Here is a 1,153,433-nt window from a genome sequence, read left to right as displayed (position 1 = left end):
TGATAGGAAACCAGGGAAAATGTAAAAAGAGTAAGAAGATATCCAAGAAATGTCTTCTAAGTGTTTGCTCAAACAGCAGAATTTTTTTTAAGTAAAGGGTGGCATAACAATTCTTAGTGTGTAAGGAAAGGTTTTTTGTTGTTGTTGTTGTTTTTTATTTTAGCAGACTGAATTTCTCACAGTGCATACTGGGACAGCACAGTCCTTTCTGTGCACATTAAACATCATTTGTATCTTGCCATGAGGTGACACAAGGTTTGTTATATTGCAGTGTAAAATAAAATAAAATTGGAAAGTAGAAGGTACTGGGAGAGGAGGCTAATGTTTAACTACTTATTACGAAAGCATGTGCTGAAGGATTGGATCAGCTAAATAAGCTAACTATAACTTCAGTTCTCTAACAGACAAAAAAATCTTCATTCTTATCATAGAATAAACTTAAAACTAGCATTATAGGATCTATGATTAATATTGTAACAAAGAACAAGACAAGGTGAATTAATGTATCATAATTAATGCACAAAGCTGCACTAAGTCTGTCTGAAGGGATCCAATTTGGTGATAGTTAGATTGCAAGTGGTATTGGTCCATCTTCTTGCCTGAGAATGGCAGCATTCATTCATCCAAAGTGCTCCTACTTATTTCAGCTTCTTAGTCAGCAATACCCCACCTTCAAACTCAGCCTTTCTGAGATGAAGCATAACAATTAAAATTTTTGAGCAGAAAAAAGTGCAAAAAAAAAAAAGCTTTCAGCTGCATTTCCTCTGATGGCTACAGGGCAAGAAGATGCCAGTCCAGCAATACCCCTGTAGGTGCCTCAGCCTTTGAATTGCCTTAACAAGGGTTACTCTATAAAACAGAAATTCTTCAAAGTACCATCTGAGGGACTAAATATCTTCTGAAAACAGCTTTTGTTGTTCACATGGAAGGTAGCCTGTGAAGAAAAGTCCTGCCTTAAAGCCGCAGGAGCTGACAGTGATTCCTCTCAATGAGCCCTTTTCATGCCCTTTTATCCAACCAATGCCACCTCCAGTCCTGACTCCTGCATCTGTTCTTGTACTTGGTTAAACCAATTGTTCTCCCTTGCTGTGAGCCACTGTTTGCCCTTTGGGAACTTCCCTGCTGTAAAGAACATCATATTGGCTGGAAACACTATTTGTTTTAGTTTTTGTTTGTTTGTTTGTTTGTTTGTTTGTTTGTTTGTTTCTGCAAAGCCATAACATATTCTTCAAAGTGCTTGGCCAGTTATAAGCCTAGAAATTCACCTACCTGAAATTCTCTGGAATAGCACTTAAACAAAAAGATCCTCTCACTTCTCCCAATAACCAAATAAGCTGATGTTTTCTTCTTCCAAATTCTTCACTGGGAAAGAAATTTCTATTCATTGTATATAATTTCTAAAGAAATAAACAGAAATAGCTATACATGTATTGTACAGTGGTTACATGAGAGAATCCGATCTGACATGTTGCATATGTGACGCCAGTTAATATTATTTGAAAAGATTCAAAATTCATGTGCATTCAACATTTACATGCTCCTAGCCAGAACTGGCATGCAGAGTTAAGCTTGTAAGATCAAAAAAAAAGATCTTTGTATTAGTCATCTGATATTAGTGGGGTTTAAATTGCAGCTGTGGTGTTCATGGGGTTATCATTAGGTCTGTGTGACTTAATTGTATTTTATTTTCTGTTTAAAATTCACTAATCAGAGTGAAATCAGAAATGTGATTTTTCTCACCCACAGAACAATTACTTTCAGTACAAAGCCCGTGAAGAGGTCTGCTTTTCTTTAAAGAATAAGTGAAATTTAACAGAATTTTATTCATCAACAGAATATTTCAAATGTCCTTCTCAGCTTCCATCCAAGTCTACAGAAGCCTACAGGTTTGTATGTTTTCTTGAAAGTTTCTATGTGTCCAAATTTTCACTTTGTATATGCCCAGACTGTGTCCAAGCCAGCCAACTACTTGCCTTGTTCCTGCCTTTGCCTGCCAGTTACAGTTTGGAAATCTCCAGGGTGCCTCTTTGGGTTCATCCTAAAGTGCAGCTGCAGTTGCCACAATCTGGTATTCAAGAAAGTGGGGGGAAAAATAATGTTGCAGCACTATTCTGATGGCAGAGCACTTCACACCATGCTTAAATCCAGCTCTGGGACCTGCTACATGAGGTTCAAACTTGTATCGCTCAGCCGAAAGAGTCCCCACAATACACATGGAACATATAAGAGTTTCCAAAATTTGTTGGAAATGGAAACTGTAGAAAGCTTTATAAAATGGAAAACTAAAGCTTGTCTGCAGTATAAAAATGAAAAAGACCACTGGCTGTAAGTGGTGATTTCTTCTGGGATGATGTGGCGTAATGACTACATGGACAGCAGGGTTCTTTTAGGATCAGTAACTGCTACTACTTTATTGATGACATAACTTCAACTTATTGAAGACAGGCTCCCTTCTTATACAATTCGCTCTACAGCAGTACTTTTCCACTAACTATTCATTGGTTAACAACTTTGCCCAGCAACAACAAACACCCAGAAACTTCCATGTCTTATGAGCTGGAGAACAAACAACCCAAGACAGTAAGGCATCTCCTGAATCACCCTTCTTTTTTCCCCTCTAAACTCTTTACATTCCTTATGGACTCATCATTAAGAGTCTGATGTTATTACTAACCATGGGGCTTGTTGACCCCCATGGCCACACTCCCACAGGATGAGAAGGGTTTTTCCTCTCTGATCTCAGAGATACAGAACATGTATTTTTTTCATTAAATGAACGAAATGTCACAAATGTTTCATTTTATCAAGAAAAATATATTTCAATTACTTTCATAACATTTTATATGAAGCTTTTATTATTATTCTCATTATTATTAGTCATTCGTATGGCTGCCAAACCAAGGAATCAATGGGTATGTAACTCTGGGTTGTGGCAACATCAGCAACAACCACAACAACAACCACAACCACAACATTTTTAAAACACACACAAACACAAATGCAAGCAAGAACCATCTATATCATTATAGGCTGCTGTGATGGTGTGGTCTCCCACCCCTCACCCCACCTTCAGCCTGGCCATTGCCTTGCTCAAACAGTGGCTGTTTCACCCGAGGCCTTGCTCAGGTAGATGGTGACCACAATACCAGCTTAAGTTGGGTGCTGAAGGAACTGACAGACAGACATCTTGCTCAGCAGCTGAGGGCCAGTGGAGCGTGCACCAAAAAAAAAAACACAGTATGACTATTAGTCCATCATCTTACCCCATAAATAGTGAGAAGGCCAAGAGCTGCAGGAGCTCCCCTGCATGGCCTCTGACTGCACAACAGGATCTCCCCTTGAGTTGGGACACCTCTGAAGACCTGCTGCAGAGGTCCCATACTCCTTGAGAGAGATTCCTTACTGTAACAGGTCCTCAGTAAGTGATTATAGCTTGCTAAAATTTGAAAACTTCACTAAGATTATATCTTAGATTGATTGTGCACATATAATCCTTAGGTATAAACCACTGAACAAGCCTGTGACTAGGAGTAGATTCAGCCACACCGAAGCTCCTCACCTCTTCCATTCAAGGTGTTCAGAAAGCAAGGGGTCCACTCTGAACCTTGGGACTCAACGCAAGGGTCTCCCTGACATGTCTGACTTATCCCATCCTCTGTGCAGCAAATAATCAAGTGTACCTTGCCATCGCGAATCTTGTTAAGTTGCTGTCTTATTTGCAATTAAGCTTTGTTAGATCACTACATTATATCAATAAACATATTGCTGCTTCTCTTCTACAAGTGAAGTGTATAATGTAATGTACAACAGCTGCTGATATCAGCAGGGTGCAGTATAGTGGCTAAATTTCACTGTGCCCTTTCAGAAAAGCAAAACTGCATACCAAGGAACAGCTGTCAATTAATACTTTACGTATGTGTATGGAATACAGGACAGAACTGTAACAATTGCCATAGTTCATACAGGGACAAAGCACTGTACTTTTCTAAACAGATGGAGGTAATTGCTGAGTTTTGGGCATCTATAAGAGATACAAAGATGGGAAAAAAGAAAAAAAAAAAAAAATGTACATATGGCAGCTTTATGCTTAAGCATAATATTTCTAAATCAAAATTTTTTCAGCCCCTAGAAGATGAAGACAGGAGACAGAGCAAGACTGGCAAGAGGAAATATTCAATATACACAAGGTTAGTCTAATTCTGGCATCAACACCAGAAGCACTTTCCTCAGTTGGTGTGGTAGGCCATCACTGAGCATCAAACAGCTCATGTTTCTCCCTCTCCTCCTCTGAATGCTTCTTGCACCCTGACACAAACCAGAGATAAGACACATTACTGGGCTGGTGGGGAAATAGTGCTCTGAGACCACGAAACAGCAGGTGACCTGTTACAGAGGGCAGTACATTAATGCTAACTTTGAGTTGAATAAGGGCATGTTTTAATAAGGGCATTTTTTGACCAAACAAAATTCTTCTGGATGAAAGGAAACACAGAAGGGAGGTATTGAAGAATCCCTAAAATGCTTCCTGACATTTCCTTGGCCTTGACTTTCCTTCACAGTACAAAAGTATTTTCACAGATCAGTCAAGCAATTGTTTAATAGATGAAGAATTTCAATGCTGGGTTTCAGGTTTTTAGAAATAGAAAATAAATGTATTCAATAGGTTTCTTGTCCATAGTAAGCAGCAATAACTAAAGAGCAACTTTTAGTCCCAGGTCTGTCATCAGACTGCCTTTATGATTTCTTTCTGGCTGCTCTTTGAAAACCTTGTATAGCAAAATGCTCTAAGAAAGGTCATGGCTTTTTTGGAGAAAGATAGTTAAGTATTTGCTTTGACAGGAAACAGTCTGAAACAAAACACATCAGCAGTACTAAATAGTCTTCCAAGACATGATGGCCTCTTCCAATAAATTCTTCAGTATTACACAGACGTTTCCAAACTCCCTTTTCACCTTTTAACCCTTTCTTACCACACCAAATCTCATGCCTTCCTTTTGTACTTCAGCACCCACTATTTCTACTTTATTTCCATACACTAAAGCCTTCTAAATTGCTTGCTTTCAAACCTTTCAGAACATATTTCAGATTATTTGAACAGAGATCAGTTGTTTCTCTGTTGAAATGATAGCAGAAAATACAAACTCACATCTTTCAGAAAATACATAAAACTATTTCTATTTTTTTCAGAGAAACAACTAGTTTTCAAATTTTCTTAAATCACAAGTTTGAAAGGGAAATGTTTCAATTTTTCTTTGGCCTTGCTATATGTTATAATAGAAAATGCAAATTAAACAAGGTCTTATACTAGATCAAAACGTACAAGTCTTCCTCTTTTAAAATTGTCTAAAATGAAGGATCAATAGCACTTTAGAGTGTCATCCCATCTCTATCCCTTGTCCTCAAAGCCACATTGAAAACTTGTCTTTAGTAAAAGTTTTCCTCTGCTTTTTATAACCCTCTCTTCCTTTTTGCAGATTAGAAATTGCCTTGAAATGGCAAATGGATTATTAATGATCCCTCAGGCATGTAAAAAATATTTCACCTAGTTCTGCTGGGTGCTCATGACCATTAACAGTTTCTCCACAATAAGTACACTTTAAGATATTAAATCCTAATATTACAGGATACATTTTCTGCAAAGTACTACTTTATAACACTTACTATTTTAAGATAAAATTGTTCTATTAATAAAGTACACCTTAGGATGTATGAAGAGATCCAGCACCCAACTCACCGAAGAGTTGGTTTGCAGAGAGGATCTTCACACAGCAGCTCACACAAACTCCATCTCTGAGTTTGCTGCCAACCAGTATCAAAGGGAAGCCACCTTCTTGCAGTATTTTTATGTTTCCCTCAGTCTTCAGCTCCCCACCACCAACTTTCTTTTTACCAGAGCTACTGGCTTATGCTTTATAGTGTGTTCCTAAAACTGTGAGTCAGAGTTCTGTGTCTTCCCATTACCAAGTTCCCAGAGTCTCACTTTAAGGTGACCAGGCAATTAAGTTGCCATCTGTGAAGAAACACTGAAAAAAAAATATTTATATATTTATATTTCCCCTGCATTAGGGGAAAAAATATTTTAAGTTACAGAGAGGAATCCACAAAAACTTAACACCTTTTTACCTTCATGATCTGTGAAACCTTGATCTACCTGAAATCTTCATTTCCAGGCTAGACCAAAATTAAATCCATGTTTGACTCTAGAGTCTTGTGGAATATTTTATTTTTGAGAAGAAACAGATGTTATAGTCAGCTGTTTCTCTGAAGTAGGCCTCGCAGAATAGATATAGTTTTTCACCAGTAGGAGAGAGTGAGAGAGATCTTGTACACCCACACATAGACACACACACACAACCTACTTCTTATATCTTCTAGATTTTATTTTCTCCTAAGCATCTGCTATCAGTTACTGTAATAACAATTTTCTCATACAAGGTGCCCCTCTCCTACTTCCAAGTTTTCACAGTGTTAAATCACTAATAAACATGGATACTTTCAGGAGGTTACAGATTCGTGTACATCTTTGCAGTGGAATACAGTGGATCTGATATTTTCAGTATCCTTTTTAGTGTGGAGGTAGCAATGTAGATCCCTACAGCCATCGTTCTGCCCTGGACCAGGTCACCTATGAAGGAGATGGGTATTGCCTTTACAAAACTCCCTAAGCCCATTTCAGGTGTTGTCATTGGTATAACAACTTTGAGAGATGGATCAGAGACTGTATATTTGCTGCCAAGTTCAACTGGCATTGGAGGAAAAGCACGCTGAATGGGATGGTTACTTCCATAACTAACTTTCATAAGTAGTGTCACCTAAAGCTGGCTCACCCAAGGCACCAAGCAATGGAGGTGCCTCAGCCATCTGCCTTCCCATACAGAGCACGGCAGCTTCTCTTGCTCACGCAGCACCGAGCTCTTGCTGTCAGCCACCTTCCTCCAGCCAGCAGCTGGCCGTGTTTGCATACCACCTCTCCTGCATTAGCCAAACAGTAGGAGGATTTCTCGATGTCAAATCGCTTTTCAATCAAGCATTGCACATAAGTGCTTCATGGGATGTATTTATGCAACATCCTTTCCTGAGCTTTGCACACTCCATTAGTCAGCTACTCAGATGCCTGAAGAGGAAGATAAACTTGTTTTTCTTTCTGGAAGGTTACAAAATAATACTGCCACCACAGCAAATAGTTTATGAAGAAGTATGCTACTAAATATCTGAATTACCAAAACTACTGTATTTTGGCTCAGAATTTTACATTCCGCTTTGGAAGAGAACATTTGCTTCCTTCTTAGAAAAGCAAAGAGTCTCAGAGACCAAACATTACAATGGACAAAAGATTCTGAAAGTGGTGCTAAATCTTAGCTTTCTAATTACCAGCTGTCACACAGTTCTAATCTACCCCAAGGATATGCTCAAAGCTGTCAAATTCCCATTTAAGAGTCATAAGAGATAAGGTTCCCAGAATTTCCAAATAGGGCTTAAAATAAAATAAATTGTACAGATTACAAAATCTTGATTTTTTTTTTCACCTCTTTCATATCATTTTATCTAACTTTATGCTTTCTGAGAAAATTTCAGCCTTAGCATTTTACTTGATAAATCACAATAAAAGAGATTTGTCTCTTGAGATACTTTCCTGAAATATGGTATCAAGTAATGCTGAACAACATGTCCTACTGTTTGCATGTGGTATGGACACAGCAGGAGGGAGAAAATGTTTACTTTCCCAGTTACATTATAATCAGTCACATGGATAATTTGAGACAAATATTTGTATTGATTTTGAAGATATGGCCAAAACATATGCCTTTTGAAAACAGGATTATTTTGTCAATTATCCCCATCACACATACAAAGCACTGTTTCAGATACTGAAGGAGAAAACATGGTTTTCACCTCTTCTGTTTTTCAAAATTAGATCATTTCATGCATAGTAGAATACTGGCATTATGGTGACAAATTTTTTAGAAGTTGTGTATAGATTAAAATGTAGGAGAGAATATAAATATATGAGGAGAATATTATTATCTGTTAAGATTAACTGGTAAATTAACATTGTTATGAGACTTTATTCCCCAGAACATACTTCATGAAAATATCCATCTTTTCTTTTTTCACCTTCCTAAATTAACACTCTTTTATTATCTAGCAGATTTAGAATGCCTTGGCATATTCACCAAAGTACATCATCAGCTATTCCTTTCCTGAGTATAGTTGCCATTTTAGATTCCATTTCAAAATTTTTATTTCTTTGTCTTAAAGAAAAGATGCTTCTTGATAATAATTTCCTTTCCCATCAGACAGTGTTGTTCAGCCTAAAATTCCTGGACGTTATTCCCAGAGCAACATCCATAAAATGCTTTGCTGTTCTGATAGGGGACTTGAAACGAAGATGGACACCAACTTCCCTGGTGGTAATTGTTAATACCTGTTATGTGTCCTATAAACTAGAATTTGTCTTATGCTCCTGCCTACTTTAGTGTTGGCTTAATGCCTGAAATGGTGTTTGAAAACATGAAGGTTTTCATCCTTCTAACTTTCTGATTCAACTACATAGATAATTCTTTTGGACTATGACTGAGCCATGGGCTTTAATTTCATGTAATGGCAAAAGTTCTTTTATTCATGAGGTTTCAATTTCAATTTCAACTTCCAACTTCAAAAGCCATATCTTTATTCTTGTACTATGGTGACAGATTATCTTTATTGCCTCTTGATGCTCATTTTCATCTTTGTGTCATGGGAGTCATTCAGCTCACTTCCTTAGTAACCTTAACTTAGCTAAGGAAATCAAAGCTGAAAAATTCACATAGTGCAAAGTTGTATCCTGTACATTTATTTGTTTGACGGCGTTATGATGACATTGCGCTAAGCTCTGATTTTTTGGGCAGGATTATTCAGCTACAGCTTTTTTGTATTTATACACAGGCAGATTCTAATCTACTCAGGAAAATCTTCTCACCAGCTTGCCTGGTCCATATTCTTCTGCTGGTGGATGTTACCATACAAATGGCAGCCAGGTCATTTTCCTGAGTGGTAGCAATAATGTAAAGGCTATAGTGAAAGAAAAAATTCCTTGTTCTGTCGGAAATTCTGAAGCTTTCCATTTGGTTCTGAATTAAGACAAGCAGTCAAACTTTCAGGATTTTTCAAGAAACAAAACAAGCCAGAATACTTTGCTTCATCCACCTGAAACATCTTTGAGTTTATCACTCTGGTGATTAATTGATGCACTCAATACTTTATTGCAGATACTATATATCTGCAAGATACTGTTAAATATGAAGCACTTTGATGCTAAACAGGCAAAAAGAATTTCTTTATTTGACATGTTAGGTAAATTATCACAAGCTTAATGAGTTCTGCTGAATCCACATTTTCTGAAGAAAATATATCAGTGGAAAAAAAAAAACAGATCTACAGTGGTTGTGTTAAGAACTGATGATAAATTAAAAAATAATAGTAATCCCAGCATAATTCCCTGACTCTGTTCTCTGCATGGGCTACATTGCTTTACTGGCACAAAGAGAAACTCTGGCTCAAATTACTGTGAGGTTTTAGCATTTTATTTCACTGGATAATGCTCTGTAAATTTTCCTCTCAAGATATTGACATGCAAAGGTATTGCTCAATCATTACATTTGGAGTGACTCAAAACCAGGCTGTCATTTCTCTGTTGTCTCCTGGTTTTACCATTTCATATGTTTCAAAAAGCTTTCTGCTCATGCTGTTCTACCTTCAGAATGGAGCTCTGTCTTTTAGACGGCATCAAAAGTATCTGGAGATGGAACAGAATTCTAGCAATTCAGAAATATCACATCTCTGAGAAGGTGGGACAGGGAAAATATTCTTGAGACTTCTATCAGTCTGCGTAAGGAACAACCAGACCGTACCAAAGAGCAATACTAAATCAACCTTCAAACAAGCACTTTGAAATCAGTAGTCCAGTAAACAGTAGTCCAGAATAATTTTTTCTTTCTTGACAATGCCCCACTTGTATCATTTGCAAAATTATATGTGTATATATATGCATAAACTTATACAAAAAGAGTATAGAAAGGAAAGATTAATTGTATCTTCTTCCCTCCATCATCCCCGCTTCCTTCCTTCCTTGCTTCCTTCTTTCCTTCCTTCCTTCCTTCCTTCCTTCCTTCCTTCCTTCCTTCCTTCCTTCCTTCCTTCCTTCCTTCCTTCTACCCAGTCTTCATCATTCAGTGAGATAAATTAGCTTTGCTGCACTTTCTTCTCTTCTTTCTATTGTTTCCACAGTTCATATCCCTCAAAAATGTGTTACTACACATCTCCTTCCTATTACACAGCCACAGTTGTTTAGAAAGACAAGAACATATCTAGCTAAAAGCTAATGTGTAGATGTTTTCTAAAAACATCTACATTTTTTCTAAAAGTTAATATGTAGATTATAAGTTAATATGTAGATTCTAGCTGATTACAACAGCTGCAAGCAGAGCAATGGCATTTCAATATTTTAATATGGAGTCTATCAAGCATGTTCTAACAAGTGATTTTGTCATTTCAGTAATGGTCTGTTTATTGATCATAACTTGGCAGAACTAGGAAGGTCTGAATTTTTAGAGAAAGTTCTCTTTTCTAAAAGATGGCTGCTTTTAAAGAACATTCTCTTTGAACTTGGAAAGCAGTTTGGGATGTTGGGCAACACTTCAGGGGCTGCTTCTTTATCCGTAGTAAAATAACACCACTTCATTGACATTTTAGTTTTTCAAGTCTGAGATCCTTTTTTAAAATATAATGATCATTGTCTTCTCTTGAATTAATTAACAGAGTTTGTCTTAAAAATAAAAGGTTATATTACTGTGGGGAGGAGATGTTTAAAGGCACCAATGAGATAAGACACCCAAGGCCCAAGAAGTATCATTGCATGCATACTTTTGAAAACACCTTCCTTGCCTCTTGGGACATAGGTTCCACTCTCTTGAGTGTCTTAATTGAACAGTTCAGAGTGCTGCTCTGACTTGGAAAAAAAAATATATGTGTTTTTATATATATATAAACTAATATATATATATTAGTTTAGCCTCTTTGCTTTCACTAAGTAAAATATGGAATTTAAATGCAACAGGCTATTTGAATAAAACTCCCAATTAATGTCTATATTTCCTATTAGAAAATGATTATTACTTAGTATAGGAAACAGAACTAATATTGATGTTTTGTGTGACATTATTTCTCCCCCAGGACACTTAAGAGTCATAGCTTTTCCCTGAAATACCTTAAATATTGCATACTTGTCTTAGCTCTGTGATAGTGAGCAACACAGATCACAAGTTTTTCTCTTAGTATACTGGAAATAATACAAAATCTGACTGTTCTCACAGCATGTGAAACTTGCTCTTTTGGTCCCATCTGGTATCAGAACAGAAAAACATGGAAATGAAAATGTTTTATGCAACTCTAAAGATTCCTCTTCTGCCCAGTTTTTGAATGTATGACAGCATGAATGGTAGCTTAAGTTAACTAATTTGGCATATGTTAAACTGAAAATACAAGATATCATCTCTCAGCATTAACCGCCTCAATCTAGAGCAGTAACTGCCTGAAAACTTAGCAGTTCCCCTACACATACAGCAGCAGAAAATCTCTCTCATTTTTTGTATTGTAGTAATGATGCATAATCTTATTTTAATATTTTATTTATCCATGTAGTTACAAAACTGCATGATGATATTTCATTCCTTTTCAATTTAATATATGCTGAATGTACTAGGAATGAGGGACTAAACAGTTTTCCACATACACATGTATGTGCACATACATGCGAAGGGAAGTTATTTCTCATGCACACATACATCACAAAGCTTAACAAAGGAAAATGCCAGGTTCTGCACCTAGGATGGATTAATGCCAGACACAGGTACAGACTAGACTGGGAAAGAAGTGGCTGGAGAGCATCTCATCAGGGACCTGGGGGTGCTGGTTGACAGCAGGCTGAACATGAGCCAGCAGCGTGCCCTGGCAGCCAAGAGGGCAAACTGCAGTTTGGGGTTTATTAAATACAGCACAGACAGACAGTCAAAAGACATAATTCTCCCACTGTATTTAGCGTTGGTGTGGCCTCAGCTTGAATATGGTATAATGTAGCCTTGGACAACAAGAAACAAGCTACTGAGCTGTAGCTGAAGGAACACTTTGCGACCACCTTGGTTTTTAGGGGGTGATGTCAAACCTAGGCAATAGATTTCATATTTAAACAAAGACACTTTCAACCTGTAGAAAATATTTAGCATTATGGAAAGTGAAGGACATTTGACACACAGGGATTTTACTAGGTGTTTTCCCAGCTAGAAGAAGAAGAGGAGGAAGAGAAAAAGAGGAGGAGAAGGAAGAAGAGGAGGAGAAAACCACTATAATTCCTTATGGTAGAATTCTGATACACAAATATCCATGGACTCAGTTAAATCCCCAGGATTAGAGATATTTGAGTAAGTTTTCTAGTTTTGTGTTTGTTTGTGTTTTGTTTTTTTTTTACACGTTTTTCAAACTGCATCAAAAAATCCACAGAATTAAAATTAATTAAATAGGGCTTGTCTAGTGGCAACTGTAAAATATTTAAATCTTAGCTAAACTTAGAATGGAAAGAGAGGAGAGAGTGAAATAGCCCTCCACTCTCTCATTAATCTAGTACTTCTACACAGCACAAGTCTGAGATCTCAGAGATGATGTTTGGTCTGCAGGCGTCAGTAACTCAGTGGTAATTCTCTTTTGCTGTGTTTTCTGAAGCACAGACAAAAGCACTGGATCAGAACGTTGTTCACTGTTTTCCATATCAAGGATTTTTAAATGGAAAGAAGCAAGGAACATACAAAGTGATTCCCTAACATGAAATGGGAAGTTGCCCCCACCATCAGGTCAAATGACAACACCAAATTTTTAGAACCCCTGTAAGCAAGAGAGGTGAGGCCGGCTGCCAGAAGTATGGCTGATTGTCAGGCTGCCTGCACAAATCTCCCCACGCTGCCTTCCTGCAGGAGCTGTGCGACAGCAGAGTCTGTCCCTGCTGTCCTGTCCCCTGCCCAGCACAGCCAGGGCTGGGCTAGGCAGCCCTCACCCCCATTCTTCACCTCTCGCTGCCTCCTGGAGATAGGTGGCTACACAACAGTGAAGGCAAAACATTTCTCCAGTATTGCAGAGAAAGTAAGGTATTTTACAAGGCTTAAATACAGGTTTCCATAGTCACCGTGCATGTCCCTGTGAGAATGATTGTTTTTGCCAACCGGTCACTCCAGTCTGGGAACTGCTGAACAAACAATGGGAATGTAATCAACTGGAAGCAGGTCCAGTGAGCAACACCATAATATTATTCTATTTTTATATATTTTCCCAGCTATGAAAAAATAAAAAATAAAAAATCTTGGCCAGCTTTTCAATAACCTGCTTTTCAACAAAGTGTTGTAAGACACCTAATTTTATGAGAAAACCTCCAACCTTCTGCTGCATCAGGACTAATTGACTGTTAATATTTTATGGAAAGAAATCTTTAGAACACATTTTATATCACTTTTCAAGCCTTTTCATACCCATACCACAGAAAAATTGTTAGGAACTTGTTCTTTCCTCCAACTGTGGTACAGAAAATGCTCTAATTTCTCAAAAACATAATCACACACACACACAAACAAAGACAATTAGAATGCTCTTTTTTTTTTACAAATACAGAACGTTGCTTTTTCATTGCAATGCAGAGCACTGTACATAATGTACAGAGCAATAACTCTGCTGTAATACAGATATACATATGCAACACAATTCTAAAAAATGAAACAAACAAACAAAAAAGTTATTTGGAATAAAAATGATTCATTAGGGCCCAGTTCTTTCATAGTACATTTACTGCTAACTTGATAAATATATCTGACCATTAATTTTTACCCCAAATATTCCATTTTTGTTAAAAAAAGGAAAGTTATTTAAATTAGTTAAAGGTTAGAACACTATCTAGAAATGTTTATGCGTGATAAAGAGACACATTCCAAAAATAAAATACAAATGAAAATAAAAAATAAAAATAAGTAAAAATAGAGATAGAGATAGAGATAGAGATAGAGATAGAGATAGAGATAGAGATAGAGATAGAGATAGAGATAGAGATAGAGATAAATTAAAATTAAAATTAATTAAAATTAAAATTATAAAAGGAAAGGAAAAGAAAAAGGGAAAGGAAAACAAGAGAAAAAAAAAAAAGGAGAGAGATGGAGAAACAGAGTAGAACATAAAGAATCATAATGTCAGTTTTGTGAACCTCATTCATTTCCTCTTGCAAATCAAATATCCTGAGGTCAGCTATGCTCTTATCATACATAAAATAAAATAAAATAAAATAAAATAAAATAAAATAAAATAAAATAAAATAAAATAAAATAAAATAAAAAGTTCTAGACTTATCCAGAAAGGATTATCTTCAATATTTTCATTTACAAATATAATTGCATGACAGCAGTTAGTTTTCAAGCACCAAACTCCACAGCCTGAACCTCATGCCTGTGCTCCACAGGGCAGCACCACCAGAGGGCTGTAGACACCAGGGACTGTTCGGGACTGGTCTGGTGCTGCGAGGTGAATGTAGGAGAACTGCATTTGTTCACCTGGTACCAAAAATATTAGATGTATGTCACTGTATTAATAATAAAAGATGTTGAAGTTATCCAGAAGGATGAATTTCCACAGCATTTCCACAAGAACTGCACTGCCAGCTACAAAAGTAAATATCACAATTTGCACCTGTGTGCATAAAAGATTTTTAGTTGGTTACTCCAGTACAACTAAACTAGTCATTTTTTCTGAGAAAATTTGCTATGCAGTGAAGGTACCCTCATTAGTCATGATTTTGTATAAAGAACAAAGTTACTAGGAAGATATCTGGTAAACAAATCTGCTTCTAGTGAAGAAAATGACAGCATTCCTCCAAAGTTCAGGAAAGCAAAAATTGGGGTAGTAATATATCACTAATGGGAAAAGAAGAAACTATGGGCTGGATTTTAGGCTCAGTTTTGCCATAAACTTACCTTCAGGAAGCCATTAACTTGTGTTGCTGTGCCTTTGTTTTTTCATCTTCATAGGAACACAAATAAATTTACTGAATTCATAGGACTGCATCAAAGAAAACATATTGTCATCAGAAAAATAGAAACTTTTCCAATCAAGTACCATTAAACCATCCAGCTTATTTAATCTTCATCTCCTCTTTATCAATCCAGTTAATGTGTTTGCTAATTCAGTAGTTTCTAACAACTCTTCAAATATTTATTTCGGTCTGCTTACAAGTTGCCCAGGAAAACAAGTACAGAACTATTTTTAAGTATGTCCCCTTTACTGAAAATGGAATGTGATTATTTATTCCCATATAATGAATGCGGCACAGTTACTCATCATTTTTTTAACAAGTGAAGAATGTACAATTTTCTAGTCTCTTGTTGAAAATACACTCTGGAAATGTATATTACATTATCCACAATCATAAGTATACAAACATCTTGGAAAATCACACATAGAAAATGTTACACAGAGGTGATTCAACACATGCAAAAATATGCTAACAATTTTCCTTAAGTCTCGGTATTTTAAATACTGCAATGCTTTACCATATACAGACATAACAAAATCACTTTGGTATGTAGGCAGATCATGCTTAAATTGAATTTCCACAGAACAGACAAAAGTTACAAATATATTAGTTGAGGATAATATTGATTATAGTTCTGGCAGTGTTCTGCAGAAACCTACACTCTTCACTGTAAAAGAGTATGATAAATCAAGTTGTCAAACTACATACTTCAGAAGCAATCAATGTTGGGGCAAAACTTTGGTTTTGGCATAACTTGGTGTTATAGCCAAATGTCATTTAATATTATATTATATAGCGTAAAGAGGAAACTCAGAGCTTTCTTTATCCAGAGTAAAGTGGTACAATATTAAGCATCTCTCCTCTCCTCAAAAGTGTGCATTAGTACCCGATCAACTACAGAAAACACGATGCCAAAACCTCAGGTCCTCTTCATTTGAGTTTAGTTTCAGGAGGTTCTTGCTTGTCAATAAATAACTTGCTTTAGTTCAAACTACTAGGATTTCTTAAGTATTCCAAAAATATCTGTCTAGGTGAGTCTAGCTCAAACTGCAGTGGTAATCTGCGTCAGTCCTAGATCATTGGATTCTTCTCTCTCTTGAGGACAGTAAGACGACATTTCCACGACTAGTCATACAGGTTTGTTTGTCCCATCTGTTTCCCGCATATAAGCTGGGTCTTGCACAGTGTTTCTGACTCTGCTCGTGCTCTGCCTGTCCATCCTCATCTTAAGGGGGAAGCAGAAGTCCTTGAAACATCTCTTGAAATTTTCATCCAAAAAAGCATACAGGATTGGATTGAGGCTGCTGTTGGTGTAACCCAAAGCGATACAGAAATAATAGCTGGATATAGCAGCAGTACTGTGGGACACATCCCCTAATGCTTCAACCAGCACAAAAATATGAATAGGAGTCCAACAGATAATAAAAACTGCCACAACTACGAGAACCAACCTGGTAATGCGGCGCAGGTTTCGATCTTTCTCTCGAGACCCTGAGAGAAGCCGTACACTTTTAAGGCGCAGGATCATCAGAGTATAGCAAACAATTATAATAAGGACTGGAATAACAAATGCAAAGACAAAGACACAGATTTTCATGAAGATGTCCCACCACACGTAATCTCTGTCTGGAAATTGCAAGGAGCATTCAGTGCTCGTGGTATCTAGAAATGAAATAAGCAAGAAGAAAATTGCTTTATTATTAGATATTCTAAACAATATAATTATCATAGCATAAGCTAGGAAAAGTGCTTATCATGTAATGTGATACTAATAAATAGAGTTAGCATTAAATCACTCCAAGGAAAGCTTTCATTTACCACTGAAACTGGTTTTACGCAGCTGTCTCTAGAAATTACTTGGAGAGATATGGGCTTTTAAAATGCATAACATTGTATAAAATTTGCTTCCCACAGGAGGAGCTAAAAATGCAGAGGCACAAAATAAAAATTTATAAATTGAGTTGAGCAATTGTTTCCATTTGAATCTCACTGAGATTTAAAGCCAGAAAGAGTACCAGGTTTAATGGAGTAGAAAACTCATAATTATTACCAAACTATATATGCTTTTGTCTGTGGGAGGAGCAGATTTTTGGTATCATGAATGGTGGGAGCTGAATGAGATTTTGATCATAGGAAGGTTTTGCCAATATATGACAATTGTGTAATAATCTTTTCCCATGTGTCTCCTTCAATGTAAATGGAGTACATATACATGTAAGTGCTTGCAATCCCCCCCCCCCCAAAAAAAGTAAAAAAAATAAAATCCTGGCAACAGTTTCTTCAGCTTCTTTTCAGTTACATAGAAGCAAATAAAATATGTACGTGTACAGAGTCAAATGGAGGCTGCTCTTTTTGCAGATAGCATCACTGACTGCAGTATCCGAGCCATTAATACCATCCCACTCCCTTTCTCCTTTCCCATGGCAGAATTCAAAACCACAGGCTCTCTCACATTATTGTAAACCCCAGAAATATTCCATCTGATAGGAGGCTGCTAAGGCATGAAATATGAGGTTTCATTTACCGACCTCATTGCAGCCTTCTAACATACAAACCACATGGAGAAACAAGAAATAAGATAAATGGCAAAGCAGGACAAGGGATAAATTTACAACTACTATCAGCAGTTAAACTGCACTGAAGACAAGTCAAGGTAACCCAGGGATTTTTCACTCTGAATTGTAGCTTAGAGTTTATCCTCTCAAGCACTGCATTATTCTAGTGTTTGGTGGTATGTTTTATCTATTTATTTTCATTTTCCCTACTGAATTCTTCATTCCTCTACAAATTATTATGTATTGGCTTTTATTGAATCAGAGCTAAAGGTGGAAAGCTTCAATACACTGTTGTACAGTCAGGGGAAAAAAATCCATCACACCATATTTGCTTGTTATTAAAATGCTTCACAAATCAAGCTGATATTGCAGCTGATATTATTTTGAAAAACATTCCCAGAGGCTGGGGTGGGGAAAGTTATCCTAGAATAACAGAATCATTAAGGTTGGAAAAGAGCTCCAAGATCACCTGGTCCAACCATCCCCCTGTCCACCACTGTCACCCACTAACCCCTGTCCCTAAGCACCACGTCCAACCTTTCCTTAAACATCCCCACGTACAGTGATGCCACCACCTCCCTGGGCAACCCGTTCCAATGCCTGACCATTCTTTCTGAGAAGAAATGTCTCCTAATTTCCAACTTAAACCTCCCCTGGTGCAACGTGAGGCCATTCCCTCTAGCCCTATCACTAGTTACTTGTGAAAAGAGTCCAATCCCCAGATTTTAGTATCATATAGGCATTTCCATGGTTAGATATCAGAAAACTGTTACTGGGTGATATTGAACACTTCTACATTCAAATAAAAGGTTGAAATTGAAACTAAATGTTTTGAGTTTTTATTTTAAAGGATATAATTACTAATGGATATTTCTGAAAGCTGAAAAGTGAAAAAAGTCTCCATCTTTCAAGCCTGATGGAAAATGTAAGATGACAGCAAAAGCATTATCTCATAAGGTTGCAACTTTTGCTCAACATTTCTAAACCCTTTGTGATTATATTTTAATAAAGCAGTTTACTTTTACTTAATTTGATTATAGAAACGTCAATAATTATCTTCAAGAAAACTTTCACATTGATTATTTACTTTTATTTGTAGTAGATCACGGCCTAGCAATAGCAGCAATAATACACAAGTACGATGTCTAGACTAGTAAAGCCAGATGTGCAGTTTGATCATAAAGCTGTGATTAGGGATGACTGTTCTAGACCACATCCAGCTACCTACTAATAACCCCTCCCTCTTCAGGTCTATTGATATAATTTAATGTATTTATCAAAATCATTAGATTAGAAAAAGCTCCTGCTGTTTAAAATGTTTGTGCCAGCCAAATCATCTTGAGAAAGCCACAGGAACACATATATACATTTTTGCAGCCATTCCTGAGAGGACAGGAGCTACTGAACTGATGGAGTCATACTGGAAGCCCAAAACCTTCAGTTGCAGCTGGAAGAGCAAGACCAGCCACAGCCCCATCATCATCCCTCAGTAAAGAATTCAGAGTCCAGGCAGCACTTCCAGTGACAGAAAAGGAAAAATCAGAAATGACTTAGAAATTTTCCAACAGATAATTAGAATTGCTAATTCACCAAAATTATTTCCCTAATCCATCCTTATCAAAATCATCTGAAAGAAAAACAGGAAAAAAAATAAAAAATGTTTTACTTTCAGAGTATTCAAATAGATCATTCTGTTATACCTTTTCAGAGCAAATTCACTTTTGTTTTAATTTTACCTTGAAAGATACTTCTAAGATGTAGTTTATTAAGTTAAAAATATTAAAGTAATTGTATATGATAAATACAAACAAATGTCATAATATTAAGATAATATAGTGTTAATTCAGTGTTTGTATTAAATGGAATGTATATAAATATACAATATAGTCATAAATATTCTCAGAAGATAAAAAAGATAGTATCAGCATAGCTAACTCTTTTTTTTTTTCTTTCTGATGCATAAAAAAAGACAAAAGTGGATTTAGCTTACAAAAAGATGGGTACTTTATATGTGTATCCCAACATATACTACTGAAAATCAGTATTGCTAATTTTCAATAATGTAAAATAAAATAATAAGATAAAAATAAAATCTTTATTAAAGAAATTGAGTGGTTATGGCTGGAGGGAACCTCTGGAGGCCATCTGGTCCAACCCCCTGCTCAGGCAGGGCCACCCAAAGCAGGCTGCCCAGGACCATGTCCAGGTGGCTTTTGGATATCTCCAAGGAAACTCCACAGCCTCTCTGGTCAACCTGTGACAGTGCTCTGTCATCCACACATAAAACAGGGAGCCTCCTGTATGTCAGTTTGTGTCCATTGCCTCTTGTCCTGGCACTGGGCACCACTGGCTCCATCTTTGCATTCTTCTTTCAGATCTATGACCATTAAATATGGTCACACTTGCTATGCTTTCCATAAATTGGTAAATAACGATGGTATTTCAAAATCCCAAATTATCAAATACAAATTTATGGCTGTTTTAGATCTCACAGCAATGTACTTTATATGTAAAATCTTATCCTAAATTCATTAATATTGAATATTATCATAAGAATATATAAATTATATATGAAATTAAAAACATGAGCACAATGAAAGAGTTAGAATATGGAATCCTTTTCTTTTTCACAGTTAACATCAAGGATCAACAAATATCGTTGTCAAAGGTACAAAATATCATACTAATTTTTAGGAACATTGAGAGAGAATAACATCCAATTTGTACTTTACGCTTGTTGCCTGAAAATGTGCAGAACTAAATTTAGTGTCACAAAATGAGAATTTACGATGTTCATACTGTCATACTGACTTTTTCCACTCTGGAAGCCATCTATTCTAAATAGATCGATATATTTAGAGGAAAATGCTGCACTTCAAAAGGTATTTTAGTGTAAATATATATTAAAATGTTTGATAAAATACCACTTAAGATTCATTTTAATCCTGATGTGGGAAGTCTATTTCTGTTAGGTAGTGTTGTGGTTTAACCCGGCCGGCAGGTAAATACCACACAGCCGTTTGCTCACCCTCCCCCCTCCCTCTCTCGGATGGGGGAGAGAAATGGGAAAGTGAAGCCTGTGAGCTTAGATAAAGGCAGTTTATTAAGACAGGAAAATAGTAAGAACAACAACAATAATAACAATAATGATGATAATAGTACTACTAATAATAATGTGTACAAAACAAGTGACGCACAATGCAATTGCTCACCACCCCACTGACTGATGCCCAGCCTATCCCCGAGCAGACAGCCCCCCACCCCAGCTAGCCACCCCTATATATTGTTTATCATGTCAGATGGTATGGAATACCCCTTTGGCCAGTTTGGGTCAGCTGTCCTGGCTCTGTCCCCTCCCAGCTCTTGCTGCACCCCAGCCTGCCCGTTGGCAGGACAGAGCAAGAAGCTGAAAAGTCCGTGGCTTAGTGTAAGCACTGCTCTGCAACAATTAACACATCAGCATGTTATCAGCACTCTTCTCATCCTAAGCCAACTAGCACCCTACCAGCTACTAGGAGGAAAATTAACTCTGTCCTAACTGAAACCAGGGCAGGTAACTTAGTAATACCTCACCTACAGGCATCCGTATTCCTCTCTATTCAATTGGAGCCTTCATAATATTTCTGGGAATACTAATAGTACCTCTGATTTCTTTATTTTTTAATTATTCTTCAGCAATAAAGGCTCCGTTAAGGCCAGAGAGGGAAAATTTACACAGACGTAAGATTTATTCTGTAGGGAAAATGCATCTGGAAGGACACCCCTGGGAGCAATCCTGCACTGTGAGAATGAAAGGGACTAACTGTGTGTAGGCTTGGAACTTTAAATACAATCACTTTCCTTTTGATATTCAGTTGTTGTTTAAATCTGAACCCAACAGAGGCCCCAGGGCATATAAACAGCTACTATTGTCATCAACATAATATAGAGTTTCAGTACTGAGCTCCAGCTGCCAGGCAAAGGGAAGATCTTTGTGTTTTTTCCCCTTCACCATTTATCAGTGCAATTCATGAACACACCAGACAAGATAATTGGCAGTAAATGCTCAAGAGACACCTTAGATCAGACAAGCAGGGATGAATGGTAGGGGCTGACAAGCATTTGCTAATAATTCCTAATCTTATTTGGCCCAGCTGAGGTGTGTATTACTAGTCACTGCTTCAGGAGGAAGGAAAAAAAAAAAAAAAACTCTGCCTGCCATGCAACATGAAAAAGACATTTAATCATTTCTGGCCACAGAGCAGCCCTTTGAACTCAGTGTGATGCTTACAGTGAATGACAAGAACATTCTACTAGTTAAGAACACTCCTAACAAAACACCTGGTTGAGCCAATGTCTCATAGCCTTCAAGATTTCATCTGTAGTTAGACAATCATTCTTCCCACCTGGAGATGCTTGGAAGTGACTTTTTCCTCAGCCACACATTATTTCATAGAGCCTGTCCAAACTTTACTGGGGAGAAGAGTTACAGCACTGCAGACCAGGACACTTAATCTCCCAAAAGGCTGATGAAGAGTTCTCAGAGCATCTCTCCTCTCACCTACCCAGCATAAGACCAGGAGTAAAACCAGTATCTATACATCTTCAGTAAAATCAATCAGCCTTTGAGCAGCTGAACACCGTTGTTTTGTTTGCATTGATCTATGCCAAGAGTTTAACACACACCATTTATTTTCTCTGCCAGATAAAACTGTGTCCTTATGTAAAGTTTACTAGTTCTCTTGGGAGGAGTGAAACCTTTCTACTAGAAAAGGTTGCTAATTCAGGAACTTATTTATCATTCTTCAGAAGATCATTTACATCGCAAACAACACTACCACCAAATAAATATGTATGCCCTGTGTTTCATAGGTCATCTGTGTCAGGATGGCCTCAACATCAGGACATCATTAGAGGTTTCAAGCCCTTTGAATATACAGAAGTGCTCCTGTACTACTGTCATGCTTGTGGGTATGAAGTATATATTTCCCTTTTCCCTGACAAGGAGGATTTCAAAATAAGATTAACTCCCAAGCAGGCCAGCTTTGGTAATGAGTCACCAGTTATAGGGGCGAAATCTGCAGTCCATAAATCCATAATCCGTATGGATTATAAATTTCAAGTAGAGTCTACAAGTTCTCTGCACACAGATTCATTGACCTCATGTTCTTGTAGTTGCCTCCGTTATGCTCTGTATTCCCAATTTCTCTGCTGAAGCTTATTCCTAGCTTTTCCAAGTCTCCATATACACCCCCTTTCCTTTTCTTTTTAAACAAGAACTTCTGACATTGTCATTTTCACAGGATTTAGCTTACTTTTCTCTCTCCAGCTACTGATATTTTTTTTATTTTTTTTCCATACCTTCAAGTTCTGTGAAATGGCTCTTAATAATAAGTTCCCAAGTCTTAATACTAATGATGGTTTTAATATTAACACTAATGAGAAACAATCTACTTTCTGCTCTTGCAACTTCATCAGAACTACTCTCACAACACTTACAAAAAGCACCTTCAGCCCACATTTCAAGTTGGCAAGGGCATCTGAGCTTAAATTATTTATACGTCATACAGTAATGTTCCACAATATATTTCAAAATGTCTAAATGAAATTTAGACATACTTTTGGAACCAAGGAATGTGGGTGATCTTCTGTGTGTAAAGGGTACACAAATTACTGAAGTAGGAACAAAGCAGGTTTAGACGATATTTCAAGCTACATTTTATGTCATTTGAGAAACAAGAAGACTCAGTTCTTTCAGAATGCTCACACTCACCTTCCCTGACTTTGGTACCTCCGAGAACTATTGCAGATATACCAACAGATGAGGACAACAGCCAGATACAGATATTGATTATCTTCGCCTTGAGTGGAGTACGGAAGTCCAGAGCTTTCACAGGGTGACACACAGCGATGTATCGATCAACACTCATCATGGTCAGTGTGAATATGCTGGTAAACATGTTATAGTAGTCGATCGAAATAACTATTTTACACAGCACATCCCCAAATGGCCAAGAGTTCATCAGGTACTCTGTGCTTTGGAAAGGCATAGTTGTGGTAACTAGGGCATCTGCCATAGCCAAATTGAAAATGTAGATGTTGGTTGCTGTCTTCATCTTTGTATACCTGAAGGACAAAAAATAATAATAAATGTGATTGTATCAGCACATTCAAAAATGTAATATCTTCTCAGTCATCTTTTGCCATAGTCATTTTTCTCTATCATTTTTTAGCGTGACAGAAGTGCACACATTTAGGACCCTTGGAATTACAGTAAATACTTTTCACTCCATCCTTCAGCACCTGCATTAATCAGTTACAACTATTCACCACAGGTGAAAACAGACATATGAATAAATGTAATCTAATTATCCAAATGCTGGTTTCAATTCTATCTGCTCAGATCCATCTATAAGCAATTGCCCTTCTTCACTTCTATATTTCCAATCTCTCTTTTATCATTTGCTTCTCCTAGTCCCCTCTTTCATGACTGCCAACATAAAAGATGATGACTGAACAGCAGGATTACAGTAGAGGAAAAAAAATCAGCAATGTTTTCTCTGCATCCTTTAATTTCACCAATACAAAACACTTGTTTTGTCATTGTGGTAGGAACCTTAACCCACACAGAGGAATAGGATCCCAGACAGCACCCTGCTTTGTTCTGCACGACGACAGTCTAATGCTGGGGGCCCTGGCTGTGTTACAGGGTGTGGAGGACTGCTGCCAGCTCTGCTACAGACACAGAGCAGGAAGGACAGCCTCTCTCATTTCCATTATTACCATACAGATATGCTTAACTCTCCTTTCTGAGATTCCATGCCCCTAAAACAAGTAGTTACTTCTGTTCATTGCTGTTAATTTATTATGAGATTCAATGACAGAGTTTCTCAAAACTCAAAACTGTTTCACACATATATTTTGAATGGGTCCCCAAACTAAAAGGTGCACACGCAACACACACAGAAACACATTGAGCTAGATTGTGCCAAGTATCATTAACGAATTTGCAGTGGAATATAAGATTCTATCAGTTCAGCTAATGAACATATTGGGCAATGTGTCTATTTATCTTTTAAACTTTGACATGTGAAAACAAAATTAATTTGGGAAAAAAAAAAAGTCTTGAGCAGAGTTCAAAAGTGCTGACAAATATGCCTAGCAAGTAAATTAAATATTAATTAAAATATAGACAGGAATGTCATTTAATGACCTACATGAAGCATGAAAAACAGCTTCAGTTTTTATACTTCACTCTAATTAGAACTCAGTGAGAAAATGAATCCAAATACCGGTTCAAAGTAAGGAAATGAGAACTGCAAGGGGTGCAATGAGAACTGAAGGTAAAAACCCTTCTCATTTAGATGCCAACAAGCTGTACCTGCTGTCTGAAATGACTGTAAAGAATCCTGGTACTTGCTTCCCAAGGGAGGGTTGCCTGCTGCCCAACGAACAGTTCTAATTCAGGTTTACATATTGAGCAAAACTATAGGCAATGAAGCACGAAGAATAGCTGCCAAATGAAGCATCTTTACAGCAATGGTGTGATCCCTATGGTCTAGTCTCCCTCTGCCCTGGTTTGAGCTTCTCCAAGATAAAAGAATAAAGGTGTGGAAGAACCCACCAGTCAAAGCTGGGCTTCCCTACACTTTCCAGAGTAGCATCCTCAATAGGGCCTCCAGCAGAGGAGGCAGTCTATCCTGTAGGTCACATTACAGCCCCTAAGAGACTGTGGAAACAAATACAAGGTGCATTATCAGACTGGGAATTTTCCTCCTGGGAGGGGGAGGTAGGAAAAAAAAATAAAAAAAAGCAACTCTGAATGATGCATCTCAATTGTAAGACTGAAGTAAAACTCACTAAGCACTCAACATTTCTGTGCAAATATATATATATATATACATATATATGTATATTTGGAAAGGTTACCTTGAAGCACTACAAAAATCAGTGAAAGAAGGGGAGAAGTTCTTTCTGTGAGGAACTTAAAGACCTTAAAACATTTAGTTTATCAAAAGAACACCAAGAGGTGACTTGATTACAGTGTCTGAAGTCCTCCACAGAGAGAAAATAACAGGTACTGAAGAGCTCTTTCAGACTGGAAAGAAAAGCATAACAAGGAGACACACATAAGAGTCACAGCCAGACAAACTCAGCTTAGAAACAATGATAGATTTTTCCTAACAACTAAGGTGATTATTACTGGGAACAAATTACACAGGAAAGGAGTAATTTTTCCATCTTTTATGTCTCCAGATCAATGTCTGATGCTTTGCAAGTAGCTGTGCTTCAGTCAAACACAAGCTACTAGACTCAATACAGGATTATTTAAATGAAATGCAATGGCCTGTGATAAGCAGAGGTGAAATTACTAATAACTCTTCTGAATCACTGCTTCTGTAAATCTTTAAAAAAATCCCCATGGATTTGGATAGGGAAAGTTTGCCTTCACATACAGAAGAATTTGTCTGATCTTTTTCCTTTAAAGAAAATCAGAATATTTTCATAAAAAATAACTAAGAGGATTTTATTAGCCTTAAAAAAATCAAATATCTGAAAGCCTTTCTATCTCACATTTCTTGTTCCTTGCAGCCTGAATTCAACTTTTGTTGTGCATGTGACACCATGACACAATTTAATTACATGTCAATGTATACTATATTTTGTCAATGTGTGCTATATTTTCCCATTACCTCTTTCCCCCACCACCAGCCTTCCAGTAGCAGTAGCAAACCCTCTGTAAAACAGAACTTATTTTTTACATAATTTCAAAACTCAAAGTTTTTAATCTGCAACATGAAACATGTTCTCTGTATACACAGTGTGTATTAATGATATTATAAATGTAAAGTGAGCTATATTGATATTTTGGACTACACAACATATGCATGAATAAGTAAAATAATTTTCCTCAGTCCAACAAGAAAGATGTCTTGTCATGTACAGGTTATAAGAAATACGTAGTCATCCAAGCACCGGCATTTAGACAACCTTCAGTGTAAGCAAATCAAAGTTGTATGTGGGACTGAAAATATGTTTAAAAATATACATATATTTTTAAGTGCCATTCTACCTATAAAGCTCTGAAAAAGGCTTCGGATCATTTTCCTTATGTAAGCACATACCAATGCTGTCTTTGATAGCTTTACCTGCTGTGTGCCTCATGCCTCCCCACAACTCACCAGCCAGGCAGTCTCATGACTAGCTGGCCTTGCCCAAATCCCCCTGAGTTCACAGACCACAGGCAGGTGCCTCTTTGCACTGTTCACTCTCAGCCAGAACAGGCACCTACACGTATATTGTACATTCTTCCCCTTTGTTCATGCTCGGTAGAGCATGAGACTTTTAATCTTAGGGTTGTGGGTGTGAGCCCCACGCTGGGCACCCAAGTGATGCACGACACAATTGCTCACCAACCTCTGCTCAGGGATAGTCTGGGCATCAGTCAGCTGGCAGTGAGCAATTGCATTGTACACCACTTGTTTTATACACATTATTAGTAGTAGATTAGTAGTAGTACTATCATCATTATTATTATTTGTTTTCTTTCTTTTATACCCCAATAAATTCTCTTTATCTCAACCACAAGCTTTCACTTTTTTTCTGATTCTCTCCCCCATCCCACTGATGGTGGAGCGGGGGACGTGAGCAATGGGCTATGTGGTGCTTAGCTGCCAGATGGGTTAAACCACAACACTCTTTTTCTGCCAGACTGGGAACAAGAAGGAAGGAGGCTAATAAATACTGCTCCAATAAATACTTTATTACATTTAGGCAATTAATTCACCCAGACACTGCAGAGCAAGGATGGGTACCTAACTAAAGGATAAGTGGTTCACTGGTCAACCTCAGCAATGCTAAGTCTAAACACTTTTTACTGTTGTAACCTTACATCTCATTGACATCATATTTTATTTTATTTTATTTTATTTTATTTTATTTTATTTTATTTTATTTTATTTTTACATTTATGCAATGTAAAGAACTTGTAAAGAACTCCAGATAAATGAGGTGTTGGCCTTTACAGCTGTCAGGCAATATGGATTAAATCATAGAATAATTCATAAGTTTATAAATTCAGAACAGCTTGTGAGAATCCGGACTCAGTCATCCAAACTCCTTTTGAATTTTTGGAATTAAACATCTAAAAATTATTAAATGCTTAGATGCTTCTGAAGATATGTACTTGCAGGCTTAATCAAAGTTCAGTTAAAGTAATGGAGTGAGAGCTGTTGCTGTCTGACACTTTGAAGTGGACCCTGATAGAGTCTTGACTCTAACACAAGATGAGCAATTTGATCACTTTTCTACAACTCATTTCTATTGCACTAAAATATGGGAGGCAACATTTTGGAAGGTTTGAGTATCTCTCCCTACACTTTTCATTCGCACAAATCAGCACTTGAAGAAGGCAAAAATAGTAATGGAGTAAGGGAATCCTGCCTTCCTTTACAAAACTAAAACTATTGATCAAATAGTTGAATGTTATTTAAGGAAAAGTACTGCTATCTGCTTAAATTAGTCTAGCAGAGCACAATGGATTAATACTAATGTTACATAGGAATGGAAAGTCTCACTGCTAAATCTGCTGCTAGCATCTTTCTTCAAGGAGCAGAAAATCCTACAATGACTTAAATTAGTTGACGGATTTTGCAACTGCATGTCTCAAGCCTCTGTAGGCTTTAAATACCTGGAAGATTTATGAAAATCCTGCAGAAAAACAATCAAGATAAACAGAAAACTATAATTTGGATGTGGTTTTTTTGGATTAATATATGGTAATGTTTTTTTAAGAAGCAAAATTAAAATAATGTGTTATATATCACAAGTAAAATTCTCAAAGCAATCACATCTTAACCTAAGTACACTTTCCAAAAGTGGAAAGTTCTCTGAGACTGACTTTGGACTGACCTTCATAAAATTTCTGCCATCACTCACTCAAATCATCGTTACTGTACTTTTCCTTATGGAGCAGAATTTTCTTTGCACATATTCTTAAGACACTAAATAGGATAAAAATCACACCTCTAACCCAAGCTTATCAATGAAATTAGGGTGATTGAAGAAGGAAGCATGCTAGTAAGAAGTTGGTGTGCTTTCAGAAATAAATAAATAAATAAAATTCATTAGTAAACCTGCTAGCAGAGCCCCTTAAAGGTGTTATCTCAAGAAGAGAGGAGTGTGGTTCTACAGTACAGCATAACACTAGTAAAGCTAATAAAATCTGAGAAGGTAGCTCTGGTCAAAAATTTGTCGTACCTGAAATAGGCTAAAATGTTCCCTGCAGTGTGAAATGAGGGGTGGGGAGGGGAGCAAGTCTAACAAATATACTACAACAATATTCTGCAGTAGCAGAGTGAAAGTACAAAAGCATGAAATACAAGGTATAACAAACATATTTTTGGCAGATACCTGAGCCAGCAAATGTAAATGAAAGCTAAAGCACATCTAAAAGCAAATTGCAAAAACACCTATCGCCAGGATGCAGGCTCTGTTCCACTAGGCTCCTCTGAATGATGTATATGGAGATCAAGCAGCTGAAAAGCTTATTCATGAAAGCTCTAAATCTCAAGGCTATATTCAGGGCACACTCAATATCATTCTCGGTCAGAACAAGGAAAAAATAATAATAAAAAAATAAAAGAGGAGTATGCATTCCAAACATACCAGTTCAAAAGGATGGCTCAGCTATCTTTTGTATCTTCAAGCTCAATGTAAATGTTTATGATAATATGAAGCTAAGGTTGAGGTCAAAAGAAGAATGCAAAAAAATAAAAAAAAAAAAAAACTGTTGTTTCTATGTTCACATTGGGTTATATGTTATTATTACATTTTAAATGACAGACAGAATTAAGCAGTGGACAGGACCTTAGAAAACCATTGAGTCTGCCACTTTAAGCAAAAGCAAACACTGTTACTGCACACAGTTAAATTTTGTTTGTCTGCAACACCAAATTATTTAGGAGCCTATGAAAATTGTATATGTTGCCTTTAAAACAGTATCCTAAAGTGGAATTCGATTTACTCATAAACACCTGCAGGTACCTATTTTTAAGTGGCTTAAATAATACATGATCTTGGCTTTTATGCTTCCCTCAGGGAGCTCAATCTACCAGAATGTCAGAAGATATCACCAAAGTCCTGACAATTTACCACTACAATTACTCTTAGGAACTAACCATAGCCTGAGCCAGAATGAGATCTTAGATGTAGAAATATTCCTTCCTGAGCTTCTGAATTGTGGAAGAGAAGGTTCAAGTTTACATATAACCTAGTCAAAAGGAATAAATAAATAAATAAATAAATAATAAAATTAAATGAAGACTCCTTAACTAGGATGAACTATCTTTCTTCCTTCTGTGATAAGGATTCTTAATATTTTTGTGTGAGTTCAAAAGCATCTTTTTTGAAGAAATATGCTTTATGTTAGAAACACCAATACTCTGAAATTTGTTCTTCTATGGTTTTGCTAGGAGAGCTCAGAGAGACCTTGAGGGCACTGTGATTTACCATGTCTTATATTGAAATAAAGGGAATGCAGAATTTTACAAAATTGGTACTTTATCCAAAACCCATACGTCTCATATTATCATTAGGGAGCCTAGACAACTAATGTAGACTATGTACTTGATTTTTTTGACATCTAACGGAAGAATCCAGTCCTTGTCAAGCAACTGACACTGTTGAGAAACTTGATGCTGCTGCAGATGCTTTCTGTTAATCTGTCGCATTACAGAGAGATCCCAGGGTGTTACACGGCCCATCCTAACCCTTCTCACTTGCCACATGCACATTAGCCCTGTGAGCTAAGTCTCTGTCTCCAATAACATTCACTTTTCTCATACCTCGTACCTCTTGAAAGCCTATTTGCTTCTTAAAGGACATCATGAGCCCCCTTAACAGAACAAAATGCTTCCTATCTTCTTGTGGGAGTGGGAAGAGAATTTTCTATGCAGTGGAATAGTGATTGACTGGCAGAAAGAACAGATCTCATTGCTCAGGGGTACAGAGATAGTAGCTCCCTCAGAAGGTTTTTCAGGGTGTTGCCTTCCTGCTACATAGGTAGCATATATATGCAGAACTTGGCAGAAGCAGCCAAATGCTATTGAACGTTTGTTCTCATCTAGTTGTTTCTCCAGGAGAGAAATAAGGAAAGAATTCAGAAAATTCTCACAGAGATGTCCTGTGGACTGGGTATCACTCTTATTCTGAGAACAAGACACCTGGCCTCCATCTTGCCATAGGGATGAATAATAACTGCCACTGCTGGGAGTGTTTTATAGGACAACTGCACACTTCGGTTGTGTGGGGACCTGAAACTCAGGTCAGCACTCCTGTAATGGAATTGAATAGGAGACAAGGGACGTCCCTCTGTAACAAGTACAGGATTATGTTGTAAGGTAATGAATGGATACACTAACAGTGAGCCAGCTCAGGGAAAAGTCATAAGTCCCTCTTAGGAGACAGCCCAGAGGTTCTCCATGGACTCTACCCATTCATCTGTTTTCCTCACTTGCCTCAGAGAAGCCCCCAGCACAGACCAACTGAGCACTCACTTTTCCAAAAGAGATGAGGTAAGCAAAATGCAGGAAACATTAAGACATAGTCAACTGTAAAGCACAACTGATAGCTTCCATGTTAAAAATGTTTTTCTTCTCCAATGCACTTTAACAAACCAGTCATTTTGAAAGCCATGTCAAAGAGTAAGCTGCAAAGCTGTTCATTGGCTAGCAGAATGGTAAAATAAAATTTCTGACTGTGAATAGTAATCGAACACATTGAATAGCTTGTCTGAACTAATCCTACCATGCAAATTCCCATCACCACTCAAGGATGACTATGTTCCACTGCGGGTAGACTATGAGCAACACAGCAGGCAGTGAATTTGGCTAAATAGTCAGTCAGGAGATATAATGTTTTCTGTCTTCCATATGCTAAGTAGCTAGGTTTGGCAACCCTAGGTGTTCACTCACAGTGCACTGCAGAACAGCACCAACTTTGTAATAGAGAAGAGCAGCCAGCCAGAGCACTGTGCATTGCATAGGTGCAGTGGTCTCAGGAACAGAGAAAACAGAAAGGTTCTGCATGCGTTCTTGCCATGGATTAATGAACTCATGTGATGAAGAAAACCATGTTAGGCTCTAACATTCATGCAGAAAGGAAAGAGCTTTTATTTTAAACAATGTTTTGAAACTGAAAATAGCAAACTGCCTAGAACTAATTTTCACTTCTCTAGGGATTAAAAGCTGAATCTAATGAGATCTTAACCCTCTGGCTTCAGGATAAGTAAATATTTCAAAGATAATACACAGTCTAGCAGGCAAACTTCCCAATAGGATCATAAAAATGATGTGCACCTTTATATATTCTTTGTTTATATATTTTTTATATTTTGTGGAATGCCAGCATGGGTCAGACACACCTCTTTCCATGTCCTCATTCCATCTGTACTCACCCCTTCCCCAAAGCTAATTCAGTTTGTGCACTCATGCCTACTTGTACACAGAATAACATTCATATTGGCATTTCCTCATGCCTCTCAAACTCCTCCGAAGAGAAAACCAATAAACAAAGCACAAAGACTGACTTGAGGAGTACACACAGGGCCCACACTTTGAGTTATTTGATTATTACAGGTGGGAGAACCAAGAGACATGAAGCAGGGTTCCTAGAAGTAGATTTTATAATGATTTTGTGGTTACTTTTCCTTTGGAAAGTAACTGAAATTGAAATTCTCCTTGGGAACTCACCTTTTTCAAAGCATTTCAGGTAAGGGACCAATAAATCACAGTTTGAAGAGAGGGTGAAAGTAGGTAGCCAGTAAGATTATCCCCCATTACCCTTAGCACATCCTGGGCCAAAGTCACCATGTTAAGCATTTCCTGACTCAACACCCTTACAGCAAATTCAAAATCTTCCATTGTGAAAAACTACATGAAGGGTCCCCACTCTTCCCTCTCTCTATCCCCCTCATTGCTTCCCTGCTGCACTTTCTCCCCATGTGCTGGCCAGGAGTGTGGTCCTCCCCATCCATCTCCCAGCTGAGGACTGATGATCTGTCTCAAGGTTTCTGCATTGCCAGTGGTATGCCTGGAAAGTTCTTGTAAGTTTTCACTTTCTGCCAGTTCAAAAGGGCTCCCCATAATTTGTCTTGCTTCCAGCCATTAATTCCAGTTATGCCTTTCACTGAAATAGATGACTACCTGGCTGCTAGCCCAGCGGAAGTGTCTGGATGGATACCAAATTACTTTCCAGAAGCCAAACAGATTACTCACTATAAGCTATTGCCTCTCTCAAATACTCTCTCCAATAAATATTCCTTCTAACTCTTCCCTGTGCTCTCTCCAGTTTTTCAGTATCAGATCTTCTTATCATAGTATGTTATCAGAAAATCATCTTGAGTTTCTTATCTGCTTATAAATCCCACGTCTTACTTACTGTCTAGCAGGATATTAAATATATTAAAAAACATTTAAATTTTGTTTAAATGAGATGTGCTTGACAAACTACCAATATTTTTGTATATATGTATAAACCTGTTCTCCTTCCTGCTCTACCTTGTTCTTTGTGCCATCTGTAAAAGCTGTCAGTAGTGACCAGTTGTCAAAGTCTTGTTGGTAAATAGTGCCATGTCAGGCCAAGTTCAGCAGAACCCACCAAAAGTACCTCCACTCAGCAAGGTGAGGTCAGATGTTCCTTCAGGTCCTGTGATGAACTACTAACGATCCATTTGATGCCTCTGTGCTGATAATAGTGATAAAGGTGTTATGCAAGGCCTTTACATTTAGTAGCCAATCCCATGATTTCATAAAAGAATAAAATGGCTGACTGCAAGTAATAGACAACAGGCAATTCAGATAGGTTGACCCTCCCCAGTTTCATTTTTCATTTCAAAACAATAAAATTTCAAAATATAATTTAATAAATTTAGAACAATTATTTAAAGCAAATTAACATGTAATCTTTGATGTTATCAAAATCTAATATAGATCTAAACCAGTATATTAAATCAATTTTATTTTTGCATATATGTCTACTGTAATATTTTCATTATGGTTTGGAATGAATGGTGGATAAATTTAAAAACAATCTGGAAGGGAGTTGATTTTAGATGATATTTCTTAACAGACTCTTCCTGTTACATAAGATGCCACTCAGTTTGATGAATAGCAGAACAGAAATGTATTACTAGTTATCTTTTTTCTTAAACATTAGACTGAGCAGAATACAAGCTTTCTCTTTTCCCTTAGGAATGAATATACATATCTGTGACACAGCCTCTCGTTAAAACTGTTTTTGAATGTAGAAAATTATTCAGTTCACTGGAAGCCTGAAAGATAATTTTAAAAGAAATACAGGACTGCTTATTTAAGAATTTGATGTCAGCAGCTGTTCTCAGTAGATGACTTCAGTAATAATGGAGGTAAGGCACATGCAAAAAGTCAGCCTGGAGTGGGTAAGAGGCAGTCACATGGCTCCCACAGAGTTTTTACCTGAATATGTTTATGGTTTTTGTAAGAGCCAAACCATTATTAAACTTGTAACTCAGCTTTCATTCAGAGAACTTTTCTTCCCTTCCAGCTGTCACCAAAAAATGCACCATTTTGTTTAAAGTTAGCACTAACATTTGGAGAAATAAAGTCAGGAGAGGAGGAGCAGGGGGGTGGGAAAGAAAGGAAAAGGGTTATATTGCTTGCAAGGACAAGTAATTTAATTTATCAACTTCAGCCAACGATTTTACTCTGAGGGTTTGAGATAAACTCTGATCATGTTAAGACACACACAGGTGTGTAACTTTACACAGGTGAGGTAAGATAATTTCACGTGGTTTCTACAAAAACGTTTTGTGCCTCCTCTTCTCCTCCATAGGGGAACTGTTCTTCCCACATTGCATTTGCAATTCCCACCAGTGCAGCAAGCAACATGATTCCCTGTTTTTCTCTTACTGCCTCCCCACAAAAAACAGCAGCTGCAGGCAAGTGTTACATGCCATGTGCCCCGCTGGCTGTTGACTGACAGCAGACTTCTCGGGGCTTGTACAAGGACCACGCATCTGATCTTAACACAGGGAGAGCTCCTGCAAACCTTAGAGAGTGCCAAGAGTGTAGGTTGCACTGCATACATAAAGCAGAGCTACTTTCTGTGTATTAAAAATAACCTTTCTCAATGTGCCTGAGGAAACTGGGGTGCTTACATTAGCCCTGGTCTTGCCTAGGATATTTAGTGATTGAGTTTTGGCTTTTAATCTAACAGTTACTGTGTGCATTTAAAAAGACTAAATTCCCATACTTCCATTTTATATGAGGAAACTGAGCCACAGAGCCACAAAGTGACCTTCTCAGGTAAGAACAATGTGTTGTACCCCAAAAGTAAAACCAAGGGAAGAACACAGGTTTCCTAAAACTTGGTTTAACAGGCCATACTGCTCCCACAGTACCATTCCCACCCTGCCTTCAACACAGCTCTCTATGGGAGATGGAAAGATTCGTTGCCAACATGAGGAAATTAGATACCTGAACAGTGATGAAAAACATCCTTATTACCTTATTTCAACTCTAATGTTTTTCTATCACAGGGATTTCTCAACACATTAAAGAGATATATTTCTCTCTCTATTTTCTCCAATGCATTTTCTCTCTCTATGTCTTTAAAGTATATGAAAGAACGTATGGCTGCCTCTGTCTCGACCTATCCCTTTCCATTTATATATGGAATATATATGTCTTCCTTTTCTTGCCTTTTCAACACTTCTGTTTTCTTCCTGCTTCCACTTTTGCATTCACTGAAGCAGAACGCACACCTGTTTTTCTCAGGAGGGATGCAGCATCTCCGTGCATGTTGTCTCCTCCTCCACCCACTCCCTCATCACTGTAGGTATTTGGACATCAGCTCTCCATCCTGGGAAAGAGCTAAGGTCTGGAACATAGTCCAGCCCTCCAGTAAAGGAGTTGTTACAATCACGTTGGAAATATATATTTGGAGTAATTCTTTCCTCCTTTAATAAACTGTGTAATGATGTGGTTTGTTTCCTAACCAAAACAAAGATCCCACGGATTTATCAGATGCAGTTACTTAACTTTCAGGACATGTACACATCTTTGAAGTGTCAGTCTCTGGTCACTTCTGTGGGTTTCCCCCTCAGCAGGAACATCCCCGCCACACCCAAAAGAGATTTCAGACACCCACCACTCTGCACATAGGGTGCTTGGTTGGTGACTTGCCGGTCTCCATGAGCTCCTTCAGCAGCACATGTGAGGACGCAGCAAAGGACATACCCTTGTGTTGGTCTTAAAGCAAGGAACAGCCCAAGGCCTGCATACTCCACAGCTTTTGGCTGAATTTGAGCCTCCTTTGGAAGGGTCTCAAGACCATTTGGAGACTCCTGAATCTACAGCAGCGTTGATACTTCAATGGTTTCATTGAAATTTTCAGAACGTAAGGGGTCTTGTTTATGTCACCCAAGAGGTGACTCAGTGGACGACTGCTGTGGTTTAACCTAGCAAGCAGGTAAGCACCACAGAGCCATTTGCTCACACACACACAAACACCAGTGGGATAGGAGACAGAATCAGGAAAAAAAAATAAAAATAAGAAATTGAAATCTTGAGGTTGAGATAAAGGCAGTTTATTAGAACAGAAAAGAAAGGAAAATAATATTAATAATGATAATAGTACTACTATTAATACTGTGTACAACACAAGTGATGCACAATGCAATTGATCACCACCCACTGACCGATACCTATCCCATTCCTGAGCAACTGATCCCCTACCCAAGTCTGCCACCCTTTATTAATTGTTCAGCATGACATCATATGGTAAGGAATATCGCTTTAGCAAGTCTGGGCCAGCTGTCCTGGCTGTGTCCCCTGCCAGCTCCTGCTGCACCCGCAGCTTGTTCACTGACAGAACAGAGCAAAGAGCTGAAAAGTCCTTGGCTTAGTATAAGCACTGCTCTGCAACAGTTAAAACATCAGTGTGCTATTAACATTGTTCTCATCCTAAATCCAAAACACAGCATCATACCAGCTACTATGAGGAAAATTAACTCTATCCTAACTGAAACCAGGACAACAACAATATCAGCTGTTGTTTAAACGAGAAAAGGGAGGAGGAGCCAGGCCTGCATTGCCTGCTGGTCCAGCCAGAGTTAGGAAGAGGAAAGCAGATCCAGGATTTGGAGACATGAGAAATGGCTAAGAGGGGATGCACAGAAACCCTCTGTTCAACTGGTCGATAAAGAATCATTTTCCCACCCTCCTTGAGATTCATGTCAGCTGAGAGAAAGTCAATGTGGGATGGCAAGGGGATATGTTCCCCCTATGCCTTGCTACCATCTTTCACAAACGTCTCACAGACCTTGGCTTTCCACACAAAAGCAAATTACTGCAGTGTGCGTTTTTCAATGGGTTGTGAAAACCTATCTTGAGGTGCAGTCATGCTGAGAGAGGATTTGAGGCAAAGAGAAAGGGAGATGAGAGGTCAGGACAAAAATGAAAAATACAACTCTTGCATTAATATTTGGAATATTTAAATGACCCAAATATAACGTAAATAAATTTGTAATGTAATTGTGGGAACTGGTAGAAGAAGGAGACAAGTCTAACTAGACTCTCACGAAAAATAATCTTAGGAGAGAAAAAAAAAGAAATATATATGAACTAGTGTAATACATACATGTTAACTTTCAGAGCCCTGGCTACATTTGAATTTTTTTCCACTTCTCAGGCCAGTTAATCAACACTATCACTGTTAAGTGAGTGATGATTTAGAAAAACTGCCTTTGCCACTATGCATGTCAAGTACGGAGTCTCTCTTCTTGCAAGTTCAAAAAGAAATTAAATCTCTACTCTGAAAGAAGGGTAAAAAAGCAGGAAGGGGTATCAAAATTATAGCACCACAAAGATGGAGCAAACCAGTTACTCCACATTGACCACAGGCATCTTTATCTATTAGATCAACTTTTAAAAGGAATTTTACTTCCATTTTTCAAGGGTATTCATCTGGTTATAACTCACCTTTCACATAGTATATCATCATTAACTTCACTGCTTCCAGTTAACTTCCCTCTGTATCAAGTCTGAGAGAGTTATTTCACCATTCTGCAATTGCTTGACCCTTATCATGCACTCTTTACGAACAAGATCCCTTGCAATCCTTCAATATTTCTTACTGTGCTCAAGCTGATTTTATATAAGGAATGAATACTCCACAGTATTTTTTTTTCCAGCATTCAAATAGAATGTGAAGCAGGATTCTGAGAAGTTGTATGATTTCAGTTCCCTTGGTTGCTCGTTATCACTCTGCTGAGCTGCACTATCTGAGCATCTTTATAAATTGCAAATGGACAGCACAAAAAGACAGAAAAATCATTCTGTCAGCTAAAATACATGCCAATACACAAGTATTGGTGCATTTCACTAAGTGGTTTAATGTGAAAAACTACTTGATACAGATACGCAGCTTTGTCCTGCTTCTGGAAAAACAATAGGAAAGGCCTCTGCATCTGCTTTGCTTTCTTCAAGATGACAACAACTGGAGTTAAACACCACTAAGCAGAGAAACAACACCTCTTGCATTTCCTTTAAGCGTTTCCTTTTTTTCCCCTCTTGTTAAACGAGCCACTAGGTGACAAGGCAGCAACGTATCAGTGTCCACACGACTAGACACATAAGCCTTCCCTAGGGGACTCCTCACAGGAGAAAAAAAAAATAAACTACCTTGCAGAAGTTTTCTTCTCCACTTTCCCTCGGACAAGGGCAGCCTCTCATCCCTAGAGGGCACCCGGTGAACACAGCTCCCAGGCACCAAGCACCTTTCCTGCAGGATTCATCACTTTTAACCAGCTGCTCCTTTCTGCCTGAATCTGCGTTTCCAGACAAACCTCAGTGACTGAAAAGGTTTGGGGTCATTCCAGCTACTTTTTCTTTTCCACCTTCTCGTATATGCACATCACCTCATATAGGCACCCCACCAACTGATAAATTTCAGGACAGCCATTTGCATCCCTTTCAAACAGCTACACCCAAGCCTCTTACCTTATGATGACAAACATGACCAGAGAGTTTCCCACCAAGCCGACCACGAAGACCACTGAGTAGACAGCGGTGATGATGATGGGGATAGCAGGGGAGATGCTGGTGTGGTTGTGCTGGCTGTCCCCAAAGGCCCCGGTGGCGTTGTTGTCGTAGTCTGCCCAGCCCAGGGGCCAGCTGCTGCTGGTGCTGGGGGGGCGACAGGGCCCCGGCGAGCAGGTGGAGTCCGGCTCCTCACGGAAAATCTGTACGGGGGCATCCATAGGGGCCACGGCCCCCACGGGCAGGAGAGAGACCAGCAGGAGAGCGCAGGCTGCAGGAGGCAAGTGTGCTGAAAAGAGAGGGAATGAGGCAAAAGTGCTGTCACGGCCACTGGATGTTCAGCCCTCCAAAATTTGTACCTGTTAAAAGGGAGTTCTTCTGTGGCAGGAACTGTGATTTGCCAAGCAGATATTTAAGCAAACCACATTCGGATTCAAAAAAATAAAAAAATGCAAGTTTTACAGCTCAGTGTGTAATGGGTAAGTGCTGCTCCTCCAGGTGCCCAAGGAAAGTTTTCCTCCACTTTCAGAGATTACACAGAGAAACAAATCAGATGGGAAGCAGCTCAGATCCACCCCCACACTTTAACCCTGTCTCTCCCATCCTCCATATTTAAATCAAAGAGCATCCTAATGACAGGGGCTCTTTATTCCCTGAGCTCTACTATAAGCAAGGAGAGAGAAACCCACCACATCTCTGCACATCTGCTTTGACTGCCAGCCCTGAGCTATTTTTTTCCAGATCCCCTATCTGCTTCCAGAGAAGGGACAAAATAATGACATGAATTACCTCTTTCAGTCCAGAGGAAGGAACAGAGTCCTCAGACAGATGTTCGTCACAGGAAAAAAAGCACCACCATAGCTCCTGGAAGTACCACAGGTCTTCTCGGACTTTTGAACCTGGGGCACCTGCACCTCTGGAGATGCGTGCTGGCAGCCGAGCCAATTCCCGGGCAGGAGCAGTGGCGTGCTAGCAGCAGTTGCTGCTGTTCCAGCTCCCACCACTTCGCCTTTTCCCTCCCAGGCTCTCTCTGCCTCCCTCTCCCCCTGCCAGGGCTCCGGCAGCACTCTGCTCTGATGCACGCGTTCTCCTCCGTCTCTGTCCCTGCAGCTCAGGAGCTCACATGACTTCTGCCTAAATGCTCAGAGGCAGTCAAATTAAAAGATAAGCAAGAAATAAGTTCTGCAAGGAATGAATACTTGGTTTTATTCACTTTTCCAAATCACCTTTTCTCATTGCCCCTGCGCTCCCAGGCCTCAAGCAATGATTTCCTCTGCCTTATTGAATTCTGCATGCTTTTACAGGCTAGTAGATGCTGAATAAAAGGACTTTTTTCAGTTTACATCTTTTGTCTGGTCCATCAGCCTTTTGCTGCCTCAGCTTCAAAACTGTATGTCCCAAATGCCTCTTGCAGGGTGGCTGTGCTCCTACTCCCTTATACCTGTAACTCATGCAGAAGCTGGGTATCAAAGCAGAGAGGCAGAAACAGCTGAGAACACCCTGATCACTGTCCTTACTTTATTCAAGCTGTTCCACACGGTGTGAGAAGCTAAGCATACTAGGCATAGAGAAGCAGCACATGCAGAAATCAAATCCCTCGGAATCAATCCCATAAATACTCCATCAAGTGCTAACACCAATTAGTGTTCAGTATATCCCTTAATTTGCACACAGGCCTTAAAATCACCACCAGGACTCCCTCTAAATGGCAAATTGGAGAGATGAGGCAAGAACCTTAGTAGTGGCCTCTCCCTTGGAAGAAGTGGAAAACGTCCAGACTGGATGCGCCTCAAAGCTCCCAGCAGGAGAGCAGGTGTCCGCTGGCAACTACAGACTGTCATGGCTCTTTAGACATGTGGTGAAGCTCAGACATCCAGAAAAGGGGTCGTGAGTTTCCTTCATCCTTCTAGAAACTTTATTTCAGGTTCCTTTTGTCCGTGATAACGCTGAGGTTTCTATTTTTAAAACATTTGTTTCATTCTAAACCTATAATCAAGATGAGAAAAGGTGTCAGCTGTTGAATTAAAAGTTATGAAGGAGATTTAAAAGGTATAGAATCCCCTTTTTCAGAGGCAGAGGCTCAAGCAAACATGGTGATGGCTCTGACAGTGGTTACTGCTTCCTCCAGAGCTTCAGCATCTGCTCATTACCTGTCTGAAAAGCTGTCTGAAAGTTTCACCTTTAATGGAGATGTCAAAAAGTGTAAGACAGCAAACACACAGCAGAAACACCCCCGAGCCAACTATATTTTAAAGGAGAAACACAGGCTTAAGACAATAATCATCATGTCTTGGAAGATAAACTGAGATCCTAACTTAAAATGCTCTCGCCCTCCACCCCTCATTTTTTCCCTCTGTAATCCATGGGCCCATGCAAATACACAAAAAGGAATTACTACCACTGCTTCTGCTCATACGTAGATTTGTTTGGCATTTTTTAACTTGTGAACATCTTCACTGGACTTCTCCGCATTCTGGAATTAAAAAATACAGGAAAGCCAAAAGGTAGCAATATTTTAGCATTCATTGATAATCTGTTTCTTATAAACAATTGTTTTATTTGGATTGTACCTTAAATGTGAGCATATGCAGCTGCAAAATAATCAATAAAATGGATTATAAGGGTTAGGCTGGTGATACAGAGGAAGAAGCAACAGTTTGTCATTCTTCATTTGCTACAGTTGGATAAGAAACATCTATATGAGGAAGAAAAGTTCGTTATTGCTCTGAATAAATCTCAAGCACAGATGGTGTGAAGAAATCAGTAAGATTAATTAACAAGAGACTCAAAGATTTTTTCAAACATCAGTGGTTGGGCAGCGAGCTCCTCTTTCTCTAGGTAAATTCTGTGCTGAAATTCTTCAGTCATCTTAGAGTTAGCACAAAAAAAGATGTGCTAACAGCTGTGGTCACTGACCCTTAATGGAGTAAGTGTACCTTACAGCTGCATGGGACACATGCCCTGAAGTCACAGGGGAAGAGAAAGGAGTTTGCAGATCTAGCCTGTCTACACACCAACACTTCTGCCTGAAGCCCCCCTGATGGAGGTAAAAGACAAAAGGCATTGTGCTTTCAAGGAAAGCAATGAATTTATTTTTTTTTTAATTAAAAAAAAAAAAGACATAAGAGCACAGTCCCAATCATTTAGCTGTAACCTGCCTCTTGCATCAAAGTTGTAAATCTGTGGATTACACACCCTCATTTTTTTTCACTACAATACTGTAGATTCAGTGTTCACCTCACTGGACTTTAGGAGGCACAAGAGAAATCATCTGAACTTGTTTTGCATTAAATGCTAAAACCTTGCATTAAATGCAAAACTTTTGCATTAAAAATGCAAAACCATGTACAAAATTCTATATTTAAGAATCATGATTTAAAATGTGAATCACAGCCCTCTATGGTACAGAAATGCCACATCCAGCTGTCTGATAGCTAGGCAGTACAATACACATGTATTTACGCAACTACGTGTCCAGGCTTTCTCCATTCACAGGTAAACTACACGATATTGCTACATTTAAGCGTAAGGAAACCCATAAACTGGGAATCTTGTAACTGCGAAGTGTTTTCCTTTGCAATCCTTGTGAAATTCTTTGAATGAATAAGGAACATGGGGGAAGGGAGCTATGTGATATTTCACAGTAGCAGTGGGGGAGGGATACATGCGATATTTAACAATAGCAGGTGGGAAGGCTTCCACATTCCACATCTTTTTTTTTTTTTTTTAATTGCCAAAATCTAAACTAAAGAGCTGCCACCATCAGCACTGTGCTTCAAAATCGCAATAATGCACCGGGACATTAATTCAGCCCTGACTCAGAGGTAAGTACGAAGTGTACTGAATCACCAGCACGACTCGCGGTGCTGCAGCAGCTCACAGGTTGTAGATGCTGTGTGAAAGCTGCTGAGCTTCCAACATTGCTTCCCTGAAGACTGTGCCACTTTCTAGGTTTAAGTTAAATTTTTGGAATAGGGCAGACCTTGAAGTCCAGCCATGAGCCAGACACTTTGGTACAGGATCATGTGTAGAGGTCTCTTTTTATTCTAGAAATTGTGAGGGAGGCAAGATGAGTTAAGTGCAGCTGGCTGTCAAAATGCTTTTTTTAGTCCATAATTGTTTTTACTACCTGATTGACCAAAGAATACAATAATGGTGAGCCCAAATAAAGGGAGGAGATGCTGGAAGAGCTTTTTCTGTGCTTTCAGTTGCCAGGGAAACAAAGTTCTCCTGTGTCTGTGTATCCAGAAATGCGGGCTGGCTGTGTGAACATGGCTTCAGGAAATGTGGCATATCATCCTCTTCAAAAACCAGCAAGGCAGAGAAAGGGGGAAAAGAGAGGAAGGAAAGTGTGTGTAATACTCCTTCCTAAACAGCTTTTGTACGTACATTTTAGTCATAGCAGACAGTGAATATTCAACATACCATTTGTGATTTGTTTTACACTTGAAAGATGGCAGAAGTTAGCGCTCGTTTTAAAATAAATTATTAGTATTTTCACCTTCAGAAATCAAAGCCATGAAGCTCTGAGCACAGGAAGAACCTCTGTGGCCTGTTCCCAGACACCTCCATCTTCCATGGGAAAGTCCTTGGGGACAGGGTAAGACCCTCAGATTGAAACCGCTGGAAGGCACTGGGCAGATGTTGGCATATTTCAGACCCCAAGCCTTAAGACACAAAGGGTGGTGTACAGGCAGGAGTTCACTGGCAGCGAGGAGGTGACTAGCTGGGATTAAGGACTTCTGCAAGGCATAATGATAGAAGCCACTTGCTCCTCTCTACTGTCACCCCCGCAGCAGATGCATCATTGTCAAAGCAGGTGGCCACTTTGCCATCTTCCCTGCACTTTGCTTAATCGGGTTCCCCAGCTGGAAATTTTCCTTCTGCCCAGTTTCCTGGAGCAGGCTGCAGCTGTGGCTCCTGGAGGAGATGCAAGCATGCAGAGAACAGCTGAGCCATGAGCTAGAGAACCACTCCTAGTGCCTCTCTTTTTCAGAGAAAACTGTAGTATTCCTCGAGCATCTGTCATCCTGTTCTTACCTAAAATAAAATAAAATAAAATAAAATAAAATAAAATAAAATAAAATAAAATAAAATAAAATAAAATAAAATAAAATAAAATAAAATAAAATAAAATAAAATAATAATCTGATCCTTAAAGTCTCTCTAATTATTCTTTTCTAATGATTATTTGCAACTGCACCTCCTGCAGAGCACTATGTTGATCGTCTTCCATAGTAAGTTGGCTTCCCAGCACGTGGGAGTGCAGGGCTGCTGGCAGCTGGCATGTCTCTCCAGGAAGGGAATGGGGCTCAGCTAACACAGCTCGAACTTCAGCTCTGAGGCACCAGAAGCTGTTGTTGCCGTGGATAAGTTTTACAGGAATAAATAAGAATCAGTTTAAGATTAGGCTGGTGTTTGGGGGGATGATCCCAGTGGATTGTGTGGGATAAGTACCAGCCAAAGGGCTCAGGATCCCGGAGAGACTTCTCTTTACCTTTTGACAAGAAAAGAAAGGATCCTTTTATCCTTTTTTTTTTTTTTTCCAGAGGTAAGAGCTATGTGTCAATTACATGCCAATGATATCCAAATCTTAATCCACTTTTCTTCAGACCTAGAATTGTTTGTTCACTTTTTCAAATGCCTAGCAGAAGTCAGACTTGGAATGAAAACAAATGATGCATCTGAAGAAAAGCAAATTTTACATGGACAGTCCCTAAACATTCCCTCTTCCAGCTCCCTTGCCTGCTGCTTTTGGCACCTTCATTCACACACAATCAATTGCTTAAACAGTGATATAAAAGAGGTGAATTAAGCTCTCTGAATAACAGGTTGTGCCTGCACCGGCTGACTAAGCCAGTGTCTGACGACTCCAGGATGGAGCAGGGAAGGCAGCACTCCCTAAGTCATCCCCCCTTCCCCTTTCCCTAGTTATCGAATCTGTTCATCACTCCCTTGATAACACAGAGATCCCGCTTGAGCCATAGGAGAGAATAGTATAGGAACAGTGATGCTGAGAACAAAGGGTATCAAGAAAAATCAGGCACGGAAGGCAAAGCTTAACTTAGCACAGGAGCTGGAATAAAGAGAAAGAGGGATTGCTTAAATATACATGTACATGTACAGCGATGAGCTGTACAGGTAACCAGCTGCTGGTACCCGCACGGAGAGCTATTTTCTGAAGCAACAGCAGAGGGTGTCGGTGCCCTGACGTGGGGCCACCGAGCAAACCCGATGGCAGCCCCGCTGCCCACACGGACCTGGACCCGGACCTGGTCCTGGACCCAGACCTGGACCCGCTTCTGCTATGGGCAGCCAGGGGCCAGAGTCCCTTCATGGTGCTGCCCCTCTCCCAGCATCATCAGTACTGGTCTTTGGTTTGTCCCTCGACAATATATTATTATTATTATACTATTATGACCCAGTGGCATCAAGCAGCAGAAAATCACATACTTTCATCTGCAGCCATTAGCATGAAATGACCGCATTTCTTAGGACATAAAGATTAAAAGCTCATGCAGAGTAAGTCACCAAAAAATAAAAAATAAAATGCACAAACGGGCATTGTTTGGTGCTGTTACTAAATCATAAATTACTAAGTGTAGAAATGAATCTGAAAACTCGTGCCAATGTTTTGCAGCATATGGAAGTGTGATGTGTGAGACATTTGCTTAAACAAATGATGAGAGAAGGAAATGTGTCTGTGATCAATTGCTTACAGCCCAGTTGGTTGCCAGGCTGGAAAACTCACGGTTCACTTTGAAGGGTACTAAATGTGTCCCATAAAGTATGAAAGCCCAATTGTGTTTTCATTAATCAGTGTGCGTAGTGCCACTAAATCCAGTAACACTGGTCATGGACTGAAAGGTACCACGATAAAAAGCTCATTTGTAAAAGACATAGACAAGGGGGGTAGGGGGTGGAGAAGAGAAATTTCTCAGTAGAGGTATAACACAGAAAACTGCAACACCACAGGCTGCAGGGGGACAGCCTGCTCCACCAGGGGACTCTCCACAGGCCACAGGGGAACTGCTGCTGCCTGCCTGGAACACCTCCTGCCCTCCTGCTGCACTCACCTGGGGGGCTGCAGGGCTGCTTCTCACTCCTCTCTCCCACAAGCTGTGTGCAGCAGTTTTTTTCCCTTTCTTAAATCTGTCCTCCCAGAGGTGCCTACAACATCACTTATTGGCTCGTCTCTGGCCAGCGGCAGGTCCCTTTGGTACTGGCTGGAACTGACCCCTATCTGACATGGGGCAACTTCTGGATTCTTTTCACAGAAGCCACACCTGCAGCCCCCTGCTACCAAAAAAACCCAGCCACATAAACACAAAACACCAGTCAGGCACTTTACATAGCCAGTTGTTTTTGCTGGAGCAATCTGTTTTTTATCCACATAGGCTATTAAAGAAGGTATGAAAACACAGAAATGTGCTTATTTCATATGACATAAAATAGTCATCCATTAACTTAGAAAACATTAGACATGAATACAGCCTGTAATGATCCTCACAACATGTAACCTTTTGGCTCATTTGCATCCTATGACTGAAATTCTTCTAAGAAATATTCACCTTAGAGAGAATGAGCCCAGCAACCTGCTTGTTATGAGAAGGACAATGTAAGGATATGCACTGTTCCTCAGAAAAATCTGCATCATAACTATAACCATAACTATAACCAGTGTTGCTCCTAAAATTTACCTACAATTAACTAGAACGTAAAAACTTTTTTTACAGGTGTGTCACCAATGGGTCTAAGTAACTACAAAATAAGCCAACAAATTCCCCATGCCTGTCCTGCATCAGGTGGCAAAGACCATACCTTGTGTCCTTGTTTTTCCTTCAGTCAGAACTGAGTTCAACATCTGTTAATAGCCTATTGGAGACTTCTGAGCTTCTTGAACACAAATTTTGAGGGAACTGTCTATCTCAATGACACTATTAGTGTCGAAGATGGAAGACAGAAACATATAGACATGTACACATACAGGGACAGCAGCTAGGGCTGGTAAAAGAGGTCATGGCTAGCATTACAGAAGCAACATCTTTAGGCTTTAGCATTTCCTCTTGGTGCTAGTCCATTGTGGATAAATAAATATTCAGAAAATGGCAGGTAGTTCTCTAATATAGTAAAACTCTTATAGCTAGTACAGCTAAAACTCTTGCTAGACATGCAGAAAGCTGAACTTACCTCTGTCTACCAAGCAAATATATTGACTTTCTTGCTCTCCCACCTGTTGTCCACATGCTCTAGCTATCCACTAGGGTATCAGTCCATCTAGGTGAGCCTGACCTTATTGTGTATTTATTCTTACTCTGTACATTTCTGTTCCCTCCTTACATCAGAATGCAAAAGATTTTTTCCTCCTTAGGAACCAAAATTCCAAAATGACATTAAAATTATGATTCATTTAAATCATTAAGATTTGAAGTGTTGACTATAGTTTTTGAATGATATTTGCCTTGAATTTTTCTAGGTGCCTATGGCATGTTGAATAGTTTAAAAACACATGATGTTTATAGAATACTTAACCTACCTCTTAAACTCATAAAGAATTAAAAAAACTCACAAAAACTAATCCAATTGCATTTATTCTGTTAGCAGTCAATGGTAAACTCAGACACAATCTTGGGCCCTCTAATAAAATAGGTTTATTATTTATGATGTTAAAATTGCTGTGTAAGAAGCTAAAAGCCAGAAAGACAACCTGCCTAACAATAACCAATGTCCTGCAGTACTAACATAGTCAGGTGAATGTAGTATAGAATCATAGAAAAATTAAGGTTGAAAAAGACCTTCAGGATCATCTGGTCCAACCATCCCCCTACCACCAGTGTCACCCACTAAACCATGTCCCTAAGCACCACGTCCAACCTTTCCTTGAACACCCCCAGGGACAGTGACTCCACCACCTCCCTGGACAACCCGTCCCAATGCCTGACTGCTCTTCCTGAGAATAAATGTCTCCTAATTTCCGACTTTAATCTTCCCTGGCGCAACTTGAGGCCATTCCCTCTAGTCCCAACACCTCATGATGGCACCCTTTCATTTCCTGGGACATTTATTCTTGGCAGGAGGTGTAGGTCCCACATCCTGAGGCCCAACCGCTCCACAATGTTTCCATTTCCCCTCACTTTTACCCTCAGCTCCTTCATGATGAAGGGCAGGGGCTGCCACCCTCCGCTTCCCTCCCACTTTGCCACCTTCTTCTCCTCATACCCCCCCTACTTTAGAAACAAAGAGTCCTTCTGTTACAAATAAGGACCTGAAGCATGGGGTGACCAAGTGACTTCCCAAAAATCTTCTGTAAAGGCTTGCAGCATTACAAAATCTGCATCCTTCCAATGCTGCATGGCAGTGACCCACACAATATTGTTTCAGAAATCCCTTCTTACACATAACATCTCAAAACAGCATTTTAGAGCCTGTCTTAGATGATTACAGGGATGAATCCTGCTTCCAAGGAAACAAGGGTCTGAGTTTCACAGACAGGTCTGCTGAATACCAAGAATCAGAATGAGGTGTTCTCCTTTCTGCTCTTCAGAAAAATGAAGGCTCCCTCTTATCATTAACTTTTCCTCTGTTATTTGAAATAATAATTGGCCTAAAAACTACAGGACCAGCTTTTGGGAACAGAACAGGATGAAAGAAGAGTGAAGAGCCTTTTTTCTATAGGAGAGGTGACACTCTAAATTTTGTATATGGTCTGGACAAAACCAAGAATGAACCATTTGAAAGTAGAAAAACTCAGGCATAGGCTTCTGTCCTTGTACCTTTGTTTCTGCAGAGGAAAAAAAAAAAAAAAAAACACATTACGAGCCTAAGTCTGCAGCTGAGACTTACATTCCTAACTTCCCGTAAGTGTCTTGGGGGAAAAAAGGTGATAAACAGTTCTTATAATTAGATTTGCTGTTTTTTCACACGTCTATTGCTTCAAAAATAGCCCGGGATCTTCAGAGTTCATGGTCATTGCTTGTGCTTAGCCCAGCCGCACTAGCCAGATTGATTTGGCATACTTGGAAGTGCTTTACACGCGCATGCTGGGTTGCAGGTGAAGGTTTTCTTTTGCAGATGTTGCCATGGAAGCTTCTTAGTAACCCTTCTCTGATAAGCCTTTACTGTGCAATTACCAGCTGGCAGTTTGGCTCAAAAAGCCTACAGTCCCTCAGCACTGTGATTAATCTGAAGGCTTGTGGCATGTTCCAGCTGACCCCCTGCGTGCCCATGGTTGCCTTAGCTTATTAGTCCTCCTTTCCAACTGCTGGTCTTCCTGGGTCCTGCTGTCCCTGTAATTCCTACATTGTAGCTGCTAGTTTACACCACAGGTTAGCATGTTACACCAAGCACCTGTATCTAAAGGAAGTAATCATAAGGGAACACAATAACCACTTAATGATGAGCTATGATAAACCAGATGTTTCTGTGCATCTAAGGTAACATGGTCATAATCAGGTGAAATAGTAATCTTATCTGTATAACATGGGCTTTCTACAGAGACTGTTTCTTCAGAAATTTATTTCAACTAATTGGATGCCAGTATTATTTAGCATTATTCTTTTGCAGATTTTCTCACTTAAAAGCATAGGTATGAACTTAAACCTTTTTCAGATTAATAATTCTTCCTGTACAGAAGGTGTTTCTAGGAAAGGATCCAGGTTCAACACTTTGAACCTATGTACCATATACACAGAGCGTTGATGATTTTCCCTCTGTGATTGTCCTAGGTTGCTTAACAGCAATGCACTAAATGAGTTACAGAGGTACACTCTAAAAATAACTAAAACAATTGTCGTTGTAATTATTTGTCCATGAAGGCAAAAGAGATTGAAATCCTCATACTCCTTTTTTTTTTTTTTTTCCCCCTCTGGGCTTTGTTTTCTGCACAACTGAACAAGATTAAATGAATTCTGCCAGCAAAGTTGTCTGAACTAGTCCTGAGTGGAGGAAGAAGGGAAATGCCATTGGTTATAGGAACTTTCTTCATTTTGTTCACTCTGATTAATTCTGACACAAACAGAGTGTTAGGAACCTGCTTAAGTACCACAATACTGCTGTGAGGCAGATAAACTAAAAAGACTCGCCATCTATAAGACAGAGAAAACACATAAAGGTTACAGTGTGTTTCCAGACATACAGGAGGAGTTAGTAAAAGGGCCAGAAGCAGGTTGTAAAGTCCCTTCTTTTTTGCTCTGCTTCTTCTTTTCTTACCTGCGTGCGTGCCTCATTTTTCTGCAGGCTTTCCTGTCATTCCTCTTCCTAAAGCTTTTAACCCATGTTAATATCACTGGCTTACTATTTATTAGACCTGCAAATGCTCTGTGACTCAGAGTCCATCTCTAACAAAAGATTTCCACTAGAGGTTGACAGGACTTGGTCTGAGATAATGAATTAGCTCTGTAAGGAAGGTTTTACAAGACAGGCCTTTACATAGTGCATTTTTTTTTTCTGATTCCAGATCAAGAAGGATGGAAAATAAAGCATGCCTAACACTAAATATATAAATAAATATTTCCCTGTGGAAATATTTATCCTTTGTATTTCGCACTACCTGCATACTCAGGAAATTTGTCACTTTCATAGTCTGAATACATCTCTTTTCCATGCAGGAGAATGAAAGGGATTATGTGAACAATGTATTAAACCACAGACTAATGGAAATTTTTCTAGTATAAAAACCATGACTTATCAGTTCTGCAACTTCATGACAGAAAGATTTATTGACAAGTGTGCATGAGAATAACTTCAGAAACTCAGCAGCAGCAATGCTAACAACTACCAGTGTTTCAACCACCTGTCTTAAAAAATTTCCACAAGTAAAAATATATACTTAGTATATGTATATAGTTGATCATTATGACAGGTGTTGCTACTTCCCATTGAAAAACATAAACAACAATTAATTATGACTATTAAAAAAAGGACATGCCATTTGCTTTTCTAGTTTTCATTCTACTTCCCAGAAGAGAAATGAATTGCACATAATGTTATCAAACCCACCTTTTGGTAAGCCTTTACACCTCTTCAAGGTTTGAAAAGGATTTCTCAGGAAGTATGAATTGATACACAAGAAATAGCAAATCCTCAATGTGTTTTAGCCTTGTGATCTTTTCAGTACAACCAAAGAATAAAACCAGAAAATAAGAAAGGATGACACATTTAATTGCTCCAAATGGTTCCTAATTTATGGTTTAAATTAGTTGGCAGAATTAAGCCATTTCACTGAATCACCAAGTTCAGCAAAATAAGCAGAAATCCACACCCCACCAGGCTTGCCCTACTGCAACCAGCAAATATGCATAAGCAACAGTCACTGAAGAAAAATTACCAAACTCCCCCTGTGAAAAGCAGGGCATTAGTAAGTCTCATGTCCCTTCCACAGCCCCAGTGAAGGGCTTTTTCCAGGTTGTTTAAAATTACCTTTTATAAGGTCACTGCTGCAGTAGGTAGAGACTCCCAAACATTGTCCTCTCTGAGATATTATTTTTCAGTTTTCTGACCAGCTTTTAATACTAGCTCTATTTTTTTTATTTCATGCTAACTTTCTATCTTCAGTTTAAAGATTTTGAGATAAATTAGCAGAGAAAAAAAGTATTTAACTACTTTGGAGAACAAGGTTAGGCGGTTTGTTTTTACCTTGTGTTTGTTGTTGTTGTTGTTTTGTTTTGTTTTTGTGTTTTTTTTTCTGAAGCACTCTGACACTGACACCAGAAGAAAGACTTCATATATTTTCCGAAGGAGTCACCTTGAGCTGGAAGAATGCAGGTCATGTGGAAATTTCCCCAAATGGTACTATGTTGAAAGCTTTTGAATATCTCAAGTAGTGCCTTGAAAAGACTTGTCAGATCTGGGAAGGTGAAATCTCCATAGAGTTTGCTAGCCTTGAGCAGCAGAACTCAGCACATCAGGTCCTGCCTGTGTGCCAAGGCAGCCAGGAAGAGAAGAACTGGGGGGAAGGAAGGGAAAGAGGGCTATCAGGCTGGGGAGATGGGATTTGGAGATACAGAGGCTGACATAAGCAGCCGACTATTTGCCTGCAGCCTTTACTTAGAATAAGAAGTAATAACTGTAGAAACTACATTGAAAATCTGTTTTTTTTTATGGTAATCTCTCAAGAGAGATTACTGTCGAGGAAAATAGTCTGTGATTTTTAGCTTGTGAAGAGAAACACTAAAGATTATAGTTATGATCATTTAAATACTTTTTCCTACCTATTCAACATCAACATTTCTTTCTTAGTATTTCCTTATTTTCAGTGGCAACTCAGCATACAAATAATTGCATAATATAGAATAAATCCAGTTTAAGATGCAAAGGTTTGCATAATATCTTCCCAATATTTTTCAAAATTCGGACATAAAGCAGGACCATTCAGATTTAGTCCGTCTAGCCTGGAGCAATTTAAGGCTCCCCAAATCAGACTAGAAGCAAGGGGCAAAGATCCAGGGCTCAGGTCATTCTGTAGGGAATAAATAAATAAATAAATAAATACATAAATTAGAATTTAATGTGAAGACTTATGTGAAGTAAAATGGACAGAGGAACTGGAAGTGGACTGGAGGCAACTAGGACAGCTTCAATGAGTCCAGTCACAACTGAGAGCTGTTTCAGAAGAACAAGGAATGGATACAGCCACAGAACGGCCTCAGTCAGGGTTGGAAACAGTCTTAAAAGGAATTTATGTGAGTTGGAGAGGTAGAGGTAGAAAAGACCACAAGGATGGAGTAACTATCAGACACAGTTTTTCCTGAGTGACATTGAAAAGATCTAGAGATTTACACTCCTGCACAAGCTATTTCTGTGATCCGGGCCCTCATACACATCCAGTCTGACTAATATAACCTCCTCCTCTCTGGTCTGGCAAATTTCCTTTAACCAAACATTTACTCTTTTTCTCCTCTATTAAACCATTTTACAGTCTACTTTTCTTCTGCAAGCGTTGTCCAGCAGGATGACTCCCAAGCAAAAACATTCAATAGTTATGTTCATGCTTTCTTCCATGTTGCTTTTTCAGTTCAGAATTCCATGGATTATTTTATTTTCCACCTCATTGCAAGGCAGATGAGTAAATTAATCTATTTCTAATGTTATTATAGTTACAGGTTTATAAAAAGGATACTTTGAAGTAAATCTCTCTAGAAAAATTGAAATTGGACTTGAAACAAATGATCTTCTGAAGTTCTATGCTTCTTAGTGATTTCGCTGCTCTGAAGCCTGCAGGCACTCAATAGTGTTCCCAATAGTAACCTGGTTATCCAATGGTGTCATTTTGTTACCCCATTTGTTAACCCCATTGATTACTTGCTTTTCTGTAGTCTTGTACAGAGAAATTGTTACTGCAGTGGGAGTAAATTTTTCCAGGCAGGACCATCAGTTTGAAAAACCTTTGTTCCTTGTCAATGCCTTGGCAAACTGCTGGTTTAGCTCCATCACCATGAAATTAACTTCTTTTTGACATTGACAGAATAAAGATTATTTAAAAAAAAAAAAAAAAAAAAAAAAAAAAAAAGCAGAAAATCTGTTCTTGGTTGAAGGCTTTTTTTCCCTGCCTCTGACATTCCCCTCCACTTTCCTCCCCTTTAGTCCCCATAGTCTTTGGTCTGCTGAGGTATTTGGAGAAGAAAACAGTCACCGTTTCACAAACTAGTTACATAGTTCCGGTAGCCAACAGGACTAATAAAACTGAGGTAATAAAAGCAAAAGTAAAGGTAGAGAGAAAATTCCTACTATTTTCCAGGCAACAGAAAAACACCCATTGGCTACTTCACCATCATGACAGTGCCTGTAATTTCCAGTATTTGGGGGTTTTAGAAAACACAGAAAATGTTTGATACATGAAAGATGGATTTTTTTTAATTGTATTTTTTCAATTCTTGCTTAACTGCACATCCTGTTGTGTTTTTTGTTTGTTTGTTTGTTTGTTTTTTATTTTAGTCAGTTTTTAACCTAACTTTTATGTGGAAAACCTTTTGTGTAAGTTTTCACAAGAGTTTGGTGAATTGCTTCTTTGTTGTTAACAGAAGAATCTGAATATGGAATGGCAGTAACTCTGACATTGTGTGCTTATAATTAAAACTACAAAAATTAGCCATCATGTATAAGTGTCTATGGAAAAGAACATTAATTTAGTGTGAAAGCGTATTCATTTTTAATTTTGAAACCTATTGTGTTTATGGACTTGCTTTAATAGAGTGTTTAATATTTGAAAGCGGGAGCAAGGATGGATATTCTGTTGTATTTTTTAATACCAGAAAAGTTGCAGATATAACAAATATTTATTTTGTAATAATGCACACATAATCTTCATGTTTAATCCAGAATGTGAAGCGATAAAACAACTTAATAGTCTATCTGGTTTATATATGTTCTACAGAGATGACACGTTCCCAGCCTAGAGAAAAATGCAGAGCAACATGTTGATATCGAAGTTAATCAACATGTTATTCCCAGTGGACCACTCTATCACAGACTTAGAAGCAGTAATGGATTGGCAAAAATGCACTGTTCCAGGTAGATAAACGATGCTCAAACCGACATTTAGAAAACACAAATTTATTAAACACTTCATCATATAGTGCATTTTTAAGTGCACTTTGGAAGGAATTAGGCATACATCACTTCTGTCTGATCCTACTTTCCAGATATAAATAATAAAAGAGGACACTGTGCCCCAGATATCTAATCAAAACAAGCCAGGTCAGTGGTCATCACAGAGACCTTTCAAAACCCATAAATATTTGAAAAATAAAATAAACTGTCCGAGTAGCACTGAAACAGTTCCTGTCCTATTTAAAACCTTCTTCTTCAACCTCTCCATCATATGGGGTTCCTAATGTGTGCTCTTTTCTCTATCCAACCATCCAATTTTACCAAACTCATTCACATCTATTAAATATTTCTGATTATTCTTTTGACAAGCTGGTTTAAAATTGACTGATAGGTTTAAAGCCATTAGGAGAGAAAGAGAGAGAGATAGAAGTAGAAATTGGATTTGGTTTTATTCATTTTTACCTGGAAACAATCAGTTCACTCTAAAACCTGAATTATAAATATTCTATATGTAGGAAAGTGACAGTACAGCATGGCCAATCATGGAATATCTTCACAGTTAATCAATTGCATACAGTTGGAGGTTAAAAGAAGACAGAGAGGTTAAAATGCATAGAAATTTCTCCCATTTCAAGAGGAATGTAACGTAGAAAAATGGGTCCCTACAGTGGAATTCACTGGAGATTTGGATTGTAGCAATAGCAGGAAAAAAAAGTAGTATCATCCAGCAATGACTGGGTAATCTATTTTGTTGATAGGTACAACCTAATGATAGTCTGCAACATTCATGTTGATTCACTGCTTCCATCTGCCAGAAGGAGGAAGATGATAAAAGCTGAAGAATGTTTGAACACGAGAGAGAAAACAGGAGAATTGCTGAGGGAAAATAAATAAATAATGAATGAATGAATGAATAAAAACCCTGAATATGAACTAACCTAGAAAGAGAAAGAGAAAGAGAAAGAGAAAGAGAAAGAGAAAGAGAAAGAGAAAGAGAAAGAGAAAGAGAAAGAGAAAGAGAAAGAGAAAGAGAAAGAGAAAGAGAAAGAGAAAGAGAAGGGGAAAGGGAAAGGGAAAGGGAAAGGGAAAGGGAAAGGGAAAGGGAAAGGGAAAGGGAAAGGGAAAGGGAAAGGGAAAGGGAAAGGGAAAGGGAAAGGGAAAGGGAAAGGGAAAGGGAAAGGGAAAGGGAAAAGGAAAAGGAAAAGGAAAAGGAAAAGGAAAAGGAAAAGGAAAAGGAAAAGGAAAAGGAAAAGGAAAAGGAAAAGGAAAAGGAAAAACTATATGTACAAGGGGTTTTATCCCATGTAGGACTAGTTTAATTACAGAATCTGCTTGTTCAAGATAGATTGATTATTCAAGGTTTATGAAGTTAAAATGTTATTTGTAATCAATGAAGATCAATAGGAGCAAGAACTTGTTTGAAAAATCTGCTTTCAGAATAAAGGAAGAAAACCATAAGGTTGTTCATAAAAATTAGAATATATATTAGAAAGTAATTTTATTGTACTCAGGCCTCATCTGTGGTTAGTGAAGAAAGAAAGGTATTACAGTCACACCAAAATGAGACAAGGGCATTGAAGGGCAGCCAATGTCCATTCAGTGAAGAAATAGAAGTGCTGTCTCATTGTGAAAAGGTCAAAATTAAAGAGAAAAAGAACACTAAAAATATGGAGAAGACCAGGGTTTTAGAAACAGATGTTTTTGTTTCTGTTTTTGTATTTCCTGGAAGAAGTTTAATTAAAAGAAGAACAATAATGAGAAAGTTTTTGCTCTCTGCAGTTAGGAATAAGCAATGATCAGCTACATAGCTGAAAGATTTGGAATAGACAAGAAAGCAACAAACAACTTGGAACTTAGGACTTAGTTTTCTCTGAACTTACCTTTCTAAGAAAAAGCCATATCTTACTTATATTTTCAGAAAACCATATTATGCTGATTGCTTTCAGTTCAATTATTGTTATACTTGCTTCATTGTTTAAGGTCCAAGTAATCAACATTGTGGTTTTTGTTGTTTGTTTGTTTGGTTTTAAATACATTAATATTTATGGGTTTTCTGTCCAACATAATTAGTTTTGCATCCTTTGTAATGTTTCTACAATTGACAGTATTGGTGGTACTTTGAGTAAGCTTACAATCTATTTATTTTAGTTACGTTTACTTGCATTATTTTTATTAAATTTCTGAGACGTTTAAAGAAGATACTTTACAAGAAATAATGCATGATATTTATATCTACACTTTGTCTGGAAAACTCAGTTTCAAAATTAGTAGGAAACAGGAAACAAGGATTTGAAACTAAGAAATAAAACAGTAGATTACTGTTTTTGTTTGTTTTGTTGTTGTTTTGTTTGTTTGTTTTTGTCCAGCACAGCTAAAATTGTAATTTATAACACTACATAGATTAGTTAGAGATTTTTTTTCTAGTTATGGAAATTAATGTAGACTGAAGATTGGACTGAAGATTTTTTTTATATAAACACATTTCTAAAACTGGCAGAAGTCTCGGGACATCCTTAAATCACAAGGGAAAGGATGTAATCCTCAGAAATGATGGCAGACTTGCACTGAAATTATAATTTATAAAGGGTAATGTATGCGAAAGAAAACAGATAAAATAAATCCTATGAAATATTTTGCAAAGCAAATTGTAGTGACAGACTCTAGTCCTTAGTTGTGAAGAAAAGCAAATTTGTTCAAAAAGGAAATTGCTAAAATTAATTTAGGACACTTCTGATCCTTGAATCAGGCTTGTGTGGTTCGGATGCAAACAATTTTCTTCTCAAGTAGCTGATCAAAGAGCCTGGAAAGGGCTCATGGCTATACTAGATGTGGTCACCAGGGGCTTCTGAAGAACCAGAGACCCCAGACAACCCCCTTGGCTGAGAGCAGCACAGGTCTGAGCCCAGCCCCTTCCCCATGCACAGTCCAGGAGCACAGCTGTCAGCCTTGAGGCAAGGCTGGGATTCCCATGGGCCTGACACAGGGAAGCAGTGCTGCCCGATCAAGACTTACAGTGACCTTATGTCTAGGTGCCCTCATGTTAGGCATCTGTTATATTGTGGTCCTAATTTCTGTATTGGAAGCTAACAGGAAGATGAAGAATACTTGTCTTTACCCACAAACTACTTTTCCTGTTCTTAGTGGCAAGAGACACATTAAAGCCAGCTGTGTAAGTGACAGGAGCTTTCCTTCTGCCTAACCCGGCTATTTGCTATATTATTTCCACCCAGTATGAATTAATCACATTGTTTTGGTTTGGTTTGGTTTTCTTAATCAAGGTCTCTAACATTTTAGATCTATCATCTGACATTTATGTGCCAGGAACTCCCAAAGTTACTCTGTGCTGACCTTTCTTCCAAATTGTAAATTTTCAATTAAAAGAGAAGTGTGATGAGAAGCATTTAACATCCATAACTACCTCCTGCCATTACAGGCAGCAAGGAAATTTGTTATCTCCTCTTAGCATATGCTACTTCTGTACAGCACAGAGTCACCAAGTCACCAGGCCACCCTCTCTCCCCAGCAGAGAGAAATTAAATAATTCCCAAATTTCAGTTCTGAATGAGATATAAATACCAAGGCCTGTCCTATAAATCAGGAGTGCCACAGGAGACTCGTGGCAGGCAGTGACTCATGGTCATACATGTTTTCAGTACCCACAGAAAAGACAACCACTGCAATGGAAAGTGCTTGAATGGTCCAATTCACAGGAGAATCGTGAGCATATTCCATATCCATAGTAGCTTCAGTGCTCATTAGCAGAAAGTTTAGCATGACCCAGAATTAATATTCTTTATTCTGAGCTTTCCATGCTTACAGGGCAATAGACTACAACTGATGCAAATTGCTTAAACACCGTAAAGACCTTGCAGCCCACCTCAGGGTCTGGGAGGCCCTCTCAGTGCACTGAGCATTTGCTGTTAAAATGCTCAGTTAGTGCTCTAAATTTCCTCCAGTCAGTGGGAGAGATGCTGGGTTTAGACACAAATGAGGTTAGCTGACGTGGTGCTGAAGATGGCTACTAAATCATGAAGTTTCAGATTATATTTCTTAAATTTACAGCAATAAATCATGAACAGGTTGCCTAAAGAACCTGTGGAGGTTCTTCTCCATCCCTGGAGGTGCTCAAGGACAGGCTGGGTGGGGTTTTGGGCAACCTGGTCTGGTGGGAGGTGTCCCTGCCCACGGCAGGAAGGTTGGAACTGGGCCTTTCCAACCCAAGTCTTTCTGTGATTCTATATGAAATCATGCAGTTCACTTCAAAGCTGTGTTTTGGAGAAGAGTTCAGTCCCAGCATAAAATCAGTTTGAAGAACAACCCAAAGCATATGCAGGGCTATAAACAGAATAAATGTCATTAACTTTTCTAAAACAAAGTACTGTTGCTGAACCCAAAAGAATAGCAAATTGTTCTCCAAAGAATGCTTGACCGAACCATATTTCTGTAGCTAAGAGGTCAATAAAATGCTTCATAAATTTAGGGATATCTATTAGGTCTTGATGGATAAATTAGTCTATAGCCACTGTAACCAGGCAAGTGCTTTATTTCTTGCTTCCTTTAAAAAGTTAATAATCACATTTAACAATCACATAGTTCAGATGATTTGTGCCATTTGATTAGACAAGTACTTCATGCCTGCAGACTCCTAGTGTTATTCTTCTCTCTAATATTAAAGTTATTTTTAAATATGGAAGAAAAATTCTTGAGAACTGAAGATTTTTCTCCCTGAGAAATCCACATCCATTCAGTACACGTTAGATTCTGGTGTTACATACAAAAAGTTCAGAACATATTCACTGATCTATGGAGACTATGGTCCTACAGTGTACAAAAAAATCATTGATGTTTCACAGACAGTTATTTTTTCCCCCTCTCCAGCTGGAATATATTCTGACTGGAGAGAATGAAGGAAGGTCCCTGACCTGCTAAAGTTGACTGTGATCACTGAGAAAATTTTCATGCCCATGGAATTTAACATTCTTGTTTCTGTTTATTTTCCCTGAAAATTCATCTTGAGAAAAGAATTTACTTTGAAATTGCTGCAGTATTTTACTTCTCTGGTGTATCAGTACATATCTACAGTTGAATGTAAGAAATGAATTTTTGAATTAAAATTATTTTTGTCACCAGGAGATAAATGATGTTGAATATGTCCACAGAGTTGTCTTCTTTCACTGTATGCAGAATACTCTAGTTCATAAGGTACTGAGAAAATGTCACTATTGATTGTCATGATAACTGTGTCTCAATAGACTGCATGAATTTAGAAATAAAAAGTCACTTTTTTAACCATCTGCAGCTTGGAGAGTCAGCACAAACTGGAAGACTAGGAGGATTTTATATTCTTTTTATTATTATTTTTTCCTTATGACCAAGAATAAGCATTTTGTAGACCAAATCTTACCCTTGGTAATATTTCAGTAATTCCAGTGTCTTTACCATCTGCTTTTGTGACAGCTGTAACACTGTCATACCTTGTGCAGTGAGATTCAACAGCTCATCACCTCCTTCAGCAGAGGGTATGTATCATACCAGCTAATATTTCTTTACTGTGGCACTAACTGGTCCTTTGCTTGAATAAGAAGAGTCACACTCTGAAACATGATCAGAAGGTTATTCCACCTGAACAAGGTTTACCCTAGGAGTCCCTGGGTTTTAGGAACATGATCAAAAGGTTATTTCATCCAATCAAGGCTTACCCTGGGTTTTCTAACATGGTGAAATTCTAAAGAATGTAAAACTAATTATAAACACTTAACCTGTTTTCATACAACTGTTATTATCTAGGGTGAGAGGGTAAGGTAGCTTTTAACATTATTTAATAAAATGTTTTAATTATCAGACGTTGTATGATGAATGAGAATGTCAGGAGTTTCACTAAATCCGATTTCCTGGTTTCACTAAATCCGATTGTATCCAAAATTGTCAACCATCACCTGCCACTTCTGCCAGTCTCAGCCAATGAAAAATGAATGACTATAAGGAAGTCAGGCTGCTATTTTTTCAAGCAGATACAAGAGCTTCAGAGAAATGCTCTTCTGTGAGTCTATAAACAATTTATCTTTAGTATAGCACAGCTGTGCTTTTTAACCGTGTAAACAAAATATCTGTAGCACCAGCAAACTGCACACTGCTCTGTGACATCCAGCTGGTTGTCCACCAGGACTTGGAATGGCAATGTTTTATACCTACACTGAAAAAATGTTGATGGATAGACTTATACACACAACAACTTTTAAACCTTGCCCCTTTACTGTGTCTGTAATGCCAGCAGGAGCACTTGTTCCCCTGTTGAAGGTGGGCCAAAGACTTCGTGCTCTGGACTGCATTTCTCCTCATCATGGCCAGCAAGGCACCCACCAGCAACACATGGGACTGTGTGCTGCCTTAGCCCCGTGCTACTGCAGGGGATGGAAGATTTACTTCTGAATGCTGCCAAGCATGAGTTACACAAATGACCAATGCTGCAAAGCTGTCCACGTTTAAAATAAATAAATAAATAAAATAAAATCAAGACAGTGAGCATGAGATCTTTAAGATATTTTTTTCTGATTCTTTTAAACTTTACCACCAGTAGCAGCTATAATCTTTGTTCTTACATTAAAATACAGATTTTTTTTCAACCACAACTTCTTGGCATAAGACCGGAAAGACGTCAGTGTTGTCCAATAAGACAACATGTATTAATGTCAATGCTCTTATCACTACAAAAATGTTTCCAGAACTGATTAACCAGTTTTCTTCACATTTGGATTATTTTTGAGATGTCACTGGGACTCAAAACACAAGTCCAAACGAAAGACTGACTTCTCCTTAAAATATAATTAAAAATCCAGTTTGTATCTTTAAAATACAATTTCAATTAAAACAAATGCTTCAATAAATATTTGTCACAGAACCTGTCTCAGCACTTATTCAGTCCAAACAATAAAAAGCTGAGTAGTCAAACAAGAGCAGTGTTGTGCATCTTATAATGTGCATACATATTTGCAATGAACACAAAAAAATGTTTCATCTCAGCAGCCCTCGGTTCTGATCCAAGTTTTAATTTATTTTTTTTTCAATAGTATCTTTAATCTTGATTCTGGTATCAAAGTGTTCTTTTAAACTTATCGGCAAGCAGACAATATTGTCAGAACATATTTATTAATGGACAAAAATTTGATAAAGTATTTTTGACTTGAGTGAATCTCACAAGTTCTTATGGAATACATAAGATACGTATGCACATACATATCAAACAAACACGCACACATATATACATGGATAATGTATATATTATTGTTGTGTATATATTATTGTATAATGTATATATTATCCATGTATATATGTGTGCATGTTTGCATGTGATTATATGCAAACATACATATACACATAAATATGCTTGTATAAAACTATAAAAGTTTATTTAAAATTTTAAAGCTTTTTTTGTGCTTCTTTTATTTCCCATAAAATTTTTGGATTATTGAGAAACAATGTTTAACTTGAATTATCATGGTTGTAATTTACTTGTTTAAGAGCAGCATTTTCAGTGTGGAGAGCTCCCCAGGCGGGCATGGAAGAGACAGAAAAGGCAGAGGGAAAGATATTTGGTTCTGACTTGGTTTCATTTGCAGAGCTCTCCTTCCTGTGCATGTGCATTACCATGGAGATTTTAAAGGAGATGAAATGTTTCATTACCTTCAGGATTTCTGCTTCACACAGGGTACATATTCATGAGAGAGATGTGGTGAGAAGATAACTATAGCTTTACTTGCCATGATTAGCACGAACTGGAACCAAAGAGTGTCAGACCGCTGTTTTTGAGGCAATGAGGTCCTGCAGGAGCTCAGGTTCCACTTTTATCTGTCCCGACTTGTTTGTGACTTTGAAAAAGTCCAGCTGGATATCTTGTTTGTTAAGGCAGTAATATTCCTCAGCCTTACGATGACAAGTTGGAGGTGAGCTAAAGAACATCTCAATTGTGATAGACTAAAAAGTTGTAAAAGAAAATAAAGTCTTAATTCAATTCTGGGTCAGATCAGAAATTCTTTAATTTGGAACCAGGCTGAAATTAGATTTATTTTCTAAATTTTAATCTGTTGTTCTCTCCTACATCCACCTGATTTTTAAATGGTATTTATATCCCATGTGTCTCTGTGGTGGGTTGACCTCATCTGGCTTCTAGATCCCCACCTAGCTGCTCTCTCAACCCTGCAACCTCCCCCCACACACACACTCCCGGCCACCCCCTCTCAGTAGGACAAGGGGAAAAAATAAGATGGAACAGCTCAAAAGTCAAGATAAGGACAGGGTTATCACTCACCATTTACTATTGCAGACAAAACAGACTCACCCTGGGGAAAATTAATTTAATCTATTGACAATTAAAATAGTGTAGAATGGAGAGAAACAAAGACAAAACTAAAAACACCTTCCCCTCACCCTCACTCTCTTCTTCCTAAGCTCAGCTTCACTCCACCATTTCCAGTTTTCCTACCTCCTCCCCCCAAGCTATGCAGGGGGATGGGAGTGGGAGCAGCCATCAGTCTGTAGCACTTCACCTCCGTCCTCCTCACACTCTTCCCTTGCTTGTGATCCCTACCACAGGACACAGATCTTCATGAACTGCTTCAGTGTGGGGTCCTCCATGGGCTGCAGCTTGGATATCTGCTCCACCAGGGGCCTCTCCACAGGCCGCAGGAAAACTTCTGCTCTGGCACCTGGAACAACTCCTGCCCTCCTCCATACCTGAGAATGCATAAGAAACAAGATTCATAAAACAACATGGAGTGCTTGGAAAAAAACATGCTGAAGAACTATCGTTATACTTTACAGGAAAGAAAGAAGCATTTTGTGAATCTTTTTGCAATCGTATTTGCTCCAATATCTTTGGCATTTGCTAAAGGCAATATTTACCATTTTGCTTCATCACACCACATCATTCACTTTTAGTACCACCTGAATGACATGACACTTTTCAAAACCCACGGTGAAGGCAGTAAATCAGTCTAGTGGCTAGAACAAATTATTCATTATTCAAGCACCAGTGTTATTGACAGTATATCAAAAAGGTCAAACGAGCAGATTAGAGATATGAGGTATGAATTAAACATATCAGATGATCTTTATGGTAGTGAATACATTTCACACTGGCAAAAGAAGTGCGTACATTTTCTGTTAACGGATTTGTGTGCATCCTTTGCACTTTCTGTTTGAGGAAGTGCAAAATAAGTTTGGAGAGAAGCAGATGACAAGCAATGAGATAATAATGTGAAATTTTTCACATAATTTTAAAGGGAAATGTTGGCTGAGATAGTTGTAATGGCAAGAACAGGTGTAATTTTTAAACCTCATAAATGAACAAAACATTTCTGACTGAAGAGATGAGTCAAAATTTTGTGTACATAGATACCACGTATACCAATAGACAATTTTCCTTTTTTAATCTTTAAAGTATTCTATAAAGTTCTTGCAGCAATGAAATTCACTATGTAGGCTGTATGCAATCATTACTAATCTAGAAACCATAATTTTAAAACAGAACATTTTAAACAAAGTCCACAGACCAGAGAACCCAGACACAGGAATATATAATCAAGACATGGAGAGTAATGCAAATTTCTAATCATTATGTTAAGCAGCTCAGGTTAATCTGAAAAAAAAAAAAGAAAAAAAATCCAGAGTCCAGAGGACGGGAAAATTCAAGTTGGAAGGTCCTGTGGGGGTCCAGCTGCCTGCCTGAACTAAGCTGAGCCATGAGGACCATCCAGGTTGCTCAGGGAAAAACCCTTTTCAGTCAGAGAAAAACTCCTGTGCTTATTGTCTCATGTCCTCTTGCCCTGCCCTGTTGGGAAATGCCTGGCTCCAGCCCCCAAGCATCTCAAAGGTCTTATGCTGAACTTGCTTGATCAATGTCTTTTTTTACTTGGGGGACACAAAACTCAAATCTAAACATGGTCTAATGAGTGTTGAACAACGGGAGAGCATCATTTCCTTCAGCCTGTGTGTTGTACTGCTGTTGACACCACGCAGGATGCCATTTGCCTTCTTTCCACCCAGGCACACTGGGCTCACGTGCGACTTCAGGTCTGCTGCAGCCCTGGGGACCTGTTCAGCAGAGCTGCTCCCCTGCCAGTACATCCCTAGCCTGCATCACTCTCAGCCTTTCTGCCTGCCCAGGGACATGACTTCACAGCTGTCCTTACTGAATTTCATAGGTTTACTGTTGGCTCGCTCTAGCCTGTCCAGCTCAAACTGGACATCAGCCCTACTTTTGAGCATATTGACTGATATCCCCAGTTCTGTGTCCTCTGCACATGTTATGGTGAACCACCTCTGGTTATGGTGAACTGTCTGTTCCTCCACATCACTGATAAAGAAGTAAAATGAGACAGGCTGCAGGATAACCCCTGTGGTACTCTGCTTCTCACCAGCCTCCAGGTAGAGTACAACCCATTAACCAGCACCCCCTGAACACAACTACCCAACTGGCTTGTAGGGCTTGGCCGTGGCAGGGAAACACTTGTTAGACAAATAATGAATAACCTCTGCTGAAAGTGCTGGGCGTTTCATTATCCCAATCTGACAGACAGTAAGGTTTTTCCTAACTCGGGTTTCTTGCCAGATTAACTGTGCTTTGCAGATGTCACAGAAAGAGAAGAATCAAATTAAACAGTCTTGTTTTTACACATGAGACTATTTATGTTGTACCAGGCCATATTAGTGCTCATAGCTCCAAAACAATAAAATACACATTTGGACAAAAAAAGAGAGAATAGTGACCAATAAACCATGGGACACTGTGCAGGGAATAAACAATCATAAAATGCCACTGAGATATATCTCACAATAGAAAGACATATTAGTCTGAACCTTATGGGATAGTTGGGCTATTTCTACTGCTGGTCTTTTAGGCTTTAAATGACCAAATTTTCACAGGAAATTAAAGGAAATAGAAAAAGAAAATAACTATGGCTGCATCTGCAGCTGTACACGAAGTATGAGAGCTGAATCAACAATGGTGCTACAAGAATAGCAGTTACCTTTGGCCAGAAGAAATTCATCCCAGGGGACATAAGATCACCAGTTAAAGAGATCAGTGACAGCTTCAGGCAATTAATGTTGAAACACCTGGATGCCTCTTTATTTCACAGCAGAGCAGTAGCTGACTTTCTGCTCACAATACCTTTTGAAAGTACTATATAGGGATGAAGTGCGTGTTCCATGTGATTGTGTATACACATCTTTTTTATACATTCTAAAAATGTGTATAAACTTTATAAACATAACTGTGTTATAAGCTCAGTGACTTCCTTGGAAGACAGTGGCATATCCCATCCCTCAGATTTATTCTTGCTATATAACTTGTAGGTCCAAACCCCTCAAATGACCTGCTCTGTTGCTGTCATCATGATAAAACTCTACAGCGCCTAATTTGCATTGATTTATTTTTGTACTCTTCCACTCAGGGTTTCCCTTTTTAATATAATATCTGCATTTAATCTAAACAACTGCTTCTTTATTTGTTAAATCAATCAAGCAGCAGTCCATCTGCCTAGCAGAGTTCCTGATGCAGGATAGTTCTCTGGAATATTCTCCTGTTCTGATTTTAGAAGCTTGATCAATGCAACTTCCAGCACACACACTATTATTTTGCATCCAGATTGCGTTTTTTCTCTCAGTAAGTGACATCTTACCATTCTTATTTACACTCACATATAAGAGGGAAAACAACGTGTTTGGATCTTGGAGCTGCTTCACGGCTTTCATTTGAGCTTTTCTCCCACAGAGCCTACTCTCCACCTCGAGACATCCCAAGGACCAAATTAATGAGCACAACATCTTGGGCCCTGTTCCTGTTCCCTGGAAGTGCTACTTCCCTGGAGCCACAGTACCAGATTACTGCTCTTTGCCCAGACACTCCAGGTTGCTAAGGCCCATGGGGAAAACCTCTGTAAAGTTTAGAAGAAAATCTCTCTGAAGAAGGCATTTTATATCTCTGATCACACATCTGTGCTGCTATCACAAACATCTGAGACTCACTGAAAGCTAAAAACATGCTATAGCCCAAATCAAAATAATCATAAAACTCTATTACAGACAACGCATTGCATAAGCAGTCAAACCACAGATGGCATTTGCATTTTCACCTTCAGAAAAAAAAATAAAATCTAATTTTATTTCAAATAAAGCTAACACAACGCTTAAGAACAAACTTAGCTAAACATGTAATAATGAAGATTATTTGTATTTGCAAATTAATCCTTTCTTCATTGCCATTTTCTAAAAGTATTATTTTGGACAGTCAAGCATACCACATTTCCATATCTGATAAGTGGTGAAAGCCTCTAAATCTTTTGAGAGTATTTTCTTGTATCTGCAGACCAGCAGAGCCCTGTCTGTTTTTCTCTGTATGTTTTCTAACAACCATCACTGGCTTACAAAGGGTTAAGAATATCATAATTTCTAGCTAGTCTTCTGCCCACTGTCACCCTGAGGTTTTTTGACGTTTTATTTTTCAAGGTTTGTACCTTGTCTGGAACTTTCCAACCCCCTTCCCACCCTCATTTGCATTTTTTCAATTTGAATGTGATTTTACAGTGTTTTGTCACCAACTCTAATCTGCCTAGGTAGCACTGAGCTACTCTTTTGATCTGAATGCCTTTTACATTCTGTTATTCCTGTGGATGTGTTGCAAACATACCGTTGTTAGAAGGATATTTTCCAAAGACCTGCATGCTCCACCTCTGAGCTAAGTTACTCGATATACGTTACATAACACTGTATATATCTATATATAAATACATAGATATAGATTCAAAAGGTTTTTAAAATGGGAAGCTTGACTGCCTTTTTCCAGCACATTCAGTAAGGTAGCAGTCTCCGAGGTCCAGGACTGTCATTCTGGCACCTTCCATAAGTCTCAAATGTAATGTATCCTCTAACAAATCTAATACATCAATTCAGAAATAAAAGGGATATTAAAGCAATCAAATGGGCTTGGAGCCTACTAAATTGCCTTTTAAACTAAGAGTATAATTTTATCTGTGTCACCTCAGTTTGCAATCACATACACTGATACTCAGGCTTTGTATGAGCAAATTTTGCTTCATCTTTCTGCCTTCACCTCAGAAACTAGATAAAATCAATGCCATGTTTCAGAGTTTGCGGCTGGCTTGATGCTGTTAGTTGACAACAGAAAACAAGATTTCCCGCGTGCCACAGAGGGACCCATAGTAGGGCTGACACGCTGCAGGTGACCACATCACTAAGCCAGGTTCCTGAACATCCTGTGGACATCCTGAGCCAAGCCCAGATTTGCACAGCATCAGCCTGCAGTGTCTTCAGGAGGAGCAGCTCTCAACCAGCTCTGCCTCCAACATCCTGATCACAGGGTATCAGAAGGATTTTTGGGGCTGTGACTGTTCAGATAGGCTTCAGGAAGATGAGGAAAGATTAAGTTAATTCCCTGCTGGGCAGGTATCTCCATTACTGTTAGTTATTAGCTCTGTCAATGTACATTAAATGTTCTCATTCTGTTAGTCCGTTACTTAAAATTCATTATGAATATTTTATAAAGTGTTGTTTGTGGCAAGTTCATTGTTTATTCATCGCACACATATGGCTTTGAGAAGTTACATAACCAAAATGCACATATATACACAGAGAAATATATACATGCACATATTTATCTGGAGGGGATGTTTATCTAGCTGTTCAGCCCAGGCTTCTCAGGCCACAGGGAGAGACAAATTTAAGTACAAGCAAAGCCGCCCTGAGTCACCCAGAAGAGGTTCTTGCCAGTGAAACATTCCAGAATCATTCAGCCACATGCTGCTTAAAGCCAGCATTTCTGGGGAAGCTCACAGGTGACCAGACTCCCAGCCAGAAGTGAAAGAGGAAGACAACAAGAGAGGCTTTTATCTGAACAGGCAAAAACTATGTGCTGTCTTAAATACCCCGTGAAAGGTCCTGATACCCCAAAACTGGAATAGAGCTGTAGAAGTAAGTCCCAAGACCAAGTTTCCCTTGGACATAAAATAGTTTCCTCTGAAGCACTATTTTAACCCAGTACTTCGGTGCACAAAGCTGAAGTGATAATATTAGAGGTACTACCTTTCAAATATTAAATACATTAGTCTGTAAATTCCCAAGAGGCAGATGCCTGCAAAAATGAGTTTTCTCTGTTTCTTAGGGTTCAGCATAAGGTTTCACAATCACCCACACACAGATTTAATTCACCAGTCACTCTGTTCCTTTTACCTTCATTATCACTGATTACAGCGTTCAATTTTAGAACCAAGTCTGTCAGTTCTGCAGAGCTATTTCTACTTGATTCTGACCAGAGGAGTGCTGAAAGGGAGGAGATAAGGTAATAAATATTGTTATTCTCACTTAAAAGTGCATGCACAACAATCAAGTAAATTTACATTAATGTCACTGAGAACTGTTAATTTCCTAGGCCATTTCTAGAGCTGGTGTAAATTGAAGTTGCTCATTTGAAAGCAACTGAAACTACAGGGTAGGTTGCTCCTTTGAAATGGCAGTGATTTATTCCAGCTGAGAATCTGATATAAACTAGAATCTGAAAAAATAAATAAATAAATCAGTTACCGCTAAAAAAGTTAGCTTATATATAACCTGCTCAATAAAATGCATTTGCCTTAAGACAACCACATTTCCAAGTGCTTGTTTACAGAAGTACCTGCATGGAGCTAAGAAACATTCATTTCTGACGAATGATGATACACAGAGCTGGCTGCAGCCTTCTGCTTGTACTGTGAATTTCCTCCTCCGCAGTCACTTAGCATAGGAGCAGGTGTCCCCCCCTCCCTTGTCCAGCTCCAGGTCATTCTGCACCACCAGAATTTTATCTCAGGTGCACTGTGGCAATGCTGAAGAAGCCAGCTAAAAGCAAGCGGGATCACACTCACTGTTTACCACACCACAGGGCCTGATTTTTAGACAGGCTGGGCACTAGTTGCCCCAAGTAAACATAGCAGCCTCTTGTGTAACCAGATGTCAGTGTCTCTGAGCTTGTCCCCTTTTATTTTCAATAAAGTGCCCTGTTTTAAATTGTGGGGGAGCACAAAATGCTGCCCACATTTCCTGTTACAGATGCTCTGGTCCTCCCATAGTCACGTTTTTCAGGCTCCTGCTTATGAAGAGACAGGCTGAGCAGGGAGGTTGGACTAGATAGGCTCAGAGGTCCTTCCCAATATGAACAATTCGGTGACATAACTCAGTGAGGACACGTCACCACACAAACACAGCCCATGTACACTTACTCCTTGATCAGTAGACAGATCTGCTGCTGCTGGCCTACCCCCAGGGTCTCATAAGGAAAATTTCCAATCCTGACCCAGCATTAATTGTGCTTTTCTGGGCAATTGTTGGTCTAGCATTTAATCAGTTATTTCCTCAATCACCTTGCCATGATTTTGTCTACTCATCATCTCCAGCAGCCTTATGTATCTGCTGTTAGTTTGGAAAAATTACATTAAAGGTCAACAGCTTCCTTTAGGGCTGTATCAATTCTTTATAGCTAACCAGTGAGTTTTGGAGGTGTTGCTATCAGGCTTTTGGGTTTTGAGGGAATGCTGAAAAGACTCCTTCACTCAGATCAGCTTCTCAAGTATCAATCATCATCTGGAAGTTCAAGATTTTTATTTTTTTTCCACATTTCAACATAAATCTCTTCCTTACCATTTTGACCAAACGTATACAAATGTGTGCAATACAAAACTGCACGCAATGGAAAGCATCACTGAGACAGATTGTGCTAACTACAAATTAAGTCACGGTCCAGTCAGCTGTATAGTGCTAGTGACATATCCCTCTGTTTTCAGGTCAATAACAAAAAACACAAAGACTCCATTATGCGACACAACAGGAAAAAAAAAAAAAATCTGAAAAGAAACAGCATCTCTAAAGGTCACTTATTGCACCCATCAAAAGAACAGAGCCCAGTGGTTTGCCATCCTATTGTACTATCTCACAGAGAGCAAGAGACTACTAGGAAAAAAAAATAAGATTAAATTAAATTAATTTTTTTGAAAAAGCAATAATGGAAGAAATTGTGTGATAGGACATCACAAAGAGGGACAGTCACATTTTCCAAAACTGACTTTTCTTTTTCTAAAGAAAAAAGGGGTCAAATAAAGTGAATCAATACTTTAGGCCAGAAGTAATTTCTGATTTTTGGAGAACATTTCTGGAATAAGAGACTAATTTCTAATGAATAAACTTGATATTTTAGGGAACAAATATAAATATAGATTTATTTTATCTTATATTCATATAGTTACCATTTTGGGGAGGGGAAAAAATTAGAGGAAATGGTCAGCTTTCTGTCTTGACATGCTACAGCACTGCCATGGTTGAACTGGAAAATGCTACTTTTTCCTAGAAATATTGTAACTCTGTGTGCAATAAAACCCAGCAGGCTAGCGAGCAATAAACAAAAGTATTTGTTATTAGCTTGTGTTCTTCCTTTTATTGAGTCTCATGTTTCTTTGCCAAGAAGAATATTATTTGTTTTCTTCCTTTACCTCCCAAAGGTTTTCAAATCTCTATGAATATTTCTTTATTCCTCAATTACACTTTTATGTTTATATAAAAAAGCATAATTATATATCTACACAGACATGCACACACGGATTGAGACATTTTTTATATAAGATACATAATATATTAATAATTTATAACTAATGCATATTAAATACCCAACACTTTTTCTTCTTTCACTTCCAGTGCTATGAATAAGGAAAATCATAGTGATTTACCATTTAAAGCTTTTTTAAGAGGTCTCCAATTTAGAAACACTGTGCAAGTGCCAGCAGTTTTGTATAACAAATGACAAACCCTCCCAAGATTTGTAACTAACAAAGATTTCCTAGCCAGGGAAAGACTGAGTTTCTTAGAAATACATGCCCGAGCCTTGTGTTGGGTCAGCTCTTCATGATAATTTGGAAACCATTTGCCAATTTCAATCAACTTTGTCCTTGGAAGGCACATAAAGGCACATCTCCGTATAGAGTCCTGTAAAATGGGGGGGGGATTGATCCCAAATGAGAATAATTACTGAAGGAAGGGAAGAGCCACTCGGTACAGACAGTCCAGTGAACTCAGCTCACCGAGCACTTTTTCTGTTCAACAGTTACCTGTTATCTGCTCTTCTCTTTACCTGTTTATTTTTCTGCTGGTTCTCCTCACTTCTCTTTACAAACAAGGGTTTATACAGGAATTTTAAAGTTTCAGCCTCCAGATAAATGTGCTTTTTTCTCAGCACATAACTTGCATACATTTTTAATTTTACAAAATGCATATATTTGAAAAAATAGCAGTGGGCTTTTTCATTGGATTTAGCTGACTTTATTAGCTGTGGGAAGCAGCAGAGTAGCTGCCTCTGGCAACACAGAAAGGAGCAGATGTTGCACCAAGGTAGGGAGGTTATTTTCCTTTTTATATTCGACATCTGCTTTAATCTTCTTTGACCTGTTCAATGATTAAGCTCCAGAGAGACTGTTTGCACTTAAATGTTCCCGAATACTCCTCTCCCTGGGAAGGATTCTGCACCTATTAGGAAGGATTTGATGATCTACCTATTCAGTAGTAACATCCTGCAGATAATTCTGCCACTTCTTTATTTTAAAAATAGCATGTTCCTCCTCTGTCACCTGATCACTGCTGTGTGTGGAACGAGCAGCCCACTGCACTGAGCATTACCATGTTATTCCATTTTTTAGATCCTTTGCTTATAAATTTAAGTCAGTAAGAAAAGCAGTCATAAATACACAGCATAAAGTGTAAGACTGGAGTATGTGCCTGTTACTATTACACAGTAAGTTTTTCATCTTGAAAATATCAACATGTGAACAGTAATGGAAGACAGGTGGCCCTTAGTGACCCCTTTTAGTTGCATCGCTAAGTTTCATCTACAATGTCGTTCAAATGCAAATGCTGGGGTTGTAAGTGTTTGTAATGAGATGCTGGGTATCTAACTTGCATTAGACACCTGAGTTTCAAATGACAAGGAAGAGTGTTGAAACAATTTAGCTTGAAAATTTAGCATCTGAACCCCAAGAGCATCATCACATGAGGGATTTTGTTCACCTTTGAAAATGTAGTAGCCAGCCTTAGAGCTATCGCATGGTCAGAGTGATCATAAGGAAATTAGATCAGAGTAACTGGATTGCTATTAATTATCATACTCTCGCTAAATGTAAAATACCTTTTTTCCAGTAAACAAGAGCTCTGAGTGAAAATACTTGGTTATGGAAAGCTGCTCCCTCTAATCAGCCCTTGCCATTACACTGTTGGAGAGGTATGAACACAGACATATATATATCAATGACCTTTCTAGAGGACTGCAAACAGAACTGCAAAAAGAAAATACAGAAGTGGTTACTCTAACACAATTTTATCCTAAAAATTAAGGTCTCAGAGAAAGGTATTTAGATGTATGATAAAGATATATTCACGCAGAAGAATTTGAGGAATAATTATTGATATATTTCCAGCAGGAAGAAACTAAAAAATCTGAATACAGACTTCAGCAGCCAGTCAAAATGAGTTATTTCCACTTACATGTAATCATTCACTACTTTTCAACCTAGGGAACTGGGACTGTCTTCACAAGAGAGTTTAGTAGTTGGACTGCCTCTCTCTAACGGATTTCTATTCTCCTGAGGAAAATACATTTTTATAAAGAGAGAAGTAAAACTTTGATAAATATTGTTCTCTCTCCAGATTATTTTTTTTATGCTTCCTCACTTATACATTTAAAGAAAATGTTGTAAATATAAACAAATATTTTCTAAATACTTGGTGTTCCAGTACTGAAACAGACTTCATGAGGAGGACTGTACCAGTGTGTCATACAGAAGACAGGCAAGATTACTGTTAATCTCAGCTACAGAGTTCAGAACTACAATTATAAACCTTTGAAAATACCACTGGGTAAAAGTTTTCTGGAGCACTTTCAGTTTTAGTAGTTTCTAAGAGCAGTTTTAGAACCTCTACCAAAGTTTCTTCCCACCGTGTCACAACCCTTAAAAATAACTTGCTTGTGGCTTTAGATCACACTGACATCTCCCAACTCGTCAATTATCTTTACCACGCATAAGGGAAAATTAATTTGAACGCTGTCACTGACAAAATCCCCAAGACCACAACCACTGTCCATACAGACAGCAAGCGTGGAAGCCCGCAAAACCTTCACAACCCACTGTGGCCAAGGGGATTCACACAACTACCCCACTGACACAAGACCCATCCCTCCACCTCTGCTACGCCCACCTGTGAATCTGGTAGGCAGAATCTCCTCCAGCCCAAGAGACAAACAGGGGCAGCAACCTCCCTCTCAGATGAACAGTTTGAAACAAATGTGCAAAATAGGCAATAATTTTTAAAAAAAAAAAAAAAACAACTCAGTGAGATTTTTATTTTCTTTGATTGCTTCCAAAAGGACAAGGTAGAGTTTGGCTGTAGAAAAGAAGCAGAAAAGCACGAACAATTTTTTACTGTGAAGGTAAGCTGAAGGCAAAATAAATTGTCATATACCATAAGCTGGCCATGTCCTCACCAGCACAAAAGCCTACAGCCTTCACCTTGTCACAGAGATGTGTAACAGTCATCTGCCAGCTTTTGCTTCTTACAGCCTCGTAGAATAAGGCTTTATTTGCTCACATAGAATGCAAATTTAAAATTGAATTCAAACATTAAGAAAAATAGAGTCCACAGAGATGGGGAAGAAAGAGCATACCTCCAGAAGAGGGTTAGAAACTAAGTGTGCATGCTACAGTTTTAATTGCACAGTAATTATTTCCTTTTCTGTAACAAACATGTCTGGACTAACAAACATCTGAGATTCCAATTATACTAAAAATACATTATTGATTTACATACGTTAAGAGGTGCTCCCTCTTTGCTCATGATCTGGATTTTGAGCATGGCAGGACCAAAATCTAAGGTGTGCCACTCCTATAGTATACAGCTTTCACAGCCCTGTGCCACAGAGCCAAGTTCCCAGCAGCAAGCTCTTGGGGTCAGGCTAGTGATGATGACCTCTTTGACTTGGAAACATAAAGCATGATCTCTACCAGATTTAGGTTACAGGCAGAAGCAGGATTTGAAATGCCTAGCTCAGATTTTTATTTTCTGAGGGTATAAATGTCCACCTTTTCTGAACACAGTATCTTATTTCCAATTTTTAAGTCCCTAAACAACACATGAAAAAATCTCCACTGTCAATATATTCAGAACTCAATATTCATGTCTTGCTTTAAAATTTCATCTCATTCCCAAGACATCCTGCATAGGAAGGTATTCTATTACTGATTGCTACAGATTTGCAGTTCCTGTCCAGGTACAATTCCTTCCCATGACCGCAGCTGCTTCAGCAAAATACAGGTCCTGGGATGTAATAAAATCCTTTGTTATGCTGTACTGTGTCATTTTTCCTTCATCCACATAACTCTCATATAATCTTAACATTAAGGTCAGGTTATTTTTTCACCAAGCTAATGGGAAACTAACTCCTTTATTCACATCATTATCATTACTAAAATTTACAGAGGCATGATTTGTACAGAAGAAAGTTTTCAGTACAAAGGCAACCTATGTGTACAAAGAGAACCCAGAAACTTTAACAGAAAGAGAAGAGAAGCCTTGAACAAGTCTAACTTTTCATCAAGATACAATATTCTTACATACAATTATCTCCATGTCTTTCAAATAGAAAGGACTTTTTTTTTTTTTTTTTTTAAATAACACTCTAAATAGAGTAAGACATTAAATTCTTGGTAAATCACATCCCTCTAGCCTGAGCCTTTAATCAGAGTCCTATCACACCTACAAGCCAAAATTATTGCGTATATCATATCTATCTTCTAACTGCTGTCAGCAGCATCAGTGTAAATCCTTCAAAATCTCAGTAATTGATAAGCTGATAAATTTTCCAAGACACAAACGAAAACTGATGCAGTGCATGAAATCTCTTGCTATACAATTATGTATAGCACAGAGGACATGTCTTAATGTTAACATCTTTAGCCATGCCTAATTTTAGCATCCAAAAACCAAATCTAGATAAAAATCAGGTAACTTCAGGATTTTCAGAGTTTGTTACATAGATTTCTTTGAAACTCAAATGCCTTAAGCACAGGGAAAAAACTGTTTAAACCTTTAGGATTAATTATATTAATTGTGTTAATGGTACAGATCTCAAGGAGGTCTTTGAAGATTAAAAAATAAAATCAACTGCAGGTATTTGCATAGACTACTAAAAAAAAGTATAGTTGTGTTATTCTTCTTGTCCTTGGGGCCAAGTTCACCTGGGGCAGTGGTCCACAGGCACAGCAGCCATCCGTACAGCACTGCAGTCACAAATAAACTGGGGAGCACAATGCAACTTTCAAGGGCCAGGCAGGGCACATTTCACATAAATAAATCAGGGATATGCACTTCTACTTTGAAGATGTCATTATGTGAGTGAGATGAATAAAATGAGTAATGTCTCATAACTTCAGAGATAATTTACATTTTTATTTTTTTGAGAGACCACCATCAATTTTGAAATGTTTGTTATTTGGATAAGTGAGCTTCCAGTCTGGGCAAAGGAACGTGCACTGCAGAAACCTGGGAAGGACCCAAGAAATGTGGCTGGTTTATTTTACAGTTCATTCTAAGTAGATATTTTTATAATTCATCATTCTAAAAGAATACAGAAAGCTATTATTTATATTGATACCAATAAAAATGTGTAATTCTGGTTAGGATTTAAAGTGTTTATTAAACTTTCCACTGAAGCTTGTTATTTCAAAGGGAAGTTGTGCATGACAACCATATAGACAGTAAAATTCCATTTTCCAGAGTGATGAGATTTTCCAGCCACAGGACTTTTATAGAAGAAGCTACCTGTCTTTGTATATTTAGAATTGTCTCAAGACTACGAGTTCTGTAGCTGGGATAACTGTGGATTTTGACTAAAAGAACCTTGTTTAGATTTTTCTGCCAATCCTTTCCCAGACTACTAGGTATCTATCACCATAACTCACGGAGAATGAGAAGTACAAGCTTGGGACAGGCAGCGCAAAGAGGGAGATGAAATACAGAAGTCTCCTGCTGCGAGTCTGCCTTGCCTGGTAACTAGAGACACTGTTCAAAGCAGGGTTTGTTGGACCCAGTTGTACACTATGCCCATTTACATTGGTTTCCCTCGTTAAGATGAGTTAACTTTCTGGAAGTCTCAAGAAAATTACTTGGATGTTCCATATCTAATTTAATATACCGCCTCCACATGAAGCCAGCAGCATGGGTATACTGAGACATTGCCAGACTTCCCTTATCCATGCCTGTTGTATTGACACCACAATGTTGTCCTGCAGCTGTAAGTATTTTGTAGGTACCCACTCTGTAGGCACAACCCTGAGGAGGAATTTTGGTGCACATCCTAATTAAATTGGCCAAGAAAACAGCAGAGAAACAGAAAGCCATCTTTAATTTCAGATCTTGCTCTAAAAATCAAGCCAAGTCGTGCTGATAAATTAATTTCACTGAATGCAAGATGTTTTAAAAATTAGCCCCAGTGGGTTTACACACACTTTACTCTGGTTTGAGTGGGGACTCTACTCCCCAGGTAATGTGACCCTGTAATGCCTGTAAGAGGGAAGACAATATGTGAGATGCAGCAGGTAAATATTTTGCTATTTATTTAAATCCAAGCAGATTTTTTTCGAGTAGGCTCCATATCACACAGAGGGTAGAGACTTCTTCTATTATAAAGCCATGTGCCAAAGAAGCTCATCTTACCCTGGTGCCATACTGACCTGATGCTCCTCTGCTCAGCTGCAGACAGGTCTTCTTGGTGCCAAGCTCAGCTCTCAAGCTTTAGCTTGGAGCTTTCAGAGCTGCTGAAGTCAACCACATCCACTCACCACAGGTGTCACGGACATACTCCAGAGTCCTTTTTCCAGTCTACAGGAGCTCCTTCTGTGGGACTCAGAGGGCACCCAGCTGTGGCCATGTACCTGGCTATAAAAACAGGCAGCTCAGTTAAGGTAGCTCTTTTGGTTAAGGTAACAAAATAGATCAACCTGGCAGCATGCTACCAACAGATTTATTTTCTCTGCTACACAAAACAAGGATCTCAAAACACAAAGTATCAGTAAACCAAACAACAAATTAATTGCCATACAGGAACATTTAGAAATAACAAAAGTACCAGGAATGCAGTATGATATTTTTTACTATACTCATAATTCACACAGTTGGTATTTAGGGGAACAGAAAAACTCTCCTTTCTTCTTTCTTTCAATACGTTCCTGGAAGGGGATGAAATATTATTCTGCTTTCCAAAATAAAGGAATTTGGTCAAGTACATTTAATACATGAAATGGTCTGATGACTTCTTCAGATTTTTTGTCCAATATTTCAAATACAAGCAATTCACCTGGAAGAGCCATAAGGCCTGATTTTATCCTAGATTAAATCACCTTCCTTGGCTTTGTCTGGGCAATTTGGTGTAAAAACACAACTTAGCCACTATGAATCAGGCATACATAGTACTTATTTAAAAACTATATTAATATTTGGTGTTGTTTAGGGTTGGTTTGTTTTTACTTAACACTGCCCACGGTTTCCCAAGAATTCTGAAAGATTTTCCCCATGAAATGAGTGCTGCAGTTATCACTGGAGGAACAATACGAGCAAATGCACAGATTTCTTGGGGAAACTAAAAGTGATTGATTTCAGGCAACTTGAATCATTAAGATCTTCCAGTATAGCCAGCACTATAGCTTGTGATTATAGTGATTTTCTATGTATATAATGCTCACCCTGGTGGAGAAGAGAGATGGAAACCAAAACCCACACCAGTATTCAGTACCCTCAACCAGGGATATCACATGAGGATGAAATTTTGTCTGTCTACTCGTCATATAAAGTCCTGAAAAATGTGAAGTACAAGCAGTCCATTTGGTATCACTATCACATATTGGCAATTACCCAAATGTCAGAGTGATTTGAAAAAGAAATAACAGAAGAAGCAGCCAACCATGAGGAGTTTTTTCCTCAGTGACAAAAGACAATGAAAACAACAATAGCCCTAATAACTAGGAAATACAAAGTAGTTCAGATAAGAATATCTTATTTTCCAGATCCAAACATTCAATATCAAAGATGCCAAAACTTAAATGATCTACATCATTTCCAGGTAGGCCTCCTGGGGACCATATTCATGTGTTTAAGTAACTTAATTCTCCTCTGGATGTCTGCTTTACCTGGTGAAAAAAAATGAAGAAATTTTATTGAGAGCAGCAAGTGTGCTACATAAGGAGTTTGACTGGCTGAAACTATACTGATGATATATTTTTGCACAGATGGTATTTCCACCACAAGGTCTGCTGTGGAAGGTCTGCATAAGAAAGGTTTGTTTGTAAGCAAAATAAGACAAAAATGCTTTATAGACAGTCTCGTTTATCTTCCAGTCAGAGAGCTAAATTCCTCTGAAACAATATATTTAAGTCCAGACAAAATGAATAACCAACTCCACAAGTGGGGTTGTAAGTTTCTACAGGTGTTTGTAGGAAAAAAAAAAAAAAAAAAAAAAACGAAAGAAAACAACCTGAAGGACAGAGCAGTGATATTTTTCTTACCACAATTTCATCTCACTTGTTTTAAGTTAAAAATAAATTATTTCATTCTGTGAATTTCCCTGTACGTACAATGATACTGATCACAGATCACAATCGTATCTGGATCAGTGCTGCTTCATATGAGTGATTAAAAGACTGTTTCTAAAATCTAAAGAATAAGAAGACCTGATTAAAAAAAAAGTAAAAATCAATTTAGTTTAAGAAATACTTAAAAAAAAAAAAAAGTGTTTTACAATCTGTAGCACTAATATTTTTGTTTCTAAAAGCAGGAAACTCAGGCATAGTGGTACACTTAGCGCACGTACAGCCAATGCTTTAGCTGCAGAAAACAGGAAAACACATTAGCAAAGCAAACAACTAAAAGTACTATTTACATAACTATTCCCTCCACATTCTAAAGGCAACGAATAGCAATTAGATATCATTTCTGCTAGTGTATGAAACCTGATATGGAATTTATGATTTTAAGACTCAGCTGCTGAAGTGCTATAAATCCAGATCCTTCTGAAAACAAGGAGACCAGTAACATAGTGAATACATGAAAGTGAAAAGGAAAAGCAGGGTATGCAGGAAAAACAGACAGGAAAAAAAAATCTGATGACATCTAATCACATTATCTTATCATAAATTAATTCCTGGCAAAATGTAATTGCTTAATTCCTTGTATTTCAATCTTTTCTATTTCTTTATATATATATATATATATATATATATATATATATATATAAATTATTATATATATATATAATTTCTTTATATATATATATAAATTTCTTTAAATTAAAATAGAATTATCCTGTGCTGTGAGGTGCAGCATAAACTCCTATTAAACTCCTATTACTGTCTGGAGTGTATCTTTAAAAACTTGCTTATCTAAACAGCAAAGTTGTCCAAGGATACCGTTTCAATGATATTTGGTCTATAAAGTGTTGTGTGCGTGCCATAAGAGACAAGGCAGTAAGTCTTACATGTAAATGTAAATCTTACATGGGCTACATGATTAGTAAATCTTACATGGGCTTGCAGTATTTCAGTATTGCAATCCTTTGCATTTAAAACTTCCAAATTTGTAACAGCATTCAATGCTGGCTTTACAAAAATCTCATTCTTTAGATAGTTTTATGTCTTTTTTTTTTTCTTTTTTTCAAAGAAAGAAAAATAATAAATCAATATAAATATATGTACTTCGTAGTCTTAACCAACAGGTCTTTGCACCCATGGTATTGAAGAGAGCTCGGCAACATGTGTAGGCTGTGTCACTTTGCAACAGTGGGGAGGAACCAGGCAGTGTGGGGGTGTTTTCTCCTGCTGCAGAGCCGCAGCTGTCTTCCAAAGCTGATGCATTACCAGGATCGGTCCCTCCGAGACTGTGAGTGCTCAGTGTTGTCATGGAGCCAGCATTAAAGCTACTCTAAACATGATGTATCTAAAGCCTGGAGAAACCTTTGACTCCACACTGCAGGGAAAGATGAAAGCTCAGTATGCTTTAGGAAAATATTATAGAAAGGAGATTTTATTTAGATCCTAACTAAAGGAAGACATGAGTAGAACATCCACATTGCTGTGCAAGAGGAGGCTGTACTGGGTCTAGCTGGGATGTTAACTTTCCCTGCAGCAGCCCATACAGTGCTGTGCTCTGCACTTGCAGCTAGAACAGCAGTGGTATCACACCAGCGTTGTGCCTGCTGCTGAGCAGTGCCAGCACAATATCGGGACTTTCTCTAACCCTCTTAGGGGGTAAGCAAGTAAGAAGTGAGGAAGGAACATCACCAGGGCAGCTGACCTAAACCAACAAAATGGATATTCCGTACCATGTGATGTCACACTCAGCAAAAAAAGGTGGAAACAGGAAGAAGAGGGGAGGGGTGGGCTCTTGCTGTGAACACGTTGGTCCTCCTCCTGAACACCGGCTATGTGTGTTGAGGCCCTGCTTCAAGGACGTGGTCAAGCATTGCTCATTTGTGGGAAGTAAAGAGTAATTTCTTTCCTCTGCACTTCCACATAGCCTTTATTTGTTTTGATTTTTTTTTTCCCCTCCCTTTTCCCCCTTCCCTTTTTTTCCTTTAGTTAAATTGTTTAGTTAATAGTAATCTTTCCTTAATAATAATAATAATAGCTATTATTATTATTCCCTTTAATTAAATTATCCTTATCTCAACCCGTGAGTTGTTCTTTGCTTTACTTCTTCCCCTCCTCATCTAAGGAGGGGGATTGAGAGAGCAGTTGTGGGGTTTGGATGCCCAGCATGGTAAAACCACCACAGAGGCCCACAGAAGATATTCAGGAGGGAAAACAAAACTGACCAGGAGTCACTTACCTATATTACACAGTGCAGAAGATACCACCCTAGGCAATGCAGGAGTTGTCCACGTGTTCTCAGGTAGTCCCAGACAGGGGTAGGGCTCTAGCTGGATCCTGTTTATCTCCTTCTGACTTGAGGATTTGTGCAGGTGTTGAGAGGATCATAACAATGTTGTCTCCATCACTATAGCAAGCTGAAAACAAATTATCCATACTCTGCCCCCTCTTCTGCCCAAACAGCCCAAGGAGATGGCTTCAGACACAGCTGCTGTACCTACCCCGGGCCGTTTAGATCTTCTGTATCTGACCACAATCACCAGGTTAAACTTTAGATGCCTTTAGGGAGAAGTTTAATTGTAACTATTCTACTATACACAGAGACAAACCCTTGGATGATGTTTTCTGACCAAACTGAAAAAAAAAAATACTCAAAAGATTTTGACCAGGTTAGCTTCCTCTAAAAATTAAAATATTTTTATTACATTTAATTTAATACATGTAATAATTTAAAATTAAAACCTTTTAATTACATTTAAAGAACTAGTCATGTCAGAATTGACTATGTAATGGTGAAATTTTAAGAGTGATTAGTTTGATGGGTTAGAAAACTTATTTGAATGGAGGGGGTGATTGTGAAGGCTGTATGATTTTTTTTCAAGATGTTGATATAAGAGGCTAGATAGCTGCCTTTACAGCCAAAATATGGACTTTGGTAAGCCAAAATCTGGACTTTCATAGAAGCTTTCAAAGTCCCTTCGTGATTCTCAGACAAAATATCATTTCTCTTTTGCTCCAGATTCATTTTAGAGGAATGAAGGTTTCTTGAGGGGACAAAGGGTCTCAGAGGAACAAAGAAGAGATTTATTCATCAATTGTCCAAGCAAGACTCAAGGCATTTTAAAAACATATATATACACCTCTCCTTATCTTCTGCTTTCTGGCTCTTATAAAAGGAGTCTGCCACTGTTCAGAGAATATGGACTATGTTCCTCTGCTAGCATGATCACAGTGCATTTCATGGGAGCTCTATTGACTACTAGACTGTGAAGAATTTTGCATTTTAAGTCACAAGATCGAAGAGTTACTCATCAGGAGATCTGAATGCAATGGCTTTTCAGCCTTTCTCTTGCATCTTTGTTTTTTAGCACCAATAAAACAGTTAGAAAAAAAAAAAGGACTATAACAATGCTGATGATGACCAAGATCGAAGAGCTTCAGGCAGTACACAACACAATATCCATTAGGATAAGATGCAACTGTCACAGGGTAAGGCAGAAATACTTCTGGCAATGAATGAACAAATCTATAAAGTCTCACCTACTCACCTACTTGAAGATGAACTCAAGCTTTCCTCACATATAAAATACAGTAAGGTGAGAGGATGGGAGAGCTCCCACAGCATGCTAAGGACAGAGTTTTTTTTTTTGTTTTTTTCTTTTTGGGGGGGGGGGGAGGGAGAAAGGGGAGGTTAATATAATGCCAGAGTCATGCAGAAGTAGGGGGGGTTGGAAATGGGTAAAGTTTCCAAGCACAGGTCCAGAGACAGCTACTCAACACTCACACAGAAGTGGATGCTTTCTATTTCCATTCCCACTTCTCATCAGTGAACTCCTAAAGTTGCTTGGCCCAGCCATCTCCGACGCAGTGAATGCCTACCTAGAAAAGGGAAGAAAGCAAAAGAAAACAAGACAGTGAGAAACCAAAAGAAAACAAGAAACCAAAAGAAAGGAAGCAAGCAAAAGCAAGAAAGTAAAGAAAGCAAGAAAGCAAAAGACAAAGACAACAGAAAAAAAAAAAAAGTGAGAATACAACAGAAAACAGAGAGAAGACAAAAGAAAGCAAGAGGACAAAAGAAAACAGAAATAAAGAAAATGAAAGAAAAAATAAAACAAGAAAACGGGAAAAAAAAGAAATAAAACAAAAGCAAGAAAACAAAAGGAAAAACTAAAAAACAAACAAGACGGTAAACAAAGGTAAACAAAACAAAAGACAAAGAAAAGACAAAAGAAAACAAAAGCAAGCAAAAGAAAGCAAGCAAGAGAAAAAGAAAGAAAACAAAAGAAAGCAAGAAAAGAAAAAACACCTTAGGTATGAATTGAAAGTGCATTAAGCAATCAGCACCCAGCCCCTCTGCCCATGCTGCCACTCTTGTTTGACACACTAATGGCTCCTCTGTTGGATTTCACTGAAAAAATCAACTTTTCAAAGGGTTGTTGAAGAAAAGCTATTGCAGGCCACTGCCATTGGGCCTGCATTGGCGGGGGGGGGGGGAGGAGAGGGGATAGCCTTCATAAATAGTTTGGATATTTTTGTAGTCTTTTCAGAGGACAACTTCTTGAAGTCTTCCAGACCAGAAATAACCCTCAGGCTATAAGAATATCACTGCTCTTTTGCCAACTGTTTTGGCAGAAATCCATGGACCATATATCCTAAGATCCTAAATCTGTGCAAAGCTCAGCAAAATATGTGCCAGGGAAAAACACCCTGAGACTAGAAATAGGAAGATTCTCCCAGCAAGCTTTTAATGCTCCTTGTTAGGTCCACAGATTTGTTTCAGGGTGATCCTTATAAGGAAAAAAAAAGAAGAAAAGGGAAAAATTTCCCACTGAAATGAAGAAACTCGTCTCTTTTTCTACACTCATTTGGTTTCTAGTTTCACATTTAAAGGCAATTAAATTGTTTCTTCTAAATATTATAGGGTTTGCTTTATTTATCTAGTCAAATTAATGTTTGAACAACCTTCTGAAGAAAACATAAACTGATAAACTGGCAACTCATGATGTTCTGAGCAATCATTTTTGTTTTCATAGCATTAAAAACTGTGAAGGTTTCACACAACCGAGCTGTCACTGCTAGAGCTGGAGTCCAATCATTTCGGTATCAATAATACATTCATTTTTCAGAAGCAAGACTACCCTTAAAGTTTCAGGGGTATGAAACACCTATATTCTGGTGTTTGGCTCCCACCACCTGGACCCTGCACACTCTTAAGCTTTCCTCAGCCATGACACACTTGTTAGACACAACCCGTCAAGGAAAATGTGCAGACACAATGTTGAATGGTTCACAACATTAAAGGTTAGACTAGATGATCTTAGAATTTTTTTCTAACCTGAACAATTCTGTGATTCTACAATTTAGGAATCCGAGAAGATATATTATATATAAACATATCATATATTGTGAGAAAAATATTCTGACTTAGTATATAGTGCTCAGTGGAGAATTCAACACCACAGAAGGGGACCAGAGAAAAACAGTTTGTAGGGTAAGAGCTGTAAATGAAGCAGTTCATACAAATCTAAATAAAATGTGTTATTCCACCTAAAATGGAAAAATTCTGGGGAAAAGTGTAGAAGAGGAAGATACAGAGGGTGCAATCAACTTTTCCACACTGCCCTCTTCAATGTCATCAAAGTCTGATTGTCAGCCTGACTACATCTCAGGCTGGAAAGGCTAGAGAAAGTTTAAAAAAAATCCTAATGGACACACAGTATTGAGTGGAAACTACAAGGGAGTTGCTTTGGGGCAGCAGGCTAGCTTTAAACAGGCTTGGAAGCCTGAGCAAGGCAAACTCCTGTCATTTGCAGAGTCAGGATTTCAGTCTCACCTGCATGTTCTTTACAAGCCATTAAAAAATATCACTGTGATTTTTCTTCCCCACAAGAATAATCCACCTCACTCCCAGCATTAGGTTGGTCCTTAAAAGTTGCAGTAACATCAGCTCTGTACCCTTAGTTTTAACCGTGACATTAGAGCAGAGAGCGTTAATGCATGTGAACATTAGATGGTACATTAGAGAGAACAGCATTTAAAAGAATAAGGCTGTGCCAGTGTTACTCCAAGGATTTTACTGAAGCCTCCATCTCACTGCAAACTCAGGGGAAAAATAATCTGCAAAGCTGCACACAGATCTCCTATTTGAAATGGCTGCTCAGAAGGAAGCACTGGCCAAAGAAAAGCACAGCCAACAGCATTAAGTCTTTATAAATCCATCCCATTTGAGATGGCACTATTTATTGGTTATTTAAAAGCACAGTACGTTCACGAAGCATGTAGCATGGTTCTTTGAAACAAATATTCGGATACTAAATATCATAATTTTTAACTATTCAGGTGTGACAGAAATGCATTGCACATCTCTTTTCTTAGACATGGCTTTCACAAAGTTTTGTGAACCTATAAAACGCTCAAAAAATTCAGAGTTATATTTCTCTATAGCCTTGCTGCTCTGGCACTGCAACCATTTAAATAGTTGTAGTCTTTTTCTGCACCAAGCCTTAAAGTTCCTAAGAGAATCTTGCACTCTTCCACCAGTGCCTGCATGATTCAGAGACCTGAATTCAGCTGTCCACACTCAGAAAACTATTTAGAAAGTGCAAGTAATAATCAAGAGGAAGAAAAAGATGGAAGGAAGTACTGTGAGCAGTCACTTGATCCCCAGTCACCCTCTTCTGTTAAATATTTTCACAGGAGGAGGAAAAATTGTTTATCAGCTGCAAGAGGAAATCACTGATCACAGCAAGATGCAGGTTCGGTCTGCCCTTTCTCTTCAGCCTGCTGGCATTTTCTCCCCCTTGACAGAGAATTCAGAAGCCATTTACTCATGGATAATAAATTAATAAAGATTCCTTTGTCCTTATCGGCTTTTCTGAATGATTGCAGAACCTGTAAACTCAGTAGTAACATAAAACTGCAGGAGTTGCAGATTTACCAAGGTATTTTATGGAATTTATTCCGAAACAAAAACCTATCAGCAGTTCCAGGATTTGTGTGAAAATAACTCAGCAAAAGTACCTGAGGAACTGCACATTCGTTGTACAAAATGAACACGGGGCATCTGGAACAAGCACAACTAACAGACCTACACAAATAATTCTGTATAGCAGCTTCCAATATAATTCAGTTCATGCGCAGAAATGAAGACACCAAGGGGAAGCCATAACAAAAAACCCAAGTAGGGAGGCCCAAGCAGAAAGCCTCAGAATGACACGCGAGATGGAAACCACAAAGCATACACAGAAGGTAGAAAATAATCTCTGATATTGCTAAATTTTTACATAAAAGACAAATTATTCCTGCTTTTGTCACACCCCAGAGGTAGTTTCTGCTCAACAAATACTTGATTTGAAAGACATGTGGTGTGAAACAAGAACGGGTCACTGAGAAACAGGTTTGTGGTGGCCTTTGTGGCTCTTCTCTGGCACCTGCATGCATGGAGTCTGCACCCGAAGCAGAGCTCAGTGTCTAGTTCTCTGTTCTTACAGTACCTCGTGCAGGAGGCAGGATCTGTTTTTCACTTGGACTGGGCTTTCTTGTACTCTGACAGAGCTCCATACTGCTGTTCTGCAATGGCAACGCTGAATGTGGGTGTCTGGTTCTCAGAGGCCTGTAGGAAGTGACTCAATAAGCACTGATGAAACAGGAGCTCTACATCCCAAAGAGAGGCTGCAAAATATTTTAGATTTTATTTTTAAATATTTATTTTTCTGAAATGAGCAGAGCTGGAAAAGACCATCTAAGTAACAAGGAATGGTGACTGAAGTTTCACAACTCAGAAATTTAAGCTTAAAAAAAAAAAAAAAAAAAAAAAAAAAGGATTCTCAAGGAAAAAAGATAATCCAGTGTAGTAAAACTTTCATACAGCATCACCTTATTTATGGGATCTCCTGTCTGAAACATGAAACACATCGAGAAAGTGACCAAGTATACTTCATTCTATCACTTGTATTAATGTCCCTGTCTTTCTGAATGTCGTGGGGTTATCCTTTCAGACACACAAGATGCTTCTCACATTTAAATGCAGCACCATACCAGTCCATGTCAGGCCAGGCTCCAATCCCAGCATGTGCGCTATATTCCTTTAATTTTTGGTGTTTCCTTGGGTGGCTTTGATTTAACCTCCGAAGGGTTGCAGAAGGCAATCATAAGGTAGGGACAGGCTGCTTCAGCCCTTCCAGCTCCTAACAGGAGCAGGTAAGCAGATGCAGACTGTGGCATGATGGCTGCTGCAAGGATGGGGCCATCCTCCTCACACAGGGGGTTGATTGGGGTTGTGTCTGAAGACAGTAATGAAACAGATTTGGCCTTATTAATAGACTTCTGAGCACTAAAGTTTTCTGAAATTCATCTCTCTGCTTCAGGTTCTGGCAGGGAAGATACCAGCTTGCTTGAAACAGTAAAATATTTACAGCAGCATGTACCTTCAAAAAAAAATTTGGACAAATAATGCTGTTTGTTTCTTACTTTCAAGGCACGTTTAAGGTATTTTTTGTCAGTCAGGGAATACAACAAGCGTCTACTACTCTGAGAGATCAAGAGTATATTTTATTTCTACAAAGAATCTGTTATTCCCTCTTTTCTTCCTGATTTAAATACACATGCTCAAAGATATAACCTATAACCTATATATATATTTATTACTTGCAGACCTTTAGAGATTTTTTCTTATGTGTGTTACCCTTCCCATTTGGCCAACCTATGTGGCATACCACACAGATCAATGCAAAAAATTCTTCCCTCATTTCTTTTATTATATTTAATATATATATTGAGAGAGAGAGAAAATGAATTTTCCTATTTTCCTCTTGATTTTGTATCCAGATCATCTCCACTTGAAAAGACTATCCTTCTAAAGCTTGTAAGTGTAGACATAAACTCATGGAGCCATCCCTAAGCCTCATCTCACTCAGCCTTTTCTTAGTCAGATCACGTGGGCGACTTGGAGATCTTCTCCAGCAAAACTGATCAAAATTAATCAGCACACAGAGCTATGCCAGGTTGGATATTTTTACACATATACCATTATTAATATTGCAAGAAGCTTACCAGAAGCTCATATCAGTTACTGGAAGCAGCAAAGATAACATGGCAGTGGAGGTCCTACTTTACTGTTTCACGTATAGAAAGTTTTCTCCAATTCTTATTTGTGATATGGTCCAGACCTATACCTCTCTGGATAACTATATGAAACTGATTACTGCTTAAAATATTCAGATAGCCTTTTCTATCCTTGAAAGTAAAACTTTGTTTTCTAAAGAAGTGATCAGTGTGAGTGGAAGGTTTCCCTGCGAACAGACGGAGCTTGCCCTCCTGTGTGTCTAGCTGCTCTCTGTCACATTTGAAGGATCTCAGCACCTTTGATATGAATCAATTTACTTTAATATAAGCCACTCAGTGGTAGGGCTGCAGGCACACTAGGTCAGGAAAGGAAAAGGCCTTATAAAACCAAACAAGTAACAAGATCAACTTTGAAGTGTAGAAATGAGATGCACCCCACCATGCTAATCCAGACTCCAACACCAGGGCTAAAGCTTTGATGCCCACAGAGGAAAAAGGTTAAGTGCACAGTCAAATAACAGCTCAACTGGAGATGGTAATTTGCAGCTGGAAGAGTGAGGCCATAGGGGCAGATGCCCTCTCGCCATCTGTTAGCTATCCCACCTGAGCCCAAAGCTCTGTGTCCAGCCACGACACTAAAAAAAAAAAAAAAAAGCTAATGAAAGCAAGATTTTCTGGATATGACAACAACTACAGGCTCAGTAATGGGTTTTTAACAGTGTAGGTAAGTAACAGGGTAGGATGCACGCTTACACCAACTATGCAGAACAGGCATCACCAATGACAAAGTCACACAGCAGCAAGACACTAGGAAAATTTGTTAAATTTACAGATTTTGTCAACTCTTTTGTCATTGTGGGCGAGACTGCAATAACCAGAGTGAAATTCTTTAGTTTATCCTTACATATCTCATCCAACTCATACTAATGAACCTGCTGGCATGAGTAAGAAACAGATTTGTGATGAAAGCTTGTAAGACACCATGGAGACGCAGGCAAGATACCTAAGGGAGTTGTTGAAGCTTAGGAAGCAGCGGAGATTACACAATTTTTGGACTAAAACACCAGGAGGTGACATCAATCAAGATTTTGAAATACAAAATTGGCCTATTCAAATCCATCCCAAAGGACAAAACGATTTCACCTTATACTAGAAGACAAAAATAGCACTCACCTGGTATAAAGGCAATACTGGTATAGAATATCCAGCATGTGGTCTTAGTGGAAAAACACTGAAAATGTTTACACCATGGCCTCTATTCTGTGCCAGCAGTAACTATCAAGAGGGTACATACTTAGGAAAATCTTGCAGGAAGACCAAAACAATTCTATGGAGTTAAATTCAGCAATATCCACGTCCTTTGGAAAACAGACCCCTTTGCTGTGATTTCTCACTGCCAGAGTTTTGTCATCATTTTTGACAGAGTGGAATTTCCATTAATTCTTCATTCTGTATGCTTGAACTAAACAAAATTCAAAATACAAAATATATATATATATATATGTGTATGTTATGTATATTTTGGTAGCTGGATGGGGAAAAGAATGGTATTTGTCAGAGAGCAACTCTAGTTCCAACAGCAGAATTGATAAAGGCTGCCTCCCCTCAAACCTCAAATAACTACATGTTCAAAATCTCTTAAATCTAGTCTGCCATCCCATGCACTAACCCTATTTAGTCTCTGTATTGCAGAGTCAATTTTAATGACTCAAATTAAAAAATAATAACAAAAATAATTAAAAAGGAGAAGTGGGATTTTCCATTACTTCTAAATTGCCCTGTAGAGAGGGCAAGTCCATTTTTCATCAAGTTTTATTAATTTAAATAAATAAAGGCTAAGAGCAGCTGCCTCTGAAGGGAAAGGATAACTGCTTTTGAACAGCTGTATCTTAAAACGTTCTTTTCATGTGGAACATCCCTGGCTAACTCCTAGAAATACCAGAGTGTAAGCAGGGATTTCTTCCCTGTGGCCATCCTCACCAAATCCTCATACAGGCTGTAGCTCCCAATGGGCATCACCCCGCTGCCTCAGGACCAGGCAGTCCATCAGCCAGCTGTTACCCATAGAGCACAAACATGAAGGGTCAGGGGCACATAGGCATGAGGAGACATATTTAAGACCTTGACCGCCCCTAACCCATTCCCAGCAGGGCATATTATTATTGAGTACAGCCCTGAGTACTGCAGATCATGACAAGGCATAGGCCCTTTGGGTAATAAGATGTGCAATGAGCCTGATAAATAAGCCAAGAGCTCATTAACTTCATTATGGAATCTGACCTCACAGGCACAGACTGACCACTCATAAGCATATTTCTGCAAGTTTTTGCTGTAAATGAATCTGATGAATTTGCAGGCAACTTCGGTAACGCCCTGAGTGAGCAGTAACCTCAGCAGCTCATCTGATGATCTTATACATTTGGCTTGTTAGACCTCCTCAAAGAATGGCTCAAGTTGGAGGAGACTTCAAAATCAAGCAGTTCCAACCCCACTGCCATGGGCAGGGATGCCACCCATTAGATCAGGTTGCCCAGGGCCCCATCCAACTTGGTCTTGAACACCTCCAGGGATGGGGCATCCACAGCTTCTCTGGCAGCCTGTGCCAGTGCCTCACCACCCTCTGAGTGAAGAATTTTCTCCTAACCTCTAATCTAAACTCTTCTAGTTTAAAACCATTCCCCCTCATCCTGTCTTTATCTGACTGATAATGAAAAAAAAAAAAGGTGCTCTCCATCTTCTTTATCAGCTTTATATGGTTGTAACAGAAATCTCATTGAAGTCAAAGCAAAATGAGAGTTACAGGCGTTGTCTTCTGTCATTTCATTGCTCTGCCTGTCTTTGAACAAAGGAGCAGGTTTCTTACACTTTACGTTTCTATTCTCACTTTAAAGTTTATCTGGAGATGAGACTAGTTTGGGGTTAGCTGATAGCTTTTGGGAATTCTTCCCTTAGGCAAGTCCCCAGGGGGTTAAACACAAGGTCAGGAGTTGCCAAAACATCACCCAGAGCCCTTCACCACGTCACACTCGTGTATCCACCACAGACTCACATCAGCATTTGTCAGGCAAAGCTTCTCTGCCGAGCAGAAGGTTGCAGGGGAGAAGGTTGGGTAGTTAAGTCATTCTCCTTGGAAATATAACAATAACATTTTAAAAATATATTTTGGAAATTACTTTTTTTTCCCTCCTATTTTTAGGAAAGGTTACGCAATTTGTGTTGTGGAGGTTATAGGTGATAATAAAAACCTCTTCTGCGAAATACATCATGCTGTTTGTCTAACAGCCTGGAACAAACTGAACAGAGATCTAAAGGGGAAGGAATTAATCTTGTGCTCATTCATCAGTAAAGAAAAATTATTATAATTAATTGTTATAACACAGCTATTTAACAAGGTACGCTGTTATCTTTTCATGTCCCATAGTGCAACTGAAAATTTCCTATCAGAAATCATTTTGATTGAAGGAACTGAAAGAGGCAATAGAAACCACTTGATTTAATGTCAGGAAGTTACTCTGATGGGAATGTATATTAGAATGAGCCACATTTATTTTGAGAAGTCACATTTACTGCTCATTCACCTTGGAATAAATATTTCCAAAAGTGATACAACTCATGCCAGCAATTATTCTGCTGATAACAGCTGAAACATAGGTGTGATCAGCAAAATAGGGCTTAGCTGTCTGCTCTGTGACCTTTGGACTCCGGTAATTGTTCCAAAGCATCAATTTTACCACAGTATATAGGCAAATGATGATGATAATTTTAGGATGCTAGTTTTTATTCTATGTATTTTTAAGGGTGAAATGAGGAAAGACCTCTCCTGGACAACATAGTACTTTTATGAAGCCCCTGTGAACATCATCTACCAGTTTTCTACAATTCAAGGTGACATAAATGCCAGATTGATGATAATTTAGTTAAGAACTGCATTATAGAATCATAGAATGGTTTGTGTTGGAAGGAACCTTAATGATCATCTAGTTCCAGCCCCCCGCCATGGGCTTGGACACCTCCCACCAGACCAGGCTGCCCAAAGCCCCATCCAGCCTGGCCTTGAGCACCTCCAGGGATGTGACATCCACAGCTTCTCTGGGCAACCTGTTCCAGTGCCTCACCAGAGAAAGTGAAGAATTGCTTTCTCATATCTAATCAAAATATACTCTTTTTTAGTTTAATATCAACCCTCCTTTGTCCCTGACAAAGAGTCCCTCCTCAGCTTTCCTGTAGTCCCTCTTTGGGTACTGGAAGGCTGCCATAAGGTCTCCGTGGAGCCTTCTCTTCTCCAGGCTTAACAACCCCAACTCCCTCAGCCGGTCTTCATAGGAGAGGTGCTCCAGCCCTCTGATCATCTTTGTGGCTCTCCTCTGGACTCACTTTAATAGGTCGATGCCCTTGTTGTGCTGGGGGCCTCAGAGCTGAACACAACAATCCAGGTGGGACCTCATTAGAGCAGAGCAGAGAGGGAGAATCACCTCCCTCAGCCTGCTGGCCACGCTGCTTTTGATGTGGCCCAGGATATGGTTGGCTTTCTGGGCCGCAAGCTTATATTTCTGACTCTTGTTAAGCTTCTTATCAAGCAAAGCCTTAGGTTCTTCTCATCTTCTCATTCTTCTCATGCCCTCAATCTATTCCCCACTCAACCTGCATTTATGCTTGGGATTGCCTCAGACCAGATGCAGGACCTTGCACTTGGCCTTGTTGAACCTCATGAGGTTTGCACAGGCCCACCTCTCAAGCCTGTCCAGGTCCCTCTGGATGGTATCCCTTCCCTCCAGCACATCAACCCCACCACACAACCTGGTGTCATCAGCAAACTTGCTGAGGGTGCACTCAACGTCTACTGCCTATGTCACCGACAACAACAAAGATATTAAACAGTGACTGTCCCAATAGCGGCCCCTGAGGAATATCACTCGTTACTGGTCTCCACCTGGACATTGTGCCATTGACTGCATTTCTTTGAGTGTGACCATCCAGCCAATTCCTTACCCACCAAGTGGCCCATCCATCAAATCCATGTCTTTCCAATTTAGAGACGAGGATATCATAGCGGATAGTGACAAATGCTTTGCACAAGTCCAAGTAAATGATGTCAGTTGCTCCTCCCCTATTCATCAGTGCTATAACTCCACCATAGAAAGTTGACAGATTTAAAAAAGGAAAGGCCTGAATGCTATTGCTATGTGAGTAGGAAACAGTGAGTTATGGAAGACACCATGTGTCTGGCTGCTTTCACACCTCTCTAACAGTACAGAACATACACAGCAGAAGCATCCAGCCATACCCTCAGTGATCTCCCAATTTCTTTGAGACCAGAGGACAGGTAGCAGATCTCTGGGGCAGCAGAACAGGAGGAACCAACAAGATATTCCTCCTGTGGAAAGTACAAGAGTTTTAAACTATCAAAGACTTTTAATATGTAATTGCTTTGTTCTTCAATGTGTACGTGATGCTTTTTTTTCTTCCTCCAGCATTTTCAAATGCTCACAGCAACTTATTCTGTAGGTATAACTCAATTGTTCCTCTCTCTTGGTTTTCCAAGCTTGAAATGGATCCTGCTGATCTGAACTATCATTTAAAAGAAACGCCATTGCATATTTTTCCTTTAAAAAGGGTTTGGTTTAGGCTTGTCATGTCACAGCCTGGTCCATAGTTTATCTTTACTGAAAAACAGGCCTGAATAGGTGTCATCAATCTCTTTGGTAACAAAAACTGATATGAAGAAGTCTCACATGACAGAAAGCATTTATCTCATGGTGGTACCATTTTCCAGCAGGCTTATTGCATACCAGTTACTGCAGAAGCACATTTGGTTATTTTTTGTTCACCTCTGGCTTCATGCTCTTCAATTTTTCCCTTCATTTTTCCTTGTGTTGTTCAGGGACTAGAGTGCTACAGTGCTGTAATCTCAAACTCAGGCTTACATTTCCCAAAAGGGCTCTTCTTTAACAACATAGTTGAGAATCAGTATGTTGGCTTTACTGTGACCCCTCCTGTAAAGTTGTTAAGTTTAACTGCATTTTTAAAATTAACATCTAATAGCTAGAGTGGAGTTTATGAGCTGCAGTAAGTACTTCAAAAGCCCCTGTATCTGCAGCTAGAATACTTTCTAGTTCATGATTTTTACAGCAATAAAATCAAATGCACATAGTTTATGATGAGATCTTTTCCCTTGTAGTGATTTCTTTTGTATCATCAAAAGCAGAAAGATTACTCTTTAATACCTAAGATAAATCTCAGCTGTTGTACAGTAAAGCAGGACACAATAACTCCAGAGTTCCCAATTGCTATTCACTTTCAAGCCATCCCTCACCCACTCATCTCCACGCTTGGAACACCTATGGTGCAGTTTAAACCAATTTTAAACTCTGCTGGCAATTTTTTAAGAAATCTTTCTAAGGCTGTCTGAGACGTTTTCAAAAGAAAAACCGTTTACAAGCAAGCTTTCTAGACAGGCAGCCAACATAACAGCCAAACATCAAGCAGAATTGTCTCTTAAAAAGGGGAGAAACAAGGAATAATGAGATATGCTGGCTAGCTATCAGAGATCTGCAGAGCTCTCCAGTCATTTAATTTTGATTAACTAGCCCGGCAGCAGAATAGCAAAATTGCTTTGTATTTCTAATTCCTCTCAGAATGCTAACAGAAAAAATAATAAAAGCCTACTGAAATATTAGCTAATGGCAAGTTTCCTCACAAGATGTCCATGTATATGTAAGAGATGGTCACAAGTATAACTCCCTGTGGCTATGGCACTGCTGAACCCTGGACATTTCATTTAGTGTCTGAAAAGATTTCTTCTGTTCAGTTTCAAAATAAAGATTGAGAAAGCCATTGAGCTGGGCTTCCTTTAACTCAGATTTTTTTTTTTTTTAGAATTACCTTTTAAATTATATTTATCTATAAAAATATTATCTTTCCAACGTAATATTTTATGAAAGTTGATCATAATCCAGAACATGCAGAGCTATTATTGGATTATTCAGATATGATATTGTTGCAATATTCATTATTCTCATTTCATTTGTAAAGCGATTAAAGGCACATATTTCATGTAAAATGGCACCTTGTCTTTTCTAAATTACGGCTTCTCTCTCTGCATTGCCACGCAACATTTCCAGGATGAAAATGATCCTCTCTCTGAAGCCGTTTTGCAGAAGCACTCACCTTGGAATTGGCAGGTTTATGTTCACATCCTCTTTGCAGTGGGTGGTACAGTTCCAGAAGAAGAGACATAGAGACTAATCGTGGAGTATTCACGAGTTTTGAAGCTGGCTCATTTCCCTAGGATGCAGATCTGATCTCAGTTCCTTGCTCAAAATCAAGTAGAGTGGAAAAAGATTTTCCTCCAGCCTAAGAAGCACCTTATCCACAGTTTTCAGGGATCTGATAGACACACACAAACAACCTTGTGATCCCAGAAAGTATGTGCTAGAATCACATTTTATAAGGGGAAGAGAAGATTTCCTCTTGCACCAGATAGGGCTCCACAAGCAAGGTCGCCCTGCTTTAACCATCATGTCAGCTTTCACTCAGCTGAGGTCTGCCCGACAGGCGTAGTACAAATGCAATAGCAGTGTCCGAAAGTTGGCATCAGCCCCAGCTATTAAAATTACATCCATCAGGCTCCTCTTCGACTTCAACAGTGTTCACTAACAAGGTGTGTGTGAAGACAAATATATATATATATATGCATTGGTGCTGTAAAACAAAGTCCCAAACCTTTTCTCAGTTCCATAATGACTCCCTAAATAATTTAGACAGATAACAAAATAATATAGCAAGTAGGGTCCAGTCCTGGCAAATTAACATTCTGAGCTTGTTAGAGAGGAGCTGTCATATAAATTGTGTTACTGATGCCTTTTGACTGCTCCTCCATTTGCAGGGAAGATCCCCTGATGAGGAAAGGAGTCTCTCCCATGTACTGTGTTGGGACATGCTAGAAGTGAAGTAGGGCCTGTGGGTGATACCATGGCAATAGTATTTACTACCTAAACTGGATGGTGCATTGCTTGAAATCTGCTGTTCCAAAACTTATCCTAGAAATACATGAAGTTAAGTAGCATTTGTTATCAAGAAAGGTTTTATAGCTCTCAAGCAGAACATCCAGCTGCAGAACAGCAGCCTACTCACCTCCTGCAAGGAAGGCCCTCATGAAGAGAGCATTAGCCAGGGCTGTGAGAAATAGTCTTATATATCTGATCTAAAAGAAGTCTTTTAATCAGAAGACTTATGTCCCAAGTGATCTCTGGATTATTGGCTTCATCTTCTTCCTAAAGGGGAGGGTTCAGCCCTGAGAATAAAAAAAAAATATTCAATTTTTCAAAAGTAGAGAAACTTTTCATGTAGCAAGAAAAACAGTGAGGTGGAATGGTGCATACTGGTGTGCATGGTGGGGAATAGTTGTAACAGTAAACAGAACATAGCAAGTATTTTAAATTATGGACACTGGAAACAATCTATGGTGTGTAATCAAATTTAATATTTATGTAAATAGATTAAGATGATCCCAGTTGTGATTATAAACAGATACCTAGCTTATGAGATTCAGGAGAACAAGATAGTCTTAAAATTGGCCTGAAACTCTACTTAATACAAAATTAATTGTTTACTTCTAAACAAATTATCTTCTAAATCATTAAAGACTATTTTAAAGCCTTTAAATAGTTTTTAGAGTGTAATTACTGCTGATTTCCAAGGAAAGTCACATTTCCAATACCTGAGCTGTTACAAAAGTATGTCATCCCAATTCATAAAACACCCAAGCTTTTTTGAAAACAACCTGTTTATCATAGCTCAAGTGTGTGCAATTAAGCGGATTGTGCTATTTGACTTATCTTGTTCCAGAGCTGTCGCAATGTGAAGGGAAAATAGTAATGTTTCTATACAATGCATAGGCATTGCTGCTTCTTCTGGTAACAAAATAATGTTTATTTTGACAGAAGCTGCTGGGAAACTCGTGAATACGCTAATCTCACTGCCTACCCATTTGTCTGCTAAAGGGCTCAGTAAGTCTGACAGCCCCCAGAACATTGAGATGTTCTTAAAGCTCAGCAAAACCATTCTCCCTCTGTTTATCCTGCTGTATATCTATTTCTCCTCCCCCTGAAGAAGAGACTGGAGGGGTGTGTGTGCATTTTAGGCAAAGGCTTCTTTGGGGATGGGATGTTAAGCAGGCAGCCAGCAAGCTACCCTAAGACAGACTGGTCCCTGCTTCTCTCCACGTAGGTCCTGGGGAACATGGCAGTAACCAAAGCAAGGTCCCCAACTCATGCCAACACCCTGACAGCCTGCTGGGGCACAGACGCATGTGGAGCAGCACAAACACATGAGCAAAGCACAGCCAGACCCTGCAGTGCCAAGGTGCACCCCCCTCCGAGGGATAGATTGCAAAGTACAAAGGACTACGGTACATCTCCGGCCACAGAGCCTCAGGCCACCAGGGTGAGAGCCTTCGTTCCTTTTTAAGACATGATGCCGAGGATGCAAAATATCTTCAAGGGCTACATGAGGCTGTGGCACGTGTGTATGCATCTCCCAAGAATGAAGGGTGGACCGCAGCCTTCATAAAATTTCTAAGTTGCCTGCTGATAATTGTCCAGTCCCATTATTCTCAATTTCTCCACCAGCACTACCCTATCCAATCTCCCCTCCTCTGTGAGCTAGCGCTGCCTCATGAATAAACCACTACAATAAGCCCTTAATATCCTAAAACATCCTAAGCTTCTTGCCTAAATGAGCTGCTCCGGTTTCAGCCATAACAGCTGCGGTTTGCACTACTCAGCCCTTCAGGGTGGTTCAGCTCAGCAAAAGCTGCTCTGAAAATACGGCAAAAGATGTCTTCCTCACAAAGGATGTGAGTAAATGAGCAGAGGGAGAGCTGGCTGCCCTGCCTTGGCGAAGAGTCACACGCTCCCAGCACCTCTCTAATAATTTATACAAATCTTAAGCCAGCAGTAACTGGAACTGAAACATTTTGCCTTCCACGTTACACCTCACCCCGCACATTTTTACAGATAGCTGATTTAAAACATCCACTCATTAGTCTGTGGTTGTGATATATGACTACTGAGCGCACAAAGATTCAAGGCTCTGCTGCACAGTGCCAATGATTTCAGTTCCTTTACGGTACCCAGAGGAGAGCTGCTAATCCACAGCCAAACACTGCAAGGTCTGATTTTCTGATGACCTCCCCTTTTTACTGCCAGGAGACAGCAACAGCACAAACTGTGCAGAACTGGGGCTGGGGAAGGGATCTCACATCGTTCATTTTGCTGCCACACCATACACGAGAGGTGTCAAGAACAAGAGGCTCTGTAACTCTACTCATAACATTTTGGTGTAGCATTGCACTATTTGAGGCATCCACATTGACGTTATGTAGCCTGAAATTATTGCATAATGAATTTTGGGGGGTTTTGAACTCCACTGGACACTCATATGGCCTGGAAGGTTTCACCCAGAAGAAGAAACACATAAAAATGCAAGGAAAGAGGCATAACACAGAGGCGGTGTTGTTCCCAGGAGTTACATCACAGAAGTACTAATTACAATAACTTGATGTTGCCCAGACAGTGGCATTCTGTCAAGTTAATGAATATTAGCATAGTGACAAATCATTTTGTTTCTAATTAGGCACTACAGTATTCTCCTTTTCAGTTAAATGATTTTAAAGTATTTCACCATGTTTGGTTGCTCTTGTAGTTTTTTCTTCATTTGAAGCATACGAATACTTTGAGAGAACTTTCCCAAATTTTCAGCTATTTAAAAGCACACAGTTAATTTTTGTTAACCAGTCCTTCTGTTCACAATCATGCCTAAAGTACACAAATTACATCACTTTTTATACATTTATACATCATCTATAGCACCAGATTGTGCAAAATACTCTTGTAAGAGTCAAGGAGGTACTCAGGCTTGAATGCATCGTTTCTGTACTTCCAGAGAGCAAAAGCATGCTGATGAATGAGCAACCTCACAGCTGTAGAAACAAATGGTATTTTTCCCCCCAGTTGCCTCCACTAGCATCCTCACAGATGACTTGGGCACCCTTTCTTCTGAATTACTGAAACACTCTGCCTGTAGAGCCATATGCATATTGATGTTGTGCTGTTACCAGATGGTTACACTACAGAAATTCTAATTACAGGATTGGACTCTGCCTAGATGATGGTAGTCTGTCAAATTAATAACTATTATAACTCAGTCAGTGCTGGCACCACAAAGCCCTGACGTTTTCTTATTTAAATGTTTTTGATTCAGAGCACAAGGAAGCTAATGACTTCCTCACAGAAACAAAAAGGAATATTACATCAGAAAAAGACTTATGGACAAATTCATAATACATTCAAGGGCTAATAAAAATCATGCTGCTTCTTTTAGGCATCGTTCAAGCGTTTTCTCTTCCATGTTGTGCCTGCTTCAAGGAGAAGTAACCAAAATAAAATAATTCAAGACAGATGACTCTATGCCTCTCAGGACACAGATCCAAATCCTTAATTACAATCAGTTTGATCAAGATCCATAAGGTGCTGAGTGCTCCCTGTAGCAGGAGTGGAGGACTACTGGAAGACACCCAGCACTTTGCAGGACTAAACTCTGCTGGATGGTTTCCACTTCAAGCAGTGACTGGAGTAGAGTCATGAAATCCTGGTGGCAGGATTCAGGGCCTCCCACCAACCTGACCTACACCACGTCCCTTAGTGCCACATCTACACATCTCTTAAGTATCTCCAGGAATGGGGAGTCCACCACTTCCCTGGACAGCCTATTCCAATTCCTAACCACCTTTTCCATGAAGAAATTCTTCCTAATGTCCAATCTAATGTCTATCCACCATGGAGGCAACTCAAGACCTTAAGCTCTGCTGACAGTGAATGATCACAGACCCCTGCTGTCCTTATGAGAAATAAAACTAATACTGTTTAAATCCTAACCTACATGAAGTTCTTCACTTTTGTCTTTATTTTTTAAAGCAAACTTACACAGTTTGTATGAATCCTACCCCCACCCCCAGGAGCAGGGAGAAGATTAGTGTTTTTTTTGTTTTTTTTTTAATTTCACCTGATTTTTCCACTGTAGCTGATGAGTGCTTTTCATTAAAGTTATGAATTAATTACCTTGAAGGAAATAGTTGTATCATCACCTGTGTTTAATATTCGCAATTAAGGAAAAGGAAGAAAAAATATCTAATAATGCACACAGGACGGAAGGACTGGTCTTGTATTTAATGACTGTTAGCTCCTAGCTCATTAATTTTTAAGTCCAAATAAACCCCCCTCAGTTTCTGATATGACGATGATGGATCCATGTACCAGAACTCTAAGGACATTTGAACCCGAGTAAAGAGAAGCAGCACCAAGCCTGCAGGCTTGTGACTGCCCCATGCTGACAGCCTGAACTGATGGGGCCTGCTCCTCTGAGACCTGAAACTGGTGCAAGCTTCTAAACTTTCTGCTCCGCTTTGCGCCTGTTACTTGGAGAAACACTTAGGACAATTATCCCTCTGCTGCTACTGATGAATCATTTGGGTGCGTAATTTCTTATCATGAACATACAACAGAAGAATACAGTATATCCAGAAGCTTCAGTATCAAAGTCCATGCAATTCTACTGGTCCACTGTTTTATAAATAAATGAGTGCTTAGAACTACTGTAAATATTACAAATATTTACATTTACATATTGTTGACAGCCAGAAGAGACAAATTAAGGTGGGATTTCACACATTAACAGTAACCAGGTGACCTGACACAACCGAAGAGATTCTTCCCAATATAACAATACTGTATCTTTGCAGAGAATGCCTGCTTATCTGGCATATGTCTAATGTGCTTTATTGCTGCAGCAGCCAGAGCATTTATTTAGAGCCTCACTGAGCTGCAGTACCACAGCCAGAGAAGTCACTGCACCATTCAGCCCTGGTTGCAGAACTGTGCTCCCAGACTTTGGCTTTTATTTAGGCCACTGATGCACCTACCCCAGAAATGCTCCTGGACATCACAGTGATGGAGAAAATAGTGCAAAGGTGCACTAGATTACTAAATGCCTTTGGTTTTTCCTAAAACAAGATCATCACCGTTCTTTTGTGGTTTTTGTTGTTGGCTGGTTGGTTTGGTTTGTTCTTTTTTGTTAATCACCTATGAAAGGTAGGTGGAAGATGCCAGTCATCATGCTTTTTAATTCCTGTAATACAAAATTAGACTTCTCTCTACATATTTAAGTTGCAGCATTGTCTTATTCTTGAGGATTCCTTTTTTTTATATAAAAAAATAAGCAGTTCAAAAAGGTGTATGCAATATGTGTTTTCCTTCAGTGGCTATGACCTTTAAAAATATTCAAGCTGGTGTTTGATTTAACATTTCAACAGCAAATATATTTTAATGCACAGAGGACTATTCTCAAAGTTCACAAAACTGTTTGCATAGATGAAAGGAACAGCTAAAAGATTGTACTAGGAAATTATATATACATGTATATGCATGTAGATTGCTTCCAGGTATAGAGTAACCTGAAAACAGCAAGGTTGCTCATATACAGCCTGACACTGCACACTTCTGATCACCTTCAGCTCCAAACCAACATTTATAAGCAGCTCTGTTCAAAGTTCACATACATAACCAGGAAAAGTTTCACTATTTCAGCAGAAGTAGATCATATCCTTCCCACTTGTTAGGCATTTTCCTGCAACCATCTTGCAAAGCAGAAACAGATTTTAGAGGAAGGACAGACCTCTCACAAGGAGAGTGTGTGGAGACCCAAGAACACACACAGGAGAGATTACACCATCACCATCTCTGGCTCCTGACCAGGGATCAAACCACAGTTCATTTGTTTAGAGACTGTACATTGCCAAAATGAAAGTGGGAAATGGCACAAGTTGAACAGAGATGGTGCCTGGTGATCTATGTACCCACCGCTGAACATCACGATATTAGTCTTATTTTCAGTGCTCATGGATCTTTCATAAAACAATCGGTGCCCTACTTTCTTTGTAATTTGTTAACCCCTCTAAAGATCATTTAAGTTATCTAAATTAGTTTCACACGTGGACCCAGTTACTTGTCCTTATGCAATCTAAATTGCGTGTTCTGGCTTTTCTCAAGTGTCTGGGCTCACATTTTTCAAAGTTTCAGGATTTTTAAAAATCCTGAAATCAGTAATTCCAGTAGCTACTGAAGTTTGTTTAGACATTACATGCCCCCAAAGGAGGGGGTGGGGGTGTGAGAAGGTCACTCATTTCAGCAGAAGCATCTGCTGCTCTTGTGCACATGCCTTATGGATATTTTAGCTTTTTTCACTGTTGCTTAGCAAGCATCTCCCATGTGCTGAACTCTGGCTTGACTCAGTCAGCCAAACCTCAGCACCTGGTGCCACCCAAGATGCCCAGGGGAGTCCCACGCCCCAGCACTGGCTGACTTGTATGACTGGTACTCTCTATGGCATCTCAAATTGCTCTAAATACCCCTGTTCAGATAAATAACTTACATCTGTTGTGCTAGAGACCGTCCCCCTCACCTCCCTAGTGCATTTGTAACCATATGCCTCAGCCTTGCCTTGTCTCCTCAGCACCTGAGCCTCAGCTTCTACTCTTACACCAGGGCATTTGGCAAGGCTCTCAGCCAAATGTGGCCATGGAGACAACATGGTGAAAAGGGGCAGCTCTTGGAGGCTAAATCTTCTCTCCCCTGGGGCTGAAGACACAAAGTCCATGCCTATCCCTATGAGCTCAGCATCCCTCACCCCTAATGGGAAGCAATGACAGCACCAAGCTCTTGCTGGCAGTGACAAGTCCAGCCACTGGGGAAGTAGAGGGTGGGGAGGTGTGCCAGTCCAGGCATTTCTCCTCCCTTCCTGTGGGAGGCTCTGAATTTACACACTTGTTTTCTCTAAAATGGCATATTCCTCCTAGCCAGAGCTAGGCAGAATGGGCTTCCTTCTTTGCAGGCAGCAGCATTTTCAAGCCCATAATGTTCAGCAGGCATATAAATAGTCGTTGAATATGGACTATGATTTAGAGGATTTTTCTTGCCTTTTTTTTTTTTGTTGGTGTTAGTTTTTAAAGGGGGGGTTGTATTTAAATTCCCAGAACATTATTATCTTTTTAGAAATGCACCCAGTTCAAAGTGTTTTTTTCTGTTTCATTTTGTGTCTGTCCCATATTCCTCAGCACACACACCCCAGCCACAACCCCCTACCAATCTGAGGGGCTCTTGCTGGTACAAGCACTCATTTACTGTGCTGGTGGGCAAAACTCACAGCTGAAGCCATCAACTTAATCTTTAGAAATAAAATCTGTGCTTGCAAGATGTTCATAAAGTGCAAAATCTTCTTAATGTGGAATTTGTTGGGTTTGTTTGTTGGACTCTTCCAAGCCTGTGGACACTCATTCCCATCACCCCACATCTCCCAGTCAGTTCAAGCTCAGGCAGAGCCCGGGAGCTGCTTGCTAATCTACATGCGATATGCCAACACTGCCCACATCTGTACCTCGAATGTCAGAAGGCTGCTCCTGCCTCTTTGGTGCTGCCAGAGCTGGGATCAGTTCAGAAAGCCTCCTGCAGACCCAGAGCTGATGATCTCCTTCTGGTCTGTCAGTGGCAGAATCCAAATGGAGGCTCCTTCAATTAGGAAAAAAAAATAAAAAATAAAAGAGTTATGAAGAGAACAGTCTCTGCTAAATAGTCTGTTTGGGGATTTGTTTTTCCCTTTGCCTAGAATAATGCATATATATTATTGAAAGAGCATGAGACCCCTCCTGTTCACCTCTACTTCTGAGAGAAAAAGTTTGTCTTTTTCTCTTGGTCTAGTGTCATAACACTGCCTTAATCTCTCCAGCTGGGCAACTGCTGTTTTTTACGGATGATGTTTATCTTTCTCTGCTGTTGCATTATTTAAACATTCTGTCACAGACAGTGGCACTCAGGCTAAATATTTTAAAAATCAGTGAAACAAAAGCCTTTCAAAACATTACTCATTGGGGGGACATTTTATCAGGACTGTACCGGGTATCAGTTTTATAGCGGTCAACCTTGCTAATACTCCGTTTGTGCTCAACCTTACTAATACTCCATTTGTGCTTACAGACATTTGCAGATAAGAGTGAGCTTCAGGAAAAATGCTAATAAAATATTGGCAGTTACAGTGCAAACTATTCACTGAAGCAGATTTCTAATCTGCTTTGAAAATATTGTCTGGAAAATTCAGAAGCAACAACACAGCATGCAAGGGAAACGAGACAGAATCCAACTCATCCTTGGACTGATGCTCCTTGATCCTGCTCTTTAAGACAGCAGACAGCTCAAGACCAGTTTTCACTAAAGGATCCAAAAAAGCTTTCCTTTACTTCTGTATATGAAACACTGTCTTTACTATTTGGGATTTCAACCACTGGTATCTCCCAAGACCTGAAAACCAAAGAACATATGTGCTTTTAAATGCATTCGTGGTTCTTCATAAGAACTGAGTCTATGATCCACTCAGCTGTGTTTTTACTCATTCCAGGAAGAAGATTTCACAGCTAGAAAGGAAAACACCTTTGAGTCTTTGCTTTCATCTTCACAAAAGGGCAGCAAGAGCAAGTGTGCAATTTCTTTCCAACTAAATGCTAACAGATCAAAGAGCAAAAATTGCTAGCTTGAATGCCTGTAGTGTTTTTACACTCCAGGAAATCATTTTGTCTCCCAGCCATATTCTGGGCTGTGTGAAGGCTCCATGTTGCTGTCTGTCCATACAGCATTGCTAACAGAAAGATGGCTCCAGGAGGGAAGCTAAAGGTCCGTGCTTACAAATTGCTGACAATTCTGGAGAAAAACAAACCCAACCCCCCCCCCCCCCCCCCCCCCCCATTGGCAATGTCTTCATGCAAGAGGTGGCTAGTCTGCAGGACTCAGTCACAGGACACCATAAATGTGAAGAGTTGAGCTCAAAAAGGGTGCTGGAAAATTTGTGCAAAACAAATTAAGCCTCAAGATTGCTAGAGAAAGATTTTGGTGCAAACAAACAACCCCCCCCTCAGGTTCCAGAAGCCCCTGAACTTTACTGGATGCCAGTAAAACACTTCAGGGGATTACAAAGTCTATCCTGCCCTCCCACTGCATCTGCTATGCTGGGGCTGCCCACTCTCCTGTGCCAAACAAACTTCTGGCCTCAGCAAGTACAGACCTGCTCCCTGTGCCATGTACAACCTCCCTGTGCTCCCTGGTACTGCACTGGGAAGGCTACCCCGATATAGAAATAGTGTTATGGGAATAAAACGATACACTAAGGAAGCCATAAAACCACACTTTAGTTATTATGCCATACCTTCTCCAAGCAGGTGAGCCTTACAACGGATCAAACGTCACTGACAAAAGGCTTCGTTTCCCAGAGAATACAAAATGACATCTCTTGCAACGTATTTTTCCAAGGTCTACTTCTGCCAGGAGCCCTTAGTTAAATAACACCCCAAATCATTCATAGCACACTCATCTTCCCACACCTACTTCTCCAAAGAAGAGGCTCAAAATATCCACAGAGCTATTCAGTGCTTTAGTAATAAGTTACAAATATTTATTGATTTAGCTTTCCAAGAGGCTCAAGTGTTCAGCCTGTTATCTAGCTTGAAGGTATATATCCCCTTCTTAAGCCTTGCCAGAGAAGTAGAGGATTTCTGCCAAGCTAGTTTATTGTCCTTCTCTTTCCCCCATGGCTATCAATACCACAGAGTCCTGTATGTCAGCCTTCTGCTCAGGAATCGATTTTAGCCTCTAGTCTGCCACAAACATGGTGAGGTTGGCTGGTGCCTTTCTGATGGAGATGCTTTTCCTCTGGGTTAACGCTAAGGAAGAAGTGCCCTGTTCACCCTAATCCAACTAAATTTATATAACCAATATTATTCCTGCAAACTGCATACTTACTATTTAAGTGCTAGAAGCAAGCATTATATAGGGAAGTACAATCCAGCGATGCCACCAGATCATTTCCCATACTATTCACTTACAAGTTTCTGCTGAATTCCTCCCGTGTTTGGTGCCAGAAGACCCAGTAAGAAGGGACCATGAGAGCAAGCTTCACAAACAACTGCTCTACACGGCAAAAGCCAGACCTGAAGAGATCTCAATGGCACTTTTTCTTTCCCTGTGTAAAAACAGGTCCAAGAAGAACAGATGGAACAGAAACAGGAAAACCTCCTTTGAAATGATTACAAACTCCCCAATATGATTTCAACATGCTTACAGTCCAATGCACCCCAGCAAACACTACACAGTGCGTACATATAATGCTATTACCAGTCAGATGGTTTACAACCCCTCAAGTTTTGCCCATATACATTTAACATAATGCTCATTGTCTGTGCCATAGGATTAGGGTTTTTAAATGATTCCAAAGAGCCCATAACTAAATCAATCCAAGAAATTGCTATCGTTTTAGGTTTCATTCATCATACACGTGATTTTGGTGCTGTTATCCACAAAAAGACCCTGAAGATGCTTTGCTTGCTATTTAAGTAAAAGAACTGTGATCCGATTGTTACTGTATTTATTTCACCTTGCAGAGGTTTAACAACCACTGATGATGGATTATTGAACAGAGAAAGATAAAATCTCTTTAAATCTCCGTATTTTTTTAAATGTCAGTTTTATTAATATGCCTTTTCATCTTTTAAACAATTGGCAGCTGCTCGATCACAAACACACCTTTCATCATTTAAAAAGCCCACAAGTGCTTTTGTGCTACCTCTTTCCTACCACAGAGATGAAGAGCAGCCCAGCAGGCATTTGTTAAACCTCTCCTTTGAAGTACGGTTGTTCTGATGTCAGGGACGTTTCTTCTAGCCTGACCTTATGAAAGAGATGATTCACATTTCACTCTCTCTATTGCACATAATTTAGAGTCCATGTAAAGCAAGGAAATAAGAAATTATGCTTTTGTAAACTTTGAAAAACACAGGGTTGGATTGTTGTCCCGCCTGTGACACCAGCTCCCCGCAGCTGCTCCTTGATCACAGCCCTCTGGGATGCTGGAGCTGAGTCTCCGAGCAGAGAAAAGCCAATGACTGCAGCTGCTCAGAGGGGATCTTACTTTATCAAAGCAGAGGCACTGAACCAGAGCCACAGGAAGGCATGGGCAGCACAAAGCCAACTCGTACACTGGCCCCGGGAATTTACTTTGCTTTAAATGAGAGAAAACTCCCATGCACATTGTGTGTCTGAGGGCAGATGGGCACACACAGTGGTGCCAGGTGAACCTCCTGGAGAAGCCCCACCACCTCTTGTTCCCCTTTGGTGAGCTGTTGCTCAAGCAGGTAGGGATGTGCTTGGCAAACACTGTCACCACACCATCCGTGCCAGTTCACAGTCAGCAAGGCTTTATCTGAGAGTTCCTGTCAGGCTCACCCATGGCCATGGCTCAAGGTGTAAAGCAACAACACACAACCAGATACTGTTTTGTGCTTACACCACATCCAGAGCTTCTCCTAGGCATTTCTGCCACAACACCACAAATTGGTTACAGATTCTTAAAGTATTTTGCCTCTACTCTTAATATTATTTTTATTTTTTATTTTTATTTTTTGCTATGCCCTCATTATTACAGCCTTTATTACAATGTCTCCTTTAACTAGTTTTATATCAACAAAATAGTTCTGTTCAATCTACTTCAGCCTCCGTGTTTTTTGCTCAAGTGTACGTATGAAGAACACGTGCCTTTTTTTACATAACAGTCCATAGCTGGTGAGTGCAAAATATATTCTCTCAAGTGTTAGGAGTGGAAAAAATTATATTGAGGGAACATTAGAGAGCTATGCTTTGGGGAACTGTAGCTTGAAGGTGTGTTTGAAGACAGAAATTAAAATATAGCAAAGGAGTTGTAACCTGCGTTATTGCTTTACATAAGATTTAAATCACATTGGCAAAGTATTGCACAAAGAGTGTAGAAAAATATTTTGCACAATAATGTTTATGCAGATAACACAGTCCTTTCCATGCAGTTGAAGCTCATGGCAGTGTTCATATGCTAACCTACTTCATTCTAAATTCAGACTGCAAATCATTTTTCAAAGTTTGTATGGAGTATCTTTAATTTTTCCATTAAACATTTTTTTTGTTTTCTTTTCTATTTAAAAGGTAGAAAAAGAGGGGAACAGGAAAAATAGATGGAGAAATAACTTGTTTGGCTAAACCAATGCTTCAAAATTTCAGGTGGCTTATTCATCATTCTTAATTTAATCAAGATGGGGATAAAGGAACAAAGCCCTATATTTTATTCTTTCATCCCACTAAACAAAATGCTTGTGAGCTGACCAAGTAAGAGCATGTGACAGCACCCTTTTCTGTCTGTATTTGAAGATGAGTACCAAAGCAGGAGTGATTCAAATCTCTACCACCTAGTATTTCCAGAGCATCTTTGAGATCTAAATGCTTTAGGCTGTTACTAGTTTTTACTTTAACTAATTCCATAGGAAAACCAGGCTTAAAAGTAAAAAAAGTTTCATGAAAGAAAATTATGAAGCCTATTGCATTGGAAGGGATTGATCAGCTCTTTTCTTCTTATTTCAGCCAACCTTCACAGAAAAAGAGCCATAAGCTTTAGGATAACTATAACAACAAATGGTCTAAAAATATGAATACGCATTTCAAAAGCGCTGGAAACCCAACAAATAACAAATCTCTTGAAATAAATATTGCCCTGTAATACAGATCATAGGGGAAAAAAACACTTCAGTGAAGAGCTATAGGGAGCTTGTATTTATTTTTTTTAATAAAAACCTAGGTTTAAAAAAATAATAATAACGAAAAACAGTCCCTCAGTAACTAGCAGACTTACAGTTCATTATACATGGGGGGGAGATGCAAATGAAGCCATCACTAAAGATACATGCATAGGATTCAGTTCTCCTTTTGACCCGGGCTCTTGCATGCAATTACCTGCCTTGTTTCAGATAGCTGTTTCTCAGCTGGTGAAAACCACCTGCTGTTTCCATAGTTGTTAATCTTTCTGTGGGCTAACAGGAGCTCTGCTCCAACAGCTCTTGCAGAAAATCTGAGAATTTAAGATGCTGTAAGACACCCATCTTCTTGGGCAGCCAGAGCCTATTGCCTTTCCAAAGCCTAGTGCAGATATACCCCCAGAAGGATGGGATAAGCCAGGCATGGCAAAGCCTGTAGAACACTGACAAAATCTTATCAACTCGGGTGATAAAATGATACAAATTCTTGAACCAAAAATGCAACTGAGAAGCTGAGATCATATAACCTGCAGAGTCAGTGTAAGGGCCCAAGGTCTCCCCCTTGATAGAGAAGCAGCATTTGGCAGCTCTGCCCTCTTCCATCTTCCCCGTTGGGTTTGCCAAGATTCCCAGCAAGACTCAGGAGTTAAGCACTCCGGTCCTTCTGTTCACGTCTGAATCACAGTCAGCCGTAGATAGCACAGGGGAGAAGTTGCTGTTTCTCAGCCTGAAAGGTGAAAATATCTTGCAGAATTGCAATAACTTATATGAAAGATTTCTACTTACGGGTTATCATCAACTTGTAACCAGAAGGGCTGCAAAGCTGATGATTCTTCCCAAATGGGCCCAGCTGACAGCTATTCACAGGGAAAAGTATGCATCAACTAAAAGTTATCAGAATAGGAATTTTTCCCTCCTGATATTGAGATCCCCTACCAAATCCACATTTGTCACTGTCCATAAGTTCTGGCAATTCTGTTTATGCTATAGTGTATGTACCTAAAAGAGGTTGTGTAACAAATTACTGTCTTGAATGTAATCACATTTCTTTTGTCTGCTTCCCAGAACAAGAAAACAATATTGCATATACACAAGATATAATTATAAGTCAAAATGCTCAGCATTTAAACCACCAAGGCTCTGCAGCTAGTACAGCACATATGGGATGATGGGCCCTATTTCAGGCAAACAAGCAAGATGCTGTTAGAGTGCAGAGCGAAAAGGGCAACAGCCCCCATTGGGGTTGGGAGAAACTACTGTAATATAAATAATTTGCAAAAGGAGATCTCATTTAACATCCAAACTCAGAAGAGAAATAAAGATAGGCCATTGTGTTTACGGCTGACATTTCAGATACTGTTTAGGTCAAGAGAAGTTTCCTGATCCTCTCCATTTATGGCTGCTCCCCAAGAGTCAAATGCTTCACCCCATCCCCTCCAGTTCTTCTCCTAATTATAAAGCTGTTTTAGTCCAGTCAAGATATATAAGTGATGGATTGTGACTTACGTAATTACAGCAGCTCATCAAGCTCAAATTTAACATCAGTTAATTACATAACTCCTACTAACAATAACACAGAAAGTAGCAAAACATAGTTCTGAAGAGAAAGTTAAGTCAAATTAAAGAATAAAAAAAGCACTGATGGAATCACAGCCTGCACATAGGCATTTCTATGTACAAACTTCATCTCAAATCCAATAACTTCTGTAGCAATCCACTCAATACCACTTCTATCCAAGTGAATGAAATTTTACAGCAGAAACAATAAAGAACCACATTAAAAATCAAGACAATATTATATTAGCTCTTCTGTGTGCACAGGAGATATCTCCTATCCAGGTGTTAAGTGGATTAACTTCTATTGCCCTGTAAGACAAAATCAGGTTTGCCTGGCTGGATTTAATTTCTGTTCTACTTATTACACTTCAGAGTTCCCATTAACTCCAAAGCATTTAAGCTATTTAGGAACTTGGGTCAAAACAGAAAAATCAGCAAGCCTCAAAACAGCGGTTAGACTAATCACGTTGTGAATGCTACTGTTCAAATACCTCATCTGCCTAATTTCAGTTTGAAACTAGTTCTCTCTCCCTAGAAGGAAGCTGGGAGCACCAGCCTGGACTTCCTTAAGACACTTCTCCATCTGCTTTGCTGCAACAGCTTCATTTCATATAGCTGATTCACTGAGATAGGTACAAATCTCTGCCTTCTGTGCCCAAAGCAGGTGCTCAGACTCCTCTGTCCCAGGATTTCATGCTCTGTATAAAGTAAAGAGTAATGCATCAGTACACGTCCACTTTCCAGCATCAGCTCCACTGTCCCCTTGGAGCTGGACATGGGCTAGAGGCTTCCAAAGATGGTGACTACAGTTTCAGACTGGGAACACCAGGTCATTCTCTTGGGGAGTCTCATGTTAGCATCATTAGTTCAACAGTTACTAATTATCTGCTTTTAAGGTAAACCTACTGGAGAATTGGTATGATACTCAGGGTAATTACCAATACCATAATACTTAAGCAATTTTGTTAAGATAAAATCACCAACAACTTGTGATCCGAACATGTTTTTCTAAAAAGACAATTTTATGCTACATTAACAATCAGCCCATTAAACTTTGGAAATATTTCAGTGCAGTTCAGCTCAGGAAAAGGACTGCAAAACCTCTTAATCAGATTTTGCTATGCAACCACATGTATGCAATAAAAATCCTGCATTTCAGGACAACACATTAACATACTGTTAAGTCTTGTGAACACAAGCAGGAGTTAACCTCTTCTTAGCTCCATAGCTAGGAGCTAAGAAGCTCTTCATCTGCTCTGCTAGCAAAATTAGCAACACACAAAAAAATCTTTTTTTTTTGTGTTACATTCAATAACCTTGCAAAGCCTGACAAGTTTTTATAGGATTATACTAGTCACTTTCATTAAGAGCACAGGTGGTTCTCATTGCAGTAGCAAGTCAAGAACTGAGTTACAGAAGCCTGGGTTTTGTCCTATCAGCCCACGTAGACTGAACAGAATGGACAACTGAATTGGGGGAGGATGGACAGACAGGACCTAAAATACTGTTGCACAGCACTAATATTTACATGAAAAGGGTCAGCACTGACATCAAGGACCGATAATAAGTAAGGTAGCACCCAAATTATCTCAAATTTAAGGCTTATTTAATGCTACATATCTTCATTTTCCCTTTATTTCTTCAATTTCATATACATCAAATAAATTAAGAGACCACTGTGAAGACAATGATGAAACAAGCATAGCTGTGTGATGTTAACAGAATATAGTAGCAGTTACATCAGAAAAACAGAAACTATTCAAAGGAAAACAGCTTCCCGGGGAAAAAGCAACTCAGAGACAACGGAATTGACTTTTCTCTTCAAGAAGAAAACATTAGCATAGAAATGGAGTAATGCATTTCTAAATTATTCCTATGTCACTTAGGTAAGAAGGAAGTGAAGACTGACATATTTGGCCACATAATTCTTCGGATGCAAGAGAAAAACAAATTCAGGTAACAAAATCAGGGAAGAGTATCGTCATACTGCAGGGTGGTTCATTCTGTGTGGAAAAACAAGTCCAAACAGCAGACACAGTCACAAGATAGTTGTGAAGTATCGCATTTACAAGAGCTGTTTTGCTCCTCTACAGAACAATAACAACAAAAATAAATAAATAAAAGCCACATGTATAAACATCTTAATTAAAGCTTTTTTTTTTAATTTAGATACAATACCAGTCTTCCCCAGAAAGCCACAAATCTGACCCAATGACAACAAATAGCATATCAGTTCAGTAATTAAATCTCTAGTTATCCACCAGCTCATTAGTTATGTGCGTGTTACTCAAGCACAAGATTTTTGTTTGTGTGAGAAGGTATTAATGCCATTACAGATAACACCCGTACAGCCTATGTTTTACAAATGAGTTCCCTCTAGCACAGATTGAAGTTCACATCAGAACTTCCTAGCACCTCTAATACATCTGGTCTGCGGTGCACTTAATTGTGTGGGGTTTTGTTTGCTTTGCATTCTGACTCAAGGAAGAAAACAGACTTTGTGGTAAAATTAAGTCCCATTAGAGACAGAGGTTACCAGTGTTTCTCCCTAAATGGCTGTGGTTTCTCCCTAAATGACCTAGGGAGGTGCCTGGAGGAAGTTACTGCCACAGGAGTGTAAGTAGCTGTAAGAAAATATTTGCAAGGGTAAATGACAATATCCTTACCATAGCTTCAGTGAACCTGGAAGAAAGGTTTAGGGCCAGAGGAGTGGGTTTCTGGTCCAATCTTCCAGAAGGAAGAATAAGAGCAAGAAACAGCTGATACTAGGAGAAAGACATTTAATGCTGCAGCCTCTGAGAGCTGGCGACCAGAACCAAGTCAGGCATTTGCTGATCTTTCCTGAACCTTTCCTCCAGTCACAAAACTCTGTTTCCACAGATTCAAAGTTTCAAGCCTTTCATGGAAACTGGTTAAGCACCCAGAAAAATACAGGGGGAAAACTGTTTTTTCTTTTCCCTGTTGTAACATCTTCGTGGGCACAAACGGGCAGTAGTCTGACTCCTGCAGCTCAGGAGAGCTTGCTGCAAGGATCTGCCCTTGGAAACCAGATCATGGAATCAGCCTTTAAAAGGGATGAAATCAAGAGTAATTCTTATGGTGTGAGCAACCTAGAGGTACAGCACAGCAGCACCAGTCCCTCACGGGGCCCCTGTGCATGTTGGCCTAATGCTCTGGTGAGCCTGGGGTTACCAGGCTGTGCCACACACTGCTCCTGGCACCTCTTCCAAAAGCTGGGCCCTTCCCATCAAAGCCTTGCTGTTCTGTATAAAACAGGGTCTCACGATGCTGCAGCCCAGAAGGGGGCTGCGCAGCCGGTTAACTGGGGAACCTGCTCTCTCCACATGGCATAACAACTATTTTCGTAACAAATTACATCAGAACACAAATTGGTTTTGGCCTCTTTGGCTTTTTATAAACCCTGTGCTGCTATTTAATCACCACTGTTGCATTTCCGAGCACTGGTTTAATTGTCTTGCTAGACAAGAACTCCTGATAATACTGTAACCTTTATTTTTCCCTCCTTCACTGCAAAGTTGTGCTGAAAAAAGCACCATCTGCCTCCTACTCTGATCACTCCCTTACTACTTACCAGACGCTCATTTCCATTTTCCACCTCAAAGATGTTGGGAAAATGGCATGTGTTTTTGAAAAAAAGTAATGTTTACAGCAAGCAAATTCCCAGACATTTAGAGAGGCTCTATGGTGACCAATCTGTAAAAGCCTAAAGTTTTCTGTGGCAGGTACTGCATCCAAAATATTGTAGCAAGAAGGTACTTCAAGTGAAGAGATGAGTTGCTACAGTCTGACAGCAGAGTTTCCAAAGGCTCAGAATGGTCAGCAAAAACATTTAGTGTTTGACATTTGGTCACCAGTGAGGAACCCCTTTAAAAGTAAACCAGAAGTTGTTATACGTAGTATTTTATGTATACAAGGAATCAGTTTAATTAAAGATGAATACCAGGAATTCAGCCAGCACACTGGGGCCCAGGAAGGATATTTTTACTAACACATCCCAACCAGCCCATGCTGCCCCACATACAGGTAGATGATGCCCTCTCTGACCTGACACATGCTTCAGCCTACAGGTAGAAAGCCAGGACACTATTATCAAGTCCTGAGCAAGTCTCAGAAGTATCACTTCATGATGTATGGCTCTATTTCACTCCTGCCCCAGGCGCTTCAGATTGGAAATAGCTTGCCTGCCACTCCATAAAATGAGAAGTTTTATCTGCAATTTCTAACAGCTTCTTATAATAGGAAAAATATAATCGAGATAAAAACAGCTCTAAAGGAAGAACAAACAACAATCACCCCTGGAAAAGCTGCATGGAGCTCCTTAGCCATAACTACAGCAGGAGGAAACATCACCTCTCCTGGCTTGCCTGCTGTTTATGCCTCAGGATGGGGAGCAGGTTTTCCTGCGGTCATACTGGAAGAAAGAAAAATGAAGCTGTACATCCAAGTACAGATAGAAGCAAATTGACAGCAATGAGGTATATTCAGAACAGGCTATGCAACCCCCTCTGCTTCTTCGCCAGCCTCCCAGAAAGCCCAAAGGTTAAGTGAAAATAGCAAGCAATTCTTCACCATCTTGGGGTCTGCATTTGTATCAAGACACAGCATAGAAGTATGATAAGGTTCATTTAGGAGAACAGCAAAACTACTACTACACAGATGCTATAGTAGTGCCTCAGCATATATTCTCAAGGGATTTGGTTTGTTGTGTTTTTCCAAAGGTAAGCAAGATGCAATTTTGCCCATAGAAAGAAAAAAGCCATTGATATAAATTCTTTTTGCTTCTGTGAGACAGATCTAGAAGCTTCCCCATGTTTGGTAAAAGCCCCACTGCTGACCAGAGGCGAGCCAATAAGCAATGTTGTTTTGTGCCTCTGTGAGAGCAGATTTAAGACAGGGAGAAAAAAAAAAACGCTGTGCCACACAGCAGCTGGGAAAGTCAGAGGAGTGAGGAACGGCCTTGCAGGTGCCAAGGTCAGTGCAGAAGGAGGGAGAGAGGTGCTCCAGGCGCCGGAGCAGAAGTCCCCTGCGGCCTGTGGTGAGGACCATGGTGAAGCAGGATGTCCCCCTGCAGCCCATGGAGTACCACGGTGGAGCAGGGTTCCACGCTGCAGCCCGTGGAGGAGACCACGGTGGAGCAGGTGGCCCTGCACCGATGGAGGCTGCCACCTGTGGAAGACCCCTGCCGGAGCAGATTCCGGGCCGGACCTGTAGCCCGTGGAGAGGAGCCCACGCAGGAGCTGGGGGTCTGGCAGGAGCTGCTGCCTGTGGGGGAGCCAGGTTGGAGCAGTTTTCTCCTGAGGGATGGACCCTGTGGTATGGAGCCATATCTGAAGCAGTTCTTCAAGACCTGCTGCCTGTAGGAAGCCTACACCAGATCAGTTCACCAAGGACTGCATCCCGTGGGTGGGACCCCACAGCACAGGGGACAAGAGTGACCGAGAAGGAGCGGCAGAGAAGAAGCGCTGTAGACTGACCATAACCCCTATTCCCCCGCAACGCTCAGGGGGAGGAGGTGGAAGAGGATGGATGAGGGGGAAGGTGCTTTTGGTTTCTTTCCTTTGTTTCTCACTTCTCTAGCTTGTTAGTAATAGTAAGATTTATTGCTTATCTCCTTACCCTGAGTCTGTTTTGCCTGTCACGATAATTACTGCACAATCACCCTGTCCTTATCTCAACCCTTGAGCCCTTTTCCATTGTATTTTCTCCCCTTTCCTCTTTGTGGAGATGGAGTGAGAGAGTGGTTGTGGTAGAGCTTGGCCACCCACCTGACTAAAACCACCACAAACGCATACTTCAGAATCATTTTCTGACATCTATTTCTCAAGCCATCTTGAAGCAGGAAGCAAAGAGAAATATATTTTAAAAAATCATTTCAAGTATCCTGTTTATTGTTTCTGATGATTTAGAACTACTCCATAGTACAAGCTGGCTTTTTTTTTTAACTCAGGTCATAATTTGTTATATCTGCATACAACACTTAAATAGAAGAGTTAAAATTTAAATTACACTCTCTTGACACTGCAGCCTCACAGCCAGCAAGAGACGTGTTCCCATTGCTGTAGAAAAAGCATCTCCATCTTTTCAAAACGTACATTTAGAAACCCAACCAGCTTTACTAGGTTCTATCAAGTAAACTGCCAATTTAAAACACTTTTTGTTTTCTTGTTAGGTTAACAGAGGTTTTAAACAGAAAAAGTGCCTCATCCAAGGTGATGATTGAGCAGTCCTCACTCCTTAGAAATAAAGGGAGAGAGAATACTGATGGCAACTGGTGAAGCACTGAAGATAGACCCAGTAAAGAGGACCATAGGTAGAAGTTCTACTTAATAATCTCAAACACTCAATGAAGGTGGTGGAGTGGTTTTTGTTTTGTTTTGTTTTTGCATAAAGCATTGGGCAGCTGGAAACTGAAGATGCATCTAGAAATGGAGTTCATATGCAATTTTAAGGAGACAGTTAACTAAGCATCTGCAGTTTAAATAAAAATAGCTGAGGAAAAAATGGTCTTTAATTACATGACCAAAAAGGCATCAAATAAAGGAGAAAGTAACAGTCCTGCAACACTTCAGAACATGGAAGAAAGGGGCAGAAAGAAAAGATAGAATGGCTAATAGAAATAAGAGACCCCAACAAAGAGGATTATGTAAGCAAAAGGCAAGCCAGAGAAGACCAGAGGTTTGTCCCAGTACAAGAGACGCAGCTATACATGACTAAGGACTTTCTCATGCAATGAACCAGGTGATAGAAAATTCAGATTGTGTTGAGACCAGGAACACAGGACGGAAAACAGAGGATGAAAAGGATTCTCAATGGTTTGATGGAATAATCTACTATTTATCCTCCACACTGAGTTGCACCAAAAGTCTCATCCAAAATGGCAGCTACCGTCCCTGATTAGGAAACAATAAAAAGGAAGATTCCAGCAAACTTCAGAGTTCCTTCCATCTCCAGAAATGGTACGTACATAGACATAACAGGACTAACAAGTTGTAACAAAGACGTTAAACCACTTGGTCCCTACAAGGTGAACAAAGCCTTGCCCCAGCTCAGCTTTGACCCAAGCTACTTGGTATCTACTTGGACTAATAAATTTAAGGTAGGGAAAAGGAAGCTTCCATAGAAACAGAATTTAAGGATCTTCTAATGCATTATTTAGTGGGAGTGCATCCCATTCCAGGTTTCTTAGAAGAAAGCTAGTACAATACATATTAAATCAAGGATGATAACATTCAGCAAATTTAATGCCCATAAGTGTGAAAAGGGGGAATTGATCTTGACATAAACAGGCTTTTAACATGATCCTGAATCTTTCTTTTAGAAACAATCTTACAGAATTTGAGCTGGAATGTGTAAGGAAAAATAAGTAAGATCCAAGACAGAGGATCCAAAAATAGTTCTGTCTTACCAGTAAGAGATAATTTTTTCTAAAACATTTCAATTTTTCTAGGTCTCATCCATCATCTGCTTGACACAGTATCATGATGTAATTAAATTGGGAAATACCGCCAATTCTAAAAAGAATTAGGATATAATACAGAAAAAAATGGATGGCGCTATGAACTGAAATACTAACAGAGAAGTGACATTCCACAATACTACAAGATGTACAATTTTATGCACTTCATAATAACAATCTTCTCTATAAAAGGAATTCACCTATTTAAGACATTTAAGATGTTTTTCAGTATCTTAATTATTAACCAATGATGATTATGCAAAGCTTTGTGATCACACATCCTACTGCTCCTCAAACTTCCTTATATAGCCTTACTCGAAACAACTACAATTTTTTTTTTTGTAGATTTAAAATATTGAAGAAAACTTTAGAAATGTATATTACCAAATGCATTAATCTGTTCTGTAATTCTCCATCAAGTGTTAAAACTACAGTTTAAAAAAAAGTGGTCTCATACCTATGCATCTGGATAGGACAGAAGCAGCTCAATTCAACTGCACTTGGCCGGGGAAGCCAAATACAAAGTGATTCTTTCGGATTAATATTCCTTATGATCTCTTAACCAAAAAAAAAAAAGTTGCAACACCGAAAAGGCTTAAAAGAAAAAAAAAAACATTCCTAAGAACTATTTTTCTACATGGTATTTATGTCAACATTTTTTCACCTTTTTGATGACTAATGTATCTTGCTCTGCATTTGTACGCATCTACAATCCAACTATTAGCTGTGATCCCCACAGTGGCAAGCTCATTATCTGAAGCTGTATTTTAGCCAACTGAACATGATAGAATAGGCTTGTTTTGCACCACTTTCTTTTCATTTAAATTATCTAAAGAACAATGACCTTCAAGTCTGCAACTTGATTACATTCTCCTACCACAAAAGGATCTGATACCATGGTAGTTCTGGAATTTCTGAATCAATAGGTTATAACTGTCGTTGCCACAATCAGCTACCTGTTTTTTTGCCCATTTTATGGCTGAGCCAGATGCATGTGGCCTTATTAAAGTAGCTTATGACTGCATTCAAAAAGATATTTAATTTTTAAGCTTTGTTTCAACAAAGAATCCAGACAAGGCATACTAACTGAAGAGCCTTGAAAAAAAATCATATCATGAATATGCACAGAAAGACATCGAGATGACTCATGAAAATGTAATTGTTCTTTGCTGCAGATTTAGTTTTCTTACAGACACAAATTGTGCACTTCTGGGAAAATCAGTGATACTATCAGACTGAAAAAGAAAAAATATGTTCCTACTGCCAACATTTATATAAAGAGCTTTTAAAAAAGTTGTTTCCTCCAATAAAAATTAGGTTCTTAAGGCACAGAAATTTTCTTGGGTAAAATCAAAGAACAGAAAGAAGACACAGCATAACAGTTAGACATTATTCCTTTTCTGTTATTATGCTCCTTACTGTAGAGTAACCTAGCTTTAAAGTAGCAGTAAGGCCCAGGGGCAGGTCATGAAAAATATTCTTACATATGTTAACTGCTTTTAGCACGTTTTTCATGTTCAGTTGCTCCTTCAGCAGAAATTAAAGCTTTTGGATAGAGATGAGTCAAGAGAACAACTTCAGACCCTTTGTAATTTACTGGGCTAAAACTTGCATGGAAAATTCACTGAAAAAGAGTATTTTCCCAGCAGGTCCAAGTAGTACAAACTGAAAAACTTCATTTGTTCATGCACAAAGATATTTTTACCATTCTGATAAGCTATTAAAGAGGTTCAGTGCAGCAGGGTCCATCTAGGGCCCAGGCAGTCCACCTCCTGCTCAGCCCTTGTTTGGTTCAGTGTGGGAAAGCAGCGCACACCGGCCACGACCAAGACCTGGTTTCCTCTTCATCCAACTGCAGGCTTGTAGGAACTGTAAAAATGTACTAAGCATATCATTAAAGCATTTTCTTAGCTTACTTCCAGAAGGCAGTACTGTTCTTCCTCATGCTTCCTTTCTATCTCTTCTGCTTTGATTTATGACAGGTTTAAATTCCTTTTATGATTGCTGTGTACTGCAAATTCACTCATTTATTTCCACTTAAGATTTCAGACGCAGAGACCAAAAGTTTAGAGAAAATCATTTAAGCAAATGTATCACGAAAAGCAAAAGAAACCTCAAATGAAGAAAATTTAAAGCCTGCTTATAAAGATTTCAGAGGTGCAGTTACTTTCATTATAGGAAAATTAAACTCCTGGAATCAAAGTAAGAGTGCAAACAAATTTAGGAAAAAAGAGTATTCATAAACAGATGTATTACCCTAATTTAGAGGAAGGTAATTTTAACTCTTTGCTTTAAGAGCAAGGTAGTCACCTGGTCTGTGACAGATGACTTCCAGTAATCTCTAAACCTTCGAGTCACCAGAGCAATAGAAGGAAGCTGCTGGCACACATTTCTCTTCCCAAAACCAAGCTCTACCCATGCTGTCATCACAGGGCCCTGAAGTGTTCAATCTGCCACCATGGCATCTGCCCATATTCCACATGCCAGATTTCGGGAGAATGTGACTGAGCAAGTTAAGCAAGCAAACAGGTGAAGAGCAAAAACAGTGCTCAGTATTAAGAGCTACAGCTGATCAGAACTTTTCAGACTAAAAACTGACAGAGCAGAAAGTTTAATGAATTAATTGAGATTCAGTGAATGTTTTTGGTCAAGTTCCCCAATTTCCACATTTAAAAGCTACAGGACAGCTCCACCACAACCATTCTCTCACTCCCACTCCTCAAATGGAAAGGGGGAGAAAATACGATGGCTCAAAGGGAAAGGGGGAGAACGTACGATGGAAGGGGCTCAAGGGTTGAGATTAGGACAGGGAGGTAACTCAGCAATTATCATCACAGGCAAAATGACTTACCACAGGGAGATTAATGTCGTTTATTGCCTATCATTAGCAGACTAGAGCAGTGAGGAAACTAAAAGCAAAGTAGAGCCCTCCGGGGTGGGCTCTTCTCCACGGGCTGCAGCTCCGGCCCAGGGCCTGCTCCTGTGGGGGCTCTCCATGGGCCGCAGCCCCCTCCAGGCCACATCCACCTGCTCCACCGGGGGCTCCTCCATGGGGGTTGCTGCAGCGTGGAGATCTGCTCCATGTGGGACCCATGGGCTGCAGGGGGACAGCCTGCTCCACCAGGGGCCTCTCTACAGTCTGCAGGGGAACTTCTGCTGCCTGCCTGGAGCACCTCCTGCTGCACTGACCTGGGGGGCTGCAGCAGAGCTGCTTCTCACTCCTCTCTCTCCCAGCTGTTGTTGCACAGCAGTCTTCCCCCCCCATCCTTAAACCTGCTCTCCCCAAGGCCCAACCAGCATCTCTCCCTGGCTCAGCTCTGGCTAGCAGCAGGCAACTTTTGGAGCCAGCTCTGATCTGACATGGGGCAGCTGCTGGGCTCTGCTCAAAGGTCACTTCTCCAGGCCTCTACTACCAAACCCTTGCTGTGTATACTCAGTACAACAATAGACAAGCATAATATTTAGATGTTTGTGGACAACCCCACTGAAACCCAAGTTTCCTACCAAACAGTTCTTTTGTACTCTTTAGACAAGAAAACACCAAAGACTTCTGGTTTTGCAGACCTGGATATACCTCCCCCTTAGTGCTCCATCACCCTGGGCCCAACATTACGGCTGTAAGCATAGGACCAACCTTTTACAGCATCTTCAAAGTTAGTCTTCAGCCATACTTACACCAACAAGCAGGGTGACCCAAGAGTCTGATTTGTAAAGCAGTACCAATTGCCTTAAGCCAGTCTTCACTCCGCATGCATTTCAAACAAATTCTTACCTGGTGCAGTGGACTGAACTCTTGCCAAGTAACCAAGGTACGTGATGTGCATCCTGCAGCTGAATCAAAGAATTTGTGTACCAACAGTAATGTGTGGTGCAAATCCAAGCGTGAAATCAGGGAGGACTGATTTACTTCAAGACCATGCAACTGACCCAAGACACAAATGGCTGTGTCTGTATGCATGCATCCTTACGCTGCCAACAGCTTCCCAGGTCACCAGCATCTCTCATCACTGTGGGAACATTCACCATCAAGGTAAGATCCACCTAGAGAACCCTCACTCTTACTTAAATCAATTCATATCCATTCAAGCCTTGTTATCCTATTCTTATGATAACCACAGTATCAATGCCTACTTCATATATGCATAAGTAAGCAATCATGAATTTACATAATCCAATTTTAATCCATGAAATCACAAATTGTCATCCATAAACCCACTCTCTCTCCTTTACGACAGTGGTCAAACTTTAGTTGCGTACAATGAAAACCCAAAAAGCCAAGTTTCCCCAGTTTGTTTTTTGCTTGACAAAATATCCTAAGCTTTCTCGGAGACTTGCACCACACATGAAATTAGTCACATTCTCTCATCACTTTCCCTTCTAAAAAGTGAAGCACAAGAATATGCTTGGTGTTGCAAGCACCTGTAGCCATGCTCACATGTGTGCAAAGCTTTTCATATGCCAAATCCTATATAATCCTTAATCCATTGATGCTTACAGGTGATATCAGGTGCTATAAAATACAGAAAAACGTGATAGCCAAGTAACTTAAGTTAATGTAATAAGAATACAATGGATTTTAGAATGACACCAAAACCATGGCATTTACAAGTATCTTTAATAATCAACAGAAACACTCTATTAAATTCTGAGTTCACGTATTACTGCACTTGTTATTAAAATGAAAAATCATTTGATCTTTGATCTGCAATTTTAACACTGCTATTATTCAACTCCACTAATAACCTTAAGTATCACTTCTCATTAGAGGAGTCTTCTCCCTGCCCTCCCACCTTGCCCCCTTCTTGTGTACCAGTTTTAAAATAGACTCGAAAGAGAGAAGTCTCCCACCCAAAACTGCCCCCATACATTTCTTTTATTTACAGTATTAACATTGTTTTGAGAGTTGGTATGTATTCCAGTACTGATAGTCAACAGTTCTCAGGCACTGCCTACAGAACACCAAGTCAAAGCTTTATTAATTTCTCTGGAGACACACAAGTGGATTTATCTTTGTTTTTCCTGTTAAGTGACAAGACTGATAACCCACTAAGAAAACAGAACATTTTTTCTAGGTTGTGACATGGAATGAAAATCCTTTAGTAGCATTCTTTATTATTAGAATAAATACATAAAACAATGCAATATATTAGCCACATTTTTTTCAGGTACATTCAGAATATAACAGGAAGAGATAATAGGCATATTTGTCAGAACTAGCTGAACAAATGTTTACTAAGCCAAAAAACACTGGAGGAAAGTTGGAAAGCTTATGCACTAGCAGCAGGCAAAGACAATGAGATTTGTTTCCTTGGACAATTAATTTAACAATTAAAAGACAAACATATTTTAGTTAGAAGCAGGAAGTCAATGCACTGATGGAAGTGTTTAGCTCCGTGCAGTGGCCGTTTGAGGTTGTTCTGACTGCAATTGCTTTCCAAGGTATTCCCTGAAATACAAAAGAAAAATAGACTGAGAAACATTCTGGAGAACGGGGAGGTGGATGGTGGTGGGAATTAGAGAAAGAGGGAAAAGATTTTTACATTTAGAGCTGTTCCTTCAAATACAGTCTACTATCATTTGACAGTCACTGGTGCTACTATGATAGTACCCAAGCTTTAGGTATCCAACATCCAATCTTATGAAAATAAGGTATGAATTGAACATCAGCAAAACTCTCTGGAAAAACAAAGAGCCCTCCTGTAACATTCATAAGGCCTGCTAACTGGTACAGAACACCCATGAAGTCCACAGATTTTTCTTGCTGAATATACTTTTTAAATAATTTGCCACAGTCTCTAATGTGCATCTCCTTCATGTGTTCACACAGATGTTTTACAAGTAATACTTTGTCAGTTTAACCCATAAATTGTCATTTTAACCCATACGCTAGCAAAGTCTTCCTATAGCTAAAGAGGCACTTAGGATATTTAATTTCACATTGGAAGAAATAAAAGGTATTAAAAGTCAACACTGCTGTATATGAACAGGTCCTTTGACTTTTTTTCCCACTTGTTCTGAAGTCTATCTAGGCAGCTATTCTGTATCTGTCCTCTCAACAATCAAATAAACACCAAAGTTTCTTAGCATTTGCCTTAGCAACAATATCAAAATTCTAAGGAAAACCGCACAATTCTGAGTCTTCTCATCTTTTGCTGTCTCCAATAAAAGCTGCTCAACACTTCACAGAAGCACAAGGAAGTTAGAAGAGATCTTTAACAGTAGGTGGGTTGAAATTCATTTTCTATAATAAGCATTAGTAATTGCACTGCTATACCAGTTGAAAGAGAGGTCTCAAAATCTGTGGAATCTAGGCGTTTTTCCATTTGCCAATCACACACTTTGAACCACAGTTTTCCTCACTACACAGCTGTTTCAACCTATACAAGTTAAGCATTAGAAGCAAAGGAATGATGTTCAGAATTGAGTTTAGAAAATAATTAACTCAGGAGTATGCACTTCTGCTTTAAAAAAATCCTTCTCCAAAAGAAAAAAAAATCAGTTCTTATTGCCCATTCCAAAAAATTGCTTTTCAATTTAGTGTCTTGATCTGCAATTCCCTATGCATAACAATTTCTATTGCAGAATAAAGTTTAGCAACACATCTGTATCACCCAACAGCATTTCTGTTTTAAAGCTAAAAACAGCCAGAAAAGCAAAATTCCTATAAAATACAATACCAGCTTCACACTCTACAAGCAATAATAGTAACATTTGCATGCTGAGCCACACTTTGTGTTTTAGCACCTTACTTCACAGCATTATCAGGTGTTCCTGCAGGATTGCTGTATTTTAAGGCTAGCACTCAATAGAAATACTTTTGATCGCAATAAATAGGTTATCAACCTCAAAGCAGAGGCTCTTGATGGCAAAGAAGGAAACAAACTGCTCTCTTATGGTTTGGCAGGACCCAAAATTATACCACCAAAATACATTTGACAGCCATCCAAAACCACAGCCAGCAAGTATGGAATGGCTTCCAAAATCATCAAATCTCCTTCTGCTTTCTTTCATTCATGCCTACATGCATGTACTAGTTTTATTTCTTCTCACATCCAAGCCTTGAAAGCAACTAATACTTGCATGTAGATCTGCTCGCAGCACCACAAGCCTGCCAAGTTATTTATTCTTAAAGCACACGTGAACCACTTTGAACATGAATTTCCGAAGTAATTATTTAGAAGTAGGTATTTAGAAGTAGGAAGATCAATCGAGCTAACAATACTTAGCAGTACAAATTGCAAGGCTTACACCAGTTCAGAAGCATACTCAAGACATAGTAAAATCCAGCCACAGTGCACTGTACTCAGCAAAAATGGCTTTTGAGAAGGCAGAGCGGGAGAATGTTTTATGAGCACTGACATAATCAACCTCCACCTGCTGTTGTTAGAAGTACCAGTTAATCTTCAGTTTATCGTTTCCAAATTATGTTTTATTGCTTAACCTAGGACCTTTCATCACCTCCCACACATCTTCCACTAAAACTCAAGCTTCAGCAGCCCCCTGTTCTCCCTCCGTTAAAATAGATACTGAAATACATGAAGATTTAAGTGTGTGCATGTATATTTTTTCCACACATGGGTATTTCATCACATCATAAGATTAAGCATCACTGTAAGCTTCAGTCTTCACACAAGCTGGGCACAAGCGTCCATCATTATGCTCTTACAGATCAAATGTTTAAAATTTGACTTATCCTGCACTTATCCGCAGTTAAATTTTAAAATACAAAATGCCATTTTAGAGCTACTGTTCACACCTCAGAATTAAAGTTACCTTTAAGAACGCAAGCATTCGAACACTGCACTGGAAGATTGCATAGAGATGAAAGATGAATAGACCTTGTCAGCAAGGTAACTTCACAAAATATTTAAAGAAGCATCTGACACAGATTAGGGGTGCACACTACAGTGGAAAGTTACAAGGAATTAAAGTGATTTTTGAAATAAGAGATATACCCATGAATTGGACCACTTCTCCCTATCTTAAACATACTGTTATTCCTTCCTTTCCTTCACAGCTGCAGGAAAAGGACAACTTTTTTTTTTTTTTTAAAGCTTCACAGTCTTTTGCAAGCACATCAAGTTTCTAAGATGGTTACGCTCAGAAGTAAGAAGTATTTGAGAGATGAACATGGCAACTACTGGTAGAGGTTTGTGCATGCCTGATCAGCTCATTCTGTATACTACCTACATCGTGCTAACATCTGACATAACCAGCTTTTGGGACCCACATACCCATAGTCTTTCATTGCTCGAGTCTTACAAGTTATTTTATGTTTCCCTTCTAATCAGGTCAAGCAGATCTTTCTTAAAGAACACACATTGAGTGATTTGCTGAAGATACACAAAATTGAAAGAACAAAGCTGTGGAAAAAAGAGTAAAAACGCTGCCAAAATACAAATTCAGTCAATAGTTCTTCCCACTGGAGGGCTGCCTTTTGTCTCAAGTAAGCGTTGCATTGTAGTATAAAACACTACACACCAGTCGGAATAGTAAACATTTTCACAATACACACATGATTTTTCTTTTGAATCATTTAAGGAGATAAAGGCAAATTAAATTCTGCATCCTGGTAATCCAGTAGTACTGAACATGTTTACATATCATGCTTTATTCCTTAATTGTTGTCCAGAAAGTGAAGGAAAGTTCCTGCGCACTTAATGGTGCTTCAAGTACCTGGAAAGTTCTGCCCTTTTCCACACGAAGCAGACTTACCAGTAAGCACATCACTTCAGTACACTCCCCACGCTGGGGCTGCCAACTATCTACAGAGTTCGCTTCTCATGTATTGAGGGTACCTTGCAGCTGTTCCTCTGAACTAACTCTGAATCAGCTCAAGAAACCACCCAACAGAACAAGCAGGCAATTCATCCTCCAGCCAGCATTAATAACCAAGATGTAAAATTAATTGAGCAAAAAGGCCCAAGCACCTCAGAGATTTAAATTTGCAAGTTTAGCATTTTGGAACAAGTTCTACTCTTTTTCAGTTTTCATCACACTGGAGCAGAAAGACCTTTATAAAGCATACAAAGCCAATCTAGACAACCTTGCAGTTACAGATAACTGCATTCAAATATGAAACAATCAATTCAACTTACAAAAGCACAAAATATTACCTCTGCACCGTAGAAGCGTGTCCAAACATGCAAGTTAAGTATATCACTTTGTAGTGACTCAAAAGTCCTCAATAACTCAACTAAAGCTCAGACCAACAAAACTTGAAACTCCACATTTACCCCTCTTTGCAGTGAGGTGTAAGTCATATTCCACATTAATTCTTTAATTCACACTAGAGAACCAAGTCCTTATACATTAGCAATTTCCCCTTTTTCAGACCTCATCTTTAAACACAGGTTTTCTAAGGTATCCTAAATGCTTTTTCCAACATCAAAAGGAAAACAGGAGTATACAAGAATTTCTTGAATCTCAAACACTTGTTCTAATTTGTTTCTTAATTCAGTTATGCTCATTTAATTGGTTCTGTTTGCATACAAGAGACACGAGCACACTGGAGCCGAGATATTCTTAAACGTTACAGCAATTGCAACAAATGCTGAAAGGTCATTTGGGAAAAGGCATAAGGAACCGAGCCAACACGTAAGCTAGCAAATCCACCAAGTATGGGGTAAGGAGATAACCACAAACAGGCACAAGACTCTGAGAATTTTATACTAATTCTCAGATTCAGCAAAATCATTGTCAACAACAAATAATTTATGATAGGAAATTTTTAAGACACAGACAAGACTTCCAGAGGTCACGTGCCAAAAGGAACAAGCTTTACAGTTTAAGTAGTATTCCTTCTAGGGTTATATTCCTATTTCCAGTCCAGGTTAGTCTTTAAAGGAACACTAATCAGAAACAAAACCACCAGAAAATTACTTCTTTGGTGCCATCTTTCCCTATTATTCAGCATAGCACATGAAATTATTTCTTTGAAAAATAAAAAGCAAACTGAGCAGGATGGTCGATATTTGCAAAATATTTTCAGAGTTTCTACTGATGTGGAACAAATATCTAAGTGTGTTTTATAAATGGTGCAAATCTCATGAGAGGAGATATAATCATAAACTGCAAGATCCTGGAGAGCACATGCACAATACAAACCACAGTCTCTAACTATACTGAATGAACCTTTACAAAGACACATTTACATCCAAATGAAAAGATGGAGCACTCATGCTAAATATAAAGTATGCTTATAATTAATTGGATTTTTGCTTAATTTGTCTCACTCTACCTGGCAACCATGCTCTTCAAAAATTATTAACCTTTTTTAATCAGAGAATCTTCTCAATAATAGTTATCTACCTGAAAAGTTTGAGAAGAAATACCATTGACAATGAAGGCCAAAAAAGATAAATATGTTTTGGATTTAAGTCTACTGTGTTAAGCATTATATGTCTCAGTGCTTGGAGAAACAACAAGGGGCAAACTTCATGGCTGCCAGTTAACTATCATCACATGCTGCACTTGCTACCAGGAGCAAGTAAGGTACAGAAGCTTTCTCAGGGGTTGCATTGGCTTTGGAGAACGAAATTTATGCCTAAGAGAAGAATAACGACATGCTGCATGTTCAGCGCAGGCTCCAGAACAACAGCTTCTAAATATACCATACTGCAAATTCTAGGCAGTTTCAGACTTTTTTTTTTATTACTGTCTCTCTGCACACCTAGTCATTTTAAAAGATGAGAAGCAAGTAATTTTGTCTGGGATGTGCACTCTGAAAATAGCACATGAATCTGTTGCATATTCAAAGCTTACCTGAATGTGTTGCTTCCTTCAGTACGCCATTTGTTAATTTTATTTCCAATACCATACTTGATTGTGCAGAGTATGAGAACAGAGGATGCTGAACAATGGGAGTTCGGATGTGTCACTGATGCACATTGATGCCTATTCATTGAATCACATTTTATTTGAAAAGCCTTTTCATTTGAAAGAGGTTTCTAGCTCAGAGCCCACGCAGGTAAAAGGTCCCTGGGTAGACCAGGCATCACACCTGAGCCCAGAGATGCAATCCCTCACTAGCAGCAGCTCACTACTAAGGCAGGAGTAGAAAGGTGCAGCACAGTTCAGTGCTTTATTCAACAGGAGTGATCACTGAAGATGCTACCAGTTCAGCCATTACCTTGACTCAGCCAGAGGAAAAACAAGCTTGCAGCCAGATTCACCATGATTTTAGCACTTGTATGAAAACTGAAGAAAATTTCACCTCTAGGGGTTAAGCTACCATACTTTACTTCAAACTTGCATGAACAAAGAGCACAAGTGGCACATCTCAGCTAACTGACAATAGGCCAGTTCCTCCCTTGTCATAACAAGTACACCCAGGCAACCTCCACTTGTCAGCCCTCCACCCTCCTTTTTACAACAGTAGAGCACTCAGCACACAATCTGTAAAGTTGGAAAAACAAATCATCTAGGTTGGAAGAAACTTTCAGGATCATCAAGTGTTATGCTGTGAGGGACATGGTTCATATGTAGATATGGATATGTAAGGCCTGTCACTTTAGAATTTGATACTTTTTTTTATTCTGCATCATAAAAACATCACTCCAGCAATAGGTTTCACAAACCAGTTCCTATTACTAAAATGGTTAAGTTGGGCATTGCCTCTGAACACCATCAAGAACAAAGATGCTCCTCACACACAGAGAAGGCATAAATGGAACAGGACAGCAGAAAAACCCACACTGTTATTCCCATTCCAAACTCCCTCATCTGCCAATAACAGGCTTTTATCATCAGCAGTGCCAGGACTACGCACACAGTTAAGTGAAATTAAAGCACAGAACAAGTAATCATTTAAAAATATTTAGCAATGCTAAAGAAACCTTCACTACCTGCTTCCTCAAATGCATGACCATTTAACATGCAAATGTAACCAGAATATTTCACCTGAATTTACCTCATCAGAAAAACTGACAGCAGTTGCTACCTTTGCCAAGGAAGTTTTGCCATTAAACAGAATGCCTGACAGGCTGATTTCTTCCCCATTTATCCCTGACTTAAAATCCCCTACGGAAAAGCCAGCTGAGCAGCCTGTAATGAACTATTCAAATTACTTAGAAGTTAATTGTCTCCAAGTTGAGGTATTAGCAGCCTAATGATACAGCTGTGTTCTAAGCAAGATGCCACTTCAGCTGCTTCATGACACTCCCACACTCAGGTCCAAGAAGTTTGAGGCTTGGTGCAAGCCTCAATTTTCTTGTCCTTCTCCATTAGGCTCCAGATCTAGGAAGAAGCCCACTGCTGCCGTCATGCATACATCACAAACAGTAAGGCAGGGCTGTATTGAAGAAATTAAATTCAAGGAAAAACAATTGCCTCAAGTGAAATAACTGGAACTCCAAAACATATGGAAGCAAGGTGAAAAACACTAAATAAGTGTTTTTCCCCACCTCTGAAGAGCAAGGTAAGCAAAACTTTGACACTGCTAGTTAATCCATATTACGCCAAAACGAATCTAAACAAGCAGGCACTCCAATTGCACTATGCAGCATTTAAACACTCCAGAACTGAGTTCTCTCCCCTCCCCAAACAAGCTATAAAACTGAAGAGATCCCAATTCATATCAAAAGCCAAACCTATACCAAGACAAATTTATCTTCCTACATCCAAACAATGCGTCATTTCTCTAGCACAAACTAATATAATTGCCAAAGTGTTCTCCTTATAATGGATGAGCCAAGGACAAATCACTCCCAGAGACTCTTTCCAACAAGCATTAAAAAATTCCCTTGAGAGGTGACAATACAAATCTGAAAATGGTGCTAACAAATTTCCTATTGACACCTCTGGAGATCTGAAATGAGATTTAACTGCAATCCCTCATTCTCAAGTCTAAAGGTTCACAAGCTGGGAAAGAAAAATCAAGGGAGGGAAGTATTCACACCATAAAAGAGCCAAGACTAATCCAGAATAGCAGATTTTATATATTCAAAATTAGTACACGAGTTGAAATTGAGAAAAGCCAGGCTAGGCATCCAGAAAAACTTCCATTGTCAATGAGATACATGCTGGAGAAAGACCAAAGATTAATATTTTTATTACCAGATTTTCAAGGCATCAGAACACACAGCAATTAAGACCCTGTAGAAGACAAATTCAGTAACCAGCCCTTCCATGTTGTGATCTCTATATAGCAGTGGAGAATTTATGATACTAGGAATGTTTCAAATATGTCAAAGCAGCATGAAGTTAGAAAAAAAATACTGCTAAAAACAGCTACGCATGGTAGAGTGCAATACATTGCACTGCCCCCAGATTAGGTTGCACAACACAACACCTCATCCCCATCTCCACACGCTCAGAAATTGAATGTTATTTACCAAAGTCATGCTTACAGGCAGAGAATATTCACCCTGGATTTGTTGTAGCACATGATTTAAATGTTTAAGTGCTTCTCTGTTACAGGAGGCTGCCCATAGTATGGAAGGAAGAAGCAGGACAACATTAATTTTATGATATGCATGAGTTAGAAAACCAAATACTTCAAAAAATGGAGGAAACTAGCACTGTTTTATAGAAGATATTTTGCAGGCAAAGGGGTCAGGAGGCTTCTGTCATCCTTGATAGTCTGTCTTCTACAGAAAGTAGGTCACAATGAACCTTACAGAATATTCTTGGGAAAATTCTGTCCCCTTACCACTTTGACACTGTGTTATCATCACTAATCAGCATTTACAAAAAAACACAAGAACATCCAATAGAATTTATAGGTAATTCCAACAACCAGTCTTTTAGAATTAAAATGGTTAAGTTCAATATTAAAATGGATGTTTCTGTCTTCACATCTGTGTTCTAATGTATGCTGCACTTCACATCTGTTTTCTAATTCTTCCACACAGAACAGGACCTTTATAGGTGAGGCATTTGAGAGGCGGTGTGACCCACCAGCAAGTTCTGTGGCAGAACACTCCAAGACTTGAAGATTTGTGGAGCTTTATTAGGAAACTAGTTGACAAACAATGAAATGAAAAGCCTCACTTCAAATGCTATTCTAGGCAAATGATTAAAGAGAAACTGCTGAGTGGTTTTCAACTTCAACTAACCAGCCAGCCCAAAAGCCTTTGTATGCCGTGGACTCAAGAAAAACTCCACTTACGTCCCTTAAAATGGAAACAGAAAAATACCAGTGTAAAGAGGCAGAAGAGATCAGAGCAAAGAACAACAGTGCAAGAGAACAGTCAAGCATGCACTTTGCAAAACAACTGTTTCTTAAATATTTGAAATACCAATTTTTATAACCGCATCAGCCAAGACTAGAAAATGATAAGAATGTCCATAGGTATCCTGACGAACTTACAAGACTTTATAGTTTTGCAAGCCTGAATTGCAGCTCATATTAAGCATTAAGCAGTTCAACTAAGCCCAGAATTTCACTAAACCAAATTACTTATTACTTCGGTCCCATAAGGTCAAGCTACAACATTCAATGGCAGTAAAAACATGCTGAGAATGTAGCTAAGATCCTACACATCAGCATCACAGACAAGGATTGAGTCTTACTCCTGACTCTATACAGGACCACCCAAATATCAAACCAGATGTCATGGACTGTTGTCTAAATGCTTCCTGAACTTCAACAGGCTTGGTGCCTTGACCACTTCCCTGGGGAGCCTGTTCCAGTGCCCAACCACCCTTCTTGGTGAAGAACCTTTTCCTAACTATCTACATCACTCTAACATTTAACACATGTAGTTTCATCATATTAAAGTGTTATTCCCACTCACCACCCTTAAAGACATTGGTTTTGATTTCTCTTTATAGCCCAGCATCTCTGTTAGCAGTATATTAAACAAGCCTCATACCAGTTGTGAACCATCAGCTTCTGCACAGCCAGCAGTGCATTGTAACGAACTTGTTGGTCCTCGTGATGCATGTGGTTCATTACTAGCTGTTTACCACCAAGTTGTTCAATCACTCTGAAAGACAGAAGAGCAAGTTTTTTCACATTACTTCAGCTTCTGGGTAGCAATGCTATCCAACATTTTCATGTTCAGGGCATTAAAACTTGAAGTAACATACTATTATTTTATTACAAGTATTTACTTCCTAACATACACATCTTATTTGACATGTTACCAATGCAGATCTCTCATACTACCTACTGAAAATATTTTTTGGAGAATCCACAACATCAGGAGTTTGCTACCCACTACCATAAATTTTGGAATAAAGCAATCAAGCAGGGAGCCCTTTTCACAGGAAGGGTGAAAACTTTACGCAGCTTGCTAAAGAACTCAATATTGCCTTGAGAAGGTTGACAGGGTACAGCTCTATCAAGTATTATTTAGGGGAAGGTAGCATCCTCTAATTGATGACATCCAGGTGACCCCCTTTGTTTAATAATAAATCTCTAATCCAGTCCAGCGCTGCTTACTGTGCTAGGTATATCAATACTTAAAGATCAAGCCTAATCTTCATGGCAGTTATCAACAAACTGGTACTGCTCACCGGGCTTTTTGCCAATCAAGCAATACTATATCAACCCACAGTTATTCTTGTACAAGATACAGAACTGGCTGCTAACAGTTACAACTGCCAAGAAAAAAAAAATAGTTTAAGCTGCATCTCTTACCACAGATTTCATACTAGTCAGCCAGACCTTAATGTTTATGCCAAATCCCATACAAAAAGTTGATGAAGCCTTGTGTCATGTCATGAATAAATTGCTTCATAAATAAGCTGGATGGCAACATACTTAATCCTATAAAAGGTTGCATCCAGATGATATTACACGCAGCATTCTAGTCTTTCATAATAGTTTGGAGAAAATTTGCAAGGAATGTGTGAACTGATTACTCACTAAGCTGTACAGTGTTGTTTTGTTTTTTAAAAAAATGGTTCTCCTACTTATCACTGAGTAGTTAAATATGATTCCCTGTTAAGAGGCTATCAACAGCATTACTCAACTCAATGCTACCCTGATATTCTAATCTTGCATTAGCTGCCTGTTTTTATTTTTTTTGCAAATTAACACATTACTACTGCATAACACACCATGTTTTTGTAAACTGCAAACAAGTATAAAGACAAAGCGGAGATGAAAAAAATCTTATTTCATAACTCAGACAAAAGCCATCCTGGAAACCCCAGGGAATATTATTTCCCAAAAGCATTAAAACACAAGGATGTTTCATACAAAAGGCACGGATTGAGAAAAGTGCAGTTGCTTTAAGCCAAAAAATCCTCACCAAGAATTCTCTAAGTTATTAGTAACAAGATGAATTCATCAAACCTTTACTCCTGACTTTGGGTTTCTCACATTTCTATCAAGTTAAATCTAAAACCACTGTACACAAATACAAGACTACAAAATAAAATTAAGACCCTTTTCCTCATTACAAGACTGACTTGAACACTGAATATCCAGAAAGTTAAAGGAGGTAAAAGGGGCACAAAACTCAAAGCCTTCCTTTTGCAAGGAGCATGCAAGAATCAAATGGAAAGGTCAAATTTGACCTACAATCAAATTGAAGTATTTTAGATGACAGGACAACCCGTGACTTTATGGCTGAGAACATGAAGAGCCCAAGAATGGTGTCACTGCCCTTACACAACACTTCCTAATTGTACAAATCACTTCCCAGCTACATGTTTTAGTCTGAAAGGTAAGCAACTAATGAGGAAAGTTCATAGTAAAGCTTATTGCTTCAATTGCTTCAAGTTCCAAAGCTGCTTAACACTTTTTTTTTTTTACCTGCTCAAAAACTTTAAGTTCTTTTCCCTCCCCTCAATTTCTAGCCATTTTAAAGTAAAATACAGCTCAGTTGGCCAGTTACAATCTTTGTACATCTTCTGCAGACTCTTCCCAATAACAGTGCAGTACAACAAGACAGGGGCAATTCAAACAAGTTTTCTGGATGCTGAAGAGAGATTTTAATATAACATATTAAAGGGAGAAGGGGAAAAAAGATAATGAGAACAGATTAGACTATTAAAACAAAATATATTAATTTGAAACATACAGTATATATCTAAAAGCAGACTAAAGTGAAAAATGGAAAGCAACCAACCTGTCTCTGAACCACGAGCTAAGGAAAGGAAAAGCTTGAGGTGACAATCTTAGACATGAAAAGAAATTTCGGAGTTGAGGTGATTGTAAACAAGCCATATGCGAACTGTAGAGGAGACTGATGTTTGATCTGCGCTTATTTTAATGACAAACACCAGTTACATACTTTATTTTTGCTGTTATTTTCTCAGCAAATGCAGATTACTGATTCATCAGAAGCCCCCAATGCTTAGTGGTCTTAAGAGTCTGCACTATGATGAACAATTTTAAAGGCAAGATAAAATTATGTAAGCTGACATCATTAGAGAACAGTCATACAAAAAATGTAGTATTTGACTTAAAAGATATTTTCTTTTGTCAGACAAAGAGGAAGGTCGGTGACCTTTTAACTCCTGAGTCTCTGCTGCACATAGCTGGTAAACTCAAGAAGTTTCAGGATTTAATCAACCACTTCAACATTCAAAGGCTTAAAGAGTATCCATTTAGAAGACAGGGATAAACACTTACAAGAAACATTTACCTAAAATATTTGAATTCTCTCTTCTAAACCATTGAAGAGCATCCATTCTTCCAGTGAGTCACACAATGAAAGTGTGAAATGTCAACCAGGCACGGGAGCAGTAAATAGCTATATACCGAATACCACTGTGCTAAGGAATGGACTTTTCAATGAGAACTGACACACGGTCCTTTGGCATTTTAAGCTTTTAGCCCTAGAATTGTTTAACTGGAACTCATTGGATTCCGATGAAATTCCTTAAAAGAAACAGGCATTTTAGTTTGCCCTTCAGAACACAAACCTAAATAATCCAGGTCTGCATGTAGAAAACAACTGAAGTATTAGAACATGATAAAAGAACATGGGGTTAGAAGGGTAGTACGGACACTTATCATTTCCAATGTTCACTCCTTTTGAAGGAGGATACAGTTCTGAACAGGTTTACCAGCCTGGGAGGAAGGTAGTATAGCAGCTGAGCAGAGCTGAGGTCCCACCACAAGTACATTTTCCCAACGAGAAGCAGAGAAATACAGGTCATGTTCATCCACTCATTTGACTTCATAGCTTCAGTCCAGCAACTGTACAGCTGTACTAGACCAAGCATTACACTACATTTCAGTATGCATACAAGCTGCTTAAGGATTATGCAGCTATCTAATAAAATTATTTCAGACAAAGAACAGCTTGAAACAGGAATATTCAGTACTAATCCTTCAGCTTTGCCTCCTCGCAGGCAGCAGTATGTTTCCACCTTAGAAGATATACTGCCTCCACTCCAACACCACTTGTCATAAATCTCTTCTGGAAGACACAGGAGCTAATCAGCAAATACACAGCACTTCTCAGTGTAAGTGGAATACTGAACACCTGATTTTTCGTAGTTGACACAGTTAACTTGTTCCAATAATCTAAAAATACCTTCAGTTCAAATTGCTTATACAAAGTCTGCAAGTACTTGAGCAAGTCTTTCTAGCATATGGCATCAAGTTGCAGTCTGGTGTTCATGATCCTGCTAATGTCAAGATAGCAGTCTACATAAGAAACGTTCATGCCATTTCCAACAAGCCCAGAAAACCACACCATCCTCCCTGTTAAACCCTATGCAGAAACCAAAACCTGAAAGCTTCATTGCTAGAGAAATTAAGTCACACATCACCTTGGTGACTGATGAGCATGATTTCTGCAAAACTGAAAGGCCCCTTTCTGTTTCAGCAGTCTCTCTTCATTAGAGATGCAATTATTCAGCAAGTAATTTCTTAGCTCAGAGTTAAGCAAAGCAAATATAGTGTCTGTATATTTTGACTAGAATTCAGGTTTACAATAAATTAACATTTTCAATTAAAATCTTTACTTACATAGCCACAAGGCGACACAGTAAAAATAACGTGAAAACTGAGTCTGTGCTAACGCCACTGAAGTTACAATGCCAATTGTTTGTGACAAAAATCTTCCTGATGGTGTAAGTCACAAAATAGACTTAATCCTTGCGGAAATAACCCATCAATATTCTAAGTCCAATATCTATAGTCCAATAGTTACTAAGGGCAAAAGCAACATGGTAATTAAATAGCTATTCTAATTTCTTCCCATGCACATCTGCTGCTTTAAAGCAATCTTGAATAAGCTTTTCAGACTAGACATAGGAAAACACAAACTAGGTCTTTGACTTCATATATTCTATCATCCCTTAACGGTGGAGGAAACTTATCTGTAGCACCTTCCCAATGAATTACCTTAGTCATCATCTGCAATCCCTATGTAGCATATTTTAGTATAAATTAGAAAAAACAGGTAAAGTATACAGTAGCCAAGTGTTAAGCATATTGGCCTTTTTCTTACCGTTTCCCACGGGGGTAGTGTCGTACATATTCTCCCACATCATGAGCAGCTACAGCCAGTACTTGTGGATCATCAGAAACCTCCAGAAGTTTTGTCAGGATTCTAGGAAAGAAACAAGTCCCAGTTTTTGGTTTTATTTTTTGTGGCTTTTGTTGTTTTGTTTTGTTTTGTTTTTCCCTCCCCTCAAACTGATAAACTGAAATAATAAAGCTGGCAAACAAAAACAACACTACAAGTCACGCAAACTGTAAAGCAGAACTTTTTTCAAATATGTCATTGCATTTAAAACAATGGAGACCTGGCTTTCATTAACAGATAAAAAGTATTTACTAAATTCCAAACAAGTCCAGCATCACTCGCTTAAGAAGTCAGTCATAGTCAAAGGCAGAAAGAACAGTGAGTTCAACAGTAAGTTGAAGTATATTAGAGTTAGAAAAAGAGTAAGATGGTAGATAAAGGAAAATAAAGCGACGGGGCTTGAAGCGAAAAGAGAATTGTTTGTCAAATGCCTTACAACATAAGAGAAATTCTTAGATACAAGAATCTCTCCACATTTTTGTTTTTGCTGTTGTGTTGTGTTTTTTTTTGTTGTTTTTGGTTTTTTTTGAAGGAACTATTGTAGATCACTGTCTTTGTGTTAGTACAAGCATGATACATCTAGCTAAACTGTCCCAAAATCTGGAGAGAAGAACAGAGCAAAGTATTTCCTGTAGTAACTGCAATACTAAATCTCAACATTATATTCATGTTGCAGTTGGCAGCAGCTATTTTATTTTTTGTCTGCAATACTAAATATTTAAGAACATGCCCTCAAAGTGACTTATCAGACTGGGCTTGGTGAAGTCTCAGTGCAGACTGAAATGCACCTAAATTTCAGAATCAGTACATTCACTGTCTTCCAATATCATGCATATTTCACTTGACCTCCTGCCTGCTGTTAGGTCTTGCACTCATTAGTGAACACCAAACAGAAAGATCGCCACATACTATCAGTTAATGACAACAAAATTAGACAACTAACAGCTCCCACAGAAGTTTAAAACCCAGACACCTTTTGAGTACATGCTTCCAGAAGTCAGCAAATAAGTCCTTGACCCCCCATAAGAACAATAAACTTCAGCTTCACTTCATCTAATAAACTTACACCAAACTCTGTCCCAAGGAAAAATAAACTGGATATATCTCAGTAACTTTGATTTTCCATGAAATAGTACCACTACTTTCAACCCCCAACTACTCAAGAGAAAAGTTCATTGCTCATATCAATGACAAGACAACACAAAGATTAACATAATTAAAAGTGTTTTTAACACGTCTATTAGTATAGCTGTTTTTCAAGTGCAGGCATTAGAAGATTCAACTGTACACATCTGCAGCTAAGTTAAGCTAGAGATATTCCCTCTATCACCAATAGATTTTGACCAGTAGAAGCAAATAAACAATTCAGCTTTTGAAAAAGAAAATAAAAAATAAAGAAGTACTAAGTAAGGACCATCCATTCTAACACCAGAAAGATGCTCTGACTTGCATCTCATTCTACACGTTCGCACAAATAAAGCATTAAATACGGGCTCAGTTCAATATTTAAAATATTGAAGAATGATACGATTCAATACTTGAAAACCTACTTGAGTAGTTCATAGTTCTTCTCATTTAATCTCACAGCGTTCTCCCGCCAAAACTTCTCAGACTTGTGCACAGGACTCCACTCCAGCCTTCCCGATTTGAGCTCGGAACTGTACTCATCGAAGGAGCTGCAGAACAGAAGACCTGAATGAAATACTGGCTGTTTTCCACAAATGGAGTCTGAACCATACACCAAAGCCTGTGCCTAGCAAGACAGCTGGAGAACAATTTGTTATGACACATTTAACACAGTTGGAAGACCGCTATCAACAGCACATGAGAACTGCTCCCTGTCTCAGAGTTCAGGTGAAAAATACAAAAAGGCATGAAAAGAGAAAAATGTCTTCAAAACAATCCCTCCATCCAGTCCAAAACAGGAATCCTGAAGAAAAAACACATAACACTACGCTTTTGGGAATTTGTCGGCTGTTTTGCTTGGTTTCTGTTTTAACTTCCCTAATCAAGGATCCTGGTCCTTATCTTTCATAGAATCAAACTTTTGATAGCAACTACAACACAGTTTTATTTACACACAAGAGCAAGAATTAGGTAAGCACTAGCAAAAACTTGAGTTAACCTGGACAGCAAGATGTATGCTAATTAGTTTTTAGCTTAGATTAGAACTCCTATAAACCCCTTCTGAAGTTGTTTTCACATAATTATCAGTTAAGAAGATTATATAACCAGAAGTGAAAATTCATTTTCTATTCAGCCAGCATATACTCATTTTGAATAGGAAACTTTTATAGATGGAGAATGTACGGAGATTCTTGTTATCAGCTACCATTTAAGTATCAGAATTCCATATATTATACAGATTTAAAGAAAAAAGGTTTTTACCAACATTCATGTAATTACACTTTTTGAGAAGTTCATACTTAAACCATACCTAAGGTCTTGTACGCTCTCACCAAGCTTGTCCAGTAGAAACTTGATATCTTCACTTATGTCTTCGTCATCGTATTTCTGCTGATCCAAATTCTCTAGCTGCTTTAAGACTTTACACTGAATCATGGCAAGAGCATACTCTTGGCGAGTTTCTCTCTCGGTCGATTTCTCCAGCAAATTCTAGAAAAACAAGAGGTTGTTTTTTGTTTTTAAGGACAGACTGTTTTGACCGACTAGTACCATTGAGAAATTCTTATTGGAACAATTTATTTTAATAAGTGACCATTAGGCAGAATTGAGCAATTCCTGAAATAACGTCTCCAAAGAAGTACAACTTTACCAAACAATAGCTGCTTTACACCTACATTTAGCGGTGTCACCCAGGGCAGGCATTGCTACACAGTGTGTCACTGTAGCAGACCAAGAAGAATTTTAAACAAAAAAAAATTGGGCTCTAGCTTGCAAGAGCAAAGTAATGCAACCATGCAAGATGAAAAGCACAAAGAACACTGCATTCAAGTTTGGGTTACTCAGACTCGTTTCCTCCTAGATGGTATGCTACCTTAAATATAAGAAAGTATTAATTCACCTGTTTTTTTTTCGTTTTCCATTATAAATATGGCTGACTAGAAAGACTATTCAAAGAAAAAGGGCACACTTAAATACCCCAAATCCCAGAACCTCTGCCATGAACAATTGATTTTATCTGGAATTACCGTTTTAGCTTTGGGTGCAACATCGGTACAGAGCATGAAAGTTTTTTGTTTTTTTTTTTTTTTTAAAAAAAAAGTCTTCTTTCTATCTAAAAAGATAGCATCTGGATTAGATCAGCTTCTTTTGAAACTGGGAACATTCTGACTAGGTATTTTTATTCAAAGAGATGCTTACTGGTAAGACTGGAATTAGAAGCACAGAATGTAATAGCCAAGTTCCAGTGTCATTTATTCATTACATTTCTACTCAATCAGCTTCAAATTACGTTGTTCAGAGCTAGCCACCTACATTTTCCACGAGATAAATTCCACGTAAAAGATGCTGTCCTTAGCAAACAGAATGTGTGTCCATATAAATAAGCCTTAACACCTACCAGAAATAAGCTATGCAATCACACAGAAGGAATTAGACTGCATCACTCGTTATATCACAGAACCCCTATACTTAAGTTATTAGTAAGGTAGAACGCTGCAAAGAACCACTAAAATTTGCCTATTGAAAGTAAGTCATATTACTGCTTTTAAAGTTAATTGTATGTGGCCATTAATGTGTGGAAAAAGATGCATTTCTATTTCAGCAAGAGAAGGTAATTTGCACAAAGTAATGCAAAATTACCTACTTAGAGTTGTAAGTGCTAACAAAAGAACAAATCATGGATCTTGAACTTAAATTTTGTCTTTTAAGGAGCAGGTATATGAAGTTTCCAAAGAGATATATAGACAGCTGCTCCAAATACTATTACATAACTCACACCAAAGAGCAGTATTCAAGCTTTTTATAGTGAAAGGATGTATTAGGAAAATACAAACATATGACTAAGTAGAATGGATCACTGAGCTATTCACTGATAAGTTTCACAGTAGAAAATGAGTCACAGCTACGAGAGGGGCATAAAATGCAATGAAATCAAAGAAATATAGAAAACAAGGAAAAATTTTTAATAGGTAAACAGAGAAACTAAATGATATAATGTAGACAGTTGCTTTACAGATAAAAATATAATTACATACTTCATATAACTAACTTACCAAAGAGATAAACCAGAACAAATTAGAAGTCAGACAGTAAAGAAAATGTACTCAAGTTGTTAAGCCTCATGCCAAGCCTTTGGCAGGACAGCAGGCATGATTTGGAGAATTCTCAAGCCTTCTTCTTTATACAGATCACACCCACGACCCCCAAAACTAATACTGCAACCTCTCACACAGAAAAAGCTCTATTTTGCCTCCACTACCTGTTTTAACTTTGCTTCAGAATTCACAGCTCAGAGGTCTAATTCCTAACCTATATTTCCTGGCTGCCAGTTTAAAACCTCATTCTCATGCTACCGCTTATCTTCAGTGTTGGGAAAAAGAAAACAGCCAATTTTCCCTGAAGCCTGTAACAGAACCATCTTATTCTTTCTCAGCCTTTATTTATTAAAAAGGCTTCTCCTGATTTTTGTCTTGTCTTGCAAAACACACCAACCCTAAGAACTAGAAGTTTTTTCTCCTGTTTATAACTTCAAGAATTGGAAGAAGTTGAAAATGAACTGCTGAGCTTTTTTTTTTTTGGTAGTTGTCTTGCTGTAGCTCCCTGCCTAATCCTAGCGTCAAGGCCCTAAAGCACACTAGAACATCTAAAGAGATGAATACAGTAAGAATAGTCCAACTGGATACCTCACATCACTGACCTCCTTAGATTATAAGAACACGATTTTTATCTGCCTTATCCAGTTTTTCAAAGCGACAGATGCTTTTGGTTAGAGAGACCATTTAAGTCACAGATCGAGCATCTTCACACAGGTGGTTACAGCTGATCAGCAAGTCAGTAAGCAACAGCTACCCTCTCCTCATCCAAATTTGTCTTCAACAAATCCTTATCCATCTTGACAGAGTAACCAAGACAAGATTTTTGGACTAGGAGATAAAATTCAAGTCAGTCAAAGAGATACCTGATTAAAATATATAAAAGAATTTTAATTAATTTTAATTGCTTCATAAGGCAGAAATGTATCAGATATTAATAAACTCCAGTCTTTTTGACTAGGATCAGCAGAAAAAAGTATCTTGAACTCAAGTAGCCTGCACTAAGAAAATTTTTATCAACCTCATTTTAAGAGACTGAACAACAGACATTACTACCCGCAGCAGCATGTCTATTACTCGTGGCAAAACTCAGCTCACACAAAAAGGGACAATTAAGCTTTCATTCCAGGATACCTAACGCCTAACAGAAACAGCTGTGCATCAGCAGCATCTAACATCTGCTCACCTGAGAGAAGATTGCAGTCCAAAGACACTTACCCGAAATGCTGCAAGGATGATTCTAGTCACTTTCTCTTTGACTGACTCCTGAAGAATATCCGACAGCACTGGAACAATATTATACCGGCGGAGATATTCACACATTTGAGGGCTAAACGCCAACAGCCACACGCAGAAAATCATCTGATACTGGAGCTGGAAGCCACATTTGTTGCTCAAGACTCCCATGATACTGAAAAATTAACAGAAATGTAATTTGATTTTAAATTAACTGCATACATTGTATTGTTCTGCACAGAAACATGAAAATAAATGTCTGACAGGAACTTATTGGAAAGAGCTGCTGAGATGAGTATGCAACCCACTTCACAGCATCCTGCACCAGTATTTATCATTGCATGAGCAGCTTGTTCAGAAAGTCATCTTTAAAAAATATGCTTATTTCCTCCTCAGCCATACAGCCATAAAGAAGCTTTTCCAATTTGAACTACGGTGGTAGTGTATCCACCTTCAAGTTTACTGAGATTCTTTTTCCAGTGCGAAGTTTAGAGCATTATATGTCATTCCAGGAGAAACGGAGCTGCTTTTTCAGTTGAGAAAGAAGACTAAGAAGGCAGAACAAAATCTACAAGGATTGAATTTGTTCCTGTAATTGTATTTCTCCATCTAACATCTGAATTGAGCTGAAGTAATCACCAGTTAACATGTGAGTTTTCAGAAAAAAAGGTTATAGGTGTAACAGGACAAATATGCAGAGTATAACAGAGAAGAAATGGTATCACAAGACCTCTGAGGAAAAGAATTATACAGAAGCTTTGTTCAGCTCAACTTTTGAAAATTTAAAAAGCAATTTACAAGTGCATTCCAAATAAATGCTAACCCAATTAAAAATTACTCTCAAAACTTCTCAAAAGTGAAACAAGGTTGAAATGTAGACTTACTGTAACACTTCAATAGTTTATTGTATCAGCTTCCTTAGTGAAAAATTTTGTTTCAGTAGCATCATCTTGACACATCTTTTGACCTTTCATTTTAAAATTAGAATAGTTCAGTTGAAAGGGACCTACAAAAATCATCTAGTTCATCTGCCTGACCTCTTCAGACATAACCAAAAGTTAAAGCATATAATTAAGGGCAGTAACCAAATGCCTCTTGAACACTGACAGGCACAGGGCATCAACCTCCTCACCAGGAAGCCTGTTCCAGTGTTTGACCACCCTCATGATAAAGCCATTTTTTCCTAACATCCAGTCTGACCCTCCCCTGGTGCAGCTCTGTGTCATTCCCAATCATCCTGTCTTCAGTTCCCAGGGAGCAGAGGCCAGCACCTCCCTCTGCCTCCCCTGCTCAGGAAGCTGCAGGGAGCAGTGGGGTAACCTCTAGTCCTCCTTTTCTCTGGACCCGACAATCCAAGTATCCCCAGCCTCTCCACACAGGACATGCCCTTTACCATCCCTTTTACCAGCTTTGTTGCCCATCTCTGGATGCTTCAAGTACCTGAACATCCCTTTATATTCTGGAGCCCAGAACTGCACATAGTATTCAAGGTGAGGCCACAGCAACACTAAACATAGAGGGAGAACCGCTTTTTTGACCAGATTGCCATTCTGTACTTAATGCATACCAAAATGATATTTGTCTTCTTGGCTGCCAAAGCATGCTGCTGGCTCACGTTGAGCCTGCTGTTGACCAGCACCCCAGGTCCCCCTCCAAAGGGCCGCTCCCCAGCCACAATTCCCATCCTGCAGCTGTGTCAGGCATCACAGGTGCAGAACCCAGCTTTTAACCCTTGCCAAATTTCATACCACCAATGACTGCCCAAAATAATTTTACTGAACACTTTGACTTTTCTCCAGCTCAGAGTACAGTGCCATTTTTTCTTAAAATGAAAACTGTATAGTCACTGTCCCCAACAGACACACATGATAGAGAAGTTATTTACAATTTTTTAAAGATGAGTGATACCATCCTAGCCTCATGCAAAACTAATTGAGAAGTAAATTTGAACTAAGGTCTATTTGAAGCCATATATAAAATAAAAAAGACACAGAATCTTAGCTCTAGAAGGTATTTCTTAGTTTCTCCTTTCACTAATATACTGGAATTATTTAATTTCAAACTGAAAGACAATGATAATAATTAGCAGAAAATTATTTCTTCAGTTTTTGTTGTAAGAAGTAAAAAAAAAAAAAATCAAAGCATCTTCAGCTGAAGGCAGACAGCAGGTCTATTGCCCTTCAGATATTTATGTATACTCCATGAAGAGTAAAGCAGCATTAAGGCCTCACATTGGTACCCACATCTGCAGTTTTATTTGTCTGGCTGTATGAATTTTTTAAAACAAACATGTTTTGTACTCCAACAGAGAAGCTGTCTTTTGCAAGAGAATTCTATTCCGAAAGAAGTCATTAGGGAAAATGTTATTGTAAGGTCAAGTATATCCAAATAAAGTTTAAAAAAAAGCTCACCAGTTTACCCCATCTGCTTCTACCCACGCAAAGCGATATTCGTTGACCCTTAGCATCAGCTGCAGGCATCCAGCAACGCACTGCACGTACTGGGAGCTCTGGGTGGAAAGAAGAACACATCACTTCTTACAAGAAGAGTTAGGTGGCAAAGGCTAAAGCTCAGTTTTCCATGCTAGGCTCTACTGGCACACTTCAGTACACGTTTCTTCAGCAACACTTGTGAGTTAAAAAAAGGCTCACCCATATAATGCTTTCCAAACCTCTATTTAAATTTAAAAAAAAGGACAAGAAAAGGAAAGGCGGGAAGCAAAGTACAAACAGAAGTATTTTGAATAGGAAAGAAGTGTTATGCAAGCAATGCCATTTTACCATGCCAGCAGTAGATTATGGATAGCTCATTTGAACGTGCCTTCTTTTAGCACATATGAAGGCTACCTTCTGTTTGATTATAGTGCCAGAGCCATTTGATCAACTGAATCAATTACTACTCTGTAGAGCATAGCAGAAAAATAAATCAGCCAACTTTTACAGAGCCTGGTTAAGTCTGCTGGAGGCCTTTGTAGTCAAAGGAACTGAGCTCGGTTTCTTCCCATTTCCATTCTCGACTCAGAGCAGCAGCGATGCCATTACAGCTTTATGTTTTCCTATGCATGTGCCACAGAGGACCACACTCACCATAACAAGATGTGTATTTACACAAAAAAGATAACATTAGGAAGATGAGTACACAAAACCGTCCTCAAACTTTAGCCCTGCATTTTAATTTTTTCTGTATTCATTGAAGTCTTAGCACATAACACTGTGCCAAGAAAAGAAAAATGAGTAAAATTTTCACATCAGAAAAATGCTGTGAGATGCATCGCTGAATTCCATTTTCATCCAGATTCCTTTACGAACTGTCACAGACTTAATCATTAAACAGCTTTCTAACTCTAAATGTACGTATTTTTCATGTAGTAACAAGATCAGCTGAAATTCAAAAATGCTTTTTTGGTCATTGAAAAGAAAGATCTCAAGGTATTACAGAAGTGGCATTTTATTCTCCCTTCGTGCTCAGATTCTGGTATTATCTGCACTAACACTCAGACACCCTGCAGATAAAATATTTTTTCCTATAAGCCTTTTTCTTTATTAAGTGTCTTGAAAGCCTCATGGTAGATCAGTCATATAACTCAAGGTCAAACCTTTCAAACATTTACTGGAGGAAATAAATTAGGCCAGCCCATATGAAAATAAGATAAAAGAAACAGAATAATATCTGGTGAGGGTCACAGAATGAATTCATCCTTATTTTTAAGACCTTTTTGTAACAAGTGAGTCCAAACACCTAGATCCAAATCAAACAACATTTATTTAACTGGGTAGCTATTTGCTCTCATACTTTCATGCAAATTAAATAGTATAAACACAAACACTTCTGCCACAAACAATGCATTAACTTATCTGCATCACCAACCTTTGTACTACTGAACTTCTTAAGGCATTCTCTTACAACCCTATTACAATTGAAATTTCCGAAGTCCCAGACATCATTTCCAATCTAAAATGTTACAATTGCATCACCAATTTACTCTGATATAAGTTAGTTAGGACCTGGTTGGAAACCCAACCCAATCAAGATCTGAAATCAGAAACAAAATCAACACCAAACTTGCCCAACTTAATTATCCTGGAACGTATTTGTACCATCAGTTCTGCTGCTTTGGGACCCTGCAGTGGTACATCCATGCAGTGCTACAGCACAATGAACACACATTTCTAACCAAACAGCTCTGTAACAAGTGGTATGGCATACAATAGAACTATTTACTGTCATATGGCCATATGACAGAGCTTAACACAACCTAACAGTATGGGACATTGAACTACACACAAACTACTGAAATACTTCAGCTACCACTCTCAGGTTGTAATTTCCCCCCTACCTATGGCCATACATAGCAGTCTTTCATCTTTACTATTTTAAATCCTGGTCAGGTGGTAATTTAAGAGGCTTTTCTCTACAGGAAGCTAATGCTTTAAAGCTATGACTGCTTTTAGAAAGGAAACAAATTCCAGGCTCATATTTAAGTCTTCTGAAAGACTACAAACACTTTCAGGTTACAAGAGGAACAAAACCCACACAATCCCGCTCCACATTCAAACGGCAAAATAAACTGCCTCGCTGCGCCACAACAAAGATGAAAATCAAGTGTTATCATCACTTGCATTTGCTATACTGCCTAAATTCATCTTGGAGCCTAATACCCATTATAGCCACAAGAAATTTAATGTAAATGAATACTGATGAGAAAAGAACAATCCGCTTTCCCCTGAATTCAGGCTATTCAAATATGAACAGTTTATAGCTTCAAAAACATTCTTGCAATTTCATGCTACAGAAGTTTCCAGGGCAATGTTTGCTTTAACAGCTGATGTGCTGTAAGTTCTGCACATTACAAGACCCAGAAACTTCATACCTTGTCTCACATTAGTCAAACAGTTTGGTGCCAAACAGTATCGTTCAAATATTAGATGAATTTGCCCACCAATCCTTCAAGTTTTATCAATAAGGATACCAGATACATCTACAGTTTTCACAACCCAATCCAACTTTGGAAATACATACTTCCACTGCCAGCATTTTCTGTGAAACCGGTGATTTTAAAAATACTTTTGTTTCTTGGCGCCATCACCTGGCACTCTGTTGTACAGTTCCATCTGAAGCATTTTCTTTATTATGGATATCAGAACACCTCTGCACCTTAATCCAAGGAGTGGTTATCACCTGCCTTATACAGCAGATTGACAAGCTCGAAAGAAACACTCACATCACTTGTGGAGACTGCTCCTGATTCCACAGAACCACGTAACTTCTAGGAAAAAAAAAAAGCGTAAAATCAGAGCTGTCCTTCACACATACAGAAAGGCTGTTCCCAATACCGCTTCAATTTTCCCATCACTCTAGTCATATGATGTTAAGAATTTATTAGATATTTTTTCTGGTTAATATATTATGATAATATATTGTATTTCTTTCAAACACACCATCATGTCTAGAGGAATATGCTTATCATGGCATGCCACAATTTCATTTTTTTTTTCCTTTTTAGCTTAAGCATAAATTTAAGACTTTTATCCACCATTATCTTTGGATTCAAAAGCTCTTCTCTTGAATCTTTCTGTAAGAAATTCTAAGATTCTTTCAGAGAAAAACAGAATTCTTAATAAAACTACAATTAGGAAACCTATGCAAAAATACACTGTTACTAAACATACTGAATTACGCTTCTCTGTAATCTACTTCTGTTTTGGCACCACCTTAGAGAATGATGAATCACTAGGTTTTCATAAGGACTGAGGTGAAGAAACAGGTAAACCTCAAAACAGGAGGCAAAGGAGGAAGATTCATATCTGAAGAACATGCCAGCAGGAAGCAGGAGGTAATGCCATACAAGTTCTGTCCAAATAAATCAGGATTTATTTAGTTTCAAGGGGCAACTACAAAAAGACTTATAGTATAGTAAACTGGAAAAAAGTTTCCACATTCAATTCCTGTTGCCATGGGATTTTTCCTTCCTAGAAACAAGCTAGGAGAAGCAAAACAATGAAGTGAGACAGAAAACCCTCATGGTTCCTCACTGCCCAGTATACAATGTACAGTAACCAACAGAAAAATCAAGTCTTATTTTTTAATTTTAATTCAATCTTTTAAATGTAGAGTCCTTGTAAAGCTTAAACAGAAGTAGCTTTTTACCTGTGAACTTAGCTGAGTTTTAATCCAGTTGAAATAGTAATTCAAGTCACTGCCCTCCATAAGTTCTCTACCCCAAGCAGCCAGTTTGGCAATAATTCTTGCAGCCTGAAAGAGAATGGAATTAACAGATTTTCACATCCAACAGAAGAATTTAAGAATGAAGTTGAGACATAAAAATGGTGCCAGACTAAGAGTTTTCATTAAGTCTACAGCATAAGACTACACACAACAAATCAGAGGAGTGCATTTCTATGCCAGCCTTCTCAAATTATTTTTAAAGTAACTATATGCTACAGCCTGCAGCATATAAGCAGAAATACTTGAGCTAACTTATACATAAAGAAACAGTCTAAAAAAATTACTGAAGCAGATGTTAGTTCACCTGCATACAGCTCCACGATGAAGTGGGAAGACTATTGCAGGCATCTTGCCACTGTACTGCAATGGACTTAATTTTCTTCATAGCAGCCCACATGGTGCCCTGTTTTAGGCTGGTGACCAAAACAGCTGATAACACACCAGTGTTTTAGATATTGCCAAATGGTGCTTGCACAACACCAAGGCTGCCTCTGTTTCTCACTTGGCATTCCCAGCAAGTAGGTTGGGCAGAGGGGCAAGAGGCACAGCAAGGACAGCTGACCTGAACTCAGTTATGTTCTGAGTTTAGCGTTCAAGGCCAGGCTGGATGGGGCTTTCAGCAACCTGGGCTAGTGGAAAGTGTCCCTGCCTGTGACAGGGGGTTGGAACTGGGTGATCTTTTAGGTCCCTTCCAACCCAAACCATTCTATGATTCTATATAACATCACACTCAGTAAGAAAGCTGGTAGGGAAGTTTCCAAAGCAGCTCAGTGACTGGCTGAACATCAGTCTGCTGGTGGTGAGGGACTGCTTTTCCATCATTTGTTGTTCTGTTTTTTGGGGATTTTTTGCCCCATTTCTGTTTGTTGCCACCTCACCACCACCACCCCCAAGCCTCCTTCACTTACTAAACTGCCTACTCTCAAATCATGAGTTTTCTCACTTTCACCATTCCAATGCTCTCCCATCCCACTGTGGGGGACCGGACAAGCAACGAGGCAGGGCCTTTTTTCCAGCCATCCAGGGCAAACCCACTACAACAGCAGCTGCTGTTTCCTCCCTAGTATGCTTACAAACCATTTTAAGAAGACTTCAAGCAGCATTATAATAATTTGACAGAGTAATGTTCAGCAAGATTTGTCACAGGATTAGAACTTAAATTCTAATGTTCATATAGGATGAGGAGCATAGACTGGTAGCTGTTACAGAATTTACTTCTCTAGTTACGCCTTACTGTGCCTAATTCTAAAATCCTTTCTTTTCTGAATCCTTAAAATCTACTCTAGTCTCCCCGAAAATCCAAACATCAGCAAACAATACAGCTTTTCCTTCTAAAGAGTGGTTAAGTCCAGCTTATATTAAGAATGACTCCAACTAGAAAACTTTGAAGTCCAGGAAGTAGATTATGTTTCAAACTCCAAAAGGAAAATAAAGCCAGCATTTGTCTTCATCTTCAGAGATGGATTCATTTGAAGCTTACCATATGCACAGTGAAAAGATCTTGTCGATTCAACATCGGCAGGAAGTAGGACCATGCAGTGTTTTTACCACGTTTTGCATAATCAAAGAAGATACAAACACGCTGATGATTTTCCTGTAAAAAATAAGGAGAGGGCAGATCATAGACTTGTAAGAGCATTCAACAAGAGACAGGTACTTTTGCTCATCATTATATGTTAATACACTTTATCAGAGCGTATCCAGGATTGTAATAGTGCCTGGAAATTTTTCAGTTCGACAGTTACTTGCAGATACAGTCCTTTTCAGCACACTAATATTGAAGTTGGAGATTTGAGGAAAGTGGAATTAAGCTTTGAAACCCTAATTGTATCTCAGTGTTCCAACACCTGTTACAGTAAAAATTGATATATCCTTCTGATCAACCACAATGAGAGACTAGTTAGGTGATGCCATTTGTAATTATGCTTGAATAAAATCCAGGAAGTCTTTCACATACTGTCACTTCCACACTACTCCCCTTTGTTGAGCCTGGCTGTGTATTCTATGAACAAAACCACAAGCACAACCTAGCCCTGCCTCTCAGCTCCCCTCAATGGGAAGCAAGCTCTTCCAAAGCTGCAGCTAGTTCACCTTGGGCAGCCTGAGCACCAAGAGGACAGAACCACCACAAGTCTGTTCCGCAGAGCTGCTACACTGAACCCCAGGATATCACAAGTGCCTGAACTCGGGCACTATGCACAGCTGCTTCTAGCATTTAATGTAATAACCACTGCGCAAAGCAGCTTTAACCTTAAAGCAGAGCAGAAAAGAAGCCACACAAACCTGAAAAAGAAAGAGCAGCTCAAAGAGCCTGAAATATATTCTTAGAGAAAATAAAGTACATGAAGTCGTGTTTTTCCTCAGTACTTCCACACATTATCTAGCCTGGTGGATAGTAAGCTTTTATAATAAAAAGATGTCTCCCCTTTGAAGTCAAACTACTTCAAACAAATACACAATTTCTATCAAGGAAGACAAAACTGTTCAAGACACTGTAATTAGGAAACTTGCGCAATAACAGTATCTCAGCCTCCACTATTGCACGAATTTTTCAAACTCCACTAACCGAAGAGCTTTCCAGCACTCATACAGCACACGATTAACAGTATGTGGATGAAAAAAATCAGCTGGGCAAGTCCACTTATTGGAGTACCTTCCATTAAACACGAAATCTGAACATATCCAAGATGCAAATACTGGCATTTTACCAAGTATCAGAGTTGCAGCCAACCCTTTCTTTACAGTTTCAAAGTTATTGCACCAACTGGGCTGCAAATTTCTGCCCTGCCTGCTTCCTGGGGAGGATCAGATGTCGCTAATTATCTGATCCTCATAACTCTTCCAGAGATTCACCATTCAAGCATTTAATACTCTGAGACATATCAAAAAGCTCAAAAACTCAATTTCTGTTGTTCAAACTATGGAATGAAAAAAAAAAACTTAAGATCTCAGGAACACCGTGTCTTCACAGAGAGCCTCAGCTCTGTGATAACTAGTTTAAGGAAAAATGACAGCTTGATCAAATAAAGTCACTGTTAGCATCTATACTTGTGCTACACAAAGTCTAGCTAAAAAGAGCAAAAATAAGGTCAATGAATACAGTTTGCAGCATAGCTGCAAAGGAGACGGGTCTGGAAGCAGGAAAGCTGAAATAACTTCAACATGCTGTCAATTAGTGTTTGCTGTTAAGGTGAGGCACAATGACAGGAGAAAGGACTGGAGAACAGCTGATGGCCCTGAAATACGTAGTGCTGCACCTTTCTAGGCAGCTGACTAGATCAATAAAGAGGAAATCCTAAACATCCAGATCAACAGTTGATCATTTATCCTTTTTCAGAAATGCCAGATGTTAAATGAAGCTCACTTGGGTGGTACTGCTCCCTCCACTAACTACTCTGCAGGTTCTTAAAGATTTCACAATTAACAGACTGTAAAGTGCAATGGGGTCACTAATTCAGAGAAATTGTTCCAAGCATTTAGCACACGATTAGAGAAATGAATGCTTTCTTGGGGATCCAGTACGCAAACATTCTCCATCTTCATAAACAGAATGGTGATGTTCTCAGAAGGCAATTCCCACATCAGCCTCTGAAAGAAATCTTCCTTAGAACGAAAACCAAACCCCTAAGTAGAACTGCTGGAACGATCCTAGACAGCCAGCTGGGCTTCTAGCACACTCAAAGCACAGTTGATATGATTTTTACAACCTCACAAAAAAGTATTGAAAGAAAATAGACACAGATTGTCATTATCACAGAGAAAAGCTGGATGTTATTAATTATTATAGCTTCTAGAAGTTTCAGCTGTCAAAGACAGCTTTCAATTATTGTTCCTTCATCTCATGAACATACAGCAGGCATCCTTGTTCAAAACAATTTCACTGGGAGAATCAGTGGCACCATGAACAACTTGTTGCTTAAAATCTTGGATATACTGAATTAAGTCCACTAAGGCAAAAAAAGGAGACATCATTTCCACTATTGTGGATTCTTCCATGCTTGCCAGTTGCAGAGCCCTGCACTAAATTCAGCCACAGAATTAGTGGCCAATAAATATCCTGCTCTCCAACAAGAACCTTGCACCTTGGAAGCATGCAACAGAAGGTCCATAAGGTATCATTGTCAGCATTTTTACTATCTGAACAAGATCAAAACAAAGTAGAAGCCCTGTTTCAGCTTTGTCTAGCAGAAGCATGAAGGGCTAGGCAGCTCTGGTGGGATGTTATGCAGATACCTGCACACAAGACCTCTTTGCCAGCAGCAAGATATGTCTGAATAATGAAGTGTCACAGAGCATTACGAAAGCCAGCACAGCCTTTCAGAAACTGAAGCAGAATTTCTGAAGTGAAAATGACATTCCAATTCAAGCAAAAGCAAATATACATAGAGAAACTTGCACTGACACCTCTTTTCTGCTCTATCGCCATAAAGCCCGAACAACTTTAAATCATTTAACTTTAAGAAGTTCACACTGCTGTAACATGGTAAGGTCCTGAATTCAGAAACATCAGTGTATGACCATAAAGTCGAGAAAGCATCTGCATCTAGTTGAACGTGACAGAATCAAGTAAATGGTTATTTCCAGCTACTTTCTGTAACCAGCTAGAACTAACACAGCTGTTTGAGTGGGCCAGAGCGAGCCTTTACCTATGGGGTAAAGCACAGCACAAGAGAGGGTATCACCTATTGCATGCTGTAGCTACAGAGGATGTACTAATGTCAAGGCCCATAAGCACAAGACCCACTAACATTCACTAGACTTGAACTTGACCAAGTAAACATACCAACATTCCTTTAAAGACTTAAAAATAAGAGAGGTTATTGACCTACTTGCAGCATATCATCAACCATAGTCAGAATGTACTGAACCGTCTGCTCCTTCGAGATGTGAGTCATCAAGTTTATAAATGTTTTAGCACACTAGAAAATAAAAGACATTAAAATTAATATTAACAATTGTGTTCATTCCTTTTGATAATACAAAACAGAACCTCATTAATTCACAGTTAAGTCTTACACATTAAGCATCCCAACATTTTATTCAATTGCAATAAGAGATGAATACATTTGGCATTATACAAAAAAGAAAAGTTTTCTGTCATTGATTATTACCCTTTACAGGTTGTTTTATGGCTTTCAAACGAGATAAATACTCCCCAGCAAAACTCAGCAAGCTGCTTTCTTGAAAGACTGATTAGGAAAATCTCCATCCTATATTTAGCAAAAAGTAATTTTTTATACAAGCTTTATACTTCTTCCACAACATCTTAACTGTATCATCAATATTAAAATAAAGTTGGTATGAAAATTTCCTTCCATTCTCCCTCCCTGAAAAGGTATCATTAAAAAGAAAGGAAAATTACTTGGTTGCCTTCAGTTTGCAACAGCTCTTGTTTCTCTTCTGGATTTCTTTTCTGTTCAAATCTTTGAATAAATTCACAGTCTTCACCTGAAATCATCTGCCCTCTGAAAAGCAAAGTGTGAAACCATTAGCAACACACAAACAATAAATTATTAAAAACCTTACTTTCTTCAACCTGGTATCTCAGCACAATCATTTTCACCAATCCTATATCCCACAGCAGAACATAAAGAGCTCCTTTCTGCAGATAGTCTCACGTGAAGAATTTAAAACTAGTAACAGAACAATCGCTCTGAATCCTTCCCTGTGCAGTGCTTCTGTTCAACAGCATTCTCTAAATCATTCTTAAGCTTACAGAGGCTGAACACGATGGTCAGTAATTGAAAGAACTGAAATACACACAACTAGCACTTTATGCCATAATTACTCATAATAGTCTAATCCAACCTGAAATAAGTGGTGAAAAATAAAATTATTTTAAGTTTGCCATAAGCATTGAAGAGAATTTTCAGAAGTACGTAGAGCTTGATTCCTAATATATTTTTAGCTTTCATAAATTAACATTTCAGCTTTTCCTGATAATTTAAAACCTGATATGCCCACAAGCTCATCCATATACATCGCAAGAGGACTTGAGACAGTAAACTGCTGCAGGACAATTACAAGCTAACAGATCTCCATTTGGTCTTTTCCTTAACTAAAACAAATAGCAATATTCAAGGGGTTACTGCCACCAGAAAGCTGTTGACTCAACTGAGGAGCTGGCAGAATATCCTTGGGGTTTGTTTTTGTTACAGTGCAAAACTTACCATCACACCAAACAATGAACAAGTCAAAATAGCCTAAGTCAGGTAGTCTTAGGATAAGAAAACTACTTTTAAATCAGGTAGTCCTGAAAATCCAAGACCAATAGGTGATCAGCTTTACTAGTTAATATCAGGAATGCTGCAGGAAAGAAGAAAATTGTGCACATCATCAAAATCAAATCACAGAGGATGAAAATATTAGACATTGCCCTGTTTAAGTGTTTCCAAGATTCATCTCCTCTTACATTTCCACTGAGTCAACTGCCTCCTCCACTTTTCAAAGCTATGTAGCATGATTCTTTTAACCCATCTTTTCCATGTTCTGGGTCAGTTTCTGGATGTTCTGTGAATAAAGGTTCCATTAAAATCCTTGTAAACCCAAATAAAAGTGCAAGTTTTCTGTAATTGTCTCACCCGAACTCATGAACTACAGAAACATAAGATGTACAACATGTTCTCATTTCTATTCTTCCTTAAACAGTTATATCTCAGGATAGCCTCATTAGAGGCATCTTTTTTCACACTTACTTTCCAAGCAAAAACATAAGCAATCCGTACATTGTGTGCCATTCTTGAATTCTAGCTGTTTGTTTTTAAGAAATATCTTCATATGTGCTGAGAAAAGGCAATTAAGACTAACTACACAGAAGATTCATGCAACCCATGGTAGTCTTTGACAGTAGTTTCTACTAAAATTGAATTACAGAGAAAAAATAATTAGCCAACTGTGACCATGCTGTGCATGCTACCGCATGCCTTTTAAATTGAGTAGTCTTCTTTCTCACCTATTAAAAACAAGGTTTGAGTAGTTGATGAAAAAAGAGGACAATTCATTTGCTAACAATATTGGCCATAATGATGCATGACTAGCAGCCACTCTTTTTTCAGTCAATGCTGACCAAGTCAGGAACACCTGGATGCCAGCAATAAACAAGTGTTTATAAGAATACTGCCACTTCGGAAGCACTTCAAAGATGACTTAAGGTGAACCCTTAATTTTCAGCTTTAATGGTAGAAAAAAGCCTCAACCCGAGAAGTACAATGCTTGTTTACAGGCAGGCTATTAGAAAACATTTGCTGATTTTCAAGGAAAAGTGGGATTTCCCAACCCCTTTATGCAAACAAGGTAACCAAAGCTTTCCTCCATCCCTATTCCTAACAACCATCCAATTTCATTGCTTTTATTTTCCAGGACATGTCTACACAGTCTTTTGTCAATATGTAACATTCTGACTGAACTTCAGCTGTCTGGATATAATCAGGTTCGGACCAAGGGTTCTGTAACCCTGTTATCAAAGCTCTGTGTTTGAAACAAAGTCCTGCCTTTAAGGGCACTAGCTGCAGGACTGTAAACTGATTTTTAAAAGCATGAATGTGAGATCACCATTTTTTTAAACCTCTTGGTCTCTCACAATGATTCAGAAACTTGTGATTTATTTTTGTTATACATTTTCTCCAACTGCTGTTCCTCCTTTTCTTTGTCTGAATGACTTAATTAAAATTATGGACTTCCCTCCCCTTAAAAAAAAAAAAAACACTAAGTACCATTTGCTACTAGTGTGAAGCTCACATTTAGGGCTACCTACCACGATGTCAAGGCATGATTTCTTTTAAGCAATTACCTATAGTACTTTACAAAAAAAAAGTTAAAACCTACAAGTTAGGAAACTTCTCGAAGACAAGATTTGCTTTTGAAGTCTGAGGTAACACTTGAACTGCTTTAGAAAGTTCCCACCCCCAGGAAACTAAAACAGGTATTTTAAAATCAGGATTTGCAACCATTTCTGAATTACTTGAAGACACATGGGAAGCCAAATACAAGTCAGCCACCAGACACCTCACCTGATTAAACAGGGAGTACTGTCAAATGCTGTATACCTAGAAAACCTGCAGTGCAGTAAGATGTAATCTCTGAAACAAGTTCACTTCTCCAAAAAATCACTTACTACCTTTAGAAAACAAAAAGGAAGTTTCCTTCCTTTGGGATAAGGTACCCTACAAAGGCATTCTGACACCTTGAGGCAAATGCTGACAGCAACCCCACAGAACAAAACAGCAGCATATCATATTTTCCACTGACAGCAAGCACCAACATCTCTAAATTACTAGGAGTTTCAAGATCCAAAGGCAGGAAAGTCTGTACAGAATTAATGGCCTCAACGACATTTAGTTTCCAAAAGATAACAAGATCCCCTACAGTTTTAAGGTTTGCTAGTTTTTTTTTTTTTCCCCAGAAACATCTGTTCTGTGTTGAATTCTAGCTGTAAGTTTCACTATCAAAGAAACAAGGTTTCCACAGCCTAATTTTGGAATGGTGAACACTGGAAAATGCAGGTGGCATGTCCAGTTGTCGCACCTAAATATTTCATTTTTTTATGCCAATAACATACATAGAAAATATCAAAGTCATCAGTTGAGTTAGTTTGACATTTAGTTTACAGTTACAACTGTCAGAGATGAAATAAACAATATGCCAGTTAATCTTTAGCTTGAGTTAACTCTACAGAAGTCAGGCTGCTGCAGCCTGACCACCTGCTCGTAAGCTATTTTATTTTTCCACTGAGGAACAGGGAGAGCAGAAAGGAACTTCAGAAGTCCTTCCTCTGTGACCCAGACCCCCTACAGTGCTGTGAATGGTGCAGTCTTTAAATCGTCTTTATACAACCGTCACAGCCAGATTAAAAAAAAAAATAAATCAGGATTTCTTGGGAAGTTTTCTTTTTTTTAAGCTCTAAGTACAGAAACGTTACCTAATCCTTAAGGAACACAAATTATGTCATGCCTGAGTTGGTGTGTTAATTTAAGAAAGCCAGACAAAATTCCTTCCTCTAATGTAAAGATGTCTGAAGACTTCAGTAAGTCTCCATCAGTGGTGAAGGCTTTACGTGGAAGTTCACCTCACAAACTGCACAGACTGCCAGAACAGTAGCACAGAACAGAACAAATAAGTGTCCTTCAAAATCAACAGTACACCAGCTTCCTTTCTACTTCACAGGACAGAACAAACCACTCTGACCTGCCCCAAACAGGTCACCAGAAGCCAGCAGTTTCCAGTCAGTAGTACAGCATGCCTCATTCTAGAAATGCCAGTCACTATAGCTGCACTAGCTGACTTTTCAACAAATCCCTTAAAGCACTAGCCTCAAAGACATTATCATGACCAAATTTGGCTGTTGTAGAAAGGACACATTCAAAAAACAGAAATAATCTTTTCCTCTTTAGAAATCCCAGAAGTTCTGCTTATATTTTCCAGTAAGTAACGATAAGCAAGCTCATCAGCCAAGGAGGCACAGTTCACAATGTTCTGCGATCCCTCTGGCACCACTCGAGTTCATCCTTGGAGCCACCTTAGTCAGACAGCCTGTTATCAGTAAATACAAAACACAGGGATTATGTTTATTTCAGAGCAATAATAAACAGGACACGCTGTCATTGACATATAGAGGGCACCCAGAACTGAGCAGTCACACAGTATGGTGACAATCATTAGTCAGATGCACTACAATAGCCTCCAAAACCTGACTAATCCAAAGAGAGGAAATAACTGACACATTCTTCTTTCACAGACTGCGTATCAGAACAAAGTCAGATCCGAGGACCTGAATAAGAACCATCAAGTCTGCATACTGGTCAGAAGTTATATGGGAAGTTGGTGACGAAAACAAAGCTGCCCAATCCTCATCGATTACCACAGAGAGAGAACCCCAAGAATGAAGGTGAGTTATAAATGGTAGACCACGTGAAACACATTCAAGTAATACTACATTATATATTCAAAATATAGTCCTCTGCCGAACACAACCATCCCCTACAACATCAACATCTCACCCTTACCAGCCCAGTAGCCTGAACCACTAGAGACTCAGAGAAGACTTCTGCATACTCAACAGACCAGCAGTGAACAGCTATACTTCCACCATCCAGTTACTGCCAACTAGAACAGCACTGAAACAGCCACGCAGGCTTCCCCAGAACACATTTCCTATCAGGTGGATAAAAATGCATACAGTAACAGCAAAAGCCACGCAGAGACATGTCAACAAATGCTTGGTAGCTGCCACGCTCAAGTTACCACACCAACCTTGCTCTTTTGCACTGCCACTGTAATGCCATCACGCTACTAACTGAACCAGGAATCACCTGAAAAATAACCCAGAAAAAGGATGTTTCTTCAACAGATCAGTTCTTTAATCCAGTTTACCATGAAGAGGGGGAAAAATAATTACAACCAAACAAATGAAATAGGCAGGACTGAGCTGCATAGCACAGTGCTCTGTAGTAGGTTGTCATTTATGAGCTTCTGCTGTGAACGCATTTCCCAGCTTCCCTGTGTACAGTTTTGCAATCTTTATTTTACTGTCTAGCAAATATTTACATATACATCACAGCCATCTGGAAAAACAATCACCTTTTAAGAAGTGGTGCAATGATAAATACAAAGCATTATCAGCATGGTTTGTACCTCTATAATCATCAAGATATCTACCACTTCAGTTACAGAGCAACTAACAGTGAAGTAATTTACTGCCACAGGGGGACATTCAAGAGACAATACCAGTTCACACTTTGCTGATATTCTTCATAGGTACTGGTCAGGAGTGCAGGGAAGTGTTCCACATTTTACTTCAGAAAAGTAGCAAAGGTCTGTTATTTTCCTTTTTCCCTACCTCATACACAAATTTATTTTCCTCAGCTTGTCCCTGTATCCTCTTTAGACGATATTTCTCCCACCAATTTCCGTGCTATTACTTTCTGCTTTACCTAACAATGTAGCTCTCCCCAGACCAAAGTATCGGTTACATTAATAAAATAAATAAAAAGTATTTACCTGCTTCAGCTGCTGTCCAGGACAATTTGTCCTTTATTTAAGGCACGGTTTGTTTTCCCAGACCAGTTTTGCTAGCACAATTTGTGTTTACACAAAAGACACTTCACCAGTAGAAAAACCCTACCTACACCTAAAACAACTATTACTGTAAATCAGATTTATTTCAGTACCTGTCTGATAAAGCTAAAATTGAGAAAGGTTTTTCACTTGTAAGGAGAAAAGCAGACTCTTTAACCATGCATTGACACAAAGTTACATTTGTTATTACTGTCTTCAGTTCACATAAGTAGAGTTCCTTCTTGTAATAAGAAAAAATTCCCCAACTACTTGCATTTAATATAAACTTTTTCCAACCCTTCACATGACACCAAGACAGATTGTTCCACATTGTAACAATACTCCAGTGCAACCCAGAACTCCAAGAAGTCTAAAGAGAAAATGAAAAAAAAATTTGTGGCGATATTTTACTTACTGGAGATAAGACTGCCAATTTACTTTGTTTGCCCGAACTTCAGCAGCTTTGGCAGCAATGATATTCGTTGGGACAGCAGCATCTACAGCACCTCGGATATCCATCTTCACTGATTATTTAAAATGCACCTGGAAATACAAGAATACAAGTCAGATTTGAAACCTTTTGTTAAAGTCCTAAAGAGCAGAATATTTGCCAATAATTTAGGAAAAAAAGACTTCTTTTCAGTAGTCCCATTTGCAAAAACTATTTTAGCACTTTCTGAGAAATTAAAGTTTTATAAAGCATCTAAAGTGTGAGTTCCCTACAGTAGACAAGGGCATGCTATACTTGCACACTAAACTCTAAGCAATCATAAGTTTCCTAAAATAGGAGATATAAACCTGTATTAAATAACTTTCCATCTTATCAGTTCTCAATTAATCAAGTTAAATTATTTCAATAGACGCTACACTTCTAGAATGTTCAAGAAGCCCTACAGACAGTAGAAACTGTTTTCCTTCCAAATCAGGACTGATGTTAAGACTTCAAATCCCGTGCACACAAGCAGCTGCCTCCTAACCATACTTCAGGACTGATTCAGTTACTTGTCTATTAATGTAGAGGATAAATAAAAAAAGCCTACAAACACATGAACTACAGTTTCAGAAAGAAATAAATCCACCAGTTACACAAATTAAGAGCCATGCTACACAGACCAGGAGAGTGACCTTCACCACTTCTGCTTTCTCCTTCCCTTATGATTTAATCCCCAGCTGACTGATGCCCCAACAAGGCTCTGCTGGCAGGGCCGGCCGCAGCAGCGGTTCCCGACGCCCTGAACCGGCTGCAGCCTCCTGGCCCGGCCTGCTTCTGGCCCCTCCTGCCTTCCCTTTACAACAGGGACCCGGAGCAAACCGGCACCCGCTGCCCCACCCCCAGCACACACAGCTCCCCCGCGTTACTGACCAAAAACACGACTTTAACCAAAACAGAAATAATAAACGAAGAAAAAAAAAGAAACAAAAACACCGAAAACGACCTCCCCTTGAGCCCCCGCCGCCGGCAGACACACACCCCGCGCCCTGAGGCCCCCCCTCAGCTCCCTCACCCGTCGGGAGGGCGGCCGGGGGCCGAGGCCCGTGAAGGCGGTGGGAGGCCGGGGAGGCCCCGTCCCGTCCCGTCCCGCCCCGCTCCCCGCCGGCCGCAGCTCCCCCGCGCCGCTGCCGCCGCTGCCGCCGCCGCCGCTCGACTGGCGCCGCCGTCACGTGACACCGCCCTCACGTGAGCCGCGACGGCGGCCGCCGAGGCCCAAGCCGCGCAGAAGGCGGGGCGCCACGGGGAGGGCTGGGGGTGGGGCAGGAGGGCTGAGGTGTTCCCCGTTGGGGGTGCCCGGGTGAGGGAGCCATGAGTGTAACTGAGAGTCATTAGGGTTGGAAAAACCCTCCAAAATCACCTGGTGCAGCCACCCCCTCCCACCAGTGCCACCCACAAACCATGTCCCCAAGCACCACGTCCAGCCCCTCCCTGAACACCCCCAGGGACGGTGCCACCACCTCCCTGGGCAACCTGTCCCAGTGCCTGACTGCTCCTGCTGAGCAGAAATGTCTCCTCATTGCCACCCTGAACCTCCCCTGGGACAGCTTGAGGCCATGCCCTCTAGTCCTATCACTAGTTACCTGTGAGAAGAGGCTGACCCCCAGCTCCCCACCCCTTCCTTTCAGGGGATGTGCAATGCCCCCTTGGGCTTGCAGTGATCAGTAGGAGTCATCTCCTTGACCCAACATCCATCCCACTCACCGAATATGTAGTCACTGCAGCCGTTTTTTTTCCTTTTTTTTATTTTAATACGTATCATTTTCTCACTTTCTAACCCTGACACTGCAATAGGGCAAGGTTAGAGAGGGCAGAGAGACAGAATTAGGCCTTACTTCAACCAGTTCCTGTTTTATGAGTATTTGTCACTTCTGCCTCGTGGCATTCTGCATTTCCTTCTTCTCCGCTGCCTTTTTATGCTGTGTTTAATTCTGCTCTTCTTTCTGGTTCCGGCATCAGGCACCCAGAATGAACATACTCACCTTTTCCACAGTCATTTCAAATCCCATTACCAGTGATGATAAATATGGCTCAGCTCGTTTTATAAACAAAAAAGCCAAAGCACAAAGGATTTACAAGACAATCTGAACAAGCCTTGAGGCTTTTAAAACGGGACTTGCAGAATGAAGGCATCGAACACCTATACGGTGACCCTACACACTACCATTCAGCCCTCAGCTAACCTGGAGGCACTTCAGGCTTTCCTTCCATGAAAATTCCTCAGTCATCCAAAATAATATTTATGTTCAAACCCCAGATTTCCCAGCACCTCCTGAGCACACTTCTGGCTTAACCCATATACTGTAAACAAGTACTCTGGTTGAACTGAAGTACAAGTATACATAAGACTGATTCTTAGTTCTAGTCCCTAATAACAATATTGCTTTGTAATATACAGTGTTCATGTAAAAAAAAAAAAAAAAATCAATTTGGTGCTCAATTTGATATCTTATTTGGACAGTACATTAGGTCGTCATTGGTCCTTTTCAGAGCAGACAATTTTTCTATTAATTGCACCATCTACAAGAATCTAGCACCATCCAATCAGTCTGGCTAAAAGAAGAGAATTTGCTATTTGCAGTCAAAGTTTTGATACTACAGCAACAGGGTCATTTTCCTACAGAAAAGCACTTTGAAAGGATATGATTTGTCATGTTGATTTTGTCATAAATGGCAGATTCTAGCTTTATAGCTTTTCTCTAACCTTGGAGAAAGGTGTAATGGCTGAATGTATCTACTGAATTATCAGAAAGAGAAATGCAATTGTACATTACAAATGTATTACAAATGAATTGTAATAGTAATTAATCACATTAATTTTGTAACAGGTGTTCCAGGGGGCATTTACAGAAATAACAAACAGTAAACAAGACATTTATACCAGGCAAGTTGAACACAATACACCCTATTAGAGAATGCAAACAATATATGGCTCTTCAATATACCGGTATAATAGTATACTTACGTAACATATTTTTCTACACCACGTAAAGGAATAAAAGCAAAACGTTAACAAAAAACCACCGCAGTTCTGTAAGGGACAGTTATGTCCCACATCTCTGCTGGAGTTCTTTGTGAGTGTGGAGAAGGTTGGTGCAGTAGACTCCACCTGGCTGATACAATCCACTTGGATTTCCAAGAGGTGATCTATGAGGTGCATATGCACATGCTTTAAAAACAATCAACCAAGCAACAGCAACAAAAACAAAAACAAAACAAACAAACAAACAAAAAAAAAACCTGTTGTGTTAAAATTAAAGGTCTGTGCATAGATTAATAACTCTTGAATGATAATGTATACAAATTATATGAATGATATGTATACAAATATGTTCAGCTCTGGGGCCCCCAGCACAGGGACATGGACCTATTAGAACAATACCAGAGGAGGGCCACTAGGATGATCAGAGGGCTGGAGCACCTCTCCTATGAAGACAGGCTGAGGAAGTTGGGATTGTTCAGCCTGGAGAAGGGAAGGCTCCAGGGAGACCTTATGGCAGCCTTTCAGTACCTGAAGAGGACCTATAGGAAAGGTGGGGAGGGACTCTTTGTCAGTAACTATAGTGATAGGACAAGGACTAATGGCTTTAAAATAAGAGAGTGGAGATTTATATTAGACATCAGGAAGAAATTCTTTACTATGAAAGCAGTGAGGCACTGGCACGGGCTGCCCAGAGAAGCTGTGGATGCCCATCCCTGAAGGTGCTCAAGGCCAGGCTGGATGGGGCTTTGGGCAACCTGGCCTGGTGGGAGGTGTCCCTGCACATGGAGGGGGTAAAGACCCTAGGGGATCTTTAATGTTCCTTCTAACCCAAACCATTCTGTGGTTCTATACAGCAGACAGTAGAAATAAATGAACAATCCCACTATATGTCATGCAGATGAGTCATCCTCAGAGGAAGACTACACACAGCTGGATCATGAGAGTATTTTCCTGTTCCCCTTTTATTTCTTGTAATAAGGACTATGTATCATTGTCTCTCATATACTCTGCAAATTACAGCAGTGTTTTGCACACTTGCCATTTAACCTTTAGGTATTTACTAAATCAACTGGCTGTCTCTTGCATGTCTACACAACTTTTTAGCACATATAGAAGTAGCTTAGGAGGCTTATCCAACTGAAACATAAGAGTGAATACATTTCTTTAATCCATAAAATATTCTTGACAAATAATATGAAAAAATGACAAAAATTGTAAAGAAGGACATTTTCAAAGTGGTACCTGTACACTAGAAAAGGACAGAGAATAGCCTCACCTTTAAAGAGTTTCATTCCTAAAACAAGCACCTCATTTTACCTTAGGATGATTCATCCAGGGCTTCAGACTATGTCTTCTGGTGCTCACGCTTCCATTTTTCCAAGGCTTAAAACTCATCCTTGCAGGGCAAAGTGGAAAGGAACAGCAGATACACTGCTTGACAAGGAAGGGATGAGAGCCATAAGCATGGGCTTCTTTCAGCATGATAGGATAAATAGAACCAATTATTTTAACGTTTTAAATAATATCTAGAAAATATGCTTTATATATTCATTTATTTATTTATTTATAATTTTAAATGTGTTATAGGGATAAATTTCAGCTACAGATTAGTCAAAGACCAAGTCACTTTGTACTTTCAAATGGATTTCCACAATTCTGGTTTGTCCCTATTTACATCTCATGGTTTTCCCACTCAATCCATCTCTCCCAGCAGATTTTGTGTTTGCCTCACATTAAGATGCCATTGTCACAGGCATCAGGGAGGATCTTGGGGATAGGGGATTTTAATTTGTTGGTTATTTTCTTTTCTCTCTCTCTTTTTTTTTTTTTTTAAATTGTTATTATCTCACTTTCTTATTATTTTATTTTCTCTTCTGTCTAAAAGAGGAGGGTTGTCACAGAAGAATCTTCCCTTTCACATGCACAGAAACTATTTTTCAGTGTGAGGTGCTTCACTGAGCCTTCTTCCTGAGTAATTACAGAAAGATTGGCTCACGCATTTGTTTGTTTTACTGCTTCAGCTGTCTTGGTCTTCTCCTCTTACTTTATCTCACTTTAGTGTCTGTGTCATTATGGGAGATCATTATTCTGTGAACACTTTTTAAACAAGAGTAAACCCTACTTCCTGAAATCAATGCAGAATGCTCTGGCTTCAATGTCACAGCACTTGGATCATTTCTATTTTTAATTAATCAGATCCTGACCTAAGGGGTCCAGTAAAGCTAATACACCACAATTTAGCAAATTTCTTACCAGGCAGCCTTCTGTTTGTTCCACTACGTCTTTGAAATTATTTTTTGCATTCTCATTTAGGGTGCCACACATATCTTATCCTCAGTAAGAACTACATTTTCCAAAGAAAAATAAACTACAATTGTGTTGTAATGAATACATCTTCAATCTCCCCCCTCCCCCTAGTAGAATGGAATAATGCTAAATTGCCCAAAAATTGAAAGTGAGGTACTGGGCAGAAACAGGGACAGAAAGGCCAGAGCAAAACTAACTATTTTCAGTTCTGAGAAATAAATGCAGCTGTAGTTAAAATAGACGGCTACGTTATTTTAGAGAGTGGGGAGATGTGTCTCTCAGTCTCATGAACATGCAATTCTGTGTTGAAAGCTTGAGGATCTCAGACTCTTCAGCCCCTCTTTACAGACTACAGCATCTCTCCTCAGTCTCCACTGCAGTCTCATCTGCTTCATGCTGGTGGCACTTGTCTGCACAAGAGGTTGGCTCCTGAAAGTGTAGAAGGAGCACACTTCTCTGGGAATTTGCTGCAGCACCAGATGAAATGAAGCCCACCACTGGGGTAAAAGGATAATAATTTAATAAAAATAAAATAAAAAAAATAGATCTTCTAACTTCATCCCCTCTCACAAAAAAAAAGGCTAGGTCAGATCAGTAGCTTGTTGGAGGAAGAAGGAAATGCTGAGCTGCCCAGTGCTGTTGATGATAAGTCCGGCCAGAGGACAGAAATGAAGGTGGTTACCTAAACCTCAGCAGTAACTCTGCCAAAGTCGGGCTTATTACCAGGGCTTATACAACAGCTTTCTTACCGTGCAGTGATTTCTGGTGCAATTCAGCTTGTTAAGCCAAATGTTGGGAACAGTGTTCTCTCGTTGTTCTGTATTTTTCTCCTCAGCACTTACTGGATTTTTCTGAAGAAAGGCAGAAGCGTGAATGAGCCACTTGTCACAAGAGGCACTATAAGGGCAGGTGGCGTTATACCCACCTTATAGATCTAGTGCTGAATTGTCAAAACTTTTGACTCTTGGCAGAAAAAAAAAAAAAAAAAAAGAAGAAAAATAAAGTTTCTTTAGACATTTTTCAACTTGAAAAGGATGTAAGCTTTCAAAATAGATGGAATATCCCATCCTACACTTTCAAAATAGAAACTCTTTGGGTTCATCATTTATAGTAAATTATCATTTCGAATAGTTTCAGCTAATTTTAATAACAACACTAATATAAAATATAAAATTATTGACACTGGACGTATTTTCAAATGGTGAACAAACTAAAAAGACTGATGATTTTCAGTGCACACTAACATGTATGATTTTTACTTTCTTCTCTCTCCAGGAAAATATATTTTTTTTAAGGATCCTGAATATTTTGCCACAGAAGAAACACTATAACTTGCTCAACTCTCATTAAAGCAGATTTGTAAGCAGTGTTGCAATTAATATTTGAATGATAAGTTCACCATAGCTCAATATTCCTCTTACTTTTTCTATGTTTCTCCCATCTGTATTTCAAATACTGAGCGAATGTTGACAAACAGGAGTCAGTCCTCTACAAGGCTAAGAGAAATATACTATTAATAATCTACCTGGAGTCTGAGCCTTTATATTTAGTTTGTCTCTATCCGCAGACGTGGCTGCTGCTAATGTGGTGTTTTCCTCCGGGCTGGAAGGATTACCACTAGGCCATCTGTTCGGTCGCTTAGAAAAAAACGTGATTGACAAGTGCCACTGACCTAAGGCAGACATCTCCATTTGGTGCTGTCTGCAGAGTATAACTATGCAGTGGGTTGCAACTTGCTTTCTTACAGAAAGTGCTTCATGGTTGGTACTGCCTATTTCTCTTACATATATTCCACCACTATATACCCTTCTTCCTCCTTTTCAACTAGCTAAAACCTACAAAGCAGTAAATCTAATCTTTAAGCTGGCATGATGCTCAGGGGATGAGGCACCACAGACATCTGAGGGCAGATAATCCTGTTTGTCTCCAGAACGGTGGAGACCACAGGAGGATCTGGCAAGCTGCAAGAGTCCCTGACATTTGCCCATCGGCATAAGGACGAGCGACCTCTATGTTGTTGTCATTCAGCCCAATGTCTGGGATTTGGTTTTGTTTCATTGTTAAATAAAACCGGTGCTTTTACAAGAAAGGTCACTGCAAGATTGGATTCAGGAAGAGCCTTTTATTTCCCGATGTGGAGGCAATTTTTGCTGTACTTCAGGACTCACAGCTACCGTGCAGACAACTCTCAAGAAAAGGACACCCTGCAAAGTGAAAATGAAGAGGATATTAAAACAGTACAGCAGCTTCTCAAGGTAAGGCCTTTCTCAAGGTTACATCCAGGGGAGGGCAACAAAGGTGGTAAAAGGGCCGGGAGGCAAGTCCTATGAGGAGAGCCTGAGGACACTTGGGTTAATTTGGAGAGAAGGAGGCTGAGAGGAGACCTCACTGCTCCCTGAAGCTCCCTGAGGAGGGGAAGCAGAGGGAGGTGCCATCCTCTGCTGCCTGGGAACTGATGATAAGACACATAGGAATGGCACAAAGTTATGCCAGGGAAGGGTCAGACTGGGCATGAGGAAAAATGGCTTTATCGTTGTCGTGGTTCCGCTTGAGTGGGCAGCCAAGCTCCACCACAGCCGCTCTCTCACTCCTCCTCCTCAAAGAGGAACAGGGAGAAAATACGATGAAAAGGGCTCAAAGGTTGAGATAAGGACAAGAAGATCATGCAGTAATTATTGTAACGGGCAAAACAGACTCAGCATAGGGAGACAGTAAGATTTATTGCTTATTACTAACAAGCTAGAGAAGTGAGAAACAAAGGAAAGAAACCAAAAGCACCTTCCCCCCCAGCCACCCTCTTCCACCTCCTCCCCCCGAGCGGCGCAGGGGAACGGGGGAATGGGGTTTATGGTCAGTCTACAGCGCTTCTTCTCTGCCACTCCTTCTCGGTCACTCTTGTCCCCTGTGCTGTGGGGTCCCACCCACGGGATACAGTCGTTGATGAACTGATCCAGCGTGGGCTTCCCACAGGCAGCAGCTCTTTCAGAACTGCTCCAGATATGGGTCCATACCACGGGGTCCATCCCTCAGGAGAAAACTGCTCCAACCTGGGTCCCCCACGGGCAGCAGCTCCTGCCAGGTCACCTGCTCCTGCGTGGTCTCCTCTCCACGGGCTACAGGTCCGGCCCGGAATCTGCTCCGGCAGGGGTCTTCCACAGGCGGCAGCCTCCATCGGTGCAGGGCCACCTGCTCCACCGTGGTCTCCTCCACGGGCTGCAGCGTGGAACCCTGCTCCACCGTGGTACTCCATGGGCTGCAGGGGGACATCCTGCTTCACCATGGGCCTCACCACAGGCCGCAGGGGACTTCTGCTCCGGCGCCTGGAGCACCTATCCCCTTCCTTCTGCACTGACCTTGGCACCCACAAGGCTGTTTCTCACTCCCTTGACTCTCCCGGCTGCTGTGTGGCACAGCGTTTTTTTCCCTGTATTAAATATGCTGTCACAGAGGCGCAAAACAACATTGCTTATTGGCTCGACTCTGGTCAGCAGTGGGGCCCTTCCCAAACGTGGGGCAGCTTCTAGATGCTTCTCACAGAAACCACCCCTATGGCCCCCTGCTACCAAAACCTTGCCACATAAACCCACTACAGCAGCCCATGTATGGGGCCTTTCTGGGCTGTTTGTGCTAGAAAAAGCTATTGATTCTGCACAGCTCCTGTCTTTGATGTAAGTTAATTTGTTTACAAAGCATGTGAGTATGTATGCTTCTGTTTCCCTGAACACAAGAGAGAAAAATGAGGTCTCCTCCCTCGCAGTTTTCGTGCGATCCTTCCAGGGGCAAGGAGATGCTGAAAGGAAGCAGGGAGAAGGAGAGGGGGGAACACTTACTGATCTCACCTGGGGAAAGCTTCATCAGTAAGACAGCAAACTATGACCACTCATAACCTGGTGCAACACTGTCAGCCCCCCGGATGATAGCTTAAAACTCAAGGCAGACAGTGCTTTTCCATACTGTGCATCATTTTGTATGTGTGATAAAGCCTTGCAAGCCAAGTTTGTCCAGATGGGCATTGCTCCTTTGAAGAAATCATTAAGACATGGCAATTTGTGGGAATCTAGGCTAGAATGTGCTCTCACATGGAGCGTTGGTGCAGGGCAGAAAGCTGAAAAAAATCATTCTCCGTGCTTGTAACTAAAGGGAGGGAGGAAGCTTTGGAAAAGATTGTATAATCAGAAGTTGCTACTTCATGGAACTCGAATATAAGGCACTTAAAACACTGTGAGAACAAGGAGTGTTGTGGTCTTGCACCCAATACTCTAGTGTTGATATATAAAATACTTCCCTGACATATCTGAGTTCTCCTTTCAGCTGACTTTTGAGGGAGGATTTTGGAACAAAAGTTCTATCTCATGTTATATGCCTGTAATTTCCAGGCTAGCTTATGGCAGGTTTATAAACACTTGTGTTTTTTTGTTTTTTGGTTTTTTTTTTGCATTCCCTTTAGAGAGTTCTGCAAATGTTTGATAAATCCAGATGACTGGTGCAGGTTTTAGGGAATATGTAATTTGGCATGTGGAAGGTGCTGGTCACTACCTCTGTTCATAGAGGGGATGGCAGATTTCCTAAATGCAGCTAGCTAAAATGATGTCTGACAGGCTGTTCTGGGCTGTGTGAAAGGGTCGCTCATCTCCTCGGGTTCCTGTAAATCGCTGGAGTTCCAGATCAGGGTAAAATTTTCAAAGTTGACGAAAGTACCTTAATGCTGCTGACTTCTTAATTTTAAAAGCGATTTAGGTAGGAGCTTACACTGTTGAAAACTATAACTGCCTTTGCAATGCTTTTCTAGTTGGTCTTCCTTGAAAGAATATAAAGCTATTTACCAAGGAAAAATTAAAAAGGCTAACTTTGTCTATTTCTGCTTGCAACCTCATTGAAATGTTATCTATGAGGAGTAAAATTTGGAAGTGACTTACTGAACTGAGAAGATTGTCAGGGATAGTAATGGGTAAATGTTTTGACCTTCATTGTATAAATGATTACATTCAAAACAAGTGCTTTTTTCCTCCATGCTTTGTCTTAGGAAAGAAACAATGAAGCCTGAGTCATTTTTCCTTCTCCAGAATCCATGTCAGGAAGGGGAATTTCCTCAAGCAGCTCCATCACAACAGATGAGGGTTTTCCATTAAATATTATTGCCCAGGCTGCAACCAGACCTCATTGCTTGTGCCCTTATTGACTAGGGTGGCCCTCAAAGATTAATTGAAACCTGAAAAGATTTACCCCACTTCTTCCCCTCCTTCGCAACAGCGGGCTCTGTCTGGGCAGCAGGAGGGAGCTGTGATCTATGAAACCACGGCAGTTTTATTTCCAAGGTTATGTCGTTTGTTGTCTCCAGTGGCTGGGGGTCACACTTTCCATCAGGATGTCTCCAAAGTGCCCCGACGGCCCCACAAGGACGGTGCTTTGTGCCTGAGAGCGCAGTTACCAAGCATGCCCCAGGCAAGCTGGTGCTCTATAGAGACAGCCACCGCAGGAGCTTGCAGCGACACAAGGACTGAGCTGCAAGGAAGGGAGCATGCCTTGTAAGCAAGCTCCTTTCACTGGAGTAATGAGCAGTGCTGCTGCTCCTCTGACAGCAGCAGTCCCACCAGCATGGTGGGACAGAAGGAAATTCAGTCTAAGCACTTTAGAGTCCCTGTCAGAGTGTTTTGTGATCAAAGAAGGAACAGATTGCTGAAAGAGGGAGCAAACTGGTTTCCAGACCCACGCCTGCAGACTCTGGTCTCAGATTAGGACACTTAATCTCCTTTCAATTCTCTTGGTGCCAGCACCTGAAGAAGCGGAGGCTGGTGCACTCGTTCCTTCTGCAAAAGGCAGAGCCCCCCGAGGTTTCCCCAAGAAGGGCAGGAAAAAGCAGCCGATGAGGTTGTGAATCAGAAACTTTATTTGAGGTGGGTTTGAGAGACGTGGGGTGGGGTGGGTGGGGTGGCGCGGAGGCGTGCTGAGCTCTCTTCGTCCACAGCTGCGGGGCCCGTTGGTGTGCTTGTAGGATCATGGCTGGGTAGGGATGGGATCCTTGTGTGCTTCCTGCTCCTTTGATGGCTGTGCTTGTAGAACGTTGCCCCAGCCTTCAGGTCAGTGGCAGAGGAAGGTCTGTCAGTAGCAGACATTGGTGTGCTCTGGGCTCTGTGATGGGGTGAGAAAGGAAAATGATCAAAAAGAGCAGCCCCAGCCTGTTGCCAGGGTCAGCCCCTGTGTCCCTGGGAGAGGCTCTGTGGAGCCTGACAGCAAGGCAGTCCATCCCGGGTCTCCCTCATGGGCAAGACTCAGCCGTGTTGGGCCAGGCCTTCCCGCAGGCAGTAAGACCGTGGTGGGGAAAGGGCTGGGGTGATCTTATCTGTCCTGGAGAGCGGGGCGAGTTCTCCATCGGAGTGCTGGAACAGAGAGGCCAGGAGTGTGCCATGGCTTCATTCCCTCACTGTCAGTGTGTCCAGCTGCAATAGAGGAGGTGACAAACAGAGAAGCCACCCCTGGCAGCACTGGAAGCCATCCCTTGCTCCCTGTGCGAGGCTCTCCCAGCCTCACAACAGTGCCGTCCATCCCACATCTCTGTGACAGCCAGGAGATGTCAATCATAGCCCAACCACATTGGGTTGGGGGGCACTTATCTGTCCTGTAGAGCGTTGGCAGCTCTCCCTTCCAGCTCAGTTCTTGAGGGCAGAGAGGCCAGGATTGTGCCGTGGTTTGCTCCCATCGCTGTGTGTGTCTGGCTTTAATAAGAGAAGGAACAACGGAGCAGCATCCCGCTGTGACCACGGGCAGCCCCTGCCTCTGTGCACGAGGGTCTCTAGTGACTCACCGAGGCTGTCTGTGTCCTGTCGTCCTGATGCAGCGGTTTACTCCTGTCCTGGCCTGATTCTGTCACCTTCCTGCTTTCTGTGGACCGTGGTGGGGGTGGGTTGGGGTGATCTTACCTGTCCTTGAGAGCGCTGGCAGCTCTTCCTTCCAGCTGAGTGGTCGAGGGCAGTGAGGCCAGGTTGTGCCGTGGTCTGGTCCCATCGCTGTGTGTGTTTCCAGCTGTAAGAGAGAAAGCCAAAGGGCGACAGCCTTCCCCTGTGGTCAGGAGCAGCCCCTGCCTCCCAGCCTAAGGCTCTCCCAGCCTCACAACAGTGCCATCCATCCAGTTTCTCCCTGTGGGCCAAGAATTATCCACGTTTTACCAACTCCACAGGCGCTGAAACCATGGTGGGGAATAGGCTGGGGGTAGCTTATCTGTCCTGTAGAGCGTTGACACATTTTCCAGCTGAGGTCTGAAGGGGAGAGAGGCCAGGAGTGTGCTGTGGTCTGGTCCCAAGCGGTGTGTGTCTGGCTTTAATAAGATACGGAACAACAGAGCAGCATCCCCCGGTGACCAGGGCAGCAACTGCCTCTGTGCCCGAGGGTTTTGAGCATCTCACCACGTCCGTCTGTCTCCTGTCGTCCTGATGGAGCTGTCACTGGTGTCCTGGCCTGAGCATGTCACCGTCCTGCTTGCTGTGGACTGTGGTGGGGTGTGGGTTGGGGTGATCTTACCTGTCCTGTAGGGCGTGGAGAATTGTCTGGCACAGTGCTGGAAAGGAGCGGCCAGGAGCGTGCCATGGTTTAGTTGGGTCAGTGTCCTGCAGGGCGCTGAGAGCCATTTTTAGGTGAGGGCCTGAAGAGAGAGGCGAGAGGAGCTGAGTTCTTCTGGTGGAGTTTTGTGTCCAGAGCTGAGGCTGAAGCAGGGGCAGGCAGCTGAGGGCAGCCTGCAGGGCTGCCATGGCAGGGCTGCGAGGCCGTTGGGGCCAGCGCTCTGGGTTCTGGGGCCGTCCCCAGCCCTTTGTGACATGGCGCACTCCCTGCCTGATGTGACATGGGCGCTGCACCGGGGGGTGGCAGCAGGTGATCTGAAGCCCAGGAGTTTCAGTGCGTGGGGCATTTCTGGATGCGCCTCCTACAAGAGTCGGGAGCGTGACTGTGCAAAAGGAGCGCCGTCCCCTGGGCTTTTGTTTTGAATCAGTTTGTTTCTGGCAGTCGGGTTTGTAAGCAGGAGGTGGCCAAGCTGACTAGGAAGAAGCTGGCCTCAAGTGAGCTGTGACGGCCAGCCATGGCAAGGCTGGTACATGTGAGAAATGTGCAGGAAAGCTATGAGAGGCACTTAATCTCCCAGGTAGAAAGCGTGGTTCTCTTTGATTTCCAGCAGTGGGGCAGCCCCCACAGCAGCACCACCTTGGGTCCAGCCCTCAGGTGTTATCCAAAGGCCTGGCTTTTGGGTCTGAGGTGTTTGTAGCAGCCTACGCTCTTCCCGGACAGTGACAACACTTTTATTTGGCTTTAAAAAAGGGGCAGCTTCTGCGTATGGGGAGGGTTTGGCATGTGCCTTTTTCCTGTAAAAAAATCAAAGGGAATTCTCTGGTTTAGAAAGAAGGAAGTTGACTCTCTTGATTGAAGAGTGACAAATAATAGCATACAGAGGAAAAACAAGATGAGAATATATCACAATGAGCAACTGAGAAACATATATTCAAATCCAATTTTACTACTTGTATACACATTTTCATGTGAACTTCTGAGTTCTTGTTCCAGTTCTTGTGTGTTCCAGAAGTTGGTGTGCTGTTCGTCACAGAACTGAGCGATGTTAAGGCGTAAGCTGCCTCTAACAGGCTGTTGGCTGGTCTCAGCTCCAGTTCAGAGAGTGGAGCACATACTCAAGTATTTTGCTGAGCTGCAGTATTTATGATTTAGACGTGCAACAGCTATTCTGATATTTCCAGTAAGAAGGGTCCAAGAATATCTGGTCAGCCTGAATAACCCCGAGCAATTACCAGCTGCTGCATTTGTTTGTGGAATCGCATCATACCATTCATTAAGCATTTTCTAATGTCGTGCATGAGATTTGCTGTGTTTTAGGTTTTGTCCTCACAATTTGGGCTGTATTTTGTCCTCTGGCTCCCCTGGAAACATTGTCAGCTGATGGGCACCCAAGCAGGAACTGCCTGAGAAGACAAATTCCCTTTGTCATAACACTGTACAGTGCAATTTCTTGGTAAAAGAGAACACCATTTGTCCTACCGGCTCCCTGGCAGTAGCAGTTTACTTCTCCACCTTGAAGTATCTGATTTTGTCCTCTTACACCTATTTTATACCAGTGTAGTTTATTAGAGCCTTAGCAGACTTGTGATTTAGGCACAAACACAGCAGTGTGGTTAAACTCACCTTGATTTTAATCAGAACGAAGCCTGTACTTAAAGCTAATTTTGTACTTAGATATGCAACTGAAGATTACTTCTTCATTGATTTATGCAAGGGGGAAATTGAGCCCACAAATATGTATGGAATAAGGCAGGTATCTGTTTTTTGAGATTCTATTTCTAGTTTCCTCCTCTTTTTCCCATTTTTCTGTACTAAAATACTATCTTTTTTGGATTTCCAAAGACTTGATGATGGTGTTTTCTGTAGCTAAACTGGTGTCTCCAGACTTATGCCAACAAATTTAATCCATGTGCTTTCCCTCTTTCCTTAGCAGTCTCACTAGACCTACAGTAGCTGTTAAAGCAGTTCTGCTGCTAAAACTTCTGTTTAGCTTTGCCTTTTTTTCGATATCTCTTTTGGAAAGATTGATGTCTGCAGATACTTTTAAGCTTTAAATCTTTGAGTTTCTTCAGGACTCATAATTAGAGATGACGGGGCGGTTACCTCTGTCACAGAGCCTCTGCAGGATGCCCCAGGTGTGTGCAGCCACCTCTGCTCTGTAGATGGTGTAAGAAGGGGAGCCCAAAGCCTTTCATGGCTCGCTGGTGTAGGAGTATTTTACCTGCTTTATTTCTTTGCCACAGCTCCAGTGTTTTCCAAGGTGACCAGGAGATCTGCTTAGGCATGCTGACGGGTGTCAATGTAAATGGTACTTTCAGCCCACTACTGCTAGGATAGCTGTCCCAGCGTCCCCTTGCTGCTAGCAGAAGAGGCCCTCTTGCTGGCAGTTGCAGTAGAGCAGCCAACACTTGAACAAAGCCCAGGAATCACAGAATCACAGAATTTCTAGGTTGGAAGAGACCTCTAGATCATCGAGTCCAACCTTTGACCTAACACTAACAAGTCCTCCACTAAACCATATCCCTAAGCTCTACATCTAAACGTCTTTTAAAGACCTCCAGGGATGGTGACTCCACCACTTCCCTGGGCAGCCCGTTCCAATGCCTAACACCCCTTTCGGTAAAGAAGTTCTTCCTAACATCCAACCTAAAACTCCCCTGGCACAACTTTAGCCCATTCCCCCTTCTCCTGTTACCAGGCACGTGGGAGAACAGACCAACCCCCACCTCACTACAGCCTCCTTTAAGGTATCTGTAGAGAGCAATAAGGTCACCCCTGAGCCTCCTCTTCTTCAGGCTGAACAAGCCCAGCCCCCTCAGCCACTCCTCATAAGACTTGTTCTCCAGATCCCTCACCAGCTTTGTCGCCCTTCTCAGGACAAGTTTTTCAGGTCCTTTCCAGGGCTGGTGCTTTGCTGTGGATTTCGCTTTGTGGCTTCTCCATGCTGTTAATAAAACCTTACTGCAGGAGGTGGGGAGTCCTTCGCTGAGCCAGGTCAGCCTGCAGTCCCTCACAATCAATACCTGTGTAGAAAATAAAGATAACCTTGCCCAGCAGTCACTGGATTATGGTAATCAGGACACTTCATTCACCTCTTCTCTTGAAGCATACAAAAAACACGCTGCATTTTCTGTTGAGCAGTGATAGTGGGTGGCAAATATTAACCCAGAAGGTGTAACTCCATAACAGGCCCTCTGGCACAGCACACAGTCAGTCACACTGAGCACCCTTGTAATTCTAACCCAAGTCTCAGTGCTTTGTACCATGCCCTTGAGCTATATGATCATATCTCTGCAAAGAGCTCCTAAAATATGAGCAGAATACACATCGACAGCCTAACGCCCTGTGCCAGTGGCACACACTTCACCGGGTCCAGAGTGAGCAGAGGCAGCTCGGTCTGTTCCCTGCCCAAGGTCAGTGTATCGCTTTTTGGCTCGGCTCTGGTCAGCAGTGGGGCCCTTACCAAACCTGGGGCAGCTTCTAGATCCTTCTCACAGAAACCACCCCTATGGCCCCCTGCTACCAAAACCTTGCCACGTAAACCCACTACAATCGTGAGGGTGGTCAAACATGGGGCAGGCTTCCTGGAGAGGTGGTTGATGCCCCATGCCTGTCAGTGTCCAAGAGGCATTTGGTTACTGCCCTCAGTGATACTCTTCAACTTTTGGTTAGGCCTGCAGTGGTTGGGCAGTTCGGCTTGATGATCTTCGTAGGTCCCTTCCTGCTGAACTCTTCTAATTCTAAGACAAAATCCAGGGTTACCACATGCCCCGAAGGAGGGGGGAAATACTCTATCTGGAAAGAAGGCAAACTAAAGTGTTAATGTGATATATAACAGCTGTAGACTATTTGTCACCAAGACCTCAGTATTCAGGTAGCTTTCCTCTCTTCTCGAGCCTCATTCTCCACCCACTGTTCCTCTGTGTGTTGCAACCAGAAGGACAAAGGAGCTGGTGTTCCACCTTCCCTTTAGGAGTCTGCTTTCAAACAACAAAGTAAACATCCATCTAGCTCATAAACATGATTCCTACTTTGTGGAGCTGAACTGTGGTAAAAGGGTGAGGGAAAACATGTTTCTTCATGGTGTTTAGATGCTGAAGAGATCTACATTTTCACTGATGCTTCCTCAGATGATTTTTATTGGTAGTGAACAAAAGAAGATATCCCAAATAAGTCAAACACAGTCTAATGCTAAAACCTATTAGGGTTTAGCAGAAAATCTTTTAGGGTGTTACAGAAAATCTTCTCTAGCAAATCTGTAGAGCTGAAACATTTTCCTTAATTAAAACCAACTGTCATCTATCCTCTAGATTTCATCAAAAGCCCGAAAGCTGTGTGAGGGCTGAACCAAAATAATTTGTGGTGAGCAGCATGCTCCTGTGCAGCTCAGTGGAGCAAGAGAGACAGGCGTAAGACGCTATCTTATTAAAACTTTGATGCAAAAATAGTACAGCCTTGTGTTTGCTAGGGAAGAAGATGTAATAGCAAACTCAGACACTCTTGGAATAACAAAGCTGGGGGGAGGGGGGTCAGACTAACAGCACCAGAGTGGAGAGAAACTAGTCGAAGAAACTAATCTCTTTGGTAAAAGGCAAGACGGGGGAAGAAGCCATTCCCTATTCCTCAACAGTCCTAGAGCCATTCAAGTTAAAACAAGAAATGGCTTAAAACAAATGGTTAAAACAAGAAATGGCTTCTCCATCCCATCTTCTTCCCCAGTGCATGTCTGTTTCCCGGTGGCCATTTCATCTGAATTACACACAGGAATACACTCATCAGAAATCCTAAATGACTTTCAGAGGTTTTGCTGAGAGGAAATATTCAGCCTGCTTTGCCACTCTTAGGACCTTGTTCTTAATAATCAACAAAGTACTTCTCTTTCAAAATTTCATGTCATTCTGCCTAGTTATCTGTCCATTTAGCCTGGCGCCTTCTTGGCCTTCTTGAAAGCAATAGGAGTTCTGTCACAGGCTCAATGGCTTCTGAATTTAACCCTCCTTAGTCACAGCTCCTGGAACCCATACACTGAGTTCTCCTCAGCTTGAGTAGCAGGTTGTACACCACGTCTCTTGCCTGAAACTGTGTTTTGTTGATGTGTCTCTGATAACATGGCGGACAGGACTGAGTTAGGGACATAACAGAGCGTGACCTATTATTTCACTGCTCTGTAAAGGAGTTTTTCTCCAGAGAGACCTAAATGATGCTGCAAGGTTCAGGGTCTCTCACTGTACACAGTTATTTAAACAGCACTGCCAGCTTCCTGGCTTCCACTGGCTGTCTGTCCCATTTACTTTGATTTGTGCTTATATTTCTAAATGCTGCAGCTCCACTGGTGTGGCTCTGACCTCTGGTAGCTTGGACGCCCCAGGAGGTGCTCTGTAACCACTTCATGAGCTCAACTGTGGTGAAATTCCTATCATGTGGAAGCTCTTGAATAAGGCTGCATGCTCTGGGGGAACATGGCTCCACAACTTCATAAATCATATCAGCAAATGGTTCAATATACAACATGAGTAATGTTACTAGCAGATAACAACTGTCCAAAAGGGCTGTGTTAGAAATTACAAAACTTAACTATCTAGAAATATGTGCAGCCCTAAGGCTGAGGAAATATAACTGGCAAGCCTTATTTCATCTCGGAAAGCAATTGTTTTATTTTTTACTGATAGGGGGCCAAGGAATAGAGGGTTGACATGATTTCCCAGGTCTCAGGAAATAAGCTTGAAGTTTGTGAAGTTCAAGACCAGTTTGTCACTTACAGTCCCAGAACAGACAAGATCATATTAGAACTTTTTTTCTTGGTGACACTGAAGCCTTCAGAAAGTTCAGATTCTTTCTGGTATAGTGTTTCTATATGTGACATTGATCACTATGGACAAACGATATCACTAGACCCATACATTTGCTTGACTGACAGGGACTTTGATCAGACTGATTGCACAGTCCTCATTAATTCTGGTGTTCCCATCAGCCTTAGAGGAGGTTTTGAATTTGATGCTTCTGAATCTGAGCAGGGGCTGCTTCGGAGAGCAACTTGCATACTAATCCAACATGCCAAGTAGTAAAAATCATTGAAATATTAAACAAATTGTTTTTTGTTTTGTTTTGTTTTAATATTTTAACAGAACACTTGAATTAGATTTTTTTATTCTTGAACACGCTTTCAAAAAGAAACTGAAGAGAAATGTTTTTGGAAAATGGTAGGCAGAGTTTAAAGGCCCTTTAAATTATCTTCATGACATTTAAATCAACCCAGTGAGTTGTTTATTTCTCAACTCCATTTGCATTGCTGAAAACGCCTTTCCCTCTGACATGTTTACAGCTTGTTTTATAAAAGTGTTAAAAAGCAAAAGTGAATAAACTTTTTTTACCAGTCTCAATGCAACTATGCAGAAACTGATTTAACCCAAAGCTAACAGGGACACATTCTCGTGTACTCACAGTGTACTTTTTGCCAGTAACAACTCCCAAGAAACATTACACTGAGGAGGAAGATAGTGAGAGGGTGCAAATAGGTCACTTAATATTTTCCTACTGACATTTGTCTAAAGTCCTGTTACACAGAGCTCAGTGTCATCACTTCCTCAGAAGAGAATAAGCCTATTTGCAAAGATGCCACATTTTAGTTCATGCCCAGATTACATCTGAGTAGGACCCATTTCACTCATGTCATGTAAATATGACTTTTTAAGCATACTGGCCACAGATTCAATTGGTTTTACTGAATAATACACCTACGGACAATATGTGACTGGAGGAGTGCAGATAGGATGACAGTGTCAGGTCCCTGAGGGCACTAATAAGCCTTAATGGCCCTGACCAGCCTCACCTCGGGCTTCCACCCACATGCATAGGACCAGCAGTGCTATTTAAGCTCAACCCTGAGGGCTTATTTCTTGCTTGAGCTGTGTAGGAGGAGTGTTGGCCTCCAGCCAAGCTCCAACCATGTTCCATGTGGTAATGAAGCCACCTGGTTGAGAACATAAGCCCTGGGCTGACTTCCTGGCTTGCCCTTGGCTATCCCTGGTCCATATGTCCTTGCCTGGTGATGGTGGGACCTGATCTTAACCCTGATGTGGAGAATAACTTCTGTCCTGCCATGATATTGAGATATTGCCTTATGGTCGGTACTCGTGGTTGGGCCTGGCCACCGTCTCCATGCCTCTCCTGAGGTACTGTGGAAGGTGAGGCACTTGTCCTGCTGGCTGTGGGATCCCTGTGGCTCCTAGCTGAACTTTCCTAGGGAGCAGCCCTGCTGTTCTTGCTGCTCCCTGACAAGCAACATCCTTTCCAGCTTCTGCTAAAATTGTCTTACCTGTAAGTGCTTTCTTTGCGCTGTTCCCAAGGTGTGGAGCAGAGAAGTGAAGAAAAGCAGAGTGTGAAATGAGGTGTGTAGCAGAGAGAAAATTTTAAGCTTCCTTAAATGTCAACCTGTAGGCTGAGACCATCAACCTCAGGCTGAGCACCCAGATGTGACCTCAGTTACACCATCACTGCCTTTCTGCTTCCCAAGTCCCACCTGCCTGAGTTGTGTGCAATTCCAGGCAGAACCTGAAATGGCCACAAGCACACTGGAGGAGCAACCATAGGGAAGTACAGCATCCTTTTTCCTTCGCGTCACTGATCTCAGCTCTGCAGAAATCCTTTGGGTTTGTGGATGTCAAACGTTATTCCATGAACTTCACAACATGGAAATCGCTCGTGCCCATGCATAGTTCATCTAGATTAGTCAGCAATTGCTGTGAATCATGATTTGTTTGATGAAATATGGATCCATTCACAAACAATTCCAGAAAGGTCAGAAGTCATAAAAGACATTATTTGTGAAGGACAGCATGCCAGTTGTGGGATTACACTGTTCTGCAAAGCACTCTAGTGTCTTCAGGTGATAATTGCTGTTCGTTATTAATTACTGTTAGCAGTCCTGCTGAAGTCAGATATTTTTGTTATCTTTCATAAAAATAGGAAGATTTCTGATATTAGTAAGTATACTCACCCTCTTCAGTCAATGTAATCTCTCCCAAGTAGATCTCCATGGCAGTAGTGTTTATTTGGTGAATTCAATTTTTCACACTTAGTCACAGTAGCATTTGTATGTCTTAAAGCTTGTGATTGTGTCACAGGATGTTAGAAGCAAGCCAAACTAATGTATACCAAGAACATATTCTTGCTGTTCTTTTGAACAGGTGTTGTGCCTAGTTAAATAGGCGGAAACATAGTTTAATAGTCACATTTTATTTAATTCTTCTGTTTGAGATGGGCAGGGGATGCTAACTGTAGGCTGTGGATTGAATCACTTGGCAGCTAGCACTCTTCATCTTTGCCAAAACATTTTTTCTTACATAGCAGCCCTTACATTTGAGATATGTTTGATGCTCTGTTTTATTAATGAGCAACATTGCTTCAACCAAAGCCAGACTTCTGGGAGAGAAATAGGAGTATTACAGGGTATTGACATCAACAAATTATGAGTGTCTAGTCTTACTGAAAACTTCTCTGAGGACACAGTATATTTGTAGGTAGGAAAAAGGGTGCCTATTTTGCTGAATAGTTAGAGATTAGAATAAGACAGAGAAGTAAAACAAAACCAATATCATTGGTTTTAAAGTTAAACAAAAAAGATTCTCCAGATAGTACAAACCAGAGAACCTTATTTCTCTGTAGTTTTCTGTGCTGTTTAATTTTATTTTCCTGACACGTATCCTATATAAGAAGAATTTATTTTGTTCCTGATGTGTTTTTACTAGTTAAGAAAGTGCTACTCCTGCACGCTTTTAGAGTATCAATCTTTCTGAGAGCTGCAGTGTCCCACTAAATATTGGGGTTCATCTCTTAAGCAGATCTATTAGCAGGATTAAGGCCCATCAGACCCCATCCTACACAGGGTCAGGTGGAAACTGGTAGTGGTTTCTTGTTTGCGTGAGAATTCCTCCAAAGGAAAACCTGTTGCATTAATTGCCACCTGCAGAGCTCAGGAAGCACTCTGGCAGTATTTCAGGGTTACTCATACCCCAGCCTATAGCACATATTAGGGTCAGGTCATTTATGTTGTGAGAAAGACTGTAGTAGTCATTTAGGGGTGAGAGTCCTGCCTCTCAAGATAGTAATCTGAAGAGGGATGTCTTCTAGCTTAACTATAGTATATGTAACTGTGGTAAAGACATTTTGTTTTTGAAGGATTTCCTTTAATCAGAGACAATTTCCTTTACTCTGCAGGTGAGGTGAAGCTCCTACAGTTTTCTGTATTGTGTGAGGGAAGTAAAACAAATAGCTTGAAATTAAAAGGTACAGGACTGAAATCCTGCTGCATGTAGGTGCATTGCTGTCCACTAGAGCCCAAGTTCCAAGTTAGGGACCAGCTACCTGTGTAATGTGTGAACAAAACTGAATACACAGTAAGAGGATTCAAAAAGCCACTCTTCTGGAGAGGTGGCCATCAGCAGAAACACCAAATGACATGGAGATATGCCTGTCTTTTCATTTGTGAATCACGGACTCAGACACTCTCCTGAAATTAGGCCTCAAACAGGGCAAAGTAGTGCTTTCTCATTTGATAGCCCAGCACTTACTGCTGTCACACAAATTATGGGAAGTCCAGGTTTAAAATCTTCCTCTGAAGTGACTTGAAACCCGTGGAGGTTTTTACTCATGTGGGCAGTTGAGCTCCACCTCAGCCACTCTCACTCCTCCTACTCAAAGGGACGGGGAAGAAAATACAATGCAAAAGGCTCAAGGATTGAGATAGGGACAGGGAGATCGCTCAACAATTATCATCACAGGCAAAACAGACTAAGGGTAGGGAGATAGTAAGATTTATTGCCTATTACTAACAAGCTGTAGAAGTGAGAAACAAAGGAAAGAAAACAAAAATGCCTTCCTCCCACACACCCTCTTCCACCTCCTCCCCTTGAGCAGCGCAGGGGAACGGGCAATGGGAGCTGCGATCAGTCCCTGATGCTTCATCTCTGCCACTCCTTCACGGTCCCTCTCTGCCCCTGCTCCCCATGGGGTCCCTCCCACGGGATGCTGTCCTTCCCCAACTGAGCCTGCAGGGGCTGCCCACAGGCAGCAGCTCTTCAAGCACTGCTCCCACACAGCTCCGTACCACAGGGTTTGTCTGTCATGAGCAAACTGCTCCAAAACAGGTCCTCCACAGGCTGCAGCTCTGGCCCGGGGCCTGCTCCTGCGGGGGCTCTCCATGGGCCGCAGCCTCCTCCAGGCCACCTCCACCTGCTCCACCGGGGGCTCCTCCACCCACGGGGGGGGCTGCAGCGTGGAGATCTGCTCCATGTGGGACCCATGGGCTGCAGGGGGACAGCCTGCTCCACCAGGGGCCTCTCCACAGCCCACAGGGGAACTGCTGCTGCCTGCCTGGAGCACCTCCTGTCTTCCTTGGGGCCTGCAGGGCTGGTTCTCACTCCTTGCTCTCACAGCTACTGCTATGCAGCAGTTTTTTCCCTTTCTTAAATCTGCTCTCACAGAGGTGCAAACAGCATCGCTGATGACTGGGTTATGGCCAGCAGCAGAGCTCTTGTCTAACATGGGGCAGCTTCTGTATTTGTCTCGCAGAAGCCACCTCTATGACCCACCCAGCTACCAAAACTTTGCCATGTAAACTCACTACAAAACCACACACTCTGGAAGAGTAACCTAACTGCTTACTGCAGTGTATCTGTGAGAAGGATAGCAGGTGTCCCTTCCTTTCTTATTGTTGAAGTTATTCTTTGCTGAATCATAATTAAATATTCCTTGTAGGATAGAGTGGGTGGTGATGCTTTACTGTGTTTAAGGCATTTACCAAGCAAAGATCTGAGATTCACTGAGAAATACTTCCATTTTCCTTTTCATTTTTATCAGGGATTCAGTGAGGCCCAGAATGAAATCCATAGGGGATTCCCTTGCAGCCAGATTGGAAAATTGTCCCCCTTGCCCTCCACCTGTTAGCCAAGTCCAGGCACTTCTGGAAGCAGAGGCTGGTGTAGAAAGCCTCCAGCAGCTAGACCACTAGTCTGGGAGATCAGCCCATAAAAATTCACAATGAAAGAAGGATCTGGACCTGTATCACCAATAAATACATTAACAGCATGGAGGCCTGTGACAGTGACTAAGGAGATATCAGTGATGCATATACAGTGATGCATATACAGTGCCAAATCAGTACCATCTCTTCCTTTGAAATATGCAATACAAATGCTTGTTCTTGTGTTTGGGAGTTCCCTCTGCCCCCATGGGGCAGCTCCCTGTTCGATGTGTTTGGGTTTTTTGGATAGCATGTTTGGATACCCAGCTCCGTCCATGTAGGAGAAGGGAGAAGGCCCTGCTGCCAAACTCAGGCCTGTGAGTCCTGCTGGGTGCTTCAAAGGGTATGCCCTGAAATACCAGCATATGAGACTCATTTCACCACCTGCTTGCTATCCCTGTGCGACCATGCAGATCTCTTTACTGTTTGGTTTGGGGTTTCCTTCTCCCTATATCTCCTCTGAATGCCCTTGGCATACCAATATGCTCCAGGCAGCTCAAACCATTACATGTAACTCCCTTGAAAAATAATAATATGCTTTAATTTTTAGCATCATATGTGAATGTAAGAACCGATGAATGTGGCTTATGGATAAATTATTCTATTAGGCAGAAAACATTGTTTTTTAACTACTGGGAGAGTGGTTGAGCAGTGGCACAGGTTGCCCAGGGAGGTGCTGGAGCCTCCATCCCAGAGGTATTCAGACCCTGCTTGGTACTGTCCTGGGAAGCCTGCTCTGGGTGACAGGGGCTGGACTAGACGATCTCCAGAGGCCCCTTCCAACTTCAACTATTCTGTGAAACAAAGAGCTCATCACAAGGTCCTTTTTAAACTGTTCCATAATTGCTAAGTCTAAATGGCATAATAATAGCTTTTTACTTTATAAAAGATTTTTCTTTTGCATCCATAAACAGCGTTCTGGGAATAGATATTTGTATTGTTCCGTGTTGTCTGTGAGCCAATAATAGCTGTGCAGACAAAAATCAGAGGGCATTCTTTTGTAAAAGTTGTCAAAATAATAATGTACTACACAGTAATGGAAGGAAAACTTGCATATTAATGATGTGTGAATTTTCTAGGCCTCTGAGATAATTTGTACTAATTAGCAATCGTGTTTTTCCAATTTAGTGATTTACATATTTTACCTTTGAAATAACTCTAAAACTTCTTTTTAGCTGTTCATCTTTGAAACGGAAAATGCAGAAGCATGGGCTGATTAGGATATTACTGTCAGAGAAAGTAATGACTACAAAAAACAAGGAAAATTGTTTTTTTGTAGCAGTTCCAGAATTTTTTTCAGCAAAGCAATCCCAGATCAGCCTGAATTACAAAGTTTGTTTTTATTAATGTAAGATGACCTTCTTTAAGTGGAACAAAATGTCAGGATGGCTAATAAATTACCTGCTCAACCTAAATCTAAATGAACTAATTCAAGGTATGGCTATGGGTAACTTAGGACTTATAAATATGCTAATTTAGGATTTCCTTCCATGAGCAAGATTTGATGGTTTAGATAAAGGATCCTGAGATGAAGCAGCAACCCTTTTTTATCTTTTAAAGAAGATACCATGCGGGTATCTTCTTTAAAAGGCAGTTATCTTTGGTGTCTGTGAGATGGGAGGGATTACCGTTTATTCCATGATACATCTCTCACACCCAGACTGATGAAAGAAAATGATTTCCAATTAAAAATAAATAAATAAATAAATAAAATAAAATGAAGTAGCTTTGTGCATCACTGATCCCAGAATGATAAGATGTAATACAGTTAAGGTTGCTCGGATTTATGCTGTCTAGAGGACATCATGTGATGGAGATCATATGAGCACCATGTGTTCCTATCACACCTGGTTTTATTTCCACTACACCTTATGCCCATGGTGCCAATGGTGCAGAATAAGAAAGAGGAATTGTTGAGGGTTGCTTTGTTTTGTTTTTCAGTTCAAATTTGTGAGAGATTTCTGAGTGGCAGAGGAGTCCCTAAGTGCCAGAACAAACTGTGCCTGGGTTACAGGCATCAGCCAGTCCACTTTAATTAGCAAATCCTTCCAGTGACCAGGAGAATCACCTGGGGTGCAGTATTGTCAAAGGCACTTCTGGGTATGAGCTTGAAAGCATCTTCTGACCCTTGCTGCTATGATCAACTACCCCTGAGCCCTTCCTGGCACAGGTTTACTTCACTTGCTTGTTAAAAACTCACTAACACAGATGCCACAGTCTAGGCAGCCTGCTCCCGTGCTTCACACTGCTACCATTAAAAACCCATTTTTCACCTAAATATGCCTGCCTGCAATTTAAATCCATTATTCATTGTAGTACATGTAGCGAGCATGGAGAGGAATTTATTACTTCCCCTTCCCTGCCTGCATACAACGCACACTGCCTGGCATGTGTTTCTCATGAGTGAAGCAAAAAAAAACAGAAAATTCATGAATCACAAACGTTTTTTCACAGCAGTTTCTTTACACAAAAAAATAAAAAATAAAAATATCAGAGACTCCAGGGGAAGAAAAATGTTTCTTTCAATCCATTTAAAGCTTACCCAGTCCTACATTTAGCTGACGCTTTCCCCACAATAGCAGGAGAGCTTTTTAACTCACATTTAGTTACATGTCTTTATAAATCATCTTTACCCAGTTAAAAGAAAGATGCAAAAAGAGACGATAAAATCCTGCCACAGAGACCCTGCTCTCAAAGCCCAGCTCCAGGTTGCTAGGTGAGAGCTGGGTGCGTCCTGCTCAGAGCAGGACAAAGTCCCCCGGGTATGCAGGGGGGAGACCTTCACACTTCTCCTAGAGTCCACACAGGGAACAAAAACTCTGTGGTGATGCACAATATAAGGGACTGTCTGTTTCATCATAAGCATAAAAACAACTCTGAGGCAGGCAGAGTGTTATTTTTCTACCAGCCACGACCAAAAGATGTGCTGAATGGTAATGCTTGTGAAGTGGAAGGGATCTGTGAGCATGTGAAGTGGTGAAGCCTGGCTCCCAGGGCATCTGCACCTGCCTACTGACCGATTACAATGTCTGAGAAGCCAGTGCCTCTCCCACAGCCCACCTTCGCGCTGGGCACTGTTTCTAATGAGACTTTGGGGAACTTGGAGTTCTCTGACTTGGAGACCTGCAGGATTCAGTACATGAGAAGATGGTTCTTACTGGTTCTTACAGCTTAAGCGTTTCCATTGGGGTTTATCAGGATAATGAACAAAAACAAGGAATCAGACTTTGAGATAAAATAACGAAGGGTCTGGAGGGCAAGACACACGAGGAGTGGCTGAGGTCCCTTGGTTTGTTCAGCCCAGAGGCTGAGGGGAGGCCTCATGGCGGCCTGCAGCTCCCTCACGAGGGGAGCGGAGGGGCAGGCGCTGAGCTCTGCTCTCTGGGGACAGAGACAGGACCCGAGGGAATGGCATGAAGCTGGGACAGGGGAGGGTCAGGCTGGGGGTTAGGGAAAGTTCTGCACCCAGAGGGTGGTCGGGCACTGGGACAGGCTCCCAGGGAAGCAGTCATGGCACTGAGCCTGTTGGAGCTCAAGAAGTGTTTGGACAACGCTCTCAGATGCATGATCTGAGTTTTGGGTGGTGCTGTGTGGAGCCAGGAGTTGGCTTTGATGATTTTTCTAGGTCCCTTCCAACTCAGGTTATTCTATGATTCTATGATTCTAACGTATTTGTTCTTGAATCTTGTTCTGAATAACAATCAGCATTTATTTTAAGTGGTAGAGGGATTATAATATTTTAAAATATTGTTTTGGTTTTGATTTTTTTTTTTTTTTTTTTGCATAACAATACTTGATTTTGATAAAAACATGATCTTTGAATTTTATTGCCAAACTTACTGGTTTAAACACCAGCATTCTCCTGTGGTGGATGTCTCTGGGGAAAGGAACCTCGTTTTAGGGCCTCCTTACCAATCCTGGAGCTGGGAATCCCAAATAAGCTTTGGCACCCGCGCTCTTTGTAGCTTTTGGTACTTGGAACTTGTATTCAGAGTCACACAAGTGCTCAGAAGTTGCTAAACAAGAGTTTTAAGGGGTGTTTCTCAGTTTACCACATCTTCTGGATGGTTTGCCATGAAATTGCAGGCTAGCTCTCTGTCAAAGACTGATGCATTCAGTTACAGCCTTAAATGCCAAGGACATTTCTTCAAAATGGAATTTCTTAATGTTCACTGAAATACTTTATTCCAAAAGATAGCTGCTGTTCTTATGACAGACCCCATATGACAGACCTTCCTCACTGCACTCTCTATTGTGTGGACACAGGCCCTGTGCAGATGAATGAATGTGCTTCATTTAAGTACAAGAAAAGCATCTGCTTGAATGATTTACCTGATCAAGAGTCGCATGCTTAGACTACAAAATTGCTTCAGACTCATAAAAATCTGTGCTCTCTCGAGTATCTTACTGTGTTGTAAGCAGACACACGTTACACAGAAAGAAAAGCCAACCTGCAGCCATTCCAAATCACCAGGAGAAATAAATTAAAGGTGTTACAGATCAGAGAAAAAGTACAGGCTGTTGCAGACAGAACACTTTCAGGTCCGCTTTGTCATCTCTGTGTTTGGGCAGGTGGTAGGTTTGAAATGAACGGCAGAAAGGAGGTTGGGAGGGACGTTTTGTCCCAGGAGGAGGACATGGTCTCTAGAAACAGTGGGGTAACAGAGAAACTGCCACAAGTCTGGTCTGCTAATGAGTTGGTTTGAGCGACAACGCATAAAGGGGGGATGTAAAAATGGGTTTGTACCAGTTTCTACCCATCTGGACTTCTGTACTCCCTCTTTAAGACACTTCTGGAATCTGCAGCAAAGTACATTGGGTTTTCAATGACAGAGAAACGTGGCAAACACCCCTGGTGTGGCCAGGGAAGAAGGACCAGCCTGCAGTGTGGGTTTCTCTCAGCATCAGGTGGAAGAAATGTGGTTTCACAGGATGAAGAAAAAATCAAATACTTTCCCCAAAAGCTCAGAGCAGGTCCTTTGCATCTACAGCCTGTAACTCACTACCTATGGTATCAAAGGAGACCTGGGAACTGTTACCATTTGTAAGTCTGCTCCTAAGCCTAAAGCAAGCATGACATTTAGCCAGCAATTTGTGCTGTCTGCAGTCACGGTCTGTGTAATCCAGGCATGCACACCTACTGCGAGATCGCACAGGGCATCTCTGAAAAAGATTAGTAAGAGATTCTGCAGGGAAGCCCCCAGCCTTTCTTCTTGCTTCCATAGGAGTATAAACACGACAGGGATAATCTGACCTCTCCAAATTAGTACTCGTTAACTACCATTGATAATCTAGTACACTGGGGAAAATATCTCCTGGAGCATTCCCATTTCCCAGCTGCTCACAGCTGCTCCTCACCATCATTCTTATCAGGTCTGCTCCTCTTCCTCACATCATTGTGGGATTACAGTGTCATTACATTACACTGTACTTACAAAAGGAATTACAGTGTGTTTCAGTCATGGTGTCTTTTCGTGCTCTCAGTCACATCCTGTAAGTGGATTGTATTTTCTCCCATCAGCCTTTTAACGTGGCTGCATAATTCCTCCAGATTTTCTAAGGTCCAAAGTCTGATCAAAAGTCAGTGGCACAAGTCCCGATGGCTTCCTCGGGAATCTTGTCAAGCTGCAACATTACTGTGCAGCCACTTTGTGCAGTCAGGTTCCCAAACTCACGTTAAACTATCCCCAAAAGTCAAGCTGTTCAGGGACATTGGTTCCAAATCTCTCCATTGATCTTCCTTAATGAGTCAGCTCTGGAAGAAGACAAACTACTTCTGTAGCTTGATAGACCTTGAAGTTGCAGTCATGTCAGTTTGGGGTTTTTCTTTAATTTAACTATAGTTATTTACCAGGTCCTGTGTAGCAAGGGGTCTGCATAACAATTAGATTAACAATTCGTAGTGATTCTGTATTGCACAGAATATCAGGGGTATTTCTGCACGTCATGGTTGATATGCATCTCTTGAGTGATGTCGATACTGTGAAGATCGTTTTTGCTTTGCTAGTCATGAAAAGAGGAAACTATTTTTGTCTCCAGATCTAGTTCAGTTGATTTCCACTGTAGGCAGAGAGGGGCACCCCTAATAGGAACAGAGCTTTGGCACATAGTGTTAGCAGTCCTCAATTGATGAGGTTCTCCATTCAAACTGTGGGTGCACAGTGACACCTTCTGGAGGCCTGTAATGAGAGGTACTTGAGCAGCTTCCCTCATTTCTAAACACAAATTTTACATGTAGAAGCGAATCCTTTTCTGATCAACATTTTGGACATTTTGGCACGAGTTCTGTAATTGTCATCGGGACATATAGTAGCAGAACATTGTCCTGATGGGAGAATTTTCTTCAAAAATCAACCCAAAAGTGTAGGGTTTTTTAATGATCACAAATAATTCAAATGTTTACGCAAGAAACAAACAAAAAAAAATAGAGGATAGAATTAGTGATGTATGTTAACTGTGTGATAAAAAAAAAAAAAAAAAGGTATTACTTTCTTAACTATTTATTGACACAGATAAGGAAAGGGGGTCAGACAAAATATAGAGGGACAGCAATTTGCGAACAGGAAATGAAATGACTGGCGTAGATTCTTGCTTCAATCTTGCTTCAGCAAAGATTTCATTTTAATGTGTGTTATATTGCAGTTTCTAATTAGACACTCTTTGCCCAGGCTGCTGACTTCCTGGGTAGTCTGCCTGCCAATCTGCCAGGATCTCTGAGTCACGGAGGATTTTAAGCCCGTGAGTTGTGCCACAAACCTCGGTCCAAGGGCTCACAAACCCCACAGTGCCTGTGTGCATCAGCTGGATGGGGGCCAGAATGGGAAGCAGAGCATCGCTGAGCTGACTGTGATGCTCCAATGCCCGGCATTCGGTCCCATTACTGGAAAACAACTCTTTATTTCTAATATTTTATTCCAGCTCAAAGATTACTTCTCCTTAAGCTTCCTGTTGCTTAGAAGCAACAAGGATGTGATATGTAGGAGTTGAAGAGGAACAGGGCTGTGTTTGGAGACAGCAGAGGCTGATTTCCAGCCTTTCCGAGACAACACAGTAGGTGCTAACTGATATGGATACTTGGAGACCCACTGAACCCAAATAGGTTTGTGATTCACACCAACTGTGGGCTGACTCTTTGGTTTCCAAAGAGAGTTCCCCTGATGTATCTGGAGAAATCTGTTTCACCACTATCTAAAATGACACAGTCACTACAGCTTCAGAAGTAAACTGCATAGAGAGCCACGTCTTCCCACAGTGGTCTGCACTTTTGGCAAAAGAGTAGCACTATATAAAAGTAAGTAATCATTGTGTAGCAGAAAGAAATAAAGGCTGACAGTTCTGGCAGGACATCCATCTAGGCTCAGCCAACCCTGGGAAAATACATTGCCCTAGAAAAGTACCTTATGGAGCTGTAATCATTAGCAAAGTGCTAAGCAGAGCCATCAATAGCAGGCAGTTCTGGATGCACCGAGACCTAAGCCAAGTCCAACCATTACAATGGCTTTTCAAGCATGAGTTAATGCAATTGCCTAACCTAATGCAATCCCAGGTTTTAGCACAAGACCTCGAGGAAAATTAATCCTCCAGCAAAGCCTAAGAGAAACCCTATGATTTACATATCTCCTACTGAACGTTACACTCTGACAGTGTAAATGAAATAGCCTTGGGAGAAACTTCACCCCAGTGTGAGTTTCACACGTGGACTTACACGATATCAGTTCTGCTGGAGAATTAATGCATTGCTGTTAATGTTTATAACATATCAAGTACTAACATGCAGTGCCTGCACATAAGATGGTTCCTTTAAGGACTGCTCCGTGCAGCTCTATAGTTTGTTATACGTTTGAAGACCCTGGTTTATTTTTGCCTCTAGTCAGCCTTGAACCTAAGTCTTCTGTTTCAAGTTATCTACTAACAGATCCATTAAGAAAAGCTGCTTACACCTGTCAGTGACTAATGTTGAAAGAATGCAAATATTAAAAAGATAAAGAAAGAATATCACTCGGAATACATTCACTACAAAATATGTTTACTTCAAATGATCTTTTTAAATTACATATATATATATTTACATTTTTGTTTTTATTAAGGAACAAAATAAAGCAAATATTAGAACATCGCTGGTATTTAAAATAAATAAATAAATAAATATTAAGTGGAGAGTTCAACTAAAGTCCCTGGAAAGTCATTTTACTTCTGAAAATATCTCCTCTCCCCAAAAAGCCTATCGGTTCTCAAAGTGATTTGCAGCAAGAGCACTTTCGTGTTGATGAAAACACAAAAATGGCTCCTCTCTTGCTGTTTGAATCGCTCTCTAATTCACTACGAATCGGCTCTATTCAACAGTTCAGAAACTCCCTATTTCACAATCTAAGTGAGCAGGAAGCAGAAAAATAGATTAGCACTCATAAAGCCACCAGGCTACCTGCTCCTTCATGTAAAAATGTGCAAACCCTCTCCTTGGGCAAGAAGCAGAAGCTGAAGTGCGAGGCCCAGCAATCTGTCCTAACACCTTAAAGCAAAGCAAGACCAAAAATAAAAATAAAAAAGCTTTTAACATTATGTCACCCATTGAGGTGTGATTGCCAGAATGCTGAAAGATAACAATGTTATTAAAAAATAGATGTGTTCTATTTTGCCTTTATTGTAACCCATTTTTAACATTTTCAATGGAAACAAATTTCTTTAAAAAGTTACTGTTTAGGTTTGTTGTAACTGAGGTTTCTTCATTCCCACAAATACTCAGAAATGTCTAATATATATATATAACTTAATGCCTTACATAGTAGCTAATATCAATATGGAAATCAAATTGTGATTTGCTATTTACCTTGCATATTACAAAAAGAGGTGCCACGATGTGGGATTAGGAGGTACTTTCATTAAACCCACAGTTCGTGTGTCAACCAAGAATTGTCCATAGGATATTTTTTGTAACAAAAGCAAGGCCCAGCTGGGGCCAGTGCTCCCAGCTGGGTTGAGAGGGTGTCCGTGTTTCCCTTCCTCTCTGTCCTGGTGAAGGTGAATGAACCTGGACAAAGTGGGGCAGCAGTGGGGACTCGGAGTACAGCCTCAGATGCGCATGCAGGGCAAGCAACTCCGATGGCTGAGGGAATTTTCTTCCCCTATGCACATGAGAAATGCATGCTCAGGTTTGCTGTTTTTTTTACACAGAGCCATGTGCTGTCACTACGCACTATTCCTGTTGAAGTAACATCTTTAATATGGTGTTAGGTGACCATGACCCTCCTAAGAGATATGTGGAGGATGGGGCAAGACCATGCCTCCCAAAGGGTCGCGCTGTGCCAGCACTTGCTGAAACACTCCTGATAGTGCTTTGAAAGCCACCTGAGACCAGAGCCTAGAGCGGTGACCGCCCTTTGCAGCCGAATGGCTCAGAGCTGGGTTCAGACACCAGTGGTGTAGCAGGTGATTTGCTCTGGATCCCAGGACACAGGAGGAACCACCATGGCATGCCTGCTGGGTCTCTCTTCCCTATTCCCCGCCAAGGAGCGAGGCAGGATCTTGCAATCCCAACCAGCAGGCCTGGCTCAGCTGGGGACGGTGCCATCGCCGTGGGAAGGAAGGGCTGGCTTCACACCGGGCAGGCGATGCCAGGAGAAGGGCTGTGGGCCAGGAACAGGGAAGATATTCTGGGACGGGCTGAAACGGAGCCCAGCGTCGGGAAAGGAAGAAACCGCTGCCAGGGAACAGGGCAAAGCCTGAGCCTGAGACGGCTCCGCCGGGCTGGGGGGAGCGCGGCCTGCAGGACCCTGGAGAGCGGCCGGGCCCGGCTGCGGCTGGCGGGGACCTCCTGGTCTTGTTTATTTATTTTGTTTATTTTACTTTATTATTTATTTTACTTTATTATTTAATTTTATTTCCCTTCCCTTTTCCCTTTCCCTTTCCTTTTCCCTTTCCCTTCCCTTTTCCCTTTCCCTTTCTTTTCCCTTTCCTTTCCCTTCCCTTTCCCCTTTCCCCTTCTTTTCCCTTCTTTTCCCTTTCTTTCCCTTTCTCTTCTCTTCTCTTCTCTTCTCTTCTCTTCTCTTCTCTTCTCTTCTCTTCTCTTCTCTTCTCTTCTCTTCTCTTCTCTTCTCTTCTCTTCTCTTCTCTTCTCTTCTCTTCTCTCTTCTGTTCTTTCACCTTCCCTTCCCTTCCCTTCCCTTCCCTTCCCTTCCCTTCCCTTCCCTTCCCTTCCCTTCCCTTTTCCCTCTCCCTTCCTTTTACCTTTACCTTTCCTTTCCCTTTCCTTTCCCTTCCTTTTCCCTTTCCCTTTCCCTTTCCCTTTCCCTTTCTATTTCCTTTCTTTTCCCTTTCTCTTTCCCTTTCCCTTCCCTTTCCTTTCCCTTTTCCCTTTCCTTTCCCTTTCCCTTCCTTTCCCTTTCCCTTTTCCCTTTCCCTTTCCTTCCCCTTCCCTTTCCCTTCCCTTTATTTTCATTTCATCCTCCCGGGGCTCCCCGTTCTCCCTCGACCCCTCAGACCCGCACCACACCAGAGGGGCTCCCTTAGACACCACGCTGCACATGACACCCACCTACCCCCCAAAACCCCCCAAATCCCACACTATCCCCTCTCCCCCCCTCCCCACATCCCCTCACCCCTCCCCACCCCTTCCCCCTTCCCCCTGAGCATGGGGGCGGGGAGGGGAGGATGGGGGGGGGCGTGTGGCGGGCGGGGAGCCGCAGCCCTGCGGTGCCTTAAAACACGGCGGCGGCGCCGGGGCCGCTTTTTGGAAACGGCGGCGGTGGGGAGGGGAGGGGAGAGGTGGGTGGGGGAAGCTCCGAGCCCCGGGGCCGGCCCCATGGTGGCTCCCCCCGCGCCCCCTCCCCGCGCTGGGCGCCGCTGAAGCCCCAGCGGGACCCGCCCCGGCCGCATGCGCGGGGCCGCGGAGCCGCCGCCGCCGGCAGCGGGCGCGGAGCCCGGAGCCGCCGCCGCTGCCACCGCCAGCACCGGAGGGGAAGCGGCCAAGGCCGCCCCGCGGGGCCCCGCCGGCAGCGACCCCGTGAGTAGCGAGCGGGGCGCGGAGCCCCCCCACACCCCCCCACACCCCGACCCCTCCCCGGCCGCCCCCCGCCATGAGGCGCTGCCCCCGGCCCCGCGCAGCGACCCCTGGCGGCTGGGGGCGGCACTGCACGGCCGGGGGGAGGAGGAGGAGGAGGAGGAGGAGGGGGAGGAAGGGGAGGAAGGAGAGAGGGGAGGGGGGGTTGGTGTGGGTGCTGCTGGTACCCTCCCTGGGGGTGTTAGGCTGGATGGGGTGCTCAGGGATGGGGTTCAGGGGAGGGAAAGGGGTAGGGGGTGGTTGGATGTGGTGGTGCTGGGGGGGTTTTCCAGCCCTAAGGGGGCTGTGGAAATACATATGTGGAAATATCCCTGTGTCTGGCAGCAGGGCTGGTTGGCAGCCTGGTGGTTATCTCGCTGTAACCACCCCGCTGTTGCCTTTTGGGTACACGGGGTACAGCCCTGGTTGTGTCCCGGCTAGCCGGGAGCACGCTGAGACCAACTGGGTGGTGGTGGCACCGTGGTGACAGACCGCTTCCAGGACCATAGGGTGGTTACTTCGGATCTCCGGGAATTTCTGCTCTGCACACATGGGTCAGAGCCCATTTGGATACCTTCCCTTTGGGGCTCCAGCAGGCTGACATGAAGGGACCATCCTCACCATTACCGCCAGCCTATCCTCATGAAAAAGCAGCTCATGTTTTTCGTCTTGGGGTGAGGTGCTGAACCTGGACAGCTCAGGGCACTGAGGCTCCTCTCTGCCTCTCCTGGCTCCCAGGTGGCAGCTGATGAACCATCAGCCAGGCCGGTGCCAGTACCCAGCCACTTCTGCAAAGTGACCCCGTCTTTTTACCACTGAGCTGTCCCAAGGAGGCAGCAGGCGTGGGGAATATCGCAGAGACCTCCTAGCATTCAGAGCAACAGGATATTAGCTAGAGGTTCCCTTAACTCTCAGCGAGCAGGCATGTTTCGGATGCTTTCATAGCCAGCTGATGCCAAGAAGTCCACGGGTTGTTGTGGCTGAAGGGTGCTGAGCTGGTCCTGACCTTACCTCAGCCTTAAATGGGGTTGGTAACACCTCCCAGGCTCCATCATCCATGGGGCTGGCGGTGGGCAGGGGCACGGTGAAGGCACCTGCCCGCCCGGCGCGGCCAGATTCCAGCGTAGTACAACCCGAAGTGAATCGCGACAACCAGGATCAATAGGGACCGGCTTGTGAATCACTATTTAATGCACTCCGGCGTGAGTCATCCTGACTGAAAGCAGCTTTCAGCCCAGGACAATGTCAGTCAGCTCCTACCAGGTTGGGAATGAGTCAGATCTCAGCCCGAGTACAACGCGGCGTGAGTCACCGGCTGCTCCATGTGACTCCAGAACCCAGCGCGAGCTGCCGGAGCCGCTGCGTGCTCTGAGTCACTTCGTAGTACAGGGAAATGGGCTTTCTGGAGACCATTCATAATGAAGCACGATGCAACCAAGTGCTCGGTTGGAGACGCTCTGCTCGCTCCCATCAATCTGCTCTGCGCGCCGGCTCCACTGCGCGCATAGTAAGGAGGTTTGTAAGATGCTAGGGCTGAATGAACTCCGTGTGTGCGTGCTTGGTTTACAGCGAGCTGCATAAAAATAACCAGAAGCACAGGCTCCCTCTGACTTTAAAGGCAGCCCAGGCAGGGCTGAAGCGGCGCTACAACTGCTGGCACTGGAGCTACCCCCTGGTCCTCTGAGGCTGTCTCCGGCAGCCACAAAAGACGAGGCAAGGGATGCCGAGAGTTGGTGCCCTACAGAGGATATGGGCTTGGTGCTGACTTAACTTAATTCCTGTTTACAATGACTTGGGTTGTGAAGGGACAGAGTTGTGTACGTACTTGCTTGCATGCTGCTCGACAGTCTCAGCACCCACGTAAACGGCTAGACCGGAGCAACAGGTTGCTTTTGTTGCTTTTTCTGGCTAAAAGGTTTAAAATTCTCTCATGTCCTTTGCATATCACAGGAGAAAAAGTGACAGAGTGACCCTGCTGGCTGCATTTTGGAGTAACTTTTTCAGTGAAGTCTTAACATGTTGAAGTCCAAATCAAAGACATACTTTGCTCTGCAATAGCACCAGCAGGGAAACAGAAACAGGGCAACACTCTTAAACACACCCCCTCCACCCCGTAACTGTTTCTCAGCAAGAAAGCCAGACTTTACTCAGAAAGAGGTTCTAGTGCAGGTGGTGTTTTGCAGGGAGCAGGCTGATCTTGCAGCCAAACGAGCAGCACCAAATACTGAAGGAGGAGCAGAGCACATGTAAGCCCTCGGTAGAAAAAGATGTAAGCTACAAGTGGCACGATCTAGGCGCCGTTACCTGTTACTGTGTGGGAGTGATACATTTTCAGCTATTCCTTTTGAAATGTAAAGCAAGGCGTTTATCTGGAGAGATGAACCGAGCTCCTCGGAGCTGCTGCTCCTCTGGAAAAAAAATAAATGAAATAGAACAGGTAAAGGCCCTTGGTTCCTGGGCACCTTATCTAAAAGCAGCCCAGAGCTGGTGTTTACACTCAGGGAAGGGTATTGCCTTCTCTTGTCTCTCATCCATGCACTGAAGCCTGTGACAGACTTGGGTGCAACCCATCTGAAGCTGCATTACGTGGCGTGGCTCCCAGTATCCATTCTATGAACACCCGTCTTGCCTTCTTAAACACTTAAATCCTCCCATTTCTATTACAAGAGATCAAATCTCCAGCGATATCAGATCTCCACAGAGCTCTTACTATTAAGTGGGCAGTCCGATAACTATGCATAAAGTGTGTGCATACGTGTGGGTGAGTTCATTGACACAAATGACAGCTCTTTATTTAAAATAGCACGCTGCTCAGTGCAGAAAGCACGTGTCAGATTTGTCAATGAAGAGGAAGAGGCAATGAGTGTCAGCCTTCCTGTTCATATTTCAGTTGACAACATTGCCAGTGAAAGCATGTTGTGGCCCCAGCTATTTCTGAATTAATAAAATGCAGCTTCAGACTTACCTGCAAGCCTCGTCTGACATCAGTGGACAACGACACTCTCTTTCTTCTAACTCTGGCTGTCATTACTGGCCTGAAGAAAGAGCAGCAACTGCAATATTTACGTAGCCTCACCTAAAACTCCACTGAAACCCGTGAGTGTTCTTCGTGGTTTCGGTGGAGTTTGGATGAAGCCCAAAGTGTCTACTGAAAAAAGGCTGGACTACAGCCATCCAAACCGGGCACTCCCACTGGCTGCCAGCTATTTTCATAGCACGGGGCTTCACACGCTGTGTACTCACTGCAAAGTCTTCAGGCTGTGGCCGTGCAAATCAGGCCCTGGCACAAGCTAGGGCTTGCACACCTGCTTACCTGTAGTGTGTGTAGGGAGGGAAAGTGTTTTATGTTTAACAGAATCTTTGCTCTTCGCTGAGCTAAGAAAACTTTATTGTGCTTTAGCATAAAGCGAGGATAAAAGTGTAAACATTGTCTACCATCTTTTTGGGGGGAGTGGTATTGTGATTTTTTTTTTTAATCTGACCTTTGCAATTTATATTTTAAATATTCCTCCTTTGGGAAGGCTGTTTTCTGGGTAGACCACCTTTCTACCCAGAGGTGAGCAAATGCTAGAAATGTTACAAGTTGAATACCATTAGTATGGTGAGGTGCTTTTAACCAGGGCAGTAATTTTTCATTCCTGACCTTCACGCTTTGCTGTGTTCATAATGTTACATACAGAAATGCCTCCTAACCCGAATATCAGATAGGCATCCCATGGAGTGGAAAACGTATGACAGTCGTACTTACTTCCAGTACTTCAGTGTTGTTCTTAAGGCATACAGGATTGCTTCTCCACAGTTTTCAAAAGTAGTTTTTCAAATACTTGCTGAAGTCCTTGCGAGACTTTGCTGTTGTATTTTTGTTTTCTGAATTACTCATTAGCATTCAGTAATAATGTGTGTGCTTTTTTTTCATTTTATGAATCATAGATGCTGTCTAGCTAGATAAGGAGCAAGATTATGGGCCATTATTTTTCTCTATTTTTAGCTCACTGCTTTTTAGGGATATTTTTCTAATGGATTAAGTTTGCTGTTATTAAATAGAGAAGGATTTTGCTCTCCCTGGGAGATCTAGAAACTCCATATCTAGTCATATCTGTGTGCATGTTACATTACGCTGACTTACAGCAGTGAACTGACCAGAGACAAGCTGATCTTCTCAACAACTACCGCCCTTCTCAATTAAACACTTGACTAATTGGCACTTCACCATGAGGGGAATCAGACAGTTGTGTGGATTTCTCCAGGCAGATCTTGCTGTCTGCCTTAATCTGGTCCTTCAGGGCTGCAAGACTGGTCAAACCCCATGTAGGTTGCAAGTAGTCAGGGGAAACTTGTCCCTCACGTGGAAGCAGTCAGAAGAAACTTCCTGCAGATGCAGAAACGATTACCTATGAAACTGTCCTATGTGACAGGCAGTTAGGACATGCTGTGTGTGTAGCCTAAGGAAATCACTAAGGGTGGATCATAGATGTGCCAGAGCGGTCCCAAGGAGCACAGGGCAGTTGGATGCAAGAACTGTGCATGGCTGAGGGAGTCTTACCTGATCTAGCCTACAATGCTACAAGGACCTCAGAAGAGTGTTACCAGCAGGCCAAGGGAGGTGATCCTCCCCCTCTACTCAGCCCTGGTGAGGCCACACCTGGAATATTGTGTCCAGGTCTGGGCTCCCCAGTACAAGAGAGACATGGAGCTACTGGAGTGAGTTCAGAGGAGGGCTACAAAGATGAAGAGAGGCCTGGAGCACCCGTCATACAAGGACAGGCTGAGAGAGCTGGGCCTGTTTAGCCTGGGAAAGAGGAGACTGAGGGGAGACCTCATCAATGTGTATAAATATCTGAGGGGAGGGTGTTGAAAGGATGGAACCCATCTCTTTTCAGTTGTGCCCAGCAACAGGATGAGAGGCAATGGGCACAAACTGAAGCACAGGAGGTTTGGGCTGAATATGAGGGGGCACTTCTTTACCGTGAGGGTGACAGAGCACTGGGACAGGTTGCCCAGAGAGGTTGTGGAGTCTCCTTCTGTGGAGATATTCAAAACCAGGCTGGATACCATCCTGCACAACGTGCTCCAGGTGATCCTGCTCGGCACGGGGGCTGGACTAGATGCTCTTCAGAGGTCCCTTCCAACCCAAAGGCCTATTCTGTGACCTTTGCAACAGAAACTCCTCTTGTCGCCTGGACAAGACCCAGCAGAATAGCACCTTTTATTCCTTCACTATCCCTATGAGCCAGTCTGTTTGTTTTTTTCTATGAAGTTATGGCCTTCACCAAGCAGATATAGATGTCTTTGACAGCACCATAGGCAAACTAATAGAATTAGACGGAGATGCATTTTGTGTTATATCCAGCAGTTGGCTGAAACTGTATCCAGACTGGAGATAAATAATGCTGGAGACAGTAGAGGTTAAAGTCCTTTGGTTAAAGGTATCTCATCTAATTCCATAAAAAATTCTGAAAGTATTTTTCTTTTCCTTTGAAAGATTCCTTTCAAAACACGTACGAGATAGCAGCCCACCTCCAGTTTTTGAGTCTTTCTCCCCTGCCTTTTATTCTCAAACCCATTTTTAACAAGGCACATTTCTGCTCCAGGTGGTGGGGGACAGAGAAGGCAGATGCCGATTCTCAAGTGCGAACAGCACCCAGCACAGAGGATTCTCACACAGTTTGCTCTTGTTCATAACACCTTCCCCGAGGCCTGAATATCTAAGATAAAGGACGCCCACAGCACAGGAAGTTTGGAGCAGTGAAATTTCCATTTTGGTACAAGGACATTACCTATAGGAAGAAAAACAATTCCTGATTGTCTTATTTCTCCCTTCCAAACCAGACTTTAGAGCGTGGATCTCTCATGTGGTACAACACCTTAGTAAGGGCATTTAAGGTAATGGGGAATTAAAAAAGAACACGAAACCAGGCAGTAGCTGAGGTTTTTGAAACCCAGGCATATTCTGGAATACATCTCTTACAAACTAGGTTGATGAATTTCTCCATAAACTCTCCTCCTGGACTTTTCTTTTCCTACCTTGAAGAAGTGATACAGTCTTGCCTGAAACTTAAAAAGGCAAAGCACTAGAGCTCCGTGTGACTATCCAAGTGACTTTCGAAATCAACAGGCCAGTAACTTGGACTTGAACCTGTGAGATACTGACCTTCATGAAGATTACAAAATTTCTCTGAGGATAAACCTATCCACTGCTCCTTTCCCATTTCAGTGCCATAGTGGCAGAACAACAGTCTGCTGTCTGATTTGAGTGACCTGAAGGCACCAGATGCAGGAGGATGTCCGTATACCTTGCTTTCCTCAGGAATGCACCCTCTTGTTCCACGGCCAAGTAACAGCTCTGGGGAACCCCTCACCTTTGAGCACACTTATATTTATACATACTTCATCAGTCTGGGCTTCTCAAGCTCCAAAGTCTTCTAGCTGATTGCTGCACCTAATGTTTTCCCTGGCCAGCTCTGTACATGTGTTTCTCTTCAAAATCATGCTACTGGTTCAAGAAAACAGAGATCATTATTCCAGCTTAAAACAAAATAAGAAAGCAAAGCATTATAACCAGGTTGTGAGGACGAATTTAAACCATCTCTTATGCTACCTATGAAAAGCAGCAGCTGGCAGGGGAGCAGTGCACAGGTACCTCTCACCCTGCTTCCTCACTCCACCACCTGTGAGTCTGCAAAGTGTAATCACAGCTGGGAATGGGAAGGAAAAAGATTTAGCTAAACATAAGCATCAACATATGTCATTCCCTTTAACAACTTTAAAAGTAAGCTATTAGCTCAAAATGCCAATGATGATTGAAATGTTGTCATTAATCACCTACAGTGTTGGTCTGGAACATAAAGTCCTCTTGCAGCATGAGCCGTCGCACTTTCGTTTTGATTTCAGATAGTTCAGGCCCTTCAGCTGAATACTATGAGATAAACTCGAGGAGATAACAAGTCACTGATACTAGCTACTATAGCAGTAGGATCCACAGGTCAGTAATTCTTCCAATTAATAATGTTTACTGCAAGTCTCTTCACTGATGCAATGAACACAGACTAGATTTTTTTTTTTTAAGTGGTTTTACACCTACCACAAGACCCAGTCAGTCCATCTGATATCCCAAAATTAGCAACCATAACATTTAATGAACAGAGAACTGTTTACTGGGAGGTCTAAAAAACCCTCTCCTTTTTGCCATTAGCATTTAAAATCTGCTGAAGACAAAAGTAATGGCCATCATTCCCATAGATAGGCAAGGTAGTCAAGCAGTTGTTTAAATTGCTGCTTTACATTACAATTAATGTTAGCAACAAATGGTTTTGTAAATTCCTGCCAATACTAGTCACTGGAGTTATTGGGAAAGCCACTGCCCATTCAAGCATACAGCACAATTCAAAACAGTAATTCTGGTGACTGACTGGGAGGGCTCATTACATAGCTGTGGTAGCTGTAGGAAAAAAGAAGGAAAGAGTGATGGTGAAATTCTGGATCCAGTAGAGTCAGCAGAAGAAGTACTACGGACATGAGTCTTTTCTGTTTGGGTCCTATCAGTAGCACACTGCATGACCTCAGAAAAGTTGTAACATCTCTATAACTTTTTTCCACTACACCTTCCAAGATCGTTATACTTTTATGTATACAAATCCACACCCAGGTGGTTTCAATGCTTTTTAAAGTACTTTTCTTTGAGTGCCTAGATGAATTGCATAATCTCAGCCTTTGTGCCTTTGCCTCTGTTCCTGCTACGGAGTGGTTCAGTGGGAAATAGGGAGCTCTTGGTAAACTTCTTATATCACCACACATAGCTGTAAAATTGTAGCATTTTTGTTACTTTTTTTTTTTTTTTTATAATCATCTTTTAAAAAAATAAAAAGGCAAAGAAATTCAGAAAACAAGTACATATCCTGACTAGACGCATGGCACTGACATAGCTGGGAGCACAGTCTGTTTCTTACAGCATGTTCAGGTTCATGTTTGGCAGTACACGGTCTCAGCACGATCACAACTGGAATATACATTTGCAACAAACTGTGGTGCAAACATGATTATTTTTTTTTTTAATCTTTTTTATCTTTACTATGTGGCCAAAGGGTGTTGGGTTCCAGTGGGTGATTATAGGTAACAATATGTTTGACGATATTTTGGCTTAGAACCAAAGCTACATTAAAAAAAAAAAAAAAAAAAAAAAAAAAAAACAGGACAGTGGTGCTGGATGGGTCACTTACTCATTGCCTGTCCTGTGATCTGGGCCAGCCTGATGTATTTTTTTTCTCACAGGTCTTAACTCTATTTGCCAAAGGAGTTTCTTCAACTTTGTAATAAAAAAAAGTTGTCTACCTTGCTACTCTATAAAATCTAGCCTAGATTTTATTTACTCCAGGCTAACCCATTATTTACCTCTGAAAGGAATAGGGAGCAATAACAACCTTTTCTTGATCAGAAGATTAACATGCTTCTTGGTTTGCTTTTCTAGATTAACAACCCTAACTTCTACAATTTCTCCATGTAAGTTGTGCTTTCTAAACATCTTGTGTACCCTACTTGCTCTGTCTTTCTTGGCATGTGATGCTCACAAGGAGTAAGTTTACACAGAGGAGTAAATTACTTCCTGTATCTGAACACTATTCCTGCTAATACACCTCAGAAAGTCACATCCTGTTTAGTTTGTGATCCACCCCAAACCTCTATCATATGTGCAGTATGGCTGTCAGCAAGCCTGTATTTCCTGTGGTAGAAAATCATTGAAAAACTCTGTAACAAAAGCTTGGGCTGTCTTTAAGCCAACAGTCCTCTCATATATGTTACGCCAACCCAGCTCTGCTATCACAAAAACATGCTTTATCTGCTACAAGTATCTTTCAAAACAAGTCTTCACCACATAAGTGACCAAAAACTACTTGCCTATTCAATGAGAAAGTTGGTCTACGTCTGCCAAATAAAAACGAAAACGCGTAACTTGATCTGAAAAAAACGTGTTGAATTTGTTTTGCTCAATCCTTCCCTTTCTGTAAGTTGTGTGAGAAGTCATGCAGTGCTGAACATTCATAAAAATGTGTAGTGCCAGAAAACTTCCAAGTTAGGGGAATGATTCGGAAGTAAACCAAAGAACACAACACGACTGGGCAGTTTTTGCTGAACAGCTACTTCATCAAAGATATCAAAGGACAATTCTGAAGAAGAACCTGAGATGGCAACAGTGGATCCAGAAAGAGTTTTGTTTAATTAAGTCGTAGTGGGATGAAGTGGGGAGGAAGAGTGTATTCCTCCTATTTCCACCATCTTTTACCTTTCTGCTTGGAAAAAAGCAAACGGGAGCCAGCTTGTCCTCTCAGACCACTGTCAGTTCAATTGTAAAATGGATTAGAGATGAACTTATGAACTATCCACATAAAACATCTCAAGAAAAAGAGTGGCTGGATTAGGCTATATAGACAGCATATATTTAATTCCAAATTATGCTTTTCTAATAATAATTGTTTAATGTCCAAGAAAGCCTGAAATGCTGTTAGATATAGTATCATCCCAACAATGCTTTATACTTCTTTACTTTCTAACTAAAATACAAAAATGCATTATTTTTTAAAAAGGATAGCTATCTGGAAATGAATTAATACCTATTATTTCAATATTATAAAACTCTGAAGGAAAGAAATCTGAATTTATAGATGTCCTCTGCATTTCACATTTATGTTTCCACATTTTGAAATGAAAAAGTGTCTCGTGTTTTTTGGAAGCTATGTCCTTTTTCTGATTTTCTGTTTCTGGTCATTTAGGAATTGCTTGTGAGAACAGGCCTGCGGAGTTTACCAAATTGGTTATCATTTCTATCTGCATCGTACTTATGTTTTATTTCTTCTGCAAAACTGGAGCATCTTCTACTCAGCATGTCATACGTTTTTCCCTTGGGAGAGTGGGTGGTTCTCATAAAAACAAAATAAAAACTATTAAGCTCGGTAATAGAAAAACAAATTCAGCAGAAAAAAAAAAAAAAAAAAAAAAACAGCAGAATTCAGTGCTGCACTCTGCTAAAATAAATCCACTTACTTCTGGCACTTACTGAAGCCTGTGACAATGTCCCTGCATCCTCCCCCCAAGTTACAACATTACTTCCTAAACTTTACTGAACATTTTAGAGAGGAAGGCAACTTTTAACTATCTGGTGTTCAGCTCATCAGATTGTGTTGCAAGTGTGATATTAAATTATCAACACACAACTAACATCTGTAGCAACTGATTTTAGTTCCCCTACAATCATCACAGCCTCACAAGGTTCAGCAACCTGAAAAAACCTACCTGCAAAGGGAGTGCTTGCTACAGAAGGGTGGCTAGCTACGTATCCGAGAATCAACCTTGCAAGTCAAAAACCTCAGGAAATCCCTTGCAACCACTAGGCTTTTATGCCAGTGCCCTGAGAGCTGTGGCTCTCCAAGAACAGACACACCTCACTTCACCAGCCTCCTCCTTGGCTCCCCATTCTCATTTGTATTCCCATTTGTGTGCAGAACTCCTTGGCCCCTTGCCTTCCATCACAGCACTTCAATGAAATGCGTGAATTTTCCACAGGACTCAACACCTAGGAGATTTGATAGCGAATAAAATAAAAAATAAAATAGCTTAGGGATATGGTTTAGTGGGGACTGTTAGTGTTAGGTTAGAGGTTGGACTCGATGATCTTGAGGTCTCTTCCAACCTAGAAAAATTCTGTGAAATTCTGTAAAAGGAAGCATTTTAGCTTCTTGGTTCTTTTGAAACTGTGGCTTTCAGTAGTTCTTGGTAAGGCTTTTGTAACAAAAGCAAAATAAAAAAATAAAATAAAATAAAATAAAAATAAAAAAAATAAAAAAACACGTGTCTTACTTTTCCCCTTCTCTTTTTGTCTTGCAGCCCATGGGATCGGAGCGGATGGAGATGCGCAAGCGGCAGATGTCCACGACCCAGGAGACCCCGGGCGCTGCACAGGCTCAGCACAGCACGGGCAATCGAGGGTCCAACGCCTGCTGCTTTTGTTGGTGCTGCTGCTGCAGCTGCTCATGGTACTACACGCTCTTATTCAAGCCTCTGGGGAACAGAGTAGGAGAAGGGAGGTAACAGGCAGCGTGTAGGACAGCATAAGCTAAACAAAACACCTGGGAAATTCTGCAGGGCTGGGACCGTGAGAGAGATGACTGTGCGCTAGTACTAGACACAGCCTTCTGCTGTAGTGCTTTTTTATTTGCCATTTAAATAATGTGTGTGTATATATATTTATATATATAAAATCTCTGTACAGTATCTTTAGAAGAGATCAGAGTAGGAAAGCATTTTAAAAAAAATGATATTTTAGTCCTTGCCTTAGCCTTCCTCTAGGCTTTGCAGGTGCACACCTACACACATGGAAGTGACCCCCTTTTAATGAAGCTCAGCTAACACATTTGACTGAAGTTTTAAGAAAACACCACAACAATGTAGCAGTAAGAGTATTTTTTACTATGGGTATTAAGGGCTCTGTAAAGTACTCTTACATGCCTCCTTTTAGAAATCCTTATCATCCTCAGTCTGCATATTTCTGCTGAAGAGCATCCAACTCTGATTCGATTTCTACCTATATAGCTATTCACCCCTAGACAAAATTGCTATTCTATTTATCAGGATTTCATACCTAAATAGATACCTTCCTCTAAAGCATTTCTACACAACTCCAGTTATGCAAAAAGGAGCTATATGGCTAATATGCCTTTAACACACAGAAATTATATTCTCAGTGCCATTTTATACAGTACCAAAAGCAGCACTTATTATTGAAATCAGATCTATTTTTATTTAAAAAAAATTAAAAAGGAGAAAAAAAAATCATGTATTATGTAAATAGTTATGGTGATGTCCAAAAGCCTGGTTATATCACAGCTCTCCACTTTAAAATGCTCACTCTGCTAATGCTATGGTACCAAACGGCTTGCATCTCAGCCCGTGGCTCCAAAAAGCACTCCCTTTCTGTTGTCCAACTTAGGACACAAGGTCAGAGCTTGCAACACCTGAACAGCTGAAGGAATAGGACAAGCTTAACCAATCCCTATGTAACTACATGTGTGAGGATATATCTTGCTTTTTTAATGTTTTTTGGAAACAGAATGAAAAATTTAACACACACACTTTTTTTTTTTTTTTTTTTAATTTCCTGGTATCTGTTTTTTTCTGCTGCTTGTTCTTAGCCTTCTCCTTGAACTGGCAGTTCTTACCTGGTGTATCACATTCTAAACGAATACTTCACAGCTTATACTAGTTATAAGAATCATCTGACCACGTTTTTGAATAATACCAGTGATCCTCAGTCACCGCCAGTTTTTAAACCATCTTTCACTTGTTTCTCAACACCTTATGCCTTGAAGTTTTACTCTGCCATTACACCTGTTGCCACCACTGTGTACTTCTCAGCCTTGAGCTTCACCCGGGCTCTCAGTAAAAACTGAAAGCAATACCAGAATATGTAATAGTTTTGGATTTAGGATTGGGACTTAGGAGCAGCACAGACTGTATTAAAGGGAGTTAGGAGTAGGTGTAAGAATTCATTAGTCAGGAAACTAATAACCAAGTGTCCGTTCCAGCAGATCTGTTGTCATTAATTAGCAGCGTCAACCCATGGCACCTACAATTCATATGAATTTAACCCTTGGGATTAGAGACTTTAAACACTGCATGCATTATTAAATAAGGATGAGGCAGAACACAATTCCAAAGAACTCCCACTGCAAGATGTTGAACAGAAAAATTAATCAAGGAAGCACAGCAAGAGAGGAAAAGGAATCACTTGATTCCTTAAAGTAATGATTTGTTCACTTTCTCTCTCATATCAGCTCCTCCAGATCCAGCTGATTCCATTCCAAATTCAAGTAAAGCTTGCTGTACTCAGTTCTGTTTCTGTTTGGGCCCATTATTAATTAATGGCTGAGACCAGAATTTGCACTGAAATAAAGACAAGTCTTAAACATCCATAGGAGTTCAGCCAAAACACTGACAGCAAGCTGAGTGCTTCTTATAAATCCACCACATAAGCACTTCAGAGCAAGTAAACCTGGCACTGAGGTGAAGGGAGGAAGTCATAAAACAACCTGCCTGGCCAGACAGGGAATCTATTCACCATTACTTCCCCCCTACACACACACACGAGCAGTTAGAAGTAAATGCTTTAGAGAAGAACACGAGCAGTAAGGGCAGAGCAGGCTCATCATTCCTCTGCTATTGGTACTCAGCTTATCAGAAGTTATACAGACCCAACCCTGCCTGAATGCAAACAGTGAATATCTTGTAGGGTCAAAAAGCTTCTGTTTTTTGCAAGATGTCAAGTACTCTGGCTCTGATTCTACAAAGCTTTTCAGCAGGTGCATTGAGGTAAACTAAGGTAGCGTTTAGAGAGAGGTAATTACTGTGCCTGGTCAGGATTGGAGTTTGTTACCTCGCAGAGTGGTACCTATGTTAAAGCCTCGCTATACAAATACCGGTGTCATCTGAACAACTGTCCAGTGCCATCTCAAGTGGCTCAGGTTGGAGCTGCATGTTACACATACAAACATCTTTCCATAAAAGAAAAAAAAAATCTGTCAAATCAGAGTACATAAAAATTGCATTCCATCTTTTAAATTGTTGCTAAACTGCTTTTTTAATGTCTTACCTGATATTCTTGAGAATGCTCATTATCTGTGCATCCCACTATTCAAACAATTCAGAGAAAGCAATTTACTCAGAGTGTGTTAAATTACCCAAATTTCATGATGCTTAAAATTCCTATTTGCATTTCAGAATCATCTGGGAAGCCAATACAAGCTCCAAAACAGAGCAGCTTGTTTTAGCTTTAAAATAATTTGTGATTTCTTTTAGAACAATTGTTTTCTAGTAGCAAGAAATGCAAAACAAACCGTAATTAAGCTATTTTTATTTCCTATTCATAAAGCCTTTCCTCAAAATAGCTCAAGTGCTTTGAGCAGAAAAATTATGAATAGGAACAAAAATAACAGTCTGCATGAGTCATGCAGCTGAGTTGCAGAACATCCAATATTCAGCATACTCCTAATAGTAGACTTAGAAAGAAGAAATGGTGAAACAAGTCTCTCAGCCAGATTCTCACAGCCTGTGCTCGCACTACAGTTAAAACTCAAGCCCGCAGTTCATCACTCTTCCAAAACCTGAGAAGATGCAGCACTGCATGTTTAGTCTCTTTGCTATGTTTACCTGTACGTTTCTGGGAAGTCAGCCAGCCTGCAGGGGTACTTTGTGAGAGAAGCCGTGTTCTCTTAAAGAAACTTAATTTCATCTTTCTACCCTTCTGCGCATTATCCTATGAAGACTGAAATCCTTTCCATTGGATCTGATGGCTCCTTCAGATTAAGAACTCTGACAAGCACATAAATTCTTGTGTACGTGTGTGAGGAATGCATAATATACCACTTTTCATATTAAAAAGGCCAACACTACTGGTACTTAGTAAAAGTCTGAATCCCATAGTCCCAAAGAGAACAGAGCACTAACATTCTTTAACTACTTGTTTTCTTTTCTGAAAAAGCGAAATCAAATAGTTCGTTGGTTTGAATGTATGGTTCAGATCACAGAATCACAGAATTTCTAGGTTGGAAGAGACCTCAAGATCATCGAGTCCAACCTCTGACCTAACGCTAACAGTCCCCACTAAACCATATCCCTAAGCTCTACAAGATGTTGCAGAAGAATGTGTTTGCAGTAGGCAACATGCTTGCTCTTGTACTTCACAACAGGAAAGTTTTCCTACCTCTTCAATGCACACCTTGGCAAAGAGAAGTAACACCTCTCTCCCCTATTGTCAAGCCTCCAGCCACTCTTCTCAAACTTTAAAATGTTACAATTCTCCATCCTCCATAATTATGGAGATTATGGACTACCACTGGAGAGAGCAAGAGAAGGAGCAAGCAGTAAATAGTAAGGCTGCAAATAAGACAGAGCCATGAGCTTAAAAGGAAGAATGGAAATAAGAATCAGCTGGTTTAACAAAAAGCCCTGCTAGAGATAAATGAGAGTCTCAGGGATTAAGACATCAAAACTGTTACAACATTTACTTTAAAGTAAAATACAAATGAAGGAACTGAGTTTGGTATTTTCCTAGAATTTGTAACAACTGTACTGCTTTATTTCAGCTGAAGGATTTGTTTCATATAAGGTACGGCTGTAATTCACTGGGACCTTTGCTTCTTGACAAACTCTAAGCAGTTTTACAGATTATATGAACGTATGTGTGCGCACCTGTATTTCTCATTAAACTATGGTAATCTGGAGTACAGTCCCCATGTGCTAAAGGAAACATGCATATGCTGAAATTCAGTATCAAAAGAATCATCTGCAACTCTAAAAGGATTTTTTTTTTTAACAACTCACTACTTACTTATATTGACCTTTGAGAAAAGCAGCTGGAGTTGACACCTACCCTTCCAAGGGTCATTAAAAATTCTCAGTGGTCACTAGTGACTGCAGCACGTTTTTTTTTTCTTTTAATGCTACAAACAAGCTAATACTCATTTCCAGTCAAACATAGTCAAAACGATATTTAGCAGTGAGCTGCTGTTTTTCTACAGGCCTCAAATTCAGATGTATATACTAGCATTTACTTAATGCTGCAGTTCATAACCACACAACGTGGCTGTGTCTCCATGTGATCTCTGAAGGATGCTTGCTCTTTCAACAAGGCATACAGAAGGATCTACCTTGCTTAGAGCTTCAGCTCCAGCTCCTGAATTCAGGCTTTCTTGAGTGATGCGGTGTCACCACTCTAAACCAGAATCTTGGCACTCATCATGCCCCTATGGATATAAAAAATAGCCAGGGTGCAAAACAAACAAACAAGCTTGAAGTTTAGCTTGCATAAAACCACTGCATCAAGTGTAACTCATGTGAGAACACTGCATCAAGCACACAATCAACACAGCATAATGAACCTCAATGGAGTACAGAGAGATTTTGTAGCTATTAAAGGCTCCTTGTGTGTACATACACTTTCTATACAGTGATATATATGATATTGAACAGTTCTGCTCTAAGTTTGCAGGTTTACACAACAGCAGAGCTAGCATCAGAGTATAACTATGAGTACTGTGGCTACAGTTAGCTTCTGTTCCTTTAGATGATTTTTTTTATTATTATTTTTTTTAATATTAGAGGAGAAGCATCTGCTGTATGTTCAGTCTTTCCCTTTATGAAACTGACAAATTAATTGCTACCTTGCAGTCTTACTGTTAGAAATCAAGAGGAGGAGAGAACAAGGAGAACATCCCATGAACTCCAAGCAGAGGGTATTCCAAACTGCGAGGAAAGGTATGGTCTTTCTGAAGTGTTCTGTCAAACTAAGAACGAAACAAACCCAAACCACGCTAAATCAAGTGAATCCCCTGACATGTGCAACTAACTACGATTATCCATTTGTCATTTGAGCTGAATTTGCAAGTCATCCGTCTCTTGCCCCCTAAAGAACCAGAGGTCTGATCTATAATTTTTTACCTTATTTATATGCAGTGTATAAACATATCCCAACTTTCACAGTACAACAATAAAAAAACGTAGTAATTACAGACTCCTCTTTTTTTTTTTTTTTCCCCTGAAATATTTTTAAATACATCATTTTCCCAACCAGCAAATACATACCAAAGCTAACTACTAGCTCTCAGCCTTAAAAAAGGAAGAAATACAAAGGGGAGCTCAGATCCTCTTGAGAATCAGGTAATTGTCTCTTACGAGTTAGGCAAAGAGACAGGAGCCCCTCTGAAGTTGTAACAGACCGTGTCTTTTATGGTATTTGGATTGTTACTTCTTTTTAAATATTTTTATTGATTTTTTTTTTTAACAATGATTCCACAGGAACTATTAGGAATTTAAAAACAAAACAAAAAAAAAGCTTAATTGTTGCTGAGGCACTTTTTTACTGCAATTACTTAGAGCAGTAAAGTACACTTTCTGCAAAGTACAGGCGATCACCTGCATCTGAGCTTTTGATAGAGAAAAGCATCTTACATTTACTGGAGTTTACACCTGGGTAGCTGCAGTGCAGAATTCAGAGGCACGTGAGCCTTGCATTTTTTTCCATCATGACGGCAGATGCCTCCTGCCAGATGAAAAGTGTTGAAGTAACAATCACTCATTTCTCTCTTCTTGCCCTCCTCTCCTCCTTCCTCCAGCCCTGCTCCTACTCTTGAAGAAGTAAATGCCTGGGCTCAATCATTTGACAAGCTGATGTTTACGCCAGCCGGCCGAAATGCTTTCCGTGAATTTCTACGAACAGAATTCAGTGAAGAAAACATGCTTTTCTGGATGGCTTGTGAGGAACTGAAACAGGAGTCCAACAAAAGTGTCATTGAAGAAAAAGCAAGGCTAATTTATGAAGATTACATTTCTATCCTTTCTCCAAAAGAGGTATATTGCTTTCCCTAATACATTCTTTGATGCCATTTTGCACAGTTAATTCTAACGTGTTTAAAGCCACAAAAATACCCAGGGATAACTCTTCTTTCCCTGTGCTCCCACATTTCACTGCTAACAAGGAGAGATCTAGTGCTAAAAGGCAAACCTTGAGGTGAGAGTCAGCACTACTTTCAGTACTACTTTCTTTTTGGCTAGAAGAAAACACTTCCTATGCTACCTTGACGTGCTGATGTGAAGAATTTAGTTTGAGGCATAACTAACATACAGGTGAAGATTTTATCCTTAAGTTTTATTTGTTGGACAAATCAGTGTGGATTTTTTTGGTGTGTGTCTGTGTGTGTGGAGATTGGGTCTCCAAAAGCAAAGTAACCACAAAGAGAGTGTTGCTTGCACAGCACAAACTGGTCTTGTGCAATATGTGCAACTTGCATGATTGCAAAGCACAAAGAGCAGCTGACAAAGTACAGTACAGAACAAAGCCTCCAGCTTCTTGAAATTTCAAACCTACTTGTCTCCTTGCTGCTAACAAGCATGTCAAATTTCAAAGACATCTTAGTTCACGGTTTGAATATAATCCTAGAAGTATGCTGGAATTTTAAACCCTTCTATTTTCCTAAAAAATTCATACACTCCATTACTTGTGGTGCAAACTGTACGTATAAAAATAATGTTTAAATCTAGACAGTGCTTTCCAGTAATGTTAGCATCTTTCTATCTTCTAGTATTCGCAGGAAAAAGAAATACAGCATAAAAGTGATGCTTGGAATCATTATGTAACCATACTTTCAGTCCACATCAATTCATTCTGCTTTTTAACATAGGAATTTGATTAAGCAACAGCTTCCCAGGTTACAGCTTCCGTCTGCGTCATCCTGCTTACTCCACATTCAGTCTCTTTCCAAAAGCGCTACTTCCCGAGGAAACAAACTGTCACAAAACATTACAGAGCCTCTCTACTACAGAGCAGGATGCTGGGCTGGGAATAGCCTACCAGTCTCTCAGGTTTTAGTAACAACGGGATTGCAGGCAGTGATATTCAAAGTAAGGTTGCTCCAGTGAGAAAGTTTCTCTAACCACATACTCAGCAGGTTACTACTGCCAAATTTCAGCAGTCATTTTTCCTGTAAGTATATTTAACAGTCCTTAGACTCTGAAGCTATTAAAAATACTTGCTTTTTCATGCCAATAGAACAACACCACATACACACACACACAAAAAAAAAAAAAAATCAGCTACTGTACACCACTATTATTTACATGACTTTTTATTTTAATATGCAGGTCAGTCTGGACTCCAGAGTAAGGGAAGTTATTAACCGAAATATGCTGGAACCCTCACAACACACCTTCGATGACGCACAGCTTCAAATTTATACCTTAATGCACAGAGACTCCTACCCACGGTTTATGAACTCGGCTATTTATAAGGACTTGCTTCGGTCCTTATCTGAAAAATCCATCGAAGCATAGGATTTTTTTTCTTAAATGTATTTATTTTAAAACAAATGGGACTCTGGGCTATACCAATCAACAGGGAATTTAGTATTGATCGGATATTTACCTGAAAATAACTCAGGCAAGTTTTACTACAGACTGAATGTTTGAAACCCACACAGGGCTCTGACACAATCAGCTAACTGCAGTTTCTGATCAAATCAAGTATTACTTTGGAAAAGAGAGTGAAGAGAAGATGTTAACGTTCAAAAAAAAAAAAAAAAAAAGAACCCAGTATTTTTACAATGCAGCATGCAACTCACACACAGATCTCTTATAATGTGTATCTGAAGTACAAATGCCAACTGAGCATGAAAACTAATTTTTAAGTGGAGTGCCAGAATTTTCTTGAAAGCCAAATCAGTTGCCCCCATCCTCACTGTGACCAAAGTAAAAACAGTTGTAGTGGCAAAATCTGGGTTACACTAAACTGCATTTCACAACCTCTGTGAATTGTGCCTGGCACAGGTACACACCACTTCCCTTGGTATATTTAAGGTGCATACAATGTGATAATGGAAATCAGTATGGCAATCTCAAGTTTATGGAAGCTAATGGTTGAAATAATGATGCCTATAAAACCTTTTGCTGAAAAAAAAATGTTATTTTATTACTAGAGTCTGCTGAAAGCATTTTTAAGTTCATATTGTTCATGTTTATAAAGTTAAATTATTTAATTAAGAGGAAGAAGAGTCTGGGCATTTAAATTCTCAAATAAAGCACAATTCTCACATTTATCTTCCTTCTGTAGGGATGTAAAAAGCATTTCACTATTTGTTCCTGAAAGGATGGTGGTATCAATCATCTTGGTTTTGTACATATTAAATTGTCCTGTTAGCTGACAGAGCTTCTATGGTTTATATAACAGATATTTGTACATTACATTGAGAAAAGAAGGAAGCTGGCACTATCCTGTTCCACAGCACTATTTCAGACTGTCCAAAAGAAAAGCAACATCTCCGTCCACTAATAAACTCCATTCATTACAGTATCCCCAAAGCATTGCACTTGATTTCCAGTCCTATCTCAAAATCAGTAATCACAGGAAGCAGTAGGAAGAAAGCAAGCTGAATCTGCACAATCCATTTGAAGACCTGTTATTCTCGTAAATTCTTCATTTTAAATTACGTGATCCACTACAATTCCACTGTATTAAACTCTGGAGCTTACAGTGGACTTCCATTAAACTGTAGTTTTAGCCGCACATTTATTTAAATGAAACAAATTGGGCAAATTCTAGAATTTGGGCAATTTGGTTCTAGAACCAAAGAAGGCAGAATTTAGGAGATCCATTTGTTTCCTTAATACACCAGCCAGGAGACATGATCACCCCTTAGTGCATTTGCAGTGTCAAACAAATAGTAAGGAGCTTTCTCATTGCATAGCATCACAGGAGGAGATCTGATACAAGGTAAGTTAACAACAGCTGTGAACTGGTTTCTATCATCTTCCAAAAACCAAGACAGTATTCAACACACCATTTAGAAATATAGAGAAAAATAATACACCCTGAGAGCAACAAAAAAGGTTGAATTCCTTCTGTATACTACTACTGAAGACATGAATCATATCACAGACTCATAGAACGGTTGGAAGGGACCTGAAAGGTCACCTTGCTCACACCCTCCTGCCATGGGCAGGGATGCCACCCACTAGACCAGGTTGGACAGGGCCTTGTTATGGTCCAGTTAGGGATTGCCACTGCTTAATGTATGGACATTGGTCATCTCAGCTGACTTTGTAGTAGACATACCCCAAAGCACTAACAGTACACCCTCGGTTTATGGAAAATATTACATGGCAGGCAGCAAATTCAACAAAAGATCAAACGAGACCTGTTGGTAAGGCAGCATTCACGGGAGCCTGCAGTCAAACTGAGGATGCCATAGCTGCTCTTTTAATCAGGTCGGGTGAGACTGCTCTAAACTGACAAAGTAAGTTTAACTAGGTCAAATTCTGCTTGCTGGAAAGATCAGACACACACATCAGAAAAAGTTCAAAGTGTATCATTTCATGAGATGGATGATACAGTTTCTTTTAACTTATCTCTCTTCCCTGCAAAGATACCTCATTAAGAGCTGGAAGACAGACTGAACGCTCATGCTTTACAGCAGACAATATATTCTATTATCCTGCAAGAAAGAGATACGCTGAAATTAAAGGGGAGACAAAGCTATATTGGCTTGGGCAGTTCTATGGCTAACATCAGACCATTAAAAGTAGTGATTTCTAAACTTCCTTTCCATGTGCCATAACACCTAAGCAATGCTTTTGCATTACAACATCTGATGTTTAAAATGCCCATCTTTCCTTAAAAATCTTCAACATTTATCTTTTGTTTTAGATTCAAGCTTTCAGTCTACACCAGTGGCAGAATGCTTGTCCCCAGGTATCCTGAGAAGATCTCTTAAAAACACAACCCCTCCACTAAACCACATTATTCCGAGGGTGTTATGTTGGATTTAATTGAAGGAGGAAAAAAAGGCAAAACAAAAACCCACCCGCGTAAGACAGGTTTTTTAACTGCATTTCATTACTTTGTACTTGCTAATTACACACAAACTTTTCTCAGGGCAAATGTGAATTACATTGAAATGTTACAGTGGAGATGCTGTTCTAGGGCTTGGAGGAGAAAACAGTGATATTGACACAAGATATTATTTATAATTCATAAAGTACCACAAAGTCGATTTATCCTAGCTTGAAAATAAGCATGGCTGGCTTGCCTTGGCATTTACCTAACCGCAGGATATCATTAAGCTGTAACAACTTTCCAGTCCACTGCTATTTTCTTCAATGTCTGCTCTTTACAAACCAGTAGCTCCCACTGAACACACATACTGTTAAAGACTGCTCTTTCCATGAGCCTGCTAAGTAGTATTAAAATTGTATGGGCTCCTTGGCTCCTTCAGCCAGCATATTGTGCTTTGCACTGACCTTTACATTCCAAAGTAATTAGCACAATACAAATGGGAAAAAAAAAGAAAAAAAACAGCCCAAAACATTCTACTATATAGATTAAAACTGATCACAAACATTATGCATTCTTCCTGATTAAAAAGAATAGCTGAAACAGGAAGTGATGAGTGATCATCTATCTCAGTGTCATCTTTAAACAAGTTTGCTCTAAACAGAGCACACACAAGTATTCTGCCTTAAATGGTATCAGTATCATATTAATGACAATAATAAAAGTTTTTCTATACTAATCCCACATTTTCTATACTTATCCCAAATCTTTACAAATGGTTTAAAAAAAAAAAAAAAAAAAAAAAGTAAGTCAAGAGCAGTGATGATCTACCACAACAGAAGACACATCAAAAAGATGGTCAGGACAAAATAATTTTAGACCCCAACATTCTCCTGTGCGTGTTAACAGAATTATGTGTGAGGAGATGCCTTCCAGCTCAGGATCCAGAAGCCAGAAGCGTTTTCTGAGCAGCAGGAACCTAAAGCCTTTCAAACAAGAACACGAAGACGGCACTTCTTAAATACCTTTTCTCACTCCACCTTTAAGAGGAATAAGCCTAGGAGAAGTGAAGCACCTGTTGAACAGATGTGCATCCAAAGCTCACTGCTGAGTATGTTCCTTTTTGGACTCCGGTAAACAAAATGAAGCATGAAGAGATTTTAGGCACCTATGGTTTCTTTTGGATCTACTTCTTGGACATCACCCTTCTCCTGCAAGAAAGAAACTGTCCTCTTTACTGCAAAGACCAAGAGTGAGGGGTGAAGCTGCTACCACGGCTGTAAGGTAACATCAGGTGAAACAAACATTTTATTTGAACTCCTGCTGGATACACCTACAACAAAGAAAACAATATTGCAGTTCTAGCTCTTTTAATAAAGTCCAGATGTAATTTGGTAAGTACAGACAGGCAATTACCGTATTTTCCTTAAATAGGAGTTTTCTTGCCTGTCACCGATGTGCATAAAGATTAAAGGACAAGCAGCATGAGGAAGATCATGCAAACCAATTTCTGCCTGTCCTTTATATATTTTTTAACATATATGTATACATGTATATAATATATACATATATAACATATGTATTTTGCTTTGAACAGAAACAGAAATTTAGGTCTTGTCATCCAATTTGCAATCCTTTTTATCATAATTTTTGGACTTGTTTCTTTACAAATGCACCCAAACACAGCACTGTCCAAAGTACTCATATCAAACAGCTGTGATTAGTTTGCTGCTCTCTTAAACAATATTTCTTTTTTTTTTTTTAAATAATCAATTATGCATCTAAATAACTTCCGAAGAAGCATTCTTGCCAAAGTTTCTACACATAGGCTGAAAATAAACCCATTCTACTAATAGAAAAATAAATGTTTTCCGGATGAAGGCAGTGTTATCAAATAAGTTCAATTAAACATTTTTATACAAAATTATGGAAGAAACTTTGAAATGCTGAACAATGTTCTGCCTAAGAAGTGTTTAAAAAGATCCATAACTAAACTTCATTTTAAACATTTTTCCTTTCAACAGAAAAGCCACTTTTTCTTCCTTGAATGAACTGACTGGAAAAGCTTGCTCTATGAAGTATTTACCAAACACTTATAGTCCCGCAAAGCTCGGGTGTTGTCACACTATTTCAATCTCGTGTTAAGACAGCCTCCATCACGCAAAAACCACCCGCCAAAAATTCATTTGTTTCCTTTACAGTCAATGAATTTATTCTCCAGGGACTGCATGTACTCTCCCCACCCTTCCCCACAAGTCCTATATACACTGTCAGGATGGACCTCCTCAGCCCCAGGCTTTGATAAATTAGATAACGTAGACCTAGGTACAGCATGAGATCTCCATCTCTTCTAAAGACGTTGACGTGTTCTTGTGGAGAGTGCATCTGAAAGTACTTCTAACCTCGTGCACTGTTAAAAAGCAGGCTGTAGCAAAACAGTATTTCTATCATCCCACATATGGAAAAGGTCGTCGTTTTAAACATTTATTCTTGCCTGCAGGTCTATGATTTACATCAGATATTCAACATCTCAAAATTCAGTTCATGAACAAAATTAATGCCATTCATATGACATGAATTTAATATTAATTTCCCAGCCATTTTGTCTTGTCATGAATTGGTCAGCTTGGTGTCAGCAGGACAGGCCACAACAAAATGGTTTTGCTTATATACAATGTGTAAAGCAAAGTTGGTTTTCGAGCACAATAAGGAAAAGTGAACAATCAAATCAGATTTAACTGACTATTTTAAGATATTCCTAGAAATAATACCTACTGATAACATCTAAAATACATGCTTTGGGCAATAAAATAAATTGCATTGATCAAAGCTGGTTGCATAAACAAGCTTAACCAATCATCACAAAAGAGGTTACTGCATCCATTAATAAAGCTCCAAAACCCATGACCACAAATTTAGTCCAAGTTAAGAACTGGTATGTACACACCAGAGATTTAGTTAGCAAGCAGTTTCAGCATAATTAAATTCAGTCAGGTACCTTGACTCTTTGCAAAATTAGTGAATACAGCAGCAAAAAGTAAATTCCAGTCTTACAACCGAACAAATGTGGAGAGGTAAAATATGTATCGGAAGAAGGTGTATGCTTCAGAACGTAATATATATAATACACACACACACACAGTAAGTACATCATTCACATAGGGAAAAAAAAAAAACACAAACTGATTACCAAAATTTTTAATTGATAGAATTTTAATGTGAACTTACTTATAAAAATGAAAAAATATTTTAACATTCACCATTACAGTTGAGCAACCTGGCCCTACCGACTATTAGCTATAGGAAGGCATTTAAGGAAATGTTGGTTGTGTCAAACCAAAGGCTAAATTCAGGCATGTATGCTGCTTTGAAAAAAAAAAAAAAAAAAAAGAAAAAGAAATAAAAAGAAAAACAACTCATTTGCAGGAAGCTAGATGCTTAGCCTAGTTTTAAAGCTAATTACAAAATCCACTTTCATACTGGTCCAGATGTCTTGACAATTTCTTCTTCTAACAGAACTGTCAAAAGAAAAGAAACTTTATAAGGTCTTCACACAGCTTATTTCTAAATCCTTGCAAGAAGAAACAGTAATATGACTGTTACATATCCACAGTTAGGATATGGAAATTACTCGTTAAAGCATTTGCTTATATAATACAAACATTCCTTCACTCAAGCATTTTATAGAGACTTCCATAGCTGCCACCTTACAAAGGGTTTTAAGGACAAATGCACTTTTTCTACGTGATGCCTCAAACAACTTCTAAGCTTCATAAATTATTTAGATATCTCAGAGCACAGATTTGAACTGTATTCAGTAACAAGATGCATAAAAGATTTTTTTAAGCCATAATCTTAATGTATGCTATGCAACGTGGTTCTGCAGAGCTGCAGCCTTCTTAATATAGACTTACAAAATGAAGATGTCTTGCTTCGTATTGCAAGCCTTCACATCTTAAGTACTAAATTTTAAAGGCTTTCATTCCAATAACATATTTCTCCACTTTATTGGACTACTATTGCTCCTGAGAAGGTTTTTGATTTTGTTGTTGTTATTGTTTGTTTGTTTTATAATCCCGATTTCCCAGTCTTAAAAAAGAAAATTAAAGCAAATTATCACTGTCCTACACTTAATCTGACACAGGAATATGGCAGCAGTTATCTCTCTTTTTTTTTTTTAATCCTCGTTCTTTTTAAGTAGAAAATACAAGGAAAAAGCAACACAAGGTGTAAAAAGGCCTATTCCACCCATCAAACCCACCCATCAACAGAGATTAAGAACAGTAGGAATATCTTTGGGTGAAGAATGGGAAAACACAGTGACTAACTTGCCACTTTTCTGTATGGCAATGCATAGTACCTAAATGTCACAAGGTCTAAGTCAATATCCTGATTTTTTAGCCACCCCCAGCTAACCACTTGTGTATTCTCAACACCTTCAGTCAGTTTTCCAACCTAACACTATTTCACAATATCAACATATAATATCATTAATGAATTAAGAAACTACCACAAGTCAATAGAAACTCAGCTGTCATTTACTGTAAAACAGAAAATTAAGCACAGCCTGGCTGTCTACTATCAGATATGCAGAACAGTCTAATAGTCTTACCTTCCATCTGTTTCCACATTCATTACAGACAACAAATGTTGTCATAGGTTCATCAGCACTGCGTGTTTGAACCTTTAGCGAAGGCAAGAGCCAGAGCGGAAAAGGAAAATTAGTATGTTCAACTTTTGTTAGCACGTGTTCAATGCAAAGGTTTAAAATCAAAGTGTAACATTAAGTAAATACATTTGGATTAAGAACATGAGTTAACTTTTTGTACCCATTGAAGACTTTTTGTTTGGACTGCAAAGTGATCATAAACTTACGTTTTAACAGATTTAGAAGCACTAAAATACCTATTTCAACATCAAAACTGTTCATATACTTCTAGGACAAAAAACTGCAGTAAAGCAGTTCAACTTTACATATATTTACAGATACAAAGGCTTAAAAGTCTCCCAATAAAAACACAGCTTTGTTTAAAGCAACTAACATAAAATACTAAATTATAAACATAGCTGATCCTGTAATCAAAATTACACACCCTGCAGCACTGCTAAGCAGATTAAAGCACTTCTTGTGCATATATTAAAATAGAAAAAGGTTGTAGGAACAACTGTAAATCAGTGCCTAAAATTAGTCAAATGGCAGGTTATATACATGTATTCACTTCCTCTCTTAGAAAAAAATGCTTATACATTACAACCAGTAAATTAGTTCTCATCCACATAAAACCAGGTTATTAAATGTAATCAGAAGAATTAGCGAAAAACCAGGATTGCAAAGAAACTGGCATTTCAGGCTACATAAATACTCAGCTTAGTTTTAAATACAATCTTTAGTAAATTAATACAAAAAACATTCTTCGTGTAAAAGCATCTAAGTAGATCCAACTGTCTCCATGTATTTTGTAATTTGTTAGTATTTTGTTAAATGTTCATTTTGTAATTAAAACTTTTCTCTGACAATGTTTAGATGTACAGGACTTCAGCTTTGAAGAAGGAAAATGAACAGTCTCAATAGCCACGTACCTGGGTATACGTACAGTTCTTCTTTTTACACTTGCCACATGTAAACAGATCAGTTTGGGTACCTCCTGTTTTAGCCATCTGGTGCTCTCTGATAGCTTCTTTGGTCAGATTTTTGCGCATTTCTTTCAGCTCATCACTTGCCATTTCCTGTTATAGACAAATTGCAGACAGTTTACTAGGGAGTTTTTGTTTTAAAGAAATCATCATTAGCATGCAAACCATACAATTCTAAATGCACATACCATTTCTTATCTAGAATCCATGAATAACTGCTCTATCAAAGGGCAAAGAAATTCTACAAAGTATTGCTTTTACAAAACTTAAGTTGGAATGTTTCAAAGAACACAAGCTACAAAAGGTGTAATATTTTTTTAATGCAGTTGAAGTTCAAACACCCAGAAACATTTATATGCAAACACATTTCTGAAGTTCAGAAGTATAACAGATACATGGTAGGAGAGGATTTAAAAGGTCTCTTGAGGTAAAGAAAAAGGCCCTCTCCCTAGGTTAGATCTTTGCATAACTATCTCATTGACCTACAGATGATAGTGACTGCAGGAAGAATTGACACCATCTTGACTATTTCCATATTTGTATTGAGAAATACAACTCTGCCATAATTTATTGCAAGTTAGCATAAGTCCAAAATCTTAGTATTTCTCATTTAACCTTGGAAGTATGCTTCCCGAGCTAAAAATCATCAAGTATGCACTTCAAAGCTGTTTGCTAAATAGCACATTCCCTTATTATTGTATACCCTACAAACCCTCTGTAAGATGTATAGTGGACGCATCCCCTGTCATAACAACAAACCTTGTGTCAAGCCTGGATGCCAGGCAGTAACTCACAGAAAAAAAAAGTCCAAAAATCTGCTACAAAATCAATGCTATCAGGAACACAGGAGGAAAACAGAAAGGAACAGAAGTGTTGTTCCTCACAAAAAGAAAAAGATCATTTTTCAAACAGGCACAGGATCTGGTTTTAGATAAAATGTTTTTCCATCTGAAAAAAGAAAAAAAAGTCGTATGCTAAATTTAATACTTTTCTGTTAGCTTGAGAGCCTGGATTGCCAGAGACCACGTTTCCTTTTCAGAGTGACTTCTACAAAATATGATTCCAAATAAAGGCTCAGACCGGATTTCTTCTTGTGCTGAAGCGCTGTCATGGTAGGACAATGTAAACAGTAATGCCTATTACTAATAATTATCTGTCACCTAATAAGAATTGAACTAATACTTGAAGAAATTTGGAACTTTTTTACTCAGGCTTTTCTTCTTCATTCAAGGCATTGTATCTAAAGCATGTAAATATAAATAGATATTAATTTACATCAGTAGCTTATTCCTATTTCAGTCAATAAAGAAACTGCAAGTTTAATGGTGATGGTTGATGTATGTCAGAGCAAAGCTCAACAACGCTCTTCTACTGCCACACAAATTTTTTGATACTTTTCCCAAGTTCCTGGCAAAACAGATATTAAACCAGTGCCTACACTCAATGGGGGTAGCTTTACTCAAATGGAGATGTCTCATAAGACTGCACAAATAAGCCACCTTCTTTAATTAATTGCTTAACAACTTCTTCTAGTACGTTTTCCTTGACTTTAAGCATTTTGTTGGGTAAGATAATGTAAAAGCAAACTTTGCTTTGAATAAAACTTCACATGTACAGCTAGTTTCAAAATATTAACCGAAGAGCTCATATTTACTGTTTGCTTTTTTTGTTTGTTTGTAAATCTTGTATTAAATGTGCTTTGACTTCAGAAATCATCTTTTTGATAGAACAGGTTATTTTAGCCATTACATTTGAAATCTTAGTCCAAGACATCAGTTAAAACAAAGAATGGGCACTACATAACATGAAACGTATTTTTGTGCATATTTACATACACGTGCATGTAGAATAGAAAAACTCAAAATATGCATTTAAGTTACTGCTCTTTACAGGTTCCTTTATCAGCCTTCGTTTGCCCTGGCCTTGATATAAAGCTTTATAAAAAGCTATTCCTTTAGATCAAAACTAGTCATGATTTTCATTACTTGATTATAAATTTAATTTCTTGTCAGTCTCCATGACACTCCTTTATACCTACCTGATTGTGGCCAGTGTAAAGAGGGTGGGAAGTAACAGAATCCAATACATACAAGCAGAAGTACAAAACAGAAATCAGATATTAACCATGCTTTTATTTTCCTTTCCTATAACATCTAATTTTTTACTTCAGACTTCCTAGATTTGTTTTGATTTATAAATATAAAGACAGCGAGCATCTGAACAAGAATTTCTATTAAAGTGCTCAAAATGTTCTTTCAATAGCATAAATTTAATTTGATTCAAAGGGCAATTCTCCTAGCTTCTTTACCCCATCATTTATGTCGTCTTGCTATTTATTGTGAAGAGTTTCCTTCAAAATCATTTCAAGTTATCTGTCAAACTTGAGGTAAGCTTTGACTCAACACTGAAAATGCCAAAAGGAGAGGGACTGATTTTTACCACAGTGTCACCCCATGCATAGGGGTATAACAGCAGAGGTTAGTATTTGCAAAATAAATGGCAAGACAGACTACCACAGATGGTAGTATTACATATCCAGAAGCATGAATTGGTTAACAGCTTGAAATCACTAGCCAGATATATTTATTTATATCTTCCTGAACTTAAACTATCACTGATACGTCACGTGGCCTTTCAAAAACTGCCCAATATTCTGTGCTTGACAGAACTTGCAAACAACAGCTTACCTGTCCCATGACTCACAGAGAAAATCAGATGTTTAGAAACCATTAACACAGTTAACACTTCCGTTTGCTCTGCACCAATAAAGCCCTGTATAATTCAAACTGTGAAAGCCACAAACAAGCCATAGCCTCTCAAAGTACAAATACCTTATATTAATTTCTTCTGTGGCCAGGACATAAGTCCAATAGGGAAACAGTTCAAGACATATGGTTTACTTACCTCTGCTGTCATTTTGGCAAGCTTGTCAGGAGGTATGTTCCCACATAACACATTTTTCCTTAGGTTTGGATTCTTTGCATCCTTGAGATTTGCTATTCTACTTCGTACCCTATTTTTGTATTTCATATCAGTGTTTTTAAACTCCTGAAAAATTGGTGCTTTGGATTTAAGGAACAAAACATTAGCAAGTAAAACAGAGCACTAAAGAATATTCTTTTTTGGGGGCAACCTTTTAAAGCCAAGTCCTTCCCCCACCTTCAAACAACAGTTCCTTTCCTGTTCAACGAAGCAGACAGTAGTTCATGTCCTGCCAAAGCATAATAGTAATTTAGTTTGTGAAATGTGAATTTTATGGTAATAGAATTTTAATCAAAATTCTCAAAAATCAGCCATAAATTTAAGTCCATCCTGAGGATGAATTAACTTCTGTATAAAAAGTAAGAATAAATATCGTACACATAAGAAAAAACTACAGGTTTTAAGGTATGTGGTTTAGGCTGTGGTATTTTTGTAAACACTGAATTTCTGAACTGATATGTTGAACACAGTTTGCTTGGTTTTGTCCTAAGTTAAATAAAATATTCACTACACAGATCAAATAAACTAATTTTTAAGATTATCAATGTTCTCTTATCCTAAAGCACAACAAAGGATATCTTCTTCAATCTGAGAACCCAGCTCTTCCTCATCAGCACCAATAGCAATGTAATCATCTGAACAAAACAGAAAATAAAATATTAATTATTAGCTCTCTATGACCTCAGCAGTATTTTATATCACTGAGTGCCCATTCAGAACATCAAAATAGAACAAATTATGAAACAAACACAATGTATTTTCTTTTTGATACAGAAAGTTTCATTTACTAAAAACTTATTATTTTGAAACTTTACTTTGAAGAAAAATAAGTGAAATGAAGAACAAAAAAATATTTTAAAAAGTTTAATAGCCTTATATCTTTCACACAAAAATTTCTGTCTAGTTGCAAACACAAGTAGTAATAAAAAACACTTTGCTATACAGAAAAAAAAGTCTTCTATTAGGCTCAGAATCTACCCATTTACAACATGCATCTGTGCATAAAATAGGTTTTTATAAAAAGAAAATATTCTTTATCAAGTTTTATCAATTCTTTCAGTCCATACAACAAAAGCCACGCAATGTTTTGCAAGCAATATAACAATATTATAATTTGAAAAAATGCAGAGCTGCAAAGGGTCGAAAAACATGCAAATTAGAAGAAATAAACCATAGCAATCTTGGTAACATTAGGAAAAGAATTCTTGGAAACCTAGATAAAATTCCAACTACATATAATTATGAAAACTAAGATGCTATATGCAACTTTCTGGTTACAAATGTTTTTAAAGTCTATGAACTATGGATACAGAGGACCATAAATTCAAAGTCTTTAGTCAGCTTTGATTAGTGTCTGTGTTGTAATTTACGTGAACTAAAAGTAAAGAACAAAAGAATGAAAAGAGTAAAAAAGATTACTTCAGAAGTCTGCTTACACTGTGTCAGCTTCACCTAAGCTAACAACAGAGAAAGAGGAGGTGGTTCATAAGTTCTGGTAGAAGAGAAGGACCCACAAGAAATAATTCAGGTCATTCTGAGTAGTCCAACTTTTTATTTGCCAGTTTAAAGACACAGAAGTGTACATGATGGGGAAAAAAAAACACACCACACACACACACACAAAAACAACAGTAACAGTCAAGCAATTTACAGATGCCCATAAGGCATGAAAACTGAACAATGCAAGAACCTTACTGTGATTGTATCAATGAAACTCCAAGGTTAAATCAAAACAAAAAGGCAGCCTTCAGAAATTGGAATCTGAAGGCTCACAGGACTGGAGTAAGAAAAGCAGTCGTGAATAAAGTGCCATTCAGTCACAGATAAGACAAAAAATAGCAGCTTCCATTAAAAGATTCAAATGAGGCATTACAGAGGAAATAACTTCCTGAAAAGAAGGTCCACTCTAGGCAAGATATCAGTTGAACAGAAGCTACAAAACGTCCCATATCATCAGCAACATAAAAGTATTTCAAAACATATCCATACTGCCAAGGCTACCCAGTTTCTTGCAGCTTGGGTGAACTGGCCTACGGGTATGCATATTGGACATAAAGAATACAATAAACAAGGGCAGGGGAAGAACAGAGTGGGAAGGACTGAAAAAGAAAATAGTTAAACTTGAAAATATAGTCTACAAAGCTCACCTCCCGTTCTGAGAGCTGCAGAGAGCATTTCTCTACATTTCATTCGTACAGAATCTGAAGTGCTTGGAGCTCGAGGAAAAGAACGGATGAAAGAATTTGAGGAAGCACTACCCTCCTCCTTCCTGCTGCTGGAATTGCTACTTGAACTGCTAGAAAAAGGCAAGAAGAAAACTAGTATTACATATTTTTTCCCTTCTTCAGATGACTTTGTTTGGGGCAAAACACAGATCTTTTGCTATACCCATTGATGATATTGAAAAAAATAAAAGAGAATACAGGTCACTTTCTAAAAGCTATTTATGGCTCTGGAGGCAATAAAATTTTAAGATGTCTTTAGAATGTTAGCCAGGGTATTTCACACAAGAAAGACAGCAGGTATTTCATTCCATGATGTGGTAAGTTTCAATTCTCAGTTCTCTACATTAACACGAAACCATTTTTTCCTCATGGAACTTTGCTTTATAAAACAGTGAAGAAATACCATTCTAATGTTCAGTTTGCAGTGAGTGCATTGCATTCACTCTACTTAGCATACTGAAGTGGTACTACAGTTTAAGGCTGCTTTTGCAAACTGTAAAACTGTTTTCAATTCACTTTGGGACAAATGATTAGAAGTTAAATTTCAATTTGAAAATGGCACTTGTAAACAGATTCACTACAAACAGAAACACACAGGAAAACTAGACTTGTTGATACTATTTTGCAAATGCTCATTAGCTCCTCAAGCGTCATTTACATGGGCTCATCTTTCTGACAACATATATTTTGTCTTTACAAAAAAAGGTGTAGAACAAGACTGTTTATTAAACACATAAGCTAACAGACAAAAGTAGTATTCTAAGCCTCTAGCATATGTAATTACCGCAAGGTCGTAACTGAAAGTTGTTTTACAGTTCTCAAAGCTCAGTGCTAGGACTGAGAAAAGAAGGTAGCTGACATTTAAAACAGAATAAATAAATAAACAATAAGTAGTCTGGCCATATCTTGGCCTGTGTCTTTTTTTTTTTAATATGCCAGCAGCTCTCTCTAATACGACAAATTTGAGCCACAGTTTAAATATATATACACACTGGTTGATTTTGCAGGTTAAAGCCTATTTATACTGAGTGAGATTATTTGTCTTCAAGAACTAAGTACCTTTCTTCTCTTGCTTCAGGGCTGTTTTGTGAGGAAGATGCAGACTCCTTTTTCTTTTCCTCAGAATCTTTATCAGTTGAAGGTCCATCTGGGAATACAAAACATGAGAAACTTTTACTCAATAACTGATTTAAAACAGTGGCAGAGTATCTTTGATTGTTTCTTCTGAACCAGTTAAAATGCTAACAGCTCCCACTCTGATTTGACCTTCTCTTGCTGAAACAGCTTTCTACCCTCAACACTCTCACCAACCCAGCAAATAAAATATATGTTAACACTTAGATGCTTCAGGTCAAGACCAATATCTGCTTAAAATGACAGTGAAGACATGATGAAAAGGTAAACTTCTACTATTTATTTTTGCCAGTTCTACTGCATGAGATACACAATAACTACTTAAATAGAGACTTCATTAAGTCTCTGAAGTTCATCTCCCATTTTTTAAATACCAGTTCCCACTAAACGCATTTAATTCTTTTCAATTATATTCACAGTTTCACATTCTGTTCAATTATATTTAAAACACTGAATGAAAGGAACTGTAGGGTAAAAGCTACCTATGGTTGCCAAAAAAATACAAAATACAAAAATACAAAAAGTTTTTGAAGGAGTTTTACAGATGTGCACACAGTATTTTCTGTGATAGCTCTTGGAATATTGTTTAAAAAGATTTAAAGTTGCCTTTCCCCCACACAGGATGTATTTAATGATGATAACATCACAGAAAATAAGAATGGTCTTTTATTAAAAAGGGCAATCACAAATCTGCAGCCTCATGAACACCTTTTTATTGTAAAGGGCAATTCAGAGTGGCTAAATCAAGCTCCAGCTTTGACTTACTTTCAGAAAGGTTGACTCTCTCCACTAGGTAGAGAGAAAGATTCATGTCACCCACCTAAAGTTAGATTTTGTTAATTCCCCTCTGAGCCCTCATAAATCTGGCATTATACATCTGACTCTATAGACTGTTAATATTTTGATTACAAATATATTTAAAAAGAACTAAAACCAGATCAAAATAGGGAAATCTGATAAGGCTTAGTCATTCCTGTCAAGATACCCCAAACCAGGTATCTACACCTTTGCTTAAGCATCTAAAAGTATCCTAATTTCCAAAAGAACCCCATCTCCATATGTCTCATGGGAACTCAGTGGTATAGATCACAGATTCAGGTCTCTTATTCGAGCACTTAAAGCACACATCTAGTATTCTGTCTCCAGCTGCCTCAAAAAATAGATGCCTACAAAACAGTATGGGAACCAGGCAAATACACAAAATACTTCTCCAGAATATTCCATCAGACTTCAAGAACTTAAAACTTTAAAGATTTCCTCACTAAAATTCACTAAGCAAATGAGGCTATAAGCTGAACAGATCACAGACGTTTTCTGCTATGACACCCAAGGTGCACAGAGAAAGGAAACAAAACCCATTTTAACATGCATATTGACATGACTACTCTCTATGGCAACAAACAATACCTAATTTTAAAAATATTCTATATAAGCATGCTGTCTCATTTACCCTCATCTTAAGTACATGATCATTTTTGTCAGGAGGTTTTAAGACAAATTGACAGATCAGCAGGTACCCTGTGCTACGCATTTCCCCCAAGCCTCGGGACACAAAGTATTAGAACAAGTCCAAAGGAGGACCACAAAGATGAGGCTGGAGCACCTCTCCTACAAGGACAGGCTGAGAGAGCTTGGGCTGTTCAGCCTGGAGAAGAGCAGGCTTCAGGAAGACCTTACAGCAGCCTTGCAGTACCTAAAGGGGGCCTAAAGGAAAGCTAGGGAAGGACTCTGTGTCAGGGAGCGTAGGGATAGGGCAAGGGGGAATGGCTTTAAACTGAAAAAAGTGGAGACTTAGATCAGATGTTAGGAAGAAATTCTTCACTCAGAGGGTGGTGAGGCCCTGGCACAGGCTGCCCAGAGAAGCTGTGGATGCCCCATCCCTGGAGGTGCTCAAGGCCAGGCTGGATGCGGTTTTAGGTCAATCTGGTCTGGTGGGAGGTGTGCCTGCCCATGGCAGGGGGGTTGGAACCAGGTGATCCTTAAGGACCCTTCCAACCCAAACTATGCTATGGTTCTATGATTGGTGAACATTAACCCTGATTGCTTCTTTCATTTACGAAGGGCAGAGTATATGTGAGGCACAGGGTTAAAGTAAGAGGTAAAAACATGGCTCTTTCTACACCTGCAGACCAGTCTAACCAAGTATGTCTCAAACCGACATCAAACGCCACCAGCCAAGACATCTGTCTGATCGCCAACAAATATGCATTCAAAACTACACTATCTTTAATCACTTAGAGAAGAGTTTACATAGATTTCACAGATATCTTTTATTAGAAATCTTTTCTTCGTTTCTGTTTAGTCCAGCTTCAGTAATCTGAAAATGAAGTTAACAATATTCTCTGCTTAGTAGAAATACTCTAAGCCATTCACTTTTATCTATTGGGAAGTACCAAGGACAGGGGATTCAGTGTCAAGCAGTATTTATTCTTAAACTCACACATGAGCAAGGACACTTTATTTTATTAAATACTGTACTGACAAAAGAATAGCATGCAATTAACAGCTTGCTAGACAGCATTTCAACTATCCTTTGGGGAGAGGACAAAAAAAGTTAACCTTGAGAGACTGAAGTCTCTTCTAATTAACTTATTTTACATTCAGTGGTCAGACTCAAGAGCAAAGGGAGAATGACAGCTAATGGAAACTACAGACAACCACAGAAATTCTAACAAAGAAAGAGGGAAAAACAGCCTTTCTGTGTAAGACATTTAAAAATTCAAATGAGAACATGATTCACGTCAGGAAATCTATAGAAGCAGAAAAATATTTAGAGAATTTAAATTATAATTCTAGGTCACTTTAAAGAAGCAAGATCATTTTTTAAACCATTCATTTTTAATTTTTAATTTTTTTTCAGAAACAAACTGAAATTGTCATCACTTTTAAGAACGAAAAGCATGATTTCAGTTTTAGCTACTGCAGCTTCAGAAGGCCATAAAAAAAGTCTTTTTTTTTTCCTTGTTTAAATAACATGAAGTAATTTATAGTAACGCCTAGTTAACAGGAGGTTAGAGAGAATGGGACTCCGATCTGTAAGAAGTGAAGGAAGAAGGACCTAGGGAATAACAGGTCTGTCAGTCTGACCTTGATACCAGGGAAGGTCGTGGAGCAGACCACCTTGTATGTCCTTACACAGTACATATGGGACAACTGTGCCCAGTGATCAGATGCAGCCAGCATGAGTTTATGAAAGGCTGGTCCCACTTGACTAACCTGATCTCCTATGACAAAATGACCTTCTTAGTAGATGAGGGCAAGGCTGTGGATGTTATTTATCTGAATTTCAGTAAAGTATTTGACAGCATCCCACAGTATTCTGTGAGAAACTGGCTGCTCACGGCTTGGACAGGTGTACAGACTGCTGGCTGAAGAACTGCCTGGATGGCCAGGCTCAAAGAGTCACAGTGAATAGAGTTCAACCCAGATGGTGGCTGGTCACCAGTGGCACCCCCCAGGGCTGGCTTTGTTCAACATTTTTATCGATAATCTGGATGAGTGCACCCTCTGCAAGTCTGCAGACAACAGCAAGTTTGGCAGAATTGCTTGAGGGTAGGAAGGCTGTTGAGAGGGACTGGCCACATCCAATCACACTAGATTCAAAAAGGCTGATTGCCAGGTCCTGCACCTGGGTCATAACAACCCCATGTGGTGGCACAGGCCTGGGGAAGAGTGGCTGGAAAGCTGCGTGGCAGAACGGGACCTGGGGATGCCGGTCAACAGCCAGCAGTGGTGGCCATAAAGGCCAGTGGCATCCTGGTTTGCATCAGAAATAGTATGGGCAGCAGGACGAGGGAAGTGATTGTCCCCTTGTACACGGCACCAGTGAGATTGCACCTTGAATACTGTGCTCAGTTCTGGGCCCCTCACTAAAGGAAGGATATGGGGTTGCCCAAGCATGCACAACGAAGTTGGTGAGGGGACTAGAAACAATAGTTATGAGGAGCTGCTGAGGGAACTGGAGAAGAAGAGGCTGAGGGGAGACCTCATCACTCTCTACAACTACTTGGAAGAAGGCTGCAGCGAGGCAAGTGTTGGACATGAGGAAATGGCCTCAAGTTACGCCAGGGAGGTTTAGATTGGGTATTAGGGAGAATTTCATGGAGAGGGCGGTCAAGTTTTGGAACAGGCTGCCCAGGGAAGCGGTGGAGTCCCCACTCCTGGAGGTGTGTGAGACACATGTAGACATGGCACTGCAGAACGTTGTTTAGCAATGGGACTTGATGACCTTGAAGGTCTTTTCCAACCTAAACGATTCTATAGCTCATACCTGATATGTAAATTAAGAGATGTTCTAAAACTATTTTTGCACTTGATATCCTATAAAGACACATACTATTCTTACCTTTAGTAAACACTATTCTTGAACATTCTTAGATTGTCATTTAGGAACTTGTTTTGTCAATAACAATTTTTCAAATACAATCAGTACGTTTTTAGATGCTCTCGAACAACTTTACCTAATGACAGCAGTAACATACCTGTAAGATAGTCCTAGACTGTACCAGCTTGTTCCAGCAGAATCAAAACCAGATTTGAAATAATAGAAGATAGTATGCACAAATTCCATTGAGCAATACACTTCTGTGTAGTCTGGCTGGCATTATCTTAAAAACATTAAGCACTTATTAAGTATGACTGAGCAATTTTGTTTTAAGATATATATATAGAGAGAGAGAAACAGGTATTTCAAAATGTTCTTGGACCCATTTTTAGGTTTTTGGTGTGTTTTGTTTTGGTGTTTGTTTTTTTTTTTTTCCTGGAAATATATGATCAGACTTGTGGTTACTGACAAGAGTATTGTCCAATCATTCTGCAATTTGAGTCCAGATCACAAGCTTACTGAAGTTAAGTTTACTTAGTTAAAGGTCTGGACTTTATTTTTTTACTGTATACTCTTAGAGTTCAGTGAATAATTATTTGTGATAGAGGATGTTAAATTCCTTAGAGATTTTTTTAATGAGGATAACTTCATAAAAACCCTCATAACCTAAGTGGATACAACATAGGCATCTGTATAACATACTCTACATACTCAACTACTTGGCAAAACAATAACTGCTTGCAAATTCTACAGTATGACTTAACAGCATTTCATTCTGAGAACTGAATTTGCTTCTTCGTCTAAATTGTGACCAACTAGTCTGTGTGGTTTAACGTTTTTATAACAACATCTGAAAGCAATCTTTCACTGTAGCTCACGCAGTGACTCACTTCAGATAATGCCTGTGAGCCCTCTGCTGGGCAGCTTCTGACCCTGCTGAAAAAACATTTGTAACCTGCCATGGTTTCAGGCGAGCCATAAATATCTCTTAACACTCTGGTGATTCACAACCTTATTTTGATTTCTTCTCTGTTCCCCATGCATCCTTAAAACACAAGTTCCAAAAGCATTCAAACTTAGGTAGTACATGCACCCTGAACAGTCAAAGATTCTTTCCTAAATTCAAAATGTCATTTATAAAAATAACTCACAAAGACTTCAGATCTCTGAGTACAATGCTTGGTACGATTAACAGCTGTCCGCTTCTGTTGCCATCTTTGATCCATACCATTTTACATGCACTATAAACAGCACAATCGAAAATGATTTCTCAAGCAGCTCAACATATGGTATTTCGTATTCTTCTGAGAAAGTCAAAACTAATGATAAAACAGAATAAGAGCACTTTGTAAGATTCCCACCCATGCTTCATGCAGCCCAGATACCCTGTCTTCCAGAGTTATGACACTAAGTTCTAATGAACACTGAGCAGTGAAATAAGAGGTGAAACATTTAACCTACTGTGCTTTCTTATATGGTCTACACAGGAGAATTTAACTACATCAGTTTTTAATATAAGCAGTGTTGTATTTTCAAAATTTGTTTGATTTTATATAACAAATGCACAATCACAACTGTAGTGAACCTAGCACCGTAGTGTACATAGAGCTATATCTTCCCCCTGTAACAAAAGTTAGAGAATAAACAAAGGTCACGTACCCTCTGCCCCAAGAACATATTCAGTTCTGACTGTTGTCAAATATTTGCTATTTACATTCCAGTTCCTCATATTTGACATCACCTGATGAAAGCAGTCTTACAGTAGATTTCACAATTGTCTTAATCTGAACGTAGCAACCATCAAAAGCAGCAATCCCACCTTTCCCCAGCTGCATGTTACTGCCCCGATCCCTGTGCAGGAATCAGTAACTGTAAAAGGGCCGGATCAAGAATCTGATACAGTTGAGATGTAATCCAGAAGAACAAGATGTTTAGTTTACAACTGGTCAGTTCCCAACTCTGACCTTCTGGATAGCCACTTGAGCACTAGTCTTAGCACAGGAAGGAGCAAGAAGGCACCTCTGCAAAAGGGAGGTCAAGACCACCTCTTTCAGCAGCAGCCTACACTCAGATTGACCTACCGTCATCATCAGAGTCCTATTCCAGACTTCTATAGCAAGACCACCCTCAGAGCTGCAGGAATAATAATTCCTGTGTTTCACAACGTTTAAACAGTTACATATCAGTCAGCTATAGTAACAATATATTAAAACAAGTTTGACTGACTGAAATTATGTTTAAAATAATGAAACAGAAACCTTTTTCTACTGTCTTAACACATAAACTGCGATTCCTTTGCTCGAAGGACAGTGACACCCAGAATGCTTAGCTAGTGCAAAATGCAGTCTCTGGGAGAATTCCCGAAAGTTAAGAATTCTGTGGAAAACATTTCTTCTGCTTTGTTGCCTAAAATAAGTTGCACTAAAAAAAAAAAAAAAAAAAAGAGTAACAGAGGCTTTCTTTTCTTTTTTGAATCATTTATTACATATTCCTTACTTACATGAATAACTTGAGAGCTAGGTCCCTCAGTCCAGCTGCTGCTTTTAAGTATTTAGAGGAGGTCAAGTTAATATGCAAGTCTATTGCTGCTTTTACATATCTTGCCATTTTTATGCATCAGACAGTTGGACTTCAATCAAGATATAAGTGGAAATTTAATCAGAAGTACATGATTTCTAATTTTTACCGGTGACTTCTGATCAGATCCTTTATAAAGTGTGCATTTAATTTATACTAAAAGTCAGCATGATTTTAAAAGCATTTAGGTAATACTCAATATGCTGGTAAAATTTAATTACTACTACTAGCCTAATGAGTGTTATCTAACATTTTAAAGGTAGGTTAAAAAAATATCTGTGGTATAGAAGTTGTGGCTTCTTATTAGGGTATGTAAGTTGTAGAAGATTAGTTAACACTATGTAAACTGTCACCATTTGTCCATATGTACATGCATATACTGACAAAGGGATATAAAGTCATTTTTACAACATTTACGAAAGGAATAATAAAGTATTTGATAAAATACTTTGTAATTGCTAAAATGAGGCTGACAAATGAGACTAACAGAGTTGACAAAATGAGGCTGACTGAGGCTACCCCTAAAATGGCAGCCAGGTATTTAGCATATCTAGACAGAACGTTGAATATTTAAATCAGGAGAAAATAAAACCTGTTTCCTATTTCAAAATTTTAAGCTTCCTAAAGCTTAAAATGGGATCCAAAGAAATTGAATTGAGTTCAACCCAGTGTTATTAGCAAAAATAGCTCAAAGATACTGCTTCAGATTAGAGTCTTTTCGAACACATTAGAATTAAGTGCTACAAGGCATCCTTGAATAACCACCTATTAACAAAAAGGTTTTAATAACTGTATTCATTGCTGTAATGGAAATTAAACAAAAAGTATTAATTCATTAATCAGTAAGTTATTTAAAACTATTAAGGTTTTAGAGAAATATGTACCATCGGTAAGTTATAACAGAATTTTAAAGGTGTTTTTTAAACTGTTTTTTCTCTTCACATGTCACTTTATATCCAAACTTCAAAGTCTCTACACTTTCATATGAGTTTTGCACAAACTCTTCTGAGTATCTGTTATATTTGACAAAGGAAATAGTCAAGAAAAGGTTCGTTAGTTTTTAGTACTGCAGCACAGTCACTCTAGCTCAACAGCAAGCAATGAGACTTCAGAAATGAGTCATGTTGCAGAAGTCGGTTTCCTACTGTTTGTCAGCCCTAATCAAAGTATATTAACTTTGTTTCTGAATACATTTTCACAGTAATGCACCGGTGATAGTCAAAGAGTACCCACTACCTTCACACAAATAGTTTCAATACTTAAGTAGAAGCACAAGTATATCTGAAGCAAGGAAGTGGAAGGATTTGCATCAAATCTGCATATAGCTGAAACAGTAAAACAACAAGTAAAAAAATAAACAAAAGTTTGTGTCACCTTACCTAACAATTTCTTCCAAGACTTGATCAGAGATTTTGCTAAAGATGTAACTTCTTCATCTGTGCTTTGCTTGCGTATTGCATTCACTGACATTCCGATTCTGGTAGACTGCAACAGAAATAAAAACATACACTATGAAATGTGACATGAAGATAATTAAACAAATATAAATTTCTAGGAAGTTGTATTTGGACAACCGTTTTTTTTTTTTAATAAACTTTTTTAAGAATATTAGGATGAAATGCTGCAAACCTTTGCAGAACTTTCTTTAAGAACATCTACATTTTACAATGAAGCACAACAGTAACATTTGTATACATCACAGAAGTTTGGGGGTGAAGAGGAGTCATCAGAAGATTCCTGTTCCCGACTCATTAAAAAACAAAACAAACAACAACAACAACAAAAAAAACTCTACAGAACTACTTACCTAAACTAAGTATGGCATTCAAACCATCTAAGAAAGTAAAAACCTTATATAAATTTTAATATTATAAAAATATTTTAGCAAAGGTTCTAAACTCGAAATCTTATTTTTGTTTGAAGCAATGACTGTATTTATATTTTGGCATGAGCAGACGGTTGCTAACTGCTTCAGTAACTTCATATTCTTAGAATTCCCACTTCCTGGCTATGAAAGAAGCTATAGTATTACTTGGGAGTGGCCATGTTTTAGGTTCCTAGCAATTTTAGCAATATTGAGATTCCTTAAAATCTTAAGCACAGAGGTTTCTGCTTTTAGGTAGAAACAGTAAGAACTGCCCACACTTCTGAAAATGCCACGCTGGTGACAGGCTTTAAAACTTCGGCACTACTGCCACCTACAGGGTGAAGATGAGATTTATTTACAATCCATTCCTTCTAACAATTAGAATTTTTTCCTTTTAAGAGCTATGATCTGTGTCATTGTGAACATTACTTTTAGATTAACAGCAACAGAAGTTTCACTTCAGAGTATTTTCAGCTAACATGTTAATATAACAGAGTATTTCCACACTTTTAGTTTTGAGAAAGGAATAAAGTATTTAACAAGACAAATAAGCATTTTGCTACGATTTTGTATTTTGATTGATGAGTAAATTTTTAGATTGTTCTTAAGATGCTCAGCTTTGCTGCATTTACTATTCGGCAGACTCGTTAAATATAATTTATTCTATGTACTTTTGAAATGGTTTGTCATAGACGTCTTATCCTTTAAAGGAAAACTTAAATCTTTGTGTTACACTAAAAATGGAAATGATTTGTTCCTGTAAACTACTCCTTACAGCCCACACAAAACACTTCTTTGTGCTCCACGGATGTGCTAAGTGATTGGAAATGTACTGAAATATTCAGCAGCTAAGGAAGCATATCAAAATCTCAGGTCTGAACATGAGTGCTAAGCATATTTTAGACTAAAGAAAACAGATGGCTACTCACTTGTATAAAAGATTTTTTCAGGATGGACTCTGCACACTCAGACTAACAGAAAACACCAACTAGATGCAGCAGCTCTTCCTCTTGCTTTCACTTTTCCCCTTCTGTGGTTGAGCACTGAGGACAAGCCAAGGACTTTACTTACGGGCTGGCACTTTGCATTTTTTCCTCTACTTTTGACTGCATGCTCTTTTCATGATATGCTTTAGCCATCAGCAATTGCATCACACAAAGGCCTGACCAGAGCAGTACTGACCAACTGCCTTGACATGTTAAATATATACTCTGGTCATTATGTTCAGACAATAAAAATAACATACATTTGGAAATCCATAAAGTACTTGTCATATCTGAATGAGAAAAAAATGTACCTACAAAAAAAAAAAAAAACACAAACAAGAAAACCTGATAACTGAGTATAACTATGGCCTACTTTTATCAGAAATGGGAAGGGACACCAACCTACGTTTTTACTTAATGTAGAAAAACTCAAGTAAAACTCAAATTTAATTTTTTTTTCCTCTGATCACATGAGCAGAACTTATGCTGGTAACTGTCTAAATTCTCAGCTTTCTTAAAGTAGTATGTAAACTCACTTCATTTATTTTCAACACATGATGTGGCCTCACTTAAAAAGACAGGAAGGTATGATCTTCCTACCTATTTGCCTGAAAACTGACACAGGTAGTCACAAGAGGTCATTGTTATATTCTCCAAATGACCATGCTTCAACTACAAATCGGCTGTCAGCATTTGAAATTCCTCAGTTTTCCAAGGAACTGTTACTGTGAGAGCTATTTTAAGTGGAAGATTGGTACTTCTGTCCAGTCCAATTTAACCTGTGAAACTGAATCATCTCTGTGCCAGTTTATAAACATGCAGGTCTCTGTATGGATCATTCTTCTTCACTCCAAATTCCAAAGCACTCCTCTTTTGCTTTTCTTTAAGAGGCTCAGACTTACATAAACATCTGTTTTCACCTCCAAAGCATTCAAGCTGTAGGCCAAACAGCCTACACAAGTCACCACAAGTAACCTATATGTGAACCCGAAACAAAGCATAGAGTGGCAGCCAAATTGAAAGGAAGCAAGGCAACCACTGAAGCAAGCACAGGTGGTACCAACTTTAAATTGTATGAAAGTAATAGGACAGAGAATTTGTGAGCACTTGGATGAAAAGAAAGCCAAATTCAGTCCTAGAGAATAACTACCAACAACATCCCAGGTCTCCACAACTTGCCAGTGGACTGGCGAGTCACTAACAAGGACCATACATCATGGCTTACTTCTGCACAGGGGTGTGTGCATGTGTGCGCAGGATTTCCAGTAAAACCTGTTGGTTAAAATAAAGACCGTCTCTCTTTAGCTGCAGCACTACCCACAATTAGCATCAGAGAAACAACGTCTTTAATATTGTGCAGCTGCTAAACAGATTTGTAATTCTAATCCCCACATAAATCACGTGCTACAAAGGCTACAGGCTCCTTGCATAGCTCAGCTCAACAGCTGTTAAGGAGGCACATTGCCTTGCTCACACATAACTTGTTAGATATGACAGATTAGAGGATGTAATCACTTCATTTTCCTGTGGCAGAAGTCAGGTAAGAAAGGCCAATGACACAAGCACAAACCCAAATTACTGCCACGTACCTTCCTATTCTTTGCACTTGTAAATTGTCAGAGGATCTCCCCGGTTCAGACTGAACTGCCGGTCATGTCACAAGAGGAATTGTCACTCCTTTTATTACAAAGGAATAATGAAACTATCACATCAGTCTGCGGTGAATTTCTCAAAGTAGCCCATTTTGAAAACTGCTCAAAAATGGACGTCGAAGTATGATTTTCATACTTTACTGTGCTTCATCAGTCCAAACATAGCAATAGATATCTCAGTCTACTTAGAGGAATTTAGAGCTCCCACTTTCTCACCATCATTCTCCTTAACATCAGCACACTAATGACCCACTATTTCAACTGGTGCTCCAAGTCCTCCACTGTTTAAGCAATTCTGGGAGACCAACAAAGAAACATAGAACGGATGTTACATATTGATAAAACTCTCAACAAAAAAAACATAAATTTGAGTTTAAATGAAATCTTACAGAGCCAAAAAGCGTCTGGGATACAGCAATGGATACTTCAGAAAAACTTCTTAACAAAGCTACAGTCAGTCTACTAAGCAAGACTAAAATAGCTCATCCCTTTAGACTTACTACTAGACTTACAGAGAAATCTTCTTTAAAAACTCATATGGTGCCCCTCAATGCAGATTAAAAACAACCTGTCATTAGAAATATTATTCCACTTTAAAAACAGGTACCTGTGATGTGGACGGAAATAAATAAGCTTCTTTCATATAGAATAAAAAACAAGACAGGATTAGTATGCAATCCATAGAAATTAAATCAGGGTCACACAAGTGCCCCAGAAGAGAGACACTTGAGTTTATACTCATCAAGATTTAAGAGTCCCCTCTGTTGACAACACTAGTAAGAAAAGTTTTCATTGCAACTAAAAAAGAATGAGTTATCTGAAGGGATGCAAGACACAGACTCCTGATGGCTCTTGAACAGGAGACATTTATTGCTCTTTTTCACTACTACATATACTATCCCCGTAGCCCCACGTGCTGTCCAGGCACCCAAATCTGTCATACAATTGATGTTTGTATGATGCAAAATAAAAAAAAAAAAGTATCAAATTAAGTTCTAAAGTGACCGGACTTAGTATATCCCTACATATAATTGGTTAGAGACCCTCAGACAGGCACCTCAAGCCAGCCAGCAATTGGCCACTGCCCCAGAGCTGTTAAAGCTCATCTTCAACACTGTAGCCAATTTACTTTATCTCAACTTTGCTCAAGCTTTTGTTTCTACCACTTGTTTCCTCATTATCTCTAATTCAGGGACGTGTGAAACAGCATGGAGCCACCTGCTAATTCCTTTACCAGTTATCTACTTGTACATTCATCAGATCTTTCAGGTTAAAGGGTAAATAAAGATAGTTCTGCTGTTCTGCGTCAAACTACTCCTGGTCTCATTCATCATACCAAGCACATGAGATTTGCAAAGCAGTATTTACACATACATAAAGAATGTATGGAGCACTAACACAGGGATTTTTCATTCCAAAGGGGAAATATAAATATATATTACACAAATAGTTGTAAAAAGATTTACACAAAGAAACTCAAAAAAATAGGGTTGGAGAAGGTGTTTTGTTTCTTTGTTTTAGGAACAAGGTTGGACATAGGGAAAAAAGTTGCAGAGTTGTATCAGCCATGCTCATTCATGCATGAGGGTGATACTTTCAAATTCCTATTTTTTGTGGCAAACGGTTTTACTGATAATGTAACCAAAATAAATACATTTTACAAATATATAGGAAAGACTGATGCTGCTACAGATACTTTTATCGTTGTAGCCAATTCTTTATCTGTGGCCATGGTCACTTAGCAAAATGATACTTTTTAGTCTTTTGGAATTTAAGTGACTACCACAGCAAAAATCAGGTCTTCCACTTAGCCCTATTTACAAATTTTCATAGAGATTGGTAATACCCAGTTAATTTGAAACAGAAGTTAAACACTGCAGAACTACATGACAAACTTTGAAATTTGACATGTAAATGAAGTTCATGGACTTATTTTTTTTTAAAAGTTTACAAAAGTAATATACTATGTTATAGATGTAGAGATAAGCAAAATTAGAGTGTACACATGCAAGTGTGAGACGGCACCACACCTGCATAGAGGAGCAAAACCGGTACTGTAATTACCTTTGTAACTACACTACTCAGAGTTAGATGGATAAAAAAGGAAATGATCAAATACAACCTACCTGAAGGTATGAACTACTGTTCTCTTCACTTAAAATCCACCTACAGAACAAGCTAGGTAAAAGGAGGAGCTCTAATCAGGTGCATTCTCCCTTACAGAGAGGGAAACGCATCACATTTCTGGTAATAAGAATCTACAAATGTAAGTAAGGCAAATCTGTAAGCAGTACTTTTCCTTTGTCTGTAACTACATTCATTATTTTTAACTCAAAAGATGACCTTTAAGAGTGGAAGCAAAGACTTAAGTGCCCTGAATCAGGGTGAAATCAGACTAGTTATCCAAAACAACGGATTCTTCAAGTGCTTTCTCCACAGGAATCTATTTTAATTAGTGCAACCTTCCAAACTTGCTGGCTTCACCTTCATTATTACGGGGTTAATTTTTGCAGCATAACAATAAAAAGTCATACCTGTAATAATTCAAGAGTCATGGGAATATTCTTAAGCTCCTTTAATAAATCAAGAGCTCCAGCCTGCAAAAAGGAAAAAGAAACAGTCAATTTAGTAGCAATGGGGTGTTTTAAAAATAGTATCAACAACATACTCTTATGTGCCTTAAAGGTCCCAGACTGGATTCAAACCATCAGTTCCCAATTTATCCATGGAACAATTCTAGGCCAAGGAATGTTCTGCTTCACAAACTAAAAATTAACTCAGATTTCAAAGTATTCACCGAAAGACTAGGGAAGTTTCATCCCATATAATTCAAATGCCAGTCAGTGCATTCTGTAAATTGCCACTTAACCAACACACATCCTCAACAACAGGCATCTATAGGCACATTTTGCTTAATAGTATCAGAAACAAACCAGACAACAATTGGTAATCTACAACAAGCTCACCTGCTGTTTTAGACAAGAATTTGAGTTGGGAAGCTCTGTACAGCCCATCAATAATGCAGCTCATTATAACTCACTTTCTTAACTGTATTTGTAGTGGTGTGGTAAAGCCATAAAATTATGCTGGTTTAAAAATGATAATCAGATTACGCTATTTGACTAGACACAGGTTTACTGTCCCCCATAGAAATGACAACTGTGCATGCATGTCTGCTAACAAATGCCCCAATTAAAAAGAAAAAAAGTTGAGCAAGACTTGCTTTCAAGTCTTATTTCCAACTACTGACTTTAAATATTAATTCAATGAAATATACATACTAGACTGCATAGGTCTAGTTAGTGCAGACAGATAAGAGTATTTAGCCTACACCAGACAGGCCAAGCATCAACATTTTCCAGACTGGAAGCCAGAGCCCATCCTAATGCACTAGAAACAACTGAGCTAATGCATTTTTTTATTATACAGCTGCCACACAGTTTTCTTTATTCCTCTTCCACTACTAAGATAAGGAAAGGTATAAATTAACACTATGAAAGCACTAGTTTCCTAGATAGATGAGTTCATTTCAGAGATGATACTCTTAGCTGATCTGCTAAATATTGATGACAATCTATATACACAGCTGCTCTAACAATTTGTTCATTTGTGATGCTGGCCTCACTTAAAAGTTTTCATAAATGCAAGCAATAGGCTTCCAAATTTCCTCACTCAAGCAAATCTCTGCACCATCCACTCCTTGCTACACATGCATTGGCAGAGCACAACAAACTCCCAAAGGTTAAGAAATGCTTGCTGTTATTCAAGTGCATATGGTTCTATACCTGTGACCTAAGAACAGCAAGAAGGCAAAAGACTTCTCATATTAGAGGCCACTCTGCCCAGACTAACCCCATTACCTTATTGCCTTTTTTTAATAATCATAAAAAAAAAATCACAGAGGTTTAGAAACCAACTCCACAAAATTTTCATCTTTCCATTCTTTGGAAATCAATCCCTTTCCTTACCTCTCTCTCAGCTCATCCTATTTTATTTACTTCTATATGCATTTTACATATTCACAAAGTATGTATTACAACATGCATTTGCATCTTTTCATTTGCATGGGTCTTTGTTTTTAAGTTCTTCCCAATCAACTTCTGACACCTGTTGCAAAGGAACTCACGTAATCTGCTGCTGCACCTGCACGGTCTTCCAACTTAACCGCTAAAGATAGCGCATAAAACAACCACCAACAGGCTGAGTAAAACAAAAGTGGCATTTTAAAACCCACATCCACACAGGCACACGTTTGGATGCTTTCAAATGTCTACTACAACCTTTGTTTGTTTGTTTTTAAATGTGTGACAGCAAAGAACCATCTAAAACTAAAAAATTCAGTATTTCCCACCTCACAGAAACCCAATTCACTCATAAAACCAAAGCTTTAACATTTTGCTGTCCCAGGAAAAGAGTCTAATTTTTGAATAAAAGTTAAATAAAACTCCCCCAGTGGACTTTTAGCAGCAGTGGTGCAAGGCCAGTAAATTTCATGCTGTTTTCAGGTGCTGAACTGAGTTAGTATACTAATCCATATCTTTCTCTAAACAGTCATAAGCATGTTTGTGTGTTTGTTTTTTCCCTGTGCAAACACAGATTGAAGTGAAACAAGCCAATTACCTTTACAGCTACCAAAAATAAATAAATAAATAAAATTCAGTAAAATTTTCTTAGCCAAACAAGCTACAAAAAAACAAAACGTCATTTTCAAAAATATAATCAGGTAACACTTACCTCCAAACCAATTAACTTATTAGCAAACTGTACACAGTTTGCGATTGCAAAATAAACTCAGGACAATGTAGTCTGGCACTGCAGTCAGCTTAACAATGATACTGTAATACAAAGTAGGGATTATAGCACTCTTTTTAACTCATCTCGCAGGCAAAAATGTCAAATGGAATATATTTCTAATTGTTTTTCCAACTGTAGGTATCAAAACAACTCCATTGTTCCCAGCCTAAATATTTTCCAAAACTAACAGCTCAATATATAGGTTAACAGGCCATGCAACAAATCACAAAACGATGCACTCTGTCCAGTACCTACATTTCATGCTGTTTTCTGTACTAAATTGCCAAAACCTCTAATGCACTGGTGCTTTCTAAGCCTTAACTCTTCTCTAGTCAATTGCATCAGGTGTACTAAGAACTAGATGCATTAAATTTAAACCAAGTCCAAACTGTAACAGCAACTAAACAGACTTTCACAACCACTTTCCTTATCATAAAGTCGGACATCCTCTTCAACCCAAAGCAAAGTGGATGCTGTAATTCCAATTTTTCTAGTGTAAGACTGTCCTGCTTTAAACACTGTTACAGACATTATTACAAATCCTTTTTTGCAAGACATTTCTGTAATTCTATAGAAAGTGAAAGGTAATGCTCCAGCCCCATTCCTATTGGCTTCCAGTTTACCCGACCTTTAATCTATAGCCTTAATAGACCACTCCTTTCAGCTTCCCTCAGCTGACGAGATCACAGCAGCAGAATGATGTTCTGTATGTATATTTTAAAGTTATGCTTCAGGCTATAGAAAATGGAGTACGTTTCTGAAGACAACAGGCCTATATACATGTAGTTATAGATCTGTTCTACTTATGGAAGCAAACATTTAATAACATGGACAACTTTATTCCTAAACTTACTCAACTGTTGCCGTTTGTTGTTTTTTTAATCCATGGGTGCAACCTTATCTTTCATAATCGTTCATTAAAGTAACTCAGTGAGAGAAGAGTGTACTTACATACAACAAAAGCTATAGGAAGGCCCAACACACATTTTAATGAAACCACATTAATTCTAGAGGAGTGGTGACATCTATTCCCAATATGCAATCAATACTTGAAGTAACAGCAAAAATATGCATCTCATAGGGTGTTAAATACAATGTTGCTCGTTTATTTCGTCCTCCAAGAACTGTATTTATCGCTTCAGTAAATAGTTGTGAAATCTGCACAGCTGCAATTAAAGCTTTAGTCAAGGCAAGTCACCAGGAACCTGACTCAGGAAGGGTGTCTGCACTGGCTGCCTTTTCATCTCATCAAAAGAAATGCCAAACAGGGCTCTGTCACAAACCACACGGACACCTCTTGTATGCGAGATTGAGTGTCTCTTGCCAACTTCAGGGCGAAAAGGTATCAAAGCTTCTCTTATTGATGGGTTTCATCAAATCATTCTCAAAGACACACACCAAATACAGAGAAACATAAATGTTTTAGATTTTAAAACACGTGCTTGGCAGCATAATGAAACTCTAAAATTTTCCTGTTCATGTTGAGTAAAAATGGGGAAAGAAACACATGAAGTCGTCAGGAACACGATCATCTAGTGTGTGCTTATGTAAGAGCACATTTCTCAACCCAGCTCCATCTTTGTGAGACAACAAAGTACCTCTGTATAGAAATTATCTCAGTCGCTTTGCTAAAGTTAGCATTTTAACTGCAGAGAAGGACTAAGTCCAACCAACACCTTACAACTGACAGAGAGCAGCATGAAAAGCACAGACAAAGAGCTGCTGAGCTAAATACCGATGCACTCCCTCTCCTAACATCCAGCTCAGGGCTGCCAGCACAGCACACACGCATGCTTTGGATAGCTGATACCCTCTCGGTGCTGGGCTTCGCAGCATCCAACCCAGGCTGCCCCCATGGAGATGCTGTGCTGCTCCTACAGCTGTGAGCTGCCTGCACTGGGTTACCTGCGCTGCTGCACCTGCCTGCATGACCCCAGCTGCTGCTAAGGATTACAGCCCAGACCCTAAAGCCTCCCGCATCACCACAAAATGCCTGGCGGTCACTTAGCACCTACGGTATTGCCGCACTGATGCTCCCCAGCACCAGCAGTTGTTCCCAGATTATCGGGGAGGTTTTTTTTTTCTTTCTTTCTCTTGTCAGAAGTCTTCCAAACAACACCACACAGACTGTACTTCACCATTCCTCCTCCTGCGATATTCAAACATTTCGCAGCCTGTATGTCTTTATCACAAAACCACAGAATGGTTTGGGTTAGAAGGGACCTTAACGCTCCCTTAGCTTCCACCCCCTGCCATGGGCAGGGACACCTCCCACCACACCAGGTTGCCCAAAGCCCCATCCAGCCTGGCCTTCCACATGGGGCATCCACAGCTTCTCTGGGCAGCCTGTGCCAGGGCTTTACCACCCTCTGCGTGAAGGATTTCCTCCTAATAACTAATCTAAGTCTCCTCTCTTTTAGTTTAAAGCTGTTCCCCCTTGTCCTATCACTGCACTCCCTGACAGAGCCCCTCCCCAGCTTTCCTGTAGGCTCCCTGTAGGTACTTGAGGCACCTGAGATAGGTCACAAAATGAAACACTGCTCCAACTTCAGAGCTGAGAAAGTGAGACACAAATCCTTTTGTGCTTGCAAGTAGGAGGGAAAAAAAAGAAAAGAAAGAGCTGTGAATTAGTACATCCCAGAAAAGCCTGTAGACTAGTTTTGTAAGGGTATGAATTGAGATGTGAACACCTTCAGTACGGGAAGGGCGAGGACCACAACTCCAGCATCCACTAGAGGTTTGGGACACGCAGTGGGACACACACAAACCTCGCCGGTTTAATGCAGCTGGTGCTCCCATAGAGGGGTAAGCATTACTAAAGGCGTTATTGGTAATTTATATCATCTTAGAGAGGAAAAAGTCGTTGATGTGGCTGCTGTATGGTACTGTGAAGTTGCACATAGATAAGTTTTGAGTTAGAAACCTTGAATTGTGAAGGTTGGAACAGCCCTCCAAGACCACCTGGTGCAGCCACCCCCTCCCACCAGTGCCACCCACAAACCCTGTCCCCAAGCACCACGTCCAGCCCTTCCCTGAACACCCCCAGGGACGGTGCCTCCACCACCTCCCTGTGCAACCCGTCCCGGTGCCTGGCTGCTCCTGCTGAGGCGAAATGTCTGCCACTGCCCCCCTGAGCCTCCCCCGGCGCGAAGGGGCCGAGGCGAGGCCGGTGCCGGCGCCTCACCGCGTTCTTCTTCTGCACCATCTTGTCCATCTTCTTGGCGATGCGGATGATCTCGTCCTCCGTGGTCATGGCGTGCCCCCGCCAGGGACGCCCGCTGCCGGGGCTCGGGGTCGGGGCTCGGGGCACGGGAGCGGTCCCGGAGCCGGAGCCGGAGCGAGGCCGCGGCGCTGCCTCCCGGCCCGCCCCAGCAGCACCAGCGATGGGCGCGGCGCCGCCAGGCAGCGCTCGGCGAGCGCCGGCCGCGGGAGCCAGGCAGCGCTAAGGAGCGCCGAGAGACTGTGTGTGTGTGGAAAAATGGGGTGGGGGGGGACATTTCTCCCCCCCAAACAACAGGCAGAGCGCAATGAAACGCGCTCCCGGGATGTGCCGCCCCGACGCCGGGCGCTGCTCGGGGTGGCGTGCCCTAAGCCTTCAGCTCAGCGCCTGCTGAGGGGTTGGTGCAGGCACGAGGTGCCCCAGCCGCGTCAGACATCTTAGGGCTGCGCCGCCGCCCTCAGCTGCAAACGTCTTTGAAAAGACGGAAAAGCCCTCCTTCCCCGTCACCGAAAAGGCCTTTGAAACAGTCCGTATTTTATATAAGATAGAGGATTTCTGATTTTGGAACAGATTCAGGCTCAAGAATCAGTACGGCTGAGAGGCAGATGAGGAAGAAACTTTTGTGTTAGCCACATACCACACTGTAGCAGTATCTCAGTTCCCTCACAATGTTTCAGCCAGCCTGAACTTTGTATATAGACAAGTAAGATACACAAAGTTTGACATAAATGTGTAATATGTACTGCCAATTTCTGTTCATTAATGTCTTTTTTTTTTTTTTTTTTTTAAAGTTAGGAAAGAAAAAAAAAAAAGGCAAACGACATCATTGAATCACAGAATTGTCTAGGCTAGAAGAGACCTCCAAGATCACCAAATCCAACATCTGACCTAACACTAACAAGTCCTCCACTAAACATTATCACTAAGTTCAACATCTAAATGTCTTTTAAAGACCTCCAGGGATGGTGACTCCACCACTCCTCCCTGAGCAGCCCATTCCAATGCCTCACAACCCTCTCAGTAAAGAAGTTTTTCCTAACATCTAACCTAAAACTCCCCTGGCATAACTTTAGCCCATTCCCCCTCGTCCTGTCACCAGGCACGTGGGAGAACAGGCCAACCCCCACCTCTCTACAGCCTCCTTTAAGGTATCTGTAGAGAGCGATAAGGTCGCCCCTGAGCCTCCTCTTCTCCAGGCTGAACAAGCCCAGCTCCCTCAGCCGCTCCTCGTAGGACTTGTTCTCCAGGCCCCTCACCAGCTTCGTCGCCCTTCTTTGGACCCGCTCAAGCACCTCAATGTCCTTCTTGTAGCGAGGGGCCCAAAACTGAACACAGTACTCGAGGTGCGGCCTCACCAGAGCCAAGTACAGGGGGACGATCACCTCCCTAGCCCTGCTGGTCACAGTGTTTCTGATACAAGCCAGGATGCCGTTGGCCTTCTTGGCTACCTGAGCACACTGCTGGCTCATATTCAGCCGACTATCAACCAATACTCCCAGGTCCTTCTCTGCCAGGCAGCTTTCCAACCACTCATCTCCCAGCCTGTAGCTCTGCTTGGGGTTATTGCGCCCCAGGTGCAGGACCCGGCACTTGGCCTTGTTGAACTTCATGCAGTTGACCTCAGCCCATCGGTGCAGCCTATCCAGATCCTCCTGCAGAGCCTTCCTACCCTCGAGCAGATCAACACACGCACTTAACTTGGTGTCATCTGCAAATTTACTGAGGGTGCACTCAATCCCCTCATCCGGATCATCAATAAAGATATTAAAGAGGACTAGCCCCAATACTGAGCCCTGGGGGATGCCACTAGTGACCATTTAACTACTTTCACTGTAAAATCAAAGTGTTTACCTCAAGAAAGCAATCAGAGTATCCACACATTACGTAAAGATTACTCGCAGATTATCCCCTACTACGATTCAGGAGGGTGCTTATGTGTGCTTCTGGAAACTGTTGTTAGTAAACTGTCAAATGCTGTGGGTGCATTTGTGGGTGAGGGCTGGAAAACACCAGCATTTTGGAGAAGAGGTAAGATAGGCATTTTCCTTGAGCTGCCACTCAGGAAAGCAGTTGGAGCAAAGACTACTGACACTGCAATTACACGTCATGTACTTTGCAGCAAGACTGACTTAAATTCTGAAACCACATAAAGACAGGAGGTTTTAAAGCACTTCTGCATGATGCTGAATGCACAGTGGTTGCAGCATCTGTCAGTTGAAGGGTCTAGACATACACAGACATTTGGAGCAATAAAAATAATTTGGGAGCTAGACAGGATCTTCCCAGCTGGTAGATCAAGGGTATGAATTGGACAAACATACAGAAACCTTGTAGCTTTTTCCTTTATTATATGCTCAAGGGAAAAAACAAAGTAACCAATAATCCTTTAGAAGATTACCTTTCCTTTCATGGACAGATTTTGGAGAAGAAAAAAAAAATGTAGCAATGCTCTCAACATTTAAGGGTTTGTGACAGTTCAGGTGTAGTTCATTTTGTCTAGATGCACTAGCCTAGTACAAGTAATAACTAACTCAGGTTAAATTAGATGCTAACTTCAAATGAAAGGTGTTACTGTTTTTCTCACTACCGTATCAAGGATAAAAACAGTACATGGCGTGTTAGCAGCTGAGAGCTGTCACTACGCTGTATGGTAAACAAGCTTGTATGTGTTCTACAGTACGTGCAAAATAGGTCAGAGACAACACTATCAGAAAACCAAAAATCTCAAATCTGTCAGTATGCTTAGTTCAAATGTATTTAAGTTCTGAAATGAAGTCTTCCCATATTAGTCTATCTAAAAACAAACAAACAAACAAACAAAAACTTTCAATACCTTATTCTTTGGAAATGCAAGGAAAGTTCTAAAATGCAGATTAAACCTTATTAACATTCAAAATGTATCAGGTAGGGAAATCATAAATGTAAATCAAATGTGATGTAGCACTTACAAGGGGCTGCAGCAGGACTGTAAGGAGAAAGCAAATCATACATTTAACATCTAAAGTAATGAAAGGAACATCAGAGAAATATTTCAGTAGGGAAATCAAAGACTAACCAGATGGTAATGGATATCCTTTTCTGCAAGCATCTGCATTAAAAAAAAAAAAAATGCAGCTCACATAATTGATTATCATTCTGATTCTGTAGCACATAGTACAAATAAACTGAACCACTGCTAACAAGATTCTGTATATTAGCTGCTCTGTCAGCCTTACTGACAGTGATTCTTTATTGAGAAGAAAAACACGGCACTCTCCACGGTTGTTCTTTTAGATGACCCTTTAACAAGAAGCTTTGTACAGCATCAATTTATTCTATAATGTAACATTTTAACTCCAAAGAATAGGAGAGGGGAAAAAAAAAAAAAAAAAAAAAAAAAAAAAAAAAAAAAAAGATCAAAAGTTAAAACTATGCAACCTTTCTATTCAGAGCTTCTTTCTCCTAAATAACACATTGGAAAGAAGAAATAGCATACCACTTGTTGCAATGCATTTACCTGTTATAGCATGTTTTCACAGTTCTTTTGTGACATTCTCTAGAAAGTACCGTACGTATGCTGCTGCAAAGAGACAGTCCCTAATTCAGTAGTGCTTCTCATTTGCTGGACTGCAGGACCTTCCACAATGTGAAGATTTAAGAGACAGAAATGGTTCTCCAAAGAGAGGGTGCACCTGTGAAATGTTGCAGACTTTTGCTAACTAGTCTCTTTTGCTATGATACAACATAGCCAGAAATTAAGGGGGAGGATCACAACAGTAGCACACAAAAAATTTGTAGCTAAGGATCTCTAAACTCCTCCTGATGCACTTAAAGCCTTCCATTTTCAGGACTAATATTTCATATGAGAAAAACTCCTCTAATTTTTGTTAGCACATCTACAGAAAATGTAAAATTCACAGCATTCCAAAAAGTTTTATGTAACCACAAAACATACTCATTGTGCCCCTCCTCTTTATTTGAACACTTCATAAACAGTGATTTCAATCTATCAAAACAGAATTGCAATCGGTCTGCATCAGCCAACTGACCCTGTTCTTCACAGAGGAAAAAAAAAAAGATTAGTACAAGATTCAATTCATAACAGGAGCTGTAGCAAGTGGGAGTTGTGATTTCTCTTATCTGTGAGATTTTCCTCCAAACTTTCTGAAACAGTAACGTGCATCTTCAGTAGTTATTTCTATTGTTCTTCAACAAATAGGGTTTTTTAATTCCTTGGACTAGCCAAAGGTTATAATGGTGTGACCTGAAGTTAGACCAAACGCCCCTACTAGTTCCAAAACATAGTTTATATACTTTTTGATGACAGGACCCCCCCCTGTTTCCCCACTGAGTGGGTAATCCAGGTTCACAATCTCAATACCTCATTCCTTTTAAAAACTCTGATGTGTCCCCAAGGGAAAACCACCTTTCCTACACAGAGAAACTAAGCCTCTCACGTTGATGCCTGAGGTAAAGCTGACTACACCTCTGCAAACTGGCTAGGAGTTTTAAGTTTTACAAGTTTTGCAGATTAAAAAGGAGGTTGCTCTTTTCCAAGAAATGGAACTAAGAGAAAATCGTTATCTACTGTTATCTACTGATTTACTTTGTGGATGCCAATTAAATTATGCAAGTACTTCATTTAAATCAGCTTTAATAAGTTATATCAAAGGCATGTTTCACTCAAGGAGAACTAATAAAACTTGCTATCCTAAAGGCAACTGATGGTAACGTGAGAGTGGCAAGCAAAAAAAAAAAAAAAAAATTAGCCTTCAGAGAATCCCATTTATCCCATTTACAGGTTAAAGAGTTGTCATGCTGAGAATTTTGTCACTTTCTTCATTTACCACACCAATGGTCTCATACCGTATTGGATAAAGTTTAATTCAATACTACACTGTAATTTTTTACTATGCTAATTCTAGGCAACTTTTCTCCTCACAACTGTATCGCTACTGAAAAGTATGCCACGGCTGAAAGCAAATGGGCACTGAAAACTAGTCAAAATTTTTCATAAACTGACAAATTACTGTGTATTATTGTGTTTTTATTGTTATCAGCTGTATTTATATCCATAAGTTGGCACTGACTATTCACATATCTGCATCTAATACACATTTCCATACATTAACTTCAATGTACCCCATGTGAATGTGTTGGCGTCAGTCAATGCTGTGCTAGGTCCGTCTAGGCTGGAGTCACCTTTCCCTGCAGCAGCCCACACAGTGCTGCGCTCTGCACTCGTAGCTGGAACAGCACTGATATCACTCCAGTGTTGTGTCTATTGCTGTGTAGTGCTGGCACAGCATCAGGACTCCCTCCAAGCCCCCAGGAGCCAGCAAGGCTGGGAGTGGGCAAGTGATGGGGAGGGGAGCTGCCCTAAACCAACCAAAGGGATATTCCATAACACCTGATGTCACACTCAGCAAGGAAAAGGGGGGCTCTCGTGGAGGAGGGGGCTGTCCTCCTGACCAACCACTATGCGTTTTGAGGCCCTGCTTCCCATAGACGGGAAGTAGAGAACATTTTTTTTTTCCTTTCTCTCTGTGCTTCCTTGAGCTCTTGGTGTTGTATTTTCTCCCCCTTCCTCTTTGAGGAGAGGGGAGAGTGAGAGAGCGGTTGTGGTGGAGCACAGCTGCCCAGCTGAGGAAAACCACCACAGTCCTTTTTGGCACCCAATGTGGGCCTCGAAGGTTGAGATAACAGTAGAATATTGATTAAAGTATCTACAACTAATATAATGCTAGTCACAATGTTGGGTTTTCTGTTAATATTTTTGTGTGACTGCTGTATGTAGTCCGTTCTCTGTTCTCTTTTTTCCTCTACATCCGATCGGAGAACATGTTGAAATCTGTGTTTGGTTTCTTTATCATGCTGTGCTGTACCATGCCAGCCTTCAGTTTCGTCTGGTACTCAGGCCTTGCATTGTTATCATTCTAGGCTCCTGGAGATTATCTTTTTGGAAATATTAAGAATTACACTGCCTTCTTTTTCTCCCCTAGCAGTCAATCCGTGAATATCAGGGGTGGTGCCTTCTTCTTTTCTCCTTGGGGGCTAATTGCAGCAGCCTTTGAGTATTTTGGCTACCCTTGGTCGGATGTTATCCTATTTCTAGTTCTAGTGTTTGTCTTCCTCCCTGAGGTCAAACAATTAATTAAGAATATCATCTAAGGACCCGCCCCGAGACAAAGTAGTTGTGGGTGGCAAGGTGTGGGGGGGGATTTGGGCAGGTACCTGTCACAGTGTTCTCCTCTGATGGTTCTTAACTTCACCCCGGAACAAGTGCAAAATCCAAGAAAACTGGTAGAGTGTTTGAAAGACGTATGCCCTGACCCTGGCAATACCAGAGAACTCCACCAGCTTGCTGCACTCTGCTGGGGTCTGGCTTACGCCTATCAAATGTCAATTAACACTGCCCAGCACCCTCAAGGGGACAGGGAAGTTCCTGAATTCGATGACGAGATAACACACACTGTGAACACCCCAAAGGACCAACCAGCTATGGTATCAGTCGCCCCTACAGTCAACACAAAAACAATGGAAATGAAGTAAGCTTGTTTAGTAAGGGAAGAAGCTCCTCCTAAGGACGAGGGAGAAGATGAAAACCACCACATATACAGACAAGCAGACGTTTCGTTTCTTTAAGCTGCTTGAGGGAGGTCTACTTTTACCACATGAAGACCCCATTCCTTCTCATGTTTCTTCAGCTAAACACTTCACAGTATTTCTTCCCAGATAACCTCCACGTTTTCTCGTGGGAGTGCCTCACACTGCATATACCACTGTTCTGCCTCAGATTTCACAGTCAGCCTAAGGAGCACGTAACCCCTGACCAGAAAACTGATTCTTTAACAAGTATATAGAGTGGTACGTAGGCTAAACCTAACATAACTTTGAAGGGTTCCCTGACACTGCAGAAGCCCCAGGGAATGGTTTAACAGCACACAGAGAGAAGACTTTGGCTCCTCACTGTCCTACAATAAGGGCACTGGAAAATATTTTAATTTCCTCTACCTTTCAAAATTACTGCAGATTCCAAGGAAGCAAGCTGAAATAAAATTAATAACCTAGAATATGAAAAAAAAATAATTCATGCTTAGCATTCTTCTCAAAAGCAAATCATAACGTGTTTTGTTTGTTTGTTTTCAGTAACTGAATCATCCTTTTGTATTACAGAATCATGCATCCATTACTCTGCAATACATTTGCAAGAGGTCTCCAAGTGCCTGTTTCACAGCACACAAAAGCTCGACTTCTTTCAGGTATGTACGGAAAAACTCGTTAGTACTTTCCCAAACACTGATTGATATTTATTTCACAATGATAAAAACTGAAAGATTTTACATCTTCCCTACTACAGAAGTAATTTTCAAAGTCGTGTCCTTATCATAAACTAAATTACATGTTAAATGTTTATATTAAATATAAATGGCTTATACCTCATAACACAAAGAGCAAGTGTTCAGTATTTCTTTATAAAATTTAACATATGCAGGCCTTGTACATATGGCTTCATTAACATATACAGTTTGTTATTAGTCGTATCCATTAACAGAAACAGTGCCCCTACTTCAAGGATTCATCCTAATAATTTTAATGAAGTTCAGTATACCCCATTAGAGAGAACATGTTCTAATTAACAATTCTAATACCAGTGACAGTGTACAGTACTTTTTGCCAATCTACTGTGATGTAATTGTACACAATAGGAAGAGACCAAATCATACAGCCCTCACCACAGTACATTTACTTCAGGAATGGCTGGAAGATTTGGCTCACAATACATGATTCCATGTGTTTAGTTAAAAATGGGGAACATTTTCTAACAAGAAGTCAGAATTCTGACGTCACGAAACTGCAGTCAAACTTAATTTTGAATGTGAAATTAAAATGTATTGGGAAGCTCAATACCCACTGAAATAAACTGATCTGCAAGCAGGACATTTTCACATCAATGCTTAAACAGGTATTTTTAAGGCATCATCCCATTTCAATGAAGTTTAGCAATGCAAAAATAAAATTAATTCTTGGAGATTTTCAAGTTGTAGTTTCCGAGAACAGGATCTTCATATTTAGAGCACTGACAGCCTGACTTCTCCATTTTAATAGACTGTTGTGAAAATAAACACACTGGGACAAGCTATCATTCAGCCTAAAAACACATGCCAGCAAGGACATCATGCAACAACCCCAGCATCAAATCACATCAGGTAGTGACTAAGTTCAGCTAAGAGATCACACACAGCTTTCCAAGGAGCTGGGAAGTTAAAAAAGACAAGAGCTCAGCATACACACACTGCTATGGGAAGAAATGGGGCAGGCTTCAAATACATCCACGAAGTTTTCTCTGGTTTCTGGGCTCTTTAGAAAACCCCATCTACAACATACACATCTGCCCTGCAAAAAAAAGCATGAGGAAGGACTCTTCTCAGAATAGGAATTCAGAATTAAGTCACGACATTTGCTTACATTTACTTTGGTAACACAGCTCTTTGTGGATAAAGTAAGTAGCAAAACAGTATGAAAAAAAAACAAAACACATTGTTATGCTAGCTGAGTATTTAAACAAAGTTATCATATAAAGCGTTTCTAAAAGAACATTTCAAAGCATCATGGAGACAATAGCTGAAGCTGATCTAAGTTTAAAATGCAGAATTGCTAGAAGCTGACTTTGAGCTGTGAAGCCTGTGCATAAAACTGAGAAAAGAGTTAAGCTAACACAGAATAAAGCTAAGACCAATCTCATTTTAACATCTTAGGAATATTTCTTTTTAAACTAATCACAACATAAGAAAAAAATGTGAAATGTGCAGACGAAATAAGAAGATGAACAACAGCACCTGGACATTGTTATCAATTCACAAACAGGACAAGAAAATAATAAAGAGATCAGAAGGTTATGCAGAAGTTTGGAAACAAGACAGTATTTGGGGAGTAACTTAGACAACAGGGGAGTAGGAATCAATCTGAAAACTAAGGGAAATAACATACTGCTTGACTAAGAAGTTTGCAATTCAGCGGGACTGCAAAATTAGCTAATGCAATTTGGGAATGACTCCAAGCTAGGAAATACAGTTTTATGAACACAACTTTGGCACAACTACAAGAATATTATGGTTTCTTCAGTGAAAGAAATTAACTGAAAGACAAATTGGCAAATACATAGAACAGTGACTGAGACCGAAAAAAATAATTAAACTTCAAAGTTAATAGACTCCTCAGCCAAGCAGACAGAATTTCTAGAAGTGTCCCAATACTGTTCAGAAAAAAAAAAAAATAATCCTTTTCAATTGAGATATTTAATAATCCAGAGAAACAGGATTAGAAAAGAAAAATAGCTTCCTCAAAATGAAGTGCACTACTTATGAAGAAAAGTAATGAAAACTGAGAACTCAGACCAGGTGAACAAGCCAGATTTCTGGCAGCAGCTATGTCAGAGGAATATACATACATAATTCCTGATTTATACATTTGTACTGGCAGGTTCCTGTGATGTAAATCCAAAAATATTGCAAGAGGACTGCCTGATTAAGCAGGGTGAGTAGAAAGTACCTTATCTACAGGTATGAATCACAATGCTGACAACACAGATGCATCCAAAACAGGAATATTCTTTGCTTGCAAACATATTTCAGTATAGAAGATTGTTAAGCAGCTAATTATGTAGTAAAAAGCATAGTATATTTTTTTAATATCTCTAGTGTGGTGATGGCCTCTAAATGCTACAGAAGAACAGCTACTTCCAGAAAGCGAATTACAGCTCTTAACTACAAAAAGCATGCATCGATTTCTGTAATCCAGTGTGTTCTAGAATTTTATGCTTCTAAAATAAAAGACATTCTATATCTTGAACATTTTTTTTGCCTGCAGTAGGTCTCCATATTCTTAGGCTACATTGATCCAGGGAAACATACAATCATATATTTGAAAATAACATTCTGTTTTCTTTTCCAGAAAAATCTCAAGTTTTGAAATGAAATAAAAGAAAGTATTAGACAATAATTTAAAGTTATCCCAATTCCACTGGTAGTTTCACAAAAGAGAATCTAAACTGGTCAATGTCTATGTTACAAATGAGACTTCAACAATACACAAAACTAAAAACTACATGGCTGCACTGTTTTCAGTTAGTTAGTCCAAGGCAGCCAGAAAAATCAAAACTGTATGCTGGAATTGCTCATGTAAAATACATCATGAACATTTCTACATAAATGAAAGCTACAATGATTAAAGCATAAGATGAATGTTCAAGATCAAAACAGGATTTTTTTAAATGAAACTCGTATTAACCTTATGCACTTCTTCAGAATTCTGTTCCAAGTCAGTATTTGACATAATTTTATAGTAATCTAAAACAACTGGCAACAAGACAGCAACGAATGATGGTGTAACCAGTACTGAGTCCCTTCATAATGATATAACTATCAGTATATACTTGTATGAAAACAGTTAAAAATGGTGGTGTTTCAAATACAGGATATACCTCTACTGACTAAGTCTTTCTAGGAGAACCACCCTTCTATCTGGCATAAGAATTAACATTTAACATTTCAAGGTTTGTCCTCAGTAACATTTATTCTACCACTATATGCCCACCGTTACATACTTTTATACAACATTTGTTGTGTACTTTATGCATCCATTACATAAACAAAATGTTTTAATTTATTTTCAAAGAGTATTAAGAACAAACATGTCTCAAACATACTAAACTGGTCACATTTATGTTGTTCACATAAATTTAGTCTTTAATTACTTGTACAAATGGTTCAAAATTTTGCAATCAAAAGTCAGGCATGTCTTAAAATAGTATGCTCAGTTTACATTCTATCATTGTTACCTAGCTGCCTCATTCTTACAATTTCATCAGTGGATGATCAATACTAAAAAGATTATCATTTCTCGCACGTGTGTATTATTTAATCCTTGTCCTAAGTATAAATTTGCAACACAGTAGTAACACTGTAGGTACAGGAATAATGCTTCCTATCAGGCATGTGAAAAGATTAACGCTCTACCACAGTTGATGCTGGTGTATTTTATGTAGAAGGCTTCTCACGTATCATTTCAGTCTACGGGAGGTAGATGTTTGTCTATGAACTGTTTTACATCCATCATCTCCTGTTCAAAGAGAAAGGTATGCATTAGTTGAAGTTCACTGCTAATATATATTCAGCTACACGAAATAAGGTTTCAAAAATTCAGTTATTGTGAGCAGCTGGGCTAGAAATACTGAATATTCAATTAGTTACTTGATATGTTTTTACCACTTTGCACACAGCAAATCAAAGCAGGTAACTTCAAGGCACTGGATACAGCTTTGCTCGGAAGAGGTTAAAGCCAAAGGAAAAGGACAAAGGCCACCTTTTTTCTCTGTGAAGTTGAACAAACAATCTACATATTAATCATCAAGTAATGCGAACAGCACCAGGCTGAAGATGGACTGGCTTTGAATGTAGCTAAGGCAGTAGGTTCATGCATACGTTAAACCTTTGCAAGTTAACAGTGGTGCAAAAACCCAGCAGCATCTCTTCCTAGCCAAACAATTTTACTTTCATGATACTTCCTATCTTAAGGAAGGAAAAGTAACACTGTGAAACAGACCAGGAAACCAATCCACATAAGAAATAATTTAATTTTTATTATTATTTTTTCCTGAACCAGAGAAGCTTCTTCATAAGAACACACAATAGGAGAGTAAATGACAGTAGCACTTTATGGAAGTTTAGAACATGCATTAAGTTATGACCCCACAAAAAATTATGAAAAAAACATATCACAAAGTACTAACTGTCATAAGAAAGAACACATACATTTGCATGACAACTCAATGCTATTACTATCTAAATGTAATAAAACTGCATTAACCTCCCAGAGAGATGCAGCAATCCAAATTTACAAAGTTACTGCTGCTGAAAAATGGAAGACCTGTTCGTTGCTGCCTATTCTGTTTTTTGCTCCTACCATTGTGCGGGTTCAGATGCTTCAACTCACTAAGGCAGCAAAACTTAAGCCAGCAGCTTTTACCATTTTAGCAAATTCAGATGGTTCAAAGAAGTTTCTGATCAGCTCCAGAGCTGGTGCAGGAAGAGAGGGCCACAAGGTCAAGAGCAGAGGAAACTAGCCCACCCCTTTCTGGCAGCAGCAAGCCATTACATCAGCTCAACTGCTTGCTGGGCCAGAACCATAAGCACAGATTTTGAGGCTGCCTCTTTCAAAATTGCAACACCCCCCTCCAAATTCCTCTGATGTCTCCAAAACCATCCACAGAACGTGCACTTCTCCCCAGAATGCCAAGCTGCACTGATGCTGTGAGAATTCAATCCGCATTCCATTGTGGTGATTACTTTAATAAGCAAGCAATAAAAATTAGGAAAAAAAGTATTTTATAGACCAACCAGCCTAGACCCAAAAATAAAGTCTTCCAATGAAATCCCCACTAGTCATATAAACTTTCCCCTTGGATGTTTTTTTCAGCCAGGCATTAACTTATTCAGTAAAATAAGTCAACAGCACCATGCACTTTTAATTAAAAATAAAAATAAAACAAACAAAAAATTGTTTGGAGGGAAAAATAAAGTGCACAACTAAAACATTGTACATTAAGAAAATTACCTCAATACATGAGCTATGCATCATGCCAGAGTAAGTCCTGAAGGTTACATTGGCTGGATTTATCATACTCTTTAGCTTCTCAACAGTAAGAGAACCAAACATTAAAGGAACAAGTGGGTCACAGTCACCATGGCACTGAAGAACGGGAATCTCCTTGTTGACACCACTGATAGTGCCCTGTCCAGGATGAGATTTAAAGGGGGGGAAGAGAAGAAGAAGACAATAAATGAAGTACAACTAACATATTTGAGATAAAATTACCCCAGGGCACTACTTCCTGTGGTGTGACAAAGCAAGATGAATTCTCAAGGAAGAACATAATGAAAAGCACGCAAGTTCCCCATGAAATACATTCTATGCCTGACCACCCACCCATTAAATTTAAACAACAACAACAAAAAATCAAACAAAAAAAAAAAACAGGAAAAACACACCTGCAAGTAAGATTTTGGCACTCATTTCAGAAAATTTCTTTAAAAATGTGATTTCTGGACTAGTAAAACAAACTGATTCTTTTTTTAAATACCCAGTCTTTAATAAGACTTGCAGATGGAACTAGTGGCAAATAGAAAATTCATCTTCAAGGAAAATCTTGCCATATCCTGTACGTTTCCTCCGAATGCTATTTTAAGCAGAGGTAGCTACTGAGTTCTTCCTCATTTTCCCAATGCCTAACTCTAAACCTGTAGTGCCCTATTTCACAAACTTCGGAGCTATCTAAGTGCAGGCAATACTCAGTAATGACAGCCACTAATTCCTGCACAAGATACAATCTTCAGATACACTAATTTCACAACTGCAGAACACCTTAAGAAAGAAACATAAATACCTGAGCAAAGGAAGTTCGTAGAGGAAGCCAACAGCTGAGGGCTACGACACCGGCTAATTTTTGTTGTGTTGTAAGAGCTGTGTATAATGATAAAGCACCTCCCTAAGACAAAAAGATTAGTATTACTATGGTGAAGGTAACGTTCCTTTTCATGTTTCTTTCAAGATCTTCAGTTTCTCCTTTAAAGAACTTTTTCCATTCCAATTCCTCAGAACCAATAGTAAGAGCAATATCAAGTATTCTTATACACAAATATACTGATATACAATACACTTATTGTATTTTCCCCCCACTTCCAAGTCCATGTGATCAATTCACAAGTAAAACGGCAAATTTACCAGAACTAACAGATGAAACTTAGACTTCAAAGCTAGACATGAATAAAAAGCACTACCACTCACGACAATATCACCATTATTTTGATATTTTAATTCACTCTCACATAGACAGTTGGCATATAGACCTGATTGGTCTACAGGACATTGGCCTATTATGATATTTTACAAACCACAATGGTCGAAAGACCATGAAATACCTACCAAATTAAAGTTAAATTAAAAATACTATCAAGATGTTCAAGAAAAGAGATTTTCAGGCAACACTACAAAAGACTTTAAATAGCCTATTCATTTTAGGAGCTTTTTCCCACATGTTCATTTTTCAGTGAACAGTAATTATTTGCTTAACATGAACAAATTCATTTTTTCAGGCAAAGAGAAACCGACACTTTAAAGTATCAGAAACACCTAACATCAGCTTTTCAGTTTGAGTTTGGATTTCCCACATTAGGGTAGGGAAATCCTAACTAGGTTATTTCCCTAGAAAGAGACACAGTTCTTTCCAACCATACCTTACCTGAGAAAAGCCTCCCAGAATAATTCGATTAGAAGGAATCCCATTTTTTACTTCTTGATCTATCAGTGCTTTAACTGCAACATAAATAAAGGCCTGTAGTGAAAATGCATTCCACTCTGTAGGAAGTCTACAAGAGAGGCTACAAGACAGTCTACAAGTTGACATCTCCCTGATGACAACAGAAAGCTAACGAAAGGAAACTTTCATCTGCTTTGCAGTAAGAAGTATCAAAAAATCTAGGGCATGATAAAAAAAAATAAAATCCAGTGCAGCTATACAATTTCCAAAGAGGAAAACGTGCAACGAAGTCTTGCAAGTTTCCCTGCTAGGGAGATAGTATCCTCTTCTAACTACCCAACAGCACAAATGGAAGACTGTTCTAACTTGCTATGCTATTCAGAGGGTCTTAAAAATAACAAAAAAAAAACCAGCACACTAGCTCCCACGTACATTTTATCATCAAGAATATGAAGTGTATGAAGTGTTTATACTGATGAACTACCTACTCACTCATGAAGTTAAAAAAAAAAATGCAGTTACCTAAACTCAAATCAACAGTAATGCAACACATTGTACTACCTTCCCCAATGATTTTGACTTTGTGAATCAGTAGACTGTTTCAGACTAATGATCAGTTTCAGAATACAAAGAAGTACTTTTAAGACCTAAAAAGCATTGTTAAACATACCATTCTCTGCTGCCTGCTTGATCCCAGCTTCATCTTCTTGTGAATCTGGAGAAAGTCCAATGATATCAAACCTTACAAAAACATCAACAAGAGCATTACTCATTAGAGTATCCATTCCACTTCCTTAAAACACAAATAGTAAAATTGAGATGTTTTCCAAACTAAAATGCTTGTTAGTTGACTTATTTCCTGAGAATCATCCACAGTTCGCAAGAAATCATGGACAACCTGTGGATGTAGATAAAATGCTAGATCTAGTCAAAGTTGTTCAGAGTTTCGCTACCTTCTGTAAATTACTGCAGGTTCAGCAGCTCCATTTTGGTTTTGTTCCAAATATATCAGCAGTCATTTCAATTTAATAGAATCACTGAATCATCACAGAATGGCTTGGGTTGGAAGGGACCTCAAAGACCATCTAGCTCCAACCCCTCTGCCATGGACAGGGATGCCACCCACTAGATCATGTTGGTCAGGGCCTCATCTAACCTGGCCTTGAACACCTTCCAGAGATGGGGCATCCACAACCTCTCCGGTCAATGTGTGTCAGTGTCTCACCGCCCTCTGAGTGAAAAATTTCCTCCAATCACCTCCCTTGACCTGCTGGCCACTCCTCTGTTGATGCAGATTTAACAGGTCTGTGTACAACTTCACAGTTTTATGTACAAAATTAAAATACTGATTGGAGATATATACAAAAAACAAACACAAGTTATTTGAGAAAAAAACACACAAAAAAAAGTCAAACAAGGACTGGTTTAAGACTATTTAAATCTATCAAAGTTTTTCCGCTTTCTATTGAGAGTGGATGATCTAGATTTTCTAGATGTTCTACTGCCACACCAAATATTGCTCACTTAGTAGCAACAGCATTTTCATTCCAAATCTCCACTACTGTTGACTACACACAATACAGACTACAAATTATACTTCTAAAATAAAATGGTTTTCAGCTGTTTGCTTAAGACATGCGAGTTAGTCCTGAGGAGTAACCACTACCACACAGGGAATTAAGTGTCCTCATGAAAGCCTTTTTAACGAAGGGAACTGAACCAAAAAAAATTGATACTTACATCCAATTAAAACTAGTCATTTAGGTTGTTTAGGATTTTTAATTAAGAACTATGAGTTTAAACCTTGAGAGTTGTCCGCAGTTTAACAAGAACTTACCACGATGGCATAGCCATGTTCATGTTTAAAGAAACTGGCATAACTGGCCTAAAAGTAAGAACAGACAAAAGTGACATCAGGTATACACTGGAAGTTGATAATACAAATGCAGTTACGTCATTAAATTACATCTCTCTAATTCTGTCTTACTTTTAAACCATAATTAACATTAGCTACCCTGTAGCATCTCTTCAAGAGATCTCCCTTGAAATTAGTGACTCCAAGCGTTTATTACTCAGGGCTGACTTATCACCCTCAATGGAGAGGAAGCAAAACACTGATGGGCTCCTTTATATATGTATACATACACACGTAAAATCCACGCATATATATGCCTTTTAGTTATTTCTAAGTATTTTTTGCAGTTCCACAGACATTCTCAGTGGATGAAGGTACCTTACACAGCAGCAAACCTACAGAAGCAGCGAAATGCAGCACAAAAGGCCAAGTCTGGCCATATTTGCTTCTCTCAACAGTAGAAGCTACTTAAGCAACGCCTGCCTCTGCTGCAAGGCTCCTTCCCACCCTCGTGCTGCTGCATGGCATCATCTCAGACAACTTCATGCCAGGGATCAATACCGGCTGCACTTTTAATCTACTGAAAGGGAGGAAAGTAAATTCTGTGGGGAAGACTAGAAGATGACAAAGGGCAAGGGAAGAGAACAGCAGAGACTGCTGAGCCCTTTTGGAACAGCTCACTAAAGCCTGGTCATGCAGTAAAATATATAAATAATTTACAGCCCAGTAATCAACTGATACACACTGAAATATCATTTACCTATCCTCCCTATCACTCCTGCTCCGCATCTCCTAAGACTGTTAGAGCAGAAGACGATGTAAATTTTGTGTTAAAATAAATTCAGAAGACAGATAGATCTTAATGCTTTGTTTACTGACTCCTGACCCTGCTCAGAAGTATTTCACTTCTCAAACTGCATTATTTGCTGAAAATATGAATACGAATATCCTGTTAATCTTTGAAAAGTGCTGTACATCATATGCAAATTGCATCTTCTATCCACACACTTGAGTTTAAGATTTGCATTTGCATAATGTGAAGCATTTCTAAAGGTCAATAAAATATAGAAAATTACTCCTTGTTCAGAATGGCTTTTAACAAATGACCGTGGGGGAGGGGTCATTTCACTCAATCCAGTGAAAGCATAAAGTCAAAAACATTTCTACTTTATACATAAAACTGTCCAATTATTTTTTCAGCCTCAATTAGTAACAAAAGGAAAATATGAATAAAAATGCAATTTTGTCCTGAAGTAAATAACCTGGCAGTTCCTAAAATTAACAGCATCAGAATTATTTTAAATGTTTTTAGTTAAAAAAGAAAAGTAGAGACATACAAATCCCATTTGACTTCATCATCTGTGCAAGCATCTTAAGATGTAACTCTACAGAAAAGGCAAAACAATAAAAGTCACAAACTTACGCATGTGGGCAAATGTATTTTACATGGGGGCTTTTGATACCTGCAAGTGCTTCTGACCACCCATGCCTGTTAACAACAAAACAAAAAAAAAGCATGTTAAATGTCATTTATGTTTTAGCTTAGCTCTTACTTCTATGTTGCTGCAACAGCACAGAGCAAGTACGAGATATGCTGAATTAGGTCAGTATTTTTAGAAAAAAATTACACATAGTACAGTGTGCTAGATATCTTACAATACTAAAAAGGTTTATTCTGTCTCTGAGTATTTGTTGCATATATACAACCAGGGACACTATCTAATTTGAGTACCAGAGCTGTGGCACTGCTGCAGAAATGCCACTCTGGCACTGTGCAGAGCCTGCTCCTCACCTGGCAAAATTTAACAACTTTGGCACTAAAACATATGAGCACAGGTATGTATTGCTTCTGGACTCAGTGCTGAACCACAGGCCACTGTGCTGCTGCTGTAGAGCTAAGGCAGCTTTTTTCACAGGCAGCTTTGCCATTTCTGAATCACATCTCTTGGTGTGGCAGAATAGCAGATTGACACCTAACCTAGCTCCTTACGGAGTCACCTAACCGAGTCAAACACATTAACTTTGGCTTAGCTGGAACGCTCTCAGATTCAGGCAGCCCTGAACAACGCTCCACATCCCAGGTAAGTTTTCAGATCTCAAGCATGTGCTGCTTGAGTGCACAGAGCCTGGGATTTGCATAGGACATGAGCTGTCAAGCTTCCTACAAACCAGGAAACTGGAACTTGTAATTTAAATACAGAGCTCTGCAAGACGAATGCCAGGGCTCATCTAGACTTGAACTATACTGGACCCAAACCTGAATCCACGCAGCTTTCCCAAATGTTTAGTAGTACCTGTATTTCCTTATTTCCTGATTTTTCTCACTTTATAGTATTCCTAACTCATACAGTAAACTAGGTAACAGAAAGTTGATTCTAAGCAGCACAGATCTGTAACAAATTCATCAGTGACATAGCTGAACTAACCTGTCCAACAGCAGACAAGCCATAACATCTTTTAATTTTAGTATCAGCCTAAGAAGTCAACGTATGCTACATGAAGGTAACGAGGTTTCAAACACACGGAGAGCATGGGCATTTGAAGCTCTGGCTGTGTTTGTCAACCTTCTCCCTACCAATACTTTTACATATACTAGTAACAAATAGTGGGCAATGATCTTACTTGCATAGTATGTTCAATAAACCACAAAATAACCAAATAAGAACCTAAAGGAGATATATGACTGAGAAGAACTAGTTAGATAAGAATTTGGGAACTTTCTTCCTTTAGCCAAGTATGAAGATTATTTGAAAAATTTGAAAAACTGCACTGTATACACATTTATACTCTTTAGAACAATCTTCTATGTTGCACATTTTCTTCAGATTATGATGAGTATGTACAAATCCTTGTGCCTCTTATGTAGAAATGAAAGAACACAACCTCTAACATGTCAGACATCTCAGAGCAAGAAAAATAAAGTTGGTAAAATGAATTCAACAATTTAAAAATTCACGTGAAAAAATACAGGTCAGTTTAAACTGTGGGAATTTTAAAAATCTTTAATGTGTCTTTTCAAACAATTATTATTTTTTTTTTTTTATGTCCTATGACTTTTCTGGGGAAAAAATGGCAGTGTGTTCAAGGCAGCTTTAGCTAATCTAACCTGCAACGGTCTAGAGGAACAACACAGCAAGTCACCCTATTTCCACAGAGGTGTTACAACTTCAGGAGTACCTTCTGGTACACTCAGAGCATTTGCAAGCTGGAGGCTGTGTGGCAGCTTTGTAACTAAAACAGAAACGTCACATTTGCATGAGGAAAACTATTTATGTTAAGGGGCAAACTTTTATGATTTTTCTCCCCTTGCCAAAATCATCAACGTAATTCGCAAGGACTCTAAGCCAGAAGACCCAGAAGATTCTGCAACCCCTTGCCGAACATTTGGAGCCAAGATGCAGGAAGTAACTGCAGCCTCAGCTGCGTCCTACCAGCAAAGAGGAAGAGGGATAATTCAAACCCGGTGACGAATTACCAGTCAGCACAATAAATGAGAGCAAACATCTCCGCTTGTAAAATATTGCCAAATGCACGGACTTAACTCTTTTCAAGTTACTAAGTGTCCAAGTTACATAAGTTTCAGTTCTGACAGTTCACTGGACTTTTTTTCTTTTTTCTTTTAAAAAAGCTTATTTTTTAAATTTAAACACTGTCAGTTTCAACCTAGAGGTGACATTGAAGTTCTGGGTAACAAACATGGAGTTCTTCAAAAAAATACTATGTAGTTTTGTCCATAAAGGAGCATAATAGACACAGTATTCACAGTAACTATTTCTGGTTCCTAGGTGCTTATTCCTTTAAAATCTTATAGAAAAAAAAAAAAAAAACAAAAAAAAGTTTCAATAGCATGTTAATTCAATGGCTTTAACACTAGAGAAGAATGAATGCATGCTTGTATCCTGCCACACACAAGCCTCAAGCAGGAACATTACACCGCTGCTAGACTCCTCCCAAGGATTCCCTGCTCTTCTTATTTCCATTCCAGCATGGAATTTCCAGGGGCAAAGGAAACAAGGTGTTTTATTTCACAGCCTGCTTGTTGTTCAGGGTGGAGGGTTTTATTGGTGGTGGTGGTGCTTTTTGTTTTTTTCTTCTAAGAGTGTTAAGACCATATATCAGATAGAGAAACCTGTAGGCAGGAGGTTACTACCTAGGAGTTTGCTCTGAGGTGTTAAAATTCAGGCTTTCTTGATTTTAGTGTCACATACTGAAGAACCCGTGAACTAACTGCACCTACTAGCAAACCGGCAGTCCACAAGTCTAGAAAAAAAAAAAGAAAGGAAAAAAAAAAGTCTAAATTTAGACAAACACAGGAATGACCAGGAACTACTCTCCGGAAAGAGAAACGTCAGAAACACACGGGGCTTCTTTTTCCACCAAATTTGAATCCCAAAGCGTCCCGTTCAGACCAAACTACGCGTTTGAAAGGCGGTAGAGGAAGCTTTTGAGGTTCTTTCTGGCCCTTTACAACAAATGGTTGCCAGCGTCGTTGCAGCATACGTGAAGTTACGGGTAAAACACCACCAAAAAAAAAAAAAAAAAGTTTAAATCCCTTCAAGTTGCACCCAAACCCTTATCACTACCCGCGCTACCAGACCGGCATACGCACCCGGTATCCCCCAATCCGTGAAGAAAAATCACCTGGAAAAGAGAAACAGAGCGGCGTTAGAGCCCTAATGACGAGCGCCCCCCCCTCCCATCCCCTCCCCACCCAGCCCCATCCGCCATGAGGGAGCCGCCACAGCCGCGGCCAGGGCCGCACGGTCTACCCAGCCACCCGACCCCGCCGACCTTCCCCGGGGCCGGGAACAAAGCGGGGAAGGACGGGGGGAGAGCCGGAGAGGGAGAAGGAGACGGAGAGGGAGAAGGAGCCGCCTGCCTGCCCAACCCGCCCCGCTGCCCCCGCCCGCACTCACGGCGGCCGTCGCCTTCCTGGCGGCCGGGACGATGGCGGGCAGCGGCGCCGACATGTTGTTGCCGCACATGCACGGCGCTGCCGGGCGGCCAGCGGGGCGCCGGCCAGCAGCGGCGAGGCGGGGCGCGGGGCGGGCACGGCCCGCCCACAGCCCGCCGTGAGGCGCGGTCGTTGGGGGCGCTGAGGGGAAGGGGCGGCCGCCCACCCCCCCCACAGCTTCCCCTCAGCTCCCCTCAGCTCCCCTCAGCTCCCCCTCAGCTTCCCCTCAGCCGTCCTCAGCCCCCCTCAGCTCCCCTCAGTCGCCCTCAGCTCCCCCTCAGTCGCCCTCAGCTCCCCTCAGTCCCCCTCAGCCCCCCTCAGTCCCCCTCAGTTTATGGTTCGTTTCTTCTCAAAATGGCTTTCCTGATGTTGTACAGAGCTCGGGGGTAAAGGGAAGTCCCCATACTCATCATGCAGTCGATATAAAATAGTCACGGGAAAGAGCGAAAACGCCAATATGGCAAAGGGCATCATTAGACGGAACTCATTTGTCCCCGTCAGATCAGGTGCCTCCATCGCCAAATTAAATCTGGCTTACGGCCAAAGCGTGAGTGGCTCTTACTCACCCTGACACGCATCAGGCTGCTCAGGCGCTGCCTGCCGAGCTGCTGCACCGTCCCAGTCCATTTTTAACACTTAGACCAGCTCTGGATAAGTACGGCGAACACATTTCTGCCCGAACGAAACACTCGGTTCTTTGTCCTCTACTCCATGCATCTTTGTCAGATGCTTCCTCCCAGAAAGTCAATCCGCTCATTGTGTTCTGCAGGCTGCGATCTGGCTAACACGGACGCTATTTTGGCAACTCAAGCAGCAGCTGAACGCTCGCTGTATTATGTGAAAGCACATCCTTCCCACTGGCACACCCCATACCAGGCAGGGGTGGTTTTCTGCAGAGAGCAAATTTTGCTCAACAGTGTTAATATTTTTGTCAGCGTGGCTGCATAAAATATATGCAAGAAGACTTTGCACCAACTAAGTAACTTTAAATACATGACCTCTTTTGCCATGACTGTTATATTGCTTTGACATATAGTACTGGTGCCAAGAGGTCCCATTATTGCCAAAATTGGATTATTTTAACAGGAGGGTTTTTAGTGTTTTATCTCTGCACTTTAGTGTGTGTTCTTGCCTCATGCCTTGTGACCAGTGCTGTTTAATATCTTTATCAGTGACATAGACAGTGGGACCAAGTGCACCCTCAGCAAGTTTGCGGATGACACCAAGCTGAGTGGTGCAGCCAATACAACAGAAGGAAGGGAAGACATCCAAAGGGACCTGGACAAGCTAGAAAAGTGGGACCATGTGTAATGAGAAGTCAGAAAGTCACCAGTGATAGGACCCGCAGGAATGGTGTCAAGCTGAGGCAGGGGAGGCTGAGGCTAGACATCAGGAAGAGGTTCTTCACCGAGAGGGTGGTTGCACACTGGAACAGGCTCCCCAGGGAAGTGCTCACTGCACCAAGCCCATCAGAGTTTAAGAAGGGTTTGGACTGTGCGCTTAGTCACATGGTCTGAATTTTTGGGTTGACCTGTGTGGTGCCAGGAGTTGGACTCGATGATCCTTGTGGGTCCCTTCCAACTCAGGATATGATTCTATGGTTCTGTGAAAGTGCAAGGAGCTGCACCTGGGTCAAGACGAGCACAGACTGGGAGAATAACTCACTGAGAGCAGCCCAGCAGAGAAGGACTTGGGGGTTCTGGTGGATGAAAAGCTCAACATGAGCCAGCACTGTGAGCTCACTGTGCAGAAGGGCAACTGCATCCTGGGCTGCATTGACAGAGGAGTGGCAGCAGATCAAGGGAGCTGATTGTGCCCCTCTGCTCTGCCCTTGTGAGGCCCCAACTGGAGTGCTGCATCCAGGCCTGGGGCCCCCAGCACAAGAAGGATATGGGGCTGTTAGAGCAGGTCCAGAGGAGGGCCAGAAAGATGATCAGAGGGCTGGAGCACCTCTCCTGTGACGAAAGGCTGAGAGAGCTCGGGGTGTTCAGCCTGGAGAAGAGAAGGCTCCAGGTTGACCTCATTGCAGCTTTTCAATACTTAAAGGGAGCTTATAAAAAAGATGGAGAATGACTTTTTATACAGGCAGATAGTGATAGGACAAGGGGGAAAGGTTTTAAATTAAAAGAGGGGAGATTTAGATTAGAGGTTAGGAGGAAATTTTTCACTCGGAGGGTGGTGAGGCACTGGCACAGGTTGTGCAGAGAAACTGTGGATGCCCCATCCCTGGAGATGTTGACCTGATCTAGTGGGTGGCATCCCTGCTCGTGGCAGAGGGGTGGAACTAGGTGGCCTTTAAGGTCCCTTCTGACCTGAGCTGTTCTATGATTCTATGGTTCTGTGATGTACCCAGTTCAAATGTGTTACAAAAATGTAGTTCATGAATAAAAGATTCCTAAAAGATTAGGAGCTTCACGCTGTGTCAGCTGCTTATCAAGCAGGATAAACCTGATGCTTTCTGTAGAAGAGGTGAAAAAATAGTCTTCCCTTTCCACCCCAGCATTGACTACACTGTCACATATTTAGTATATGGAAATGTCACGAGGCGGCCTGCTGGTGCACCTCCTGCTTCGAAGGTCAGCAGTCAGCTCATAACTGGAGCAAGATTTCAGTCGGAGCGATCTCACAGCGTGGTCAGGGCTGCTACAGGCACACAAGCTCTGTGCAGACCGGCCATACAGGAGATGCAGAAAGCAGGATGGCCAACGGGGAACCCTAAGGGCAGCCGGTGGGGGGACTTAGCTCCTAAAATCCCAAAGGAATCGGTGACAACATCTGGGTTGTGAATCTTTACAGCCTCGTGAGTTGGGTATCTCTTTACAGGGGTCTGCATATGAATGTTTTCTAGGTAGCCTGAGGCAGTGCAAGCTTTATGAGGCAAAACACAAGGTATTATAGTTAAAAAAAAAAAAAAAAAAAAAAAGTATTTTCGCTGCCCTAGTGGCTGAAATGCACTGAGATGGTTCCCCATAGCACTCTGTACAGCTGTTTTGCACAAGGAACTTCAGATTTCACCCTGCTGACCCCCTCACACTGTATAACAACCCCTCCTACCCCCCCCGGCCGCCATGTCGGGGCCGCGCTGCCCCGCGCGCGCTCCCGCCTTGGAGGGGGGGGGGGGGGAGGGAAGCGCGACAGTGCTGCGCGGCGCGCTTTGCGGCTGCTGCCGTAAAGCAGCCCCCCCCCCCCCCCCCTTCAGGCAGCGGCGCTGCCGCCCTCGGGCCGGGATGAGCGGCCCCGGCGGGAGCAGGGCCCTGGAGCTGCTGCGGTCGCTGCCCAAGGTCAGCCTGGCCAACCTGAGGCCCAGCCCCGGCTCCAAAAAGAAGGTGAGTGCCTGCGGAGGGCCGGGGAGGAGTGTGGGGGGTGTCGGCGTTGTGCCTTGTCCCGTGTCCTCTGAGCTGTCCCCGTGGGAAGCTGGGCGGTGGGTGGCTGCGTGGTGCAGCTGGTACAACGGAAGGAAGGGATGACATCCACGGGGCCTGGACAGGCTGGAGAAGTGAGCCCGTGTGAGCCTAATGAGTTTCAACAAGTCCAAGCACAAGGTGCTGCACCTGCCTTGGGGCAATCCCAGACATGAGCACAGACTGGAAGAAGAACTCACTGAGAGCAGCCCTGCAGAGAAAGACTTGGGGGTTCTGGTGGATGAAAAGCTCGACACGAGCCAGCAGTGTGTGCCTGCTGCCCAGAAGGGCAACTGCATCCTGGGCTGCACCAACAGAGGAGTGGCCAGCAGGGAGAGGGAGGTGATTGTGCCCCTCTGCTCTGCCCTTGTGAGGCGCCACCTGGAGTGCTGCATCCAGGCCTGGGGCCCCCAGCACAGGAAGGACGCGGGGCTGTTAGAGTGGATCCAGAGGAGGGCCACAAAGATGCTCAGAGGGCTGGAGCACCTCTCCTATGACAAAAGGCTGAGAGAGCTGGGATTTTTCAACCTGGAGAAGAGGACACTCCAGAGTGGCTTCACTGTGACCTTTCAGTACTTGAAGGGGAACAACTCTGTTCAACCTCATAATGACACGACAAAGAAGAATTGTTTTAAACTAAAAGAGGGGAGATTTAGATTAGATATAAGGAGGAAGCTCTTTACTCAGAGGGTGGTGAGCCCCTGGCACAGATTGCTGAGAGAAGTTGTGCATGCCCCATCCCTGGAGGTGCTCAAGGCCAGGCTGGATGGGGCTTTGGGCAGCCTGGTCTGGTGGGAGGTGTCCCCACCCATGGCATGGGGATTGGAACTAGGGGATCTTTGAGGTCCCTTCCTTCCTTTCCTGTTAGGAAAACATGTTCGTTTTTTTTTTTTTTTTAAAAAGAAAAGGGTCCTAACTTGAGAGTAGAGATTTTTTGTATGCTCATTGGGTCTTTTGTAAGTAACTTGCAACTTCAAATAGGAAATGAATTGCAATTTTTTCCCCATGTTAGCACAAACTTCAGTTAGAGCTTGGACAGGTGACCTCAGCTCTCTTTCTCACAGAACCTGACAGTTTTAATCTGTGATTATTCTGCCCACGTGAGTGGGATTAAGAGCATTTTACTTCACAAACAAGTTGCCGAAACAACCCAGATGTTTGGGTTGACTTCACTGACAGCCTGGGCAATATACCAGTTGCACTCTGGTTTTGACCCCAAATCACCCGTGTGTTTGTGTTAAACGAAGTCGCTGTGTACACGGCGCTGTGGGCAGGTTGTGCCCTCCCTCTGCCTCCGAGTGCAGGGAGCCAGATCCTGGAACTAAACCTGACAAAAACTAATTAGGGCAAAAGTTAATTTTCATCCATTTTAATTCCCTGGTGCAACGCAGAGGCACGCGGCGCGAGGGATCCTGCAAGTAAAGCAGCAGAATGTGGGTGAGGGACGAGACAGCTTCCTTTGGTGGCAGGAGTAGTCTGGTCAAGCGTAAAGCTTCGCTTGACCTTTACGCTGCTCAGCATTAATACAGGGAAGCTGTGCATCTTAGATCAGGTGTTCCAAGCATATCCATGCATTTTTTTTTTGATGCACGTCCACATTGGCCTTCTTATTAACATGGCTGTGCAGTAGGTGATCGGTAACTTTGGAAAACTTGCAGGCACAATAGAAAGCATAAAACATCAAACTTTGTGTCGGTGATGTCAGGCAAATAATCAGGTACCGTGATGCACTGAGCAGTTTTCAGACCTTAATCTCACCAAACGTGCTGTGCTGCAGTGTTACTGCACAGCAAGAATGGCAGGGTATGGGGTGCCCGCAGTTTGGCTGAGTGTTGGACACAAAAGAACAGAATGTGAAGAAACTGGCTGTAGTCTGTCTTTTCAGTAATTACTTCTTTAAATTATTATTGATCCAGCAGGGACTCAATCAAGGTTAGCTTGTAATCACAAATGCTATTTAAAATGTGTTTCTTTATCAATTCAATTTGAGGAACACAATGGAAAATAGCAAGCGTGTGTATTCTGTTGTGGAGATACGAGACTTAGTGATATGGCACTGCTCCTTCCACGTGTGTTCGCAGTCCAGTGAACGGTAGCTTAAATGGGAAAACTTCGCAAGGCCAAACGAATGCTTCAGAGTGGTGCACAGGTATGGTCGTGCCTGTTGGAGCTGAGCAGAGATCCCTTACTGCGTTCAGCAAAGCAGTGAGGAATCTGGAGCTTGTGGCTTATCCCCAACAAAGCGTGAGGAAATTAAAGTGATCCTCAGTACATGAACTACAGCCGTCTGACTGACACAGGAGGCTTCTGATAGCCAGGTCAGTGTGTGCTGGCACCGCTTCATTTAATATCTGGTGCTCCCAGGTGCTCGTTCCCACCATTGTTTACCGCCTGTCTTGTAATGCCACGGATACTGGCATACCTGTGTTGTACTGAGTGGTGCAACTGATCTAAATTTGGGAGGGGAACGGAAGTGTTTTTACCTTTATCTTTGATCCTGTTCACCATTTAGCTATGCAAGTGCTTTTCCTACCACAAACAGGAGGTGAGTGCAAGAGGATTGCTGAAATGCTGTACTTAGAGCTGCAATTCTAATTTAAAGCGCTCAGTAAACTAATTGCTTAGTTTCACGGTCTTAATTTAAGCAGTAATAAAGTTCTGAAATATAATCCTCTCTTCTGATTTGTAGCCAGTGGTTGCAGACTTGCTAACAAGTCTGAGTCCATGAAAAGAGCTATATGTATGTGTAGCATGTGTAGTCTGTTCCTTTGATGTGTTTTTGTTTTTAGTGCTCAGAAATTTCTGAGCACTGAGCAACTTCCTTATGAAATAGCAGGAAATATCAAAGGTTAATTCAGAGGAATAATCAAACGTGGAGAGTGCAGGATATTAAGAGGTAGGATTAAGTACTGGTATTTCTTTTGTGCAACACCTGCCTAGAGCTGTGTGCAAAAATGACATGGACTGCTCTTCTGAGTATTTTTCCCTTTAGAAAAGAGTTATTTCTTTTTTTTTTCTTTTCTCCAAGAATCAACATTTTAAGTTGGTTATACCTCTGAAATCTTCTGTTTTATAAATACTTACCTACAAAGTCATTGACTAACTGTGCTGTTGTTTGTTTTCAAGGAGAAAAGACGTGGCCGCGGAAGATACGGAGGTAGAAAGTGTGGCAGGGGTCACAAAGGAGAAAGACAAAGAGGAAATCGTCCCCGATTAGGCTTTGAGGGTGGCCAAACTCCATTTTATTTGGCCATACCAAAGTATGGGTTTAATGAGGGACATAGGTAAGTTTCTTCACATATAAGCAGGCTGATTAATTTCTGAGTGTCTTAAGTGTTCTCCTGAAGCCAGAATCTCTCTAATATGCCAAAGCAGGGCTAACTGAAGGTGAGGTATTCCTCTGTGATCGTTAGCTTGCCTGTCAGCGCAATCTCTCATTTCTTGTGAGATTTTAAAATTTATTTTAATTATTTTTTGTTGTTTTATTTGCATAATTCCTCATATGTTGCATGTGCCCATGCTCCTATAGCTGAGCACATTCCTTTGTCTGTCTTTGTTATTTCATTTTGCTTTATTCACTTGAAGCCCTGATCTGCTGCCAGCCAAACAAACCTGCTTCTCTTCATTACTGTACATTTTAGCCATGCGAAGCTGCTCTCTTTGTCTGGGCTCCATCAGTTCCACCTAGTATCTTAACAAACTGTTTAATACCAAATCTGTTGTAAGAGTCCATTAAGTCATCTTCTGCCGTTGTTCTCAGGCATTCTGCCTTGGCTGTCACTTCTGTCCCCTTTTCACATTGTGCTTGCTTGTGCCATTGTCCATCTTCCAGCTTTTTAAAATGATTGTCCTAACATGTATTTTCTCTAGTGTTTTCCCTTTCTGTGTTTTTTATTACTATTATTATTTTTTTTTAATTGTCTATTTATGTTTAAATCTGTTTTTTGTTTCCTAAGATAGCTTTCATGTTGCCTTGGTCACTAACCATCTTGTTGCCTTTACATATGTTCTCAAACTTCTATATCCATACAATGCTGCTACAGGTCCTAGTAACAAAAACGTGCCACATCTAGCAGACAGTTCAAGAATGAAAGTACTGATGTGTACTTACTCGTCAGTTGTTGAACTTGCAGTTTGATTGCATGTTTCATTTGCTGATATAACTTCAGCAAATGCCTGCACATTTTTATAGTTTCGATTTATACATGAAGTGTAACTTACAGACCTGTCCTCATTATTGAAGGTTTTCTTTGCAAGTCTTGTTAGTTTTTGAAGTTTTTTAAACTATATTTCCAATTACTGCCATTTCTCCCTCTTAATATATTACAATAGTAAGCAAGAAGCACTTTTGATACAGAGGATGATCTGCAGAATGCAGATGCTGATTTTATATTAACAGCAATCCCAAGTTTATTCATAAACAACACAAATCCAAGCCTCTGCAATGAAAAAAAAATAACAATGTTTTGCTGCTTTTTAACCACAGCTGGCACACATGGAAACAACAAATAAAATATTCATAATTTTTCAATGTTTTCAAAACTCCAGTGTGAGACTACTATAAAAGTTTTTCTGGTGAACACTGTAAGTGCAATTGAGAGACTGTTGAAGTGGGATAGGAACATGCTGAACAGTGTCTCTACCTGTTTATCTTCACATTGTTCTTTTTTTTCCTGTCTGCAGTGGTGTTTCTCTGCTTTTTGAACTCTTGCTCTGTTAGGAACTGTCTGATGGGTAATTCTGCTGCTTGGTTGTTTTCTGTTTTGTTTTGCTTAGCAGACCATTAACAGAGAGAAGCTTTTCATCTTTTCTACTAACACAGATTTCCAGTAGTGGTGGTGAAATAGATAATTTGAGAAAGTTCTGAGCAGCAGCATAACTGGTATGCAGGAGGTGTAGAACCAGGAAGGACTACCCAGAGGATTGGTTTGTGCAATAAAGTTAGAACTTCATAAAATGCAGCAGCAGATTCTGCTGAAGGTGATAGCTACTGACAAAATATTCCATTCTCCTTTGGGGATATAGATTAATGTAGACATTCTTAATATTTCTCTCTCTGGAGGATGTTGAGGAAGATTCCATTTATTACCTGTTAGATGTTAGGTGCAGTGGAAATGAACTAAAAAAAACTTGTTGGATAGAGGCAAGCTGTGCAGGAGCATGTACTGGGCTTGGCTGCTACTCTGACTAAATTTCTATGGAAAGGCAGAGGTACTTCTTGTTTTCATAGTGGGTGTTTTTTGCTTTTGTTTTTATTCATTTGTTGTCTTTTGGTTGGTTGGACTTTTTTTTGGGTCAGATTTTTCAAATGCATTACTGAGGCTACCAAGATGGATTCACTTTGAAGCTGATAGTTATTTAGAATCTTGTTGACTTACCAAGAAATGCTGATGCTTCAACTTCTTCATGTCTTGCTGCTTCCTTAAAAAAGTCAGCAGGTAGAGAGGTATTCTGGAGTAAATTGAGCTCAACAAAAGGATTAATGTCATATTAGGGGTGGGAACTGAACATGTAGTGTAGTCTTGAGCTCTAACTGGGGCTTGTAAGTTCAGTATAATGCAAATATGATTTGGGCTTATGGATGACTGTTTCAAGCATTTTCTCAGTTGTTTTAGGACTGGGTAGAAAATGGATTATGTGCTGTATATCACTGACCAGTTCTATTAGAGTTTCATAAATATCTTTGTTCCTTTTTTTTCTCTCCCCAGCTTCAGACGTCAGTATCAACCACTCAGTCTTCAGAAGCTGCAGTACCTGATTGATCTGGGTAGAGTTGACCCCACACAACCAATTGACTTGACACAGCTTACTAATGCCAGAGGTGTAACAGTCCAACCTCTCAAACGAGATTATGGCGTCCAGCTCGTGGAGGAGGTATGCATACAAAACAGATCTATTGTTTTAGGCAGTGTAAAGCCTTGAGTTCTCAATTTTTCCACACCATGCTAACCAAATGTCTTTCTCCTTCCTCTGTTTTTGGAAGCATCTTTGTTTTTCTAAATTAGTTTTCTGTGAATTTTTTACGATATTAAATCCACTAGAGGGCACTGTGTGTTAGCAAAATAATAGGATGGTGTTTCAAGACCAGAGAGACTGTACAAAAATAATAGTTAAGGGACATGTAATGAGAGGTCTAAAAAGTATCTTAGAACAGAAGACTAGAATGTACTAAAAGAAGTGTCTGAAAATTTTGGACAGGCAAGCTTTTTTACTTGAACCCAAGTGACTGAGTGAGAACAATACGGTTACTGTTGGTGCAGCAAACAGACAAATCATAATATTTCACAGGACTTAATGTTTCTTGTAACTTTGCAGAGAGGAATGAATGTGTGCCTTAAAATAGTCATTTTAATATTACTCTAATGTTTTTTGAAACTTACAGGGTGCTGATATTTTTTCAGCAAAAGTAAATATTGAAGTACAAAGGGCATCTGAATTAGCAATTGCAACCATAGAAAAAAATGGAGGTGTTATTACAACATCGTTCTACGATCCAAGGAGCTTGGGTAAGGATTTCTAGTTTCTTCTGTCTGTGAGAAAATGAAATCATCCAAATCTCTCCAAACAGTTCTTACTGGATGATCCTCCCATTTCTATCTTCTGAGACATCCAGCAACATATATAAATGTTATATATATATATAGATAGATAGATATATAACACTATGTCTTTGTTTAACTGTTTTTTAAACTATTCACCTGTTTAGCCCTCCTAGTGTTTATAGTTATTTACCAATCAGCCAGTTAAAGAAATCTAAGTAGCTCTGTAGGTAGAGGAACTAATAAAGGATTGTTTCTTTGAATTTTTGTATTTCAACTTTTCCACACATTTAATAACCCTAGGAAAATTCAAGGGGAAAAAATGGACTTAAATAACAATTGGTTGTTGATATTTTTTTTATTTAAAATACTTTTCCACTTAAAGTGAGGAAGTAACTAAGCTAGAGAAGGTCAGAATCGTTCCAGTCAAAATGGCTATTGTTTTGAGAACACTTTCACTGAAGAATGTGGCTTTGCTTTGCTTGAGGCTGCATCCTGCCTAATATTCATTCATGCACTTTTTATTGGCCATAATGGAGATCTCATGTGTGAATGAAGCTGAGCACAAGAGGAACAGATATTTTCCAGTGTGCAAAATGTTACCCTGGATTGATACAAGTTTGTTTGTTTTCTGATCCAGAAAATGATCTAAATATTGAATTTAAAAGGGTCTCAAAGTAACTTGCTAACTGTAGCAAAATTTGAGGAGAGGATACTCTCACAAAAGTCTAAAAAGAATCACAGAATAGTTTGGGTTGGAAGGGACCTTAAAGGCATCTGGTTCCAACCCCCTGCCATGGGCAGGGACACCTCCCACCACACCAGGCTGCCCAAAGCCCCATCCAGCCTGACCTTGAACACCTCCAGGGATGGGGCATCTCTGGACAACCTGTGCCAGTGCCTCACTGCCTTCTGAGTGAAGAATTTATTTCCTATATCCAGCCTAAATAGGTGTACATACTGTTGATTATTTATTTAAAATACTTACAGAAACATGAAATTGTTTCCGTGTTTTGTTGACTTTGTAAACAAATTTTTGTAAATTGTTGACTGTGTAAATAGCCACTTCTAACCTGGAAGTCTGTCTTTGGAATAAAATGCCATCTTCTGGCTTAGTTATTGTATCTTTTGTTTCAAAAGTAGGCATTCTAAATGTATAAATGAGTTTGTTATTTAGCACAAAATACTCAAAAAGTGTAATGTCTCTAAATATTGATTGTAAAGCGTCATATCTAATTTTGTCTCTTCTCTGCACACAGAAATCTTAATTAAGCCAGTAGTGTTTTTTCTGCGTGGCCAGCCTATCCCAAAGCGGATGCTTCCACCTGAAGATCTAGTTCGTTACTACACGGATGCCAATAATCGGGGGTATCTGGCAGATCCGTCCAAGGTTGAAGAAGCCCGGATTGAACTTGCCAAGAAATATGGTTATTCCCTACCAGACATAACTAAGGATGAGCTCTTCAAAATGTTAAGCACGCGCAAGGATCCCAGGCAGATATTTTTTGGTCTTGCTCCAGGATGGATCGTAAACATGGCAGACAAGAAAATTCTGAAACCAACCGATGAGAGGCTGCTAAAATACTATAGCTCATGAATTCAGGACTAGAGACAACTGCAGGTGTACAGGAAACATCTGGGTATGAAATAATGGATACAAAGTGGTGTTTGTTTTTTTTAAGACTCCTGTTACACCAGACAAAACAAAAATTATTGTTTATGTAATCTACTGGTGTGGCTCTCAATTTTTTTATTGTCACAATACTGTCCATAAAAAAATCTTAATGTTTGGCAACTGTGTAGAGTCTGACATAAATAAAGTGTGTTTGGACACTTTCTCTTGCTATGATTTGCCATTTACTTTTTCAGAAAAAAATATTCCAGTGCTTCATCTGTTTCAGGGGATGATTCCAAAGAGTAGCTGGACTTCATAATTAGTTTGTATTCTTCTCCCTTCAAAATAAAATCCAAAACAGGGTTGTAAAAAACAGTATTAAGTTTTAAAAGTGGTGCATAAAATTTTCTACAATATTAATTGAAATAGCATCTTGAATACCTCTGAGAAGTAAACCATTATTTTTTGGTTGGGGAAAATTAGGAACAATTGAAAATATCAAAGTACGGAAGAATTTATTAACCTCTTCAAGTCCACAGACAGCAATGTTTTGCTATTGATGGCAGTGGCAAAATGCAGAAGTGGTTGAGAGATCTTTATTTACTTATTGTCTTTTACTCATCCCTTCATGTGGAATTGAGGAAGTCATGGTGTGCAGTTTAAAAAAGGATAGCTGTCCTAAATCAATAGGTACCTTTATTCAAACAGCACTTAAAACTTATCCAGGCACAAATGTATTGTCACTAATAAAAATGCATAGCAGAAGCCAGTGTCAATGAATGTCTGTGCATCTGATGACATTAGATCGTAATGGACAAAACACCCAGTAAGTGTTCAGTTTTCAGATTGGTCATAGACTGTCAGTGGCAATGAATTTAGGTGATGTAAAAAATTATCAACAAATTACTTTTATGGGACATAGTATCAATTTATTGATAGTGTCAATTATCAATCTGGGTAAATAAATTTTCCAACAAGTGTTTGTTTCATCAAACTGTCCATAGTACTATATTATTCCTATCGTAGGTTTCATTTATGTGAAATAAACCAAGCAGTAAATTGAAAGATGAGTCTAAGTTCATGCATAAGAACTTGATCTGACTCCTCACAGGTTAATGAGATGCTTCATAATGTCTTGAACCTTTAATGGAAGCTGAATTTGGCTTTAAAATGGGGATAATTTGGATACCAGGATGCAGGAAATGGCCCGGAAGACCAGAACACAAGAATAAGTCTTGCTTTCCAATTTTTTATGTGCCTTTGGAAATGCTGCTTATAGTTTCCTGTAGCTGCCAAACCGTCCCATCTCCTCGGGAAAGCCGTCCAAGTGCCAGAATCTGCTTCTCCTGTGTAACACCTGCAAACCAGTTGTGTGCCCCAAGAAAAAAATCATCTACATTTTCTTTCAGAGAATAACATGAGGCAGATTAATTTTTTTCTTGGTGTTTGTCAAGCCAACCCAGGTTGTTGCATCAGTCAACAAATGGCATGTACAATTAGTATGAGCATCTGTAACCCAAAGCAAAGTAAAATATTTTCCCATTGCTGATAAACTAGGATGGAATCCAGAGATTAACAATGAAATATAACTAACTTTTTGAGAATTTACTCTTCAGCTTCTGTTGTTAATGTGTGCAAGATGCTATTAATAACGGGACCTGGCTTGTGGTTTTAGGTATAGGTGAAGCATAGCAAAACAACACCGATACAAAATTGGATTGTGAATAGGAGGATTTTGGTTTTAGTGGCATTAACATCAGTATTTTTAAGGTGCACAATGCTTTTTTGGCACATTAAGACTAATACCCTGTGCCAAAACACGTATAGGTAGTGTTAACTTGAATGTGAAGTAAATAACTTTCTCACTTTAGATGTATCCTGTTCTGCATCCTGATGATTGTTGGTTTGGAAACTTAAATGACAAGCAATACTCTTTTTTTTTTTGGCCTTTATTTTTTTTTTCTTCTGTTATTACAATACTACTGCCTCCATTTGGAAGGAGTTGGGGGGGGGGGGAGGGGGGAAGAGTATTTATTGCCTTCCCTTATTTGTGCCATAATGTTTCTGTTTTTATGAATCAATTCACAATTGTGTTATGTAGAGGTGGTGGTACTCAACAGGAAAGCTACTTAACTGGAAGCAAAGAAGGAAGTTAGTCATATAAGTGAAGACCAGAAGACAAAAGTGTTTATGTATCATTGTGTATTTTTGGGAGGAGAAGAGGGGGGAAGGCAACTGTGTTTCCACTCCTGCTCTTTGTATTAAAATTCACAAATTGCTGAGAGCAATTTTTTTTTTTTTCTAAATCAACTTCTTTGATACACACACGCTGGTTACTGTAGGTTTCTAAATGGTTTTCAGGTGAAAGGGTAACTTGGATAAAATGATAACAGTGAAAGAAAGAATGAAAACAGGAAACAGATGTCTGGTGACGTCGAGTGATTGGATAGCACTTATTCAGTGAACGACGTCTTAGTCACAAGGCAGCTGTATCCTGGCTCTGATACTATAATGCTCCAAGTACCTTGGAGCCAAAACAGCCACGTTCCACAAAATCCGGTCATTCTACTTTATAAAGGTGATCTTTTATCATCGTATAATTGGAGAGGGCAAAAAGGGCTGTATGTTGCTTTATTTAAAATATGCAATGCTTGTCTTTTTTTTTTTCCCTTTCTGTTTACAGTAGCTAGCATTTTATAACACTTGTTCTGATTTTATTTACTAGTGAAAAAAGTGACAAGGCTATAGAGGATTTCCTGTTCATTTTATCTCGTCAGGAACACAAGTCTCCCAGCAACCAAACACAGAATTATCAAAAGCACGGGTAAGTTATTGACAAGGTTTTTAATAAATGCACAATAAACAACCTCCCAATGGTCTGTCGCTTACACGATGGTCAGGCTCTTTGATGCACTGGCATCTAAGGCCTATCTCTTTACCCAGGAATTTGTACCATGTTCTCATGTTCATAAGATAAACGATTGCTTTGGATATCCTGTTCTGATATTATTATTTTTTTTTCCTTATGCAAGAATGTGTTAAACAGCAAGAAGCATTTTCCATAACTGGAAAAACATCATCAAATACCTGAGGAAAAAAAAAACACATATCTGTGCTGTAAAATACTGAAAGTCACGTTAATTTTAGCAATAGCATCATACTCTTAAATTGTTCCTTGATAAAACTGACCATATATGTGAGACTGAAATCAAAAGAAAGGCCTCTGAGCAAGTACATGGCTACATAATTAGAAACCGTCTATTTGTTATGAGATGGACCCTACTAAGAGTAGCTAGTCAGTATTGTACTTGCAGGTGGTTGACTGCAGACTTGAAGGCCAAAAACATGTATTTTCCCTTCCATTTATATGTACAACAAAATACTTCAAAGAGCTACTGACTTTTTATTCACTATAGTGCATACTATAGTATTTGTGTTGAACAACCAACAGATGACCAAACCATTTGCTGATTTCCAAAAAGTAACAAATAAATAAGTTGGTGGCCCTGATCTGGATCTTCGCTGGCAGAGCGCCAACATTGTTTTGACATACAAGTGTAATTGATGTCAGTGCTCCAGGAAGTCATATAAAAGTGATCAATTATGAAGATAGCTTCCCATTGCTATTTTATTGTTTTCTATTTCATTTCTATTTCATTTCTATTTCAATTTTTAAATGCTGATTCAAAGCTAATTTTGTACTGTTGAGCACTCACAAGTTCTGTAAAAATGTGTCTCTGTATTAATTTGAGATAATTGCACAAGTTTTGTATTATTTTAAATAATAATGTTATTCTTATGTATCTCTAAAATAAGAGAGATGCAGTGTCTGTCTGAAATGGACAGTTTAGTATTCCAGATGCAGATTTCTTTCTTAAGTTTTCCCAATCAGAGATCAGATGGGAATAGTTTTATGGAACTCCCAATCTGTATTTCAGTCTATTGTGTTGTGGCTTAAAATGTGACAAGTTGTACTTGGAAGTCCTGGTGTGCCAGAATTCTTACCCAGCAGAGGAAGGTTATGAACATTAAGCTCCTTCATCTCCTAGCCCAAGTGGCCACCTTGGTCTTTTGTTGTAGAAATGTCTGGCATTGTCTAAAGATCTGCCAGTTTTTCGGTGGAAGCGAACTGTCCTCTGATCTATTCTGTCTCCTTCGGCTACGCTCCCTCTGTTGCATCTGCGCCTTTCAGCCGCCTCTTCCCACTTCTCCTCTTGTAGTTGTGGGAACTACAGGGCTCAATCATTCTCACAGTGTCATCCTGTCTGGCCCACTCCAAGTTTGAAAATCTGGTTGTTTTATGTGCCTCTGGAGCAGGAAAAGTGTTGATCATTCCTGCATCTGTTTATACGAGGGGGTTTTTCGTGGCTTGAGTTTCCTGGACTGGTGTTGCTTTTGTTGTTAAAAATGTCAACAGCGAAGTTGTTTACTTGTTAACCTTGTAGATTCAAAGACACATGCTAGCCAGTGTGTGGGGCCCTTTCAGCAATGGATTTGGAGCTTATTGAGAGTCAAAGAGCACTCGTAGAAGGGTATCTGTACACTTAACTCAAAATTACACACACTAGGTGTAAGTCTTAATGGGGAAGCACTTCTGCAATTCAACACATCACTGCCCAAATCAGTCCCTCTTTGTGCTTTTGGAAACCCAGCCTCTGTAAGGTTCATACTAGTCTCCTGTTAGGATTGCTCTGTCTGGTATCTAATCTATAAACGTGGGGAGATTTGCCAGAAAGCCTGCCATTTCTTGGTGCAAATATTTTTATTGTTCTTCCCTGGGCAGGGTAATGACAGCTAGAACAGTCTATGAAAAATAAGTTGATAAATTAATTTACAATAAAGCCATTATGTGAGGATTTTTGGATTTTTTCTTTTTCAATGCTAGTATATTTTGTCTTGCTCCCAATGCTGGAATACTTAAAATTAAGAAAATAAATTCAGTCTTAATATCTAAAAAAGGAAGATGCTTTCGTTACTTGCTTGACTGTAGCGGTGGTTCAGAGCTTCAAATGGTAGCATCTAAGTCTACTTTATAGTTAATATTATGAGATACTTTTTAAATTTCAAAATTAATGTAAGTCTAATTTTATATTGCTCACAAGCAGATGATTGTTCAATTTTGTAGTCAGTAGAAATCTGACTTGAAATCTTGCTACAATCAATGGAGCCTGGAGAATCAGTGCGTTTAGCCTGAAGCAGGCACATGAGCTGCTAAATTGCTCTCTAGGCTCCACTGTCTGCAGCGGTAGATCTAACATACTGCACACTTGTATACAGCCAAACCTGAGGTATTTGGAGCTGAATCCCACTCTCTGCGTCTTCAGTGACCCATGATGCTTGAAGTGTGAGCTTGGAAGGTCTCCTTAAGGATCCCATGTCTAGCTCAGCATTGGGAACTTCTGAAGCCTGATGACGTATTTGTCTTTGAAAATAAACATGCTGATTTAAAAAACAAGTCAGAGGACATCGTAATGCCACAAGAGGTGAAGTGCTGGAAGTCATATGATGTGTGTTATTTTTCAGTTATGGGAGACAGCAGCTTTTCTGAGTTACAGAAACCATTGACAATCCCTTCCTAGAAGTCTCTGACTCTTTCAGGGCTCCCCGTTCCCAGATCTGCAGTGGTATTGCCATTCAAAAGTTGCTTATCTTCTTGGCCCCCCTGTGTAATAGGTTGCTGATGTTTGTGCTAACTCTAATGGATGTGTTTCCTCTGTAAGCAAAGCACGGAAATTAAAGCCACCTGAACATGTGAATCAGAAAAAATGGGAGAGGAGGATGGTGCCCTTCCAAGGAGTCTGCTTCAGCAAGTGGTATTTGTAGCTGTCAGAGCTGACAGCCATTTAGACACAGGTCTCAGAACATACAGACCAGTGTGTCTCTTAGGGACCCCCTATAACTGCTGTGATGGGTTGTGATGTCAGTATAAAACACACATTTGGTACAGACTTTGACTTGCCATTTCTTCCATTTCCAATGATTTCTGGGTCCCCGGCACCCCAAAGACAGGCTTGTTTTTCAGTGCATAGGCAATCATTTATCCCTTCTTTTTCCTTTTTTTTTTTTTTCCTTTCCCCAATGTAAACAGCACTAATCACCACAGCAAGCAGTCTGGGTATGGGCCATGTAGTAGACTTGAGACTGCTCCAGTCAAAATATTGTTCTACTTGTTTTATGTTGGGCTTGGCTGGCATGACTTTTCTGCTGCCCTGACTTCTAGTACTGGTGAAATGCCTGTTTTTATTGTGATTTTGTTGCTTTTTTTTTTTTTTTTTTTTTTTTTTTTTTTTTTTTTTTTTTTTTTTGTCATTGTAGGAAGGCTCCAGCAATCACACGTTCATCATTAAGGACAGGTATGTACTAGGGAATGATCATGAAATGAATCATCATAGTGTGGATTTGAACATGTTGCAAAATTCTACCCATGCCAGTTTTTCTGCAATCATTTGTGTGCATCTGAGGGAATCGAAGCACTGGGATGCTCTAATTTTGTCTTTATTAATAGTAGAAAAGCTTCTCTGTCCATTAAGAGAACCTAGGAAGAAAATGGAAGGCAATGATCTGTTAAGTAATTTTTGTTGCACCATGTGAAAAGTGCATGTTTTCCCACTTCAAACTATTGCTCTCAATGAGGTTGAATGCCTTTGCTTGCAGCATATTAGGAAGCCATGCACAGAACCTGCAATGGTCCCAGATCACTATGGGCATTGACATGCAGCTATGGTACTCTGGTTGGCCCTAGTAGAAGAAAAGATCATTTTCACAGGCTTGGGAACACGAGAAACAAGGTATGAAATTCTCCATCTGAAGAGATTCCAAAATCAGAAAATATCCTACTATTCTGCAAGCCCTACTCAAACTCTGCTGCCTGCTTAATTGCCCTTTATTTTTGCTGACTATACTGCTACGGACTGTGAGTGTTCAAGAAATCATTTAAAGAATACATTTGAGGTTTTCTTTATTGTTCTTACAGTTTTCAGCCCCGCAGGAATCTTGTTTCCAAGCATTGTTCCTGTATCCAACAAGGCTAGAAACAAATTTAAGAAGTGGGAGCCAGCATTTTTATGTGATGGCATTATTCCAGGAACTGGTGCTTTAGGATAAACAGTAAATATTGTAGGGCTTGCAAAACAGTTACTGATTCATTGCTTATACCCTGCTGATTTTATTAATTGCCTGGGAGCATAACTCCACTGCTGTATACACAGTTGACCACTGGTCACATCCCCTCAGCATGGAAGTAACATTCAATGCTCACCTTTTGTTTCCAGCATCCAAACCTGAGGGCAACACATATGACCATATGACCTGGTGCATAACCATCCCACACAAACGGCTCCCCTTCCCCAAATTACAAGAATGCTAGGATGATTTGTAGTGCCGAGTTGCATCTGCTCACTGGGACAGGGAGAAGGTCCCGTGTCCTTCTGGACAGACAAGGCTGACACCTAGTGACGGGATGGATTTATTCCTAAGGGGATTCACCGAGACCTGGTTCAGTGACTGTTCAGTCATTTCTAAATCCGGAAGGTTTAAACTTCAAAGTGGGTAGTTCATTTGTTTCATCATCACTTTTGGACTTGGTTTTCAGTGTTTCTAGTGTACTCTTCTAAAGGTCACGTTAAGGTGGCTTGAAAGCTTGTTTAAGTATTGGAGCCATGAAGGTTTTGTGTGTGTTCTGAGAGCGGTACCCTGCGGCTGCCCAAAGCAACTGGGAGATGGCTGATAGCAATCAGTGGTAAGTTCAGAATATGGTCCTCATGTTTTTTTTCCTCAGTGAAATCATGGCTGATCTTGGGGTTTGGATTCTCTTTGTTCTTCCTGTTATAACGAATCCAAAATCAAACATAATGGGATATTCTCTGGGTTGCAAAATTTCCTGTCCGCTGATGTCTGCTGACCAAGGATAGCATCTTACAAGGACACCACCACCTGAAAATCACAACCTGTCTCATCATCACTGCAGGTTCTGCTGGAAATAATGTGAGATCTGTGCCTTAGCAAACTGCATGTTGAAGACAAAAAGTAAAAGCTGCTAAAAGGCACTTCCAGAATGCTTCTGCTCTTTTTTTTTTTTTTCTTACCTAGATTAAAATTTTGGAAGCATAGAATACTTCTAAGAATTGTGTGTGACCTTTATGAAAAGAAGTAGCCATATGAATCTAGAGAAACAGTCCCCCCCCCAGTGTGAACCAAAGTAGTCTCTTCTGTGTAAGAAAAAGAATTAACTGCAAAAGGAGAATGCAGAGGTTCTCAGTGGTTCCCCAAGTTAATGGGTTTCACATAAAACCATAAACTGTAGCCCCGAAGAAGCCTTCTTGGATCAGTCCTCAGAATGGGAGGAATTTTTATTTTTTAAATGTCTTTTGAATGTTTCTTCAAATGTTGGAAATAAACATTTTGGTTGATTCAGCATGACTCTTTGCTTGTAGCACTGTATTTGGCTATACAGGGAGTCAGAGCTCAATGTTTTTCTGTGGCTGAAAGGAAACTTTGATTCTTCCTGAATGAAATAACTAGGAACTTGCACAAGCCCTGTGTTGTTGAACGGAAAAAGCAGGCTTCTTTTCCTTCAGATAATCTCTTGTATCTGACTCAGAACTTTACAGGCAGCTCAGATTCTGTATCTGTGGTGTGTTTCTAATTAGCCTGTGAAAAATATAAAGGTTCCGTATGTTAAAATCCACTCAGTTTTCATCCACTAACTGTTTCTGATAGGATGTATCTCTGGAGAGAGTGCTAACAAATTCCCAAGGCAGAAGGCTCTGCCAAAGGCAGCAGAATCCAGTCCCCAGGCAACACGAACCTCCAAGCAATCCAAATGGCACTCGCATTTTTTTTTTTCAGAGGGGAAAGAACGGTGTTATACGTGTTTGTTTGGGCAGGCTTGCTGTTTATACTCCTAGTGTCAGGGCACTGTTTGTACAACTTGGTGGGCGTCCTAAAACTTTCACCCAGCAATATGTGCCTGAGCAAAAATTTGGTGTGCTTTTCCACTGATGTTTGCAACTGGCCTTGGTTTCTCTCCAGAAGGAGCTCAAAAACAAAGCAGGCTGAAAAATAATTCATCTGCACCACCAGCGTGCATAGTTATTTTAAAAATTCATGAAAATTAACAACATAACTTCATTCACACTGAAGACCTCATGAGCTGTGATGAACTGTGACTCACAGAATAGGTAAAATGTTACTTCAACCCATTATAAGTAATGAAAAGAGTACTAATTCTTAATGTGAAAGCTAAATATTGGTAACTTTGAATGTTGTCTTTGAGTTTAGAGGAAATGCAGTATTTAGTGAATGCCCCCACCCACTTTTTTGGGAGGTGAGTCTGTTAGTTGATCAGAATAACCCAGTTGTTTTCCTTATTTCAAACTACTAGCACAGGATTCCTGCCCCTGTTCAGAGCAGTGTCATGGAGAAGAGTGAAGTTCTTTGGTATCAAAGTAACATTTTGTGACTACATGGAGCAAAGGAAGACATCTACCACAGCTGCATCTCCACAGGCAGGTGCAGGTCACCGCACCCTTGCAGTACTCTGTTCAGAGCAGTTGCCCTAGTGAAGAGCTACATCCATACATCTGCTCTGAAATACCACGCAGCATGCAGCTACAGCAGCGTGGGTACAGGTGAGGGTGCACAGAGAGCCCCACAACCCAGGCATGTGCTACGATATCCTCCTCATGCTGTTGTAACCTGGATGGGGATCAGCTCGGGTGCCTCCCCAGCTCACTGGGTTAAACCCATTTGCCTCTTGCTGGGCTGGGAGCCAAAAGGATGGCCTTCCCAGGATGGGTTAAAGCAACAGCAGACAGATCTCATGCATGTTTGGCATGGAAATCCCCATCCTATTGTCCTGCCTGAACATCAACAAGCTCAGCAGTGGAGGCACTGTTCCCTTTCTGGAGGAAAGCTGTATGGTTAAAACTGGGGCAGATTCTGAGAAGGGATAGCTTCTAAAGAGAGTTGGCTTTCTCTTCTAATATTTTCCAATCAGCTACTGAGATAATGTTGCCCTGTGGGGACAGAGACAGTGACTTGTCTGTTCACTATTTGCCTACCTGTCTAAAGTCTGATGCTCCTGCAAAGAGAGGACATTTTGGTCATGCATTATCCTGAGGTCACGCTCACATTTCTCCTCCAACAAAGCTCACCTGCAAGGATCTCAGTATTAGCTGCTACCCTGCAATGGTCAAGACTTACATTTCCTTTTGTCAAATAATGGCAAACCCACCCAAACAATCACAGGCCTACATCTGCCTGCTAATATGGTGAACTAACATCATACCAAAGAGTTCCATGAATGTCTTTTAGTGCAGTTGAGCAATATGTTCAAATTATTATCAACAGAAACACACTTACTAACAGACAGAGAGGTCAAGAATATAAAGGTCTCATATGGATGAAAAAAGTCGTTATGACACGGAAAGATTTTTAGAGGCTTTTTATTTTTCTTCATCCATTTCCACCTCTTCAATGCCATCCTTCCTAGAAAGCTAAAGCCTCTGGCCACATGAGAGGTATGTCTGTGGGTCCCACGGGGCACAAGCCATCTGGCTCACAACACAGTTCAGTTCTGACTAGTCCCTGCATGCTGTTTTTTTTTTTTTTTTTTTTTTGGATTATTTAGATTACACAACTTCTTTGTTCTTTTTAATTTGTTTGTTTGTTTTCTACATCCAATATGAAAACAAATCTACATCAGGGTCCATTATTTCCTATGAAAATATCATTGTTACATATTGACTGATGATCAAAATTTTGTTTTGGTAAAAGCCCAGTGCACATAAACCAATGATTTTGTCAAGGTTTGGCCTGGAGAACATAAAGGCACCACCCCTATATACAAACATTACGGAGTTTCAAGTAAAACTTTGACCTGGATAGCCTACAGTAGTCCTGGAAGACAGGTGGAGGTCCATTGGTCACAATGTTTGGGAGGCACAGATAAAGCAAGAGCTGGCGATGTCTGCAGAGCCATTTGTTTGATGGGCAGCAATGCTCTCAGCTGCAGATCCACCCACAAAAGAAAGGAAATACACTTCAGTAGCTAATACCAGATGCCCCATACCTGGAGGTGTTCAAGGCCAGGCTGGATGGGGCCTTGGCCAATCTCTTGAGCAATTCTGGTTTTGCCTGACAGAGGAGTGGAGGTGTCAAAGAGAGGGAGCTCCACCAAGCCCCATGAAGACGAGCAGCCAGACAGGAGCAGAGGCCAGCGTGCCCCCACTGATACTGAGGCTGAAATGTGAATTCTTCTCATCAGACACCAGCAAATGTAGCCCCAGGCTTAACCTAGAGAAGCTGGTCTGCAGCAGGGCTGCTGCCCAGAAGCCAAGTGTCTCCCATCCCCAGTGCTGTTTGAAAGATGCACACAAACATACTGAATGGAAGGGGGATGATACAATCAAATCCACCAAAAAATCCCATCAAAAGTAAATTTTTTTTTTTCCAAAATCTTTCAGTTTCAATCTTAATATTGCTTGTAACAGTAGCAAAAACAGTACTTGTGGTTGCAGTATGACTTATACAAACTTGGCAGCCCTTTAAGGGGCTAAAAAAAATGATAGTTGGAAACTTGTTTTCACATAATCGAGTCCACACCTTTCAAAGCAGTTCATAGTGTATTTAATTACAAACTCAGTTCAGCACACTGAATTATTACATGCTGCTTTGTTCCGGTTTTGTACCTGCCTCCACTGATGGTCTGACTGCATTTTTTCTCATTGCCACTTCGGCAAGAGAGATCTTGTTGATTAATATCGGAAACATCTGTAGAGCACAAACTTAACAGAGAATGAGAAAGATTGGTAGCTGCTATTAGCCCAGGGGAAGATTTTGATAACAAGATAATGCCCTAATTTTCTGAGAAGAACATTCACTTTTTACTAGCGTGCTGTGTTTGACTCGGTGGTGACTTTTACTGGTTACCCAGGCGAACATAAATAATGCTTTGTGTAAGCGCATTTTGCAGATGCAGACTGTTTCCAGATCACCTAAACACATCTCTCTCACTTTGCTACTAATTTTCCCTGGGAGAGGAACCAGCTCCTTTCCTGCCCTGGCTGGGGCAGGGAGCATGCACCTGCCTTCCTTGCCCAGCTGGCTGCGAGGAGGTGAAGCAGCTCTGCAGGGGCCAGAGTGTTTCAAGGAAGGGGCTGGCCGCAATGTTGGTGACTTCCCAGCATGTCCCTTGGGGATGTAGCCACTGAAATGTGCTTGTTCCTAAAACACCAGCATGACAGAGGTGGGGGTCTGGGGAGCAGAGGCAAGGGGTGAGGAGGAAGCAGGGGGTGGGCAGCAGCCTCCAGCTTCCGTGGGGTTTGTGCCACCAGGGAATGAGGCGATCACTCTGAAATCCTGCCCCAAAGCCTGTCCCAGGCTTCTGCAGGGCTGTGCAAATATAGCGTCAGCAATCCCTGTTTACAGGAAGATCCATGAAGTTATGCAGCAGGAGATATACCCGTGAACTCCACTGTTTCACAAGAAATGAGAACTAAGGTTGAACTATGTATGGTTGGTTTGGGTGTTTTTTTGGTTCGTTTGTTTGTTTTTCCCCATAATTTAACATGGAAAAAAATAAATTGGAAAAAACAAGTGCCAGGACCGCTGGGGGGAGGTGTTATCCCGGTGATCCTGGGCCGGCTGCACCTCCTGCAGCTCCCGGCTGCAAGTGCTTAGTGCACTTTGGGGTAAGGCACTGAGAGGAAAATTTGCTTGCTTTAGGTTTTCCCAAGCTTTAATACTTCAAAATGTGCTCTGCACCAAAGCAGAGAGTGCTGCTTAAAAAGTCAGAAATGCCCTGAAGTGTCTTTTTGTAATTAATTGATCATAAAAGCTTTTAACACTTTCAGTCATGCATGGAGATTAATGAGGCAACAACTTCAGGGGACAGCAAGGAGAGTTTTAAAAGATAATGGTTAGTAAATGGGGAAGCTGCTGCTCTATTACCTTTGCATTTCCTGGTGTTAAAAACTGCGATCTTTGAGGATATCTGTGAGTCAAAAGGGGAAAGATGAATACTCCTTTTACAATGAAATAACTGAGCTGTGGTAAACTTCTTCAGTTTGTCAGGAAAAGAAGCAGGAACAAGGCAGTATGCAAAGGTACCTTGTAAAGATATGTTTTCTTTCTTCTGCAACATTTAAATGGCAATGAAAAGTGTTTATTAAACATGGTAAGTTTGGATCAGATCTCGAGGTGTCTAGAAGTATGTTATGCTGCATTTCATGATACACAGTCCCAGTGAATTTCTTCTGCAATTACTGTTTTGTGGGAATAAATTTATTCCCCTAGAGCTCTGCTTACAAATTGGAGAACTAAAGGTATGCTGTGGTTTAGTCTTCCAGGTGGGAAAGCAGTGTAGCCTTGAGGAATCAGATGCAACACAAATGAACAGCATTTATTTTCGTGTGCATTTCTACAACTGAAGTACCATGCGAAACAAGTTCTGTGATGTGTGTTCAGTGTCTAATATGGCAAGAGGCACTGTAAGTACCCCACTGGTAGGGGAAATGTGTCTATTCTCCGTTTCACCTTACAGTCAAATAATGCATCCTGTGGCCCCATGCACAAAGTGACCAATTCTGAGGTCTCCAGTATCACAAACAGTCAGAGCAGCATATTTCTGGAATACAGCTGTGTCACCTTCTGGTTGTCAGTAGTCAGTGTTAAGCTAGGACAGAAAGCTATGTATTTTGCCTTTACCATCATTAAAGTATCATCTATTTCATTTTCACATGGTGTTCAGCAAAGATCTGAATGGATAGTGAAATTATATCTCGAGATTTCCCCAAACTGAGGATATTTTTTATCATAGTACTGCAATATAAGTGTGTTGGAGGACTGTTGTGTTCTTAGCTCTGCTGAGGACAAGATTTTGTCTTCTGGGTTTTGGCAACCTGATATTTCCACAAGCTCTGTTGCTTTCCCAAAGTCCACTATGGTCAGATATCTTGTCAGAGGGGAACTACAATGCCAACTCCATGCTTTCCATTTTCTTCCTTAAGGCACACTAAGGGCTGCAGCTCTTCCAGTTAGATCCATGCAGAAATGAGACAACATGGGCTGCTAAGATCTGACAACAGTCACAGTTGTCTTCCCCATGCTCTCCCACAGGATGAGGCACCTGTGATGTTTCAGAGCCCTCTCACTAAAGAGAAGTTCCACACATGGCAAAACCAGATTAAGTTTGCTAATTTTAAAAATGTTCCAAAGCAGGAGCCATCTTATTTGGTTTTGGTATTTTTTTTTTTTTAATTTTATTTAATATATATAGAAATAGTTATTCACAAAGTCAATTGCTTTATTTTCTCCAATAACATATCCAGGGAGTGATGAGCCCAGTTCCAACACAAGACCTCTTTTCTACACATTCACTGCATAAAAGCTTTGTCCTTAAGTTTATCTTGGAACTTCAGTGGAAGGTTTGTGACTGAATTTTGCTAGTACAAGCAGGGAATCAGCATCTATGGGATTCATCTTCTGCATGGCATAAATAACAGACTCCTTATTTTTTTTTTTTGTCATGTTTAAAGGCTAACATCACTGCAAAGTTTGTTGATTGCTTGTGCCCTACCAATTGCAATGAGCTTTAGGACACAAAAAAACATCCTGGAGCATTCTGGAATAAGGTGAACCAAGTTGCCCAGGAAATTCCTTTACCGTGTATGAATCTTAAGTGTGAATCTCAAATGCATAACCAAGGTTGGATGATTCTATTTCTTACAGATTATAGCTCTAATTTACATGACATACACATGAACAATAGTACCTAGAAACTGATGCTGTTCAGCATGTTCAGAGCAGATTCTGCCCTGCTTAAATCCAGCCTTAAAAGCTTAAAGTCAAAGTGCAAGGAGAGACTTGTAGAGATTTTTTCAATTTCTGTTTATCTTAAATGACTGTGAAAGAAGAGAAAGAGCTCTTGACATGTGGAAATACATAAGCCCTATCTTCAGCACAGTGGAAATGGGTAGCCATTAGAAATATAAGGTACTATGCTCTTACATGGTGAGTGATACAGGAGATTTTTGTGTTTGAGTACAATGAATGCAATTTATTGTTTTGGAAGAGATTCTTCTAGTTTCTATCAAAGAAATCATCATCTCTTTAAAAAGATCAATCAGAATAAAATCTGAACAGAGTAATAAAGGAATTCCCAAGCTTTTCCATGACCAAATGAATTTTATATAGTTTTTTTTTAGGTAGCACTATGAATCACCAAGTGAGATGTGGCCCAAATTAAAAGAGGAGTTCCCAGGTATCAGGAAGCCTGGTCCTTGAACTTAACTGAGATCTTACTGTTTAATTGCTCTGTTTAAGAAAATAAGATTATGTTTATTTTAAAGGTAACCTCAGCACTTCCACGGATTTTGCAATACTGCACAACGGATGGGGGCTTAGAACAAAAGCACAAGAGCAGATTCAGTCATTCTGAATTCAACCCTGCATCTACGCAGAGACTCTTGTAACATAAAGAAAATCCCTGCTGAGACAATCTTCTACTTATTTATTTCAGGATCATATGAGCAAGCAGAGAATGTCCTAAGCTTTGTTCCTAGCACCCAGGTTGACAAGCTGTCCAGAGTCAGAATAACCCTGGCCTCATACTTCTTGCTACCGTCTCCTGCTGAGTGTAAAATATGGCTGTCTTGCAGTTTGAATAAGGCTTTTAATATGCCATGGGATGTCACGGTCCACAGAAATGGAATACAGTGTTCTGCTTGCTGTGAAATAGAAAAAAAGCTAACCAAACTGGTTCCTTCCTCCTGAGTACATAGTGACTGATTTGAAGTTCAGTCACTGAGACTAAAAGTATCAGCCTTGATCACAAAAAGAAAAAAGCACTTGACAGATGGATTTAGTCTTCCCTCAGCATGAACATCTATTTGCTGCTAAAAGTTTGGTTAGTATATTGAAGCCGAATAATGGGATCTCTTCTCTTAATCCATCATTAACAGACTATGGCATGAGGCGGATATTATTTCTTTGAATTGAGCTCTCTGGGGGGAATGTTCAGTGCTCTGGTAGAAATCATGCTATTTGGAAGGGTGTACATGGCTGGGGGAAAAGTTTATTTGAGAATATAAAGAGAAATAACTCTTAACAGCAGGGCTTTTTTCCACTGCATGGCTACATTTACTGGAGCTGAAGTGCTGACTCCCTGTCCTCACACACACAAATACAAACACAGATTGCTCTGATGAGACCAGTCAGTGCTTTGTGTGATGCTGCAAATAAATACTAGTGAATATAGAAGTGGTACAGGAGCAGCAAACACAGAGTGTGACATCAACATCTCCAGTGTCGCTGGGCATTCCTACAGATTTCTCACCACCTTTCCTCACCCTCTTCCTGATGCAGTGCTGCAGAGCAAGACGGGATGTGAGACAGGTAAGTGCCTTGTTCTGTCCAGCCCCAGTGAAAGGGCTGACCAGGGTCACGGCCATTAGTTGATGACGAGATTTCAGAAGCAAAATCAACACACATTGCCTTGTGTAAAATCCTGTTCAGTGGACACAAAACTGGCTTGGAGAATCCATAGTGAAGCTGGAGACCATGTGTGCGAGTGTTGAAGCATGCTGTGGAGCTGGCGAGACAGCTTAAAGGTATTTTCTGGAAATCCTTGCTCTCTATCGCTGCCTGTACCAAGAAAGTCCTTGCCATGGCCCTGATTTTGAGGATGATAGTGCTTTTCACTATTTTCTGACTTCGAAGCCAACACAGAGCTGTGTTCTCTTTCAAGCCCTACAGTGTGCTGTTTTACCATGTTGGACTCAACTAAGGCGACTGTCCAATTTTAATAGATGTATTTTCCACAGGAAATTAATGTATTGTTTCCCCAAAGCTATTTCAGTCAGTAAACTTCACTGCAGCCTGACCAAGTCGCACGTTACTTCAGCCAGCCAGATGAATTGGGTGCCGTCGTTTGGTCCTCTGACTAGTTTTGGCCAAGAGAGTTGTGACAGCCTCAGGCTGCCAGCCACCAGGTGATAGCTCGCAGCACAGTCTGGTAGCCAAACATCCCTGTGTGTTGTTTTTGTTTGTTTGTTTCTCAAGGAAAACTGTGCATAGAGATTAATTGTTAATTAATAATAATTAATTAATTGTTGTGTTGCTTCTTTGACTATCTATAGTATATACAATTGTATAATATGTAGATAGGACATATATAGTAGTATGTATATCATAGTGCCAGGGTATGGGATGCGGAGTATATGATCTGCATTTGATTGTAGATATCTATATTTTATATAGTCTTTTCAGTAGATTTTCAATTATTATTTCTTTCTCTTCTCCAGGAGGTACTGCAAAAATGAGAGTGAAGGCTCAGCTTCACCTCTCTGGAGATAAAACCTTGCAAGCAGCCACGATCCCTTCCCTGAGCCTCTCTCTGTCACGATGACAAGCAGCTCACTGCTGTCAGGCCCGTGTAGGATATCCACACAGCGACACGGAGAATGTTTATTGTGGAGGGAGAACTTTTGCCCTGTGAAGTCACCTCCTACCAGTCACCAGTAGGTTTCTGATATTCTATCACAGGAAATTCCTGGTGGACCACAAAAGCAGTCCCCTGAGTGCAGCTGCTGGGGGGGAGAAGCGGTGTGCTGCGCCGTGGGGCTGAGCCGCGGCGGCCAGGGTGCAACCGAGCACCTGTGCCCTGCAAAACGCAGACTGTGTGCTCTTCAAACAATGTTCCAGTGAGCTATACAGGGGGGCAAAGGTCACGCGAACCATTATTGTGCTGCATTTTATGCAAACAAAAAAAAATGTATTAGAGGATGTGCTTTGTATTGTAACAAGGTACTGTAAGATTATATTTAGGCTTCGTGGCTTTGAAGCCCTTGGTAACACAACTGTATAATCACAGCTCTTGATGTTAATGAGGAAGTTATATCATAAGGTACTCCAACTTACTGGGAACAGTGTAGGAAGAATTAATAACCTTTAGGAGAGCCTATAAATCCAGATACTGAAGCCTCGAATGTTGGTTGTATGAGATAGGTACATATGAGATGGATATACATGTACATATACATCTCATATACATCTCTGCAAAGCAGAAAGAATCACAGAATCACAGAATGGCTCAGGTTGGAAGGGACCTCAAAGGCCATCTAGTTCCAACCCCACTGCCATGGGCAGGGATGCCACCCACTAGATCAGGTTGCCCAGGGCCTCATCCAACCTGGCCTTGAACACCTCCAGGGATGGGGCATCCACAGCTTCTCTGGGCAACCTGTGCCAGTGCCACCCTCGTAGTAAAGAATTTCCTCCTTTATTCTAAATGTACCCTCTTTAAGTTTAAAACCATTCCCCCTTGTCCTGTCATCTCCCTGATTAAAAAGAAGGAAGATACCATCTGGCAATTGCTGTTCTCACCTTGCTTGTCAGGCACTTGTTCTCCTTATATACCTCAGGGTGTGGAGTCCTCACGGGCACATCACTTTCCTCTGCTCTTCTGCTGGGGTTTCAATATGGGATCACAGTAGCTACCTCAGCAAGCGAGCAAGACTGCATGAACCTTTATCTGAGTGAGTTACTGCATGATGGGGAAGCAGTCAAAGGGTGAACACCATGTGGCTGGACACTACAAGATTGCAGTTTCCTTGACTAAAAAGCAGACTCCTCCTTTCTTTTAAAGATAGGGATGCTCTGGAAAGAAAATGCTAACTGGCACCTGCTAAAAGCAGACTGCATGCTTCCAGAGAGCTGCTGTTAACTTTTTACCAATGTCTGATTTCTGTCTCTAAATCAGCAGTACCATGACAGAATTTGAACTAAACAAGAATTGACCCAAATATAAGCTGTTCCACTCATACTCATACAACCCTTCTACAACAAGAAGTTAAACTGTTTCTTCTCTTCTCTTCTCTTCTCTTCTCTTCTCTTCTCTTCTCTTCTCTTCTCTTCTCTTCTCTTCTCTTCTCTTCTCTTCTCTTCTCTTCTCTTCTCTTCTCTTCTCTTCTCTTCTCTTCTCTTCTCTTCTCTTCTCTTCTCTTCTCTTCTCTTCTCTTCTCTTCTCTTCTCTTCTCTTCTCTTCTCTTCTCTTCTCTTCTCTTCTCTTCTCTTCTCTTCTCTTCTCTTCTCTCTCTTCTCAATTTCATTTAAATGTTCACTTCTCACAGCATTTTCCAACTCTCCCAATCCCCAGGATGTCTAAATCTTGCCAAAAGGGCTTGTTTTGGGTCCCCATAGGATTCTGATGCTGTGCACATTTGCTGTTCCTGCAGTGCTCTCTATTCAGTGACGCTTGCATCACCACGCTGTCACTACCAGCCTCGTCAGGGCACACTGTGTGTGTAGGCATGAGGAGCAGGGAGTCAACATTGGAGGCATCAGCTCCTTGCAGAGGGGTACAATCATGTTCAAAGAGGCTGTGTGTTTTGGGGATTCGGTGGGTTTGGGGTTTTTTATTGAGTTAATGAGCATGACTATCTTCTCCTCTTTTGAAGGAACTATTCAGAAGGTGAACACCAGCATTGTGCCAGCCTGCAGTGGCTGCACCAGGTTGTTGCAACCCCAGAGCACGTAGTCTCCAGACCTACAAGCAAGGGATTATAAAGCTGTTTCCAGAGGGTGCCCATGTGACTGAGAAGCATATGCACAGTTTTTAAAAAGTGACTTACTGAGAGATGATGGACTCGGCAGAACCTGCAGAGAAATCAGATGGGCATTTTTGAAAACTGTGCCCCTTATTTTAAAAGAAAGGAAAACGTGAGGCAATCGCAGCTGATTCAGCATCCGGCAGTCTCAGCCAAGTCATATTTTACCTCTTCCCTTCCCTCCCCGCACAAAACTTCCAGGAAAACCTGCAAAGAAAAGGCATATGTGGGTAGGAGGAGACCTGCTTTTAATTTCTGTACCTCCTATTCAACACAATGCCACACAATGCACAGGATGCGAATATCCCAAGGCACCTTATACAATACAAGTAACAAAAGCACACACACATGCGCAAGAAAGGGGGGAGAAGCAAGCATGACAGAGCTACAAAGCAAAGTACAGGTAGAGCTGTCTTTAAAGTGCTTACATGGAGGAGCTACACGAAAAACTCATCTCTAGAAAGGAGAAGTTGGGGACTGGAGAAATATTCCAGTGATTGCAAAAATTGGATTTCCATTTCAAAACATGATTTATCAGTTTTTCTCTGTTGTTTTGAATATAGTGGCCAGATCTTTAAGTCCTCTTCCAACCCAAACCATTCTATGATTCTGTGAGACTGTGATCTTCATTACCAACAGAGGAGGACTCTAGTGCAACATGTCCTCAGTGCAATGTCCACTGATGCTCCTATGGTATTGTCTATAGAGCAACCTGAAGCCAGCACCGAGTCACATAAAGGCTGCAACGATAGCCTGCAGAAATTGCTGTGGTTAGAAGTATATAACAGGTATAACTGTTTTGGCTATCAAGGGGTGAGTGTATGTAGGAGGTGCTGACTCCCACAGAAACACCACCTCACCTGACTAAAAGAGATCCTTCAGGGGACAGGACTGCAACCACCATCCTGGTAAAGTGCTGCAAAGTGTTTAGAGCAACGCCCAGCATTAAGGCTGCTGTCAGCACTAAATGCATCAGAGCCTGATCAAAGAAATCTAGGGTTTCTTGCAGCCTCTTGCTGAGGCACTGCTCTGCATTTCCATGAGAATGACAGTGCTGTGGGTGAAGCACCTGGAGCCTCCTCGCCTGGCCAGCTCTCAGGTCAGGCACAATTCACTCAAATTTTGTGAGCTCACAAAATCCATGAAGGAGACATGATTTCTGAGCAAGCCACTCTTCAACATTTGTCTGGAGTTGCCATGAGAGTTTTACAGCAAGAATGTATGCTGTTATCAGATAGGAATAAGAGAAAAAAAAAAAAAACACTTAAAAATAGTGGGACAAAATCTTCACAATCTTTACATACATATCATAAAAAATATATTTTATTTTATTATTATTATTTGTTTAATAGAGGGCTTTCAAAGGAAAGCCTAGCTGAATTATAATGACAAAAGTGTTGGCTGGTGCATCAAAATCAAATATGAACATACAGAGACAGAGAGGAGAAACTGGAGGAAATATAAGCAGGCTATAGCCATGAATCACATTCTCCCTATGGAATGGGGTCACTTGTGTAACATTACCTCTGTGTCTGAGAAAAAATGAAACCGGTATTTATTTATTACATTTGAATATTGGTGGACAGATGCTATCAGTATAGTAGTAGTAATTATGGTGGAGCATTTTGAGTATCTGAGCTGCATAATTCTGAATCTACCAATACAAACCTCTCCCTTAATCAGAGAATGGCTTAGAAGGGACCTCAAAGACCATCTAGTTCCAACCCCACTGCCATGGGCAGGGATGCCACCCACTAGATCAGGTTGCCCAGGGTTCCATCCAACCTGGCCTTGAACACCTCCAGGGATGGGGCATCCACAGCCTCTCTGGGCAGCCTGTGCCAGGGCCTCACCACCCTCTGAGTGAAAATTTTTTCCTTATATCTAACCTAAATCTCCTGTGTTTGTTTAAAACCATTCCCCCTTGTCATATCATTATCTGACTGAGCAAAAAGTCACTCTCCATCTTCTTTATAAGCCCCCTCTAAGTATTGAAAAGCTGCAGTGATATCTCCCTGGAGCCTTCTCTTCTTTAGGCTTAACATCCCCAGCTCTCTCAGCCTTTGTAGGAGAGGTGCTCCAGCCCCTTGATCATTAATGGATGATCAAATACAATAATACCAGATCAAATACATGCTCAGTGTAATGGTACTAGGAAATTCACTAGAAAGAAAGAAGAAAAGCAACAACAACAACAACAAAAAGATCTTTTTATTTTTCTTGCTTTTATTATTTATTTATTTTATTTTATTTTATTTTATTTTATTTTATTTTATTTTATTTTATTTTATTTTATTTTATTTTATTTTATTTTATTATTTTATATTTTATACATTGTGAAGTGTGACGAGACAGAGGCTTTGTATAATGACTTTTGAAATTGTTACCAGTGGAATCAGATGTCCTAGACCTGTCAACAGTGATGGCACCTCCAGGTTTGGTGCACAGAGATGCTTAGAACTGCAGGAAAAGTTTGTGTGAAGGACACAGGTTTGTTATATATATTGTATACAACCCTTTCTTGCATTTCTGATAGGATTGCACTCTGGCTTTTGATTTTATTTTTCTGAAAATAAAAAATTGAACAAATGTGATACTGATGTACAAAGGAAGGGTTATCTTAGCTGCATGCAGTAGTATCTTTTACAGCAAGAATGTATTTAGGATTTTCTAAAGGTACATATAAAAATTATTTTGCATTAGCTGAGTAAACATTATTTAAACAATTGCCTTATCTTTTGTGTGCTTTATTGGGAGGTTGGATAGATAAATAAACAGTTCTTCCTTCAGCAGGACCAGCCCCACTCTGCAGAAAGCTCCTCACCTTCCCTCGCGACCTGCTCCCCCTGCTCCCCCAGCTCTGCAGATCTGGCTGCCTCCGGCCTCAGCTGCCACTTCGTCATCCCGGCCGGCTCAGGAAAAGGAGTCATTTGTTGCCTGAACATTGGGCTGAGTTGGTAAAAGTGACCGAAAATGAATCCGTAGGTTAGTTCCAGTAAGTGATTTCATTTTTCTTGTGTTTTAAATGTGCTCTTACCTGGCTAAAAGCCAATGGTTTGCTTAGAAACACACTGGACACCAGCGATGCTTGCTGTGAAAGTCAGCTCATGCCATGCACCACATCCTTTTAGCACGTGCTGATGCCTAAAAGTGTGCACTCAGAAACAAATCTTTTTATAGTAAAATAGCTTCCAAATTTTATCCCATAGACACTCTGCACCTAGTTTTCTTGCAGAAAGCAGAGCTCTTATCAGTGTGTGAAATGTGCTGATACATTCCCAGTGACCCAGAATCCAAACTCCTGCACAGACATGTGGTAAGATCCCCAGGAAATTTTTGCAGGGTCTTGGATCTTGGATATGGATTAGACAGGTTGAACAAAAATTATCTTTGCTTTCTGCTAAACTTTCTGGCAATTTTAAAAGATTCTTGTTCTGCACTGATGAAACCAAGACCTTTGGTGAATGGGGTGTTTTTTATTTTGTTTAAATTTTATTTTTATTTATTTCTACACTCTGTGTGTGTGTGTTTGTAAAACCAGAGAGACTTAGGCACTGTGAAGTAGTCCTGACTCCTAAGACCAGGAATTTAAGGACTAATCAAAGTCTGACTTGATCATCAGAGTACTCATTGCTCTGTAGGGAAGCTCTCACTCACTCATGGGCTACAACACTGGTAACCTACTTTAAATAAAAATTTACATTTTGGAGAAATTAGTTATCTTATTTTCCTTCGATCTGCTTTTGAATGCAAGATAGCCTTAGTCAGCACAGATTGCAAGCTACATTTGATCTCCTGTCCTGTAATTCCAAATTTCCTTCATCAGAGTTTGGGGGTAAAAAGGAAACTATAAATTGCTGACTGAAATATCTAAAACCCAGGTATTGAAAAGCTGGCACATATTTAATCAATCTTGAGAAGAGAAAGGGTTTTTTTATTAGGCTGTAGAGAAAGGAGAAAGCTTTGAGTGAGAAAAGGTATGGAGAGAAGTTTGCTGAGATCTTTGTAGTGTAATAAACCATAACTCAATCATGGCTGACGACTTCACACTGCGAAACAGGTCTGACACCCTGTGTGCCTCCGGCATGCACAGAGCTCTGACACTCTCCCAGGTTAGATACAGACCCATAACCCAGATGAACAACAGTCATCAACATGAACCAAATTCGACAACCTCAGCCTGGTTTTTCACAGAGGGAAAGTGGTAAAAAATTCAAACCCTAATTTTGTAGTTTGCTCCAGAATCACGAACATCCCACTTTTTTATTTCTCTTTTATTTTTTAATAAACAGAACCTAAATTCAAAACTTAAGCTCATAGCCACTTCTTTTTTCCCCTCCTCTTCTTGTTTGCATTTGCTTCCATCAGGGTCTTGCACTATAATAACAACAGTGGTATTTGTTTTTAGCTATCTAGTAATGTCTTCAAAGTAGAAGTACAACTTCGGGAGCTTGTGACCCATGTTTGGTTTTGACTAATGTTTGTATTTCCAACTAATGGCCTCAATAAAAACAAATAAATACATAAATAAAATCTATTTCTACCCTGCCACTGCAGCACAAACACACTAGACGAGATGTTCTTCTAAAAGTGCTGGTAAAGGATTTTGTGTGTTTACAATTAAGAACAATAAACACAACAAACTTCAGTGCTTATGCTGATTGCTACTGGGAGGAATGAACAACTGACCAACTGTGTTGCTCACTGCCAAGTCTTTCAGGAGCTCATTTGCTTTGACAGCTATGCTGTGAATTTGAGTGCCCTTCCTCGGTCTTGATTAATTATTGTTGGAAAGGTGGGACACCAAAGTATGTCCCTTATCTGCAGGTGGAGATCATGGTTATGCTATTTTTAATGCAGGTTTTGGCCAGGAAGCTTCATAGCCAATGGACACTCTCATAATTGTATCATTAGAAAAAAATCATAGTGTCTATCCCAGAGTGTCTGGACAAGACTTGGACATTATTGTCTAGGTTATAAAGTGACTCAGTGCCGTAGGAATGCCAGCAATGAAAAGAGGAATTCTTTACATCCCACCCAGGGGAGTAAGAGGGAATCTCTGGCACATCCCTGCATGAAGTCCAAACAGCCAGACAGCTTCCAGCTGCTGGGCATGGCTCTACTTAAAAGAGAACTACAAAGTAGGGGGGGACATGGGTGTGGTTTGTTTTGACTGTGTTGTAGGGCAGAAAGATCTAGTTTTCCTCCAAATATTTTCTTTTTTTTTTTTTTTTTACACCCCCTTCCCCTCCCCCCCCACCTTCTGTTTGCATTTCTTCTGTTTGTTTGTTTGTTTTTTAACATCAGGACTTTGGACTTTGCCTGTCCCTGGAAGACTCTGTGGCTAAACAGAAATAACAATATGGGAGTGAAAGCTGAGAAATGGAGTGGGAAGGGTTTCTGCAAATGGGGCAGCCCCAGCATTCTCCAAAAGGACTTAGCAGCCTCTGCCATCGCTAACACCGTACTGACTGCTGAGCACTGAATTATTTGGCCATGAACCTGTGCAGACACCCAACCACATACTCTTCTTGTGGGCTCTTTGTGGAGGTGCCACCGGGTGTCTCTGATCCCTGGGGCCCAGGCTGCCTCCATAAGAAGGGTGAGTAGACGTGGGTGGTCTGCAGAGAAGCTGCCACCATCTCCAGGGAGAAAGGTAATGTCAAAAAGGGACCTCTGCTGTTGTTTTGCTTCCTGCAGCTATGGGTTAGTGAGTGCCATCAGAGGAGTGGTTGCAGGCTTCTGCAGTTCAGTGAGCTGCCTCTGCTCCTGGGAGGGATTTAAAAGGTTAGCTGGATAGAAGTGTGTGTGCCAGAGCAGCAGGAACAAGCAGTCCTCCTGTAAGTGCCTGACAACCTCACGTGAAGAACAAATTCCTCGGCACACCTAGCAGCTGATGCTGGTGCACTGCAGCCTGGGGTAGGCACCAGGGTGTGTAGCACCAAACAGGGTGCAGAGCATCAGTGTTGAAGTAGTGATGTGGATTCAGGGCTTACGTGGGTTTTGGAGCCTGGTTTGGTACACGCACCAATGAAGACGTCTTTCAACAGCCCCGTGTTTCTCTTTTAGGGGCATCACTACTACTTTATCTCCTGAATTTTAGAGTAAGAGCTCCGGATATGGGTGAGGCTTTTGCTCTTTGAAGTATTGCATGGCAAGATGGAAGAAGGTAAGAGCAGTAGGTAGAAGGTGAAGAACTTCTTAGGCCTTCATTTCAGGCTCCTGATTTCCCACGTATCCATATTGTAAAGTCCCTTTCCAGCTGATTTTCAGTTTCTCTGTAATGAAAGCAGAAGCATTGTGAATATTGGCTTTCCACACCAGAAGAGATTAGATAAAAAGATGATGCAAGCTCACTTTAAAGTAAGAAAGAAAAAAAAAAAAAAAAGACCAATCAATCCCTGTAACCTTAGGAATGATTATTAGATGTAATCTTTTCTTGTTTGTTTGTTTCTGTGTCATTAACTGCAGGTCACAATGTACTCTTAAGGATAAATCTTTCCACAAAACCCTGAAAAGCAGCTTGCAGCAGGCGTGGTGGGTTTAGGAATCCAAGAGTAAGTAGTAGCTGAGCTGGCTCAGCAATTTCCTAAGTTAGCATTGATTAATCCTTCTTTCTAATGTTACCTGTATGAAACAAATAGACCTTTGCCATTTCATTTGATGGCCATCTATGTGCTGCTGGTTTAATAGCTAATTTAAGCTGTCCTACATAAGTACTGCCTTTATTTTCTGTTAGTTGTCTGTGATTTTGCTGTTTTGTGTACCTCCAGGTATTATGTGTCACTACTGAATTATTTTCTAAACAATGCTCTGGGGAAGCTTAGATATAACCTGAAAGGTGAGACCTACCATTGAATTCCCAAACTTTCAAAATCTTTGTATTTAACCTCTGCTTGAGCTTTCTAGGTATTTTGACTATGAGGTTTTCCACATCTTAGCCCAGCTCTTACCAAAGCTAATTGTTACTGCCACTGACCTGGAGTGAGTTGAGTGAGGATCCTGACAGCTCTACATCCACCTTATCCTGATTTTCTTTCTTTCTGATTTAGTGTCTGATGTAATGTGCAGCGCTGAATACCAATGGTGTCTCATTAATGGATTTTTTTCCTTCCTGTACTTTGTTTTGTATTTAGATCTAATAAATGTGGATGGCTGCTGCTAATGGATGAATTGGCAGTCCACAGTCTTTGTTGACAGATTCAGCCAGCAACATATCTGTATTTTTTTAAGATGTTAATCAGTTGTGTGCTCACTAATGACTTTTGTGACTACAAAAGTTAGGGCTAGAGTGATGAGGTAAGTGACATACTTCCTAGGACACGCTTCCTAGTGTCATGCTGGTTTTCAGTGCTCACACTTATCATTAGGGGTACAAGATGTCTTCACAAATTTAATAAAAATTGATTATTTGCAACGTCCATGAAGAAGTTTTTGCATGGATGGGTGTCTGCCCTGTGTGGTGGGGTAAGAATCATGTCTTAAATGAGAATGACCTTCATTTATCAAAATCCCAAATATGTCCCTCTGCTATATCCCTTGGAATTTGATTCAGTGGTTATTTAGTTTGCAGCTGAATTACCTCATCCCATGCTGGCAAGGTCGGGCCACCTGGGGACTCCACCTGGGTCATGGGCGCTCCAGGAAGCGTGGGTGGTTGAGCGCGGTGGGTGGCACGCTGCCCACTGAGTCACTGCAGCAAGGCCTTCACCAGGCCATGGGGCATGAAGAGAGTCATCTTTCAGAAGAGACACAACACTGGCCGATGGAAAATCCAGGGTGTTTTCTCATCAGAGAGAAAGCAGTGTTCTACCTAAGGAATATGTATGAGTTTTGCTGTTAGCATCTCTCTTGTACTGCTGAAATAGATGTTAGTGTGCTGTTCAGTAGCTTTCCTATTCAGGCATAGAGGCAGAAAGTGTGATGTGATTCACCGGAGAAACAAATGTGTAGCACTCCTGCAGGTGCAGTTACTAGCAAAACATTCAAGGGTTTAGCATTATTTCACTAAGCATTGTTTAAGTTCTGAGGATATACAGGGTAAAAATATTTTGTTTTACTCTCCAAGGAAAAATGTTTGAGTTCACGTTTAACTAATATACTAATAAAACCCAGCCCAAAGTCCTCTCTTTTAATCAAGACAATACCCCAGTGCAATACCCCCAGATTTGAAAATGTGGCTCCTAACTGGGCTGCTGAGGATAATTACCATAAATTGCTTGCCCAGCTCCTTTTCATGCGCTCAAATGTGTTCCGTAGTGAGCCTGTGCAGAAAATGTGAATGTATACAGCATATCTCAAAGTGATCATCACAGCTTACTCTCCAGTTAGCTTTTGCAAATGCTATAATCTTTGGTGGCATCTTTACTTGCTTCTCTCACAATGACTTTGATTTCTTGACAAGTCCTGCCAAGGGGAGAAGGATATCTCTGGTCCGGCCCCAGCCCCATGGGGCTGCAGCTGCATCACTCTATGCTCTGGTCCCAGTGGTCTGGCTGGTGTAAAGCATGCTGGCCAGCAGGACAAAGTGAGCGGGTGTCCAGCAGCAGCCAGAGGAGCAGCAGAGCAGCTGAGGCAGCCCCTGTGGCCTCCTGAACCCTTCCCCTCTCCAAGCTCTTCAGCCTCCTGAGCTCAGCTCCCTCTCTCGTTGGAGTGTGCACATCCAAAAAGTGGTATGGTGGAGAACAAAGTTTAAAATAAAGATGAAAGTTTAGATTTGTGAAATAAAAAGACACTTGACGCTTGGCAAAGGAGGTTGTGTTGTTTATTTAAGTCCTTGAAGGGCTGTCCATTCTGTTGTGCAAATAAAATGAGCCAAAAGGTGTAAGATACCTAAAATGGCAGCAACTGTGTAATCATCTGTTTGAGACAGACTTTTTCTTCTTTTATTTGCACGCTGTTTACCTGGGACTGATGACTCCAGTAGAAGTCCATCAATACAAAGTGAAATAGCCTGATGTTTCAGTGCAGCTGACAGGCATGAGCACGCCTTCTGAGCGTGTGTATCGTGGATAACACACTTTTAACCCTACCTCCACAGAAGGGCTTTGCGTTTTTCTTATTACTTGTCTCTATCCAGTTCAAGTTCACAGTGATAAATCTAGCTTATAAGGCACTTACAAAGATGGGTGTGGTGTGCTGATAGCATTCATGATTAAGTGCTTTCCTGTGTCAAATATAGCCTGTAATATACTACAAACAGGCAGTCGATTTTTATACAAACTGATCTGGCTGCTATCAGACTCTGACATTTTATACTAATACTTAAAATAAATCTAGAAACAGGAAAGAAAGTACAGAATTATTGTTTTAAGCAAACTGTGAGGGCTTATCTTCAAAGTGGCAGAGTTTCTATTGTATTTAAAGAAACTGGTCCGTATACTGGTGTAAAGGTTAGAAGTACGCATGAAGCTGGAGTTAACTTTCAGCCTCAGTTTTCACTTTTGATATAGATCCTCTAAGATGCTTTTTGTTCTAACTCAAAGACTTTAAAATATGTTTGCCTTATTGTATTTTTTCCAATCTTGCCAACTTTGAATCGAAACCTACTCCTATTGAAATCTCTTGGAGTTTTTGCCATGCATTGCAAAAGGGCTGGGATGCAGCAGCATGCACTAAAATGTGTGTGACTTGTTCAACACCACAGGCTACTTACAGACGAGCTGAGGACATATGAGCTAACTTTAGCCGTCTTTTCATTGTGCGTCTTATTACATGTAATGTCCTCATGTCTTTCGAGTTACCTGTTTTAAAGGCTAAGAAATTGCTTAGAGTTTGGTCCCCTTGCAAATCAAGACTGTTTTTGATCTGAATGTGCTCACCTTAGTGGACTTCAGAGAGAAGGCACTTGAATATAAGGAAAAAGTGTAAGGGCTAAGGAGGAACCAAACCCCAAATAAAGCTGAAGCCAAAACTTATGAAGTAGGAAACATTTTAACAGAGGACACATTTCTCATTTGAGATTTTGACCAGATTCTTTTACTGCCTGCTAAGGCCATTTCCATGACCCTACCTGAGTCTCAGAATGTCAACCATCCACATGGTTTATGCCCATGCTCACACTGGCCATGGGCTTTCTTCAGCTGTGGTTTGCTAAGGGGAAAACCCAATCACACCTGCACTGTGATCTGACCTGAGCTTCCTTTCCCACCGTCTGGACAGATCGAATGTGATATGATGGTCCCCAGAAGATATTTTAAGGGAGTTTGAGCTCTTAATAGGCAGTAGTTCAGACTGAATATGGTCCAGGACTGTGGAGTTTCCCATCGTGAGCCTATATTTGAGGCTGCTGTTGATTTTATAGTGTAAATGCTTGTCTTATCTTTTCTCCCACAAGTGAAAATGACTAACTGTGGCACGTCAATGTCAAATTCTGAACCTAGGGAAATGCGAGACTAACAAAAAATGACATTTCTATAATGGAGAAACAAAAATGAGGAACTTCTTATAAATGTGAAAATTCATGGACTTTAAACAACTGAGTGACAAACTTTATAAGATAAAATCCTAAACAGTCTAATTAATTTAATAGTCATGGTCTTTTTTGTTAGTAATTAGAGCATATATTCCACCAGTTTAAATCAACCAACATGAACAATGTTGTCACTCCAACCTATTATTTTCTGAAGTCATCTGAATAGCTAAAATATAGCTTTTTATTTGTCTATAAATATAGCTTTTTATTTATTATAGAATCATTTTAAGCTGAAAGAAATAGATGAGAATATTTCTAGTCTGAGTCCTTCTTTTTCTTTCTCTCTCTCTCTCTCTTTTTTTTTTTTTCTTTCCCTTCCCTCTTGCAGACTGGTGTTCTTTCAGGTTAGAACTATGAATCTGTGTGTAATTGGTACATTTGACTTGTGCAACACTGCTTTCATCAAAGGTACACATGACTTTCTAAGAAAAGAGAATGTTTTAAAAAATCAAAATTATTGCAAAAATCACACTCCTGGTCTTGGAAAGTGGATGTTTGGTGAATCCTTGCAACAGACTAGTTTTAACACACTGTGATGACAAGGGGTGAGGGAAAAATGAAGGAAAAAATACCTGACTGACAGCACTCCACCCAGATAAGGCCACTGCTTACAGAAACTTGGGAATGGCTCAGTGCAACGGCTGTGCCAGGAACACACGCTCTGCTGCATCCAAGAGTGATTTTCAATCATTCAGCTCCGAAGAGGTCAGCAGTAGCAACAGCCTGCAGGCCTGTCCTCTCACCACAGGAAAGACTCATGCCACTCCTGAATCTGATTTAGGTCCTTTTCCTTACAATCTCTACCTTATTTATAGAATAACAGAATAATTTACATTGGAAAGGACCTCTGGAGGTCATCTTGTCTGACTCTCTGCTCAAAGCAGGGCTAACTTAAAAGTCAGATGAGGTTGTTCATAGCCTTGTCTACTCAAGTTTTGAAATTCTCTGAAGATGGAGATTCCAAAACTTTCTGGATGTGTTTAACCACTCTTACCTGTTCTGTTTTATTTATTTATTTGTTTATGGTTGATTGATTGGTTTGGTTTGGTTTTCTGTTTTTATTTCTTTCTTTATATTTCCTTCTTATACTTGTTGAGAATTTCCCTGACAGCACCTCGTGACCATTTGACATTTCTCCTTTGGCTGCACACCTCTGAGAGAAGTCTGGCTCCACCTTGTCTGTAGCACCCTTTCAAGTAGTTGAAGATTACCATCAGGTCCCCCTCCCAGCCCCCAGCCTTTTCTTCCAAACCCTTTTCTAGCCAAACCCAGTTTCCCCATCCCATCCTTGACTGCCCTGCACCACAGTCCTGGTGGCCCTCCATTGGTCTAAGCCTAGATTGCCAATGCCTTTTACAGGGGAACTCAAAACTGGACATGACACAGTATACCAAATGTGGCCTCAAAAATGCCAGTTGGAGGGGAGTAACCACTGTCCTCCAACTGCTGGCTGCTCTCTTGATAATGCAGCCTGGCATGTGGTTAGCTTTCATTGCCTCAAGGGCGCACTGCTGATTCGTGTTCAACTTCATCACCCCAGGTACTGCCCTGCAGAGCTGCTCCCTCCCCAGCCCTTCTCCAGCTTGCACTCTTTCAGGGGCTTCTTCTCTATCATGTGAAGGACATTGCATTTGTTCTGCTGAAGTTTATGAAGTTTCTGTCACCCAGAAAGGATGTACAGTGTTACGCAACATCAGCAAATCCATCATCCTTTTCTCCAGAGCAAAGGTCTTGGCATCTGTATTTGAGTTTTAACTTTCTGACTCTTTACAGAAGCCCATAGATGAGAAACTAGCCTACATCCCATAAAACTGGTTCTCAAACAGACCTGCATCACAGCATCTCTGTGCTTTATAATCAACCTGTACACAAGTGTGTAGTGTCAGACAGGATTTATCTGATGCTCAACAGATGAGGCTGGGCATACTGTGTTGTGTCATATCAAAAAGGAGCAGAATATTGTGAGTGGTTGTCTCATTGGGCAAAACGAGGAAAATAACACGGAATATGAAGGACACAACCCTAATCAAATCATTTTCATTCCTCTGAAGAAAACATTTAATAGTTAGGTGAACTAGACAGAAGAGTTGACGTATAAGACATTGTCATCATAATGGACAAATTAGTTCTTCCTGTAGGGTGTGAGAATCTCTCTTTCTTGGGTTATTGGAGAACAAGAGAAATTTCTGGACATACACACACAGGAATTTAGGAAACATTAATTGTCTAGATTTTTTTTTTTTTTTTTAACACAGGTGGCAGAAAATAATCACATGGGTCTGAATTTCTTACTGAATGCCATGTCTCTTTTTCTGTTGATAGTATTCAGGAGAATGCTAATGTAGTCTTTTGGGAAGGTAGGATTTTGAGTGAAACCAGGGCTTTTACACTTCCCCTAGTGGAATTTCTTCTAGGCTTCTCCCTGGAGAACAGATAGCGGTTGGCCACAGACTGAGAATCAAACAGCTGAATACACAGACCATGGTCTCTGAAAAACTTAGCTTGTCTCCTAAATTCTTAGGCAAATTTTGTATAGTTTGTGGAAAACTCTTAACTTTTTGATTGAAATTCTGATATGTCCCTTGCTGTCTATTTAAATGTGACATGCATCTTATGCAGTACTTTCTAAAAGTGTGTGGAAGTGTTTGAAATTTTTTTAAAGGCTTCTTAAAATGCTAGGTCATCAGTTGTTGTGTCAGGAATATGTGGTTACTGTACTAATTAGAAAAGGCCTGGTATACTTATTAAAATCTATGGGAGTTCTGCTTTTGAATTCAGCTGGGACAGATTCAGTATCCAAATCATAACTAAACTCCTTCAAGGCCAAATAACAGAGGTGAGTGGAGATGAAACTGTTCCCATCATCACAGTTATATCTGATTGTGTGCCCATCCTGCAGAATGGGAATACCTCAGAGCAGGAGATGTACATGGGAAGCATGCCAAGTCCTGAAGCCCTTTGTTCATTTCACCACAAGGAGGAAATAAGGAAAACCCTCAGTGTCTGACTCATGGCAGACCATCAGTGGCATCAAGTTTGGAGTGAAGCAAAAATTATAGTTGCCTAAGGCAGCAAAGAGAAATTGCAGTCAAAGGCATTGCTGAGGCTGGCTTCAAGGATCAGACTCTGAGGTGACAGACTGACCTAATTTCTGGGATTTGACAAAAACAACACATCTGCATTAAAAACAAAATATGTGAGGGAAAAAAAAGGTAGCTTAAAGTGTTTGAAAGGCTTTTGCCAGACGTTCTCAGCACTGCAGTTCTCACTGTTCTGGATCACTTCTTTATTGTTTATCTTAAGTAAAGCCCTTTGTAATTAAGTTAATACTGATTTAATCATGACAATCATAGCTGGTAGATATCCAAGCCAATGATAAATAAAATTAAGCAGTGGACAGATTGCATCTATAAGAGATTGAAGAATAAAAGAATACTGCAGGGGCAGGTCATAGTGCAGTTTTTCTACTGTAACTACTGTTAAAAACAAACCCAAACAAGGCAGAAAGCTAGAGCTGCTTCTTCTGCAAGTATTTAACCATGCTTTGTGTAATAATGTTGGACTAGTTTGTTAACACAATCCCATGTAGTGGTGAGGATTTGACAGCCACTTCATTACATTGCAACTTGGCTTAAGGATGGTGGGAGACTCACTCATTGTGTTTTAGGTAATTTGTGTTCATTAGCAAGCACAAAGCCATCAAAGCCATGTTTGCCTTCTCCTGCTAAGCGAGGCTACAGCTCTCTCACCTGGACTCAGCATCATCCAGATAGGCAGCAAGGCTGTCCCATCTGACGCCTCATCTAGAGAGAATGAGTTGGGATCATGAGGCATTAGGCACAGCTCCACTATTTCTTAATTTCCTTTAATTACCTGGCGGGTTGTCTGCCCAACAGTAGCAGCAGATTGGAGGGGTCTTGGAGGCAGGTGGCGGAGCCACTACCTGCAGTGCCAGTACAATACTTCATCAGGCTTAGGTCCCCATCCTCAGACCAGTGCTTGCTCAGATAAGCTAGCCAGCGCTAGCAGAGGAAAACCCTTTAGCATGATTCATGTGTTACCTGAAACAATGTCACAGCCCCATTTCAGATTAGAAAATGTAATTACCCTGATCAGTTGTTTACTAAGAAATTGTTTGAAGCTTTCCAAAGACATTGTTTGCAGTCAGGGCAGTATCACTTCCATTGTGTGTTTTGTGTACTGGCCTGGATAGATAATGATGTGAGCTCCTAGAAAACGACCCTCCCTCAAAAGCACTGAAGTTTAAAAAGAGTTTACAACCCAGCTGTAGAATCTTGTACAAGACACAAAATGTATCAGCCTTTAAATCCATGACTATTAAGCTCATTATGTTTTAATTTGAAAATTGGACACTCAATGTTTCAACGATTTATGACCTTACCCTGTACTCACTGAAGTCAGTGGGAGTTTTGTCCTTGGCTTCATTTGGAACAGGATTAAGTTCTTGTGATGTAATGTTTGATCTCCAAGCAATGAACTCAAGAAATAACTAGATCTGAGTAGTTATCAAGATCACTTAGAGCTAATCAGATAAAAACACTGCAATTTTGAGGGAAAGAGGGAGGGTGCCAGAAATTCAGGGCCACTGACTGCCATGGGAAGACATGGTGGAGAGCATTTCTGTGTTGACTAAATTTAAATCACAGTCACAGCTGTTCTAAGCCAGCCCAGGCTGGAAAAAACCTTGGCTGACTTACAGAATGGAGCAGCTCTGAAGGACTGCCATTTCATTTCAAACCGAACTTAAATGTTACATTGCACTGGGCTCGATATCTCATATCTCTCACCGGTACTAACCTGGGAGCAAAATCTGGTCTGAAACAATTGAGTACTGGGGATTGATACCTTTGAACACAGACATGTTCATACTTTTTTTTTTTTTTTTTTTTTTTTTTTTTTTTCCCTTCTTCACACTAATGTTAGGCTACTGGAAGTGGAGAAAGGGTGAAATTGGCCATAGTTCTCCCATACTGATTTTCCAAAATGGGGATATTTTCTACAAGGGAGGAGCTTTCTAAATTAACACAGTGACACAGTAACACAATACTAACACTGTAACTGTAACACTAATTAATTACTGTATTAACACAGTAACACAGTGAGTTAACACACTGACAAAAACAGAAGACATAGATGAAGAAAACATCCTTAACCTTAATTGTGCTTTGATACAGCTGATATCACAGCTGATGTGACCACATTCTGCACTGACTTCCAGTGTTTTACAGATGTACCTTTTGAACTTAAATTTATCCTTATATGTGTGTGTCCTTATACACATCCCAACTCCCTTTACACTCTAAAGGTTCTTGAAAATGGCAAATCTAGCACATGTAAAAAAATGTGATAATTAATTCACTGGTTTCAGCTTTTTTGGAAGAGCTTCAGGCATGCATAAAATGCACAGATTTCAAGTGGATGCCTTTGCTATGAGGGAAATGCTGAGTGTAGTGCATGCTGCTCGGGAAGCCAGCAGAGCTATTAGCTCAAACTGCCAGCAAACTGATGGCTGTCCCGTGACAAAACTGGATTGTAGCATTTCTTCTGGTTATAGTGCTGGTGGCTGATTGCATGCTCTGCGCTGGTGTGGTGCTGATGGCACACAGCTGGAGCAGAGGTTCACATTTGCAAAGTCTGGGGTGCAAAACTGAAAATAACTAGCATGTAAGACAAACCCAGGGAAACTTGCTGCACAATGTTTAACTAATGCTTTTCAGTGCCAGGGAAGGGGCATTTATAGCTATCCTCTTTCACCTTTCTTTGCCTGGAAAAGCAGCAGTGGTTTTATTTTTCTCTGAAACCCATCAGTTTCCCTGTACCTGTGCAGAGGTGAGAGAGCTGCTGGAGCCATGGAAACATCCCCATACAATCCCCAAGGACTAGTTTCAAGGATCTCCTCCCCCTTCACTCCACCTTTCTCCTCCTCCAACCTGCCTCCAAGGGCTCCCTTGCTGAAAGCTGTGCCAGAAGGAAAGTGCAAATCTGTATTTTAATTTACCATAAAGCCCGGAAGGGCTATTGATACACCCTCTTCCTACCTGTCAGAGATCTGAGAAATGCCTCGTGTTGGAAGTATTGGGAATAAAACATTTGCTGCAATTCATCACGTTGGTTTTACAAATCCAGAGCTTGGTCTCACCTTCTCCAAAGCAGCGGCATGGAGATGTCTCTGCTGGCACTCCTGAACCACGGTGCTGCTCCATTGCTGATCCCATCACCAGCCTTCTACCCCATTTCAGTAATCAGATTACAGCGTATACACGTAGATTCAGTCATCAGCAAGGAAGTAGTGATTGCCTCCCTTGCTCATGACGGCATCACATAAATCCACTTCCTACACAGAGAATAATGAACCGGAATCTTTCCTCGCGTGGAAGGCCATATCCTCCCTCCAGTCACATGCACAGAGCCTGGACACCCAAATGCATGTTGATCGCAGGGCCTTCCACAGCGTCTCTGTCTGAAGTAGCCATCCAGGTGGAATCATTTGTGAAATCCAGATTTCTTTTCTCACATGTGAAGTAGCTTTCCAGTATCCCAAAAAGGAGATTTTTGTGGAATGGGATAGAATAAAATTCTTGCAGAATTAAACCCATTGGTTTGAGCTATTTCCCCCACTCACAGGATAATGCAGACACAGCTAATAGATGCCCATACAGGTACGAATGTAGCAAGAATATCCAAGTGTTTGCAGCACTGGAAGACACTGAAAATGTGAAGGGGTCTGAAAAACTGGTATTTAATGCACTGATCTTTAGAGCCTTCACAATGAGGCATTGTTAGATATAGGATCTGCTAAACAATGAGTCCTTGATAGGACATAATACCTATTCAGAAGCTCAGCTTTGCACACTTGCTCTTAAAACATCCTTAGCTCAACTTAAATTTACCTTTGTTGCACACAATGCACATGTGACAGACGGTTGCATTCATTCATCTACTTTATTTAGATCACTGACCAGCTTACCTACTGTCTGCTGTAAAGCTGAGGTTGTTATGGGTTCTTGAAGCGGTGCTATTGATAGCTGGTAGCTTTCGAAACTGTCACTGTCAGATGCTTCCCTGAAATAATGTTGAGGTGAGATTAAAGCTTTGAGCTCTGTGAGCACAACCTGGTTTTGTCTAGTTGCTTTTTGTGCATACCTTATATGCCCTGTTTGGACAGTTTCTCCCTGTGAATAAGAAGTGCAGCTTACAGCACATGCTGTACTTGATCTACCAGTGATTAAAGATCCGAAAGTACTGTTTGTTGTTAGCAATCGGTTAGGCACCTCCTATTACTGTGGGCTGATAGCCAAGCTTGCAGGTCTGGAAGAGGTAAGAAAAAGCAGGACACAATATCCCAACTGTACGTAGTGTACTCTGCCACCTGAACAGATTTTCCTCAGTGAGCACTCTCGTGTACAATTGGCATTCCTGTATGACTATGGCACATGAAGGTGACAAAAAATGGCAAAGGTTTTCACCAGAAATGGTCTGTTCGGCCTTGGATTCTGATCTTGGAAATGTCTCACAAACAAAGTAGCTGCTTTAACAAACATGCCTGTTGTTTCAAAGTGTGTAAGTTCCCCCTGCAACACCTGAACAAAACTGACCATTTGAAAATCGGGTGACCTTTTAACATTTCATACACTGAAAATAGAAATTTCAAGGCACCAAAATCTGTAGAGGTTTGTTTGTCCATTTTCCCAGCTGATTTTAGATTTGCTATTTTTTTTTTTTTTCAAAATCTAAAGAAAATTTTCCAAAACAAAAAATGTCAGTGGTGATTTTAATATAAAATATGTGTTTAAATTGTAGGTGTTTACAGCAATTTCTGGGGACTCATTCAGTTGGAAAAATACTTCCTACCTGGCTGAGGTGTTGGGGTGCTGCAGTTCCAAAGAGTAAAACCCATCGTGTGGCCAGGCGGTACCTTGTAGCAGTAATGGGTCTAATCAAAGGCAAATGCTACTGAGCTCATCTGACACAAACCTTCCCAGAGGCTGAGTGGATCATGATTCACACTTCTGTCTGCTGCAGTAAAGTTGCAATGCTAATGGTAGGGGAGAAGAAGAAAGGAAGGGCTACTGAGCGAACAAGTTCATGCTTGTCCTTTGGACAAGCCTGTTCTTGCTACCCTAACAAGGTGGTTTGCATGGTGCTTAAAGCAGGAACAGGAGGCTGACCTTTCAAGGAGGGGAACTTGTGCAGTAGGAGTAATTAATTGCATGTGTGATGGGCCAAGTGACCATCAGAATGATCTACAAAGCCCTTCAGCGTGACCGTGGTTTGATCAAGCGTAAGGGTGAGGAGGAAGTAGTGTATTTGCACATGTCCCTTGTCTAACTGTTAATGCAATAGATGTAAATTAAAAGTAGAGGTTGTGGAAACTCCAGGAAGCAAATCTGTTGCCTTTTAGCCATCAGGAAATGAAAATGAGAAACTTAGCTCAAAATTGGAAGAGCTGAGATTTCATTTGGCTCTTGGGATCCCTATCATTGCTCACATTCACTGCTAATTTGGGTGCTATGGGCTGATCTAGAGACAGACTGTCCCAGGTTTTACAGTTATTTCTCAGTCCTTTGATAACTCCCACTTATCCCTCCCCTTCTACAGTGCTTTAAAATGTCATTGGGTATTTACATTTTCAATAGTGAAAAATATAGGTCTGCCTTTTAAATGGCCATCCCTTTCTGTTACCAGGCAGCCTGATTGCCTGTGATTGAAGACAATTTTGCATGTAAATTAGGTGCTTGGAAAGGTGGCAGACATAGGGTCTGTGGATTGGCATGCACAGCCAGCAAGGTGGAGACCAGAGTGGGGACACTGTGACTCATCTGCTTTGCCTGGGAAGCTTAAAGTCCCACTGGAAGGGACTTGTTTCTCTATGGTGTCTGGCCACACCCCTTTTCAAGCCAAGGAAAATATTCCTGGAAATTAGGCCATCCTTCCTGTCAAATATGTATCTTAAACATCTTTCTTATAGATCCATAGAACAAGTACAATTGCACCTAGCTAGCATGAGACCAAGCACTAATGTATGTTTATTTTTAGAGAATTAGTTAGCTGAATGGGAATTTGCCTTCTGATTGTGTTGTTTGCACAGTGTTTTCAGACCTGGTTTCCTAAAGGTTAAGGGAGATCCTTGCCAAGGCTTTGAGCATAAATCTCAGCCACCTCTGCAGGGTTTCACCAGCTCTATGGCACCTTCTAACAGGGATGCAAATCTCGGCACCCACCTTTGCCTTCCCCTCTCCTGGTACAAACGGATATAGAGGGACCCAGAACTTACTACGACCAGGTTTTGCAGTGCTTTCACCCCATGCTGGCTATCAAAGGCAACTGGGATAAGTCTGCCTGAATTATCAGAGCACTAGTCCATGTAAACAGCAGCTTGTCTGATACCTCCTTTGCAAAAGTATCACTTGGTAGCAGAATGGAGTATCACTACAGAAATATATATCTTAGGCTTTATGGCTCATGTTTTTCAGTGCTATATGTGAGTAGAAGCAGTGGAAATTAAAATTTAAGTGTTCTAAATCATTTCTGCACCAAAATTGCAAAAGCCTTGGTGAGCTTTTCGGTTAAAATTATCTGGTGTTGATGTCTGTTATTTGTCAGGGCTAGTTAACATTCTCATACACTGAAGTAAACTGTATTGGCTGGTTCATGGTTATAGCATCCCCAACAATTCTACCTGAGCACCTCACAGCCTCCTGTTACTTCTTCCATGTATCTCTTAGAAAACAAAGGAAGTGTTCAGTATTTCTCTTGTAGTCCGTGGTCTGATTCAGGTCTCTTCATGAGAAATCACAACACACTGTGAAAACTATTTCTGTATTGGAGAATGGATCTAACAGCAAGACTGGCACCATGAGGATAAGGGCCAGAAAAGGCGGAGGTGACTGACTTATTGTTAGTGCTGTGAGTCACTGTTGAAAGTCAAGGCCAGCATTTTGTCTGGGGAAAGTGTTTTCTTTCAGGACAGGGGGTAAAGAGGAGCTGACTTTATTGCTGCATCTTGCAACAGCTGCATAGCTAGGAGTAGGGTTAGAGGCAGCCAGGTGAAATACCCCATTGCTGGTTCTGTGAGTGCTAGAAATCTCTGTGGTGCAATTCAAACTGAGCTGGAGTGAGAAGGAGGGCCCAGGGTACTACAACAAGCCTAGAGGTAGGTTGTTGTTGTCTGTTAGTTTGTTTATGGATTCTATAAAAGCTGTGACCTTTCTAATGTTAAGTTCAGACAGCAACTTTTGGAAATGTATTTGGGTCACTAGACAGAACTGCTGACTCCAGCCTTAGCGGTATACATGTGCCAGATAATTTCATAATGGTATATAACCACTTGGTTATAGTCATAAAACGGAAACTGGATTCTTCTTTATCTTTAGTCATTGCTTTGAGACCATAAGAGCCCTCATTCTGGCTCTGCAGCCACCTCAGTTTTTGGCTTCTGTTGTCCTGTTTATTGTCCATCTCCAAAGCTCAGCCTTACGTTGGCTTGTGAAATGATTGATGGACTCCCTGTTAACAAACTTGAAGCCCTTTGTTACTGTCTCCAGCCTTTGCTAGGCTTTGCAAGCTTCCTTCTGCTCCAGCTAGTTCCAACCCTACTTTAATAGCCCATTGAGCCCATCCCTGCCAGTGCTGGTTGTTTCAACATCAGTCTGCATCTTATTCATTTCCAGCATCTTATTCACTTCCAGTTGGTGCCTGCCCTCATCATAGACCTCTAGTTATTGTAGAATTTAGTGATAAAGCAATCTTTTCAGTTCATGCTGTGCCTGACCAGAACACAAGCCCAAATCTAACTGTAGGGTGAGGTACAGCACAGCAAACTCAGAGAAAGTAATTTACCCATTTTAGCTTAGTCTTTATCCCACTACTGCAGCTTTGCACATCCAGTAATAAAATCAGCTCTGTCCTGGACACAAACTCTAACCCCAAGATGAGACTGTAGTCCAATCCATTTTATTTGTTAGCAGACCTATGTGCTTTAAGGTATGCTTTTTGCATCAATGTTTATGCTGCAAGCTACACAGGGTCACTCAGCTACAGTTAAGCCTTAGCCTTGAGTATCACAAAGGTGAAGACAGCTCACTGCTGGATCCTACTGTCCCTGCAGGGCTGGGATGAAAGTCCAGTCTGACAGGTGAGAATATTTTAAGGCAAGTTTTAAAATGTTTTGGGGTCATCCTAGGGCTGGGTCAAGTTTCTCATAACTAAGGATGGAAGCTGTATGTTTGTGCAAGGTCCTGCTAGAGTCACAGCTCCTGTGGGCATAGACAGAAAGATTTCCTGTTGTGGATACAAGTCCTTGGGATATGGATAAATTATGGTAAGGTTAAAGAGTATGTAAAAGAAGAATGAAGAACTGAAATTATTACTGGATGCTGGATTGCTGGTCTTGCTGGGAGAACCGATGTGAACATCGTGTTGAGGAGTCTGTGATAACCAAGAGTTACGTGATTGTTGGGTTGGGTTTGGGCTTAGGTTTAGGATAACTCCAAGACAGGTAGCTTTGTAGTTGGACAGATAAAGCTCTCAGAGATAAAGCGAAGATGAGGCCCATTAACATACTTAAAGAACAAATAAGTGCTATTTTTATTTCTGCTGTAGAAAGGATTTCTGGGCTGCAGTGAGGTTACTCTGGGGATTAGGGTAAGGATTTTGGACAAGTAGAGGTAGGTGTATTTCTGAATCATACAAAACATTGCAAGGATGTAGGCTTTTTCTAGTCATGATAAAAGCCTTTTGATTAGTTTTGGGGCAGGTACAAGTCACTGGGATAAGGTTCAAGGTTAGTGTATGCCTAAACACAGCTTTATTCTCCCTCCATTTGCCTGTGGATAGCCGAACATGCGCTTCCTGTTTGTGACTTTTCTAAAAATGAACGGGAACAGTTCAGGTCTGAAGGGTCTCTGGGTTTTGAGCAAGCTGGGGTCTCTGAACAATGTGGTCCTGCTCCCATCCATCTGAAATTCAGAAACATTAAATGTTGGGTGGGAAAATATCTAGAATTTAGTGCCTTGCTTAAATGCTTGTTTCTGATTTTTCAGGAGGAGGAGTTGAAACAGAACAGTAGTTGTCTTTCCTGGTGCTTGTTTAAGCTGTGCTTATTTTGTTAGAAAACAGCCTAATTGCCCAGGGTGAAGAGTTAAAGTTTATTTTTATGCCGCTCTGTTTTTAGCTGCAGGTTGACATAACTGGCTAGTAGTGGAAGCCTCTTTGTATGAAACATCCCTTATCGTATATGTCCCTCGAGCATATTATGTGCCAAATTATCATTCCTAATAGGCTGGTTGACTTTCTGGACAGAGGAAACATCTTGATAAGTTTGCTAAATATGTTATGTCAGAGAAAGTGTATCACGGATCTTTTATCATCCGCATAGGGACTTGCTCAGTTCAGCTCTGAAGTGCCAAATTCCCTAAGCTCACCTGTTGAGCAGCATGTTATTCACAGCATCTGATTATCCAACTGTGTACACTTGGCTGCCATTTTTTTTAGAGACACTTACGCAGTGGCGTTGTGCAATGACGTCAATTCTTTTCCTGCCTGACCTAGAAGACTACGGTGACTCAATGTTGGCTAGGCACCCTTAAAGATTAAATCGAGGACACTAGCTTAATTACTTTAACAGTCCCTTTAAAGGATTTCCCAAGAATGAGAATCATGACAAATGGTAGCTTAGGGGATTTTAGTAATTCCTGAAACTGAAGCTAATGATGCAACCCAAGATACGTTCTGCATTCCTGTTGATGCACTGCAGATTTCTTAAAAGAATAATCAGCATTGGGAAGACTTTTATGCTGCAAAACCTAAATTCATTTGGAGCTTAATTCTGATGCACTTATTTTGAGACTAGTCCTGCTACTTAGCTGGAATACCTTACCCAAGTAAGACTTGCAGTGTTTGGCCACAGTGAAGTATTTGCAAAATAAATCCAAGTCTTTCTTATATCTAGCCACAGTAACTTGTGTTAAATTAAAAATAAATAAGAGCTATTTTCATATATTTTATCACTGTTGGTCAAAGCTTTAATCTAAAACTATCTATCTTCAGATTTCATTTTCATCTGCAGAGCTTTGTCACAGAATTTGGAGGAGCTATATTTGCAGTTTTTACTGTAGTGAGTACCTCTTTTTGTCCCTTTGCTAATTAGCATAACAGACCCTGATCTCTGCTACTCCTTCAGAAATATGAAGTAAAACAAGTGATTTTCACTTTATTGCTCAAGCAGTACTGTAGTCTTTATATATATATATATATATATATATGTCTAACTTGGCATTTATTACATGTGAACAGAAATACTATTTTTTTCTGTATTTTTTTTTCACAATAAGCTACTCTGTATCACCATTAGAACATCAAAAACATTGAGTCACGTCTTTGCTTCAGTTACACTAGTGTATTTCCAAAGTAACTCTAGCACAGTTAGTGATTTCACCCAACACTTATACTGGAGCAAATAAGACAGATTATTAGCAACCTAGTTATCATTATGATTGGAAGAGAGAGTCCATCACAATCTTGATCCTTGCAAAGTCTGCCTGGGTTCTCATAATTTACAGTCAGTCCAGCTTACAACCTCAGATCTGCAGGAGGAAGAGAATTTACTCTAACAGAGCTAGAGAGAAAGGAAGATGAGTAAGTCTGACAAAATATTTTGGACTTCTGTGCAATGCTTAAAACTTGCTCAGCACCTCAGAAGAGCTATCTTCTTCCTCCATGTAGATCTCCTAACCACAGATTAATTTTCCTTCCTGTAAACTGTAGAGCTGTTGGGGAAAAAAAGCTAAAGTATTTTCCCTAAAAGTAATTTGCTTAAGGTAAACTAGGACTGATAATATTTAATGGTGATTAAAACATAGTAATGCTTGTAAGAATACTGAAGGCAGTCATGGACTGCAGTCTTCAGATGCAGCAAATTCAAGGTAAGGTGCAGTGAAAAGATGCTTGCATTTGAGCTAACAAGATTCTGATCCACAAGGGAAAACAAAAGATCTTTGAATGTCTTAAAATTCTCTGGTTAGTTTTGTAGTTGTTTGACTTTTTATTTAATGGTAGGCATTATCTGTGTTCTTTAAAGTGTAGCTTCCTAAAACACATAGCAACAAACAGAAAGTGGGCCAGAGTAACTACTGGATGGAAATGCCTGGCAGTCAGCTAAGTGGAATGTCCTTAAAAAGGCAAAGGAAAACCAGTAGTTTGGTATCATCAGTTAAATGTGCTTTTTTTGTGTTTCCTCCCTGTCTTGTTAAATTTACTAATTTGAAAGGATGCAATATTGAGTTTATGATAACCAATCAAATACTGAAATGATTTACAATGGTTATAAAATGTAGACATGCATGTTTTATCTTGGTATCAATCTACCTCACAAAACTCTCTGAAGACAAAATGCCTTTCGCAATGTGTTAGCTTAAAAAGTAGCCCCCGAACGTGTCAAGAGAACAGCCTCTCCTCCCTGGGCCGGGGTCTTGTGGCTTGACCAGGATTTTAAGGGTATCCTCAAAAAAACAGGAGTACTATGAAATACCCAACCTATTTACTGTTGATAAGAGCAGCAAGAAATGCAAAGAGAATTGTTTGCTCAGGGGGAGAGGCAGAGCTAGATGATCTGAAGAGTTTTATAGCCAGCTGTGTGTACGGTGCATCCTGAATTCCACAGTAGCCCCATTTAGCAAGGCTGGAGATTGCTTCTTTCCCAGTGCTGAAAGCTTTCTCCTGCTGCCTGCAGATTCTTTCATCTAGACCAACCACATTCAGCCTTCTCAGTAACATTTTTAGAAAGTATACTATTGAAGCAAAGGGGTGATCCTGTTAATCCCATTATATCCATGCATCTTTGACTTTTTATTGCTTTTTAGTTAAAGTGAATGACTTATTTTGAAGGAAATTAATATGTTGTGTTATAAAATAATTGCTAAGCCTGGGTTTAACCAAACTTATGTTCAAAGCATTAGGGGGAAGAAATTTTCAAGGATGCTGTCCTGAGATTCAAAGGAGTTGCTTTGGACTTCTCTGGGAACAGATGTAGAGGAAAAGAGCACTTTTGAATAGTTTAGTATCTCAGGAGCACACTAAAGTATAAAAACTAGCTTTGAGGAAATTGCTATGTCCTGAAATGCAGTAATTATTTCTAAGTAACATGAAAGAGTCACAAAGAGATGGCAGAGCCTCCGAAGTCATGAAATGTGCATACGGCATATTGGGTGGAAGATAGCTTCTGTCTGAAAAGATCTTTGCCTTTCTTTCTGACTTGTCATACACATGAGGTATTAACAAAGAGTAATCAAAATGAACTTAAATGAGGAATAAACTGATATATGACTCGTCATGAAATATTCCTGTCTTCACAGCTATTGTGCTCTTTATCTAATTTCCATAGCTATCTGATCAGGGCTGTTTATTTCACTGTTGAATTATTGCTGAAGTCTGAGAGGGCTCTGTTTTAAACAATGGAGCCAGTCGGCAGTGTTAGCAATTCATTTCCATAATATCTAGCCCTGTGAGGGTCTGCAAAGTCTGGATTTGTCCTTGAAGCTCTCTCTCATACCAGATAGCTTCTGTAGATATGGCCAGGATAGTGCTGGTTTCAAGGACAGCAAGACACATACTGTAGTGGGTTTCTTTGTGATGAGTACCTTTGATATTGTTTTGGGGTATGTATTTGCTACTGATGATGGATGACTGTTAAATTTGAACTACAAGATTGCTTGGGTCTGAATAAATGAAAGAATGCTGCCTTCCAGTTGTCAGATTGCTTCATGCGACTTTCTAGGCATTTTATTATGTAATTATCTTCTGGTTTAAACTGCAGGGAGCTGATGATGGGGAGTTCTTGTTTTAAGCATCTTTTTTACCAAATTAGGTTACCTGACACTGTCTCCAAAGCCTGAATTTACTGTATAATACTAAAGCAGTATTGCCATGGTGGGTGTAGAAGGGAGGGACAGATGGAGCTCCCTCTTCTTGACAGCTGACTGAGCAGACAATGCAAGATGCAAGGATATATATATATTTTTTTCTCTTTGCAGTGTTGCATGCCATGATGCTCATGCTATATGTATATATAACTATATATCTGTAAATTTGGCAGTTCTCGACAATCTTTCTAATAATAAATAGTTGGTGCCCCATACTTACTGCTCTGAAAAAATACAGGTGCTACTGGTGTGTGACCTGATGTTTTAACACGCTGTGAGTGAGGTGCCTGGCAGATGGCACCAGGGCTATTCCAGTTTGCATTCAGTGCTAGTCAGTCAAGTGGGGAGGTATTTTTTTTTTTGATGGACATTCTCCAGCTTTCTAATGTTCTGAGATTTTACAAGCTGTTTTGGCAGAGTATCAGACCCTTACAAAGGATGGATGTGAAAGGGTACAAGGAACTGCTACTTTTATGCCTTATCTTGTCAAAGGAAAACCCACTGACATTTTTATGAGAATATGGATGGGCCAAGACAGTTGATGAGCAGTGAAGCACAAGTGTCAGTTACAACCAAGTTTTCTGGAAACACATTACGGGAAAGCTGTTGACCTGATATTGCACTCCCAGTCTGAGGAGCAGGCTCTCAAGCTGCTGCTCCCAGTGAAGGGATGTGTGACACCAACAGAGAGGTTGGCTTTTGGGAGCCCCCGGAGGGATGTGAGCCCTGCTGGGATGCTCAACTCCCTGCCTGTGCTGCCTGGCAAGATCCACTGAGACCTCATCCATTTGTCATTTTATCTCTGCTCATCTGACACCAGAGCTGGGCTGGGAGGTACAGTTTCTCAGCTATTCTTAGGGATTTTGACACCTGCTGCTACTTTGCGCATTGTTCTGGTGGGCAACTTCAGCCTCTTCCCTGGACACGGCCTGACCCAGTGAAAATAGAAGGGAATTTCCATGAATGTCAATGAGGCTGCACTCTCATTAAGCAGGAGCTGGTTTTGACACTAATTCTTTCTTGAGGAAATTGTTGGTGATAATCAGTGCTGATCTGTAATAATCACCTTTGTGCTCTGCCTGTGCTGCACCCACACCTCTCATGTGTGTCCTCTGGGCTTGGGCAGAAATAAGGCTTTAAATGTTATTGCTAAAGGAGGTTTAACTGGATTTACTTTGCACATAGAGAGTACTATTTGGGTTTATTATGGCTTGATTTGAAAATCTGATTCCTCAAAGAAGCCAAAGTTCCTGAAGTTTTCCATCAAGGAGATTTCAAAGGTGCTTGAAATAAAACAATTTTCAGTTGTGTGGATTCAGGGTTATTCCTATACTCTGTAAGCTCAGGGAGATGGCTACAATACCTATAAAATGACATCTTGGGGAATTATCAAGTATATCACTTGTTTTTCATCCTGAACATTATACAGTACAAATAGGAAATAAAGTATTATTATTGGCAAAGAGAGACGACAAACCTTGTTTTTTTGCTTGTACACAAATTGTTTCCATGTTTCATTAGCTTCTGGAGGTATTCTGCTTCTTTCCTCTCCTTGGGGACCAAAAAAGGAACTGGAACACAGAGTGTAACCCCTTCCATGCCATTCTTCCACTGACTGGACAAAGCCTTTCAGAAATTAAAAAAAAAACTATCATGACTGATCTGACTGTTACTTTGCTTTATATGCATGCAGGATTTAGAAAAACATGAGGCAGGATGGAGATAATTGTAAATGAATAATTACAAAGAATAGACAGGAATAGATGGATAATTACATAGCTTCTCTTAGGGACAATATTACTTGTCATTAAATTTGATGGACTGATTTTCTTTAGGATAAACAGGCAAATGTGCCTTCCTAAACACTTAAAGTTACTTCCTAAGAAACATATGTTTTGTTTAGACAAAATTAACCCTTTCTGAGAGGAATAAAATATTGGTAGAAGTAAAATTCTTGACTAACTTACAGCAACTTTTGTGTGGATTGAAGAAAGCCAATCACATAACTTTTTAATCTCCCTTTTCAAGAAATAGGACAAAAAAAAAAAAAAAAAAAAAGAAAAAAAAGATTGATTTACTACTTTGATTTCATAGGAGCATGATGATTTCCTCATAAGTCTGTAACATTACTTGTTTTGTGATACTTTCTGAGATAGGCTGACCTGAAGGTATTCAGTCTGAGCAACCACAAATATTAGAGGAGTATGAATCCAGATGTAGGCCAATATTTTAGATTTGGTTCCTTTTGGACTGGAACCAAATCTGAATACTTCCCTGAACTCTAGAGAAATTTACTTTCATGACTGGATGAGAATCCAAATATTGCACTTCAAGCAGCAAAGGGTGAAACACAACAGAAAAGGTGTATAAAACCTCCAATATGCTTACACCAATGATTCAGTCAATTTTGTGTCCTCTGTCTCTGAAACTGTCAAAAATCCAGTACTCCAGCTACCAGAATAGCTGCCCCCAGGGGCAGCTTTGCTCTGATTGCTGAGCATGAGTCTGGGCTCCTCACGGTACAGAGGCTGGGGTCTCTTATGGAGTGGTGCTGGATGGGTACTGGTGGCAACATGGGAGATTGCAGGAGAGTAGGACACCCCACATGTGAGGTGGAGTGGCAAGACCCACATAAATCAGAGCCACCATGCATTAGAACGATTTCAGTGTCATTTGAATAGTGATGCCTTAAAGCATGAAAGCTTACACATTTTGTCAGTGCTAGAATTATTATGGTGGATATCCCCATCCACACAAATATCCAGTCATTGTAAATCCTACTAATTGGAAAAGACAGCATCCCAGAACTGTCATTTACAATAACAACCACAGCGGTTAAAAAAAAAAAAAAAAAAAAAAAAAAGCCAATTTAAAAATGAAACCAGATAAAAATATACCTTAGGACAAATCTGTTGTTGTGTTGCTGTTGGGTGATGGATTTTCCACCAACATGCCCTTGGCAATACTGACTGGTGAATAACGTACACATCCCAAATGCCTGGCAACACCAGTGCATGAGTATGTGTATGTGCGTGCACCGCCCCACACCACTGCAGCCTGTGCATGGAGATAATTTTTTCCCCCTCCAGGGTCGCAAAGAGCAACTGTACAAAAGACTTTTTTAATAGAATATGTTCTTATCTTTCATAAAACATGGACCCACCCGACACTTGGACTGGTCTGTGGGCCCCACCCTTGCCCTTTTGTTTGGAGCCTGGGATTGTAGGATGAACGGGGTTTGTAAGTTGCTGTTTATGTTCTTCAAACCTCATCTATTTCATTTTACAAGAATACACCAAACTGCTGTGGGCTTATTCGTGCTGTGGTAAGGGAGTATTAGTTGGCAGTGGGGAGAGGGGTCCAGAAAGGGGAAGGAGAATGATATCCGTCTACCATGATCCGCTGGTGATTCCAGATGTGGGGCTGGTGACAGCATGATGATGGTGTTTTAAAAATGAAAGGGCTGGTGTCTGAGTTTATTGTTCTAAAAATCAGGAGCAATTTCACTGAAATTGCTTCTCAGAAGTGCAAAATGGCTTCTCAGAAGTGCAAAAATAATGTGTCTGAAAACAGAATCATGCCTTTGAACTCCTAGGTTTTCAAAAGGAGTTGCAATGCATTATGATCAGATGGTTTGTGACACTTCAGCAGGCACCTGGGGCATGTAGAAAGGACAACCTTGGCCTGCTTCTGATTCCCAGTTTAATCTGTTCCCTTCACCAGACTGATGTTTGGTTCACAGTGGTGTTACAGAGGTGTTTCTGGTGCCCCAGACCCTGTGCTGAAGCTCTAACACAGAGCTTGGAAGTTGTGCGTTATTGATCGTGTTCTGGTATTTGCCACAAAACACTTTTCCCACAGGACAATGGGCTACTAAATCAATACAGTCAGACTTGGTGCCAGACACACGGAGGCTGATGGCAGGGGCTCGGTGGAGCCAGTCGTCACAGAGGAAGACTCGGGAGGAACCTTGTCTCCAGAGATATAACCCTCTCTGTCACAGAGGACAAACGACCCAGCTGAAGGAGAATGGCTTTATCATCTGGTGCAGACAACAGGCCAAGGTAATGAAGTAAATAATGGCATTTCTGGGCACCCTGCCTCATTTGGGTAGCTGGAAGCGATGGGGAATAAGGAAGGGAATGCTGTTGCCCTGCCTGGAGGACAGGGCCAAGTGTTGTGCCCGACATTTCTGCAGGAGGGTGCAAAAGTTACACCAGTTCCCTACACATGCAGAGGGATCCTGTGTGGGCCAGATCACACGGGAAAGCAAGGTTTTGAGTCGGCACTGGTGTTCACTTTGGGCTGGTTTTGTCTGCTGCTTTGTTAGCCTTCTTGTCTGCTGTGTTTACAGTCCAAATTGCATTTCACACAACATCACAGCAGGGTGTGTTGACAGGGCTGACAGCTTGGCACGAAATGTCTCCTTACCTCCTGCCACCCAGCCACGACACTGACAGCCATGTCAACTTTCCTGAGGCTGCAGGGGACCTGGGGTGGGGGGAGATGGCTCTTAGTAAGGTCCAACACCCAGAAGCTCCTGGTCTGAGTGCAGATCCAGGAGGCAAGTGGTGATTGATGGTGGGACCTGGAATTGCCATCTCTGCACTCTGTGTGGTGCATGACCAGAAAGCCTTGGGACATTCCTCCTGGAGCCAGCATTTTTGGAGGTGCCTTTGGCACAAAGAAGCTGAGTGTGTTGTACCAAAACTTCAGACCTTGGAAACACAGAATGGTCAGTTACAGCATACATGTGTTTGAGCTGGAGCCCAGGACTCAAGAGAGCACTGGTGTCCCTGGCCCTAAACTGATTTGTAGAAATGGCTGTAGTGTCCCATTGGGTTTGATGAAAGGTTTTTGAATTCAAATGATCATACATGAAGCATTTTACGCTCCACAAAATCTTCAGTTCTAGTGCTGTCACTATTGTTGCTAAAACAATATAAAGTCACTTTATATTGTTTTGCCAGACACTGGACAGCATAGGTGGTATCATCCAATATATTACACAGTCTTGAAAAATCCTAAATCCTAAATTTGCTCAATTTCTTATTTTGCAAAAATAATCAGATTAGTTTAGACAACGGAAAGATAAAGTGAATTGAAAAAAAAAATATCACTAACACTTGCAGCATTCTTTGTCCTACCACAAAAAGATTTGTAGAGTAAAATGAAAGTATTTAGCAGTAAGGAATAAAATTGTAAACTAAGTATTGCTGTGTCAGTCCTGTGGTTTACCTGTTTCAGAGGCCATCTTTTGAAAATTTGTTCCAGCCGAAGCCACACTTGATTTCAGTCTGGCAGGATAGCCATGGTAACAGTGTGCTTCCAGGTATTCATCAGGGTGGGGTGAAGAGTTGGACACACTCCAAAATTCTGCTCCGTGCTTTATTAACACCCTGAAACCCGACTTGCAAGTACTTACAAAATAGGGGAAAATAAGGATTGGAGCTGGAAGAGAGAGAGAGAGAGAGAGGAAAATAGCTGCAGTAGTTAAATGTTTAACACATTGTTACCTTAATAAAATTACAAGTAAGGTTTCTATATCTTGTGTGAACCCACCTTGTATGCAATAATATGACTTCAAGTTTGCTTGTAGAGCATAGAATTTGGGAGGCTTTTGATGGGAGTAAAATGGTGGTGGAACAAACAACTCAGAATAAAGAGACTGCCACACACGCTTCTCAGTTTGCTTATTTTCTTTTTCTTTCATGTTACTGTTCAGAAATCTTCTACATGTTATTGCTGTATTGGAGATACAGTCCCTGCACCTGTATATCTCTACACTCAATGGGACCAGTCAAAATGTACACTGTGCAGAGATACCATGATTTAATTTATTTAATTTCGTAAGGGAAAATACCTGTATATGTTTCCTTATTCACCTTTTCTTTAGTGTAAGAAATGGCGGTGAGAAACAAGAAGCATGCAAAAACAAAACAAAAAAAAACAAACAAACATCCATTTAGAAAAGCAGAATTGAAGTATCAAAAGCAAAACTCTGCTTATTTAACATCACTGGGGCCAGTGGAACTGTTCCTAAACAGTGTTGGGGAAGCAGTGTAAAACAAACAAGCAATCAAACAAGCAACCAAACTATATATTGTCCATTTAGCAGAACATATGTACCTAAGAACTATGATAGTTGCTGGTACCTTGATTGACACACTAGGGATCACACTGGGTATTTCAAGTATGATGTACAGAGCTTGAGATAAAGATCAAAGGCTTATGTACTAGATACTGCAACAAGTGCATATCCCTAGAGCTGCACACAACATACCTACAATGCCTGTTTCACGCAAAGTGCTCAGATAGGTTGTTTCCCAGTGCGAGGGTCTGGGCTCCTTGGACTATCTGGCAAGACACATACATTCTGCTTTGGACTGCTGAGCAAGAGAGAGGGCAATGTGGATGCATAAGTTGTGTGTGTGTGTTTTTATTATTATTATTTGTTTATTTTTATTTATTTATTTTAATTAGGTGTGGGGCATGTTTGGGCTGGTCTGCTGTTAGTAAGATATAAATGCACTTTCCAGGCTAGAATCTGTCCAAGTGTTCTGAAGAGTAATTTCATTTTTAATGGCTTTACCACAACAATTGTCTTTTATTTATTTATTTTAATAGGTAGATTTGCATGTGTCAGAGCACTCAGAAATGAGGGTGGGAGAAAGATGCCAAATTTGCTTGTGGTCAACACAGATATGTCTTATGGAAAGGTTTGCTTCTGATATTTCCTTTCTTAAATTTATTTTCATGTTTCCATAAAACCATATGAATTACAGGTAGAATATATTTTTAAATATAGAAAAAAAATATAAAAGGAGGAGCATTTTATGGGTATAATTCCTGTTTTATCTTCTCATTTTAAAGACACTGCAATGCTTGTCTTACAGGGCTGACCTTTTTAGCCTTATCAGCCTTGCTCTGCTACAAGACCAGGCACCACAGACTACATCTTTTACTGGTCACATACTGAGTTCTGGTTTCTGTTTTGTCACTAAGAAATTTGTTTACAAACCACAGTGTTTCAGAAACTGCTTCATAAGTGGCTCAGCTGTCTGGGCAGTGATGACCGTCACAGGACATGGTGAGAGAAGGCCAGTCCATTCCACCAGGATCACGACAAAGGGACCTAAACCAGGAGAAAGGTGGTGGTAAGATCTGGGGGGAGCAGAACTAGGTAAATACCAATGCTTCCCAGGCAACACTTTTTGGCAAGCTGCTCACGGTTATGGGTACGTGATTGAAAGTGAATGAGTTAACACATTTATAGGAGTCACCATCCCTTGGCAGGAAGTTATTATCCTTCAACCGAGGAACAGTGGCTGTGTGTGTTCTGTTTTATTGTGGCATTCAGGACAATAGGTTAGTTTAAATCATCTTAAAGCATGCTATTTTGATGACTAGCTTCTGTAGGAGCAAGCCCTGCTTTTGCATCTTTTAAAAATTATTATTTCTATTATTATTATTATTATTATTATTATTATTATTATTATTATTATTATTATTATTATTATTATCAAGGGAATGCAAACCATTATAAAGTTTTACAAGGCCTCTTTTGAGAGGAGATGTCCCACTGATTCTCATAAGGACTTTGACTGGTTGGCCTTGTTTGAAGAACTAAACCCCAGTTTAGAGGCTTTCAAATTCAAGACAATTCGAATTAACCTCAAAGATCTAGTAAGACAGAAGCTCTTTTTAATGGGACATTTCATTATTATGTACTTCTAAAGTAGTTGAAGAGATTTCATAGAAAAAATAGAAAAATGTAAATGAGTAAGTTTTTGAATAGAATGAAGAAAACTTCCCTGAGAATGGTAAAGTTTTCTATTGAGAAGAATATGAAAATGAGGATTTTAAATAAAAAAAATAGAAAATTACCATTAGCAGAAGCAATCAGTGTAACTGTTTGTAGTGTGAATGACCAATTTATTTTTTTTCATATTATCTTTGTAGTTGTGAAATTTGTGAAATTATTATTTTTTCTTTCTCTCTCTCTCCTTTTTTTTTTTTTTTTAATGCCTGTGTCAAATCATATCCTAATTCCTTTGCTCATCCATTGAGCTATACAATAATGTAGACTTGCTCTTTGGATTTTCAGTTTTGGATCTCCTAATCCCGAACTGAATGGAATTCAAATAAGCATATATCCTGGGAAGCCTAACTATATAATAAAAACAGTCTTTTCCACACTACCCTGCTGAATCAATCAACTGCAGATATGAAGGCAAGAGAAGCAAGGTCCTTATGGTGCAAAAAAAGACCATGAGACCTCCAAATGAATCAAATCCATTCATCCAGCTGCTTAGTGTACTTCTGTTTGTGTTGTCCAGAGAGAGGGAAATTATAAACCTCACACAGACTGCAGCTGCTGAAGGTTAAGAATCTGTTCCCTGTTACTTTTAATGTGACTTACAGAATTAAAGTTTTATGTGAAAATGAATAAAAGGTGCTTTGCTGGGTAGAAATGACATCTTTTTTACACATATAGATTTCATTCATGTAGTGGGATCTCTGCTCCCAATTTCCTGAAGTAGAATAAGATAACATATTGAAAAAGCCAGCAGATAACATTTGCAAGACAGAGCTGTACAAAACACCAATACCAGTTCTAACATACGGTGCATGTGTGTGTGTAATTTCATAATTCGATCTTCCCTTAAGATGAAGAGCTTGATAGTTGAGAAAAGAAGCTTCACATGGGGGACCCACTGGCATGACAGGTCAGATATGAGCTTATTAGTCTTTAATGGGTGACAGGATGGGTCCTATAGCTCAGCAATAACTGAGCGATACTGTTCTACTTTTCCATAAATCAAATGCAAGTTGTGTTACATCAGTCTTAGTTACAGCTATGCCCGGTACTTCTGCATTGCTGCCTTCTCCCTGCTTGTGGTGTGGCATTGAGCTTTGACTAAAAGGGATGTGCTGAGCTTTGCAAAGAGCCCTTCTCCCATCCTGCCTCTAATCTCTCCCTTCCTTGCTGAGACCATGGAGGGCGAGGGTGGCAGTAGTTCTCTCCAGCTTGCAGCTGGAGGAGCAGCATGTTTCCAGTATCAGTCCCATACAAGTATTGTTATTTTTCCTGTCATGTTTGTTGGGGTACAGCTTTTCATTTATTTTTCTTGCAGAAAGACAGGAAAGCTGATCTGGAAAAAATACCGCTCGCTTGTCATCAGTAATTACTTGGCCGTTGTGCCAGGCATTGGCTTGCTGACAGTTTCAAGGCGGAGAGTGGGTGAGACCCAGCTGCAGCCAACAAGAAGAAAGAGGGAGAGAGATCTTAATCTAGCTTGGGCTTCACTTGCCCTCCCTTCTTTTCCCCTCCATCCTTCCCCTCCTTAGGGAGTCACAGCTACTGCTTCACACAATTAGTCCTCCCCATTCTTTGCAGGACTGCCTTTCTCTGGCCTGTGCAGATTTCTGTCTTCTTTCTTCCACTCGTTAAATGTAACATCTACAGAAACAACCTACCCTTAGGAGGGAAATGCCTTAGGAGGGAATAGAAGCCTTGCCCACATCCAGGAAAAAAGATAAGTAGTTTAGTCTACAGAGAGCATGAGAGCAACAAGAGGCACCACGATTCTGCAGATAGTTTCCAACAGCTATTTTTAAATTCATTCAGTTTGTGAAATGTAATCTATAATTTACTTGATAGCTTAAAAAATTAGCTTATTCAAGTCATCGCCTAGAAGGGATGAATAACATCCTATGACAGCTCAGTGTGTCAAACTAGAGTATGATACTGATGGATCCAGAAACTGTGAGTGCCAGAAATTACTGAGGTGGGAGGAAATATGATGTATGGAGAGGCAACACAAAGGGCTCTTCTCTCTCTGACACTGTTGAAGTAAATCCACAATTAAGGTGCGTGAAATGATTTCAGTATTTCAGGAGAAGAGGCTCAGTGCTCGTACAGCACAGGCCTGCAGGCTGGCCTTGTGCTGCTGGCTTAGGTAACCTCTGGCTTTCAACACAGCCAGGCTGTGAGATTTTCAATTCCCAATGCAAAGTGGGGAATTATACCCCTTGATGCAGGTGTATACCTGATGGACTTTCTGAGTCATATGGTCACCCACACTTGGAGTTAAGCCAGGATCCTAGCATGTTCAGCTGCAGCGCTGCTAGATTGCCACTTTCTTTGATGTGGCTTTTGAGTTGTTTCACTGTGGTGTTGAATGTTGCTTTCAAAAAGTGAAAACGTCAGGTGCTGGGGTAATCCTGCAAGTGGTAAAAACTAGTGTCATAGCCATGGTTTCAGAAATCCGGCACGAAAGTAAAACCAGCACAGTCAGTGTGTGTAAGCAGTTCACACTGCAGGGAACACAGTTTGTAAGGGTGTAAATTTGTACTCTTTCCCTTCTCCTCCAGATCATCCAGCAGACCTATTGCAGAAAGCTGGCCCTACAAGAAGCAGCACTGATGTACTGCTGAATAGCAGTTTCTGTCCTCTTCCTTCTCTTCACTCAAATCTTTCACGCTTGCAGATTTCTGCACAACAGAAATCTTCTCCCGCTACCCCAAGGTGATGACAAAATCCCTACTGGCTATAAGAGAGCATACTCTTGGAGAAGAAGCTGTCAAAAAGAGTTTGCCAAGAGTCTGATTTTAACACAATTTTGCATCCCCACTTTTACAGTCATTTGAATGACATCTTGCTGACTGGACTCCTTTTGCAATTTAGGAGGTTATATGGAAACACAACCCTCTGAAATCTGTTCCTATCTTGACAGCTTCCCCTTCATCACCTGAAAGTCATGGCTTATGGATGGGAGGTTTGTTGTTGTTTCTAATTTTTAACATAATAATTTCTGTTTTGAGGAAAAAAGTCTAAATAATTCAGGGGGATTTACAATTTGAACTGAGAACACCTGGCAACATCAGTTCAACAGAGTTTTTTATGTGACAGAAATGAGAGCATGTTTCTTTATGGTATGTGCTGAAAGCCCAGCTCAAACTGAGAACTCTGGGTGAGGATCCCTTTTTTCCCTGGCTGCAACACCACTGCAACACCAAGTGCAACACCAGCACTTGCCGTCATGGATTTAGATGGGATTGATTAGCTTAAAGAACAAGAGTGTGACAGGATGATATTCTCCACCCTGTGCAAGCTGTGTCTGGGTTCAGGGAAGAGGAGATCTGGGGAGCCAACATGATTAAACTGTGAATTAAGTCTGTGTAGACATAATAAGAAAAGCTAAAAGCTAGGTACTTCACTATTGATTGGCATCACTTTGATTTAAGAATCACATATTAATCAGAGATAAAACACACTGCACTGTTGTTGTTGTCTTGTTTTTGTTTCTCTTTTAAATATACTTATATATTAAACTGATTAAAATACTTCTTGTGGGTGGACAGATCTTCACATGCTCTGCACACTGTTATGTTTCAGCCATGTAAGGAAAAACACAAGACTGCATGAAGCTTAACATGGGTAAAACCTTTTAGGCTTGCAGGAAGGGAGTTATAAATTTGCAACTGGTTCTTAACAGCAAGAGGGACACGGTAAATCTCTGTCAGCTTTTAAACAAGTGATAGAGCTGATAATGCAGATGTGTTAATATCAAACTGCTATCAGTACCATGTCACTACCTATCTGTCTCAGAATTTATAACCTGTTAACAACAGGGAAGTGATGTGGTCTAATGACCTGAGGACAGGACTATGAGCCAAGAGGAAGTGGGGAAAGGAAGCTGCATAGAAGAACAACTTCTCTGAACAGGATGTCTGGTCCTGCTGCAGCCCAATTTTGCTATATTTTCCTTTGGAGTTCAGTACATCTTGGAGGGTCATTCTCCTGACTCATTAAACATGTTTACAAACTAGCAAATTACATTGCTGACCGTGGTATTAATTGGTGAAAATTGCTCTTTTTCTGGTCATTTAATTATGGTTGACTGGCATATTATTAAGTTTGTCTCTGTCTCTCAAGGTTTGCCTCCCTTGGCAGAACAATCAGGTATCAAAATTACTTTCATTGCAACTCTTCAAAGCCTTATTTTAGCAAGACAGCTTTCCAATGTGAATGTAGAAACCTTCTGCTTCACCTCTGGTTATCTTGAGAGATTTACTGGGATCCCTAAAAGTGAAAACTCAGATGTTTTCCTTTTGTCTATCAGTTTCCTGAAAGTTTCTGAGAAGTACTGCTTCTGGGGATAGAAAACTTAGCTGTATCTGAATTAGAAAAACCCTGTGTTTCTTCACAGGTTCAAGAAAGCAGAAAGTGAAAGCCACTTTCTCCATATAACTTAGAACAAACTGTGTAGCTAGAGCAAGCTCCAGGTATAGACAAGGCTGGCAACTGCTAAGGCCTAAGGAAGATTGACCATACTGCAATGCCTTCTTTGTTTGTACGGGACCTACAGAAGACAAGACTTAGAAGCAGCTGCTGCTCCTCCACCCAAGAGAGAGTTTCATGTCCACAGGGCAGTTGAAGCAAGGAGGGCTTCTTGCCAAAATATCCAGGGCTCCTCTTGACCATTCCAGATGTGCCCTTTCCATTTTCCTGTTTCTTATAAAAGGAATGGTCGTGGATTTGTCTTGTATTTTAGAGCGGGAAAATTCAATGCTTCTGAGAAGTATTGAGTCAGCTCTGTATACTTATGCCTAATGTGAGAGATACTACTTTGTAGTTCAGTTTGCTAACAGCATTTACAAACATGCTACGTGAGTCACAGAGAACATGCAGAAGATGATCCCAGCCTCACTAATGTTTGTATCACTAATAAATGATGAACTTGATGGGCAAATGAACAACAGGCTGAACACTAAACTGGAGAAATTCAACAAGTTTCTGTTAAGGATGATGATATTACACTATATCCACTCACAGAAGCAAGGGTCTTGGCCCACCGGCTTTAATTAAGTTTTTCCTGGTGTACAGCAGTATAAATGGCAGAAAAAAAAACAGCCTTTGGAGAAAGACAGTCAACCAGTAGGAATGCAGGTGTGATATATAGGATTAGGTATGTAGGATTAGGATGTGGTGTATAGAAATAGGATTAGGTATGGCTGTCCAAGTGTTTTTTAGTGAGTTTCTCTGCTCAGTGTACTCAGAATTTCAGTGAAGCAATGTTGTAAAAAGTTCCTTCATCTGGAGCTTGTGTCAGGTTAGGGTGAAACTGGACAGCTAGATTGTGGAAGGTCATTTCTATCTGCTAGAAAGAGCAGCATGGAAGAAGGTGCGGATATGTTTGAGAGATAAGAATGAGAAAGGAGTATTATGTGAAGGACGACTGATGTAACAATGAAAACATTTGCAGTGATGTTGTTAACAGATGTAGGAAAATGTGAATAATTTTTTTTCTTGTTCTTTAATTTAAATTCCTGTTGTTTTCTTTACAGTGCCAATAATTCCTTAGTCTTCCTTGTCCTTGTACTACATGAGATTCTCACAGAAGAGATGCTTTGTGCTGCATCTCACTTTTATACTGCGATATGTAAGTTTTTTATACTCTGGAATGTGTTTCTGGCAACTTGCCATGCATGGCGGAAGGAGGAAGAGAAGCCCTTTTTGGAGGGCTGAGAGTTGGGACAAGGACTGGGGCTGGTAACCATGAGCATGGAACATTCTTTGCTACAATTTTTTGACAGTTTGTAAACAAAATGATCTTCCTAATTAAAGCAACCAGTAAACCGTTTAACTTGCATAACTAGAACTGACTCAGTACATTAGCCCAGGTCTCACTGACCCTGGCAGAATGACAGGACCCGTATTTTGTGTGGATGAAATGTTCAATAATTTCTCCAGAGCATTATGTGCAAATGGGCTTTTCTTTAACAGCAGGCATGCATGTCTTCTCCTTCCACCTTCCTGTTTATTTTATCAGTCAGCAGATCTTAGGTGGACAATGTGAGAAATCATTACTTTCTCTTCATCTTTTTGTTCCTGTAAGTCAAATAGAGTATAGCATGTTTATACAAAAAATTAATCAAGGATTCTAAACTTGCCATATTCTATGTTTAATTTAAGGGTCTAGGTGGAAACTCTTTCTGGTGTATACACTAAGCAGCTGGGGCTTCTTTCACTGTTACTTCAAACATTTGGTGATACTCATAATTTGGTGTTACTCCCTTTCGGAAATTCTGGGTGTATATATGCCTACATCCTAAGTGGCAAGTTTGAGAGACATCTCATCCTAGTAGTCTGAATTAAATATCTGTAACTTTATATATCTGAGAGAATGCTTTTACTTACTGCACTAACAAGTGAAGATAAAAGATGGAAGGAAAGGAGAGAGACATCAGTTAAGACAATTGATGGACTACTTGTAATAGGAAGCAATTCATGATATTTTGGTATGTATCCATTGTATTTTTATCTGTTGTCTTTGTAATATGAATTATTAGGTTCTCTCTGTTTCACAGAAGTGAATGCTAGGTACTCCAGGTACACATGTGATAAACCTCAAGTCTGTAAGACTGGTCTCACTGATATCAACAGAATTCCTTGTGATGAAAAAATGAATGCATTCTATCATAGAAGGAAAAGAGGGCGGATGGATGTCAAACTATTTCCATAGGCCTAAGACTTGTAGTTTAAATTGAGAGGAATGCTATAGGTCTAAAACTCATGGTTTAAACTGAGAGGCAGGGGGATTCCACAGTGACTGAAGAATCTCCTATTCTCCTGGGAGAAGAGCTCACTGAGAGCAGCCCTGCTTATAAAAAAGATGGAGAACAACATTTCACACAGGAAAATAAAGATAGGACAGGGAGGAATGTTTTTAAGCTAAAGAAGGGAAGATTTAAATTAGATATAAGGAAGAAATTGTTCCCTCAGAGTGGGAATGAAGCACTGGCACAGGCTGCCCAGAGAGGCTGTGGATGCCCCATCCCTGGAGATGTTCAAGGCCAGGCTGGATGGGGCCTTGAGCTACCTGATCTGGTGGGAGGTGTCCCTGCCCATGGCAGGGGGGTTGAAACCAGGTGATCTTTAAGGTCTCTTACAATCCAAGCCATTCTATGATTCTCTGATTCTAGGATTCCAAGATTCTAGGGATTTATTCAGTCCTTGTGATATAACATGAGATATGTCCTACAGGGTCAGAGCATGTTCTGGCTCTGCAGTCTGCCTCCAAAAGTGTACCAGGCAATGCTGTTTGGAGAAAGGCCAGCATGGCTGACCACATTCAGTGGCGCTTTTCCCATACACTTCCTAACAACCAAAGATGTTGTATGAAGGATATACAGGGACACATCTCTGCCTGTTCTTTTCAGAAGCTGTTTATGGAGCTGTTTCCCATGAATTTGTCCAACACATTTTTGAACCACTGCCTGCATCTGCAGCCTCCAATGGAAGCAAATTCTCAAAGTTTACAACCTGCTACAGAAAGAAACACTTTGTTTCTTTTAAAAGAAAAACATTTTGTTTCTTTTAAACACATCTTACAGTTTCAGTAAGTTTCCTCTCATTCTGCTACTGCCAAACTGATGTTTAACAATTCTACCTTCATCACATGCACCTTATCCACCGTCTTCATGATTATCTCAGTAATATCCTCTTCAGCCTTGCCTTCTCCAGTCTGAAGAGAAACAATCTTGTTTTCAATCTGTCCTCGTAAGACAATTCTGTGTCTGATATAGTCTATTTGCGCTACAGTAGAAGCTATTAGGCCTTGTCTGCAGATGGATTTCCTAGCAGTATAGTTGGTGAATATTAATACTTCTTACGGCAATGAAGACATTACTTCAGTGTCTGTGACTTAAACCTGTAGTCCCTCTTCCTTTGAAGTATCTAAAGGTAAGAGACAATTGTGTGGGACAACTGATTTCTACTAGGGTTCACAACACCTACTTGCTCCTAAAGAGGAATTGTTCTTGTAGTTGTTCTCTGAGTTTGCCAAACAGCAGAGAATCAGTCAGTGCAAAGATAGGGCTTTTCTGTGCTTCAAGCATGGTTTCACTATAAAATGAATAAATAAATAAATTGCCTTTAAAATAGATACTTCATAAGGAGAAGGAGAAAAAATTTCATATCAGACCCATAGACGGTATCTTTGAGCCCAGCTCTTGCCCTAGTTTCTCCATTTTGCAGCAGCTGAAGGCCCTCAATATATTTGTCAGGTAAAACTGTGTTTAATCTTATGCTATAAGGCAATCATTGCATAGCTTAAACTCTCAGCTAGGCTAAACAGCAGATCAGTCGGAGAATAATTTACTGATGTAGGCTAACAATGTCTTGTGTTTCAACCATACATTAAAATTCGATTAGCCTCCTCAGGTCTTGACTTAAGAAACAGAGACTTCTCTGTCCTCTCCCTCTCTCTTCAAATGCAGGCCCCACAAAGGTACTGTTTTCTGCAAACAAGACAAAACAAGGAAACGGGCTATCATCCCTGCCTTTCAATGCAGCATGTCCTCTTGACAGGTAAATCTTGCGAACTTGTTCACCAGGGATGTGATGTTATTGTTTCACATTCCTCTTGTAACAGCGTGTGATCACAAGTGAATCTGAGATACTTTGGAGCAGTACAATAAAGACCCTGTTTGTTTGCTGTTGTACTGTCAGAAGGAATATTTTAGCACCTGATAGCACTGCATAGATTAGGTTTGAGAGGATGTCCATCCCTAACTAAAACAATAGTAATCTGCATCTTTTCTATTGATGCCTTCTCCCTGCACTCTGTACCTGATTCACTTCTAATCAAGAAGGCATTGTATTGGTGCTGCATGTATAACCAGGAAGGTGAGTGGACTGTGGATTAGCTTTGCTTTCATCTCCTAAACTTTTTAGAGGACTAGAAACCTAAATTAGAGTAAGGATGCATTCTAAAGGCTTTGAAGTACTTGTTAGTAAACAGAAGTTTGACATATCCGTCCTTCACTAGAAAATGTTATGCATTTCATTAGTGTACCTCCTGAACTATTACTCTGTACTGATGTATATCTTTTACTATTACTTTGTATTAACTAGGTATTTCTTGAGATGTGATGACAAGTAATTTATTTCAAAGAATTAAAAATTATCAACATGCATGTAGAGACAAATGGATTATCTGAAATGTCACCTGGATTTTTTTTTTTCCTTTTTTCTTTCTTTTCATTTCTCTCTCTCCTTATGTACTGATTTTTTTGCTCCTATGGCTTACTTCTTAAAAAAGTAAAACAACACATACATATGTCCATAACAGTTGCTGTTTTGCATCAGAACAAGGTCTGCTTAAGTATCCCATTTCTGGCAGAGGCCCAGAGCAGATGCCCAGGAGGAACTTTAAGAACAGGACAAGCGTATATCTTATTTTCCTGAATGCTCTCCCAGTCTCCAGCCATTACTTGGAGATTTCCTGACCCAGACAGGGCTTCTATATAAGTAGAAAACTTTCATGAATTTCTCTTCCTCTGGTTTTCTCCGTGAACTTGTGTGTCTTCCTTCCAGAGAAGCTTTACAATTACTGCATATTTGAAAAGCTTATTGGATCAAATATATATATATTTTCCCCAGTTAAATAAATGGCTTAATAATATAAGATTTTAAAATCTTTTTCTGTGCAAATCTTGTCTCTCTCATAGCCTTACTGCTGTGATGAGGGCATTGCCACTACAAATTAGGACTATACTGGAAAGTCTTTCCTAATGGTATTTGAAGCTGTTCATGGGATCTGTTTAATAGCAACAAGAACATTCATGCTGCCCAGTTTTAGGCATCCAATTAAGGTTTCTTACTTGCCAGTTAATCTCCTTAGGTTTGCTTTATATTCAGGGAAGAAGGTCTAGTACAGATTTATGTAAACCGTATATGTAATGCAGAGCTCTGAATTGTCCTCTGGAGCAGCCAGTCTACCCTTGCAAACAGAATTTAGGGAGACCAGATGAAGGATCTTAGATTGCTTGGTGTGAATATTTCCACATATGAAAGAAGACATGATGGCTTGATTAAAAATGAACTATATATTCCAACCATAAATGGAGAGACAATATAGATATGCAAAAAAAAAAAATAAAAATCTTAAAGGGTCTAAACTGGAGTACACTAAGATTAAAAATATTGTGCTTATAAAACGTATAATGAAATTTCTTTAGACCTCGAGATTAAAAAGTTGTCTTAATAACTATTATAATTAGAACTATTAACTAAAATAATTTCAATTACAATTTACAATTGAATAAAATAGATTAATTCTGTGTTGTTAAAAATGTGTCCTTTAGGGGCAGTCATATACCAGCATTCTGTCTGAGCAGAAATTGTAAGAATTGTGCTAGCAAGGCTTTTTGAGAAAACAGCTGTATGGAATAGATGTCATATGAATCTTGTTCAAAGCAGCAGGGAGATTTCTAATTGCTATTTAGATTCTCTTGTTAATGAATCTCTGATTAACTAATGAAATTAAACATCTACACAGTGGAGACCAGCCTTTATTCTTAATTTATAGAGGTCATAATTTCAAAATTTAGAAAATGAAATTATGGCAGTTATACCATCTTTCAGAATGTGCTCTTCAGAGGCAATACTCCTGTAAAAAGGAGTAGTGTTTTTATAGGTATTTTAGCCAGAATTTGAAAATTTAGAAACTGAAAAAGTAACCAAAGCCATGGCTGCATTAATAAAAATGGTGTTCCATTTGCAATTCATCTTTTGAGAGTTTTGGTGACACTTCTTCCTTAGTTGCTTGTCCTCTTTCTCTAAATGGGATAATGCTTAGCATTCAGGGAGGCTGAAGGATAATACTTGACAGGACTGACCAGCTGATCTGGGATTCATATTATAACCCCAGTTTTCAAGAGACGGGAATTGGTGGTGGTGATGAATAAATGGTGACATTAGTGAAATGATATGTTCAAGCATACTTGCATTCAAAGTAATGTGTTGCTCTCAGTTTAGACAATGGAACATTATTCTTTAAAATTCTTAATTTATATATATATAAAAACTTATAACATTTCTGATAGTCACATCCATTTTGCTTTAGAGAAAACTTTATAATGACCCCTGTTACTATCACTGTAAAACGGAAAATGGCCTCAGGAGGTTAAATATATAGCTTTCTATAAGGACAGTGAATTTGATTGAGAGCTTTCTGATTTTTTATTTTTTTTTTGTTTTAAAACTGAAATGCAGGACTTGACAATTCTAATATTAGTCAAGTCCTTATTTTTATTTATATTGTATTGTATTACTAAAAAACATATGAAACTAATTGATGAAGTATCTGAACAGAAAGATATAAAACTTCTCATGAGCTCAAAATATTTCACATGTTAAAAATATGGTGTTGACAACATTCTTATGAAACTCTTTATTATCCATAAATCTGAACTTTCCAATACAAGTGTATATCATTTGCAATATAAAATTTCTAAGCAGCTGTTAATAAAAGTTACTGGCACATATGATTTTTACTGAGCACAGTGTAATTCATTACACAGTGTAATTACACAGTGTAATTCATTAAAAAGTGTAAGTCATTTTTATGATATATGATAAATTAAATAATGCAGATAGTGTGATGATTAAATGAGCAGCAAATCCCAGCTGCCTGAAACATACCGGAACTCTGATTCCTTGTGACAGAAGGCAAATTTATGATAAGAGAAATTAGGAAGGGATATTCTCTTGGGTATATTGTTTTATAACTGGATATTTCAAGGTTTCTTAAATTCTCTGAACAAACCATAGCACCTGTCTTAACACATTGGGTTATGTAGACTATTAATCTAATTCAGCTTGTCTCTACTGCAAATTAAGGAATATGCTATACGGTGCGTTATCCAACTTACTTTTTTTTTTTTTAATTATTTTGCATATTAGGAAAATGTGGATGAGCTAATTTTATATTAATTTCATTCAGTAATGAAATCTTACATCAGACATAGCATTCACTGAATACATAACTTGCACTGAAATACAACCTCCACATCTATTAGCTATTGGTGTAGTATTTTGAAATGGTATTGTCAGTCACATTTTTGGTGAGGTGAACTTCCCTCATGTGGCAAAACCTCACATATATGAGCTTTGTGACACTGTAAAATAAGTTTCTTTGGAGTACAGAAATAAAATCATTGTCGATCTTGAGAGTCATCTGAAATAACAGTTTTAGGAGGACAGGTATTTATTGTCTTCTTGACTTTGTCAAACATAGTGAAATGTTTTTATCATCTTTCTGTTGATTTTTACGTTTATTTATTTTGTATTTATTTTTTTAAAGCAAAGTTTCTAACATGCTCCTTAGCTTTGTCATATAAAGAACAGTGCAGCCAGACTCTCCTATTGTGCTGCTCTTAACATACTTGAAGCAGTTTCATGCAGAAAACCTAAGTCAGGACAAAAGTCTGGTGTTTTGGCCAACTGAGGCATTGACATGAATGTTCAAGTGAATCAAGTTGGAGAACTCGTAGCACTACTTTCCCTTTCTGACTCTGCTTCAGGTTACATCTTCCTCTGTCTTAAAAGGAACATATATATATATATGTACCATACCTACTTCAGTGCAAAATCAGCCAGTTTTCTTTAAAACTTATTTGCCTACAGCTTATGCTAAGCCACTTGACTTTGTATTGAAATATCTGAGACATCCACATAAATCTTGTTTCACTGATCTTATAGCAATACTGGGGCACAAAGACACATCCTGAAAACCATAACATCTTATATCAACATTACCTTTTATTAAATGTGAATGTGTCATTGCCATGATAACAGCAGAGCTGGTGGCTGATGTTTGAAATGCAGCCTTCAGGTATCAAGTCATTGTATCCATCTAAGTACATCTGCTCCTGTAATAAAATTTGTCTAAAGAAAGTCATTTAGTTTAGTCATCCTGCAACTGGTTGCAGTTTCTGGACTGAGCATCATCTGTTGTTCTAACAGCTGAGTTTACACTAAAGATATCCAGAAAAATGAAGATGAAGAAATCTGGGAGTGCTGTTATGAGAGATTTCCTCACCACCTTTAACACCACCTTGCAACACATCACAGGTCCTGTGAGCTGGGAATGGCTGCAGAATGTCACAACCCCATCACTGCTGCAACCCTTGCCATCCCTTACAGCTGTCTAAATGTAGCTTATCTGTTCTTAATGACATGAAAGCACTACATTATTTTTTTTTTAATGGCATAAACTGTTCTATTAAAAATATTATTTTTAATGTGCTTTTTTAAAAGGAAATATTTTTCTTCATCTATTTTAGTTGAACTTCTATATAGTGTTTTTATTCAATGCTTTTAAATGAATAATAATGTGTTAGTAGAAGAAACCTTTATGCTTAATGGCAGGGGGTAAGAAAAGGAGAGGGTGGAAATCAATCTTTCCTGAAAGCATAATACAGCAATAAAGGATACCCACTCTTGAACATTGTTGGCTGCTTTATGATTTTTTTCTCAGTTCAAACAAAGCTGTATTCAAAACAAGGATAAACATATCAATGCTAATTTTATATAAGACTCTTCCTTCTATAGTAATTCCACATATTCTATTCATATAGTAAAGAGCAGGATTTCTTTGATCTCTTCCTGCCATCTATGTTTTGCCATTTAGGCTACTACTTAATGTCTTTTGTTCTGGTATATATTTGCTAAAAGTGATGGATCATTCTGTTTATAATCAACAAAACTGTCTATATTTCTGCCAGATGTCAACTACTGTTCTTTCCTGTTAAAGTTCTCAGGAATATATAATGGTAAATAACTCAGTACCAAACAACAAAAATAGGGGATGATGCTTTGGGTTCCCATGTGAAAATCTCAGTATGAATGGGAAGTTTTTAAGCTTCACTCATAATTATGTACAGAGAAATTAACAAAGCATAGGTCACTTCCATGGGGCAGGATATCTCCCTGGATAGTCACATTGGTATGATTAGGTAGATTTTTATTTATTTATTTATTTATACTTAGGATCATTAGATGTGGTCCACTTGTCATGTTACATGACATGCAACATGACTGTTATTTCTGGTTGGAACAAGGGATGATACTTCCATTACTGGCTCACTTACTTTGCTTGTCTCCTTGCATAGAGATCCCAGGAGGGCATGACTGACTGTTTCTTTTCTGACAACAGATTTCATCTGCAGCACTCATCAGTTTTCTACTATGTTCAATGCATATGCCAAGTCTTTAGGAGACTTCGTGAGACTATGTTACTAAAATATTTATCTTATCAAGCATAGCAAAGACAGTAAATCAACCTTCTTTTTCTTGAGGTGAAGCTAGGGGATGAGTAAGAAAATACATCTGTGGTTTCATCAACATTTTCTGGATATCAGGAAGAGGTTCTTCACTGAGAGGGTTGTCACATACTGGAACAGGCTCCCCAGGGACGTAGTCACTGCACCAAGCCTGATACAGTTTAAGAAGCATTTAGACTGTGCTCTTAGTCATATAGTCTGAATTTTTGGGTAGACTTGTGTGGTGACAGGAGTTGGACTTGATGTTCCTTGTGGGTCCCTTCCAACTTGGGATATTCAATGATTCTATGATTCTATGATCAAGAGGACCAGAGGAAGAAAATCCAAATAAATATCTTCTGCTTATTTACTCTAACATTTGCCAGTACTTAACATAATATCATTTAGTTCTTTTCATGATTTTATAAAACAAAATGGTAAAAATAATTGCCATGTTACTTGTCCATCCAAATCACAAAAATGATAGCCTGTTTCAGACGGACTGTTTATCGTACTCATTGATGGGCATGGCACCATCAAACATGGTCCATGTTCAATATTTGACTAAAATTAAATTTGCTCAGACATTAATCTCCCATGGAATATTGTGGTCTGTTTTTTTCTAAATGTTTGGGACACTCTCTGGTCTTCATCAGCTTGACTTCTAATTCAGTCTTTAATGTGTTATGTTGATGAGCCCTAAATAGCCTACCTCCCTGAAAGCTGCAGGTTGGTTCAGTGTGGGACCTTGTGCTGTAAGGAAGGGAACAGTTGCCATTGCCTTTTCTGTAAGGGCCTGTCAGTTCAATGCATCTTTTTCTTAACTTTCATCGTTTGCAGTAGTCAAATATGGTGTTTTTGGTATGTTTTTGAACATGATCATTTTGAACATTAATCATTTTTGAAGATGTGTCAAAAGTTCAGGGTGCAGACAAAAGGAGTACTCCATGGGGTGTAGAAGATGCTGGGAGAGTTCTGCAGGTGACTGCAGGTGTGCACTTTCTTCCTGTGTTTTCAGAAAGCATCAAATAGTACAATCATCTTTCTAGGAATTTAGAGTGTTTTTCCTTGGGCACCTCACACTGCACAGTACAACCTTGGTTTGCCTTGGAGCAGGGATGGTGGGTAAAATAGTTGACATAGGAATAATACATAAAAGCTTCATTTTCACTTCCTCATGGAAAGTTTGTGAATGATGTCATTTTTTTACTAGAGTTAGTTTCCACTATGTAGACACCCTTGCACTTTTCTCAACAATTGAATTTCACTTAAAAACAGAAAGCCATCTGACGACAAAAGCATTTAAGAAGAGCTTAAAGAGCCCATTTTCTTAGAAGTAGCCAGCAGGCACAGGAGAGGTGTTACTGATCTAATAGTGGATGGAGAAATGCCTAGGGGAATTTTGTGGCTTCAGATCATTATCTGATAAGTCTCTTGAAAGCTCCTTAAAATTCCAAATGAAATGCTAGTGGCAAACAGCATATCCACTAAATCTTTCACCATACAGTTTTACAGCCCTCATTCAGCCAACTCCAGTCTTCAAGCAGAAGGAAAGGGGATTTAATCTTCTACAGTAAACTAGAGGAGAGTAGAAGCCACTCTGGGAATAGAAGATCATTTAGCATTTCATACTGGTTGGAAAGGTTCTGACTTATGGGCTGTGGTAGTTTAACCTTGGTAGATTTACACCTCCTACAGAAGTTAGTACCTGTAGAAGGGTAGAAGAGAAGATCTGTACATGCACCTCAGTCTTTCTCTTTCATGGTGTAATATAGTGGAGCACATCATCCTTCATCAACTGCTTCAGATTAGATGGTATAAATTGGAATTGCCGAAGGGTAGAAACATGCTCTGGGGATAGTAATCTCTGGCAGACAGCTGGGAGAAGCAAACTGCAGTCATATCTTAAATTTCTGTCGCTCTATCCATTAAGCACCACTGAGAAATATTTTAACAGAGGGAACAACAATGCTTAATCCAGCTATGCCCATTATTTAAAATAACATTTTTTTTAACTCAAATTTCTTCTGGTTCCATAAGTGAAGTAAGGCATATTGTTCAAACCATTTTCTGTAACAGCACACAAGAAGGATAAGGTAAAAAGTTATATCTAGTTTGAAAACATTTCATAAAAATGAAATCCAATATCTATGATTCAAAATCAGTTTTTGTTTGACTTTGGGGAAGACCACAGATGAGATTGAGAATATCAGGGAAGAGCCCATAATATTTAGTCACTGGATTAAAGATTTTATGTAATGAAACATATTCCACAGATTTCCATTTACATAAACTTATTTATTAAAATATTTTTAAGTGTCCTCCACATAGCTAGCACTGTATCGTTCCTTTTTCATGAGAAAGTCACCTCATTTGTTCTCTATCTTGTTGACTTGGACTTCATTTCATGATATCATTTAATTGTGTATACTTGACTATATATAGTATATTATGGTGCATATACTAGAGTATTGGTTGCTGGATGTAATCTTACAAAAAAATTAATTTCAGCTGTCGCCATGGAAAGGAAAGAGAATGTGTTTATGGTCCATAAGACTGAGAAGAACTGCTTCTGCTGGGCAAATAGAGTAGATCTGTACAGAATATATTTCTGCCTCTATTCTAGGACTCTGTTACCTGTACACAGAGAAAAGTACCTGTATACAACTAGTAAAGCAACCAGATTTAACTTAAGGTAAGCAAAATTAGGCTAAACTTGATGTCTTTGAACACATAACTTACAATAAAACAATGTAAACAATACAATAAATACAAGGATGTCATTCTTTTCATTATATATCAGCATTAACTTTATATAACTGCTACATAGAAAGACTTGAATGTATCACAAATGGTAGCTGGCAGAGCTTTTTAAAAGCCTTGTTGCCTCTGACTTGCAGGATTTGTGGGTACACTTTCAGGTCATTTATTTTGGTTTACTCTTAAACTGTACTTTGATGTTCAAGTTCAAGTAAGTGTAAAAATTTGGTGTGAGCTTTAGCTGGTCCTACTCAATTTTGCATCAGTTCCGTTTTAATAAAAATCTCTAGATCATGACAGAAATTCTCCTAGTTTTGCTCAAAACCTGATGGAAAATTGGGCCAAATTTTGTCAGGCTCCACTAACTCTCCCATTATGGAAGCACTACACAATGGTGTTGCACAAGTTTGTTGTTAATGGCAGATACAAAGAATTACTTTCAAGCAAGTACCATGCTACAAACGAAATCCTTCTCTCTGTTAATTCTATGCAAACATGGATAAGGTAATGCAATTTTAAAATATGTAGAATTCACCTCTATATATTCCCTTCCTTGGTATGTTTAACAAACTAAAAAGTAGTTGGTCAGTTAAAGCTACCTCCCAGTCTGGTTCATTTGTCCCAGAGGTACTTATTCAACCCAGGAAAGGTCTCACTGACCTTGGCAGCTCATATAGGTAATATATTTTTTGCTAAACTGAACTTCTTTTCACCTTTCTCCAGCAGAAATAAGCTTTGACTCTTAATAGGGATGAAATTATACAGTGCCTGAGATGCATTTTCAGTCACTGAATTTTTGCATGTTCCTATAGAATTGGTCAAAACCTTTTCTGATGAAACACAGTTTTGTTTCTAACTGAACAGAGAAAGCATTCAAAGGCAAAGTTTTTCAGCCTGAGAAGGGACTTAGAAGGGAATTTGCTTTCTGTGTTTTGACCAGACATGCTGACAAACATTCATGCACATTAAAAAATACCCAGGCCATTTCCCCTATAGGAATGTTCAAGTTTTGCCAGTTTTAGTTTTATTATAAGTTCAGTTTTTGCACAGATCCAAAACATTATTTATGGTGATAACAGGGTATTCATGGGTCTTGCTGGATGGGCACTTTACATTTCTTTTTCAGATATCATTTTTCCAGTTTTGGGTATCACCTTCATAACCTAATGACATAATCTCAAGTAAAATCTCTCCATCCAAACCCTTTGAGCTTGGATGTTTCTGAGCTGGGTTCACCTTCTGAAAGTCAGGTTCTATTTCAACAAAAACAATTATTGGTGGTCTGCTGTGTTCAGAATGCATAAGTCAGGATTTCCCACTTTCCAGGTCAAGAAGTGGTTTGAATTAGTGAGACTTCAGATATAACAAATTGATGGGTTTCTTTATTAAGGCTTCTGAACTGTTCAGATTCACATTTTTGTTCTACTCAGCAACTCTGAATAATGAAATTTTTTGAAAAACAATAATGTTTTGGATTTGTGAACTTGGGCTTTAAAAAAGCATCAAATATTTTATGCTGGCTACGCTCTTGAAATAAAAAGTCATTTAAATTCCCTCAAATCTCTTTCTGATAACTGAAAATGCAGTATTGAAAATTGTTTTCCTTATTCACTTCTTGGATCTTTTTGCTGTTCCCATTTAATATTTCAGTGATAGAAATGAACTACAAAAGGAGTCTTGCTGTACCATTTTAAAAAAATATTTATATTGCTGAGTGACTCTACAAACATAATGAAAGAGATGCACTGTCCTAAGCAATGCAGTGTCAAGAAATGTGTGAAAAGGCAAATAAATAATCCTCTTTTATGTGGTCAGTCATAGTTTTGGTACATCTCCTGTCTAGTCATTGTTGCATGACCACACATAGCCATCACAGCAGGTATGATACTTCCTTTAACCTCCAACAGTGCATTCCAGCTTCACACTTCCCATCTCTGTATTACTTCTCTCAATGATATCTTCTATCTTTCATTTTGCTTTAATTTTTATAAATCTCTTTATTTTCAAACTAAATTTATTTTTTAACACAAATACGCCTCCAAATATCTATTTTTTTCCTCAAATTTAGAATTATCTATGAAATCTCAGTGAAAATAGCAATAAGCAGTTGGCAAACAAGCAAATAAACAAACAAATAAAGAAACCAAAGAAAGCCTGCCAAAACCAAGCATATGTAGCAAAAGCTTCCTAACCTATATGAGTTTGACTTGTGTTCTCTGTTTTGTGCAATTGTAACCTCCTCAGAAAAACTTATTTCTCTTCCCTTGCGTTGTACTCCTTTGCCTACTGGATTGACAGTGAACAAATAATACAGCAGCATACAGTAAAACTTCTGGATTTAATGGAAGAAGTGAAGTGCCTAAAGCATGCAGATCCTTAAGAAGACTGGGACATGTTTTCTTATTGAAAAGTTTAAATATTTTCTTTCAATAAATCTCTTACTCATGGAACCTCTTACTTGTGGCTTCCAAAAGACAACCCAGAAAACAGGAGACTAATGATTGTCCTATGGCTGAAATAAGTAAAAAATAAATTTAAAAAATAGGTTGTATTTAGGTTCTTTGCTTTTCTCTTTGTTGCCATTGCTTTTCTAAAAAAAAAAAAAAAAAAAGTTGCAATGATCAGCGTACAACTCTCATTTTTGCTATTGATTAGTTAAATGTCTTGGTTGTGATTTTATAAATTAAAGGTGTGCAGTTGAGCAACCTCACCAGTTAATCAAGAATGAGTTCCTCTGCACCTACTTGGGCCCAGATCCCAAAGCATATGCACAAATTTACTACTGTGAATAATTGTATTTTTAGACAGTTTTTTGGAGCTGGTACTATTTTCAACATCCTGTTTTCATTAAAGTCAGTGGGCACTAGATTACACCTTTTATGTTTTAGATGGCCTAGTACAATAGTAAATTGTTTGCCTTCCATTTAACAATATAAGTATAAAATAGCAGTAGCAAAATTAAAGTCTCTCTATGCCTGAAAGTCATAGCACTGTTGGGATGTGGCCATGTATTTTTACATTGACTGACTTAAAGGTACATGATTAAATGCTACTGGGGAACATTTGGATGGAACATTTTTATTTTATTTTTTTTAATAGAGTTTTAAAAAATCATAGGAATATAAAAAATTCTACAAAAACAATGGTGGGAACAGGACAGACACTAGCCCAATCTAGGCTAGTTAGTATTCCCTGAACAAAACAGTAAGAATGAATGTGATATTAGACAAAGTCTTTGCACTCTCTGATTTGTCATTATGATCACTGGCTATTGACTGGATCTGAACTCTTTCATGGCTGTCCTATCAGATATCAGCTATTCTAAGATGTTGTTTTTCAGCATCACTTATTGTCTAGAGATAACATCTCAAAACTATCAAAAGGCATGTTGCCAGGCTTCCCCCACACCAACACGGCTGAAGAGCAGAGCAGAACTTCAACTGCAGGAGGCAAAACAGTGAACTACTGTAGCAGGTGGCTCTCCTGCTGTTCCTCTCTCTCATTTTCAAAGAAAAAATGTAAAATATCTTTATCTTATGATGAGATGGAAGAGGAAGGAAATGTAAATCCACCCACTTCATCAGATGGGAAAACCACTTGCCATTGGGTTTAACTGAACTCTTTAACTTACTTTGAAAACCTTTAGTGTTGTAAAACAGAGCAACAATCCTGGACTTTTCTACTGCATGTGGCTCTTTTGCAAACCAAACTTAGTAAGAGCTTTCCCTTTCTCCTTAACTTGCTCTCTGACCTTTTCTCCATTGGGAAACGTTGAGAAGCAGGTAATGTTTGGAAATAGAGCAGTACAAACTAAACCACTTGGACTCAGCTCTGCCATAACGGATCAAAACCAGTACTAAAGCCATTTCCTTTAGCATGCCTGGGGTCAAATTGAATTGCTATAAACAAACTGGTCTGCATCCCAGAAATGTTTATGTGAAAAAGTACTTTCCCTGTTGCCTTCCTCTCCTTCCCTCTTCCCCTTACAAAGCTGCTAGAAGCAAAAGGCAAACACAGCAAACAAGGTTTTTTGTTTATTTATTTATTGTTTTATTTATTTCCCCCCAGTAAGCTTAAAGAGACAGGAGCTGCAATTTTGCACTTGCAGCTGTTTATCTTTGGAAAATAGTGCAGTTGTTACACAGCTTAAGTACAAGAGGCTCCGCTGCTGCCTTTGCTGTTGGGTCCTCTCTCAGGCTTGATAGTACTTCCTTCCTGACCTCTCATGACTTCCTGCCTCTGGCCTTATCGCGGCAAAAAACTTGACACTGTACTGGCTGTGCCACTTGGAATGCATTTAAATTCCGTAAATGGAAATACCCTTACCTTTACATTTGCAAACAACTAGCATCTGTAGATCACTCAGTTATTTCCTACAGATATTTGTTTTTCTTTTAGATATACTATATGGAATAAAGAAAATAAAAGTAAAAAAAAAAAAAAAAAGAAAAGGGATAAAAAAGGAAAACTGTCTTCTAGGTTTTCTGCATTTTCTGCATTCTGAGAATCCATCTCCTGGGATGCTGAAATCAACATTGCAATAACTTTAACAGCTCTGTGTCAATTTAGATAAGTTGAGAAATACGCCTCTGCTCTAAACACAAAAAAGGAGAATACTGCTATGGCTCTGTAGGTGCAAGAAATGAGGGTGGTGCATCAGAGTGCAATGCAATTGCAGCCCAGGTGCTGAAGTTTTCCGCATACAACACTGCTTTTCTCTGATTCTTTCATAGCTTCTAAGAAGTGCAATATAGGCTTTTAGACCACATAATGCTGGAAGGATGTCAGAATGATTCTATTGACTTACGTCGGCCAGATCAAACTTGAATAATTCTTTTGAAGCAAAACGCTGGATTTAATGAAGAAAAGAGTGCAGTGCACCTCATACTCTGCCCAAGTAGCTACAAAGCTGTGTGAAACAATTCAGCAATAGCCAAGTGTCAAAATAATATGCTGTTCAAATACTCTTAAAGAGAAAAATATTTTTTTGCAAAACATTTTTTAATGACCACTAATACAAATTCTGACATCTGCATACCTTAAAAAGCAATAATCTTTCAGCTTAATCACAGTGATAAAGACTTCAGAACATCACCAAGTCATGCACTCCAATGGGCAATGGGCAAGTTAGGGAAGCATTCTAGTTACATTGAGTTCCATTAATTTCTAGTCATTTATTTTAATTAATTTATTTATTTTTAGGCACTTTGTCTAAGGCCTTCCTTCCAACCTCAACTTACTCTGGTATTTTTAAAATGATGTCCATATCTTTAATATTTTTTTCTGAAGTGTAATCACAAAACTGGACACGTTATTTGAGTAGTGCTTTCCTTAGTGCTTACCATATACAGAGCTGATATTTTTATTTTATTCTTGCACTTCTTACAATTTTATGTATTCTTATATCACATAACATTTTGGTCTTAGTAATTTTGAATGTTTAAGTTTGGTGATGCTAATTTTAATAAAAGCTGTATGCCTGCATACATATGTTTGCATGTATGTTGTAAATGTGATTATATCTCTCCCTGCCTTTGTTTTCCATATCACCTTTTGATAGTATATCTCTAGGGAAGAGCTGTATTTTCCCAGTTTTGTAAAGATGCTTTGAGACTGGTGAATGCTATTGAAATACAAATATTTTATGATATTAATAAACAATAAGTGGATTTATTGCACAGCCTAAGCATGGGTGCCATCTACCAATATATATGATAAATCAGATTGAACAGGAACCTCAACCTCCCCATTTGGTTTACAAAAGAACAAATTCCTGAGTGGGAGTTCCCCAACCAGTCTTTCCTTAGCAGAAAAAAAGATAATACCAGAGTCATAACCTCATCCAGTTTAGGCATAGCCTCCTTCCTGATTAGTCACTTGGAATATTGTAATCAGTGACATCATGGTAATGATGAGAGAAGAGCATCTGTATTGAAATACCTGGATGAACGAGTAAATCTAGAGATTGGATTCTCCAAAATCAAACTCTTCTCTGGAACATGTTTATTCTTTTCAACCAATTTTGCAGATAAACAACTGAGATCTTTTAAAAAAGTAGTGTGCCTCACATATCAAAGAAAAATGGTATTGAGTGGTTTAAAATATTCCATACTCTCTTAAGTAAGCCTATCTCTAAAATGTCAAAGCATGAAGTTTTCCAGGAACTCTTGCATCAGCTTGAGGGATAAGGTTAGGAAGAACAGGCATCATTTAAATTGAATCCCATTTATTTCCACAGTTGGTAAGCATAATTTCTAAGTGATTCTTAATACCACACATGTGTGCTGACCTAAGTTTCTGGATTTTGATTTCAATAATATATGTATATATATAATATATATAAATTAATGTAGTATTTAATCCAAAGAGGAAAAAAATGAGGGAGAGAGTATGATGATCTCTTGACTTACTAGCAATGGAAAGAGAAAATGTATGTACTGTCTGCTCAGGCTAAGTATTCATAGAATCATAGAATAGCTTGTGTTAGAAGGGACCTTAAAGACCATCTAACTCCAACCCCCCTGCCACAGATGCCACCCACTAGATCAGGTTGGCCAAGGCCCCATCCAGCCTGGCCTTGAACACGTCCAGGGATCTACATCTTCTCTTGGCAATCTGTTCCAGTACCTCACTACCCTTACAATTGAACATATCTGTTCCATCACTGTGTTCTGCTCTAGTTTACCATTGAGACTTTTAGCTGTGTAGCTGTATTGTGACCTTTGGATTCCAAGGCTGGATACAGAGTGAGCAGTGAGACTGTGTGTGGGGGGCTCACAGTTCGTGCTAGATGAATGGTTAGAAAGGGATGAAAATGAGGAATTTAAATATGCCCATATGATGGCCAAGGAAGATGACCTTCATCTGTACAAATACATTTTTCTTCATGAAAATATTTCAACATAACTTTAAATTAGAATTTTACAGCCTTTATATTTTATATGCAATCCCCTGAAAAAAAAAAAAAAAAAAAAAAAAAAAGTAATATGCAGCTTTCAGTGAAGAGTGCAAATGAATCTTTTTGATACAGGCAATTTTTTTATTTAACCAAAAAGGCACCATATTTTTCAGAGTTTATGCCCACAAAGGAACCACACAATTAGATTCTACCTTCTTATTCTACCATCCATCTGGCTATATAGTCCCTATCATTAAAGGAATTACTGTGTAGTCATTCCTGGATTTTATTTGCATTATGTTCTTGTGAAGCAGGAAAATAATCTCCACTTCAGAGAAAGTGGACAACAGCTCATTGACTTTCTGTTGCAGGTTAATACAATGAAGTGTCATTTTTGAGAAGGAATTATTATGAAAGATTGTGAACACATTATGAACCATGATCTCTGTTGGTAACTTCTGAAATTTAGTTACTTTACACAGATTTGTATATGGGAGTGCTTCCAAAAAACCCTGTTCCTCTTACAGGTAGAGAAGACTTCTGAAATTAGATAGATCTATCCTGTGATGTATGGTAGTATAACATGTGCTAAAGGAAGAGCCTTTGTTGTAAGACCTTTCTTCCAAATCAAGAATAACAGTTATAATAAAATGACCAGTTTTGTACAAAAGTCTGCATATTAACTCATTAGACACAGTAGGATCCTATAAAAAGGCATTTATTGATTGTTTTTGCAAAAGCTAGATAAGGCAAAAGGATTTTGATTTGCATTAAAAAGAACACTTCAAGTGACAGTAGTTATTTAGGGTAGTTTATGTCATAGGGAATAGAACTGGAATTAACATGGATTTGTATCATGTCCTACTGTACTTCCCTCCAAATACTTAGTAGTAGTCTTATTCTGTGCCAGAATTCCTTGAGTTTATTAATATTCCCTACACATTGTGTTTGTTTCTGTTTTTTAAAGCTATTGCCAGATTATAGCCTGTCTGTGCCTGATAGTGGTTGTGTTTGTATATGAGCACAGGGTCATCTGATAACAAATTGTAGCACTGTGCGATAAGCAGTGTTTAAAATGGGTACAAGCCAGAAACCTATGGCTCCCAGTATACTTTTAGAAGGTCCCATCAACAAAAGAAAGAGTTCAAGGTATTTCGGAAAAGGTCATTGATTACAACCAACTTCATGATCATTCTGGATGTGTTCCTTCCTGCAGAGACATAATTACGTTTGTTTTACAGTAGAACTTATTTTCAGCTTTGGGCAAGGACAATTGCTTTCAAACATGATTTTGACTCACATGTACCAATTTAAGAAAGCTGTTAATTCTGAGTCAGTGGAATAACAGTAGTGTCTGTGCAACCTTGCTTGGGCCTCTCAGGGAAGATTAAACGTAAAGCATAGCGTAGTGATAGGTTGAAAAGCAGTTACCTTGCAGAATGCTGATCTTGTTTTCTAGCAGGAACTATTTTACTTAGAATATCTTCCAACACAGGAACTTTCCACTGTCTTTTAGTGAAGAGGTTCATGCATCTCTGTCATTTCTTTCCTTTACAATCAGCTGAACAGCAGTATTTTCTGTGAAAATTGCTATGGTTGTAATCCAAGTCAACCTGTGATCTCTTTGGGATGCTACCAGATAGTCTCTTTCCCATTCTTTCTTTTGAACAATGTTACCCTTACTGGTGATACATGTTTTGAACCTAACTCACAAAGGCATATGTCATCACGTTTCCTACGTAACACAAGTTTGTACAAAAGACAAATGTTTTTCTTAAGCATAGCTTTTATCTAAAATGCACATTTGTCTGTAAAGCTGTGGTTTTAACAACAGGTAGTGGTTGCCTCAGGCTTGTAATATTTAGGGTTAGATTCCTGGTCGTGGTTAATCTATTGGTACTGCATGGTATCATGACTGTTTTAGATAGGAGTGGAAGTGGTTTCCAATGTGAACTAGAGCTCTATAAGTAAATATTTCAGATGATTTCAGAGACTCTAGGCTTGTTGTAAGCTTTCAGTACATTTGGTATCTTCATTTACCCTGTTTCATTTACTGCATAGCTTACCATGACTGAGGCAAAGAATGTTGTCTCAAAACTCCATCTGTTCAAATTAATCTTCATTAACTGAAGATCTAAGCATTTTTTTTTTTAATCTTGTGTATTAGAAGACCATATGTTTATTAGCACATTTAATATTTTACTGCTTGAAAAAAGGTGTTAACCAATGTTTATTGTAGTCATACTATGAAGAGTTAGTTTATCTAGAAAGAGAATAAGTTATTAGAGTTTCTTGTTTTCTTTTAAAATGTCTACTGTCTCCCCAAGTACAATTTCTTCATCTTCTTTTCGGATAAATTTTACATCAACTATAGGGAAGACAAACAAACAAACAAAACCCATTGTCGTGGGTTTTGAACTGAAACCAGGACACCCATCAAACCTTTGATTTTATTGTCATTCAGAATTCTCTGCAGCATGTATGAAGCCTGGGAACAGTATTTAATAAGATGCTGTTTATTTAAAAAACAAAACAAAAAACTCGCAGCCATATTATATATATACTAATATATACTAATATAACTTCTCATAAGACATTGGAATGGCAGGACCACAATGATTCTTGCCCAACACTGGGCAGTATTTCATTGTTTGGACTCAGGACCTGCCCTCAGTACAGTATCATAAAAGCTCTGATGTTCATTTCAGTGCTCCACCAGAGTGATGACCAAAGGAATTGCCCAGATCAGATGAAATACAGGGAGATATGTTATTTCAATAACTCATCTACAAAGATGGGGAAAAATATGAGTGGATGCAATGCCTACACCTACGTCTGCACGGGTGACCAATCCTGGGTCTTGGTCTGAAGGAAATACTCTGTTCTTACAAAGCAACAGCAAATTTCATCCTTCCAAAAGAGACACAAGATTCTCCACTTGTAAGGTGTAATTATAAGGTGCAATTACAAGGTGTAATTTAGCGCCTTCATTAGGGTCAAGAGGAAGATTCACACTACCTTCAGGATAATACTACACAATCTAGTTTGAAAGCATTAAACCACTATTATTGCATGTTCATTATTTTGACATTTGACTTGTGCATTTACTTATATGTTCCAGTGGTAAATTACTCCAAATCAGGATCAGTTGCTACAGTCTGCTTTACAACTCACTTTTTTCCTTCATTTCTTTCAAAATAACATACCATCCTTCCAACATAAACACTGAGAGGAAATAGATCAGTGAGTACGTAATCACAAAACTATCTAAGGCAGCAGGCTTCTGAAATGTGTTAAAACTTCAATCACAACATACTTCTGCTCCTGGCAGTGTCTGATGAATATCCTTGTCATTTATGTTCTCTTCTGGCCACTTTCCTTCAAATACTCGAAATATAATTAGCTTTTTTAAAACATAGTTTCCTATAAAACAGCTGCAGTAAGTACACAATCGTCCAAAAATAAGGTAATACATAACAGGTTGTACAAAAGCATTTCTGCTACGCTGTGCTTTCATTAACTGAGAGCCAAGTGTGAAATACCATAAACTTTTTATGGTATTTTTAATCATTTTTTTATTATTATTATTGTAGGGAAAATCTCAGGAATTTCTGTGGCTGTTTTTTCCTCCATTGAAATGTTTATGACAAAAGAAGAGGGCACTGGTTGCCAAATTTTTAAGTTCTTACCTTTACTCAATTATTTTTTATAACAAATTTGAATTAGAAACTTTCTGTAGGATCAATTCTGTGTTTGTAGTACATTTGGATGAATACATTTGCAACAAAGAGGTTAAATGTCAGCCTCAATCTCAAAGTTCGAGCACCATCAGACCAGGTGATGCCTGGAGATGCCTGGGCCGTTGTGGCCACTCACACCCATTGGCAGCTGGGCTGTGGTTCCTGCAGCCATTGAGAGTCTTCTCTTTCTCATGGCTCTCTGAAAAATCTGTGTTGGGCACAAAAGAGGTGTGACAATGATAATGGAGAAAGAAGATTGAACCCAATGTCAAGCAACAGCAGGATGCTAGGGAGATGAGAGTCCCAACTCTAAACTGGGAGGTGGGAGGCAACAGCAGCAGCATTCAGCACCTGCATACTGACAGGAAAAAATCACTTGTGCTCCCCAAGTTTATTATTATTTTTTTTTTCTTGAATTGGACTGACTTCACCCAGGAACTGTGGGCACAGTTAAGTAAGTGGTGTCAGTGGTGCAGCAGGCAGCTGTGGAGAAGCATGCAGTGGAAGGCCTGTGCAGAGGCTTCCAGAAAGAAGTGCTCCACAAGGGTAAGTCAGACCTGGCCTCTTGGCCTGCCAAGGGCAGGCAAGATTTTGAGGGAAGAGAGGTTCTTTTTTTTTTTTTTTTTTTTTTTTTTTTTTTTTTTCCTATTCCCTTTTCCATTGTGTCTGGGGAGAGGAGAAAAATCACCTTTTGTGTAGCCAGACACAGATTTTCTTTTCAAGAGTGCCATTAAATTCTCCCTCACCAGCACACGCAGCCGGTCTCCATGGGTTTTTGGTAACAAGAAAGAAACAAGGCCAAATCTGTTAAAGCCAGCTCCTCAACTGTTGAAAATTGGTGTTAGGTGGCTTCTCTGTTGTTTCAGGAAAATAACTATGGCTGTACAAACATTCTTGTATAAACAATGTGCCATAACCTTTTGATAAAGAAAGATATCATTGGATATGCTCTATTAAGAGAAATCTCTTGACTACATTGATCTTGGTGGTATGTATGAATTAGTGTCAGATTGACCTCTCAGTGATGCAGATAAAACACCAATACTTTTGGCTACTTCATGTATGTTCTACTTCTGCTGTCAGGAAAGTTGAAGAACTGATTTTATAACAAAGATAGTTTCATAGCCAAGATTTTCTCATGGATTATAAAGCTAGAAAGTATGATAATCTAGTTTGAGCACCTAGAAAACACACTTTAAGGTTTTGCCAATTTTATTTCTTTTATAACCACATTGTACTTCTAGAGAACAGTACTTATGAAAAAATATGGATGTGAAATTCATGTCCTAATGGGAAATAAAAAGAAAGTAACAGGATGGTGAAATTGCACAAAACAAAACAAACAAAAAAAAAGGTTTAAGAAGGTGCAAGCTATGCAAAACCATTTGATTTTTTCTTTGACTCTTCTCTGTCATATTCTTTCCTGTGCAGACTCCTTTTTCCTCCGTCCCTGTGTGAAACTCCTGTTAACTTTTCAATTGACTGATAGAAACATTGAGCCAAGAAAAACCTTGTAATTTCTTTATTTGAAAAGCTAGAATTGCAGTCATTGGAATAGCTTTCACTTTCTCAAGATATATGTATGTACACTTTAATTGCTTTTAATATACTATTTGATAAGGTTTAATATAACCTTGATAAAGTTTCAAAATACCGTTTGCCATAGTTTCCCAACTGCTTTGAGATACATATATATATATATACTCTTCTAATATATATCAAAGGGAATACTGTAAGGCTACATGCTAACATGCTCCTTGAATTTCTTCTTGGAAAGGCTTTTATCTCTGTCATTTGTAGCACGTACGCTTTGTAAATAAACTGGAGTTTTCACTTCCCTGCTTTGTTATTGAAAGCTATGATTTGGAACTGGAGCCATTCTGTCCCTCTGTAAAAAGACACTTGTTTATGTGTTGTCTAGAATATTGGGGCCTGTTTGCCAGAGGATGTACAGTAGATGTGTCATCTCAGCACAGAATATTTTGTCTGCCGTTGCCCTGTTTTAAACAGTTGGGTTGAGAAATATTTTTTTCCCACAGTAGTTTTCTGCTAGCAAAAAAGATAACATGACTTTATGCTGCTACTCCAATCCACTGGAATGAGATTTTGGGTTTCATTTCTGGATTTTCTCCATAAAAGTGATAGCCTTATTTGGCATTGTGTCTTTCAAAAATAAAGTTATTATCTGAGCGAAATTTCTGCTTGTAAAATGCAGTAAATCCAAAATCTGAAACTCATAGTATATTGAAAATGCATAACATTATAGTAGTTACTGAAACTAGATAATAGCTTGGAAGTACTTTGTTTTGGTGGAAACATAGGTTGCTTATCAGGTGACTTATAGAAATATGGCATTTTAGTCCTGCAGTAATGTGATCACTATCTCTTTCCTATGTGAGGCTGTTTATGCTTTTGGGTCTGTTAATGAAAAGCTGCAATAAAAGACCTTTCCTCTGAAACTACAATGCTAAAATAACAAAATAAGTGAGAGACAGTTATTTGTGGTGTAATCAACTGTGTTTAATTTGCCCACTTCCCTACGCCTGACACAGATAGCATAATGAAGGTGAAAATGAAGGTTAGGAATCCTCCTCCCCTTCATTCAGGACTCACTGGGGCCTCAGGCGGAGCCTTTAGAGGACCAGCTTCAGCAACCCAGGACACAAATTTTCAGAAGAAGGGCTCTTTTTGAAAATGGCATATAACCAGTATGGTGATTTCAGTGATGCAATATATAGAAGGATTCAAAGTTAACAAATGTCCTTCAGATATATTTTATTTACTACAAGTATTCTTCAGAAGAATTTCCAGAACAACTGCAAAAGTATTTCACAGTACAAGTCAAAATGGTTCTGAGCCTTCATATCTTTAAAAGTAATGAGCAAAGCAGCAACATCATACACAAGAGTCCCAGGTGAAAACAAGCAGATTAATTAAAAAGTATCTTGCTGTGAAGTGATTATGGCCTACTAAAGTGGTGTAAAGTTTTTGGAATAAAGATTCTTTATTTTGCATGTCTACTAGTTCTTTCACTTAGCCCTTCACCAGATCTTCTAAGTGTTGCTACTTAATGACTAGAGATACTTACTTAATACAATCGGTATGTGATTTCACATTTTGTTCACATTTTTTCTACCTTAATGAAAGGTGATTTTCACGTTAAGATATTTGTTTTCCTCCAGGAAGAGGAAAGGAAAAATCCTTATGACACCTTTTCTTTCTCTTTATAATTATATATAAAACCATCAGATTTTGATGACAATTACAAATAACTATCTTTTACTGAAATTGCTCAGGTTCAGTTGACGTGTCATCTAAAAACCACTGCTTTCATTTTGACGTAATTTTGAAACTGGGTCTTATGCCATGAATCAGTGTTAAATCAAGAGGAGGCATATTTAAAGTGACAGGTATAATTTCCAAACTCAGCTTCATTGTTCTAAATTAAATAATTGTCTGAGGACGTAAACTATCATTCTTTACTGCGATCTTCCTTGATAAACTCTCCCAAGATGTAAAGCCAACACCTAAGAAAAAATCCTTTTCTTAGAGCCTTAGAATGTATTTCAAATTGAATAAGTACTGAAAAACACACTTTTAATAAAGGAAGGGTAATTCCAACATTTTCTTGGAGAGACTGTGCCAGCAGCACTCTAAAACCAGAAACTGAGGAGGTTTTTCTGTAGTTGAGAGGCAAACACCATGAGAGAAGTGATGGCTTGCCTTTCATGGGATTTCTTGTGGGCACCATTTAGTTCCTTATAAAGCTTTGGAGATTTTATTTTATTTTATTTTATTTTATTTTATTTTATTTTATTTTATTTTATTTTATTTTATTTTATTTTATTTTATTTTATTTTATTTTATTTTATTTTATTATTTTAATTTGTGAGAAGTGATTTATAAGCACAAAATTTTACTCTAAAGTCCCTAAAATCTTAATCTTTTCATTATTACTACTTGAAAAAAAAAAAAAAAAGTGTGAACTGAGCTCTCTTTTTGAATAATTGTTGTCCCTGTATTTATAAATCAGTTTCCTGTTGCCTGTTGTTGTTGTTTTAAACACTAATTGTCGTGACAACTCCAATGATGGTTGCTGTTGTGGTTAGGCAGGTCAGTGGCAGTCCTTCATCAGTAGAGCTAGGAAGGATTTTCTTTGCTGTAGAGCAGATTTGCTCTCTTAAAGTATGCTCATAATTTTGATGAGGTTTATTTAAAGGTTATCAGTACAAGCTGGTCTTTTATATTGAAATTTGACCTGAGAAAGCTTAGCAGGAAAAAGACACCCTCCTTTCACCACCCCACCCCCACTCCCTACTCCCCCACCAAAGTAAGAACTTTGTCTTTATAGGAGTGTTTTTTTTTTTTTTTTTTTTTTTAATGGAAGTAGGTCTAATTGTATTCAAAGAACTGTGGTGTATTACAAAGCTTCCTCATTTTCACTGGACAGGGCAATTTTTCCTGTCCTTCAGCAGGTAAATTTGCATAGAGCTAGGTTAAAAGATTCTTTATTTTTAATTGCCCGACTTTAGTAAACCTCGTGAACAGGTAAATACTATAAAATAAACACCTCATTCCAGTTAATTACTAAAAGGCAAGCTTGCAATATCAACCCCCAAAAAATTCCGTGTGAAATTGGCAGGTCCCTACTTTGCTTTCTTCATTATGTTTGGGACTGGTCTGAAAAGAGGGTGTTAATCGCTGAAGACTAGAAGACAATATCCAGTGTTGCTGAGAGCTAAGAGACTTGTCTTCAAATCCTGAAGGTGTAGGAGAAGGGCAGGATCATCATTAGTTAAATGTTATGTGCAACAGAAAGTAGACAATTAATTTCTTGTGGTGCGTGAACTTCACATAAAGGGGCAGTATACTTACTATATATGATTGAATATATATCATATATATATATATATATATATATATATACTATATTTCTACTATACTTATATTGCCAGCCTACAGCAACCAGTATATATAGTGAAACTATTGTATTTGCATATATGATATCCTTCAAATGATGGCAGAATTCTAGCCAAATCTCTTATTTTCAAACCCATCTAAACAAAAAGGTACAAAATCTGTCGCTTGTTTTCAGTGCCTAAAGGACTTGATAACTTATGTGTTATAACTTTTTAGCATAGATTCTTGATGGCACTTGTTGCTTACTACGCTTCAGCTTAATTAGGTGTTGTGAAAAATGCTGTTACATATTTTGACTCATATCAATTTGTATGGGTTTAAATCCCCATTTTTCTGTTGCTTATCAAATAAGAAACCTTCCACAGGTCTTGTATAACTCCACGTAAAAGTGAGAAAAAAAAATTCTTAACAGTCGAGTTGTATGGTAAGGAACTATTTTTGGCAATCACTTATTCTGATGTACTTACATTAAAGTTTGGGAATAAAGCAAGAATCACTCTTCATAAGAGAATATATCTTCATCAAATACTGTCCCATTTACTCCTGTGATTATATCTGTATCAGTGTAAAACTTTAGGGTAGGCAGCCTGTGCTATTCAGGTTAGACTTCTTGAAATGGGAAAAATTTACAGTGATGAAAAATGTACAAAAACAAAATAACAAAAACAACAACAACAACAACAACAACAAAAACCTACTGTTTTTTATTTCCCCTGTCAAAACCAAAAAACATAGTTCTGCTCTCCTGATGGCTGAAAGCTGTAGCATGAAATATATATGCATATACACATATATCTATTAGGCCTTTATCATTCCTGTGAACAGGAGCTGATTGTTTCATTGAGAGCCCAGAGTGCTCACAGAAACTTGTGATCACCAGACATAACCTGCCAAAATTGGCTTTTTACTAAAGCAAGGTCAGAAGACTCTAAAAAGTAAATAAATAATTTTTCTTAAGCCTGACTTAACAGTACAACTTGTGTGTATTTGTTCAACTGTTTTTTTTTTTTCTTTTTTTTTTTTTTTTCTTCTATTAGAGTAATGCTTGTGGTTTTGCATAATATAAACTCTGAGTCCTAAGACTTTTGCTGAAATTTGAACTCTTCAGTGGCTGGAACCTGGCTGAAAATGGAAGGCAGATTATGAAATAACTCAGTTCTGAAAGTAAGAACACTGAAAGCTTCAAAGTGAAACTCCAGTGTATTTCCCATCATCAGTGTTTTCTGAGACTCTAGATTCTGACACCAGAGCACCAGCCAGCCAGAGCCAGTCTCTGTAGAGCAATTCAATTACACAATTGTGCGGGTTTTTGAATGTATGTTGCTCTTTTTTTTTTTTTTTTTTTTTTGCTTGTTTTGTTTAGTTTTTAATACTGTAAAGGGTTTTGCATGACGTCAGGTTAATTACAAAAAAGAAACTATTGTGTCACAAATGCAAAGAACGCAGTAATCTCTTTATTTTCCAGTAAACAGGCAACTAGCATGGTATAGACTTTTTCATGCCTGTGGCCTCAAGGTGGAAAACCTTACAAGAACTTCTTCAAAAGAGTTGTGGTTAAGATACTTTTCCAAATTGGCAGTTTATGAAAATTTGCTTCATTTTGTTTTCTAACCTGCTATTCTTTTTGCATTTGGCTCAGTACTGAAGGTATACTAAGTCTTTAGAAAGTCTTTCAGAAGTTCTCCTTAATTTGAGAAGCATTTTCTTGATCAAGCAAGCAGAATCAATATATTAGATGCTTCTAAGATCCTGGAATGTAGCTTTAAGAAATTACAACAGTTACAAATCGTGAGCCAAATCCCTGCCTTACACAAAGTGTACCAGTGATAAATGAAGGTCTTACTGACCTAATAAAATGCTACAGATTGATATTCCTTTTGTTGAGCAGCCTGTAATTTCATTAATTTTATTGACAGTAATTATAACAAGTTAAATTTATGGTAGCCATAAAGAAAAGTTAGTCAACCACATGAAAATGTCAGCATGCTCACTTTGGTATGAGCAGGCTGAAGGTTTTGGGGTGTGTGTGTGGTGGCTGCTGGTCTGTTGTCTTCTTCCTGCATTCAGCTTTGATGGCAATTTATAAGGGCTAGGAAATTGTGCTTTTGGTGTGCCCATTGCAGTTCTCTCTGTGAAACTGAAAGGAGGTTCTTGTAGCCTTGTGATTTCAGGCCCATGTTTTCATTTTTTTTCTTAATAGTATTAAGGGATTAGCTGATAGAATTATGTGAAACATCAAGATATCTGTCCGGCTGGATGTCAACGCTGAGAATATAAGAACTGAGCATTGAGGGAGGATTTTCAGTTCTTCTTTCTGGGTGTATTAAAGTATGAATGTAATGAAATCATGCCTTTTATTTAGCCAGGCAAATTGCTGGTTCACTGAGTTGTTGGAGACTTGCCTGTGCTGGGACTACAGGACTGGACCTGCTTACATTAAACATGTGCCAAAATTTCAGTATATAGCTGTGGAAATTAACACAGGTTACTACTATTAGAAGATTGTATAAACATTAGAGGGCTAATGATACTATGAGTATCCTTGCCTGACAGAGCAGCACCTCCTGTAAGGAGCACCTGTGAAGATGTGCCTACTACAGGAGCACGTGCTGACTTCTCCAAAACAAGCATCTTGCTGAAGTAAACTTATGTCCCGGCTTAGTGTAAGCTGGGAGGGAGGGGTGTGTGCATGCACATATATATGTAAGACTGGTACCTAAACTGAAATTAAGAAATCAGAGTTCTGGGCTCTTGACTAGAAATTAAGTAAATATAACTATTACAATAATAATAATAATAATAATAATAATAATAATAATAATAATAATAATAATAATAATAATAATAATAATAATAATAATAAAGATAATGGTCAATGAAGTCAGGGAAATATTTTTGGTGAGATTTTAAAATGAAATGTCTGTAAGAAAAATACTTATAAGAATAAAACTTTCACAATGCCATATCTTAAAGACAAAAAAAAAAAATAGAAGGGAATGATTACTAGTTGTGCTAATGCTTAGTCATATGATAAAGAGACATGGAAATAATAATAAGAGAGTACAAATAGGATTCCAAATTTAAAACTTAGTAATCACAATCCATTTGTTCAATTTCCATACTTTTACCTCAAATACAAAACAAATCCAGGTCAGTCATTTTTTCTGTCACTGAAGCTTCCATATTGTAGCACTTTTTGCTGTAGTAATGTAAATATTGAAGAGCTACCAAAAAATCTCAAAACTTGCAGCTGAATTTTTGTGTGTGAGTTTATTTGCAAGCCAGAGTGTCTTTCCTGGGAAGATTTCTGGAATTTGATACAACCTAGCATACTAACATACAAATATAAAAAAAAAAATTGTGTTTCAGAAATGCTTTTTAAGATCCTACAGTTATGCCATAAAGATAGATATGCCATGAATGAATATCCAAGGGGGAAATCACCCCCAAAGCACAACTTCATGATGATGGTATAAGTTGTTTTAAATCCCATAGTCCTACCTTCCAGGCTGGTAGTGATTGTGAAACCTTAGCTGAAATTGCCATTCCCTGTGTCCTTTTTCCAAATGGAGACTGTGCCCGGAAATCCCTGGCCAGCAGCACCAGAGCAGGTACATTTCTTACTTTTCTGACTGATGACAAAGTGAACCCAGCAGTGGTTGAGATTGGTTTTACTCTATTTTATGCTCTTAGCATGCGGGACTGTGATCTGGAAGACAATTTGGGCAAAATAACAGAGGTTGTATTTGGGTCTTTCTGAAAATAACTTTTAATTTCTATTTTAACCTGATGAGCGAAAAAAAAATGTGTTGATGACTCATGACAGATTTGTACCCAAGCTTAATTTCTCCGGACAGGCATATGTGAATGGTTTGGTTTAGATACACTAGCTTTGCAACTTACTCCCTGAAGTAGTAGAGGGCTGCAGCAGGGGAACCAGTTGTATAAGCAAGTGCCAATTTAATAGTTGCTGTTTACTAAGCTTGGTATTATCAAGTCTTAACAGGACTTTACTAAAGCAAACTTCTCCCTGGTGGCCTGTCCTCATTGCTTCTGCAGTTTAAGAAAATTAAATGAGAGTAATAGTGCTAATTGTTATTAAGTAACTGGTTATCTTTAATCAGGACATTTTGTGCTACAACATAGTGCATTTGGGAAATATCAAGACATAAAGAGGACAGAAAAATGGCTTTGTGTGTGCATTTTAAAATTTCCTGAGTCTAGGGATGGCCCTATTTATTCAAACTCCTAATAAAACGCTAATTATTAGCTACACTACAAAAAAATTAAATGATGGGTATCTCACCAATAAGGTCCATTCCACACAAGGCCCTCCTTTGAACTGTAAGTAACATTTCAAGATGAAAACCTGCTTGCTGTAACTTGTTTCATAAGGTGTAACAAAACATTATCCATACCCAAAATGCTAAATACGACATGTGTGGTCTCCATGTTGCATTTGTTTCTGTAAACAGCATTTTTAAACATCAACAGCTGTAAGATGTGACCTGTTCAGACATTTTACGAAATGTGGTAGTTCACATGCATCTGCTATCTACAAGTGGTTTTTGTTGTTGTTGTTGTTGCTTAAGGAGTTATTCCCAGTGCAACTGAAAACAAGCTTAAAGAATGGCATGCAGTTTATATCTGGTAAATTAACTAATGCATATAATTCTTAATGTGAGTGCTGTGAAAACAAACAAAAAAAACAAAAACAGCAACAACAACAACAAAACTGCAACAAAGTAGTTGCCTCTGGAATCTTGTATATTCAATCTGCAAGAAGAGTAAATTGTCACTGCCACTTTATAGGTGCTGTTCAAAGCAATAGAAAACTTGGAGTAGTGCCTCTGAAAAGACTTGTGTTAATCCTGCATTACTTTATTTCCTTACATTGTAATGCTGTAATGTCTATCAGCAAGCATGTGAGTCAGCCTGTCCTTTGCTTGATTTTATTGTACAGATAAGGTATTTGAAAACTGGTTGCTCCTCAGTAGGAAGCAAGAACATGTAGCATGGCTTCCATATCTAGAAAGGGTATAAAAATATATAATGCATGTAAATTGAAATTATCTGTTAAAAAATTAGTATTTGTTTTAATTTACACCGAGCAAGGATATGGTCTGTACAGACGGTTGTCTTCAATGATAAGAAGAATAATGAAAAGCAGAAAATATGCAATCTCTGATTATTTTTGCTTTTAAACATGCAAATCACTTTAATGTTTTTTTTTTTTTTCTTTTTTTTTTCTTACCTAAACCATCAGCCAGATTTACATTCTTGCTGTTCCACTTCATTTAAGAACTGTTTATTCCCATTGTTTCACTTAACTTACGTTTTTGTGCTATTCTTTTGACTTTTATTAGATAAGACAACTTTATCCTCTAAAATTGTTATCTTTCCCAAATGATATAAGGGTGAATTCCTCTTGATATACAATTTTACCAGTTTAGTTTGTTTTCTTAAGTAGTATATCAGCAGGATCACATCTTTCATTGTACTGTGGATTCCTTTCTCTAGGTGCAGACTTCTTGGGAAACGTAGTCTCCCCACAAGCCCTTATTCAGAATTCACCTATTCCCAGAGCAGCAGCATGCTCTATTCCAGGAACCTGTCACAAGAAGCCAAAAATGACCATGTGCTGTGCAGAACTGTAAGTTTTTTCCTTTCTGATATCATAGTTCAAACATTTTTTTTCTTCTCATTTTCTCCCCCTCATCTCCTCTCTTGTGTCAGGTAAAAAGCAGGGGAAAGAAAGGCTGTGCCATGGGGATCCGGGCTGGCTTTTGCCTCTATTCAGTCACCTAAAACCTTTGCCTCTTCTTAATTATCTTTGAACTTGTGTAAGGTTCCTAATACTTTGTTTTTATTTTTGAGCAATAAGAGATTGAGTTTTGAAGAAAGATTTTCAAAAACACTTTCATTTTCAACATGGACTTAATTTTGTATTAAGAGCAAAAATTACTCCACGGACCACATCTTTGAATGGGCAGGGAATCTGGAATTTTATTTTCCTGCTGGAATTCTCTTCTGGAATTTCCTTCTGGATCATACCACAGTGATCACACAGGAATTAATCACACTTTGCACTTTCTCAAGCCCCTACCCAGATGCCCATACCTCCCATTTTAACATCTTAATACTGTCAAACTGAAATAATTTGGATGGAAAATTTCCTCTAAGAGTTTCTGGCACATAGCACCTTTGGTGTCATTTTCTAATGTAAACAGAATATAATTAATCCTCTAAAGATGAGATTTGGAAAAGTACATTCCTTACCCATGTTTTAGTGTTTTGGTGTTTAATTAATACTAAATTGCAATAATCTGGCAGCTATCTTATTTGGCACATGGACTTGAAATTTCAGATGCTTAGAGGCAAGCAGGGAATTACTGTGGAGCTGTGGAGTACAGGAGATGTACCTCCTATAATTTTACTGAAATAAATAAATAAATAAACAACAACAACAAAATAATTTTATATGCTTGGATTTTTCACTACATTTCAAGCTAATAAAAAGCCTCTGACACTACCAAGCATGCCACAGAACACAGTAGCAGAGGTTAAGGAAGGCCTTTTCTACAACTAGTCTTGAGCTGTGAAAGTTGGACAGAGGCAGTTCCTATATTTTTCTCCTCCTCTTTCTGGCACCCTGAAGAAAGGAAGATAACTTAAAATGCAAATAGTTGGAAAAAAGGAGAAGAGATCAGTTGAGGGAGACCATAAGGTTGGGAGAAGGACAAATGAGAGGTATAAGATGTGGAAAGACTAAGGAATGTAGAAAGGGAACGTAGTAGGAATTGTACACTGAGTGAAAAGGAGCAGAAACGTCTACAGTTGCTATAGTGTACCACTTTCCACAGCTTGCATATAAATCTGTTGCTGACAATGTTTTGCATTCTGACCACATATGGAAGGTAATTATTTTTCCATTCATCCCAATCTTCTTGCTCCCATCATGATGGTCCACAAGAGGGCTTAATAGCCTGGGCTTTCTGCTGGTATTGTTGAACCTACTAGTGGGCAGATGTGGAAGAAGAAATAGTACTCCAGTGGTACTACTAGTACCACTGGTACTAATGGTAGCAGTACTCCTAGTATTAATAGTAGTAGTGAAAAATATGGGGCAGAGGTCACTGCAGAAGTGTGTGGTATGGGTAGAAAGACTGCAGGAATGGGCAAGCAGAGAGGAGTTCTGAGGAGAGGAGGAAACTCGGGGAAACCTTGGGAACACGGAAAAGAAAATACAGTTGTGACACGGATGTCCAGCTACAAACAGTTTGAGAAATATTCAAAAAGTTCATTTGATAAACTGTAGCTTGGTTGTAATCACAAAACATTGAAACTTTGGTTCCCTAACTTTGCTATAATCCTATTCTGTCATGTGCTCTGTGGGGAGTTTTGTTCCTGGTGAAGTGTCATGATTTTTAGTATTTGCAGATCTGAATATTGATTTCTGCTTTGTGGCATGTCACTTAACAACAGTCTTGAAGCCACCAACCACAGCAAATTATTGATCACAAAATTCCTTGCCATTACTTTGGTCTAAAATTATCACTTGAGCATCACACCTGAACCCTGGAACTTGTATGGGTGAAAGGGCAGAGGCGAAAGAATTCCAACTACTTATTGTTCTAATCCTTCTTGAGCTCATTATAAACATTTATTTTTACACCTGTTCTCTTGCTTGACTATGGATCCTTTTCATTAAAGAACCATCCTTCTTTCACCATTCAACTCCTCATCTGTTGAAAAACTATTTTGTTGTGGACTTTTTTTTTGGTTTCTTTCTGCATGTTTTGGCACTCTTCTCTTTAAAACAAAACAAAACAAAACAAAACAACAAAACAAACAAACAAACAAACAAAAACAACAGTCAAAAATGATGAAACAGAACCTGGCTCTCATATTCTTTTAAACTCTACACAAATATAATCTATGTCATTTTTGGGGCTGTGCAAAGTGTTGCAATAAAATGGTTTTCTGGAGTTCCTCCAGTAGAGATCCAAAATCTGCCCCAAACTATAAAGGATTTCACCCTTTTACAAACCTGGGTTGCCTTAGCACTTAGCTTGGACTACACTGTGGTTTTTTGTGTGTGTGTTTTTTTTTTTTTTTTTTTTTTTTTGCCAAACTATGAAAATCTTCATTTTATGCAACTGAAATAGAGTGGGGAAGGAAAAAGATAATATTTTCTGACCTCCCTCTGATAGTTCAGTTGCCTTGAACTTCTATTCCAAATCAAGGTTGATAATATAAAAACCTTAATACTAAAACCTTAATATTTAGCAATGTGGATCCTGCTGAAAAGTAGTATATGAGTAGATCAACATGAAACTGCAGCCCAAAGTGCTTTATGCAGGAGGCTGAAGAAAAACGTGCAATTAAAAAAGGGAAATGCATAAAGTCTTAGTTAAGGATTTTGCCAGACCCTTATTTTGCCAGACCCTTTTTGATCTCAGACTAGATAGATTCTTGATTCTATAAAGCCCCTGTTTTACTTGAAGTTCTGTAAAGCTAGTTCCCTTCAGCAAATTATTTTTAACTATTTGACTCATAAATAATTTACTGAAACGCAAGGTATTCTGTATTTGTTCAGAATTAATAAATTGCTCTACTTGGTGGGAAAGACTAGATGGTAGACCTGTAAGACAGACCAGGACTCACCACAGTTAGAAAAAAAACATTGCCACTGTTGTTTAAATAGGATTCTTCCTGGATAGAAAAATAGGTGCACATGGTAAGATACTGTATTCCAGCTTCTCATTAAATTTGACTGCATTTTAACCTATTTGGTGACAAAGGTTGCAGTGCCCCTTGCAGTTTGATTTCTGTCTCCTACCACTAGTAGTAGTCGGTGTGCAACACTCATGTTTACCACTGGGTTGCAGCCACATGTTTTTGAGACCAACACTTACATAGATACTTCTCATCTTCCTTCACAGAGTTTCTGTTACACCTGCTTAAAGAGGTAGAACATATCAGGAAGAAAAATGGAGAAGAGAACCGACAAGATCATGTTAGGACCAGAGAGCCTGCATGGCTGCACTGTGGGCGGCCACCGATCTAGTCTCTGCCTTCACAATGCAGATCGAAGTGTGATAAAGTGTGTAGGTCACGGTCATGAGTAGCTGAGTGCTGGCTGTTACATGAAAGTTGATGTTCTCTACTAGCAGCTACTGTTTGTTTTTCGCTGTTGACACAGAGCTGAGATGTTGTGTCTTGTTACTAGCTCTACACAGAAAGTGCTACTTCCTTACTTGGTGCGTGCAAATATTTACTGGATCTTTGGACAACCAGGTGGATCAGTCCAAAGGAGACACTCAGAGAAGTACATTCAGTAGGGTAACTCCAAGGTCATGTCTAAGCTGCTACCAGTTTTTCTGTGTTGTCACTACATGGAAATAATAAGCATGACAAGGAAAATGTTAACCCTTGTTGTCTACTACAACTTTTAGAGGAACTGAGAAGCTTGTAATTCAGTTTCTTGGCCTTAATTGTTCAAAAGCAAACATTTTTTTTTTTCTTCTTCTTTGTATTAATTGAGCAATCATCTCCAAAAATGAGACCTTCAGGACCTGTCAAGTTGATGTGTTGTGATTAGAATTACTCATCACTTTGTTTTTACATATGTCACTCTTTAAGTATTTTGTTTATATTGATAGATCCAGTGTGAACATAACTTGTTGTAAATTTATTTTAAATTATACCTATTTTGTAATAAGCCACTTTTTGACACCCATATTAGTTTGGCTGAGAAGTGTGAAATAGTTTAATTGCTATTATATTATTCCAGAGTATATCAAAATTGTTTTAATTATGCAGAGCTTTGAATAATTTGTTATCTCATATTCCTTTGAAGCCTTTCCTCCACAAGTAGTGTGACTTAAAAAATATGAAAGTTGTTATACTAAAGTATTCTGGATTACAATGCAGTTTGAAAATGCAATTCCTTGAGAGGATTCAAAATTTGAAAATTCAAGAAAGCAAGTTTTAAAAGCATTTAAAAACTATTTTAAGCACTAATTTTAAAAACTATGTCACAATTTATTTGTGAAATCTTTCTCTTAACGCAAATTGTTATCTAACACAGCCATAACTGTTTGAATCTGGGGACTTTGACTTCTTCATGGTGTATGGATTATCAGTCTCACAGACGAGATCTTACTCCACATAGCCCCTCTGTAGAATCAGGTTAAGTGCAGTGTCTGAAATAGCAGACCACTTTTGCATATGCAGTTTAGGAAATTAAGTTAGGAACAGGCTTGCTGCTGTAGTAATTTTACTGCTTTAATACATAATACATAATAAATTAAATTTGTATTACTTAATGATAGGCTTCTGTGAAATATTTTAATAAAACAAATACAGGAAGGTAACTCGCCTGTTGAAACACTTGTTATTTTATGATAAAGTTAAGCTATGAATTACTACATACTGTTTTAGAGGTTATTTAGTGTAAGAACTGGAATAGATTTATTTAATGCTGATATAAGAAATTATTCCTTGTCTTACAATAATTTCCAGAGATTTTAATAAATATCTGATACTTTTGAAAATGAAAACATTGTCATTCTCACTAAGTAGCTGTACCTCCTGTTGCTCCATTTGCTGTCATTTCAACAGAACACTTAAGATCTATAAATCCAACATGATGACATGATGAGCATTTATGTTTATGTGTAAATGTATGTTTGGAAGGCATATGAACATTTCTTTTGGAGAAGCTGCCTGGACTGTAAAATGTGGCTTCTCAGTAACAGAGGCACCAGATGCTGTCTGCATTATATCGTACTTGTGTGATTTTTTTTTTTTTTCTTTCACGTAGATTTTGTACTTGCACTGGGACTAACATGATTTTTTTTCAGAAAATCAGAGCAAATGGTGGGTGGGAACACACTGATGCCACATCCTTGAACTCCTTTGTGTGCTAAGAACAATGTCTCTTTTAAACAGAACATATATCTTAAATAAACCTGCAAGAATTAAAAGGGGTAAAAAATAAAAAAATCAGAGAACTGGCCTGCTGAAATGAATCTTTTATTCTGTGTAATGGTGGTAGCAAATGGCTGCTATTTAAAAAGTGCGAGGAACATAATCGGCATTTTGGGGTAGCAAAGTATGACTTTTTGAATAATCCTGTCCCCAGCTCATTTATGGCTTGTGACTTTAAATAGTTCCCTGAGAGCCCAGGGTGAACACCACTAGCTGAGTGAAGTGGAAAAAAAAAAAAAAAAAAAGGAAAAAAAAAAAAAAGAGGGGCCTCGTAAAGAAGAAGCCATCAAGTCTGGAGGCCTCGCCAGATTTCCTCTGCGCGGCGAGGCGCGGTCCGGACTGCGCGCGAAGCTGCCGTGGGGCTGGCCACCCTCCCTGTGGAGTCCAGCACCCGGCTGGCCATGGGCCAGGCCGCCAGACGCCAGGCCCTGGGCTCCCAGCGCTGGGAGAGGCCGCTCGGGCTGCTCATACAATGGCATTATCTCAGGCCAGCCACTGCTGCAGAAACTCTCAATGCTTCCTGTCCTTGCAGCGGCAGCACAAAGTGTCCGCTTTTCCAACCGCTCGCTGACACCCTCGCCAGCTCCTGGTCGCCAGACTAGGTGTATAAATGTCTAAAGCTACTTCTTTCCTGGGATTTACAGGCACTGCATGCAGTAATGCATTGTATTTTTAGTCGCTTCTGTCATGATCGACAAGATTGTGAGTCACGCAGGGAAAGGGAATACGCTTCTATTTCAGCTCCTATAAAACCAGCAGAGTTATATAATAGAAATGATATAAATTCTTAAATAATGATTTTCTTTTTGTCCTTAAAGAATGCATATTCTTTTTAATTTTTTAATGGTCTAGCAGGTCTTCGCAGTAAATGTCAATTTAATTTCTGCATATAGGAGCAGGATATTTAAAATCAATTCCATTCTTTGGCTTGATTTTAATTATGGTAAGGATTTGAGAAGTTATATTTAATGTGAACTATTTTAGATATATAAGAAAGGGAGCAGAACTACTAGAAAATAAATTGTATCTTACATAACATCTTAAAAAAATAAAATAAAATAAAATAAAATAAAAAAGGACATAAAAAGACCAATATAGTCTGCCATGCATATTTCTGGTTCTGTTGTGTGTCTTGCTCTTGAGGTACATTATGTGCCCCTTGGTGATGAAGAGTAGAACAGTCTTGATTTCTACAAGATGTTAATGAACTATTAACAACTAACTTAGATTTAATAAACATTGCCATTAATTTATTTTAGAAAAAGTAATAACTGTTTACTCTAGGTGTATTTTAAAGACAGTTTATTTAACTAATCTGTGACACACACATATAGTGGTGTGATGGGCTAGATTCTCAGCTTCATTTGACTTAGACATGTGTCTGACAGGTTATCTTCCTGGTGGAGAGAGCAGATTCTGCCAATAGTATCTGAAAAGCTTAACCATTTTTTTTTTTTTTTCTGTGTAGTTCACCAAATCTCAGTGGAGGAAGAAGGAAACATTTTTCATGCTTACTACTGCTTGGTCTCATACATAAGTATTTATATATTCCCTAACAAAAGTATTTATGCTTATTTTTAGTGAAGTGTAGGGAAAGGGGACAATTCAGGTCTTATTAAGTGCAATTTTTTTGTTAAGACAGTAGCTGTAGTTTTGGCAGAGTCAATAATGTCAACACTGGAATTTGTGTAATAGTGATATGTTAAAAAGATATAGGCCACAAGTCTAAAAATGTTTGACTTATTCAGAAAATCATCTATTATAATCATCATTCAGTTAAACCAGTGCAATCATCACAGCATGACATGGTTTTGTCTACACCACCTGAATCAGAGTGCATTATTTGGAGGAAGACAGTTTTCTGTTAACACAAGGATGTTTACCAGATGACATCAAACATCTGATCTACCAAAGAAAATGAAAGATTTTTTTTTGTGAGTGTTTCTGCTTAATGTTTACAAGATTTTAAAAATGTTTTATCTACTTTTCTTTGCATTTTTAATCTTAAAATGAATAAATAATTGACAGACTTGTATCTTGCAGGAGTTTTTATAAAAGTCCAGGTGAGAAGGTCTCCTGATAGTCAGGAAAATATTATTTGCCATATATGTATAATTTGATTACTGTCTAAATCTATAGCTCCCTTTGCAAAAAGGAAGTGTGCAGTGCTTTTTCTATGACTTGTGTGCATGACTAGCCCTCCCAATGAAGATGCCTGTAAATAAATAAACAGGATATAGATGATGAAATCAGCTACCTAGATGTACAGTAAAACCAGTGTGCAATATGGAGACCTACAAAACTGAGGTCCTATTTCTTCTAAATAGGCCATGAAGATCCTACAGTGTTTCATCAGAGCAACCTGTGTGACCACATTACGTATGAATGTATGGCAATACAATCCTTATTCATCTCTTTTATGAACACTTTTTATTACCAGTTTTTCTAGTGGTCCTGTAGTAATTTATCAGATATGAACATTTTTTCCTAAATTTTAAAAAGGTGATTTACCTTTAATTTTCTACAGTCCTGTTGGCTGAATGGTTTAGAATGAATGAAGTACAGAAAAGTTGTTTCTTAGTTTTAGTTAGTTAGTTCTTAGTTTAGCTGTTTCTTAGTTTTTTCTTAGTCAATTTCCTTATATAGAAATAAAGAACCTATTTTAATAACAGTTGTCTTCATGTGTGTTACTGGTTTACTTAAAACTAATTCCTGTGGTTGCATCTGTGCACGTAACCTTTCTGTGTACAAATCTGACTGTGCTTTTAGAATCACGTGCATGCTAATAAGATAAGATCATTCAGCTTGGTCTAAGGCAATTTTATTAATAAAATGAAAAATAAATCCCTTTCTCACAGAAACTTTATTAGAAAGTTATTTCATACATTATTACTGGTGGAAGTGTAGTTTCTGCACTGCTACTTCTCCATCAGACTACTTAGTCCCCTGTTCTGAAGTGCCAATTTACATGTTAATTTTTTTTAATGTTTCATTACAGAATGGAAAAAGTGTGATGGGAAAATATACCTACCTGTATATTGGATATATAGAAATATTTTCAGCAGAGAATGTGTTGAAACAAACATTCCTTGTTGCTTCTGTTCATTTTCTGTGAAGTGTCTAAATTAAAATTTCAAAGTTGACTGAAAAATCATTCATAAAGCCATATCTGTGGCTACTTTCTGCTCACCAGATAATACAAACATTTAGATGATTCTTTCCTTAGTCTTAAAATTTTGATGATCCTCAGACTACAATCACTCTGAAGTGTAAAAGTTCATGAATATCACAGTTCTTATTTTTTGTTTCTGTCTGATTGTACTTTATGCATGTAAGTGATGATAATTAGTTTAATAACTATATGTCTATCTGTCTGAAGAGGTAATCTGAGGAACGGGTGGGTATTTAATATGTTTATAGATTTATAGATTTCCTGTCATGGTAGGGACCTCACAAGTGTATCTGTTGGCCAGCTGCATGCTGAAGTGTCTGTAATGCTCACATGTGCAAGACTGGTGATAGCCCTTTGCTAAACATGTTAACTGCCAAGGCTGCTTGGATGAGTAAGAAACCATGGTTAACACTTTCTAACTTCAATGTCTAAATGAAAGACAGAGCTTGTTTCATGGGAAGCCACAAGTGTTCACTTGCATAGAATTTATGACATCGGTAAAGCAGTTTGGTGTTTTTTTTTTTTTTTTTTTTTTTTTTTTTTTTTTTTTAATTCTAAAGACTTCTAATGCTTCTTTTCTTACAGTAAAACTTAAAGAGAGCTTTTCCACTGATCTGTAAAATACCTCCCTCACAGATTTCTGTCAACATAGTTAGCAGTGATATGTATATATAAGCCCATTAATGTTCTGTAGATTTTTCTTTTCTTATTACTTGATCACAGAAGTTCTACAATAATAAGAGTATATGTGACTGACATCCTCATTAGAATATGTGTAAAAACATATTTTGAGAAATATTTATGTAGCATAAAACAGAAGTGACTCTTTCCACCTAAATAATTAATCTACATTGATTTGATCACAAAAACATGAGTTGATTTAACTAAGAGGGACAAGTTTTCTTTTGTTCCTTCTGTAGAGTTCATCATGATACATGAGCTGTATTTGTGACTTCCTCCCATTCTGCTGCCTACACATGCATTCAGCTCTCTCTGAAGATGCTGTGTTTGTTCATTAAAATGCATTTAAGCTTATTTTCACGTCACCAGTTTGGGAACTGGTAACACAGGATTTAGCCATTGCTTACTTGGAGGCTTAGTCAGACTTAGCAGCTGATATTAAAGTGTGTGTTATCAGGCTGCACTGATACCTGGCTTAGGCTGTGTTAAACTGCTGTCTGTCAACACAAGCTAGGGTTACATTTTGGACTGCAGCACAGATACATGTTATGACTGCCTTTATCCCTGTATGATGTTTAGATACAATATTTCCTAAATGCCACTGCATTTTTAGCTTTCACTATAAATATTTAGCTAGAATTAAAGGGGAATTAACTCCACATAAATGACAGTTCCATATGATATGCTAGTGTTGATCTGAGGCCTTTGGGCAGTGTACACAAACTCAGTTTTGCACTTAATAAAGAATGGAAGGGGAGAAAGTGATTAGGACACATCCATGAAGGCTTTGAAGCTCTGGACTAGAAAAGCAGAGTTTCAGATGGAAAAGGTAAAGAATTAGCTGATATTTCAAAGACTGAATATGAAAAGGTGCCTGGGAGAGTGGGTTTAATGGAAACTTTGGAGGAATACAGATAAGTACAGGAGTCTTCTCATTCTGCTTCACTTTTTCAACACTTCCTGACTTTTCCTTCCAGCCTTCCAGTTCTGAATAGGGCTCCTGTGAAGGAAGTCAAGGAGTCAATTCCTAATGTGAGGAAGGAGGAAGCTTGGTGACACCAGAGGCAGAAGTATCCAAGAGGTAGAAACATGGTCTACAGCCATCTCTAAAGCCTGTTGTATCTCAACCTTATAGCAGTGGACTGCAAAAGAAAAGAGTAGATGTTTGAGTCTGGAACCTGCCTCTTTTGGAAGCAGGCAAAGTATGCATCCCTGCTGTGTAGGCAGCATAAAGTTGCCCCTGGTTCAGTTAGTGCTTTTTTTGTGCCTGTTTTTGCAAGAACCGTGTCTTACCCTTTGATAAATGGAAGTCTCTGCATTCAGAGGCAAAGTTTTCTTTTACTACAAGTCAATGTTCGGTGTGGTTCCCCACTACTCTTCTAACATTTGTGAATTATATCTTATTTTTGTATATCACACTTCAAAAAGTGGTCAGGTTCATTATCCTGTCCTAACATTGACCTTGATACAACTGCATACAGCATTGTGCTGTATGTTCTCACAAAAACTTCCATAGACGTGTTGAAATCATTGCATATCAGGACCATAACTTCTGGTTTTAAAAGAGAAATTTGGATTATGCTGCTTATGTTAGAGATCCTCCTTTGGAATAGCATATTCTTCCAAGAGAGGAATAATAATCTCTACTGAATTTGTGTGATTGTTTTAGATGGCTCCTGCTGCTTAAACAGTGTATCATTGAGTTATTATTATAAACACTGCTATAATTTAAGATAAGAAAGAATGAGGGAACAAAAGGAAGAGGAAATGACTGACTTTCTAAAAAGACTACTATAAAACAATTCTGCGAGAGGATGGAATACTTGAAGCTACTTTAAAATCCCAACCCTAAATTTATCACTTAGTGAAAATTTAAAGTCAGTGATGTCATATTATATGTGAATTGGACCAGTAGCTTTGGATGGAAAAGAAATCTATTTGGGACTACAGAGTACGAGAATTAATACAGAGAATTAATTAAGACAGAGGTGAAGGTCATTTAGGCCAGATTGCAAATCTGTGTTTTAGTTGGATATTGGAACATAGAATTTGGTTTGGATTAATTCAGAGGTAAATCTAGATAATGCAATTACACTGGATGTGCTCTTATATCTCTCATCTTCCAGATACTTTCACAACTTGAAATGGAGAGCAGATGAGAGAGGAAAGCGAATTCAGAGCTGGGGGTTCTAGGTATATCTTGTTTGTTGCTTTTTTTTTTTTTTTTTTTAATTTTATACATGAAACAGAACAGCTTAAGTATTTTATTTTATTTCTATGGAAAAATACATAAAAAGAGGAATATAGGTTATATTAGGGAGATACTTTCTTCTTCTAGACATTTCTACTTTCCACCTTTGTAAAACTTGTAATTCTCGTGCACTTTTAACTGTATTTTTACTAGTTATTACTAGATAGTATTTTTGAATCAGTACTGTTAATTGTTGAACTTCTGAAGTAGTTTTAATGGAAATAAACTACAAATGTTCAGATTAAAATTGAATTTATTAGGTACCTCGTAAGTTTGAAAAACACAGAGTCTTATAAACAGGCTCAACTGCAACTTTACATTAGTAACACCATTTTTATGTTTTACAAATAGGTATGTTTTTAGGTTTGTTGTGCAGGTAGAACTCTAACCCAAAAAGCTGTAACTGGATAACACCAATTATGTGGTGTCATAGGCTTCATATTTAAAAACGAAGACCATACACAGAAGTTCAAAATAATGACCACTAGACAGATAAATCTGGTAGAATCAAATGCATTAATCTTTTTTAAAAATCTAGATGGAAGAACAGCATTTATATAGCAGTAAACAATGACTTATTTCATGCATATCATAGACACAAAATTTGGAGGGAGAGTAACATTTTAATTAAGCTATTTCTATTAATAGGAAGTTTATCTCTTCTTAAATTTCAGCCTTAAATAAGCATGTAGTAACAGGAAGTAATGAAAAATCTAACTAGTCTTGTTGAACAGCTTGTAGAATTGAGGTGATGATGCAGCTGAGACAGATAAGAGAATTCACCACAAGAATGAGACAGAGATGGACAAATGCCAAGATAAAGAAACCCACAACATTATATAGCACAATTTTTTTTTTATTATTTTTATTTTTTAGATTTGGACTTATTCACCTTGGGATACTCCCAATTATTTTTAGGGACCTTACTCATTTCCTAGATGACAAATTAGAGACATTACATTGTAAAGTCCTTGTGATTAGTGAAAGAAAGTTATGGAAAACCCCTTTGTTGTTCTACTTTCTTTAATGTCCTAGAATGTAACTATGATGTCTTCAGACTGTTAGTCTGTAGCCAAGAATGGTCCAGCACTTGAAATCAAAGTAAATAAATTCATCTATCTGAGAAGTCATATTTTTTAAAGAATTGAAGACCTTGAATTAAAATATAACTTGGAGAAGGTCTTGTAGCTACTGTTTGCTGTTCTTAGTAAGTAAGTTGATTATGTTTCTACTTCCATCTTTAAACCAAAAATTGTAATATTTGATTACATGCAACAAACAAACAAACAAACAAAATCACTAAAAATATGCAACTGTAACAGCTCCTTCATCTTTTGCATTGTTATTTGCAGCTATGTTAAAAGCTGAAATTTCACTTTGTAATGAGATTACATTGTCCATACCTCACTTTCTTACTGGTGCTAAATTGATTTTAACAATGGAGTTGAAATCTCTTTGTTCATTAATATTTGGAAACATTATCATTTCCATAAAAATATGAGTAAGCATCCAAAACTGAAGTATCTTGTTTTATTGAATAGATACTCGATTTGATACAATGATTTTGCAAGGAGAGTAATCTAATTAAGGAATTTCTATTGAAAACATTGAAAACAATTTTCCATGAAAACATCAGTACATCCTAAAAACAAAACCTCTATCTGAATATAAAGATCACAGCTGAGGCTTTTTATACTGAAACTCAAATATCTACAACCTTGAATGATCTGGCATATTTTCAGTAGCATTCCTGCAGCTCATGCAAGTCTGCTTTTTAGATGGATTTTTCTAAGAATCTTAAAGCAGCCTTCAGAGAATATATACGACTTAGGACAGATGATGTTACTTCATGTGTTTTGTGTTAAGCATTTTACAGAAACTTCAAAGTGTTGGTACTGTGGAGTTGGCAGTCTTACTCACTTTAGATGTGACAAAAAAAAAAAAAAAAAAGCATCAGACAAAAGATGTTACTGGGAAGGAATGATGGAGGATATGGTTATAAGCTACAGTAACACAGGAAGGCTTGATCTTGGCACTGAAGTAATCAAAATGCAAATCAAAACAGATATCTGCATGAAGATAAACTTATTTTGAAATTAAAAGCATCTCATGATTTAGATGAAGTCACAGTGGGTGTTCATGGATTTTTTTTTTAATAAAAATCCTCATTTTGACTTAGTTGATTATTCTCTTGTCTGCAAAATGACTTTTTTTTTTTTAAATGTCAAAATGCTTGAAAAATGGAAACTACATATGTTCTTTATGAAATAACAGTCTATTAAGGGTGAGGAGGAGCAGAAATATGTAATACAAGCAGGGGAAAAGTGCTACTTTCTAGATGTTTCCAGTAACCTGCTGTAATTTATCACGTGGTGCAGATTTTACAGAACCTTTATGCACCAGAGCCAACTGTCATTATGTTCATTCATAGGGTTACATTCAATTCCTGGTGGATTTCTTGCAAGGCCTCTTCTCCAAGGGTGGCTTTGATTCTTCCCTGTGAGTGGATAGGTGAAAAAGAAGTTTGCCCAGTCAAAGTGTTTTTCTGTTCCACATTTCTGTAAAGGTATTGCATATTGTTAGAATGATGCAAGCATTTAAAGGGAATGTTTATTTATTTACTTTTTAAAATAATTTTTCTTGGTTTTGTGAAAAATCACTTTTACAGAATGTACATTTTAGACTACACTTGTGGTCTGTTAAAGGTTAAGAAAAATGCAGTTCCTAAAAGTATTATTATTCCCTTTTATGGATGAGCACCAGGCTTTAAGACATCAGTGTAAATAGAGTTTCCTGTTCCAGGGAAGTTTGGCTACTGCAGAAGCCCAAAGGTCCTTTGGGAAAAGCTTGATAGGAACTATGAGTTGAATGTGACCTGAGGCTCCAGGAACTAAAGAGCCAGAACTGAGGGAAACACATTTCACAGCCCTTTTGTGCAATCTTAAGTCCCATAAGCACTTCTGGGAAAGTAAACCCTTCATTATACACACTATTTATTGCTAAAGGAGAAATCTTGCTAATGGTTTTCAGAAATCGTTCTGTTATCTGTAGATCTGTAACTTCTTTCCTTGAAGCTTGCTGTAACTTAAAAAAAAATAAATAAAAAAAATGCAGGCTTGCAGAAATGCTGAGCAGGAATAGGAATGCTAAACACTTCTCCATGACTGGTAGTCATCTTGCAGAACACAATACAAAGGGCAGTTTTGCATTCAGCATTGTTAGGAATTTTCTGAACAAAGTATATTTGAATCACTACATGAGTTCTCTGCTGTTAGCAACATTATCAGAATGGTGTGTTTATTTATTCAGAAATGAGTGCTGATTCTTTTCTCCTGCTTTGCTCACCCTCTCCTGTTCAAAGTTGGGCAAAATTTGTGCAGGTTAAGAAGGAAGGAGGAAAACAAGCTGTGTGGCTAAGGTGACTTAACTTGATATAGAATAGCCACCACAGAGTTCTGTTAATGAGGTTACTTGTATGACTATTACTTGACTTCATCTTTTTCTTCATCAGACCAAGTTTCAATTGGACCTCTGTCACAGATTTTCCAATGTGACATGAAGTATAACCCCTCACTCTATTCTATACCGTTAAAAAAGGAGCAGTAGTATGTAGTTATGTGTTCTTGTTTTTACTGTATAGTGTTTTTTTTGGCAAAGAAATATATTATCACACTGTGCCCTGTCTCAGATGTGATCCGTAGGCACTGCTGTAATGCAAATATTTGAAATGTGGCAGTAACTTTGAATATTTGAAGAACAACACTTATGTCACTTAAAGAGTGACATTTAAGTGACAAATGTCACTTAAAGAGTGACATTTTATTTTTCATGTTTTCATATGATTTCCTGTTAGGAATATCAAAAATAACAGATTAAAAAAAATAATGAATTAACATTATGAAAAATCTCAAAGGAAGTATGTTTTCAAGAAAAACAAAGTGGAGGATAAGAATTACATTGAGTGTAGGGACTGGAATGAAATAATGCATTCCCCATTTTCTTCCTAACTTGCTTTATGTTGCAGGCAGTTGTCCTTTGGAAGTCTGGAGCATAGCTTTCATAATAAGAAATTAATTCTGTTAAATAACCTCAATTTGATAAAGATGAAATTAGACAAGTATCCCTTTTTATGGCCTAAACTTTAAAAAGCAATTTTAACTCTCATTCTGCAAAAACTAAATTTCAGGTATGCTAGGCGGTTTATCTATAAAGGTTATTCATGTGAAGCAAAACATTGGGTGTGTGCTTTCTAAAGACCTCTGTAAATCAACAAAGCTATACATAGCACAGTCTGATGCAGATACCAGCTGATATTTCTGCAAAGACTCTCCAAATAAGAGAGGAAATTCCAAACTTCCTTATTATTCCAACATGCTGAGCTTGCTAGTCAATAAAAGTTTTCCAAGTTTTATTTAGCATATTGGTGGCATTTGGCTGGTTACACTGGCAGGACTCCACACTTGTTAGCTGTGAGCTTTTCAATAGTGTTACACTTCTGAAACACTCTGTTTTTATTCTATGCAGTATAGCAATCAAGTTATTTCCATCTAAGCATCCGATGTACGTCTGCTTTTGACTAACCAGTATTAAAAACTGTATTACTATGAGTAGTTTCGTAGGGAGTGTGCCACTTCTGTCTATGGAATTTGGAGAACTGTGCTTTGAGGATCTTGTTAAATATTGCATGTAAAAAGGGGAATTGAGCCTAAATATTATACAGTTTCAGATTTCTCTTGTTAAGTCTTGGTACTATTCATGTTGTCAGAAGACAGTCAGCTTCTGAAAAATATCACCTAAAATAAGAATGATAAATAGTGAAAACAAATAAGGTTGATAGGAAAGAGAGGCAATATTGAGTGTTATGTAATTGTTATGTAATAAAAATATGATGTAATTAAACTACTAAAAATGTGATAAAGAGTAAACAAACATACTTTATAGCGGAAAATCTGTGATGTTGGAGTAGCAATAAATAAAAAGAAAGCAAAATCAAAATATCCACATTAGTGACCATAATAGACAAAGGTTTCCATGTGTTTCAATAGTGATTAGATAAGTTAGTAACAAATTTACTTGCTATTTTAAAAGTTATCCTGTCTCTTCCACCCAAACATAATGATATTCATGTATCTTTTCGGTAGCTTTAGCCAAGCGTTGTAAAGTGCCCAATGTATATGATTATTATAGACAAATTAACTTTGTTAAATTAGGTAACAGGCAAAAAAAGATAAAGGATCTTGAATAAAATTTGTGTTGACTCAAAAATAAGCAGAATAAGGTGCAAAATAAGCTCATCTCTAAAAGCTGAGACAGTTTTTCAAACAACCTGAAGAGTAAGTGAAATTAAAAAGAAAAATATATCCCAAATGTGTATAAAATACGCACACACAGAGGAATTAGAGAGAAAACAAGTGTAAAGGTAACATGAAAAAAGTGTAACATAAAATCCTATCTATTCCTTTATAAAAATTGTTGCAAGAATAATAAGATGGTGTGGTCTATAGGAAAAAAAAATCGTATCAGGAAGTTAGCAGTACGATTCTGAGTACGAGATTTTTGCTGCTATTAGTTACTGCAATATAAAAGTGTGTGCTTTTTAAGTTGAAGACTAACAACTAATCAAATATAAATGCAAGAAGAAAATGCAGACAAACAAGAAATGGAATCTTGAATGGCTAATAAATATGTTGAGCTGCAGAGACAGAGGAATCTTTAGCGTGATGCAAATTCAAAAGGAAATGTCAATTAAGAAACTATATTAAAGCTACATAATGCAAAGTTATGGAACCAAGAAGACAATATAAATTACAAGGTGAATAAATGTAGAAGACAAATCTTTAGGTCGTGAAGGTAGACTGCTAAAACAGTTTTCTGAAATGAATGTGCAAATCCTCAGTCATGCAATTGGTGATGATTCATGTCATACAGGCATCGGCGAAATAAAAAATACATCTGGAAAAAGATGTTGTTACACTGCTAGACACTTCATTTTATTACATGGGCATTTCTGGTTACTAGGATGTGTTTGAATAGCCAGGATATGCTAATCAGTGTTATAAATATTACCAAGTGATTTAATGGCACAAATACAATGTGACTCCTAGAAGTTAGGGCTTAGAGGAAGGTCTTACTAAAGGTAAAACCAGTAACTTTAACAAAAATTTTCCAAAAAATGTCTTACAAAAGCAAGTTCAATACATATTCCAGAGTGGAAACTAAGGAAAAAAAATCTCTGTAGATAACTATAAAATATATTTTTAAATGCTATAAGAAGGGATATGTATAGCTAATACATATATATATATATATTTCCTACCTAGCTTTGCAACAAGAAATACATCTACAAACACAAGATCTTTGATGTGTTTGGTGGATGCTTTCTTTGTCATTCTGCATTTCCACGCCAAACTCTAAAGACAATCTGAGAAAATGCAGAAGATCAGTATATACTCATGCTTATATACCTTTTGTCAGAAAGTCAAACACAGAACAAGTCTGGTACTCTTGATGTTAATGAACTTAAATTATACCACCACAGACAACTGGCAGCCTTCACAGAGCAACGAGAATATAATTTCTTTCCAAAGTACACATATATGCTGCCTGAGGATAAACATGCGAAAAACAGGGGTACTTAGAATGACTGTAAATATTAGAAAGCTAACAAGCAGCTGTGGTTACATATAACAAAGAGAGACAAAGAGATAAAAACAAAGAATTCCCCAAAGGCTAGATAACAGTGTAGCTAGAGATGTTGCAGAATTCTACCATGCTATAACCTGCAGTTCAAAATCCGATAAAAAAATGGTACATACCGGCTAGAGCGGGGAAGAGCAAATTTCTGGCATTTTTCTGAGACTAGGCATATGTTTATTTTACATGGAGAGCTCACTGCAGACAGGTATGAAGCAATAGTGTGTTAGCAAGACAGATTTTAGAAACACTTCCAGAGAAAGTGCAGTTTGATAGAAAACTTAGTGTGCTGATGTGTGGGTCTATTGCTTACTGTATTAATACAACAGTTGTTGAAACTGATGAAAGAAAAAGAACAGAGATATGAGAATGTCTTTGTCTTCTATGAGCAGCAAGCTGAAATGTTACAAAAATTACAAGCCTTGTTATGATTTAATTGTTTTCAGATTCATAATTTGTCCTAAGGAAAAAAGTTACATCCGTTGAATAGAAAATAATTTTCAAAAGCATAAGCTGGAATGGACATATATTTAAATAAAATCATAAATACCTCTTCAAATTTCTATCACAGAGAAAAAACAGAATTGTGGAAAAACACTGGATGGTCCACAGAGACCTGATGAGGATGGTATAGGAAAGCACCAACCCACGAGTGACACAGAGACAGACTTATCAAGGGAAAAGCTCTCTCTTACCTGGAAATACAAAGCTTGTCCTAATTTCAGTATTTAGCTCCTGTCTGCTCTCTGGGGTGTAATTTTCAGCTCTGTGCTGGGGGAGGTCTGATGCCCTTTGGCAGCTATATAACTATCAGCCAACCAGGTATAACTTTTTTCAACTTTTTTTTTTTTTTTTATCAGTACATGTGGCACCATAATGTGACTTTAAGGTAATGTTAACACCTTTGTGCACTAAGTAAAGTAAGGTACATTTTAAAATCATTTTATTTTACTTTATTTTATTTTACTTTCTTTAGTACATTAAAGTGTTAACATCACCTTAAAGTCACATTAATGAACTTGAGATGCTAGCATTAGGATATTTGGGAAGATGTGTAATGGTATTGATAGAATTTTCCTTTCAAAATTCCAGAGACAGTTTAATTCTTCAGTCATGAAAACATCCTGGAATTGTTGTGGTGGTAAAAATTAAAGGCTCTGTAAATTAGCTGTTAGGTTCTTTTTGTACTTTTATCATGCAGATCTACATATGACAGTTCATTTTCATTTCCTTTTATTTTATTCCTTCTGTGATTTAAAAGCAAAACATTCCTTTTTGATTTTATAAGGCAGATGAGCAGTTAGTACTTTAGTGGTATGTTTTGCTGTTATTGCTATAGGTGCTCCAAAATAAACAGCTAATTTCTGAAGTTGGAAGTCTTTCAGGATCCTTTGTATGCATTGCAATCCTGGATGAAAGCACACTTTGCTAAATCTGCTTATCTTTTACACAGATTGTCTGGTTGGAATTGCTCTACAACATTATTGCCAGGTATTTCCCCAAAAAGATTATACATATGTTGTTCATAAAATCTTTGGATTAAAACTCAGTAATCTTTGTCCTAGAGAGCCTTGGAACAACCTTTATTTATTTATTTATTTATTTATTTATTTATTTATTTATTTATTTATTTATTTTTAATCAGAAAATCACGCCAAACAATGCAGCTTGTTGTCAGGAAAGCAGCATTTGAATGCAAGGGTCCAATTTAAAGGCTGGTTTTCATAATAGTATATGTGTCAGAGTGTAACATTTGCTATACTGGGCTGCAAGACTTCTGTGCAGTCTTGACTTTACATTGTCAGGTTTCATGATGCTTCCCCAAATGTGTATATGCATTACTATGCAATTTCTAATATCTAAGAGGATTTTTCAAGAAAATTCTCTTTTATTGATACCCACAGGAAAGTAAATGGTGTGAATTTTTGGTGTTTAATTTTACCACTTTTTTTTTTTTTATACCCGTTACTAATGTTGTACATTGTCCTTGGTCACAGGACACAACTTCTCCAAGGAAGTGTTTTTTTGTCCAGCATGATAGACTACAGAATAAAACTATCTTTACCCTATTCCAGGCCAGCATAGTACTCCAAATCTTACAACTTGAGAGAAATTAGTCATGCCCTTTAAGAGCTATCACTGTCTATTAATCTTTTACATTTCCTCATCTGGAAGGCTAAGCTCTCTTATCTCCTTCAAAGATGTGGTACGTGTTTTCTTATTCCCAAAATAAGTTCCAGAAATGTACTCTTTCATTGTGAATTAAATGTCTACTTGTTTCAGTAATAACTACTTTATGTTTTACTTATTCTTACCAGTTCAGCTCATCACTGATTTGGTTTCAAACACCTGTGAAGGGCGTTAGGCTGAAATTGATTTGTTATCATAAAGTCATAAGATCCTGTTTGGGATTTGGTATTAGTCTCTCTAACAAGTGGAAAAAGCGGTGGTTGATACTGTGAATGTACATGCCTACATATACCACAGAGTTATCAAAACTGAATATTACCAGATTTTTTTTTAAGTGAACTGTATTCACTAGTTCTTCAGAGCATTCTTGGAAGTGTTTGAGGGGAGAAAAAACACACGATTGTTTTAGAAAACTAAAAATTCTTAGAAGAAATTCCTCTACAGTAGATAAGTAAAATTAATACCCTTTTTAAATAGTTGTTTTTCATCAGTTTAGATCTATACATACAATATTCTTCCATCTTCCATCGTATTTATTCCTATGCATGTATCATCTGAAAAAAATGTAACTTTTTGCTAATTTACCATTACATCTTCACAGGTCACATCAACTATTTTTTTTCTTTGACTCTTCTAATACTGGAAGGCATTAGCAGACAGCCTTTCCTTTCACCATCTTCTTCATTGGACATCAGAAGTATTCTTACCTGCTGGAGTTCAGACAACGTCAAAGTGAAACAACAACAACCAGAAACTGCGGCGGTCTCTGAATCCTTTCACTGTGTGAACAAGGAGTGTTTTGAGACTCAGCATTTTTTGTGGAGTGAATTGTACCAGGACTTAACAAATTAGAAAAAAAAAATATATATATGTTTAGGTACCTTAGTAAGTGGAGAGCTGTCGGAGAAGTAACTTCTAGGAACACAGAAACACATTGCTCTGTCTACGAACAGGTAGCAATTAAATAAACCTTTTGATAAGTACATCAAAGCAATCAAGTCTTTAGCTGCTAATACTTAGATGGACAAATATAGCTTTAGATTCCTGCTTTAAACGGTTGGTTGATAAATCTGGGCATATTCTTCAGTTCTGTGAACTTCTCCTTGATTCAGTTTCTGCAATGTGTTTTACTTTGTTATAGGAATTTCTGTTACATTTAAAGTCTGTGGAGGTTCATCTCTGTAAGAGAAATTCACTGTTTAAGTAGAGAACTGATATTTATACCCTAAAATTCTAAAAAAAAAAAAATAAAAAAAAATCTGTGAAGAATAGTTTTAGTGCTATAATGCCATTCAATGATTTTGGAGGGGGGTTGGTGGTCTGTAAATCAATATCGTTACATCTTTCATTACTTGGCTGGGAAATTTGTTTAAATGTTTTAAAATGTGTGTCTAAAATGGTAGTTATACATTACTAGAGGTAACTTCAAAGATGTCTTTAAGAAATAAATATAGGTTTAAATTTTCTTTATCTTTGTCACAAAGTTTATTTGTTGATTCTGGAGGAATTAAATTGATAACTGCAGTGCTCAGGTAGCACCCTGTGACATTTTAACCTGGGTTCAAAGCTTCTCTTGTAGCTCAGCTCCTTCAGAGAACCTTTGATGTTCTTACATTCATTCACCCCTCATTTGCTATTGTCCTAAGTATTTACTCTCTGGAGTTTATTTAGGAAAGGTATTCTAAGATGTAGCAGAATATCTTAAAACAGAACCACGGTAGGATAGAGTTGCTTACAAAGATGTTACTCACCTGTGATCTGTCATGTACTAACACATAAATTGCAAGGTCAGTACTGCACACATATGATTCTGGATTTATTTATTCCTGTTTTCTTCTTTCTCAAACTGCTCTTCAGACAGGTGTTTTCATTAGCTGATCAAATATCTGGCCAAATCCCTGTCATCCTACTCACATGGATAATCTTACTAGATTCTCCAGGGTAAATAATGTGAATTAAAACAAACAAACAAACAAACAAAATCCCAAACCAACAGGATTTGATTTATTGTTGGTTGACGGGTTTGTGTCCCCATGTACTGAAGTCAGAACCATTTAAGATGAAAGTAGAGTAGGGATATAAAGTAGAGATATAAATTAGGTGTATAAAAAAAGAAAATAAGTTTTTTTTTTCATTTTAAACCTTGGGAACAAATTAATTTCTTTAATAATATATTTCAATTTACAGAAAAAAAAAATATAATAAAAACTGAATTATACAATCCAGTGATGTTTTTATATTGAGGAAGGGGCAATTAATGACTACAATATTAGTTTTAATATCCTGGATTGCTAGTTTTGACTTTATATAACATGGACTAGAAGAAAGTGAAAATAAAATATAACCCTTATTTTTTAATGTCTTTTAAAAGTGAGAAAGTGCTTCTTTTGAAAATATCTTTGGCATTTCCTTTTCATGACAGTTTTCAAACTGGAGTCTTAATTTTAAAGTTTAAGCTCCAAGTTGAGTTAGAAAACATCTTTGAAAGTTGCTTAAAAATTAGCCTTTTAGCATTTGGTATCTGATAATTTGATATCTGAAATAAGCAGAACACCTGCCTTCTGTTCATAGCAAGGCAGACCAGTGGCACTAATGTACTTTATGCATGAGGTTGAAAATTATACTGTGAAGAATTAGCATAATATGAGTGCACAACACGAAATCAGAACTGCACAGTTAAAACTTTTCCTCCAGGGGACGCTGCTGAGAGATTTTTTTTGTTTGCATACTTCCTGTGTATAAAATTTGCCTATTCAGTTTTATTTTAGAAAGTCTTTTTATCATTTGATGAAAAACAAAACAAAACAACAAACAAACAAACAAACAAAAATCTTTAAGACTGGTTCAGTGAATTCACTATTTTAGGGATTTATGGGGGGGGACCATTAGATAGTAATATATTGAGTACTGATTAAAACTCAGGAAATGATTTGTGTTCTCTGCAGTTTTAGAACAGCAATTTCTAAATGAACAAAGCAATACTGTGAAATTGAAATGATAAATCAAGAATTTAAGTATGGAATGAAGAAAAATCAGCAAATTTGCTTTTAAATTCAAATAAAAATGTTTACATAATTTTTCATTAAAAGCTTAGAAAAATAAGGCTGGAAGGAACTTCAGAGGCTGCCTGAGCAGGGGGTTGGGCAGGTTGCCTCCAGCCCCTTCCAGCCTCAGCCATTCTGTGATCCTGTGAGCTGATTCAAGAAATGCTGTAGGTGTGACATTCTTATAGAAGCTTGTCAGCCTGTTTTTCAGACTTATATTTTCTTTATTTATGAAAAGCAGAGGTTTTTGAATTTTCCATAGGCAACGTATTTCAACACATCTCTGTCTTTGCCTTCTTTAGACTATTTTTCTTATTTTTAGAGTTTAATTTTCCTTAATGCAAGTTAACTATATCATGATTGTCCCATTTTCTGTGAATATTAACCTATACTGCATCAACTATCTAGGAACATGAAGACTGTTATGCTTTTTCCTCTTCTTGAAGGAGAAAGGAAAGGTCACTTCACACGTTCCCGAGAACATACATATGGAACATACATACATTGATAAACAATATCTGATTATCATTGTACAAAAAAAAATGAAAAAAAATATTGTGGACATTATTCTCTGTGAAGGTTTTACTGCAATAACTGAAAGGATATCTGTGATTTACTGCAAACAACATATATCTCTAATGATTGCACATATTTATAAAGGACCTTACCCAGAAGAACACAAAATTTATATGCAAATTAGATATATTAGGGAATACTTATCAGAAAGACGTAGCTGTTGCTTGGATGGACTACAACTGCAGTCTAATAATTCACAATTGGCACTACCCAGTGTTTAAAAATGTAAAATGAAAGAATAAAACTTTTTTTTTTTTTTTTTTAAATGTGGGATTCTTCCTTTTTCTCTTTAATTTACTTTCTCTAATCCCTAAATTAAGAGCTTAAAATTGGGCAGTATGAAAACATTGTACAAAACAAACTGTAGCAAGTCAAAAGAAATTACCCAAACTGGAATTTGATCTATAATAAGTCAGCTATTTCTGTACCCTTAATTTAACAAAAAGGTAAAAAATGGTTTCTCATCAAATGGCCTAGATTTTTCTGTATTATCTAAGTGTGAGTGTTTAGATGTATAAAGACATTGTTTTCTGTGTTTATGATTTTCCCCCTAATAATTTTGTTAATTATTTTGGTATGTAATATGATTTGTAAAATGAATAATTATATCTGTTTCCTTTACTAATTTATTAGCAGAATAATTATAAAACATTATAGTTAATTATACATGAAAATAATGAAAAAATAATGAAAAATCAGGTAAATACTGATTCAAATCAGTAGTGTTGATTATGTATATGTCATATATACATAATATACATATATAAAATAAGTGTGGAAGAAAACACATTAATTGTACTGATTTATATACAAATATAGCAAATTTTGTTTTATCTGTATGATCTACCAATTTGCAATTTTCTAAGATCAATATGAAAAAAGGTTACTTAAACTTAGAAGATAGGAGAGTTAAGGTGCACTTCCATAACTAGCTCATAGAACACACAGTAAAAACTAAGGTTTGAATTTGGCTTAGGTTCCTCATTTCTCATTATCTTTTGAACCAATGATTTACCCTTTTCCCAACTGACTGTAATCAGTCTGTTATTGCTAATCTCTGATGAGTCATCCTTCCAAAGGCAGGTAGTTCTTGTCACAATCTGCTAAAGAGTCCTAAGGATGCTCCGATTGTCATGGTGTAAAGCAGGATGATGGGCTATGGGGAAGCTGAGATCGGTGTCTCGAAGTTCACTGTGAAACCACACTGAGATCTGGAAAGGGAAAAGGGAGAGGCACACGATCCACATCCTTTTACTGTTCATTTGCAGCTTTGGCCAGGTTAGTTAAAACAGCAAAACAGCTGTTTGTCCTGACTTCTCAACGGTCCAGAATGCTGTCGATAATATTAGCATATCTTTGTAATGTGTTTGTTGGATGAAAAGTACTATACAAATGTCCTTTTGTAGCATGAAGCTCAGTCTAGAAGAAGTGTAACACAGAAGTATGAACTCTTTTTTTTTTCTTTCTTTTCAGAAAGTCCTTGATTACAGGGTATAAACAGTAAGTAGGTAGAGGTATGGTAAACATGGCTTGTAGTTGACCATCAGTTGACTGCTGTAGGCTGCAGTCACATAAGAATTCTCTAGGCGTTTTATATCCTCTTACTGTTTTCCTTTAGTTTGTGATACATTGGCTGTTCCAAATAATGTCCAGTTTTTCATGTGAAAAGGGGTAAAGCTGCATCTATTTCTGTGGCCTTGGTGTGCTGTCAGCCCTTTAGAGTCTTCTCAAATGGTAGTTCTCAGCTTCTTCCTTGCTGCACTCTTCTGTTCAGACATGAAGTTATTCCATTCAGCTTGGGCCAGAGCTTCTTTTAGGTTTAGTCAAAAAGATGGTTAAACACTTCAGATTGGGAGCTTTGTTTTATGATAATTTGTTGCTGTGGAACTTACATAATTGATTTACTTGACTTACTTAATTGACTTACATAATTGATTTGGAATTGTTTATTATCTGGAAGATTCTTTTAATACTATTAACATGGCATCCAACTCTTCTTCTAAGATTTAAGATGGTTAGCCATTTTAAAATTATTTTCAATAGTAATAAGTGGATAATATCTCTATATATAATACATATTATATATATGTATTGTGGATATTGTACATATATATATAAAAATAAAGAAATCTTTCCCTAAGGAATGTATCATGCAATGAAATAACTAGAAGAGATTTACTGATTCAGGCTGGAAATTTAAAACATGTCCTTGAATGCTTTGTGATATTCCCACCCATGTGTTCAAATTACTTCTGATGTTTTGTATTGTATTTAATTTGTTTTATCATTTAAATTCTTTCTGTAAAATATACTTAACTAAGTTATTTACTGAAGATATATAATTGAATTTTACAGATCTGAAAAAGTAATTTATTCACAATATTTGCTGTCCAGTTCTGTCACAGAGGTATGTCTTTCTACTCACCTCTTATTTGAGTACTGTAGGATAGATTTTGACCTTCACAATGACCTTAAATATGATTAGCTGATAGAGGAAATCACTTTAAATATACGTGAACCTGTAAGTTCTTTGTGATGTAAAATGATATTCCTTGTAAATGATATATAAAGATGTGCCTTGTAAAGGCAGACAATAATCAGCAACCAGTGTCCTTAATGTTATAAAAAATATAAAATTAAATCCTAATTTAATACAACTTAGGGAACTACATAATTGAATATTGCATGCTATTTCAAGTTTTCGTAAGTAGTGCCATTGCAGCTGTCCTATCAATCACTGCTCTAACACTATCAGTTTCTAACTATAGTTATTATAAGAATTAGTGTTGTATGCTTCTGCTCATCAATCTGTGCAAGAAAACACATCACAAGCTGACAAAGAATTTCTACTTCTGCTTGTGACAGCATCTCAATGAGTATTACAGTATAACGGTTTTAAAATAAGCATTTTTAAAAATTTCTCTTTTGTTGAAATTCTTTGCAAAAGAAAAAAAAAAAAAAGCTTCACTTAGTGGTGGTGGTGGTGGTTTTTAGTTGAAAAAGAAAATGATATTGCATGTTTGCTGATGACTTACAGATAACTACGAGCAGCAGTGTTTGCTTTTAGTTTAAGGAAATTTCAAAATGTGAAATTTGAAATTTCAGGCTGAACCAATGATATAAATTCTGTGGTTTATAACCAGACACAGAAAGTCAATAAGTATAAATACTAAATATTCTGTAACATAACGGTTTAGTGGAAAAAACACTAAGGAGTACTTCACCATTTTGTGTGCTCAACAAAAAGACCTCTCTTGAGACACAAACATATGCATCTATCAGAGGAATACTCCTCATTCCGTACTCATGCCTGTATGTAATTTAGTAACTAAATAACTTTATTTTTATCTTCTTGTTTTAATTTCAAATGAATTTGGTGCTCTAGTAAAGTGAAATTCTGATAGGCTAGTGCCAGCCAGTGCTATCTTCAGGTTCAGCATCTACTCAGGGAAAGTTGATTGACTAACAAGTCCCTAATAATAAGGACCTCTGCCAAAGACAGGTCATATATTTGGTTTTAGTCAGGTCATCACATATTTGTTGTCTGTATTTCAGAATGCTTTTGTAGCTACAACAACCCCCCCCCCTAAGAATTAGTTTCAAATCATTTTACAATTTTGAATGGCTGTCTTATGTACAACCGTTATTTACCTTTATCAAGTTTTTTTTACCGAATCTCAGCATCACAGAAAGGTTGAGGCTGGAGGGGACCTCTAGAGGCCATCTGGTCCAACCCACACTGCTACACTAGAGCAGGTTGCCCAGGACCTTGTTGCTTGGATTTTGTTATTAAATTAATCTGTCAAGTGGCAAACATGAAGAGATTTTAAAAACACACCCACCCAACAAAAACCGATTACATTGATATGTATGTTATTGTTATTATTCTTTTTTTTTTTTAATTGAAAAAAAATATAATGCAGCTAGATTTTAACTTATCATCAGTTCAGGTCTGTGCTGTGGCATCAAGTAACTTCTGGCTAGGGCTATCTAAGAAAATCAAAATGCTGAGGAAATTATATTAACCAGTAATTAAAATATATTAATTATATTAACATTAATAATTAATATTAAGTAGTTAATTATATTAATGAGTAATAAAATATGTTAATCGGTAATTAAGAAACAGACGAGAAGAACAGAGGAGACACTAAAAGCAGAAGTAGCAACTTAACAATATTTCATGATATTGAAGGAAAAAAAGGACAGCTCTCAGGAGGTATACAAGGTGGGTAATATTTAGTGCCAGGAACATGTGCATGCTGATGTAACCACCTCCACTAGCAAGCCTTTCCTGTTTAGATGGGCAGCAGTGTAGCTTTACTGCTGAACAGATCCTGAGTTTCAAATGAAACACATGGACACATTTGCAGTTTCATGGGGTTGTGACAGCTGCCAAGAAGCACTGAGGCTCTGCCATGTGCCCAGCACTCCTTGTGCACACTCAGTCTGGCCCTGAAAATCACTGAACATCCTCCCTGAGTAGCACAGTTCTAGTGCTAGCTGAGCCCAGGCTTTTTTTCTACTCTCAGTTGCAATAGAAGATAGATCACTAATGTTTTTCAGTTTGATCTTAAAGAATACATGAGAATACATTAGAGGGATGCTTCTTCCCCTTGAGGAAATACAAGGTGGGAAGTGTATTTTTTGAAATATTTTTTATTTTTCTATCAAAAAAAGTTTATTTACTCAAAAATACTGTAATACTTTCCTTTTGAAATCATATCTTAAAGTATTCAGTGGAAATATATTACAAATACTACCTAACTAACAGTATGGAGAAGGCTACCTAGGACAACATAAATTGTTTCTCAGTAACATGCTGTGGTTATGAGAATGGTTTCCCTCAGAAATATTCCATCTGAAAGACAGCTATAGCATCTTCTTCACTACCCTTTGTGCTGCAAACACTATGAAGCAAGCAGCTACGTAGTCCTCTTCTTTCCTGTTGGCAGTCTGTGCAGCTCCCTTAGTTGGCAGCTGCTCCTCACAGCAGCTACCAAGCTTTTCGATGGGTTGCATGGAGGCCTCAGCAGGTAGCAGGTTGGTCGTGCTACAAACCTTGGCTTTTGGGGAAAATGGACTTCCTCTGGTGAGTGGATGGGTGGTTGTCAATGGAAACGTCTCTGTGTTTTGGGCTGTTTAAGCTTGGGTTTAGTTTTTTAATTGACTCATGTTACTTGAGCACCCACGTGCCCTATCATATAAAGTGTCACAAACAACTGTCAGCAGTTGGTGTCTTTATGTTGTGACAGGGGACAGGGCTTGCTCTAGTTAGCCTTGCCAGTCTTCGCCAACTAGGAGAGAAGACTGGGAGACTACCACTGGGAACAGAGGGCTATGGAAAATTAGGTATTACAATCACATAACATAATTCTGGAATGCTTCCATTCGAACTCTGTCCCTAGTAAATCACCAGTGTAGTTATTGTTTTTTAGGCATTTTTCAGTTTACTCTGTGCTGAGTGATATGCTAAATTTATATTTTGTAGGATGCTATTATGAACTGAAAGACACAAATACACTTTGCTGTTATAAAGACTATATGCATACACACGTAATGTCAGAAATTGAAGCTCCATGTCATCCATTTAGTTTCATTAATTTAAACCTTTGCAGGCTTTAATAGTTGAAAGACGTCAGGATGGTACAGCTAGGTACTACATACACTGTCTCCTAAAAAGACTTGACTGAATTCTTAGAAGTGTAAAATTTTATTAAATTTATCATTGAAGTAAGGCTTCTAAATTGAATATTCTCACAACATTTACATCTAGAGTCTGGTTAAACAGGCATCCTATCTTAATGAAACTGGTAAACTGTGATAGCTGGGCAAAAGTTGTCTTAGATCTTGCAACTTGTTTGCACTAGAAGTGAGGATTTCTAATTCTTGATGTAGCTACAGACTAGGTTTATTGAAAGTCCTTTTTTTTTTTTTTAAAGTTTTCAGTTCTCTGTGATAACTGCTCTCTCATCCTTTCAGTAAATATCCTTCAAAGGGAGCTCTGAAGATAAAATGGTGATGTTAAGGGGACAAAAGAAGAGGAAAGGGGACTTTCGGTTCCCAGGTTTTAATTAAACAGAAATACACCAAGCAAATAAAATAGCTGTGAATGATGAACTGCGCCTAGATAATTCTAAACACATCTCAAGGCCAAGTTAATACTGATTGGATTAAAAAAAAAAAAAAAAAAGAGAGAAAAAAAAAAAAAAACAGCCTCCATGTGTTGCTCATCTTTGGTTTGTGGTTTTTGCAGTGCAGTTGCTAGCTGTGTTCCCTTCTCTCTCACTGCCCAGTGCAGGTCAGAGGTGTAACGCACCCTGGGCAGGGTAACTTGTCTGTGCCCTGTAAAACAAGCAGATGACTGCTACTGGCACTGCTTCATGCTTGGTAAATAGTAATCCTTAAAAACCTGATCAGATAGACTGATTTGTATTTCTGATAGTCTGCAGCTTTCTGCGATGCTTCAAAGAAACTGCTAGTGGAATGTTAACCAATAGGCTAAAAATAAAATTCACTTTCTCTATTAATATCCATCAAAAAACATCACAAATCTGAATACTCACAACTACCAATAACCCATACCTTCTGTTTGCCAGATTTGTTTTCTTTTCATAGTTTAATGATCTACCTAAACGTCAGATGTCAGGAACTGAGGAACTGTAGTGTGCTTAATTAGTGAATATAATTTTAAAGAAAAAAAAATGAAAATCTGGAGCATTTTCACTGGGCAAATTTTAAGACTACAATCTTAAACAAATTGATATCTTGATTTGCAAAAACAACATCAAATTTTATACTCAGATGCCTTGGTTATAAAAAATGCCCTTTTTGATCATAAAAAAGATATTTTTAACATTACCAATACTTCCAATTTCAGCAAAGGAAAGAAAAGCGAGGGTTTTTTTTTGTTTGTTTGCTTGATTGTTTGGTTCTTTTGAAAAATAAATGTATTACGTTGTCAGTCTAATTTATATAGTTTTATTCAGCTGTAGTGTTAAGGTTTAAAGACGTTCTTAAATTCTTTCTGATCTCGTTCATTACTGCTGATTGATCAGAACTGCAGAAGGCAAGCTGTTGAGATTTTAAGTGTCATTGTCATGGAATACTTCTAGTAGTAGCATTTATGTATTTCTGCTAAACTGCCAGCAGAAGGATTATTTATATATGCTGAAATCCTAGATCACCTCTGCTGTGATGAGAGGTAGCTGGCATGACAGCATGTTACCTGCCCAGCTCTAGCCCCATCAACTTTCTCGTTTGTATAATGCAGCAATTTTCTTTTGGTTAAAGGCAGAGAACTTTTCACGTGTGAAACACTGTGAAATATTGCTATGAAAGAATGCAAAATATAAACATACATGTACACTATAAAGCTAACATCTACCTTCCTAACACATAGCAACGTATCCCACCTTCTAGAGCATATTTTATTACTTTCTTTCTTTCTGGCCATTGTAAGCAGATGGGAGCTGGGTGATGGCAAAGAGGAAATTCATTTCACTCCAATGTAGTTGGGATCAGCTTTTTGATTGTACGGTTACATGAATTGTCCTCTGCTAAGCCGCGACTTGAGCATCTAGCTTGTCACAATAAATCTTGTGCTGCTACAAGCCTGTGTTAACTCCACTGACATAAAACCAGCATAAATACAAATAGGCTAGCTCTAACTGTTTAACTTGTTTAGCTTAGTTCAGATGCTTGATCTTTTGGAGCAGCTCCAGCATTGTATCAAGCGCTCTTTTTTTTTTTTTTTTTTTTTTTTTTTTAAATCTTATCGCTGGCGTGTACTGAAGCATAAAAACTAACAGGATTTCTGTTCTTGGAAATTCAGGCACGGGGTATCTGCCCGGCCCCAGGTGTTGCACCGCTTTTTGGCCCTGCACAGCTCAGCCTCCAACCCAAGGGCTCCAGATCCGAGACGGTGCCGGCCCCTCCCGGTGCAGTCCAGCGGCTGCTCCCTAACCTCACGGGGAGAAAACCAAAGATCGTGATGATCTTCGTGATCACCTTAATCCTTAAATAAAATGAGTTGATATGCGGGTGAGCAGCCTGCATCTCGATCGCTGCCAGTGGGGGGAAGGCGGAGAGGGGAGAGGTTTTTTTTCGTTTTGGGGGTTTTGATTTCTTCGCATATATGGGGCGTCATCCCTGGCCAGGGGCTCTTGAGATCCAAGCACTTTCCTAACTCAACGTCCTTAAAAGTCTTAATTCGGGGCGATTTCTTGCCCCGTGCAGTGCCGTCGGAGAGGCGGCTTACATTTAATGGATCTGAACCGCTTAAAAGAGGCGAAGCGTGCTGCCTTTAAACACGAGTTAAAAAAAAAAAAAAAAAAAAAAAAAAAAAAAAAAGGCTCTTGTCTTGAGAAACTGCTCGGTTTGCAGGAAACCCTCCGGATGTTTGCTGCTTTTCATGTGGCATTTGTGGTCGGCTCTGATAACGCTGGGAGCACCACTTCCAACCCCGCGCTCTGAAATAGAAACACATCGCTCGCCGGAGGATCCCCGCGCCGCGTCCCGGCGGGTTTAAAAGGTCAATAAATCAGAAGGATGAACTCCCGGCGGCATTGTTGGGTTGGGAAAGTTAACGAATGACCCCGGGATTCGTGCGACCGTGAAGGTTTCGGGAGCGCCGGGAGCAGCGCTTTGCGAAACGCCCCGGGGAAGTGAGGTGTAAGGAGCCGAGCTCGGCTCCCGGTCAGTGCTCTCTGCTTGAAGTTACAGCTCAAAAGTACCTAAAGAGTCAAAACGGAAAGCGAGAAAAGAGGTGAGATAATCTATTTATGACACCGAAAGGGTCACAGACTGCCAGCATTTTCCGTACAAACCAGGGAGCTTTTACTTTCTCGGCTTCGATTCAAAACACACCTTTCCTTCTTTGATCCTCGATCAATGAGCTGTAGAAACAGTTTGCACAAATCTCCCGAACAAAGTCAGCGGCAGTTTGCTTAGTTTATTACCTCATGTTCATTATATAGCAAAAAAACATTTTCTCTTCTGCTGGAAGTGACAGCCCCCAAATTACTGCGAAGTGTGTTTGCAGGCATGCCCTCTGCTTAATCAGCGCCAGGTCTCGCAGGATTTGTTCCCTTGGCTTGCGAAAATATTTCTGCAAAATACAATAAAAAGAACGGTTTAACAGTTTAACAAGATCAACTCTTAAAAAAAAAAAAAAAGAAAAGAAAAAAAAAAGAAAAAGAAAAAAAAAAGGAAAAATAAATTAAAAAAAAAAAAAAACAAACGCTAATACCTTGTTCTAGGCGTTAAACTCCTATGTGGTCAGTTTTGCCCAAGTCAGGACCAGGCAGTGAGCTGGGAACTTATCTGGAAGGCACTGGGAACGCACCGACTTCGTTAGGGTTGTTGCCTTTTTTGTTGTAGGGCATTGTTGCCTTTTCGCTTTTTGTTTTCCTTGGACCTTGTCTCGCTTTCTCCACTCAGCTGCGTCTGCTGCTCTGTGCATTCTCCTCGTGCGTGATTTTGCTTCAGATAAGCTCCATTTTCTGATTAATTTAGATTTTTCCCCAGGTCGCAGCCTTGCATCGACATCGAGCTTCCCTCGGACTATTGGCCTGGGCTGAGGGCACCTGAGTCCTCAGCACGTCGGACCGGGAATGGCACGGAAAGAAAGCCTCTGGCACTCCAGCCTTGAGCCTACGGTGGGGTCTCAGTGGTGCTGAGCTGACTGCGGCTGGAAAGGTGCTGAGCTCCTGCCCGGTGCCACCAGTCCCGGGCTTTTTTTCACAAGCCGTATTAAAGGGTTGACGCTTCTGTACGGATTGCTACACTGTGGTGTACAACTATGCCCTCGGTGTACACAGGCATGATGCATACAAACGGTGTTTGCAACCCCGCCACCTTTGTACGGCACCTGATGTAAAGAAAAAGGAAGAAAAAAAAAAAAAAAAAGGACACAAACGAGGTGCTTAAATTGCCGGACTCACGCGTGTGCTTGAGTGGGAAGAAACTGAAAAGTTTCTTTTTGCTGGCTTTTAGGCAGGTGCTCCTCTTTTGGCAATGATTTAGTCTATCTGCATATAAATAACTGCAGGCTATCCTAAATCTGGAAACACATCGCTTGTTTATAGTCTCTAACAAACAGGGGGGAGAGGAGAGCATGGGGTGCAAAGTGTCTCGCGAATGACTCTCCCTAATGTCAGTCCTGCTCCCCTGCACCTCTGCTTTTTTAATTTACGGAATATCTGCTGGGCTGGCAAGTGTAAAGCAACAGGTTTCTAGGAGGAAAAGCAATGTTAGAGTTCGTTAACAGTGATGCTGGCTTCATTCATTTCATTTCAGCGAGAATCCCGACAATATTGGTTTATTTGATCGAAGCGGTTGCCCAAACAAAGGTGTCCTTAACCAAATAAACCTCTTTGATCTTCAGTTTAAAGCCCGGCGGTTTCTCAAGTAAGCATCGATGCATTTAATGGCGCCACATAACAATGCAAATATTAATCAGAGCGCCCGTGAAAATGCCGTATTTTACATTAGATTGTATGCCAAAAAAAAAAAAAAAAAGATCATAAATGGCAGCCGGATAGAATTTGCGTTTATTCTAATGTGACCGGCGTACTGCAAGTGTCTGCTTGTGTTTAGAGCTGGTTTCTCGGGCAAAGCAGGGGAATCGTGGACATTCTGCACGCACACGATATGAAGCCAAGTGCAACTAAAAGTGCGTGCTGCAAAGTGCTCCTTAGGAGCAACCAAGGCGACTTCAGCACTAAAGGCACGCTTTGGGGGAATACTGAAGAACCCCATTACACAGTATGAAAAAGGGGGTAGGCGATATCTAGCGGGTTTGCTGTGGGTTCAGTAGGGTGCCGTGCCCCGAGGGGTTCACGCTGCGAGGCGAGGAGTGCTCAGGCGGTAGGGGAAGGTGTAGGGTGTAGGGTGTAGGGTGTAGGGTGTAGGGTGTAGGGTGTAGGACTGGCTTCCTCTGACCGCGCTGCTTCCCAAGCGTGCCTCTCAAAGGAGCGCTCCGGGGGTTACGGGACATGCGGCTGTGCTTGGGAAGGATCTGTCCCTTCCACCTCCATCGTGCCTGCTCCGGCCAGCGCCCTGCCTTTCCGACCGGCCACTAAGGGGCAGGGAGGGCACTCAGCGGGGCACCCCCGTGCCGTCGAAGGGCCGCCTCCTGCTGCCCCAACGGGGGAGCGGGGCCGAGGCGTGTCTGGGTGTTCTCCCAAACACCACCCCCAATCCTCCCCCCCCCTCCCAGGTGCCGGGCCGAGCCGGGCCGTGCCGGGCGAGCCCCGGGGCCGCCCCACGCCGCAGCGGGAGCCGCCGGCAGCGCCCCGCAGCGCGCCCGCCCCCGCGGCCCCATTGGCCGCGCCGCTGCTCAAATAGGGCCGGGCGCGGGGAGCCGGCAGCAGCGAGCGGGGCCCGGCGGCCAGCCTGTCCCCGGCCCGCACGGAGCTCTCGGCATCGGCCCCCGGGGGGGCGGCGACGGCGACAACGACGACGACGAGCGGGGCCCGGGCGCAGCCCCCGAAATGAGCAGCCCCGATGCGGGCTACGCCAGCAGCGAGGACCAGGCGCAGGGGCGGTGCTCGCTGCCCATCATGATGCCGGCCGTGGGCCCCTGCCCGTGGGCAGAGGCGCTGAGCCCGCTGGGCGAGGCGAAGGCGAAGAGCGAGGCGGCGCCGTCGGGGCCGTCGGGCGGGCGGAGCAAGAGCGAGGCGCGGATCCGGCGGCCCATGAACGCCTTCATGGTGTGGGCCAAGGACGAGCGCAAGCGGCTGGCGCAGCAGAACCCGGACCTGCACAACGCCGAGCTCAGCAAGATGCTGGGTGAGCGCCGGCGGGGCTGCGGGTGGGCGTGTGGGGGGGAGATGGGGGGGCGGGGGGTTTGCGGGGTCTGCGGGGGGTTTGCGGGGTCTGCGGGGCAGGGGGTTGAGGGGGTCGGGGGGCTGAGGGGCGTCGGGGCGGCCGGTGTGACGGTGCGTGTGGGCGCAGGTAAATCGTGGAAGGCGCTGTCGCTGGCGGAGAAGCGGCCGTTCGTGGAGGAGGCGGAGCGGCTGCGGGTGCAGCACATGCAGGACCACCCCAACTACAAGTACCGGCCGCGGCGACGGAAGCAGGTGAAGCGCCTGAAGCGGGTGGAGAGCGGCTTCCTGCAGCACGGCCTGGCGGAGGCGGCGGCGGCTGCGGCGGCGGCCGGGCCGGGCAGCGAGGGCGGCGGCGGCGGCAGGATGTGCGCCGAGAGCCTGGGGCTGCCCTACGGCGAGCAGGGCTACGCGGCGGGGCCGGGCGGCGGCCACTACCGGGACTGCCCGCCGCTGGGCGCCGCCTTCGACGGCTACGGGCTGCCGACGCCGGACCCGTCGCCGCTGGACGCGGCGGACAGCGAGGCGCCCTTCTTCGCGGCGGGGCTGCCGGAGGAGGGCGGCCCGGGGCCCTACGGCAGCTACGGCCCGCAGGCGGCCGGCGAGTACCCGGCGGCGGCGGCCGGGGAGAGCCCGTCGGGGGCCGCGCTGCGGCGGCACCTGGCCGCCGGCGAGCCGCTGGGGCCGGCCGGCTCGTTGCAGGGGCTGCTGGGCTGCCCGGCGCCGCTGCACGCCTACTACGGGCAGATGTGCCAGCCGCCGGGCCCGGGGCGCGGCCCCCCGCCCGTGCTGCCCCCGGTGCTGCCGCCGGTGCTGCCGCTGCCGTCGGGGGGGCAGCCGTCGCCCCCGCCCGAGGCGGCGCCGTGCCGGGAGGCGCTGGAGCACTTGCCGCAGGACGAGCTGCTGGGCGAGGTGGACCGCGCCGAGTTCGAGCAGTACCTGCGCTTCGCCTGCAAGGCCGAGCTGGGGCTGCCCCTGGCCGGCCACGACGCCGCCGAGGGGCTCTCGGCCGGGCCCATCTCCGCCGCCGTGTCGGACGCCAGCAGCGCCGTCTACTACTGCGGCTACCCCGACGGCTGAGGAGGGACTGCCACGGAGCCGCCCGGCCCCGCTCCTATTTATGTAATTTATTGGAGGCTTCTCGGGACACTTTCGCAGGCTCCGGCTGGGCGGAAAGGTGCGGTTGCCGTGCAGATTAAAAGCATGTGTTTCAAACTGGTCCTGGACTGATGTGCCAGCATGTTTACACTTCTTATTTTTTTTACATCCATGCCCGAAATTATGCTCATTCTTGCAACATCAGCACCGTTACTTGTCTTCTCAGAACACAGTTTTACCAGCTGCTTTTAACTATAAATTATTTTTTTCTTTTTTTTTTTCTTTTTTTTTTGTACTTCAAGGAAATAAATTAATGTACAGCCTCTTCTGTCATTCTTGTTGGTCTTACGGGCCTCTAGGGAGGCTAAACTACTTAAATCATTCATGCCCTAAAGTGTGGTGAGGGGAATACAGGTGCCCTGTGACACGTCTTTTTACCATAACAGTGACTCTGGAAGAGTAAAACGGTCACCAGGACCCCGGGAGTTTGTTCCTGTCCCAGAGCTGGATGGCCAGAGCTATGCTGATTTCTGTCCCTTGGAGTTAGGACACATGTGACTGTACCTAGCTGTGGTCTTTGTAAGCGTTCTTTTTTTTTAGCCCTCTCTTTTGTCTCTTTTGTAAGTGTCAGCTAGAATTTGCAATTGTCATTAATGCATCGAGAATAACCTCTGCCCTGAAAGTGTAATCTCTGTAACAGAAGGAGCTAGGTAAGTTTGAGATACTGCTTTTAAAGTACTTTGTCAGATTTGGATACCTGTAGACATGAAGGTGATTTTGCCTTACATTTTCTATTTAAACCAAATTATTTGCAACGAATCACAAATGGTATTTGTACTGTATTTGCAAGTTCTTTTATTTTCTGCCACCTACCACAAGAAAGTTTAGGCCATTCTGCCTCTTGGGGTTCAGGCTTCCACCAGTAAGGAGAAAAAAAAAAACGTTGCCCAAATGCTCATCTCAATTGCTCTCAGTCAACTGCTGGTATAAATTACCCATTAAAACAAGAGCTTTTTTTTTATTTTTACTGATTCACTTGTACTGCCCTGTGACATTTCCGCCCATGCAACAACGTGTACTACATCTCCTTGTCATTGTAACACTGTCTACTTATGCATAAAGCATACGTGACTCTTCTGTCTGGAAGGTGCTGGCCGGGGTCAACGCACGATAACTGTTGTAAAGAGTTTCAGATATTTTAATTGTCAACCAACATTGGAAGAGATATCAATAATATTAGTAATATAAATATTTTTAGATAAAAGTACTTTATCTTGCACTAGATTCTTAGACTACTGAATCGTGGATGAAGAAAATCAGCAAAAATTTCAGTTGTGTAATCTGTGTTCAGTTTTGTTAAAGTTATGATAACTGTGGTCTATGACAATGGTTATTTGCTGAACACCTGTTACATATGCAACGCAAGCTGAATTATTTTCAGACAAATAATCCAGTAGAAGCATTCTTGAGCAGATAGTCTTTTATATATTTCAGAAAGTGTAATTTTATTTAATTCAGAGGAAATTTTGGTTATGTCCACTGACTTCAATGGAGTTGGGATTGCACTGAGTCATGTAAACTCTTTCAACTGCATGTGTGCAGGGTGTTGAAATGTTCACTTGGAATTGTGGTTGCCCCAGATTATTGTGGCATCATTTTTTTCTGAATTTTTACAATGAGAAAAATGTGAAGGGTGTGGTGTCAGATATTAGGAGGTTTAAGTACAAGATGGGAAGTAAGACACATTAGTGTTTTACATTCTTATTTTAATTTGTCTGGAAAAAAACACTGAATATGTTACAGCGAGTACAAGTTTAACAGCAGTGACAACACTTGTAGCTCCTAGATGACCAGCCCTAGTGGGTCATCTGACCATCATGGTTCTCACACTCCCCCATTATGGACTGCTAAAACTAGGAGGTGCTCTTGTTCAAGTCATTGCATAAATGTATTTTTTTCTAAAAGAGCAAAAAAGTAGTGAAGACATGCCTTAGATGCTTACATTCAGAGTAGACATTTAGATACATTGAAATCATATTATTTTTGTAGGCATTGCTTTTGTTTTCTTATATTAATTTGTTGCAGATGTCCCAAGATTTTTTTTTTCTATAATACAATAACATTATAGTATTATTAACAGTACCTAACTGAATTACGTGATAAAATTTTAAAAGAATCCTCCTGTGAAAGAAAGTTAAAGAAGAAAAGCTTAGTTTAGGAAATCCAAAAATAAAGTGAAAGAATGTCCAGAATTAAGGTTACCACTAAATAATTTCTAGAGAGTAATGTTATGACACAAGCATTTATTGGATATGGATGTGCATATTTTCTATAGAACCCCAACGCAGGTAGTCCATATCTTACATAGAACAGACATACAAATATTGAAACCAAAAGGCTCTGTAGTTCTAGCAGTTACAGCACTTTTTCTTTCCCAAGCCAAGTTCCTCTTGCCTTCAGTTGCAGTTATGAGAGCTCAACACTTCTGCAAATGGTCCCAAACTGACTGCTTGGTGTAAAGAGATGGATTGGTGCAAGGTTCTGAGTCTCAAACTCTCTTACTGCATAGAACCATAGCAAATACAGAATGCAGGTCTCCAAAGTACCATTAAATTGCCCTGACCTTGAGGTGACCATTTCCCTGCTTCCTTTGACCTCTGCTGTTGCTCGTCCCTTCTTCATTTGCTGTCTGCCTTCTAATACCGATTTTTTCCTAGAGCATTTTTCATCGTCTGTATGATAGCAGCAGCTGAGGAATGCCTTACCAAACAGTATGTATTCCAGCCTGAAGTTTGAGCCTGTATTTTGACCTGACACAAGGTGAGGACTGAGAAACAGACATTGATAGTGTTTTTTTGAGATAAAAATTCAGGACAGCAAAATGGTTCCAGGGCTGTGCAATAACTGGTTTGATTTCCATGTCTGGAAGGACAGCAGTTATTTTTCCTGTCTCTTCTGCATCTTTCCTTTTGCAGTAGCTTCCTTCTACAATACTTTTTTTGCCAAGCTTATATTCCTTTTGTGTCTTACATTAGCATTCCTCCTTTTCTGTAACATTCCTACCTGGTGTGCATAACCTTTTCTTCAAATAGCCTTTTTCTGTATTATCCTCAAACAATCAAGCTTCTTCCCTCTGTCTGGATTCTGCCCATATACCATATGCTGTTCCTTTTCATAAGTGTTTTTTGTTTTTCACCTCTTATTCTTTCCTGCAGGTAGTTCTCTCTCTCTCTACCCACATCCCTACTCCCTCTGATTCTGTTCCTGCCCCAGCCATGCCCTCTTTCCTACCTCATTATGTCCCTTCATCTTTTCTCTTCTTTCTCTCCTCCCTGTGCCCGTGAGGTGGCTTCATCTTTACCAGCTTCTTTCCTTCTTCATGTTTCATGCTCCAGTGCTCCTCATCAGACTTTTTTTTTTTTTTTAATAGTTTCTATTTTGGAGTTTCACAAAGGAGAATACTAGTCACACCTCTGTGTGGTGCCTATACCAGGCTAGATATTAAAATTGTACTGCAAAATGTTTCTAGGATTGATTTAATATGTTTGAAGGAACATATTTCGTTTTCAGAAGCATATGACCAATTTTACTGGAAACTTCTGCCCTCCTCTAGAGCCATCTCTTTGGGATGAAAAATTCCTGGTTGTTCAAATATTCTGCTAAAACTATTAAAAACTGATTTGATATTCTTGAAATGAAAAGTCTGAGATGACTCTAGTTGTGGGCATCAGTATTTGTCATGTTCATCATCAGTAGTGTTTTATTTTGTTTTATTTTATTCCCTAGATCTGTTTTACTGAGGCCACATTGCTTTGATTAATTTCCATGTTAATGTAGTGAAACTGATGTTCCCTTTGCAGACGTTCTTAATTGATTTACCTATTCAATCAATCTTAATTGATTTACCTATTGAAAATCTTATCCATTCTGAAATGAATACAGATATTCAGACAAGGAAAAGCTATTAAGTGTTTTAACAACCAATACATTTATGGCTTTATGTGGAATGAGAACTACATTAATCTAAATTAATACAGAAATTTTAAAGTTAGGGTTACATACATTAAAGTTAGGGGTACAAAGTAGAGAAGCCTAGGCTAGTTAGTGGAACAAAAGCAGTTTAACTTTGTCAGCATAGTCCTAAATAATGGCAAATTTCTACTTCTTGTCAGGTAAATTATAAATAAACACCTACTCTTACCCTGGTTATTTAAAAATGTATTTAAAAGGCTACACAATTGTGTAGAGACAGGGGATTTCTCACTGGGTGTCTTACTGTCCATGGAAGACCTTCTCACTAAAAAACAGGTAGTACATTGTAAAGTACCCTCATTAGTTCTTTTTATCTTTTTTTTTTTTTTTTCTTTTTGAGATTAAATATAAGTTATCTGCCCTAGACGTAGTTAAAACGTTAAAATACCTACTGTATGTGTCACTTCCATTTGAAAGTGCCACACATCTTTGAATATTAATCACACAAGTTTCAAACTTTTGGAAAAAAAAAAAGCCAACAACAAAAACCTGAAACAGTGAAAGGTAATGGTACATACATCACATAACACAGATGAAACTGAGAGATCAATCATGATCTCATGAGTTCTTTAGTAAAATGAATCTCAAATGAAGAACACCAGGAAAAACACAGAACATTTTAATGCATGTGTAGAAATGCCCTTTGAAATATTCATAAATTTAAAACAGATTGTTCTGAAACTTGTTGCAGTCTCCTTGAATTTCACAGTGAAATCAATTTTAATTTTTGGTTTCCGTCTGTTTTCAGACTAGATCAGAACGGTTGTTACAGGAATGTATTTTACTAATAGTGACAATAAGAAGCAAAGTAAAAATGCTTGAGGTGTTGAGGTTCTATTGTTAGGCGTATCCCCTTTCATTATTAAATCTTATATTTATGTATCATACCTGCACTGTGGTGCAAAATAATTTCACGTCCTTGACATTGAGAAATACTGAAGTAAAGTTTTAGAAACAAAGATCCTCATTAAAATCAAATTTTACTGTGTAATTGTTTAAGGTAGGATTTCAGCATCTTCTGCATTTTAAATAAGCAACAATTCAGAGAAAATCAATCTCCATCCTTCTCCTTATCAGAGAGAAAACTTGTTTCACAGAGTATTCCATAGAGTTATCAGGGGAATACGGTCATTGTTCACATTGAGGGTGGCAGCTCGTTTTACCCATAGAGAATATATTTAGGTACCAGCAATCTTGGGTTTCTTCCAAGGTATTGTGGAGTTGCTCTACAGTGTCTGATTTACTTTAAGGCTTCTTGTTATTGCAGTTTAGGAACAGAATTTATCCTGCACGCATCCTGTTCAAAACAAAATTTTGTCTCCTGTTGAACAAAGATAAAGAATATTAGAATGTTTTTGTGGCTAAAGGTTGTGTCCACATTAACTGGAAAGGTAAACTCATATTTGTGAATTCATGGAGGTGAACTGATTGATACAATACAAACTCTGCTTTCAAATACACAGAATGGCATTTATGGGATGAGTCTCAGGTACAGTCAGGCTAATATAATCTTGATTTAGTTTCATGCTTTGAATATTTTAATGAAAAGTTTCACTTCTGTCAGTTACTATGGTGAGTACATTGCCTATACATTGCCTTTATTACATGCAAGGGCTTTCAAGATACCCATGTATGGTCATTTTGCTGTGTAAAATCAATGCTGGAATCAATGTTTCTGTGAGCAAAAGAAAGCAGATCTGACATCAGATAAATGCAATGTATATATATTTATATATTTTATACTTTTGAATAGAGTATGATGTCTGAAAGCATAATATTACTGATATTGATGTAAGAACCTTTATTCACAAAGTCCTGGACTTGCTTTAAAAAGAATGGACTTGATTCACCATTGATTTGGAATACTGCAGCTGTTCTGCATCACAGAATCATTTAGGCTGGAAAAGACCTCTAAGATCATCAAAACCTTGTCTTGGTGAATGGAGTACAATGAAGAAACTAATCTGGTTAAACCTGTAGTGAGCTATTTAATGCATAGAAAATAAGCTAGAATTTGTCAAGATATAAGTGCTATCACTTCTACACTCAGAATTTCATGTTATTTCCCTGCATATATTCCTGGAAAGCTGAATGAGAAACTCATATGAAAAGCTGAGGCAAAAAAGAGAAGCTGTTCAGCTACTCCAAAGTAGGTCAGAGCAGTGTTTTGGGGGAAGAAGGTGCTGTTTTATATGTACTCCTGTATAGTCTGGAAATCCCCACAAGAGATATGAAAAAACAGAAGGTGGCTGTTATTTTGTTGCTGTAAATTGAAGTGCCCGAAAAAGAACTACTCTATAGTAATCTACTCCATTTCTTAGTGCCCCACAAGGACTCTCAGAGACAGGTGTGTTTCATCCAGATGCAAAGAGCTTGATTTGCACTTACAACACATAAAAACACTCCTTGCTAACTTGCTAGCAAGTGTAACATCAGCTATACCCTACCTCACCTATACCCTCATACTCATTAGTGCAGGGGACAACTGCCTCAATCCAGTGGGTTAGTTGTACTGAGTGGTTTGGTGTACTTATGTAAGGAAGCTTATGTAGTCATTTACAGTCTGTTCTGGTAGGAAGATGCAGAGAAAAAAGCTTTGTCTTTCAAAACCTTTCACATTTCATCCTTATAAATTTAAGTTGATTTCTGGGATAGACGATTCTGCAAACAAGCTGTCTCTCATTGAGATACTTTCTTTAGAAATTTGAGAGCCTTGGTAAGTAAGATGGGAAGCAAAGGATCTGAACAAAAATTTGCTTCAAGTACATCAAGCGCAGAGCATCACTACTAAACTACTTCCAAGGCAGAGAAGAAAACACTGTTTGAAAATCCTGTGTCAGGGATTTTAAACTAGAGTGACAAACCTGAGGCTGTAGTTCCACAAACATTTTTCATGGTGACAAAGCCAATAACACTAATCCAGGTTAAAATATTTATTTTTGTTTTTAATCCAGTTTTGCTAGGAGAATAGTGTTCATAGAACTGTAGCTGGAGTTCTTTTCTGTTGTCTGTGTCCAAGGAAAGCCTTATCAGGGGACATGACCACTCGATAGGTCAGAAAGGATAAATAGTACCTGATAACTAATTTGCTGTGGCATAATCTGCATTTCTATAATTTATGAAAATGTTGCAGTGTACACAATCTATACTTAGAAGCAGACAGCAGACCAATTGCTTGTGTTTGTAAATACTTTCCTAGTTTTAGCAGAATTTGAATGATTTGATGTGACACAATTAGTGTTATTCCTTTTGACAGACACCTAAAACTCTGTAGGGGTGAATTGGACATGAATGTTCTTGCATTCCTAACTACATCAGTGCTGCTGCCAGTTAGGATAAGCTGTTTGGATTCACAGAATCACAGCATCACAGAATGGCTGAGGCTGGAAGGGACCTCTGGAGGCCATCTGGACCAGCTCTCTGCTCAGGCAGGGCCACTCAAAACAGGTTGACCAGGCCCAGGTGCAGGCAGCTTTCAAAGATCTCAAGGGAGGAGACTCCATAACCTCTCTGGACAACCTGTGCCAGTGCTCCATCACCAGCACAGTAAGGAAATGTATCCTGATGTTCAGAGGGGGCCTCCTGTGTGCCAGTTTGTGCCCGTTGCCTCTTGCCCTGGCACCGGGTACCACTGACCCTCCTTTTCTCCAGGCTGAACAGTCCTAGCTCTCCCAACTTCTCCTCATAGGATATGTGCTTGATGTGCCTAGGCTAATTTGGAATGAATTCCTATTACTACCCAAATGTATATCCTGCTAATAATTGGCTCCATATGGGCTTACTACTGTAGCAAAGCTGCCTGTTGCAGTAACACAGCATGGCATGTTCAGGCTAGTACTGCTGCCTGACAGCCTTGACATAAATGTGCTATTTCCTCTATTTGTATAACAATCCTTGGCTACCACGCACATCCTTGGATGTGAGTTTTCACTTCACAGTTCCCAAATGGCCTTCATACAATTTGCTGTGTGTGCATAGCCTGAGTATTGCAGAAATAACTACACCGATCCTAAAGCTCAGCAGGGAAGTATATTAGCAGGGCAGTTAGACCTTCAGCTGCCTTTTCTATTCCAGAAGCAATTTGTTTATTGTGCTTTAGTTTGGATTTACATAATACCATAGCTTTTTACTTTATGCAACACTATAATACTACTGCAGAAAATTTATTTGACATAGTAAACATTGTCTGCTTTTAGTCTCCTTTAGTTATGATCTGCTGCTAGCAAGTGTGACTGGCAGTGCATATAAAATGAGAATTTTTCCCTGAAATGAAATCTTAGAAATTCCGTGCTTGCCTTCTGCTGTGTAACCCATGCCGTTCCCAACCTCTGCTTATGTGCAGCCTGGCAACTAAGCTGCTTCCTCTTCCTTGGGAAAGACTGTTGCCTCCACTGCTCTGCTTCCTGCGTTGCTCATTTAACTATCCAATACCTTCAGAAAATGTTGCCAGTTGTTGTTGCTAGCAACAAACAATCTGCTTTATATTTTGAATTTCAGCTATAATATTAGTGCTCATCTCTGTAATGGGTACTGCCATTTTTGGGGTTAGAGTTTGAAACATGATGCTGATGATCTGTAACCACAATTGACACATTTTCATAAAGTTATTAGAAAAGCTTTTTGAATTTGAATGTTTTTGTGTTTTACTGGGGTTAAATCAGTTAGAAATCTGAAAGGAAAGCCAACAGGCTTTTCAGTGTGATCTCCTATTGCACACAAAACTGTGTTCCTGTTTTCTGGAGAGAGGCTTAACAGACTGACTTTACAGGCAAGCATGTACTGTGGTATGTACTAATCTTTTCAGATGCATTTTCAGACTGTAAGCCTAATCAAGAACCTTACAATATTCATTTTTTATTCATGGTTTAGAGAATCTTTACCTCAAATGAGGTACAAAATATGGTAATAATTGAACATCTCAGAAAGGGAACAGAACTTTAAACATTTTGTAACTGCATGCCAGAAAGTTTACCTTTAACTTTGTCTTTGAATTTACATCAGCAATAAGGCCATGGAATATCTCTGAGTTTTAGAAAAGCTTGCTGTCATTCTTGTGAGCTATGCTCTCATCTACAGCCTGTGAAATATATTCTCAAGGTTTTCAATGTATTCTTCATAAATGGATTTCATAACACAAATACTTTCCAAATAATACTATGGTTGCCTAAGCCTAACATCATTTGAGATGTCTCAGGGTATTCAAGACAGTAGCACAGGACAAGCAGATGTGGCATAGGATTTGCTGAAGACCTCTGCAGCCTTGTGGAGCAGCAACAGTGTCTTGGCTGGAATACACACTTGCTCATACCATATAAATAGCTCCTTTTGGAGCTGAATTTGTCATAGACCTGAAGTGTTCTTGACCTAAAACCTGGGAGTGAATCACAGTGTCTGAGCTAGATAAAAGGCCACATCTCCTGCAACCTCTTCAGCTGTCTTAAGTGTTATGTGAAATTTCTGCAGTTTGTAGATAGTTTGGAAATATTCCAAGCTTCCCTTTGTGCCAAGTGATGAACAATAACTTTGTTGCGATGTCTCATATAAACAAACCACGTTAACTTGACTCTTCATATTTCCAAAATTAGAACTACAGCAATATCCAGGAATTACAGATATTTTCCAATATTTGTAACCTTCAGGAGTTCTCATGATTCACTCTAAAGCAAGAGAAACTAACTGTTTTCCAAAGTTTACCTCCATTATCCTTGATAACAGGAAGGCAAACAGTGTCAACCTTAACTATGACTGTCACGGCTTGGAAAGCTCATTTGTCAAACAAGTTTTCCCTCCTCTTCCAGCAAGATTGAGAAGACCATTCTCTGAAAACACTGTGCTGTATTTATAGGTATTTTTTTTTATTTTATTTTTTTATTTTGTATTTTTTTTATAAATAAAAAATGCTGAGGAACTAATACAACTAATACAAAAACAAACAAACAAACAAACAAAAAAAACCACAACAGCAGTCAAGAGCTAAGGGGAAAAATAATTCAAGTAATTGACTTTTGCTTGATTACGCCATTGAATTAACAGTTTTATACTGATAGGTATAGTAAGATTTTCAGAAATGTTAGTTATGTAATCTCAAATTTTTTAAAATTCACGATGTTGACACTGGTGGAATATCTAGACATCAGAGGTAACTTGGTGAAAGTAATCGTGACATTTTCCAATTTTACAAATTTTACAAGTTCACAATCTTAGGGCAGATTCCCTCAGATGGAAAAGGATGAACATAGTATTTTTCTTAAGGAAAGCCTGACATGGAGAGTTGCAAATAATTTGGCTTAACTTTGATAACCAAAAATATATTGAAAACAATAATTAACACTACATTGCAACTAGTGAGATGATAATGAAATTAAAAGAAAACAGAGTTTTTTAGGAATTAATTTTGTCAAACCAAACTGTTTTACTGTGCTAGCAGAGTAAATAGTTGAGTGGTTTAGGCAGAAATGGTAAATATAGCTTGATGGTAGCATAACTTTTGATATTGTTGTTTTATGTTACTTTCTCTTATATTAAGGACATACGGTCCAGATTTTAAATTACAGTTAGGAATAGCTATCAGTGCCTTCACCTATAAATATGAAAGCTGATTTTATATGGAATACTTTTATGTTCCAATTTCTTTATTTTGTACTTTTAGTACTGAGTTGGATGAATACAGACTAAATTTTTTTTTCTTTTATCAATGTGGGAAGGGCTGCAAAAAACATTACAAAGGATAAAATGAGAAGTTAAACTGGTCCTTGTAATTTCGAAGAATAGCCTGAAAGCAACAAGATGGATTTCAGAAGCACAAACACAGTTTTATAAAGGAACAAATTTTTTCTGTTAAAAAATGAGGATGGGAAGAATCTCAAAGCAACACTGGTGTGTGAACAAAATCCCTTATCTAAAAGAATGCTATGGGTTATAAATGTTTTAGAACAGTTTGAGCAGCTGCTGTGACTGGGGAGTTACACCTCAGTAGAGATATAATAACTGACTGTATTTACAAGCCTAGTTCCCTTCAGTGTAAAATAAAGTTCAATACCTTATTTGCTTTCTTTTCTCTTCACATTCTTAATGATGTGGACCTAAAAAAATGCTGTGAAAAAAACAAAGGTCATATTGACATGCATGAAGAACATATGTGACACCCAAGGTTTAACGATTTTGCCATACACAATAGATAGGAGACCTCAGGTGAGTACTGACTCTATTTTTGTACACCACACTTGAATAAAGAGAAAGATAAAGTAAAAGTGGGGGACAGAGGTTTGAAAACATGATTTATGAGTATGAGATTGAAGGAATTAAACTTGTTTCTTTAGAAAGAGGAAACTGAGTCATGGTACTAGTTTCAAAATGTAAAACATTGCAGAAAAGATGATCAGCTGTTCTGCATGACCACAAGGCAAAATGATTTATCTTAGTTTATTTCCCCACAATATAAATAAAATAGGACTAGAAAGTATTTTAGTAGTGTTTTTCAATGCAAATAGAATTGTGCTAGCATGTGAGCAATTGCCTTCATAATATGAAATACTGTGTGAGCAAATAGTATTTCAGAGATTGTAATAACATGCATGTTGATATTTTCCTTCATCAATGAAACAGTATGAAGCTCTTGAAATGTGCTAACAGGGCACGACAGGTAGATCTGCTCCATTTCTGTTACTCTTGTTTCATGTGTTGGATCCCAGCCGTGAGGGAAAAGTTATCAAGAGACTGAGCAGGAAAATAATGGAGCTAGGTATGACATGAACACTCATGGGTACCTCCTGTCCTTCAGCTCATCACAGACCCCCACACCTGTACATCGAATGACTCCACCAGTTTCCCTTTCATGTCCTCCTCTAGATTACTCCCAGCCCCCGCAGCCACCTTACACATTTCATCCATTGGTAACTTTCTGTAACCTCACACACCTTCCCCATCCCAAGAACACCTGTACAGGAGCAAGCACCTACCCTTGGTAGTGGTAGAGAAGGTACTGTGCAATTTGTGAGATGATGTATAATTTGATGGAAATTAGTTTGTTAAATTACTCCCATAGTATTTCATGGGAATAGCCACGTGCTGTTTAATCACCATCATCTCTTCCTGCAACGTGCTCACCATATGACTTCATTTTATAATACTACTTCACTATTATCAATATTTTTGTACTAATATTTTCATTCATTTGAAGACTTACACATTCAGGGCCATACCTTGTCCTTAGCACATACCTAAACTCACCCATCTCTAATGTATGGATGGAAAGCTCATTTACTGCCCAGTTGCAAAGACCAGGCTCTGAATTTAGATTTGACCTTGTACAGCAAGTGAGAAATTGTCCAAACAAAATCAGCTTGGATTTTATATGTCACTCCTATGACACGACTAATGGTTTTAAGATCAGCATCTTCACTGTGATAGAGGACAAGATAACAGCCCCACACTAGGTACAACATCTACAGTATATATACACACTCAGTGTAATAAATACAGTATATGCAACAGTCCCTCCCTCAGAAAGACTGCAATAACAGATGATGGAAATAAGCCTGTAGATGAAAGTCAGAGGTTTATGTGAATGGAGAATAATACTCAATTCATACTTAGTTAAGAGAAGTTATGATATTTGGAATCATTTAGGGAGCAAAGTTAAATATCACAAGACTGTAGTTTTCTGTGTGCATTACAGCGATAAGGAGTATGTATGTATATGTATAAAAATAAAGAAAAGGATATTTCATATTTTTTCCCTTACTGCCTGCCTGGGAAATATGTTGGATGATTGTTTTACATGATTTAGTCCCTATTAAAAGAATTACTTGGTACCTCTGTTAGCTTTCAGTCCCTTATAGAGGAGTCCCTCAGTAGTAAAATGCAAGATGTTGAATAGAAGATGATATGTTCTCATGATTATAGGACCACTGCAGTAACAGTTATTTATAAAAGTAAATATGTTTTCCACTGCTAAAAGTGCCTGCCCCTTCGTGGATGTTTTTCTTTACTATGGCACCCCAAGTATCTGTGAATTTTTCAGTAGTCATGCATAGTGAATAAATTGAGAAATGGACATAATGTGCTATATTGCATTCATTTTTTTTTTTTTTTTTTTATGTCAGAGCCAGAGACACTGACCTTACCTGGTAAACTGTACTGTGAACCATAGTTATTGCTGCAGGTGAATGTGTGGTCAGCAATCGGTGGAAATTGAATGTCTGATATTTTGTGACGTGAGAAATGGAGCATTGAAAAGTTGGACTTGGACAGTGCAAATGCTTCCCAGTTCCTGAAGGTGATGGTATTGTCACCAACACAGCTAATCCTAAAAGCACACACACACCTGATAACCTGCACACACCTCAGGTGAGGAAAGAGGATCTTACTTAATTGGTGAGAATATACAAGAAAACATTATTGGCTTGCCTCAAGGTTTAATGGTTGTTTTCACAACTAAAAGCTCTGTATTTGTTGATTTTAACCATTCACATCATCAGGTTATCATGTTATGTTCCTAGTTGCCAACTTTACTTAAATACATTGCAATAGGGAGCAAATCTCTAAATCAAACAGGGTAGTTGATTCATAGTAGAAAAAACAGTAATATAATCAAGTATCTGACAGTCACAAGGAAATACGTAAGTCTGGAGACAGTGCAAATCAGGAGTACATTTCCTTAAGAGGAACTCAAACATTTAAGATTCAATTAGTTTAGTTCTTTTCATCGTAGATACACTGGCAGAAAAAACTATGATACACAAAATTTTACGGAACACATTGGAAACATTTGGAAACATTACTTCATAATACCTGAGTCCTTTCATTTAGAAACAAAACAAAACAAAACTATTTTCTGATTTATTTCTTGATAATTATTATTTTTAAATAGCATTCAGGTATTTTCAGAAAACTGCTTTTTTGAAAAACAAAACAAAGCAAAACATAATCCACAAATAGCAGGCTTCTTGATACTTTCTACTGAAAAGATTAATTGAAAACTAACCTTCTAGTTAAAGCAAATCAGAAAATAAAGTTCCAATTAATTTTAAAATACTGTGAAAATGTGTTTTATTATTTTTTCTAAAAAAATAATGTTTGAATTCTTGAAATAAAGGTGTTAGATTCATACAATTAGGCTAATAACTATTAATTAGTTTTGAAAACTTTGGTAGTCTATGTGTAACTGTTCTCACAGACACATTAAAACTTATCTTTAAAGAGCTCTAAAATGCTTATGGTAGAGTAACTCTGAATCTAACAAAATTAGTTTTGTGTTATTTGAAATACAGTAAATGCAGATGCTTGTCTTGTATACCTTCATTTATTTTTTTAAATGTACAGCCAACTTTCAGTAATGTTTTTTGTTTGGATAGTGGCCACCTATGGTGTCTGTTTGTCCTGATGTGTACACCCATGTGTAGGCAGCTTCAGCCTGTAAGCCAAACAGAAATTTCATTTAACCAAACCTAAGTCTGCTGATCCTATCTCAGCAGGTGAAAATTAAGAAACTTTTGGTGCCGATGATAGGTTAGGGGCTCACAGATTATTTTAGGGGGACTATTCTAATTAACAAAGGATATGCCAATCCAACATAAGAGTGTAATTGCTGACAAATTATATTTAACATATTTCAAGATAACGTATAACATAAAAATAGGACTACACTAATGCATTGAATAGCAAATCTAGAATCACTGTAGAACCTTTTTATTAGTAGTACTTTTACTTTAAAGAAGAGATGAAGAAGTTTGTGCAAAATATGAATGGGACACTGGGAGGAGAGACAGCAAAAATTCCTGTTATTTCAGCATTCGTGGCTCAAGTATCATGGTTCATAACGTATCAAGTTCATAAAGTTTATCTTCCATCTCTGCCAGATGTCCTCTTCAGAAACATCCCAAGCTAAAAGCAGAAGTTATCTTAGTATGGAAAAGCTATTGATGAAAATAATACATTTTCACAAGGCTGCAGAATTTTTCACATAAACAAAACATCTCATTTAGAGTTATTATCAGAAGTCTAAAATGAAAAGTTAAACGTAGCCTTCTAAGGATAAAAGATATTCCTGTGAGAAACTGCTTACAGGTGGGATAGAGTAGAAAAATGCAGTAGTGAAAACATTTTTTGTTGTTGTTTCATTCCTGATATCTTATCTTCATATATGCAGATTTTGGCAGATTTGGAGACTGTGGTGTATAAACCATGAGAAAACTGAAGCCAGGCTAGCTGTGTTTATCTAATATGTCTGAGAATACAGAGATATTGCCAGGAATGGAAAGCCAGGAATTTTCTCAAAATGTACATACTATCTCATTTTTCTGTGGTTTGCAGTGTTATTATTTTAGTAGAATATTTTATATATTGTAGGTATTAAATGGAAGCACTGTAATGAAGATTAACAGTTATTTTTTTTTTGCAGAAATTATTTTTATTGACACATATACTTCCACCCCATTTGCAGACATAGACATAAACACAGACAAATATATTTGCTTTCTGTGTTTTGCAAGTCCCTTCCCCAAATAGGCAGATTGGTGTCTCTTCAGAAAGATAACGGTAGAAGCCAGTATAACTGTGTTCATAACTGGGAACATTTTCAATAAATTAACTCCTCTGGGTTGTATCTTTAGCAGTATTTCTTCCTTTAGGTTTGAGCCTGCTGCTTAAGTCTATAAAACACTACATTCAAGAGGAATTTTTCTGTGAATGCTTGCAAACTGATGCCTTCAGCCAAATTTGGCACCCAAATTAAAAGGTTCAGCATAATGGAAGGCTGATGTGAAAAAGGAGAATGTGTGTTGTTGCAGCATATTTGAGTGTTCCATACCATTGTGCTGTGTGTGAGGAAACCTCATGCATCTTATTGAACTGGTGCCAAGAGCAGTGCAGTAGGCTTTGGATGTGTTCACTTGCAAGTGTTAGAGCTGTTAGAGCTCTAACTTCAGTTCAAGTTGTGAACAAGACAAGGTTTCCTCTGCATAATTTGGGTCAGAGCTACACCACATTGTGTTGCACAGTAGAAATCCCATTCCTAATTAATGTATAAATGAACTAGCTCAGGGATTTAGACACAATACAGGCACAGGAGCTGGATGTGGACTGGTGTAACCCATTTCTGCTACTGTTCTAGACTCCAGATAGCTCCCACAGACTTAGGTTGCCTATCTCCACACTATCTTGCCTGCAGAAGGACAAACTACACTTTGTTTTCAGAATCACACTGCCTTATCAGGCTACAAGAAGCAGGGTACTAAGTACCGGCTATCTCCTGGAGATGGCTGGTATGCTGTGCAGGGGAGGAGTCCCAGACCTTGTGTTTAGGTTTGCCTTGGTGACAGCACTGCTATGTGCTGCACATCCATGGGGCCAGGTGACAATGCATGGAACTAATAGCGAACATGTTGCTAGTGATTAAAAAGAGTGATGCTTAATAGGAGAATAATCTGATTATTTATTATACATAACTTAATAGAATGAGGGGGGATTGGTAAAATCATGTTAAAGAGATGTTGAAAACATGTAAGTACAAGTAGGTACTTGTAGGGTTGCACGGGAAGGAGGGGAAGCCTGACAAGCCTGGATTCTTCATTTCCTCATGCAACTTCTTGGGATAAGACCTGTAGGAAACAGGGCAAATTTGCTACCTGTCTCTGTTCTCCCAGAAAGCTGTTCTGTTATAGGAGTGTTTCTATAATGTTAATAAAACAAGGTTCAGTGGGAAAATACTCCATTTCCCCACAATTTAGTGTAAAATACCAGAAAGAGTTTAGGTTTCAGGCTTCTGCTTGGCCACCTGTCTTGGTTTCCTAGCCTTTTGGCCTCTGTCTGCCCTGTAGATGACAGATTAGCTGCGAACATCCTCTATAAAAGGAAATTGTGTTCTATAAAATTCACACCAGGGTTTCCAATTTGGTATCAGAGTCAGGACATCCTAAAATAAAATTTGTTTCAAAAATAGGTCAGGGGGGTGTCAGGGTTAAAAGCAAACAATCTACTGATGTCAGTTTATTCTGTGAGAAAACACGCATGGAAAAGGGGTTTAGTGTCTTGTTCAGGTGCAGTAGTTTTTTTTGCTGATGGGGAGTAAAGCAAAGGCAAACAATAATAGCATGTTCCTTGAATCAAGTGTGATAAAGAAGAGTTCCTATATAGCAAAACAGGAAGTTTAAAAAAAGGCCAAACAATTGATCTTTAAGAACAGGAACGATATTTTAATTTTAACCTTTTTGTTTTGATTTTAATTTAGAATTTACAAAGTGATACAGATCAATGTCAGTAAACAGTGTTTTAGTGCATTCAAACCACACATGGTGATGATACATTAAGAGATACTAAAATATTTTAGAGCTTAAATTTTCATTCTGCAAATGAAATGCTGAGAGCTTTAGCTACCTGAATCAGGATGTTTATTTACTTACACGACTTATTATCTTCCCAGCATTTTTTTTTCTATGAATTGTACAGCAAAACCTTAATCTGAGCTTTCCCAATAATTTTGCTCTAAACTTTCCTTTGTTTAAATGGATACATTGGAAGTATTATTTTCCAGATCCTGTCTATGGTTGAGTATGGTTTGTTTTGCAAGCCTAAGCAAAAACAATCAACTCTCTAACATTGTTAGTAATTTTTATTCAAAAATTGAACTCTACCTTGACAGAGACCTTGTCTAGGCATTTGCATCTTGAATTCATTCATTTTTAAAAATATTGTTACTGTTTTTGTATTTTAATAAAATAGTCCAACTTTATGTAATTTATAATTGGATACAATAAAATCTGTTCTGATACTTTTTTTTTTTTTGTCTGAGTACATCAACTTTCTGTTTAAGTTACTTCAATATTCAGAATAAACTGATGCTCTTAGATGCTTACTATTAAATATCAGAAAAAAAAAAAAAAAGTTTAACTAGTTGGTAAGCACTCTCATTATTAACATTTGTCCCATCTGTTCTGGCTTCACCTTCCAGCCATTGGATATTGCCATATCTTTGCTGATAGACTGAAAAAATGTTGTACTGCCAGTCTTCTCTCTCTGGGTACTTAAAGAATGTGATCAAATCATTGCTTCAGCTTTTCTTTGTTAAGCTAAAAAGATTGAATCTCTGGAGTCCTGCATCATCAAATGTCTGAATCATTCCTGTACTTGTCTTTGATGTCATTGTAGTTTGTCAGTGTTCTTAACATATTAACTTGAAATCTGATTATGCCTTCTAAGAGAAGATGCAGCACCACCAAACAGAATGATAATGGAAGTTCTCTGCTTGTATTTTCTGCTGTTGTTGCATATTTCTCCTTTTAAAAATCACAGAATCACATAAGGCTAACTGGGCACAGAATTCTCTAAAACCTATGTTCAGTTGATTGTCCTTTTCAGTGGTTCTGATTACCAGAGTAGAAGTCATTGTCTTTGTTCCCATGCATGATTTTACATTTCCTTATCTTCAAATACATTGCAACTGCTTGTGTCCATGTTACCATGTGATCTAGATAGCTCTGTATCAGTGAACTCTACCCTTTCTGTTATTTGCCTTTTCCCTAGCCTTTGCATCTTCTGTAATGACTTTGTTTTCGTCCAGAAGTGTTAAGCTGGAGGAGATAAGAATTGATCCTATAGAATCCCATTAAAAACACATGATTTCTTGTCAGCTTATGTCTAGATGGCCATGTTAGTCCCATGCTGAGCAGCATCCTGCTTATAAGCACGTGCCATGGCTTTTGGACTGGAATTGCATAGCCAACCTGACCTTTGGCTAGCTGGCAGAAAGTATGGGTGGCACGGGCTGGAAAGTACATTCAGTTGTGGAAATTAATGTGTTCTTTTTATATTACATTGACACTCTTTGCTATTATCATCCAGACTTGCAATGCCATCAAAAAATTGATCAGGTTAGTTGCCATGATCTAATATAAACACACATACGTTAGCATATCATTTCTGTTCTGAACATTTTTATTGACTGAGTCCTGCTATAGACATTGTTCTATTTTATCCAGCACTTTTATGAGGTTGGCAGGCTCTGTAGTATTGAAGTTATTATATTTATACTTTTTAATAGTGATGAAAACTGGATTTGTTTTTGTGTCCTGATTCTTCCACAGCGTTCTCTGACCTCCTGAAAATTGTTAGGTGTTCTGCAGAGTTCCTCTGCCACTTGTTCTTCAGGCTCATGGGTCCAGCCCATTGATCAAAAAATATCTAACTTTAGTAAGCTCTTTTTAAAAGCCTTAATTACCACTGAAATAAAATAGAATTTCATCAATCTTATGGCTTGACTGCATCTGATTATCCATATAAAAACAGTTTAATGAACTATTCATTTAATATTTCTGCTGTGCCCATATTATAACCAAGGATTTATAGCACTACCATTAGATTTCTATTATTCTTAGTTTACTGAAAAATCATTCTCAGTCTTTTCTTATCAGCGTTCAACAGTTCTTTTATTCCTGATTTTTATGACTGTCATTAGTTCTATCTTTTCTTTTTTCTTTTCTTTTCTTTTCTTTCCTTTTCTTTCCTTTTCTTTTTTCTTTTCTTTTCTTTTCTTTTCTTTTCTTTTCTTTTCTTTTCTTTTCTTTTCTTTTCTTTTCTTTTCTTTTCTTTTCTTTTCTTTTCTTTTCTTTTCTTTTCTTTTCTTTTCTTTTCTTTTCTTTTCTTTTCTTTTCCTTTTTCTTTTCCTTTCTTTTCCTTTCCTTTTCCTTTCCTTTCCTTTCCTTTCCTTTCCTTTCCTTTCCTTTCCTTTCCTTTCCTTTCCTTTCCTTTCCTTCCTTTCCTTTCCTTTCCTTTCCTTTCCTTTCCTTTCCTTTCCTTTCCTTTCCTTTCCTTTCCTTTCCTTTCCTTTCCTTTCCTTTCCTTTCCTTTCCTTTCCTTTCCTTTCCTTTCCTTTCCTTTCCTTTCCTTTCCTTTCCTTTCCTTTCCTTTCCTTCCTTTCCTTTCCTTTCCTTTCCTTTCCTTTCCTTTCCTTTCCTTTCCTTTCCTTTCCTTTCCTTTCCTTTCCTTTCCTTTCCTTTCCTTTCCTTTCCTTTCCTTTCCTTTCCTTTCCTTTCCTTTCCTTTCCTTTCCTTTCCTTTCCTTTCCTTTCCTTTCCTTTCCTTTCTTTCTTTTCTTTTCTTTTCTTTTCTTTTCTTTTCTTTCTTTTCTTTTCTTTTTCTTTTCTTTTCTTTTCTTTTCTTTTCTTTTCTTTTCTTTTCTTTTCTTTTCTTTTCTTTTCTTTTTTTCTTTTCTCTCTATCAGATTGTGGCTTCTTGAGCAACTGTCTCATTTCCTAATAATTGTGCTTTTTGTTTAAATATTTTCTTCCAACTAGTTTCACCAAACTGTATTTAGCTCTCTGACCCTTTAAAGTAGCTGATACATAGATGCACCTCTAAATGCATGTGTGTGTATATGTATAGTTAAGTATATGTATATGTGCAGAGGACTGTTTTGTGTTTCCTTTGGCAACATAAAATATGTCTCCAACAAGCTTCATCTGTACCTTCTGTTTGATCTTTAATTTCCAAACATAAATGTCATAACACTGAACCCTATTTATGTTACCGCTAAGGGCAATGTAATGAGTATAATCTAAAAAACTTTTGGTTTTGAGGTCTAGAAATAACAAAGCCCATATATGTTGTCCATATTGTATATCTCAGCTCTCATTATTGGTAATGCTTGCTAGACACACTTAAGATTTCTGAACACTCCCACAAGATTTTGTAACCCATCTTTTCTGAACTGCAGGACCAATTTTACAACCTCCCTCTTGATGATGAGTACAATTTAGAGGAGAGTGGATAACACTGAAGGAGACCTGTAGCCTCTTCATTTGCATCCTTGATTTGCTCAAGGCTTAGGCAATAACCTCAGTCAAGAACGGTGCTGGGAGTCTCGAAGGAAGCTGAGTAATAAGAAAACTACTTGAGCTTAGAAAGAACTAGGTGAACTGTAGTGAAGATCATGTTCCTGTTTCTTTGAATCAGTAGATAGCACCCTATAGTTTGACACAGCTGTACACTGCTGAAAGGCTTTTTCATCTTGATGAGATACATATTCAGTCATATGCAGTATCTCCCCTCTGTTACAGAAGAATCGTTCATCTGCCTGGGAAAGCAGAGGAACAGCTCTCCCTCTGGGCAGATCTGAGTGAAAAGCCCTCCACACTTAGCCTGGCATCCAATCTGAATCTGCTTGAGGGCATGGGGATTTGGCAATTGCTCAGCCAATTTAGGATCACAGAATGCATGATATTCTGACTTAGCCATCCACCTGAGCTAACTAAGGAAGAGAAATTGGGAAATATCTCTACTTGCCTTATTAGGTTAGTTATTAGTTCAGAACAGCAAAAAACAAACAAATAAAAAAACAAGGATCATAGTGTTTTATTTTCAAGCAATGTAAGTCCTTTCTAAGAGCATAAATGAAGAGATGTTGTAGGAAATGTTTATTAACAGAAGAATATTGGGAAAGTAGAAAATGTCATCCTCTGCAACAAATGCCTGACCTCTTTGGAACATTTTAATCAGATGGCTGCATTTTCACCTTTACTTATTTAGTTAATACACTTAGCACTTAGACAACAACAAGGGAACCTTGATTTTTTTTTTTTTTTTCATTGTGTAGATCATAGATATTTGTTGCATCTGTTTCCTGTTAAGGAAGCTTAGTGCTGCCTTTTGTCCAGCAGGTGGAAGACTTGCTGCAGTTCAGCAGTCTGTACGTAAATGTTTTAAAAAGAATACATTTTTTTTTAGGCCATGTTATTAAATACAGATTTTAACTGATATGTTGTTTGCAATGACTCTGTTAGTCAAGGAAATATAGTGGTAGAGTAAAAGAGAAAACTATCCCTGCACTAGAAAATTTTAAACCTTAACAACTGCATCTGAGAGATGCCACTAAGGTAAATCCCAGCACTAGAAATAGCTGCACTAGGCCTGCTGGGTTTTGTTCTATATTCACATTATCATCATAGTTTTAAAAAGTATTTCCCCTTGAGTTCAAGGAACATACAAAGCACTGCATTTAGGAGATTTAGAGAGAATTAAAGTTCATTGGGAAAGTAATATTAGTATTTGCACTTTTCATCAGGGAAAATATCTGTGAAAACATTAGAGAGATCTCAGTCCCAAGCAAGCAGAGAAGGCTGTAGGACTTACTGTGACTTATATGCAACAGAGCTGACAAGATACTGCTTCTGAGCCTGTGACCTGCATTACACAGACTGTTGTGATATGTAGATATGTAGATCATGTAGAATGCATCTAGAGATATATGATACAGGTAGAAAGAGAAGTTGCTAGTTCTCTTTTATAAATAATTGATCTGTGTGAAAAAATTTGTTTGCATGAAGGAGCTAAGAATTACTTTAAATCATGTGTAATACATATTGCACACATAAAAGTGAACGAATATGTAGAGAGGTGAAAGATCTGAAGTGATTCTTTTTCTAGGCACCCGTTAAACATTTTTGTGTGATTGGTATAAGTTACAGTAAAAGATTGCAAAGGGTTAAAACTGTGTGCTAGACAGATAGCTGTTTTGCCAAATTAAACCTTAGCAGTTACACAAATAGGTTAGTCTTCATCATTTCTAACCAGTGAAAAAATGAAATTCATTAAGTTTCTCTACTGAATGAAAGAAATACATTTCAGTGTTATCGTCTTGTGTCTTTGAAGAGCCTGAATAAGTCATTGAATGTAATCCTGGGACAATTACACAGTCTTCTTTTCAGCCCTCATGCTGCCACTGTAAGACTTTTTTTTTTTTTTTTTTTTTTGTCCTTCTGTCTGCTATTGACAAACACAGCTGATTTTTAAATCCCACAATTCTAAATACTTCCTCAGGTCATGTTTCTGTCTGTTGAAAAGCAAATGTGTATCTCTGCCTTTCATGTACCATTGGAGTGGTCGAGCACTGGGCTTGGACATCTCATGGAAGTCTTTGGTGTTGGGCAGAGTACTGCAATGAGAATGAAGAAATAATTAAGTTGATGGACTTACTAATGTATGTATATTTTGGAGTACTAAAATATAAGAATACGGTAAAACTTGTGAACTTCATCTAGTTGCAGAGCTCAATGCCTTTCTTTGCTTCATTGACTTGGTGACTTGGCCTAGAGATAATACTGCCAGCAAGATTTTCATTTATTAGTTAGGGTATGGTTATTTGGGAGATGAGTGCTGATTTCAAGTGGACAAACAAATACTACAGAATGGGATTTAGGGTAACAATGACATGGTAAGTGTCTTGGAAGGCTGTTTTTTAGAAAGCAGGAGATAAAAATTATATATTTCCATTAGACTGATGAGCTTGGCTAAAATTGTAGGACTGTCTGGCAAAAGGTAGGGTGTGAAATTTTGTGGTAACTCAAGAAAATATACTTGTTTGCCAAGCCTGAATGTTTTTGTCAGATGAATGTCTGCAGACATTACTCTTGAGAAAATTCAGAAGTAAGATTAATGAGTTTCCCAACTGAATGTCCTGGCTACAAGCTAGATGTTTTTTCAACTTATGCAAGTTATCCATAAGTCCAATCTAAATTTTCAGTGACTGTGTGCCTAAAACTGTTGTGTCTGTTCTGTTCTGTGAATGCTATTCTTTGCTCAAAAAGACCCCAAACCAAAATCAAAGCAAACAAACAAAAAACAACAAAAAGATTTTGGTCCTTTATTTTTTGCTGTCCAAAGGTAGTGAAAATGGTGAAAATTTATGTATAATCAAGTAGAATATCTTAAGCAATGCTCCTAGCATTTTATTTATCAGCAAAAAGAGAGAAGAGGAGCAGTTTGTTTTTGTAGAACAGAAAACATGGGGTTAATTATTTCAATGGGTTGCTGCTGTTAGTTTTGTCACTGGACACATACATTCTTGCAGCTACAAGTTTCTTATGTCATGTTACTGATCTCACTACTTAGAAAGGGTAAGAGTCCTATTACTTAGAGGATAGCAACAGCATACTATAAGGGTGATGCTAATATTAATTTTGAAATCTTTGTAAATCCACACTTAACATTGTAGTGACAAAGAAGAGACATTCTAAAGCCATATATAACATGTCAAGTTTTATGGGACTTGAAATAATAAATTTAAATATTTTTGGTTTAGGTGTAATCTTTTAGAAGCAGATTTCTCCCACAGCTCTGGAAGTCTGGGCCGTCTGGGCCCATCTTAATTTTTCTCTTCTTTTTACTTCATTGTGATATAGCAGAACCTTCAGAGCATAATTAACACATCTATTTTTGGTGGCGTACTTTTACAGGATTGTAGAAACAGTCTGTCTTATATAGCTGCCTACACCGCAGAGTGAGCCAGAAAACTTTTTAAGTAAACAAAACACAACTGTACAATTTAAGAGAATATCTGTGAAGATGAAATACCACTGTAATCAAATAACCTTCCTTTCCTTGTTGGTCTGCCTTCATCTTACTCATTTTTGAAATGTCCTTCATGACTGAGATTTGAGATATGTTATCTGACACGCGACCACGTAGCTGTGATTATGTACCTCACTGTCGACTTTTAGTGGAGCTGCAGACCTAGGAGAACCTGGAGGAGGGTGGTGAGGGACAGTGAGCCCTGATACTGCCCTCAAGGCCATAACGTTGAATGGCCTTGCAATACTTTATTCCTATTTTTTATGGTTTCATTCAGTAGCAGTTCTTAGGGTGGAGCTTGTTCAAAACACATGGGAAGAATTAGATTTAGATATGATCTTCAAAACTCTCTGGAAATTTTGGAATAAGGAAGAACACAGAACAATTCACTGTCTTTTGGTAATATACTGAAAAAGCACAGGTTTCTTCTGGAAGAAAATAGATGCTTTATGAGACTTGCACCCTAATTGCAAGAGATAATTTGCAAGGTGTTAAAAGTGTCACTGACTTTCTTATCTTGTGTCATTTTATAATTCATGTCAGCAAGCAGGTGCTGCTGCATATGGTATGTACCAGAATGCAGTATATCAACAGGATGACTTGCTGTATCAGTTGCTAAATGGGAAGTGTTTGGGGGCTGAAGCCTGATAAGGTTGTTGAGAAACTCCATGGAGTTTTTTAACTGTGAAACTGGTGTAACTATGCTTGAAAATCTTGTCTTTTTTTGAAATTATAGATTACAAAAACTGTGAATGTGTTTCTAATATCAGATTATTCTAATATAAGGCATCAGACATAAACGCTTTAATAATACCTTTTGTAAGACATACATTCAGAAGATTGTAAAAATATCTGAAGGAATATTTTCTTGTTAAAGAACCTTGGTTAATTGAAATATAAATATTCACTAAAATAATGCAATAACAGTCTGGCAAAAAGTGCTTTTGTCAAGTGCTTGTCCATATATGGATTCACACTGGGCCTAATTCCTTTTTACAGATTTTGAGCCCAATTTGTTGTGCCCTCACAGTACTCAGAGCTTGCACACACTCTGCTCTCTCTCCTGTACGTTCATTAAGTACATTCAACAAGCTATTTGGATAAACCTACTGATGACCAAATTACTATGCCAAGAGACAATTCCTGTATAGACAAAAATATAGAGGAACTGTCCTCAGTGGGAGAGGACTTGGCTCAGCAAATGTTATGCACCTCTCCTCACATGCATTAGCTGAGCGCCCTGAAGGGACAGATCTATCAAAGACCTTTAAGACCATCAAGGGACTTCTGCATTGCTATGTCTGGTGTAAGAGGTAGAAGTTAGTTGTGACATTAACCTTGCCTTGATGATGAGGGAGATGAAAAGCTGTCTTTCACCTCTGGGTGGCACTGCTGAAAAATGATTCTGTGTGCTTTAAGGATCTTTGCTGAGGCTGTCCATCACGCACAACAGTTAATCCGTTAAGTAAGGGAAGAGAAGCCATCTCGTGAAGGGCTCTGCTGTGGTCCTGAACTACAGGAACACAGCTCCAGGGTTTTATCACTTTGTGTCCATTTTCCATATCCTAGAATATCAGCTTACTGTTTTTCAGAATACCTATTATTGGTACTCTGATTGTTTTTCTGAACACTTAATAAAGATTTTCACATAGTTTTTACATGAAACATTTATACCAAGTTATGCCTACCCAATGAAAAACTGTAGAGGGAAAGTCAGAATAGGAAATTTCATTGGATCTATATCTGGACCTATCCCAGATATATACTGGATCAAACATTATTCTCTTCCACTTGCAAGAAGATTGTAGTTTTGCCATCTTCAAGATTCTTTAATACTGTAGATTAGTGGTAGGACCCGAGGGAACAGCATGGAGCTGGGACAGGGGAGGGTCAGGCTGGGTGTTAGGAAAAGGTTAAGAGAGTGGTCAGGCCCTGGAACAGGCTCCCAGAGCAGTGGTGATGGCACTGAGCCTGCCGGAGTTAAAGAAGTGCTTGGACAATGCTCTCAGAAGGGAGGCAGGAGTTGGACTCAGTAATCCTTGTGGGTTCCTTCCAACTTGGGATATTCTGTGATTCTATAAAATTATCATCCTAAAATCACGATATTAAAAATAGGGTTTTCTGTGTTTCTTTTTATTTGTTACAAGTTTTCAAGGCATTTTGAAGTTAGTCTCTTCAGAACCGTCTGAGTGACCATGATAACTGGGGATATACTTAATGGAAGATAGGGCTCACACAGTAACAGATTTTATGGAAGTTACGCCAGGGGAGCTTTAGGTTAGATGTTAGGAAGAATTTCTTTACTGAAAGGGTTGTGAGGCACTGGAACGGGCTGCCCAGGGAGGTGGTGGAGTCACCATCCCTGGAAGTCTTCAAAAGACGTTTAGATGTAGAGCTTAGGGATATGGTTTAGTGGGGACTGTTAGTGTTAGGTTAGAGGTTGGACTCGATGATCTTGAGGTCTCTTCCAACCTAGAAATTCTGTGATTCTGTGATACCCTAGGCTAGGAAACTCCTGAGAAAATTGAGACGACTGGTGGTGTTGCCTAGACACAGGTTGTATATACACCATTTCCCATTGCCTCTTGCCTTCTCTAAGTCCAGCTCAACAGAAGGTCCTTTCTGTTTAAACAGAAGAAAAACTGGGGCAGGTGCAGAATTATGGTGTTACGTAGATTCTGCAGTCATTTACTTAGGTTGGGTAGAGGCTACTTTATTCTTCTATTTGAAATAATGTCGTACAGACTCCTTAATCCCATGCAGATGTAGGATGTAGGAGTAAATGTGGAGAGGATCAGATATACACTGCTGGAAAGAGGAATCCCTGCTCTATTTGAAAATAAAATCTTATAAGCAGAGCCTGCTAGCTATCATCCTACTTATTTACTTTATTTACTTATTTACTTTATTTACTTAATGTTGGAACTTATTTTTAAATTTTTCATTTAGCTTTAATTTCATTTTGCATTAATTTACTCTCTGCTTCTCTGAATTTTGTCTTCTGGTGCTGGGAAGAAGACCTGCAAAGAGTATTGAAGAGAAGAAAAAATTCCTCATGAATTGGCCAGGATATAATTCTTTGGCACTTTGCTTTTCAAAGCTAGTTTCTATTTCAGACTAGTAGTTTGTTCATCTACATACTAAAATATGAATATATTATGTGTTGTATTTTAGGCATTGTGTTATGCCCTGATTCACCAGAGCATCATTCCATTTTAATGTAACTGCAGTAATTTAAATGAAACAATATTCTAAACTGCAGTGCTTCTCAGTAAGGTTCCCAGTAATACCTTATTGCATTTGTCATGTACTTCAAAATGAGTAATATAACACAGGTTTTTTGTTATATAATTTGATAATTTGGATAGATTCTTTGGCCTGGACTCTTGATTTGGAACTGCTTCTAAACTCTCCTAAATCTGGTCTTGGATCTCCACAGCTTCTGAACCTTAAGCAAGTTCCATTTTCTTGAAACAGCAAAACCTCTTACCTTGTATCCAATTTAAGCAAACAAATTGGTGCAACTGTGGTCAGGGAATACAATGTTTCTCTCAGTCACTGTATCCTCAAATACTTTTCCTCTCTGGTTCATTAATCTCTGCCTTTTTTGTTACATTTAATACAGCTAACACAGCAATTTCTTGTGAAAATACTATAACGGTTCATTAACTAATGTTTGCAAAATATTTTGCATGCTGTCTTTGCTAGTGTAATTGATCTATCTTGGTAATAAGTAATTCTAGATTCTAAGAGGTGCCAAACTTACCATACATGTAAGCTGTTATGTGAGCATTGGAGATGTAATAATAAGAATAAGATCTTAAATACACTGTTTTTAAAAGCTTACATCAAGCGTTTCTCTACAGTATTGAACCCTAGTACAAAAGGCAATGCATCAGGGGAAGTTTACAGTACAGAAGATAGATGCTACCAAATATCAGTGGCTATCAGTGGCTTACATCTTACATACCACTCAGAGATTAATGACTGAAACTAGTTAAGGGAGTGGTCAGCCTGTTGCTTAAGTGTTCTATACAGTGTTTGCTGTTGCTATAGGTACTATAGAAAATGATACTAAACTAACATCAACATTTGCTTTCAGCCAGGGCAATAGCGTCTGGAGCACACCAGAGCTGGAATACATGGGAGCTGAAAGAAGAAGTGTCCATCACCTAAATATTCTTTCACATATTATAGCACTTCAAAGACCTTGGGTCAGGTAATACCTCTTTCACTTTTTTCCTAATGATTTTTTCTATAGACTAATAATATATCAGGATGAAATTATCTTCTGATTACACCACACATTACAACATATTGTATTTTTTTTTAAGGGTTTGAGCCTAAAATGTTTGTTTATAATATGTAACATCTAACAAATATTATATTTGTTTATGTATTCAATTACTTATTCACTTGAAACCTTCTCCATCAGCCTGAGGGAAGATGTGTACCGATATTTCATAATTTTGCTAGGAGTTAGTTAATCACATTTCCTCCTATGTGTGGAGTTAATCATAGTCCCTTGAAATTTTCTTTGATTTCAGTGAGAGCTCCTTTAAGTAAAATACTATTTTTATTTAGAAGCTTATTATTTAGACTCTACATTTGAAAAACAAAAAAAAAAAGGTGTTTGTGATTATGAATAACCATTCAAAATTGATCATAGTATGAGATGTCGCTTTTAAAAGTTATAGTGTATGCTTGGCTGTAGCACATTCTGCTAGTATAATATTGAGGAAAATATGTAAATGAGACAGAACAGCTTAATATCTTCCCTTGTAACTGTCAATTGCAGTCATACCTACTCTTTATTTGTGTTTTCTAAATCAAGATAAAATACTTTGCCGTTGTGAAAACTATTTTTACCAATTTCATTGATTGTACAGCTCAGGTGATATTAAACGGATTTAATTTACAGAAATTTTGTTTTTAAACTTTTTTGTTTTTAAACTTTTGAAAAATGTTACAAACCATATTAGGATTCAGACAAACCAAAACCACTTACTGGTTTATGTGACCTGTCTTGTAAAATTTGTCTTATGTTTTACTTAGTTAATGAATAACAAAATTTTTTGCCATGTACTGCTGTTGCCTACTGGCTGAGTGTATGATGTACATTACCAACATTACTAAACAGTAGTAGATATCTCTTTCAGCACTTTTATATATTTGTAGTACTGTAAGTTCAGGTTCATGGATTTTTTCCAGTGTGGAAATATTTATGAAGAGTATTCTGGCAAAATCCATGAGAAAGATTAGTGTGTTTTGGAGGGGAGAAATACGTCTTCAAAATATTGAGAAAAAATATTAGCATTAGAGAAAAACAGATCCCAACAGAAAGAGATTTTGGCTGGAAGATTTACCATGAAATGCTCTGTCTGTGTGGGTCCTAAACAATAATTCTGGGAGATTGTGTCTTTAGCTACACAGATCCTCTAGGAATAAGTGGGACAAAATACACAAGCTGTAGATCTGTGTGATTAGTGGAGGAAAAACAATGAAACCCTTGAGGTGCCACATATTTGCTTTACAAATTTATCAATTCAGACACTCTGGTTAGCCTGCTATATTAGTTGGCCTTAACAACCTAAATCCAGTGGTTTGCTGAAGGTGTTCTGTACTGGGCAACAGTAGTTATATAATTTTCTATTAGGACTTATATTGTACTATTCTTACTTTCCAACTTTGCACAGATTTCACACATGACATAAACCATCTTTGCCTACACAGGAAAGCAGCAACCTTGCAGTGTAAACATCAACATACAACTGCAACTGTAGGTATTTGTATACAGCAAAGCCTATATATTACCAATCAAATCAGGGTCTTACTGTGCTAAGCCCTCTATGAACAATTTATTGAACATATTTCTGTCTCAGCATCTACAGTCTTAATGTAGAGTGGCAAAATGCAATGAAGGAATCAAACGTATTTATCTGCCATATCCTCTGGATCCTACTTTTCAGTTTAAGTGACATGGTATAGAAAAACTTCAGTAGAAATATACAGAACCATAAGGATTATGGTTGCAAAGATCTCTAGGAGATCATGTAATCAGGAAACTCTTCAGGTAGCTTCTCTATTTTTGTTTTACAGTGCCTGAAGTCAGTTCACCTTAAATTCATAAAGTACCTACTTATGGCTAATAGATATAGTAGTTTCTCAAGATGAAAGACATATCTGATTGGAGGAGTTGTTTTTTGTTTAAGTAAACGAATTTTGTTAATTTTAATATGTTTAATATTGTTTATATGTTGAATTAAGTTCTAGTATACCGTCCTACAAAGTACCAGCCTGGGAAAACTACACCTTTCCTTACACTGAATTGTGTTCAGACCATTCTTATAAGGAGATACTTCTGTTTTGTTGTTTCCAATGTCAGAGAACAAACGTGAAAGAGCATGTTTGGGTGACATGATTACTGAACTCTTTTTTGGAGCCAGTAAATTAAAATGGAAAGCAATACACGAATGATTTCAACTTTTAATATTGATTTTAAGCCTCAGAAACCCAACTTGAGATTTGTCTGAGAGTCAGGCTCAAACTGTTCTTTTTACAAATTTGAAATTATTTCTGCCAAGTAGGACAAAATCCGTCAGGAAAAGCTGAGAATTGCTCCAGAATAAGCAGTATTTTACAAGTTATTTTACTGAGATGTAGGATAGTATGCAGCTGCCTTTTTGCAGAAGTAAACTCAACACTACATTATTTTGAATTTTGCTCAAACTGCTTTGCAGACATAGATTTCTCTGACTTGGGTCTGAAAGCTGAGAGCATAAAAACAGCAAGTTTGCATTTACTTTTAAGGAAAAAATGGGAAAACTACAAACAATTCTGGACATGCTGAATTCTCATTCCTTGATATCTAATTTGGGACTGCAGAGTCAATGGCTAGGTGGATTTAACTTCTTCCAATATGCTTAAGAGGAATGCACATTCTACTTTCATTGATTGTGTCCAGGGATGATGGCTAATACTCAGTACTAAGGGGAATGACATAACTACATTCACATTAATAGTGCTGAAGTTAACTTAATTATCCTAATGGCAGCAAAACACACATTCCCAACTTCTGTTACCTCATTTCCTATGATGTAAACAATTGTATTTGCACACCAAAAAGTGAGATATTTGTCTCATTATAATGCTTTTTTTGAAAGTTTAAATGAGCTTATCCTTGTTGAAGGGAATGTTCTATGCATTTACTCTTTGGGCCATGGCAATACATGCTTTCTGTTTGTGTGTACTCTACTGCCTTGGTATCACTTTTATCAGCAGAACATGCAAAATAAATAGTATCCTAAGAAACTGCAAACTAAACATAAGAACACAATTGGTGCTGTATAGCTTGTGATTTCATTTTGCATTCTGAAATATGATAAAGATCACCTGGGAATGACTTGAGCAGTCATAGTTGTACAATATTCAGTGACAAAGAAATTGCCATCTAGGAGATTTTATCTAAATGAAGAAATAGTACATAAAAGTATTTGCTGTTTAAGGAACTAAGTGTGCTGAGTCAATAGACACATGACAAAATATAGATAGTATAAGAACTGTTAGGTTGGGCTCTGTTTTCTTGTTTTCATCATGGAAATGTTCAAAAGAGTAAATAGTTGTAGAATTTCATTCTCTTTCTTTCTAACGTGCCCATTTTATATGGACAGTTTAAAGAAAGATCTCAAACCAAAACATGCAAAACTTGAGGGGACATGGAAGAGAACCTTCCAATGGCTTAAAAGCATTTGGTAAAATATTAATTATTTCTCAAGAAACTGGAGGTATGCACTTCAGCTTTACTGTAGAAACTTAATTTAAAGTATATAAATATTTAAAAAATTTTATACTCATAATTCCCTTCTCTGTGTCTGTCATGTTCTACTGAGTTGCTCTGGCCATACTTCTCCAGATTTCATGGAAGTGATTAAATGGCATATTTCAGAAACTGTTTTCCGGTACATTAAATGTGTCCATTTTTCACTGTATGGAGAGTAGTAGCTGGTCTGTACAACATTTCAATCCATCTTCAGATGCATTGATCTGGTTTAGTAGAGGGAAAGAGAGGAACAAAAGAAATGTAGAAAAGTCTACATAATCAAGAATAAAGCTAAAAATTAACTGCTGTTTCTCATAACTAGGCCAATATAGTTTTGGGGCAGTAGAAAGGGGAAAGGAAAAAGTTTTTTTTTTTTTTTTTTGTTTTTTTTTTTACACAGAATCTGAAATTGTGGAAATCTTTGCCATAAACTGTCACAGTTGTTTGAAAGTAAAAACAAACTAAGAGAGGAATAGAAAAAGCTAATAAAGAATATATTCATCAGCAGCTGTTGAATTTTATTCTCTGAAAGCCACCTCAGACTCAGGATACCACCCACCTGTGGAATTGGGCAAGTGTTGTGGGCCAGAGAAAGGATCTGTAGAAACTGTGTTTATGTCCTTCCTCCATAAGACTGCTGCTGACCATGGTCATGATTCTGGCTAAACTAAATTTCAGCCTGAGAGTTCTGAAGTTCATATATTTTTCTTCACAATAATGAAGACCCTTCTTTTATCAACCTGGTATGGGAGGATAGTAATGAATAAAATGGGCACTGTAGTTGTGAAGATCCAACTCCTTCAAGGTATTTTATCATGCTGACTCAAAGTAGTCTCTCTTTCCTCCACCCTCCAGTTTTGTTGCTGACAGATGGTCCAACAGGAATGTTTTATTCTATCCACATACCCTAAGTCTCTGCTGCTGAAGGATTCGTGAAGACTATATGTCAAAGTAGAGCTGTCTACCACAAGTTGTCAGGGTGAGCTCTTTGAAACATAACACAGCAGCAGCAGCCTTTCAGAGTAACATTTGATGAAAGCAACATCTTCTGCATAATTTGTGTTCTATACCGACCTCCTCGGCCCCTTCACCAAAGCATACCATGCTGTGCTTCATGGCATCATTGCTCATTGCGACACATTTTTTTAGCAGATTAGCCTTGTCTTTTTAAATGCCACAAAGATGTCACGAATATCTGCTCTGCTTCAACAATAATATCAGAAGCATAAAAATTAATAGGAAGCAATCTAACTGAAAAAATAAAAAACAAAAACACAACATAAGAAAATATTTTCCTCCTACAGTTTTTTCTACCTACCACCTGCAGATGAAAACAGCAAGTCTGTGATTCAGATTTTTTTCTAGTGATTTACATTTGCCAAGCAGTAAAAATGTTGCACTTTTCCTAGCTGTTTGAATATGCAGGCCCACTCATCTTAAAAATAGTTCAGCTTTGAGTTTGTCTTTTTGTTCCTGTGACAGGAAGGATGCTTTGGCTTCATTCTAAATGAGTATCTACTGTGTGACTTTTGTTAGTCTCTTTAGTCAGTGAATATCCTATTGTTAGCGATCTAGGTCCGCAGATTCATAGAGTACGTTTTGCCAAATGCAGAACAAAACTCGTGTTTTATTCTAGTAGAAAAGCCATGGTAATACATTATATTTGCACTAAATTCTAAAATACATTTTGAACTCAGGTCTCTGCAGGAGGGTGCTGAGAGATTTAGTCAAACAATATACTTAGCTGCTCAAATCAGGCACCTAAACTTTTTTTTTCTTTTTTAAGAAAAAATATCAAAATTTGGATAAAAAAAAAAAAAAGTAGGAAAAAAAAAAAAAGTAGAAGCAAGAATAGAGCTAAAAATATAATCTGAAAAAGCTTTAGAAATGGAATGTATTTTCTCATTCTGATCATCTTAAGCTGTAATTACTTCCCAATTAATTGTTTTGTCAGTCTCTCAGAATCCCCTATGCAGGGGATACCCTAGTGCATTGTAAATGTTTAGACAAAAGCATTTTATAACTTTTGCATTGATTAAGATATTGAACTTCTGGAATACCACTGGATGTACTACTTTAGTAATGAGAGAATAGACTGGTGTCAGCTAAGTATCAATTAAGTATCAGCCACAGCTGAGATAGACTAGATTAGACAACTCACACTAAGTGGAAGTAGCTGAAGGTGTTCAACATTTCATATGATCTGCCTGCCTAAACTTTAGGCTTTGATCTTATTAATCACTTTTTAAAAGGATCACTTTAAAGGGAGGCATTTGCCTCCCTTTAATTTTGACTATAAAAATCCTGTATCAGGCCAGGTTACAAACTACCAAATATATAACTGTTTTATTTTACTGGATAATATAACAGTAGTTGAACTATCCAGATGGTAAGAGGTATCAACGCTGGGCATAGTTCTACCTGTTTTGGTCATTTAAGTCTATACAGTTACTACCATGTTGGTCCAGAAGGCTGAATAGGACTCTATTGATAAAAACACAGGTTTTCTGGAAAAATCCCAGAACATTAGATTTACTTTAATACAGCCTTCTCTTCATGAATGAGAAATGCAAAGTATATTTCCAGCTTCAGTTCTAAGGTTTTACTTGAAGTAATTGTTATCTATTAATAGGAAAATTTTAGACAAACCAAAATGCATTTTGTGGTTTAGATTGTGACATTGAAACTGTTGGCCTCTCTACTACAGCAAAATAAATAAAAAATAAATAAAATAAAATAAAATAAAATAAAATAAAATAAAATAAAATAAAATAAAATAAAATAAAATAAAATAAAATAAAATAAAATAAAATAAGAATAAAAAAGACTGTGACCATTTCACTATAAGGGAGGGTGCTCACTAAGCCGGATGACTTACCCATGTTTAGATAAAACATTCATCAGATTTTGGATGATGCATATTCTTTGCTTTCCACTTAGTCTTTCCAAAACCAACAGAAGCAGGATTTGAATGTTCACTAGCCTTTTGCATGAGCTGCTCAGGAATCAGCTTGTAAAGGATAGGACTCTAGTTATTTTAGTGAAAACCGAGCGCCAAATCGTTGTGAAAATTGCTTGCACACTGTTTAGTAATGGCATCAAAATATCAACAAAGGTAGAGAAAAAATAGTTGATGAATTTATTCAGATTCAGACAGTTTTTGTGGTCATGGGCTTGCTGCTGTTCTCAAACTGAGCACTGTAGTCCTTAAATTCTAACAGTGCTTTTACAAACTCATATCTGATGACCATCATATCCTTGTCTTTTTTCTACAGGGTTAAAGATTTTGAGAGCCTGTGTTAAATATCTAATGCTCCTGGTTGATAATTTCATGTTAAAACCCCTGGGAAGTAAAGCAAAACAAATTCTGCTGTCCATTGCACCTTAGATTGGTTGTTGTGTGATTATGGATTATGAAGAATTTTTAGAAAGATTAGTTGGACTTCTGAAAACAGGCTAGCAATTAAAGAAGTTTCTTTCTCTTTAAAAATCCTTGCATTCAAATCCTCTGTCCTGTGTCAGCCTGTGGAAATGGGTTGTCAACAGGTAACTACAACAGCAATGGAGAGGAATAATCTCTCCTCATCTCATTCCTAAAGCAGTTCTCACTCTGACTGTTTCTGTAATACATCTGCAGCAGAAAAGGACAAATGAATGTGTTATTCCCCTTCTAAACTGTTACCCAGATGCCAGTGAACAAGAGAATGCCTTCAAGCAGAGTTCTCTGCCGTGTTGTTGTGATTGTTTCATTTTATTTTTTTTTCCTTTCCAGGTACTTTTTGCAATAAAATTGTACCAGTTGTCTTGCCAAGAGCCTTTATCTTCTGTAGCCTAAGGGGGTAAAAATCTTAGGAGCAAAGTTTACTCTGCTGTAGTAGATATTTTATATGTGAAATATATCTTTCTAAATCTAAAGGTACAAGGAAAAACGTACAAGAAAAATAGCAATTCCCACCACAAGAAAGGCATGGACGTCCTGGAGTGACTCCACCAAGGGGTCACTAAGATGATTAAAGGATTGGAGCATCTGACATACAAAGAGAGGCAGAGAGAGCTGGGATTGTTTAGCCCTGAGAAAACTCAGGAGGGATGTTGTCAATGTGTATAAATAGCTGATGGGGGGGAGTGAAGAAGATGGAGCCAAACCCTCCTGAGTTGTATCAGTGAAATGACAAGAGGCAACGGGCACTACTTGGAATGCAGGAAATTCCACTGGAACATAAGAGAGAACTTTTTTTTTTTTTTTTTTTTTTTTTTTAACCATGGGGCTGATCAAATGCTGGCACAGGTTGCCCAGTGACTGTGGAGTTCTATCCCTGCAGATCTGGAGATATAGAAAAGCTTTTTGGACATTGTCCTGTGCACTTGTAACAAATAAATGAATATTTGCTGGACAGAAAAATTAGGCTAGATATTAAAGCACTAACTGACACTCACTCTATTGTAAAAAAGGACAATATTACTTATTTTCTAAGTATAATTTAATGAAGGACTATAACTACCTTTAAAATGCAAGAATTTACATGGGCATCACTGAAGTAGAGAAGGAGGTCTGCACTGGGACCTTGGATGCTAAGGAACTGGAGTATATCCAGAAGCTTGTGAAGTTTGTGTTTGTACTATGATGTTTGCTTGTTTATATGAACAAGCCATCATCTAACCTTTAACTGTCAGTTTAATTTGAGCACATGCAAAAGATATATTTTCTTCCTTTTTGCCTGACCCTTAAAACAATTTGCTTATTAATGTAAAACAAGTAAGTAATTGCTAGTATGAGAAATATATGAAATATGTGAAACAAATAAATAGTTGCTACCAATTACCTCTAAAATTGCATTGCTGTTTTAAGTTTGTAGCACACAAGTACTAATTATCTTAAAACTCACATTCTTTTACTGATCTAGTCAGAGTAAAAGCTGCATGAAAAATGTTAAAGTTGGCAAGTGAAAACACTGGGAAGTGATTTATCTTAGCAGGGAGGGAGCTAATCTTTTTCCAGGTTTTGTCCGGAAATTGATGTGTTCGTTTCATAGATAAGGCTCTGCCACCAAAGGCAGACTGAAATGAGGTGCTGCAAAAGGCTTATGGGTGGGGGCAGTATTAGTCAGTACTAGCACAGGAGCAACTTTGTCATCAGTTATAAATATCTTACTAGATCATGTTAAGTGATAAGAATAATTTTATATGACATTTCAAAAGTACCAATTTACAGCTGTTCTATCAGTCTAATATTAAAAATAAAGAGCTAATATAGAATCCTAAATTACTGTGAAATAAGACATCAGATTTGTGTGTTCTGAGGTGTGTTTTTGCCAGAGGTTGGAGCTGAGATAGAAAATATGCCTGAATATCACATAACCTAGAACATTTTGCTATAAATTTATCCCAGATATACTACAAACTTTATGCTTTAACAAGACAGTCTCCTTCTTAGATATTAACAGAGAGCTCTAAGAAGTACTATGCCAGACCGGTATAATTTAGGTTACTAAAATCTTTCCTTTTGTATATGGAAACAGCAGAAACCAAACAGGCTTCCTTTTCCTTATATGTGGATTTTGCATTTGCATTTCTTTTTGATAAAGTGCATTTTCTTTAGCTTTTCCTCCCTAGAATGGATGTGGTTGGAACACTCCCTCAGCATGCAGAATTCTCAGGCCTATGTGGTCTTTTCTGTCTCAACGAGGCAGTTTGCTCTGATCTAACCCTTTTGTGAATAGTTATGTTATAGGAGTTTTTACTTTACTAATGAGACAAAAGGTCAGAAAATAAGATGCTACTACTTTATAATAAACTTCAGTCCAAGGATTCAGTCCAGTTCAGGATTCTGGTCTGAGTAGAAGTTGTTTTTATTGCTCATGTTCTCATTTATTTCAGTGTGGGAGATAATATAGTCTGAGTAGAATACAACAGTAGCACCTCTAAACAGAGAATGAACTAACTCTTTAATGGTTTAGAATTAGCATTTAATTTTTTTTAAAATCCTTTATGATCAAAATGTAAGTGCTGAATATACCATGCAATTAGTAACATTAGTAAAATTTGACTTACAGAGGGCACGGCTATGATTGCTTTAAAGCAAATGTAGCAGCTAAATTTGGTTCTTAGGCGGGTATGTATTTGTTACACATTGGCTTCATGTGACCTTAAAACCAATTTTCTTTAAATATCAACAGATTCCTTCTTAAATTTAAATGTTGTCTAATTACTGACATTGCTGTGAAGAGAAAAGGATTGAAGCAATGCTTTGACGTGTACTTTGCATAAAATAGACATTACTGTTTGCCAGCATAAAGATATTAATCTGTCTTTCAACAATGGGCAGTAAGCTTTTCATAAAAATGCTTTTAATACTGAGTGACATTTGTTGTCTTTCTTCTGAGCATGTCTGTAACTCTCTGAACTATAAATATGCATTTTTAAAATCGTGTTTGAGTTATTTATGCATCAGTACTATAGAATTGTTTATAGACATTAATTGAATGACATGGTTATAATATCAGAAAAATCTACTTCATCTTCTGCTGGAACAATTTGCTACAAGTCCCCGGGCATTAGGATAGCAATGACAATCTCTGTCAGCTGGCATGTGGCAGTCTCCCAATTACTCAATTTCTGTATTATAGTTTCAAAAGTTAGAGAAAACATCAATTACTCTTTAAGATGTGATCATTGTCCTGACCTGTTAAATGTGGCCTTTTCCCACCCAGCTAACATTTCTGAGATTTCATTTTTTCCCCCTCATTTTCAGTAAAGCCAGAGTCACAAAGGAAGGAAAAAACAAAGTTGGGAACAGACCAAGAGGAAAAAGGCTATGATCAGAAATATTTCATTTAAATAATTTGCTACGGGTTTCTATTGCTTGTGGCTTTCTTTTTTAAACTATTTAAACATATGTTAAGTTGTTAAAAGAAAAGTGTTTTTAAACCAGAGAACTGATATTTTGTTTAGAAAATAGTCAGATTTTTTTATTTTTATTTTTATTTTTTTAATTTCAATTCTGAAATGCACCATGACTAAAGCAAAATTTATTTTCAACCTTATTTTTCTCTTATCTACATCTGCTGCTACCAGGCATAGTGTTGAAACAAGGAATATTTATGAGGCAGTAATTACCATGAAACACCTTGATTTTGCCTAAACTAATTGCACAAGTGGGGTGCTGCAGTTTCTGAATCCAAGGATCTGTGTTTCTTCTGGTGTCAGTGGGTGAGCTGTGGATAAGGGCCAAACGCCCACCCAGCCGTTCACTCACTCCCCTCCTTGGCAGGACAGGCAGAGAAAATAGGATGAGAAAAACTTGTGGGTTGAGGTAAAAACAGCTAACTTGCATACCAATTACTGTTTTAGGCAAAACAGACTTGACTTGGGGAAAACTAATTTAATTTATTGCCAGCTAAAATAGATTTCAGCAGTGAGAAACATAGACAAACACTGAAAAAACAGCATCCCTCCCCCATCTCCCAGGCTGAGCTTCACCCCTTCTCTACATACTCTATCCACCCCGAGCAGCACAGGCAGGGATGGGGGCTACAGTTAGTCCATAATGGTTGCTCTCTGCCTCAATTTCCATCTCATGTTTTCCTTCTGCTCCAGTATGAGTCTGTCCACAGGTTGTAGTACTACAGAAAACATTTCTGCTCCAGCACAGGGTCTTCAGGGGCTGCAGTTCAGACGTCTGGTCTGACATGGCATCCTCTGTGGGCTGAAGCGCAATCTCTGCTCTGGCACCTGGAGCACCTCCTCTACCTGACCTTGGTGGTCACACTGCTGTTTCTCGCTCTTCTGCCTGCCTAGCATCTGCCTGCCTAGCACCAATACCACACCCACAGCTGATGGGCTCAGCTGTGCCCTGCAGACAGCTGAAAGCAGCTGTGTCCAGCACAGGGCAGCCGGTGGGCTCTGCTCACAGAGGCCACCTCAGTAGAACCCCACTCCCAAACCCTTGACACCAATACCCAACACGTGAGCTTATCTGTCTGCAGCACTGAAGACAGTGCTTACGGGAGGGACCATACCTTCATCATATGCCGTAAAAGATAACATAGTCTAAGACTTCCAAATGAAGTAACAAATCTTTGAACTTGACAGCATGTAAAAGTCCCTCAATTCTCCAATACATTTATTTATTTAGCTTCTCTGAATGAATACATATAAACAATTTGTTGCATTTAAAATGATAGATTTTAATATTAATTATTAAATATGCTTTAATTTGTTTTCAGAAGACCAGTTATGAGTCATCATTACCCCTTACACATTCGCATTCTCCAACTTTAAGATTTACACTGTTCTCATTTAAAGGGCTCACTAAAACATTTATATCATGGTATATCTTACATATTTGTGTAGTGTATGTAATGTGATTGGGAGCCCATGGAATTCAGAATGAAACTGAATTATTAAAGACAGAAGATAAATTGAAATGAAACAGTTCAACAAAGCTCTGATTTTTGTAAAATTAAGAAAATTCACAACTGCACTAGGAAGGGGTCAAGAACGGTGGTGAAATATCAGGCAGAATGTTAGGAATTAAGAGCCAAAGGGCACTGATAAAGGAGAAGAAATAAAATAAATTGGATTACCCATTTAAAAAGACTAGGAATGATTTAAAATTAAACAGTGACTGTATTTGGAAAAGAGAGGAGAAAAAAATCTTTTTTTTTTCCTCTTCTTCCTCCTCCTCTTCCTCCTCTTCTTCTCTTCTTCTTCCCCCTTCCCCCTCCCTTTTTTCTCCCAAAGACATATCCAAAATTTCTGATTAGATCTTTAAAGTTTATAAATATTGATCTAAAAACAAGCTGATTTTGCAAATCCTACATTTTCAGAAAGTATACACTAAGGAAGAGGAAAAAACTTGGAGTCTGGCTAGCATACAAATAGACCATTGCTATGGGTATTTCTGACTACTGTGTGCAACATCCAGTTCTATATGTGTGTAGGCATTTATGCTAAACATATTTGTACTTGTTCTTCTGATTAAAAAAGGACTTATGTATGTATTTAATTAATTGTCAAATTGTGAGTATACTTATGGGCATCTTCATTTCCTTGATATATGGTTTCATGATATTGCAATATGATCTAAGTTTAGATATTGCTATGCTATGCTGCATATATGAATATTTCTCAGTGAATATACTAACCTTTCTCAAGGTGCATCAGTCTAAGGAATCACTTTCAGATTCCAGGATCTGGGTTACTCATACATGTATACTTCTTTTTGTACTTTTTTATGCCAGGAGTAGTGCATCCCTATGTGTGTGTGTGTGTGTGTGTGTGTGTGGAGGGGCACTGGGTATGGCTCTCGTTTAACCTGTCAGGTTGCCAAGTTGGTAGAAATGGTTCTTATATCTGAAAAAACATGGATTTTGAAACAGCTCCTTTTGTATAATAAAAATACATTGCTATTAATTAGTAGCCTCTTATCCTATCTTCTTGCCTGTGAAGCTATTCTAATTTACATCCTGATAAGGATTTTTTTTTTAAAGTTGCAAATAAGTTTGTCATTATTTATTGAGTATAAATAAATCCAGTTATGTTAGAAATTACATGTCAATATATTTTTTTCTTTGAGAAAAGCCTGTGAAATTTGTAATTTAAAAAATATCAATGGCAATAAAAAGAAAGAAATACATTTATATGGAAAGAAAATTTGTTTTTAACTCAGAAATGAGATCACATAAAAATCACTTTTCCTCCTCATTTCTTTTCTTTCTGAAAAAGAGATATCTGTTAAGTGTTAGTATCTGGAAAACATTCTGATGAAAGCGTATTATATTTTCTTTTTCTCTGAAGTTCAAAAAGGCAAAAGAGTATCTCAGTTCACTTTGAGGTTACCTTACAAAAACTTTACGATGATTACAGTAAGCTGTGATATCATGATAAATAAATGTACAATGTAGCATAACAGATACTGTGTTTTTAAAGGAGGAAGTCTAATTCCCAAAAGCAAAAATAAACCTAAAATAGCATTAAACCAATAAGACATTCTAATTGCTTAGAGACAGTTTGCGTGACCAGATTATAGTATGTCACTTCTTTTTAGATCAGGTTCTTCTAAGTAAACAGACATCCTTCAGCATCTGAATATTTCCCTGTGGCAGTCTGCTAAGAAAAACACAAGAAGAGATCTATCCAACATCAGTCTTTCCGCTAGCTGTTCCCAGTGATTTATTTGAAGTCCCAAGAATCGCTTATCTGTTGAGATAGAGAAGCAGAGCCCTAGTGCCTACCCATTTGCTCTGTGCAGCAGGTCTATTGTTCTGTCACCATTCCTGAGTGATTGCTGAGGTTGACCTTGGCTGGTGCCCTGATCAGAGGTGATTTTGCAAATACTGGTTTATTTCAGCAGTATTCAAGTAAGTTTTGTAAATTGCTTTTTTCTTAAGAGATTCAAACTGAAAATTGCTAGGACTATGATTCCAACTAGCTCTGGAAGAGGGACTATATTTACTCATTAGTTTTTCATTCTCCAAGGCCTTGTGCTGTCTTCTGTGTCTCTAAAGGCACAGATGGCTGTATCTGCAAAAAGAGGGAGTCCTCTACTGCTCTGCCTTATTTTCCTTCTTAAAAAATCCAAAGACAGTAGTCAAGGATATGTCAGACAGTTTGATCCTTGCAATGGAAGCCCACGTCTGCACTGAATCGCACTGGTTTCTTTTGTAATAATGGTGGAGCACACAAATGATAAAATTGGGTTCAGGTCCTGGGTTAACAGATGCTTAACCAGGATATGCTGTTTAGTCAGTCCTCTACAGAGGAAAAGTAAGGAAGTACTATCTCACACAGATGCTGTGAGGGAAAACTCCACCAGTGATTGCCAGCTGCTAGAAAACAAAATGGTGAGAGCTGTATAAATACCAAGCAGAGTGGAACCGGAGTGAGCAGACACACAGCTGCAAAAACATGATGCTTAGAAGGGGTTTAAAGAAATTAGTACAAGTCAGAAGTGTAACTACATAAATAAGCCTTTAGTGTATTATGGAAACATGGCCAATATTGATTTTAGGGCATACCTCATTTGTCAGTGTAATACAAGCCTCTATGTCATCAGCGTCACAAGGTTCCAGGGTGTTCATCTGAATATATCTCTCTGATTTAGCATCCACTTAGACAATGTTGGATCTATATGAGAACACTGCTTTTCTTTATCATGGTCTGAAATTCTGCAATTTTTCTTAGTTGTCAAGAATGAGTTAAAGGACGGTGACAAATATTAACTCATATAAATTACATTTTTTGTTATAAAATCAACTGGAAATAAGCATTGTTCAATATTCAGCATAATAAAGATAAGAACATAAAATAGCATGGCATAATGCAGCTGTATCCTGAAGGCGAATGAGGCATCTGTCTAGACCTCCTCTCCAGATGCAGCTACATTCCCCAGGCGCTTTACAGCAAGCATGAGCTAGATGCTTGGTGCAGGCATTGCTGACACAGCATAAGAATCTGACAAGTAAAGGAGAAGGAGTAAAAATACATTTAGGTAAATTTCCTGCTTCTGCCTGTGTTGTATTAGAAAATATGTAAAATTAATGTAGGTGATTATCCCAGTATGAGAGACCTAGACACACTAGAAAGAGTTTAATGGATGGCTACCAAGATGATGAAGGGCAAGAGCAACTCTCCTGTGAGGAGAGGCTGAGAGAGCTAAGACGGCTCAACCTGGAGAAGGGGAGACGGAAAGGGGATCTCAGCGATGTTTATGAGTACCTGAAGAGAAGGTGTAAAGCCACAGCCAGTCTATTTTCAGTGGTGTCCAGTGCCAGAACAAGAGGCAAAAGGGCAAAGCTTCCTCCTGAACACCAGGAAGAACTTCTCTGTGCAGGTGACAGGTTGCCCGGAGAAGCTGTGAAGTCTCTTCCTTGGAGCCACCTGGACATGGTCTTGGGCAGCCTGCTCTGGGTGGCCCTGCTTGAGCAGGGGCTTGAACCTGATGGCCTCCAGAGGTCTCCTCCAGCCTCTGTCATTCTGTGATGCTGTGATTCTGTGGTTGACTGTAGAGCTGAAGTGAGATGAACGGACTGTGAAAAAGCAGATAGAATATACATGTAGATGTTCAAAATCTAAAATAAGTGAAAACAAATTTAAACACTCCAATATTATGGAAAACAACAACCTTTCAATTGGTTCAAACATAATTGCAGATTCTTTTTTTTTAATTCTCAGCTTATGAATTCTCTGGGATTTTGACTCCCTGACAAAATTTATAAAGGAAAAAATGCAAATATGTTTGATGGGGAAGAAAAGGAGTTTTCTGTTTGTCTCAAGTAAGAATAATAGTAGTAAGAGTAGAGAAAGCTTGAAAATGCATCAACTTTCTGTCTTAATGGAGCAGCAGAAACAGAAACTGTATTGATAGTCAGTGGTCATGTATTTACTTCATGGATTTTCTATTTACAAACATTTTTTATTTTTTTATTTTTAATCATAACTTGTTTTAAGATCAACACCAGCTTATTTTTATTTAATAATAAACACATCGTCTTACTATTGAAATTTTAATTAAAATGAATTGAACAATATTAAAAATGTACAAAAATTTTTATTGACAACAAGGTTCATTTAAGTAGTGGAAAAGACTGACAGATAGAAACTTAATAGTGATAATACCTCATAAAGTTCAATTATTTTTGAAAGAGGTGGACATTTCTCTTCTATTTCTTTCTTGAGCATATATCCCAAAACCTTTATCCCTCTAATGTCACCTGATAAGGTCACTTGATAAGGTTAATAGCTGTCACTGTTCAAGAAATAATGTGCACAAATACTAACTGGATGCCTTCATAAATAAAATGTTCTTTTTCACACCTCTAATTCGTTCAAAATTAAATATACATATAAACCCAGTCCTTTGGTTAAATAGTGTCTCTGTATGCGAGTGAGATTGGAAGATTGTATTTCCAAATCAAAATAAAGCAAAAGGAAATATACAGGTAGGGGAATATACAATAAAGGCATTGGAAAAATATCAAAGTGAGAGACAGTCAACACTGGAGACAGTCAACTGGAGACAGTCGACTTGTTTCCTCTGGGAATCCCCAGCTTTGAGTTAGATATCTTGGCTCCTGAATCATGAAGAGATGCAGGGTCTTTGGATTGGGGGTCATGTTTGGTATTGTTTCCATGGCTGACAAAGAAATGGATATCTAAACCCAGCCTCAGAGCTACATCTTGCTACAGAGTGTTTGTAGCTATGAAGTCACTTGTGGAATTAAATGTTGCATGCAGGTCAATCTTTTTTTAGATAAAACCTAGACAGGAGGAAGACCACAGTGCTGGCTCACTGTCTTGAAAACTGAGATGCATGGACTTAAATCCCTACTCTAAAACAGGCAGTGAAACAGCCCTCCAGAGTTTTAAGAGCTCTAAATACTAGCCAGAGGAATGGAGGAGAGCAACAGCTTTCTGCCTGGGCTGTCAGAAGGGATGGTCAGGTTTCTTCAGGCAAGATGAACAAAACAGTGACAAGCTGTGCATTGCATCAAGGCTAAGACATTAAGTGGCTTAGTGTTGTCAAAGCTATAATGGTTGTACACGTGCTCAGCAGCAAAACTGTACTGTTAGAAAATTAGGAGGCTCAGGAGACCAGGCACCTACAGAAGCAGGCATCAGATCACAGATTGATAGGAAATACAATGAAATTAAATGAGTATAAAAAAATAAATATGTGGCAACCCTATGTTTTTTAAACAAGTTAAGGTGTCAGTAAAACTTTCAGGTCCACGTAGGAGTTTTCTAACCAGTACGGGGGAAAGTCAATCTTTAATACACCAGCAGCATGAATCAGACTAGCAGTTAGTTGTATCATTACTGTTTTTTACAATTTCTTGTGTGTTAAGATCAGTACAGGTGATTGCATTTATTAATTTGATGAAAGAATTGCAAGGGTTGTGAAGGCAAGTATTCAATGGAAAAAAAAAGACATTTAAAAATGTTGTAGGATAAGAAACCCAGGGGCAGGGAGAAATATTCTATTTAATATTTTCCCAGTTTATAGAATTTGACACACTGTAAGAATTCACGTATCAGTAATTATGTAGATGTAAAACAAAACAAAACAAAATGTAGTCCAGGGTGGCTCTGGACTGATGGAATCTGGATCTGATGCTTAAACTCAGAAAATATGAAAATATGTCTGACTCTTCACTTTCAGTTAGTATATTTTACAGAACAAAGGCAAAAAGGTGGTAAATACATCTGCTGCAATAAAATAACAAAAAATAAGCAGAGAATGTTTATGCATTTAACTTTGAGACAAGCTCTACACTTCGGAATTAAATTTCTACCCACTTGAAGATGATGGGAGAATTTAAACTTCTGTCAAGGCAGAAATTTCCCATAGGAGGCTATTTTCTGAACACAAACAGCCATTCATATTTAGGTTAAGTTTAGTGAGGCTTGGTGGTCAAAAACCAGAACAGCTCAAACAGGCTTTTTCAGACCTCAAATGGCAATCCATCTAACCAGTCAGAGCTCTCTCAAAATCAAGGCACTGGTTTTATTTTGTTTTCCTTTTTTTTTCCTTCCCAGAGGCATACTTTTTTTTTTTTTTTTTTTTTTCCCCTCATTCTGCATCCCCAGCTGTTGGTTATCAAATCTCTGTTGGAGAATTTAATGAATAAAAGTCTGTGGGGATTAACTTGATAAGAAGTTCATGTATATCAAGAACTAAAATGCTGTTGTAATGCAATAGCTCAAAATCTTATCAGTAGTAGCATATTAATAATGGCACATTTTTTGGAAGGCTTTACTGGAAAGGATGTAAACAGGCTGGACACACTGGAGGGAACTTAACCCAGACCCCTGCTTTCAATGTGATAATTTCCTTTTTAGCTTGATAGCAGTTTCCTAATTCCATACCTTACTGAGCAGTATGATAAAAAAAAAAAAAAAAAAAAAAAAAAAAAGTAGAGGTGTAAGAGGTTGAAGGGACTTGGAAATATAAAGCATATTATCGGCTTTTTCTTGGGGCACAAGGTCAATACTAATAGTTTAACTAGTGTAGCAACTGCCCTTTTTAAAGGAGTGACTCATACTGGAATGATAAAAATACTCAAGTGCTAAGTGTTGTTCCATATGGCTCAGACTTAAACAAAGGATGTCATTCAAGGGCCATAGGACTGCCAGTCAGGGACGGCCACACCACACACTGTTCTGACCCTGCTCTGACTCAGGATAATGCTGCAAAAAAGGCTGCTTATGTTTCTCAACCTGGGATGTTGGTTATCTGCTAAGGAAAAAGAATATATCAGCAAACATGATAATGTAATTGCTAACATTTTTTTCTTTCTTGCACATCAGTTTCATAGATGTGATTTGGATCTTGAGAAACACTGAGGACTCAAGAATGAAATTGAAAGTGTTGGGTTATATTTAGGTACTTGAGTATTTAATCAGTTTGGTCACTAACACAAAGTCCATAGACAACGGGAAGTAATAAACCAATATCATAAGGAGTAAAGATAGAATCATTTTTAAAAGTTGTTTGGATGTTGTACTTTCCTGGGCTGATCAAAAGAATTTTGGAATTTCAAAATTTCTCTTGACTTTGAAATCTTTCTTTTGACCTTTGGTTCATCCCAGGGATTGTAAAGTGTTTGCAATAGGTGCTTGACTTTTTGCTGTATAGAACAGCTTTTGCTGTATAGTACAGCTTTGTGGGCAAACTGAAGGCACTGGACTTTCAATTGTGATACCCATACTGCTGTCTTTCTAGAAGACACACTTTGAAATAGAAATGAAAATTGCTACTGATCCCTGTGGTCATTAGAGTAGATCCTTTGAGTGTATCTGTCACTGTGTTCACAAAGAACTAAGAAAAAAAATCCAAATATGAACTTTTGCTTTTCCTCTTCTTTTTGATGAAAGACATGAGCTGAAGTTAAGGACTGCCTCACATGATATGGCCATAATTTCAGCTATGAATCAGGAAACATCTGTAAGTGTGGTTTCTTCTCATGAGAAATACAAAGCATCAATATATTTTATTTCACATTATTTATTTTCCATATCTGAATGTACAGTAAAATGCCTTTTGATTAATAAACGAGCCTTTAATGCAACATGGTGCCATAAGTATTCAAATTTTCTATGTTTCATTTTCATTTGTTTCCATCATTATTTTTTCTGTTCCTGCAGTTTTGGTATGATCACCGAGTTTGATTGCAAAATTTACCTTGTAGAAACAGTGAATTTCTCTCATGAATACCTGAAGAACTTCTCGTTTCTGTGCAGTAACTCAAGGAAGCATGCAACCAAGCTTAGGAGGTATACACATACATTCAAAATGTTTGAAGATGGCAATATTACTTTCCTTTTCTGACTGTGGAGACTCCTCTGAAATCCAAATGCAGCAAATCCCCATGGACCTGGCTACAGTGCACTGAAGTACTGCCAGCCCTTCAGTTGTTTGTTACCTCTGCTTAACCAGGTATATCTCATCTTGCAGGCTTTCTTGAAGAATTGCATATATCATCCACGCTCATTCAATGCAGTCAACTGCAGTTAGCTTGCACTGCTAATATAAAAGCAGTAGTCAGCCATCTGTACACCATTTTCTGGTATGGGGAAGGTACTACAGAGCTTAGGAAAGCGGAATTTCGACAGCAAAACTTATTTCAAATCCATCTGTAGTGGGTTTACATAGCAAGGTTTTGGTAGCAGGGGGCCATAGGTATGGCTTCTGTGAGAAGAATCCAGAAGCTGCCCCATGGTAGGTAAGGGACCCTCTGCTGGCCAGAGCTGAGCCAGTAATGATGTTTGTATTTAAGAAAGGGAAAAACAAACAAACAAACAACAACAACAAAACCTGCTGTGGAACAGCAGCTGGGGCAGAGAGGGGTGAGAAGCAGCTCTGCTGCAGCCCCCCCAGATCAGTGCAGCAGGAGGGCAGGAGGTGCTCCAGGCACACAGCAGCAGTGCCCCTGGTGAAGCAGGCTGTCCCCCTGCAGCCCATGGGTCCCACATGGAGCAGATCTCCACGCTGCAGCCCGTGGAGGAGCCCCCAGTGGAGCAGGTGGATGTGGCCTGGAGGAGGCTGCGGCCCACGGAGAGCCCCCGCAGGAGCGGCCCCGGGCCAGAGCTGCAGCCTGTGGAGAGGAGCCCACGCAGGAGCAGGGGGTCTGGGGGGAGCTGCCGCCCACCCATGGGGGACCCGTGCTGGAGCAGTTTGCTCCTGGGGGATGGACCCTGTGGTACGGAGCCGTGTGGGAGCAGTGCTTGAAGAGCTGCTGCCTGTGGGCAGCTCCCACAAGCTCAGTGGGAAGGACAGCATCCCGTGGGAGGGACCCCACGTGGAGCAGGGGCAGAGAGTGACTGTGAAGGAGTGGTGGAGAGGAAGTGTTAGGGACTGACTGCAGCCCCTGCTCCCCATTCTCCTGTGCTGCTCGGGGAGGAGGCAGAAGACGGTGGATGGGGGGAAGGTTTGTTTTCTTTGTTTCTCACTTCTCTAGCTTGTTAGTAATAGGTAATAAATTCCTCTAATCTCCCCATGCTGAGTCTGCTTTACCCTTCACGATAATTGTTGAGCGATTCCCCTGTCCTTATCTTAACCCTTAAGCCCTTTGCATCATGTTTTCTCCCCATTTCCCTTTGAGAAGGGGGAGTGAGAGAGTGGTTGTTGTGGAGCTCAGCTGCCCACCCGATTGAAACCACCACACCCTCTTAGTTTAATTATCAGGTTTGTAGAATCAATTAATCATGGAATGGCTCGGGTTGGAAGGGCCCTTTAAGATCATGTAACTAGATCAGGTAGGCAAAGGCTTCATCCAGCCTGGCCTTGAACACCTCCAGGGATGGGGCATCCACAACTTCTCTTGGCAACCTGTGCCAGTGCCTCACTACCCTTACAGTGAAGATGTATGTCCTAATGTCTACTCTAAAATCTATCCTCTTTTAGTTTAAGATAATTTCCCCTTGTCCTATCATTATCTACCTGAGTAGAGTCCTTCTCCATCTTTTTTATAAAACCCCTTTAATTATTGAAAGGTCACACCAAGGTCTCCCTAGAGCCTTCTCTTCTTCAGGCTGAACACCTGCAGTTTTCTCATCATGCAGTTTTTCTTCATAGGAGAGGTGCTCCAGCACTCTGATCATCTTGTAGCACTGCTCTGGACTTGCTCTAACAGATCCACATCTTTCTCATGCTGCAAGCCCCAAACCTGGATGCAGTGCTCCAGGTGGAGCCTCACAAGGGCAGAGTAGGGGAGGACAATCACCTCCTTTGACCTGCTGGTCACACTTCTGATGCAGCCCAGGGCACAGTTGTCCTTCTGGGCTGCAAGCACACACTGCTTGCTCATGTTGAGCCTTTGGTCCACCAGAACCCCCAAGTCCTTCTCTGCACGGCTGCTTTCAATGATTTCCCCTCCCAGTCTGTACTCATGTCTGGGTGCAGCACCTTGCACTTGGACTTGTTGAACCTCATGTGGTTGGGGAGAAAATACTGGAAGAAAATAGAAGAAAAAGTTAATATTTCCTGACTTAGAAAAATTGGTACAAATCAATCACTTCTTTGCTTATACAAATCAGACACAAGCAAAGTGTCTTTCTCTATTGACAAACCGGTACAGCTGACTTAGACTAAAAATCTACTCTTTAGATAGCTGAAATCCTACCCCTTGTATTTTTATATAAATTCTATATTAGAATTTATAGGAATTATTTAAAACCAAATTGCATGTAAATATGCAAGAAAAATATTGAAATCTTGAAAAATTTCATAATGAAAGAGATAAAATATAACTATTTTTTTTTTCTTTTCTTTTTTTTTTTTTTCTTTTTTCTGTGTATGGCTAAACAATTATAATGCCTTAATGATAAGGAATTAATAAATAAATAAGCCAGTATATATGTCTAATGTCTAGAAGTCTAATGATTCTTAAAAAATAAAAGCAAAATTGCAGTCCTTCCCATTAAAACAAAGTATTGAACAATCAATAACGCTTACTCTTAACTCGTAGGAAACAATAAAAAAGGACCAAGAAAGACACTGAGTACAGGTTAAAAGTCATGTTTAGTATCTGAACTGGGAACTGAAGATGTTCTGGAGATAAACAGGCATATAATTCAAAAGTGAAAATGACAGCAACCCAGAAAATTGCAATCCTATTTGCAACTGCAATTTCAATCACTGTAATGTTTTCTCATGTGGCCTGATTTTGCATTGGTACATTTTCAGGACTAATATTATATTCCCCAATTTTTATTTACAAAATACAGAAAGAACATCTATTCTGCAAATATTAATGTCTAATTCTTATCCTGTCATTTTAGTAGTTTCATGAATGTTAGTGACCTGAACATATGAAAAGTGCTTTTGTGTAGATACTTTCCATTACAGGACTGTGATAATCTTTTGTGCTGTTAGCTCTGAGTCTAAGTCTAATAGGAATTGAAAGCAATTCCTATTAATGTTATTTTTACTATGAAGTTGATTATTTCTTCTGTATTTTCAGAGTATGAGTTTTTTTTTTTTGTTGTTCATAATACAAGAAGAAATGCAGTGAAGCTTTTAAGTTACATATGTCTGTACAAAAGGCTTTGTGAGCCTTTTGAAATCTTACAGAATTAAGGGGCACTCATACCATTAAAGGGTGATACTTGTTTATCTTCTTCACCAGGCTGCAGAAGTATTATGCAGTGGGACCCAAATTCCAATGGTGCACAGAAACAACGGATTAGTTTGTTATTAAAAGTGGCTTTACATGCACCGGAAAGCTAATGAGACTAGCAGTGGTATCTTAAATCATGCCCTTAAAATAAAAAGAAAAATGTGAAAAATTTGGTTAAAAAGTTATAAGACATCAGAACACTCAAACACTTAGAATTCATGAATATCCAGATGTTCCTTCTGCTGATAAATATGTTTGGTAATCGGTGTAAGCTATTGGGGAAGATGTATATGAGTATAAACAGAATATTGGTGGGAATATAAGCAGGACATTAGCTGAGAAACATTAAGGACCTAAAAAATTATATTAATATAATATTTAAGAAAATGTTGATAGCAAAATATCTACAAGATCATCTTTTAATATTTTTACCTGCATATCTTACAAAAGTGGAACAAAATCAGCATTTAAAAACTTCTATGGGTATTGGACTCTCTGCTAAACAAAACAGTTAAAAAGTCATTGTGGTATGCAATGGGAGCGTGTACTGAGCAGTGTTTTTGTTACTGTTATACACAGCTAGTTTTGAGAGCCTGCTATAATCTTGATTAAGTAAAGAAGCTCTAAATCAGATTATACATCTGGTAGTAATTAGACAAAACAGCATCCGGAGACGTAGTACTTCCACTGGAAAAAAAAATCAACAACAACAAAAAAATCAACAAAAACCCAACCCAACATTCAGTGGTATAATAAAATTACAGTCATACATTATTCCCTTGTATCTTCATGAACTATATTCACGCACATTTATTTTCATTACAGCATCCTTTCGCCAATATGCTGATCTGAGGAATGCACCATAGATGACAAACTATGTCAGACCATGCAATCGGACCATGCAATGTTTTATTGTGTGTTGTGAAAAAAAAAAAAAAGTAGAATTATTTTCAGTACGATATCTGAATAGAGAAGATATGGGAGAATCTTTAGCACAAAGAGGATCATCTTGACCAGGTGGTTGAACAAAAGCAACAATTAATGTCAGGAGATAGTTAATAGTCTCAGAAAGTGATTGGTAGAAGCACCACCTCATTTTACATTTTTATCACTACGAAATATTCTTTGAAGAATATCAACAGACAGATTAAAATATCGATTAGATGACCTATGTTCCCCATCTCCATTTTTATTTAATGTGGTTCTGTGAGTCTTTTGATAGACTTAAATAAAAATTATATAAATTAAACATTTAAAAGGAAAAATAACGTTTAAAAATAATATAAGAGGACTTGCTGAATGAGATGGTAGACAGTCTGTTCTGAACAATGGCTACCTAAGGTGAACCTAGTCTGATGATTAACATTAGCCAAGATTAAGCAAATGGATTATGATGTTTTCTTCTAGCTGAGTGCACTTGGAATAAGACTGAGGATGTTCATTTCATATGGCATAGGCAATCACATGTACAATATATGAATCTCTGAAAACAAGCTATTTTTTTTATTTACAGAAGTTGTGACAGTGGGTGAGTATAATGAAATTATATGCAATACTTAACAGCTAAAAGACGTTAGATATATTCTTATAGCTCAGAATAAACTGTTCCACTTAGTGTCATTATAAAATCAAGCAGCTTTATGCAAAAACTTTGAACAACTGATTTTGGTTTATGAGAATGCAGGCAATGAGATTAATTTCTGAATTCTGTTCTAGTTTCTTGCAGAGTCAAAATTTTAATATTGTAATTGTCGTGCTATCTTAGACATTCTGGGTGATGTAAGATCATCTGATTATAGCTTAATTTTAGAAGAAAATTGTTAGAATGTGACAACCTGTAGAATGAAATTGCAACTTCTACAACATGTTGATTATTAATTTGTTGACATATTTAATTTTTGTATGCATGATGATAAAATGAAACTGTAAGGTATCTGAAAGATGAATAAGTAATTTCCACCTTTAAAATTAATACTAGGAAGTATTCGTGCATGGTGTGCTATGCATCCATCAGTTCCCTGTCAAAACTATATATCATTCATTTTCTGTTTTGCTAAAGAAGACTTCTTTTCCTTAGATACTTTTGTAAATTCAAATTACTTCGTGTTTATAATGAAAACTGACATTTTGCTTTCTGTATTTTGTCTTTGTTTGTTTTGGATTCTGTTGCTGGTAGTGTCAATATGCAGTCTAATAATTATCTCTATGTAAACTGTATTGTATTTCTCTTCCAAATATTGGTTACATAACTGAATGTTTTACATGAGTACAAATGTCCAGCACAACTTCTAAGAGTCTAATTCAAAAGCAGTTATTATCAGTAGCCTTATCAGCCAGCCTTAGTCTGGTTGAAAGGGCATGCAGATCACTGAGGAACTTTTCTTCTGTTACAAATACCTTCTTTTGTGTGGATCATTTTCTCTGAAATGTAGAAAAATTCTTGTTCCAGCTAGCAACATAAATGCCCTGAATAGATTTCCTCTAGGAACATCACTGTGTACAGAATAAGACATGAGACGTAAAAATGTCTGGTCTAGATTGTGCCCCTAGAGTCTTAACTCTAAAACCTCTTAACTCTAAAACTGTTTAGAACTGTAATGAAAATTGAGGCAGCTAATGAACAGAGGTGTCAAAAATGAACAATTGTATCTCTCAGTGATTTCAGCAGAAGTGGAGCTCCACCCCATGATAGAAAGCAAGCCTCTTCATCATGAACTAGCTTGTATAACTTGCTGCAGCCAAGCTTGTACATTTCTTCCTGCATATTCCTTATGGTTATTGTTATTAATTTAGACCTAAATGTATTATTATTAGACCTAATTCTATCTTTGTATACATCATTCTCATACAGATCTCTTTGTTTTTTTTTTTTTTTGTTTTGTTTTTTGTTTTTTGTTTTTTTTTTTTTTTTAATTTTAATTTTAACACTTAAAATGAGTAAAATTTGCACCATAGATAGTATATTACAATTTTACTTTCTTCCTGTGCCGTGATCATTGTTCAAAATAAATAAATAACTATGTATATATATATATACATAAATTGTTAATTGTATAGTGACAGGAACATTTAAGAAGTTATTAACTCTCAGTGAAGGCAAAACACCCAAGCTGAAAACAGTGCTTTTAAGGAAAAGCTTTAAGAACACACTTATAGAGAATCTTGACAAATTTGACTTTATTTGAATCTTGACTATCTTGAAAAATGGTAACATTTTCTTATCAGTTTCAGAACTGAAGTATTAAAGTAGTAGAATATGTCAAAATATTGTTTTCCATAGCTTCAGTAAGAAAAACACACAGTAGTCAGGAGAGGTTGTTCCATTAGTGAGTATGGCAACTGCATCAAGGTGACATTGACAAAGAATTTAATTTACATTATTTTGATGACAAACATATTCCCTGAGACTACTAGTCAGCTTTTTAGTAAAACTGTGCTAGAAGCTCATCTTCCAGGCTGATAAGTTGACTATAAGTTTCTACCCTGTGCTCTAGCCAAAGCAAAGCAATCATTAAGATAAAGCAAATTTATTCAATAAATGATTGTCATTAAAGTATGTATGTAGATTGGATTAAAATGAAAAGGCTATTATGAGAGTACTCCATTTTCAAGCAGGAAGACATTTGATATAGTTGTAAGAAACAATATGTTATTTGAAAGAACAGTATGTAAACGTTTTAACCATAGCAAACTACTACTTTTACTGAAGAATACCTGAAATGTAGTGTCTTTATAGAGGATTTAAAGACTTTTCTCTTAATAAAAAATCATATTTGATCAGTAGGTTTTCACTCAGTATAAATGAAAATATTGAAGTGGTTGATTTATTTATCATGAAAGATAAAACACGCAATAAAATAGCAAGTGATCTGGTACAGATGATATGGTACGTGATTTGTACATCTTTAAGATGTACCATAACATTAACATTTTTTGGGCCTTATTCTGGTGTAATTTACAACATAGTAAATCAGGAGCCTTTTCCCTGAATCCAATGTATTTGTCCTGGTGTAAAACTAATAGATGAGATCATAGTAAATTACATTGTCTTTCAGTTTTGTTATTTTGGACTGAGTATGGCTTATGCCTAGGCATGAATTGCTTCTTCTTCACAAAGATTTTGCTAATATATTAAATATGAAATGCGGTCATTAGCTTCATCCTCAAGGAAAAAAAAAACTAATTATCATTCTGGACTAGGTACCTTCTTCCAAGGAAAGTTCTCTTGTACCAAAATGATAAGAGATTTGAAATTACCTTGGAGAGTGTTGGGAATACTTGCAAGCAGAGCTATGCTAACTTAATCTGACAGTACTGGAGTCTTTGTGGAATTTAGAGATAACAGCTTGGATCCATTTAAATCCAATGATTTTTGGCACAACTTGTTGCTGTTCATTTCTTATAATTCTCTTTCTGCACCTTTCAAAATTAAGACTGTCTTATTGCTAGTCATGTGAAAACTTACATCCGTGTCCTCTTTTTTTCCCCCCAGATTGCTGTCAAAATGAGTGAAACTCCTTCAACTAGTTACTCAGTGAATCAGCCAAACTCCTCTGAGAGTGAACAGAGTTTATCTACACGCCATTTCAATGTTACTGAACCTGTAGTGGCCAAACGGATCTGTTTCTATAAAAGTGGAGATCCTCAGTTTAATGGAATCAAAATGGTCATTAATAACCGGTCTTACAAAACATTTGATGCCTTGCTGGATAGCTTATCCAAAAGGGTCCCATTACCTTTTGGAGTAAGGAATATCAGTACACCAAAAGGGAGACACTGCATCACCAATCTTGAAGACCTCGAAGATGGAAAATCTTATATTTGCTCCCATCAGAGGAAAATGAAGCCTATCAACCTAGAACGGGCTAGCAAAAAGCCATTGCCTTGGCAGATCAGTAGGCCCGTCAGCGCTCGCCGTCGTGCTGTGCAATTAGCAAGGGAGAATGAAATTGGATTTGGACACAGAGAAAGAAAAATAACAACTCCTAAAAAGATGCTTGTTTTCAAAAATGGAGATGTAAGACTCAGACGCACCATAATTCTGGGAAAGAAAAATACACAAACCTTTGAGGCCTTTCTGGACTATATGAGTGAATTAATGCAATATCCAGTCGTGAAACTATATACCACTGATGGCAGAAAGGTGAGAATAAGAGAAGTGATGAATTTTGCTTCTAGGTTATTTTTCACTAAAATAAAATAAAATAATAAAAAAAGTGACTTTTTTCAATTGTAAACTAGAGACACTGGCCTGGTATAGTATCTAATGTGCTGAATTTCAGCTGTTGCCTTTCTATGGTTGTTCCCCTTTAGGAAGGCTACTAGCTTGAAGGAAATAAATATACATGAATCTAGCAATAACAGAGAAACAAGTGGGGATATTGTATTTCAAGTCTTCATGAAAAGTCACTTTTCTTTTTCTTACTTAGGTCTCTTTCATGCATTCTTTCAGTTATATATTTTTTCCCTATTTAAACAGAAATTTACCTTAGTCTTAAAGCTGTTTTCTGTGATTTTTAAAGCTGTAAAATATTATAGGTAGTATCTAATAGCCATAACTACTTTATTATTACACATACGTTTTGCCATTAATGCCTTAGAACTAGGAGACCTTATATTTTACAGTATCTAAACTGCAGACCAAATTTGGTACCTCTAAACCCGGATGTTGCAGCAATAATAATCCTGAATTTCATTTTACACACTGTTCTATATAAGTTTATCGCATTTAGTGCTTTTCCTGCATGTTGTTTAACTGGAAAGAAGGACTTGTGATCATACCTCTCTCAGACATCAGGTATCTGGAAAGGGAATTCCATGCAGAGTGCTTGTTCAAGGGAAATCTTGTGTTTTCCCTCCGTTTGGTCAAGATCTGTATTAGGTTGGGAAACTCTCCCTATCTCCTATGTCAGTGAAATGCAATTTTCAAGCCTTATCTTGCAATATATTTTGGAACATAAATTCAAATCTGTTAGTCAAGGCCCTGAACAACTTGATCCAAAGTTAGACCTGTTTTGTATACTAGATGACCTCCAGACATCTTTTCCAATACATATTTTGTGATTCTGTTCAGTTCCACCATGGCAGTACATGTGAAATGTTTGTGATGTATTCTGAATTTTCCTTTTCTTCCTCTGAATAGATGTTCATATATATACCTACCTTCAAATTCATAGTCTTATTCCATGGTTATGATTGATCACTCTTCATTGATGAAATAAAACAACATATGCAAGCAATGACATTATAAGAAAATTTTGATCTGTATCCAAGTGTTGTTTCTTGAAGTCAGAACAGAGATAAGAATTGCCTTATAGGAACTGAAAAATTAATTCTATTCTGTGATACATATTTAATAGACAGCTGCAAAATGATGTAGAGACTAAGAAGTGAAGATATTACAGCACAAAATGGATAAATCTCTTACTTTTTTTTTTTTTTTTTTTTTTTTTTTCAGGTTCCTAATCTTCAGGCCCTGATATTGTGCTCTGGAGCTGTAGTCGCAGCAGGGAGAGAGCCTTTTAAACCAAGCAATTATGATTCCCTTGGGTATTCACGACCAGCTAAATTGCTTGGAATTGCAAATCGTGTGTACCCAAAAGCAAATGCCAAGTCAGAAAGTGAAAACAGTAAGTTCTTTGAATTAATTTTTATTCTATTATTTGGTTTATCTCTCTCAGTATAAGACATAAACCATGACAATCTTACTGGGATCAAGGATATTCTAAAAGGACAGCTGAAAATTTATCTGTAGGCATAAGAAAGATGAAAGTGTTAATTTTCATTTTAAAACATGTTTCTTCTCATGCAGCTAGCATGCATATTTTGTCTCAAACTGACTTATTTAGAACATGGATACGAATCTATATGTATATTTTGTTGTAATGCACTTGATTGTCATTGTCATTAATTTTTTGGCATCACATTTATTAACAGTGGAGGTAAAATAAATCCTACAGGTTACTTCAGAGTTCTTAACTGGCTGAATTTATTGAGGAAAACTTTTGTGCTGTTTTTAGGACCTAGCAAATGGGGATTTGACTTGTCATTATCATGACTTTTTTTCCCATGTTCCATGCTCCACATAAGCATGAAAACCATTACAGCACTCATCCACTTACAAACTCAACATGTTTTTGTGAAGCTGCATCCTATAGGAAATTCCAAATCCTTATGACTGTAATATAAGCTTTTTGGTTAAGTTTTGGAAAGGATACACAAATACATACTTTCACTACTCAAGGAGTTGTGTCACTGACAAGAGTCAGTGTGTGTGAGTTGGCCAGTGGATGGTCAAGAATTGTTTTTGTCCTGAGACTTTCCGTGGTAATCCTCACTATGTCATGGAGCACATTGCTACATGAGGCACTACTATTTACTTAAAGGTGTTTTTTCCACATCCCTCATAGTTCATTATGTCTCTACTAAACTACTCATTTTAGTTTTTCTCATACTTCATGTTCTTTGACATTCCACAGCTTCAGAGCTGTTGGTCTGGTCTCCATTAAAGGAGTTAGTCTAAAATATTTCATGGGAAAGCATATGCATGGGAAACTCAGAGCATTCCCGCTGAAATTATAGACACCTATCTATAATATCAATGTGTCAATCATGAAAGTCTTTTTATAAAAACTTTTGTCACTTTCTTGAGCAAAACATGCTTAAATTCAAGTAATGTGAGATAAGTTAGTATTAGTTATGTTAAAATAGCTTCCTGCAAGCAAAACCTTTCAATTAAATTAAAACTTCTATATATTTAGGTATCAGTAACAGTTGTAGATGTCTTTGTGTGGGTGTACATGCACCATTTCACTCACAGATATGCTTGGAAGACAGCAAAGTTTTATTTTTACCTTATTTTCTTTTATCTCTCACCTCTTCAGTGACAACCATAAGAAAGAGATAAGTCATTTTTTAAAGAGACAAATTATTAAAGGTTAATCAAATGACTGAATGTCTAAAAGTATTCTCCTTGACTTTACTGTGTTTTGCACCACTTACATCTAGAGTACTGTAGCATAAAATGTACATGTATCTCAGAATGTTATGATTTAAATTCAGATTTTATAAGCAGTTCAAGCGCTTCAATGTTTACTTATCTATAGGGGACTGAAAATGTAGCCTTTAGTCACGTGTGTCAATGACACTACTCAAAGCAATGACACATGCTGCAGATTGTTGAATTAATCCCAGAGATATATATTTAGACCACGACTGACACATTTTAGCACTAACTGTAAGGACTAATAGGAGGTGATATGTTAGCAATTGTCAGGGCATGGAAAAGATGTAAATTTAGTAGCCTGAAGGCCCAACAGATGCAGGTCTGTGAACTTCTTAAAAAAAGTTCAAAGTAGCCTCAACTCCCAAATGAGTATAAAAGGAAAGAATTTAGAAAATGTAGTCTGTTTTTTTTAGTCTGTGGAGCTTCAGATAGGACTATTGCTCAGGCATTAGAAAGGGCCTGTTGAAAAAATATATGATGTGGAAAAGTAGTTAAACCTTTGATGTTCTATTAAAAATTGGTTGTATTTCTCTCTTGAACAACTTCTGAAAATTAATAGCAAAATTAGATATGATTTTTTTTCTATTTCTTTTTCTTTTATTTTTCTTTCTAATACTCTAGAAAAAAAAAAAAAACAAACACAACTTCATTAGGTTCTTTTGTACTAATTTATCTCCTTTCTTTCTTTCTTTTTTTTTTTTTCTTTTGCTGCCTGTCTGCTGTCTTACCATCTGGATCCTTATCCATGATATCTGTCTGCTCTACTTTCCAACTATTGAATGAATTTGGATTCTTTCAATGTAATTATTGGTAGCGAGAGTTGAAGTGATCTCTAGCTCTAGATCTCAGATATTCTCAGTTTCTTCTGGTAAAGAGTCCAGCAACGATAACAACTCAAATGATAACAACTCAGAGTCTTCCTATGTTACAGCCAATCATAATGGTATAGGAGAAAATCAGTCAGTTAATGGGGAAGAATTATCTGTGGCACAGTTTGAAGATGACATTGAGAAATCTGTTCACCTTAATCAAGATGGCAGTATGACAGTGGAAATGAAAGTTCGATTCAAGATTAAAGAGGAAGAAACCATTAAATGGACAACAACTGTAAGTCGCGCTGGCCTTTCAGGTGACAAAAATGTTACCATTTGCAATTCTGCAATGGCTGCAGAAGACTGCTTATCTAATGTAAATATGTCAGAACGTACAGAACCAATGGACACTCCATTTTTGGACAGCTACAATAAAGGAGATGGAGACTCATCAAAACAATTCAATGAAGAAGTCTCAGGCAAAGAATCAGAATCTGATTTAAAAATGGATGGTTATAATATCCATCAGAAGAGCAAGTCTGAAGATCTAGATATAAGCAATGTACCTGAGGATAATATCAGACCTCGCTTTTATAGGCCTCCCACCCCTGGGCCAAGACGTGTTAGACAAAAGAAAGCAGTAGTTGAAAGTGTCACCTTGGTATCTGAGAAAGAGGTTCAGGAAAAGACAATAGGACAGTTTTCCTATAGTGAGGAAATACAGAATGGAGAAAACAAATCTGAGTATTGCATGGTAGCACATTCAAGCAGAAAAAAATCAAGTGTCAGTAATCCAAAGTTTAGTGAGATGAGTGACAATGACATATTAAGGCTTTCTTCAGAGAATATAAAAGAAGAAATGCTTTTTAAAGTAAGCCACAAAAGTCATGATTTAACCACAAATAGGAAGACATTAGATGTGCCTGATGACAATGAATTGGTACAGAACATACTGGAGAAATCAGTTGTGGAGCAAGGTGTGTATAATAGCTTAGTATCAACCTGCAAAGCTAACATCAGTGGTTTCATACCATCATCAAAAAATTACCAGGCAGCTAGGCCAGTTTCAGCAGATCATATCCACGAATTATGTGATATTAAACAAATAAAAAGGTCACTGAGTTCTTACATTGGATATTCAGAATTATCTCGGTCAAAAAATGAAGAAAGAAAATGCAAAGCTTCCAGTTTATTAACTTCTCAAAATTCAGTGCATTCAGTCTGTCCTGAACACAATGAGATGGAGAAAATGATAGCTTCATGTAGTAAAGCACCTGAGAAAATAAATCCAACAACTGCATTCTCTCCTGTTAGTGAAAGTGAGAATCAGATCAGTGTCAGGGCCGAATCTTTGACAGCATCTCATCTGATTGATGAAAGCCAATCTGCATCTTCCCTTACTAAAAAGAAGAAGAGAAAATTATTGTCTAACTTTCTAGAGAAAGGTATATATGAAAATCAAAAAGATAAAGAAATTTCAGGGATAATTAAAAGTGAAGACATGCTTGTCACAAGCAAAACTACACAAGTTTCCACAACCCAGGATAATTGTTCTGAAATGCTTCAGAAAAAAGAAATGGAATTACTTGTAAAAAGCAATGATAGGTCTGACAATTCAGACAAAAGCATATGTCCTGAAGATGATTATGATCCCCATAATTCAGTGGAACAAAATGGATTATCACCTAATGAAAAAACAAGAACTAAGAAACGGTTGGCTGAGGTAAAATCAAAGTCAGGCAAAAAAAATAGTTCCCTTTTGTCTGTAAAGAGTGAAGATGATCTAATGACAGCTGATTCAAAAAATGAAACTGAAAACAGTCAGGATACACAGAGTACTGTGAAAGAAGGCAAGCATCTCACAACTAATTCTATTGAACAGACACCTAACTTGGCAATGATTTCAAAGACATTGTCAGAAGTGCCAAAGGTTCATAAAGTAGAAAAAGGAAGGGAGGATAACATTTTGGAAAATTTGTCATTAAAGAAAGAGAAAAAGCAAAAGAAGATGAAGAAAAATTTAAGTAAAGGTGCAAATAAATTAAATATGTCAGAGAGCTCCATTACAGTAGAGGCTCTGAAACAAGAGAATTTTCAAGAGGAGATTGTTGAGCATTCACTTGAAAACTATGTCCAAACTTGGCTGAAAAACCTGTCACCAAATGCTGTCTTACCCCCTATAAAGAAAAAAGAGGTGAATGTGGATAATAGCGATGTCTGTCATGTTTCTAAAGAAAACACTGATGCTTTTATAGATAAAGAAGCTAAATTTATTACAAATACAATGCACGTGACTGGAAAAAAACACCTGTTTGAACATAATCAAAACAAAAAAACATTAAAGCCTCTTTTTGAATTGGGAACTTTAGAAGAATCATCCAAATATTCACATCAAAACCAAACTGACTCTTTGATTTGTGGTAATACAACAATGGTAGAAGAATCCAAGTATTTACTACAGTCAGAATTTCATCATGACAGTCAACTGCACGTGTTTCATGAAACACATGGCAATGATAAAAAGGCGTCAGAGCCTGATATTCAAGACACAGATCTGTGCCATAGAAAAAAATCTGAAGTTGCTGTTCAAGTTGATTGTTCGATTGTCAGTGAGAAAATGGGAACTGATATTCAGAATAATTGTATGTCTAGTATGCTGCTTCGCGAGTTACAATCAACTTTGCTTGGTCTCCAGAAAGAGCACGCTGGATGTATAGGAAAAACATACAGTCTTTCAGATATTTCTCCTCCAGCTTTTGGTTCTTCCTCCAATCTCCTCCTAGCTTGGCTACTAGTACTGAGTCTGAGAGAGAGCTTGATTGGTACAACCAAAGATGATATGCAAAATGCTACCTGTAACTGTTCTGAAGTAATTACACAGTTACAGGTTCTGAAACATGCAACAGTTATGCAAAAAGTTGATGAACTGAAGGCTGCTTTCTCACATTTTCAAGAAACAACAGAACATAACTTATTACATGCTGTGAAGGAATTCAAAAAACAGGATTCCACACACTGCCATGAGAATATACCCATACTTGAAAATCATAATGTTATACATTTGCATGAAGAAGAAAAATCAGTTGAACCTTGTATTGAAAAGAACAGTTTAACTTCTGAAGAAGCTCTAACATTATCAGGTGAATTTGAAAGCTATTCAGATATACAGGAAGAGCTTTGTAGAGCAACAGAGATTTCAGATTTGAGTGCTTCGAAAACACAACTAGATGGTCAATATGCTGATACTAACTCTGTTAAATGTAATCTTTCATCAGCTATAGAGCCATCTGAAACAAATGAAGAAATGGCTTATAATCTAAATGAAAAGCCTCATGACATAAACATTAATGAAGAGTCAGATACTTCAGTAGAGCCTAATTCAACAGTTCACAGTGTAACTTCTAATGATAAAAATTGCATTTTAGATCAGGATACTTCTGAGATAGAAGGTGAAAAATATATTGTAGATGTTATTACTCATCAAAGGGAAGATGAAAAAGTTGATCCAAAGTCAACAGGTAATGACAAAAGAACAAACAATCAACTTAAACTAGTTGCTGACACCTCTGCAGAATATAATTATGAGGATTGTTCTGTACAGGAAGGGAAGGATGACACAGAAACTTGTGAGGAAACCTCTGAGAGGTTATCTACAGTCTCTCCATTATCTTTTTGTTATGAATCTAAGCAAATTACAGAATGTGATATGAGTGAAGGAGAACAGAAATTGCAAGTAGACGAATTGGAGAACAAAACATGTTCAGACACTTCTGAATTAAAAAAATGCTTAAAAAGTCCTGCTACTTCAGACTGGTCAGATTACAGACCAGATACTGAGGAGAGTGATTGTAACTTCAGAGCATCCAGTGATTTGACCAATGAAAGTGGAGAAGAAGCAATACTTGAAAAACATTATAATACTGGCTATGTAAAAAGAACTATTGAACGACTCTATGGTAAGACAGAAGCTTCATTTAAGCCTGACTTTCAGAAAGGATTTCCTTACATGTCCAAAACATTACAGAAAGATGCTGAAGAATTCAGCTCTGCAGTGGTGAAAAAGAACATTCAATTTTTTCAAGAACCTAGGCCTTGTTTTGCAGAGAAATTTTCACATTCTTCATTGTCATCACAAGAATTTCCAGAAATCATTAGCAAAGATGAAACTACACGGAGAAAAGAACGTATTTCTTCACCAACTACTCCTAATGGAGAAGAGACAAATTATATTAATGACAACTCAGGGGAACCTCCAAAGCAACATTGTCAACCTAGTGTACATGCTAATGAAGAGGAAGGAATATTGATTGATAAAGGCAAATGGCTTCTCAAAGAAAACCATTTGATAAGAAGATCACCACCTGAGCGGACTGGAATGTATGGCAATTTGGATACAACATCAACAGACACGGTGCTTGATACTAACAGTGATGATGCTCCATACTCACACTTTGGCAATCTGAATCAGTATCCAGTCCTCAATGAAGTATCTTCTTCAGAGCTTGAAGAGATGGCTAAGCCCTCTAAAAATTTTTGCAACTACTTCAACATGCCTCACAGTAGTGATTCAGACCCTCTACGGGATGACTTAAGTAGGGAAAGCAAACTTTGCCTCAATGGAAAAATCACCTCCCGTCCTGTAGGGAACAAAGAAAAGATCAAACCTTCAGTCATGGTAGGTTCTACTTCCACACATCTTTCCACAGAAGCTGATACCAATTTTCCAGCCTTTACATCTGTAGAATTTAGATTGCCTGATAACAAGGTGCATCCATTGGAACAGCCTTTAAATGATGAACCCATACGATCTCAGCCAACTGATGTTAGCAATGCTAACAGAAATGCTCTTCAGGAAGATTCTCTGGATAAGCTCCATGCTATATGTGGCCAACATTGTCCAATACTGACGGTGATGGTTACACCAATTAATGAGGAGCAGAGAGGATATGCTTACCAAAAGGCATCTGATATTGAGAACCAGATGGGTCTATGTTTGTTAGCCAGTAAGAGTGAACATTTACAATGGTTAGGCAAAGATTTAGTAAAAGATGAAAATAATTACGTGACCCTGAAGAGGAACTTCATCAATAAGATTGCCAATAATATTTTTACCAGGTATTATGCTAATAACACTATAGATTTTATTAGTAACATTGGGATACTTACATCTTCAACTCTGAAAGACAAGAGCAATTTAAGGAGGTTACATGGTATAAAGAATATGAATTTAAAGCCTATGGAAGTCAGCATTTGTAAAGACAACGTATCCAAGCACATGCCCAGTGATTATATGGTGGACACAAAGAGTAAGCCACCCAACACAAAGCCAGAAATATGCCAAATATTAAGAATGAGCCCAATTCACATTGTTGGAGAAAAATTGTCTCCCTTGTTGACAGATCAAGCAGAAACCTGTCATTCTGAAATATTTCTAAAATGTGACACTTTTATAAATAACATTGAACATACTGCCTCTGAAAATATGAAAAATGCAAAGGCCTTTTCTAAAGAAGAAGAAGAAGGAGGAGGAAGAGGAGGAGAAGGAGAAGAAGGAAAAGAAGGAGAAGAAGAAAGAGAAGAAGGAGGAGGAGAAGGAGGAGGAGAAGTTTGCTTTTGTGCCATGGACAATGGATACAGCAAAGATAAGAAAGACATGTAATAGAGGTCTTGGAAGTTCCATAACATCAGATTAGTGACAACTTCAATAAAAATATTATCAAAATAAACTGCTGAATGCCACATCCAATAAAACTTCCAATGTGAATACAACCCAGATAAATGTAAAACATAACGGTGTATCTTTATGGAAATATACATAATAGCTTAGTTTATTTATTTATTTATTTTTTGTCAGAAACAACATAGGAAAAACCAAACAAATAAACATACAAACTGTTCTAATGGTGGTTTCTTAGCTAAAAGAAAAAAATATTTTCTCTTAAATGTTATCTGTTCAGACATATTTAGTAATATACAAACCATGTCTTCTGTAGAGAAAAAACTACTACTAATTAAACAAACAAACAAACAAACAAAAAATCAAATTTTAAATATCTGCCTAAATTCTAAGATAAGATACTTATATTCCATGACTTTCAAGAAAGAGTTTGAGAACTACCATTCCATGTAAATGCTTTGTCCGGGACAAAATCAAAAGATATCTTTAATTTGAAATGAAAAGTAGGAAATATTATTCAATTGCTGTAATACATTGAGAAATAGAAAATGGTAGTCATGTTAATTTTACATAGATTAATCAAACAACTATTTCAGTTTTTAAAGCCAACTTCAGAATAGTTATGTGGGTAAAGATGACTTTTGGTCTCCATATAGGAACATCAAGACCACAAATGAAATTTGCCTCTTTTATCCGAGGATAGAGGAAAGGGAGCTTATTTATTATTTAGGCTTACACAGGTGCTGAGAAGGGAGATTGTGCATCCAGACTTCTTGACTGACTTTGCCATATTCCCTTCAGAGGCTGCACCACTGACACTTAAAACTGTTCTACATACACTACAAGTGTTAATTGTGTTCTTTTTTTTTAACCTTTGTACTCCTTTTTTTTTTTTTTTCTTTTTTTTTTTTTCTGTAAATATGATGTAATATGAGAATCCTAGGCATATTTTATATGTTTCAGAGTCTTTCAATCTAATATTAGAATTATTTTGGATGCCTGTTTACACAATTTTTTATTATCCTTTATACTTAGTATTCAGTTATATATGGTTTACAATTTTCAGAAAATGATTTTAAATATAAAATTGGAAAATACTTAATGTATATTGTGATTAGGAAGAGTATTTAATTTTGTTTGTTTGCTTAGATTTTAACCCCTAGTTCTGCACAATAACTTACTTCAGTATCAACCAAGTCAGAGCTATACCAGAAGTGAAGTGCTTTTTTTTCAGGTAGAGAATGAGAATTTGTCCATTCTGTACTCTTGGAGGCTGCATCTAGACTAACTGGCATGTACATGGTACCACATGCTGGACCGTGGTCATTTAGTTATCCAGACTGGGGACTTAATTAAAGCCTGATACAAATCCCTTTTGGTCCATGGGCCTTGATTGTCTCCCTCTGGAGAACAAGGCACATATAAGAGAAATAGAAGCAGGACCTGGAACAAAAGGGATTTGAAGTATGCGTAGGAAACCTAGAAGCTCTCAAATTCCTTTTAAGGAGTCTAGTGTTAGCCATGTTTCCTTGTAAATAACTGATAAGTTTCTGTTATTTGAAGCAGTGTTATATTCTATGTAATAAACCAACATTAAAACCCTAAAGCAATGTTGTGATATTTACTAATAAATTGCATGCCAAATAGCCGTGTGTTTATCTGACTACACTGGACTTATTTATGATTTTCTTATTCCCATCTTCACATTTTTGGGCATCTTTTTTGGCATGTTTTGGAACTACTCCAAATGAAGAGTCTCAAGGATATTTTTTCATCCTTTTACCTATGGTAAAATAAAATAGAAATAAAACCTATGGTTTGAAAATGAAGCTTAAAATAAGTAGAATCCAATTAAATGCCATATTAGCAGTCTGCATACAAAGTTTCTATGCCATAAAAAATGTCAAAAGGTTAAACTGACAGTTATATGCATTACTTGCAGTCTTTCTGTTGGATTCTGTTGCATCCTGTGGTGCATTCACAACACCTTAATTTATTCAGACTTTCAAGAACCTTTAATCAGATGTTTATTGTAGTGTTACTGAGCAAACTGAGCACTTGAAAGGTGAGAGGTGTGGTATGGACTTAGATTACAATTAACACAGACAACAGCAAGCACTGAAATTTTTGTTGTATTCACTGAAGGACTCCTGATTTCAGAATGTTAACAGGAAGAGAAAGAATAAAATAATAAGCTCAGAGCAGGACAAAAGGTTGACAGTAAGATGTTCAATGCTGTCACAAAGTTTATTTATTCATTTATGGTTCAGGGAGGATACAGAATATTAAGTGGCTGAGATACACAGAGAAAATAAAATTGCTTTTATTAGGTTGGAAAAGACTGAAGACAGACCCTCAAAAACTGTTGACTAGAGGAACCTGCTGATTGACAGAGGGAAAAACACCATGAGGAGTAATATAAACTTCTTATATATAGCTTAATTCTGTAAATTAGCTGCAAAATGCATAGAGTCTTTCTGAATGAGCCAGGGTAAAATATACTTGGAAATGACAAGCATATCAAATAATATGTAAAGAACAGAACAGAAGAAAATTCAGTAGGCATTTAAAGGCTTTATATAAATTATGCTATTCTTCTGGAAGGAATTATATTTCTGTCTTGCTGTTGTTAAAAAAAGAAATAGCCAACGTAACATGTAGACTATAGGCCTATGAAGAGAATTTCAGTTTATCTAGTTTGTCTCTCTACTAGAAAAACAAACAAGCAAACAAACAAAAACCCACACAGAATCATGTAATAATTTATTATAAAATCATATAAATAATGTACAACATTTAAGGACTAAGTCTCGTGTTAAAACTTATTAGTTATAGTCATTGTCATTTCCATTGAAGGGGTGTTCTAGAGCTTGGGTCCTTTTGCTGATATCTATCTTAACTGTTTTCCAATTTCTATCCAAAATCTAGTCGTAGTTAGTCTACATTCATGTGTACCAAAACCATCGGTATCATTAAATTAGATATGTATTTTCCTCCTCCTGATACCTTTTGACAAAATCAGATATTCTCTCACCTCTTTTTACACATAAGGCATTGTCTTCATTTCCTTTAATCATAATGGTTGTCTTTTCCAGGACCTATTCTAGCTTCAATTAATTTGTTTTTGAATATGGTTGCCAGACCTCATTGCAGCTTGTGAAAGATTCTCTTTCTGAACTCTTGGACTCTGACAGTAAAATTTCTCTAATTAGAAATCTTTCTCTTGGTGCATCTTACAGTCACATTGTTGCATCATATTAGTGACTATGACGTCTCTCACTCTCTTTTAAATGATAAAATCACTGTTTGTAGCATTATGTTTTGGTAGTATTTTAGAAATGCATTTCCTTTCATTTTATGCTGTTTTGTATTGCTTTTTAATACTATGGATTTTCTGATCCTCTTATGCTTAATAAATAACTCTTAGTAACTATGTTACAGAACCTATGTTATGAAGTATATTGACAAATTATGAAATCCCAATCAATCCCAACACAGATTCACGAACAATTTACTACTATCCCTATAAATTAATAGCTCTTATATCAACACAAACTTATAATTTTCCATGTAGGTAGTTATTTTGTTACTCTGCAGTCTAGTACTAATCTAATTCTCAATTTAAACTACTAATTTCTCATATAATGCTGAGGATGTACATCTATTGTAATTTCCTTGTCTAAAAAGATGAATTATTATGTCCGACACAATGTCATTGTCTCTAAATTGGAGAGATATGGATTTGATGGATGGATCACTCGGAGGATAAGGAGCTGACTGGATGGTGGCACTCAAAGAGTTTTGGGTTTTCAAATTCAACACATGGTGCACATAGCCTTTTCTTTGCTTATTCTCTTTCAATGGTTGAACAATATTTTTACAAATTTGTTTTATTTTCATTTTTTACATCTCACTTTTGAGTTCATTTAACTTCATTAACCTGTTCTCTTACTTTTGGAAATGTGCTGTTTTTAAATCAAAAGCTTCATTTAAGATATTCTTTTGGTCCTACCTTAATTTAAAATGAATCAGTTTATGATTGCTTATTCAGGGGTATTTTGTACATCTCTTTCTAAAGGGCCATCTGCCCATCAAATCTAATTAAAAATTGTATTTTCCTCTAGTGATCATTTCAGGAAGAAATGTACAGATTCTGACATTTAGAAATAACTTCTTTCTACCATCTAGTAGGATTTATTCTCCTAAATTCACAAGTTAGACGGTCTCATTATGTTTTTGACTTGCATTGTCTATTTTTCAAATATCTTGTTCCAAAGTAAATGTAATCCAAATAGATTCTGTTTCATTTTGCACTTTCCATGTGTACACTTTCCTGAAGGCTGCATACCTAACTTATCTTTTGCGATCCATGCTCCAGGTATGACTGCTTTTTCATAATTTTACTGTTACCTCTGAATATGCAGATCTCTGTTTTGTGCTAGCAATAACTGCATATCTAGATTACTGACCTCATCAGTATTACAGCTTTTGTTCATTTTACTGTTCAACATCCTGTATTCATTAGTTTTTCTACATTTATCAGATAGATATTCTGTTTTATGTGCATTGAAACAGCCTGTGGAGAATGGATAAGTTGCAATATATTTACTCCTTATTTCTTAGTCTGAATACTTTTTACCACCTGTGTCTGCCATTATGGTACATCCATATTATCTCTGGCAACAGGCACATGAGTACATTCCATGATATCAAACCCTTCCTCATGTCATGTATCTGTGAGTAACCAGTTGATTTTATTACCTTGTTTATCATTGACTTCTATTTTACAATTTCAAAGAACTCCAGTTCCCTTTAGTTGACCATATTCTTCAGCATTTTAGAGGTATTTATTCATTCAAACAGCAATTTTAGCAGTAATATTTTTTTTTCAATATTAATAACAGCTGGTGAATATACCTTTTTCATAAAGAAACTCAAATTTTGTAAATTTGCTTTAGCAATCAATGTATTCTTCTGTTTTTATTTCTTTGCTTGTTTGTTGGTTAGGGTTATTTTTTCTTCCTTCCTTCCTTCCTTCCTTCCTTCCTTCCTTCCTTCCTTCCTTCCTTCCTTCCTTCCTTCCTTCCTTCCTTCCTTCCTTCCTTCCTTCCTTCCTTCCTTCCTTCCTTTTTGGACCTGGAAATAATTTTTTTTTCTGTTTGGACTCCAATCCATGAACCATCTTTTCTTCATGTTTAGTAAGACTGACTTCCCAACTTTTTCTCCCAGACAGTATGTAATGGATCAATGAATGCTTGTTTTTCTCCATTATCTTGTTTGCTGATTTCACAGGTCATTTTCCTTACCCATTGTTCAAGCTGTATTTTCAGCAGGTTTATGCAAACCTACGCAATTCTTCTTACTTTAGGTACACCTGCATAGAGTGACTTAGATGTTGTACAGTTATCCAAGTTTGTCATTTATAATTTCAATTAACATAGAGGATTATATGGTCACCTGTCATCAGCCATGCTTCACAGAAAGCTGGGTAAAGAACTGCCTTTGTAATAGAAACAATGAGCAAAATTCAGCAGTGGACAAAGCAGATTGCAGCAACTTTTAAGAAATGTCACACAGCTCTGTTGTTGGAAAATGTGATTCTGTCAATTGCTTCTTTTCCTCAGGTTTAGCAGTTAGTACTTCCTATTTTTTATGTTTAATGTGTTAAAGCTATGACAATTCTCGTGAAGATGAAGTTTAACTTAATGATAGGAATAACTGTTTGGCAGTTTATTATTTAACAATGACAATACAATTATTTAGGAAGAGTAAGGATAATAGCTGCATATTCATAGTATTTTTCAGAAAAGTGCTCTCTCAGTTTGTGCAACTGATATTAGTGCATATGTCTATATCAGCAACAGCTCAGATATGTGAAAAGGTTTGTAGCAGTTGTAAACTTCTGGAGTAAGAAAAGGATTGATAATGTGCCATTATTGAGCCTTGTTTCCTGCGTTTTATTAAAAACAGTATTAATAATTCAAACATAGCTGCTAAGTTATGTGGAGGACATAGATTCTCAACTCATTTACTTCCCAGAGAGAAATACATTGACATACACCAAACCTAGGACAGCCTGATCTATTTCTTAACCACCTTTTCTTTAGACATGGCTAAACATGAGCAAGTAAAAATACTAACCCTGTACTTCTAAAAATACTAATCCTTATCTTTTGCCAGAATGCCACGGAAAGCTACACACAAATTCCTAAAATTAGCGGTTTCATTGGTCCTCAAATAATACTCTGCTACACCTTGATTCTATGCATGTATCATGATCAATGACCATTAAATCCTTTAAGAAAATTCACATTGCTAGCACTGAAAATGCTAAGTGATACTCAAAAAAAAAGTGGTTTCACTGAATCTTTCAATAGAACTGTAGGATTTTGTATTGCCTGGATTTTAAGACACATAGATCTGTGTTTGACATGTCAATCAAGAAAAACAAAATTCATCATATCATGCCCTTACTATCTTATTTTCCAATGTTTTAGCCAGAACAGATTCAAAGATCAAAGGTTTTGTGATGGAAGTAAAAGTAAGAAACATCAGTAAATGTGTAGAGACATTAGATGATAGGGGGCTTCTGTAGTCAGTGAAGCTCTTTGATACTGCTGCTGTATTTTAAATGAAGTTCTCTTTTGAGAAACTGCTACATTAATCAGTGATGCAAAACAATTTTAGCAAGCTTGGGGGGTGCTTAAATGTTTATCATTTGAGATGGGCACCAGCTATATTTGGTGTGAAGGTGTTTTCTTAGCATTCCTTCGTAATATCCATTAAAATGAAACAGGCCACAGTTATCAGCCATCCCTCAACGATACCATTTCCCTTAATTCCCTGCCATTGATATTCAGCTTCCACTGAGCCAAAGCCTAAATACATATACTTGGTCTTGATAAAAATGAATTTTAACCATAAAAAGACTATTGATATGTTAGGGTATAATGACAACACTGCAATGCATGTACATGGTAATTCCTTCATGGATTTTGACTGAGCTGTTATATCTGTGAAGCCAAGCATAGCTTTGCAGACATACAGATCCATTCTTAAAGGTACATTCTGTGCTATGCCTTTCAGCAGAGCTAATTAGCTTTAAGAGACCCTAACATTCAGAGTGATGAGTTTGTGATTCCAGAGGTATCTTGTTGAGAGCCGGGATGTCATTACACAACACTGCATAGGGCAGATGCATCTTAAACAAACAGAAAGACCTATTTCATATATTTTAGTACAACATTTCAAATACTGTGTTGGAAAATTAATCTGCAGTCATGCAATTTAAGTTTGTCATATGACATATGCATACTCCAAAAGATGTGAATGTAACCTAATATTTCTTGGTTTTCACATGCATAACTTACCAAAGTCAATATTTGCTGTATTTTTGTGAAATATGTATTTTTGTATTCATTGACATGATATTGTTTAGAATTCTGACTGCTGAAATACATTTTGCTTAGGAATCTTGAGTTTGAGTAATTCAGAAAGTCTTTTTATCTTTTGATAGCTAGGAAATGGAAGGTGTCAGTCCTCACCAGTGATGTGCCATCTGCAGAAACAAGTTCAAAGGTTTATATTACATTGTACGGGGATCGCAGCAGTTCAGGGCCTATTTTTCTTGATGGAGAGGAGGGAAAATTATTTCAGAGAGGCAATGAAGACATCTTCACAGTAAGTAATATATATTCATTGTGTTGCCTCCTTGTGTCTCACCAGATTACATGAAATTTCAAAATCTATATGATTGAAAGACAGGCAGTTTTTGTATAGCACACAAATCTTAAAACAAGAATAAGGACATAAATGGGCACATAAATTTAGTATCTTTTCTCCCTCAGCCATCCAAAAGCCAGCTTGATGCAATGTATTTCTTATGTGTTTAAGGATAACCTTATATAGTGCCCAAGATAATACCAGGTAGAGGACAACAGGTACTTACTTGTATAGTGTTTAATTTTGAAATGGAGCAACAATATTAAAAATGAAGCGACAAGTGGAGAATTAGGGAATGGAATAAATTTTTAACTTTGTTAAATCCCTGTTGCCTTATTATTGCCATTTTCTATCTGTGCCGTTCTCTATCTGTGCTATCAAAAAACAGATAAAAGATTGAAATGAGTAGATAAAATAGGTAACCAGGGTAAAAATACCCTTTTCATGAGAGAGATTTTTAGCTGTGTTTCATGCCCCCATTATTATCATTAATTTTGCTTCCAATGACTCTTAACTGCAAAATATGGAGACAGCCTCTGGTTTGGAAACTAGGATTCCCCGTGTAGGTGAGAAACCGTAATACCAAATGCAATTAAGGAGTTCATATTCTAAAATGTATAGAAAGAGTCAAGCCTCTCTGTTTGTGTTTTGTGCTAGATCTAAGTTAATTCAGGTCTGTCTTTGCTCTACCTCTTTACTGTTTATAACACTGCGTTCAGGAAAGTTCACAATACAGGGAATTCAGTTCACACCATCTCTAACCTGTAAATGAAAACATGAAAATGAATTCTATAGAAAGCAACAGAAGGACAGTGATTCCAGGCTACATCATAAGAAAATAATGATAGTGAAAGGAGGTGAAGTGCTCACTGTATGTTTCCAGTGCCTTGAAGATAAACTTTCTATTTCTATACTTAAGTTCATAACTAGTTGTTTAAATAACCTTTACACAAAGTGATTCCCTCAGCACCCTTTTATCTGTACTGGACATGTTCATCCAGCCCACACAAAAGCTAGTCTTTCAAATACAGCTTTTTAAGTTGATTTAATTGAAATGATTTGTAAAAAGAAACATCAAATCTGACCACAATTGCTTCCAAAATCATAAGGCATATCCTCCTGGACGTGCAGGGAAAAACTCAGAGGTATGTGGGAGGTGCTTGAAAGACAGAAATAATTTTATAGCAGGTCAGTAGCATAGATACTAAACTGAGACAGGTCAAGAGGCTTTTTTTTCTTTTTTTCTCTACAGTCTGTATTCATCTCTCACTGAGATCAATATTCAGTGAGGAAAAAAATAGCTAAAAGAGCATCTTGAATCATTTAGACAGGGTTGGCAGGCCACATGGTTTGCCATAGGGGCTGTCTTTAAAAGAAAGAGCCAAGCTTCTAATGATAGTCCAGAGCAAAGTATTTTGGAATCACCTATTTAAATATCAGAATATTTTATTCATATAAACTAAATTAACTTCTGTTACATGTTTTTCTTGTAAGAAATGTTCTGTGTTTCATCAGTTGTGTTCCTTTTACAGGTTCATACTGGAAACATAGGAAATCTCTACAAAATACGCATAGGACATACAAATTCAGGAAATTCCCCTGCATGGCACTGTGAAGAGGTAAAAGTAATTAGAAGGAATTTTGTCTTTCCAAAACAAAGACACTATGACAATGGAGTCAAAATATGAGTCAGAAAAAATCCTCATGTTCACCTCATGTTGATGCTCACCTCTTCAAATACCTGTAGCTTAGTTTATGAGATTATTCATCATGGAGTCTTTTTTGTGAAGAATGAGAGGCAACTTGGGATGCCATCTATCTTCACTTCTTGTTTGAAGTTTAGTGAGAACTGTGCATTTCTTTAAAAATGCATTGCTAGGCAGTAAGAAAAGCTGCTGAAGTGGGCTGCTGTAGTCTTGAGTCTTCTGCAGCCTTTGTATGATACAAAGGGTGTCTAGAGTTTGTTGAAACTCAAGTCATTATACACAGTCTAGCCAAATTGTCCTCAAATCTGTGACTGACTGCTTATGCAGAGCATCAGAGCTAAATTGGAAATGTTTCCAATTCTGTGTCTTTGAGGAAAAAAAAAAAAAAAAGACAATAACAGATTCTTATCTCTCCTCACTTAATAAAAGATCTCAGTGAAGGTAAAGCAAACATAAAGTGAATCAAATCAGCTAGTTATGTTTCTAGCTTTGGTTGTAACACCTAGTGGATAGGTTTTTGGGCTGGGAATGAACATATCTGTCTTTTATCCTTAGTGCTAGTGAGGTACTATGTGTACCAATGATAGACAATACATGCCTGAAACACTTCCCTCTTTGTGCCTGAGTTTCTTGTTCTTTAGTTAGCAAAAGGCAGTTTATAAAGGGCTTTAGAAGCTTTTGCTGAACGCACCATTATAAGCATGCTTTAGGGTAAATTTTGATCTATCTATTGAAAAGTGCCCACTCATGTTAAATATTCACAGAATCACACTGATAAATGTTTGAACTCTTTGGTTGTTTGATGCTTTAACTAGTTGTTTTCATTTGGGGCTGAGACTCAATAAGAAGACAGAGTATGGTCTGGGTATTATATAGAGATATATATAATTGTACAACACACCCATTTAAAATGACTGATTTAAGAGAAAATGCTCTATAAATGCAAAGCTTTTATAACAGTTAGGCATGGTGTTCCTCCCCACTATTCCATGGTTTCAATGACTGTCTCTGTGCTGAGATGTTTTCAGGACTGCAAATGTCCACAAAGCTACTGCTTCTCTAACTCCATGTTCCTGTTCGAGATCTCTCAGCAGATGTTGACAGGCTGAGGTGTGCCAGGTTTTTCAGACAAAATGAATTTCTTTCTTTAAAGTTCAGTATCAAAGCAGTAAAAGTGATGAAAATGTTTCCAATAATTATGAATGTATTCAATTAAGATTAAAGGATAAATCTCCTAATCAAGGAGATTAGATTCTGCAAAACAAAGAGCAGGAGTGAAATTACAGGTAGAAATATCTTTGTTTCTCTCTACTAGTCCAAAATCTAGTGTAGCTGCTAGTATAAATTAGCATAATCAGGGACTATTCTAATATCTAGTAGACTTTGAGATGCTTACTATGGAATACTTCAAAGTATATAAAAACTGGAGCTATTTCCCTTCTTCAGCGGGTGCGCATATGGTCCTTTCACTGCTATATACTAGAATTTGGGTATGGAAGAAAATTGTATGGGGCAGACTGGTGTTGGGTCTAGCACTTTCAAAGTTTATTTACATTACAAGCAGTGCTGAAGAAGCAAAACCTGTTTCCTTAATATGGAGCATGTTATAATATGGAACATTTTGTTGTAATAAAATAAATTAAAGGAATAGATTCACAAGTATTACCAAGCTTCCCAGCGAGAAGTTACTTATTTGGTAAGCCAGGCTACCTGGTGACAGTCTATGTGGATATACCAGCTGCAACAACAAGGCTATATTTTGTAGGACTACACATGAGCTGATAAACCCTGTTTCTCATCTATGCTTTAGTTACTCTACCCTGAGCTCCTGAATCTGATTGATGGAAAAGTCAGGTTGGGGGCAGTTGTATCCAAGGAACAAACGTGGCTCAAGCACATGGTTTTCTGATCACACCACAGAGCTCTACCTGCACGGATTTCAACAGCATCCTACAGATGTAAAGTTCTGTTCTGTTTGGACAGATATTAGTAACTTAAATTGCAATTCTTGGTGCTGCATTAGGTGCAGTTGCTGAACCTTTTCTCGGGGGAGCAGTTTTCTTTCCCTGCACGTCGATGGCTGGCCTGGGACCAGGCTAATGGGGAAATATCCATGGAGCTTCCTGTTTTCCATCAGGGTCAGCCTGTTCTTCCAGGTAAGCATAATGCCACATTGGCTAAGTCAAGTCAGAACCAGATGTTGATAGAGATGAGTTCATTGTTTTTCATGCTTTGAGTTTCACAGGTTCTTCAATGATATCCTCCTGATTTGATTTTTCAGCATCTGTGTTTGCTATAAAATAGACAATATTAAAGACAACTCGCAGATATTGGTTTATGTTTTTGTTTATAAAAAAGCCAGGAAAAAAAAAGCAACGCAAAACTACAATGAACACATCACATGAGCCAAATCAAAAACTCTACTTTCAATTACTGAAGTACTCTACATAGCTCTACTATGGGTATTGTAGCTGCTGCTTTAGTTTCTTGTAAGTGTCTGAGACAGGTTTGCGAATACTTCTAATTTCTGGGTTTGGAACAAAACCTAGCAAAAAAGGTTATAAGTGTTAAAAGCTGTATCACTGATATACTACCACTACTACTATAATTATATTGTAATTCTAAATGTCATTGATGCCAAACAATACCAAATTTTTTAGATGTTGCTGCTGTTTCACTGCTTTAAGTCTCCGCTCTACCACACTAATCCCTTTTGATTGTTGTTCCTATGTAGTCTCTCTCCTCCAGTGATGGGAAGGAAGTCAAAGAAGTCTGTACTTGCTCTTTCTTTTTCTCCATCTGTCATTGCTCTTTCCTAGCCTAAGAAAAGTGCAAAGGCAGAGCAAGGTCAGTGTACCCTATGAGAGATGTGGGTGAGGGAACAGGAGTGCTTGGGAAGATTCCCACCCTTCAGGGTGTGAAGTTAGAAAGGGAAAAATCATAATACCACCAGTATTACTTGTGCTGAAGCTTTCATTTGAGAAAGATCATCCTGGGACATGTTCCAGGCCTTCCTCTCCTCCCTTACCAAAAGAACAGATCAACTGTAGAGAACAAGACTAATTAATGTGAGAAGCTTCCATTCAGAATTCTCAAAAAGCTATAAACACCTCTTTTCAGGATGTTTAATACTATATCAGTGCTTGTTGGTTATTACGGCACCTTTGGTTGACCATCAAAAATTGAAAGGGTAACAGACATTATTGTTGGGTTTCAGGCTACAGGAAGAGGATATAAATGAAATTGAGGGTTGGAAGTTGAGAAAATAGCACATGAATATGGGAAAACTTACCATAGGACAGTAACTCTAGTAGGAAAGAGCTGGGTGGCTTGGAGCTGTATTTACGCCTATGATGGTTTAGCACTGAGGTTAAGAAACTGGAGAGAAAAGCATAAAAAAGTCTTGTGCCTCATTAATATGTCTTTAAGAGAAAAAGAATAGCAGGAAATATTTCCTCCAATGATCTAGTTAGCAGCTGTAAATGGGTCATTAAATACTGTAAAGAGGGCTTGGCCAGCCCTAACCACAATGATTTGTGATCCTGAGTGATTTTTATCTTCATACCCTTGAGGGCACGAAAAGACTCATATGCATTCAGCCTGCATAGGTTAGATCTCTCCGGGAGACTTTGCTATTACTAGCATAGGGGAACATACAAGCACTCCAATAAAAACAAAATAAATTAAAACCCAACATTTTAAAATAAATGTTAATTAATAAGCATTAATGGGTTGTTAAATTGAATATACTCAGCTTCCCTACATGCAGTATCTGTTCTTTCCCAGTGTTCCCTTACATAATATTCTGGGACCTTGACCTTTCCCACCTTCCAACTTTCAGGTTTTTCTTTCTGAGAAGGCTGTTCTTTTGTTTCTGAAATAAAGATATAATGAAAGACTTTTATTATCAAGTAGTCTTGATGCTTTATAAAGCACAACAGCATACATCCTCTCAATCTGCATTTTGTAGTTAACAATTTCTCTCACATAGGAAAAGAAGAAAAGAACTGTGTATTTCTGCTAACCTCAGTATAAGAGGGGTCATGCTGAAGGCTTTGGAGAAGGGAGTTTCATCTCTAAGTTAGTAATTGAAAGACTGTGTCTTTTTGCCATTATTATATTTCTGCATGAGACAGACAAAGAGAACATAGCTTTTAACTTCAGAGAAGATAGTTTGATAACAGAACAAGTGGAGAGGTCTGGATTCAGTCTGAAAGAGGGATGATGAGAGGCACTTTAAAACCAATTTCTGAATAAAAAGAGGCTGAAACACTTTCTGATTTAACAGACTTTTGCATTCAAGGAAAAAAAATATGTCTGAATTAAGCTTTTCAGAAATATTACATAGTGACTCCATGGCTCTAATTCTGAGGGACAGAGCACCATTCGTTTGACTTTTTATCCTCAGCCATTTTACTCTTGTTCTCTTCTGCTCATGTCTTGTGGCACAATTTTTGATGATATGATAATGAACTACTTGCTGGGGATACATCAGAGTTACACAGTATTTGGTGACTGGGCACCTCTGCTTTTCTTGTTGCAGAAACTGGAAAGTGGACAGTCAATGAAGGAGAGAGTTGTAGCACTAAAGAGGATTGTTGGTCTGGAGAATTGCCTGCCTAAATGCATAAAATGGGGAACCTATTCAAGTGGGTGCTGTAAAGAAAAAAGAATTGGGAAAGGAAATAGATCAGGTGGTGTCATGGTGAATGACATGGATTAAAGACAATATTAATTGACAGTTGTTAAATGAAAACTATTTTGAGTATTAAGGCAGGTTTACATTGGAAAACAAAACAAAATATAACAGTAACTGCTGTTAAAGACCATCTAAAGTCCCTGTGACTTAAATGTGGCTGTTTTTTGTCCAAATGCTAATAGGTGATCTGCAAAAAGTTGTGCGTTCTCCCCTTGTTCTGTCTCTGCTAATTCACAGGCATAGCGGAAAGAACTAAATTTTGCAAATAATCCTGACATTTTCTAATTTCAAAATGCTGTGTTTACAAATGTAATTTTTTACACTTATAGACAAAAATAAGTGTAAAGAATACAATTCATTCTCTTAGTTTTTTGTTCTGCACAGTATTCTGTGGAATATCTGAAGGAAAGCCGAGTCACTATGTTTTAGGAAAAAAAAAACCTATAAGAGTTATAAATACTTATAAATCCATGATGATCCCTATTCTTATGAGAGGTAAAGCTGTCAACAAATTGTGAAAATTTAGAGGTGTCAAAAATTGTGAAAATTGCTTGATTTTTATTTATTTATTTAGTTTTTCTAAGTCTCTGGCCTAGGGTTATCTGTAGTACAATACTCCAATGGAGAGTAGAGGTGAAGCATAGTAGTGAGCATTTCTGAATGAGCTAGTTCTCATGATAGAAGCAAGCTAACACTATATCATAGAGCTCTGTGTGCACATTAAAATAAACTGTGACTTTCACAAGTTTCTGCTGAGGATTAGTTTACTTTTATCTTAATTCTAAATTTTCTAGGGTTCTAACATCTGCATTCTAAAAACCACATTTTTCTACTGATGCATATGTTTAATATACCATAGTCTTTAATTCAGTTTCATGGGATTTTGACTCAAGTGTTATTTTGTATTTTTGTATGTGACAGAGGAATTTGTTACTAATGTATTTCATGAAGCAGTAGAATATTGAAACAATGCAGATTTCTGAATTCTGAGGTCCTAGAAAAATAAAATTACTGTGATGGATTTTTGCTTGTTTGGTTAACTAGTGCATTCGAAATGCTGATAGACTCCATTGCTTGCTATAGTTTTGGTCTCACTACTTACATTGAGCCTAATCTTGGACTTCTGTTATTTACTTTTCAGCTTAATGATGTTTTTCAGATGCTGCTGTGGGACAAAGGCATTCTGCTGTGTATTTAAAGTTCAGTTCTCTTTGCATTCCCATTCCACATTATCTTACTTAATACTGAATAGGAGTTTTAAGATTTTATACCTTAACTGATCTTGACACAAATGTATTTGGACTGTACAGGCATATTTACAACTAGATGTTATTCTAACTATAATAGTGTTTATGATATGAAGGATTGTCATATTTTATTGTCAGTGACTGTCTATGAAGTACATGTGACAACAGGAGAACTGTGGAATGCTGGAACAGAAGCTGATGTCTATATTTCTATCTATGGAGAAAAAGGTGACACAGGATCAAGACAGCTGCTCAGATCCCAGAAACCCAAGAAATTTTTGAAAGGACAAGTGAGTGAAAGAGTATGATAAGTTTGGCTGGCTTTTCTCTCTCAGGTGGGTGGTTATGCAAATCCAATTAGGAGATATGGCTACCACATCCCAGTGTTTCTTCAAAATTCCACAATTAAGCCAAAATTACTCTCTAAAGGTATATCAGTGCTTTTGGAAGATTATTAGAATTTTCATTTATAAAATAGGTAAACTGTGTACTTTAATACTTAATATTTAATTACTTTAATTTGATCTAATAAGTGGAGAGAAAATGAAACTTTATGTTTTATATCTGCATATCTGAAGTTGAAAACTTCTGCAACTTGTATTTGTTTAGCCAATTGAGCTAAATGATCAGCTTTATGTTTTCTGACCCCATTCATTTTAACGGAACTATTCCCATTAGCAAAATCACCAGGCTTATTTCTCTTGATTCAGAACACCTGTCTTTGATTTGTTCTGACGTTATCATTAACTGATATTTCAAAGGGTGCCTTTAACAGGAGAGATTTAAATAGGTCTTTGGGATTTGATGGCTGAAAACTGGTTTGAATTTCAGATTTTACTGAAATTTTGTTGCTTGATTACAGACTGATATCTTTTCTGTTGAAGCTGTTCACCTTGGACATTTATACAAGATTGTTATAGGACACAATGGTCTTGGATCAGGTCAGAAATCTCTTTATTTAGATACTGAATGCTACTTGTGAAGTTATTCACCTTTTCCCTGTAATACAATATGTATTTTTAAAATTAGATATATGAAATTTTTTCAGAAGTGAGACAAATACTTCTTATGAAACTGTTTAAATGACACAGTTACCTTATTTAAAATATTTTGTTTTCTCTTTCAGTATGCTTTCAGGCTTAAGAGTCCTGTCTGTAACTCCTCTGTCATTTTAAACAAATCTTCACTGAAAAATTGAATAGAGGTGTTATTAGTTACTCTGAAGATGCAGTTGGAGATTTTGGTTACAGTATCTTGTCATTAGACTTAATAATAAATCAATCTGCTTGCAATCAAAATATTTGTTTTATAAAGTCTTGAACATAAATATTGTAAAACTCAGCAAAGTATTTTAAGCCAAATAGCAGAACTGTGGAGGCAATGTAAAATTAGTTGTAGAATAGTTTTCTGCCCAGTTTTCTCTTCTATGCTCAATCATGTTCCACTCTTCTATTTGCTTTTATAGCTAGAACATCTCAACTTTTTCTCTATTGGTAAGGGAAAGAATATCACATATATTTTGTGGTCTTCCTCTGTAAGTGGCCATAGCTGGATGCCTTTAATGAAAGGCAGTGCTTAGATACCTTTGAGGATAAAGCAATAAAGACATTTCTCTCTCCAGTTCTCTTTCCTGCCCTACTTCTAGATGTGGAGTTGCTGAAAGTTTTGTTTGCTTGCTTTGTCTCTTATTGTGTCTGTCAATGGATGAAGAGTGCAATAAATGAATAAAGGTTTCCCTTTGAACAAAGAGACTAGAAGAGAATAGTTATCTCTAGAAGTTCTCAGTTCTCTTTCATGAGATTACCTAGGACTAGAAAGGAAAACAGCTTTGAGAAAAACCATTGTGTGAAGATCTGGCTTTTCTCCTGCACTCCCAATGCTACCTACTGTGGATTTATCAGTGAAAGTCTGCCCTTAATTTTCAGCTCTTTACTTTAAAGATTCATTCTACCAGTGTTTTTATTATGGGCTCACTTGGACTATATGCTCTTTGTAACTCAGGCAGACTGAGACTGCACTGTGCCAAACTCAGAACAGACATGGTGAGACTGTTTTTGTTTCTGTACCTGCACTGAAGAAGTGGGAGAAAACTTTTCTAGTTCAGTTGCTGTGATCACCACTTATGTTTGTGAACCTGTCTAAAAACCTACAGTGGAGTTATGGACAAGACTGTAGAAAATGTAAGGCTAGAAAGAACAAGCTTATATTTGCCTTTTACCTTCAGTGGACCCTCTCATCTCAGTGTATAGATTTCTAGAGGTTGTGTAAACCCGAGGTGTTATTGAGATGCTTTTTCTGGTGTGGGTGGGATGGGGTGTGTTCTTGTTTATTTAGTTGGTTGGTTTTATTTTTCCTAGTCACACAGATTTCACTACACATTAAAATCATAATGTTAGCATAGGCAATGTTCTCAAACTCTTCCATTCCTAGATGCTTTCAAGAGAGGATCCAATGCAATCTGATGTTTTAGTATGTCATAAAGCAGTTATCGGTAGTGAACTCCTGCAGTGCTGTGCTTGATTCACAGTGATAAACACAGATCAACAACATCTTTTTTCCTCTCATATTTGCATTAGTCAATGTGACCCCATAGAATGGGAAGTGGCAACTTTGCCACAGGCAAATGGTGAAACTATCAATTTCCTGGATATTTGAAGTATTCCAAAGGATTAAAACTATCTTTTGCAGTGTTTCACCACTAAGCAAATACTGCAGCATCTGACACATGAACTCTCAAGGAACTGATTTTTTTGCTAATAACATTAGTAATGTTGCATGTATTCTATCACGAATATTCTTTTATATTTTAATACTAACTCTAAAATTAAAAATTTAAACAGCAGATAAAGTGCTATTATCATGATAAACTGCCATCTAATCTTGTTGATATTTTGATTGGCAAAATCAAAAAGTTTTATACTGTGACTAAATGAAAAGAATTGTGCAGTCAGAGCCACAACAGTCAAGTAGGGAGCCAACACCTCTTGCCTTCCTATCAGCAAGCTCTACAGTACATAGATCATGTAGTTTCCTCTCCATCAGGGCATCCATATCTCTAACAACCTGCCAGTGAAGCTGCAGATCTTGCAGTTCCAGCAGAAGAGAGAAAGACACAAGAAATAATACTTCATTTGCCTCTCATTAACTTTTTTTTTTTTTTTTAATCAAAGGAAACGGATGGTATCTGGACAAAATTGTAATCAAGGATCCTATAACAGATCTGGATTATACTTTTCTTTGTCACAGGTCAGTGGTGTTTGGTTTTTAATAAATTTCTGATTACCATTGGCTTTCTTCTGAAAATTGTCAAAGTTTTTTCCTGTCAAAGCAAACATATTTACCCAAAAGTGAACTGAAATGATCTAATTCTTTTTATAGCTCTCCGAGTTGTATCTGCCCCAAACCTCTGGTGTGTTTGAGCCAGAGAAAAAGCAATAAAAATTTCTGCCATGTAACTTTCCATTCTTGCACCTAGTTATAAGAGGTACTTTTTTAGCACATTCCTCCATATCCAATGCTTTGGACCTGATGTCTTCAGACTCATTCTTCCATGTCTTCTTTTTTCAGAAGAGTATGTTGCTATTTCTCTGGCAGACTGATCCTACTTTAGTGAAACCAGCACGGAGACTAACTTGAGGCTTGAAGATCATGTGAAATGGCTATCATAGGTGCAGCTATCTGACCACATCTTTCTTATTTGCTTTACAGCTTGTCACAGCATTGTATCATAACCTGAAGCAATTTACCTTCCCTGATTTTTCCCCTGCAGATGCTACTGCTCTGAGTCTTCTGTTCTATGGCTCATTTCTAATTTTATCTACACCTGATTAATTCTCAACACCTTATGGAAAAATTATAACAGATAAGGATCAGTGCAAACACTAGGAATGAAAAAGTCCAGTCACGTATGAATCTAGCTACAGTTTGCCAGTGGCACCTCAATTCTATTTCCTCCTCTCACTTCTCTGAGTGAATAAATAATTGTCTGAGACAGCTGAGAGTGAGCGATGTGCACACTGAAGCTGATTTATGTTTGAGTAAGGGCTTTCTGCCTATCAGATACAGCACCTCATCTTTGCCTGACCTAATTTTGATTCTGTATTCTGAATGAGATGAACTGCTATGAAGAGATCTATAATGCTAGTTTCATACATAATTTAGGGAGAGTTCAAATCCATTTCAGGCAGAAAAATATAGGGTATGTGCTAGTTATTCTTAGAGCATGATGCCATTCTTGATGATCTTGCTCCTACTATGTGTGAATCTTTCAGACTCAGATGAAGTTAGACTTGTCTTATATACAATGTGAAGCAAGTACAATAGCATTGTAAAAGCATAGTTCAGATGTGGTGAAAGCAGTGCTTCTGTTGGATTTGTATCCTTATAAAGGGATCAGTGGGACATGCCGCAATTTGCATCCTGTTGTAACCTTCTTGCAGACAGGAAGAGCAAACATTATGGCCACTGCACCTTTCATTATTGATCTGGGATGAATACAACTTATATTATTTGTAATAGTTGGTTTAGGTCCTTTTATCTCAGTTGAGGAAAGTGTTTATTATATGTTTCATAAAGAAAGAAAGAAACCCCCCTTGGACAACTCCAAAACCAGCCAAACAAATCAAAACAAACAAAAAAAAACAACACACTTTTGCCAAAGTCAAGGTCTTTTCACTAAAGCTGGATTTTGATATTGCTGTATGTTAACCTTGAGACTTTAATAAAAAAAAAAAAAATGTCAGTATACAGATGTCATGTATACTGTACTGTTGGAATTGCCAGTCAAGGTTATATTACTGAAATGGTGTCTGGTTTTCAGATGGCTGGACAATGGGCAGGATGATGGCAACATTGCTAGAGAACTGACTTTGACAGATGCCAGCACATTTCCAGGAAGTAGGTGAAAATTGGTGGGGAAGAGAACCCAGATTCACACAGACTGTGCTGAATGGAATAAGGATGCTTTGAAAATTAATCACATGCTTTTTATTTATACAGGACAAGAGCTGGAACTCAAGAGAGAAGAAACTGTAAGGACTTAGCTTCTTAGTTTTATTTAAACCGTTCAAATTATGTGTTGAATTAAATCATGTCAGTTATTCTCAAGCATGTCAAATTCCTGTATATCATCTTCACATAACTGTCTTCTACTTGTTTACAAAACCAGTGGGCTGCCGAAAAGTGGAAATTCCAGAGAGGCAATACACTTCAGTTTTACAACAAGCTCACCGGTGGTTTCATATGCATCAGTCCAGATAGCAAAGTAGATGCTCTTGGTGACAAGAAGAACAAATATGGTAAAGTATATCTCATGTATGCATAAATGATGCAAGAATAAACTTCACAGTTCACTGTGATCTCATGTAGTGATTCCTGTAATGAATAGGAATAAATAATTGTAATAAATGTTTTTCCTTAGAGTTTTTACTTGTGTTAATGACTGTAAAACTCATGAATTATATGCTTGGTTTACATATAAAGCATGAAAAAAATCTCATATGGTATCTTGTCACTGTCCCTTACAAAATAGAAACTTCTTGTCCTCTGTAGCTTGAATCATCCCATGAAAATGCCATGGCAAAGACAGCCATAAGCCAATAGTCTTAGATCCATCCAAGCTAACAAGTTCAACTTCCTAGGTATAGTTTATTCACAGGGAGTGTATGTATATGTGTATCCTTTTGTTTCATCCTTGTCATTGATTTTAATAGCATTCTTCCAGTTCCTCCTCTTTATCAGCTTCCATCTTACTATGTTACTAACACTTATTATAGCTAGTATCATATTAGGCACACTTTTTTTTAATTTATTTTTTAAATTTTCACGACAGTGGAGTTGCTCAGCCTTTCTCACACATTTCTGGTGACCTTACATGCATCTTTTTGGAAGTGGTAGAACAGAATTTTGCAGGACACACCAAAGGCTGTGTGGACAGCAGGGAAATACTTCTTAGCATAGCCTATAAACACACCTCGGAAAAGCTGCACCAGAAAACTCAGATGTATAGCATAAGAGATCAGTAATATTATAAACATTTCAAGTGGGTGTTAGTTACTCTGTTTTAGTAAAGCTATTTTTATTAGTTATCATTTTTGATCCTTTAGTTCAGAGTATTTGGTGATTCAGACACAGAATAACTCAAATCTCCTATCTCCAATGACTACTGGAAGTCAGAAAAATTAATAGTATGATCTGCAGCCTCCCAAAGGACTTAGTAATACTTAGAAATTAAACAAGTAATAAAAAAAGAGTTTGATTTTTCTGAACAATATTATGAAGTTGCCATAATATAAGAGGAACAGACATAGTCACCTGGGAATAACTATTCCTATTTTTATAGTTCTGAGTACAAAAAGAACACTAGTACAAAATGAATGAAAGCACCTACCATGCAAGTCTTCTGCTACCAGAACAACACTTTTCTCCTACAATTTATTTCAGATTTATTTGTTACTTAAATGTACGGTAATCTACAGAGTGGCTAGGATAGTCATGTACAACAGAAGTCCGTAAGTGTTGTCTTGGGAGCTGTTGTCTAAATTTTCATTAAATTTTCAACTGCTTCTTTGTGCATGCTTTAGAGTCCTCCAGCATAAGCTATATACTTACCTTTTCTAACAGAAAACTTCATGTTTCAGGTAGAACTGTTTACTTGTCTTCAGCAGATCTAAAGCAATATAATTTAAAGCCCTTCACTATGCTGATGGCAAATTGTATTAGGTGATGATTTAATTCAAGGTTTTTTAATTTCTCAAGAATCTTTATCTCTATCTGAAAGCAGAGGGACCCATTGTGTTAGCTATGTGTCGTCCCTGTCTTGCTCCAAGGGCTGGAATACATGTTTGTGTCTTATAACTTCTGACATCTTCCCAATGGGCACAATGATCTCTGGCTATATAGTTCTCATAATCCTGATGACACCCTGAAAATACTATGTTGTGGACACCCCAGGAGTCCACCAGAGACAGATGCAGCTTGCAAACAGGGCAACACAATATATTGGTAGATCAATGTACTGGTAGATATTTAAAACAATAGTCTGTTGCTGCTGGGAACAATAAAAATGGCACTAACTTTCATCAATATTTTGTAGCTATAAGAGGCAATTGTTTAGAATATTGGCCAGATTTAAATTTTTAGAAGCCACGAACTGTGTGTGCTGCAAGATTTGCATTAAAAATTCTAGTATGAATATATAGAAAATGAATTCTGCTTTCCTAGATGAGAGCTTCATGTTTCTTGCACGATCTGCTGTTTACAGTTTGCTATAGTCCAGTTCATTATACTGTAGTCTTCAATTCTTTTTTACATTTTTTTTTTTTAAGCATATATATTGATCAAGAGAAATTTGTTCCCTATCATTAGCTCTTAGCAGTTTTTCCTCAAGGCAAAGTAGATAATTGTCTCGAGCTACCCTTTCCAAAAGGAATGAGGAGGGGAATTCACTGATCAGAGAGGTCAAGCTGTTGAGATAATATAATTTAAAATGATAGATTACTGATGTAATTAAATAGAAGTATGAATTAATATACTTTCATACTCCTATCATTTTTTTCATTTAACTCTTAGGTCTTTTTGATGTAATTGTCAAAAGGGGAAATATATGCATATTCAGCAGTCATCAGATACCACATCTTGCTCTTGCTCTTGTTAATGGCTATGCAACTGGAAAGGTAGGAAATGCTGTTACTGATTTCTGCTTTGTAATACTATTTTATTGTCTGTTTAAAAATAATGTTGTTTTTAATCTGTCTAACACATAACCATGCTTCCAGACAGATAATGAGCTAAGAAGTGCAGAACTGAACCCAGGAAATTACAAATGGATAGACAAATTTAAATGTAGAGCTTTGTTTTCTCAGTTTTCTTTTTATTCTTGGATGGACTTTTTTCATGGCATAAATGACTTGGTACAGAAATGTCTGACTGTTCCAAAGTGCAATTGATATCTGCTTGTCCCATGCTGCCAGGGTATGTGGAATACCCTAATATCTCCCTTTATATATAAGTATCAGTTCTGATGTTGATTTAAAATGTCATTTTACCTTTTTTGTCTTCTTCTAAATAACCTGCCTGTTATAAACAAATTGAAATATTCCAGGTTTGTTTGTTCTGTCTTCATGTTCTTACTGTTGCCTTTCTTTCTCAGCCCTTGCAGTATGCAAGCAGGCACTTTGAGCTGTAGAATTTAGTTCTTTCTGATTAAACTCTTCTACTGATGAGGGAAGAAGCTGTTTCTCTTTTTCTAGTTCTTCCCTTTATTTATTTAGGGAATAATCACATAGTCAAAGCTGGTCCCATTCCTTCCTTCCATGATGTGCATTAGCATGAGAGGGAATAGAGAACTCTCGGTAGAGTTAGATTTCTCAGTGGGAATGACATCAGGCTGCCAGACAAACTGCCAGACAAACTGCCAGACCTCCTTGCAGGACTTTTTAGTGTCCCTATTCATTACTGTAATTCTGATAGAGGGAGCCCCTTGCAGTCTGTCACATTTGCAGTGTGTCTTACTACAAAGAGAGTATTAATTAGACACAAATTCAAGCTTTCTCTTTTCTGCTTTGCTACTGACATGTTTTATGAGCTTGAGCAGCCTATTGAAAATCTAGATTTCCATTTTCTTGTTTTTAGTTGTGCAAGATGTTCCTCTTCTCAGAGAACGGGAGAAATGTTATTTTAAACCTCTTCTGAGGTCCTTGAAATGATGATAGGAAAATAGAAAGCAAAATGTCAATACAAAATTGACCTTACAATATGCTTTTAATTACACTTTGATGGTATGCTGGCTCACAACCACTTCTAAAATACATCATTTTTTTTCCTTTACTTTTGACAGTAGATTGCGTCTGATAGACAAGTTTTTCTGAGTAGGAAGCTTTAGAAGATAGTGAACACTTTCTCTAGAAAGTTTGATTATTTGTAGTCTTAAAAATACCAATTCATAGAATGGTTTGAGTTGGATAGAATCTTTAAAGATCCCCTAGTTCCAATCCCCCTGCCATGGGCAGGGGCACCTCCTACCACATCAGGTTGCCCAAAGCCCCATTCAGCCTGGCCTTGAACGCTTTCAGGGGTGGAACATCCACAGCTTCTCTGGGCAACATGTGCCAGTGCCTCACCACCCTCTGTGTGAAGAATTTCTCCCTAGAGTATAGTCTAAATCTACCCGCTTTCATCTTAAAGCTATTACCACTTGTCCTATCACTATACTCTCTGATGGGAAGTCTCTTCCCATCTTTTCCATAGGACTCCTTTAAAAATTCTAAGGCCTTAACGAGGTCTCCCTGGAACCTTCACTTCTCTATGTTGAACAGCCCCAGTTCTCTCAACCTGTCATCATAAGAGAGTGGCTTCAGCCCTCTGATCATCCCTTTTGCCCTCCTCTGGACTCTCTGCAACAGGTCTGTGTCCTTGTGTTGGGGGACCCAGAGCTGAACGCAGTAGTCCAGGCAGGGTCTCACAAGGGCAGAGCAGAGGGGAACAATCATGTCCCTCACCTCAACAGGGCTACTTTCAATTCATTTGTTCTGACTTTTGAAAAAATTTGAGATTATGTAAGCAAGTGATAAGATAAGTGGACCAAGTGATAAGATGAGGGGAAACGTCCTCAAGTTGCACCAGGGGGAAAGGAGGGTAGTTTGAGTATTAGAAAGAATTTCTTTACTGAAAGAGTTGTGCAGCATTGGAATAGTCTGCCCAGGGAAGTGGTTGAGTCAATATTCCTGAAGGTCTTCAAGAAATATGTAGATACAGGACTTAGTAACATGGTTTAGTGGTGGACTTGTCAGTGCTAGGTTAAAGGTTGGACAAGATGATCTTAGAGCTCTTTTCCAACCTGAATGATTCTATGATTCTAAGCCAGAAGTCTTTGAAATTATTGGGCAGATTATTAGAATTTTTACATTTAGTAAAATCCTAGTTTTATTTAAAAATAAGAATGATGTTAGAATTGATAAAATATTTAAATACATATTCTGTATATTATATCTTTCATCCAGACTGGGATCACATTCTACAAATCTGAAAAGATAAGCATGGATACGTGTGTTGCTTCTCTCTTTCATATAAATCTTATTTCTTTAACTGTTTTCTGTGAGATCAATATAGACTGATGAGGACAAATGCTATTTGGAACCATCCTGCAAATGAGGGTAGCAGATAGTTAAACTAGTTCATTTCCTGTCAGCGTTACATTCCATCCATCTTTGCCAAGTCTGTTGGCTGTGATTCTGACTCTCTCTCCAGTTGAGGTATCCAGGTATCTTTCATGTTAGTCTCAGATTTGTGTCATTTTAAGGTGAACTGTTTCCATGATTTGAAATGCAACAGAGTCCACAATTTTAGGATTTCAGTATTAGGACTGTGAATCTGGAAAATAGGAAGATATTTTAAGACTAGACTAGTAGTATTGTGGAAACTCGAAATATACAGCAACTATATCATGATCCTCTCTGTTTTGGGTTTTACCATGTTTAATAGTTCATATAAATCATTATTCCTACTTTTTTATGTTAGAGCAAAGACAAGACTTGCTGTGAGCTCCGTGTTCACCTTCAACCAAATGGTTCTGCCATTCTTGAGTCAGCCAGGAACCCAGGTCACACGGTTACATTCAATCTTCAAGGCAAAGTAGCTGATGAAACAACAGGATATGCTGGACTGTCCAGAGAATTTGTTGTGCATGTCAAGGTAAGGTGGGGGAGAGAAATTAAGAAGACTTTTCTACAATTTACTGTTACAAAAGTAGATCACGTCTAATCAGATTTGAGGATTGCAGGCTGAAAGAGCCCACCAGGTGGAGCTAAGCTACAGTTTACCAGGCGTCACTTGAAGTTTTCCTTTACTGCTCTCGTGGGGCAAGCGATGATGATACTATAGCTGGTATATGTAAATAGTGTGGGCTGCATCAGAGAAAGAAACGATGTCACTCCAAAATGCTTAGAAAACCTTCTAAAAGTAGGAAGGTAGGTACATACAGGAGGGCTTGCATGGGAAATTACTTAGTTTGAAAAGAGAACAAGTTCCTTAGCTTGCCACACTAATTGTGCTCTGAACGTTCTGCTGTGCTTCTGAACAACAAAAAGCAGGGAAGCTGCAGAGCAGTGAAAGGTTTCCACTGTTCAAGTTGGTGTCTGCACAGAATGCAGCAAGTATACAAAGGCTGGATGTATGTTTGAATTACTTTGGACATTCACTTATGTTTTATACATGGGAATACATGAAAAAGTGCTTAAAATAACCTCTGTGAACAGTATCAATATCAAAGATAAACGTGGAGAAAAGCTGTGCTATTGACAAAGGGCTTCTTATCTCTCATCTGAAGGGTGTGTTTCATCATGGTGCTATCATTCTGCTCAACACAAGTCTCTGCCAGGCTCTGTCCCTCAGACCTGATGGGAGCTGCAGTGGAACAGGTCAGCAGCAGCAGGAATCCTACTGGAAAGTGCATAAAATCGGCTCTGGAGTCTGCATGTTTGAGAGTGTGAAAAACCCAAAAATGTACCTGAAGATCAAAGATGGCCAGTGTAATGGAACAGTAAGCAGTTCTTTGTATTTCCCTCTGCAGATAATCTGATTAGATTGTTAATGATAAGAGAAAATATTTTATAATTGCTTGGATAAAAACGTGGTGGAAGCATTGTTTGGATTTAAGATTTTTCATATTTTTCCCTTCATTTTCCAAGGAAAGACAGAAAAATATAGCAATAAAAGCTATCAGGTCCCTTTTGCACTTAGTTGTGAAAATATGATTATATTTTAAAATATTGAGAATGTGTATGTAGTTAAAATTTATTTGTTGCTTGATAGCTGATGACTCTGTCAAGATTCTGTTATATTAATTTCATTATTTTAAACTAATTATACTGGTGGGAGTTTATTTTAGAAGATGTTGGAGTGATTTTGGCATCCTAACTTTAACTGAATGATTCTATTTTGTTTGAAATTAAGAACCTGTTTTTGTTTGTTTGTTTTTTAATTATTATTTTACCAACCAGCCATGCAGATTTTTTTCTTGAAATGCCTCACCATTTATAAGTAGCCTGTATATGGATGAATAGAACTGGGTGTGGAGGATGGCTAGAATATTCTAATTCTGTGACCAATAGTATTTTCCATGTAATAGCTAATTACATAGCTAATGTATATTTACACTTGAGAGGGGAGAAAACAAAACCAGAGAGAGGAACATTATTATTTGCTCATTAGACTTGGTATTTATTGTGTCAGTTTTTGTGTCAGTAAACTGTGTCAGTTTGCTGATAAGAGCTGATATAACTGTTTTGAATGTGACAGAATATAAACATGTTGAGGGGTTTAAACTGGTATTTAATCTAAATAAATTGATGATTTAAAAAACAAACAAAAAAAACCCTAATGAGTAATTAAGATTTAAACAGCTTCATGAACTTTTTGCAATGTGGTTCTGTTAAAATTAGTGAAAATTCTCAAAATTACTCATAATTTTTATTTGGAAGTTTAACCCAAGTGAGTATGAAATAGAGCTGTGTACTTACTCAGGTCTGAGATCCATGAGAATTTTGCCATTGAATCAAATATACTCCAATTAGAGATCAGAATATTTGATCCACATTTTGGATATAAGCTTTCTGAGTATTGTACATTTTTAGCAGTGTCCTCACCAATGGATGAAGAGGAGTTTTTCATGTACAGCCTACAGGTTTCTCTCTAGCAGTTTGAAGTTTTATTTTGAAGTTAAAATTGTAATATATGAGAGAGAATGTTCTCTCTGAGACACATTAAACTGGAATTTTAAAGTCTGTTTCTGGTTATTGTCCAGTAAGGTTTTCATATTCTGAAGATTAGTTGAATCATAGTGCCTTAGCCCCTGTTACAGTGATAGCTGTGTTTGTGTGCACAGTACTTTTAAATCCACAAACATACCCACTTATCATTGTTAAGGTCCTGATCCTTGGAGAAATCTGAGGTTTTGATTGACTAAGGCTTTGAAATTAATGTAAATGCAATAAAATGCAGAAAAAAAATGTTAAGAGTGAGTGGTAGTAGTAGTTTGTGAAAAGAAGAAAAATATATTTGATAAATATTGTTTTGTCATGTAGGATTAGCAAATCTGCACTACGTATAAATTCATACACATATCTTCTTTTTTCTGAAATGGATATTTTCAGACTCCCTAACCCTCTAAAAGCTGATTAAGTGGGAAATTCCTTTGAATATATCCTAGACTTTGCCTAAATCCTAACATGATTTAGAGTGCTTTCTTATGTGATCTTTCACTTACTTGAATTAATTGCTTGGTCTTTTTGTTCACAAAGGACTAAACAGAGCCAAGATGCAGGGTGTGTGTGTGTGTAATAGTGCAGCACATGGTGAAGTACCTAAACTTAATCTGAATTGTCATTAGAAGATATTAATATTCAAGTCTTAAGAAACATCCAGTTTACCTATATATATCAATGTAATTATTGAATTCATGTTTCTGTTTTTCAATTTCTTAGGGCACGGGTGATGAATACTGTCATTTTAAAATTGAGAAAAATTTGGAAGCTGGATCTGTAAGTCTAGAATCAGTGCAAAATAAAGGGATATATGTTGGTCTCCTACCAGATGGTCAGACTAAACCAGTCATTAACATTGGAGAGAACAACATTTTTTTCTACCCACAGGTCATCAAATGTATGTGGTTTCTTGATATTCTAGCTTTACTTAGTGGCTACTGTTTCTGACTGACAAAATCCAAAGCAAAAGCATAAAAGCTTATTTAGACTATTTTCCTTGTTGTGTTTTAGTAATTTTAAAGATGAAAAGTCTGTTTTACACATTTTCTCCTATGTAGCTAGTTAATTTTGCTTCATTTCTTTCATTTTATAGCAGTAAGTGATGCAGAAGAAATCTTTTCATTTATTTATTTTTTTTTTTACTGAACAAATAGTCTTTTGAGCATGAGAATAGAAACAAGTGACAAGATAAAAATTGGTTTGACTTCCTGGGTCTATTCCCCATTCTGGCCAAAGTTTATGGAAGTCTGGGAAATACTATCTTGCTGTCAGTTATATAACTCTTTCCCTTCTATATAGGGAAACAGAAGACTTACAAAATGCATTATGTAGACTTACAAAGTGCCCTTGTGCCCTAAACAGGTAGGGTACACTTGGCAGTGTTCAGTATAGTTTCTTCTTTAATGGTGCTAATACATGTACTATCCCCAACTAGTATATTGATTATGTGATTCTTTTATCTCATAGTCAGATCTGAGAGCTATTTGCAGGCAAAAGGCTTGCTTACTGGACTGACCTCTTCTACTTGACTAGCTAGGGCTCAGAAAAGAACCCTATCACACTCTGGATCACTTTCTGTCTCATCTCCTTCAGGAGAAAAATGTGTTTAATTCGGTGAACAATTCATAGCCAGCTGGCTGGGATTATAACTGTAAAAAATGGTGGAAATGCTATCTTTGTTTATTTATTTTATATATTTATCTGGTGGACAAAGCCACATAGATCAAGAAATTAAACATCTAATGAAACTGTTAAACTGGTTATCAATTCAAAATTCAGAATTCTTTCAGATTTTTGCCAGACACAAGCAGAATGGGTTTATCTTGAACGCTTTGATCAGCAAAAAGAAAGTAACATACAACCTGTCTTATTTCTAATTCTGTTTTATGTATATTGTCACCAAGATATAAAGAAGCATTATCAAAGTCACTGTAATGGCATCCTTACCATTCAGTCCCTACTTGCTGCAAGGTGACAAGAATATTTCAGTCACTGTGTCCTTGTAGACAAAAGGAAAGGGTTTTTCTTTGTCGCCTTTTTGGAAGAGCAGGTTTTCAATGGAAATTCTCAGCAAAGCAGGGCTTACTGATGCTATTAAAATAAAGCTAACTGTTACTTTGTTACAGGCATGAATTCTTCCAAATCCTTGTTACTCAGTAAAAGGAAGGCAGCAGGAGCTAATATTTTCTGTTAGAGCAACCAAGATTTGTCTGTTTGCTATTTCATATCATCAGAAATGGCCTCTAGCAGTTTTTATTTCAGCATTCCTACTCTTAAGAAAGGAAATATTGGGGGAATGGAGAAGCTGATCTTGTGGAAAACTACATTTGAGCAGGTCATTTCATTCATATATCTATGTTAAATTGCTACTTAGATTTTCAAAGCAGTAAATGGATTGGTACATCATATTTCTTCTACTTTTTGCAGCATGCTGCTAACAACAAAAGCCTATTACTAGTAGCTCTGCACAACACAGAGAAAAGACTTTGGTGTCTATTGTGTTGAACAATTGAGAGATCTATTATTACTGTTTGTCACTGAAAATGCGGGAAGCTTCTGAGCAGAAAAAATGATGATTTGTAGCTAGTGACAGAATTTACATTTGATTGTTTCAGTTGGCCGGGAAAAGCCTATGGGAACATCTGCTGCACCCAATCAAGAAAAGAAAGACTTCAGAGAATCTGAACGCCAACCAGTAAAAGCCCAGAAGCAAATATCTCAAACCCCCTCAACTTTTCCACCCTCAAGTAAGCAATAGTTAACAAACTAGTTCTGATACAACACTTTAGTATGTTGTCCTGTGTGTGTTTGCAGTCACTTACTGCATTTTTTCTAGACTGTTGACTTATGCATACATACAATATGAACACACTACCAATTACTGTTTTTCTAAAGGGCATTGGAATGTGGTTCATTGGTTAGGTAACAATAAGCATGTAATTGTTGAATATTTCCGCATTACTGTTTTTCAAATTCATAATTATCTATCATAAGGACTATTTCTGTGGAAATTAAGAGGCTGATATCATAAAGAGCCCAATCCAAACCTCACTGAAAGCAATAGAATATTTCTCTCATTTACATTGTCTGCTTTATAATTCACTGGGGGAAAGAGTAAGGTTTTGCTAGCTTCATGCTAGCTTTATATATAAGTTAAGGAAGTTAAGAATACTTAAATAATGTTCAGACTGCTATTTCAAATTGTATCTGGTGAGATTGTCAATGTGAACCAGACACCAAGTATGGAATAATTATTCATAGGATATAATACTGGGAAGTATTTTAAATAAATTGAGTTGAAACAAAACATTCTGCTCGTATTCAAAGTATAGGTATGGATTTTTATCACTTACTGTTAATTATTTCTGACAATGTTGTTTCTATTCTTAGCTTAAAACAACTAATTTCAGCTTCCAATCTATCAGACCTCATGCGGTATAATTGTGTAACAAAGCCTTCCCAAAATGTTGTGGGTTGTCAGCATGTAATTTGATATGCTGGATTTAAAACGCATGGCAACAAATTCACAAACCATAAAACCTGTTATCAAAGAAATAGGATGTTAGGGTCAGATACAAAGAAGAAATATCTACCATAAAATTGGTTAGGTAAAGTCTATAGCACTTTGTTAGAAGTATTTCTGACACTCATACATGTGGACTCTGCTCATGCAAAATGAATAGAAATATCAGTCACCCTGCCTTTCAAAGAAAATGCTCAGATTTTGTAAGATATTTTCACTAAGAATGCTTTAAAGGTTAGCTGACTTCTGATGTTTGGGGTGCGCCTTCAGTTTTTAAATTGATATTCATTAAATACTCATTTGATTTTTTTTTTTTATAGAAATGACACCCAGAAAAGGGTGAGGTTTGTAGTTAGTATGCAATCCAGTGGTAGACAATATTCAAACTCAGGATAGATTAGCTGTTATGCTGACCAGGCCATCTTTATGACAACAGCATTTGCTATCTAACAGCTATTTCTTGGTTGCTGTTCTCACAAATAATCACTGGTTTAGGATTAATTAAAGAGAAAACTGTGCCACAGCAGTGTGGGCTTCTACTGTTGCAATGTCAGTTCTCTGTTCCTCAAGACACTTCTACCCTACAAAAATGCTGGGACATACCATCATCCGCTTAATAGCTCACAGAACAGAGGATTAGAGTGACAGTCAGAAACATGTCAGCTAAAATGAAGTGGGACCACATTACAGACACCAGACTAATCTAATGTACTGCCCAAGTCAGAAGAGAAAGAATATATATATGATTAGAAGATCACAGAAAGGCTAGGAATGTAGGAGATGAAGTGGATGACATGAAAAACTGAACTCAAATATTTTTAGATCTTCTGCTATCATGCTCAAAATCAAGCCAAAATCAACAGCCCTACTGACAATATAGACTTGTATCATGTTCTGTATAAACCAGTGAGCAAGTAAGGAACTTACAAGATTTCCCAAATGGCTTGGTATTGGGGATTTCCCCTTTGCTTTTTCCTTTTGTTTCTGAAGTCATGCTTAAATTTCAATAGTGAAACATGAGGGTGCACATGCTAGTCAAAGTAAGGAGAGAGATGCCATTAGCTTCTACGAGGTAAACACAGCCTGTGACATTGAGAACAACTTTGTGGTTTGGCATTAACAAATAGTATCTCTGAGGAGTGATTTCTATACCCTGCATGCTCCTTTCCCATACGTCTGGAATACTTTAGTTACTATTAATTTTAACACATTTTATTTACAAAGATAAATAAGACACAAAGTCTGATCATCATTTCCATTAGGTTTACATTGGAAATGATGATACACAAGAGTGTAATAAAATACATCAATACATAAGCCTCTGCTCTAGAAACTCATTTTTCTGATGCTTTATTTCAAAAGCATCTCTCAATCATATGGTATTTTGGGACCAAATCACTCTCATTTTGTTTGAGATTTGGGATAAGTAAATTAAACAACAAAGCAATTTCTATGAAACTGTGGGAAGGATTGTGACTTCTCCAACATTCTCATGAAGGGCTATCAGAATGAATTTTTGTTGCAGTGGAATTATATCACAGTGCCATGAAGTGTATAAAATCCCATAACTAATCCAGAGTAACCATCAAATCCTCTTTTCAGATTGGAATATTTTTAGCCTCTAGCAAATCAATGTGACTGATTTCCATTTGTGTGAGTGCCAGTAAATTACAAGGCAAAAAAACATCCCAAGTTTGTGGATTGTTCATGCATTATAATTGTTTTCAGGAAGTCGTAGTTTGTGCTTGCAGTAGGATAGCAGTAGCCCAAGTATAGAACATTTGTGTTTAGTATATAAAGCAGCCTGGGATTCCTTATACTTCTTGACTGCCTGTGTATTTCACGAGACTTTTCATGTTTTCTGGGGAATACCTGTGGGTCACAACTTACACCTGAAGAGTAGGATGTGGTGTCAGGTAGTTGGAAGGAAATTTAGCTTTTGAGTTACAGGTTAGGAACTAGGAAACTCAAGTTACGGAAAGTAGTGTTACTTGAAGAATGCTAAATAGTCAATTTCTCAAAAATATTTACTGTACCAAAGCAACTAGTTTGCTTCTGTTGTTTCTTCAGTTACTGAAATCCAGGTGCCATGAAGATGTACAATCTGTTGTTCATAAAAGTTTTGTAAGAAGCAAGTCCCAAGGATTCAAATTGGCTTTCCGTTTTGTCTTCACACTTTTGTTTTATTGCAAACAACAAAGTACAGTCCAGTGAATTTACAGATCTCTGCTGTAGGCATTGCTTTATTTTGTTTAGTATTTGCAGTGAGTTTTGCTGGGATGGGCTCTATTTTCTGTGTTTCAGACTGATGTTATCAGTGTTGATAACACACCAATGCTTTATATATTTCTGAGCAATGCTTGCACAGCACTGAAGCCTCCACTGTTTCTCACTCTTCCCCACCAAGCAGGCTAAGCATAAGAGGCTGGGAGAGGACACATCCAGGACAGCTGACCTGAACTGACCAAAGGGATAGTTCATAACAAATAAAGTTCAAATATGCTCAGCTATAAAACTTGGGAGGATTTTTTTTTTCCAAAATAGCTGTTCCTTGGGGACTGACTGAGTATAGGTGCACTGGTGGTGAGTGACTGCTTTTGTGTCACTTATCTTTTGTGTTAGATTTTTTTCCTTCACTTATTAAACTGTCTTTATCTCAGGAAAAACAAACAAACAAACAAAAAACAGCTAGAGCCAGTACAGCATTTTAATCAAGCAAATAAAAAAAAAAGCGAAATATATAGTGAAGCAGCAACATGCATAGCGATGCACTGGGAATTCTTCAACAAATCAGAATCAGTGGCTTTTTATGAATCCCACAGTATCCTAAGTGAATTTATATGTTTAGAGTCTCTGGCCTCAAAAGCTTGGTTCATAGAAAGCCACTTAACAGATGAGGAATGAATTGTAGGATACAGAAGAAAATTAATCTGCTGTGCAGATTATAGTTAACATATTAACTGTATGTATTACTATATATTATTATCATCTATTATAGTTAGCAAAGAGTGCAGCCATATGAAAAGGCCAAATGAAGAACTGTTTAGGAATCCTTTCAGGACACAGTATATATGCAAGTGTTGGTTCATCTTTTCAAACTCAGGGATTAAGTCTACCTGTTGTGTCAGAACAGATTATAAGTATTGGAGGGCAAGAACTCCCTGTTTTGCAGAAGACTTCCTGGAGTGTGTAGAGGTGATTTTATGGTGGTGCCATTACTGAAAATTATTGTTCCAGGTATCTGATGTTTGCAAACTCCACTGTGACTAAAATACTCAAAATTAATTTCCTTCACCCCACGAGAGTCTACTTTTTCATATTTCAGTGGTGTCATTTGACATCCCTGCAAATAAAATCTTTTTTTTTTAATCTCAAGGGTATACGAAAGATCACCAGGTGCTATTCTCAAATTAAATATATGTTTCCTGAAATTATATTTGCTCAGTCATTAAATCTATGAGTTTTGCTCATAAAGTGGTACTGCACTGCTGTTTCATTTATGCACTGTATACTTAAGTGTCCAGGCAAAGATAATACTGTAAAGTACTCAAAAAAAGCGCAGTATAAGTTAATACTTAACTTGAAGAAAGTTAATTTCCTAAACCTTTTTTTTTTTAGTCTGAAATTAAAATTGTCCCTACTTTTGGACATGTTTCTGTTAATAATGTCCCAACACAAGACATTGGAAGAACATTTGCACATAATTCTACTCATTTCTAAATGTAAGAAACCAGAAATGTCAATCTAATGGCCATAATTCTATACTACAATATCTTTACTTTTAACCAGAATACATATAAAGAATAGGATGAGGGAGATGTTCTTTTCCAGTTGAATCTTGTACCTTACCCAATCAGTACATTTTGGTGTAGTCAAGAAACATAAATCAACCTTTTCAGACTATCTCACTTGCAATGAAAAAATACAATCCCCTCTCTGTTATGGTCTCCTTATGAGCTGAAGTTACAACAGTGACTGGCAGTTTCATGTTGATTTTCATCTCCCACTAATGTTTTGTATTTCACAGAGGAAATGAGAAATCCCCAAGGTGGTGAGTGTCCTCCTCCTTCAGCTGATGAATGGAAAGTGTCAGTGCTGACAGGAAATGCAGGAACTCAAGTAAATGTCACTCTCTGGATATATGGAGACAGAGGAGTATTTGGACCAATAACTCTTGGCAAGGACAACAGAAAGCAGCTGTTTCTTCCCAGGCAGGAGGATGAATTTCAGGTAGCTAATGAAGGCTAAGAACATTATTTTATTGTGTACCTTTCCAAAGCCTATTCTGTCATATGAAAAGAAGTGTTTTTCAGTTATGTTTACTGCATAAAATAAATCTCTATCTAATCTCTGTGAATTCTGCATTGAATCAGCTTGGTGCATATAGTCAGCACTGAAAGAAATATTATTTCTTTTAACTCCCTCTACCAGATACAGTAATCAGAATAGGACAATGGCAAGAGTAAATTGATTTCTCTAAGGCCATTGATTTGAAAGTAGCTTCAGAAACTATCCACTCTTAAACAAATCATATGTGATGTAAGGCTTATGTATCATTTAGTTATCTTTAGTAATGAAATGTTCTTGTGTACAGTTTTCAAAGCATACTATAAAATGGATATCGTGGAGCTAGTTCAGTTAAGGAAGATAACTGAGCCATTTTTCAGCCACTGTATTATAAATAGCTGGAATACTAGAAGATTTACCAATCAAATTACTGAGAGACCAATAAACGACCTGTTATCATGTTATTAAAAAAACCTTTTGCTATTGTTTAAGAATAATCCCACCTCTACTTTAATAGGAAGATTATTTCTAGATATGCTGAGAAGAAATTAACACAGGGGCTAAAATTTCTGTTTTGTTTAAATCTTTCTTTCTGAGAGGCATGTGACACATCACTGTCTTCAGTTAACAGTGAAGTGTCTGTTTCACTTAAAAGTATAAGTAAAGACATTATACTTTTCATATTTTGTGTAAATTTTTTTCTGCACTCATCTAATGTAATCTTGGCACAAATCAAAACTTTACTGTCAATATTAATAATAATCTCTATGAATAAGACATAGACGGGAAGCTAACTGACTGTAATGTTCATTTTTTAAGCATGTGAGCTATATATTATGATCCATGGGGAATCCTGTTCTCTTAATTAGTGAATTATTCACGAGAAGCATTGGGTAATAGCATGTTTACAATGTTAATCCATACATTTTTAAGAGATGAACCAGTTTCTCTTCTCTGAAATAGACATTGCACATTATAGCTGTGTGCTCCAGATAATGATCTTGTGAGACAGCAGAATCTTCTTAACAGCACCTGGGGCTCCTACTGGAATTTTTTGCATTACACTGACACTGTTTTGTTCAGGCATGAAACAGCAAATGGCACCAAAGTGCTTTTCAATCTTTAGTCTCCAGAAAAAAAAAAAAAAAGAAAGAGTAAATGTTGTCTCCCTCCCCCTCCTCCCTCTTTTCCTTTGAACTTTATCCTGTACTTGTTAAGCATAAGTCTGGAAATGCAGATAGGAATGCAATACTTCTAAAGAATTACATTTTTACTATTTGCATTCTTGAGTTGTATATATTTTCACTGATACTTTCTAGATCAAAAGATAGTAAATCTTATTATGTAAGTAATCAGCTCAATTGTAGCTCTGGCCAGCAGTTCTTGGAACTTGACAGCTACCAAGAGCCTGTGGTAGCTGGACAATTTGGAGTCAGTTTCTTTAACCTTTTACTTTACCAGCAGTACGCACAACTATGAAAAAATCAAGTAGAACTATTTTAAGAAGTGAAAACCCTTCATATGAGGCCTTCCCTCTCTCACTTTACCCATATGAGTAGTCACTGCCTGTTTGATCCTTTTTAAGACTGTGCATGTGCAAAAGTCAAGAAGGATATAAGGTTTTTTTCTCCTGGGAAATCTCTGCTTGTTTTAGGCAGAAGTCACTTTGCAATTTGACCAAGCCCAATGCATTTATGTTTTTTATTGATATTTGAAACGAATATATAACTGTTAACCAAATAGTCTAAAGAAGGATTCATTAGAATAAGCAGAACACATGACAGTAACGTATATTCAGTGAACAACAGCTCCGTGAAGGAGATGGTATCTCGCATTACTTGAGAAGGGGGCTAGTTTGTTTGTGAAATGTGGGAAATGACAACAGTAGTAGGGTTTTTCAGTCAAGCTGTACAAATGCCTTCACTTTATTACTTGTCTAATGCAAAAGTCTCCCAGTTACCCAGTTAGTAAGTCTACACATATAGAGAAATATTAAGGAACATGAGCAAGGATATGAGAATCCGACTCCACAGAACAAAGCAATTTTCCTAAACCATTGGAACAGTGTAAATAGCTTCTTTGCATATAAACAATGGAATGGAATAGGCTGTTACCAAGCTTTTATTAATAGAATTATTATTTGAAGATAATATGATAATGCTTTTACTTTTTCTTTTCTAGATGTTCATTACAAATGAACAAAAAACTTGTGTTCAATTTAAGTAATGGTTAGATTTCAAATAAACCCCAGATAAGTGCAGTAGAACAAGTCTTCATGTAGTAGATCTCATAAGTAAGAGCACTACAATGGACTTTAAAAGTGCAAAGAAAGTGCACATGACTGCAAATCATAGAGACTCAGAAAGCAAAAATAGTGACTTTCCAAGTTTTGCAGATGTTCTGTTAGCTTTTGAGAACGTGTTCTTCAAGGGCACCAAAAGCTTTTTATCCCTTACTTTCACATACTAGGTTTTATGATCATGTTGCTGTGCTATATTATGAAAACTTTGTGGCCCGTAGTTTAATGATTTACTTTCACATTTATTCTCTCACGAATGGCTCTTACCAACTTTTTTAAATCAAATTTGAAGAGTTTAATTATCTGCCAAATCATTTTCCCTGCAAATATCTTGGTTTCATTAGGCTAAAATCTGGTCAAACTAGAGCTCATACAGAAATCTGCTTAGACAAATTGCAAGCTCTCTCTTTTCTGGACTATGTCATCCAAAATCTGCTGGTGAAATGTGTGCTGTTCCATTCATTTTTATGTATCTTTTTTCACATGTGAGGTAACATTTTTTTTTTTTTTTTTTGGGGGGGGGGGGAAGGGGGGAGGAGGGTGGAATATGGGCCAAATTGAAGGCATGGCAAAATGTGAAAATACAGGGCAAATGTTTTTTGTGCATAATGAGGGATGGATTTTTGAGTCATTTCACATGTGAGGATAGAAAATACAGGATTTTTTTTCCCCCGAGATTCACAGCTATAACAGTTTTAGGCACAGAACACCTAGGCACGTGCTTGCCATTGGGATGCTTCTTTTTAATGTGTGTAGGAGACTGAAATATCTCTTAATCATTAATTTGATACAGTGCTGTTTTGCAAGGTATGGTTTTCCTTAATTACCGTGCAGACTCTACTGCACAAACTTAAATTATGTTATACATAATTTTTGTATTTGTATTACATGTTGGATTATTCTGGTTTTATTTCAGGTTAAAATAAAAAACATTGGGAGTATCTACAAGATAAGAATTGAACTTGATGAATTACCAAATGAGCAGTCAGAGCGGAATTTACAAAGCGTAAGATTTTTATGATAAATTCTTTTTTGCTTTATCAATTTTATTAGGAACTAAAATTCTATGTTTCATGAATCTTTAGCTCCATGAATCAAAAAATATTGATTGTGATACATGCTTATTGCTTTGTCATAGGCTGTTAGGATGACAAAACTATTAATACAGTCAGTTGACTGAACTGAATTTCTGAAATTTTTTTTGAAATTATTCCTAACTTCTGGAGCTTGTAGATGTAAATTTTAGTGTATTGATGGCTTCTATGAAGTTTTGCTTTGTAAAAGCTCACCCGTATTCCTTAGTGTTTCCTAGGGAGATTCTAACTATAAATTCAAGCTATGAAAAATTGAAAATTACGGAGAAGCAATTATTCCCTGACAACTACATGCAAAGAGTGAATAAAGTTTGCTGAATAGTAGGCTGGTTCCAACTGGCCATAACTCATAATTATGACAATTTTCGGGGGGAGGGGGGGAGGAAGGAAGCTGATCTTTTTAACTTAGAATTATTTATTCTTTTCTACTTCTGTTTTAACTCTATTTTTTCTCATAATATTCAGGCATATTTGCCAGATTAAATTCATTCTAAATTCTGCCTAACACTAATATCCATGCATGATTTCTTTCATAATTACAGACAAGTATTTGTCTCCTGTTTCTTATTTTGAATCTGTAAGACATACTCTCAGTCCAATTTAAGTCCAATTTAGACAACCAGAATTACAGAGTAATAACAGAGTTTGACACCTACTGAAAACCCTTAACTCTAACTGTACCAAAACTGAATGTAAATATAAATATTTCTGTTGCTCAAATGGCTGCAGGAATCCTGCTTTCCATCCCGGTGGTTACAGAATATTATTTTAACATCTTGGTCCAAATTTCAAAGGGTAACCCTGGGATTTCAAGTATTTCTTTTCACAGGAAGAAGCAAATTATGTTGAAAGCTGTGTGTTCTGACAAAGCAGTTAATATTTGCTATTGTTACGAATCAGCAGGGGGAGCTCTGCCAATAAATATTACAGATTAAGAATCACTGCTGCAAAAGTATTTCATGTTAGAATAAATACATGTTTTGGTGCTAAAAGAATTGTTTGTTTTACTTAAAATAATATTTTAGTGGAAAAGTGAGATAAAGGTATATATTGTCCCAATTTCCTAAGTATTAGACTCTGAATGTAAATACATATTTTCATAATTTTGTTCACAAATCTTATGCATGCTATGTCCACATTCAAACAGAACTTCAGAGTGACAATTTTCTGCTACCGATTTCCTTTTGCTTGTGAAGGCTTGTGGAAAAACTGCAGTACGCACTATTATAATTCAAGACCAAAAAAACCTGCTGCTATAAAAGAAAAACAGACTGCTTCAGTTATAGGAAACATGATACAGCTATCATGATGTACCATGGCTAATAACTTGAGAATTTAAATTCTTCAGAGGAATAGATAGAGGATGCTGGTACTCAGACCTTCTTTTGTTCTGCTGTAAAAAGAGCCAAACAAATTGATTTAATATTTCAATATATCCTCTCCTTGCCAAAGTATCCTCAAATTCAAAAATTCAGAAAGATATAGATGATGAGTTTCATCCTGTTTCCATTTAAATTTAAAGATGTATCAATCTTTCCACATCTTCCAAAAGCTCAGTCTCACCTATCGTCACTTACTAGAATGTTTTCAGGCTTCACTACTCCAAACAGTGTTAGACAGAGGTGGTGCATTGACAGAAATCAGAACTGATGACATTTCTTAAGGAGAGGAGGAAAAAAAAAAAAAAAAAGAATTTCAATTATAGATTTTGTTTTTTTTTGTTTGTTCCAAGAATAAGATAATTTTAAAGTCTAGGGCATTTTTAAAGAATTAAGGCTGGTAGTTTCAGCTGAGATACCACAGGTGTAAATAAAGATACTCTCTAGTTATAAGTAAAGTAGCAGCTAAAATGAAAATGTTTTCATACTGCAATTTTGTGTCATATTTACTGATCATGTTATTTTTTGTCTGAGATAGAAGAGTTAAAGAAAACTGTTTTGTTGTTGAGAAGCAAAGCACTGAAGAGAGTGAACTGAGTCGTAGTTAAACTGCTTCTTCCTTAGGTGACACTGCAACATCTGATGAGTAAGAAAACTCTGCATTTTCCAGCAAACGCATGGTTGTCAAAAAATAGTGATGACAGAGATTTCATCTTTGAACTTCCAGTAGTGGAAGCTGGAAAACCTATCTATCCAAGTATGTATTGCACAGTTACATATATATTGGGTACTTGGTTTTCAGTATTAATGTCATCTGAATTTTATTCCATCTGCTGTGTATTCATATGTATGGTCTTAGCAATCTTAAAAACAGATAGTTAGACTGAGTTTGAAAGAATATACTCCAGCAAATTAATTGCAAATCGTATTTTGCAATCATACTTAACATATTTTTCTTTTGGTTATGTTTGGAAGTTGTTTTATACCATGTTTATGTCTACACTGGTGACCTGGAGCAAGCTGATACAGATTCTGCTGTTTATCTGTGTATCTATGGAAAAAGAGGAGATTCTGGTCTAAGACTTCTGCATAAATCTGGTATACCAGTGAAATTTTGTAGAGGAAAGGTAAGTCTAAAGAAGAATTTGCTTAGCCATGTAAATATAATTAAGTAATTTTCATTGATCTTAACAAGTTCCTAATAAAAAGGATCACAGAGATTTAGCACCTCAGATGTTCAGCAGAGGTTTAGCAACTAAGGAAAATCAGATTTTATGAACCCATGAATGAATGAATGAGTAACAACACAGGCAGGTTATAGGGAAGAAAAATTATATTAAAAACCCCCTGGAAGCTAATGAGAAGAGCTTTCTGTGAATACAAAATATTTTCTGTCAAGGTATAATGAGTTACGGCTGGCTACAAATGAGTGCAGAGAAATCATTCCATGATTTCAGATCTTAGTAAACTGCTGGCTATGTACTTCTTTTAACACATATTAGTATAGTATTGAGATTAATGTAAGGTAGTTTTGAAGTTATTTCATCATTCAATTACATCTGATCTCCTCCATAAGTAAAATATATATATCATCCTGATTTTCTTCAGTATGGTATGGTTGAATGTCAGGAACTACTGGGCTTAATTTTAGTTCTGCCACTGGCCTTCTTATGACCTAAGAAAAATGCTCGTTACTTCATTTGTGAGCTATTGAGGATTAACGCTTGTATATCTAACAAATGGCATGAAGCTCTTAGAGGAACAAAAACAAAATAAAAGGCAGTGTATAAAATACTAGTAATAACCTATTGGAAAACTCCAGAGGTATATGTACTATTTTAGCATATGTATTTTACATCATTACTACTGCATTAGGTATGAAGTTCTATTCAAATTGAAATTCAGAATTTAAATAGAGTTGTCTAGGGGATTATTCTAGCTGATCTGATGGCAAATTCAACATATTTTTTTATCAGTGGAATAAGGAGGGTGGTTCAAGGTGCAGTTTGTTATAGAAATGGGTGAATAAGACAGTGGATTGTAGGGGAGGCAGAGAAGGGCCTGGGATATATCATTTTGTGACAAAGATGGTTGAATGGTTACTTGAACATCATGATTATTGTGGTTTAAATTGTCAGGCAGCTCAGCACCATGCAGCCATTTATTTACTCCCCATGATGAAGAGGGAGAAAATCAGGACACAAAACCCCCAAAAACTCTTGAGATTAAGACATTTTAACAGAACAGAGAAGGAAAGGAAAATAAGTATTATGATAGAGGAATATACAAAACAAGTGACGTGCAATGCAGTTGCTTACCACCTTCTGACTGATGCCCAGCCAGATGCCATGCAGCTGCCACCCTCCTGGCCAACTACCCTAGCCTTTATTGCTGGGACACCCAGTATGGGACATCCCTCTGGTAGCCTGGGCCAACTGCCCTGGCTGTATCCCCTTCTGGTGCACCCCCAGCCTCCTTGATGGAAGGGCAGCACAGGAAGCTGAAAAGACTTTGGCTCTGTGTGAGCACTGCTCTGCAACAACTAAAACATTGGTCTGTTATCAACACTATTTTCATCAAAATATAAAACACAGCATCGTACCAGCTACTAGGAAGAAAAATAACTCTATCTCAGTAGAAAGCAAGATAATATCTACCCTTTATTCCATACCATCTACATCATGCTCAGGTCGCACATTTTGCAGTACATCTCAATTAATCACCACCTTTCTTGACTTTTGATATATACACACAGATATAATTCCCTTAGTCTATGGGCAATTCCTCTAACATGTCTGAGTTTTTTTTAATCCAAGACTTTGGGCCCCATATGTCATAACGGTCTTGTTATCTCAGAAGAGATAGTGTGTGCTGTTGGCATGCTTGTTGTTGTTGTTGGATTGCCAGAAAGGATAGTTTATGATCATATATCATGTATACACAAGGGAGAAGTAAAGTTGCACAGGCAATCTTAATTCTGCCATTCGCTAAGGATTGAGAATTTTACAGACATGAATTTTCCAGCATAGTTCTTTCCTTCATTATCTTTTTACCGAGAAGTGTGATCTGGACAGTTACATGGAGTGAGACAAAGCTATATGCTTTTTACTGTGACGAAAAGTTACCAACATGAACCTTTCACCTGATCAACTTCATGCTGCTATTAAAACAGCCTTTGCCAACAGTAAGCAGATGTCTAAACGATTAACAATGACAAAGTGACATGTCAGACTTCAGTTTCTTCAGGCAAAATAGAACGTAAATAGAGGAGGTGAGTCGACAAACAGCGAAGAATGAGAAAGTCCATATTTTAAATAAGCATTAACAAAGGAAATAATTGCCTTATGTGGTTCATACCTAGAGAAGAATTATGGTAAACAGTGAGGTACTGGAAGAATAGTGAAGGGCAGTAGGCAACATTTTGTATGGTGTGTGGAAAAAAAAGTATTTGGGATTATTATTGCATTCTGATTTTAGTTGTGTTTTCTCACTTAGTCTGATGCATAATCAAAAGACATTTAACTTTTTGGATACAACCCCTTTGATACAGTCCAGCTATCAGTAAAATCAATAGGAATCTTGAGCCACTGTTAAGGGTTACATCAGGCTTTTAAAATACTGTTGCTTCCAGACTTTATTAACGCTTTACAAATCATGGAATGCCATCTCCTCTGTGTCCTAGGTCAATGCTTTTGAAGTGCAAGCTGTATCTCTTGGAAAACTGCAGAAGGTGCTGTTGCGCTGTGAGGCTAACTCGAAGTCCCAGTATTGGTACTGTGATAAAGTCATTGTCAGAGAAGCTGAGAACAACTCGGAATATGTTTTCAATTGCGGAAGGTAGCTTTTACAAGAATTATCTTAATTATAAGAGATTTCTGAGGATATCTATGGTTTCAATACCAGTATGATACCAACAAATGTACTAAATGAGTATTTTCCAGAAAAGACAGATTTGGATTATTGTGCAGTTGTATAAAAACCACAAAATGTGTTGCTCCAGAATAAGTTGCTTGAGTTCATAGGCTATGGTTGGTATCAGAGATTAAATTCTTAAATGTTATGGTTATATGTTCATGTGACTAGATTATACGGTGTAGCCTTATTATACAAGGATCAGTGCTATAAGCATGCCTTACCTATTTAGGAAGAAAAGATAAAGCGCACAAAAAGGGTCTAAGTTTTCAGTTTTGTAGTCTATCTCATGGGTATGTGCATTATTTGAGGGAAATGGAGGGAGCAAACAGTGTGACCATGTGAGAAGGCACTAGAACAAATAATATTTAAATTGGATTTAATAAATGTTATTTAATAAATGCAGGATGCCTAGTTATCCTGTCTGGATTTTTATGAATTTGTTATGTAACTTGAACACCTTATTGCAATTTTAGATGTCACATCCTCAAAAGAGGAATAAAGATACTCTTTTACTTTTTTTAAATCTCTCTCAAACAGATCTTTCTTCAGTCAGGAGAGAGAGAAGCTTTTTCATTTATAGCTTTTCTACAAGGAAACACTGCCACTGAAAAAAGGGTTAAAGTATGTCAGTGTTGGGGCTCAGGGCTAGCCTCCATCTGGACCCAAATGTAAAGCTGAAGCACTCTGCTCTGTTCCAGGAGGAAAGCATTTTTGTTCTTCAGAAGTCTAATATATTAATCTTCAGCCTCACAGTGTTATTATACATTGATACTTTATGACGCACAGTATTAACAAAATGCTGTATTTTTCCTCACTTAGCCAAAGAAATATCACCATCTTATCTGACTTATAAATAAATAAATAAATAATCTGGTAACTAGTTTCTGAACATCCAACAGCCCTCACTGGATTTTAGTTTTACACTATTTCTTTGTTACCTCAGTTACTTTTTAATATTTGAGATTGCAGTTTATACTTGTGATAGCAGATATGATACAGGTAAGTTGTTGTCTAGTAAGACCAAATTTACTTCTTAGGGACTAGTTCTAACATAAATTGGTCTGTTAATGTTTTCAAGACAAAAATAAAGAACCTAAAAGATTTGCAGAATTCTGCCAAATTTGTTATTTTAGTTACATGTTCCTATGTATTGTCCTTGATCTACCACCTCTTGGCACCTAAAGACAGTTGTGATACAGTAATAGAGTGAAATAAATTTGTGGCTTATATGGCAATTTTAATCAGAAAAGTTTAGAAAGGAGAGAATTAATAAGAACGTAACAAAAAAGCAACTGAAAATCAATAGACAATGGTATTCTCTTTGAATTTCTTTTGGATTTTATTTGTCAGGAAAGCGTTTAGAAAATAGTGATAATTCTACTTGTCTTTGTTCTAAAGATTCTGTTTATTTTTTCCTGGAAATAAAATTGGTGGAATATTTGCCAGGGATTGCATTGACCTTTTCCCTGAGGGTGTCACAACCATTATTTTTTATTTATTGAATCTGTTCCTGCTGTGGCAGATGTCTTTTCAGTCCTTTGCCAGCTTCATGCTGCTCTTTGGTGTGAACTTGTCAGGTAGGGTTGGTGGGAAGGGGCAGGGTGGGCACCCAGGAACAGAACTCTGGCATTGTCTGGGGATGAGGCTTCAGAAACTGCACACTTGAGACTTGCAAAGACTTTTTGCACCTTTAATACATGTACACCACCTGATAAGCAACAGAACTGCACAGAACCTGATGACTGGATATGGAGGGTAAAGGAAAGGAGGCCTCTGCAGGTGGGATGGGCAAGCATGTGTGCCACTGCTGAATGGTGTTGTGTCATTGTTAGGGACATGAAGAACAATACACTTGCAGACTATCTTCTAGATAGTCTGCTCAGACTCTCATGGGCCTGAAACTCTGACTGTGGAGAGAACAATGCTGCTGCTCTTCTGCATGCCAGGGACAGATCCTTTTCCTCTGGGCTTCTCTATACATCCTGTCTAGTTTATGATGGATTGCAGACAGGCTTCATAGGAGACTCTGAAGGAATTAGATCGTTCCTGGAGAATCCATGGGAGTGGACCTAACAAAGAAAAATCAGCAGCCCAGAAGCTTAATGAACGCATTTTTATTCCATAGAAGAGTGGTGTGTGTGTGCGCATGCATGTGTGTGTTGTTTGGTTGGTTTTACCAAGTAGGAGGAAACAAAAAAAGTTGGTAATATATGTTCTAAATAAGAGGATTCAAAATAGTCATTAGCCTAGTGTATCAAGACTAGAAGCCTAGCCAATGTATGCCTCCATTTATATTTCTTCAGACTCTTCAGGCTATTTATCCTCAACTGGTGGGGAGAAAAAGTGCAGAATTTGTTTCCATCTTTGTTTTTATCACTGAACTTTGAATCTTTGAATTTACAATATAGCACAATAGATACATAAAAGATGTAATTAGCATTCAGACCATAGTACTGGTACTGTACATAGTACCCTCCCCTCCATGTTCTTTTTAGCTATACAAATAAATATGTTAGTGCCACATGAGTCCCTTAGGGAGGTATATTTTTATGTTTACCCAGAGGTATATTTTTATATTTTCACAGCTCTTACATTTGCACAACTATAATTTATTTGTTGTGTCAAATCCTAAATTTCTACTTTAACATCTATCAAATCAACTACTAAAGTTTTTAGAGGTTGTATACCCTTGCTGTCCCCTTGTATTTGGTATGAAAATAAAATGTGGATAATCCACTTATATTGCTATATGGTGGAGAAAAAAACTGATTCCTATTGACTTTTTTTTTTTTTCTCTTGTATTTAGGTGGCTTCCATTTATGTCCCAAGGTGTAATTCATTCAGAAATTAATCTGTATCCTCAAGGTAAGTCTTAGTATTACTCTATGGAAGTGTTATCAATAAGTTGTAATTTCTTCCTCTGAAGAAATTTAGGCTGAACTTAGACGTTGAATATCAGGGTTAACCATTTTGTGGCTTCCCGTGTTATATTTTTAAGAGTACAGTTCGTATTTATATTGCATGATGAATATAGGTGTTAGTGAGGAAGTAAGGGACAGAAAGTTTTCTTGTATTGGCATGAAGGCTTGAATCCAAAATGCCTTTCATCTATTCTTTCAAATCTTTTCTTTAACATTGAAAGATAGATCCTTTTTTTAACTGCATTTTTGTTTTATTTTGGCAGAAATTCAAGTAAATCAGCATCTGAAAACGCAACAAGAAACAAATGGTAAATATTCTTGTCTTCTGTCTTTAGTTCTGAAATAGAAATAGTCTTTGCTAATTGCTTTACACACTCATTGTCATTTATATTTATTTTAAAACATGAATTACAGCATACTATTTTAATATTTTAGTAAACTCTGAACTTCACTCTCTAATTTAAATAATAAATCACTTTATGCTTTCTTACTACATATTTTTTCTTTCCAATGATGTTATTTTTTTCTGTTTACTTGAAAATTCACATTTTTTTCCTATTATTTTCTTGTTATCTATCTTAATTTCTGCTTTTTTAGTTAACATTTTACACCATGATTCTTTCTCCCAGATTACTTACAGGTTTGTACTCACCATTAGCTTTACATTTTCTGTTTCACCTGTGATTTCATATTTGTTCATGTTGACTTTTCCATCCTTGCAACCAGAGCAGATTAAATTACATATCTTAATAACACATAACCTTTTCTCTGCTGTGAGAAGTGCTGTAGGTTGAACAACAATTTATAAGATGTCAGGAGAAATTTTGAAAATGTTTATTCATATTTTATTATATCCATGGAGACACAAATAATTTGTTTTAAATGGCGTCTCAAAGGAAAGCCATTAATTATAAATTTTGTATTTAGTTATTTTTACAAATTATATTTGAATCCCATTCTCTTCTTAAAATCTTTATCTTGAATGAAAACTATATTTGTCCTTGCTCCTTTGTATGTCTTTTTCAGAAGGTTTGTATTTTCAATCTGTTCATCAGTTTTTGTGCCTTACCTGTTCTGCTTGCCTCGATTCCATGAGGCCTGCACCGATAGACCTTTCTGTACATAATTCAAATCAGTCTGCAGAGTCCTTCCTGAATTTACAGATCTCTGCTTTTGTGTCATTGAAGCTATACTTGTCTGGATGTATGTTAAAACCTGCAACAGACGCAATTTGTGCTATCAACCTAACAAAAAAAAAAAAAGGAAACAAGAGGGAGTAGACTAAGGGTATATTTTTGCAATTTTGATCACAGCACTCTGAGTTGGTGAGAGAAATATCTTTGTGCTGTCTAGAAGGGCCCGGTCAGCTTTGTTATTGGCAAAACTTATCCACTGTCAAACAGGTCTGTTTTATAAAAACATAAGATGTTGTCAATGTCCTCAGTCATGGTTGGGTAGCCAAAAGCATATGCACCAAATAGCTTCATGTCTGGGGCACTTCCTGAAATAAGGAACAGTGGGAAAAAGACTTGAAGCTTGGTATCCCATACCTATAGGGAATGTTGTGATTACTGAAGGAGTGGCTGACCTGAGATTTTGACCTGAGATTTTGTTCACATTTTTTTCCCATGAGTTTTTATAAATAACAAAGTTTCATTGTCTTTTTTTTTTTTTTTTTTTTCCCAAAACAGAATTATTTTCTCGGCAGTATAACTTTCTAGTGTATTATACTATTTCTAATCTATATAAAAAATATAATCTAGGAAATCATCCATGGCAAGGTACCATTTTCTGATATCCCTGGGCATATACTTGGTGTCATGTTGAAACCTTCCTGCATGTATCCTAAATGAAAGTCATCTCATTACACATTTTTTCATATTATTTTCTCCTCAATGTGTAATCCTCATCAGTAATTAAGAAGCAATTGGTCTTCTACCTCATCAGAACAAAACCTAGCTTTTCATGCCAAAGAGAATGAGAATTACATGTTTGCAATATTTACCATTTCCAGTTTTTATTTGGAACCATGAAGGAATGCCATGAGAATTTCTGGCATCAGGGAGATAAGAAAATTTAGTATCCTTCTCCTATACTTAACATTTTCCTTCAAACACAAAGCCCTGTTTCCAGAAAAATTAAAAGCCTCAAAGTCAATGTAGAGGAGTGCAAGCTAAATTTTTTTTTCTTATCATATTTTTGGGGGGATGTTTGGTTCCTTTTTTAACCTTGAGTGTTGTATTGCATTCAGACTGTTTTACTGATACTACACTTACCCTTTGGAGGCAGCACTGTAGCTAGCTACAATATATGGTCTCAAGAGTACTAACTGTTGTTTTGAAACTATTTTGCTTAACAAAAGAGAGACTTGGAGAGAGCATAATAGAACAGAAAGGGCTATCAAAAACACTTGAGGTATGATAAATCAGACAGTGAACAAGTCCAAAATAAAATAAGTTCATTTTGCCTCTTTTAAAATTAATGATTACGTCTGAATTAATTTTGAATTTTTCACTGTATTGGAGGAGTAGTGGTCATATTTTATCCTTTGTCTATACCATTCTTCATAAGCATGAACTTGTCCTCATTTTCCAGCCACATAGTCTGAAGTGACATATTTTAAAGAAATTAATAGTATACTGCTGGAAAACAGTAGAGGCTGACTTTTTTGGTAAATGAGCTCTTGGAAGGGGCAAGGAGCCTTCTTCCTTATGATCTTTGCTTCTGCCCTCAGTGTATAGAAGCTGTTCACCTTTCTAATTGATGTTAAACCTGATGTCAGGTGCTATAGTTCTTTTATCAAGAAAGTGGGTATATAGAGAAAGCTGTATGGTTTTAAATTGTCTAAGGCACAGAAGGGAAGAGGTTGTTACAAGCTGGAGACTGACAAGTTTCAGTGGAAAATAGGGTGATTCACTTCCTTATGTGTGTCCAAAAATCTTCTGTCACTTTTCAGAATGAGGGTTCAACCAGACCTCAAGAATTTGGAAAACAAGACATGAAACTTCCTTGCTCCAGTTCAGTCTTCATGGGACAAATTGCTAACGGATAATGGGGTTGGCCCAAGATGTATACTTCTGTCAGACAACAGATTTAATTCATGCAGGCACTACCAGACATCCTTCTATTAATAAAACTGCAGTGTACACTGTGGCATTTATTTATAAGATGACTGTGGGCTGGTATTTCATTTGTTGTTTGCCTTGCACAGAATGAATTAAAGTCACTAAGTGGAAGTTGTTTCACACAAGCAAAAGCTGAAATCAAAAGAGAGGTGGAGAGCATCCAATCCCAGCTTTTCAGATGTAGAAATGCATTTTCCAATTATGTATAGTTGTTTTTCTTCAATTAGATTTATATTAAGCTACTTTTAAATACTTACATAACTTGTGTGCATTTTCTGGAGACAGAAGACATTTCAGTATCAGGGAAGCTTTAATATAAAAAGATTTTCTAAAAAGTCCTCTTCTAGTTTTAGATTTTTCTCCAAAATAATGTCTTTCATGCCAATCTCAATGTCATGCCTCCATCCAAGCAAACAGAGTTCTTGCTGATGTATATAAAATGAAAATTTGTATGCAGTTGGGATGCTTTGATACTTTTTCTTGTTGCATTTCTTGTTTATACTTTTTGTCATAAACCAAATTCTGGAGGATGAGCTTTCTCTGTGACAGGGGTATTTCTAGAAATCTTGCCAGGCACAGTATTCATATTTCCAGCATTAAAGATTGATGAGGATTGCAATGTACTAAAGTTACACACCTTATCTAAGAGGAGTTTGAATGATGTAGTATTTAGCCAGTCTTCTATTGCTACTCCTAGCATCGTTACTTTTTAAGTGCACATTGGTTACAGTTCCTGGGTTAAAATATGCTTTTATTTATATCATCAAAGTAACTTGCTACATATCAGTAATGGTTATAAAAGCATTTTTATTTTATTTTTACTTTGCAGAAGGAGACTGGAAGATTACTGTAGTCACTGGGGATTTTGAAACAGCTGGCACAACAGCAACAGTATCCCTTTACGCTTATGGAGAAAAGAAAGCTTCTGGTCCTATTATTTTGGGATCTGGGAAACACCAGCTGTTTAATCCTAACAGTGAAGATGCATTTAAGGTACAGTATGGTTTTTACATAAACACTGGAGAATTCAAAACATATGCAAAATAGCTTTTCTCAAAACTGGATAATAATGATAACAAAAAGGATTCAAAGCAATATGTGTATAAAAGAATCATTTAACATTTCTGAGGGAGTGGTGGACTTTTATGATAGTAAGATTTGAATCAGCAAATGTATTCAGAACTGCATCAAGCAGACATGCCTCTCTCAGAATCTGCTTCATACTTGCATTTGCTTGATGTGCTGGTCTTAACTAGGCATTGTTTATTTGCAGACTGAAAGAAATTTCTTTGCTTGTTCATTGTGTTGAAATAATAAGCTATGGCTAGTATTACATACCCATTCTTGGAAGCATCTACTGTAAATTCTTCCATGGGCTTCTTCAAGGTTTCACTGACAGACACACTCCTGCAAACCTTTTCTTGGATCAGGTAAGGAAAGGGAGCAAGGATAGAGACTGGAGTCAAATTGTACCTGGTTCGTTAACGCAGGTCATTTAGACTAGCAATGTCCTACTTCTCCAATGAAAAGAGAAGGGATTGTAACCCTGAAAGATGTGTCAGAAGCTTGACATTTCCCAGGGAGTTTCCAACTTCCTACAGGTTCCCCTAGTTCCTCAGGACTCTACCTGTTGCAATTGTTAACACTGTAATATATAATTTAGGTTGAAATAATTTATGCATAATAAACAGATGGAGAATCAGCAACAGATGTGACAGAAAGTTTCTCTGATCTTTTGTTTTGTTTGGTTTTTCAGTTTGAAGTGTAAATATGTAAGTTCTTGCAGAAGCAAGTCAATGGTGGCCTTCCCCTTATTTTTATTTAAGTTGCTAATGACTTGGCTAAAGTTTCCAAATAATGCTGGGTTGAAATTATCTCATATCAAAACAGGAAAGTGTAATCAGTGTTCATCTGCCCCTCTGAGAAATATTTCTGTAAATATCCTTTTGGCAGCAATTCCACTTTCTGAGGTGGGAGGCTTTTCTTTTGAAATCTGTCTTTCCAGATATAATTTCTTGTAAGTATTTAGTTTGATGAAGCACATGCCTAATGCACTTGAGAAACTATCTTTTTTTCTTTTTTTTTTAACATATATAATGTGATATGGGGGGGAGGCAGAGTGGGGCAACCAAACACACAAGATATCTAATGCCAGAGAGAGGCACGCAGCTACTTTAACTCTGCTTCTGCTGTGTCTACAGTGCAGAGAGTTATTTCTCAGCATAGGAATTTCTGGCTGAGAGGAAAAAAAAAACCAACAAAAACACAAGACAACACTGCTTATGGAGAAGCAAGTGTCTGCCTTCTTTTTGCTATTACCCTCACAGTACAAACTGAAGCAGACATCTTTTCCATTACTGGTGAGGAGAAGACTATACATTTTAGCCTCAGCTTTACATCAGAATAAAAAGCCTCAGAGTCAAAAAAAAAAAAAAAAAAAAAAAAAGTCTCAGAGATCCTTGGTCTATCCTCATACCTGTGTGGTTGTTTGATAAGTGCTAGCTAATCCTCAGCTAAGGGAATGAAAAATGAAGCCATCTCTTCCCCAGGTATTTCTCTGCTGTTGTCAGTGAGAAACTCCACCAGGAACTTCACCTGCACAAATAAAACCATTGGTTTCAACACCTGTGGCTGAAAATTTATTCAATGGCCTTTACCACCCTGAGCCTTGCTTTTGCACACAAAGCTTTTAGGAATCACCTCCACAAGTATTTTCTCAAGAGCTACCTCTTGAGCAAGGTACCTCTGAACAGCAAAGCTCTGATGTACCCTCAAGGCTGGAGCTGCTTTGTAAATTTAGCCTATCTTGTCAGTTGCCTCCTTCAGTATTTCCAGCTGGAGTAGGTTGTCCTCAGATGGGCTCAGCAGATTTGTCTCAATGTAGATGGCAATGCTATTGTAGCTCATCCTGCTGGTTGAGAAGTTGGAGCAAGTTGGCTGGTGTGGTGGAACAAGGAGAGCAACTGCTTGAGGAGGACAAGAGTGGCTTTTGGCAATTTGTCAGCCACTGTGAGGGAACACGAACATAACATTAATAAATTAGATGTTACCATGATAGGTCACCCAGGCTTTTCTAAGGCACATGGAGGCCAGTAGCTATGTTTCATAGCTTTCAAGGTGCTCCAAGCAAGCTACTGGCTTCCATGCTCCTGTACCTCAGTTAGGAGGCACAGAATTATTTCTCAGCTCCTGATTTCACACAAGCCTACTCAAGGGAAGCCTACTTGTCCATGCCTGGTCTAGAGCAGAAAATGCAACTTCTTTTAAAAGAAGTCCATTGATTTTCAGGCAAGCCCCTGGCCTCTACCAGCCCCTCTGTGGTAGGCAGGCTGCTGACTAAACTTACTCATTCATTCCAACTGCTCTTCCTTCCTTGGCTTCTCCAGAGGCCATGTCCAGTTTTGGAGGAAATCCTGCAATGCCCAAACCTCCAACTGAAACTTTGAATGCTCCCGGACCACCAGGAGCATCCCTGAGACTCTGGCTCATGAAGAGGTGGGTGGGAGGCAGCAACCTGCTCCTGTAGGTACTAACCCATCAGCACTGAGAGCAGGGAGCTGCTGGGTTCCATGCTAAGCAAATTCCCATTCCTCTACTAACTGGTCCTAGTTCTTCTGTGCTTTCTGGTTGCCCCAAAACCTGTGTGCCTCCCTGAGGAGGCTACAGTGAAAGAAACTGAAACTAGTTTTCTACAGGCATGCCAGAAATTAGGGGCAGAACATGAGGGACAGAAAAGCAGACAGGACAGGAAGACACCAGATGCAGAACTCAGTCTGACTGTAAACAGCGTTTGGCTACACTGTGGCTTTAGCTTGGGGTCCTAACTAGGCCTAATGCAGCCCTTGAAGTGGGCTCCTGTGGGGCAGCAAGGAGCTCTTACGGCTCCAGGTCACCACCTTCACAATGAGTGCCAGAAGGTGCATTGGCTGGCTTTGGAGGCCCACATCTCCTCCACTAGAGGGCCAGGTGCAGGAGAATGTGACCACAAAAAGCCGAGGAGCATGTCTCCTTCTGTTCCTCCAGGCTCTAGCTTGCCTCCTGTGGAGCTGCCTTGCAAACAGAGGTGACCATGGCCAGGCTACTGCCCCAGACCTGAGGTCTGGGTAGGAGCTGGGGTGGCAAGCCAACCTTGTACTTGATGGGTACAACCAAGTACTTGATGGGTACAGGTGAATGCTAGGGGCAGGCAGCCCAATTACCCGTCCATCCCCTGTGCTCCTCAGTGCCTCTTCTGGGCACACTGCCTCTCAGGAGAAGTCTGAGTAATGGTGGCCCCTTTCTGGGCTTGCTTACCTGGATGGGCTGGGGCTTATGCTGCAGAGAGCTGCCAGGGGCTGGCCCAAGTGTACCCTTCTGCATCCAGAGCCTGATGTCCCTGGCACCTCTGCAGCAGTCAAAATGCATTGCTGAGCAAAGGGCCAGGGCAGCCCATGCCTCCTCATGGGGCTTTCTCTTGCTGAAAATGGGAACAAAATGAAAATCCCCAAGTGAAAATCATCTGGCAAGTGCTCTTGGATCTTTCCTGGTGTGCGGTGCAGTGCTGAACAGTGTGGCAGGACATGCAGGGAGACAGCATGTAGAGGCACAGTTCAAACTCAGTGTTTTCTGAGCTGAGAGCAAGTACGCAAGGACAGCCTGTCCCCACCCTGTATTGCCCTGCTGATGCTCCAAGGGCTGGCAGCAGCAGAGGCTGTGTGTCCTCAGAGAAGCATTCAGCTGCCATGGCTCATAGGCTTTGCTTTCTCTTGCAGGGAACACCCTTACTTGCAGCGCCAAAAGTGCATGGACACTCACTGGACAAGTGAGCACAGCCACTTCCCACACAGGCGCTGTCCCTCTGCCACTGAGTGCAAGGGAGAGATGTTTTTTGGGATTGAGGGAGGCTGAGGGCTCAGGTTTCTCCTGTGCAGTGATGAGGACTGACCTGCTCTGCAGGAAGTGCAGCAGCAGCTCCAGTTCAGCAGAAGTGCCTGCTTGCAAGAACAGGAAAGAAAGCCATTCCTGTTTTTCTTCAGGCACTCAGCTGACAGAGCTGAAACAGGAAAGACACCCACAAAATGGCAGCAGGTTGACTCCTTCACCAGCAGTTTAATGGAAAGAAGGCAGGTCACCCTGGCCCCACTTTGATCCTCCTGTTGGCCTGTGCACTGGAAAGGCCCAGAGAAGGAGCTCTGTAAGACTCAAGCTGCTTTTTCTCTCTCGTGCTGGCCAGGGGACACCTAAAAACAGTCCCCAAAGCCCAGGCTACAGCCCAGAAACCATGCAGAGAGCAGCACTCCCTGGAGAGTTCCTGCCTGTAATGTGCTCAGGCTGCTTCCCTGCACCTCTCCCTGATGGGAAGAGGGGAAAAAGAGGCTTTCTGTTCTTGCTCCCCAGAGAAACAAGCTCATGGGTTTTCTACCCGCAGCAGTGGGAACTGCAATAATTCAATGTAATATAATAGGAAAAAAAGGACGATTGCTGTCCACAAAAACAGTCAATATACTGTGTCATTTCAAAATCTCTTTGGTCACAGGTGTAATTGCAAAGAAACAACAGACAAATGTCCCACAAAAAAAGAGAAGAGACAAAACTGTACTGGAATAATCTTAATAAAAACAATATTAGTAGTTGCATACAAAGTACAGCTAACTGCATAGTAACTGGGTTTCCTAAAAGTAAATCATAAATATTCAGTAATGTAAAAAATCATGGAAAAAGAAAGTTATTAAACCTTGAGTAAATCAAAGTGTACTCTTCTGTATACTCCTGAGATTTTGTTGCTCATCTAGAACCTGATTTTGATGTTGCTTGCATTACTGTATAAAGGCAGTATAACATCATTAAATTTGGTTACCTCTGATTACCGCTTCTGTAAATTAGCTTAAAAACTGTTTCACCTCCAGTATAATGGAGGTAGAATGTAACAGTGCCCTTAGAGACTTCGATCTGACTGCAGCATATGAAATTCACCGAAGATAATTTAGAGTTGTGTAACAGGAAGAATTATTATTTTCAGCTGGAGTCTTTGGTTCTAGGTTTTCACAAGACAGTTGTGTGTAAACTGTCCTATATTTGCTCTCATGGCTTTGATATTTTCCTACCAGATGGGAAAGTCAGGGAAGAACAATATGGGAAGGGGAAAGAAAAGGAATTTAAATTTGATGGATTTCCCCTTCTGCTCTATAATTGTTCCAGTGTGTTCAAAGGATCTACTTCTAGCCTATGGCTTTCTGATTCTGTTACTATTCAGGCATAATTTTTAGGGAATAATTTTTCTGTGGAGAGTCATTCCCCCTCCAACAGAGGGACATCAATCTACTGTAAGTTACAGCTTCTATCAGAATTCTGATATGTTTCCAGCATTTTCCTCTGGTGTCATAACAGTCTCTGAGTATTTCTCAGTATTTTGAAAATACTGATTTTGGCAGTACGTTGAGTTGCTCAAGACACTGAAACTTTAATTATATTGTAAATTATATTCTCCAGAGCTGTGTATTCTGCATCGTCATTCTTTGAAGCGTGGTGAATTATCTTTTATGAGCGTACACATTGCTTGATAAAGAAATGCTTTTCACATGTTTTATTTTAACGTTTGGTTATGCCAAATATTCCCTTCTGTGTCCCAAAGAGAAGTGAGCAGAAGCCTGTAAGCCTATTATCTTCCCTAAAAGCCAGCTACAATGTCTCAATTTTTATTACTTCTATACAGAATAATTCTCTACAAGTTCTGCTCTTCTAGTAATAATGAAGTCAGTAAAAGCACTGGCTGGTTCAGTAATTCTATTTTCAAAATACTGTATCCTAGCCTTACTAAGACTGACAGGAATTAGCTCCTCCTTAGCAAGGATTCTCCCATGCCTTGCCTTGTGACATTTGCTTCATTGTCAGTTTTGGAATCTCTTTAGGGCAATATTGGTCCTACTGTCCTCAACACATTGTCAATTTTATCTCCAATTCAAATTTATCTTATATATTAAGCTATTAAGAGAGCTGTTTTTTTTTTTTTTTTTTTTTTTTTTTTTGTTGTTGTTGTTGTTGTTTGTTTGTTTGTTTTTTCTAAGAAATATTAAAAATCTTCAATATAGTGAAGATATTTTACAGTCAGTAGCTGTCTTTGTAAGGAGGATGGTTGTTCCATGTTTGCAAGTGTGGAACATGCATGATATTTCAGGAGAACTGGATATTGGAATCTATCACAGGTGTGAATTGTGCTCCATTAGTTTGTTTCTATAGCTCGTGAAGCTGGCCTCATAACCAGTTACACTATTTAAGGTTTCTTCATTTGTATGGAGCACCCTTTAAACACAGACATAATTTATATAGTCTAATACAGCAAAATGTCAAAGAATAATTAAGTAGATGAAAAGCAAGGCTCCTACTAATATTTGGAGAGACATTTGATCATTAAGTTTAACAAATACAGTATTCCTGTGATGAAGTTGCTAGAAGTGTTAAAACCAGTTTTTTTCCTCCTAGTTATATGTACATTGTTTGTGAAGAATTGTGTTCATCCGGTGCACCTTATGCTGTATTGCACCACATGATGGCTTTATACTTAAAGATTATTTGTTGTTTTTCATTTTGGTTTCCTTCACTTTACATAAAAGTATTAGTTGTTTTAAGTAATCTGTGCATTAATAATTAACATTACTTCCTTTAGAATCAGCCTTACAGACTATAAGAATCTGTCATGTTTCAGTTCATGTCTTTCATTTCTGTACCTTGGATTCATATTCATTGTTTCATCAGTCAAAACTGAGATGTCTAAAGTAAAATGCGAAGCAGTGCAGAGAAAACCAAATGTTATAAAATAGGTTGTAACAAATCCATTTTCATGCTTTTCCTCCCATTGTTAAAATAAAAGAGCTTGTAATGAGCTCAGTGAGAATTCTTCCTGAGTGGGAAGATTGTAAAAGTGACTGTGAGCACTAATGTAGCTATCCGCTCTCTTAACCATGGGACTGCCGATGCCTAAAAGCTAGACATAGCTTGTGTCCTGCTATTTTCCAGCTGTCCCTGTTAGCCATAATGGCCACTTAGGTCCAGAGACTGTTGAATAAAACTTAGAGCAACCCAGGCTTTAGTCAGATATGCTTAAGGCAGCATAAAACAGACATATTGCTAGCTTTAACTCCACTTGAAACTGTCCATCTCTCTACTAAATCTGTATGATAACAACATGAACCTCATTCCTTACTGAGATAAAAGGGAGAAGTATGTAAAACTATCTCCAGCAGCTACAGGCTGTGCATAAAGCAAAATTTATCTGGTTCCAAGAAAGCAACATAGAAGGATTGTAAGGAGCTCACAGACAACCTTGGAGAAAAACACGATTCAACTCATCTTCAAGAAATGAGGGTGACTGAACATGGTATTGCTTCTTCAGTAATTTTGCAGTGTGGGGTCCTATAGTATGAGCATATATATTTATTTTTAGGTAGTTTCTTGAGAAGACTTTATGTACTGTTACTCAGTTTCAGGTTCAATCATTCAGCCATAAATCTATAATTCCCCACCACTACCTTATGTCAATGCAGCTCCAAGGTGAAAACATGTTGAAAAAACCCTGTTGGTATCTCATGTGAGTCCTCTCTCTCAGTTTTATGCTGTCAGTTTACCCAGTCAGCTTCAGGCAGTTGTATCTGAGATTTTGTGACTTTAGTGTCCTTTGCTAAGGGTCTCCCTGTTAAGATCTCCCCTATTTTCCTGTGTCAAGGGCTCAAATCCAAACATCCATACTCCTGTCTTGCCTTCCCTTCAGCCATTTTCTAGTTTACTTGTAACCATATGCCTCCCATCATCTCAGTATCTGAGCACTTTTCAGAAGTGAGAAGTATGACTAATGGTTATGGCATATTCTCTCATTCTTAACAATCTTTTTTTTTTTTTTTTTTTTTTTTTTTTAATGGGCTTGGTATGACTTTATAAAGATAATATACTCTTTTAAAAGTACAGGGCTTGTGCTAAATATAGTGAGATCAATGCACCTTGCACTGAAACAGATGATAATGTTTTTGATGGTTCTACTTAACATGGCCAGCTCTTTGACACTCTGTCTTCTGTGAAAATGATTTACACTGTGCACTGTAGGGATTTCTTAGTACCACGGAGGTTGAATCTGGTTCTCAGCTCAGATATAATGATGTCAATAAGGTGAGTTCATTGCACTGAGGTCTGCAGAACTGCAGAATAGTTGAGGTTAGAAAGTCCTACCTCCCTGCTCGAAGCAGAGCCAGCTAGACCAGGTTTCTCAGGACATTGTCTGCTCAGATTTTTAATATCTCCCATCTCCCAGGCCGGAGATATCTCTACAACCTCTCTGAACCTCTCTGTTCAATCTGTTCCAATATTTGACCACTCTCATCCTTTTTTTTTTTTTTTTTTTTTTTTTTTTTCCGTATGTTTAATTGGATTTATATTTCAATATAAATATGTCTACTAGTGCCAATTGCCTCTCATGTTGCCACGGAGTACCACAGAAAAAAGCTTGACTCTGACTTCTTTACCTCCTCCCTTCAGGTATTTATGCACAAAGATAACATACAAGAAGAACAGAAGAACATACAAGAGAAGTTCTTCTCTTCTCCAGGCTGACGAGTCACAGCTCTCAGCCTTTTCTGAAGCAGAGGTGCTTCAGTCCCTTTGTCATCTTCATGGTTTTTCACTGGACTCTTTCAGTATGTCCATGCCTCTTGTACTGGGGGGTCCAGAACTGGATGCAGCACTCCAGATTGGTCTCATCAAGGCTGAGTAGAGGAAAAGGATCTCTTCCCTTGACCTGCTAGCTGTGCTCTTCCTTTTTCAGTACATAAGGTTATTGGCCTTCCTTACATCAGGATAAAAAAATATCCTTTACTCCCTAAGAAGGCAACGCAGAAAGCCTGATGTGCTCCCAGTAGCCTACGCTGTTGAGAGAAGGCACTATTGGATGTCATATTTTTTTTTCAGGGCTGATGACTTCATGCCTGAGTGATAAATATTGCTGTAAATCCACCAGGAGATGACAGACATATTTTGCAGAGGTCAGTTCATAGTCTGCCAGGTTATTACAGAATCAATGGTCAAAAGGAAAGTAAATCAGAGATCCAGTCTTACTGCAAGGTTTTGGATAGAGGTGACTGGTCTGTATGTACCTTCTCTTAAATGAATCTCTATGAATCTTCAGACTGTTCAAAGCACTGTTATATGCTCACCAGCATAATCTTTCTTATGATCCATCAATTCTTCATTCATAAGGTGCTCTCATCCAATCACAGCATCATCCTGTTAGCATCATGTGTGTGCATGTGGAGAAGGTTAAGTAGAGTTCAATTTATCTTACATGGCCAAACCTTTGTTGAGCTTTCTTACAGGCAATGCTAGGCTGTATTTCAGTTCACATCCTCTGATAGGTAGTGTTTTAATTCCCCACCTATTGTCAAAAGTTTCACATCCAGTAAAATACTCCTGGTCTAACTTCAAAAACTGCCAACCACTCAAAAATATCTCATTTATGGAAGTAGCTACATTCTCCTAATACAGAAGTTTCATGTTTATTTTTAAGGCCCTGATACTGTAAATACTTGGAGCTGGCATAACTATCCACAATGAGAATGAAAAGAGTTCCTCCAAGTCTTTAATGTTATTCTTAATGCATTTTCCCATGTTGTACTTCAGGGTGGAAAAACCAAGCTGTCGGTACTGCTAGTTGAGCAAGTAATGGTAATGTGACATTTTCTTTCTCTAATTAACCTGGAAATGGATAATTGGCATACATTTTAGTGAATACTAGCACATTATTAACCTATATTGGAAGGTCAAGAGAGTGAATATGATATGGAACTAGCTGCATGATGAAAAGAGGTTGAGTGGACTGTAAAAAAAAAATAAATAAGTGTTTAATTCTCACTGTGCAATGAGCAGTGCTTATTTACCCAGTTTATTTTTATAACCAAAGCAAGTATGAAGTGGAAAAAAATAATGCTGATCTTTGTGTGGCTTGTAAACCCACTTCTTACATGTCTATATCCACCTTTTTCATTAGATTGTTAAGATGTGAACATCTGTGGCATATTCTAATTCTTGAGGTAATGCATAATTGTACCAAGTTCATTGACTACAATTCTTGAATAGGCTGAGTTCAGACATCTGGAAAATGCAAGCTCTGTGGGTGGACCATGGGTGCTTTGCTGGTACATCCGTTATGATATTTTTGGCAACATGTGCCAGCTGCATGTTCACAAAGTAAAAATGTCTTTTACATCCAAGGATTTCTCCGTTATATACAGATGCTGAAAAAATTAAACTAATGAAGTCAATGATTTCTCATCCTTTTGGGAATCTGCTGCACGTGACGTCTCTGAAATTCTGTTAATGAGATTGCTTTACATGAAATTGAATAACTGTCTGTCAAATACAGCCTCTAGCAGTTGTTTTAGACATTGGGATTTTGGTGGAGCCAGTCCTGAAGTGTTGACTTATACAAATGATTTGCATGCTAGCCTGTGCTTATTTCAAAGAGATTGCAGAATAGTGTCTACACAACTGGAATATTTTGCTCCTTCCACTATATAGAGAGAAATAAAGTCATTACATGTATTTTTTCCATCCATTTACTGAAGTATCTTTCCACTGAACAGTCTCTTGTTAAGCTCTTACTTTACTTTTCACTTAGTTAAACATCTCAAGTACATGAAAATAGGTCATACTGACTTCATTCAAAGTATCTGTATGCTAGGGACTGAAAAGAGTATTTGCATAGCTCATTTATAAGCAGAATTAAAATCTAGTCCTTGCATTCTCCTTAGGATTAACTTCTTCCTAATAAATATAGATTTTATCTTAGGGAAAATTGTAAAATATGAGCTTTGCTAGGCTTCAATTTCAAAACGTAAGGCCAAGTTTTCTAAGGCACAGTTTAATGAAAATGTTCTCATTGCCTTTGTGGAGAAGAGAGTTTAGTCCTATGTTTTTACAAAAGAATAAGTAGCAGTAATGAGCAAAGCATACAGTTGTATCAATCAGCAGGCAAAAAATTCTAGTACAAAAAGAAAAATAGTACAAAGAGATTAGAATTACTGGGATTATTGTACTCACAAAGGTATTATGGTTATTAAGTGCTGGCAATCTCTTTCACATAAGCATAAGGGTTTGCATGAGGCCAAAATGTCCATTCTCTTCAGAGCGCATCACAAAAATTGTCACCACTCAGTTGACACACCAGAAGGGGTTTCACAGTCAATCAACAAATGAGCTGTAAGTGGTGACTCAGATAGTATGTAAAACTATGCTGGGAAGGGTCTGAGGTTAGCGTTTGTGAGAAGACTTTCTAATAGGCAACCCCTATAAAGGTCAGCATATATGATGTTTGTGATATCTAGGTTCTTTTGCCTAAATGGGATACCTGTGTTTACAAGCTGTTGTTAACTCTGTGGTACTTTGGGTCTTTTTATGATCTATGCATGGCTGACCTAAGCTAAATCTGAAAGGCAGCTTCATACCCCAAAACTTTACAAGTTTAAATTTCCATCCACGTCCAAACTCTACTGTATCAAGTTGGAGATTTTATAGGAAGATAGAAAGTTTGGAAACTAATTTTTAATATGCTGAATAAACTAAACTTTGAACTGTCACAATGCTTTGACCATGTTCTTTGTCTGAGGATTGAATATCTGATGATTTTGTCAATTCTATTTTTGTATAGACCAGAAAAGATTAAAATCAAGCTGCCACTTTTGCTGCCACACCTCTGTTCAGTGGCCACCAGCATTAGTGTGCCTGGAGAAGCAGTACTATCAGTCTGAGGGACTATTGTGCTAACTCAGATATACTGTTTCTAGGACTCTAGCAAGTTTGCTCAAGCCATTGTAGACTTATCCTAAAATACATCATGTCTCTGTTTCCTTGTCTTTTATGAAGTTCTGAGTGCCTACAGCATCTGTTTACAGTGGTGGAATACATTTATTATGTTGACTGTGTTTTTCAGCAGATATACAACATATTCACTTGAGCAACTTGTTCTTATTCTTCCCTTATTCTGTGCACAACTTCTGCTAGCATCAGCAGAAGTTGCATTCCCATATAAAAGAGAGACTAGGTAACTGTAAATGACATCACATTATCCATGAGAGAAAATACGGGCTTTATGTAGTTAGCTGGGAGATTTACAACTGATGATTTTTGACTGAGTTATGGGAAAATAGCAACCAACACAGAATGAGCAGAAGTTTTGGAAAAAATACAGAATTTTGGACTTGTGTTTTCTGAGAATCAAAACACTTGTGAATAGAGCTTTGCAGTGTCCCTGTGAGAGAGGTGTAAGTGTTACCCTTGTTGTAAATTTAAGAAAGTGAAGCAAAGAGAGCAAGTGAATAATGTAATGTTTCTCAGGAAGCCTAAAGCAGATCCAGGAATAAAATATAGTTGTCTGAATTCTAAATTGGTGCTTTAGTTCTGGGACTCTTCTGCATGAGTCTCTACATGGACATTTACTGCATTTCTGTTAGAAAGGCTATATAAAATTCAGTTACTTTTGCAGCCGTGAAACTATAGTAGAGAAAAGCTAGAATAAGTTTTTTTGTTTTTGTTTTTTTTTCAAGTATGTTGTTTACTAGGGCAACAGAGTCAACTTTGCTGTACAACCTTTTGCAGAATATTCTGTGTGTGAAAGTAAATTTATAAATGTCCTCTTGTGTTCAAGACATGCAGATGTTCAAGATGAAGACTGGCTGGGAGAGTTGGGTTTGTTTAGCCTGGAGAAGAGAAGGTTTCAGGGAAACCTTACAGTAGCCTTCCAGTACCTAAAGGGGTGCAGGAAAGCAGGAGAGGGACTTTTGTCAGGAATTGCAGTGATAGGACATGCGGGAATGGTTTTAAACTAAAAGAGGAGAGATTTAGATTAGATATTAGGAAAAAAGTCTCCACTATGTGGGTGGTGAGGCACTGGCACAGGTTGCCCAGAGAAGCTGTGGATGCCCCACCCCTGGAAGTGTTCAAGGCCAGGTTGGATGGGGCTTTGGGCAACCTGGTCTGGTGGGAGATGTTGGAGGTGTTGGTTGTTAGGTGATCTTTAAGGTCCCTTCCAACCCAAACCATTCTATGATTCTGTGATTTAGTCAATAATGGAAATGAAGGAACAACCTCAAGATGCAGTGCTTACAGTTGGCAAAATAAGATCATTAGCTCAACCATGTTATATGAGTATTTTCCTCTGCATTTCACTGCAAGAGCAAAATCTGGCATTCATTTGACAGAATTCCAGTTGGCAAAATGTAATGTGTTAAGTAAGTCAATGCCACTGAGAGACCAATGTGATATCTGTTCTGACAGAAAGATAAATTGTTCCTACCCCAAAACTACAACAGACGCTGCACCTAAGACTGTAATGGTATTAAGTTTTTCAGAACATCATATGCAACTGATTTGATCTCTGCTGTTGACATCCTTGCCTTAATTTCCACACAAGAATAAACATGATATTTTTTGGCCCAAGAATGCCCTTAAACAATTAGTCAGGAACATTAATATTATTAAACAAATTTTTAGATTGTCAGTGTTCTGTATTTTTAATTATTTTTAAGAGACCTCTCAGTCCCAGAAGTATTCCATTATCTATAATGGCTTTATGGTCCTGCAAAATTTACCATTCTAAAAATCTCATAATTTGAAAATTTAGTAGTAGTCAAAAGCACACATACATTTGGCTTGACACTTTGGACAAATTCACAATTAGCACATGGTCATAACTTCCTTAGTGTTGCTATATTGTGTCCTCTTTTAGAGGCTGAATGTTAAGGAGGGATAGGAAGCAAAGGAAAGACACAAATACAGAAATTTAGAGATGCTAAACAGGATGTTAGGGAATCTAATCAAACTGCAAATACGAGTGTCTCCTCGAGAAACGTAACCGTCTGGACAGTGCTTTTTGTTCTTTATGGATTTTTCTGGAAACTCCACTTCATCAAGTCTGGTGGGTTACTTATCCAGTGTTCCTTATGCAGTAACAGGAAGTCCTTTGATTTCAAATTTATTTTATTTATTTCTTTTTTTTTTTACTTGTTCAGTTAACATATTTATGCTTCTTTTGGGGAGCTTTTCTTTCCAATTGTACCAGTGGTCTGCTAAAAATCATCAACAATGTTAAAACTCTTTGCAAATTCACCTGGAAATTTATCTCCCATCTTAGATTTCCTTCTGGGGAAAACAAAACAAGCAAACAAACAAACAAAACAAACAAACAAACAAAAAAGCATATAACATGATATGCTAAATCCATTATATATATGGGGGATTTTTTTATCAATAACCTCTCAGTTTATTCAAATGACTTATTCAATAATTCAGAAGACAAAAGAGGCTTTTCAACAAAGTTTCCTGATCCTGACTCAGTGTACTGGTAATGAAAACTGTATGCAAAGATGCCTCTGACACTCTTCCTTCAAGAAGGGCAAATTTAATCATGGGCATGAGGTTGCAAGGTTCCAGTGTTTCTTCGTTTGTTTGTGTGTTTTTACCAAATTGCCCTTTAAAACTTCTGCACTACTAATAGCAGCCAGTGCCTCAATCTCGAGGGAATACCACCTTTGTTTTTGGTCAGTGTTAAACTCCATTTTGTTGGAAGTTAAGGGGGAGGGTTCTAATATACCGTTATATTTGTTTGCAAGGCAACTTTAGCAGTCACTTGCACATTACAAAGGTCTCTGCTTTGTGGCTGTGTGAGAGGGTTATTATGGCAACTTAGCCTACATCTTGGCTACAGCTGTGATTAGTTCCAGAGAGCTTTTATCTGCTGTTGTAATCTTGCTGTGAGTATTAGCAGCATATTTTTAATGTGCATGATTTTATTACAATAGTTACATGTTCAGTTAGCACCTCTTACTTTAACATACTGTTTTAATATAGGAAAACCTGCTACTTGGCCATAAGTATGACTCTATTCAGACTTCATACCATTAGCATGTGTCATGATATCATCTTCTGAGCCCACATTGCACCAGGCTTGTCACAGGGATGCAAGGAAATGGTGATCAACTAAGGCTGCAAGATTATCTTTAGGTCCTCATGACTGAGAAATGTCAGAGTTACACTAGCCTGTGAAATTGCCTAGGAATATGTTTCAACAAAAGAGTAAAAGGCGTATGTATTTTGCCTGTGTTCCCCAGCTCCACAGAGCTGTACCATGATAAACATTAGTGTGCAGAATTTCCCTGCAAAAAACATTGAAGGGAAAACTCTTGTTCTGGGTCAGACATGAGTATTACCTTCCATAACAGTCCCAATGGAGACCCAAATCCTAGTTCATCAATTTTAGTCATTTTGACAGCTGGGGTTCCTGTTTGTTAACTGCTTGTCTGTTTTTTTTTTTTTTTTTTTTTTTTTTCTATTTTATTTATTTATTTTTTATTGCTAAATAGTAGCAAATTGGTATAATGGTAAAAGAAACAACTATTTTTACCCCCTCTGTGATTTCTTTCCCTGTACCATCAGCTTTCAAACACATCACTGAAAATGAAAGTGGTTAACCCTGCTTTTGTGCTTAGGTTCCTGCCATCAGCATTGTTCAAAAAAGTTCTGCAGTCCACAAAGTGGCTCTTATTTCAGGGCTGCAGTATTCAATGGGACATAGTCGTGTTTTATTGTTCAAATTTGCTGCAGTGTGGCATCAGCATTTATATAAACGGTTAACCCTGACACCAATGCACATAAAAATAGAAGACAGAGAAAAGTGGGCCACATCAGTCTGATAAGTGGTAGGAATAGTTAATGGAGCTCTGCTGATGGTAACTCTATGGACTGCAAAATATATTAGTGCGTGCAGCAATGACTGAAGGTACTTCTGTTCGTTAAAGTATTTGTCTAGAAATAGAGGTTTACATTACCACACTACAAACTGGATGCTGTCAAGAGATCTAAAAAGCAACTGAATTGTTTGAGCCCTTTAGTCACTTTAAATAATACAGTACTTGAGTCAATTAAATTACTCTTGCAAACTACTTCATATGCTTTTACTTGATTGCTCTGGGATTCATATTAAAGCTTCATTTTCTGAAGAACAGAACTCTGGGTTATATGTTAGCTGCACACTTAGCTTGCATGCCTAGTGCAAGAAGGATTGTTAAAAGATAACATTTTAGATTATTTTTTATTTTTGTTTATTTATTTATTTATTTTTGTAATTACAGATTAATCTCGGGGATCTTGGGCAGCTATATAAAATCCGCATTGGCCATGATAACACTGGAAATGATCCCAGTTGGTACCTGGAGGAAGTCAGACTTGAAAGACTAGTCCCTCTTTCTCAAGAAGTGATTTGTCTACCCATAGAGTGCTGGCTTGCAGAAGACAAGGGTGAAGGTGATACATGGAGAGAAGTGGCAATAAGAAACCCCACAAAGGAACTTTTGCCATGTATGTGCTCAGTATTTTAAATCATATGCTCACTAGCCTTATCCTTTGAGTATATGACAACTTCCCTTTCTTCCCTTCCTTCCCTTTCTTTCCCTTCCTTTCTTTCTTTCTTTCTTTCTTTCTTTCTTTCTTTCTTTCTTTCTTTCTTTCTTTCTTTCTTTCTTTCTTTCTTTCTCTCTCTCTCTCTCTCTCTCTCTCTCTCTCTCTCTCTCTCTCTCTCTCTCTCTCTCTCTCTCTCTCTCTCTCTCTCTCTCTCTCTCTCCAGGGCAGACTGCCCGAAAGTCAGAGTAATCATGAAATGATCATTTCCGTTACAAGACACTTTCTAGTTCCAAACAAGTGGGAATTGGTCATTTTACCCCACTCCCTTCCTCCCTACAATCAGAATAATAGCTGTGGCCAGGGTATCTTACCCCTCTAAAATTCATAGAATCTCAGATTACCCCTAAATCACTGGCAAATTCTTCTCTTTAGAACAACTAGCCTATACATGTAAGGCAGGAAATCAACGCATATCAAGGTATGCAATGTCACCTGACATCAAGTTCCTTATAGCAAGTTTAATGTCATACTTTCTTTTGCTGCATAAGATATCCTTCACCAGAAATCTGTGATCTGAACCATCACAAGCATGTTTTCCAAATGAGACTCAAGTCACAGCCATTAACATAGAAATTGTTAGCTACAGGGTGGCACTTTTGCGGCCTCAAAGTTTATCCGCAGCTTTGATGCACTCTGTTCTCTTCAAGTGAAGCAGAAAATAGCCCATCATATCAAGTTATTATTTAAACAGTCCTGAGCTTATATACAGGAAGAGAGAGCCAGTATAATCGTGTAGCACATTTTTTTTTTTTATAGAATTCTCTTGACATTAACAGAATTACAATGATACAGCTGTTAGACAATACTGTCCAACATTGATAGGTCTTGTAGATGTAGCTGCTATTATTCCGGCAAACTGTATTCAAAATAAAGTAGTGACTATTGCACGGAATCAGTGGTTCAAGATAAAAATGGTTCATCATGCACTTAGTGAGATCAAATCATTTCAGAAGAAAATATCAAGTGGGAAAAATCTTAAGAGAATGTAATTCTCTAGAAAAGCTATAAAGACTGGTGATATGTGAATGTTTTATGTGGGTTTCAAGGCCAAAGAGGACTACTGATCTCCTCTGTTAAAGAAGCCAGAAGATACTGAGAAACATATCAGCTCACCTCTGCTCTCTCTATTTTTTATTTTTTTTTCAATTGTTCTACAGAGTATTTAGTGAATTTAATATAAGATTTCAAAACCTGGGATTGATCAGGATGAACCAGACCCCATAGTGCATATACCACAGTGTAAGAAGCACAGCTGCTTCTTACAGTTAAATAAATGTCATATTCTGTTACAGTAGAAAAATACTGGAGAAGACAGTTAAGTTATATAAACAATTCAACATGAAGAACTTAAATTTGAATTATGTGTTCTGAAATACCCATTGATAAAAAAGTACTAATATTCTGGTAGGTGCATTGCAGTTTGGTGGTTGTAGGTGATGAAGCAAGGTGACATGCACTGAAAAATCAGGTCAGTGCTGACAAAGGCTAGGAATATTTTTAAAACAGCAAGTTTATTCATACTTTTAAATCATACTATTACTGAATATTTCATTGCTTTTGCATGAGCATTATCTTTATTAAAATACATGTCTCAAGATTTTAAGTAAAGATGCATTAGAAAGGATTTGAAAATTTCCTGAAATTGTAAGTTTTACAAATTACTTATTGATTTTAGGCACATTTAAATTGAATATCAATATAAACTCAGCAAGGCCTCTCAAGGATTTCCTATTTAGCTTCTCAAGAACAAGCAAATGAAACACTATCCATCTGCATTTCCCATTTAAAAGCTAATTGCTTACAAGTACTGGATAAACCACATCAAGTCATTTTCTCCAGCAGAATAAATGATGTACTACTTATTACTTAATGATAATATGATATGATTTAGTAATTTGTCTCCTATACTTTCAGTTCAATCTGGTATCTTCTAGTGGTAATATACTTACTTAACTGTGACAATGATGTGATGAAAACTTTAACAAAATGAACAAATACAAATTAGGCTCAGAAGACACACTTTTAAAATTGCTGTTCTTTAACACTCTATTACCCAGCTTCTTCTGTGGAAGAAAGGGTAGTTTTTCTCTTATCCCTTTTTTCTTTTTTTGCTTTCTCCAACTAAACTCTACTACATACCCAACAAGGACCCAAAACTGTGGAGTCGATTTTTTGATTCCTTGTCTTTATTTTTTTTTCTTTCTAAATTTATTTTCTTTATTCCCTAAGCTATTTAGATTCTGACAGCTTTTCATTAACTTCCTCTCTGAAATTCTTTCTTTTCCATCCAAATTTCTCACATTGGTAACCTTCCTTATTTTTTCTGACTGTCCATGTCACTTTTTCTAGCAGTTCCAGATATTATTTTTGGTTTACTATATTAAATGTATTTTTTATTTGTTGCTGTTGTTCATTTAGTTTATATTATGTTATACATAATCAACAACAAATTGTTAAACTGTTTTCCAAGTGATGGGTGTTGGAAATTGTTGATCACATCCTGAAATAGGTAAATTACTTAAGTGTTACCCAATGAAAATAAGCTAAAATCTTTATTTTGAATGCTTTTGACTTAGCTTTATAGCATCATGACAACACAGAAGCCAGACTGACCAGATCTGGCAGGCCAAGAGAGCTGAGACCAACACAGCTTCATGTTCAACCAGCAGAGAGGCTGGACGTGTATTCCCACTAGGTACACATGCACAGAACACCTGTACACACCACACATATACATTCATATGTGATCAGCCACACAGACAACACATTCATGCAGAGCACTTGTACTAACAGACCACACCAGCAGCCTCATCCTGCTCCCCACTCTGGCTGACCAAGTTTGCTACTGAGAATGTATATATACATGTGTATGTCTATATACATGTATATAGTCTCTCTCTCTATATATATATGCATAAGTACAGCATGGGTGCTTCCAGCAGCTGGGCTCATGTACAGACTGTCCAGCAGATGCCCCTGGATCCCAGTCTCCATTTGCTGGTACATGGCCATATGAGCCCTTGAAGAGTTAGAAAGGAAGATAACAGGAAGGTGAGACAGACAGTGCTGATCAGGTACAGAATGCAGCCCGACAGCCATACTAATTAGCAAACAGTTGTCACCAGCCCTCTTGATTCCCTGATCCCTCTGTTTTCGCATACTTCTTCTTCCCCAAATCACCTAAATCCATCCTTTTCCCTGCTGTTGTCTCCTCCCTTAAACATTGCATAATAAGTCCTGTGCTACCCTGAAATGCTCTTCCTTTGCATTCCACATTGTGCCCCACATCCAGCAGTCTGAAAGATGCTCTGGCATGCTCTGCACTTGTCATGATGGGTTTCTCTGGGGCTGAGGCTTTCCTGGGACAGCCTTGGGAGAGCATTGGACTATTTGTCTCGGTCCTTATTTTGGATTCTGACCCACCCTGGTGCCCCTGTGCTTATGAAGATGGGCTGATAGCTTCTGTGATAGGTCTAGGAGAAGCTAGAACAGGGTGTTATATGGACTTTGCCCACCACTATCTGTGTTCCTTTGTGGGTGTGAAGACAACCTGTATCACCCAGCCTAACATGGAGAACTGATTGACTTTGGGTAGCTGAAATTTTGATCTAAGGTGATGTAAGATATGAGAAGTAAGATATGAGAAGTTTCAAATATTCTTACTCTTGTTTATTTGACTATAAACCTCAAGTAAGAATGTTCACATAACTGAAGGAATACCTGTACTCTTTTGAGACAGAAGATAAATCTTGAGGCTGTGGCCTGAAAAATTCAAGCTCAAAATATTTAGACTTTTCCACTTGGGGAAATGTGCACACAAATACAGAAACAGGTTAGAATGTGCTGACTGAGTGAAAAAATGCAAAAGATGACTGAAGCAAATAGTAATGACTCAAGCATTATCTCTACAAAATTTGTATCCTTGTTTAATCACTCAAGAGGCACCGACTACTTATATAAACAGTCTGGATTCATTTTCCTATTGTAAAATTGCTTAGTAAGTTTTTTGTTGTTGTTGTTGTTTGTTTATTTGTTTGTCTTGAAATGTTCTGAAGATTATTAACTTCTCTGTGTTACTCAGGATGAAATTGCTGGGGCTATGAAATCTGAACAATAGTTCAGAAATTTTCTTCGGTTATGTTACATTACATGCATCACAGTTTTTTGTTTTGTTTTGTTTTGTTTTGTTTTGTTTGTTTGTTTGTTTTATTTCCTTTTGAAGTAGCTGATCTTGTCCAGTAAAGGCAAAATGACTGACTACGAAGATCTATTCGTTGCTTTACTTGGGTATTTTGAGAATTTAAGTCTGTAATGCTGCTATGTTTTGGTTGCTGTTGTTTGAGACTTTGGCAGCGCAGTGTTACAGCTGACAGTTCACTGGAGACGTTTCCCCAACCGTGTCAGTGCACTCTAGAGATGTGCTGTAACTGTTTTGCTACAAGCCAGGGCTGTGACGAGGAGAGTGAATGAAGGGAGTCCAGAGACTCAGATTCCAAAGACTAAACATCTTTCCCCCTTGTCCTCCCTCCTCCACAAATAAATAGCAATAGGAAAACATCATTGGAAACTTTTATCAACCCCAAAACTTTATAACTGTTTATTAGTAAACCGTATGTTTCATTTTTTCTTTCTTCTCCGCTGCCCTGAGCAGCTTCTGAAAAGCTTTTGCCTGGTACTTATAGCTACCATTAGCAGATAACCTTCATGCCAGATCCTTTCCCTACATATATCTTATGCTTATATACCGTAGTACTGTGGCTGAACATGGAAAGGACATGTTCACATACAAGGATTTAGCTTGAATTTCCAGTGCTAGACTCCTAGGATAAAAAAATACAGATATTAAATCGTTCAAAAATTTCCCATATGTTTTTTAGAATATTGCTCTAAATATCAGGAGTCAACAGAAATGGTTATTAGAAAGCCCGAGAACTGTAATTCTAACAGAAATGTCTTCACCTGATAGTGTTTTTGTATTTATGACTCCTCACATAACATATATTTCAATTCTGGGGAAGATAGTACATCTCAACCTCTATCAGCCATTAAGAATTTGTTCTCTTTTAGCCTTAATGTTGCCCCAATCTGTATTTTACCCTTCTGTCACAGCAGTACCAAACACCGGTTCTGCAAACCAGGTGGTAAGTAGTCAATGATAAAATCCCACGACAGAGATTCCATCTTTCTGTTTAATGAATCAAGCCAAAATGACCATTTCATTAAAACAGACATCATATAGAAATAAGAACCTGGAGCAGCACCATGTTACACAGTACTAATATTTTGTATCACCATTCTTAAGTGAGGGCTGAATAGAAAAGGTGTGATAATTTTGACATTGTACATCATTTATCATCTCTCTAGATTTTGTATTCTTTGGCCCATTTGTCTATTTATACTGGCAGACTGATGGAGTGGATTGGTACAGTGAACCTGTAGGTGCTAAAAAAAAAAAAAAGAACTAAGAATCCAACATTTCTGTCATGCACATTTAAGGGGAAGTTACTCTGGGCTTGTTCTAGACTATTCCTGTAATCTGATGGCCAATTTCTGTCAAGATCATCCTAATCATTTTATCGCTTTCCTGGAATGCATCTTTTTTTTTTTTTTTTTTTTTTTTTTTTTTTTCCCCTCTAAAACCACTCTATGCTACAAACAAGAAAGAAATAAGGAGGTCCAATCAAAGAGTTCAGTTTCTCGATTCAAACTAGTGTGCTCTTGTAGGCACACCAGTGTCATTAGGCTCAGCTGTAATGCAGAGGAAGCTTATCTGTTGTACTGTGAGTAATGTGATACTTTTATTTATCTGGAATTCATTTGCTCTTCACTATAATTCTAAAATAATGACTGTGCTTTTCTTGTAGTAGAATTATTTTGGAAGGAGCTAACAATGAGACTGTAATGTTTACGAAGTCAGCAGAAAAAGACATATTTCTGCAGCAAAAACTTTTTTTTTTTTGTTATTCTCACTGATAAATTCATTAATCTTTTAAAGATTATTATCTTCTCCTCTCAAAACATAACAAAATATTAACTTAGTGTTTAATGCAATGCACCCTGTACTGCTTCCTCACTGTTTATATTTCCAAAGGAAAATATCATAGGTGACTAAATTCTGCACATTACTCCCTCAGAAGGAAATAAGAGTCGTACACTTTGCTTGCAAATTGGGGCTAAACTGTTGCTATTGGCAAGTGATCAGGAATATGACTAACCTTCTACTCTGTAGACCCTGATTCAGGTTCTCAGAATAAGGAGTGTGAAAAAGTGGTTCTTTAACTTGCATTCTGTTGCCCTTATATGCGTTTAGGTTACATTTTCTTAATAACCAGAGGAACAAAACTTTCTTTCTCCCCTTTATCCAGGTAGATCATGTTCTCATGTTATCAGTAGAAGCCAGAAGCTGGACTTAGGACTTTACAAAACACCAGAATTCTCATGATAACATTTTAAGAGGTAGTATTAGTGCAGTTTTACTGACTGAATGAGATTTGATGCTTGTACATCTGACTGGTCAGTGACTTCTATATTCTTTTTGGCATTAGGTACCAGTGCCATTTTTAAGCATAGTAATTATACTGCTTTAGTGTCTGTCTTTCATGGAGCCTTTTAGAAGCTCATCACATCTGCCTGAAAACATTTCACTTCCCTTGTTTCAACTTTTTCAACCATGCACCCATATCCAAGAGTTTTCTGCTTGATTATAGAACTTATCTTAAGTTACTCTTTTAGGAGTTTGTAGATCTCGATCTAAAAGGTCATTTCTAAAAGGTCATTTTCTTTTCTAGTGAATGCTAGCTGAGATTTTTTTTTTCATCTATTCTGTTTTAATTAATCTTAACTAAAAATTAATCTTATATCTTTTATCGAAGTTATTGAATTTTTCAAGACATTGGTTCTATTACTTCAATGTGTCCAACATTAGACAGAACTGCCTAGATGTGAGTCTGACAGTTCCCTTAGACCACTGAAGTAGTATTCCCTATCTTCTGTTCAGTAGTTGACTTTATTTTTCAACTTTTTCTATACCATTTTTTGCTCATTTTTTTCTATCATTTTTTCTATCCCTAATTATTTTGACTACTTCTTGGTTTTGTCACACCAGTTTTCAGTTGATGTAGTTTCACTAAATCAGTAGTGTATAGTAAAATGAAATTTCTACTACAGTAGAGAAGATCAGGCTATAGAGTTCTAATAATCAAATTTTTGTGATTGCTTTCTCTTACTGCAACATCTGCTTTTCAGATGGGCAGCAGTGAGGGCCTTGGAATCTATCAGTTTCTCAAAGGAAATGAAACCAGAGATACAAAGGCTGAATATATTTTTAGGGTCTTTTAATTTTATTCAATGCACACAACAAGCAATGAACAAAAACCCACAAACTGGCAAATTTCACATATGGTGAGTTTTGCTATCTCAGCAGTATTTTCAGCTGGTAGTTTTTCTCCAGACTTGGTTGTACCTGTCTTCCATGCTCATCAAACTACTGGTGTACCTTGCCTTATCTGTTACAGAGTGGCATGCTTTTCTTTGTTCTTATATTTAAGCAATTTCTAGCTTCACAGCCATTAACACTAGCATCTTTTGTAGCTGTTCTACTGTACTGGGTCTGGCTGGGATGTTAAGTTTCCCTGCAGCAGCCCATACAGTGCTGTGCTCTGCACTTGTAGCCAGAACAGCAGTGGTATCACACCAGTGTTGTGTCTGCTGCTGAGCAGTGCTGGCACAGCATCAGGACTTTCTCTAACCCTCCTAGGGGGTGGGCAAAAAAGTGAGAAAGGAACATCACCAGGGCAGCTGACCTAAACCAACCAAAGGGATATTCCATACCATATGATGTCACTCTCAGCAATAAAAGGTGGAAACAGGAAGAAGAGAGGAGGGGTGGGCTCTCGTTGAGAAAACATCTGTCCTCCCGAACTCTGGCTAGATGTGTTGAGGCCCTGCTTCAAGGACGTGGTCAAGCATTGCTCATTTGTGGGAAGTAGAGAGTAATTCCTTTCTTCTGCACTTCCAAACAGCCTTTACTTCCTTTTTTTTTTTTTTTTCCCCCCTCCCTTTTCACATTTCCCTTTTTTCTCCTTTAGTTAAATTGTATAATAAATAACAATAATAATTCCTTAATAATTATTTTTTCCCTTTAATTAAATTATCCTTATCTCAACCCATGAGTTGTACTTTCCTTTGCTTCTTCCCCTCCTCTTCTAAGGAAGGGGGAGTGAGAGAGCAGTTGTGGTGTTCAGCTGCTTAGCATGGTAAAACCAGCACATCTACAATCTAGAGGAACTACTTGACTGTTTAAAAAAAAATGCATCAAGTCAAGCTACTGGACTTGATAGAAACCTAGGTTTTCTATCCTAGGTTTTCTATCCTAGAAACCTAGGTTTCTATTTCTACAGAAAATGTTTAACCTACACAACCTGTTTAGTGAATGTTTATATACTGTCCAGGCATTTTTCCATAGTGGCATGTGGCACAAACAGGACATTTGGGAGAATATTATAATATATTCCTTGATTTTTTATTATTTTTATTTTATTTTATGATATTTTATTTTATTTTAATTTCTTTTGTTTCTTATGAAATACATTGTAACATACAGGCAAGATAAGGTAAATTAACATTTACTATCCTAATATAGCAGCCTAATTCACAGAGTATTGTTAATTTATACGAACATTTGAAGCATAAACTGGTCCTTTTTTTAAGGAGGTTCCTTTCTAAATAATACAGACTGTGTAGCCTAAATAAACGCCAGACCTAACATTCTCCAGATGGTGAGAGATATATAGACACAAGGAGATATGGAAAATATTTTCCAGTTCTTTACATTTCAACATGTACATGTTTTCTACTTCAGACTGAATTATTTAGGCACATGGCAATAGAAAGCTGTACTTGATTAGATCATTATCATCTCTCTGGTTACCAGAGAGAAGCACAGTGCTACAAAAGCAACTGTCATTTATTTATCTGTTAATATCTTTGTTTTCTGATATAATTCTCTCTTATTCTGTTCTGGTATGTCCTGTACTTCAACTATTCAGTTTGGTCGTCCTCCAGAAATTAAAGAACTTATTTGTATTCTTTTCTTCTAATCATTTACTGTTAAAGGGTCTCAAAAAAAAAAAAAAAAAAAAAAAAAAAAAAAAAAGACTATGCTTTTAAATAGTAAGTAGTGCTTATAGTTACGGAAGTTTTGCAGTTTTGATCACAGAAATTACTTGTAGGTGTAAGTAATACAGATACCAATCTTTGTATATAAACAGTTATAGCATAATCAGTCTATGCCCTTTCCTTGCCTCCCACAGATATTCTGCTTTTTCAAAACTGAGAATGTAAGCAAGAATGTAAAAGCATGGAGGAGACTTTATGTTGATCTGTCCCAGCTTTTACTAATTTGTAGTGCCTTCCACATGTAGTCCAGCCCTGTTATTCAAATGGGTTGTAACAGATTAATATAATTTTTATGTTTTGTTTTGGAATTGCGACTTTCCCCTTCTCCTTGAAAGATTTTTGCCCTTCATGATCAATATGGCTCTTTGCTTTCTTAAATGTTTTCTTTCATAGCATGTTTTGACTCATTATCCTCTGTCCAGTGCATGTATTCCTCTGCTGCTAATCTACACACAGTATGAGCACAGTAAGAGTTGTGATATAGGAAGAATTATGAGGTGAGTTGGCCTCACCTCAAGCACTGTGTGAAGTTTTGGCACTACCATATAAATATAAAACTATTAGAGAGTGTCCAAAGGAAGACATTAAAGATGGTGTAGGGTTTAGAGGGCAAGACATATGAGAAGCAGTTGGTTTGTTCAGCCCAGAGCAGAGCAGGCTGAGGGGAGGCCTCATGGCAGCCTGCAGCTCAAGGGGAGTGGAGGGGCAAGCGCTGAGCCTGGGGACAGGGACAGGACCCAAGGGAATAGCATGGAGCTGGGACAGGGAAGGGTCGGGAAAGGTGTTAGGAAAAGGTTCTGCACCCAGAGGGTGATTGGGCACTGGGACAGGCTCCCCAGGAAAGTTGTCAAGGCACTGAGCCTGCCAGAGTTCAAGAAGCATTCAGGCAATGCTCTCAGACGCATGGTCTGATTTTGAGGTGGTCCTGTGTGGAGACAGGACTCAATGATTCTTGTAGGTCCATTCCAACTTATGGTATTCTATGATTCTGTGAGTCCATGATTTTCTGATAATAAATGACATATAGCTTAATTATGCTAATTAACAGATCTATTTCTCTTTGTTACATGCCAGCCATACTTACCATTTTTTGAACATGATTAATTCTGTTACAAACCTTACAACTAGTTTTTGTAAGGCTATGCCAAATTTTTTTGGTGTGTGTGTATTACTGAGATCAGTCATGTCACAGGCTAAATGGCGATATTCTAATGCATGGATGTGAGAGCTGCAATGAAGGTTTGGCAATAGAGAAAATAATAAAAATTATCAGGACCAGCCAGTTCTATTTTGAGTCATAGTTGTAATAGTGGTATAGAGTTGGAAACAGTGCCCTTTCCAGTTCAGGATAATTTATAAAAGTATTCTAATTTGGTTGAGCATACAGTCTATTCATCAACTCTCCTTTCATTTTGAGTACATACATGTATGTGGGTATTTTCTGCCCTTAATTATGTGTAGTATTATTTTACTGTCTTTTTAATTTCTCTGCTGGCAATCAGAAGTATTCTTCAGTGATTGTAGATGATGTGATATTTGAGTTTTATAAAATGCCTTGGGAAAAGGAATGAATAAATGAAAATTTATAGAAATGTTAGATTCTACTAATTATTTGGTAGCTTAAAATTAATAAGATTTTAATAAATATTTGTAGGATATTGTCCAGTATCAAGTATTTTATTATGAATTTCTGTTTTCATATTAGTTCCATGTTAAAAGTAGTGTTATTCCAAATAGCAATTAAAATTATCGATTATTGAAACAGTAATCTTCTCTGTGATCTACTAGATTGCAGCAGAAATGGCCAGCTGTGATTAGAACAGAAACAGTATATGGAAAAATTGCCATTAAGATGTAAGCAGGAGGTTTTTATTGTTTTGTTTTGTTGTTTTTTTTTTTTTTGAAAGTCATAATGAGAAAACCTGCGATGAAATATAATAGTATGTAATTACTACAAATATTTATTTTAAAAGAAGTTTGCATATCTGGATAATTATGATGTCATTACTGTGGTATAAAATATATTAATACAGTAACTGAATTATATTACAGAATTCTTTGAAGGTGTGCACACTAGAACAAAAGACATTAAAAAGTTGTAAATATATTTCAATTGAGAGCTACTTTTAAAAGTGTTAACATACTCTAGTGATAAATGTTGAAACCTTCAAAAGTAGTTGGGTATCCACCTTTAACAGATGAGGTTTGTCTTCTTGCCCAACATCCTGTGTGAGGTGAAAATCTAAAAATCTGAGGATTCATGATTACTATTCTCATTTTAAGGTCATATGAAGGTTAGCTGCCAGAAATTTCAGTTTTGCACAAATCTGGAGGTAGAAAATGCCTTGGAACCAGTGAAATATAACTATTGTTTGAAACAATGACTAGGCACAGTTAGATAGTCTCCAGATAACTTACAATGATTTTGTAAATTACATTGTGAAATCATGAATACTCAACACAGAGTGAGAGATGAAAATGGAGCACTGGGGAACGTTTACTGGATGGGCTGCTTTGCTGAGCAGATGGACTGCTATACTCAGCATAAATATTATTTTTTTCAGGTTTGTGTATTTTCATATTTTTGTGCACATAATTGCAAGGTTTGAACCTAGATTTGACAAATGTATTGATAGCTGTTGCTACTTCCAAACTTGAAAATCAAGGTAGTTTTCTGGCCAAATTTTGTTGGGAAAGATTTTGAATAATGTACAAACTATAAGGTTAATTTCAAGCTTTTTCTTCTTCTAGTACTGGTGTATGAGATCCATGTATACACAGGGGCTAAACTTGGTGCTGAAGCAGATTTTAATGTTTATATCAATCTTATTGGGACAAGAGGAGATGCTGGCAAAAGGAAGCTTCACAGATCTAAGAACAATAATGTAAAGTTTCAACATGGACAGGTGAAGTAAAAGCAATGCTGCTTCTGATCAATAAGAGTAAATCATGACTTGTAAAACATTTCTTCAACAAACGTAAATATCTTCTTATTTACAATTTTTATTCGAACAGTTTGCTGCTTTCTCACATATTTTCTTTATGCAAAATTACATACATAATTTTATCAGATGAAAAATTTTTACATGCTGATTTTGCATCAGTCATTTACTGACAGCACTAGATAGTAGAATTTGCATAGTGTTGATTATTTATATGAGACATATAGATAAAATAGTAACAATAGCATTTGTGTTCTCTTGAATAGGCCACCGTGAATTTTAGAATCAAGTTCTAAATCCTTATTCCAAAGTTTTCTAGTCTTGGCACTAGAAAATGTATTGTAGAAAAGACCAAAAAATTCTTTGCAACTAATCATTGTGTCATGCCAAAAGAATCAAATGCTATCTCTGTGAAGTAATTTAAAGGTGTTATTCACCTCAGAAAGCTTTAAAAGATCCTCACTGTCTGGCCAGGACCAATATAAGACACCCATGTTCATTTTGCAAAAGGAAAAAAAAAAGTAGCTATTCTATCCTGTTACAGTTAAAATGATAGCTAAAGTTAAGACCTTAATTATTTTCCTTGTATGTTTCCACAGATGGACATTTTTTTCGTAAAGGCTGTCTCACTGGGAGACTTGGAGAAAGTTCTGATTAGCCATGATGGAGCTGCTCCAGGTAGGATTTAAATTCCTAGAGACCAATCTGTTTTCAAGTCCTTTTAAACATCATGAACACTATTTACATTGCATCCTTCATTCAAAATGGGACAGAAGGTCTTACAGTGATAAAAAGTCTTCCTGCAGAGTAGTCACTGTGATGGGATGGTGAAAAACAGTGGTAATGGTCAGCAAAGAGGACACGATTTTAATACCAGATAATCCTCTCTGTTTCAAGTTTATTTATAACAGAGCACTATTTATTTGCATATAGAAAATTGGTGAGAATGCTGTTCACACAGGTAAAATAGTCTTTCATTAGACAAAGAGTGAAGATCAAATGGAATGGAAATAAAAGATATTCAACAGCTGCTTTACTACCAAGGAAATTTTGAATAGCTCTAGCATTTTGTCCTTGCTTCTTTGGGCAATGGGAGAAGATGTGGTTGTTAATTTAATCTGTGCAAGTCAACGTGGACCTAATCCAGTACATGGCATTGCATTTAGTTTGTAGAGTTTTCAGAAAAAAGAAGAGAGAATTTTGCAATGAGATGAATTTTTGATTGAGTTGTGCATCTCTGGAACAAAGTAGCTGAAGAGAAAGATGGAATTTAAAAGCATTGAAGATGTAAATATTGCAAATACGTTTGCAGGTTAGTGGCTGTGAAGAGTCTAAGCGAAGAGAAGGGTTTATGAAGCAGTTCAAGGCCACACTGATGCTAGATTAGAAATGCACCTCTGTTATGAAATGGCCTCAGGCAATGAGGCCAAACTAACCTTCCCAAACTAACCTGAAATAAGCCTGGCCTGAGGTGACTGAGAAGTGGATAAAGGAAGGGCTGAGAGCTAGGAAAAGATATTAATTCAGGAGAGAGGCCATCTATAGACCCAGTTATTTCATGTTGAGAAGGGAGAATAAGGGTTCCTTTAGAGGTGGTGCTGTCCTTTATTTGAATCATATCCCTTGCCTGAGTGATAGGGAAGGAGATCTTTAGTCTTGATTTGAGAAGTGCCCTGGAAGGAGCATGGAATAAATGCTTTTTTTGGGGGGGTAGGAGAGAGAGAGAGCATTGTAAGGCTTAGGGTCAAGGTCATAGTCATCTTTTGCAGGTTTCTTTGTAGATGCATGGGTGGAAAATGCTCTTCAATGCTCCAAAGTGCCTTTGGAGCCCAGTTTAGGCTTGAACAGTGTCAGAGTATTTAGGGTGTACCACAATGCAGTGTCCTTTTTGTAAACTCTGTTGGAAAGGTCACAGACTGCAGGGCATAGATCTTCTCCCACAGCCATCATGACTGAGCAAAGAAAGGAAATTTTGTCTTAGACATCAGGGTTTTGCTGTTGGCCAGGTGTATGTCACTAGATGATGTCTTATCTGCTGAAAGATCCTTGTCCTCTATACAAACCTTCCAAATGTTGCTGTACCCTTTCTTTTTGATCAGTTTCGAAGTATTCTGCCTGCTTGCTAGTGAGTCTTGGCCAGGCCAGTAGACTACCTCCAAGGAGGTAGCATCTGAGCTCTGTATGAAGTAAGGGAGGATGGAAGGAAGCTTGCAAAGTGTCCTAATGTGCAATGGACCTGAGTCTTGAAGGGGAATTGACATTCTGATCCATAGATTGCTTGGACAAGCCCTCCTGTTAGGACAGAGATTGCTGACTTCTAGGGTGTTCCAGACTTGGATTGCAGCCAGGAGGGCAGAGCATGAGGATAAATAGGACAGTTGTCTGCTTCTGACCAAAATCTCTCTCATGCTGTTTTGCTACAATGTGCTGACAAGTAACAGTATGACTCAGGCAATACCTTGTGAGACATGACAAGTTGTGGGTGGTGCAGATACAGTGAAAACAGCGTATTTGAGAAGGGCTTTGCATACCACTCACTAGGATGGGCATTGGGAGTGATTTAAGTGATGTAAATATCATAGCATTGTAGAATCACTGAGAAGACCTCTAAGATCATCTAGTCCAGCCTTTGACCTAAACTCCACCACTAAACCACGCTACTAAGTCCTAAATCTACAGGTTTCTTGAGGACCTTCAGGGATGGTGACTCAACCACATCCCTGGGCAGCCTATTCCAATGCTGCAACACCCTCCCAGTAAAGAAATTTCTCCTAATATCCAACCTGAACCTCCCTTGGTGCAGCTTGAGGCCATTTCCTTTTTTATTATCATTTGGAGCTTGGGAGAAAAGAACCATATGATAGTGGTTGCCACTGTTGGCGAAAGTATGAATTTGGTAGCCTGACAGAGATGAGGCTGACACAGGTACGTGCTCTCAGGTCCAATAGGCACACCAGAAATACATTTGTACAACATTTATATGTATGCACATGGCTGGCCAAACAGGTCAACAGACAAAACTCAGCACTCATGCAAACATAATCAGGACCAATGGCTTCATCCTTTTGCCCTGTCCAGCTGAACAGAATGGCAGTCTGTCAATGGGAAATATATACATAATGGATATATATAATGTGTAATGTAATGTATACATATAATATATGGCATGGTTCTGTCGGGCTGAATACCTCCAGTAGCTGGCCTTAGACACTCAGTCTGCCCAGCTCTGGGTAGTCATCCTTCTCAGCTGCAGGCATCCACATGTGCCAGACCCCAAGGCCCACTCCAGGTTCAGATACAGATCCTCAGCTATAACCTGATGGCCACTGTCACATCAAGGAAATTGACCAAGTCAGCTAAAAGAAACCCAGCCAACACTAGAGGATTCTACACACATTCTGTGGATTCAAAAGTCAATGCAACAAAACATGGAAAGGAAAAGAAAGACTGAGAGAATAACTAGATTAATAATTGTCTTGTGCAGTTTTTCAGTGTTCACTAAATATGCTTTTTATCAGTGAAAATTATAAACACTTTGCTTGCCAGCCCTACTTTTTTCTCCCTGTGTGTGACAAAGATAAAGCTCTGTTAAAAAAACAAACAAGCAAGCCAACAAAAACAAGACTGGAACAATGCCCTGTCTTTTAATTTATGGGAATTTCTATTTCTTTGGTGAAATCAAGTTCTTAAACATTTCTTCCTAGCAATGCAGTAAACCAGTAGCAGTCATACCTCAGTTGATCTCATGCTGGTGAACGGATTTGTTACTTGAATCAGAATATATATATATATATATATATATATTTCCCTATCCATATCACTAATGTTTATATTTTTATGGAATCCAAAAGTTTGTTAAAACTTTTGTAGCTTTACTTTAAAGTGGATTCTCTGACCTATCACAAAGTTTCAGGTAGAGGGTGATTAAGCTCAGTGGTAAAACTATAAAGTGCTTAGGTGCTTTGTGATTTAAATACTATATAAATTTAAATTTCTGCTGTTGCAAGACCAAAAGAAATTTTTTCATGCTATTTCCTTGGGCAAGAAAGCAAAAAGAGACTTCAATAAAGACTATGATATCTCATATTAATAAATAAGTCGCTATAAATAATGTTCTTCCCTCTTTTTATAGAGGACAGATAAACAAAAGCATGCCCTTGAAACATAGACTTTAAAAGCAGAAATTTGAAAAGCTTTTGAGGAGGCTCATCACATGCCCAGAAGAACACCTGTTGTTTGTTTTCAACAAATTTGTTTCTATCAGAATTGTTAATATAAAGTTCATGTAGACTGATGTAGTATTTTGACTTTGCAGTTTATGCAAATTTACCTATACTGTAAAAGGTAAAGCATTTATTTTTCAGAAGCTAAGTAAGAACATATGCAAATAGAAACAGTAGATATCAATGGTCTGTTAACTAATACTGTTATATGCAATAACAGCTTCACTCACAGATCAAAAATTCCATCTTTCACACAGATCTTGTTTAACTGCGTAAGCAGATTTGTCCTAACATCCTTGTGCCTGATCACAAGGAATCAAAAGATGTAGGCTGTGATGGTGATGGTGTTGGCAGTTCACAGATACATGCATATACTTGTCTCCAAGAAAAAAAAAAAAATCCCCCTTCTTAACTTCTTAAGATTAAAAAAGAAAAGCAGAGAAGAATTAACATTGTACCTCTTCCAAGAGACAAGGAATGTTAAGCTTTTGTTGTATTATTTTATCTCATCTATTTAGTTGAGCTCTGTCCTAATGGGACCTGTTTTTGTGGTGAAAAAATATCATCATATGATATATATATATATATATTTTATTTTGACAGAAGTATTATTTTAGATTATAAACTTTTTCATTTCAACACAGGCAATGGATGGCTCCTGGATAAGATTGTGATCAAATACAAGGAAGGAAAGGAAGTTCAGGAGGTTGTATTTCCTTGTAACAGGTATGTCATTCATGGAGAAGCAGAATTAGTTTGTTACATTCTTGGAAACCTGGGAAAAATTTTGTAGAAAAGGTATGTGCACAAGGCCTAGATACGTGAGCAATGCCCAAGAGTTTCTCAAAGGACAAGGGTTGCAGAATTTTGCTTCTGAAGCCAACGTTTGCTGTAACAGTAGCAAAAGGAGCCTAATGTGAAGAAGCCCAAAACTGGAGGAAGGGTGCATTGATATTTCCTTTATCTTGATTATACAGAGACCACATGAAAATAAATAAGCTTTCAGTTCTCTATCTTCTAAACAGTATTATGTGTAAGAATGTAGACATACTGATTTTGGTCAATACCTCTTTCTCAGTCACTGAAAACATTATATACATACCAGAAATCTTTGCAAAGCCCTTAGCTTTCCTACTAGATAAGGGCTAAAATATATCCTTTCATTTAGTAAACCTCTATTTCTCTGTCTTAGTAGGTCTAGAATGTTGCTTCTATGGACAAAATTGGCAAATGCCTGACTCTCTCAGTTTTAACAATTACTAAACAGCATGTTCTTCCAAATATTTTATTACTGGAGGCAACTGCAACCTGAAATTTTAGCTGTCAGTAGGTTGAATCACATGACTACAACATAAAAATAAAACAACAAAAAGTTAAATATACCAATAGGCAAAAGCAGGGATTTGTGTGTGTTACCTCTGTGTATTTAATACAATAGAAATCATATGAAGAAGTATAATTTAGATTCAGCTACTTATAATCTGTTTTATGTGGTTTACAGAAACCGGGAGATTAGGCTACGTGGCTGAAATGGTTTCCATGTTATTTTGAGAACTGTGCCTTAAAGTTGTGAAAATCTGTAGAAGTTCAAACAGCTCTTCTTCTTTAGGAATCTTTCCTGTTTACAAATTAAAACATAAAACAAGTTTTCAGTTTGCAAGATTCATAGCTTATTAGCTGAGAAACATATACTCCTCTTGAGTGTTATTCTGATGATCATGTTCTTGTTTTAGTTTTTCTTTTTGGTGTGCATTGAAGTCTAGACTTCATGCATTACAGATTTATCACATAGTTTTGTTATATGCAAGAAATGGATCCCTAAGTTTAAACAAAGGCTACATCAACATGAAGCCAATAGAATAGAAGCTGCTAATAAGCACTTTTCAAAAAAAAAAAAAAAAAAGTGAGATTGTTAATAGCTGTAAAATGTTATTGTATCAATAAGGGGGGTTGACTGCAGGAGTACAGGTGTGTTTTTATAGAGAAATAAAGGAAATCTACAGGAAAGATCCTTAAATTCATCCACATAACAGAAAAGTAAAAAAAAAACAAACATTTAATTATTGCATATCTGTATAATTTCTATAAAACTCCAGATCTGTAGGTTTTATCTATCCTTTTAAGTATGATGAATCTAACTGACCACTGCAGATTATATAAACCCCTCAAAATATACAACTGAATATCTGATCCCGTAAATGCTTAGTACTTCATATAGTATATTTAATTTGAAGTACTATAGCACTTCATAGAACTGACATGAAAATTCCCATTGTTTGCTGGGAGGAGAGTGAGCCAAATGTTCCCAATATGAATAATGCCAGCTCTGATGAAGGCATACAAGGACATTGGGTCTAGAAGGTAGTTTAAAGACCTAATTTGATAATTAAAAAAATAAAAAGAGAGAGAAAGCAATTGTCAGATTACTTGTTGATTATTATTAATACTGATAATTGTTATTAATCTTATTATTTTATTTATGCAATGAAAGATGGTTAGATGAATATCAAGATGATGGGAAAACTCAGAGAGAGCTAACTGCTAAAAGTAAGTATTTTGTTACAGACTTCTTTTTTTGTGAAAACAATACAGTGTTATTTACTGCCTAATTATTACTGAAGATCATTTCTGAATATGACCATAACTTAAGAAAAAAAAAGTGATAAAGAAGCTTGCTCACATCATTTTTTTTTCTGCTAATATTTTAGAAGATGGCAATTCAAAGAAGTCATTCCTTAAAGGTAAGAATTGTTTTCTACACAGTTGTCTTTGCTGTTTAAATTTAACCTCCAAACCAGTAGTAAGTGGCAAATATGTGAGCAAGTGACCTCATCATATAAGTAAACTATCAACTGTGAGAGAAAATGAATACAAATTGGCTAACGATGATCTACAGAAGTGATAAACTCTTTACAAGTATTTGAGAATCCGTTCATAAACCATTTCTGGTTTTCTTTCTACTATTCTGTCCTGAAATCTGCCAGGAATTCGTCTGAGAAAAGATTCAAGTGTTGCTTTGTTTATCTCAATGTCACTGTCATTTAATACATGGGGACAGATACCCTGGCAAACATGAGCATATTGAAAGATGTGTTGTGAAGTGGCAGCGAAAGCATTTTCAGTTCAAAGTCCACCAGGGCATTCCCAAAGTAACCAGAAACAATGCAAGATTAAGCTCCAAATGTGTTAGTGAAACTGGAAGTAGTATACTCATTTTGTTGATTAAATCTGCTTGGATCAGTTAAAAAAATTTAATAAAAAAAATACCCACCCAGTTGTCTATTTATATGCCTACAAAGACAGTCTGTCATCATAGACTAGCACCATAATACGTTAGGACCTCCCAAGTGTTCAGAATGGGAGATACCATCTCTGTGTTTCTCCGTAACCAGAAAAGAGAAACAGACTGCTACAAATTTCTTTATGAATATTTTACTGTAAATGCATATTCTGTGTAACTGTATCTGAGAACAGTATGGGAGAAAGTAGAGTAAATAAAGTAATGTTTACATATAGCTCTGAAAACAGTGACTTGCCTTCTGTAGCGTGAGTGCTGATCTCGATATAATTGCAGTTTCAGTGAAAATATAATCATTTGCATTCAATCAAGCAGTTTAGCCAACAGTTTTATTGTTCCATGGCAAGATAACTTGTACAAGAGGAGACTGATTAACTCAGGTAAATAAAGACTTTCCTACAGAGAGATTTGATTTTCACGAGTAACTTGGAATTGTACTCTACATTCTGCTCAGCACACATTTCTGAAATGCAGACATAATATCTATTTCACCTTATGTTCAGAAAATAGGCTGCATTTTAGTACTAATCTAAGTTGTTATGGGTTTTTTTTTGTTTGTTTGTTTGTTTTTCAGTACAGCTTCATTTTTTATTATGTTACTATAGGCAGATGCAAAGGCTGCTGAGAGTTTGTGCATGTCAAAAACATTAAAGCACAATACATTGATTATGAGGTGAAAGGAGCATCTTGTGCTTTATCAGTTTGTGAAACATCGCACTGTCAAGATGTTCAGGAGGACCCAGGGGATGTGTCATCATTAGGATGAGATGAGAGGTTCTGAATTATGAAGATATAAAGAAGAAGAGCGTTTTTTAGGAAGTCCTCTGCCAATTATCTATGCAACACCTTAGCTTGAGCTTCTCTTTAGTCATATTTTTCTTTATCCAAGAGTTCATTCCAGTGAGGAAATGAAATAGATGAGAGACTGCTTTTTATACTTTTCATAAAAGAGATGATGAGCAGGGCTGATTTCAGGATTGTTCATTTTTAAATTGTGTTGTCTTAATGGTAATATTAGAGGTATTACAAGTGAAAAAGTATGATTTAGTATGATTTAGTACAATAAGCACAGGAGGTTTGAAAAGTTGTCTTATATTCAGTTCTGTGTCAATCTGTTGTGATATAGTACTAGTATTAGTAACACTAGTACTGATAAAATTCCAGAGGTGAAGAGTCTTGGAATAGAAAGTAATTGCTTTAAATTCTCTGAGCATCTGCAGCACTGGAAACTTTACATGTTAGAGAAGATAGCAGTGATAAGCAGGTCCACTCACAGCGGATGTGCAGACTTTCCATATAACATACATTTCCTGAATGCAGCAGTTTTGATGTTAGGGAGACAATATTTTATGCATTCATGTGGTCATATACTATGTGAGCTGCACTCTGCAAGTGGGCTTCAGGAAAAGCCTTAGAAATTTGGTGTTTGGTGATTTCAAGAATAAAGTGTGCTCAAGTCAGGTCTAAACCAAAGGTTTCAAAACAAAACATGTAGTAAGTCACTCTGAGGGTCAGAAATCTCATTCTCTTTGGAGAACACTAACAAGCTAATAACCACCAAGCCAAATCAGAGAGTTTGAAAGTTGTCATCATTAAGCGAGTTACTTGAGTACTCCCAGTTCTTTTTCAGATAGGCCTCTGTTATGCTAGCTTTGATGAAGCATAAATTCCAGATCCCTGTGAATGCTGTTGGTGGCTATGGATTCTGCCTAGATGCAGAAGGCCCATATCAATTTTTTCAGCAACATTTGTACACCTGTAGATTATGGAGAAGTTTTGGCAAATCAAGCACAGGAACAGATCTATCCATCTGTTGATTTCTCCATGTATGTTTGATGCAAGAGAAACAAAGACAAAGGAGATTGTATTGGTAGAGAATATGGATAGCTGCTCTCAAGTCACTAATGATGAAGTCATTCTGAGGGAGAATGGAACTTTACATCAGTCTCTAAAAGTCTCCTACATTGCTACTTCCTTGTTCTGTTTTCTCTTTTCATTTTCTGCTTTAAAATAGGGGGACTGTAATTGGAGTACCTAGTAAAAGATTTTCTCTCAAAGCAAAACCATGAACATGTTCCAATGTTGTCCAATCTGCAGTCAGTTAAAATGAGTTGGGTTCCTATAGTGTGGTTTGTAGGGTGCTCTGTGGCATTGTGGGCTTTTGTGGGTAGCACATAAAATACAGTTCAACTTCAATGAACGCTGTTCACTTAATAGATATTTCTAGGTTGGATCTTGTGTTGGGAAAGGTTTTTGATATTAAGACATTTAGAAAATTCATAAGAAAAGAGAAAATATGAAGTAAATTCTCCTTTGATTTCCTTTGTTTTCAAATCATTCACTATCTGGCAAGCTTTTGCTATTGACGTAAGGATAATCACAGAATTACTGAATTTCAAATAGCATGGTCCTGCTTCACCAGAATAAAAAAAAAAAAGGAATAATATGTCCTAAAAACAGTGACGCCAATCCTCTAACAACACATAACTTGTTAGTATTTTGAAAGAAGAAAAAAAAATCCTTCCTTTTTCAGTTTTCTTAATTATATAACAAAATGTTGACTTTATGTTTTACCATGCCAAATTTGCTATGCACAGAAGTTACTGAAGGTTTGATTTTCACAATTTTGTTGCAAGCATTTTTCAGACTGCAAACTAGTGGTTAAAAGAATTTCTGGAAAGATATTGTTATGATTGATCTCATTTAATTCCTTAAAGTCAACAAATGCTTATAATATATTTCTGGATATATCCCTGTAATGTGAAATAAGTTCTTTGCTTATATTGTTTAAGCAAAGAGAAAATATGGAGTTTTCTTTCTGTTTCTGAATCCTGTTTCTTCTCCAGCATTCATTTTAGCAGTATTATACTGATGTCTCAAAGAAAATGGCTATACTATTGCACATTAGCTAAAAGTAAAATAACACAGTAAAGCACCAGTCACTCCAAACAGAAGCTAATGTAGTTCAGTAGTATCAGGAAAAAAGGATTTTTTTTTATGTGACCATGCATATGAAGTACAGAAGGTGACCTACCTACTCAGGACCAGCTATCTGATTTTCAGAAGTTACTGAAGAGTTTGGAATTTTCTGAAATTCCAAATATAGGAAAATGATATAGAAGTCACTGAACCCAGTACGTATTAGTAATCAGTCTCCTGTCTGGTGACTGCTATCCTTATGAAGTAACTATCTAAGATAATATAATATTAGACAAAACATTTTTTTCTTCTTCGGGCATGAGCAGGTTAAATGAATTTGCTGAACGGAAAGAAAATACTGTGAGTCTGGGTTAGCTCTGTTACCAAGCAGTAGAAGCATTCAAAGCAAATGTAGGAGAACAAGCAGTCACAGATGCTAAGAGGCTTTAAATCTGTTAACCACTGATTTATTTCCTGGAAAACTCCCAGCTGGTGTCTTAGCCTTTCTTCTGAAATGATAATTAAAAACGCAATCCTAGACATTAATTAAAATAAATCACCTTGCCCGAAATACCTTCTTTAAACATGCTGCCTCTTGGAGTAGAAGATAGGCAGATATGTGTCCTTGCTTTCTCTTAACTTGGTGCTTGCTCTCTCCTGAAGCAGGAAAGAAAGCAGAAAAAAGAAAGCTCACCTGGGAAACACTGTAATGCAAAATTATCTAAATTTCCTTTCTGCTCTGTCCAGGGTCAGTCCTCAAAATGGGGCATGGTTGGAATGAATATGAAGTTCAGGGCTATGTCAGGAGTCTTTGTGAAAATTTGAATCTGCTCATAAACCCTCAGAGTGCTCAGGAACAGCAGAAGCTCAAACGATGCTTGACTTCACCAAGTGTGACACCCTGAAGGGTACCACATGCCAACCTGGCACAAGGAGATAAAATTCAAAGCTGGCACAAATATCAAACAACAAACATTCCTCATTAGGCAAAGTCTGAATCTTCCATTATACTACATCTGACTCATGAAATGACCTCAAAAAAAATAGTTCAGATGGAAGGATCCTTTCAGCTCCTGTGTTACTCAGCAGACTGACTGTGAGATGTGTATTCGCCTGCTGTTTTGTAGCTGAGCCCAGAAGAGTCAGGGAACAGTCAGATGTAATGAGAAAAAGCTTCTATAACAAGGGGGAAAATAGATTTAGCTAAAGAAGACAAAGCAAAAAATCAGGGGAAAAATCATAAGTCAAGAAAACCAGAAAAGGTTTTCATTCAATCTCCACCTCCAAACAGGTAGAGGAAAACAAAAGGTGTGAAAAAAACAGTAGTATAAGAAAAAGAATCACATCTAATTTATTTCAGAACTAAACTATTCTACAGGTTATTTTGTCAGCACATTGCATTGTGGGCTTACACAAAATCATGAAATAGTTCTCTTTTATGTTAATCTTATTAGCAAATTATCCTATTATCACAGTATCGGTCACGGTCTAAACATAGGTTTTTAATTTTCTTCCACTGTTAAGTTCCCTTTGCCATGCAGGATCAAGTGTTGTTTCTACAAATAATTCTTTTGAATTCAGGGCAAGATTTATAATCAACCACTTAAGCAACTTTCTAATCTGTATTATCCATCTAAGACACAGCGTATTTTCACACACCTGGAATGGTTTTCTGCAGTTTCTGAGTTGCATTCTGGACTTTCAAATATTGCTATGAATACATGTCATCTACCAAAAAGAATGTCTGAAATCCATGAGCTGAGTTCAGTGAAAATACTTTGCAGTTCCCTAGATTTTGGATTCAGTCCTAATGAATGATCTGACACATGAGCAGACTGAATGTGACAAATTAGGTTAGAAAAATCGGAGAAATGAGGTTTAGTTTTCATTATTTAACTAGGTGTGTATTAGCCAGCAGTTTTTGCAAATGGATCATATACAAGTTTTCCAAAATATTGTTTTCTTTTTCATCACAGAATCACAGAATCACAGAATTTCTAGGTTGGAAGAGACCTCAAGATCATCGAGTCCAACCTCTGACCTAACACTAACAGTCCCCACTAAACCATATCCCTAAGCTCCACATCTAAACATCTTTTAAAGACTTCCAGGGATGGTGACTCCACCACTTGCCTGGGCAGCCTGTTCCGATGTCTAACAACCCTTTCAGTAAAGAAGTTCTTCCTAAGATCCAACCTAAAACTCCCCTGGCGCAACTTAAGCCCATTCCCCCTCGTTCTGTCACCAGGCATGTGGGAGAACAGACCAACCATGTAACATAGAAACACCTTAAGTACCAAAATTTAATAAATGAATTACTGCAATTAAAACAAGTAATTTGTTATAAGGAATGCAAAAGCATAGCCAAATATTTTCTTTCTTTCTTTCTTTGTATTAATTACCGCTTGCACACATATTTGGATTGTTGTATTTTGTTTGTAAAATCTTATTTACATTATAATTATCTTCAAGAGAGTGAATGTCTATCTGTCTATTTTTGTAAAACAGGATGTAAGCTTCTAGTTATCTTTAAATTCTTTGTTGTAATAATAACAATGGCATTCATTAGTCTCTTGACTAATTTTCAGTCTCTTGATACTGAAAATGTGCTGTTTTTATTTTGTTTAGCTCAACAGTGGAGAGTGCAGGTTAACACAGATGGAGATTCCCCAGAACCACTGGACTGTAAAAGGACCCTTGTGATTTATGGCTCAAAGGGCAAAAGTGATAAGATCCTGCTTTCTCCACAAAGATCAGGACATGTGTGTTTTCTACCCAGAGCAATGGATGAATTCATTGTAAGTCATAAATATACAGTACTACACAGAGCTCCTCGTGACATTCCTCTCCAGCCAAAATATATATGAAATTCTAGTTTTGTTGTTAAAATGACATGTTTATTGCCAAAGACAGAATGATGTAACTTTAGATCTTAGGTCATCTTCTACTTGTGGTTCTGTTCTACTACAGCCAGCTGTAGTGTTCTCTTTGAATTTTCAGTATGTATCAGGGAAACAAATGGTCCGTTTCATGTAATTTATTGCATTCATCAGCTTGTCTTTTTTTTTTTTTTTTCCTGAGTTGCAGTTTTTACAAAAGCAATATAAAATTATTTGAGAATGCAGAAAATGAAGGATTGGACAGTATTCCTCTGGGACATGAGTGGCTTTTTCTTTCCTTCATTTCAGTCTTTCTAAGGCATTCTCCACTCTCCCCAAAAATGGTTCTGTCCCTGAGGCCAACAGGCAGCAGATTTTTCTGGATGATCATAAATCACAGGAGACTGCATTTCAAAGTTCAATGGAGGCAGTTTCACCGAAGTAACAGCATATACACGACCAGTATTAAAATCAACCCTAATACAGACCTGACACCTCATACACATCCTGCTTCTTTGAGAGTATTCGTCTGAGGTGTCTTTTTAATGGTCAAATTCTGTCCTGGCTTGCTAGGTTACATCATTGCAAACTATGTTCATTGGCCTGAAGTGCAGCTTCTAGATAGAGGAGAGAAATAGCTTGCAATTCAAGGCAGTTAAACCTCAGAAACGCTTTTCAATGGCTGCAATAAGCACTCTGAAAACAATGACAAAACTACATTTAGAAAATGTTGTCAAATATTCATCATAATGACCTGATCCAGGCTGATTTTTCAAAGTTTAAATAACAAGCTAAATCAATTTAGGAACTTTGCAGGGAGTAAATTAAAAGATAAATGGCACTTGTTAAAGACAAGAAAGCTGCTGCTTATCAGAAAACAGAGAGGAAACTCTGAGCAACAAAAGGCACTTCCTAATCCACTAGCATAAACTGAAGAGGTCAATAAAGGCCGAGTCTATCATTGCATAAAGCAGGCCTCTGCTACATGCAACATGTTGGTAATTTCCCAAATGGCATGTACTCTGTTGATTGCTAGATTTCACAGACTGAGTACCATGTTGGAAGAAGCTAGTATTGTCATGTATGTTTCCTGGTTGTCCCCACTACTCTACTATCCTAGGTTCCCTACTATCCTATGTACCATAATACTATATGCATCATACTGAGGTTCCACCCTAACAGCTTTCTAAATGCCTCTTCATACTTTGGATTGGCTTTGGGTTCATGTCTGTATCTTTCTGACAGCTATCTGTGCCCCTGGTTTTGTTGCTTTCTTTGAAAATGTTTTTCAAAAAAAACCTCAAAACTATTTGAGTGTTGTTTACTGGGCATGAAATTTTGTCTCTTTGCTTCATTTCTTACAGTGTTTCCAGTTTTTGTAGCACTCTAAGGAAGTCAAACTAGTAGGCCCTTAGGATCCTCAGATTCAGATATCATCATAAATATCCTCTTATCTTCTCTAGGTGGTTCAGCTAATAAATCCAGTTTCTTTTTACTCTCTCTTTCTTTGTTCTTACTAAGGCTTTCAGAAGCTTTGCTCATGTTCTCCCACTGTAACAGCAAGCTGGAGGCATGAGCATGATGTCACCAGGAGGACAAGCTGTGAATTCAACTTCCCAACAAGCAGTAGTAAATGAACTTTTAAACCTCCCCAAGATCCTGGTCTTAGACAAATGTCAGTGCATTAAAAAGTACAGCAGGTTATGTGCTATAAGCAACTCATGCTTATTTTGAAACAGTAGGCTTATTTTTGATCTCAGAGATACATTTATTGCACACCGAGGACAGGAATGCATGTAAATTCCTGATTTTCCAGGTGTTCTCACAGAAATGTATGCACAGATGTACATCGTATTCAAAATGATTATTTGATCCAAAATATTTCAAACCAACTCCTGTGAAAGAGCAGGTGTAGTTTAATTGCACATAGCAAGAGCAAAAAATAGTTTGTTAGAAAAAATAGCAGCATGCTAGCATGTTGGTGGTTTTCAATGGTCTCACATAGCTGTAGTAGAGTGGGTGATCTGCTTAAATAAGAATAAATTTAATTATAATACATTATTTATAATAAATAAAATGAGAAATAAGTAAGTTTGTCTATGTTATTGAACCATCTGGGAGTTCTAGCACTGAAGATAGCAAGGCAAGAAACCATGCCAGCTCCAATGAACAAACACATTGGAAAATAACTGGGAAAATGTAAGTAAACTGACAGTACAATAGTAGATTTTTTTTTCTCTTATATTTCAGTGATGATAAAAATCAATTCTTGATCTCTAACAGAATGAGCAAATTTGTAAAGTATATATATAACTTTCCCCTAGTCCTCAGCAGGTTTCTTGGTTGCTTACAGAGTAAGCTTGTCAGAGCATGCTTTTGGAGAGTCCTATTGTACTGCACACTTTCTGTTATATAGATAATTATAAAATGCAAAGTTACATTGACTGACGGATCTTGGGATAAGGATCTTTAAAACTATTCTTCAAAGCACTAGCACAGGTAGTATGAAATGAGTGACAGTATTGTAACCACAAAGCTCTGGCAGGTACAACTGTTCATAAATACACAACAAATATGGAATGTATTTTCAGGTAAAGACTATAAGGATGACAGAAAATTTTAGATTATGTAATGCTAATATGCTAGGTATTTTCCAAAGTGTGGGATGATGCTCCAGACAACAAGCAGTAGGATTTCTGGAGTTTCTGATAGCTGTTCTAGTGAATTTTAGGATGCTTTGACCACACCCTTTACAATTAGAATCATTTATGCACAGATATGTATTATATCTATTATAGAGACATAATGAAGAATTTAATTTAAGTGTGCACCTAAACAGTGAATTTTACAAAGATTTAATTACATTAGGCTTGATGCCCTTGGACAAGTCCTGTGTGATTCAAAAAGGAAAAGGTTTAAAATATTATGAAATTCTCTAATCATTTTCATCAGTTACTTTCTCTGAGAGCATCAAAACCCCAGTGGCTTTGCCAAGGCATCCTCTTAATTATAAGAACTATGCTCCTTCAGTCATGTAATGGAAAAACACTGTTATTTAGTATATGACAAATCACGTCCAATTCAGCTCAGATTTCAAGTACTGAATATTACATAAAACCATTCAGAAGAAATAAATGTGGATAAATTAATCAGGAAATTTTATTCATAAATAAAAATGTGGTAAATAGTTTCCTCTTGCAAACAGTCTGTAAATTTAAAAAGAGGATGTTCACTGAATATGTACTTTGTGATGGATTATTTTTCTGCATTGAAGGTCATTTTGCATCAATTAATAGGCATTGATGGAAGGCAAAGCCAATTATGGGATCAAAGATAGGATATCATATTCCAAAGGGAAACTGACTATATTAAATTGCTCAGAAAATGCTTATGAGCATGATGTAATGACAATGTTCTGTTACATTGATGGAACTGAGCAGAAAGTATAATAATGGCCAGAACTGTGGAAAAAATCCCAAACAAATAAACATGAAAAGGGGAGAATGTAATATATATTACATTCACTTGAAAATATTTGGTGTTTAATTCAACAGATCATGGACAGTATGATTGCTAGTTCTTTATGGCTCAAAGGCATGAAATTCATCGAAATTGTGGTTCTAGAAAAAGAAGGGAAAACAGTGACTCTTAAATAGTCTTTCCTGTATTCTTAAATTATTTTTCTATATCTGACCTGTCCATTTTCTACAATGACTATTGAACATGTATTTATGAGAATTTAGAAGTCCATAGAATTGCAAATTTGGGTAGCAGAAGACAAAGTAAAATGTGAGGTATAGCTTGCCCTGTTAAATAAAAATAACCAAATTCTCTGATGTTGCAGTTCAAACCACAGAGCTTTATGGAATGAATGGTACATTGCATTTAAAGCAGCTCTGTGATACAGTCATGAGGTCTATCTACAAGAAAGAAAATCTGCAGGCAATCATTTTCAAAATCAGTAGTCTGGTTCTGAAAGAACAGGAGCAATGTTTTTATTGTGTGTGAGGGGACCATAGTTTAGATGTGTGAAGGAGCTGTGCACTCTTCTCTTGATGAACCTGGATATTTCCCATTAAGTTTAATAAGAGATGAATGCACGTTTTTGAAGAGAAATTAGACCACTTACTGTGCCATAGCTAATGATATCATTTGCAGCATACACAGCTTGAATGAAAAACTCTTGACAAGAAATTCTGCCCATGTAGTTCCCTTTTTATGGAGCAATGGTGGAGACCAAGTTAGGACATGAGGATACGGTAAATTCAAGAGGCATAATCCTCCTCACATGTGCATCACAGTCTGGGATGGCCTTAATTCTGTATACTTGAAAGCAACCATTCAGGCAAGCAGGCTAGGCTCAGAGACAAATCTGGTGTCCTCGTTGATGTAAAGATTCAGTTGTGTGTCTATTTTACATGCTGTGGAGTTACAGTTCAGGAACTGAGAGATTCCCTGTAGCCATGGGGTTGCAGGACTATCACAGAAACAGGTCCATGCTTCTGATTTTACATAGATGGTGGGTAGGAACTCTTCTCTGGTCCTTACAGAGCAATGCCTTGAATTCTGATTTTTTTTTTTTTTTTTTTTTTGAATGACATCGCAACCTCTTTTGATACTTACTCAAGAAATTTAGACTGGAAGGCATCTTTTAAGTCATCAGGTGTGATTTCTTGCCTCATTTCATAAGCTCTACTTCATAAACAGTTCAAGCTTCTGTAAAATGATTTTGGCAGGTTGCTATTTTTTTTTTAATTAATCGTTCCTTTTCATACACTGTGGTTTTACCATTTTTTATCTGCGTAACGTTTATTAATCAGGGTACCCAACTCTCTCCCAAAATGACAAAGACATGCTTTCTATACTGTTTTTCCCTAATAAGAATAAGTTTACTAATATTTCCCTGCATGTATGTCTCCATTAAGCAAAGGCACAAGAACTAGCTTTAAGCAAGGTAGATCAGCACTGAATGGCTGTCAAGAGCAGAGCTAATAGCAGAATAAATTAAATTGTTAGGAGCTCTGTGCTCTGTCTTAAGAGCCATTCTGCTGGTTGTTCTAGAGCATGGTTCTGTAAGACTAACTTCAGAATCTTACTGTGATGCTACTTGGTGCATAAAGAATTTATTTCCTGGCAATAGTCACCAAAGCTTTTGTTGTAGCTGGTCTGGGAAAATAAAATGCAATAGGTGGGAAGAACAAGGCCACTGGTAAAGTTTTCTGTTTTTATCCTCAAAAGTAATTGTTACACTTTTTAGAATAGTTCTGTTTTATGTTTTACTTGAAATTCCCTTCCCACCAGATCTTTCTTGTAGTTGGGGGCTCAGAATACTTATTGTGCAGATGCTAATTCCATACAGATCATTAGAGCTTGATGCAGTTTGATCATCCCAATTCCCACAGCCCTAGGTTGGATGGTTTAACCACATCTCACAGAATGCCACAGTCAGCAACCAGATACTGAGTTTCTCATGGGTAGTATGGGAACAGGGCTATGCTGTTCTACAGTTATTTCTGTAACATTCGTGATTCACATTTCTGCAGAAATATCCCTCCTCTTTCCCTCAGAAGTGGTTGTAAAGTAATTTCATGTTTTAATTCTAATCATTTTGCAAATGAGAATTTAGTTAAAAATTTTCCTGCTCGTAGTAATTATCATTAATTTTAATACCTAACGTGACTGCTGATATCAGAGCCTTTAATTGTAAGTTAACGTGCTCCGGTAAGGTCGTAGCTTTACATATTACCTTTTGTCTTATGCGCAGATATTACTAATTTTAATCTTGGCTCACCCTAATGTTAAAGGGTCCTACCCACATTGCTAGTAAGATAAAATAGAAGAAAAAATAAAAGAATAAAAAAGAATAAATAAATAAAAGAATAAATAAAAAAGAAATAAAGAAGGCAACCTCACCTATGGCAAAGAGAAGGATGGATTGCCCTATCATACTCACCCTAGCCATAGAGCATCTCCATTGGTTGATGTTAAATTAAGGGATTCTACACAGCTGGGGAAATCTCTGTGAGGAAAGTGCTCCTGACAGTACGCTTTTCCTTATGATATTTTTTGCAGGTTGAGACTGGAGATGTGGGAGATGTATACAAGATTCGGGTCAGCTGTGATGATGTGCCAGGCTTTGAGGGCTGGCATTTGAAGTCTTTCTACTTAGAAGAGCTACATGCAAAGCAAAAACTAAACTTTGACTGTAACTGCTGGCTCTCTATTAGCAAAGAAGACAAGGAGCTTGTGAAAGAATTCCCTGCAGTCAGTGAGGACCAGAAAACTTTACCAGGTGAGAACAGTGAAGAGATATGAACAGTCATAGAATCATAGAATCATAGAATCATAGAATCATAGAATGGCTTGGGTTGGCAGGAACCTCATAGATCATCTAGTTCCAATCCCCCTGCCGTAGGCAGGGATGCCACTCAATAGATCAAGGTTGCTATGGGCCTCATAGAACCTGTCCTTGAATACCTCCAGGGATGGGACATCCCCAGCTTCTCCGGGCAACCTGTTCCAGTGCCTCTCAGTGAAGAGCCGTGCAAACTAACCTCTCAAAAAGAAATCAACAACACATATAAAATAGTGCACTTGGTCTGCATTTGATATCTTCAGTGGCTGTGTGGTAACTGTCTTCATACAAGCACTGTAAAAATGCTGACCATTTAAGAAATTTTAATTTTCCAGTTAAGTGACAAATTGGGTTTCACAGTTGCTAAATCTTCTGCATGATTTTGTGTGCAAAAATGAAAAATATAATTATATTTTTTAAAGATACAGCACATGTTCAAAGCTATGGAAATGATTTGTGGTAGATTTACTGTTGAATTACTCAGCTTATAATAGCTTTAGTTACCAACAGGAGGAATTCTCATTGTAAAAAAAAAAAAAAAAAAAAGAAAAACAAGTTTTGTATTTGTTTTTCCCTAAGGCCTTTTTTTTTTTTTTTTTTTTTTTTTGACATACTGAGAGTTTTAGAATATATTCAGAAATGTTCTTGGAATGTGGAGGCACTGCATTTGTTCAGAAAATTGGGTAGTTACACATGAGATAAAAGTAATTGGAGATATGACTGCTTTTCTAAACTAAAGTTCCAGTAGTTCTAGTCCCTGACCATCTCAAACCTGTTCACAACTTTAAAATAAATTATAGCATTAAGTTAGTTAAATGTTAGCTCAGCAGGACAGTATGTTAAATACTACATTTGAAAAATTTTGGCCATTCATTTTGTCTAAATATCAATACATCTGCAATTTGCAATTTAATGATCCTTCTCAACAGAAAATCCAAATCTGACATTGTAGATTGAGGGAAGAAAGTGTGTGAGCAACACAAAGAAGTTTTACAGTTGCTGTCATGTGCCCTACAATAATAAATGCATTTGGTAAATTTTTATACATATATGTCATGCATCCAGCCTCTGCTAGTCTATTTTACATGAACTTTACATAGTAGTTTATTTGTTGGCCTGTGATGGTTATTAATTACTGCAAAGATCATTCACAGAATCACAGAATCATCTAGGTTGGAAGAGATCTCCAATATCACCTAGTCCAACCTCTGACCTCATGCTAACTAGTCCTCCACTAAGCTCTACATCTAAATGTTTTCTAAAGACATCCGGGGATGGTGACTCAACCGCTTCCCTGGGCAGCTCATTCCAATGCCTAACAACCCTTTCAGTAAAGAATTTTTTCCTAATATCCAACCTAAACCTCCCCTGGCGCAACTTTAGCCCATTCCCCCTCATCCTGTTGCCAGGCATGTGGGAGAACAGACCAATCCCCACCTCACTACAGACTCCTTTAATGTACCTATAAAGAGCAATAAGGTTGCCCTTGAGCTTCCTTTTCTCCAGGCTGAACAATCCCAGCTCCCTCAGCCACTCCTCGTAAGACTTGTTCTCCAGACCCCTCACCAGCTTCGTCGCCCTTCTCTGGACTCTTTTGAGCACCTTGATGTTCTTCTTGTAGTGAGGGGCCCAAAACTGAACACAGTACTCGAGGTGTGGCCTCACCAGAGCGGCGTACAGGGGGATGATCACTTCCCTAGCCCTGCTGGCCACACTGCTTCTTATGCAAGCCAGGATGCTGTTGGCCTTCTTGGCCACCTGAGCACACTGCTGGCTCATATTCAGCCAACTATCAACCAATACTCCCAGGTCCTTCTCCGCCAGGCAGCTTTCCAACCACTCATCTCCCAGCCTGTAGCTCTGCTTGGGGTTGTTGTGCCCCAGGTGCAGGACCTGGCACTTGGCTGGGTTGAACTTCTTACAGTTTCTAACAGTCCCTGAGCAAATTCAGATGAATTCTTATTTTCAGGACCTTATACTGTAAAATACAAATGGACAGAATTTGTCTGGATGCTGGTAATTCATAGAATCATAGAATATCCTGAGTTGGAAGGGACCCTTAAGGATCATCAAGTCCAACTCTTGACAGCGCACAGGTCTACCCAAGTTCAGACCATGTGACTAAGCGCACAGTCCAATCTCTTCTTAAATTCAGTCAGGCTCGGTGCAGTGACCACTTCCCTGGGGAGCCTGTTCCAGTGTGCAACCACTCTCTCTGTGAAGAACCCCTTCCTGATGTCCAGCCTAAACTTCCCCTGCCTCAGCTTAACTCCATTCCCGCGGGTCCTGTCGCTGGTGTTAATGGAGAAAAGGTCTCCTGCCTCTCAACACCCCCTTACGAATTCCAAGCTGCAGAAGTCTAAGTTGTCTGAGTACAATTTCACTTGAATTTCTAAGGAAGCTAATGGAAAGAATTTATTGAGCCTAGCTTCAAGACATCACATTCACAAAGAGTAAACTGACTATTTCAGATTCTTTTGTAGTTGCAGAAATAAAAAAAAAAACACATTAATATTACTAAATAACCTACATTGTTGTTTTCCTTTAAGTACATCTTTTATATCACTTTTTAATATTTTATTTTATTTTATTTTATTTTATTTTATTTTATTTTATTTTATTTTATTTTATTTTAATGCAGTCCATAAATATGTTGTCTTTGTACATACTGGTGACTTCTGGGGAGCAGAAACCTTTGCAAATGTTTATATCACTCTTTATGGGACAAGAGGTGACACTGGTGTAAGGAAACTCCATACATCGCTAACACCAGGAAGAAAATTTCAACGGAATAAGGTAATGGCACAAAAATGCCATCTTACATGCCTGATCAGACTACATCTTGTTATAGAAGAGCAAGAGTATGGAAACATTATTTGTCTTCCAGATATTCAGAGCAGTATTCAATACCACTGTCATTTCCTGCCTGTACCAGTACATCCCCACACAATAATCAGGGCTCTGTATGAGCACATACAAAACAGTTTGCTGGGGGAACCTCTGTGATCACACCTCTTTTTTCGTCTATTCTAAATTTAGGTCATCAAAGAATTAAAAATTTTTTATAGAAAATTAGTTACAGAAATTGCTGTGAGACTTTTGCATTTGGTGCTGTTTCTGTAAACTAGTATAAGCACTAACTCAATAACTTTATATGGGAGACAAGAATTCCACGTACAGAAAAGAATGCTTCTAGATGACCAATAACAATACAATTCTTCTAATATGTAGTCAGCTTTCATAAGTTTACTGAGCATTTAAGTTTGAAAAAGCATTTAATCTTATTTTTTGCTCACTATCAAGATACACATTATCAAGGAGAGTACTACATTTCTGTGAAATAATTTCATTGAATAATTACCACAGTGCTGGATTTGGTACATACTGGGGGAATTTCTAAAATTGATTTTCCATACATCTCAGGTCTATATATACATGTATTTACAGAAGATAGCACTTTTCAATAATTATTTTACCTCCATGAACAGATTTATTTCCTAAAATGGACTAATTAAAAAAGTTCAGGATTTTGGCTTACAATCTGTCTGTCAATAGTCCTGACTATTGTTATAAAGAAAATGGGTATTTTTGTCATACAGAAGTATTTTTAATGTTAGCAACTGAAAAGCTACTTCTCCAATATTTTGTTTTTAAAAGTAGCACAGATAACACATAGGACTTTGGTGAGACCTGCATTTTTTAGAGATCAGTTTGCCAATAACTTCTTTTAATTGCCCTTTTAGCAGGTTTAGTAAGTTCCTACTACTGAGATAATGTTTTATTGGGATGACGGTGTTAATTATAATCAAAGAATCATAGAATATAGAATATAATCAAAGAATCATAGAATATCCCAGGTTGGAAGGGACCCATAAGGATCATTCTGTCCAACTCCTGGCTTCACACAGGTCTACCCAAAAATTCAGACCATATGACTAAGAGCATAGTCCAAATTCTTAAACTCCATCAGGCTTGGTGGTGTGACTATGTCCTTGGGGAGCCTGCTCCAGTGAGCAACCAGTGATACCTCGTCCTGATATTCAGCCTGAACCTCTCTTGTCACAGCTTGACTCCATTCCCTAGGGTTCTATCACTGGTCACTAAAGAGAATAGATTGGCGCCTACCCTTCTACTCCCCCTTGCAAGGAAGTTGTAGACTGCCATGAGGTCTCCCCTCAGCCTCCTCTTCTCCAGGCTGAAAAGGCCAAGTGACCTCAGCAGCTCCTTGTATGTCTTTCACTCTTGGCCTTTCACCATCTTTGTAGCCCTTCTCTGGACACTCTCCAATAGTTTCACATCCTTGAAATCATAGATATTGTTGTTTACACTCTAGTTGTTCATAACCTTGTTGACCTATATAAGCTACCATCAAGCCCATCTGGCCCTAGGCTGGACTTGGCTTTCTTATAAAACAAGAAAGAATTTAGTGGGGCATGTAATTTCCATTTTTTTTTTTTTTTGTTTTGTTTAACAAAACAAAGCAAAACTTCTCTTTTTCCTTACTGTGTCTTTTTCATTCTGCTCCTGTCCCTGGTATTTTGCTCAAATTTCTTCACATTGTCCCCATTCATCTTAATCTCCTTTCTCTTGCTTACTAGTTCAGTTTTCTGTTTCTGCACTAATTTCTATTTTGTAAGAAAAATAAAAACTTAGGCTTTTCTAACTATTGGAGAGGAATTGAGAAAGCTGTCTGGTAGTGAACATTTCCTATATTTCTAACTTTTCTTTAGGACTTTAATTTAAGTAAAATCTGAATGATCTATAAAATATAAATTTGCCTGGTACATTTTAGAAACTTGAAGTGCCCTAAATGAAATTTGATTAGAACCAAAATCTTGTCATAAGTGTTTGCCTGTCAGAAGGCATTATGTCAGAAGGTATATATATTTTATTGTGATATGCAGTGATTGAAGAAATACAAATTATCCAAGGATCAGAAGAAGTTACGTCATTAAACAGGATTTGATGTTAGACGTAATTAGTGTGTGTTTTCTTAGATTCAGAAGGGAGATGTTATGTTAAATGTTACTAAAAATATGTGTATGTATATATCCTCAGCAAAATCCAGGCTAAGCTTTCCCTTGACTTCAATCATATTTGGGTGCAAACATTTTTAATTTTTTTTATTAAGTATTTCCCTTCTTTTGCAGGTGGATTCATTTTTGGTGGAAGCTGTTTCTCTCGGTCATTTGCAAAAAGTGGTTATAGGCCATGATGGAGAAGGATATGGGGCTGGCATGTACCTCAAGATGGTAACAGTCAGGGAATCACAAGACTCAGACAAAGAATGGGTTTTCCCATGGTGGAACTGGCTTGATACTCATCTGGGATCCTGTGAGACTGTTTGTGAGATAGTTACAGTTGGTAAGCTCTTCTGCAAAACTGTCTTCCTCTCTACATATTTTTGAATTTGGCTATAGATCTTTCAGATCTCTATATTTTCTTTCTTTTATTGCAAATGTGATTTTTCAGTTTTATTTTTTTATTATAGAAAGACTGCATCTAGTAATGTCAAAGTGAATAAAATTCTGTATATTGTGTATGAAACTCTCACCTTCTGAATTAGATTTAGCACATTGCAATGAAAGATTTAAAGCAGGTAAGAGTTTTAGATGAATGCCTTATGGGGATAAATAGCTTAAGTTTTATGCATTAATTTTCAGGTCACTTAGGATCTAATTTGAAATCCAGAGAAGAATTACTTTAGTTAAATGAGCTTAGTACCCATGGTATTATTCCACTGTGCAAAGAAACAGCGCCATTTTTCTATGCTCAGTTTACGCTCATTTCAAGTTTACTACACCAAAAGATGTGCAAATCTAAATCTGGATGTATCTGGCAAAAGAACAATTACAGCAGACTTGTAGCAAAGATTCCTTCCTTCAATCCTGTGAAAACAATTTCATGTAAATGAACTGTTAAAGTTCATCCAGAACAAAGAATATGGCTTCAAATCATAAGCTGCCCTTGATAGATATGTAGGCATTCAGTTGTATAATTTTTTCTGAATTGTAGAAAGCAGATTTTTATAAGCTGTTTCCTTCCATTAAATCATTTTCATTTCCCATAGAATGATTAAAATGGAATGAAAATTAAGGATAGCAGCAATTAATAGAGAAAAAGAGAGGAAGATGGTAATATTGAACTCTTAAGATCTGCAAATATTTTTATGTGTTTACAATAGGTTTACCTGTTAGTCTTACACTATTATAACACATTATATTGCTAAGTATTATACAGTTGCAAGTGAAGTTCATTGTTATTATTCATTTTGCGTTAGGTGTCTACAGGCTACAGATGGCTGGTGCTTCTAAATGATAAATTGGTTTTGGTAACATTGATTGCTTTTTTTAAGAACAATTAATTAGACCTCTAAAAGGTGACTGACTGTTCTCTTAGTAATTACTTCCAAACATGACAAGGAGAGTAACATGGCATCAGGAAAATACCTGTGAAACTAAAGTTTAAACACAGCAAGAACATTAAGCTGTTAAATTCTTGGCAAAAACAAAAACAAAACCACCACCAACACCAAAAAAACCCACAATATAATAAAGGTATTGATGTGTTATTCTTAGTGAGCTGTTGCCATAGATACAACGTAACCTGCAAATAGAGCTTGCTTTGTGTACTGTAAAGGCTATGGGCCTGTTATTTTATGCCATTCTGTCATATTGTCGTCTTTCCTCTTTCTCTTTGATCATTTTTAAAGGTAGAAGATTGATTTCTTGTCCTAAACTGCCTGAAATCAACATGCAGTCATCAGGTCTCTGGATAATGGACATCACTGGATCTGACTTGAGCAATGAAGTGGATCCATTACACCTTTCTTTCATCTTCTACGGCAACCTGAATCACAAAAAGTTGCCACTTCAAGTTACAGGAAAAGCAATTCAAATCAAAGTACTTCAACCTTTATCTATTGAAAGAAAAGCTTAAGGATCATGTACCTGATGACCCTCTTAATTCTGAGTTAAACCGTTTCTTTAAACTAAACTACCAAATTGATTTTTAAGTCCTCTGTGTAGTTTGGCACAGGTCATCATTTTTGTTTGTAGGCAGTAAGGCTGTCACTGGGGCAGTGCTTTTTGAATGAGTAAAAACGAACCTTTTCCCAAGGTTTCATACTGAGAATGTTTAATTGAGCAAAGGGGTTCCTACGTGCATATCACAGTACATACCAGCCTGCAGGTGCTGATTTTCAGTTCTTGTTGATATTACAAAAGTAATTTGTAAACATACAATGTTTTGTGCCATGAGATACTATCGAGGTTTTAGGGCAATGATGAAGAAGGAAAAATCATGTATGAGATGAGACTTAACAGAAAGTTCATTCTTGTCTTTCATGTAATTTATTCATCCTTGTCACCATGTTTTTGCAGGCTAACTTCTTTTTCTTGCATTGTTAGCCTCTTTTATTTTTGCCTGTCATTATCATTTTATTTTTCCTCTTGATCAGCTCCTTTTTCCCCACAAGTTTTCCTCTTTACTTAGTTCTTCTCATCTTCTATCATTTGTCTTCACTTCCTCCTATTACTCTTCAACGTAAATATTAACAACCTTTTGACTGACTGAATGAATTTGACTGCATTGAAATATGGCCTGCTTCTTTCCCAATTCTTTTACTTCCTTCTTGTAACTATAATTTCTTCCTCGGTGCCAATGCTGTGTTACTGTTATGCTATTCTGATTTTACTCTCCATGAATGTAGAGTACATCTCTCCAATACAATAGAATTTGGAACTGACCTGAAGGTAAACACTACAGAAATCTACTCTAGTTTAGGAAATCCCTGAACCACAATGTGCTGAAAACTAGGAAAATTTTCAAGGGAAGTGTGACAATTACCTGTCCTGTTCTTGTACTGCTTGTTCCATCTTTCCATTGGCCTTTGTGGGTTCTTAGGAAATAGTTGGTCCCTGTGAGAAAACTGGAAGATTTAACCTCAGTTGGTTTGTTAGCCTTGTTTTAACCTCGATCTACAGAAACAACTATATGGTCAGACTGATGGAATGGGAGGAAGCAGACAGACAAGGCAGTGGGAGCTTCTCAAGCCAGCTTTGTATCACAGAAATATGTTCATGAAGCCATATCCTGAAAGATGTTTCTCCATGATCGACTGCTGAAACAGCAGAAGCAGGTAGCAAGGGAAAAGCAGGAAAGTAAGGGTGAAGAGATCCCTGTTCCAAAGAGTGAGTGAGAATGTTACTTTTGATCATGGGGTTCATCAGAAAGCAGCCTTGGAGTTGTGAATATAGAAACTGTTCCTGGTTCTTCCTACTAGTCTGGTAAATAGGACTTAATGATTACACCAAAGAAATAACCAGCTGTTTTTTCATGTTCTTCCTTTCTTTAGTGAAAGAGGAAGTAAGCACACTAGATTAGGCTATAAACATGTTCTGAAATGAGGAGTACCTAGTTCTGCTAAAGAACCTCTTCTAAATATAAAGAAATGGTATGAAACTGGAAGTACCCTATCAGAGGAAAGGTCAGGTCCCATGTAGTGCTGCTAGCTGGGCAGTATTTCAGTGCTACTATCTGGGCAGTATTTGCAATGAAAGAGCAAGGGAAAGAATAGTTAGAAAGGGGAAAAATGGTAACAGTTATAAATCTGCTCCAATTCTTCAGCTATTGTAGTTTGATCAGCTGTTGCATACAGCTGTCAACTATATTTGATCTGGCACAATTAGAATGAAATCCATTCATCTTCTCTTTTTCTCACTTAGGATGAACTGGCAGATATTGGCTCACTGTACAAAGTTCAGGTAACTGGCCCACATAGTGAGCTAAAACAGCCATGGCACTTAGATTTACTGCATATGAAGCACACAGGCACAAAGGAGGAGATGTATTTAGCTTTTGACTGCTTGTTCAACCCTAATGAAGACAAATGTGTGGAACTGCCAGCTCTCTATGCAGATCAGGAGCCTTTGCCTGGTAAGCTAAGTCTGTTTTTGTTACTGGGGTCAGGATCTATGTCACTGGAATACCAGTATATCTCCTGGGCCTGAAATACTACTGTATGAGACTTTCCACAAGAATTTGATATTAAGGAATATGATGCTTTGCACTTGCATTTATCAAAAAAGAAAGCTGAGCAAAGAGGAATCACTTGTATCAGGATTATGACAGATGTTATAACTGCTGACACCAGACACAGAATATGGTTTCTTTCATGTGAGACAGTTCCAGTTTTAGCTCTTGATTATTTATTATCTCTTCAAATTAATGCTGTGTCAGCTGAAGATGTGTACAAAATATTAACTTGTGTGTAATATTACCTGAATCTTCCTATTCACAAAGAAATGTGACCTAGAAATGTAGTCAATGTTTTAAGAATGAAAGAATTGCAAAGACACCCTACAAAACAGAATTAAAAACAAACAAACAAACAAACAAACCAAAAAAGCTTTGTTACAATCAGCCAACAAAGGATAGCCAAGAACTTCAACTGCAGTAGCATTTTATTGATGTTGATGAGAAATTTATAGTACAGCTAGTATTATTCCAGCAAAAATATATTGAGTTGCAGTTTTCTCTGATGTTATTAATACATGTGAATTGTGTATATGATGATGACAGAGATATGATAAAGTGATTACCCCCAGCCCCCCAGGAATATGGAGAACAACCAATTGCATACTGATGGCTTGATCACTCGCTATTTAAGAACAGGATTCCCATTTATGCAGCTCATTAGAATAAAGAGGATTGATGCGGATAGTAAAGATCATGTATTGAAGCGTTTAGTGACAGTTAAGAGGTTTATTGCCAGAGGCTATAGTACAAAGAGTGTTCTGCTTAAACAGAATAGAAAATAATAGAAAAAGATGGAAGCTACCCAGAAAAAGGAACAAAATATTCCATATGAACTTTAGCATGCTGTTCTCTAGGGAGATTTTCCTAAATATTTTATCCCATTTAAAGTTGAAACTCGAACAAATAAAATAATGAAGACCTTATAAATCTCTGATTGTATGTGGGTTTGCATAATTTTAAACACTTAGTAGCCTTGTACTCATTTACTGAAAAAAAATCTTATGTTTTTGGTCCATCAGGTTCAAAATAGCATTGGATGTTCCATGTAATATATTCAGAATTTAAAATGCTAAATACATAATAACTCTGGTGCTTGTTAAAATCTCCATTACCCCAATTTATTTATGAAAAAAAAAAAAAAGGAAAATTATAAGTATTGGTAATTATTTTCAGAATTTGGAATTGCTAAATGTTTAACTAGATATTAAAACTCCAAAAGTTCAAACCAAAATAAAAATTCTAGAATTCATCTCTCAAAGTCTTTGTTATGCTAGGAACCACATGGAGATAATGTAAGAGAGCAGTAATGTTATTAGTAGAGCAATTCAGTCGAGGTGAAATGAAAGGCTGAGATATTTTCCTTGGAAAAATACTAAGAAGGAGATGTGTACATAGTTTCTGACACAAATTATCACATAGTTGGGTAGTGTTTTACTAACCTAGGAAGTTTCACACAGACCATTTAGTGGAGTCCAGACTAAGGGAAATACCGTAGGAGGAATTCTCTTCTAGATTTCACTGGCTTTGAGTATGTGAGCAGTCCTTTTGAACTCACATGTATGTCCACAGATGCAGTAATGACATTTGGGATACTTAAAGATGCACCTTATTATGAATGATCTACAATTGAAAGTATTAATATCAATCAAGTTTTTTTTTTTTTTTGCCTTTTTTTTTTTTTCTCTGTGGCCCCGACACTTATTCAGTCTAAACATTCTAAATGTCAGCTTTTTCCTTGTATTCTAGCTAATATACTGGAGACAAATCAGTTTGCACTCATTATTTCTTCTAAAGAGACCCATTTATGGAGATGTCTTCAATAAATGTCTCGGTAATATAAATTTGAATAAAGACAAAAGAACAATTTTGAAAGATAAAGATCGATAAAGATCATTGCTATTCCCAGACAAATCAAACAACAAGTAGATAACTCTATAGGGAGCAATGTAAATGCAAAAAACATCCAAGTAAAGAGTATCCTTTATCAGTTATTTCAGCTGCCTGGTTGTAATGAAGGCCATGTTATTATAAATACTTCTCTTCTAAACTAAGTGATTCCATGAGATTTAGCAAGGCAAAAATAGATATCTGTGCTCATCTGTGATCTTCAGGAAATTCACAGCTACTTCTTTAAGGTGTTTTTAGTCCGCTTTTAGTTTCTCACTGTTCCAGTCTGCCAGTGATAGGCAATAAATTATATTAATCCCCCCTATGCTGGGTCTGTTTTGCCAGTGATGATAATTGGTAAGTGATCTCCCTGTCCTTATCTCAACCCTTGAGCCTTTTCCATTGTATTTTCTCCTCCTTTTTTATTTGAGAAGGGGCAGAGAGAGAGTGGTTGTGGTGTTCAGCTGCCCAGCAAGGTGAAACCACCACATCATCTGATTTGGTGAGACTTGAGGATGATTTCATTCCCAGTAAGTTACAGCTGTCAATTGTCATTGAATATATTTTTAATAATTAAAAAACAAACAAACAAACAAAAAAAAACCATGCACACATATTCAAAATTGCTTCTCTGAAATTGCTTTATCCTAGTATTTTATAAACATGTTTTTTAGTCTATCTGTATCATGGTCCAAATTATTTATCATGCATCTTTGCAGACTTCAAAATAAAATACAATGATTACTATTTTTTTTTCCCCCTTATAAATTCTGTGATAATTCTGCAGAGGACATTAATGTGCATATTAACACTCATACTGACACAAAGTCAATGCACACTTAAATTGTGAAGTGCTTTTGAAAATGACGTTTTCAGTTACAATTAAAATTTTAGAACTTCTAGCTCTTAGCTTCTATATTTCTTGATGCTTTCGAGATAAATTTCTTGATGATTTTTAGAATGCCGTTGTTGTTAAATGCAGTTGAAATCATGTATCAGAAGTTATATAGCAGTATATATCCCAACATAGAAGTTATCTAAAGTTAGAAGAACTTGCAATATGTAGTTGTTAAAATAACCACTGCAGATGAGTGTTACCTTATATTTACTAATGTATTTTTAACACCAGTTATGAATTTGACTCTTCTGGCTCACATTAGGGTTCTGTGATGCAAATTAAGATTTTTTTTCCACAACATGAACACAAATTCCAACATCCCCCCTCCATCCACCAAGTCTGTTAACACAGGACCATGAGTTAAAGTGCTTAACATCTGTAGCAATAAACATCTGTATTAACAAACATATTCATCTTTAATAAAAACAAAACAAAACACAAAGCTTTACATTTTTACAATATACAGACAAAATATAACTTTTTCACTGCTTTGTTAATCATAATAGGTCACTGCTATATAGTAGTGTACCATGGATGTATTGAGGCATGGAGAAGTATTAACTTACTTATTTACTTAACTGTACTAGATACCGTTCAGTCCAGCAGCTCATGTTTATCAAATAGGTCCATTTTCATTAGAGGCAATGATAAATTCCATGTTAACTTCCAAAATGAAAGTAGTTCAGAGATGCTTCAGCTAATGTATTCTTTTGACTTATTAGACTTATTAGCCATGGCTTGTTAGCTCAAACATAGCACCAACCTAGCAAGAATGAATCTGGCTTGGGTATTGAGCTGGTGAAGTGAGTCATAGTATTCTGCTTAATTTGACTAATTCGTATTCCTGCTAACTCAGGCCTCTCTTACCACACACTTAAGTAGGGTAGATGAATCCTGTACTTTTGCCTAGATTCATAATATCAAATATTGAATGGGTACAAGATGATTTGCTCCACAGTCTTCAGCCTTTCTTAGTGTTTTTCCCCCATTGTAAAAAATATTTGTACCGCTTGATTTCATTGCAAACCTAAAATCATAATAGTGTAAAAGGTTTAACTGTACCTCTGAGATTCGGACAGGATATGGTTGTGCCATTTAAACTGTTTACCCTGAAAAGTTATTGAGATTTATATAGGCAAATGTTACTGAATATTGCTCTAAATGATATTTGAATAAGTTTTGATTCATAGTAAGTTAAATAAAAAAATGGCAAAATCAAGGTAACACCTTATCATAGATCATCAATCATAGATTGATGATCCTGTTTTTAATTCATGTTTTCTTTTTCTCTTTTCAATGAACACTGATCATTTTCACTTTTCAAATGTTGTTACAAATATTGACTTACATCTGAAACAGTCCTCTTTTATAAAGAGGATTGGACAGAGACAAAGAATGGCAAGGCTGAACAGAACATCATATTTTAGTAGATTTTTGTTGGTAGAGGGATGTTGTCTATTTGATAGTGAGAATAGTCCCAAATCACCCTGAAAACTTTAGCCTTTTCCCTAGAAACTCATTTATATTATGCCTTCCTTTATAGGAGTTCCTTTGTATATTTTGTTTTGTTTTGCTTATATAACAAGAGTCCTCTTATCCAAAATCTTTGAAAATTAAAGAAGTATTTGCTGTGACTACAGTGAGCTTTGAATTAGGCATTAACAGTTTCATATGGAACTTCTGACTCAGAAAAAATACTAGGTATGTTTCTAATTTTTGGTATGTATCTCACTTGAATACAGATATTATGAACTAGTTGTGTGATTAAAGTTGAGACCATGGTTAAGTATTAATGATCATGGACCAAAACAGTAAAAGTGTTTGTAGACATTGTGATTTCTAATTCACGCTAATGAGTGGTCAGATCTGTGGTACAAACTCTTTCCAATATAATTCACACAAGCAGCCTTTTGACTTCAATGGATCTGCTCACATGAGCAAGTTATACATATAGTATACCTACAACAGATGAGTGATATAGAGGTTTACCTTCGTATCCTAGCTCCTCTAAAAGCAAAAATGCCATTGGCTAAGCTCCAAAGAATCTCTTGGACAGCTCATATGCTTTCAAATATCTAGATCTCCAGCAAGGGCAAGTCTGTGTAGCTAAGTTCACTTTATTGCAACTATATTGTCTTTCATCTGACAGTGCATATTTACCTGCCTTGAAGAAAGGGATGAGATATATTATAGTTCCAACCTAGGAAAACTTTTGTTCTATTTCTTATCATCAAACATGAGTGATGTCATCAATTACAAGCACTCTCCCAGGTCATGGTTTAAATGTGAAAAAAAAAATCCAGGAAAAAAATCCCTTAAATTAATAATGACACAGTGAAATAAATTTACTTTTCAGAAAACAGTTTTTTTCAGTCACCATCCCCGCATAGCAAAACATGAAGAGAAACAAAGACATTTCAGTATATCACAATGAGCACACCTTCATTAGCAGACTGATACAGTCCCTATTATTTAATGAATCCTTTTAGATATTCATTTTTCAATCAGTATGCAAAACCACACAGTATGCAAAACCACTCTCATTCCAGTGATGTGACCTTTTTATTTTAGACACATAAAGAAATAGCTATATAAGATGTCACAATATTTGAATTCAGGCCTTTTGATTATAACACTCAATATGAATAGCACCAACTTGTGAAAAGAGCTGCAAGAAAAGCTTAAAAATAAATATCCTCAGAACACTTTTTTTTCCTCCCTGTTTTCCTCTCACCTACGCATGAAAATAAATGACAGCCTTAGCTCTGGGTTCTTAACAATCATTCTCAAACCTACCAGAAATTTCTCATAATTATATCTCTTTAGAGGATGTAGTTTGGCTAAATGGAGCCATTTCTGTCTTGGAATAAATTTGATTCAAGAGGCAAACTATACTGAAAATATCAGAAGTTTCCAGGATCTATACTGAGTTATTTGTGTATCCTGTGATGTATTTTAGACTGAAATATGTATTTCAGATTTGAATAATGTGTATTTCAATGCTTTCTGGCTTGTATTGTCAATTGTGCTACTGAAAGTGCTTCTCAGTTGCTCCTTGGTTCTGTGTCTGTGTAAAGCACCATTTCTCTTTGTACACACACATTTCCTGGAAAAGCAAACCAGGACCAAGGTGCAGGCAAGCAGCAGAGTGAGGCTGGAAGAGTTCCTGCAGAATGCAACTGTCACACAGTCTAGACATTGCTGAAATTTGCTTTACTGTGCCAGTGATGAAGACTGTGGGAGTTGTGGCTGAATAGTTTGGAGTAGTCAAAAATAGTTCAGTACACATAAAATGTTGGATTTTAAGGGTGCTCAGTCCTTCAACATATCAATCCTAGAGCTTATGGCAAAAACTGTTCGTGAGATAATAAATTCATTCTTGAATATATTCATGGTATGTGTGTATTGCTTATTACCCACATCCCAAATGTGACTTTTACAGTGGATAAAAATGTTCTTCTGAAATGCATTGGAAAAATGAGTGTTACAAGCCAGTGTGGCTGCAAAGTGATAGCTTTTTTCCTTAGGTCAGAGTAACAATGCTTGAAGTTGGAAGCAGAACATCCAGACTAAGTTTAGACTCCTAACTTTTAATGCCCATCTCTAAAATACAAGGGAACCCATCATATGTGTTTTCTAAAGCACCTGCCTTTCTCTGCTGACTGCATAGGGAGCTCATATTCCTAACATAACCTCCAAAGTTTTTTTTTCCCTGAGCTCCTTCTTGTTAAGATGATGCAAGTAACCATGAATATTGAGATTGTGACCTGCTTCTGTTTAAGTGTTTCCTTATTCCTTGCCTCCATTATAAATTTGGTGGCTAAAGTCATTTTAAAAATGAATATAAGAATTTTCCATGAAGTTTCTTTGGAAATAATGTAATCTGATCTCTTCTGGATCATCTCCCTGTGTATTGTGTCAGAAAGAGGCAAGGAAGAAGAAGCTCCACAGCACGGCCGTACATGTCTCTTCTAATCATTACTGTCACCACAGCTGAGAAAACCAGGAATGCTTTCCCTTAAACTCAAATTTCATGTTTCACATTCAAATTTCACAGCTGATCTATATATGAGCGTTATTATATGTACATGGGAGGTTCATTAGGGACTGATAGAAAATGTGAATAGGATTTTCTATTTATGTGTTAAAGAAGTTGAAGGTATTTTTAATTCCTTATTCCTGTTTCACATTAACTTGTTTTAATGTCAAGTTTATTCTAATAGTGTTATGGTCTGACTAGTGAGAAAGCTTGGTAGTCCTGATGCATTAATTCAGTGAAGATAATTACACGAGTTTAAAGCTTAAGACAATCAGATCCCGGCTTTCTTCTAAATCACTTTGTAAGTGCTAAGCTCTGTTTTCAAGAAGAAAATATGGTAGGAGATTCTGATATATTTGCAATGAGTTCTACCAGGGATTGGTAGATAAAGCAGGTGTTGGGCAGGAAGCACGATTTTCTCATACTGACTTTGTTTTTGTACATATATATTTTTTTTCTGAAGTTGTGGAATATTCAATCCATTTGCACACGGGAGACTTGAAGAAAGCAGATGCCACTGGTGAGGCTTATCTCTGTATTCAAGGAGAGAAGAGTGACTCAGGGAAACGATGGCTTAACTCAAGAAACAGCCTGATCACTTTTGCTAGAGGGCAGGTAAAACAATGAGGAAAAATGTAACTGAATCTGTGAGTGTCTTTTTGTTAAAATGTATGTTTACATACAAGTTTTCATGTATAGAGTATCAAAAATACTCTACTAACTTTTGCATTCCATTTATATATGATTTTCTCTTTTAACTCAGAGTTGATTGTCTTCATAGGTAACATTTTAAGCATTACAGAATGGTAAAGCAATTAAATTGATAAAGTGTTTTGTTTTGTTTTTAATTAAATATACTCTAAATATACTTTAATATATTTTAAATATACTCTAAAAGTTCTTTAATATTCTGAACTTTTAAGGCCAGAGAGGTATCTGTACTTTGCTTTAATATGGCTGACAGAGTATTGCCTTTATTAACTTTCCTGAACAGTAATGTCCTTGTTCCAAGCAGCATTTTATTTTTTCGTGTTTCCAATTTTTCCACACTCTTGCTTTTAAACATTGTAAATATATTCTTGCATTTTTGAGTCTTAAAGGGCTTTTCCTAGAAGAGCAATTCCTAGAGTAGTTATTGACTTAAGAATAAAGAAACTAAAACAAATTTCAGGTCAAACAGAAATATCTATTTCAGATCAAAAGAGAATATCTAGCTGACACTTTATTCATAGAATCATAGAATATCCTGAGTTGGAAGGGACCCTTAAGGATCATCAAGTCCAACTCTTGACACCGCACAGGTCTACCCAAAAGTTCAGACCATGTGACTAAGCGCACAGTCCAATCTCTTCTTAAATTCAGACAGGCTCGGTGCAGTGACCACTTCCCTGGGGAGCCTGTTCCAGTGTGCAACCACCCTCTCTGTGAAGAACTTCCTCCTGATGTCAAGCCTAAATTTCCCCTGCCTCAGCTTAACCCCGTTCCCGCGGGTCCTGTGGCTGGTGTTAATGGAGAAAAGGTCTCCTGCCTCTCGACACCCCCTTACGAGGAAGTTGTAGACTGCGATGAGGTCTCCCCTCAGCCTCCTCTTCTCCAGGCTGAACAGGCCCAGTGCCCTCAGCCGTTCCTCGTACGTCTTTCCCTCCAGGCCTTTCACCATCTTCGTAGCCCTCCTCTGGACACTCTCCAACAGTTTCATGTCCTTTTTATACTGTGGTGCCCAGAACTGCACACAGTACTCGAGGTGAGGCCGCACCAGCGCAGAGTAGAGCGGGACAATCACCTCCCTTGACCTACTAGCGATGCCGTGCTTGATGCACCCCAGGACACGGTTGGCCCTCCTGGCTGCCAGGGCACACTGCTGGCTCATATTCAACTTGCTGTCTACCACGACCCCCAGATCCCTCTCTTCTAGGCTGCTCTCCAGCGTCTCATCACCCAGTCTGTATGTGCAGCCAGGGTTTCCCCATCCCAGGTACAGGACCCGGCACTTGCTCTTATTGAACTTCATGTGGTTGGTGATCGCCCAGCTCTCCAACCTATCCAGATCCCTCTGCAAGGCCTTTCCACCCTCATGCGAGTCCACAATTCGTCCAAGTTTGGTGTCATCAGCAAACTTGCTCAAAATACCTTCTATTCCTACATCCAGATCGTTTATAAAAATATTGAAAAGTACCGGCCCTAAAATGGAGCCTTGAGGGACCCCACTGGTGACCGCCCGCCAGCCTGATGCAGCCCCATTCACCATAACCCTTTGGGCCCTGCCTGTTAGCCAATTGCTCACCCATCGTATGATGTTTTTATTTAGCTGTATGGTGGACATTTTGTCCAGTAGGATCCTATGGGAAACCGTGTCAAAAGCCTTGCTGAAGTCCAAAAAAATCACATCAGCTGGTTTCCCTTGGTCCACCATATGGGTGATCTTATCATAAAAGGAAATCAGGTTAGTTAGGCAGGACCTACCCTTCACAAATCCATGCTGGCTGGGACCAATGACTGCTTTGTCCCCCAGGTGCGCCTCAATAAGTTCGAGAACCATCTTCTCCATGATTTTACCAGGCACTGACGTGAGACTGACAGGCCTGTAATTGCTAGGGTCTTCTTTCTGACCCTTCTTGAAAATCAGCACAACATTTGCCAGCTTCCAGTCTACTGGGACCTCTCCAGATTCCCAGGATCGTTGAAAAATAATTGAGAGAGGTTCCGCGATGACGTCCGCCAGCTCTTTCAGCACCCGGGGATGAATCCCATCCGGACCCATGGACTTGTAGGGATCCAGGTGGAGTAGCAAATCCCGCACACGTTCAGGGTCGGTTGGGAGTTTGTCATCCCCACCGTCCCGGTCCTCCAGCTCAGGGCACCCTGGGTCCCGAAGCCCATCATCGGCATTGAAGACAGAGGCAAAGAAGGCGTTAAGCGTCTCTGCTTTGCCTATGTCATTGTCTGTGAGGAGACCTTCCCTATCAAGGAGCAGTCTGGTCTATGTTCAGGTTTGGAAGAATTTGGAACTTTAAAGGGCTTTTCTATATCCTAGGCTATGGCACCTTAGTCACCTTCTTCTATAGAAATGATCTTATTAACAGCTATTTGGAATTTCGTCTTTTAACAGATTTCTTCATTCCAACAATAAACTTGTTCCCAGATGGCTAATTCTCTGTTCTTAGCATTTTTTTTTATTATTTTTTTTTTTTACTTGACTCTTGTGATCAACATGGTCCTCACAATAGCATGAATTTTTGTAAGTCGTACTTCACAGCAACTCTGGAATCAACAACACGTTTTTATTGTTTGCCTTCTCAACCCAAAGCAGATCTCCAATTTTTGTCTTCAAATTACATTTTCAACCCAATAAAGACAATTTCTCTGTCTACACCAGGATAGCTCATGAAGTCATAAGAGATAAAAGAGACTTACTTGTGGAGGTTTTGCACTTGTTTTCCCAAGAGATTAAACAAATCTATTCATGAATATCATGTTTACAAACCTGGTTTCTAAGGCCCAGTTCAAAAAAGCCAACAAATGCATGCTTTAAGCTATCTGTGTCCCCAGTGCCGGTGTGAGCTGATTTATGTTAACTTTCCCATTAATAGTCAAGAAAGATGACTGAGCAAAGAAGAAAACAAACATGTAAGGTCAAGAAGGTGATTATACTAAGATTTGCAGTAGGGAAGAAGGGAAGATACCATGAAGCATGTTTATCATGCAGTTCTAGTGTATGATAAAAATCTATCATATAAATGGCTTCAGTGAAAAATCCTTATTCCAATAGCACACTGGTTAAAATCTTCCCAAAATACTATTCGTTTCCCATTTACCTAATTCCCGCTAAATTATCTGTGATTTTTAGTGAAAGTCAATTGCTTCACATTTTCAGAATTATTGAACACCTGTAACTTTCATTAAGAGTTAGCTTCTGGATCAAAGTAACTTTCAACACAAGTAGAAATTGAGCTGGTTTGGTTATTTTAGTCTATGAAAGTACTAGACATGAGCACTTTACTGCTAGAATGTTTATTTAATGTTTTAAAAATTACTTCTTGGTAAGTACAGCAACATTTTGAAATTGATAATTCACAATATTCACTGGTACAGAAAATACCAGTTATCACATGTACTGTTTAATTATGAACTCAAAGAGAGTAGAATAGCATGAATGAGATAAATTTACTTCCATTAAAACACAGAGCAATGCACAAAGCTAAAATGATAAATATTCAAAAGCAGATACATACTAAGTTTAACTAAAATATATTTTAAATTATTTTCACATTGCAGGTGGATGTTTTCAAAATCAGAGCAGTATACCTTGGCAAGTTGAACAAAGTTCTTGTTGGATTTAAGAGTCCAAAAAAAGGTCAGCAATTTTTTTCGGTAAACTTGTAGTAAAATTAATTTAGATGATCAAATTTAAGGAATCCTGGAACTTCAGAAATATCTTAAATTTAAGATTAAAAATCATAAATGTTCATTTTTTTTTAATTTTAGAAAAAATGAAATTACTCTCAATTTCTTGCTGTTCATTATTTCTGTTGGACCATACATGTCAAGTTTCTAACTTGGTTTCACTAAAATAGGCAAAACATTCCTATCAAATACAATGACACTGTAAAATGGTAAAATTATATGTGAAGCTTTTCTCCATAGAAGTTACTATGTATTTTTGATTACTGTCAACTAAGCCTTTATTTTTCACAAAGCAATATGACTTCATGCTTTTGCAATTTTGACATTTTTTCTTCCTTTCCATTTTTGGATGATGGATATTTTCATTTTTAAGGGAGATTTTTTTTTTGTTAGTTAGTTAGTTTGTTTGTTTCCAGTACTTCATTACTGCTTTTAAGTAAAGAAAAGAAAATCAGTCCATCAGATTAGGAACTGGAACATGGAAGGAAGGCTGTTCTAGCCTCATATTTTTTTCTTCTAATCTCATTAGAAACATATTCTTTCTTATGGGATTCTTAATAAGTGAGGTTGAGTGGCAGATAAAAAGGCTGCATTTTCTGCAGCATTTTTTTTCTTGTCCTCCTTCCAGCTCAACAGCAACTCTTAGTGTTAAGGAAATTGCTTACCTCTTAAATAGCAACAGCAAGGAGCATCATGAATTGATATTTTCTTCAATACTTTGGCTACAGTTTTGGCACAACAGTCTTTAGAGGAAAAATAAGAGGTTCTGCAGATATACCAGTTGTGGAGTTAATGTCAATAATGCAGATAAGTCTTTTCCAGTGCAAGACTTGGAGTATAACCAATTTTACCAAGACTCAGAGTTCTGAGCCTTCAAACACGTTGTTTCCAGAGAATCTACAAAATAGCCTCCATCAAGAGAAATCCTTCAGCTAAGTTTGAAGCTTATTAGATAGCATATATCTTTGCCAGAAAGGAAGTTGTGTTTAGTGGAAAATTTACAGACCAGGAGGCCAACTGCATCCTGGGCTACATCACCAGAGGAGTGACCAGCAGGTCAAGGGAGGTGGTTGTCTCCCTCTGCTCTGCCCTTGTGAGGCCCCACCTGGAGTGCTGCATCCAGGTCTGGGGCCTGCAGCACAAGAAGGAAGTGGACCTGTTAGAGCGCTACAAAGTGCTGGAACACCTCTCCTATAAGCTAAGAGCTGGGGATGTTCAGCCTGGAGAAGAGAATGCCCCTGTAGTAGCCTTCCAGTACCCAAAGGGGGGCTACAAGAAAGCAAAAGAGGGACTCTGTCACGGAGTGTAGTGATAGGAGAAAGAGAATGGTTTTGAATTTAAAAAGTTCAGCCTGAAGAAGAAAAGGCTCCAGGTTGACCTCATTGCAGCTTTTCAATATTTAAAGAGGGCTTATAAAAAAGATGGAGATCAACTTTTTGCTCAGTCAGACAATGACAGGACAAGGGGGAATGGTTTTAAACTAAAAGAGGAGAGATTTAGATTAGAGATTAGGAGGAAATTCTTCACTCAAAGGTTGGTGAGGACTGGAACAGGTTGCCCAGAAAAGTTGTGGATGTCCCATTCCTGGAAGCGTTTGAGACCAGGTTGGATGGATCTTGGAAACCTGATCTAGTGGCATCTCTGCCACGGCAGGGAGGTTGGAACTAGGTGATCTTTAAGGTCCCTTCCAACCCAATCCATTCAATGTATTTATATGGTAGAAATCCTGATATACTGTTTTCTTTTAGGATATTTATAATATCATTTCATTTGTGGGACCTCTATGCCTTCCCATCCTTTTGGGCACTAATAGATCTAATTTGTCCAGTTGTTTATTTTCACAAGGTCTGAAAAAAAAAATTAAGAATTCTTCACTGTATCGAATATACTAGAGAGTAGGAGAACAGACAGATACGTACACACACAGTCAATATATTTTCAGAAGTCTTGTTTCCTTAAAAAGTCAGACAAAAGAAAACATTTTATTGATTTTCTAAAGATAGAAAATTATGACTGCATGCACAGAACATTTTGTTGCTTAAAAGGTATAAATTAATAATGTTCTGTTTATTTTCAATCAGATGAGTGGTTCTTGGAAAAAATTGTTATAAACGAAGTCAGCTACCCTTTTTCTTCTCACGTCTTTGCTCACAATGACTGGATCAATAAATGCTCTAAGAAAGATTTTGTAGAAGTGGTAATTCCGCTCAAAGGTAATGCCAACAGAAATGTCTTCAATTTATGTGAATCACTATTGCATGGTAAAGCAGAATAAAGTCAGCACAATGCTATTTCACAGTGTAGCCAGACTGAACAATGGTATACCGATGTGTGAGTGGCTGGGGCCAGGCCCAAGGCAAATCATGTCTTCTGAAAAAAAAAAAAAAAAAAAAGAAGAAGAAGGAAGAAATCATGCCTGGGATGGAAAAGGTGGGAACGGCAATGCTGCAGAGCTTGTTCTTGCTGCTGCCAGAGGAGGTAGTAATGAGTAGTCTATCCTTTCAATGGTTGGCATCACCCTTGGTGATTAGCAGCAAGTGCTGGCAGCATGTATTCTGTCCTTGGAACAAAGCAAAGAAGATAGGCCTGGCACTTGCACAAATGCCACATGTGGATTTGTGAGGCTGCTAGCCTGGTTTTGCACACCTTCACAGGGTTACAATAAGTAATAGGGCTTTTTGTGACTTGCTTGTGCTGGATCCAGCCCTACGAGGCAAAGAAATTTTATGTTATGGCTCATACTATCTTATAACTTAGGCATGGATTCTGAATATATGTTTGTTCCCAATGCAGAAATGTCTGTGACATCTCTTCCTACAAAACAATTTGATACTAAAAGTAGAGGACGATGGCAAATGTGGGTGCACTGTACACAAGTACCAGAAGATGTGCCTGATATTCAAGTTGTTGTATTTGGAAGAAAAGGGAAATCTCCTGCACAGAAAGTTCAGAACCTGAATGACAATCCGTTTTTGGTTAGCTTCTTTTTTTTATTTTACACAAATCTTACCAATGCTTGCCAGTAAAGTAACACTTGTAAGCTCTATATGTGAAGTTGTGTGGAATTAATTTTTGTTTGACAGAGTTAATGTTTACACCCCCGTATCTTAAATAAACAGCACTTGAAGTTCTTGCATAGGGGGTGATACATATGACTTACTAAAGCTCTCTTTTTGGGTCAATTGCAACATTGGCATGAAAAACCTTACTAAATTTGAACTAAGGCTAGTAGTCTTTAACAGTAAGTCAATAACTAAAGAACTTATCTAGTACTTACTTAGTACTTCCTTTGCTTTTTATTTCACAAACCTCATCTAATCTGTTTTCACTACTCAGAAGCTATGTATCTTTACCATGAGCTTGGGCCTGGTCAAATACCAATTCTGTAATTTATGCATTAAATTAATGGCACATTGATTGAATGGACAGGTGATTGAAACTGGGCCACCCCTTTTCATAAACATTTTTATTCTTAAACATGAAAATTCAGCCATTACTCATCTTCTGGAAATAGGCAATAAACATCATTCTCCCCCCACCCCCCTTTTTTTTTTCTAACAGTTGACTGTTGGAGATATTGGAGATATAACAAAAGTTTCCTTTGTGTTATCCAGTCCATGTTTGCGAAGAGGAATTAAACTTCACAAGGTATTCCAAATGCACTACATATAAACATAAAATACTCTGCTTACTACTAGTATAAGTAGCTGTTGTTGAAGACAGATTGGTAGCTTCGGCTTTGCACCACATTGGCAGGGCCACACATCTTGTGGCTGTTACCTTATGTCTACAGATGATTGTCTGCAGCTTCCAGATCTCTCTGAGGGCAGACCTACCTTACTTCTGCCTACTGACACACATATAGCTATACCGATTCACTGATGTGCAGATCCATACTGCATGGTTCACCAGGACGTGAAGGGCAGCATTTTCTGCTGATGTTAGAAGATGCTAATCCCTGCATGGAAATACTGACAACCTCCTCACACAGAGCAGCCTAATTGTGGAAAGCAATTAAACTGATGCTTTTTTTATTTATTCAGTACAACACATTCATCAGTGGACCTTGAACGTCTGACTGAGATTTAATATGTACTTAAGGTCTCTCATGTAAAGGGATGGTGAAATGATTTAATGTTGTCAATATTATGATTCAAGCAGATTTTAAATGTATACCTTTCCTCAGGTGTGTAGGAAGATTGAATAGAAGGGTGTTGGTCCTGATTACACTTGGGCTTTGGGGAAAAAAAAAAAGCTTGGGTGTTAATGCAAAGAGAAGTTGTGTTAATGAACTATTCCTGGAGGCAGGTGTCTAAAAAGTATTGTGTACATAGCACTGAATAATTCTCAAGACAGTAAAATTATGGTTTTCTGAACTGGGCCACACAGTTCCTTAACCCTACTGCAGATTTAAACAAAGGGTGATTCCCTAGATCAATAAACAGTCCAGAAACTGTTCTGATGGGAAACTCTAGAGACAGCTGCATTCCAGGGTAGAAGCTGAATGAGCTTATGATATTCGAGGGGACATTAGGTCTAAGTTTATGAGCTCCACTGAGGGTAGAGGAGGAGTTTATCTTGTTCATATTCTCTCCCAACATATGTTTGTCAGCTAATTTTGTAGTCAGCTAATTCTCATTTAAAAAATACCTTTCCAGGCCATTTGATAAAACATTCCAAAGACTGACACTACCCTCACAACATCCATTACATGATTAAGTAATGTAAGATTTTAGTGCTCAGAATAGGTGGTTCAGAAAATGGCAGAAAATTCATAAAAGTCATAGTTTGCTATCTGCTTTCTTTACAAAGACAACCCTCTGCAAATGGCTAAGTGATTTTTGTTCATACTTTTAAATACTTCAGTAGTTATTTAATAAATGGTTTATTAGTAGCTATACATTTTTACTATCTGCAAGTCAATGGCTTGCTATAGACCTGTGTAGTCTCTTCTACTGGTGCACTTACAACTCACAACATTAGCCACAGTGAGATATACTGCTTGTGCCAGTAATGTGCTTTTAACATCTATTACTCATTTATCAGTCTGTTTATAAATTATTTATATATGGAATCTTAATCTAAAATATAAGAGTGTTGGTTTGGTTTTAATAGAACTCTTATAGTGCAGTAAAAAAAAAAAAAAAAAGATAAGCTTTATAGAAATCGAAAGTCTATTGGAGTCAGTCAGTATGTGTAATTTCACTATGAATCAGTGGTCAAGCCAAGTTCCAGTTGAAAAGAGCAAAGAATTGTCTTCCTTATTTTCTCATTAAATGAAAGAAGTAATAGGCAAAATTTCAGAAATCTCACAAAACCACAGAGTACAGATGCAACTGCAAAAGATAATATAGAGATAAAATCTCTACATTCCTTTTGCTAATCTCTTGTCTATTCTGATTTTTACAATAGCATCAGAATACCAGAAATTTTCCAGCTGATCTATGTTTCACTGTATGCTTTTTAGGAAATGATCCAAGCTTAGCTAGAATGTGTATATTTCCTGTAACTTTTGAAGACTTAGATACTAGAGAAAACAAAAAAATTGCTTAAAAGCCGTCTCTCCCTTTCCAAAACAAAACAAAAATTACTTTTACTTTCATAAAGTAAAATGTAGATAATATATGATTTGAGATAAAGATGCAATCTTATGACTAATGACTAACAAGAATTTGTCAGGTACATTTTACTGCATAAATTTACACTTTTTTTTTTTCTTTTTTGAGGGGGACAGTTTCTGTTATGTTTATGTAGTTATAATTATATTATATAGTTGACCCTTTGTCTACTTTTACTACCAAAGGACTTTGTGGTACTCGATATTTAATTAGGGATGTTTATACTGATAGAAGTTAGGGAGGATATCCGTGTGTGAAAAGAATATAGACATTTAGTAAGGATATTCAATTACTGAAGGTGCAAAAATGGATACACAACACACTGCAATTTCAGTGGAATTTAATACTGTCTAAAAAATCCCACTCTGTTTACTCAAACTACTAACAGTTTGGTTCTGGAAATCATCATAGGAAATTGTTTACATTCATCTGGAAGCTTTTTGCCTGATCTTATGAAGCACTGAGCACATGGCATAAGCAGAAATGGAAAATATTCAGTAATTATATTTCTAGGAACAAGTCTGCCATTTTTTTTAAACTTTAAACTCTAAAATTCCTAATAAATTATATAATTCAATGGTATAATTATGTATGCATTTCACAGCCTACACTTGAAGTCTATGTAAGGAAACACATATTCAAAAGTCAGGATTTCCAAACAGTGGTATGTGTATCCTGTATGATGAGCCACAAGCTTCTGTTGCTGCTGCAGGTGCCAGCAGAGGTAGTAAGTCACCATAGTAATTTTGGAAATTCCTGCCTAAAGGTTTCAATTACAAGTGACATTAAGTTTTCCCTTTCCCTTTCCCTTTCCCTTTCCCTTTCCCTTTCCCTTCCCCTTCCCCTTCCCCTTCCCCTTCCCCTTCCCCTTCCCCTTCCCCTTCCCCTTCCCCTTCCCCTTCCCCTTCCCCTTCCCCTTCCCCTTCCCCTTTCCCTTCCCCTTCCCCTTCCCTTTCCCTTTCCCTTTCCCTTTCCCTTTCCCTTTCCCTTTCCCTTTCCCTTTCCCTTTCCCTTTCCCTTTCCCTTTCCCTTTCCCTTTCCCTTTCCCTTTCCCTTTCCCTTTCCCTTTCCCTTTCCCTTTCCCTTTCCCTTTCATTCTCCTCTCTTTCCTTTTACTTTTCCTCTTGTCCTGTATATAATAATTTTATACAAAAAGATTCTGATTTCTTAAGTCATTTCTGCAGACTTGCAGTTATTAGCTATGTATCACATTCAGTCCTGAATGTTTTAGCACCAGAAATATGTCTGCATATGCTTGATACTTTATTATTCTGTATTTTATGAATGGCTCTAGAATAAAACTCATGACCTAGGTTGCCCTCCTGTGAGCCTGATCTCTGCATTAACTGCATCAGGAGCTAGGAAAGCAGGATCCCAAAGCCATGCTTCTTCAGTTGGTTTGGAGGTTCTAAGTTCACAGATTTTGAACCTAATTTACCAGTCTCCACTGGAGTATTTAAAGTTAGGAGGGATTAATCTGGACATGAGCTCTCACTTAATATTGTAATTCATTCTTGAAATGAGACCTAATTTCTTCCAACTTTGAAAATCCTAGCTGTGACACAGCAAGTCACATCTAAACAAATAAAAAACAGCAAAACAATTATTTTATTTATATGGGCAAATTTGAAATTCTGAAATTGCAAGTATGTATGTATCAATTTAATCTGTATTCTTCACTTGGTTCCTTGCAAACAGGCCCTATGTCTGTGTCAATACTCCATGAGGAATACAGCTATTAACAACAGGCTTCAGAATCAGGGGCTTGCAGCACCCACTGTAGCTCTCCTTAGGCTGATAGCTTTTATAAACTGTCTGTGTAAAAATAGGAGGAAATGTCGGTTTCTACAGGGATGGAAACAAGAAACAAAATATTTCAGAGAAGGACATTTGTTTCTGCTTCTGCCTGCAGCTTCGGCTAAAAGACCTGGACACTAAACAAGACTTGGGTTTTTTCACTGAAGCCCAGTGTCTGTTTGGAGAAGATGGATCTGAGACTGTGACAGAGCTAGCAGCAGTCAGACCAGACAAAGCACCACTCAGAGGTATGTTGGTGAACAAGAAATAAATACACAAGCAAGTACACACACAAACTTCCACAAAGTTGTGAACTACCTAATGGAATGAGCACGAGTAGGACTATGAAGCATTTTATAATAAAAAAAACTCACTGAAAATTATTTTTAAACGTTCAGTCAAAGTACTTGGGTCTTTAATAATATGTATGGTTCACATATTTTTTCTGGTTTAAACTAGCTGATAAATTGTGTTCACTAGGCTAAGTACCAGTTTGAAAGTCTGAAAAATACATAAAGCCCAGTTAGTATATTTTTGCTGCAATCTTCAGAAACAGATACTTATACTATGTGAGGGAGGAAATCGCAGATTTAAAAAAGGCATATGCAAATTCATAATGTCATGATTCACAGAAGGAAAAAAAGCAACATTATTTTTGAGGTTTTATTCAAACCCCATTTCTACTGCAGTAAGTCACTGTTCCATTTAATCACTGTATTTAAAATATAACATCTCATTTTGTTCTGATTACATTATAGAAAATATTTAGCAAAGATCATTCATTATACTCAATGAACAGAAGTCTTCTCAGTTAAAATATTTGAAACTTTTTACATTTGCTATCTAACTAGATCTTAATAGTCTGTTATAATATTTAATTCTTCACATAGTTCACCAAACCCATATAGAAAAAATCGTGTCTTGCTATCTCAAGCAGTATTTATTACATAACTCATCAGCAAAAAGTCATGGCAAGCTGTTCTTTGTGGTGAATAATAATAATAATAATAGTAATAATAATAATAATGATAATACATAACCAAATAAATAGCTGAGCCATTTCTCCTGAACAAATTAATTGATGCTGGCCATAATTATCAAATTGCCAGGCAAAAACAGAATGCAGCTGATCCAGAAAAAAAGAGTGGATTTAATCTGTGTTGTATCTGTGTTTATCCTTTGGTACAACACTATTACATTGGTATATCCTTACTCAATTTTGAATTCCCACAAGAATTTAAAGCTCATTAAAAAGCCTGACATAATCAGTGAGATCCTTTTAGCTGATTTCGGTGACCACTGGATAAGATTCCGCAACTAAGATGATGTTTTTCTCATTTGTAACAGTAAACATGGATTGTTGTGTTGATTTACAAAGGACACTTCATCTTTAATGCTGTACTGTGTTGTTGTGAGGTAATTAGCAAGCTATATGAAACTCACACAAAACATTAATGTCAATTATGAAAACTTCTTTCCTTGGTCTTGAAATCAATCTTTCACCTAGAATATATTGATTTATAATGATTGTTAATTACATGGCTAAGTTTGCTGATTTGGTAACATCTTATGTCATTGATTTGGTAATGTGTCGCTGATTTCTCGTGACAGAAATTCTTTACTCAGTCAGTGTTCATACGGGAACATTGCCTGCATCAGGGACTGATGCAGACATATTTATCACAATATTTGGAGAGCAGGGAGATTCCTGCAAAAGAAGACTAAACCACTCACATTTTGAAAGAGGACAGGTTAGTACTGAGTTATGTTCCTTACCTGTTTACTGTGTTTCATTTATTGCTTTCTTCCAAAATCATATTTCTTTTCAATTATAAAATACAAGCACTGATTTTACACTGTAGTAACCTGTGGAAAAGATGTGTTGCTTACTAAGAATGGACATTTTACTTGAATTTGAATTGTAGTTTAAGAAAAGTTCAAGTTGCAATAAATTAAAAAGCCACAAACCATTAGTAATTTTTCTTAGAAACTGGAATTAAACCCATTGATGTATAAAATTCTGTGCCTTTATTTCCAGTTGTTTGTGAATTTTACTTACCTATGAATATTAACGTGATATGATGTGACTTCTTCCGGTGACAGCTTCTTTAAAATCTGCTTTGTAAAAATATGTTCTGATACAGGTTAAAAAGAGTTTTCAAATGTGTTAACTATTATATTCTAATTAACCTATTTATAAGTAGAATCATAAACAGGTAAAACTGCTTGTAAACATACTGTAACTGCTCAACATACTGTAACTAGTAGAGAATTTCTGGTCAACCTGTGCCAGTTACAATATTAATGACTATATCTATACAATGTGTTCACACATACCCTGGAATCAGTCTGGGTATGACTAGATAAGATTTTAATAAGACCTTTCAATTGATCTCTGTGCAATGAAACAGGATCCCCCATACTTGTTTCATACTTTTCTTAAGATTTCTTGTGATTGAGATACCATAGATTTCCTAGGCAATCTGTTCCACTGCTTTGCTAGCTTTGCCCTTAGACAATTTTTTCTTTATTTGCATTACAATGTCAAAATATTTTCTCAAGAATAAAAGCATGGTAGGTTTGCCATATTGATTCAGCACAAATCTCCAGTCCAGACTCATGTTTCTGCTGGCAGCCGATTGCTGGCTTCCAGGTAAGACTATATAAAAAAGAGAAACATAGTATATACTCACCAGGCTGCTCTTCCAGCCTGTAGTTTTTGTCAGTTAAATATTTTCTTGATCCAGCCACAACATCCTTGTGTTCAATAGTCACTGATAATTTGTTTCATAAATTAATGTAATTTCCTTTTAAACATGTGATGAGCATCCACAATTTCCTGTGGTAGTATGGACCACACTTTAACTACAGCCCATGTAACTTTCCACATACCAGTTCCATCTGATTTCCATTCTTTTGCTGGATGACAGTGTGAATAATTTTTTCCCTGTCACCCAATCTTTGCCATTCTTGTTTTTATAGAACTCTATTCTGTGCTCACTTGTTATGTCTCTGGGTTGTTTATTGTTTCTTGAGCAGAAGAACACATCTTTATCACCCTAGTTAACACTGCAAGTCATGTAATCATAAAATGGTTTTGGTTGGAAGGGACCTTAAAATTCCTTCCTCCTAGTTCCACCTCCCACAAGACCATGTTGCTCAAAGGCCCATCCAACCTGGCCTTGAACACTTCCAGGGATGGGGCATCCACAGCTTCTCTTGGCAACCTGTGCCAGTGTCTTACTACCCTCTGAGTAAAAAAATTATTCCTAAAAATCTAATCTAAATGTTTCTTAGTTTAATAACATTCTCTTTCTCCTATCACTACACTCCGTGACAGAGTCCCTTTTGCTTTCTTGTAGGCCCCCTTTAGGCACTGGAAGGCCACTACAAGGTCTCCACAGGGCCTTCTCTTCTCCAGGCTGAACATCCCCAGCTCTCTCAGCCTGTCTTCATAGGAGAGGTGCTCCAGCCCTCTGATTATCCTTGTTGCCCTCTGGACCTGCTCCAACAGCCCCATGTCCTTCTTGTGCTGGGGGCCCCAGAGCTGAACACAGCGCTACAGGTGGGGTCTCACAAGAGCAGAGTAGAGGGACACAATCACCTCTCTTGCCCTGCTGGCCATGCTTCTTTTGATGTAGCCCAGGAAATGATTGTCTTTCTGGGATGCAAGCACCCACTAACGTCTCATGTTGAGCTATGATTCTATGATTCTATGATTCTCATCAACCTACACCCCTAAGTCCTTCTCCTCAGAGCTGCTTTTTTAATATCTTTTTTTTTTTTTTTACTTAAGTAATGTATTTGCAACCTCTTTAAAATTTTGTAGACTCCTCCTCTGCTTCTGTTTTTCCTTCGTTGTAATAGATCTCTTAGCTCAGCTCTAGGTATTATATTCAAAAAACTGTTGCTGTGAATGGTCTGAGTGATATGGTGGACTGTGCACTTTAATGCGGGACACCTATATAGTAGTTTACCTGACTTTTTGAATGTGTCATTTCACATTCCTAATGACCCGCATTGCCCATTTTAATATGAAGATAACTAATACTTTAGAGAAGAGTGAAAAGAGGTAAAGGTATATATAATGAAGCTTACCCCTCCTTTAATTTACTACTGAGGAAAATGACATAAGCCATGTCATTAAGCAAATATGCTTAATTTACCCTTTTCTTAGAAATAATATAGTGCTATATTCCTTCCTAAAAAAAAATAAAAAAAAAAATAAAAAAAATCAGTGTCCTATTACCTACTGAAATTCATAGAATCATAGAATATCCCAAGTTGGAACGAACCTACAAAGATCATCAAGTCCAACTCCTGGCTCCACACACTCTACCCAAAAATTCAGACCATATGACTAAGAGCATAGTCCAAATGTTTCTTAAACTCCAACAGGCTTGGTGCCATGACTATGTCCCTGGGAAGCCTGTTCCAGTGTGTGACAACCCTCTCAGTGAAGAACCTCTTCCTGATGTCTAGCCTAAACCTCCCCTGTTGCAGCTTGACACCATTCCCATGGGTCCTATCACTGCTCACTAAAGAGAACCTGACCCTCCACTCCCCCTCATGAGGAAGCTGTAAACTGCAATGAAGTCTCCCCTCAACCTCCTCTTTTCCCCCTCTCCCCTCAGCCACTCCTCTTACGTTTTCCCCTCTAGTCCCTTCATCATGTACCCCTTCTCTGGACACTCTCCGATAGTTTAACACCATTTTTATACTGTGGTGCCCAGAACAGCACACAGTACTTGAGGTGAGGCTGCACCAGCGCAGAGTAGAGCGGAACAATCACTTCCCTCGACCAACTAGCAATGCTGTGCTTCATGCACCCCAGGATACGATTGGCCCTCCTGGCAGCTGGGGCACACTGCTGGCTCATATTCAACTTGCTGTCAACCACAACCCCCAGATCCCTCTCTGCGGGGCTGCTCTCCAGTGTCTCATTGCCCAGTCTGTACATATAGCCAGGGTTGCCCCGTCCCAGGTGCAGGACCCGGCACTTGCTCTTGTTAAACTTCATGCAGATGGTGATCACCCAGCTCTCTGATCTGTCCAGATCTCTCTGCAAGGCCTTTCCACTCGACAGAGACAACAGCTTCTCTCGGTTTAGTATCATCAGCAAATTTGCTCAAAACACCTTCTAGCCCTACATCCAAATTATTTATAAAAACACTGAAGAGAACTGGTCCTAAAATGGAGCTTTGGGGGACCCCACTGGTGACAAGACACCAGCCTGATGCGGACCCATTTGCCACAACCATTTGAGCCCTACCTGTCAGCTAGTTGTCTGCCCCTCATCATTCATCACACTCATGTGATGTTTTTGTTTAGCTGTATGCTGGACGTTTTATTATGAAAGGGAAGATGATTTGTCCATAGTTTTTCTATCAAAAGTAATTGGCTATATTTGTCTTTCCTCTTCTGCTTTTTCTTATAGTTTCTTGCAATCTTTTTTTTTTTTTATTTTTCCCTCCAGATTTCATTGTTTGCAGAATCCTGTTGCTTTAGTCCAAACTGTGTTATAGGTTCGGACAAGTCCAAACTGTGTTATAGGTAAAGGTTTGTGGTGTTGATTACCTGGATGATATTATTATAAATAATTAATTAATATATATATATATATATATAATAATATATTATATTATATTATTAATATATTATATTAATATATTTATTATTTATATTAATGTAATTATTATGTTTATTATTATAATTATTATATTTATATTAATATAATTATTAATATATTATAATAATATAATAATATATAATATATAATTAATATTAATTAATAATTAATAATTAATAAAGGACAAAAAAGTACATAGTCTGTGGCATAACCTGGAACAGAGATTTAAAAAGAAATAATTTATATTTAAATTATGAACATTAATAGAGAGTCAGTGACACAGCAGTTAATGTTAAAGAAATCAGAGACACTATATTGAGCAGTAGAAAAAAATGTTGGTTATAGAATCATAGAATGGCTTGGGTTGGAAGGGACCTCAAAGATCATCTAGTTCCAACCCCCAAACAGATCTTTCCAAGTAGATCCTTTGATCTGTTTGGGTGATCTGTTTGTTTGTTTGTTTGTTTGTTCGTTTTTTCTTTCTGTGAACAATGAAAGTTTTCTTCCGCTTAGATATTTTGTGTATTCACATTCTTTGTAATGCAATAGTTTATTGGGAAAGGGGTGAGGAGTGAGATGACAAAGTGTTCTGATGATACTGATATTTAAGGCAGCGAGAATGAAAGTTGGTGGCAGAAACTACAGAAGGACTTCACTACATTGATTGCCTAGGTAATAAAATGGCAGATGAAATTCATTGTAGCTGAGTGTAAAAGAGTGGATGTGAAGGGAACACACCTGTAAATTTGCATGCAAAATGATGGTCTATGAAAAAGCTGCTTTTCTCCTGTGAGGAAGGTGATCATGACATTATGATAACTCCAAAATGGTGTCAGCTTCATGTTCAGTTGATGTGAAACCAAACTAAAACAGAACAAACCAAATCATAGAATCATAGAATATCCCCACTTTGAAGGGATCCACAAGGATACTTTAGTCCAACTCCTGGCTCCACACCAGACCACAAAAAAATCAAACCGTATGTCTGAGAACATTGTACAGACACTTCTTGAACTCCATCAAGCTTGGTGCTGTGACCACTTACCTGGACAACCAGTTCCAGTGCTTGACCACCCTCTTGGTGAAGAACCTTTTCCTAACATCCAACCTGATCCTCCCCTATCACAGCTCCATGCTGTTCCCTCAGGTCCAGTCACTGTCACCAGAGAGCAGAGATGTCCTTCCTCTCCCCTTGTGAGATGAGATCTTTACTCAGTCTCCTCTTCACCAGGCTGAATAAACCAAGTTACCTCACCCACTCCTCATACGTCTTGCCCTCTGGACCCTTCACCATCTTCATAACCCTCCTTTGGACACTCTCTAAATAGTTTTGTCCTTCTTATCTGGTGGTGCCTAAAACTGCACACACTACTTGAGGTGATGCCACACCAGTGCAAAGCAGAGTGGGACAATCACTCCCCTTTGACCAGCTAGCAATGCCATGCTTGATGCACCCCAGGGTGCAGTTGGCCCTTTAGGCTGCCAGAGCACACTGTTCAACTTGCCATTGATCAAAATCCCCAGATCCATTTTCATGGGGCTGTTCTCCAGCCTCTCATCTCAGAATCCCAGAATCACAGAATGGCCAGGGTTGGAAGAAACCTCTGAAGATCATTTAGTACAATCCCCCTGCTGAGGACAATGGTATGCATGTGGTTTTTGATTATCTCCAGAGAAGGAGACTCCACGACCTCTCTGGACAACCCGTTTCAGTGCTCTGTCACCCTCACAGTAAAGTGCCCTCTTATATTCAACCAGAACCTCCTGTACTTCATTTTGTGCCCATTGCCTCTTCTCCTCTTGCTGGACACAGCTGAAAAGAGACTGTCTCCATCCTCTTGACAGGCTCCCCTCAGATATTTATACACAATGATGAGGTCTGCCCTCAGTCTTCTCTTTTCCAGGCTAAAGAAGCCCAGTTCTCTCAGCCTGTCCTTGTATGACAGGTGCTCCAGTCCTCTAATAATCCTTTTAGCCATCCTCTGAACTTGCTCCAGTAGTTCTATGACCCTCTTGTGCTGGGGAGTCCAGAACTGGACACAGTACTCCAGGTGTGGCCCCACCAGGGCTGAGTAGAGGAGGAGGATCACCTCCCTTGACCTGGTGGCAACACTCTTCTCAACACTCTTCTGAATGCACCCCAGGATACTGTTGGCCTTCTTGGCCACAAGGGCACGCTGCTGGCTCATGGTCAGCCTGCTGTCAACCAGGACTCCCAGGTCCCTCTCTTCAGCACTGCTCTCCAGCAGGTCAGCCCCCAGCCTGTTCTGGTGCCTGTGGTTATTCGTCCCTACGTGCAAGACCATGAACTTGCCCTTATTCAACCTCATGAAGTTCCTCTCAGCCTGAACCTCCACCCTGTCACAGTCCCTCTGAATAGCAGCACAGCCCTCTGGGACACCAGCCACTCCATCTCCTAGTCCTTTCGTATATCCAGGATTGCCCTATCCCAGGTGCAGAAATTCAGCACTTGCTCTTGTTATATTTAATGCAGTTGGTGAATGTCCAGCCCTCTAATTTGCCAGGATCTCTCTGCAGGGCCTCTCCACCCTAAGGGAATCAACTGTTCCTCCTAATTTAATATCTTCTGCAAACTTACTTAATATGCATTCAAGTCCTGTATCCAGCTCATTTATAAAAATGTTGAAAAAACTGGCCCTAAAATGGAGCTGTGGGGAACCCCACTGGTGACTGGCTGCCAGTCTGATGTAACCCTTTGAGCCCGACCCAAAGATTCCATTTGGTCAGGAATTACTAGAAAAAATGACATGCCCACCCCCTCCAATGTAGAATATACTGTCATGCCCCCAGGTAAGTTCTCTTGTGAGGATGCATAATAAATTCTGTGCCTTACTGATTCACTTGCTTAAGATGTATAAAAAAGAAAGTCAAGTGATGTGAAGTATCTTTCATACAAGGAATGACTAAACAAACAAGAACTGTTTGGCCTAGAAATGGGATGTTATAAGGAAAGGATAGGGAGATAAGAAAAATAAAATGGCATATAGAAAATGAGTAATTCTACTTTCTTATGAAATATGATAACTCAATAGCATTAAATGAAACCTGCAGGTGGCAGATTCAAAGCAAAAGGAGGTGGCTTTTTACACAGTGCATAATTAATCTATTTTACTTTCTGCCACAAGACATTGCGGATGGTAAAATGCATGTTGGTGCAAAGAGCAATTGCACATTGTCATGGAAGACAACCAGTAAGTGAAAAGGCACTCTGGCTTGGGAAATCCCTGAACCACAAATTGCTAAAGCTTGAGAATGCTGATATTTAAGAATTATCTCTATAAATTTACCCTCTTTCTAAACTCTTTCCCAGGAATCTATTATTGGCAGCTATTGGTGACAGGACTAGATGGATCTGTGGTCTGATATACTATTACCAGTCTTATATTCTTTTTTATTACAATTACATTAATGAAAAAGTTGGAACAAGGTTTTAGTGACAGTATCATGAATAGAAGGTGAAAGAAAGATGTAAAGGGCAAGCTGTCTTGAGGGACAGTATCACTGGAAAATATGAAGTGGACAGGAAAAGAAGACAAAGTTAAGAAAAACTGAGTTATGAAAAAAAGAACTCTCCTGGTCTCTCTTGACTGTTAAAGGACTATAATATAAGGAAAAACTAAGAGGACAAAAAAATATAGCAACATATAAGAAAATAAATTAGGGCAGAAAAGACAGCTTGTTTCTATTCATTCAAGAAATCGTGTATAACTTTTTTACCAATTGAATGGGTTAAATAAATGTGGATTGTAATTTTGCCTAGCTAACACTTTATCTAAAGCAAGCCAATTTAAATAAGATCCTTTTGGCTTTTATTAATTACACTTGCAGTAGTGTGTTTAATACAGTTCCTAATGCCTTTATACTGAGCAGGGAAAAAAAAAAAAAAAAAAAGTAATGGCATCAACCAAAAGTACATTCTTGCTAAGGCTGAAGGAGTGGGCAATTTAATGTATTATTATGAGAATTCATTGATAACAATGGGTGATTATGACCACTGTTGTCTAATGACTGTTAATTATTATTGCAAAGAATGAGACTAATGATAGGTCCCTTTTTTAGAGAGAGTTAGCTGTGAAGGAACATGAATATTAGCGATACAGTCCATTTCCTCTAAGTCAAGGGTCATGTAGACTGACAAGAAAATTATATTTAGCTTGGAATTACAAAGAATAAAATTAAAAAGCAATGAGTGCTCCCAAAAAGTTATTTACAAGAAGTTCCTCACTGCTATGTCTTAGTTTGGGCTGCATATGCATTACATGAAGGTCTGTAACTTCCCACGGTAACTGTTGGGGAGGTCATGGATATAACAAGGTAAGAATTCTGGAAGTCCTAAGGCTGTGATAGGAATAATAAATCTGATATTTTCTTTCTCTGAGCATGTTACAGAGAATAGTCACACACTGCTAGGAGAATGGGCCAGATGACATAATAATTTTTAAAAATCATCTCTTCTTTTGTTGCTTTCTGGTCATCATGCTTTTTCCTGTCTGATGGCAAATTGGCTGGCAACAAATAAAAATTACAACGTCTGCTTCTACTATCCATCTGCGTTTTTTTAATGTCACCCACACACATGCCCATGTATCTACTCCCACCCACTCACATTCTCTCTTGCATGGAACACATTCATTCTCTCACTCACATAATTTATTCATCCCAACATGCACTAGTGCAGTTGCCATTTAGCTTTTGTTTGCTGGTAGCTGTAGCAATATTTAAACAGATGTCTATTTACATCCAAAGAACACATCAATTCTTGCTTGTATGCGTGCACAGCCTTACTTATAGTTTCTAATGTCAGTATCATCCTTTGTTTGCATAGTCATCAACAGTGTCAGTATTTCTGTTTAGAGTTGAATAATGCTGCATTTCCCATTTGAAAAATGGGATAACTTAGAATATAAAATACTTTGACATGTTTAAAAATCAAATGCCTTTTTAAAACCAAGTTCAATTTACAAGGCCTGTCCTGATATTTCAGACACTCCCTTTGATTCAGTTATGAGGGAGCGGCTGAATTTTCATGAGACTTCTGCAAGTAAATTAATGATCTGAGGTTTCTTTCCAGTGAAACTAGTGGGATATTTTTCATAACAGAGACTGAAATACAGTGATCATGAATAAGGAAAAATGCATACATTCAAGGGTCCACATATTTTCTGAATAAGGTCTCTACATATAAATGTCAAAATAGCAGAATATCATTCTTTTCTGTTGGAAAAGAAAAGATAATTCAGTATTGAAAGGAGTCCATCTTTCCAAACATAGTCTTAAAAGTATATGTTTCTTTCACTTTCATGCTATTTATTTTGCCTTTACCTTATCAGGTCAGTATTTCTGAGATGAGAGCAGTAGACCTTGGGCAGTTAAGCCAAGTGCTTGTTGAGCACAATAACGTGGGTTATGGAGCTGGATGGTACCTGGATCGGATTGTCATCCATGAATCAGGCAAGACTGATGGCCAATATGCATTTCTTTGCCAGCAATGGTTAGACAGTGGAGTTGGCGATGCACAGATGGAGAGAAAGTTGAGACTTCTTGGAAAAGTCAGGAATGGAATGCTGACAGGAAAGATTCATGGTAAGGCCCTAAATCATCAAAATTCCTTCAGGTTTTTGTTTTAATTGTAATTCATATTATTTTTTAGGTTATTTTTAAAACTAAAACCAAAATACAGAAATAATATAACTTAAATGTTAGTTGTACCTCTCAAAATGTCTCTCCAAACAATTTCCAGACATGGCATATAGAATTATAGTGTTGAGAGAAGAAAGACTGGAGCAAAAAGAAGAGATTAAGTGATGGGGGCAATGGAGAAAGTATGTTTTTAGTTGAGGCTTGAAAAAAGCTGAAGCAGAAAGAGGTAGGTTGTTCCATATGGCAGTCAATGCAGAGCAGAAGGCTCCTGCAACAGTGATGAAATTAAAAGAAGAGATACAAAAACTCTTTTAGCAAATGAGACTTTCCCGTATGTTCACATATTTGAAAAAAAAAAAGAAAAAAGCATTTGCTTTTATTTGCAGTTTTCTTTTTTACTTACATCAGTGGCATGAGTTCCTGCAAACAGTTGATCTGAACCTAATATCCCATTTAAACTGTTTGGTTAAAGGACCAAAATTCAGAAACAACGTAGACATTGAAAACTTGATAAGTCTTTTTGTACTTTGTCATAGGACTGGATTTCTTAGCTGTTTCACGTCTTTTTTTTAAAGAGGTATAAAATGGTGCTTTGGGTCCATTTATGAAATTTGTCTCAGAACTGGTAGACCAAACTATGTAAAGTGTTAATTTACATTCTGAATCAACAGTTTTGTATATTGATCTTTATTGATTTCTATATTCATGGATATTCCATTTTATGCTTAAAGTTTTATATTATGCATAGTTGCAGACACAACAGTAGTAAGTACACATATATTTAGCTACCTGTACTTTGTCCAGTATCAGATATTTTATATCACCTCTGGAAATACAAAAATAATGTTACTGAGACAACAGAAGAACAGAGTAGCATGGGAATACAAACATAAGATGAACAGCTTGAGTAGTGATAATTTCAAAATAAGAAATAGCTATACTCCAACACTGCAAGTATTCCAGGTCTCTAAAAAGGTAGATTCCTTAGGTACCCTACTACAGAGCACAGCAGGCTTCTCCTGAAAGTTATTTTAGTTTTTTGGTCATGGTCTATTGTGTCTCCCTTCACAGACTATATAAAAGGTGTGAGAAATCTTGCATTCTTATCTAGTGTTGAAATGTAACATTATAAAAAAATCCACCATCACAAACATATAGTCATCAAAAATTTGAGTGTAGACCCACTAGTATGTTCTAGTCTATGATTGTTAAAACTCAGTTGTGAATCTATTCTACATCAGTTCTCATCTGTGTATATAATACCTTTCAGAAGAATATTACAGGTAAGCAGAAAGCCTATAAGGAATTTAGAAATAAGACTGATCAGCAAAGATCACTATACCTCAGAGGTCAGAAAGTATATGGATGCAACAGGACTTACTAAATGTCAGACTGAGTCAGATTTTATAAAGAAATTAAAATAAATAGTAAAGGTTCTTCAACCATTTACTTACAAAAAGAAAATGGAAAGATAAGTGACTATGCAGGAGCAGTAAGGTGGACACTAAAGGTGATGTAGGTAGAGTCTCTAAACAAATTGAATACTTCTCCCTGTTTTCATTAAGGACCCACAATGTGGGCAAGGAAAGCAAAATCAAAGTTACTAGTGGGAATGAAGTTATTGGAAATCACCAAATCTGAAATGCAAATATAGTTCAAGTTTCATGTAGTCAGTGGCAACCAAAGCAGTCTTTATCCCAGAATATTGAAGGAACAGAGAAGTGAGGTGGCAGATCCAGTAGCAAGGTTGTCAAAAAAAATTATGAAGGTGAGAGGTACAACTTTTAAATAGCAAAAGTAATACTTCCATCTAAAATATAGAAAAAGTAGTTAAGATACCACAGGTAAACAAGAAATGAAAGAAATGAGTTCACAAATGATAAATTGTAAAACAAAGTTGATACTTTTTAGAAATATTTTCCAGAAGGAGAAATGCAATGGCATTTACTCTGTCTAAATTTCAGTACTGAATTTTATTTGCTTTATGGGAAATTATTATGTAATTGGAAATTAGAAAGGGGAGAGTAGTAGTAAAAGCAAAATGAAAAAGAGTTAAAGAAGGGAGAGTAAAAGTGTTAACGAAATCTGTTGGAGCTACAGAGCCAGGGTTATTGACAAGAGGATGAAAAGGCTGGAAGATAACTGGAGGAAAGCAATATAAATGAACAGAGCAAAGCTAAAACACAATTAAACCTGAATCCAACTATATATTTAAGCTCTTAATTTTGGTACAAGTTCCTAATTTGCATAGAATTTATTGGGAAATTTGGAACTAGGTAGTAGATAAGAGTCTACTCTTATGGGATCTGTATGTCTTTTAATGATTTCTACTACAAGAGTTCTTCAGCAGTATGTGAGTAGGAGAAATACCTGGATTTGTTATATGATCACAGAATAATTTTGAGAAAGCAGTGTGATTTGCTGTGAATTAAGTATTTGTAACCCTACAATGTATTAGGCATTATCAGTAAAAATAGAGAAGAACTAATGACACTGTGCAAAGAAATAATTATATTTCACCTGAAATGCTGTGTACAATTCTGACCATCTGTGTCCAGAGAAACTTGTTCAAAATTAAATGGATGTAAAGAAGATGCAATGACAGAGGATATGGCAAGACCTTGTTGTGAAAGGATATAAAACAAAAACAAAATACTTGATCTATACAGGCTAGCAAGTTAAAGATTGAAGGTGGACACAGTTGAGGTCTATCAAAGTAATTGGTGCTTACATATGAAGAAGGAAAAAAGTTATTTAGGCTAATGAACAAAGTTGTCACAAAAATAAATGGATTTCATCAGACACTTAATGCCATTCTGTCAATATTAAAAGATTTCTGAGAAAAATAGAATGATTTTTAGCATAGTTCTCTTTTATACTAAACTAAAGAAAGTGAAAGAGATTATACAATATAGTTAATATGTAACAGCAGATTAAGGTGCTGTAGGATCCAATAGAGGCAGACCTTCCATTCATTGTTCCTAGGCAGCTATATAATAATAGCTTAATAGGCTTAATATTTTAATATTCCAGGGCTAAAAAAATCTGGATTATGTCAGAGTTGGTATTCTAAATTTTCATTTTAGTTCTTTTTTCTTTTTTTTTTCATGTATATCATTGATTGTATTTGTATTTAATGTTCACAGACCTGAATGTTGGAGCTATTTATGATTAGCTGTAAAGTAATAAATTTTGAAGTTATTTTAGATGATTTCAAGGATTATGAGAGCTTTTCTTTTTTGTTTTTTTACTTTCATAGCATTTATGAATTCATGGCATAGATCCTTACCTCCTGTAAATTAACAAAGCTTTATTTAAATTAATTTATACCAGGATATAAAGATTTGCCTATTGTGGTTAGAAAACAGGACTTTACAGGACTATGAAAATTACCATTTCCATTACTCAAAGTAAAATAGATTTCCAGATTCCAAAATAGCTATTAGAAAATATTAAATTCATACTTTGGCTCACTTTGCATAAACAAAGCTCAGCTGGTTGTGATCCATTTTACACAAGTCCAGGTGATCAAAGTCTTTCTGTAGAAGTCATTATTATTTTTAATGAAAAACAGGATTTTTATATTTAATTTTATATTTATTTATATTTTATTTATATTATGTTATATATTTATGTTTATATATGAGAACATGATTTACATATTTCAAGGTCTGAACCAGTTTATCTCTTCTTGTTACAGAGTATATGTAGCAAATATGAACAACCTAATTTAAGTAGCTCCTCAAAAAGTTGAAATGCAGACAATAACCTCCAGGATCAAAGTCAAACCTGGTAACCAGTACTATCTAGAGAAAACTATGCTGATTTTAGGTGGTGATTGGTGAGAAAGAGATTAAAATAATCAGAGAATACAATTAAAAGGGGAAAAAGGTCAATAAATTGGCAAGGCTCTTTGTAAATCTCTGGTATGGAACTGGCAGTCTTATCTGCACAGTCCTACTAGCCTGGTCCCTCTTTAAAGGGTCATCTGTCATTACAGAAATGCTGGCATCTAAATCTGTTTATCTGTGTGTACTAAACCAATAACAAGTGTATCTATTATATTCTAAGGTTTTAGTTCAGTGCAAAGGTGGAAATGGTTTGCTAATCACTCACTAACTCAGCCCATTACAAATAGCTGTATTATTTTGGATATTCAGTCAATTAATTAATTTTTTGCTACTATTTTGCTTCAACAGGGACGTGGGATGTCTTTGTCACAACTAGTGATATTTCTTCTAGTTCCTTGAATCCTAAAATGTCTCTAACTGTGTGTGGTGAAAAAGGTGCCTGTACTTCAGTCATATTTGCAAAAGGATCACTTAAAAAAAAACATGTTTATGAGACTTCAATTGAACTAAATAAGAAATTCAATACTATATTCAAAGTTCGCCTAGAAATTGAAGAAGCTGGAGAAGGAGACACTTGGCATTGCCGTGAGGTAAAAAACAAAAACAAACAAACAAAACAAAAACAAACAAACAAACAAAAAAAACTAAAGTATACTATATATACTTAGTATATATATATATGTACTACATATATTTATTGTAAGATTGTCTTATTTCTGCATTCCATGGTCAGTACTTCTGGTCTCCTTTTGAAATTACATATTTTTTGAATTACAGAAATAAGTGCATCTGGTAATTCAACACTGATAGACTGATAAATTCAGAGAATGCTCAAATTTGTTAAAATAGCTTTGGATTGCAAAAATCTTGTAAATTTAAGTGAATTTCTGGAAGGCGTATGCACAGATGTGCCATTACATATAGCACACCCCGTTGTCTCTTTTTGGAACTGGAGCCACTGACATGCAGTGCAGAATTTATATAACCCCAAGTTGACTGTTACATGTTGTGGACCCAGTGATCTGAGGCAAACAATTAAGCAAGACACCAGAAAAGCCTTTTGATGAAAATATCTGCCATTTAAGTTGGCATGTGAAAAAAAGAAGTGAATAGCAAAAATGACAATCTTTCTTCTGATGTCCAAGACGCTGAAGTTAAAATCTGACATCACACTGGAATTGCTGTGGCACTTTACAAAATGTATCTTTATCCTCTTATGCTGGGAAAATAAAAAGGGGTTTAAGGGAAAGAATAATCTTCTTTCAAACTGCAGCCACACTTTTGCCCACAAATACTTTCATTTTGTTCTCATTACAAATTGGAGAAAAAAAATATTTTTATTTTCTGTTACATGGTACTAAATAGACAACTGAACCTGTTGACACTTAACTGTTAGGCAGGTTGCTAATTTCATCTTCATCACCTAACAAATTTATTGATAAAATTAAGACTGCTTCTTGGAGACAGTGTATCACATAAAAAAGTTGAGAACAGAAACTTGGCTGTTGCAGTGGTATCTATTAATCTGCTTTTCTTCATTAGCTCGTAACAACAACTCAAAGCTGAGTTAGAAAATAATCAGCATACTTCATATAGGAAAAGAAAAGGTACACATTTGTATCAGGTAGAACTCTTTCTCAGAAAGAGAAAGAAAATATAACTACCGGGGTTTTAGGAAGATGTTTGCTCTGTTATTCCATGGATTCTGTAGCAGGACTGGTTGAATTCTTGTATGAAATAACTAGGTTGATATAAGAGTTGTGGATAATAACTATTATCAAAGCCAGGTTATCGTCTGTTTACACTGCTTATTAAATTTACACTGCAGGATGGTCAGTTCTATGCAATTTTATTTTGGTTTTACAAGACTTTCTTCACAGAGGCTGAGATTTCCACCATCTATCACAAGCAGGTGCTTCAGATGGTTGAATTCCATATATAGTTTCAGAATTCAAATTAGAACTGTAACTGCAAAATAATTGCCTTGAAATTTTTGAGAAAAAAGAAATAATTGTAAAGTATCTAGGACAAAAAAACAAAAAACAAAAAAACAAAAAACTTTATTTCTGAAGAATGCAGAAGCTAACTTCTTTATTCTTGATGCTCAGTTCTTGAAGAAATAAAGCACAGTCAATAAAATGTAATTGTCAAGAAACTGTTCAGGAATGCAGATGTTAGTATGAAAGGGAAATGGTATTAACCCTATATTTAGCCTTTCATTTAAAAAATATTTTCAATGTGTCTGCCATAATGAAAAATAATAGGTGTCTTTGGAAGATGAAAAAAAATGCTACAATCTCCCACCAGCAATTGCTAAACAAAGATCATTGAATTTTCTGAGTTAAAGGTTTGGTCATTTTTAAGTGACAGTGAGTTAAGTCATGAAGAAATGAATGAGTAATGAGTAAATTTTCTGTGCTCAGAAAATATAGTTGATATATATATATATATATATAGTTGAAATATATTTTCAACTGTTTTCTCTAGTCTATCTTAAAACAGTTTAGAAAACAGAACTTTTGTCTCCTATTGTACCTGGTAGGGTCATAGTACAAGAAACGTCATTATCAAAATCTCTTTCCTTAAAATAAGACTAAGCTGCATAGATTAGTCAGCATCACCCTTTGACTACTTTATATACAATGTTTAATAGACATTCAAAGTAGTAATATAATCTGTATATTCATATGATACATATGTGCAGATATATCTGTGATATACGTGTCATAAACATGCTCAAATTCAATTATTTTTTTTTTCTCCCAGAAATGCTAATTTTTCTTCCTCCAAATACTCAGAATGAGAAGACATTCTGCCCTAAAAATGTTATGGTTTATTGACATTTCTCACAAGTTGAAATAGGCATATCAACACTTCTTTTTCTCCCATATGCTGAATGAATAGATTAAATAAAGGAACCTTTTTGAACCATTCCAAATCATTTTTTTCCCTGTAGTGCAACAGTCTCTACAGTAATACTGCTGACATTTTAATTATTTTTAATTGGGAAAATCTCTATTTCTTGTCTTTTAAAAATCTGTTTAAAAAAAGAAACATTTTAGACGAATTTATTTCCTCTTCTCTTTTGGTATTGCACTATGTGTACTCTGTCAGTGTCTTTCAGCAGTATGTCTTGTTTGGTCTACAGCAAATGACACATGCTAAAAGTATTTCTTTTTGTTCTTTGGTAAGGTAAAGCTTCAACACAGAGAAACTAAAAATGTTCTGGAATTTCCATTTTGTTGCAACTTTGCAGATGACGAAGGAGTAAGAGTGGCTGAGCGTCCAGTTCTCACAGATGCTTCTCCTTTTCCAGCAGGTTTGTCACAAATCAGAAACACTGGAAAAGATGTGGCCAGTTATGATGGCTCAGATTTTCAGAGCATTCCAGAGGATTTGTCAGAAAAGTATTCATTTTTTATAGAAGTTTCTCAGTTCCTGTAGTTAGTTGTGCATTTTGCATTCCAAGCCTGATTGAGATCAGTTTGGGACACATAAAAGAGCAAGCATGCAGCACTAAAAATATTTAAAATGTTTTGAACGGTATTCAGAGTTCTGCTGTTTCTTGGTAACGTTATCTGGTTCTCTCTCCAAGGAAGTACAGGAGATCCAGAAGAAATAACTCTCGTAATGTCAGATAAGAAGGAAGTCCATCACTCCACAAACATTTGTTTGTATTGACTTTATATTGTTTATACCTTGAGGCATTCTTCTTGTAATTAAATCTATCATGAAACTCCTTCTTGTGAGTTTTTCCTTGATCACCTCAAGACCAGATAGTTTTCATTTGTTCTGTGTTTGTTCACAGATTTGATAACCACAGTTAGTAAGAATGCATAAGCTCTTGTCCTAAATGGATAGTCTACTATTTTTTTTTTCTTTTTTCGTTTTCCTTTTTTTTTTTTTTTTCTGAAAGAGCACAAATGTTTAAACCTTCACAAATGCTGCTACTCTTTCTAAAGTTTCAAACATGAGGACAGATAGTGTTTTCTTACTTCATCTCCGTATTTTTTTATCTTTTTCAATCAAATGTTTTGGTGATGTTCTTTCTTATTTTGGGGGCCAGATCACAAGTGTCCTATACATTTCTCTGGGACTACAACCGGGAAGTTAACATGGTCAGCCAATAAATGCACAGCTGAACATCTGTGAGATACATCAGAGAATATGCATTTCTTGAAATTGTCTGCTGCAGCCAATAACTGTCCTCAGTTGGTAGAGCAGTCAGCCATGGTCTGGACCATTATCATGCAAATGCGAAAGCTGTCATCCATCTGATGGAGTTCAGTTTCATTTGAACTTAGTGGGGCTTGGAGAAGTGATGTTTTTTGAGTAATTTAATGTTATCCTTAGCCTAGGTACATTCCTGAGTGTTATTTATTTCAGTGTATGCAAGTATGCAGTAGAGTATTATTTACATTTTTTTATAATAATTTGCGATCTCTTTGTTTTACTTTTCATTTTCTCTTCTTCCATTATTTCAGGCCCAGTCACAAACTATTTGGTTCATTATTTGTTATTATAGTGGTTCATAATTTTTTATTACAATGCTTCTGTGTTTTTCTAGGTGTTGTAATATTATTTGACCATTTGATCTCTTTGGGCAGGATCAAAAACTAAGAACATGATAGTATTTTTTTAGTTTATTAAAATAACATAGTTATAAATAGTTTATTTAATAAGTAGATAGTTTATTGAATAGATAGTTTATTCAATAACATATTTTAAAAATCTGATTAAGCTTTGTTAAACTTTTAATCTCTTTTTCCCAATAGTGAAAAGCTATGTTCTCTACATCACCACGGGAGCATCTTCTGGCTCAGGAACAGATGCAGATGTGTATGTCACACTGCAAGGCATTTTGGGAGATACTGGCAGACGAAAATTAGTCAGAAAAGGAGATGATAATTTCACTAAAGGAAAGGTATACTTATCATTTATGTATGATATTTTGCACTTTTATAGCCCAGTCCAATTCACAATGGGAGTCCATGTGGGATAGAGTCTACAAAGTCCAATTTGTAATGCTTTGAGATAGTAAGTGTATTTGTGTGTGAATATCTATATATGTATTTTAAGAGGAAAATACTGATGTTTATGCAACTGATGCTAACAATACTGAAAAGTAGTATTGTGACTATATCAAGTACTTTTAGGTTCAATGTTGCAAATATCGAAGGCCTTCAGTTACACGCTAGTGGCTTTCTTGCCTATTTGCTTGACAATAAAGTGATAGAGACTTTAATACCTGTTTTCTTCCCTTTCTAGTCTCCGGGCTGAGGCTCCTTTCCATGGCTTCTGCCTGCTTGCTGCCACTCATTTTGGCTCTTGCTCCCTCTGCAGACAGGCAGCCGCTGCCCTCCACAGATTTCAGAAGTCCGCTAACAGAGTAATTTCCTCACAGAGCAGGAGAGAGTCTCTCAGCTCACAGATGTAGACCAAAGACCAGCATATCTGATACAGATGCATTTGACTGTAGCATTGTCAGTATAAGCATAAATTAGAGAGAGTTTAACTAGTAAAAGTTCTGTAGAAATGTGGGCAGATTTACAGCAGAAAGCATGTCTTTGATGCAAAACCCTGGATAAAGAGGGCGAAATTTTCAGCAAAAAAGTTCATTACAGTTTTTAAATGTGGGGTTAACAAAATGTTTGCATTTTCTGCAGACCTTTATTTTAAAACAAATTTGAAGGTTAAAGCAACTGTAATAATAATAATAATAATAATAATAATAATAATAATAATAATAATAATAATAATAATAATAATGAAATAAACATCAGTTACAGAAAAATTCAAATGGAATAGTTAAAATTTAGGAAGGAAACACTAATATCTCATAACCAGAAATGCAGAACGTATTTTACTATAAAGAGTGCTGTCTATTTTCCTTACAGCTTGTGCACCATTCTACCTTTGTGAGCTCTCAGTGAATACTGTGATTGTGGTAGTCTTTTGAATTAGAAGTATCATATTATATCAAACTATTTCCTTCTGCAGGTGTCAGCTGCCAAATGAATGACAGTTTCTCTAAGGATGCAAGTTTGCAAATCAGCTTAGATTGATAACCAAAGCAGAGGCATGATATGTAAGGTTAGCAGTGGCTCAGTTCCTAGCTATTCTCAGTTTCATGAATTCAATGAGAGTTGAAAGAGGTCATTACCTTGCATAGACCCATTTGAAATGATTATTCATAAGAAAAGTGACAGAGTTAAAATCTTTATTTTTAAGGGACTAAATGTTTGTGGATGAGGGTTCTCAATTTTGAAAAGGCAGAAGTTTGAAAAGAAAAAGTTTGTCTTCCCTAATTTTGAAATTCATATTAAAGTTTATCGATAAACTATGTTTGAGTCATTGGATGTTAGAGCTACTGTACTTTTGCTGTCATAGAGTAGTGAGTTTAATGTAAGTTTTTAAAGATTTTTCCTTAAATGTTCACTATCAGTGTGCACTGAAGTTTTTAATCAAAAGAGACCAGGGATGCACGTGCAGAAATGTTGCCTAGTAGAAAAGAAATTATCTATGAAGATAATCTGAAGGATGTTTTTATGGTGTCTGCTTATACTCCTGTATGGCACAGAATTTTACTTTTTTTACAGAGTAAGAGGCAGAGCTGGCATGTACCCATCTCTTGTTTCCATATTTGGCATTTATAGGAGCAGTATGTGAATGCGACATAGTATTATGCTTATAAGTAGATATTAGCATAGGAATATTTTAGGGCCAAAAAAGAAATTACTTGTAGATAATTAATAGAGAAAACTTATAATTCTAAATCTCAATTTACTCCTTGTTCAGTAAAAATGAACGTATTTGGTTAATTGACAAAGACTAAATTGTTTCTGCAAGCAAGACTCCTGCCTTTGCAGCATTTTCTTCATGGTGGGTTTTGGAAATTTCCCAATGTTTTCTTCCCATTATAAGTAATCTCCAAAAAGACTCTCAAGTGTAGAATGTCTCTTTCTGTACCAACCCAATCACATATTGTGCTGAGCACCCCTGCAGTCAGAGAATCTGGACTTGGTGGTTTAGGGGATTTTGGCATATAACAGACATGGAATTTGCATTCTGAATCTTAACAGTTGTTCTGACATTTTAAAATGTGCTTTTCCTTGCAATAATTTTTCCCCTGACTACACAGTAACAGCTAGTGAACTGGAACAGTGTTTCTGTTAGAAATCACATCGAAATATGGTGTTAGTCCCACAGAATGTCAGGGCTGCTACAAACAACAGCTTAGCAATGCAGAAATGCAAGAAATGTTTAAATATTCAGAAGACCTTGCAGGGGGTTGGAGGTATACTTCTCTCATTTAGCAGGTCTTTTATTTACATGAGCTCAATTACATGATAGTTAAAGAATTAATTCTCTTCTTACATCTGAAAAGTTTCTTTGTGTCTTTCTAAAGTCTTTACATCTGTAAAACCATTGGAGAACTGTTAGATAAAGTACTATGCATGAAATTATTCATTCACCAGTAAACTTCTTGTGGCTCACCCCATGTGAGAGAGAGTAACACTGTCACCAAGACAGCTGAGCTTCTGGTGATCCATTTAGAAAAATAAGTATGAGGCCAAGTGCTGCAAGAGCTGTATTCTTTCAAATTGCTGTGACATTGATGCCTTGTCTGATGTTCTCCTAAAAACTACAAATTTAGACAAAGCAATCTCATTGCACTTCTTCATGCAGTTCAGGTTTCATGAATTCCTAATACTATTTATTCATACTTCATGAGTCAGTTCAGTTCTGATAAATGTTACCTGCTACAAACACTTTCTTGAACCAAGTATGCTCAGTGCAGACATTTTGTAAAAATCTAGACCCAGCTGTGTGAAATCATCTCAGCCTTAACATATCTCTACATTGCTTCTGGCACCCAACGTTTTGCAGCTAATGAAATTCTTTCTGCTTCTTTTATGTGGTCTTTGATAGACTTGCTGTATGTTCTGTCGTATGGCTGTGAGTTACACATAAATTTCCTCTTTGAGAATGTGGCTTTTTTCATATCAATTCAATCAAAGTTCGTAAACTGCACTGAATATGTTATGATTGATATTTAAGTGTTTTAATCTCTGTTTGATGAAAGTGGCCAGTATTAAGTACTCTATGTTAGTGAAAGAGTAAAATCTTCGTGAATTTTTACTTCATTCTATTAGTTGTTGAAAAGATATATCCTTTATCCTGCCCTATATTTAGACATCAACTGCTCAGGTTGGTACCATGGTAACTGCAGCACATACAAAAATTGTCAGTGAGAGGTGACTGTTGGTGTTCAGTTTCCATACTCACAGATTAAGCATTGGCAATTTTAAAAATTACTTCTGTAAAAAAATCCCTGAGTGGCAGAATACACTAAAAAGGGCATGAATGAGGGACAGTGTACTGTGGCCACTATAAAGAAGTCAATATTTGTCTGCAGTGTACACATCACATCATGAATACTGTTATTGTACAAATGCAGATAAACCATTCTCTTATGGAAAGTGTACCTGACATAATGATTAAACAATTGCAAAATGCCATTGATCCAAATGTATTAATCATAGTGACAGGCTGCTGGCCAAGATACAGAAGCAAACAATAAAATGGCCTGGTCATTGAGCAGAAGGATTATACAGATGGAAACTAGGAAAATACGAAATACCATCATACTGAAGGAGAGACTGGTGGAGGTTGTCAGAAACAGTGAGGAGAAAAAACAGAAGGAAAAAACATAACTAAAGCATTATATAAGCCTAGGAGACAGTGGTAAATATTTGAGCCATGTGTGGTTCTTAGCAATACCTCCAGGATGGTATTTCACAGTCAGTAATTACAGTCAGTTAGTAATAAACTTGTAGGAGGTTTGCATAGAACATACCATTGCAATCATACAGTTTGTCTACAGATTCTGCACCTGGGATAGGGCAATTCTATACATATATAGACTATATATAGACAGACTGTGTAACGAGAGGCTGGGGAGCGGCCCTGTGGAACGGGATCTGATGGTTTTGATCAATGGGAAGTTGAACATGAGTCAACAGTGTGCTCTGTCAGCCCATAGGGTGCATCAAGCATGGCATTGCTAGCTGGTCAAAGGGGAGTGATTGTCCTACTCTGCTTTGCACTGGTGTGGCATCACCTCAAGTAGTGTGTGCAGTTTTGGGCACCATCAGATAAGAAGGACAAAACTATTTAGAGAGTGTCCAAAGGAGGGTTATGAAGATGGTGAAGGATCTAGAGGGCAAGAAGTACGAGGAGTGGGTGAGGTAACTTGGTTTATTCAGCCTGGTGAAGAGGAGACTGAGGAGAGACCTTATCATGGTCTACAGGTTCCTCATGAAGGGAGTGGAGGGGTGGGAAGGGAAAAGGTTCTTCACCGGGAGGGTGGTCGGTTACTGGAACAGGCTTCCCGCATAAGTGGTCATGACACCAAGGCTGCTGGAGTTCAAAAAGTGTTCAGACAATACTCTCAGACATACGGTCTGAGTTTTGGTTGGTCCTGAGTGGAGCCAGAAGCTGGACTTAGTGATCCTTATAGGTCCTGTTCAATTCAGGGTATTCTACGGTAAAACAGAGCAGTAGATTAGAGCTGTGTGAATAACAATTTTGGTTTTCTAATGAACTATTGCAAGACAAGAAAAAATATAAAGATATGCTGCCAAAAATTAGAAAGTAGAAAAAATTAATTTGCTCTAAAATTAATTACTTGGCGGGTTGATCTCTGTCTATATAGAGCTGCAAAATAAATATTACAATTTTAAAGATGAAATACATCTCAGAACTTTAATTGCCTATAATGTACACATTCATTCTAACATGATGGTTTGAGTTTATTCTGCAGAAATGAAGTGAAGTAGGAGCTTCCAGGAGGTGGCTACCTACTTTCCTTCCTTCCTTCCTTCCTTCCTTCCTTCCTTCCTTCCTTCCTTCCTTCCTTCCTTCCTTCCTTCCTTCCTTCCTTCCTTCCTTCCTTCCTTCCTTCCCTTCTTTCCTTTCTTTCCTTTCTTTCCTTTCTTTCCTTTCTTTCCTTTCTTTCCTTTCTTTCCTTCTTGTTTGTTTTTGGATATTTATCTTAAAAATTAAATGAGTTATTCCCAGGGGCTACCTTCTGCTTTTTCAAAACTATGGGGAAGTTAATTGTCTTACAAATACTTACTTTAGATAGCAAAAAAATAGGTGAGTGAATTCTATGGTGCATTTATTTCATTAATTTTTACTAATAAAAAAAAAAAAAAAGATAATTTTGAATAAAATACAGCTGAGATTATTATCATGATTTATCACAAATATTAAAAGAGTCGGCTCAACCCAAGCCTGCAGTTTTCAGCAAACAAAGTGTTTAACCACTCCTCCTCAGTGCAACAAGAACTGAATTTACTTTAATGTAAGTTAAATAGTTCAGAAAAATTATCTAATTCAGTGTTAACAGCTTCTAGTGATGAAGGGCTCATCTATTTGAAAAGTTGTTTCAAAGCTTAGATATCCTTTTTTAAAGATTCACGCTATTTTGTGTCTAAATTTGTCAAGCTTTAACTTCTTAAGCACTGGATTTTGTCACAGTTTTGACTCAGCCTGGGTAGCTCTCTTGCACCAAATTTCTGCTGTCTTTGACAGTTTTTATGACAATAAGCAAATCCCTATGCTTGTCTTTGACAACTTAAATAGATTAGGCTGTTTGATTCACTGGAAGGCAGGCTTTCCAGTGATTTATTAACTCCCACAAATCTTTTCAGAGGACTCTTCAGTTTAACACTCTACTTCTTCAAGTGTCATAAATAGCAATTGTTTTTACATCATCTCTAAAATCTTCTTTACCTCCACCTAGATCATGAAAACATTAAAGAGCACAGGTTATGAACTTGCCTCACGACTGTACATCTACCTGAAAATATTCCCCATTTACAGCTGCACTTGGAGATGTACCATTTAGATGCTTTAGAGTCCTATTTTCAGCCAGCTTATGCCCACATGAGAGTCAATAGAATGTTGGAGTGTGGTGTCATAACCAAAACATTATACAATCAAGTGGGTTATTAAAATTAAGGAAAATTATATAATTTCTGTTCTCTTTACCTGTCAAACCAGATCTCAAACCTAGACTGTTATTAAATCAGTCCAACAATCGGGCTGCATCAGATCCATATGAGTCTGACTTTGTTCAAAGTGATCTTTTTCATGTCTGTATGTATTTTTATTTTAATTTCTTTGGTGTAATATAATGCGTGTTCACAGATTTGGATGTGGCTGATGATACCATTTTCTGTAGCAGTCATTCTGCATTTTATTAAGTGTACTATACTTGAAGCCTGATTGAAATGCCTTTTACAACCTAGTTGAATTGTTATAGCTGCTGATTATTATAATGTACCACTATTCTTTCTTATTTCTATTGCTGTTCTATGTATAAAAAATTTGTTTCAAAAAGATTCTACTCCAGTTATACTACGCAAATTAACATAAGGTCAGTTCTAGGGCAGGTATTAATTTTATTTAATTATTTATATTTACAGCCCCTATTCTTTCATTTACTCTCAACTAATCCTGTTGAAAATGGATGAACCATGATAATTGTAAGGTATCAGAAAACTCAGATTATGCGTTCATTGTAATTTTTACTTTTTTATATAAACATAAAGTTTTTAATGAATTTCTGGATGAGAATTTAACGTAAAAGAAAAAAAAAATGCTTGCAAAAATGTCACAGGTTTGGATTTTTCAGATATGTGGAATCCCCTGCTTTTAAAGAAACTTTTGTACAGAGCACAGATTACAAGTGTTGGAGTTACTGTTCAGTTAGTGTCAGAGTTATTGTTCATCCTTCCACTGAGCTGGGTGAAGATATTACTACTACCAGTGCTTTCCATTGCTACTGCTTACCACCCCGTGTTTCCACCCCTTGAGTCTGCTGGCAAAGTGACATACATTCAAGCATTTTTTAGTTTAAGCAATTAATGTTATTAATAGTTTGGGCTTTTCCACTAGGTATATCTTGATAAAATTTGGCTCAACACAATCTGGTTTTGTGGTTGTAGCTGCACAGCTAAAAAGGTGATAATCTCTGTTTAAGAGAAAGCAGTGATGTACAAGCAACTGGGACAGGGTGGTAAAGTTCAGTTAGCACAACTGGAAGGGATGATGTGACCGGAATCTGAAAAGTAATGTATCAGCACAAGTTATTTTTCTAATTTGTCTCCTGTACAGGAATGTTCAGACACTTCCTGATTCTGTCTCAGTGTTACAGGGGCTTTTATCTTGCCTCCCAGTGCTAAAACTCGTTTGACTTCTGTGAGTTTCTCCAGATTAACAAGTGAGATCAAAATAATCAGGCAGAAAATCAATAGGTTTGCTAAGCTTAATAGAAAAGGTCCTTTATCTAGACACTATCTCCTTTTCCAATAAAAGCCTATTAAAATGATAGTAACATTAGCAGTATGGGAAATCACTTGCGCATACAGGTTGATGAAATTAAGCATATGGTGTGTCTTGACTTGCCATTTTCAGTTCTGCTGGGAATATCATCATTAACCAACCATCAGCTCTCAATACTGAGCCTATAAAATGATTGGCATTTTTAAAGGTAAATATTGCATAGTGACTGTTCAAGTGCATCTTCTGTTACAAGAGCTATTGCAACTGCTACTGATATGTTGCCAGCATTGACATTGAAGATCACTGAATAAAGCCAAACTGGGTCATAGATTGAAATTAAATGATCAGAACATGGGTCCAGGGATAAAAAGAAACAATTAAAAATCTGAATATGAGTTAATGAAAATTAAACTCCAATTAGTTTGAAAAGGTTGCTTGCATGATTCTTTTTAAGGATTTTTTCAATGTTTATATTCTTATCTAAAAATACAAAAACTGTCAATTCTATTTTTTTGAGAGGAGTTTTTCTGGGTCACAAAGGATATATGATGTAGGCTCTTACATTGCCAGTTTCAGCTGCTTAGTCTTGGAAAATATCTTTCTTTTTCCAGGCAGCTCTTCTTAAGAAAATTTAGTGGAATATATGTACACACAAATAGTTTCAAGACTATTCTGAGAAAATTCCATATAAGCTCTTATGAATTAGAAAATATGTTTATCAACATTTAACATGCTTTTTTTTTTTTTTTTTCAATCAAATGCAATTTGCTAGTAGTAACTATAAAAACAATTAACATTTTTCTCAAAGGTAAAATTAAAAAGTTTTAATATTCTGTATGTTTCCCTGTCTTCTATGTTCTCTCTTTCTCTTTCCCTTTTTGCAAAAGATTTAAGCCTCCAGTGATTTAAGAGGCCCCCACCTGTATATCAGATAAGAGAGAAAGCATTGTGTGACATACAAGACCTGCCAACAACTCATATGTTTCTTATTATTTATGAGTATTCCATGGTCTGAAATGAAGCCTACAAAAATATTAGCTAAATTATTAATAACGATTGAATTTGTTAAAATTGTAATGAAATATATGTCATAATCTGTCACTTTGCAGACAGTTTACAAAAAGTGGATTAAGTTTGGTGAATAAATCATCTCTAGCAAATTGTTCATCTATCTAACAATCATAGTTGCTGCTTTTTTTCAACTAACTTTTTTTTTTTTTTTTTTGACTCTTGACAACATATGAAGAGAAAAATTAATCTTGTCTGTGAGGTGCATTTACCCCAGTTGTCACAATTCCCAATCTAGTTAATAATTTTTCGGCTTGTAATTTATTAGATGGGTGAATTTTCTGAAGATTTTACCATGGATTTCTGAGATTTTACATGCTTCAAAATAGACAGTTTTAGATTAAACATTGGCAAATGCTGAGGTAGTATGTCTACTGCAAACTGAATGTTGAGTTTTCACAGATGGTTATTCAGCCAAAATATATCTTTCATACATTGCCAATATAAAATTTGTGTTATCTGTGGCTGGATTAGGTTATGAATAACCCAAAGTATGTGCTACACCTGAGTTATTAAATGGTTTCAGATGCACACTAGAGATATCAGTGTACAAATACTTTAGCCAATACTGTGTGAAGAAATTTCTAGTTTAATAAAGTTTACTAACAGTCAAGCAGAGTGCAAGTAGAGTTTACTAACAGTCAAGCAGAGTGCAAGTCAAACTCATCTAGCCTACATTTTAAGAGATAGGAGATAGCACAAGTCTAGCAGTTTGCAGAATATTCTCTGTATGTTTCTTTATTCCTAAGTCTCTCTCCTTTCCAAAAGTGGATCACTGACAACAGATTTTTTGGAGATGGTGATGGTAGTGTCACTAAATTAGTCATCTTGTAGATAACTCTTTTCTCTTAAAAAGAATTCTATTTTAACAACTATTCTAATCTGACAGAAACTTCTTCATATGTTTCCAATAAAATAATTCTTGTACTTTGTATTAATATAAGATCAACATTTGCAAGAAGAGAGGAGTATTTTTAATATACATTTTCACATTTGGAGACTTAAAATATTTCTTTACTATCAGAGACAGGTCTGTATTCTTCTTTCTTGAGTTTACCTGTGATTTACACTCATGTTTTTTACCCATGTTAGGCACAAACTGAAACAAAAGAAGTTCCAGCAGAGTATGAGAAAACACTTCTTTACTGTGAGGGTGACAGAGCACTGGAGCAGTTTGACCAGAGAGGCTATGGAGTCTTCTCTGGAGATAACCAAGACCCATCTGGATGTGACCCTGTGCTTTAGGTTACCCTGCTTGGTAGGGGTCTTGGACTTCATGACCTCCAGAGGTCCCTCGACCCTTCTGTGATTCTGTGGTTCTGTGATGTTCCATCTTCGTGTATTTTTAATACAGTTTATTTTTAAAGTGTAGCAAGCCTACACTTACTGAATATGCTTTTTCAAGCATAATACTGTACCTTTACCAATACAGTTAAAGACAAAATAAAACAGTGATGAAACTCGTATCACAATTAAGGTAAATTCAGAATTCAGATTAGTGGATTCAGTCATCAAATAAATCCAGTAGATAATAATACATAATTGTGCTGTTGACACTAAATGCTGCTTTTTTTGACTTAACTATGGAAAATGTAGAGGAGCCTCTTTCCTTAAGGTCTCACATTCTATCTAAAATTTCAGCCCTTTTACTCTGCTGCTGAAGTGCATGACTATCCTGAAAACCTTCACTTCCATCTTACACTTTTGCCAGTCTAAATTCCCTGAGCAGCTGATAACCTTGAGTCATCATAAGGAAGTACAGCAATTCAAGTGCCTGTTTAACACTTTTTCCTTAAAATCACTGTCAGCTTGCTGTTCTCATTTTCCTTTCACACGATAACACGGAGGTGACTTAGTAAAAACTGATGGTTAGATGATGCACCATAGCAGCTTTTGAATAACACTGTTTTTCAGTCTAGATGAAACCACTGAGTAAGTCAACATCAGGTTAGCAATTATTTTTAGGAAACTATTAAAGACATTGTTCCCAACATACATGTTTACATGTATATATTAATGAAAAAATAGGAAAAAAAAAAAGTTAAAACTTTCCCAACAAGAATGTATCTGAAGAAAAAAAGTTTGCAATTTTTCTGTGGTTTATTTATATATATATGTATATAATATATATATATAGGTGCCTTTAATATTTATATAATATTTATATAATATTAATAATATAATATAATAAATTAATAATATAATATATAATATTAATATATATATAATATAATATATATATTATATTAATAATATAATATAATAAACATAATATATTTATAGGTGCCTATAATATATATATATATGGGTGCCTTTATATATTTTTTTTATATTTATATATTTATATCTGCATTTTCAAACTCAATATTTTAACTCATGGAGGGTCTCATTCTTGACAGTATTAAGCAAAGTATCACCAGCAGGTCAAGAGTGATGATCCTTACTGTCTACTCAGAGTTGGTGAGGCTGCACCTGGAGTACTGGGTGACTGAATAGTGGCACAGGTTGCTTAGAGAGGTTGTGAAATCTCCCTCCTGGAGGTCTTCCAACCACAACCATTCTGTGATGCTGTGATTATGTTGCAAGCTGATCAGGCTGCTCAAATCTTTCATCAGTTCTTCACCTGGAACTTCTTGCTGATGGTGCAAGAGTTCAGTTTTTCTCTGTTTAGTCTCTGTATAATCCTTTGAATAAAGATTGTTACCATGTTGGTCTGGACAAGCATCTTCAGGGTGAATTAGACAAAGACTTCATAGGATTCAGTTATCATTATTGTGATTCAATCTCCTCAAAAACATATTTATAAATAAATCATGTAGCATATTCCAAAAAATACTAATTTTTACCAGTTATGAACCTTAATAGAAATGAGATGATAATTCATAACTCTACAAAGCAAAGCATTTGGAAGATCTCTATGCCAAGAAATTAATCTCTTCTTTCCAGCTGAGAAAGTAGGTGTGAGACACAATCAGCCAAAATCACATATTGTGGCAATATTTAATATCTGACAGCTCAACATTTTCTTTAGGGATCCTTCATGAGTGTTATTAACATTAAAAAAATAAATAAAAGATAGTGGACTTTTTGACATATAAGGAATATTATAACTAACCTAAGCTTATAAGCTTTTTCTAATATTCTCATTAAATTCAATTATTATTATAACTAATTATATATATATATATTCTCATTATATATAATAATTATTATAACTAATCCTATATTGATTCAAATCTGGGACCAAGTTTGTCATTCTTTCCTCAGAGAATAAAATGTTATTTCTGCCATTCTTATTCCCTGCATTTCATCCCTCAAAAGAGAGACATGGCTAGTCTATCTTATTGAAAGTAAGAAATATTTAAAATGTTGTTCCACATCTTTAAATGTGAAATTTGGTTATGAAAATCTCTCAAGAAATGAGCATGAGCAGTGGATTGGTCTGGAGTTGGAATTGTTTTAGCAGTAGATTACAGAATCACTGAGGGAGTCCTGCTTAATGCAGGAGCTTTGTGTCTTTAAACTTGTCATCTCTGGTTCTGTTGGTATATATTGAATTACCGGGAAAAAAAATCCTGATTTTCCTCTCACTTTCATATTTCAAAATACAGTGCTAACTTAGTTTGATCATTCTGTTTCTCTATTCATGTCTTTCATCTTTTTAATTCTGAATGTTCTAGGTAGATGTTTTTCGAGTAGAAGCAGTAGATATTGGGACTCTGCAAAAGATGGTGGTTGAGAAAGGAAAAGGCTCTGACTGGCTTCTGGAGAAGATTACTGTGAAAGACTCAGCAGCTGCTGGGAAAGAAACATTGTTCATTGCTCAAACATGGCTTAAAGACAGACGTGATGGAAAAAGTAACTCAGTAACTCTGAATGCCACAGGTCAGTATTGTTTTGAAACTATCATTTGTTAAGAAATTCATTCCAAACTGAAGAATGCACCTATGTGATTTGCTTCTATAAACAAGTTATGGTATAAAACATTTCAATAAAGCATGTCATTATATAAGGAATAGATGTGTCTGAACACATCAGTTCTAGTTGCTTTTTAGTACTATTTGATAACCACTATTTGCAAGAGGTTAATATGTGTTTTGTTAGTCTAGATTTACAGTGGAGGCAACGGCTGCATCGGCAAGTTTTACTTCTACTTTGGAACTTACAAACACTTTTTAAAGCTTCAAATGCTTCTGCTTGCCATTTGATAGGCATAGGAAAAGTGGGGTGGATAGTAGGGCAAACTCTGTTTAAGCAGTGGAGAATGTGTCACCATTGTATTCAAGACTGTTTAACATGATTTATGCCACAATGTTAGGGTAGTTTTTCCCAGAAACTGGGCATACATTTGGCTGATGCCAAGTGGGGACACCTAGAGCAGGCTGTTAAGATGGCTGTTGAAGATCTCTGATCTTCAACAACTGACAACCTGTGTCAGTGCTGAATCACCTGCATAGCACAGAAATGATTCCCGATGTTCAGAGGGATCCTCCTGAGTTCCTGTTTATGCCCATTGCCTCTTGTCCTGGCACTGGGCACCATTGCATGTATGTAATGTATATTTAGTGTATATAATGTTATACAATATGGTTTTACACACACACACACAAAGAAAATAGAAGGGGGGGGAAAAAACAAACAAACAAACAAAAAACCCCTTTTGATTATTTCTCCAAGAATACATTTATTTGGTAGAAGATTATTTTATTGTATTGTATTGTATTTATTTTCTGTGAGTTTTTTTTTTATACAATAAATGGCAAATTAAGCTTGGTTGAAAGTGGTTGAAAGAAGACTTTGGTCTATACTGTCTGTACCAACAGATAGACCAATTCATCTATACCAATAGTAGTTTTGGTCTTTAACAAGTGCCACTGAAACCAATGGGAGATGCTGTCAGTGGGAGGAACATCAACTCCTAAAATGGGCATTAAAAGAATCCCATTAGTTCTGAGCATAAATTGTATAAATGAAACAGAAATGTTTTAAAATGAAAAATACTTGAATCTTCAGGTTACAACCATTCCATAGTAAAGTGCTAGCTGTAGAATCAGTTCTTTAAATATACTAATATGTAGGAGATGGTGTTTAAGTAGAAAATTACATTGTACACTGCCTAGTTAAATCAATTTAAATGATACTATACTTAGTCATTTGCCTCGGTAGGCATGCAGACATTTATTATCATTTAGACATGGTTTTACAAAAGTATTAATTTGGTCTTCAATCTTTTTTAATTAGAAATTCAGGAGAGGAAGAGCACTTCTGCCTGGCCTTTAGGAAAAGAGCACATGAATTCAGGTATAGCTCTCACAATTGCATCTACTGATTTATTCATCAGTTTTGAAATAATAATATGAAAATATTTTCATCACAATATGGCATTACATTTACTGGTGCTGACATTAGTTTCCCTTCTGTGATAGTAAGAAATGTCAACATACTTACGGAGCTGATCTACACTTAAATGCTCCCCATTTAGACTAAGACACATCTTAGGAATATTACCTCAGGTACCTTGGTTAACATATGAAATCAGGAACACCTTCTAATCTTTTTTTTTTTCATTTTATTTTCCTTATTTTATTTGTTCAGAAGGCAGATGGAGAATTTATTTCACCAAACATCAAGAAGAAACAAAAAAAGACTTTGAAAAGTTGTCAGAAAATATATCCAAGTTGGTTATGTTTTTTTATGGAAGCAACGGCAAGTCAAATCCGGTTTCCATGGAAAACAAAGTGGAGCATCAGGCTAAGAACCAAATAACATATGATGTAAAATAATATATAGATTTGTCTATATTTGCATATTCTTTGATTTTCCTTTTAAAGAAAGATAATCATATACATGCTGAAAATATTGAAGATATTATTCTTTAAATAATCGAGAAAAGGAGAATTGAAATTTTGGGTTGCATACTTCATTTTAAAGTTTTGGATTTCTCAGGTTCATGATGATCAAGTATATTCTTTTTTTTTTTAATGTTAACAAATTGTCATATTTAATAATGCCTATCAATTTAAATGACATCAAGTATTTACATTTAAATATCAGTGTAGTGTGCAATATGAATTTGATAGAATAATTATAATGAATGCCCCTGGAGTATAAAGTTAATTTTTTTCCGTAAGTGCCTAAAGTCAACCTGGTTGTTCTGCTTTGGAACTCAGTGGGACTTACAGAACTAGTACTGATGCAAATGGGGCTAGGTCAGTGCTGATCCCCGAGAAGAAAACTTCCTCTCTCCTACACATGTATCTATGTTTATTTTTGGACACTAACTTGTAGTTTTGTTGCTTCCTAGATATATTTACCATCTGATTTGGGGATGGTTTATAAAGTGAGACTTGGACTCCAGAGTTTGGAAAACAGCATATCACAGTTGTCTCTTCATCACTTTAAAATGCAGAACACATCCACCCTGGATACCTTTAGCCTGACTATAAATAAAACACTTCCTCTTTCTCTTAATGGAGACAGATGGATTGAATTCCCTGTAGAGTGGCCATTAAAAGAAACACTTTCTGGTAGGTATAAATGTACATTAAGGTAGTAGAGTGGTACAGGAAGTTAACACATCCTAATATTACAATTGGAATCTTTATCAAAACAGAAAATTTTGTTGTATTTATTTAATGATAAATAAAGCGTGGATAAGAATTTTAAATGTGTGAAGGAAAATGATATTCACTCAGCTTAATGCCTGTGTACCATAAAGTGTGAAATGCAATGCTCAGTTGATAGCACAGAAACTTTATTATAAGCTACATAGAATAGTGGTAAGAAATATTCTTTTCTTGCAATATCATAATATTTCTGTTCTCCTGTATTTAGTCTTCAGTGGCTCATATTACTGACATTAAAAATACAATTTTTTTAGCTCATTTTTTATTAACCGATTTTTTTTGATTTTTGTGTGTTGCACACAAAGATTCTTGGGAGAAAAAAAAAAAAAACAAAAAAAAACCCACAACAACAATACTAAAAACTATACAAAACAAAACCCAACCAAACAAGAAAATACAACCACCACCAAGCCCTCCCCCCCCAAACTAAACATCATTACTGCCTTTATATACTCCAAATATTTATGTCTGTTACAATTAGCTCAACTGTCTTACATATAATCTTTGTAAAGCAAAATAAAAGATATCCTTTCACCTAAAGTCTACTTTACCTTCCATGTGTTTATAATGTGATACTTACTAAATGCTACCATTTGCCAAACAATTCTCAATTTAATAAACAGACCAAGTAATGATACTTGAAATCATTGAAATCATTTCTGCCTGAGTTTTATGCAGAAGACAAATGAGTTATCTGAGTAAAGAATAAGTCAATTATTCAGAATAAGTCAGTGTTATATGAACTATTCCAATACACTTTGAACTGGAATTTATGGCCCAGTTTCAGGGAGATGTTTATATATTTCTAAATGTAAGCATGCAAAAAAAAATCTGAGTAGAATTAACAGGTTGGTGGGTTTTATTTATTTATTTTTCTTTTCATATTTTGACTGTAACTGAAAATTTAAATTTCATATTTAAGCTTTAGATTTTGTATTGCTTAGAGCTGTTATTTTCACTTGAAACAAAGACTTGTGCAGTAACGAATACAGAGTAGGGCTTAATGGCTTTGGTCTCCTATACACAAGATTGAAACAAGGACCTTCAGATTAATATAAAAACATGACTGTACCCCTTGCAAAAGACAGATCACTGTCACATGCAGATATATAGAGGGTACTTATACATGCACACAGAAAGTGAGAGAAAGATGCAGCATGGATGACAAATAGGCAGTGAGACTGGAGCCCTAATGACCTTGATTCTTACTCTGGTTCCATCACTGACCTATTGGTTGAAAAAATCACTTACCTATCCCTTGTGTTTTCTTTGTTGTTGTTGTTGTTTGTTTGTTTGTTTGGAGGGTTGGGAGGTGGGCTAGTGGCAGCAGGGGAGTTTGTAATATTTTCCTTCTTTGTAATATACTTTGAGATCAAGAGGTAAAAATCACAAATAAGGAATAGGTAACATTATCTATATGTTCATGTAAAAGAACAAGCAAACAAAAAGGTCATCTCCGTTGCATTTATTTCTTTCCACATAGGGTTTAGAAGTGTTCAGTGAGGGATTTGTAACCACAAGGAAAAAAAAAATAAGGACAGTGTGAAACATTCCCCAAATCTTTGCCATTTTATGTCCAAGAGAGCTTTAAGCAGCTCCACAGCAGGTTGCACACATGGAGTTCAAAGCGGTCCTTTACACACAAACCTGCTTGAAATTTATTGTGCAAAACAGATCTGCTTCTCTGCCAGATTTCTATATCTAATTTATTTTCTCTTCGGTTTTCTTTTTCTCAGCTAAAAGGAAAACCAGTATTGTGCTAATTGAAATGGAAAGCAGCTGATCATAATCACCTTAAGTGAGAAGCTGTGTGCTGTTGAATTTCAGATACAGCTCAGTATACTGTCATTCATAGAGTCTCTCAGTTGTCTTTTCCATTTTTTCATTTTGTACTTGGGACTGTGATGAAGCATATCCTAATGGCTAATTGAAGCCATCAAAATACAGCTGATAAATTACATTGCAAGCCCTGGAGATCTGGCTATGTACCAGTCCATATGTGCCTTTGGGTATATTAATGGGGAGAGGCCTCCAACTGAGTATATGCATAGATTCTCTGTAGCGTACCTTCCTTTGAGATGCTTGCACCTCAAGAATCCCCAGGGATAAAACAGTGCTCTCTCACAGGTTTGTACAGAAGGTGAATGAATTTTACACTACTGTAGCATTTAATGCAAAACAATGAACTAGTGAAAAGGTAAAATAAAAATGCATTATGTTACTTTCAAATAACTGATTATTTTCACAAGGTAAAAATAGCGTCATAATTCACACAGAGATTATGAAATCATTGGAATTTTATAAAATTACCAGAGTTGTAACATTCATATATGTATTGTCCTTATTGGATGTACCTTCTTTTCAGAGATTTCCCTTCATCTTTCCTCCCTCCAATCTATTCAATTCACTACAGAGATAAAAGCTTATTTGCCCACACCTATAATGGTTTGATCCCACTACCTGAACAAAGACCACCGTTTGAGGATTTTAGCCCTCTTCCCTGGCCTACATCAGTTCCCTTCAATTGCTTCTCTTTTTAAAAAGTACTCTGCCAGTTCTAACCCCCATATAATCTGTTCCAAAGTTCATTTAACTCTAACTTTAATTGACTACAGTGTGTCAGGGCCATGATAAGACAATAGCTTTTACTTGCCCTGGGAAGTATGGGACCTGGGACTGAGACCTGACCTCTAGTCATGCCCCTTCTGCACATGAGCATAGGGCATCCATTTAAGATCATGCCTGAGCTGCATTAGATAAGCACCAGCCTTTAGACCTGTCTCTGGCCCCATCTTCTGAATAGACTTAGGACAAATGCTGTAGCCTTGTGTCCAGTTCTGTCTTTGGCCCTTTGCCCAGCTGTTCCCAGCTGGACCACCAGGATGTATCCCAGATCTGATTCATAATTTGCCATGTTTGGGACTGCTGATGGCTCTGCCTGCCACATGCAGATGCTGCAGGACAGTTCCCTGGCTTTTTTATTTTAAATATTTTTCCTTTTTTTTTTTTTTTTTTTTTTAACTTAATTTTATTTTTTGTTTAAACTTAGCTATTTCCTGGGCTTTTTCTAAGTTTTAACTTTACAGGTAAAGCTATGTACCTCTCTGTCACTCTGAATTTCTTACTATGCACCTGCTCCACTACAGTATGCATGCAACAAGAGTCTGTTCTCTCTCTGTTATTGCTGATGCTGGGGAAACAAGGCAAGGCTCATGGAAGAGAACTAGTTCTTGTACTGAACTCGGTATTTCATATGATCATTAGATCTGAAAGCCGATATAACAGCTTGTGATCTTTTCTTTTCTTTTCTTGACTTCGAAAGGATACAGGTAATCTGCTAATATATGCTGTCCTGATCTAAGCTTTGAACCACTTTCTGCAGAAGCATTCTGCAAGGTCAGGATTCATCCCCTTCTACCAGGGTAGAATATAAACAGATGCTTTGTGAATGCATTTACTTTTAAAGGTGTTCAGATGCTGTCATCTTGTCTTCAGTTAAATAACTATAACTATTGCATAAATCACAAACTGCACAAAATCATGGGTGACAACTTCAGTCCAGATAGACTTGTCTTCTTGGGCTGACTCCATAGTCAGAGGATGTGCTCCATTATAATTAAGTTCAAAGTAGGAATTTAGGTGCTCTGAAGGACTTGTCTCCCTAGCTATATTCTGTCTTTGTAAAGACCCCAAAGGTGTTTGATGAATCTGAAACTTATTAGGATTTAATCTATTAGTCATTTGGCATTAAAAAGAAAAAGGTAACTAGCTGTTTGCGGTAATTTCTCCATAATGTGAAACTGTGAAAATCAGCATAAAGTATTGGCATGTTTTTCTCTCATTGAAGGTTGTCAGCACTACCAATATTTATAGTTACAGGACAAAAGTAAGGAAAAATATTTAAAAAGTGAATTTAACTATTATGTCAAGTGTGTGATAAGACAATGATTACTATCATTGTCAAGTATCTAGTGTCATTTTTAATTCCATCTGACTGTGCATTGCTATGTTGTCAAATAGCTGTGCAAGGCTGTGACATGGTATTAAAGTGATCTCTTTCTGCTTGATTTTGCAGTGGTTAAATATCATCTAACAGTATTTTCTAGAAATATTTTGACTGTGAGAAATGTTGTGCGTATGACTGCGTGTATATATGGTACATACGGAGACACAGGGGACAGATCCCTTCTCTGGTCATTGGAGAATGTCCAGCAGGAAGAGAGCCATGAGGTACTCTGTATTTAAAATTAAAGTTACTTAAAATTTATCCTTTAATCCATACTTGTACTTCCTATACATTCTTTTTCCTCTATACTTAAAATAATATTGTTTAAGATTGTAATATTGAACAATTTTATTTTAGTCATTTCTAGTTATTGTGGATGCTGTCGAACTGGGAGAACTGGATAAAGTTGTTCTTTTAATCAGCAGTAAAACAGGTAAAGTACTTTTGCTGCTCTCTAAAGTCAGTGATGCGAATCACACAGATAATCTCTTAAGAGCAATACAGTCACCACCAGAGATAAATTCAGATTAATTTCCTTTGGTTATTTTTTAAAAAGGTAAAATTTTATAAAGCAAAATCCTACATTTTGTTGCATTTAAATCCTTGGAGCTGAAAGCTGTATAATTACTGCATCAAGAAAGTAAACTATTCAATTACAAACAAGAAATAAAAATTAGGATAAATAATTTTGTTCTCCTATTAATATACAATATAGGAGAATAATTATAACTCAAGTAAGAAACTCGTATTGTTTAATTGTCTTTCTGTGATTCAGTTATTTTTATTGTTTTCTCCAGCTGTTCTGTTTTCTTATTGTAACTTTTTATTTTTTGGGGGGATGGTGGGGTGGGGTGAGAGTGTATCTCTTTTAAATGTGATGAACGGTAGCTTTGCCACCAAATTCCATTGTCTCATCTGTAGGATGGTTATCATGCTGCTAAGGAATATTCTAAGGATGATTTTTTGTAAATGCTTTTGTAAATTCCTTTAATGAAATTTCTTATATAATTGTGTATTGTTACTTACTATGTATTGCAGTGGACCATTTGTAGACAGGTTTCTAGGAAAGCAAGGGTTATACATTTCTACTTTGTCTGTCTTGCTTGTCTGTCTGCTGGCTCCTCATAATAACCTTATAAACTCACCACCGAGCTTCAACCAAATTTGAAAAATGCATATAAATATCAAAGACATTTCGGTGGCCAACATGTACCTGCTGGTTGGGTGGTCAACACTTTCTGCACCAGAGCATGATCTGCTTGAATACTAGGGTCTTCAGAGGGGGCACAACATGGAGCTGCAGATATTACAGTGGGATAGGGAAGGGGAGGGGCAGCCCTGTCATACTGCTGTTGAGGGCTGACTACATTTGTTTCCTGCAGTTTCAGCCATGAAAGTTAACTACAGTCATCTGTCTCACTGACAGTCATTGAATATGGCAATTACACATTGCCAAAGGGCACCACAGAGAACATGACAGGCAAGATTTTTCCAGTCAGGTTTGAAAACATGATTCACAAAGGAGGGACTTAGAGGCTCATTGGCTGTGTGTGTTATGAAGAAAGGATTGGACAGGTGTATAATACATTTCTTCCAACAGAATTACTTAGATGATAAAGCACTTTGGATGAGTAAGGGTGTCCACATTGTGTCTAGAGGTTTATTGAATTGTTTGGATGTAGACTTTGAACCAAAAATCCCCAAGCGCAAAAGCTCTTTAGTGTCTGAAATCAAATGTACCCTGCAGGACTGGTCATCCCAGGCAATGTATTGATTTTCTATATTTATGCTGCTTCTACAATCAGAGCTGTTTTTTTTAGGATCAGGTGGCTCTTCCCTCACTGCATGCATGGTTTGAGATTTTGAGATCCCCAAGCTTCTGAATGTCTCCATGCACTGTCTGGGCAGATCACGAGTGTAACACCATGTCCTGAATTCCTCCAGAGGAGCCTGATCCTATTTAACTCCTACTGATATATAATAAAAGGGACTTAGTAGGAGAAGACATTGGGACACACTTTGCTGAAGAGAGCTGCAAGGAATGATAGAAGAAAAGAGAAATTAAGCAGTCTTAGTGACTAGCTAGTGGCAAGAGTGGCCAGTGTCATAGACAGCAAATAGCTGAAGCCCCCAGCAGAAAATTCAAAATTGCAGTTCAAAGAGCAATCTTTCTTATACAGAAGAGGTTTACACTGAGTTGTTGAACTTCCTTCATACTTGTCATTCTATAAATCTTTATACTTCACATGGAATGGAGTTCCAACCCTTTTGTCAACCAGTCACTGAGGAGGAAGCACCAGATACATATTCCTTCTCTTCCTTCTCAAATGAGCCTGCCTGAGTTGTGCTAAATGTGTTCTGCATGCCTGCTGCACTCCTCTGCTTCACCAAGACAAGGGAAATACTTCTAAACTTCTGTGTAGAGGTGTTAAATAGGAACAAAAGCTTAGGGATATGGTTTAGTGGGGACTGTTAGCGTTAGGTCAGAGGTTGGACTCGATGATCTTGAGGTCTCTTCCAACCTAGAAATTCTGTGACTCTGTGATTCTGTGAAAATAAGAAATGTTTCAATGATTCCAGGATTTTATAGACAATCGTTGTTATACATAAATGAATTAATAAATGATGTTTTAATACTTTACTTAATTCTTGGATGCACAGTAAAACATTTTCACTATATTTTATTTTCTTGTTTTTAGACTGCAAACTGGACATTAAAAAATTGCATTTGAAAGAATCTGTGAAGAATCATCCTATCTATGTTTTTGAAGTGAATGAGTAAGTATTATACGAGAAGCTAGTCATTTTGTAGTTAGAGAGCACTATTTTATTTATTTATTTATTTGTTTGTTTGTTTGTTTGTTTTTGATAGAGAACACTGAGCAGGCACTGGATTAAAAAGACTGTCATACAGTGGGTCAGTCAACAGATTTTTTTAAAAAAAGTCCATCTTCCACTGTCCCATGTAAACTCATAGGATTTTTTGATTTAATATATAGATTACTTACCACAAAAATATATGGTTTTTGTTTTGCAGGACATTTTCTTTGGATCCAAATAAGCCAGAAATACAGAGAGAAATCCCGGTATCGTTTATTATTAGAGGAGACAAACAAAAGAATGGCACAGATAAAAACTTAAATAAAGAAGGAAGTCAAGCAGAAAATCAGACAGAGTATACTATTAAAGTATACACAGGTGACAAAAGGGGAGCAGGAACTGATGCCAATGTGCATATTATTTTATTTGGGGATGAGGACAAATCTGAGGTGTTTCAGCTCTCTCAGTCACTGGAGCATCAGGATCCCTTTGAAAGAGGAAAGGTGAGGATATAGATTTCTGTCTGTTTCTGGATTGGGAAAGTAAGTATTAAATCTATGCAAGACTTATGAAACTTCAGGCATTTATCTTCTTTTCTATGTATTTAGATGAGATATGGACAGCTCTTTCTGTGGTTAGCTTTTCACCAGAGTAACCAAAGGACATTTTACCTCTGATATATGTAACTGACAATGACTAACTGTTGTTGTTACTCCCAAACACATCCTCATTTTGCATCCACTCATCTGCTCTGTTACGTGTTTCGTTGATCTGCAATGCACAGCATGCATTACTCGTGTATGTGCATATAAGTGCAATATTCCTTGGTGTTACACAAATTTTGAATATTGTGTTTGAGAATACATCATTCTCTGATATCCTATTGGATTACTTTACAATGGAAAGTTTTGTTTGGATAACCAAACAAAATGGAGAAGACCAACTGTGTCCTGGCCTGCATCAAAAGAGAGTGACCAGCAGGTCAAGGGAGGTGATTGTCCCCCTCTGCTCTGCCACTGGGAGGCCCCACCTTGAGTGCTGCATCCAGGTTTGGAGTCCCCATCTCAAGAAAGTGGTGGATCTGTTAAAGTGCATCCAGAAGAAGAAGAAGGCTACAGAGATGATCAGAGGGCTGGAGAGAGCTGGGGATGTTCAGTCTGGAGAAGGCTCCAGGGAGACCTCATTGTGACCTTTCAATACTTAAAGGGGTCTTATAAAAAAGATGGAGAAGGACTCTTTACTCAGGTAGATAAAGATAGAACAAGGGGGAATGGTCTTAAACTAAAAGAGGATAGATTTACACTAGACATTAGGAGGAAATTCTTCACTCAGAGGGTGGTGGAGGTCACCAAAAGAAGTTACAGATGCTCCATCCCTGGAGGTGTTCAAGGCCAGGCTGGATGGGGCCTTGGCCAACCTGATCTGGTGGGCAGCATCCCTGGCTATGGCAGGGGGGATGGAGTTAGATGATCTTTAAGATCCCTTCCAATGTGAGCCATTCTCTGGTTCTGATTCCATGATTCTATGATTCTATTCAGATATTTGTAGTTCAGTTATAAATATTTGCTTAAGAATGCTGATTCTCTGTAAGGTATCCTAGTACCTTAACAGAATGTTCTTCTGTTTTTAATAAACATATTACTTTGGCAAAGGAACTGTTCCATTTACTCACCACCTCTTATGGTGACCCTTATGTATCAAGAAATAAATATATTTCCCACATTTTTCTCCTGTGGATTTCTTGAAAGGTAATGACTGAATAAGTAAAACTCCAGTTAAGATATCTTCCATATGAGGTATGCTTCATTATTTCCAGCAATAGTAAGCATCTTTTTATGTGCAGTTTGGTTCAAATTTTTTTCAGCTAAAGTGTCTGAGGATATCATCATGTATTGACTTCAATACTGAGAAAATTAATAAACTAGTTACCTACAAGCACAAGGAGCAAATAAGTGTCTTGAGTAATACTTCCTTTTGCTTAGTACTACACAGGAGGTATCATTGTTCTTTGAAAAAGAAGAGTAAATACATAGAAATTGTATTATTAGCTAATTAACAATCTAGCTAAATCAATGTAAACCAGTGAGATCTTTAAGAAATGTCTTATGGAAAAAAGGATCTGAAGAAAATATATAATATGTGGGAGATAAAATGGCAAATACTGTACAAGCCTTTCTTTTTTGCATTCTTGAACATATATTTATGTATAATAAACTGAAAACATTTTAGAAGGCTATATCAACTGAGAATTCATGACATTTAGTAAAAATACTTTGATATATGAAAGTTGGGAAAAAGATATGGATTTTCATTCTTTAAGATTTGTCCACTCTACCGTATAAATTGTCCTGCTATAAGATTGTCCTACTGTAAAGTATAGAGAGGATCTACCAAAGACCTTTGCTAAGGAAAATAAACCATACCAGGTGTCACCCATCTATTTCAAACTGATATTATTACATTTGAATTAGTCCTGAAACTGGCCTTAACAAAGGTATAAATTTCCAAATGTATGTATGTAACTTTTTATAACTGGCTGTATTTTAATATTAAAGGTTGATACATTCAAGATTAAGACAAAAAAAATAGGATGCTTACATTCCATTGAAATTGGTCATGATGGGAAAGGATTCGGTAAGTATACTGCATGTGTTCAATGGGCTTGTAAAAATCTTCTGCTTGAATATCTGCCTGACATTTGGAAGGTCTTTGAAGTCATGCTATTGCTACAGTTAGCTAATACAAATCTTGATACAAATTAGGTCAGTTTTACTGCTCTTTCTTTGACTTCTCTTGCTTTTCTTGCTTTGACTGCTCTTGCCACCCCTATCTTTATCACTGTATCACATTTTCATTGACTTTACCACTTTACCTTGACTTTATATTATTTATTTATTTATTGCTAGCAGAGAGGAAATATGGTTAGTATGTATCTCTGAAAGCATTTATTCTTCAGTCATTGTTCAGCCAAAACTTTTATTAGATGTGTTGAACAACATAGGATTACCGTGACACACGTAGCTTTTCTTCTTATGAGAACTAAACTATAAGGAGAGCACTGGACTGTGCTAGATCTTGACCTGATTTTAAATTAGGAGGCAGCAACAGTCTGAACCCAGACATGATGATGGAAACTGTTTCTATGTACAGTGTATCTCATAATCTCTAATACCTGAATTTACCAAAACATAAGATAGGAGATTAGGGCATACAGCATTTGGAACTTATATTTAGTGATGATATGAAATTAAAACCTTGAAAGATAGAAATATATAAATAGAATTTGCAGGCAATGTACAGCTTGAATCACAAAGGTCTCATTGTTTTGAGATAATCTAATCAGGTGAGTTTTACTAAACCACTCTGGTAAGTAAGAAATGCACTTAGGTTTAATAAAACCTTATTTATTAATAAGGCATCAAGAGTGCAGCATACCTAGGATGTGCCAAACAAAATTCTGCAACTGGCAAATCTTTTTTAGGCAAAAGTATATATGTCATATCATATCATATCATATTATACATGTGATGGTACTGAAAACTACATTTATATACACATATATAATCTGTTGAAATAAAATCCTCCTGCTGAATTTCATCTTATTAGTGTTAGCTACTGTACATGCACACAATTCAGCTTAACACTGGGGAATTCTACACCAGAAGACTTTTGGTGCTCTGAGAATTGCACAGAAGCCTGCAGGGGAAATACACATTAAACTTGCAATTTCTGGGTCCCAAACCATCAACAACATGATTATCTGTACTCTCTGTGTCCTGATCAACATTGCATAGTGCCTTCCTAGCACAGCTGGTGTGTGTAGATCCATGTTAAATCCATGACTTTCTTCCTCTATTTTTTTCTCTGAAATTATCTCCAAATGTCTTTTGTCTTGTCAGTTGTAATCTGCACAAGTCTCCTCAAAGGTAACACCTCTTTGAAATGTTTCATCTGTTTGCTAATCTTTCTTAGCTGCCTCTAGATTTCTCCATACCTAGAGCATTCAGTGAGGTCTGCTGGAGTTATGTCAATAAAGGATAAAGCATTAGATTATAAACTTTTCAGGAGAGCAAACATGGCTTAATATTTGTTTATAAAGTGCTGTGTAAATTTGAGGGACTGTAAATTTTTATTGCTAATAATCATGACTCTGAATTACAGAGATTTCAGGAAAGGTCATATATTCCAAGTAGAGTCTACGATATATTAAAGCATTCACAAAATTTCATTAAAGGAGTTCCAAAAGTACTTCACAATTTCAATAAATGACTCCTGTGGATTGAAGATGAAAAATGTAGACACCTTTATGGCCTAGTTATACTAGATAATTGTTTGAAAACGTCCATGGAAGGGGAAAAACAGTGCCATGCCTTTATGTTTTATTTACATTGGTACAGTTTGCAAAATATTTTATGTTGTGTTTTTAGCCTACTTACAAATTATATGTATATATATTTAGCCTACATGATAGTTTTTCCAAATATTTGAAAACCAAAATCATTTGTTAGAATATAGTGTTTTATCTCTAGAACATGCAATGAATACCAAAAGGTTTTCAGCTGCTAGCAATACGATCCTAATTGGTTTTTAAATGTTGTCATTAAGTGTTTGCATTGGCAAACACAACTAAAGACATCATCACAAACATTGCATTTGTGTACAATAAAGTTTTATTTTAAAAACCTTCATATTTTAATATTGTGTAAAATAAAATTCTACAGCATAAGAATGATGGTATCTTTCACACAACAAACTTGTTGACTATAGTAGTTAAATATATTCTTAAAGCAAAAACAGATATGAATTTTGGCCCAAAATTGAGATGTTATTCTGAATCATTACTGATAGAGAAAATGAGAAATTCAAGTTCATCAACTGGTTTATATAGGTATAAACACATTAACTAGAAAGGAGTAATAGAGTTTCTGTTATTCTGTTCTTAGATTATCATTAATGAAATTACATCTACTAATAAAGTCCATCCTTTTTTTTTTTTTTTTTTGGTTTGGTAGACACTGAAGATCAAATCATTTCAGGGGTGTACTATGAGTGCATTTCAGACTACAGAAAAGGGCAAAATGGGATTTCAAGAATGTATTTGATATTACCATGCACTTTGTTTCATTTGCCTTATACCTGTTACATTCCATGTGGAAAACTAAGTTAAGCTGTAATCATTTTTTCCTTTATATTTTCTGTCAATAACATCAAAGACCTCCTCCATAAAATGGAGAGAAGTTGGTAGTAATTTGAATTATCGACTTTTCAGTTTTATTATTGATATTGAGTCCATTTGAAAATGCTGAACCACACAGGGTTTGGAAATGAAATCAGAAACATTCCTTATGATTTATATGTGTTTTGGTTATATCAAATTTGTCTTTTCTTCATTGTTTTACAGGAAGTGGCTGGTTTCTAGAAAAAGTTGAAATCACTGATGCATCTAGGAACTCAGTGTATTGCTTCAACTGTAACAGGTCAGTAGATCAGTTCATTATTACTCTGTAGGTGCTGTTTTCTTCATAACAACTAGTGGTCTTTTTAGTCTCTCAGTTGTTTCTCTTCTGGTTTCCTAAAACAGTACGAATTCTGAAACCATGCTGTTTTTCTATCAGTCCATCCCCGGTAACTTTTGAAACTTTTGACCATTTTCATCTGATTTGCCAGAAGAATATTTAGAGGAAGACATTATATTTTTCCATGTTATTAAAGCTGGATGGCTATAGAAGAGACAGAAGTATTTGAGTGCCTTTGCTGAGAGAAGATAGTAGTATGCCATTTTCATGAGGTAGAAGATGTCTGGTGAACCATTGCATGAATATAAGCACATATGTAGCTCTGACTAGCACATGTACACAGACATGAGAGAACACAGACATTGGAAATAAGGGATGGTGGGTGGATAGTAGGATATGGCAGTATAGATATAATTCTGGAGAAGTCACTTTTTGTATGGTAGTACAGGTCTAAGTTATGTTCAGCTGAATGTAATAAAGATAACAGATTTTTTTTTTACAATGACATGTTAGAGGTAAATTTAGAAATTTATTCAGATAAAGGGGTTTTAGGGTAAATAGGTTCTAATGTACAAAGGGAAGATCCACTTTAGTCTGTGTCAAACTGAAACAATACACTTTCAGAAGTTGGAGTTTAGATTTAAAGGTATATTTGGGGTGATCATCCACTACAGCATACAGTTTGCAGCTTAATGCATTTCAGAGTAAACAACAGAAGCAAACACATTCTTGTCTTTCTAAGTGTAAAATAAAATTTTAATGCATCTGGAGAGCAGAAATGTATGAAATCTTACAAGTTTTCAATATCTAGGAAGAGGGATGTTGCCTGGTGATCTGAAAACAGAAATGGTAGCCAAGAATATTTAATTTAATTCTTCAGAATGTTTCTGTAAACTTAACAATTCATCAAAGTCAAATCTCAAACCTGAAACCAAAAAAAAAGCAACATATACATGTATGTACTTTTTTTAATTTTATTTTTTATTCCTGGATAATCAGTTAGACTCTACAGTCTAAGTCATGAGAATGCAGAATGTTAGCAGCCTCAACAGAATCTTCAAGCCCTTAGTACCTGACAGTGCCTGGTCTGCAGCTTGCAGGGGCCAGCTCTACAAAACATGATTAATGTCATGCAATATCTCAGAATATATCTCTACACAGCACTGCACTAAAGTCTTCATGTAGGTTCCATAAAAATTCTTCCAAACATGTGCTCTAATCTTCTAGATACCTAAATTTAAGTTAATGGGCATGAGCAAAATTTCTTAGATCAGAATATCACTCAGGTGTGCAACAATCCATGAGAGGATTTTCAACTGATGTCATAGAATCACTGAGTGGTTGGAAGGGACCTCTGGAGGTCATCTTCGCCAAACAGTGCTGAGTGGAGTTGAAGGATCACCTCCCTCGACCTGCTAGCAACACTTAGCCTAATGCAGCCCAGGATACCATTAGCAACCTTTGCTGCAAGGACAAATCACAGGGTCATGTTCAACTTGGTGTCCACCAGGACCCCCAGATTTTTTTCTGCCAAGATGCTTTCTGTCATCATGGCACCCCAGAATATTCACTGACCCAGAAGCTATGGGACACTCCTGAGATACTGGAAACTATATGTGTACCTGTATGTGTACCTGTTCCTGCTTGCACAAAATGCTTATGTCATATCCTACTGGGTAAATAGGGAATGGGTTTATTTTCTCTCCTCCCACACCCACCCCACCAAAACAAACAAACAAACAAAGATTCCTCTCATATCCTCTAACACAAATGCTGTCTCTAAAAGACATTCATCACTGAGAAATGTGAAAGGAGCTCTGTATCCTTTACTAACTTGGCATTTTATCTGGCAAGACTAGTTATGTTGCAGCCTGGAACTGTTTGGCTTCAAACGTATCTCCCAGCTGTTTAACAGTGCAATTTCAGATGTGAACTACGTTAATGCTATACCAGCTGGGAATTCCTCCCATACTTGCTACTAAGTAGAAATGACATCAGCTAGTCTGGCAAAAGCCTTGCAGAAGCATTAAAAGAAGCAGAAGCTTTGGAAAATCTTTTTGAAAGTGAATGTTATTGCCTTCATGATTCCAGTTAATCAGTCTATCTGAGTTTTACATTCAGGTGGGTTTCTGGTATAGTCAATGGTAAAACCCCCGTAGGGTCATATGGAGCATGGTTAAGGCCCACCATATGGCTCAGTATTTTGTAAGCCAAGGAGGTATGAGAAATAAACAGTCCCTGGTATGGAATAAATGGACAATAGCTTGCTATCACAGAACATACTCTCTTACTCTAAAACATCCTGATTTTTACCACTCAGTGAAACAATCTACTCATCACCTATTTTTATGCAACCTACATATAAAATGTATGTATATTTAATATAGTTATACAGTTACTTTAATATTATGCATATATGGATACTGAAAAAAAAAAAAACCACGACTCTTCAGATTGGTTACTCCTCCTGTATAAGTCAATGCTGAAACTTTTAGAAAGAAATGGAAAGGTGCAGAAGCAAGCCCTTTGTCTGTGTGTTAAGTTTTATATATAGAAACATAGAATTATTTAGATTGTAAAAGACCTCTAAGATCATCAAGCCCAACCATTAACCTAGCACTACAAGTCTACTACTAAACCATGCCCCTAAAAGGCATCTACACGTCATCTGAATATACTGTATCTATGAACATGTTCTATGCTTTTCTCTTTAGGTGGCTTGCTGAAGATGGAAGTGAAGGCACCACTGTGGTGAAACTTTATCCATAGCTCCTTGTTTTCTGATTCTTTCTGAGTGTACTGCTTCTCTAAATTCCTGCTTATTTGATTTACTTGTATTTTATAATTCTGAAGGTATTGTAATTACTCTGAAGGAATGTCAAAACAATGCATTAAAAACATCACAGTAAATTAAACATGTCTAATGTGAACACTGCATTCCAATCCAATTAGAGCTGCTCAAAAATTTTGCATGACTGAAATTTAGAAAACATAAATTGAGATCTGTAGCACAGCACTGTGGACTTGAGCTGAGCATTCATGATGGTAGACGTGTAGCAACATGTTAAAACATTTTAATTTCAGTAATAATTTGTGAATAATTTCAATTTAGCTTGGGTCAAATCTGTCAATATTTATTAAATTGATAAATTGTTTCAATTTCAACATTTATTAAAATTTATATCTCCTCAAAATAATTTTCCAAACAAACTGCACAACTCTTTAGACTTACCATGTATTACATCCTTTTCCTACAAGATAGCAATGTATGTAACCGCCAGGAATAAAGAATGTGTTATTCAGGAGTTCACTCGGTGTCAGTAAGTTTCCAACTGACATTTGATTGCAAAATCTTGTGGCTGAGCCAGAACCTCAGCTAAGCCTTTAAGAGAGACTAACCTTTAAGAGAGACTTTTCCATCATCTATTATCACTACCATTGCAATAGCTTACCAGGTAACTTAGGCAACTCCTTGTTCAGCTTGCTGATTTTTACAGTGCCCATTCTTACACATCCATTGGACTTTCTAAGCCTATATGTGTGAATGCCTTTACTTCAAAAAATCCTAGTTCTTTTTGAAAATGCACAATAAATAGAAAAATATTTAGCTACAAATGCGTGAATATCTAATAAGTAGATCAATGTTTGTTTTGGTAAACTTTCATATTGCCAGAGTTGACCAAGTTGACTGAGGAAGAGTTTAGGATACAGATGAGTCTGAAATGAAGTCATGAGTTACACTCAAAGTTTCATGTATGTGATCAGAATACATATACTGTGTATTTGTTTCATAAGGCATCTCTCTGCTTAATCAAAGAACCCACCCTTAGTACCTCCAAAATTTTATATCTGTATGAAGGTCTGAATTTTAGACATGTTTCACCTTTAAGGCACTACCACACTTTGTAGCAGCAATGTGCTTCCTATAATTATAAGAATTAAATAAATTTATAATCAATTAAATGTCTGGCTTTTTAGTATGTTTAATGTTTATTTACTCGCATTATTATTTGAAATGAAGAATGTTGGCCAATATCTGCATGGGTGATGAGATTTCAGTTGTTACTTTGACTCAGAAAATAATAAAAATAACAGGTCTTGGTAGGTATTTTTATTTTTATCTGCCTTATACATCATCAAAGGAAGAGCTGGTAAAGTGTGGATGTGATCTGAGTGAGCAAAGGAACAGAGTAAATTTCTTCTAAAAGTGCTCTTTTTGCTTACACTGCTACAATGCACACTCGAATGGATTTAAAATTGTATCCCTAGAGTGCACAGTTCACTTACTTAGTATCAGTATTCATTACACTGAATCACTTCGTTGTGATCTATTATGTGATTTGTTTCATTATTATGTCTTTCATTAATAGTTTGTAATACTAGCTCTCTTTGATGCCATCTCTGATTTATCAAGTGTAAATAATGCCTTCCTAATCTGTTTTTCATTACTAGCAGTGAATACCCTCTTTCAGCAGCTGGCATCCTTATTTGAAAATTATTTCCTCTACTTATACAGTGTACAAATCAGATGTTGGATTCACTCCCCTGGATCCAGAGTCACGTAAACACCTCCACCCTTTTACATCCAGAACACCACCACAGAAGAGGGTTTCATTTCAAGTGCATCACGGATGCTTGCAGCACATATTGCTAGGGGATTACACTTTGATAAGAAAGCTTGAAATACCATAACGTCCTTATCAGGTCTGGCTTCAAAGACATGCCGGTTAGCATATTTAGCTTGTGACGAGAGCTAAACTCTAACCTTGCTTCTTCCACATGGTATACAGTGAGTGATGCCTGTTGTGTTTGGCAGACAAGTCACTTAATCTGTGTCCCCTGCAAGTAGAAAGGGACAAAAGATCTGGCCAAAGAAATATTGCAGATGTGCCAGCTCATGTGCACTCTGTTGTTGCTGCACAGAGAAGGAGCCTTGCATTTCTGCTGCCAGCAGCTTACCCTGTACATAGAGACCCTGAGCATATATGACACCAGTGGTACCTCCACAGGGAACAGGGGTGTAGCACAGAAATAAGACTGCCTGGCTGCCTGGATCAGCAAGAGACCCAAGCATTTGGCACCCTTGGGAGCCATGGAAGGAGCAGATAACTCAACCAGCTGGAAGAGGCAAGGCTGTAGTGGAGAGAAAGGTTTGACTTTTGCTACCTCTCCCTGCTGCCTTCTGTCATTACAGATGACAGGGCACTGGCTAGAGGATTTTGTTTTTCTTATTATTGCTATTATTATAGTGAAGCAATAACATTTCATTTTACAGAGAAAGCCTCAAGCTGGAGCTGAGTGCTAAAATACAGACTCTAGAAACATAGCATAGACTCTTAAACATAACAGAGTCTGATGGCAACCATTTAACTCCAGTATTAGTTAACCGTATCTTTTTTCCATATCTACTTCTGGTGTGCTTTTATAAATATATGTTAAGTGAATCTAGCTGACATATTTCTGCCCATTCAAGCCCTATCTCAGTCTCTTCTGTTAATGATGTTAAGGATTTCAAAAAATATAGCCATGTTCTGACTGACTCATTGGACCATTTAATCTCTGAGCAATTCCAAGTACTGCCTAGCTGAAACTCGTCATACTAAAGAAAGCATTCCCTCCCCCTAAGTATATATGAGCAGTTATATTAGATCTATCCATTTTGTAGCTTGTCAGTTGTGAAAATGGAATCAGAATAAGAAAAAAGGATGTTCCAAGTGCTCCTTTGAGTTCCTTTAGAAGTCTTGGATGAATACCATCTAGTCCAGTGGGTTGTTAGTATTGGTATTTATAGAAGTGTTTGCAAATGTAAACATCATCTGCTCACACATCAATTTAAAATGTTCCTTTGGACTCCTTCCCCACAAAGAAAAGCAGCAGTCTTAAAAAGTCAGCGAACTCTTCTGTACTAACCAGTGCTAAGAAGCATCAGAACTTTCTGTGCTGTGCCTGAATCTTTATTTTACAACTCTTTTGCTTGGCATGAATTTACTTTCATAAAATCATAGGATGAAAGAATGGTTTGCGTTAGAAGGGACCTCAAAGATCATCAAATTCCAACCCCCCCTGCCATGGGCAGAGTATCCCCCACTGGACGAGGTTGCTCAAAGCTCCAATTTTAAACAGGTGAAGAAAAAAAAAAAGGGGGGGGGGGAAAGAAAATGGGACTTATTACTGTCTTTTTCAAACTTTTGAAAATTCTTAATTGTCTATTAAATGTCGCTTCATACACAGGACATGTTAATATTCCCTTAAGCATTCTATAAATGCTTTTTCCATTTATTATAAAGTGTCATTTACTTTCTTGCTGCTTGGGTTCTGCATGCAGAATGGCAATGAAAGAGTTGTATACCTTGTACAAAGCTTGGCTGTAAGCTCACTTCCTGTGATGTCTTCCCATATGTCTATGTCTTCTGCTATCACTCATTATATATTTATGTCTATATTTGATTATGCTTTTATATACATAGTATGAAGCAACATGAAAGATAACTGACATCCCATTTCTAATTAATAAATGTAAATTTAAGAAGTCTTGAGTTAAATCTTTCAAAACGTCTAAGAAGCCATTTCTTCTTTCATATATAACATTAAAGTCAGTATGGTGTCATCAAAGCAGGGCTGCTCTCAATCATTCTGGCCCCATAAACTTGGACTTGTTGTTTTGAGTAAGCAGTGGAATGTATTGACATGTATTTAACGCCTAGACATTCTGGAAATAAATATAACACAAGAAACTACAGCCCTCAATTCACCTTGAAATTTAAGTATACACCTAAAAAAAAAAAAAATGTCTAAATCATAAGTATATAAACTATCCCACTAAGCTTGATGTATAGTCTAGTTAAAGTTTGGTGTGCATCTAAGAGCCCTGCTACACTGAATCTCCTCCTTTGCAGATCTTCTGAGGTAGGTGCATATGGGTTGGATTTTCATGACCTATGTGTTACAAAGAAGAGATCTATGTGTAAGAAATACATCTAGCGGTATGTTACAAAACTAAGTGATTTCTGAAACCAGTGAAGATTTCAGAGTATTTTTTTGTAATTGTAAAATTGAACTAATATGTTAAAATACTTTATTTACCATCCTCAATTTTAAAGACAATTTTATAGTTCAAGAACATTTTTGTGTGAATCTACCTGTAGACCTATAAATAAAGTAATTTCAAGCTAAAACATGCAAGCAATAATTGTTAATACTCAGTATTTTTAATAGTAATTTAATATTGATTTTCTAAATAATTTACCAATTTACCCATGTATTTCTGATTTGAGTTTTTGTTAATGTAATGAAATACTAGTTTCATTGAAAGGAAATGCCTTCTCCCTTTCCAGTGAAGTATCTATGTTATCAAAACATACATGTACAATGGCCTGTGCCCCTTGTGAATGAGGCTATTTGGGCAAAAAGGCAATTAAATAGTGTGTAAATATTAAAGTTACATTCTATATCACAACTTCTACTGGCATTTGTGTAACCTAAACATAAATCTGGTGAAAACATCTGATACTTGTGATCATTTTGTAAAGTAATTTTCCTTTGCCGATTCTAAAGTAATTGAGTTGCATGTTTGCATGCACATATGTGCCGGAGAAGCACTGCTTTAATATGGAATACGGCTTAAAGTCAAAAGTATGGGAGACATGCTACTGAAGCTATGTCAGAGTGAATAAGTTAAAAAAATGGATGTTCATCAGACTCTCTGTCAGATCACCCCAGCTTTACATCATGCACAACAAGAAACAATGCAAGAAAAGGCATGTAAAACAGGTATAGGAAGGGAGAAAAGAAGGAGGAATGAAGGAGGGAGGAGAGGGAGCAAATTTGCTAGCAGAATCACAAGATCTTCTGAAAGTCACCGACGAGCTCCATATGACTTGGGACTTCATGTCTTTCTGAGGGAACCTTCTTGGGAGCACTGCTCAGCAGGAGGAACCAAGCCCTGCCAGAACAGCAGTGTTCTGCACATTAACTTCATGACACAGACCTACCAAAACTGGTCTCCAAAAGACTGAGTCTGGTAAGAAATGCAGGCTTTTGTGCCAAAATACTGCCACAAGGCATTGTTCTAATGCTTCAGTTACTTTGAGCTAGAAGAAAATGCAGAAAGATTAAGAACCAAGCTGCATTTGCTAGAAGTGCTGCCCACTGAAAGAAAATAGATTTGGGAATAGTCTGGAATGGATACATGCAAAAAAAATGTCATAGTTATAGAGAATAAAGATATTCTAATGGTGAAATGAGAGGACTACAAGCAGAGTTTGAGTATATAATGGTAGGGCTTTCTTTGCTATGTAGCTAAAGAAGACTGTGAAAATGATAATGGTTGGGAATCTGGAAAAAAAAAAAAAAAAAAGAGGGAAGATAAGAGGATTGGAGCCCAAAGTGTATTACCTGGACATTTAGGTTTGAGTTGATAACAGTCCACAATGAAAAGCAGAAAAAAAAAAGTGTTCCTAAACACGGCAAAGGTGGTTTATGGTTTCTTATTTTAAGGGGGATTAAAAATAAATAAATAAATAAAGTAAATGCCAGCTGCAATTCAGAAGAAGGCAGAAGCAGTACTTGTGATACCCATGAAAATGCTTTCTTCAAAGAAAGGTGGAGAAAAAGAAAGCCAAGAATAAAATGTGCTTCAGAGAAAAAAGTAGCTTTACATGAGAAATGGATGTGTCTGTACTTGAGTTAATGAAATATGTATTGATGTCTGTGATCAAATTTTTGCCCTTCAATTATATTTCATAATTAATAATTTCTGAGGTTTAGCAACAACATTGGCTTGCTGAAGGCATGCTGGTTTGTACACTGTGTGTATACAAACTTTTCTGGCCCTGATACAGCTCCATAGAATCTATGCCAGCGTAACAAAGAGGAAATTTGTTTCTGTTTCTTGGAAGCAATTTCTTCAACACTTACATATTATTTGGGACCCTTTCCATTTGTTATCTTTTAAATTAGAAAACAAAACAGAAGACATTCCTCTGGAAGTATTAAACAGCATTAAATTTAATTTAGGTTTAAATGTTCATCTACCGCACTGTCTTTGTTTTACAGAGAGATATTTTAAGCATGAAAAGCAGTGAGAAATAATATTATTCCACTCATAAATACCACAATAACTGAATCCAAGAAGAGAAAAAAAACAACTAAGAGAGGAGAGGAGAGGAGAGGAGAGGAGAGGAGAGGAGAGGAGAGGAGAGGAGAGGAGAGGAGAGGAGAGGAGAGGAGAGGAGAGGAGAGGAGAGGAGAGGAGAGGAGAGGAGAGGAGAGGAGAGGAGAGGAGAGGAGAGGAGAGGAAAATATCTGTTCACTCTCTTCCCTCTCTCCCATCCCAACCATGTGAGGCTAGGGTTTCAGCTCCAACAGCGCAGTTGTTCCCCCAGCAATCCCATATCACCCTATAACCTCCACTATAAACTTGTAACATCTTTTGGATGTGTATGTGTCAAGCAGACTGAATTAAAGTACCTTAAACGGCACACTAGAGCATTTTATTAAAGATGTAACAATAAACAGAATAACTTGGGAACTTGTTGATATTTATAAACCACCAACTTGCAGATAAATTAGCTTCAGTATTAAGCACCTTCTCAGCTGACTAGGGAATCTTAAGTGGATATATTAAGAGTGGGTATTAAATATAGGTGCTGACTGAATTATTAAAATATACCTCTAGAAAGAAGCAATTTGCATTAAAAGTCTAAAGCAATAAAGATCATATGGACCATAATGAGAGTGAAATTAATGTGGGGTTACAAAAGGAACAGAAATAAAAGTACAGCTATACCACTGCAACAGAGATTGCAGAGCAAATGTATATTATTTAAGAACCATTATGTGATGATGTAATTAAAGATTCTTGTAATGTGTGGTAACATGCAAAAGAACAAGCAAAATTAGGCTTATGTGTGCTCTTCACCTTTCAAAGCCTGATTTCTGTGTGCTTAACACTCCCTGAATAATGCAGCAATGCATGCTGTAATCTTTTCTTGAAATCTGAGGCATGTATCAGTACAAGTTAATCTGCAGAAGGCAACTTTATACTTACCGTGCACATTCAAGAGTTAGAAGGCATAATTTTTAGCTGTCCATATAACTTCTCTTTAATTAATGAATTTGAAAGGGCTATATTTAGTCAGATATCTTAATGTAACCGTACCCTATCGTAGTCTCATTGGCATTCCCATTAAGATATTCCAGCAACGTGGTTGAACCATCTCACTGCTCTATTTTAAGGAGGGAGAGGGCATGCTTCTAAAATATTCTGCAGGCAAAAAGAAGAAAAAAAAAAAAAAAAAAGGAAAAAAAAAAAAAGAAAAAAAAAAAAAGAGGTATGTAGGTATATCAGTCGCTCATCCCGTACCCGTACCTTTCGGGTACCCAAAATGAGCAGAAGGTCCGAGGGAAGGCAGCAGACGCTCTCCCCACCCACGGCCGCGGGGGATGATTTTGGGGACGGGAGGCTGCCTGCCTCCAGCACCGGGAACCCCCGAGGGCGGAGGCTGCCCAGGGACAGCCCGGGGGTGCCGGCAGCTCCGCCCTGGGGGGCTCCTCGATTAAAAGGGATCTCTGCGGGCATCCCTGCTGCCGAGCCCCGGGGGGCGAGCTTTAAAGAGCAGCCTCGCTCCGGGGGCAACCGGGGCTGCGGGTTGGGGGCGGTGAAACGGTCCTGGGGGATTTTGCATGGGGAAGGGTGTGGGTAAAACGGGTGTGCATCAGATGGGTACGCATCAGATGGGTGTGCATCAAAATGCGGTTTCTCCGGGTGGAGGAATAAAGCGGTGTCTCCTCACCTTCCCCCAAACGCCTCTAAGAAAGTGTGAGTCACGGCATAATTTGGGAATCGCACCTCTCCCGCTTGCATCTCGCCAACTTGCGGCAACTAGAGCAGCGTTTCCGACGGGACGGGACGGGCAGGGGCAGGGGCTGCTCGGCACGGAGCTCGCCGGGCTCCCCGCGGACCCCCCACCCCCCGTCCTCGCCCCGACGGCACCGCGCCCCTCCCGTTACCCCGGGGCACGGCGCGCCCCGTCCCCACCCTGCCGCCCCCCGACCCTCCCCGGAGGGGTCTCCGCGACCCTCCCCGGGTTCCCCTTGGCCGCCCCGTGCCCTTCCCAGCCGGGCGGCGGCCGAGCGCCCCCTTCCCCTTCGCCGCCCCTGCGCCGGCGCCGGTGCCGGTGGCGGTCGGGGGGCGGCGGCGGGGGGGGAGGAAGGATGAGGTCATCCTCTTCCTCGGCGTCAGTCAGCTGGGCGGCGGCGGCGGCGGGGCGGGCGGAGGCGGGCGGGGAGGCGGGGAGGGATGCTCGGCTCCGGGCAGCGCTGCCCTGCCCGCTCCCGGCTCGGGCAGAGCGCGGCGGCGGCGGCCCCGGTAGCGCCGGAGGAGGAGGAAGAGGAGGAGGAGGAGGAGAAGGAGGGGAAGGCGGCGGCGAAGGGGGGAGCGGGCTGAGCGCGGCTCGCCGCAGGCAGGCGGCGCTGCGGGCGCGGTCGGCGCGGAGGAGCCGCCCGCGGGCGCGGGGCGCGGAGCAGGGGCCGCGGGGAGCGGCGGGGCCGCGGCGGAGGGCGGGAGGCAGGAGGCAGGGGGAGGAGGAGGAGGAGCAGGGGGAGGCGCGGGATAAAGGAGCGCCCGGCGCTCCCGCTCGCTCTCCGGCGGGGCCGAGGGAGGCATCATGGCCGCGAAGTCGGACGGGCGGCGGAAGATGAAGAAGGGCGGCGAGGTGGCGTTCACGCCGCTGCAGAACTCGGAGCACTCGGGCTCCGTGCAGGCGCTGGCCCCGGGGCTGCCCGCCGGCTCCGGGCCGGGCGGCGGCAGCGACGACGACGAAGCGCCCGGGGGCGGCTGCTGCAGCGGCGGCGGCGGCGGTGGGGACGGCTCGGGCGGCGGCTCCCGCTGCTGCTGCTGCTGCTGCTGCGGCGGCGGCAGAGGAGGAGACGGCGGCGGGGGCGGCGGCGGGGGCTCGCGGGGCTCGGGCGGGGGCTCGTCCTCGCTGTGCCTGCGGCTGGGCAGGGAGCAGCGGCGCTACTCGCTGTGGGACTGCCTCTGGATCCTGGCCGCCCTGGCCGTGTACTTCGCGGACGTGGGCACCGACATCTGGCTGGCGGTCGACTACTACCTGCGGGGCCAGCGCTGGTGGTTCGGGCTCACGCTCTTCTTCGTGCTGCTGGGCTCCCTCTCCGTGCAGGTCTTCAGCTTCCGCTGGTTCGCGCACGACTTCAGCACGGAGGACAGCACCGCAGCCGCCGCCGCCGCCGCCGCCGCCGGGCACTGCCCCGGGGCTGAGAGCAAGCTGCTGGTGAGCAGCAGCTCGGCGGCCGCGGACATCGACGCCGCCCGGCCCTGCACGCCGCAGCGGCAGGCGTCCACCGCCAGCAAGAGCAACGCCACCAACAGCAGCAGCAGCGGCAGCAGCAACGCCGCCGGCAGCGGCCCCGCCGGCAACCGCGGCGGCAGGTCGGCGTCGTGCGCCTTCTGCGTCTGGCTCCTGCAGTCGCTCGTCCACATCCTGCAGCTCGGGCAGGTCTGGAGGTGAGCAGGAGCCGGGAAGGGGGTCGGGAGGGGGGCGGGAGAGCGGCCGGAGGCTGCCGGGGTCCCTCCTGGGGCGTCCCGCCCCGTCGGGGGGCGCCGCGCCCGGCTGCGGCACCTGCGCGCCGGGACCCGTCGGAAGGTCCCGGGGAACCCGTGCGAGGAGTTAGTGAGGAAAGAAGGGAAAAGGGGAAGCGTCCCGACACTACCCAGCCCTTGCGGCGTGCGTGGCCGCCGGCTGGGAACTTCACTGGCAGCAGCGCGGAGTTTCGGGAAGCGCCCGTGCACCCCCCCGGTGCGGGGTCTTGGCACGGTGTGGGTGGGCAAATGCCCTGCTCTGCGTCTGCTCCTTGCCAAGAATATGTGTTTGTACATAAGGGATGTAGCAGAGAATGCCTCCTCCATCAAACTTTTGAGCCGCTGCCGGCAAAAGCGCTCGCAAGCAGTGGTGCGTGCTTCACCGAAAGGGTGTGCTCAGGTGGGCTGTGGAGGGCGCCTGCTGAAAAGGGAGATGACATCATAGTTTGCAAAAGTAACGCGTTCCTGGGTTTTAAGCACACTTCCAGTGAAGAATTTTATGCAGGGCAAATGCCCTGAAAATACACTTTGTGCTGGCCGAGCCGGGCAGAGTTCAGTGTGTGTAGTGTATTAGGAGTTGAAGTTTCCATCTGAGACTGAGGTGGACAGGTGCTCGTTGTACTGCTCATCCAGCGGGGCAGGGCACTTAAGCAACAGTTGAAAGCACTTTGAGGGTTTCTCTTTCAATGGGTGGAAAGGAAATCCCTCACGTTTGCTTTGGAAACCCTGCTAGTTCAGAATTATTTCATTAGAGAGTTTAATTCGTTGTTACTCTAAATTTCTCTCCCTTGGATTCTTAATCTCATTCATAATCCCCGATGTGGTCAGGGACTGTCTTTTGCTCGGTGTTTGTGCAGCTCTGCTCTGTTTGTGGCCTTTAAGCATCAAGGATCACAAGTGCTACAAGGTAATAGACTGAAGTCCTTGGGGTGCCATAGCTGTCATCAACATTCAAGATTCTGAGGTTTATTATAACAAGTAGAATTTTCTATGCTTGTGAAACTGACTTGAAATTACTAATGTGCTTGTTACAAGGTATGGCACAACTGGAGTGGAAAAGGAATTTCTGAATGAAAAGCGATGCTTTGTTCTAGATCTTGCATGCTTGTAAGCTCTTGTATGCTCTACCTCTATGGCTGAACCCAAGACCAATTTAGGACTTGCTGAATGAGATGGCTTTTATGTAATGTTTAGTGCCAGTTCTCTAGAGACAGAAGGGTAGATATAATGGCTCAAGTTGTACATACAAATTCATGTCAATATTAATCTGCATAAAAGATAGAGTGTGTGACATGCTGAGTGACACAGAAGAGAGTTTAACAACTCACGTCATGACTCTGTGTTGGAAAACACAAAGAGAAGGGGGTTGGGTGGAGCAGGGTGTGATCAGCAGTATTGTACAGCAGTTCTGCCAGAGGAGGTGCCTAGGATTTACAGCTCTTCAGCTGCTTGCTTTTTGGTGAAGCGCAATCTCTTTTAACATAAGATTTGCTCCTTGCAAGACTACCTAGTCCTCTGTATTTAAAGGTAGCTGAGTTTCTTTTAATCATATATAGCTTTTCTTCATGTGTATGTGCAGTAGCATAAGACTACCAGAATATTAAATTGACAGAGCATGTTAGGACATTATTTATGTTTTAGCCTGTTATGCTCTTTATCTTCTTCTTTCAGTGAAATGGAGACATATTTTTCTGTCAGCAATTTAGCAGTGCTTGTGTTTTGTTTTTTTTTTTTTTTTTTTTTTTTCAGAAATGTACAAATTATGTGGTCAATTGTATGCAATCTTGCATATCAGTGCATCATAATTAATTAAAGTGACTTCATTTTAATTCCCTGGGTATATCCCTCATAAGGGAGATCCTTAGCAGCCTTCTGAAACTAATAATAAATATCAAAAAGGAGAGGTCATATCAATCTCTGGGAAACTCTGTGTTTAAACGAGGACTCAAAATGAGCATGATTTGTGGAAAATAATTATGATTTTCTGGAAAATGGAGCATACACGATTTGTAGTCCAAAACTTCTCTACAGTGTCACATCTGCACTGCCCCGAGCAAACAGCCCCATGAGAGTTTAGGCTGAAGGAAGATCAAGTGTATTTAGTCGCACGTGTAACTCCTTCTCTGACATAGCTAAACAGACCTTGCTGGCTGTGTTGGCATCACAGTCCCCACAGGTGAGAAAAGCCCTGTTTTGCTTTGCTCTGTGCCCCCCTCAGTGTGTTTTCTCTCAGCTCTCAGTTTTCCCTTCTCTCCTTTTTTTTTTTTTTTTTTCTTCTGTTGGCCTTGGTTAAATCTCTCCTATAACTATATTTAAGTTTCCTAGTGCTTATTGTATTGAAATAAACACAAGTGATGAATGACAGTGATATTTCTGTCATTTCTCTGTTGACAAAAGCCCTAGGTATGAGAGCTGAGGTTTGGTTGTTTGGTAGTTTTGCATGTGGGTAAGGATATCAAGGTATGTGAAGAGAGCCTTGTGCCTTGTTGTGAATATGGGTGCTCACTCTGGCTTTATTCAGCCTTTATTATCCCCTGTCTTCTCTTAAAGTGTTGAATCAATTCTTGAAGTATTCAGTTTCCTTTCATTTGTTTAAATGACAAAGATTTGGGGGGAGTTGTGTCAACAGTTTATTGAAGGAGGCCATTCTGAGGAGCACTGGGCACACTTGGCAATCCCAGTGTTCTTGGATTAAAAAAATTAGTTTAAAGATATGTCTTTAGTGATTAGTTCTGTAGGCTGACTTTTAACAACTACAAAGCTTCTCCCTATTTTGCATTCAAGATTAATTTTTGTTTACAAACGTATTGAAAGCTGGATCATTGAAAATGATTGTGTGTTAATTTTAACTAAAATGTGCTAATGGGAATTGAATGAGGTCTTTAATGCGGCATGGAACAATACTGTAAGTAGGCAATCTAAAATTATTAAAACAAATTTTTGCTAGAGTGTAAAGAAGGAAAGCTGCAGGAACAGCTAAGCTGCAAATCAGTTCCGAATAAAAGTGTCTTTTTTCTTCTGAAATTGGTATAATTTTTCCCTCTCAAATCATAGAATACTGAATTCTTCCATTTTGAAGAATAAGCACATAAATACCTTTTTTAAAATTTTCTTTTCAGAGGGGATGGATATCCACAGACTTCCTGAGAACACTGTCCCTCAGTTAAAATTCCAGCAGAGTCTCTGAGGATTTGCCTGCCACAGCTGAGTGCAGACACGAGGCCTTTCTTGGCAGCTAATTTTGTAATAAAATATGATCACTGATGAGATTTTCTGGTTTTTGAAAATGCATTGTGCCTTCAGAGATAGATACAGATACATTCCTTACCCATACTTCCAGTGTGTTCTGCTTTTCACCAATATATGGACATGAAAGACACATTGTGGAGCCCTGTTCTCCCCAAAATTTAATGAGAGATGTGGCTTTTTATTAGCAGACTCTGGGGAGTATAAAGAAGATACAATACACAGGGTCTTTGTATTCTATTGTAAGGAAGTGAATGCTTTAATATCCCTCCCCAATTTATAGTCTGTAAGGACTTTGTGGATGTATGTGGGCCAGTAGGGTTCAGATAAACTACTGGCCTTTGAGCCTGGCATGAAAGAATGTAGACACTGCCCTTGAGCATCCCTTTGATACTCTGAGCTTCTCAGGCTTAGCCCTGGCTTTCAGATCTTGCAGTGGATAACAGGACATGGTGACTGGATGCAAGAGATAATAGCCTTCATTTGGTGTTTGTAGAGATGGGTGGTTTCCTTAAGAGCTTTTTTTTTTTTTTTTCCTTCCTGGATAAGATTCCTCTGTTCTGGCTGGGAGTTTAGGGGGCCATTTTTTTCCATTTTTGTGGAAATTGGGCAGACTGTAGGAAGATACTGGAGGAGTCAATTGTGCTCCTCTTGTGGTGTCTGGGTAGCAAGAAGTAGACCTCCGAGACAACTTTGTACCTTGAAGGGGAATGGTGTGAGCAGGCTGCCTAGGTATTCAGAGCACTCAGAGGTTGTCATTTTGTCTGAAAGGCTGCAGTCAAAGTGCCTGAGAGGCAACTGTCAAGTTTCTGTAGCCAACAAGGCCAGAGGAAGGGTGAATCATTGGAAAGAGGAGGACTTTAAATTGCCCTTTAAATTTATTTCTGGGTAGCTGAGATGATAGTGAGATGGCTAAGAATATCCCTGTCAACAGAGTGAGGGGTTCTGGCTGAAATTTGGTAGCTGTGTGGGAACCCACACAGAGGAGGAGGCGGATAAGCCAGCTTAATCACTGACCCTTGCAGGTGTCGCTTGTTTGGGGCAGTTTATTCCAAAGTGGGTATGGTTCCATGGATCATAGAATCACAGAATGGCTTGGGTTGGAAGGGACATTACAGAACATCTAGTTGTAGCCCCCTTCCATGGGGAGAGATGCCACCCACTAGATCAGGTTGCCCTGGGCTTCATCCAACCTTAAACGTCTCCAAGGATGAGGCATCCACAGCTTCTCTGGGCAATCTGTGTCAGTGCCTCAACACCCTCTGAGTGAAGAATTTCCTCCTAAAATTTCCTCCTCAGAAGTGGCCTGCATTGTGCATCCTCTTCTGCTCTCAGTTCTGCCTAAATATCTGCACCATCTTAATCTACAGCTATATTTGTTTATGTGTAATTTTAAGAAATTGTTATCTTTGTTCTCCTTCCTGGTTCTTATTTGGAAAAATACAAAAACAAACAAATAAGCCACATTGCTGTAGGATTGTAGGTGTGATGCTGGATTCTGGAAGCAGGGTGAGCTGTAGTTCCTCTGCTACCCTGTGATGGCATTGTTCACAGAGAGGGATCATTTGCTAAAGAAATTTCATTATCTGCGCTCGTAAGCTTCACCTCTACAATCAGCTGACGCTTTCACAATTTCAAAATATAAGAGAAACGGTGGCTGCATGATGTATGAGAAGTCCTTACAGCTTTCTCAGGTACTAATTATTAATGACTGGGCCCATAAGCTGGAACTGTGAACAGGTAGTTCAAATTAGGAAAAATATCATTAGATTTTACATCAACCCACCTCCATCCCTATTTAGACTTGTTTGGTGTTTTTGTTTTCCATTTTTTCTCTATCATGTAGTTTTGACACTTTTGTTCAGTAGTAACGTAGGAGCTTGGTGTAGTTAGATGGTCAATAATTCCAGCTGCCATTGGGCTTCACACTGAGATGTGATAATATCTCAATCTGACACCAGCTTTTCTAACTGTTTTGAAATCTGTCAGATAATTTGTCACATTGAGTCCAAATTTATGAGTCATAGCCATTTCCTAGACAAGATTATTGCATATCCTCCCCATCTGTGTCTTAGTAAAGTGAAATGCTACCACTCAGCAATACCATATTTCTTTTATTGAGTTACTGCAGTTCTTGACTGAAAGTCCTGCTGGCTAACTATTTTGCTTGCTGTGTCTTTATGATTCGGGAAAGGTGATGGACTGTCAGAAATAGGAATTAAGGTTTTTGTTATTTGTTATTTTCATTTTTCTGGAAACTAGGAGTAGAAAGTGCAGACTGCTTTCTAGGTGGCCTAGCTACATTTAAAGTTTCACTAATACATGGAGCAGTATAAATATTTCATTCCTTCCCCCCCCCCCCCCAAAGTCAGTGATATGCAGATGAAGGCTGTGAGGCTGTGCCTTTCATAATTTCTTTTCTTTTTTTTTTTTTTTTTTTTGGAAACACAATTGTGAAGCTTTACTTACTATGTTCTTAAAAATCTCTTACAAGTCTGCATACAAATCAGATTTGGTATTCAGTTTATTCTAATAACCTAAGCTACATGTAAAAGATGCTGATGTACTTTAGAAGAAAGATACTCTACTTTAATAATTAACAAGGGTTCTCTCTATAGAGAATATTTATCACTTACATAAGTTTTCAGATTTTCAAAGGACTGCTTAGGCACTAAAATTTCTGATTGCTCAGTTGGCTTAGTAGGTGAACCAATATTTTATACAGAGGATGCTTTCTAGCAACTTACAGATGAGAATAATTTATATTTGGCTTTTTCCAAAGAAGTGGAAAATCTATAACATTTTAAGGTTAGTGCTCCAGAGGATTTCATGTCACTATGTGTAGATGCTGTTCTAGAGTTCTCTATTGAGATGCAGGAATGTCTATGTACACATGCCATGAATTCAAATAAATGTTTCATGTTTTAATTTGTTCCTTGATGTTGTAATCTTGCAGAAAATTCTTGCAATAAGATGAACTTTTCTGGCTAAAATTTCCTCCTGTTTAACTTGCATTAGGGAATGTATTTAGTGCTGAAAGGTCCTAATCCCCTTGGAAAAGAAAGAATGAGGAACATCATAGTTATCCTGCCCCATATCTTCAGGTTATTTACGTTGGAGCCCACCTTGTCCAGAACAGTACTCTGTCAGCTGGGTTAGTCTTTAATATTTGTCCGTAAGGACTGACTAGCCTACATACAAAAGTTCTAGTCAAATTAAAATGAAATCAATATCTATGTCACTTAACAATAGTAGCTTGTTCTCCCATCTCTCTCTTCCAATTAAGTAGCTTTTCATATACTGTGGGTTAATCACAACAGTGACTTAGTTTCAAGTAAACAGCTTGTTTGGGAGGGATTTATTGTACACAGACAAAATCAATAGTTCTTTTGCTTACATTTCAAGGTACAGTAGACATTTGTGGTTGCTAAAGTATGTTTACAAAGTAGTGCCATTTTTGTCCATTTTAGCACAACTGTCAGTTGTATACATTGTGTCAAGAAGACACATAGGAGTAGAAGTGGCAAACAGGCTATAAAAAGAACTGTTTTTTTGTTTTTGTTTTTGTTTTTTAAATGAAAGGAGGCTGATATGAAAGAGAGCATGAGATAGAATTGAGGCAGCATACAAAAGGAGATGAAAAGGCACAGGAATACCAGTTACTCCTTGGATGCTCTGTACCTAACTCCACCTTATTTTCCTTCAACCACTGACCAAAGAGAGACCATCAGAATAATTTTAAAATTGATTGCATGAGAGACTGCAGAAGGAGGCAGAAAATAAGAAGAGTTGTGTGGCTGGACAAACTCACCGAGAAAATGTCATATGCAATTTTAACTCTGATTGCAGCCAGTAGTCATCTGAAAAACAATAAATATAAGCATGAGGTATCAGTTTGCCATCCATTTACTGCAAAGAGAGTACTCTTAAATGTTTTTGTGAATTTTAGAATTAAAATAAATATGCTTTGGGTATATATTTTTCCATGAGGTTTCACATGAATTTCCTAACAGCCATAACCTGAATTAGCATCTCCCTGTGATCTCTGAGTGTTGAAGTGATTCCTTATCATCCTTCCTCTCATTCTGTTTCCCTCCCAGAATGGCTGAAAAGAGAAGTAATTTTTTTTTTTCCTCAGATAAAATATTTGCTATACTACATTGTTATTTCCACTACTTTTCCTTTGCTACAACATGCTTGTGCTCTTCAACGTGTTCATGGTATAAGATTTGTGTGGTGAGCTATATGAATCTTCTTGATTGGCAGAGCTAATCAGTGGGGGTGGTTAATGCTATCAGTTACGAATGATTTGGTATCACGATTTGGAGCAAATGGAATGAGACTGTTTTGTGGGGTGTTTTCAGAGGAAGTTTGGCAGTCAATGATGTGGCAACAAAAGTAACTTCTTGTTGTTCTAAAATTGGAAGGTGTGACTTAGGCAAGACTAATGTACCAAGGACCAGTACCAGCTGCTTCAGAGAAAGATGCAGATGTTTTACCATGAATAAAAAGTGAATTAACCTACAGATGGAAGAATGGTTTTCCTTATCCCTGTCAGCTGCTATCTATCAGATTGATTTCTGTCCTTAAGAATGAAGGTTAGTGGTGCCACTGTTTGCTACATTACTCACTATAATGGGATGTTTTCATGTAAACATCTAAATCTATTCTAGGGTCCTGCCAACTTCTTTCAGAGTAGTGTTTTTCTGTGTGTGGTGCCTAGGATCAATTCCAGCAGGTCCAAGGAAAGTACCTTGTAATAGTGAGTACTAGACTTCAGTCCTCTATAGAGAGACATATAACCTTACACTGAAAGCTTTGAAGTGTACGCAGAGAAAAGAACAGGAAGACAACGTGCACATATTTTCATAGTTTAATATTGGTTAGTGTGAAGCAATCAGCTTTGTCATAATAATTGTGTTGTCTTTACCTTAAAGAAGGGTATGGGAGGAGTTGTGTCACTTCTTGTTTTTCATCAGCACTAATCTTTATATTCTCACTTTGTATGGAAATCCTTCTGTGAGCCGGATCTAAGAGAGGACTTGTCACTGCAAAGCAGAATTTAGATGTTCTTTCAGGCAATAGACCTGAAAATTTGATCTAGAAAATTGGGCTCAGCAGCCTTGTTAGGAAATTTCTTGAAGAACTTAACTACAATGGAGCATAACCTTTCACTTGAAAGAGTCCTTGAGGCTTGTATTTTTGCATTTTGGCTGTGCCCAGATTGCCCCCACACAGCTTGAGTTCCTGTTTCTCATTTAAGTCCCTTGCAAACCAGGAACTAGGCTGAGTGGCACCAAAATCCCTTAGTGCATCCAGTTGTAAAGCATCGTTTAAACCTGCTTTAAGAGCATTGGTGAGCTCAGATCCGTGACAAGCATCACCAGATCTGCCTTATTTCAAGGTGGTACAGGAGAAATGTCCCTTATGATTAGAGTATTTGTTCAGGTTTTAGGAGATATGAGTCCACTGCCCTTTCCAGCTGTGAGAGCTCAGATGCTGTCTCTCAGAGTGCTTTTTCTACTGAGGCTTGGGAGAGGCTGGACGGGGACATTTACTTTTCTTCGTGCTGGAGCTGCATCATCATGCTGACAGAAATGTAATGCTCATGAGGCCAGAGAGGAAGAGTACAGTTCTGTGACCTAATACTTTGGGCCCTTAAATGGGACCAAATGCAGATTTCCCTGTCTTTCTTTTATTGCTTAATTGTTGCCCACATTTTAATCTTCTCTCTTTCTTATCCTAAGTATCTATGCTGACACTATTGCTGTTTGCAAACATTCCCTATGAAGAAAGGCTGAGAGACCTGGGTATGTTCAGCCTGGAGAAAAGACAGAGGGGATTTATACATCAATGTGTATAAATACCTGAGGTGTGGGAGACAGAGGGATTTGGCCAACCTCCTTTCAGTGGTTTGTGTCACAACATGGAGCACAGGAAGTTCTGCACCAACATGAGGAAGAATTTCTTCACAGTGAGGGTGACGGAGCACTGGAACAGGCTGCCCAGGGAGGTTGTGGAGTCTCCTTCTCTGGAGATATTCAAGGCCCGTCTGGATGCCTACCTGGGCAGCCTGCCCTAAGAAACCTGCTTTGGCAGGGGGGTTGGACCCAATGATCTTTCAAGGTTCCTTCCAACCCCTACAATTCTGTGTTTCTGTGATTTTGCATGTATAGCATAGCCACAAACAAGAGCACTGTAGATATCCATGTGAGAAATACCTGACTAGCTTATAGGAGCAGCTCTAGACAATTGAAATAAGCTGAGACAGTAGGATTGGTATATTCATTCTTTTCATCAACCTTTCTCTGTCATATACAGTCAACCTTAGAAAAAAGAGAAAAAGCATTTTTGATGTGTCACTCAGTAGCTGTTTCATCCTTTTTGACTGTGGTCTCGTGCAAAAGTAAATTAGACAGAAATATAAAAATGCTTGAGTCCCTGGTTCTTGCTCTGAGTTTCTTAAAAATGGATTTTTTTTTTTGTAGTTGATTTTTCTTAATGTAAGAAGCACAGTTTTGTGCCTGAAATAACATCTGAGCAATTCTGTGTCTTAGTTTCCTAACTTGTCTCCCAACTCACCAGAAGCTCCACAGCAAGTAGAACCCAAATTTTGCATCATGCATCAATCATGATGGTTGCATTTTTTTAAACCTATCTAAATTTAAGAAATGGAAAACTATATCTCACTTTTACTTTACTTTTTATCTCACTTTACTGAAGTGATGTTTATTATCACTTTTTTTTTTTTTAATGGGGGGAGGAGATTTAACATGCTTCAAATTGACAGTCAAAAGTAGTCTATACTTCTGAAATTATTCCTTAGTCATTTAATATATATTTTCAATGTAGCTGCTATATTTTGAAACTTAATTTTTATACAATATGTTGAGGTACTCATGGAAAATGATCGAGGTGAAAACTATTCAAAATAAATGATCTTTTCTATTAAAAGTAAAAAGATAACATTCAGTTAAAACATGCTTTAAGTTAAACATGTTCAAAACCTGAACAACTCTCCATAACAGACATCATCAGGGCATTTAAGCAAAAAAATATTTTAAAGATTTCTTTCCCCAAAGATTTGTACTTATTAAGCCCATAATATGCTAAGTGATGTACAAAAAAAATCACGTCCTTAACCTTCTTTTCCTAACTTACCTACTTTTGCTGCTCTAAGTTAGCTCATCAACTCGTCTCTTATACTATTTTTATTACCTCTTAGTCTGCTTTTTAAACTGGATCCAATATGATAAGTTAAAAAGAGGCCTGAGTAAGAAGTGTTGGGAGTTTTTTGGGGGGCATAGAGAGGATGCTAGGATCAATTTCAGTCCAAAGCTTCCAAGCATTGAACATTTCTGCTTCAAAAACAGTGACATGTATGGGTGACAGCAGACAAATGAGGTGAGTGTAGTTCTCATTATCCTTTCTGGTAATAATGGTGGAAACTACATTTAATGTGGAATTATTGGAAAAAGCATAACTGTATACAGAGTTCATAGTATATTAAACAAAGACGTTCTGTAAGTAAAGACTGGGCAATTAAAGAAGATTTACCCAAGTGAAGCAAAATACAGTGCAGAGGATAATTAATGTGGCTGAGATAACTCAATAATAATGGCTTTGAACTTTTACAATAGTGCATTAATGCATGTGTCAGAAGGAGGGATTGCATTTACAATCAACAACCATTTGTTAGGATTTTTTTACCACATAGGTTAATTAAGTACTTGTGATAACAGAATATGAAGATTACCTTACTGAACTAAGGGCTGTGCTTGGTCCTTAAGTATGCCATTCATTATTTTTCCTGTACCTAACAATAGATTTTTTTAGATACGTGTTTTTTTTTATAACCAGTCCTTATTCTGAAAATGTCACTTCTGTGGCAGAGCAATGCCATTAATAGTCAAATTGACTTAGAGAATTAATTAGCTATTGGCTTTTTTTGCTTGCATGGCTGCGCTGGAGGAGTGTTGGAAAAACTAGCAAAGTTTTAAGACAAGCCACCCCACTGTCAGTTCCTAGGCTTTTCCCTGAAGAGAGAAGCAGAGCATGAAAGCTGAGGAGCTGAGAAGCTCAGAGGAGCTCTAGATAAAATGGACCTATTCCTTTGCCGGATAGGAGCTGTTATGTAGGTGCTGACAGGGAACTTGGACTTTTTTTTATGAGTGTGTGGTGGTTTTAACTTCACCAAAAAGTCTCTCTAGAGGGAGCAACTAGTTTTATGACCAAGCTGTGATTTGGGTCATGGGAGGTTATTCATGTGGGACTTGCTTCAGACAGTTCAGGGTAGGTCTTTAATCTTTGTGTCTCCTTTGTGTCTCCTTTTCTTTTCCTGTGCAATGTATTAATGGTTTCCAGTCTCACCTGTGCTGGTAAGGTAGTAAGCTCTTTGGAGGAAGGATTTCTTTCCATTCCTTCAGAAATTTTGTAGCACAGCAGAAGGCTGATATTATTTGGAGTTTTTAGGATACTTCCGTAATGCAAGTAATGAGCAGTTGCTACTCCTTGTGGTTTAAGAACATGCTCAAAATAGAGCGGTGTTTCTGAACAGGTGCCTTTCCCAACTCCTTTTAAGTCAATTCCAGAGCTGGACTCAGTCCTTCTCCTTTAGTATGGCTATTCCTACATGCCCTATCTCTTTATTATGTAGTCTGTGGATGCTCCCAAGGAAGCCAGCCCCTTATGTGATAACAGCCAGCACTTTTCTACAGGGTTCCTATCTTTTAACAGGACAGGTACCAGACTTGTAGCATGTCTCTGCTGCTGCAGAGTTCATATTAATATGCTGTTATCAATGTTATTTCCAGTGTTCTACAGATGAGCAATTTCTATGATAAAAAATGAGGTGATACATGCACATCTTTATATTTATGAAATATCAAATGATCTGACTGACTTCCTTTAAGTGTAGAAAGTATTGGATGGGAAGAACATCTTGAAAAAATGTTGACTGTCAGCTAAATTATGATTAAGTATATTTCAGTAATGACATAAAAGTGTTCCTAATGGATACTCTAAGTAAGAAATAGACATGAATTACAAGGAAGAGTATAATGTTTAAAATTTTTGTATCTAATGCTAATTCTTAAAGGATCCTTTTAAATTTCCATAAAATATTTAATTGAGCTTTGAAACAATTGGGGTTTAAATTACCAGGTTGTATTAACACGGGATGTTTTCAATACCTCAGCAAACCCTATCTTCTTAATTTTTAATTTTATATCAATACCTAAAGAGTAAAGGTGTCCGGTAGCTTTATTTGACATCTAACACTAATATAGGAGTCAAACTTAAAAGGACATTGTTCATAATCATCATTAAAAAAAAAAAAAAGAAAAAGAATGTACAAGTATTCTTTTGAAGTTCAATTATGAATTCAGCTTGACCGTGTTAATGACTTGTTCTGATATTTTGAGCTTGAAATTTATTACTGCAAATATTACAGAAGGTGTATTTTAAACCTGAGAGCCAGAATTTTAATAAAAAACGTAATTACATATTCATTAGTTACATTCAGAATTCAGATGGGTTTTAGTTAATTTCATTCCCCATCCAATCAAGGATCAGAAGCAATGACACATGATTTAAATAGCAAATTGTTTTGGATATTTCTAATTAGCAGACACAATGGACCAGTTATTAAAAAAATTAACTTTAGCACATTGAAAACTGAAGAATAACCTTGAATTAAGAATAAACTCAATATTTAAATTTGTTCACAGAAAATTTATAGAAAAGTTTAATCAATTTCTAGTGTGTATAAGCTATTTTCTCATTTATAAACAATAGAAATATGTCTTTATATGTTGTGCCATAAATCATTCTTTGGAGAATTCTTCCTGGATAGCACCTTAAGAGTTGTGTGGATGGAGAATGGGAGATAGAAAGATTATTTATGTACATTTCAAAACTTTATGTACATTTCAAGTAACCATTTTGGGTTCAAATGTTGCAGCTGTCGCTCAAGAATGTACTTTATTCTGAGAATACCTCTTCGACTAAATAAATTCTAATTTAAACGTAATGCAGAATGTGTCACACTGGATTTATCTTACTTTGTGAGATACTTCATTGGTGTTTTCACTTTGCCACCTTCAAAAACCTGTGAAGACTCCTTTTGGAGGGGCAAGGGTTTGAAAAATGCTTGAGAACTTGGAGGATCAGTGGAAGAATTGGGTCCTTTTCCCTGTTTCTACTGGCACTCCATGCTCAGTTAAGTGTCCTTCAGCTTCACTATGACCCAAAGCTCTTTGATTCTGTGATGTACCGCTCTTGATGCCGGAGGAAGACTGTTTTGCGTCTCCCTTGGAGCTGGATTTCTATGAGTGATATATTGTATTCTACTGGCAAGGAAGCACAAAGCTATGGGAATAGTCTAGGACGCCTATTGATTGCCATCACTGAATGTGTACATAGGTGTGATTTGCTGCAAGAAATTTCCTGACACAGGCTATCCCACATATCTTTATTTTTAAGGTGAACATCATTTTAGTATTTAGGCTTCACAAAGGGAAACAGAAGATGAAGGAATCAGGTAAAATCCGTGAGCTGTCAGTCACGGAAGTATCTTTTTTAATTTCCTTTTTCTCTTGGCATCTATTTTTATCATATTCAAGCATTAGCTCTGAGAGAGAAATAATGTTCACTTCAAAAGCCACTTCCTGCTCAATAAATAATTCAGAGCCATAGATTGTTCATGAGGAAATATCAACACACTAGTAGTAATTTAATATACCAAGCAATCGCACTCACTTTAGCCTACATATGATTTAAATAGAATATGACAGTTTAGGGTCTCCATTTGCCCTATGGCACATTGGGATCAAACTTGGCAAGTGATTGCAGTGTTCTCATATCTTCTGAAGAAGTGAATGAAAGTTGCATAATTCAGAGAGGATTTCTTAATTACATGCTAAATCAGAGTTTGCCTCTTTGAGTTCTGAATCCAAATTATTGCATAGGACCAGCTTTAGAGCATGTGAATGTTTTCTCTGTCCTTTGTTAACTAGCATCTCACAATCATGTCTGTTTTTATTTTTTTAAACTTGAACTATTATTTAGAAGCATAGTTTAAGTTACCTACATGTATATTTGGTTTATTCTGTGGATAAAGGTCGATGTCTAGCTGTCTGACCTGTGGTATCCATCTACAGAGGTCAACCTGCTTTCTGGAAGTTTTATCACATTGTTCTGTTCTGAACACTGACTGTAGTACTTTTTCTTCTTTCTTTTTCAGTAGTAGGCCAAAAACCTACATCACAGGGTGTTAGCTACTGATTGTGCTGGGAAGGTTTTTCTTTCTGTCTTAAATAGTTGTGGTTAAAAATAGTTGAACTCCTTCTGACTCCAGTATCCTCTCCCTAGTGGGAGGAAATTGTAGAGCTCAGAGTATATCTATGTTATGGGCATTGTGTGCTACTAGAACAAGACTACATATCTGTCATACCTAAACTCAAGTTAGGGCTTCTCCTTTCCTCCTCCACATCACTTTATGTGGAGTGGTTCATCTGTATTTGGACTTGGTGCATCATAAATATGGCATAAAGTTTCTTCCTTTTTGGCTCTACACATGCAAAATCAATCGAAACTCTGCGTAACAATAAACATTTCTGTGAAGTAGCTATAATCAATTGAACCATAGCAAATTTTTCTCTAGTTTCCATCTGTGGAAGTGGTTTTGCATTGAAAACAAGGGATGCCTACTGTCAACGGATGCTAGGTGTAATGCATAACTTCCTAAATTTGTCCTTTGTGTCTTCTAGGGCCTGTATCTCCTAATGAGCCTATCCTTAGGAAGTCTTCCAACCATATCAGAGTGTTTATCCTGAAGATATATAATGAAATCAAACATAGGTACATGTAATTGCCTTGGTGATAAGATGCACCCAGGGCTGTGCTTCTCCAGGAAAAGAGCAGATTGCAATTGAGGAGTAACATGTTTTTCCATGTTCTCGGAATGGAAATGATTCTTTTCCTACTTCTATGGCATTCTCTCATTCATCTAGCTGATACGGTGAAAAGATAACCAGGGCTTCTCTCACAAACATCTTCACCTACAAAGGTGGCTGTAGCTGAGCAATTCTTTCTCCAAAATTCCATTATAAGCTGAACAGATCTAGAAAGGACTCAGGGGGAGCCATTCCTCTTCATGTGAACCCATGCTCACCTGCAGAAGTAGCATGTCTCAAAACCTGGCTTATTGTGAAAGTTTCCTACCTTGGTTACTAAACTTTCAGTTTAACCTGATCCTGCAGTGCGAATATGCCAGAGATTTTCATCTTGGAAAGAGTCTGCTGATCATGTGTCATCCATGTGAAATCAGGGAACATGAGATCCATGGCAGATATGTGTCTCCTTTGATTCAAAATGTCTTTAAAATATTCAGAAATTTCATTTATGATCCGGTGGGATAAGAGAGTGGGCACTTGATGGAACAATGGTGATCATAACTCAAGGATAGTGCTATAAGGGATGTGTTTTGGAGTACCAGCCATTAAATGCAGCTGGATGGAAAAAATGTCTAAAGGTACACTGTTCTTGTCTAGCTGAGAAACTGGCTTCAGGTTGAAGCTGACGTGTGGAAGTCTAACTGAGAAACTGGAGAAGACTGTGGGAAACTCATTTATCCCCTATACCTATTTCTATATATACACATAAATGGGTGTGAGATGAGTAAAATGGGGATAATGAGGATACAACAGTGGAAATGGAAATGGAAATCATAATTTGAATAGCAAAGAAAAATAAAATTATAAGCTGCTGGGAAAGTTGAAGGGAAGAAGACACTGCTGCTAGGAATATGCTTGATCTGTTTAGTGCCTGAGTGATGTCCCTAAGGAAAAGCTGAGACATAGATATAGACCTGCCAAAAACCTGCAAGAAAAGGGAAGAAGCAGGACTGTCTGTGCAGAACCTGAATCAGGTGAATTCATGACTGGAATTGTGTGTTTGAAAGTTTTTTTGCTACTGAGGAAAGACAAATTAAAATAGAGGAGTGCTGGTATACTACTGGGTATTAATGATGTAATAACTTGAAAGAGTAAGTATGTATGTTTGGTTATTTTTTATTTTTATTTTTTTGAAAGGACCGCAAAGGTGGTTAGCTGTAATGGCTTGTTGGAGTCCTATCGTGAGAAGGGTAAACATTCCAGAAATCTTTTGAAATGTTATCGTTATGGGGGATTTAAACTACCTAAATGGATATTGGAGAGCACAGCCTATTAGTAACCATCATAGATGTTTGCATGTGGAAGCTGACAGTCTTCATCAAATAGCTAATGTATCAATTAAATGTGTTACAGTGTCTTGCTTTATATGTGGATGTAGTTCTAGAATTTCTCAGTAAGCAATGAGGACACTATTGAAAGGTGATAACACCAAATAACCTTCAACAGAGTGAACACAGATTTCCTCAGTTTATGTTTCTTGAGGAAATAAAAAATAGTAATAATTGAAAAGATTGTTTTCTATTTCAAAAGACCAATAGGGACTGGCTGGTAGGAGAAACTTGCAGATATATATATGAAAAGAAATTCTAAATTTCTTAGAAATTAATGATGCTAACACTGCCAGGAATCTGAATGTCAAAAAGAGAGAAAGACGTATAGGTTTGGCTCTGAAATAAAGTGTATGTATTAAAACTTCGTGACACCATTAGAAATAAGCAAGAGACACCTTCCCCCCTCCCTACCTTCCTTCTCAGCTGTCTGATCAGCAACTCAAACTGAGTCTCAGAGGTCAAGAGGTTTGGAGATAAAGCGAGAATTCCCAAAGTCAAGCTGAGCTGGGCTTTGCAAAAGAAATAACAAATAGCAAAGCATTCTTCAGCTATATAATAGGGACAGAAAAAGGATGAAAGAGAGCTGGTATCTTGTAAGGATGGATATTAAAGATAATCTAGATATGGCTCAGTGCTTTCCTTCATTTTTCAGTAAAGATGATGATGTTAGCATGGTGGCAAAGGCAAGATGGATAATGTACATGGAGGTATTAAAATAGAAATTACCACAGCTGCATTGAAAGCAACAGTGAATGAGTTTATCTTAGTAAAATCAGGGGGAATGAACAATTTCCATTCCAGAGTACTGAAAGAACTGGTGAATTACATCTATATGTTGAAAAAAGACAGATAGTACCATAAAGCTGGAGAACAGCAAATGCAACTGTTTGTTTAGGAAGCTGAGAAATTTTACAGCAACTATAGATCTACAAGTGAGTGAAGCTTTAGGTATCCTTACCCTTAAAAACTTCTGAAGGTATACAATTAAAAGGACAAGTCGAATAAAGTGTAACTGGACTTCCTAAAGATAGATAGCACTAGGCTTGACTGGCAATTTTCTTGGTAATGTATTAAATTTTATAAATGAAGGAAATGTGGTGTGCATACTCTCAATGGCAGGAAAAAACTGTCATACACCCTGGAAGTTTTCAGCAAAGATGGGTGAGAAGGGGATTAGCAAAGGGCTGCAGAATAGGAAAAAAACAAACAAACAAACAAACAAAAAAACTTGCTAGCACATATGTTTAAGAACAACACATGCATTATTATCTGAATTATAACAGGGGCACTGTGTAGTCACAGCCACTGTTTCAGTGAATGATCAAAAAGCTCATGGTGCACTGAGTGTTTACATCCCTCATAGCCTCTTCCTTCCCACCCAGGAGACCTATGCTCAAACAACTACGTTGCCATTTTGCAGGTATTTCCAAACTATAGCCGCTTTTGTTTTCAAAATTCTGAATTTTATATCAGATAGAAGCTTGCATTTCACAGCCTGGTCTGAGCATATTGGGATTTTGTTTATTCTCCAGGCATGATCTGAACAGATAAAAAAAATGCTGGTAGAAATACAGTCAAAACAAATTGAGGCTTTCTACATTTTGATTTTGCTCCACAGAGATGTATTGTCACATGCTATGAAATCAGAGAGCTTAAAAACTTCAGAGTCAATGATTTAAGCTTCCGCTAAATATCTTCTCAAACAGGATCCAAGCGTCTGTATCTGTGGCATACCCTGAGACCACAGTTAAATTAGAACTCTCCATATGTTGCGGCATGCCATAAAATTGTACTTAAGCTTTGCTATGATAATATATATGTGGGACCAAGATTCTTCTAAAGGTACAATCTTTGTACCTTTTTATGTAGATACATAATCTCGGAGGAGTTTACTGGGTGCTTAGCAGTCATAAGCATGAACTGAAGTTGCTTACTTAGGTGCCTACAAAGTGACAGAGGAAACCAATTGTTAGAGCTGAAAATTGTGTCTAAATTTTTATAATTTAGACCTGAATTGTAGAGAACAATTACTCTAAAAAGCTATCATTTTATTATTATTATTATTACTAGACCATGTGCTTATTACTTTGTAACACTTCCTGTTTGGAGTTTTTAGGATTACAGTAAAAAGACAGTTCCTGCAAGTCAAGGCAACAATTTTTTGTTTGTGTCCTATAGTATCCCTAAATTGTAATTATAAATAACATGTTGTTGTGAAAACATCTTTATTTTATGTTTTATATTTTGCTTTGAATCATTTTTACCTGCTCCTGAACAAGTGCCATATCTAGAAAATTAGACTAATCGAGAAGCAGAACAGTACAGCTTCACTGAGCCTGTTTTTTTACACCTTGTCCAAAATTGTAATGTCATTGTTAAAATAGTATTGAAGAACTTTCTTTAGAATGTGGTCAATAGTTTTGGTGTTGGTTGGTTCATGCTGGAATTTTTCTAACCTCAGATGTGGAGGTGATTCTTTTCCCCGGCATTACATAGAGCTAAGTGCTTCAGAAATTGAGTTAGTTTGAAGAAAAAAAGAAAAAAAAATGTTGTTTTGGGCAGTCTGGAACACACTCCTTGTCCAAAGTACCACAGCCCCAGATGGTTAAATGGTGCTAAGTGGAAACTGTGGTGAGGAGTAAGGCTGGCCAGTGTAATTGCATGGTGTGTTAAAACATCTGGCAGCACAGGAGGTAACTGGGCAGGTTACCTTGCATGCTGGGCAAGGGCAGAGGCACCCATCCTTTGGGATCTGCATAAAGTCCCCACAGGCTTAACCATGTGTCTGACTCCTTTATCAGCCACTGATTCCAGTTCGGGAATTCACAACGTAAGTAGTATCTTACTCATCCTGGGCAAAAATGACAGAATCAGGTCATTAGGTGATATTGTAAGTTTTCTAATAATAGCAGCAAAATGGATTATTCAATCACTGTGAGCTGTGGCACTTTTTTTTTTTTTTTTTTTTTTCTCCACGGAGTAGGGATTTTTATTTGGTGAGTACTGCTTTAGCAGCTGTCATAGTAAGAGGAAACACTGTGATGTGCAGGAGGAGGCACAGCCACATGTGTGTACTAGACTTCATAGCTGGCATGAATGAGAAGGAACAGCCATATCAGGACTCCAGACCTTCTAAAATTTTGTTTTGTTTCCTACCTGTAAAAATACACACAGAGCTCTGATCCTTCAAACACCACAACACCTGTGTTAAGTACATATACAAGCAGCTGAAGAACCAAGGGCACAGCTTACTAAGCTCAAAAAATATAGTCACAATTGTCAGAGAAAGAGATGATTAACTAAATTAAATACAAAGTATGTGTAATACAGAAAAATCACTTTAGGCTTATGTGATTTCCCCACCTTAAAAAAAAAAAAAAATAACCACCAGTCATTCAGATACAATAAAATATTGTTGGGCCAAAAGATTGGTTCAGTTTCAGCTACAGATTTGGACTCATGAGTAGACATGAGACACCTTAGATGTCAGATTAATTTGCCCTGCTAGAGTATCCAGGGGATGTATGTTCTCCGGGTATTCTGTATTTGAATTTTGCTGTGTACTTCCTGATCCTAAAACTCACTTAAAATTTTTTAGACGTCAGCAAAAATGATTCCAGTTGTGCTTTATGCTAGTGATTTATTAATTTATTTTTTTTCCTGAAAAACAGGACACATTTCAATAGCGAGATTAGCTAGACTGTGAAATATTACCCCTCGGGGATGTTGTAGGAGACCAGTTGCACGGATCATTTAAATGCAATTAGAAAAAGCAGTGGAGGATGGAGCCAGGCAATTTCCACCCACCTCTCTGCCCCCTTCTCACCCCCCCTCCCCCCCAGTAAATTTGACAAAATGTCAGTTGGGGAAATAATAACAGATTCAGGTTGCATTTTGGAAGTAGTTTGGGCTGAAGAGGAACAAATTTGGAGACAGTTTATTTCGGTTATTTTGTGAAAATGCCTGCATTATTGGGAGACAAGTCCTATGCTAAACATGTGACTTGTCATTTTGAAATGGTATTTTTCATTTAAGAATTGGCTCACACTTGTTCCAGGTTGACACGAAAATATGTAATTACATTTTCTTTTCCTGTCTTTCCCCAAGCTCACAATGTAATTGAGCTAAAATTCTTTTTTTTTTTCTTTTTTTTTTTCTTCTTTTTTTTTTCTTTTTTCTCTCACTGAACCGAATCTATTATTTGCACAGTTCTAAAAAATACACTGAAAAATCAGTTTTGGTGTGACAGAAGGATGGACTTCATCTTTTTCTGTGAAATCTTTGTTATTTAAAGTCCCTGATTTACAGGTGGAGTTGTCTGCCTCTGTTAAAGTGCTACTTTTAGTAGATTTCAAGTTTGATTTTTCTGAAAAATTGGGTGATATGTATCAGTGACTTCAGTTTCAGTAAGATATACACTTGCTCAGACCCTCTTAAAACTGGGCTCTAAGTAGCTAAAATTTGGTGTTTAAAGCTGAAGTGGTTCAAAAAAGAACTATACTAAAGACTAAGAGGATCTTTAGTGGTTCATAATTCTTAGATTGTTCTTTGGCACAAGGGTGAACTTTGCCTGGTGAGCACTGGAAAGTTGCCTCCTGTGTAACTTTCACTGCATACATGTCAAATTCTCTGACAGAGAATTCTCTGTGGGAGAACTGAAATTGGTGAAGTTTCGTAAAAATAAGAGGTTTGGGGCTACTGGGATTAACACTGATGGAATTTAACAACCTATTGTAAATCAACAGACTCAATATAGCTCAATATACATAATTTCATAATTTTTTTCCTAAATGGTGATCAAAAATAAACTTGTGCTTAGAAATTAAAGTTATCCACAAAAGGTTATTTTTGCCTAGTTGCTTCAGAAAGCTGGTGTTTTTTCCCCCTCTGTTGCTGTCTGTTTTTAATTAGGGAAGTAGAGATGGATGTGTAGAATTAGGTTGCACATAATCTCATCTGAATATTTAATCATAAATGATTAAGATGAAGATTTATAACACAGATTTTGACATTCTGGCTGATATAGCAAGGTTAATAGAGCTATATTCTCCTCAGTTACAGATTGTCTAGGAAAGCAGGAAAGCCAATAGTGTCTACAGACATTAGAGGGCAATAAGGTCTCCAAGAATGTTTTTTCAGTTCTTTATTTTTTAGAAAAAAGATTTATGCTGATATTCTGATGTAATTTAAAAGATCTATGAGAGAGAGAGACACACACACAATAGAAAAGGAAAAATAAAAGATTATACAACAAAATATACAGTAGTGGACTCTGATAGAAAAAAAAATAAAAACAATTCTACTGTATCTGAGAAAAACTGAGATATTATTTGATAGAATATTCAGTTAATATGATACGGTATGACCAAGGGCAGATATTGTCCTATGCCATTCTGTAACTCTTTTTTGGATTAGAGACCAGTGAGTTACATATTATACCCACTATGTAGAATATAAGACCTTTGATACACTGGCAACCCATGAGTTCGATGTGGCAACATATTATCTATAAAAATAACTGGTAATTTACTAGTTTTAGGAAATTAGGAAGTACAGTAGTACTACAGGTATTAGTACATTATTAGGACAATATATTATCTCATAATCTCCCAAATGAGAAAGAATGATTGTTTGGTTACAACACTATACTGAAGGACCTGAACTATCATTAGATAATTTTTGATTTGTTGGAAGATCTAAGATACTGAACAAGATGTATCCCTCCTACCAAAAAATAGGCAAATAAATAAATAAGCCATGTATGATGGAAATTGAGTGTCTACACCCAGAATTCAATCTGAAATTCAGTTCAGTCACTATTTCAATCTGGAAATGTTCAAACTCCATAAGCACCATAGTTTAAGCAATGCATTTATGTAGGTGACAAAAGAACTGCTTCTGACAAGTATAATGTAATACTAATATAGTTGGTCAGGTTGATGTCTGTGTCAACCCTAGCTGTGCCTGGGTTTCAAACATGAAGTACTCTGCACATCTCTTATGAAGATGCCCTGAGACAAACAAGGTTGCTGATGAATATTTCTGGCATCAGGATCTCAGAAAGTGAATTTATTAACTCAGGTGTGGTGCTGTTTTCTGGTCCTGTGCTAGCATACCCACATTGTGCCTCTTGGCTTCATGCAGATGTACTAGCCTACTGCTGATCGCCCTGCCCTGTGTTTGTATTCTTTCTCTGTTCATGGTAGGGCTTAGGATAGGATATTTATGGATACTAGCATCAGCCAAACTATGTTGACACTCAAGTCAATGAAAATTTTACCATGGTCTTTCAAAAGAGAGCTAGCAGATTGACATTTTTGAAAATCTACAGTGTGGGAATTCACAAAGACTGAATTTATTCTAGGAAATATACTCTTACATTCAGTTTAAAGAAAGGAGTTTCTCCCAGGAGGGGAGTTGAAGTGGAAGACTGGTGATAGCTGCTTGGTGCTTTGAATTATCACCCTGGAACATCCCATCTCCTCTGCTGCCCATAGAAGAAGCCCACAAAGCATGAGAAGAATTTAACCACTGTAAACGTCTGCCCAAGCGGCTTTCTTTCCTGTTCTCCCTAGTTCTATTTTCCTAGTCCTGAACTGTCCTTGCTGCCCCTTTCCCACTTCCTCTGATATTCCCTCTGCCTATCCCTATTGTTGGTGCTCAGTGTTAACAGAATTTGGTGGGAACATTACCTATGCTGCTCACAAATGGCTCTCCTATAACATTAACCTGTCTCTGATGCTTATATCTGTTTGTCTGTGAAATTCATCTCATAATTTGTGTTGAGGATAGAAAGATAATTGTTCTGCACTGTAGGGATCTGTCCTTTTTGGTTTTGTAGAGGATGGAGAGGATTTTTTTTTTTTTTTCAAAAAAAAAACACAACACACAACACTACAGTTTTCAGTGGTAAGTGAAATATTTAAGCCTTTTTGCAAAAGTCGTTGTTCTCTTTTCATAAAGTCAAATTAACATGATATCTCATTAGTATGTTAATCAGTACAAAGATAAATGTCTTATATATAGGAATGAATACAGGTTATGATACCAATTAATTGTTAGGCTGCATAAGTATAAACTACAATATCTATAAAAGTTTTTGTGTGTGTGTATTTTTTTTTTTTAATTTCATAGATAATTTATTATTCTGTATATATACGGTGGTCGTAGCTGAAAACTGTTAATCTACAGTAAGATGTGGCTATTGTCTGTGCTTTCTTAAGAAAAAAAATATTTAGCTCCTTTTTTTGGTTCTTTCATACACTGTTGAAGATTTTGATGGAAGAGATTTTTAAACTACTTTGTAAACAGATATGAGGTGATTGAATTCACATAGGCAAGTGGTGAGTTGTGATCACTGTTTTTTACCAGCTGCATATTTATTATGAAGCTAAGTTTGAGGTCTCTCTGTGTTGTTGATCAGATGGATAGTTATTTACTGCTGCAAAACAAAGCTTGATCCATGAACAAAATCCTGGTATTTTGTACCCTGCTACATACAGGTGTGTGTGAGGCATAACAATGTGTTGTTAGCTCCCATTTTATTTGAAATTTAGCCTTTCTCAGCAACTTTTCTTTCCTATGTCTTTTCTTCATTTACTTTCAAAGCTTTGTCATAGAATATGTTTCTGTGGGTAATTACACTAAGTGCCCCCATTTGAAAGCCTACTGAGCAGGGCTGGACCTTTAACCTGTAAACCTTCTCAGGCAGAGACCATAACTAAAGTGCTTATAAAATTTGTATGTCGGCAATAATGGCTAATATGGCTGGAATTGGAAAATAATAGCAGTATCTAATGAGAGGATTTTCAGAAAATTAACACAGTCAAGTAGACCATCTTAGCCCTGATGTGAGAGATGCCTGCTTTCCTAGTCCAATCACCCTTTTGCGTTGGAATTATATGAAGTCTGGCAAAGGGACAGCGTATCCTGATAACTGGATGCTTTTCCTAGCTGTATCAACAGGAATAATAAGATATATTTCCCCTTCCGCCAAGCCTTGTTCCCTTTTATCCTGAAGCCATCATGCCTGCAGCAGCACTACCACATTAAATTCTAAGGCAGATTCGTGATGGGTGCTTGGGAGTGAGTTAACAGCCATGAACTGACAGTGACCTGAAACATAGCCAAGGGCTGAAGGTACTGAAGAAATGCAGAGGTGAATGGTAAATGTGTTAAGATATGATGCATGTAGCAGCCCTCCCAGTGCAATTCCTGAAGGGAAAGCATAGTAAATCTGGATGACAGACGTGCCTTTTTGTATGTGCACTATTTCATTCATGAGTAAGAAATAAACATTTTTTTTAGTTTGTTTTCTGTTGAGTTTGCAAAACTGCAGACAAGTGACAATGTTAGTTCATACAAAATAAATAGTTAATCTCTGTTGCCTGTGTTAGAAGAACAGATGTGACAGGTTCCTGAAAGACTTTTCCCTTCTCATGTTGAAGTCAGGAAGAGTATAATTGTAAGTTAACTTAAAATAAGAACAAGTTTTCTTATCGACAGCAGTCAGTAAATACCAGTATAGCAAAAAGTATTTGAACACAGCCTATAGTAGTAAAATTGCTAACTGCTAAATTTGCCGAGACTGATCATGGATTATTTATTTATTTGTTATTATTATTATTATTTTGTTGCTAGGAAGTGACACTAATGATTAAATTTCCATCTTGAAGCAATTTTTATTGCCATACTTAGAAAATATGAAAAAATCTTTACTGGCACTGTTTGTAGGAAAATTCATTTTTTCAAAGCCATTCTACTAAATGTACTAGAGTTTCATAATAGCTTTTGATTAAAATAGGTTGGCTTTTTTTTTTTTCCCTGCATCCTTTAAATCTCTTCTGCCAGTGCTTTATTGCATTACTTCAACTTTACTGCTGTCAAGGCAAAATTCAAGGGATGCTTGAATTCTGCCAATAGGCAATACTTCTAGACAGCAATGCAAATAGTATTTTTTTAAAGGGATAATTTTAGCCAGAAGAAAATTCCCACAACAAGGTTTTGCAGAAAGGCAGTCTATGTATCTGTATTCTTGCAAACTATTTGATGGCCATAAGAGTTTGCATAGACATAGACCTCTGAATTATAATATTAGATATGTCCAGATCCATCCTTTCCCCTTATTTCTGGAGGAACCTGTCTGGTGCTTCTTAATGACTCAATTTCAGGCACCATTACTAGTGCTGTCCCTTTATTCTTGGGACAATTAATTACTGGTACAAATTTTGACCTAGTGATGACTTAAGAACTATCTGCAGTTTCACAGTAACGATGGCTGAGAAGGCTAAGAAGGCTGGTGGCTTTCTGAAGATCTTATTGGGACCTACATGCTCACTAGATTCTTTGAATGTTTCCATCATGAAATCTCTTCAAAGCATTTACTTTAAGTAAATTTGCTTGCTTCAGACCATAACAACAGCACAGTTTTCCTAAGGTTAAACACTGCCTTACAGGACCTTTATGGATGCAGAAGGGGAGGCTGAACCTCCAACATCATGGTGAAAAATGACTCAACCAAATAAGATGTGAACAGTCAAGATGAAGTGAACAGTCAAGAAAGGAGAAGAGGGAAAATCAGTTTAAACTTGACTATCTCTGTTAATATCATGGGTTACTATAGATACTAATAACAAATACATAAATTTCAATTGAATTTCAAATTTTAAATATTTAAATATTTTTTAAAATCCCATAAAATGAAAATATCAAATTGTTACTATTGTTTTAAGTCATCAAGTTTAACACTGCAAATGACAGAAAGAAATCAAATGAGGATAGCTTTCTATCATTAAATTTAAATTATATCCACTGTTTCATGTTTTATTTTTGAAATTAAAGATTCTCTTCTGAAAGTTCTGGCCGAAATCCATAATCAGAACTGTTGTGTACTGGAACCCTCCAAAAATGTAATCTAAATTAAATAGAAGTGTGAATACACAATGGATTAATTAAATGACATTAAACTCTCATGTGGATACTCTGAATCAGAATTAAAAGTGTCTTGATTCAATTTAATGTAATTTCCAGAGCAAATTAGTGAGATTAAATGTGCTGTAATTCTGAAGGAAAGTGTCTACACAGAGGTTTAATATGTTTTGACTAATCCACTTTAAAAATGAATTCAGATTAACTTTCTCAAGTGACCCTTGCATTGACAAACCCTCAGTAACTTGTTACAATGAACAATGCTGAAAGGATAGTGCTCAAAAAGAGGACTATAGTCATACCTTACAGATCAGACTTGTATTTTGTATTGGAATTTTGTATAATTAAGAGGCAGCTTTATTTCTTGTGCCATGACATATGCTTCATGTAAGTATAAATGTTTTGTGTTTTTTTTTTTTTTCAGTCAAACAAAGGGGAAATAGCTATGCAGCTTCAAAAAAAATGAAGTGCACATGTTGATGCATTTGTTATTTACAAAGGAGATTGCTATATATGATACAATTTTCAATCTCAGCAGGGAGATCCCATGTATTTCTTGTACTGTTAGAACAGAACAGAATCACAGTGTTTCTCAAACAGGTTAGAGAAGGAGAAGTCTAATTAATGTTTTTTATTTGGAAAAATATAATGGACCACCATGGACCTATTCTACTATTATTGATTAAAAGTTGGAAAGGAAATCATTGGAATGAGGTAGAGTAGTGTCCTGGTATAAGGAAAAAGCAAATTCATCACTAGTTTACAAGGTAAGTACGAATGTGAGTGAAGGAGAAGAGAAGGTGACTGTGGCTTGTATCTGTGCAGCAACAGAAATGACAATGGAGAGGAAGAAGTGGGGAGGCACAAGTGTTTCTTTCAGCAGGGGTTGTCTGCCCACACTTTTTGCACAGATCAATCCCCAGAGACTAACGTATTTATTTTGGTCAACAGTTTTTTTTTTTTCTTTTCCTTTTTTGACAGATATTATTGTTTTTGTGGTAAGTAATTTGGGCCATTTTTAAGACTTCAGGACTCAGTGCTATATAACAATAATGTGATGCAGAGAAGTTACAGTGTTGAGGAAATATCCAATGCATGCTTTAATCATACTTTGAACATTTGTCCTTATATTTATCCACTTTTCTTGTACTGTGTCCATTACAAGAACCTTTAAGATCAAATATCAGCCTTCATGCACTTACAGAAATTACAGCAGCTAATGCTAGTAAAACAGAGAAACAGGTGCATAAGAAAATGAGATTTTAAGTGCTTGCTTTAATTTTACCACAAAAATAAGCCCTGGGAACAAAGCCCTGATTGGAAAAGTGCAGAGAATCAAAAACAAGTTGCATGAGTGTCTTCACTACATCTTTTAATTATGGGGAAATTTTGCCACATTTTCATTCTGTATTATTATCAGAGCACAATTTTCATGCCTTTCATATTCTAAAAACTCCAGAATGACACACACATTTATTTCTAGTATTAAATTGTGCTGCTAAAGCACATTCTGTTTGGTGTGACGTCCTTTCAGTTTAATTTTCTCCAGAAATCCGTTTCATCTTTTCAGAATATAAATGGCATACAATTGACCCTTCAACTTCCTGCTATTCCCTCCTGTCTTCAGTACTCAGATGACTAAGTTGGGAATGTGTTCAAGTGGTGGCATCTGGCTCTTTGGGGAGCTCTTTGAGCAATTATGTTGGCAGCTTTACAGATGGCTCTTCACGCATTGTGGGGTGAATCTGAGCTTTTATAACTACTAAAAGTAGTTATCTGTGATTTGGAAGAACTTGCATGCTGGTAAATAACTGCGCTCTTCCCTTCTTGAGCATCCATTCAAGGCTAAAGTAAAATCAGCTGTATGAAAAGCTCATTGCTTTATAAACCAGACATAAATAATAAACATACAAATGTTCTTCTACAAAGTTGTTTTTAGAGGCTCAGATACACAAATAGCATTCTCCTCAAAGTCTCTGATATCTGTCATCCAGATCACAGACATTGTCTTTTTACCCAATTTTTTTCCAACTGGAAATGTAAGTGTTAGTGCTTGAAAGAGTGTTTCCTCAGCTTATACTTGCCTTTAAAGACTAATTGACTCAGATGTGTCTGGAGGACCTTAAAACCTGGGTGTTTGGAGGTGTTTTCTTTTTTTAAAATCTATGTATCTGATAGATTTTATTTAGATTTTATTTATTTAGAATAATTAGAAGATGGCCTTCTCAAAAGGTTGTATCTTCTCAGAAAACAGCTAGTGAATACTGAAAGAGGATGTGGAAAAAGAATGGAAATCAGAGTGCATTGAAGGGGCAAGAGGGTGGAAGCTACGAGGCTCTATGTCCTGTGGTTTTTAGATCCAAGATAAACAAAAGCATGGAAACCAAACAATTTGTCTTTGTTTTTAGTGCACATCTCACTTGATCTCAAGCATTTTATTTAATTTGTTTTTGGGACATGCAGGCATGTGTAGGTAGGTATGAATAAGTCTTGAATATTTGTCACTTTAGTAACAGTATTAACCTGAGCCTCTAAAGGACATGAAAGTCCAAAACAAGAGATCCTTAAGTAAAGGCCCCATTTCAGCCCCTTCCTTTCCTGAATCCAGAGGACAGCAGATTTACATATGAAAATGAAATGACTGCACCTGAAGACCTAAGATGGGGTATTTGTATGAGAAATCTGAATTTTTATCTAAAATCTGTTTACAAAGCATAGTGAAAAGTCCCATCCTCAGGTTTTTTACCTGGAACCTGTGAAGGGAATTGCTGGTAGGGTTAGTCTTCTGATAGCCTACATGTGTCTAGGGGGGTTTGCTTTTAAGCAAGAAAGAGGGCGCAGCAGAAATCTGGCCACTCAGTTGTTTTCTTTTAGTCTTCTCTTTACATTATGATTCCTATAGATAACAGATTATAGATTAATAGGTAATGCATTGCTCTGAAAAAAATTGTCCTAGGTCACTGAAAAACAGTTAATAGTTATATTACTGCTAGGCTTGTGCATTACCCATTAGGGTCTGAGCTGGTGAATAATCAGCTTCTCAATGCTGATTGATGGTGAAATCAAAGTGTTTTAGGCAAGGACTTTTTTTTTTTTTTTTTTTTTTTTGTATTTGCACAACTGCCCCTGGAGTGAAGAGAGGGCCTGGGACCTGGCAATGAGAGAAACACTCCCAGAAATGCTGAAGAAAGAATTGAGGTACATAAAGTAACCTGGCAAATCCTGGCATCGGGATACTGTGTCATTTGAGAAAGTTCTCTAGAATATTTGTGGTTAAAACTGCTTGAATATAATCTTTGATTATAAAACATTTTATAATGTGTTCTTTATGAAGCATTCCAGGAATAAGGAGTTTTACACAGCATTTCTATTGAGATGGATTTTAAGCAAATATACCATATCTGAGTTGTTATGTGTTCATAATCTTTTTTAATACTTAGAAATAGCAACTTCTGGCTAATCTTTTTCCAGTTATAAGGCTGTAATATACTAATCTGAAAGATTAGCTGATATTTTGTAAGGATACCTAAAGAAAAATGTGAATCAGCTTAAAGGGCTTAGCAGGAATCCAGATTTTTTATATATCCTGTACAAGATTGAACTGCAGTCCTTGAAGATCCTGTGTTCACAGTCCTAATCTCAGTGAAGAAACAGTAAAAATTCTTAATGAACTGTGCAGATCCTGTGATTTTTGTGTGTCTTAGCTGATTAGATTATTAAACTGTGGCTGTTTTTAAAGAGTTAATTTCTGCCTGAGACAACTTGCACAGAGAGGAATGCAGCAATGGCTTTAGACAACCCTTCTTCTGGCATTTAAGAGAAAAAATAGGGAGCTAGCTAATTCTGAAGGCAATCACAGCTCTCCATTCCTGCTGCCTGGGGTGAAAGATGAACAAAACTGGCCAGACTCAGAAGGACCAGACAGGAGCCTAAGGGAGAATGCTGAGGTTAGGTAAGATAAGATATAACCTGGCTTTTGTGTCAGTGTTTTCTCTGGTTGCTTTTTCCTATGGGTTCTGAAGGAGCTGTTCTGAGTTACTGTATTTATCATCCAGCCATGTCTCCAGAGAGATGTCACTTGCAGATGTCAAACTCATTAGAACCTATTGAAAAATGAGGCTGATGTGCAGTGAAGACATCTGACTGATGAATCCAGGAGTTTTTTCTTGTTTAGGTGCACACCTTTAGAAAACAACCTAATATAAATACAATAAAACAACCAAATCTTGTGATGAAACCTGGGCATATACCCCTGGTGTCTCTGAAAAGAAACCTGGCTGTTTGATTAAGGACAGCCAGAGTACACACCAGCAGATCACTCGGTCTAAATAAGAGAGGCCAAGGTTTCAGGGAGTATTGTGGTGTGCATTTAACCTGTGCTTCAGAAGCAGTTTGGGGGTCTAGCTCAGTAAGCTCTGAAGTAGGGTGCATTCACCTCAGGGGTGTGGGAAGAAAATATTTATCATTAATAAATAAATACCATTAATAAATAAAACAACATATTTTAAAATAATGTTTATCTCATCCATTTTTAATATCTATTTTTGTGTGTTTTATAATCTACATAACATTAGTACAATAGTACATGTATATAACTTAAATAAACATACATTTACGAAGGTTGCTCAACTTTTTTTTTTTTTTTTCTGATAGGCAGATCAAATCCAAAAATCTTGGAGACCACTACTGTAACTGATTTCTCAGGTGAAGGACTATCGGGCCCTTCCACCTAGCAGAAGGCAGAACTCTGTCAGAGGGCTGCCTTCAGATGATATTCTCTGAAAAGTCAAACGTACAGTCTCTCTGGTGTAGGTCTGACAAGAACACAGAAGTTATGTCTAAGGGTAGCATGTGAATGGGGTTTTCATCTAAATTGTTGATGAATTGAAGCATATATGGCTTACATATTAAAGTCACCTGACAGTAATACACCAGAGTCTACCACAGTGTATGTATATGGAGACAACCAGCATCAAAGCTTATGAACAGTCATTTCTGAACTCTCATCCCGGTGAGCTCAGAGAACAGAAGAGAAGCTATAGCCTGCAGCATGCCCTGAGTTTGGTAGAGCAGGGGCTGTTGACCTGACATAGTGAAAGCCAGGACCACACAGGAAGAAAGTCCGGAGGTCACGGCTTGTAAAAATGGGTGCTTTCAGATTCTGCCTCTGAGCTGCTTGCAATTAACACTGAAGCATTTCAAGAAGTCAATTCTCTCGTTATTTAGGGCCAAAACAGTTTTATATCAACCTCTGTATCTTACTACATGTATACATTAAATACAAAATTATCTTTCTGTATTGCACTGAACTCTTATTTGTTTCCAGATTTCTGTATGAGAGTATGCACAATGTATGTGATATAGTTAAGTCCATGCTTTACTAGCTTTTGTTTCTAAAAGACTTTGAGGCACAATGCATTACAATTGTTTAATGTGCAGAGTCATGGCATGAATAGCTAGAATAAGTTACTTGCTGCTGCTTTGTCTTTAAATTAAGTGAGCAGCCATGTTAAAAGGGTTCTAGGAAATTAATGGCATCCCTTACTCCATTTGCTGTAATAACAATGTAATTGTATAGAGGATGAGCACAGTGATATATGCATATATTTATGCATTCCATTGTGTAGCTTCAACAATTCAGGGACAATAAAGATTCCAGTGTGGTTCATACCATACAATGCACAAGCAATACTGCCACTAGCAATATTTGGCAGACTTGAACTGCAAAACATTCTCAGTAGTCACTATTTTTTGTCAGCAGTGTTGCCACCCAGCTCATACCATATAATTCCTTTGGAGATTTGAGTACATGATGACTCTCCCAGGCCCCTCTGAATGCGGTGAAACCTTACTGTGCCTTCTCACACTGTCATTCCTTGGCTGACATGAACCTTTCAGCAGCTATCCTTCCAGTTCTACCACAGAGGTAAAAGTCATATAACCCTTGATGGGCGTTAGGCAACAGCAGTTTCCACTTAATAATAAAATTAAATAACCCCAAGTAAATAATAAGACTTTTCCCCTAAGAATGCATACTAAACTTATTTTCTGTACCTAAGATTAACAACGTTCTAAAGAAGAAAACTGCCCATAATAAATGATAGAGGGTAAATGAAAAATACGTATAGCAGTTATGGCTTGGGCATGGGATCATTAACTATGATATACTAATATACTAATATGATATACTAATACTGATATACTATGGTATAACTAAGGTATTCTTGCCGTATTGCCAACTTGATCTTTAGATAATCTCCATTTGCTTACAAAATATGAAATTTTATCTATAATGAATTTCAAATTTTTTTTTTCATTCTACTTGTTGGCTTTTTAAGATGAAGGAGGAAATTACCTCAAGATTTTTCCTAAGCATATGGCTCAGAATTGTATTACTTTTTAAAGATGTATTATTTTCATGTAATCTCATTACACCAGCCTTAGGGAAAATACCAATTATTGTGTGATTTGCATGAGTTGGCAACACTGAAACAGTATCATGGTGTGGTGTAGTGCATCACATGCTAATATCACAGCACTGAGGGGACTAATCTGCTGTGTTAATTCTTTATTCTGTGGGGGATAGTTTGAGAAACCCTTTCCCTGACAATGATAATCTCACTGCTGACCCTTTAAATACCTTTAATTGTTTTAAAAGCTCACAGAGAATAATGTGACGCTATTTTCTCTTTCTCCTGTGGATCTAGTGGGAAGTGATGAAAATAACAAATACAGAACAAACAAAAGAAAAATCCACAGGTTAATTCTCCTTCAGGATTCTATCATATTTTACACATAACTGCTGCTCACAAAAGTTTTTCTAGCAATCTTTTGAAGATGACATTCATAACACCCAAAATATGTACCACAACGTAATTTTTCTTACCAGTTCTGGAGATAATATTTTAAAATTAATATTGCAAGCTGAGTTTGTTTTTTAGTTTGCAAGTCAAAGGTTTTATGGCTTCAGAATATGCTGTGTTTTATTGCCTTTATGGATTTATTTTCTAAGATTTAGACTGAATAAAATAGTGACACGTAAGAGATCAAATTTTGATGGCATTTATGCTCTTGTGAATTCAAAGTAACCCCTCTGATTTTAATTGATAATACTGTGGGTTTACACTGAGATCACAAGCACGTTCAGAAAGCTTTCCTAATTAAAGCTAGATTAAGAAAGTGAATTACAATTTGTTTAATTAATAACATTTATAATTCTAAAGGTTATAATTCAGGATGAGATCTCCAAGAAAATTCATTTTTGCACTGTCTCCTCAGTCCACTCAGTGAAAGTATTACTGTCATCTACTGTGAGACTAGAGATAGGCCTTGGAAAACACCAGTTGCTTTTGTGTTAGCATTAAAGGCTTTTGTTGTTGTTGTTTTGTTTTGTTTTTACTAAAGCTTGCATACTTTCAAGAAAGTGTGAAGATGCATGAGACATTGGGAAGGTGGGTGTAGTATGAGATTGTAACTTGTAATCATGAGGTTATTGATGCTGAAACAATAAAATTTACCTATATTATCATTTATCAGACGTACTAATCTTATCATGTTTACTAATTTATTTTAATATTTATATAAAAAGGACTGATGACTATCTTCAAATCAGCTATTTGAAGAGAAAAAGTTACCGTTTGTTCTCAGTGAGCCAAGGGGGCCAAGAATCCTTAAACTGGGGTGAATGTTAGGAAGGACTTCCAGCCTGGAAGAAGGAGGGAGCAAGTGACTGGATAAGATTGTCTAAGAAATGAATTGGAATCTCCTTCATGCTGTTATTTTGAGCTATGGAAGGTGAATGGGAGCTGAAACCAGTTAGGAGAACATTGCTGAGGTATTTGATTTAACCATCTTGGAAGAACTTCAGTGTTCTGCAATAAGAAGAGCTAGGAAAACATCTTATTTCAGGCAGCTACTACAACAAAATATTTATGAAAAAAAAAATGTATTTACACCTGCAGTCCTTTTTCAGCTGAAGAAACAGTAGTTGCTGAATGCATTTAATTTGGAATTAGAACACTAATTATTAAAAAAGAAGCTTTCTGAATACTGAGATAATGACAGTTCTAGGGATATATTAATGAATTTGCATGAAGGAAAGACAAGGCTGGAAAATGGCTAATCAAAGCACAATCTATTTTAAAGCAATTCCAATTTTATCTCATGACCTCAACAAAACTATGCAATATCTGTATCAGAAAATACTGTTTTTTGCTTTTCTTTCTTTCTTTTCCTTCCTTCCTTCCTTCCTTTCTTTCTTTCTTTCTTTCTTTCTTTCTTTCTTTCTTTCTTTCTTTCTTTCTTTCTTTCTTTCTTTCTTTCTTTCTTTCTTTCTTTCTTTCTTTCTTTCTTTCTTTCTTTCTTTCTTTTCTTTCTTTCTTTCTTTTTCCATCTGTCCATCCTTCCTTCCTTCTTTCCTTCTTTCTTTCCTTCTTTCTCTTTGCCAGCCTTCCTCTTGCCTTCTTCCCTTCATTCCTCCCTTCCTCACGCCCTTACTTCCGTCTTTCCTTCTCCTTGCTTAATGCTTCTAAAAATATTTTCTTCTTTATACTCAGGAAATGAGAAATACATAACACTTTGGACTAAATAGGGATCAAAATACATTTATTATCATTACCTGTATTTGTAGAACTGTCAGTTTTTGAAACCAGACAAATAGTTTAAAGAAGTGTACATTTAGGGTAACTTTAAAAAATGTTCATGTACTGTCCAGAGGTGATAAAAACAAGAGTGCTAGATATTATCTATTATCATAACATCTGAACATCCCAAATAAACATTTAAATGAATTAGAAACTTAGTCTTGTTTTACAAGTTTATGAAGCTCAGAATCATCACCTGCCCCTAACTGGTAGGATACTGTATCACGAATCTTGCAGTTCTCTTTGTTGTCTAGGGTTTCAAACCCTAGCAATGAGTTTAGGAGATAACCTGTCATAACCTGTCCCTATTTTTTTTTTTTTCCTCTAGTATAGTATTTAATGGTAGCACAATATAAATAATAAAGGTTTGACAACTTTTTCATTTTTCTGTTGTATTCTCATCTTTTTCTGTTAATTACACAAATGCTGTTTTTAATTGATGAATGAAACTGTAACTATGGTAGTTCATGAATCCAAAGAGAGAGAGAGTGATCTGGAGTCTTCAAGACCCTTTCCCTATACTGAAAACCAAATTTGGAGACTGTGTGGTTGGATTAGGCTTATAGTTTTAGGTTTTCATGTGCTTATTGGTTGCAGGACAGAAACTTAAAATAAGAAACACCTTTGTTCTTGCATGGCTACGTCCTCACAGATTCGCAAAAGTTATATACCATGTAAAGTTTCATATCACGCTTATTATAACACTTGGTGTTGGATGAAATGCTGATGTTGTCTACACAGAACTTCATAGCTCAGTAGCCTTTCTTCTTTCTATTGCTGAATTCCATCAGCTTCCAATCAACAAGATATAAATCACTCAGTACGTTACAGATTCTGGTGAATTGCATCTTTTTGTTGTTGCTGGTGGTGGAGGTGTTTTTGGTTTTTTTTTTTAATTTTTGTTGTTGTTATTTTGGTTTGATTTGTTTGTTTTAAATACAGGAACCCCTGCTTTGAGTTCTACTTTGAGTTTTGAAAGTGGATTTGCCTTTGCTTTTTTTGAGTTTAATTCCATTGAGTTTTAGTTAACTTTTGGCATTCAAAGGACAACACCAGAGTCAACCATGCAGCAGCACAATTAAAAGTCAGGAATTCCGTGGACGCTTTGACAAGGTAGGAAGAGATGAAAAGATCCCAGTTTCCCTTCTTCTGTCATAGGAAGTCAGCTAACAGCTGCAAAAGGGGAAAAAGAAAAGGGTAAGTTGCATCAGGTTGCCATGTATACTATCATCTATTTTGTTATGTGGTTATTTAAAAAAAAGTCACTTTAGAAAACATTTCTCAACAAGATTTTCATATGAAATGCCATCTTGTTTATAGCATCGTGAAGCATCATCTCCACCTGTTTGTTTCAAAAAATCTTTTAGGGATGTTTTGTGAAACACAAAATTAAATTAATGTTCAAGAGGAAGGATAGTAGTGGTAATAACAAAGTGATCTAGATTCAGTCTTACATCTGTAAACAGTCAGACTTAAGTTAGATACAGAGGTGGGTTATATAAATTTCCTCAAACACAGAGGAACTGAGCAGAGTAAAGGCATGAATATGGGTCTCTCCCATAGCCATACCATAGAATAATTCCCCCATCAATTGGAGCTCCCCATTGGAGCTCTCTTGCTTCATATAAATATATGGTCATAATGCTGGGGAAATAAATGCTGATTCTAGAAGTGGTGGGCTTCTTTTTGGCCCAGTGAAATGTTCTTTCATCAATATAAAACAGAACAATTCCAACAAAAGCGACTAGGAGAGGTTTATTTGGTATGAAGGCAAGTTCCAAGGAGATCCCTACCATTTGCCTTGTGTGTCTTCTCCCTTTTACTACTCTCCTGCCCTTGCTTTTATTTTGCAAGTTTTGATTGTATATGAGTATGGAGTAAAATTAAGTTCTGAAACCTTGCATTATTATTGCCTCATTTCCTACCTAGTTTTACGTTTTAAAAAGACAGTGAAAATATGCATCTGTTCCTGTGTATCTTCGCAGAATCACAACAAAAAATGTACTAAGCTTATTTCAGAGTCACCCCTTTAATGCCTAAGCTGTTTTTTTTTTTCACAGGGCCGCAACTGAGACACTTACATTTAATAATTAATTTTAATATTATACTTTATATTTTTATGACACCTCCTGCCTCTAAGGTCTTTATCTAATTCACAAAAAAAGTTACAATTTTAGTCTTATCCCTTTGAGATAAGTAATAACAAATATTTTCATTATATAGCTTTTTTTTTTTTTTTTCCCCACTGGAAGCCTGAGAAAAAAGTGTCTCTTCTTTTCAAAGATTTTGCCGTCTTTGATTTCATAGTGGTTTAGTTCCAATGATTTTTTTTTTCCAGGCAGTAGAGAGTTGGGTCTAAGGAATAATAAACAGGAATAAAATTAAAGAATTAAAGATATATTTTTTTAACCAGAAGCCACATCCACTTATCACTTGCAATTAAATAGAATTTCCATTAACGTGTAGAATGAATTATTTTAGAATAAATATTAGAGGGCAGTAAAGTTGAAGAAAACTGTCATTCTATTAACGTGGGAATCTAAATGTGTGGTAGTCTACTCTCATGGGTGAGACAGAATAAAAAGCAACCCATAGCAGATCTGGGCTATGATATTTTGCCAGATATTTTGGCTGATTTTTTGGCTGATTTAAAACCCAAAGAGAGCAGAGCTTTTATCTTATCTGATTAGCTCACTTACTGACTTACTTGCTCACTTTTCTAATGGTGTTCCACTCCTTTGGCTTCCCCACAGGAGGGTAGCTGCTGCAGGTTGGGTTGAAAGTCATCTTTGTCCATGCTGTGTTGCTGCTCATAGTCACCCTTTCAAGTGTCATAAGCCAAAGGTCTGTGGGCATCCTCTGGGATCCGTGTGCTTGCAGCAGATTGATCTTCAGGATCTTCCCCCTACTTCCAGGAGATATCCTCCAGCCAAGATCTTTACCTGCTTCTTTCCAGGCACCCTTCTTCCTGAAACCACCTCATCTATTCAGGAACCCTTCTATCTGACAGCAGTTGCTTTCTCCAGAACCCAAGCCCCCGGTTTAGTCTCTGCAGAAGCACAGAACGTAATCAGCCTACTGATTGGTGGCTCTGTCTCATGTGTCCTTATTAATAGGAGGATTCAGGGCATTCCGCTTTTGCTTAGTCCACTTATTACTGAATTTTGCTCTTAGCTTCTAGCACCTGGAGCTAGCGAGCAGCAGGCTTCTACTTGAGAATTTGAAAGTTTAGTTTTGGACATGCATCCCCTCACACCCATTATTATCTGCCTATTAGCATTCAGAGTTCAAGCTATTTTTTTCACCTAAGACACCCATCTACAATGGGCAAACAAGAAATTCTTATGTTATTACAGTTTTCAGAATCCTCCTTGCTATTTTGATCCTAACTGTTGTCCCTGGTATAATGGTTTTAAACCAAATTGTTTTTATTTCTGTGGAGACTGTTTGCACGAGGCTTTATCTGTAAACAGTCTGTTGTGTCTTGTCTTTCTTTGTCCTCATCTCAACCCTTTTAAGGTTATGACAGAGTTTTAGTTTTTCATATTCTCTTGGGTGTGTTCCCAAACCAGCCTTCACATCCAGTGCTGCTGTCTGCTCTGCATACCTTTTTTTCATCTCAGCATTCAGCTGTGTTAAACTACCTTTTCTGGTCTGAGAAATGATTGATACTCATGGGTGAATTTTAATTGCACTGTACAAGGAAGGAATCATGTGATTCCCATTAACATTTATGGGAGTCGTATAATTAAATCCCTATGCACCACAGTAAAAATTTACCCTTTTATCTCCTTCCCTTTGTTGGGCAGTTGTATGCTATATAGACGGAGTAGTTTGAACATATTAAAAGAAATGCAGAAATACTGCTCTCTTTTTCTTTCTTCCTTCTCCTTCCCTCTCCCCTGAAATTATCCTCCTTTTTAAGGGAGTAAATTCTTAGGAAATTCTTAGGAAATTCTTCCTTGCCATCACTGAATATGCCACAGTCAGGATGTGAGTTATGAGTGTAGAAGGCTGTTTCTTGCTGTTTTCTGATTCTGTCAGACTTCCAAGACTTGTAAAACTTGGATGTTCTCCCAGCAGCTGCCACATAGCTCCACAGATGACAGATTAAGTTTAATTTAGCAGCCCTATATAATGGAAAGAGGTCAAAGTTTTCACTTTATTTTGGTTGTTGATTTGAAGCCACACAGGTTGACAGTAGCCAGAATCATTACTATGTGATGAATTAGTAATTGCTTATGAAATAAACACAATATTCTCAATAGCATCCCAAGTGGATAAGTTTCCACACAGCAATTGACAGTGCAGGAATTATTGGTGCTGTTAAAAAGAAGCCAGAGATGAAAAAAGCACTGGGGCTCGACAGACCTCTGACCCCAGGTTGTGATTGCCAATGGTCAATGGTGAAAGCAAAGCACTGTCACTGCAAAGAAAGTTTTAGTGACATTGCATATACTACCCTAATATTATGGCTTAATTAGATTCTTTTGCTACTACAATAATGGGCTTTCAGAGACAGCCACTTTTATATTTACATATTGTAAAGAGGAGAGTAAGTAGCATTTATTTCCTTCTCCTTGTAAAAATTGAACTGGTTTCAATGTGGTTTCTGCACTTTCTATTAGCTAATTGCACCCAGGGCTGTGGCAAAAGGAACAGTTTCATCCACTGCAAGAGGAATGTTCCTATTTCTCATCTACATAAACTATAACTTGTGTTCTGATTGAGATAAGCAATGCCTTAGCAGTCATCTGCTATTAAATGCTGAGTCATTTGATTGCTGTTTCTGCAGTCTCTTGCTGACTCCAGTGATGCTTCAGCTCCTCACTTCCTGGTCAAAACAAAGACCTGAATTAGAAGAGGCAGCAACAAGCTAAATACTGTGAATGCATTTTTAATTTAGAAAAGCCCTCACTAAGAACAAGTTTTCACATGTTTCTAAGTCAAAACTAGCTTTAGGGTATCGGGGTGTGTGTTTTATTTCTACTTGATTGCTTTTACGTCTTTAGGTCTTTTTGCATCTTTTTGTATGCATGCGTGTGCATGTATGTCTATATTTGTATGTCTATATATAGTATGGGTATATACATTCATACATATGTATGCATATATATTTAGTTTAATATTTTTACCTCGGTGTTGACTAAAATGGTTGTTGAATAAGGTAGGGAGGGTCCACATTAAATTATCTGTGAATGTTATACAATAATTAATCTCTAGCACTTAATTCCAATAGTGCCCTTACAATTGATTTGCATAGACAATACCAACATAAGGCAAACTGTGTCTTGGCCACAAGAAAATACAGTTCATTTCATTTGTAAAGGTTGTTGAGATTGTGATTAAAAAAAAAAAAAAAAAGTAAATGCCTGAGTGAATACTTAAAATAAACCTGAAAAGGCTATTACCAAGCAGATGTGCTTGTTGATTCCAAATAGATTGATACAAAGGTTGACATAAATAAGTTTTGAAAGTTATTTCATACAGTCCCTTTCAAATCCCAACAAAAATATTTATTGTCCTGATAACATATCCTGTTTTTTCTGTGTTTTACTATAGCCATCATTAATTCTTGTAACGAACAGGTGTTTATTAAATGTCCTCCTTCAAGTACACAGGAACTTCATTATCTGTCTCTAATTTCTGTTGCTTTTTTGTGTTAAATCTTAATTCACTTTTAAGACTAAGATTTTTATATGAGCATTATTTACTCAAGATCTTGAGCTGCAAGTATGAATCAGGCTTCAAATATAGTTACTAAATATATACTACTTATATTCAAGCTCTTTCATAGACAGCTAGCACATATTATGGCAATTACTGTTATTTCATACAAAAATCAAGTCTTGCCCTGATGACTGTTCTGTTTTTCAATTATTTGATCACTTTTTGGTCTGTAATTCAGCAAGCACTTTAAACATTTACCTGTCTGAATTCAATGCTAACAAAATGAGCTTTTACCATCTCAACAGTGGTCAGTGACTTTCACTCAGTGCTGTCTTTAGGCTGATACTCACAAACAAACCTTAAATTTTAGTCCCAAGTGATGGCAAGTAAATAATACCTTCAATCTTTTTCTTTTGAATCAATCTCCCATTGTATCAAGTGTACATATTGTCTAAACCTTGATGATGTATATTGTCTTAACTGACATTTCAGCTTGAGCTTTAGCTAAAATTAGGGCCATCTGTCAAAGCTTTTTTTTTTTTTTTCAATTGCCTTAACTCTACATTTTCAAGTCATTTAATAATTTCAGTGCACTTAGTAATCCAGTTGGTCACAGAAGAATGAATGTACTCCTAATCATTAGCCATTTGAAACTTCCTCTATTTTTACCTCTATTTTTAATAAACCATAGTTTATTAAACTAGGATTTAGTGAATTAAAAGTCATTAACAAAACAAAACAATATTTGCTTCTATTTTGCAAGTATTGCTGTAAAATATTTAGATTAAGTTTTAGGCTGGAGAAGGCTTGTTTCTGTGGGAAGTGTTGAATTTTCACCCTTTGGAATTTCCTCTACAGCATGCTGGAAGCTAATACCATTTTCTTCTCCTAATGGACAAAAAATGTGTGCACTATTAACATAGTGAGCTCAAAAAATACTTGTAGTTTTGTCTTCCATTAACACCTTCATTGAACACAGGTCAGCCTTGATTTTATCCCTGCTGACAGAGGGACATGCTTTTCTGATAATATCTTCACACTTTAGTAGTTAGCTTTTTTTTTTTTTTTTTTTTTTTTTTTTTTTTTCATATAAGAAGGTACTGCATAGTGTGATGGGTTCCCAGAGTCTGGCTCCTGAAAGGAATCTGTTCCTACTTGCAGTGAGGAGATGGATGTGAGGAAAAATGCAATGGCTGTGAGAAGAAAAATGCAATGTTCTGTAAACAAGTGGACTTGTTAGAGCACATAGACAAAGCAGATAATTTTTGCTGATTCACTTCTGTGTTAAGATGTCTTGTAGTTCTGCCTTTGTTATTCCTTGAACAAAAGATGTAAGAATGAACATAAGCATAAAATATAACAAAGATGAATTAATTATTTGCTAGGTGTGATGCTGTCAGGCCTCAGTTGCTTCCTTTACTGTAAGCAATTTATGTTCCTAGGATTTTTACTAGTTTGGAAGGACTCATTAAACCACAAGGGAGAGTATTGGATTCTGTTTTAACTGAAGTGGTATGCACGGCTTTTTGTTGTTAACTACAGATACAGAGAGCTACTCTGTAGTTTGGAGGTTCCTGAGTTAAATTAACTATTGTGGATTAAAACTAAAAGAAGAAAAAAAAAAAAGAGAAAGAGAGAAAAGGGGGAGGGAAAGAGAGAGAAAGAGAAGGCAAGGCAAGACAAGGGCAAACATGCACAATGAAAGACAATTTACTCTTCTTGGGTAACCTGCTTCAGAGCATGGTGAATTTGATGATGCTGAGTTCTGTGCTGTTGTCCCTCATTAGCTATGTACACAAACCACTTCAGTCACAACTAGACTGAGCATCTGAAGACTATCCTGCAGACTGCAGCGTGAGTTTAAGACAAAACAGGGATGATTTGGAAATGAGGAAAATAAAAGCACATTCACCTTTCCAAACTCAGACTAATTTACCAGGGCCACCACTTTTCCCATGTTTGCTTCCACATAAGTAATTTGAAGAGGCTGTATAATTCAATGCACTTGCCATTCCCAACTTAAAAAAAAAAATAAAATTAAATGTGTTGCTTATGTATATCTTTTAGTAAAATAAATGACTATTACAAGTACTGAGATGTTGAACATATTGTGTGACAATACAGTGGTTATTTTGTTCAAAAAATTGAAACTGAATATTGTGTGCACCAGAACAGAAGATGCTTTATTTAACACATGATAGAGTCATCTGCTGAGCCACCAAACTACCACTTAGCTCACTTTCATTTTGGACATGGGAAGAGAGATGTCCAAATGGGCCTGGCAAATGTCCTTCACATAGATTTTTGCTAGATTTTAGCAGTGCTCTAGAAATGCTCAGAATTTGTGTGTGTATGTTTGTGTGTGTTTTAAGAGCTATTTTTTCATTTTCTTTCTCCAAAACAGACTTAGGACTGCTCCAGAACATACTTTGTCCACTGGGCAACATCTCCGTTATCTAATTATAACAAAATTCCAGTCCCCAGTCAGCAAAAAGAGCTCCACAGGAGCCTCTGCTTTTGGCCCCAGATCCCAAGTTTCCATCTTTCTGTCCCAGGGCACATTGTATTTCTATTCATAATATTAAGAATTCATTCAGCTGGTGCAAAACCAATCAGTGTTTCCCTGTGGTCTGATCTGAACTCCTTTCAGGAGTGCTGCATCATGTGTTGGTGAAAGCAAAAAAGAGCATCACATAGAGCATCACTGGAAGGAGAGATGGGCTGTGGCTTTGAGAGGTTTCAGAAATCTGTAAGAGCAAGGAGTATTCATTTCAGGTTAATCTATTTCAGGATTTTCTCCATGATATATGTAAGTAAAACTTACAGTGCAAAAGAAAGAGTTAAAGCAGCTATGCTCTTTGAAGGTTTTTTTTTTTTTTTTTTTTTTTTGTTTTTTTTTTTTATGTTTTAATGCTAGGTTTAGCACTCTGAGTTGATGAAAATAGTAGATTAGGATCAGTTGGGGTCAATGTAGCTTCATGTAAACATTAAGACAGGTTCTTTCTTTGTATTTACATACACTAAATTTTACAGTAAAAAAAAAAAGATTATCATATACAATATTGGTTTACATCAAGCTATTTAAACAGTTCAAGTAACATGGATTGGTTTCCAAACATATGGTGTCTTTCTCTCAAATGACAGATACCTTTGCAAACACAGTTTCACTCCTGCACTGAAGAAAATTAAAAAGATATGTGTACCTTGGTAACTGGCTTGTAATTCTGACTTTGCTTTCTGCAAATGGAGAAGGCCAGCCATGTATTTTGCGACTTTTATTAGAACAAATGAAGTTAACTGAAAGGTTTGATTTCTGTAAAGCAGCGCATACATATTTAGTTATTTAGAGCTATTGTTAAATCCCCTGAAGCATGCAAATTTTTGTTAAGCCTGATTAGTATTTGTTAGTTCCATATGTTCAAAATCTTTCCATTTTAGGCCTTCTGTTCAGTAAGGATTAATTTCCAATTTAATCTTTCTGTCTACAGTGTGTCCTTTACAGGTACAGTCCCACAACAAGACAGTATCAGTGATTGTTGGAGAATAAATTGTGCTATCTCTATTAAAATACAGACTTATTTTAAAGATCATGTGAAACAAAGTTGATGTCATTTACTTCAACAAAAAGTAGCCTTGTGCCATATGTACATATATCTTAAGTAATATTCCTGTTCTCATAAATTACATCTGGAAGATTTAATTGTCATTTAAGAACATTCATTGCCCATGGGTTAGAATTTATCTGTCTTTCCAAAACTCTTCTTAAAGTTCCAGTTATGTGTACTGTACTGTTTAGAAAATCTTTGGCTTGAATTGTAGCCCTCACAGTTGCAAACAGTATGTCCAAGAAAAAACCTCAAAGAATATAGAAAAAAATATAAGATTAAAAACATATATTCAAATTTAATCTATGTGCATACAGATCCAGGTTCGCCATTGCTGAGCATTTGGAGTTAGCCACGTCTGTTAGCAACATTAGTTGGTAATTCTAAGAACTCAAATCCTGATGAAGAATGGACTTCTCTGCTGCTCAGCTTCTCCCTGTGTAGAATCCAGGACTGTACATTGCTGGAGAATGCAGCTAATCTGCTGTCCTGTAGTAATCTACAATAAATATGTATTTGAGAAAATTGGGCATTACCATCTGCTAGCTAGCTAACTGTGATTAGATGCTTTGAAAAGAAGCTTCTTATTGTAAAGTATGAAGAATTAAAGTTAAAACCATTTTTGATGATCTGCCTGTTCATTGATAACAAGGATTTCTATCAGTTCATTCTGTTCAACAGATTTACCATTACTCTGACCAATACTGAGAGCAGACCTAGGTATATATCTTTTAATTATTATTATTTTACTGCAGCCTTAAGAAAAATAAGAGTGAATTAATTATAGGGCATTCTGTTGTTTGCTTTTTTGCCTTAATTAATAACATTGGATACACTTTTCTCTGTGTTGGAGAATTATTTATATATTTTAACAGAAAATTCCTTTTTTTTTTCAGTCCACAGTAGCAAAATTATTTAACTTGAAAGGTCAGAAAAGTAATTTCCAGATTTGCATGAACTTAAAAATGTCAGAGGTATGTCCACTCTGGATTGCTATTTCTAGTTATTTTGTATGGGATTTTTTGTGTTAAATATCTGCATTTTTCACACAGAAGGGGTCTTGGGTTGATTGGTTTCCTTGGTAACAGCTCTTTGCTCTGATTGCATAAGCACACTGGAGTGGTGCAGAACAGATTACTACAGAAACACACTGGAATTAGTCTGATGTAATAGGATGTTTTATGAACTGTTACTGAGTTCTTAATTCTATTATCCTTTATGTTATTCCCATTAATACTATATTGTAGTGAAATAACATGTAGCTTACTCAAAACCAATCAAATTTCCTTTAACAAGTTAGTTGTAGGCTTCTGAAATAAATTTTTAACTGAAGGAAAGTAACCTAACAAAACTCTGAATGAAATGTACTGTCATGAATGGTGCAAATGAATACTTAATTCTTGGTGAGTGAGCTTGCAAGATGAAAATATTTTTACAGTTTAAATGCCTGTTGATGGATTGCCTCATTCATCTTTTCTTCTTAGTCCATGGAAGAGTTCCCTTTGGTACTTTTTACCAGGTTCTCTCTGTCAGTCTCCAATCCTCTTCAGAATGTATGTATTTTAATAGAAATTATATTATTATGGAGATTACAATTAAATCTAAAGTAATGGGGAGAATTGGTTAGATCAAATGAGATATAAATACAGCAGTAGAAATTTTGAAATGGATACATTTGAAACGAAAGGACATTAGCTGGAAAAATTAAAAGAAATCACATGCATGTGTTGCAAACTACCACATGCCAGACTGTTGCACTCCTGCACAGGACGCATTTGAGTTTCCTGGCATCTTGTGAAGCTTCTCAGGCACAGTCCTCAGTGTTACTCTCATGCAGAAATGAAAGCGTCTATGTCCAGTCCTAGGATCAATGGGCAAGTGCTGGCTGCAGATGTCTGTAAGGCTTTGCTTACAGTAACTAGCATGGTGGTGCAAGAGGAGCCAATCTGTGGAATGGAATTTTGCTGAAGTCCTCATGTCCATGTCAGCATTTCCATTGTTTCTCATTGGACTGGTTCAAATGGATTAGATACACTCCAGGGCATGGTTTGGGGTTTTGTTTGATTCCAAGGAAATCTGGTTGTACATACCCTGAGACTTTTATGATCAATGGATTAACTTGCCTCCCTAAAGTAAATGTAAACTGCTGGGAGGTTTGCTTTAGAAACCCAGTCCTGACCAGAGCCAAAATTACTAAAGCAGGACACCTTGAACAGCCCTCAGGGCCTCAGTGTTGTGGTCATTTTTTGGCCCCCCAAAACTGGTGAAAAGGTGTATGAATGCTAATCAAACTGAAATAAAACAGGTGGAGAAGGGAATCCTCCCCCTAACTAAAAAGAGTTAATACATTTGAACAAAACAATAGATCCTTACTTGTGTTCCTTAACTGACTATCTTCATCTCTTTTTCAGCACAATTAGGATTAGTGAGAATCTTGCCTGGGATCTGTGACTGGTCTCCTTGCTGTTTCTTTGTCTTTCCTCTTAAGTCATAGGACACTTTCTTATTCCTCTGTGTAACCAATTTACCTCATCTGTGGTCTGATAATTACAGTAGGTGTTTGTGTAAAGAGCTGTCTTCACTTCTTTTTTCCCGTGACATTGAGAATCTAAATTCCTTTCAAGTCATTCATGCTGTGAGGCCTCTGAAACCCAGCAATAAATCTGGTCTTTGTTTTGCTTTTGAGGGAATTGCATTACTCCTGGACTATTTCCTTCAGAGAAACTTTCCTAGGGAGATTTTCTGAGCTATCACATTATGTTTCAATTTAAGTAGATCTTCCTAGTATGGGCTTTCCTTATATTTGACTGGAGAGAGATGTGACACCACTTGGCCAATTCTGTCTGTCCAGAAAAGTTCATTGAAACAGCAATTTCATTTACACAGATGGAATATGTAAGTAGTACACAGGCAACAATACCATACCAAACCTGGAGCCCTTGACTGAAAAAATGCTGCCATTGTTTAATTAGAAAAGGGCACATTGCTGGTGGACATCTAACCTAGCTTCTCTTTTCAACAAACTGACCCTTCTTGTTCCAAGAAAACAACAGTACATGCAGTGGGTTCAGCACCATATTTGCTTTTGCAAATATGCAAACAGGGTTGCTTTTGAGAAGTGGTGCCCTGAAAAAAGATCACAGTATTTGCCATAGAACTGCTGAACTGTTGGAACAGAATAGCCTGCATTTTTTTTGTAAGTTTTTCTCTTATTTATTTATTCCACATTGCTGGCAGTTGTTTTCTCACTGAAATTTCAGAAGGTCCAATTAAATTTATAATAGTAAAGATAATGTAAGAATGAATATGTATAAACCCAAAACAACATATTGCTTGCATGGAATTGTAAACCTAGCTCATGAGAAGTGAATCTGGTAGTTACTACTGTTTTTAGACATTTTCAACAAATTCAAAACTTTAGAAAGAAATTTCCATATTTTTAATTGTGCCTGAGAAGTTTTTTGTGTCATGTAGATGGCCATGAAAATCACTAGGATTAAATAATGAAAATACTACACTGAGTCAAGTTTAAATCAACTTCAAAGATTTATGGATCTTAGTAACTCAGAACATTACCAATATATAGCATAATCAACAAATATATCATAGTACCTGCAAGAAGCTCTCAGCATTTGTCTGAGTTTATTTAGATGTTCATGTGGAACTTTAAATATTCCTCCTGTTCTATGTCCTGTTGCAGTTGTTGGAACAAGGTTGTTTTTAACTGTTGTTGAGTTTTGTGACCCAGTTTATGAAGTAGCCAATACACAGCTGTACAACTCGGCAGATGACAAATTGTGACACAAGGGCAAGAAATGAGCTGTGAATAGAGATAACCCCTTAAACCATTTTCAGACTGAAGAAAAAAATGTGGGAATTCCTGTGCTGAAAAGAAGTGTTGATTTCTGTGTATGCACAGTATGTAGAAGCAAGACAAATGACTGAGTTGGCTCTCTACTTACATGTATATATAAATACAAAAAAAAAAAAAAGAGAGAGAGAATTCTCCATAATTTTTCAAGGATTGTTATTAACTGCCTAACCTTATTATAAATTAAGGACTTTTGTTGTGCAATAATACTAAGTAACTAAGAATGATACAATATTTCGTGAAGATTTTAAAGGCATATAACACACTGTTTATAAATATATTAAAAAAAAAAAAAGTAGTGAACATTAAAACCTAATTTTCAATGCCTTCTTCACACATTTTGTACAGTGGTCTGTAAGGTAATTAGAGAGTATCACAACAGTTAAGACTATTAAAAATGAACTATTTTATTAAAGATAACTAAAAATTACAGGTCTCTTGCTTTTACTTCTCAAGTCAATTTGATTTACATACAACTTTGTTAGGAAAACTTTTGTGTTACCACTTAAACATTTTGGAATAATGCTCTCAAAACTAATGTAATTACATTTTGTGATTCCAGACCAATGTAGGTGCCATTCAGGAATTGGTTATTCTTCCAAGGCTGTTTCTGCTTGGGAGAGGGTAGACTAAATTTTGAACTGTTAAGACTATTCAAAGCTGAGTACTGTTTTTCTTCCCAATGAGTGCATGCTCCATTTTGCTGGCTTAGTCTGAACTTCCTTGAACAGAAATGATTTCATTGTGTTGTCATACAGAGAGAGCCTCAAGAGAGTCTTGGTTTTGGCTGTATTTTTGGTGATGATGTAATGCATATAGATAATGACATAGTACAGAAGAAAGGGTGGGAAAAGTTGACCTTGAATAGTACTCGAAAATGTTAAGCTTTATTCAGAATTCACAAATGTCTAGCTTATAAATCTTATTTATTATTGTTTAAGGTGATGCAGCATCTGGTGGAAAAATTAAATTTTGGGTTGTTCAAGGTTGTCAGAAAATCAGTCTTTACCTGTGATGATTATCAATTTTGTTGGAAAAATCAAGTGGCAGTAACATTTCACAGTCGGTCCTTTCCATGCCACCCATTCTCATGTCAGGCTGATACTTCTTCTTAGACAAATCCAAATCCAAAGCAGCAACAAGTCAGTGGACTTAAATCTACTTGAAACTTGCAACTGAGAGAGTGAGAGAGAGGATTTAGTGTATCTATGCCAGCAGAAGATTGGGAGTCTTAAGCTGCTTGCGAGCCATCTACGATATAGTTGTGCTGCCGAAAGTCAGATGGCTTATACAGTGTGCTGTAACTCTGCCTTTCCTTGCCCTGTCACGTGCATTTAAACTGCAGGGCTTCAGTTCAACCATTTTCTATGCTGTCTGGGCAGTTGACTTGTGTTCTCCTTCTGGATTTCTTCTCATCTTTCTTGGTTATCAAATTTTACATCTAAGTTCCCAGTATATGGGATAGTACTTTATCTCTTTCTATCCCTCAGAGAGTTTGAGTAGATTGAAAGTCATATATGTGTATATATATTATGTGTGTATATATGCACACATAATTTTTGTGTCTTTTTTTTTTTCCTTTTTAATTGTAACAATTATTTGAAAAATAAAGATAAGCATTAGGATGTTAGATCAAGGTTGGTGAAATGGGCAAATTTAAAGGCACTCACAGTTAGGAAAGGAAAGATTGGGTAACCTGCAGGAAGAACAGGGCTAGTTACTGCAGCGGTGAGTACTGCAACTTCACTGTGCTTTTCCTTCTGCGTGAGTAAGCTGTATTATATAAAATACATCCTCTTCAGATGCAACACCAAGGCTTCTCTGAAGGATCCTGAAGGGATTAAGTAGCCTATTCAGGCATCTTGAAGTTAGAAAAAATATAAAGGCATAAAGAATATAAAAGAAAATTGCACATTTTAGATGTTAGACAGACTTAAAGATGGGTAAAAGTTATGTCTGTAGCAGTGAAAGGGACCTGAAGAATTACTTGTCAAGTCCCTTCTAAAACCATCAAGGTCAGCTATGAGGACTGGGTTATTTGTCACAAACTGCTGCAGCAAATCTGTTCTTTAAGTATCTGAAATCTAACTTTCTACAGCGTTCCTATATTCAAAATTTCATCAATTCTATGACATTGGTTAATACAACAGATGAATAAAAACAAAGAAATATAGCCAGATGCCATTGTAGCTTGGTACAAAAATGTAATACTGTCTTTAGTTTATAAACACCTTCTGTTTCCATTTGCACAACTCAACAGGAATAGGTTTTAACTGTTCAGAATAATACCTTTGCTCTTAAAATGTCTGTCTATACTAAATGCTGACTGAAATTACATAGAACATCATTATAGGTGCTGTCAGTCAGTGACTTCTAGATCAACCTTAGTCATTTTATAATTAAAAGCATTAACTTATTACTCGATGTGGAGATTACAAAATGCAGGTGTGCTGTCTAACCATCTTCAAAGAAATTTCTCATTGCAGGACTCCATAAAACAAAGACTCTTCAGCAAATTTTTGCCATTTATTTTTAACAGTATAAACAAGCTCTGATGAAGCAAGAAAAGTTTCTTAATTCTGTTAATGTGTATAAATTATCAGTGTTTATGTATTATAACAATCTGGGCACTGATTTGGCTGCTATAGTCAGTCTGGCAATATAAAAAAATAAAAAATAAATAAAAAATAAAGAAGACTAGTATTTTTGGTTAAAGAATTGAGTGGTGTAGAAGAATATAAAAATTCCTGTATTTGCTGCTATGAAACCTCAAATATCCCCTCTGCTCTACTCTTATAACTAAAGTAGTGAGTATATTCCCTTTCCTGTGCCTCAACTACCAGATGTTTTTTGCTATACACAACTGTTTTTTGTATACATAGAGAGGTTGTAGAGGGTTCTGCCCCTCATTTAGGGCTCCTATCTGCTGCTATAGTGGCATGTCTTCTCTCGTGCAATTTATTATATCAAAATAAGCACTTACAATTCAGAATTAAGTGTCTGAATAAGATGTTGGTTAAGAATGTGACATTTTTTCAGGTTTAATCTACATCTTGACTTTTTTCTCGCCCTTGTGCCTCATCCCATCCCTAAGCTTCTGTGGCTGAACCATATTGCTTTCTGGAGATTCAATTTTATAATTTCAGGCCACTGGCAGATACAATTTGGCAGCTACAAGAAATGCTAAGCCATTTTATCTATAAATATTGTTATAAAATAATATTTACATTCAGACTTACATGAGGTATCAAGCCAATTCTTGTAACTACAAGAGGCTAGAATTTGGTTTCTAGAAACTAGCATGTGTATTGTTATGGAAAGTATGCTACATTTGTTGTTCTTTATAAATATTTTTAAAGTCTGTTTTTATTTTGTTTTGTTTTGTTTTTAAAGGCCTAAAAACTTCAAAATTAAAGCACAACAAATTCTGTTATATCTGTCTAGTGTCAGTAGGGTATTTTTCTCATCCATTAAAAGGAGAGAAATATTGCTTTTCCTAGTAAGTGTGGAATAAAAGTGATAGCAGTCTCAGGTTAATTGCATGATTCCATGGGGCTTTTGGCCTGCAATAATTAGGGGATTCCAAAATGTAGGGAGGAGAAAAAGAAAAAGGAAAATGAAAACTTCTAAATCATTTTTCCTCCTGCCTTTAAGGAAAATTCAGATTTCTGAAGGAAAGTTATTTGAAAGGAGTAGGAGGAATTAAAAAAGAATTACAGATTTCAAAGCTATTGTAGTTACAGAACCACAAGAGACATTTCAGTGTTGACAGTAATCAGAAAGAATCATCTTTAATGCTGTTTTCAAAGATATCAGAAAAAAAAAAAAGCTTTTCTGTGAGAGAAGAACATAATCTGATAAAACATACTGGCAATATGAATTCTTACCATGAATATTGTTAAAAGCAGATTACAATATGCAACTAAAAATTAGTGTCTGTCTTGTGTCCTTGAATTGGCAGAGAGAGGTAGGGAGAGCTGAGGCTACTAAGCAAGCAGGAATGGAATTGTGGCTCTCGAACTTTTGCAGCTTTGAGTGGATGCACAGGCTGTAGGGTGCATCAGAGAAGCAGTTCCCCTGGAGAGGCATTTGTCCAACATTAGGCCAGTAATGGATGTTTATTTCTGTAAAGAAAGAGTATATTTTTTAGATCTATGTGTTTTTGTTGAAATAAAGACCATATATAGTTTAGGAATCCTCCAAAGAGTGAACTCAAAGCACTTTTCTCTTCTGCTTCATGGGTTCAAACCAATATTTTTGCCTTGGATAGGAGATACTGGAAGAACTACCTGTGTCCTTTATTCAGGTTATTGTTACTTCTTCTTGCTATGCCTTTCCTCCTTTTTTTTTCAGCATCCACCTGACCCTGCTTGTCTGTAGAAAATATGCAGAGGTCACAAGAGCCTGTATGGCATTTTATGAAAATTTCAAAATTACCAAAAATTCTGACAGTGTCGGGAGACTAAACAATATCTCAGACCCTCCTGCAAAACTTAAAATAGATTAATTTTTATTCCTTAGAAGAACAAAGATCTGTCCTGTATAAATTATTGCACATCACCAGCATCTCTCAAATCTTTCCTGAGGTTGCAGTTCTTTGAGATTCAGCACTGATGATGCTCACTGGAAGTGCTGTGATTACTTTAAGTCCTAAACCTTATTAACATTTTTTAAATATCCCACTGCAGTGCATTTCATTGATGTGATTGATCAGGGCTCTTGTCTTTTATTGTTACTAATCTTTAATATCTAGATAATAAAATTTTAGTTCAGAAATATATCTTACTCAATGTAACGTAGTATTGAACAAACCATCAACTCAGTATAAGGCAGCTCATATCAGTAAGGTGAATTTAACAAGGTATTTCCTTCTTATTTTGAAAGCTGACACATAACCAGTGGCCTGTATTCAGACAATTCAGACATGGACCTGAATTGTGTGTACCTTATTTCATAGCCATAAAGCAAAGATGACTCCATCTGTTTTGTCAATGTTAAAGAGTAAATGCCTTGTCCCAAGAAGAAATTAGAAAAAATGTGTCTGGTTTCCCCTTCTCCTTCTTCTCTTGCAATGCAGAGGCACCTCAGTTAAAACCCAGTTTCTGCTGTTACTCTTAAAAGTGAGAGAAGAGAACTCTTGTGATCATTTTGTGTTATTTACGGATTTGTGTAATTCAAAAGAACTTTCTAGTTGGGGTACCTTTGGGGCTGGGTTAAGTTACTAGTCTACTCTATGCAAGGAAAACTGAATTTCTAATAGGGAGCGGTATACGGTCTTGCAGGCATCTGGGTTTGTTGCCAAAATGATGTGGAATAGCTATATCGCAAAAGACAGAAGATATTTTTGTGGCTTTAATTTTTAAAAAAACTAAACTTGTGTTACATTGCCAGCAGTGTTTACTTTTCTAATTAACAGCAGTGAGCCTCCATGTGGATATTCCTCAAGTTTTCTCATGACACTATTGCATAGTACTACAGAAGCCAGTACTGCAGAGACCATACACATCAAGGGCACACCATATTCAGAGGAGCTTTGGAGGTCCTGCTCTTAGTTACACAGTGTTTAGTTGTAATGTTGCAATGGTGCTTAGGTAACTGTTAGTGTGGCATTTTCATGGTTAGTAGAGGACATTATAATAGAAAGTTAGTGTATTTTGAAAACACATACAAGTTTGAGATGCATTGTTCCTGAGTGAGATATGGCCTGTTTCTCCTGCTTGCAATTGTTTCTGTGGTTTGTCAATGCAAAAGCAGTTCTAAACACTTCCATCTTGACTTTATGATTTTCCTGTCTTTTTTCCTACAACTCCAAAAGTTACAGCTTTCTGAATCCTAATTTGCTGGTGATCAAAAAGAGTATTTGTACTGTGGGCAGTGGAAATATTTTAAAGCTCCTCAAGTGATGGCAGTGTAGGAAAGGTACACATCAGGTTTTAGTTTCCTCTTCATCTTCTGCTCACAGCCATTGCTCTTCACAGGTTTTGGGGGTTGAAGATGACACAAGAATAGTAGCCTGGGAAAATTTAAGTAGATTTAAAAATAATTAGCTAGTCATTTTAAGTAATATTTTTATATTGGTCTTAACAAATAAGTTGCTAAGAAAGTAAATAGGGACTGACTGAATGTTGATTCTGTCCCATTGCCCAAATTTTTTATAGACTGATTAAAAGACAGAGATAAATTTATCACTAGTATAGTAAATGTAACTTAACAGTCTAGAGTGTATCCATTTAAACCGTGGCTATTGATTGTTTCTAGTTCATTTTCTGAGGTGTATTTTATATATTTTCTTTTATTTTGTCTGACATTTAGGATTGGCTCGTAAAGGATAAAAGCTAATTTATTTTGCATAAGATCTATTTTTTTAAAGCAAAATGGACTTTGATGTAATGTCAACAGATGCTGTTTGAAAAAGTTATGCTGGAATTGCAGTGTATTCTCAGTTATGCAATGCCTTTAACAATTTTAAGGGGAAATCAAATGCTTGAGTTATTTATTTCAGGACTTTTTTTTTTGGGTAGGGAATGGATTTCGGGAAGAGAAGTGTAGAGAGAATATGAATGCAAATAAATAAGAAGCCTTTATACATTGCCCATAGCCCTGTTTCTTTACCTTGTAGTCTGTTGTTTCCAGGAACTTTGTACAGTTGAACTTTATTTTTTTCTTAAATAGCTGATGACCATCTTTTGAATGATTTGGACATGAAAATATTGCCAGTAGGTCTACCACTGTTTCTTATTATGTTTGCAGGCTAAATAATACCAAGAAAACATCAGCATTTCTTACTTAGCAGCAAAGGATGATCAATGGTTCTATGATAATTAGTATAGTTGACAGTCAATCAAAGTGATGAAAATAAAAAGCTCTGATCAAAAGACCTTTTCTTCTGTGCATTGTAAATTAGCATAAACATAGCTGTCCCTTCATAACACCAGTAAAACTGCAAATATTGCTTTGGCATAAAAAGAACTCTGATATGGTTAAAGGGCAATGGAATTGAATCTACTGCAATATCCATTGCAATATTTTTTTTCCTGATTCCTTTAATTTAAACAAATCAGATTTTAACAAAACAAATACTTCTTCTTAGAGGTGTAGGGGGTGTTGCATTGCTTGTTTTTAATGTCTGAGATTAGCAGAAGAGGGTGTCAAAACTGGTTCATATAAACCAACCACAATTAGTGAGGTCTTAGCTCAGAAGTGATTATGTCAAGAGAGAAATTATGTTAACATAAAAAAAATATTAAAAAAATTGCAATAATATCAGGAAAAAAAGCTCACAATCTAGAGTGGTAACCTCAGTTCCTGAAAGCTTACACCTTGCTTCTGTTCCCTGAACTCTGGGAAGCTGTGGGAGCTGAGCTGTGACAGATTGCATGGGCAATGCAGTTTTACCTTGTCACACTCTGTTTTTAGTGTAGCACCTGTGACTTTCATTTATTTGACTTCACTGCCATTAAGTAGGTGACTCATGATATTTGTAAGTACTCACATGATTAAGCCCTACTATCTAATGATAATTTTATTCTGTGTAACAATAACCATGAAAAATACTGAAGACAAAATGTTGTTATAAGATCTACCTTTGTGTGAATCTTACTTCCAAGAGGCAGAGGATAGATCTTTTATAAACAATCCTTATTTATAACATTTCTCTCTCTAAGGGTTAGAGTTAGGCACTCAAGAGATAACATTATTAACATCAATAGCATTAAACGTGGTGAAAGATTTGTTTTCCCTGACCTCTACTAACGTTCCATGTGTCCCAAACTAAAATGATGCAATACACAGATGTTTCAAAAATATTCCCCATTTGTATAACAAAGCATTTGTTTCCTATCATTATTGTTGATGACTGCATATCACTTCAGCTACCGAACAGTGAAATTGCTTCACCTTTCTTCCAACTACTGTAGACATTACATGTGGTGATTAATTTGTTTTTTTGAAACAAACAAACAAACAAACAAACAAACAAAACCACTGAAGCTCCACTGTCCATATTTGGTACTTGAAAGTTGACCTTGACAGCAGTGAAGTTTTATGCTAAAATGTTAAGGCATCAGCTATGAGTGAAGTTAAGAGGGAAAACAGGACCATGTCCTGGAATATTGTAATTCACTACCTACCTACTTTGCAGTATTTTCACATATTGGGAGGTGAAGCTACACAAAAATTTAAAAATGTTCATGAATGCTCTTCAGACTGATTTTCCTTTGATTGTACCTCAGACCTTTTCTGTTCTTTTTCAGTGAATATTCCAACAAGTTGATTTGCAGGAAGAAACATTTAATGAAATTTCTAGCACTCAGTAATGAATTCAAACACAGAAGGGAAGGTACCTGTGTACAGCCAATCATTGTGATTAGCCATTTTCTAGATCAGGGTCATTTATAATAAATGAAAGGGGACCAGACTGAGGTGAAAAAATAATCATGTGAGTATATGGGAGGACTATCTACATGCTAGTTAGAGAGCAGGACATCTCAGCAGTGTATAAGTGAATAATCATCAGGTTAGAAAAATTAATAAATGAAATCCAAATCCAAATATCCTTTGTAAATTTTGGAGGGTTATTAGGCTTATTATACCATAGTTTTTGAAAAAAATGTGTTGGTTTTTTATTTATTTATTTATTTATTTTATCTGAGGTAATGTGGTCAGATATAGTGCTTGATTTAATTTCTTTGCTTCTTTTTGACTAGAACCAATTTACGAAGAACCTTATTTTATTATTATTTATATTTTTTGCATGGAAACTGATGTCTAACTGAGTAGATAATGACCAAGTAGGTATTTAGATAACCTGTAAACATAAGAAACAAGGTGGTGGTGGGTTTTTTTGTTGTTTTCTTTTGTTTGTTTTCGTCCCCTGTTAATGACAATACTGCATTAAAAGTTTTATTTTTAGGCCAAAGAATGTATGTCCAGTGCAGATCTATGATATCTTTGGTTATACATGTCACTGTAGTCAGTTGATTTCATGCCTGAAAAACGCGAAAATAGTTTATAAAGCAGAGCAGAGACCATTTCATCCACTGAACATGATTTCAGAGGTATAATTTACTAGCAATTAACCCTCCCCTTTCCCCAAATGTAAACCAAATTACTCTTCTCTTGGGATCCCTACTACCATTTAATTTTTGTTTGTTTTATCCTTTGGCATTTTATCTTCTAATAAGCCTTGAAGGGAGAATAGAATATTAGCTTTTTATTAAAAGAAAGGACAAATAGTTGCAGGGTAAGTACACTCTAATGGCCAAAATTTTTCAAGATTTTTGGCTTCAACAGCATGCAAATATACATCTGCATTTACTGGGTTGGAAAGGTTTGTTTTACACAAAGCATTTGCAAGAATATACTTCCAGATAATAATAATTTTTACCATCCCTTCACCATTTGAGTAGATAAAAATTTCCTTAGGTTATTTGTTTGTGGAATGCCAACTATGTCACTGTATTTCTGATTCAGCATTTAGTATTTCTGTGTTCCCCAAATTTGAATATTTCTTTAATAGAAGTATGATTAGTTTAGAAAGGTTTGCACTTTCTTGTACTTTCTTTATGCTTTTGCTCTCTTTGGGTCTGTTTTTATTACCTCTGATTCCCAGAGAATATTTGATTACCTTGCACTATAAACGGTCTTCTCTTTAGAGATAATTTCTGAAGAGAAGCCTTAGAACACTACATAAACGTCATTAAAGCCCTCTGGTGCTCACCTTTGAGTTGCTTTTTGAATCTCCCAGTAGTAAGGGGAAGCATCTCCATAGATGTGTTTTCAGCTGGGGTCTCCAGTCTGAATTTCCTTTCAACGTGCTCCCTGCTGACAGGACTCCAGCTTAGGGCCATGTTCTCTAAGATTTGCAGTTGGTCTAGCATACAATCTAGTTCTTGACCCTAAATATATTTAATGAAGGAGGTTGCTCGTATCTTGGTGGCACACACTTTTTAATGAATAGGTAAAGCTCAAGTGCTGTAAATCCCTTTTGCTTTTGTGGTGTAAACATATAAGAGACCTTCCTGAAAGTTTCCTGAAAAGACCTGGTATGCAGAGGTATATGGGCCAGGCTAAGCATGCTACTTCTATCCAAACAGAAGGACTTAAGCTCCCAGCCCAGCAACATCCAAGAGTTTGCCTTGGGTGTGTGCATAGGAGTAGATTTACATTCATAGAATCATAGAATATCCTGAGTTGGAAGGTTTTCACAAGGATCATTGAGTCCAACTCCTGGCAATTTGACTTTAGAATAGTGTCTAAGGTTGGGCTCGGGCTCTCATTTGAATTGTGGTTAAAATACAGACAGAATTAATTTTCTGTGCCTGTAAGTAAATTTATACAAAACAATGCCTATTTATTCATCCATTCATTGTGCTTGTGCTGTAAGGGGCTAACATGGCCATTTAGGGCCTGGAATGAGAAAAAATTCTGCCCACAAAGAATAGCAATTGAGCTTTGGGTGCATTTACCCCAAGTGACTAGAGGATTTCCCTGATATTGCTTAATGTATTTTTCTCAAAAGAGGAACAAAACTAATTGCTGAGACCTTTGTGTCCTAGGGGATGTGTCATGGTGAGAGAAAAATATTCTTCACAGCCATTACCTTCTCATAGTTATTTCTTGCCAGACCCTCAAGGATAAGCTGTCAGTGCCCGTATACAACAGATTATATAAGATCATAATTTTCCACTCCATATAAAATGTTACTTTGAAAGCTATATTCTGATATTAAATAAGAATACTTTGCACTATATTAAGTCTTTCATCCAAAGACATAAAAGTGCTCTCCAGTGTTATTATTCATGTATAACAGAAGATTAAAATGAGCCATGCAAGGGTGAGGTGATTTGCACAAGGTTACAGGGAGTCAGTAGTGGTTGTCCTAGTCTCAGACCCCCTTCTAAAATGTTGGGTGTCTTGGTCATGCTGTTTAATGCAGAGAAAACCTCCCTGTTCATGTGCAGCACTAACACAGCAGGAAGATTCAGAGAGCCTAAATGTCATTAGCTCAGATCAGATTACAACATAGAGCTTTAATAAATGACTGCGATGTAAATCCAGTAGACAAGTTCAAATCTTCTTTTAGGACATGAGTATAGATAGGTTTTACAGAATAAAAAGTAGTACTAGATAAAGATCCAGCCAAAATTTCTTCAGTGAATCATTCACCAAAAACTGAATATTGGGGATAGATGAAACTGTTTGCTAATCCAGGTTAAAATGTTTTATCCAATTCACACTAAATTCTTTCAATTTAATTAAATATCAAACACTAATTTGATGTTTTATTGTGTTTTTTTTGGTTGTGTTTTTTTTTTGTTTGTTTGTTTTTGTCACCCAATTTTTATATCACTGAATCCAAAAGAATTCCTCCTTACTCTTACTAAAAGTTTTACTTGGAATTGAGAAAAACTAAGTTGTTTTATGTTTTTGACAGATAGCTAGTATTACTGTGTACACGGACTGTACATCATGTAAACAGGCTTGTATTACTTGGAGGTGTGTTTTGTGCCCCTCATCTTTGCAATAGTGCTAACATGACGTAAAAATATCCGTGTAAGCCAAGATAGGGACTTTTCATGGGCACTAGATATCAAATTAGAACATTATAATTGCCAATATCTTTCCACACACATTTTTCTTGTATCTCTCCCTCCTATAACCACTTGCTACACAACACTAAGCATGGCTGCCCACAAACCTCCTTCTCTGCTGTTCTTTTGCTGGAAAGGAGCCTGCCCAAACCATTGCCTAGCTCAAATCTCCGCAGCCCTCACCAGCAATGATAGTTGTCAGATCCACAGTACTCCAACACTGTGACCTTCTCTCTGCCCCTAGGGAGACCTGCTCGATTTGGTAAGATCATGTTTCTGTCTCGCCTGTGCTCCTTCTCCCCCTAGTCTAGCATCCTGCTCAGAAGAGATTCACCCTTCTTGATCACATATAGTTGTGTCCATGTGCATTAGGTGACTTATCTGAATAGCTGTCTTGACAATTTACAGTGGCTTTCTGGGTTTGAGAAATAGCATGCCAATCTACAATATTAATGTCAGTGATAAATTAGGGTTTCAGTCTCACAATACTGGCTGTAAAATAACCTTTCTCACACTTTTAGTGCATTCCTCTACACCTGGCCTTTCAGAGAAGCTACACTTCCAAGGTTTTCATCATTATGAATTTGTTAAATCACAAAATATATATATATATACATATATATAAATAGACAAGACCTCTGCAAAGTTTTTTCACCAGCTTACACAAATGTCCTACATTTAAAGATAATACATTAATTTTATTGTGAGGGGGAAGCAAACAAACATGCAAACAAAGCATGAAAAGCAAACAACAAAAAAACAACACCCAAACCAACCTTCCCTTTTGATGTTAGAGAGTGTCTCCTGGCATCCATGCAGGTATTTTCTACAACAGAGCACATTTACTCATGGCTAATACCGAGACTAGTTCAACTGAGGAACTTCAATGGTTGTTATTGCTTTAGAAACTGTATGTGCTGCATTTACACACTACTGTGATTGTTTAAATCTTGCTGAGCTACTCTTTAGTTTGCATCAAGTAACTAGTGCGTTTGCTTATCCTCCTCTTTAATATATGGATATTGACTCTTGTCTCACCTTTTGGAAGATTGTCTGTACACCCACCTAAAACATCTGCTTTTCATTGTAGAAAAGAGTTATTTAAACAAGGTAACATTTATACTGAAGAATTGGACTGGTATGGAAATAAATATCCAGGCTACACAGAGAAAACTTTTTATAAAAAGTGATGATATTGCTTAGTAGTAAGATACATTTGAATTAATTAAGATACATTTGTACACTTTCACTGCCACTGCCGTCTTCACCAGTGTCCTTTGCCTATCAAGCATTATGGAAAGTAATCACAAATACTGACAAGAGCACAACTGCATGAGCCTAGCAATACCTGTGTCTGCAGTAACTCTGGTTCCTTCTTTCCTGTTATTAGCTCTGATGATCCAGCATATGCAGATGTGCTCATGACAGGCTTCATGGACTTGGGAAATAAAGTATTTTCCTCTTTTTCTCATCCAGTTTTCCTTTGATGGCTTTGTTTTTCCAGACATGAATTCTTCAGGTACAATATTACTATATGATATATGTAGCCCAGGTACTAGAAATAGCACAGCTGTACAGTCTGTTGGTTTGTTAAGATAAAATAGCATCATGAATAGACTCAGATCAGGTTTAGCTCACTTAACCTTAGTTTAGTATCTCTGTGTGGTATTGCGTAGTCTATCTCTGCCTTTCTGATGTCTGTCTGAATAGCATGTCTGTCTGAGGTGACTGTAATGCGCAACTACGAAGTTGACCTATCATACACTGAAGGGGTATGATTTGTAGGGTTGTATTCTTTTTTTGTTTTGTTTTGTTTTTTTGGTTACATGTCATTCAAGACGGGATAGAAGAAAAAATATTTTTTAAATGAATGATAATAACTATATTATTTGATGTATTATTTATTTGTTGGACACAGATAGATATAACAACATTATGCAATGCAACACCATAATTGTGACACAATCCTTCATCTAAGAGCTTACCATACAGAAGCCCAGTCCTAACAACATGGGGAAGATGCTTAATGGTGATTATACATATTAGGGATGGGCTGTAAATAGTACTGTGAATGATGGAGTATCAGATAAAATGATAACAAAGAAAAATGTGAAGAGTACAAAATGTCAAAACTTGGGATTTTGTTTGATATACAAACACTTTTTCTATTAATATTATTTTTTTTCTTTTTTTTTTTTTTTGTATTTTGCTGATATCTCTGTAATTACCTACTTTCTCAATTCCTTTATTAGATTTAATCTCATTTCATTTCTATGTTTTTTCTCTAGTAAGAAAGGACAAAGATCTTTTGCATATTGATACAAGGAGATTTTACAACCCTATAGTTACTTCTATACACTGCAGTGCATTAGCAATGTAAAGGAATAAACCATGAAGCATTTTTCAGTTAGAATATTCCTTGTATTAAAGATTTTAATGCCTTTAACATTCATCTACTAGAAGTTACCTAAGTCTGCTCCAAAAATCTAATCCCTGAAGGTTAGGTGAAAACAGCTTTCTGTTAGATGTCATTCAGCCAGATTTACAGAATGAAGGGTGACAACATCATGTGAAAGCCATTCACACAAACTGTCATGTTACATTTCCAGAAGGAAAAAGATTTTAGCATCCCATTTATATATATGTTATGTTTTTTTCTTATCTTTTCCCCCTTCTCCCTTGACCCTTCTGGAATTTATTTTCTTCACTGTTTCTTTGGGGCAAAGCCTTAGCACCCTGTAGGTTTTCTGTTGGACATTCTGGCTTGCACTCATGACCCAGCTGAGCACACAGAAAAAATGTGTAGCAAGATAAAGGTCTGAATCCTCTCTGAATAGCAGCCATTCTTCACAAATGCAATGCCAGTTACTGAAACAGAATTACTGTGGGGCTGTACTTCAATTTGTGTTGTGAAGAAAATTGATTTGAAAATTACCCGTGTCAGTTTACCTATTAGAATAAAACAAATTATATTAAATCTGTATTGGTGTGTGCCTTGCATCCTGTTCCTCTGTCTCTAGAACACAGAGAGAACAGCAATACAGATTGCAGAGAGAACCCAAATTCAAAGTCTGATGGAGTGATAATTATTCTTCTCTCTTCCAAAAAAGCACATTCACCTGGCTTCTGGTGGAGCTGATGACCCTTTTTTGTTATTTAATAGTTCATTATTTGGAGCAGCAGCATATATCTCTTAACAGAGCGTGAGCCGGAGAGTGGGTCCAAAAAAAAAAAAAACAGCAAACAACAAAAGACCAAAGAAAAACAACAAAAAAACATCAGTTTATTCCATTCCTACCCATTCTACGCACTCCATTATGTACAGCTCACTACATCTGTTTTATTAGTGAAGCAGAAATGCTATACTGAGGTTAAATACTGAAGATACTATATATACCCTCTCATATATTAAGCCAACATTATGATACAGCTGCTGTGAGCCCCTCTTCACCATGCACATGTACTGAGCATGCATGGTGTGACATGGAGCTGATTTAGTAGTGTATTTTTATTAAGAATGTCCAAACAAATCTTTTAGCATCCCACTTCTCAAGTTCTGCACAATTAAAGAAAGAAATATACTTGCCAGCAAGCTATATTGCAAAGAAAAATGATTATAGCATTCAATCTGTGTAATAGCTTGTAAAATGAAAGCTGCAGATTATATTTTAGACGCTGAGGGGTTCTAAATTAACTGTTCTGACCAAACTAGGAAATCCTGAGCTAAATCTTAAAATCTATTCTAGGAGTTAGATCTTATCCCTGACCATTTACAGAAAGCAAAACTGCAAGATGAGATTCATGGAATCATAGAATGGCTTGGGTTGGAAGGGACTTAAGGTCCATCTAGTTCTAACTCTCCTGCCATGGGAAGGGAAGCCACTCACTAGATCATCTGCACAGCCTTTTGGTTTAATCTCAGATACGGTCTTTTCTTTTCTTGTGTATATGTGTGTGTTTTGTTTGCTTTTCTTCTAAATAGTAACAAGGTCAATTAAGGTGTCAGTTATGTCCATAAGTAAAACCCCTAAGCTGAATGCTCTCATCTTTTTCCTAGTTTGAGGTAAAAAGCACATCGGGAGGTATAGACTGAAACTTGAAATAGTACTATTTGGGACTTGTAACTGCTCTGTGAAGTGCACACCAGTTAATATCACTCCAGTAGCAGTAGTTTTCTGTTGTCTTCCTATGACTCTGTGGATCTATAGGAAGGAGAGGCAACTTGTTCTGTAAATCAGTAGGAAATAATTCAGATAGTTTACCAATAATCTCAACATCCCCTCTGAATGAATGTAGTGTCAATATAAGCACAAATGTTCAAATTTATTCTATGGCAGAGATATACCAGCAAAAAAGTAGAGTTACCTCAGTTAATTTTGCATTCTCAAGACACTTTTGCTCTTACTGTTGTACTATACCTCTAGTTGTATCACAGAGGTCAAATAATATTAGAAACAGAAGCAGCAGTTATGACCATTTTATTTTATATGCTTGATGTATATTTGGGTAGAAGATATGATATATGAAAAGTGAAGAAAAGAGATGGAGAAGAGAAGAAAGATGGAGAATCTAAATACTGACTTCAACTACATCATTTCAGGAGGTAGGAGAGGATAGACTCAGGTGCTCAGTAAGAGAGTGACAAGCAGTGGACACAAATCACAGCCAGGCATGAGGAACAAATTCTTCACCATGAAGGTAGGCAAACATGAGGACAGGTTACACAGTCCTACCCCTTCTCCTTCCCTTTTCCTTTTCTTCCTCACTTTTTTTTTTTTTTTTTTTTTTTTTTCTGAATGCAAATACCCACCAGTGAGCACACTGCTGTGCTTCAGGACATCATCACACTTCTCTTCTGGAGCATGGCAGGAGCCATCTGCCAGGCACATGCAGCTCTGGAAAATATGCATTATGGAGCATGAAATTCACTGAAAAGTTGTGTCCATCATAAACGGTTATTCAGTGAGCCAGGGGAGAGTTAGGTATTAGCACTAGATGTTAAATATTAATCTCAGGTTCTTGACTCAAGTTAAGGAGTCACACTCAGCATGCCAGACTGAGGCAGACACTTGCCTGGATGGCTGGTGTCACAGTGGGAAACAGGAGACTGGAGAATGAGTCTCATACTGAATGCAGATTGCATAACACTTGGCAGGTTTGCTCTGACTGTATTTCATTTGGAAGTGTGTTAGTCTCAGTTGGTCCTAAATATTTATTTCAGTCACTCTGGAGCAGTCTCTTTAAATGAAGGGTGATGTGCTGCAGAATAAATGCTTACCTGTGTTACCCTAGTTAAGACATTTAGATGAGCTCTGAAAGGATGGAAGAGACAAAATTTGCTGAGAAGCTCAGTTTCCATTAATCACAGGAGAAATGGGCATTTTTTAGGAAAATTTATGTTGATATTTGATGTCCATCTTGGTTTTCTTTTCTGCTGAAGTTTCCTTTTGTTGTGAGTTCACCTAGTATTGTTTGAAAAGTTAAACCTAAATGTTCTTAAACTTCAGTAGTAATTTGGATGTGGAGGGCTTCTGCATTGGTATCCTTTATTTCTTTACTCACACAGCTCCAACTGGTTCATTTTTAAAGGCCTTTGGAACTTGCTAGGAGTAGCAACTTCACATCTGAAAACAAAGAGTGTCCCTTTGGTTTTTCAAAGTTGAAAATAGTGGCAATCTGATCTCAAACTGTATTTGTACTAAATTAAGATATTAGCCGTGTCACTACATTGTATTTTCTGTGTTGTGTTTGGAAATAAATTCAATGATCCAAAATGATGTCTGAACCTGGAAAAAAAAAAAAGGCCTTCAGATTAGATAAGTACTTTCAAAAAGGATTTAACATCTATTTGACAGAGAGAATGCTATAGTTTTACAAATACATGTGTAATTCTCTTTTGTAAAGGCAATCCAGTGTGTCACCACAATTGTATGTTTTCTAAAAGATCATAACGTTGTTATGTTTTTAATATTCTCATGTATGTCTGAGTATAGATAAACTGAAAGCATGCACAAGTTTTTCTTAGATTCTTGCCTATAGATTATATGCTTTTTTGAGGTTTTTGGTCACTTGTTCTGATGGCAATCAGTCTTTATTAAATAATAAATGTAAATAATAAATGTTTTGCTATGATGTACTATAGTTCCCATGACCTAAAAAAATCTTTTCACTTTGTCCATTTTAAAATAGTCTGAAGAATATTTTTTTTTAATTTGGCTGTTTGACTCTTATTTCATTGTACAGGTAATGATATGAGATATGAAAGTAATATATTTTGTTATTTTTAGTTAATACAATAGCTTTTTTTTCATGGTATTCTTCGGTCTACATTAGACTGTAAACTCCTCAGGGTGGGAAATGTCTCTAGCAATGTCACAAAAAAAAAGCTATAATAAGATTTGGGGGGGTATTATTTATTATAAGAATAAGATTAAATAATGTCTTTAAATGAATCTCAGACTGGTTACAGTGTTTTTTTGTGCTTTTTTAAATGAACTTTTCTTCATCGGTCTGCTCTATCTGTGTATTCAAAATTAAATTGCAGGTCCTTTCTTTTTATAAAAGCGGTCATTTTTTGGAAACCTTTTTCCCTTTTAGTGATAGTGGTAGTGACGATGCTTTTCAGGATAATAAGAGCATTGGTTTTTCTGTGTCACTCTCAAAGTTATTTAATGAAGTTGTGAATGTCAAGTCCTTGCTGATAAATGATCACAATGAACATAGCTTGCTTTTTAAACTCTAGACTTTATTTGCAGGACTATAAAAGCTGTGTCTCTGACTATAATATTCTTCATCTATGATCACTGAGAAGCAATGAACACAGGCACCTTTTGAAGCAGTATAGGGTTTTAAGTACGAAACAAACACTTGAGTTCATTCTGTAAGTCCTTCAAGTGATGAAATACCACAGGTTTTCATTAAGGTTTTGCATGGATTGCTAGAAACAAATCATGGTAACAAATTCTTCTTAGATTACTATTACTCAATTTTGAATTCAATATGTTTATTGCTAAAAGGTTATATGTTGTCATTCCTACTACTGTCAAAGTAATGCAGACTGTTTCTATAAGGCTCTTCATGGTTTCAGGTAGAAATATGACAGAGCGTTCACATTCCTTGCTCCTTCAGGAGGCCTGAGATGATTTCTGCTAGGTATAAGTGAATTGAATACAATTTGGACATTGAAGTGAAAGATCTCGCTACTTGGATAGTATTTTTGATATTCCTCTACTTCCACACATTTTAAAGGAGCATTCTTAGTCAACCCATTCCTTCCTTCCATTCCAACTCATTCCTTCCTTCCTTCCTTCCTTCCTTCCTTCCTTCCTTCCTTCCTTCCTTCCTTCCTTCCTTCCTTCCTTCCTTCCTTCCTTCCTTCCTTCCCAGGTTTGCACTTTGAAGAATGATGAAAGAACTGGTTTATTTGCACTGACAAAGAACTGTTAGAAATATATGTTACCTCTGAAATAATTGCTCCTCCTTAAAAATACACTTTATCTGCTTACAGAAAATGAAATATGGTCTGTATCACAGAATCACAGAATCACAGAATTGTCTAGGTTGGAAGAGACCTCAAGATCATCGAGTCCAACCTCTGACCTAACACTAACAAGTCCTCCACTAAACCATATCGTTAAGTTCAACATCTAAACGTCTTTTAAAGACCTCCAGGGATGGTGACTCCACCACTTCCCTGGGCAGCCTGTTCCAATGTCTAACAACCCTTTCGGTAAAGAAGTTCTTCCTAACATCTAACCTAAAACTCCCCTGGCGCAACTTTAGCCCATTCCCCCTCGTCCTGTCACCAGGCACATGGGAGAATAGACCAACCCCCACCTCGCTACAGCCTCCTTTAATGTACTTATAAAAAGCAATAAGGTCACCCCTGAGCCTCCTCTTCTCCAGGCTGAACAAACCCAGCTCCCTCAGCCTCTGCTTGTAAGACTTGTTCTCCAGACCCCTCACCAGCTTCGTCACCCTTCTCTGGATTCGCTCGAGCACCTCCATGTACTTCTTGTATCGAGGGGCCCAAAACTGAGCACAGTACTCAGTAACACTTTAACATCATGCAAAGTCAGAGTCTAGTCTTTAAAATATTTTTTTCCCAGTGGAAAAAAGTTTTTATAAAGCACTTGCAGTAGTTTTCTTCTCAAGTATTCTAACCAATGTAGTGTGCTGTATTAATGTTGTTATGCTGCTTCTGGTGTCCCGCTAAGTTCATTTAGGATTAGCTTATATATCCATCTTCAGTACAACATTTTCACTTTACCTTGAGAGGTTTGGTCTTAGCTGGTGTTTCTTTAATCTATGTATTACCTATATAACTCATGATCTGCAGTGTCTATTTACTGATGTCTGGTTGAAACTCAGTGGCTGTGTTGACTGCATTTTCAGATAGTGTTGATCCGCTGTAGATGGGGATTTAGAGCACTAGCAGTGGCCTTTCATTTTAGAATGTCTTTCCTTCCTAGCTAATAGATAGATCTTCAAGGTGTTCATGATCTTCAAGATATGCAGCCTCTCTGTTTTATCATCTTATTTCTGAGGATGGCTTTAGTTCAGTTTGTAGAATATTGGAAAGCAGAAAGTTATTACTGTGAGTAGTGTTTTGTTCCAGTCATCTCATTTATAATGTTTATAATTGTTCATTCTTCATAGTGCTAAAAATATGCTTCTCGTGTTAAAATATGAATGTTTTGCAGCTTGGAATCTAGGTGCCAGCCTTTACAGCTTTTGTTCTGCAATTTTTTCACATAAGATGCTCCACAAAAATTAATGCAATCAGGCTACAGGTGTCTGTCTTTCTCCATCAATAAACAAGAATAGCAGCTAATATTTGTCATCATAACGAAGACCTTTTCATCTCAGTGTTTTTTTTGTTAAAGATAAAAATTTAATTATATAGTGGATGGCAATTTTAGTTTAGCAACATGACTAAAGGATTAGATGACATAATTAACATTACTTATAAATACAAATCCAGCCATAATAGAAGATGCTTGATATTCCAGTTAAGTTAGTGGATTACCCCTCCTTCAGTTCTATTAGCATGACTATGTGCCAATCATATTTTATTTATTGAAATATGTTGGTTATTATTTGTTCATACTTTTATGCTAAAGGATTTGAGCAGGATTTTGCAAAAACAATGTATCCTTCACAAAAGGAAAATTAGACCTTGAACATATCAGGAGTCAACTAAAGAAACTTCTATATACTGTTCCAAAACGGCTACTGTTGTTGTTTTTTTAATAAATACATTTTTAAAAAATCGCTTAATTAAACATCACAAAATGATGTGTATTCATCTGAGAAATTATTTTGGGCTCTGTAGAATGCATTATATTTAAAGGAAGTATTTAACTGTGATATTACTAAGCTTCCTAATTTGCCCTTGACTTCTTTGGTAGCACCTATCAGAATGAAACAAAGGGATTATCTGGCTATGCAGCACCATGAGCTGCATTCTGGCATTCAGCATGTTTTTACATTGTAAAACTTTTTTCTACATATTCAGAGAAGGGTGATAACAGAAGTTTGGAAACCTCTTCTCAGTATGTGGTATATAATAGAGAAAAGCCTATATGCATATTTCTTAGTTTATTGGAATATTAACTTGATTTTTTCCAATTTATCTCCAGACTACGAATGTATGAACTGGAGTTGCTCTTGATACTCCAAACTCCTAATTCCAACTCCTAAGTATCTATTCAGGTATTCCTCTTCTTTCCTGGGTTCCTGTGAGACTTTTTTCCTGAAATCCTGTGTTCTGCCTTCAGTTTGATGCATATTTCTTTTGCATTGCTCTTCAAAAATGAGTATTCTATTTCATCCTTTCACCTACAGGAGACCAGTAGCTCTTTCTAGCTCCTTTCTACAATTCAGAAAATTGACCTGAATAATCCAGGTATCTGAGTTTCTTCCACTGAGGAATTCATCTCATGGAAGTGTGATTCATTTAAATCATACACTTATCCAATATTCTGTGTTTGTATTTTAAAAGCTGTCTGTTTAAGAACAGCAATGGTGATAAATTATTTGAATGTCTATGATGTTTCTATTGACAGACGTCAATGTGCAAGAGAGAAAGGCAAAACTGAAATCTCAGAAAACAGATTATTTTCTCATAGCTAGTGGGGGATTGCCATTTGGCTACTTGCTCATCTTTTGGTGACATCACACAGCATTGCTGATTTTAGGAGAACAGTGAGTTCTGGTAGGAAAACATCCTAATGTCATAGCCTACATAGTCGCTTGGCTTTTCAGGTTCATCTCAGGCAGAAGCTGTTTCCCATGAATTCCTTTGAAACCTTGTTTTGAATATTTCATTTAATTTAGTATGAAATGAAATTGTAAGCTTCTAAATATTTCTCTTGGAAGATTAATATAAGTCCTAGCAGAATTTGTTATGACAAAGAAAATTTGTGATTCTGAAATCAAATTTTCCCATTCATATAGACTCAAAGAGACACCTTGAATTCCTTTCCTTTCAGACAGTATTTTAGACCACATTTTTTTATTTTGGGTCAAGAGGCAGTCATGTTTCCCAGATTATATTTAAGCAATAACAAAGCATAGTAGAAGGATGTGCAATGAAACTTCTCTAAAACTGCTGTCTTTCAGGTGAATGATAAAACCTTATCAGTTAGAAAAATTCCTGTGACATCTATCACATTGAATCAAGGTGTCATCTGTTGTTTTTCAGCCTATATTGGTTATTTTACAGCTAGCTTAAAAATTTTTGTAGAGTACTAGCTGTGGGAAAATATTATTTTTCTAACTAGTTCATGGGTGCTAGTGAATCATCTCATTATTCTGAACAAAGTAATTTATTTCTGTCTCAGTTTGCAAAATACACTGTGATGGAAGCATCAGCTAATTCTCATGGTGCAATAGGTAATTGCATTAACTATTCTGCAAGCACTTTTTCTTTGGAAAGGATGTGTTTCCTGGTTAAAGGAGCTCTTATTTTTTGTTGGATTTCACAAAAGAGAAAAGTATTTGGGGGGGGGGGTAATTTTTTAATTTAGCAACTGTATTTCACTGTGTGACCTTTTATTTGAGGTATTTTAATAGGTAACCTGTTAGTGTATCATACATTTATTAAGATAATTGCAGAAATAATACATGTAAGTTAGATTTTCCGTATTGTACATAGATTCCAGAAAGATCACCTGTCATGCTGTTAAAGTCACTGGAGTTACAGGAGTGCAAAACTGACCTACATCTCTAATTCCATAAGCAAATGAAGATATGAATTAGAACAGCCAGTAGATGTCAGTAAACACAAATCTGAATGAGAGAGGTCTGAAAATATTCAGCCTTTTGGGGTGTTTGGCCTTTGAAGTGTGATTTACATGGGAAGTAAATCAAGTTGAGGACAATCAAGTGTCTCCCAAAGGAGTTGAGTATTGCATTTTTATGTATCTAAAGTATAAGTGATAAGCATTGTTTTTGTTTTTAATTAGTTTGTTTGTTTTGGCTTTGTTTTTTTTTGGTAAGCATCTTTCCATGGGTAGAGAGAAGATTTTCCAGTCTTTGCCAGCAAATTCAATATAGCAGCTGTGCGAGATTACTTGATTCCAGTGCCTGACTTCAGTGGCAACTCACAGAGACAGTGACTGGGATCAGGGAAGACAAACTACAGCAGCAATTCCTAGGAGCTTACCCCTGCCCAAATCTGTACCAATTTTCTCAGTCTTCCCTCTACAGACAAAATGCAACTTAGGGAACCATTATAGCCTATGTCAGGAAGTCACTTCGAGGCACTGATGGAAGGAACAGCAAGACTTGGCTCTGAAAATGTTTCTCTTCACACTGAGCACTCAGAGTTTAAGATCAACTGTAACACTGGCACCATTCGAAATGATTGTATTCAGAGAGTCCATCCTTAAAAGTTTTCCCAGTTGCATAGAATTAACATCAGAAGTAGGTCTTCTTCTAATAAGAGCATTTTAATGACTCTGATTATGACAAAAGTACTTTTCAAAAGGTTTCAAAGAACAGTAGAGGGTTGCAGCATGGCAATGTATCTATAGTACTTATACCACACACTGTTAGCACGCTAGGATAACTATTGAATTAATAATGGATTCAGGCCCTTCACAGGAGACAGGGTGGGCATTCTTTTAAATTGAACCATCAGAGAAAAAATGGTGCACCTGCATTTTGTATAACATCCAAGTGTTTTAAGCAGAAACCATGCTGAGAGGGGGGAGTCCTGGGGTCTCTACCCTCATTTCTGTGAAATCCCTATGGATTCATTGCAGTTCAGTAGTCTTAGCTTCAATAAGAGAAGGTTGATTTTCAACCCTATTTCAATGAGGGTTGCAAAATACTCTTAGTTCTGAAATGTCTCATGCTGGAGAAAGAAAACCTGGTGTCTCCCATGTCATGAGTGTGATTCCATTCATTAGGTTGTTACCTTACAGATTGGCCTCAACAGAGTATGAAACACAGCTGTGTTTTAAAGGAAAACTATAAATCTTGCTCTCTTATTTGGAAAAAAAAAAAAAAAAAAAAAAAAAAAAAAGTTTGCAGGGAGGCGAGTGATTTTGGAACAGTTCTTAGGCAATGAATGAGGCTCTCTGTCCTTGGTGGCCTAAGTTGTTTGTCAGTAGCATTGAGTCAGCTGCTTTAGCTTAGAAGAGAAATGGGATGTCAGATACATCTCTGTGCTAAGCATTTCTGGTGAGAGAGCTTTGGGCACTTCATTGTTTAATGGTTTTGAGTTACTGTGCTGAGATATTTTGCCTTGTGTTATGCACTGCATGTGAAACCAGTATGCTTAATACCAGTTTCTGAATACTACATTTCAATATTGGCTGTTGAGCAGAGGGGCTACTGAATAATGATGTGAGATTGAGGGCTTTGCACAGTGGACTAGGCACTATCAAATATAGATAGTTTTCTCCTGTGATGCTAATGGAAGCCATCCATCCATATGTGTGTGTTAAATGGCAATGGTAAGTGCAGAGAGAACACTATATTTTGTTATTACTGTTGCTGCTTGCAGCCTTTAAGAAGGCTATTTTAGCCACAGTACAGAAGTGCCTCCATCTCTTTGAAAAAAAAAAAAAAAAAAAGAATGAAATCTTGTGTGTGTGTGTGTGTGTGTGTGACTTTTGAAGGACTTCACTTCTGATATATGCCTATTTCACTTCAGTGAAACACCTCAGTTATCTTGGTCCTGTTTTTCATACCTGCAAGTAAATGAAAGCAAGTCAGAAGTAATATACTGAAAACAGAACATTATTTTAGTTATGTGCTTTAGGGTCAGCAAAGTGAATGGTAAAAAGCAATAAAGCTTTAAAGCACATCTCTTCTCTTACATAAATCTTGTTTTCTCCCAAGTTTCAGGAAATGCTGCTCAGCTCAGTTACTTTCACAAACAACCCACAAACCACAGATGTTGTGATTTTTCCTTTTCAAAACTCTCTCTCAAGTTTCTGATGATAGCCCCATTCATCTTCATCTCCAGCCTTTTTTCTTCAACTGTTTTCAAAGCAGAGGCCTGGAAAGAAAGCACTTGCAAGAACAGTTGTAGTCAAGTAACAATATTCTCCAATTAATAGCTCCAGGCACTGTTCAATCAAAAGTCTTTCTCTCTGTTTTTGTTCAGTTTCCAGATACCTTCATCCATGTCAGCCTCAGGGGCTTTAATACTACAGGACCACATAAACTGAGGTGCAAGTGATGCAATTTTCATATATAATGCAAATATTTGAGTGATGCAAGTATTGTTTTCCCTTCTCCATATTGTACATGTATTTGTCTTCTCTCTGTATCTCTTGGTGATATGTTGTGATAGAATTCATGTGCACTTTATGCATATTTGAGTTAATAGAGGGTTCCAAAGATTTAAGCTATGTAAGGAAAAGTTTAATTTCACATCAAGAACATCAAGATTTTCCATGAGAGAAAATCCTGACCTTGCTTTATTCCACAAGTCTCTGTTGTCTTGCTAGAATTGAAACTTGTAAATATCGACTTACTGTTTTGTGAATATGAAGACATTTATTTTTTCTTTTGCTTCTAAATTTTGCTCATCTTAAAAGGAAAGAAAACATTAAAAAAAAAAAAAGCTATTATGCTCGTGTACATGTATATGGATTTTATATTTACATTCTTTATTTTATCTGCAATATTCCAACAATATGTTAAAAAAAAAAAAAAGAAAAAAGAAAGTGCAAGCAAGTTTTGTGACAAATTTTATATGGAAATATCAGCTACAGACAGTACATTGAATATGCTTAAATGAACAGCATGTCAGGTAGAATTGTATGGGACTGACTGCACTGCTGTGGGTGAGCCAAGTGTAATACAAATGTCTGCATTGTTTCTGTACTGCTTACTGCTAGTCAGATGGAAACATATTATTGGGTGCAATATGTCGTGAAGTTGGAATGAATGAACTTGGGACAAGGGTCTTCCATTAGAGTTGATGAAGACAGTGAGAAGTCTAAAAACAGTCTAAAAAGATTGAATGGTGTGTGATTACATGGCAGTGAAAAAGCATCCAAGAAGATTAGGTTTCGATGCAGGGAGGTCTAAAGTAATGTCACAGCATGAAAACCAACTCAGTGTACTAAACACAGTGCACATAATGGGACTGAATTCACAATAATGCTTTATAATTATACACATAATTAAGCAGACAAAGTAGCTAGTTGTGTTTGAAAAATATATGTAGCTGTAGATTTGAAAGTGGCAAGTTAAAAGTATGCCTATCGGTTTCTTAGTTTCTCTCTACAGGGGCTTTATTTCTATTCCTTTTTTATTTTTCCCAAAACTGTTAATCACTACAAATGGAAAAATAAATAAATAAATAAATAAAAATCTCTGCCTTTTGTTAGGCATGAGGAAGCTAAAATCAATTCAGGATTTCAGCACAGTTCAGCCTTTCTCCAAACAGATGAACATACTATACAAATTTTGCAACTGTTCCAAACAAGTCAACTTTAACAAATATTTCTCACAAACAATTTTTTTTTTTTACCATTTTTTCAGTACATAGATTTGTCTTCTCTTAAAGTGTTTGCATTTTTAGCACTTGTTGCATGAACTCTTTTCCCATTGAGATGACAAGGTGCACAAAACCAAACCAAAACAAAAAACAACCAAGACATCTTTGCTCCTAACAGAGAGTCACAGTCACAGTGAAAATGAATTTTGTTCTCATGCGATATTAGCCTCTGGGGAGATAGGACCACAATCCAGAAGTAATCAGGATTTTTTAATGAAGCAAGTTAAAATGTGAATAAAAGCTCCAGCCTCTTATTCAAGCACAGGAGATCCTATTATCCTTTTATTCTCTGTAGGGTGCACCGTTTATGTGATGGAGTCTTTATTACCAGAAGTCGGCAGTAGAATATGACACAGCCAGTCTCCTCCTTGAGAGGGAGCCGCGGTTTGTTCTCTGAAAATGTAACTGGAGGATATATCTCAGGATCTTCACTGGAATCTGCAAAATGATCTTGCTCTCTCCTATCAGGCAGAGGTAACCTTAGACCTTACCTCAGTAAGGTTCTATATGTGATGGAAGCCTGTCCGGGCTTGAATAGGAAGGAAGATTACAGAAACATGCTTAAGCTAATCTTCTCCTAATTATGCCACCTTTGCTACAGGGTTTCAGTTATGTAACTGACAAGAATGTGAATAAGGATATGATTGAGAACCGTCCCAGAAAGGGAGCCCTTCTTGACAGAGGCATTGAAGCTCCAGTACATGATGAATAATATGAAATAATAACATATAATATTACATATAATATTATATATATGTTAATATTTATAATATTAATTATGTAATAGTGAAATAACAATAATATGAATGAAAAATATGGTTTTCTCCTTTAACAGCCCAAGCTGTGTCTGAATATAGTGCACATTCATGGGCCTCTACTCTGCACCAGTGTCTTTCAGGCATACACATCTTCCTCCTGTGAATGCTGAAGGTTAGTCCTGACCTCAGAAAAGCTTCTAAGGACCTGTTTATGTAACTTTATGTTCCTTTCCAGGTGCCATATAACAGTATTTCAGAGTTCCAAATTTATGTGATTAGGCCTTTAACTAGTGTATGGAAAAAAAACACTTCCAATCTGCTGGAAATCCTGTACAGGGTGAGTACCCCCAATCCAACTGTTACATTTATACTTAATATATTAATATTGGAGCAAACTTAGAAATTTGATATTGGTCAAACACCACAAAAGTTCAATCATCAGGGAAGGCGTTTGTTTATTGTAACAGACAAACCAAACAAACCAAATGTGTTATTTGTTGCTTTCACAATGATGAAACTACACACTAATAGCTGCAGTGGTTAAATAGTTGTGTTTTTTTTTTTTTTTTTCCCATCCTTTACTAAAATGTTCTCCCTATTTTCTTCATATGTACATTTCTACTAACATGTCCCACCTGGGCCATGGTCTATGTTGGACTAATACAAGTCTTGCAGTTTTTCCTCATAACTCTATGCCTAAACACCTACTCCAACCACTTTTCCCACTGTCTTCTGGACTCTCCCTAATCTACCTGTCACTGTTTTACCATAATCTGGGCAACAAGAGGTATGATATTCCTGCTGTTCAGCACTTACTAAGCACACCATAAGCAGATTTGGTTCTGGACACATATACTGCTGGTTCCTGTTTGCTGATATCTGTTGTTGTTCCTGGTTTTATTCCTGTCTAGCCTGTCATTACTCATTTATCAGTGTACTTAGTTTTTTTTGTTTGTTTGTTTGTTTGTTTTGTCCAAACATGCTAGTACATATTAAATTCCATGACACTGAATTTGGGCTAGACCTTGAAATAGCCAGCATCACTGAGTTCTGATCCTTCCTCTGGAACATTACAGAATCACAGAATTGTGGGGGTTGGAAGGGACCTCAAGAGATTATCGGGTCCAACCTTGCAAAACATCTTTTCTTCTTTCTGTTCCATCATGTATTGGAAAAAAAATGAGGTAGAAATCAGGTGAGTCCACATAAAGCTATTCTTTAAAGACCATTTTAACTGAAAAATAGTTTTAAGATGTCTGAGTGAGCTTTTTTTTTTCTTTTTTTCTTTTTTTTTTCCCCAAGCAGAAGGGTGCTGTTATATGGAGATTTCATCTAGACCATGTTTTCTAAGTCTAATGGAATATAATTCAGCTTTTCCTATACTATGGGTAGCTTTATATAAAGCTAACCTTAATGACCTACTTAAGGCTGGAACTTATGTTTAGTGGATGGAGAAGTCAGTCATATTTTGGGCAGTTAGCAAAAAGATGCCCAGAGTGCTGCAATACTAAGCCATAAATTGAGTGTTCTATTTAAATCTTTCTGCAACAAATTTCCTGTAACCTAGACCCACGTCATTCATATTCTAAACCTTGTCAGAGTCTGATTCACTCAAAAATTTTAAAACATTTTTTTTCATTTGGAATTGGAGAGAGGTTTGAGTCATTTTAAATTTATTTTCTTCTGTAAGTATTTTAGGCAGGCAGTGAAGCAAGTACCAGGTTATTATTGTGGTACAGGCTATACTAAAATAGGAAAAATACAGAATGCCAATATCTCCACATATCTACTTCCTTAAACTTACAGAAAGCAGTGAAGCTTGTGGGAAGCCAATCTTTTGAATAAAGTGAGCAGAAAATCAGAAAATAAAATTAAAGTATATCTAACAACATAAATTTTATTTTATTTTATTATTTTATTTTATTTTATTATTTTAATTTTTTAACAATCAGCTGACAAAACCACCAGGCAGGCTAACAAATTGGCTAGAATTCCTGGATTCAGATTGCCTGATGAGGTAATGCTTTTTGCTTTCACAATATATGCTGCGGAAGTTAAATTTTTGCTTTTGGTGTATGCAGGGCTTTAGCTTCACTTGCAGAGCTAATGCTTGCAGAATATTTGTACCTTTGTCTTTTAAAACTGCTTTAATTTTGTTGTTGTTGGAGGGGGGTGTGTCAGGACCTGCTTCATCCTCTTTTACTGGGACTTGAAACTCAAATGTTTTGAGTCTTTTAAGTAATATTTTCTATCAAAGGACACAACGATACATTCAGAAAGTTCATTCATGGTTATATGCATCATTCATGTTTTTTATTCATATATAATATCCTATTTGTTTTGAAAGCTTACTCCCAAAATATTCCATTGTGTTGGAAATTCCCCGGAGCACATTCCTTTTACAAATTATCCAGTCTTTTATAGGTCGCTTCTAATTTGGACACTTCACTGAACACAGCTGCCACAATTAGAGTCAAATTTGTGATTTTCTCCATTGTATGGTACCAGTGTGAATGATACATAAACACAGCTGGCCTAAATGCAGATTTCTTCACATGATGATGCCTATCAGCAGCAGCATTTCTCTGAGGCACTGACCCACGGAGGCCAAATTAAAAATCAAATTAAGCATCATAAATGCAACTTCATTACTATTCACACTTTGAAAATCACTAACGGATATGGTTTATATAAGAAAATCAACTGAATGTCCCTGACTGAAGAAGTGCACAGGTCAGTGTAAGGTTTCATCATACCCCAAGACATTTTGGCATTAGATTGTCCACAGCTCCTGCAGATGTACATATTATTTTAAAGGATCATTGAAAAAAGGGTGATGCTGAAAGAAAGTTTCCTTCCCCATGTGTGTGCCATTCATTAAAAAGATCAATTCAACCTTAAATGACATGGAATTTCAGTAAAAATTGTATTCAGGTTATTTACCTGTGAATCACAAACTCATACTGAGATATGGATTTGGCAAAAAAAGGGGAAGGACTAACTGGACAAAACATAATGATGAGCTGCAGCGCAGGGACTCGGGTGGAAAAAGAAGGGACTGGGGTCAAAAAGAAGGAAAAGTTTGTAAGAAGATTAGGCAGAGAGGATGAATCCAGGTTAAATTGTGGAGGAGAGAAAGGGAAAGGTTGAAGCTTGGGTCTGTGATGTAGATCCAGGGATAAGGAAGAAACAAGTAAGAAAGAAAGAAATTGAGCAAAAGCTGTGGTGCTGGAGGAGCACATTACCAATACAATCAACATTGAGGGTGATGGAGGGAGAGTTAGTGAATCTGGGCTATGCGGTAATGAAGCTTGTTTTTCTCTAAAATGTGTTTCAATCTATTGAGAAAGTCAGAAGTTTCTGAATCAGGAGATCAGAAAGAGAGTTTCAGGTTCAAGGCAGTTAAATTTTCCTTTGTGAGACTAGATTCTGTACCTGATTATGTACCACATATTTTATATAAGAATGCTAGATAAATACAGTTCTATTATTCTATAAATCTTTTAAACCAGACCTCCACAAATGGTCACCGATCGCATGTATTTTTCTGTGTGTTCAGCTGAATTCTTTAACTTTTGGGTTATGTCCTCTCAAAATAAGTTGGAAGTAACTTCATGTGCCAAACAAAAACACCTATAATACTATGTCAGTCAGAGAAACATTCTGAAAATAGATCAGTTTATATTTGAACCACTAGGGTATCATGGTGATGAGTACTGCTGCAAAGCCCAGGAGGAAGCTAATTCTGTTCCTGGAGCAAGGTTGGACAGGACGCACTAAACATGGCACAGGACCATGTACCAGTCCTTAAAGAGGAAACAAAAGAGAAGCAGAAGCTTGACCAGCTGATTTTTTGCAGAGCGTTGTTCCTTCCTGTGAGCTGAATACAACAGTGGTCCTGAGGGGAAAAACAGTGTGTGAACGTGTAATTACAAGACTGTATCATAATGTTTATACCCAAAGGGACTGGATTAATTTTGCACAGGCAACCTTACTTCTGACATTGCCTGACTCTGAAATGCATGATTAGTGACTGTAACCAGGAGCAGAGGGACTGCTATTTTGGTAGTTCTCATGTGTTTAAAAGAAAACAAAAACAAAAAACAAACAAACAAACAACACCCACACCCACATGACTCTTCAACACGAATTTTATTTCAAATGCAGTTACATCATTTTATCATTTTCAGCCTTATAGTTCTAGGTGAGTTTGTTTGCTTGTTTTACTAAGACTATAATTTTTGTATTTAAGTTAGGTTTGTATTAATTATTTCAGCAACCCAAACTTCAGGTTAAATTTAGCATGTAAGGAGCAATGTATGTAGGACAACTCTGAGTAACACAACAATTTTCTTGATAGTCTGCAGGGACTGGCAGCATAAAATTGCTTGTTTAATATTCAAATCTGCTGTGAGATACTCCTTGCAGTCCTTTCTCAAATGACTCCTTGAGCTTCCCTAGAGACCCAGGCTGCTCAGGGTGGAAGGCTGGGTTATATTTCTCCTTGTTTGGAGGCGGTGATACTATGTAAGTGAATTTTTCCATATGGAAAGGCTGAGTGTGAGGCTCCTACAGCAAAGTCCCTTTCTTCACTGGTCTGTTTGTGTCCGTGGCTCTCTGCACTGAAATGCTCCTCAGCTCTTTCCCAGTCAGTAGTATCAATCCAGGACAACCTGCAAGAAAAGCACCTGAGGACTGTGAACATCCAGGGGACTAAAGCTGGGTTTTAGTTTATATGGTTCATCCCATCACAGGGATTGGGGGAAGGTGGGTGATATTTTTTTTCCTTCTTTTTTTTCCTATCTGGATCTTATACGGAAGTGGTGTTAACTTTGTCCAGTATTCTCACCCCATAATACCTCAAAGATCCATTACTCTGAGTACACTACAATATGTGATTCTCTTCTGGCTACACCTGATTTTGGGGCCAGACATTTAGCAAGTAAATTCAGATTCAGCAGCACAAGAACATTTAATGAATCTACCTTGGTTTTGCAGATTTGTCCCTCTAGGAGAGGGAGCTTTTTTTTTTTCAATTTCAAATGTATTGGTTGGTTGGTTGTTTTTTTCCAATTTATCAATCCAGTGTTGTAGGGTTTTTGTTGTTGTTGTTGTTGTTTTTGTTTTAATAAATTTAGTTCCAACTAGGGTTATAGAGTTTAGTTCCAAGCAGAATTATGGAGTAACTGTATAACAACTGCAGAACAAAGTATTCTTTGCTTTTTAACCACCAGGGTAAATGTGTGCTAGAGCTATCTTCCCATTTTCTAGTATGAATAGCTAAGATTCTTCCATTATGAGAAAAAATTGCCTCAGATTACTGGAATGTCTGACTGCTTCATAGTCTTATATGTCCCTGGATTTGGTCTAGCCAATTAAAGATCATGTTTCTTAACTTTCTGCTCTTAAAGAGCAGATTCAGACAGAAGGGGAGAGTGTCAGCTGGGGTTTGTGATATACATGTATATACATAAATATTACAGCTGCTACATGTTTGTACTGTCTTTTTTCCTCTTTGGAGAACTATAAAATCATGAGGTACAGTACATGTCTAACTTTGAAATTTCTTGTGAAGAAGATGCTAAAATTTATAAAATTTAAGTTAGGAGTGGACAGTAGCTGTGTAGAATCAGACTTGTTTCTGTGTTTTTCATTGTATCCAGCATTTCTCTTGACACAGTCTGATTTTCCATGCACGCATGTTTTGTTTTGTTTTGTTTTGTTTTCAGTAGATTTTCATGGAATAAAGCATTTAATATATATATATATATATATATATATATATATATATTCAATAATACTGCCTGAATATCTTATTTTAGAAAAAATATTTTGCATTCTTATGATCAGTGCCATTTCAGCATTTCAATTCATTGATACTAACTTGGAACATCTTTGGAAGGTAGGAAAGCACTATTGTCTCCTCATAGGAATAACAATGAAAAGCAAAACAGCATGATGACAGTTAGGTTTGAAAACTGAAGCAGAATAGGCTACTTGATATATGTAGCAAGACAAAGTTGTGACTTAAACCTATAATTACTTTAGTGGGATAACATTGCAAAACAAGATCATATACTTATATGATAAAAGCAAATTTGACCACAGTTTCTTGCTTTTTTTGATGTGCTGACTACAAATCTATTTCAAGTGTTCAACTGCTGGAATAAAGAGAAAGACTCCTTCTATCATGCATAAATGTTTCAGTCTTTCCAGGATAATCTTTCTATCATGCTTCTGAAAAACCACTTTCCCATGAGATTCTCCTGAAAGCTATGTAGCTATGTGCTCTTCCTAATGGTCCTACCTTTTACTTTTTTTTTTTTTTTTTTTTTTTTTTAATTTCAACTAATGGTCATGAAAGAGAGGCTCCAAAATAAAGCAGGGCTGTGACTCTGGTTTGGCTGCTTGTATAGAGAAGCCATTAATACAAAATTTAGACTTGAAAGAATTTGACTTTCAAAATGGGCTACAAGTTGTGCTTATGGTATCGTGTTTGCCAGTAGAATTTTTAAGGGAACATAGAAATCGGCATTTTACATCAGACCTCATGTTAAAGTAAGCTAATTATCCTGAGATTCTATATAGGGCAAACTTTTTCAGGAAAAACATATCAGAATTCAGGGTAGACCCAGGTGAAGACTATTTCTGTTTTCCTTCTGATTGATAGGAGTTTTACTTAAATGTGGAAAGAATCAATGCTACTGCCAAAACTTGCACTGTAATAGTTCAGATACTGCTATCTATATAAATATTTTTCTTTGATTCCTATATTAGTGACCTCAGGAATTCACAATTGAAGTAAACTCTATAGTTTCATTACCTAGCATACCAAAAAGCAATTTCAAATAACAGTTTTGAATATCCAGATTTTTTCCTGTTTCACTGGGTACCCTTTCGCATCATGTTTATGATTGCTAACTATTGTTTTCACACTTAGAACACTATTGTTTTCTTCTACGTGAATTATTTTCATGAATATGAATTGAAATGAACTGAAAATTAGGTCATTCTGAAACTATTTTATTTAATTTACTGATTTTTGCAAAACAGCAGGCCCTTATTGTACAGTGACTGAGAGCAATATAGTTATCAAAGCATGGAAGGCCTGGGCTGAAATCCCTCTTCTTGTGTGACAATTTGAACATATACCTTTTACCTTTGGAAAAGATCACCTTAACCACGAGTCTGCAAGATGTGCTAGGAAGAGCTGTTTCCATTTTCTATAAATATCAGCTTGATATGCACTGAGAGGGTAAGGAAAAATGTAAGAAATGAATTCTGCTGTTTGTATCAATAGCGGAAATTGAGGAATGAACTGAGATTGTATGTCCTTACCTGTTTCTCAAGTCTTGTGAATATAGCCCTCTGTTCTGCAGGCAAAGCAAAACATCAATTACTTACATATTCTATACTAGTTTCATTCCCATTACTTTTACTGAATTGACAGCTCCAGTATTTTCCAATTATACTCATGGTCAGAAATGTGTTTTTCTTTTTTTTTTTTTTCTCTTCTGAAAAGCATTCTCTTTTTTTTTTCCTTGAGCATCTCCATTAGTTCAGCAATATTCTCTTTGAAAGAAGTAACATGCTCTTTGTACAATATTGCATGTGAGACTGACAGAGTTATAGGGTGTGATGCATTTCTGATCTCTTAAAAATGTATACCACTTAGGTATGAAGCTTGTTGTCTTCATTTCCTTGAGGTGAGCTCATAGACTGAAAGAAATTCAAGATCAGATCTTCAGTGCCTTGTGTATAAAGATATTTCCATCAGCAGCTTTTGTTCTGGGAGATGGGATCAGCAATAAGTACAGTATGCCTTTGCAAAGGAAAATATCATTTGTTTTTATGAGTGTGAGCAAGGCATAATAACACATATTTTTGCAGGAATTATAGACCTTCATGTATAGATCTGTTATATTCCTTTGTCCTTCAACACTAATAAACAGTTAACTGCTACAGAGTTCTGTCTTGGGCAATAGGATAACCACTATATGGCCTTTATAGAGCGAATTTTTCATTCTTTTTTATACTTTTGATATACAAGCTTTTAACCACGGCAAACAAGCTCTGAGGCATAACTAGAGGTTTGGGAGCAAGTTATTCATGTTTGATAGCTCTGTAGTCACTTAACCCTTAAAAACTTGTCAGATTATTTTATATGGAATTTGCATCAAATGGCAACTCACTACTGTTAATTTGAACAAATATATATGCAAGTCAGAAACTTGACTTCTGGTGAAACTTGTAGCTTTGAACTGTTATATTACCTTTGTGGACTGCAATTTGGAGTATTTGTTGCTACTCCTTGTTTTAAGGACATTAAGAAGTGAGGTTATGATCTTCCTAAATCCTTCTTACAGTGGAATTAGGAAGCTTTGAAGCCTGCTGAGTCCTAGACAGTGATTCAGTCTGTGTAGTTACTAAGACTGTTAAATCCATGAGACACTGAAATTGATACCTCCCAATGCAGTCTGAATGTTTCCTAAGCACTAACATTTTGTCAGTCTGTATGTACACAAGAGTATTTCCTTCTGGAGAATTGTGCACCCAAAGGTATATTGCAATCTAAGTTTAAGCAGAAGTGTACTTGAACCCTTGGAAAAGCCCCAGATGTTAGACTGTGCAAAGTCTGTGTCTGGCTTCACCTTACATGAGTATGATACTGGACGAATGTGGATGAATCCTGTTTCTGTACCAATATGACAAGGACATGGCATAATGTGATATCAGTAAATAAGGAAGTCCTCTCACAACTAAATATTTTAGCTAATAAACTGGACTTGAACTCTTGCAGTACTTTTTCCCTTTCTGATGGGAGAAGAGCTCTTGGGTAGAGAATTTACTTGGGCACTCTCCTGAGACAGCCTCAGCTCTAATCAGGTTGAAGATAGTCTGGCATCCAGATCTCCCAACTTTATCACACATTTTAAATACCAAGAGAGTTCAATAAAGTGCTACAACTTTGGTTTTATTTGGCACCTGTCCTCAAAATGGAGCTGGTAGATGAGACTAAGTACAACATACAAAAAGAAGCTAAATCCTTTAGCTTCTTTAACAGACTGGACTGACGTCATCTGGAAATGTGCAGAGTCCACGTATAGGCAGGACAGAGGGTGAAATATGTAACCAAGAAAGAATGGATATACTTTTGCAAGTCTTCAAATGTACCTGACTATCTCCATTGACTTGCAGAGAAAATGGGCAAACTAAACTGCCTTCCTTTGCCAAACACGTAAAACTGAGGTGATGCAATATCTAAATTGAGCAGACTGGATAATACCCTGAAAAACAATGTTGTGTGGCCAGATGGTTGAATGAAAATGGCATGAGTCTCCTGCGGTATGAATATTGCAAATGGCAAAATTTCATGTTGCCCTTGCCAAGCAAAAATTTTGTATAATGAACCTTATTGCTGGAGGGAGGAGTCACATGTACAACCTTTTCTCAGACTCTACATGAACTCCTTCATCCAGAAGGTGCAGCAGCCTACTTATACCTTCTGCCCTATTGTTAATGTGCTGTTCTGTCTCAGCTGTACAGCTTGAGAGCAAATGACTTTGATGGATTCATATTAATTTTTATATTTCACTGTCACTAGTTTATCATGATGTTCAGGGACAAAGCAAAAGATCTGTATCAGCCACATTTTGATATATTATACCACCTCCACAGGGCAGTGGTTTTGTTTTGAGTATTATTCCTAAATGATTGGTAAAACAGTGTAATATGTAACTGTTCACCTAAGGTATAGAGAAGTACTTCATTAAAACATGAATTGCTCACAAATGGGGCTCTGAATTTTTTGGACAGGTTGAGAAAAAAGGAGTATTTGTGTGTGTTTGGGAGGTAATGGGAGTGTTTTGTTTTTCTGCATTGAGCATCAAATTGATTGTTCCTGTTTTAACTAACTGGGCAAGTCAATGAGATAGAATTGTATAAATCTTATTCTTTTTGATCTATTTGAAAAATCCAACGTGGACTTAACAAAATGCTTTTTCACAGTGGAGGGCTTGTTGAAAGCATGTCATAGCCCATTCAGCTTGCTTTGAAGTCCTCAAATATTTACCAGGTTCACCAAATGTACTATCTTGAGCTGAGCCTGCAGATGCTACTTTACTTTTGTTCAAATTACATATAAATTATTAAATACGGTGATCTTCTATTGTCCAAGGACACACTTGGCCCTTCTTGTTCTCAAGTTGCTTGAAGGTTTGTGATGGACTTTTTTTTTTATCTGTAAATTGCTATGTGCTGTCACAAATAATTTTTATTTATTTATTTATTTATTGTTCAGAGTTATCTAAATAGTTGCCCTTCTGCATATACACATACATATTTTGAGTTTATCCTGTTTCTTTGAACAGTGAGATTCCAATCCATGTAAGCATATTTTTGTAATCCTTTTACTCTAGGTCCATATTTTTTATTTCTTAGAATAAAGAAGCAAATTAATTGTACTTTACAACATATAATAATAAACACTTTAAAAAATATATACGATTATGCCAGGAATCTTTTTTAATCAGGAAAAAAAAAAAGATACTTTTAAAAATTGGGGACTGATTACTCTAACATTTAACAAGGAGTTTCTATATCTTCTTTAAGGTTTGGCCTTGGTGTGACATTACACAGAAACTGTGCAGAAGCTTTTACTTTAGGACATATCACTCTTATTTTTATACTTTTTACAGTGGATATTAACTCAAATGTTTCACCACTGTGTTTTCAAGGCACTTAATGGTTCTGGTATAAAATATTTGACATCTCTGTTTGTTCCTGACTGCTCATTAATGTAAGATTTGGCAGGTTATGAAGCCTGAGACTGAACTGTATGCCTCTTAAAGATTTTAACATCATTTATGATGGTGGAATTCACTTCTGATTACTGGTTAAAACAATAATTTGTCTAGACACTAAAATTTAAAAGAATGTTTTGCTGCTTTTTTGACTTTTTAAATAAGGAGCTGATTATGTTGCTATGAGCCCTGAAATAATTCTCTGCATGATTTCACTTGATCCTTAACCTTTTGATTTATTATATAAAACAAAGTGACAGTCAGAGAAGGATTATGTTAAAAGTTCGTGGAATATCCAAGTCACTTACTCTCTGAAGAATTCTCAGATCTGGATAAGAGATTTTTCCAACAAAACTGTTATCAAACATAAGGAGGAGGGACAAGGGAAAAGAAAAGTGGTTTTCTGAAGCCTACTGTTCTGAATAAATGTGTCAGTTGGTTTTGAAGATCATCTAAGCCCACAAACTGAAAACAAGCTTCCACTGTAGCTGGGCCTGGTTTCTTCCTCTTGGTTAACCTGGCTGAAACCCATCGCATCACTTCTCAGTTCTTCAGCTGGGTGTGAGGACAATGCAGAGCCTGAGAGCTGATCAGGGGAGAATCAGGCTTTTGCCAACCCCAGCAATACCTTGAGGCATCTGTGAATTAGGGCTGCACTGAAGCCCCTTATGTCTGGGTCCTGTACAAGCAGGCTGTGCAGTGCTGCGTCAGGAGGAGACATAAATGTGTTAAATAAGGCTGCTACAAAATATGCAATTGAGGCCAGCTTCATGGCCTTAGGTCAGCTTCACATTGGTTGCAGAACAGGTGATTTTAGCCTGGTACAATAATGATTTCTATATATTTTTGATCAGAGTGAGACTTTCATGTGCTTCATTAAAAAAAAAATAAAAAAATAAAATCTGGTGCAAGGAGCTGCAATGGCAAATGTGTAGGATTTATTGATTGCTTCATGACTGGGGTCTCTCTTTTCATTATCATTTGGAGAAATCTGACTAACATTTATAATTCTTTCTCCCTCCCCCAATATACATTCTGGGAAAACATCTTTACCCCTAGCCATCTATCTTTCTAATTTGAAATGAGACTCTTTTAAAATATCGACTTTACCAACAGTATATGAATTGTGAGTTCTGAGCATCTACACTGATTATCTTGATCAAGCTAATTTATTTTAGGGATGCCCTGTCCTTGGTTTTAAATTATTAAGTGCTTTCTTGGAATAAGGAGCAGTTGGCATTCTGTGATAGTTTGAGAAATTCAGGTTGTTCTTTTTTTCTTTAATACAGTATAGCCATGGTGTGGAAGAATTACAGAGGCATGGCTCCAGCTGTGCTACTCAGCTTCTGTAAGCAGAATTAAAATTACATATGAATGGTTTAATTGCCCTTCAGTTTGTAATATTACAAACACAAGCTGTGGCTTTTCTCTTTTTTTTTTTTTTTAATCTATAGTTATAGGACCGATATTTTTTTTAATATTTAATCTATATCCATTCTTATTTATGTTGATGGTTGTGGGTTGTGGGCAGTAAGATAAGGTATGTGCCTCAAAAGACATACTCTTGGTAGATGAAGCACTACAAACCTGGTACTTGACATTATTTTCCTACCTGGGGTGACTCACTAGATTTTGATTAATGTTTTAAAAGAAGCCAACACTCATTAAATACAGAGTAGCTATTATCAACAGCTACTATAAATGAACCCTAATGGGGTTATTGAATTTCATTTTACATAACAGCAACAGCTGCTCTGTTCAGAGAGTTCCCATTCAGAGTCTTACAGTCCTATGTACTTGAGTAATTTTTGTATGACTGAGGGTTCCAGTCTCAAACTGTTGATGGGAGTAGATGCCTCCTGGTGCCACTGCGGAAACTATGAGAGGCATGCAAAATCAAGGATAATAAAATATGACAACATCTTGTATCATATCATTAAACAGACTGTTTGTATATTGCATTCACTAAGGCTTTTCCAGTGAGATGTAAAGTTGTGATCAGTCTTGTCCTTTATAGATTGGGGAATTCATTCCTTCTATGAAGTATCACACTCTAGATCACTTGGATAATATTTTTCTAGTCTTAGGTGGAAGATATTTTTTGTTGGTAAAAATAGTTTGTGCATGGCTTATCTTACATGTTTGTTTTGGTAGGAAATTATTTTGACTGCTTTTTTAATTTAATTTTCTCCTGAAGGGAAGGAGAGAGAACACAAACATCTACATTTTTTATTTTACTGTTCACTTAGAGATTAATGTCTATTCAACCATGAAACTTCATATTGCCATATCAGCAAAAACCTGTCCGAAGTCTATGTAGCTATGAATTTCTGTCACTTCATAGCCCAGAAGTTATTATTATTCATTTAGCATAATGGATAGATTGTGATTGCTTATGCTAAATAACATAGGCATCAGCTAACTGCTATCAAAATGGTGTGGCAAGCATAATGTACCACTTCTATAATGGAAAAGTATATATTTTTCATTTTTTATAGCTAGATGAAGAAAACACATTTACATGTATTTCATCCTATCCTGTTTGGGGGCTGAGATAAAAACATATGCATTTTTCGTGGAAAGAGTCAAACACACGACCAAATTATGAAAATGTATTGGTGTTTTTGACCTGTAGTCCAACAGTGATCCTAAGGACTCAAAGTCCATGATGTTACATTTTTCACCTCCATATCTGCAGTAGAGTATTACCATATTCATTTCAAGGTTCTACTTAAATTAGTTGGATTGCTGTTAAAATAAAGGACTCTTCACCAAGAGTGTATCTGCTTTCATTAACAATGTGATTTGCAATTGCATGCGGTGGTCATGTGATGGTCATGTATGTCTGAAGAATGATAGCAGATCGTGAACTCAATTTAACCAGACCTTTACTTCTGTCTTATTTCAGTGAATCTAGGTTGAATTTCTCATTCTTACTTTCTTTTTTCTTCCTCTCTTTGTTGTGATTTCAGAAGCAAAGCTTTTACTAGTGAAGCTTTTTTAAAGATAAAACTGCTAACATCATCCTCCTGCTAGTCCTATGTGTAATTTAGTGGCTTAGAAGAGATTCTAAAGTACATGCAGCATTAACTTTACTTCTTATTCTAAATCACCACTCAGAATGGATAGACTTCTTATCCTTAAAACTGTATCTATCTCTCCAGACTCCTAGGATCATAAAAGGAATAAAAGCATGAGACACTGATTGTACTTAAGGGGGGACCATTATTCTCCATTCTAGATATTTTTTAAAACTCCATCACACTGCAAGAGGCAAATGCTTGTGCTATGCCTCTCTCAGTTGTTCTATTTATGCAAAAACTCTGCAATGAAAATCATCTCCAATGCTTTCAGAGAGGAGAATATAACTGTTGGAGGCTTTTCCATGGCTATTTTATTGACACATCTGATCAGTGTGGCACCATTACACATACCCACAATGAAGTTTACATATACCCACCAGAAATATTTATCCCAGTAAGGGGTTCCCTGAAAAAAAAAAAAAAAAAAAAAAAAAAAAAAAAGAAAAACCAAAAATAACCACTGATAATATGGACTGGCCAAAAGTGCTTTGTTCCAGAAGTTTTATGGGCTTTTTGGATGTAGCCCAATCTGAATGTACACAACACTGCCATCCTTGTTTTCCACTCTAGATACTGTTAATCTCATTTGTCTTTATGATGGAAGATTAATAGATAAAATCAAAGATCTGTTCCATGTTTACTTGGCCCCCACAACCTCAGGGAATATAAACTGTCAAGGGACAGGTGTTAACTTCAGCTGGCTGCCAACACAAAATTTGGTAGCACTATACTAGTAAAGGAGATAAAATAAAAGGGATGATAAGTATCACTCTTGTTTTCATTTCCTCTGAAGATGTTTCCCATGCTAATTTGTTGCTGGCTTAAGTAGACGTGCCAGATAATGTTAGGACAACTCAGTTATCAGACTCTTTTGACAAACTCGATTTTGCCTTACAAAATAGGAACCATAAAAAGTGCAACATTTTTCTTTCTTTATTTATTGCACCTCTCTGCAGATCTTGTTGTGTCTGTCTGTATGTACAGGACTTTTCTAAAACTCTTATTTTAACAAACAATCTAACCTCGTTGCCAACCCTCAGCTTTCAGTTAATGAAATGCTGTCTAGCGTGACATTAGCCCTTGCTACATAAGGGCACTGTTGAAATTCAGCCCCTTGCTGAGGAGGTTCAGGCAGTGTAATCAACCTGAAGAGCACAGCACTTCATACAGTGCAAATGTACTCCTTCCTGATCATAAACACTTCCACATTACTGCGTGAAGTCAATAAGAGGGCATAATACTTAATAAATTGAGAGGCCCTGTTATGCATGAGTTAAATCTGGGGTCTGGATTGGGTAACTGTCAATGATAGTTTGCTAGGTTTTGGAGACTGGTATTTTAAGGATCCCATGACAAAGTAAGCACTTTTAAGTGCCTGCACCTCACTGCATGAGAGATTTCTGCTTAAAATGACCACAAGCAGTAGGACATCAGTGAAAAAAATCCTTCTCAGAGGCACTGTCTTGCATACCTAACTTCTCAAAGAGTGCATTGATAGAAAAGGAAATTTTCCTAGTAGTGAGACTCCCAACATGTGCTAGAGCAAGCTAATTATAGAAAATAAATAACTTCAACTTTGCAAACTTATATTTTAAACTGAATTCCATCTCCTTATGCACTATATGTGAAACATCCTGCATTTTTCCAGAATCAGTAGAATTTCAGGATCAAATTAACTGGCAAATATAGTACATAATTATGTGGTAAAAACAGTCTTGATTAAAAAGTGACCAGATGAGATTAAAAAATTCTAGTGAAGAAAATAATGTGACACCACAATTATAGATACAGAAGAGAATCGATGTGTCTGTCCAATTTACCTATGAGTACAAATACTTAGTTTGGGTCCTGTCGAATGAAGTTTCTTCCTTTTCGTATGATACAGAAGTATCTGAGTGTATCTGAGTGCCATGTATAGGAAATACTGGATAAAGTTTCATCCTGAAGTGTTTGTTCCTGTGAGCAGAATTCTGTCATTCAGAATGGACTGTGTTTGATGAATTCTTCTGCAGAACCAAAGCAGAGTTCAAAAGAGGAGAAGCTTTTTCCCTGATGAAGTCTGCAGTGAGTCTGATGAAACTCTCATCAAACTGCTGCAAGGCTTAAGGGTATTCTGGTTCTCTGGAATTTAGTCCCGTTTTGTCAAAAATTAGACTGAAAACCACACCAACAGCAATGACAAAACTTTTCTGCCATCAGAAAGTCCTAGTTCTCAACCAGTTCTTAATTTCATGGGCTAGAGATGGTAGACTTCTGATGTACAGAGCTTTGGCTGCAAGGCATTCACACATAGAAGCTCTACATTAGGTTTACGTTTGAGGTCTACCTGTGCTGCTTCCTGCTACATGTGAAAGAACTAGTTTAATTCTTTAATGCATTTGCTTATGTAGGGAACAATGGCCAGCAAATGAAAGGCTTTGATTGATGCACTAATGGAAACCAGAGCTGGTAGGAAACAGATATTTTGAATCTATGCATAATTCCAACATTTGGAGCGTAGATTGGTGGCAGATTTGTGCCAATGTTAAATGGAAAGAAAACCCAAATTTCAGTTTCTTATGAAATAGACATTCCTTTCCCTTCTCATTGATTGTTTCCAATACAAGCTTTGATGGTTTGGGTTTTTCATTAGGTTTTTCATTAATGCAACACTATGTAAAATTTAAAAAATCATGTCAGCCATAGGCTCCTAACTAGTATTAAAGCTTAATAGGTTCAAAAATATGATTCAAGTACTATCAAAGCTTGACTTTTGATTTTCTTCCACTGAATATCAACTAGTCATAACATAATTTCACAAAATAGAAAAAGAAAATAAAAAAAAAAGATGGATTTAAAAAGGAAAACTGTATTGCTCAGTCATACCAAATACCTTCTTATCAGTTAAGGTTTTCCAAGTTCCATATTCCTAAATATGGTATTACTTATTGAAGTGTTTTGTACTTGAAAGTGTTTTTCTTAGTATGCCTAGAGTTCCATTTAATTAATTAAAAAAGAATAATCTAGATAAATATACTTGTGGATAGGCATTTTCAAGGAATTGCATGTTGGTAGGGGTATTAACAAGCCCTGCCATTACTAGCAGATAGCAAATAAGTAATTTTCTTCATGTGAATGATGCCTGTGAAAATGTATCAGCTGAGCTGTCTCTTTGAATCTTCCTGCAACTGCTTCAGCAAGAATTTATGTAGAAGAGAAGCCTGTGTAAAGGTGTAACTTATAGATGAATTAAGCATACACAGGAAAAAATAAAAAAAAAAAAATAAAAAATGTAGTTTTCATAAAATCACAAACATCTAATAATCTCATCTACCACCAGTAGAGCACCATCTCAGGAATAATGGGCTCCTACTCCCTTTTTAAAACGTGACAGAACTGAGGGAAGGAAGAATGTGGAGGATCAAATGGAAGTCCAAATAAAAAGTAAGTGGAAGGAAAAAACAAGTTCTTAATGAGATGGCAGTGCAGTGTGGAATACTTCTTTCCTCAGAAAGACCAAATGGACTGCACTTGTAAAGAAAGAACCTGAGACAGTAGAGGAAAATATGTGTACTGAAATGACAAAGTAGTATACTACAATATTGAATGTTTATCATATTGTATGGTGCTAAGTAGTTCTTTAAAATTGCTTCCTCCAACAAAGCAGATGACCCATTTCTATCTGGCAGAGAATGAAAAATAAGATGTGTAATGGTAGAAGTGTGTCCTAGGGAGTTTGTTTCTTAAGCATGTGCTCTACCTTTCAAAGCATGAGCTCTGTGCCTGGTGCCAGCTTCTGTTTCACTCAGCATTGAGCTGTGCTTGTAGCAGCTAGTCTGACAAAATTTCTTCCAAGTTACAAACATCTGTGATTTGTCCAGGGTTGAACTTCAGTGAAGACCAGTGCACTTAAGCCCTGCATATAATAGCTCCCTTGCTAGGGAGCACCACTGCTGTGATTTGCTGTGACCTTTCTTGTATGTATGTACCCACCATGTAGAAATTTTCACTGGCCAGTGTGTGATCACCCTATCCATTTCTGTGGATCTCTGATCACTTAGCACAGCACCAGACAGATGCCTCCTCAGGCTTTGCAGACAGTACAGCCGCAATGGTGTAGCAGTGCACACACACCAGCTAAGTCCTTGCATTCAGCCAGATTCATTTCTCTGGTCGCAGAACCAGAAGGCACAGTGGCACAGCAAGATCTCTCAGTGCTATTCCTCCCTTGTTCCATTCTCCCCAGGGGAGCAGTGCAGAGGGAAGGAAGTTTAGAGATGAAGCAGAAGGGGAAAATTCATCGTGCTGGGAGCAAGCACACTTAGGCCTGCCAACCTAAAACAATAATAATAATAATAATAATAACAACAATTAATAATAATAGAAGACCACAGTGCATGACAGATTTTCTCAAGGTAGTGTGAATACTGTAGATGAGTGCACTGAGTCACATAGCCAGACCTAGAGGCATTTGGGGCATATGATTGTGCTCAGGTGCAGATCTCATGCCTCCAGGGGAGGCTTTTGACCTGCAAGTGACCAGAGAGCCTTGGTGTTGTCATGTTAGAAGGAAGCTGTGTGAGAAGTTTTACAAACATTTGTACTAATGTCCCCAAATGCTACCTTTTTAGAACTTCTCTTTCAAGTTTACATCATATTTCATCCAATATTTGTTCCAGCTTTTCATGAGGCATGTCAGCCCTCTCTTCCCTTCTGACTTCCTTAGCACCCAAGCAATGAAGTTTTACCCACGTAACTCTTCAAAAGCATTGTCTCAAAGTCATATGCCTGAATAGGTGCAGGGCTTTTGTTTAGCGCTGGCACAGGTGAAGATCTTGCACTGTCATACAGGCTGTGAAATAAAAATGATTGTGGGACTTATTGGACTAAGGCAGTGAAAAGAGGAGATATCAAATACAGCAGATAATTTTATGATTAATCCATATAAGGAAAAATTCACTAAACACATTTGGATTCTAAACTGAAGGAAATTACAATCTGCTTGCTGATATTTTGCAAGGAAACCATGAGGCTAAATTGTTCCCTAAAATTACTTGCTCATAATCACAGTCAAGAAAAAGAGCTTCCTCGAGAAGAATAAGTGCAAGAATAGCTTTAATCTTAAGGAAGGGCTAAATCTCTCAACCAGTAAACCAGAGCAGTAGAGTTGGGCGATGGAAGGCAGCCATTGTTCTTTGGCACTGAAGTGCTTCCAGATTGTATGAAATTATCAAAGTGCTTCAGAGGGCTGGGAAGATTGCAGTAACCCTCAAGCCTTTCTACATGCAAAGTTCCAAGCTTCTGGTACTTATTATCTTTTACTGATTTTCTCTCTCCCAGAACACAGAAGGAGAAAGAAAAAAAAAAAAAAGACAATTTTTTTGGATAAATTTATATTATATATAAATATATACATACGATAAATTTAATTTTGTAATTCTCCTAACCTTCCAGTGTCTGTTACCCAGTATTTACTGCTCATCACTCATTTTTCATTAAATATCATTTATGCTAAAACTGGGTTAGTGGTAGGAACATCTATGCATGAATATTCTGTCAAATTGGAAATTGCTGACTGAAGCTTTCAGAGAAAATCAGAGTTCATTACTAAATTAAGCTGCTCTGATTACAGTTTTACTCTGTAATGGTGTTTACATCTGTATTAAATAAGGGGATAGCCACCCATTTATGTTATCACAGTGCAGATAAGACCTTACTGTGTGTTGCATTCGATTTTTGAGCATGTTTGAGTGCCCACCTGGGCACGTTCCCTGCATATATCCTCACAGGTTCTCCAAGTCCATATCTAACCATTATTCCACTCCCTATTGCAACTCCTTCCTGTCTGCTTGTATACAGTGGTATTTTCAACCCTGTGCCAAACGTCCAGGCTCCCCATGTCATGCACAAGAGGAGTGTCAGGGAAAGACTTGCAGAAAATGAACAGCTGAGTGGGAAACCCTGTAAATTAGTCAGAAGGGAAATGGTAGAGAAGTGTAAAAGAGAGGGAGGAATACCAGTACCTGGGCTCTGAGGGTGGCTGAAAGGCCAAGATGAATGTCACATCTCTGTCTTCACATCTTGTCCCAAAGCAACAAAATCTGCTGGAGCTGTTCACCGGGGTCAGATCAAGTATTTAAGTAGCCCATGCTGTGTTGTAAAAAATATTTCAGTTTCATGCTCCTTCTTCGCTCCTTGTATTCATTTACCTGTGCTCCCTGTTCTGATTCGGGTTGCAAGCTTCCTGCCCCTCCTCCCAGTTGCAACATGCCTCATGGCAGGTTGTAAGTGTATTTGGTACCCTTGGGGCATGTCCACAGGACCAGGTGCTGCTGGTGAAATACGTGTTCTTTCAGATGAGCCAGGATCCTTTGCCAAGACTGCATGGTACAGTGTGTCTCGGGACACATGGGAGAGCTGTGGGAGCTGCAGTTTAAATGGTTTTCAACTGCTCAGTGTAAGAAACTTAGGTGCAAGAGGCCTGGACCTTGGTGTATTGGAAGCTGAACAGCAGGTGAGTGACACACAGAAATGTCAGTGGTGTGTCCTTGGAAGACATCAGAACCTGGATATCAGGTCACACATTGACAGTATATGTACTCAACAAAACGAGGCCAGAGAACAGGCCCTAGCCTCTAGCCTCATCCCTGGCTCGGTTTGGCCCAGGCCAACTATCACTTACAACAGATCAGAGGAAGGCTGTTCACTAGCACATTCCCAAAGGCAGGGTCTTGGACCACATTATTGTTTAGTATAGATGAAGCCACAGGTTCACTGAAATGAAACAATGAAATGTTTCTAGACCTCCCAGTCCTTCAGTGTGACCACTCAGACACGGTCTCATGCTGTGCAGTGGTGATACAGAGCTGACCGTAATGTGATGACCATGCAGAGTCTTTGATTTTCTCCTATGAATACCTCTTTCCAGAGCATTGGCCTGACCCACACTTCTAACAGAATAGAAGCCTGGATCAATAGATAATGGTTTTTCCTGTTTAGTAGTTATATCATTGAAGAGGGTTTTGATTATAGATTTTCTTAGACTTATGATTTCCATGAAAAGGTAGCCGAATAAAGCAGCTTCTTAAAAACAAAACAAAACTGTTTTTCTCATTAGATTTTAAAAAACAGGAAAGAATGTGTCAGAAAAGCATTATTTCCTAAACCTAGCATTTTTCTAATATTGTTAAGTAACTTTGACTTAGCCTTGATACTCTTCTCACTGGCATTTCAAGCTCTTCTGAGCCTGTTTTTTGGACTTATATTTGAGTCAAATCATACCAAAAGTTGTCAGGGTTTCAGTTACTGCAATTCTCTTGCCACTAACATGTAGTGAAAGTGAACTCTGAGAAGTTATCATCTGGGTTGTCAGAAAATTAGCTATTCAGGCTGGACTAGCACAGTAACTTCTGGGTTGACAAACAAAAGCTCCATTTAGCTCTTGGTTATTCTTTAAATGTCCTCACGATAACTCCAAACCATAAATCAATATGAATTTTTGTATATCACACTCTAAAATATTCACAAACTCATAAGGTATATATATACTCCATCACTTTTGTCTCTCACTAGGGTTTGCTTTCTTTCTTTTCCTTTGGTTGTTACTTGACTTTCCATGCAATATTTTCTAACTCTCACCTCCCTCTTCATGGACTGAATAGTTCCACCATTGAAGTTGGTCCGTTCATAGTGAGTATAATTTTCAGTAGAAGTTTTTCTTGGCTCTTCCCAGATTTGTGTGCTCTCTAAGCCAGAAGACAAATGCAGGGATGCTGGGAAGCAGTACTCTTCTCACCATAATTGTCCCTGAAGTCTCATGCCAATCTCTAAAGGTTGCCTGACTATGCTGCAGTTTTGTGCCACAGCAATAAAATGTTTGTTACCCAGTAGCCATCCTGCCAGGCATACCATTTAGTAATTGCAGACTATATCTCCCAAACTGGAGCTGCACTGGAGCTATTTTCAAGCCTCGTATGGCTCAGCAATTTCAGCTTGGTGATTCTGAAGTGAGACACATCGTATAAGCCATGTGCACTAATTTGTGGTAGGAATTGTGAAATGGTGTGTACATTGAGTTTTGTTGTATTAGGATGGTGTCTATGCTAAAATCTTGCCTGAGAATTTCTGATACCACGATGTCTCCTGAAACTTGGTTTTGGATGTTAGATGCTGCTTCATCCTGATTCTTAAAAGAAAAGTTGGTCTTATAAACTTATGACAGTATTTCAACATTCTGGCCTCCTACAGGATTTTCCAGCAAGGCAAACTGTTTTGTTTTGTTTTGTTTTGTTTGTTTGTTTGTTTTGCTTTGTTTTCTTTTTCTAAACTTTAGTCAAGGTTCTAGTGACTATAATTATGACAAATCTTTCCAGAAATTTATATGTGTTTAAGATTCAGATTTTTGCCTGTGAACACAATAAAGGACAGAATTGGACATAATGAAGACCACACATATTGCCACATATTTGACATTGTAATGGTGCTGCAAATTGATACTTGAGGATAACCAGCATGAATCATTGAGAAATATATTCTCAATTCTATTAATATTCTTATGGACTCTTATAAAGTCAGTGGCAATTAACAAGGGCACCTGAGTTCTGAGGTTAATTTGTAGATAACTAGGACTAAGCATTCTTCAAGTTAGGGCTTTCTTCTTTAATGCCTCCCTAAAGGAGTCCCAGGTTAGGAGATAAACTGTTCCTTGTGGCCAGCTACACTGGGTAAGTATCTGCTATGTGTTCTGGTAGTAAATCTGACTGACTGGCCATGGCGGTCTGATTTACTTGCTTATTTATTTCAGAGTGATGAACCCTTTGAGTCTAGATGAACTGAGGAAATTGTGAACACTGACAACATGAGCTTTAAATTACTAAGGCTGGTCTGTTCCTCATGTTAAAGTTGTGCTTGTGTGTTCAGTCTCAGACTGAACATACCTGGCTGTGTTCAGATCTCTTTACTTTATACTGTATGTAGGGATGGATGGGGAAACAAAATATGTGTGCACTCTGCATAGAATTTTTAGGCTTTCTTTCTTTTCAGAAAATATTTATGTCTACCTGGGAGGCTAAGCCCAAAATTCCTCTATGATTAAATAGTTAGAGCTCCTGTCAACAAAGTTGTCAAATATGTGTTAATATATGGCGCTCTGGTGGAACTATTTAGGTTTCACTACTTCCTAAACTGTAAAGGATTTGTTTCTCAGTGGTCAGATGTCATCTTTGATCCGGTAAGATTAAGCTTAAAGACCTTTTCCTCTGTCTTTTGGCAAATGATCAAATCCAGCTTTCTTTCATAGTCTTCTGAGAAACATATCAAGATTATCAAGATTTCTAGTAACCTCACATTTTTTCACTGTATTGAACCCCATAGGTCACAACTGATTCTACAAAATATATGATCTGGAAGAAAAAAGTCAAATCAATTTAAACCAAAGTTTATAAATTTTGGCAAATAGGTAGTATTCCCTGAAAAACATGTCTGCAGAAATTTTCCAAGGTTCTGATTCTTGATCAAAATAGATGAATGTATGAAATGGGATAAGATATAGTTTACAGTGCTACTTTGCTCAGAGATTCAGAAGACATCAAAATGCCATGACTTTTCCTATCCTATCCTGTCTCTTGATACACTCTTAGTCTACCCCATAGTGAGTTTTGTTCTTCTTGAGGCAAAATGGAAAATGGTGTAGTCTGTGGCCAATGTATTTGACCTTATTTGCTTTACAGTACTTGAGTCTCCTCCTGCCCAGAAACGAAACGAAACGAAAAGAAAAGAAAAGAAAAGAAAAAAAAAAAAAAAAAAAAAGGAAAGGAAAGGAAAGGAAAGGAAAGGAAAGGAAAGGAAAGGAAAGGAAAGGAAAGGAAAGGAAAGGAAAGGAAAGGAAAGGAAAGGAAAGGAAAGGAAAGGAAAGGAAAGGAAAGGAAACACACAAAATACAGTTTTTAAAATCTGTTCTAACTCAAGGACTCAAGGGTTCAGTTTCAAGGACTCTGCTTTAGCACATTTTAAACAGCAGTTTTAGTACCCAAAGCCCCTTGTGGAGGCTTGTCCTTTTACATTCTGATGTTTGACCTTCTGATATTAGAGGTGTAAAATATGTACGTCCTGAATGCTTGGACTGTCCTTCCATAGGGCAAAATGTGTTTGGAATTTATTAAAATGACCTACTTTGTTCTTTCTGGAGTCTTTTAGAAAACCTGCGAGTTTGGAAAAGGGATTTGATCCAAAAGGCAGAACATAAAGGCAACAGAAGTTTCTGTGGCTGTATGGAAACACACTGATTACCTTTATTCCTCTGTCTATTCAGCAAAATCATTACTTTATATGCAGTGGCAATTTATTCATTGCCTTTAGAGAGTCCACATAATCCTCTTTTCTGACCTGTAAGTAGCAGGTAATGGGTGCAACTACAGAAAAGTGTAGAAAGCTTGTGTATTTCTTTGTCTAGCATTATATGTTTCTAGCTAATTAATGACTTAAATTTGTTAGGGACTGTAGCAGAGCTTATTTACAGCTCTATTGATTTTTGTTATCATGAGTTCCATCATTGCCATGATCAGTAACTTAATAAATGAAAGCAGTGTTAGTTCATGTTCAAAAAGGGAGCAAGCTAGTGCAAGCTGTATGGCCATTGGCAATTAAAATAAAGATTTCAAACATTTCTTATTAAAAATATATATACAGTTTGTGAGCCCCAGCTGTTGATTTGGATTCTGTAATTCAGTTAATAAGCAGAGAATGAAAACTGGTTTAAATAAATGAGGTAGGAGAGGTCAGAACATGGTCCTGGACTGGGGTGTCAGGGAAACATGTTCTATTTCCAGCTTTGCCATCTATTTGATCTGATGCCATGCTGTTTGAACCATTTTCTCTTTGTACTTTTTGTCTGTCATATACAAGACCTTCTGCAGCAGTTTTCTTTTTATGGGTTTGGAGAAGTGATAAAATGGATCCCAATTTCTGTCAGTATCAGTGGATATTCACACAATACAAAAGCAAGCAAACAAACAAAACACTATTACTCAAATTTATCTTACAACACTAGATCAATACTGAAAGATAGAGTTCTACAACAAATGGATATATATCATATATGGCAACCCCTCTAATTAAGGTGGTGTAATGTGTTCTTTAAATGCTTTCATTGAATCACTTATAAAAGGACTTGTCAGGAAGCTGATTCTCCCATTTGCAAAATGTTTCAGGACTGCAGTAGTTCTTTCATTTAGTATTATCGTGGCCCTGTTTTCTCATAGGCATTCTCTCTGCTTCACCACCTCTACCCACACTCCCTAAAAAAAGAGTGTTATCCAAATGTGTGTGTCTGCCTTCTATCCAAGATGAGCCAATAGATCTCTGTTCAGAGATAGAACTCCTCCTGGACAGGCTAACTTTTTAAAATGAAATTTCCATAGTCAAATTCTGTTACAAGTAAAAAAAATTTGTAAGACACAGGTGGAAAAAAAAAGAAAAAGAAAAAAAGAAAAAAGAAAGCACCACCCTGTTTCTGAAAAGGAGAAGAATGTAGAAAAACAAATTTATCATTCTTAACCATAGGAATAGCATGATTAAATAATAGTTACTGTAGAGTAGAAATGAGTTATCTGTATTTAAGTATAATATATATATATAGGTGATTGGTTATGTTTGATTAATCACTAGCTTTGCAGATTAAGACAATGACCTCATATAAGATGTACAATGAAAACTGAGAACTTACCTAAGGAATGAGGATAACTTGAGTAGAAACACACATTGTACCAATGTATTTGGAAAATCAGTTTAGAGAATTTCTTGTCCAGAATAGATGTGTTTCCTCCCTGAAATGACAAGCAAATAACAGTCTACAAAATGTATGCATAGGTAAGATTTTATCTCTCTTTTTTCTCTTCATCCTTTTTTCCTCTTTCTTACTTACGCTGTGGAACATTTTATTTCAAAATCTTGAAAATGGACCTTGTACATTTTGGGTCTAACTTTGGCTATGGAGCACAGAACCTGTAAATTTCTCTCCTCAGTCTTTGATACCTGGTGAAAATGGAGACACGGATTCTACTTTCCAGGGGAAAGAAAACAAAAACAAAAACAAAAACCTAAAAAAAATTAATTCCAGGTGCCTCCATCTGGTCATGAAACTTCAAAAGGAGATAGAGACTTTTAAAGCTATGCCTTCCAAAATGTATATTTGTACATCCACATACTACAAGAACTGAAAAAAGTACCCCAAAATAATTAATATATCTTTCAGAAACATGCATGGGATAGCTTTCTTGGATTCACAGTTGTATTTGGCAGCTTTTCAGTTTTTAATGTTTTTCAATTAGTAAAGCCCTTTTTCTCTCCAGCCTTCACAGTAGTGTAGTATTTATCCTTACAGTTTTCTGTAGGAGAAGCCACATGAGAGCAGTCTTGCCCACAATGGCACAGCAAATGCAAATGTGGGACTCAACTACAAGCCTGCATACATAGCATAGATGATTGTAACCATTAAATATGGGTTAACTAATGTTGCTGAAATAGTAATGTTATACAACACTAATAGCAAAGTGGGAGTGTGGAAAGTGAAGGTCCAACATAACTGTGCAATGAAAGTCTTTAAGTCCCCATGTAGATGATGGCTTTTTTTTGTTATTATATCTTTGTTTTGTTTGTTTGTTTTTCTTTGTGTGTGTTTGTTGTTGTTTTAAACCTGAGTCTAGGCAGCTCTTTTGTGTAAAACACATGCTCAGGGTTAGGCTTTGCGGTACATTTGAGTGCTTGTGAACAGAAAAGCCTGTTGGCTTCTTCTAAAAAGTAGAGTGCCAAGTAGCATCCAGATAGAAAATAGAATTGGCTCAGCTAAGGGCAGAAGTATGCAGAATCAAAAATGCCTGTAAGTAGAAAGTACATTTGATCACAAAGTGACGACATCAATTAAGGCCTGCTGCTCTTTTCTTCCTTCCAAGCTAATTGAGAATGAAAAGATAAAAAATATCATGAAAGAAAATGGAATCTGGCATTAAACTCTCACGCTGTCTGGTGTCACAACTTTGAGGCCAATGTTACTCAGGTAAAAGTTTCATATGCTAGTTGAAAGTTGAAGAGTTCTGGGAAAATAAATAAATAAATAAATAAAATAAAATAAAACTACGTCAGGAGAAAAAGTGTAGAAGGATCAATGCATTAATTCTCCAAGAGGCTTAATTTAGTGTTTTGCTGAAGAGGAGAAGGCTTTGTTTTGATCTATCATTTTTATCTTGTATTTTAAATGTTGCCTATAAATGTTTGTTGCCACCAATTCAGAGCTCTAGGAAATATGCCCAGCACTAGATTATTGTTGTCTGGGATATTTTTCTAAGAGATTATGCACAAAAATTTGCACTGGATGCTAGGATGTGATAAAATCAATTCCCAGTTATATATAAAAAATAGGACAGGAGGATGCTTACAGCACTTTTTTTGTAGAAACCATTAAATCGGATATTTACTCAGTTTCTCATTAGATGTTATTCAGAATTGCAGTGACATAAATGGATTATGCAGTAAAGTATGGGATAATATAAAAATGACAAAACAGCAGACTGAACTGAGACGGAAATATACTTTTGTTCTTTTGGGAGTAATAGGGTTGATATCTTTTGTGTCCATTCCTTCTTGGAATTTCAAAAGTTTTAGGATGGGTATGGAAAAATTGTAAAGCTCTTACAGGCAACTTTGTAAAAAAAAAAAAAAAAAATCAATAATTTTGGTACATATGTCAATAAATACCTTGAATGGTCTCTGTAATTAGCTATTGCTTAGCTGGGGGCAATCTCTCCCAGGTTATTGACTTATGAGCTCTCTGGAGAGGCTTTGCCCTAAGCACTGTGTTATAGTCATCGGACTCACATGTGTCAGAGATGCTCTAGGAACCTGCAGGCTGCCTGGAAATCTGCTTTGACCCGCTTTTGAACATCACTGACTGCTTCTTCTTGCCCTGTTTTAGCTCCTTATCTTGCCTTCTGCAGGCCTTAAGATAGATCCCATTGCTGCCTATCCTTGCTTATCCTGAGTCTTCTCCTTTTTTTGTTTTCCTCTTTGCTATCTGCACTTCTGTGAATAACAGTTTTTGGCCTGATTCCTGACTGCATTCCTCAACTAAGTTTATATTTTGGGCTTCTGGACCCTAACATTCTCTCTTTCTCATTGAGATGGCCATGCTCTTTTCCTCATGATCCTCCCTAAGCTCATAAATCTTTCTTCATTTTTCTTCACATCAGCTGCAGCTGGGACAGTATCCCCAGTCTAATACTTCAGCAGGCCTTGAGCCAAACAGGCTTTGAGTTTCAGACAGGCTGATGCATAGAACATGGATCAGTATGAAACTAGAGTGCAGTCTGATTACAGCGCATTTATCTCAAATCACTAATACAGTTAGTATCTCTTTCCCCATATATGATACTCAAATCTCTATCCAGTAGTAGAAATCAGATGACAGTGCTAGAGTGATGGAAGAGTTTTTCACTTTGCTACAACTTCTGTATTGCATTAGTACAAAATGTTGACTAAAAATTCTACCTCATTTCCAGAGATGCCTGTAAACATGGACCTGGCATGCAGTTTTATATTTGAAGATGTTCCCATGAACATTGCTTACAGGAAGATGCCTTCAGCATTCATGGTGGAAAGGAGGTTATGTATGTTCTGTGTCTGTATTAGCTTTCTGAATGATCCTGCACTTTTTCTTAGATCCCTTTTGGCTGTTACACATAGTTTGCACACATTATGCTCCCAACCAGGAGAAGCAGGCAAAATCTCAAAGAAGCATGAACACTTTTGGTCCAGTAAAACTTTCTAAAAGTCCAGCATACTTTCTGTGGTTTACAGAATGTGAATTTGAAGCCTAAAATGCTGCCAAAGATGTTAAGGAATGTTTAGTACATTAATATAATGTAAATCTACATTTTTAAAAGAATAATTAATATAAACAAAACTGGAAATCACAAAGGTGGTGTGAGGAAAAGTATATATTTTCCCTGTGCATTAGAGGAAGCCTTGCAGACACTTGGGAGAATCTGTCTCATGATACTTTCTTTTCTCTCTAAGTAGAAGAATATGTTTACAGTATAGTTGTTTATTTTTTTATATTCATTTTTTATTAATTGTTATTGTTCCTTATAATGTTATAAGTTCATTTATCAGCAATGTAGTCCATTCTGAACTTTGTGCATGGATTCTGGTTCCACTGGATGCTATGAAAGCATATCAGATGGAATAGTCTGGAACTCACTTGTGATATGCTTTCTTCTTTTGTTTTTAGAAGCATAAATCATAATTAATTTGAGCAGGTTGATGATGATAAGAGTTACCTGGCCAAACACTTTTAATATAGACTTGTTCCAGGTGAGCACTTAACAGCATCAAAGTGTCCTAGAGTTACACAAACTGGTAACTATATGAAAGTAATTGGTCTTGGCTATATTCTCATTTCCTGACTCATGATGAAGGAGCACCCCCTCTGTGAGTCTGTTTTTTAGTGAATGCACTGAAACAGCGCCTGCTGCTGTTGTTGGCTGTGAGGTCACCTGGACCATGGACTTTGGTTTTGTTACACACCTGCTGGGTGGCTGACCACAGCGTATCATGGAGGCAATGGAGGGAAGGATGTGGGGACGTGGATAGAAAAACTGTTTTTACCAGCTCAGACAGTGCTGCTGCCAAATAGTTGGCTACAGTTTATGACCACTAGGGCAGAAAGCCTTTGTACGAGAAGGTAAGATTAAGCTCTAATTAAATAACTGCAAGGGAATCATTGCAGTAGTCAATGTGAAACACCCATGAGAGGAAAAATCAAGTTAGGATGGAAAGGTTTTATTGAGGCAACTGAGAGCATATTTGACATGCTACTTAGACTGATTCTGCTAGGCAGGAGCCAGAGAAATTGTTTTTAACGTGAGAACCATTGTGACATAGGGAGCCAGATTGACTGAAACTTTTGCCTTCTCTTTTTCTGGTAGACTGCCGTATTTGAAAATCCGATTGTAATTGAAATTGCAACCAAATGAGTCCCCATAATAGACAAACTAAATATTCAAGGCCATGAAAACTGTGATTCAGCAGATTCAGTAGGTAGGGTATTCAGATGGGAGATAGACACGTGTGAGTTTTTGCTCCAGGAAACGTTTATATCCTTGCCTTGATATATAACTAAACATTTGTGTCTTATATTTCATGAGGACAAAAACTTTCCAGCTGGACCAAGCTGAAAATTTATTTTTAATTTTGTAAGTTATTAACATAAAAATTGCTAATATGCACTGCCCTAACTGCATATTTCAGTCTTTGATTTTAGATCACAGCACAGCTTGTTTATATTGTCAGTCCATTTTGTGTCCTGAAGCAAGTTACAGAAAATGAAAAGAAAAATGTTCACTAAAATACATTTTGAAAAATTTGAAATTAGAAAAAAAAAAAAAAAAAAAAAAAAAACAAAACGGAGTTCCTGAAAGTTTTCAGAACTAGAGTTATAAAAAATTATAAAGTGTTTACAATGTTTTTTTTTTTTTTCTCAAAATGAAAACCTGTATGCAAAGTAAACATTTTTAACCTTAAAGATCCAATTTAAAATCGGCAGCAAAAAATTAACTAAATAATTTTAATTTTTAAATATTATTAAAAAGAGAAGCAGCATCCATGAACTTGTTAGACTTGTCTAATTTGTCCAGGCTGTGCATGTGTGGGAGAATCCACTTGGAGCAACCTCAGTGAAGATCAGCCCCAGCCCTCAGTGCTCATGGCCCTGCCTGGTAGTAGGGTCATTGCAGGGAGGAAGCCTCCTGTTCTCTTGCTACACATGATCATGGTGCACACCATGCAGCCTTTTAAATAGGCTTGAATTCCACTAACTCTGTAATGTATCAATGAATGGAGAAAATGTTTACAGAGCATTATCTATTTAACTGGTCTCATTTATTTTTCTCCTAGTCTTCTACATGAAATGTTATTAAAATTAATGCAATTAATCTATCTTCCAGCCATTTAACATTAGTTGTTTACCTAAAGAGTATAGGAATATAAGTGCTTTTTAATAAGAGCATGACTCTGAGTTTTACTTGTGCTTAAATCAAATTAAGAGTGCAATTAGAGCACTGATAACAGTGCATGCTAAGAGAACTAAGAGAAGGCTATTGTTGTCCTTCATAGCAATACTCTGAGCCCTCTTAAAGCTCCCTCTGTATGGCCTGTATCTTCTCAGATCATATCTGTACATGTACAGATATAGGATCATAGCATTATCTAGGATGGAAAAGATCATCAAGGTCATCAAGTCTAACCATCAACCTGACCTACTGAGTTCCACCACTTGAACATGTCCTTTAGTGCCATATGTAAAAACTCCCAGTGGTGTGAAAGGAATCTTTCATCCTTCCTCTTTATCAACAATAAGAATAGTATCTTTATTTTATCTGTTATGTTTTTATCTTTAATAATATCTTTCATTATCTGAATGCTCTTATTTCAGCCTTTTGCAATATTCTACCCCAAGAGATTCTGGTCTTCATGCTCAGTCTGATACATCTAATCACTTCTGTACGTGTTACCTTTCATAAACTGGTTCTTGAAGATATTATTCAGGTTGTTTCAGGTAGTTTCAGGATGTAGCTTTATGGTTGATACAGGCATATTTCACTCTTTCACCAGTTGCGCCACTGTTTCTTTGCCTTACATTGGATGAGCTGTTCCCCATGTCCATCACATGCTAAAGATAAGGCAATGTGACAGTTGCAGTTTATAAAATGATATGATACCTGAGTTAAATGTGAGTTCAATATCTGTATTTATATCCTAGGAGAAAACAGCTCCCAAAGGAAAAATAAAATAAAATAAAATAAAATAAAATAAAATAAAATAAAATAAAATAAAATAAAATAAAATAAAATAAAATAAAATAATAAAATAGTAAAATGAAACGAAATAAAATATCCCAGCTAATTGATGGATGCATCACTTTTAGCTTTTTGTCTTTAGCTTTTTAGCTTTAGCTCTGTTATTCAGATCAAATTAGGTGAGGACAGTGATATCCTCAGATTGTAAAATGTATGTCTATACCAAGGGTAATAATTAATTGCTGGCTTTTTAGGAGTGGTAAATTCTAGGTTTTATTTTTAAATTATGGTATCGCTAGCTAATTGTGGTGGAAGTTGGGTCCCTTAAATATGTAAATTAAGGTTCAGATAGAAATGGCACATGGCATATCATAATAAATAGAAGACCTCCAGCTTCCAGTTTGTGTGTACTAGTGCTAGTAGACTGCTGCAAGTTTCACCTCTTTTGCAGGCATGCAGTTTATCAGGAAAAAAAAAAATCTAATTACTCAAGAAAGCCAAATATGTCCCTGTTGCATCAGGAGGCAGGGGAGAGAGCAAGGGGACAGTCTGAACACTCCCAAGGGAAAAACTGAGGAGAAACTGTAAGGATAGTGAGAGTGAATGAGCTTGCTACTGCTTCCCTGTACCTGTAGCCATCCTTCTATGCTCAGCATGTTCAGATGCTACATGATATATGGAGGGAAATCCAGACCAAGATGTGAGTATATTCAGGTCCCATTACCTTTCCGGGAGCTGCACACAGAGAAAGATGGCAGGATTTGTTTTCTTTAGACACTGCAATGATTTCTTCTTTGAAAAGCATGTGTAAATAATGACTTCAGTTATTTTAAAGATGGGCATTACAATACTTGAGTCAGTTTTGCAGTTCTTCAGAGGGGAAGTTCTTTGTCTTGAAGATACTATCAATGCCTATTATGTTGCCAGTGAGGTGCTCTAAGTCAGAGTTAGAATGTGATTTAAGTATTCTGAGGCTAGGCATAGGAGAGAGAAATCAACCTTCAGCTAAAGAAATTCCAAAATTACTGTGAGTCTCCTGGTTATGTAGCTATTGAACTATCTAAAATATGATCTATAAAGTGCAGGCCAGTCATTAAGTATTGAGAAATCTCTTGCATCTACCTTATTTATTCTCTAATATTTATTCTTGAATCACTGAAAGAGTCAGCAGTAGGGAACAGACAATTAAAGGGAGGGTTGCACAACTAAACACTATATAGTGATTAGTCATTCCAGAAAAAATATTTTTTCCTTGATATATTTGTATTAGACAGTACAAATACATTTAGCTTTTAGAAGAATCTCACAGCAGAACAGTATATTTCTAAGATGTTCTATGAAATTAATCATTTTTTCCAACACTGTTTACAGCTTTATAGGTGAACTGTGAACCATCATCTCTGAATCTGTTCATAAACTGCTTTAGGCACTTAATTCAATACCTCTCAAATGCCCCACATTTTGATGATTGTTGCTCATTTTAGCTCTAAGGTTAACCACGTTCCACCAAACCTAGTATCCCTCTGGTATCCCCTTAATATCCCTAGTATCTTCTCTCTTACTGAAAACTTCACACCATACTTAAAATATGTCAAAGTTCACACAGAGCAAGCTATGAACATGAAGGCAAGACATGAATTCTTCAGCTCTCCTTGCTTCCCACAGTCTCCTTTGTGTCACACTCTGCCTGAATGGCAGGAAGCATGTATTCAGTGCTGTGCCTGGCAGCCTCTTCCCTCAGCCATGCAGACCTGCTGGGGCACACAGCGACTGTCCCCATCCTGCCCACGCCCTCAGCCTTGGGCTGACGCGCAACCAAGGTGCATCGCCAAAGCCAGGAGCTGGGAAGCACTTCTGGGCTCAGAGTTCAGCTGGACCTGCGATGTTCTAAATTACATTTTTTGACATGAGATTTTAATACCTGTCACTTGAGATTTTTTGTCTGAAATTAAGTGCTTTTCCCAGTGTCTACTGCTGTCATTTTATTTTAAGCATGTGCACAACTGGCCAAACCAAGCCATGACAATCTTGGCAATTTTCAGCCTATTTAGAGCCTTCCTGGCCAGCAGATTGTCCCTTGTGCAGTTAATCGTAACCTGCACCTGATCACTTAGCCAACTCAGACTGGCCTGGAAATCAGCTGTTGGTGCTGACTGGGTACTGGCCACAGACAGCAGCAATTTAGGAGGGACGAGAGGTAATGGAGTCTATCAAAATCTGTTACCTGAATGATAGACTTCCAACACAAAAGCAGGCTGGGACCATTCTGTCTGCTCTTAAGATGCTACTATGCCATTAAGAAGTTATGGCATAGCTGAACTTGCCATAGGGATCCTGGGATTTGAGATGACCTGGAAGGATGAAGAAATCTACAACAATATGTTGGGGGATGTAACTCCTCAGGCTGAAAAATCTTGGTGATGTGCAGCACAGTGATGTTGCTCTGTGGTGACGGCACAGAGGTAGGATTTGGGTCAAAGAGTCTCTGAGCAGCCTGGCTGTACACAGCTGCACCTTCAGCATGGCTCAAGCAGACCTTGGCTGGTGTTTTGGTGGAACATAGCAGACAAGGCAAATGTTGGTAGGTTGTATGAGTATTAGATCCCTGGGCAGATTAGGAAACAGGAACAGGTTTCCCAGATAGATGGTTCATGCCCAGGCCTGTCAATGTTCAGGAGACATTTGGGCAATGCCCTAAATAATACACTTTAACTATTGATTAGCCCTGAAGTGGTCAGGCAGTTGGACCTGATGATCTTTGAAGGTCACATTCTATTCTATTCGTAAACTTGACACTTGAAGCATTTCTGGTCTTGGTTTGGCAGCCAGTTTTATGAGGTGGTCATAGAAAGACAGCCTTATAAATACGAATGCTAGGAGGCACTGTCTGCAGAATGTTAACCAGCTCTTGGCCTGATGAGGAAGCAGTCACTCCCACGTCTGAGTGGGAAGGTGATTTGAAAGAGAAAAACACACAGGACTGGTTTAAAAACATTCAGCAGAGCAAGCACCGTTTAAGGCGGTATGGCATATAGATGTTAAGTCAGCATCACAGTAGCAATAAGTTCTCAAAGACCTGAGAACAGAGACCTGAAAATGAGTGCCAGAGCAGAAACTGTGAGCTAAAAGAAACCTATAGAGCAGTTTCAGGTGGATCATGGGGGTAAAAGTTACAAACAGCAGGTGCTGTTACTGAGCCCTGAAGATGGTAACTGAGCTGAAATTTGCAAGAAAGGGCTTTGTGGACAACTTCACACAGAAACAGCAGCATGGTTCTTTCCACAGTGTAATGAGCAATGTGGGGAATATTCTAGAGAGTTTCCTGAGTGGTTACTGGGCCTCACCAGCTCACTTGACACAGATATTTACTGTCCAAAATTGCATTTGTAGCTCAGGTTCCTATCCTCAAGGGAAAAAATGCAGGAATGTAGGTTCAGTGCTTACACATCGGGCGTTGGCAGTGAAGGTGGAATGGAGAGCAACTAGCAAACTTGTTATCCAGCCTTTCTTAGCAATCATTAAAGTGTCAGTTCTCACTATTTTTTTGTAGCTGCAGGCAGGAACGTTACTGCTAATTTTCAGCTCCCTGCTAACACTTAAATTAAGACTCTAGAGAGATTTGGTTGGGTTTTTTAGCGCCTGAGTAGTCATTTGACAACTTGCGAAGTAGTAGATGAATACTGGTGAGGTTGAGAACTAGGTGTTGTCCAAGGGTAAATACGTGTGGCAGGGAAAAATCACAACAAAAATAGGCTGTACTGACCTGGGAATGAGGATATTTGAAATAGAATTGCTTCGGGCAAGCCTGTTCTCAGACTATAAAGGCCAAAACAAGCTCCCCAGCCTTGCTGATGTGTTTGGAAGAATTTGATGTGACCTTGGAAGAGTAGTGTGCTTGAAAACCAAGAGTGGAGAGAGCAAAGGTCTAGGCTGGGGACTTAACAGCTTAAACAGAAAGCCGGGATAAGGTTTAAACCTAGATTTTAACCTGGTGTAACATGCAGCATGAATGCCATGATGGTGTTTAAATCATACTGAGGGAAGCAAATCTCTAGCTTTTCCAAATAACTCTTTTTAGTATGAATTAGCAGTGTGAGAGGATCATGAGTGTTTGTGCATGGGATTTTGCACAGTTAAAAAGTTCTCTGTTATGGAAAAATATGATTTGCTGAACCTAATTTTCCATAAGTTATGGTAAATAGCGAGCAACAGCACATGCTGATGGCACCAGGAAGGTAGCTAATTTCTGCATGGTTTTAATGTGAAGACCTTCCACTGATGCTACAGCTTTGCACACACACAAATTTCTGAGAACTTCAGATGAAGTTATACTTGAGAGGGCTGATCAAAACTTTGCAGGTTGGGCCAAATGAAATAATACATTTGCATGTATTTATTCATTGTTATATGATAGTTTTATATGATTTTTTTAATTTACTTTTTTTTCTTTTAATTTTATAAACACGTATTTTGATTTTACTGAAACCACAAGATAAATCCACACTGTAAATTTCTGTAAAAAGATTAAAATCTAGAGAAATTGATTAAATAAAGGCTTGTCAAATTGGTGATACTAATGGCACTGTATATGACTATTAATGCTAGCAAGAATTTCCAAATCAGAAGCCAAAAAATGATCTGTGTATAAATCCAAATATTTCCACTGCTTCTCTAAAATCTGAGATTTAGATAAGTACTAAATATCTAAAAAGAGTCCTCAAAAGAACTGTGCTTTATTTTCTGCAGTCTGGAATCCAATAGCTTCCTGTAGAACTTGAGTCAGGTTTTGCCTTGTCTTGGGCAGAACAACATCATTTTAGTAGTCTTTTTTTTGACATTTGCATAATGCAGATTGTGAAACATTGAACTGAAAGGCATGGTTCATTTAATTTAAGTGAAGATCTGGATCATTTAATCATTACTGCCTGCCAAAATAATTTATAAATTACTAAGCAGTCTCTGACAGGAAATGATACTTTAAAAAAAAAAAATAAAAATGCACTTATTTGGAACTGTTGTAAGCAATTTCTATTTTATTCCTTTTCAAAATGAAGCTGCACTTACTTACCTCAAAGATGAACATAGGCTCCAAACTCAAATATTTAAGTGCACTAGGGAGAAACTTAGGCTAATACTGTATCCTTCTGTAATCTGCAATGAATGACTCTAGTGTTTCTTGGCTCATCCCTCTGTGTTAAAAATAGAAACACTATTCTAAAGCAAGTTGGCTTATAAATTTGACTCAAATACCCACTTGGCACCCTGTTTTCCTGGTGATGATTGTATGGAATATAGTCCCCTTTGGCCTCTTTTGCAGCTCCAAATGCTCCCTTGCAGGGCTGGTGTGACAGCTGCAAAAACAGATGCCAAACTCTGTATGATACCGTATTTTTCTGTGTATAATCCTTAAGTAGTTTTTGTTAAACAAAGCAACTCTGCCAGTATGCACCCAGGCCATTTCCCCTGATTCAGCAGTAAAAGAAAGTTATTTATGGGTACAGATGGTATCAAGGGAAATTTACCTCTTTCCTATTAATATATCTAATACTACAGGAGGTGCTTTCTTTTCCCCAGTAACCTTCAGTCACTGCCTCTCATTTCTGTGAATTATAAAAATATGTGCTAGTACTTAGCTGGTACTTAGCTGGTTTATAGTTGGCTTATTGATAGTACAGGAGAAATACACACAAAATATATATTTTTTAAATGTATTGTCGTTTTCAGTTGGCTCCCTGAAGGTCTCTGTTTAAGGAGCATTTCCAAATGTGTAGGCACTTCAGAGCTAAAGTGGGGTGAAGTGGAGTGTACATTACTTGTGAGAATCATTTCTACTTAGTTTATTTCATATCATATATTTTTTTCTTTCTGTACTCAATAAAGGAGGTACCCATTACTGTAAAAGAGAATAACATAATAGTACTTACTGATGCTTTTATGTCTACAGTATTTAAAGCACCACTATTTTCAGGCTACTTTTTAAAAAGATATAAAAGTGCTGATTATTATCTATATTGCTATTTAAAATTTTCTCTCAAATATGTTAAGCCTGTTTTCTCAAAGAAAATAAATGTTTTCTGTTAACTTACCATTTTAACAGTAGTTTTCAGATTAAATATTTTCAGTTTTTTTATTATTATTTTTATTATTCTTAAAACATAAACTAGAACAATGTTCCTAAGCTTTTCCACTTGGCAATGTCTTAATCAATTTCTATGACTTTTTTTCCACCTATTGTAAATGTAAGAACAAAGAATATAACCATAGTAACAACAAGGATATATAAATTTATATTCATGTGTCTGTTTGAAGAGGTTAACGGATTATATTTGACCTTGAATGGCTAGGTTGTGTGTGTAGACTTGGAAAACAGCATTCTCTTTGCTTTATAATATAACAAATAGTACTTCATGTCACCCTGATTTCACTGTCCTGCATTTGTGACCCTTTGGTTCAGAAACACTGCCCTAAATCCTTATTTAAGTACCCTTTGTATTAAATTGTACTTGATGCTGAGAGACAAATCATATTGAACATGAAAGAGCTAAAGTGAAGAAGTGTTAGGATTTAGACATTTTGCAGTATTCTTGGCAAAATGTCTTACTGAGTAACACTTTGAAGGTGTAGGTCTTCATGCCTTTAAAATTATATTCACTACCAAAAGAGAAGAATGAAATTCTAAGGTTTTCCAAGAGGTTACTATAGAAGAGATAGAGCCTGAAGATGTGCATGTCTTTTGTGTTTTAGGGCAGGTGTCAATATATTTTGTCCACATAATTAGAAAATCATACACACACATCGGTCCCTTCCTTAGACCTACATGATAAGATTTAAGGAAAGCTGAGTTCATTAGCTTAATTCCAAGCCCAGGGTAATGGTAATATGGTCATGGCCTCTTTTTTCTGTCTTTAAGTAGGGGCAAAAGAAGCTGATGTCTGCTTGAAGTATGGGCTGAAACAAGTATGGCTGCTGGGACATATTGTGCTTTCTTTGAACTCCAAGCACCTTCATGAATACATTATGGCCACTAAGACCTTTTCTGCATAACCAGAAAAAATCTTGGCATTATTCACATATACGTTTAGCAATGTTGCAGCCACTGAATGTACCATTTTAATCCTCAGCTTCCCCATTTGTAAAACAGTATTAATGATGTGTATCCACTTCAGAGGCCAAAGTACAAATTCCTAATGCTATATTTATGCAAAGTATTATTAAATGACCATCTGGCAAAGGACAGATTCTGGCTTGCAGCCCTTTGTTCTTTCATCTAGGCCTTCTGCTACTATTTTTTAATATTTCTGAGTTCCAGACAGATCTGCAAGCCCAGCAAACCTTTTAACACCTCTGAAAGCTTCGGATAAGCTAAAGAATTCACAGTAACTCTTGCAGCACACAGGGGAAATGGAGAACAAGGATCCCAAATTCTCTAAAATAGCAGAGATTTTGTTCCTGCTATCCCCAATTATTCCCCACAGGAGTGGATGACAATTCATGGATCATTTAGTCTGGTTCCTGCAAACACAGCCAAGCATGTAATAGATGTAATAGTCCAGAAGAGACCACGGGAAAATTCAGCCTGTCTCTGCTACAGCAGACACCACAAAATGCTTTCCTTCCCAGCATTCCTGTATATAAGGCACAGTTCTCCCAGAATTACAGTGTCATAGGAAGACAGCAGCACCTGGATGTCCTGGATGCCCACAACACAACAGGCTTTGCAATAGTTACATGCAAAGTAGACTGTGACTGTGCTACATAAGGCAGTTTTTTCCACCCTCACTGCCCTTTGAGTTGTCCACAGTCTAACCTTTATTTCTTCTTTCCTTCAAACCTGGTCACAAGTATTTTACCTCTAAAAACAGACAAGTCACAAAACCAGGAAAGCAAGTGTTTTCTCAGCTCTACCAGGAAACTTGCTCTTCCTTTCCCAAAACCACATCCAACCTCAGCTGTGGCAGACTTTCCAAAGGATAATTGCATACATCCAGTGGAGAGAGGAGTATAGTTCTTTCTTCTTTAGTTCCTGAAGACAGCCAGTCAAAGCCCTGAGTCAGAGGAAGTCAGGCCTGAATTGTAATTTCAAAGAATTTTGATGATGACTTTGCATTAGTGCCTGTCATAGACTCCTACTGTATTCATATACTCCTGTAAGAGCTCTTTTTGCAAGTGAGAACTAGGCATAATAGGAGATGAGATGTTCAAAAATGGAGTAGTAGAATAAATTGAAATTAGCTGGTAGGACTAGCCACTGTTCAAGAAGGATCTAGAGAGATGTTTGGGAAGGAAGTGGTTGAGCTGCTAATAAAAACGTAACATCATACTAGAATAAATTACTTACCTACAGCCCTAGAGTGTAACAAATATTATACTTCTCTTAAAAAATTTATGAGGGGTGATCCTGCGGAACATAAAGCACTGACCTTAAATTAGGATCGGGAACATTAGTTGAAAGAAGCAAGATAGAGTCTATAAAACATTAAACTAAGCATGATATAATAGATGCAAATTAGTCTGGCTTTTGTGAAGAAAAAAAAATCTAATCTTCCTAATCTCATAGAATTCAAATCTGTCATTAAAATAGCAGAAAGCATTTTGTCAGCCAGCTTTTTATCTAGATTTTTAAAAAGACTTTGCCAAAAGCCTCTAGCAGGATGCTGTCTGGCATTTGTTACAGTAGGAGGCTGTCTAGGGCAGGAGGCCATTTGGAGCAGCAGATGACTTTGCCTATGATAAAAAGACAGCCTAGATCAGCCCTTCCAGTAAAAGGTGCCTTCTTTTGCAGTTCTGCTCCTGCTCTTCTTCCTAGTCCCTGGCAGGGTATGAGGCACAAGGAAGTGTCTAGGGGTTGCTGCACAGGAGAACAGAGCAGGATTGCTTGATTCAGGCTGGAGGCAGCAGAGAAATGTCAGCAATTTCTCTGAGAAGGATAAAGATAAGCACTACCAGAGGGATGAGCAACAAGAAGTCCTCAGAGAGAGCATGCTGAGGAGAAGCCAAAAGAAGCCCTTCGTGTACCTGCCCAAAACTTCATTGGTCTTTCCTCACATCCACGTGTCTTGTAACTCAAATTACCCTTTACCTGATTTAATTCCTCCTCACAGACCTTGAAAACCCTGCTGACTCTTCATGCATTTTAGGAGCCAGCTCTGCCATCACAATGTTACTGCACCAAGAGAAGAGAAATTCAGTCATGCCTTGATATGAATTTGTCAGAGGTATTTAAGGAAATTAAGATAGGCAACCCCAAAAGTGTTATAGACTATAAACTGACTGAGGGAAACCAAGAGGAGCTATAGGTGTTTTGTGGTCAGTATGGAAGTAGGTTAATTACCATTTTTTTCCAGGGCATTATAACGGGACTGATGCATTAATGACTTAAAAGTGAAAATAAGATGTGGTAAAATCTGAGAATAACAAAGTGTTATATAGCTTAATCCCAAACAATGAAGACAGCAACTCTCTCTCTTCTTTTTTAATCTAACTAAGGTAGACCTAAACATAAGGTAAAATGGAAATAATACGTAGTGTTAGGATTTTTTTTTCCTGCCTGAATATATTAGTCTATCTTAATACATCATAATGGCTTCTCAAATGGCATCATCAAATAATATACGTTGCAAAGACAGTGGAAGTTGTTGCCAGCTGCAGAGATGCCATGCCTCACCTTCAAGATGCTGAAAATCTTGTTTTACCAACAGAGAGTTAAAGTTGAAAGAAAATCTGAAAAGCTATGAGAGGTCAGCATGTATGAATAGCTGTCTGTAGAGACAAGCTGGCATAGAAAGTGCTGAAGAATGGAACAGTTTTCTTTCAGAAACGTGAAGAATTAAATATACACCCAATATGGTTTTGATATTCCCCTCCTGATAACCTAGTTTTCTAAAGATTTTCTTAATAATTTCATGAAAGGGGTGGTCTTCAGCCATTGTCTCTCATTCTCACTGTCTCAGAGGGAAAAGGAAAACAAAATCTTGAGCCCTTTGGAGATTTGGGAATGTGTCAGGATGATCACAGATGCTCTATAGAAGGCTGCTACCTGGGTCTTGTCTGCATATTTCAATTTTACTCTGAAGTGGGAATAATTTATCACTGAATTCTGGTCAAGGCAGACAGTTTAGTCTAACCAGCATGATAGTCCTTGGCTTTATATTCAACAGCTAGGCACTTCAGCAGTTTAAATATTTGTATCATAAAAAGAAATGAAATAAGAAACCAAAATGCACATCAGTAAAATGAAAAACCCATGCTTATAATTCCAGAACAAACAATAATTTAATAAAATTTGGTTCAGTTGTAATTATTTCTGTCTGCAACATGTAAGACAAATGAATCTTTTAACAATAAATAGAAACACCAGCAAGTTAGTAAAATTAACTGAACCTCTTTCAAAATACTTTCCTCTCCTATCCCCCTCTCCCCCCAAGGAACAGCACCTAAATTATAGTCTAGAAAAAAAAATAAGAAATTGGTGAATTAACTGGTGAATCTAAATTGTAAAGCTAATTGTTGGTGCCACTATAATCTGTACACACAGAAGCACATAAATGGGCACACAATAACAATAGTTCTCATGCTTTTTCTAGAAATCAGACATGGAAATTTGACCTTGATAAGTTTTCTCCCACCCCACAAGCTAAAGAAGTTTAAATAGTTCTTTAGAATTGATAGCAATAGTTGAAAATATGAACCTGACATTTTAAATAGAGAAGGCAGCAGCTAAACGCATCCCTTTACTGTATTTCTAGCTAGCAGGTGAAGTGTATAAGCTCAAGGGTTATAACAGAACAAAATAGTGGTACACTAGTTCAAACAATATTTTTATTACTGCTACCTGACTATATTACTTGGAGGAGGGTGAGAAGTGCAAGAGAACTGTGTTCCAGCAGTGCCCTTTAATCCACTGCCTTTATAGCTGAAAGATCTCAGTTATAATCTGAAGAATATAATATTGAAGTTAATCCTTTGAATGATCCATTTAAGTTCTTTATATCTGTCTGAGCTATTGACTATAGTAGACATTTCTGTGGACTGGAAGACTAAGCAGGTATGATATAGGGAAGTCAAATCATTTTTATTTGTATTTGAATGATAATTCATGTTGTTAACATGGTTACAAACTAGGAATACATACTTTAAAAGGTCACAAATTGATTCCCACTGAGATAAAAAGATCCTGGATGTATGTTAATGATAGCCAAAATGCAGCTTCAGCTTAATTTGGGCTTGGTAATGTCTTAGGATTTAATGATACAAAAAGCATGAAGAAGAGGAGGGCACAAGCTGGCTGTCATGAGAAATAATCATGAGATTATGTCATGAGAAATAACAGGCCTTTTATCTATTAGTTGGTATATATGTATCTATCCAATTTTTTTCAAATAGAATAATTTCATAATTTCACTTGAACAAAAATGACTTAAAAGAGATACTGAGCTTCAGAATCTAGGGAGATTCTAGATTCTGATACAGATTCTAGAATTCAACTACAAAGAATCCTAGACTACCATGATCATTGTTTTCATTTTTTATTTTTTTATTCATTTTTTTAATACACAGTCATTCTTGAAAGGTATACTGCTGCAGGATCTTTGTGTCTTTTTAAATAGAGGGCAGTAGAATTTCTGTATATACTTATGCTATTAGAATTATACTGCATGTAGTTACATTCCTTATGGAAAAAAAAAAAAAAAAAAAAAAAAAAGCTTTAAAAGGGAAAGCCATTTTTCAAGATTTCATTACATTTAAGGCATGCAGTGACAAATGATTTAGTTCATGCATGCCACATTGCTTAAGTCTACCCTTGTCTGCTTCTCAATTTAAGCTTTGCAAGATTAATTTTTCAAACTCTCTCTCATTTGTTGGAATCTACTTGATTACAATTAGATAAGGTTTTTAACAGGCATAATACTAGTTTTGCTACTTGTGTTGGTTACCATGTCATAGCATAAAGCATTAACAAACAATTGCAAAAAATATAGAATATTTGCATGTTTTCATTTCTGGGTATATGTGTATGCATGTGCGTATATAGAGAGAGTGCTATTCTCTATGTTGTGTATTCTCTATATATAAACCCACGAGAGCTCTGCTACCTCATATTCATATTTAATTGGAGGAAGGAACGCTTAAATATTTGTAATCTGTCCAATATCTAAGTAGAATTGTAGCCTATAATCCTCTCTAAAACTTTTATGCCAGTCCTTTATAATATCCCTACCTTTTGCTAAGAAAAGAAGCAGAATGTGTATTGTGATATGTAGATGTATATTATACAGGTGGTGTTTTTTAGTTTTGTTTTACTTTTTGTTTGGTTCGTTTTGTTAATCCTATATGCTATTGCCAAAACCTAAAAAGATATTCAACAGGATAGTGCACAACAATCTATGAGTCCAAGCTGAAACTAATCCTTTCTGAATGCATAGGACTTTCTTCAGTATGTGTGTTAACAATTGATTTTATTGGGAAGAAGCCAGGTTTGTTTGCTGCAGCCAAGGGCTATGGTGGTTTTGGATGAATGAACTGAAAGCGTGCATAAAGGAAGTCTTATGCTGTTCATAGCTAATGAATTTCTCTGGTGCAAATTCAATATTAAGTGCAGATTACAGCTGGAATTGTTCTTGGGGGAATTCAGGAGGATATTGCATCTTATGGGGATGCTAATTTAAAAGAATGGCTGGCCAGGATGCATTTAATAACCATTGGAAACCGTGATGTAAAAGATGAGAACAGGGAGAAAATAATGCCTGATTTGATACAGATGGAGGGTAGCAGTCTTCATTATGAATTGGGATTGCCATGACTTTTATGGAATAGATAGAGTGCTTTTATTTCCTGAAATGTGAGAGGAATCATTGAGTTTTGATTTATAAACAATGTCTACTGTGAAGCAATAATTTTCCTAGTCAAAATTGAATTGTTATGGTTCTTACATCTAGCCATTTTAGAAAAAACTGAAATCAGTGCTGTGCTAACTTATTAATTTAATAGAGTAGAAAATGAAGCTTAAAAAAAAAAAAAAAGTTTAAAATGGAGGAACAAGGTAGGTAAAAGGCCACAGCCATTTCTTCTCTTCAAAAACAATATATTTTTTCATTTAACATGGAATTGTATTTGTGTGTACAAATGTAGCTGTCAAACCTACATACATATTCATTCTGCAAGTATGTTCGTATCTCTGTTTATGTATAATGTAGCCATGTATGTGTGAGACAGAGTTCCGAGTCCTAAAAAGAAATGAACTTTTCCAGTTGCTTACTTTGATTCTTTTCCTCTGTTAAAAATGCTAGTTTTTCCTTTGCCATTCTAGATGCTTCGAGATGGTTGGTGTTTTGGGGAAAGTGTAGGAAGGAAAAAAGAGGGTTCTGGGAGGAGGAGCTGGTGTTGACAACTTGTTAATGAAATTTCAACTTTAAAACGCAGAGGATTTCTGAGAGATAATGTTCTGAAGAAAAAAAAAATCCCTCACTTAACATGACATTTTAAATATAATCTCTTTCACTTATATAGCACCTGCCATCCCAAGGAGCTAGTATGCTGCAGATCTTAATTTAATTAGCCTCCAAATATACCTACCATGTTTTTGAATAGTACCGTTCCCATATAGAAATGAGAGATGTGCAAGGAGATAAAGAATGTAAAAAATGCTATGTTGTATTAGAATTAATGAATTAATGCATTAGAATTAATGACCTGTCTCATATTTCCTTCAACACAGGAGACTACTTAGTAGGATATACTGAGGAGACAGGCAGGTATCTGAAACGTCATCTGCTTTTGGTTAGATGCTGAAAAATAGCTGCTGGTTCTTGTCTTAAAACTATAAAAGTTGAAACAGCATCAGCCTACAGTTAAGTGTCTTAAGCACTGCTTAGGTAGTGCACAAACTTCCTGCATGTCTTCCCACACTGGGATTTCACAACCCAGTCTCCCATTTCTTGGGAGTTACTCAGCCAGAAGTCCACAGGAAAGGTTTGTAATTAGAGCACACTCTGCTCTTGATCATTTAAAGTTGCTTGGGCCAGAAAAACAGAACAGCGATTTAGGGGCACTTTGTGTGTAGAAGTGATTGAGGTTATAGCGTTTATCGGGTCCATGTTGAACTGGTAGCACGTGAATGTCGGTACATCCCATACGGACAATTGCAGAGGGGAGACAAAGAGTCATTCAACTGGGCCAGTGTGGTGGCAGCTCTGGACATTGCCATTATTCTAGCATTCCTCATGAATGATATTGGAGACACCACTGATTTTTTCCCCCTCAGAAGATTTGTCAAAATTTGTATCATGCTCTTGGCTGCAGGTGCTTAAATTGGGTTGTTTCAGCTCCATGTGTGCACCTGTTCTTATGGATCTGTGTTTTATCCTTTTATACTGGGTATGTTACTAGCCTTTCTATCACCATTTAAGTGATTCTGCAAGCTTATATGTGATATACTGTGAGAATCGAGACTGGATGTTCTTGCTCCTTGTGCTAATCTTTTAGAGCATTTCCTCCCTTCAACTTGAAGAGTTTCCCCTTGTCACCAGGATACAGTTCAAATCAAGCCAAGAAGACAGTGATAGATGAAACCCCACAGGTTTGCCTTGAACAGCAGTTTTAAATGGGAAGAACTTAACAGGAGCTTAGTCAAATTCCTTAGTACAGTAAAATTAATTTCAAGGTCTCAAGAGGATCAGTCTTCTTTATGACTTCTGGCACTCCCTGCTCCCAGTTAAGGTCCACTCATTGCAAACGTAGGCCAGATTCCCAGAGTGTTGAAATTTGTTTCATCAGCTTCCAGGACAGCTTGATATACTGAAGTCATGAAGAGCATGAAAAAAACAATGCTGAAAGCCTACCAAATGAAGGGATTTAGACTGGTTCATTTAGGGTTTTTGTTTTGGTTTTGCTGTTTTTGTTTGATTGTTTTTGCTTGTTTAGTTTATTTGTTTGGATTTAATTTTGAATGGGAATGAACAGGTTCCCTTATTTTTGATCTGTTCTTCTTTTAGATAAACTGGTTTAAGCCAACTCAGTGCTAAGCATCAGATTCACCCCTGTGGGGGGAATCAGCTGTAACAGAAGCATTTACAGCTGGACAGCAAATTACAGCAAGGGAAAGGTAATACAGCCTTTATTCTGTCCACTGAAGTAGCACATGAGCCTGGGAACACTACGGGAACTGCATCCTGCAAGGCTGGCTGAAGGGAGAGGCAGCCTCTGGCTGAGCTTGTTCTTAGCCTTTGGCTGAACTTACTGGCTGTACCATTTTGCTAGATTTAGTTGGGAGAACTTCTGTCAATATTGCCTCATTTCTTTGCCTTAATTTCCCTAGAATGGTTTTGTTCAATCTTGGTTTGTATCTGTAGAAAAAGAAAGTTAGGTCACAAGTATGCAGACTCTTGTTGGGTGTCCAACAGATGTATGATATAGCATGATACAGCATGTCAGTGCATATATATATGGAGTGTGAATGCATGCATTTACATAAAAACATGTATATAAAATCCTCATCCTGTCCCATTTCATCGATCAGACTTAATATTTGAAGGCAGCTAGAGGGCTCAGTCCCACTGATTTCAATCAGAGTTGGGCCTCTGCCAATGCTTTCTGGGAAGTGGGATGTTTCAGTGTTCTGTGAAGATGTAGCTATAATGTGTTTCTAACATAAAGTAATCTGGAGCCAAGCTTAATCAGATACACATTAGTGAATGGAAGGCACTTTTCAAATAATGAAAATCTCGTTGGACCACTCAGTGCAAGATAAGAAAATCACAGCAGATGCTACTAAAGCAAAGGTGGGTGTTGAGGGCAGAGAGTGCCAAGAAACACTAAATGTATTTTGCAGAAAACCCACTGATTTTTGTGAGTGTCTCTTTCTTTGTGTGCCATCTCTCTGCAACTAATTTTCCCCTAGGAAGCTGTAAGGTCACATTGACCTGTATGTTCAAACCATGCAGTCAGGAAGGGAAAAAAGATAAAAATGCATTTGTGAAAATACTTAAATAGTCAGTACAAAAGGAAACCCTTGGCCCAGGAACAGATTTTTCTGCAGATTTTTTCAAACTTGATTTCAAAAGTAAATTAAGAGTGAATAATGGTCTTTATCTTGACCTAGGGTTTCAGTACTTCACGGATATTTCATGCCAGTCTACAGTAAGGTTTGGAACATGCACAACAATAAGGAAGAAAGAATCACAGGTCCTTAAAGACAGTGTTGATCATTAATGTATTTTACAGGGAAAATAAGTCTTTTTCTTGTAGAGATACTATTTGGTCTTTTTGCTTTCAGGTCCATCTTGACAAGCACAAGATGGAAAAACAGAATGTACTAAGAACCCATTCAGAAATATACTTCAGTAGCAGAATGTTTTTCTCTTCCTTTCAAATAATTTATAACACTAAATAAGAGCTTTAACTCTTCATTAAAAGAGAAAAAGGAGAAGAAAAAGAAAGAGAAAAAGAAAGAGAAAAAGAAAAAGAAAAAGAAAAAGAAAAAGAAAAAGAAAAAGAAAAAGAAAAAGAAAAAGAAAAAGAAAAAGAAAAAGAAAAAGAAAAAGAAAAAGAAAAAGAAAAAGAAAAAGAAAAAGAAAGAGAAAGAGAAAAAGAAAAAAAAGAAAAAGAAAAAAAAAGAAAAAGAAAAAGAAAAAGAAAAAAAGAAAAAGAAAAAAAAAAGAAAAAAGAAAAGGAAAAAGAAAAAGAAAAAAAAAAAAAAGAAAAAATGCAGTGCATAGGTGCATTGAATTAAACAATGCACAGAGAGATCTTTAATGCCATTATGTGTCTGGTATAAATTAATGAGCAGACAGGATTCTTGGGATGATAGTATAGTATATTTGACCAGCATGCCAGTTGAAGTACCTTTAGATACCTCTATCTCAAATGTCAGTAAAAGGTAGGATGGTTCTAACTAGAAAATGAATCAAAATATTTCCTGGGGAAATATAGCAAGGCAAAACAACATACTTAGAACCACTGAAGTCTTTCCATGAGGCTGCCTTGCTATAGTAGTGAGTCTTTCTCCAAGCACTGGGCATTATGTTCCTATCTTCCTCCTGCTTTCATCTCCCCATGGCTTCCAATTCTTTCACCTCTCCCTCCAGTTCTGGTGTTCTGAGATCTTCACAGCGACATTTCAGTAAGCTAAGGTGACAGAAAACTAACTAAAAATTAAATGGGTTAGTTCTTGATCAGCATGGCACATTGAAAGAGCTCGGCACGGATTCAGCTGTGTGCAGGAGCTGGTGCAAAGAAGGGAGTGGGTTTGTGCAGCTGAGATTAGTGGAAGGTGGGTGCCAATGGATAGATGTAGACTTCTATGTAGAGATGTCTTTAATTGTTTTTTTGAAATGGCCTTCAAGGCACAGGGTCAGATTTGTCTTGTATCTCTGTAGGTGCAAATTGCAGACAAGCAAATGCGAGCACAGAAATGGAGGACAGTAGCAGGAAACCTTTCTCATCATTATAATTGTCTTCTTGCATGAAGAGATGCTTTGAGAGAGCAAAGAAATGCTGCCAGAAGCAAACATGTCAAAACCCTTAGAAAAACAATAGAATCGAACACCCTTGCAACTGAGACAATCATTTTTAAAAGGTGCTTCACTTCCTTCGAGGTTTTTTTTTTTTCAAAGACCAGTTTTCAAACTTAATTAGCATTCCTAAGACATAAAAGACCTTCTCTGACATGGAAAATGGTAGAAGATATGTAGAAAGCAAATGCGTTACCTTAGCTACCTGTTTGGGGTGACATTTTAAATACAGAAAATAAAGCTGGCGGAATTATAGTGACCTTTCAGCCTGAACAAATAAAATAACATCTGCCAAATCTAAATGGCTGCCTCTAGCTGTAGGAAATGATATGCATCTTTGAACACTAATACATAGGTCTTTAGTAGAGCTAGCTTTAGTAATACCTCCTGGACCTAAACAATTTATTTCCCAATGGAGCATGAAAGGCTGAAAATTTGCAGAGTGTGGTATATGTGGCAAGGGGCACATGGGGAGCAACCATGGCTGTGCATGTAGGGAAGCTGTCTGCATAGTTTTCCTCCCTCTAAATCTATCATGATGTCCTGTTTTTCTTTGGAAAACCCAAGAGGAGCTGCTCAGTTTATCCACATATGTTTGCATTTCTCCTCCTACATGTTCACAATGTGTTTATATTGCTGTGTTCATATTGCTGTGTTCAATATGAATGTTGCTGTGTTCAATATTGCTGTGTACTGAAGCAGTCTTCCAGGTTATTTTCCCTTTCTAAGTGTCCTCTGGAAAACCAGGGCATCTGTGGCCTGGGAGCCAGTAGTAAGCAAACAAATTGCTGTTAGAAAGGAAACTAGTGAGACTAAAAAGGGAAAGCTTCTCTTTATGATATTCTCCATAGGAAAAGAACAACTTTTAAAATTACTTTTCCTGCTTCCCCAAGCTCTTTTAACTTCTGATGTCAGCTATGCCAGCACAGAGAGCAAGTTCTTGATTGTGCTCTTAAAAAGCTGAGAAGAGCACTTCATAGTTTTTATTACCTTCTTTATCAGGAACACTTATATGCCTTCACCTCAAATACTTTCAGAGCTGCTGCACATGGAAAACCTAGTTCTGCACTTGGGTGATCGGGATCTACAGGGGAAGGAAATATAGGGACACTGGTATTTTACCTACCTGATGTAGAAGGGATGCAGGCCGCATGAATTGCAACAGTAATTAGCCAAAAATACTGAATTTCTTAATGGTTTCCAAAGGTTAAAGGAAGTTCATGCAATTTGCTGTCTGGATTAATATAAATGTTTTCTAATTTAAGCAAATAGTGCTTTATTATGATTATTATTAACAGTAGCATTATTAGCATTATGTACAACTTTGGTTTCATTTGTGATATGGAGAGCATGCAAACAGCTGCAAAGACATGTATCATATCTTCATTGAAGAAGCCATAAACTGCAATCTAGGCCAAGAATCAGGTTTGTAACAGGAGATAATTTGGAGATGGGATGTCAGTCTGAACAAGGAATTCCAGCTCTGGCATCTGGCATATGTCTGAGGGATTTTCAGTGACAAGGATGGGAGTTAAAGAACTGTCTGCTCACTATACAGATGCTAGAATTACATTTTGTTGTCTTTAATTTACTTGTTAGCTTTTGTGTGTTGTTGTTTTTTTCTTTTTTATTTTTTTTTTATTTTTTTTTCTTTTATTTTTTTTCACGAGTGCTGTATCTACAAACCTGGCCATAAGACCTACATTACCAATATACCAATATCTTTTTAGTTTTAGTATTAAACTCCCAAGATGAAATGACTAGCCTGGTAGTTGAGGGGAGAGCAGTGGATAAGCACTTCAGGAGGGCTTTTAACACTATCTCCCAAAACACCCCCCATGGAGAAGCTCTTGATGTATGGACTGAATGAGCAGATGGTGAGGTGGATTGAAAACTGGCTGAATGGCCAGGCCCAGGGAGTGGTGTGACAAAGTCTAGTTGGAGGCCAGTAACTAGTGGTGTACCCCAGGGGTCAATACTGGATCTTATCCTCTTTGGCATCTTTCTTAATGATCTGGATGATGGGACAGTGTATACCCTTAGCAAGTTTATGGATGACACGGAACTGGGAGGAGTGGCTGATTCATCAGAGGACCGTAGTTTCATCCAGAGGGACAATGACAACATGGAGAGATGGGCTGATAGGAACCTTACACATGAGGTTCAGCAAGGAGAAGTGCAAAGTCCTGCACCTGGGGAGAAACAACTCGTCACCAGTATGTGTTGGGGGATGCCTAGCTGCAAAGCAGATCTGCAGAAAAGGATTGGGGGGTCCTGGTAGAAACCAAGTTGAACATGAGCCAACAGTGTGCCCTTGCAGCCGACAAGGGTATCCCAATGGCAAAGTTTTGCCAGCCCATTGTGGGATGTGATCCTTCCCCTCTACTCAGCACTGGAGAGGCCACACCTGAAGTACTGTGTTCAGCTCTGGACTCTTCAGTACTGAAGAGAGACATGGACATACTGGAAAGAGTTCAGCAAAGATCCATAAAGATAATGAAGGGACTGGAGCACTTTTCCTGTGAGAGAGCTGGGACTGTTCAGCTTGGACAAGAGAAGGCTCAAGGGTGATCTTATCAATGTCTATAGATACCTAAAGGGAGGGTGCAAAAAGGACAGAGAGAGGCTCTGATTGGTGGTACCCAGAGCCAGGACAAGAGGCAATGGGCACAAACTGGCACACAGGAGGCTCCTTCTGAACATCAAGAAACACTTCTGTGCTGTGTGGGTGATGGAGCACTGGCAGAGGTAGCCCAGGAAGGCTGTGGAGTCTCCTGAGCCTTGGAGATATCCAGAAAAACACCTGGATATGGCCCTGGGCAGCTTTCTTTGGGTGCCCTGCTCGAGGAGGTGGTTGGATAGATGTCCTCCAGAAGTTCCCTTCCAACCTCAGCCTTTCTGTGATTAAGTTTGTAATGGAAGGGTAAAGCATATCACCCTAAGTTAGTCAGTCTCAATGGACATACCAGAGCCAAAACAAGGTTTGGAGATATCCTTAAGAGTTCTTCTAACCTGAAGTGTGTTTTGGGAACCAGCGCTGGGGATTATTCCCTGGCCACATGCCAAGGGCTAGTGCCTGATGCTGAGTGGGGAGCAATTGTTCCCTCCACAAGTCCCAGATGAGCCTTCCAGCTCCAGCATTTTCCCCCTGACCCTGATTAGGAGCAGATTGCCCTGTGTTTCCTGGCAACCTTCCATCAGTCTTTACCCACTTGAAAGCACTCCTATGCTACTTTAGGCTCTTAATTGTTCTGATTTTCAGGGCAGCTTCATGAATTCAGACTTGATACTGAAGATGTTATTCTTTGTTTAGACATATAGCTTTTTGGGACCTACCTGCACACAGATTCTGTGGTTGTTTTACTACCTTTTTAGCATTTCAAGAATACAGTCTCCCAAATTTTAAAAGCCTTCTATCAGTTGTTATATCTTTCACTACTGGAATAAAGATTCATATACTGAATGGGAATAACAAGCTTATACATATGCATCTGAATGCAAATATGATAGTGTTTGTGTTGCAAAACTTTGCTTATTTTTACCCCTACTAAAAATAGAGTTAAAAATTGTTCATATGCCCCTTGGGTTGTCCTTCTCAAAATATAGTGTAAAAGAGATTGATGTGGTCAGGTCTCTTTTCTCTTGTTTGCCCAGGGAATTCCTGCCACCGCAAAAATATTCCTTCATTTTTGTTGTGTGCCTGTGTTATCTCCGCCATCTTTTCTGAATAACTTTACAAACAACATGGCTGTTGAATTCACAGTGGGTTTAAGGTTTTGTTATAAATTCATACCTTTTGATACTAGCTATCCCTTGAAGCATTTGTTCTTGGAGGCATTTGCTATCCCTTCTGTACTTTTGGGGGTTTAAGCTATATGTTAAGATGAAACTAATAATGAAATTGAATATTCCTGTTAGACTAAACATTGTAACTCTCTAATAACCACAGTTTACTTTCAAGTCCTAGATGTAATTGCTGTCTTGCCAGTTCATTCTATTTTTTTTTTCCTTTGGCTTGTGTGCTGCTGCCAGCATGTCACCTCTTATGTTCCTTCATCTTTCTGTATAATGCACTATTGTACATTGCAATATTAAAAGGGCAAACTGGGAGGTCTGTAAGTTGTCAAAATTCCCATTAGATTGCTAAGAGTCTTTTTCTCACTGGGGCCCTTTGGATTTGGCCTATGGGAATTGGTGAAAGGCTGAAATGAAAATGCTGCCATTTGCCCTAGACCTTTCTCCATAGACAAAACCCAAGCCAGAAACTTTATTCCAAAGATTTCTGAATATTATATTTGCAAAGCACAAAGACAGAATTCATGGTGCGGTGTTCAACTTAGTATTCAAGACCATTTCTTTGTGAGATGTTGTTCAGCACTGATAATACTATTAGCTGGCAAATTTGTTTTTGAATTGAATCTTATATAAAATTCTTCAAGCAGGCAACATTTAGAGCACATTCACCATTAGTCAGGACCACTTATAAGCACCAACAGGAAGTTAGTTTGAATTCGTGTTAAATAACACTGACAGTCATTTGCATATCACATAGAGATCACAAGTACTGTCTGTCCGCGTCTTAATGAGTGACTAATCCCACATTCCTTCCTGAATGTTTATAGATTGCTCCATCTAAACAATGAGCATTAAATTGTTAGGTGTTTTGTATTGGAGGATTAACTGATAGCTTTTCCTGAGTACTTCAAAGAGAAAGCTGAAGCATAGACTGCTGTATAAATAGGATAAAAAAAAATAGTTATTTACAACATAGATATTTCCAAACAGAATTCTCAGTTGTGTGTTTTCCCTGAGCTAGAAAGAGCAGGCAGGTCCTATCAAAGCTCTTATAAGCAATTTGGAAGGTTTTTTGGAGGCAGAAAAAGGAAGGTTGGCAATAGTTCATTTTTACTGGTTAGTGCAGGCAGCTAGCTCCTGCTGTTTCACAGTGTAGGATTACGTGCAAGGCCCCAAGAGTGACACAACCCAGATTCATCCTGGCACACACCAGTAGTCATGAAAGAAAGATGTGTATATGGAAGGAAACACATTACATTTTGTCTATGGGGATGAAATATAGCCTGTACCCTACCCATTCTCTGGTATTTGTACTACTGCTGCTTCTTTTAACTTTTGCAAAAGATACTGCAAGCATCTCCTCTGCTTTATTTTTTTTTTTTTTCCTGTACCAAGGAAATCACAACCACCATCTCTTTTCCTGTGGAAATTGACAATGGAAAGCTGCTTTTTCAGCAGGCAGCCTCATATATTTAATTTATCAAAGACACTATAGAAAATAACGAATAACATGGGTTCTTGTGAATAACAAAGTGAAGTTTTTCCCATTTCCAGGTGGTGAGTTTGACCAGACATTCACGAGCTCACCACTGAAGGCTTTCCTAACGGAGCTGGCTATGAGCTGGTGCAGACCTCAAGGGTATTTACCCCCTAGCTGCTCCAGTGCTTCACCTCCATGTTGAACCCACTCCCTGAACAGTTCAGAGCAATAAATAGCCCATGTCCCTCTGGAAATGGTTTGAGAAATGGATTCTGGGAGAGAATCAGCTTCCCTGGAGGGGCCTCAGCATCTCAATGTGTGCAGTGTGAATAATAAACACCAGTACCCAGGAGGAGCCTGCTCCCAGACTGCAAGGTTTCCAGCTGTGGGATTTTCAGCGTGTGCTGTTGTACACTTTGCTCCTGTGGAAACTAATACAAAGCTATGGAAGGCAAAGGGTTCTTCATGCCTTATCCTAGTCTTATTCTAGTATGGTGCTGGGATGTTGCATGGCTGCTTATCTGGAGACCTGGGAAATACACTTGCTGCCCAATGCTTCAAATAAGCCAGAGGCACTGCTTTCCAGCCGTGCCAATTTCTTAACTCTACAAGTGGTCACTTCTTTAAGTGTAGTCAAATAAGTGATCATGAGACAGGTGCATCTTCCCCACTGGTCTCATGAGGAGTGTCTTGGGACCATTTCTAAGGGCTATTATCATAATTCTATCATAGATGGGAAGGAACAAAGGAACAATTCAGCTTCTGCTGCAGCCCTGGGGGCTGGTGAATTGAGGATGCCTATGATTATATTCCTGTGGCAGCTGCACGGTACGGATTCTTGGCCATGACTAATTGCTTTTCCAGGGAATGCCTGAAGGTCTCTGGGGGAATCTGTGATTTTCTACCCCTTGATTCTTCTTGATATCTTTAGCCTGGGACACGGAGGCAAACCTGGATTTGTTTCCCAGGATGTCTTAGGATGAATAACATGCAGACAGACTTAGTAGCAAATTAAAATAGGACAAAAAGAGGAAAGTAGGAAAAGAGGGGAAAGAAATTCTGTGTAAGCCACTATTGATCATGGATGTCAACTGTTGTTCTGAAGACAGAGACAGCCTTCCACTTGAAGACATTTGAAAAAGCTTTCATTCTGCAGGAGGAAAAACAGGAGACTATAGAGGAGTCAGGAACTGAACTTTGCTCTTTGGAGTGCCCTAGCATTAACCATAGAATCATAGAATATCCTGCGTTGGAAGGGACCCATAAAGATCATCAAGTCCAACTCCTGGCACTGCACTCTTTGAACATGATGGGACATCCCTTGGCCTCTCAGAGGACACAGAGCAGGGAAGATCTCTATTCGCTCTGGTCTGGTTTTGTGTTCCTTCGGGAAGCCTCTCATCCCCAGGAGTCTGATCTCTTATGGGCATCACTTCCAGGGCTGCAGCCATGGTGACACGTAGAAAACTGTATTTCCCACTAGTGGAAACCAAGGGGCCTCTGGGGCCCACAGCAATTTCATCAGCTCTCGATGAAGCAATGGCTGTGGTTAAAGAGCACGTAGGTGTGTGGTGTCATACCAGAAACAGGAGTGGAGTAAAAGCTGTTAGCTGTGCTGCTGAAAGTCTAAAAGGCTTTGTCCGTGGTTAAACAGGAAAGGCATCAATGGCAACAACTAGCTGAAGAAACACTGTGAGATATATAGCTACAGATGGCTTAACCATGCTATGGAGTTTTTTTCTAATTTAATTTCATCATTTTCCTTTTTTATTCTGGCCCATAGTGGGTCATGCAGAAAACGCATGAATGTTTGCCCCTGTGAAGTATCAGGGCAGTGTCTTGAGGAGCTGTGTAGAATGTCTATATCACATCTTCTGACAAGGTTGCACCATCCTTGTCTGAAAAGAACAGCTGATGGCCACTGAGCTGTGCCCTGGGCCCTGTTGCTAAAGAGGGAAAAGCTGGTGTGAGGACAAGCTCCACAGGCAGGGCAGGGACAGCCTGGAAGCATGGGGAGGCACAGACCAGTCAGGATGTTCTGGGGCTGCTGGGCTGAACGAGAGACCTGGCAGGTGAGCACATATGTGGAATGCTTCAGTTTTGAAATTAGAAACATGGAAATAATGGAACTAAATGGGTTTATTTTGGCTGTCCTGTCTTCTTATTATTAAATCTGCACTTCCTCATATCTGCTCCTACCATCTCCTTATAACAGCAGTTCACATACTGTAGGTCTGCAGATTGGCCTTGTCAAGAAAAGAAGAGTGCTGGTGTTGACTGGCCACATTTGATGAATTCAGATGGTAGCAAAATTCAGAAGGCCCTAAAAATTCAGATGGCCATAAAATGCTGCTCTATGACTCATGACCATTTGGGAAGGATCACCTAGTCATGGAGGATTCTGGAGAATGCTTTAGAGGTCATAACAAAATAGATGTAATCATTTGTTTATGATCATAAAGTGTCCTGCTTTGGACTAAAGTAAAGGAGATATTTCTCTGATATCTTTGAATAGTACAAGGGAAAAATAAAATACAAGAATTTAGGTTTTTGTTTTGACTTTTGTAATGGAGGTGTATTCTGGAAATAAGGCTTTTAACATCTTTTATGATGAAATATTCCCCAGTGGGATCTGTCCTCATGGATCTCATCTCAGTGACACAGATGAAGATGCTGCACTCATAATTTAAAGTAAATTAAGCCCAGACTTTTGACTGCTGGTAAATTGCCAGAACCGTGTTTGGTTGGACAAGGTTTGGGCACTGCTGTGCTACAGAATGTATTTCAGTTTCCTTTTGCACATTAAACCTTAATGCTCCCATCAAAAAATAATTTGATTGGAGAATTAAAAATTGGCTGTTACAGCTTGTTCCTTCCTAGAAAAAGGAATTAAAGCTGAACTGATTTGTCCCCTTTTTCAGAACAAAAAGAATAAGTGTTAGCATGTTCTGATAAGAAAGTAAGTGTTCCTGCTAAGGAAACTTTTTTTTTTTAAGTATTCGTGCACACCTAATAAAAAGGCACATAAGAAGCAAAATAGAACAATCTGTTGTTATTTAACACAGAAAATACTGTTGAGATACAAATACAGTTAAGTTTTTCTGGTAACCAGGCAACAGAAGAAAATACCACTTATCTGAATTGCTGTTTATTCTACTGTTTTTTTAGCTCTACAGTAGTGATTTTTATTCTCCACACCTCAAACACAGAAAGAGCAATTGTTCATGGTATGGCTAAATTGTTTAATGTACTGTTTGATACAGGGCAAATTAGACATATGAATAAATGTCTCAGATTGCTACAGCTAGCCATTAATGATTTTTGATCTTCTCACAAATGTCTCAGTAGATTATGTAACATAAGCAAATGTCCTCTACTGACTTAGGCAATTGTAATAAATATGGACTACATGAGGCATGAAATCAGAACGTTTTCATTTTTCCAAAGAATGCAAATGGTCTCTCATTCATGTGTATCATCCTAAGGACTTTTTAGATTAAGCACATGGTGGCAATGTAATCTTTGACACTTCTAAACTGAAGGCTTTTTTTCCAGAGCTGCGTATATTACCATCAGATGGATGGTTTCATTAAGATGAAAATCTGTATCAGGAAATGCTCAGAGCCATAGCCAGGGCTGGGCTTTTATGTGTCTTGGTGCTTGCACTTGCACATACTTGCGTACATTGTCTAAACAAAGAGCAACTGAATGTAACTCTTCTTAATCTCCAAAATCTCCATTTCTGGCTAAAGATTTGCAATAAAGTGTGCAGGTGGAAGAAAGGAGGTGAGTGAAAATGGAAAACCTTGGGATAAGAAGCCTCTAGGACCTCAGAAGACTGAAAGACATTGAGCCAAACTATATGCAACGAGAACATCTTAGTCCCACATACATGGTAACAACATGTACACCAGCAATAAGAATTTGGTTTTGCTGTTCCATTTATTACAATACTCAGTCTTCTATGCTAAAGGAAATCGTGTCTGTGAAGCACAATGGAGCAGCTTCTGAAATAATTTCTTAGAAAGTAGTAATGGCCATAAATGACACCCAGTTACTGTGAAGAATACTGAGTTAAAATATAAGCTCTCCTCTAACTCTCAGAACTCTCCAATTTTAATGACACCAGGATATTTACCAAAGGTCTTTCATGAAAAAGTTATTTGAAACATGAACAGGCTGTAGTCAGGTTGGAAGCCTTCAGCCCAGCTGCAAGTGGCATCCCAATTTTCCAGAATACCTGAAATCTGAGGAATTGTCTCCTGTTTGAAAAGTATTTTGAGGATCTCTTTGTCTGCCTTGTACTTGGGCAAGAGCTGGGTAAGATTTATTCACATACTCAGGACAAACTATAACATTCCTAAGAATAAGGAAGAAAGGAGGGAGATTTTTCTGCACGACAGATAAGGTCAACTTATCCTTACCATGGACTTACAAAACATCACCTGGCTTTCAATTTGCTGAGTAAATGCTATACCTCACTCCTACAGGAAAGCATTACATTGGTCAGCTGCCAATTCCTGGGGAATGAACCCTGTGAGATTATTTACATGCATCCCAGTTAATCAATTAATGTTTGTAAAGCACTTTAACTTGGAAAGCACTCTTATAAATATTTGGTATTATCATATAATTACACTACCACATCTCAATTAAATGTGCAATTGGGCGTGGTTTAATTATGCAATTAAATTGTCACCAGAAGTATTTCAAATGTAGGTATTTCACTCTATGCTGACCCTCAAGTCTAGCATGAGAACCTGAAGCAAAATGAGGACTCTTGACTTTTGAAACTCTGGAGAGTTTCTGATCAGAATGAATGTCTCCTTTGCTAGCACATTTTTTTTTATCACACACAGAATCTCTAGGTTGGAAGAGACCTCAAGATCATCGAGTCCAACCTCTGACCTAACACTAACAGTCCCCACTAAACCATATCCCTAAGTTCTACATCTAAACGTCTTTTGAAGACTTCCAGGGATGGTGACTCAACCACCTCCCTGGGCAGCCTGTTCCAATGTCTAACAACCCTTTCAGTAAAGAAATTCTTCCTAACATCTAACCTAAAACTCCCCTGGCGCAACTTTAGCCCATTCCCCCTCGTCCTGTCACCAGGCACATGGGAGAACAGGCCAACCCCCATCTCGCTAGAGCCTCCTTTAATATACTTATACAGAGTGATAAGGTCACCCCTGAGCCTCCTTTTCTCTAGGCTGAACAAGCCCAGCTCCTTCAGCCGCTCCTCATAGGACTTGCTCTCCAGGCCCCTCACCAGCTTCGTCGCCCTTCTCTGGACCCGCTCAAGCACCTCGATGTCCTTCTTGTAGCGAGGGGCCCAGAACTGAACACAGTACTCGAGGTGCGGCCTCACCAGAGCCGAGTACAGGGGGACGATCACCTCCCTAGCCCTGCTGGTCACAGTGTTTCTGATACAAGCCAGGATGCCGTTGGCCTTCTTGGCCACCTGAGCACACTGCTGGCTCATATTCAGCCGACTGTCCACCATCACTCCCAGGTCCTTCTCTGCCTGGCAGCTCTCCAGCCATTCCTCTCCCAGCCTGTAGCTCTTCTTGGGGTTATTGCGCCCCAGGTGCAGGACCCGGCACTTGGCCTTGTTGAACTTCATACAGTTGACCTCAGCCCATCGGTGCAGCCTATCCAGATCCTCCTGCAGCGCCTTCCTACCCTCGAGCAGATCGACACACGCACCTAGCTTGGTGTCATCTGCAAACTTACTGAGGGTGCACTCAATGCCCTCATCCAGATCATTGATGAAGATGTTAAAGAGGACCGGCCCCAGCACCGAGCCCTGGGGGACGCCACTAGTGACTGGCCTCCAACTGGACTTGGCTCCATTTACCACAACTCTCTGGGCCCGGCTATCCAGCCAGTTTCTAACCCAATGAAGTGTGCGCCAGTCCAAGCCAAGAGCAGCCAGTTTCTTGAGGAGAATGCTGTGGGAAACGGTGTCAAAAGCCTTGCTGAAGTCAAGGTAGACCACATCCACAGCCTTTCCCTCGTCCACCCAGCGCGTCACTTTGTCGTAGAAGGAGATCAGGTTCGTCAAGCAGGATCTGCCTTCCATAAACCCATGCTGACTGGGCCTGATCGCCTGCTTGCCCTTCAAGTGCCGCATGATGACTCCCAAGAGGATCTGCTCCATGAGCTTCCCTGGTACTGAGGTCAAACTGACCGGCCTGTAGTTCCCCGGGTCTGCCCTCCGGCCCTTCTTGTAGATGGGCGTCACGTTTGCTAGCCGCCAGTCAGCTGGGACCTCCCCCGATAGCCAGGACTGCTGATAAATGATGGATAGGGGCTTGGCCAGCTCCTCTGCCAGTTCTCTCAGTACTCTTGGGTGGATCCCATCCGGCCCCATCGACTTGTGCACATCCAAGTGCCGTAGCAGGTCACCAACCAGTTCTTCGTGGATGGTGAGGGCCACATCCTGCTCCCCGTCCCCTTCCACCAGTTCTGGGTACTGGGTATCCAGAGAGCAACCGGTTTTACCACTAAAGACTGAGGCAAAGAAGGCATTGAGCACCTCCGCCTTTTCCTCATCTCTTGTAACTAAGTTTCCCCCCGCATCCAGTAAAGGATGGAGATTCTCCTTAGTCCTCCAACCACAAATATAGGTAACTCTTTGCTTCTATGTGACTTACATCCTGAATATTTCTTGTGTGCAGCACAAAGACTGGTCTGCTTTCTTGTTTGTTTTTGACTTTGCTGCCTTCCTTCATTAATATAATGGAAGAAAAATGTCACTCGGGATCTTGTCTCAGATTTATATCCTTCAGGGTTATGCTTTATCAATGGTATGTATACTGTGCTGTTTGATGTACTGAAGAAAATTAAAACAATTAAATGATGTAGCATTCTCCATTTCCTCCAGAGAGTAAAAAAGACATTAAGCCCCAAATAACAATATATAAGTTGCCGTCTGATTATTTGCAATATAGGAAATATTGCTTCCTACTCCCTTCTCTTGGGTTTTGCTGTGGTCTGTTGGAAGGAAAGGAAAGGAAAGGAAAGGAAAGGAAAGGAAAGGAAAGGAAAGGAAAGGAAAGGAAAGGAAAGGAAAGGAAAGGAAAGGAAAGGAAAGGAAAGGAAAGGAAAGGAAAGGAAAGGAAAGGAAAGGAAAGGAAAGGAAAGGAAAGGAAAGGAAAGGAAAGGAAAGGAAAGGAAAGGAAAGGAAAGGAAAGGAAAGGAAAGGAAAGGAAAGGAAGGAAGGAAGGAAGGAAGGAAGGAAGGAAGGAAGGAAGGAAGGAAGGAAGGAAGGAAGGAAGGAAGGAAGGAAGGAAGGAAGGAAGGAAGGAAGGAAGGAAGGAAGGAAGGAAGGAAGGAAGGAAGGAAGGAAGGAAGGAAGGAAGGAAGAAAGAAGGAAAGAAAGAAAGAAAGAAAGAAAGAAAGAAAGAAAGAAAGAAAGAAAGAAAGAAAGAAAGAAAGAAAGAAAGAAAGAAAGAAAGAAAGAAAGAAAGAAAGAAAGAAAGAAAGAAAGAAAGAAAGAAAGAAAGAAAGAAAGAAAGAAAGAAAGAAAGAAAGAAAGAAAGAAAGAAAGAAAGAAAGAAAGAAAGAAAGAAAGAAAGAAAGAAAGAAAGAAAGAAAGAAAGAAAGAAAGAAAGAAAGAAAGAAAGAAAGAAAGAAAGAAAGAAAGAAAGAAAGAAAGAAAGAAAGAAAGAAAGAAAGAAAGAAAGAAAAGATCTGGTATTAATTTTTCATAGTATATTTTATACTCTTCTAACTTTTTCCAGCTATAGGAAATGCTATTATTTCTAAGCTTTTCTCCACGAATATAAGTGCTATAAAACTGTGGAATTTGAGAGGGGCAGCAGTTTTTTTTTTTTTTGTTTTGTTTGCTTTTTGACTTTTCTCATGATTAGAAACATTAATAGACTATCTTGATTTATTAGATGAAGTACTTACTTTCCTAGATGGCAGAAGTGGTTAGTTTCCTAGGTGGCAGTATTGTTACCATACTTCCCATTCCTCCTTTCTTCCCTTCCCCCTCTGATGCTCAAATTCTCTCTTCTTCACTCCTTGTCATTTCTTCATGTCAATTAAATGCTCTTTGGGAAGATGGATAGGCAGCTTTTGTATATTTGTACAGCACCTGCACAAGGCTGTAGTTGAGGTCTCTAGATGTAATCACAACTGAAACAATAGCACACCTGCAACTCCATGTATATTGGCAACAATTTGCTCCACAATGAACCTAAGATAGTTTTCAATGCAGAACTGTCATTAATTCTTTCTATTTCTTTCTTGAATGGCTGTATGTAAGAGCTACAACCTTGCCTCAGAAAAAAAATGAGTTCCACCAGAATGATACCAGAGGACTAGAATAAGAAAAACTCTTCAGGGCAGGAACTACCTCTGAGTGTGTCTGAATAGCATTTGCTGACACCAGGACTCTTGTGAGTGTCTAAGATGCAATTACATAATGCATATATATAAAATGGAATGTGTCATTACTGCAGTGTTAAGCTATATTTGGAAACCACAACAAGAAAAGTACTTTTTTTTTTTTTTTTTTTTAATTTCACTGTGGGTAAAAAGAGTCTGATATATGAAGCATTTTATTAGACCATCTTTTTATTTTAATAACTGCTAATTTGCACACCTAACATCAATTGCTGGTACAATTAATTGTGGATGCAAATGAGAATGTTTAGCTGTCTAATCACCTGATTGTGTCTATAAATCAGTGACAGTAATTATGTGCGTAAATGCTCATTTCAGCCTGCAATTAATTTGGTCAAAATTGATAGGACCAGGAAAAAAAAAAAAAAAAGGAAAAAACAAACAAACAAACAAAAACCACCTCAGGCTGAAATTTGGTCCCCAGTGTGTAAAAAGAGAAAGTATCTTCTTCCTCTGCCTCTTGTGTCTAAATTGCAGAGAGCTAAGTAGACAAAGAGCAATGACTCCCCAGTCCCCAATAACTCACTGCCAATGTTTCACAATAAAGTGCAATGGGAGAGGAAATATTTCCATAAGGGTTCATTAATCACAAAGTATTTGCCATGCACAACCACTCTGCAGAGCAGGTAAAGAACCCTCGGGGATGTTGCCTGGCACAGCTTGTCATTTTCATAATAGGAAAAGTATTTTTTGCACAAATGCTGTAGAACCGAAGTTGCAGATGGCTCCATTGGCAGGGCTGGAGCCTCCTGGCACAATGCTAGGCAGCCAAAGCTACTTTAGATATTTATAGCAAGGGTTAGTGATAGCTCAAAAGAAGGATGCTGAAGATGCTGTCTGCCCCACTGTGTGCAATATTCCCAGGTGCGCCCCTTGAAAGGACATATGCGACAGGCCAAAAGCAAACAAACACAAAACATAAACTGCAGAATGATATGCAAGTCTTACCTGTCCCTGCTGTGGGGCAGAACACTAGGGAAAGGTCTAGGAACAATTAAACTGATTGCAACTGAGAACCTGGGGATCCAACAGACAACACTAGCAGAACTATATGGAAAAGATGGTTTTCCACCTCCATAGCTTCTTCGAGAATTGAGCATGAGGTCATTTCACACTACCTAACCTTGAGGACACAGAGAGCCCCTGTTATCCCAGTATACTCTAACCCATCTGGACCTGCTCAATTTATTTGCATGAGAGGTGGGGTTGATACCTTGCTTACTGTACCTCTGTGGTCTTCGTCTCTGAGTCGTTCATTGCTACTTCACTCCCTGATGGAACTCTGATAAAATTCAGAACCACCTGATATAATTCTAATTTCAGTGTGAATGTAATGTGTTTTCCTTATATACCACTACAATGTGCAGCAAAAATGCTGCAGGCTCAGATATGTGTTCTCAGTTCTTTGAGCTACTCCTTGTTTGTGCTTGATGCACGGTCCTGAGTGAAGCTATTGCTCTGCTGTGATATGTGCATTGGGTACAAGGACAGTGGTCATTTGCTGGGACAACTGAATCTTGGGCTGTTCTGACAGACAATTTGAGCTATTGTCAGGCAATGGGTGTTTTTGTTGTTGTTGTTGTTAGGTGGCTGTTCAGGACATAAAACCTTGCATGTGACACTCTTCCAAGGGCTGACCCATGTGATCTATTTGCCTAAGTATCAAAAGAGGTTTTAGCTCCCGTCAACAATGTGCAACACTGCAGGTTCCCTTTTCCAAGGCTGTTACTTGGACCCACTGTGTGCTAAGGACTTTGTGGCTTCTAGGCATCCAGAAGAGAGCTCCTGGTCTACCTGATGCCGAGACTGGCTCTGTCAGGAACTGAAAATCATTCTTTTTTTCTACATATGAAACTACAACTTGTGGGATTTCAATTCCAGAATATTTTAAAAGTTCTGTTCTATTTTGTTTTATTTTTTTGGTCTGACTGGGGATGAAAATCTTACCCAAGAATTACCACGGAATACAGATTTCTTAGCTGAAATTTCCTGCTTCCTTCAGGATCTTGGTGGGATGGTTACAATGAAGAATAACATATCTGAAAGAGGAGAGGCTGGAGAAGACTCAGCCTGACCTACAGACTGACAGACGTAGCTTTCAGAAACAATTCAGCTGACACATGCATTCTGCCCATTACTTCTCTCATCTGCTAGTTACCACTATCAGCAGCAGCAGCCTGTTGGGCTCCTGGCTCCTGCTGCTGCTCCCTGCTGCTGTGGCACGTGAGTGCTCTTAGTGAGTCATTTCCAACCACCAAGGGGACTCACAGCCACATCTCCACTTCTCCTAAAATAGAAGCTCACTGCTAGATCTTCTTTCCCTCTAAAACAGGCAACCTATGAGAAAAAGCACTATACTTTTGGCAGTATCTGAAACATAATAATAAACTCACTAGAGCTGTGGAGAAGCAGAACTATGTTCTAAACAATAACAAGGGCCCAAGTTGGCAGTGCAGGTGGCCTTCCAAGGCAAAATAGAGCCACATGGAAATGGGCTCCATTCTTTGTAGTCTGTAGTCTTTGCAGTAGAGGCCATTGCAGAATCAGCTTTTCTTTTCATTCCATTATTTGAAAAAATCTCTGAGGGAGGCCATATAATCAACGCATCCTCCTCACATTTCAGTTCAGAAAACTGACATTGAAAGGAATACTATTTAACAAATAAAATAATACTAAGCTTTTTAAACAGTTTTATGAAAGCAAGTCTTGTCTGTAGTCTAGTTTACTCTTACCACATCAACTATTATAAATAGCAGGATGATATTCCTTTTAAATAAACATTCATTACACTGGGAAAATGTGGGTTATTTTCAAGCACAAGTGTTAGCAGTAAAACATTATTCTGCATTTCTATAACCTCTCTTTTTTATTTCTAGGTATTTCCACACTATATATTTGGGTATCCGGAGTCGACGGAGTGGAGAGAATGACAGATGGCGGTTTTATTGGAAAATGGTGTATGAGTATGCAGATGTGAGTATGCTGCATTTGCTAGCCACGTTTCTGGAAAGTGCACCACAGCTGGTCCTGCAGCTCTGTATTGTTGTGCAGACTCGTACACTTCAGGCTCTCCAAGGTAGGGGTTCATTTAATCTATTTGTTTTTTATCATTTTAGGAAGATGTAATTCCTATACATACATATTTATCCTTTTAAACCGCTATGTGCCTTGCATAAGAGCAGATCTTGCCTGCTAGCTGCTATTAAGCTATTAAGCTGTTAACTATGATTCTGTCAAGAAAGCCTGTACTGTTGGAGTTTTTTAGCGTTTCTTATTGGCCCTGGATTGTGGGTAGGATTTACAATGTTTTGCTTTCTGCACATCCTTGTAATAGAAGAGCTCTTCTGATTATCCACCGGGCCAATGTGAAAATTGCATCAATCAAACTACTGCTCCTCTCCCTATGTTTCTTTCTGTGAATGCTCAAAACCCTCTGAACTCCAGTAATAATGTTCGTAGGGTATTATGCAAAACAGAAAACAGCACAGGAGAAAGCAGATATTCTGTGAAGAAAGTGCCAGAATCTGTGGAATACATGTCCATCAGTTCTCAGCCATGTTTATCTGAAATAATACAAGTCAGCCGCTGAGCATTACAAGAACACTCATTCCTTCAAGCTCTGGGTTTTCTCCGAAGGCTGATGCTTTCAGCAAGCATGATTACGTCTTTAAAATGGTAAATGCATGCACATGTCCTTCCAGGGGATTGTCAGTCACTGGAACGGGTATAAAAATACCTCATTCTCCACTTCTTTTTTGATGCTACTTTTGGATATCTGGCAGCTTTCCATTCATGTTGTACCATTGCTTTGTCTTATGGCTGAATTTGGGCAGAAATTATCAGCAAGTGAATGAGATGAATGAGAACTTGGGATCCCTTTGTCACGGATGTTATAAGGCAGTGAAGAGGGGAAGGGAGGAATGGAGAAGGGGGGGAGGACAGAGGGAGGAAGGAAATACAACACTTTTGCCATTTGTTTTTTAAGAAAATTCATGTGTATGCCGCTGTACAAGATTGAACAGTGACAGCACCTTGCTCCAAGAAGCTCTCAGTCTCATCAGCTTATTATGAGTAAACATGCAGTGAGACTGTTCAGGTGTAAAAGAACTGGGAATAAAGTGGATAACTGTGTGAATACCTTGATTCTGGGCAGTTTCCTGTGGATGGATCAGAGGTTTATCAGTTACTCAACTTTGAACTGATGTCTAGTACAGGCTCTCCTGGTTCCTGTGGTGGTTTGTTTTGTTCTGTTTTGTTTCTTAGTTTTGTTTCTTTAGATCTGAAACCCTGTCACCTTAAGGGGAAAAGAAAGCCAAAGTTTCTATTTTAATTAGTCGCCTAAGAACTTCCTACAGCTATTTCTCAAAATGCTGCTGCCCCACACCAACAAGTCCAAACCCTTATTGTTCAAGAGATGGTATTATCACTTCAAGAAGCTTTGGCCCTCCAGAAAAAAATGCTCCAGAGAGAGACTCAGGAGATTAACATAGCCTGAATACTGTATGGTCAGCTGTAATTGAGCTATCTTCATAAACTATTAATACAGAAGGCCTCTCGCATTCATTTTTGTGCAATAACAGATCTGTCTAAGAGAAATGTGGCTGGTGAGTAGGCACTAAGCCTGTGATGTACTCTGTAAATGGTTGTTAATTAGAGAAAACCTGAAATGCTTCAATTTAGAAGGCAAAAATGGTTCCTGAAGCCTGCAATCAACTCTGTAAAATCTGTGTATCAGAAACGAGAAAGGGATAAAACTATAATTATGCATTTCAGCTGAGAAGGCTGACAATATTTACTGATTCTGTCTTCCCCCATTTTCTTCCAACACCTCAGGAGAAAAGGCCCCATATAAAAAAAATTAGGAAAACTAAACAAGGTTGTAGCATTTTCTTAAACACTGGTATCATTATATTCTCCTGATGAAACTTAATATGTTAACATACTTTGCCAGCTGGGAAAATCTTTTTTCTATTCTCTGTACTTCTTTAAAGAAATGCTAAAGATAACGCATTGTACTATAGGTTGGAAGATTTGCTGTGAGGTTGCATAAGGAGAGCATAATTTCTCTCAGTGGTATCATGCTTCAGCTGGGTGTTTAAAAAGGCTATCCGTACTGTACATGCTTCAGCTAGCTGTCTGCTCACTGAGCCTGTTACAAATATTTCTAACAAGGATCAATGAACAGAGGTTTTGATTGATTTTCTTTGTTTAGAGAAAGCTGCTTGTTTTTTTGTTGTCGTTCCTTTAGCTCTCTCTCCCACAGGATAGCATTATCATGACAATTGGGAAGTGCTGACATTGCCGGTCCACCTCCTTAAAAGTGTGCTTGCATTACAAACCACAAATTTGGCATGGGGAGCAAGTGATACTGGAAACGTTTTGTTCTCTAAGCAGGGTATTTCTAATATAACGCCATTAATGCCCACAAGAAAAACTGTTAAATATTTTATTTATGAAACTTCATTTATTTCATTCTAAATGCACCAATATAGCCTCATTCCCAACAGAAGAATGCTGTCAGCATCGCTGTAAATCCCCTGTTTTGTAATGGGTGTTGGCTAGGTGCATTTTCCTGGTTCTTTCAGTCCTTAAGCCTTGCTAATAAAGGTAAAAATACATACTGACATGTGCGGAAGTCCTTATGAAGATCAAGAAAAATGTAACGCGATGCATGCAAATCTTCTCTCTCAGTCTTCCATACAGTGCAGGGAGGGCCATTTCAAAAGCCCAGAGGATGCACCACAAGGATCCTTTAAGATCCTTGCTTGGGATCCCTAAGTATGAAATAAGAAAATGCATTGTTAACTTCTAGCAAGGACTATGTATCATTGTACCGTGACTGCTGCAGCAAAACATTGCAGAGCTACAGGCTGGGAGATGAGTGGTTGGAAAGCTGCCTGGCAGAGAAGGACCTGGGAGTGATGGTGGACAGTCGGCTGAATATGAGCCAGCAGTGTGCTCAGGTGGCCAAGAAGGCCAACGGCATCCTGGCTTGTATCAGAAACACTGTGACCAGCAGGGCTAGGGAGGTGATCGTCCCCCTGTACTCGGCTCTGGCGAGGCCGCACCTCGAGTACTGTGTTCAGTTTTGGGCCCCTCGCTACAAGAAGGACATCGAGGTGCTGGAGCGGGTCCAGAGAAGGGCGACGAAGCTGGTGAGGGGCCTGGAGAACAAGTCCTACGAGGAGCGGCTGAAGGAGCTGGGCTTGTTCGGCCTGGAGAAAAGGAGGCTCAGGGGCGACCTTATTGCTCTTTACAGATACCTTAAAGGAGGCTGTAGCGAGGTGGGGGTTGGTCTGTTCTCCCACGTGCCTGGTGACAGGACGAGGGGGAATGGGCTGAAGTTGCGCCAGGGGAGTTTTAGGTTAGATGTTAGGAAGAACTTCTTTACCGAAAGGGTTGTTAGACATTGGAACAGGCTGCCCAGGGAAGTGGTGGAGTCACCATCCCTGGAGGTCTTTAAAAGACATTTAGATGTAGAGCTTAGGGATATGGTTTAGTGGGGACTGTTAGTGTTAGGTCAGAGGTTGGACTCAATGATCTTGAGGTCTCTTCCAACCTAGAAATTCTGTGATTCTGTGATTCTGTGATTGCTTAGGGAGGAGGCCGTAGACAGTCAATACAGAGTGCCTTCATTCTTGGGCATTGGTACACAAAGAAATTTGAATATTGATAAAATGGTATCAAAATATCATGCTTACTAACTTCAAATTTTGTTCTTCTTTGAGATTTCATCAAAACTTGAAAAATTAGAGGCAATGATCTTTCTTATTCTGCCTGCAGCCAGCAGCCATCTCCCTCCCAGAGTGGAAGGTATCAAACAGGTTATGGGGGAAGCTGATGATTTCTGAGCACTAATTGCTCAAGAAGATAAACAAGTTCATTATGATGCTGTACTAAATTGGAGCTCTGCTAATCTTCTCTCACTCATTTTACCTATTTACCTCCACCTTTTCCATCCTGGTCCTTTGTGTCTGAGGAAATATCTACTGTCTAGAAGACAGAAGTGCCCAGAAAATAAGTAATTCCTCATTCTTTTCCTTGTGGGAGTCTGTTTCCTTTCTTTTCTCTTCATGCGCTCTGAGCACAGCACTCCCACGACAGCTTCTCTGCTGAGCCAGCAGCACCTCCAAACTGCATTGCCTTTTTTGTAATTACTCTGTAGAAAAGTAATCTAAGAAGCTTCATGGTGGGAGTCACTAGCTTCAACAGCCTTATTCTAGGTGGGAACTGTATGAGGAATGAGGCAACTCTGTATGTGTGGGGGACAATAGCAGAAAGTCCACAGAAACAACTGATGCTCATCCTACATCCATCTGTTTGCATAAGGACGTATATGTAGATAGAAGTGTCTAAATTGTCTGCAGACATGCTAGTTCAGCTACTAGAAACAGTCTAACAGCAATATCCCAGAGGCCAGGGTGAGCAAAATGATCTTAGTGCGAGCCTATACCAACCATCTGAAACTCTTTGTGGGCTTGAGCACTTCTCTACATATTTTCAATTGCACACCCAGGGCTGGGCAACCAGGCCCTTCATTGGACCTTTGGTTCTTCAGACCACAGAGAGATGAAATAACAAAGCTGAACGTGTTTGGATTATAGGATTACCCCATAAATTCATTCATAGTGCCAGCACTGGAGGGGAAGGGGGACACAAGGTCAGCATGGGTCAGTCTGTCATATCATTTTGGAACCATTCCCTCAGACTGGCAAACATCCTTGGGCCTTTTCTTTTTATTTTTTGGGGTTTTCCCATGGTGACATTTGATTTTAGAAAGACTCCCTGTGTTAACATTTGTGAAAACAAGCAAGCAAAACAGCCTGCAGTTCTTACTGGAACTCCTTTATGTTAGCATAGACTTACTGCTATCTTATTCAAGGGCATGGTGTTGTAGCTACTCCTAGATGAGCAGATAGATAAGATTCCTCCCTGGATTTACCACACATTTCATTATGTATATTATATTAATTAAGACATTTTTTAAATTATAGATTAGTTTCTCATTCTTGTTTACTGCATATTATGCTGGCTAGTCAGCACTTGACATTTTATTCTCCATCAGCCCCTGGGGAGTTTGCTCTGGCTTCTCCATACAGTACTATTTATCAAAGTCGCTATCAAATTTTGATCAAAGTCTAATCAAAGTTTTTTATCACATAAGGCTACAGTTCTTTATACAGACTGACAGTAGTGCAGAAGGAGAATGAGAAGTTTGGAACAGTTCATAAATTCATCAATTTTGTTGAAGTTACCACACACACACTCACGGGGCCACTGGATTCTGCTGAAACCACATTTCCATGAAGTCTCTCTGGCCAACCATCTTCCCATTTTCTACCAGCTCTGCTGGAAACTCCAACACTGTTTGTGTGCTGACACACAAATGTCCACAGTGCCAACAAGGATCAATCTCTAGACTTTCTGCTCCAAACCGGTCACTTTTCCTGCCTGGGCTGAGCAAGAATTTCAGAGAATTGCTGGTAGTTTATGACATGGCTGATAGGCCCTAGCTTTATCTGACAGAAGGAAATTATGTGTTAGCTAGTTCATTATAAAATTGTCTGGCAAAACTCATCCTCAAGCATCAGGAATTCAAACTCTGTTCACATCAGTGCAATAAACTGAAAGTCATTTAAGTTTATACATATTTTTATTCTATTTTGTGTGTGTGTGTGTGTGAGGACAATGCTGTGCTTTACAAGGTTTTTTCTTGTTTTGTGACCTTCACAGCAACTTTGGATTGCTGTGTAAAACGCTGCATACATTTGCAGTGCTCTTTAAATAAATAAATAAAAGAAAAAGAATTCTGATGGAAAATCTTATACAATTCAAAATATATTTGTATGGAAATAAAGTGCAGCTCTTGAGTTCTGGGCAAGCTGCCACTGCTTTTCTCTGTGCTGTCAAGGTTCTGCACCACTGCAATCCAGCACCCAGCCTTTCCATAGAGAAAGAAAAGCAGAACAAGCAATAGCCACAGAATCTGCCTGCAACTCGGCAAAACAGATTTTCAGTGACAAAGATGAACAAATATGGTACACTATGGAGTAAATGTGTCATCTGTAAACAACTTAAACTGATCTATATGTCCCCCTTGAAAATCTTAAAATGTTGTCTTGCACTCATTAGTGTAGAGCCATCATATTAGCACATCTGTGTTTCTGATAGGACAAGAGAGGACTTCCTGAAGGCAATCATGTCATATAATCCATTTCATAACCTGATTAGAATCTTAAAACTAGTTATATCCTCCATCCTCAATATACCAGTTGGAAGTTTAATTCTCTGATTGATAGAGACCTGCTGCTGCTGTCCTGCCTTTTTAATTTCATCAGTAGTCTGTCCCTATTTATTGTTAACCTATCCCTATTTTTACACTTGTTCCCCATGGAAATGATGATTCTATGATCATATAGTCCATTTCTGTCCACTGTTCCTGACTTTAAACAACTTTTAAACTATTGTACTATTTCAATCAAATATAAAAATACAGCAGAAATCTCAAAGATAATTAAGTTTCTTTAAATGTTGTGCAAAATAAATAAATGAAAACAAACCAACAGGCTAGTCAGAGGAGAAAAAGGGAAAAAAAAAAAAAAAAAAAAAAAGACAAATTAGACCCTCCACAAAGGGAAAAAGCAGGCAGATTTCAGCCATTATCCATTTTTTTTGGCACCAGCCACTAGCCAGCCTAAGCACGTATCCTTCCAGATGAACCATTGCATTGCTCTCCGCTACCCAGTGGGACTGTTGTGATAGACAGACAGAATTAGGGAATAGGAGACACTGTGCAAGGAAAGTCATTCGTTCTGTTGTTCATTCTCTCATCTCACGAGAGGTTCTGCATTCTCTTGATTATCTTCATAGGCATTGCAGTTTTAATTCATCAGTTCCAGTTTGAATTCATCATTGGGGAATATGGGTGACCAAGACCATAGATTATCTTAGATTGCATTTTGCCAGTACTCTCATATTTCTACTGGCAATATCTCACTAGGTATGACCTAGAATTGTAATTCCCTGTTGACCCAGACATTGCACTGGTTAATGCTAGTTATTTCATGATCCTTTAAAACACACAGGCTCTTCTGGTGTCATGTCACTCTGATGAGGCTTCAATTACATTAAAAAAAAATTATTAAAAACTAAATGCGTGTAATCCAATTTCATCTCTCTCTCTCTTTTTTTTTTTTTTTTTCTAAACTGCAAGGTACTTGTGAATTTTCCACGTATCACTTTCCTTTTCTACATTGATAATGTCTCCCAAAACCTTATATTGCTTTGTAAAACCAAGGTCAGTAAGAGAAATATTCAGAAAAGATTGTTTCCAAGTGTAATCAGTAAAGAGAAAATTAATAGTAATCCTACTCTAGTCCAAGAGTTTTTCAACAGCATTTCAAGAGAATCCTGCGGTGCCTTATTTTTTTTAAGATAATTCCTTATACTTGCCTTATCTATCCTCTACTAATCCCCATCTTCTCACACTTTACCAGTATTTTCCCACCAGCATGGTAATAGCTATTCTACCAAAACTTTGGTAGATTAGACCTCCCACATTTTATTTGTTGAGATAGAAGTTACAAAAGAAAGCTATCAAGTTGGTCTCCACTCTGTGGCTCTCTTATGATCTACTTTTTTTGGGGGGGAAATATATGTTTACCTTCATCTTCAATTAGTTTTTGCTTTAAAAGCTGCTCTAAAGCTACAATATTTTGTTTTGAAGCTCTCATTGTAGGTCTGTTTTAGTCCATTACTTGTGTAATGCATCAGATTTCCAGTCACATGATACCAGTTTTAAGTGGATGGACTAATTTAAGATGCTTCTCACCAGAAGCAAGATTTCATATGCCAGCTCTTTCAGGATCCCAGAAGAGAGGTTTTCTAGTTCCACTGAGTGACAACATGAAGCTTGGAGTTCTGCTTCTATCTACAGTAACGCAGACTCATTTTCTGTTCTCTTTTCCCATTAGCTGGTTCTATATTTTATCCATTGATTCAAGTGCCCTTATTGAAAACTGACCTTCAAGGTACTGTTTTATTGTTGATCATCCTTTTTCCATTTCTATCTTGGCATCATTTTTGAGGTGGGTTTGCATACAGCTATGTTCTGAGACTTTTCTAGAAGTTTTTCCTTTTTCAGAGTTTAAAAGATCCAAAAATTCCTCTGTGTTTTGACTTAAAGAAAATCCAAGCCTCCTCCACAAAGAAGTCCCTGAACAATTAATTTGTGTGGCCTTCACTCATTTCCCTAAATTTCTTATAGATAGACTGACTACATATCTATTTTTGTTTATCTCTTCAGTTTGTTTAAACTGAACAAACATTCATGTGATCTAATGCTATTTTTTATTTTATTTTTTTACAATTAGCCATCCTACAACAAGCTCAATACTTTCTATAAATAAGTTTAAAAAGAAACATCTCTGCTTTCTGACAGAATATCTGTCAGTTGTCACACTCCAGAATATCTGGGCTGTCTTCAGTAGCATTTGGTCTCCAGCATGTATCTGAGAATCGAAGTCTCCCATAATGAGACAATTCTCTACAGAATTTCTCCCTATAATAGCAACTTGATCGTCTCTATCCATATCCAAATTTAACTCTGGAATTCTACAGCAGACTCTAACAACTACCCACTATCTTTCCCCAAAAGTAATTTTGCTTGCAAACAGGATCTGTTATATTGGCAATACCTTTCTGAAACTTCAGTTTGCCCTTCCATTCCCACACACCACTTTTATCATTATTTCCATCTTTCCTGACTACCAGCTTCCCTCTAGTATCTACATCCAGGGAGTGATTATGAGTCCATGATATTTCCGTAACCCTGTAGTACACTTTGTAACCCTATAGTACTTCATGTCCTACAACCATGGCTTTTTTTTTCCTGCTTGATACCCAGATTCATTGCAAAAGTACTGCTCTTATTCCTTAAATTTACTGATCCAATTTTCCATGCATTAGACACTATCCTTTCACTAATCACTTTTAGTCTCACTCACCAGACCACAGCTCTCATTAATCACTTTTTTGTCACACTTCTTATTCCTGTATACCTTGATGTGACATCCATATGGCAACTGGTGTATTCCTGTTTCCAGATATCCTAATCATTCTGCATTCAGTCTGCAGCTATAATATATCAGTACAACTTTATATAGAGGAGGAAACGTATGCAGTATGGTATTATCACAGCACATCTACAACAAACCCAGTGTCCAGGACTTCAGCCTCTGAATAGCAACTAGAGAAGATATTAGTGAATATTTCTCTTCTTTCCATTTAAGTGCAGCAAAAATATTTATCTAGCATCATCAGGAACAAGAGTGGACCTGCCTCCAACATTTTTGCCAAATTGTATGTTCTGGTTAATCTCCTTCTTACTGAGTTTATGCCTGTATCTTTATCCCACGGATTCTGTTTACTTCCTATTAAATCATCATAAAAAGTCCACAGAACAACATAATACCATATCGGCATATCAGTATGAGTTTGTGTTATTATGGAGAAAATAATATTTGTGGAGCTTTGCCACTTATTATGCATTTTTAGCACTCAGTAAATCATAGGAAAAATGAAGTATATACTATTCTTCTGATGTAATAGCAGTAAGGCTTCATAACATGCCAACTTGAAATCTGCATGTGTCATTTTAATAGAAAAAGGTAATTAAAAACAGTATTAGGAAGACTTAATATACTTGCTACTCTAATTTAGTGCTACTAGTTTTGTCCCTTTTTTTTCTGACCACATTAGTGAAAATTTCAGATACAGATATCTCCAGTTTAGTTTCACAATCGTATTAAAAGACTGCAAACAACCAGCTGATTACCAAAGATATTAGGTGGGTGTCTCCTTCACTATTTTTTTAATTGTCATATTTTTTAACTGTGAGTCCAACTTTATGCAAATAATTTGTAATAACTTTAAAGTATTATGCCAGTCTGAAAGGAAATAAATTCCCATAATGGCATGATCACAGTGGAGTTTGTGTTGACCTTTGCGGATCTTTGTGAGGTTCTGCTCAGCCTGCTGAGATTCTCCTGAAGGGCAGCCCTGCCCTCCAACACATCCCATCAGCTGTTCCACTCTGGTGGGTCCAGGCTTAAAGACTGTTATGAACCAAGAGGTCCTATGAAGGGAAATTCTTTGGGGAATAATTGGAAGGAATGGCAAAAAATAAAATAAAATAAAATAAAATAAAATAAAATAAAATAAAATAAAATAAAATAAAATAAAATAAAATAAAATAAAATAAAATAAAATAAAATAAAATAAAATAAAATAAAATAAAATAAAAATACTTCATGTCATCTACAGGATTTTAATCATTTTAATCTTAATAGTGGTTCCACACAGCTGCTAAGACATACATAGTGGTAAAGACAGCACAAGATGCAAAGTAGTGCATTGAGTTTCTGTAAGTGTGATATATTGCCTACACACTGAATTTTATCTGTTAGGGAATGTCACAAAGTTAGTGGCATATCCTTCTGCTCCCTTTATGTTGTGCTAAAAGCACATTTGCCAAGGAACAAATTCCTAGTTTCATGCTTTGGGTTACTATATTTTCTATGATGGTTACTTTTATTCATGGGTGGGGAAAAAAAAAAATGAGGTACACTTGGCACAGAAAAAGCTTTTCTGTGTCTAATATAACAGTGAGAACTTTCAGTCATGATTGTTTCTTACCCAAAGACTGCACCACGCTGCAGAGATAAAAATTAACTTGAATTTTTCACCATGCAATGGCTTTTAAAGCTTCTGTCAAGCAGACAATAGGCATCTCTAACCTTACTCTGAATACATATACCGAACATTTTCTCAGTCATTTCCTTGCCCATCCATGATATCCATCTCCGTTATTCATCTTGTACATTATGGCCTATCTGCAAAATTGCTCTTTTTCCTAAAATTTACAAGAAGATTAATTCTTCCCGTTGAGAGTGATTTTAGCTCCATTGAAAGTTCCACGACAAAGTGGGAATGCACGCATTAAAATGTGTCTTGTACGATTTTCAAGTTTAGACGTATATGGGATATAATAGGGGTAATAAAGTGACCTATGGAGATGAGTATCCATAAATTATGTTATGGGTATTAGTATTTTTTCTGTCATGCATACACTAGATGAATAATGAATGGTGAATTTAAATGAAAACCAATTGTATTCCTGTTTTGTGCTCAGAGTTTCATAAGTATCAGTGAATAATATCCTATGCAAAAGTGAGACTCAAACAAAGGGTTCAGTATGGCACAGGAGGGTCACCCTGTGGGAGCCCTCTCCTAGGAGTCAGTGGAACTGCTTTCAGGAATAAAGACTACTCACTGGACCGGGGCTTACAAGACCATTGTTTTACCAAAAGTTATTAAATAGCTTTCTTTTGTGTTAGGCTTGACAATATACCCAATCTAATGGGGATACAAACCCATTAAATATTTTGTATTAGTTTCTTGTTTCACTAACTAAATTATAATGACAATAGGTTTCAAATCTTTTTTTTTTTTCCTGTGGGTGTTATTTTTTGTAGTGTGTCAGTTAATAAAGTGGTAAACTGGATTCTGTTCTCTACCTATAATGAATACAATTTAAAAATAAAACATTAATGGGTTTTGTGCTACAATGGGAGAAATAATTTCTGAATTTAATTCTAATTGAGGCATTTAGCATATCATTTGTGCATAGGTGGCCAGTGTGCTCTCATGATTTAAATAGCCTGGGCAGGAGGAATCCTATGATATCAGGCTACTGAATCGTTATTGATCCCAGCCCATTACATTTAATAGACACTACGTCTGCATGCTCTATACCACCCAGTGGATGTTTCAAGGTGCAGAGGAATTCTCTGTTTCTCACATAACTGAGTTCAAAGCGTGAACTGAATCCTCTCTCAATGTAGCTTTCCCAGCAATAGTTCTCCATTTCACTTTCCAGCAGGCATTGGAGGCCTCTGGAGTTCCAGAGGTCTGCAAAGGCCCTCCTGGTGTCCCTGCAAAATAATGCTGGATCCAGCAACCTTGTGGCCCTGTCAGAGAGTGGCCAAGGGAGTGATCAGAAACATCCTGCAGCTGCTGGGCACTGGGACCATGAGGTCTTTGGGACTCACATGTGACAGCAACCCCTCTGACAACTTCTGCAAGGCTGCTGTATGTCCCAGGTGGTGCAGACAGCCAGGTGACTCACAACAGATTTCCTGATTTGCTGCAGATTTCAGTCCGTGAAATTAAATAAAGTAGCCCCAGTCTGACCTATCTTATGCCCTGTTAAGACCTGTGGTATCTCAGGGGCTGCTTTGTGAACCATGCTGTTATCCCCTTCCCAAGGACAAGCAAAGGGCTGAGTGTAGCCCTCCTTCAGCCATCTGCTGCCACCCCTGCACCAAAGCCTTCAGAAAGCTTATGCAACTTCAGGCTGTTCTCAGGTTTTAACAAGTGCCTTCAGTGCTCTCGTATTCTCTTTCCTGCTCTGTGGTAAGATGTGTTGAGTGGTTAATTGTGACTGGAATGGTGGCATGCCATAGATAGCAAAGAGCTGTTCGTGTGCCATCTAGTTAAATAAGATCCTTCTCAGGTCTCTCATGCCACAAAAAGGCATCCACAGATCATTTTAAACTTCTAGGTTAGTCACTCTTGGTAATGAACCTTAATAAACAAGACACAAGACATCCTTAAGCCACACACACACACACACACACACACACACAAAAAAAAAAAAAAAAAAAAAAAAGAGAGAGAGAGAGAGCTCTAGTGATCTTGATTCTGAACCTAAGTAGCATTTACTGTCTGGGTGTTGGTAGCAGCTTGTCATCTCTATTACTTAAAGCACAGAGCATAACTGCTTCCTTCAGTAACTGGGGTTTTTGCTGGTTTTGCTCAGCAGAAGGAAAAAAAAAAAAAAAAGGCAAAAAAAAAAAAAAAAGCAATGCAAGTCCAAGGCAACAGCAAACTGAAAATTGCTCCCCATATCATTTTTTCAGATCCAGTGAAGTCCCAGCAGACCTTGTAAGCATGCCATGAGAGCCATACTTTCATCTACAGGTTTTTAATCAGGTGTTTTCACCTCCAAGCACAATAGACACTAAAACGGCAGTATAAAGTGACTTTTCTAGATGATTAATATTTTATATCTTTTTCTTGGCATTTCCTTCAAAACATATCTTTTTACTTTCCTTTCCTACGGAGTCGGTTTTGTTCTAAAGAGCTGTCTCAGAAACACCAGAAAGTGTCTGGAATGGTGAATTCAGCAGGAAAGAAATCGGGTTACAATCATCTCCTCAAGAAAAAGTCCAGGGTGTTCTCTATTTCTGTTGTGTTTTCTGCAGACTTTGAATTACACTTTCCTTGACAATGGGGATAGCAGCAAAGCTGGGACAGCAAGTTGGAAGGAATGCATTATGTAGGCGTATGCGTGGCTAACTTCTTCCCCACACCTGTTTCTGGGTGTTTCTGCTTTCAGCTACTGCTGTGCCATTCCTTGAGACTCGGAGCAGCATAAACAAGGGCAGAATCAGGCCCATGCCTTCGCAGTAGCACATCGTGTGGCAGCATGCTGCCTTTGGAACCAGATGGGCGTTCTGAGCAGGGCATAATGGATTGCAATTGAATTGATATTTTAAGCTAACAAATGTTTAGATCAGAGATGCTCACAACAGAGGCACTTTACAATACAGAGCTGATTGCAGCATGGCAGAAAGCAGCTAAACGCTGTAATGAGGAAGGTGGTGTCAGCATTTCACTACTAAATTTCAATTTTCAATGACTTTGAGCAGCTGTACAAATGAATTTTAGCTGAGGCTTGAATAAGGACACAGGCAAAGACCCAGAGCATTCCAAAAAGAGATCCCAATTCACCTCTGTGTGAAAAACCTTAAATGTCAAAGAGTAGGAAAATACAAACAGGGTCCAGTGATTGTTCCTGAAGCTGTGACATAAATGAGATGATGAGAATGGGTGGAGCTTTGAAAAAGCTCTCCTGAAAAGATCAGCTGGATGTAACATATAGAGCAATAAATGAGCTCTAGAAAAACACACCAGCCATACCTCAGCTACATGAAATTTGAAGAACTGGGCTGCAAGTAAAATAAACAGTGGTACAGCCACAAGTGTGTTTTGAGAAACACAGGCTTTAAACCACTAGCCTGTGGTTCATGACACAGATATTCCTGTGTTCATAAAGTATCACTGAGGCCAAGCAACCAATAAGAATGATCAAGGACTGAATAATCTTAGTAATACTAATGATATTCAGAATTGTAACAGTCAATGATCAAAATCCAATGATTCTGAAGGTATTTCCATGTTTACGTCTTTCAGAGTTCAAAGTTTCTAGTGGGAAAAAAGAAAGAAAAAGAAAAAAAAAAAAAAAAAAGAAAAGAAAAAGGAAAAAAAATAATCCATTTTCTTCATGGCAAGATATTCCTGAACTGTTAATCTCAAACTTCTCAGTGAAGTGCCTTTTATCAGTTAACACAAATGAAATAGGTGGTGTGCAGGTCCAATCCATATGACTTGTGTTCATCCATTACTACATTTGGGGAATTTGGGGAATTCTTCTGCTTTAAAGGCTTTTTTTTTTTTTTTTTTTTTTTTTCTCCTACTAGGGAATAGTCAGCAGGATCAAATCTTCCAGATCATACAGTCAGAAGTATTTAAACTGGCTCTACAGAACGAATTAGGAAAATTAGACTTTTAAAAATATCTCCCATTTCAACAGTCTGTATACACTGTGAACTGATTTCAAGATATAATGCTAACTAGAGAGTTCTTTATTCAGACTTAAAGCAGAAGAGACAAATTTCTGCATACAGAGAGGTTAAAAGTAGAATTGCAAGATATTGTAGAAGATGGTTAGACAACTGTCCTAACATGAGTAATTTGTAGAACAGAGTTCTCAACTTGGAAACAATTTCAGTTAGAGACTTGCACACATTTTTCTACATACGAGCTATACCTGCCATGAAATAAAATAGCCCTGCTGGCAAGACTGCAGAAAGATGGTTCTCAGATACAAAATTCCTTGTCCCAGAAACTGTATAGAAAACTTTGCCAAATGTCTTCACTTCCAAGCCTGGGAGAAGCTAAAGATACGGGGAAAGCTGGAATATAATGAAGATAACACCAGATTTTAAGATCAGGTCTTTGGGATGCTATTCCTGTTTCTTCTAGTAACATACCACTAACCCAACATTTTGACAAACACTTTTAAAATTGGGTATCTAAAGTTAGGAAAAGGGATCCATAGTTACGCGTGTAAATAGGTAATGTGCTTTTCAAATGAATAAGCACTTAAAACTTTCAAAAAAAGTTTGCAGTTTTGTGTTTGCATATATTTTATACCTATAGATGAATTGTCAAAGTATCTGTTAACTCAGATTACAGCCTGTCCCATAAGGGAACTGAAATCATAAAATCTTGAAAGAAATGAAATTATTTGTGAGTCTTTTTAAAATATCCTAAGAAATCATGATTATCTTGTGACGTTGTGTCTGATGATAATCCAGTAACAAGGTATTTTGCAACCTAGAATATTGCTTTGACTCTGTTAATATGTGCCATAAAATCATTACTGGATTTTGAATACATATATATATATTAAAAAATAGAGTTGTATGAAGCACAGATTTTCTTTAATTTTTACTTTTCTTTTGAAGTTTATTGTGTCCATCAGATTTTTAACTTGCATGTAAGTAGGTCTACATTTTTGTTGTTTGGTAAGATGGCCAAGAGGAACAAAATCTTTCCTTAGGGGTAGTATTAATTAACTAACTAATATTTAGTTTTTGATTGCTTCCTCTGTAAGGACATAAAGACATACATACAAGTTCATTAGCACCTTGCCAGTGAATGCTAAAATGTTTATTAGTTTTTCACAGTGACTGTTTGATGCTGGCTCCAGTTAAATACTGCTGCCCAAAAAATCATTCTCTGGTTTATCAATCTACAGTGACAAACCCTATTTTCTCCTTCTCCTTGTCCTCCCTTCCACTCTCCCTCCCAAACCTCCTTTCCCTCCCTGCCATTTGCAGAAGATGCTGCTTTTAAAGGCAATATCATAAATTTTGAAGCAAAGGGAGGTGACTTTTACAAACAGATAACCTGTTTGAAAAGCACCTGTCAAAACCAAATGCTTTAGCTACTGAGTACTTTTGTATACAATCATTAAAATATATTGAGCCCTCCAAAGCCATTACAGGGACTGTCATGCTATAAATCACAGTGTGTTTTTTCATGACCTGTCCTAACAGTTAAGGAAATGTTGGGTGTTAGACTAGAAGTGATCTCTCTGGGCCAGTCAGGATCCAGTCCTGCAACAAAACACAAAGAAGCAAATGAAACAATGCCTAGCTATAAAACACAAAAGTGTAATAAACAAAAATAATAAATATGCCATCTATCTGTGTCCAAAGTGTGGGAAGAACAGGCAAACTGCCCAGAATGGGGCATGTATTTATGTATGGAGGGACTCAGGACTGAGATCAGAGACTTCTTGATAAGGCACCAAATCCTTGTCCTCCTGCCAGGGCATTGGCATTTACACCGCAGGTGCTCACCTGTTCCAGGAGTATGGGTCCCTGAGGACTTCAGAAGCATGAATGCCCCACAAATGATTGCACAACTGAAGAGTTATTAAGACGGAATACCAGCCTCATTTCAGATTGGCTGGCACAGAGAGCAACAGTCAGCAGAGAACACAAGCCCCCGGGCAAGTCCTTGGGGTGCTGACAACCTGCTCCACGGTGCTTTTGCTGCTGTTCTGCAGGGTGACTCGGCTGGTACCCCTGTGTGCCGCAGTCTCAGCAAACCCCACAGCACACTGCAGTTCCCGTGGTGTCAGCACTGCTTCAACCATCCCAAAGTCTGAAGACAGCAAATTGTTTTCATTTAATTTGTTCCCCCACCCAGGGCTGTTACATTCTGAGTGAAATCCTGATCAAATTGCAGTCAGTGACAATAATTCCACTGACATTTTGGGGGGCAAGTAATCACCTTCTGTCTTCTCTCTTTATGTGTGGATCTTAGCAGATCACAGAAAAGTCCTAAAAGTTATTCAGACTTGGCAGAAGTCTGCATCCATCTCTGCAGACTCTACATTTCCTTTAAGCAATTGCAAAGAAAAAAAGTTATGTTCATGATCATAAATTGTTCTAGCCAGAGTGTTTCCATGTCCCAGTAAACTTCAGGGTGTCACCCAGGGAATACAAATTAAAACTGACTGCAACAGTTGGCTCTATATTTTGTTGTCAGAGAGTAGCATTCATTTTCTTCAGTGCCTGGTTTCTGTTGCATTTCTGCTTAAGAGAAAAAGAACAAAAGGAGGTAAGGAAGCAAATCGAGAGAGCATGGAGTAAAAGCTAAAATATGCTAAAATTATACTTTCTTGTTGCCATGAAGTTCTATAACCCAAGGATACTGAAAAATGAGATCAAAAATAGCAGAAATATATTGTTCTGTGAGGGGAAGAAAGAGGCCAGCAGGTAAAGGTAGTGGCCAGCCGAGTGCAAGTTCATAATTGACCCACCAAACATGAACTTTGTATTTCAATTCTCATCGTCATACAAGCTAGACTCAAAGCTGTTCTGAGACGTAGGACTAAGTCCTTCCACAACATTACACTGAAAAAAGACTCCTGGACCGTATCTTCCTTTCCAGCCAAAGCAGCTTCCTGGAATGCCTGCAGCACCAGCACCATGAGCCCTCATAGTGGCCTGCAGAAGCATGGCCTTCACCCTTGCTTAGTACTGCCCACAGAGGTCACCTCCAGCCAAACCCCTGGGATAACTCGTGTTGCAAGACCTGTAGGTGTTGCAGGCAGTCTCTCCTACCACATATGTCAGTGGCAAAACTTATGTGGGCCCTGGTGAGCAGATCTGTGTCCTGCAGGAGACAAGCCTTGATCTTGTTTGCTGTCCTGTCTCCCCAGCACCAGTGCCTGGCACAGGGTAGGTCCAAGGGAACTCTACAAAGAGGTCACATTAACAGTTTGGGTTCAGCTTCGGTTCTTGATAAACAATGGTTTGCACTGCTCTTGGCTCATGTTTGGGTGCAGTTTGGCTCAGTGCGTTTGAATTATGCTTCTCGGGCATCATCCACTGTCACGCAGTTAATGGGAGTGATTATTTCAAATGTATGCTGGTAGAACATGCCAGTGCTTTCAAACATCATTGCTCATGTGGCTCAGGTGCTTCTTCTGACTTGTATATTAAATGAGATTATGTTTGTTTTGGCTTGTTGTGTTTTCTGCCAGAATTCAAGCTATCTCCAATGAGCCTGTTTTAGCAACATTCTCCTTTTTGTTGTTTGCTTGGATGTGGTCTTGGTCTTATCCCACTGATTTCAGCTAGCTTTTTATTCACACCTTCTTATAGACACTGCTCTGCATAACCAACTCTTTATAAGTTGGAGTTTTATTCAAGAACATGAATAGTTAGGTCAGCAAAAGGGAAAACTTTGTCTTAAACTAACTATCCCTCAGACAGATGTGAAAGAATAGATTGCCTGAAATCAGCATTACAACAAATGGAGAGGTGTCAGCTGCTTCTATGTGCTCCCTAGATTCTCATATGAAGGAAATATTGGAAGCTGCTCCAAAAAAAAAAAAATGGGGGGGGGGGGGTTGATTTATTTATTTATTTTAATTGGGAACATCAAATGTCAACAGTATCCTGCTTACACAATTCTGATACAATTTATGGCCAAGTACTGTTATCCCTACCATCAACTGCCATGGGAGCTGCCTGAACAATGAGTCTTTATTATGTGTGGAGCATTTCATACCATCTGTGTCCCAGAACACTTTACAGAGACAGATAAAACAGTCTGAGTAAATAACAGCAGAGAATAAATAAATTTAAAAGGTTTAGGCAAAGGAAAGCAGAAATAATTCAAACTCTTAGTCAGACATGCAGCACAAAGCACGGCAGTAAATGATGCCATGTATTTCTTTTGAAAATACCAAGAAATTAGAACAGCTTTTTGCATTTACTCTCTAAAATACCAACGTGACTGCTCAAGAAAGCTAAAGAGAAGTAATGTCATAAACAAGCAGTCTGGAGTCAAAGAGAGGCAGCCACACAGTGTTAAGCCTTCAGTTCAGGAGATCACAAATCCTGGTGTAACAAGATACTTAAACTGGCCCATGTGATTAGAGTTGTTCAACTGTAGAAAACTGGGCATGTATATAAAAAATTTACTGAACTGTGAAGATAATACTAAGGAAACTGCATGTTAAGGGTAGAATTAATCTCACAGAACTTTAGTTCTCTTTTAAAGTTAGCTGTCCCATTTAAGCTACTCTTGTAGCCAGTTAAGAAAGACAGGTGAGATGGTTTGCCCTTCAGACATGCTCACTTCTCTCCACTAACTAGAATCAGAGCCCAGGTAATTAGTTTATTTTCAGTGTCTGACTTTAAGATGACTAAACCCCAGAGAAGCAGTCACACATTCACTTGTTCTACGTCTTTCACTGCAAGGTAGCTCTTTGAAAAATCTGTGGCTTAGAGAGCTTTCCTGTGGCTTTGTGTTCATACCAGGAGTTTTTATTACTTTGTCTGAGAAATCTTGAATCCTATAATGCTAAAATGCTAAAAGTTAGGTTAGCATGAATATTGAAGTAGGATGTCACACTTCAGAAACTTGTGGTTGAACTCACAGCAGTTGTGTGTCAAGCCTGGAGGAATGAGAGACTACAAATGTTTGTGGCTTAATATTTCCACAGGTCATGTACTGAGTTATAATATCTAGGTTGCCCTCAAAAATGACAGAGTGCTGCTGTCTGTAGCAGGAACAGCTTGTTCCACCTGCAACAAGATCAGCCTTGCAGCCTTGTACAGAAGGTGGTCCGATATGTTACCTTGGGAGTGCCCTTGTACAACTGGTTTGTCTAATTCATATTGGCAGACACAATCTGAATTCAGTGAATCATGAGATACACAAGATTTCATCAGTGAGACCGTCTGGATAGAGCACAGGAACACTGGCATACATGAGCTGTTTCAGAGAGCTGTTAGGGAGAAATGTTCAGTGGCCAGTTAAACTGCTTGCTTGCAAGTGCCTCTATTACAAACACTGTATTGTTTTCGATCTGGAAGGGGCATGCATAAGAACATAGTTTTTCTAGGGATGGAATATGAAATATCTGGCCCATTCTTAGAGCCTGCTTTACCTGGTTCTCAGACAGACACATGCAGATTCTGCACTATGTGTTGCGGTTCTTGCTTTACTAATTATAAAAGCCTCTTGTATACTGTAGATGTATCTTCACTGTCTCAGGGATCTTAATAGGGAGTGAATGGCAAAACACAAACATTACACTGTGTCAGCATAAACAAAGCCACAATTATATCAAAGGTCCTACAGGCATTGCTCATTTGTACTAATAATTCTTGCTTTGCAATCAAGCAGCACAAGATGCCAAATTAATTGTTTTAAACACTTTCCACCACTTGGCACTTATTTTGGACTGAAAATGGGGAAACAAGGAGAGGACCAAAGAGAAGGGAAAAGAAATTCTTTCACCATCAAATAAGCAAGGCATATGATAGAAGTGGATTTAGAAGACAAAAAGCCCTGAAGAGACTTTTGGAGGTCTCACTAGTTTGCTTAATGGGGAACCGTCCAAAATTAAATATCTGAGAAGCTGGAGGCGGAACAACTTAAGGTACAGTGTGCACACAGAAACATTGCTGTATTAACTGCTGGAAGAAGCATAAATTATGCATTTCTGATGTGTCTCTATAGGCCCTGTAACCTTTTTTGCCCCTTAGGGTGCTCGTTATCTGCAGGAGCAATTAACAGATAGTATCTAGCAGCTAGTGTGATTTCTTACCTTTAGAGTGATTTCAAATCAAATAAAAAGGAGGCTAATAGGGCCAAGGAGACCTGAGCTGTGAAGTTGTTTCTGATGTATGTTGGATAGAAATAATAAGTAAATTGAAGGTACACGCTGCCAGGAAACCTAGATTATGTCTAACTAGTTTTGCTTGCTGAATCTTTTATATTTCTGACAGATGTTATTGTTACTGTGAGACAGTATGCAAGTGATACAAATAATGGAAAAAACATTCATTAAGTAATTCTGAAAGGACATGTTTAAATTGTCTTACTTCAGCAACTGCAAGCTGATTATTCAAAAGACCTGATTTTTGCACTACCAAATAAAAATTAAAGACAAGGAAAAAACAAACAAACAAACAAACAAAAAACACATGTAGAACTGGTCTTCTTAGAAAAAGAAGTTCTGGTGACTAGAAATATACTTAATTCCTAAAACTGAGTGGAAAATTTTCAACATTTAAGACATCTGAATAGCTTAGAAAAAAAAAAAAAAGTGCAAACTACAAAATTATAAATTAAATTTGTACAAAACTAATTATCCTATATCATTAAAAATCTAAATGAAATATTTCTTAGCTGAAAAATCAGATTATTAAATACAAATCAGTATAAATTATGATACCTCTTGAGCTCTCTAATACATTTTCTCTAATACTTTATGTGATACCCCATCATTTTTTAGTGGTAATGTACATTAGTTTCAATTCTTTCCTAGTGCATGAAAATTGTACTGAATGCTACTGCCTTATATGCACTGAAATACACTGTAAAAGACACATAATTTTAAAATAAATGTAAATAAATCATTTTTGAGGGGGTCAAAAAAAAAAAAACAAACCAAACCAAACCAAACCAAAAAAAAAAATATATATATATGCCAAAATGTTAATTACTGTCATATCACTTTAGCCTATTGTTGTGGGCTAATCCAGCAGGCAGCTCAGCACCACACAGCCTTCATTCACTCTCCATCCAAAGTGGGAGAAAACTCTATTACAACCAAAGCCAGGACACCCATTTGAGCCATTATTCTCCAATGCCACTTTTTTACTATCTTTGCCATATAGTGAGTTTGGGAGTTGGATTTTTATAGGTTCCTACACCATGCAGAATTTTCTGATTTCATTTAGGATCCAGGCAAAGTCAGAGAACTGGCTGCTGCAATCCTGAACAAAACTGAAGCTTTGCATCTCAAGTTCTTGGTGCTGGGGATGTTTTTCTCCTATGAACTTCAAAGCATTGAACATTTGAAAAAAAAAAATGCTTGCCAAAAGCCTTGATTTTCTTGTAGTTTTCTGATGATTTGTTAATGAACTTCATCAAATTCAAGACTCTATATTTTATTATGTTTAAAATAAAAAAATAATTCATGTGACTGGAAGTATCAACTCTCTGAAATAATTTAACTGAATTTGGGAATAGGATAAGAAACTGTCAGGGAAAAGTCTTGGACTCATTCAGTTCACCAGGAGTTTGTCATTACTCATGTTGTGGCCAGGATTTCACTTCCAGGAAAAGCAAAACCAGGTAAGAAAGGAGGTGTGTAGAAACATGCATTTATTTTTCTCAAAATAATTAAAATAGCTATTGATCCTTAAAAGTAGGTTTAAATTATGATTAAAAACACAATTTCATCTTGCATATAGAAACAACGGCAGCTTTTTTTTTCTTCTTCCTTTTTTTTTCCTTTTTTTTTTTTTTTATGAGTCAAATGATACAGAGCTTTCAGAAGCAGAAAAGAAAAGGATAATATTCAGCTTCCAAAGAAGGGAAATATTTTGGCTGACAAAGCAGAGGCAGCTTGGTTAGCATTTAGGACAACAAAGACAGTCATCTAATTCTGCTTGTTGCTGTCCTCCTCTACAAGAGATAGAGAAAGTAGACCAGGAAAGAGGGCAGTCATAAGGTCACAACTTTGATCTTGGAGGATTTCAATTATTCAGGTATTGATTAGGATGACAATTATACAAAAGCTGTAGAGAGGAACACATTTATAAAGGTTGCCCAGAATTGCTTTCTTTAGCCATTTGTTGAGGTGACTGCATAATGAGAGCTTATTTTAAAATGTGCCTTAATAGATGTGACAGCTGTGATAAATAAGCAGAATTCAGGAAAGAGCAAGACCTTTCTAGAAGTGTCTAAAAATCTGCCTTGTGGTGAGGAAACACAATATTGTTTCCCCATCACAAAAATGTAAACTACTTCCAGAAACTCCTGTTAGCTCACAAATTATTAGAGATGACCATACTCCTTCTCATGGTATTGTCTCTTCCCTACATTAGCACAGAATAGGTCTCTGTGCTCACCAAATTCCCTAAAAAGTTAGATCTTAATCAAGAATATACTACCAACACAAAGAGCCATGTATTTCGCGTGTGTGTGTACGAATACTTACTTATTCATCCACCTAATAATATTGGAAGGATTTTTTGGGACTGATGCCTTGCATTTTGTCCCTGATGCATTTACAGTCTGGCCAGGACAATGTGTGATTATGCACTGCACCGAGATAAATATTTTGATCTGGCTTTTTGCCACTGTATGAACTTTCTGACTCCAAAGTGGGTGATCCTGTGAAAAGTCCACATGTGTAAGGTACCTTTGATTCTCATTGTAGTTCCATAATCAGATGGAACATCCTCAAAAATTGCCACAATGGCAGTTTAAATTTCCTGTGCAGTATAGATTTAAACACATTGTTCCATAGTCAGTGCCAAATAGGTCAGTAGAAGTGAAATCTTACTCAGTCAGAATATGATCCACCCCTACTATTGAACTGTTTACTCATCATACACGAACAGCATTTCTTAGTTACCGCAACAAAGGTTTTTTCCAGGAGTTTCATTAAGCTGAGGAGTGCTTCTGGGACAAGGATTCTGGACCACATTTACAATTAAGACCATATCATTTTCTAATGCTTCAACACTGGCTTAATTTATAATTTATCATGGGATTTAATGCTTTTTTATTTCTTCATTTTTGAGAACTGGAATGTGAAAAAACAGGTATTGCCTTTAGCACTACTGTTTACCTAGCATCCCTGTGCCCCATTTTAGCCAAAGGTGATTCCTCTGCAATTAAAATGGGATTTCATCTATTTCCAGCCTCTTTCATGCTGCTCCTCTGACACAATGAGCAGTTGGTGTCCAGCTGGCTTAGTCGTGTCCAGAATCCTGAAATTCCAGCCTTTCCCTTAGCTCAGAGATGCTGCTTGTCAGCCGCTGCCTGTGCATATTCAGTCTGGGAGGGAAATCCCTGCAGAGGCTAGAGGTCTCTGGAGCATCAGCTCTATTTCGAGGAGCTTTAAAAGGTTTAAATTATTTTAAAGCCCAAGAATCGCCTGAAAATACATTGCCTGCACGAGTCAAAGTCGAAGCAAGGGAACTGTGAAGCATGATTTGCTGCTCCTGTAGGCCACAATGATTTTTGTGTCAAACAACCAGCCTCCACGTGCCTGTTAGAAGAAACAGCCCAGAAAAACCCTTCCAGGTGCTTTATGCACCGTAGAGAGCAGGAAAAGGACTATTCACCTGGCAGATCCCATTTTTCTTTCACTGTCAAAATGTGCAGGAAATCCTTCATGCCTTGCTTAGGCTTCGGTAAGACAAACTTGAAGAGAACAGGCAGTAAAACGTACCCGCGCTGGGCTGCTCTGGGGCTGAAACTCCCCCAGAGCAGCATTGCAGTGCCATCTAGTGAGAGCCACCAGGACTGGGAGCAGCTTGAGTATTAAAAGTTCGCCGTTTATAATTCTTGACCAGATCTGGCCCTGCTTCACTTTCACAGCTCCAGCTCCAGTATACGCAGCTGTGAACATCCTGAGAGAAAGTTTTAGAGAGTTCCCCTCAGGGGGAACGGTGCTTGGGTTGAACCCCCAGGGGGATGGATGGTGGCCCAGCTCCTTGCCAACCTCTGCAGTGCTGCAAAGCATCGGAGTTATACATGTACATGCCTCTGCCAAGTGCAGCTTTAGCTGTTCATCTGAAGAGCCTGAAGGAGGGAGAGGAAGTGTGGATGGCTCGAGCAGTTCAAAGCAGAGACTTCAGCATTTTAAACACTTCAGAGAGATCCCAGGAAAGCAAGGCTTGTTCTTGCAGGAAGAGATTTGGAAACCTTATGGTAGCTTCTGTGAGAAAAGCTGAGGGCTGAAAAGATGAAGCTGTGGATATGATCTGGAGATTGTAAATCAAAAAAAAAAAAAAAAGGAATTCAAACTTTCAAACTTCATCCTTCACATCTATGACAGTAAATACACTACCGGATACTGGCATTGAGAACAGTAAAAACAGACAGGTGAAAGGGATACTGAAAGCAACTGTATGCAGAGAATAACGAGCAGGAGGCTACAGCAAAGGAGTGCTCATATGTGCTTGCAGAGGTCGGGCTGCTTGCTCATCCCTGCTGGCTGCCTTAGCTTTCTTGCTGGGGCTGCTAATGCATGGCGTGCCTTTAATGCAGTCCCAAACTGCTAAAAGAAATCACAGCAAGGCAGATTTGTTATATTGCTTGGCAAAAACAACTCCACAAATAATAAATAGTCAAGGCATCAAAATTCATATCCATTTTTAGGAAAAGATATGCACACATTTATTACCAGTTTTAAATTCTTTGTAATATCAAATGTAGCTACATCCAAATCCAGAGGGAGTCCCCTGCAGAAAAAAAGGGAAATATATTGCATCAGTATTTCATTACACAGTCCACTGATCACAAAACACATCCACTCAAGGTTTACCCCAGAGTCCCTATGCAACGCGCTTCTCACTCTGAACAAATGCAAGCTCCAGAGTCTCAGAAAAGGGAGTTTAAACCACAGTCTTTCATTGTAGCATCTTGTACCCTGTAGATAATTAACACGCTTCACAAATCTCTGGTTAAAGTTTTGTTTTGTTTTGTTTTGTTTTAATCTTGCCTTGTCATCTAACGTGGGGATACTGCAAAAATGAAAATGCATTAATTGAGTTAATGATTTTGTGAACTGACATTCAGTATCTCCTGTATTTTCTGCCTTCCCTAAAAACTGCCTCGGCTATTGTCTGCCATATTTACTCATTTTGGAATATAGGAACCTCCAGCTTCTGTGTAACAAGCTCAGAGTAGCGGGTCTAGGAACAAGCTGTCAGGGTATCCCCTCAGCCCCAGAGGTATCATCTGGCCTATTTAAAGTTCTTTATATTCCCTTTATGGTGGTTATATGGGGAAAAGGAGTTGAGGAGGCAAGACTCAAGCAAGTTAAATTCTCTAAAAAATGCCCATTTTATTCATCAAAGTGCTAGTTTCTGAAATGGGCATGAGGAAAAAAAAGATTTTTATGATTCCATATATGACAGGTTTCATAAGTTAAGAGATCATCGTGCTTACCTTAATGGTAATGGACAGAGTAACGTACAAAGTCTGATCTCTGCACCCTGTGCAAAGTAGGTATTAAATGTGACTAAACTCAAAAGGTATTTTTCAAACACCCGCTTTACACAGCCATAAACCACTTCAAGAGGTGGAAAGCAATGAGAAATCAAGCTCCCAGTGATGAAGAGAGCAGTGGTATGCAGGGACACTACGCTATTCAGTGACAAAGTGGTTACAGTGCAATGCAAATTGTTCACTTTAAAATTGAAGCTGCCTGAAATGCTCTCACTCCTGGTTGCATAACAAACCCAAACTCAACTACTGATTGCTTTCCAGACTCAAGCACCATTCAGTTAAAACATCACTATTGTTCAGACTTTTGGGAAATTTGGATCAGTTTATGCTGTTAAATCAAGATTCTAGTTTTTTGGTTTGATTCGAACAGTTTGAATTTAGAACTGAGCAGAACATTTGTGTCAAATAAGTTAATAGATGAAAGCATCCTGTTTTCTCACAAATGTTCTACTACAGTTGCAGTTTCAACAGTGTGTCTTCCATGATATGTTGTCTCTTGAAACTGAAATTTGGAGTGTAACTTTGAGAACATAAATATGAAAAATTGAAATCAGAGACCGTACCATAACAGCCCTTATGGGAAACTTCTACAGAGTTGAGTAGCATTTAAGTAAGCAGGTTCTGTCAAGGTACATGTAGGAATATGTAACTTTCTTTACTTTTCTTTAATTAGTATTTTGCATTGAGGTAGTATTTATAAATAGTTGTTAAATTCGTCAAATTGTACTCTGCATTATTCAGACATACACTGAAAGTGAAAGGGAAAATGAAGGGTCTGGTTGCTATCAATGAAGATGAAAAACAGGTTCATAACCGGTCAGCTGCCTTGCCCATCTCACGGGGATGAGATTTAAGGAAGAACAAAAAAGAGTTCAGTGTTGAATTTGGGTATTTTATTGAAGTTCTTTCTGTGAGTGAAAGAGACCAAAGAAAGAAAGACTATAAAAGAGCATCAAGAAGATGTGGGTTGGTGGACAATGGAGAGCTGTATTTTTGGCAAAGCAGAGGCAGAGAAAGGAACAGAAGACAGTAGATGAGCTAATCATGATGACAGTTACAAGGAGGAATGTTGACAGGTCTTGCCCTTAACTAGAGGGTAAGCTCACTGGGGTGCGGAGCAGGATACTTTGGCTTTGTAGGTGATCTGTTTGGGACCTGAAGTCAATATAAGTAATAATTACACTGGCTTCCTGAAAAGGACTGCAAACCATATTACTGTCTGCTCTCTTGTCTGGTGGTTACATCTGGCTAGCACTGCAGGCCCGTTGGCCAGAACTTAATAGGATCTGGATGAAGGAACAAAAATGAAGAGCCACTTAGAGACTCAACGCTGTGAGAGCTGAAGAGCTCGGTGCACACTAAGTGGCTTGGAGTGCCTCCCCTATGGCTCGAGTACTGGCACAAGGGCAGCTATCCCAGTTTTTCACTTTTTTATTCAGCCTCAACAGGCTTAGGTTTCCCCTGGTCTTACCTTAGTAACACAAAAACACTTTGTAAGCAAAAGCTGGAGACATCATCCCTGTCCAGACACCTTCGAAGCAGAAGCTGTTGCTACATAACAAATGTGTCACAAATGTGAAGCTATTTCTTCACCTAACCTGCAGCAAGGGTTGTAGCAAGTGTCCATCCTTCTCTTTGCATTCCTAATCTTCCCTTTGTGGTACTTGTACATGTGTATCACGGTTTAAGGCAGCTGTAAGCCTAACAGGAGGCACTCCTCTGCACTTTCTTTATGTGAAGCCCTGCTGGCCTGCATACAGGAGAAGAAAGGACCAGGAAATGCCTCATGACTTATCATCCACCTAAAACAGCACGCTGGGATGCACCACCCTGGTCTCTTACAACTGATGCACAGCCTAGTGCCCTCTATCCCCTTTCACTAGACCACTTACTAAGCTTGTACAGGAGGTGCTGGTGCTATGAGGAAGTAAAGCTGGGAGCTATTTTTTGCACTAAATATGGGCAAAACAGGAGTTACATGCAAAAGTCTGCATCATGGATGGTGTGTGGGGTGAAATGCCAGATGACTGGGGAAGGGTTAGAAAAGACAATAGAGCAGGACCACTACATTTCAGTGTGATATGCAAAACATTGAGAAGCTGCAGGTCATCAGGTCATGCTCAGGAATGATAAAAATGAAAAATAAAAATAAATTAATAAATTAAAAAAAAAAAAAAAAAAAAAAAAAAAAACAACAGAATCTGAACTGGAAACATGTATGGACTGGAATCATGAATGCACCTGGGGAGAAAGTCAGAAGATGTAATCACTGAATCAAGAAATGACTAAAACATCACCATATTTTTTATTATTATTGTTTGCTTGTGTTTGTTTTTTTTTTTGTTTTTTTTTTGAAAGCCAGTGTCTGACAAGTACCAATCAACAGAAAGCAACAGTAAGGGCTGGGAAGCAGGAGATCAATGGGACAGAAACATTAAAGATTAGCTTTAAGCTGTCATGATGACAATGAAGCAAATGACAGGAGAGAACTTAAGAGGAAGAAAACCCTAAGAAGATTTCTGAAGGTTTTGCACATTGTAATGGTGAGCCATCCAAAATGAAAGGCCTGAAAAGCTGGAGGCTGATCAGAGGAAGGCAGACTGTGCACATAGAGAGATCTGTTCAGTACAAGACCAAGCGGTACAGCTGTTCAGCTGCAGCTAACCCAGCTCTGTTGAGACCAGGCACTTTCTTACAAAGCCAACAGAAAACACAGTGTCTGGGCACTGACAGGAGGATGAACCACTGCTGACCAAAGACCTTCCTTTTATTCCTTGTAGCTGCGCTCAAGCAACCTATGCTGAACCACTGGATTTACCATCTACAAAGGTGGTAGAGGATCCCTATGTTTATCATGCAAGTAGAGTTAAAACTTCTTCCATGCTGTGGAAAGAAATGTCTGAATATGAGTCAGGCAGAGAAGGGGATTTTGCCAGTGCTAGTGCTTGTTGCAATATTATTGGAACAGGTTGCCCAGGGAGATGGTGGAATCACCATTCCTGAGGGTGTTTAAGGAGAGGTTGGTTATCATATTTAAGGACATGGTCTAGTGGGTGACATTAGTGGTAGGGGGACAGTTGGACCAGATGATCTTGGAGGTCTTTTCCAACCTTAAAGATTCTACAATTCTAACTTAGGTTACAGTGCACCAAGCAGGAGAAGAGAAAAGAATGCCAAACTGAGCAGAGGAACATCAAATCTAGTTATGTAGAAGTAAGCATGAATCTCTTACTAGTTTTGTACATAAAAGTTTATAGGTTTGGTTGTCTTGAAGAAATGGGTGCAAAACCAAATGAAAAACACAGGTCTGAAATTCCCTCTCAGAATGGTTAGGAGAAGAAATAAACAACAATTCACAGAATCTCAGGCCAACTGAGGTTGGAGGGGACCTCTGGCAATCATCTAGTCCAAAGCTCTCACTCAAAGCAGAGCCATCACCTAGAGCTAGTTGCCCAGGACCAAGTGAAATGAATCAATTACATTATTAATTTTGGTACTAAAAGAGGATGCTTCAGCAGACTATTTTCTGTTATAATGACTGTCATACAGTGCCTGGGAATCTGTGCAATGTGACATTTTTACAATTTTTCCATGCAATTTTTCAGGAATTGAAAAATGAATGAGTGCTCCTAAACACTGCAGTTTGTTTAAGAAAACAAAATAAATCCTAGGTCATGATGATCTTGTTTTAGATTAATAGAGAAAAATGATTTATTTTTCTAAAATTTTTAACTTTCTTTATCATTCGCAAACAATGCCTGTTTGCTCTACCACAGCTTGGGCAACTGCAGCATCCTGGCATGGGAGTTTTACCCAGCTGAGCAGCTGAACTCCACTACAACCATGTTCTCACTCCTTCTTGTCAAAGGGAAAGGGAGAACAAAGAAAAGGGGCTCACAGGTTGAGATAAGGACAGGGAGATCACTCAACAATTATTGTCATGGGCAAAACAGATTCAAGATAGGGAGATTAACATAAATTGTTGCCTATTAGTAACAAACTAGAGATGTATAAAACTAAAAGCAAAATAAAAACACCTTCCCCCCATCCACTCTCTTCTACCTCCTCCCCTGGAGCAGCTCAGGAGAACGGGGAATGGGGGTTGTGGTCAGTCCCTGATGCTTTGTCTTCAAAGCGTCTTTCCTCCTTCTGAACTGACCTTGGGGTCTGCAGGGCTGGTTCTCACTCCTTGTTCTCCCAGCTGCTGTTGCACAGCAGGGTTTTTGTTGGTGTTGTTTCTATTTATTTATCTATTTATTTTGTGTTTGTGTGTGTTTTGTTTGTTTGTTTTTTCATTTCTTAAATCTGCTCCCACAGAGGCAAAACAACATCACTTATTGGATCAGCTTTGGCCAGCAGTGGGTCCCTTTGCAGCCAGCTGGAGCTGGCTCAGATCTTACATGGAGCAGCTGCTGGGATCTGCTCACAGAGACCACTCCTGCGGCTCCCCCAGCTACCAAAACCTTGCTGCATAAACACACTACACCTGGACAGGGGCAGCACTCCATTCTGATTCCAGAAATCATTACCAGAATGGGGCTTTAGAAATTGAAATAATTTTAATAGAATCACTGTACATTAAAGACAGAATTGAGCAAAAGATATAGTACATACGAACTTAATTTCATGAAGATTATTAAAAGATAGAGATGCTATGTCCAGTCCAATAAATACACTCATTTTGGGAAGTAAAATTTTCAGATAAGGAAAAACATTCACTTTCTCTGCTTTATTTCTGAGCCTTTATTACAAGTAACAACTGGAGCGAAAATTTATCTCTGCCTTCAGGTATCCGAGGGTTTTAATCTCTGTTGAAAAAAAAATAATAATAATTCTGGTAGGTCACTGCAATTTTTTTCTGTGCAGTCTCCAAAATAACTTGGCTATGTTGATTAGTGTTGCTATCATAAAAGTAAAAGGTTGGTTAGGAAATGTAGCTTTTCTGAGGTGTATGCTTATTTTACATTTAGGCATATAATTGGATAGTTATATTACAATATTAAACTGTGCAGTCAAGTTGGCCATTAAATCATCTTTCTCCTTATTTTTCCTTTCTGTTAACAAAAGAGTATTTTAAATAGATCTTCAATGTTTCTGTGCATGACAGAAAAATATTCATAACACATTTCTTCAACTTTGTTAGAAGTTTTACATGACTGTGATAAAATCCTACCATTATGGGTTGGCCCCAGCCAGCAGCCAAGCACCCACACAACCTATTGCTCATTCTCCCTTTTCCCCAGGTACATGGGGAGAAAAAAAAAAAAAAAAAAAAAAAAAAAAAAAAAAAAAGACAGAAAGAAAGAAAAAGAGAGAGAGAAAAAAAACTCCTGGGTTGAGATAAAGATAGCTTAATAACCGAAGGAAAGAGAAAAAATATATATAGTGCAGCAAAGGCAATCACCCACCAGCTCCCACAAGCAGACTGCTACCCAGCCAATCTCTGAGCAATGGCAGCCTTGTAAGCCCAATCCCCCACCTCCTTTTTGTAATGCCATTGATTATGCTTAACTTTTTAGAAGTTCATTTTTAGAGTGAAGCTGGCAACTTCGTATTTGTCTATGAACAACTCAAGTTCAAAGTTCAACAATAAGTAGACCTCAATGCGTTTAAGTGGCTTCCCTGTCCGTAGCTTTAAGGCAGCTTTGTTTTACTTTTCTTATGTGGGAAGCTGCCTTGCTACCTCAGTGCATCACCACAGCAATTAACCTGTACAGAATGCTGTCTAAATAATGCTTTTTCATGTTTGGTTCAGACTTCTGTGGTCTTCCATATTAATGTTTCTGTATTTCAGTCCTCTTTTGTCAGTTTTCACATTCTCCACATCTATATCTGTATCTATATCTATCTATACCTATCTATTTATCTATCTATATCAAATATATCTTTGTGTACCCACATGCAGGAAACAGGACCAGGGTGTGGTGTACTTGGGCATAGAATGTTCCCCCAGGCCACCAGTGCTCTCCCAGGCAAAGGCTTGACATAGCTGTGAAATTAGTACAGAGCCTGAGTCTATTTCCAGATGGCAGTTTGGATGAGACTGCAGAAAGGAGACTTTAGACATAGGAGTGCATGCAGCTCTTGGCCTATTTTATTCAGCAGTCTAGACATATTTCTGCACCATATCAAGGTATTTTCTTCTACTTCATTGCCTTCTATCCACCACCATTCTTGTTGTCCATTTTCTTGCCCCTTTGCATCACTCACTCTTGTCTTCTTATAGTTATATTGTGTAACCCCCAAATAAATCTTCTCTAAGGGCCTTCTGTCTCCCTGGAAACAGTGGGAACTGATGCTCGTTTTACTAGGGCAGCAGCATGCGCAGCCAGCAATGCCCACGTCTTACCTTCTTTGAGCAGGGACTATTCCAGAAAAAGAGAAATTTTGCAAAACTGAAATGGGGATATTCTGTGAAACTAAGTTAGGCACATTAAAAATATATTGTGATAAGATCAGAGGGGCTGGACACGCTCCTATTCCAGGGTCATTTGCCAGCAGGTGCCAACATGTAAGGTAGCAGCTCATCTCATCACCCTGATACCCAAACACACCTCATAAGAATATGATATCCCTTCATGGAGTGGACTGTCCCCTTGCTCTGCAGCTGCTAGCATATGACATTAGCTAGAAGAAAAATAGGGGGAAATGGCAACAGGCAGGTCCATACTGACACACACAGGTGCTGTCAAGGAGCCTGCACAGGACTCCCAAATTTCTGTGTAGGGTCAGTATGTGCAGGCAGTTAGCTGATCCCAGTGGGTTAACAACAGTGTGAGGGACAGCAGGAACACTGAGGCAACATTTCCTCCTTGGGACAGAATTAGAGGAATGGGGACAAGGATGCAGTGGTGCCAGAGGCCAGGAGAGGGAGTAGGAACCCATAGCAAAGGGAGCAGTGAAAAAACCCTCCACACCCTCTTCCTTGGTGGTGGGATTGATGGGTGCTCTCCAGGAATCAAAGCAGGGGTGGCACATGGCGAGAAGGAGGAAGCCATACCAGTGCTTGACTGGTTGCATGGTGCTCTCTGTGGGGCTAACAGGAACCCTGGCCACTGGTAGCATAGCCTGCCCAAGATGCTTCCCACAAGGGAAGAGTGTCCCTGCCCAGGACAGTGTATCCTTGCCTATCAGCTCAGGTCGGCAACTTGCTGCCTGCCATGACGTGCTGAAATGAGAAATATTTGATAAGTGAGTTTTCAGTGGCATCATCAAGCAGGCAGCAGCAAGTGGATTTAACACTTGGATTATGAATTATTGTGACCATTTTGTGAAGCGTTTTGTGGACAATCAGATATGTTTGTTTCTGTTTATGTGTATGTGTGTGAAACTGAGTGTATATACCTACTGGATTTTTCAACCTATAAATAGTTTATCCATGTCTATATTTTATATAAATACATGTGATTAATTATATGAATAACTAAATATATTTTTATCCAATCTTGTGATTCCCAAAACAGGCACCCTCCTGCAGAGTGTAATCAAAATGTCAACCATTTTTCCCACCTTTATAATGTGAAAATGGTGCAGACTGTGGATGTATGTAACTTATACTTCACTTCCTTACTTCTGTGTACTCTAGCTATGAAATAATATTTAGACACTTTCAGGCTTCAGGATAATGTAAATGATGTGATAACTTTTGAAAAATCAGACCAAGACTAATGAAAGAGCAACTTATTTGTTCATTTGTTTTGGTTTTGGTGTAAAACTGAACTGGCTTTGATAGGTTGATTTTTAAGCATTTAAAGTGAGTTGAAGCCTGTTTTTCAAGTTTCTAACTTGTTTTTCAAAATAAGTAGCATGTGGGTTTTTTATTTATTTATTTTAGTTGATGCTTTGCTTGTTTGTTTTTGTTTTTGTTTTTTTCAAATTTATTTCAAGCCTTGAAAAGTTCATGCATTGATGATAACATATCCTTTATTCCTCCTATCATTCTCCTTCTTGAACTCTGAGAGGAACTATCTAGGAAGACCTCTTCTCAAAAAGAGCAGTCAGGCATCGGGACGGGTTGCCCAGGGAGGTGGTGGTGCCACTGTCCCTGGGGGTGTTCAAGGAAAGGTTGGACATGGTGCTTAGAGACATTGGTGGTAGGGTGATGGTTGGACCAGATGGTCTTTAAGGACTTTTCCAACCTTAATGATTCTAAGTATCCTTATCCTTTCCTGATATCAACACATAGGTCCCTTTGAAACTAGGAGCAGATTAAAAATCAACTTTACTGTTGCCTGGGTGAAGGTAGAAGAGAGAACTAAAGTGAAAACAGCCACTTCCAAGCAGAGAAATAATTGTTTCATCATCTTTGTCTCTGAAGAGAAGGCTCAGGGCAAATCGCATCAAAGTCTATTAATATCTGAAGGGAGGGTGCAAAGAGGACGGAGCCAGGCTCTGTTCAGTGGTGCCCGGTGCCAGGACAAGAGGCAATGGGCACAAGCTGGCACACAGGAGGCTCTCTCTCAACATCAAGAAGCACTTCTGTGCTGTGTGGGTGACGGAGCACTGGCACAGGTTGCCCAGCGAGGCTGTGGAGTCTCCCTTCCTGGAGATATCCAAAAGTCACCTGGACAGGGCTCTGGGCAGCCTGCCCTTGGGTGCCCTGCTTGAGCAAGGGTTGGGCCAGATGCCCTCCAGAGGTTTCTTCTCACCTCAGCCGCTCTGTGATTCTACCCTGCCATAGACTCCTTGCAAGACAGCCATCACCTCACTGCCACAGATATTTCCTAATTACTTGCATCATACCACCACTGACGATACAAGATTTACCTCACTTCAGTCAGACTTGTGACAGCACCGTGTGTTGTTAGCTGGCTTTGTCGCAGTAGCAAGTGGGTGCTGTGGGCAGCTCAGCATGGGGCAACTGTCCCGGGGGCGCCCACTGCCTCCACAGCTCAGCAAGGACTGGTCTGAACATAGCTGGAATATTTTAGTAGGCTAGTTAAAATGTAAAATTACACTGTTTCATTGTAGGAGATCAAAAATAACGATACTTAATACCATGTTTCACACTGACTGAATGGCCCCAATCAAAATCAGATCTCTTCCAGGCAGACTGGGAAGTCATGGAGTAAAGCAGGTAATAATTCTCTCAAACATGCCCACCCTACCTAAACACAAAAAAAATAACCATCAGCTGAAGACTGGGTGCACAGAAACAGGCTTGGGATGCTCCTGGACTTCATAGTAGTCAGATGAGGTGGCATTTGTGTGTGTTAGTGTCTTATTTTTACTCCATGTACCTTAAGCTTAGGAGAAACGTATTGCATCAGGCTGAATGTCAGTCTCAGAGCAATGCCTTGCTGTGGGATTTTCCAGGGTTTCTATGGCTTCAGTTTTTGTTCTCCAGGAATGACAAATAATTCTTTATCCCACACCTTCCCCTCACACAGCAAGCATGAGGATCAAGTGGATGAAATTCCTATATTTTGGTAGCATCTGGCCCACCTTGACAGCTTATGTTGGGTCATCTTTGAAAAGCAGTGACAACAGTCTCTAGGAGAATGAAGTACTTAGGATTTTCTCTTAACCCTTTTTTAAAAATTTTATCTTCTTCGTTCTATTATCTACTGTATCCCCTGATGCCAACCTCAAAGCAAAACAAACAAACAAATGTCACCCCAAGAAGGGACTTTCTCAGTTGAAAACACATATTAAATGTTCTGTAATTATGATGAATTGTGGAGCTGAGATCAGACAAGTGTGCACATAATGTTTCCATTATTTTGTCCTCTTTAAATTAAAGCTTGATGAGAATCAATGTCAGTGTCCTTGCCCTTGTGAGAAGCAAGGCAATACTTCACCCAGAAGTATGAAAGTGGTCAATACTTCTAAATGAAAATAGTTAGCGATGTAGTATGTATGTATAAAATACTAAACCTACAGCAAGGGCACAAAGTGCCCACCTGCTGTCTGAACATGGATAAAGATATGTGATTTTGACCCCTGTTCCTTTATTGCATACATGTAAGAGACTTTCATGGGAAGGCAGAGCTGAACTGGCTTTACTGTCCAAAAATGACGGAGTGAGAATGAACAAAGTATGTTTGTAGCAGAAAGCAAAACCAAGAAAGAGATAATTACATTAATTTATCTTTCCCTATTAAATTCAACTTTTGTATTTATTTCTTAATGGACTAATCTCTGCAATTTGCTAGATTTTGAGCTGGTATTTTTTAATACCATAATGTAATGGATTCTGTTCCTCTCAGTATGCCTGCTCCAAAAAATTCTGCCAAGTAGATCTGAATCTTCTTTTAATGCAAATACTTCACTTTCAGCTGGATACAGAGTATCCCTATATGATGCGATGTTCCACTTGAAAATACATTATCTAAATTAATTTCCTTAGATTTGTAGAGAATACAGAGAAGTAAACCTCAGGCTTCTGTCTTTATTGCTATTAACATTCTAATTGTTCTGTTAAGTTGAAAAACATAGAGTTATAAATGTTTTAAACTACCAATGAGTTATAGAATTTTAAAAAGAGGTTATAAGGATTTCATTAAATAAATATTAATAGCAATAATTGTTCCTATAGTATTGCACAAATTAAAAATTTCTGTATATTCTGGGAGGAAGTTCAAAGGCATTTTGCAAGAGCTTAGCAAAAAAAAGTATCCTAAAGCTGCTACTTGATGCGCTTTCCATCCTATTATACAATAAAGTACTTTGAGTGTACTTTGTTCTGGATTTGTCTTAGGAGATGCAGTAAACTATGCAATAAACTTGCCACATTATGTTTTACCAAACAGAATTTTGTCTCCAAAAAGTATACTATGCAGATCAGGCTGGACTGTGTGCGGCCTGCCATGATTATTGATATTAATCTTTGCTTTTCATATTTTCATTTTTCTAATGCAATTGAGAAATTATGGCCATAATTATAAAGCCATTTGCCATTTATATTCCATGATAATCCATAGAATTAGACATTGAAACAAAGGTAGTTTAGGTAGCTTTGTTCAATTTATTTGGATAATACATAATCAGATACCAATTTCTAGCACTGTGATGTGACCTCTCTTCTTATACCTTCATCTCTCCTCTTGATATGCTTTATTTTTTATTTTTTTTTCAGCTTTCCTTCTCGTCTCTTCTCTATCTTTAATTTCTGCTTTCATTGTCTCTCCTCTCTCTTACTTCCTCTACTTCTTCCTCTTTCCTCCGTCATCATTTTTCTTTTTCCTTACTCTTTTTCATCTCCTTTGTTCTTTCTTTTCCTTCTGCATTCTCCATGGCATTACTTTTCTTTCCCTGCTTTCTTGACTTCCCTTTCCTAAGTTCTCTTTTTCCTTTTCTTCTCATACAAGGCTAGATTACAGGAGGATAACAGTCTGGTAGATATCAGCATCTTTCACAGTGGTTCCATTCCATTGGCAAATACTGCCCAAGATGGTAAATGCTGATAACCACATTTGTACATAGATAATGTGTGGAGTAACACCAGTACAAGGTTAGATTGTAATTTGTGGTTCACAGGCAGATACAAAAAAAAAAAAAAAAAAAAGGTTCTCTGACCTAGTAACCTTCTAATTTAGCATCAAAAGCCGATGAAAGATAAGCTTAGAAAGGCATAGGGCATACTGTCCTTAATATGTGGCTTTTCTTTGTGATTCCATCACAGTTTTAACATGTGATTCTGGGCAAGACAGACCATTTCAATGTATCTGTTTCATCATCTGAAAAGGTGAAAATCACATGCCTGCCTTACAAACTGTTGTGAAAGGAACACTGGTAATCTATGCCTCAAGTATTATGGGAGAGTCTGCCAGGATTATGAAGTATTGATATTTATTTTTCTCCTACATCCAACACTGTATCCATCTCTCAATGTGCAATATACATAAGTACATAACTGACTGGTTATTTCCTAATATATCCATGCTAGTCATGTGTACTGCAATCACTCAGCACCAGTGCCTCTCTGAACAGTCTCATTGACTGTGATTTCTGATAATAAGTGCTGTGTAATACAAACCTCTCCACACCCTCATAACCAGTTCTGGCCTCTCTAAGAGATTCTTAAATATTTAACTCTCTGCACTGTTAAGACAACTAATTTATGCAATACAGTAACAGAAACTCTGAAATAGAGTAGGTTTCACTTGTGGTAAACCCCTCAAGCACTGATATATTTGCATACTCATAGACATAAACACACAAAAATAGATGTTATAGAAGCAGAGAGACAAACACCAATTCTAGTAGTTGCTTACCAAGTAGTTGTTAATGTACAGAGTGTGATACTACAGTATTCTTTCTTCATGCAGGCTGAAAGCTGAAAGCATAGTGTTTCATTTGCTGATCTAACATGTCCCAAGTGCTTAATCCTGGGGATAAATAACACACTTTAATCTGTCTTTGGTCAGTAGCAGAGACAGTTCAAGCATCCTCTTACTGTTGAAGATCATCTAGTCCCTGAGTTGGAAGGACCTCTGCTGGAGGCAGAAGCAGAAGTGTGATTACAGCAGTCTGCTCAGGGCTTTATCCAGTCAGGTCTTGAAAATCTCTAAGGACAGGGGACTGTACAACTGCTCTGGGCAGCCTGTGCCACTGCCTTGCTGTCTCACTGGGGAAAGTGGTTTCTTACATTCAGTCTGAACTTCCCTTGTTTCAGCTTAAACCCATTGCATCTCTTCCTCCCACTTTGAACCTTTATGAAGACTCTGGAATTCTCAATTTCTTTAAGTTACTGACAAAGATACATCCTGTGACAGGTCTCTGCAACCACGGGGGTCCCTGTGGTGCCCTGCTCTCACCAGCTTCCAGTTAGAGAACAACCCATTAGACATCATCCTCTCAGCCCAACAAACCAATTTCTTTACCCACCCGGTCTACCACCCCTCCAGACTCTAACATCTGATTGTCTTGAGTACAAGTGTACTGTTGGAGAAAGAGCTGAAAGCCTTGTAGAATCAAAGTAAATGACATCCATTGCTCTCCCTGATCCACTAGCCTTGTCACTTTAGCATAGGAGGCAATCAAGGTCGTTGGACATGGTTTACCCTTGGTCAACCCACACTGACTGTTCCCAGCCATGTTCTTCTCTGTATGCCCCAAGATGTGCACAGATGTGCTCTAAGAGCAGTCACACCACAGTTCTATAATAAAAATAATAATTAAAAAAAAAAAATAGTGTATTTGTGCAGAACTAATTCTGCAGAAAAATAACCTGGACAGAAATAGTTTCATTTTGTACTTGATGATGTCTGCTGTGATCCAGTTTGCTGCAGGGCTGTGTTTTCACATGTGCCATGAGTACAGTGGGGGAGGTGTGGAGATGGGAACCAGTTCAGGGCAGGAAGGGTGGTGACTGATGAAACCAGTCTAAGTGTCTCCACTGATGAATATATTAAAAGTTAATCCTTGAAATCCCTTAAATTGCATGTAAATGCATATGAAGATTGCTTGTCATGTCTTTGTAGAAGTTCACTGCAGCTTGCTACACAAACTGGTTGCGCATTCAAAGTGAAGATGACGTGTTTACAACAAATAATTTGTCCCTTGACTGTTTAGTGCATGTAGTTACAGTAAATAAAGTAGGATTTGTATTTTGTTAATCTCTTGGTCTTTGTTGTACTCTGCATTCATGTGCTGGGTTACAGTCTCTTCTCAAGTGAAAATGGAACGTAAACAAAGAAAGATTGGAGGAAAAGGTTATTAGGGCTTTTAAAGGAAGCCAACCACACAATTGTGAAATATGTGCAGATTTCCATTGCCTTAATGATTACACTTTTTGTAACTGCAAAAGCATATGTTCTTCCATGCACTGACCTTAATAAAAGCCAAAAACAAAACCCTGAAAAAAAATAAAATCTATTTGTCTTATGAAGCAAATTAAAAGTTTTAAATTAAGGAATTAAAAAGATTAAAAGATCTGTCATGTTTACTTTATGCTTCTAAAGTGTGTTTACTACTTACTTTATGCTTCAAAGAAACAATGACTTAGAAGTTTTTTTGAGCATTCTCTGATTTTGAACAACTGTTCCAGCTACTTTTTGAAGGTTGTCCCTTCAAACTTGTCCCAAATTATGTTGTTTTCTTTAGAGAACTAGTGGGCTTTATAGCACTTTTGGTAGTCTAAAATCCTAAGTATAGAGGTTAAGGCAGAGGTTACAAAAGAACAGTGGACAAAAGACAGTGCAACACGTTAAGTCTTAGTAAAGAAATCTCAGTACTCTATTTGCCTCCACATGAAACATAAGCTTCAAAAGGGATTTGACACAGTTAAATGGTACAGTTGAGTTCACTCTGCTGGTCTGTGTGAATTCTGTGTGAAGAAACAAAGATGGTGTGTTCCAACCCTAAACTTAATACTGGCCCATTTCAATTCCTGATTCTGTTTGAGCAAGTCCCATTGAACCAGCCTCCTAGTTATGTGATAGTACTCTATTGCACTACCCATACCCTTATGGTTCACGTGCTTCCAGCTCATATGTTAATAAACCAGTCAAGTCACTAATTTCAACAGCTTTGACATCACCTCCAAGCTGCAATCCTACAGGCCTGAACCTGTTGTTTTTTCAGCAATGCCTATGTTCCTCCCAGGGTGGGGGTGGTTATAATCACATATTCCCACCTCCATCATACTGCTGCTAGTTTATTCTCTTTCTTACACATTTACATAAGAGCTGAGATGCAAGGGTGCTAGATGTGGTAGAAGATACTTTTCAGTTCAGAACAATTGTGACACATTTGCTAATAAAGACACGCTTGGCACCTGCACATTTTTTCCTGCCCCATCTCAATGTCATTTTCTATTCCTGATTCCTGCTCCATAATTCACCAGCTTCTGCTGTTAATTGATGCTTTCCATGTTTTACCAAGAAAAAGGAGTTTTCTAAATTGCAATGTACAAGGTATTTAATGCCTTAATTTTTGTAATCTCTCACTTCATAATGGAGGTTCCATCATAGGAACATGAGGCGCTGCATTTGATCAAACCAAAGGTTCTGCTAGACCAAGAAATTATTTCTGACAGTGGCCAATAGGAGAGGTATTTAGGAAAGTGTGTAGGAAATATGTCTCCCACGTCTTGCCATGAAGTCTTTTTGTGTTGCACAGCAGAAGTATGAGAAACGGCAATCATAAATTGAAACAGGAGATATTCTGACTGTATATACAGGAAAAAAATATCACCAAGAGAATTAATCATGAAACAGGTTGTCCAGAGAGGCTGAGAACCCTCCCTCCTTGGAGACCTTCAGAAGCTGTGAACAGCTTGGCCTGTATTCAGTGTTGATCCTGTTTTGAGCTAGAATTTGACTAGGTGACCCCGGTCTTTCCGACCTGAATGATTCATTGATTCAAACCTTAGAGGAGTAATTGCCCCTCTGCAATCAGAGCTATCACATCTCTGAGCAGTTCTTGTTCTGATTGCGTGTGTCTAAATTTGTTCACCATGAAATGAACAGCTGCAGTTTTGTCTGTTTTAAAGGCAACAGTATTTAGAGTATAATTTCATAGAATTTTACTCCAAGTCCATTATTATTTTTACTCAAACATTGGCTCAAATGCCCTCTCCTTAAAAACATGGACTGACATCTGCAGCTGTCAAAAAGAAAGCATCAGTAACACTTGCAGTATACCTTCTCCTGTTGAAAGAAGTGTACCTGATAGAAAAGCTTAAACCATAGTCCCATGGGGCAATTGAGTGCATCTGAGATGTACTTGTAAGATGTGTATCTGCTATAGGCATCAGCCCTTCTTTCTACAATAATAATGCAACATCCCTCTATTTATGATATGAACATCCAGTAATTGCATCCTGTTTGTCTCTTTATCCAAATGTTCATGAACTATAGTAATAATAAGAAGCACTTAAGTAATATTATGAAGAATTTACACTATTTGTTGTACATTCAAAGTAATCTATGAACAGCTTTTTTATTGGTTTGGCAGCTTGTATGTCTAGAGAAAACTATAAATTAATCCTGCAGACTGGTGTCTTGGCAGTTGCAGCTAGGGCCAAAAATCCTAATTTGTCTGAAAAAAACATATGTGCTCCACACCATAGTTGTGGCAAGACTAAGGCAGGGCACAGTTAATCAGCATTTAAATCTGGGATCTTGTGAATCTCCATTCCAGTGGAGACAATTTGAAAACATTTTTGCATTGTGAAGGGACTAATTTAACAAAAGGATTCTGTTAACATATTGATTTCAGACTCAGTGAGCGAAGACGTGCATTTTTGCTTATTGTTTCTGAAAATAGTACAAGAAGTTAAGGGCGTACAATGCTTGTCAGATCTCAAGGAGTCGTAACCCATTGCCAGTTTAGGCATACATAATTTTTTTTTTTTGTAGAACTTGACTTGAGATGACTAAACTAAAAGATTTCCTGTCATGTTTGATGAACGGGAAGCAAAAATCATTTGTCCTTTAAGATGTCCTAGGAGGCACTGAAGAAATTTCAGAGACTGTCCAACATGGCTTTGATGAGAAAGTAATTAAAGTCACTGACTGAGCTGTCCACATGTTTGAGTCAGATAACAATGTAATTGACTGTAATGGTTCCCCTGCTGAAGGACAGTAATCAGAAGATAAATGTGACTGAAACCAAATTTGCTGAGGGAAATTTTATTGACATTTCTAGCTAGTAGTAATAAGTCAAAAAATTAGGTTTAGTTTATGCAAGAGTTAAGTAGGCTATGCTATGCTGATTTTGAAGAGAAAAAATAAAAGTAAAGGGAATATAATTCAGTGACTATTTACTTTCTTTGTTTTGATAGCCTACTATTCATAGTTTACAGTTACTATTATTGTCTCTTTTGTCTTGCAGAGGTTATCACACATGCACCTCAGCTGCTCTACCAACAGCAACTGACTTTGCAAATAGTGCTGATGGACCCAGCCTACATTATACCCTCATCACTGCACACAGCAGCTTTAAGAACTCATCTATTCCCTCCCCAAGATGGTTAGAAACTAATTTTAACTACAGATAATTTTGTAATTTGCAGGCAAAGAAGTCAGTTTGACATATTCCTCTTAGCCTGATTGAATTAATTTTAAATGCTTTGGCAGCTTTTCTCCTTGCTGCTGTTAAAAGAATTGTAGATAATGACACCACTCACAGCTGATCTCAATCCTTCCTCAAAAGGAAGAAAATAGCAACCTCTACAAAAAACACAACTTTATATTTTTTGATCTTCATACAGTTTGAATTGCTTCTTGTCTCCACCCACCCACCAACCCCCAACCCCCTACACAATTTTTTGTCAATTCAAGGTCACATGGCTATTTTGGAACTTAAAGTAACTAAGTATAAATATTCTGATTTTTTAACTGTATGCAGTTTTCTGGGCACACTTAGAGTCAACTAACGTTTTCCATTTCTTATGTCAACTTTTTACAAGACATGATGCAAATCAGCTGGGAGAAACAGCTGGTTTTACCCCTGAAACTCAATGTGTGTTGGAGTACATTGGTCATAGTCCTCTGCCAGTGACTGATATGTCGGCCTTGGGGAAGTTTCAGCTCCTTAGTCAGAGGGGCACCAAGAGCCCTTTCTGTGAACCAGAATTTAGCCCTAAATTTCAGCTGCACAGTTCTCATAGCTGCTGAAGACACTAGTGCCACTTTTAGGAGTATCCTGAATTTGTATTACTGACAGCAAAAGCACTACCTTTAAGTAGTACATAAAATAAATTGGATTTGAAAGTAACAAACTCTACACCACACTTTTCTTCCAATACTGTTCTTCCAGAAACATTTCAGCACAGAATGATGTGTAAGGGGAATATTTGAGGGCTGGAACACCTCTGCTACGAAGACAGGCTGAAGGAGTTGGGGTTGTTCAGCCTGGAGAAGAGAAGGCTCCGGGGAGACCTTATAGCAGCCTTCTGGTACCCAAAGAGGGCCTACAGGAAAGCTGGGGAGGGACTCTCCTGGAGTCTCTCAGGGAGTGTAGTGATGGGGCAAGGGGACAAATAGTTAAAAGAGGGTAGATTTAGATTAGATACAAGGAACAAATTCTTTACTATGAGGGTGGTGAAGCACTGGAGAAGGCTGCCCAGAGGGGTTGTGGATGTCCCATCCCTGGAAGTGTTCAAAGACAGCCTGGATGGGGCTCTGAATATCCTGATCTAGTGGGAGGTATCCCTGTGCATGGCAGGGCAGTTGGAACTAGAGGACCTTTGAGGTCCCTTCCAACCTGAGCCATTCTATGATTCTATGGTTCTATGGTTCTATGATTCCATGCGTAAGGCATTATTTTCAAGGGAACCCACAGCTAGCCTTCAATTTCCATGTAAACTAATCACACACCTGAGCAGTAGAAGTGCACTCACAACTTTTTATATCTCTTAAATGATGATGACAAATTCTAGGCTCATAAATCATTCTAATTATTCAAATTCAGCCTATAATCACAAGATAAGTTTCAAAGCAACAGTTGTTCCTATCCCCTCCTGAAGCTGGTCACTCATGTTTGTGCTGGTTACATCTGCTTATGGCATTAACTTCTAAACTGGATCACTTAAGTGATCAAAAATTTTACATTCCTGTATTTCTCAAAGGCTTTCATAATGATGTAGATGCTTCTGTAGATAAAATGAAGTTTAAAGCATGTGAGGATGTTGGGGGAGGAAGGGGATAAGAATTTTTCAAGCTAGTCTTGATTAAAAGGAAAAAGGATGTTGGACCCTTTGGATCCTTTAAAATCACAGGCTTGGAAAATATAAACTGAATACAAGGGAAAAACAAATGAGAAAAAGAAAAAAAGAAAAAAAAAAGAAAAAATGAAAAAAAAGAGTGATGTTAATGGTCAGTTCTTTGTAGATGACTGTGATATATTGATTGATCCTTCAAATCTAAACTTCAGCTTAAGACTCTAGTTCATCAAAGTCCTGGTACAGCTTCAGGCATTTGAATGCTTTTACCAAAGCTCATTATGAATAATATTCGCCTCAACTATAAATGTTTCACTAAATTCACTAAATTCAGGTTCATCTTTTTTTTTTTTTAATCTTTGAAGTTAAGCATTCACCTAAGTTTGGGCCCTCTTAATTGTTATGAGTCCCCTGCTAAATATATATATAGATAGAGCTGATAAATGTCTTTAAATACATTTTATGGAAGGAAAAATCTCATTTTTTTTCTTGTACAAATGGCTTTATTCATGATGGTTGTTCAGAAACTTTAGCCCTGCCAAAACATAATGTGTAGCTCTTTCAGATAACAGTGGCCTGTGATCACCAAAATGAAATGACTGAAGCCCCAGAAAATGCTTCACACTGAGATCCAGTGACATCAATACATTAATTCTTTCGAAAGCATTTTTCTATTTAGCATTGGCTCTAAGTATGAAAGTAATTTTTACCTGAAATTCAGTTCTAGATTCAGCATCACAAGACACACAAATTTCTTGGCAGCCTTTTCCTACTTTTCCATTGTGCTAATGATAGGTCTTTCTGAGCTCCACAGACCGTGCTTAAATGAACCCTATGCACAAACAAAATGTATTAGTTTTCAGCCAGATCATCTTGACAAGCCACCAATTGCAGAGCTGTGCAAGTGCTGGTGCTAGCACAAGGGATGCGCGGGAGTGAACAGAATGGAGTAGGAGTCTGGGAGCCCTGCAGAGAAAAGGAGAAGTGGGCTGGGAGACCTCAGCCCTGATTTTCTGGAGGAGAAACTCCTACTAACCACCCAAAAATCTCGCTTAATCAGAAATCTGTTGATTACATTGGTGGTTCACTTAGAGAGGGTCAAAGACAAAAGTACAGTGAGGATATCTGAAAGTATATGAAGGAGTGAATCCAAATGCTTATGTCTTAGAAATGGTTTGGCAAATGTTATGATCATTATGAAAAACAAAAAGACAGCATTCAATCTTCAGCAACAGCTCTTTACAAGGTCAGAACAAGAACTTGTCTTATGATTCTGATATATAAACTGAGTAAAGGAACTGCTGAAATGAAATCAAATTGTTGCTTGCATTATTATTTTCCTACTCTTGTCACAGAAGAAAAAAATGATTTCTAATGCAAAATTCATATACATATTTTACAGTGTGGGATATTCACTAATAAAAAGCAAGTTTTTACTGGCAAAGACTGTCAGAAATAGAGCTAAAACTATGTATTTTGATGTTTGAAGGCTAAATCTTGACCTGGTCTATACAAGATTATGTCTTTATTTTAAGCAAAATGGTTAATGATTTAACTTCACTGGGCTGAAATATTTAAAATCTGAATCCAAATTTTCACTGTGATCCACTTTCACTTTATTGCCATTTTGAGTGAACAGCTCAGGAAGAGAATAATGCAGAGATTTAAGCATAACAACTCAGAAATATTTAATTTTCTGTGTGGTCTCATAACTGAGTCACTGAAAGACCTTGTGCTACTTTTCCAACCTTCTCCCTACCTTGTTTGTTCCTCAGATAAAATTAAGACTTTAAATTTCCTTTCCAAAACCTGCATAGTCCTCTCATATCAATAGTGACCAAACAACTAAACACATTTTGCAGAGGCTCTGCAAGGGCTACTTACTTTGTACAGCACCTCAAAGATTAAAATGGTTTGTTATATTGCAAGGCACAGTGTAGGCAACTTACTCTAGAAGGTCAGTTCAACAAAAAACAAAGAAAAAAAACTATAAATCAGCTATGTTGCACTCAGTGCTTGGTGAACTCCCAGCACTTGCTGTCCTGACTGCAGGGACACATCTCAGCTTCACCTGACTGCAAATAAGAGCTTCTTCAAAGCCCCTAAGCCTGGGAGGTTTTGCAACTCTTTTGAAGCCCTTTCCTCAGCATTTGTTACTGGGTCAGCCAGCGTGCAGGCTATTGGGGATCCCTTCTTAAGCATCTACCTCACCTCAGTTTGTACCTCACCCGAACTGAAAATAAAGCACCCACATGAGCACTGGAGGTTTCACTGCAACGTGCAGCATCATTGGTGACTGTGGATGAAATTATCAACATTGTATAGAAAACTGTGTTTTCTAATCAGTTCATAACAGGCCTACTTTCCTTCTCTGAGAGGGTGGTGCCCTCTCTAGCCTAACCACTTATCATCTTAGAAAGATCTGCGCAACAGCTCCCAATGCGTTAGGCAACAGCAAGAGCTTTTCAGTTTCTTTTTTGTCTGCCAGCTAAGGTAGTGGCCAATTGAAACGATTGCTCAGCAGCTCCTTCAAATTGAAATATTATTTACAGTTTCAGGTACGGAGAAAACAGATGGGACATAGACCCTGCTTAAATCCTGAGCCTTATAAGCTTCTTCATCCAGGCAAGACACCTGCTTCATTCTCTCTCCCAGAGAATGCAATGCTGCTGCTATTGCAGCACCTCCCCACCCCAGCTTTTTAAGAGCTTCTCTATCTGTTTAAAACTTTAAAGCTCTGGCATAAGTCAGGTGTCCCCCAGACACCTGTGCTCATAATCCATGGTAATATCTTCACTTGCTTCATTTTAGGAATGAACTCTTTCTGTATTTGCTTTTTACCTGCAGTAACTTTGCATAGTTTCCTACTATTGCATCTTTTTTACATTCAGGGAAGATAATTTCAGCTAAATTAAGTGAATAGCCCATTTTCATCCACCAAGAAGTCTGAAAGCCAGGGTCCCTAATTCATGGGTCAGAGATGTCTACAGTACCTAGAATATCTCTCTGGTACTATCTGATTTCACTCAAATAGTCAATAGTCAAATAGCTGAGATCCTAGTGAGATGCAGGGAAAAAAAAATGGAAGTGGTTCAAAGCTGCACTACCCTGCTAAGTAGTCATGATCCCAAAGGCAGGTGAGAGGAAACTTGGAAGAATTAAAGAAATGTGTATTGAAAGATGCCTAAGCACTTTGGGCCACACAGCCCACTGCGAACACCTCAGACCCAGATTTACTGTCCTTGAAGCACAATCTTACACAGCTCTACTGGCATCTCTAGAGCTACAGATCAGGAACTGCTTTATCTAAAGGTGTCTTCAGAGAAAACCTGTACTTACACAGATGCTGGTCTGTGTAAGCAAATTTCAGTTGTAAGGCTAAAATGATCAGTAGTTGTTCCCTCTGTTTCTTCATGGCTGCTTTATGTATTTCTAATTAGGAAAATAGCAGACAGTGGATGTACAGGCTATGCTTTGTTGTTGTTTGTTTTGTTTTGTTTATTTTTTTGTGGTTTTGTTTTGTTTTGTTTTGTTTTTTTCCTTAGATAGCTCTCTCACTCTCCACTCTCCTTTAGTTTTACCAACAATGAAAATCCATGGTCGCTCAGTTTAAAATTCAGGTCTGAAGTTCCTCTTTCTGTGCACAGTTCTTTTTCATCCTATGTTAAATGTCAGCATGTTTCCATTTTTTTGGAGATCCTTAACTTTTCTTTAAAAGATTTCTGTACCATTGAATATTTGGGAGCATTAATAAACTCTTTGTTCATTTTTAAACACAGCGTTTGTAAGAGGAGTGCAAGGCGGGAAAAGAAAGGGAAGATCTCATCAATATCAGGAAGACACCATTGACTTTTCTAATGTTGTATCCCGATAAAAGTAGTCACAAAATAAGAATATCACATCAGATAGTATCCAAGCAAGTATCAGGAAATCAACATTTCAAGTGTATTTAGATGTATAGATGAATGTAACCCTAAAACAAATGTAGATTACATAGCCTTAGATGAATAACTTGTTGGTATAAATAAATCCCTCACCACAGCTTTTATCAGAAACTCCTGGTATGCGTGGTGACCCTTATGTGACTGCAAACTGCTGAGTCTGTTTGTAAAAAGCCTAATTAGTCACAGTATTATCAGCACTATCAAAGAAGCTCTTAGAAATGAGTCTGACATTTCTTTAAAATGCATTAGAGTGATTGAACAATACCTTTCAATGATGTAACTTTTATTTAGCAATTTCAAGAATTCCACCTGGTTGTATAATTCTTCTCAACAGATGCAATGGCAGCAATTAATCAATTCATGAGCCATTTATCTCATATGTGCTCAACAAATGCATTTGAACTGCCTTATATCCATACTCAGTGCACACAGTTAACTGTGTTTGCATCACTAGGATCTGAGAAAAGCTAGGCAAATCCTCATACTGCCTTTCCAGAACCAAGAAAAAAACTTTCCTATGAAATGCCATCAGTAACCCATTGGGTGCCAATGTGCAGAGAAATAGGAAGAAACATTCAGTGCATATATACAAGCATGGTAAAAGGCTGATCTTCACAGCCTTTTGATTGAGCTCAGGTGTGATACCCCTTTGTACCAATGCAATATCTGGAATGACTTTAATTTAAGGGTTTGCTAGTAAAGGAGCTTCCTGGTGCTGAGCCATTACAGCTTAAAGGCTTACTCCTGCCAATCAGTGCATCACCCTAATGTCATTTCTGTAGTTGCCTACAAAAAAACAGACAGTAGTGTGGACAAGGCAAAGGAAAACAACATTGTGCAATCTTTTTTTTTTTTTTTTTTATTTCTTTTTAGGGGAAAATGATCAATTGCCATGTTGCTAACCCAGTATTTATCAAGTTTCTGAGCCAATATCATGCTGTGTGGCCACTGTATCCCTAACTACTTTCATAATCAGTTATAGTTGTAGCTGGGCTTTCCAGAGGAGCCTGCAGACACTTGTTTGAAGTTACACTGAATAATATTATAACTGCATAATGTGAACAGAGCCTTTTAATATATATGGAAAAATATCATGCTTACATTTCAAATATTTTTTCTAGTAAGCTTTCATGAATTAAGGAAAGATCTTTTGAAGTCTCTTTATAGTCTCATATTTCAGCTTAATTGAAATACTTGGATAAAAGTGAGAACAAAACTTTAGCATTGAGGCATTCAAGCAGAATATCTTTCTTTTCTCAGCACCTTTAAACTGCTTCTAGGACTGACCTAGTTTGGCCCTCCATAGCTTATAAAATCCTCAGAGGCAAGTAAGAGAAAGATTTAATCTCTAAGTAGCCAGTGAATTAATCATTTCCAAGAAAATGTCTTTATAGTTATGATGTCAGCTTACACTGGCTAATAAAAGTAATATTATTAAAACTTTCATTCCCTATTTAAAAGGAAAATATAAGTATTCCTACATGAGGACCAACAGCCCTGAAATCCTCAGCAATAGAAACATGTGTCTAAGGTATCAATTGGTTTTACTTAAGACTTGGATCAATAACATGTTATACAACCTATTAGGTTGTATAAACTAATTGCAGATATCAATAACATATAACTAGTAACATTGCAGATCTCTTCTTGTACCTGTGCTATCTCACAAATCTGCGTTTTTTAGCTCAGGTTTTAGTGTGTTGAATGTTTTTTTAGCTATAGAGGTCCCCATTTTATTCTTTTAAGTTTTACCCAGTATGGCTATCCTTACATGGTAGTATCAAAGACTTCAGCTACATAGCACTTCAGTGATACATAAAACTCTCCCATTATAAAATGCACAGCTTACACTTACTTGGGAACCTATACCCTATGTAAAAATGTGAGCAGGATCCATGCACAAACCCATCAGAAAACCTTTAGGTGAATTCTTTCTAATTTTGCCTGCCAAAAAGTAGAAAATGAGTTTTCAGACTCTAGGGCCTCTTAGTGAATACACCTTATGACTAATATGCCTACCATCTAATAAAAAGGAGATGTTAGTTTAAGTATATTTTTTCTAGTTTCTGATGGTAGTCTGATGGCCAGAATCTAAATCAAACAAAGCTTTGTCCCTTGAGCTGTGCCTGTGTAAACCTCACTGTTTAATTAAGCAACTGTACCAGGGACCATCCATATCATATAAATGATATATTGCTTCTTTTCACTACTTACTTACCTAGTATCCAGAGAACACTTGAGGGTTTTGAATAAAAGAAAAACTGGAATTACAAATTCAACAGCTGTTCATGAGAAGTCTTAAAGTTATTGAATGTTTATTGTTCTTTGCATTTAACTCTTCTTATCTAAGGAGCCATTTGGCTGCTGACATTTGACAGGACTACAAGACTGTATTAATCCAGAACAGAGAACAATAATACAAGCTGCCAGTTTGATACTTTTCTTCACTAAGGTAGCTTTGATGCTTTTACACAGGATGAATATCAGAATATCATCCAATTTCCGTTTAGTACTCTTCATGAATGATGTTTACAATCAAGGTACAGTATAATGCTTCTGCTACCAAGCCATACATAGCATTCTTGGCACCAAAGGCAGAGTTTTCTCTGAGACGATCTTTTTTTTTTTTGTAATTCAGTTAATTCAGGAAATCCCAAATTCACTGCCCATGAACCGTGCTGTAAGGTTTATTTGTTTATCAAAGTCATATGCTTGACAGATGACTACAATGGTGAATGGGAACTTTTTTCCATACTGCTATGGCTTCAGTATTAGACAGTATGATGTTATCTTGAGATTTCTTACAATTAGTCATTGTCTTTTATTCTTCCTTGTAGACTTGCAGACAAATAGAGGAAATATCATGTGCGTTAGTGGTTCACAACGTCAGGAGTGTTTTCTTTTGCTGCTCACAAGCTCTGATTTAGAAGACTGCTCCAAGTGGTCATTAGTGGGATTTTCTTCATTTGTTTATTTTGTAGGTTATGAATTTTATTATGTAGGTTTATTATGTAGGTTATCTATACGTTCCTGAGAATATGCACTGGAAAGACTCCAGACACTGAGTCACCTTTTCAGAATCCTCATGCATGTTCTAGAACCTCTTTGAACTACCAGACTGTGAAGGCCACATACTTACGGTAGCTGGACAGTGGACTGCTTCTCCTAAAAAGGAACAGATTAAACTGTTCATCTTCTCATAAAAACTCTTGACACTCCATGGTGAAAGTCTTGACTATTCTCTAAATAGCCAAGGTAACTCTTTTTGGTTTGGCTTTTGGTTTTCACTGGATTCTCTGACTGGGATCTGAATGTGGAAGAGAAGTTTCATGACCTGTTCACCTCTTCTTGGTAGCAGAAGGACCAAGTTACCAGCACTATGGTTCTTACGTTATTCTGGTTTTGTTCTCTTGCAGAAGTTAATGCTTTCCCGTGGGCAATTGCTCTCCTTTCATAAGGTCTATTTAGTGTGGATTACAACTAGATGTGATCTACTCCCATCTGTATGATGTTTTGTAGGAGGGATGTATGAACCACTCCAGACTGAAAGGTGATAAATGATAAATGAAAAATGATAAATGGCTGACAGAGATGGCAAGGGGCCATATCAATATTAACAAACCAGGATGACATTATTTGTACCACAGGTGAATATACTGACCTCCTGCTCTGGCTACCTATAAACAAATTCAATTTCCTTTGCTTTCAGGTGGCCACAAAAGCACAATCTCTTGCTGTTATTGTAGAGTTCGGTCTCACCTTCTTGCACACCACATATCAGACACAAATACCAAAAGAATTTGGGAAATAAGACCATGTTCTCTCATGTTTACCATGTTCTCTCTTTTAAGTAATATGCCAGAACAACAGTTGTTATCACTTCTGAGTAATTTAGCGCTTAGATGTCTAAACAACCTATTTCTTGCTATTGCAGTTGGTATTGCTGAAGCACTGAACTGCTACTGACATGAGTAGGTGTAGTTGGCCAAATACACTTCATGATTAACTTGGATCTTAATGGATCATCTCCTGCATGATCCGTTAAGGTCTGTATTTGTCTTCTAAACTCTCTGGAAAGTACATTTTTAGTATAAGGTATTTATAGAGGGAACTAGGTGTAGTGTTGCATCGAGGAATTTATTTAATTACTCATTTGTCAGAGCATTTGTTGTTGGGGTGGGATTAGATTAATTGTGAAATTAAATGATATGAAAATACCAAGAGCATAAGGCAGAAGGTTATTTGTGCTATGGATCTAAATAATACAATATTTAATAGTTCTTCATAATAAAACAATAAATCCTACATATGTTTTTGATATAAATAAGACCTAACATCTGACAGAAAGATATATGTATGACCCATGAATTAGACTTGGCCAGGCCATCAGCTTTTGGCAAATGAGGAATCAGATAAAAGACAATCTTTCTACAAGATACCTGCCACAAAAATACATTGGAATGTGTCAAGACTTGTTTAATAAAGAATTCAAACCTGCCTTTGTACAAAAGCCCCAAGTGCCCCACTTTGTCACCATAAAGAAATAGAAAACGACATCATATAGTACATCATTTAGGCAGGCAAGTAGATCAGAAACTTGCCATTTCCTCAGCTGAATAATTTTACTTCATTATAAGAATAAAGTTGAAGTGTTCAACAAGTAATTACCATAACTAAGGTAAGCATTTTGTTCTATTCAAATAGCAAACCATTGAGACTCCTTACAAATCAATTTAATGACATAGATTCTTCCAGGGTTTTTATTTGTTTGGTTGGTTGGTTTGTTTCTGTGTTTTGTTTTGTTTTTTGTTTCTTTTTTTTAATTTGTTTTGTTTTTCTTTCTGAGTTATAGACAGTGCTTACTGAGACTGAGATTTTTCAGTGTTCATTACTACGTGCTATAATGGTACAATGTACTGAATATATATAACCTCCATATTTATTTTCAATAGGTAATGCATGGTATAATGTGTGACTGTATATGTTGGTCTTATTGAAGGATGTCACTTGTGATGAAGTTCTGCAAAACAGTGCAAGAAAGGCACCAGCTGGCAGTCATTGCCAAGAAAACAGTGGTAATTTCAGTCCCTATGATGTATACATATAAATAGCCCCTCTGCAAAGCAATGGTAACATTTCTAATACAACCCACAGAAATATGTCCATAGAACTGTTACAGTAAAATAAAAATTGGTTGCTTGTGCCATAATGTTAAAGTACATGTCACCAACACGGTCCAAACCATTTGGAACTACTGGTTCAAAATATACTACCATAACAGCTGTAGGGCATACGCTTTAAAAAATTGCCTAATTGCCAAAAATGATTCTAGGACAATTGTCTAAGTAGGCAGCATTTAGAGATTTTTGAGGACAGCAGGTCCTGTACACATTCTGTTGACTTCACCATGTTCTTCAGACAATTCAGCATAATTGTTCCTCTTACAAGCAGACTTCAGTTCTCCATTCTTGTTATTTACTGAAGGGAGCAGTGACAGATAACATAGTAATAAAAGAAATTCTTGTAAGTAGGCTTAATGGCTTCATTTTGCCTTCTATGCAAGCCTTTTGCAAAGGTACTTGTTCAAATCGCACAATTCTTTTTAACTGTTTTCTTAACTTATTTCATTCTTCATATAAGTGATATCAGCAGGCCTGATGCTTCAAACTTCATTGGTTTGTAAACAGAGATATTGAGCAGTACTGAGCAACTGATATGTGGCAGGTTTGCCTTTTTGTCATATTATTACTTATGTCTATAAGAAATATGTAAGTGTCTTCTGATTTAGAGAGCTGATTCTCTTCCAGTATCCTCAGCTTAGTTATGTCTAGAATTTCTACTCATGATAACTATGAAGAGAATTTAAACAGGTCTAGATCCAAAAAGTGATGTGTGCCTGTGTTTGCTGAAAGTCTGAATAAATGCTGCTGACCACTGTGTGACCACATTCCTTTGTGTGAATATGTTCTCAGGTATTTAGTGACAGCTGTTGAACTGTGATCAGTGTTAAGTATTTCACTGCTGATTCCAGTGTATACAAATTAAGATTACTAAATACATTAAAAAAAAAAAAAAAAAAAAAAAAAAAAAAAAAAAAAAGCATTATACTGCAGGCATGCAGACATTTTGGTTTGGTCCCATCCTTAAAAAGTCACTGGACAGCTGTATCATTTTCTCTTGTATCTTTCTGACTAGAGCAACCTACTACATAGCAGGAAAATCCATGAACTGGCACCTATCAGTCCTCCACCAGGGAATAGTCAACCCTACAGTGCCTGATTTTGCCCAGCAGTCTCTTCTTCATCCTAGTGGAGGCTCCTCTTTTCTCCTATCAAGGGCAAAAATAGATACAATACTACAGTGAAGATATTTCAGTCATGCTTTCAAGCTTTTCTGAAAACTGAAAGTTTAAATTATTTATATCAAATATGAGCTTGTGAGTGCAAAGAACAGTGACTAGGGCATTGTGGTTTCTTTCAGTACAAGAACTGATGGCTAAGAAGGGAAGTTAGCAGATAGTTCATAATGAACAAACAGATGTGGCTTTTCATAGAGCATGTGTTTATGGTACCGAGCTTCTTGCTGTAGGACATTCTGGGTGATAAATGTTATGCAAGTCCAAAGGGAAGTTGGGTGCAGTCATGGAACAGAAAAGACTTGTCTGCTAATCTTGCTCAAGCATAAATCCACATTTGGGGAAAGAGGAGAGCATGGCTGTCCTATTTGTGTACTTTTTGCTAGGTGACTGATTTGGGTCACTGCCAGAGTGATAAGGCTCCATGCAACTTTGTCTGAACCAGTGTGGCAATTCCTATGTTCCTAATCTTTTCTTGATTGTATTTATGTATGAGGGCAATTTTTCTTTTGCTTTGCTATTATTAAAAATAATGAGTCATCACCACTGTTCTTTGCAGGCAATCAGGTATCTTTAAAAGACTGACAAAGTGGAAAATTATCATAAGATATGTGTCTGTTGAATTAGCTACCTAAATATTGTAGGTTTCTAATACTTAGATTACATAAATAAGCAAACATCCAGTTCTGTAGGTATTCAGTGCTTATTGCCTCTCAACAGCAAGGCCTGGGTTTCAATCACCTTAATTCTTCTGCCAAGAGGATGGTGTGGATTCCTGCAGAAACTGCAGCAGCCTGCTGAAAATTATCCTAATCAACCTTCTCAGGACCATTATTTCTGGGGATGCCCCCTCCACCATGGAGTCAGTCACACTCATATAAAGTAGCCAGTATAGCCTGTCCAAGGAGCTGATGGGGGGCATGATGATGGTGCAGAGCTCACAGCCTCAGTCACATCCTGCAACATAGGAGCATGCACCATACTCAGTTGTCTAAGAAGAAGGCACTAAAGATGTACCAGCTTCACTGGTAAAGCTGCATTAACCTGAATGCAATGTTTTGACCTGCATGAGGCATAATGTCTTTCATTTGTGGTTAATTTCCCATTTAGTAACCATTACGGCAATATTTTCTTTCAAGGCTTCTTTTTGACAAGACTTTTTATTTTTAGACCGTTTACAAAATGTTAATGATCAGATACTATTATTATTACATTTAAATAACAAGCAAGCAGAAAAATCGATCTGCAGAGAGTTAATATGCAATGGACAGGTCATTTGCCTCTCTGAATTGTATGTTTCTAACCATCACAACACACTTCTGTGAAAAAGAATATTGCATATCCTCAAGCATATTAAATGTAATTAAGGAGAGCATCTAGTATTCTTACAGTGACCCTGAGTAGTGCTGTTACTGTGAGAACAGGACAATGTTATCTACCATGAAAAAGGATATGTAAACACTGATCACCAGCTTTTCCTCTTCCATTCATTGAAGATTAACAAAGCTGTGTATTTTTGCCTTGGACTACATGTGACTGGTGGTACCATTTATAATGTATTGGCAGCTTATTTTGTTTCATTCATTTTATTCTTATCTCTATGTCTTCATGGAACACATTTTCTGAAAGACCAGAACACTGCATGCATTTGAAGATTTATTGATGGGTTTAAGGGAAAAAGTATGATGCTTTCTGTAAAATATTTATAAGCTTGGAACTATCTGTTCTTCTTAGTAAGAGAAAATAGAGCCTTTCAGTAAAGGAAGGGAAATGGATTAATCTTGCAGTTTTTCCAAAGGTTATTCTGTCGGTTTGGAAAACTGTAGTTTCATAGAAATTAAGGTCCAACTGCCTGTATATCCATATCACTTAAGTTTTACTTAGACATTTTATGCTAAGCAGAAAGACTTGAATCCGATTGCATTTCATTTCTAAAAACATATATTCTGGGCTACATTGATAAAATGGGATGAATTGAAGGTTCATCATTGCATCCATTATCAACGAAACTACTTAAATAAGCTCCATTTCTTAAGAGTCTGCCTGTCTCTGTATTTAATTTAGAAAATAAGAACAGAGACATAATAATACTTTACAGGGGTGTTTGAGGCTTAACCGTAAATATTGAGGAGATTTTAATCGAGAGAGTTGTTTGACAGTGTGGGCTTTATTATCTGGAAGAGGAGTGCAACACAAGATGGATTTACTGACACTTCATATTTGCTTAGAAAATTCTCCCAGGACAGATGACTGAGACATGTTTAATTTAAGTCTGCACTATATTAGACCTTGAAAATCTTTTGGAGAATTTTTGTATGCTTGTTTAGGTGCTGGATGCCTTAGATTTTTAACTAATACTGTATTTTAAATATATTTATGACAAATGTAATTGCATATGATCAGACATTAATAATTAAATACTTAGAATAAATATTCATGATCTGAGGCATAAAACTCACTAAGGATAAATCAGTTGTTAGCCTATTCCAGGTCTCAACATCCATCTCACTGACCTTCCTACAATACCCAGCAGATTTTCCATCCTAGCACTTAAAGTTGTAAATGTTCATCCAAATAAACAGCTGTCTCCTTTTCTGACATACCCACAGATCTTCCTCACTGGCAATGTCTGATTGTCTGCAGCCAGCTGGCATCCACAGGGTGTCAGTACATCATGGGTGAGGAGGGTTAACCTTTCAGAACTGTTTACCTCCATATGTGACCAGTTTTTGCAGCACTGCAGTATTGTGGAACAACCTCTAAGTATAGCCTTCAGATGTGTTTTTAGGAACACTGATTTATAAATAAATACAGTTGACAGTCTGCTAATCAGAAGGCTATATTTACCACAGAGAAGTTGACATAGCGTCATGTAAGATTCGACAATTAACCTTGAAAATTCCTGAAGTATGTTCTATATCTTTTGATTATTTTTTTCCTGAGTAAAAAACAAAATTGAAAGAAAGAAAGAGAGAGAGAGAGAGAGAAGTTTATGGCACAATGTTCCTTTGGATTGCAGAAGATAGTCACAAACAGTAAGTGAGCAATGATAAAGTGAAGCAGTTTATATATTGCTTCTTCTTCTCTTCATCTGTACTCAGTTAATTCAGAAGAAAAACTGACCATGTCTTCTTTTTTTTCTATACCCAACACCTGTGCCAATAATTTACCTGGTCAGATGAGGGATCATACTTTGATTTGGGCAAAATAACCCCGGGAAGATATGCCAGAATGAGACTTACACTGTACTTTGAATATATGACAAATGAGCCCCTCTTTGCATTGGCCTGGATTTCCTTGTAAGTAATGCTACCCGCTGGTTATCATGCAGCACTAGCACACCTGATGGCAAGTAGAGAAAATCCTTGTTTGAATGTGCTTAGGTCTTTGGCTGTTGGAAAGGGTCCTTACATCCATTCATACTCACTTTGCAAGGTTTAATCTGTAGACTAGCAATTTGTCTAAGGACTTCTGCTCTAGAAATATGAAAACACTGAACTACAATGTGTTCTTCCTCACAGCAGGTTGTTCTAATGGTGCTTTTACCTCACCTTGAAATTTTCATTTATTTCTATTTTGTTTAAATAGGAGCTTCATCACAGAGGATATGCAAATTCATGGGTCTATGACTGACCAAAACCAGAAAAGTATATACAAGCATCCTAGTTAGTTAGAGTCTATCTTCATCTTCCCTGTGGAAATGGCAAAGCAAGGACAAACATTTAAAAGTCAGCAGAAGAAAACTATCATCAAAAACATAGTTCAAGTCTTGGGGAAAGTGTGATTTTTCCCATAACAGTGCTTATGCCCTCGGCCAGGTACCAAGGTCAATGTGGTCTCAAGGTGCCCTATTTGGTCTTCCCAGTTCAAAAACTGTAGTTAGTCTCACTTGCAGGAAATGCTTGAGACAGTGAATCTGGTTTTGTCTCTGCACAAGCCAGACACATCTGCATGTAATGAAATGCCCATTCCTAATGAATTTTATGAACTGGTATAAAGCAAGGACAGAAATTAATGTTGCATTAGGAAATCCTTGCTAGATGCTAGATTTAGATCAATAATTATATTTTAAGACACAGTTATGAGGTTCATGATAAAACCAATAAAATAACGAGAACCTAGAATATTCTAGTAAGTCTTAAGATTCTAGAAAATATTAACCCTGACAGGGGCAACCAAGAACCAACTTCTAATTAGCCCAAGAAATGTAAGGTAGACTATTCCACTTATTTTCTATCTGAAGGGCTTCACAGGTGCTTAATATTGGCAATGCACCTCTCTTGCATAAGGCAAAAAAAAAAAAAGTGTTTTGAAATTGTTAATATTGAACATCCTGAGGCTGACCAAGATCTGCATTAACTGTGTAGTCTCTAGCCACATTGCAAGGAGAAGGAAGGGTGAATGGTGATGGTTAATATTATACCCATATATTCCAAAAAGCTTCCAAACAGGAAAGGGCACCAACAATTCAATGCAAGGGTTTATTCTAAGATGTAGTAAGGGTCTAACAGCACATTAATGTCAATGTTATTCTTAAATGTGGAGATCTTGATGCATAGGAGCATCTGAAGCGCTTTAATTTCCAAGTTTCACTGACATCAGGGTGTAAAGTACCTAAGTAGTTTAAGATCCAGGGTTAAGTTACTTTTGAAACTGAAGCCAAGTTTCAAATTTCAACTAAAATCTTTCCTCTGATGGATTTAACACGACTCAAATCCTACTGCGTTATGTGTTCTTTTTGCACCCTGTTGTACCATGGGTCACCATTCAGCAAACAAAAGTAAATATTTTTACTCCTAAGGTAATGTATTGCCAAGAACACTCAACACAGGAAAGAAAACTGCATTAAGAAACAGCTCTTTATGTCCCTTTGCAGTACCTTTTCCTCTCCGGGTTCAAAGACTATGTGTGCTGAAAGCAGTTCTGGAAAGCCCTATTATTTCCTCATAGAAGGTATCACAGGTGTTTTCTAGTTGTTTATAACCCATTGAACCTTTGCTCACCTTTCATTCTTTCCTCTCTCACCCTCTTCTCTGTCAAACCTTTAGCTTAGGTAGTTTTCTGGGGCTTTGATGCTTTGTATTTGAGGGAAGAGGCTTGGATTGCTTGGCAGGCTGACCTGTTTCCCAAACACATGTAATCACTCCCACCACCAAGCAGTTCTTAATTCACGGACAATGACTGAAGGAGAGCTTTCCAGTGTCTAACGATCCCCTGATGCTGTGGAAGGTGAGTAGCTGTTCCTCCCTGTGCAAAGAGCATGGCCAGGAGAAGAGCGACGTGGCTACACTACTCCAGAGCTCATCAGCTGAATCAATAGTCCTTTAAAACTGTTGGCAGCAAAGGCAAATGACAGCCACCTTCAAGCTGCTTTAATTTGTACCAAGTTAACATATTGGCAAACTCCCTTGTTCCTCTCTCCAGCTGCCTTGTGGGCCAGGGACCTACATTTCGTACAACAAATACATGCGATTATTAAAGGATTTGCCTTCAAAACTGTGAAGGGTGCTTTGATTAACTTCATCCTAGGAAGTCAAAAATGTGCAAACTAATCTTATTAATAATTTAAATAATTATGTGGTATTTTAGCCAAGTTATGTGGTGTTTGCCTTTTGGGATGTAAGGGCATCCCGTGCTGTGCCATGGATACCTTCTTTGTGCAGCCCACCAGGATTGCTATCCCATTCTTCCTCAGTTCTGTTATCATGCATGCCTTATAAAGCCATTAATTATAAAAATTGGCTACTTCAATTTATTTTTCTGGATGTCATTTGCATCTTTAAAATGTAGTGTGGGGTGTTAGCTTATTAGTCAGTTTTCTTTAGCTGTCACTCAAAGTGACTGCACGGCTTGATTCCCTGCTGGCTAAAAAAAAAAATTAACAGAGAAGCTGCCAGTCAAGTTTACCAAACAGTCCAACAATAGAGAAACTGCAAACCTAGAATATTCTCCAGTTTCTGTAATTATACATGGTGCGGAGTGATACCTGTGTGATAGTCTCACATTCATTATATGAGCTTAAGTGCTCACATTATAGAGTTCTATTTTGAGGCTATTATTACCATGCAGTAGTAATTCTGTTCAGGTTGGTGATACCTAGTGTACATTAGCTTTTATAGAGTTAGGGAAATTTATTAATATTCTACTTACAAATACACTAATAAAATTGCAGCTAGATTTCTATTCTAAAAATGTGAAAGAATTTTTTAAAGAAGAGTTGCAAATCTTTGCCCACTTCATGTTGAGTATTTCAGAAAATATGGATTTTAAACTTATTTAGCCAATGCTATTTAAACACCATAGATATTATATAGGCATGGATATTATATAACAAATACACAAGTACCACATCTGACTATGGTGGAAAGTGCCATTAATCAGAAATAATAAATTCAAATCACATTTGGTATACCAGAGAAGACATTTGCAAAAGGCCCATGAGGATTTACAAAACCAAATCCCACAAATGATCCATAGAATTTATGCTCATTAATACTTGGTCCAGGAATCTCATTCAGATCATGAAAACTATTGAAATATTACACTTGCAAAACTAACCTAAGAAGAATTCATTCACCTAACAGCTATTGCCAGTTAATTGACATGAAAACCATTAGAATTTTGTTGGCAGAAATGTGAAGTTTTGACCAAATTTATCACCATTCTAATAATCTTGTGAATGGCATCTAAGGTTTGAAAAGCTCCAAGCAAGTCTCTCTCATGCTCACCCAAAGGTGTGACAATGTTTGTGGTTGGCTTTCTCAGCATTTTCAGAAGATAGTGGTTAAACACTGGCTCAAGTGAGTACAAGCACAGAACTCCACCTGCAGTAGTAAGCAGATAAACAGTTCATTTCCTGATATAGGGCATAGAAAGTTGATAATCTGATAAAACATCTTTATTTATATAGCTCTTAAGAGTAGCTAATTGTGGTCTTTTTGAATTGTAATTGTTTTGGCCAGGAGGATTGGGCTTGTAAGAATGAAATCCCTGTCATTGCCCAGTATTGTTGAAGACTAATTTGAAAGCTTTTTCTCCTTATTGCTTTGACCTACTTTTGAAGCCCAATTTCCTTTGGTAGATTGATTGGTACTTAATTGGCAGGAACTTCTAAATATGCAAGATGTTTATCTTTTTGGTAGCCTAATTGCTCAGGAAACAGGCCTCTGAAGATCCAAATCTATGCTGATAAGCTAGTTTTTGCAGTGTGGACACAGATTGTACTGCTGGTTCATGGACAAATGTGCCCAAGCCTACTGATAAGCACTGTATCAATGAAGGCAGCTCATTTGTTGTTTGCACTTTTGGCCAAGGAGTCTACTCCAAACTGGTTCTGAAGTGTCCCTGAAGGCATGACCCTTGTGCTTAGAGTAATAGGTTCTGCTTCGAAACTGCTGGGTTCCTCCTCTTGAAAAACCCTTGTATGTTGATATTTCAGGCAAATCATTCCGTTCCTCTTTCCTTCAGTTCATCCATCAGGAAAAATGGTTGTCATACCGGCGTGCTTCATGAGCTATTTTGAGAATAACGTAATGTCTATAAAGAATACTAAAATATTTTGAGAAAAGGTGTTAGACTTGCAGAGCATTGTTAAAATGTCCCATTCACAGGAATACACGCGTTCTGGGAGGTAATGTGTTGCTCAGCTTGAAGAGCTTACAGAAATACAATGGAGCTGTAAGGGGAAATTCTGTCGCCTTTTCAGCATAGATAGTGAATCTTATACTGGGAACAGAAACAATGTGTTTTACTAACTGGATATTGGCACACAACTTTTGCATGAACATCCCTCAGATATCCTGTAAGCTTCTGAGATATGTAGTTTATGCAGTCTTACAATTGCACTGAAAGTAAGATATGTTGAGATCATGCCTATGACTTTACCTATTTTCATGCTAAATTTTGAATTTATAGATACTCTGTGAATACTATAAATGATTTCAATGCAGACAAAAAATACAGTCTGACAGCAAATAACTACAAATATATTCCTGTATTTTACAGAACTTTCCTATGATTACTTGACTATTGTATTCAAGTTTTTCTCATCTCATTATGAGAAAGAGAGGTAATAAAAATTAATAGAGGCACAGGGCAGAGGTTATTCTAATGACATAATTCAGCAAGTAAAAGTATTAGAAGAGAAGAAAGTGAACTGAAACACACTAAATAATGAGAGATGCTTTGGAAAAGGTAAGAAGCAGTGAATACTACTTGGTAGTTACACAAGCAGACCTTTGTCTCCAGTGGGGCATTTCATAGTAAAATATAAGAAGTTAATAAAACTAAAATACTTCCTTTAAAATTAGCAGGAATATTAATTTCCTATGGAACTGCAGAAGGATTTAAAAAAAATAATAAATTAAAAAAAAAAAAAGCAGTTGTTTAATAGGATTATGAAAGAGCTGGGTGACTAAGGCTAGTTGGTAAGCCAATTTGGGAGGAATGCCTGACAAAAAAAAAAAAAAAAAAAAAAAAAAAGTTCAACCTGTCTGTGTCTACATACAGGCTGGAAACTGTAGTAGTGGGTTGCTGGGACAGCCAGCTACTGAGAGAATTGTGAATGAGATGATAACTGTCTAGGTTTTATGGTGGGCCATGGTGCATTCCTAAACCCAAAAGTTATCATCTCAAGACCCAGGCCATCAATCACAGGCTTGGACACCTGATCCTAATGCTGAGACAGCCATGGAGACACCAAGTGAGATGGGCCTGGGGGTCTGGAGCACATCTAGAGAAAACAAAATGAGTTGGGAAAACTGGAAAAACAGTAAACATGAGGAGCACTGGGAAAAGAGTTGATGGAAAGTCTTGTAGATAAGGTAACAAGTGGGAAAGGGAGGTATCTCAGGGAACATTTGGGATATACAGGTGATGCTGAAGACTTTTATGGGCATGAAGACTTGGAAGAAAAGCTGCAGAACCAACATGAATAAAATGTTTAAGGAATAATAGGTGTTATTTTGTAGGAGGAGGAGGAGGCGTTGAATATCTGAGAAAGCAAAAATTGGCTCACACTCCAGCATCTCTGTAGGCCTTAGTTTTCATAAACAGAAAGGTAACAAATCTAATCTTGTGTTCCTAAGTTGTCTGTATCCTAAACAAAACAATCTCTCTGTATCTTGCCTGATGAATCAGGTTAAAACTGAAAGTAAATAATAATAATTTAAGTACACAGTTATTGTAAGAGTGCTGCGCTTATTCCTAAGATGTTATCAATACATGTAATATATTGTTCCAAAATAGTCAGCAACAGAAACAGAAATATGCTAAATTCAGTAGAGTATAGTCTGGCCATGAAGTGCTTAGAATTTAAATTAAATGGTACTATCTAAAAAACATAGCTTATTATTGGTATCTTAGTATTAAAAAAATTAGAGAAAATCTATAAGCATATAGATTATATTTCCACATTACCTGAAACATGATGTTTGATTTTACAGTGATGAGTCTCATTCTTTATTTGGCAGCTGTGACATGGTTAAGAAGGCTATTTTTTTTCCTATTTTCCAAGGAATAACTATGTTTTTAATTGGCTGGAAAGACTTTGATTTCCAGTTACAAAGCCCTGTTTATTTTATTTTTATTTTATTTTTTTCCCCTATTCTCAGCCAGAGCTATACTGTCTCCAGCTTCTAGGATCCTGTTTTAGTTGTATATAGACTGGAGCATTCATTGTTAATAAGATTTTGGAGAAGCAGGTAAATTCCAGAAGAGCAGGGTGCCTATTAATATAATTTCATAGGTTCTTCAAGCAGCAAAAATAATGAAGCAAAAAAAAGATTCCTACTGGTTTTCTTCTTCCCTACTGTAGTCATAACACGGCCTCATAGTTGTATTTCACAATATCACCTACACTCACTATGTCCTTAAACACTACCCTCAAAATACATCATTTTTTACTCAGATACCTTGGATTGCCACACTGTACTGTTCAATCCCTGCCTTGTTTCCAGGTTTGGCTGGGTAAGATCTGATATCTGCTGATGTTAGTTCAAATATATATCCATGTGGATTTACCAGTTGCCAGGCACACATCCACTTCCTAATTGGTCTTGGAATAAAAATGCCTAAAGCCATAAAAATGCCTGAAAGTCAGTCATAAAAAATGCCTGTAGTCTTCCTTTCAGTTGGAATGCTTATTTGGACCATTCTCTAGATGTTGGTTTCCCTCCGTTTAACAGAACTTAATACTTTTGAAACATCTATTTGTATTAAATTCTGTTTAAATCAGTTGATCATTTTTTAAAACTTCACATGGAACAGACTGATGTGCAGGTGACTAAAGAAATGGTAAAAGAAAAAGTGCAGAGAGATAAAAATAAGTATAGATTAGCCTGACATCAATATGGTTTAATATATTAGAAAGGTTAACTGTATACCCAGGTAGCAAAGAAAGAATTAGAGGCTTGACAGTAGAATTCTGCAGTTTTGAAGAATTCTTCTTTTATGAAGCTTAGGTCATGTTACCCAGACTTGTTATCTTTCATTGACTATGTTACAAGTTAGAATTACAACAGCAACTATAATGAAAAAAATATTTAGTCAGTTTTTAAGTTCATGGGACTTAAAATCATTAGATCTTGATTTGAAGTAGCAATGAGGAGGGTTCATATTAAATGAATTAAAAAGCTGCCGTTTCAATGGACATGAAAATTAAGAAAGAATGAGTGAGGAAATGCTTAGCAGTACTTACCAAACATTTGTCCTTGCCCTTGTCTTGTTTGATTATGCATTATGAATTTTCTGAATGACAAAATGTAATATTAGCTGGCTGGGTTTCCAGTGACTGGCTAAGTTTTCCCAGTTTTTGCAGAGATGTGAGGGTAGCAAATAGAGACAGATTACAGTCATAAATCAATCTGAATACGTTCTCATAATTATCACATCCGCTTAAATATGTTTTAGTACAGAACAATGTATTTGGGAGTCAGAAACACAGACTATACTTACAGAAAGGGAGAATGTCTGTCCTGAAAAACAGTGATTCAGAAGATAACATAGTAATCAGTAGAGAGAACAGCTTTCTCATTGTCAAGTTATGGCTTTGAGCCTTCTTTTTATTCATGGGTGTAGAAGATACATAGCAAACATGTTGAAGTGATCATACCACAGTGAACACTGCTAGTAGAACCACTGCTAAAAGCCTGTGCTCTGTTCTGGGACTCAGAATGGAGCTACTGAAGGAAGTTCAAGGGAGGGGAACAAAAATGTCTCAGAGACAATAAATAACCAAATCAACCATTGTAATATTAAGACTATAAGGGACTGATCAGTTTAGAATATTGGAAAAAGGTGGTTTAGGTAACTCAGTCATTATCTATGGGTACTTGCACACACACAGACAACAACAACACAAAAAAAAAAAAAAAGAGAGAGCTTGAAACAGGGAAGATTACTCAATCTTCTAGACAAACATCAGAAATTTAAATTAGACTAATTTAATCTTGCAGTGGAGTGCAATTTTTGACACAAACCACAATTAAATAATGAAAAGGCTTTTCAGAGGAAATGCCGAATCATATTTTATTTGGAGGCTTCAAATTATGCCAGTTTGTGTCTATATACCTAAATCTAAATATACTGTACATATAAATTGTACAGAGATACATAATATTTACCAACAGATATCATGTAGACATATCTAGATATATCAGACATAGGTAAAAATATAGCTGGAGAGCTTCCTTACTAGTAATTAATAGCTTTATAACTAATATTGAAGACAAAGACATAAACATGATACCTAAAATAACCCAAAGCTGGGCATGAGCTAGAACCAGAATTAATCTCTGAACTCCCCACAATACATTGAATGTTATTCAAATCATTTAGATTTTGCTTCCATTTACATTATCTACACAGTAGGTGAATATATGGATTTTGTTTTGGGAAGGAGGCAAGAAGGTTAGTGATTAGCTTTCCATTAACAGGAAAAAAAAAAAAAGTCTATTTAACAAATTATTGTGAAAAAAAAAAAGTATATGAAGTCTGTCAAAGTGAAAGAAACGTGACAAAGAGTGAGAATTTTATTATCTCAGTTTGATCCAGGGGAAACTTAAATATCACAATGTACCAGATAAAGCTAACAGTTCCAGCTTTTCCTTTGCTAAGGATTGCACAAATGCTAAATCGATTTCCTTTTCAGAGTGATGCTAATTGCCTTTTGTCCCAAAGCACCATATCAGGCATTATCCTCAGGATCTCTTCAGAGCTGAAAAGCTTAGATAAGCTTAAAAGAGCAAACACTGAAAAAAAAAAAAAAAAGATTATTTATATAATATTTCTTAGACAAATTATGTCACATAATGTACTAACTTCAGACTAATTGTAATGTGCAAGTAGGAGAAGTATCAGTTGTTTAATTAGGGAGAAATTTTCCCTTTTCAGAAAGTCAATACGAGCTTACAAGCCACTGAAAACCAATCCTAAACTTATGGTTTAAGGAGATTTAAGGGGAGTAATGGCTTCATGTTCCTGCATGTAGTGTTTCATTTCCAGTGAGCTGGTCCCATGTTACGGATTTTTGATAAGACTTTGTACAAGGCATTTTTGATATTTTTTCCCAGCAAAGTATATCTTGGCTTCTAGTCTTCACTGTGTTGGATATTGGCTGCTGCTAGTACAGTATCTGAGAAAAAATCTCTGCTATATTTGAAACATTGATTTAGCCCTTCCTTTCCCAAAATTTAATAGACATTTCTAGAGCTAGTGTAACACTGTTATGTGTATTTTATGATATTCAGAGTCTCTTGAAAGAAATATTTAGAAGAGGTAGAAAGTTTGGATCAGTCAAATGCTATTCCTGACTGTGCCACCACATTTCAGCCAGTATGATCGTTTCAAAATGTTTTGCTTGTGGGAGGCTGTTAGAAAACACATCAGAAAGTTTGGTTAATAGTAACAACATATATCTTTCACCATCTCATTTCAGGCTTATAAAAATTGTTTTTGTGTATTTAACATTTGTTTTAAACTTGCTTTGATATTTCTATGGATATTCATTTAGCCATATGATGGCTAACAGATGATAAAGAGCCTTATTGCTATCAGGAAAATGCTTTAAGCAGTCATTCTAAGGGCTATATATGATGGGACTTTCAAAGTGTTTCTCTTCCAGTGTTTAGTCTCTACATATCTGGACACAGAAAATGTTCTATTCATTTAAAAACAGTTACTTGGAAATGCTACTAAGGACTGAGTCTTTTTTGTAGATTAATACCCTAACCATCACATCTTGAGCAATGCTACTCAATTATAACTTACATATCTCTCAGGGTGCCCTGCATTGTGCTATTTTAAAGGTATTGAGGGCTTCTAAGTGAAGAAGTGAACAAACCAATGTCCTGGAAACCTTTGCTTTTAAAATTCTGAAGGTCCTTGAAACATTATATTCAAGTCATATAAACTGTACAGAACTTCAGCCAATTATTGACTGAATACCAAAGGTAGATGGACAGATGGGAAAAAAAAAAGGAAAAAAAAAAAAAAAAAGGTGCATTTTTAAAGTGAAGGTAAATAACCTTTGGTAGAATGTTTTCCACTCTTATTTTAAACGTTTGAATTACTATGCCCCTGTTTTAAAACAAGTATGGGAGTATGGGATTCACTCTGTATGAGGCAAAGCTCTGTGATTTGTATTGTACACTAATTATTATCATCCTATCTAACTTTAAAGATACATATACATATGAAATGCATTACTTAGAAATCAATCTTTGTGCATGTTTCACTAAAAAAAAATGAGAAGATAGTAAATTTATTGTGACTAAGTTAAGGTAAAACTTTCTTTTTCCAGAATTCATACTTTTCTCTACAGACAAAGAAACCCTGTTATTGTAGTAACTCCTGGTATTAGGTGCATTCTGCTCCCACATCATCTAAATAAATCTAAGGAAATCATGTGGAAGTTTTGAAAGTCTCAGATATCCATTGTATGAGGTGGCCAGTGACTTATGGGAAGCTGGCAGGTAGCAGAAAACACTTCAGAGGGATGAAGGTTCACAGAATTTGAGGTATGCTGCTATGTATTCCTGTACAAGGAAAAATTCTTTTTCTTAAATAGTCTTGGAAGGAACGGTACAGCCTGGTCCCTGAAGCCTGAATGTCACTTTTTAATAGCTACAGGTATGGTTTGTGCATGCAGAAATATATTGCAGTGATGTGGTTGGTTGACCTGCTAGACACCCACCCAGGTGCTTACTTACAGAGCAGGGGAAGAAAATGGGATGAAAAAATCTGTGGGTTGAGATAAAGACAGGGAGATTCCCTTACCAGTTACCACCACAGGCAAAACAGACTCAACTTGTGGAAAAGTTGTTGAACTTAAAATAGACACAAAGACAAATTAAAACAGTGCCTTCCCCCACAGCCTCTTTTAACAAGCTCAACTTCACTCCTTTGTTCCCGACAGTTCCTTCTACTCCCTGACGCGTGGCACAGGTGGATGGAGAACGGGAGTTGTGGTCAGTTCATAATAGACCGCCTCTCTTGCTCCTTCCTCCTCACACTTTTCCTCTGCTCCAGCATGGGTGCCCCTCACAGGCTACATTTCCTTCAGAAAAAGCTCCTACAGTTTGTCCTCCACAGGCTGCAGTGTCCTTCAGGACGTACTCAGCTGCTGTGGTGCGGGGTCTTCCAGAGGCTGCAGTGTGAGCTCACACTACTGCTCTCCTCCTTCTTCTCAAACCATGATATTCAGACTGTTGTTTCCATTCTCTCTTTTTTGTTTTTTCTTTTTTTTTCTTTTTTTTTTTTTCCTCCTCTGCCTATCTGGCAATTTTACGCTTTCTTAAATGTTTCCACAGAGGCACTGCCAGCTTGGCTGATGGGCTCAGCTGTGTCCTGCAGTGGCTGTGTTGAAGCTGACTAGAACAGGCTATGTCTGGCACGGGACAGCTTCTGGTGCCTTCTCATTGAGGTCACCCCTGCAACCTCTCCCCCCGCTTGCAAAAAACTCCCAGTACTTTGGAAAATAGTTTTCTGTAGGATTGATTGGGAAGGAAACAAATACTATTTTTAGTATCACCACATTTTCACTTTAACCAATTTCCTTCAAAATTGTGCACTGTTGTTTGTTACATCTTTTTTAATTGTTGCTTTGAGAATTATTATTTTGAAGTTTTACTTTCCTGACAACTTTTGATGTATGGGTTCAGTCCACACCTATAGTGAGCAGCCTCCAGGGTCTGGCTGTGAGCTGGAAAAACCTGCATATGAACCTAGAGAAAATGTACCACAGTGACTTTGCAAAAGAAAGCATAAAATGCTAATAGTACTTTTCTCCCAGTTCATGTTCTGTTGTAGACTAAGCATTATGTTCTTTCTTTAATTTAGATTTTCTTTAGGAATATGAAAATATCCATAAAATCTGATATGTTTTAACGGAATGTTTTATGTGTCTACTGGAGTACACCATTTTCTCTTTCCCCTGTTAGGTAGCAGGGAGAGTTGTTACTGTTTCTGCCATTGACTTTATGGGAGGTGTCCAGCTGTGCAGCTTACAGAACCAAGCATTGCAGATGGACCCTTCTCCCGTAGATGGTGCCATATCTTTAGCATAGCAATAAGCTGTCATGATGTTGTTTCTCTTCAAGAGGTAGTGGCAGGGGCTCTGCTCAGCTCAGGGTTGCTGCACTCTCCAGATAATCCCTTGATTTCTATAACCTCCTTGCAGCAGCTTCAAGATGTCAAAAGCACTTTTTGCCTCAGAAGAAATGTGCTAATCATGGAAATGAGCCTGAAGTCAGTGGGTATGTTTATGCTGCATATACTTCACTGGAATATAAAGATTCCAAATTACCTAACAGGCAAGAAGGAGTCTAGCTGTGAGAGTACAGAAGTCTAAGTTTAGCTTACCAACACGCCAAATTATTTCAAGCTGTCTTGCCAAGCCTGGCAGTGTGCAGACTGTGTGACATACCTGAGTACCCAACAGTTGTCACTGCCTGTGAAGGACTGGACTTGATTAGTGGCTAATAAGGACTCCTAAATTTTAACTTATAAGGCTTTAGGAGAGCAAGAAACTAATAAATATTAGGAAAACATTTGTGAGAGAGATCACCCAGCATGCTCAGTCACCTGGTAACTGGCATTTGTTAGCATATTCCAGGAGTGTGCTAATTATGTTTACAGACTGATGAGGTGGTATCAGAGCTTTTAGTTGCTGTGCCCCAAAACCACTTATCATTAGCTGCCTGTGAAGAAAAGTCCCCCCAAAATACAAGAAAGATTCAGCTTTAATAGTCCCTGTGGTCCCTGCAGGCTAAGTTGAGTTGTTGGGTTTTTATTATTTTTTATATATAGTAGATTTTATTTATTTCATTTATTCAGTTTCCAAAATAACTTCTGAGATAATAGCAAAAAAATTCACGTAGTTTGGAATGGGGGAGAGGCAAAGGAAGACATGTTCATATTAACTTGAAATGAAATTATGATCACCATTCAGGTATACCTTTGGACCTGTTTAAAGTTGTGATCAGTATTACTGATCAGCAGAAGTATCTCAACAGTATATCTAACAGTTAGATTTGCTAAGGTGGACATGACCTTGAGTTCAGCCAGAGCCAAACCATTAGGCAGGTGTCTGGTAAAGACCCCACGGTTCTGGTAAAGGCATGTGCAATAAGCCAACCTTTTGGCAGTTGACCTTGGTCTTGCACACTGAATCTGAACCAGCACTGGAAAAAGATTAGGAGTCTGTTAAATGAGTAAGATTGACTGTAACTGATTTAGTGTATATAATGTTCCTAGGCTTCCAGGGCAAAGATGAGTTGCTGTGGAGAGCTAAATTAAAGAAAGAGCTGGAAGTTGTCTCATCAGGAAGTATCTGTAGAAAGCAGCTGCATGGGAGAAGCTATTCTTATATATGCTAACACGTTCTCTAAGCTTTACTGAACATGCTAAGAGAAGTAATATGAAGCATAAATCCCATTTACATCTCAATAGGGAAGTGTTCCTGTCATCCCCCACACTGCATTACCCCACCCTAGTATGCAGCAGGAACAGTCTAAACAAAACTACAGAAATGTATTTCAGTATTTCAGTAAAGTGCCTCTTCTACCTGGGCACCATCAGTGGCAAGTAAGGAAAAAAAAAAAAAATCCTTTTCTGACCTCCATCATTTTGCTTCAATTACACAGAGAGACTGTAAGCAAAGACAGCTAATATAAGACTAACTTGCTAGTGTTAATAGCTTGCTTATGCAGAATAACCCTGGAACCTGTTCATGACAACAAGGCCAACAAAGCCTCACTGTCCTCCTGCATATTTAGGGGGTTAGACCTGGCTGCAGATATTAAGCTAGTGGCATGTGCTGGCAAAGACTGTGTCAGCAAGGCTCCTTGCACGTGAAAAATTCCTAGCCATGAAGCCTGGTCTGCTACAGAAAAGCTGTCTGGAAGCAGGCGGTGCTGATTTACAGCAACTGTCTTTAGTTAGTCCACAGCAGAGGCTCTTGAGGCTGTGAGGATGGATTCCAGTATAGATATTTCAAGACAGTTCTATATCTTACCGCAGCAGCCCACACCTTCAGTCACCAAGGGAAAAAATAACTCAGGTGAGGGCAAGAGTTTGAATTGTTATCCCTTCAGATAATAGTAGAGTTTCATCTGTAGGTTTCATCTCACAGTCTTGGTCAGAGAATGAGACCCATAGGAACGAAACACACACTGAGAACTTGGACACACAGTCCCAGACGTGGCCAAAAACTGTCCCTGGAGCATGCAAAGTGACCTGTCTACTAAGCCACGTGTGGCTGTACAGTATATATACCTTGTTGTACCTTGCTGTGCTAGTGCATGGGAATTAGTACAGAAATTAGTACAGAAACCCATAGACTATTGTTGGGCTGTCTGCAAGGCCACCACAAGTACTCACAGTACAGCCTGGTAAAGGCTGTGTAAATATAGCAAATCATTTTCTGAAGCTGGAGGGGAGTAGTTGTGATATACTGTTTCCTACAGGATTAGGGCCTGAAGGCGAACTATGAGTGTTAGAGATTCTTGGCTTTGTTTCAGCGAAGCACCTGGAAGCTTGGTTGCATATATTGTCACTTCTCCAACCGGGTAGGAGGCTCATAAAAATAGGTTTCCTTTAAAAATATTTCATAGTTCCAGATCTCAGGCAAAGTTTTCATTCCCAGATGTCCTGCTGTGCTTGTTATTCCTGCTTTTAGCATGAATTTACTCCTGGAAATGGCAAGATGAGTACAAGTTTAAAAAGGAGGATGAAGAAGAGAGAGAAGCATTGGCAAGCGTTAGATTTCTGAAATTAGGTTTTACGTCAAGGAGCACTTTCTCTAATCAATTCATTAACTTGTGTTTTCAGCTGACCTGAGGTATTGTCTGCTTATTATATAGAGGCTTTATGGACTAATGTGATTAGATTAACAGTAGTTTGTGAATCTGAGTTAGCTTTCAAATGCACTCAAATACAAATCAGGAATAAGATAAAATTGACATAAGAATGAGACAGATTTTTTCATATGTACTCAAGTCACAGAATTTCTAGGTTGGAAGAGACCTCAAGATCATCGAGTCCAACCTCTGACCTAACACTAACAGTCCCCACTAAACCATATCCCTAAGCTCTACATCTAAATGTCTTTTAAAGACCTCCAGGGATGGTGACTCCACCACTTCCCTGGGCAGCCTGTTCCAATGTCTAACAACCCTTTCAGTAAAGAAGTTCTTCTTAAGATCCAACCTAAAACTCCCCTGGCGCAACTTAAGCCCATTCCCCCTCATCCTGTCACCAGGCACGTGGGAGAACAGACCAACCCCCACCTCTCTACAGCCTCCTTTAAGGTACCTGTAGAGAGCGATAAGGTCGCCCTGAGCCTCCTCTTCTCCAGGCTGAACAAGCCCAGCTCCCTCAGCCGCTCCTCGTAGGACTTGTTCTTCAGGCCCCTCACCAGCTTCGTCGCCCTTCTCTGGACCCGCTCCAGCACCTCGATGTCCTTCTTGTAGCGAGGGGCCCAAAACTGAACACAGTACTCAAGGTGTGGCCTCACCAGAGCCGAGTACAGGGGGACGATCACCTCCCTAGCCCTGCTGGCCACACTGTTTCTTATGCAAGCCAGGATGCCGTTGGCCTTCTTGGCCACCTGAGCACACTGCTGGCTCATATTCAGCCGACTGTCCACCATCACTTCCAGGTCCTTCTCTGCCTGGCAGCTCTCCAACCACTCATCTCCCAGCCTGTAGCTCTGCTTGGGGTTGTTGCGCCCCAGGTGCAGGACCCAGCACTTGGCCTTGTTAAACTTCATGCAGTTGAAAGATTATATTGTTGGAGCAGAAGGAAAATACAAACCAGTAAATTGTATATGCTGCTTAGATATTGAATTGCTTTCTTCAATGTTAAATAAATTTTACATGTTTGGAAGAGCTATAATGCAAAGGCAGAGGTGTCAGCAGGATGCAATTAAGTTGTGATTGTCAAGCAGAGATGTAGTATGGAAAGCCGTATCTGTTGTGAGCAATTCTATTTGGATTACTCTTGAACAAAACATTTCAGTCAGATTTCTCACAAATACCATTGAGAGAACTTCATTAGCACTCCTGTAGCTATCTGAGCTTGTTTCCCTGAAATAATATCACATTTGTAAATGTATCCAGCTCTGTATACATTCTCTTTTCCCTTTGTTTGCTTTCACTTGTGAAAATCATGTTAGTGGCTTTTATCTTGTCTTTAATGAGCTGTAGTTTGTTGTTGTTTATTATGAATTATATTTACAGTACTAATACATACATGCCACATTCTAAAAATGAAAGAACATCTCTCATATGGAGAAATTACTTATTTCCAGGGAAAGACGTTATTGTTCAATTAAGGCAACTCTGCTCTGTGTTTCCAAATAGGAAGTGCACTACCTCAAGGACATCTGAAAGTCATTTATGATTATGAAGTTGTCATTCCTTTATACAGTTAATATAATTAAGTAATGCTAAACTGTTAACAGGAAAAAATAAATAAATAAATAATATAAATAATATATTAAATTGCCTTTTTTACTCAGAACATATTCTAATTGGTTCTTAACAGAAAGTTGTGCTAATGCAATGTTTTACTGGCTATTTTCACTAGACTGTTGTGTGTAGGCTAAACTACAAAAGCTTGCAATAGGTAGGTACGTTCACAATTGTCAAGCTGTTATTCAGATTTTTTCAAGTGTACATTTTAGAAACAAAGAAAAGCACCACTTGCCTCATGTAGTATTTGAAGTAATCTTTTTCCTGTTCAAAGACAGTTTCCTCCTCAGGGCAGAACTAAAGAGTTCCCACATCCTGTGGAAACAAATTAAAGGTTCTTCAGAAAGGAAGAAACAGGATCGTATGTTCATGTTTCGCAAGGGCAGTTTAGGAATTTGTGCTTTCCTGGACTTTTAATAGTCTGTAATGGTTGAGCATATACTTTTTGAGTATATATTCACTTAGAATGGCTAGTTAATCTTGATTTCCAAGATCAAGACCCTTAATATAAGACTGAAATATGAGACTGTGAAATACACCAGAAAGCTGCGCTGGTGCCTGAAGAGTCAGTGCTGAGCCTGAAAGGAAAACCCATGCTTGTTCTTTATGAGCTTAGACTCCACAATGCTGGCTCCAGTCATCTTATCATTTCTGAATGGCAACTAAGCCTTCCCAACTGTTGAAGTTAAACCACCTTCTTTGTCACAAATTATTTGTCTTCCCTTCTGACTATTGAAAATCCTGTCCTTTTTTCCCTGATGCCATTTTAGTGCCTTTAAACTTTTGTTTTAATAGTAATTATTTTGAAATATGGACAGGGAGATTTCTATGAGCACATGCTCAAAAAAAAAAAAAAGCATTTGTAGGTTCTAAATCATTAATTATCCATTCAGTTCCACAATAATTCAGTTTTGCTAACCATTCCCAGTGAATTGTTTATATTATGAAACTTCTTTAATAGCAAACTGCCATTTACCTCATTTTTAAATTATTGTTCCTATTATTAATATTATTAAAAAATATATATATATTATTTAGTACTTGGTCTCATCAATAAAGAAAAATGAATGGTGCCCATGAAGCATTTAGTCTTATCTTAACTCTATATCTCTAACACCATTAACACAATAGTGCAAGAGTAGATACATAATACTTTGAGCTGTGTTTCTTTAATTTTGTGCATTCTCTTGTCACCATTTCCCTCTTGTATTATGTCAGTATCCCTGAGTTTGTTCTGTAAAAGCCAAGGATGTTTCCCTATTAATGACTATTTAAATAACTGACTTACCTTGCTATTGTACTTGCTTCTTTCTGTCACAGAAAATGACTGTGAATTAATTAGCATTAGAACATTGGAAATTCCTATGAATTTTAACATTTTATCTGGAACATTCTGTGCGCATTAATGAATGATTTTACACCTCCTAATGCAAAACTGATGATATCTGTAGAAACCTCTGGGGGAGCATGTGAGGTCATTACTGTTAGATTTGCAAAGAAAATGTATGGATTTCTCTCTCACATTATTATTTTCTGTGCTGATAATGCTATTTTTGAGCTCTTGCTCAGACTGGTTCAATTGTATTGAAAGATTCTCTTATCCTTTATCCTATTTATCTACTTTTCCAAACTTTTCAATTCATAAGGGAAATTAATTGTGGTTTTTTTCAGAAATACTTAAAGCATTCCTACAGGAACACAAGAATCTACATTTTCAGGTGTTAATGTTGCCTCCAGAGATAATGGTCACTGAAAGGCAGCCCAGCATGAAAAGCAAATGTACACATCAGAAATGAAAATACAATTTATACTATGTCTCCTTCCTGTCTTGCTTGTTGATTGCTTATTCTTGGTGTGAAGGAGAATTCCAGAAGTAATGTTAGTGTTTTGACATATAGACATCTATGTAGGAAGACGAATGATGATGTTTTATGGAATCCTAAGCATGTTTTGTACTACTGCTTACTTTTTTTTTTAATCTTATTTTTTTAAAAAGGCTTTATAAATTCATGGATTCATAGGAGCTCACAACATAATTAGCGCCCTGCCAGTGACTGAGGGAGAAACCCTGGCAAAAACAATCCCTCCTGAAAGCAATGAACCCCTGTGTACTACTCACTGAGCAAAATCTTACTAGGTTAAGCCAGGTGGATTGCTTAAATAAATAAACTTCTTTTTTTTTTTTTCCTTCAGAATTTTTCCATCATTTCCATAAACTATATTTTTCTGGTTTATTTTTATTTTTTTTTCAGAAGGGTAATATTTATTTAGGTTTAGATTTGCTGTTTATTTATAAAATATGCATAAAATTTATAATATTTAAGTAATTTATTCTTGATAGTTAGTAACTAAAGAAAGCTATTGGAGAGGGAAGACAACTGCTATGCATCCACATCCAAAGGTTATTGAAATGATTAAATAGCTTTTAACAGCAGACAAAAGAAATCTTTTCTTCATTTCAGTTCTATTTACTTCACTAATTAGCTTGAAGTTAAGGAACTACTTAGAAATCAAGTAAAATGAAATATCATTATCTTTTATGGACTATGAATTCATTTATTAACTGTTTATAAAATTTGCTCTGTTAAAAAAACAGTTTTAAGTATAAAATAAGCTTGATACATTTTTTCTCCATATAAAGCATGTTCATCGAAATTTTATTTGAATAATAAATACATTTCAAAGGCTGAGTTTCTGCATTTTGATTGAATTTTCCTTTCCATCCAAAGCATTCATACAGGTCCTAAGTAAATAAAAATTAATAATCTAGTAAAGAAGAATTATTCCTTTCAATAGAATGCTATATGTGCTAAGCATTTGAATAATTTTTCAGAATTATATCACCACTTAAATGGGAATGTAAGGTGTATTTTTGGTTTTGGAACTGTCACTTCTGAATGTAAGTAACAGATTAGTTTAAAAATTAGATTCAATTGCAAACCAACCTTTTATTATTATTATTATTATTTTTTACTTACCAACAGCAGTCAAACTCACATTAGGAAGAATGAAAAATACACACCCAACATAAGTACAGAGAGGTTTTAGTAAAAATAATTTTTTCACAATTTTTGTATTTTCAAGTGAATAGGAGTTACTAAGAAAAAAAAGATTGAAAATCTCATGAGGAATATTTTTGTATTGGATACTTTTTATAAAAAATATTTGATAGGCATTTCAGAAACATTATAATCCAGGGCCTTATAAATAGGTAATTCTGTGATGTATGGAATATACCAGGGCTATATGAACATTAATTCATAACTCTTTACTAATTAAATCTGTACTCAGAATTTTAATTCAGTAGAAAATTCCAATGTTTCTAAAATTAATTTAACCTCTAATTGTATGAACATGAAATGTTGACGTTTTCTACTTACTAAAATTTTGTTAAAATGTGGTGAAAATATCAAAATAGGCATAATTTTTTTTTCTCTTAACAAAAGTAAGGTAATTAAACTTTGATATAACAGGAGTTACATTAATTTAATTCAAAGATGTAGATATGTGCTTACATTTTTATTGATTTAGTATACTGCATACAGGATTGTAATTAAAAAGTAATTAATGATTAATAGTTAGTTAGAAAGTCTTGGTTGCTTTATATGGTACTTCTTTAATGACTTACCAAAATCAGGAAAATCATACCCTTTAATAGAATAACAATAGCATATTCTGTTAAATTGCACAGTTGACAGTTACCCATTTCTGACTTGCTCAAAATTGTGAATTAATGAATTTGTTTCAAACATAAAATTGCCAAAGAAGCATTTCAGAGTATAGTTTGCTAGCCACTCATGTTTGTGTGTATCTAACATGCCAGTATTCTTGTAAGGGCAATGAAACCTCAGTAATAGAGGTCAACTTCTCATTCCTGGCTGAGTTAAAGGAGAAGGAAGAGATTTTACAACCTGAGTAGCAAAGAGTGCATTTAAACCCACAAGGATGTCACTGGTTTCAACCAAGTGCTGACATACTCATTATGCCTTAACTGCATCTCCTGTTTCCTCCTAGGTCTTACTGCTGCAGCATCTCTTGTATCCCTGGCTTGGGCTTTGGCTTCGTACCAAAAGGCTCTCCGTGACTCCCGTGATGACAAGAAACCCATCAGTTATATGGCTGTTATAATCCAGTTTTGCTGGCATTTCTTCACCATTGCAGCAAGGGTCATTACTTTTGCTCTGTTTGCCTCGGTTTTCCAGCTGTACTTTGGGATCTTCATCGTGCTCCACTGGTGCATCATGACCTTCTGGATTGTCCACTGCGAGACAGAGTTTTGCATCACCAAATGGGAGGAGATAGTTTTTGACATGGTTGTTGGGATAATCTATATCTTCAGCTGGTTCAATGTCAAGGAAGGAAGGACACGCTGTAGGCTTTTCATTTACTATTTTGTGATCCTTTTGGAAAACACCGCCTTGAGTGCTCTCTGGTATCTGTACAAGGCTCCACCAATCTCTGATGCATTTGCCATACCAGCACTGTGCGTAGTGTTCAGCAGCTTTTTAACAGGCATTGTTTTTATGCTAATGTACTATGCCTTCTTTCATCCCAACGGACCAAGGTTTGGGCAGTCGCCAAGCTGTGCTTGTGAGGACCCTGCAGCTGCCTTCACCCTACCCACAGAAGTGGCAACAAACACTCTCCGGTCCATCTCCAACAACCGGAGTGTCACAAGCGAGCGGGATCAAAAATTTGCGGAGCGGGATGGGTGTGTGCCTGTGTTTCAGGTGAGACCTACTGCACCGTCCACACCTTCATCCCGGCCACCAAGGATTGAGGAGTCAGTCATTAAAATCGACCTGTTCAGGAACAGGTACCCAGCCTGGGAGAGACACGTGTTGGACAGAAGCCTGAGGAAGGCAATCTTAGCATTTGAATGTTCCCCTGCTCCTCCACGGCTACAGTATAAAGATGATGCCCTCATCCAGGAGCGCTTGGAATATGAAACCACATTATAAACGAAACAAACACACAGCTTGAAGAAGCTCCGGTGTTACAGTCCCAGTTAAGGGTTGACGGTAGGACTGTAGGATTACCTAAACCACATACAAGTAGAGCAGCAAGCTGTAGTGTTCTTAGTCTGGCTACCATCATGATTATCATTTGATCCACTGTGTGCAGTCTGTCTGCAGGACACTGGTACAGCAGCATCACCTGAAAGCCTCAAAAAACAAACAAACAAAAAAAAAACCACTCACCCACACATAGAGATCGGTTACTCCATCTGGGAAAACTCACCCATGAGTCATTGCTGCTATGAAACTCTGACTGCACAGTACTTACAGGCAAACCAATAGGGAGGCTCAGACCAGAGCTTTCAACTTTAGCCAGTAGTGCATTTTACTTTAGAAATGAATGATTGATATTTGCATAATCAATGGCAAAAACAAACAAACAAACAAAAACTTTTCAAAAATAACAAAACTGTAGCACGCAATGTTGCTGTTATTAAAACTGTTTTCTGGGGAAAAAAAATAGGAGCATAATAGTCTTCAACATCCCATAAATAGACCATTCAGGTTAGAATAGGTTTGCAAAATAGTTATTAATTAAAAAGATACATCATCATCTTTGTAAGGTTATAAATGGAAAATAAACTAAATTCTGATCAATTAGCTCATAAACATTGACACCACCAGAACTTTTTGTTTTCTGTGGAATTTCAAAGTCTTTTTAACTGCAATTTAAGTTCTTTATGTTGATTTCAACAGAAATCCTATGCAGCTCACTTATGGTTTTCAGGAGAAATAAGGAGCTCTAGCACGTAGTGATGTAAATTAAATGATAATCATGATTCAGTGTTCAATCTGCAAAAAAATATATATATATGTAAAAGAACAGGGAAGTATAGTTTTCATATTCTAAACTTTTTGGAGGACCCCATTCAGATATTTCAGAAGAAACTACAAGGAGATGAACACACTGAAACTTCTTTCTGTTTCGAGACTGTGAATGCATGATTCAGTGTGTGAATGTATGCAGGGGTGACAAAAGACTGTGACATGCCATACCCTTCTAGTGCCAAACATTGTATAACTGCAAGACTGATATTGCCTGAGGGACAGATAACAAGTGGCACGAGCCCTACGAGACCAAGAAGCAGGAAAGAGAGATCCAGTTCTCAACGTGTAGAGACAGCTCTGTTTATTCCCATCCAAGGTGAAAGTGATGTCTTTTAAAGGCTTTCAGCCACCTCTTAGTAAGTATATTCAGTGAAGTATAATATAACCAAGCTATGTGGAAGACCCTCTTCTGCCTGTTCAAGACTTGTTTCCAGATATGTCTAAAAATTACATTGAATCTCTTGTAATAGAGTGCTTTTGCTGCAAGCTTTTGGGTTTTAAATACCTCCCTAAATCTAGTCAATGGTATCCTTCTTTATGTTAAAAGTATCCCCTGATGGTGCTTTCAGATGCATTAAAGGTGCAAGTCAAAATTTGATAGTATTTTTTTTAAAGCTGGTGCAGAGTGAAAAACTCATGAATTATTTCAATATTTTTGTAAAGTAAAAATATGATATAAAAAGGTTACTTTTTATAAACCTCAAATCTTTTAATACATTTCATTCTCTTTATAGCTTAGATTTTAAGAATTGGTCCATGAATTTTATCAACTAGCTTCTGCAGGTTGATACAAACCTGGTTTTCACATTATGGATTTGTTTTGCAGTGTAATGCCATATGAAAGCCTACATGGGTACTTTTAGAAAACTCCATAAACCGTGGATCCTGCTTCTAATGAAAGTGGCTTGTAAAGACACCAAGCAATTCCATAAGAAACAATTTGCTATAACTATTTCCATCCATTTTAGGAAAGCGAAGCAGAACTGAAGAGTTACTGTTTTAAATGGCATTGTCAGGATGGAGAAGACCTGATGATTGGTGTTTTAATCTTCACTGTCAGGTATATTCAGTGTAGTCACTGCTGTATATGCTGCTGGGTAAATTTCAGTCTTTCCTGTTATTAATATTTGTACTATGAAAGAGCAGAGGTTACACACCTTTGTTTATTTGTATGCGTTCAATTAGCCATTTTTAATGTTGACTTTTTTTATTAGTGAAATGTTCAATATCTGTTGATCTTTGCTGGGGCGAGTTCCTCAAAACAAAACATCTGTAGAAGTGCAGGAACCTGCAAGCCTGAAGGAACTTTGTGCAGATCAGAAAACACCCATCTTTGAAGGGTTTCTTAGGTATTTTCAAATTAAGCAGTGGCCAGCTGCCTCTATAATCATTTTTAAATAAAATAATTCTTTGATAGTTCAAACCCAAAGTTTTGTACAAAGTGATTGCCCTTCTCACCATGCAGATATGTTTGATTGTACAGAGAAAAGCTCTCATGTTTTGTCAAAATATATATATATACCACTGCAAGGATTGCTAAAAAACAATATGGGGAGCAAACCCTTTGTCCAGACAAATTCAGTAGAACTTTCACTCCAGAATCCAATGCTGGGTCGCACAAAGAAAATGCCATTTTCCTTTGCAAACAAGGCAAATTGTAGGCTTTGTAACCCAAGACGTGAAGGTTTCTTTTGGAAACCATTCTATATGTTTGCTACTTCTTTAGTAATTAGAAATGCTAGCATGAGTGAGGCACCATGGGCAGTGCTCTCACTCCACATGGGCTCTTGTGTCCCTCTGGCACCTCCTGGGGAGAGGGGCAACATCACAGCTACCAGCAAGCCTTGTCCTCTTCTGATGTCTTTCTCATCCTGTCTCACTGTTCCTTGGAGCTGTAAGCCCTCTGGCTGGGGCTGACAGAACTGAAGAAACATTGCTTAATGATGAATTTAGAGGGTTACAGTCTGGAACAGTGCTTGCACTGCACGGTTTCTGAAGGTTTGGGGAGTTTTTTGTTTGATTTTCTCTCATTTGGTTTTGGAAGGAAGGACACAGAGGCATTATTGGTTCATTTGTTTGTTAATATCTACCATTTACTTTCCTTACCCTCCCATCATTTTATATTTTTTTATTTTTTTAGTAATGCTTGTAAATTTATCTCAAGCAAACTACTGCAGGTTCTGAGTGCACGGTGCCGCATGTGGCAGTACATATATGCAGTGGCAGTACACATACACAGCTTGTCTTCTGAATGCAGTCTGCAAGGGGGAGAAGACATTTTATACCGAGTCAAAATCTGTTCTCCAAAATCTTGCTCTGTTATGTTTGTAATGCCAGTGATAGTTGTGCTGAGAACAGGATGGCCATTGTAATCTTAATGCTCAGATGACTATGTGGACAGTTTCCTAATTTGCTTTGCTGTGGACGGTCACCTTAAAGGCTGTAAGAATTTTTATAGAGTTTGTCAAGATTAAATATAGTCCACACTGGAATCCTATGATGGCCTTACAGACAGTTAATAATCAATATGCACTATTCTTTTTAACATGGACAATTTTAAGGTCTATCAATAAAGTTTAATTAAGACAGCAATAGCAAAAAAAATAAAATAAAAATTCACTTCTCTTTTTTGAAATAATGAAAAAAAAAGAAATCAGGTCTTTTAAACTCCATTACAGATTAACAGGAAAATAAAAAAGTTCATAATTACATTCTGGTAAATAAAAGAAATCACATCTCTTTATTAGAAGCAAATGTCATGTAAGTATTGTCCTAATGAACCAAAACAAATTGCCAGCAAATCTGAAGGTAACTTAAAGGCTTGGTCCTAAAATTTTGAGAGCTGTGGATTTTTATGCTAAAAATTAAAAAAGAAAAAAAAAAAAGGGAAAAAAAAAAGGCAATTTAAGTAGTAGTTACTACTCTAATTAGGTAAAGGAGACATAGTGCATACCCATGTTCATTCAGAAAACATACAAGAAAATGTAAGAAACCTTTTTGTCTTATTTTAAAAGAAGTGTTATTTGTTCTATATTAAGATAATCTTTTTTAAAGAGTTATTTGAAAATATGTGCAATACTTTTTTTTAATGCAGTTTTAATAATGAAAAAAAAAAACCTCATTTCCACTTTTGTTTATGTCAGTTAAAATATGCTTCTTGTGCTAGAACAGTGTTTCTGTGCTTGGGTTATTTGGGCTTGATGGCATATAAGCTATTGTCATTGGCAAATCAACAAATTTTCTATTAATTAATTTCTATAGCACTGGGATTACAGAAAATTTTCCTTCCAAAATTAAATGTTAGGCCTCAGCTGCCTGATTTTGTAAAGTTTTAAGCAGAGGAGGAAAATTAAAAATGTTTTGGAGCTGCGATTTTTAATATATGAACTGTTAAACCCTGTGTTTTTTTTTTAATATATGATAGTCTCACCAATGTACCATTATATTTCCAAAAGAGCAATTCATGAGTGGTGTTCAAAGTGAAATTGCTGCTATTTTTGGAAAGGGACTCCCAATCGCTCTAAAAACGAACATATTCATTCACTTTTTATTGGCCTGCAAATGTTCACAACTAGCCTGTTGTATTTTTAGAACAGTACATTACAAAATTTGAAGTATTTGTGACTTGAACATACAACTCCTTAGAAGCCTTAAAAATGGCACTGTACTGAGTTTTAGTTGGCTCTGCCAGTGATTCAGCTCCCAAAGCCACTGTCCCTTTTCTGCTCAGCCCCTGAAGTCGTGTAATCCAGAGTGACTGAGATGCTGTGATTTAACTCTGCACCCCCTGCACTGCCTGCGCAATGCCAAGGAAAAGACCCCAGCAGGTTGCTGAGGTCCTACTGCTGCCTCTCTTGCTCCTGTGCATGGTGGGAAGCAGACTAAATTGCATTTGTGCATCCTTGCTAAACAAGCTTAGTTAGGTTGAGGCCCTACAAGGGTCGCATGATGAAAATAATCACAACACGTGTCCATGAATTTACAAGCTCAACACTGTAATTACTAATTCTGCAGTGTAACAATGCAGAATGTGGGAAGAATTGTCTAAATACACAATAAGCCATTTAATTTTGCTAATTGTAGCAATTAGACTAGCTTGCATGAAGCCCGTGCTCTCAGCAGAAAGCCAAATGGAGTAAGTGGCAAGCAGCCATTTATATACCAGAGACATTATGTTATGAAACCCTCCCTTGATTGTTTATAGAGCTAGGTCTTTTCTTTACAGCATTGAATCCATTTCTCTTTATTCTGATAAAACAGATAAAGCTCAAAATGAGAATAGATTCTTTAAAGTCTGGGAATAAAAAAAAAAAAAAAAAAAAAAAAGAAAGCATCAGATTACTGCAATTCACACATAGTGATTTTTTGAAATACATTCAGTCATCATTTCCACTTGGCTTCAGATTGCTGAGTGATCTGCATCAAAGCTGATTTCTCACATCTGGTATGAGCAGACTTCGTTATGGGAGAGATGGAGATGACCTCACAAGGTCTTGCTCACACAAGGTTAGGGGAATAGTGTCTTTGATTTACAGATCACTTGCAAAACTTTTTTAGCATGTGAGCAGTCCACTGGGATCATTTGTAAACCTGTTTTACCATACTGACCTCACTGCAGGTGTTTGGTGGGATTTCTTCACTTTTACTCTGGTATGAACATGAGAAAAAAATGCAGGTGAATAATTGCACATACACTAAGCAGTGCTACCGCAGCATGAATCAAAACATTTCTTCTTTTTTTCCTCCTTAGTTCAAACATTTACGAATATATCCATTTTGACTGAGTTGTCATTTTGTGATCTCTCAAGGACACTGAGAAATGTCTATGAAACCACAGCTGTTTCCAATGATCCTTATACAAACCAACTGCTGACCAGCACCTTCATTAAAAGGAATTTTTCCTAAATACATAAGCTTGGCTCCTGTACTTACATTTTGTTCTGAATGCATAGCATCTAATTCTTATGCAGAGAGTCGTATATACTCGTTAGTAAGCCATGTGCCTACTCTGAATCCTGGAGCAACGAGGACAGATATGCAAAATGCAGGGAAAAAAAGCCCTCTTCAGCACATTTAGGGGGTGATTTGCATATGTTACAGATGTAAGAGGGGAGCTTGTGTATAATTTCAGTGGAGTTATAGGTGCTGCATGAATTGATAAATATTTGCAAGAAATTGTGAGATAAGTGGCCAGCCAAGATTAAGGTCAAATTTAAACCTCTACATGCAGGGCACTGTAAGATAAAAACAACCAAAAAAATAAAACCTAACCAAAACTCTCATTTCCAGGAATAGTTGGGATAAGCTTAGAAATGCAATGGATTTGACAATGTAACTACACTCTACATTCGTACAAACAAAGATATGACTGCTATGGATACAAACATATCTGTATCTGTAGATTTTAGCCTTGTATTTCATATAGCTTTGGAAGCAATTGCTTCTCAATTGTGCTTCTGGGCACGCCATAGCCCTAGGCATGCCAGCAGCTTTTCTACATGAGGAATCAGTTCTTCTACAAGCAAGGCCACATCCAATTCACCAACAAGTGATTTCCTCACCATAGAAAAGCTGCTAATCAAATGTTTGGAAGAGCCTTCACAGATGTAGCATAGTGCTCGGGCAAGTAGTCCCCCAGTTCCTCCCCAACCTCATGCACAAAAGAGCCCACAGAGAGGAAAACCACGTGCATGGGTTGGATGAAGCCACAGCACACGGGGAGCAGATAGCTGTGCCATACACCCAGGAGTCAGCGCAGGCACATTAGTGGCCTCAAGCTAATGCTGTGATCTTCTAAACTGCAAGAACCAGAGCTCCTGAATTTTTTCACCTGGAAGGTTCAGGCATCTACAATTTGGCTCCCGGCCTTGATCAGAAAGATCTTGGTCTTCACAGCTCGGCTCTTGTCTCCCCACTGTGCCCACCAGGATCCTTCGAGCTGGTGTTATTCTTCAAGCTGGTCCTTCAAGCCTGTCATACCTGAAGGGCAGGGGTCTTCTGGGGTTCTATTGGATGGAGCTCTGCACAGGAACACTCACAAATGCTTTTCCTGCAGTAGGCTTGGGGCAACTAAAGACTGAGGGGAGAGCCAGGCTCAGTTATCTCTTCAGCTAGCAATGATTCATATCTCTATCTACTATCTCTCAGGGGAAGGCTATAGGGCTGCACGCTACTGAGGAGAAGGGCATGCTCACTCCCTCTTGTGCTGAGGCTGTTCTCCCTCTTTGTGGAAAACTTAAAAGCTATGCTGTGCAATGTAGACATACTTCCAGTGCTTTGACATATTCAGTCCCCTTAGTGTGGAGGACTCCGAAGCTGTTGCACACGTCCAGTGCCGTTGCCTGTCCAACCAGAGTAATGTCTACAGCAAAAATTCAGGGCAGATGCAAAATCCCTCTGCTCACCTTCCAACCTGACCAAAAGCTGTATGAACATGGTTAGCACTGTGACAAAGCCTGAATCAATACATGCTGCCTTCAGTCAGGTCTCTTAATGCACTGTCTGCTACCCTGGCCACGTTCACCTGGTTTCTTGTGGGAGCTCAGGCAGACCTCATGTGTGCACCAGAGCTACACCACGTGGCCATCTCTGTAGCTTCCTGAGCCCGTGGTGCACACCCCTTGTGATCCCATGTCTTTTGCAGAGCAAATTCCACTTTGGGCAGAGTAAAGGGCAAATTGGCTGTATGTAGTCTAGGGAAGCATGTGGAGTAGACATGGCTTCTCTGGATAATATGTTTGAACGGAGCTGTGTGCAAATTGCACAGGGTATGACATTCACAAGTAGTAAGATAAGTGTCTGCAGCTTGGAGCATGCTGTAAAGAGTACTCTTTGTTACAGTGTTTGCTTTTCCCATAATAAAAATAATACCATCATGGTTCTTACTTGAGAGCAAATTTACAGTATCGGATGTGTTTACATATATACACACTATACACACACACAATATATATATACATAAGTGTTTATACTCATGTATGTATGTGTGTATTTGTGTGTATAGTTGTGACAATGAGTCCTGAGATTCTATTAGGATTTAATCATATATTTCATTTAAATTCTATAACTGAAGAAAAAGCATCAGGAGCACCATCATCAAGGGTAATCAGGTGATAAGTGCAAAAGGAAAAGCACATTATCAGAAAACACATTCCAGTCATTATTGGAAACAACTTTGAGATGCATTATGTCAGTAATTTAATTAAAAGTTGTGAAGGAAAAAGGTCTAATGCTATGTTTCATCATCTTAAATATTTTGGTAAAAGAATAGAGTAAAAAAATAGAATTGTATCAAATAAATAAGGATTTGTCACAGTTAGTAGAGAAAAATAAAATCATAGGCAAATGACAAAGGGATTGATTAACCCTTTGTTTCATTTAATGTTGGTTATATTTGTTTCACTGAGTATCAGTGTTATTGATGTCAGTAATTTATCAAGGAACTAATCTGTAATAAATCAGCATGGTTTACTTGAAATTTGACTAGAAACACTGAAAAGAGTGTTTGTTAGCCAGCATATATACAGTTGCCTGGTACATGCTGTCAGAAGAACAGATTTGCTAGTCCATGGATTATGTACTGAAGATAAATTTCAGATGCATGCATTTAATGATAACAATACCTCTGTCAGTTTAACTGTACCATGAATACACAGGAGCTGTTTCTGAAATCCTAATTACTGTTGCTTTTTTTCAGTATGCATTCTGCACTATTATCTGTGTATCCCAGATTGTTTCTTAACTAATGTTTGATAAGAATTAATTTAACATTTTATAAAGCTGAGGAAAAGATTACTAGCCAGTTAACCAAAGGATTTTGTTTTCAATTGTGTGATACGCATAAACATTTTTTAAGCTTTAAAAAGGTTCAAAGCCCCAATTCTGCAAATCCCTTGCTGAATACAAAAATAGCTCATTGGTCTTCATGAAAGCATGGGTTGTATGGAAGCTTAGCTCCTCACCCAACCATCATTCAGGTATTCTGTCACTCGTTCAGCATAGCACTTGGAAATGATCATAACTTTCCCGCAGGACCTGATTTATAGGCAGATACAAAACTAACCATGGTGGCTGTCTCAGACAAGTTCAGAAGTGGCCACTAATCACCCCTAACATTGTTCAGGCATCCCTGCTTTGGGACATATGGAGGAGATACCTCACTGAGGACATCCATGGGATTGCCACGATGCTCTATGCAGGGTTTAGCCTTCAGACAGCACTGCACAGACGATGAGAAATCTTCATTTATCAGCAGAAATGGAAACTGCCACCAGTTACAGCTGCGCAGTGCCAGCATATGGTCACATATTTGTGGCTGCTATTGATTCCTCCTATTTTATTTTATTGGAACAGCTTGAAACTTGTCAAGCTTTGCTTGGGTTGATTTGCAGTTAATTAATTCAACAGACATTTTAAATCTCGCAAATTTGTGACTTGTAATATAGTAATCAAGTTCCTGTGAGCGTATGTTAATCAGCTGGGGGGTGGGGGGGGGAAGAGAAAACCCTTGATAGCTGTGTGCAGCATGGTGCCCACACTGCAAAGGGGCATCTACAAGAAAGGCAACATTCACCCCAGCTAAGCTCTCATCGTTCATCTAATGAATCATTCATCCATTTGATTTGTCTTGGATGAGCCAGGAGCTGTATTTAAGGAGGATTGCTGGGGCTGAGACAGCTCTAGGTACTGTTGGTGGGGATCGACACCTCCCCTTCTGGTCACCTGTTTCCTTACCAACCAAAGAGTCATTCTGCCCAAGAGCAGCCCAGTTTCTTTTCTGAAATGACCATACCTCTGGTGGAACAGTATCTCCTGGAGAAATGACAATATAAAAAAAAAACACAGAACACTAGGACACTGGAAATCAAGTAAATGAATGGAGAAACTTTTTTTTTCTTCATTGCCTTTAACATACAGGTGGATTTTAGCTACTTTGATGTGAAGCAGAAGGGGAAAAAAATCTAATGTCTGCAGAGGATGCAGAAGTGCGTACATTAGTCGATGACTAATCAGTATGTACTTTTTTATTGTGGAAGCACTGGTAACCTCAGCAGGGAGATCAAAAGACTTGAAAGCTAGGAAGTGATTCCTCTGGTCAGGGTTAAAGAGGTGTTTGTGAAACACTGTGGAAAAGCTGCTCCTGTTGTTTCCGTGAATAAAGGGAGGAGCAGAGTCTTTCAACAGGAAAAAACATCAAATGCCAAAACACTTTTTATGGTGCAGTTACTCTTTTCTCTAGTAACGATGTTGGTTAAGAAAGCTCTAGGCATGTTACGAACTGTAACATACGGGGAGACAGTGAATGACACTTCATAGATATAACTGTTGCTATTGACAGGAGATGTTTATTAGCAATAAGATAAAAAAGTGTCTCAAAATAAGGCCTGAGAGACAAGGATTTTTTATGGTTGTTATGTCAATGATTGTTAAATGTAGAGATCATAGATCTTTATAATAGCTTATAGGTCAAAGAATTTTTCTTTTTATTGTTCCTTACAGAGGATAAATCTCAGATGGCTTCCACAAAAGCATATCACATAAAACAGGCTCATAAGATGGGCTTTTCTGTGTATGGAATATTATAGGCTCAGTGTTGTTCAAGTGCTTGTGCATTTTTTCATGATCTCAGCTTTTAATGCAGTACATGCATAAGCTAATAGTGGATTCGCAAGTGCATCTTCCTTTAGCTCAGTAACTCCCCACATACTCATTCATGTACAGGTCAGGAGCACATATGTGGTGGGGAGAGAGGTGTGTGTGCACTTGTAAAGGTGCAAAGCAGATGAAAAATAAAGATGGAAACCAGTAGATGGCATGGTAAAAGCCTTATAGTTAGGGAACAGCTGTGAACCTTTAGAGTAGGTGAGCCCTCATGGTATTTCTTCATGCTCAGGTATTCTGTCACTCAGCTCATCATGGAAATCACTGCTGAAGGACTTTCAACTGTATTATAAGTTATTATTTTTTGCTTGTTTAGAAGTAGAAACAGTATCACCCTGACTCTCAACAGAAATCACTGTGGAGGCATCCATAAGCTTCATGCATGATCTGTAAGTGTAGCACGTCATAACAGTTCTGATTTCTTCTAAGATCCACTTAAACAAATTTGCAAGATGTATTAGATATTGTTCTGATTTTCTTCCTTGGTTCCATTTTCTTCCTGTGCTTATGCATGTCATATGCAAACCCCACTGCTGAGAGAAGATGACACTCAGGTTATAAAACAGACTTTTTTTTCATGTAGTAGTACAAAACACAAAAATTCATTTGCATAACACCTAGCTATTGAGAAAAACTCTATAACTAGAGAAGGAAAAGCAAGTTAATTATGCAAATATTGATTTCATTTTAGCCAGTGCAAAACAGGGAAAAAGAATACAGATAGCTGTCATATTTTGCTGTTCGACTCATCTTGCTTCATAATTCCAAAAGCTGTGGTATATGCCCATAATAACCTGAAATTGAATATTCCTTGCTTCTGAGAAACTGGCAGAATAGCCACTAATTGTGGATCCCATTAGATTAGCAGGCACAGATCTCCTAGCAAGCACAGATCCACTGTGTTTCTTCTTTAACTGGACTGCAGTTCCTTTAAATCAATTCCCATTGATTCTCATGGACACAAACTGTCCTCTGTGTAATTTGTTCTACATGGTGGGACAGATATTTTGCTGTCTATTCTTTGAGTTGTGTATTATTAACAAGCTAATGTTTATTCTAACAAATGAGCATCACTGTATTTTCCTGCAGGTGCCTTTCCATCTATAAGGTTATCTCAGCAATGGAAGCTGGTTCTGTTCTTGTTCCCATGCTCATTACCTGCATCTTTAATCAAATGCTAATTTAACAATTGTTTGTCATGCTGCAGATCCATGCAAAGCACAGTCTGACTTCTGGATTTGACCCAGAGCATTAGCAAATGGGAGAGTCATCTTCTCACTGCAAGCATTGGACATGGATACCACTGAGATGCAATAAACAAAGTTCCTTAATGTGCTCATTTTCCAGTAATTTTCCAGGGTGCAGTTGTGCTTCAACACTTTGCACAGCTCTCTGCAATCTTCTTTTATTTCAAAATAAATAAATAAATAAAATAAAACAAAACCAAAAAAAAACAACACAGCAACACCCCTCCCTCCCACCCCCTCAAAAAAAAAAAAAAAAAAAAAAAAAAAAAAAAAAAAGAAATTGATACACACACATAAAAACAAAGAAGCAAACAAAAACCTTTAATTGCTCTTCCTCATTGTATATTGTTCTTATGGAATTTGCTATGTGTGAGGAGAACGTTATTTAATTCACATTGGAACAGCCTTTCCTCTCAACACATTCCAAATGGATTCTTACAAAAACTATTAATAAACCCTGTAGTAATTAAAAAGAGCGTATTCTCCAGTCATTATATGAAAATGTATACTCAGATAAGGCTAACTAATTTGTGCATGCTTCCACCTTTCATCTCTTAAGATACACAGCTCAAAGTTTGTTCTTCAGATCATCAACCCCTCATTAGTAAAACTAGTGAGCCTTGCAAAGCAATTTCATGTGACACAAATGATCCTAAAAGACTCAGACTTGGTAGCAGTTGTACAGTTATGCTTACAAAACCTTCTTGAATGGTCTACAGCTAAGCAAAAAATAAAAATAAAAAAATAAAAAATAAATAAAACAGTGATGATGACAACAACAACAACAAAAAAGGCACTCTCAAAGGACTGATAATGAAATTCTGCCTGGTGAACACACCGATAAGTCATACTTACACCAGCACTTCGGACAGGAGCATTCATTATACTGTGATTTGCCTTGATTATAGACAGTTTATAGTCATAAAGGGCTTGCTTGAAGGTCTACCATAGCAAATAGATGCTTTCATCTTTAATAGACTCCAGTAAGCCCCAGGAGTAAGCATGTGCGCATTTCGCTTCTCAATTTCACAATGCCTATCCAGATGAAATTTATTTTTAAGGAATCTCTTTAGTCACTATTTTACAGCTCACTTGTACTCCACTATCAAGTGAAGTGTCAGTCATTGTCCATGCAATTCTGATTAGGCTAAGTCAAAGAAAATGTCTGGGGAGGGAATATCAGGCTTTGTATTAAAAACAGTCCACTGGAAATAATACTAGAGCTTTTCTAGGTCTTCCAATTCTGTGAGTCACTGGATGAGTCCAAAACACCTGGCTGGGTTCCAGAGTAAATTTAAATAGCTGTTTAAATTGTCTTAATATCTTATTAAGGTGTTAATAGTACTTCAATATTTTCTATGAAAAAAAGTATCCTTCAAGCTACACATTTTAATTTCAAGAAAAAGTCATGTGTCACTAAAGCCTAAATCATTGGGCTTTCAGGCAGCAGGGGAAAAAGTGGCAAGCTGGGGAGGCAAAATATTAAGCAAAGCTCAGGCAAGAGTCCCCTTGCTCAGCCCACCAGTCTGCCGCTCCAGCCCTTCCCAATACTTGTGTGCCCTACTTTCACCACTGACACCATTAAAAATGAATCTAGCACTTGGATCCTGATCAACCCCATCTCAGTCTTCAGTGCTGGGTCCCACAAGGCAGGGACAGAGGCACCTCAATGACAAGAGGGTAGGGTCAGGCAGGTACAGGCGGATCCTCTTTTTTTCCAGTTTCCCCAGTGGCTGCCACTGACACAGCTGAACTGGTGATGGGGAGAGGGTCTGCCTCTTCCTGGCGCAGATGCTGCCTTCGAGTGCTGAGACTTGTGGGTGGTGTTTGTAGCCTGCCACTGTGAAAAAGAAAGCCAGCGAATAAAAGTTGTAAAGCAGTGAAGGATTAGATGAAGAATTAAATACAAAAACACTGAAACATCAAGCTTGATGCCTAGTCCTTAGAGGTTAGTGCTAAGAACAGAAGCAAGTTTATTAGCTGGTGCAATGCGGTCCTCAAAGATGCCAGTTGTAGTTTTCTGTCCTTCACAGATTTATATGCAGAGGGAAAAACAAAGGATTGCCTTTACTGTTTTCACATGAAGAAAAACTTTTTCACAGCTGTTTCAAATGTGTGCCTTTCAGCATCTTGGGTTTTATGAAGGCCTGAAAAATACTTCTTTCCCCTCCAAAATTAGGCTATTAACCTTTTTCTGCTTAGGTTTACATAAAACAATAAAGCCTTGTCTTTTCTGAGAAACTGAGATTCTCACAATCCCCCTCCCTCCCCTCTTCTCACCCCCTAAAAAAATACAATTGAGTAAATGAGCAGGAGCCCCTGGCAAGCATTTTGGGGGAAGCTGCAATAGTCTCCCACTCCAGTGCTCTACTTTTCCACTTAGATCTGTAGCAAAAGCGGGAAAAATGAAAGGCCATGATGTGCAGAGTGTGCAAGGGTAATTGGCAACTACCAGTGGCTTTACCCTGTCACCTTAGTTTTTAGGTTCAAACACTTTGAACATTAGTGATTCCTCATTTTGGGCCACCAGAAATGAAGTTGGGAAAAAACACACATTGCTTTTGAAAATCATCATCAAAATACAGGAAGATTAGAAAGTAAAATCAAGAAAGAAAGAAAAAAAAAACTTTTAAAAAGAGCTTCAGGATTTCATTTTTTAATAGAACACAAACATTAAAGAAGGTGTGGATACATTTCTCTCTTTCATAAGTTATAAAAAAAAAAAAAGAAAGATACACATTTCAGAAGTACAAACCCTATGTTTTCACAGGCCTATCACAAAAATTTAAAAATACATAAATAAATAATTTAAGTTTGTGATGCTCCCTTCTGTGATTTTCTTAAAGTCAGGTGCCAAGAGCAGAATTCATGATTCCAAACTGCATGTGCCAATGTTGTTGCAGGGAACAGCAGTGGGATCCAACAGCAGGCTGCAGGAAAGCCAGCATAATGCACATTTGATAAGGGGAAGAATTAATTACGTGGTCACTACTGACAAGAAGAACACATCTCCAATTTGGCCCGTGTCCTAGAAATAGGCTTATTTGTGAAATTCATTTCCAGAGCCTGCAGTCTCCTCTTGTGCTTGTAGACAAGCTCTGCACTTAGGTAGAGAAAGCTGCCTCACTCGTGTGGTCAGGCAGGAGTTGGAAGGGAAAGCCAGGGCTGTCTCTGTGCTGTTGGCCAGAGCTTCAGGACCAAGGTGCAGGTCCAAATCCCTGCTCATCCTGGGTAGATTCAAGCCAACACTTCCTCAGAGAGTCTCCTGTCTGCAGGAGGGAGGTCACCAGCCCTCTTGCCAGATAAGAAAAGGTCACCATGCCTCCTGATAGGCAGTAGTGCTGGGTGAGTGTGGGGAGGTCCAACGGGAGATACTCTGTGGTCCAAGGTGCAGGCTGATCTTCTCTTTGGGGAGCGTAGTGCATTGGACAGTGCAACTGGGTGGCCCCATTGCTCTGCCTTGCCACCTGCTTGGGCTGGGTTTTACACAGAATGTGCTGGAACATTGGCAGAGGGGATCCCTATCACCTGTGTACGTCCCCTGAGGATTCAGACATGTGGGAACATCCCAGGCATGCCTCCAGAACGTCTCTCCTATCAGTCCCACAAGACGTAGGCATGGGACCCCTGGGCCTCTCTGGACTCTCAGGTGGCCTCAGTGGAGGATGGGTGCATAGAAGGTCACTCAAGCTGAGATGGTGTTGTCTTTGGGCACAGGCAGTGATGCATCTTCAGGCATTCGTGATGTATTTCTGCCTTTCAGGAGCTGCAGTCCCAGAGGTAGACCAGATCTTATGTGATGCGTGATAAAAAGTAAATGACTTCCTAACAATACAAAAAGCCTGTAAAAAAAAAAAATGCACATGCAAATAGACTCAAATACTTGAAATTCAAATTCCAGTAGTATATTCCGTGTTCATTCCTATGTTATTATTACTAAAATCATTTCCTTGTTTTGTTCAGAAATCATAAAGACTCCTGCTTGGCTTTAAGTTGTTGCATGATATAAAATTAATTCCAAATGGGTGGATTTTTACTGTATATGTCCTGGATTTAAGTTTTCAGTTATTTTTCGTAAATACATTTTACATCTAACTACCTCAGCTGCCTTTTGTTTTGTTTTGGCACATAAAAAGTCATGCACTTTCTATATTTGGGGATTTGGGGGGGAGGAGTTCTTTCCATTTTGAATAACCAGGTTTAAAGCCATGTTGATCAATTTATAGAGGAGAACAACTTAACAAGACATAATTATTGACAGTTGCAGAACATACATTTTATTTTTAGGTTCTGTTGGGGTATAGTTTAATGAAAAACACCATAAGCTGCTTATTAATTTGCCTTAAAAAATGTGTGCTCTTTCCTATTCAAGTTGTGTTATTTAACTCTTATCTTGTACACAATTTATGTGACAACAACTAACGTAACAGTTGGCAGATAAACAGCAAATTGAACAGAATGGACCAATAGTTTCTCAGTTCTCTGTTGTAAACTGTTGCATTATACACTGATTGTGCTAAAATAATTGTTACTGTGCTTATACTCCTTAGTCACCGTTGCGGAAATGAAGTTATGGAAGATCACATTTGTGTTTATGGAGCAGTGTAGATATCCCCCCAGTACAAGCACAGTGACTTGAGGTGAATGATAATCATTGCTGAACTTGTGCTTTGACTTGTAAACATTGTAAAAATGTATTTGGTATTTTATTTGAAATGAAGAATCAAAATAGTTATTAAAAAAAATCTTCCTGTAAATATATATATTCTGATTCCATGTATACAAACATTCCTTTAGAGTTCAGATTGTGAAGAGTGTCTTTATTGGCTAGAGACCACTGTCTCCCTGGCAGAGGTTACATGTGCTATAGTAAAGAACACAGTGTGTGAAGTATTTGATGTACTGCAGTACCATAGTTCTTTTGGTCTGTTAAGTAAGTTGCAATTTGTGATGAAATGAAGTTGAAAGTAGTGCTTCATACTAACAAATTTCCTTGGTTACAACTTGATTTTTCTTGTAAAACTTAAAAGGAAAACTTGAAAATTTTATATATTTGGATTTTGTAGATTTTTTTTATTTTATTGCAACACAAGGTACCAAAATCATTAAATAAAGTACACTGTGGTCATTTTACCATGGCTCTAGAGTCTTTCTTATAACTCTTCTACTATGGTGGGTCGGTGAATGATGCCATCTTTTGAGCTTCTGACATTATCAGACAAGACCAAAGCTGGCCCTGCTTTGACTGGGGGTTGGGCCAGATGATCTCCAGAGACTCTTCCCTCCATTAATCATTCTATGATACGAGCAATACCATCACAGGAGCACCATCCCTAAGCACAGGAGTGGTTCGAGCAGCTTCCAGGCTACCCCTGGGACCTGCAGAAGACTTGACAGTTCCCCATAGGACTTAGACAGTCTTACTGGTGTTGTCACAGCAGGGAGCTTGAGGAAACCACCAGACAAACCAATGGCCACCTCACCCAGAGCGGGGTGCTCTGGCCACTGCGGTCAGGGCCCTGAATGGTGTTTCAAATAAAGACCTCCCAAAAAGCTGCCCTTGCCCAGGGAGCAGGCCTGCTCCTTGGCCCCTCAGGGTCTAAGTGCTCTACAGCATGGGGCCAGACACCTGGCTGATTCCTGGGGGTCCACAGCACCATGAAGAGAGAAGCAAGAGGATCCTGACCCTGCTGCTGGGCACTGGGGGTGCTCCCTAGGCAAGGGGGAGACTTCTGGACTCTGCTGTCAGGGCTCTTGTAGCATTTCAACCACACTGAATATAAAAAGAGTGAACAGTGCAGAAACCCAGGACAGAAACCCCTCCATTACTTGAGAAGGCCACTGCTCACAGAGAACAGGAGGTGGTGCTCTGCTGCTTTTATTCGCCTTTCAGACTCCTGAAAGGATTACTATTTACTACGCAGTGATCCCCATAGGGTGGTGAGTGAGGGAAAGGTGGGCCTCACCCAGCCTTGTCCTTAGCATGGTAATTAGAAAAACACCAGAGAAGAAGCAGCTTCCTTGATCTTCCTGTGTTCAAACCCCCTAGGGTTGAGGAGGGTTTAATTTCTTCTACTGCCTCCTGCATAAGTGCTCTAATTATTAGATTATTACACAAGTTGTTCTGACTTTGCCTGCACCACCGATGGTCTTAACAGTCCTCTTGGACTTCATTGCCACATTCGTGTGTGCAATGTCACCCCAGGCAGCACCTGGAGTTTCTGCAACAAAGGACAGCACCCAAATCTCTCAGCCTTTCTGCCCCTTAGCCATGCTCCCACTCCTTAGGTGTTTCTTCTTGCCCTCTCTTAGGTGACCAAGAAAGGGAGACCAGGGGAAAACAACCCAACAAGCAGCAACTAATAATTAGCGTGAGTTCAAAGAGAGGAAACATATATATATATGTTGAGTAACTGAATTTGATAGCACATGGTGGTTACAAGTGACTGATGGATTCTTCAGGGTTTTGTTTTTCATATATATCTTGTACTTTGGCTAAGGAGGGAGCAGATTGTTATTGTAGCTTGGCAAAGTGCAATGGGGAAGCAACAGCCCAGCAACACAAATGGTAACTGTCCTACTGTCACAAGATCCCCTGTCCCAGTAATTCTGCAACTGCCCACCAAAGAAACCAGTAGAATCCAGAAAGAAAGATGCTCATAAAATTTTTTCTTAACTACTCATGTGAACTAGGGGGCAGAAGACATCAGAACCAGTCTTGAGCACTGTAAAGTCATTTGATGACACCCCATGGGTATATAATTCATGAGGTGAAAAAGCATTAAGTGGGTGGGTAGCTGCCATAGTGTGAGACTAGTTACCTTGGGGTAAAAGGGATTTACTTGACATGTTTCTAGGCAAACTATTAACCTCTCAGGCAAAAGTCTCCTCCAGAATGTTTTAAATGTAAGCTTTCCACATGAGAGAAGCAAAGCAAATTCTGAGCTAAGCAAAGATAGCAGACATTTTAAATAGATTCTTAACAGAGGAAAGAAATGGAGAAAATTTTGCAAGTTGCTTGAATCATGCTTATTCAGAACAGTTGCCACCTTTCCTGCCTTAAAAGAGAGAAATGGCTATGGTTCCTGTAGAAAAATATTCTGAAAACAAACAAACAAACAAAAAATATAGGGACTTGGTAATAAAAATCCCAGGTGACTTGGCAAAATTATCAAAGAATGTTTTTTTCTCCTACTTATTTAGATCATATGAGCAGTATTAACTGCTCATAAAGTACCCAGAGACCTATGTGTATGGGAAGGAGCAGTGCCTTCCTACCACCACAATGGGACTCTTGGAAACCAACCAGAGATGGACAGTTCTTCTCCTGTATACTTCACAGGTACAAGACACATTTATTCAGTGACTTCTGTGCTATGTACTTGAGGCAGGAAAATACTTATACTGTATAGTATTCTTGCTGTGGGAGTACTTCAGACCCAGAGTCAAGCAGAGAACCACAAGTGAATTTGACATAAAGATGAGTTGGAAACCTGCTGTCTGTCATGTTCTGGGGCAAGTGAGCTGTAACATAGACTACACTCTTAAGTAGGTTGTTCACACAATAATACCTATTTAAACTAGTTTACATTGAAGTTATTCTCTTGTGCTCACCAGTGCTTCTTGTCACTGTGAAAGGGGGAAGAGAACTCATTTACTGACAACATTTACTGAATTTACTGTCAGAATTTACTGACAAAAACATAGCTCCAGAGCATGTAGAGCCAGACAGACCAGACAGGCATCTTTTTACCTGTGTGCCATTGCGTTCATCTTGCACACTGGACCATGCGTATCGTAGACTTCATGTTTGTTTCTAAGCGGTAGGCTTTTCCAAGATAGCAAAATTTCTCATTCACAGGCTACACACAAAACTAAAGACAAATGGATGCTTGTACTTAGTGGGTCTTCCAGGAACCAAGCCATTCATTTTCAGCTGGGTTCCTGTTAAGTGCTGTGAGCATAAACTATACTGCCATGAGCACATCAATAAGCATGGGAAGTGTTTCCCACTGCTGTGTGACTGCCACAGGCACTCACAGAACTGGCATTATTAACCAAGTAGACCAGCTTAGAGAGGGAAAGATCAATGATAATGTCCCAAAGTATAGAGGGATAAGCCTAAGTACTTTAGCTTTATAAATAAATTGAAATTGAGCTAATGGATTATTATGGCTCCTGCAGTTCATCTCCAAACTATCTCATAGTTTTAAGCAAGTTAATCTTGTATTGACCTTAAATTTCCTGTGTCTGTAAAGTTCACAGGAGTCCCAATTTGGAATGTGATCAACTCCATTGTTGGAAACAGAAGTCAATAAAAAGGGGAAAGTTGTCTGAGCACTGGCTTGGTGCCAGAAGCATCTGTCTTTACTGCAGGTAGTCTCTGTTTGTCTCCAGCTTAGTCCATTACTGAGTCTCTCGTCTTGCACAGTGCTCTGCAGGGATGTTTGTTTCCACGTGGAATCAGCAACAAAAAAGTCACTGGGCAATGATGTCTGTCTGCAGGAAACATGGTTTAGCTGGAGCTTACCCTGGCGTTTTGGAGGGTGGTCAGGGCCTGCAGATCTGGTCCTCTCAGGTGGGATCCAGAGATGCTCAGCAGCTCTGAAAAATGTGGGCATTGTTTTTCAGACTGAATATTCAAAGCGTCTCAATGTACAGTGGCATTAGAGGATGCTTTTGGAAAAATAAGCTTTGACTCCTGCATCCACCAGCTGCATTTTCTTGATGAGACAACTTGCATCTCCCTGTAAAAGAAGACATTGTCATGAATAATGAACTAATTTGGAAACCTGCTCTGAAGCAAATTCTACCAAGAACGTAATTGTGCTGTTCCCCTGATACCTGTGCACCATTCTAGCTTCGTCTTGGCTGCCTAGATTACAGACAGTGTTAATTTTCTCACTGCTACTCAAGAGCAAACTAGCTATTTCACAACTTGTACTTACGTGAGAGTTACAGGGAACATCTGGAGGCTCCCTCTAGATGGATCAGGCAGCATTATGCAATTCACCCCGTCCTTATTGCATTGTTTCTTCCTAGAGATCTTTGTAACTCTTCCAAGGGTCTCCCTTTAAGGCTTTCTCTTTTTTGTTTGTTTCTTCATTCATTTATTTTAAAGGCCTGTTTGTCTCCGGTATTTGTTTTTTTTTGTGTGTGTGTGCTTTTCTTTGGGGATGTGCTTTTGCTTGGGGCTGTGCTTGCCATCTGTAGTGTCTATGTTTCAGACACTGTCACCTTCTCATGATGATTCAGATTCCAGCAGGCTGTGCCAGTGCAGCAGTGGGAGAGGTTACATTGTACCTGTGTGGTACTTCATCAGAGGTCTCATGTCCTCAGGTGTGTCCTACCAATGTCCTGATAAAGGGAGGAAACTTAATCTCCAGAACAACTTCTCTGACTGGTTAGAGTAGTGTCACCTTTTGCCTCCGGTTTCTTCCCAGGATCCATTGTGCTGACTTGCAGTTTCTTTGACTTTTATGTGTCACTCCACTTCGCCCATATTTTCAAATCTAAAAAGCAAACACACAAACAAACAAAAATAAAATTAGAAATGAGGACTCTCTGCTGGCCCGTAATGGGCTAGAACACTCTCCATTTCTGTGGAGGCATTTTAAGCCTCCAAAGGAATGTAAATAATTGCTGTGTGCTTAAACACCGTTATAGCCTAAAGCGTATAGCATACCTTAAGGGTAACCCTTAATCAACATCTCCAAACATCATATCCATGTGAGCAGCACACTCAGTGCAGGCTTTTATGAGCTTGTAAAGGAAAAATGAGGTTGAAGTTTAAGTTAAGTCTTATGGTATAAAGGAGGAAATGGGCTGTTTTGTCTCCAGTGAGAAGCCCTGGTGCCCATGCAGGGGTTACAGCTCTGGGGGAGAAGGAGCTCTGCCCCAACCATCAGCTGGCAGGAGAGTGTTGGTAATTAAGAAGAGACATGCCTTACAGTCAAATCTTTCTAAAGCATGAGCTGCCGTGTGTGACTTGTAGCTAATACTTAATCAAGTTTTAGATGAGCTTTTGCTTTAATATCTGATCCACCTGATCTTTAAAGTTGTAACTATCCAACGCTATACTATTTGTGTATTGGTAGTAGGGTTTTTTTATTTGGACACGCCACCTTATCTCAAATTGTTACTCTGTGATAGCAAGACATGAGGCTGGATGATGCTTTGCCCCAGATTTTAGTGATAATGTCTTCTTCAACACCCTACTGGGACAGGATTTCATTAAAGTGACATATTAATCTAGCACGGAAAATAATTTTTCTTCCCTGTAGAGCATCTCTGTGAGGCTTTTTTACAGAGAGTTACAAAACAAAACTTGTCTTCAGTTTCCCTGAATAGATTGCCAGAATAAGACTGCTGCATGGTCTGCGTCTGTTTTATCTGTTACACAACCCCATGGAATTGCAAAAGGGCAAGTCTTCTTGCCAGAATTTTTACCCATGATCTGAAGCAAACCTCACCAGCGTGTGCCTTGGTTTACATGGCGATATGGGCAGATGATCTGCTCTGCTCTGAGACACATCCCCTCCGAGCTGTGGCTGAGAAGTCACTGCACTGTATTTCCAATCACTTACGGCATTTCATTGGTAGTGCAAACAAGTGGTACACGAGAAACCTCAATTTCAACTTCTTTTAATATTGTTTTAAATACAGATCTCATAAAACCTTTTTCTTAATTAACTTTTCTTGCATAGATAATTCATTTCACCAGCATACTATGCCACAGGATGCTTCTTCCTGTGCACAGAGATAATATGCTCTGTTTCTATTTCTGCCTGAAGCAGAATTAAAGTAGGAAGGGAAGTGTTTGGTAGCACTTTTATCCTTTGGAGTACTTTTTCTTGTGTGCACCCATGCAACATATTTTGAGATCACAGCTCTCACATTTCCTAAAGGAAGAGGAAGAAAAAACAGGGCAGCCTTAGAGAAAAACAAAAAATCTTGGAAGAACATAAAAGCCTTGTGTTCATTACAGTTTGCCTTGAAGAATTTATCTGACGTTTCTCTGAAACTTGAGTTATCAGAAGCAATAATTTGCTCTGCATTATCTGCTACCTCGATTCAAAAGAAGTTCTGAAGAGGTGTCATTTGAATTCACACAGGAAGCCAGATCTCTTAATAGAAAATTTACTTCTTATTAAGGCATCTGGTGCAGTGGGAAGAAAGCAGAGAAGCTTCTGGTCTCAGCATCTTTTTGCAATTTCTCTTACAAACGCCTGGAGTTATAGGACAAATATGCAAAGACAGTGTCTAGAGATGAAGGTGTAAGTGTCCAGATCAGACCATACAAAAGGAGAAGCAGTGAGGAGACACAGCTGGACAGGCGTAGCAGGGAGGTTGAGAAATGGAGCTGGGCACCGTCAGCTGCTGCCTACCCCTGGACAGGCAGCGTGCCGTGTCCTGGCACTTCCCAGGCCCTGCATGTCCAGTTTTTAAGCAGAAGCTGCTCTTTTGTGCTGACATTTTCAGTCCATATCAGGGGGCCCATGCGTGAGTAGCTTACTTCCTGCATGCCAGTTTGCATCGCTGCCATTTTACCTGGTATACAGCCCTGACCTGAGCTCTTCCTACATGCTGCCAGGACGTGAATGTAGGATTTGGTATTAAATCTCAGCTGAAGTATTCAGAGGAATAACCTCTGCTTCAGCAGTGTGGTTTCCCACTCGTGCCAAGGCAGCAGTGCTTTTAAATTCTCATGACCTCATTGTTTCTGACATTAGAAACGCTGGCTGCAAACTTTCAGCCAGTATGCCCGGGGGAGGAGAGGAAAGAAAAAAACAGCCAAAAAGTTTGCAAATCAACCCATTTTTTATACTGTAAACTTCCCCGTGCAAAGATCCCTCCATTGTTTGCCCTTGGATGCCTGCAAAAGTGATGCAATGTTGTGTTTTTCCATGCTAGGAGTTATTGCTTCTGTATTTGCAAGTGTGAAAGAAGCACCCAAGGGGCAAAGGACATTGAGGATCAGGCATACAAAACACGTTTTCCTTTCATCTTAAAAAGGGGCACAACTGCACTATCTGAGCATCACTGAGCCATCTTGCATTTTGACAGTTTTTCACACCTAAGAAAACTGGCCTTGCTAAATATTAATCCATTTCTGTGCTGGGGACAGCAGGAATTGGTGAGGGGTAGCACTGCTCACTGAGCTAAGAGGCAAAAAGTATGTAAGAGAAAAAAAAAAAAAAAAAGCAGGATCGAGTTTCCATTTTTGATGTGTTCTTGTAATGTCAGTGGATTTCTTGAGAGAAATCAACCTTCAGGCTTTTCTGCTGGTGAATCCAGCACACAGACACAACAGCAAGGGATCCCAGGAAAGGAAACTTGGCTCACCAGCAAATGAACTACATGGAGCCTGTTGTATTTTCTCCATTTGATTTATTTATTTCAGAGAGCTGCCATCACCTGCTGAACATCTTCAATTTGACTTTGCCCCACCCCAGCAACGGCATTTACATTGGGATGAATCACCTCCACCTTCCGATGCGTCCTACCAATGCTCAGCCAAATACTTTCTGTTCTCCCCAGTTGCAAAATAGTTGTTGTTCCCAGTAGTTTAATGTTAAATCTGATTGAATTTGATGGAAGCACATTCTCCTTCTGTCCCAAAAAGCTGATACTACAGGCTTGTGTTTTCATTCTTCATGTCTCCTTTCCCATCTCTTGCTTGGCACCTCCCTGGAAAGCATGAGTGACTGGTGAAACAGGACAGCTTGCCAAGGAGATAAAACTCCTTTGAAGGACAGCCTTGACAAAAGAATAACAGTCTTTTTCAAGAGGTCCCCCCTCTCTGGGTAAAATTGCATCAGTAGCCAACAATCCCTTATATCTGAGTGTGTCTGTTTCCCTCATCGCTGAACCTGATGTTCCTCTGTATGTTACTTTGGCACTCAGGAAGACCAGTATTGCAAATATTTGTACTTTGGGACCGGAGCATTTCAGGCTTTATTTGTCCTGATGCAAGCATGCTGCTAACATGGATGCTGTCCTTTTTAGACACTGGAAATGGGGCCCAGATCCTCAGAGGTGCAACCTCCTGGTTGATGAAAATATTCCTAAAGACTTCATTCCTACACTTACGGTAATTTGCCTGATAACCCAGGAACCATTATTTCCTTGCTGTCATGGTATGGTCCATGTTTTGCTGTTTGAAGGTATGGTCTGTTAGAAATCAGCACATCTACAGAAACTACTTAGTCCACAAGCTAATAAAAAATGATTAAGCAAAATAATGACAAAGCAAGCAGGAAAGATATCATCTAGACATTCCCAAAAGTAGCAGGCAGATTGAATAATAATGCTCTGCGATTTGTCTTGCAACAGTAGCTAAAGTATGTCCCACATTCCTGTTTATACAGATGAAACAGGGAATCACGCGTGCACACACACACACATATGCTGCTGACGAAGTAGTAAGATTAGATAGTATCTGGTCCTGTAGCCATTAATAGTCAGAAGATGCTAAGAGGTAAGAAACTAAAAAAAGACTGATTAATGCACTCTGTTGGTTATTTTCTGTCCGCCTTTTTCTGTCAACTCTCTATTCCCACTATTCTTCTCAGTGTGTTTCTGGGCACCGGTGGGTGCTTAGCCACCTACACACTGAGCTCCCCTTAGCTTTGTGCAGACAGCAACAAAATCAATCCTCCAGTTTTAAACGTTTGCCAAAATGTACATCCACTGTGCCATAAAGAAAGCACTGAAAAAAAAAATAAATAATGAGGCACCGTGCATGGAGCAACCACAGCGAGCTGAAGCTGGTGTGTTCAGCCTAACGTTAGGTCCACGTACAGCCCAGATGCTCCACCAGAAGGGCTGGATAATTTACGTAGTCTAAGAGCATCTGTCAGTTCATCTATCAAAGCTGCTGTGCAGAAGCCTTATTACCTCCCAGAAGCGGTGTTTGCGGATGCTGTATGTCTGACAGAAGATACCAGAGGCTCTTTATATAATGCTTTTTCACTTGTCAGAACAGCAGTGTTCCCTCGTAAGGTTTGCTCTGTGTGGGGATCTTAAAGGTGGCGGTGGGATGTGCACAAACAACGACCAGAATTTAACTAAGTTATCTCCTCAGCTGTAATTTCTAGTGTCCAGCTGTACCTGAGCCAGCCCTGGGCTGAGCAAGATATTTGAGGGTACTTGAGCCACTGAACATGGGGTGGCCGGGCCTTCTTCTGAGGCTGCTCCTTCCAAAATCCCCCCTGCCATGGCTCAACTAAGACGGCAAGTTCAGCCTTGAAAATAACGCCAGATCTGCTATGTTTCTGTGCCAGCAGAAGGTTTTTGCAAGGAGAAAAAGGGGCCGGGCTGCTTTATTTCTCTAAATGTGACTCGAGATTATCCAGAATTAGGATTCCAAAGCCACTCTGGGGTTTGGGTGTGCTTGTTTCATTGGTAGGCCTTGTTTCATATTTCTCGTTTGCAGCCTTTAGAGACTGAGCCAAGTTACAGGAAGCCTTTTACCTCAAGCTTGTTCTCACAAAGCAAGTTCAACATGCCAAAAAGTCTGTCAGGAATGTGGAAATCTACAGGGGAAAAAAAATCGACCACACAAGCCTTCAGCTGCTGTGCCAGCTGGTTAAGAAAATTAATCCAATGGACAATAGCCACAAAAGAAAATGAATACATTTCAGAAGGGACAGGGCACTTTTAAAGTTTTTGTGGATCCATGATGAAAGTAGATTTCATATTGTAAGGTACGAAATCCAACCATTAAGACGTGCCTGGAGAACTGGCAGCTCCATCACAGCAGCTGGAATAGGAGTTCAGAAGCGTTTCTAGGTATCTTTTGTGGCCTTCAAAGAGATCAAAAAGAGAACTAGCAAATGCTCATTGGGTTCTATACTTATCTTCCTGCCTAAGTAGTAATTGAAGAAGCACTGGAACTGCTCTGGGCACAGCACAGACCCAGCCGTACAAGACCACTATTGGGAAAAAAAAAAAAAAAGAGGAGTAAAAAACAGTTTGGAATACATGAAGATTGGGTATATCTGCAACAGGAATCACCCCAATTCACCTGCTACAAATTCCCTGTAAAGATGACATTAAATTATGAATTCTTGACCACCCTGACATTTAGTAAATTATTTCTCGTTAAAAGGAACTAAGTAAAAATTAAGTATTTTTAGTTCAGTTTCTTGCCTTGCAACTTCAACTTTCAACTTCAACTTGCTTTTCAACTTCAAGTTTCTTGCAACTTCAATGCTTTTTAATATATATTTTTAAACATAAGATTTTCTCTGTTATTAGAACATCTCGTTTCCAGAGCATGCAATGAAGTTAGCTAGCAAACAGGAGCCAAACATAATTTGAAGAATCACGCTGCACTTTCTCTCCAGTTACAGTAACCGGTGTAGACAGTCCTGCTGTCAGACTACTTTTAGCTGATCTGGGTTACTGCATGGTAGGCAGAAGTACTCAAAAGAAATTTAAAGAGGTCTTGCTCACATGTGCTGGCTGTAACGCAAGACCTGGTAGGATAGGTTTGTTTCTGTAACAGCTGACTCAACTTCATAGTGGGAAGAGAAGTATTGCACCTACTTTATATGTGCATAAGCAAGCTTTTTTTTTTTTTTTATTAAAGAAAAGATCTCCCCCCAGTTCATTACACTTTTGTGAGCAATTTTTTTATATGGAGAGATCACTATAACAATTGAATGATGTTTCAGGAGGCAACATCTGGTATCACTCTGTATGTAGTGACCAAAACCCAAGATATTAATATCCTGTTATTAATAGTCTGTGCAGAACAAAATTATTTAAGAAAAGCAAACAAGCAAATACTGTGAATAACCCATGATGAGAAGAATAATTTGCTTTGAGACTACCCTTCATTTTAGCTAGTCCTGAACGTTAAATATATATAAAATATATAAATATATATAGTAAAATGGGTATTAGCATCATTGGTCTATGTTGTCAAAGACCTTTGTAGAAAATAAGTGGCATCATATAGTCTCATGAAGTTTCAGTAGAGATGTTTAGGAGCCTTATCTTTCTTAATATGCATCTTCCATGCTATTAGGCTCATGCAGCAATTCTAAGCACATTTACTTTTGGCACCCTGTTGGTACGACAGGGATTAAGCACGCCAGTGCTAACAAGTTAAGTGTCCCCAGAACTGTATCTTTCTCTTCAGAATAACAGGATGAAGCAACATAATGGTGTACTTGTGCAGCAAACCCAATACAAGATGAATCGCACAATGGTCTTGACAATGCTGATTAACTGCTCTAGCTTGCATTTCAGTGATTAATTTCATATGAAAGCATCCTAATAATAGATGGGCAGGCTGAGCTCTGCTGTTACACAACAGGGCAGTAAATTGGCCAGTAGGAGGTTTGCTATCTTGCTGAGAGCTAATGACAAATACTTATCAGTACAGCAGCCACTCTATTCCTACTTCTAAACAACCTCAAAATGCACACATCCTGGTTATGCTGTTCGCATGGAGAAATCTGGAAAGTCTTCAGCGTATCCAAAGGCTAATCGTGTAATCAGTGGTTTAGTCTAATGCTGTGAAAATTTCCTTTAAGTACTTCTGCCTAACACACAGTAAACCAAATCAGCTAAAAGCAGTTTGTAATCCTGTTTGTGTAAGTCTCCAGATCTGTCCCCCCCTCCTACTCAACAAAATTGGGTGTGCAAATGATTATCTACCCTACTTGCACAAATAAATCCTATTAGTCAGTGTTTATGACTTACTTCTTATTGTGGAATCTTAAATGTAATCACGGTGGTGTTGCTGTGCCTCTTAAGGCCTCCTGCGACATTGATTACAACTATTAAAACTGAGACCTAGTTCCTTACGGGATTTTTGTCCTATTTTCCACTGTTGCCTCCATTACTTTCCCTTTAAATCATTCCATACACAAAGGTTCAGCAGCCCAGGCTATGTATAATTTCATTTAGTTTAAACACAACACAAAACCTCAGAAACCTGTTCCAACTGTCAATTTTATTTGAAAGGTGTCTTCTATACAATTTCATATAGAGAAATAAATACGAAAGGCCTATACAAGTACAAACAAGAGTTGCAATACTGACCTTCACTTTTCATACTCATCTTTCAATACTTTAAGGGACAAAAATTGCATCAAATATCCTACATTTAGCAAAATAAATTTTACAAAATCTTGGATCACAACAGGTCTGTTCATGCCTACTGGAAACTTTTAAACCGAGTTTTCTTGTACATACAACCTCAACACTCAATTACATTCAGCTGCCTTTGAGAATTTCACAACACAGACCGATTTACATTTTCCTCCAGATAGATATCAAAAGCACAAGTCATATGTATGTCGCACTCCAATGTAGCAACTTGGCATTACCAGTTTTAATGATATACTGTGTGAATACAATATTTTTGAAATACATTCTGATAAATTTAAAGGACAACCTTGCCTTCAAATAAAAGCTTTGATACTTTTTAAAACTTCAAAATGGGCATTTGCTTTGGCGCAACATGATTTTTACAAACCCTTAAAAAAATTAATTCAGCACCATATAAAAGGCTTTTATATATAAAAAAACATTATAAAATAAGTAAGCTTTTGGGTTTTTTCAAAACATGATTTATCACTGTATGGGAAAGAGTCTACATTATTCTAATATAGGGTATCCTCCAGATGCAGCTATGTAATCGACTGATTTTTCACAGTTTAAAGAATATAAAACCAAAGCACATATTTATGTGTTTGGGGTAGTGGATATTTATTTGAATATAACTGCTCTTTTAAGAAGTTGAGGGTTGTCTTCTATAAGAAAAAAAGTCAAAACCCAACACTATTGAAAGACCACATAATATACAGAAACACTCTTTTACCCTTTCTTAGGGAATTTGTCCTCATTCCAAAACAAATTAGCATCTAAGAACTTTTTAAAGAGCTGTAGATTAAACTTGCTGGCAATCAGAGGAAATATTTCAGATATTTCCTATTTGGATAATACAAGTGTAGGCTTTAGTGCAGGGAAGAAAAAAAGTAATTTACTGTAAGTGCACAAAAGCCCAACCCTACAACTTCTTCCTGTTTCTTCAATGGTTTTTACTTATGGGAAGTATATAGAACCTCCCTCTCAACCCTGATTTAATAACTTACATAAAAACTATGTTTGAAGAATATGGAGATTTAACAGTTTACATGTATAAAATACATATACACACACACTGTTTTTCAAAAGAACCATTACTTTTTAAAGGAGTGTTGTATTATTTTTTTCTTTCCTTTATTATAAAGCTTTCCTTGTGTTACTAAATAGTACCCTAATTTCTGTTTCTTAAAGTTTAAGTGCTTCTTTCATTCATTTGAAGGAGAATTTGCACATTCAGAATCACTAAGTATACAGGACAACGCTGTAGTTCAGGGTAAATATCCATTAAGGCTCAGCTTGGAATAGCAGCCATGCTGTCGTGTTGTGATTCGCTCCACACAGAACTGGTTTCCGTAACAAACCTGCTTGGATCACTGCAGGTTTCTCTACTCATTGCTTTCTGAGCAAAGCCAGTAAAACCAAACAGTTTTCACTGCAGGTTTTACAGGCATAGCTAGAGGTACTGCAGGCCACAGAAGGTTAACTGCTACTGTCAGCAACACGTTTGTCAGCAGCATGAAAGCAATAACCTAGAGAAAGTTTTAATAAATGTTGTAGAGTTAATCTGGCCTATAAAACCTATTTGCTGTGATGATGATTAAGACAGTAAGACCCACTGCAGAGCTAGGGTCTAACATCAAGATTAAAGCAGCAACCATAGGTGATGGGAGAAAAAAAAAAAGATGAGACTATAAAAAGAAAGACCTGAAGTGTCTTTTTTGCATGAACACTTTTCAACATAGGAATGCATTTGTCAAAAGTTAAATCATTTGTAATGGGGTAAAATGTAAAGCTTGGGCTCCTGAGCCCAATACTGGACAAGGGAAAAAGCAAAGGAAATTGTCATATATCTTAAAATATACAGCAGTATCATTAGGACAGTATTTAAAAAACTATGATTAGAAGAACGAATAAGTTGTATTTATGACTTTAAGAATATTGTAACTAAATAGTAGCTTACTCAGAAGACCTTAGTCTTCTTTCTGTCGCGTTTGAAATCGTTCCATTAAAGCCCTACATATACTTCCTGGTATCTTCTGATGTTTTTCTATTAGGGCCTGGAGTGCTGCTTTTGTCTGTAAGGAAAGAGAAAAGGGTTGGGTCAAATTAAGTCATCTTTATATTGTTCACACACGAACACCATTTCTAGGCTCCAAAATTTGAAAGGATGAAAAAGAGAACTATTGCAAGTACAAAACACTATTTTTTTTCCATGATTAAGCCCACATGATTTGTCCATGGGAACACTACCAAGAAACAAACCAGCAAACTAGTATCTTTCATCTGTGTTAGCTGTGTTCACAAGCCCTATTAGTGATACGCAATAGTAAAATGGTGATGGAGTAAGCTAGCAGAGACCTAGATCTATAAAGCATGTCAGTACCTGTATACTGCACTGCAACTCAATCTTCTGCCTATGCACAGGTTTGCATCAGTAACACTTTGCATGCAAGAATTTTGCTTCTACTCAGGATCAGAAGCAGCCCTGGAAACACAGTTGTGTCCCACCTAAGTATGTTTGGCTTTTACAAAATAATTATCCCTGCATCCAAGTCCCCCTAAAGGAACTGGTCCAGCAAAGCATGCTTAGATCACACCTAAATAACTGCACACGACAGCATTATTCACTTGCACTCAAAAATTTAGCAAGCCCAGAAGTTAGTAACAGCCATTCTGTTATATAAGTTCCCCTGCACGGGGAACACTGAAAAACAGCAATACACAAAAACTATGGTGAAAACACATAGCAACTTCCATGTTCTGTCTACAGAAGCACAGACTATTAAACTCTTAAGGCAAGAGACAGAACAGAGACCTACTGCTTTTGCAGACCATGGGTCAACAAGGGGAAGAGATATTCTTGGTACAAGCTCTCACTGTTCCTGTGAAGTAAGTGATCAATTGCTAAGTCCCGGGAGCAGGTCCCTGTCCACGTCCTAAGAGTCCTTACAGGAGAAAAGCTTCTATTAGGAAAAAATTAAGCTCACTTTTTCTTTTGTTATACATAACGGGAAAATGAATACCATGCCACAGTCTGAAACGTGAGATGAAGCACATTAAAATCACTCTAGGATTCTAGGGGATTCACGTTCCATGGGCTTTATCTAGCAGAATGCACCCTTAAGGCAGAAGTGAGGGCGTGTACAAATGCAAGATTCCAAAGCATGGCTGAAAGTCATTTAAACACACACAATTGCTTCTGCAAACCAACAGTGCTGAGGCTCTGTTAGACTGAACCCCCAAAAGAAGCACTCAGTTTGCCATAAACAGGGCATAAGATAATGCAGATAAACATTTCAAAATGTCATTTTGCAGTGATCTAATGAGATGATAAGCAGGTGATGACAGAAAATTGACCTTACACCTGCATTGTCAAAACAAAGATCTTTCAGATTAAGTTTTCAGAATGCTAAACAAGACCCCCTGCGAAGCTTTCAAAATGGCTGTTTTGGTGCCCTCAATCTGACTGCTTCACACATTTTATATCTGCACTGTGAAATCTATTCACGAGTTGAATGAATACTGACAAGCTTCTCTACAAACCACCTAAATCTGAAGAAGGCAAACATTCAAAGAGTTAATTTGTGGGGTGAGAAGTTGGAGGAAATAGAAATGGAAATAGACTGTACAAAGTCATGAAAGGATTCAGCTTTAGTTGTTTCATTGCATGGAATTTCAACAGTTTGTGACCACAGATTCACTGTATTTTAAAGGCTTCATTGGTAATTTTCTAAGTGATCAAGATCCAGAACACTCTCCCTGAATGAAGCCCGTGACTTTCTTTAGCAGCCCAGAGCAATCTTATCTGACTGAACTTCCTTAGGCCCTAAAGCAAGTTGTTTCTTGAAGCAAATAAAGAATACAGTATTGACTTTAAAAGGCCTAGAATACCTGCAAGGTATAGCAATACATCAGCCATTAGGAGGAATATTTTAGAGGTAAGCAAGTACAAAGTTTACCACAATTCCATCAACTTCTACAATTAGTTCCACAACAGGAATCACTATCTTGACATGAATATTCCAGTGTTTACTATTAAAACAGTAAATACTTTAAATAAATAAATAAATACACACACACACATCTATAATATGCAAATCTGTCTTACCTTAGCAGTCAGTTCCTCAGCAGTTATGTTTGGATCATATGGAATGGGTTCTCCAACAAATGTACGAAGCTTGACTGGAAACCCACCGTACATAGGAACCACTGGCAATCTAATACGTTCATATAGTTTCCTAAGTATTTCTAATATTAAAAAAAAAAAAAGGTAGGGGAGGAGAGAGAGAGACTGAGATTACTCCACAATGTTTTTTTTTTTTTCCCCTCACCATGTTTTAAAACTGAAACTGGATTGTCAAGTAATCCAGCCAGTGACCCAGATTCTCAAATGTGTCATCTCAAGAGAATGTGTCATTCTACCTTTCATTTTCCAAAATTTGCATTAACACCGACATAAGACTTGCTTCCAAACTCATTTTAGAAATATCCACCCCCACCCCCCAAAGAATAGCTGCAAAGATGAAAGCAGAGAAAGGTCTGTAGCTGCTTCTGGAGTGTAAGGGAACACACACAAATAGGGGTTACCATTTTTACCATTTAGCTAATTTTACAGGTTAGCTTAAGAAACCGGTAATGGTAGAAGACTGTTCTGTTTAATCCCACTGAGGTCTAAAGGAACAGAAATAGTCTTAAATAGTCTACCTAAAAGCCAGTCATGCTGATATGCTGAATTGCTCTTTCAGACCACACACTGCTTTGCAGTGAAACAATTCACAAAGAAGAAAAGAAAACAGCAACAAAAATTTCAATCAGCTGTAAGAGGACACTTCTTCATGTCACTTCCTAAGCATCTGTCCCAAATGCAACTAGAATAAATTCCTTTCAAAATGAGTACTAATATTCTCTTCTTCAATTCTAGACAAGAAATTCCTTTAACTTAGTGTTGGCATAAAAAAAAACATCTTTAGTGACAGATGTGAATTTTTCTGTACACAACCTATAAGAACAAAGAATACTCAAATACTACTCAAGCAAGAGCAATGTGTTTGAACAGGAGCAATGAAGAGAATTAAAATCCTCTAGCACCTCTGTTGTATTACACAGGTCACAATATTTTCCTGGCTTAAACTTCCAGTTTGGGAAGATTCTCTGGAACACACTAACAATTAATTGCTATTTATTTCTGTAGCATGTGAAGAATGTGTGAATCATTGTGCACATCTACATTGGATGCCTGGGCTTTCTCCATGCAATATGTAGCTTTTAATTAGAGGGGAAAAGAAATGGAATTGTTTTGTCCCGCAGTCCTTTGATGAAGATGATGATGCCATATTTTAAAGAGAACATGCTGTTCAGTGGAGGCTGTTCAGGTCCTTTCTGCTAGCAGCAAGTTGAAGAACACAAAAAAAAAAAAGGCACAGGAGAAGTTAAAAAGAGTAGGTCAGCAGAGAGATGAGCAGCTAATCATCCCAGAGTGGACTCTCCAGACAAACACCCATCTGTTAATGTGCTAGAACTCCCAGAAATGATGAAAGAGCAGGCAAAAGCAAGATTTTGTGAGAAACTATAGGTTTAACGCTGCACAGTATACTAACTACAGATGAAATACATTACAAACCCTTTAAAGACAGATAGGGGTCTAAGCATAGAGTATTAAGAGAATGTTTAAAGATACTGTCAACTGTAAACCCTTACTTCCTAACAGACAGCAGAAAACCTAGAGTTGGTCTAGCAGATGCTAGCTATTTGCCTTTTTCTGGTTACTTTTTCCTTTCTTCTACTTCTTTTTGAAGGCACATTATCATGTTGATAATAACTTCGGTGAGCCAATACCACATCTAATGCTGATATTAAATCTAAATAAGTCTCTGGATTCTGCTGGTGAGCAAGCCTCAAGGAACAAGGCTATGCCAGATCTCAGATTTATATGGGGCTTATTTCTAGAGAGATAGACTAAACACATATTGAAAAATAAACTACAAAAAGTATATATAAAATATCTTACTTATTTTTCCTAATGTCCTAATGCCTTCTCGAACATTTTGTGTAAACACAGGAATGATGGGCTAGGAGGGAAAAAAAATATTAAGAATTCAATGAAAATAACACTATCTAAAAGACTTCTACCTCACTTAAACCCAATGTGCAAATTCATTTCAGAAGTGTTTGTCATACAAGGACATACAGAGAGCAAAACAAGGATTCATTAAGTTCTTCTGCAACCTTCTCCCATGAAGTTTCAGCAAGTCCATTTTCTTAAAGCAGTACAGGTTTTCAGAACCTGTGAAGCATTTAAGCCTCCTCTTGTCTAGAAGTATTTGCACATTTGTGAATTAAGTGGTTAAACCTCTTCCTTAATCTGTGGTTATGCTCAAAGAATTGACAGGACTGGGACCCTAAACTTGTCTGATTCAGCTCTACTGTGCTGATTGCATTGCTTCACACATGTCATATTCGGTACAGGTCCGTGAGTCACTTCTGCTGATGAATATTTGGAATGGTATTAATATTTCAAGCTTTTATTGCTGTTTTTGAACTTGCAAACAGCTGTCAAGATTTACAAGGACTGTGTGGGGAGGGAGGTTCTACTACATGAAGATTTTTAACATCATTTTACAAACAAATTATCAGAAAGAGAGCTCTAAGATTTTCACACATCCAGATTCTTTCAAACTTTTTTTTTAAAGCATGTAGATGAGTTAGTAAATTAAACTTTTCATACAGGTATTAAGTCATTTAAAAAGTTGTTTTAAAAGTTTATAAATAATCCAGTGCAACAACAGAGAATCAGTACAGTTGCCTATGCCAAATGGTAACACATTTTCTTATTCTAGAACCATCTTCCTTGGAACAGCTTGCTTTTGACACAGAAATAAGAAATTTCTGCATGTACTAAATTGGTTTATATGGCACTACCTATGGCAAGCAAACTGCTGGGAAGAGAACCTAAGGAAGCTGAAGGTCCCAGTACTGACATTCAGAAACGTTTTTCTTTCCCTGTAGAATTATATTCATGATTGAGTGCCTCCAACACTATTTATATTCTTCTGGATCTCTCAATTATTGGGCAGGAGGGTGGAATTGAAGCTGCAAGATCTTTGTGAGTGCACAAAGAAACTGAATATATGTTCAATAAAATAGATATAAGCAGTACAAGCTTAGTTAAACCCCATATATTGCCTTTTGTATTCTATTACAACGTATTAGTAAAATCTAAACTGTTGCAAGTATCCTGTTTAAACTTATCTTCCTCATGATAAAAGTGAAATATATTTAAAATTAGGTCTTAAGAGTATTGTAGTTTGGTATAAAATTCAGAGATTTAACTAGTCTCTCTTTGACAGTACCTACATATAAAACAGTGACAATTAGTTTTAAATCAAGAATATGCACACCTAAACACATATGAACACATCTTTTAAGTACAAATACAGATGAGATGACTCTGAAAGGGTTATTAAAATAGATACAATTCAAATGTATCATACACTTATGTGCCTTGCACTGTTGGTCCCATATAAATAACCACCTGTCTACAAGGACCTGGGACAATGCTTAATATTTGACAGAACTGAAAAGAAATAGTACACACCAAGAAGCAGCAGCTCTTCCTGCTGCTATATGCCCTAGACATCCCTTAGGAGCATATAAATACCAATGCAGTATGTAATGCCAGTGCTTCTAGTATGAGTACAACAGCACAGGCAGGTCTGCTGAGTCACAGTGAACTTCAATGATAGGAAAAGGAATATTTTTGTTTTCCAGTCATTCAGGTCAGAGGCTGATCCGTCACAGCCCTGACCAGGTAGGTGTAAAACAGCACAAGCTTACAAAGTAGAAACTATCCTAAATTTTATCTCTTATTCTATTAAACTCTGGATTTTCTGACCACACTATTCCCAAGTGACTTCAAAAATCTTCTATCAAAAGGGACAAAAGTCTTGAAATGTAGTTTAAAAAGCAAGTAGACTGTATTCATGACACTCAGCAATGGAACACCAAATACTTGATAATCAAAACAGCTTCCCCTGGAAGAAAGAACCAGTAAGTGAGCTTTTTTTTTTTTTTTAATACTTTTTTTCTGCAAGTCATACTTACCACTTTTGCATCAATGGCAACCTGAGCAAAGCCCTTTCGATTACCCCAAATAATAACGTATGTTTCATCACTAAAAAGTGCTTCCCGAACTCCACCTGGAGAAATACCTAACAGACAGCCTTTCTTCAGCGTATTGACACATGCTTCTTTTGGTCCGTGCAAAATTTCAAATGCTTCAATAATTAGTTTAAAACCTGCAAAGTAAGATGATATTAATTCAGAAAACATTAATTCATACTATCATTGAGCAGAAATCCCCAAGACAGAACATAATGGCTAAAAGTTGTCTACTAGCCTAAAACCCCAAAGATATTGCTAGAAGGACTGGTGCATTAAGTTCTGCTTCTAAATTTCAGTCTAAAAAACTTGAAAGTTTATGTTTTCCATTCCAGTAAGGTCGCATGCTATCTCACAATCCACAATCAGGACAAAAATGGAAATAAAAAAAAAAAAGGCAAGCACTCTGGCATATCTCATGTATCCCTTCAGAGGAGTTAAGTCTGCTCTGGGGCACTGTCTCCTCGCCCATGCTCTACTTTTCAAATGAAGTCCAATAGGAGAAAACTCCAGCAAATTGTTGTTTTGTTAACACACAGTAGTCCATGCACAAGGAGATGAGAAACAGAACTTAGCATTCCCTGTGTTCCTGATCACTGCAGGGACTGAATCCTCAGGTCAGTTTGAGTACCCAAGTGGCTTTTCATCAGAAAATAACAGCAGCTCACCACAGAAGCAATCCGGGCTCACCAGATTCATATACGCATCTTAGGTGAAGATTTTTCATTTACTAAAGTCTAAAACTGTGAAGTTACATAAACTCCTCATACCTTAAACGTGTAATGCCATACTTACTCTGTTCTTCAATGAACAGCAGAACATCAGAAATTGCTTACAATCATTAAATGGACACACACGTGCTCAATTTAGACAACTAATCTAATGTACAAGAACGTAACTAGCAGGAAGCCAGTCATGTTCACTTACATCAATAATTTTTCAATTTATGTAGCATTTGTGAGTACTACATACTGAAACAGGAGCTTCAGATCACTGACCAGCATGGGAGAGATTATTTCTCTTTCTTGAGGTTTCCCACTGAGCCAAACTTAACCCGATCAGCCACAAACAAGGGCACAGAACTGATCTAGTCAAGCCTAACCCTCAATAACAGATCACCTTTTTTTACTCTGCAAATAAAGATTTGTTAACGTGAACAGACACACAAGAGAAGGTACAGTTAAGAAGATAAATCTCTGTCCTTTTGTACACACTGCATAAACTAAGGACTCTGGAAGGAGACCGTGAGGCAGCATATCATCAGTTTATTCTTAGCTAAACTCCAATGAATCTTTGTAGGTGACATGAGTATAATTACTCCTGATTTATACCTACACGCAGTCTGAATCTATCCATGAGCACAACACCAGAACACAAGCTCTGCTGTAGCTGTCTCACAGCTTGTTGTATCTGCTTTGTACCACATGTAACACTAGCAGGCTTCATCTAGTACCTTTTGCACAGGTGACTCCTGAATTAGTTTTCCATATTTAATTTTTCTCAGGTGTTTTGGTTCTCAAATTCTAAATAGCTTATTTTTGATTTTTACAAGGCTTTACATTCCCAAACTCATTAAAGCTCTTTGGAATGCACCTGGGGATGGGAAGCTGCTCATCTCGCAGCTCTTTTCTGTCCATGAAATCAGGAGAGATACAAAACAAGCACAGCAAAGGTAGAATCATGCACGAAGATGGACTGCAAGGAAACAGAAGGTGTGAAAACAGCTTTCCTTTCCACGGCAGACATGCAGGAGGAGTGGGGATGATAGAATAACACCGTATGAGTCTGTCCATTTCATAGATTGGAAAGAAAAAAAAAAAACAGGAACAGAATATAGGCTATATTGTCTAATAGGGAACAGTGGTGAGGTTTCAGGTCTCCACAAAGTTCCTCAGCCCTTTGGTTCCTCAGCCTTCAGTTCCTATTTTCCCCCCTTGACTTTTATTGTAAACCTTATATTCTGAGCTGTATTTCATAGACTAGTTAGCAAATCATACTTTACTATTAATACCTCTACTCCAACAGCAGAAAGGAAGAATCTGGCAAGTCAGAGCAGCAGAAAGACAGGAATTAATCCAGTGGTCCGGATGAGACAGCCAGGGTACTCTATATCCAAGGTAAGGGTCATCATAAGAAGCACTGGGGTAGTACCTGGCTATAGCATGACAACCACCAGGAATCTACTTTTTCCCCCAGTTTAAACAATAAAAAATATCCTAAACGCAAAGCCAGAACATCAAGGTATGCTAATTTTTCCAAACACCAAGAAATCTGAAGTTGATTTTATTCAACTGTTCAACCTGGCCTTTGCCCTAGCACACTCTTTTATTCCCCACTATTCAGTAGAAGCTTTCATTTTAATTCAACCTTTGAGAAATCAACATAATCCTGGGTATTACACAGATGAGAATTTAAAGGACCAGGGAGTACCAAAATGTTCATCCCCTCCCACCTCCACCCTGTGACCAACTTCCAGTATTAAAAAAAAAAAAAAAAAAAAAGGAAAAAAAGGTTAGCCCAACGACTGCATTCCTTGCCTCTCTGCCCCAAAAACACAGGCAAGAGAAGCATACATAGTACTGATTTAGTATAAATTGAGGCAAGCAAATAACTTCCTTTTGCATCTACATGAAAGAGAGATGCATTAGGCAATGCTCAACAGGTATTTCCAGGTATCTCGAGGAGTTCTTCTATTAGTTTAAATTCCCTTCCACAGGTTGCCAAGTTGTATCTGTCAAAACTTAAGCAGGGAGGAGGAGCTTGTTTGACCCCTTGTAGGCTCATGAATCCTTCAGGGGGCACAGCAATACTCTATAAATCCAACCCAGTTAATCACAGTTAATTCAGTACAGAAGCGCCTAGTGCAGAGGAAGCAATAAGACTGCATATTGTCAGCTGCATCCTGGCATGGGTCCAACATTCAGATTCATGGGACAAGCCATTCCTCACAGCTATTCATAATAGACTCACAAATCATAAAAACAGAAGGATCAGTAAATCGCCTGATCCAAGTGTGTCTAAAAGCCTTTCTTCCATTTCTCCTAAATTGAGTCTGGTAACTTTGGGTTAATTAAAACATCTTCTGGAAAGGCATCCAAGTTAATCTGAAGCCTTAATCGAGATCAGGCAGCTTTAGTATTAGGATAAAAGGATGGCCATCTTTCTGATTTGATTCACAAGAGAAGCTCCATCTGCCTGGGCTGCCACTCATAGATTATTCTACAGGCTTTGAGACACAATCCAGAACAACAATCTGGGCTCCTTGGACTTCTCTTCCCTGAACAGCCTTAAATCATTCACATAATCAGAGAGTTATCTAGTTTGGGAGGGCCATCTAGTCCAACCTCCCACCCAAAGTGGTCCAGCTGGGCCAGGCTACTCAGGGCCTCAGCCAGTTGAGTTTTGACAATCTCCAGGGATGGAGTTCTCCCAGAATAGCTGGGGAATCTGTTCCGGTGTGTGATCATCTTTATCATAAAACACCTTTCCTCATGTCTAACTGGAATTTTCTGTGTTGCAGCTTGTCTGTCACCTATCATCCTACTGCTGTACACCTTTGAGAAGAATTTGTCTCCAGCTCCTCTGCACCCCTCCGTTAAGTAATCAAAGACAGCAATATCTCCACCCACCTTTATCTGTTACAGACCAAATAAATCCACTTCTCTCAGCCTCTCCTCACAGTACATTCCAGCCTCCAGTCATCCACTGAATATGGCTCTAATATGCCAATGTCTTTCTCATACTAGAGAGTCCAAAACTGGACACAGTACTGCTAGATGTGCTCTCACAAGTGCCAAACCAAGAGAAATAATTTCTTCCCTCAACTACACACATGTTAAAAAAGGCCACCATGCACTTGATCTTCTTTCCTGCCCATGGCAGGCAGGTTTGAATGAGATGATCTTTAAGGTCCCTTCCAATCCAAACCGTTCTATGGTTCTTTGCTGCAAGGGCACACTGCTGGTTCATCTTCACCTTGTTGTCCACTAGAACACTGAAATCCTTCCTGACAAAGCCAATATCTACTCAGGGTCTCACCTGTACTGTCACATGGGATTATTTCATCCCAAATTCATAACTTCACATTCACTTTTGTTGAACTTTGTGATGTTTCTGCCAGTCTTTCTGCGAAGTTACTCTGAATACCAGCTCTATCCGTTGGAGCGACAACTACTCCTCCAGCTTGGCATTGCCAGTGATCTTCCCGAGAATAAACTACAACTAACATTTAATTAACAAGTGTGCATAATTATTAAGATTTGACTCCACATCATACCCAATAAACTACAAAATAGATTGCATTAGTCAGATGTATACAAAAAGTTGGATAATTAACCCAAATCCTAGTCTACTGGCAAAAGCAGTTGTAGAGACAAAGACCTAACATTACTCACATGAAAAGGTTTTGTGTTTAGGGATTAAGGCTGAAATGATTTCATGGCAAAATTAGTTCTCTGATATGAACTGTTTTCAGTAAAAGCATTGCTGATGTTGTATATTAGTACATTACATAATACTCCTATAAATTCACAAGTCAAATTATGAGGTTTTTAGTAGAATTTGGGAAGAGAACTGGATGCTAATGTATTTTGGAAATTCAACTGCACTTTCCCACCCCTCCAGAAGAAAAAAACTAAATCCCCACATAACTAACTTGACTTATTTCAGCATGGTTTTTCCCTAGGCTGTCCAGCCAGAAGTTTGCCCTAAACATACTTTTCATTTCCTACACGTTTCACACGAACTTGGATACCTCCATGGCTTTCCTCTGGACCGGATTCTACTTAAAGTCTTCTTGGAGATACCAGTCTCTACTGCCCACCATACTCAATTGAGTGGGATACACAAAGGCATCCTCTATTCTCCCATACTAATGTCACCAATTTTAAGGGCACTATTTCTTAATCAGGTTATACACCACTCGTTCTGCCCATATTAATAAAAAGGAAACACCTCATTGAAGTATTGGACGCCAATTAATACAAAGACGAAAGTTTCTCCCATGACCTCTTCTTTTTTGTTTGTTTCTAAACACTTCGGAGTTGTGAGAGGAGTTGCCCAGCCAGGAGTACAACCCATCCCTGCACAGGCCAGTTGCATAAACTCATTCTTGAGTATGCTCTTTACAGGGAACATCTGTTCTCCAACAGACATCAACTAAATTTGTCTGAGAGTTTGTTCTGAAAGCTGTATTCTTGCACTTCAATTTTCATTATTTACATTATTAAAAAAAAGTGTCTATACTCTATAGAGTTTTCAAATTGATCCTTCATAATGAAGCATGTTACCTGGTATTCTGGAGACAAAATGATCAGCTACTACGTAGCAGAATCTCTTCTTTTCTAAAAGAAGTCTAGATATGAAATAGATAATATCAGCAGGACAAGCTCCATGATAAAACACAAAAAGTGCAGGTCCTTCTGGAATTTTTTCAACACCATGAACCTCGTAACCTGTTAGGAATCAAAGACATAATGGATGTCAAAATAAGATACAATTCTATCCCAAAGAAACTAACTTGCATCAAACTGGCAAGCTGAAACCAGTATCTATTGAGAAGTGTTAGAGCAAAGTGGCAGCTAAAATGTCAAGAGGTGACTTGCAGCATTGACTAAGTTGCTTTCACAGGAAATACATGCTTCATTTAAATCAGAAGATCTACATTTAAAGAAAGACAGAACAACACCAAAAACAACAGCTTGGATCTCTTCAACTACTGTATAATTTTACCTTTTTTTTTTTTTTTTTCATTTTGCTGCCTTCAAGGCTGTAGCCTTCTTAATCAAATAATTCAAGATAAATCAAAATACAGATTGGATAGAAGTGTTGAAACACTACCATTTCAAGTTATTAGCTACCTTTCAAAGTCAAGTTCATTGCCATGAGTAACTGTTTAAGAAGATTTGACATGACAACATCCATTTATGTGGCTCTTTTTATTCCAGCATGTGAAGCTCTTTTTTGTTACTTTTCTCAGAGTTATGCTTGCTCTATTTTTTCCATCACTAAGCACCAAAAGCTGTCTGAGGCTTTATGTGCTCAATTGCAATTTACATGAATTGAAACATACAAGTACAAGTTTCTTATTGGACGTGTATTTCTCATTTAGTTAGCAGTGAGGAAAATATTGTTAGCACAAAATAACAAAATAGACCAGTTTAAAACACATTCAGTTAATACTGAGCAGTTTTGTTAGTGTTGTTTTTGTTTTCTTTTTAGAAAAGAAAACAAAAACACTTCTGAAGTTATTGGAACAATCTCCCCACGCCCCTCTTTTTTAAACTTCTGTCTGTACTTTTGGCTCTTCTTACTGTTTTACTTTCTACGCCTGTGTATCTGCAACCTATAGCAAACACACCCACCTATCACCTGTGCCATCACAAGTGACCACTAACTGAGCTCCCTGCCAGCTGTGCACAACCAGAACAATACCTGTGTCTAACATTTGCACAGGTTAGAGGTATCACACACCATTTTAGGGTTCTGTTATTTATTTTTGTTGTTGCTGTTGTTTTTTTTTTCCCCATTGCTGTGAGATTTCAGGAGGAAAATTTCTTCCTGTGAACTACCAATTAACCAAGTGGGGAAAACAAATATCACAAAGTATTTCAGAGAATGTGGAAGCAGCTGCCAGGGCAGAAAAAAAGTCATATCAGTAGATGACGGACTGGATAAGAATATTTTCTGTGCAAATAAAAAGTTGGGCTTCTTATAAAAAAGAAAAAGTTACTACGGATGAAAAGAGCCAAGGCCTTAAAAAATCATTTTCTTATGAAAAAAGTAAATAGCTTTTCATTATGAAGTGAGCATTTTAAGCCCTTTGATTTCGCTGTTGATTTTGATCTAGTGTACTTTCACAGATTTGAAAGTTACATCTTAGTCTTACAAAGCCCATCTGATACAGCCGCTGCACCATCTGGCTATCAATGCCTTGAAAACCCTCTTCCCTTTGACTGGAGAACAAATAGAGATGATTTTCAAGAAGGATTTGTTCTTTATGTAAATTGCTCTTAAACATCTTTCTCCTTTAGCTGTATTTAGAGTGAATGGTTCTGAAAGAGGCTTATGATTTCCTTAGAAAGAAAAGCCAAATCATTTATTAAGTCTGTCTTTATAAGAGATATAATAGTAGAGGGACAAGGAACAGAGCCCTTAGTTTTGACATTCTTCTACTAGAGAAAGTAGTTGTCAAAAATACATAGAGAGAAAGAAAATATAAAAAGTGGGGTTCTAAAATCAAATTAAAGTAGCAACTAGTGAATGAACCAATGTTGAGGGTTCCTTTTAGCCACTGTTTGGCATTATGTTGGTTACTTGTAATTAAATTGCGCAAATATGTGCAGAAATATTAGCTATTAGGTTATAACTGTCATTTAGCTTCCAGTGTTCATGAATTCACTCTGAAAGAACAGAAAGAAGGTTTTTGGTTTTTTATTGCTTGCTAAAAAGTTCATAGGACATGGCAAATTAATTTGATTTTTAACATAGCTATCATTTCAGGTCCTCCTGGAATGAAGAAAATCCAGTAGTTATTAAAAAGTAAAAAAGAAAAACAATTAAACAATTTTAAAAATAGCATATATCCAGCTAGATGAAAGATCTCAAGGTAGCAGCTAAGGAATAAAAGTGCAAGACTAAAAATATTACATCCAAAAGTCTCAATTGTTTTTTCTCTCAGCTCTACAATGGTTGAAGCACAAATGGCAGTTGTTAAGCTAGGGGAAAAAAAATGGCCTGAATTTCAAATTTCATCAAACAGCAACAACAATCAGATGTACATTGATAATCCCCAAAGGTAAAGCCAGGAATAAGAGCTTCAGCACTTTCTAATAAGAAGTCAGATCTTGCTTACCATGCCATATCCTTGCGTGTCCATCCCATAAGGTAGTCAACAGTTTTCTTGCACCATCCCAAACGTTACCTGATTTTTCTCCATTTAATTTCCTTTTATGAATATAAAGAATGGTAACAGCACTGTAGATAAAGACGAAGAAGAAAATTCCTGGAAATATAAAAGCTATTGCAAGTGGAAGAAGCAACCATAAAAGGTAGACTGTATAACCCAGATAATCTTCAAGATGCTCCACACCAGTCCATTCTCCCAGTAAGTGAGCCACACAGGTTAAGTAGGACAGCGATATTGGTCCTGCAGTACAGGATTCATTTCCACCTATCATCCTCTGTTTAATTAAAAAAAAAAAAAAAAAAGAAAATACAGATGAATAAAGCCTTAAAAAAAGACAGCAATAAACCTGCGTATACTGCATAATCATACAAAATAGTGATGCATTTTATTTGTACACCATGTGCTACACAAGCCAGTAGGCCACGTTAGAAACAGAATGGTTCACACAGCAAAACCATTACTTTATTCTTTTCGGTCATTTTTGTGTAGCAGATATGCTGACAGCTCTAATTTCAGAAAGATAGAATGGTTGTTGCACCTCAAGCTATTTTCTCTCATTAAAAACTGCACATCTTATAGAGATCCAGGACACCTATTTTATTTCCAGTTCCCAGAAAGCCGCATTCATTAGTTGATTAGTATTTTTTATTATCCTACATCATATGCAGTACACTCAAAACTTTGTCCCAAGCATTTACTCCAGCAGGAAATAGTGCAATCTCAAATTCAGTGTTATAAAAACCCTACCCAACGCTTCCACTAACCACGAACATACAATGACTTGGTAAGAAGATGGCCTCAAATAAGCAAGTCTTGCTCATGTAGAGACTTTTGATTGCATCTAGAAACTTACAGATCGTGAAATACAAATCCCAGAATACAACACAGAGAGGTTCCACAAAGAGAAAAAGATCACAAAGTCCTCAAAGAGCTTCAGTCGCTCAGCATTTACTGTGTCTAGGCATAAGAACCTTCTTCCATGCCAGTTCCTAAGAAGTTTCAGTGTTACTTCTCTCTGGACTGATTTCATACTTTCTATTGTTCTGGAGCAACATTTTTTTCTGATATGTAGAGTTTAGGGGAAAATTTGTTATTCGCTTCATCTTACAAGCCTGAGACAACCTGTATGCTGGGGTATCTTAGCTAGAGTTCTAGAACAAGATAAATACCTTGGAAAAAAAAAAAAAATCCTCGTGTGGAAAAGTTTTGGTCAAGACTTGGAGTAACTGTTAATCAAGTCCAGGGAAAAAAAAACATTTTGCAGTTACAGTGCAGACTTAGAGGGAAATGGATGGATTTTAATTAAAACCAATAATTTCTGAAATAATGTGAGTTTTTTTATTATTAAAATGTGACTTACAACATATTACTGCAGAATTGCTACGCAGAGAGATATCTCTCATCACTCCTTTACTCTTGCTCTGTTTCACAAGCAACAAGAGACTGAAATTCAGAAGATAATTTTGCTAATGCTATCAGAATCCCAATGGCAGCAAATACTAAGAAGCAGATCAGTTTCACTCCCCACTTGCTATGAGACACTGAAGCATGCACCAGAACAGAACTCAGCTCACTTATTTCCCAGTCTCAATTGTTCCTCCCCCATTTCGATATAGCAAGGATGTTCCTTTCACTTCTGTTTTGAAACTGGCCTATACCCACACTGCTCCAGGTAACTCCTACTCAAGAGGAGATAGAGGATGTCCTGACAAGAGCTTTGCTCCCACGATCCATGCCTTTTCCACCAACCCAGGCTTACAAACTTCTGCTCTTCAGCATGTTCTCGAGGACAATGAGAAGAGCAGCTGATAATCTTCATAAATGCATAAGCACATGGCATAAGTTAAAGGCACTTTGCCGATTTCGTGTGTGTGCATTTAAGGGGTGGCAGGGAGGATCAATTTGGACAAAAGGACGGGAAAGAGAGCAAGGGAAAGTTCTTTCTCATTCCAGTTGAGAGACTAACTCCAGAACCTGTGAGGCAGCAAACAGCCACAGGAAGTCCAAAGAACACAACTTCCAAGACCAAGTATGATTTAGGAGTAGGATTTAACATTATATTTACCAGATTGTCATGCCTGGATATCTCCATTGGTTCCCCTTACTAAGCAGAGAACAGTACGTAGGCATGAGTTATGGCACAAGAGCTTTTTAAAACTCAGAGGTGGGTACAGAACTTCAAAGATTACTGAAAGTTATGCTTTCCCTCCTACTACATTTTTAATTGTTTACGACTTTCTCCAAACACAAAGTCCTCATCAAGTAAACTTTAAGTCCTGTCTACACATGCCAGTCTTGCAAAATGTTACTTGTCCTTGTGCATGAAATGTGATTGCATTTGAGGTATTGCATCTCACTGCAATTTTATGGGTTTGCTTATGTATCTGTGCAATAACCTGTAACATAAATAAAAATTCTTTGCTGCCAACCACAGACGTAACAGCTGAAGTACTGCCTTCCCTTAGGGACCATCAATTCTACTCTGAATAATGCTGTTTCCTACTCTTGAAGGGAATCATGGAATATTTTAGAGGGGAAAGAATCACTGGACAGCACTAATATAACCTCTTGCACAAAGCAGAGCCAAGGAGTTAGACTGGGGTGCTCAAGGCACCGTCCAGTCCCATTTGTAATATCTTCATATATGGAGATCCCACTGCTTCTTTCAGCCCCTAATCAAGTGCTGGACCACCCTCATGGTGAAAATGCTTTCCCTTGACCTAGTTAGAATTTCCCTTACTACAATTTGTTCCTGTTGCTTCCTGTCCCTTGGCTGAGAACCCTAATCCCACTTTCCCTGCAACCACTCACTAAGAAGAGCAGTGAGATCCCCATTAATCCTTCTCATCTTTAAGAAAAACAACACAGCTCCCTCCACCTCCCCATGTCTGCAACGTGTTCCAGTCACCTAACCATGTTCTCGGAGTCTCCTCCAGGCTGTCTGCACCTTTCTTGTATCGTGAGGCTCGAAACACGTGGTTTCATGAGTGATGAAGAGGGAAATAAAGGGAAATACATGCTTCCCTTATCTAATGGCTATGGCCTTGCCCACGCAGCCCAGCATGCAGCCAGCCATCCTGACCCATGTTCAAGTTACCTCCAGCCTGTAAATTTGCTCTCCTTTTAAGAAATCCAGCACATGCCCTGATGGTCCACAGGAACACTCTGTTACCAAGCCTAAATATGATTTACGTTACAGCTGCACCTAATGCCCTACCAAAGGTAATGGCATCAGAGATGACAGACTCTCTCCATCCTCAAAACAGCACACACATGCCCTGAATTGAATAAAGGCCCAACACAGCTCATGCGCACTACTAATAGACAGATGTTTTGGGCTGTCCCACTTTAGAGCTGTTTAACTGATGACTGCCCAGCACCCTTAAGACTACAAAATTAAGTACCCTGCCTTCTCAAAACACCAGTGACACCACTCTGATCGGGACCTCCTTCAAGCAAAGGACAAGAAACTGTGCTGGCCTCCCTGTGAGAGGTGGGCTGACATCTGTCACCACCCAAACCTAAAAACTACAGCAGGGGTGCCCTACTACCAAGCCCCAACCTCAGCCAACTTCACAGCAGAATCCCTCTGCAGTATGAACGTACCCTTAGAAGACTTATTTTAGCTGGTATCTCTAACACGTTTCCTGCGACATGCTTTTAACTTCAATACTAACTTCCTAATGGTGTGGCCGAGATAGACTTTCACTGGATGATAGCAGCACAAGTTCTCATTCGGCTAACAACATTGCACGTGGACTTACACTTTTGTTTTTTTTTTCCTTGATGGAGACTGGAAACAAGGCTAACACACGATTCCTTTCATTAATTTCTAGTACGTGGCCCAGACGAGTCTTTAATTAAACTACAGCCGTGCTCTTGCCACTGGGCTACCTGAGCTCATGGTGCTGCGAGAAGCAGAGCACCAGCACGCTGCAGTTTCACTGCACAGCTGAAAAGTCCAAGAGGAACCTCCACAAAGCATCCCAGTGCCCCAAAACTGGGGAATTTCTGCAAAACGACAGCCACAACACGCCCCGGCCAGCAGAAACACGCCGCCTCCTGCTGCGCCGGGCAGCCACAGGAGGCATTTAGAGCAAAATGAGCAAAGCTACCACCACAGCAAACGAGCACAAGGGGGCTTCAGATCCCGGTAACGCCGCTAAGAGCACCCGAGGGGCAGGACCCCGCAGCTGGGAGGCTCTGGGAGGCTGCCCCGGTGCTGTGGGGCAGCGAGCAGCGCCCCGCGGAGCCCAGCCCAGCTCCCCCATTACAAACCCGCGGTGCCGAGCTCGGTGCCGGTGCCGGTGCCGGTCCCCGCTCACCTTCCCCTGGCGGCCGGGGCTCCGGCTGCAGCCCCGCGCCCCTCCCGGGTCCCGCTTTTATTCCTTCGCCCACCGCCCCCGCGGAGGCCGGGTGCCCGCGGGGCGGCGGGGCTCGGGCGGCTCCCCGCGGGGCGGGGGGGAGCGGGGGCGGCGGCGTGAGGGCAGGAGGAGGAGGAGATGAAGGAGGAGGAGGAGGGGAAGGGATGGAGGGAGCCGCTCGGAACCCGGCGCCGCCGGGGCCGCGGGAGCCGCCCGGACCGCTGCCGGCCCCGCACCGCGCCGCGCCGCCCGCCGCTTCCGTGCTGGAGGCGGCCGCCAGGGGGAGCCGCCGCCATTGGTGGCGCCGCCCGCCCGGCTCCTTACATGGCCGGACCGGGGCTTGTGTGTGGGAGGGATCGTGGGGAAGATCTGTTGTAGGGCCAGAGAATCGTTACGGTTGGAACAGCCCTCCAAGATCACCTGGTGCAGCCACCCCCTACCACCAGTGCCACCCACAAACCATGTCCCCAAGCACCACGTCCAGCCCTTCCCTGAACACCCCCAGGGACGGTGCCACCACCTCCCTGGGCAACCCGTCCCAGTGCCTGACTGCTCTGTCTGAGGAGAAATGTCTCCTCATTGCCACCCTGAACCTCCCCCAGCACAACTTGAGGCCATGCCCTCTAGTCCTATCACTAGTTACCTGTGAGATGAGGCTGACCCCCAGCTTTCAGGTAGCTGTAGAGAGCAATGAGGTCTCCCCTGAGCCTCCTCTTCTCCAGACTAAACACCCCCAGTTCCCTCAGCTGCTCCTCATAGGACTCTCATAAGACTTGTGTTCATATTCTTCTGCAGAAGCCTTGTGTCATCGTCCTTTGCTTCATGTTAGTTGGCCTGGAACCTCTGCAGGCTGTGTGGGATGCTTGTAGTGTCCTGGATGCTTGCTGGGACCCTTCCTGACACCACGCACTCAGCAACTTCAAAAGCTCTCCATTGACCAGAATTCATGCCTCCCACCTTCCCTATTCCCCTGTTTTCCATTTAAAACCATAACATGTTTAAATTTAAAACTACAGATGCCTACACAACTGCAAATATTTGTGCTTAGACTTTTAAAAATACAGAGGTCTCTTTCCAGTGACGTTTGAAATGGTCAGGAATTCAGACCTGGATTAAATTTGGACTGAATATGGAGGACACTGACAAATTTATACCATCCTCATTCCCCAGTTTGACAACCAGAAGTAAAAAGATTTAATTTTTATTCAGTTTGATTAGGGCAACAGGAAGGCAATATGAAATGCAAATCACATTATCTAAACAATGTCTGGTATCTGTTTGTTTGGTTTTTACAGTGTTTGGTCTCTTTGACATGTTTTGCATACAACTCAAATACTTGTTCTCTGATTATTTCCATAACCCAAAACTTCTTTGCCTTAAATCTTTTTAGCCAGCGATCAGGAACATTTAGGAAATGTTGGTATTCTTACCACAGAGTAAAGTGAAGTTGCTATATTGATGAATTTTTTAAGGATTTTACTGGGGACAGGTTTTTTTTTGTTTGTTTTTTTTTTTTTTTTTTTTTTTTTTTTTGTGGGGAGGGTTTTGGTATAGGAAAGGGAGAAATAGTAATACATTCCATTATAGAAACAACTCTGGAAGAACCCTATGAATATAATAGACTTCATTTCTGAAAGTTAAAAAACAAACGAACTAACAAAAAAAAAAAAAACAGCTGGGATTCATTGGATATAACGTTAGGGTTGTGCTGATGTTATGTATTTGATAAAATTGGGGTGGGGACCTCATTCACATGCAGACTATATTCAGTGTATGTCTGCTAATATGCCTGGACATGAACAGGAGTCCAAACCACACAGTCCAGAGTAGTTTAGCCCTTCAGCATAGCTTGAGTCATGCTGCTTTAGTTCTCATACTCTCCTCCTGAAGTCATGCGTGCTGTTCTGTGCAGTATCTGACTGAAATTAATATTCCTGAATCTTTGCAGTTTGGACACTTTTTAAGCAATGTTGACGTAGATTTGACTGTCCCGCAGCCTTGGATATGATTCCTGGATCTACCTGATATGTTATATAAATAAATGCAGTAAATAAGAGGATATTGCAGTTACACCAGGCTTGGTTCCAGACATACAGGTTTATTTAGCTACTGTACCAGCTGGACTGAAATTCAATGGTTTTCAAAGCAACAGCACAGTTCTGACATCAACTTTAGGTAAGATAAATTTAGCATCAATTAGGTACAAACTCTGTGTATCTTTGTCATGCTTTTTTGACTATCTTTTACATTTATATAATCTACTGGACTTCTGAGCTGGGGTTGTTCCATTGTGCATTTTTATAATTTTATTTACATTATTTACATTATTTACAATTTATCTTTCCAAAGCTACCAGCAGAACTTTTTCCCCTAGTGCAGCATCTTAAAAAGTCATAAATGTGGTTTGGGTTATGAAACAGGGAAAGGTCATCTTCATGCGCTGGGTTTACCTTTCTTTTTATATACGTAACAGAGAAGCTGGAAATTTGCATTGTAGGGGAGTCGTCTCATAGGCAATTACAATTGTATTTTTATGAAAAGAAGCTCTACTTTCTGCTAGTTTCTGTAAGACCAGTTTCTAGTTCTAGTTGCTATATTAGAGCAGTTCTAGATTAGAATTCTGTATTAGAGAATACATGTTAGTATTCTAACATGTGGGGGGGGGTTAACTATTTTTAGTAGAAAAATCAGTCTTATTCTTCATTCAAAACCACTTGGCTCTCTAAATAATATTTTTGTCCATCATCCTGAGAACCCAGTAAATACTCTAAGACAACTATGATAGAAGAAAACCAACAGAAAGCAAGTTTAACTCCATCTCACTTCAGATAAGCTGTAGATAACGTAGGGATGCAGGTGTTAAGATGAAATAGCCCAGAAAAACCTTGAGTTGTTATTAACAAACTGTTCCAAGCTGTCTGAGATACAGGAGCTCTAGGCTCAAATCCCCACTTTGAAAGATAGCCGTTGTTCTGATTACCTATCTTCTGTCCAAGCCTAGCGCTTTATTCAAAGTTGCAGCACAGCCCCTACTATCAGGTACCAGAGTACATGGAGTTTGAAGGTTGTGTTGCTCTCAGAATACAGATGACAAGTATATTAGCTGATGATGATAACATGCTTGAAAAATAGAATAGGATAGAGAACGGTGCTGTCTAGTCCTTCCACATAGTTCTGTGATACAAGGAATGCTTTTAGATTCATTACTCCTAATTCCTGTTGGTTCATCATCTGTGTTTATTTTAGTACTTGATAATCCTTTCTTTTAGTTCATTTTCTCACTCGAGTTAAGCTCCATTTTTGAATTTTAGCTTGTATTGTTGGAGTGCATTATACACGGCTTCATGGTTTGAATTCCTATTCATGTCAAGGCATACATCTTGGTTTGCTTTAGTTTATCAACTCCTATGCATGTTGCATCTCTGCTGAGAGAAAAATCTTTCTGCCTGCATACTGCAATTATAGTTAAGGGGTTCAAGTAAACATTCTTATGTCCTATGACAGATCTGAGGTTTTTTCAGGACAGGATTCTTGTCTTTTTGCTCCAGGAAAATAACATTCTTCAAGTGATGCTCACCTGTCCATTCTGTTCCCTTTTTCAGATATGCAAGAAATACTTAGAGAGAAGCAGCATGAGAAGAGAGGTTTATTTTAATCCAATAGATAGATTTAGTTTTCTAGTGACAACAAGCTAATATTATACATGCCACATAATTTTTTAGTATGTGCAGGGGCAAGATATTAGAAGTACAAGAGGACAGAAAATGAGGCAAGAAAATTACTTTCCTTCATGTTTGAAGTTTAGAGACTTGGTTGTTTTTAATGGCAAATTGAAAAGATTACATGAAGTTCTCCCACTCCCACCAATAACAACAACCCATAGCTTGTAAAAACACGTTCTGTTTTTTAGCAAGTTTCTGTATTCTGAAGATCGTATTAGGAAGACAACACTGCCTATATCCTCCCTTCCAAGCAGGCACTTCAGCTCAATCCATATGGGAATGGATGTGTTGCAGTACCTCATTTTTAGGCAAACCACCGGTGGTTACAAGCCTCAGGCCTGTGTTAGATAAGCTCTCCTCACCCCACCCCCTGGGAAGCCTGGGTGAGTGTAGCACATCTGTACTGCAAATAGACTGTGACGCAGTCACTCCAACTACAGGCAGCCTCATCTGCTAAATCAGTATTGCATGGTGCAATAATGCATGAATGTACCAGCACAGACTTGAAAGTACTTTCTACATGTATTTGCAAAGTGCTACAATTAACTGAAGCTTTTTTTCCACTCTGAGAGTGCAAAACTAAATTTTGCCTCAAAGTGTAGTTGGAATCTGAACCACGTATTTCTGTTACTGTATTACTTCTTCCCTAGAGTTAGCCAGATTTGTTTCATTCTCTCATAAAAGGGCAGGAGGACATAAAACGGGATGGGAGACTTTTTCTCCCCCATAAGAGGGAAGTCCTGAATGCAGAATTCTTACTTTCTAGGATAGTGAACCATTACACTGATATATTTGTATGAGTCTAATACCTGTTTTAATGGGATTATTTCTCTTTGCATACATTTGCAGAAAAATGATCCAAGCAACATATCATTAGCTAAAGGCATTTTCTCTTCTCACACTTGTGTGAGGTCTAGCTTGGTAGGTAACTGACAGAGTGCCTGCTAGACTGCAGTTCAGTGGGACAACACCTACTCTGAGATACTTTTCTGAGACTGGACAGTGAACAGCTCAGAAAAAAAAACAACACAGAACTAGGTAAAACTTCCCAAACTTTCAGATATATGTAAATACCTTTTTCTTAGGAACCTGTCAAATATTGGCTACGTGATTTCTTCTTGGTAAATTTAGCACTTGCATTGCTATTATACACAAGTTTTCTTGTTCAAGGGCTCACTCCTTCTGACTTCAAGAATATCCTCCAAAAGCCATTAACTGAAAGAGCTTACAGGGGGGAACCTTCAAAACGTTATTGTTTTCTTCTGTTGAATCTGTAGAAACTTGTACATTAAACCGGTTAAACACCAATTAGTCATCACTGCCACAGGACATTGTTTTTTACTATATATTGTAAAAACAATGAAATAAACATAAGCATTCTAATCACTTTTACGATGTCTATCAAATCGGTCCATTAAAGCCTTCCATATGCTGCCTGGGATCGTTTGGTGCTTCTTTATCAAAGCCTGAACTGCACTCTTTGTCTGAAAAGAGAGGAGAAAGTTGGCTTTTACATACCTACATACGCAATAAAGAACAGTACAATCACTGACTTCTCACAGTTTTAAAAGGTATCCAGGCAATTCACATACAGGTCTACTTTAAGAAAAAAAAGTTGTCTATTACATTAGCTAGTTATCCTAACAATGCTCTCCTTGAAAAGGAAGGGAATAAAAACATTGAATTGCAGTTTGGATAGGCTTAAATTATTGGTACTTACCAAACTTGAGATTTACTACGTCAAAGTAGCCTTTAACATATGCAGACATTAAGTTTATGCAACTTCCATCCCTGAAGGCTTTCAAGAGCACTGGCTACAACCTCACTGACCTAGTCTGATCCCATGCTGTGATCAGGAATTCGGACCTCCATATATCCCCCCCAACAAGAATTCTTCTCTGAGTTTATCATATTCAGCATGCACATAAGACACATATCTAAATTCTGTTTACTTTTACTCCAATATCGCAGATTTGAATGCAAGTTTATGACAAGGGTGCATAAAATATTAGGTATTTCTGCTAGTGATAAGGAAATAGTATCTCAGTTCTTCCTGATGTATTTAAAATTGAACTAAGGGGAGCCAAGTACTAGTGATCTACTCCAGAGCAATCGTAGAATATCACTGGGAATATAAGAACAGAGTAGCTAAACTTTTCCTGACACATTCAATTCCTCGCTCCTTTCCAAGGCAGGATCAGATGGCTGTCAGCCAGACCACTGCTCTGATCTCAAACACAATTTCAGTCTTTAACTAATAGGAGACACAGAACACCTAATGCTCTTCCTACTGAAGTAGGTGGTCAAACACCTGACCAAGTAAAGCAAATCAATTCCATGTGAACTTTAAATTTCTCTTTTGCAGGTCCACAAAATACTGTTTCCCCAAAATCCAGGAATACGAGAAAAAAGTCTTAGTAGGAATTTTGTATGCAGCCTCCTAAGCATGCTAAGAACAAACTCTACAGCTTGCTGGGACAGTTCTCTTGTAACCGTCTGTTATAATAACCTTTAAGAAAGAACCTTACAAGAAACTTTGTTCTGGTTTCACTGTTAGAAAGCCCAGAAAAATCTGCTGTGGATACTTAAATAAATAAATAAATAAATAAATAAATAAAATAAATATCAAGGCGGCTTTTAGATCACTAATTTCTAACCAATGTTTTGATCTGTGTATTCCTAGACCATACGAGTTTCTTTTTAATAAATCCCTCTTTTCATCTTCTATGAAAAGTACAAGAACACACATTTTCTGAAAATTAGTATTTTGAAAAATGCCTAAATCCTGAATCTATAGAAATTTTTATGTTCCTAGGCTCCATTGATTTCACCAAGCTGTAGGTACTCAAAATATTTCTGTATTTTGGATGAAAATTTCTGTTGCTGATGTTTTTCTTTTGAAAAGAAGGCTGAAGCTGTTATTTAGACAAGTTTCTCAAGACATTTGTTCTATATGAAAATTATTTTCCTAGTTACTGAAAACTGAGCTGAAAACCTAGCTTATATCATTTCAGTTATTGAGGTTATCAACAGCATGCAAGAAACAAAGTTAGCATTCCCAGGAAGACAGAGCTCACCTGCATTGAAGGGGTAAGGGCCTTTGTAAAGGCACAAATAACCTATTACTACGTCAGTACATACTGATAAGTATCCATCCATTTTATAATTCTGAAGCTTAACTACCTATTACTTCAAGAAGCTAGTAAAAGGGTACTTGTCTTTTTTCAAGTGTGCAAAAAATGGTTTCAAGTGCATATATAATAGAGCACAAGATGTGTAGTTCAATACTGCAAGTAGAGCCAACTTACCTTTTCAACTAACTCATCTGTAGTTATATTTGGATCATAAGGGATTGGTTCCCCTATATACGTGCGAAATTTAACTGGAAGTCCTCCATACGGAGGAGTAAATGGCAATCGAGTACTTTCATACAATTTTCTGAAAAATCCTGTAACAGTTGAAGGAGGAAAAAGTGAGACTATAATCATAGAAAACATAATACAAACTTGAAATCTGATGGATTTGGAAGACTCCTTAAAAATGCATGCTTTATCTGACAATCAAGATGAAATTACAGGATTTAGGTAGTTGTTCACTAAAACAAAGCTTAATATAATTAATAGATCACTAAAATAAGACTTCATTAAAGAATCAAATCACACAGCCCCAACCAGTTACACACAAGCTAGTTCAATATTTGAGACACCTCTGACCCCTAGCAGGCACGTTGGAGAAGCTAAATTACAGAGTCTGAAAAACAAAGTCTAGAAGAAAAGTGAGACAAATCTAAGAGAAGAGTGGAGGAAACATGCTAAATACTTAAATATATATTTAAAGTCCTTACTTCGTTCTTTAAACATCCTGTATCCTTCTCGTACATTTTGAGTGTACATTGGAATGATGGGCTATGGAATCATGAAAAACATAGGTAAAAATGTTATACAAAGGTTGAATTTATTTTTTAGTTTCTGTTAATGCAGCTAAGAAAATGAATACAGAAGATAATCATCAGTTGGTCAGGCAGCAAACATGGAATTTTGTTACCACTGATACACTGAGAGCTGAGTAAAGCAGTGGCAGTTCCTTGTATTTGGAACTTATCTGACACTCCTGCACTGGAACTTCTCAACATTTATTAACATTCATATCTCAATTTGGGACACAGATGCAGGCTAAACATTTTTCTTAGAAAAGCATGGACAGTCAGACAGTAGATCACCTCCCAGTAGCCAACAGATCACTGAATGTTTTCCACACCATAGGTGATCACAACAGAGGCTCAAACTTCTGTTCTGCCTAAAGAAGACAATAAATCAACAAGCTTCTTCACATTGCCATTAAGAGCCTTTATCAGGACATTGGTTCCGAGTTTTATGTCTCTGAACCCATTGTGGAAGCCCATCCTGGCCCTCAGGAATCTTACCTGAAGGCTGTACCAATGAAACTGGTATGTTTTCAGAAAATTCTGGTAGATGCATTTTTATTTTCCCAAATGAATTTTTTTTTTTTAAAAAAAAAAAAGAGTAAAACATACTGAATCGTAACAAAGAACTATTTTTTGGCCATGATGAACATATCCTCTCTGCAATGATCAGGGAAAAAATTATAAGTGAGCAATACAAATTTTGTGGATAATCAAGTACGGCCTGAAACTGTCAGCTTCACACAGGTCACTGATAGAGAAAATCTATATAAGCCTGTAAAATTTACACAATTGATATTACTTTTAATGACATCTCCTCTTTAGGGCACAGAAATGAATATACTAATATGACATTTTCATCAGCTAGTCTGCTTTTCATTCATAGCTATGAAATATGTATTTCTTTGTTTATGTGGGAGAAGATATTGAGCAGAACTAACCAAATTATCAAAATTATTTATTTTGCAATGTGGAAGTTACCTTTAATAAAGAGGCACATTGTTTAGTAGATATATTTATGGAGATAACCCAAGGATGTACTCATTGAAATACTGGGAAGAATTTTAGTTTTCACAGATGTTACAAATACTATCCTCCATTACATTGTTTTTTGAAAGCTAGTTTCTAGTTGAACTTATAAGTGATTAAAATTGAACAATTAACATCCCAAGTGAAGGCATTTTTAGAGACCATCATGCTAGACTGCACGAAAGTTTTTTTCTTCTTTTTCCTATTCGTAACTGAATGTTTTAGCTAAAAAGATTAAATATTGTGCCATAATATTCCAACAGACAGGGAAGTCCACACTCCTTTCAAGCAATTAACTAATACCTGCTCTCTTGAGATGATATTATGACACAAGAACATGACTTCATACCTTTAACTCCCTCCCCACCTTCTGAATGTTCAAACCTACAGCTATAAATGTCCTTGAAGCGCATCGTGCCTGCTACAGCAAAGGAAAAAAAAAGTGAGCATACACGTGCAACATAAGATGCACTGTTCTTTTGGGACACTTAGCTGGGAGGAGCAAGTACTAGGTTTCAGTTTCTACTCTCAGAATTGCTCTTCTAGTTTTCTTCCAGAGACTTACAGTACAAGTACGGCTACTCAGAGCACTGTACAGCTGTATCATGGAAGTGCGCATGGAGAATGGAGCACAGTAGCCCATGGAAATGAACTGCTGTTGGTGTAAGAGTTAGCTCTGGTTTCACTATACTGTGATGCAGTGCAGTACTTAGCTGTGAGCAGGCAGATGATTAAATCCTTGGGCTTGACTCAAGGATTATTCCAGCAATACAATATCAGAATCATATTTTTCATTTCTGATGTTTTAAAGGGCAACTGAATCAACCCTCTCATAGCAAAACAAAATTAGAAGAGCAACTTCAAAAATACATTTTTTTTCTGAATGTATTAGCCCTATGATTGCGCTGTTAGAAAGACACAGAGCTTCAATAGCTGTTTACAGCAAGGCATCTATCTCGGGCAGGCAGGCATAGAAAGCCTAGTGATTATTTGGTAACCTCTCAGCTTCTGGTTCTTTTTTCTCAGTTATTTTTAGTCCATCTTATTGGCTTTTCTGGATGCAGACTTACATCCTGATTAAGTCTGGCTTTTCTGCCTGTGCTTTAGAAGCGCATACCTTGAGTAATCTGTGTTAACTGATATTACAGTAAAAGCTTAAAAGTGAACTACCTTAACATCCTGCTGAAAGGCAGCAAGTTGGTGTATCAAATAAACTCCATAATAGAAACCAATTTACGTTTCTCAGCTCCCACAAACATTGCTGTTTTTAAGTTGCCATTTGTGAGGAAAGTGATACTGTATTAAAAGGTTTATATCTTTCCCTTTGGATGTACATATAAAATGTAAGTGGGAGTCTAAAAAAATAACACGTTATGCATTTATTGCAGTGTCACTGACTGAAACAAAAAGTTTTGCCATTTCTCTGCCTAAAGTTAAAATCACGCGTTATGAATAAGACAGTGGTCAGCTCAAGAAGCATTGCAGAATGCAAGTAGATGCTCACATTCAACCCACCTCATCAGTTTCTCAAAGTAAGGTCTGGTATAATAATAAAAATAAATAAGCAAGAAAAAAACCTAAGTAAATCCAAATAAAGAACTCAAAGCAATGGAGACCACTTAATGAGAAAAAAAATACATATCAAAAATATCAGAGGTATGTAAAGCTGTGGTAAAAAATCCTTCAGAATAAGGAGTTATGGGAAAATATCATAAATTAACTCTTAAAAATAACCAGTAATATCTTCTGAAGTCATACAACTACTGGACACTTTAAAAATAGCACATTAAGTTTCTGCTATGTCATTTAAAATGGTGGAAAGCCATCAAGACAGAACACTTAAATATTAGGAACAATGCAAGAAAACATTTTTTTTGCTTTAAGGAATCTGGCAAGCAACTAAAAATGTTTTTGCATACAATGATCAGCTGATGAACAGAGGAACTTGCAGCATTCAGTTCTTAGGCTGATAAAAAGTGGTACACACTATATATGAGTTTGTGCCTGTAACAGAGGCACAAGCCAATCCACAGGGTGGATTAGCTGAGAAGCAATAATCTACAGGTTTAATTTGCAATGCTGGAACTGAGCTGGATCACACCCAGCCAACTCAAAAATCACAGAATAGTTGAGGTTGGAAGTGACCTCTGGAGATCATCCCCCTTGCACTTTGTGTCTGAAAGGGGTTTCCAGTATTAGTGGCTCCATCGTTTTCCCTAGGAACTGAGGTAACACTGGCTTGCCTGTAGTTCCCTACACTCTTCTTCTCGCCCATCCTGAAGACAGGTTTGATATTTCCTTTTTTCCAGTCAACAGGAACCTTTCCTGATCACCAGGACTTTCCACAGACAACTGACAGTTGCCTTGCAGTAACACCAGCCAGCTCCCTCGGCACTCATGGGTTCATCCCACAGACCAGACTTGTAATTAATTCCTTCTTTTTCTTTCTTCATCCTGTGTGCATCAGCATACAAGTACTTCAGAGAAGCATCCAAAGCACATCAATTTCCCAGAAGCAGTGTGAGAGTTTTCCCCCAACACTGTCCTACAGGTACTTCCTTATTTGCCTGCTTATGCTCAGGATGAGCTCACTTCAGCAGTTTTGTTGATTACCACGTCCCTACTGTTTACATCACCCTCGACCCTTTGCTAAATGAGCCTGTCCACGACTTCCTCGCCTGATTGAGGAATACTCCCTCCCTTCCCCTTAATCCCTAGGGATTAATCCCTAGTTTACCATCACCAGTTACAGAAAAGCAGGGCCTAGTTATATCGTGACAGCCTCCAACTAAAGGGGCTACCTCCATAATTCCAGCACTCTTTTAACTTCCATGTGTGTATATTAAATTATAGAAAAGAAAGAAAACAAAAGTGTTTGAAGCACTATTTTGTAGGAAATTTACAAACAGTAGTTCCTGCTTATCTTTTACCTAACTAGATTCAAACTGGTTTTTGGCATAGATAAAATGCAGGGATGAAGGCTCCTCCCCATTAGCCCACCAAAACTGAGGCACAGACAGAGGGTATTACTGAAGATTGGGTCACTGACATACTTAACTTCAATTGATACAAATATATGTCCAGGAAGATCATGGATTTACATTAAATAGTAGTATTTTCCTTCTCTGTCCTTGTATAAGCAGGGTAGTTACACAAGATGAAGAGGAAACTGAATGGGGAAATCTGCAGGCAAGAATTAAGGCTGAAACTACATTCCTGGCTTGCTTTTCATCAACTTTTCCAGAGGAAGAACTGTTAAACTTCCATAACATTAAATAAAGAATAGGAATGTGTATTCAGATATGTAAAGTTATTTCTGTCTTGAAACCCTCCTGTTCAAGTAACCTATGGCAGGTTTGGAACTTCCATGTAGTTATTATGAGGATTGTAAAGCATGTTTGGTTCTTCAGTTGATGGCTACACCATATGTTTAATAAACTCAAAACAAGGTGATGCTTGTCTTCTTCTGCCTTCAGCCATGATCCAAGTATTAGGAAAGCACATGGATTGCTACATTACAGAGCAAGTTCTGTTAGTTTAGACGAGTCCATCCCCAGTCTTGAGTCAACCTATGAGACTGATTTGACCAGTAATGGAAAGGATGCAGCAAGGGTAAGCAGGAGCAATCAAACTCCAACTTTGTCAAAAGATGGACTCCAGTTAACACTGTAGCATAACCTTATGTAAGAAATTGTACATATGGTTAATGTTGCCCAGGCTAGTGTTAAATGCACGGCACCTTTTTTTTTTTTTGGTAAGTGTTCTGTTATCTAAGGTATTTCTGGTCAAAGATTTCCAGAGGAATATCAAAGATGCCCAAGATTCAGTGGAGTCTGCAAGTTAATTACAGGGATGCTCACCATACTGAAATCCCAGTGGCACTCTATTAAGGTCACTCAGAATTGTTTAACTCAATTTTTATTAAAAAAAAAAAAAAAAAAAAGACATTTCATTTTAGAGTTACATTATAAGGTCGCAAGTGAAGTGAAAACATCTGGCAAAATATTATTCAAATGTCTGAGGTAGCTTGAAAGACATATGAAAATAAAATGAAGCAAAATCACTTGTTGAATTGACATTGCTTCCAGACTGCTCAAGTATATTATTAATACAAAAGAGGAAAGACTATAAGGGAATTCAAAATGCACATATGAATTTGATTGGGTTTATCCTATTCAGACCGGTATTTTCTAGTAGTGGTAGCGTATAATATAAATGTTAGTCAAAATACTTCATATAAGTCCATGCTTTTTGAGAGAAGGGTAGAGAGGGGGAACAAATGCACAGAAATTGGGGACTGTTAGCGTTAGGTCAGAGGTTGGACTCGATGATCTTGAGGTCTCTTCCAACCTAGAAATTCTGTGATTCTGTGAAATGTGACGCTCTTAAAAGGCCACACAACAAAGAGGTAGAAATGGAACTCCAGGTCTACAAGTACTTTACCCATTGGATAATCCAATTCCTCTAATTTTTTTTTCTAGAGTTTTGTAACCTCCCATAAGATTTCAAAGACAGATATAGTTATGAAGAAATATTAAATTGAAGCGTGCATTTTGCAACCCTAGGTTCTTTTTAGTAGGAGTTTTGGCACAAATAACCAAAAGTTTGAGAATCAACATCTTGAATGGGGGACAGAAATAGATACGGATAGACACAAAAAAAAAAGTAAAAAGAATGGCAAGGAATTCAAGTGTTATGGGAAGAACTCCACTTCCTGTAAAAATTCCCTGTAAAATTCTCTTATATAGATGAAAAAGGATTACATTTATTTGGAAGGCCAAAGAAAAGCACAGGAGAAGATGGGGCATTCATAAGAATGTACAGAAGATACAGAAGAAACTTAGGATTTTGCAATTCCATGAGAAAGCTCATGGCAGAATAGATGAAGCCTGGATGTATACTAGTACTGTCACAAACACCCACAGTGCAAGGTATGCTAAGTCTAAATTAAGAAAGAAAACTGGTCTCTACTTTTGATGATAGGAAGTGGCAGTTAGGAAAGAGACCGTGTTGCTGCTCTTCAAGCTCTATGCCATCCCAAATAAAGTTGTCTCCTAGAGTCTGTATCAGAGAAAGCGTTGCACATGTAGGAGTCTCACAGATGGGAAAACTCAGAGCCAGTGGTGGAAGCTTGTATTTGTAGATCATCACCCATATGGAAAATCTAAATGAAACTGTGTCCATGTGTACATGTATATTTTCACAGTGCGAATCAACAGACACTCCTCTAGAGGAAAAGAGATGATGCCGAGGATCAGACACCACCAAATACATTTCAGTGCTCCGCATCTACTTAGAACTAATTCTTGTCTTGTACCATTGACTGAACACACATTTGCAGCTGGAGCGTATTAGGTTCCACTTCTGGTCTAGTATCAGACAAAATGCATGCAGCTCTGGTACTCAAACACTATTCCATGATGCAAATGAAAGCATGGTAAGTGAGGGAGATAGAAAAACTGTTTCAGAAGTGCACATATGATTCAAACGCAAATGCTAACGTAGAAACGCCCTGTGTTAAGCTGATGCAATCTTTCACAAACATTAAGAAAAGTAATGGCAAGAACAAATCCTGGAGCCTTTCAGAATATAAGAAAGGAATGTAACGATATGATGTTAACAAACCACATGAGAATGACTGGGTACGTAGAAGTAAAAGAAAGATAAAGTCAGAAAATAAATATAATAGGATGGAAAAAAACCATAGCATTGTGAATGACCACAGTGTAGATTCCTGAAATACAGTCAAGACATGTTAGATGCCCACAAGACGGAACTGTAGAAACAGAACTGTGGAAATGAAGCTGTTGCAAGGCATCCAGGAAAAAAGGCTATACAGTTCCATGAAACTCATGCTCCCTATGGTTACTGCATTTGAAGAATGTAGTGGGCAAAGGAAAAGAAATCTCTACTCCCAAGTCTCTTCTTCTGTATGGAATATACTCCAATGCTTCTGAACTACATTTTATAATGAAACTTGCATGCAATAAGCATAAACTGGGATTGGTAACATAATACTCACCACTTTTGCATCTAGAGCAACCTGAGCAAAGCCTTTTCGATTTCCCCACATGAGCTGATAACTTTCATCGCTGAATAGTGCTTCTCTAACTCCACCTGGTGATATAGACACCAGGTGACCATTCTTCAGTGCACTGAGACACTCCTCCCTCGTACCTGGCATAACACCAGTCACTTCTAACAGTAACTTGAGTCCTGTAATAAATAAGCAGCACGTAAGAACAAGTTTACAGCTAAACAAAAAAAAAATCTAATAGCTGTGTTTAGACTAAGGCAAATTTGTACTAAGTAAATAAAACACATACAGAGTAAATATTGGCTAAGTGACAGTGTTTTTGCCCAAATGTTATAAAGATAAAACAGTTTATCAAGAGCACCACCATAAGCCAATGCCTACATATGCTCCTTTCCATAATTATCAAGCCAGCAGCTATGCAACTGAGACTTGTGCCTCATAGCTAGATATCTGAAAACAAACATCTAATTCTTCCTCCTGCTTTTTAAATAGGTTTTAATGTAGAAGAATTATCTTTTTCAGTACAATACAGGTTATTGCAAAAATAAACACCTAACAAACACATAATTTAAGTGTTCTTTTAAAATGTAATTTTAACATTATAAACATTAAGGTTTTTAAACTGTAAAATTGAGTGTTCTGTGGTTAAATTGCAAACTACTTGGGTTAAATTGGGCTGCTGTATGACTCTTTAGATGCATGAATGGTCCAAGTTAAGAGGACGGTTTCAGCATTGCACAAACCAGTGAACGGTTCACACAGTTTATGACACCAAGTTGGCTGGAACTGTTGATCTGCTCGATAGCAGGAAGGCTCTACAGCAGGATCTGGATAGGCTGGATCAATGGGCCAAGGCCAACCGCATGAGGTTCAACAAGGTTAAGTGTCAGGTCCTGCACTTGGGGCGCAACAACCCCATGCAATGCTACAGGATGGGGGAAGAGTGGCTGGAAAGCTGCCTGGGAGAAAGGGACCTGGGGGTATTGGCCAATAGCCGGCTGAATATGAGCCAGCAGGGTACCCAGGTAGCCAAGGCCAACAGCATCCTGGCTTGTATCAGAAACAGTGTGGCCAGCAGGACCAGGGTAAAGATCATCCCTCTTTACTCAGCTCTAGTGAGGCTGCACTTCGAATACCGTGTTCGGTTTTGGACCTTTCACTACAGGAAGGACATCGAGGTGCTGGAGCATGTCCAAAGAAGGGAAACAAAGCTGGTGAGGGGCCTGGAGTACAGGTCTTATGAGGAACTGTTGAGGGAACTGGGGTTATTTAGCCTAGAGAAAAGGAGGCTAGGGAAAACCTTAGCACTCTCTACAACTACCTCAAAGGAGGTTGTAGCAGGGTGGGCTCTTCTCCCAAGCAATAGTGTCTTCTCCCAAGCAAGAGGAGAAGTAGTAGTCAGTATTAGAGCCACTCTTTCACGGTAAATTTTTCAAACAAGTTGTGTGCCCTACTCCAGGCCTTGTTCAAAAGTATAGTTTTAACATCATACCCCACTGCAATGTCTACCCCACACAGAGGGTAGGTAATTAATACCCTACCATTCACCAGACTCTTCTGCACTCATAGCCCATTGCTGATGAAGCAGCATTAGATTAATAACATAGTCCTAACCTACACTTTCTTACACTCTCCCCCCAATATTTCAGTTTAAAAGCTGCCTTCAAAGCATAATAAATATTAATTCCACAAAAACTAGCAACAGTTTGATTGAATTCATGATGCCTAAATACAAAAGAATGTGTTCTTACCCGGTAAACGAAAGACAAAATGATCGGCTACTGACAGACAAAGTCTTTTCTTCCAGAGAAACAGCCTAGATAAAAAGTAAAGGTAGTCTATGGGAATAGCTCCGTGGTAGTAAACAAGAATGCCTGGTCCTTCTGGTAGGTTTTCCACACCATGAAGTTCATAACCTGTTTGGGATGTAAAGCAACACACCAACAGTGATAGCTGTAAATTATATGGCAATTCAAAACAGTTTTTTTACTGTCCTTTATTAAAGGACTTCTGTAGAGTAGTAAAAGCCTCTGCAGTAGCTTTAAAAGAATTATGTTCTGGATGGAATGTTCAATTAACAGCAAAGAGAAAGCCCCTCCACCACCACAGATTATCCTACTCAATGGACTAACGTGTTGATCAATTTAATCATCAGATCAGACTCTAACCTGACATTGAACCAGAACTGTTGCCTGTTAGGAACTTTTTCTACCTCTCAGTGCAATAAAAAACAAACAAGAAAACATTATTATACTGCTGTGACTCTCATTCTCCTGATGAAACTGCTTCAGACAGACAAGGATTTCAAAGTTTGGGAATGGATGACCTTTTAGGTAAACATTCAAGTTATGAAGAGTTGGGCTGGGGACCCTTTCATTCTGATTTGACGTAGTAAAAAGTTGACCTGGTTTGCAGGCTCAAGTCCAAGACAGAATCCACAAGAATCCCAAACAGAAATTCTCTGCACAAGACTTAAATGCATTCACTTAACAAGGTAAGGGAAATTCCTCACGGGCATGGACTTCTATAAATACTTCTCCTGGCTCTTCCTACATTTGATGTATGTTTCAGGTGGAACGAGAGTAGGAAGCTAATGCATACAAAGGCTTGAGAAAGCCACAGCTTCCACTAACTAAAAAAAAAAAAAAAAAAAATCTATTCCACCCGGTCTGCCTTTATCTCTATCCCTGCTACAGCTCCTTTCAAAAGCCATTTGAAGAGGACAGGGATGGTACAGGCAGGGTCCTAGCAAGAGGTGGAGAAAGTTTTAGACTGCAGTATACTTCACAATTACACAAAAAAGTTGTGAGGAAGGGTAGCAACATAGAGAGCCTGTTGTTCTTTATCCTTAGGGCAGCAAATTAAGTCCTGCTAATAGTCTTAAACTACACCTGTGGTAAGAACAGGTGCCTAGCTTGTGGCTGAGAATTTTCCTAGGGATTAGGGTGTGGTGAAAGCGTCTAAAGGTTAAATATAACATAACTGAAAAATCAGAGTACTTGTAAATTCTGCTACAGTACAAACAGAAATAATTCAATACCACATTTATTTTTCCATACGGCTCTTGGAATTATTTAAAATTTTCATAACAGAATAGTTTTCTCCAACTAAAAAGACAGTAACTACAGTTCCAAATAGTTGTTTTGTTTTGATCATATAAGCAGGTTACAAAAAGCTACTAAATTAAAAAAACAAAAAACAACAACAAAAACCACATTGACTTACAGAGAAGTTAGCAGAACTAACATTTACACCATACCTCACTCAGAATTTTAATTCAAAGCTTCAGGCAAGTCATGTCACACTTACCATGCCATATTCTTGCATATATATCCCAAAAGCTTGCCACAGTTTTCCTTGCACTATCCCAAACTTCACTCAAGGGATCTTTTGTGGCTTTTACCTCATCACTCCTCTGATATATTAAAAGCAAAACATTAGTAAGGTAAATGAAACAGAGGATTGTTAAAGGAACAATAAAAAAAATTAACATTGCACTAATTGTCACCGAGATGATGACCACGTGGAAAAAATATTTCTTCAGGTACTCCACAGCAGTCCATTCTTCCAGTATGTAAGCAAGGCAGCTTAGGTAGGTCATAGGTAGCTGTCCTGAGGCACAGGATTCTTTTCTACCTACCATTTCCTGCATGAGAGAAGGGAAAAAGTTTAATTTCTCTGATTATGCAAGCTTCTCATTTAGAAAAATGATTTACTGTGGAGGTAATTGATGCCTATTTTGCTATAGCACAGAGTTACACGTTTTTTCTCTCCCTGTCATGTTATGATAGCTGCTTTACACTATTGCCTGTAAAGAGTGATGAGATTATCATATATACTTATGGATCTTTCAATACTGCTAGACAACAGGGACTCATGGTACAATGGTTGGAGCCTGGAGTGCAGCCAGGGGATCAGAAAAGCAAGCTACACACCTTGGGAACACCTTTATTCCCAGCAGACCTTCAAGACAATTGGATGCTCGAACTATCAACCTCTGGAAAGTTACCAGCTACAAGAGAAAGGCATTTTTATATTAAGCTCTTGGAGGATCCTGAAGGAAGCGTGAGGACCCATGGAACACATCCATTGTCAAAACCATTTATCTGTGTAAGATTTCTGTGGTTAAGTGACTTAATTTTTAGAAACTCAAAACGTTAGTAAGTGCTTTCAGCAGTTGGTCAAGAAGACTGCCACCAGACGTCTGGGCTCTTTCGATCCTCCTCAGAAGCCAGCCTTTGATTCTGGTTGTTCTCAATTCGGTAGCTAGGTGAGGGAAACCAACAGAAGAGAGAGTTACTGAGCTAGAGGAAGAGCCAGCAGGAAAAACCTGGACAACTGTGGCTCCTTCTGGAGGGCAAGAGGTGACTGGGACAGCATTTGCTACTGCTAGCAGCACTGTAAAAAGCAGCTCTTCCCTGCTGTTCCCCATCCATACAACCACACCAACACACCCTTCTTTCAGATTTTCCATGGATCTAGTGGTATTTTTGCCCCAAATGCAGCTATTTCCTTAGTCTATTCCTGCACCTGGCTACCTGTCTTACAGCAGGTAACGGTCTCCCTAGAGTGCAACCGCATGACAGCATCCCTTGCTTGTTTTAAGTCTTAGAATTAGCCAGATATTACGATCATATTCAGCGATTCATAACTGACCGCAGCTTTTATTTACCCTAATCAGGTTACTGCTTGTTGAACAAGCAACTTTCCGGTCCAACACCGGAACAAGTACAAACAAGAAACAAATCACAGCTGCCACAGTCAGTGCCAAGACCATAAAGCACAGCAAGCCCAGACTCTTCTGACTTCAGCTGACTACTTACAAGAGCAAACCTGTTCTACAGCCCCGACTCCAACCCCCCATCTTTTTATTCCTCTAAAGCACTGGATAAAATACTTTGGTGAAGTGGTGTAAAACAGCTCCGGTACCACAGAGCTCAGCTCCCCAGGACACGGGATGGCTTCCAAGCCAAAGGAAACAAACAGTAACAGTAAGAAGAGCAAACTAGGAACTAGTTTGCTCCTAGCAAACTAGGAGCACAAAGGAAGCAAGCACTGCTTTAAATCATGCTCAGCATGTCACAAACAAATGAAACCTACATGATAAATAACATCACTAAATTAGCAGAGTTGTTTACATACTGATGACAAATATCTGGCTAAGATGTACCAAGATCCAGAAGTTCTCACTGAAGATAGATTTTTTAGGTAACATGAAAGACATAAAAGCAGTAGTCCGCATGATTTAGATATTAAAATCTCTACTCTGAAGGTGTTTAGGAAGGTTAAGGCTGATGGTGTGGTGCTACCCTACAGAAAGGATGTAACTGCTTGTTTGAAGTTGGTGATAAGAATAAGGACTACAAATCCTCAGTGCTTGTGAAGTGTGCTCTGCTGAAAGGGCCTAGGAGAAGGCAGTGTTAAGAGCTTGCCCCAGGCTACCGAATCAGAAGTATTAAACGCTGCTGGGAATAACTCATTCAACCTGTAGCATAGGCTGAAGGAAGGGATTTGGTGTTGTTAGGGAGGCTTCAGACTGGGAACAGAGACTACAACAGCCAGCAGCATAACTTAGATCTCCTTGAATTCGGAGATAAAGCTTCCATAAAGATAGTAAATACGCTGATAATAAAGTAAACATTTCTCACCATTGTATGATCTGAAGATTAACTTGAATATATTGAACATGTCAATTGCCAAGTTCCAGTCTAAGATTAATATGCCCAAGTATCTTCTAGTACATAACATTCTTTGCAAAAAAAAAAAAAAAAAAAATCCCTCTGACCTCATTTTTGGTAATTCTTGAAACACTCGGGGAAACCCAGAGGAATGGAAGAGATTTAATATCACTCCAAAGTCCCCCAAGAAAAGTAACTACAGTCTCAGCAGCCAGAGAAATCACCAGCAAGATTACTGAAAAGCTGGTACAGGACAAATGTAACTGATGCCACTCATGCTAATTTTGTGGGAAATGACTTTGCAAACAAACGCACCTCAGTTCTTTGAGGGGGTGAGAGGTTTATATCTTGTGTAGGCTTTACGTGAGCAGCTGCTCAGAGGCAGTACCCACCTTTCCACCACCACTCTCCGCATCTGGCCCTGTCTGCAGCAGTACCAGCTGGCTCCCTGCTAATAAATAACTGCTGGCACAAAGCAAAGCCACTACTGGGAGCAGCCCAAACTTAACCTGGCCTACAGTGATTATGAAAGTACATTACTAATGCCAGTTGGCATTTTGTTTAAGAAAATAAAGCTCATTTTGACATCATCATTCGTTTCATATGTTAAGTGACATGAGAAGAAAGTTCCCATCAGTGCATCAGCAGAATGCCCACCAAATGAGAACTGATTCTGTATCCCGTGTTATTTAGGATTTTCAGAATTTTCTTGTAATATTTATGGGATGTTACACTGATCAATGCAAACCATGTAACATCCCACTGATTCCTTCTCCATCTCAATTTTAATGTAACAGAAAATGATTTCCTGGATGGAAGACTACTATATTTAATCTTGTTTGCTCTCAGACTAAAGTACAAATGAACATTGATTATTTATTCATTTCTGATTTAAAGTTTAATACATGCACTGAAAAAGGCTGCAGAAAAAAAAAAAAAAAGAAATTTAAAGACTTAAGTGTTCAAAAGTAATTTTAAAAACCTACAAAGCAGGTAGCAGCAGCACAGATTTGACTAAGGACACGTGAAAGTATTTGGCACACGTGGTGTGAGTTAACTTTACACCTGGGTGAGAGGGTGGCTGGGATACAAGCAAGTTCTACATCATTCCAGTTGAATCCAAGCCAGAGTGGAAAAAGTGACTGAAAAATTGACTAAGCGAGGAAACAAGAAGGAGCACGGCTTTTTCTGGTAGTTAGGATGCTCAACCAGATTTCAGTTCCAGCTCCCATACTTCAGCTGTACACTTCCTCCAACATTTTATGATGAAAGAACAAACCGTCAGCGGGGTTTCAATCAGATGAAGTGAGTTTGAGTCCACCATGCCAAACACATCTCTCCATCCTACCTGTATAACAAAGGCCTACAACAGGACAGGACTTGGATTGTTGCCATGTCCTACTGGCTAGCTCTCACCAGTCCCTCACTGAGACCACAAACACAATTTTGCAGCATCCTTTCTGTCCAACACTACACAGAGAACTTATTACATACCTGTTGGAGTGCATGGTACAAAGCTTTTACTAAAGACCTGCTTGGTTATGCACTGCAGGACAATACAAGAGTTAACAGCATATTTACACATAAGTGCTGTTTTGCCCCCAAGCCTCGGAGTTTTAGGGAAAGTTTCTCTTCTACTTTTTATCAAATCTGAGCCAGGAGTAGCTCCCATGTTCTTTACAACTGAACAACCTGTAAAAAGCTAGCAAATGGGCACAGCGTTTTGTGGAAAACATTTTTCTGTTGAATTGATATTTCCTTATCTCATCTGGCAAGGGAGATGAAGCGCTACTGCTGTGAGTGATCTCGTTGTTCTGTTAGAGAACAACATCTATGTTGACATGCAAGATGTTTGTTTTGGCTCCACCTATAAAGCATATCAAATTCCAAAGTAATAGCCATATCGACAATGTAGAATTACAGGTGATGTCACATGGAGACAGGACTAATGTCTCCCTACTTAAAGGGGAGCTCCCCTTCCAGCAGAAGACTCCTGTAGTGCATACACATCATTCAGATCCCCAGCCCTCGCTGAAGTAGCATTTGACGATGAGGATAATTTTACCAGCTAACATGATAATTCCAGGGAACAGAAAAGCAACAACAAAACCGTCACAAGAGACATGTGGCAGAAAAAAACAAAACCTTGCAGTTGCCTTTCAACCGCAACTAAAGATCTGATGATCTTGGTCTCAGTGCTCAGCAGTGTGTTCCTGGCAGTAAGCTCAGCAGATCCTAGTGGGATGAGCAGTGCTAAGTAGCTGGAGACTCTTCTGCATTGAATTTTTTTAAACCTGCTCTTCTGTGGCAGCCTCTTACTCTCTGCTCTGCCAAACTCAACCGCTCCGTTCACAAGGGAAGCAACAGATCAGTTACAGCTCTACATCTTGCCTTTCAATGCAAATAAAATTCAAGTTCTGTGTTTTCCAGAATTTTTATAGCAGTTCCACAGAAAGTAACCCTTGTGTTGTTCTCACACAGACATCACCTACTTTTTTTGCCACATAAACCCACGTACCTCATGTGTTGCTATGTTTCTACAGCTTTCCCCTAACTTAATGGATTATCAGCACATCCACCCCAAAACTGAAGGCACCATCCCTCCAAAGTAGGAAACCACCACCCTGTAAGCAATTACAGAGCCCAGCCCTTCTACTTTTGGTGGATATTCCAGATTTTGAATACACCAAGGGTACTTAACCCAGTGGATTTCTTCCCATCTACTCTCTTAGCACCCAAACACGTAGAATCAGAGAATCATTAGGGTTGGAACAGCCCTCCAAGATCACCTGGTCCAACCACCCCCCTACCACCAATGCCACCCACAAACCATATCCCCAAGCACCACATCCACCCTTTCCTTGAACACCCCCAGGGACGATGACACCACCACCTCCCAGGGCAACCCGTCCCAGTGCCTGACTGCTCCTTCTGAGCAGAAATGTCTCCTAATTTCCCCCTCCGGCCCCGGCCGAGAAGCTCCCCCCGCCGCCCCTCTCACCTGCCCGCGGCAGCAGCAGGCACCCCGCCGCGCCGCCCCTGGCCCGGCATAAGAGGCACGGCCACCCCCGCGCTGGGGAGAGGCGGGGCTGGGGCTGGGGCTGGGCCTGCCAGCCCCGGCGGGCTCCGTGCCCAAACCTCCATCTTTAAACCGTCCGGGGTACGGAGCCTGATGCTGGTGCTATGGGGGAGCCGCTGCCCCCATAGGAAGGAAATGGTGGCGGGGGGGCACGTAGGACCTTCGCCCGCCCGCCCTCAGGGTGCCCTGAACACCTCCAGGGATAGGGCATCTACAGCCTCTCTGGGCAAAGGAAAGGGTCTTTTAAGGGCTTAGAACAGGATGCCAGACAGGCAACTAAATAAAAGGCACCGAAACCTTGCAGTCATGGCTAAATTAAGCAGAATACCTTTCTGTTTCACTACTACTCATTGTGTGGCTAGTATGACAGGTCATATTTAGGCAGATAAGATCAATAGATACCAATTTTTAGGTTCGGGAAAGGATTAGCGTGACCTCGTTAGGACAGGTCCATCAATTTCAGTTGAAACTGGGCAAGAAATTGAGCGATAACGACTTGTAAAAATGAAGATGAGAGAAACCTACAATGTAGTTTCCTTAGTGAACACCAGTAACACATACACACACACACACACACACACATATATATACACACACACATACATATATATATATGATTAGAGTAAGCATATTCAGTAGCACCATGACGAGGATTTTGAATGCTTGTCCAGCAGGATTTATTCCCAAGGAGGATTCTTCAACAGAGACTCCCTCCAAACTTTTGAAGAGTTTGGATTCAGCTGACGTGAGCAGATCGGCTTGCCACCTGCACTTCAGAAGATGCAGAGGACAGCAAGCAGTGCTCCCACCTGAGCATCTCCTCACACACCCACATTCATCACAGCGCCGAGACAGAAACTGCTGTCACTGCACGAGTCCCATGAGATAAAAAATTATGGCTGCAGTACATTCCTTCCTGCCCATACATTGAGCTATAGCTTCGGTTCAAGGAAGGTAGTCACAAACTTGGTGAATGCAGAAACACATTCACCAGTGATGCTTTTCTACTGGCTTCTGGCTTTTATGGGTCAAGACAGGTTAACAAAATGCAGAAATAAAGTGTTAAAAATTATAAAAGTATATTTACGTGCTCAGTGCAGATAGAAAAAGGGTTGCATGTAATGTTTACCAGCCAATGCAAAATCTAGCTGAAATGAAGCAATTTGTTCTGTTTACATGTGATTTGTTTTCCTGTATTTGCATAACTGTACTGTCCTGCAAAGAATCTGCATAGAAATGAAGGAACTAAAACTACTATTGAAAAACAGAAGTATAATGAAATAACAACCATGATAACATGGATATTGAAAGATAAATCGGAATAAAGAGTATTGAATAGCACTGGAACAGGCTGCTCAGAAAAGCTGTAGATACCCCATCCCTGGAGGTAATCAAGGCCGTGTTGGATGGGGCTTTGAGCAACCTGGCCTGGTGGGAGGTGTCCCTGCCCATGGCAGGGGGGTTGGAATTAGGGGATCTTTAAGGTTCCTTCCAACCCAAGACATTCTATAATTTTATGATTCTATAAAAAATAATTTCATTGCTGTCTTTGCTATCCCTCTCTCTCTCTCTCTCTCTCTCTCTCTCTCTCTTTCAGAATAATCTTGAAGAATGGTTGGAAGTTTTTTCAGTTTTAGGGATCGAGGCCTGCAGCAGCATATTTAGGTACGAAGGGAGATTTCTGATGGCAGATAAACCACTCTTGTTATAACATGAAAATAAAATTTAAGAATTCAAATCTCATGGAATGAGAGAAGGTGTTAAAGAGATGCAAAATTTCAATTCTGAAAGTTTAGATGAAATGATGGCCAAAAATTTTAGAAAGACATTTTCAAAATAATTGAACAAATAGCTAGTGTACAATGCATATTATCATGAATACGGAGATTCTATGAGAAATGAGAAAAAGGATATTACCAGTATAAGAAGCTGTTTCTTGTGAATCGGGAGCATATGTTAAATAAGGAAAAAACTATCTGCGATTTTGTACCTTCAAAAGAAAAGTAGCAACCAATGAAAAAGAGAGAAATTAAAAGTTAATAGAGCTGAAAAAGTACTTTAATTTTGAACAAGGGCAATAAGATGGAGCATAGGCAGATTGATAGTAAAGATGAAAGACTGGAGAGTACAAAGGTGGAAGGAAAAAGTAATGTTCAGCAACTGTAAGGATGAGTTAGTTTTCTTCTCTATACCAGAAAAAAACATCTAGCAGATACAATTGCAGGCCAAGTAATAGAGATTTTTCAGCAGTTTCGTGAAATTAAGAATACCAGATAACTGAAGAATAGCAAAGTTAGCACCAATATTTGAGAAAGTAAGAAGAGAACAATTAGGATTTACCTGTATTATGCATTTTAAGAAAACAGTAATTCTGGATGTGGAGAGATGTTAAATTCATGTCTAGTTTTCTAATTATAAATCCTAACAAGCTAACCCAATCTGTCTTTGCCAAAGAAACTAGGCTAAAAATAAAAATGAAAAATGAAAAGAAAGAAAAAAAAAGAAAAAAAAGAAACGTGGTTTCATCTATCTGAGCTTCATGAAAGTTTTTGTTATGTTATCTTATAGAAAACTGAATGTTTTTGATGTTCATCGAACCTGGCCAAAAGGGTGACAACACACTGTATTGAAAGAGGATGCCTCATGGTCTGCCTCATGAATAAATCATAAATGAAATGATTAAGCCATTTCAGCAGCATAAAGAGAATGGACTAATGAAATTTACTTGTGAGCAGTTTTGTAAACATTAGTACAAAGAAGAACTGTAATATTCTATGGGAAGATGAACAATCTTGATCATGAAACAATGGGGAAAAAGTTATTTCAGGAATAACTGCTAAAACACCATGGTTTAGGATGCAATGGTGTATGTGTATACCATTGGTAGGAAGCATATCAGTGGAAGCCGATGAAGAGAAGACTGGACTATACAAACCAAATCACATCAGTGGCAGAGCTGCCAACTTGTTGAAACAATGGAAGGGATTTTATTAATAACCTTAGAGTTTATCTGACAAGAATTTCCTGTAAGATTAGTGAAGAGTTGCATCCAGTGTAGAGGCTGTAACCATGGAAGGCAGTACTGAAATATTCTTTAAAATACTGTATTTAAATGCATTTCCTTCCTGTTTGTAAAGATTAACTTAGATTGAAACAAATACATTAAAAAGTCCAAAAGATGACAAGGATGCAAAAGCTTGTCTTAGGAATGAGACAGAAACTTGTTTTATCTGCACCTAACAAAATGAAATTTCAAACAGGGCATCACTGTTGCCTTTATATAATTTGGGGGTTAAATTGGGAGAAAAGTAACTGAGTTAAAGGTCAGTTGAAGCGCAGAATAAGTGAATTTTAATGGTCAGGCTGTAAGTTCAGCAAGTTTTATATTCAGGTAAGATTTCTAGCAAGAAGAAGAAAAAGAGGCTCTGAAGCTGTTTTCAGAAGTAAGAGTTTCTATTGCTAATTGTAAGTCGAATCTAATAAATAGGTTATGGAAAGCTGGAGGTCCTGGTCTCGTGTTACTTCCGGGACACTGCAGGTGAGTTGCTCTCTGAGCTGGCTTGCTTTGCTGAGTGCCAGCTCTCTTACCTATACAAGACCATGAGAGCCAGGGTGCTTTGCTATTCAGTTTCTGCATTTATTTTTCACATCCTCAACCTCATTATTGTTCTTTTTCAAAGCTGTTAATCTAGGCCAACTGTTTCCAGTGCGAGCAGATACAGTTGTCCTCAGCTAAGGCTAGAAACATTTTAAACAGTGCAGCTGGAGTTTGGCACTGTAAGGAAGTGTAACCCATCACTATATAATAGGTTTTCCTCCTGTCTTGTCATGCATACTTTGTTAAAGGTTTTCAGCAAATCATTTTCTGATAGCAGAGATGAGACAAGTGACAAGGAATTTTTGAGTCTCTTCCAATTTCTAAAGAAACATTGTTCCTTGGCAGGTATGTCCTATTTTTTTTTTCTTCATACATTAATATTTTGCAAATCTCCTCTGTGTTCTTTTCCAATGTATCTCTTATCTACTAATGCTCAGATCAGTTTCCTTCCCTCCCTGTCCTTTATATCTAATCTCTGTCTGCATTATTCTCAGTCGCTGTTTCCCAGTGCTAGTTCTTACACTGAGATTCTGTCTCTCCTTTCCACATTTCTGACATGTTCTCAACATTAACCCATCTCAGCTGAACAACCCCTGCCTTGTCACCATCACCTAGGTCCCTGGTTTCTTTGCTGTTTATCACAATGTCACCAATGAGAGCTTCCCTCTCCGATTTAGTGCATCCTTCCCAGGACCCCTTCATGAACCCCCAAAGCTGTTGGCTCTCCCCACCTTTATTACCTGGAAATTCCACTGTCCATTCCTAGCTCTTTTATTCACTTTTTTTTTTTTTAATTAAAAAAAAAAAGACTGCTTTTTTTAATTAAAAAAAAAAAAAGACTGCTCTCCATCCTCCTCATCCATCTTCATATCTTCTAAGCCCCACTGATGTTTCCCAATCCCCCAACATTCCTTCCCACAACCTCCCCTAGTTCCTTGTACTCCTCCTTACCTCCAGTCTCCTGGAATTCAGTTGCTCCCATAAAATTTAGTTGCCTACACTGATAGTCTTGAGCTACTCTTGTGCCTAGAGGCAGCAGAACTAGGATAAGTTGTTCTGTTTAGATGTAGTCTGATCAGTGCTATATATTGTGACAAATTACAGTATATAGAGAGGACAGCATCTTTGTAAGTATTTAGATATTAAAAACTGACCTTCTTTTTAACATAAGTACATCAATTTAAGTTTCAGAGTAGGTCAGCCTAGACACAGGACAGAAATGTATCTGGTAATTTCCATGCATTCACTCCAGCTTCACAATGGAACAAGAATTTAGCCTTCGTGTCAATGCCTAAAAGCTCAGTACGCATTTGCTAAAGTCAACCAAGAGCTGAGCATAGATTATAGAATAGAAATACTTCATTCTTTGCCTCTAGATTGTGATGATTACATCCCAACGTGCTGTCAAAAATTTTCAGAGAAGAGACATGAAAAAAATCATCCCAAATATGCACCCCAAACACTCATCCCAAACATGAGATTAAGGAATGTTTGCAGAAGCTACATACTGTTTTCTGGATTACAACACTTGTGCATGAGCAAAAACATACATACATAGTTTCTCTGACAACTCATCACCATTCAAGGCAGAGAGAACCAAGCCCAGTGCTGGTGTGAGCAGTCAAAAAACTAGTGATAACCATAAGTATGCATCTTTTAACAGGACTGTAGTGTATCTAATGCACTTGCCCTGGGTGATGTTGCTGATGGACATTTATGCAGATTACATGGCTATTAACTATTATGTGTACCTGAATACATGGTAATTTTCTAAACTCATGCATATAGAGACACAGGAAAAAATGGTTTTATCAGATCAGACATCTTGCCCATACATAACATTGTACAGCTCATACCGTGGCTTGATTATAGTCAGGACTGAGGTCTCCCCTTCAGAGCAGTCTAACTGAGAGTCCCCTGAAGGGCTCTATTGCTCTTGAATGATTTTGCACCACCACAAGCATTATAAACCTTATTCACAATCCCAATACAAACACTGTAATATAATTCAGGTCCTGATTGTCAGGAGGTTAGGCAGCCTTGCAGTAGTTATTACTTCAGTTAAATACTGTAATAGCATTCTTTCTATTGCAAGCTGTTGAGTGGGAGTATATGTAGCAATTGCCTAAGTGGGTAGACTGTGCACAAATGAAAATGAAGTAGATGAGCTGTAATATCAAGTGTGGGTGACATGCCTCCTTATACACCCTAGCAGTTTGCCCACACAGGATGTACACACTGAACGAGGCCATCGAGTTATTAAATTTCACAGGATCATGGGTTTTACCGAATGGATCAATTTAGGATGTTTCAGCAATTTAAGAGGAAAGTGCTTAACAAGACGTTATTTGGGTGTGTTGCTTTGTTGCTTTTTTTGTTTGTTTGTTTTGTTTTCTTTTGTTTTTTCCTCTTCTTTTTCATCCTCTGATGCACTATCAAGTTATTTCATTTGGACATTTATAAAACAGATTAACATGTATTTTTATTTTTTTTTTGAAATGAAAAATATTTTTCTCTTCATTTGCTATCTGAATTCTCATCATAACTAAATGACAGCACACATAAAAGGCTAAAGCCTGTTTGAGTTTGTTGAGAATCTGAACAGCAAAGAAAATGTTTCTTTTCATAGAAGAATATATTCAAAGAGAAATGAGAAAATATTGTAACTTTATTTCAGGTTACAGGAGTGTTTCATTCATTAAGAAAAAGAGAAACCATAAATTTGACAAACCTCACATACAGGATGATGGGAAGTCAGAAGCTGTAGTCGATTTTCTTACTCAAGCAGTTTGCGTATGATACAAAGTACAACAGGTTAATGCCTGCATAACATGCTTGGACCAGAATCGGACCACTAATACATCTTAACAGTTGTTCAATAAGCCACCCTTTCGTGCAGTTAATTTCAAAACATTTTAACTATTTTATATTTTCATATATTTGAGGCCAGGGTTTTCTATCACTAGTAGGCCAGAGTTTTCTGTCTCCAGTCCTGGTAACACAAAGAACTGAATTCAAGCACACTTGTGGGACTTAAAGGGCAATGGCAATGATCTCTGCTATCACTCCACAGAAAAAAAAAAAAATGCTGTCAATTCCTTTTATTCAAGGAAATGGATAGATGGCAAGAGCAGAGACATGGTTGCCAAAGAATCACGAGGAGAGGACTGGAAGGGATCTTAAGAGGTGATCAGGTTCATCCTCTTGCCTGAGGCAGCGCCTCTGTGTCTTCATAGATGTTTGTCTATCTCAGTCTAAAAATAATCTGGAGATAGAGACTACCCCTCTACACTTCAAGACTGTTATTATTGTTTTGTTAGGACTTTTCTGTACAACAAATGTGTTTCAGAAGGCAGAGAATTTGGGAGGTCCTTTGCAAGTGATTTGAAATGTGATGGATTAAGGCATTTTAGTATTGTATTAAAATTAGTAATAACCACGAATGCACATGCATTTTCCTCTTTGCAATTTTAGATGTTCAATGCCTGGCACATGAAAAAAAAATAATGGAAGATCTTCAGGAATATGTAAAATGGAGTAACATTTTGGGAAAAAAAAAAAAAAAAAAAAGATTAAATCATGCTTTCAAGTGATTTCTCAGGAGCAAAGCTATCACTTCAAAAGAATCTGAAAAACAGGGAAAACGTTTATATTTTAATAATACAAAAGCAAACCTAAACCATCATACTTTCTTAACCAGACTGCTTTTCTGCTTTTAAACCACATTTTTGTCCAGCTTGTCTTTCAATCCCTGCTTCCTTTAAGAAAAAGTACCAAAGTGTTTCTTGAACTTAGTCCTTTTTTGTCGATTTCTAGATTTTCAGTGATAAGCCACACTTCGTGCCTGATCAAAGCTAGGATTTTCAAGAACTCAATGACTAATAAGGAATTAAGTTGCTGATTTGCAATACAGTGACTTTATTCTTCCTTAGATTTACTCATAGCTCAGGTTACATTAATATCTACAATAAGTAGCTACTAAGAAAAGCTTAAAAATCAATGTTTCTAAAATAACAAGACCCAGCCATGAAAGAAGTTTTTTTTTGTTTGTTTTTGTTTGTTTTTTTTTTCATGGCCATGCTTCAGAATAGAGCTTGAATTTAGTAGATATGCTGCAATGTGTTAAAGTAAACTGAATTCGTTTTCTTTCATTCACTGTGCCAAAGATCTTTCTAATAGCAAAGAAGATTCAGCAGAGCAGGGTCCTTGATTCTCATTCACATTTGGGCTCAATTTATACTCCTCTAGCAGTGTGAATGCACCTGAAAAGATGCTTACTATTTATCTATCTGCTGGGCTTCTTCACAGTGTTATTTCCCCCTGTTTATAAGAGGGATTCTATAAAAAGAGAGAGTATGTACACACACACACACACATACATGTGTATATATAATGTAGCTACTTTAGTTTTTAAAATCCATTTTGTTTTTTCACATATATCATTCCTTCCTATGCCCACCATGTGAATGTGCCTGTGCTCAGCCACTGAGGATCAAATAACTTGAATCAGAAAAATAGTCCTCCTCATATTTTTTTATTTTTTTTATGAGTATTTTGTAATAAGCACTGCTTCCACCTGTTTGAGGATTGGACCAATTTTCTCTTCCTATTGGGTAACTAGAGTTATTAACTAGAGCTGTCTATTCAAGTCATCAACCAGAAAACGTGAGCTTCCAGTCAAAGGTGCTCCAATCAAAGACAAAGAACTTTGATGTCATTTTGTTTTGTTTTGTTTTGTTTTGTTTTTTGTCACTGGTCGTAGGTAGATAGATAGGAGGTAACAAGCAATGGCCAGGGGTATTCGCATCACTGATTGTTAGCCTTGCCTTTGAGAAAGTTACGAGACCTTGGTCAATCCAATACGTTCTTGCACGTTGTGATTAAAATCATGCTTGATAATTTAGCATGCATAGTCTTGGAGATTTTATTTTGGATTAAACAGGATGAAACATTAAGGAAGTGTTTTTCATATGGAGTTCCACTTTCTCTTCAGTGAGAAATCACAGAAGTTGTCCTTTTCCCAATTCACTAACACAGAGCCCAGAGCTACCTAACTTTATGGCTCAGGTGTTTGCTGATCTGCATTCAGAGAACCTGTTTGTTCTTTCCTTACGAAAAAGGTACTCACTGGCTGTAAGAATTAATCCACAAAGCTCATTTGTCAAAGTGCACCAGATTATAATGTGCTGTTAGACCTTTCCATCTGCTCAACTTTGTTAAAACCATCCTGAACTCTGTTAGAATTGAAGGAGTTTATCATTTCTTTAGTTCAATCAAGAACTAAATCATCTGGTAGCTAACTGGGGCCACAGCATGTCATTTCAATTTTTCAATATTTCCACAAATATATATATAAATATTTTAATATTTCCACATCCAATTGTACACAATTTTTTAAGGCACAGGCCAATTTATTTCTGTCTTTAGAAGCCCGTCAGCTAGTAAGGCCTGATTTTGGTATTCACAGCCTTCATGGATCTACTTTTTGGGGCCCTGGAAGTTTATTCATTCTTACATTTATTCAGAAAGGTGTTTTTTTTTGTTTGTTTGTTTGTTTGTTTTTTTCCCCAGAAGCAATACTGAAGTTTAATCCAAAGATTAAATTACCTGTGCTGTTTCCTAAACCTCATTAATCTGAGGCTGAGGTGTATGCTGAGGTGTATATATCAAGAGGGACATCTCTTCCACGGCACTATATGTTTCAGATGGTCTGGTAACCTGGTTACATTAGCAGCCAAGAAATCCAGGGCTACAGCCATCTCCACATCAAGGAAGTGTACAGGACAGATTGTGCCAAGGCTTGTTATGACACTAGAGTGGATGGAACTGTCCTTTGTCATCATAGTTCATGCCAGTTCAAGCTCTATTTGTGTCTTCAGTAAGAAAAAGATGCTATTCTTTCATTGCCCACATCCCATCTGTACTTCATCCATACTGCTTCTAACCACAGTGTCACTACTGAGGAGTCCGGGGGGAACTCCACTAGTTGTAAAGGCTTCTAAATTTCTTACTTATATAATGGATTATGAAACCCATCACTCAACAACTGTGAACAGCTCCTTAGCTTAACCCATGAAGTTAACACGCTTATAAACAACCTGAAGGTAAAAAAGAAAATTACTTCTCCCAGCTGGAGTTCTCTGAAATAGATCTGTCTTTATGGATACTTGCTTCTTGATACTCTTTCTTTCTCCTCCAGAATCTACTACAAACATGAACTCTTGGATTCTGACATCAGGAGAGAGTCAGGCTGATGCCAGACAGTTTTTTGTCCTGTGTACTCATGCGTGTGAAGGAAGCAAAAGGGATCATAACCTACGTCTTTACTGTAAGGCTGAAAATGCTTCAAGCTCTAAAGACTGGGCACATTACAGTGCAAATATTCATATATTAAATGTATTTAAAAGGACATTAATGAACTCCAGTTACTTTGCTGTTGAAAATACCTAGAGATGGCATAACCTAGCCAGTTCTTAATGCAGTAGCAGCTCATACATGTATATGGGCTCAGGACAGTCTCATGTCAACAATGGTCCTAGTTATCTGTTCTTCAACAGACAGGGAAAAGTTTGTCGATCCCTAAGGAGTAAAATAATTCTGGTAGATTATAAATATATATGTTCTTAAATGCTCTATTATTACCTGTAATTGTCAGGTAAAGGATGAATCCTAAGTAGTGCACTCCCTGGTGATTTGGTCATGGTGTTACAGACTTCATCTTGAATTGATGTCCTCTTTCAGTTGCAGCCCTAGGCCCTGTGACTGCCTGTCTGTCCTGTGACTCAGTCCCACAGCTGAGATCATTGCTATTTCCAGCCGTCAAGGGTACTGGTTATCCACATAACTCCAAACCTAACAATTGAAATTGCGAACAAAATACCATTGTTCCTTGTATGCTTTCCTGCTCCTGTCATCCTCAAGTAGGAAGCAACCAACATTTTCACCATTTATATTTGAGAACACACAATTGAACAAATGAACAAACAAATCAAAGAATGCATGAAAAATGATCTCCTTTTTAATATCCCGTCTCAAGATAAACACATTAAGAATACATTTGCTTATGTTCTTACACATTTTCTTTATATTCCTAAAATACAGTGAAGAAAGTACTCTTAAAAATAGAAGATATTTGCTGAGAAGTGTCTCCATTTAAAACCAGCTATCATTACAATTCACTACAACATCATGAGATGTAGACAGATGGACTGATAGATCAATAGACTGCTTAGTTAATAGGATTTTCAGAAGTTCTTCGCAGTATTGTAGCCCAAAGACCAGTCGAAAAAAGTTCATGTGCTACAGCCTGTAGGGTCATCAGAACAGTATCTTTTTTGGAATCTTTCATTCAACAAAACCATTCTGCTGCATCTGCAGCTGAGAGTAGCTGATAAGGAAAAAATAAATTTGAGTAGATTTTTATTTTCTTAGTTTTCTTGCCCTAGTTATGTGTCTCAATGTGATAATGCGTCAGCAAAAAAGCATCTGCTGACCATCAGAAATGTGGCCTCTCTCTGTATGAAAAGCTGTTTAAAGTCAGACTTCGAGATTCAAGCTCCTTTTGCATCCTGGTCAGAAGTTACCTGGATCGTTAAAGTAAAAGTGAGAGAACAAACCATTAATTGATTTCACATCTATGGGTCAGGACCATGTTTGAAACTAACAGGAGCACCATTCACCTAGACACTGTACGTTGTAGAGCTGATATTAAAGTCATAGTTTGTAAACAGTTTAATCAAAGTTGTAGCAAATAATTAACTCTTCTATCAACACCACCCAGGTGTGGAAATAATCTTATTAATCATCTGGGTTACAGCAGTGGCTGTAAATAATATTGCATAACAGATATCATTATAGAGAGTCTTTCTCCATCACTATCTTTATTTTTTTTGAATGAATTTTATATATGTCTAGATACAGACTGAGCTTTTGGGTTTTGGACCTTTTCTAAGAGATAAAAGAGACCCATAAAGCATAGTACTTAATAATAAAGTTTTAGAACAGCAAAGTCTATGTTAAAAACAGAAGTACTTTTGTAGTTCTAGCTTTTCTTTGGCTTGAACAAAGAAACAAATTTAATAGGGATACAGGATCTAGACTATGTATTTTTATTGATTTTATTGATTTTACTTGTTTAGTGAAGATATGAAAGTAAACTTTGATATACATATATACTATGATACATTTTTGAGTTTTTAAACTGTAGATACCTTAACATACTATTGGCAATTCATGTTTGAATGTTAGTTCATCATAAATTCTTATCCAAAATACAATCTCTCACTTCAAAATTAATTCAGTGTATTTTCTCATTCAGGAACTCAATTAACTCCTTTGCATCAGTGTATCAAAGCTCAGAATAGGTCAGAAAGGAGGGAAACATTTATAGAGGTGGATTCTGCAGAGTAAAAACACCATGAATAACAAGATAAATATTGAGCATGTGCCTTAAATAACACATCTGCACTAACACGTGTGTCCAATGGGAGGAAAATTACATCACATTTGTCTATAAAAGAGAGCAGCTAATGTTGCAATAGTGAGCCTAAGATTGGCAATTTGAGACTACATTAGCAAATCTTAATGTCATTTCTGTTTAGTGCTTCTTTGTATAAATTACTTCTAAATGCTGAAAACAAACAAACAAACAAAAAACTAAGGTCCTATGTGTATAATATATAAAATAGGCTTTTGAAAAACATGTATAACAGGACAGCATCTCATATGTCTTTTTAGGGGGATTTTTAGAGCATGTAAGTAAGTATGTGTGTGTAACATCCTTAGATCCCATAATTATTATCATCTATCAGCTGGAGAGTTGCATTACAGATGTATTTCCCTTCATATAATAGGGGTAATTGCATCATCTGTTGAAATAATCTGTTGAAATTCCAGAAAACTAGATTTATTTTAATAAAGGGTTACCATTTCATCTTGCACTCCTCTGATTAGTTTTCCTCATCTTACACAAAATTATTCCCAGTCATTTGGGAAAAACAATAATTACCTCGAGTTAAAAGCCTGGCACCACGCACAGAAATGGTAACCTGCCTTATGTTTAAAGCTGCTGGAAGGAAGACGGTTACTCCCAGCTTAGATGGAAAGTCCAAGGGAGGTTATAACCACTTTCTGAAAAAAAAATAAAAAATAATTAATTAGAGTAAACCTATTGAACATGTGGTAGGTTGAACACTACTGTTCTATTGATGTGATATTGTTACTGGGTAAAGTTTAAAGAAGTGCCTCAGGCATTTCTAAAAAATATACATAGGATGATACATAAACTCCCACTATTCTCAATTAGTTATGGAAAGAAATCTTAGGCTTGGAGTGTAAAATGTCTTTTTTATCTCTGTCATTGTATGCCATCTGGTGAAAGAGGTCCTTACAATTTAGAAAAAAATATATCCAAGTATCACAAGAACAATCTGAGACATTCAAAAGCCCTCACTGCTGAGACTAGTAGGCACATTGTACATGGACATTTCTTCTCCAACACATAATTTGTTGCTAGAAGTAAAAAACCACAGTTCCCTCAGTTTTCACATACTAAATGTGGATTGCATTGTTCACGGTTTTGGATGAAATGTAATTCCAGAACTTTTTCTTTTTAATCTTCTGAAAATTTACACCCTCACTTCTCACACTACTATTTTTTTTTTTTTGGCAGTTATGATCAGGAATAATACTAACTTCAAAAATATTCTAAGTTCTGTTATCATAACTTCTAAACAATATTGGTGTAATGTGATGTTTTCATACATAACTCCACTTACTTTTGTTTTCTTGCTTTCTTGCTTGAAGAACACTTTTGATTTGTAAATTCTCTTCCTTGATAATGAATTCCATGGTAAGCATTTCGTATTGTCTTTTTTCTTCACAGTAAATGACATGAAATATTAATTGCTCAGTAAAAGGAAGCACAGACAACTTACTCAGGAATACAGATAAGAGACACTTCATTTGTCATATGAACAGACACCAGAGTTTTGAACAAATAAGCCCAAACAGAAAAAAGCAACAAGCAATACTTTTCATTTTAAGATGTTATTTTTAACATTTTGCAAAAAGTCTTATCTGTTTGTTTATATTTTCTGCTTAGGGACTACATGTAAGCTGAGTTGTGGTTCGTCAATGGTTTTCTTTAGTATTTTACCTTGGCCTATAGGGATAACTACAAGAGATGAGAGGCTGCCTGTTGCTCCTTCCCTGATTCTTCAGAACTGCTTCGAAGTGTCATGTCTCCAGTCCCTGGGGGACCTACAGTCACCCTCACCTGGGAGAACAAAAAACCTGAAGTACTGGTAGTGGCTTATTTTACCCAGGCAACAGGAGAAATCTCTCTGATGGAATGCTTGTATCTCATCCAGGGGCTTATTCAGAAGAGAGAAAGATTTTGTAGCTAGTCCAGGTTGGATATTTCTTCAACAGCCCACAACCTTAGTACTGTAACATTTGCTATTCAAACACTGAGTTTTACCAGAATTTTATTTTAAGATTTTAAAAGCTACTCTGGTCAAATACGTACAACAGTAACACTTTAACTTCATCACTCCTCTTTCTCTCCCAAATACTACATTTTATTCAACCTTCTTTTAAAATATATCTGTTTCTAGTTACCCATTGAATTAAGTATGCTACTCCTAATTCTGTTTTCAGAAATCTCCCTTTTGATTGTCCAGGCCTTTTGAAGGACTCAGAATAGTAGTTCACATCCTTGTGGATTCTGGAAGCTAATTCAAGCACGAGATAAGTCACTAACCAACCCCAGCTGGTTCACTAGGTGACATCCTTCTTAAGATAAGCAGGATGTCGAAAACATAGTCTGCATGTCCAAATTAAATTTGATCTGGCGTAACGTCTTTTTCACAAGGCTTCCCAATGGCTAAGCTTCCTCAGGCTGTTATATCAAGAAGAAGAACTGCATCAAACAAAATAAACTTGAAAACAGATAAATATTTTTGTCTTCCTGTTTCATTCTTGCTGATTCATTCTTGCAGAGCTGAAATTTGTACTTTCTAGGAAAAATAAGCAAGATTTCAGTGAGGAAAAAAAAAAAATGATAGGAGCAAGCTACGGAATAAAGGAATAAATGGGGGCAAACCCAGTCTCCAAAATCACACAATCACAGAATTTCTAGGTTGGAAGAGACCTCAAGATCATCGAGTCCAACCTCTGACCTAACGCTAACAGTCCCCACTAAACCATATCCCTAAGCTCTACATCTAAACGGCTTTTGAAGACTTCCAGGGATGGTGACTCCACCACCTCCCTGGGCAGCCTGTTCCAGTGCCTCACAACCCTTTCAGTAAAGAAGTTCTTCCTAACATCTAACCTAAAACTCCCCTGGCGCAACTTAAGCCTCCTTTAAGGTATCTGTAGAGAGCAATAAGGTCGCCCCTGAGCCTCCTCTTCTCCAGGCTGAACAAGCCCAGCTCCTTCAGCCACTCCTCTTAGGACTTGTTCTCCAGGCTCCTCACCAGCTTCGTCGCCCTTCTCTGGACCCGCTCAAGCACCTCAATGTCCTTCTTGTAGCGAGGGGCCCAAAACTGAACACAGCACTCGAGGTGCGGCCTCACCAGAGCCGAGTACAGGGGGACGATCACCTCCCTAGCCCTGCTGGTCACACTGTTTCTGATACAAGCCAGGATGCCGTTGGCCTTCTTGGCCACCTGAGCACACTGCTGGCTCATATTCAGCCGACTGTCCACCATCACTCCCAGGTCCTTCTCTGCCTGGCAGCTCTCCAACCACTCATCTCCCAGCCTGTAGCTCTGCTTGGGGTTATTGCGCCCCAGGTGCAGGACCCGGCACTTGGCCTTGTTGAACTTCATGTCTCAGGTATACCTAGACTGGAGAAGCCCACAGAATATCTATTCCACTTGCAATGACACACAATACTTCCACATCACCAACCTTAAGAATTTTAATAAGAGATCAAGAGCCATAGCAATTAAGTGTCACAAGTGGAGAACAGGACAGATTAAGGGAGTTATTAATGACGGAGATGTTTGCAACACGAAGAATCTGTTAAAGATAAGTCCCAGATGATACTGTAACATAAATCTGTGCAGTGCTAAGAGGAGGGAAAAAAACTTGTACCTGCAAAACCAACTTAGGGAAAAGTTCTCTGCTGATTATGAATCCAGGAAAAATATTAGCTCTGAGCACATAAACAGTGTACACCATAAACACACCTTGGCAATGTTAATGCCAATAGAAACAAAGATATTTTGTTCTGCAAGCCCAGGATTAGGAAGGAAGGGAAAAAAGCCTCCTACCCCTCTCCAAAGATAAGCAGCAGAAGCACTAGCACGTGGGATCAATGTAATGTTTGGATTATATTGCACAAATGTAAATGAAGTGATCCAGAGTTGCTTGCTTGCCCCTCTGGAGGTAATAACACATGCAATATGCAAGAACTTAATTTTCTCTCTAAGAAGAGATCTTTTCAAAAATGTTTCAGACTCAGTTTTAAAACCCTGTATGTTTTTCACACTCGGGACTCTAGGACTCTATTGAAGACATTACTCCAGACCTTGGTCTTCAGATATGCTGTCTAGTTTGCATTTATTTATTACCAAGATAACCATTTGAGCTTGTGTCAATATTGTCCTTTAACAATTCTCTTTCATATTTAACCCTATCTGTGTTTTTTGTTTGTTTGGTTTTGGTGGTGGTTGTGGTCTCCTCTCCTCTCCTCTCCTCTCCTCTCCTCTCCTCTCCTCTCCTCTCCTCTCCTCTCCTCTCCTCTCCTCTCCTCTCCTCTCCTCTCCTCTCCTCTCCTCTCCTCTCCTCTCCTCTCCTCTCCTCTCCTCTCCTCTCTTTCCCCACTTATTTAGTCTACCACCTAGGTCAAAAAGGACATAAGCAGATGAAATTCAGTTCCTCACCCTTTCTTCTGTTTTGATCCCAGCCTCTCTGGTAATAGCCAATGTACTACAACCAGTTGCAACATTCCCTTTATCCTGTATGTTGTTAATAGATTTTTGTTAACAGCCCATCCATATATCTTAGGGCAGATATTGGAACAGCTCGGTCTGTATTTCATTAGAACCATTTTCTTTAAAGCAAAATGAAGTCTCATTTGATCCCTTCTAAGCAACTTCTCCAGCACATGTACAATCCTATTAGCTAGTGGTGTGCTCTATCCTACCTGTCGCTCTCTTTCTTCAGAGTCTGTTCTACCTCCTGTGTAAAAACCTGGATAGTATCTAAAACCACAAGACTGAGAATCCATTTGTGCGAAGTACTAGGTAAACACAAAAAGGTCTTCACCTGCTCCAGAGAGCAAATGGAAAGCATTCTCAGAGAAAACAACAGGGGAAGTAATAACAGTGATAGATCTTTTAGTAGGCCAAATGACATATTATAGATAAAGTTTCTAAGTCAGGTCAAAAGGCAGTGCTAAAGGAAGAAAATCAAAAGAAATGGTGGTAAACAAGAACTGTGGAAGTCGTGGACTTCTCAACTCTAGCTGCTAGAACTGAATACGGAGTGTAACATTACACCGGTTTAAGTAACCACAGAGTAATTAAAATAAATTTAAGTTAGATCTGATTGCCTAGGCAGGCTATGAGCCCTTAGCTATACCTACTTCTTTTACTTTAGCACACTTTCATCTCAGTAGTAAGATTATGAAGCAAAGGCTTATCTCTGAGGCACTGCTGTCTGGTGCTGAGCACACACATCCTGATACTCCCGCCTGGAGGTGCAACGAGACCTTTGCTTGGAACCCTATTCTAGTTCTAGCGTGTCCTGCACCGCAGCACTCAGCAGTGACTTGACTTCATTCAGCCCACGATAGTCCACCTTTAGCCTCTACTCTCCATTCAATTTCCATTCACTCCAGAGATACTGAAGGATTCTGTCTCTGGTAGCTTGATGGCATTAGGTTACACTCTGTGCTGGTGTCCACTGGAGCCTTGTACTCCTGCTGTTCTGATGTGCCAGGCCAGCGGATCCACACAGTCCGGTAAATTCAGTTGTCCTCCTCTGCCTGGCCAGGGGCAAGGCCCCTCTAGTCCTGGTTGGAGTATCGATCACTTAATTCTTGCAAATGTGAGGAGGAAGATATAGGAAGACAGATACAGTTCCTTAGGGGGTGGACCTGTTGGGACAGTTTTTGCACAGCTGAGATGCAGGCCTATAGTGGGGCAGACAGATTTTCTTCATATTGCTGAAGCAACTGTATTCATGGGCCCATCGAGCTACAAACAACTTATTGTATTACTAAATACAATTCCCTTTCCTGTCATTAAAAAACATCTTCATGTTTAAGGTAATCTAACCTGATTGGCCTGTGTTTTATCAGTATGGACTAAAATAAAGTGAATCTGTAAAATATAATAACTATACTTACTGCCTATATTCTATAAACATAATTTATTAAATTACTTGAGATATATTCACAGAAGAATTGAAAAAGAAGGGATGAGGACTGGAAGAAGAATTGGTCCTATGGCAGAACTGTAGAAATGGTGGATGTGTCAGCTCTAATAACGTGAGACAGAGATGCGTGCAAAATTAGTTATTACTAGACTATCTACACCTCATCCTGAAAGAGCAATACAGTCACATATGTGATAAGCACACTGATAGAAATAAAGGAGTTATGCTATTTTACTTTCTAGAGCAAGACACAAAGCAGAAGCCAGAACCCAGTCAGCTTGATAACTGGTCCAGCCATCTGAATGGCCTCCAGACTCTCTTATATATGTATATAACAAACTAAATAGAGACCCTCAGTAACTCTTCTTCTACTGTTTTGATTGTATTTTATCATTCAGTGAGAGATTTCATGAGCAGCATATACACAGCTCAAGAGTACTCAGCAATTATTTATTGACTAGTACAAAGAATAGATAGATGGGACTAATGTGCTACCAAGTTAAGCATCAACCTGCTCACCATTTCCTTCTAATTCTCTGTTTGTTCTTGCTATTGTCCCTCCTTCAGTTGCTAACAATTGCCACCTCAATGATTACACTTTGCCTGTGTTTTTACTTTCTTACCTTGCATGACTATAGCTTAGGTGCTGCCTCACAACGCAAAACCAATCTTCTCAAAGCTCTAACCTACCATTTGCCACACCAAGCTGGAAGACAGGCCACAGAGAGCTGAATCTAAATCCTTGGACTGAGTAACATCTCCTGTCCAGATCATTCCCTGAGCAAACAGCTCTGAAGTCTTCTTGCTTCTGACAAATCTACGCTGTCCCCTTTTTCTTTCACACGGTTCTAAAAGCCTCTATTTTCCTTTTCTGCTTGGCTACACAACAGTGTGGCATGATTTAATTTCTGCATAAAATCCATTTGCTATGCTGATGTAACAAGCTATGTCAAATGGTTCATACCTTTGCTTGCAACTCTGACATCAATGATAGCAAAAATAATTAAGTAATTAATTCTTCCAGCTGACAGTAGCTGTGACTGAAGCAAGCATAAATGAAATACTGAACAGAAGAATGAAAAATCCATTCTGTATATCGTGCTATGGAGGCTCATGTCTGCATTTAGATTACAAATTTACATTCTAAATATCTTATTTACCATAGAAGAATTTACCTGGTAACCTCTTGATAAAGCAATTAGTTGCTGAGTGGCAGAGCCAACCTGTGTTATTGCAGGAATCAAATGTAATCTATATTTCAGCATTGCAGAAATAAGCAATGAGCATAGGTCCTTCCAATGTGTTTTCTGTATCACACTGTTCATAAACAGGCTGATGCTCAGAATGTAATATGTCCAATCTTAGCTTCATGGAAGTCATCCTACAATTTACCACCTTATAACACGCTGAGAAGATTTAATAAATGAAAGTACACAAGGTAATATTCAGTGGGCAGCCAAGAATTAAATATGTCAGCAATTGTCATTGAGCCTTGGCAATCAAACATTTCAAAATGTCAATATGGCCAAAATGCTGGGAAGACAAACCAAGAGCATAGCATATGGCATGCTTTGCTTGAGTATCATTCATTTTGTTACAGAGGTCTAAAACTGGTTGATGATACTGCTTCTGTGACAGTTCTGTAGTTAGTAGAAACTAGTTCAAAACAACTTTTTTTTTTTAGCCCTAGTTTGTATAATTTATGAATACATGAATATATGTACCATCTTATTGTTTGGAATGCAAATTTATGCTTAAAAACAACTCCAAAATAAATGAGTACACAAAGGAAGTTAGAATAATTCTGAAGGTAGAAAATTGACAAGATGATCATGAAATCGTCACATCATTAAACATGGGTTATTGCCCTAAAAATAAATAAATAAATAAATAAATAAATAAATCATCCTTTTTTTGTGATCACTTTTCCTTAGACTTTACAAAGAAGCTCCTTAACAAATCTTCATCTGAGATTTTATTTGCTGTTTGGCATTGGCCATCAGTTCACTGTCCTGGTGTTAACAGCCAGCTTTAATAGGTGTTTTGTGGCTGCTATTAGGAGAAGAGAGTCCTCTCATAAAGGATGTTAAAAGTTCCCTTGCACTCTGAAACAGCCCTCACTGCTTTCAACCTGACGTAACTGGAAATACTTGATTAAAATAGTAAATATTGTAAAACTATTAAATTTGAAAATACCAAATACATTTTATGGTGTTTTAATATTAATTAAATGTTTTTGTTTTTGTTTTGTTAATATTAAATAAACCATCATGTAGTCTTAGTAATATATCAATACTTACTCCTGCAAAATAGCTGAGTATGTCACAACAAGTTTTTAAATGAGTTGTAAAGGTGTTATCTTTCAGTTTTGAGTACCTATACTCAAAACCCTTGTACTAGGCTGACTGAGAGACAGGAAATACACAGCCTCTCTTCTCCATAGTGTTCTAATGAACACTGCAGGCCCCGCTGTTAGTCACATCACCCCTGAGGAGTCCCTGCTGGAACTACAGTGGTTGGAGCCACAGCATAACCTTTTAGATCTTTGATTAGCTGAAAGTTTTCCAAGTGTTAAAGCCATCTGCACAGTCCCTTAGGTACTCATCCCGCTTCCACTAGGTTGTTCTTGAGAAGAAGCAGAAACTGTGATTTAACGTAACACTGAAAATCAGAGCTATGCTACCCACCCTGGAAACACTGTACAGTAACTTCTAAAAAATTATGTTGCACATAACAATTTGACATATAACAATCCTTCCTCTGTGCAATTAGAATATATTAAGAAACATACACACAAAACATGGGATTGACCATGTGCCTGCTGGAACAAGGAATTGTGTGCAAGGAGTCTCTATGCTGAGTTCCTCAGATCACTCACATCATTGTAAGTGTATGGGAGGGAGCATCAAAGAAGGTTAGGTAGTAACTTCATAGTAGAGATATTAAAATTCAGGTTTTATTTGTCTGGCCACCATGATTAAAAAGTAACAAGCACTCAACATGCATGTCCAAAGAGGAAGGTGACCAAAGAAGAAATTGTCACTTAATTCAGAAACATGGAAGTAAACAGAAACTCCTAATTTAAAAAAAAAAAAAAAAAAAAAGTAATTCTAAACACAAAATAACTTGCACACACAATTTCAAAGTTCTGCTCCAAAATGTAAAACTGGTAAAGAAATGGTAAAGAAAGGCAGTCTATCCACGGACATTCCTTTTGTTTGCTTTCTAGGTAGCACTGGGACATTCATTTCCTCCAGGCGAAAAACTGGAAGACTGTGTATGATTGCATTTTCTATTTTCAGCTTAAAAAATAAGAAGTCTAACACACTGCCCACAGCATCCTCTGAAATGTACAAAGAAAAAATCTGAAAAGTTAGAGGCTTTATATTTTCTTGGATTTGGTGGCATTTTAGGAACATTCAGCAGATGCAAAATCTTCTACAAGCTCAGAGAAATATATTTGCTAGAGGACCACCCTGTGTATATATCTCTTGCAAGAACATATGATAACTAGATAATACTGGACAAAAAGTACAAAAAGTTCTGCTGTCAGAGAATATCTTTTTGTATTTAACTCCTAGTAAAAATGTAAAGATCTGAGAATATTTCTCATTTTAAATAAAGATGTTTCAAAAAAGCTGTGTATACTCATTTCATATTGCTTCACATTTTAAATAGAGGTGATTAAAAATTTCTGATGTTATTCTTCAGCAAAAGCACGTTCTACAAGAGTACTCTCTTAGAAATTTAAGAGGATTTCAGAAGAAATCTCCATGTCTCTAAGTTGCCAAAGAACTTTTGTATTTTTTTAACACACTGTTAGACAAAGTTTTAATTAATCGGGGGCACTGATATTTGGGAAACATATTTGACTTTGGATACATTTTGGTCTGTTTGATTTTTTGAAAAGATACAACACAAACTCCTCCTTCAGCAAAAGACTGTACTTTTTAAATAATTGTCCTCAAATTAGAAGAGAAGATAAAATAAAATAAAATAAAATAAAATAAAATAAAATAAAATAAAATAAAATAAAATAAAATAAAATAATAAAATAAAATAAAATAAAATAAAATAAAATAAAATAAAATAAAATAAAATAAAATAAAATAAAACAAAGTAAAATAAACCATTGAAATGAAAGCCTATTTTCTACCAGCTTTGGTTTAAAATAAGTAGCAAAATACATATGTCATGATAAACCTGCAAAAAATATTCATTTGGAAATTTCAAGTCAAAATTAGCTTGAAAGCTCTGTACTAACAAAAATAAGGAGATGCTCTGGGGCAGTTTTTCACGACAGCAGGTTACCTAACAGCACAGTGCAACCTAAACTCTTTGTGTTTCTAACTTACTAACAGCAGGTTCAAAGCTGTGCAGTTCTTTAAATGCTTCTACAAAATTGGCGAGAGTGAAAGGAGCCTGGGAAGGAGCCCAGGACTGCCAATAGAGATGACAACTAGGCATGTCATTGGTAAATCGTAGGATTTACTGTGCTAAGGAGTGGGGATGAAGACATTTTAGGAAAAAAAAAAAAAAAAAAAAAAAAAGCAAGAGGTAATAAAAGAGCAAGGCTAAGGCTTTGACGTGTAAAAGAAGCTGAGATAGATAAATCCTACTCGGAACAGATAAGCAGTAGAAACTAAAATAATTTTCTGGCAAACACTGTAGTAAAAAAAAGTTTACATAGCTGTCAGCAAAGATTTTTGGGCAGGACACCCCCTGCTTGGAGAGGTTCAGAAGCCACCCATGATGTTCCAGAAGCTGGCCCAGGAGGCACTGCAGGCTGCAACCCCACTGACAGTAGCTAGCGATTTGGGTCCGCAGCAGGAAAAAAAAATGTACTGGGACTTTTTATTTTTTTTTCTTTTTTAAAGTGATGGCAAGGAGGCACTTGTATGCACAGGGCTGCTTTAAAAGGGAAAATAAATCAGTGAAATGCTGTATTGTGCATCAAATGTCTGGCATTATAGCTTCTCTTATTCTGGCCTGAACACTACAGGATTTCTTGCAGTTTGTTGAAATGCCATAAGGAGGGTATATCAGAATAATCTTCTCGTGTCTGATTTATTTTCAGTTTAAAAGTCAGTTTGCTAGTCTAATCTCTCACCACTAGCATAGGAACTCCTGAGGATTAGCAGGATATCACTTTAGGCTTTTATATTAGCCAATGCTAGAGCTGACATTTCCCAGATTCATAAAGATGTCACTCTTTTTATCTGATACCATAGATTCAAATGACACCTTGCCCAGAGCATCCCACAATACTTGCTCACTGGATAAAAGGTCCTGCTTTCACCTCGGATCTTCCCTTTCCTGTACTATCCCTTATTTAGGCCTTTTAAAGTCTGTTGTGTGGCCAAGTGCCATGGCCCCTCTTTTTTCCACATACTGCCCCCTCACTGTTCAACCAACAGAAAACTGCCCCATGCTCATCCCCATGTTAGAGCCCTCTCATCCCCTGAAAACAGTGCTCCAGGAGGGAAGGAGAGGCCAAAAGACCTGCTAGCAGCTTCCAGGCTCGGCAGCTGCGGCTGGTGGAATGAGGTTCCTCTGCTGGAGATCCAGCACCAACCTCCAAGAAGCCTGGGCACCTTCTCTGCGCACGTTCCTGCAAAGAGCTGGAGGAGACGGTGTCCCAAGGGCACAGACACCATCGGCCTGATGTCCACTGCAGCAGCGGGTCCTGCTGGAGAACCCAGCTCACTGGCAGCAGCAGCTGCTCGCCCTTCAAGGCTGGCATTACCCCATGTTTATGGAATTTCTCCATGGATCTGCTCCTGCTTCTTCTATCCTCTGCCCCAAAGCTTCATGCTAAGAACCACCAGGGAGCCTGCTGGGGCCTCCATGCCCTCCTCAAGGCAACAATTATTCCTTCTGCAGAACCTAAGGAGCTATCAAAAGCCCCCAGCACTCACGTTACTGAGATTCCTGTTCAAAGCATGAACTGAACACATGCATGGGGGGAGCCGGCCTTCCTTCCCGAACTGGATGTCTGCTCTGAGGCCCCCTAACACTTCACACTGCAGTAGCTGCTATCTTACTGCTCACTGTTTCTAGAGGAAATGTCAGGCGGGTGGAAAACTCAGACTGCTTGCCCTAAGAGACTGTGGGGAGTCAGGAAGGGTGAGGTAGAACAGCAGGCTGGACTAAAATGCCTGGCACCAAGCATGCCAAAGCTCCTGCAAGACCCATCTTCCAAGAAGGCCTTAGGCTGAACTGAGCATGAGAGGACTCATTTCTGATGCTTCATGCAGTTACACAGTTTTATTACTAGTTTTATGCTGCACTTAACATTTGACAAATGAAAAATGCATTGTGAAACTACTAACTTTTAATTTCACAGAGCATACTGAGTCTGCTCAGGGAAACACATTTTCTATGTCCATTAACTCTGGTGCTCCAAGCTATATAAAGCAGCATGCCCCAGCGGTCAGTACTGCCTTAGTATGTTGGCTACTCAATGAATAGAGTATGTAAAACACCATTACTTCATTCAGCTAAAGGACCTCTAATGTTAGGACAAATACTGTCTCAGCTTCATAATTCAACTCTTCACTATTTTGTTTCCTTCACAGCTGCACACTGTAACGACAGCACAGCCAGTGGATTTCCTTGCATTTCCAGTGCCCTCATGGGGAATGCTTCTGATTATCTAAAAATAGAACACCCACTGATCCTTTTGTTTTCCAGAATCATCTAGCCTAAAAGAAAGGGATGTGTATTTTAAAACTGATTTCTTTAATATGTCATTGACAAATTGATCTAAAAGCCAGAGGTCTGTAATTTCTTGCTTGGCTTCATAACTCTGTATTTTGTATCTCCTACTCATAAACTCGTCCAATCCCCCCAATGACTTGAAATGACTCTGAAAATGACTGTCATGCTTTCTTAGTTCCTTAAAGAACTGTTTTTACATCATATATCTCTAAAGGAGTAAGTACGTATGTTATGTGAACATAATTTCTCTCTCCTTGTTGTGCTCTCAAGGTCTGAAAACAATCAAATTACCACAGCTTAAATAAAGTACCCCTTCTTCTCTTTCCTAAAATATCCTCATGCTACTATTTCTGGTACTTCCCTTTTCTCTAGTCTCTAGTCTGGTAAGAAGCGTAATGTTTGTTTCTCCCTTTTCTATATCTGTCTCTCTCTCCATATTTGAAAGAGGTTTTTTTATATCTAGTGTTGTCTTATTCCTTCTGGCTGGTGTATCTCTCTAGTTTGTATTTTCTCTGTCTCTTGTAGATGTGTTCTGATCTCTCAGGTTTGTCCTTTTTTATTTTTATTTTTATTTTTATTTTTATTTTTATTTTTATTTTTATTTTTATTTTTATTTTTTTAATTTTTACTTTTTGTATTTTGCTTTATTGTGGGCTTTGGAGTTTTTCTGCTTTAAATTAATTCCTTACATATTCTGTTTTCTAAACATCCTGAAGAATTTACTCCATATTTCACACCTGCTACCAAGCACCCACCCAGCCAGCAGGGAGTCCCATGGTGGTGGTGGCACCAGGTTCTTCCAAAGGAGAGGACCAAAGTGTGGAGCTGCCCAGAGCCCACCATGCACCATGCAGGATGGGATTTCCAGGATTTCCTATCAAAGCAATGCGCATCATCCCAGAGCCCTGGACTTCAAGCTGTAAATGAGATTTAATACAGACAAGATAAAATATCTGTAGGTAGGTTTACATCTTGTTTATTGGGTAGCTAGTATTATCCACGCTTGCTACCCACAGAGCTATCAGCATGACAACAGAGGCGGGTTGAATTTGTATTATTCATGGTTATGCTACTGTCTGTATGTTTAGCACATCAGAGGTACAAAACTGATTTGTTTACGTTGTCATTATAAACCAACACTAAATTGATTTATGTTCTACTTTCTTCTTTAATAAGTTTTCTTCCAGAGCTTTCATCTGATATTTATGCTCAACCGTGAAGCAAGGCAGAAGTTTCAGATATGTCTTCTCTGATCTGGCATTGTCATCTCCAGGCATTGTCTAGTACAATTGTTTACTTTAAAGTAAACAATTCAATTCAAGCAAACAATTCAACAATTTCAATCACTTTATTTTTCTATATTTATATTTTATTATCAGGAACGATATTATTGTTTGACTTCAAATTCTTTTTTTCTGTGCTAACTGTGCTATTTCTAGTTATTATTTATTGGTCTTATTCCTCTTTCTTAGGTACTCTAATGACAAAATTAACTGCTATAACAAACAAGATCATCACCAGGGAAAAAGTAATTCATACTCATAGCTTGTACTGTGTCCTTTTGAAAACCAATTAGAGTTTTTTCATAGACTTTAGTAATGACACAGCCAATACCTATGAACTTCACAAATGTGTATATGTACAATTATGTAAAACACATACACATATGTAATTGTTGTATTGATTTCAATAAGGCTCCTACAGGTTCTTCATAATGTGCGATACTAGGATACAGACTGGCACTCATCCACACTGCCTGCTGGGAACAGTGGCTGGCAAATGCTGTCCCCCAGGAACCATCTGGGAGGCTGCTGAGTGTCTTGGGCCAAAAATGTTGCAGGGAACATGCTAGTAATTAAGCAGAAGTGATGACTTCACGCCAGCACCTGGCCCTTCCCCATCCTGTTTGCTTTCTCTGTGCCTGAGGCTGTCAGTAAGGATAAATGCCACTGGTGATGCTGATGTTCTGTTGTGCTTATGGCTAACCAAGCTAATCCCAAACTTGCTGTACAACAAACAGTCAAATGAAGGTGTGGCAAACAGCCAAGTGAAGATGGCAATACCTTTCAAATATTAGCCAAGGATCAAACTGAAAACAAGACAGGCATTAGTCTGTACTCCATTTGCTAATGCTCCCAACCATGCTGCCTCTTTTCCAATCACCCACAACCATATCTCAGCTACTGTCTTTCAGCTCATCTTTGTGGAATTACTGGCTCCTGTACCCCAGCCTTTTCACAAGTCCGCATGTAATGATTCAATGTGTGGCAGTAAGAGCCACACCGCACGCTTGTGAAACTCTGCCTGTGTCACCCTGCCTATGCTGATCCCCCACAAGAGAGCAAGAGGCTCTCAGCAGGCACTCTGGAGCTCGCTGGGTTGTTGGCTAATGCACAGTGGTTACACAGGCGTGTGCTAATGGGTAAGTGCAGCATAAATCTGTGAGCTGCACTGCTTCTGATCACAGTAAAGGAGGACAAATACTCTGAGACGGCGGATGGTTGTAGGGGAGACCTTCAGACTTTATGCAGACCTCCTTGCCTGATTTAAAAATTTGATTTACATTTGATTTTATTTTTTACATGATCTATAAATCATGTCCTGACCCCTGATCTCATCGTCACCTGGCTAGATATGCCAGGGATTTTACTGCATGCAATAACAGAGCACAACCACTGAGCTGTGTGCAATCTGAAAAACACACCTCAGTGGTGAAGACTTTTCCTTTTTTCCATGTGGTTTTGCAGAGTGTTTGAGACCCCAGCTTTGTACATCCATAACACCCAAAGAAAATCAATAGAGCAGCAGCAAGTCCAGCACTGACACCAACCCCAGCAACACAGATGGTAGCTGCCAGAACAGACAGTCTCTTCCTTTTGATCTCTTCTGTGGACATTCTGCACACAAGCCTAGGGAAGAAAAAACAAAAAACAAAAAACAATCATGCATTCCACCATGCTTTAATATGAAATCTGCTCCCTCTTTTTACAGCTTCAGTGTACTTGTTCTAGCACAAACAGGACAGGCACGGAGCTGATCCTAATCAGAGACTGAGAACTTAGACCTTCCTCAGGTCTAAGACCTCTGCTGTGCACTTTTAAAGCTTTTTCTCTGCATACTTATTTCTGGTGTGCTTACATCAGAGGGCAGTGGGGCAGCCCCTGGTTTTGTCACACAGGATGTCCAGGATGTGAGACCTGATGTGACACCAGCAAGAGAGCCTTGTCCTGGGTCTTGAATTGCTTTCATGTGTCTAAGTCCTACAAGTCTTAAAACATTTAGACAAATGACCTAGGAAAAAGGAGTATGTTTTTTTTACTCTCCCCTCCCTTTCCTTCCTCTTTTACCTCTTTCTAATTCAGAAGAAATGCATGCCTGATCCAGGCCCAATGTGGTCTCACCACGGACCCTGACGGATGGGATATCCTAACTTCACTACTGCCTGATTCTGCCACAGTCATACTAATTAAAAACATGACACAGCAAATGAATGGTTTTTGTTTGGACTTGTGTAAAGCATTATCAAAAGAACAACCCAACCTTTCAATTCACAAGGGCCCAATAGATCAAATCTCCTTTAAAACTGGAATTTATTATGCTACTAAGGATTAAAAAAAAAAAAAAAAAAAAAAAGCAAAAATCTAAACTCCATTAAACAAAACATCCATTGACTTTGTCTCATTAAAAAAGCACATAAGAAACTAGTAGGGAAAAAAATCAATCAGCTTTATCTTTAGGAACTGTTTTTAATTAAAAACATGTTCTAGCTGCACAAAATGCTAGGGACAGTAAATGATTTAATACATGTAAGACAGAGGCTGGGTGGAAACACAATCTTTATTTTGTATTTCCTATTCTGTCTTTAGATCTTGCCCTCCTCAGCACTAGTTTCTCAGTCATGGTGTCTAAAGGAATGCAGTCCTGAGTTGTTTAAAGATAATCACCTTTGCAAGGACTACACATTAAAATTAGTTTATGTTCAGAAGTTCGGCTTCAATTACAGTTTTAGCAAACTGGAAATGAGGCCAATGGGGAAAGATTTTATTTTTTCTAATCCCCACATAGTAGTAACATAAAGGGTAATTTCCCTCACTGTAACTTTATCACATAGGTGCCTTTTCTTAAAATCACTGCTAAGAACAAGCACATCATGAAATATAAAGTCATACAAGATAAAAATGCTGACAACAAAAACAACAATGTTGTATTAGCAAACATTAAAATAACACTAATAGGAAAATACAGGGATGAGAGTAATCACCTACCAAATGCTGCTGCAAACTCTCTAAAACTACATATTTTTTCTGAAATAGAGAGTAAACAGTTCAGAGTTATAAACCGTTTTGTGACACATATTGTCTGATTCTCATATCACTTGTTTTGAAAAAAGATAGAATGCCTTTTGATGTTTAGCTAAAATAGATGAAAACTGTCTACACAAAAAACTTGTGTACTATTAAACAGAAAAACAGTTCAATGAAAACATCATGTCACTCCTTGTAACCTTACCGTAACATTCCCAACCTGATGGCAAGGTCATCTCATCTCTTGGCCTATCTAGAATCATCCTAAGATTGAGGCCAAGAGGAAAAAAAAATGACAAACATAATTTCATATGACCTAGGCCAAATGCTTGCACCTGCTACTTGACCTCAAGAAAGGCATGAGCTTATCTAGGTCAGTGAATGCATGTCTGATGTCCTATAGCAAGAACATCAACTATGGGCATTGACTTTTACTTTAAAAACAAATACCTTTAAATAAATATCTTAAAGAATTAAAATGTCTCCCTTCAAATATCACAAGCTCTAGCAATTTATTAAGTTTTGAAGACTTCTCAGGATAAAATATTTCAATGTATTAAAATGTCCACTTTCTCATGTTCAAGAACTCACTCTAATAATGCTTTCAGCAAGTTTCATTGTGTTTTTTTTTGTTTTGTTTTGTTTTTTGTTTGTTTGTTTGTTTGTTTTTTTGGTTGGTTGGTTGTTGTTTTTTTGTTTGTTTGTTTGGTTGGTTGTTTTTTTTTGCCTGTCTCTTAGAGTCTGAAGTGCAACTTTTTCCTGTTAAGAAATTTAAAAAAGAAAAACAAACACATCTGGTAGTTCAGGGACTTCATTCTTTATTTCGTGTCATAAACAGGGAAAAGGCATCATCCAAAGGCGGTAGGATTTTCTAATCAATAGAAATACAGTTATATTGGAAAAGTTTGGAAGACGGAACCCCGCCCCAAAATCTTGTAAAACACACTTTGTAAAATAATTTCATTTCTAGCTGCTGACACATTTCATTATATTTGACAACAGCTTAATTCCTCCATGAGGTTTGCCCACACAGTGCTCAAGTAGGATGGGTCCATTCTGATCCAGTCAATTCTCAGTGACAGCTGTGTAGGTGAAATCTTCCCTGGATCATTGTTGTGGTTTAACCAGCTACTAGGAAGAAAACTAACTCTATCCTAACTAAAACCAGGACAATCATAAAAGCAGCAAAAGAAATATGGGGTAAATAATTAGGAAATACTTAAGTGCAGTAAATGAAGTACTGGGGGGAAAGGAAAGAAAACCTAAAGAGGTCATCTCTGAACATCTCTGAACTGTTGAGCTATCAGAAAATAATAATAATAATAATATTCTGCAGAGCTGTGGCCATGGTAGTTTCCAGCAGGGGAGGTGAGTACTGCAACATCTTTAATGCCTTTGCCTGTTTGCTAAATCATCACCTGCCCACAGCGAGTATAGCTTTATTTTAGAGCCTGGAGAGTCATGAATAAAAATCATTTAATGATACATTGCTTAACCTACATCATTCCTGGGATGTCATCCAACATCATATTTTCTCCAGTGGCAAACCAGATTTAGTAAGTCCCTATCCCTTGGTCCCATGTCCCTGTCACATGCCTCATCACTTTGGGGAGTCATCAAGAGAAACCATGCTCAGAACTGGATAATGGAACTGATATTTTAAAAGAACTAAAAAATCAAGCTGTGTGAAGAAAGGGCAGAATGGAAATTTATTGCATATCCACTAGATAAAATGGAATGTTAATAAACGAGGCTCTCAGCAGTGCTGAAAGGGCACTGCTATGTTTTATGTTAATGCTATATGATAAGTTTTTGGCAAGCTATTCTCTGTTAGCAATTGTGTGCTATAGGACACCATGGATTACCTAAGACATAAGAAGTTGCACTGTTTCTGTAGCAATAAATAAGCTCAGTCTGGGATAGGTTGCAAGGGCCACTTGGGAAGAGATCCTAAAGTTTTAATAGTTATTTCTATAAAAATGCTATTACTGAATTCAGTGCTCAGTTACAGTCAAAAGTAAAGTGAATGCTAGCAAATAGAAGAAAATAAATAGAAAGCAAAAGAGAAAATAGCATTACACCCATTAAGTATCATTCAAGGCTGGGAAGTTTATTTGGGAACTACCACAGCATACTTGGCTTGTTCTTATTATTTTTCTTAGCCATGATTAGCTATGGTTGGACATGGCTGAAGAGGGATGACTGGGATAACTGGCCCTTTGCTTTGTCTCTTTACATTACTATTTTCTAATTGGTAGTACTGTGAGTTTCATTAAAATATCTTCATATAAAATATTTCATACTTAGGATTCTCTCATACAATAAGAATATTTTCCTTGTATTGTAAATATACGGTGACCAGCTACTGCACCTCTGTCTGGGTAACCTAGCAAACACAAGCAGTCAACAACGATGGCTCCACAGTAATGAGCACCAAGTGCTGGACCACCTCATATTTATCCTCATCTAGCTCTGGTGGGGCGTCCTCCCCATCCCATGCAGAAGGCAGGCTGGTGGGATGATGGGTTGGGGTGCAGCAGCAGAAGAACCCTTGTCTCGGGGTGCATGCAGGGACTCATGGCATGGCCTCTCAGCCACACATCGGTCAGCGGGTTGCACAAAGCAGGAGCACCCCCATCATCAAATGGAGAACCTGCATAGCCCAAAGAGGTGAGAGAGGGGTGCCCATACACAAAAACGTGCGTGGGGGATTGGAGCTTTGGGGGATAGGTATGAAAGGGTTTTGGTAACCTGTAGGTGCTTGTCAGCATTTTCTGAGTGCCTTGTAGTCTGCTTTCTCTGCTGGACAGCTGATATTGATCTGCCACGTAAAGTTCACCAATTGCTGGATAATTACCTGTTTAATAAATCAGTAAACCAATTTAATCCCGATTTGAGTTAAAGCCTGTGAGTCAAGTAAGTCTTCTCTGCCACACTCTCATATGTTTAAGAAGTAACTTGGCCTCTTAAAAAAGACCTTACTATTACAAAAATAGTAAGCAATTAGCTTAAGTACCCCTGAATCACACTCAATTTACAATAGCTCTTTAAGTCTGATGATTGAATATTTCATTTCATAGGATAAATGTAGTTAGAAATTACATCTTCCTAATCCTCTAATTATATTGCTCTTCACTTCAAAGAAATTTGCGGGTTGGGTGCATTTATGTGTCAGTCCTCTCTATGTGTGGTCACCACTTAATATAAATTTGTAATAGAGAAAGGAAATTTCTTATTTGTAAATTGTATTTCAATAGGTAGCCTCTCCTCAAGTACTTCAGTGCTATTTGCAACCAAACTGTTGAATTTTGGAGCTACTTCCCAAATGATTAAACTGTCTTCAGTTAAAATAGAAGACTATGAGAAAATAAGGAAATTAAAAATACTTGTCAGGCTAGGAGAGTGCAAAAGAAGCAGAAAGAAATTAAAGTTTCCCATTCTGGAAAAAAAAAAAAAAAAGTTTAAGCATTAGGATTTCAGATATGAATTGGGAAGTGAGATGGTTTGGTGTCTGATTCCAGAGAAACAACGTATACCTAAGAATTTTACAGAAAATACTAATCATGAAACACAGCAGATAAATTTAAAACCATATAACAAAAATGTAGTAAAAAAGACATTCACATATAGTTGCTATGAACTTAATAGAAAGAAGATAATAAAGCTACTGGTCATTTAAAGTTCTAACGTAAGAAGAAGCTCTAGCAAATGGCCAGCCTATGGCTAAATCTTGCCCAAACTTTGGGTCCTATGTTGCACCCAAGGTCATACTTGCATGTGCATGTCAGGACCTCAGCAAGAGCAAGTACAGTGACTGTGTGGAAGATATTACTTTTATTATTGAAGCATTAACATTATATGGCTTTACTGCAGATAGGCAAGGGCATGTCCCTAATTTGCTACCGTTTCTTGGGATGCTAGATCTGCTAGATTAGTTTTGTTACCCTGCAGTTATTTCAACCAGTATGATCTTGTTTTGTGGTCAGTGGTAGCTGCTGAGGTGAAAAATTAATTGCTTCTATAACCTCTTGCCTATGGCCACGTCCTTTGATTTGTCTTTCTTTGACATTATTTTTGGCCTGTTTTAAAGTTTAATAAATCTCCACAAAATTCTCCCATTTGTTATACCAAGTAAAGAATCCTACCCGCTCTTTAGACTAGAAGCACTCAATGCATGCATAGTATTTTTTATAATGGTCTGTGACTCCAGCTCTTATACAATGCCAGAAAGTATACGAACTTGAAAGGAAAAATTAATAAGGAACAGAGAAACATAAAGTTATTATTTTCAGAGCTGCCCTGGAGAAGAGAACTGTAATAAAACTTCCTAATAGGCACAGTCAGAGATGGCTGCACCTATGAAATCTAGCCTAGTTCAAAGAGAAATGCACTTTACAGTAAAGAAGAATTAAAGCTACACATCTTTAAATTAATTTTTTAAGGTGTTCCCAGTGTGTTCACAGTCACAGGATGTGGTCTCCTCTGACTTCAGCTACATCAGCAGCACTTTCAAAAGTGCAAAATGAACAGTGGCTGCTTTAAAAATTAATGGTTCAGTCCATTATCTAGGACTACATGACTGGGTATGACTTAACGGCATGTACTACCATACAAAAAAAAAAAAAAAAAGGAATATAAAAAGTTAAACCAGAGACTACAATCAGCAGAAACAGAAGTATAAGGCTGACAGGGTCTGACAATTGGCAAGACCAAACAGGTACTGCTCCAATTAATTATTGTTCAGCCAGGATTCAGAGCTGTTTGAAGACAGCAGGCACTGGCGGTATTCGTTCTGGCGCTGTGAAGACGTATGAAACAATGGGACGATCAAAACCGTGGTACAAGCATTACAAAAGTTGTCTGTTATCTTTCTAGTCCTTCTGTCTTTTGTCTCCAAGTGGGAGCTAAAAGATGCTTTATGTAGGAATTAAAGCTGCTACCAATAACTGATGTGACTCCCCAGTGTTGCAACAAACCGGTTATCTGTTCTGTGGGAATTTCTCCACTCTGGCAAAATGTCACATAAGGTTATTTGTCATGGTTTATACCGAAAAAAGAAACAGAAAAGATTCAGCCCCCTGTTACCCCAAATCCTACAATCCTCTTCCCCCAAACAAACACCTACCCAACCTTTCAATGTATAAAGATAAGAGCAATTAAAATTCATTCTGATTTAAAATAAAAAGATGGAAAGCTGTAACCTAAGCACTCCTTTATTTCTTGCTTTTCAATAGACTTCTGTTAAAAAACTTTTGCTTTGCTTCTGTAAAAGCTAAGTAATTACTGTTCAACTGTGTTACGGTTCCACTGCAATTGCAGATGCCAAACCACAACAGGTAAGGTGACCACAATAATTACGAGAACCTGCATCTCTCATAGATCTGTCTAATGACATAACCTGAATATGGCCACAGCATAACTACTAGAGGAATCTGAATATCATGTTCTGTTAATGTCCTTCTAACCATTTGTTTGTCTCATCAAACATTTAAAGAAAATACTGAATTTACCTGAGATGGCTTAATATATTTCAAAATTAAAACAAATGTATATATATATATATATGCTGAATAAGAATTAGGAGTGCAAGGTTTCTGGGACTACAAGAGTTTAATTCTCCCTGAGACAATGTTGCTGCAGAAGATTAATTCCTCATGCGCCAGATCACTCATATCTAAGTGCCAAAGGGGCCTCTGACACTGAAAAAAATCTCTCTTACAGATGGCCATGAAATCAGCTGTGAAACTACCTTGACCTTCTGATAGCTTTTGATAGCAGTTGCACAATGGGCTCTAGCCTTAAAAAAAAAAAAAAAAATAAAATAAAAAAAAAAAAGGAGATAATTCTGAGACTGGTAGTTCTCTTCTCTCAAGGCACAAATAGAGTTCATTTTTACATTGCCAAACACCTTTTTAGAGGACTCAAGGGTCACTGAAGCTTAATTCAGTTCTATATCCTTCTACATACATCCGCAGCTGAAGAACTGACATTTCCTCCAGTTTCTCCTCTTTATTAGAGTCTGTATTTAAAGCCAAAATGAAAACAAACAAACAAAAAAACTCACTATGCCATAATTTTCCATATATACTCTACAGATTTACTGCCATTTGCCTTTTTCTGTCCCATAGTTTACTAGAATAATGTTCCTTTAAGCCATTCTTTCAAATGTGAAGCAAAAGACTGAAAAGGTACAGAATGCCAAGCAGGAAGCCATAAGATGCAAATATATACTTGGAGTTTAGTTCAACCAGAATCAGTGAACACAATGCAGAAAGTCTTGCTGATACTGCAGCTGAATCTATTCTTCCCATATATAAATGGTACAGATTATAGTTTTCCTGTATGGGATTCAGGCCACATATCACTTGCTGGTAAGAGAGAAAACAGCACAGTGAATTAAATACTCTTAGGTATTTCTCTGGGCTTATCCACTACAGAAAGATGATAGAATGACTGTGTTTTGAAACATATAACTCAGAAAATTTTGCTCTGTTTAAATCTGTTTATAAACCAAGCCTTTGATAAAAGACTTGGATTCTGATTATATTCTGATAGGTATGTAACCCAAACATTTCCTCCATGAAGAGTGAAAGTCCTTTTCTATGAGTTCTTACATAGGCATATAATATAAACCCCAGCCTGACTCAGAAGTATTTGCCTTACTTCTACAGCACTTCTGTCACACAGTAAGGTACACGTGCTTGTAAGACTTGAGCTCAGAATTACAGGATAAGAGTTACTTCAAGAACATCTTCTGTATATAAAATATACACATTGCATGTATTTGTGTCGGTTTTGCTTTCAACAGCTAAGGGCAGAATTCTCAGCACTCCTCAACTTACCCTTATTTAGTCAATAATGACGGAAGTTAGTCCTGATAAGGGATTTCAAAAGAAGGAAGAAATGAACAGCTTTAAAGCCAGCCAGGAGGCAAGGCCACACTCTGAGAAGCACAGATAGAAGTTACGAAGCCAGGGTCACTGGCAAGTGGATGTCTCATCTATCGCAAAAAAATAACTGTAAGGCCCATGAAGGGCTTTGATGCTGCAGGCAAACATGATGTGTGAGAGCAGTAAACAGGAGTGAGAGTCAGGGAATGAGACGAGGCAGCAGTTCAGGCCAGGACAAGTGAGAAGAGAACATGGGCCAGCAGGAGAAGTTAAGTAGGAAAAAGACAGATCACCAGGGCCATGCAGGCGTGTGGAAGTGGAGGGCTCATACACAATGCCCCGCTCCTCATGTGTCCTGTTCAGGATCTTCCCCTGGCACGCTAAGGCAAAGGTCATTTGCTACAAGCTACAGATTTGGCTCAACTTGTACTTACCAGGTAAATTTTTTCAAGTTCCATTGGAAGGGCATCTCAACCCCAAACTGTGCCAACGTGAAGCAGTCCATTATTTTCCTATAAGACAAACTCCTTGACAAGCACAAACTTTGACCAGCTTCATTACATATGCCTTTTTAAAACCTGTATCATCAGCAGGCGTTTTTTTAAGGGTGGCTTATTTTACTTTTGCTTAAGTACATTATTTGCCAATGCAAACTAAAATGACCTAAGCACTGTTACACACACCTTTCTGCTAGTTAGCGAAACATTTAAAACCCTATCTGCTAAAAATCATACTCCAAGTGCATTGTCTTGCATCTGTCAGACTTACTTGTGCAGTGTTGGTCCAAAGGAGGTATCTCTTCTAGGACAGAGTCCAACTAAAACAAGGTCAGAAAAGAGTAATAAGGAAAAGCAGAGGTGCAGACTGGCTCACAGAGAAGGAACACTGAATATGACAGGGCTCTTCAGCTTGGGAAAGAGAATACAAGGAATATGATTGACACATATATAATCCAGTAGCATAGCAGCTGAGTACAGATCGGTTAGTGGGTTTTCTAATATGGTAGCATCTCTGGAAGCTGATAGAAGCCATATTAGAAATGAAGAAGGTGATTTTTCATGCAACAGCTGACAGACTTGTGCAATTCACTGCCAGATGATGGCTCCAGGGGAAAACTGGCTAAGTAGCATAAGGAGAAATCCATGGTGTTACTAAACAGGCAGAAATCATATACATCAGCTGCAGATGGCTGGAGAACAGGAGAGTATCAGCAGGGATAAACATCTGGCCTTACCTGCAGGTGGCTCCTCCTTGGGGCTGGATGATATTGGGTTTGGATATTATAAATATAAATATTATATCCAATATTGAGCTAGGATATTATCACACAACTGGAACACTGCAATCGAGCGCTATAAACTTTTCAGAAGAGATAGTCAGGGAAGGAGGCACAGGGGTGTTGCCCTCTATGTTAAGAAACTGATAGATTGTGAAGAGCTGCTTCTGAGAAACAGCCACGGACAGATTGAGAGCTTGTGGGTAAAAGTTAAGGACTGGCCCAATAAAGGATGCCTTGTGGTTGGGGTCTACTATAAGCCACCTGATCAAGGGCCCAAGGCCTGTTGATGAGGCCTTACTGCTTCAGCTGTAGGAAGCATCATGCTCGCATGCTTTCTGCCTGATGGAGGAGGACTTCAACCACCTGGATGTCTACTGGGAAAGCAGCACAGCAGGCTGCAAGCAATCCAGGAGACTCCTGGAGTGCTTTGGGATAAATTCCTAGTCCAGGTATTAGATAAACTAACCAGAGAAGCATTATTGGACCTGGTGCTCACCAATGCAGATGAACTCATTAAAGATTGGAGGCAGTCTGGGCTGCAGGGACCACCCTGAATTTCAGAAGAGTGATCTTCCAGTTATTTAAAGACCTAGTAGATGAGACTCCCTGGGACACTGTCCTTAGGGACAGAGGAACTGATTAGAACTGGCAAGAACACTGCATCCCCATCTTTAAGAAAGTAAGAAGGAAAAGCAGAAAACTGGCATGGTTGAGCGAGGACCTGCTGGTCAAACTGAGGCATAAGAAGGAAATGCACAGGCAGTAAAAGCAGGGGCATGTGGCCTGGGAATGCTCTCCCACTGTAAGCAAAGAGCAGGTTTGAGACTACCTGATGAAACTGAACAGGTTCAAGTCTACAGGGCCTGATGCCATGCATCCCAGGGTCCTGAAGAAATTGGCTGATGCAGTTGCCAAGCCTTTCTCCATTATATTTGAAGAGTCCTAGCTGTCAGCTGAAGTCCCTGGTGACTGGAAAATGGGAAACGTCACTCCTATTTTTAGAAAGGAGGACCTGGAAAGCTGCAGACCAGTGAGCCTCCCCTCTTTGCCTAGGAAGTTCATGGAACAGATCCTCCTGGCAGCAATGTCAAGGTACATGCAAGACAAAGATCTGAGATGATCTGAGACAGCTAGCATGGCTTCACTAAGGATATATCGTGCCTGACCAATATGGTGGCTTTCTACGATGGAGCGACTACATCACTTGACAAGGGAAGACCGACTGATGTCATCTACCTGGACTTCTGTAAGGCCTTTGACATGGTCCCACATGACATCCTGATCTCTCAGTTAGAGAGAGATGGATTTGAAGGGTGCACTATTCAGTGGATAAAGAATTGGCTGGATGGCTGCTGCCAGAGAGCTGCAGTCAATGGCTCTATGACAAGACGGAGGCTGGTGATGAGTGGTGTCCCTCAGGGGTCTGTCATGGTACCAGTCCTGTTTAACATATTTTTCAATGACATAGTGGGACCGAGCGCACCCCCAGCAGAAGGAAGGGACACCACCAAAATGGATTTGGACAAGCTTGAGATGTGTGTCCACGCAAACCTAATGAAGTTCAGCAAGTCCAAATTCTTTACTCAGTGGGTGGTGAGGCACTGGAACAGGTTGTCCAGAGAAGTGGAGGTGTTCAAGACCAGGTTGGATGGGACTTTGGGTAACCTGATCTAGTGGGTGTCTCCTCTGCCCACGGCAGGAGGATTGGAACTAGAAGTCAAGATCTCTTTCCAACCCAAGCCGTTCTATGATTCTATGTAAAGAATAACCATATTGTTCGTACACAAAAGTATTCTTTGTATTTCACTTGAAATGTAGTATTGTTTCTTTAGGAGTATAATAATTCCCAAAATATTTCACAACCCACAATTCAACTCAGCACAAGGCTGTTGCTAAACAGTTTGTGTTGAAATATTTTTGTTTTATGACTTTTTCAGTGTCGAAATACTAAGGTGACGTAGTTTCTTAATAGCAGATGCAGTTATACCTATATAAGTGCTAGAATTGGTGTTATCTTTGTATTTCTGAAGTATTATAATTAGAAAGTGATAGATACAAAAAATCCTGGGTAATGATAGTATTTAATAATTTTGGTTATACCAGATGAGAGAGTATGTGGAATTCAGGACACAATTCGCTTTAAGATTTTTGTTTGTAATAGGATTTGTTGCTGGACGGTGGTTGTCCTATTGCCACCTGTATGGTGAGTCCTGCATCCAAATTCCCTTTATTCCGCATTTCCAATCTGACACTTCTTAAAACTCCCAAGGCCATTTTGCGTTCCCGTGAGGCCATATAGCCTGGTAACCCACTGATGCAAATGAAACAAGGCAGCACAGCACACAAACACCAGAGCAGATTGTGTCGAATGCAGCTAAGATCAAAACCAAACACCTCGCAGGGGGGCTGCAGACAGAGCATGCATGTAGACTGCTATAACTCCGCCACTGCCAGTAGACAGGCTACCGGGTAAGCCCACAAAACCATGATTTTATTATCTGGGAATTCATCTTCCTGTAAGGAAGGGGGCGGCGGGCGCCCTCCCCCGGCTGCCGGGCCGGGCCCGGTGCTCGGTGCTGGGTGCTCGGGGCGGGCCGGCTGCTGGCGGCAGTTCCGGCGGAAGGCGGCGGCCGCGGGGCTGCGGCGTGGGCCGGGGATGGTGCAGGAGCCGCGGGGGGTGCTGGTGGCCGGGCTGCTGCTGCGGGCGGGGGCGGCGGGCGGCATCGTGTGCCTCTGCTCCCGAGCCTTCGTCGAGTGAGTGAGGGGTCGGGGTGTGTGTTTGGGGAGGGAGACCGAGCTGCTAGAGCGGATATAGGGGGGGGGGGGTAAAGGGAGGAGGGAGGGGAAAAAGGGGGGAGGGAGAGGAAAAAAAGGCGAGGAAAAAAGGAAAAAGGGAAAAGGAAGAAGGGAAGGGGGAGGAAAAGAAAGGGGGGTGATGAATAACTAAAAATTAAAAAGGAGAAAGAAAAAAAAAAACAGCCGCGCGCGGCTGCATGGAGCCCGCGCGGAGGCAGAGGGAGGGGACACGGGGACACGGGGAGGTGGCCGGGACCCACCGAAAATTACACCCTTCTGGCCCTAAAATGCCCTCAGGGGATTCTGCCTTCCAGCAGTGTTTTCTGAGCGTCTCTAGGCTCCGTTCGTCAGGCTTTAGGGAGGCCTTTTTCGTTTTCTTTTTGTCGCTTTGTTTAATGGTGGCTGGCTGCATCAATGTTCCTCTTTATTTTTATAGGGATCGGAAGTTATATAAGCTGGGATTAAAGGGATTTTATGTCAAAGATGACAATGGCAGTACAGGTAAGGTAATACAACGCACAGCATGCTGTGTGCCCAGATATTATGTGAGTTGTGTGTGGCTATTTAGGGTACAGTAGGACTGCGTAACCACTAGCCCATACTTTTGTGGCTATTTTTGGTATATTTTTCTGTACTTTTGTTAAAAAGACAGTTGTGAGTAAAAATGTGGCACGTATGTAGCTTTCAAGTCACAACAGTCTTGATGTGGAACTTTTTGTCAAGCCAGGCACAATGCTTATTTCTGCCCGCACAGATTTACCAGCGCACATAATCACTGCCTGCTGCACAAAGTCCAGTAGCTCATGTGTCTGACTGCTCTCAATTCATAATTTCACCTTCCCCAACTAAAAACTAATGTCTGTAGATCCTAGGTGGGCCAGCTGGCAGCAGTACAGTCCTCTGCCTCTTCCCTAGCCTAGGGCGTTAGCTGGTGCTGATGAATCTGTTGGTCCAGAATTAAGGGAAGAAGCAATGACCCTGATGTCTTGCAAGCCACGCCATCAATATTTTTTTGTAAATCTGATATGAAGGCAGTGAAAGAAAGTTCCTTCTTCTGAAAGAACTGTAACAAAGCTGACGGTTTCTTGTATTTTAAGTTTGCTGTGATACATGCCAAAACAACTACTGTAATGAATTTTATTTTTATAATACTGTGGTGGTGGTGGAGGGGGGGCTGTGTTGCTTGCTGGATATTTTTGCAGTTCACTTCTCCAGTTAATGAAGTGGATGTGTGTGGTGGTTTGACCCTGCCTGGCAGCCAAGCGCCACATGGCTGTTTGCTTGCTTCCCTCCTGCTGCATGGGATGGGGGAAATAATACGAAGAGCACAGGCAAGAAAACTCATGGCTGGACGTAAAAGTGGTTTAATAGGTATGGGAAAGAGGTAAAAAGAAGGCAAATGAAATTTCAAAGGAAATTACTCTGTCCTAACTGAAACCAGGACAACCTCTCATAAGCAAATGGGTGACCAGCCAGCCTCTGAGCAACTGCCACCTAGGTAGCCAAAAAAAACTTCTTTCTTTTTCTACCCCAGGTTTTATTGCTGAGCATCACATTATAAGGTATGGATGATCCCTGTAGCCAGGCGGGTCAGCTCTCCCAGCTGTGTCCCCTACCAGTCTCTCTTGCCTACCCCCAAGTCTAATGGTTGGGGAGTGCAGAGTGGGGAAAAAGAGCCTTGATGCTGTGAAAACACTGTTCAGCACTAGCCAAAACACTAGTGTGTTATCAACACTGTCTCAGCCACAATTCCAAAACACAGCACGGTCCAGGCTGCTGTGAAGGAGGTTAACTCCATCCCAGTCAGACACAGTTTTGGCTATTGAAGCTGGATTTTGGTTTCTACTGTTAGTCAAGCACTTCAGTTCTCCACTTGTTTTTGCTTTCTCTTTTTGCTAAAAATGTAGGGTATTTCAGCCTGTGAGCAAAGACATACAGAAATTGATGCCTGATTTGAAAATGTATCCCTTCTTCTTTTGTAGGATGGCAAATGTATCATGCTCATGAAAAGGAGAAAATAATCATATTAAAATAATGACACAGTTGGAAAGTTTGGAATTCATGCAAGTGTTAATATCGGGTTAATGGGAAAAAATGCTAATGTATAAAACTTTACATTTGTAGTAATATTACTGTTTTGATGAGCTAGAGCAAAAGATGAAAGGTGCTGAATCTGTTAATAGCTTCTCATGTACTTAAGAGAAGAATTTTAAATGGCAGAGCTTAAGAGGTGATTCTGCTATTTTTTATAGGCCATACTGATGCATGGAGGTGTCAATCAGATTATATTCACTTAATATAATTTGTTAATAGGGGAAGAACAAGCATCTGAGGAGGAAAACCGTTGTCCCAATGTGGCCTTCAAGGTGGACAGTAATCATGCTCTGGACCTGGAAGAAATTGAGCTAGACTCAGAGGCTGAGCTTATGAAGAGTATGGGATTGCCTCTTCACTTTGGTGGACAGTCAGCTCACAGGGACTTTGTGGTAAATCTTTATGTGCTTTATTTGTTCTGTTTACTTTATCTTTCCAAATGCAGGGGCACATCTACTCTTCAATTATTTCTGAGACTGCAGTTCATGGGAATGTATCCAAGCTGGGGTTAAGCTGCTTTTCTCAGGTATCTGTAGTGATGTATACCATCGTGGTCTTGTAGTTTGTAAAACTCATTTGCCAGTTGGACTAGATAGGGTTTGGCTGTATTTTGTGCTTCCCTGTCTGTATTGCTTGAGCTGCTAGAGGGAGCTGTTTTAAAACAGCCATGGTAACACTGGTGCTCTGCTGCAGGACAGCATGTGTATTCCAAACTGAACATGTGTGTTCACATTGTCTCCTTTAACCATTAAGCTTTAGACAGTAGTAGAAAAAGCTAGGTAAGTGCATTCCCCTGGTAGCTGATCAAGCCAGGCTGTTCCAAAGGACAGGAGTTAGGCTGGGGTACTCTGCTCCCTGTACAGAGCAGTTTCGCTCTAAAGGAAGGATAAAGTTTTGTGTGGGTGAGAATAAGGTAGTGGGATATTCACTGCAACTGCTTCATAGAAGACAGACCTTCCTGGAGTGAAAGTGCTTTTTTTGCAGAGCACTCTATTATTTTGACCTGATTAATTTGTTAATCATAGAATCATAGAATCATAGAATATCCTGAGTTGGAAGGGACCCTTAAGGATCATCAAGTCCAACTCTTGACACCGCACAGGTCTACCCAAAAGTTCAGACCATGTGACTAAGTGCACAGTCCAATCTCTTCTTAAATTCAGTCAGGCTCGGTGCAGTGACCACTTCCCTGGGGAGCCTGTTCCAGTAATACACAAGTTTATTCTATTTACTATTTTAAATGATGACATTTTAATAGACTGGCATCTGACTTCAAGCCCAAGGTATGCGTATGATTTGTGTTGCTATTTAGTAGTACTGCAAATAAGTCAAGTGAGAAAATAATACATGTTTTTACTAGATTACTACTAAGCGTTGTGCTTTGCACCATGTGTATTAACATGACATTATGAGGGATGTGAACAAAATATTAATGCCAGTTCTCTGAACCTAACTCCTTTACGTTACACCTTATGCATGTGTCAGTGCAACAAAACCAGGGATGGCAACTGACAAGGCATTTGGGGTAATACCCATACATTTGCAGGTTTTTGGCCATGTGAGTTGTATTGCCTCATCACCACCACCACCACCCTTGTACCTGCCAAGTTTAATTTGGCAGTTTATTCAGAAATTAGCAGCTTTATCTTGTAGAATGTTGTGTTGTTCATGGATGTTTTTATCTCGTGTGTGAGCACAGGAAGCCCCACTGAAGCAAGTGGAGTTGTATTAATTGAAACCTTAGTGTTTTCTTTCAGAAAGAGGTTTTTGTCTTGTGTTTCTATGCCCCCCCCCCCCAAGCAGTCCTTCGTGTTACTGCGTTTTACTGTTGAGCTCAATCCAGTGACAACAGTTTCTGATTAACCTCCCTTCAGCATTTTATGGTGTTTCACATTGATGTATTTTTTTGTAAATCCCTGAGCAGTGAGTGACTTCTTTCCCAGCAATCCTGCTTCTGTCTGGAATTCTGACTTCTCTTGGTGCATCTTTTTACAGAAGCTCTCACTGCTGTTTGTCACAACTTTCTCAGACGTGAGCTAGAGTTAAGCAGCTAGGTCCTATCAGACCCGTATAATCCTAAGCCCATTTTTATGGGGAAAAAGCTAACAGTGGGGTTGCAGTGAGAGGGAGGGTTACAACAGAAGCAGAAATGTACATGCAGGGAGGACAAGAAAAGACTGCCTAGATGTTTTGGACTTCTAAATAAGTTTATTCATTTTATTTTAGGCAACAGAAAAATACAGAAAGAGAAGTAACATGAAGATCATGAAAAAGAAAAAGAAGAAAAAGGAATTACAGCAAAAACACAGGGATAAAATGGGGCAGGAATGCCAGGATCAAGCTAATGGGGATCACAAGCAGTCCATCTCTGATGACCCAGCCCCAGCTACAGAGCAAAGTGAGAAGAGCAAAACTGAAATTGTAAGTGAAGGGAACCATGGAAGTTCAGAAACTCTTGCTAATGAGGCCTTACCCGGTGAACTTAAAGAGAAATGGGAGAAGTACTGGAGCGAGTATGGAGAGGGCCTTCTTTGGCAAAGCTGGCTGGAGAAGCATAAAGAGGCCTCATCGCTTGAGGTCTTAACAGCCTCTGAGCCTTGGAATAGTCCCGACACCAAGGAGGAGTGGGAGCAGCATTATAGTGAACTGTACTGGTATTACTGGGAACAGTTTCAGTACTGGACAAGTCAAGGATGGACTACAGAGAGCTCACACAATGACAGCATGGAAGTTCACGGGGTAACGCAGGAGGCAGATCTGTCAGGAGAAAAGGACCTCATTAGCCTGGAGGTTGAATGCAGCGAAGTGCTGAGCTTGGAGCTGTCTCCCTCTCACACCAGAGGTGAGGAAACACTCACTTCAAGTGCTGAGCCCCATAATGAGATAATCTCTGGGATCTGTAATTTAAATCTAAATTTGGACGAAGTGGAGCAGAGCAGTGCAGCTCCAGCAGTAACCCATGAAGACCCTCAAGAGCATGGTTCCTCTAACAGTGAAAGCCAGTGTCTTTGTGCTTCAAGCCAGAAAGAGCCCTGTGATGGAGGAACCAGGAAAAGGAGTGCATCTTGTGAAAATAAAAGTATTAACCAGTCAGGTAATACAAAATCGCCAACATTGATTCTATCAGTATATTTTTAAATGTTTATGTACAAAAATGTAAAAACCAAGCCCGTGTCTTTATGAAGCTGTTTTAAAACATGGATTGAGTATATCATGGAAAGGTTGCATAATTCATTCCGTTTTATTTCCTCTGATTCTCTGGTACATCTCTCTCTTCTCTAGCCTGTGTATTGAATGCGTTCTTCAGCCACAGTGATTTTAACACAACATATACTTCATAAATCTCCCAAATGTACTACAGAAAGTGGTGAGAGAGCACTGTTGGTGCTTACTGATTTATTTGTTTACTTTAGTATTGGTGTTGCAGCAGTGTCATTCAGCTGATGTTTTTCTCACTGACAGTCTGAAAAAAATGAAATAAGCTCAGGTTGATGTTTTCATGAATCTGACAAATTTAACTACAACTTGTATTTCCAAAAATGTGGTTTCACAGGTTTTTTTTTGTTTGTTTGTTTTTTTGTTTGTTTGTTTGTTTTGGCAGGTTGTTTTTTTTTGTTTTTTTTTGTAGCTTGTTTTCCCCTGCTGTCTAAAAATGCCATGCTTGAAAATAAACTCTTGTTCTGTTGTACAAGTGGACAGCCATCTGTTACTGTGGACCAGATGACTCCCAGAGGTCCTTTCCAGCATTAAGCTGTCAGTTAGGCAGTGAGCTGCAGTCATCATTACAACCCCAAATTCATCTGTGCATTGCTAGTGCTGACAAGTGAAAGTGCCAGCTCGTAGAGGGGTATGGTGAGAGGCAGTGTCTGTGCCTTACAATACTGGAAGAGTTTCCATGAGGGATGTGCAAGATTGGGCTGCAGACTTTTTAGCCAACCAGTTCAGTGTGTAGAGAATGGAGATGGGCATCCTGTTTGCTGGTTTGATAAGCAGCAGTCTAACAGCTTTCCTGACTGATGTATGGTTTCTTCTGCTGAAGAGGAGGGATGAAGTAAGTGATCAGCATCTTGGGGCTTTAGTTTTATGGGGAAAACCTCTGAGTGTTGCTAGTGACCTTCTAAGGAAGGAAGAAGCAGGTGTGCTCCCATCTTCATCCTCCAGTAGAGTTGAATGGCAGAGATGAAAGAAAAATCTCCTTTCCAACAAGACATGAGAGAAGGTGTTGGAATCCTCTTATTAAACCTGTGTGAATGTCTTCACACAGCTATTTAACTGTAAACTAAATATAAGAGCAAGGAAGGAACTTTGTAATTTTTATCCTGCAATCATTTTATTTTTCTTGGAGATTTGAGATATTTTGAAGTCGGTCCTGTTTAAGATTATTAACTCCGCAGTGTAACTAATACTGTAAGCTTGTGTTGGAAGGTGTCCGTCAAATGAAGATAGGTAAAGATCTGGATGGTTTGGCATCTCTGCCTTATTTATCACATTTGAATATGTAAAACAACTGTATCTGCAGATGTACTTTGGGGATGGGAGGATCTGGAATTGATTAGGCAAAAGGAAAATATGATCTCATCTGTTCAGGTTCACAGGGGTCGTGTAACTCGTGTAGTTCAAATGACAAAGAACAGTTGCTGCTTCCTGACAGAAATGAAGATGAAGAAGAAGAGCCTCCTGAAAACAGAGTTGCCAAAGTTAAGAGAAGGTAAGTCATGAAAATTAGACCATCTTTTTTTTTTTTTTTTCAAATTGTGATTTATAGCATCAATTTGTTTGATCGAGATGATGAGTTAAAATTTCAGTGCAAACCCACATAGTCTTCCATCACTGCCTACCACTTTACCTGGCAAGAAGCAGCAGATATTTCTTCTTTTCCTTTGCTTTATGAAAAGAATGGATGGCTTTGATGCTGACTTGTGTGCAGGGTGACAATACCTTGTGTCACTGAAGTATATAAGATTTTAAAATGGGATATGATGATTTGTTTAGGTCTAGTTAGTGCAGAAGGTCTGAGAACATTATTAAATATTTTGTATTGTTTAACTTAATTATGTGTTGCCAGTAAAGTGCTCAGTGCTGTGACAATCATAAAATAGCTAATCTCTGCCTTGTCACAGTTTTTTTTCTTTCCTCTGTTGCAAATTTATAACCACAAAGATGATGGATGGCTCTTTCTTTCCTCTAGTAAGTTTACAAACTCAAAGACGAGGGGATGAATGGAATTATTATCTACTAATGATGTTGCTTTTGTTATAACATTTTGCTGTTGCCATAAGATTAATAACGGATAAGGTGATAGATAACATAATAAATCATGAAGGTAATTCGGAAATCAGCTGAACAAATGATTTGTGTTCTGCATAGGGCTTGGTATTAAACGTTTTGAGAAATTATTCAGAATAGCTGGAATATTATTACCCCTATGGAAGGACATAGTGTCCCTGGTTTGGATAAAAAGATCTTATGCATATAAATAGACTAGTATTATCTGCCCTTTTTGGTTTCAGCAGTGTGTGGGAAAAATTACTGAAATTCACATTTAAATGGTCTCAGTATAGGAGTTCTAGTAGCATTTCTTTAAAATAATAGTGGGTTTAAAATAATTGTGGTGTGTTTTTGTTTTTTTTTTTCCTACCGGAAATAAACTTTTGGGTCATCTGTGTTTTTTCCTAGCCATGAACTGGACGTGGATGAGAATCCAGTGGAAGATCCTGAGGAAACCTGTTCTATTTTGGGTTTCAAGTGTGGCACAGGACAAAAGTAATTGCTTATGAGGAGCTCGGGGTTTCTTCACAGCCAGTTTGCTCTGTTGAAATTATTTAAGTAGACCATTCATCTCCATTCCAATTTTGTTAAACTTTTTGAAGATAAGTGCAAAGTTAGTGTTTAGTGCTGTGAGCTTAAAACTGTAAGCTTTAGCAATAGAAATACAAAGTTACAGAGATGAGTTAAAGAACAAGAAAAGCACTTTGAATTGGAAATACGCCAACTAAATCTTTTTCTTTTTTTCAGATATGGTGGAATTCCAGATTTTACCCACCGAAGTGTGCAGTACTTGGAGAAAAAAGCAAAACTCAAGTCCAGATTTTTGGACATGCGTAAACCAAGGAAGAGTAAGAACACACACATCTTCTTTACAGAAGAACCTGAAACATCTTCCCAAAAAAATAAAACTCTGAAGAAGGTGAGCTGTTGTGTTATGGAAAAAAAAATGCATAGAGTAGGTGACATTTTTTTTAAGTGCCAGTCTGATGCTCTTTCTTCTTTTTTTGTTTCCTCCTCTCCTCCTCATCTTGCTTCGGTGAAGAATAGTTAGGTTAGAACAGATACGGAAAGGCATTGGTGGACTCTTGTCAGTCTGTTAAGAGGGATAGTGAAGTTACATGGAAGTCATTCTTAATGTCTGGGTGCATCATTCCTTCAGAGGAGTGCGTAGGTTTCTGTAGCTATTAAAAAGAAAAGGTATCTTTGGTCTTAAAGTGGATATGAGGGTATTTGTTGATGCTGTCATTTCAGTTGTGAGAAAAAAGACATTTGTATAATATGGATTTGCATAAAATACATTAATATATTAATATTAGTTGTTGCTTCTTTCATGTAAAAAGAACTACACAGGACTTAATGTGTTGATTGCCCAAACAAGGGGTTTGATGGAACATCAGAAACAGGATTGTTCATTTCATAGAATTTCAGCTACTGTTGTTTAGTCCTGACTCCTGCTCTCTTATGTTTTTTAGTGATACCAACATTCTTGCTTAGACATCTGTCTGCATGTATTTCCACCTATGACTTCATTCCTTAAAGTAGTCAAGTCTCTTTGAAATGTTACCTCAGATTGTAAATGTTACTTTGCATTCTTGTGGGATGCTTGGTGTTCCCTAATACCCCATTGTACAACGTTGTTTTCTGCTGGTGACAGTGTATATTGTCTTAAACTCCAGTCCCATTGCTGTAATTGTGCATCAAAAGCTTTGTCACTGTGGTCTTGCACCTGAAGCCAATACAGTTTGAGGAGCATTTTGATTACATGAAGGCCTAGTAGGCCTAGTGCCACCCAGAGCAAATAAGTTTAAAATTGAGCATCTGCATATCCTGTTGAAGAGTTTGAACTGACGTCTGTACGTCGGTCAGGATGTAATGCTAAGTTACCTACTGTGCAGTAGATCTGATACATGCACCATCTGGTACGTCTTGGAGGTGAGGCAACTGATGTGTGAAGGTCATTTTACATGTTTATGCTAACCTGAAAGGCAAAACACAGCTTCTTGGAATGCAGATCAGAGAAAAAAACAGTTAATTAAAATATAGTAGTCTTGGTCACCTGTTTTCTGGGAAATCTGCTATTATTGCTATTTCAGATATTATTTGAGAATGGTTTGCTGTTGATTTTGTGGAGTTTTTCTCTTTTGCATCAATCTGGTGTCTGGCTCCCAAAGACAGCTTGTTGTGAAAAAGTTGTGCAGAGGGAGCAGAGCTAAAAACTTGAATGTTTTTGGTTTACTTGTTAGTAGATATTTTACTTTTTTTTCAAAATGGAAGATTGTATCCATGGTAGGTGATTTTGAACTGTAATGCTTTTAAACTGCCTTATTTGCACCTGGTTACCAGCACATCTCACAGTCTGTGGTATCTGACAATTCCAGGTGGAAGAGTTCCTGAAGCAGGTTAACACACCTGTTGAGGAAGCCACGTCCCAGAAGGCCTCTCCTCAGGATAAAGTGGAGGGGTCGTCCACAAGCAGTGACTCAGAGGATCAGGACAGCGTTACCACCACACGGAGTGTGAGATTCAGCATTCAAAACCCTGAACCCCTGCCTTCCAGTGTGAGTGGTGGTGAACCTGGGACAAGTAAGCCTGAAGAGGAAGTGAAGGTCACAACAGCAAACAGTGCAGATAGCCAGGGCACGAGGAAGACGGAGTGTGGCTCTGGAAGGGTGCTGGTCCCTATGGACATACCAGATTATCTCCGGGAAGAAACAGAGGATGTGAGCCCAGGTATTCCTATTTCCTACAAACTGGACATGAATTGGCAATTTCTCTCCCAAATTACAGCATTGTGTGCTCTTTATTTATGCTGTTTATTCAAAAAGACTTTCTCTCTCCAAGTGGTAATTTATAGAGCTGTATCAGTGAAAGTAACTTGTTCCTGGAGCACTTAAATCCCATGTCTCACCTTTAATTTAGATAGTATTTCTTTATTTGAACACTTGTTGTTAATCTTACGCGTGGTCTAACAGGTCTCTTGCTCACACATCTTTTTCTCCTGTAAGGTAAGGGTGATTAATTTCAGGTAGAGGCATGGACTATCCAAATTTGAGTTCACAGATGCACATGGCTGAGCTTTAGGCAACATGCATTGTTGAAATATTTTTTCCTAGGGAAAATATCATTTATGGTGTGAACCTACTAATTTAACACTTGGAAAAAAATGAAATAGGATTATTCAGGTTTCTGCATAGAGTTTAATCCTTCCCACAGTTATGTTAAGAGTTCTACTGCAAAGTTCTCATCTAGATTGGTTCTTATTCTTTTTTTTTATTTTATATATGGACATTAAATTAATCTCTGATCCATTTGGTTGCTCACTATGTAGAGCTTCTTGCCATCAGTTGAAGATCATGTCTTCCCTGCTAAATCACATAATGGGTGAAATCTTTTCATTTTAGGACTGTTACAGATACATGATAGATTACTTTATTCCTTTGTTATATAGGATGCCCTTTTTTGACTTAAACCACAAATCTGCATAGTCTGGCAAACAGTAATAAAGGTCATTTAGTAGCGTTGAACATTCTATATCTTGACTCTTATCTATTTACCAGTTGCATTTCTAGCCTATGAGAACAGTAATTGTTAACTTTTGCAGTGTCTTCCAGTTGTAGATGAAAAAAATACTACAAAGAAGAAGGAGAAAAGAAGGAAGAGAAAGAATAAAATTGCGTTGGGATCTATACCTGCTGAGATTGCTGCAGATCCTGAGCTAGTCAAGTACTGGGCACAACGTTACAGGCTGTTCTCTCGGTTTGATGAGGGGATTAAACTAGACAGAGGTACGTTTAGTACAAAGTACACTGACTTGGTGGTATAAAATGTATCCAAACTGGTGACCTTCTCGCAGCTTATTACTAATTTTCTTGCTAAGTGGAGTATTACTGAGTGTGTGTTTGCAGCTCTGGACAAATTCCATCAGCCGCTGTGTGGACAAACAAAAAAACTGAAGGACTTCCTTAGAGCTTATAGTAGAGCTCCTAGCATGGGACACCCCTCTTTCTGGTAGTCCTGATGCTTGCGGATGATCATACCCCAATAATACTTGATCAGGACTTTCTCAGAAACTGGATGACTTTATTTTGAGATGATCTTGGAAGTCGTTTCCAAACTTAATGATTCTATCTACTGATCTATTCTATCACTCTGTTCCGTATATTTTATGAAATAATTTTGTGAGAATTTGAAATGTGCTGATGAATGTAATTTTTTTCTGTTAAAATAAAAAGTCTTTCAGCAGTCATTTTCAAGGTCACATTTTTCCATGTTTACATGGAAACCACTTCCAAATCATCAGTTCATAGGTAAATGAGGAATTAGGATTACTACTTTGTATGTTGTTTCTATAAGTCTTTAATTTCTAATGCTTTTCCATATAAACACGTAAATTATTTGGCAGACAACACACTGCTGTAAAGAAAATAATAGTATGTAAGAGGATGTATTTCTGTTTTTACTTGTTGCAGAGCATAATTGTGAATATAATTGTGAATATGTATATATATATGAATATATATAATTATGAATATATAAAGTTTTTTGCAGCTGTGTTGGTGTACTTTTCTTTGACAGGCACCAAGTTCAACAGAGCATTCTCCGAGAATGAGGCATATCTATACACTCCAGTGAGACTTTGTTTGCTTAGCAGATCCCTGGGCTGACCAGAGTTTATCATCTTGAAAGCCTGTATTTCCTGGTTGAATGCATTAAGCTAGAATTGCTGGGATTAATGCTAAACCTTCAGCTATTTGTTTTTAATTTAGGTGACCTTGAACTAAGTGGCAAAAATACACTTCTCTTCCCTTTGCAGAGGGCTGGTTTTCTGTCACTCCTGAGAAGATTGCTGAGCATATCGCAGTCCGTGTTGCTCAGGCGTTCAACTGTGATACAATAGTGGATGCATTCTGTGGGGTAGGAGGAAATGCTATCCAGTTTGCTTTGACCTCGAAAAGAGGTAAGTGTGTAGCACACTGTTTTGTTTCTTCAGTCGTTTTCCCTAAAAATCTGAGTATGGACTTTGTTCAATGATAAATTTTATTCAGTGCTTCTGAAGCAACATAATCTTTTTTGCTTCATCAGAATCATCATAAGAGCTTCCTAAGCTCTTCCTAAAAAGGACCTATAAAACCTATTTAATGCTTTAAGTCAAAGTTGTTTTTATTTTGTACTAGTCGAAGTTACCTTTACATGGCATAGGAACTTAGTCTGTAGGATTTTCTGAAGACTGCTGATAAAGGTTAAGTACTGTTTGCAGTGCCAGCCTGCAGCAACACCAAATGGCTGCTGCTTTTCTCAACAGTTACATTAGGTCTATGTACTCAAAAAACATGCTACATGTGAACAGTATTTAAAATGCTGGAATGGGATCACCTGCAGGTTCAGCAGGACCAGATACAGAGAAGTGATGATAACTTGATACTAGTATTGGTTCCTGTTGCCAGGTAATGAAACTGCAGTGAATCATGAGAGCGCTTTCTGTAAAATATTGACTACTTAATCCTCCTCTACTCATCAAACACTTTGGTAAAATACCAGCTCAAATAACACCTCTGACTAATTTCTGAGCAAGAAAAATGTTAGTTTGTACTGCATTAAATTTGGTAAGCTATGATGCATTCTATAAATATTTTCTAAATTTCACATCGTTTCTTATATTTTTTAGCTAAATATGTATGATTTTCTACTGCCCTTTTATTATAACTTTTGTGCTTTATTGGGTACTCAGTTTTCAGTGTGACACGATCAGCCACAAGATAAAAGTTTTATCTTTAACAGGAGAAAAATGAGCTTCCAGTTGCCACTGTTTAAGCTGTTGGGCTTCTGCCAAGATGGAAGAAAGGAGGACTGCCTCCCGTAGGCAGACAGCTTTGCCTGTCCTGTACTTGAGCTGAGGTGGGGGATTGTCATGGTAGTAGATGTAAGACTCCCAAAACTAATGGCATGCAGAGGTTTCTCAGTTCTGCAACAGCAACTGAGCCTTGGCTGTGGTGTTTCCATGCTTTGGTGTGAATGCAGCCATTCCTTTATTTGTGGAGCCTCTACAACAAAGTAAATGATCTTTCTTCCCCTTTGAGGAACTGAAGCTTCATGTCTACTACTGCCTACAAAATGAAGTCATCACAGCACACAAAACGAAATTACAGATGTGACTTCTATCTGGTGGCTGCATGTGAACATCTTCACTCTGAAGCTTCTACCTGGCAATTGGGTGGCATCCATGTGGTGGTCAGATGGTTTGTGTGCTTCACAACTCATGTTACTTGTGTGTTTCCTTTCCTCTCTTGTTCATTTGCAGTGATCGCTATTGATATTGATCCGGAGAAACTCAGCCTTGCACGCAGCAATGCCGAGGTGTATGGTGTGGCTGACAAGATTGAGTTCATGTGCGGAGACTTCATGGTGCTGGCTGCTGACCTGAAAGCTGATGTGGTGTTCCTCAGCCCTCCTTGGGGTGGGCCTGACTATGCCACCGCTGAAATCTTCGATATTCAAACAATGATCTGCCCAGATGGATATCCTTTCAAAGTTGTTTGTCCTCATGATTGTGATTTTCAGTCGTTTATGTTTTCTGTCTTTCTCCCCTTCCCTCTTTTGAGATGGGCTTTGCCATGTCCAATTTGCTGGTTGGAACTTATGTAAGCTTCAGTTAATGTCACAGGTATTTGTTTGTTTAATTCTCCTCCAGCCTCAGCTATATGAAATCGACTCCCTAAAATTAAATATTTTTATTATTCAAAAAAGTAATTGTCATATAGGGTTATTCTTAAAAGGAAGAAAAAACTTTTAGAAAAATGTTCACATCTTCTAACTTAAATATTCAACGTTTTTAATTTCTTTATAGGATTTTATTCCAAAAAACGGAGTTAATCAAGTAGGCAAGTGTAACATGTAGGCAGTAATTAGTCATATAAGTTATGATTGATCGTGAATTCTTTTTTTGTAATGAAAGCTGTCTTGTTTACAATGTAAACTAGCATCCAGTTGTGATATGGGAAAGCGCAGAGGAATACAAGCAAAATATTAACTCTTTTAATTAATGTATAAAATTTCATTAATGTATTCCTGTGGTAGGGAGCAATCATTCAGTTGGGAAGGCATTTGCGTAATAACTTCCTCAAATGTGATGTTTTTATTTTCCAAATAATCTCAGTTCTTTCTTCTTTTGCTAAATTATAGCCATACTTCTAAGGGTAAAGAAATCTTTGTTTGCATATGTGGGATGATTATGTAAAATGGATTAGAAAGTGGGTATCAAACCAAATGTACTGGCTATAAACCACATTTCAATTTCTCAAATACTTATCTGCAGTCCAGCTAAATTTTCTAGGGAAATTAGTAAGTTTTTAGCTTTCTAGTGAAATAATGGTGGAACAGTTTCTGCATTTAGACAGTAGTAATTTCTGCATTTCAGAACAGTATTTAACCTACACAGCCATTCCATTACTGCATAATAATGTAATCTGGGACATGTTTTCAGGGTGAATGAATATATAACAATTTATCCATCCCCATTCTTCTTTTTTTCCTTTACTGGCTTCTACGTTTGAAATTTTCAGGCTCTCCAAGAAGATCACCAACAACATAGTATATTTTTTACCCCGCAATGCTGACATTAACCAGGTAGGTTACTGGATGATGGCTTGAAAAATACAAAAAGCTCATCTGGCTTAAAACCTAAATATGTCAGTGCATTCTCAAGCAAGAGACATATGAAGTGGGTCTGTGTGAACCTAATGAGGCTCAACAAGTCCAAGTGCAAGGTGCTGCACCTGGGTTGGGGCAATCCCAGACATGAGCATAGACTGGGAGAAGAACTCACTGAGAGCAGCCCTGCAGAGAAGGACTTGGGGGTTCTGGTGGATGAAAAGCTCGATACAAGCCAGCAGTGCATACCTGCAGCCCAGAAGGGACAACTGCGTCCTGGGCTGCACTATCAGAGGAGTGGCCGGCAGGGAGAGAGAGGTGATTGTGCCCCTCTGCCCTGCCCTCGTGAGGCTCCACCTGGAGTGCTGCATCCAGGTCTGGGGTCCCCAGCACCAGAAGGATGTGGGGCTGTTAGAGCAGCTCCAGAGGAGGGCCACGAAGGTGATCAAGGGCTGGAGCACCACCATATGAAGAAAGGCTGAGAGAGCTGGGGGTGTTAAGCCTGGAGAAGAAGAGGCTCTAGGGAAACTTCATTGCAGCTTTTCAGTTCTTAAAGGGGTCTTATAAAAAAAAAAAAGATGGAGAAGGACTCGTTTACTTGGGCAGATAGTGGTAGGACAGGGATGCCCCATCCTTGGAGTTGTTCAAGGCCAGGGTGGATGGGGCTTTGGGCAACCTGTTCTGGTGGGTGGCATTCCTGCCAATGGCAGGGGGGTTGAAACTAGATTTTCTTTAAAGTCCCTTCCAGCCCAAGCCATTCAGTGATTCTGTGAATGTCAAACTCAGCCTCTTTACTGACTGATATTAAACATGCCAGTCAAATACTTTTTTTTTTTTTTTTTTTAAGTAATTAGATGACTCTAGCATTTCCCCTGGGTGTCTGATATAGTTTCCTCTGTATATTTTTTATGTTAATTATGTCTTGTAGGTTTTAAGCTGAGAAGGGAGCAGTAAGATGTTCTTCTCATGTGCATCATAGCACAGAAATTCCCAGGATTACTTCCTGTTCTTTCAAAAGCAGTGTCTGACATAGAGCAGAAAAGATCTGCAGAGTATTCTAACAGACTAAAATTCACGTGGCCTAAGTATTAGCATGCTCTTTACCTGTGCTGTGTGCAGCACCATTTGTACAGTGGGTGATGATTTAATTGCATTTTATACTTCAGCCTGGTAAAATGTTGGTAGCTTATGAATCTTTAAATGAGAGCTTTAATTTTAAGGAGAGTTTCTCTCATTTCAACTTCCAACCATGGTGTTTTATCAAGTGTTTCATTCCCACAATGAAGAACCACCTCACCAGGTTTCTACTCTACTCATGAGCGCTTGTACTATATTTACAAGTGAGCAAAGACACCTACAACTCGTGACCTCACAAAAACATCAAAGAGTGCTATCCACAGCCCTATGTCTGTTCCTGCTGAGCAGTTCAGCACCCGTATGTGGTTAGGTTAGGTGTTTTGTTGCCTCTACATCTTGGTACAGTTGGTTCTGAATGTTGTTGGCATACTCAGAATATTCCTTGACATATATCCAGGGGTTCAGCTTTACACAAAGTGCTGAAGTGTAACTGCTGTCACACGGAGTCATGGCTTTGTGGTCACAGCTTAGTTGTTAAAAGCAGGCTGGAGGCCTGGATTCAGCTCAGTTGTCCGGGCAATAGGGTATTCTCTGGTCCACAGCAGACTGCATGTAAAGGCCATGGGTTTGGCTGCCATCGTCTCTGGCTGTATTTAAGAGTGATGCCACTAAAAATCTAGGACTGTGAACCTCTAAAGGAAGATTTATCATTGAAGTTCTTAGTAGTTAGTACAGACAGTTTTCTTAGTTCACTCGTGATTTTGCCCACAGTACTGATCCATCTTTCTTTTCTCATGGATCAGATAGGGTGGCTTCTGCCCCAACAGCTACCTTGGCAAGGGTCTGTGAACACCCCTGCTAGTGTGCAGGGGTGTAGCCTTGTGAATGTGGTCCACGGACACTGGAGACCTGTAAAAGAATGAAGTAAATATTGAACATTTGTTTTTGCAGGAGACTAACACCTGAAATCAGAATAACTTAGATAAGGCAATATTTGCTGAATAGATTACCCAATGCCTTAAATTTGAAACTTGTAAGGTTTAAGGTTCATTTCTGATTGCATTGCTCAGGCATGCCAGATTTGCCTCTTCTGTGTCCTTAAAAGTTCTCTCTTTGCATATACAGGCTCATACCTCAGACTTTCAGGTATCCCATGGCTCCCAGAACAGGCAGTCTGATAGGCTTAGCATGGAAAGTGGCAGCTGTTAAAACTTCAGTACCTGCCTCTTGTCTCTCGCTGACTGACCTGAATCTACAAGCAAGGTGTGCTTTACCCATTTAAATTGATTTAGAAGCTGATTTAATTGCCATTACAAACCTTCATGCAGATATTTATTTTTTCTTAGGCTGAATTCCCTTACAAGATTTGCTGAGTGTAGGTGGCAGAGGAAGAGCAAACTTCTGCACTTCTGCCTCGAGAGGGAGCAGTGAACCAGCGGAATGCGCTTGGTGTGCTTACAAGAAATGTGAAGGATTTCCCTAAGTTGCATCAAATCTCCCAGTTCATAAGCATGTACTTGCTACAAAAATCATAAAGCATAGATCCATTCTTCGGTTGAATCAATCTTTCAAAAACGTTCTTTCTAGTTAGGGGAATATTCAGGAGCCATGATGTGTGTGTGTGTAGATAAAAATAAGTTTGACCTACTGAGAATTCCTTCAAAGTAGGGAAGAATTAGAAATCACCTTTTCAAATAGGCTTGCCTATTTAAATCAAAATTATGCCATAGCAAAGTTAAGTGAAAATGTTTGATAAATACTTGGGCAGTTGAAAGTCATTTTTGCCTTCTGTGAGAAAAATTAATGGTACTGATTTAAGCTGATATTAATTGAAAATAAATAAAAAATAGAAAATATGCATACATTGGCAAAATTCTGATGAAAATAAAATTTCTGCCCTTGTTCTGCTGTTGATTAACATCAGGGAACCTGAAGTCAGGAAACATTCAGGCTTCCCAGCCATCCTTGTCCTCCTCAGCTGGTTCATTTCCACCAGTTCAAGGGAAAGAAAGGAGACACCTGCAGGAGATCATATATTTAGATCTTAAACCTTCAGCCAAATTTAATGAAGACTTCTATGAGTGATTTGAGAAGCGAGCTGGTTGAGACTGATTAAATACTGTCTATGAAGTGTTCGTTAAGCTGTGCTCAGCCTAATTGTACTGTGTACTCACCTCAGGGACCAAGGCTTATCCCAAGTATCCTAATTTTTAGCACAGCCTGTGTTTTGTACTGGCTAACACGTGTGTGTCTTGATATTTGCAGCAAAGAAAGAGGAATCTGAGATTTGTTGTCGTGGGAGTTTCTTTGTAATGGTAGGATAGTTTCGTTTCAGCTCATTGCAGGAAGCGTTCCTGTTGTGTAGGACACCAAAACATGTCCTCCTGGGTGTTCACATACTAATGTGGCGATTGTGTGGCCTGTTCTTCTAAGTGATGTGGGTGCTACTGTTGAGGTGTTTGTCCTTATATTGGTTGTCAGAATGGAGTGTGGCAGTACAATGGCTTCACCCAAAAAGCGGGTGAGATGCATATGCTGATGATGTGTGAGACACTTTACCACATCAGCATCTCTATCAGCCTACACAGGCTTGAGAGATGATGTACTGGTGAACTGGAGGTTCATTAATTACCCTGACCATGAATAGTTATCCACCCATTTATTAATTGTTATGAACCTTGTAGCAGAGCAAGCAAATCAATTAGAATAATGTTGGCCTACTCTTAAGACAGAACACAAGTGATTTTGCTAAATGGAGGTGATTCTGAGAATGAAATTCCTAATTATTACTCAACTTGAGAGCTACCTTATTGGGTCAGAAAAAATGTTTTTGTCTATCCAAGATCCAGTCTGCAGCAGAAGAAAGACACTGCAATTTGAGAAAGATTTGCCAGTGTTCAGAAGCCTTTATTATTTATCTATTATTATTTATCCATTATTATTTATTATCTATATTTATCTATTATTATTTATTATCTATATTTATCTATTATTATTTATTATGGGCAGATCAGATGAAGCTGCAATGTATACATATTGTCTCTAGGAGGGATCCGGCTCCGTGGCTCTGCTCAGCGGGTTACAGCCACAACACTGGGAAGTCGCATCATGGACCTTATTAACATGCTATGCAGTTTTTGTACTGTCAGGATTCGTGCTGGTATGGAGTACGAAAAAAAATAAAGAAAAAACAAGGAAGTGTCAAGAATTTTTCAGAAGTGGGATAACTTAAAAAAACAGCCGCTCTTCAAAATTCGAGTCTATTTCACAATCAAATTTTAATACAGTTCCAGTTTCATAAAGAGGAACTTACATTACTGAAAATAATGCATTTGCCTGTTAGACTTGCTGTTGAAGTCCTGCAATATTTCCCCATTTTCAGCCAGCAATTTTTTGACCTTAAAGTAGTGTAGCATGACAGAGGAAGAGGAGGAGCAATGCTGCCTTTTTGGTAATATGTTTCGAAGGATAATCTTTCTTTTATTCACTTTTAAATATTATTTCTTCATCAAACCACATGCTAAGTTTTACACTTCACACAGTACTGGATAAAGTTCTTAACATAAACTTTACCATGAGCACAACCGTTAATAGCTGATTGCTGGCCACACTCACCGTAATTGTGTAAATATGGCAGATCAGACAAGATACTTGTGTTTGAAGTTAGAACAGCGTAAGAGGCAAAACATTGCCAGGTGGGTATTTTTTTTTTTTTCTAAGAAATCTGCAGACAACTCACTGTTCAATATCTGCAGGAGGAGGTTTTCCCTGTCCTTAGAACTAGAGCATACCTCAAGGTTTTCAGTTTGTGCAAGGGAAAATCATGTTCTGTCTTTCAACTTTGGATAAATACTTTTTTTTTCCAAACATTAGTCAGGGCTGTGGCAATTCAAGCAGTGTTCTCTATGACCACATCACTCTGATGGATGTCTCTGCTCTCTGAACCTTGCTAAAGGGAGGGGATGATGCAGGTTTAAGGAGCATGGATCCACTGGAGAGGCATGGGACATACTTACGGCAGTCTCCCACATAATTCAGCTAGTTAACAGAAACTGTATAAACTTGCATCATAATGTGAATTGGCAATCTCTCTTACTTAAGCTAGCAGATGAAATAATTCTTTCTAGCCAGTTGTAACTCAGTCATTTGTGAGCTGACCAGCCAGCAATCTGCTTGTTTTTTTAATTGTTGTATGACACAGCCCCTGCTAAGAAGATCTTAAAGACTGCATTTATTCGCTCTTTATATCTTGTTTTTAAAAACATAGGCAGGGTAAGAGGCAAGCAAAAGTTTACGTTTGTCATTATGTAGAGGTACTAATATATTTTTTCCTTTTTAATAAGCAGGTCACTGTTCAGACCCTGTTCTGTTTCTATGTTGAAAATTTAATGTGTATCTTTACACATTAAAGCAGTGTAAAATTTTAAAAATTAGGTAGAAACCTGGATTTGTGATGTTTTGGTTTGGGAAGGGCATTGTCTGTTTGATTTTTATTTTATTTTATATGTGTGCATAATAGCTATACCTAATTTAATGAAATCATTTCACTGTTGCTGGAGCTTTTTCTGTCCTAAATGTTGGACTTGAAGTTCTGGCTTATGTTTCAGATGTTGCCTTTGTTACTCATCTAGTGTTTACAGTGATTCCCTGATCCTAGAATCAAGCAAAGTGCTCATGACTCTAGTGGTCACAAGGAGAATATACATCATGCAGATGCCTTTTTTTTTCCTGCTTTTGCTCCCATAATATATTCATAGTACAGTGTGGAAGCATCTAGAGTTAAAAACAGACAAACAAAAAACCTCTTGTTCTGTCTGCAATCTAGTGCCTAGATGGTAAGATGTTTGCTGTGCTTCAGGTTTTGAAAGACCAGTTGTTACAAATGACTAATCAATGAAGAGTGTGTACAGATGGGTAAACCTTTCTGCTTATTTATTTAATGAAATAAGCCTGTTTATTATTTATTTATGTAAATAAATATATCTGTTGCCATTCCACATACAGAAAACCATGCCAAAGACATCAGTTTAACAAAAGAATATATGGTAACACCTCTGAGTTAAGAATTCTGTGGGAAGCTGACTAGGTAAAACTAGCATTTGCCCCTTTCAATTCAGCTATGATTTAAGATCCGATTGGTAACTGGAGACCTGGCCAAATGTGACCTGCCAAGCATTGTCACTTTTATGTAGGAATAAATACAAAGATGAGCTAAGAAGGAAGCAAGAGGTCAGAAGGTGATCTTAAAATAATTTGATGCATTTTTAAGATGCTTGGATGTTAGAGTAGTTGACACTTAAAAGACTGAAGGTTGATGTATTTTGTAGACTGACCGTTTTTTAAGCAAATGTAATTTCTTACAATTCAGGTGTAAATTCTTATTTTCAAATGGATTGGATTTTTTTTCCTCTAGCCTTTAGGTTGTTTTTTTTTTCCTCATTTACTAGTTGTGTAAAATGAAATGATTTATATTTTAAATGTGTGACTGGCTATTGAGGCAAAATGTTTATTTCTCATACCCCTGAAAACTTTTTTGTGGGGAAAAAAAGTGTTAGAGTGTACTTATCCAAAGTAGCTTTAATTCATAGCTAAAACAGGTAGGAAATTACTGAAGGAATTTTGATAATAAAACTGCGGGGACATTGGGAAACCCTTTGTGTACAGAAATACAGCTGAGTGATACAAAGCCGTTTTGCCCCTTCAGCAAGTCCATTTCCCTTTTCATATTTCACACAGAATCACACAGAATTTCTAGGTTGGAAGAGACCTCAAGATCATCGAGTCCAACCTCTAACGTAACACTAACAGTCCCCACTAAACCATATCCCTAAGCTCTACATCTAAACGTCTTTTAAAGACTTCCAGGGATGGTGACTCCACCACCTCCCTGGGCAGCCTGTTCCAATGTCTAACAACCCTTTCAGTAAAGAAGTTCTTCCTAACATCTAACCTAAAATTCCCCTGGCACAACTTCAGCCCATTCCCCCTCGTCCTGTCACCAGGCACGTGGGAGAACAGGCCAACCCCCACCTCCCTACAGCCTCCTTTAAGGTATCTGTAGAGAGCAATAAGGTCGCCCCTGAGCCTCCTCTTCTCCAGGCTGAACAAGCCCAGCTCCTTCAGCCGCTCCTCGTAGGACTTGCTCTCCAGGCCCCTCACCAGCTTCGTCGCCCTTCTTTGGACCCGCTCAAGCACCTCAATGTCCTTCTTGTAGCGAGGGGCCCAAAACTGAACACAGTACTCGAGGTGCGACCTCACCAGAGCCGAGTACAGGGGGACGATCACCTCCCTAGCCCTGCTGGTCACACTGTTTCTGATACAAGCCAGGATGCCGTTGGCCTTCTTGGCCACCTGATTTCTCTTCTGATATCCCCCATTTTAAACTTAGAGCAAGCCAGTTGGCTGCCTTTTTTAATGCTTTGTGACTGTCTCAGTAGCTGTGGACTAATTCCACTAAGAGTCACCTCCAGGTGCTCACCTTCCCCAGGCATGGGGAGCATGGTTAGCAAGCAGAGCCAGGGTGGTGGGGAGACATGGGCATGGCGTTTTGGGGAGGATGACCTGTGCAGCCTGGCGAGTGTTGGGATAGGATTAGGAGAACCATCCCTGTAGGCTGGTATCTACAAATGATCACTGATTCAACTTTTTTTTTTTTTTTTTTTTTTTTTTTTAAAGGAAGCCTTTTCACATGCATTGCTGTAATTTAATTCAAAAATGTGATAGAGATACAGAGAGATACACGTGTATGTATATAGATAGATAGATATTTCTAAAAATAGATGAGCACCTTTGTTTTTTTCAAAGCACAGTTCCGTAATGTGCTATTATTTTTAGAAGGTGGGTACTCCACCAGTTCAATACACCTGGAGGGCTGCGTTCAGCTCTGGGGCCCCCAGCACAAGAAGGATGTGGACCTACTGGGGCGAGTCCAGAGGAGGGCCACAAAAAATGATCAGAGGGCTGGAGCTCCTCTCCTACAAAGATAGGCTGAGGGTGCTGGGGTTGTTCAGCCCGTGGAAGAGAAGAATCTGGGGTGACCTTATAGCTGCCTTTCTGTTCTTAAAGGGAGCTTATAAGAAAGATGGAGAGACTTTTTACAAGGGCACGTAGTGATAGGGCAAGGGAGAGTAGTTTTAAACTAAAAGAAAGGAGACTGAGATCAGATGTTAGGTGGACATTTCTTCCCTCAGAGGGCGGTGAGGCACTGGCACAGGTTGCCCAGAGGGCTTGTGGATGCCCCATCCCTGGAGGTGTTCAAGGCCAGGTGGGTTGGAACCAGGTGATCCTTAAGGTCCCTTCCAACCCAAACCATTCAATGATTCTATGATGATATGTTTTAGAAGCTTTTTGTGCAGCAGTTTCTCCTTATTAAGCTGTCAGGCTTGGCTGAGCCCTTCCGAGGAAAGCTGGCAGGCTGGCAGCTTGTACAGAACTAAATTTGCAGCCTCCAGCAATTTGCAAACAAGCGCAGTGGTGGTGTATTTGTGTTTTTCTCCTCTGAATGCTGGCAGTTCCATCCGAGTGGGCAGTGCCTCCTTGCTGGGCTCCTTTTGCTGCCCTGGACCTCCCACCAATGTGAGAAGCTGAAACATTCACGGTGCACCCGTGAGTTTTGAGGAGTACAGCCATGGATTTCTGCAGTCCCGATGTTTCTTTTCTGACTTCCTCCCTGCAGCGTTAATGCTCACATGATTGTTAGATTTTGTCACCTTTGGATTTTCAGATATTTTTTAGGAGTCATTTGAAATTAGTTCTCCTGGATTTAATGCTTCGAGATTGAAAGCTAGACATTGCATGCGTGCTCTCAGGTGTCCTTCAGTAAATGCCACCCTTCAGCAGAGGAGTGACATTTACTTGTGTTACTGAAAAAGTATTTTGCTTTATTTGGTCTGCTAAGAGAAATATTTGGTAAAGATTTCTGTTTAATATGAATGTGCTAGCCATATATGCTTAGTTATACATATTGTGCCCTGAAATCAGGAGCGTGTAATCTCAAGAAAGTAATTTCAGTATTGTTATCCTAAATTGACTAATCCAGTCAGTATTTTAGAGGATTTAAGCAGCTATAGCTACAAAAGGCAAAGTCACTAATGCTTTTTGAGAGAGTCATCCCATCTTTTGTTTGTAATAAAAATAAGAGGACAAAATTAACGTCTTCATAGGAAAAAAAAAAAAAAGGATTGTCCTGCAATGTTAACTGCTTTTAGACTTTTAAGTAAAGATAAGTCATAAAATTAACATTCCTGATCACTTGCCAATTTCAGATTCTTGTGCTATTTTTAAACCAGCCTGCTTCTGCTTTTTTACTTAAGTGGCAGGTTCCTCTTTGACAAGAACGTGGAAATTTTTTTTTTTCCTATCACCGTTAAATTGAAGGATGAAGAAACTTCTCACACTGTTGTTTTTATTTGCAGATACAAAAAAAAAAAAGCCTGTTTTAGATAAGTGTGGTGATTTTCTGGGCAAGTCAATAAAGGTTCAAGGTATAACTTAGATTAATCTGTTATTTCCTCCTGATAGCAGGCTGTTTTTTTACTTGCAGTAAAATAGAGGAAGTTCGGCATGTTTATATTTAAACCCATGCTACAGAGTGAAGTCTCAGAGGAGTTTAGAAGTGTTAATAACGCAAACCAAACTTCAACTTTTAGCTGGCAGTGCCACAGGCTTCTTGATTTAAAGATCAGTTAAAATCTACTGCAGGCATGCAGACCTTTTCTTTTATTATTATTATTTTGTTGTTGGCATAGAAATTTTCTAGAATAGGGAACTATAGGGACGGTTTTCCTGTAGCAGGCAGGAAAAGGGCTGCAGGGAGCCGAACCTGTGGCAGCTCCAGTCCTGGGGGGACACGCCGCAGCAGCCATGGGCTGGCCTGATGAAGGAGGAGAGGAAAAAAAGAAGAGAAAAACAAGCCAAAGCTGAGTTTTGGTGTTCTCCTTCTGTCTGTGTCTGTGCAGCCTGCGGTGAGGAGGAATCAGTTGTCTGCAGGGCTGCCATCTGCCAAAGTGGTGCTGCTGGGCGCTGTGGATGCGAACGGAGGAGGACGGAGCATTGCCTACTCCAGTCCAAAATACAAAGTCTGCTGCAGTGTTTCCTTTGCAGTTACCTTCTGTAATCATTAAGCATTAGGGGCGCCCACCAGGCTCAGGCAGCAGAGCGTGAACGTGACGTTCTCGCCCGGGTGACTGTAAACAGGAGCGGAGCGCTGCGCCGCCTGCCCTGGGACTGCTTTTCCCCAGGGCTCTACCTCTACCTGCAGCATACCTCAGCTGTTACTCAGCTGCCTTACCAGCAGCACTGCTGTCTGGGACTCTCATGCATGCAGCATTAGCGGTTTTTAGGTTGTAACAGGAAAAAAAAAAAGTAACTGTTTTTTGCAGCCTCCTCAGTCTGTTTTTTCTTGGGGTGGAAGGGGTTAATTTTGTTGTGATGTGTTTTATTCCCCCACTGTTATACCCACTCTTCAGTGCAACCTTAGTGCTTCCTAATTTCAGCTTTTGTTTTTACTCTGCCCCCAAAACTTGCGATTTTGACAACTTCAAGGCACAGTTTGCAGCTTGCTTTTGCCCCACTGTTACATGCAAGCAGCAGGGCTGCTCCAGTGCAAGGTACCCTGCGAAAAAGGGTGCAATATCTCTTATCCCAGCACAGTATGTGAAACAATGATTACTTATCAGTAGTTCTCCTATTTTCATGGCTTGGGGGTAGAGGGGAATTTTGGCTCACGAGAAAGCCACACTCACTTCTGTGAAGAAAAGGAGACAGAAAGAGGACCAGAGGCATTAGTCAAGGAATATTGTTGCCCGTGTTGCCAGAGCAAAGATGTTTTATGGGACGTGAATAAAAGTTTGGGGGTTCTGCCACTTTTCCTGTGCATCGATTGATCTGCTTTTTGCTCTTTGTTTTTCAGATTGCTTCTTTGGCGGGGCCAGGAGGGAAAGTTGAAATAGAACAAAATTTTCTCAATAACAAACTGAAGACGATAACAGCTTATTTTGGTGATCTAATAAGGCGTGACCTCACCTGAATTCAGCGTGGATTCTACCAAACCCAACCTCCTCGTTTACTTCTTTGCATAAGCTTTTGTACAGCTGACTTGTTCAAAATGACTTGAGCCATTTTCTGCTTTAATTTCTATTCCCCAAAAAAATGTTTTGTTTAATGCTACTGTCAATAAATGTTTTATAACAATTTGACAAATTTCTAAGAATAGAGTAGCTGTGGATGTAGAAAAAATCTTTATAAATGCAGTCTTGCAGTGTTCAAGTCCAAACAGCTGAAGAGGAGTTGACGACTGCTTTACAACTCTGGTGTGTGCTCCTTCAGTGTTTGCTCTGTTTTGGGCACTCAAATAGTTTGAAAGACATGGTGTGTCAAGAAATAATATCTGTGCTTCAGAAACAAAAGCATCTGTACATAATGTGGAACCAGGTGGTCAGATAAACCACCTTGTACAGCTCTGAGCTGACTTCTCTGGCTCCCTGTGCACTTGGAAACCCTTTCAGGTTTCCTTTGTGGCACACAGCTCCACACGTTTGCTATAGCGAGTACTGCAGTATGTTGCAGCGTGGGGAGAGAACGGGGTGTGTTTGTTGGCAGCAGGGCTGTACCCTCCTCTTTGCTATTTGTTCGTTTTTTCCCCTTTGTTACAGATATTTAGGAGAAGCATTCTGACTGGAGGTTTGTCCCAGTAGCTTAGCTAAGGACCACACAGGTTTGTATCCCCTCCCACCCTTTTTGAGGCCTTTTGGATACCTGGTCCTTGTGGGGGTGTCAGGGAGTGGCAGGGGGAGCCCAGCCTTCCGACTCTAGGTTTGGGTGGAGAGCAGTTACTTTTTTACCAAGCAGAAGAGGAGTCAGGAAAGAAGAGGTGTCTGTAGGGCATGGCCATAGTATTCTCACTGAAATATACTTACAGTAAGTAAGAGATTAATTCTGGTAACTGCTTTTGGGGTAGGAGTGTAGGAACACAGCTCTGAAGATACCAAGTGCTGATTCTCCTCTACCTGGAGTGCAGCAGATCATTATGTTGGAGGCAGCAAAGACTAAGCATTAAACCATGGATTTGCGTTGATGAACAAAGCTCTGTAGAGTAACTGCATAGAATAATCAACTGAGAGGAATTTTTTTTCTTCCTCCCTTGTAAGGAAGGAAATCTGTCTTTTTGAATCAGGAGCCTAACGTGTTAGTATCTATGGGTTGTTAAAAAATACACATGCAACCTGACTCTGCATGTTTCAACTGCAGTAAAACAGCACCTAGGACATCACTCTTCCTAGCTTTACTGTCCATGCAATGCTAGACAGTTGCTAAATGTTCGGTGTTTCATCCATGCTTCACATGAGGTATATATGATCTTTTGACTTTTTTGTTGTTTGCATCACTGCATTTTGCCTCTGTGCTGTAGAAAGGAAGTGCTGCAATAGTGCTGGCCTCTGTGTCAGTATTTAAAGGGAGCTGGAAAGGAGAAAAGTTGTCTCTGCAATAAATCTTACAGAATGGCAAGGAGTGTGGCAGTGGCAAGTAAATGTAAAGATGTTATTAAACGTCCACGACAAGCTAAATAAAAAAATAATCATGAGGCCAAACGAAAAATTAATTTATACTGTTACAGTTTTCTGTACACTAAAATTTGACTATATTGGGCTTACAGCTGCTTACAGAAAAGCTGTCATCTTATTCTTTGATTATCTTCCCTGCCTAAGTTAAGGAGTAGCTTTTGAAGCATTTGGGGATCTCACAAATGCCCCTCACTTTGCCTTTGAAGAAATGGTCCAATTTCGTTCAGTGTCCAGTCTTCAAAATGGGGAAGCTGAAACATGACATAAGGCTTACACCATTTACTGTTCTAATGTTTGCTTCCAGTATGAACTTCGTGGTGAACAGGTAAGTTCTATCAAAAGTTTCTGCTGAGATTTGCAAGCACGTTAAAAATTGAAAATGGAAGAATATCCAAAATGGAAGAATATCCTTATTTATGCATGTTTCTATGTAACCAACAAGCGCAAAAGAGCTTTTATTCTTTTCTTCTTCTTTTATAAATATAAATTGAAGTCAGAACGAACACTGCTTGGTTTTAGTAAATGGTTGGTGTCAGCATCACACTCAGACAGAGCAGGTGAAGTTTGCCAGGGCTGTGAATCAGTCGGTTAAACCTAATTGACTGAACCTAATTAAAACTTAAACCTAAAATACATCTAAAATAGTTTTTACTACAGGATTGTCAGTAATTTCAACCAACAAACTCCATGGAAGACAGCTTTGGTCATGATGTGAGTTTCTGTAAAACGTGGTTCTGTTAAAACAGAAAAAGGTGTGCTGGAAAAAGGTTAATGTGGCTGAGACACAGTTAAATTTCCAGGCATCTCCACCCCAGAGTTTTAATACCCTGTTCAGAGTCCAGTAATATTTTGCATAGAATATGCAAGAAATTAGTGTTAGGCTACCAGGAAGCTATGTTGCCACTGTGAAGTAAGTAGTCCTAGAAGCTTGGTCTTTTGCTGATTTTAATCTGTAGAATAAGCTACAAGAAAAATGAAGAATTTCTTTTGGAAGTCAACAGCTATTCATACTAAATACCACGGATGCATACTTACACTTTCTGCCATGCTCCTGAGCTCCTGATCTTTTAGGTTTATCTTAATTAAATCAAATACTAAGCCCAGCCCATCAGTTTATTTGTTTCTGTTGGCGTGGAGAGATGGAAAATGCAGCCACGGCAAGAACGCTGCAAGGTGCAGTGCAATTGCAAATTTAGTGGGATCAGAGCAGGGTAAGGGTGAGGCTGAACAACCGTCCCTTCATGGTGGGAAACTCAGCATCGCTGCCCTTCTCTGAAGGCCGCCTTGTTAATGTTATGGTAAAAAGTCACTGTGCCATGAAGTTTTAACGTACAGGTTTTAGAAAACCTTCCCCAAGTGTAGTTTCTGAAATAACACCTGGCTCTGTATGTGCAGCTCGGGGCTTACACAAACAAATTCGTGCTACACCACAGCGACCGTGGTAACATCTAGAAGAGGGAAACCTCATAAATAGCGCAGGGAAAAAATTACTTGCAGTACCTCATTGAGCAAGGCAGTAGAAAATTGTCTCATTTTCACTTGGTTTGTTCTCTGCTTCCGTGTGCCTCATGCTCACCATTTACTTTAACTCTGCTTCCCCCCAAAACCCTAATCTTCCCACCCCATCTACCAAGGAGGGCAGTTGTGACCCATCATGTGAATGAATTGACCGTTCCTTTTTAGCACAGGTATCTAAGTATTCCAGTCCCTGGAATGTCTTGGTGGGGTTCAGAGTCTTTAGAATTGATTTTCAGTAGTAAGGAAGTTTCAGGTTGCTGTAGAAAAACAGAACAAATCTATTTGGGCGAGTGTATTCAAGTGAGGAAAGCCTTCAGTCTGTTGTTTCACCAGTTTTATGACTAAAACGTTGGGGGAGGGTTGCAGCGGAGGAATAAATGCTGCAAAACCAGGCTTGAAACCAATGCAGACACTTTCCTCTTCCAGCTGTCCAAAGGGGAAGCTGCCAAGCGCCCCAGCCGACTGCGTCAGGGAGGGGTGTTACTGATTTGCGTTGTAACTTGGGGGCCTGCTGAAGGGCTCACTGGCTGAGAAGAGGCTAAAGGAAGGGCTGAAAACAGGTGGGCAGGTTGAGCGTGGCGAGGGTGGAGATGTGCACAGGCTGCGAACGTCCTCGCTGCAACCATGAGGGGAGAAGGCGGGAGGAAAGGCTGAGCCTGCAAACAAGGCCTGTCCAACGCAGGGCCTGGTTTCCATCCCTAGTCAGTGTACTCTTTATGCTTAAAGCAAGGTGTTCGGCTCCATGGTGTCCCTTGAAGGTGCTGGTGGCATCTCTTGTGCCTGGGTGATGTGAGCAGGGCTGGTGCCCAAGCCAGAGGCGTTGCAGCAGCTGGGCTCTGTGTGAGGGTTTCCCTGTGCAGGGGACTTCCCCAGCCAGGTGCAGTGCAATGCACCCCCACAACCACCAGAAGGGTATTGCCATTTACTCATCCTTTTCCCTACATGTCTCCACAGAAAGAGTCAAAGATCAGTGCCTTTTCAGCAAACATCCCACTAGGAGTGCCTCTGGGTGTCCAGGAGCCTGGGGTTGCCACCAGCTGCTCATGCGCCCTCCTTCAAGCCTCATGCAAATGGCTTTTCTGAGATCTTCCTTTTGGCACGTCTCTGAGGCCTTGGTCTATCACCCTCCTTGTTCCAAAACCAGGCAGAGTTTCGAAGCACTTCCCAGCAGCGCAGGCTTCATCGAAAACCTGCTGAAGCCAAGCCTCGCTCCGGGTTTTGTGGTTCACAGCCTGCTGAGGAGAAAAAGTGCTGTTGGAGGCAGTCTGGGTCTGATGACAGCACAGTCCTTCCTGTCTCTGTATGGCTCAAGTCATTCTCTTCCTTCTTCTCAAAACTGCTCTGCGACCTTCTTGTGAAACTGCTGTGGTTTGTTAGAGCAGCGCGATGGCTTGGCCAGAGCCTGCACACGGCGTGAATGTGAGAAAGGAGGCTCACAGGGTGCTTCGGTCGTACCGGGAATAACAAAACGCCTTTCGCTGGTCTTTTATCCTAAAAAGGTGCCTGAAGAATGTGTTCACAGAGAGGATATTTCTCTGCACGGTTACTGCAAATTGATGCAGTTTGAATAAATACATTTATCATATCACAGCACCACTATCGGGAGCTCAGGGGGCTCTTCACAGTGTCATACACAGCGATGGTAACAGTGGCAGGAGCCTTTGTGAAAGGCGGTATTGTGATCTGACAGCAAAACAGGTCCTAAGGTACTCATTAAATTGTTCCAGGCACGGGGACAGCCTATGATTATGTCAAACGGGAGCAGATTGTACGCTCTGGTGCACACGAACTTAGTCTGAAAGCCAGCCTAGGGAAGGTAAGCACCCACAGCCTTGCCCTGCAGGCCCAGCCAGTGGTCCCAGAGGGATGCTCAGGGGGGACCAAAGGTGACACTCAGGTGCTGGTGCCCTCCAGGAGATGCAGGTTGCACATGAGTTTATCCTTTTTTTTTTTTTTTTTAATGTTTGGGTTCTCCCAGCAGACAAAAACTCAGATCCGTGCTTCTAGAAACCAGCTGTCCCCAGGTGGAAGCTGGAGTTCCTCAGGAAGAGGCTGTGTGGCCAAACTGGGGCTCCAGTTGTGGGTGAAATCTCGCTGGGGGAAGTGTTTTAGTGCTGGGTTTTGACACCAAGAACACCCATCTCTCGACAACAGTGAGTCTCGTGGAGTTTTTTCACCCAGTAGAGAAATTACTTTTCAGTCTTAAGTAACACTTTCAAAAATTGCTCCGTGCAAGTGTTCCTGGTGGCTCAGGAGCAAGCTGAGAGCAAACAGTGCTGAAAGCAGGGCGAAATGCAGGTCCGCAGGAGCTGTGCTCAGGCTGCAGAGCTGAATGCCACAGTTCCTGGATTGTAGTTGCTGCAAGAGAAACTCTTTGTGTCCAGTTTTGCTTCTTGCTGCCAAGTTTTGCGACTTTACCGGCAGTCTTTTGGTTTTTGCTGCAGCTTGTAAAGAGCTTTGTCTGGGAAAAAAAAAAAAAAAAAAAAAAAAAAAAAAAAAAAGTTTTCATTTAAAAATAGATCTGTAACCCTTGCAGGTGAAAAAAAAGAAAGGACAGAAAAACCAAGACCTGGATGCATTATAATAGTTCAGAAAGCAGATAAAAATGTCTAAAATATAACTATTTTGCTGCTTGTCTCTGCTGCCACTTGGATTTATCAGCTTTATTTAAAGAGCTTTGGGCATGTATTACAACTAAATTAAAGAAAGAAACAGTCTGACCTCTTGTACATTTATTTTCTCTGTTAATGAGAACAATCACCTAATCCAAAATTAGTTCGTATAAAAACTCAAAGAGGAGAAATCATTTAATCTATTTGTAAGTAGAAATCCAGTTCACAAATGGTGCAGTGGCTACATCATCAAGGTCTGCCAAGAAGAAATCCAATTTGGCTGATTTGACAACATCAACACTGTCCAGTTAGCTAAAAAAAAAAAAAAAAAAAAAGAGCTATGCCAGCACAGGAGGTTCAGGGCTCAGAAAACCCTAGAAGATTCATGATCTCAACTGAGCCCAGCTTAGGAACCAGTGACAAGCAGCTGTTTGATAGCTATGAACCATAACAGAAATAAACCTGATTTTTTGGTTCATTTCAGCAGAGTGTGTGGACAGACATGGTTCGTGGTGGGGATTAGGGACAGGGGAAAAATGCCTGGAAAGGAAATTCCAAGGAGTGACAGACTGCAGCTTGGCAGCGAGAAAGGACCCAGCTTGCACAAGGAACAAGAAGAGCCATCATCTGTAGATCACGAGTATTAGGTATCTGGCCTTGCAGAAAGTCTAAAGAGATAAGGGAAAAGCAGAAAGTCGTGCCCAGCCTCATGCTGGTGTTTGATGGGGTGACTGGTAGTAGCCTTGGAGGACTTCATGGATCTGCTGATAGTAAAGGAACTGCAGCCTTGCACAGCAAGACCGTGGTAGGCAAAGCTGAGGTGATGTCCGTGGCAACTCAGAACAATTTAGATAAAGCAATATTAAGAATTCCTGCTAGAGTCCAGGTTGCATCAAGCCAATGCCGTCAGTTCCTTTCTGCTCTTCTTCTACAGTATGAGCTTTATAATGCCTTTTGTTCAACACAGGGAAGGTTATTTTCATTTACAGCAGAAGAGCAATCAGGTGACCTTGGTGACAAGTGTCAAGTCATGTTTGTGACTCCACGCCAAGCAGTGAAGCTAGGATCATGACCAGCAGTATCATTTTCCACAGCTTCTCAGAGGTCATGAGTACAATAGCTGATCCATGCTGGCCACAGCAGGACTCTGAAGCACAGCAGTGCACCAGAATAACTGCATTTTAGAGAAAAATACCACAGATGCCTCAGGTCAGCCTGGGAGCCAGCTATTGTGTGATGGGGGTAAAGAATAGCTGGGCAATGTAACCTGAATGGGCAGAGTGGTGATGCCAGGTACCCTCTTCACAACATCTGTAATGCTTCAAGTGCCAAATAGGTCTCTAAAAAAAAGCTGGGGCAAAGAGGCTGTGCAACTGGCAGTCAGCCCCCATCTATCCAGGCTAGCACCTGCACTCACCTTTCCCCGTTAGTTTTTCATTAAAAACAGATCAAAATGTGTCAGTGGCCTGAAGTGGTGACATGTAGCTGCTGAGGTGTGGTAACTGTTAGTTTTCTGTTCATAAGAGAAAATAGAAATGCTGCAATTTATTGTTTGTACTATAAATTGTGTTTGCTATAAACTGTCATGGATTAACACAAAAAGCTGTGAGTAAACAATTTATGTAGGAGCAGACAGTTAAAGTTTTGAAGTTTTTGGTTATAAGTCATGACTTCTTGCTGATCCCTCAGTATTCAAGTTAAATATTTAGTTGGTACCACGGATGGAGAGAATCCCAGATCCCTTCCTTGGAGCCAAGGAGAAATTCCTAATTTTCTTTCTGTCATGTAGCTTTCCAACCAGGGCGACCCAAACTCCAGTCCCAAAATCAGCATCCAGCCCTGCAGGGGAGGTTACTGCAGCTATATCTACATCGGCAAGCCACTCAGCACCATAGGAAGGGAGATACAGAAGTAAACAGTCAGTGCTCCCATGCAGCACACGTTGCTGGGATTTTGTCATAGCCTAGCTCTGATCTGGTCCCATGGGCTGAGTGCATATCAGTGGTTGAAAGGACTTCTGGTTAGGGTTCGCCTGGCAGGAGTCCAGCTTGCACACTCAAAGACTATGCTGCAATGTGAGTCACAATAAGAGCTGAACCATTAAATTCATTTAAAAAAAAGAAAAAAAAAAAAAAAAGGTATTCTTGATCCAAATTGAGCCACCGATTTAGAGATACCCAGGGAGAACAGGTACACAAGGGACCGAACCCCAGCTCAGCACCCTGATACTCTCCAGCTGGAAGAATGGAAGGACAAACCTGAGCCAGAAAACAAAACAAAAAAAAATAGAAAAAGGAAAAAAAAGCACTGCTAGACGTCTGTGATTCCTCCTATTATTATTATTTCTACACGTGTCTGTCTCTACAGACAGCAACTGAACACTCCTACTTTGCATGCCAGCAGAAGCTCGTTTTGCTTTCACTTAAAATTCATTTCAGTTTGCGTTGAGTGATGTCAGGCTGGCTGGCAGCCTGCAGTATTTCAGCCTCTGGGGAGCAGCAGTCCCAGGTGGGGAACCGCTTTCACAGGACCCACCACCTGCAGGCAAGATCTCCGTGGATCAGGCACACAGGGCTGTTCCTGCACTGAGCCTTTAGGGCTGGTAATTGCCATTCTTTCCCCTCCATGGCATTGTCTATGGAATAAAACTATATGTCACCTCGTGTGAGAGCCACAGACATGCATTGTCCTTACAGGTGCTAGATGAGAGATTAATAATAAATATTATTCTGTTAATTATATATTTACTGTCGGCTTTCCTAAAATATCATCTGCTGCCATGTAAACACCAGAGCTATCTATATAGGTTATCTTACACCCCACCTCCACCTCTTTCCCATCTGTCCAGACCTTGTGAGCCACTAGCTCCATGGATGCTGGCCATCCTCACGCCTGTGGGTGCTTGGGACAACACATCTCCGGAGCTGTGATACTGAAACAGAGCTGCTGGGTGTAACTCAGAAAAGAAATTATGCAACTCAGCCAAAGAAATTAATGAAGTGGTAGCAAGTAGGGCAAGATTGTTTTGAAACAGGAATGAATTATGATAGTATATTAAGCTGATTATGCATCCGGGTTGAGATGTACAGAATGGGTGGGCTATGCTATAGCTGGGAGAAGCCAGGCGCACAGCCAGCCATGCACAATGTGTGTGTTTGTGTGGCTGGTGGCAACGAAACCCATCGCCCTCTGCGGAGAGTACTGTAAATGTGAGCGGGGCCTGCCAGATGGCAGACATCCGGAGAGACACAAGGAAAGAGCAAAGCGTAACCACATTGTGCATGGAAGTGAGCGGGCTGAGCCTGGCCGCAGATGGGAATCTGCAAATCGCAGTCCTAGCGCAAGCTCACGGGAAAACGCTGACGAAGTCAGAACCAAATTCCTGAGCCTCCTCTGTGTAGCTGAAAAATCAGGACGAGGGTTCAGACTGGTCTCACCTATGGTTGCACAAATCTAGAGGAAACTGCAAGCCTCGGTGTGGCTGAGCTGCTGGTGGTGTAGGGCATACAGAAAGGATGTAGGAAGATGAAACTGAGTTCACGCTGGTCCTGATGCTCATTAGCTCTGGGGCTAATTAGACACTGGATCACCCTGTACATGATATTGGATTGAAAGCCCAAAATCGTAAAGTGTGAGGAGTGCAAATATGTTCCTACTTCTCTCTTCCTTTGGTTGCCACTTGCCATGGGCAGCCACAGGGATAAGGTGTCCTAGAGCTGCTGAATGCCAACGTGGGCTGGGGAGAGAGCATTTCTGTGTAGCTCTTTTCTTAGCTATATTATGCTAGTGTAAATAAAAATTATTCTAGGATTGAATTCCGTGAAGTAAAGAAAGATTTTTTTTTTCTTTCCTGCATCCAGTCTGTATTTCACTGTTTCTTGTTTCTTTGCAAAACTTTTTGTCTTTCAAGGCAGGCTGAAGAAACAGACAGCAACACCAGACTCATACCCATGTCCGTCTCCCTTGCCTCATCTGCTTTGATTCAGGACTCAGGTGGGCAAGGATGAGCTGCTGCTCTCTGGGGAGCAGGTGCTCACGGAACCCTTGTGGCTCAAAGGTCCCTGTGTAACATACATGGGACACATGTAATACATGGGGCTGAGCTTCTCATTTCTGGTGTCTTCAAGTTTTATTCTCACCCAATATAAGCCCAAATAAGAGAAGTTTGAGATCCCTGGATGATCATTTCCAGGATACATTAAGGGAGAGGCTGGCAATAGAGTATTGCTACCAGACAGAGCAGGAGCAAACCAGCCCATATCTCTTGGTAAAGAGGAAGAAAAAAAGCCTCTTCCTCTTACCTGCTTGACTCCCCACCTCCTCCTCAGCTCCTAATGGAGAAAAAAAAAAAAAAAAAAAAAAAAAAAAAAAAAAAAAAAAAAAAAGCTCAGAACAGCTGATTTGACCTAAACCCAATCTAATCTAAACCCAAAGACAAAGCTGTTTGGATAAACGGGTGTGTGTTTTGGAAGCCAGCTACTGATACAGCTTTTGAGTTTCACCTTACCCCAGTAATAAGAAGACCTCAGAGAAGCACTGTGAATTGGGTGTTGGTCTGTGGCAGATGTTAAGATCTGTGCAGGAGCTCCTTAGACCTTATCTGGTGTGTGTATTTGTAAGGGGTCTGGACTGGGAGAAGGGCACTCTGTAAGGATATGAGCTCCTCCACTCTGCTGTGGTACAAGGGGTTGTTAGTGACTTGTCAGTTCATGTTTTCAATTACTGTTATTACTATTATTTTAAAACTGTGGGTGTTTCTAAAATTGCTTTATATCAGATAATAAGTATGCTCATTCTTTAGTTACAGTAATTAGCATTCAGAGTTTGATTCTGCCACCTCAACTGCTCTAAGAGCTGGGGCTGGTTACCACATACACAAAGCTCTTAGCTCTTTTCTATAAATAGATTATATTATACATCCTAGTTTTAACTCCTGATGTCCCAGAGACAATCCTTCCTACCCCTCTCTTTTCTGTGACTCATTCCTGTCATTCCTTCACAGTTTCTCTCCCACCAAATGATATGTCTTGGAAAGGAATGCCTTTTTTTTTTTTCTTTTTTTTTTTTTTTAGTAACTGAAATAAAAATGTGATTCCTAAGCAATTCCCAGGTCCTCTTGCTGTGGAGCACATTTTCTCTTACTGGCTCTGATGAACAGCCTCCGTATCAGCCTCTCATGGGCCACCGTGGCATTTCCTACCACTTGTGCATGCCTTCTGTTGCCCCAGGAGGGGACATTGCAGATAATCACCAGGCTACCACGTGGAGCAGCCTGAAAATGCAGCAAGTGACCATCTAGCTGAAAACATGCTGGTAGGATGTGGTTAGAGCAGAGAAAAAAATCTTGCATTTAAAAACTGCCTTAAGAAATATCTGAGTCTGTACTAAAAAGAAGCGATGCATGAGAGCAAGTCAATACCAACAAAGAGAGGGGAGGATTCAATAGCGTGGCACTGCGGGATGTAACTACAGCTTAAAGTATGCTATTAAAGCAGAAAAAAAAATGTTTTTCCTGAAAAGCTTAGGGTATTTCACTGGAGAAAGCTGAAAACAGACATTCTGAAGGAAGAACAAACCAAAGAATTAAAAAAAAAAAAAATCCCAGACCAGAAGATACCCTGAAAGATGATCCACAAGGACACACATTAAAGAGAGGAAAAGAGACGGGGTTGTCTAACAGGAGTGAATGAAATAATTTTTTAAAGCCTTGTTAGGAGAGTGCTTAGGTATTTTATGGTCCATCTCCTGGATGGGAAACAATTTTCGCATACTGAATCAAAATCTGATTTTTTAATGACGGGGAGATACCTATAGCCCAGAAAGCATGCTACAGTCAGCTCTAGTTAGTTAGGGCTACACGTGCACATTGTTCAGAAGCTAAAGCCTGTTCACCTTGCTGCCCAGTGTTTTGCTGCTCTTCTGTTGATAGATCCCAGCTGGGTTTCTTGCTGTACAAAAGCAACAGGATGGCTGGCAGATATTCATCATGACAAGTCATCTGGCTTGTAGCTCACTTCACACCTTGGGTTTGCCATCACCCGACTCACTTAACCTTGCAGGCACATTATAAAGCTCGTATTTTTCTCACAGCTGGTATGGCATTGTCTATCCATGCAATAACTCCAATTGCTCGATAGCTCCAATTGCTCGATAGCAAACACATTCTCCATCTAACAGCTAGTTTGGGGAGAGATGAAATGGCTGTACTGGAGCAGTTGCACACAGGACATCTTGCTGTGAAGAGGTACACGGTTCTACTACAGGTACAGAAAGTGCCAAACTGACTTTTTGTTAAACATGCCAAGGTTAGAAACACACTGGTCTTATTTTTAAGGAAAAAAATATACACGTGCTCCCATGTCTAGAATGTATATTTGATTTCTAGCAGGTCTATGTGTAGCGAGTGCCTCCACTGATAATGAGGGATGTCTCACAGATCTAACTTACCTCTGCCCACCTACTGCACCCAGCCAGCACACCGTCAGTGGTATTGGCAGAGCACACAGCCAAACAATAAAGGCAGCAGCTCAAATCTCTGCTCCTGGCTTGGCTGCTGCCAGGGCCTGCCTGGTAGTCGTGCCAAACCTGGACACTTCCTCTTGTATTTTACATACTCAGGACACCTGTCTCGGTGTGCCAGAAATGCCGCAGATGCCATCTCAGTCTTCCAAGGAAGTTTTCATCCTAGATAAATCCCTCACCTTCAGGAGAACGGTGCCAGCCCGCTATATACTGTTGAGGGAGATTGCAGCTCATTAAGATGCAATGAGTAATGTGTTTGAAAAGGTAATTAAAATGTTTTTCAATCATTCTTGTACACTCTTTTAAAGCAGTATAAAGCTTGATCACGTCTGTGATTGTACTTTGACCTGATGAAAGCTGTGAATGGAAACATGTACAGTAGGTAATATTTACTCTGGCAGTGAACCAGTAGGCAATGTCTACTGCTTTCATTGCTCTGTGGAATAAAAGTTTTGAATTTTGCACTGTACTGAACCATTTATTGTCTTGAAATTGGCAGCAGTAACACCCAGCTGGATGCCTGTGTGTTTTGTGTTTGTGGACAGGCTGATCCATGGGAAACAATCTAGCAGACAAATCAACTTCTTTATGAATTAAACAAAATCTTTATTTGGGTATGAGGCATTTGAGCCTGAGGGAGCTATTATTTTGGAAAAGTCCCATAAAAGGGCTTTCTAAAACATGGGCCTTGTGAGTTTTACGTAGGATATTCTCATACAGCCATTAGTTATGCCTTCTCTGCAGAACCCAGTGGATTTCTGTGTAAATGGCATTGGGGTCCAAAGCACTGAGCTAAAAGACGAATCAGAGCTGGGTGTCTGGCCAAGCTATTGAGCTGTTTAAGTTGTTCTTCTGCCTCCCACCTTCTTGCAGCCTTTTCCCTAGGACAGGAATGACCATTTCCTATCTGTTTCCCAATTGCATAACACTTAAGAATTCTGTATAACCAAAGGAGAGAAGGAAAAAATTTACCCAGAAACAGCTGAACACTCAGTACCAAAAATAAGCATTAGCATGTCAAGATAATTCTGTGTGCTTCGAGTCAGCCCTATCAAATCTCACAATCTCATGAATGTCATGGGATCTGATGTTTTCTTAATTCTCCAGCTGATGATAATCAAGGAACCACATAATAATCTTGACTTCCTTAACAAACTTAAAAAAAAAATCTCTTATAAATTTCTAGCTTTGTGGTTGCTGAGAAAACATGATGCAAGAAAGTCCTAAGTCCTGAAGGTAAATAAAATCATCCCACAGTCATTCCAACCCTTTATTCACTCCTCCTAAATTAATATGCCTAATGGTTCTTTCTCGTATACATGACGAGACAAAAAATTGTTTCGTGGTGAAATATTCTGTAACAGTCTCTGCTCTCATCCTCAGTCAGCCACCTTTCTGATTTTTTTTTTGTTCATTTGCAGGTCCAAAGGTGTGTGCTGATAATTGGCCTACAGCAATGTGCATTGGATATTCTCACAATTTACACATGCCTTGTTCTCTCTGTGCCTTCAATAATAGGCTCCTGTGTTCTTTTTCTTCCTTAAACTCTGAGTGATCAGGCTGTTACGCTGGTACTAAATGGAAACAGGCCCCATGCTCACAGACCTCCTGCAGGATTTTGGGGAGGTCAATGTAGTAGTTCCTCATCCATTTCTGTATGAAATGAAGGTAATCATATTTACTTTTCTGGCCTGTTTGGGACTGCAGACTATTTTGGACAGCGTTTGCTTCTTAGCACAGTACATACATGGCCCTACACAGCCAGTCTTTATTACCGCTCTCTGTTTACTTTTTATGGCCCTGAGAGCAGGAACTGGGGTTCAGTTTTTCCCCTCTCCCTGGCTCCTACGGGCTTCCCCTCTCCCATGGTCCAGAAGAGAAGTGTCAAAAGGAGAAAGCAGGTGTGAAGTGTCCCTGCATCATGTGCATGGGCCACACGCTAGTGATCTGCAACCTGGCTACTGCAAGGTGAGAGCTTGCAGGGGCTCCCATACAGTGCAGGCCAAGCAACATTTTGCAATAGTTAACACCAGTGTGATAATGCTGGCATTCACTATTGTGAATTGTGGGTGGCATGACTAACCATTTATGGACAGTTCTTTATTAAAAAATAAATAAATTAAAAATATATATATCAGGATAATAAATTGAGTTTATAATCCACATCAAAGAATACAATCTGGGCAGGATTTTTCCCAGTGATCTGGATGATACAGTTTGCTGCCTTGTAATACAGCTTTCAGAGGTAGGCAGACTTTTTTTTTTTTTTTTTTTCACATGATATTTTTCTGGATAAGCATTCAAAGCACAGCCAGATGCCTTACTCTTTCTGTGTATCCGTATGGCTTTAAGATGTCTGCCATTAACCACGTTTCAGAGTTTGAATGCTTGATATTTTCAGGAAGAAATGTGAAAAAGAAAGAAAAACATAATAGTTTCCGATCATCAAATATTTTGGGTGAGTCATTCGCCTGCATAGCTAGATAAATGCAACAGGACATCCTGTAACCGTTGTGCAGTTTCTTTAACTTCTGTGTAGTGTTTTTTTTTTTTTTTTTTTTTTTTTTTTTTCCTACGACATAAATAGAGAAGTAGGGAAGAAAATGGCAGTGGAGTCCTCTCCAGGCAGTTATACTCTCCTCTGTACTTGGATCCTCTCCCACATCTGATGGGGAACTCCTGGGGCAACTACCCACCTAGGTACTGAGGTACAAATTTGGGTTGTGTTCTCCTCCTGGCAAGGAACAGGGAATTCAAGGGCAAAGCCTCCTGAGGGAGGTTAGAGAAGCTGGTGTTATTTCTCTGAGCCTTTTGTCTCCTGAAGAAGCTTCAGGAATTACCAACATCAGAGGGATGAGCTTTCACTGTAACTTTCCAGGAAACGAACTGAAGGGTCTGTGCCAGCAGCAGTCCTCTCTCTCACCTGCTGTTCAGAGACTAACATCCCCCCAGCCATTTGTTTAGCTCTTGCATGGCGGTAGAAGAATTTCTAGGAGATTTCTGGTCTTTCTTTTAGATACTGATAACAGGATGCAGCTGACCAGAATACCAGTAAGAATGGAATAACTGAAGTCAAATTCTGCTCCCAGCAAAAGAAAACAATAAGTCATAAAACATAATAATTCTGGTTATGCAGTCAGTATATTTAAGAGTAACAGAGAAAGAAGGAAAAGCTAAAACATTGGCAGGAAAAAAAAAATATTTTCCCCATTCCATTCTATCTGCATGTACAAACAGAGCTTTGAACTTCAATCTATCAAATGTCAATCTGTTCATACCCAGAGGCCTTGGAAAATATATCTGATATCAAGTAGAAAAACATCTAGTCAGTAATCTTGGAGTGAGCCTGAGACAGTTTGTGTTTATGTTTGTATATACATACGCAATCTCCAGAAACTAAACAAAACTAAACAGATAGCTTTATGACTACAAATCAAGTGTAAGAGAATTAGTGGAGAGATCACAAATGAATAAAGCCTAACTTTCAGTAATAATTCCTGCGAGAATTTTGGAGGAATGACTTCACACCTGAAACAACTGGGATCTTCTGAAATTCATCTTCCTCCTTGAAATCCTCTTCCAAGACTTAGCCCTCCTGTGACATTTAAAAGTAATTAGCTGATGAATCTGAAATGGTCGTGTATAGAGGATTGTATTGCCACTTATTATATATTGTCTTTATTTAGTATCAGGAAATGCCTTTCCATGTTCACGGAGTACGTGGCACAGTGATATCTAGTTGTGACCAAGATAAGCCCCGCAAGTAATGACCAGGAATCAACACTGTCAATAAGTCTTGCATCTCATGATCTGATGGTGAGATGATAGAAAGTCAGCATCTAACTAATACTAATACTCAACATCTAACTGATTTAATATATATTAAATTCTGGCACTCTTCTTCCTCTGTCTCCCATACATACACAACCTCAGTAGGCAGAACAAGATGTGACTTTTTCTTTGTTTTCATTTTCTGTTTACATCAACATTTTCTCCATGGTGAGGAGTTCCCTTTGGTTTACATACCTCTCACATGGACTTCTTCCACTCCCTCATTCTTTGAGCCTGTTCCTGATCTGGTCACAGGTACATTGGCAGCAGGCATTTTGTTCTTTATATTGGCAAACTTTTTTTTCCACTTTTCAATCGCTGGTTCTCCTTTCCTCTCACAGTGCCATCTATTTCACAACCATTTTTGTCAACAACATACCTCCCACTCGCTATTTGCTTTCCACCTCTGGATTCTTGCCCTGAGTGTAGACTGAGAAGTCAATAGAGTTGGCACTGTCTTTGGATTTACATGCATATATGTTTATTTATCCGCAAAAAGCCCCAGCTCCAAACCTCAAAGCCTTATTACAGTAAGTTGTGCTGATGTGGGTGAAAAAGCTTTAACCTTTTAATTCCAGGAACTACTCGAAATGCTATTTTCTAGTCTTGACTAAAAGGTAAAGATTAGTATACATTTCTTCATGGCCCTCAGCAGTCCTTGAGTTCTCCTTTTATCTGGCTCTGGGTTTTGCAGCCTCCATTGTTCTACAGTACTATTGTAGAGCCTTTTCTTTTTATCTCCTTTAATTGGGATAGCTTTCCTGAATAACTTGTTTTTCCCTGCTTTTCTTCAAACATTACCTGAAGCTTACCTTCCTCTCCTAATTGTTCTTACACAATTGTTCTCCAAAACCTTTGATTTAGTTGGCTTAGTAAAATATGCTATGAAAAATGTCACAGGAAAGAAAGTGTTGCTTTGTTCCAGATGGTATTTTTATTTCTGTAATGGCTGGGAACTCTCTTCAGTTTACTTACTAAGCTGCTTTCAAGGCTTGTTGTTGGTGATGGCGCTATCATTTTTCTGTCGTGTTCTCATCACTTAGTCTGGTGTAGTCACTGCAATCCTTTACTTCTCTGTGGTCATCACAGTGTATTTAATAAACCAGTTCAGGGTTTTACTTGTTTTCTTTATCTTTGAGGACTGAAGCAGTTGAGACAGTTTGAAAAAAAAAAAAAAAAAAAAAAAAAAAAAATGATGCCTTTCCTGTATAAATAAACAAATAGTGAAGCTGGAGGGGGAAGAGTTTGTGTTATGCTGCTGCTAGTTTTTACCTCTACCATTTTTTTTATTTTTTTTCTGTAAAGCCTGTTTCATTGGAACCCACATACTGGCTAATATCAGGAAGCATAATACTCACAAAGAATATGCAGAAGCACACACAGAATTGCATTCAGAAGTTGCATGCTGTTTTTGCACGAAAGTGCATAATTCTAAGCCAGCATACCCATATTTAACCTATTCCAGTCTAGCAGAAAAGCACCACCGCCATAGAATTGGTATGGCAGTCATCACAGTCCCCTTCCTTAAACTCAGTATATCCTCCTGGTTCTCATCGCCGTTCACAGGCTAAACAGAACAACAAAGAAACTAAGGAAGCTGCCCTTTCATGGATAGGCTTCATCCTGGTATCCCAGGGATGGATTGCCTCAGTGAGGCAGGCCAGAGCTGTGGTGCCCATGGAGGTGATGTGGTGTCACCTCCCAGCAGCCGCGGCCTGTGCCTGCCCCGGCTTGTGGTTGTGGGCTCTGTATATGCTGCAGGACTCCTCAGCACAGCAGTTTGATCCTGGCTGATGCGTTCAGCCTCGGAAACCTCCAGAGAGCTGCTGGCAGGAGGAGGTGAACATTGTGGCCGTCCTGTGCAGGTGCTTCCTGGCTGTCTTGGAGCTGAAGCCAGGTCCAACACCCCTCTCATATAAACAGCCTGCTCTGCGTAGTCTTCCGTTCAGCAGCACAGCCAGCTGATTGGCAGCCATCAGACTGTCCAAGAGACATTTCTGTGCCTCATGAACATCTGCCTGTGCCTTTTGTTTTCTTCATGTCCTGCCGCAGTACAGTGTCATAGGTACACTCTCCATCACGAGTGCGAGATTCAGGAAAGAGGTCCTGGGAACCTGGCTAAAGCTATCTGTATTATAAATTTCCCTCCTAGTAGGGCTACAGTTTTACCCCCAGATCTCATCACATTCACACGCTGCCCATCTGAGGATTCACAAATTCTTGGGAGGCCAGCAGCCTCCTGGAGCATACCAAAGTCATCTTGCAGCAGGGCCTGGAAGTGGCTGCTCAGCAGAGAAGTCCTCTACAACACTGAGAGCATCTTTCCTCTGCCTGTCTCATTCAGCCTGACAGTTTATTTGGGCAGCAGGGACTCCTTCATGGAGATTTTTGGTGCTTCTCTTCTCAAAGAAGTAGCCCCCATTGTTTCCTGTTTACCGTTGTTCATATTCTCCACTGCATAGATGAGGAGGACAAAAGTAAATGGACTACCTAGTCGTTGAAGATTTTACCTGCCAACAACATTTCTAAGTGCTATCATTTAATATTTTGATCATTTTAACTAGTATTTATTCTGAGCTAACTCTTTCAGGAAGCACCAGATTGCTAAGTCTCACTGCATTCTTACAATTAGCACATAGCCTTAGCTTTGCCTTGTGTGCCATAATAGCAAGTTAATAACATTGTTGGCAGTCCAAGCCAGACTCTTGCCAAAACTGCTATCTATAACTCACTTTTTAAGAAACAATCTAATACTGAACACATCTACCATGCAGTCATCAAATATTTGCTACTTTGAGGTTTAAATGACATTCAGCCTTTAAATGGAGCACAGAAATTTTGCTGTAGCAGGAAATGTTAAACCTATGCCATTAAAAGTTTTTTGTTTTGTTTGTCTTTTTTTTTTTTTTTTTTTTTTTTTTTGCACACTTTCCCATAGTGGCATAATTGGATGAGAACAAATTCGTCTTAACAACTTTGTTACATTTTTTTTTTCAATCAGGATTTCGATTTTCATGTTATGATACTAAAATGGACATCAAGAACTGTGTTTCTAAATCCAGCTTTTAAATATCAAGCATTGAAATAACTGCACATTGTGCTGTCCTGCGCAAACACTGGATACTGCATCTGGATGCAGTCTGGATGGGTGGGCTTAACCTTGTACACAGCAAGCTGGCTGTGACTGTCTCAGCAGTTTTCTTATTGTTCAATAGGTTTCTTCCAACTGCTACCTGCTCTGCAGGTAATGCTGTATGAGAGCTAAAGGAACTTCTTCCTGTTCAAAGGCAACTGAGTACTGGGAGAGCAGGTTGAAAAATTGTGAGGAGGGAAGGGTGCACGTGAATCAAAAGCATGGTCTCACTTTGGGGCAAGTGTAGCTGAAGGAAGACCAGGTAGAGCAGGAGGGTGTGTGAGTTAAAGGGAAGCTTATTTGAGAGAGCCTTAAGAAAACAGGGATTAGTAGACCAAAAAGAATTGGACAGAAACATAGAATAATTTGGGTCAGACTCCAACTGAAATCAGGGCTAAATAAGATGAAGTTGCTGCGCCCCTGTCTAGTAGATTTGAGTTTTTCCAAGGACAGAGATACTACAGTCTCTCTGCGCTTGATCTGGGTTTAACCACTCTCAAGATGAAAGTATTTTTCCCCAGATCCAGCTGGAATTTTTATTGCTGTAATTTGGCCATTGCCTTTTGTCATTTCGCTTTGCACCTCCAAGAATCTGGCACATTCTTCTCTATAACACATCTTCACATAGTTGAAAGCTATAATTAGACCTCCACCAAGTCATCTCTTCTCCATTATGAACACAGGTCTCAGCTTCTCTTCATATGTCAAGCAGTCCAGTTCCCTAATCATCTTCACGGCACTCTGCTGAACCTGCTCCAATTTGCAAATTGATCCCTGGTGAGGAAGAGGTGAAAGATAATAGGGTCGGAGAAAAGCTACAAGACAAAAGAGGATATGGAGGAAAACTTGAAAAAAGTAGAGCTCACAGCAATTAGAACAAGGTATGCAAAAGAAAGTGGAGGATGGGAAGGTGAAAAAAAAAAAAAAAAGCAAAAAAAAAAGCAATTCCCACTGTGACCTGTAGTAACTATGTTACTAGAGCATCTCAAGAATTTAGCCCCAAAATGTTTTTATCTTAGAGACCTGTTGTTCTACTGTTTCCCTTTAAAGGTTACTGTTGACATGTATTTCTTTCAAAAGTGGCTTACTAAAAATAAAATTAATTTTTCAGTAGTGTGCATAAATTATGGACAGCATGAAATGGGAGGTTAATCACATAAGATAGTCATGTAAAAGTGAGTGATGTTGGCTTTTTTTTTTTTTTTACATTAGACTTAATCTTTTACAAACAGATATGTAAATAAGACAACTCTGAGACAAATGTGGGGGTGACAGATAGTGACACCTTTTCTCTGATTCCTTGATTTTCTTCATTGCAGCATACATGACCATGAGCTTGCTATGCGACCACTTTCTCATTTGTTTTGAGGCATCCTGGTCTTCCAGAAGGTGCTCTCCAGCTTGGTGGCATAGGTGTCATTTGGAAGATTTTGCTTGAAATGGTTGTCAGGGTTGTAGCTCTCTCTAGTAGGAAGAGATTTCTTCTACTGCCTTGGGACTGCTGTGATCTGTTCCTCTGATCATGAGCTTGACAGATCAAGTAGCTGTTGCTTAATGACCCCATTGCCATACTTTAGCAGACATTGACTTGACACACTGGGGCACAAAGCTACTTTGGAGGCCTGGTAATGTCAGTCCTTGATAACAGACTGTGTTCATGCAAAGATGATGGCAAAGCAGAGCGACATTTTGAGTAATGTCACTGAGCAATGGGACAACTACCACCTTGTGTATCATTAAGTCTAAAAAAGGCACATTTGCCTTTTATAGGAAAAACATTTCTGTAACTATCTACAAATCTAACCCAGTATATATTTTTAAGGATTGCCTTATGTTGTTTTCTCATTCAGGATATTACTTGGTTAAGTAGATATTCTACATTTTCAGCTGTATTTGCAAATTATGAAGCACCTACCTATCTCTGCTGGGTGAGCTTTTTTCACTTTTGTCATTTTTTTTTATGACTAATCAGCCTGCTTAATCACCTGGAAAAAAATGTTAACTTTTATCAAAACCTGTGACTTATACTGAAATAATAATGTTATTAATAAAAAGCATTAGACAATTTGTAGAAAGAGATAAAATATTATCAGCACTATATACTCTTAAGTCTAAATTCTGAACTGAAGAGAAAATCAGAAGTCAAACAGAGTAGAAACAGAGTAGTAGTAGAAGATACAGAGTCATTCTGTGTGGTCAGCTGTGTCCCACCTGAGCCTATTTAAGAGACTAAAAGAGAGGGAATTCAGCAGAACAATTTTGGAGAGGATATCCAAGGTGCTGGGAGTCCTTTACCAGGTACACAATGGTTCTGATATCATCCACTGTCCTTGTATCTCCCTAGTTAGTGGCCTTCCTGTTCCTGTGGGAGTAAGAGACTTTGAAAAGATGTACCATTCTCAGCATTCAACAGATATTCATGCTCCAAATATTATTTTTTCATCTACTTTCACCAGCATTATGTAGCAAAAATTATAAGGCAGGAAAAAGTGTCTCTACAGATGTTTATGTAGTAGATGCAAATTAGATTAGAGTCCTATGTGTGTTACATATTTTGGTTAAAAACGTTAAAGATAGGTTTATTCCTTTTATCTGTGAGATTGCACAGTTCACAAGCACCCTCACAACTGTACCTGAAGAAATGCTGGTACAAATAGCAAATTAGCTGTGCTAATTATTAGGCAATTTGCATGCTTAATGCAAAGTATGCATTTTTATGTGTTGAGGGTCTATACTGTGCAGGTCTGTTTCTTTTTGCAAGCAAACCTGACTTGCTTCTGAGTATGAGCTAATAAATTTAAACCTTTGTGTGCAAGAAGGCTGGCTTGGTGACAAGAGTGTGTGCACAGGTGTGGAACTGAATTGTTGTTGTAGTTTCTAGAACTAGGTTCCTAGTTGTAGGAATTAGTTTTAAACTATTTGTTTTGTTCATCGAGGCTTTTTTTTGTTTCTTTACTTCATTATACTTCATACAAGTAAAAATTAATCTAGGCAATCAGACAACTCTTAACATGCATGCCATCTACAAGACTAGCCTAGCACCCCCACATCTCAGTCTTAAGTTGCTTTTGGCATTTTGAGTTGTATTTCTACTGCCACCCTTGCTTCTAAGGCAGTGGTTCAATACAAAATAAATCTAATTTTAAAGACTTCTGGACCAAAAATTCAGTGACCCTCTAACACAATACGCTGACCTGATACGTAGAGTAGAAAGGTCTGAAGTGTTAAATTTGTATCAAAGGATTTTAATCTGTCTTTGCCATAGCACAAGTTCAGTGGCTCTCCCACAGCTAGACTCATCCCAAGGGTCTGCCCCAGTGCCATCTTACCTCCACACTGCTCATCCTATTTAAAGATAATGGTTCTTAAGATACCACCGGCAAGCTTACAATCTTACATGCATCGGACATCTCTGATGCATCTGTGAACACTTACTGTAGTCAGGCTTCTTTGTCATAGATCTTATCCTAGATTGCTGCCTTGCAACAAATCTCTTCATCATTTTTTTTCCTTAACCCTTGCCTTTGCCTCAGCATTCACACAATGCAGCACTGTCACTGACTCAGAGCCAAGCTAAATCAAACTGTAAATCTATTCAGGACATAAAAATAGCTGGTGTTCTTCAGAAACTGTCCATCCCAGTCCTGCCCCTTACATCATGCTGCAGCTGTTTGTGGGCAATACATGCCAAGATACAGTTCACCACTTCCCACAGGTGATTCAGTGGAGACATCAGAGGGACTTGGAAAAGTAAAGAGCAAAAGACAAATCTCTGAAAAGTTCTGAGAGGTGAGTAGGAAATGAAGAACAGTGGAAAGGAAAGGAGAGGTGAGATGGTGCTGACAGCTATTATCATAACAGTGATGTAACATATCCTGAACAGGTATATACATGTACTTTCAGAGAAAATAGAGGACTCTATGGCAAAGAAAGTAAGGTTCCCATTTGTTACTGTTGAAGTCACTCCTCTTAAGGCAGAGAAGGAGTATGAACACAACAACCTATCCACATGGAAAAGGCAGACAAGGAGAAATAAAATATCCTTAGCAGCCAAAAGTGACGCCTATTCCCAAATGCTCCAAGAACTTTTTTTTTTTTCTTTCTTGATTTTATTTTTTTTTTTCTGGATTAATTTATTTGCATTTTTTTGTAATTCGTTGCAGTCCCAAGTGTTTTGCTGACAGATTATCTAGTATCTGAAGAACGCTGCTCCCTAACTCTTGCATGCCCGTAAACTGTTCACATTACTGCCTGGAGTGTTCCTCTGACCCTTGCACCACCATACTTTGTGTCAAGTCAAATTGCATTTCATACACATGAAAGTCTTCCAGGTCTGTGATCCCAGTGTGTCCCAGTGTTGCTGTCTTGTCCCTAGCAGTCCCCTCACTTGGAAAGGGCCACTTTCCACATTACCAAGTGTTAAACCTTTGTATAAAAATGGTCTCACCAGTGGAGAAACTTTCCTTTGCTACCCTCCACCCTACTGCAAGTCCACAGTAATTTCTGGCTCAAAGGCTGTAGATCATGCCTTACATCCTTCAGAAATGTATATGCTTTCCCTCAACCCAGGAGGTCTCCTTTCCCCCAAATCTAATCTCCATGTAGGTGGTTTTCCATCCCTTACTGACTCCAATGCACTCCAATGAACTCCTTCACGGGTTAGGAGCATCGTATCCAAAGAATCTGCACATGAAAGCTGCCAGCAACTGAACTGATCCAGACAGGGCAGAAGTTGCTGGTCTTAGGCCTTCCAACAGCCTTTGGAAAGGTTATCAACATGTCTAGCTAAGGAAAAAACAAGGATTGCTTTGGTTCTCTTACTAAACCAATTCTAATGACTTGTGGCAGAAACCAGAACAAGTACATGGCATGCATGTTAGCCAGGAGACTGGACATCATCACAACCACCTGCAAGAAAGATGTGGCTATGATGATGAGAAAGAACAGACTCTGTCCTGGACTAAATAAAGTACCCTAGGACATTCAAAGAGTGGGGCCAGGTGACAAACACAGCTGCTGTGTTTGCCATAAACTCAAGAGGAGGTCAGTAATAGCCATAAGGAACATCAGTAATTCCTCCTCCCTCAGAAGGTCTTTCTACCTCAGACTTAGCTTTTCTGCCCCCTTCATATCCTCTCCTCAACACCTCCACACCAGATAAACAGCTACTCAATTCTTGGCAGCTGCTAAGGAACTATTCCCCAAAAAGCAGGCATTGCCTGCTGCAGACAGTGTATGAGATTCTTGCTACAACTCGATCCTGGACAAGAACTCAGGCAGTGCCCCTCTTCCACACCTGCAGTTCAAATGATCTCTGGAAATAGCTGCCACGTCCAGTTTTGTTCAAGATCTGGTTTTCTTTTGCACTTGTTTTTCGGTGACTTCCTGTGCTCTTGATTTGTTTCCAGCTGAGAGCTTTATCTGGGAGCTTTTCATAGCAGGGCTGGATGGCATCAGAGATATTAAAGGTTGAAATCTCAAACATTTCAAAGCCTGGGGCAAAGAGCTGCAGTGGATGGGACAGCACAGCTGGGATTTCAAAGACAGCAGGGCCTGGCTCCAAGAATGGGATACAAAGGGCTTCAGGGGGAATCAGCAACTGGGAACAGGAAAGTCAGAGAAAAGCTGATTTACTGCTCATGTCCAACACATGCATGATGTCAAGTTACAGCAAACAGCTGTCAACCACTCAGCAGAAAAACAATTAGTCAGGTTGTCCCTGACAGTGTGACCCTCCCCGTTTTCACAGGAAAGGAACAAGCTGCAGCTGGAGGAGGGACTGGTGGTACTTCCACCCTTGTTACACCCTTACCCTGCCACTATCTGCTCTAATAGCTCTCTTTTGAGTTTCTGTGAAGGAAGCAGCTTGCAGGCTGGAGCCTGGCTTGGAAGGGCAGTTCAGGAACCATCCAGCTTCCTCTTAGACACGTGCAGAGCCGCTCTGAAGCCTAAGGGGTAACGCAACAGGTTGTGGCGAGAACTAGGTTGCTGCTAAATGCAAGAAGGGGTAAGTGGGCTCATTCACTGGTAAGGTGATTTGGCAACTCCATTGATCTAAAAGGGTTCAGCAGCAGGCTTGTACTTTGCATGCCTACACACCATCAGATGGGCAGGAGATATGGAAGACGTGAGTGTCACATGCTTTGGCAAGCCAGCCAGGCCGAGCTGACAGCAGCAAAGTATCTGCAACAACCCATGACGGCTCATTTCATCATCCCTGCTGATGGAAAATTTGCCAGGTCAGGAGACAAAGAATGAAGAAATCACCCTATCATGTTGCCACTGCAGGTAGCACAGCTTTCCAATATAGCCACAGAGGTGCAGTCTGAGAACTTTGTGGGTGATAGGTGTCACTTTCCCAAACCCAGGCTGACTGGTAATGCACCAGTAAAGGTCAGGTGTTTTCAGGTTTCTTATAGCTGAGGCAACCTTCTTGGTGCTCAGTGACACTGGTGATGACTGTCTTCTGTCCCAGAGAGGAGCTCCTTCTCACAAACCCTGGGGAACAAGGAGAGGGAGTTGATGACTTCAGTCAGTACCAAACATTTCCATCAATGCTACCAGTTGTCCTCATTAGCTCAGTGCCCACATATATTGCTTCTGCTGCCCCAGAAGAAAACAAAAGCTGTGCCATGCAGGGATCCTTCACACTGCTGTGCGGCTGTGACCAGGGAAGGGCTGCCTGCCTCCTTGCTGCTACTGCAGCTGTCCAAGGGCGGCTTAAACACTGCGCTGCTCTTGCACAGCAGAATTGCTAATTGCAGTCCAATGCCTCTCTGTGAGGAAATTTTCCATGAAAAATGGCTGATCTTGGAAAGGGAAAGCTATACTTCTAGAGCAGCCCACTCTGGAAGCCACCTCCAGGAACAGCACATTGCCTCTGAACTAACATTTCATGTGACACAGGACGGGCAAGATGCAGGCTGGATGCCCAGTCAGGCTGCTGAGACTAGGCATAATGCCCATAGTTCAAGGCAGGAAAAAAAAAATAAAAATCCACCCAAACAAAAATCTCTCTGCAGTGTAATCTTTCTGATTTGAAATGACCACAAACGTGCTCTTGAATTAGCTCAGATCTGTTCTTTCAGGTAATTATATTAGTGATCACAGTGCTGAAGTAAACATAAATGAAACTCACTCTTTAATAGTGTGGGCAGACTCTTTGGACCAATAAAAGTATCTGCAAATAGCCACAAATCGTTGGAAGTAAAGGGCTCCTGGAACTGCTTCTTTGCCAGCTCACCCTTATTATTGCCTACATGAATGAACTGTGAAGAACTCATCAGTTCAGCTGCTTTTCTTGGCTCTGTGAATAAGATGATATCCATGAGAACCAAGAAGACCTTTCATTTGATCTGTCATCTCTAAAGAAAGGCAATCTGGATTTCCTACAGAATACACATAGGCCATTTTCATTACCCATCAGGATACTCATGAGTGCTGCACCACAAGCACAACCTCACAACCTCGCTCGTTGCAACCACTTCTCAAACTGGCTAGCAGTGTTGGACATGTTTCAATTCACTAATGAGCAATTTTTCTGCTCACAGCCATGAAACCAGCAGGGAAAAAAAAAAAAAAAAAAAAAAAAAGGAAGGATTCCTGTGTATAAAAAAAGCTAATGGCAGGTGAATAAAATACTTAAGATCAGAAAAGACATAAAAGAAGCAGCTTTTTCTTAATTTTCAGAATTAGATTATCTCAAGGCAAACACTTTTTCTGTATGCTGTATCATTATTGCTCATTCATGGGAATTTGAATTAACAAGTTGAAATAAAAAAGGGTGAATTTAGGTTTAATGGCCAGCAAATGTCAGTGTAATAAAATGTAAGAAGCTGTGCATTAAGCAGACCATCATCTACAGGAAAGATGCCAGATTTCCCTAATTTAATCTACTGAGTATGTGTTGTGTTAATCCAAGTGACAGGTCAAGTGCAGTTTGAGTCAATATAGGGATCTGTGCATTATTCCCCAAAGTGTTGTTAAATCATTAAAAAAAAAGATCAGCATGCAGGTCACAATCATAAAGTAAGATAGGATACACTGCAAATAATCTCAATGCAACTACAATAAAGAATATTTTTTGTTTGTGTTCTTTTTGTTTCTCTTTAGGGTGGCAAAAATTATTTTCCTAGACTTCAAACTAAACAAGAATAGGAACTGAAGAATATCCACCAGAGTGCTTTAACCTGCTGCTTCATACCTGAACGTGATATTTCTTCCTTTTAGTCTTTTTCTTTGAGAAGCAAAGTCTTTATCAAGAGAAGCACATTTATTAGAATAAAGTTTGAAAATGTTCTTCTTACATAGGCCAGTATAACTTTCTCTACAAACATGAGTTATAATAAGAAATGAACATTGCAAAATGAATTCCAAAACATATTGCTTTTATTTTCTGTTTGCTTTTTGTCCCCCAACATTTTGTAATGAATGACAATGTGACTTGGATCTCATTTCTTATATCCCATTTTTCACTATTTGTTAAAAAAATTGCTATGTTATTACAAAGCAGGTTAACAATTTGGACTTTAGCTACATAATGATAATCTCTAGAGGAAGAAATAAAATACAGAAAAACAATGCAGTGAGCACGTAAATGCTGGAATCTCTAGAGAAAAGCTATTTTGCTGTCAACAAAATGAGAACAAGTTTCCAAAACCAGCTTAGACTGAAAAGCCAGATGATTTCATGTTTTAGTTTTGCATGTATCATTGATCTCTCTTTCTCTGTTGTTCTATGCAAAATTTACATCTTTATAAGCCTATTTTTGAACAAAGAGATCTTTTTCATTTATTTATTTATTTATTTATTTATTTATTTATTTATTTATTTATTTTCCATTGAGTGAACCTGGATGTTCCTTGGGATCTCTCAAATGACTGCTCTGGATGCTCTACTTCTGGTTTCATGACTAACTAGCATTCTTCTATTTCTGCTCTGCTTTTGTGTTCAGGCATATTCTAGAAAGTAATCAGAAACTCTGGAACAAAGAAATATGCAAAAGCATAGTGAGAGAAATTATCTTTTGAAGTATGGTGTTTGCATTGTCTGTGACAAAATTTGATTTACTGTCCCGAGCCATTATCCCCTAAATTCTGTGCCACCTCATATGCCTGGACACAATCCAAATAATGACTGGATCAGACTGTGACTGTTTTCACCTCATGGGTGAAAACATGGATTGCTCCATAGTCTATAGGCTATGTATATGCCAGTATTTATCAGTGACCGAGGAAACGTTCCTGGACCTTGGAGCTTTGAGTCTACAGAAGAGATAGACCCCAGACCCAAGCCAATTATCACTCTCCAAAAGTTTCCAGAGCTGATCTGGAAATTAACACAGGCCAGCAACTACTCAAACACCAGTTTGCAGAGAATTTGCAAGAGAATTTAACAGTTTGGACATGGACTGTTACAGTGCCAGTTGGCCTCAGCACTGGAGAACTTTCTTGCAGCCCTGTTTGATCCGGTAGTAGCAACACAGTCTGGAGTTAAGCCTGCCCAAAGCAGAAAATCTATTGCTGAGTAATAAACTGTAGCTGGCTAACATGACTCATTGTCCTTCTTTCACTACAGTGATAGGCTTAAAGGAAACTTCAACTCTTGTTTTACATTCCTCAAATCACCCAACTTTCTTCATCTAAACACAAAGACATTTAAAAACATGTAACTAACTGTAGCTCTAAAGATGTAAGAGGAGGCTGGAACTGGGTTTTTATTTTTTCCTCTTGGTGAATATATAATGAGAAAGAGAGCGAGAGTTCATTTCCTGCTTATGCTGTCCAAGGTAGATTTGGTGCGTATTGGTTGTACCAGAGAAAAATAAAGATGCATAAAATGGTGACTTATATTATGTGATACTAACAACATTTTTTTTTTCTTCATATAAAGCGCAATATTTATTCTACTCCAACATTTCTTCATATTAGCTCTTTCAGGGCACAACTGATGGATTTCTGCTGTGCCTTCCAAATCTAATATTGCTCAGCAGCTTACTGAGTTTAGTTCAGAACTTCTTTGATTCTTCTGAATTATTCACACTATAGGAAAAAATGTATTTTACTAGGCTGCTAGATTGTTATGCATTTATAAAACTCAATTCTGCTTTATTTACCCTGATGCTTTAGTAGGAGAACGTGGATTTTAAACCAAGCAGAATGCTTGATAACGGAGAGAGAAAAGAGACAGGAAAGTAGGAAGGTCAATACAGATGTGGGCTCTGTGCACCACTTCTCCTCTCCAAGACAGAAGATCAAGGAACTTATCCTATGGAGGAAAAGGGAAGCGTGAGACCCGAGCAGTACATTCTCTTGAGCCTCTGCAACAGCAAGAGCAAAATAAGCAGAAGTAGCTTATTTTGCACAAACTTTTGGAATTCAAATTTCCAGCCTAAAAAATGCCCCAAACCCAAAGACGATGTAAATTAAATCAAACATTTCCTTTTCATATCAACTTTCCATAGGAAAAAAAGGTTTTTTTTTTTTTATTTATTTTTATTTTTAAGTGTCTTGGGGGAGGGGAGAAAATCTTTACCAGATTTTTAGTAACAGATCTACAAGACACTGTTTTAATCTTTGATGGTATAATTCAAAGAAGATAAGCAGCTGTTGCCCTCCACCTTTCAGAGCTCTACAGATACACATGGACATGTGGACCTGATTCAGAAATGTGGCAAATCGTGTTCTTAGTGCTTCTACAGATGGAGTCTTCTATGGGATCAAGGCAGTGGCCTGTGTGCTCAAGCCACAGCCTAGAAAGAAGACTGCAGCACATGCTACGATTGTGACAATTGTACATCACTCTGTGTGACAGCCCATTAATCAATGCCAAAGTCCTACTGGCAGAGTTTGTTTTCCTGGGAATGATTCAGGTTCTTTTCTTAAACTCACAGGCTGTGAGCTGCATCGAGCTATTTTCATCCTCATGGATGCTCTGATGGAAGTCCTCGCCATGTCCTCAGTCTTCTCCAGCTCCCAGCTAATTAGGTCTTACTGGTGGCTTTCAGAAAAGGATGCAGGGGTACTTCAGGGGTATTTTGAAATTCTGCCTTTGAAACCTCAACGACCCGAACGCGTCCAGGTGGCCTGGCGGTACACATATGACGCCTCGGCTCCCGTTGTCGTCGAGCTGTTCAGCTGCATCCTCTAGGCGTTGTCCGCACGCTCTTGCTTCCTGTTTGGAGTTTTGCTGATGCATGAGGTTGTAGTTCGCCTTCCAACGGGCCAGCAAGCCCCCCTTTAAAAAAAATAATAAAATAAAATAAAAAATTAATATGATTATAATAATGATGATGGTGGTGGTGATGATGATGTGATGGTGATGATGATGATAATAATGAATTAATCAAAGATAAATTGAGCCTATCTACTGGTTCTTTGCTTTTTCCAAGCCAGCTTGGTGGGTCTTCCAACCCACGGACCCCAGAAGTTCCCCAGCTAGGTTCCAGAGAAGCTGACTCCTTTTTTTTACGGCCAGGACACCCTCCTCAGCCCCGCCGTACCCCCTCCATCGGCCGCACTCCCCGGCTGCCCCTTACCGGAGGAGGCAGCGGGCAGAGCCCCCCTCCCACCCCGTCCCTCCCCTCGCACCTTTCGCAGCTCCCCGGCCCCTGACGACCCCCGGCCGTGGCTCGGGCCCCCCCTCAGCTCCTTCCCCCGCCGCGGGGGCGGCCGCTGCTCCCCGGGAGCCCTTTCCTCTCTCCGTCCCTATGCAAATCGCACCCCGCAGCAGGAAGTAGGCTGGCGGGCTCCCGGCCAAGCGCCGGCACCGGGGCCAAGTTCCCTCCGCCGGCTTCAGCGCCCGTGTCCCGGCCGGCGGGGCAGCAGCGCCGCGCTCCGCAGCCCCCCGCCCCCGGCCCCCGGCCCGCGGAGCCCCCCCGCAAGACCCCCGGCGACTTCACCCGCCGCCCACCGAGCCCCCGCACACGGCCAAGTAAGTGCTTTCGGCGTCCGTCCGTCCGTCTGTCCGTCCCGTCTGAGAGCCCCCTCCCCTGCCGCCCCCACCCCGCAGCCCCCCGCAGCGCCGCCCTGAGCCGGCCCGTCCCGCACGGAGGAGGAGGAGGAGGAGGAGGAAGAAGGTGGCTCATGGGCGCCGGGCAGGCTCCGGGGGTCGGTCGTGGTAAGGGGCTGCGGCGGTGGGGGAGAAATTGGGAGCGCTGGGGGATGCCTGGTGCCCGCCCGGGAGGTGCTCGACCCCATACAGGGGGTGCCCGGTCCCGTACAGGGGGCGTTCGGTCCCGTAAAGGGGCTGCCCGACCCCACCGGGGGATGCCCGACCCCATACAGGGGGTACGGGGCGCGCTGCGGGCGGCTCTCCCCGCCGAGCAGGGGGCACTGGAGGGGGTCTTCACGGGAAAAGCGGCATTAGAAAAAAGAGAAAGAAAGAAACCCGCGGTTATCGTCCTCAAAATGAATGATTCACCTCTTGCTGCTCTTGCCCGGCTTGCGTTGGGATCTTCAGGGCTTCTGAGTGTGCTGTGCTGTGTCAAATTAACTGGTCCGAGGCTGCAGTCGGTGTCTCAAGCCAAGGGAGCAGCCTTGGTTTACTGGTTGTTCCTCGTTAACTGCTTTTCCTAGGGGAATAGCTCCCGGAGCATCTTCCAAGTTAAAGCAGCTTCCTCCTAACTGGGTGCTCCGATGTGCTTCGGCTTAAACGAAAGAGCAAATGGCCTCGTGGTGTTGCCATAATGATGCTGTATGCCCAAGGAATGGTCGTGAGGGGTTTCCTCCTAAGTTTCATTAGGAGGGTCTAAAAGCCAGGCTGGATCTCCGTAGTGGATGCCACACCTTCAGTAAAGCCCCTGCATTGGGAATTTCTGTTGAAATTGCATCTTGGTGTCTGCAGTAAATGGGTTTGCAAGAACTCACCTCGCTGCTTCACTGACCTCTGTTGGCACTAAAGACCGAAGAGATTAACACTTTAAACTTGTTTAGCCAGATCATTTGGATATACACAGGGAGCACAAAGGTTCTTGTTCTATTGTTTAATTTGAAACCCGAAATCAATGCCTCATCTCTTTCCCACCTCTGAAAAAAGCCCAATCTGACCAGTCTTATTACAGCATGCTAAAACCAGAGTTGGAAATGACCTGAAAGACCTTCGTAGTTTAGATATCTTGATGTTAGTTGCAATATCTGTAAAATACGGTAAATAATTCTATACTGATCAGCCTATTACTAAAGATTTAGATTTTATTTTCCTTAAAAAAAAATAAATATAAAAATGTTGGGCAGTTACAAAGTTATGTTGGGGAAACATGGCTTGGTTTTGTCCAAGGGGTAGTCAAACTGTGTGAATTGCTTTCAGCCCAGTACTGAATACACAATAGGTGTTGCTTACATCTTATGACAGGACTTCATATCTTTATAATGTGTACTGCCATCAACACCGAGAGTGTGGATGAGAAAAATCATACAGTTTTCTCTGAAAAAGTAGCAACCAGCTAGAAATCAGTTAGATACCCATAATAGGATGTTATGAAGTCTTAGGCAAGGATGAAAAATTAGAGAATTCTGGTATCTACAGCTTTCTCATTCTGTTTCTCTCCGTCCAGATTTGTAGCATTTTTCTTTCTCCGTTTAGCTTTGTGAGCTACAGACTAGAAATGAATTCTTGCTTTAATAACATGAAGTTCTATTTTAATTGTATGCTGTTGAGATACTTTTTAAAACCGTAATTGTGTAGAATGAACTTTTTTTCCCAGTACTGTAGCTGGCGGACTTGAAGTTATTCTGCTTTTCTCCTGTAGTTTGTTGAGTAAATAAGGTTTGTTTGTTTCTTTTTTTTTTCCTCTTTTCCCTTCTCTATACAACTGTACAGAGAACAAAGTAAGGCTTACGCCTTTCCTCGTAAGTTCCTTGACTAGTTTGCACAATGACTTTTACTGACAGTGCAATGAGTTATGAAACTTTCGCGTATGAAGTTAAACCTTATTGTCATGTAATTATTTAATATCCCTGGCTTTTAATGTTACCCTTTCAAGGGAGTTTCCATAAATGTGATTTTTTTTCTTGCATGTATTTAGGAATGTATAAGAAGCTCTTTCATATACTGTTTCCCTCTGTTTTATCTATATCATTGGAGTGAGCTGTCTTCCTATGACCTTGTTGGTTCTGGTAAGATAAATAGCATCACGCAGCAGCAGGCATTCTGGGAAGAAATTCCTAAAACATGCAAAGAAAATAGTCCAAGGCCCTCCAGGCTCAGCTCAGTAGCTGAGCTTCAGTGTGGTGTCTCACAAGACCCGAGATGCTATGCCTGGCCTTTCTTATGTTGCGTGCCAGTAGCATTTGACCTATCTGTAGCTATTCAGGAAAGTTTAAGAACTGCAGTGTTTAATCTCAGATGCGATTCCGTTTCCGTCACAAAAAGATGTTTTCCTATCTGTACTTTGCATGTTATTTGGAATCTTAATGAACGTCTTTGAGGTTTTTGAGTGGAAACTTACTGACCATGAGCCAATTTTTATTTTTGTCAAAGGGCTAGGTGATCTGAGGAGGGAACAAGGTCTTTCCTTCTTTCCATATGTGCATATGCTGAGTAAAGGGCAGTAGTGACTTTATTTCTTGTGTTCAGGGAAAAGTAAAGCCAGTTTTACTCTTGGGGTTAGGGAGTTCTTTCTGAAGGCAGCTCTTTGCAAAACAGGTTGAATCCAGAAAACGAGCAGATGAGGGACAATGTGAAGGTTTAAAGAAATTAAGAGGCAGGGGGCAGTAGGTATAGAATAGGATCCTTAGCACTCTGACTGTGGTAACATGCATTTGCATAGAGTTGCCTTTCCATGGTACCAGTGATCCCTAAAGCATGTAAAATGTAATGCAGTAATGCAAGGGACAAGAGACGAATCTGTTGGCTGTGAATCTTCAGGGTTGTGTGGAGTGGTGATACCTCCTTATAGAGCTATGGTGCTGGATATGTACATACTTGCACAAAATCATGCCAATCCGCTAAGTAGTACTCACTCTTTTACCCTTAAAGCATTTCCATCTCTAAGAGCAGCGGCTTCGTTCTGTAAATTGTTGCCAGCTAACAATTAGATTTATTTTTTTTCTTCTAGATCATATTCCTACTTCTGTCAATTACCTACTGCTTAATAACTTGTGTCACCTCTTTCATGCAAGTGTAAGAGCGCTAAAGATAGCGTAGAGGGAAAGACTTCCCGACTTACGAAGCCATGTCACAGGAAACTATGTAGATAAACAATACAAAATTACATTTGTATGGAAACAGCCTTTTGTGAAGCATACAAATAGGAGGAGACCATCGTACTATAAACAGTAATAGTACCTTCTCAAAGAAATTAGTTCCTACTAATAAAAAGCAAATACAGTGTAGCTGTCCTTATTGTGTATGTTCCTAGTTTAAATGGCAGTCGTCCATCAGGGAAGGGTGGAAAGGTCTGTGCTTTCTTATTTGTTATTGTCTGATGCAAATACATTTCCTGTTGACGTTGTCATGATATGGTATAATTTCTAAAGATGAATCTGTCATGGTAGGGTTTGGCATCTTTCCTGAAAACGTGGGCTGATGGGACAAAATGTAAAGGCAGAATTTCATCTTGTGTTGGAAGCGTCTTCTCCAAATACTTATGAAATGGTTGCGTTTGTAGTGTATCCTAAAGAACTGTTCCTGAAGGTGAACAGATTGGTTATTTCTGCCAACTGGACATCGGGAGAGGGATGGTATTCTGACAGTAGCGGTTATCTGAGGGAGGGGGAGGAGGACATGAAGGAAAGGTGAAGGGTGTATGGGTAGATCCCATTTCTGTGGGGGAAAAATGGAAAATTGGCACTACTCAGGCCAATGTTTGCTGTACCCTGGGGGAGCAGTGTCTATCTTTCTCCAAATGCTGGCATCTTAAGTATCTCCAATTGGTTCCTGTGTTTGCACAGCTTACTATCTTACCCACTCAGTTCAAAGTACTAAAATGATAAACAGTCTGAACATTTTTGCATGTAGCATGAGGCTAGTTCTTCCTGTCTAAATTGTGGTTGGTATGTCAAAAAATTTGTTACTTAATTTGCAAGGGCCTGCATTTTACTTTGCACGTTCTTCTGACCAAGCCCTTTCTTTAAACTGCCTGTAATAGCAAACCATGAGGTCTTAAAACTAAAAAATTCAGTAGCTTACCATAGGGTAAAGTAGCTTACCATAGGGTAAGCTACTGAAGGTGAAGTGTGGGATACAGCTACTCTTCTGGAATGGTGGGTTTTGGAGTTTTCTCTGTTTTAGCAGGCTACTGAAAGTCTGTACGTGATGAAAGCTTGGAAGGAATGGGCCCTCTCTGAGATGTGTTTTCAACTGCTCCTTTGTTGGTGTAACAGAAAGCCATTTCGGGAAGTTCGTCAACAAAAATGTAGCCTGTTAAGTGGGTTTACTGATGTGGTTTCCCTAACATACTGCCTTATTTTACATTTGCTTTTTTAGTTTGTACAGATAAGTGCACACAAACTACTTTTTTTTTTTTTTTAATGATGATGATATCTTACATTAAAGCTTTTTTTTGGGCATAGCCTGTTTCAGACTATGCCCAAGAGGTAGTGCAGAAGTATATTTGGCTGATAAACAGTTTTGTTCTTTCTGTATATGACTCTATTAGGGTATTATAACAGAATTAATATTAAAAGGTAAGAGTATGCTTGAGTGAATTCCTACATAATGCTAACATATCTATAAGTTAGTAGGTCTGACCTATGACTAAGTTTTACTCTCTCCAGATAAAAAATTATAAATAAGAAAAAAATTCCAAGTAGTATCACCACAGTGGGAAAAGTTCTGAGAAGTAGTGCATCTATTGCACTTACTGAAACTGCTTATTCAGGTATCCTTTAGCAGCATCCTGAGGCTTTTATTCATTATATCCAGTGGACAGAAACTGGTTTCCTCCAGGGCAACCCCAACCCTACGTTGTGTTTTGATGTGATTTCAGAACCTCTTCAGTTAGTGCTGAATGATACCCATGATTTAGGTGTAGCAGATGGCTGGAGGACACAGTTAAAATGATTGCCAGCACTACTGTCAGCTCCCCTGAGGAAGTGAAATTTTTTGGTAAACACACAGGAAGGGGATGGGCAGGAGAAAGAGGATATCCTATGTTGGATGTCCTGGGTTCAGTTTGTTCAAAATACATTGCGAGAGTCATTTCAGTGTGTAGCTGAGGGGTAGCGAAGTGTGCAAATGGCATTTGAAGTACATTTCTACAACTACAGACCCACCAGTGCCAGAGATCTACTAGCTTATGCAAAGGCTGGATAGAAGCATTATAGCCTGGCAGGGTTGTAGGAGAACTTGCCTTTTAAGCAACTGTCCCACTTTATTGCTAGCGTGGCACTTTGTCTTCCTTTTTCTGTCCTGCAAGGTCTTTGTGCTGTCTCCGCTTTCTAGCTGTGCTTGCAGTAGCTGGGAGAGATACTGAAGCAGCTCTCCTGACATTGGTGAAGGAGCTCTGGGCCATGATAAGGTGGATACTAAGCCCATTTCTCTTGGCATGTAGACAACCTGATGGATAGCTCCTACAAAGCAGGCAGCAGACAGCAGTACTCCAACTAGGCCTGATCAGGGGCTTGCCTCCTTTAGAAATCTCTCTCTTAATTTGCTTGGTAACAATTCCAGTCACTCTGCTGTGACATTTACCTGTGTGTCTGAAGTCTTAGAGTCACACTGCTTTGAATGTTTCCATTAGTAATAATGTGCTGTCTTCCTTTTTCTTTTTTGCCCCTATTTCCTGGGAAAAGCAACATTTCAATCTTTTTTCCTGCTGCAGTACTACTGTCTTTCTACTGCAGCTTCCTTTTTTCTTCTTTTATTCCAACATTATTCTGTTGTTGCTCTCCAGCTTTGCCATCAGGACTGTCAGTGGTTTAAGTCATTTATTTCACCGCTTGATTTAGATCTCTCTGCAGCAACTTTTTCTTTTTCCCTTTCCACAAAACAGGCATTTGGAGCATAAGCTTTTGTAATCTGTCTATGCTACCTTATCAGGGAATGTGTGCCCAGAAATATGTACCTCCAGCCTCTTGGAGAGGTGTAAAGTCCCATAGCGTACCAGCCCGGCATTACTCAGGTTGTTTTAATAAGCCTCCTTAAAGTGCAGCTCTGTACTTTTCTAGTTGGCCAGCAAGACTCTTCTATCTAGAATGTGTATTATGTGTAGATACAATCTATCTTGAGAGCCAGCTGTCACTGCTAACTGCCTTTGGTTTAAAACAGTGTCCTCAACCTTACTTGAAGAAAGGTTAGTTTCTATCTTGAAAATAATCAGTGTGAATTGTCTCCTACCTCATTGTCTGCTATCATCTATCTGTGATGTTGCTTCTGTCTCTCCTGGGTCAAGTTTTTTTTTCTTTTGTACACAGGAGGCTTTTCTGTGGTGTACAGTGTCACATTTGAAGGGTTTTTGAGCCAACGTTGACCCTTGTTGAATATCCAATTGGTGTAGTGCAGCTGAATGTGGATTTATCAGCATATGATGAAGAAACCAAGGCTTCGTATTGTGTGCCTGTGGTGCTAAGGCAACCACTCTAGTTCCAGGATTTCTATGCTGAACTCCTTGGTGTCGACATGCCCTGTATGTTCTGTCCCTTCAGAAAGTGAAACTTGAGCGGTGAGAAGGCAGTACGAGTTTTGAAGAACCAACTTATGTGGTGCAGGCATCAACAGAAAATTGATTTGGCTGGTGGAGTGGACAACTGGGAAAAAGGCCCTCCAAGTGAGATATTTCTGCTCTAGATGGAGCACTTAAGCAAGTCTGAGAGCATTGGATACATGTGTTAGAAAATTAAAAAATCATCATTTGAATAGCTTGTTTGACTCGGAGATCTGAACGTTATTCTTTCATGTAATGTATTTGACTATTTACAGCTGAAGTCTTTTCCTGCTACGTTTTCCTCACTCCTGTGGTAAAAGCAAAAAATATCAAAATGTTTGGTACAGTAAGACACAGAAAAGTGTTTGAGCACTCATTTGAGCGCAGAGTACAGGTTTAGTGGCGTGACTGTTGTGTTGATTACGTGCTCTGTGTCTTGTCACACTCATTAAGAAAATGTGCTTTTCTAGGGACTGTAATTCTCTCTACCCCATTAGTTATCCTGTGCATTCTTATTTGATATTTCATTCTCCTTTTATCTCTTTGTTGCTCTGGTCTTCCCTCTTCATTCATTTCCCAGCATCAACCCCATTTCTGACCTCTCAGAGATTTCAACGTCCTTCCCTACACCTTTTCTCATATGGTTTGTGTTGTCCTGAGAACTTCCTGTGCACTCTCAACAATGAAGCATTCTTACTATTTATTAAAGTGTCTTCATTGCACAGCACTTAATTCTATGGGATTCAAATGTAAGTTCACTGTGGAGTCATTACAGTTTTCCTCAACAGGACTTACATGTAGGTAGCAATTGTGAACACTGATTTATTCTTAGTTCTTGCTCGAGAAGTTTACTGCGTGCTAAAGTCACCGTGAGTGCTAAAATTACATATAAGCCATGGGGATCATGCACTGTCTGTTGTGTTTTTGCTTGGTAAGGTATAATAATGTGGCTTACTTATGAGCTCCGTACTTCATATTTGCAATTACAAAAGTTATGAATTCTAATGAGCAGCCGGCGTGGTCATAATTAAGAGAGCAATAAAATACTTGCAGTCTGCAGTATGAATGTGAAAATATCTTTTGTCTTGGACCTAGAGTTTGCTGTGAGTCTAAATCTGCTAAAATTATCACACATGATTCCATGCTCTTTAAGGTGCACGTCCTGCACTTTGTTTAGAACAGCCTGGCCTGGGTCTCTGACCGTCTGTAAAGCTCCTGCAAGAGGCATGCAGTCAATTACGGGATCACAGCCTGATTCAGTGGAGCTGGCTGTGGTCACAATAGCTAGGTCTGCATCTGCAATCAATTGCTAGTCTCTTGAGCATTAAGCAACAGAAGATACTAAATGCTGTGCAATCAACTCATGACACTTTGTGAAAGCAGCAATGTTGTTTAGTTTTAGATAGAGAAAGCAAAAAGTGTCCAGGCATAGCCAAAACAGTAGCAGTGGTCAAAGTATTAATGAGATTCTGAAAATGAAAGAAATTGACGTTTTAAGCAAATGTGACATGGTTTTTCAGGCCTGACTCAAAAGTGTTGTCCTCCACTCAGGACTTCTACTTGGTGTAACTCATCTCAAATATAAAAGAACTTGAATCAATTCTTGCATAACTGCTGCTACAATGATTTGCAGAACTTTTTTTTTTTTTTTTTCATATTCTTGCTCTTGAGAAAGGTCATCTGCAAAGACATACATGTGTTTAAAATCCAAGGTCTGTAGCTATTTCTTAGAACACTTGAACTAGGAACAATCAAGTGAACTGACATACCAGTGATTCACAAAGAGTTTCCAGATTCCCATTCTCACTGCCCTCTGAAAATTGAAAGAATGTCAAATATTTAATTTTGGTTAACTTTCGAGAAACTTCTTGTTCATGTGTGAAACAAATGTGAAAAGAATGCTTAGAAACTTGCGTGTCAATTCTTACTCCATGTTCATTCAGTGATGTATTTCCTTTCATGGTCTTACTGTCACCACAGCTTGAGCATGTAGTTTCACCACATTTTTACTGAAGTGTGATTCTGCCTTTACAAGCCAGGCTTTCAGACCCTAACTGCAGTAATTTGCAACCCTTCAAGTCTGATTGGTAGGATTATGTGTAGTCATATCTATTCACAAAGCCCTAAACTCAAGAATTTCATCTAAAATACTCCAAAAATTGCTTGTGATATATAGCTCTTTTAGTTGTGTTTTTCATATTTGTAGCAAATATCCTTCTAGTACCTCTGCACGCACCCCAGATTACAGCAGTTGTTTGGAACAGTTTACTAAACTGGGCAAGAAGGCATCTTGCACGTTTTAGATTCATGCTCTCGAAGGAATATAATTAACACAGAGTTTATAACTCATTTATTTTTCCCAATTTTAAATAGACCTCTGTGAAGTGCAAGAACATAGAGTACAATCTTGCACCTTTGAAGCTGAGAAAGGTTCTACTGTTGTATCTGTGAGAATAAGGTTGGGTGGTTCCTAACAGAAATACTTACACAGCTGGGGCTAAATGTTCTCCTAATATTACTGTAAAGATTAAAAAGCGTGAGACTTCATTTCTGCTAGTGCGATTTACTGACACCAGATTCATCACTGTTTGATTTTTACAGAACTATTGCAACTTCCTCTTGCAACCAAAGAAAATTTGTCCAAGGTTTGCAAAGTTCCAGGAGGAACTGCAATTTGAGTAAGAGTGTCAGTATACATCAGCGTGAATGATTTAACCCCAAGTGAGTTAAACCCTCATCTGAGTTTAGAATTCACCTTTAAATCTTAATTATATACCCCACTATACGGACCTGTGTTTCGGAAGGGTTATATTTGTGTATATCAAATGATGAGGGTAGTATAGCTAATGAAACACAAACTAGTCTAATGGAGAAGTAGCTCTTTTTTTTGCAACTGAATCATTTGGCTTGCAAGAGGGTGAAAAAAAAACATCTGTTTTTCTTTTGTGAGTTATTTGTGACAACAAGTGCTTCGGGCAGCTTTAGACAGGTACCCAAGACATTGTATGAGAATATAACAAAAATACTGTGTTTAAATGGCAAGTTTCGTCATGAGTGTGTGTGTCAGCGTTTAAACATGGAGGTGGCAGCAGATTAAGAAGGCCTCTGGCCAATGGAGGAGGATGGTAAATGCAGCATGGTGCAAAGTAAAACGGGTTAAAAAATGACCAGGCTGGTAAAGAGATAAGATTCATTGGCATAGCAGTCACTCTGCACTAGTTTAAATACAACTATCTTAATCCATGTTAAAAGTGGATTGTAGAATGTATAAAGCCAGGTAAGATTGATAATAATTTGATTTATTCCATGGAGCTAAAGTTGCCTGAATTTGAGAGAATAAAAGCTAAGATGCACTAATGATCTTCCCCCTCTTCCCTCCCTTTTTTTAACACTCTAAAAACAGAAGGTAAACCCAAAAGAGAAGTAGTGACTTTCTATGAGGCCACCCTTAAAACCTTCATCGTGGGATTTTTGACTGTGAATTTGCTGTTCTTCACCATAGTTTCACATGCATGTTGAGAAAATGTCATCATCTTTAGTCATCTGTTTACAGTATAGCAGTGGGTTTGAATTTCAGGTACATCTCAATGTAAGATAATGTGTCTGAAAGGGAATCTTTAGTGCCAGCAACATCCTTAACTAGTTGAAGGCCACGTTCATAAATAACCACTATTCTCCCTTAGCCACAGCAGCTATTAATGTTAGCTAAATATTAGCAAGCTGCTCGCTTTGTCCCATGTGTTCTTCTGAAGCTCGAAGCTAATTTCTCCTTCATACATCACATAGTAAATGCAAACATTTGGTACTGCAAAGTGGCTCGTGCAGGTTATTCAGTGTGAGTTGTGTGGCTATGCCTTTGTTTGCAAGTAAATTGACCAGAATGTTGAAATCCACAAGATCAGAGTCAAACCACTGTGTATATAAACTAGACATTTTAGAGGGATGCAGCACTGCTTGCTGCACACCTCATCCACTTGTGTGTGAGGCAAAGTGTGTATGTGGGAGGCAGACGGAGGGAGCAAGGAGCTCAGGCAGTCTTACTGGGAGAGGAGGATGGTTTGTGTGCTTCTGGCCTGGCAAAGACCACCACGCTGAAGGGGAGCCCACAGAGGCATATGCTGTGCTGCAACTGCTCCAAACATGTTGTTGAGAGAAGTTGCCCGAAATTTCTCCCTCTGTCCTTCTGGTGTGTCCCTTGGTATCCACAGATTTCTAGACCTTGCCCCCAGATCTGACAATTTTTGTGAGTTTCTCATTTTCCCTACGCGCAGTGATTGCACTAGTCATTTGCAGGAGAGGGGAGAAGGATTCTCCTCCTACTTGTAAACATTGACGTCTCTCAAGCTCAGGGCAAATACTGGACTACTGAACCTTTAGCATGCCACCATTATTGGCCCGAGTGGTAAATTTAAAGCTGAAAAAATTGTATGTGATTCACAGATATGCTCTGATTGGAATGCAGACATAGTCCTTTGAGTTTGTTCAAAGGAGTGGAACACTTCCGGACACTTAGGAAAAATTTTAATTCTCTTCAGTGTAGTGGTTTGGCCAAACTTTCATCTGGAAACAGAGATTTGGTTATATGGAGTTGCTGGTTTTCATTACTAAGGTTCTTTACTAGTAAAGAAAATGATACTTTTTACATACAGTTTGTCAACACTTAAGTCCATAAAGTATTTGGAAACCTTCTCTTTAAGTTGGTTAACATGTTGGCAAATTTTTATTCTTTTCCATTTCATTTGATCCTTTTGAAGAATTTGATAAAAGTATTTACTCTGTTGTGGCAAATTACAATGTTATTTGACCTTTTCCTCTATCTTTAAAAGATAAAGTACCATAGAAAAGAAGTTGAGGAAACAGAAGATGCAGTTGCCTGAGGGCTGGCAAAATGAATTAATTCATTGTTGATATTGATTCAAAATTCTCAGGGATGCAGTTGAGGCAAATGATTGTAATAAAATGAAGTGAGTGTTAGAAGGTCAGGAACCAGATGTTAGCTTAATGTAGGACTTGGTTCAAAATCAGTGCCAAAAGGACTGACTACATGAATCTGGAACATTTTCATAATACATAAAGTCTATTATGCAATGTTAACAAAATTACAGTCTTGTGTGGATTAACTTTCTTGTGTTTTGGTATTTTTATTCAACTGAATAAACAAGGAAAAGAATCAGTAGTCTGTATAAATTATATTCTGCATCATTTCAAAGTAATGTTTAGTTTCAGTATTTTATTTTCATCTTTTTATAAGCATAATAACCTTATTGCACTACCACGATGACATTACTTATTTTCAGTGTTTCTTCTTGAATTTTATTTATTTATTTATTTATTTATTTATTTTTACCACAGCCAAATTTCCCATGTGAAACCAAGCTTCTAGGAAATTTATTTATTAAAAAAAAAAAAAAAAAAAAAAAGGAATTATAGAAATAGAAAACCATCTTTCTTGGTCTTCTCTTGGTCCCCACCTCTTCACCCTCTCCTCCTATTCATGTTATAGGAACAGAACCTTTTGGGTTATCATTTACACTGATACTTATTATATGTGTTACCCTGTCATTTTGAGTTCCAATAAAGGTAAAGGAGCTGAACACTGATGAGCTGAGCTGATAAGTTTATCCTAACCACGGAGGCTTAATGGCTACGAATGTTGGACTGTGGATTTGAATATAGGAAACTACCTGAACTAACACAGTTAGTTTTACCAAAGCACTCTATAAAGGCTGTTGTGGAGAGAAATACATAATCCTCAAAGCTGTTCTAACCACACATAATTTCTACATTCAGCTGTATTTGACCATTTCCTACTTGGAAGTTTGAGGTGTGATAATTTAAGTCACTGATTTTCCATTTAACATAGCAATGTGTTAATTAGTATTAGTTATTACATAACTAGAATGCCTGGATTTGTAAGTTAAAAATAAAACAAATTAAAATAAAAAAAAAAAAAAAAGAAGAAGAAGGGGGAGCGGGACAGGACAAGTTTCTCCTGTGTCTGCAGTGAAACACATCAATAGAGCAGCTGCAGGTATTTTATCATGCCAAGGTTTCCTGTTCTTGTATCAGCTGTCTGGGGGATTTTTTTTTCTGTGTGTTGTAATACACAGTACACTTCCACTACAGTCAGATAACAGCACGCTTTTTTTTTTTTTTTTCTCCATTCTAACTTGAATTTTGATTTTTAAAAATCTTTGAATTAGGAAGTAGACTTACACTATAAATTTTACCTAGCCTTTCACCTGATTTCACTTTGCAGGTAAATATGGGAAAGAAAAAAGGACACCAAAGGGTAGAAGAATCAGTGTCAAAAATGCTAACGAGATCAAGAAAGGATTCTGTCAGTCCAGATTGGTGTGGAAAGGCAAATATTTGTGTGCTAATGTTGGGAATCTGGGCTCTGAAGAGGAGGAGCAGAAATACTGGTGCAGGACTGAAAAAACAAACATTGCAGAGGAAATAGAAACATGACCTGTAATGGGAATGTAATTGTTGAAGAGTATGAAGGTGATAGAGTGTGGGGTGATATTTTCTGTAACTGATACTGGAAAATGGTAAAAAAAATAGTATGAGATGGCGCGGGCAAAGTAGAATTTGTCTTGCTCACGTAATTGGTTTGAAAGGAATTGAGAAAGAAGCTGACTGGGGTAGTGGTGTCTGTCTGCTGCACTTCCCGAAACTCTTGGTAATACCAGTCTCTCTTGCCTAATGATACCTCAGTGTTACACTGACACTTTTTAAAAAACACTTTTATTAGCGATGAGAAAGTCAGAGTACCCTTGTGGCATTCGGAGGCATTAGAAGCACACAGGCAGCTGAGAATACTGTGCAGAAAGAATGGTCTGGCAAAATAATGTGGAAAAATTTAATACCAAGGTGCAAGGTTGTGTCGCTGAAGAGATGACAGTCTGCTATGATGAGAGTTTGTCATGATGAAAAATGAGACAAACCTGGATGTCTTGACTGATCACAAGATGATTATAAAGAGCCAGCGTAATGAAAGTTTGAAAACAATAAATTCATTGCTGAAATTTATTGGGGATCGTATTTCTGTCTTTGGAAGAAATAGCAGTGCTATTTGTTGTAAGGCATTGCTGAAAGTCATCTTGGAGCGCGTGACCAAGTCCAGCCTCCTATCCTTAAGAGGGATGAGATCAAACTGAAACAGATGTAGGGAAGGGCTGCTGGGATGACCACTGCACATGGAGAAGACAGAGAGGGCTTGGTCTTTAAAACCTAGAAAAGAGGCTGAAAGATGTGACTTCTTCTTAATTGCCTGAGAAGATGAAGGCTAAATGCCATTATTGGCCCCCAAAACTGTTTAATACTGGGAATTATGAGACAAGTTCAAAACCAGCTGTAGTGAGGATCTGAATCCTTTCAGCAGTAATATTTTGCTCCACCCCCCAAAGCTCTGTATAACCAGAGCTCAATAGACTTGTTACTGAGCTTATATGATGTGATCGTGCTGCTCAGAACAGATCTGCCTTTCCCACAGAGTAATTCTTGGTCCTGTGTTCTGGTCATGGTGATAAACTAGATAGCTGTGTTGTCGTGCTCTTATAAAAGTGCACCCTTGGAAAATTTGAGGGTTTGACTTAAATGTTTGATGAGTTCTCACAGTGTGTTACAAACACTGTAGTAATATTTGTTTTTTGAAGGTTACATTGGAGATTAAATTGTTTGTTGTCTTTGCTTGTTTATATATATATGGATGTCAAAATATTATTTTGTCCTTGTCTCACCTTTTGCCAGAAAAAGGTTGAAGTAGGTTAAGAACTGCCAAAATTTTCTCCTGTTCTAGAAATTCTGCCAGCTGGACTATAGTGTCTCACAGGAACAAAAAGTCTACCGGGTAAGGCTGTCATAGTTAAACACCGGGTAGCTTGAGGCTATTTGTGCTCCTTCTTTATAAGCATTTCAGAGAGCATATGGTGGATTTTTGTCCCTGTATCATCTACGGGATTGATTCAATCTGGGAGGCATGCAGATGATGTAACCTGGTCCAATAGAAATAAGCTGAATTAAAAACAGTTTAAAATACATGAGTTGAGGAGCAACTGAGACATACATAACTATTTCAGCAGAAGGGTGAGGGAAGAACAAACTGCTTAAGTCTCTGTAGTTGGTCCCTAATGCAAAAACAAGGCGTAGGAAGTGAAACAAGCCCAAGATGAAAGCTGACCCAGGATTTCTGTACATGCAAGTCTGCTTTAATGAAAGTTACCAGGCAGTCAGGACTTACAGTAAGATTTAAATGTATATGTATATGTGAAATGATGAATTGCAGGTATAAAAACGAAGCTGAACCAAAACTGATCATTTTTGAGACAGCACATAGGGTCAGGAAAGGAATAAGGAATCCACTTCAGTTCAGTTGCTCTGCAGTTCAATTCTTTATCACCCCTGACCACAGCTAATTTATTTTTGTCGCTGTTATTCTCACTCTAGCCTAGTAACACATCTTAAGTGGCACTATGGAAATGTGTACAGGCCAGTACACCTTTGCTGAGCTCTACCACCTCAAAATAAACTCCTCTGCATGCCTTGGAGGTTGCTTTGCCACTCTGCACCGTGTGACAATGGGTCAGAAATGCATGTGGTTTTCCCAGGTCCCTCAGAGATGTTCCTCCCCATAGTCCCAGTAACAGAGGTAAAGAAGATCATTGCAGCACAGGTACCACAACTGATGTGGTAGCAGGTCAACACAGAAAGGAAGTCAGCAACAAAGTTTAAGATAAATGAATTCCTTAAATTTGAAGATTCCTTCCCCGCCACACTTTTCTTTTTCTTTTCTTTTCTTTTTTTTTTTTTTTCACTTAGAATGTGAAAATGAAGCTGTCAAATGAAGTTATGGATAAAGTTGGGTGAGGGTACTGAGAAAGCAGGTGTTTGTGTCCTTGGACAGGGTCAGTTTACAATTCTTCCTCCCCAGCAGTTTTACATCCAAGTTTGTTTGTTTTTCAAACTCTGTTTTTGTATGTTTGTTTTTCAAGACTCTTCTGCCTTAACCTTGGAGGTAATGCAAAGAAGTCTCACAATCTTTATTATTTGGGAGATCTAATGAAGGCATCAGTCTTTCCTTCAGGCCTCATAACTTGTAGCAAAATAGCAGACATTAAAGGCCACACTAAGACAAAATAGTATTAAGCTACAGAAGAAGAGAGGAGGGAAAATAAATTATTTTCAATTTTTGAAAGAAGTGTTAAAAACTGAAATGATTACCTCTCTGTTCTCCAAGCTGCTTTAAAGCTTCAGCTTTAAAAGCAGTGTTGTATATACATGAAAATAATTGCTTCCTGTTATTTGACTTGGGAACTTAAATATAGAAAGCAGTGCTAAAGAATTCGAATAACTTGGGGGTCTTGATTTTTTTTTCTCCTCCTTAATGTACTTCTGTCTTATTTGTACTGTGTAGGAACACTTGTCTCTATGCACACGTATACACATATATGCATGCTCTATATATGTGTAATACAGTTGAGTGACTTGAATGAAGAGTTGACTGCTGATAAACCTTATAATGGAATATAAATTCATTTCATCTTTGTATCTGTTAAAATACAAATGTATATATCTGTTAAAGGACTAAGCCACCCACAGAATTGGTGTTTATATACATGATTACTGTTCTTTTGAAAAACAGACACCTATTGAATAAAATTGTATGGTCAATGTTGTAGATCAAATTCCTTAAAATATTTTTTTTTATTGGAAAAAAAAATCACCAAAGTATAATCTATTTTAGGTGTTTTATGAAAAACTATCTGTTAAGATTAAACTAAAGCTGCTCTAAATAATTGAAAAATCTGTGAGATTGGAAAAATCATTTACTTAACTCGAGAAACTCCAAGATGTATCAGGTTGATTTTTAGGAAATTGTTTCTAATTTGCACTGTAAATATTGTATGCAATAGAATCACAAGGATACCAATAGTTGTGATAATGAACAAAATGAAAAATAAGATCGGCTTCTTAGATGATACAGAAGATAAACACTGGGAGGAAATGAAACCTCAAATGCTAAAAATGGTGGATGGACAGGCAATGGTCACACGATCTCTGACTGCCTGAAGTAGCAGAAAGCAGATAACACAACCATGCTTCTGGGACAGGCAGCAGCTTTTAACCTTGAAGAAACGTTGTGCTAGTTTCTGATACCCTAGCAATCTATTCTGGAATAAAGACTCAAGTGCTGCTGTAGCAAGATGAAATAGGGGAAGATAATAAGGGATTCAGTGGGAAAAATTCAAGGCAAATGTCTCTCTAGACAGAGTCTGTGAAACAACCCGGCTGTGTTTGTAAGGATAGTCTTGTGGATTTTAGAAGGATGCCTGAACTTGGATTGCTATCACTGTGCTGCAGATATTAATTCAAGTATGTGTCTTTATCTTTCAGCAATGTTATATGATATGATGCTTTTTGTTAGGAGAGTACTTATTACTCTTTTTTTTTTTTTTAACATATGTATATAACATAGCTGCTAACTTTTATAAAGAGCTTTATGTCTAGAAGTAGGGACAGGACAATAAGTGAAAAGCATGAATGAGATGTAGCATTTTCTGTATTGAAAAAGTATTGGATGGGAAATGTCTGAGTGGAGACTGATAGCATTTCCTTTGGTGTCATAATTATTTTTATCTCTGAAGAACAATAACATAGTGTCATTTGTAATGATGCTGTATTGTTTTCTTACTTACCATACTCTCTTTCTTTTTATATCTGCTCAAAACACTTCCTTGATGTTCATTGCGATACAGGAAGAGAGAGCTATGCAAATAAACATTTTACACTAAGTAAAATATTTTATTCATGCATGACTGAACTTTCCCCCTTCAGATTTTCCTTATGAGTACTCTACAGACTAAGAAAGATGTATACTACATACACGTTTTATATTTCAAAGATATTTTTTTTTGAATGTGTAATGTGCTAGGATTGAATTTTTGTGATTAGCTCTGGTAATTACATAGCATTTTGTATTTTGAAATCCATTATTTAATGTGTGTTGATGGGAACTCTCCCATCCATGCCTGCTGTTTATACTAGCTCTACAAATCCTTAATACCACTCCCAAAACCCTGGGAAAGAACTTGATCAGATTTCAGTAAAAATGTGTAATATTGTGGTACTGGCATTGCATCTGGCATTGCTGATGAACAAGCTGAGTACATACCCTTCAGTGTATATACTGCAGTGACTGCTGCAGTCAGTCATTGAGCAGAAGCTTTTGAAACTAAGATAGTTAAGTTCGCTTTGGCTGTAGGACTGAGCTTGTGGAGTTTTACATGTGAAGTCTGGAGCCCAGCACATGCAGCTTTACAGAGTGCTAGCATGTGTAGAAATATAAGATCTTGTGGCCTTTGAAGAGTTCAAGAATCTTTCATTTCACAGTATCAAAAGAACATGTGCTCATTGATCCGGTTTCTAGTGCTTGAAATACTTTTTCAACTTCTTTATACGTTTTCTCCACAGTCTGCCTATCCTTGTTCAGAAATAGCATGTCAGAAAGTTATATATTATATCAATGCAGTTAAGTGTATGATATATATATATATATGTTAAGTACTAAACATTGTTTTATGCCATTGCATTTTCTTGTATGTTTCTTTTGCAAGAATGAGAGGCCTGCTTTGTAAGGAAGCTAAAAGTCTCAAGATGTATCTACATTAGCATTTTAGTTAGCCAAATTCTGTGAGGACTAAGGGTTTTCATCTCCTTGGGGAAAAAAAAAACAACAAAACCACCAGTTCTACATGATGAGGCTCAGGATCTTCTCTCTTTGGTGCATCACATGTATTATTTCACATGCTGTATTTGTGCTATTTCACTTGGCATTGAGTATACTTCTGTGGGATTATGTGGCACCTGCACGTTGGTATTACTGATCTCTTGTTGTCATTGTCACAAACAAATGCTAACCTTGAGCTTACCAGAAGAACCTCACAATGGGTTTACTGTTCATGTGCTTTAAGCTGCAGAAAAGTCAGAGTGAAAATGCTTTTCTATGAGTTTACATTGGCACTGTGTGAGCTGCAGTCCCTAAAGATATCTTCAGCTTTCTTACAGCAATAGGCAAAGGCAATTTAGATCAAATTACCTTATGTCCTCAACTTTAGCTGTTTGTTCTGTAGAAGCAGAATTATTTAAGAGCAAAAAAGGTTAGCACTTAGATGGCTATACACCTGATCTTGCAGATACAGCAAGTAATTAAACACTGGGCTTCCAGTTGTCTGGTGAGAGTATGCAAACACAAGCATGCCTATGGGTGTACAAAAATTTCCTATGAACCCTTACTATGAAACAAGTCATCCATATATCCACAACTATTAAAAATAAATGATTAAAATCCTTCCCATTTTCCTCAAAATGACTAGCACATAACCCACATAGAACTGAGCATTTGGAAAATCTCCCAATGGGCATTTTCACAATCCAATATTAAGCATTAAAGATTTTGGCTTCTAAGGGCAGCTTCTGGCTGAAGGTGCCCCGCAGGGCCTTCAAGCAAGTAGAGGAAGAATGAAGTGCTGACAGACAGGAAGAGGAAACCGTATGCTCTGCATGTGTGGGGTGGTGGTGCCTGGTCAGTGCCTATTGATTTTCTGTGTGGTTCCTTTTACTTCAAGAGAAAAGAAGGGGAGCAATGAGTTCTCATGCTTCTTGTAAACCAGTATCACAGTTCACTAGATCCCTGTTGAAATTATACGGACAGCCAAAATTTGTTGACAATAGGTAACATAATTTGCAGAATTGGGGGGGACAGCAAATGCCTTCCTCTTATTTTTAGAAGAAAACGTTCAGCCCACGCACAGGACAGTGCATCTGTCATTATGTGGTGCTTCCTCAACAGCAGGAGGGGAGAGCGAAATGAAGGTGATGTGGGAAGGTGCCATGTGGGAGTGCTGCATCTGGGCTTTGTTTTATTATAGCAATGTCAGTTAGTGTCATGACTATTGCCAGTATTGTTACAAAAGTACAAGTCTTAATATAGACCCAGACCAATACAGCTAATTCTGCCTACAGGGATAGGGTGCTTAAGGTGCCATTCTGCTGAAACAGTCTACAAGTAGGCACCTCTACTATAACTGTTAGCTGTGATAACCTTTTCTTCACAATGATGGAGGTAAAAGTGAGATGTGTAGGGCATAGCAATCTGCTTTAGCTTCTCCAGGTGTGTTTCATTTACTGCTGGTTTGCTTGAGCCTGCATATGCACTGAGCCCTTTTTTAAGTTTTACATTGTTCTTCAAAGTACTGGCTTTAAAGATTAATTAGGGCAGGGGGAGTGAGAGTGTGTGCCTGCAAGAGAAAATATGTCTGTAAACCTAGCATTAGAGCACTGACCTGAAAGGAGGGAGAGACGAAGGAAAAAGAGGTTTGTAAAGCATTCATAGTGGATTCTTTCAAGAGTAAGTATAATTACTATCCTCTGAGGGAGGAGCGTGGAGATAACATTGTATATGTGCTTGCTGAAGTACAGTGTAATTACGTCATGGGATTAGCAGTCAGGTTCCAGTCGTGTACATGCTAGCAGCTGTATCTCATCTGATTTAGCATGGATGCACAGCCTGAGAGGAGGATTATTCTTCTAAATTATATTGGAGGATAAATATTTGTGTGGTGGTTTATCATCACCGACACACCTATGGTCAATTTCAGACCTTTGTAACAGGCTCATCTGAACAAGGAAATTCACTGCTGAAAGGCACAGCAGCAGCATATCTGCCAGGGAGCTGGGACTGCACAAATCATCCGTGCTCACCTGAGATTTGAATCACACTGAGCTCCCTGTTAGACTGGCATACACAAAATAAAGTGGGGAGATACAGGAACTGCTAACTTCAGGTGTGGTTCTCATCATTTGGAGTGGATTTTTTTTATTTAATATTTTTCCTGAAGATCTGCTACACTAGAGACTCTGCAATATTTCCTACATTTTACGAAGCATCCTTCTCTCTAAAACACTGAAACAAGTTTTCACTACAGTAATTACATTTGCTCTTACATTTATTTGGAAGTTCACAGAAGAATCAGAAAAACTGAAAGGGTTTGGGGGGTGTTTGAGGAGAAAATATGATAAATTTAAAAGTGTTAGAATGGGAAATGAATATTTTGATATATTTACTTCAGCTGTGGACTGAGACAAGAAATCATTTATTTCCTTTGCATCAGAAATAAAACTTTCAGCATGTGTTCCTAACATTAAGTTGTTCTCCCAGTAAACTGTTGTGTATGGAAAGGAAGTAAATTTTTGCTACATAAACCAGGTGACTGGATGGGAAACTGCTTGGCTTATGGCATAATGTTTTTGTTTAATACATTTTTTATTCCAACAGGAAATATGGGATGTATAAAATCAAAAAGGAAAGACAATCTGCATGGAGATGGGCTAGATTTGAAGAATCAACCAGTACGTAAAACTGAACGAACTATTTATGTGAGGGATCCAACGTCCAATAAACAGCAAAGGCCAGTAAGTAGATAGTCTCAGGGGAGAATTCCAGTAGCAAGATCAAAGCATGACTGGCATAGCTTAAATTTCAATCCAAAACATATGCATGAAGAGATCCAAATTGATCATTAGTCTACAATTTGGCTTTGTGCAGTTCACCCTCAAAGAATTAACACTTTAAAAAAAATTGATTAATTACTTCGTCACATATCATAATTTCTGCATGAAAACATTAATCCTTGGAGACCTTTGATCTAGATACAGCTGTGTCTGTAGCGTAATGCTAGGTAACTTTAGAAACGTTTTTTTTTAGTTGTGTTTTATCAGTGTTGTATATTAATAGTTGTGGGATCCAGAAATTGTTTATTTCTCTACCTCTACCATTCCTAGTCAACTTTCCTTTTATTCACTGAAGGCCAGTATTTTACCTTGCACAAGCTGTGTATGTAAGAACTGAGGGGGAGCAAAATGGATGCAGTTCTAAAGTGTGCAGAACTGTGGTGTAAGAGGAACTAGCTAAAGGAAGGGTGCTGGGAAGGGGAATCCCATTGGGTGTTAAGGGGGTTTGATGTTTCTCAGATTTGCTAGTTCCTCTTTCCCCCACCCTCTCTACTGTGCTGAGGAAATGGTATTTCCTAATTGTCCTTATTCAGGGACCTAATTCTCTGTGAGTGTGACTAACACCCTTCTTGTGCATGTCACCAGCTGGCACAGTGGACTCTGGATCAATGTGCATGAATCACAATTGCCATTTGCATTTATTCTTAATTACAATTTTCGTCCTGCAGAACCTAAGAAGTGTAGATGTGCTTGTAGTTCTTTAGCATGACAGCTCCTCATACTGGCAACGTGATACTGTCCTGTTAAGTTCCCTTGCATTAAGCCTGTTTAGCAGAAGTCACAAAATGTGAACTTCCCCACAGCTTAGTTTTGCACTTTCATGAGGTCTGAGCAGTTCAATTCTGAATCTAGTTGGGACTTGCTATATTTTTCCACACTAATTTGCTTTTGAAGAATGGTCAGAAATGATTGCAAAATGCTTCCTTTTAATCTAAGACATAGAGGATAATACTAAAGTAACTGAATAATGTATGATTGTAATGTAGACTTGTCACAAAAATGTAAAACTGCTTAATTAAAGGCATATTTCATTGTAGGCACATACAGAGGCACACCTTTTACCAGGACAGATATTTGCCAATGAAGGTATGTTTTCCTACAAATGTTACTGCCTGTGTGCTATGCTTTGTCAGCCTGTGAGATAATGAGACCATTCCTTTGGCCTTCTACCTTTGTAGATACGGAAGAGCATGGAGTCATTGTTGTAGCTCTTTATCCTTATGATGGCCTTCATGAAGATGACTTGTCGTTCAAAAAAGGAGAAAAACTAAAAGTTATTGAGGAGTAAGTATGACAGTACTGGTAGTATGGTAGTTTTTCTTTGGACTTATCTAAATCCCTTTTAAATTTTTTTATATCCTGCTCATAACATGAGATTATGAATCTTAAGGAAGATCCCTTATAAGTCAAAATATAAAAGTATGTGTAGTTTTGATAGGACCTGACAGCTGTCCTTGGTGACAATGACCAAACTTTGATCTGATGGAACCAATGGCTTCTAAGAGGAGCTTGAGTATAGAGAAATGGTGATTTTGTGCTTTCTGGCACAGGCAAAGCTCTCAGCACAGTGGAACCTTAACAACCCTTTATGACTCTGCTTTCCTTTGAGTACTATCTTTTTTGTTTGTTTGTTTTCTAGGCTGGGAGAATGGTGGAAAGCTAAATCTCTCATAACAAAAAAAGAAGGTTTCATTCCCAGCAACTATGTAGCAAAAGTAAACACCTTGGAAACAGAAGAGTAAGTTCTCTGTCCTCTCAGTAGGGGCAAATTTATTTTTCACCCTGGTGTTGCATCCTTTGTGGGTGAGGGGAAAAGGTTCTAACTCTTTGACATACTTTCCAGGTGGTTCTTCAAGGACATAACCCGAAAAGATGCTGAAAGGCAACTCCTGGCTCCTGGAAATGCTCCTGGAGCATTCCTTATCAGAGAAAGTGAAACATTAAAAGGTAGGCTTTGGGATGGGTGATTTTGGAATTGATAGAAGAGTTAAAAACACGTGATCTGGCTTCACAAAAAATTGCATCAAGTGGCACTTGGTAATGAGTTACTCCAGTGTGTCTTGTTTGAATTTACTGTAGTTACTTAGGAATAAGAAGGATGAGAAAATCACCAGAGAAAGATAGGAGAGTTACAAATTACTGAGTTGAGATGGGGCATGGTGGCAGTGGTGGTTTTGTATATATATGGCTTATTACACTGAGAAAAAGCAGGAGTGAATGAAAAGATCCTTTTCCTTCCTAATGTTTGTGATTCTTTTATTAAAGGACAATTTTAGTTGTAAATATCCTAAGCTGCATTTTACAATAAAGTCTTTCATTATTGGGTCTGTATCCATTACTCCAAGTTTTAAAATATAGTTAGTGCATAATGAGACTCTTCTGCCTTGTAGTATGTTTTAAAATAAATAAGCAAAAAAACTTTTTGATAAATATTTCTATACAGCTCTTTGTACTGAAATGCTTAATAAAAGCTCCAGACTTTTCAGCTGAGACAGAGAACATAAGATGGTTCTCCTCCAATATCTTGATTCTAACAGTGTCCTAGTTGGATGCTTCAGTTGGATACTCTAACATTGGACCCTCCAGAGGAAGACATGCTAATCCCTTCAATTGATCATATGTCTTTCCTCTCCACATGGGTAGTTTTTTGGCCCTAACATTGCAGATCAAGCACTGGAATGGGCTGCCCAAGGAAGTAGAACAGTCCCCCACTCCTGGAGGTAAATAAGAGGTGTTAGGACATGGCATTAATGGACTTGGTTTAGTGATGGGACTCTGTAAGTCAGGTTAACAGCTGGACTTTATGATCTGAAAAGTCTTTTCCAACATAATTCAATAATTCTTGACTAGGTAGCTCTTTGTAATGGGCCCACATCACTCTTTCTTTAGTCTCAAATGAAGAGAGAGGTCTAAATTCAGCAGAGACTGATGGGAGTAATGCAAAGTACCCATAAAATATTTCTTTCTGGCTTCTTCTGTCACTGGATCTGCATGTGGAGAAAGAGAAGGAACTGAGGTAGTTTCTTGTCCTTTCAAAATGGATGACAAGAATTGTATAAGTGGAAGAAATCAAGAATTTTGTAGTTTAGGACAGATATTATGCTGCTCCATCTTAAATCCTAGCTGAAGTTAGGATCCCAAGTATTAAGAGGTCTTCTTTCTCTCCTCAGTGCCTCAAGCCATTTCTAAACAATCCTTTTGCTACTTGACCCATGGCCCCCAGTGTGTTCCTTTTCCAAGATGCTGATCTCCAAATTTTAGCTCCTGTCTCATTAGTGTGACAACTGTGGAGTTCCTTTCCCAGGTGGTTCCACTCAAAAAGTGGGACTTTATGCAGAAGTGTGTGTTAATCATGGAGCTGTCTGAATTATGGAACTCTAAAGTTTACTGAATAAGATTGAAAAAGAAAGTCTGACTGTAAGCGTTTTGGTAACTGGTTCAGAACCAGCTATTGGCTAACTTCCTCATGTTGATTGCAAAATGTTATTTGAGGAAATAGAAGAGTGGGAAAAAAAAAGTAGACAAGGTAACTTTGTTGAGCTCAGCTGTGCGTGCGGACAGTACAGACTTGTTATCTGTTAATATTCTTTCTTTCTTTATCCACAGGCAGCTATTCCTTGTCCATAAGAGACTATGATCCGCAACATGGTGATGTCATTAAGCACTACAAAATTAGGAGTCTAGACAATGGAGGGTTTTATATCTCTCCAAGAATAACTTTTCCCAGCATCAATGATATGATCAAACATTATCAAAGTAAGTTAAATCCATTAGTGGATTACTTAATAGAATACAGTCGTTATTTCCTGTGAAGGAAAATAAATGCTTTCTTGTTTTGTTTCAGACCTTTTCATCTTTTTTTTCTAAATAACTCAGACGTGCATGTTATTGAAGATAAAGTAAAACTTGTTGGAACCCAAGTAAGGTTGTTATATAATCAGACTTAATACTCCTTGCTGTGTTGCATACCATTGTAAAATAAAGAATAGTTTTCTGAAACATCTCACCATAGTGGTGATGATGTGAAACTATAGTAAGAATTGACTGCATTGGAAACAAATTCTGTGTTTGAGATTAAATTTGTAATCATGATTAGCAGAAATAGGTATAGACTTCTAACTGTCTTCTTATATTTGATGTTGAGAGTTGAAGGTTTTTTTCCCTACAGATTTATTTATTTATTTCATCAATGGAGTTTTGAAGGCTGTAAAAGAAAATTACACCTACAGAGAATGTACGCATTTATTATTAACAAAAGGAGGGGGATAGGAACAAGTTTCCACCTATATTTTAGCTATGAAAGTGACCTTTTGTTCTGTATAACCTCATGGTGGGTAACTCCAAAATATATATTTTTTGTCTTGTCACTGGGAAGACATAGAATAAGAAAGATGTGAGACAGGAAATCACACTCATTTTTCAAAGCCACGCCAAAGACTTGGCCATGACATTTCTCTGAGTTGTTAGATATGCGTGGTAATTCTATTGCACAGTTTATAAACCTGGGAATTATTTTATATTTGTATTAAAGTTATAGGTGGTAAGTGACTGGAGAAGAAATAATTGTGACCTACTTATGCTTGCATTCTTATGTGTGCACACATCTAAAACGACACAGCATAAGAAAACTTAAGGACAGATTCAGAATAAGGATTTCAAGCCTGACACCAATGTGCGTCTTCGTACTTTCTGTTAGCAATCAGATCTTATAGTTATTTGGTACAAACTGTATTAAAACAAAATAACCTGATGTTAACCAGATGTGTGTGGCACTTCTCTATTAAATCTGTCCCTGAATTTCAAACTGTAGAAGCACTTAAAGTTGTGTGAAAGCACTAAAAAGATTACATTTTCATAGGCACTGACTTGTTTGAAAATTATTTTGAGCTGGTTAATGCACACCTAAATCAAATGGTCTTTGACTCAATGGTTTGCATGGATTTTATATTTTGTTTTTCCTTCGAAAAAACAGAGCAATCAGATGGCTTGTGTAGAAGGTTGGAAAAAGCTTGTATTTGTCCTAAGCCACAAAAACCATGGGATAAAGATGCATGGGAAATTCCACGGGAATCAATTAAATTAGTGAAGAAACTTGGAGCTGGTCAGTTTGGAGAAGTCTGGATGGGTAAGTTTATTTTTTTGAAAATAATATTAAAATCTGTTGAAAGAAGTACAGTTTAAGAATCACTCAGAATAATTGTGGACACAAGCCTTGTCTGATATACTTGTAAAAACAGAACAGTCAGGCTCAGAATATACCTTCTCATGAGGAAAAATAATAGGAGAGAGGATCTGTGAAAGATAAGGCACCTGACACAGACATGGAACAAATTGCCTTATAGCAAATTATGTGTAAAGTTTTTAACATCTGTTGGAAAAGAAGAGACTGAAATATAATGGATGGGACTACCATAACCTGGTTAAAAAAGGAGATATTTAATACAAGATTATTGTTGGAGCTTGCTACTCAGGAAGCAGGTGGCCGATGTAGGTAGAAGATAAGGGACTGATCACCCCCAGCCTTGAACTATCATGCAGGTCCCCAATAATGAAAGCATTGTAAGACTTACAAGTAGTAAATTTTAATATATAACCAGCTAAAACTGATAGTGTTAATTATTATAATCATAATTAACCTTGCTTGTTTAAAAACATTTTTATTTTCTCAACCTCAATGGCTTCCCCTGGCTACGACCACTGTCTAATCGTGTTCTTCAAAAATGTTTTAATTCTCTTGCTTTTGAAGTGCTGCCTATTCAGGGGTCTGAGTATTCTTTTGGGAAGCATATTATGTGTTCTGTGTGTAATTCATTGGTTACACACATGTTAACAGTTACCATCTTACTTGACTTAATTGAGATAAACTATATCTTCCTTCCAAAGTCTTCACGATGATTTTTCTTCAGGTCAAATCATTGTCTAACCCTTCCCTGAGTCTCCTTTTTGGAGGTTATATTTAGATAGCAATAAAATCTTTTTAATACTATTACAACATTTTTTTATTATTGGTATTATTATGATTCTACAAGCGGGGCATTTTTAAGAAACTTAGAAGCATATCCCTAAGCTTATTAACAGATGCAAAGGGTACTCTAATGACCCATAGGAGTGCAGCAGTCTAACAGGAACACACTTGATATTTCGTTGTTTTGAAGAGATGTTTTCTAATAGGTACAATCTGCTGATACAAATTATGCAAAAATGTCAGCGACACATCTCCATGATGCAACATAAGACAAATTCAGCCTTTCATCTACCTTCACAACAAAAGGCTTAAGAAAGCCTTTGGCTGTGTTATACGTAAATGACAATTTACTTGCCAGTTGAGACAGGTGTCAGCCATTGTACAGTTTTTCTCTTCCTGATAAACCAGGCCAAGAAATAATTAACTGACATTGAAACGCTGTGGAAGACTTCATGGCAGAATGTTATCACCTGCTTGAAAATGTAGATCATTATGGGAAGTGACTACTTCTGCATACACACACAAAGGCGTAAAACTTTAAAAGGGTGTTTCTGGTTCAAGATGCTTCCTCTTATTTGTGTCGTTATTTTGACATCTAAATTGGGCCTAACCCTTTTATCTGAATTGTCGCACTGTGAGAAAAATTAATGTACTGTGAAGTGATCACTGTGTTTCCTCTTCTCTGCTTCATTTCTGAAGCGAGAGAAGCTGATTTGCTCAGTACAGATCTTTTCAAATCAGGAGCGTGGTTAATATTAAAGCCAAGGAGGTTCAGGCTGAAAAACACTTATCAGGTCACCTGTGCAGGATATAAACAAACAGTGTTGATTGTAGTGATGACTAACCAGAGGCATCAGGAGTTAAACAGAGATACTGAGAAATAAGCTACTTGTTAGACTCGACTGATTACTTACCTCATCTGGAGTAAAATTATGTTTAGGTCACAGTACGAATGAGACATACTATTCCATAGCTTCAATACCAAATACACTTCTGCTTGCTGAAGGATTTTGATTTCAGAGGGAACAGTGTTTGGTTCAGAAGAACTTTGTCCAGTTCTGGGCTTCCCAGAACAAGACAGATACGGAGAGAGACCAACAAAGGGCCCTGAAGAAGTTGAAGGGACCTGAACATCTCTTCCTCTGAGGAAGAGCCGAGAGGACTGGGACCCTTTCACCCAGAAAAGAGAAGGCACGGGTTCAGTCTTAACAGCATCTAGAAATACCTGAAGGGAAGGTAGAAAGAGAATAGAGCAAGTCTCATTTCAGTGGTGCCCAGTGCCAGGACAAGAAGCAGTGGGCACAGAATGAAATACAAGAGGTTCCATGTGAACATCAGGAAGTAATTCTTTACTATGATAGTTGACCAAGCACGGGATGTCCAGAGAGGCTGTGAAGTCTCCTCCTTGGAGATCTTCAGAAGCCACCTGGGCGTGGTGCTGGGCAGCCTGCTCTGGGTGCCCCTGCTTGAGCAGGGGGTTCGGCAGATGGTCTCCAGAGGTCCTTCCCAACCTTAACCACTCTGTAGTATATGGGAAGATAGAGACAATATTGTTATTGCAATGTGAAGATTTGCCAGAATTCTCTTATAGTCTTTTTAGTTCAACAATAAGTATTTTTTGAGCTTCCAAGCTGACATCCTGCTCCTGCACGTGTACTTTTGGGTTTTGGAGAAAGCTAGCATATGTTAGAGAAGATTGTCTTGGTTTCAGCTGGAATAGAGATAACTTTCTTCCTAGTAGCTGGTGTGGAGCTGTGTTTTGGATTTAGGATGAGAATAATGCTGATAACACATGTATGTTTTAGACCACTCAGTCTATTGCCCCCGGGGGGGATGCAGGAAAGATTCAGAAAGGTAAACGTGTGAGAACTCATGGTCTGAGATATGGGTAGTTTACAAGGTAAAGCAAAAGCTGCTGCACAAGCAAAGACAAATAAGGAATTTATTTGCCACTTCCCAATGTCAGGCGGTTGTTCAGACATCTTCACATGTGACAGTTTCTTGGGAAGACAAATGCCATCACTCAGAACATCTGCATGCCTACTCCTTTGTGCCTACTCAAGTCCTGCACACAGTTCTGGGGTCCCCAGCACGAGAAGGACATGGATCTGTTAGAGCAGGTCCATAAGAGGGCCTGCAAATGCCTGGCACACCTTTCCTGTGAAGACCGACTGAGAGAATTGGTATTGTTTAGCCTGGAGAAGGCCCAAGGAAGGCTTTATTGTGGCCTTCCAATACTTAGAGGGGGCTTATAAGAAAGATGGAGAAAGACTTCCTACCAGGGCCTGTAGTGATAGGACAAGGGGTAATAGTTTTAAACTAAAAGAGGGGAGATTTATACTAGACATAACTAATTGTTTACTCAGAGGGTGGTGAGGCACTGGCACATGCTCCCCAGAGAAGCTGTGGATGCTCCATCCGTGGAGGTGTTCAATACCAGGCTGGATGGGGCTTTGGCAACCTGGTCTGGTGGGTGGGAACCCATGGCAGGGGTTGGAACTGGGTGATCTTTAAGGGCCCTTCCAACCCAAACTGTTCTATGGTGTAGATGGTGAAGGAAGAGTGATGTGCTGATGTGCCATAGGATGCAGAGAAGCTGCCATCATTCTGACTCTTTCCAGACAGCATCCTGGAAATACTGTACCTCCTGCAGCTGCAATAGCCTGAGACATTGTCTGACTTCTAACAGTATCACACTTCATTAGCTCAGGTTGTTTCCAGTATAACCTTATAGGGAATTAGTGTGAAGGAGAAAGCTGCCTCTTGTAGACTCGTTCACAAAGCCGTCCATCTTCAGTCCTGGAGATCTGTTCAGAAATGCTTTTGGTAGGCTCAACTTATTGCCTATTATGAGTTTGTATCACAGCTTGGCCTGAATAAGCCCATGTGAAAATCTGGCAACCTGCCTGTGAAAATACCATATTTAACTCCAAAAGAAATGGGCAAAACACAATTTTTGAGGGGTTCTATTCACACATGTAAGAAGAGCATAGCTCTCTGTAAACAATTGTCAGATTCCTCAGATTTGCCTATTATTCCTCGCATCATATCTAATTTTTAACAAAAGCCTAAACTGCTGAGGGACTTGCTTCCTGCCATGGTATGAAAGGGTTTTCGTCTATGGAGTTTAGTTTATTTGGGCATCTTCTTTAGTAAACTGATGAACCAGGGTAGCACTGTAAGAGTAGGGTCTATGTTTTATGCATTTTTGTTCCTAGTGTGCATTGATATGATGTGAACCATAATGCTCTGTGACATTAATAATCCATGAATAGAATTCTCAAGTAGGGACAAGAGAAAAGTTAACAAGCCAAATGGAGCCATTACGGTGTATTTTATTAATGAGACTCATTTTGCTTGCATCTCAGGTGTAAAAGATTCTCTCATTTTGTAAACCCCAATTTAGAATATAAGTGATAAACATTTTGGGGTGTATTTTCTTATGCAGCTGTTATTAAAATCAGAGTAAACCATACCTCAGAAATACTATTATTTTCATGAAGACATCTAAAATGAACCAAGAAAACTGGTTAGTACATCTCATCAGCATCACAGATGTATTTTTACAGTACATACAGGAGCTGAATATTAGTTGCAAAGAATCTGAATTTTATGTCAGATGACCTAGATGTAAGCAAGAATTTCATTGCTTATCTATCTGTCCTTTTGAGTTCATGTTTAGGTGGCAAAGTGAGCATCAGTTCATTCATATCATATGCCAAGGAATACCATGACAAACCAAGTGTGGGGTCCTCTTAGTAATCATAAGTGACGTGACCTGAGGACTAAGACATTAAGCTTTGGTAGTACAGATGCATACTGAAAAGATGTTGCCTGCTCCGTGTCTGTCTAGCTCGATATTCTAACATAATGCTCCTCTTCATGTGTTATTTGTACTCTGACACTTCTGGCTCACAGATGATGGGAGTTTTCTTTCAGGTGGCTAGGTGACACCGGCTTAGCTGAAGAGGTAGGGCCTCATGATCTGTGAAGGCTTTACGTGTAATGGTTGGGGGAAAGAGGTAAAACAAATTCCAGTTTTTCTGAGCTGTCAAGGGTCCATTTTTTATAGACATCATAACATTTGCTGAAGAACCCCTAGAGTTCACAACCACCTTTCCTCACTGGTGGTATATTGTTGTTCCCGCCACCTCCCCCAAAACCTGATGAAATAAATGAGTGAGAGACAGATCAGGATCAAATGTCTTTAATGCTCTCATGCTACTTTGTTTTGTATGTTACCACCAGAGGATGAGGATAGACTGTTTTCCTGCAGAAAACATCAGTATTGGGTGAGGTTTTTGTTGTTCGTAATGCAAATTTTCTGTAAGCAGAAACCTAGTCTGATGAATCTCTAGTGAATGTAAGATACTGTTATATAGTCAATGTTAAGAGTGTAGATAGAATTGTCCCACAGAAGTTAAGGTATTAATTAGTATGTTTAACAGAGTATTCAACAAATGGGGAGTGGAACTGGTGCTCTCATTCAGGGTATGGTGTAGAATATTACAAACTACAGATATGAGCCTTCTTCTTAAAAAGAAAGATGTATTTAATACATGTTTTTTTTCATGGATAGAAATTGTATACCTGAGTTTTAATAGTAGAATTTGACTTGTTATTGTCATTTCTTCTTATTAGACCATCTAGAGGCATATCTGTGTTATGCTCTGATCATACTGTGCTTGGAAAAAATATATTTAGTAATCATGCAATTGAATATTTGCTCACAGTTATTGTGGCTTTTCTCAGATTATGATCTTTCTTTTAATAAAGGTGATAAAATGTGCAATGATTAGAGCAATTACTTAGGACCTGGAAATTATTTCCCTGCTTTGCCACTGAACTTCTGTATTAAGGCAATAAGTAATATACAGAAATTGCAGGCTCCAATTTAGAGGTACATCCATTGTGGTAATACTGTCTGGATTGTTGCTGAATGTGTAACCGAGGTTATTTCTCTTGAATCACAAAAGCTTTACCTCTCCAAGAAGTGTTTTTGCAGTGTTGAAATGTATAGTAAGGGGGACAAAAGGCTGCAGTTTGATATCACTGGAGCTATCTGTAAATCTGGAGTGAAGATGTTGCATTTATATCCCTCTTTTTTTCTATTTATTTTCTATTTCTTTTCTTTCCTATTTCATTTCCTTTTCAAATTAAAAAAACAAACAAACAACAAAAAAAAACTTTACAAGATAAACTTTAGGATCAGTTCTTGCTATTCTCTTGATTTTATCTAATGCCATCTTAACCTTTATATACTGATAATTGCATTTTATATAGTCAGAGTATTACATTACAAGGTTTGATAAACAGAGAAATGAAACAGCCATGATTCGTTCTACTCTTGGCATGTGCTATGTGGAAAGGAATTAATGTGTTTTAAATCTTGCTCTGAACACTGCAGGATTGCAGTCCTGCCAGCATATCTCTGATGGTCACGAGAATGCTCATTTGGTTGCACTTTTCTGAAGAGTTCCATTTTGAGTACTGAGGATTAAAGAAAAGATTATAAGCATGAGACTGGCATGCATAAAATGGTTCTAACCATTGCATTTAAAGATGTTCTGCAATCCATTGGCTCTCTTAGATTTTGAGACAGTTTATGTGGATGTTTGTTAAAACATCTCTTGACTGTTTTAGTATTTTCTCATGGCCTACTTATAAATGAAAGCTTGCTTTCTTTATTTTTTCAGATAAACCATTCATAAAAAGTAGAAAATTGATTATAATTGACTGCAGTGTATCACTGGCAAAATATATAAAGGAATTTTAGCGTAAATATTTGTGCTACATGTGATTGCTTGTTGTCAGGGTCCTAGCTGTTAATGGAATCTAACCTCACCGGCTTTATGGGTTCCTGCTAGTCAGGGTGCTGTGTGGTGCAGGGTGACTGCAAGTGCACTGAACGTATTTCCTCCTTTTAGGTTATTATCATAACAGTACAAAAGTGGCCGTGAAGACTCTGAAGCCGGGAACAATGTCTGTGCAAGCCTTTCTGGAGGAAGCCAACCTCATGAAAACACTTCAGCATGACAAGCTAGTTAGGCTTTATGCTGTAGTGACCAAAGAAGAACCTATTTATATTATAACAGAATTCATGGCAAAAGGTGAGAATGACAGAGGATCTGCAAGCAGAGTTTTAATAAACACTTCTGTTTATTAATCATTCATTAGTCAGTACCCATCCTTTAAAAAGGAAGCAACAGAAAAGGAAAACTAGGGATTTTAACATTTTTCTTTTGTATGCTCTTATATAATGTGAGGGAGCTTAGAGGAGGCATAAGGGTTTGATTTTCTGATTCATTATTGCATTTTTGAAATAACCTTTTCTTTTTTTTTTTTTTTAAACAGATTTCTTAAATGTAACTTTTAAAAATTATTCAAGTTGCAGAGCACAACACTCAAAATAGCTCTGGTTCCTTTGGGTTCTAATACTTAACTTTGGTGTCATAATAAGACAATAATTAAAACCTTAGAAATTGTCTTATATAGCTATTGAATTGATAAATACTTGTTTAATAAGGGGAGTGATGAGTGTTCCTGAAAAGATTGCTGCACTACTAGAAAGGAACAAACTGTATTAGATTATCACTACACAAAATAAGTGAGGTTTCCTTCTCAGATTGTCTTAGTAGGGTTTTTGTTTGTTTTGTTCTGTTTTCAAGCAGTTCTGCTGATGACTTCATAAATGCTAGCTACCATTCAGCAATTTATTCTTTACCACCTTGAAAGAATTAATGAGTGAGATTCTCCTAGAGAACTTTCCCACTAGCCTGTAGATTAGGGTAATTATCCAATTCAGCACCACTGAACTAAGGTATGCTCTGATGTGAGTTTTCTACACCCAGGGAAATTTCAAAACTTGGATACCTGCCATGCTGACTCAAATGTTACTCTTATTAGGTCGTGTAAAGAGATGGGCTTACTGTAGTTGGCTTGAAAATACATGAAAACCATTCACTGCAAAACTTCCGTGACTCAGAAAATCGGGGACCTATTGGGAACTTTATTCTGAAAATAAGCTACACTGACTTAATCTTTCTCTGTTGTAACAGGAAGTTTGCTGGATTTTCTGAAGAGTGATGAAGGAAGTAAATTGTTGCTTCCAAAGCTAATTGACTTCTCTGCTCAGGTAAGTTATAAGAAATATGCTCAAAATTAAGGGGTTCTATTTCTCTCCAGGTCTGAAACTCAGAATGGGAAACTATCCTAAACTTTGTCACATTAAAGGAGAATTTAGTTTTCAGATGTTTTTGTCTGAGTAAATATGGTTACTTGAAAGGAAGGAATAGAGGAACAAAGTGTTTCAAAGGGAACTTGTGAAGTTAGGCCTCCCTCTTCGATACTGCTGGTGATCTACTTAGATGGCAGTGGTACACAGCCACTTTCCTTTGTGGAAAGGCTGTTTTCATTTCCAACAGAAGTGAAGTGTACAAGTTCTGTAGAGTGAGTGCTTATGAGATGCCTCCAAGTATCATTCATTGGTGGTATCGTCTTAATTTCCTAGGTTAGATCAATTAGTCAAACTTCTATGTTAACTTCCACAGAGTAATGTTAGTTTCAAATTCATATGTAAATTCCTGTGAAGTAAATAAAATCTAATCAATATTTCTTGTGAAATATCATTTGGTATTTATTACAAAATATCATTGGTTGTGAAACCATGGAGATAGTCTCAAAATATACAAGTTATTCCACATCATAAGAAAAAATTTAGAGAGAAACCCCAAACGGATTTGCGTGTCAAGGTCTGTATCAAAGGTGCCTATAGTGCGGTGTTCTGCCTCTGACAGTTATACACTATAAATGTCCAGGGAGAAAACTCACGGTGAACTAAAATAAGATCAGGAATATTTTTTTTGGCCTTGGTTGATGCACTGTTGAGCTCTGCATTTCTCTTTAATCACACTGTTCTGGTAAGGCAGTTTACCTGCCTATCCAAGCTTCTCAGGAAGACTGAAAATGCAACGAGTGGTAGCTGAGGATTGTCTTCTTTTTTCCCCTTGTATGCCTGTGATGTTTCCCAAGGCTGAGCTGCTCACAGCCACGCTGCACAGCTGGCATGCCTGCACGCATGTGTCCACACAATAATTATGTTGCAACAAAAAGTTCTGAAACTTTACCCATTGCGGAACAATACATTAGCAATGGACTTGTGATTCAGCGTCATTAAAGTGGTCAGGAAGTGTTTCCACTTAATACATTGCCTTTTTATGTAGAGAAATGGCCTTTGTCACCTTTGGCCTTGTCTGATAGGGAAGGACTGGGAGTGAGAGAAAGGGAGGGGAGGCTGTGGCTGTGTGACTAACAGATAGCTGAAAAATGTAATGCCCTTAAACATGAACCCGCTTATGGAGTTGATTTTTTCACTATTAAAGACTGCTGTGAGCTGGCGTTTGCATTGCCAGATGGCTACTCTGTGCTTCACTCTCTGAATTCATGAAGTCTTTGCCTTGAACAGTCTTGAAAGAAATCTGTATTTACAATGGATAAAATATTCTGCTTTTGGAAAAAAAAAAGTTAGGAGTGCTCCCATGGGTGAAATAAACATCTTGTAAAAAGATAGCATTTTTTAGCAAGTAATTGAATATACTACTACTCTGCTGTACTGATTCTGCTGTTTTGTTGTCTGAGCATCTGCACGCATCAATTGCTGTTGTTAACAGCAATGGAGGAGGATTTAGGTGGACCTAAGTCTGCTGGTGACTTCAGTGTATAGCTGTGGACTCTGTTTTTTTTTTTTTTTTTTTTTTTGTTTGTTTGTTTGTTTGTTTTTTGTTTTGTTTTGTTTTGTTTTGTTTTGTTTTTGTTGTTGTTTGTTTGTTTTGTTTTGTTTTGTTTTGTTTTTAATTTCTGTATTTTGCTGTACTAGCAGTCCCAATTTGTGAAATTAGGTCTTTGGAAAACATGGTAAGAAAATGCTTGCTAGGAAGGCAATCCAGCTCTGTTTCTCAAACAATCTGCCCTCTGGAAGAGCTGAGGTTTCTCTTTTGTGTTTTAATTAGTGTGTATGAGTAGGGGCTAGGGAAATCTAGGGTTGGTTATGCCCTGGCAAAGATAATTTTGGCCACTAGAGATGAATGCTAGCAGTCTCTGTAATGAGAGTGTTTTAAAAGAAGCTGAGTTTTGCAAACATATCTTCAGCACGTACTGCCTGCTTTAATACAAAATAGACTGGAGGCATCCCCTGTAGAATTCAGCAGAATTGTGAATTTTTAATATATGCCAGGAACAAAGTCAGGTATACGGAGCAACCAACATCTGAGCCTGTTTCCCTGTACGTAGAGCCTATGAGACCACTGCTTGGTAAGTGTTAAGTAGCCCAGCACCCTCACCGTCTGGTCCTGTAACTTCCTTGGTCTGGCAGTCACGAGCTGACACAACTTACGAGCAGTTCCTGGTACTTCTGCTTCTCGGCTCAGCAAGCAGGCTGAGGAAATGCAAAGGTGCTGTTGGCTGTCGGTTCCCAATTACAGGCTTGGGCGTGAGCGAATTTCATTGCTTTGTCCACAACCTCTGCTGCCAGATCTTGCTAAGGCAGCAGACCAAAACACTCAGCATGCAGGCTGCTCGTATTCCCCTCTGTCATTTACAGGCAGTAGCCTGGCTGTTGCATCACCAGGGTGACTGGCAAACTGGATCTTAGTAGTTGTTTCCTGTCTTGCCCCACAGCTAATTTACCCAAAGAGCTTCCAATTCTTTGTTTCCAGTTATTAAACTCAGGCTTTTATGAGGTCAGCTAAGAATGTATGATGCAAATTCAGTGAACTTTTTGCATGTATAAACTCTTCCTACTTCTTCTGCGAATCTGTTATCTGCTGCTTAGCATACACGTGCATAATGGCTGTGTTTAGGAAAATTATATCGATTATTAATGAACATACTCATGTCATACTTTTCAAACTGGTCAGTTGTATCACAAAAACAGTCTTTTCCATGCAGCACTGATACTTCCATTAATCCTTCCATGACCTACAACTTTGTTAGCAACTCTTATCCTCTTCTTTCTGCCTTTTAAGGCTACAATGCCATTAGACTAATAACAATATTGAAATAATAATAATTATTCCCTCTAGTATTCCAGTACATAATTACTCTTTTTTTTTCCACGTGGGTCTGCTTTACCTACTTAGCTGTTTGACTGGAGAAAGTGGAGTACATTTTTGCAGCCTTTCCTGACCCACCTTTAGGATAAATTCTGCTGCAAATGAAAAATAGGTATTACATTAATTATCATTTGAAGAATTAAAATGTTTCTGTTTCTCAACAGTTTTCAGATTCAGAGGGTCTATACCCTCTTCATAGGCACGTACCCTAATGATGTGAGGATGAATTCTTTTTTCAAATTCTTCAAGTGTGTTGTATTTTATTACATGTCTGGCTATCATTGAAAGGAATCTGGTTTTGGTTAACCCTAGACCAAATAAAGTCTTATCCAGGTCAATAGCATGTGTTTGCTTAAACCTTCCAAAACCGCAGGCTGTTTTTTCTGACACTCTTCCCTAAGAACTGGGAATTACCAAATTTAAAGCAGTGTGAACCTCAGCAGATGCTACATTACTTCCTCTTCTTAAACCTCATCAGGATAGTCCCTCATATTGTAGCTGCTTTTCACTGATTTCCTATGTACCCTGGCTTACATAGGCTGCTTCACCTGCTTTAGCAGGAGCTTCCCACAGGGCCACGGGCCTAGGCTGGGTTGCAGTGAGAGCAGCTTTGCGGCCACCCTCCGCCCAGCCCAGCAAAGGAAAAGGGATGTGGCCAGGATGTCCTGCTCACTGCCGAGCCCTCAGATGCAGCCTCAGTGGTAGAGCAGCTCCGGGGAGTGAGAATCACTTGTGTAGCAGGTGGCAACAGCAATTCAGAGGGATCATTGAAGCCGCCTTTATTCACAAATCCCTGGTGTCTATGGGGTGCATTTTCACCTGTAGCTTTCACATGTACAGACCCTGAACGCACAAAAAAAGCCCCATCTGTCCATGCAAAGGAAAGCCTTTTAAAAGAACCTAAATGATCCCCAAAGTAACTGTTTCTAGATGATTTTGGTTTAAAAATTATAGATGAAATAGGTCTGGAGAGCGGGGATGATTTAGCATGGTGTTTCTTAGTCCTTTGGACATCATAACATCATAGAGCATATCTATTTTTTTTTTCCTTCTTCTTCTTTTTCTTTTTCCCCCCAGAATTGATTTAATTTGTAACCAAATACAAACTAGGTGCAAACTTGAATACTGATTCATCACTTCAATTTATTTATTCTTTTTCCGTATTTTACTTCCCTGTTTTACAGCTGAGTAGAGGCTCTGTGACTTTGGATTTACTGACAGTGTTCAGGTGTTTCATAAACACTCATATCCTTCAAAACTGTTCTAGCCCAGTTTCCTTTTTACACCCTGAGTTCTTACCCCTTTGTTATTCATGTCAGCCATGCGTGCATCCTTGATGCTTTTAGTGAAGACTGAAGCAAAAGCAGGCATTTAAAAACTTCTCTGTGTCATTTGCATGTAGCCTTCCCCATCTGTTTAATGTAAATATTTTTGTTGCACATCTTGTTACAAATGCACCTCTAGAATGTTTCCCTGCTTACACTTTCTATTTGCAGAATGTTTTGTGGGTGAGTTCTTCTGATTTTTGTCACATTTGGGTATTCTTTTACAATTTATAATTTGACTGTATCATTTTCAGGGGTTTCAGGCCATGTAAAACTCGGCCAACCTTTTCTTGTTGAGCACTTCCTTTACAATGTGTGGTTTGCCCTTGCACTTGTAATTGTTGTTTCCTTGCTGGCATGGTTGTTCCTGAGACTGTTTTCCCATAAGGTTGCACCTGTCAACTCTCCAAGTTGTTTAAAGTTTGCTTTCCTAGGATAAACAGAAGTCTTCATATTGCCATTCTTTCATTATGTTTCATTTTCATTCCCATCTGTTTCATGATCCCCATCACCCAGTTTTCGTTCTCAACTTGATATCATATATTCTCAGCATGATATAAAAACATCCTATCAGGTTAACCCCGAACAAGCCCATCTGGCCTTTTTAGTATTCCACATTTTTACACACGGCTTACAAATGCACAAGTGGAATCTGTTACAGATGTTACTGCAATCCTCTCTCTGCATTAATAAACAGCATTGCAAACAATATGTAAAACATGTCTCATTTGAAATAACTCTTGCAAAAATGAATCACAGGCCTTGGAATGAAAGTTGAAATGAAACATGTCTTTCAATTGAAAAGCTGAGCTGTGAAGCAATCCAGAAGTTCTTCAGTTTTGTAGGGAAAAAATTAAAATAAAATAATTGGCAGAGCTTCACACTTTGGGAAAAAAAAAAAAAAAAGAGAGAACATAACTGCCCATCTCTGTATGTGCTGTTTAGCTTCAGCTGTGGCACTTCATCAATGCGGCCTCGGAGTTGTGACCAAGTGGTTTTCATTTTCAGAAAGTGTAGCTTTGCTGTGAGAGCAGAGTCTCCTCTCCTGAGATGGTGGTTTATTAGGTTCTCCCCTCTCCCTTCAGAAGATGTGAAGGACTGGGCAGAACACATGTAATGCTTCTTTTAGCATCATTGTTTGCTCCCTGCTTTTCCTACCATTTTCTTCAAATATTTTGAAAGAGTTTTAGTGTTGTTTGTGAGATGACCCACAAGCATTCTGGAAAGACAAGTAATCACCATGCTTTACAGGCAGAAAGAACAGAAACTGAGAGAGAAAAGCACAGCTAGCTGAAATCACCACGTCAGTGACAGAGCCATATGCAAAACGTTGGCTCCGAGTCATTTATTTATCGTCTGACTTTCAGCTAAAGATTTACAGTCTGGAGGCTGTCTCACGGGCTGATTTATTCCTTCCAGGAGTTAGTTGGTTACTTGTCATTCTTACATTGTGTACATAATTCCTACTATTTAGTGATTGCTTTCTATTATTGTTATTGTTAAATAATTTAGCTTAGGTAATTCTAGAAACATGCCAGTAGTTCATTACAGGTTATGAGAAAACCGGTTTCTTTTTGAGTAGCAGCAGTGCAGTGTAGGCAGGATCCTCTCTTAAAGGCCATGAAAACTATCCTGTGAGCCCAAATAATCTTTCCTTTCCTGCTCCTCACTAGCATTTCACCGAACAGCCTTGACAGGTACAAATGATCATTAAAAGAGAGGGAAAGAGTGCTTTCTTTTGCTTTTGTTCCCGTGGATTTCTCTACATCTAACATACTATTTGGCAATGAAAACCCAACAATTATCAGAAAGAGTTATCGCATGGGCTCTGGCACACATTTCCTTCATCAAAAAATCCTTTTGTGTGGGTTGTTTTGTTGTGGGTTTTTTTGGGGTGTGTTTTTTTTTTTTTTCTTTCCTTTTTTTTTTTTTTTTGTTTGTTTGTTTGTTGATCACAAGGGCTTAACATGAACTGGATATATGAATTCGGTTGTTGATTTTCTGTGTTTCCCCTCCTGTTAATCAGAATTCCTTGCCCACTCATTTTTGGGATTTTTTTTTGCATGCCCAAACGTTTGTACATACATGGCTTCTTTGAATTTCTCTGATTCAATTCGGTCAAAACCATTGCCCTGGAATTGCATGGAAACGTAATTTGTATTTGCTGAAAACACAGTGAATTGTTTGCTGTCACATTCTTAGTTTGTGACTAACAGATGATAAGTTCAGTGGATCTGGCACAAAGAACAGGAAATAGAAAGGTCTTTCCAATGGCTTTGCTTGGCTGGGCTTGGAAACTGAGAATCACAGCCACAAACTTCTCTTCCATGAAATGGTTTGTCATTCACCAGCCAGCAGTTAGTCCAAATGTTGGATCTGTGCAGGGAAGTAAGAGGAAAGTTGATTCCTTCTTGATTGTTGCTGCGTTTTCACAGTGGCATTAGTGCACCTGTCTGCGTTTCAGTCGCATCTGCCAAGCTGGCCGGTCCCATTTCAGCACTGATCTTAGAGCAAAGCTTTCGCTTTCAGTTCTCCTTCTTCCCCAAACCCAAATCATCACATGTGGAGGAGAGATTTAAATGCTACCCTTCTATTTTGTGAGTAGCCTTTAAGCCTCTAGTAAGACTCTCTGTGGTGACTATTCACTAGTAGCTGCTTCCTTCATTATTTAAAATACCTTTTACTTATTTCTAGAAAATATGAAATGCAGAAGTTCTTCACTTTCTTCATCATCACAGATTTTCTTTCTCATTTAGTGTGAGAACCCCCTCATGTTGTGTAAGTGAAATTTAAGACTGCCCTGAAGAAGTGGCAATATATTGGTTTGTAAGAAGAGTTTTTTAGTGGCAGGAGGTGGGAGGGAAAGTGGCTGTGTGTTCCACTGCCTGAACAACAAAAGAGGAACGAAGGTAACGGGGTTTCACTGCTGTAAGGGGCAGTGCTGCGTGCGTGTGGTGTATCCCTCAGGGACTTTTTGAAAACGGATAAGCAGAAGTGGTGTGAATGTTTTCTTAAAGTTTTGTCAGGTGCTCGTGTCTGCTTTACTGCACAGCTGAAATGTGCAGCTCTGGCATGGGGAAGGTGTCTGTGTGCTCGTCTTCTCCTGAGACGTAGGGGAAAGAGCTTGTGTATGAGCGTGGTAGGAACTGGGGTGAAAAGGGCCCTTATGTTTCACTGCTGCTTCATTGACAAATCTGGGAGCTTGTGTTCCCCAAATAATGTGCATGGCAAAGACATGTCACCTGCAGAAATTCTGGAGTAGTGTCTCTGGCACAGTTATCCTGTGGGACTTAAATGGGAATGGCACCAGCAATCTCACAGGGAAAAGAAATACTGACAGCTCCCAAGCACTGGTCTGGTGTTATTTTTTTCCTAGCTCCTATTAAACTTCTGGATAGCATACTAATGACACAAAATTTTTACTGCTCTGAGTTGAGAAACTTTTTTTTTTTTTTTTTTGAAAAGTAGTATGTTTTTCTTTGGGTGGGAAATAGGGCAGTCTGGACAAATGCTGAGGTAATCATCCCCAGTGTGTATTTTGAGAGCATTAATCACCTTCAATTTGATTTGGAAATTAATTTTGGTTGCTGAAATGCGAGTTAAATTTACTTGTGATAGTATCTGACTACTTGCTGTTGCCAAATGCTCCTCATGTATGAGCAGGTAGATGTTGTCGGAGGTGAAAACGTACATAAAGTTATTTGACCTGTCTTAGTAATTTCCCAGGCAATTTCAGGTAATTAGAAAGCTGGTGGGTTTTTTGTTTGTTTGCTTGTTTGCTTCTGTTTTGTCTCCTTTTCTTTTAAAAAACTTTCTTCATTGTTGCTTAATGAAACTTAAAAGAACATGTCTCTCATTTAACTTACTAATTTCTTCCATTTTCTTATTATTTTAAAAATAAACTGGTTAGTAAATTAGGAAAGAGAATATTGTAGTAGAAATCTTATGAACATTTCATTTAAATTTTTGATTTGGGTATCTTATCCTACCGGCTGTTATTCATCCAAACCATTCTTTTGAAGCTGCCACTGTAAGTACCGTTTTGCAGGACTGGATCTACACGTACGTTTTGCATGGCAGTCAACCTCTCCTAATTTCCACGTACAAAATGCTCCAAAGTTGCTGTTAATGAATCAGTGAACATGACTTTGCTGGTACACTGAAAGAACAGGGAGGCCTGGCCTGCCGATGGCATTGTATTGTGCTGAAATACCAAAACAGTTGTTTCATTTGTTACAGATTGCAGAAGGAATGGCATACATAGAAAGGAAAAATTACATCCATCGAGACTTGAGAGCAGCTAATGTTCTGGTTTCGGACTTACTGATGTGCAAAATTGCTGATTTTGGTCTAGCTAGAGTTATTGAAGACAATGAATATACAGCAAGAGAAGGTATGTTCTTTTGTTGTTTTGTTTTGTTTTGTCTTTAAAAATTCGGTCTCTGGGAGGCATTGAGGCTGTATTTAAAATTAATATGATCACCAAGGACAGAAAATGACATAAAAACTAACTAGAGACAGTGTTCTAATGCCAACAACTTTTAAAATGACCCACAGCTTCCATCCCACTGAATTAAATGCTGAGAAATTATGAAAATTATTTTCTGTTCACATCCTAAGTGCCACGTGCACCTTCCTTCCCTTACAGAAAGGAAGCAGCCCTGGTAGTTGTAGTTGTTGGGGGAAACTTTTGCAAAACTGGTTATCTTTTGAAGCTGCTTTAGGAGCTTCAGCATTGATTTGTGTGTTCAGTAGCATCACTCCTGTGCAATAGGGATGCTCAAAGGCTGCCTCCTTTTTTGCCCCCTGTTCAGCACACAGCCAGGAGGTAATGCTGCAGCAGGGGCAGGACTGGTGAGAGAGGAAAGCATGCTATTAAAGATTTGTCTGTATTTTGCCATATGTGTTTTGCTAATATTGTCACAGATTGTTTTAAGAAGGGCGTAGTCTATTAGCTGTAGTGAAAAGTTGCGTGGTTTTTTTTAATATTCCCATGCACAAACTGCATTAGAGTAAATGCCCTAAAGCTTCTCTGAGCATACCTGTTGGCTGGCTGTCCTGCTCTCGTTTTAAGGACACTACCTCATGTTTTCACACTGGCTGGGTGGAAACTGTGGTAATGTAGGATGAGAGTTTAAGAACCAAGGTATGCGGAAGAAAGAGAACAATGCATTACAGTTGAGATTAAAGGGAGACGATTAAAGGGCTACTCAGAAGTCACTAGGTAACCAGTGACTAATTCAATGGGAGCTCAGAGGGAAGGACATGATTAAGCAGCTTTCAGAGGAACAGAACCCATACCTGTGTTTTTTTAGCCAGCTCTGGACATTGTATATTGATTAAACGATCCTTTCATGTTATAAATTCCTTTTGCTGGGTTTCTTTGATCAGTTTCCTGGCATTCAGTAGTTATCTAGCTTACCTGGTATTTTGTGCCAGCATGACAGAGCAGGGTAGAAAGGGCATAACCAGGATCTGTTTGCATTACTCTTCTTTGCCTGAAGAGCTAAAGTAATATTCCCCAGCAATGGCTGCTTAAGGGTTTCTTTTCTAACTAGATTGAGTCTGCATTTATATGGGATTTTTTGGAATCAGTTATTTAGACACAAAAGACATATATTAATATATGACTTGCTACTCGTTTTGCATCTATGGCTGTTTAGAAATAACTGAGTGTGGCGTATGTTAAAGTGCATGTTGAAGTTAGATGGACTTTCTTTAAAATGGTAGAAGTTAGCTAAGTCTTGTGAAGTTCCAGCTGATGGCTTCCTGGTTTCAGCTGGAATAGAGATAATTTTCTTCCTGGTAGCTGGCGTGGTGCTGTGTTTTGGATTTAGGATGAGAATAATGCTGATAACACACTGATGTCTTAGCTGTTTCTGAGCGGTGCTTACACAGAACCAAGGTCTTTCCTGCTCCTGGTGCTGCCCTGCCAGCAAGGAGGCTGGGGGTGCACCATGAGCTGGGAGGGAACACAGCCAGGGCAGCTGGCCTAGGCTGGCAAAAGGGATGTCCCATTCCATGTGGCATCATAAGGAATGATAAAAAGGGGGGAGTTGTGCTGCTCATGGTCTGGCTGGGAATTTTTTTTTAATTTCACCCCGATTCTCTCCCCCATCCTGCTCGGGGTTGGGGGGAGTGAATGTGGTGCTGAGCTCCTGCCAGGTTAAAGCCCAACAAACAGGATTTGTAGGATTTTTCCCTGACCACTGGTAGAAGGTAAAATGTTTACTGCCATTTTAGCAAAAGTTCACAATACCGAGAGGCTATGGTGCTATGTAACTTTCGGCATTTCATTTGCACCTTTAATGCAGGACGTGCAGCATGGCAACATGTGTCTTCCAGCACTTCTCTTCTGGTAATTCCTGGATAGAAGGAGTTGCTGGTAACTTTGCTGTTCTAGGAGTACCATAGACAAGTCTCTTAAATCCTTCTAGTGGCCTGATATAGTGTTTAAATTTGCCTATGACTGATTGAGACTGTTTTGTCTTTTAGGTGCAAAATTCCCTATTAAATGGACAGCACCGGAGGCAATTAACTATGGATCTTTTACTATTAAGTCTGACGTGTGGTCATTTGGGATTCTCCTGTATGAAATCGTCACATATGGAAAGATTCCTTATCCAGGTATGGACACATGATTATACCATTGCTCTGTATTTATGCTGCAGTGTTAAAAGGCAAAGAAATTACCCAGGGAAAGAGCTGGCATCTGACAGTAGCAACACCGGTGATTTGGGAAAGGTCTTGCAGGTAATGGTAGTGTTTGGAAAGCTACCATCACCATATGTGTAAGCCATGTGCCTTGTGGGGATAAATTTTAGTAAATGGACTAACAGCACCATGAATGAGGACTCATTTTTATATGTTTAAAAGAATTTACAGCTGAATAGTGGTAATTGCCAGAGATCTCCACTTCACAGGCTAAAGCACTGTCATGGGGAGGACACAGTACAAGTTTTAATGGTACTGTGTAAGCTACTGGCTTCTTTTTTTAATACCATCATATGTGAAAGTACTAAAGTGTGTTTTCACAAGCAAGCAGGCACTAATACTTTGTCATCATGAGCTAATCTGAACAAACAAGAAACAGAGCCTAAAGCAGTGCTGCTGTACCACTTGGCATAGTTTCTCTTTGTTCCCATGGTTCAGATCTGAGACCGCAGGGGAGTACATCAATAGTGGCTATAAAGGTAGCTGTGAAATGGTGATGTGCTTCATGTTTCCTTTTTCTTTTGTTAGACAAAATACATAGTGATGTTTTCAATGCATAGAAATAGCTCGTATAAAAGATATTTGTGTGTATGAAACTGTCACATCTCGGGCATAGCTGATTAACTCAGGGCAGCAGGGTGCATTCACGTAAGCGTGCTGAGGTTGTGAAAAATTAACCTAAATTCTCTTATCTTGTGGGTGAATGGAGAAAGTGCAGCTGTATTCACCTGGCCTGCTCACCTCCATTTAACAGACGGAGTAACTCCTGAGATAAAGCCTTCGGATCCGGCAGTTTACAGGCAGGAAAGGGAGAGCAGATGTTATATATTCAAGCAATGCTTTCCCAGCACTTCCAGTGCAGCAGCTCTTGCTGTTTAAATGGTGAAACCATTTTCACCACCACTTCACGAGCGGCTGAAACTGCATCCTGAAACACCGGGGATGTCGAAGCGACAGAACTGGGTGACCTGAGTCCCAAACCCTGCCGTGACAATAGGCTTAACACCTGTGGGAACAGGAGACTGGACTTCCAATGGGGCTCAAGCAGCCGGGGAAAGGTTGATGGCAGCCAGCTTGATGTTATATGAGGGAAGAACACATCACCTTTCTGTGCAGGAGGCAGAGCCAAAGCAGACGTTCTTATCTCTCCTCAAGGCTCCAGTCCAGGGAAGCACTTAAGCTCAAGAGCAGCCCCCTTAAACTTCAGGAGGTGATAGGGCTGCTTGCATAGCTAAATGTTTAAACATTTTTTAGGTAAGGGCTATAAAATATGTGACTGAGTAGCTGGTCCTCCCAGTCTTAGTCTAAAAAAGCTGCTCAGGTCCCCAAGGAAAGATCAGATGGAAGCTGTCAGCAGCAGGGTAATTCATGGCTCTTCCCACAGTTGCAAGACTTTATTTCCCATTAGCACATGCCCGTGCATCCAGACACTAGCCCATGCTGAAGTGGCCCCACAAGGTTATTTCTGGATGCCTCAAAAATTGTTGTTCCCCAAGCAGACCTACAAGCTCACCTGGAAACCAGCACTACAAAAATACAAAACCCAAACCAATACTTAATTCTGCAGCTAAGTCTGCTGTCTCTTTACCTCCATAAAACACATCATATTTTTATTTTAAGAACAAAATCACTCGGCGCAGCAAACACTGTACTACTGTGGGAAAACATCTCTTCTAGGGGAAGCCTGGGCAATAGTATTTTTTTTTAATGTGGAAGCGTTTTTTTTATGAGTATCATAAGTAAGCCATACACCGTGAATTAATTTGTCTGCCAACGATTAGAAGGGGAAGCCTCTTCACTGCATACTGCTTCTAATAGTTTGCATTCAACTGCAAGAGGGATGTATGTCTATTTTAAATAAAAGTCTAAACAAGTAGCCTAATAGGCAGAAAGTTGATACTGGAGAACCAGCAGGACAGCAAAATAAGTGGATGACCAATTTACTTCACATGAAGAAATGTGACAGGTTTGGGCAAATTACCCCAGCATGGCAAGAATAGCCCGGTGATAGGTTGTGAGTAGCAGCCGCTGGAGTAGAAACAGTGAATTGATTTTTCGGTTCTAATGGGAACACTTCAAAATATTATTTTCAGGTATTAACCAGCTTCAGCATCTAGTAAGCTTTCAGCATAAAGCTGCATACAAAATGGTTTGAGTTGTAGCTGACAAGTAGTTAAAGCTAGCAAAGAAAATCTAGGCAGGCAGCTTGGTAGGAAGCATTTCCAGCCAAGAAACTTGGAACTTCTGTGATCTTTGTTCCTAAATTCCAACAGCTGTTTCTCTTCCTGAGAAATTCAAAGCAATTAGTGGGACTACAGTTTCAGGAACTACCTCTGAAATACGAAACAAGTGTCTGATTCTGTAGGCAAGTAGGTCGAATCGGTTGTAAAAACCTCATTTCCAGGTGATTACACAATATGTAATTTATTGGAACGAGCCAGGTTTGCATTCCAGTTATATCAGCTGTTCTTCACAACATGTGTCACTTTCGGTACACTGGGATTTTTCCTTCACGTTGCTGTGCTTACATCATTTCCCGGGCTGTAACATAAGGAAATCTTTTATCTGTGAACCTTAACAGGTACCACAGTGTAAGTTAACACACGTGTACCAAATCTTTAGAGTTAGCCCTTTGCTAGCATATAAGGTGTAACAAATATGTATGCAGGATGTCTTTTACTGATTAGGACATAGTTTTGGTGAAACAGGTGACTCTCTAGCTGAAAGAAAAAAAATAATGTGGAGAAGTTAAACAAGTAGCTATTCTGAGGGTACTACATCATGTGTTGGGTAGACAGATAAACCTCTCTGTTTGTTTTTTTTAAATACATAAGGATGTTCATGATACTGTACCTAGTATGCAATACTGATAAAAGGCTCTTCATTTTGGTCTTATGAACTTAAATGGTTATTTAACAGATATTTTTTCTGCAAGTTAGCTGAAACACAGTGCACAGAATTCAGAGTACAGTAATAATCCTAAAGACACTAGATCTAAGCACAAGCCTATAAAGTACTTAAACCCAAGCAGTCAGATCATTGTTCCTTGTAAAAATACTTCATTGGCTTTCTTTCTATATTTATTTTGGCTTTACTTTATATAGCAGTAATTCCTTATTCTGTGAAAACATCCTATTCCACTGCTACCTTCAAAATACTCTTTTGCTATAGCATGTGCAGTGCTAGGAAAACTTCACTCCTCCTTCCAAAGCAAAACTTTGAAAATACAAAAGATGGACCCAAAGTAACCACTCTGATTCAGACCCAGATTTCATGGCTGATGGTTTTTCTAGAGGTTAAAGCCAAAAGGCTTGAATTGAAGGAACTCCAGCCTTTGGGAATTTGGAGCAGTGTCCTGTAGTTAATGTCAAATTATTTGGGGAAATTAATCCTACCCTGCACAGATCTCTTGAAATGAAGGGAAAGAGTATCCAAGGATCCACTATGTTCTGTTGTAGTGGTGCCTGCTCTTCTAAATGAGGAAAAATTGGCTTGGTCTTACGGTGTGCATATTGTGATTGGCAGAACTTCCATGTGTATTAAGGAAAATCCCCTTAATTCAAGTCATCCTGAATAATCAAAGGAGTTATACTGAATTAATTTGTCATTTGGTTGTGATTCAAATGTGTCCTTAGCCGCCAAGTGGCTTAAATCATAGCCTCGGTGCTCCGGCAACGCGTGTGGTGCTCTGCAGCGGTGAAGCTGCACGGTCACTGCGTGCCCAGGGCAGCAGCACACCTGCACCTCTGCTGCAAGCCTCGGCATCGGTCGGAGCACTGCATGTCACACATTCACCTAACCAGAGGTTAAAAAAAAAACACACCACATGATAGTCTTAGGCAGAGCTGCACCATGTGGGGAATTATTCAGAGGAGCAGCCAGCAGCTGTGGGGTCAGGATACCCTTCTGGGTAGAGATAAAGTCCTCACTGATGGCAAGTGTCCAGGCTGAAACGCAGGTGCTTCCTGCATGCCCTGTCTGAGGTACAAAAAGCTTAAAGGCTGGCTTGGGAGAAGGTAAAGCTGGCATAGTTAGCCCATGGAGTTGTGTAAGATATGCAGAGGAAGGGGCGAGCTGAAAGGCAGGCTTTGGGGTAGGAAGTGGTTTTCTTGTCGGCCCTGGCATAGCCGACCTCGCATGCAGGGCTGCCTTCTGAGAGCAGGTGTTGCAATCCTTCTGTGAACCCAGCTCTCAAGGACATAAAGGAGGAAAAGAAGAAGATCAAAAAACGAGGAGGGTGCAATCTGGGGCTGGTCTGTGAGAGAGGCACGTGAGGCTCGGGATACACTGCTGGTTGTTACTGTTCTTTTTCTCAGAAAGAGAGCAACAACGGGGAAACAAAGCAAAGCTCATCTCAGCTGATGAGATGGTTTTGCACAACAGGAATAGCATGAGCAAGAGGGAGAGGAAATTGCCTGTTGCATGTAACGGTCTCAGTGATGTCCACTATCTTGCAATCAGCAGCAGATGCGCAATAGTTGATGTAGGAGAAAAATCTGAGTGTGTAACTACGCTGAAGGGTGCATGGGCGTGGGGCACCGGCAGTGTGGTGAAGCAGGCGTGCTGCTCTCCATCGGTGTGGAACAAGCAGGTTTGAAGCTCTGCAGCCAGAGACAAAGAGGGAAGAGTTGGCCAGGGTGGGATTTTGGCTGTGGATCTTACCGCCTCTGAAAGCAGGAAAAACAGGAGGGATCCGGGGAATAGAATCAAGTCAAATAGTTTCTTAAGGAGTTAAGAGATATATTCATTGAAACCTTTATTATTATTATTATTATTATTAAAGGTATGAGCAATTCAGATGTGATGGTTGCTCTCCAGCGTGGGTACCGGATGCCACGTATGGAAACCTGTCCAGCTGAGCTTTACGACATCATGAAAACGTGTTGGAAAGACAAGGCAGAAGAGAGACCGACGTTTGATTACCTACAGAGCGTGCTCGATGACTTCTACACAGCAACAGAAGGGCAGTACCAACAGCAGCCATAGAACAAAGAACACTTTTCCTGCTGACATGGAGCATTGTCACAGACTTACCTGGACAGACTGCTGTAACCAATTACTCTGTGAGCTTGGATGTCTTAACCAAGTGTGGAAGCTGAGATGCTGACGGAAAGACAAATTCTGCAGCGAAATAATCACGCTTTTCTTTGGTTAAAAGAATTCCTCTAGAGGTTGAAGTTCTCTTAAGTGCTCTGTGTTTTGCAGCTGCAGAAACATACCAAACCGAGTCAGCTTTTTGGGGTGGGAAGGGAGGCAAAAGGAAAGCGACCATGCACCTGTACAGTCTGACAAATCCTTCTCAGGATCAGTCATGGAATACATTACAAGGAGGCCTTTATAAAAGGGATGCATGAACAGCTGTCTTCGAAAGAAAAAGGCACGAAGGAGACCTTACAGATTTAAGACATGGTGTTGCTCTTAAATCACCTTTTTTGAAATGCAGCAGTGTGAAAATTATTTTTGTATCCTTGTTATTTCGCAGTCACAGTGGGAGTACTGGCACCTCTTGTAAGACTTTCTAAATGTTGTCATGATTTCCTTTAAGGAAGGGTTATGTATGTAATTCTTTACATTGAAGATGATTCTGTTTTACTGCTCTGTCACTCGTATTAAGTTTAAAATAATTTTCAAAGCAACGCAACAGCCCTCTCAGATGCAGAAGCGCGTACATGACAGCAGAAGCAGCAGCATATCCAGCTCTGTGTCCAACCTTCGGTTTCCCACAAGGCCAAAGTCATCATCAAGGGGAAAGCACAGGAATTTGAAGAAGTTCATACTTTTATTGCAGTCACTGAGAATGTTACCCGTGAAAATATTTTAATCGTAATTTCTAATGGTCTGTGATTATTCGAGTATTCCTTGTATTTTTGCTGCTTTAATCGACTAACCTAAAAGCTGTTTTAAAGCTAAAACTAGCTCTAGCGCAGTCAAAACCAATTTGTGGAAATATGCAGTAGGATATTCAGTTATATGGCAGTAACACTATAACATCGTTGCTCAGTATCTAAATCTGTAATTCATAAAAATGAAACGCAGTTTGCTAAGCTCTCTATATCAAATTGTTCTACCCGAATGAGTTACCAAAACAGCTGAGCTAGTGCAATTACAATGCAACTACAGTATAAGTGGGCTTTTTTCCTTGGTGACACTGTTCCTACCACTGAAACCCAGCACATCTTTGCCACCTCTCACCCCAATTATTTAGGCAAGTGGTACTTTGCTTCGGTGTGCCTGCAGCTAATGTTCAGCAGCATAAACAATCATTGCTTTTGTTTTCCATTGGCCTCCTTCAGCCAAACTACGCTGGTTAAGCAGACTATCCGATAAATATGTAAATATTGTTTCTATTGTATGGTGATTTTTAATTTTAATAAACGCTTAGTCTGAAATGAGTTGTACAGCAGTAATTTGGGGGAAAAATGCCTCATACTCTGTCCATAGCAGTAGCTGCACATGGAAGATAAGAGCCTCTGCTTATTACCACTCAGAAGGGTAAGTTAGAATGATAAATACTGATGGACTCTGCATGCCTTATATCTATTCAGTCTTGGGAAGCTGAAGCAGGTTGAACCACCCATTTCTGCAGCCCTTTTTGGGTTTCTTTTGAGCAGGCAGGAAGAAAAGGTTTAGTTCTAAAATGCCCTTTAAAACAGCTTCTCAAAATTCTTTAACGTACCAGTCCATTGCAACCCTTTGAAAAAGATTACAGCTAAAGCTCAGTAAGTGTTTCACTACAGGTTGTGTTTTAGCTTAAGGAAAAAAGCTTAAGCGATACTAGAACTTTGTTTTTCAAACCATTTCCTGAAGCCAATAACCTGAAGCCAACAGAATTGATCCAGGAAGCAGGAAGGTGCATGGAAATGCCATTTGCTCAGAGAATAAGAGATTACAGATAGCGTGCTGCAAACGTGCTAGTATACAATCTCAGACAAGCGACGGAGCATCAAAGCACAGCATGAAATCATTTGAAGTGATATTACAGTAAGTTTCTAGTGTTAGCCTATTGTTTGACCATTGCTGGTCCAGAGCAATTTGTACTCAGCAGCCTTCTTGTTCAAGGGATCAGCACTCAGTGTTTTGTAGCACTACACCAAAATATTTTTTAATAGTTGGAATAGTTTGTGTGGGAATAGAATAATATTTTAGAAATTCTACCCTGGAGATAACCCATATTTAAGGGAAACAGTTCAAAAACACAAGACCTGCACTGGCTCAAGTCCTACCTCTTCAGACGGGTTAAGGGCATACCAGAGTGATTACTTATCACTGCATTCAAGCAGACCAACTCAAGCAACTGGTTGGTAAGAGCACTCACATGCAAAGGCCTGTTGCAGTATCACACAGGAAGGCTGCACCACCTAGCGACTCCACATGAGGGGAAGACTCTCTCCAAACTGGGTTCTCTTCTACCAATAAGCATCAGAAACTGATGAATTTGATTTATTTACAGGTTCTGCTTTGTCCTAAAAGGATTCTCAAACTCTTAAAGACATAGTATTTTCACTGTAGTTAATGAAAACCTCACACTCACTGACTGAAATTGCCATGAGGAAGCTACTTCAAGTTTTATCATGCCCCAGTCGTGCTCTTACATCGAGTTTGTAGTTACAGGTAGGTAACAAGCAGAGCTGTGATTCTTTCAGCTCATCATCACCACTTGTCAATCGCTATGACAGCTCTGCCTCAAAGTTCATGATTTTACCTTTTCTTCGGTTTCATTGATTTTCTCACCTTTATAAAATGAACAGTCAGAGCTTAATCTAATAATTGAAAGTTTTATTATAAATAGATTTTTCAGAGTTTAATACATGTCCTTAGTGGGAAGTCAAACAATATTAAAACAAGTTCCTTTACAAAGTCAAGTTAGCCACAAAATAGCAAGAAGCCAGATAAGACCTCATTTTATCTCTTATGAGGTCAAATGTTAAACAATCTGGTCAGTTTAGTCCCAGGAGGGTAGTTCTCAGGTCAAAGCCACAGTATTTTCTGAAGAATCAAGCTAATTTATAAAAATACAAGCCATCTGATTTGTAGGAATCAGCAACAAAAACAAAATATCTAATTTTAAAAGGTAATAATCAGAGGAGGACCATCCCACTTCGCATCAATCACATTTGTACGTACAGAAGGCCTCAGTAGCAGTTACTCAAGAATTAAAGTTATATATACACTTTTATATATTGATATACATCTCAAATCCCATCCCCATATCAACAGTAAAAGCAGAAGTTTAGGTCTACAGTTACATAGCTCTAAATTTGACCCAACATGATTTAAAAAGGCTTGCATTAAACATTTGTCAGTTAACATGACTGTAAGGATGGCATCTCAGGGTAGAAAAAAGCAGCTAACAACAGTTTGGATTAACAACCGGTTAAAGACTGATGAAGCAGCCCAGTAATCGCATGTTTCATTAATCAAGTATTATTCTTTTGGTTTATGAGCAAACAGTACGTGTTTTCTTGAAGGGGTTGAAACGTCTTCACCCTTGCCCCAGCCTTTACCAAGAGGTGTACTAGCAGCGCCTGCTACCGTGGATTTCAGGTTAGCCAACAAACCTCTCCGGGGTTTTTGTTGTTTTGGTTCCTCAGCAGAGAAATGCTTTTTGCGTTCGAGTTCTTTTTGCAGGGAAGACACTGTTTCTTCAAGCTCAAGAACACGTTTAGCCCAGTTCTGAAGATTATTCATTTCTTGATCCTATGAGCATACAGCTGTGTTAGGTGCATGAACACTCCAAAGTCTTTCATATAACTTCATTCTCTATTTTTTTCTATATTTCTATTTTACTATTTTCAAACACCCATGTGATTACTATGCTAAGTGGCTATTCCATAGCCATTTCTTCTGAATTACTTTTATGTAATTAAGAGAACAGCAAACTATTGGACCATCAGATCTAGAGACTAAGCCTGACTGATGAAGCTTACAGTAAAATGCTTAGCCACACCATGCAAAGAATTTCAGTTGTTCAAGGAACCAAAAATAAAGAAGGCTTTCCAGTCTTAAGCCACAAAATAATTACTAAAGCAAAACCAGTCAGATCAAAACTCAGTTATAAGTCTGCTAACCAGGACTGAATAAATCCATTGAGTGGGCAGAGCACAGTCTTCAAGATGCTCTCTAGTCCTTGTGGCTAGAAAGACACACCTTTCTAAGCCTTAGAACCAATCGAGAAAAATGAAATTCAATATGAACTATTTTCAGGCTCAGACTTGGGACTATGCAGAAAGTAATTTAATGTTCAAATAAACACTCAGTCTGATACCTGTCTTATTTCATTTGGAAGTTATATGAGGCATTGGTGCAAAATGTCAAAAGGTCAAGTTTTTCATTTTTTATTTAGGAGTCTAGTTGGTGCCTGAGGTGAGATGCTGTCAGCTTTATGAAGCTTTTGAAATATTAAGCATTTTACCTGCCCACAGCTCTTATCCAGCTTGGGCACTTCTGCAGGAGTGCCAGTACAGCTTTCAAGCCAAAAATTTTTAGGTTTTGTTGTGCTAACATTAGTGTACTAGCTTGCTTGCCCTCCCTCAGGAGAACATTTCATGACTAGACAGGAGAGAAGATTCCACAAGTGTTCCAAGCAGTAGTTTCTGTGCTTGACAACAAATTGGGGCATCTTTAGATTAGTAAGAAGTGTCAGCACTGTTTCCCTATCAGCTGAGCCTATTACTTAAATTGAAAAAGGAGTCTTAGGAGTCTTGTGTTACAAGATACAAAGCCAAGAAGTGAAACTTGAGGGTTGTAAGTTCAGGAATTTCAGAATGGAACAACGGAAAACAAAGAAATAAGCAAAAACATTATGCTAACATCAAAAGCAGTTAGTGAGACTGAATAGTGTTTTTACATGTACAAAGATGCAGAAACATTGAATTTAACTGCAGAAACAAGCCACGGTAAAGTTGTTTTTAAATGGTTGTCAAACCTTGAGCATGATTGTATGCCTCAGTCTGCTGTTCTCTTCTGCCATTTTTCTGTAGCCTTCATTAGCTTCTAGCAGAGTTTCATTTAATTTCTGTATTTTCAGCTTCAGAGACTTTATAAGCTGAAAATAAAACCCATACACACTGCAGTTCAACACCACATTTTATTAGCATTTGGTTTCTGACTAGAACTCATACAGACACTGTAAGCATTTCTGATTAATACTGAGCAGTGCAAACTGTGAGATCAAAGCAGCAAAGATGAAGACTGCTACTTCCAACCTGTCATGTCCCAACCCATCATTTCTAGTAAAAATATAGCTGGAGTATTCAAGGGCCATTGTGATGAAATTGCACATTGATTGCACAGACCTGGCAATCAAAGAACAGCAGCACAGAATTCTGGAACTGTCTGCTCCTTTTCCTTAAGGGTAGTTGTTATAATGCTTTCATCTCATTAATATTATTTGTGCTCTGACCTGGAGTACAGTTACACCAGAAGGCTTCACCTTTCTGCTAAGAAGATGGATTCTTATATTGGTAGATGAAGTCTTGAGAGGGAAAAGAGTCAGAACCAGCAATATTATATCAATGATTTAATTCTACGTGGTTGTAGGGGAAACATCTACATTGCTAAATCAGAAAACCTTTGCCCTGTATTTAACAGCTGAGTGGGAGGGAAAACGAGTAGTCACTAACACATGCACAGATACTGTGAAGCAAAGCAGTGGAAGGGCATTGATGAAAGCAGTTGCATTAAACTATGCTCACTTCAGTTACTGCCAGGCAGCAATCCCATGACTGACATTTTCCAGCCTCGCAAAAGAATCAATATTGAATCCTCAAATCAAGCATAGAAGACGAACTTGCTTTCTAGCATCACAATTTGAAATTGACATAGGAAATGGAAAATGTTGCAGAGCTTTTGAGGACAGGAGTGGAAAACAAATGCCAGGGCCATAAAACGAGACATTAAACTTGGTAAGGAAAAAGTTATTTTTGGATTATACTTTTTCAATAGAAAGGGATTTAAGTTCACTTTCCATTTACACGCCTTATTAGAACCAGCTGGAACTGTTTCTGCAACCCCTACTCTTATTTGCTATTAGTGAAAGGAGCAAGGCTCATCTCTTCCCTCCTCCCCCATCTTCTTTAAACACAGGCCTTACAATAAGTTTGTTTGAGGTGTGGACTAAAAATGCCTACCTAAAAATGATTAGTATTTTGTTTTCCATAACACAGCCTGAAGCTCATATTTCCACCTCTACAGGCCATTCAGAGCCGAGGAATCTTGTTTGTTTAAAGAACTGAGACCTCACCCCTTATTCAGGTAGATGGTAGAATTCAGTACTCACAGCAAGGATGGGTTTAAGGCACTATTTTGGCTCTAGATCTAAACATCTACCAGATTCTTTTAAACTGTTCCCCTGTGTATGAGCAGGCACCTTTTCCAGAAGGAAAGCACCAAGGCCACAGTAGCAATGTTTACAACACATTACAGTACAAGCCCATATATTCCCCTACTTCCACTTCATATTATGTTTGCCACATGACTTGCCAGAGTAGCAGACACCTCTACAAGCCACAGTAATGCCAGAACATAGCCAACCTTTGACAAGAGGCATCCACAACTGGGTAAGAACTCTTTTCTAAACTTGACACTCATTTGCAGGATTCTCAAGGGTCTTAAAGCATTGAAGCCATGCCAGAATTTAGGACTGTTATTCCCAGATGTGTTAAGTATTAAGCAAGAACTACCTCATCTTTCTCTGTGCATTGTTTCTGCAGTCCTTCATTGGCTCTCTTCATCATCTTGTTTGCAAGATCTATAGACAAAAATAAGTTTGATTTTATACACAAAACCAAAAATAGCTAGAACAACAAATATCCAGATTAGGTTCCTACCGAGTTCCGTGCCATTTTCAGTAGTCAGTATATCTGAATTCGGACTTCCCAAAGCCAACAATTTCTGTGACTGTTCATCAAGTTGTCTTTCCAATTGCAATATTTTACTCTCTCTATCCTGAAAAAAGAAAGGGACATGGTAGAATTTGTCTAAACTTCCACTTAACCTTACCTAATTTTCTACCAAGACCACCTTGGGCTTTGTATCTTCCTTTATACTGGCCACGCAGCTGCATAAGAGGCAGATATAACTACAGAGAACACTATTAAAAACTTCTCCCCCCAAAATGGTGTATAGCTATGGCTTAAGCAGACATATAAACAGTCTCAGTAGACAAAAAGTGTTCTGGTAACTGAGTCATCATGTCCACCCTCAATTCCAGTCTGAACTGGAGGTAAGAGTCAGTTATTTTGCTTGCCCATTTTTTAATTATCTGCCAGCCTGAATTAAGCATGTAAGGGTAAACTACATCTTATCTTTTAGCAGCAGCATGACTTATCTCCATTTATTTTACAAAAGCCAAACATCAACAAAAACACAAACGGAAACAGCAACAAAAAGAAACAAACACATTTAATCCACTATTGTTTTAGAACAAAAGAAATCAGAAGTCACACAGGACTGATCTAGAGAATTATTGACAATTGTTTCCAAGGAGACCTACACAGAGTTTGATCTGGTAATGTTTTGGTAGGAAAATTAGGTATGCAACCATCTGAGGAGAATAGCCATTACATGCAAAAATATCACTTGCATACCAGATAAGTATGAAAGATTTTACAAAGAAGTATCACTCAGGTAGCGTACTCATGCAGTTCTGAGAAGCTGCACACTCTTTACATTGTGCAAAGGAACAGTAACTTCCTGACACCAACTACTGAGCAGCCCTAGTTGGGAGCACATTCAGAGTAAGCTCTCTCCTGTGTAAAGTTTTGTTTCTCATCACTGCTTCGTTTTCCATAATCCTCCCTTACAGACCTTCAGAGCAGAAAATCCATTATCTTTGAAATAGCAATCCTATACTAAATTGCCCATCTGCCCTTTCAGACCAACTTTTTACTCTACACTCTGCAATTCCAAGGATATTCACACAGCCGGACTGCTGCATACACTACCCCTCTAGGTGTTGCAGTCAGTGCATTACAGAGAAAGATTTAAGCAAACTGGGCTTTCATAGAGTAGGAAGTTTAGGTATACACTATCAGTAAATTTAGACGAAACATCTCTATCCCCATGGACAGTTTTAGGCATCAGAATAGCTAGGCTGAACTGCTACAGTTATTTTGAATGTTCAGTGTTGCATTTAGAACTCCTGAATGAGTCTGAAAAACACTATTTACAGTTACGAGGCTAGCTTATCAGCACACAGTTGTTAGCAGCCATCAAGTCATACCTCAACTTTCTCTTGTTCAGCTATAAATTCTTCTATGGGAACATAATGGTCTTCAATTTGTTCCATTGCGCACATGTACGCGTGTTTCTTGATGGCCTCTTTATACATTTCAAATTTGCTCTCCAGTGCTTCTTCATAACTGTCTTTCAGATCTTCCAAGCGGTTGCTGAGAAGGATATGTTTGTTTATTTAGCATATTCGAATTATACAGCTATTACAGTTTGGATAAACATGTTCAACTTGCAACACCAAAGTTATTTATTTAATAATAAATAGTAAACATAGAAGACAGAAGTACTCTCCTTCCTTGTCTCCTTTTTATTCTCAATAATCTTACAGACCTGCATCAAGGCATAACTTCTAGTTAATACCAAAGAGAATGCTATAGAAGAGCATGTATTCAACCCTTGATCTCAGCCTTGCTGTGGTTATTCTGATCTTTTTCTCTCTTCCATGAGAACTATTAAACACAGCTACAGATCTCAGCACAAACTACATCACTCTTGTTTAAAAGCTGAAGTTCATAATAGTAGTGGCTAATAGTAAAAATATCTGTGTGGTACTTCATTGGTCTACCACATTATACTACGTAAGCACTTCACAGCTCAAGTGCCTGAATCTCCGGTGACACTGAACTTGGTATTTTACAGCTGCAGAAGTGGTAAGCCCGTGTCAAGCTTACTTCAGTGGGACATAAGCACTCAAACGAGTGGAAATCGATGCGTAGGAGGAATTAAAATACTCTATCACCATGACACACCTGTGTCAACTAACTCACCAAGCCCGTTCTCATCACACAGACACCGCTCAGCAGGCACCCAGGAACTACAACCAGATAGAATCCCAAATGCTCAAGTTTTTTTAACCTTGTTAAAAAAAAGCTCAACCTGAAATCTAATTCTGAGTGCAAGCACAGTCCTTGCTTCAGTTTCAGTTGAGGCATTGAAAACCTCCTGACATATCTTAAATTCTGTTGGTATACCAGTGATCAGTGCTTGTGGCTACATCACTTTCAGAAGACTGCTGTTAGCATGACTATTAAAAAGCCAGATGTCTGCATAATATTTTCAAGTATGGGGTTTAGACCGTCTTGAAAGACCTGTGAAGCAGAAGTTTTAATAAAAAAATCCACCAACATGTAATGGTAGCTATGATTACACTCAGACTTGATATTTGAAGCCTATTTCTGGGGATGTGGGCAGGTTTGTTTTTTTATGTTTAATGAAAAAGCAAAAAAAAAATAAATGCTTTGTTTTATTATTTCAAGTTATAGAAAATACATGTTAGCCTTGTCACAATTTAAAATCTGTCCCAGCAGAGACTGAACATCAACCCAACAGATAAGTATCACTAATAGCTTCATGTGTTTGGCCAAAGGCACCCAAGCAATCTTGAAGGCAGTACAGGTGTTAAAGCATAGTGTTCATCTGGCAACTTAACTCTGGGCTAGTGTTTGTTAGCAACTCAAACAGCAAAAAAACATTTTCAGGAAGAGATGAGTTAAGAGGAAGTAAATTCAGCTTGAACAATCTGGATACACTTGAAGAAATCCCCAAGTTAGTAACATTAATGCAGACAGCACAGTAACTTATAAGACAGTAAGATAAGTTCAAAAGTCATCAAGAAGGCAGAAGGAGAGTTCAAAGAGATACAATTCAAACCACCTGAAGCACACGCATGTATATTAACATGTGGTGACCAAGTGCTTGCCTTAGAGCAATCACAAGCCTCAGTCTGGTACCTACAGTCTTCTGTATTTACCAAATATTAATAACAAGGCAGGACAGCCTGCAGTAATTGCAAGTTACAAAGTTCATCAGAAAGCAGCGTTACTTTCTCCTTGTACATAGGAAGAGGCGGATCCGTAAAAGTTCATTTTAATGTTCCTCTTCTCTTTTCATCTGAATCTTTGAAACTAGTCAGCCTTAACTTCTCTAAACAGTATGAGCATACATGTCTTGCATGTATGTAAGTGTATGCCTTTATGTATGTGGAATTCAGTTTTGAATAGGATTGTAGCATGACTTGCCTCCAGGCTTCCTCCGTTTCCAGCAGTTGTCGGAACATTTCTTCTGCCATCTCTTTACGTATCTTCACCTCCAGAAGGAGTTTACTTTGCCTTTCTGCAACTAGCTTCTCTTTTAGGCTCTCTGTAGTTTTCAACAGATCCTAAATTTAACATATTTCAGTTCGGAAAAACTAGAAGTCCATATCAATATGCACATCAAATAAAAAGATGTGTTAATACAGATGAACATTCACAACGGGCATTTCTGTAAGCCTCTTTTCAAGGGGGCTGCACCAAGGATTAAATATTTTCAAATTTTATTTTCTTCTGTTGCAAAGCCAGTCTCCCTCCATCTTGACGGTTTATGATATCAATAATATTTTTGGTTTGGTACATTTTGCATTTAAATATTAATCAGTAATTTGAATCAGTAATTTAAATATTTATCAGTAAATATTAATCAGTTAATTACCACTTGATTGTACAACTTTGTTTTTTAAAATGCCACATCTTAACTTGCTCCTGCCATTTCCAAAAGAGCACAAGCAACTAAACAACACTGTTTTAAACAGATGTACCGCTTCCTTACCTGTCTCATTGTGACATCAGTTAAATTTTAGCACTTGGCTTCTCTGCAAAGCCACAGAAGACCTCCCACAACATTTGTTTCCTCAGAGCTAGACCACTTTAGGTCTAGGTTTACTCAACACTGAGCAGTTCTCATTTGATACAGCTGCCAGCACACCTTTTACAGCAAGTTTCTAATATCAGAGCTAATAGCAACGGCTTTCCTAGGTTCAGTTTTGAGTAGATGTTTATCTACCTCGTGACTCAGAATGGTGATGTCCACTTCCTCTTCTGAGGAGGCTTCAGTACAGTCAGGAAGGTCATCTAAAGATGCGTTCACATCAAAGCGTACAATAGGTTTGCCATCGCCTCCGACTAACTTTGGTGGGAAGTAACCTAAACTTTTGGGCAGGATTGTCTGGATTACCTGAAAAATCCAGAGTTGAACACAACATCGGCGCTCTCAACATTGCAGAAATCAGAATGCTAGGAAGTAGCATGAACATGTTGTACTTACAATAATGATTGCAAGCACACTAACAACATTTTACATGGCTTTTAGCAGACAATCATTTATAGAAACATAAAACTTCAGTCCTGTAGCAAAGTGAAAATGGGAAAGATTATCTACTAGCAAGCTTGGTGTGGTTGTCTAGAAAGGTGTTCCCTTTCCCCCTGAAGTAGAGAGAGCTTAGCATAGTTTCCCGGAAAGCTGATGAAAAATTGAAAGCAAATCCCTAATGCATTTGCTGCTTTCCTGAAATTCTACAACCAGGATCCAGCAATTCATCCTAGTTAGGGAAATATGATAAGTAATTATCTCATAGGACAGCATATTAAAGAAGCTTGTCTCCTCAGTGCATCCTCATATCTTATGATAAGAGTTGTAGCCAAAGATAATTAGAAAAATCTGAGATACTAGACATGCTATTACAGACTTGAGAGGTATAACTAGTCCATGGACTAGAGATGGACTTTTTTCCATGAAACAGAATCACCCACCATCCTACAACCTATAAGAAGCCGCTTCTATGGAAACTGAGTGAACTTAAGGCCAGACACTAGCTCCAAGTCCTGAATTGAATGGGAGCAGAGCTAGCAGAAAGCATGGAAGTATGCAAATTCAAAGGAAGTTCTGTTGTTGTTGTTGTTGTTAAAAGGCCTGCAGAAGGAGCAGAACACACTACCTTCAAGACTTAACTTACAAAAAAAAAAATGCCTTCCCTCTTTGTTATTACTTGCATTTAGTCAAACAGAAGCAACACAGGCACAAGAGACCTTGACTAGACTGGACTGCAAAATGTGAAGCTACACTTCTTTTACTACCACCACTAGTCATCTAGAAAGTTTCTGAACAATTGTCAGCTTGTGCAAACAGATGCTTAAGTGCACACAGATTAAACAATTCATCAAAAACTTTAAATTTAATCTTGCACTTCCTCAGATGCACAGCATAACCAGTCATATCTGAAACTGCCCAGACTACTTTCCACAGTGTCTGTGGTGGAGTCCTCAACAAGCCACAGACAGCTGCAGCTATCTTGTCTTGCTACCACAAACAGGTTGCAGGACAGGCCAGACTACTGGAAGCCTTCTAGAGAGAAATTGTATGGACAAGAACTAATACGACACACCTGCAATCCTAATCACACTGAAGTCCATACTATGTGATCATTCCACAAAATGCTAGCAGTGCAGACTGCAGAATAGCAAAGAAATTAGATGCACCCTTACCTGTTTGGCTATAGCTGAAAATTTCATTACATGCAGTGTTTCATCATATGTGGAAGCATGCTGATTGATGTTTACAATCATACAGGCTTTGCCTTTTCCACAAAAGAACGGCTGAAACAGACGAGTCAATTTGCTCTCTCTGAATGGAATATAGCTTGGCTTCATCCTCACAGAAAAAAAGAATAATGAAAATGTGAAAAAAAATGTGAAAAGGCTTGTGCAATACTGTAATTTGGCTTAATTCCGTTTTTCTTTCAGGAAAGAGATCAAGTAAGATGCTCATATTTGAATGTAAACCACTTTGTCTCAAAGATCAAGGTCTTTCCTTTCTCATAAGCTCTCCAACAAATTACAGTATTTAAAGCTGAGAAGTAAAGTGTCTGCACTGCATCACTGTTCCCTCATGTTAGAAAACCACTTTGGCTGGTACCAGTATCTAAGTACAGAACATCTGTACAATTGTCTGATGAGTCCACCTGTATGATTTGTTTTGTCTTATTCCCTTCCACCTCGAAAAAATTACAGGAAGTATACTGCTTATATGAAAACACTAAGAAAAAGCTTGGTAGTCTTGCTACTACTAATCCTCCCCTCTTTTTTTTTTTGTTCTCCACAGTTTTAAAGAAAATGTTAAATTCAGGTATTCCAGTGACATCTGAAATAAAGAAGGCTCGACAAGATTTTACAGATTGGCGTTTTCCTCTTACCACATGAATCCCTCATAGAAGCATAAAGGGATGCTTAGGGTTTCAACCTAACCCTCAGCATGCTGTTTACAACTCTTTACCTACTTTGGATTTTGATTCTGCTTCAGTGCTGCAATGCATTTTCCAAGGATATGAAGAGAATTATTAATATTTCCTGCTTCTTTTAGTCTGTCTCCAAAGGCTTGTGTTTTATTACACCTCTCTGATCCAGCCAAGTCACAGAAAGACAACCTGCATGCAAGAATTATCCAGAACACACAAACATGTTTCTAAACAGTATAAAAATAGAATTTTGGTCTTTTATTTCTTTATACATCTAAGTTATAAATGTAACTCATGTCAGCCTACCTAGATCATGGAATAAGTTGTACTTATTAATATGTACCTTGTCCAGAAGGCACTACGCGAGGTATTCAGGGTGACAGCACTGAACTATTTTCCCATTGTATATAAAGATACTTGAATAAAATTGCTGCTCCTGAGAAGGTCTATTCAGCATCCTTAAGGAAGGCTGCTTGTAAACTTCATTTAAAACTTTGTAGGCATTCTTACATTACAAAAAAAAAAAAAATCACTTTAGGAGCTTAAATTTTGTGGCAATAACAACGTAAGTTCTTCCAGAGAAGATGAGAGAAATGCAGCAGTTTTGCACTTCGGCCATCTTCCACAGTTCAAGCAACACAAGGACAGAAGATACTAGTATGCTTCAAAAAACTGCAGTCTGCCTCTTTTGGATGCAGAACAAGTGGTTTTCAGCAAATAAGCTGCCAGAAGCCTTTCCCAGAATACCTCAGAGCTGTTTGCTTGGCTATAGCAATTACGTGCTTCTAAAGTCAGGCCACTGAATCGTCCCTTGTGACACAGCAGGCTACAATCAGAAAGTTAGCCTGGATAATGAAGGAATTTCACTTTTACTTACTACAGAGAGAGCTCCTTTAATTCAGGAAGATCTGGAACTTCGATAATTTACATAAATGTATAAGTGAGCACTAGTTGGGTTATTTTTATAACAACTTCATAAGATAGTAGCCTTTGACACATTTGAAGTGCACATTAGTACTACACATACTAGTAAAGCCACATTGTAGCCTTTCACACAGTTCAAGTATCTTATGATCTCTATCCTTTTCAGTACAAGATTAACAGCTTTTAGAAAAAAAGCAACATACAAACTGTCATTCATTTAACAGCTGCTACAAGCTTTGACAGCAGAATAGGCCAGACAGGAAGTGGTAAGGAATGCAGTAGCAGTCATTTCCTCAGGTGATTTTAAGAGTTTTTAATCACGGCAACATCTGATACTAAAAGGTGTTGCATGGTGAGGTGTATTTGTTACTATCTCTGCTCAGCAGAGACAGATCAGTAGGAGCTATGAATGAACTAATACATTCCGTTGCAGGACTGCCCTCATTCCTCCATGTCAAACTAAATGGATAATTAATCAGGGAAAAAAAATGAACATCCATTTAAGCAGCCAAAATATTAGGCCACATTCTCTAAATCAGAAGTGTAAGGACTTAGTAATTGCTCTCACCAGGTGCACCTACAGTAGCATTCTAGATGAGAACAGTTTCAAAGCAAATCACTTGATCTCCTCCTACTGCAGTCTACACCACAGAGCAGACCCAGAGCATGTCACCCACATTCATTTGAATAAAAATGGACTTGAATTTGTGTTCCAGGTGTACACCAAATGAGCAGCCACAATTATTCAACCCATAAACCGGTACGGCTTGCACCTTGGGTCTTCAGTGTTAGTTGCTGCTCCCTGACTTGAGAGGTTGGCTTCTATCTGCCAAACATCTGAATTTTGCTGACCTGAGTATTTTCGTGTGGTATTACGGAGTAGTGCTTTGTCCCCCCCCCCTCCCCCCACACACACATTACATAAGATATTTCCCTAAATATATGTATTACTGACAGTTTTAACAGGTTCCCTCAGCCAAGCCTTCACAGAATAAGAGGGCCAGGAGTAGAAGTGTTGCCCTATCGTGTCCAGTCTGTTTTATGCAGCCAGTGCAATTCTGATTTCCTTCTCAGCAATCATATTAATCATTTTTTGTATTAACACAGTTCACCAGTTTAGAAAATCTGATAAGGTATAAGCATGCTGAAACATTTATGTTCTGGTAATCAACTGAAGCATTAACTTACTCTGAAACTCCAAGAACATGTGGTTGATGTTCATCAGTTAGCTTTAGTAGCCGGATTGAGAATATACTGTGACTGGAATGGAAAGAAGCTCTTTTTAGTAACTAGAATTATGACAATTAAGCAGCCACTGAAGCAAAGTAAAATGTGTATACTACAGAAAATTCAGTGCAAAAGAACAAGAATTCACTGATTTACAGTAGTTACTTTTGCAACGCATTCATCCAGCAGCAAAAAGCAGAAATAAGTTTTAACTTATTAAGTTAATAAGTTTCGGAACTTTTCATTTCTTTCTATACAGGGGAAGGAAAAATATTGCATGAAACCTGGAAGCTGTCTTGAAAAAAAAAAAAAAAGCCAGTTCCCTGAAGTCTACTGATCAGAAAGTGAGTACTCAGGTAGCCACTCGGTATACAAAATTTAGATGGTATCTTAACTCAGTGAATCTGAAGCATTAACTTCTTAAAAATGAATAGGTCAGGGAATAAGTTAAGATTTGACAATCCTGTAATTCTTTGTAGTACTCAACATACACAATTATTTGTTTGGTTTCAAAATTAAGAATAATTTTCCAGAAAGGTTGAATTTTTAATACTTGAAATGCCATAGTTACTCTGTTTCAGACAGAGAGGTACAAAGGCAAGACAATGGACATATGCTGAGTGAAACCAAAAGAAAAATCCAGTAAATCAGGAAGCACGTACGATAAGAAAAAAAATGATCGAGTAAAGATTTAAAGTGGTATTTTAGCCCTCAACACCAACCCACAATTAAAGAGTGAAGTTTCTTTAAAAAAAAAAAAAAAAAAAGACACAGCACAGTTTGGAAACAAGCTAAGCCGAAGTCTGTGTATTCCCTTGAGCAAATAAATACTATATGCTAAGCTCAAAACTCTGCCAGAAAAGCACACAATTCTTTTCTGCACTATAATCTTTAGTGAAATTCATGTGGAAGTATGGCTTGAAATTTGATGGAAGCTGTCGTTAACTAACACAAAATGTATAACTATTGCTTTTAGAGAAAAAGCAGCCTTAGTAACACTGTCGTTGCATTTGTTGAATATGCAGCAAGCCCCTCCACATTTAAATTAGTAAGAGAACTTCTAAAAGCCATTAGGAAGGCAGTTTCAACATAAAGTATACCACTTTATTTTATTAATTTCTTCCCATTTGATCAAACGAGGCTCTCCCTAACTCCCCACCCAAAGCTGGCTAAGAGCTAGGGTCTTAAATCTTAAGATCCCAAGAAAACTCAGCTACAGAACAGCAATCTAGCAGCACCAAAAGGCACTGCAAGACTCTCCTTCCTACATTCCCTACTGACAGGCTCCAGATTTCATGCTGGCAGTATAATTCTTGGCAGAATTATCTAGCTTTTCCTTTAAAGTCCTTGTGTATCCCTCCCCAATCAGTCATTAACACTTGTTAAAATCTATAGCCCTGATAGTACTCAAAAATAGATGAGATTTGATCTTTTTGGTTGTCCAAAGCCACGAATGGCAACCCAAGTCCAGATATTGTTGAAGTCATAGGGCTTCTCTACACTTGTCCAAGCTTTCTTCCAGAAAGAATTTCATAATAAAACCAGAATCAATGAAAGTCTTAAGCTAATGTTGAATAGTGGTTAATTTCACAGATACTCTGAAGTTTTCTCCTCCTTTCCCCTCCTCCTGCCCTTGAAAGAAAAAAAAAGAGAATACTCTTATAAAGAGAGGAACAAACCTCCTACTTGATTGCTCATTCATTCTAGTACAAGCAAAGCTTCGGTTCTTGTTTCCTATTTTTAGTATCTTGCAGGCTTCTTCAGTGCTCTGAGTGTTAATCCACTTTAGGTCTGTGAAGAGAGAGACATTTTACACTTCTGATCTCCAAAGACATTCTGTGAAATTGCTGAGGTCATAAGCAGTACTGTTACCTTTAATATAAGAATTGCCTCCTTGATCCTCACAAATCCTTAAGACTCTACGCTTCTGGTTTTTAGATGTAGATAATACACTCAACAGATCATACACATATTCATTATAAATCTCACAAAAGGAAATCCACACAGATGCTTGTGTTCTTTGCTCTGTATTGGTCCTACGTGTGTCAAGTGGAACAAAGTTCTTCTCTGCTGGCCAAAAAAGAAAACTAGTTTAGTGGTCAAGTGACATATTAATAAGTCTTAAGAGTTTCACTAGTTTCTCATGTTGAGGCAATATATAGAACCTTCTAAAATGAGGTTTGTATATATGCATTTTACAATGAGATACAAGTACTGGATAACTGAGTTTACCCAAAAACCTTCATACTTCACAGCATGTACCCAGAACATGCACAAGTTCTAAGCTATTCGCCTTCTACTGCAAGCTCTCAGCATATTATCCTTTAGCTTTGCAGAATGGGATCTCCCTCTCCCCCCAGAAAAAGGAGCAAAGCTATCACAACACATTTTACATTGTTACTCTTTCTCCTGAATTCAGCTATTTAAGTTTGGTAAAGGGATACCTTTATTTAATTTGTAGCGCAGCACAGATTTTTAAATCCACCAATAGTTACCCACTTATATTCCTAAATTCCAGGGTTTCTATTCATTTTTTTCCCCGAAAAAAACATTTTCCGCTTTACCTAGTGGATCAGAAGGCTGATTTTTTGAAGTATAGTTGGAAGGAGTCAGCTCCACATGACACATATTTGTAACAGCACCTGAGACATTTTCCGTCTCCTGGAGGAAACAAGAGACTGTTACATCCAAATGAACAGGTTACTAGACCAGCAGAAGTGAAACAGGACAGTCATTCTAGTATTTAAGATTTAAATATTGAACTAGCATAAACTGTTAAGCCACCCTTACTCCAGCTGTGATAGAAATGTTTCTAACAATACTGAACTCACATCAGCAAACATTCTTTCCCTCCTCACAAGAATTATCGCCCTCTGCTGCTCAAAGCAACGTGTCTTGGAGGCCACTTGCCGCTATTATAGGAGACACGTTATAGTTTAGGGAGAAACAAGGACATCTGTCAGATTGTGGCTGCCCAGAGCACCTTTATGAACTAGTGGAGAAGTCTGAACAGTATTTTGGGTCAACCAAATTGGAGAAATAAACCTCTTCCAGGGATAGATGGCTGGGTAGGGAGCAAAGGACAGGCAAAAGCAGCATGTCACAAATAAAAGTCACAGGCTTGTGCCAAGCCTGTGAGCATGTGTCAAGCTTACTTTAAGACCTCACACCAAATGGAAGTGATGGATTCCTAAAGGACTCAAAGATCTGATAAACCAACAGCCTATGACTAAACAAAAAGGTCTAAAGAATTCCATGTAGATAACAGCACATTTTAGGTGGTGTATACCTTTGCTAAGTTTCTTCACATCAAGAAAATTATTAAAAAAAAGACCTGCCAAGACTTGTCAAAGCATAGGCTTCAAATTATCTCTAGGACAACAAGTATAACAGAAATAGCATCTGCTACTATTTAGAGATTCCTGCATCTCCAGGTAGCACTTCCCTCCCTGCCACCCCATATTTTATACACCTGTGTAAGTTCTTGTTAGGGCATTCACATGCATTTCCCCAAACCCACAGCTAAATGGAGGTTATCCAACAGCAGAAGAGAGGAACAGATTCAAAAAAGCAGTAAAAAAAAAAAAAAGACACACCATGGTCTAACTATTAGAGCGCAGGGATATGTTTATTAGGAATTGCCTACTGATGCCTATGGTACCCACTTGGTATATCTAAAATCTTAAGTACAAATCCAGATCTTGCCTTTTAAAAAAGGCAACTAGCATGCAATTTCATCGCCATTGATTTAGAAGCGTTCATTTTACAAAGACTGCACTGTCAGGATGTTTATGTTGCTTGAGTAGCTACAAGTACAACCACAAGCAGGGACTCTATTCATTCCCTTTGTAAAGTACAAAGAGAAATTCTACAGCAGGGAGAGACATGTATGGCACGTGTATACCCATGAAAAACTGAATGTAAAAATTATTTGTGCACGTGATAACAACAAAGTTTTTGTAATGAGATTTTAAACCTGAGTGAATTAGCCATGATTCTGTGCTATTCTTCAAACCATAAGATTACAGGGAAGAATACTACAACTGACTGAAAACAAGTGGGAACAGGAACTGACTTTGTTTGCCAGTGACAGAGGCTGACATTTAATAGCAAGTACGAGGACAGGTGGGAATAGGAGTGTCAGTAAAGCAGCTTTTAATACCGCAAAAAAGCGATATTTAACCCAGTGAAAAGGACAAGTAAAAGGGAAAGAAACAGGGTGCAAAGTACACCAAGCAAGTTTTTGCAGCAGTACTGTATAGCAAACAAACAGCAGAACATTAAATACAAGGGTATTACGGTAATTCAGAGCAGTTTAAACAGAACGAAAGGAACAGCAGATTCTTTCTGCATGACTTGTAAACTGAGCCTGGGAAAAGGGCCTACAGAAATCCCTGTAAACCAAAACCAAGCCCACCAAACCATATCTGCTCTCAGATTACAAGCCTGAGCGAGCATCCGAACAGTGATGCTATTCACAAGCTATCACGAAGCACGCCTTCAGGATGGGAGACAGCTGAGTTATCAGTATGGAAGCACTGTAACATGTAAGCAAGTTTTTGGTACGCGTTATTTTCCAGGTGCATTTTTACCTTTTTTTCCTGATGGTGGAGTCCTGCTTGCTTTTCACTGTAGCACATCAGCATCTAGATCACCTACTGTAACTAAACTATTAGCAAAGTCAGAGAGTGATTTAACAGAAAGGAATGTTTGTGAAGTATGGTGTTATCTTCAAAATACAGCATGCGACCTCCTGTTCTAGATCCTGAGTTCCTGCTTCTTCCTTCTTGTAAACTGGTAGGTTGCATAAAGATTTAAAAAAAATAATAATCTTTACCCACTATTTCACCTAGTCATCTCAATTTTTCTTTAAGACCCTCAACAAGACAACTCACCTCCTGCAGAGGCACACACACAAAGTACCAGTGAGCTTTTAAGACTCACAGAATAAATACGCAATTTTCAGACCCTCTACATTTTTCATCTGAGGTCTTCCCTCAAGAGTTAATCAGCCTGACCCAGTTCAGTTTGCAGAATTTAAATTAACCAATAGAATTTAGAGTGGAACTTTATATATGAATTAGAGTCAAAGAGGGATATTCTTTCAGAGCTAACCGAGTGCTTGAATAAGAATGTTGGTATTACAGACTATAGGAAAGAGAAAACCCAGGCAATTGTTACTTCTATACTTCCCAGAATTCATTCAGATTTGCTGAATCATAATCAGCTGAACCTACTAGATTTTGGCATTAAATACATGGAATCCTACTTCTGATTTACCCGAAGTAAATGATCAGTGAATAAGGGAAAAAAAGCCAGACATCCTGTGCAAATTTGCAGACTTCCAAGTATAGAACAGTCAAGCATACAAGGGTGACCATTTTTGGGTGAGAGCCGTTTCTTACCCTGCAAATAACAGAACTCACTAGGTATAGACAGGTCTCTGCTATTGGAGCTGTTATACCTACAGTCTTGGTGTTGAACTAGATGATCCTTAAGGGTCCTTTCCAACCCAAGCCATCCTCTGATTGACTCAGAGATCAGTAAGATACTGAAAATCCCCTAAAGCAGACTGCAATCCTTTTTAGGAAAATCATTTTGATAACAGCAAGTAAAATGAAATGCCACAGAGAACTTTCTATATGAAACTGCATATTTAAACCACAGGTTTACAAGTTTTTAATCTGCCTTAATATCATATTCCACCAGAAAAGACTCCTCCTCTTTGCTGCTCCTGCCGAAGAGTTGCCATCACCTCCTCTGAACTAGCACTGGAATTTGAGCAACTGCCCAGAGAAGCTGTCTGAGGACCTGACCCCAAAGAAGATTCAGTTAGCAACAACAAGAAGCAGGTTTTAAGGTCAGTTCTTCCAGAGACTTTTCAAGGGCTTTGTGCCACCACTTGGAGAGCTGCCCCTCTGTGGAAGTCCAGGCTCTGGCTTTGCAACAGATTTTGTTTTGAACTGTGTGCTGCTGCAGAAAGTTCTTGCAGTTTACCCTAAGTCCCAAAACCACCAGCTGGCTTATTATTCCAAAGTTCATGAAGAATCCATACTACAGATTAAGAGAAATCTAAAGAATCAATAGTGAAACGGATCAGTGAAGACTTTCCTGATCTCAAGTATTTAAGAAGCTTCATACAGTGATAAGGAAGTATTTGGTCACTGACCTCTTTCAGCGATGCAAGAAGAGCAGCTTTAATGGCTTCCTCTTGTTTAACTTGTGCATCTTCTAGTTTCTTAACATCATTGCTCAAATATGGCTTAAAGTTCATCTTCAGATACTGTCTTCCCCTTATGTGGTTAAAAATCATGTCAAGTGAGCGAGGCAAAATACCCAAATCTTTTGAAGTTCCTTAAAATAAGGAAAGATCAAAGTTTAGATATTTGTACAAGCTTCTCATTGAATTTTGACTGGATTGATACAGGTGCTTTTTGGCAAACACATTATACCTTGGATAGTGAATGTCTTGCCTGCATTTGTAACCCCATAAGTAAACACCAGTCCATTCACTCCATTAACACACGCTCTTACTATCTCTTTTGTTGAGCCTTCAAAAAATTCACTTTGGGTAGTTTCTGGTCCAAACACCTTGGGGAAGGGAGAAGAAGAGAATGGAAAAAATGAGTGCTAAGTGCACAAAGAAGTTTAACATATCAGATCATTGAACACTGAATAGCAGTGACTAGTTTTTCAGAGCAAGCTGAGTAGGAGATAACAGCTAGGTTTTCTGCAGAATGCCTGCTAAATTCTTAGAGATACTCAGATTCTTTAAAAATATTTTCCTAATTCTAAAATAAACTGCTCAGAATACTGCTCAGCACATACTGTTTAATGGATACCTTCAACAGCTCTGCTAGTGATGCACAGCTCCCTCCTCCTCTGCAACAGCCACCAACAATTGATGAGAAGAAGATTATTAGTTAGGGTGGTCTAAATGACTCAAAACCTGGAATTGTTTCTCTACTGATATGGTAGGAGCAGAAGTTTTTGAAGTAGGTAACAGAATTAAGAAATTTATCACCATTATAGAAGGTTTAAGCTGTTAGGCTGCTGTTCTTTCAGAAGTAAGTCCCTAAACCCAAGCTTACAGAAGTCCCTTTAAACATGTAATTTCCTGTAACACTTCCCAGATGAGGACATCTGCAGGAACAGCAGAAACACAGTAAGTTTGTGCCTGTAAGAAGCGCCTGTGGCATCTAATCAAAGAAAACAACAGAGCTGCCAAAGAAGCTTCCTTGTCTCATCTAATAAGAAACTTCATTGTAATACAGCTCTCTTGACAGCCTGTAAGCAAATAATAAGCAGTCTGCTGGGTTTTTAATGCCACAGTACCAAAGACAAAAAATCAAATTGCACGATGTAGGAGAAAGGCTCCAATTTTTATCATTGGAGTAGATAACTAACTCAAACTAAAGTAAAACCAAGAAAAGCTCACTTACATGAGAAAAGGTGAACCTGTGCACAGACTGACCAATCCCTCTTTCGCTGTTTTTCATTGCAGCAGACTCTTTGGGTGCATGAAGAATTACTGTCTGGGGATCTTCAATACTCACACAACCCTTAAAAATCAAGACAAGATAAACCAAAACATCACAAAATTATTTAGGTAAAAACCTATGTAAATAAAGCTAGTGTTTTCATCCATTTACCACAGTAATGAACACTTGCAAAGTTTATAGATAATCTTTTGAGGTGGAGATAGTCATTTCACATGAAAACCAGGGTGCAGATAAAGTGAAGGCAATCATTTGGAGCCTTCTAAGAGCTTTAATCTTTTTCTTGGATTCCCTTCCACCAACTTTTCCTCACTTTCCCTTTCTATCTCCCTCCTTTCCTTCTCCCACTCTTCCTTTTCTCCCTCCCTTTTCTCTCTTCTCTTGTGCCCCTCTCCTTTTTCCCTTCCTCTCCCTCCTCCCTACCCACCTCCCACCCCAACCAGCCCTTTCCAAACCCTACTATTTTGTAACTGGGGCTGGCAGTATAAAAGCTATGAAAACAAAGCTACAGGGAACCTTAAAATGATTGAAGTGGGAAAATGGCAACGTGAAACAAGTTATGAATAGCATAAATGAAGTATAGGAAATTTGAAGCATACCCTTTGATTGATAGATGGTGCTATCAGTAGTGAAGGAACCTGAATTAGTTTCAAGTCTAGTTTGATTGCTTTTTCCCAACTAAGTAAAAGGCAGGATACAGTTACCTGGCACTCACATAAGTAGATAAATGTGGAATACAATATGACAGGAAAATGGATTTTACACCAGCCAGGCTACCAAAACCACAAACTGAACTGTCAATATAGCTTGACGGTGTTTTGAAGCAGCAGCAGCAATGATCATCAATTGTAGCTAAATCTGACATCTGCGTGCAGAGTTGGCCACACTAATAATCCACGTGCAGCACGGAGTACAGGGGGGACTGCTTTGCCTAGCAGTCTCCATAACAAGTCAGTCTGACAACTCGTTTAGCAGCTCTGAGAGGCTGGGTACTGAATTTAGACCACTCATTTACTCACTGCACCAGGCTCTAAGCCCCTGTGCTCTCTAGCATCCCCTCCACATTGCAGGATGAGGAACGCAGGTTAGCTGTGCTAAATCCTAACGAGCTACCGAAGGATCCCACCTCAGCAGCACGTGCCATCAGCTTCACAGAAGTAGGGAGTAGAGGCCCTGAAGCAGTCAGAACTGCAGAGCTGAAATCCAGCTGGTAACATGCCCTGTTTTTGTCTACCCCAGCTAACCCCATAGCTACGTTGGCATGAGTTGGACCGTTTCTGGCAGTGTACATACCAACTGCATCATAAAATGGTTTGGGTTGGAAGTGACCTTAAGGATCCCCTGATTCCAACCCCCTGCCATGGCAGGGACACCTCCCACCAGACCAGGCTGCCCAAAGCCCCATCCAGCCTGGCCTTGAGCACCCCCAGGGATGGGGCACCCACAGCTTCTTTGTGCCAGCGCCTCACCACCCTCGCAGTAAATAATTTCTTCCTACCATCTGATCTATGTCCGTATCTGCAGCACAACTTTCTCCAGAGTCACCGATAGGAGAGTAGGATCACCGCCAGTTGTACCAAGAACAGAATTTCATCCTGTGCTCTTATGCCTTGCTTGCATATATTGTTATCTCTATAAGCAACAGGTGATCAGTTAACCTGAGATTTTGCAAACATTCGTAGTTTTGGGGGGCTGAGAAAGCCTTCATACCATTCAGAATGGACTGTACAGCTAATATCATGGAAGATGAACAATTTCGTTATCTACATGAAGACAAAAGCTCTAAAATAATAATTTTCAGCACTTACTTTTCTCCTCCCTCACTGCTTTTAAAAGCATATAAGTAGTTTCACTGATGGTCAGGCATTCAGAAGTTTCCCATTCCAAAGAAGGATAACAGATCACTTGTAAAACAGTTTGATTTTGTAAATCAACTTATCCTTACAGCCAGCTCAGATGGCTGAATGACACCAAATAGGAAATACTGCGGCACTACATATTAGTCAATGAGAACTGACTAGGGAAAACTACATTGAAATTGGGGAAAAAATCCTACTGGAAAAAAATTGAAAGGTTTCACCTCTGGCAGATTAAACGCTAGAGCATGCAGGAAAAAAGGAAACAGCAAATCTCAAGAAGCAAATCAGAGCAAATATTAAAACCTCCTTCAGACAGGTCAGGTACAAATTATAAAGCCCATGGGGCCTTGCAAAGATCAGGGCTGAAAGACACACTGCAGAGACCTCATCCTCCCAGGGCAGCTGTGTGCAGCAGCGTCTGCAAGGGGGGAGTGTGGAAGGAGGAGAATTCCTGTTTGCATGTGTGCGTGTAAAACACCAAAGCATCTAAAAATGACAGAATAAACTGTAAAATCTGTAACTGTAAAAGTCACAGGAAAAAACTGACAGGAAGAATACTGGGAAATCAACCAAGACCAGGCATTTTGGGCATTCCCAAGGAACTCAAGGGTCAAACGCGTGTATTATTCTTAGAAGTACGATATCTTGCATGAAAACTTTCGTTTCTTGAGCCACATACAGAGCTAAGAGTGACCACAACTTTTAAATAATATACTAATGGGGTTTCACAAGAGATAGACGTATGGTTAATTAATTAATTAATAAAAATTGTGATAGTCATATTTATGCAGGTGTCCACTAATTCTATTCAGAAGAAGTACATGGCTTAAAAAAAAAAAGTCACAGCTAACAATATCAGATCTATTTGGGGGAGAAGAAAAAAAAAATATTTCTTAGCTCTGCAACCAACCTGAGATTCGTGGTTTTCCAGTTCTGCTACAGAAAAGGGCCTCACCCTCAAGAAAACTTTCAAAGGTTGGTATGCCTATTCATAAAAAAAAAACAAGATGCATTGTTATAACGGCCTCTTTTTAAATAAAACAGCCCCAAACCATACCAGCACACATCTCTGGTGCACTGTTTCCTATTTTATCTTGTTGCCTCCCTTTCTCCTTCCTTGTGAGGTTCACACCCTGAGCTGTCACTTGCTTCTTGACCTCCTAATGCCCTGAAGTTACCCCTTTCCTCCACGTCAGCCCACAACTCTGTGTTCTTTTCTATGATGAAGCAGATATTTTGATTTTTTTTTTTTTTAAAAAAAAGGAAACTATGGGAGGTGCAAAATGCACTGTCTCCACCTTCTGGCCTCCCTCAGTATTGAATTCAAGCTGCAGTTTTTAATTGCTGCTCCGTATTTCTGCACTTCCATGTTGCATGGAGTGTGTTCAGGTAACAGACTGCCACACTCTCAGCTTCCAGAAACCACCTCTTTGCCACCACCTTCCTCACAGTAATAACATTCACTTGCTAATACAGTCTTTTCCACACTGCTCCTCATACAAAGGTCCCCCACCCAAGTGAAGCGACAGTGACAGGAAGATTTTGAGGGACCCCAACACTCTCTCCTTTCCCACTGATATTCAGAGGCCCTGCTTTTTTTTGGCTATGTGATTCACCAAAGTCTCACCAGTTCCCCACAGCCTTCCCATGACCAGCACACCACTCAGTGCACCAGGTTAAGCCACCTGAGCGCAGTCAATTAGGGAACCTGCTACCCTAAAAGCAGCTATGGTTATATCATCTTCAAAGATGAGCTACAGCAGAGCACTGAAACTTCTTATTTCCAAGCACCTAAGAAACTTTCAACAAGGATCTGTATCCTTTTTTAGGTTATTAATAGGAACAGCAGGGTCACATTACATTCAGTGCAATTACTGAAGTCCTTTACTTCTTCCTCAAAAACTTAGCATGCACCACTGAGTACTGACCACCTGCACTTGCTACAGGTTATAACCTATTTGTAAGCGATGAGGAGCAAGCAGAATAATCAAACACATCTTGGGGACAGAGCACTTCTTACTGCAGAAATATTTGCCTGAACTAAAGCCTGAAAAATGAATTAGAGAGGGTAGGAGGGCACATTACAAAACCAACCCACACCTCCTGCTCCTCTGGGTTGCACAGTACTGTTGACTCCATAGGTGAGGGTTTACCCACCAGGTCCAGAAAAGAAACTGATTCCAACATATCAGATAATTCTGCAGGGATGCAGCTTTTCCCCTCATCATCCATGGCTCTGTACAAAGGAACTTGCAAGAAAGATATATAATATATTATATATATTTTTTTCTCCACATAACAAGCCAAAATACATAAGAATAAAAAAAGGGAGCAGGGTAGCGTGCATATAATCAACAAAAAATATCATTTTTTTTCACAGAACAAGCCAAAATACGCAGGAAAAAGACCAGGGAGCAGGGCAGTAGGCGTAAAACCAGCCCCTTCTGAGGAAAACCAGGTGCCCAGAGCAAGGCTGGGGGGAGCCCTGCACACATCGGGGCTGTACCGGGGAACCCAGGGGCTGTGGCACACAGACGGCCCCGGCCCTGGCCCCTTTCCCCTCAGGCTCGCCCCACACCGTGAGGGGCTCAGCCCCGAGCCCCCCCCGCCCGCCATGACAGGGGGCGCGCGCAGGGCGGGAAGCCGCGAGGGCGGGAAGCTGCAGCACCGCGCGCGCCCAACGGGCGCCAACCGCCACTACCTCGCCGCGCGCGCGCCAGAAGCACCCCCCCCGAACGCGCGCGGGGAGCGTTTTGGGCGGGGGGGAGGCGGGCGCTGATTGGTTGGCGGAGAGGGGGCGGGGCCAGCGCTGCGGGCGGCAGGGGGCGCCCGCCGCGCGGCGTGAGGCGTTGGGGGGGCGGGAAGGGGGGGGGGGGGGCAGCGCGTGACGCGATCGTGAGGCGGCTCCAGCCGCTGTGGGGCTGAGGCACCCGGTGAGGTGCCCGGGTGAGCCCTCTGCATCCCTCCCGGTGCGTTAGGACTGCAGGGTACTGGGTTAGGCAGAGTGAGGAAGAGTTGGGTGCAATATAGTTATAATCACACACAGAAGTCATCCCGTAATGCTCTCCGCCTGTTAGTCCGCTGCCTGCCTGCTTGTCCCCTCTAAACCTGACCCAAGTCATGACGTCCTAACCGCGCTCTTCGGAGCACCCCGTGAGGCACAATTGACTTTAAAAATGAGACTAAAAATATTTGTCAGGCAGCTCATTTGTGAAACATTACCAGAGATGGACCTTCAGGAAGACACTGGGTTTTTTTGCCCTCTCTTGACACATTTCTTTGAACAGCTCTTCCCAAGGAAGCAGGCTAGCAACACATAAACGTGACAAGATTTCTCACCTCCTCAGTTCACCACAGCTCTTGAGCCTGCTAAAACAGAGCCCTTCTAAGGAAGGCTTTACATTTAATGAAATTAAGACAAGTGGTCTCCTGCATCCCTTGGCAAAGAAAGCTGAAGCTTTGGCCTCCGTTTTGGTCTTGGTGAATGTAAATGAAACATGAGGCTCTCCACACAAACTTGTGTCCTCATTGCTGTTTGTTTAATTAAAGTTCTCCCATGTGCTCAGGGCAGAAGCCAGAATGGCAGCCTCATCTTCAATGCATGAAGGGCATTACCTGACTCAGGGCTTTCCCTCTTGTACATTGAAGAATCACAATTTAGTTTGCAGAATAAACCCGAGCTCACACAACCACACACCTGAGAGCCCCAAGTAGCAACAAATAGGTATTTTGTTGCTTTACGTAAAAGCAATGTAAAATGTAAACTGTACTTTGTTAATATTCAATCTATGAAAAATCTAAACCTCAAAAAAAATCAAGAGTTCCACGGCTTCATCTTGACTGTGGTTCTATGAGCAAGTCGAGAAAGAACTTGCTAAATTCAACATAATCACCACAAATGATTTTTTTTTTTTAACAGCCCCAACTATTGAACTGTGAAGTGTGGGGGAAAAAGTGCTGCTTTAGTTCAGCCTTTCATAGCAAAAAAAAATAAAATTAAAAAATCAAAACTCTGTAGTTTACCTAGGCATCAGTTTTAATGCTATTGCTTGTCTGTGATTTCAGCCAAAATTAAATTACTGAAAAATGTTTTTTTTTTTTTCCATAAAGGATTCAAGTGCTGTGCGTGTCCACATAGTCACCAAACTCTAAAGAAACCGTGATGCCCCAGTTTCATCTTCCTCATGTTGCAACTGATGTGTTCATCAAGGACCAACAAAATGCAGTCCTCCTCCAAAGCACACTGATTATGATTCCTGCTGCCTTTCTTCACGAAAATCAGAGGACTACCAAAGACTCTGGGCACAAGCATAAAAACGCACCGCCAATAAAATTTGTAAGTCGGCTTTATTCAAAGTAGATGACCATCTTTTAGGCATCAGCAATAGTGACTTCGACTTCTACACCCGGTTCGATGCTGATGGAAGTGATCTGCTTCACGATCTCGGAAGGGCTGTGCAAGTCGATGAGCCGCTTGTGGATGCGCATCTGGAAACGGTCCCAGGTCTTCGAACCCTCCCCACAAGGTGTCTTCCTGGTGGTGATGCGCAGAGTCTGCAGCGAGACCACAAACACAGGGTATCAGGCTGAGGCACACAGAAGCCCCTTTCCCTTTTCAACATTTATGGCACTACTACATAGCTGTCCCCAGTGTCAAAGCACCTTGTCAAGTCATTATCTGTTCACACTATATCGCCCTCAGTTTAGCAGTACTGCTTTTCATCATAACTTTGTCTCTAAAAAGTTGTTCTCAGTGCTCATTTGCAAAAAAAAAGTGATTTTCCCCATCTTGGAAGTTTCCTCACCTTGGTGGGCATGCGAACAGGTCCTTTCACCTTGAGGTTTTTCTCCTTAGCACCTCTGATCAAGTCGGCACAGACTAAAAAATACAAAAAAAGAGTTTCAGGCTTGGGTGTTTTTTTTTTTGTTTGTTTGTTTTAAGTGAAGGTTTAGAAAAGCTACGTTGGCTCGGAATAGCGTATAGAGTGATCACTGTGATTCACGTCTAGGAGTTCTCTTCATAGCCAACTGCATGGAAGTGGGAGGCTGACCCCAGGTTCACAGAACCACACCGGAACAGCAGCCAGCAGCTCTCACTGCACACATCCAGCTAGATTTAAGCTGTTAGCAGCCCAAAGACCCGGCAACAAACACTGATTCTGCAATATTTACAGCATACTGGCAAAGTCAGTTCCTAAACAAGACAAAATAATTCCTGGTTGAATGTTAAACTTGGAACTGACCGCTTAATAACGAGAATGACAGAATATCAGCCAGGAAACCCGTGCCTTTTGGCTCTTACACCTTCCACCAGTAAGATCTGAAATCCCCAGAAGAACTGCGGGACATTACATTATAACTACAGGTGCTCTTACACTAACGCCGAGGACGTGCATTTTCAGTACAATGCAAAAACCCTAAAACTAATTTCACTTAAAAAATAGATTAGATCCTTACAACTAACCTCGTTAGCTGCAGTCATGTACAAACATGCGGATGCTAAGATCCAATTCCAACTAGTTTCGACACACTCCATTTTGCGATATATCGTGTATATCAGGTGTTACTTAAAAAGCTAGCCCAGTTAAATCAGAAGAAGGCCTCGCTCACCCTTCTCGAGTGACTTCACGTTGCGACTCGTCAGCGTGATCCTGATGCGATGGATGGCCACCTCCTGCTCCACGGGTGCCTTGCCGGTGTCCTTAAACGCCTAAAAGGTCAAAGGGTGGAAGCATCAAACCCTACGGCCAGCACCACCCAACGCCCAGGCACTGAACCCCCTTGGGCTCAAAATAAAACACCTTTAGGATTTCATAACCCTAGCAACTAAGGAGACCGAGTTGAAGGAAAAAAAAGAGGCTGAAAATCAGGCGCTGGCACCGCGGCGCCCTCCCAGCCCAGCCCCGGCCACGCGGTGCGGGGAGGGCAGCGCCGTGCCCCCCGCAGCCCGGCCCCGCCGGGCTCCGTCCCCCTCCCCGCCTCACCATGGCGGCAGCGGGGCCTTCCTGGCCGACTTATTCCCGGGCGGGGCGGTGCGGGGCCCAGCGAACAGCGGTGAGCCAGGAGGAGGCAGCGGAGCGGCGGCGAGAGGAAGGCCCGGCCGCGGGGCTGCGCTTATATAGCGGGCGGGGCGCCGGCGTGCAGGGCTGCACCGCCTCCATCCGGGAGCTGCGGGACCTTTCACCCCGCTGCAGCGCCCGGAACCGGCGGGGAGCTCGGTGGTGCTGGTGCTGTGGGATAGGGATGGGTCCTGGGGTGCTCAATGGGGTGTCAGCGCCACCCCCCCGCCTCTGCTGCTCCCCGGGAGGAGAGGCAGATGAAGCTTTGAGGGGGGTTAAGCGAAAATATTGCTTTCATTCCTCCCCCCCCCCCCGGGTCCAGGAGCTTTAGTTAATTTTGTTTGTTGAACTCCCTTCCTTCAGGTTCTGCTCCAGAGGGATGTTTTCCTGATGGGAGGACTCGTTGGTGTGGCCTGGACGTCGATAAGCGCCAGCTGCAAAGCTGCTTGCTCAAAGTATACCCATCCTGCATGTGTTGCTACTTACCTGATGGAGAAACGGCTATCATAACTTAGGAAACAATGGGTGATAGTAAGATCATAGCAATCAGCTCTTAAAAACAGCATATCAATCCTATTTGTGGGCATTTTGTCCAGTAATCGCAGACGTGCGTAACGTTAGCAAAACTACCGCCACCTTTGGAAGCTGTGTAATTACTGCATCTGTTCAAAAAAAGCCTGCTTGGTGTTTTAATCCAAATTTCATTTCACCTATCACACTGCTATTAATACATACATATATATATATATATATATATATCTTTTTTTCCCTGATCAAATACTTCATGGTTCTTCAAATGGTCCTTAAATTTCCCATGAGATGCATAACTTTTATATGCCACTTACCACATTGCTCAGTTCTGGATTTGTTTTGCAGTGGGGTCGCTTGTACTAGCTCTTTGTAGTCCCTCATTTGCTAATGCATTGTTTCTGAATTTGATGGCGTGTTCTGATAAAGCAGCTTCAATAAACATGAATACAGAAGTAGTCATCCTGTTACAACTTCCCTTGCCAATCCGTACTTGGAAAATCTGTTTGGTGATAGTCCTGCTTCTCTGGCCTCTTCCTCCCTGCAGTGAAAGCAGCTTTTGTTTCTGGTAGTTTGTTTTCTGATCTGATTAACAATTACATTAACAACTTTGAACTCAATTATCCATAAGGAATCCATGTTTACGCTGTTATCAGCTGTTCCAACTACTTCCTGAGGAAGTCTTCCATTCTAGAAGTGTTTTATATTCATCATTCTTAAATACATAACCTCACATCGATCACGCTAAAGCACTTGATTTTTCCAGTAGTCCAGATGATTCCAAATCAAATGTCTTGCTACGCTATTTACTTAGAGCTTTTTAAATATTATTAGTAAACTTTATTTCCAATAAAATGTTAAGTAGCTTGGTTGTCAAGAACTAATTCCAGTGGGATTCAATTAGAAAGACACCTGAGCAATTCCTCACTGATGACACACACCTGTAACCTTAAATTTTATTTACTTACATTGAATTACATGTGCACAACTAAGCCAGTTTCTAGGTGCTATACTGAATAAGCCCATGTACAAATTTGTTAGATCAACACTGTTCCTACTGTCTACCAAACATATGCCCTAATGGTAAGAGAAATAAAGTCAAAAAGTGTGTTTCATGTATTTGATGTGTTATTTAAGTGTTGTCATTTATTTTTTGTTCCTCTACCAAGGATTCAGTTGTTCTTTTGTTTTATTTTTTTCCCCTGGGGATTAATGCAGGGTTGCCAGTAAACTTCTGATTTTGTTCCTTTCTTATGTTTTTCTAATATTGGCGCCACCTCAGCCTTCTGTGAGATTTTTTTTTTTTTTCTGAGCTTCCCCAGATTTCTCAAAGCTTATGGAAAATCCACATTAACAGCACACAAGTCTCCTTTGCCAGCTCTTAAAATTCTTGGATGCAAGCTATCTGGAGCTGCTGATTTAAAAAATGCCTTACTTCAATTCCTATGTTTAAGGCTTTCTTTAGTTATTGTTAGAATTTTCTGATACTAATACATTGTTTTTTTTTTTGCCAGAAATCCAGAACAGAAATTTATCTAAACTTTCTGCTTTCTCTGATATATATATTTTTAATTACTCCTTCCTGCTTTTCACATGGGTAAATATCCAACATCAATGTAATTTACAGCTTACCTTCTGAATATTCTACAGCTTTTAGCATGTAATACCTGTTTTGTTTTATGCCTGTTTTCCCTTTGGTTACATATTTGTTTTAATACAGGTTTTTCTCCCAGCCAGTGCCCGCTTCAGTTTAGCTATGAAATTCTGAGTTAGTACATGTAATAAATACAGTGCTTTCCTTATATCACATAACTAAGAAGGTAAAAGATTAAGAAGCAAGCCTTCCTTTTAACATGACCAAATAGCCTGTAGCAGAAGCTATTTAATACCTAATCTCATGATTTGTCAATCAGAATATTTTCCCACGTCCATTCACGACTTTTTTTTTTTTTTTTTAATACATAGATCACTGTTCTTTCCTTTGACCAGCTTGTCCTTCAGAAATAGCCTGAGTAGTGATCTGAATATTTCGTTATCCAGCTATTTTCCACCAGATTATAGTAAAACCAATTTGATGCAATTTATGCTTCCAAATTAATTACTCACTTCATCCTGTTAATTAACTATGCATGTGTTGGGAGTTAGGTTCTTGTAATCATTTGTGGTTCTTTGCTTAATTTTAGCTTGAACATCTTTACTTTCTGATAAATGAATGCTCGTCGGATTCTTTATCTATTTATTGCCATTGAATTTAATCTTGCCAAGTTTTGCCTGGGAAGATTTTTTTCCCCCTGTGACTGAGGCTAACATCCAAGTTATCCCAAAAATATTCCGATATTCTACAAATCTAAATCCATTAAGTCTATTGTCAGTCTAACCCTCTGTCCTCCTTTGCTCATGTGACAAAACACATCTCTGAGATCTCCTAGGTTTCTCCTAGTGCTGGGGTGGTCATGAATCAAGAGCAGATTCTGCTACGAGCCTACCTATGTGGATGAAGGACTAACTGAACGAGCATGTGCCTGCTGGCACTCAGCGTCTTCTGAAGTACTACAGTAACCAGTCTCGAAGTCAAGGCTTGTGAATGGTTTGGACAGGGCTCACAGTAGCCTCCTTAAACTTGCTTCGTCGTTTTTGATAGCGATTATTCAATGCTGGCATCTCACTGGAATTGGGGCCAGGGTTACGCCAGGTTAAGCCTGTAGCTCTTTGCTTTAACATATTGCCGAAATACGTTCCTCTTTACTTTGAAAATTACTTCCTTCTCCAAGTTCTTTGAACACCGAGATTTTATTTGAACTTCTAGTCATAAAATACCTGTGAAGCAGGATCATAGTCAAGGCTTCTCAGGAAATCATCAGTAGGCAGTGGAGTATTTAAACCAGTCAGCAGCAATCCAATAAAAACTATTTTCAAGCATTTTCGGAAAGGCTTCACCGTTTGCTTGGTCTTAATAGCAAGTATCTGCAGATCCTCTTGTATTGACTTGAAGTTATTCAGATGTCTCATATCTCAGAAATCTAACAAGTTCTTTGCTCAGCACTTAGGTAGAACCTGTTAATATCCTTCTGTAGATTCTGAATATCTGTATTTACTCTGTCCTCAGCTACTGAAGCTCTTCCAGAAACCCTGCCAAAACTGAAAGCAGACCCTCTCTGAAGACTGATTTCTGTAGTTGGTGACTTAACATACTTTGCAGGTGGCAGATGGACAGAATGCATCAGCACCGGCCCATAGCTGGAATTCTAATACTGCACCTAGCCTGTCCATTTAAATTTTAAAAAAAAATCTGCCACTTCCACCATATAAAATATAAAAAAAAAAAAAATCAATGTATTAGGCTTTCTTTAATTTATTATGTAATTGAGGAGAAAGTAAACTTGATCCATGGCTCAGAAAAAAAGAGCAATTGTGCTTTGAGGGAGTCCTTTATAGTTGATAAATGTAGCCACAAATATTGATGATAAAGAGACTTTTTGAAATGGGCAGCACAATCTTCATAGTCATCACAAGCTCTTTCCTTGCATACATATACTTTAGTACAGATACAGATAATGCAGTTGGCTACTAGTATCATTGACCTGGTCAGAGCCTGTTGCCTTGTTCTTCTGACAGTTAACAGCTAATATACTACAGCATTTCTGTTGATGCTTAATCTGGTACATCACTGGGACATACCTTTGAACACTCAGGACTGAAATAAGACGGTACACGTAATTTGTCAGTAATCAGTGAACTATGTTTTGTGAAGCAGCATCAGCAGTACAACAGAAATTACAATACTAGAATCTTTCAAAGTGCTAACAAGCACCTACAAATTTCCTCAATATCCTGCTGTGCCAAATTCCCCAAATTCTAGTCCCACGTACACATTCACACACCTCCCAGCCTCTGGCCACAAGTGTGGTTTACTCCCCACTGTGGAGAGTGCGGGTCCCCCTGTTCCTAAATGCTACCTGGAGATGTGGGCACATGTTCTCATGTAGCCACCCCAAGTGCTGCCAAAAATGTACAGTCAGGTTTGGGCATTCAGCTCACATGCACCATTTACACTCACATTCCTCCTGTGGCATCTGTCGGTATCGAGGCCACGCTACCAAGGGGGGGCGTGCAATTCCTGTGCAGAAAACCCCTACGTCAGCCCTGTAAAAGCAGACCTAGTGGGAACAGAAACAAAATGGTATTTCTACAACCAGTTTCCACTTTTGAAATCACCTGGGAAGACTTCATGCGTGGAAAGGTGAACCAAGTACAAAAACATATTCCAAACTACTTCTCCAGTCCAGTTTTTGCCACTTCAGGCTGTACCACTAGGTGCTGTTTGTCACAATGGGTGATTTACCTGGGGAAAAAAAAAAATAGTTCAAGAAGATGCAATAGCTTAAAGCATGTGTTGAAAAGCTGCATCCATTTCCCAATATTCACGTGGCTGCCTGAGCACAGCAACTGGAAGCAGCTTCCAGGCCAAGTGTTGGCTGCTACACTCACCTCACTGGCTTCTCAGAGCATCGAGGGATTAGCAGCACGCACCGGTCGTACAGGCTCTCACAGTACATTTTGGGCTAACACAGGCTTTAGGAGCTGTCTTTCTCTCCAAGGTCTGGCTCCTCTGAAGGCTTTGTGGTGAGCTACCAGCAGCAGGGTGTTTGCAAGGTTGGGTGTCTGTCCTTAGGAAGAAAAGGTTGATACCACTGCAGTAGTTATGTTTAGCAATACATGCAGTATGCATATTCCGCTCATGATGCCTACTGTTTTGGAGCCCTGTTATGAAATCACTAATCACTTTTTTTTTTTCTCTTAAAGACCAGTTAATTTAATCTAATTCTTTAGTGAGACGGAGTAGGAGGGAATAGTTTCACAGAGCTTGTGCTGCCTCTGTTATGGAGCAGGGATAATTTCAGGAATGATTCGGACCTCACACTGCCTTATGACTGACGAGCTGGCCTCTTGACATAGAATGCATCACTGCATCACTTTTTTTTTTTTTTCCTGAAGTTTTTATTCATCCCTTCAAGGTGCATTTCCTCCTTGCGATATTCCTGAATCACCTGTTTTTCGGATGATGAATGCTTGCAAGCACTGGAAAAATTTTAGAAAATGCTCTCTACAGATGAAGAGGGGATATAAAGCAAGGAGGGAATGGGCATCATGATTGTCCAGGACTATTAGAGAAGGAGAGTGGTTGCATCTCATAGTTTTATTTAGATTACAACCCAGCATCAGGCTGACTTCTGCGTGGCTTGTGAAGAGCTGCCCTTCCCAACCCTACCATCTGTAAAGGAAAAACTAAAGCCAAATTCAGTAGTGTCTCCTGTTGTGACCTGACCCTGTGTGAACTAGTGAAGTATAATTACTCAAAAACCGACAGAAAGAGGAATAATGTAAAACTTAGAACCTGGAACTAAATGAGATACCTTTGGTGTTAAAGATGTGCTTTAGCAACAGGAATTAATAGCTGCTGAGGAAATCATTACACTGATGGTTCAGAACAGCTGGACAGATCCACGCCGTAACATGAAAGCGATCCAAGAGGCATCAAATATTAAGAAGTTTGGGTTTCAAAGGCCTTGCTAACTTCTTATAAAGCTAACGTGGCAAAGCGGCAGCTGCAGCCTACTACTTGGAAATTATGAGGTTGTGGTTGGGGGGCAGGAACAACAACTGTAGAGTTTCTCGTGTCGTTTCACAGCAGACTTGACCATCCTGTTTAGGGGAACTTACACGAGAGCGAGGTAAGTCTATTAAAGCTTGTCTTTGACCTAAATACACAGCCAAAGTTCCTATTTGCCTTGTAATGAAAACATGGCTTGTACGTTTCCTTTCACACCAGCCTGTAAAACATCACTGTTACAGAATATTGCTTCTTTATTATCCCAGGAAATGTATTATAAAAATGCTATATAAAGTAGAAAATACATCCCCCCCTGCATCAATCACTTAAATTGTAGCAAGAACAACTCTACCTGAGTGCACACGATCACTCTTCCATCCCAAACATCTCCACCTCCACGCACAGAGAAAACTCTAACAAGAGGTTTTCCAAGGGGAGCAGAATCACCTACTTGTTTAAAACCGAGGTAAAAATAGCATTAGGACAAAAGAAGGTGGTGGTCAAGAATATTCAATTTTTAGGCAAGTCAAGTTAATTTTTGTAATATACATTGGTGTTTTTGAATATGGTAGCAATGCCCCCTGAAAAAATAAATACCAATACCTGTAGTTTTTTTCGGCATTATGATCTCAGGTTTTTCTTTCAAGCACAAAATACTTATATTACATCATCTTTCAATAGTTTCGTTTGTTTGAAGATGTTTCTAAGACCACCCAGCCTGTACTTTGCTCTATCAGTGGCCTCCTTTCTGCAAACTTGCAGCAGGTACATTTCCTTTCTGAGAGTCCCTGATGCATTCAGAGGAAGAACTGCTTCAAACACGCTCTTGTGAAATATTCCTGGTGTGAGGTAGAGCCAGCCACTTTGTTCTGGCTGGCACAAATGTATATGCAACTACTTTTCCCATTTCCTGGAAAAAAAGAAAAAGAAAAAAACCCACCTTTGATATGGAAAAATTGAGCTTTTTACTATTTAAATCGTAGTGTATATAATGTATTATAAATTATAGAAATTTCGTTTCTTTCACTGACAGCCCAGTGAACAGGTACCTCTAGCATATGGGACAGAAATTCAAACACCATCATAAGATGATTCTTCAAAGGGGAATGTCACTGAAAAACTTGCATCAAATTGCTTTTTTTTTTTTTTTTTTTTTTTTTGGAGTTTCGGGTTTGCCTCATTGCCTCCTCCAGCCACCCCTTGTCTGCCTGCACAAATAATGGCTCTTTCATGCTATCCTTGCTATGATTTTGTCAGGTAGCGCTAATTTTTATGGTTAGGACACTTTTTCTAAGCACAGTTTGTACTTCAACATACAACTTGATAAAATAAGACATGCGATACAAAAATAATCAAGTTGAACAAAAAAAATCAAAGAAATTGTTTGCCTCTGAACATCAGCCTCTGAAATGATGGAAATATTAGAAATAAAGAACATCCCTTTTCTCCCTTTAAATCAGAAAATATCTAATAATTTAATTCCCAAGAGCTATATAAGTTTGTACAATTTTAAGTGCTTGGAGAGGTTCTGTTGCTTTATATGCAAAGAGAAATTCAGGTGACTTGTCAGCGCAGTGATACAGTCCTTTAAAAACTGCGTGTGTGGCTTTTGTGCTGTCTGCAAATCCCATTAATGAAACTGTTGGATAAGAGAAACAAGGTTGTGGCCAAAGTATATGATAGCTATCTGTCTAAACTTATTGTATTACGCAATATCTACTATTAACTACTATTAAGAAAACACAGCCTCCCCGGTGTGTGAATTCCCACGTGAACACTCAGCTTTTTTAATACCGCTGTTAAGGTGCAACTTTCCATATTGGTCTCTGGGGCCACTTTCACTGGTGGCATATGTGAATCAAAACTCTTTCACCATTTTTGAAGTGGCTGAGCAAAACACATGGCCTGAAAATAAAACTGGCTTTTCCTTCCGCCCCATTTGGGGGGGAATAACTTAAAAAGGGCTGGACATTTACATTTCCAATACGCAGCCTACTTTGCTCTTTGTAGCCTGGCACATGTGCAGTAGAATATTTATTAAGTTATGAATTACCCTATTATCCCAGGTGCCCTGCAAAGGCGAATGCAGTCACCTCCCTGCTCTGCCGAACACTCGGGCTATTGAACGCCAGGCTGGGTAGGGAGCGCAACAACTCAGCCTCGTGCGCCGACAAATCCAGGTCGGATGGTGCCTCTGCTATCAAATTGTCCCACGGCATCCTGAGCTGATGGCGTACTGGGACAGAAGCCAGTGGACTTTTGTTGCTGTTGTTCCATTTTCTGTCTTTAACTGGTTTAAAGGCTGTTCGTTTGACAGGCAGACAAATATTTGGCAGCTGGGTTAAGTGAAGCATAGAAAGAGGCTCTTTGAACGCTGTATGAGATATTTGCAGCAGATGAATGACTAAAATAAAGTACAAGTAAAATATTCAGCATATAGTTCATGTTAAAAGTAATCATTAATTTTCTACCCCTATTTATATCTTTGTTCTAGTCCTGGCATTTATAAACACAGATGCTAATAATGCAAAAAACCCACACCAATACAAATATTAAGCATCCACTTAAGCCCCCATTGATTTTACAAATATTTGTGGTATTCTGTAAAAACATTTTTTCTTTGCTTTGCTGCAGAGAATAAAACTAGATGCCTATGTTTAGATTATAATCATAAAATACATGAAGGTAAAAATAGGGAGTGTAAAAATAACTCTGGATTGTGATTGCTGAAATTATTTGCATTTGGAGTTTGTGGTAAATGATATGAAATGTGGTCCAGCTCAGAAAGGTCCAGAATTTCTTACCATTGAATACAAAAGCAAGCCAACGATCTTCATGCTTCCCATCCTGTGTTAATGATGCCCCCACCTCCTAGTTACATAGTGTTTTTATTACATGAAGATAGTGTTGTTACCTCTTGCTTTCTGGGTTGAGATACAGTATCACAGCAGAAAAAATGACACAAAACAAAAAAGGTATATGAAATAAGTGGACACAGAAGAAGCCTCTAAGGAAAGAGAAGCAAACAACAAAACATGCCAAGAGCGGGGCTACAGGGGCTTCCTGATGATGGGAAGCCAGAAGCTATGTAACAGTGAAATAGATAACCATTGCCTGCTTAATTAGCAAATTTGTCTAACAGTAATGCTCCCACACCACCCTAAAAGAGTACTATAGGAACTGCAGTTTATGCCTCTTTAAAAAAAAAAAAAGAAAAAAAAAGAAAAAAAAGTTATGAAATATCTGTAGATACATCTACTTGGAAACTAAAGGTCCTAAACCTTCAGTAATAGCTTATATGACTGTAAGATGAAAGTAATACAGAATAGTAAAGTTACATTTCCATTTTTTTTTCTCTCCTCCCTTCTCATCCTTCCCACAAATTGGTTATCACGCTGTGGAACTTAGTTGATGGTCTGACATGAGACACCTGACACTTACCCATCAGGACAACTGAGGCTTTGTTCCTTCCTAGTCACAGTCGGGATGATGTGGTCACACTCATTTGAGGAGACCTATGCTAAACCCAACAGGGCGTACCTGGCTGGCAGGAGGCTGGAGGGCACAGCCTCTGGATGCACTGCAGTGACAGTGATGCTGCACTGGCTGAATCCGTGCAATGTGGGGTCCCAGGCTTCCCAGAGGTGATCAGGATGAGAATGCTAGTTCAGCCTTTCAAGCTCATTATGCCTTTATATAGCCTGCTGAGGCATCTAGTCCACAGATAGAAAAAGCAATGTCCCTTTTTATGTTTTACGTCAGGACAAGGTGATACTGATGTCAACACTCTGCTTCCACCACAAGCAGTAATAAAAAAAATTCCTCCCTCCTTTGACCTCTGCAACCCAAACTGGAAGTGGACAAATGAGCTGTGCACTGGCTTCATGAGTATTTCATGCTCAGAAAGTACAGAAAGACGTTGGTAAACTACAATTAACTGGTTGTAGCACTTTCTCCAGGCCTTCAATAAATCCTTTGTTATGGTTGATAAGCTGCAGGTGATCAGTTTCAGGAATGAGGAGAACAAATGAGGGATGAGATATCCCTGAAGTCTGTACCCCCTTAAAGTTTACCTTGACTTGTAACCGCGACTTACTAAACATTTGGAACATCACGTGTTGCATACATACATACGGGGAAGGAAAGAAAAAGAAATCAGCTTGGAGAAAATTTCAGATGAACAGAATTCCAAGGGAGCTGTAACACAATCATCTGAAACAGCGCTCTGCTAGCATCATGTGTCCTCTGCTAGCATTTTATATGGAGGTATGCAAGTGTGAGAGAGCAAAGTGCAATGTGCAGCTCCACTCATTGGCTTTTATGCCAGGTTTAGAAACAAGAAGGCATCTTCTGGAGATCTGAAGCTTGAAATGAAGAAAACAGAGGATAAGACTCCAGTGGATTAAATATAAAAATACAAGAAGAAATGGAAAAAAGTCTTCAAGGAATTAACAAAAAGTTAATTCTCTTTTTTTTTTTTTTTTTTTTTTTTTTAATGAATTAACATTCTACAGTTAATAAGTAATAATTCATAGTTTTCAGAATATCAAGAATGAGAAATCTGCCAAAACTTTCTGGTAGGTCTACTGATATTAACACGTGAAGAAAAGAAAAAGCACAAAATTCCAACCTGACCCCCCAAGACAACAAAGCCATTGCTAAGAATCAAAGTGTGCCTTGCATTTATGATGTCCCTAGAGGAAAGAGTATAGGTTTTTGCTAGAAGTATTTTTGTAGGAGGTCTCAGGAGCTCAGCCATCTATCAGCATTATTATAATCACAGACTTATTGAGGTTGGAAGGGACCTCCGGAGATTGCCTAGCCTACCCCCCTGCTCAGTGCCATGTCCATTTGGTCTGAACATCTCCCAGGTTGATTCCCCAACCTCTCTGGGTGACCCCTTCCAGCATTCGACCATCCTCACAGGAAGAAAAGTTTTACTTAATTTTAAGTAGAATTTTCTGTACATCAGCTTGCGCCTCTGGCCCTGTCACTGGGTGCTGCTGAGAAGTGCCTGGCTGCATCTTTATTCCCTCCCAAGCCTTTACACAAGCAGGTAAATCCCTCTGAACCCTCTCATTTTTGTGCTGAGCAGCCCCAACATATCCCCGAGGCCCTTCCCCAACTCAGCGGCCCCTTGCTGCACTCCTTCCAGTCCCCCCATGCCCTCCTTGCTCCAGCGGAGTCCCGAGGTGCCAAAGCAGCCCCCCAGACCCGTCCCTGCAGGGCTGAGCAGCGGGGACACCCTTCCTGGGGATGCCCTGGAGGAGCTGGGGCTGCCCTTGGCTGCCACGAAGATGCTCGGCTGCTGTTGGCCTCCTCTACCACCAGGGCGCATCGCTGGCTCACGGTCAGCTCGGGGCCAGTCCTACAGACCTGATTTCCAGTCTCCTGGCCCCCACTGCGGGTGCTTGGGGTTCTCCTGCCTCACTTGCCAGGCTTTGCAGGTCCTGGCAAGGATTGCCATCAGCGGATTTCTCCAGCCTGGCAAGGTCCCACTGAATAACCGCACAGCAACCTGGCGTATCACCAGTATCACCTGCAAACTTGCTGATGGTGCCCTCTGTCCCATCATCCAGGTCGTTAACAGAGATAATCAACTGTACCAGCCCCAATAGTTGATGCCTGGGGTGCACCACTGATGACTGGCCCCCAGCTGGACATCATTTTACCCGAGGATGTAATGGGAAACAGTGCCAACAGTCTCTCTGAAGTCAAGATAAGCAACAACTACTGCTCTCCCCTCATTTAACAAGCCCATAATGTCAACAGAGAAGCCTACCAGATTGGCTGAGCATGATATCCCCTTCATAAATCCATGCTGACTACACCCAATTACCTTCTTGTCCTTCATGCATTTGGAATCATTTCCAGGGTTATTCATTCCACCATTTCCCAAGGGGCTGAGGTGAGGTTGACTGCCTTAGAGTTTCCCAGATCCTCCTTTCTGATGATCTTGCAGATAGCAGAGACATTTGTCTTCTGCCACTCCTCAGAAGCTCCCCTCACTAGCCACAACTTTCAGATATTACCATGACCTCACAGTGACATTGGCCAGGTCCCCCAGAGTTTGTGGGTGCACTCCACCAGGTCCCATGAACTTGTTGTGTGTGTCCTGTTTGTATGGGTGTTCCCTAACATCTTCTTTCCTCTACCAAGGGTAAGTTACCCTCGCTCCAAACTTCCCATTGGTCTCAATGGGCCCAAGATTCCTGAATGTAAATTTCACCATTAAAGACTGAATTGAAGAATCAATAGACCTTGGTCTTCTCCACAGATTTTGTCACCAGCTCTCTTACCCAACTCATCAGTGGGCCCAGATTTGGCCTGGTCTTCCTTTTGCTGCTGATATTCCTGTAAAACTTTCCTGTTGCTCTTCACATCTCTCACCAGATTCAGCTGAGATGGGCTTTGGCTTCTCTAAGCCCATCTCTGTATGTTTTGACAGTGACTCTACATTCCTTCTGAGTGAAGCCTATTAAAAACAAAAAAAAAAAAAAAAAAGAGAGAACATTGTTATGACAGGAGCTTCTGATGTTCCTACACCTTGAGTACCTTGCAGAGTTGTTACTCCAGCTTGAAAAAGAATCCAGTAAAATTGACAGAGACATCTGCACTGCTGATTATGCTTCAAGAGTGGGTCTTGGCCATCCAGTACTTTTCTATCAAGAATAAGAGACAATTTGAAGGGCACTGGGTTTTTCACAGACTCAGTGGTATCAATAAGCACAAAACACCGAGTTTCTATCAGCTTAATCAATATGTTATCTAGACTTGCAAAATAAACACAACACTTGTGAGCATCTAGGAACTACGAAAAACTTTTTTTTTTTTTTTTTATTTTATTTAATGGTATTCTTTTGAAGACCGGAAAAAAACCTCTAAGGTCTGATATTAACATGAGGCGTGCCAATGGCTTTATCTGACAGTTTATCTTATGTGCCCTCAGCTAATCATTTTAAAAGGTAACTGGCTTATTATAACTTTTATAAGATTTACTGCTTATTAAAAAAAGCTATGCAACATGAAAAACAAGTTCTGGTTTTATAGCATAATCATTTTGACAAAGAAAATACAAAGGAAGGTTATTCCAACATTTACCTTATTATTTTTTTTTCCCTCAATTCAAGCAGGCATTTTATAGTTCCACTAAAGAGGGACAGAAGAGCAAGAAACAGTTAAGCTTAGATATGCTTTATAAAACATTAATTTCAATGAATGAACAACCCAAATACCATAAAGACCTACAGAATCATCTCAAATTCACATAGTTGCTCATTTCCAGGATTTCACGGGGCTGAGAACAGATGTGTGTCAGAAACCAGGAAACTGGCTCAATTCCTTTGGGATTTTTTTCCAGAATGGAAGCAAGGGGGAGGAAGGGGAAAGAAGAAAAACCATTTGACCGAAATATCACTCTTGCTCTGTCTTAAAAAGCAGTAGAGTTTTTGAGCAGAATGACAACATTAGCTACAGCAGTCAGGTCTTCATAGTTCCAGACAAGGGCTGAGATCTAGACAGATCTATAATTATTGGTTTTGATAAATTAAGGATCAGAGCTCTCTGTCTCTAGCATTGCCTAGAGCACTTCCTCTCCCAGACATGTTACAACCAGATTAGGAAAGACAGTAGATAAGACAAACAGTGCAGTCACGAGCAGAGAATTGTTCAATGATGTACACTTCAAGCACTGGCAAAGTATCATTATCACTGCTTTAAAAAGTCTTCATTTTCACTGCTTTCAGTATCTTACCTGGTACTGACCCATTAAGAAGGGAGCATAATTTTTCCCCTCATCCGTTTTTTTTTTTTTTGTATCTATGTATCTCCCTTACAACTCATACGTATATATTTTTAATTCCCATTTTACCTCCAAGATCTAAGATTTTTCTGTTCCACACAAGATGTTCTTGTAATACTTCAGATACTGCAGTTTACAAAATACCAACTAGCAAGTCGCAACAAACACCTGGTAGCATGGAGAGTTTATAAAAGCACAGGTTGTTAATGTGTCTATCAACTTATGCTCAGGAGTCTTAGAATGACAAGAAGGTCTCTTGTGTCAACAGGGAGATCAGGTAGGTTACATGTTCCAATTCAAAAACAACAAAACTACTTCTAAGAACAGGAAAAAAAAAACACACACACACACTGACACTCTGCATTCATTTATGAAGAAAAGTTTAAATACAAAAACTGAATTAGTCTAAAGAACAATTCGTATTTCATATTTGGAAACACCAAAAAACATTAGGTACAAAACCTCCCAAAAGCAGTCTTTTTTTTTTTTAATTATTATTATTTCAAAACAACTATTTCTTTTGCTTGTCCCATTCCCCATTTTTTCCCCCTAAATGAGGCAGTGCACCGGAGATCAACCGGAAAGAGTCATATTCACCAATATCTCGATCCTTGCCTCTCTATTCCCCTCCATGGTTTAAAAAGCCCCAAAGTCTAGTTAAATGTCTTTATTTGTAATCTTCTTATAACAAACTGACTTTTTTTTTAAATATAAAAAGAGCAACAAAGTCTTTGGATCACAGAGGGGCTAAACCCATCACACTTGCAGGGAAGGTGGGTGGAAAGACAAGATGCGAATAAAAAAAAAAAAAAGGAGTCATCTTCAGTTTTTTCCTAGAGGCTCCCCTTAAGGGCCCTGAGGCTGGGCAGCAGCTGGGCAGCACTGAGGCGCTGCTCCACGTTGGCCTTCCAGCAGCAGCTAATAATGCTCCTCAGCCTTTGGCCCGTGGGCAACTCGTGGAAAACAGCAGCAGCCAGGGAAGGGCGCAGGTTGTAGGCCACCACGGCATAGAGCACGTGCTGCCGCTCGCCCAGGTAGGGCTGCTCCCGCATGACCATCTGCCAGAGGGTGATGGCAAAGGAGTAGATGTCCGCCTTGGCCGTCACCCTCTCGCCCTTGAGGAGCTCGGGGGCACGGTGCGTGTAGGTGCCCCCGTGCTGGGAAACGTGGGGGCTGTGGGACAAGCCGTCCTCCAGTTTCTGGGAGCAGCCAAAGTCTCCGATCTTGCACACCCCTTGCTCCGTGATGAAGACATTAGCAGGCTTCAGGTCTAAGTGCACGATGCCCTGCGCGTGGAGGAAGGCCAGGCCCGTGGCGATGTCGCAGGCATAGCCCACGGCCTCCTCCATGCTCAGAGCCTTCCTGCCACACCCTCCTTCCTCATCCTCCCCCTGCCTCCACGCCTTGCCAGTGCCGTAAATAACGTGGTGCAGGGTGATGTTGCCCACATACTCCATGATGATGGTGCCCAGGCTGTTCTGGCTGGCAGGGGCACACGTGCTGGCGGCCACCACGCGCACCACATTCTCGTGCTGCAGCCAGGCGACGTTCAGCTCAGCCCAAAAGCTCTGCCGTGATGCCAGCCGGTTTTTGCTGCTCTTCTTCACCTGCTTCACAGCCACGGTCGCACCATGGTAGGTGGCTTTGTAGACAGACCCAAAGCCCCCAGAGCCCAGGGGCTGCAGGAGGCAGAGCTGGTCCCAGTCGATGGAGCACCAGGCCAGGCGCGGAGGCAGGCGGCGGACCCTTGGCGAGGGGGTTCCTCCCAAAAAGGCCTTCCCCTCTTTGCCGGGGATAACTAGGGGGCTGCTGCAGGGCCTCAAGTCCGCAGATGGGGAGAGCTCCAAAGGAAGAAAGTGATTAAAAGGAATAGGTGAGGGCATAATACGGTGCAGAGCACTGCAGGAGATTACTTGGACAAAGACTGGAAAGCTTCCCTGAGAGAAAGAACCCTGCACTGCCTTCCAAAGCCTCTTTTATCCTCTCCACAATTCCCCCTCCCACCCCCAGATGAACTGCATCTGTCACAGCTAGCTGAACCCCAATCAGGCTCACCTGAAAACATTCTTCTCTGACCCTGAAGTTAATCTCTAGAAAGTCACGACATATGGATTTTAAACTAAAATATATTAACTCACGTGTATTTCGCATAATTTCTAATCTCAAGAGAAAAGAAGGATGTTCTGTCCATTGAATGCCTGTAGCGAAATGCCCTGGCTGTAAGTAAACCACTGAGTGGTGAATGCGTTTCCCCTGGGCTCCAGGCAAAAACAATCATCGTCAGGTTGCGTTATCACAGCATCCCTGAATGGTTTGGGTTGGAAGGGACCTTAAAGATCACCTGGCTCCATTAAACAGCTCACAGTCATGTTCAGAGGAAGCAGCTGAGAATGTGAGTGCTAGCATTTGATTAGCCTGCACAGCCACAACTAAATTTAAAAGTGCACTTAAAGAGACCTGTTACTTAAACATGACTGGAGCAAGGGGACTGGTTTGGCTGCTTATGTGTACTTACACTAATTGCCTTAGTGTTTGGTGCCTGCTGTACTGCCCCAGCACCACAGCATCCTCATGGGACTTTTACAGCCGAAAGCTCTTGAATATCCCAGCAAGTGTCTTTCTGCACTTGCAGACAAGTATCTTGGAAAAATAGGTCCCTATTTTGGATCTCCTTGCCCTTCAAAACTGTCATCTTGGATGTCAGCTTTGCCAATACAGACCCTATTATGAGATTTCAAAGATATGTCATGCCTCTTTCCCCAGAGTTTAAATCTGGGCTTCACTGGCTCTGCAGACAGCTCCTGTGGCATTTTCCAGGTGTTTTGTTCCTTTTGGTTTGCTCCCTTGGGTATGATGCAGCACAGGTGCTCTGAGGGAGGAGGTTCCAGGGGTGCTCAGAAATGTGCAAGGAGATCTGGGGTCTCCTCCACCGTAAG

General features: G+C 38.6%; 16 protein-coding genes, 7 long non-coding RNA genes and 1 other non-coding gene across 53 annotated transcripts; 9 read left to right on the top strand and 15 right to left on the bottom strand.

Moving 5' to 3' along the window:
- Positions 1-15,179: 15,179 nt before the first annotated feature.
- OPRK1 (opioid receptor kappa 1) lies at positions 15,180-39,823 on the bottom strand. Its single transcript, XM_021276339.4, has 4 exons — positions 39,495-39,823; positions 38,667-38,994; positions 23,402-23,754; positions 15,180-16,756 (listed from the first exon to the last, which is right to left on the bottom strand). The coding sequence occupies exons 2-4, from the start codon at positions 38,924-38,926 to the stop codon at positions 16,224-16,226; spliced, it is 1,146 nt and encodes a 381-aa protein (XP_021132014.1). The 5' UTR covers positions 38,927-38,994; positions 39,495-39,823; the 3' UTR covers positions 15,180-16,223.
- Positions 39,824-122,721: 82,898 nt separating this feature from the next.
- On the bottom strand, positions 122,722-161,600 carry ATP6V1H (ATPase H+ transporting V1 subunit H). Of its 3 annotated transcripts, none has more exons than XM_027452220.3 (14): positions 161,446-161,600; positions 160,356-160,483; positions 154,251-154,353; positions 153,718-153,807; positions 150,369-150,482; positions 148,811-148,915; positions 147,885-147,929; positions 145,075-145,172; positions 142,646-142,838; positions 139,648-139,826; positions 138,761-138,886; positions 137,133-137,234; positions 132,588-132,701; positions 122,722-123,217 (listed from the first exon to the last, which is right to left on the bottom strand). In XM_027452220.3, exons 2-14 carry the CDS (start codon positions 160,457-160,459, stop codon positions 123,157-123,159), a joined length of 1,434 nt encoding a protein of 477 aa, XP_027308021.1. In that variant the 5' UTR covers positions 160,460-160,483; positions 161,446-161,600; the 3' UTR covers positions 122,722-123,156. The 3 variants fall into 3 exon arrangements, with proteins under 3 accessions (XP_027308021.1, XP_071890712.1, XP_027308022.1); XM_072034611.1 differs by lacking the exon at positions 161,446-161,600 and adding an exon at positions 161,054-161,074; XM_027452221.3 differs by lacking the exons at positions 160,356-160,483; positions 161,446-161,600 and adding an exon at positions 159,137-159,183.
- A 5,512-nt stretch (positions 161,601-167,112) lies between these two features.
- On the top strand, positions 167,113-215,214 carry RGS20 (regulator of G protein signaling 20). Of its 2 annotated transcripts, none has more exons than XM_072034609.1 (5): positions 167,113-167,975; positions 206,205-206,353; positions 211,542-211,628; positions 212,486-212,720; positions 214,011-215,214. In XM_072034609.1, exons 1-5 carry the CDS (start codon positions 167,853-167,855, stop codon positions 214,197-214,199), a joined length of 783 nt encoding a protein of 260 aa, XP_071890710.1. In that variant the 5' UTR covers positions 167,113-167,852; the 3' UTR covers positions 214,200-215,214. The 2 variants fall into 2 exon arrangements, with proteins under 2 accessions (XP_071890710.1, XP_027308025.1); XM_027452224.3 differs by lacking the exon at positions 167,113-167,975 and adding an exon at positions 194,967-195,293.
- A 4,857-nt stretch (positions 215,215-220,071) lies between these two features.
- Positions 220,072-248,281, bottom strand: TCEA1 (transcription elongation factor A1). Its single transcript, XM_027452222.3, has 10 exons — positions 248,053-248,281; positions 242,609-242,671; positions 236,949-237,054; positions 228,594-228,681; positions 227,457-227,605; positions 225,888-225,944; positions 225,232-225,386; positions 222,274-222,420; positions 221,306-221,377; positions 220,072-220,211 (listed from the first exon to the last, which is right to left on the bottom strand). The coding sequence occupies exons 1-10, from the start codon at positions 248,119-248,121 to the stop codon at positions 220,203-220,205; spliced, it is 915 nt and encodes a 304-aa protein (XP_027308023.1). The 5' UTR covers positions 248,122-248,281; the 3' UTR covers positions 220,072-220,202.
- Positions 248,282-255,352: 7,071 nt separating this feature from the next.
- On the bottom strand, positions 255,353-269,299 carry LYPLA1 (lysophospholipase 1). Its single transcript, XM_027452225.3, has 9 exons — positions 269,156-269,299; positions 268,849-268,880; positions 265,663-265,728; positions 264,222-264,269; positions 263,055-263,125; positions 262,367-262,440; positions 261,512-261,613; positions 260,683-260,859; positions 255,353-259,188 (listed from the first exon to the last, which is right to left on the bottom strand). Exons 1-9 carry the CDS (start codon positions 269,222-269,224, stop codon positions 259,135-259,137), a joined length of 693 nt encoding a protein of 230 aa, XP_027308026.1. The 5' UTR covers positions 269,225-269,299; the 3' UTR covers positions 255,353-259,134.
- A 3,043-nt stretch (positions 269,300-272,342) lies between these two features.
- MRPL15 (mitochondrial ribosomal protein L15) lies at positions 272,343-280,971 on the top strand. Its single transcript, XM_027452226.3, has 5 exons — positions 272,343-272,519; positions 275,721-275,878; positions 278,303-278,468; positions 278,977-279,100; positions 280,393-280,971. The coding sequence occupies exons 1-5, from the start codon at positions 272,421-272,423 to the stop codon at positions 280,728-280,730; spliced, it is 885 nt and encodes a 294-aa protein (XP_027308027.2). The 5' UTR covers positions 272,343-272,420; the 3' UTR covers positions 280,731-280,971.
- Positions 280,972-303,191: 22,220 nt separating this feature from the next.
- On the bottom strand, positions 303,192-317,557 carry LOC106020245 (uncharacterized). Its single transcript, XR_001195683.5, has 3 exons — positions 316,990-317,557; positions 307,938-308,168; positions 303,192-306,633 (listed from the first exon to the last, which is right to left on the bottom strand). It is a non-coding gene; the product is annotated as an uncharacterized lncRNA (long non-coding RNA).
- A 53,145-nt stretch (positions 317,558-370,702) lies between these two features.
- LOC106017655 (uncharacterized) lies at positions 370,703-378,146 on the top strand. Its single transcript, XR_005263068.2, has 3 exons — positions 370,703-370,812; positions 372,722-372,854; positions 376,147-378,146. It is a non-coding gene; the product is annotated as an uncharacterized lncRNA (long non-coding RNA).
- Positions 378,147-408,151: 30,005 nt separating this feature from the next.
- Positions 408,152-414,249, top strand: SOX17 (SRY-box transcription factor 17). Its single transcript, XM_027452228.3, has 2 exons — positions 408,152-408,596; positions 408,762-414,249. The coding sequence occupies exons 1-2, from the start codon at positions 408,299-408,301 to the stop codon at positions 409,709-409,711; spliced, it is 1,248 nt and encodes a 415-aa protein (XP_027308029.1). The 5' UTR covers positions 408,152-408,298; the 3' UTR covers positions 409,712-414,249.
- Positions 414,250-438,187: 23,938 nt separating this feature from the next.
- Positions 438,188-655,145, top strand: RP1 (RP1 axonemal microtubule associated). Of its 3 annotated transcripts, none has more exons than XM_072034607.1 (59): positions 438,188-438,319; positions 466,031-466,681; positions 467,996-468,167; positions 483,549-483,712; positions 485,287-485,373; positions 487,484-487,616; positions 491,545-491,696; positions 492,269-492,347; positions 494,577-494,652; positions 496,226-496,302; positions 496,405-496,436; positions 496,574-496,703; positions 498,976-499,079; positions 501,922-502,095; positions 502,730-502,942; positions 504,885-505,062; positions 506,780-506,911; positions 511,715-511,917; positions 515,190-515,279; positions 517,371-517,503; positions 517,722-517,873; positions 520,429-520,583; positions 523,468-523,526; positions 523,846-523,890; positions 527,537-527,700; positions 543,849-544,074; positions 556,105-556,259; positions 556,895-556,973; positions 561,163-561,244; positions 563,010-563,065; positions 563,227-563,259; positions 569,364-569,533; positions 575,687-575,906; positions 578,611-578,765; positions 581,120-581,333; positions 582,682-582,872; positions 584,696-584,906; positions 592,296-592,447; positions 596,108-596,186; positions 598,318-598,449; positions 599,030-599,211; positions 599,798-599,884; positions 603,767-603,899; positions 605,263-605,402; positions 614,788-614,884; positions 619,141-619,382; positions 621,985-622,111; positions 623,568-623,716; positions 635,895-636,099; positions 637,456-637,515; positions 637,810-637,988; positions 638,519-638,741; positions 642,916-643,070; positions 643,204-643,279; positions 645,546-645,624; positions 645,884-646,169; positions 648,222-648,300; positions 651,068-651,143; positions 653,897-655,145. In XM_072034607.1, exons 2-59 carry the CDS (start codon positions 466,043-466,045, stop codon positions 653,949-653,951), a joined length of 8,328 nt encoding a protein of 2,775 aa, XP_071890708.1. In that variant the 5' UTR covers positions 438,188-438,319; positions 466,031-466,042; the 3' UTR covers positions 653,952-655,145. The 3 variants fall into 3 exon arrangements, with proteins under 3 accessions (XP_071890708.1, XP_038031326.2, XP_038031327.2); XM_038175398.2 differs by having other exon boundaries at positions 614,632-614,884; XM_038175399.2 differs by lacking the exons at positions 438,188-438,319; positions 466,031-466,681; positions 467,996-468,167; ... (3 more) ...; positions 496,226-496,302; positions 496,405-496,436 and having other exon boundaries at positions 491,635-491,696; positions 614,632-614,884.
- Positions 655,146-662,492: 7,347 nt separating this feature from the next.
- XKR4 (XK related 4) lies at positions 662,493-897,412 on the top strand. Its single transcript, XM_027452235.3, has 3 exons — positions 662,493-663,705; positions 805,187-805,386; positions 884,460-897,412. The coding sequence occupies exons 1-3, from the start codon at positions 662,849-662,851 to the stop codon at positions 885,404-885,406; spliced, it is 2,004 nt and encodes a 667-aa protein (XP_027308036.1). The 5' UTR covers positions 662,493-662,848; the 3' UTR covers positions 885,407-897,412.
- LOC110353046 (uncharacterized) lies at positions 743,538-767,832 on the bottom strand. Its single transcript, XR_011807508.1, has 3 exons — positions 764,987-767,832; positions 746,739-746,773; positions 743,538-744,073 (listed from the first exon to the last, which is right to left on the bottom strand). It is a non-coding gene; the product is annotated as an uncharacterized lncRNA (long non-coding RNA).
- On the bottom strand, positions 827,688-831,817 carry LOC140001868 (uncharacterized). 2 transcript variants are annotated; one of them, XR_011807506.1, is made up of 3 exons: positions 831,507-831,817; positions 830,740-830,797; positions 827,688-830,317 (listed from the first exon to the last, which is right to left on the bottom strand). It is a non-coding gene; the product is annotated as an uncharacterized lncRNA (long non-coding RNA). The 2 variants fall into 2 exon arrangements; XR_011807507.1 differs by lacking the exon at positions 831,507-831,817 and adding an exon at positions 830,881-831,459.
- Positions 897,413-899,505: 2,093 nt separating the features above from the next.
- Positions 899,506-934,994, bottom strand: LOC101800195 (DGAT1/2-independent enzyme synthesizing storage lipids). 10 transcript variants are annotated; one of them, XR_011807502.1, is made up of 10 exons: positions 934,693-934,991; positions 930,314-930,641; positions 927,750-927,914; positions 922,405-922,598; positions 920,312-920,372; positions 918,413-918,552; positions 916,265-916,379; positions 906,147-906,710; positions 904,952-905,945; positions 899,506-901,040 (listed from the first exon to the last, which is right to left on the bottom strand). XR_011807502.1 is itself a non-coding variant. In XM_072034606.1 (8 exons), the coding sequence occupies exons 2-7, from the start codon at positions 930,636-930,638 to the stop codon at positions 916,275-916,277; spliced, it is 990 nt and encodes a 329-aa protein (XP_071890707.1). In that variant the 5' UTR covers positions 930,639-930,641; positions 934,693-934,992; the 3' UTR covers positions 909,870-909,888; positions 916,265-916,274. The 10 variants fall into 10 exon arrangements, 5 of the variants coding, with proteins under 5 accessions (XP_071890707.1, XP_027308038.2, XP_071890706.1 ...); XR_011807503.1 differs by having other exon boundaries at positions 899,508-901,040; positions 905,433-905,945; XR_011807504.1 differs by having other exon boundaries at positions 899,509-901,040; positions 905,729-905,945.
- Positions 934,995-935,916: 922 nt separating this feature from the next.
- TMEM68 (transmembrane protein 68) lies at positions 935,917-958,261 on the bottom strand. 2 transcript variants are annotated; one of them, XM_027452241.3, is made up of 8 exons: positions 958,121-958,261; positions 952,950-953,087; positions 952,751-952,856; positions 951,193-951,357; positions 949,427-949,620; positions 942,298-942,358; positions 941,762-941,901; positions 935,917-939,937 (listed from the first exon to the last, which is right to left on the bottom strand). In XM_027452241.3, the coding sequence occupies exons 2-8, from the start codon at positions 953,082-953,084 to the stop codon at positions 939,833-939,835; spliced, it is 906 nt and encodes a 301-aa protein (XP_027308042.2). In that variant the 5' UTR covers positions 953,085-953,087; positions 958,121-958,261; the 3' UTR covers positions 935,917-939,832. The 2 variants fall into 2 exon arrangements, with proteins under 2 accessions (XP_027308042.2, XP_027308041.2); XM_027452240.3 differs by having other exon boundaries at positions 952,751-953,087.
- Positions 958,262-997,971: 39,710 nt separating this feature from the next.
- On the top strand, positions 997,972-1,026,326 carry TGS1 (trimethylguanosine synthase 1). Of its 4 annotated transcripts, XR_011807500.1 has the most exons (14): positions 997,972-998,134; positions 998,613-998,677; positions 1,000,490-1,000,662; positions 1,002,497-1,003,364; positions 1,004,858-1,004,978; positions 1,005,947-1,006,033; positions 1,006,286-1,006,457; positions 1,007,917-1,008,268; positions 1,009,150-1,009,323; positions 1,010,352-1,010,495; positions 1,011,837-1,012,053; positions 1,013,083-1,013,161; positions 1,015,388-1,015,525; positions 1,015,609-1,019,674. XR_011807500.1 is itself a non-coding variant. In XM_072034601.1 (13 exons), the coding sequence occupies exons 1-13, from the start codon at positions 998,037-998,039 to the stop codon at positions 1,024,287-1,024,289; spliced, it is 2,667 nt and encodes an 888-aa protein (XP_071890702.1). In that variant the 5' UTR covers positions 997,972-998,036; the 3' UTR covers positions 1,024,290-1,026,326. The 4 variants fall into 4 exon arrangements, 3 of the variants coding, with proteins under 3 accessions (XP_071890702.1, XP_071890705.1, XP_071890703.1); XM_072034601.1 differs by lacking the exons at positions 1,015,388-1,015,525; positions 1,015,609-1,019,674 and adding an exon at positions 1,024,173-1,026,326 and having other exon boundaries at positions 1,011,837-1,012,055; positions 1,013,085-1,013,161; XM_072034604.1 differs by lacking the exon at positions 1,015,388-1,015,525 and having other exon boundaries at positions 1,011,837-1,012,055; positions 1,013,085-1,013,161; positions 1,015,609-1,017,129.
- A 25,483-nt stretch (positions 1,026,327-1,051,809) lies between these two features.
- Positions 1,051,810-1,057,760, bottom strand: LOC113842864 (uncharacterized). 2 transcript variants are annotated; one of them, XR_003495697.3, is made up of 2 exons: positions 1,055,860-1,057,760; positions 1,051,810-1,054,674 (listed from the first exon to the last, which is right to left on the bottom strand). It is a non-coding gene; the product is annotated as an uncharacterized lncRNA (long non-coding RNA). The 2 variants fall into 2 exon arrangements; XR_003495696.3 differs by lacking the exon at positions 1,055,860-1,057,760 and adding an exon at positions 1,055,028-1,055,159.
- On the top strand, positions 1,055,198-1,107,098 carry LYN (LYN proto-oncogene, Src family tyrosine kinase). Of its 6 annotated transcripts, none has more exons than XM_027452248.3 (13): positions 1,055,198-1,055,370; positions 1,076,361-1,076,497; positions 1,077,634-1,077,682; positions 1,077,775-1,077,880; positions 1,078,236-1,078,334; positions 1,078,440-1,078,543; positions 1,080,203-1,080,352; positions 1,081,569-1,081,721; positions 1,088,489-1,088,671; positions 1,089,620-1,089,696; positions 1,098,235-1,098,388; positions 1,100,491-1,100,622; positions 1,105,493-1,107,098. In XM_027452248.3, exons 2-13 carry the CDS (start codon positions 1,076,366-1,076,368, stop codon positions 1,105,693-1,105,695), a joined length of 1,542 nt encoding a protein of 513 aa, XP_027308049.1. In that variant the 5' UTR covers positions 1,055,198-1,055,370; positions 1,076,361-1,076,365; the 3' UTR covers positions 1,105,696-1,107,098. The 6 variants fall into 6 exon arrangements, with proteins under 6 accessions (XP_027308049.1, XP_071890700.1, XP_071890697.1 ...); XM_072034599.1 differs by having other exon boundaries at positions 1,055,241-1,055,370; positions 1,076,361-1,076,434; XM_072034596.1 differs by lacking the exon at positions 1,055,198-1,055,370 and adding an exon at positions 1,055,487-1,055,556.
- Positions 1,107,099-1,108,464: 1,366 nt separating this feature from the next.
- On the bottom strand, positions 1,108,465-1,133,236 carry LOC101791638 (kinesin-like protein KIF20A). 5 transcript variants are annotated; one of them, XM_027452243.3, is made up of 19 exons: positions 1,133,200-1,133,235; positions 1,132,599-1,132,747; positions 1,131,409-1,131,483; positions 1,128,583-1,128,702; positions 1,127,593-1,127,731; positions 1,127,310-1,127,494; positions 1,123,705-1,123,801; positions 1,123,013-1,123,210; positions 1,122,820-1,122,931; positions 1,121,102-1,121,173; positions 1,119,032-1,119,178; positions 1,118,241-1,118,406; positions 1,116,763-1,116,933; positions 1,115,961-1,116,100; positions 1,113,932-1,114,097; positions 1,112,538-1,112,655; positions 1,112,391-1,112,458; positions 1,110,635-1,110,754; positions 1,108,465-1,109,406 (listed from the first exon to the last, which is right to left on the bottom strand). In XM_027452243.3, the coding sequence occupies exons 2-19, from the start codon at positions 1,132,728-1,132,730 to the stop codon at positions 1,109,134-1,109,136; spliced, it is 2,499 nt and encodes an 832-aa protein (XP_027308044.3). In that variant the 5' UTR covers positions 1,132,731-1,132,747; positions 1,133,200-1,133,235; the 3' UTR covers positions 1,108,465-1,109,133. The 5 variants fall into 5 exon arrangements, with proteins under 5 accessions (XP_027308044.3, XP_071890691.1, XP_071890694.1 ...); XM_072034590.1 differs by having other exon boundaries at positions 1,123,013-1,123,207; XM_072034593.1 differs by lacking the exon at positions 1,119,032-1,119,178 and having other exon boundaries at positions 1,133,200-1,133,236.
- A 1,590-nt stretch (positions 1,133,237-1,134,826) lies between these two features.
- On the bottom strand, positions 1,134,827-1,136,637 carry RPS20 (ribosomal protein S20). Its single transcript, XM_027452251.3, has 4 exons — positions 1,136,483-1,136,637; positions 1,136,109-1,136,208; positions 1,135,304-1,135,377; positions 1,134,827-1,135,052 (listed from the first exon to the last, which is right to left on the bottom strand). The coding sequence occupies exons 1-4, from the start codon at positions 1,136,483-1,136,485 to the stop codon at positions 1,134,870-1,134,872; spliced, it is 360 nt and encodes a 119-aa protein (XP_027308052.1). The 5' UTR covers positions 1,136,486-1,136,637; the 3' UTR covers positions 1,134,827-1,134,869.
- Positions 1,135,460-1,135,525, bottom strand: LOC113842994 (small nucleolar RNA U54). Its single transcript, XR_003495900.1, has one exon. It is a non-coding gene; the product is annotated as a small nucleolar RNA U54 (small nucleolar RNA).
- LOC140001867 (uncharacterized) lies at positions 1,136,621-1,138,204 on the top strand. The gene is made up of 2 exons (XR_011807499.1): positions 1,136,621-1,136,725; positions 1,136,921-1,138,204. It is a non-coding gene; the product is annotated as an uncharacterized lncRNA (long non-coding RNA).
- A 112-nt stretch (positions 1,138,205-1,138,316) lies between these two features.
- Positions 1,138,317-1,145,844, bottom strand: LOC119716082 (uncharacterized). The gene is made up of 3 exons (XR_005263764.2): positions 1,144,750-1,145,844; positions 1,141,574-1,143,606; positions 1,138,317-1,141,427 (listed from the first exon to the last, which is right to left on the bottom strand). It is a non-coding gene; the product is annotated as an uncharacterized lncRNA (long non-coding RNA).
- Positions 1,145,845-1,150,708: 4,864 nt separating this feature from the next.
- MOS (MOS proto-oncogene, serine/threonine kinase) lies at positions 1,150,709-1,153,164 on the bottom strand. Its single transcript, XM_005012118.6, has one exon. It carries the CDS (start codon positions 1,152,378-1,152,380, stop codon positions 1,151,331-1,151,333), a length of 1,050 nt encoding a protein of 349 aa, XP_005012175.4. The 5' UTR covers positions 1,152,381-1,153,164; the 3' UTR covers positions 1,150,709-1,151,330.
- Positions 1,153,165-1,153,433: the final 269 nt, after the last annotated feature.

The sequence above is a fragment of the Anas platyrhynchos genome, chromosome 2, assembly GCF_047663525.1.
Source record: "Anas platyrhynchos isolate ZD024472 breed Pekin duck chromosome 2, IASCAAS_PekinDuck_T2T, whole genome shotgun sequence".
NCBI classification, from domain to species: domain Eukaryota; kingdom Metazoa; phylum Chordata; class Aves; order Anseriformes; family Anatidae; genus Anas; species Anas platyrhynchos.
The sequence above is the reverse complement of the archived record's forward strand: the minus strand, read 5'-3'. Positions and strand labels throughout refer to the sequence as shown.

Coding starts and splice junctions, on each gene's coding strand:
- MOS (XM_005012118.6), bottom strand. CDS start 1,152,380: ATGCCCTCACCTATTCCTTTTAATCACTTTCTTCCTTTGGAGCTCTCC.
- TGS1 (XM_072034601.1), top strand. CDS start 998,037: ATGGTGCAGGAGCCGCGGGGGGTGCTGGTGGCCGGGCTGCTGCTGCGG. Junction 998,135..998,612: donor TGCTCCCGAGCCTTCGTCGA/GTGAGTGAGGGG, acceptor TTATTTTTATAG/GGATCGGAAGTTATATAAGC. Junction 1,010,496..1,011,836: donor TGCTTTGACCTCGAAAAGAG/GTAAGTGTGTAG, acceptor GTTCATTTGCAG/TGATCGCTATTGATATTGAT.
- LOC101791638 (XM_027452243.3), bottom strand. CDS start 1,132,730: ATGGATGATGAGGGGAAAAGCTGCATCCCTGCAGAATTATCTGATATG. Junction 1,123,802..1,127,309: donor TTCTTGCATCGCTGAAAGAG/GTCAGTGACCAA, acceptor TGTTTCCTCCAG/GAGACGGAAAATGTCTCAGG. Junction 1,110,755..1,112,390: donor AATGCACAGAGAAAGATGAG/GTAGTTCTTGCT, acceptor TTTTATTTTCAG/CTTATAAAGTCTCTGAAGCT.
- RGS20 (XM_027452224.3), top strand. CDS start 195,165: ATGCGCGGGGCCGCGGAGCCGCCGCCGCCGGCAGCGGGCGCGGAGCCC. Junction 206,354..211,541: donor TGCTGCTGCAGCTGCTCATG/GTACTACACGCT, acceptor GCTACCTTGCAG/TCTTACTGTTAGAAATCAAG. Junction 212,721..214,010: donor CTATCCTTTCTCCAAAAGAG/GTATATTGCTTT, acceptor TTTAATATGCAG/GTCAGTCTGGACTCCAGAGT.
- RP1 (XM_038175398.2), top strand. CDS start 466,043: ATGAGTGAAACTCCTTCAACTAGTTACTCAGTGAATCAGCCAAACTCC. Junction 502,096..502,729: donor AATTTGTTGTGCATGTCAAG/GTAAGGTGGGGG, acceptor TCTCATCTGAAG/GGTGTGTTTCATCATGGTGC. Junction 645,625..645,883: donor TATGTTTTTGAAGTGAATGA/GTAAGTATTATA, acceptor TTTGTTTTGCAG/GACATTTTCTTTGGATCCAA.
- TMEM68 (XM_027452240.3), bottom strand. CDS start 953,084: ATGGTAGGTAGAAAAGAATCCTGTGCCTCAGGACAGCTACCTATGACC. Junction 951,358..952,750: donor ATATGCAAGAATATGGCATG/GTAAGTGTGACA, acceptor CATCCCAAACAG/GTTATGAACTTCATGGTGTG. Junction 949,621..951,192: donor TTTTGTCTTTCGTTTACCGG/GTAAGAACACAT, acceptor TATTTATTACAG/GACTCAAGTTACTGTTAGAA.
- ATP6V1H (XM_027452220.3), bottom strand. CDS start 160,459: ATGGATATCCGAGGTGCTGTAGATGCTGCTGTCCCAACGAATATCATT. Junction 147,930..148,810: donor AAACTCAGCTAAGTTCACAG/GTAAAAAGCTAC, acceptor TTTTTTTCCTAG/AAGTTACGTGGTTCTGTGGA. Junction 132,702..137,132: donor CACTACCCCCGTGGGAAACG/GTAAGAAAAAGG, acceptor TCTGTCTTTCAG/AGTGATTGAACAACTTGGTG.
- XKR4 (XM_027452235.3), top strand. CDS start 662,849: ATGGCCGCGAAGTCGGACGGGCGGCGGAAGATGAAGAAGGGCGGCGAG. Junction 663,706..805,186: donor CAGCTCGGGCAGGTCTGGAG/GTGAGCAGGAGC, acceptor TTTTATTTCTAG/GTATTTCCACACTATATATT. Junction 805,387..884,459: donor TACACTTCAGGCTCTCCAAG/GTAGGGGTTCAT, acceptor GTTTCCTCCTAG/GTCTTACTGCTGCAGCATCT.
- SOX17 (XM_027452228.3), top strand. CDS start 408,299: ATGAGCAGCCCCGATGCGGGCTACGCCAGCAGCGAGGACCAGGCGCAG. Junction 408,597..408,761: donor CGAGCTCAGCAAGATGCTGG/GTGAGCGCCGGC, acceptor GTGTGGGCGCAG/GTAAATCGTGGAAGGCGCTG.
- TCEA1 (XM_027452222.3), bottom strand. CDS start 248,121: ATGACCACGGAGGACGAGATCATCCGCATCGCCAAGAAGATGGACAAG. Junction 242,672..248,052: donor TGGTGCAGAAGAAGAACGCG/GTGAGGCGCCGG, acceptor TCCTTTTTGCAG/GCTGGAGCTCTTGATTTATT. Junction 225,945..227,456: donor TGCAGCTCTCAGAACGGGAG/GTGAGCTTTGTA, acceptor TGTTTTGTTCAG/ATGATTACATTGCTATTGGT.
- RPS20 (XM_027452251.3), bottom strand. Junction 1,135,378..1,136,108: donor CGTGAAGTCACTCGAGAAGG/GTGAGCGAGGCC, acceptor TGTATTTTTTAG/TCTGTGCCGACTTGATCAGA. Junction 1,135,053..1,135,303: donor CTGTTCGCATGCCCACCAAG/GTGAGGAAACTT, acceptor GTCTCGCTGCAG/ACTCTGCGCATCACCACCAG.
- MRPL15 (XM_027452226.3), top strand. CDS start 272,421: ATGAGCGGCCCCGGCGGGAGCAGGGCCCTGGAGCTGCTGCGGTCGCTG. Junction 278,469..278,976: donor GCGTCCAGCTCGTGGAGGAG/GTATGCATACAA, acceptor TGAAACTTACAG/GGTGCTGATATTTTTTCAGC. Junction 279,101..280,392: donor CTACGATCCAAGGAGCTTGG/GTAAGGATTTCT, acceptor CTCTGCACACAG/AAATCTTAATTAAGCCAGTA.
- LYN (XM_072034596.1), top strand. CDS start 1,055,523: ATGGGCGCCGGGCAGGCTCCGGGGGTCGGTCGTG. Junction 1,078,335..1,078,439: donor AACACCTTGGAAACAGAAGA/GTAAGTTCTCTG, acceptor CATACTTTCCAG/GTGGTTCTTCAAGGACATAA. Junction 1,080,353..1,081,568: donor TATGATCAAACATTATCAAA/GTAAGTTAAATC, acceptor TCGAAAAAACAG/AGCAATCAGATGGCTTGTGT.
- OPRK1 (XM_021276339.4), bottom strand. CDS start 38,926: ATGGATGCCCCCGTACAGATTTTCCGTGAGGAGCCGGACTCCACCTGC. Junction 23,755..38,666: donor GTCATGTTTGTCATCATAAG/GTAAGAGGCTTG, acceptor TTTGTCCTTCAG/GTATACAAAGATGAAGACAG. Junction 16,757..23,401: donor AGGTACCAAAGTCAGGGAAG/GTGAGTGTGAGC, acceptor TTTCATTTCTAG/ATACCACGAGCACTGAATGC.
- LYPLA1 (XM_027452225.3), bottom strand. CDS start 269,224: ATGTGCGGCAACAACATGTCGGCGCCGCTGCCCGCCATCGTCCCGGCC. Junction 265,729..268,848: donor CACGGATTGGGGGATACCGG/GTGCGTATGCCG, acceptor TGTTGTTAACAG/GCATGGGTGGTCAGAAGCAC. Junction 261,614..262,366: donor TTCTGGGAGGCTTTTCTCAG/GTAAGGTATGGT, acceptor TTTTTGTCTTAG/GGAGGTGCTTTATCATTATA.
- LOC101800195 (XM_072034606.1), bottom strand. CDS start 930,638: ATGATAGGTGGAAATGAATCCTGTACTGCAGGACCAATATCGCTGTCC. Junction 920,373..922,404: donor TTGCCATTGATGCAAAAGTG/GTAAGTATGACT, acceptor TTTCCCTCCTAG/CCCATCATTCCTGTGTTTAC. Junction 918,553..920,311: donor TAGGACATTAGGAAAAATAA/GTAAGATATTTT, acceptor TTTTAATATTAG/AAATACTTAGGAAACTATAT.